Below are 1,140,437 nucleotides of genomic sequence, written 5' to 3'. Positions count from 1 at the left end.
GAGCATTGTGGGCATGGCTGGGCTGGATATGTGTGTTCCACAGGGAATAGAGAGACATAGTAAGGCAAGCAGTGCTAGCAAGGTAAGTGGGGAATGTCAGAAATCTATCCTGCTAGTACTGGGCCAGCTAGGTACAGGTAGGATTTTTTTAAATGTCATCAATAAGTGATTTCATCCCTAGAGAAATTTCCAGGAAATCCTTGCCCCTTTGGCACTTTTCCTAAAATTAGTCCAGAATTCTCCTTTATATGACCCTTGCACTTTTCAAGCTGCTGCCTTGTGAGCTGACATTCAGAATCAGTACTTTGGCACAAGCCTATTAAGTGATCAGGCCCACATGGGATTTCATTGATAAGATGGTTCATTATGATGATTTCACAAAGAATAAATCACAGTGATCTGTCAGTTCAGTTCAGTTCAGTCGCTCAGTCGTGTCCGACTCTGCGACCCCATGAATCGCAGCACACCAGGCCTCCCTGTCCATCACCAACTCCCGGAATTCACTCAGACTCACGTCCATTGAGTCAGTGATGCCATCCAGCCATCTCATCCTCTGTCGTCCCCTTCTCCTCCTGCCCCCAATCCCTCCCAGCATCAGGGTTTTTTCCAATGAGTCAACTCTTCACAGGAGGTGGCCAAAGTATTGGAGTTTCAGCTTTAGCATGTCCTTCCTATGAACACCCAGGGCTGATCTTCAGAATGGACTGGTTGGACCTCCTTGCAGTCCAAGGGACTCTCAAGAGTCTTCTCCAACACCACAGTTCAAAAGCATCAATTAATTCTTCAGTGCTCAGCCTTCTTCACAGTCCAACTCTCACATCCATACATGATCACAGGAAAAACCATAGCCTTGACTAGACGGACCTTTGTTGGCAAAGTAATGTCTCTGCTTTTCCATATGCTATCTAGGTTGGTCATAACTTTCCTTCCAAGGAGTAAGCGTCTTTTAATTTCATGGCTGCAGTCACCATCTACAGCGATTTTGGAGCCCAAAAAAGTAAAGTCTGACCCTGTTTCCACTGCTTCCCCATCTATTTCCCATGAAGTGGTGGGACCAGATGCCATGATCTTCGTTTTCTGAATGTTGAGCTTTAAGCCAACTTTTTCACTCTCCACTTTCACTTTCATCAAGAGGCTTTTGAGATCCTCTTCACTTTCTGCCATAAGGGTGGTGTCATCTGCATATCTGAGGTTATTGATATTTCTCCCGGCAATCTTGATTCCAGCTTGTGTTTCTTCCAGTGGTTTCTCATGATGTACTCTGCACATAAGTTAAATAAGCAGGGTGACAATATGAGACTGTCCAAATTGCCCAAATGGCATCCTGTTATCTCACTGGTGCCTGTCTTCTCAAAGCTGCGAGACCACCAGATTCCAGACCTCTGGCTACGTGATAATCTCTTCAGAGAATTTCCCGTTGGTGGGGTATAAGAAGGACTCTGTCAGAAAGGGGGAACGCTGGTTCTCCTTAAGAACCAGTCGTCACCCTCTCTTTTCCCTCTAATGAATTACCTTTTCTTGCCTGACTGCCCGGCTTGCTCTCTTTTTCTCTGCACTCGCCTTACATTTTGGTGCCAAAACCCGGGAAGGAAGATCCATGGCAACTGGGTGGGCTCCTTGCCCACCTCCGTTCGTCCCCTCCCTTGGACCTGGCAGAGAAACTGAGACCATCTCCAGGCCGGGACTCTCCACTTGCCTTGCTGGACTGACATCCACACACCAGCCCACTTTTCATCCACAGGTTACAAGAGTGAGTGAAATCCCATTCTCTCGGATCCCCTCTCTCTCACTGGGCGGGAGGATTTCCATGGCCCTTGTACTCCGTCTGACTTTGAAATAGGGGACGCCCATTTCAAAGCAGACTGTTATTACTCTGAGAGAGTCCTGAGAATGGGGAAGCCTTTTCTCTGGGACCTTTCTTCTCGCTTTCTCTCGCCTTTGTCTAACCTCCCTATTCAGCGGCAATGGGAAATTCTCAGTCCCAGCCCTCAAAACCTACTCCTCTAGGATGCCTTCTCCGTAACCTAAAAGCCTTGGGCTTCCAAGGGGAGATAAGACCAAAAAGACTTATTTACTATTCTAACACCGTCTGGCTGCAATACAGACTTGATAACAAGTCCCGATGGCAAGAAAACGGAACTCTTGATTATGATACTCTATCAGACCTTGATAACTTCTGCACCGCAATGGCAAGTGGTTAGAAATCCTTTATGTTCAGGCTTTCTTTGCTCTTTGCTCTAGACCCCTCTCTCTGTGAATCCACCCTGGGCCACATCCTCCAAATACGATGTCTCCCCTTCCCTGTTCAGACTTTCCTTCTTCTTCCTTCGACCCTTCTGACCACAGCCCACCCCCTATAGCTCCCAATCCCTTTGCAGCAGCTCCAGATCCAGTTCCACAATCTCCACCTTACACCCCCTCCTCCCTCCCTCCTTCTCAGGCACAGGCCACACCGCTGCAGCTCCCAACCCGCTCCCCAGCCTGTGCCTGAGATAAGCTCTGAGACCTCAGCCCCATCCTCTACCCCGAGGGTCCTAAGGCTTTACCCCACCTCCCTAGATCCCCTCACCAGTACCCCGTCCCGAACACCTTTGAAACAGGAAACTTCACCACAGGACTCCACTCCTTTCTGCGCTCCACTCTTTCCTTTAAGGGAAGTAGCTGGGGCAGAAGGCATTGTTTGGGTTCATGTCCCATTCTCCCTCTTTGATCTATCTCAGATTGAAAAGCATCTTGGCTCCTTCTCCTCGGACCCTGATAATTATCTAAAAGAATTCAAGCATCTTACCCAGTCTTACAACTTAACCTGGCATGATATTTACATCATCCTTTCCTCCACTCTTCTCCTAGGACTATAGCAAGCCTCTCAGGCTTGCTATATATATATATATATATAGCAACAGCTGTTCCTGCGATGATCCCAACTGGGATTATCAGGCACAGAGACCTGGATGAGCAGCCTGTAATCACGCAGTTGCTTGCTTCATTGTGGGCTTCCAAAAGGCAAGGCATAAAACCATCAACTTTGATAAGCTCTCGGAAATAACTGAAGGGTTAGATGAAAACCCAGCACAATTTCTAGACAGGTTAACAGAAGCACTACAAAAATATGCAAAATTAGACCCCACTTCAGCAGAGGGCACCACTGTCCTTAACACCCATTTTATCTGCCAGTCGTCCCCAAATATCCGAAAGAAACTAAAAAAGACAGAAGGTCCTGAAACCCCTCAACGAGACCTTTGAAATTCAGCCTTTAAGATTTTCAATAACCAGGAAGGACAGGCAAAGCTAGAGAAGGCCCAACAAGATCAGGCCAAATGCCACCTTTTAGCCACTGCCCTACATGACTTCAAGCCTCCATCAACCAACAAAGAAAGGAAGCGACCTGGGCCCTGCTTCAAATGTGGCAAAGAAGGCCACTGGGCCCACTCATGCCTAAAGCCAAGGCCCCCTCCAGGTCTGTGTCCCAGCTGTGGCATAAAGGGACATTGGATCCCTCAAGGGAACCGGACATCCCCTCCTGGTCCTAAGCAGTTCTCTGACCCAGCTCTGAACAGCCTCCTCAGGCTCAGCACTGAAATACTGGAGGTGCCCAGGGCCCCAGGACCCCTCTCATCACCTCTACGGAGCCCAGGCTAACTTTTGCACTGGCAGGTGTCGACTAAAGAAAGATGTACAACTTGAGAGTTGTGAGTTAAGTTTTATTTGGAGCAAAATGAGGACTGCAGCCCAGGAGGCAGCATCTCAGATAGGTCTGAGAGAAGACTGCTCTCAAGTGGGGCAGTGGGGGAAAGACAATTTATAAGGTTTCGGGGAAGTAGTAGTAGTAGTAGTAGTAGTAGTTTAGTTGCTAAGTTGTGTCCGACTCTTGCGACCCCATGGACTGAAGCCCGCCAGGTTCCTCTGTCCATGAGATTCTCCAGGCAAGAATTTGGGAGTCGATTGCCATTTCCTTCTCCAGGGGATCTTCCCGACCCAGGAATTGAACCCATGTCTCCTGCACTGCAGGCAGATTCTTTACCAAAGGGGGAGTTCAATACCATGAAGCACTCATTTTACAAAAGGCTTTTTGTTAGTCATGAGGATCTGATATCACCATGAAGGGATTTAGTGTTTCTCTAGATATGAGGAGATGCAAGGATTGAAATCATAAAATCTGTCCCTAAAAACATCCAACTATCTAAAGACCTGTCCCACCAGATTCCCTGGAGCACAGAGTGCCTCACTCTACCGGGTTGTTGAAGGTCAACAGCTGTAGCAGCGTGGGGTTCAATCTCGCCTTTGTTGTTTAGTCGTTGGCAATGCTCTTGGTCCATGCCAATCTGTAGTTGACACAGCCCCCTTGTGGTCATAAATCCGACCATACTTTGGCAGGCATTTCATGACCATTTTGTTCCGTGTTGCTGGGAAGGCTCGTTCCCAGTTCTGAAGAAGGTTTTTGTTGATAAGACACTCAATGTGCTATTACTGGACTAGGTCTTAATAGTCAAAGATCCCTGGACACCTGTCTTCTAGTTATAGCCCAGGAAAGTATTCCCTCTCGTTGCATCTTTTCAAACCTAGAGTTACACTATTACAATCATTGATCATATATCGAGCTATACATTTGATCAACTGCTTCAAATCTAGTCATCATTTTCATTGGAGGTTCATACACTTGGTAATATAAGAAGTGATAATCTTGTGAAACAAGCAAAATACAAATGATATAGTTAATAACACTAGTGGAATTAAAAGTAAATATTTTAGCCATGAGCCTCCCATACCAGTTTTCTTAAAAGACAGTCCAGATTAGGGAATGGGTCACTTAAAGCAGAAAGCTCATTTTTCATGTGATTCAAATGTGTTAAAGGATTTACCAGGTATGAAAATATAGCATTCAGTTTGCATTATAGCACAGATATCTCCCTGAGATGCTTTTAGGTGTCAAGGGCCTTGCAGTTGTGTAGCACTGCCTCTCTCATCATAGAGATCTCAGAATTCAATAGGCTAATAGCCCGGTTACTCTCATTTAAAGCTTATCAAAGATGTTAAGGCTTAGATATGGTCAATTACATCCTCCAACCCCATTGAAGGTGCACACACATACACACACACACACATACACACAAGCTGCTAAATGATCATACCAGTAGAATACAGATCTTTGACCCATTGAGATCATACCAATGGTACACTGGCTAGGGTTACCTCTAATTCATTAATGTGTATGACGTAAAATTCATGGGAATCCCAGGCTACACCTTCGTATCCAACCCTGTAGCTGTGAAGGCCATAAATTAGTGCCACAAATCCACTGAATTCCATACCAATCACTCTCTCTAATGGTAATAAGAGACATAGTTCATAAAGCACCCAGCTTTGTCTCGTAATTACCAGGTTGATTGTTTTTAGTATGACTTAACCCTTCCCAACATAGAGGAGCTTTTAAACTTAAATGACCATAACCTGGTGTTAACCATGTAGATCCACCCCATAATTGTGGAAATTTTCCTTTTCACAGATGATAGTTTAATTTTGTTAATTGAGACTTAGCTTATCACTCCAATTGAGTTAAAATGACCCTAAGATAAAACTTATATCTATGGCCAGCATCCCCAAGAGCAGGTATTATTAATTGGCCAGGTGAGAGAATCCCATTTGCAATATCGTGAAGATAGAACAGGACTGAACACTCATCTAAAATAAATTCCTAGTGGGTAACCCTAGAGAACAGAACTCCACCAAGGAAACCCAGAAGTATTAGACATAGGTAATTGGCCACAATCAAACAATTGGATTGAGTTTTAAACTAGCATAGAATCGTGTCCATGATAGAAAAGATTTGATTGATAGGCACAGGTCCAAGGAATCCAGAAAACATTATAAATGATCATAAAAGTCAGATCAGCATCTTGGGCAAGCTGTCTACTTCTGATGTCATCTTCTTCTCATCCTAGTGTAGTGTAGTTTCCTCTGTTTGAGCATTGTTTTAAGGTGAGTGTGAGGTCAGCAGGCCTCTTTACAGGCCAGTCCAGCTTAGGGGCCTTTGGAAGTGGGAGTTAACCCAAGAGTCAATTTTCCTTCAATTTCACTGGGCATGAGCTAGTTAAGAGTACCTGATAGAAAGGTCCATCCATCCAGGTTGGAGAGTTCCTTAAACTATGTCTTCTTTCAGTCTTAACTGCAGGTCATCCAAAGACAGATTACTAAGATAAGCTTCAGAAACAACCCTAGAGTGTCCTTTAATAATGCAATTAAATTTTACATTAATATACCCTAACAACAAAGAACTATCCAGGAAATGAGTCTTAGTAGATACAGACCTCCATTAACAAACTGGGATTTGACATTCATTGAAACATCTTTTTCTCCCTAAAATCACCATCATTTTTACCAAATATAACCAAATTAAGACTTGTTTGTAATATAGGTCTGGTCGCAATAAACTTTGCCTGATGATTTATATAACCATAATTGATCACAGATTTCCATTTAAAATAAAACCTTTCAGGGCTAGAAAGTCATGCCAAACGTTTATCACAGATTTTGCCTGACAGATCTAAGTAAATTCCTCCCTTCTCAAGGTCTCAGATTCAAGTTCCTTCAGATTTCTGTACCTGTTAGTGAAATAACCTTCCTAACTTATCTGATAAAATTACTGGAAACTAAGAGTTTCCAATCTCTGGAGGGTTCAGATAGAGAGAAAAGACAAATGTTTCAATTTGTTTATAAAATATAATTTTACCAAATTACTGTCATAATTAATTTGAAGGGAAAGTTTTTCTTAGACCTGAAAAACTAGAAACCATAAAAGTTATAAGCATATTCACCAGTTCATTCAGTCCTTTTGTTAACCTTTGTGAAGTCAGCAGATTTTTCATTAGAATCTTTCTCCAGTTCAGAAACTGGTATTTATCCAAAAGTCCTTTTCATAAATCTTTTTTTTTTCTTTTCATAAATCTTGAGGAAGCATTTTTTGCAAAATTTGGTTAGTGCTATGACAATATTTTGAGATAGTAACTGAATTATGCCTGATAACATTTTACCCAAACATATCAAAATTTCAGGAACTCCATACAGTTTCTAGGATATCTATATTAGTAACATATTACCATACAATATAACCTGAGACTTACTACTCACTTGACAATACTTCCCATGTAATTCTGTATATAAAATTAACCTAATTAGTGTAATATCTCTCTTTGGGATGTTTCAGGGGCCCTCTGAAGCATCCCAAAATTAGGCTAGAAATCTAAAGAGATTTGAGATTAAATATAAATGATGCTTGGTGCCATTCTAAAATGTTCTCTAAGAAAACAAAGGTTTTAGAAATCATCACTGGTATTTATTTATCTATAAAATGCTAATATAAAAGTCAGTTCTTGGTTGCTTAAGGGAGGTAGGAAGTGTGTTTTCAGTAAAGAAGGTATGAGGAATAGAATTTTGTGAAGGGAAAAGGAAGTAAGTCTGACTTCCAGGTGACTTTTTAGGATGGAAGAACACGGTAATGGGTACGATAAGGTTTGTGAACTGAACCATGAGGAAAGAATTTTGTGTGTGTTTATACATATATGGTTAGGACTAAGTTTAAAATAAAGTTAACTAAGTTTACCTTTTAAGTAAAGTAAGCTGGTGCAAACACTTGAATTTAGCTTTTCTCTCTGTTAAGAGGACACCTTTTCTTCAGATAAAGAACTGCCTTTGACAATAGATTTAAGTTTCTTTATCTCTTAAATGATCTGTTCTGAAATTCTTTATTGGGACTTTGGCTAGCTGAATAGTATTGTTTCACAATGACTTATAGTCCTATCTGACTGAGTTGTTCTAAACCTCATTGATATTTGTTGACAAAGCTTCTTAAATCACATTTTAGAATGGCACCAAGCATCATTTATATTTAATCTCAAATATCTTTAGTTTCTCTGTAAGAGGTAATTAGTATTTAGTAGTAAATGTTTCAAAATCTTATTTTATTTGGAAATAACTCCACTATTCAATAGAATTCCAACACTTATTTTAGCACAACCCTTAGAAGTACAAGTTACCCCAATCTGGAGAGACTAGACACATATTGCTAAAGAGCATAATTATTTTTAATAGAGTCTAACTTACCCCAATCTGGAGAGACTAGACACATATTGCTAAAGAGCATAATTATTTTTAATAGAGTCTATCTAAAAGCTCATAGCTCATCTACATTGTTTAGAAGTCTTTTCACTGGAGGTCATTTCCTTGCTGACATACTTGTAACAGATATAATAATATTTAACTTATATTAAACCTAGGTACAATGGAAATATTCTGCTTAATGTTAAGTACTCCTAGACATGTCTACATTATTTAGATCAACATTAGATAAACATTATAGATAAACAATATAGATAAATCTAAACAACATAGATAAACATTAATATCAGGTATTTAACACTGAATATTTCCCATTTCACATGAACCTGAAATTCATTTAGGTTAATTTCTCTTGTATTTAGAATTACTGATTTGTAAGCACTTACGTTTTTTTTTTTAGATTAGAGTTCATTTACAAACTGACCTCAGCAATCAGCAATATTATCAAAAAAAAAGCAAAGACACATACTGAGACATACATACATCCAAACAGACACAAGAGATCCTGTAGCTTTGTTTTCCAAACTTAGTTATGAATAAAAAATGGTTGCAGTAAGATTTTAAAAGGTTTTGTTCCCCTTTATGTTCCTTTTGGTTTCAAGAATTAGATATGGTCTAGATGTATAGGAGGAGTTATTTCCTCAGGGCAAGAATTCTTAAAGAGATAATTTTTTCTTCACGCTTCCTCTGGAGTCTAAAGAATATTGTGACCACATTGTCAAAAATCGTATTTTTTTTTTTTGTGACCATAGTTTTACAACCGAAATTTAGATTAGATATTGCTTAACTTGGCCCTGATAACAAGGGCAGATTGGTCCCAGCAGGGATTGTCCCTCTGGCGCAGTAGGGGTCTCAGTTTGATCAGCTCCCGGCTGTTGATTACAGGAGGAAGTCCTGGAAGTGAGAGAACTTCAGTGCATTTTCCTATTCTATGTCAATAAAGATCTAATATTTTTAGGCCATTTTTATTGGTATTGGATCATAGCTATAGATTGACCAGTCATTTAAAAAATTTCCCCAAGGGGTTCCCAGGTGGGGCGTAGAACCTTAGAGTGAGCAATTCACATACTAGCTCGAACACTTTGTACCAGATGTCTGTGCACTCAAACCAACAAAACCAAACTGAAACAGAACTTCACCAGCCAGGAGTCACAGTCCAAATGAAATAAAAAGCAAAGAGATGCCCCCAAATCAAAAGCCAAGTGGCAAGAGTGCCCCAAAAAGCAAAAACCAAATGGCATAAATGCCAAACGTGACTTCCCAGTTCCACTAGACCTGTGACCTGGCAAAGTCAGTGCTAGCAGCCTTTTTCATTCTGATAGTTTTGTTAGGTAGGTAGAATAGGGAAAAGGAGTCCAAAATGGCGGTGGCTAAACGACAAGGAAGGTCCGAGGACCAGAGTGAAGACTTCAGGCAGAACAAACAGAACAAACAGCACTCCCGGCTAAGCCCAATTTGCATAGGGCAGGCCCAGATGGAGGAAAAAACATATAAAAGGAGAAGCCAAAGCGCTGTCTCACGGACTCTCTCTCCCGCGTGCGTGTGCTCTTTTCTTTCTCTCTCTCTCTCTCTCACTCTCCTGCTATCTTCTAAATAAATAGAGCTGTAACACTGATTTGCCTAAGAGCTGTAGCACGGTTTGTCTAAGACCCAAGAGCTGTGACGCGCAGAGGGCTTTAATGTCCGTTGCTCTAAATCTTTGTTGTAACGAGACAAAGAACCGAGGAACATACACTCGCGTGACAGTTTCAAGCAATTTCTTGTTGATTTTCTGCGAAGAAGTTACTCTACCATTTTCTGTTTTACAAGCTTCTAGATACCAGTCACGGAGAAGGCAATGGCAACCCGCTCCAGTACTCTTGCCTGGAAAATCCCATGGACGGAGGAGCCTGGTAGGCTGCAGTCCATGGGGTCACCAAGAGTCGGAAACGAATGCGCAATTTCACTTTCACTTTTCACTTTCATGCACTGGAGATGGAAATGGCAACCCACTCCAGTATTCTTGCCTGGAGAATCCCAGGGATGGGGGAGCCTGGTGGGCTGCCATCTCTGGGGTCACACAGAGTCGGACACGACTAAAGCGACTTGGCAGCAGCAGATACCAGTCAAAGCACAGTTGGCCTTTTCTAACTGTGAATGCAAAAATATCAATTTTAGAATATCAAAAGAACCCCAATTTTGGCACTTTAGGTTGAGATCTCTTTTAGTACAATTTCTCTAACTAGGTACTTGCAAGTATGAGCTCCATATGTACTGTACATGAAGCTACCTAGAGTGTTAGTCAGAGGCTGGCTTTCTGACACCCCTTTATTTCTGTTTTTGAGAGATTCTATTTCCCATTTTACTCTGAATTTTTCAGGGATAAAAATCACTAGAGAACTTGTGTAGTGGGCCCATGTGCTGCTTGTGAGCTTAACTCCTCCAGGAATCACCCCAGAGTCATTTCAGCTCATCTTGCACGTCTCGGATTCTGCCTCTGGCAATCTAGGAACACCGTGGCTGCTCAGTCGCTGAATGGCCAGTCCTTATGTGCGACCCCCAGATGAGCAAGTATTTTAATTAATGAGTGGGTTTCCTATGGGACTGCTGAACAGTATGAGGACCAGGCCTCCACCACTCCCATAAACTTCTCAGTCACCGGAGAAAACCGAAACTGGCCGGGAGGAGTCTTGTCCCTTTTCTACAGAGCAAAGCTCTCATGTATTTTCCTCACTTTTACTCTGTCATATTCTATAATGGCTGTCCAATTGAGGAAAAGTGTCATATCAGCCTCTTACTTGACCACTCACCCAAGACCATTCAGTCCCCTATAGTGAAGTGACCTCGACATCTTTCAGCCGAGCCCCAGGTATTTATTTTTTTCCCAGTCAAGCCCCCCTACCCAGTACCTTTCCACTGCGTGGGCAATTCCCCTGGCATCTTTGAGCCAGCACCCCTACCCAGCATCTTTTGACTGGGTGGGAATTCCACAGTATCTTTCAACCGAGCCCCACTCAGTGTCTAGACCGTGAGTGGCTATGCCCCGGATGTTTCACTAAGGGGAGTATGCCCCACCTTAGTATCTTCCTACTACGAGGGGGCAGGTAACCTGCTCCACCACTGAATAAAACTCAGAATCTCAACCCATATGGGAGATTCAAGAACCAGGAGAAACTTTCCCAAATTCGTCTGCACTCCGAGGAGGCGGATGGGTGCAAAGTGCCGCTGCTGGTACCAAAGCTCTGGTTCCTGGTTGAGTCCAGTCGAAGGAAGGAAGTCCTCTCTGGGTCCCTTCGTGGTCACCATAACTGTCCACTAAAAAAAGATGTACAACTTGAGAGCTGTGAGTTAAGCTTTATTTGGGGCAAAATGAGGACTGCAGCCCAGGAGGCAGCATCTCAGATAGCTCTGAGAGACTGCTCTCAAGCGGCAGTGTGGGAAAGACAATATATAAGGTTTTGGTGAAGGGGGACTTCAATATCATGAAGCACTCTTTTTAAAAAAGGCTTTTTGTTAGTCATGAGGATCTGATACCACCACGAAGGGATTTAGTGCTTCTCTAGATATGAAGAGATGCAAGGATTGAGGTCTTAAAGTCTGTTCCTAAAAACTGTCAACTATCTAAAGACCTGTCCCACCAAATTCCCTGGAGCACAGAGTGCCTCCCTCCACCCAGAACTCCCTCAGGAGTTGTTGAAGGTCAACAGCTAAAGCAGCATGGGGCTCAAGCTCCATACAGGCAGATGGAAAACACCTTTGTTGTTCAGTCATTGGCAATGCTCTTCAGATCAGATCAGATCAGATCAGTCACTCAGTTGTGTCCGACTCTTTGCGACCCCATGAATCGCAGCACGCCAGGCCTCCCTGTCCAACACCAACTCCCAGAGTTCACTCAGACTCACATCTATCGAGTCAGTGATGCCATCCAGCCATCTCATCCTCTGTCGTCCCCTTCTCCTCTTGCCCCCAATCCTTCTCAGCATCAGAGTCTTTTCCAATGAGTCAACTCTTCGCATGAGGTGGCCAAAGTACTGGAGTTTCAGCTTTAGCATTATTCTTTCCAAAGAAATCCCAGGGCTTATCTCCTTCAGAATGGACTGGTTGGATCTCCTTGCAGTCCAAGGGACTCTCAAGAGTCTTCTCCAACACCACAGTTCAAAAGCAATGCTCTTGGTAAGTGCTAATTTGTAGTTGACACAGGTAAGCTGATCTCCTTTCTCATTGACACGGGGGCCACGTACTCCGCTATGCCTGCCTACTCCAGAAAATCCAAGGTATCTCAGGTCTCTGTTATAGAGGTTGACGGTTTCATATCTACACCATGAATAACCGAGTCTCTACCTTGCACACTTCAAGATAGCCCATTTTCTCATTCTTCTCTCATACTCCCAAAATGCCCCACTCCTATTCTTGGGAGAGACCTTCTCTCAAAATTCAAAGCCTCTATTATGATCCCAAGCCCACTCACTGATCTAGCCTGGGTACTGCTCCTTAACACCCATCACTTCTGACATTCGTCTACAACAAATGGCTCCTTTCTGTTTTTCCAGACAAAACTCTATAAACAATTCTTACCCCCAACTAGGAGCTATACCGCCACACCTCTGTAATCACATTTCACATCTCTCCTTCCCTTCAGGCTGATCTATCATGTCTCAGAAACTGCAGGACACTCTCTTACTTTCTCAGGGAGACTCCCTTCTGCATGTGGTGTAAATACTCCTCTTGTAGAGGCTACACTTGCGAGTTCACTGTCAGTTTCAGAGACTACTAACAAGTTCCCAGAAAGACTCCTATTTGCTATTGATTTCAGCTGTTGTCTTCTTACTCATGGAATATTTTTCTTATGTGGTATTAGTATTAGTCGCTCAGTTGTCTCTGACTTTTTGTAATCCCATGGACTGTAGCCCACCAGGCTCCACTGTCCATAGGATTCTCTAGGCAAATATACTGAAGTGGGTTGCCATTTCCTCCTCCTTCTTATGTAGAACCACTACTTACTTATGTCTTCCCACTAACTGGACAGGAACATGCACCCTGGTATATCTGGCCCCAGACATGTCTATTGCTCCTAACACTCAGACCCTTCCTATCCCACTAACTCATAACTGACCCAGATGGGCAATTAAATTCATTCCTCTAGTAATCAGTTTAGGAATAGCCACTTGGATTGGGACAGGGACTGTAGGACTCACAACCTCTTTAAATTACTATCAAAGCCTTTCTAAAGACCTCACTGACAGCCTAGAAGAAACAGCTAACAGCCTTATCACAGCCTAGAAGAAACAGCTAACAGCCTTATCACTATCCAAAACCAGCTAGATTCCTTAACAACCATGGTCCTCCAAAACAGAAGAGGAGTAGAACTCCTCACAGCAGAAAAAGGAGGCCTATGTCTATTTTTGGAGGAAGCCTGCTGTTTCTACATCGATAAATCAGGTGTTGTAAAGGAAGCAGCAAGAAATAGGGGACGCCAACACATCAGTCATTCATGGGAAAACTGGTTAAGCAATTGAAATGGGATGCCTTGGGTCCTACCTTTTCTAGGCCCTCTCCTTCTACTTACCATTTTTCTAACTTTGAGTTCAGTTCCATCACTCAGTTGTGTCTGACTCTTTGTGACCCCATGAACTGCAGCACATCAGGCCTCCTTGTCCATCACCAACCCCCGGAGTTTATCCAAACATGTCCATTAGTCAGTGATGCCATCCAACCATCTCATCCTCTGTCGTCCCCTTTCTCTCCTGCCTTCAATTTTTCCCAACATCAGGGTCTTTTCAAATGAGTCAGCTCTTCACATCAGTGGCCAAAATATTGGAGTTTCAGCTAAGCATTAGTACTGCTAATGAACACTTAGGACTGATTTCCTTTAGGATGGACTGGTTGGATCTCCTTGCAGTCCAAGGGATTCTCAAGAGTCTTCTCCAACAGCACAGCTCCAAAGCATCAATTCTTCGGTGCTCAGCTTTCTTTATACTCCAACTCTCACATCCATACATGAATACTGGAAAAACCATAGCCTTGACTAGATGGATTTTTGTTGGCAAAGTAACGTCTGTGCTTGTTAATATGCTGTCTAGGTTGGTTGTAACTTTTCTTCAAAGGAGTAAGCATCTTTAAACATGGCTGAAATCACCATCTGCAGTGATTTTGAAGCCCACAAAAATAAAGTCTGACACTGTTTCCACTGTTTCCCCATATATTTGCCATGAAGTGATGGGACTGTATGCTATGATCTTAGTTTTCTGAATGTTGAGATTTAAGCCAACATTTTCACTCTCCTCTTTCACTTTCATCAAGAGGCTCTTTAGGTCTTCTTCACTTTCTGCCATAAGGGTGGTGTCATCTGCATATCTGAGGTTATTGATATTTCTCCCATCAATCTTGATTCCAGCTTGTGCTTCATCTAGCCCAGCGTTTCTCATGATGTACACTGCATATAAGTTAAATAAGGAGGATGACAATATACAGCCTCGACGTACTCCTTTTCCTATTTGGAACCAGTCTGTTGTTCCATATCCAGTTCTAACGGTTGCTTCCTGACCTGCATACATGTTTCTCAAGAGGCAGGTCAGGTGGTCTGGTATTCCCATCTCTTATACAATTTTCCAAAGTTTATTGTGGTCCACACAGTCAAAGGCTTTGGCATAATCAATAAATCAGAAATAGATGTTTTTCTGGAACTCTTGGTTTTTTGATGATCCAGAGAATGTTGGCAATTTGATCTCTGGTTCCTCTGCCCTTTCTAAAACCAGCTGGAACATCTGGAAGTTCATGGTTCACGTGTTGCTGAAGCCTGGCTTGGAGAATTTTGAGCATTACTTTACTAGCGTGTGAGATGAGTACAACTATGTAGCAGTTTGAGCATTCTTTGGCATTGCCTTTCTTTGGGATTGGAATGAAAACTGACCTTTTCCAGTCCTGTGGCCACTGCTGAGTTTTCCGAATTTGCTGATATATTGAGTACAGCACTTTCACAGCATCATCTTTTAGGATCTGAAATAGCTCCACTGGAATTCCATCACCTCCACTAGCTTTGTTTGTAGTGATACTTCCTAAGGCCCACTTGACTTCACATTCCAGGATGTCTGGCTCTAGGTGAGTGATCACACCATCGTGATTATCTGGGTCATGAACATCTTTTTTGTATAGTTCTTTTGTGTATTCTTGCTACCTCTTCTTAGGTCCATACCATTTCTGTCCTTTACTGAGCCCATCTTTGCATGAAATGTTCCCTTGGTATGTCTAATTTTCTTGAAGAGATCTCTTGTCTTTCCCATTCAATTGTTTTCCTCTATTTCTTTGCATTGATCACTGGAAGACATTCTGACAGATCCTTGCTATTCTTTGGAACTCTGCATTCAAAAGGGTGTATCTTTCCTTTTCTCCTTTGCTTTTCACTTCTATTCTTTTCACCCCCATCCATAGTTCATCAGGCACTCTATCAGATCTAGTCCCTTAAATCTATTTCTCACTTCCACTGTATAATCATTAGGGACTTGATTTAGGTCATACCTGAATGGTCTAGTGGTTTCCCCCACTTCAATTTAAGTCTGAATTTGGCAATAAGGAGTTCATGATCTGGGCCACAGTCAGCTCCCAGTCTTTTTTTTTTTTTGCTGAATGCATCTTTTTTCAAAATTTCTTCAGGACCGCTTACAAGCCTTCACCAACCAAACTATCCATGAGCTACTTCTAACTACTCAGGTTATCAAAAACTTCAACCCCACACAAATCCCCATGACCTTCATTGCAGCCTTTTCTTATCTTACCCCATGACACCCCTGTCCCACAGGAAGCAGTTACAGAAGACTGACCTTCAGCCCTTATCCTAAAACAAAAGGCTGGAATGATAGGGCCCACATGGGGGCTCATTGATAAGATGGCTCATTAGGTCGACCTTGTAAACAAAGAATAAATCACAGTGATCTGTGAGACTGACCAAACTGCCCAAATGGCATCCTGTTATCTCACTGGCAACTGTCTTCTCAAAGCTGTGAGACCACCAGATTCCAGACCTCCAGCTACATTACCATCCCTTCAGAGAATTTTTCACTGGTGGGGTATAAGAAGGACTCCGTCAGAAAGGGGGAACGCTGATTCTCCTTAGGAGCCAGTCACCCTCGCTCTTCCCTCTAATGAACTTTTTTTTTTTTTTTTTTTGCTTGTCTGACTGCCTGGCTTGCTCTCATTTTCTCTGCACTCGCCTTAGAGCTGGCAGCCATTGTAGGGGCAGCCTCACCCTCTGCTAGAGGCTGAGAAGGGACATTGAAACAGAACCTCAATGGAACGCGGGGACAAGGAAGGTTGTTATCACAGGGGGTGATGTCTGAATCTTACGGTGGGTCCTCCCAATGGGGGCGTCCCGAAATAGGCAGGAAGGGGAGTGCCTTTTCCTAGGTCCTAGAGCGTAATCCAGGCCTGTTTCAGCCCCATTCTATGCTAGGTCGGCCCTGTATTGAATCCTTCCTATGTGAAATCTCAGTGCACAAGCTCCATGTGATACCAGCCCACAGGTTAGACAGGCACTGGAGCTGTTTGTAGGCCAAGAGACCTAGGGAGTAGATGGAAGAATGACCCCCACTCTGCAGATGGAGAGACTGGGGAAAACCTGAGGGGTACATGGCTTGTCCAGGGCCACATCACAGATGAGGAGGAGGAGCCTGGACTGAAAGCTCCTGTGTCTTTAGAGCTCAGGCCCTGGCTGCACCCAGGCCTCCCCAAGGCTGTGGCGGGGGGGGGGGGGGGGGAGTGTGGGTGTCACTGTGCCTGCACAGGGACTAAGGGGGTGGGTGAACAGTCAGAGACCCAGAGGTTCCCTTGGGGAGCTTTGTGTAAGGGACCTCGGCAACGAACCCAGGAAATGATGTCACTTCCCAGCAACAGAACCCAAGAGAACCCGGAACCCAGGTATCCAGGCCTCCACAGTGGAGAGGAGCCCCCAGCCAGATTGCTTGCTGCCAAGATGTTCTGCTGTTTGCCCCTGCCCAGAGGCTGAGGCCTCAGGAGAGCTCACAGGCAGAGTGTGTGGGAACACAGTCGATGCCGGCTCAGGGCCCCCGCCACCGCCCCGAAAGGCCTCTGGCCCCTTGCCCAAAGGATCAGGAAGGTAACACAGGAGCCTCAGGCCGGGCCAGGCCACCTCTCCCATCCCACGTGGGAACACTGTGTCCTTTTCCTGTGTGTGTGGATGGGGGTTTCTCGGGGTGTGTTGGCCTAAAGCAACCCCAGGCAGATGTGGGTCAGAAGCCTGTGGGCCAGGTGTGTCCACAACCCAGGGGAGAGCAGGCTGGGTGGGATGGGGAGACTCCAGGCAGCCCCGGCTACCCAGGCTGACCTCACGCCCTCAGGGGGGTCTCCAACCTCCCGGGTGGGTGTCTGAGCAGACATGTGTCTCTGCTCATTCTGGGAGCAGAAGTTGGAGTGTGCAGAAGCAGCAGCCATACTGGCCAGGCCCAGCTCAGTAAACTCCAAGCACGGCTGGCTGATGGTCACTGTCACTGCAGAGCTTCCCACTGGATCTGGCCGATGAGGGGTCACCTCATCCACCTCCCCAAGGGAGGGGTCGGACCACCATCCCCCTGCCCATGAGGCCCAGTGCAGTTTCCAGGTGAGCGTGCCCACGGAGGGGTCAGCCCAACTGGGAAGGAAGAGGAAGCAGGCCAGGCCTGAGCTACACAGGGAGGAGTCCCCCAGAGCTGGGGCTGGGCCTGGAGCAAAGGCTGGCCTGACACCACCCGTCTTTCACACTGCAGTCAGAGAAGGCATCCTATTGTGACTTCCTGGAGTGGGAATTGTCTCGAAAGTTCAGGGAAGAATTCTGTCTCCAGAGAGGCACAGGGAAAGGCTGGCCAAGGTTAATCTTTTCTTCTCTCACACCTCTAGCACCAGCCCCCAAGTTCAACCAGGCTCCACCTCCAAGACCTGTCCCTACGGAGATGGTTGCTACAGGTGCAGGACCCAGGGATCCACTGAGGGGAGATCGAGACCTAAGCCTTCCCCTCGCAAGGACACCCGGCCAGCTGGGTATTGGCCAGCACCCTGGGAAGATCAGATCTCTGTGCCTGCAGGACACCCAGCCCCAGGCACCAATGCTCCAATCCCCCAGCGAGAACCTCCACGTCCACCTACATGTGCAGTTACACCTGCCCCTGCTCGGGCTTTGGCAGGAGAACCTGAGTCAGGCAATAAGCTACCACCTCTGAAAAGACAGCCTGCCCTGGCTCCTGCCCAAGACTCACACGCTCATGATGACTGACCCACCCCTGCAGGGAGAATGGGCCCCTGCTCTGGACAGAGACCCAGAGCCCTTTCCAGTTCCATTTCTGGAAACACTGTGTCCAGGGGAGGGGTTGGTTCTGCATCCTCCATCCCTCTCTGTCCCCCCGTGGACGCCATCAACTCTCTCTCCAGCCAATGGAGATTGAGTTCCCTTCCCCGAGCTTCTTTTCATTCGGTTTTTCTGTATTTTCTTGATTTATATTGTCCTTCACAGATTTGTGGATTGTTTTAAGTGTCAATTGATAAAACTGATGTTCAGTGCTACATTTACGGAGCATTAAGGACCTTCACAATGCTGTGCGACCCTCACCATTCTCTAGTTTGGGACCCTTTCATTCTCCCTGCCCCCACCCTCCACCCCAGCAAATCCTGTATTCACCTCAAGCACTCCCTGTTCCTCCCTTGCCCCTGACAACCTTTAATCCTCTTATATCTGAGTGTCTTCGCATATCCTGGATGTCTCCAGTCAATGCCGATGAACAAAATCATAGAAAAGTTGGTTTTATTAGACTGCGCATATATTTTAAGAGTAGACTTGGGAATTCTTGTTTTTTATTTCCTTTCAGAAAGTGCAGGTGATTTCAAGATGTCATCTGCAAAAGGAGACCCTTTTGGCAAATAATCTCCAGGTAGGCATTACTGTTGTGTGACATCTCAGCCAGAAGGGAAATGCTGAGCTCTTCCTCAGGCACAAACAAAGTCACAAAAAGAAGCCAGGAAAGAGTGGGCAAAATGAGCAGGCCAACAACCGGAAAAGCGCTGTCTCAACCTCATGAGACAAGGCTAGACAAAGACCCACCATCCTTGTGGACCAAACACACTCTTGAAAATCAGTGTACGGTAAAGAAGAGAAGCAAGCTGTGAAGTTGCAAGGAGAGGCAAAGCACATGGCCAGTGCAGCCTAGACCTACAAGTTAGACCTGAGAGTTCTAGCCTAGGAGACCTGGCCTAGAAGTTGCAAGGGGAGGCGGTGCACATGGCCTGACCACTCAGATGAGGACACACACCAAACGAAAACCCTTTGGAGACAGCAGCAACGGTCATCACCGTGGGCCGTGTCTGGACTGCTGACAGCCTTCCCTGGGCAGCCCACGAGGGAGCAGATCCCCAGCATGTCCACCAAAGAGGGCTCTGTGCAGGACCCTCAAGGGGCCTCAGGTACATCTCTTTAGGAGCAGTGGCGGATTTCAGACGGGCTCTCACTTCACTTGCGGTGCAATGGTTCCTTTCACGGTAAACGCCCACCTGGGTGACCCAAAGGCAACGTCGCAGAGGCGCCTGAGAGACTAACTCCTTTCAGCCACACACAGAGCCTGCTCCTCACTGGGATGCCTAAGGCTGTGGCTCCCAGAGGGGAGACCAGCACTCGCCCCACCCTGTGGTCAGTGCTGGAAGTGCAGGCTGCACCTCACTCCCCTTCAGTGTCCCTGTTGGCAGAACTGGGTGAATCTACTAAAGGGCAGAAATTCAAACTGAAATGCAACCAAACTTCCCACAAGGCCTCCAAAGGAGTTCAGGAGTGATGAATTGAAAACCGGAGTGGGTGACATGAATGTGAATGGAAACTTGACACTTTACACCAAATTCACTTCAAAGTTTTCTGAGACCTCTTTTCCGTGCCAACCGTCTCACAAATCGAGAAGAAAATCGAGCAGAGGCTAGGCATGAGCTTTGAGTCTTCACACACAATACAGAAAGGCAGTGCACAAAAAGGCAATCCTGCAGACTGTGTAAAATCAAAGGTTTCTGCCCTGGTAAAGACCTTATGAAAAGAAAGCAAAGGACACGTCACACACTGGCAGACAAATACTTGCAAACACACAGCTGATAATGGATTTGTCTCCAGAGAGACAAAGAACACAAACAAGGCTATTAAAATGAGGGAAAGGTCTGAAGGGACACCAGGCCAAGGAAGGTACATGGAGAGTATACTGAATGATGCCCAGCACCGAGGGCCTGAGAAACACGGTCGAGCTGCACTCCCTGAGTCCTGTGTGACCCTGACTAGGCCTGTTCAACCTGGCGGCTCAGAGAGATGGACAGGGAGGAAGGGAGGGAAATCGTTTGCATTTCCAATGCTCACAGCAGACTCTTAGAATGAGAAGGTAAGTATCAACCCCACTGCCAATGACATTGGCAAAGGAAATACCCAGGAGTCCATCTAACCCAGGAGGGAAGGACCTGTTCTCAGAAAACTCCAAGAGATGGATGAAAGAAGATGAAATCCACACGGTCCAATGGAAAGTAAGCTGAGCTCATGGACTGGAAGGATTCCTATTGGTAAAATGATGTCACACCCCCGGAGGCAATCCAGAGGGTCCATGCTATTCCTCTCAATACGCCAAGGGATGTTCTCGGGGCACCAAACCAAGGAATTCCAAAACGGGTATGGAAACACAAAGGAGCCTAAATCGTCTGTACAGTCTAAGGAAAGAAGGCCTGATAGGGGCCGACCAGGCTGCCTGACAGCCAACTAGACTGCAACACTAGGATCATCTGGACACTGTGGTGTTGGTCACACAAACATACATGCAGATCCAGATCCACACAATAGAGCTGAGAGTCCAAGAAATAAACCCAAGCTTCTACGATCAATTCCTCTACTACAAAGGAGGGGAAAATATGCAAATGGGAACACAAAAGCCTCTTCAAGAAAGGGCCATGGCAAAACTGGACGGCAGCATCTGAAGAATCGCGTTGGCTTTTGTTCTCATAGCTCGTCAAAATCAGTGGAACACGTCAACCCAAAGCCTGAAGTTATGAGTGAAAGTGAAAGTTGCTCAGCTGTGTCCGACTCTTTGCAACCCCATGGACTATACAGGCCATAGGATTCTCCAGGCTGGAATACTGGAGTGGGTGGCCTTTCCCTTCTCCAGGGGATCCTCCCAACCCGGGAATCGAACCCAGGTCTCCCACGTTGCACGTGGATTCTTCACTAGGGGAGCCACAAGGGAATTTGAAACTCCTCGAAATAAGCATGTGCCGTAGGCTCCATCACATCAGGGCTCCTTAACATTTGGTGTGGGAAGCAAAAATGCGTCTCTTCAAGTAAGGGAAACAGGAAACCAAAGAACACCAGGGGGTTCCATCCAACTGAACAGCTTTGCAACGGAAAAGCTAAGCATTCACAAATCAAAAAGGTAGCAAACTGAACATGAGAGACTATTCGCAAGTGGTGTCTCTGATGAGGGGTTCATATGAAAAATAGACTAAGAACTCACACCACTCAGTGAACCAGAAACAACAGCACCACCCCTATCCCTTCCCCTCACAGCAACTCCAACCCCAATCCTTTCTCGCACTGAAAGCTAAACCCTAAAACCTAACCCGAGGCTAACAATAGACACGCATACATATATTCATAGGCATGCATCCACGGGAGAAACAGACAGAGAGAGAGGGAAAAACTGATTGACTGAATTTAGAAAGGTTAACAAAGAGACCTATCTAGTGAGAGAGACTGAACAACGTAGAGAGGAAATGAGAAGATTTCGCAGAATCTGCATGAATCAATCTCGAGATTTGAACCAATGACAGGGCCCATTCACCCTGCAAGGGGGGAAATGACCCAATGTGACGAGAGTAAAACAGAGAATGCTGGGAGCCATTGTAGGGGCAGCCTCCCCCTCCCCTAGAGGCTGAGATGGGACACTTGAGCCAGAATCTCAGTGGAACAGGAGGGCGACGAAGGTTGTTGTCGATCAGAGGGGGCGATGTCTGAATCTTACTTCAGACCTCCCACTCTGGGTGGGGGGCAGTGGGGGATTTTGAAATTGTCAGGAAGGTGAGAGGACTGCCTCGTCCGAGGTCCCAGGGCCCATGCAGGCCTGTTTCCGCCTCATTCTGTGCTAGGTCAGCCCTGTACTGAATCTTTCTTCTATGAAGAGTCGGTGCATGAGCTTCATGTGACACCAGCCCACGGGTTGAATAGGCACTAGTCAGTAGATGGGAGAATGACCCCCACTCTGCAGATGGAGAGACTGGGGAAACCCTGAGGGGTACATGGCTTGTCCAGGGCCACATCACTTATAAGGAGGAGGAGCCTGGTCAGAAAACGGCTGTGTCCTCAGAACTCATGCCCTGGCTGCACCCAGGCCTCCCCAAGGCTGAGGGGTGGGCGGTGTGGGTGTCACTGTGCCAGCACATGGCCTAAGGGGGTGGGTGAACAGTCAGAAACCCAGAGGTTGCCTTGAGGAGCTTTGTGTAAGGGACCTCGGCAACGAACCTGGGAAATGATGTCACTTCCTGGCAACAGAACCCAACAGAGCCCGGAACCCGGGTCTCCAGGCCTCCACAGTGGAGAGGAGCCCCCAGCCAGATCGCTTGCTGCTAAGACATTCTGCTGTTTGCCCCTGCCCAGAAGCTGAGGCCTCAGGAGAGCTCACAGGCAGAGTGTGTGGGAACGCGGTCGACACCGGCTTAGGGCACCCCCCCGAGAGGTCTCTGGCCCTTTGCCCGAAGGAACGGGAAGATAACACGGGAGCCCCAGGCTGGGCCGGGCCACCTCTCCCATCCCACCCGGGTAACCCTGAGTCCTTTCCCTGTCAGTGTGGTCGGGGGTTTCTCAGGGTGTGTCAGCCTCAGGCAAGCCCAGGCGGATGTGGGTCAGAAGCCTGTGGGCCGGTTGTGGCCACACCCTGGGGGAGAGCAGGCTGGGTGGGATGGGGAGAGTCCAGGCAGCCCTGGCTGCCCAGGCTGACCTCACGCCCTCAGGGGGGTCTCCAACCACCCGGGTGGGTGTCTGAGCAGACATGCGTCTCTGCTCATTCTGGGAGCAGAAGTTGGAGTGGGCAGAAGCAGCAGCCATACTGGCCAGGCCCCGCTCAGTAAACTCCAAGCACGGCTGGCTGACGGTCACTGTCACTGCAGAGCTTCCCACTGGATCTGGCCGATGAGGGGTCACCCTGTCCACCTCCCCGAGGGAGGTGTCAGACCATCACCCCCTGCCCGTGAGACCCAGTGCAGTTTCCAGGTGAGCGTGCCCATGGAGGAGTCAGCCCAACTGGGAATGAAGAGGAAGCAGGCAAGGCCTCCTGCCCAGACACCACCCAGGACACACCCCAGGGACCAGTCTCAGGCTGCCACGGGGCTTGGCACACCCGGCTCCGACCCAGAGCCCCGAGAACCCCTGCCTCTGAGGCAGCAGGAGGACCTGGAGCCCAGCACAGCAGAGCACAGAGGTGAGGAGGCTGGGGCTGTGCATGTGAGTGTGTGGGGAGTGGGTGCTGAGCTACGCAGGGAGGACTCCCCCAGAGCTGGGTCTGGGCCTGGAGCAAAGGCTGGCCTCACACCACCCATCTTTCACACTGCAGTCAGAGAAAGCATACTATGCTGGGGATTCTCTGGGAAGCTGTCTGTCCTCAGATACGCACATCGCAAGGCTGGCCATGGGTAACCTTCTCTTCTCTCACAGCTCTAGCACTGGCCTCTAATTTCAAACAGACTCCACTTCCAAGTCCTGTCCCTACAGCAGTGGTTGCTACAGGTGCAGGACCCAGGGATCCACTGAGGGGAGATCAAGACCTGAGACTTCCCCTCCTAAAGACACCGGGCCTGCAGGGTACTGGCCAGCACACTGGGCATATCGGACCTCTGTGCCTGCAGGACCCCCAGCCCCAGGCACTGATGTCCCACCCCCCTCAGCGAGAACATCCACCTCCACCTGCACCTGTACCTGCTCGGGCTTTGGCAGGAGAACCCGAGTCAGGGGATGAGTCACCACCTCTGTAGGGAGAGCCTGCCCTGGCTCCTGCCCAAGACCCAGACTCCCAGGATGACTGACCCACCCCTGCAGGGAGAACAGGCCCCCGCTCTGGACAGAGACCCAGAGCCCTTTCTGGAAACTCTATGTCCAGGGGAATGGTTAGCTCTACAGCCTCCATCCCTGTCTGCTTCCCGTGGATGCCATCAACTTGTTCCCCACCCAGGGGAGACTGAGTTCCCTTCCCCTGAGTTTATTTTCATCTTGTTTGTGTGTAGCTTTCTTATGCTGTTTTATTTTTTTATGGCTTTATGTATTTTTTTTCTGTTGAGTTTTTGTTAAGAAATTTTACCTTAATTGATGCAATTTGGGAATATCAAGGCCTTCACAATGCTGTATAACCGTCACCACTGTCTACATTCGGACTCTCTCATTCTATACCCCCCACTTCCCAGCAAAGCCTGGATTCATGTCAAGCACTCCCCGCTCCTCCCTCCCCCACCTGACAACATTTAGTCTTCTTTTTCTCCATTGCTTCCAATTCTTTGGGTGTCCACAATCAATGCCAATCCCTGAAATGATAGAAAAATGGATTTTTTCCTGAGTGAAAGTGAAAGTTATAGTCGCTTAGTCTTGTTAGACTCTTTGCAACCCCATGGATTTTATAGTCCATGGAATTATCTAGGCCAGAATACTGGAGTGGGTGTCTTTTCCCTTCTCCAGGGGATTTTTCTGACTTTCCACATATCGTAAGACTAAACTTGAGAATTCTTGTTTTCTTTCTTTTGAGGTAGCCTTTGTGTATCTGAAAGGTAGTGTAGGTACTTTCAAGATGGCATATGCAAAACGAAGGCCTTTCAGCAAATGTGCTCAGAATCTCCAGGTAGGCATTGCTGTTATAAGTGTGACATCTCAGCCAGAAGGGAGATGCTGAGTTCTTCCTCTAGCACAAACAAATTCACCGGATAAGCCAAGAAAGAGCGTGGAAAAATGAACCACCCAATAACCGAAAAGCGATCCTCATTGGACAAAGCTAGAGAAAACCCAACATCCTATAGCCCAAATAACCCTCTTGGAAATGAATGTTCAGTAAGGAAGAGAAGAAACATGTGAAGCTCCAAGGACAGGCCATGCCCACGGCCAGTGTAGTTTAGAGACGGTCTGATCACTAAGAGGAAGACATACGCCAGTGTAAACCCTCTGCAGACAGCAGTGATGGTCATCACCGTGGTAAGTGTTCAGTGTGGTGACAACCTTCCCCAAGCACCGCACGAGGGAGCAGACCTGGGTCTCTTTGCCCCCACACCACTCCCTCATGAAGGCAGTTCAGGTGCTTTTGAGAGTTGCCTGCCTGTCTGGCTCATCTATGAGCTGTGATCACCTCCAGGGTAGACTCCACCTTCTCCTCTCTGTTCACCGTGAACCTGCACACAGTGAGCCTTCAGAACCTTAGGAGACTCAAGCCATTCCCATTATAGCCAGAACCCTCTTCAGGCATTAAAACAGCTGTGGAGTCACTCTGGCCCAAGCACTGGTCCCAGAACCCTGGAGGCTACAACAGCCTCTACAGTGTGAAGAGTGAGGTCCTTTTTTACAGAGCTTCTGGGCTGTCAGATCTGAGCTGTTGTTTCATTGTCAGCTCTGTCCTTCCTGTTACAGCCACGTGGGCCACGCTGCAGGCAAAGGAGCTCAGAAGCTGAGTTTCAAGGGAAGTATGGAAAGGACAGCAATGTATACAACGTGCTGCAAACGAGTGACAGTCCCCACAATACATGGAAAAGGCCTGTGGTGTGCAAGTAGGGCCCCCAAGGTCCAAAGGAAGAGAGGTACTCGGGAGTAAAGGCCCTTGGCCTCTCCTGTATTAGCTCCAGATGGCAGCCCATGAACAGTAGACAGCAAATGTGGTCACATGAGGGTGACGCTGTAACTTTCTCAGAAATCAAGAGAAAGGGGTCAGTGTATGTGGGAATCTGGAGGGTGTAGTGGGGGTGGATGAAGGGAGGTGCCCTTCCTCTCTTCAGTGCAAACTGCTTTTGTAAGTCTCGAAGCTACCAGATGGCAGTTAGCAAGTCAGGCCTCGACAGTATCCAGTGTGGGCTGGGTGCCATAGCCCCTGTCACATGGACAACCCACTCAAGTGGCTTCCCTGAGTTCAAACGGCAGGATCTGGGGGTTCTGTCTGGGCACACACCTCCTTGCTGTAGCCAAGTTGCCTGTTTCTCTGAGCACCAGTTTCATCGTCTAGAATGAGGACATCCATTACTACCTTAGCAGGTTGCTATCTTAATCCTGTGAAGACTAATTCGGGTTATCCTAGAATTGATATCTGACCCGAAGAGATATCACCTGAATCACACTGGGAGACTCCAGTGTCATCTGGCATTTCTTCCCTGAAGCCAGCCAAAACCCACACACTTGAATTTCCATGGTCTCCACTTAGCCCGTAGACAGAAAACCAGCGTGGTTCAAACAAGTTGACAAATAGCAGAGGACTCACAGGCAGACGGCTTCCCTCAGGTCTCAGGAGGAGCTCCGGGACCACAGCAGGAACCGGCGCTCTCAACCCCTGGGCTCAGCAGCAACCTCACCCTCAGGCCGTCGGCTCTGCCCTAAGGGAAGCAGGAAGGTCACCAACCGCCCCAAGCCGACCTCACGCCCCTCCCACTGCTGCAGCATGACATCACCCGCCCCGCCCCTTCCAGCGGAACGAGAGCGCCTCTTCCCCTTGATTCCAGCGTGAAGCCCAGCCCTGGGCCCTGATTGGACACTGCCCTAGTCCTGAGCCAATCACAGTGGCCAGGAAGGACAGAACACACGGATTGGCCAGGTCCAGGTCATGTGACTCTTTAGGACACGTGAGAGCTGCTCACCCTGTGTCAGGGGTGGAGACAGTGTGATGCCCCAAGAACAGGGCTGAGACTCCAGTCGCTGTGTTCTGGGCTGTGCCTGCGAATCCTCTCTACACACCACTTTGTCCTCTGCAGACAAAATGTTCATAAAACACATCTTCCCTTCCCAAGCCCTATTTCATGCACCCTCATTCAAGGGAGCAAGGCCTCCTGTTTGAAGATAGGTTTGGAGATCCTCTGCTAGCCTCTAGGCTTGCTTTTTGTGTCATATTAGAATAATTTATTCAGTCAAAAAACACCTACGAGCACCATCACATGCTGTTCACGTTTTCAGGACTATTAGCTGTTTTGAGTAGAGGGTATGGCCCAGGGGCCTCCCAAAGAGAGTGAATTTTGTCCAAGGAAGCACCTGAGACACGGAATCACTTTCCTGTACACCTTAAACTAACAAATCATTAAAAATCAACATTTAAATTTTTTTAAAAAAGATATTCATGCATCAAAAATTGTTCTAAAATTTGTCAAGTTTTTCTTTGAAGTGTTGGTTCTTGGTATGTGTCTAATCTTTGGTGGTGTTTTGTGAGGTAGGGATCCAACTTCCTTTCCCACTGGATACCAAATAGTCCCCATGGGCCTCCTTTCTCCATTTACATACTATGAAATATTTTTCAAAATCCGAAGTATCGAGGACTTCAGATCTTTGGTAATTTGCGGAGCACTCCAGAGGCAGGTGTCCTTTTCTGTGTCTTCTCCTCGCATTTGGCCATTGCCAATTTCTAGTATACACAAGTGCCCCAGAAAGTTCTCTGTAGTGAACCATGTATGTTTCTGTGAGGACAGAGAATGTGAGCACGGAAGAGGGACTGAGTTCATAGTGACCACTGACCATTCTGAACAACCCCAACATTAAGTCTGACTGAGACTTCCAAAGGCAAGGTCTGTATTTCTTCCTTTGGTGTCTGGATGTGCACAATAGGGTTGGTGGATTGGGACTTTGGTCTCTGGGATCAGCAGTGTAGATTAATCTAACCAGCAGATTAGACTTACAGCCTGATTTTCCATTATATTTCCACCATGTTGGCTCTCCTGAGCTGGTGTGGAGATATTTCTGATAAATTTTTGCTAAAGGCCTGAAAGGTAGTCAATCCTTCTGCTTCCCATCCCCTGCCTTGTCTGTACTTCTGTCATTTTTAAAAATATAGTTCATTATCGATATTGTTAGTCCTTGTATCATACTGACAGTCAGGCACCTGTGGCTTAATAGACCTCCAACTCCTGAGAGCTCTTTGCCTGGTGACGCATAACTGACGCATAACTAGTATCATTTTTGTCTTGGTCTTGGTCCAGCCCCTTCTGGCTGCCCAGCTCCACATTGGACCCTTGCCCACAGGATGAGGAAAGCCCAGCTCCAGAGAAGTTTAACACAAGGAGAGACTGCTGGAGACCCTCCAACCCCCTGGTCTAAATAAGCATTTCCTTTTAGTTTCACAACCCTGGGAGGAGGTACTGGTTTTGCGTCCATTTTGCAGTTGAAATGGTTGAGCCTCAGATCTTTTTGTGTGATTTGCCCAGGGTCACTCAGCAGGTTATCAAGTGAGCAGGGATTTCAACCCAGAATTCCTGTCTCAGAGTCCATGATTCTGTGCAAGTCTTTCAGCTCCTGGTTTACATTTATTTCAAGGTATTTTATTCCTTTTGATGCATTTGTAAATAGGACTGTTTTCTTCATCTCTCTCTCTGATGGTTCAAATCCTATTATCTTGATGAATTTATTAATTCTAATTGTTTTCTCATGGAGTTTTTAGGGTTTCATATAATATCATGTCATAATTGAATAGTGACAGTTTTACTTCTTCTGTTCTAATGGGGATTCCTTTTATTTCCTTTTCTTGCCTAATTGCTCTGGGTAGGACTTGCAATACTATGTTGAATAAAATTGGCAAGAGCAAACATCCTTGTACTATTCCTGATCTTTTAGGGAAAACTTTCAACTTTTTACCTCTGAGTCTGATGTTAGCTGTGGTCTTATATAGCCTTTAGTATGTTCCATGTATAAACACTTTATTGAAAGTTGGAATCATATATAGATATTACACTTAATCAAGAGCTTTTTCTGCAACAGTTGAGGTGATCATATGATTTTTATTCTTTATTTTGCTCATATGCTGTAGACATTGATTGATTTGCAGATAATGTCATCCTTAGAAATGATTCCATTTGATTATAGTGTATGATTCTTTTAATGTATTCTTGAATTTGGCTTGCTAATATTCTTTTGAGGATTTTTGCATCCATTTACACCACGGTCAGGCTTCTCTGGTGGTTCAGATGTTAGAGAATCTGCTTACAATGTGGGAGACCCAGGTTTGATCCCTGTGTCAAGAAGGTCCCCTGGAGAAAAGAATGGCCACCCTCTCCAGTATTCTTGCCCAAAGAATTGTGTGGACAGAGAAGCCTGGCAGGATACAGTCCGTGGGTCACAAACAATCAGACATGACTAAGACTAACACACACAACAGTCCCTCTTGACAGTCTTTAAATTTAAAATGTTATTTCAGTGAAAAAGTATAGTCAAAGGAAAAATTACACAAGTAAACTAGTCCTTAGAAGCAAATGACCATAAGGCATAACAAATGAAAAAAATATTCCAAGTAATGACTTTTCATAAGACTTTTAGATCTTCAGAGGAATTCTCTTTAAACTGAATTTAATGTGAAAGCTCTATATTTAACTATAAGCCTATTTGGTATTATATTTCTAGATTGAGATACAAAATTTTCTAATTTATATAAGATATTAAGGAATAGTGTGTAGCCATTAAAATCATATTTTCAAAGCCTTTAAGGAATGAATAAGCACTAATACATAGTGGAAAAGTAGCTAGGAATAGAGGATGATCCCATATAGTTTAGATGACAGTACAGACTTATTGAGTAAGAGTTTTCAAATTTATTTATTTTTAGTTGAGGAATAACTGCTTTACAATGTTTAGTTGCTTTCCCTCATACAACAACATGAATCAGTTCTAAGTTATATATATTTATATATATGTGCATATATATGTATGTGTGTGTGATATATATATATATATATATATCTATCTATCTCCCCTCTTTGGTGAGCCTCCCTCCCACCTCCCAGCATCCCACCCTTCTAGGTCATCACACTGTGATGGTCATAGCACTGTGTTGGGCTCCCTATATATATAGCAACTTCCCACTAGCTAGGTATTTTACATATATAGTGGCTATTTTTCCATGCTATTCTCTCAATTTGTCCCACCCTCTCCAACCCTAGATGGGCAGACAAGTCTTTCCTCTGCATCTGTGTATCTATTTCTGCCTTCCAAAAAAGTTCACCAGTACCATTTTTCAAGATTCCATTTGTATGCATTAATATATGATATTTGTTTATCTCTTTCTGACTTATTTCAGTCTGTATCAAAGGCTCTAGATTCATCCACTTCAGTTAAACTTACTTGTATTTGATCCTTTTCAGGGCTCAGTAATATTCCATTGTGTATATGTTCCACAACTTCTTCATCCAAGCATCTGTCGATGGACTTCTTGGTTGCTTCCATGTCCTGGCTGTGTAAATAATGCTGAAATGAACATTGGGGTACATATGTCTTTTTTCAATTATTTTTATCTCAGAATATATATTCAGGAGGGGATTGTTTGGTCATATGATAGTTTTAGTTCTAGTTTTTAAAGAAACCTCCATAGTGTTCTCCATAGTGGCTGTATCCATTCGTATTCCCTCCAACAGTGCAAGAGGCTTCTTTTTTTCCCGTTTCCTGTCCAGCATTTATTGTTTGTAGAATTTTTGATGATGGCCATTCTGACTGGTGTGACATGATACCTCATGTAGTTTTGATTTGCATTTCTTTAATAACGAGCAGTGTTGATCAGGAGAAGGAAATGGCAACCCACTCCAGTATTCTTGCCTTGAGAGTCCCAGGGACAGAGGAGCCTGGTGGGCTGCCGTCTATGGGGTCGCATAGAGTCAGACACGACTGAGGAGACTTAGCAGCAGCAGCAGCAGCAGTGTTAATCATTTTCTCATATGCTTGTTGGCCCTCTTAATGTCTTCTCTGAAGAAATGTCTGTTTAAGGATTCTGCTTATTTCTTAATTGGTTGTTTGTTTTTCTGATATTGAACTGTATGCTCCACCTAGAAACTTTGTTGATTGCTCATTTTTCAGTTGCTTCATTTGCAATTATTTTCTCCCATACTGAGGGTTGTTTTTTCATCTTGTTTATAGTTTTCTTTGCTGTTTAAATACATTGAAGTTTAGCTAGATGCTAAACCTTTGTCTATTTTTATTTCAGGACCTCTAGGTGGTGGGTCAAAGCAGATCTTACTTTGATATATGACAAAGAGCGTTCTGCCCCTGTTTTCCTCTAAGGTTTTATAGTTTCTGGACTTACATTTAGGTCTTTAATCAATTTTGCATCTATTTTAGTGTATAGGACTAAGAAGTGTTCTAATTTCATTCTTGTACATGTAGCTGTCCAGTTTCCCCAGCACCACTTATTGAAGAGGGTCTCTTTTCTGTCTTTTATCCATTGTATATTCTTGTCTCCTTTGTGAAAGAAAAGGTGCCTATAGGTGCATGAGTTTATCTCTCAGCTTTGTGTCTTGTTCATTTGGTTTATCTTTCTGTTCTTGTGCCGGTAACATACTGTCTTGATGACTCTAACCTTGTAGTATAGTTTGAAGTCCGAAAAGTTGAAACTTCTAGTTCCACTTTGCTTTCTCAAGGTTTCTTTGGCCATTAGGGGTATTTTTTCCCATGCAAATTAAAAAATTATATGTTCTAGTTCTTGGAGAAATGTCATTGGTAATTTGATAAGGATGAATGGAATCTGCAGATTGCTTTGGGTATCATAGTCATTTTCACAATATTGATTCTTCCAGTTCAAGAACATCATATACCTTTCTGTTTGTGTCATCTTTGATATCTTTCTTCATACAGCATTTCTGTTTGCATACACATTTTTTGTCTCTTAAGGTAGGTTTATTCCAAGATATTTTATTCTTCTTGCAGTTGTGAATGGTATTGTTTTCTTAATTTCTCTTTCTGATTTTTCATTGGTGTTATATAGGAATGCAAAGGATTTCTGAGTATTAATTATGTGTCCTGTGCTTAACTAGATTCACTGATTAGCTCTTATAATTCTCTGGTTCTATCTTTAGGAGTTTTAGGTATAGAAACAGGTCATCTGCAAACATAAGGGGTTTACTTCTTGTTTTATAATCTGGATCATTTGTATTTCTTTTTCTTGTCTGATTGCTCTGGCTATGACTTAGAAAACTATATTGTATAATAGCAGTGAGAGTGGGCACCCTTATTTGGTTCCTGATCTTAGAGGAAATACTTTCAGGTTTTCACCATCAAGAATAATGTTTGCTGTGAGATTGTCATATATGACCTTTATTATGTTGAGGTAGGTTCTTTCTATGCCCATTTTCTGGAAAGTTTTTTTTTTTTATCATAAATTGGTATTTAATTTTGTCAAAAAGATTTTTCTGCATCTTTTGAGATTATCATATGATTTTTTATCTTTCAGTTTGTTAATATAGTGTCTCATATTGTTTGATTTGCATATAGGGAAAAGTTTTCACACCCCTGGGATAAATTCCTCTTGAACTTGGTGTATGATCCTTCTAATGTCATTGTTTTTTTGTTTTTTTCCTTCTGGTGTTTTGTTCAAGATTTTTGCATCTATGTTCATCAGTGATACTGTCTGGTTATTTTCTTTTCTGTGTGGTATTTTTGTTGGCTTTGGTATCACGGTGATGGTGGCCTCACAGAATGAGTTTGGGAGTGTCCCCCAGGCTGCAGTTTTCGAAAGACTTTGATCAGGGTGTGTGTTAGCTCGTCTCTAAACCTTTGATAACATTCTCCTATGAAGCTCTGAGATTTTATTCATTGGAGGCTTTGGATTACAGTTAGAAGTAGTTGTTATTAATTATTGATACATAGAGCTTGTGATGGGTGTTAGTAACAGGCTCACTCCCAAGGAAAACGAGGTTCAATTTCCACTTCTCATCCTAAAAAAGGCACTTTGTCTTCAAAAGGAACATATTTAATCATAAAAATAAGGACAGCTTTATCTGCATGCCACCCATGAGTTGTGATATACTGATCACATATTGCGGAGAAGGCAATGGCACCCCACTCCAGTACTCTTGCCTGGAAAACCCCATGGATGAAGGAGCCTGGTAGGCTGCAATCCATGGGGTCGCTAAGAGTCGGACACGACTGAGCGACTTCACTTTCACTTTTCACTTTCATGCATTGGAGAAGGAAATGGCAACCCACTCCAGTGTTCTTGCCTGGAGAATCCCAGGGATGGGGGAGCCTGGTGGGCTGCCGTCTATGGGGTCATACAGAGTCGGACATGACTGAAGTGACTTAGCAGCAGCAGCAGTAGCAGCAGCAGCGGATCACATATTGAAATGATAATATTTTTTTGTATACTAGATTAAAATATAATTTGAAAATTAATTTCAGCTTCTTCTTTTTGCTTTTTAAATGTGGCTACTAGAAAACTTAAGGTTTTATATGGAACTTTAATTTGTAGTCCACATTACACTGCATGGGCAGCTTTGGCTTATAACAGAAGCCAAGTCAAGGTGACCTAATGACTGTCAGGCTGGGAGCTGGGCACATCTTTGCCCAGACAGAGTTAGACTGTCCCCCTTAGAGGCATGTGTGATTGAACTGGTTGTGGGCATACAGAATCCTTGAATGTAGTTTGTTTTCACAAAATTTTCATTGTTTGCTTTTTTCGGTTCTGACCAAATCTTGGTGGGTTTTGATTGGTGACAGAACAAACAGGACTGTTAGCTATATTTCCTGTTAAGTGTATTTGAGCTGGGGCTTCCCAGGTGACTCTAGTGGTAAAGAACCCACCTTCCAATGTAGGAGACCTAAGAGACTCAGGTTTGATCCCTGGGTCGGGAAGATCCTCTGGAGGAGGGCATGGCAACTCACTCTGATATTCTTGCCTGGAGAATCCATGGACAGAGAAGCCTGATGGGCTGCAGTCCATGGGGTCATACATCAGACATGACTGAAGCGACTGAGCACACATGTGTATTTGCAGTTGAATTATGACAGAAAATTGAGACACATCAGTGAAGGCAGAATGGGGGTGGAAAGAGGATGAGTTGAGAAGCATTCTGATTTCTGGAAGCTGTACCGTGTTGTCCTTTTTTCCTCTTCTTTTTCTTCCTTTGGTTTTAAGATTGCATGTTGGTGGTAGCAGGACAACACTGACTGCATTTGCTAGAAGCAGATGTCCTCGTTAATTTAGATTTTAGAGACCAAAATTAAGGAGGGTGTGCTATGCAGTATGGAAGAGGAAAATGGATATTTCTTCAGCCAAGTTCAATCTCTGAAAGTCTCCTGACTTCTGAAAAGTATTTACAGAACTAAATTCTTGGAAGAGGGACATCTTTTCATAACTGCCAATATGTTAGACTTTCATAGTCTAGAACTAGAATTAAATTCTCTTTGATCATTCACTGCCTTCTTCCCCATATTCCATAACCTTCCGAAGTTTAGGGAAAGTCAAGAAACCTTAGTGAGAGCAAAGTAAATAAAAATTCAAGAGCATGTGGAGTCCAAGGGCTTGGTCTAAGTTTAAATAACCTCACCACTACACAGTTCCATTTACAATTCTAAGACAACTGCATCAACCCAGAGAGTCAGCTCTTGCTGCAGGATCCACCTTCTGTCCATTTCCACTTTTCCAAGTGGTCTCACTACCCACTTATCATATTGCCACCAAGGTGTCCCCCAGGTATCTTGTCACCAGGTTGAGGAAATGACCACCAAACTGTCAGGCCAGTGGAAAGTTGCTGCCACTCACCTTAGCAGCTGGCAGTCTGGTGAATCTGGTGATAATTTCACTAACCCTCAGGCCTCCCTGACCCTAGGTCTTCTCATTGGCATTGCTGTTGTTAATTTGAGGACTTCTGTAGGACGCATATGACACATGGCTCTTCAGTAAGAGGAGCTGATGTCCTTGGCTGGCAGGATGATTCACGGGGCTGTGTGCCAGGTTCCATTTACTGAGAAGGAGAATACTTCACTTCCAAGAAGTCTTGAGCTCTCAGACCCAAAGCAGACAGACCAAGACTGTAGAAATGGTGGTAGGTGATGAGCAGGAAAACTGTGTGAGAAGGTGTTTCTACTGGCTGTGTCCTGTCTCTCGTGGGTAGTCCAGGCTCATTTAGAGAGGGAAGAGTCAGACGCAACTGAGGAACTGAACTAAACTTAACTGGGGCAATTGAATCTGGCTTAGAGTTCTGCCGGGTGAAGCTGGAGATTTGCCAGAGGCTCATCCCATGGAGAAGGGAATTGCAACCCACTCCAGTTTCTTGCCTAGAGAGTTCCATGGATAGAGGAGCCTGGCAGGCTACAGTCCATGGGTTCACAGAGAGTCGAATACAACGGAGCATCTACCACCACCACCACCACCATCATACACGGTCATTGGTCTTTGTCCAAGACCAACAGGTCTAACTCCCCTCAGCCCCTGGTACCCTTATCTACTTTGTCTTTGCAGTAGACTTACATGGACACTTCATAGTGGAATAATAGAGTATCTGTCCTTTTGTGTCTGGCTTGTTCACTTAGCATAGTGACTTCAAATTTTACTCACTTTGCAGCACATGTCAGAATTTCCTTAGTTGTTAATAATATGTAGGTTCAACATCATGTATCATCAGGGAATTACAGATTAAAATCATGATACATCACACTACAACTCTTAGGACTGCTAAACTACAAATATATATAAAACCAATCACTGGAGGGTGAGCAACAATAGGAACTATTCCTCATTGCTGGTGGAATGCATTCTGAGGCAGTTTGGCAGTTTTCCCCAAAGCTAAATAAGTCTCACCTTGGGATCTGACAATCGTGCTTTCAGTGTCTAGGAAACTGCTCTGAAAATCTATATCCAAATGCAAACAAGGATGCAATTATGCATAGCAGTTCTGTTCATAATGACTGTAAATTTTAAGAAATCATGATATCCTTCAGTAGATGAATGTGTAGGTAAATTGGGTTACATCGATGTCAAGGGGAGCAGAACATGCAGCCCTAAAATATGTCTCTTTGACATATTTTGCTCTGTTTAATTCAGTAAAAAAGAAAAGAAAAGAAAAGCTGAGTAGAAGTTGCCCTTTTTTCTTTTTAAGATTTATTAATTTATATTTTGCCGTGCTGGGTCTTCATTGCTTCGAGAGGGCTTTCTCAAGTTTTGGTGAGTGGGGCCTGCTCTCATTGCAGAGCATGGTGTCTAGGTGTGCAGGCTTCAGGAGTTGTGGCGCATGTGTTTAGTAGTTGTGACTCCTAGGCTCCAGAGTGCTGGCTCAGTAATTGTGGTGGATGAGTTTAGCTGCTCTGAGGCATGTGAGATACTCCTGGACCAAGAATCAAACCCTATCCCATGCATTAGCAGACAGATCCTTAACCAGTAGAACACCAGGGGAGCCCAAGGTTGCCCTTTTGTGAGTTACATTTACGTTTATTAGGGAAGTCTCTGTTTGTAAGGGGATGTCCCTCTTTGCACCTGAAATAGAAGGATAGTTACATCTCAAGGAACTCTTATCAGTGAAGAGGTCCCGATGTAAATATGCAGAGAATCATGTGATTGTTTACTGTGCTTTCCACGATAACCTGCCATAACTGGCCTCCCCTTTTCCCCCAAGGTCTTCCATATGTTTTTAGCTGAAAACAGTATTTAAGGTGATGGCTTTGGTCACTGCAGAAAGTGACTCAGTTTTCCTTGTCATCTCCCCTGTATGCAAGAGGTATACACGTTATAAAACTTCTGTTTCTCTTCTGATAATTTGGCAAAGAGTTGGACATGACTGAGCGACTGAACTGAACTGAACTGATGGAGAAGGAAGGCTCAACCAAGAACCAAAGGGGCAGAGGGAAATTGTTTTTCCTCCTATACACACACAAAGGAATAATACTCAACAGTTAACAGGAGTGAAACATGAACCCTTGAATGACAGGGATAAATGTTAGATGCCAATGGCTAAGTGAAAGAATCCAGTATGATTCCATTGATGACATTCTTGTAAAGGCAAAGCTGCAGAGATGTTAAAACACATCATGGGGTGGGGAATTTGAAGTGATCCTTTAGATCAGTTCAGTACAGTTCTGTCAGTCATGTTGGACTCTTTGCAACCCCATGGACCACAGCACACCAGGCCTCCCTGTCCATCACCAACATCCACAGTTTACTCAAACTCACGTCCATTGAGTCAGTGGTGCCATCCAACCATTTAATCCTCTGTCGTGCCCTTCTCCTCCTGCCTTCAATCTTTCCCAGGATCAGGGCCTTTTCAAATGAGTCAGTTCTTTGCATCAGGTGGCCAAAATTTTGGAGTTTCAGCTTCAGCATCAGTCCTTCCAATGAATATTCAGGACTGATCTCCTGTAGGATGGACTGGTTGGATCTCCTTGCAGTCCAAGGGACTCTTGAGAGTCTTCTCTAACACCACAGTTCAAAACCATCAATTCTTCAGCACTCAGCTTTCCTTATAGTCCAACTCTCACATCCATATATGACTACTGGAAAAACCATAGCTTTGACTAGACGGACCTTTGTTGGCAAAGTAATGTTTCTGCTTTTTAATATGCTGTCCAGATGGTCATAACTTTTTTCCAAGTACCAAGCATCTTTTCATTTCATGGCTGCAATCGCCATCTGCAGTGATTTTGGAGCCCCCCAAAATAAAGTCTGACACTGTTTCCACAGTTTTCCCATCTATTTGCCATGAAGTGATGTGACCAGATGCCATGATCTTCGTTTTCTGAATGTTGAGCTTTAAGCCAACTTTTTCACTCTCTTCTTTCACTTTCATCAAGAGGTTCTTTAGTTCTTCTTTGCTTTCTGCCATAAGGGTGTTGTAATCGGCATATCTGGGGTTATTCATATTTCTCCCAGCAATCTTAATACCAGCTTGTGCTTCATCCAGCCTAGCATTTCTCATGATGTACTCTGCATATGTTAAATAAGCAGGGTGACAATATAAAGCCTTGATGTACTCCTTTCCCTATTTGGAACCAGTCTGTTGTTCCATGTCCAGTTCTAATTGTTGCTTCCTGACATGCATACAGACTTAAGATATCCTTTAGGTGGATTCCTGTTAGTATGCATTTGATAAGCATACCAATTTTATAGTCCAAGGGATCAATCATCATCTATTCAAATTTACTTATTTAGACTATAAGAGTTTCATAGAATAGAATTCCAAATATGACAGACTCTAACTGTATTAGAAATGCATGGAAAAACCTCACAGTAGGGGATAGGGCAAAAGATGCTGACCTAAGTGAACTTTAGCAATGAACAGACTCTCTAGACTAAAGGCAAAATGGACCATACATAAGCAGTAGGCTTTGTTTTATGGAGTCCTTTCCAGAGTTTGAAAGTGAAAGTCACTCAGTCATGTCCAACTCTTTGTAGCCCCTTGGACTGTATAGTCCATGGAACTCTCCAGGCCAGAATACTGGAGTGGGTAGTCTTTCCCTCCTCCAAGGGATCTTCCCAACCCAGGGATCAAACCCATGTCTCCCACATTGCAGGTGAGTTCTTTACCAGCTGAGCCGCAAGGGAAGTGTAGTAGCTAACAATTCTGAAACCACTGTTTATGTAATCTGGAAAGGTACAATGCACAGATAAATGGCAGATAGTGGGAGCCTGGTTCCTCACTGTGGGAATGGAAGTTACAGAGAAGCAAAGGGACATAGATATATAGATAAGCCCTCCACATCCTGGATCTAGACTTCCTGGGAGGATGGTGTGGGGAGTTGACTGCCTGGGGAAATGCACAGATCTCAATACCTGGAATGCCATGCAGATGTAGTAACCTCACACCCCATCCTTCCACCCACACTAGCTGGAAATGAGGCAGAAGAGAGATAGGCCCCAGACAGAAAACCTGGAGTCTCTACTATGTGGATATATACTACAAGTTGAAGACAATAGCAGGAGGAAATAGGACCCAATCCCTGTCCAGATAACAGATAAAAGACCATAGAGTTCTCATTCTCAAGGTCAAGGAAACCTTTTCCACTACACATGTGGAGAAAAGTTCCCAAGGGTCAAAGGGTGAGTGGGCGCCACTCTACAGTCAGTAAGTGACATCAGTTAACTTTAGGCTTCCTTGCTAGAACCTGACTTGGCTAAGTGATGCACACACATGGGAAGGATCCTGAGATAAACCAAATACAGACTCAGAACCAGACAAAGCAAGATGATTGATCAGAAAACCTGAAAAAAACACTGCATATAAGTGATTTAAGCCACTACAATGGTGAAACCTCTTTCAGAGCGCAGTTTTGTCTATTCACACATACCATTTTTTGACTTAATAAACATTTTACTTGTTTCAATACTTTCTGCTTCTTTGTGGAAATAAGCCACTCAGCCATGGCCTTGTCACTGACCACTGGTCTAGTGGCTAGGATTCAACTCTTTCACTGCCATTGCCTGACTTCTGTCTCTGGTTGGGAACAGAAACCCTAATTCAGGCAATGCTGGTCAAGGCTTCCAAAGATCAGAAACACTCAGACTCTTATAGATATGCTCATGTCCAGGCAGATAAAGGAGTATGAGGGTCCTTCTACCCCAAAACCATCCCGAATCCAGGCCCTGGGGGGTTGAATCAGGATGGGGCTATCTGGGCCTCTGATCAGCAGGTGAAAAGAAGGATGTGGGCCAGTCCAGAGGGCAGAGGTTCCCTACTGTATGTGAGCCATGGTGTCCTGATGGGACTTATTCCCGGGGTGGACACAGGCATAGCTACCTTGGTTCTCTTTTTAACCCAAGACCCTCTGATAAAGCCATTGGAGTGCTAGGTCCAGAAATCTGGTGGTGTCTCAAACTCTGACACAACAGCTTTACAAGGAACAAGAGTATATGCTTCAGAACCTTCTAAAATGACAGTGAGAAAAGTAAAATTCAGAGAGGTGAACCTGAGGTGCTTTTCCTACAAAATACACTTTTGCACTCAGCTTTCTGTTTTTTTTGCTTGTTCTGGGTTTTCTCTTTGGCCATGCTGCTTGCTGGATATCAGTTTTCCAACCAGGGATTGAACTCTGGTCACAACAGAAAAGAGTCAAATCCTAACCACTATGCTACCAGGGAACTCTCTCATCATTGGTTTTAAGCATTGCTCTGCTACCCTGCAAAAGTGGATTTTTAGCAACAACTAAGACACCATTTCTCAGATTACATCATGAGAAATGCTGAGCTAGATGAAGCACAAGTTGGAATCAAGATTGCTGGGAGAAATATCAATAACCTCAGATATGCAGATGACACCACTCTTATGGCAGAAAGCAAAGAAGAACTAAAGAGCCTCTCTTGATGACAGTGAAAGAAGAGTGAAACATTTGGCCTAAAATCAACATTCAGAAAACTAAGATCATGGCATCCGGTTCATCACTTCATGGCAAATAGATGCGGAAACAGTGGCAGACTTTATATTTTGGGCTCCAAAATCACTGTAGATGGTGGCTGCAGCCATGAAATTAAAAGACGCTTGGTCCTTGGAAGATAATTTATGACCAACCGAGACAGCATATTAAAAAGCAGAGACATTACTTTGCCAACAAAGGTCCATCTAGTCAAAGTTATGGTTTTTCCAGTAGTCATGTATGGATGTGAGAGTTGGACTATAAAAAAACTGAGCTCTGAAGAATTGATGCATTTGAACTGTAGTGTTGGAGAAGACAATTGGGAGTCCCTTGGACTGCAAGGAGATCCAACCAGTCCATCCTAGGAGATCAGTCCTGAATATTCCTTGGAAGGACTGATGCTGAAGTCCTCAATATTTTGGCCACCTGATGGGAAGAACTTACTCATTGGAAAAGATCCCGATCCTGGGAAATACTGAGGACAGGAGGGGAAAGGGATGACAGAGAATGAGATGGTTGGATGGCATCACCAACTCAACGGACATGAGTTTGAGTAAACTCTGGGAGCTGGTGATGGACAGGGAGGCCTGGCAAGCTGCAGTCCATGGTGTGGCAAAGAGTCAGGCATGACTGACCAACTGAACTGAACTGAACTGTTTATAATAGTTTTACTTAGAATAGTCAAAACTTGGTGGGTAAAGAAGCAAGTGGCCAACAGATGGACAATTTATGTCTAAACAATGAAGAATTTGCTTAATAAGGGAATGAAGTGCTGATACACTTAAAATTCATAAATATCAAAACATTATGCTTAGAAATCAAAGATGACACAAACAGATGGAGAGATATGTTCTTGGATTAAATGAATCAATATTTTGAAAATGACTATATTTCCCAAAGCAATCTAGAGAGTCAATGCAATCCCTATAAATCACCAATGGCATTTTTCACAGAATTAGAACAAAAATTTTCACAGTTTGTATGGAAACACAAAAGATCCTGAATAGCCAAAGTCATTTTGAGAATGAGAAGTGAAACCGGAAGAATCAGCCTCCCTCACTTCAGATTATACTACAAAGCTACAGTAATCAAGACAGTATGATAGTGGCACAAGAACAGAAATAAAGATCAATGGAGGCTGAAACATAAAAGACGACTGTGATGTCTTCCAAAGAAGACATGCTGCTAAGGCTCTTCAGTCGTGTCCGACTCTGTGCGACCCCATAGATGGCAGCCCACCAGGCTCTGCCATCCCTGGGATTCTCCAGGCAAGAACACTGGAGTGGGTTACCATTTCCTTCTCCAATGCATGAAAGTGAAAAGTGAAAGGGAAGTCACTCAGTCGTGTCTGACTCTATGCGACCCCATGGACTGCAGCCTACCAGGCTCCTCTGCCCATGGGATTTTCCAGGCAAGAGTACTGGAGTGGGTTGCCATTGCCTTCTCCGTAAAGAAGACATACAGATAGCCAAAAACCCATGAAAAATGCTGAATATCACTCACTATTTTGTCAATATTAGAGAAATGCAAATTAAAACTACAAATGAGGTATTATCTCACACAAATCACAATGGCCATCATCAAAAACTCTACAAACAATGCAGGAGAGGATGTAGAGAAAAGGGAAACCTCTTGCACTCTTTCTGCGAATGTAAACTGATATAGCCACTATGGAGGGCAGTATGGAGGTTCCTTAAAAATCTGAAAATAGAACTACCATATGACACAGCCATCCCACCACTTGGCAATACCCTGAGAAAACCATATTTTGAAAAGACACATGCAGTCTATTCTTCATGGGGTTGCAAGGAGTCAGACAGGACTGAGCAACTAAGCACAGCATATGGAATCTAGAAAAATGGTACTGATGAATCTATTTGCAGAGCAGAAAGAAAGGTACACACATAAAAATCAAACTTGAGGACGCAGCAGGGGAGGGGGAGAAGGGGACGAACTGAGAGAGTAGGATTGACATATATACACTACCATGTGTAAAATTAACACAAATTACTAAAGATAATCAATGACTATAGTAAAGTTGCAGGATATAAAATTAACACACAGAAATCCCTTGGATCCTATACACTAACAATGAGAAAACAGAAAGAGAAGGAAGTTAAGGAAACAATTCCATTCACCATTGCAATGAAAAGAATAAAATACTTAGGAATATATATACCTAAAGAAACAAAAGACCTATATATAGAAAACTATAAAACACTGGTGAAAGAAATCAAAGAGGAAACAAATAGATGGAGAAATATACCATGTTCATGAATGAGAAGAATCACTATAGTGAAAACGAGTATATTACCCAAAGCAATCTATAGATCCAATGCAATCCTTATCAAGCTACCAACGGTATTTTTCAGAGAACTAGAACAAATAATTTCACAATTTGTATGGAAATACAAAAAAACCTTGAATAGCCAAAGCAATCTTGAGAAAGAAGAATGGAACTGGAGGAATCAACCTGACTTCAGGCTCTACTACAAAGCCACAGTCATCAAGACAGTATGGTACCGGCACAAAGACAGACATATATGTCAGTGGAACAAAATAGAAAGCCCAGAGATAAATCCATGCACCTATGGACACCTTATCTTTGACAAAGATGGCAAGAATATACGATGGAGAAAAGACAGTCTCTTTAACAAGTGATGCTGGGAAAATTGGTCAACCACTTGTAAAAGAATGAAACTAGAACACTTTCTAACACCACGCAGAAAAATAAACTCAAAATGGATTAAAGATCTAAATGTAAAACCAGAAACTATAAGACTTCTAGAGGAAAACATAGGCAAAACACTCTCTGACATAAATCACAGCAGGATCCTCTATGACCTGCCTCCCAGAATAATGGAAATAAAAGCAAAAATAAACAAATTGGGCCTTTTTAAACTTAAAAGCTTTTGCACAACAAAGGAAACTATAAGCAAGGTGAAAAGACAGCCTTCAGAATGGGAGAAAATAATAGCAAATGAAGCAACTGACAAAGAATCTCAAAAATATGCAAGCAGCTCCTGCAGCTCAACTCTAGAAAAATAAACGACTTGATCAAAAAATGGGTCAAAGAACTAAACAGACATTTCTCCAAGGAAGACATACAGATGGCTAACAAACACATGAAAGGATGCTCAACATCACTCATTATCAGAGAAATGCAAATCAAAACCACAATGAGGTACCATCTCACACTGGTCAGAATGGCCGCTATCTAAAAGTCTACAAAAAATAAATGCTGGAGAGGGTGTGGAGAAAAAGGAACTCTCTTACACTGTTGGTGGGAATACAAACTAGTAGAGCCACTATGGAGAACAGTGTGGAGGTTCCTTAAAAACCTGGAAACAGAACTGCCATACGACCCAGCAATCCCACTGCTGGGTATACACACCAAAGAAACCAGAATTGAAAGAGACATGTGTACCCCAATGTTCATCGCAGCACTGTCTAAAATAGCTAGGACATAGAAGCAACCCAGATGTCCATTGGCAGACCAATGGATAAGAAAGCTGTGGTACATTTACACAATGGAATATTACTCAGCTATTAAAAAGAATGCATTCGAATCAGTTTTAATGAAGTGGATGAAACTGGAGCCTATTATACAGAGTGAAGTAAGTCAGAAGGAAAAACACCAATATAGTATATTAACACATATATATGGAATTTAGAAAGATGGTAATGATGACCCCATATGTGAAGCAGCAAAAGAGAAACAGATGTAAAGAACAGATTTTTGGACTCCATGGGAGAAGGCGAGGGTGGGATGATTTGAGAGAATAGCATTGAAGCATGTATATTACCATATGTGAAATAGATAGCCACTCCAGTTTCGATACATGAGACAGGTTGCTCAGAGCCAGTGCACCGGGATGACCCTGAGCGATGGGATGGGGAGGGAGGTGGGAGGGGAGTTCAGGATGGGGGGCATATGTACACCCATGGCTGATTCATGTGAATGTATGGCAAAAACCATGACAATATTGTAAAGTAATTAGCCTCCAATTACAATAAATAAATTTACAAAAAAAAAATATGAATACCATGGACAGCATAAATAAGCAAAGTGTTATACATATATTTCTAATGAATGTTATAATGAATTGAGACATTTCCTTTTCACGAAAAGACCTGAAGATTAATAGAAATAAATTAAGGAAATTTAAAAACAAACAAAAAGCAACAACAGAAAACTTACTATGCCAAACAAAATACGTCAGACACAAGGAAAATACATGATCCAATCTGTATGAAATCCTTGAGAAGTAGATATAATCTCTGGTGATCAGCAGATTATTGGCTGCCTGGGGTTGATTGAAGTGGTTGGGAAAAGGATAAGAGACTATTTCGGGTAATGGATACACTCTGTATCTCTTACATATATAGGTAACCCTCAAACAACACAGGTGTGAACTGCACAGGTCCTCTTACACCTGGATTTTTTTCGATAAATACATACTATGATATGACACATGGTTTTTGAATCTACAGATGTGAAACTGAGGCTACAGAGGTCTGGCTGTAAAGTGTACACATATTTTTTGACACATGGAGGGTCTTAATACTTTTTTGCTTTCAAATAACCAAATTTTCTAAAGGGAATGATGCTCAGAGATACAAATTGTTACGTTCATCTCCACCTGCCTACCTCCCATCTTCATGTTGATATCTAAGAGATGGCTCAAGCTCAGGCAAGTGAGTGAGTGACTTGTCATTTCCCATCTGTTCCTCCAGGGGCCTCCCCTATAGTTGTCACTGCTTCTTGTTTCTCAGGCCCAAACAACGGTGTCATTCTTGGCTAATTCCTTTCCACCAACTCCAGATATGAAGACATGAATTGAAAAATAAAGTTGATTCTGTATTTCAAATGTATCTAGTCTTATCCATATATAAGCACTTGCTTTATTACACTATTACCAGTCAGCAGTGAAGTGGATTTTAAGTCAACGGTGCTTTATTAACTGCCCATGTAGATAAAATAAAATCAATCCAACAAAAGTCAGTTCTAAGCGAATAGTGAATCTAAATGGAAGGCAAGAAAAACCGGAAGATGACGTGCGGGAATATCTTCATGATCTCAGGTAGGCAAAAATCCAAGGACAGGAAACTGTCTGCTGTGTTCATGCTGTATCTCCAGTGCAGATGCCCAGTATTTACAGAAGGAACATAAAGGAAACCTCAACAAAATCTGTAGACATCTACACACATGCAAGTACTCGGGTCATTGTGAAGATACACGATGTTCTTAATGATCAGATTGAATGTTAGAAATGTCACTTCTTATTAGTCTAACATCTAATGTAATCCTAATTAAATAACATTCAGGCAGATTTTCAGGATAAACTGAGTCTAAGCTTCACACAGAAAAACTGAGCAAGAATACTTCAGGAAACCCCTGAAGGAAAAAAATCAGGTCAAGTGATGAGGGGTGATAACACCTACCAGGAGATAAGACAGATTTTAAAGCCATGATTATTACCATTTTGTTGAAGAATCCAGGCCACTATATGGTACAAGGTACATTATTGGCTCATGAATAACTACTGAAAATACTGCCTATTATTAAGCCTCCCCATTCAGAGATCTCACAAGTGTGAAGACACATGTGCCTTGGACTGGCCTTGATGCATGGATTTTCAGAGAGATGAAGAGAACAATGAAAAAGCCAGATACAGACTCCCAAACATGCATAGTTTTAGTAGAAGATTAACATAATATATCAGATAGTTGGGAAAAGGGAGATCTTTTCTTGACTGATAGTGAGAAAACTAGGTAGTCATCTAGGAAAGAATATTCTTGTCTCACACTTTATACACACACACACACACACACACACACACACACACACACTACAGCTGGCCCAAAGGTGTGCAACCAAAAGGCAAGAGACAAGCAGTTTTGTAGAAACCAAGGGATAACAATTATTAGATCATCAGAATAGGAAAGGCCTTTCCAAATACGCCAAGAGTCTAGAAGCCACACAAACTGATAATCTGCATAAAAACAAAATCCAGTGGTGAGGCCAACTCTGTTCCAGAACTGAAGTGAAAACCCAAAAGGAAAGCTGGGAGGTAGCCTAGCCCCTCGCCCCAACCCATTGTGTTTTCAGGGTCCTCATTCTCCCCAGAACCCCACCCACATGGCTGGTGCTGTTCCAGTTTATATGGGACCTCAGTCAGTTCCTAGAAGGAGAGGGTCACTTTCTATAGAAAGCAGATTGAATGGTGTCCCCAAAATATGTGTGCCCCAGAAACTGTGAAGGGATCTTGTCTGAGAAAAGTGTCTCTGATATCAATAAACTTCCTCCAAAGGGCTGCTACAAACCATCGATTTGTTTAAAACTTTTTTTCCAAGGGACTGATGTGTGAAGGGTGATAAATCAAGACTCAGTAAGCCAAGACAAGCCTGCACTTAATGCAGCCTAGAAGGATGCCTCCATGCCCCCTAGCCACTGACCTCACAGAACAGGGTCATCCAGCATTGCAACATTGAAATCTTTTGGAGCTGGCCTATGCTCTGCCTCCCCTGACGACCTACAAGCTTTTCTGCTTTTAAGGAGGACTTAAAGTAACAGCTCTATTGAGATAAAATTCATATTAACATACAATTCATCCATTTAGAGCTTACAATTCAGTGGTTTTTATTATATTCAAAAATAACCGTTACACTATGTAATTTCAGAAACTTTCATCACCTCAAGATGAAAACCAGGGACTTCCCTGGTTTCCCAGTGGTTGAGAGTTCACCTTACAATTCAGGGGACTTAGGAACTGGAATCCCACATGCCATGAAGCAACTGGGTCTACGCCCCAAACCTACTGAGGCCTGCACACTCTGGAGGCCATGCGACACAACTGGAGAGTCTGTGCACCACAGCAAGGGATCTGGCAAAATGCAGTGAAGATCCAACATGCAGCAACTAAGACTTGATGAAACCAAATACTTAAAATTAAAGAAAAGAAACATCATAGTTAAGACTGTTTAAAATTTTATTATGTTTATAGAAAGATTTTTAAATTCTAAAAGGTGCTCTACAATTTTTAAAAGTTTCACACATGATTTCACCTTATCTCCTATATTCCTATAATAACTTTTTTTTCTCCCCACCCCTATATTGCTCTCCCCACCACTATATTTTACAGATATACAAAATCATGAACTCTGAAAAATATATGCAAAAAAAACCAAAACAAAACAACTAATGTAGTGTGCCATCTTAACAGGGCAGGGTGATGCTTGACTTCCCTAGTAATTAGTGAGGCTGAGTATCTTTAACTTGTTAGACATTTGTGTGTCTCTGGAGAAATGTCTTTTTAACTTCTTTGCACATGTTCTAAACAGGTTATGTTCAGTTTTAGGAGTTCTCAATGTTACAGGTATAAATCCCTTATAAGATGTGATATTATCACACTAGACTTAATGTTGCTCATCATGGTTAGTGGTCATAATGGACTCAGACCCTCCTCCATGCTAACATCCCCTGTCCTCACAGAAATATGCCTGGTTCACTACAGAGAACTTTCTGGGGCACTTGTGTATACTAGAAACTGGCAATGGCCAAATGTGAGAAGAAGACACAGAAAAGGATACCTGCCTCTGGCGTGCTCCACAAATTACCAAAGATCTGAAGTCCTTGCTACTTGGGATTTTGAAAAATGCTTCTTAATATATAACTAGAGAAAGGAGGCCCATTAGGATGATTTAGTATCCATTGGGAAAATACGTTGTATCACTACCTGACAAACCACCACCAAAGATTAGACACATACCAAGAACCAACACTTCAAAGAAAAACTTGACAAATTTTAGAACAATTTTTGATGAGTATCTTTAATTAGGGTATTGTTGATTTTTAATGATTTGTTAGTTTAAGGTGTACAGCAAAGTGATTCCGTGATTCAGTGTCTCAGGTGCTTCCTTGGACAAAATTCACTCCCTTTGGGAGGCCCCTGGGCCATGTCCTCTCTCAGAACAGCTAAGAATCCTGAAAACAGAGAGCAGGAAGTGGTGGCACTGGGCAGGGGGGTGGGGGGGATGGGGGTTTGACTGAATAAATTATTCTAATATGACACAAAAAACAAGCCTAGAGGCTAGCAGAGGATCTCTAAACCTATCTTCAAACAGGCCGTGATCCCTTGAAAGTGGTTGCGTGAAACTGCCCTTGGGAAGCGAAGAGGTGTGTCATGAATATTTTGTCAGCAGAGAACAAAGCGGTGTGTGGAGAGGATGGGCAGGCACATCCCAGGACACTGAGCACTGGACTGTCAACCCTGGTCTTGCTGCTAAGTCACTTCAGTCGTGTCCAACTCTGTGCGACCCCATAGACGGCCGCCCACCAGGCTCCCCCGTCCCTGGGATTCTCCAGGCAAGAACACTGGAGTAGGTTGCCATTTCCTTCTCCAATGCATGAAAGGGAAAAGTGAAAGTGAAGTCGCTCAGTCGTGTCCGACTCTTTGCGACCCCATGGTCTGCAGCCTACCAGGCTCCTCCGTCCATGGGATTTTCCAGGCAAGAGTACTGGAGTGGGGTGCCATTGCCTTCTCCAAACCCTGCTCTTGGGGCATCGCAAAGTCTCCCACCCTTGACACAGCTTAAACGTAAGTCTTGTAGAGTATGGTCACATGACTTGGACCTGGCCAATCGGTGTGTTCCATCCTCCCTGGCCACCGTGATTGGCTCAGGACTTGGGCAGTGACCAATCGGGGCCCAGCGCCGGGCCTCACGCTGGAAACAAGGGGAAGAAGAGCGCTCATTCTGCCGGAAGGGGCGGGGCCGATGAGATCAGGCTATAGTAGTGGGAGGGGCATGAGGTCAGCCTGGGGCAGTAGGTGATCTTCCTGCTCCTGTCCGGGCTGAGGATGAGGGCACTGCTGAGCCCAGGGGTTGAGAGCGCCGGTTCCTGCTGTGGTCCCAGAGCTCCTCTTCTGCATGTCTGTCAGCTTTTTTGAACCTCGCTGGGTTTTCTTACAGGCTAGCTAAGTGGAGACCCTGGAAATGCAAGTGTGTGGGTTTTGGCTGGCTTCAGGGAAGAAATGCCAGATGACACTGAGAGACTCCAGTTTAATCTGGATTCAGGTGATATATCTAAAGGGCTAGATATTAATTCTAGGATAACCCAAATTTGTCTTCACAGGATTAAGATAGCAACCTGCTAAGGTGGAAATCGATGTCCTCATTCTAGAGGATGAAACTGGTGCTCAGAGAAGGGGATGTCTTGGCTACAGCAAGGAGGTGTGTACCCACACAGAACCCCCAGATCCTGCCATTTGAACTCAGGGAAGCCACTGGTGTGGTTTTTCTCTGTGACAGGGGCTAAGGCACCAGCCCACACTGGATACTGTCCAGGCCTGACTTGCTAACTGCCATCTGGTAGCTTTGAGACTCACAAAAGCAGTTTGAACTGAAGAGAGGAAGGGCACCTCCCTACAACCACCCCACCACACCCTCCGAATTCCCACACACCCTGACCCCTTTCTCTTGCTCTCTGAGGCAGTTACAGAGTCATGCTCATGTGACCACATTTGCTGTCCACTGTTCACGGGATGCCATCTGGAGCTGCTACAGGAGAGGCCAACGGTCTTTGCTCCTGAGTACCACTCTTCCTTTGGACCTTGGGGGCCCTACTGCCCACTTGCACACCACAGGCCTTTCCAAGTATTGTGGGGACCCTCACTCAGTTTGAGGCATGTTGTATCCATTGGTGTCCTTTCAATGCCTCCCTTGAAACTCAGCTTCTGAGCTTCTTTGCAATGTGGCCCACCTGGCTGCTACCGATGGTCAGAGCTGACAATGAAACAACAGCTTAGAAGCTCTGTAAAAAGGGACCTCACTCTTCACACCATAGAGGCTGTCGTGGCCTCCAGGGTTCTGGAACCAGTGCTTGGGCCACAGTGACTCCACAGGGGCGGAGTTTTAATGCCTGGGGAGGGTTCTGGCTACAGTGGGAATGGCTTGAGTCTCTCGAGGTTCTGAAGGCCCACTGTGTGCAGGTTCACGGTGAACAGAGAGGAGAAGGTGGAGGCCTGCCCTGGAGGTAGATGCAGCTCATGGATGAGCCAGACAGGTAGGCAGGTCCCGAAAGCACCTGAGCTGCCTTCATGAGGGAGTGGTGTGGGGCAGAGGAAGAGACCCAGGTCTGCTCCCTCGTGTGGTGCCTGGGGCAGGTTGTCACCAGACTAAACACTTACCATGGGGATGCCCATCACTGCTGTCTGCAGGGGGTTTACACTGGCATGTGTCTTCCTCTTAGCAGTCAGGCCATCTCTAAACTACACTGGCCATGTGCACTGCCTCTCCTTGCAACTTCCCGTGTGTTCTGTTCTTTGTGGAACATTGATTTTCTTCAGGGATTTGGGCCACAAGGATGTTGGGTCATTCTCTAGCCTTCTCTCATGAGGAATGCTTTACCAGTTATTGTTGTGGTTTCTTTTTCCAGCTCTCTTTCTTGGCTTATTTTGTGAGTTTGTTTGTGCCACAGGAAGAGCTCAGCATTTGCCTTCTGGTTGAGATGTCACACTTACAACAGTAATGCCTGCCTGGAGATTATGACTACATTTGCCAAAAGGGCTTCATTTGGCCCATGATATCTTGAAAGTAACTACACTGTCCTTTCAGATACCCAAAGGTACTTCAAATGAAACAGAAACAAGAATTCTCAAATGTAGTTTTACAATATGTGGGGAGTCAGAAAAAAAACTACTTCTATCATTTCACTGATAGTCATTGATTGGGGACACCCAGAATATAGGAAGAAATGTAGAAAGAAAAGGATTAATGTGTGTTCAGGGACAAGGAGAGCGATGAACAGGGACATGAATATGGGATTTGTTGGGAAATGGGTGGAAAGATTGAAAGGGTCTGACACTAAAAAGTGGTGATGGTTACACAGCATTTTGAAAGTCTTCAATGTTCCCAAATTGCAAGAATTAGAATAAATTTTATTAATAAAAACTCAATGGAAAGAAATACAGAAAGCCAAAAAAAACATAAAGCAACACAAGAAAGTTCCAGAAAAACCAAATGAAAAGACTCTCAGGGGAAGGGAACCCAGTCTCCCCTGGGTTGGGAGCGAGTTGATGGTGTCCATGGGGGGCAGACAGGGATAGAGGCTGCAGAGCCAACCCTTCCCTTGGACATGGTGTTTCTAGAAATGGAAGTGGAAAGGGATCTGGGTCTCTGTCCAAAGCGGGGGCCCGTTCTCCCTGCAGTGGTGGGTCACTCATCTGGGGAGTCTGGGTCTTGGGCAGGAGCCAGGGCAGGCTCTCCCTGCAGAGGTGGTGACTCATCCCCTGACTCGGGTTCTCCTGCCAAAGCCCGAGCAGGTACAGGTGCAGGTGGAGGTGGATGTTCTCGCTGAGGGGGTGGGATATCGGTGCCCGGGGCTGGGGGTCCTGCAGACACAGAGCTGCGATCTGCCCAGGGTGCTGGCCAGTACCCTGCAGGCCCAGTGTCTTTGGGAGGGGAAGTCTCAGGTCTCGATCTCCCTTCAGTGGATCCCTGGTTCCTGCACCTGGAGCAACCACCTCTGTAGGGACAGGATTTGAAAGTGGAGCCTGGTTGACTTTGAAGGCCGGTGTTAGAGCTGTGAGAGAAGAAAAGATTACCCACAGGCCAGCCTTGTCATTGCATATCCGAGGACAGAAAGCTTCCCAGAGAATCCCAAAGAATACCCAGCATAGGATGCCTTCTCTGACTGCAGTCTGCAAGATGGGTGGTGTGAGGCCAGCCTTTGCTCCAGGCCTAGACTCAGCTCTGGAGAACTCCTCCCTGTGTGGCTCAGCACCCCCTCCCCACACACACACATGCACCGGCCGCAGCCCCCTCACCTCCATGCTCTGCCGTGCTGGGCTCCAGGTCCTCCTGCTGCCTCAGAGGCAGGGGTTCTCGGGGCTCTGGGTCAGAGCCGGGTGTGCTGAGCTCCGTGGCAGCCTGAGACTGGTCCCTGGGGTGTGTCCTGGGTGGTGTCTGGGTAGCAGGCCTTCCCCGCTTCCTCTTCATTCCCAGTTGGGCTGACCCCTCTGTGGGCATGCTCACCTGGAGCCTGCACTGGGCCTCACGGGCAGGGGGATGGTGGTCCAACCCTTCCCTCAAGGAGGTGGATGGGGTGTCCCCCTCATCAGCCAGATCCAGTGGGAAGCTCTGCAATGACAGTGACCATCAGCCAGCCCTGCTTGGAGTTTTCCAAGCTGGGCCTGGCCAGTATGGCTGCTGCTTCTGCCCACTCCAACTTCTGCTCCCAACAGAGACGTGTGTCTGTTCAGATACCCACCCCAGATGAAGGAGACCCCCCTGAGAGCATGAGGTCAGCCTGGGCAACTGGCGCTGCCTGGACTCTCTCCATCCCACCCAGCCTGCTCTCCCCTGGGGTGTGGACACAACCGGCCCACAGGCTTCTGACCCACATCTGCCTGGGGTTGCTTGTGGCCGACACACCCCGAGAAACCCCATCCACACTCACAGGGAAAGGACTCAGGGTTACCCAGGTGGGACGGGAGAGGTGGCCCGGTCCGGCCTGGGGCTCCCGTGTTACCTTCCTGTTCCTTCGGGCAAAGGGCCAGAGGCCTCTTGGGGGGGCCCTGAGCCAGCGTCGACCGCGTTCCCACACACTCTGCCTGTGAGCTCTCCTGAGGCGTTGGCCTCTGGGCAGGGGCAAACAGCAGAACATCTTGGCAGCAAGCAATCTGGCTGGGGGCTCCTCTCCACTGTGGAGGCCTGGATACCTGGGTTCCTGGTTCTGTTGGGTTCTGTTGCTGGGAAGTAACATCATTTCCTGGGTTCATTGCCGAGGTCCCTTACACAAAGCTCCCCAAGGGAACCTCTGTGTTTCTGACTGTTCACCCACCCCCTTAGGCCATGTGCAGGCACAGTGACACCCACATAGCCCTCCCCACAGTCTTGGGATGCCTGGGTGCAGCCAGGGCGTGAGCTCTGGGGACACAGCTGCTGTCAGACCAGGCTCCTCCTTCTTATAAGTGATGTGGCCCTGGACAAGCCATGTGCCCCTCAGGGTTTCCCCAGTCTCTCCATCTGCAGAGTGGGGGTCATTCTCCCATCTACTGCCTAGGTCTTTTGGCCTACAAATAGCTCCAGTCCCTGTTCAACCTGTGGGCTGGTATCACATGGAGCTCATGCACTGAGACTTCACAGAGGAAGGATTCAATACAGGGTTGACATAGCACAGAATGGGGCAGAAACAGGCCTGGATGCGCTCTGGGACCTGGGTAAGGCACTCACCTTCCTGCCTATTTCGAGTGGGCAGACCGAAAGTAAGACTATGCTATCATCCTCTCATATATACAAATTTCTGGTCCTCTTATTAGCATTCATGAAGCCTGGTGTGTCTGTATCAGGGCTTCTTTCCTGAGATTGTATTGAATATTTAGGCTCTTTCATCTTTCCATACAGTGTGGAATTCTTTCTTTTAATTCCATGAGAATGTCCCTTGGTATTTTAATAGGAAGAGGATGAAAATTATTATCTTGATTTCCCAGTTTAAAACATAGCTTGAGACAGACAACTGGATTAATATTTAGAACTAGTTCTGGGATATGTGAGCTAAAGGCAAAATAAAGAAATGGGTTCCACAAAAGGAGATATCACTCAGGCAAGTCCAGGCACGGGATAGTTTTAAACTGCAATACTAACTGTATAGATGTACCTGTTTTAAAGATTTTTAATGCTCTCTCTCAATCGCTTTATTCCCTATTGCCATATAGAGACTGATACACAGCTTGCTTGACAAATGCTCAGGCCTGAAACAAATGATAAAGTCAAATGATAAAAAGAAAAAAGAGAGCAAATAAAAATATGAATATCCAGGAAATTCTCTGGTGGTCCAGTTGTGAAGACTCCACGCTCCCAAAGCAGGGAGCCCTGATTCGATTCCTAGCCATGGAACTATATCCCATAGACCACAACTGAGACCCAGAGCAGCCAAATAAAAAAAAAAATACAAATGCCACAGACAACATAAAAAAAATAACATGGTATCCATATATTTCTGATAAATGTTATAAAAACTGGGGACATTTCCTTTTCAGGAAAAGACCTGAAGATTATTAGAAATAAATTAAGGAAATTTAGAAACAAACAAAAAGCAGAAAACATATTATGCCAGACAAAAGAAGTCAGACACAAATGAAAACACATGATCCAATTTTTATGAAATCCTAGAAAATAGATCTAATCTCTGGAGACCTACAGATCATTGGCTGCCTGGTGTTGATCAAACTGGTTGGGAAAAGGACAAGAGAAGATTTGGGGTAATGGAAACATCCTGTATCTTGTCTGTGGTGGCTGTACATGGGTGTATTTATGTCAGAAATCATAAAACTATACCCTTAAATTAATTTTTATTGCATTTAGATCATCAGATCAGATCAGATTCTTTGGCATTGCCTTTCTTTGGGATTGGAATGAAAACTGACCTTTTCCAGTCCTGTGGCCACTGCTGAGTTTTCCAAATTTGCTGGCATATTGAGTGCAGCACTTTCACAGCATCATCTTTCAGGATTTGGAATAGCTCAACTGGAATTCTGTCACCTCCACTAGCTTTGTTCATAGTGATACTTTCTAAGGCCCACTTGACTTCACATTCCAGGATGTCTGGCTCTAGGTCAGTGATCACACCATCGTGATTATCTGGGTCGTGAAGCTTTTTTTTGTACAGTTCTTCTGTGTATTCTTGCCATCTCTTCTTAATATCTTCTGCTTACTAAGCCCAAAGAAAGGCAATGCCAAAGAATGCTCAAACTACCGCACAATTGCACTCATCTCACACGCTAGTAAAGTAATGCTCAAAATTCTCCAAGCCAGGCTTCAGCAATACGTGAACTATGAACTTCCTGATGTGCAAGCTGGTTTTAGAAAAGGCAGAGGAACCAGAGATCAAATTGCCAACATCTGCTGGATCATGGAAAAAGCAAGAGAGTTCCAGAAGAACATCTGTTTCTGCTTTATTGACTATGCCAAAGCCTTTGACTGTGTGGATCACAATAAACTGTGGAAAATCCTGAAAGAGATGGGAATACCAGACCACCTGACCTGCCTCTTGAGAAATCTGTATGCAGGTCAGGAAGCAACAGTTAGAACTGGACATGGAACAACAGACTGGTTCCAAATAGGAAAAGGAGTACGTCAAGGCTGTATATTGTCACCCTGCTTGTTTAACTTATATGCAGAGTACATCATGAGAAATGCTGGACTGGAAGAAACACAAGCTGGAATCAAGATTGCTGGGAGAAATATCGATAACCTCAGATATGCAGATGACACCACTCTTATGGCAGAAAGTGAAGAGGAACTCAAAGCCTCTTGATGAAAGTGAAAGTGGAGAGTGAAAAAGTTGGCTTAAAGCTCAACATTCAGAAAATAAAGATCATGGCATCCGGTCCCATCACTTCATGGGAAATAGATGGGGAAACAGTGGAAACAGGGTCAGACTTTACGTTTTTGGGCTCCAAAATAACTGTAGATGGTGACTGCAGCCATGAAATTAAAAGATGCTTACACCTTGGAAGCAAAGTTATGACCAACCTAGATAGCATATTCAAAAGCAGAGACATTACTTTGCCAACAAAGGTTCGTCTAGTCAAGGCTATGGTTTTTCCAGTGGTCATGTATGGATGTGAGAGTTGGACTGTGAAGAAGGCTGAGCGCCGAAGAATTGATGCTTTTGAACTATGGTGTTGGAGAAGACTCTTGAGAGTCCCTTGGATGCAAGGAGATCCAACCAGTCCATTCTGAAGGAGATCAGCCCTGGGATTTCTTTGGAAGGAATGATGCTAAAGCTGGAACTCCAGTACTTTGGCCACCTCATGCGAAGAGTTGACTCATTGGCAAAGACTCTAATGCTGGGAGGGATTGGGGGCAAGAGGAGAAGGGGACGACAGAGGATGAGATGGCTGGATGGCATCACTGACTCAATGGACATGAGTCTGAGTGAACTCTGGGAGTTGGTGATAGACAGGGAGGCCGGGCGTGCTGCGATTCATGGGGTCGCGAAGAGTCGGACACAACTGATCGACTGAACTGAACTGAAGCTCATGAAAAGATACTTAACATGATTTGTCACTAGAGAAATGCAGTTTAAAACCACAATGAGAAACCACTTCACATCTAAGATAGCTTCAGTGTAAATATCAGAAACAACAGCGTATAATAGTGGACAGGATTAACAAGTGGTGGGAGATTGTGGAGACACTGGAACCCTGTATCTTGCTGGGGAAAATGGAAGATGATGTGGCCACTGTGGAAAACAGTTCACAGATTCCTCAAAAAGTTAAAATTGCCATATGACCTGGCAATACTACTCCTAGGTCGACACCCAAAAGAATTGCCAGTAGGGATTCCCAACAGATACTTGCACATGAATAGTCATACCAGCACCATTCACAACAGCCAAAAGGGTGATGCAACCCAAACATTCATCAGTGGGGCAGTGGATAAACAAACTGTGTTACATACACAGTTACCCCTCAAACAACACAGATTTGAACTGCACAGGTCCACTTACAACTGGATTTTTTTCAATAAATACATACTATGACATGTCCCACAGTTTTTGAATCCACAGAAATTAAACCGAGGTTATAGAGGGCTGACTGTAAAGTGTCCACAGGTTTTTGACTACATGGATGGTCTTAATACTTTTTTTGCTTTCATAGACCTAATTTTGTAAAGGGAATGGTGCTCAGAGGTACAACTTGATACTTTCATCCCCACCTGCCTACCTCCCATCTTCATTTTGAAGTCTGAGAGATGCCTCACTGTCAGCAGGGTCCACAGCCATGATTTTCCGCCTCTCCTCTGTTCCTCCAGGTGTCCTCTGCACCAGAGTTGTCACACTTCTTGTTTCTCAGGCCAGAACACTAAATAACCATTTCATTCTTGGATCCTTCCTTTTTCACCAACTCCAGACATGAATTAAGTTGATTCTGTCTTTGAGATACATCTAGTTCTACCCATATTTGAGCACTTGCTTTATTACACTGCTAGTACCAGTGACTTCCCTGATAGCTCAGATGGTAAGGACGCTGTGTGCAATGCAGGAGACCCTGGTTCGATTCCTGGCTTGGGAATAACCACTAGAGAAGGGATAGGATACCCACTCCAGTATTCTGACCACTGTACAGTCCATGTGGTTGAAGAGTCGGACACAACTGAGTGACTTTCATTCATTCACTCTCTGACTCAGTACCAGTGAGCAGGGAAGTAGATTTTAAGTAAATGCTGCTTAATTAACTGCCCATCTAGATGGAATAAAATCATCCAACAAAAGTCAGTTCCAAGTGAATAGTGAATCTAAGTGGAAAGGTAAGAAAAACCAGAAGATGACATAGGGGAATATCTTCATGATCTCAGGTAGGAAAAAGTCCAAGGGCAGGAATTTGTGCCTTCTGTGTTCATGCCACACCTCCAGTGTAGATGCCCAGTATTTACCGAAGGAACATAAAAGGAACTTCAACACTGTCTGGAGGAAATGACACACCTGCAAGCATATAGTGTTCTTACTGATCAGATTGAATGTCATATAAATGTCACTGCTCATTAGTCTAACATCTAATGCAATCCTAATTAAGAACCATTCAGATGGATTTTCAGGATAAACTGATTCTAAGTTTCACATAGAAAAATGAGCAAGAATATACCCAGGAAAGGCCTGAGGGAAAAAAAGCCAGGTCCAGTGATGAGGTATGATAAGGCCTACCAGGAGATAAGACAGATTTTAGAGCCAGGATCATTATCATTTTTTTTTTTTTTAAGAATCCAGGCCACAACTATTACAAGTTCCATCATTGACTCAGGTACCATTACAAAAAACACTACTACTAAGACTGACTTCTTAGATGCCTCCTGATTCAGAGATCTCCACTCTTTTTTAGTTTCTTGTTTCTCACTCAGATCATTTATTAAGAGTGAAGTTGGGTCACCCTGTTTACACTTAGGCAGTACAAAAAGTAGCTCAGTTGGTAAAGAATCTGTCTGCAGTAGACCCAGGTTCCATCCCTGGGTCTGGAAGATCCCCTGGAGAAGGAAATGGCAACCCACTCCAGTATCCTTGCCTGGAAAATCTCATGGACAGAGGAGCCTGATGGGCTGCAGTCCATGGGGTCACAAAGACTTGGGCACGACTGAGCGACTAACACTTACTTAACCCTAGAAGTCACATACATACTGAGTGTTAATAGCCTCTGTAGGCTGGTCAGAGGTGCCCAAGTGGCAGGAGAAATTAAAACTGCAATTGGTGGACTTTTTTTTATTCCTTTTTTCTCTTAAAATTCTGTGTTGTCATGACAATACCTGCTTCTGCCTGAACTTAACTTTATTTGAAATCTTGAGCTTACCAATGCATTTTTCTCATGGAAATATCTTCCTTCAGTTCAGTTCAGTTGCTCAGTCGTGTCTGACTCTTTGCAACCCCATGAATCGCAGCACGCCAGGCCTCCCTGTCCATCACCAATTCCCGGAGTTCACTCAGACTCAAACTATGTTAATGTGTTTCAAAAAAAAAAAAAAAACGTATTTGCTTGGAAATCTGCCTTTCTTCAAGATTCTGGTCAACTGTTTTATGGCCAGGCATGGCTCAGCTTGTGCCAATGCTGTCTCAAAATGAACGTTGTCGGTGAGGTGCCCGGTGCAACTCTCTCAGCTTAGAGGTGTTTCTTTTCTCTAATGAGCAGCTTGCTAATAGGTGTGTAACTCCTTGCTAGAAACTAGCAAGGGGGCACTCTTTTTGTCCCCTTCTGATGTCTATGTCAGAAACTGTCTCTATGTCTTTTATACTTTAATAAAACTTTATTACATAAAAAGCTCTGAGTGATCAAGCCTTGTCATTGGCCCCAGATCGAATTCCTCTTCTCTGGACGCCAAGAATCCCGGTGTCGTTCACAGCTCATTGCAGCAACATTTCAATACTAAAGAGATCCTCCTAGAACTTGAGTCTTTTAATAGTTCAGAGCCATAGATTACAAAATGAAAATATATACGAACCCCCTAACTTGTGCGGCTTCACAGGTGGCACTATGTGGGTCAGGAAGATCCCCTGGGGGAGGGCATGGCAACCCACTCAAGTACTCTTGCCTGGAGAATCTGATGGACAGAGGAGCCTGGTGGGCTACAGTCCACAGGCTCGCACAGAGTGGGACACAAGTGAAGTGACTTTGCACTCATGTACCCTAATTTGTCAGGAAATTATTGTCACAGACATTATGAGGAGGCCTGAAATAGAAGTGCAGTTACAAAATGAACAATAGAAGCAAATTTGTACCCCTAAACACTCTGGTAGGCAGAACAGATTAACAGACATGTGAAACAGGAGATATACCCAAGCTCTGTCATTGCCAAAGATGTGTTCATTAAGCGAAGGCCACGGAAGGGCTTGTGTTTGAAGTTGCAAGCTTGATGAAAAAGTCACATGTAGACATGCCTAGGCTAAGAAAAAGTGCTACCCTGCCCCTGTCTGGATTCCACTTCAAAAAATGAGGTCAACTTCACCCTCCCTAACCAGTAACTTGGAAACTATAATAAAATGGAAGGAACACAAAGGCACCCCTGGTGCACCCACTCCCCAGGGTGTGATCCGAGCTCACCTGTCCTTCAGTCCAGCTGCCTTTCTCTCCAACTGGGATGGGATGGCTTATGGCAGGGCCACAGAGCTGTGTCTGCTCAAGTCAGGGTCACCCGAATGACCCGCCTGAAAGGCTGAAGTCTAAGCCACAGACCACAGAGCGAGTGTATGTCGTGAATGTTCAGAGTCTAGGACAACACATTTCCCACCAGGACGGTGGAACATTGGACTCCAATCATAGGCTGCTCTATTCTCCCCTCCCATTCATTTGGCAACACTCAACTGCCTTCCCAGCCTTGAGTCTAGCAAATTGTTTCAGTCTCTGTGAGCCAGGCTGGCCTTGGGAACCCCTGCTCAGGAGCAAGGTCTGGATGACCTGATGCACCCCTACAGACTGGGTTATGGTTGTGCTGCACTTCGGGAAGTGGATGAGCACCAGCCAGGTTAGGAGGGCAAGAGGCTGGTCCAGACGATGCCCTGGTGCCTGGGCAAGTCTTCTTGAATTTCAGTTTCCCCAACACCAGTTATTGATGAGACTGTCTTTTCCCCTCCATTATGTATTGCTTTTAATTCTGCATTTTAAGAAAAGCTCTTAGCTATTAGCCTAGCCCACCTTCACTGAAAACCTATCTATAACCCACATTAATGTGCTTTTCAATTATTTTAATGCATTTTGATGCAATGAAGTTTAATACAAAATTTATTCTTATTGCATACACCTTTTGAAGAGTGTTTGTGGTTCTTGTATTATGAACGTATTTCCTGTCCAGCTTCTGACAGATGATACTTGACACAAGTAATTATTATACAGGGAACAGAAAACTGTACACATAACTACAGAGGAAAGTTTGGAACATGATCAAAGTAGCTTTCATAGAAATGAACTTTCCCAAGATTTACTTGGGCCTGGGGAGGGAGGCTAAAATGTAACACACAGTTGTTGCTATTTTGGTCTATGAAATTCCTTTACTATTTCATTTCAAAGTATTAGGAAAAATACCACCAAATAAAACACTGTGTAAGTCAGAAAGACAAATATTGTATATTAATGCATGGGTATGGAATCTAGAAAATGTTACTGATGAACCTATTTGTAAGGCAGAGATGGAGATGCAGACATAGAGAACAGGCTACAGACTTGTGGACACAGTGGGGGAAGAGAGGGTGGGGCCAACTGAGAATAGCATGGAGACATATAAATGAGCGTATGTAAAATCAGAGCAAGTGGGAATTTGCTCTGTGACACAGGGAGCTCAACCTAGTGCTCTGTGACAACCTGGAGGGGTGGATGGGCAGGGAGAAGGGAGGGAGTTTCAGCAGGAAGGGGATATAGGTGTACCTGTGGCTGAGTCATGCTGATGTATGGCAGAAACCAACACAAGATTGTAAAGTAATTGTTCTCCAATAAAAAAAAAAGAAACATGATGTGGTAAACACAGAATTAAAGGCTATTGAGAAAGACAGACCAGATTGCCTTTTTATTATAGAAAAACATTTACTATGTTAACATTTTCACTGCTATGACAACATCTGAATAAGATTTAAATAAACCCCTTAGACTGACCTTCACATAGCAACATTACAGGAGACAAAATTTACTTTTTTTAAGAAAGATACTAAAAAGTGAGACTTTAATGCTACATTCTTTAATATCCATAAAAATTTCAACTCAAGTTTAAATACTTTTTGCTTTATTAAGGAAAGTATAAAATATTCAATTCTACATTTTAAACACTATTATTTTAAGATTCAGATATCTCTTCATACAGCCAGCATGTTTCCAATACTTGCACAGTACCTTAAATAACTGTAACTCTGAAAAATCTTGAACTCTGAAAAATAAACACAAAAAAACACATATTAATGTAGTGTGCCACCCTAACAGGGCAAGGTGATCCTTGACTCCCCTCATGATTAGTGAGGCTGAGCATCTTTAACTTGTTGGACATTTGTGTGTCTTTGGAGAAATGTCCATTCAAGTCCTTTGTGCATGTTCTAATCAGGTTGTTTACGTTCAGTTTTAGGAGTTCTTTATGTTATAGATATTATTCCCTTATGTGGTTTTCTCCATTGTTTATTCATATGGCTCCGTACTGCATATTTGCGTCCAGGGGAATTACTGGATCAAGGAGTGTATGGGGAATTCCCTGTTTGTTCAATGGTTAGGACTCAGTGCTATCACTGCTGGGGACCGGGTTCAATCCTCTCAGGGAACTAAGATCCCACAACCTGCAAAGCATAGCCAAAAACCAAAATAAAACAAAAAGGTATGTGAAGTCGCTCAGTCGTGTCCGACTCTTTGTGACCCCATGGACTGTGTAGCCTACCAGGCTCCTCTGTCCATGGGATTTTCCAGGCAATAGTACTGGAGTGGATTGCCATTTCCTTCTCCAGCAGATCTTCCCGACCCAGGGATGGAACCCAGGTCTCCTGCGTTGTATACAGACACTTTACCGTCTGAGCCACCAGGGAAGTCCATAAAAAGGTATATACACTTACAATTAATACACTGCCACCTAATTGCTCAGGTGTAAGAGGTTACACTAATTTACACCTCCACCAATTCCATTATATTCCATTATATGCTTAATGATCTCTCCAGACAATTTAAAAGATTTTTCCCACTTTTGAATTAATAATTCTAAGATATATTAACTAGAATTTAGGGAACAGATAAAGAATAGAGGCATGGGGCATATGTGGTTCTGTCCAACTCTTTGTAACCTCATGGACTGTGTACCCTGCCAGGCTCCTCTGTCCATGGAATTCTCCAGGCAAGAATAATGGAGCGGGTAGCCAGGCCCTTCTCCAGGTATCTTCCCAACCCAGGAATCAAACCTGGATCTCCCATAATGCAGGTAGATTCTTTACCATCTGAGCCGCAGGGAAGCTCAAAAGTTTCATGGAATTCTCCAGGCAAGAATATTAGAGTGTGTATCTGTTCCCTTTTCCAGGGGATCTTCTTGATCTAGGAATTGAACCTGGGTCTCCTGCACTGCAGGGAGATTCTTTATCATAGGCCCCAAATAAAGAATAAGACCTGACTTATTATGTTAATGGCTCTTAGAGATAATGCTGACTGTAATAAACACACTAACAAAACCTAGCTAAGGAAAACAGGCATTTGAAAGTCCATGAGTTTTTCAAATTTTACCTTTTGTAGTAGGCTGGTACCACTTTTCTACACAGACATTAATGATAAAACTTCCTGGGTTTTCCTTGGGGTCTTCCCCATTTGTTTTCTGTTTCTTTTTTCAGTTTATTTGCTTTGTATCTCTCAGCCATTGAGACAAGATCCTCTGGGACACTCTGAAGCCAATAAATGTCTTATTAGGATTGAGATGATTCCTTTAACATATCAGCTTTTCTATAACATGCTAAAATGCCTCCAAATAGTCAAAGAATTTCCACAATTGATTGCAGATACCTTCCAAACAGAATGGAATGTGTTCCTCTGCATAGTCAGCACTGAATTTTCAAGGTATAACAACCAGTCTGGTGGTAAAACCCCCTGTCAGTCAGTACACAGCCTTCCTGCTCACATGGCCCTTCAGCTGCTTCCCAGTGCCTTTATCTGGTGCCATTTTCTCCTCTTGAGGCCTGAGGACGTGCCCTGCTTCCTCTACACTCTCCAACCTCCACCCACGGGGCTTTTCTTCAGCAGCGTTCAGTGACACTCCTCCACATTAGAACAGGTTCCCCAGTTATACATTATATTATATCATCATATTATATTATAGCACCTCATCTTTGCCATGTTACAACCCTCAAAACACACATAATTATTTGCTTAATATCTGTATTCCCTGACAGGCTGTAAGGCCCAGTACTTAGAATAAACCTTGAAAATAAACTTAAGAAAATAGAGTTGCATATTCTCACCTGATTTGCTCTTTCCAGAATATTAATTAATTCACCAGCAATCTTCCAATCATTTCTAGTGATAAGGGTAATAGATACCCCGGTCCTCCTTCAAGCGGGGGAAGAAGTTAATGTAATTTGATTTATAATTTATATTAATGATTCAGCTAGCAAAACTGAATAAAAGTATAGCAAAACATCAGTTCTTTCACAAGCCCAACTATGTAGGATGCAGTAAGATTTAGCCATTCAGACAAAGAAGATGTAGTACATATATACAATGGAATACTATTAGCCATAAAAAAGAATGAAATAATACCACTTGCAGCAACATGGATGGACCTAGAAATTATCACAATAAGTGAAGTAAATCAGACAGAGAAACACAAATATCATATGGTATTATTTATACGTGGAGTCGAAAATATGATACAAATGAACCTATCTCTGAAACAGAAATAGAATCACAAACATACAGAACAGACTCATGGTTGCCAAGAGGGATGGATTTAGGGGAGAAATGGAGTGGGAGGTTGGGGATAGCAGTGGAAGCTTTCATACATAGGATGGCTAACAGCTAGTTCCTACTGTATACAGCACAAAGAACTATTAATATATTCAAAATCCTGTGATAAACCATAGTGGAAAAGAATATTAAAAAATGTATATATATGTATCACTGAATCACTTTGCTGTACACCAGTAATTAACATAACATTGTAAATCAACCATACTTCAGTTTAAAAAAAAAACATTTAGGCACTGAAATAGCAATTTGGGATCTAATCTGCAGCTGATCAAACAGCACATCACAGGGGTTTTATGACTCTGCTCAAAGAGAGAAAGCAAAAGTCTTCTTTTTCAAGGTAAGGACAGTCTGTGAGAAGAATGAGGGGTCTCCCCGGGGTTGGTGGGCAGGCTCCACAGACTTACCCTGCTCTCCCGGTACGTCCCACTCTGTGGACATATTCTTCGATGTTTCGGGGAAAATCATAATTATAGACATGCGTTACATCATGGACATCAAGACCACGAGATGCTAAATCAGTAGCAATCAGTATTCGCACTTTACCTGGAGAGTGAAACCCAAAGAATACAGACACATTCTGAAAGAATACAGACACATTCTGGTACAAACCAACCCAAGACATATCTGTCCCCTATTAGCTAATCGGGTGAAATATTACTGCTTTGAATATTTAAAAAAACTTAAAGAGAGTGCATGGGGAGAGGTTACTTAGTCTTTCTTTTTTTTGGCCACAAGGCACGTGGGACCTTAGTTCCCCAACCAGGGATGGAACCTACACCCCCTGTATTGGAAGTTAGAGTCTTAACTAGGCCACCAGGGAAGTCTCTACTTAGTCTTTTTTAACTGCTGGCAATTTACAACAGAATAGATACCACCATCCAAATGGTTCATGAATCATGTCAAAGATATATGCCTTTCAGGTAAATTAAGACAACCATCCCCCACTGCAAATTCTTACCTTGATATCTAGGTTTTAAACATGGGCTGAAGAAAGAGAATCTGATTAACATTTAGAGCTAGTTCTGGGATCTGTTAGCTGAAGGCAAATATTAGACATGGGTTCCATGAAAGGTGCTATCACTCAGGAAGACCAAGCATTGGGCCGTTTTAAACTGCAATACTAACTGTATAAATGTACCTGTTTTAAAGCTTTTTAATGCTCTCTCTCTATCACTCTGTTCTCTATTGCCATGCAGAGACTCTACTGATATACGCCGGATACCCAGGTCACTTGATAAATGATCAGCCCTAAAACAAAAAATAAAAGTCAGGGGTCTAATTGCTTATTTGAATACCACAATCAATTCATTACTGCTATCTCCCCTGGCAAGAGTCTGAAGTAATAATGTACATATTCTAAGACATATACCCTTCCCTCGTTTGAAATGATTATACAAATAGAAACAATGCTAAAACAAACACATGACTGATGATTTCAATGTAAAAAATATACTCACACAGCTTTCCGGCTGACAAATATTATGACTTTGTCCTTGGGAGACATGCTGTCGATGAAAGCTTGGATATGTGATCTTTTCTCATCTTCTGTGGTGACAATTATATTTTGTGTCACAGTACTTACAGCCTAAAGGATTCACAGATCATAGTACATCAACATTAATAGGTAAACTCCTTAATGGCTCGAAATCCATCTTACTTCTGTCATTGGTTAAATGTTTTAATAATAAACTGCCAGCAGAAAAAATGGCAAGTTCTTCCAAAAATCTCCCGTTCCTACTCAAGGATTTAGAGCTTGGTCTTTGATTTTTACCACTTAGTTACCCAAGATAAGCTCGGAATTTCGAATACTTGTCAATGAGCTGAAAGCAACTGGTTGCTATCATATGAAAAGGAATAACCATGGTTGAGGCCAAGCTTACATTAACCATTGCCATAAATTATGGCTATAGCCTTTACAATGTTCAGCTTATGACACTAAGAGCTTTAATTAAGTATTGTGACAACTTAATACAAAATTTCCAAATATCAGTTACCATTTTTCTACCCCCAAGATGAAATAGATTCTAAAGTCTTTATCCTGTTTTTTGTGAAATCTCATAAAATGAGCCTAGGCAACAACTTGTTATTAATTACCACTGATTTAAGTAAAAGGTCAATTTTCATTAATAATTAGTTAAAAGGCCAATTTCAATTATGAAGTGAAAGGCCAATGAACTTTATAATGGCAAAACAGTTACAAAATTAATAAGATATAAATAGTAATTAAAAATAAGCTTACGACTAGATCCAAAGTACCAACATACACAATCATGGGCTCTTTCAAATAAGATTGTGCGAGTCTACGAACAGCATATGGCCATGTTGCACTAGAGATAAAATGTAATACAAAAATGTTAAAATGTTTATTAGGAATCAAACATTACTAAGTTTCCCTAAGAATGCTATGAACCAAATTACCCAGGAAAGACAAACAGTACTTTTTAATGAGGCTGACTTCACAGAAAATATATGCTTCATAATGAACTGCTCAAAGAAGCTACTAAAATAAATCTTCAAATAAGTTTAATAGGTTTATAAACAAAAGGTGAAGGAGAGGTATACCTTTCCCATCTATAGGGAGCTAAAATGAATTCAGGTGTTAGATTAGTTTTTTCTTGGCCTTTAAAAATGGTAAAAAATAAAAGTAAAAGCCCAGCGTTTTTCATACACTGTGTGTGTGTGTGCGCACGCTCAGTTGTGTCTGACTCTTTGCAACTCAGTGGATTGTAGCCCGCCAGCCTCTTCTGTCCATGGGATTTTCCAGGCAAAAATGCTGGAGTGGGTTGCCATTACCTACTCCAGGGTATCTTTCCAACCTAGGAATCAAACTTGAGTCTCTTGCATCTTCTACATTGGCAGGCAGATTCTTCACCGCTGCACCACCTGGGAGCCCTTTCATACATTGTCGGCAGACAAAACCAAGAGCTTGAGCCAAATAAAAACATTTTAACTGTAATGATGATTGGATATGTAAATTCAGATGTTTCTTCAGTCATATGTTATGAAAACAACCACCTTCTGTACTTCCATACTAATTAACAAGGTTTACTTAGGAAACAAAATGAATAAATTTACTGTATTTCCCCAGTTATATACTCTTCCTTGCTTCAGTTTTATCTTGGCTAAAAAGTGTTCTGTGATCAAATATTCACCTCTAAGGACAGATGGTTACTTTTTCCAATCTTAGACCCCCTATAGAACAGTTTCTCCAGGATGTTTTCATAAAAATCTTATTTTTAATTCAGGAAACCCAATAGTCATTGTTAAACTGTTGCACTGAGTTGCTATACTAAGTGATAACATATCTTTCACCAACAGATCTCAAAATACTTTTAAGTAAGACCATTCCCATAGAAAAGAAATGCAAAAAAGCAAAATGGCTGTCTGGGGAGGCCTTACAAATAGCTGTGAAAAGAAGAGAAGCGAAAAGCAAAGGAGAAAAGGAAAGATATAAGCATCTGAATGCAGAGTTCCAAAGAATAGCAAGGAGAGATAAGAAAGCCTTCCTCAGCTATCAATGCAAAGAAATAGAGGAAAACAACAGAATGAGAAAGACTAGGGATCTCTTCAAGAAAATCAGAGATACCAAAGGAACATTTCATGCAAAGATGAGCTTGATAAAGGACAGAAATGGTATGGACCTAACAGAAGCAGAAGATGTTAAGAAGAGATGGCAAGAATACACAGAAGAACTGTACAAAAAAGAGCTTCATGACCCAGATAATCACGATGGTGTTATCACTGACCTAGAGCCAGACATCCTGGAATGTGAAGTCAAGTGGGCCTTAGAAAGTATCACTATGAACAAAGCTAGTGGAGGTGATGGAATTCCAGTTGAGCTATTCCAAATCCTGAAGGATGATGCTGTGAAAGTGCTGCACTCAATATGCCAGCAAATTTGGAAAACTCAGCAGTGGCCACAGGACTGGAAAAGGTCAGTTTTCATTCCAATCCCAAAGAAAGGCAATGCCAAAAAATGCTCAAACTACCGCACAATTGCACTCATCTCACACGCTAGTAAAGTCATGCTCAAAATTCTCCAAGCCAGGCTTCAGCAATATGTGAACCGTGAACTTCCTGATGTGCAAGCTGGTTTTAGAAAAGGCAGAGGCACCAGAGATCAAATTGCCAACATCCGCTGGATCATAGAAAAAGCAAGAGAGTTCCAGAAAAACATCTATTTCTGCTTTATTGACTATGCCAAAGCCTTTGACTGTGTGGATCACAATAAACTGTGGAAAATTCTGAGAGATGGGAATACCAGACCACCTGATCTGCCTCTTGAGAAATTTGTATGCAGGTCAGGAAGTAACAGTTAGAACTGGACATGGAACAACAGACTGGTTCCAAATAGGAGTTCGTCAAGGCTGTATATTGTCACCCTGCTTATTTAACTTCTATGCAGAGTACATCATGAGACACGCTGGACTGGAAGAAACACAAGCTGGAATCAAGATTGCCGGGAGAAATATCAATAACCTCAGATATGCAGATGACACCACCCTTATGGCAGAAAGTGAAGAGGAACTCAAAAGCCTCTTGATGAAAGTGAAAGTGGAGAGTGAAAAAGTTGGCTTAAAGCTCAACATTCAGAAAATGAAGATCATGGCATCCAGTCCCACCACTTCATGGGAAATAGATGGAGAAACAGTGTCAGACTTTATTTTTCTGGGCTCCAAAATCACTGCAGATGGTGACTGCAGCCATGAAATTAAAAGACGCTTACTCCTTGGAAGGAAAGTTATGACCAACCTAGATAGCATTTTCAAAAGCAGAGACATTACTTTGCCAACAAAGGTTCGTCTAGTCAAGGCTATGGTTTTTCCTGTGGTCATGTATGGATGTGAGAGTTGGACTGTGAAGAAGGCTGAGTGCCGAAGAATTGATGCTTTTGAACTATGGTGTTGGAGAAGACTCTTGAGAGTCCCTTGGACTGCAAGGAGATCCAACCAGTCCATTCTGAAGGAGATCAGCCCTGGGATTTCTTTGGAAGGAATGATGCTAAAGCTGAAACTCCAGTACTTTGGCCACCTCATGCGAAGAGTTGACTCATTGGCAAAGACTCTGATGCTGGGAGAGATTGGGGGCAGGAGGAGAAGGGGACGACAGAGGATGAGATGGCTGGATGGCATCACTGACTCAATGGACGAGAGTCTGAGTGAACTCCGGGAGTTGGTGATGGACAGGAGGCCTGGCGTGCTGCGATTCATGGGGTTGCAAAGAGTCGGACACGACTGAGCGACTGAACTGATCTGAAGGCTCTAAAATCAAATGAATTCTGTTCCACTGGTTCTACTTTGCAGACTGGCAAATTAAACATATACCTACCTTGTCATAACTGTCTGCCTGTCTGGACGTACATCTAATAAAATCTTCATTATCTGGGGTTCAAATCCCATATCCAGCATTTTGTCAGCTTCATCTAATACCTGCATTAGAAAGGGCCAGATTAGGGGAATTTCCTGGTGGACCAGTGGTTAAGACTCCGCACTTTCACTGCCGAGGATGTGGGTTCAATACCTGGTAGTGGAACTAAGATCCTGCAAGCCACACAGCAAAGCCAAAAAAGGGCTAGATTAGATGTGGACGGTAGCTAACATATATGTTCTTTCCCTATGAATATTAAGATAACTTTCTCATTTCCTCCACTACCTAAACTACATGTACTTGAACACCATTGATTTGTTTGACAACCAATAAGTTTCTAAATATATTCAATGAAAATATAATTTAAATGTCTAAAGTAGTCATGTGGAATTCTTTTGTACTTATCTGCATTTTCTAACATTTATAAAATATTAAAATGGAATTATCTTTAAAATGTATATTTTAACAAACTAGAGGGAATGAGAAGCATTCCTAGGATTTAAAACTATTATGAAATGGACAGCCATTCTAAAAGGTTTGATGAGAGCTAAGTTCTTCCTCCCAGGGCCCCAAACCCCTGCTCCAAGATTACCAGGTAGGTTATGCTTTTCAGGTACACAAAGTTATTCATCTGTAGATCATGGAGTCTTCCGGGAGTGGCGATGATAATGTCTGCACCTTTTGATAAGTCTTTTATTTGTCCATCTCTATTGCCACCACCATATATACAAACACTTAAAAAAAATACAGAGGTTCATGTTCAGGTGGGGAATACGCCTTCACAATTCAAAATCCCAACGAACCTAAGCCCATTTGAGGTATAAAATTTAAAAAAGTATATAAATCAAAAGTATCAGGCTAAGTATAGTCCTGGCCCCTTTCTGAGAACCATCCATAGCTATCAACCCACACTGATGTGTCCTACAAGGTCCATGTTCGAATCCTCATTACCTGACCCCACCACCCCAGCTACAGTCAATTTGAATGAAAGGTAATCAATGCCTGGCCACATACTGAGCCAATCGGTGTCTCATTATGTGTGAAAACAATGAGGAGGATGTCTAAAGCTACAGAGGATTAAAATGCTGGTGCAGGGATGGCCAAAGAAAGCAACTCACCTTTTAAGACCTCTGTATGAGTATTCAGAGCACTCGGCATCCACTTGCAGAGCCAACTCGCGAGTTGGGGTGAGGACTAACATACCAGGCCCGTTCCTGGCTCTTTGGAGAAAAAGCACATCAGTATCCATCTCAGGCACACAGGACCTTCATCCAGTGCCTTCAAAATCGGCAGCAATGAACATCTAAGTCATCAACATGCACCTCTCATAAAAAGCGGAGAAATAAAAAGAAAAACAGCCTGACCAAAGAATCCTAGAGCCCAGACACGAGCCTTCTCATGGAACACAGCCAGTGCTTTTCTGTGTCAGACATTCTCAGAGGACTGTACTGAACTCGGTCATTTGAATAACCTGTTTCCAACATCTCACTGTGAAGACTTGTGGCAGATATTACCTGCTGCTTCCTGAAAATGTTTCATCCATTTATATCCACCAACACAACAAAAAGTGATTTTTCCCTGAGATGAGGCACTCCCCTTAGACCGGTGCAATCAAACATTGCATTTTTTGGAATTCTTATCTACTAAACCCCTAAAGAATACCCAGATGTAGAAATTCTTACACAGGTTGGGAGTCAATATGAATAAATCCAGGCATTAAGTAGGACAATGTCTTCCCTGTTCCAGTCTGGGCTACTCCTATCAGATCTATTCCTTGTAGGATGATTGGCCACGCCTGTGACTAGAACAGAATGATATATATTAAAATAAAAAGTGCATTTCTTTCTGTCAAGTATTCCTCCTCTCCCAGCCCCAAACTTCTCAACATTTTGAGTGCTAGGCAGTGGTGGGTGTGCTGGGAGGATGCTTATAAGAGACAGCTGTTCCTGGTGTTATAAGTTCAAATGACCAGAAATTGGCAGGGGGAGGAGGGGGGAGCCAGTGAAATGTTAGAATTAAAGAAAGCATACCTGAATTGGTGTTGGCTTTTGAAAACCTGCCTTTTGAATATTTCTCATAACTTCAGGGTAACAGTGAAATGCATCCTCAAAATTACAAGTAGGGTTAGGAAGAGGACGTTTCTCACCATCTTTCAGGTCATCGCAAATTATATTATAATTTTCCTTCCTTTAAGAAAATAGAACAAGGATTAAGGATTAGTGGCTTTGATCACTTTACTCCCCAAGCAAGAAAATTTTTCCAACATTAAGGGCATATCTAGGAATTCAACAGCAACTGATTGAAATCAGACTGTTGGTTAAATTATAGTCAAAAAGTAATACGAAATAGAAGCTAGTTCATCTTTTTTTTTTTACCAGAACAGTTCCAGAGAAGAAAAATAATTACACTGTATGCATGAAAGCCAATGAAAATTTCATGAAAAGGTTGAGAATAGAACCTGAAAATTATATGCTTCATGAATCAAAGTCAGATTTGGCAAACACCTGAGGGCTTATAACATTTCACACACATTTCCTTAATTAATCCTCAGCAATCCTTTGAAGTGGGAATTACTCTCATCGGACAGATGGTCTTTAGTTATGGTCTGTCCATGGTCAGAGCCCTACCTCAATCCTAGAATAACTGCTCTGTCTGCTATACCATACTATCTTAGTTTTATAAAATATATTAATAGGAAAAATGTTACCATTAGGAGTTTTAGTTCCATATAATAAGGATTTAAAAGTAAGAAATTATTCTACTATTCAGATATCAGATCAATTTCTTATGATTCTCAACAGTTGTAGGAAGAATTCTATAAAATTACTGCCAAATACGACAGAAACTAACCATGTCTCTCTTTAAATTTAAACATTAAAATTCAGTTCCTCAATTATATGGGCTATATTTTAAGTGTTTAATAACCATATATGGATAGTAACTACTCTAGACACAAATACAGCCCATTTTCCCTCTTTGCCAAAAGTTGTACTGATCAGCAATCCCTAATATATGATTTCAGATGCAACCAAGTTTTCTTTTGAATATGGAAGCTAAAGTTTCAAATGCAATCATATAAAGTCTTTCCTGAGTGAGCTAATTTACTAGCCTAATTCTGCAAATACTCACTAGAAAGTATTAAAACTAACCCACCTCCAATTGTCTACTTGTTCTTGTGACATTGAACTTGTTTTTTCTGACTCTATGTAAAAGTTTTTCTTAACCGGAGGCAAACCTGGGGAAAAAAACAAAATTTAAACTTCAATGAATAATGAGAATTCACATTTTACTGTCATTTATTCAAAGCAATAGAAATCAAACTAAAATATATATCAAGGTCGCCTTGCAGACATGGGGATTTTAGACAGTTGTTCTATACTTTGCCAACCTCTAGGAGATCTCCATTTTTGGTTTGTCTTTCAATTACATTTTTCACCCAAGAACAAGATCTTGAATAATTAAATACAAAATAAAATAAACCATGCTTCATAAGACACTCAGTCATCACAACTGACGAATCTTTTCTCATAGCAGACTAACTTTCTTTGCTTTGAAGATCCATCCCATTAGTGTTAAGGAATAAAATATTTACCCTTATTCTATTCTCTGAAGCTACTTTGTTTTCTTTTTTAAATGCTCATCAGGACTCCACCAACTTAAATCCTTTCTCTGTCCCCTATCTCTGCCCCAAATCTTCTAACACTTGCGTTGTGATGGCATTGGACAGGCTGACCACCGTAGTCACATAGTAATGGTCACTGCTTAACTTTAAATAAATGGTGTTGTTTTTCTGTCTCATTCTGATCAAATGAAGCTTGAATTTACTCTGAAATTCAATGAATAATATGGAACATTATATTTAATTCCAAGTGAGAATTTAAAAAATCTGTTTCCTCAAGAACTGTATATACTTATTAAATGTTTCCTCCCTTTTATTTTGCCCTTCTTGGTTAAGAAACTCCAAGATCAACTTTTGCTCAGTCACAGCAAAATGTTAACTTACAGTTGGCAGGTTTACTCACTTCATTTCCCTTTTGTCCCAATTTTCTAATTTTATTAAACTTGTGCAGTGAATTGTCTCAAAGAAGATGAGATATCAAATTTTAACCTCCCATTTATAACATAAACCACAACACAGACATAGAAACTATCATGCCCTAGGCACTACTTATAGCATTTCAAATTATACTGTCATTTTGCATATAGATTTCATTACTAAGAGCAACACTTTTTTACAGAGGCTGCTGCTGCTAAGTCACTTCAGTCATGTCCGATTCTGCGTGACCCCACAGATGGCAGCCCACCAGGCTCCTCTGTTCCTGGGATTCTCCAGGCAAGAACATTGTAGTGGGTTGCCATTTCCTTCTCCAATGCATGAAAGTGAAAAGTGAAAGTCAAGTCGCTCAGTCATGTCCGACTCTTCGTGACCCCATGGACTGCAGCCCACGAGGCTCCTCCATCCATGGGATTTTCCAGGCAAGAGTACTGGAATGGGTTGCCATTGCCTTCGCCATTTACAGAGGCTAAAAACCTCAATTAAGAGGAACAACAATATACTATAGAAAAATGCTGGGATCCAGCACTAACCTTCCCACTTTTTCTCATTCCATTTCAAAATGTTTTCTCGGAATTTATCCCAATCAATCAATTTCTGCTCTCCTGAAACATCCTTCATTGCATCTTTTCCATCTGAAAGTTGGACAGCAGCAACACCTGTTAAAAAATTCCACATCAGTTTCCAAACAAACCTTCCCAATATAAAATCCCAAGCCATTTTACAATTTTCTGTTTCATTTTATTTTTTTTTATTTTTTTTTCAATTTTCTGTTTTAATAACCCAACAATAATAATGCCTGAAACATAAAATTTAGGAATTTGGTACAACAGTGCCATGACAATTCTGGTCATGGTTTGTCAGTTAGTTACTTCAGATTTCTGAAAGGCAAAAAAATAAAATAAAAATAAAATAAATACTGGAGAAGTTAAAAAGCATGAGAGCCTAGTGTTTGCTAATAAATCACACATCACTAAATCTTTATAATAATCCTGTGTGGCAGATGCTACCCCTGGTAAACAGAGGAAATAGTATCCTAGAGGCTTTTTGGAGGTACTTTCCCAAGAAACACCAAGATGCAAGGTTGCTAGCTGAACACAAGGCTCTCCTGAAAATGGCTTAATAATGGCTTTCTCTCTAGTCCAAGTATATTTGAGATTTTTAAAAATATCAAATACTTAAGCAGTTTTCAAAGTTAGTCACATTCCAGGGAAATAACCATAGACAGAAGGCTAGGACTAACCCTTGCTCTACTATCAACAGTGAAGTATATTAAAAGGTTATTCTGTTTTACTCCAAAGTAAAACTGCTAGACTTAACCACAGATATTAAGTGTTTCAGTTTGAGGAAAAGTATTCTGGATTTCATAGAAAAAAATTCCTTCTATAACACACTAGATTTAACGATGGCAAGCCAAAGCTTTGTTATCAGGAAAAACAGCTATAATATGGCTTATGACACTGAATAAAACATTTAAAATTTTATAGGGCTCTAGGGGGCAAAACAGACTTACCAAGTTTGGATTCTGTTTTGTATTCTTCTTGTTTTTTAACAAGATCATCTATCACTGTTTTTGCTTTGCTCTGCATTGCCTTGGTGCCAAAGATTCTTACTTCTGCTTCAGGATACCCTCTTATTATCTAGATTCAAGAGGGAAGGCAGGTGAGACGAGTTCCCTTACCATTCCTCCAGCACTCAGCCTCATGTAGTATAAAAATGTAAAGGAAATACAGGATTGCCTTCAATCACCATCTAAGACATAATGAATGGACTACAGCTTAGATGAGTTCTTAAAAAGAAGTATGAAAAACTTTGTCAACTTATCCCACCATATGTTAATAACAGGACAGAAATTAGAGTTAGGAATGACCGTAAGTCACCATCTTCAATGATTTAAGAACATAGAAATTTTACCTGTATTTTTGTGTATGTTGAGCTCTGTATCTCTTTTATATTTGACCCACCACGACCTGTTTTTAAAATAAAAGAATTTTTAAAAAATGAAATGAATTACAGGGAACCTACTACCTACTCTGCCTAAAGAACCTTCTCCAGTTCTTCCCAAATCGTCCAAACAAAGGCTCCCAAGTTTCAGTAATCACGTTCAGTTTGTTAAAAGGGAAGCAGAAGCTTTTTATTCCAAATTGTGTGGGTGACAGGAGGCCCCTTTCCCTAGACACAAAGAATTCATCATCAGTCCAAGCAAAGACTAACTGGATAAAAGAATGTGGATAAATTGGAACCCTTACACAAAACTCTCAACCAAAAAATTCCAATTAAAAATGTTCAAAGGTCTTGAATAGACCCTTCTTTGAAGATTTATGACCAATGCATGTATATAAAAAATGATGAAATCATTGGATATGCAAATCAAAACCACAATGACGTATCACCTGTTAGAACGGCTCATCAAAAAGACGAGGGTTAACAAGTTGGTGAGGACGTGGAGAATGGGAACCCTTGTGCACTGTGGCTAGGAATGGAAATTGATGCAGCCACTATGGAAACAGCATGCAGATTCCTTTAAAAACTAAAAATAGAACTACCTGTGATCCAGCAATCCCACTTCTGGGAATTTAATACACAAGCATTGAGGGACTTCCCTGGTGGTCCAGTGGCTAAGAATCCACCTGCCAATGCAGGGAACACGGGTTCCATCCCTCGTCAGGGAAAATCCCTTAAGCCTCAGAGCAAGTAATAAGCCAATACACCACAACTACTGAAGCCCGATACTCTAGAGAAGCCTGCAACAAGCCAAGAGGAGCCCTCACTCTCCACAACTAGAGGAAGTCCACGCGCAATCAAAACTAAATTAATTAAATAAATACATTTTTAAAATCCTTTTTAAAAAAGAATCAAAACTAGGATCTCAGGATGATAGCTGCATTCCCATATTCATTTCAGCATTATTCACAATAGCTCAGAGGTGGAAATAGCCTAAGGATCTGTGAACAGATGGCTGGATGAAGAAAATGTGGTGTATGCATACAATGCAAGTTTTCAGCCTTAAAAGGAAATCCTGCCATTTGTGACAACAGATAAACCTTGAGAGTTAAATGAGTCAATAACAACAACAACAAAAGACCCTGCATATTCCACTTCTACGAGGTGTCTTATGTAATCAAACTTACAGTAACAAAGTAGAATGGCAATTGCTGGAGGGGTGGGGGTAGGGGGGGATGATGGGGAAACAGGTGAATGGGGAAATGAATTTTTGATAGGGAGATTCAGTCATGCAAAATGAAAACCTTCTATAGACCTACTACAAAAATTGTTCTCACAGTCAACAATACTGTATGTTGTTTACCACAATTCTTAAAAAGGGGGGAAAACCTTAATTCCAATCATTTCTAAATGCTTTTCAAAAATGGATTTGTAAGACTCAATATATATGAAGAAAAATAACCCTGTTTTTCAGCAGATAAATCATATTCAAGTTAATACCCTAACACCTTCTTATCTAAATTGGCTGTCTCATTTGTTGTTCACTGCGGGGTAAGCTGCCAAAGATCTGACCTTTTTCCCCAAAGATTTCATAAGCCTAAGAGTTGGCTCTCCCAAATTACAGTCTCTATAAACTATCACCTAACCTGCCTCTTGAGAAATCTGTATGCAGATCAGGAAGCAACAGTTAGAACTGGACATGGAAAAACAGACTCCTTTTCCAAATAGGGAAAAGAGTATGTCAAGGCTATATATTGTCACCCTGCTTATTTAACTTATATGCAGAGTACATCATGAGAAACGCTGGGCTAGACGAAACACAAGCTGGCATCAAGACGGCCAGGAGAAATATCAATAACCTTAGATATGCATATGACACCACCCTTATGGCAGAAAGCAAAGAAGAACTAAAGAGCTTCTTGACGAAAGTCAAAGAGGAGAGTGAAAAAGTTGGCTTAAAGCTCAGCATTCAGAAAATGAAGATCATGGCATCTGGTCCCATCACTTCATGGCAAATAGATGGGGAAACAGTGGAAACAGTGACAGACTTTATTTTAGGAGGCTCCAAAATCATTGCAGATGGTGACTGCAGCAATGAAATTAAAAGACGCCTGCTCCTTGGAAGAAAAGTTATGACCAATGGCACCCCACTCCAGTACTCTTGCCTGGAAAATCCCATGGACGGAGGAGCCTGTTCGGGTGTAGTCCATGGGGTCGCTAAAAGTCGGACAGGACTGAACGACTTCACTTTCACTTTTCACTTTCATGCATTGGAGAAGGAAATGGCAACCCACTCCAGTGTTCTTGCCTGGAGAATCCCAGGGACGGGGGAGCCTGGTGGGCTGCCGCCTCTGGGGTCGCGCTGAGTCAGACACGACTGAGGTGACTTGGCAGCAGCAGCAGATAGCATATTACAAAGCAGAGACATTACTTTGCCAACAAAAGTACATCTTGTCAAGGCTATGGTTTTTCCAGTAGTCATGTACGGATGTGAGGGTTGGACTATAAACAAAGCTTAGCACCCAAGAATTGATGCTTTTGAACTGTGGTATTGGAGGAGACTCTTGAGAGTCCCTTGGACAGCAAGGAGATCCAACCAGTCCATTCTAAAGGAGATCAGTCCTGAGTGTTCTGAAGTTGAAACTCCAATACTTTGGCTACCTGATGCGAATAAGTGACTCATTTGAAAAGATCCTGATGCTGGGAAAGACTAAAGGCAGGAGGAGAAGGGGATGACAGAGGACGTGATGGTTGGATGGCATCGCTGACTCCATGGACATGAGTTGGGTAAACTCTGGGTGTTGGTGATGGACAGGGAGGCCTGGCGTGCTGCAGTCCATAGGGTCGCAAAGAGTCGGACACGATTGAGAGACTGAACTGACTGACTGAACTGATCAACTTATCAGTTGCATTCAACGCCATCATTTTAGTAGCAAAGTACGTCAGAAACCTCGGGGTGGGGCGGGGGAGGGGACAAGCCTCCTCGCGGGCAGCTGACTGGAGGCGAGGTGGGCGGGGCGGGAGTGATGTAGGCCCCGCCCCGCACCTTCCAGCGCCCCGCAGCGCTCTCACCGATCACGGCGCCCACGCAGTCGTTCTTCAGCTTGAAGGAGAGCGGCGGTTCTCGAATACCCGCGCCCTCAGACTGCTGGAGGCCGAAGGAGCCCCTCTGGCCTCCACCCGCGCAGGTCCTCTGGCCTCTTCCACTGCCTTGGCTCTGCTCCTCCGCCGGGCTCGTATCCGGAGCCCGAGGCAGCGCCTCATCCCGCCGGGAAGCAGCAACCCAGGAGGAGGCGTTGGCGCCGGTTTCCAGCCGAGACATGGCTCCGCGAACAAGATCCGGCCCTGCACCCTCGGAGTGCCGTCGAAGGCTGGTCCTAAGGGGCCGCCACGCAGCCGCGGCTCGGACCCTCGCGCGCCGGAGCCCCGCCCCGGCCGCCTCCCATTGGCGGATGCCACGTCCTGAGCGGGGCCGGACCAATGGCCTCCCACCGTTCTGCGCCCCCGCCAATCCGCGAGCGCCGACATGAGTCCATGCGCCCGCCTCGGGTGCCTTGGGCCTTCCGCGCTCGCATGAGGCCTGGCCGCCGCGAGGACCCGCGTCTCAGTGATGCAGACGCAACAGTCATGTTCACAGTGTTTGTTGTTTTTGAAAGCATAATGCGCAAGTGTTTATTTTAATTATCCCTATTTGAATGGTTTTATTTTTGAATTCTTTAAAGACTTCCACAGGTTTTGGCAAACACACGTGATCCTCCCACTTGATCCTTCAGAGTAGTTCTAGGTGTGTCCGTGGACTCAGAATCAACCTACCTCACCAGCGCTTTAAGGCGTATTTAAGGTGGAAGCCATAGCACACTGCAACTTGCCTAAACTGATGGGGCAAAGGTCCAGGGGGCCGCCAGCTTCTTCAAAGTGGTTGAAGCCTTGCATCAGGCATGCGAGACACTGGCAGTGCTGCAGTCCAGAGATGTGCCCAGTCTCATGGGTTAAAGTCATACAGACTTAATGAAGATAGTCTGACTTATTCATATTATTCCTTTATTATCTTTTTTTCTTCTTTATTATCTTTTTAAAGTCAATGGAATCTGTAGCGATGTCTCATCTTCAACCCATTTATGATATTGGTAATTTGTATCTTCTCTTTTTCTTAGTTTAACCTGGCAAGAGGTTTACGATTTTTTATTCCCCAAAGAACCATTGGTTTTCTCTTGATTTCCTGCTTTCAATTTGATTTTTACTCTTTTATTATTTCTTTTATTTTGCTTACTTTGGATTTAATTTGCTCCTCTTTTTCTAACTTCGTAACGTGCAGACTTAGATGACTGATTCTAGACCTTTCTTTTCTAATATATGAACTTAAGGTTATATATTTCTATCTAAGCAGTTTTCACTGTATCCGACAAATGTTGAGTTGTGTTTTCATTTTTGTTTAGTTCAAGCTGTTGTTACCATCAGGACTTCCTTGGTGGTCAAGTGATTAAGACTGCACTTTAGTGCAGGGGCCCAGGTTCTGTCCTTGGTTGGGGAAGTTCCTCAATGCCTCTGGATACAGGAAAAACAAACAATAAAAGCCAAGAACTATTGTTCTGAAACCAAACTTGAGTCCACTCACCTGCCACACACCAAAGCCAACCTACTGACCCTAGGTTATGGTGAAGAAAATTAGTGTTTATTTGTGGGGCTCCAAGTAATAGAGAGGAAATGAACCCTGAATACACTTTGGAAGGACTGATGCTGAAGCTGAAGCTTCAATACTTTGGCCACCTGATGTAAACAGCTGTCTCATTGGAAAAGACCACAATGCCAGGAAAGATGGAGGGCAGAAGAAGAGGGTGACAGAGGATGAAATGGTTGGATGGCATAACTGATAGGATGGACATGAGTTTGGGCAAACTCCAAGATATGATGAAGGACAGGGAAGCCTGCATGCTGCAGTCTATGCGGTTATGAAGAGTTGGACATGACTTGGTGATTGAACAACAAGAAGTAAGGAGAATAGGCAGCTCATGCTTAAAAGGCCTGAACTCCCTGATGACTTTCAGGGCAGAGTTTTTAAAGGCAGTATTTGGAGTGAAAGCTGAGGCTTGTGGAATTTCTCACTGGTTGGTGGTGATGTAACAGGGTGTTTTGGGAATCTTAGTCATAAACTTTTGGTTCCAGCCAGTCTGGGATCTACACATATTCAGCATATTGTCACCATCCTCCACCTGGGTATCTTGGTTTCTGCATAACCCTCAACGATATGTTTCAGACTGTTACCTATCTCTCTCTCTCTTTTTTTTTTTTACCTATATCTCTTGAAGAGGAACTGGAACTATTTTATGGCTGACAAACTATTCAGGCTATCTTGCTTACCTGCTGGTTCTGGTCTTAACCAAAGTCCTGGTTCCTCCTCAAGGAACAAAACAATACGCCTTTGAGTTCTTACGGAGAGACTCAAGCCCCACTCGGGTGGAGAATGGTAAATTACAGATGAACAGAAGATTCCTAGAGTACAACACTGATAGAGTACAACCACCAACCAATCAGAAGAAAGTCATACACCCTGCAGTCCTCACTCCAAATTTTGTTTTTAAAATCTTTCCCCCAAACCGTAGGGGAAGTTTGGGTAATTTGAGCCCAAGCTACCCATTCTCCATGCTTGGCCCTTGCAATAATTTTTCTTTGTTCCAAAGAGATATTTTGGTTGTTTGGCCACAGTGTGCTAGGGCACACAAACTTAGGTTGAGCAACCTAGGTATGTCTTTGTATTCAAATAGTCTTCTTATAGACAACATACTGTTGGGTCTTGTTTCTTGATCCATTCTGACAATCTCTGACTAAACTGACCACTTTAACATTAAAGTGATTACTGAAATCGTTGGTTAATATCTGCCATATTTGTTACTATTTTCTATTTATTGCTGAGCTTGGTTACAGCTCAGGAGTTTTATTTGGTAAACAAAGGATAGTACACCCCCAAAGCATGAAGTGGGCCAACCCTGAAGGAGCAGCCTTAACCTGTCTAGGCTCCCTCTTTTTATACTTTTTGCCTCCTGCCCTGCAAGCCTGCCATATGCAAATTAGGGCATCATCATCAATCAGGATGATAGAGTAGAAGTGGGTGTGTTTGTTTCACCCAAGTTTCCCACTCCTGTCTGGGGAGTTTTCCTTCACTTCCTTTTTGCAGGCTTTTCTCCTTTCTTCATTTTGGACTCCTTTCTCTATTCTACCTACCTAACATTGCTGTTGTCCTTTATTCTTGTTTTTGAACTTTCATTCAACATTTTGTGGTTTGAGTTGTGCAAATTAATTTTATTTTCTCTCCTATCTTAGTTGAACAATTATTTAGCTTATTTTTAATTGAGTTGTTTTATTATTGCAGTCCATGGGGTTGCAAAGAGTCGCACACAAGTTGGCGACTGACTGAACAAAAACAAGTTTATTGAGTTTTAACCATTCATTGTCTAGTTTGTATACAAATCCATTATTAGAAATGTGTGTTGCAAATAGTTTATCCAAGTCTGTGGCTTGTTTTTTTTTTTTTTTCTTTAAACAGTGTCTTTCACAATTAAGTTGTGTTTTTGTTTTTTTAGTGTTTTTGTTTTTTTTCCTGCACTGTGAGGCTTGTGTGTTCTTAGTTCCTGACCAGGGATCGAACCTGGGTCTGGCAGTGAAAGTGCTAAGTCCTAACCACTGAGCTGTGAGGAAATTCCCAGAAATTTTTATTAATTTTTATTATTTGACTTTCTGAAGAATTTTCTTCACTTTGTTCTGCCATATAAAGGTGACATCTACAAACATTTAAAGAAGAAATTGTACTAGTGATCTAAAATCTCTGCAGAAAACAGAAGCAGGGAGGATAGTTCCTAATTGAGATGAAAATTACCCTTACACCAATATGAACACTAAAGTCGAATATGGGTTTTGAGTGGTAATGATGTGCAGATGTGGGTTCATCATAGTAACAAATGCACCCATATGGTGAAGGATGCTAATGGGGAGGGAGGTTCTGAGGGAGGGGTGGAGGGTTGCTGCTAAGTGGCTTCAGTCTTGTCCAACTCCTAGTGACCCCACGGACTGCAGCCTACCAGGCTCCTCCGTCCATGGGATTTGCCAGGCAAGAGTACTGGAGTGGGTTGCCATTGCCTTCTCCAAAGGGGTGGAGAGTTAATGAGATGTGTATGGGAAGCCTCTAAACTTTCTGCTCCATTTTGCTGTGCACTTAAAATTACTCTTTTAGGTCTATTTTAAGTGGAGCTTTGTGTCTGTCCAGCTTCCCTTTTTTTGTTTTGTTTTGAACTATCTAGTTCCTTCCCCTTGGGTGTTTGATTAGGAAAATTAACATTCTGATACTTTTTTTTCACTTGGTGAGAGATGGTGAAGAAAGGGACATCTAAGATACTAATTCCAGATAATATAAATCCTTGTACTTTTCTTATATTTGCATTTTAAATTATTCATAAAATACAGCAAAATGCATCCCCACCCTATCTGTGACACTAAGCCTTTTGTAATAACCAACCAGGAATTAGAAGGGCCAACCAGTCCATTCTAAAGGAGATCAGCCCTGGGATTTCTTTGGAAGGAATGATGCTAAAGCTGAAACTCCAGTACTCTGGCCATCTCATGTGAAGAGTTGACTCATTGGAAAAGACTCTGATGCTGGGAGGGATTGGGGGCAGGAGGAGAAGGGGACGACAGAGATGGCTGGATGGTATCACTGACTCAATGGACGTGAGTCTGAGTGAACTCCGGGAGTTGGTGATGGACAGGGAGGCCTGGCATGCTGCGATTCATGGGGTCGCAAAGAGTTGGACACGACTGAGCGACTGATCTGATCACTTAAGCAAGTAAAAAATCGGTATGATTATGGGGATTTAAGGTGAGGTCTATCACATACTTGCCCCCTCTAGCATGGATGGAAAAGGAACAAAAGCATGAGTTCAAGCATGACTTTGACCTGAAAGGCCCTGGAGGCTGCACTTTCTGCAGACAGAAATGTGTCCACTGGCTCACATATTGACCTGGGGTATGATAGGTGACATTGACTTCCAGCTCTGGAGTGGGGCAGGGACTTGTCCTGCTCCAAAGGCAGGTGCTGAACTAGCACAGGTCTGCCAAAGTCATACCTGGGCCCTTCTCCACTGCCAAATGCTCAAGCTTCCCAAGTCCAAGGCTGAGAAGCTGCATGGTGGCCCAGCTGCCAGGGTGGGGCTGGAGGTCACCTCTGTATCAGTCCCAGGACCCAGCAGGTTGAGGAGCCTCTCTCCTACAAGGGAACTCAAATACTTCCTAGTCTCTTCAACACAGGGATGAACAATTGTACTCGAATTTCGGCACACATCAAGGTAAGAACTCAGTGGGAACTGTGATTTTGGAAAACAGACCCTGCAGGGCTTAATTTGTCACCTGGACCAGGGAGAATCACACTGTTTCATAGAGAGTCCCTACCACCAGCTGGGTTCTTCTCATTTAGTTCTTAGAAGGCTCCTGTGAGGCGGGTGTGCATGTCTCCATTTCACAGATAAAGAAACTGAAACTGGGGGGCATTGTACTTGAGGCCCAGGGGGAGGTGAGGCCCAAACCAGGCTTTTCTGCAGTGCCATTTTCCTGGCTCAGTTGGTAGAGTCTGCCTGCAATGCTGGAGACCTGGATTCAATCCCTGGGTCAGGAAGATCCCCTGGAGAAGGAAATGGCAACCCATTCCAGTATTCTTGCCTGGAGACTTCCATGGACAGAGGATCCTGGCAGGCTATGGTCCATGGGGTCACAAAGAGTCGGACTTGACTGAGCAACTTACACTTCTATTTTGCCTCTCAGGACCTGTGGGAGCATGATTCCAGCTTCAAACTGCAATTGCTATACAAAGAAAAAAACTATCGTCCCCCTCAGGACATTTAAATGTAGTTTTAAGGTCATTATAGAATTAGTGTGTTCATTACATATGATTTCAAAAAATAAAAAATATAACCAAGAGATAAATTTATTCCTTCCAAATTTTTTACCAGGCAAACTTACGGAAATTCTGGAAACTGGAAACCATATTCATAACATGCAAAGAAGTTTTATGTGTGTAGATAATGGTAATAGCTGGAATTTATTGATCATTTGTTATTTGCTTGGCACAATTAAGGGCTTTAAATGCATGAATTCATTTAATCATCACAACTCTAAGATGGAAGGACTTTTATCACCACCACCCCCATTTACTGATGACAACTGAAAAACGGAGAGGTTAGACATCTTGCCCAAGGTTGCACCCAGCTAGCTGGAGTCAGGGATTGTACCACGAAGGGTGAATGGAAGTGGAGTAGGCTCCAGGATTCAGAGCAACTAGTCATTGTTGTCTGCAGAATGTCACAGGTAGTCTAAGTGTGCAAGTACATCGTCGTGCATAGTGGAAAGTATCTGTTGAACTAGGAAAATACTGTGAGCTGGAAATTGTGCTGAGTTCTCCGCATACAATGTTAATTTAATCTCCTAAACACTCCTACAAGTATCACTATTTTTACTGTCCACATCTTACAGAGGAGGAAGTCGAGGAACAGAGAAGTTACAAACACATCTCCAATTCACAAATTCAATAAGCGACAAGGGTAGCGCTGAAATGCACACTTTTCTATTCCTTCCATAAACATTTCATGCCAGGAATGTAGTAGGCATACTTAGAGGTAGAAGACTTGGTCTCAGTTCTCAATGACCTACAGCCTATCTGAGCAAACAAAAGCAGATCCAATTGTCCTTTTGATCCCTTAGTCCCCAGAGGCTCCTGAGGACTGAGTTGGAAAGCCCGGGGCAGCACGGACAGGGGCGGGCGGGGCCAAGGCGGAGCAGTCCTCCCGGAACATTTGGGTACCACGTACTGGGGCTCGTCCGCTCGCAACAGGCACACCCTTGAGAATCCCGGCCCCCTGGCACCAGGTCTGGCCTGATACTAGGTTACTGGGGTGGCCCAAGCCCTGCGCCAAAAACCCCAGCCCCCCCCTCCCCCGCCCCACCCGGGGGCTTCGCGGATTCCGACGGGCTGTGGTATCCACCGTCCACCAGGACACTGCGGGGGCCTCGTCCCAAGAGGAGGAGTATTTATCTGTATTCATGTGTCAGGCACACATCGACCTGGGCCTCCTTCTGGTTCCAAGGAGAACACTTGTAAACCAAGTGGTCTTCGATCTGCCCATGGAGCAGATGGAAGAGATCCTAGGTGAGTTCTAGGCGGGGCACGCTCCACCCGGCCCTCTCCGGCAAGCTTCTCCACCTCCCACGCTCCCGGCCGCGGGTACAGTCGTTTACCCGCGCCCAGAGCAGTCCGGCCTGCTCCCTCCCCGCTGGGCTCACAACCCAGGCGCCAAATCCTGCACTTCAAGCAACTGACCGAGATCCCGCTGCAAATGCAGACTCTGGACCCCATGGGCCTGGCCGGGATCTCGATTTTCCTGCCGCCCTAGCGACAAGTTCAGTCCACTGTTCTTGGCAGAAGGAGGCAACTGCTCCTCGCCGGAACGTGGGAAAGGGCTGCGTGCTTCAGGCCTCTGGGCAAGTTCGAGGACGAGGACAGGTAGGGTGGAGACAAACTGGGGCTGTGGCCTGGGATGGCAGCCCTATTCGCCTTTCCGCGAGGTGTTGGGAGCTTTCCAGGGTTCCCTCACTCCACCCTGCGCGCTCTGCCAGGGGGAAACACTTCTACAAAGCCCCTGAAGACCTCGCGCGATCTAAGATGGAAGAGGGGAAGTCGGTGTGTCCCTTTGCCCCGCTCCCACCCTCCTGTGTGTGCTCACCCAGACGCGTCTGCTTCCTTGCGACCCCATGGACTGTATGTAGCCCGCCAGTCTTTTCTGTCCAGGCAAGAACACGGGAGTGGGTTATGCCATTTCCTCCTCTACGGGATCTTCCAGGGATTGAGCCCGCATCTCTTACGTCTCCTGCATCATCGGCAGGCGGATTCTTCACCACTGCTGCTACCTGGGCAGCCCCTTCCAAGAGATTGCAGACATTTAAGGGAACGATTTGTCTGCCTTGTTTTCACCTGAGCCTGGTGTCCCAGTTGCTCCCACCCTCCCTCCTCTAGAAGAGCAGTGGAGGGTTAAACCGTTCACCTGGTGGGAAGGAGGCGGAGAAGGCCCGTTGGCCGCGTCTGATCCTCCCAGATCCTCTGTGGTCTGTGTGGTTCTCCAGGCTCTTTTGGTTCACGTCCAGTTTTCCGGCCCTCGGGCTATGCTGATAGAATCCCATGCCTGTGAGGCGGCTCGGTTTAAAGAGAGTCCTGGACTACTTCGGGCAAGCCTGGGCTCCTGGGAGCCGAGGCGGGTCGCCAGGGCCCGCCAAGTCGTAGTTCCCAAATGGCGTTTCCGTCTACAGTTAAGCTGGAGAAATTCCCGATCGTGATGTGGGAGCGGCCCAGGTTCAGCGGAAGCAGTCACGAGCCTCCAACGGGTCTCAACTTGGACGTTCCCTGCAATGGTCGCGTGCCCCAGGGAGGCCTCAAGGCCCCGGGTTGCCCACTGGCCACTGTTGAGGGCGGAGGTTAAACATAGCCTCATTCCAAGGCTAGGAGTGGCACTCCGCTCCGCCGCTCTTTGATCTTGTGACCGGTGTGTAAAATAAGGAACCCGTTTTTAAAGCCGGGTCATGATGCTGCTGCTGCTAAGTCACCTCAGTCGTGTCCGACTCTGTGCGACTCCACAGACGGCATGATGACTCCAGGCCAAGTCTACCTCTTCTCTCCTACCCTTGACCCCAACCTCTAGGGAAACCACTTTCCCTCCAGCCCGTCAGCACAGAAGCGCCCTTTTTAAACTCTCAGATCAGCGGGGAGTCCTAAGTGAATCGATTTGCACTAAGAAACAATGAAACCCAAAGCAAAGCGGGGACCTGCGAGCACTTGTTTCCGACTTACTGTGGGCCCGTACGGCCGGATTTGGACTTGTAGCCCGCAGCCAGGCTCGCCCCGCAAAGGGCCGGAGGCTTGGAGGGTGCCTCGGCAACAGGGTTCCGTTTCCTCCCAGTCTCGAGGGCTTTCCTAGCCTCCTCCGGTCTGAGCTGCCCGCACAGGATAGAAAAGCAGCCAAATTAGAATCTGAAGCACGTGATATGAAGTTTAAAACAGGCATGCGACCTCCACATCCCACAGCCCTAAAAAAAGGCCAGGAGGCCCCAGTTCCTCCCGCAGGCGGAACTCTGTCCACACGCGGGATGTACGGGATGTACGGATGGACGCTAAATGGTTCTCCCGGAGAGTCTCGGTTCTCAGAGGCGCAGAAGTCAGCTTCAGGGGCTTTTTTCCCTTGGAAAAAAGGAGATGGGCAAATTTCCCTTCCCACACAGACTTACGCAGAGGCCTGCCCCCCACCCACCCCAAGCCTCTCTCCTGCGTCCTGGCTGCGTCGATACCACTCGACCAACACCTGGATAATCCATTGTGTCCTCGAAGCACCTTGGATCTCTCTAGATGAGTGCTGAACCAGCGCTCCGTTTGGGGGAGGAGGCCCCACCCGGGCCTGAGGGAGGAGGAGGGATGGTCAGGTCTGGAGAGCTGGGCTCCGGTGCTTGCGAGGCCAGGAGGCAGGAGGCAGCAGCGCTTGGAGGATGTCCCAGCGGCTGTGGTCGGCGGGTGGGGCGGGGATACGGGGAGGGAGGGAAGTACCCCGGGCTACATGCATCTTGAATAGGCAATAGGAGTTTTGACCTGCTCCTGCTCTTAAGTGAAAGAGGTTGTAATACTCCCAGTACTCATGGCTAGCTGTTGGCATCTGGCTCTGCGGGAAGGTAGAGATGGTGATAATGAAGTTGTGGAGGTGAGTAGATGGTAATCAGCTGAGCAAAACAAGGTTCTGACTGGAATTGCTGCCAGAATGATTCAGAGTTGGATGGTCATATAAAGAAATATAATTCAGAGCTGGGTGGTTATATCAAGAAATATAAACAAGAGACTTTAGAAGAAGCCTTGGGTTTGCTGACATCTTCAAAATGTCCTTATATTTTTGTAATTCTAATAATCTTGGCTACTGCTTTTACTGAGAGTCAATATTGGCTAATATTTGTTGAACACCTTATGAACCAGGCACTGTTTTTAAAAACTGCTATGTATTCAGTAACTTAATCCCAACAGCCTTATAAGACAGATATTATAGGTACTATTATCCTCTTATTACAGCCGTGGACACAACTAGTAGTTGCTAGAAAATGAATCTAAAACCAAGCCGGTCTGTATTCAGAGCCCACATTCAGCTGCGGTGCTATTCTATAACGGTTCAGTGCACTGCTGCTGCTGCTGCTGCCAAGTCGCTTCAGTCGTGTCCGACTCTGTGCGACCCCATAGACGGCAGCCCATCAGGCTCCCCCGTCCCTGGGATTCTCCAGGCAAGAACACTGGAGTGGGTTGCCATTTCCTTCTCCAATGCATGAAAGTGAAAAGTGAAAGTGAAGTCGCTCAGTCGGGTCTGACTCTTAGCGACCCCGTGGACAGCAGCCCACCAGGCTCCTCTGTCCACAGGATTCTCCAGGCAAGAATACTGAAGTGGGTTGTCATTTCCTGCTCCAAGAAATCTAATGATAGTTGGATAATTCCCCATTCTGAGCTACTGTTGAAAGCCGCCCTGGGCACCTACGCGGCTCTCTAACCACGTACCGCATTCTCCTGCTCAGTCTCTTGGTTCAGACATGGACGAAAAGCTGGATCTTTAAATCTCCTGGCTCTTTAGAGCTCTGTGGGTATCAGTTTGCTCCCTCTGCTCTCCCACCGCAGGACCCCTGCAACCGGGAGAAGCAGCCTGATTAGGAGGACAGGTGTTCTGGCTCTGGGAGCCACCGCCTTGGGCAGAGCCCCTCCCGGCCTCGCAAAGCGGCTGGGCTGCCAGAATTCGGGGAGGCGGAGAAGCGAGGACCCAGTGGGTTTCCCGCAGCCCCAGGGCGGAGAGGCAAACGAGGCTTTTCTGGGCGTGACGGCAGCCACTCACCGCCCAGGGGCCGGTCCCCTCCGGAGAACAGCTGCCCAGGGAAGGCAGCTGGCAAGCAGGTGGATTGCGAGGGGGTGCTGCGCGCGTCTGACAAGGGCAGATTACCTGGGTCTTATGGGTGAGGATAAGAGCAGGGTGCCATCCTGTCCACAGCTGAATTGGAGAGAAGGTAGTGAACACAGCTGTCAGAGAAGAATTCAGCACAAGTGTGTAAGTGCTTAGTGAAATAGAAATATTTCTTTCCTACAGCAGTGTAATCACATCTATCAGATCAGATCAGTCGCTCAGTCATGTCCGACTCTGCGATCCCATGAATCGCAGCACGCAAGGCCTCCCTGTCCATCACCAACTCGCGGAGTTCATCACTCGCATCACGTCCATCGAGTCAGTGATGCCATCCAGCCATCTCATCCTCTGTCGTCCCCTTCTCCTCCTGCCCCCAATCCCTCTCAGCATCAGAGTCTTTTCCAGTGAGTCAACTCTTCGAATGAGATGGCCAAAGTCCTGGAGTTTCAGCTTTAGCATCATTCCTTCCAAAGAAATCCCAGGGCTGATCTCCTTCAGAATGGACTGGTTGGATCTCCTTGCAGTCCAAGGGACTCTAAAGAATCTTCTCCAACACCACAGTTCAAAAGCATCAATTCTTCAGCGCTCAGCCTTCTTCACAGTCCAACTCTCACATCCATACATGACCACAGGAAAAACCATGGCCTTGACTAGACGAACCTTTGTTGGCAAAGTAATGTATCTGCTTTTGAATATGTTATCTAGGTTGGTCATAACTTTCCTTCCAAGGAGTAAGCGTCTTTTAATTTCATGGCTGCAGTCACCATCTGCAGTGATTTTGGAGCCCAGAAAAATAAAGTCTGACACTGTTTCTCCATCTATTTCCCATGAAATGATGGGACTAGATGCCATGATCTTTGTTTTCTGAATGTTGAGCTTTAAGCCAACTTTTTCACTCTCCTCTTTCACTTTCATCAAGAGGCTTTTCAGTTCCTCTTCACTTTCTGCCATAAGGGTGGTGTCATCTGTATATCTGAGGTTATTGATATTTCTCCCGGCAATCTTGATTCCAGCTTGTGTTTCTTCCAGCCCAGCGTTTCTCATGATGTACTCTGCATAGAAGTTAAATAAACAGGCTGACAATATACAGCCTTGACGTACTCCTTTTCCTATTTGGAACCAGTCTGTTGTTCCATGTCCAGTTCTAACTGTTGCTTCCTGACCTACATACAAACTTCTCAAGAGGCAGAGGATTAGGCTAATAATGCTTTTAAATATTTATTGACTTAGGCAAGTAGCTAGATCTTGCTTTCCTTAAGGTTATGTCCTCCACAGTTGATTAAGGTTTCTCAAAGTCTTTGAGGGGTGGACTGGGGACAGAGAGCTGACACAGACTCTGAAAGCCCCATCCCAGGTGACCCTATGCAACATACTTTCTGTCTTTCGGGCTTTTTCCTACCTCGTTCTTAATTCTCTTGCTCAGTATTCATTTTATTTTACTTTTCCTTAACCATCAGCTCTTGTGTAATACAAATGTTCAACCATTTAGAATTTCATTTATAGAAGTTATCTATGCCCTATTTTGTCTTGGAGTTGCTCTTTTTCTAAGATTATGTGTTCACTTCATGGTTCCTGTATTTCCTCCAATTTTGAAAGACTGGAAGCATTGAATATTGGACTCTAGAGTGCAAGATATACCATTGAATATGTTATTAGCTTTATATATATATAATTTAAATATTTAAACTTTAAATTCTGTACCCAAACTACTCCATACTGAAACTGAGAACTATAGCTGTTCTCAGCTATAAGGGGAAATTAAAAATATTATTCATAAAAAGCCTTAAAAACATGGCAGATTTAAACACACAGCATTTCATCAAAAATGCAGCCAAAACCTCGAGTGACAGTAATTTAACCAATTAGCATTCCCACCAAAATGAAGACTTTCTTGATTATTCAGGCACACAGTCCAGGGTGTTGCTGACTGATTATTTATGAGAACAGTCAGAGCAGTGTCCCCATTGGTTGTTTTTCAGTCACTATGTCATGTCCAACTCTTTGCAACCCCGTGGACAGCAGCACACCAGGCTTACCTGTCCTACACTATTTCCCAGAGTTTGCTCAAACTCATGTCCATTGAGTTGGTGATACCATGCAACCATCTCGTCCTATGTCACCTCTTTCTTCTCCTCCCCTCAATTTTTCCCAGCATCAGGGTCTTTACCAATGAGTTGGCTCTTCACATTGGGCAGCCAAAGTACTGGAGCTTCAGCTTCAGCCTCAGTCCTTCCAATGAATATTCAGGGTTGATTTCCTTGAGGATTGACTGGTTTCATCTCCTTGCAGTCCAAGGGAGTCTCAAGAGTCTTCTCCAACACCACAGTTCAAAAGCATCAATTCTTCAGCGCCTAGCCTTCTTTGGGGTCCGAGTCTCACATCCATACATGACCACTGGAAAAACCATACCTTTGACTAGATGGACCTTTGTTGGCAAAGTGATGTCTCTGCTTTCTGATACACTGTCTAGGTTTGTCACAGCTTTTCTTCCAAATTTGTTAATTTCATGGCTGCTGTCACCATCTGCAGTGATTTTGTAGCCCCCCAAAATAAGATCTGTCACTGTTTCCATTTTTCCCCCATCTATTTTCCATGAAGTGATGGGACTGGATGCCACCCCATTGGTAGGAACCACACAAATACAAAAGATTGGAAGAAACCTATCACTAACTTTGGCAGAAGTTATTAATTATACCATGTCTGCTCTAGATGGAACAGAGATCAGTTTCTCAACCCACTGGCCTGAGTAATGATGGACAACTGCATTGCTTTGGATTCCTTATTGGCTGGTCATGGTGCTGTCTGTGTCATTGCTCATATTTCTTGTTGTAGTATGTGGTCAATGAAACAGGCAACATGGAATGGCTATGTATTGCCTTAAGGAAAAAGCAAATGACTCTCATGGTCTCCTGGGTTTGTTCTCTTGGCCTAGCTAGAGCAGTTAGGACACTGGTTCCAAATCTTTTTACAGAAATCAGTAGTTGTTCTTGTTTTTATCATAGTGGTCATATGTTGATCCACTGTATTTGTTAAAGAGAAACCAAAATGGAGGCCGAGGCCACAGTATGAATACACTCCTAGCTCAAACACTGAAGGGTCATTCAATTAAAACTTAGAACTGTTCTGATTTCCCTGAAATGCTGACTCTGATCTTAAAACTTAAGCTTTATTCATGTCAGTATAACCTAGCTAATCAACTACAGTTAACAAAGTGAAATCGCTCAGTCATGTTTGACTCTTTGCGACCCATGAACTGTAGCCTACCAGGCTCCTCTGTCCATGGAATTCTCCAGGCAAGAATACTGGAGTGGGTTGCCATTTCCTCCTCCAGGAGATCTTCCTGACCCAGGGATTGAACCTGGGTCTGCTGCATTGTAGGCAGACGCTTTTACCATCTGAGCCACCATTAGTGCTCTCGAAAGAGTGTAAGTTTCTGGCAATTACAATCACAATACATGATACATGGTTGTTCCTCCTCATGCTTCACAAGCTAAGATGTAACTGCTCAGTGTGGAGCTTCAAGCCTGTTTGTGAACAGTTTGTTTCTCACTCAGTAAAATGTTCATCTCAAATAAAGCTCTCTGAATTTTCTTTTGAAACATTCTATCCAGAGTCTGAAGTGCTTCTACCTTCATTCTCTCATCAGATGATCTCCATGATGATAGAACAGAAAGGGCAAGCAGATCTTGCAACACAGTTGACCATGAAGACAGAGAAGCAATCTCCAAGCAGTGAAGATCTGGGTTTTCAGCCATCCCTGAATTCACCTACCTCCAGCACATGAGAGAATGGTCAAAAGCAGGGACCAGGAGTTTAAATATACAGACAATGGCCAGACCAAATATAAAAACAGAATTCTGATTCACATTCTGCAGCACTCAGTCCAGGAAGGCAAACAATGCCTATGACAATCAACACAAGAGGCCAGGACTTGATTAATGACTGACAGCTTCACTCATTTTCCTTTGGGATCAACTGAGACCCAGCTGGGAAAGTCAAATATGCACCCCTACTCAATCACATACAATGCTCTGCTTCCAGTTAGCCCACCTACAGTTTCCCCAGGCCAACACCTCTTCCTTCAGGCATACCTTTTTTCCATTTTATATAAACTTTTCCCTCTCCTCTGCCTGCTTTTGAGACTCTGCCAACACAAATGATGGTAGCTAACTCAATTCACTCAACTTTTGAAGTGTTGGTTGTGTGATGTGTGGCCAGACATTGTCATGGAGAAGAATTGGGACCATTCTGTTGACTAATGCTGGCTGCAGGCACTGCAGTTTCTGGTGCATCTCACTGATCTGCTGAGCATACTTCTCAGATGTAATGGTTTTGCTGGGATTCAGAAAGCTATAGTGGATCAGACTGGCAGCAGACCACCAAACAGTGACCATGATCTTTTTTTTTTTTGGTAAAAGTTTGGCTTTGGGAAGTGTTTTGGAGCTTTTTCTTAAGTTCGACCACTGAGGTGGACACTGCTGGTTGTCATATAAAATCCACTTTTCATCACGTCACAATTCAATCAAGAAATGGTTCATTGTTGTTGTGTAGAATAAGAGAAGATGACACTTTAAAATGACAATTTTTTGTCAGCTCATGAGGCACCCACTTACGAGCTTTTTCACCTTTCCAATTTGCTTCAAATACCAAATGAGGGTAGAATGGCTAACGTTGAATTCTTCGGCAACTCCTCGTGTAGTTGTAAGGGGATCAGCTTTGATGATTGCTCAATTGGCCATTGTCAACTTCTGATGGCCAGTCACTGTGCTCCTCATCTTCAAGTCTCTCCTCTCCTTTGCAAAATTTCTTGAATCACCACTGCACTGTATGTTTATTAGCAGTTCCTGGGCCAAATGTGTTGTTGATATTGTGAGTTGTCTCCACTGCTTTTCAACCATTTGAATTCAAATAAAAATACATCACTCAAAAATCTGCTTTTTTGTCTAACATCATTTCGATAGTGTAAAATAAATATAAAATAAACAGCAAGTAATAAGTCATTAGCAAAAAAAGACAAAGTGAGAAATGTGCATTAAAATGATATATAACATTTATTTAAGAATGTATTCCAATATCAAACAGCAAAGTTCAACAATGCAAAATCACAATTATTTTTGCAGCAATTTAATAATATTACAAAAAAAGTAGAAGCAAAAATTCTCACATTCTTACCTGCATGTCTTCTTAATGGAAAAGTGAAAGTGAAAGTTGCTCACTCTTGTCCAACTCTTTGCAACCCCATAGAATATACAGTCCATGGAATTCTCCAGGCCAGAATACTGGAGTGGTAGCTGTTCCCTTCTCCAGGGGAAATTCCAAACCCAGGGATCGAACCCAGGTCTCCCAAAACTACTACTAGTTAACTATATAGGGAAGGAGCGGACAGGATAGATAAGAGGGGATTGCAAACTAGATTTTTCAGAATGTACACTAACCATACTGTCTGGTGGCTCAGACAGTAAAGCGTCTGTCTACAATGCGGGAGACTTGTGTTCGAGCCCTGGGTTGGGAAGATCCCCTGGAGAAGGAAATGGCAATCCACTCCAGTACTATTGCCTGGAAAATCCCATGGACAGAGGAGCCTGGTAGGCTATAGTCTATGGGGTCGAAAAGAGTTGGACACGACTGAGCAACTTCACTTTCTTTCTTTACGCTAACCATAATATTTTTAAAATGTACTTTGTAAGTTATTGTTATATTCTAAATAGCTTGTCAGTAATGATTTTCATTTCTTTGCCTGAATATTATTCAGTAGTATAATATCTCCTTATTTATTAATTTATCCATCCATCCAGGGGAACCAATATGTAGTTACTGTTTGCAGAAGCTCCTAAGGATTAGAAGACTGTCCTCAACTGTTCAAAACACAGCCTTTATTGCATTCTTTTTCTACATGATTGCTTCTAGTCTGAATGATTTAATATCACCTTACTAGTTCATTCTCCTCATTTTGACCACTTTTTTCTAACTATCTGTGAGGTACGTTTTGATATTATTATTTGGTACAAAAAAACCCCATGCTTTGGGGGGAGGAGCCACGATGGCGGAGGAGTAGGACGGGGAGAACACTTTCTCCTCCACAAATTCATCAAAAGAGCATTTAAACGTCGAGTAAATTCCACAAAACAACTTCTGAATGCCGGCAGAGGACATCAGGCACCCAGAAAAGCAACCCAACTCTTCGAAAGGAGAGAGAAGAAATACAGCTCCACCCACCAGAACACCGACACAAGCTTCCCTAACCAGGAAACCTTGACAAGCCACCTGTACAAACCCACACACAGTGAGGAAACGCCATAATAAAGAGAACTCCACAAACTGCCAGAATACAGAAAGGACACCCCAAACTCAGCAATTTAAACAAGATGAAGAGACAGAGGAATACTCAGCAGATAAAGGAACAGGATAAATGCCCACCAAACCAAACAAAAGAGGAAGAGATAGGGAATCTACCTGATAAAGAATTCCGAATAATGATAGTGAAATTGATCCAAAATCTTGAAACTAAAATGGAATCTCAGATAAATAGCCTGGAGACAAGGATTGAGAAGATGCAAGAAAGGTTTAACAAGGACCTAGAAGAAATAAAAAAGAGTCAATATATAATGAATAATGCAATAAGTGAAATTAAAAACACTCTGGAGGCAACAAATAGTAGAATAACAGAGGCAGAAGACAGGATTAGTGAATTAGAAGATAGAATGGTAGAAATAAATGAATCAGAGAGGATAAAAGAAAAACGAATTAAAAGAAATGAGGACAATCTCAGAGACCTCCAGGACAATATTAAACGCTACAACATTCGAATCATAGGGGTTCCAGAAGAAGAAGACAAAAAGAAAGACCATGAGAAAATACTTGAGGAGATAATAGTGGAAAACTTCCCTAAAATGGGGAAGGAAATAATCACCCAAGTCCAAGAAACCCAGAGAGTACCAAACAGGATAAACCCAAGGCGAAACACCCCAAGACACATATTAATCAAATTAACAAAGATCAAACACAAAGAACAAATATTAAAAGCAGCAAGGGAAAAACAACAAATAACACACAAGGGAATTCCCATAAGGATAACAGCTGATCTTTCAATAGAAACTCTTCAAGCCAGGAGGGAATGGCAAGACATACTTAAAATGATGAAAGAAAATAACCTACAGCCCAGATTATTGTACCCAGCAAGGATCTCATTCAAGTATGAAGGAGAAATCAAAAGCTTTTCAGACAAGCAAAAGCTGAGAGAATTCTGCACCACCAAACCAGCTCTCCAACAAATACTAAAGGGTATTCTCTAGACAGGAAACACAAAAACGGTGTATAAACTCGAACCCCAAACAATCAAGTAAATGGCAACGGGAACATACTTATCAGTAATTACCTTAAATGTAAATGGGTTGAATGCCCCAACCAAAAGACAAAGACTGGCTGAATGGATACAAAAACAAGACCCCTACATATGTTGTCTACAAGAGACCCACCTCAAAACAGGGGACACATACAGACTGAAAGTGAAGGGCTGGAAAAAGATTTTCCATGCAAATAGGGACCAAAAGAAAGCAGGAGTAGCAATACTCATATCAGATAAAATAGACTTTAAAACAAAGGCGGTGAAAAGAGACAAAGAAGGTCACTACATAATGATCAAAGGATCAATCCAAGAAGAAGATATAACAATTATAAACATATATGCACCCAACATGGGAGCACCACAGTACGTAAGACAAATGCTAACAAGTATGAAAGGAGAAATTAACAATAACACAATAATAGTGGGAGACTTTAATACCCCACTTACACCTATGGATAGATCAACTAAACAGAAAATTAACAAGGAAACACAAACTTTAAACGATACAATAGACCAGTTAGACCTAATTGATATCTATAGGTCATTTCATCCCAAAACAATGAATTTCACCTTTTTCTCAAGCGCACATGGAACCTTCTCCAGGATAGATCACATCCTGGGCCATAAAGCTAGCCTTGGTAAATTCAAAAAAATAGAAATCATTCCAAGCATTTTTTCTGACCACAATGCAGTAAGATTAGATCTCAATTACAGGAGAAAAACTATTAAAAATTCCAACATATGGAGGCTGAACAACACGCTGCTGAATAACCAACAAATCACAGAAGAAATCAAAAAAGAAATCAAAATTTGCATAGAAACGAATGAAAATGAAAACACAACAACCCAAAACCTGTGGGACACGGTAAAAGCAGTCCTAAGGGGAAAGTTCATAGCAATACAGGCACACCTCAAGAAACAAGAAAAAAGTCAAATAAATAACCTAACTCTACACCTAAAGCAACTAGAAAAGGAAGAAATGAAGAACCCCAGGGTTAGTAGAAGGAAAGAAATCTTAAAAATTAGAGCAGAAATAAATGCAAAAGAAACAAAGGAGACCATAGCAAAAATCAACAAAACCAAAAGCTGGTTCTTTGAACGGATAAATAAAATTGACAAACCATTAGCCAGACTCATCAAGAAACAAAGGGAGAAAAATCAAATCAACAAAATTAGAAACGAAAATGGAGAGATCACAACAGACAACACAGAAATACAAAGGATCATAAGAGACTACTATCAACAATTATATGCCAATAAAATGGACAACGTGGAAGAAATGGACAAATTCTTAGAAAAGTACAACTTTCCAAAACTGGACCAGGAAGAAATAGAAAATCTTAACAGACCCATCACAAGCATGGAAATTGAAACTGTAATCAAAAATCTTCCAGCAAACAAAAGCCCCGGTCCAGACGGCTTCACAGCTGAATTCTACCAAAAATTTAGAGAAGAGCTAACACCTATCCTGCTCAAACTCTTCCAGAAAATTGCAGAGGAAGGTAAACTTCCAAACTCATTCTATGAGGCCACCATCACCCTAATACCAAAACCTGACAAAGATCCCACAAAAAAAGAAAACTACAGGCCAATATCACTGATGAACATAGATGCAAAAATCCTTAACAAAATTCTAGCAATCAGAATCCAACAACACATTAAAAAGATCATACACCATGATCAAGTGGGCTTTATCCCAGGGATGCAAGGATTCTTCAATATCCGCAAATCAATCAATGTAATACACCACATTAACAAATTGAAAAATAAAAACCATATGATTATCTCAATAGATGCAGAGAAAGCCTTTGACAAAATTCAACATCCATTTATGATAAAAACTCTCCAGAAAGCAGGAATAGAAGGAACATACCTCAACATAATAAAAGCTATATATGACAAACCCACTGCAAACATTATCCTCAATGGTGAAAAATTGAAAGCATTTCCTCTAAAGTCAGGAACAAGACAAGGGTGCCCACTTTCACCATTACTATTCAACATAGTTTTGGAAGTTTTGGCCACAGCAATCAGAGCAGAAAAAGAAATAAAAGGAATCCAAATTGGAAAAGAAGAAGTAAAACTCTCACTATTTGCAGATGACATGATCCTCTACATAGAAAACCCTAAAGAGTCCACCAGAAAATTACTAGAAATAATCAATGACTACAGTAAAGTTGCAGGATATAAAATCAACACACAGAAATCCCTTGCATTCCTATACACTAATAATGAGAAAACAGAAAGAGAAATTAAGGAAACAATTCCATTCACCATTGCAACGGAAAGAATAAAATACTTAGGAATATATCTACCTAAAGAAACTAAAGACCTATATATAGAAAACTATAAAACACTGGTGAAAGAAATCAAAGAGGACACTAATAGATGGAGAAATATACCATGTTCATGGATTGGAAGAATCAATATAGTGAAAATGAGTATACTACCCAAAGCAATTTATAGATTCAACGCAATCCCTATCAAGCTACCAACAGTATTCTTCACAGAGCTAGAACAAATAATTTCACAATTTGTATGGAAATACAAAAAACCTCGAATAGCCAAAGCGATCTTGAGAAAGAAGAATGGAACTGGAGGAATCAACTTACCTGACTTCAGGCTCTACTACAAAGCCACAGTTATCAAGACAGTATGGTACTGGCACAAAGACAGAAATATTGATCAATGGAATAAAATAGAAAGCCCAGAGATAAATCCACGCACATATGGTCACCTTATCTTCGACAAAGGAGGCAAGAATATACAATGGATTAAAGACAATCTCTTTAACAAGTGGTGCTGGGAAATCTGGTCAACCACTTGTAAAAGAATGAAACTGGACCACTTTCTAACACCATACACAAAAATAAACTCAAAATGGATTAAAGATCTAAACGTAAGACCAGAAACTATAAAACTCCTAGAGGAGAACATAGGCAAAACACTCTCCGACATACATCACAGCAGGATCCTCTATGACCCACCTCCCAGAATATTGGAAATAAAAGCAAAAATAAACAAATGGGACCTAATTAACCTTAAAAGCTTCTGCACATCAAAGGAAACTATTAGCAAGGTGAAAAGACAGTCTTCAGAATGGGAGAAAATAATAGCAAATGAAGCAACCGACAAACAACTAATCTCAAAAATATACAAGCAACTCCTACAGCTCAACTCCAGAAAAATAAACGACCCAATCAAAAAATGGGCCAAAGAACTAAATAGACATTTCTCCAAAAAAGACATACAGATGGCTAACAAACACATGAAAAGATGCTCAACATCACTCATTATCAGAGAAATGCAAATCAAAACCACTATGAGGTACCATTTCACACCAGTCAGAATGGCTGCGATCCAAAAGTCTACAAATAATAAATGCTGGAGAGGGTGTGGAGAAAAGGGAACCCTCTTACACTGTTGGTGGGAATGCAAACTAGTACAGCCACTATGGAGAACAGTGTGGAGATTCCTTAAAAAACTGGAAATAGAACTGCCTTATGATCCAGCAATCCCACTGCTGGGCATACACACTGAGGAAACCAGAAGGGAAAGAGACACGTGTACCCCAATGTTCATCGCAGCACTGTTTGTAATAGCCAAGACGTGGAAGCAACCTAGATGTCCATCAGCAGATGAATGGATAAGAAAGCTGTGGTACATATACACAATGGAGTATTACTCAGCCATTAAAAAGAATACATTTGAATCAGTTCTAATGAGGTGGATGAAACTGGAGCCTATTATACAGAGTGAAGTAAGCCAGAAGGAAAAACATAAATACAGTATACTAACGCATATATATGGAATTTAGAAAGATGGTAACAATAACCCGGTGTACGAGACAGCAAAAGAGACACTGATGTATAGAACAGTCTTATGGACTCTGTGGGAGAGGGAGAGGGTGGGAAGATGTGGGAGAATGGCAGTGAAACATGTAAAATATCATGTAGGAAACGAGTTGCCAGTCCAGGTTCGATGCATGATGCTGGATGCTTGGGGCTGGTGCACTGGGACGGCCCAGAGGGATGGTATGGGGAGGGAGGAGGGAGGAGGGTTCGGGATGGGGAGCACATGTATACCTGTGGCGGATTCATTTTGATACTTGGCATAACTGATACAATTATGTAAAGTTTAAAAATAAAATAAAATTGGAAGAATTAAAAAAAAAAAAAAAAATAAAATCAGATTTTTAAAAAAAAAAAAAAAAAAAAAAAACCCCATGCTTTGTTACATTTTTCATTGTACAGAGACTACATCTTGGGAACTGAAGATTACATGAAGTGAAGAACAGAGACTCTCAATGAGAAATTACAAAACCAGACATTCCCTGGTGGTCTAGTGGCTAGGATTTGGTGCTCTCACCACCCCGGCCTGGGTTTGATTCCCCATCAGGGAAGCCTGTCTTCAAGATTTCCTGTTGGCTCAGATGGTAAAGAATGCAGGAGACCTGGGTTCTATCCCTGGGTTGGGAAGATCTCCTGGAGGAGAAAATGGCAACCCACTCCATTATTCCTGCCTGGAGAATTCCATGGACAGGCTACAATCCATGGGGTTGCAAAGAGCTGGAAATGACTGAGCATCTAATACTTTCACTCACATATTTTATTGACTGAACCCAAATACTCTCAGACTGGTCATTCCAGGGCTAAGCAAGAGAAAATGAAAGCAAGTGCAGAAAGTTCAAATAACTTGTATTCGGTCACACCACTAGAAAATATTGGAGCCAGTATTCAAGTCATGCTCTCTCTCCCACCAATCAGAGTCAAATCAGCAAGCTTTAGAGGTATAAAATGATGGAACTGATTCACCTTGGCAGATTCAGCTAAATCCTAAAAACCTTGCAATTCTGTTCTGAAGCTGACACGGATCAGCTACTAAAACTCAAAGTTTGCCAAGTGTAGGAAACATTGTACATTCTCTGCATAAGACTGCAAATGGCTATACTTCCAAAATAAAACTAAATCAGAAATAAACTTTGCCATCCAGATGGGAATGCCAAAAGAATTTTTCATGATCTTGCCTTTCTCAAGTATGTCTTGACCTAATAATTAACTACCACAAACCAGCCTTGTGGCTAACTCATGCTATATGTAGGAGTCTGAAATTTTTCAGGGATAGAATTTGAAGAGGCCTCAAGTTGGATGCATTCTGAAGAGAATGGCTCAAGGAAAAATATTAATAATTTATAAAAAGATGAAATTATATCTATATTATGCCCAGCTGAAAAAATTAACCCCAGGTGGTTCGGGAATTTTAAAGTTATGGTAGAAACTTGAGCATTCTTAGTGGAAAGTATAGAGAATGTCTTTAGACCTCAGGGCAGAGCAGGACTTAAGAAAGACACAATGAACTTACCTTAAAGACTGATAAATCTGACTATATTAAAATTCAGAACTGTATTCCTCAAAAACACCTTAAAAAAGGTGAAAAGGCAATTTAAACTAGAAGACATTCACAGTATACATGATTGAAAAGTAATTAGTAATACTGAGGGAGAATATATGAAAGGGAGAACTTACCCATATTACTTTATATCCTCAAGGCTTTTTTTTTTTTTTACAATATGCATGTATTATTATGTTCATTTTAAAAATTAAATTGAAATAAAAGTATCCAGTAAAGCTAGATTCAATATCTCCTCTTGGATTACTGTTAAGGCCTAGATGATGCGGATGAGGGAATTCAGTAAGGGGGAATTGACCATCCCCCTTACGTAAATGATCAACATCTTTCATTAAAAAGATGTAAAAAACAAACACATCTTAACTAATTGTAAGTGTACAGTCGTTTGTATAGCAGATGCTGTCTATACAACAATTATCAAACAATACTTGTAGAAATGCACTAGGAAAGAACAGGAACACGCGCGGTCTACTCACACAACCTTCAGGACAATAATTTCTTGTGGGGAGAGAGGAAAGGTCTTTAGTGGCATCTGTTTTAAAGAGAGAAGGCAAATGCGGGAAATATTAACATCTTGTTAAATGGGGCAAGGGGAGGGGATACATGAGCGTTAAACAACTTTTTAAACTGTGAGAAATCTTCACAATTTAAAACTTTAACTAAAATTAAGAACAATGAGAATAAATGTTCATCAGTACTCGCTGTTTGAGGATTTTGGAAGTAAACGACTTTTGTCTCCACCTACTACATCTCTTGGAACGACCATGTCTGATGACTGCATTTTAGACACGACGCACTTGTAGAAATGCGTCTGAAGCGGCAACAAACCAGAGTCGGCATATGAGAGAGAAGATACGGATTCCAGGAGCCCGCCCGCGGCCTGACCCGACCGGGCCTAGACGGGACCCCACTTCATGCAACCACACGATCCGGGAACTACGGACGCCTCGGGGTCGGCCGTTATTTGCCTGGCAGCGCCTCCTAGAGCCTCCAGAGCTCCACGGTGAGACCTGCTAGAGGACCGCGCGGCGCATATGCGGGAACTCCAGGCGCCGGAATACCTGCGCGAGTCCGAGCCCCCGGGCAGCGCTGTGGCTGGGCGCATGCGCACCGGAGGAGGCGGGGCCGGCCGGGAGCAGTAAATGGCCCAGGCTTCGCGCCTCCCCGAGTCCCGCCAGAGCTGCTCTTCTGGCCTGTGGTTGGAGCATGGTCGACAACGCTGGCGACTACGAGGCCCGCGGGGACAGGCTGCTGGGGTTCCCGCTTCCCTCGCCACGGGTTCGCATCCGGCCGTGGTGGTTTCCTGCGCAGGAGTTGAGGAATCCCCTGGTGTTCTTCCTGGAGGCGTGGCTGGCCGACTTGATCTTTGGTGTGCGACCCTGGGCCTAGCGGGCCTCTCAGAGCGGTCGAGGGCCCCGAGCCGCGCCGGGTCCCAGGCCGTCACGTCCCTTCGTGGCCAGCGTCTCCTGCCCCTCACCCACACTCTTCTCTGGCTTTCCTTTCGTTTTCAGGGCCAGACCGAGCCTTGGTTCCAGAAATGGAGTGGATGAGCCAGGCCCTGCTGATGGTGGACGCTGTTGACGCTGGGAACCTAGTCGAAGTCACCGTTTTCGCGCGGCCGGCAGTCCAGCGTCAGGTGAAGAGTGTGCTTCTGAGCCAGGCGTCGGTGCACCGGGAGCAGCGCGCCCGAGGTGAGGGGCTTGGCAAACACGCCTGGGAGGAAGGCAGGGGGAACTGCCTGGCCTTACCTGACTTCCTTCCAGCCTCTCGTCTTCCCAAAACTCCTTGCAGTGTCCCAACTCCATTTTGCTGGTGATCCCTGGGCCTCCTTTAAGAGAGGAGTCCAAGCAGGAACCTGAGAAAGCAAAGCTGAGATTTAGACACCTACCTGCCGGTGCTGGCTTCAGCTCCGTCAGCCCACTAATTTCAGATCCTAGATTCAGAGCCTCCAGCCCGAGAAATGATACTGCCAGCACACCCCTTCCCCCTTGGAGGAGGAGTTTGAAACCCAGCATTTTTCCTTATCCAGCTGAGAAAATGGAACAACTCGAGGAATTCCTGAAGGCCCAGGCACCAGGTCCCCAGGTGCCCCAGCATCCTGTTGCATGAGTGTTGTCAGGAGCGTGAGAGCAGTCCTGCTTCTGCTGCTAAGGTTCAAGAGAAGCAAATATCCTTAAATCTCTGCCTTTCCCCACCCCTGAGTCTTGATGAAGTATAGTGGTTTGATTATTTTGCTTCAAACCTGAGTTTGTAGTGCCATTCTAGTTAATAAATGAATTTCATTTTTGTCTGAAGGCATAAAGATCTTTGCTCACTCAAAATTAAGCAAATTTATAAAAGACTGTTCATTCATGTCTTGATGTGAGAGGTGGGTAAAAGGCTATTAGGTGATGGGTTTCTTTTTTTTCTTAGTTGTTACCATTTTGAAACTATTAACCCTTTTATGATTTTTATGGTCAGACTCAGGCCCTTACATGCAGAGGCCAGAAATGCAGGGTCAATCAGCTTTGAGTTTCTTTTGCATCATTTGTTCTCAAACTTTAAGAATCATCTTGAGAACTTTGTGCAGCACAGCTTCCTCAGCCCCTTCTGCACTGATTCTGAGTCAGTATATCAGGCCTGTGAATTTGCATTTCTAACAAGGTCTTAGGTAATGCCAGCGCTTCTCGTATGAGGCTCTCACTTTTACGCTGGTATTTGGCTTCACAATAGCACTCAGTGTGCCATGGGTTTTCTTAGAGTGGAGTCTCTGACCTCAAACGTGGGAGGGCATTTCAACATGCAAGCTGAGGTGATCAGCATTCCTCCCTTCTGCTGGGGCTGTAATTCACCAGAGGAGCCAGGGTCCAGGGCAGCTGGTGCACTGAGTGGTGTCCTTCCAGCCAGCTATCTCCCCAGCTGTCTCCCCAACCTCTCCCCAAGCAGGTGTCCTGCATGGGCCGAGTTGTTTTTCTGTTACCTATACAGTGATGTGACCAATCTGTGCAAAACAGTCCCAACTCCATGCTGCTTCCGCTTTCAGGAAGCAGAATTGTTGGAGGAATGATTGCCAAGAGCTCCATGGTTTCAGACACAAAGTTGGAATTAATTTAGCTCTGGCAGTTTCTTCACCCCTTGTCAGTAAGGGATAATAGCACTTTGCAAGGATTTTAAGCACACACACACAAATCTTTGGCTTCCCAGGTGGGACAGTGGTAAAGAATCTGCCTGCCAGTGCAAAAGACACAAGAGATGCCTGTTTGATCCCTGGGTTGGGAAGGAACAATGGCAATGGCAATATTGGAACAATAGGAAATGGCAATCTAGTATTCTTGCCTGGAAAATTCCATGGACAGAGAAGCCTGGCACCCCACAGTCTATGGGGTCACAAAGAGTTGGACACAACAGCCCTCCCCCCATACACCCATACACATACACACATATGCAGGCATTAACTTTACTCTTAGTAAAGTCTTCTTTTATCCACACTCAGAAAAGTCTGCAGTGAACCTTCTTTTATAAGCATATAATAGACTGCAGCCATTAGATTAAAAGACACTTGATCCTTGGAAGGTAAGCTGTGATAGCCTAGACAGCATACTAAAAAGCAGAGACATCATTTTGCCAATCAAGGTCTGTAGAGTCAGAACTGTGGTTTTTCCAGTAGTCATGTACAGATGTGAGAGGTGGACCATAAAAAAGGCTGAGTACTGAAGAACTGATGCTTTTGAATTGTACTGGAGAAGATTATTGAGAATCAGTTGGACTACAAGGAGATAAAACCAGTCAATCCTAAAGGAAATCAACTCTGAATATTGATTGGAAGGACTGATGCTGAAGCTCTAATACTTCACTACTTGATATGAAGACCAACTCATTGGAAAAGGCCCTGTATCTTGGAAAGACTGAAGGCGAAAGAAGAAGGTGGCAGAAAATGAGATGGTTAGATAGCATCACTGATTCAGTGAACATGAATTTGAGCAATCACTCGAGATAGTAGAGGACAGAGGAGCCTGGCATGCCACAGTCCATGGAGTCACAAAGGGTCGGACATAACTTAGTGACTTAACAACAACACAAATCTTTGATTACAAGTGATACTGAACATTATTCTACTTTGCTTCACATTTTTGTTAAAAGCTTTTTACATTTTTCTTTATTCTTTTTTGTCATTAATTCTTTCAACTCTGAAGATAAGGGTTTTTATTATCTGTATAAGCTTTTATAACAAATAATGATCCATTATAACCAATATTGTCCACCCCTTTGCTGCTCAAGTTTTTTGCATACAAAAATTTTTATTGTATGTAGTTAAACCAATTACTATTTTCTGTGTGATTTTCCCCTCATCCTCACCTTTTTCAGTTAAGCTTAGGAGTGCCTACTTTTACTCCTTTTGTAGAAATTTGATAAATACTCCTACAGGTATTTACTAATGGGATTTTTATAAAAACTTTTGGATGTATTTTGACTATTCAACATTTAGAGGAAGAAGTTTATGCTTAAAACTTATTCCAATTTTCCAAAAATTATCCTAAACTAAGGTACTATATGACCCTGTTCTCTACTCTTTGTACACATTGACATGTTGAAGTCCTAACCTCAGTACCTCAGAATGTGACTCTGTTTGAAATAGGGTCTTTAAAGAGGTGATTAAGGTTAAATGAGGTCATTTGTGGGCCAGTGTGACTTTTATTAATAAGAGGAAATACAGATACAGGTATGTGCATGACCAAAGGAAAGACCAGGTGAGGGCACAGCAAGAAGGCAGCCATCTCTGTAAGCCAAGGAGAGGGGCCTCAGAAGAAACCAAACCTTCTGACTCCTTGAGCTTGGGCTTATAGCCTCCAGAAATACTCATTTTAAATAAAATAAGATACTTACTTTATTTGAAAAAATAAGTATCTGTTGTTTAAGCCAGTTCAGTTCAGTTCACTCAGTCGTGCCCGACTTTTTGCAACCCCATGAATCGCAACACGCCAGGCCTCCCTGTCCATCACCAACTCCTGGAGTTCACTCAGACTCACATCCATTGAGTCAGTGATGCCATCCAGCCATCTCATCCTCTGTCATCCCCTTCTCCTCCTGCCCCCAATCCCTCCCAGCATCAGAGTCTTTTTCCAATGAGTCAACTCTTTGCATGAGGTGGCCAAAGTATTGAAGTTTCAGCTGTAGCATCAGTCCTTCCAATGAACACTCAGGACTGATCTCCTTTAGAATGGACTGGTTGGATCTCCTTACAGTCCAAGGGACTCTCAAGAGTCTTCTCCAACACCACACTTCAAAAGCACCAATTCTTCGGCGCTCAGCTTTCTTCACAGTCCAACTCTCACATCCATACATGACCACAGGAAAAACCATAGCCTTAACTAGATGGACCTTTGTTGGCAAAGTAATGTCTCTGCTTTTCCATATGCTATCTAGGTTGGTCATAACTTTCCTTCCAAGGAGTAAGCATCTTTTAATTTCATGGCTGCAATCACCATCTGCAGTGATTTTGGAGCCCCCCAAAATAAAGTCTGACACTCTTTCCACTGTTTCCCCATGAAGTGATGGGACCAGATGCCATGATCTTCGTTTTCTGAATGTTGAGTTTTAAGCCAACTTTTTCACTCTCCTCTTTCACCTTCATCAAGAGGCTTTTGAGTTCCTCTTCACTTTCTGCCATAAGGGTGGTGTCATCTGCATATCTGAGGTTATTGATATTTCTCCCGGCAATCTTGATTCCAGCTTGTGCTTCTTCCAGTCCAGCATTTCTCATGATGTACTCTGCATGTAAGTTAAATAAGCAGGGTAACAATATACAGCCTTGACGTACTCCTTTTCCTATTTGGAACCAGTCTGTTGTTCCATGTCCAGTTCTAACTGTTGCTTCCTGACCTGCATACAGATTTCTCAAGAGGCAGGTCAGGTGGTCTGGTATTCCCATCTCTTTCAGGATTTTCCACAGTTTATTGTGATCCACACAGTCAAAGGCTTTGGCATAGTCAATAAAGCAGAAATAGATGTTTTTCTGGAATTCTCTTGCTTTTTCGATGATCCAGCGGATGTTGGCAATTTGGTCTCTGATTCCTCTGCCTTTTCTAAAACCAGCTTGAACATCTGGAAGTTCATGGTTCATGTATTGCTGTTGAGCTATTTCAAATCCTGAAAGATGATGCTGTGCAAGTGTTGCACTCACTGTGCCAGCAAATTTGGAAAACTCAGCAGTGGCCACAGGACTGGAAAAGGTCAGTTTTTATTCCAATCCCAAAGAAAGGCAATGCCAAAGAATGCTCAAACTACCGCACAATTGCACTCATATCACACGCTAATAAAGTAATGCTCAGCAATATGTTGTTTAAGCTACCTTGTCTGTTATTTTGTGATGGTAGCCCTAGAAAACTAACGCAATATTCAATATCTAAAAAGAGTAGTTGTTCTGTCATTCTAGTTTTCAGAACTTGGAAGTAATTCTAGTTATATATGTATTGATAAGAGCTTGTGTCACATACCAGGCCTTGTGGTAAGCACAGGATGCTTGCAGTCTCAGTAAATTGCTGAGGTCACACAACTAGGATGTGGTGATGTGTGAGATTTGAACCAAAACGTTGATTCTAGCATCTCACATCTCCATTATACTTTCCCATGTGCTTTTATTTTTCTCCATGATTGAATTTAGTCCCATTCTCTGTGTGTGCATGTGTGTTTTAAGAGGAGTTAGAATACACTTAATTTGTTAAGAATACATAGTATTTGTTACTCTATTAAGGGACAAGACAATTTTTTTTCTAACATGTTGCCAGAATAGAAATACCTACTAGTACCATGTTCAAAAATAGCATTGTTGATTTTTCTGATGACAAACATACTTACATCCTCAATATTTTTAAATAAGGTGATATGTAAAGTATTAAAGTAATTACAGAATCTCACTGCTCATATAGTCCCTTTAAGAAGTTTTCTATTACTCCAAATATTTTTCTGTAATTTTGGTAAACATTTTATTGATGTAGAGCATTCTATTCATACCAAAGCCATGTATATCCACAGTGTGAAAAGATTCGTCAAACAGAACACATCCATTAAGCCAGAAGCCAGAGGGGAAAAAGGCATTAGTTACACTCCAGAAGCCCCTGCTTGCATCCCCAAGGATAACTACTGTTGTGACAACTATAATTGGACTCATTGTAAGATTTGTTCATGTTGCCAGCAGTTATATTTCCATTGTATGAATAAACCTTTAGTTTTCCATCCTGTTGATATGTACTTTGATTGTTCCCTATTTGAACTTATAACAAATAGGGCTACTATGAAAATTGTACATAACTGGGTGCATACATATGTGCATTTCTATTGAGTATATATCTAGGATTGAAATTGCTAGGTGATAGGGTGTGTGTAAGTTCAAGTTGTCAAGGTGACTGAACCAATTTCCATTCGTTTCAGCAATGTATGAGACTTCCAGTCACTCTACATCTTTGTCAACAATCTTTATTTTAGAGAATTTAGGTATTAGTGCTGCTGCTGCTAAGTCACTTCAGTTGTATCCGACTCTGTGCGACCCCATAGACAGCAGCCCACCAGGCTCCCCCGTCCCTGGGATTCTCCAGGCAAGAACACTGGAGTGGGTTGCCATTTTCTTCTCCAATGCATGAAAGTGAAAAGTGAAAGTGAAGTCGCTCAGTCATGTCCAACTCTTCACGACCCCATGGACTGCAGCCCACCAGGCTCCTCTGCCCATGGGCTTTTCCAGGCAAGAGTGCTGGAGTGGGGTGCCATTGCCTTCTCCGAGGTATTAGTGCTATTGAACTGCAATTTTTAAAAATGCACTTAGTTGGTTACATAATATAAAAATGTGAGTGTACAGTTTACTTTCTTTTTAACAAACTTTTGAGTTGTGCCACCATCAACACAGGCCAGCTTGGGAACTTTTCCATCCCTTTATAAAGTCTGTCATCACTCCTGCCTCCAGCTCCAGGCAGTCTGCTGTCTGTTTCCACTAAGTCACATTTTCTGGACATTTAAGTATTGATAGAATACTATTCTATATAGTCTTTTGCATCTGTCTTTATCTAGTTGGAATATCTCTGCTTTTTGAGTGGGGGACTTAGCCCATTCTACTTTAATGTAATTATCAATATGATTGAATTTGTCTGCCATTTTGCTTTGTTTCCTATCATGTCTTTTTTGTTCTTTTCCTCTTTCATTATTTTATGTTAGATAAATTTTTATTTATCATTTTAACAATACTTTAAAGAGATTTTCCCCCTCTGTTTTACCTTAGGGATTATAAAAATACTAACTTATTACGTCCTGCTTCACATTAATGCAAAGGGTAGAAGGAGGAAGGATAAACAGCTGAATAAGTGAAGGCACTATGTTCTTGGCTAGCAAAGTCCAGGGTTGCACATTTGTGGTCAGTCTTCTCAGAACTCAGTGCAATTCCAGTTATAATCACAACCACCTTTTTAGGTGCTGAGGCTATAAGATGAGAGCCTTTTTAGAGTCTCATTTTACATGTGCTTCAGAAGGACCTGAGAAGGCTGTAATAAAGTTTTTCCTTAGGGTCTAGTGAAAAATTCTGATGCTGTAAATAGTGAAAATATATATTAAACTGAAGCATACAGGTGGACATAACAGAAATAGCCTGTCACTTATGCTCCATAGCTATATTCCCAAGATTTCCAGAGAATGCATAAACAGCTGACATTGTAAATTTTAATAGCTCTAGTGAGCCCACTGAAAGACACCCCCCACACTAAATGATTCGCTACCAACCTGTTTACACTGCCCCTAAAGTGTGCATCAGGATTCACTGTTCTCAAACAATCTGCTTTTATCTTTTTCTTGCTCACAAATCCTGTTGTTTTTTGGTGCTTCCTCATGGTTTGGAGAAGGAAATGGCAACCCACTCCAGTATTCTTGACTGGAAAATCCCAGGGACAGAGGAGCCTAGTGGGCTGCCGTCTATGGGGTCGCACAGAGTTGGACATGACTGAAGCGACTTAGCAGCAGCATGGTTAGATCTAGGTTGTATATTTTTGGCAAAAATATTGGGTAAATCATACTGTGTCTTTCACAGTGCATCACATCAGGAAGCACATGTTTGGTTTCCACTCTTAATAGTGATATTTTAAGAGGCCTTGTTTTGATCAAAAGTGTGGAGTTAAGGAATTCTGATAAGGGAAATAGTGAAATAGTGCCAACCTCGCACAGCCGAGCAGGGGGCCCTGGCCAGGCTGTTACATGAGCTCCACGGCTAGCTCAGGCGTTTTCCAGTCTGTCAACAGCGAACCTTTTTCTTTGGTGCCTCTATTCAGCCTGTTAAAAATCTGTTTAGGCTGACTTCTTTACTAACCCTCAGTCATTTTACTTGTAGAAATGTGCAAGTCAGTGTTTCCAGAATTCTTCAGGATTAAAAAAAAAAAACTTATTTAAGTAGAGTTGATTTAAAATATGTTAGTTTTAGGTGTACAACATAGTGGTTCAGTAGTTTTACAGCTTACACTCCACTTAGTTATTACAAAATAATGGCTATATGTCCCTGTGCAGCACAAGAAGAGACTCTTGTTCCCTATCAATTGTATACATAGTAGTTTGTATCTCTTAGTTATAGTCACCTATCTTGCCCATCCCCCTACCTCATCCTCATTGGTAACCACTAATTTGTTCTCTGTATCTGTAAGTCTATTTCTGTTTTGTTATATATATTAGTTTATTTTTTAGATTCCATATACAAGTGATAACAGTATTTGTTTTTCTCTGACTTAACTAAGCATAATACTCTAGGTCCATCCACGTTGTTGTAAGTGACAATTTCATTCTTATGGCTAAGTAATATATCATTGTGTATGTATGTACCACATCTTCTTTATTCATTCTTCTGTTGTTGGACACCTAGGCTGGTTCCATATTTTGGCTACTATAAATAGTGCTGCTGTGAACACTGATGTTGGTGGATCTCCAGTTAGGAGGACTGAAGGAGCAAGTAGAAATTAAAGGCAGCAGTTTGTAATTGAGTAATTTGGGAAACTAATCAACCACTAAGGGGAGGGCTAAATGAAACTGTAACCATCCTCAGGAAAATCAAGCTGCTAGGAGGAGCAAAAAGGTGTATACAATTACATAAAGTGCAAGTTAAACTGTTGAAAGGTGTGTACTACTTACAGCTGGAGGGGAGGGGCGGGGGGGGGGGGGATCAAGGATGAGTCTTAATTCTTCTCTGATGTAGCTTCAGTTGGACCTTTCAGTCTATTGAGTCTTAAATGTTTAGAGCTCACTCAGCCTTGGCTTCCCTTGGCTCTTCTGAAAATAGTTAATAACCTATTTGTAAATTCAGCTTTGCATCTTTATTCCCTCATAAACCAAAAGCTTATTTAAAATTGGAGTGGTCATTAGTAGTGACTAGAGGGTCTACAACAGACATACCACTGCCTGCTCTTTAAAATTGGGTTTCCTTGTATTTTTAAAATGAAAATTTCATAGCACTAAATTGATTTGTGCTTTGATTTGTGGGTTTTTTTTTTTTTTTAATCCTAACACCCAGCTGTTAACAGTTTACTTCTAGTGAGGGGACCAGCATCCCAGTTGGCAGCCAGGAACAGGAAGCCAAACTGATAGTGTTGTACACCTAAAATTTACACAGTGTAACATGTCAAGTTAAATGTTGAAAAAGCAAGAGAGTTCCAGAAAAATATCTATTTCTGCTTTATTGACTATGCCAAAGCCTTGACTGTGTGGATCACAATAAACTGGAAAATTCTGAAAGAGATGGGAATACCAGACTACCTGACCTGCCTCTTGAGAAATCTGTATGCAGGTCAGGAAGCAACAGTTAGAACTGGACATGGAACAACAGACTGGTTCCAAATAGGAAAAGGAGTATGTCAAGGCTGTATATCGTCACCCTGCTTATTTAACTTCTATGCAAAGTACATCATGAGAAACGCTGGACTGGAAGAAACACAAGCTGGAATCAATATTGCCGGGAGAAATATCAATCACCTCAGATATGCAGATGACACCACCCTTATGGCAGAAAGTGAAGAGGAACTCAAAAGCCTCTTGATGAAAGTGAAAGAGGAGAGTGAAAAAGTTGGCTTAAAGCTCAACATTCAGAAAACGAAGATCATGGCATCTTGTCCCATCACTTCATGGGAAATAGATGGGGAAACAGTGTAAACAGTGTCAGACTTTATTTTGGGGGGCTGCAAAATCACTGCAGATGGTGATTGCAGCCATGAAATTAAAAGACACTTACTCCTTGGAAGGAAAGTTATGACCAACCTAGATAGCATATGGAAAAGCAGAGACATTACTTTGCCAACAAAGGTCCATCTAGTCAAGGCTATGGTTTTTCCAGTGGTCATGTATGGATGTGAGAGTTGGACTGTGAAGAAGGCTGAGCACCAAAGAATTGATGCTTTTGAAGTGTGGTGTTGGAGAAGACTCTTGAGAGTCCCTTGGACTGCAAGGAGATCCAACCAGTCCATTCTAAAGGAGATCAGTCCTGGGTGTTCATTGGAAGGACTGATGCTAAAGCTGAAACTCCAATACTTTGGCCACCTCATGCAAAGAGTTGACTCATTGGAAAAGACCCTGATGCTGGGAGGGATTGGGGACAGGAGGAGAAGGGGACAACAGAGGATGAGATGGCTGGGTGGCATCACCGACTCAATGGACATGAGTTTGGGTAAACTCTGGGAGTTGGTGATGGACAGGGAGGCCTGGCGTGCTGCGATTCATGGTGACACAAAGAGTCGGACACGACTGAGCGACTGATCTGAACTGAACATGTCAAGTATGTTTCAATCCTAAAGTGACAAAGAACACCCCACTCCTGTGGTTACTAATTGGTCGAGAAGAGTCACCAGCACTGCTTGTGTCTCAATAACTTCAAACCATCACTCAAGGTTGAGTGACCCGCGCAGGACTTTGAGAGGACTGCTGGATTGTCCTGGCCCTTTCAGTTTTCCCTCCTAGCCAGCAGTTGCTCAAGCTGGGAAGTCGCTTGCACCCAGCCGTGAGGCCCGGGTTGAAACCAAGTTTTCGCGTCCCATGTCACTTTGAGTAGAAACATCGCAGGATTGGAAAGTTTTCCCATGAGGACAGACTTGCCGGCCCTGGAGGTCCCTCACCTTGCAAAGCCAGGCGCGAGCACTGGGGAAGCTCCTGACCGAGGCGGGAGAGATTGAGGCCCCGGGCGGGTGCAAAACTAAAAGCTCTCACCTGTGTTATGGGTAGGGGTCCTCCCAGGTGGCGCTAGCGGTAAAGAACCCGCCTGCCAATCAGGAGACGTCAGAGATGCGGGTTGGATCCCAGTGGGGGTAAGATCCCCTAGTGAAGAGCATAGCAACCACCTCCAGCATTCTTTTCTGGAGAATCCAATGGAATGAGGAGGCTACAGTCCACACAGGATAGTGAAGAGTCAGACACGACTGAAGCGACTTAGCACGTATGCATCTAGATGGATGCAGTCCAGAGCAATAGCTGCTGCTGGAGGAAGGTGCTTCTCCCTCCGCATCACTCTGCCAGTTATTAATAACAGACGTTAGGGAAATTTGATTCTTTATTAGAACTCTTCAGATTCATGTTTGCAAACCTTTAGCAGGGAGTGGCGGGGACCAGGGAAACCAAAAATCAAAAACGCACACCATTCTTTTCTCAGCTTCTGCAGCAGAACGGGACTTAGGAGAACAGGATTCCAGGAGGGGCTTTCATTTGGACCTTGCCTCGCTCTCTTGCTCCTGAGCGCGGAACGCCTTCAGAAACTGGTATCTGGATCCTGCGTAACTTCGAGGAAGCTCTGGGTTCCGGCTTCCCGGGCTGCGCCGGGGGACCGCTGGGTGGCCGCCTCGCGGGCTGCGCCGGGGGACCGCTGGGTGGCCGCCTCGCGGGCAGCGCCGGGGGACCGCTGGGTGGCCGCCTCGCGGGCTGCGCCGGGGGACCGCTGGGTGGCCGCCTCGCGGGCTGCGCCGGGGGACCGCTGGGTGGCCGCCTCGCGGGCTGCGCCGGGGGACCGCTGGGTGGCCGCCTCGCGGGCTGCGCCGGGGGACCGCTGGGTGGCCGCCTCGCGGGCTGCGCCGGGGGACCGCTGGGTGGCCGCCTCGCGGGCAGCGCCGGGGGACCGCTGGGTGGCCGCCTCGCGGGCAGCGCCGGGGGACCGCTGGGTGGCCGCCTCGCGGGCAGCGCCGGGGGACCGCTGGGTGGCCGCCTCGCGGGCTGCGCCGGGGGACCGCTGGGTGGCCGCCTCGCGGGCTGCGCCGGGGGACCGCTGGGTGGCCGCCTCGCGGGCTGCGCCGGGGGACCGCTGGGTGGCCGCCTCGCGGGCTGCGCCGGGGGACCGCTGGGTGGCCGCCTCGCGGGCTGCGCCGGGGGACCGCTGGGTGGCCGCCTCGCGGGCTGCGCCGGGGGACCGCTGGGTCCCAGTCTCCTGGACTTTCTCGGGTGACGATTGGGTCGCCGCCTGCTGGATTGCGCTGGGGGATCGCTGGGTCCCGGCCTCTCGGGCAGCGCTGGGGGATCGCTGGGTCCCGGCCTCTCGGGCAGCGCTGGGGGATCGCTGGGTTCCAGTCTCCCGGACTTTCCCGGATGACAGCTGAACCGCCGCCTGCTGGTTTGCGCTAGGGGATCGCTGGGTCCCGGCCTCCTGGACTACGTCTGGGGATCGCTGGGTCCCGGCCTCCTGGACTGCGTCTGGGGACCGCTGGGTCCCGGCCTCTTGGACTGCGTCTGGGGATCGCTGGGTGGCCGCCTCCCGGGCAGGAGCCTTCTCAGAGCCTGGAAGAAGAGCAGAGAGAGGAAGTCGCACCTGTGTCCCATGCGTCCCACAAAGGGGGTTATCCGTTCGGGCTGCGGGGCTAGGGGTCCGAAATCTGAGAACAGGAGGTCAGTTCGCTCTTCTAGATCCCTTGCAAAGAGGAAACCCTCTCCCAGGAGAACTAAAAGAGTGAGACCGCTGCCCAGGCACAGCCGGGAAGCATCAGGACCTCTCCCAAGAACCCGGGGCCTGCCTAGGGTGCCTTTCATGGTTTCCACCCGCGTACTTCGCGCCCGGAGTTGACGGTGATAGTCAGCCAAGTTCATGATCATCTTGGATACATCCTGCTGGTAATAAGGCCGGCCAAATATCAAGATTTCAGCCTCTCCGTCCGGATCCCACTGATGAACGTGAAGCAGGGTCTGTGACACACACTCGACGTGAGGGATGTGTTCTCCACCCCGGCCTGCGCGGGAAGCAAAGACGTCGTTAGCAGCGGGGGCGAGAGGGGAGGCCGCAGCAGGGGCGCTGAAGAGCAGCCTGGACCGCAAGAGAGGCCTGCCGAGGACGCGGCCACCCCGGGGCCGAGCGGCTGCCTTGGCTTGCCCTCTCGGGCCCACTCACCGAAGATCGCTTCCACCAGCCAGGCCTCCAGGTGAACTGCCTTCGGGCTCTTCAGGTACTCGGAGTGAAACCAGTAGGGCCGCTTGGTGAGGTTACCAAGCACCTCGAAGAGCGTCCCTTCTCGCTGCTCCAGCTGAACGAGCGTCGGAAACCGCTTGGGAGAGGCCATGCTGTAGTCGGCTCGCCACACAGCGCAAGAGCAGCCCGCGCTCCCGCATTTCTAGGGCCTTTGGCCGGCGCCGCCCCACCCCGCGGCCTTATTGGCTCGCAGGCCTCGCCTCAAACACTCGCAGCTGGTGCTGCTTCCGGCGGGCTCAGCTGCTCTGGGGCTCGCCCCCGGGCGGCGCTTAAGCCTCCCTCTTCCCTGCGCGCCCCGCGGGCGGCCACGGCCGAGAAGCTGCGGAAGCCGTAACGGTGGACTCAGGCTGGGACAGTCCCAGAGATGTGAGGGAAGAGCCCACATCGGGACGCCTTTCAGTGGCGCGAATCCGTATTTGCAGAGATCCAGGTGCATTTTGGGGGGCTTCCCTGGTGGCCCAGCTGGTAAATAATCCGTCTGCAATGCGGAGACCTGGGTTCGATCCCTGGGTTGGGAAGATCCCCTGGAGAAGGGAAAGGCTACCCACTCCAGTATTCTAGCCTGGAGAATTCTATGGACTATACAGTCCATGGGGTCGCAGAGTCGGACCCTACTGAGCGACTTTCACTTTCAGGTACATTTCTTGGTGGCTCAGACGGTAAAGAATGTGCCTGCAGTGCGGGAGACTCGGGTTTGATCCCTGGGTTGGCAAGATCCTCTGGGGAAAGGAATGACAACCCACTCCGGTATTCTTGCCTGGAGAATCCCATGGACAAAGGAGCCTGGTGGGCTACAGTCAATGGGGTCACAAAGGGTTAGATAGGCACACGCAGGTGCATTTCAGACAGTTTTAAGGGGACCAGTTTAGCATTCGTGAGGGGTTGGAATAACTTTTTAATGGAAAAATCTAATTAAAGACTTCGGAGAAACAAAAATCTGAAGGAGTGTAAAAGGTATTCAGAGGCCAAAGTAAGCCCCCCACTTGCTCCTGAACCCTGTCCCTCCCCAGATGCCACCGAATTTCCAGCTTCTGCCTTAACTTTTGAGAGATGGCTGAACACACCCAACAGTGCATGGTCCACGTGGTTTGGATCCCAGAGGAAAATCTCTTGAAACACCTCCATAGATTGTACCTCCATTTCTTGATTTTTTGGTCCAGCTTAAAGCATTACCTATTAACTACTACTTGGGATGATGAAGCTACACAGCTTTCCCATCAGTCACATGTTAGTCATTCAGTCGAGTCCGACTATTTGTGACCCCATGGACTCTAGCCCACCAGGCTCCTCTGTCCATGGACTTCTCCAGGCAAAAATACTGGAGTGGGTTGCCATTTCCTTCTCTAGGGGATATTCCCAAGCCAGGGATCAAACTCACTTCTCCCTCACTGTAGGCAGACTCTTTACCCACTGAGCCACCAGGGAAGCCCTTCCCATCAGGAGTTGGGGTATTGTGCTCAGATCCAGTGGCTGGAGGTCCTCGGGATTCAGGTAGGCTCCTTCTTGTATGCTCTGTGGGAGTTCTGAGGCCAAAGAAGTGCATGAGAAATTCACAGGTGTCTGACAGGGTCTAAAGTCTTGAGACCTAAGCTGAATATGAACTCGGAGCTAAAGAAGGGCAAAATCCATTCCAAGGGGTCACAGGATAGAGTTAGAAACTTCTGTGGGAAGGCAGAGCAGTTAAGTGAGCATATAACTGAAACCCAAGGATCTGGGCTCCATAGCCATCTTCTCTGGAGGTTATGGAGTGATTCACACAGCAACTAGGAGTTGACATGTGAGGTCCTATCAATCTCACCTACAAGAATACAGTTCAGGAAGCATCCCCATGAAAATCTCTGGCGTGCAGTCTCTTTCCAGTATCAAAATGCTACAGGATGATATTTGTATTCTTTAGTTGGCTTACAAGGGTACTGTCAGTTCTATGTATGTTATTGTCACCTGTGTGTGTGTGTATGTGTCTTGAGATCTTTTACTTCTTTGAAGTTTCAGAATCAGGTATAGAAATGTTTAAGAGAATTGAAACCATAGTATTAGTCCTTGTATTAAAAAACAGCCTCTCATTTATGTAAAATCCTAGAATATGCAAGCTAATCTATAGTGATAGAAGTCAGGACGTGATTGCCTAGGGATGGGGTCAAAAGGGGAAGGGACTGGAAAGAGACACTAGGGTACCCTCCTAGTGTTGGGATGATGCAATGGGCATTATCTTGATTACAGTGGTGGTTTCACTGGATGTGTCTATATGTCAAAATTGGTCCAATTTTACACATTTAAATATAAGCAGTTTAGGACTTCCCTGGTGGTCTAGTGGTTAAGAGTCTACCTGCTAATGCCGGGGACATATATTTGATCCCTGCTGCAGGAAGATTCCACATACAGCTAAGCTCCTGCACCACAACTCTCCCGTCCCAGCTCTAGAGTCTGTGAGCTGCTCACGACTAGAGAAAGCCCACATGCAGCAATGAAGATGCATTGAAGCCAAAAATAAATAAAGTATAAGCAGTTTTTTTTTTTTTTTTACTTTAGTTAATCTCCAGTGGTTTTAAAAAAGAAAGGAATCCATATATTGGGTTAGCAAAAAAGATCATCTGGCTTTTCTGTAACATCTTATGTAAAAATCTGAATGAAATTTTCGCCAACCCAATACATAGTGTTTTATGTTTCTGTAATATTTTAGATAATTTAACATATTAGACAGATGTTTTTGCAATTCCAATTTAAAATATATAATTAGGTAATGGGTTTATATATGTGACTTTGAGATGAAGTCCCAGTTTATATTCAATATATTAATGTTTTGTGTATTTGATTTGTAGGAACTAGTAATTCAGAAAGTGAAAGTATTAGCTGCTCAGTTGTGTCCAACTCTTTGTGACCCCATGAAATACAGCCTTCCGGTCTCCTCTACATGGTATTCTCCAGGCAAGAATACTGGAGTGGGTAGCCATTTCCTTCTCCAGGGGATCTTCCCGACCCAAAAGTTCTTGTTATTTGATTACTTTGCAATCATTTTGCCATGTATGAGGATGTTTAGTTAATTAAATTTGTCAGTGGTACCCTATGCCATTCAGAAGCCATTAAACATAACTGTTAAAACTTTCTAAGCTTGTAAATATCATAGTAAGTTTTAAAGTAGAACAAAAGATTAAGAAGGACTGGTGGTTTGGTTTTTATAATTTGAAAAAATAAAAATATTAATTTTCAAAGAAGTCTCTAAACACTCCTTTGGGTGCACAGAATTCACTCTCACAGAAATCACTCAATAACTTTTACTCTGGTCCTCCATCTTACCTGCACACATCAGACCCAGTATCCTGCCGATTCACTATACAATTCTGTTAGATCAATATGCAAGTCTATATTACAATATTCATAGCTGCATAGAGTTTATTGCAATTTCTAGCACCAAGTTTTGTTTTTATTGATGTTATGAATTGAATTCTTGTTCAAATACTACTTTTGCTTTTTTCAAATGCTTATTTTTCTATGTACTCCTCCTTTATTCCCAAACTCTCCCCAGCTGTGTGTCTCCCCAGTACTTCCAGGCCCTTTATTGAATATAGTGATTCAAAATGTTTAAAGATTCTACCCAGCTCCTGCAGACTTAACCAATTTTATCTAAGCCAGCTGTTCTCTGGGACCTGCTGTGGATTACTTACCACCCACTGTTGGATCCTGGGCTCTCTGGACCCCATGACTTACTTTTTGTTGTTTTTGTTTATTTTCATATTTTATAGCAGTATTGATAGCGTTCAGGCAAAAGTATTAAACTGATATACATATAATCATCTTCAAGATGATCCTCATGATATCTAGTGTAAATTATCTCTTTCTTTTTTCCTACTGTTTCTGATTACCTTCCAGGATTCTGGGGATGAGTTAACTGAATTCCAAGAAGGAAGCAGATAATCATAAGCAAGCTGAAGAAAGAAACAGACACTTGCAAGCTGATAACGAGACTGAAATATGAAGTGGAAGTATTCAAAATAATTGTGGTAGTAGAAGCTTGTGTCTAATGTGCTGGGTTAGTTAAAATGAGAAATACATTTTTCAGGTAGAGTTTAAGAGCAACGGGCAACAAAAAGATATAAAAATAGGTTTCAAGTGAATTTTTGAAATGAAATGCTTTACTCCATGGAATGAAGGGAAAGGTGGTTTAGAATTTAGGAGTTCTCTTGGAAACCTCACAGCTGGCAAATTTCTTCCTATAATGTTTCTAGATATAATATTGCAGTTCCTTGTAATTCTCAGTGGCCATCTGAGTATCTGCCAGAGAGATTGCTTCATTCTAAAGTACTTGAATATTGTACCTAGATGTGAAATATGTTTTTTTTTAAAGTTATATTTCATTGTCTCCTCAGTTTGGGGAGTCCAGTTTGGGTTAAAATATTAGCTTTAGAATTTTCAAGAGTAAAAGGATTAACCCCTTTCTTTGCTTTTCACTACCAGCCTTGGCGAAATACTTGGGAGTGTTTCTGTGTCCAGGGTGTGGGTGGATTTGGAGAAAGTGGGGGAGGTCAGGTAAGGTTGGGGCTCCCTGGCTGCATTCACCTTGAGAACCCTGAGTTTCCCCCACCAAGTATAGGGTCTCTGAGGCAATGGTTTCGTTATTTTAGTTCTCTTAAGAGACAGACATCCTTATATTTTGATTAAGCAAATAAATCCTCTATCATATCCTGAGGAAGAATGCATGTCTGAAAATATTTTCATTCTATCTGCCCAGTTAGTTGGACATCTGGCTGTATAAATTCTTGGGTGGAAATGATTTTTCCCTCAAAATCTCATTCTTTGCTTCATTGTCCCCTAGGTTCCAGTGGTGTTTTTGAGATGTTTAGGCCTTTCTGACTTTAATCTTTGGGAAATACTTTTAAATTATTTTGTTCATCGTTTTCCCCTTTTGTTTTCTAGAATTCCTGTTATTCAAAAGTTGGCTTTGAGACCCCAATGCTCCCTTAAAAAAAAAAAAAAGTTTTATCCCTTTTCTTTACACTGTTTTTGGTTGCCTGGTAAGTACTAAGACACTACTTGGAAGTGGGAGCGTGTGGGTTTTTCTCCACTGGACCTGCATTGAGGGTGATGTGCGGGCTCCTTGGATTTTCCTGCCAGGTTCGCCACTGAGTGGGCTGCCCTGGGTTCCCTGGAGTGTCCCGCCACTCACAGTGAGTCCCTGCACTTGGAGCCAGTGTCCCAGACAATTTTCGAGGTGAATGTGAAGACAGGCCACAGTATTTATAACCATCGACTTGGCCGGCCCTGGAACCCCCACCTCCATCACACAGAGCAGGGGGGTGAGGGGGTGGCTCTGGCTAGCAGTGCTGCCAAGGAGGGAGGGAACAGGAATTGGTCCCCAGCCAGAGCCCACTCCCAGCCTGAACAGGCAGGCCTCCAGAACCCCGGGGGTCCCCTGGGCAGGACACTGCTGGGCACAGGGAGACTGAGGGACCAACCTGATTCTGGTGATGCTTCTGGGCCAGTGTGGCCAGTGAGTTCTCTTACTGCCTCTCCATCTCTTGAACTGGTCCTTAGGGGCATGCATTTATTTCCCTCCTTGTTTGAGACCAAAGGAAAACACTTCTCGGGTAAGTTTTGCAGTGCGCAGGCAGGACAAGTTTTTCTGTTTTTCTCTCACCTTAGCAGCAGGTGGTGCTAGTGGTAAAGAACCCACCTGCAAATGCAGGAGACGCAGGAGACCTGGGCTCGATCCCTGGGTGGGGAAGATCTCCTGGTGGAGGACATGGCAACCCACTCCAGTATTCTTGCTTGGAGAATCCTATGGACAGAGGAGCCTGGTGGGCCATAGTCCATGGGGTGGCGAAGAGTTGGAGAAGACTGAGCAACTGAGCATGCACTATTAGTAGCAGGACCAACCTAGAGTGGCTAAAGACTTCACAAAGTCCAAGGTCACGAGAAGGGTGGACTTTCACTGAACTTGGGACATACCAGTGGACAGAAGCTCTCTGCTGCACAGTGTGTATTACAGTTCTTATATGTTTAAATACACGATACCTTTAACCCACTCATTTAGATGGGCACAGCTTAAGAAAAACTCAAGAGAAAGACACAGATAAACAGCTCCAAATAATCTGAACATTTCAAAGAATCTGTTTAAAAATTTAGGAGACCTGGTGATTATGATATAGATCTACATTTATAGGGATGTAAAAAAATATATATGTTTGTAGTCTAGTAAGTGAAAAAAAAGGAAGTTGTGAAACAACATGTATACTATTACTGCTATTAAACAGACATAATTAATGCAAATAAATAAGAACAAAACAAACCCTAATGCTCCCTCCCCTTTAGGTTTCCACTCAAATGCAAGGCTCTATGAAGCGTTCTCAGGACACATTACTAGTGATCTCTCACTCCTGTTTCCCTTTCCCCTGTTTTACATACTATGTTTAGCAACCTGTTGTCTCTTTCTCACCACTAAAAACTTGAACTCCACACGGATGAGCATTCTGGTCTCTCTTATCCCTATTGTGTCCCCAGTGTAGAGCAGGCACTCAACTACAAGCACCGCGAGGACACGAATCTTTGTTTATTTGTTCACTGATGCATCCTCAACATCTCAAATAGCATCTGCATGGAGGAGGCACTGGGTATGTATTTGTTGAAGAACACATGTCCTAACTGGCAGTTTCCTCCAAATCTGGTGTGTCGCACCTATTGTTAACAGGACTTCTCTGAGTGGAGAAGATATCTATTTGTACTTGGTTAAATGCCAAGGGTACTGTTGCTAATTATATGCAATAAAACTTAATATTTCCTCAAAATTAAGCAACTGCTTCCATAGCTATTAAAATAGAATTTATTAACTTAGCTAAGTGTTATTGAAACTTTAAATGCCTTAACATTAATATATGTAATCAAATTTTCATAGATTTTTCATTAAAATATCAAATAGAACATAAATGTGTTTTCAATGTTTAAAAAGCAGACAGATTACAAACAAATCAGGATGATTGTAAGGTTTATTATCACAACTATACTTAAATATATTTTCATGCACCCATGAAATTAAATAAGTTTCATGCAGCCGTGAAATTAAAAGACACTTGCTCCTTGAAAGAAAAGCTTTGACCAACCTAGACAGCATATTAAAAAGCAGAGACATTGCTTGGGCTATGAAGGTCCATCTAATCAAAGCTATAGTTTTTCCAGTAGTCATGTATGAATGTGAGAGTTGGACTAAAAAGAAAGCTAAGTGCCAAAGTATTGATGCTTTTGAACTGTGATATTGGAGAAGACTCTTGAGAATCCCTTGGAAGGCAAGGAGATCAAACCAGTCAATCCTAAAGTAAATCAGTCCTGAATATTCATTGGAAGGACTGATTCTGAAGCTGAAGCTCCAGTACTTTGGCTACCTGATGAGAAGAACTGACTCATTGGAAAAGATCCTGATGCTGGGAAAGATTGAAGGCAGGAGGAGAAGGGGATGACAGAGGATGAGATGGTTGGATGGAGATTATAATGTGGGTAGGTAAAGTCATGAGAATGGACAGAACTCCCTAGGGTGAATGAGGCAGAGAGGGGGAAAAGCAAAGAGAATGGGAGACCAAGAAAAGCATCAAATCAGGAGTGTCAAGAAGGAGCAGAAGAAAATCAGTGCAAACAGGATAAGAAATGTGAAAAGGAGTGTTGGATTAGACACACAGGGGCTCGTAGGAAACTATCTAGAGCAATACTGTCCAACTGAAACTATGTGTGACACGTAATTTCCAATTTTTTCATGACTACACTACAAAGAAATGTGAAATGAATGTTAATAATATATTTCATTTAGGTCAGCATATTTAAAGTGTTACCATTTTAACATGTAACCAATATAAATTACTAATGAGATATTTTGCTTACATTGTACATTGCAGGTCTAGAGAGAATGAATTCCATTGAAATGCAGAGGCAGGTGCCATAAAGCATTGAGGAGTTAGTGTGGTTCACAGGAGTATGGATTGTTTTTCGGAGGAATTTGGGGAAAAGGAAGGCTGTAGCCTGGGTTACAGGTGGAATGGGAGATGAGGAGTTGAAAGCTGACTCTTTTAGGATGAAGCATGTTTCTAGACTGAGGTAAGAAGTCATGAGAGAAGGAAAGACTGTTGAAGCAGGTTTTGCAGAAGGAGCAGGGGGCAATTGGGTCAACTGTGATATAGGGCTTGGCTTTGGATGTGGTCAGGGAGATGTGGGAGGCAAAGAGACTAGTGGGAGAAAGGAAGCTGAGGACATGGTTAGAGGCCACTATTCTATGGGAGTCTCCTAAGATACTCCTTGTAATGGTTAGTTTTATGAATACACTTGGTTCTCTATAGTATCCAGCTATTTATTCACATATCAATGTAGTTGTTGCTGTGCAGGTATTCTGTAAGTGTGATTAACATCTACAATCAACGGATTTTAAGTAAAAAACAGTATCCTTGATAATGTGGATACCCTCCAGAGGAGAACAGGTTTCCCTGCAAAAGAAGGAATTCTGTCACATCAGCTCAATATTTCAATAATTTGTACATGTACAACTTAGTGGCATTGAATGTTTACATTTCAATGTTCTGTAATCTTCACCACCCAAAACTTTAATCATCCCCTGCCATCCTGCGCTATAGATTTCAGGCCTGCCAAATACACAATTGTATAAGCCAATTCCTTGAAATAATCCTGTGTGTGTGTGTGTGTGTGTGTGTGTCCCCTTCTGGCTCTGTTTCCCTGGAGACCCTGAACTGGTGTGCCCCTTCACTGGACTGATGACCTTACGTTCTCTAGCAACACCTTGTACCTCCTGCTTCCTGCCGCCGCTGCTGCTGCTAAGTCGCGTCAGTTGTGCCTGACTCTGTGCGACCCCGTAGACGGCAGCCCACCAGGCTCCCCGTCCCTGGGATTCTCCAGGCAAGAACACTGGAGTGGGGTGCCATTGCCTTCTCCACTCCTGCTTCCTAGTACCTGTGATACCACTTTGCAATTTCCTGCTTTGTCTTTCTTTCCCTCTTCAGGACAAAAACTGTCTTTAAGAAGTGTCTTTCAGCAACTCACAAAATGCCTGTCGTAGTGGAGGCATTTACTGACTTTTTGATGAGTGATGGAAGGGTTTTAATTTCTTGTATAAGGGAAGTAGTTTTCAGACTGTGAGTGAGGTCATGGGCATAAATGAAGGGACGTTTAGGAGGAACTGGAGCTTTTGTTCTCACCAAGTACCCAGTCTTGTCAAAGACTTGACTTCTTCTGAGAGAATCTTTTTCTTTTTTTCCTATGGAAATTTTATTTTTAAAATTGATTTATTGATTATAGTATTGGCTTCTAACAGTATATAAGCTTCATGTGTACAATATTCTTATTTCTTCTGCATACCCTAGAGTGTGCTATGCTATGCTTACTTGCATTAGACTCTTTGCGACCCCGGCCAGGCTCCTCTTCCATGGGGATTCTCCAGGCAAGAATACTGGAGTGGGTTGCCATGCCCCCTCCAGGGGATCTTCCCAACCCAGGGATGGAAACCAGGTCTCCCACATTGCAGGCAGATTCTTTACCATCTGAGCCACCAGGGAAGCTCAAGAATACTGGAGTGGGTAGCCTATCCCTTCTCCAGGGGAACTTCCGAACCCAGGAATCAAACTGGGATCTCCTGCATTGCAGGCAGATTCTTTACCACTGAGTTACCAGGGAAGCTCTAGCCTAGAGTGTGCTCTCCACTAAAATTTTAACCTCCATCTATCACCATACAGCTAATCCCCTTTACGCATTTCACCCTAGCCTACTCCTACCTCTTTGGTAACCACTATTTTGTTCTCCGTACCTACCTGTTCGTTTTTGTTTGGTTCGGTTTCTTCATTTATTTTATTTTTTTAAATATTCCCCATGTGAGTAAAATCATACAGTATTTGTCTTTGTCTGACTTATTTCTCTTAGCATAATACTCTCAAAGTCCATGCAAGTTGTCATAAATGGCAATATTTCATCTTTTTATGGCTGAGTAATATTCCCCGAACTCCAGGAGATAGTGAGGGACAGGGGGCCTGCTGTGCTGCAGTCCATGAGGTCACAAAGAGTCAGACATGACTTAGCAACTGAACAACAACAACAGATATTCCATTATATATATAGGCCGCATATACATCCACTGATGAGCACATAGCTTGTTTTGATATCTTGGCTATTGTAAATAATACTGTGATGAACAAAGGGGTGCATGTGTCTTTTTGAATTAGTGTTTTATTATTATTTTTTATATAAATATCCAGAAGTAGGATAGCTGGACACCTCTATACCATTTTCTACAGTGGCTGCACCAATTTACATTCCTACCAGCACTGTATGAGGGTTCCCTTTTTTCCACATACTTGCCAACACTTGTTATTTCTTCACTTTTGTATAATAGCCATTCTAACAGGTATGAGGAGATACTTCGTTGTAGCCTTGGTTTGCATTTCCCTAATAATTAGCCTGGTAGGCTGCAGTCCATGGGGTTGCGAAGAGTTGGACACGACTGAGAGACTTCACTTTCACTTTTCCCTTTCATGCATTGAAGAAGGAAATGGCAACCCACTCCAGTGTTCTTGCCTGGAGAATCCCAGGGACGGGGGAGCCTGTGAGCTGCCGTCTATGGGGTTGCACACAGTTGGATACGACTGAAGTGACTTAGCAGCAGCAGCAGCAATAATTAATGATGTTGAACACCTTTTCATGTACATGTTGGCCATCTGTATGCTTTCCTTGGAAAAAATATCTATTCATCTCCTCTGCCCATTTTATAAATTGGGTTGTCTGTTTTTTTGTTGTTAAGTTATGTGCATTCTTGATTTAGTTTGGATATTAGCTCCTTATTGGATATGTCATTTGCAAATATCTTCTCCCATATGGTAGGTTGTTTTTTTGTTTTGTCAATGGTTTCCTTTGCTGTGCAGAAACTTTTTAGTTTGATGTAGTCTCATTTGTTTATTTTTGCTTTTGTTTTCCTTGCCCAAGGAAACAATCTATAAAAATATTGCTAAGACCAATGTTAAAGAATGTACTGCCTATGTTTTCTTCTAGGAGTTTTATGGTCTCAGGTCTTACATTCATGTCTTTAATCCATTTTGAGTTGATCTTTGTATATGGTGTGAAATAGTTGTCTAGTTTTATTCTTTTGAATGTGTCTCTCTAGTTTTCCAAATACCTTTTATTGAAGACACTGTTTTCTCCATTCTATGTTCTTTGCTAATTTGCTGTAAATTAATCATCTTTATACATGTGGGTTAATTTCTTTGGTTCTTAATTCTGTTCTATTCATCTATGTATCTGCTTTTCTGCCAATACCATGCTGTGTTGATTACTATGGTTTTGTTATATCATTTGAAATCAGGGATTATTATACCTCCAGCTTTGTTCTTTTTTTCCTCATGATTGCTTTGGCTAATTGGAATCTTTTTGGTTCCATATACATTTTACAATTTTTTGTTCTATTTCTGTTAAAAATGTCCTTGGGATTTTTATAGTGATTGTAATGAGTCAGTCGTTTGCTTTAGGCAAAGTATGGACATTTAAACAATATTAATTCTTCCAATCCATAAGAATAGAATAGCTTTTCATTTATTTGTGTCTTCAATTTATTTCAACAGTGTATTATAATTTTCATTGTACAAATCTTTTACCTCCTTGCTAAATTTATTCCTAGATGTTGTCTTCATTTTGTTGTGATCGTGTATTATTTTTTTAATTTCTCTTTCTGCTAGCTCATTGTTAGTGTATAGAAATGCAACAGATTTTTGAAGGTTGTGTACTGCTGCTGCTGCTGCTAAGTCGCTTCAGTCATGTCCGACTCTGTGCCACCCCAGAGATAGCAGCCCACCAGGCTCCCCCGTCCCTGGGATTCTCCAGGCAAGAACACTGGAGTGGGGTGCCATTTCCTTCTCCAATGCATGAAAGTGAAAAGTGAAAGTGAATTCGCTCAGTCATGTCCGACTCCTAGCAACCCCATGGACTGCAGCTACTTGCTTCATTTATTATTTATATCAGTTTTTAGATGGAGTCTTTATCTAAAATCATGTCATCCACAAATAGTAACAGTTTTACTTCTTCCTATCCAATTTAGATAGTTGTTATTTCTTTTTCTTGCCTTATTGCCCTGGTTAGGACTTCTAATACTGTGTTAACTTTTAACTATCCAGCTTCCAATACCAGCAGGACATAATGGTGTGTGGCAGCTAAAGAGGGACCCCCTAGATCAGGACTTACAGTCAGACAGATTTTGAGATTTTTTTTAAAATTTTGATTTTATTAAAAAAAATTTATTTATTTGGCTGCACTGGGTCTTAGTTGCGGCATTCGGGATATGGCATTTAACTTGTGGCATTTGAACTCTTGGTTGCAGCAAGTGGGATCTAGCTCCCAGACCAGGCATTGAACCCTGGCTCCCTGCATTGGGAGTACGGAATCTTAGCCACTGGACCACCAGGGTAGTCCCTCTGATTTTATAATTTGAATTAAACTTTTTTGAGATAATTGTAGATTCACATGTAGTTGTAAGAAATTTGATGCAGTTGTAGTATCTTCCACACACTCTTCCTCAGTTTCCCCCCAGTGGTAACATCTTGCAAAAGAGTGTCACAGCCAGGATGCTGACCCTGACATAGTCAAGACAACACTTCCGTCACCACAAGTAGCCACATCTTGCCCTTTTATAGCCCCCCCTCACCACACTTCCTTCTCAGGTTCCCTGGTGGCTCAGATGGTAAAGAATCTGCCTGTAATGCAGGAGAGCTGGGTTCAGTTCCTGGGTCAGGAAGATCCCCTGGAGAAGGAAATGGCAACCCATTCCAGTATTATTACCTGGAGAGTCCCATAGACAGAGGAGCATTGTGGGGTATCATCCATAGGGTCGCAAAGAGTTGGACTTGACTGAGCAACTTTCACTTTCTTTCCACTTCCTTCTGGCCCCATTCCTCTTCAGTTTCTGGCAACCACTAACATGTGTTCTTCATTACAATTTTGTTATTTCAAGAATTCTATATAACTGGAATTATATAGTGTGTCAACTTTGAAGGTTGGCTTCTTTTTCCCACTCAGCATAATTCTCTGGAGATTCATCCAGGTTGTTGCTTCTATCAGTGGTTTCTTTTTCTTGCTGACTAATAGTCTACAGTATAAATGGACTGCAGTTTCGCAATCCATTTATCCATTCGCTTGTTGAAGCAACTGTGTTGTCTCCAGCTTTTGGCTATTACAGGTAAAGCTTCTATGAACATTCATGTGCAAGTTCTGGTGGGGACATCTGTTTTCATCTGGCTTGGGTGTATAGCTAGGAGAGGAATTGCTGGGTCCTGTGTTAACTCTAAGTTTAATCATTTGCAGAACCACCAGATTGTCTCCAAATCTGCTGTACCATTTTACTCTCCACCAGCAGGGTATGAGTGATCTAGTTCTCTGAATCCTCATCAGCTTTGAGGTTGTCTATGATTTTTTATCTTAGTCATTCTGATAGTTGTATACTGTTTTGACTTATGTTTCCCTAGTAGTAAATGATGAGGACCATTTTTTTCATATGTTTATTAGCCATCTGTATATCCTCTTCACTGAAGTATTTTTGCTTATTTTCTAATTCTACTGACTTTTTTATACTGGGGTTTTGAGAACTCTTTGTATATTCTTGATATTAATACTCTGTTGGATATATGATTTGGAAATATTCTCAGTTGTAGTTTGCATTTTTTAAAAAGTTGCATGTGGAATGTTAGTTCCCTAATCAGGGATTGAACCCATGTTCTTGGCAGTGAAAACACAGAGTCCTAGCCACTGGAACACCAGGAAATTCCCATACCTTTTCATCTTATGAACACTTTTTCACAAAACTTTTAGGTGAGGTCCAACTGATCAGTTTTTTTTTTTTTTTTCTTTTATGGATCAACTTTTTGGCGACAAGTCTAAGGACTCTTAACTTAGCCTTAGTTCCCAAAGATTTACTCCCATTTTCCTCTAAAGATTTTATAGCTTTACACTTTACATCTAATCTGCCAATACTGCACAGTCTCAATCACTACCATAGTATTAATCATTATATAATAATAATTAAACTAAATCAGGCACACTGAACACTTTTTTCCAAAACTATTCAACTAATAGTTAACTGTTCAACTAATAGTTCTTTTGTGTTTCCATTTAAATTTTAAATAATCTAGCCTACAAAAGAAGCTTGTTAGAAATTGCATTAAGCCTTGGAGAGAGCTGATGGAGGACCAGATGGAAGCAAAGCGGATTCTGAGTCTCTGAAGGCCAGGAGCATCTGAGATAGAGGGGAAGCAATGAGGAATTAAACATGAGGCATTGCACATCTTTGGAAGCACACTGGTTCCTAGAGCCTGAGAATATGGGTGTACCTAAAAGGCACAACACCCTTTGGAGGTTGCTAACCAGTTTCCACAGGCCTGTGATTCCTGTTTTAACCACACCATTTTCTTTTCCTTCTATGTAAAATTTAAAAAATTTTTTATTTTGAAAGAAAGTAAAGTGAAAGTGTTAATTACTCAGTCACGTCTGACTCTTTGCAATCCCATGGACTGCAGCCCATCAGGTTTCTCTGTCTATGGGATTCTCCAGGCAAGAATACTGGAGTGGGTTGCCATTTCCTCCTCCAAAGGATCTTCCTGATCCAGGGACTGAACCCGGGTCTCCTGCACTGCAGGCAGATTTTCTACCATCTGAGCCACCAGGGAAGCCCAATTTTATATTGGAGTATTGTTGCTTAGTTGCTCAGTCATGTCTGGCTCTTTGCGACCCTAAGTCTTGCAGCACACCAGGCTTCCCTGTCCTTCACTATCTCCCAGAGTTTGCTCAGACTCAGGTCCATTGACTTGAAGATGCCATCCAACCATCTCATCCTCTGTCACCCTCTTCTCCTCCTGTCCTCAATCTTTCCCAGTCAGGGTCTTTTCCAATGAATTGGCTCTTTGCATCAGGTAGCCAAAGTATTAGAGTGTCAGCATCAGTCCTTCCAATGAATGTTCAGGGTTGCTTTCCTTTAGGATTGACTGGTTTGATCTCCTTGCTGTCCAAGGGACTCTCAAGAGTCTTCTTCAGCATCATGGTTCAAAAGCATTAATTCTTTGGCACTCAGTCTGCTTAATGGTCCAACTCTCATATCTATACATGACTACTGGAAAAACCATAGCTTTGACTATACATACATTTGTCATCAACATGATGTCTCTGCTTTTTAATATGCTGTCTAGCTTTGTCTTAGCTTTTCTTTCAAGGAACAAGTATCTTTTAATTTTATGACTGCAGTCACTGTCCACAGTGATTTTGGAGCCCAAGAAAATAAAGTCTGTCACTGTTGCCATTTTCCCCCCATCTATTGCCATGAAGTGATGGGACTGGATGCCATGATTTTATTTACTATACTCATATTGGAGTATAGTAAATTTACAATGTTGTGTTAGTTTCTACCTTTTGAATCAGGTGCCAACATTATAAAAAATGGTAGATTTCACAAAAAAATCAGAATACCTGGCAATTCAGGATTCACATCCCTGCATGGCAATTGATTAACAGGAGTGAATAATCTCCTTTTCATTTGTGGACTGGAAGGAGGGACCTGGCTGGGGAGTGGGGTGGGGTAAGGCAGGCTGTATAAAGGATCCCCTCCAGTTGAAAAGGGATGGAGCCCAGCACATGCTGCTATATAGAGCTTGAGACAATGTGCACTAGAAAACTACCTCACACTTTTCTATTGGTTGGTTTTTATCTTCTAGAGGCGGTCTTAGGTGGATAGTTGAGGTATCTATAGGACCACAGCCTTGGTACTCAAAATGTGATCCATTAACTAGCACTACCCGAGAAACTTAAAAATGAAGAATCTTAAGGTCTGCCCCAGATCGACTGAACCTGCATGTCAATGAGAACCTACTGCAGCCATGAAATTAAAAGACGTTTACTCCTTGGAAGAAAAGTTATGACCAACCTAGATAACATACTGAAAAGCAGAGACATTACTTTGCCAACAAATGTCCGTCTAGTCAAGGCTATGGTTTTTCCAGTGGTCATGTATGGATGTGAGAGTTGGACTGTGAAGAATGCTGAGCGCCGAAGAATTGATCTCCTTTAGGACGGACTTTGAGCTAGCCGTGTTTGAGCTGTGCTTTGCGCTGGGCTCCAAGGGCTCCACTCAGCCCTCCCTGAGCCGGCACTTTGCAGGGCGGCTCCCCGCTCCTTCCCCTGTCTTTGAGTTCTTCCCAAGGGGCACTAGGTACTTCTGGACTCGACGGGGGCACACCCCTGTGTCACGCCAAGGTTACCACCGTTTGCGCCCGTGGAAGGGCAGGGGCCGAGCGTCTGCAAGTTCCCGCTGCTGGCGCCGGAACAGCGTTCCGCCAGCTCCTCCACCCCAGTCTCCTGCCCCCGACTCGCCGCTCTGCCCGCCCGGGGAGTCTCGGCTCGCGAAGGCCCAACAAATCCTCGGGAGCTGAGGAGCTGGAGCCGGGAGGCACTTCCGGACGCAGCCACCCAGGGAGGGGCGCAGGAACCCGCCGGGGCCGGGAGATGGAATCTGTGCGTTCCTGGGGTTGGGCTCACGGAGACGAGGTGCCGGCGCTGGGCAAGTTGCGAGCGCGCCGGGGCGCATCCGGAGGTAAGAGGGGTCGGGTTTGCTCGGTACGGGTGAGTGTGTTTCCAGCCACAAGCGCCAGGTTCCTGGGAGGTCGTGCCCCGCCTCCGCCAGGCGGCCTTGAAAAGGACCCAAAGGCTGGGCTAGACTTTGAGCACAGGGGCGGAGGGAAGGGGAAGATGGACTAATCATGAATACCTGGGCCTGGGGAACTGCGCCCAGGGCCCGGCTAAGGCTAGCCAAGGAGCTAGCTGCTGGGCCTTTCTCTCAGGAAGCAGAGGACGAAATGGGTGTCTTTGGGACAGCCTTTCATGTGGCAGCGGCCCCAGGATTCTGCAGCCTCCTCTCCGTTTGACTCTGATGAGGACCCTGGGGACTCTGGGGACAGGGCCCAGTCACAGGCTCCGGGGTCTCCTTGGGCATATACTGCCATGCCAAAGTTGTACGGCTGGAAGTCCGGGTGGAGTTGACCAGGGCGTGCCCTGGGCTTCCAGAAAGCCCAGAGGAAGGGCCTTAGGCACCTCTGATTCTGTGTACCTGGCACTTACCTGAGACGGTGGTGGAGGACACCAGGAACTCCCTGCCAACGCCCACTTTGCACCTTCCCCACCAGGCAGTCTGCCATACTTAGTGGGAGAGAGGAAGCAATCCCTTCACCTGCTTCAAATGAAAAGCTGCTGGCTGGTAATATTGGGGTTTGAGAGTGAATTTTAAGTGGTTGCCTCTCATGTGTACTCACAGGGCCAGGCTGGGAAGCTAAAGGTGGGCCTGGAGACACAAACAACTGCTTCCTGGGAGATAACAAAATTAAGATAGGTCTCCCTGTCCACCAGACAGAAAAGCGTTGGTGGCACCTTTTTTGAGGAGAGCCAGGGAGGGGGAATCTAACTCCCCTTAGTAAATCACCCTACTCTTCCACTAGGGATTTGAATCTGGAATTCAAGGTTCAAATATGTAAATAAGACAGCATTCCACAGCCACTTCTTCCAGTGGCAAAGCCGAGGGCTGAGCATCCTTGATAGGAATGGGGAAAGGGGTGCCTATAAACTGCTAATACGATGCACCTGTGCTGATTCTAAATGCTACACAAACTCTTTTTAAAGTACGTTAGTCATTACTGTTCAAAATTGTTTGATAGTGCCGACTTAAGAACAAAAAAGCACGGTGTGAGAGTTGTAAGTTAACTTTTATTTGGAGTAAAATATGAAGACTATAGCCGGACAGACAGCACTTCAGACACCTCTGAGAAACTGCTCCTGGGTTATAGTCTTTCAGTTGAGTTCAGTTCAGTTCAGTTCAGTCGCTCAGTCGTGTCCGACTCTTTGCGACCCCATGAATTGCAGCACGCCAGGCCTCCCTGTCCATCACAATCTCCTGGAGTTCACTCAAACCCACGTCCATCGAGTCGGTGATGTCATCCGGCCATCTCATCCTCTGTCGTCCCCTTTTCTTCCTGCCCCCAATCTCTCCCAGCATCAGAGTCTTTTCCAATGAGTCAACTCTTATAGTCTTTATTTTGCTGCAAATAAAACTTGGCTTGCAAGTCTCGCATTGTGCTTTAAAAAAAAAAAAAGTCAACAGTTTTACAGCGACCATAAAGAAGGGACCCAGAGTGGACTTCTCGCCTTTGCTTCACCTCTTCTAAGAACTGGAGCCTTGGTACCAGCAGAGGCCTCTTGTACCCATCTACCTTCTCGGAGGGTCCAGACAAATTTGGGTGAGTCTCCTCTGGTTCTGGGATCTCTCATGTTGGTTGATGATCCTGGGTTTTATTTGGCAGTAAATAAATAAATAAGTAGGTATCTGCCTTCTTCCATTGAAAGATACTGGCAAGGGCCTTGTTGACAGATACCCAGGAATATACACCCAGTTGAAAGATACTAGGGGAAGGGTTGAAATATTCAGGGGAATACCCACCCAGTGGACTGATACTGGTTGGGGCTTGGTTGAAAGATACTGGAGAATATCCATCCAGGTGAAAGATACGGGTGGGACTGGTTGAAATATACCCAGGTTTGCTCAGATATAGAAGACTGATTGGTCTGTGCTGACTGATTTGATGCATTTCCTCAATTTAGCTGCTGTAATAGAATTTGTCTGGATAAAAATAAAGATATTACATGAGATCTTTGCTCCAAAGAAAAGGGGACGGCGCCCCACAGCCAGTTACAGCTTTCTTAGGTGATTGAGAAATTTACAGCAGTGGTGGAGACAGAGACCTCATACCATGCAGTGGTCCCATAGGAAAAACCATGTATTAATTAAAACACTTGATCCTCAGGGGGTTGTGAATAAGAATTGAGTATTCAGCCATCCAAGACCTGTGGTGGTCTTAGAACCGCCAAAGGGAGAAACCAATATGAAGGCTGAAACTACTCTAGGGTGACAAGCTAGAGGAGTTGAACTCACAAGCAGCATGCTGACCTGCCACATTTCTGGGTGGGTCATTTCAGTAGTAAATTTTATCTGACAAATTCAACTGAAAATTGGAAATGGAGCCTCTCAAACAAGGAAATAAGGGGCATCAGAAAACCAGAAAGCCATTAACACTCCAGCCAGGTTTATGTACACGCAAAACTCATATTTGCAAGTATCTACTTATTTGGGGAAGTTATACTGAAGAAGATCGAAACCTAAAATGGCCCAATTTGGGGTTTCTTTTGATATTCTAAAATTGCTATTTTTGTGTGCACAGTTAGAAAAAGCTGGCTGTAAGATCAAACTCACTGAATGGAATGCTTCCTTTAATTAGTATCTAAAAGCTTCCAAGAAAGGAAACGCTAGAGTAACTTCTTTTCAGGAAATAGTAAATTGCTTGAAACTGTATCAAACTAAAAAAGGCTGTTAGTACTGTTTCTGACTTGGTCTCTCCCTCTGCTCTTGCTCACATCCTCTTCTATCTGAATTGCATGGCCCAGGTGCTATTTCTTTTTCTCTTCCAACAACTTTTCCGCCTCCTGCTGCTCCCACTTCCCCAGTAAAGGGGAAAAAAAATCAGAAGTGATTATAGCTCTCTTTAAGGAGAAACCTATTACAGGGAGAGGTGAACCGTCCTTGGTGCTTATGAACACACCCTGGACCAGAGCAGAACATAGAGCTTTAGCCAAGGAATTTCCTGATCTGTGTCAGAACCCACTGGGATTTGCTAAGGAATCTGAGTTAACCATCTGGACCTACCAGCCTGGGTTTTCAGAACTATATCAATTAATACAACTGTTAGCTTCTGAAAGCAAAGCAAGGGAATGAATAAAGAAAGCACGATGAAAAGATCCCTTAATGGATTTGAACCACTTTCATTCTCACCCTGATTGGAAGAAATTAGCTCAGAAATTACTGGAATTTATCTGAGTGTTTCTCCCCAAACAGTGGACTGGACAGAGATTCAACAGTACAAGCAAAAGTCAGATGAATCAATTCTGGACTATTATGAAAGGTTTGAAATTAACTTTTAAGCAACATGCTTCCTTGACACCTGAAATCATTTTCTAACCATCAAAACAATCCTTTGCATAACCCTGCCTTTTTAGGAGCTTTTGGGAGACTTCAGAGCAAAGCAGAAAGGGTGAGGCCAGCCAGGAGGTTTTGGCTTAACAGAGTTAATCCAGAAGTTGGCACAGCTGGTGTGATTGATAATGGTATCCTCCATATACCCACTTGAAGCTGTGAGTTGAATGCCCAGTTCCTGTTCTAAAGCCTTTTGATATTTTTGACAAACAACTTCCATCTATGTTATTTTTTAGGAGCCTTATAGTTTTGCATTTTACATTTAGCATTTTGATTCATTCTGAGTTAATTTTTGTGAAGGGTGTGAGGTCTGTCTAGGTTCCCTCACTCACTCTTTTTTTGTTTGTTGAAAAGATTATCTTTTCTACATTGTGTTGCCTTTGCTCCATTTGTCAAAAATCAGGTGAGTCTATTTCTTGACTCTGTTCATTGACCTATTTGTCTATTCTTTTCAGATACCATGCTGTCTTGATTACTGTAGCTTTATAGTCGGTCTTGAAGTCAGGGAGTGTCAGTCCTCTGACTTTGTTTTTCTTTATCTTGTTGTTTTAATATATATTTGTCAGTACTTAGGTAGATCATCGCATATACTGGTAAGTAACTTATTTTCCTTCTCTGTGAATTGCCAAGTCATGTTCTTTGTCCATTTTTCTGTTGGGATCTCTGTCGGGTTTTTGTTTATTTGGAAGAATATCAATACTTTGTTGGTTTTTTTGGGCATTCAAGTATCTTCTTCAAGTCTGTCATCCATTTAATAACTTTGTGATATCATTTTCTAATGTCTTTTCAATTGAGATATAATTGACATATAACATGAATTTCAGGTGTATGACATAACGATTTGATATTTGTATATTTTGTGTAATGATCACGACAAGAAGTCTAGTGAACATCCATCACCACACGTAGTTACAAAATTTTCTTAAGAAGTTTTGAGATCACCTCTTTAGCAATTTTCAAATATGGAGTACATTATTATTAATTATAGGGCTTCCCAGATGGCTCTGGTACAGAATCAGGCTGCCAATACAGAAGACACAGGAGACATGGGTTTGATCCCTGGGTTGGGAAGATCCCCTGGAGTAAGAAGTGGCAACCCACTCCAGTATTCTTGCCTGAAAAATTTCATCGACAGAGGAGCCTAGTGGGTTGCAGTCCATGGGGTTGCAAAGAGTCGGACATGACTGAGCAAGTGAGCATGCGTGCACATTATTAACTATAGTCACCATGGTGTACATTGCATCTCCAGGATTTATTTTATAACAGAACGTTTGTACCTTTTAACTACTTTCACCCATTTTCCCCACCCTACCCCCACCTTTCAGTTCAGTTCAGTCACTCATTCGGTCTGACTCTTCAGGATCCCAAGGACTGCAGCACTCCAGGCTTCCCTGTCCACCAACTCCTGGAGCTTGCTCAAATTCATGTCCATCGTGTCAGTGATGCCATCCAAGCATCTCATCCTCTGTCATCCCCTTTTCCTCCTGCCTTCAATCTTTCCCAGCATCAGGGTCTTTTCTAATGAGTCAGTTCTTTGCATCAGGTGGCCAAAATTGCAGCTTCAGCATCAGTCCTTCCAATGAATATTCAGGACTGATTTCCTTTAGGATTGACTGGTTTGATCTCCTTGTAGTTGGAGGGACTCTCAAAAGTCTTCTCCAACACCACATTTCAAAAGCATCAATTCTTTGGTGCTCAGCTTTGTTTATGGTCCATCTCTCACATCCATACACAACTACATTAAAAACCATAGCTTTGACTAGACAGACCTTTGTCTCTGCTGTTTAATATGCTCTCTAAGTGACACATTAAATAATCCACAGTTCATTCAGATTTTGTCATTTTTACCAACTGTCGCTTTTCTATCCTAAGACTCCATCTAGGATACATTACCTTTAATTGTCATTGTCTCCTTAGGCTCCTCTTGACTGTGACGTTTCCCCAGACTTTCATGTGTTTTGACGACCTTGGCAGTTTTGAGAAACACTGGTCAGGTGTGCTGTCAGATGGCCCTCTTGTAAGCTGTGTGATTAGGTTAGATCAGAGGGATACGTTTGGGAGGAAGACCCAAGATGTCCAGCGCGATCTTCACAGCCTGCGGGTTTCCTTCCCTCTGGACACACTGTTTCAGGTCCAGGAGTGCAGGTGTTACCGCTGCCAGCTGGAACCCTAGGCTCCGCCCCGGGCCTCAGGTGTCCCGCAAAGGGCAGATGGTTTCTGTGGCCGCGGGAGGGAGACCCGGGCCTGAGAGGACAGCCTTCTAGAAGGCTGGCGGCTTTGAGGATCGTGGACTCCTCCGAGCAGGCGTGGGTTCCATTCTTAAGTCGCTCCCCTTCATCCCGTGGCCTGATTTCCAGATTCCCTATGCCTGTCACCCAGGGAGCTCGCCCCCACTCCCCACCCGCCACCCCGTGGCACGCTTGGGGTGGCACACTTGAGCCTGGAGGGCCTAGGGCTGTTTTCAGGGGCCCTTAGCCCGCGACCATCCCTGCGCCTGAGCTTCTGCTTCGCCTGGCAGACCACACGGAGCGGCGCCGGAGGATGGATGCTGCATGCGAGATGCGGGATGCTGGGCACTGGAGGCCCGGGACGCGGGTCCGAGAGCGCGGAAGGGGCGGGGCTGGGCAGCCTAAGAGGCCGCGCTCGCTCCGGACCGCCCTGCCCCATGTTCCTCCCCGCGTCCCTCCGGCTCCTGGCGCTTCGTAGAGCCCAAAGGCTGAGAGGGGTTAGAGGCGCCGATCACACCCTAGAAGTCGTTTATGTCGAGCTGTGGATGTTACAAGCGTTATTTGGTGAGTGAGCCCGGAGCTCGCGCCCTCTGAAGTCCTGCAGGCTGCATCTCATCCCGTGCGCCCCCGTTACCCCTGGGGTGGGGGTGGGGGTTAGGTCCTTGGTCCAGTGCCCCTGAGGTTTCCTGGAATCCTAGACCATCCAGGGGCCGGTCTGGGCAGACTCACCCAAGGGCCCCTTTTCCTCCGTGACCCCAACCTCGCTTCCCAGGCCAGGACAGCGAGATGCTGGCGGCCTTCTACGGGTGGTTCAGGGTCTCCCTCGTGGTCAGCGCAGTCCCAGGATGCGGAGTCCTGGTCTTCATCATCGGATCGCCCCTTTACCAGTATGTGACCAAGTTCCTCATCGTGGCAATATGTTTCCAGCTTCGGGTCCGCCGAAATCGAGGTGAGGGGTTTCAGGAGCCCTGGCCAGGAATGCTTCCTTCGGCCAGCAGTCTGGGTAGGTGGACCTCCCTCCGGTTCCTTAGTCTGAGGTCCTGGGACAGTTCTGAAAACAGCCACTCAGTCTAAAAGCCCCCGGTGTGGGTCCCGGCTCCTGAGTAGGGAGACCGAATGGCCTGCGGCTAGACCCGCAGGTGAAAACCTAAAGCATCTGCGACTCCAGGTGAGAGCCCTGGGCAGCATCTTGAGGGGACATCTCCCGCCAAATCTCCCTAATCAGCCCTAGCGCTTAGATATCCGAGGACAGCAGGACCAGCAGAATCAGCGTCCCCCGGGAACTTGTTAAAAATGCAAACTCTGTCCCCCACCCAGACCCAGAGAACCGGAATCCCTGAGAGGGCTACCAGGCAATCTGGGTTTTCACAAGCCCTCCAGGTGATTCTGATGGACCTCACAAAGTCTGCATTTGACCATTCGCTTTCTTTTTAGCCAGAGCTCGGACCAGACAGCTGCTAAATTCTACGCGGGCCTGGAGGCGCTCGGGTTAAGGCGGGGCCGACTCCGGCCCCCTAATCCAGAAGACAGGGAAAGCAGGGCTTGTGCGAATGTTGACCTGGAGGTCTGGAGGCTAAGGCTCCATCCAGTTCTGTTAGCACCATAAAAGATGCCGATGAGGGTAGGGATGGGGGCACCTGTTCTTAATTCTGTCCCTTTCGAGTGACTGCAAGCTCAATTTTTTAAGGAAATTTTCTATGGTTTTATAATAAATGATCTTTGTTGATTTCCTTCCTGTCAGTGTTCTTTCCAGGTTATGATGGAGAAAAGAAAATTTCTGGGAGTCCCCCCCCCGCCCCCCTACAACTCCCACTCTGGATGGAGCTCTCCTTTCCTGCCTGGGTCCCTACCAGGAAGAGTGGGGAACTCCAAGGAGGGAGGTGCCTGTTGTGGGGGTGCTGCTGAGCAACCCAGGCAGGTAAGGACGAACAGTTGCTCCTTGGTTTGTGTGCCCCCAGCTCTCTGCCAGCTTCTTCAGGAACAGCTCAGTTGCAGCTGTGAGCTCTTAGAAGCCAGTTGGGAGTGAATTGAAATGTATCTGGAGTCTGTCTGGTAGATTGGTTTGGTAAGCAGAACCAATGTCCCTGGATAGTTAAACCTGGGCAAGTTTTGTTGAGGTGGGGAACACAGAAATATTTGGCAATGGAGAGGGCATTGGGTCAAGGGTGAGTTTATTACCTGCTGTAGGAAGAGGCTGGATGGTGGGATGGGAATGATGCTGGGGAGGGAGAGGCTTCCAACCTAGAGGCAGGTGGGGGTATGGAGGCCCCCCACCTGGGAAAGGCAGAGGCAGAAGGATGCAGCCCAGAGCCCCGGGGGTGGTTTGTGCCGGGGTTGGGCGGGGCGGAGGTGGAGGTGGTTGGGGAGGAGCTTCTGGGGGGAGGAGCTTATGGAGTAGGAGGCCTCAGGATGCTCCCTGGAGAGATTCCCTCTGCCTGAAGAGAAAGAAAACTCACTCCTACTTGTACCTTCTTTGATATGATTATTAATCAGAATTAATAGTAATCTAATAAAATAACGCTAAATTCTTATTATTGCCTTCATAACTAATAAACCCAAACTTACGCTTTTACAAATGTAATTTGCTAAAAATTTTAAATGACTGAATATATCGAATGAAACTTGCAACATTTGATTAAATCAGAATTTAATGTATTAGATTCTCTTAAATGTCAAAAACATCTAAAAGTAGCTAGAACATTTTAAAAATAGATTTTTTAAATCTGAAAGCTGAAGGGTCAGGTCCTGTTCTGATTTTGATAAGTGATATTATCAATACTCAAAACAATGACATAAGATAGGTCTTTGGATTATTCCCTTGAAACTCAGGCACAGGGAAATAAGCAACCTGTTCGTGGTCACACAGGCTATGAGCAGCAGAGATGGGAGTGGCATCTAGTGGGTCACTTGCCCCTTTATCATTATAGTGAGGACAAAATAGATTATAACAGTTTCATTAAAACTAGTTAGAGACATGATAATATCCTGACTTTAAAATGAGTTTCTTCATTATTTCTATACTTAATACCTGAGTGGGATGCAATTTGCTCTATATATTCTGAGAGTTGCAATAATATTACCAGGAAATACATTCATGCTTTCTTTGGGTTACAGTCACTTTTAAGACCTCAAAAGAGAAATAAAACCATCACAGACTATACATGTTGGTGTTGAATGGATTTTGGAAGGAAACTGGAGCTCCGTTCACAGTCTAGTTCTGTGAAACCTCAGCTAACCGTTAGGCTGAGTGCTTTTTTGTAGTGAAGTCTAGCAAGCCACTCATTATGTCTTCAACTTTTCATAGATTTACTTAAAACTTTAGTTTGGGGAATATATAACACACGCCTAGGGTTGAAAATTCAGAAGATGCAAAAGTGTACGTGGTGGAAGGTGAGCCTTCCTTCACTTTCTGACCCTCAGTCACCCAGCCTCTACTCAGATTTTATCTCTGTCTATATGTGCATATTTTATACATACATATATGGATGTAGCTTCATGTGTAGCGTGTCCTTGTTGGGACTTGTCTGATGCTTTTTCATGATTAGATGGCAACGCAGTGCTGGGAAAGAGGCCACAGAGCTGTGATCACGTGTCCTTATGACATTATATCTGGGGATGAAGGATGTTGTGTGAGCTGCTGGTGGTGAAGGTAACCCTGATCACTTGGCTAAGAAATCATTTGCCTGGATTCTGCACTGTAGGCTCACTGTTTTCCTCCTTGTAATTACTAAGTATTTTAGAAGAGATAGAGTTGTTCCAGAATGGTTTCTGTGGTGTGTCCTTTCAATGTGTATGTGTGTGTGTTAAGTCACTTCAGTTGTGTCCGACTCTTTGTACCCCACCAGCCTCCTCTGTCCATGGGATTCTCCAGGCAAGAATACTGGAGTGGGCTGCCACGCCCTCCTCCAGGGGTCTTCCCCATAGGCCTCTATATGTGTGCAATAGCACTAACAAAAATGTACATACCTTAATTTTAAAATACTTTCTTGCTAAAGTATTTTGTCGTGGGGGCAAAACTATATCTGGGAGACATTCCTCTTCTCTTATGTCTCCTGCATTGGCAAGTGGGTTCTGTACCACTAGTGCCACCTGGGAAGCCCTTCAATACGTATACATCCTTTTAAAAACTGTGTACACGTCCTTACTTTTTGGCACCACAAGATGCTAAAAATTCCAAAGAAATATGTTTATAAATGCCTATTTTATTTATGCATATATATTTTAATATGTGACAACACATTTCACATATCGATCTGTTAATTTTGGAGATTATTCCATATCTGAATATATACAAATAAGCCATTTAAAAATGCTGAATAATATTCAGTGTATAGATGTTGTATGACATTTTTATTAGTCTTAGTTGATGTTAACTTTTAATCTTTTGCTATGATAAGCAATGTATGTGAGAAGACATTTGTAGGATGAATTCCTTCCTAACAAAGTGTTTGCTGTTGGGTGTTTTTTGTTTTTTGATACTTGGCTATTCCTGGAAATATCACAGTTTTTTTTTATTATTATGAAATATAATACACAAGTAGAAAAGTGCACAAAGCATGAATGTAGAGGTCAGTGAATTATGACAATGTGATAATCCATGTAGAAACCATCAAGGTTTAAAAAAATAGACCAGTGTCCACAAACACGTGGGCTCCCCCTTGTGCCCTTCTGAGGTGCTCCCCTTCTTAACAAAATCTTAGGATAATCGCTTCCTTGTTTTTATTTATAATTTTATCATCACAGCATTAATTCCTAAACATTATATGTAACTTTTACTTTATGAAAAAGTAGAAAATACATGTTGTATGATTTCAAGTCCATTTTTTTGTATTTACGTTCACTTTTGGGCTTCCCTGATGGCTCAGATGGTAAAGAATCTGCCTGCTATGTGGGAGACCTGGGTTCAATCCCTGGGTCAGGAAGATCCCCTGGAGAAGTGAAAGGCTACCCACTCCAGTACTCTTGCCTAGAGAATTCCATGGACAGAGGAGCCTGGTGGGTTACAGTCTGTGGGATTGCAAAGAGTCGGATACAACTAAGTGACTAACACACTTTTTTGTATTCAGCATGCTTTGTGAGATTTATCCGTTATGTTGCCTGGGCTTGTGTTTCATTCATTTTCCTCATTATATAGTATTTCCTTGTATAACTATACCATGTCATTCATCCATTCTAATACTGATGAGTTCCCTCCTCCCCCTGACACCCCAGTTTCTGGCTATTATAATAAATGCTATAATGAACATTCTTGTATAAGTACATTCTGTACTTATTAGCTCAGGCTACCACCACAAAATACCACAGACTGAGTATTTAAACAGCAAATTCACTTTCTCACAGTTTTGGAGACTGGATCCTAATGGCCTTGGATGAGCTGGGGAGGTGGCGGGCTTGGGGAGGGCTGTGAGACTGTTTTGGGGTCTCTTATTATAAGGACGCTAGTTCCTCTCAGATTAGGGCTCCCCCTCATGACTTCACGTAACCCTAATTAGCCCGTATCTCTAGATACAGTCACATTGGGGGTGGGGCTTCAATGTAGGACCTTTTGGGAGAGACACAATTCCATTCAGAACAGTCTCCCAGGACACACACACACTATTTTAGCTTTTGTCTTTGGTGTATAATTTACAGGCATGCACTGTTTTATTGTGCTTTCCTTTATTGCGTGTCAAAGATGCTGTTTCTTTGCAAACTGAAAGTTTGTGGAAACACTGCTGTTGTCAGGTAATGATTAACAGTTTTTAGCAAGAAAGTATTTTTAAATTAAGGTATGTACTTTTTTTTAGAACGATGCTATTGCACACATAGAGAAGTATAAATGGACCGGGAAACCAAAACCATGTGTGTGACTTGATTTATTGTAGTATTTGCTTTATCACAGTGGTCTGAACCAAGTATTTCTGAGCTCTGCCTGTACCTAGAATTTAATAGAAAATCTTAGTAATTTAATTATAGATTCCCACACAGAAAGACAGTCTTTGTGCACTTTCCGCCAAGCTTGCAGGGCCTGGAAGCACCGATACCCCACGCACGGGTCTCCTGGACAGGGTGGGTCACTCCCCTCTCCCTGGTCCTCAGCCTGTGTTCTGTCTGGCAGTGACAGAGCCCCCCACCCCCACCCCCGCCACGTCATTGCTATAAGTACAGACAGCTTCCTGGAGGAAGGTGTGTCACTTTGCAGCCTGTCATCTCTGAGCTGGCACTTGAGCTGTCACTTTGTGTGCCTGGCAGCTCCCTGCAGCTGTGGCATCTGATGGGACCAGTGGTCCCTGGCCGTGTGTCCCTCCTGCTCCTTCTGTGTCATAAGGTGTGTCCCTGGGTTGGAGGTGGTATTACCCGGGGTCCTGTATTGGTGATGCTGGCTGAGCTCCTGGGGGTGAAATCCCATCTGGAAAACACATCTCTTCCTGTCAGAACAACTTGTTGTCCTTTTCAAGAGGAGAAGGGGGTCCGATGTAGTCAGCTTTCCCCTAAGGGACGGGGTGGTCTTCTTGGAGTGGCACCACACTGGGGACTTAGCTCTGCTCTGTTCCTGGCAAGACTAGCACTTGGCAGGGGTGGTCACAAGACCAGCCTGGGTGACCAGGAGCCCAGGCCGCACAGGTCCACACACAGCATCACTCCCTCCTCCAGGGCTGATCTCTCCACGTAAGCACGGTGCCACACTGTGGGGGCCAATGACAGCGACCAGCACCAGCTCCTGAGCTGGTTAGTCTGCCTGGCCTGGCGGGTGGGTAACAAACACCAGAAAAGCATGCCTACACATGCGTGAATCCACACACTTGCCTCTACCCAGACCTCCTATTTTCTGGCCGCCCTTTGCTGGTGGGCTGGACTTTTTCCCAGTTAATAGGGAGGACGTTGCCACTGCTTATGAACTGAACTGAACTGATGAGGCTATATGTGTTTTAACTTTGGCCACTCAGCACACAGTGGATGACCAGGGGCACCATCTGAAGTTCTTGCCATGGGGGGACTTCCCCCCTCACTGTCTTTAATGGCCACCCCATGCAGCCAGAGGTGTTAGCAGAAGGATGACTATGTCTCTTCCAGCAGCTGCTTGTTTCCTCTGGTCCTGCTTGCTGACTTCCCAGCTGTACCACTCACCCCAGCTATGCGACTTCCATCTCATGAGGGACAGCTACGTGGCCCACCTGATCTAATGACCTGGTGGGTCTGAGAGGACCCAGCTCCTGGATTCTGGGTGTGCTGCATGGTCACATGGTACCTGCGGGGAGCGAGCTCCGCCCGAGGCAAAGGTCATGAGGAAGGAGGCTCGGCATACGCAAAGGCGGGATGGAGCCTCAGGAGTCCCCCTGGAAATTCTTGAGCATCTACCCCCAAAACCAGAGTCTGCCTACTTTCTGCTTTGTGCTTTCATCTACACCTCTGACTTTACGGGGGGCTGTCCCCCAATACCTCTCTCTGAAAAAAGAGTTAGCTTACAGCTCCAGTTAATAATTCCTGGGTGTGACAGTGTTTAACCTACAAACTCCTTTGGAAATCCTCTAGCCTGCCTGAATAGGTTTTTCCAGCCACATGTGATCGTTCAGAGCCTCCCAACTGTGAGAGGCAGGAGATGTTCTAAACTGTCTAAATACAGATTCCTTTGAGCAGTTAAAAGATTGATTAGAAATTGTATTGGTGAAGGGTTTTTCACTTATTGAGCCAATGTTTGCTGCTAAGTCTCCATACCCCTTACCTACTGTGTCCTTGGCAGTGTATTGATTGATATAATGGGTGTATAGAAATGTAAGTAGTAGCCTCAATGTTTGTAACCTTGGACCCTTGAGTTAATTCTTTTCTTGATTGAGCCCACCTCACCTTTGCCCTATAGGAATGCAGCTTTGTCCAGTGCTTTTTTGGAGGCTGGTGCCTGACTTTGGAGAAATATAAGTTTCTTAAAATGTTAACAGGCCTCCTGGCCAGAAGATGATGTAAATCACCTGAACTTTTGCATATGATAAGTTTGAAAGCCTGGCTTCGATTAGAACCAGGAACTGCTGTCCTTGCATGACTCCACCCCTTCCCCCATTATCCTCTATGCACAATTTAAGGTATAAAAACTACTTTGGAAAATAAAGTGCGGGCCTTGTTCACCGAAACTTGGTCTCCCCATGTCGCTCTCTCTCCCAAATTCTGGCTGAGTCTCCATCTGGAGTGCGGAACCCGCCATACTTGCTAATTATGCCTGGGCTTCTAAGATCCAACTGGGGAGGCCTCAGTGTCTCCTCTCCTTTGGGAGAACGGAAGGACACCTGCGGCCTATGTAAGTGGTGCAAACTTCTTGTCTTGAAGTTTTATTGGTCTCCCTCGTAAACCAAGCTACTCAGCCTCTTTTCTCCACTGAATTTTCCTACTGAGCTATCCTCATCCTATTACTCTTTATATCTTTGATAAAATATTTAAATAAATAGGTCGCCGATGCCATCCCCGCTTCGAATACCCTGGATCAGCCGGGGCTGGTCCCTGGCAGGTACCCTATAGCCATCACCAGGGCCAGCATGCCAGGAGTGCTTTTCAAAAGGTGTGTGAGTCTGCAGTGCAGATGCTGTGGCCCAGGCCCATAGGGTCTGCATTATGACGTGCCCACTGGGGTTTTCCATCAGCTCCAAGTGGCATTGTTTCCCCACCACTGATACCCCACACTATAGGATCTGCAGGGCTGCCTGCATCACAGCCTGGACCTGCCAGTCCTTTTCTGCTCTCAAGTCCTCTAAGTGAAAAGTGAAAGTGAAAGTCACTCAATCTTTGTGACCCCATAGACTATACAGTCCATGGAATTCTCCAGGCCAGAATACTGGAGTGGGTAGCCTTTCCCTTCTCCAGGAGATCTTCCCAACTCAGGGATCAAACCCAGGTGTCCCTCATTGGAGGCGGATTCTTTACCAGCTAAGCCACAAGAGAAGCCCAAGAATACTGGAGTGGGTAGCCGATCCCTTCTCCAGCAGATCTTCGTGACCCAGGAATCGAACTGGGGTCTCCTGCATTGTGGGCAGATTCTTTACCAACTATAGCTATCAGGGAAGCCCCAAAGCCTGTTAGGAATGCAAGTTCTCAGAACCCACTCCAGACCTACTGAGGTGTGGACGTAGAGTGCTGTCATCGTGTTTTAACTTTCTTGGAACTTTCTTTAACTTTCTGGTGATGGAGTTGTGCCAGCCTAAAGTGTGAACACCTCAGTTATATGCTGGGAAACAGGAGCTGGAAGACGACCACCAGGTGGGCTATGGCTCCAGTGGATCCATGTGGGCAGGATTCCAATTGTCACCTGCCTCCCACAGGTGCACATTCCAGGAGGGGGGCCATGAGGAGCCCGTAGGTATCAGTGTCATCTAGGACTTTGGGTCGAGTTGCCTGTGATGTTTGGGCATTTCTTTTTGTTGAAGGTCCATTACCTGTGTAAGTGACTACAGGTTCCTCAAGCTGAAGGAGGAGGGAATCATCGTCTACAATTGTCACAGTGTTCCCAGGTCCTTCTTCCTGGAGGTCAGTTTGAAAACTGGCTTTAGTCTGGAAGTTGGGCAACAGCAAAGCTTTTTACTGTGTCTCTCACCCTCAGCCTTCTGGTCACCTAGCTTGATATTTTATGTACAGACTATGCAATATCCCTAGAGATGCCATATTCCATCTACCCCTGGATAGAACCTTGGACCCTTGGACCTGGCCACCCACAATCGCATCTTCCTGGCTTCTGAGGGCTGAGTGGCATCTCTGGGCTTCTGTTGTTTGGAGAAGGTGATCACCACCCCAAATGCCCTGAGAGACCCTAGTTTAGCATGGCACCTGAGCCACCTCCATTACTTTACACAGAAACCTTTTTTTGTAAAGTTCTAGTGTCAGCAAGTTTGAGTAGAGTGCAGTCTTGTTGTTTATGTTCATTATACTGTGTGTTAGATCTCTGTGGCTTCTTTACTACTCATAGGTTTGTACTCTTAAACAGTATCTATCTTATCCCCGGCCTCTGGTAACTAGCATTCCACTCTGTTTGCATGAGTTTAGCTTGTTAAACAGAGAAGGCGATGGCACCCCACTCCAGTACTCTTGCCTGGAAAGTCCCATGGAGGGAGGAGCCTGGTAGGCTGCAGTCCATGGAGTCGCTAAGAGTCAGACACGACTGAGCGACTTCACTTTGACTTTTCACTTTCATGCATTGGAGAAGGAAATGGCAACCCACTCCAGTGTTCTTGCCTGGAGAACCCCAGGGATGGTGGAGGCTGGTGGGCTGCCGTCTATGGGGTCACACAGAGTCGGACACGACTGAAGTGACTTAGCAGCAGCAGCTTGTTAAAATTCCCCACCTGTGGGACTTCCCAGGTGGTCCAGTGGTTAAGAATCTGCCTTCCACTGCAGAGGATGTGGGTTCAATCCTTTGGTTGGGGAACTAAGATCCCACATGCCGTGGGGCAGCTAAGCCCTCATGTTGTAACCAGAGAAAGCCGCCACATGCAATGAGGACCCAGGGCAGCAAAAAATAAAAAATGAAATAAAATAAAATTTCACATGTAAGTGTTACCATACAGTACTTGTCTTTCACTGTTTGACATTTCTTTTGGCATCATGTGCTACAGGTCCATCCACGTTGTTGCAAATAACAGGATATTCTTCTTTCTCATGGCTGAATAAAATTTCATTGTTCACACCACAGCTTCTTCAGCCTTTCATCCACTGGTGGGCACTGTGGTTGGTTCCATATCTTGGCTACTGTGAATAGTGCTGCAACAAACATGTGAATGCAACTGTCTCTCTGAGAAGGATCGTGTTCTTTTTAATGGCTGAATAATATTCCATTGCCTGACTTTGTGCTTTTTGATTCTTTCTTCCATCTTTGGTACCTGCTGGGCTTTACACTTTGCTTAGTGTGATCTATTGTTTTCTGCTTCTGGGAGCCATCCTAGTAGTAAGATTGCCTTTCAGGACACTTGTCAGGCATGAAATCCTCTATCTTGCAGAAGTGCTCGGCAATGGATGAACTCGCCCTAATCCAGTCCTCATCGAAGCTGGAATCAAGATTGCTGGGAGAAATATCAATAACCTCAGATATGCAGATGACACCACCCTTATGGCAGAAAGTGAAGAGGAACTAAAGAGCTTCTTGATGAAAGTGAAAGAGGAGAGAGAAGAAGTTGGCTTAAAACTTAACATTCAAAAAACTAAGATCATGGCATACAGTCCCATCACTTCATGGCAAATAGATAGGGAAACAGTGGAAACAATGACAGACTTTATTTTCCTGGGCTCCAAAATCACTGCGGATGGTGACTGTAGCCATGAAATTAAAAGACACTTGCTCCTTGGAAGAAAAGCTATGACCAACCTAGAAGCATATTAAAAAGCAGAGACATTACCTTGTCAACAAATGTCCATCTAGTCAAAGCTATGGTTTTTCCAGTAGTCATGTGTGTATGTGATAGATGGACTATAAAGAAAGCTGAGCACCGAAGAATTGATGCTTTTGAACTGTGGTGTTGGAGAAGACTCTTGAGAGTCCCTTGGACAGCAAGGAGGTCAAACCAGTCAATCCTAAAGGAAATCAGTCCTGACTCTTCACTGGAAGGACTGATGCTGAAGCTGAAACTCCAATACTTTGGCCACCTGATGTGAAGAACTGACTCATTAGAAAAAAGACCCTGATGCTGGGAATGACTGAAGGCAGGAGAAGGGGCTGAGAGAGGATAAGATGGTTGGATGGCATCACCAACTCAATGGACATGAGTTGAATAAGCTCTGGGAGTTGGTGATGGACAGGGAGGCCTGGCATGCTGCAGTCTATGGGGTCACAAAGAGTCTGACATGATTGAGCAACTGAACTGAATATCCAATCTTATGTTCTGCTTACACTTCATCAGATACCATCATCATCTCATCTGTTGCATCCTCTCTAGGTTCCTCCCGGCACAAGCTGGCTGGTTTCTGTAGCAACTTAACAGGTAGCACATGCCCAACCAGGCTGTGATTAGTTATTGGCTTACGGCCTGTGGGGCAGATCCTGGGAACTTTGAGGGAGGCACATGTTATCTCTGTATTGTCCTCAAGTAAGTGGAAGATGTTGGAAGATGTTACCTTTTAATAAGGATGGAGGGCTGGGCCATTCCTGCAGGCTTGGAGGAACTGAGAACACAAAGATTTTCCAGGGCATCAACCCAGACATCAGATCCCGTGGGTTTTCAACCTTGGCAGAACCATCCTTCTTGCAGTGGAAGCTCCACCCTGGAGCTCAGCTGCTCTCTGTGGTTGAAAGCCTGGTCTCAGCTTTCTCTGCTCTCCTGCCACATGTGAGAACCTCTTTTCTAGCAGTGAGGCTTCTGGCACTCACACTTGCCTATAATTGTGTTAACTGCATTCAGCCTTTCATTGGTTTCCTAGAGTATAAAGTGCTCTCAAAGTGGAAGGGGGCAGGGATGCCGTAGGTGGGGGCAGGCCCGTAGCGGGCAGCTGTCTTCAGCTGAGGTCCAGCTGTGGTGCTGGCAGGCGGAGGAGGGCTTTCTGTCTCATGCTTTACCCTCAACAGGGATTCACTCTTTTTTTTCTTTCTGGTTGCACCCCACAGCATGCAGGATCTTAGCTGCCTGGCCAGGGATCGAAGCCCACACCCCTTGGATTGGCAGCATGCAGTCTTAACTACTGGACCGCTAGGGAAGTCCAGACTGGGGTTCATTCTGGAAGGATGGTTGAGTTGACACATTTCATAACTAAGCACCCATCTGGAGTTTCTTCCTTCATCCGGACAAAGATGGGCCTGATAACCTGGCTCTAGCAGAGCCTAGAGAGTGAAAGTGAAAGTGAAGTCGCTCAGTCGTGTCTGACTCTTCGAGACCCCATGGACTGCAGCCTACCAGGCTCCTCTGTTCATGGGATTTTCCAGGCAAGAGTACTGGAGTGGGTTGCCATTGCCTTCTCCAATGGCAGAGCCTAGAGAAGTGACTGTCTATTTCAAGTGCAAATGAGGGAAGGTGTCTTCATCATCCAGCTCTCTTCCCAGTCCTACATTGAATTTCTGTGTTGCCCATGGAAAGATATTCTTGACAGCAGAGGTGAGAGAGCTGTGTGGGTTATTACCTAGTCATCACCAACGTAATTTCATGTCACCTATTCAAAGGACTTTTGGGGACATCCCTTTTGATATATTTCTGTCAGAGTTCTAAGTTTTTCCTTTGTTGAATAAAAAACAAACATTAATTCATCAAGGATAAGCAAGAACCAGGGTCTCCCTCCCGGAGACATTCTGGGGCTTTGGCTTTGGGACAAAGCTAGGAGCAGGTGTGGAATTCTCATGGGCTGCTCACAGGAGTTTTAAGTTTCACCTTCCTGAGAAGACAATTAGATAAATATTGTGGTTTTGCTGAATCATGTGAATAAATAAGCTTATTCAGTCTTACTTTTACCTATCCCCTTTATAAATATGGTTATCTACAGAAAATGTAAAAATTTGGAGTGCTTTCGGAAAGAGTGCTAAAACTCTGAGGCAAGAAGCCTTTCCTGTTACTCTTACAGAACTAGCTGGAAGTGTAATTGATAAGATTGTCCTCTACCTGGTGGCTAACTCTGGGATCACCTCTTGGGACTAAGAATTGAGCACATTTGGAAATGTACTTTTCTAAAAAGTATTATAGAAAAAAAATCATAATAAGCCCACAAGAGGGCATGAAGGCCAAACCATCAGGGGCAATATAGAGTCTTTGTCAGGGCTGTGGGATTCTTGCCAAGCCTTTAAAGAAGGTCAATAGAAAGTGACTCTTGTCTTTCCTTTGCAGGAAGGGGGACCCCTTACAGGGCCCCAAAGGGGGCTCTTGTCTAACACATGTAAATGAATTGTCTGAGGAGACACACATGCTGACAAAGCAAGAGACTTTATTGGGAAGGGGCTCCTGGGAGGAGAGCAGAAGAGTAAGGGATCCCAGGGGACTGCTGTGCCACGTGGCTCACAGTCTCGGGTTTTATGGTGATGGGATTAGTTTCTAGGTTGTCTTTGGTCAATCATTCTGACTCAGGGTCCTTCCTGGTGGTACACATGTTGCTCAGCCAAGATGGACGCCAGCGAGGAGGATTCTGGGAGGTGGTTGGACATGTGGCTTCTCCTTTTGACCTTTCCCGTTGGTGCTGACTTGTTAGTTCTGAGCTCCTTATCAGGACGTCCTGTTATAAAATAACTCACACAAATGGTTACTATGGCAGCTGGCCAGGGAAGGTGTTTCAGTCAGCATGTTTCCCCTAACATTTCTACAGCAAAACAAGTCTCATGGAAATTTAAAGAGAGTGGGATGTTTATATAATGTGAAGACTCCTTGAGGAGGACAGTCAGGAGGGTGAAGGAGCTCACGTCCCTGGAGAGAGGGCAGTGTGGGAGCAGGCCAAGGGTCTCACACCCAACCTGGCTGTTTCTAGAGTTCCAGCGAGGATGCCTGGTGAGTGGAGGGGGCTCCCAGGCCCGAGGGGAGCTGCTGATTCCTCCTTATACTGCAATTACCGGCAAGAATGAAGCAAATGAGGTAAAAATTCAACTCCAAAAATTAGAGAAAACAGAATCATCTTAAGGAAACAACAATTAAGGAAATAAAATGATTAGAGCAAAAACCAATGGAATACAAAACACAAATAGGAAAAGCAAAGCCAGAAGCTGGTTCTTGAAAAAGATTAGTAAGAGAGGAATCCATATTGATACAAATAAATGATTGAACAAATAAGTGACAGAGAATAAACAAACTTGCCTGCAGAAAATTTACAAGTAATTTATATAGATCCTCTGCCCTCTAGGAGGTGGAACCTACTTCTGCTTTAATTAGGTGTGGACACAGAGTGACTGACTTCCAAATCTGTTCTCTGCAAAGGAATGTGTGTGTAACTTTCCAGTAGCAAAATGTGACAAGCCTACTTTGGCTAAATGATCAAGGTCAACATCAAGAGAAGTCATGTTGATGGTACACACATTTGATATGATGTGATGGCCAGTACTTCTCCAGTTTCTTTCCCCAAACTCACAACTCCAGTCTAATCATGAGAAAAATGTAAGACACACGTCAATAGAGGGGTATCTTATAACATTCCTGACCAGTACTCCTTAAGATTATCAAGGTAATAAAAAAAAAAAGGAAAGTCTAAGGAACTGCAACAGCCAAGAGGAGCCTAGGGTGAGATGATGATTAAACATAGTTTGCTGCTGCTAAGTCACTTCAGTCGTGTCCGATTCTTTGCAATCCCATAGACGGCAGCCCACCAGGCTCCCCCGTCCCTGGGATTCTCCAGGCAAGAACACTGGAGTGGGTTGCCATTTCCTTCTCCAATGCATGAAAGTGAAAAGTGAAAGTGAAGTCGCTCAGTCGTGTCCGACTCTTAGCAACCCCATGGACTTCAGCCTACCAGGCTCCTCCGCCCATGGGATTTTCCAGGCAAGAGTACTGGAGTTGGGTGCCATTGCCTTCTCCGAAACATAGTTTAGGATGCTGGAATAGGAAAAAGATAGTAGGAAAAATTAAAGAAGTCAGAATAGTGTGGACTTTCAGTTCAGTTCAGTTCAGCCGCTCAGTCATGTCCGACTCTTTGCAACCCCATGAATCAAAGCACGCCAGGCCTCCCTGTCCATCACCATCTCCCGGAGTTCACTCAAACTCACATCCATCGAGTCAGTGATGCCATCCAGCCATCTCATCCTCTGTCGTCCGCTTTTCCTCCTGCCCCCAATCCCTCCCAGCATCACAGTCTTTTCCAATGAGTCAACTCTTCTCATGAGGTGGCCAAAGTACTGGAGTTTAGCATCATTCCTTCCAAAGAACACCCAGGGCTGATCTCTTTTAGAATGGACTGGTTGGATCTCCTTGCAGTCCAAGGGACTCTCAAGAGTCTTCTCCAACACCACACTTCAAAAGCATCAATCCTTGGGCGCTCAGCTTTCTTCACAGTCCAACTCTCACATCCATAGTTCATGATAATTATAGGTACTGACTCATCAGTATGTTAAAAGCAAAACTGATGCAACAGACTATCAGAAAGAGAAAGAAACAATTTCACAATTGCATCACAAAGAATAAAATACCTAGGAATGAAAGTGAAAGTTTCTCAGTTGTGTCCAATTCTTTGCAACCCCATGAACTATACAGTCCATGGGAATCTCCAGGCCAGAATACTGGAGTGGGAAGCTGTTCCCTTCCCTTCCCAACCCAGGGGTTGAACCCAGGTCTCCTGTATTGTGGGCAGATTCTTTACCATCTGAGCCACCAGGGAAGCCCAAGAATACTGGAACGGGTAACCTATCCCTTTTCTGGGGGATCTTCCTGACCCAGGAATTGAACTGGGATCTCCTCACTGCAGGCAGTTTCTTTACCAGCTGAGCTACTAGGGAACCTTATTGAAGGATGTAAAAGACATGTACTCAGAAAACTGTAAGATACTGATGAAAGAAATTGAAGACTACACAAACAGATGGAAAGATATACTGTGTTCATGGTGTCAAAGAATTAATGTTAAAATGACCATACCACCCAAGGCAATCTACAGACTTAATCCCTATCAAAATATCCAAGACTTTTTTTCACAAAACTAAAACAAGTAATCCTAAAATTTATACAGAGCCACAAAGACTCCAAATTGCCAAAACAATTCTGAGAAAAACAAAGCTAGAGGCAATAAGTTTCTAGACTTCAGATTATACTACAAACCTACAGTAATCAAACAGCATGGTATTGGCACAAAAACAGACACATGGGTCAATGGAATAGCATGGAGAGCCAAGAAAAAATGCATGCACCTATGGTCAATTAATCTATGACAAAGGAGGCAAGAATATACAATGGGGAAAAGACAATCTCTTCAACAAGGAGTGCTGAGAAAACTGGACAGCTACATGTAAACCAATGAGAATAGAGCATTCTCTTACCCTATATACAAAAATAAACTCAAAATGGTTTAAATGTAAGACATGAAACCATAAAACTTCTAGAAGAGAACATAGGCAAACAATCTCATAAATTGTAGCAATGTTTTCTTGGATCAGTCTCCCATGGGAAAAGAAAGAAAAGCAAAAGTAAATTAACAAATCTCAGATATGCAGATGACACCACCCTTATGGCAGAAAGTGAAGAGGAACTCAAAAGCCTCTTGATGAAGGTGAAAGAGGAGAGTGAAAAAGTTGGCTTAAAACTCAACATTCACAAAACAAAGATCATGGCATCTGGTCCCATCATTTCATGGCAAATAGATGGGAAAACAGTGGAAAGAGTGTCAGACTTTATTTTGGGGGGCTCCAAAATCACTGCAGATGGTGACTGCAGCCATGAAATTGAAAGACGCTTACTCCTTGGAAGAAAAGTTATGACCAACCTAGATAGCATGTTGAAAAGCAGAGACATTACTTTGCCAACAAAGGTCTGTCTAGTCAAGGCTATGGTTTTTCCAGTGGTCATGTATGGACGTGAGAGTTGGACTGTGAAGAAAGCTGAGTGCCAAAGAATTGATGCTTTTGAACTGTGGTGTTGGAGGAGACTCTTGAGAGTCCCTTGGACTGCAAGGAGATCCAACCAGTCCATTCTGAAGGAGACCAGCCCTGGGATTTCTTTGGAAGGAATGATGCTAAAGCTGAAACTCCGGTACTTTGGCCACCTCATGTGAAGAGTTGACTCATTGGAAAAGACTGTGATTCTGGGAGGGATTGGGGGCAGGAGGAGAAGGGGACGACAGAGGATGAGATGGCTGGATGGCATCACTGACTCGATGGACGTGAGTCTGAGTGAACTCTGGGAGTTGGTGATGGACAGGGAGGCCTGGTGTGCTGCGATTCATGGGGTCGCAAAGAGTCAGACACGACTGAGTGACTGAACTGAACTGAACTGAATCAGACTCAAAAGCTTTTGCATAGCAAAGGAAACCACTAATGAAATGAAAAGACAGCCTACAATATGGAAGAAAATATTTGCAAATGATGCAACTGACAATGGGTTAATATCCAACTCAATTAAAAAAAATAAACAATCCAATCAAAAAACCAGCAGAATAACTGAATAGACATTTTTCCAAAGAAGAGAAACAGATGGCCAAAAAGCACATGAAAGATGCTCAACATCATTAATTATTAGGTAAATGCAAATCAAAACAACAACAAAATATCATTTCACACTTGTAAGAATGGCTATTATAAAAAGACAAGAAATAACAAGTGTTGGTTGAAGATGTGGAGACAAGGGAACCCTTGCATGCTATTCGTGGGAATATAAATTGATGCAGATACCGTGGAAAATGGTATTGAGATTCCTCAAAAACTTAAGAACTAACATATGGTCAAGCTATCCCACTTCTGGGTATTTATCCAAAAAATCTGAAAAGATACACACACCCTGATATTCACAGCAGCTTTACAGTAGCCAACATACAGAAGCAACCCAAGTGTCCATCAACAGATAAATGGATAAAAATAAGATGTGGTTCATATATACAATGGAATATTACTCAGCCATAAAAAGAATGAAAGAATTCCATTTGTAGCAACATAGAGAATATTATACTTAGTGAAATAAATCAGAGAAAGACAAAAATACTGCAATAATAATAATAACCTGCAAAAATACGGAATCACTATGATGTATACTGAAAACTAACACAACATTGTAAATCAACAATATGTTAGGAAACAAAAGAAAGAGGGCCCAATAATAATGGATTAATCAAGTGTTCTGAGAAAACAGCTACCTTGCAAATTTGATCCCTCACCTTCTGGGAGATGACTATTTGGTTGACCATTCTAACTTAATGCAAACAAGACAAGTTTTCAATGATTGTAATAGACCAGATCAATACATAGAATGACAAAGACAATATCATGGCCAAAACAAACTTTACACCTTTACTGAGACAAAGAAGAAACTTGAAGTCCCAAGAATAGAGCAAGAGAATATTGACTATAGAAAGCCTGGGCAACCCAGGTGGCTCCAGCTGGAAACTGCCTGCTCCCCGCCACCCCCAGGTACTCCCAGGAGGCTGGGGTGGTGGTGAGGAGGCCTGAGAAAAGATGGGCTCGGCTACTCCTAGGGGCTTCCTAGGTGATAAAGAACCCGCATGCCTGTGCAGGAGACCTAAGAGATGCTAGTTCCATCCCTGGGCTGGGAAAATCCCCTGGAGGAGGGCATGGCAACCCACTCCGGTATTCTTGCCTGGAGAATGCCATGGACAGAGGAGCCAGGCGGGCTACAGTCCATAGTGTCGCAAAGAGTTGGACACGACTGAAGCGACTTAGCATGCAAGCACTGCCACTCCTAGTGCTGGTGAGGGCAGAGCCCCGAGCTCTTCTAGCAGAAAGAATAGTCCACGTGGCAGGGCCAGGCTCTGGGAGCTGTCCTAGGTAGATACTACCTCAAATCAGCATTTGTAAGAGTCCATGTGATCAGGTCAGCCTAGGTACACAGAAGGTTACAAAGAAGAGCTCCCCCTGGAAGGTGGCAGCTCTTTGCTGAGGCCTGGGATGAAGCCAGGCCTTTCTTCCCTAGAACCCGCCCCCCCCCCACCCCCGAGTCCTGCCCTAGAGCCAGAGGAGCCTCCTGTCCCCTCCTCTCGCCCTGTGCCCTTGGACTGGTGACTAACACGGCCCATTCCCCTGAGAGCTGCACCTAGCGCCAGAGACAAAGTTTCCTCAGTCTCCTCTGTCCATGGAATTCTCCAGGCAAGAATACCATAGTGGGTAGCCATTCCCTTCTCCAGGGGATCTTCCCGACCCAGGGATCAAACCCCGGTCTCTTGCACTGCAGGCAGATTCTTTACCATCTGAGCCACCAGGGCAGCCCAACCCCTCTATACAAAGCCGTATTCCCATGTCCTGTTTGACCTCAATTCTTTTCTAATTGAACACTAGTCAACTGCAGTCTTATATTTAAAAATTAGCTAGAGTATATAATTTTGTGGGTCTCCTAGAGGGTCAGATGAGAATACTATTAGAATTAGTAAGACTATTAATAAGAACAAACCAATCAAGTGCTCCTCAACTTTGTAGTTTGGATGAAGTGAAAGTTTGCTATAATTGGATGGGATTTTTGTTGGATTACTAGACTCTGTTTCATGAAAGATTAGTAGTTAATTGACTGCTAAAACTACAATTAAAAAAAGAGGAGGATAAAATGGAAGGCAAAGAATCGAATGAGGACCAGAATCCTCCTCTGATTCTTTTGACTAACTTAGTGCCAATGGGAGGAATGGATAAAACAAAATTTGACATAACTGTTTCTCCTCAAAAGGACATTTATATAGGTAACATATAAATGCTATGGCTATTGAAGAAACAGTAAGCTGATTCTGATGTTCATAATTCTAATAAGATGTAAAACCCACACTGCAGGGTTCTTGCTACATGAATAAATAAATAAAGAACATGGAACCTCCATTTCCATGTAAGGAACAGATAATCCTTAGATTGTTTATATATTGGTACATATGACTTGTATTTCATGTATAATGAATTGCTAGAAATAAATCTGTTGTGATTTCATTTGGAAAAGTAAACAAATACAAAGCAATGGGAATTTCATTATGATATTTGATGGGGACAGTAGCTCAATAAAAGCACTGTTAACAATTATGATTAAAATCTTGAATTTTCACATGTTCGTCATTACTGTTCTTACTGTCAAAACACAATGATGATTTTTCATTTGATTGTCATGTTTCTATTCCATGTAAGAATATTGATGACATTCATTGCATTCTGTTGTTAATTTTATAAGGTTTTTTTGCAAAATCTTCATAAATTTGTAGTGAGCTTGGATTTATTAACATGGTAGAATTGGTTGTGATGGTCTAATGAATTTTGATGAGTGATTTTGGGTATTTTTTTTTAATATATAGGGTAATTGTTTGTAGTGTTTGGTAATGCAACAGCTATAGCTACTAAGCAAGATGCTGAGGTTTGAGTTAAAAAATTGTCTTAGGTATATTTCCTGCCTGTAATGATGGAAATACAGATTAAAATCACAATGCAATATTTGTTCACATTCACTAAACGTTTACAATCAAGATCAAAATATTAACAGCAATGTAGAAAACCAGAAATCTTACACTTTGCTTGTGGATGTGGAAAGTAGTACAGACTATATGTGCAATAGTTTGGCATTTCCTCAGAAAGATAAAAGTATTCTTACTGTTTACTTCACCAACTCCACTTCTGGATATACATATCAATGAACTGAAAACAGATGTTTAAACAACAACTGGTACACAAACATTCATAGCAACATTATACACAATAGCCCAAAGGCAGAACCATTGCAACTGTCCATCAGTGGATGAATGAATATGCAGAATAAGGTACATGCAAAAGCTTCAACAATATTCTACCATACAAAAAATACAGTGAAATGGTGTAACCACTGTGCAAGACACTACAGAAATTCCTCAAAAATTAATGAATGAAGTTAACATACAATATGTCATTTCCAATTCAGATTATGTGCCTAAAAGGTTTGAAAAATGGGCTGAAAAAAATAAACATATTTCTACACTCATGTTCACAACAGCATTATTCACACTGGCCAAAAAATAGAAGGAATCCAAGTGTCCATGGACAGACAATTCCATAAACAAACTGTGGTATACACATGATTGAATATGATTCAGCCTTTAAAAGTAGGTAATTCTGACAATGCTACAATGTGGATGAGCCTTATAGTCATTATGTTAAGTGAAACAAACCAGACCAAAACAGGACAAACATCCTGTGATTCCGCTAGTATGAGATAGTGGAATCATCTCAAAGCAAGTCAAATTCAAAGACAGAAAAAGCAGAAAATGATTCCCAGTGGCTGAAAAGAGTTGATGTTTCATGGACGCAGTTTCACTTGGGGAAACTGACTTCCCATGACATCTCTGAAAATTGTTATACAAATAATTGGAAACCATATGCAATCAAATAAAAGTAGAAAGAAATTTTACAGCTTATACCAAATTCACTCAAACTTCTCAACAGACAAAATGCAAAGCTGTATCTACAGTACCTCAGTTTTGCTTATGAATTTTAACAACAACAACAAAAATCTAAAGTCTATCAAAAAAGGATATAAAATACATAGTGAATGTGAAGTCGCTCAGTCGTGTCTGACTCTTAGCGACCCCATGGACTGTAGCCCTACCAGGCTCCTCCATCCATGGGATTTTCCAGGCAAGAGTACTGGAGTGGGGTGCCATTGCCTTCTCCAGGGAATCTTCTTGACCCAGGGATTGAACTCGGGTCTCCAGCATTGTAGGCAGACGCTTTACCGTACATAACATGACCTTTAAAAAGTTAAAAAATTAAACTCTGTAAAAGACCTTATTCAGAAAACCTAAACACAAGCCACAAAGAGATACATTTACAAAATACATATCTGATAAAGGGTTGTCTCAAATAATACTGAAAAAATCTGGAACAAACAACCTCATTAAAGATTTATAGATCTGAACACTTGGCCAAAGAAAATACATACAGCTAGTAAATAAACATATCAAAAATACTCAAAAATCATATATCATTAGGAAATTACAAATTAAAACTACAGTGAAGTAGCACTACACACCTATTAGAACCAATAAACTTAAAAAAAAAAAAAAACAAATAAAACCCGGGGGTTTCCCTGGTGGCTCAGTGCTAAAGACTGTGCCTGACAAGGCAAGAGACTCAAGTTCGATCCCTTATATGGGAAGGTCCCACATGCCCCAGAGCAACTTGGCTGTTTTTCCCCCAAAGCTAAACAAAGCTCACCTGAGGATCAAACACTGCACATCTAGTATTTAGAAAATGGCTTTGAAAAAGTGTCCAATACTTGTAACAGCGACAAACCTTCAAATAGCAGGTTGTTTTCCATAGATGACTGTGTAAGCAAACTGGGATACATCCAAACTGAGGGGGAGCAAATGCTACCCCGAAATACAGCTCTTCAGCATGAGAATTACTTGGACCTAATTTTTTTTTTTTAAAGAGGACACATGATCGTCTCTGGAACTCAAGTCAAGATGGCTCTTCTGTGAGTCACATTTACAAGAGGAATCTCATTTCAAAGGAAGTCTGTCTCTACACTAGATAGAAGGAAGACAGTCTTGTGAAACTCTTTATCGAAAGGAAAGGCCAAGACATAAATCTGCACAACAACCATACCCTTCCTTCCTTGTTTTTATTTTTTTAATATTTCTTTGTTTGTTTATGTGGCTGCGCCGGGTTGACCTTCCTTCAGGCAAGCCAGATATTTAGCTGTGACGTGCGAACTCTCAGTTGTGGCATGCGAGATCTAGTTCCTTGACCAGGGATTGAACCTGCGTCCCCTTCTTTAGGAGAGGAGACTTAGCCACTGGACCACCAGGGAAGTCCTTGTTTTGTTTTTAGATTAAGATAGTATCTAAGGTGATATCCTGGGCCATTTCAAGCACTGACTCAATTTCCGGGGCTTCTCCAAAGCACACAAAAGGGACATATGTTACTAAACTGGTTTGCACAAGTGAAGGTAGTTCATACTACAACACTGTATGCTTACAACGATTTAAATGGTAAATGGCATGTTATCTAGTTTTAATTACAATGGAAAACAAAGAATGTAGTACTGATATGTGTTACAGCATGAATAAACACTACAAACATTAGTGAAAAAAAAATCCATACAGAAAACGCCACCCAAATCACATATTCACCTTGTCTGCTTTAAATTCACAAGGTTGTCCAAATGATCCAGAATCTCAGTGACATTCCAAACAGAAACTAGTTGAGGATGGGAAAAAAGATATATTTGTACACCTGGACAATTGCTGAAAGTGGAAGTGGGCCTGTGAATTACATTATAATGTGGAAACCATGTAATTTCCTGATTTCGGTGGTTTCGTGCTGGTTCTGCAGGAGAATGCCACCCATTTTGGATAAAACACATGGAGTATTTTAGGTGATGTGGTAAATGTGAGTACTTTTTACCATTATTAGGAATTTTTTGTACATTTTAAATTACTGGAAAGTAAATTATTTATCAAAACAACCGTGTCAATACACAGAAGAAACTCATAAAAGACAAGCATGAAACTTTCTTATAGAGGCCAAGACTTACCTAGATCAAGTTCAAGGGAAGTTGTGATGCTCACTGCCCTTGAAGGAGTCTACACTGTCAAGAAGCACTGTGGGAAGGCTCTATTAGTAGCTGTCATGCCTTGGGTCCTCTGGATGACCTACTGCAGAAGAAACAGATTTTACAAATAAAATTTTCCACATAACTTCTCAAAAAGTTTTTAGAATATATTCAGTAAAGTTGAATTATTTGAAATCAATATACAAAAATCAGTGGTGTTTGCATACACTAATAATAATCAGAAACAAAAACTAAGAAAATCTCATTTATAATTGCATCAAAAAGAATAAAACATCAAGCAACAAACTTAACCAAGGACATAAAAGACCAGTAGTCAGAAAACTAGAAAGCACTGATAAAGAAACCGAAGAAAACACAAATAAACAGAAACATATTCCATGCTCAAGCACTGGAACAATGAGTAGACTGTCCATTGCAACCAAAGCCATCAGCAAATGCACTGACTGCAATCACAGCATAATAGCCAATGGCATTTTTCATAGAAATAGAAACATTCCTAATATTAGCCTGCAACAACTAAGGACCTTGAACAGCCAAAAAGACTCTAAGAAGAACACACCTGGAGGCATCTTCCTCTCTGACTTCAAACGACATCCCGGAGCTGTAGTAACCACAACGGTGAGGAACTGGCACAAACGCCAACACACGGACTACAGGAACAGAATAGAGGGCCCCGGAAAACCCGCATGTGTGTGGCCAGTTAGTTCATGAAGATCAAGCCAAAAACTTGCAAAGAAGAAAGGACAGTCCTCTCAAGAAACAGTGACCACCCTACACTAAGGAACATCACCTGTCATCCTCTATATCATCAGTCAGTTAGTTCAGTTCAGTCGCTCCCTGTCCATCACCAGCTCCCGGAGTTTATCCAAACTCATGTCCATTGAGTCTGTGACGCCATCCAACCATTTCATCCTCTGTCGTCCCCTTCTCCTTCCGCCTTCAATCTTTCCCAGCATCAGGGTCTTTTCAAACCAGTCAGTTCTTCGCATCAGGTGGCTAAAGTATTTAGACATCTGAGTTTCAGCTTCAACATCAGTCCTTCCAATGAATATTCAGGACTGATTTCCTTTAGGATGGACTGATTGGATCCCCTTGCAGTCCAAGGGACTCTCAAGAGTCTTCAACACCACAGCTCAGAAGCATCAATTCTTTGGTGCTCAGCTTTCTTTATAGTCCAACTCTCACATCCATGCATGACTACTGGAAAAACCATAGTTTTGACTAGACGGACCTTTGTTGGCAAAGTAATGTCTCTGCTTTTTAATATGCTGTCTAGGTCATAACTTTTCTTCCAAGGTGCAAGCATCTTTTAATTTCATGGCTGCTGTCCCCATCTGCAGTGATTTTGGAGCCCCCCAAAATAAAGTCTGTCACTGTTTCCACTGTTTCCCCATCTATTTGCCATGAAGTGGTGTGATCAGATGCCATGATCTTAGTTTTCTATATTATACAGAAATCTAACTAAAAACCCACTATTTTCCACATGGAACTCTTTCCCGCCTGAGTCCTCTGGGATGGACCTCCGGTCAGCACTTAGCTGGACACAGGAAACTACTTTGTCCTCATTTTTCCCTCTTGCAGCACCTCCTTGCTGGTGGGTACTGAGGCAACCCCGCTCCTCTCAGCTTGGACGCAGCCGGGTTATCCAGAAGCCTGAGCCCTGACGGTCCTGAGGAGACAAAGCTCCTGCCCGCTGCTCACGCAGCCAAGTCTGAAGGCGAAACACCCTGTGCCCGCAGCTCAGAGCGGGGTTGGGCGCCCCCTGTGGGCCACCAGAGCAGAGCGGGCAGCACCGCGCTCACAGATTCCAGAGGGCTCATCCAGAACCAGCTCTGCTGTGAGCACTAAGACTGGAAACCCAAACTGAAATGGAGCTGAACACCTCCAGACCCTTCTCAAAACGAGGCTAAGGAACAATTAAAAACTCTGTTCAATGCAGCTATAAAAAGGAACGCATTTGAGTCAGTTCTCATGAAGTGGATCAATCTGGAGCCTCTTAAACAGTGAAGTAAGTCAGAAAGAGGAAAACAAATATCGTATATTAAAGCATATATATGGCATCTAGAAGGATGGTACTGACGAATCTGTTTGCAAAGCAGCAATGGAGATGCAGACATAGAGAACAGACTTAGGGACAAGGGTGGGGAACTAGAGAGAGAACAGCATGGACGCACCAACACGTGTAAATAGACAGCCAATGGGAAGTTGCTATATGACTCAGGGAACTCAAACTGGGGCTCTGTCATAACCTAGAGAGGTGGGAATGGGCAGGAGGTGGGAGGGAGACTCGTGAGGGAGGGGACACATGTACACTCATAGTTAATTCGTGTTGATGTATGACAAATCAATATTGTAAAGCAATCATCAATCACTGTTTAAAAACCATATGGAATGAAATGAACATAAACACAAACTTTGCAACTGACACCACAATTCAGTTTAAAAATATAAACATTTTAGAAAACAACAAAAGATCGATGTGACTTTTGGTCTGGTGATGAGTTCTAACACACACCAAAAGTCAACTGACCAAATTTTTAAGATAAATTAATGAAAACACTGACATTTAAAAATTTATACATTTACTCTGTGAAGGACCTTATTCAAGAAAACCAAAAGACAAACTGTTAAGGGAACCACTCCATACCTGCCCTTGCCAGGCATCAGAGAAACCACTCGAAGGAATCATCTTACAACAGGCGGTCCTGACAAGAACAAGGTTCTAACAAGCTACCACCAACCAGAATTCAGGAAAGGTCAAAAGGAGATAGGAGACTCCAGTCCAGAGGTCCCACCAACCTCCCAGGATCCTCCTTGCTGGAATCCATCTCGGCTGAGTGATGCGTGTGCCCCCAGGAAGCATCCCAACGCAGAATGACTGACCAGAGACAAACCAGAAACTAACCCAATAACCATAAAACCTGAGACTGTGAGCTACTTGGCAGAGGCTCTCTGTTTCCCTCATGCTCCTGCCTTCCACGCCGGCACCCCTTCCCAATAAAGTCTCTTGTTTGGACAGCACTCGTCTCCTTGAACAATTCATTTCCACGTGTCAGAGAAGGACCCACTCCCAAGCCCTGGAAGGGTTCCCCCTTCCTTCATGAAAACCACAATCCAGGAGAAAATATCTTCAAAACACTATCTTGCAAAGAAGGAAATGGCACCCACACCAGTATTCTTGCCTCAGAAATCCCATGGACAGAGGAGCTTGGTGGGCTACAGTCCAGCAGCAGGGCATTTGGAGGGGAGGAAACAGTCCAGGAAAGCTGGGGCACTCACCGAAGGCCCCAGAGCTCTGGATGGCACAGACAGAACAGTGACTGAGGACTCCCAGCTCCCAGACCCCTTGATCCTGGCCTCTCTCACCACACACCTGTGTGGAAAACTAGACTCTAAAACATGCTGAGAGCCTCCCTAGGGGCTTAGTGGTAAAGTATCTGCCTGCCAGTGCAGGAGATGCAGGGTTGATCCCTGGTCCAGGAAGATCCCACATGCTGGGAGCAACTAAGCCCGTGCACCACAACTACGGAGCCTGTGCTCTAGGTCCTGGAAGCCACAACGCTGAGCCCATGTGCTGCAACTACTGTAGCCCCTGAGCCCTGCAGCCTGTGCCCCCCAAACGAGAGAAGCCACTGCAGTGAGAAGCTCGCACACCTCTAGTTATGGCCCATGCTCGCTGTAACTAGAGAAAAGCCCACACACGAAGACCCAGCACAGCCCAAAAGATAAAATTTTTTAAAATGCATATCTGATAAAGAATCTGTACTCAAATGGCCCAATAATGCTAGAGCAAACAAACCCATTAATAATTGGTAAAGACTGAAACAGATACCTGGCCACAGAGGTACTGACAGTAAACAATCAAACAAGAGCATACCAAAGATCCTGGTGGAATGCATGCACAGACACCTTTGGAAGACAGTCTGACAGTTTTTTCAGTAATCACATGGGCCAAGCACTGAATTCAATACATAACAAGTGGTGGAAGCCAGATCTTACTGTCGGAATGGGAAGTTACAGATAAACAAAAGGAAAGGTTACAATATTCATGTCCCAACAGATCAGGCTGGAGACATCATCATAAATTACCTTTAGCTGAATGTATTCAAAGTTAAGCTGGAATACATGTATATATTTCCATGTATTGTCAGCTGAGCATATTTACCTCCTCAGATCAGATCAGATCAGTCGCTCAGTCGTGTCCGACTCTTTGCGACCCCGTGAATCGCAGCACGCCAGGCCTCCCTGTCCATCACCAACTCCCAGAGTTCACCCAGACTCACATCCATGGAGTCAGTGATGCCATCCAGCCATCTCATCCTCTGTCGTCCCCTTCTCCTCCTGCCCCCAATCCCTCCCAGCATCACAGTCTTTTCCAATGAGTCAACTCTTCACATGAGGTGGCCAAAGTACCAGAGTTTCAGCTTTAGCATCATTCCTTCCAAAGAAATCCCAGGGCTGAACTCCTTCAGAATGGACTGGTTGGATCTCCTTGCAGTCCAAGGGACTCTCAAGAGTCTTCTCCAACACCACACTTCAAAGGCATCAATTCTTCGGCACTCAGCCTTCTTCACAGTCCAACTCTCACATCCATACATGACCACTGGAAAAACCATAGCCTTGACTAGACAGACCTTTGTTGGCAAAGTAATGTCTCTGCTTTTGAATATGCCTTCTAGGTTGGTCATAACTTTCCTTCCAAGGAGTAAGCGTCTTTTAATTTCATGGCTGCAGTCACCATCTGTAGTGATTTTATGTATGTTTTTATTTCAAATCCTGAAAGATGATGCTGTGAAAGTGCTGCACTCAATATGCCAGCAAATTTGGAAAACTTAGCAGTGGCCACTGGACTGGAAAAGGTCAGTTTTCATTCGAATCCCAAAGAAAGGCAATACCAAAGAATGCTTAAACTACCGCACAATTGCAAGTGCATCTCACACGCTAGTAAAGTAATGCTCAAAATTCTCCAAGCCAGGCTTCAGCAATATGTGAACCGTGAACTTCCTGATGTGCAAGCTGGTTTTAGAAAAGGCAGAGGAACCAGAGATCAAATTGCCAACATCCGCTGGATCATGGAAAAAGCAAGAGTTCCAGAAAAACATCTATTTCTGCTTTATTGACTATGCCAAAGCCTTTTACTGTGTGGATCACAATAAACTGTGGGAAATTCTGAAAGAGAGGGGAATACCAGACCACCTGACCTGCCTCTTGAGAAACCTATATGCAGGTCAGGAAGCAACAGTTAGAACTGGACATGGAACAACAGACTGGTTCCAAATAGGAAAAGGAGTACGTCAAGGCTGTATATCGTCACCCTGCTTATTTAACTTGTATGCAGAGTACATCATGAGAAATGCTGGACTGGAAGAAATACAAGCTGGGATCAAGATTGCTGGGAAAAATATCAATAACCTCAGATATGCAGATGACACCACCCTTATGGCAGAAAATGAAGAGGAACTAAACAGCCTCTTGATGAAAGTGAAAGAGGAGAGTGAAAAAGTTGGCTTAAAACTCAACATTCAGAAAACGAAGATCATGGCATCTGGTCCCATCACTTCATGGGAAATAGATGGGGAAACAGTGGAAACAGTGTCAGACTTTATTTTTTGGGGCTCCAAAATCACTGCAGATGGTGATTGCAGCCATGAAATTAAAAGACGCTTACTCCTTGGAAGGAAAGTTATGACCAACCTAGATAGCATATTGAAAAGCAGAGACATTACTTTGCCAACAAAGGTCCGTCTAGTCAAGGCTATGGTTTTTCCTGTGGTCATTTAGGGATGTGAGAGTTGGACTGTGAAGAAGGCTGAGTGCCGAAGAATTGATGCTTTTGAACTGTGGTGTTGGAGAAGACTCTTGAGAGTCCCTTGGATGCAAGGAGATCCAACCAGTCCATTCTGAAGGAGATCAGCCCTGGGATTTCTTTGGAAGGAATGATGCTAAAGCTGAAACTCCAGTACTTTGGCCACCTCATGCGAAGAGTTGACTCATTGGAAAAGACTGTGATGCTGGGAGGGATTGGGGGCAGGAGGAGAAGGGGACGACAGAGGATGAGATGGCTGGATGGCATCACTGACTCCATGGATGTGAGTCTGGGTGAACTCCGGGAGTTGGTGATGGACAGGGAGGCCTGGCGTGCTGCGATTCATGGGGTAGCAAAGAGTCGGACACGACTGAGTGACTGAACTGAACTGAACTGAATAAAGGGAAGAGAAAACTTCCCTGGTGGTTCAGTGGTAAAGAATCTGCCTACCCATGCAAGGGACAAGGGTTCGATCTCTGGTCCTAGAAGATTCCATATGCTGGGGCAACTAAGCCCACGTACCACAACTGTGGAAGCCTGCACACTCCAGAGCCCAAGCTCTGCAACGCGAGAAGCCGTTGCAATGAGAAGCCCAGGAACAGCAGCTAGAGAGCAGCCTCTGCTCACTGCAACTACCCTGTGTGACGCAACAAGAGCCAGCATAGCCAAAAATAATTTAATGTTTTAAAAAAAAAGAACAGAAGCTCTTTAAAGAAATGACAGAGACTAGGATTAAGACAATAAATACATGAGCTAGGACAATCTTAAAGTATGAGAAAGTAAAGAAAGACAAAGCAAAAAACCCACAAAGAGAAGTGTTATATGAAAAAAAGAGCCAATGGAAGTAGTTCTTAATAGCCAAACCGGAATAAACTAAGCAACCTAATAATGTAGTGCTGGATTATCACCAAAATTTGTGATAAACTATCAAGTTGTCCAAACTGATAAAAATAGATGATTACCTTGTTTTGTCTGCATACACTAGAAATTAATAATCTGAAAGGGAATTTAAAAAATAATTCCCTTTCAATAATGTCAACATTAATAAAATACTTTGGAATTGATGTGATGGGGATGTGAAGACTGGCACACTGGAAATTATACACCATGGCTGAAAAAAGTCCTAAATAAATATATTCCATAGTGATAGAAAGACTTAAGATGGCAATACTGTGTAATGCATCTTCAATCTGAAATGAAGATTCAACATGAATTACAAAAGGCCTGTAGGAGGAAATACAAAAGCTGACCCTAACATACATGTGGAATTACAAGGGACTCCAAAGAACCGAAACAATCACGAGTCTAGAGTACAAAGGTCCTCTGTGTGTGCTGTGCTAAGTCGCTTCAGTCATGTCCAACTCTTTGCAATGCTATGGACCGTAGCCTGCCAGGCTCCTCTGTCCATGGGATCTCCAGGCAAGAATACTGGAGTGGGTTGCCATGCCCTCCTCCAGGGGATCTTCCTGACCCAGGGATGGAACTCCTGCATTGGCAGGAGTTTACCTCTACCGCCACCTGGGGCGAAGGTGCATAGATGGAGATCAGGGAAACCCAGTTAAGAGAAGGGACTCAGGATCAGGAAAGGAAGAGAGAGAAGGAGGCTCATATCACATTCGGGGAAGCCCAGCAGGTAGTTCTGAAAGTGGAAGACAAGAGGAAGCACACTGGAGCTGTGTCAAAGATGAAAGAGGGAACTAAAGCAGGGGCCTCCAACCTCTAGGATCTAATGCCTGATAATCTGAGGTGGAGCTGATGTAATAATAATAGAAATAAGTGTTAGTCACTCAGCCCTGTCTGACTTTTTGTGACCCTATGACCTGTAGCCCACCAGGCTCCTCTGTCCATGGAATTCTCCAGGCAAGGATACCGGAGTGGGTTGTCATTTCCTTCTCCAGGAGATCTTCCCAAGCCAGGGACTGAACCCAGGTCTCCCACATTGCAGGCAGACTCCCCACCCAACTGAGCCAGCAGGGAAGACCATAGAAATAGAAACAGAGCTCACACTAAATGTACTGTATTTGAATCATCCCAAAGCCTTCCCCCACCCATGTCTGTCAAAAAATTGTCTTCCACAAAAACCCCCGAAGTCAAGGAAGGAACTTCAAGTGTAGTCAGCTGTCCCAGGTTGCTGGCTTAGGGAGATGTTGAAGCAGGGGCGTCCCAAGAGGTAGAACTTCCCTTGCGCTGGGTCCTCAACAGACCTCCAATGGCCTTGGAGATGACGGGAGAGATTTGTTTCTTTCTTTTTTTTTAAAAATATCCTTGTGAGATAAACTTAAAACCTTTCTGTTACAGTCCTTCTAATAAAAACAGTTCTCTTTCTTTACTGATCTGTGAAGTTCCAACTGAAAAGACCACTGTTCTAATATGCCTAATAGTGTTGTTGACACTGTGGATATAATTATGTGAAACTGAACTTATTCAATAAGAACTATGAAGCATCTGCCCTGTGCCCAGCACTCTCCCAGGGTTGGGGATATGGTGAAAATACTCCATAAGATGCACAGCTGGTAGGCACATTCTTTAAAAAAGCCTTTTACATTTTCACCAATAGTTTATCCTCAATGTCAACACTTGCCGATTAATGACCATGCTGGGTAGGAAGCTCATTAAGAACCCAGGAGCCAGGGTTCCTGGATGGATATGCCCTTCTCTTTTGGACAGTCCTCCACCCTCTCTGGATCTCAGTATCCTCACATGTAAAAACATGGACATCTGACTATAATTCTTTCCTAGAACCCAAGCCTATTGAGGGGGACAGGAAATATCACCCAGGTCTACTCTAAGGCCTGGATGATAGATCAGACTTAAAGAAACGAGATTGAAAGAAAAATATGTCATTGCTGGTTTTCAGTCAAACAAACAGATAACAATGAAGGAAGGAACCCTTGGCCCTGCGGGATTTGCCTGGGGACCTAGTCTGGGAAATTCTTACACATCACAAGAAGGCCCTGAGCTGGATTTCCACAAACAAGAATAGCCATGCGAAGGACAATCCAACAGAGCTCTGTGCCCATCAGCCACAGGAAAAGACTGCCTCCCAACAGCCAGCATGACCTCCCATGGCCTTTGCCAAACTACAGGGGCACCTCTGGGTTTTCTGCTTCCTTCCCTTTTCTTGACTCTTTTCTCAAAAAACGCACATTTCTTCATAGAATACCACAGTGGAAGGAAAATCAGCCTTCAGTTTTTAGACTTCAATTTACAAAAAACTTAAGAGGTTCTAGGAGTTTTGCTTTTAAATCAAAGGACCATGTAATTAAAAAATTTTAAACGTTCTAATTATTCAGTTACAAGACACCAAACTCATTGCACAGGGTCCCATGGAAAGGCCCCCCTCAGCAGGACAGCCACTGATTCCACCGTGAAAGGGCAGCAAGGTGCCCTCCTCCCTTCTCTTCTGCCTGGGTGGTCACCAGGTTTTTAAATCCTTGCACCCTAGCAAGTTTCCAGGGTGCAATTCGGGCACTTTCCCTTCCCCATCCCAGCAGGTGGCCAAAGGCCCTCTGGGCTGCAGAAATGCCAGAAGCAGGGCTAGGCCAGCCAGCCAGAGTTGGGGTTGCGGGGTCCCAGCAGGTGAAATCACCAGGAAGGATAAACCCCTGGACTTCCCAAAGGCCAAGAGCGACTGTCTCAGAGCAACGGCCCCTCTCAGGGTCTGCAGAGACCTCACTGGGGGCCCTAGGCTACTTGGAAAAACTGCTCAGGACAGAGCTTTTTGCGAGGGGATAGGCTTGGGAATGTCCTCAAAGCCTTTACCCCAAAGGCGAGCCCTTTCTGCGACCACCAGGTTAGGGGGCTCTGAGACTGTGCCAACAGTAAGGGTATGATATGTGGTTCCCTGCTCCACCCTCTGCCACCTGGCCCCAGTCCCCTTACCTGTGCTCCGCACCCCTCTGCTACACGCACGGATACCAATCAGGAGCTGGGATCCCACTAAATGGGCACTTGCAGCCGCTGCATGCTGGTTCCTGAAACTCCTGCCAGTTCACCTGGGACCCACTGCAGGAGCTGGGAGGAGACTCCCAAGAGGGTGCCAGGTGCCCTCCCTCCCAGTGCCCACTTCCGGGAGAGGCGGAGAGGAGAGACTGCGTTCACGTGGAGCCGAAGATTCCCTCCCAACCCCCAATCCACTCCTGCACTGCACTGCCGGGCCGGGCACTTGGTGCCTGGCGTGCCTTCTCCTGCAAGCGACAGGGAGGAAGTGGAGCCCCTGTAATGCCACTAAGAATGCCCAGGTGACTGAATTTCCTCCTTACGGAGACCATGCCAGGCTGGGCTCACTGAGACCAATGGTGCCCAGAGGACTGACCACCTGGCAGACCTGGCTTGGGCCAGGGTGCGCTGCAAGCCCCTACAAACACACACGTTTTTCAACGGAGAAAGGACTTGAATAGACCTTTTTGTATGTCGTCTCCAGATAAGACATACAAATGGTCAACAAGCAAGTAAAAAGATGTTAAAGATGTAAATGCAAATTAACACCATAACACCATACCCTCCAACACTAGAAAGCCTACAACCAAGAAAATGAAAACTAGCAAAATGTTGGCAAAAATGTAGAGACATTGAATAGTTTCATGGGCAAATGAATAAGTTGTGAAGCTGGATGGTGAGAATATGTATACAGCAAAGTGAGTGTAGTTAAGGCTATAGACTGTATATTGAAATGGTTTAAATGCTCAATATGATGTATTTCTAATTGCCATGACGAATGAAGCAGTTATGATACATGTTACAATATGGATGAACATGGAAGAGATTAAGTCAAATAAATCACACTCAAAAGGCCACCCAGGTCCTAATCATCCTGTGTGCTTTAAGTCCACAAAGGTTTTGAAAAGGAGGGACGGTGTCACCAGTAGTTACAGAAAAAGAAAATGGAATCAATGTGGGAAAAAGACTTCCATATAGCTGGGGCAAGGATGAAGGTTGAAGGGGCCTGTGGATAGGATTATAAGGTGGAACCATGAAATTTCCTTTCTGGGGGTCCATGTGCTTCTTCCCTGGTAGGGTATCCTAGTATGGGGTAAAACACACCAGAGTATTTTATGTGATATGGCAAATGGGAGTACTTTGTAGTGCTGCTTACACTTATTTATACGCTAGGAATGACTGGAAAGTAAAATAATTTTCAAAAGAAACATGTCAAAACCATGCTGTAAAAAAGCAGAGAAGACATCAAACTTCATTACAAAGGAAAAGCTTTAAGCAGATTCAGGTAACCAGAAGTGGTGATGTGCCCCCAGTTCCCAACCTGAAATATGGAAAAGTTCATATTTCAGGCCAGAAACTCTGTGCCTCACGTTCCTGGGTTAAAATATGGAAAAATTCATATTACAGGTTGGAAACTGTGAGGGCTGAAAGGTGGACAAAAGTCCTTTTCACATTATACCATTCCTGAACATTTTACTCCTTTCAGGAGAATTTACTTACATGTTTTCATCTAAGGTAAGATTCACAGAAACACAGAGAAAACTGCCATAGGAAATCACACTTAATTTCCATCTAAAATAAGCCACAAATGGACTTATCTATGAAAGAGAAAGAGACTCACAAATCCAGAAATGAATGTATACCTGTGGGGATTTTGTTGTGGGTATTGCCGGATTGAAATAGAGATTAAAAAATAATTTCTTAATTATTTAAGTTTCTTAAAAATCACTATGTATAATTTAAGAACAATAATAGGATATCATATGCAGCAGAGAGAAAAATAGCCATGATTTTGCAGTATCTTTAAATGGTATAATTTTATTCCATGAAAATGTTGAATCCCTCTGTTGTATCTCAAAGCAAACAGAGTTATGTGAATCAACTGTACCCGAACTGAAGAAGAGTGGATGGATGGCTAAAAACACAAGAAATAATCAAGACTGAAGGTTCACAAAATAAAAATGGGAAGTTTAGGAATAGAAACTCCCATCAAGAAATTAATCTGGATGGGATTACTCACAATCTCCATTGGTTCTTCCACTAGAAATAACAATACAGAGGATCTTTAGAAAATGAAACATGGAAGTGCCTCAGGAAACAGAAATCACGTGTCCGGGCACACAGACAGGGAGAAGAAACATTTTCAAAGACAAGAGTACCCATGCCATCCCTGCCAGACCGGTTTCCAAAGGAAGGAAACGGCTGCAACCTAAGTGGACAAGGACTCAGGAATGAATAAAGAAAATGGTTGTATACACACAGTGGCATGTGAATCAGCCTCCAGGAAGAACGACACAGTGCCATATTCAGGCACCGGCAAGAGGTAGAGATGATCAGAGCAGGTGAAGTCAGAGAGACAGGGAGCGGCAAAAGAATATGACGTCACTTGTAGGTGGATTCTAAAAATGGATACGTAGGAGCTCTTTGAGCCAAGATAAACAGTTCACAGACTTAGAGAAAAACTCATCTCTCTTACTGTTAGCAGAGAGGACAGCTGTTGGGCATATAGAAATAAGCTACGTGTCTAACATGTGCACACTACTATTTAGAAAATAAGCCCCGAGGACCTACTGGGTAACACCAGGAGTGATACTCCACTTTCTGCCATAATCTGTACAGGACCAATTCCTAAAATATAGCATATACACATCAATGTGTGAGAGAATCAAGTGACTATGAATTAAAAAAACAAAACAAAACACCCACTGACTTGTAATTCACCTATATACTCAAATTCAAATAACTAGATAAACAATAAATATAGAAACATATGCTGACTCTATTTCCCCGCATCCCATGATTACCTTGGCTGGTATCATATCTCTGGAGACTGGGGAGGCTTGAGTCCCAGGCTGGATTGTTTTGGGGCTCAGGGTCCTGGGAGGATGTGGCAGGCACTGTGACCCCATGACATTCCTGGAGTGCCTCTTGCCCTCCACTGCTGCTGCCAAGTCACTTCAGTCGTGTCCGACCCTGTGCGACCCAGTGGACGGCAGCCCACCAGGCTCCCCCATCCCTGGGATTCTCCAGGCAAGAACATTGGAGTGGGTTGCCATTTCCTTCTCCACTGCATGAAAGTGAATAGTGAAAGTGAAGTCGCTCAGTCGTGTCTGACTCTTAGCGACCCCATGGACTGCAGCCCACCAGGCTTCTCCGTCCATGGGATTTTCCAGGCAAGAGTACTGGAGTGGGGTGCCATTGCCTTCTCTGTTGCCCTCTATAGGAGCCCTCAATCTGCAGTACAGGTGAAGTAAATGAAGAGATTTGAATTAACATAGGCACACATATATGTATCCAATAGATGATCCAAAATGACCTACTGAATAGCAGGTGGAAGTTTACTGAACATACTATAATCACCTAGATGAGAGCAAGAACTTGAAAGAGAATAGATAAATGTTCATCCATGAGTGTATCAAGTTCCTGTACAACTGAAACACATATAAAATCACAAATCACTTCTATTCCAGTGTAAAATCACACTGAAATAACTGAGGGGTAGGGGTAAATGCGTGGGGCTGAGTAATGCTGCTGTTTTGATGCCATTTTCTGGAACAACAGCTTGAAAAGCTGTGCTGATGAACACTGAGTACTCTCAAGGTCAAAGGGTCTAGAAGTCAAAAACAGCTGATCCCAACAAATGTTCTGGGGATGGTCATCAGAAAACAATTAAAACAGGGCCAAGTTACAGGAAGCTGCATCGAGAGGTAACATGAACTCACCCTTGGAAAGAAAGCACATGAAAAGAGGTCAGTTTTCACTAAATATGAGAAACGCATTTTGAATCCACAGGAAGGAATCACCTCACAGCACTCAGAATGGCCACTGTCAGAAGCTTGACAAACCCCAACTGATGGAGAAGGCGTGGAGAAAAGGGAATATTATGCTGGCAATAGACATTGGTAAGAGACACTGTGAAGGATCGTGGGAGGCTTATTAAAATAAAGAAAATGAGAATGAGGTTCAAATACTAATACCATACACAAAATGAGCTCCAAATCATAAATATCTAAAGGATAGGAGGGATTCTATGAAAGTCTTAAGAAAAAAATATAGACAGAGCATGTGATGGTATAAACTACAAGGTCTTTTTGGGTTTGGATGACTTCATTGCGAGATATTTTGAAATCCATCTCCTAGAGCAATGGGAAATAAACCAAACCAGGAAAATGCACCTGCTTCAATTTCAAAGCAGGTGTCCAAAAGAGGAAACCTTCAGAAATGAAGGCAACCCAGAATGCAAAGAAATATTTGCAAACCAAGATACCCACAAGCAATTCATCCCCAAAACCAACAAAAAGCTCACGGTGTGGTAATATTTCAATAAAGTGGATTCCGTAAAAATATTGCATCCTTCTGTTGTTCAGTTCAGTTCAGTTGCTCAGTTGTGTCTGACTCTTTGTGACCTAATGGACCACAGCATGCCCAGCTTCCCTGTCCATCATCAACTCCTGGAGCTTACTCAAACTCACATCCACTGAGTCGGTGATGCCATCCAACCAGCTTATCCTCTGTCGTCCCCTTCTCCTCCTGCCTTCAATCTTTCCCAGCATCAGGGTCTTTTCTAAGGAGTCAGTTTTTTGCATCAGGTGGACAAAATATTGGAGTTTAAGCATCAGTCCTTCAAATGAATATTCAGGGTTGATTTCCTTTAGGATGGACTGGTTGGATCTCCTTGCAGCCCAAGGGACTCTCAAGAGTCTTCTCCAATACCACAGTTCAAAGGCAGCAATTCCTGGGTGCTCAGCTTTCTTTATGATCCAACTCTCACATCCATCATGACTACTGGAAAAACCATAGCTTTGAATAGACAGGCTTTTGTCAGCAAAGTAATGTCTCTGGTTTTCAATATGCTGTCTAAGTCGGTCATAGCTTTTCTTCCAAGGAGCAAGCGTCTTTTAATTTCATGGCTGCAGTCACCATCTGCAGTGATTTTGGAGCCCAAGAAAATAAAATCTGTCACTGTTTCTATTGTTTGAAAATTTCCATCTATCTGCCATGAAGTGATGGGACCAGATGCCATGATCTTAGTTTTCTGAATGTTGAGTTTTAAGCCAACTTTTTCACTCTCACTTTCATCAAGAGGCTCTTTAGTTTCTCTGCTTTCTGCCACAACTTTCCCTAAAGTGAAAGGGAAAGTCGCTCAGTCGTGTCCGACTCTTTGTGACCCCATGGATTATACAGTCCATGGCATTCTCCAGGCCAGAATACTGGAGTGGGTAGCCTTTCCCTTCGCCAGAGGATCTTCCCAACCCAGGGATCTAATCCAGGTCTCCCTCACTGCAGGTGGATTCTTTATCAACTGAGCCACAAGGGAAGTAGGACTAAACACTGCTGCCACCTTGTGGACAATTTTTATAACTAAAATTTAATCTCCGATGTTCGCTGGCACCTCAGTTCACAAGGGCTGGGATTCTGTTAATGACAGATGCCCTCAGGAAATGTCCTGGGGAGTGTGTTGGAGAAATAACTCTAAGCACACCTGACTTTCAGGAACTCAATTGTCCGAGTTAAAGTGTCCTGACACCAAACGAAAAAAAAAAAAAAAAAGACAAAATAAACTTCTACAACAGGACAAGATGCTAACTAAGGATCCCAAATTCCTGCCTGAATGCCAATGAAAAAGACCATGGGAAATAAATCCCACCAGTCACAATCACCATCCTCACAAATCTACAAACAATAAATGCAGGCGGGAGCCTGGAGGAAAAAGAATGTCTCTAAACTCTCTGTGGGAATATACACTGGCAACAGTCAGCTTGATGGACAGTCTCTAAATGCCTGAAAAAAAAAAAAAAAAAAAAACTCAGATCAAAACTAAGATCTGACAGCCCCACACCTTGGCCTATATTCTGAGAAAACCGCTGATGAAAACGTGCATGCATCCAGCGTACACCGCAGCACTGCTTCTGTTACCGAGTCCTTGCTCGCTCTGCTCACCACAGGACAGGCCAGTGAATTTGAGAGAGGAGGGGTTGAGGCAAGGAAGAGACTTTAATAGAGGAGCTGGCTGACCAAGATGGCCGGCTAGCGCCTTGAAATAACCATCTTCTCAGGGCCTGGTTGCCAGGCTCTTTTATGGATCAGAGATGAGTGGGGAGGTGAGGAAACAAAGTTAAAAATCCTTACAAATGTCCCCTAGAATGGCAGCCTCAGGCAGGGGAATGTGTTAGTTTCACTTTGAGAGGGTAAAAGGTCAGTTTTTCATTCCAATCCCTAAGAAAGACAAGGCCAAAGAATGCTCAAACTGCCACACAGTTGCACTCATCTCACAGGCTAGCAAAGTAATGCTCAAAATTCTCCAAGCCAGGCTTCAACAGTACTTGACCTGTGAACTTCGAAATGTTCAAGCTGGATTTAGAAAAGGCAGAGGAACCAGAGATCAAATTGCCAACATCTGTTGGATCATCGAAAAAGCAAGAGTTCCAGAAAAGCATCTATTTCTGCTTTATTGACTATGCCAAAGCCTTTGACTGTGTGGATCACCACAAACTGTGCAAAATCTGAAAAAGATGGGAGTACCAGACCACCTGACCTGCGTCTTGAGAAATCTGTATGTAGGTCAGGAAGCAGCATTTCCAAATCGGGAAAGGAGTATGTCAAGGCTGTATATTGTTACCCTGTTTATTTAACTTATATGCAGAGTACATCCTGAGAAACGCTGGGCTGGAGGAAGGACAAGCTGGAATCAAGAGAGAATGAGACTCGGAGCCTAGTGAGGATCAGGTTCTCGCCGTAATGATGTCCATTGCCAGAGCTCACTATTTGAGGACTCACTATTTGAGGACCAGAGTCAGGTCCCAATGAGGCAAAGATTCAGGCCATAATGAGCCAAAGAGTAGTGCACAGTGGAGAACAGTCAGGCCAAGTGAAGCAAAATGTTGCTCCCTTGTGAGGCAAGAATCAGGCCATAGTGAGGACCAGACTTAGGATGTGGAAAGGATGACAGTCAAGACATAGAGAGGACCAAGATCAGAGCCCAGTGAGTAAAAGAATCAGTGCCTAGAGAGGACCAGAGTCAGAGCACGCTGAGAATGAATGTCAGGTACTGGTGAGCATGACGATCAGGCCCTATTGAGAACGGGAGTCACGCTGTACTGAGGACCAGAGTCAGGCTGTGGTGAGGACCAAAATGAGAGTCCAGTGAGGAACAATCAGTCTCCAGGGAGCACAAGATTCATGGCCCGGTGAGGCAGAATGTCAGGCTGTAGTGAGGCAAAGTGTCAGGCCATAGAGGACAGAGTCAGGCCAGAGAAAGAACAGATTCAGGATTAAGAAAGGACTAGAGTCAAGCCATAGACAGGACCAGAATCAGAGCATACTCAGGACGAGAACCAAGTCATAGTGAGCGTGACGGTCAGGCCCTACTGAGAACAGAAGTCGTGCTGTGCTGAGCACAAAGATTGGCAACAGCCACTATGGAGCCAGTGCGCTTGCGTGCTAAGTCACTTCGGTCGTGTCCAACTCTTTTCGACCCTGTGGAGTGTAACCTGCCAGGCTCCTCTCTCCATGGGGTTCTGCAAGCAAGATTACTGGAGTGGGCTGCCACGCCCTCCTTCAGGGGTCTTCCCCACCCAGGGATCGAACCCACGTCTCCTGTGTTTCCTATGTTGGCAGGCGGGTCCTCTACCCCTAGTACCACCTGGGAAGCCCATGGAGACAGCGTGGAGGTTCCTTAAACAATGGAAATGGGAACAAAAGTACAATATTCTTGTCGACTTAAAGAGTATTCACTACCTAAAAGTTGAGAGTTATGTTTTATTTGGTGGGGATTTTTAGGATTTCAAGCCCAGGAGACACCATGTCAAGTAACCCTGAGAGAATTGCACCCAGAAGGTGAAGAGAGGAACCAGGTTACAGAGAACTTTGTAACGAAGGGCAGGTAGTCTGAATACCAGAAGCTTATTGTTAAAGAACACCATATATCCCCAGTCAGGGAATTTAGTGCTTTTCTGTGTATGGGAGGATGCAAGAGTCGGGGCTCACTGAAATCATTCCTTTCATATGCACCTCACCTGTCTGGGGCCAGCCTCCCGTTTTCACACCCTGAGCTTCCTTTCCTCAGGGCTCACCTTAGGGAGTGTCTGCAGTCTGACGGCTGCTAGAGAGCAGATATTCTCCTCTTCCCGATTTCCCTGAGGGCTCACCGGCTCACTGGAGGGCTGCAATTGCTGATGACTGTGATTCCTTGTTTACTGATACAGCAGGAAATAGTCCATTTCTCACTCCCTAACACCGTACACAAACATAAGCTCTAAATAATTTACAGATCTCAAAGTGAGGACGACACTCTAAAACGTTTGAGGAAAATATAGGCAGAAAATGCTTTGTTTTAAATCACAGCAAGTTCTTTTTGGATCCACATCTTAGAATAACAACAAATAAAAATAGGCCAAAGGGACGTAATTAACCTTAGCAGCATTTTCACAGCAAAGAAAACCCCAAATGAAAGAAAAAGACAACCTTCAGAATAAGAAAGAAAAATATTTCAAAACAAAGATCCCCACAAAGAATTCATCTCCAGAACATACAGAGAGCTCAAGCAGCTCAATATCAGCTCAATATCAATAAAACAAAAATACCCAATAGGAAATGGGCTAAAGATCTCAATGAACATTTCATGAAGAAGGTATACACATGGCCATTAAGCACTTGAAAAGATGCTCAGTATGACTAATAGTTAGGTAAGGTAAGGTAAGGTGAAGTCGATCAGTCGTGTCCGACTCTGCGATCCCATGGACTGTAGCCTACCAGGCTTTTCTATCCATGGGATTTTCCAGGCAAGAGTACTGGAGTGGTTGCCATTTCCTTCTACGGTGGATCTTCCTGACCTGGGATCGAACCCAGATCTCCTGCATTGTAGGCAGACGCTTTACCATCTGAGCCACCAGGGAAGTCGGAGGAAGGCAAATCAAAAGTCCAGTGAGCTATCACCTCACACCAGTCAGAATGGCCATCTCAGAGAATCTCCAACAATACATGTTGCAGAGGGTGCGGAGAGAAGGGAACTCCCCTGCACTCTTGGTGGGAATGCAAATCGGTACACCCATTAGGCAAAAGTATGAAGTTTCTTTGAAAAAACTGAACACAGAAGTAGCATAGGATCCAGCAATCCCACACCTGGGTGTAGATATGAAGAAACCCAAAATTTGAGAAGACGTCTGCATCCCTATGATCACAGCTGCACTAGGTCCCATAAAGACCCAGCAGCAATCTAAGTGCAGAACACAGATGAACGGATAAAGAAGATGGGGTGCCTAGACATAATACAATATCACTCAGCCATTAAAAAGGACCAAATCATGACATTTCCAGCCACAGGGAGGAAAGTAGAGGTGATCATTATAAGGGAAGAAGGGGAGACAGGACGAGAAAAGATTCATGTGGTGTCACCTCTAGGTGGAATCTAAAAAATGGAGACTGATGAACTTCTTTGCCAAAGAGAAATGGCCTCACAGACTTACGGTTCCCAAGAAGAAAGTTATGGTTCCCAAGGAGGAAAAGAGGAGGGCAGGGAGAAATGAGCTGGTTCAGATTAACATCCACACACCTACTGTTTATAAAATCATCCATAAGGACCCACTGCATAGCACAAGTAACCGTCTGCAACACTCCGTAATAACTTATATGGGAAAATAACCTGAAAAAGAACATATATATGGCTAGATATAAATGAATCAAGCACCTGGAAAGACACCCCCCATCACTCATCACTGTGCTCAGTTGCTCAGTCACGTCTGACTTTTTGCAACCCTGTGGACTGTAGCTGGCTAGTCTCCCCTGTCCATGGAATTTTCCAGGAAAGAATACTGGCGTGAGTTGCCATGTCCTTCTCCAGGGGATCTTCCTGACTCAGGGATCGAACTTGCATCTGCATCTCTCACATCTCCTGCATTGCAGGCAGATTCTTTACTGCTGAGCTACACCAGGGAAGACCCACTCATTATTAAATAAATGCTAATCAGATCTACACTGAGGAATCCCCTTCCACCGGCCAGAATGTCCATCATCAGAATGATGTCCCAAGAAGAAGTGCTGCAGAGGACGCAGGGAAAATGGAATCCTCCTACACTCTGAGTGGGGATGCGAAAGGGTGTGGCCACGATGCAAAACAGCATGGAGGTTCCTTAACAAAGTAAACAGAGGAGCCATGGGATCCAGCAACCCCAGTTCTGCGCTCAGATCTGGAGAACATCACAGTTTGAAATGACACATGTACCTCTGTTTTCAGGGAAGCCCTATTTACAATAGCCAAGACATAGAGTCCACCAAAATGTCCAGCGACAGGAATGTGAAGACTGAGTGGTCCGTCTATACACTGGACTATTCCTCAGGCTCTGGGGGTGGAATCAGGATGTGAGAATGTGGGCCTCTGACCAGCAGCTGGTTGGAAGAAGGGAGACCAGTCCCGAGGGCAAAGTGTTCCCTGAAGTCTGTGGACCCCAGTGCCCTGATGGACTTCATCCCCAGTGGGGATGTGGGCAGCGCCTGAGCCCCTTTGATGAAGCCACAGCAGCACTGGGCTCATAGGTCTCCTGATGGTGTCTCAAACTCTGACACCGTGTTTTACAAAGGAACAACTCTACACTTTTTAAAAGTAAAGTAGTTTTACTTCAGGGTTTCAGTGGACTTTAAAAAGGTGCAAGAATTAGTATTAATATTTAGTCTCTTTTGTAGTGGATTTCCCTGGTGGCTCAGATGGTAAAGCGTCTGCCTGCAGTGCGGGAGACCCGGGTTCAATCCTTGGGTTGGGAAGATCCCCTGGAGAAGGAAATGGCAACCCACTCCAGTACTCTTGCCTGGAAAATTCCATGGACTGAGGAGCCTGGTGGGCTACAGTCCATGGGGTCGCAAAGAGTTGGACATGACTGAGCAACTTCACTTTCACTTTCAAGAAAATGAAGCTGGGCCTCTGAGGGCCAGTACATCTGGCTCTGAGTTGCTTCCAAAAGACCACCATCACCTGCATGGATTTGGCCATGACCCACCTGGCCTTTCCTCTTCCTCCCGGTGATGATTCCAGTGACATTTCCAGCCTGGACCCCCCCCCTCCCAGGCCAGATGCATCTGTCCATCCACCCTCTCCCCATCTCACCCTGGGGGCTAAAAGGCCCCTCGAAGGACTGCGATCCTGCTGCTCCCCATGCCCAGGAGGCAACCCTGCCTCCCAGACTGCTGAACCCAGACACCTGGAATAACCAAGCAGGAGCCCATGGGCCTTCCTAGGACACACCCCATCGTCCCTTCCTCTGCTGTAGCTCCTCTCTGAAGTATGGAGATAACAGTATCTGATGCACGCTCCCTGCGTTGTTTTACAGATGTTAAAACCCACACTAAATCGAAGAAGTTAAGCTGATGAGCTCATCAAATACTTGATGAGCATGAACATGTAACCCCCAGAGCTTCCAGTGCCTGAGAATTTGTGAGGTTAGCCACCAGTTACCTCACCAACCAGAGAACCATGCACCAGCAGATCACATAATCTGTGCCCCCCTCCCTAATGTGGCCTGTACAGCTGCTTTGCTGAAACCCTCCAGGGAGTTCAGGGTGCTTTTGTAATTATCGCTTCACTTTCCTTCACCACAACCTGCGTCAGTAGACTGGCTTTACTGAACTCAGGCGTGTGGACCCAGGTTTGGTTCAGTAACATGGGGGCCTCCCAGGCTCCCACTTCATTGTGCCCCAGTGACTGTCAGCACTTCCTCCAGAGTCCACGGCCAGTCCCCACACTAATTCTCCTCTACCCCTAATCCCATGGTTACTCGTTACATCATGGTATTGATGATATCCAGAAGAGCCAGCTATGCAAGGTAGACACTTCTGGACTTGACACTTGGGCCCCTTTCCATGGGTAGGATGGAGTGACTGTTCTCATGGGCCCGATGGTGGAAGAGCTCACCTTCTGATGAAGCCAGGCCTTGATTCTTTCCAGGTGATTCCATGGTCTTCATTCTCACCAGACCCCCACCCACATGGCTGTGCCAGTCTCATATAGACTTGGTACTCTCCTAAAATGAGCATGATTTTATACACAGATAATGCACTTCCCTGGTGGCTTAGATGGTAAAGAATCTGCCTGCAGTGCAGGAGACCTGAGGTTGATCTCTGGGTTGGGAAGATCCCCTGGAGAAGGGAATAGCTACCCATTCCAGTATTCTGGCCTGGCAGGCTATAGCCCATGGGGTCACACAGAGTCAGGCACGACTTTCAATGGGTTGAATGGTGGCCCTGAAAGATGTGTCCCCCCAGAACAAGTGAACAAGACCGTATCTTGGAGTAGGGCCTTTGTAGATGCATTTAAAGATGTTGAGGTGAGGTCATCTTGAGTGAGGGTGGCCCTCAATCCAGTTATCAGGTTCCTTGTAAGAGACAAAAGAAGGGAGACACAGACACAGGGACAAGTCCCATGATGAGGAAGGCAGAGATGCGAGGGAGGGGCCACAAGCCCAGGGACTCCTGGAGCCCTCGAAGCTAGAAAAGGCAGGAAGGACCCCATCCCGGAGCCCCTGGAGGGCTGCACCACCTTGATCTCAGACATCTGGTCTACAGGACTGTGGGAGGATGAATACCTATTGTTTTAAACCACCCAGCTTGGGGTCATTTGTTAGAGAAGCCACAGAGCAGCCACACAGACTCTGCTCTGTAGGGTCCTAGAAGTGTGGGTTACAGAGTCGGACATGATGGAAGCAACCCTATATGCATAGACACAAGATTTTTTTTTTTTTTTGTCTTGTGGCAAAAACGCTCTGCCCCAGTGAAAGTTGAGTGTGAAGGTGGCGCAGCTGCTTGGCTTGTAGGGACCCTGGTGGTGCCAAGTGTGCAGGAATTGCCCCCCGCCCACAGGAGTTACGGCCCTATCTGAGTCTGTTTTCAAGCCTCTTGTAGCTGGCAATCAGAAGGCTTCTTTGGCCAGTCTTTCTCTGTAGCTCCACCCGTTAAAGCACTTAGAGGGCTCCCTTGCCTGGGGTCCTTCTCTGTTGTTCCGCGCGTCAGGCACATAGAGGGAGGCCCCCTGGCTGGAGTCCTACTCAATAGATTGGCACATCAGGCACTTAAAGGAGCTCTCTGGATGGGTCCTACTCTGTGGTTCAGTGTGTCAGGCATTTGATGGGTCAGCCTCTCTTTTGTTCAGCTGCCGTTGCTGGCAAGTGGGGAGAGAGAGGCTATGGTGATGGCTTCATCCCCTACACGTGACTCAGCAGTATCGCCTTGCTTCCATGGCTGCCTGGCTTTCCTCCACAGGAATTTCCCACCACAGACTCCTCCCTCACATCCCCTCAATCCGTCTCTCCACAGTCAATAGCAGCCCTCTCCCTGGGATTGCTCCACAACCCCTAAACCCCAGGTCCTAGCTGCTGTGCCTTCCAGGGAACCTGTACCCCTGTCTGGGGTATGTATGGCTGTAGCAAAGACTGATTCTCATTCTATTTAGGCTGCCACAGATCAGCTGTTTCACTCTCAGCCTTAAATGTTTCTCCTGTGACTCAGACAGTTGCCCCGCTGTGGGGATCAGACCCCTGCTTCAGTTTCCCTACCTGCTGAGGACAGGTCCAGTTCTAACAACACTACCGTTTCTTCCCCTAGTCCCTTCATCCTACTGAGTTTTGCGTGCATCTATATATTCTTTTCCGCTGGTCAGGTCCTCCTGTCCGCTCTCAGCTGGTGTTCTGCATGCACTTCTGTGTCTGGAGGTGTATTCCTGATGTATCTGTGGAGAAGGATGTACTCCACTTCCACCTACTCCTCTGCCATCTTGTTCTCCCTGTGTACTAAGGATTTTATAACAATGTATCCTCCTTGAGGACAGTTTCTCTTTATTGAAAACCTTCTAACTAATCCTGTTATCTTAAAATGTATATTATGGGAGTGTCTGGTAAGATCTTTCTATTGTTAGTTCTAATCCTGTCTTAAAATGTAAATTGTGGGAGTGGATCTAGTAAGATCTTTACAACCTTGAGACATTCTTTTGATTTATTGTAATAACCAATTAAAAAAGTATATAGCTCCCTTGCTAAGACTAGCAAGCAGGGGCACTCTCCATCCCCCTCCTGATGTCTGTGTCAGAAGCTTTCTCTGTCTCTTTTTCGCTTTAATAAAACTCTGCTACACAAAGACTCTTGTGTGATCAAGTCTGGTCCCTGATCCCAAAGCTAAATTTTCTTTGGAGATCACGAATCCTTCACTGTAAGCTATCAGCTTTTCCGAGTTAGTGGGGTGCCACCTCCTTTTTACATTTTTTTTTGATTCTTAATGTTGGGTCATGGCCAATGGTTGGTGTGTCACTTAATATAACGATCGAGTTAGTATTGAGCAGTAATGTGAACAGATCTTAATTCCCTGCCCAGGAATTGAACCTGGGAAGTCCTGGATGAGAACCAGGAATCCTAGCCACCAGACCAGCAAGGGCTAGAGGCTAGAAGCTATTTTTCCCCGGATCTTTGCCCCCAGTGAAAAATGTTTTTACATTGGAGGCAGAAACTGTAAATGCAGGTATAAAATTTATTATTAGAGACACAGCATACCAAGTGGGAGAGCACATAGAGAATGGTTTTTTAAGACAGAAGCAAGGCAGAGAAAGCATGTGGGGCCACCCTCAAGAAGGGTGAGCACAGCAAAGAGGCGGTTAAGTCATTTATACAGGGCAGTTCTTCCGGGTCTTTGTCTTCCTTTAGCCCCATTATCTGCTTTCTTTTCCCACACCTGACCTACCCTGGGACACTCCCGTGGGTGCACACTCACCCCTCAGCCAAGATGGATCTCAAAGTGGAGGCTTCTGGGAGGAGCAAGACTCATTAGGGCCTGGCATTATCTCTTGAGTTCTGACCCATAAGAAGCCTCTCTGTGCGTGTAATAGTGTCTCCCGGTCCCAAAAGACTGGGGGGGGGGGGGGGGGGCGCATTAATCCTTTACTCATACAGGCTTTTGCCCCCTCTTTGTCCTTGCATGACTATTACCTTAAGGTGTTTACAAGCGACAAACACTAGCTATTTACTCTCTGCTGTTACTTCCATTTCAGAGGGCAAACAGGAGGCTGATTGTAAACACCTAGACTGAAGCCCACCTATCACTTCTCTCAGACATGCTAAGTTGTAAGCATCCAGCCTGAGGCCCATTTCTTTGTGTCCCATGACATTCCTACAGGAGACCAGTTATAAATGTCTAATCTGGAGCCCATCTATCCCCTACATCAATAATACACTAAAATCATCACACAATGAGACTCGGGGTCTGTTGGAAGTCAGATTCGCTGCCACTGTGGTCCCAGCTGGTTCCATCTGGTTCTGTTTGTAGCTTCCTCTCTTCTCTCTAGACCCTTTACCTTAAAGACTTTTGTTAGCTAAATGGTTGTAAACAAGGACACTCTTATTAAGGGAGGTCCCAGATGCTGCTACAGTACCCCCTGATCCTTTCCTGAGACTACTGAGTGGAGGCGGGTATTCAGGCAGCAGGGCAGACAGCTTGCTCTGGATGCTCCTGTGGGGAAGGGGGCACACAGCAACAGGGGCTCAGCCTGCAAACCCCAGAACCACTCACATATCACCTCCAGAACCACTCCTGGAGTGGCAAGAAGGGGTATCCCACCTACTAGAAATGAAGGAAGGGGTGGAGTTTGCAGGGCTCCTGGAGTGACAAAGAGAAGGTGTGTCCCACCTACTGGACGTGGAGGAAGGGGCGGAGCCTGCAGGGCCACCTCATCTCGGGACCTGCGGGGAGGCTCCAGGGCTCAGCACAGGCCGGTGTTCCCACAGCTGAGACGGGCCTCAGGGCACAGTGGGGAGGCACTGGTCACTCACCTCGCATCCTGCCTCTCCTCCATCAAGGGTGTCTAGGGTGTCTCTTCCCCCTGAAGTGGGGAAGTGGTGGAACCCTGACAGTCACCCGCACCCCTGTCCCCTCAGGGAAGCTCACTAGAGACTTGGCTCCCGGCTGGAGGCTGGTCACGTGGTGGTGTCTGCCCTCACCCTCCAAAACGCCAGTGCCCAGAAGGGGAGCCGGGGCTCAGCGTGAGCCTTACGGTTAGTGCAAACAGCATAGGTGCAGGGGGCTGCCCCTAATGGGAGGGAGGCTTTAGATCAGGGCAGGGAACTTGCACCAGCTGCATGAGCTTCCTGGGGCAGCGGTGACAAACGACCACACACGGATGCTCCGAGGAACAGAAGCCTGTCCTCTCAGTCCTGGAGATGTCTGAGGTCAGGGTTTCCCAGTGCTGCAGTCCCTTCAGAGGCTCCAGCCAAGGGTCCTTCCTGCCTCTGACAGTTTTTTGAGCTTCCGGCATCTCCAGAACCCATACTGTTTCACTGTTTCAATGTGTCCAAAGCGGTTTGTGAAGTTTTATGCTGGATATTTCTCGTTGGATGATGTTCCATATGTGGGTGGTGGTGGTGGTGGTTTAGTTGCTAAGTCTTGTCCGACTCTTGCGACCCCATTGACTGTAGGCTGCCATGCTCCTCTGTCCGTGGGATTCTCCAGGCAACAATACTGGAGTGGGTTGCCATTTCCTTCTCCAGGGGATCTTCCCGCCCCAGGGAAGAGGAGTTAGGATGTGTCCTGTGGATCCAGGGTAAAGGGGAAGAAGTAATGAAACACAAACCTTTGCGTGTTTGGTGTTTCTCCTGGCCCAGTTCAGTTCAGTGCATTTCAGTCGCTCAGTCATGTCCAACTCTTTGCGACCCCGTGGACTGCAGCACGCAAGGCCTCCCTGTCCATCACCAACTCCCAGAGCTTTCTCGAAACTCATGTCCATCGAGTCGGTGATGCCTTCCAACCATCTCATCCTCTGGCGTCCCGTTCTCCTCCCGCCTTCAATCTTTCCCAGCATCAGGGTCTTTTCCAATGAGTCTGTTCTTCGTATCAGGTGGCCAAAGTATTCCACTCTAATTGAAAATCCATGCACACACAGGCTTTTCCCTGAGGCTCTGCCTGCCCGAGGAACCAGAGCTGAACATGAAGAGCTGCTGCCACCTTGTGGCTACATACAGTAAAACAACCTTATAACCTGTTCTCAAGGAGTCTTACTATTCAAAAGGCCTGTGGTGGTTGAGTCACTCAGTCGTGTCCAACTCTTTGTGACCCCATGGACTGTAGCCCACCAGGCTCCTCTGTCCATGGGATTTTACAGGCAATAATCCTGCAGTGGCTTGCCGTTTCCTTCTCCTGGGGAAATTCCTGACCCAGGGATCGAACCCGGGTCTCCTGCATAGCAGGCAGATTCTTTACTGACTGAGCCAGCAGAGAAGCCTAATTTTATTCAAAAGGCCTGAGAGGCTGTAAACAGCACCTGCCCTTCAAGTAATGTCCCTGAGAAAATCATCAAAAAAGAATTCAAAGCGGGACCCAATTTCAAGAGGTACATTGTATTCACACTGTCTAAAGTCCAAAACACTTGGGAACATATTTCACATGACTACCTCCTAAAGTGAGACCCATCAAACCCAACGTGAGGGATTACCCCTCATATTGCTCAGAAAGACCAGTATCGAAAAGACCTACTGAAACTAGGTCCCACAGAGGGCTCAGAGAAAAAGGAATCCACCTTCCCTCTTTGCTGGAATGTAAATGGGTACAGGAATTATGCAAAGAGGCATAGGATTTCTTAAACAAACAAACAAATGAACAAAAAAACTAAGCATAGGAAAACCTCCTGTGAAATGAAAATACCTCCTGCCATATGAAGAAACAAGAAATGTCACAGCCATCAACAATTTCTGGCCTCCAAATGTGAATGAGGGCTCCCCAGACTGCAATCCTGCAGAGGCTGCCACCCCATCACAGTGATTGCTGAGGAGCTGGAGGAATGCAAGAAGCAAGGTGAACAAGGAAACGCGATTCACCCCAGATAGCTGAGATGAATACAAATTCAGGGAGCCCAGAGGCTTGCATCTTCCCATACACAGAATGCTAAATCCCTTAATTTGATACCTGATCTTTGATATTCAGAGTGCCTGCTGCCTTTGTTGCAAATTTTCCTGTAGCCTGACTTAACCCTCCTGACTCCTTGCAGCAGTTTCCTCAGAGCTACTGAGATGCTATCTCCTGGGCTCAGAGTCCTAAACATTCCCACCAAATAAAATAACTCCTTCCAGGTTGCGACTATAAATTTTAGCCGACACTTCTGATCGGGCTATCCTACTCCTCCACTCCTGGGCTTAGAGCCAGAGAAAATCAGAATTCGAGATGACACACACACTTCTGTTTTCAGGGCAGCATGATTTACAAGAACCAAGACATTGGAATCAAACCAGTTGTCTAAAAACAGAAACTGAAGTCCAAGAGGTACATCTCTTCACTGGAATCCTGCTAAGTCAAAAAAACAGCACAGAATAATGCCAGTGGCCACAGTATGGATGGACCCAGAGACTGGGATTCTAAAGGAAGTGAATCAGAGACAAAAATAACATACGATAACCCTGACTGGTGGAATCTAAAAATTCATACAAAGGGACTCCTTTACACAAGAGAAAGTCTCACAAACTTACAAGACCAACTTCTGATTCTTAAAAAGAAAATGTTAGGGCAGAAGAAGCAATTAAGACGTTGGAATGAACCTCTTCACTTTAACAGATATCAAATGGAGAAGACAAAAGGACGGCTGAATACCACACGAAAGGCTAGAGAACACACAGTACTCACCTCACAGGAAAATAGAACCCGGAAGAGAACAGAGGAGTCTAAGCAGAACTGAATCAAGTTCTTGTACCCCGGAAACAAACAGGACAACACAAATGAACTCTACTCCAACACACAGTAACAATGAAATTATAGTAGAAAAAAAAATTATCATGAGGCCTGAAGACATGCGGTGGCCTTGTGGTTTTCTGCCATAAAACCACTTGCAAAGGTGTGTGGACCGGCACTCCATATTCACAAGGCCCGCAGGGCAGCCAGGAAGAAACATCTCCCCTCACAAAGTGTCCTAGAGCTCGTCGGCGAATAGGAAGTCCAACTTGGGCAGACCTTCAAGAGGCCGGTTCCAACAGGTGAGTTTCAATCACCCCCTTCTAAGTAAGTTCCATGAAAAGTTGTCAACATCGCTGTGTTCGAGAAACGGAAATCCGAAGTACCACGAGGTATCACCTCACACCCCTGAGAATGGCCATTGTCAAAACCTCCACAGACAGTAAGTTGTGGAGATGGTGTGGACAACAGGGAACTCACCTCCGTTGAGGCTGAGGATGGAACTTGGTAAGAGCCATGATGGATGACACTGTGGAAGTTCCTCAAACCATGAAAAACAGGATGAGATGGGAAGACTTGCTAATACCATACACCAAAGGAAACTCCAAGTAATATAAGGTTCCAAGTATAAGCACAGATCCTGGGAAATTCTGCAGGAATATTTCAGAAGGACACACTTTGCCATCGGTTACATCAAATATTTTTTACATGCACTTCTTAGGATAATGGAAAATAAGCCAGAAATAAGAAAACAGGACCTAATTAATCTCAACAGCTTTTGCACAGCAAAGGAAACCCTAAAGGAAAGACAAAGGCAAACCTCAGAATAGGAAAAATATTGGCAAAGAAACCCACAATGAATTGGTCTGCAATGCACACAAAGAGCTCATGCAGCTCCATCAAAAATACAAACAACCTCCCGCGGGGGCTATTGTTTTGTTGAAAGTTTTCACTTTTGTTTCAGGTTCAAAGGATTTGTTAACAAAATAAGCCACTTGTTCTATACAAATAAATAATAACAATATTTATTAGAGAATTATCTAACTGACTTTCAATATACTAACATTAAAAGAAAAGAGAAATAGAAACAGCAGAGGATACATCACCAAATTGGGTTTTGACCAACATCCAGACTCAAGGAGTGCTGGGAAGTCCCTTGTCACAGCACATTTGGAGTCCCAGTTGGGAAAAGGTCCCCGGCTGTAAGTCTGCTCTCTGGGTGAGAGTTCAAAGATTGCAGTTCAGAGTTCCTGCTATTAATCCCAGAATGCAAACTGATATCTTCATCAATTTGTGACCAAATTGCAGCTCTGGTTTCATGTTAATGCTATTTGTTTTGTCTTGTGAAACTTGGAATGTTATTAAGCCTGGGGTTTAGTAGGCCACCTCTCATCCAGGGGCTCAACAATCTCAAGATTTGTCCCTTATTTTATCTGTCTATTTTAAAAGACATCTATTTTAAAAAACACTTGTTCCTTGGAATAAAAGGTATGACCAAACTAGATAGCATATTAAAAAGCAGAGACATTACTTTGCCAACAAAGGTTCAGAACAGTTCAGTCACTCAGTTGTGTCTGACTCTTTGCAGCCCCATGGGCTTCAGCATGCCAGACCTCACTGTCCATCACAAACTCCCGGAGTTTACTCAAAGTCATCTACATCGAGTTGGTGATGCTATCCAAGCATCTCATCCTCTCTCGTCCCCTTCTCCACTTGCCTTCAATCATTCCCAACATCAGGGTCTTTTCAAATAAGTCAGTTCTTCGAATCAGGTGGCCAAAGTATTGGAGTTTAAGCTGCAACATCAGTCCTTCCAATGAATATTCAGGACTGATTTCCTTTAGGATGGACTAGTTGGATCTCCTTGCTGTCCAAGAGACTCTCAAGAGTCTTCTCCAACTCCACAGGTCAAAAGCATCAATTCTTCAGCACTCAGCTTTCTTTATGGTCCAACTCTCACATTCGTACATGACTACTGGAAAAACCATAGCTTTGACTAGATGTACCTTTGTCAGCAAAGTAATGTCTCTGCTTTTTAAGATGCTGTCTAGGTTGGTCATAGCTTTTCTTTCAAGGAGCAAGTGTCTTTTAATTTCATGGCTGCCATCACCATCTCATTATTAGAGAAATGCAAATCAAAACTGCAGTGAGATATCACCTCTCACTGGTCCCAATGGCTATCATCAAAAAATCTACAAACAATAAATGCTAGAGAGGGTATGAAGAAAAGGGAACCCTCTTGCACTATTGGTGGGAATGCAAACTGAGACAGCCACTACGGAAGACAGCATGGAGATCCCTTTGAAAAATTAGGAATAAAACTTTGATATGCCCCCAACAGTCCCACTACTGGGCATATACCCTGAGAAAACCAGAATTGCAAATGATACATATATCCCAATGTTCATTGCAGCACTATTTACAATAGCTAGGACATGGAAGCAGCCTAGATGTCCACTGATAGATGAATGGATAAAGAAGTTGTGGCACATATACACAATGGAATTTTACTCAGCCAGAAAAAGGATCGCATCTGAGTCAGTGCTAATGATGTGGATGAAAATAGAGCCTATTCTGCAGAGTGAAGTACGTCAGAAAGAGAAAAATAAATGTCGTATATTATTGCATATATATGGAATCTGGAAAGATGGTGCTGATGAACCTGTCTGCAGGGCAGCAATGGAGACACAGACATAGAGAACAGACTGATGGACACGGGGGAGGAGAGGGTGGGACTGATGGAGAGAGCAGCATGGAAACGTATACACTAGCCTATGCAAAGTAGATAGCCAGGGGTATTTGCTGTATGACTTAAGGAACTCAAACCAGGGCTCTGTGACAACTACAGGGGTGGGATGGGGTGGTAGGCGGGAGGGAGGCTCAAGAGGGAGGGGACATATGTATACCTATGACTGAGCCATGTTGATGTATGGCAAAACCCAACACAATATTGTAATCCTTCAATTAAAAATAAACAAATTAAGGAAACATTATATCTTAAAAAAGTGGAAAAGAAATGCTGGCTCTATTCCCCTTAGGTATGGTGACCAGGGCTGGTGTGACATCCCTGGAGCTTGGGTAGGCTTGGGTCCCAAGGCTGCAGTATCCTGGGTCTGAGGGAGTCCCCTGGGTGCCTAGTCCCTGGTGAAGTTCCCACCTCCAACCTCCTTGCTTAGGGTAACCCCACCTACAGGTGACATCACTTTCCAATGAGCGGTGTTGCAGGAATTGGGATATGTCCAGGGGATGAAAGGTAAGGAGGAAGATGTCATGAAACACAAGAAGCCTTAGGTGTTTCTTCTGGAACGTTCTGCTCTAAGTGGCAATCCAGGAGAAGGGCTTTCTCACAGGATAGGGGCACCCATGGCTGATTCATGTCAATATATGATAAAAACCATCACAATATTGTCAGGTAATTATCCTCTAATTAAAAATAATTTAAAAAATAGTCCCCATTTTACTATTTATTTGTTTTCTATTTTTAGCTGTGCCTGGTCTTCCTTGCTGCACTCAAGCTTTCTCTAGTTGCCAAGAGTGGGGGTTACTTTTCACTTAATTGTGCAGGCTTCTCCTTGCGGGGGCTTCTCTTGTTGCGGAGCATGGAGCTCTAGGGCTTCAGTTGTGGCTGCGGGCTTAACTGCTCTGCCACTTGTGGGATCTTCCTGGACTGCCAGGGACTTCTCTATAAAGCCGCATTTTTGCGTGTCAAAAAACCTGCTACTGGGGAATACCAGTTCATTCAGGACCTCAGGGTAATTAATACATATGTATGAGCTTCCCTGGTGGCTCAGATGGTAAAGTGTCTGCCTGCAATGCGGGAGACCCGGGTTCGATCCCTGGGTCGGGAAGATCTGGAGAAGGAAATGGCAACCCACTCCAGTATTTTTGCCTGGAGAATCCCACGTACGGAGGAGCATGGTAGGCTACAGTCCATGGGGTCGCAAAGAGTGGGACACAATTGAATGACTTCACTTAATACATATGTATATGCAGATCAAAACCATTTTGGTGTAAAACCTTGAATATATAAAGATTAACCTGTCAATAATACTTCAGTAAAGCCAGGAAATCATACCTGCCCCCATGCACCCCCCCTCGCTTCCCCACCAGTTGTGGAAATTCTAGTGGAAGAAAAAGGAAGTGTAATTGTCCATAACAGGAGCTGGGTGCAGGGTGCTGGCCAGAGACTCAGTTTCTTGGTCTCCTCCCTTGCCCACTCCTGCTGTGTTGGCTTCATCTCCAGGCAGGTTGTAGTCTTTCCCAAATCATATCTAATCATAACCACCAGGAGAAGAAGAGGAAGGACAAACTTCTTTTTGATCTATTTTGAGAAGGACATTTTAGGTTTCACCTCATTTCAAAACTGGTACACACAGCTATTTCCTAAGTTGATCACTGGCAGGGAAATGAAATTACCAAGAGTAGTCTAAGCTGATCAACTGGTAATATCATCACTATAGGATTTTGTTTTTTCTGTATTTTGAAGCCATCTGGGAGTTGAAAATGTTACTATTGTCAGCCAGAAGTAGAGCTACTGAATGTTAATTTCCCTGAACAGCCTGGGCAATAGAAGCTTTCTGTTTCTAATAGATTGTCTATTTGCTTCAGCACCTTCTGTGAGATTGTTAGTGCAAATTCATGTGCCCAACACACAGTAAGACCAAAAGCAGCGAAAGATTTGAAGCAGAGAAAGGTTTATTGCAGGACAATGAAAGGAGAAGAAGGGGCTCATGCCCTAAAAACCTTGAGCTCCCTGAAGAGCTTTAGCAAAACATTTTTAAAAGCCAGGGGAGGGAGTGAGGGGTGCAGGGTGTGTGATCAGTCCTGTGCACAATTCTCTGATTGGCTGATAGTGAGGTCACAGGGTGGTGTCACAGGAGTTAACATTATCAGTCCTTAGGCTCCAGGAGGCCTGGGGCTATGTGCTCATGGTCATTAAGTAGTTAATATCTTCCATTTGGTGGGGGGTTTTCACATCTGTGACTTCCCTGGTTGCTCAGATGATAAAGCATCTGCCTACAATGTGGGAGACCCGGGTTTGATCCCTGGGTTGGGATCTCCTGGAGAAGGAAATGGCAACCCACTCCAGTACTCTTGTCTGGAAAATCCCATGGACAGAGGAGCCTGGTAGGTTACAGTCCATGGGGTTGCAAAGAGTCGGAGATGACTGAAAGACTTCACTTCACTTTCACATCTGTAAAACAACCCAGGAAATGTGCATCAAATACCGTTATCTGGGAACTTCAGAGAGGAGCTACGGCAGAGGATATAGGGAAGGCCTGTCCTGGCAAGGCTCTGTAGAGTCCTGTTTGGTTACAATTTCCTCAATCTTCAGGAGAACACATTTTGAACAAGAAAAGAAAGGTTCAGATAAGGAGGTTAATCATAAACTTGATAAAGGTACCCACATTAATGGTTAATGGTTAATTAATGGTTGATGGCATCTGAGTCTGACATAGCTACTCCATTTTTACCTCCAAAAGCATTTCTCATCTCAATGGCCAAAGAAGATGTCACCATTAGTAATTTTAATGCTTTTCTATATATGAGAAGATGCAAGAATTTGGACTTTCTTCTGAAAATATCTAACTATATAAAGGCCTGTTGTGCCAATTTTTCCCCTGAGCATGGAGTACCTAACTCCTGATCTCCACCGTAAACTCCTTTCAGGGGATGATGAAGGTCAGTGGAGGGGTAGACTTTGCTGTTCATTCACTCAGTCGTGTCTGACTCTGCAACTCCATGGACTGCAACACAACAGGCTTCCCTGTTCTTCACCATCTCCTGGAGCTTGCTCAGACTCATGTCCATTGGGTTGGTGATGCCATCCAACCATCTTATCCTCTGTCATTCCCTTCTCCTCCTGCCTTCTATCTGTCTCAGCATCAGGGTCTTTTCAAATGAGTCAGTTCTTCATATCCACGTGGCCAAAGTATTGGAGCTTCAGCATCAGTTCTTCCAATGAATATTCAGGACTGATTTCCTTTAGGATGGACTGGTTGGATCTCCTTGCAGTCCAAGGGATTCTCAACAGTCTTCTCTAACAACACAGTTCAAAAGTATCAATTCTTTGTGCTCAGTTTTCTTTATGGTCCAACTCTCACATCCATACATGACTATTGGAAAAACCATAGCCTTGACTAGATGGATATTTGTCAGCAGAGTAATGTCTCTGCTTTTTAATATGCTGTTTAGGTTTGTCATAGTTTTTATTCCAAGGAGCAAGCATCTTTTAATTTCATGACTGCAGTCACCATCCACAGATGGCAAGTGACAATTTTTAGTCAGTAGAGCCCCTTCATGGTTATAAATTTGACTCTTTGGTGGCATTTCATGACCATTTCATCCTATGGTGCTAGGAATGTTTATCTCCAGCCTGGCAAAAATTTCATTGGTAGGCCACTCAATGTGCTATACTAGACCTTTACTAGTATCCAAAAGTCTCTGGACCACCTGTCTTACTAGCCTCTTATGGTCTAGGAAAATATTCCCTCTTGTTACTTCTTTCCATATCCAGAGTTTTGCTATTACAATCATTGATCTCATATGGAACTATATGTTCTCATTTTATCATAGGCTCAGTCACACATTTGTTAATGTAAGAAATGAGAATTTTATAAGATGGCAATATAGGTTATTTGTTGTTGTTGTTCAGTTGCTAAGTCGTGTCTGCTGACTCTTTGTGACCCCATGGACATAAATTGTTGCAAGTATCTTCTGGTTTTGGCCATATTTGGGAGGGGATATAGTAATTCCATGTATGGATGTGAGAGTTGGACTGTGAAGAAGGCTGAGCGCCCAAGGATTGATGCTTTTGAACTGTGGTGTTGGAGAAGACTCTTGAGAGTCCCTTGGACTGCAAGGAGATCCAACCAGTCCATTCTGAAGGAGATCAGCCCTGGGATTTCTTGGGAAGGAATGATGCTAAAGCTGAAACTCCAGTACTTTGGCCACTTCATGCGAAGAGTTGACTTATTGGCAAAGACTCTGATGCTGGGAGGGATTGGGGGCAGGAGGAGAAGGGGATGACAGAGGATGAGATGGCTGGATGGCATCACTGACTCGATGGACATGAGTCTCGGTGAACTCTGGGAGTTGGTGATGGACAGGGAGGCCTGGCGTGCTTCGATTCATGGGGTTGCAAAGAGTGGGACATGACTGAGCGACTGATCTGATCTGATCTGATAGTAATTCCTTCTTACCTGAAGCCATTCAGAGGTGGGCTGGGTCAGGATGTTCCTGTGAGCTGAACAAAGGTATTTTAGCTTAACATTCAAGCATGGGGAGAGGGTTTCCTGAGAAGGTTCATTATGTATACTTTAACCTGTAGGCAACATCCCTTTAGTGATCAACTTGTAGCAAAACCAATAGAATACAAAGGTTAAAGTAAAAGAAACCGATCTAATATGGAGTCAGATTTGTTGTACACTATTACAATTTCTGATTCTAAATGTCCATTCCACAGTTTTGTGGGGAAAGAGGTGATGACCATTCTTGGTTACTTCCTGCTGTACAGGGGCAATGAAGAGTGATCGTGGATTGGAACTGATCAGCGTTCGGCAGGGAATATTCCTTAGAATCTTTAGTAAATAGTGCAATTCTCTTTCCCTCTTTATCTACAATTATTTGAACCTGATGAAACCCCTTGGCCTTGCTGTTATGTAATTTGTAATTGGACTTAGGCTTTGGGTTCCAATACCCATACTTATCTATTGATTTTAACTTTCTGACTGTGTCATAACTATACTTAGGGGGAAAGATTTCCTTAGGAGAGACATAGATTAAAAGCCAGTAATATTTTAGGGAAAAAATTATAATCATATTCATCAGTTTACTGAGTCCTATATTGTTGGGGGCCAGAGTGAGGTACTCCGCCCATGGCAAAGGTCATGAGGAAGGAGGCTCGACATACGCAAAGGCGGGATCGAGCCTCAGGAGTCCCCCTGTAAATCCTCGAGCATCTACCCCCATAACCAGAGCCTGCCTACTTTACTACTTTGTGCTCTCACCTGCACCTCTGACTTTACGGGGGGCTGTCCCCCACCACCTCTTTCGGAGAAGGAGTTAACTTAGAGCTCCAGTTAATAATAATTCCTGGGCGTGATAAGAGTGTTTTAACCTACAAACTCCTCTGAAGGTTCTCTAGCCTGCCTGACAGGCTTGTCCGGCCACATGTGATTGCTCACAGCCTCCCAACTGTGAGAGGTATGAGATGCTTTAAACCTTCTAAAAACAGGTTCCTTAGAAAAGTTAGAAAACTATAAGTATAATGGGCTGATTAGAAATTGTATTGGTGAAGGGTTTTTCATTTGTTGAGCCAATGTTTGTTGCTAAGTCTCCATATCCCCTGCCCTTACACACATTAATGAATACATAGAAGAAATAAGTATTAACCTTTGATATTAATCACGTTAGACCTTAGGCTAAGTAAATTCTTTCCTTAACTAAAACCCACTACACCCTCACCCTATAGGGATGTAACTTTATTTGGGTGGCGTCTGTTTTAAGAATAATCACCCTTGGAGAAAAAAGTGTTCTGACCACTGTCACAAGGAGAGGGTCGTAAATTGTCAGCAGGCCCCCCTGGCCAGAAGATGATGTAACACCCCTAAGACCTCTGTATATATTTGTGTGAAGCACCTGACTTTAATAAAAGTCAGGACTGCTGTCCCCGCGTGACTTTTGTATAACATCTCAGTGTATAAAAACAGACTCTGGAAAATAAAGAATTGGAATCAGTTTCTCGAAATACTGGTCTTCCCATGTCGCTCTCTCTCTCACTCTGGTTGAGTCTCCATCTGGAGCGCGGAACCCACCATGCTTACTAATTATGCCTGGGCTTCTAAGATCCGACCAGGGAGGCCTCAGTGTCTCCTCTCCTTCGGGAGAACGGAAGGACGCCTGTGGCCTACGTAAATGGTGCAAACTTCTTGTCTTGAAGTTTTATTGGTCTCCCGCGTAAACCAAGCTACTCAGCCTCTTTTCTCCACTGAATTTTTCTACTGAGCTATCCTCATCCTATTACTCTTTATATCTTTGATAAAATATTTAAATAAATAGGTCGCCGACGCCGTTCCCGCTTCGAATACCCTGGATCAGCCGGGGCTGGACCCCGGCACTATATGACTGATCCTTTTTACTAACATTTATGAATTTGGAGTTTCCATTAATATTTCTTACCTAGTTTAACAGTATGATTTAGAAGTTATCGGAAACCTAGTTTTGTCAAAACATCCTTTCTAGTATTCTTCTTGAAGATGTAGCAGTTTTGAAAAGTATCAACTTTGCTGACTGTGAATGAGAAAGGTCTTTAAAAGGCAAAGTTAAAGATGTGATTGGAAGTCTTTTTGGAAAAGATGTTTATCTAAGTTGTTACATACAACATTGTAAGATAACAACTAAACTTATAACATTATACCAGAGCATACACAAATTTCAGAAGCTTTATATAGTTTCTAGAATGTCTGTATTAATAGCATTTATTTGTACCATACAATGGCTTATCACTCACTTCACAATGCTTTCCATGTAATTTGGCATGGCAATCAATTCTAGTCAGTTTAATATGTATGCGTGCTAAGTCACTTCAGTCATGTCCAACTCTGTGTGACCCTACAGATTGCAGCCCACCAGGCCCCTCTGTCCATGGGACTCTCCAGGCAAGAATACAGGAATGGGTTGCTGTTCCCTCCCCCAGGGGGTCTTCCTGACCCAGGGATCTAACTTGCATCTTATGTCACCTGTATTGGCAGGCAGGTTCTTTCCTACTAGCACCACCTGGGAAGCCCTTTCTGAGGTGCCTCAAGGGCCCTCTGAACTATCCCAAAGCTAGCCAAAGCAAAAAAAAAAAAAAAAAAAAAAAAACAACTTTAGAATTTGATAGGAAATTCATCAAAAGTATCAAAAAGTTTTAAAATACATTTGGTCATACAGAATCATAGGTCACTGTGAATATTTAAAAACAAATACAGATCACTTAAAGGCAAGGAAATCTACATAATCTGTTATCAAAAGCTTTTACTAAGTAACTTTATTCTAAGTAAACTTGTTCTTTTAGCAGAGAGGAAACAAATCTAGTCCTGCACAGTCTAATTACTTTTAATAACAAAATTCACTTACTCAATTAAGCTTAATCTAATCTCAGCCCAACTGTGCATAAAACTCCTTACTCAAAATGTACATCCCACATTTGAGTGGAATGTACCTACTGTATACCGAAATGCTATATTATTTTAGTAGCTGCAATTGCATATTTAGATTAGAATCCCCAACTCTTAAAAACCTTAATTTCTAGTGGAAACCAAGAGGAAAGGAATTGTTATCAAAATCTAGAGATGAGGCAGAAGGTAGATGGACACCCTGGGGGAGTAATTTGGATTCGTTGCCTGAGGACAGAAACTCCAAAATATAAATAGCAGGACGATTGAGAGAGGAGGCTGAGTCCTGCCCAGATAACAGATAAAGCCAGTTCAAAAAGGGAAGATCTTAACACTCCACCACAGGCGAAACCAGCGCAGTAGGGAAGGATACCCTGGTGTCCTCAAACGTGAGCCCTGTATTCACCAAAGATGTCTCAAGTGGTCAATGCAAGCACTGACACGTAAGAAATGCGTGGTCCCACGAAGAATCAGATGAGGCATAGCCCCCAATTCCACCTCCTTTCCCAGACAGAGGCTTCAGAGTGGCCTGGCTCCCAGAAAAGGATGGACCATGAGTGGCTTACGCGTACACGGCACACATAAAAGCAACTAAAGCTATGGTGAAATGACCCTCATACAAACAACTAAAGCTATGGTCACATGACCCTCATACAAACAACTAAAGCTATGGTCACATGACCCGCATACAAACAACTAAAGCTATGGTCACATGACCCGCATACAAACAACTAAAGCTATGGTCACATGACCCGCATACAAACAACAACTAAAGCTATGGTCACATGACCCTCATACAAACAACTAAAGCTATGGTCACATGACCCGCATACAAACAACAACTAAAGCTATGGTCACATGACCCGCATACAAACAACAACTAAAGCTATGGTCACATGACCCGCATACAAACAACAACTAAAGCTATGGTCACGCACACAGGAAAATCAGAGGAGGCACAGTCTAAAATTCCACTTCTGCTCCCAGATGGAGGCCTCCAAACAGATTGGCCTGGATCTTGAAAGAGAGAAGACCCAGTGCTCACCTCCCATGAAGGAAGCAGCCCAGATGGAGTGGAAAGCATCCCCACCCAGCGCAAGCGAGAGCAGCTCACCTCAGGATGCTGCATGTGGACGGCAGTCCCAGAGGTTTCTTGGCTCCAGACAGCTTCTCGCCGCGGGTGGCCAGCACCTGTAGGCAACTGTCCCTCTGAGATCCTCAGAATGACATGGGCTCTGACCGCTGCGGGGAGCTCAGGGATTATATTCTTATCTTTGTCTAAAGAAACCTTCCAAGCTTCTGACAGGACCACATCATTAACACCGTTATGCAAACATCCTCATCACGGGACAGATGGAAACAGGAACCGTGGGAGGTTGGCACTTAAAAACAGCAGCAATGAAGTACTTGGAAGCTGGAGCCTCTTGTGAGGATGTGGTCCCGTCGAACTTGCCCTTCCATCTGACAGCAGAGGGGTGGCCCCGACTAGTTAGATCGCTGTGTGGTCTCTCTTTTCTTTACTTCACCCTGTTCCTCTGAGGAAAGGCAATCCTCAGAGTTTTCTTTCTTAGAGGAGAAAGAAGCCTTGTGAATGCTTAACAGGAAAGTACCGTGGAGGGGGTAAAGAAGGAGAGAGAGACTGAGTGTGGGGTGGGGGTGAGAGGAAGGGAGGGGAGGAAGTGGATAGGATGGCCCTGCAAAGGGCTCCTCCGGGGATGCCTGCATCATTGCATTGCATGTCTCATGTGGACTGGAAAAAAAAAATTGTACAACATAAATGTGGAGAGGGATGTTTTATTCGGCGGACAAAATTGAGAGCTACAGCCCAAAACATAGCATCTCTGGTCACTCTGAGATACTGCTCTCAAGAAGTGACGGGAGGAACCAGGATATGGAGGAGACTTGAAACAAAGACCAGGTAGTGATGGAACATCAAAAGATTGCTGCTTAGTGAAAGAAAAACCTGGCATCTCAAGTTAAGGAATTTATCATTTGTTTCTTGGAATGGAGAGATGCAAGAGTCTGGGACCACTGAATTCATCCCTTTGATATACATCCCGGCTACCTAGGGCTAGGATCTTGTGCACCATCCTGAGTCCCTTCAGGGTGACCACTGGGGTGGCTGCACCCACTGGGGGCTTGACGGTGGGCAAGCTGTTTCCACCCTAGGTTCCCTCGAGGGCTCACCACTGGGGTGGTCCTGGTGGCTGTAATGTGCTGGGTTGACGACAACACCTTTTGTTTACTCATGCGGCAGGTGGCATTTTTTTTCACTGATACGTACAGTGGACCCCACTGCTCCCTGGCTGGGTATCATCTCCTACCATAAAAGCCCAGGTTATCAAGAGGAGGATACTGGGGGCCAATTCCAGCAAACAGATACCACTGAGGTAACCATCCCACCTGCAGGAAGGACTGGCCGACAGGCCTTGGTCTCCATGGCTCTCCCAGCAGACAGTCTGAGGGCACCACCTCCACCCTCTGATACACAGGCTGCAAGGAACCCTCCTCTCCCCGGGGGAGTTTATGTCCTGCTTCTAGGGAGATAGGCGGGATCAAAATGACCCTCTTCCTGCGTCCTAGAGCCTGAGAGCAGGAACTACTGAAGCCTGTGCACCTAGAGCTTGTGCAACAAGAGACGCCACCATAACGAGCACCCACGCACCTCAGCGAGAGGGTAGCCCCCAATCTCCACAAAGAGATACAGCCCATAGGCAGTAATAAAGACCTCTCTCAGCTGAAAGTAAATAAATAAAAAAGAATGTTTAAAAAGTGTCCCTCTTGCCTCAGACATTTCTTAAATTACTTTAATTAAAAGTAATCAAAGTGTCATGACGGCATATTTTGTCTCACCCCGAACCTCAGGATGACATGAAGTAGGTAACTTCAACTCAAGACAATAAAACAAGGCCCACCTTTGAAATCAGCACCCACCTGTCCTTTTGCTCTATTATAAGTATACTTTGGTGCCCCCTGGAGGTGAACTGAAAATTTGGAAAAATCAGCAGTGGCCTCAGGACTGGAAAAGGTCAGTTTGCATGCCAATCCCAAAGAACGTCGGTGCTAAAGAACATTCAAACTACTGTACAAACTACTGTACTGTACATGCTAGCAAGATAATGCCCCAAATCCTTCAAGCTAGGTTCAACAGTACGTGAACCGAAATCTTCCATATGTACAAGTTCGATTTAGAAAAGGCAAGAGGAACCAGAGATCAAATTGCCAACATCCGTTGGCATGTGACTGTGTGGATCACAACAAACTGTGGAGAATTCTTAAAGAGATGGTAACTCCAGACCTCCTTACTGTCTCTGAGAAACCTGTATGCAGGACAAGAAGCAACAGTTAGAACGAGACATGGAACAACTGACTGGTTCAAAATTGGGAAAGAGGTATGTCAAAACTATATATTGCCACCCTGCTTATTTACTTTATATGCAGAGTGCATCATGCAAAATGCTGGGCTGGACGAAGCAGAAGCTGGAATCAAGATTGCTGGGAGAAATATCAATAATCTCAGTTATGCAGATGTCACCACCTAATGGCAGAAAGAGAAGAGGAATTAAAGAGCCTCTTGATGAAAGAGGAGAGTGAAAAAGCTAGCTTAAAACTCAGTCTTCAAAAAACGAAGATCATGGCATCCAGTCTTATCACTTTATGGCAAATAGATGGGAAAAAAGTGGAAACAGTGGCAGATTTTATTTTCTTGGGTTCCAAAATCACGGAGACAGTGAGTGCAGCCATGAAATTAAAAAACACTTGCTGCTTGGAAGGAAAGTTATGACCAACCTAGACAGCTCATTAAAAAGCAGAGACATCATTTTGCCGATAAAGGTCTGTATAGTCAAAGATATGGCTTTTCCAGTACTCATGTATGGATGTGAGATTTGAACCATAAAGAACGCTGAGTGCTAAAGAATTGATGCTTTTGAACTGTGGTGTTGGAGAAGACTCTTGAGAGTCCCTTGGACTGCAAGGAGAGCAAACCAGTCAATGCAAAAGGAAATCAACTCTGAATATTCATTGGAAGGATTGATACTGAAGCTGAAGCCCTAATACTTTGGTCACCTGATGTGAAGAACCAACCCTGATTGGAAAAGACCCTGATGCTGGGAAAGATTGAAGGTGGGAAGAGAAAGGAGTGAGAGAGGATGAGATAGTTGGATGGCATTATAGACTCAGTGGACATGAGTTTGAGCAAACCCTGGGAGACAGTGAAGGACAGGGAAGCCTGGTGTGCTGCAGTCCACGGGATTGTGAAGAGTAGGACACGACTGAACAAATAAACAACAAAAACAGAGGTGAACTGAAAGGCGGCATGATGCTTTCCTGTATCTACAGGCTCACCTCCAGGATATTGTGAATTTGGGTACAGACCACTGCAATAAAGTGAATATCACAATAAAGCAAGTCACACAACCTTTTTGGTTTCCCAGTGCATAGAAAAGTTATGTTTACACTACACTGTAGTCTATTAAGTGTGCAATGCCTCTATGCCTCTGTGTGTGCATGCTCAGTTATGTTTGATTCTTTGCAACCCCATGGACTGCAGCCCACCAGGTTCCTGTGTACATGGGATTCTCCAGGCAAGAATACTTAAGTGGGTTGCCTTTTCCTCCTTCAGGGGATCTTCTTGACCCAGGGACATAATTTGTGTCTCATGTCTCCAGCATTGGCAGGAGGATTCTTTACTACTGGTGCCGCCTGGGAAGCCAAGTGTGCAATCAGTTCAGTTCAGTTCAGTCACTCAGTCTTTTCTGGCTCCATACCCAAGAGTGGGGTTGCCAGATAACACGGTGACTTGAGCTATAAGTTTTTAAGGAATCTTAAAACTGTTCTCTATCCTGTTCTCTGCAGTCACTGCCTAAGGTACTTTTTTTTTTTTATGTGGACAACATGCTTCCATCTGAGTATTTTGAAATTCTATCTTGTGTATATAGAGTAACTTTTAGAGACTTTCTAATTTTAAAACACCTAATCCTACAGAAAACTGCTTCTCTCAGAAAGAAGCTCAGAGACCTAGAATGGGGGAAGAATGGACTATTCAGCAGAGCTTGCAAGAAGCCTGGCCAGGTAACCAACTCCCCCTTCATCTCTACTCTGGGGGCTCCCATTCTAGCGGTAGGAATAATCCAACAAGAAAAGGTGGTCTAAAATTTGTCTCTGATCAGAAGCCACAGGTCTCTGCTCAGGTCCAACAAATTAGTTTAACTTCGTTTCATGCTGGTTATGGATGAGGGCACGGTCTTTGTTTACTTCTTGGCCAGCTAAGAAGTTCATTTTACTTCCAACAGTGTTTGCTACCCTGCTTCACTATTGGCCAGGTAGAATAATTCATGATTGGTTAACATAAAAGATGGGGTTTTCCAGGTGGCTCTAGTGGTAAAGAACCCACACATCAATGAAGGAGATGTAAGAGATGTGGGTTCTATTGCTGGATCAAGGAGAGCATGGCAGCCCACTCCAGTAGTCTGCCTGGGAAATTCCACGGACAGAGGAGCCTGGTGGCCTATGGTCCATAGGATTGCAAAAAGTTGGACTTGACTGAAATGACTTAACACACATGCAAAATAAAAGCTGACCTGGCTTTCTAGAACAGATCCAGATGGAATGGGACCTAATTTCATGGCCTGGTTTCGAACTCTAGACTCTTTCTTTTGCAACCTATTAGTAGGAATGATAATTACTTTATTTCTAGTAAGAACTTGTATCCTGTCTGATCCTAACTGCTACTGTGCAGTCATAATCTTTTAAAATAATTCAGCATCTTATCTTGCAGCCAAGGGCACATGGGACTAACCAAAGTAGAGAAACACACCATGTTCTCCAGATAACCAAGAGGTCAATGGATTCTGATGATGGGATACTGCAAATCTAGACCCTGTCAATAAATGTCCTTTATCCAAAAAAGGAGACTGAAAATTAAAAAAACAAACAAACAAAAAAAAAAAACAGACCCATGAGTTGCAGCAGGAAGCTGGAAGATAAACTCTAACATTTCTTACCAAACTCTAACATTTCCTACCAAACTCTAACATTTCCTACCAAACATAAATATCTCCTGCAGAATGTTTCACCAGTCAAGACCAATCAGTGACTGTGATGAAAGAGGTGTCGAAAGACCACATACTTGGTAACTAGGTTTGAAACCAGACAAAGAAATGACATTCTGCAATCAAGACCAAGCAATCTCCTTGCTTCTGAAAAATTGTCAAGATAACCAAAAATTGCCCCATTTTTACAAAACTGGCTCTGCTTATCCAAATACTCTTAGAGTCATACAGCTGAATCTTATGATAGGCTCCCTCCCACCCACCCTAGAAAGAGGTTCTTTGTTCCTCTCTCTCAATGCAGGAGACTAAACAGCCTACTTTATTGGCTGGCATGACCCTATGGTTTGGAGGTTTGTGTACCTTATAACTCACACATTGATTTACAAACCTCTAAGGCCGGAGAAGGCAATGGCACCCCACTCCAGTACTCTTGCCTAGAAAATCCCATGGATGGAGGAGCCTGGTGGGCTGCAGTCCCTGGGGTCGCTAGAGTCGGACACGACTGAGCAACTTCACTTTCACTTTTCACTTTCATGCATTGGAGAAGGAAATGGCAACCCACTCCAGTGTTCTTGCCTGGAGAATCCCAGGGACGGGGAAGCCTGGTGGGCTGCCGTCTATGGGGTCACACAGAGTCGGACACGACTGAAGCGACTTAGCAGCAAGGCCATGGTATTAGAGGTGGGGCTTTGGGAGAGTTCCTCCAGATGAAAATATGAAGGTCCTTCTGAAAGACTGCAAAGGGCTTGCTCGCCTCTTCAGCCACATCAGGACAAAGTGAAAAAGAGGCCATCTATGAACCAGGGAGATGTCATGTCAGTTCATTTTCTCCGTCGTATCTAACTCTTACGCATACCGACTGCAGCATGCCAGGCTTCCCTGTACTTTACCAACTCCCAGAGCTTGCTCAAACTCATGTGGATCAAGTCAGTGATGCCATCCAACCGTCTCATCCTCTGTCGTCCCCTTCTCCTCCTGCCTTCAATCTATCCCAGCATCAGGGTCTTTTCCAATGAGTCAGTTCTTCCCATCAGGTGGCCTAAGTATTGGAACTTCAGCTTCAGCATCAATCCTTCCAATGAATATTCACGACTGATTTCCTTTAGGATGGACTGGTTGGATCTCCTTGTAGTCCAAGGGACTCTCGAGAGTCTTCTCCAACACCACAGTTCAAAAGCATCAGTTCTTCTGCACTCAGCGTTCTTTATAGTCCAGCTCTCACATCCATACATGACTACTGGAAAAACCATAGCTTTGACTAGATGGACCTTTGTCAGTGAAGTACTGTTTCTGCTTTTTAATATGCTGTCTAGGTTGGTCATAGCTTTTCTTCCAAGGAGCAAATGTCTTTTAAATTCATGACTGCAGTCACCGTCTGCAGTAATTTTGGAGCCCAAGAGAGTAGTCTGTCACTCTTTCCACTGTTTCCGCATCTATTTGCCATGAAGTCATGGGACCGCATGCCATGAACTTAGCTTTTTGAATGTTAAGTTTTTAGCCAGCTTTTTCACTCTTCTCTTTCACTTTCATCAAAAGGCTCTTTAGTTTCTCTTGGCTTTCTACCAGAAGGGTGGTGTCATCTGCATATCTGAAGTTATTGATATTTCTCCTGGCAATCTTGATTCTGGCTTGTGATTCATCCAGCCTTGCATTTCACATGATGTACTCTGCATATAAAGTAAATAAGCAGGGTGACAACATATAGCCTTGATGTACTCCTTTCCCAATTTGGAATCAGTCTGTTGTTCCATGTCCGGTTCTAACTGTTGCTTCCTGACCTGCATATAGATTTCTAGGAGCCCTGGTATTTCCCTCTGTCTAAGAATTTTCCACAGTTTGTTGTGATCCACACAGTCAAAGGCTTTGGCATAGTTCACAAAACTGTAATAGATGTTCTTCTGGAACTCGCTTGCTTTTTCCATGATCCAACAGATGTTGGCAATTTGATCTCTGGTTTCTCTGCCTTTTCTAAATCCAGCTTGAACATCTGAAAATTCATGATTCACGTACTGCTGAAGCCTGGCTTGGAGAATTTTGAACATTACTTTGCTGGCATGTGAGATAAGAGCAATTGTTTGGTAATTTGAACATTCTTTGGGATTGGTATGAAAACTGACCTTTGCAGTCCTGTGGCCACTGCTGAGTTTTCCAAATTTGCTGGTATACTGAATGTAGCACTTTCACAGCATCATCTTTAGGATTTGAAATAGCTCAACTGCAATTCCATCACCTCTACTAGCTTTGTTTGTAGTGATGCTTCCTAAGGCCCACTTGACTTCACATTCTAGGATGTCTGGCTCTAGGTGGGTGATCATACCATCATGGTTATCTGGGTCATGAAGATCTTTTTTTGTATAGTTCTTCTGTGTATTCTTTCCACCTCTTCTTAATATCTTCTGCTTATGTTAGGTCCATACCATTTCTGTCCTTTATTGTGCCCATCTTTGCATGAAATGTTCCCTTGGTATCTCTAATTTTCTTGAAGAGATCTCTAGTCTTCTCCATTCTATTGTTTTCCTCTATTTCTTTGTGTTGATCACTGAGGAAGGATTTCTTATCATCCCTTGCTATTCTTTGGAGCTCTGCATTAAAATGGGTATATCTTTCCTTTTCTTCTTTTCTCAGCTATTTGTAAGGCCTCCTCAGACAGCCATTTTGCCTTTTTGCATTTCTTTTTCTTGGGGATGATCTTGATCCCTGCCTCCCATACAATGTCATGAACCTCTGTCCCTAGTTCTTCAGGCACTCTATCAGATCTAATCCCTTAAATCTATTGTCACACTCCAAGCCAGGCTTCAGCAGTACGTGAACCATGAACTTACAGATGTTCAAGCTTGTTTTAGAAAAGGCAGAGGAACCAGAGACCAAATTTCCAACATCTGCTGGATCATCGAAAAAGCAAGAGAGTTCCAGAAAAACATCTATTTCTGATTTATTGACTATGCCAAAGCCTTTGACTGTGTGGATCACAATCAACTGTGGAAAATTGTTCAAGAGATGGGAATACCAGACCACCTGACCTGCCTCTTGAGAAACCTATATGCAGGTCAGGAAGCAACAGTTAGAACCGGACATGGAACAACAGACTGGTTCCAAATAGGAAAAAGAGTACGTCAAGGCTGTATATTGTCACCCTGCTTATTTAACTTATATGCAGAGTACATCATGAGAAATGCTGGGCTGGAAGAAGCACAAGCTGGAATCAAGATTGCCGGGAGAAATATCAATAACTTCAGATATGCAGATGACACCACCCTTATGGCAAAGAAAGTGAAGAGGAATTAAAAAGCCTCTTGATGAAAATGAAAGAGGAGAGTGAAAAAGTTGTCTTAAAGCTCAACATTCAGAAAACTAAGATCATGGCATCTGGTCTCACCACTTCATGGCAAATAGATGGGGAAACAGTGAGAACAGTGTCAGACTTTATTTTTGGGGGCCTCAAAATCACTGCAGATGGTGATTGCAGCCATGAAATTAAAAGATGCTTACTCCTTGGAAGGAAAGTTATGACCAACCTAGATAGCATATGGAAAAGCAGAGACATTACTTTGCCAACAAAGGTTCATCTAGTCAAGGCTATGGTTTTTCCGGTGGTCATGTAGGGATGTGAGTTGGACTGTGAAGAAAGCTGAGCACAGAATAATTGATGCTTTTGAACTGTGGTGTTGGAGAAGACTCTTGAGAGTCCCTTGGACTGCAAGGAGGTTCAACCAGTCCATTATGAAGGAGATCAGTCCTGGGTGTTCATTGGAAGGACTGATGCTAAAGCTGAAACTCCAATACTTTGGCCACCTCGTGGGAAGAGTTGACTCACTGGAAAAGACTTTGATGGTGGGAGGGATTGGGGGCAGGAGGAGAAAGGGACGACCGAGGATGAGATGGCTGGATGGCTTCACCGACTCGATAGACATAAGTCTGAGTAAACTCTGGGAGTTGGTGATGGACAGGGAGGCCTGGCATGCTGCAATTCATGGGGTCGCAAAGAGTTGGACATGACTGAACAACTGAACTGAACTGTATAATTCTAAGGGATTTGATTTAGGTCATACCAGTGGTTTTCCCTACTTTCTTCAATTTAAGTCTGAATTTGGCAATAAGGAGTCCATGATCTGAGCCACAGTTAGCTCCTGGTCTTGTTTTTGCTGATTATATAGAGCTTCTCCATCTTTGGCTGGAAAGAATATAATCAATCTGATTTCAGTATTGACCACCTGGTGATGTTCATGTGGAGTCTTCTCTTGTGTTGTTGGGAGAGGGTGTTTGCTATGACCAGTGTGTTCTCTTGGCAAAACTCTGTTAGCCTTTGTCCGGCTTCATTCTGTATTCCAAGGCCAAATTTGCCTGTCACCCTAGGTATCTCCTTACTTCCTACTTTTGCATTTCAGTTCCCTATAATGAAAAGGACATCTTTATTTTTGGGAATTAATTCTAGAGGGTCTTGTAGGTCTTCATAGAACCATTCAACTTCAACTTCTTCAGCATTACTGGTTGGGGCATAGACTTGGATTACTGTGACACTGAATGATTTGCCGTGGAAACGAACAGAGATCAGTATGAAAAGGGAGATCTCACCAGACCCCAAATCTGCTGATGCCTTGATCTTGGACTCCCAGCCTCCAGGAGTGTGAAAAAGACATGCTTGCTGTTTATGAGCTCCTAGTCCATGGCATTTTGACACAGCAAACAGTCAAACACAGTGCCTGTCCAAAACCAGGGAGGCCACTTGGAAACTTCTGCTTCAGAACCTTCTACCCCTCAACCCTGCCCTGGTTCACACCAGCATATCTGTTCCAAGATCTTTCAGATTAGAATGAAGATACTGTTGAATTCCTGGGCATCAGAGAGGTAAACACAGATCAGATAATTCAATTAGGGTGAAGGGACTGGAAAGAGCACGCCAGTTGGGAAGGGTTTTCTTGAGAGGAACTGTGGGCGAGGCCCACCCCTCTGTAGGGTGGGTTGTTCACTGACAATATTTAGTGCATCCCTGGGTTTTTCCTGATTCCTCTAAGTCGTGCTAGGATAAGTTCCTGGATTTCCCGCTTCAGAGCCAGCGGGGAGAGTAGCACATGGAGCTCAAGTCGCGGTGGTGGACTGTGCCAGAGCACTTCGCCTTCCCTTTGGAATTTTACATCGAAAGGGACCAGGAAGAGCTGATCGTGGGAGAGGGGTCCCTGCCCTGCCCCTTCCTCTTCTTTCCCCCAGTATATCCCAGGGCCCTCCCGCAGCTCATTCCCCTGCCCCTCCTCCCTCTTCGCTGTGAGCCTCACGCCCCCTCCTCCAGGCCACCTGGACGCTGACCTGCTCCGCCTCGGGGCGCACAGCCAGACCTTCATCCAGCGGGAAAGGGGCTTCGCAGCCACTGGCCTGACGCGCGTCCTCCTCGTGGCTTCGCTGGAGTCGCGGCAGTGGCTGTTCCTCATGGTCTGGAGAGTCAGCAGCCGGGACCCCAAAAGCTGGGGCCGAGGTAGGTGACCTCGGGGAACTCAGGGGTGGAGTCTGTATCTCGGGTTTGTCGAGGGTCGCCTGCGTTGCTGGCTGTCCGGGTGTCCCCTTTCCCTCTGCCCCCCCCCCCCCCCACCCCAAGTTCTGGGGAAGGGGGTGCCGTCGGGGAGGGGTGGAAAAGCCCAGGAGATGCGGACAGGGAGGGGCGGAGGCCCCGGGCCGGTGACACCCTCAAGGTCCCCTCGGGGCCCTGGCCAGCCGGGAGAGTCCGGTCTCGCCCCGTGCTCTCCCTGCAGGCCTCGAGCTGCTGCAGCTGGTCCGGGGAGCCAGCCGCTGACCACCCGCGACCTGGCCGCAGCTCATGCCGTCCCACCGGGGAGGGGGCTCCATCTCCCTTAGGCCCTCCCAGGCCTGCTGTTACTGAACGTTTGGTTTCAGACCCCTTCAGAGTTCATTCTGTCCATCAAACGGTCTTGATCTCTGCTGGGCAGTCGAGAGGCGAGGAGGCATCTGAAGAAAGACCCGACAGGCAGGACCCGAGGTGGCGTCCGTGGTTCATCTTTGGCCCTCGGAGGCCTTCTCGGCACATTTTGGAGACGCATGGAGGCTCGGGTGTGAGAGAGAGGTGCAGTCCGCCAGCAAAGATCCAGTGAAACGAGTGGCCCCACGTGCCAGGCCTCTGGAGTGCGCTCCCTGTGGGTGAACGGGTTTGGCGCAGGAGGGCCTCTGGGTGAGTCTGTCCAGAAGGCAGGGGTCTCCGGGCGTGCGGCCCAGGGGAGGAAAAGGGAGCAGGAGAGGAAACTGCTCCCCGGGTTGGTCTGGGGGGTGGGGGGGAAGGATGAAAACAGGGCCTTCTAAAGAAGGTCCTTTTCTGGAAGGACCCTGTCAGGTAGACACAGGAGGGGAGAGACGTGGCAGTGAAGACAGGCAGAAGGTGGTCCACCCCAGTAGCCTGGGAGGTGGGCGATCAGGCGCTGTTCCCGATGCCCAGCCGTTGGTGGTGAGGCTGAAGGGCTGTTTCTCAGAGCAAAAGAGCCCGAAGTCCCTCAAGGCATGAATAAGTTGCCTAGCAGGGTTTCCTAAGTTTCTGTTCTAGAACTTTCCAAGATGCCAAATCCACATTTGTATCTTGACCACCCATCTGGACTGTGACAGAACTCCAAAGAGTGAGTTTTGAGTGGTTTATGCCAATGATGGCAGATATGTGACTGCTGCCAGGTTCAGGAATGAGAACGGGGGTGGGGGTGGGGGTGGGCTGCCTTAGTCTAACCAGCCGTCAGCCAAGGGCTTATATATCCCAGTGGGTGCCCTCCCCCTTAGATGTGATCCGGGTGCTGTGTGCTGCCACCTTGTGGACAATGAGAAGAACCACCGGTACTTTCCTCTTGACCAGGAGTCAGCAGGCTGGATGGGAACCTTAATGATGTCACAGAGCAAATTGTACTCTGCGTGGAACTACCCACCTCTGACCTTCAGTTATGGTAGATAATGGGATGTCCTCGGGTTTTCTCAAACCTGCAGCCAAATCCATCCTGACAGGTTGCCTGTGGTCGGGTGGTGAGGGTTAAATTAGGTTACACCTCTGAAGCATTTGTTGGTACAACACTGGGCAGTCACTAACCATGAGTTGCTAGGTTTTTAAACTTTTTTTTTTAATTTAGTGTTTTCTTAATTTACAATGTTATGTTAGTTTGCAAGTGTGCAGCAATGTGACTCCATTTATATAATATATGACGTATATATGTATATAGACTGTTTTTCACAGTAGGTTATTATAGCATATTGAACAGAGTTCCCTATGCTACACAGTATGTCGTTTTTTATTTTGTTTACAGTTGTGTGTACATGAGTTGCTATTTAAAGTCTGGAATCCCAAGACTGGAGGCCAGTTCTGGCTATGCGCTTGGCATTGGTAGGATATAAAGATAAGCGGGAATCAGGAATGTGATTTTTATGCAGTTCAGGGGCTGGGGAAGGGAGATGAAACCCTTTTTTCTCCTTGGAACTCACAGGGACGTGTGAGCAGTCGGGCCTCCTGGTGAAAGGGCCAAGCCTAGGTCTGGGTACCACCTATAGGATCTGAGCCCACGTGCTGGGGAAGGCGGGAGGGACAGAGGGGAAGGATGCTGAGGCCTGGGGGAGGGGACAAGAGAGGGGCTGCTGCTCCCGGTTCTGCAGAAACATGGTTACTCACTACTTGGCATTCATTAATTTCTTCTTGATTCTCCTTTGGAAAAGCCCAGAGACCTTTGTGAGAAGTGACAGACCAAATCTGTGACACAGGGTGAGTGAAGCATGAGGGTCACACCCTTCTTGAGAGAAAGGCCTCTGAGATAGGGGTTGGAAGCGCCTGAAAGCAAAGAGACCAGGACATTCTCATCCATTCAGGGTTCTCGAGCACCTTGGCCTGCGGGGCCTGGTGGGAGGACCTTGGGGAATATTTTGAGATGCCCTTCCCCCCTCAAGAAGTTTGTCTGGGGCGTTGCAGGGACTCTGGGCCCAAGTGAGGCATTTGGAACTAATGTTCAGGGCAGGCGATCCATGGTTGGGAGGGGTCCCTGCGTTAAGAGCGGAGGTCACGGATGGGACCACCTGGGGAGGAGTCGGGGGCAGAGAAGGGAGAGGCTGGTGATGGGATCTGGGAACCCTGACCATGGAGCAAAGAGAACAAGGAGCTTGGGCCAGTGACTTGGGCTGATTGACCCACTGGATCAGAGACAAACTTGGGAGCAGTTTTAAGAGGAAGGAAGAGTGTTTGCATAGCTGATCGCCCCAGAAAAGCCAAGAGGGAAGTGCTTCTAAGAAGTCATGCTAAAAAAAAAAAATGAATCCTAGATAGTTTTCCCTTCAAGTCAAGCGTCTTGTTGTTTAAATAAACTTCTTGTTTAAAATGAAAAAAAAAAAAGAAGTCATACTGACCAGGGCAGAGCTGGCTGTCTGAGGGCTGGGCAGACGTGGTTTGACTGTCCTGCTGGCTGGGGGACAGATGCTGGGGAAATGGAATTACCTTCTACAATTTATCGATTGTTGGTTCTAAAGGGAAGGTGAGATGTGGAGATAAAGAGGAAGGTGAGGTCTTGACTTTGCTGGTCTCGGGAAAGGCTCCTTTCTGTTTACAGGGGAAAAAACAGAGAGGGAGATGCCACAGATGTAAGGAAAGAGGGGGTTGGGATCCAGAGCAAGAGAGCTAGTCTTCACTGGGCACGAGTTTCCATCTGAAAAGGCAGAGGCCTCCCCACCCCAAGTCCTGAAAAGTGGGGTGGTGCTGGATCGTGGCCCAAGGGCTTTGGTGAGGACTTTCCGGTGCTCAAGAGCGTCTGTTGACCTGGGCTGCATTTGGTGTGAGGTTGTCACCGCTCACTTAGGAGCTGCACCAGGGGAAGGTGTGAACACCTAGTTTTGGGGGTCATGGAGTGGGCAGGGGTTGGCAGGGCAGGAAGGCAGTCACACTCAGGAAGGCAAAGGAGAGGAAAGAAGAAGCAAGTGATGGACAGAGATGAACATCACTAAAAAAGGAAAAAGCTAGTAGGTGAGAAGTGGAGGAAGTAGGTGACCATGCATGGCAACCTTGGACCCCGAGACTTACCTACCCCAGAGCACACTGGACTTGAACTAGGCGACAAAACCGTGATAGGAATGAAGTGAGTGGTGGAGGCTGGCAAAGATATATGTCACACCAGCGTGCCTTTGAGTTATCTATTTATTTATTTGACTTCCAGAGCAGTGCATGCACCTATAATTTGCTTTGAAATGTAGTGAAAACGTCAGTAACTTGGAGTTAGGTAAACCAGAGGGTGAAGTATTATTTTAATTAATTAAAAATTAAAAAAAAAAATTAAAGAAGCAGTTGAAGTGGTTGAAACCAGAATGATGAAAGTAACCACTTCAAGGTCTGGGAACCTACTTGTGATGAGGGCAGAGTAATTGTATGTATATTTTGCTTTTAAGCTGGGGTGAGAGATGCTTTAAAATAGGTGAGAAAGTGTGTGGAAGCTGTTTACATTTTTGAGTTGGTCAAGCAAGCACATTCCGTGTTTACTTGTTAGTTTCACTAGTAAGTGTCACCTCCCAAAAGTGACAGAATAGGCAGGGACCTGCCTGAGCCCCTTGGAGCTGTGGCGGAGGGGAGGCCCCTCAGGTGACACCCCTTCCCTCACCTCCCTCCATTTAAAGCATCTTTCTTAGGGCCTCCTTGCTTTGTGATCCAGAGTTCCAACATTCTGAAAAGTGAAAGCGTCAGTCGCTGAGTTGTGTCCGACTGTCTGCGACCCCATGAACTCTAGCCTGCCAGGCTCCTTTGTCCATGGAATTATCCAGGCAAGAATACCGGAATGAGTTGCCGTTTCCTTCTCCAGGGGATCTTCCCCACCCAGGTATCGAACCTGAACCTAGGTCTCTCGCATTGCAGGCTGATTCTTTACCATTTGAGCCACCAAGGAAGCCCCCAACATTCTGAGCCTCCTTTCAAATCAAATAATTCCACTGGAATTCATCATGGACACAGTGCAAAACTGCCAGTGAAACAAGAGGTTTTTTTTTTTTTTTTTTTAGGGCAGAAGGGTAAGATCCCTTTTGGGAGTCCCCCTCCCACCCCCATCTTCTCAGCTTCCCTGGTGGCTCAGATGGTAAAGACTCTGCCTGCAATGCAGGAGACCCAGGTTCGATCCCTGGGTCAGGAAGATCCCTGGAGAAGGGAATGGCTACCTACTCACTCCAGTATTCTCACCTGGAGAATTCCATGGACAAAGAAGCCTGCCGGGCTACAGTCTGTGGGTTTTCAAAGAGTTGGACACGACTGAGTGACTAACACTTTTCCACTCCCTCACTGGGGAGCACTGGATAGGTGTTAATGGCCATTCTGAGCAGCTGGGGCTCCAGCATTTGGGCGTGTGCTGGTTCCCACTTCTTATCACTTGTTTAGCAAACCCTTTTATTATAGTTAACACAGGGCTCACATATGCTGGCATTTGCTTTGATGTATCAAATAAAAATGTATAAAAATATACAAAAATAAATATTTAGTATGATATCAAATTAGTTTTTCTTATGATACCCTCAACAACATTTGCAAACCTTTCCCATCCCAGAGTATCAATGATTTCTTCATCAACATTGCAAAAAGATAATTTTTTTTTTCTGCTGTACCATGAGGCATGGAGAATCTTAGTTCCCTGACCAGAGATTGAAACTGTACCCCCTGCATTGGAAGCATGAATTCTGCAAAAAGATAATTTTTAATTTCAACTCCAAATCTGCTTGATCTACTGGGACCCAATCAGTTCAGAACCAACCAGTTGGTACCAGATGAAAGTAGTCACACTAACTGTTTATAGACATCTTTTTAATGTTTTACTTTAAAACAAATAATCCCAGTAAAAGAGAGCAAAGGAAATTACATTTGAATGGTAGCTTGAAATGGATACGATATTCCTGATTCATTTGTGTTCAGGAAACAGACAACTGCATTGTCATACGTGACTTCCAGAACTGCTCACTTAAATGTACATAATTAAATTAAGTTTCTCTTACAAAAACACAACCATGTCATTTTAAGGCAAAAAATATCAGCTTCTGGGGAGATAAGTTAACATTTATTGTATTTTCTCAATCTGGATGAAGTGACCTATTCATTTAGTTGCTCAGTTTCATCATTCCTTATAGTTTTGCTTTGCACACAGGTATGAGAACGAGTCACCTTGTGCCTGATTCCCTCCTCTCTGTGAGACTTGTTTTCTGGCAAGTTAAGAATTTTCAGAATCACTGAGTCAAGGGGAGGTGAGAAAGGCACCTTAGAACAAGAGAGAAAAGACTGAAAAACTCAATCGAGTGTCTTTTACTTTAAACAAAACTTGCTATCTATAGATGTTAATTTAGTTGAACAAAATGCAAACATTTAGATCAGACGGAGCAAAATTTTTTTAGTGAACCTCGTAGAAGGGATGTTTGCCATAAAGCGCTAGCTTGCTCAACCCTATGTACCGGAGGCGGCAGACGGTCGAGGCCTGAGAAAGCCAGAGGCCGATCAGCACTCAGCTAATTGTGCTTCGAGACACTGGGGCTGACGGAAGGGGCTTTGCTAAGTGTTAGGGAGAGACCCCTCTCAGCTCCGCTGACAGGAACACAGCAGACACAGCCCTATAGCTTCACACAATACAACAGGCTTTCGACATCCAAGAAGTTTTGTGCTGGAGTAAGACAGACACAAAATGGTCATGGCTTGGGCGTGTGAAAGCTTCTCCCAGCATGGTTTACCATGTTGGGCTGTGATGAACCCTCGGTGATGGGTTTGGGTTTGTTTCTGAATCTTGCATCTTCAGTGATGCCAGATGGACTGGGCTGTGTCTGAGGCCTAACGGGGCCTAAGGTGGGGTCCTCAGTACATTCAGAGTTCCTGCTGCCAGTGGGCTTTGACCCGGACAGAGCGTGTCTGAGACTCAGTGCTACCTGAAAGTTCCTTCCTCTTCTTCAAGTGATACCTGGAGATGGCCTGCTGGCATGGTGGGGTGGTGTGTGTGTGTGTGTGTGTGTCTGTGTTCTCGTGTACAACCTCCTTGGGAAGATGTATCACAAATTTGGAGACATGGGTAGATGAAATGCTGCATTTAATAACTGACTAAAATTTTATGTTTTGAAATAAAAACAGTGGCTTAAAGAGTTTGAGAACATCTTTCAAACCGGAGTGTAAAATGGATGTGCTCTTTTCTAAGTGTCTCTGGCAGCCAAGTGGACCCTGAAGGATGCATGCCAGGGGTGTGTGCGAGGATCTAGGTGGGATGAGAGGAGGAATCCTTCCAAATTTCAGTGCTTATCAAAAAAGGACAAGGGTTGAGATGTGTATTGGAGGTGGAGTGGAGAAGTTGCTTACTTGGGGGAGGGAGGCTGGTGAAGGGAGGCAGGGAGCCCACAGCCTGTGGACGAGAAAGGGGATCTGGGGTGGAGAAAGCAGGTTGGGGAAGAGAGTTTGGGAGGGACTCGGCAGGTGTCAGGGCCTTGTCCTGCCTTTGGGCAGCTGTTGACAGCCCTGATCCATCCCCTGGCTGCTGGAAAAGTTATCCTGGAGGCAGCAATATCAGCCAAGGAGAAAACTCTTTTTAAGTCTTCCTGTGGCTGGAGTTTAATCCACCTGCTCTCTAACTTCCCCTGGCCCTGAAATTCTGATGGTCTGGGGTTGCCATTCTGGCTGCTAACAAGTGGTCACCTTGGCTTGCTTTCTGGTAGAGATATTTCTTAATTTGTTTCCCTTGGTCTTTTTGGCCATCATGCTGTGTTTTGATTTGCAGACCCTGCCAGGGTTACCTGGCTTCTGATTATTTGAGCTTGTACCAGGAAACTGAGTCAATCATTTTTCAGAGTAGGGGTGGGCAACATTCTTGGGGAGAATAGAAAATGTCCACGACAGTATAAAAAGTAAAGGAGGTTTAGTTTTAGCCTTTCATATGCAAAATGTATGACATAATAGCAAAACACATTCAGGGCATATTAAAAAATAAATACCTTGCAAAACTCTCTGCTCATATATAAGAATAAGGGGTGTTTAGGTAGTTGAGTTCCCTAACAGTATTTGTTTTTTTAAAAAATCAAGTTCTTTTCTTTTGGTTTGCTTCCCTCCCTCTCATCACCCTGGAGGGGAAGGTCGTTTTCTTGAGCATCACTGATTTCCCGGTGTTAGGATTCTTTCTGAGCCATTTCCATCTCTGTCTCATGTCTCCTCCCCGAGAGCCTGCCTGGCTTTCAGCCTCGTGGGAAGAGCCCCTCACAGGCCATCTGTAGGCAGCTTGCAGGCCTGGGCAGGGCCACTGCACAGGGGTGAGCCCACCCCCGTGTGCCATCCACTCTTTGGGACTCAGTTGCTTGCGTAGCAGCTGATAGAGCCGTCAGGGAATTTGTTTCCATGAAGTCGAAGGTGTCAAAGAGTCAGCCTATTTGCCCCACTGGCCCTGAATTTCATTATTTGCACGTTTTCTAACTGAAGAACATTCTCGTCATAAAAAAACAAAACAAACAAACATGAAAATGATGTGCAAAATTGCTGGCCACAGCGTTAAGTCACCAAAAGCACACAAATTGACATTCAAATTACATTAATGATAAAATGGCTGGGTAGGACAGGTTGGCATCTACATCTTGAACAGGCAGCCATGTCTGATACCCCGATTCTGTGTTACGGGTAACTTGTTAGCAGCTGTTGATGACGGTCACTGTGTCACGTGTACATTATGGCCAAATTTTGAAAATGAATTCTGCGTTTTATCACCAGCAGAAATGCCTGACATTTGAAGGCGTCAACAGCCATCATTTCAAAACACAGAGTTCAGTCTTCTAATGGACCTGACCTTGACGTTTCACACCCACCCCCGCAGCATGAGCAGGGTCGGTGTCTCGGGATTCTTAACTCAAGGTACCTTACTGAGTGAGGGGCAATGTCGTACCCTGAAGTTCAGCATCCCCTAAACATGCATTTTCATGCAATTGAAAGATAACGGGCTTAGGAACTGCCTTTCATGTTCTTCCTGATTTTTGTGGGTTCAACCTTTGAGAAGGGCTTTCCAGAGAGTTCATGCAGCGATGTGTATGGCTAAGGGGCGGCCGGGCCCCGGGGTGGGGGGCAATCGGAGGCCTCATTTCAGCCTCACGTGTGGCCGGCCCAGGGCGTCAGCGCCCCCCGCCGCCGGACACGAGCTCTGAGATGATCGCGACCGTCCAGTCCTGAGAGAGTCCGGCGCCGGGGCGGGCTCCCGGGCCGGCGGCACCGCGTCCAAGGCGTCCGTCCCGGTGTCCTCTGGACCCGCCGCCTCTTCATCACTGATAAACAGCTTGGATTCCCGCCACTTGGGGTAAAACTCTTGGCTGCCCCTGGAGCCGCTGGACTCGCTCCCCGACAGCTGCACGTCCAGGTCCTCGGTGGACCGGGCCAGGTTCTGCGCCGACACCGAGCGGCCCGGGTCCTGGGGCACCGCGGGCCGGACCGACAGCAGGGCCGCCCCGCCCAGGTCCAGGCTCTGGCGCAGGGTGCGCTCCCTGGCCGGGAGGCGGTCCTTGGCGGGCGCCAGGCGGGCGCTGAGCTCGGGGAGAGCTTCCGGGGCGCCGGCGGGGCCGTGGGGCAGCTGCCCGAGCACCGGCAGCGCTGCAGGGATCTGTAGGGTGGCGGGGGCCGCCGGCCGGGCGGCACTCGCCGCCGCCGGGGGCGCCAGGCCGCGCGGGGCCGCCGGGCCGTCTCCCGGGCTCCCGGGCGCCGGCGTCGGCGCGGGGCTGAACGCGTAGAGCGCCTGGGCGCCCAGTTCGCTCGGCGCCAGGATGAGCTGCAGGCCCCGCGCCAGGCCCGCGCTGGCCGAGCGCGGGAGGCCGCCGCCCGGCGCCGGGCCCGATAGGTCCCGGCCGTCGCCCGGGCTCTGGTAGTCCGACGTCTGTTCACATTCGAAGGGCGGGCTCGGGAAGGGGGCCAGCGCGAGGGCCGGAGCAGAGCCTTTTCGCAGCACCTGCTGGTAGATATCCAGCAGGCAGTCAAGCTTGGCCTCGATGGACTGGACCTGAAAGAGCGGAAAACGTGCATCTGTTCACAAGAGTTTAAGGAATGAAGTTAGGCTGCAACCACTCGGCAGGTCCCGAGTGCTCGGCATTTCGCGGCCTTGACTCAGGACCCGCTTGGGACGCACGGTCCAGCCGCGGCGGTGGGAAGGGAGGTCTTGGGGGCGGATGCTCTGGCCTTTGCCTCGTCTCCACCGGCACCCTTCTCCTCCCCATTCTTTAAACGTGATGTTTTCAAAGACCGTATAAGCCCCTTTAGAAAGGCAATTTCCAGATTCCCCTGCCCATCAGGTTACCCTTCCTCGGCCTCTTCCATGAGGACATTCCCGTACTCTACTGTGCAACAGGAAGCTAATTCTGTAAGAAACTAAGACCTAGATACGGGGGCTCCCCTAGCGGTCCAGTGGTTAGGACTCTGCGCTTCCACTGCAGGGGGCACAGGTTGGATCTCTGGTCTGGGAGCTAAGATCCACCCACCTCCACCCCGCAAAAACAAAACCAAAAAACACAATACAATCCCCCCCCAACCCTGATCAATCTAGGCAATTCTAGATTTTAAAATATAGGTATCAAATGCTTGGCATATTTATAATTAAATCAGGGGAGCATTTTGACTTCTAAATATTGTCTTTGTATGAGAAGATACTCACTTTCAGGGTCAACAAATATTCAGTGCGTCACCACAGTTATAATGTGTGGTTTGTTTGTTTTTAAGAATGACCCAAGAGAGAGACAATGAAAATAACCAAAACACAAATTTAGATTTTTAAATTTAATTAATTAGTTAATTATAAATTAATTTATAATTTATAAAAATAAATCAATAAATAAATTATAAATTAATTAATGCATTAATAAAATAATAAATCAAATCAAATTAAAATTTTAAATTTAATCAATAAATTATTTAATAAATAAATAAATTATAAATTAATTTATAATTTATTTATAAATTTATAAAAATAAATTAATAAATAAATTAATAAAACAATAAATTAAATCTAAAAATAGATTTTATTATTCTACTGTTGAAATCCATAGTTGTTTGAAGTTCAAGTATTAATTGATGAGAGGAAATTTTCTATTCCTTATGCAGAAATTCATGTGTTTTGGAGAACATGGTCTATGCATGAAGAAAATTTATTTGCTCTTTCTTGATTTTATTCCTTTTAAAATCAATCACTAAAATACATCCAATTGCTTATAATCAATTTTGATTAAAAAATATTCTGGCTACTTCACTCCTATTAGAATGGCTATCATCAAAAATACAAGAGATAACAATGCTGGAGAGGATGTGGAGAGAAGGGGGCCCTGCCTCACTGTTGGTGGGAAGGTAAATTGGTGCAACCACTATGGAGAACAATGTGGAGATCCCTTTAAAAAATTAAGAATAGAGCCACCACATGATCCAGCAATTCCATTCTTGGGCACATACCCAGAGGAAACAAGAAATTAACTCAAAAAGATATCTGCACCCTGTGTTCACAGAGGCATCACTTACAACAGCCAAAACATGGAAACGAGTGTCTATGGCAGATCAATGGATAAATAAGTTGTGGTGTACATGTATATACAATAGAATATTATTCAGCCATTAAAAAAAAAAAAACAACAAAACCTGAGGAAATCCTGCCATTAGCAGCAACATGGATGCACCTTGAGGGCATTATGCTATGTCAAATAAATCACACAGAGAAAGGTGAATACTGGATGATCCCAGTTAATATACCTAAAACAAAATACAAAAAAAAAAAAAAAAAATCCCCAAACACATAGGAAAAAAGATCAGGCTTGTGGTTGCAAGAGGCAGGGGGTGGAGGGAGGGAAATCAGAGGAGGGTGGTCAGGAGGCTCAAGGTTCTAGTTATGGAAAAACAGGTGCTGGGGTGTGATGCACAAAGTGATAACTATAGCTAATACTACCATGTGGTGCACAGGAAAGGTGTTAAGAGAGCAGATTCTAAGAGTTCTCATCACAAGGAGAACAATTGTTTTTCTTTGCTTTTCTTTATGTTGTGTCTCTGTGAGATGATGCATGCTGACTAAGCTTATTGTGGTCATCATTCACAGTTCATGTAGATCAGACCGTTACGTTACACGCTTCAAAGTTATACAGGGATATACGTCAATTCTATTGCAATAAACTGGAAAAAAAATCTGCCTAAGACCTTAGGCAGTTTAGTTGAGTTGTACCTGTTTTTCAACTTTGACCACCCGGCCGAGCATACTGAGGTCGTCCGTGGCCTCGTGTTCTGCGGTTATTTTCTCTCTGCTCTTCTTGTCTGATGTGATTTGTCCTTTTCCAAGAATTTGATCCACACTATCAGAAAGAAAGATCCGGTTATGAGTGCGAAAGGTGGAGGCGGCCCCAAGCCAGAGGAAGTGTTTTGGAAAGAAAAATACAATTATCTCTAATCTATATAAGAAGAAATAAAATGAACTTCTTCCAGTTGAGATACTTATTTTCTTCACATGGAAATTACACAAGGTTAATTTTCTCATTATTTTAGTCCATGATGAAATCTATTATGACTGAGCTTCTGGAGGCAAACCTGTCCTAAACTACAAAGTAATTTGTCTGTTTCCACCTCTGATCAGGCATTTCCTGAATTCAGTCACTTAAAATATGACAAAATCATAATTATTTCATGTTAGTAGAACAGAACATTTAGCTTTGTTGACTATGTCAAAGCCTTTTACTCTGTGGATCACAATAAACTGTGCAAAATTCTTCCAGAGATGGGAATACCAGACCAACTTACCTGCCTCCTGAGAAATCTGTATGCAGGTCAAGAAGCAACAGTTAGAATCGGACATAAAACAACTGACTGGTTTCAAATTGGGGAAGGAGTATGTCAAGGCTGTGTATTGTCACCCTGCTTATTTAACTTATATGCAGAGTACATCATGTGAAATGCTGGGCTGGATGAAGCACAAGCCGGAATTGCTGGGAGAAATATCAATAACTTCAGATATGCAGATGAAACCACCCTTATGGCAGAAAACAAAGAACTAAAGAGCCTCTTGATGAAAGTGAAAGAGGAGAGCGAAAAAGTTGGCTTAAAACTCAACATTCAAAAAACTAGGATCATGGCATACAGTTCCAACACTTCATGGCAAATAGATGGGGAAACAATGGAAACAGTGAGAGACTTTATTTCTGGGGGCTCCATAATCACTGCAGATGGTGACTGCAGCCATGAAATTAAAAGACGCTTGCTTCTTGGACGAAAAGCTATGACCAACCTAGACAGCTTATTAAAAAGCAGAGATATTACTTTGCCAACAAAGGTCTGTCTATTCGAAGCTATGGTTTTTCTAGTAGTCATGTATGGATGTGAAAGTTGAACTATAAAGAAAGCTGAGTGTTGAAGAATTGATGCTTTTGAACTGTGGTGTTGGAGAAGACTCTTGAGAGTCCCTTGGACTGTAAGGAGATCCAACCAGTCCATCCTAAAGGAAATCAGTCCTGAATATTCATTGGAAGGACTAATGCTAAAGCTGAAGCTCCAATACTCATTCGTCTGATGCAAAGAACTGACTCATTGGAAAAGACCCTGATGCTGGGAAAGATTGAGGGCAGGAGGAGAAGGGGACGACAGAGGATGAGGTGCTTGGATGGTATCACCGACTCGATGGACACGGGTTTGGGTGGACTCCAGGAATTGGTGATGGACAGGGAGGCCTGGCATGCTGCAGTTCATGGGGTTGCAAAGTCTGACTCGACTGAGTGACTGAACTGAACTGAGTAGCACAAGTCATTTAAGTGAACATTTATTATATATCTGATATGTGGAGATGAGAAAGCTATCGTCTCCATCTTGGGGATTCTAGTTGAAGAGTATATATACACCACATAAGTGAGAAACTCCAGATTAGCTCTGCAAATTCTGTAGTGGTTGAACTTTATAAAAACATTGGGAGGCAACTATCCTCAATATTTTGTAACAACCTATAAGACAAAAGAGGCTTCCAAGGTGGCACCAGTGGTAAAGAACCTGTCTATCAACGCAGGAGATGTAAGAGATGTGGGTTTGATCCCCTGGGTCAGGAAGATCCCGTGGAGAAGAGCATGACAACCCACTCCAGTATTCTTGCCTGAAGAATCCCATAGACAGAGGAGCGTGGAGGGTTATGGTCCATAAGGTCATAAAAAGTTGGATATGACTGAAACGACTTAGCACACACACATAAAGGAAAAGAATCTGAAAAAAGTAGATATATATGCATGTATAAGTGAATCACTTTGCTGCACACCTGGAACTAATACAACACGGTAAATCAAATATATTTCAATAAAAACAAACAAACAATAAAAAACATTGTGCAAACATACGTTAAGTGGAAAAACTGTTGTTTGTAATGCTTTGGCACTCTCTCCTGGTCAGCTGATTTATGGAAGGTATCAATTTTAAGTTTAAAGATATTTCACATTCAAAAACATTAATTCCTTCACCCTCAGAAAAATAAAACTTTACCAGAAATACCAGAAAACCATAAACAATCATAGAAATAATAGGATCCTAATTTACATTGAACCTTTGTTTTAAATGATTAATGGTTACTATTTATATAAACTATTTCTACAACTGCAATATGAAATGAAATTTAAAGTGCAGATTTTACAGTGTATTTTAACTAGTGACCCTATCCCTATGAAGAAAAATAAAACAAATCACATTTGTAATAAAAAAACGGAAGTTAAAACAAAACTTTAAAAGGTAAGGAAAAAAAAATAAAAACAGCCTGGATGGAAGGGCAGTTTGGGGGAGAATGGATACATGTATATGTATGGCTGAGTTCCTCTGCTGTCCACTTGAAACTATCACAATGTTGTTAACTGTTTATACTCCAACATAAAATAAAAAGTTAAAAAAAATTAAAAAAAAAAAACAAAGCAAGCAAGCAAACAAACAAAAACCCACTGGGAGTCCCAAAAAAGACTTGGAAGACCTTGGCCACTTGGTGACAGGTTGTAAGAGGATCACAGGCCAGTTAAAACAATTTCCAAGGAGACTTACGGAGAAGGCAATGGCACCCCACTCCAGTACTCTTGCCTGGAAAATCCCGTGTAGAGGAGCCTGGTGGGCTGCAGTCCATGGGGTCTCGAAGAGTCAGACATGACTGAGCGACTTCACTTTCACTTTTCACTTTCATGCATTGGAGAAGGAAATGGCAACCCACTCCAGTGTTCTTGCCTGGAGAATCCCAGGGACGGGGAAACCTGGTGGGCTGCCATCTATGGGGTCGCACAGAGTCGGACACGACTGAAGTGACTTAGCAGCAGCAAGGAGACTTAATCAGTCTATGTTGGAATTAATTTCTTTCTTTTTGTGTGTTTTAGAGCTGAATTATCAGGAATACTGATTGCACTTTCCAGCTTACTTTGTGTGCACAAAAGTACAGGCAACCATGACGTCTAATCTACTCCACTGCAAGCTCCACAAGGACTGGCTTATCTGTTCATCTCTGGGTGTCCAGGGTGCCCGATGCATGAATGGGTAAGTGAAAAACCTGTGATTTCCATACCTAAGGTTTTAGAAGATAACAGGTGTTTTACTGAGGGCCTAGCATATGCCTTACACTGTGCTAAGTGTGCCGTGTACATGAACACGTGTTGAAGACTCCATCCCTGTGTTTTAAGAACTGTTCAGTTATCAGGCTGGTAATTTGGGCCTGGTTGTGAAGCAAGGTCAGGAGGGGCAGCAGTGAGGAGATACCCCTCATCCAAGGTAAGGAGTAGTGGCTATGCTTTGCTGGAGCAGCCGTGAAGAGATACCCCACATCCAAGGTAAGAGAAACCTAAGTAATACGGTAAGTCTTGCAAGAGGGCATCAGAGGGCAGACACACTGAAACCATAATCACAGAAAACTAGTCAGTCTAATCACACGGACCACAGCCTGGTCTAATTCAGTGAGACTAAGCCATGCCCTGTGGGGCCACCCAAGACGGGTGGGTCATGGTGGAGAGGTCTGACAGAATGTGGTCCACTGGAGAAGGGAATGGCAAACCACTTCAGTATTCTTGCCTTGAGAACCCCATGAACAGTATGAAAAGGCAAAATGATTGGACACTAAAAGAGGAACTCCCCAGGTCGGTAGGTGCCTAATATGCTACTGGAGATCAGTGGAGAAATAACTCCAGAAAGAATGAAGGGATGGAGCCAAAGCAACAACAATACCCAGCTGTGGATGTGACTGGTGATAGAAGCAAGGTCCGATGCTGTAAAGAACAATATTGCATAGGAACCTTAAATGTTAGGTCCATGAATAAAGCAAATTGGAAGTGGTCAAAAAGGAGATGGCGAGAGTGAATGTCGACATTCTAGGAGTCAGCGAACTAAAATGGACTGGAATGGGTGAATTTGACTCAGATGACCATTATATCTACTACTGCAGGCAGGAATCCCTTAGAAGAAATGGAGTAGCCATCATGGTCAACAAAAGAGTCCAAAATGCAGTACTTGGATGCAATCTCAAAAACGACAGAATGATCTCTGTTCGTTTCCAAGGCAAACCATTCAATATCACAGTAATCCAAGTCTATGCCCCAACCAGTAATGCTGAAGAAGCTGAAGTTGAATGGTTTTATGAAGACCTACAAGACCTTTTAGAACTAACACCCAAAAAAGATGTCCTTTTCATTATAGGGGACTGGAATGCAAAAGTAGGAAGTCAAGAAACACCTGGAGTAACAGGCAAATTTGGCCTTGGAATATGGAATGAAGCAGGGCAAAAGCTAATAGAGTGTTGCCAAGAGAACGCCCTGGTCATAGCAAACACCCTCTTCCAACAACACAAGAGAAGACTCTCCACATGGACATCACCAGATGGTCAACACCGAAATCAGATTGATTATATTCTTTGCAGCCAAAGATGGAGAAGCTCTATACAGTCAGCAAAAACAAGACCGGGAGCTGACTGTGGCTCAGATCATGTACTCCTTATTGCCAAATTCACACTTAAATTGAAGAAAGTAGGAAAAAGCACTAGACCATTCATGTATGACCTAAATCAAATCCCTTATGATTATACAGTGGAAGTGAGAAATAGATTTAAGGGACTAGATCTGATAGGTAGAGTGCCTGATGAACTATGGACTGAGGTTCGTGACATTGTACAGGAGACAGGGATCAAGACCATCCCCATGGAAAGAAATGCAAAAAAAAAACCCAAAATGGCTGTCTGGGGAGGCCTTACAAATAGCTGTGAAAAGAAGAGAAGCGAAAAGCAAAGGAGAAAAGGAAAGATATATGCATCTGAATGCAGAGTTCCAAAGAATAGCAAGAAGAGATAAGAAAGCCTTCCTCAGTGATCAACGCAAAGAAATAGAGAAAAACAACAGAATGGGAAAGACTAGAGATCTCTTCAAGAAAATTAGAGATACCAAGGGAACGTTTCATGCAAAGATGGGCTCGATAAAGGACACAAATAGTACGGACCTAACAGAGGCAGAACATATTAATAAGAGGTGGCAAGAATACACAGAAGAACTGTACAAAAAAGATCTTCATGACCCAGATAATCACAATGGTGTGATCACTGACCTAGAGCCAGACATCCTGGAATGTGAAGTCAAGAGGGCCTTAGAAAGCATCACTATGAACAAAGCTAGTGGAGGTGATGGAATTCAAGTTGACCTATTTCAAATCCTGAAAGATGATGCTGTGAAAGTGCTGCACTCAATATGCCAGCAAATTTGGAAAACTCAACAGTGGCCACAGGACTGGAAAAGGTCAGTTTTCATTCCAATCCCAAAGAAAGGCAATGCCAAAGAATGCTCAAACTACCGCACAATTGCACTCATCTCACATTCTAGTAAAGTAATGCTCAAAATTCTCCAAGCCAGGCTTCAGCAATATGTGAACCCTGAACTTCCAGATGTTCAAGCTGGTTTTAGAAAAGGCAGAGGAACCAGAGATCAAATTGCCAACATCCGCTGGATCATGGAAAAAGCAAGAGAGTTCCAGAAGAACATCTATTTCTGCTTTATTGACTATGCCAAAGCCTTTGACTTTGTGGATCACAATAAACTGTGGAAAATTCTGAAAGAGATGGGAATACCAGACCACCTGACCTGCCTCTTGAGAAACCTATATGCAGGTCAGGAAGCAACAGTTAGAACTGGACATGGAACAACAGACTGGTTCCAAATAGGAAAAGGAGTACGTCAAGGCTGTATATTGTCACCCTGTTTATTTAACTACTATGCAGAGTACATCATGAGAAATGCTGGGCTGGAAGAAGCACAAACTGGAATCAAGATTGCTGGGAGAAATATCAATAACCTCAGATATGTAGATGACACCACCCTTATGGCAGAAAGTGAAGAGGAATTAAAAAGCCTCTTGATGAAAGTGAAAGAGGAGAGTGAAAAGTTGTCTTAAAGCTCAACATTCAGAAAACGAAGATCATGGCATCTGGTCCCATGACTTCATAGGAAATAACAGATGGGGAAACAGTGGAAACAGTGTCAGATTTTATTTTGGGGGGCTCCAAAATCACTGCAGATGGTGACTGCAGCCATGAAATTGAAAGACGCTTACTCCTTGGAAGGAAAGTTATGACCAACCTAGATAGCATATTGAAAAGCAGAGACATTACTTTGCCAACAAAGGTCTGTCTAGTCAAGGCTAGGGTTTTTCCAGTAGTTATGTATGGATGTGAGAGTTGGACTGTGAAGAAAGCTGAGTGCCGAAGAATTGATGCTTTTGATCTGTGGTGTTGGAGAAGACTCTTGAGAGTCCCTTGGACTGCAAGGAGATCCAACCAGTCCATTCTAAAGGAGATCAGTCCTGGGTGTTCTTTGGAAGGAATGATGCTAAAGCTGAAACTCTAGTACTTTGGCCACCTCATGTGAAGAGTTGACTCATTGGAAAAGACTCTGATGCTGGGAGGGATTGGGGGCAGGAGGAGAAAGGGATGACAGAGGATGAGATGGCTGGAGGGCATCACTGACTCAATGGACGTGAGTCTGAGTGAACTCTAGGAGTTGGTGATGGACAGGGAGGCCTGGCGTGCTGCGATTCATGGGGTCGCAGAGTCGGACAGGACTGAGTGACTGAACTGAAGTGAACTGAACTGTGAAGCAAGACAAACTGAACTAAATATTTTGGCTTCAAGATAACACAATCAAGCACGTGTTAGAGTAACATACTCATTTCTTTCAGCCCTCACTGGAAAGATGGTGTGTAGCCAGCCTATTGCAGAACAGGGATGGAGGGACAGGCCCAGGCTTGGTTCAGAGCCAGGGGAACAGATGTGCCCCTGGGAAGCAATACAGGAGCCAATACACAACCTCAGTTTCTCTTCCTGGACTCTCAGTGCAGGATCCCACCACGAGGGACATGATGGTGACCTGCAGGGGACTCTACATGCCACACGGGGTCAGAGGAGGGAGAGGTCTGTCTTTGTAGGTCTGTCTTTGTCAGGCTTAAGAAGGAGAAAGATTAGCTTATTTCTAAAGGATATATAGGATTCTGCTGCTGCTGCTGCTAAGTCGCTTCAGTTGTGTCCGACTCTGTGCGACCCCATAGATGGCAGCCCACCAGGCTCCCCCATCCCTGGGATTCTCCAGGCAAGAACACTGGAGTGGGTTGCCATTTCCTTCTCCAATGCATGAAAATGAAAAGTGAAAGTGAAGTCGTTCAGTCGTGTCCAACTCTTAGCAACCCCACGGACTGCAGCCTAGCAGGCTCCTCCATCCATGGGATTTTCCAGGCAAGAGTACTGGAGTGGGGTGCCATTGCCTTCTCCGATATAGGATTCAGGCAATAACAAAATGACATCAGCAGCCACCTTGAACGTTGCACAAGCACTCAGGCCCCTGCTTTAACTCATGCAGTCCCACAGCAGTCCTCTGCAGCCACCGCCAACACCCCCATTTCCATAGACGAGACACTAGACACTGTCCATACTTAAAGGTTTTCAGTGCCTGATTTACATTGAAATAGAATCTACATTTTAGCACAGAAGTCCGGTTGTCCACTAAAAATGAGTCAGAAACATGGAATTCAAGAATTTCCCTACTTTGGAGGGGTGACTCCCAGACAGTTCTGTGCCTGTCCCCTTAGAACAGGTAACCTTCGAGTTGCTCACCGTGTCTGCAGGCTTTTAATCCTGCACAGCATGTCCAGGTGACCAGCAGAGTATTGTTCGATGACATCTTTTACATCGTATGGGCGGAGTGTTTCCTTAAACTTCCGTTTTGCAACATGAAACTTCATAATTCTGTAAGAGCAACGTATTACATATTAATCTTTGTAACTTCACTAAAAGAAGTTACCCAAACAGCTCACTAGTATACAGAGGAAATGCTGGGGGAAGAAAGTCAAGCATGAAGTTATTTTAGGTTCCTGCATCTGCAGAAAGGCAACAGGAAAGCCTGAGGTTATATGAACTATCTCCTCTGAGGCACACCCTGAGAGTAGAAAAACACACTACAAAAGAGTTGTTGTTTAGTTGCTAAGTCATGTCCAACTCTTTGTGACCCCATGGACTGCAGCCCTCCAGGCTGCTCTGTCCATGGGATTCTCCAGGCAAGAATACTGGAGTGGGTTGCCATCTCCGCCTCCAGGGGATCTTCCCAACCCAGAGATTGAACCCGCGTCTCCTACACTGGCAGGCAGATTCTTTACCACTGAGCCACCAGGGAAACCCACTACATAAGAGACTAAATATTAATACTAATTCTTGGAACTGTTTAAAGTCCACTGAAACTCTGAAGTAAAATTAAAGTCAAAATGCAATTCTACTCTTCTCATGTGACACCCTCCGCCCCCGCCAGTAGTCCAAGATATAAGGTGGTGTTGCTGCTGCTAAGTCACTTCAGTCGTGTCCGACTCTGTGCGACCCCATAGAGGGCAGCCCACCAGGCTCCCCCGTCCCTGGGATTCTCCAGGCAAGAACACTGGAGTGGGTTGCCATTTCCTTCTCCAAAGGTGGTGTTAACCATCCCATAAAATATAAACGTTGTCAAAATGGTCTTTTATATAGGTATGTGCATTTTGGAGATGCAGATATGCTACGAAACTCCATTCTCTCTAGGGAAATGTACATTTGTATAGAAATTTATGAAAAATTTGCTTCATAAATTATTCCTGCAGAATACTGCTCAATTAGCTACCTAAGTTCTTTATGTTTCAAACATAACACACTCGTCACCTAAGCTGGATGTCTAGACTTTTCAGAATCAGAAGTCTTGTTAATTACAATGCCTGACCCCCAATATGGACTCATGTTTTAAAACAGTATTTTATCAAGACATTTCATGATGCCATGAATAGCTAAGCTGCCTAAGATAACCAGTTGCTACAACAACTTGATATAATTCCTGGAGAAAGCAGAGAAGCATAGCATTTTATTGCATCTGTGCAGCCTTACTGCAGCTATATGTAAAACTGGTTGGTGTTTATTCAACTATTAATTGGCTCATAGACTCCTGTTATCACACTCATGGGTCCCCAGCTGGGAATCAGTCAACTAGGCTCTCTGAACCAAAAGGTATTGCTCCTTGGTGGAAAGTGGGATGATTGGGAAGAAATGCAGGTTTAAATGGAAAATTGCCTATCCTAAATGACAGCTGATTGCAATGAATCCAAGTTGTCTTGTTGGTTGTTAAGCCCCAAACTTGATCCTATAATTTACTATTGACTTCAGAATGATTGTATCTAATCATTGCTGAGTCATTTCTTTTTCTTTCTTTCCCCCCCTTTTTTTGGCCTGCACCACTTGACTTTCAGGGTCTTAGTTCTCTGACCAGAGATCAAACCCATACCTACTGCAGTGGAGGCAGGGAGTCCTAATCACTGGATAGCCAGGGCATTTCCAAATCATTCCTGAATCACTTGTTCTTGATATTCTTACCCTCTTCCTCAACCACATTGGTTTTCCTTGGCCTCCTGGGTAAACATCACACTCCTTCTCACATCCCATAAGGCTGTTGCTGTCCTGGCCTCTGCGCACCTCTCCTCCTCATTCTTATCCCGTTCCTCCTTGGAACTTGCGGGACCACAAACACACCACTCAACTGCATACCACCACTGTCTGTGTATGCTCTCTCCTCTTCCTGAAATCCTACAAGATCGTCAAGACTCAGTCCTAACGCCAGTTTTAATAGAAACTTCTGCCTTTCTTTCAAAGTAGTCACTGGTCTATTAACCTTTACTAATACATTCTTGAAATAGAACTGCTTCTGTAATTATTTGCTTATATATCTGCCTCCACCAGGCCGCATGAGGTCCCTGAATGCAGGGAGGAATGGTTTGTTTGTCTGGAGGCTCTGATGGCAGCTCCCTGGTGAGGGGAGGGGGTGACGGAGTGGGGGGAGAGCACCCACCTCCTCTCTCCAGACGCTCATCCCTTGCCCCCATTCGTCTGCCTGCAGGCCCATGCCAGCCCTTCTGGATTCTCAAGGAGATTCATTGATGGCAGAGGCTGTTTTCCCTCCCAGCATCTCAAACGATCCCTGGCAAGGATCAGAGACGGCTGGGGACCAGCTTTTCTCTAGTTGTAGAAAGCTATTTATGTTGTTCTGTGACAGGGAACACTCCTGAGATCTTCTGACTAAAACAGACCTGAGTTCTTCAAGGCACATTTCAGGCAGAGCTGAAGCCATTGACTCTGTTTCATGAATACAAAAAAACTTGCTAAAGTAAAATAAATGTTTATTCATTAATAATTAGGGCTCTGATTCAGCAAAGAATTCTTTAAATAGAACTGCTCCTGAAAATCATGAAAATATAATATTCTTTTCCCTTAAATTACTAATATAATTAGGATTTCAGAGAAGAATTAAATCACAAGTAATAAGATATCATTATGTGGAAAGAGAAAGGAAAAAAAAACACTGAAAGTAAGGAACAAATGACACAATCATTACCCAGTAAGTACCGAATGTAGAGAGAGAGAGCTGATGGCAAAATGAAACCTTCCAGGGTAAGGATGGGGACAGCCTGGTGGCTGAATGAAATTTATATATCATAGGGCCATCAGAAGAACAGGGACAAACACATGGTTAAAGTCTGAATAGAGGAAAACCTTAGCTTCCTGTCCCTAGGAGGTCGCTGCAGACGCTTGTAAAGATCCCGAGTGCCAGGCTTGGTCCACGGGGACGTGCTCCCTGGAAGTCATGCCATTGTATGATGGCTCTTCCTGATCAAAGACCCTGGTCGTGAAGGTGGGTGATTTGAGATGTTTATACCATCCAGACACCTCGGCTTCCTTCCCTCCACCGAATCCCCTCTCTCTTGTTCCAGGGACTGGACTTGATTTTCACGGGTGAAATCAGAAGGAAGAGAGTGGAAAACCTGGGAGACTGAGCTAAGCCCCCTCGCCTCCCTGGTGACCCCAGGACGACTCAGATGGCTTCTGTCTCTACCATGTCATGAGCTGGACCTGAGGTCCCGGGGTTCCCATCTCCTGGACATGGAGCTGGATGGTGGGATGTGAAGGTCTCACCCTCCCCATCTTCACATGGGTGACTCTCCCACCGCTGTGACCTTGCAGGATGGTTGGCCCTGCACTAAGCAGGAGGCCCTTTACCTCCACGATGTTGCATGAAACCCTAAGAATTTTCCACATTTAATATTTGGGTCAAGTGAAGGCTCAGTAGGTTGGGGAAGCCATCCCAGGTAACAGAAGCAGTACCACGTAGAGTTTGCAGATACCCAGGCCCGAGCATTTACTGCCCTGCTAAGCTGGAGCCACTGGGCCGGGCCGGGCAGGCACACTTGTACAGGTTCAGGAGAACGTCTGGCGGTCCAATCACTGGACATTCTCCTGCATCCTCTGTGTGTCCGCTGACACTCTCACAAGTAAGCTAGAGGCCACGTTAGTCTTGTCATCTCATCGCCACCTGTGTCTTCTTGGGGGGCCAATTCACTCTGCCCTTGAACTGGCCCCCTTCACTCTCTCAGAGGGCCCCTACAGAAATTAGGCCATATCCAGCGTGGGTTCCCCTATCCCTAATCATGGCTTTTCCAGTAGTCATGTATGGATGTGAGAGTTGGACCATAAAGAAGGCTGAGCACTGAAGAATTGATGCTTTCAAATTGTGGTGCTAGAGGACTCTTGAGAGTCCCTTAGACAACAAGGAGATCAAACCAGTCCATCCTAAAGGAAATGAACCCTAAATGTTCATTGGAAGGACTGATTGCTGAAGCTCCAGTGCTTTGTCCACCTGATGCAAACAGCCAACTCATTGGAAAAGACCATGATGCTAGGAAAGATTGAAGGTAGGAGGAGAAGAGGATGACAGAGGATGAGATGGTTGGATGGCATCACCGATTCAATGGATGTGAGTTTGACCAAATTCCAGGAGATGGTGAAGGACAGGGAAGCCTGGCATGCTGCAGTCCATGGGGTTGCAAAGTGCAAAGAGTCAGACACAACTGAGTGACTAAACAACAACAACAATAGAAGTTTAATATGATCTATGAATTGCCTGATAGGAAGGAGGGTTTGAGCAATCATTCTAGAGTGAAATTAGAACCTTTATAATGCATTAAATGATTAAGATGACAGTACTGCCAGGCAGTACTCTACAGTATAACCTAGGAGATGGGGACTCTAGTCAGCTCCATTTTGCAGATAAGCAAACTGAGGCCTAAAGAAGTTAAGTGACTTGCCTGAAGCTAAACAGCATGTCAGTGTGGGATCTGAACCAGTGTCCCTCCAGTGCTGAGCTCTTAATCACAATGTTCTACTCTTGTCTTGGTATTAAGATGTTAATATTTTAACACAAAATAACAGCAACAGAAACGATACTTTACATGAACTGCCTCTTTTCACTCTCATGCCTAGCACATAGCAGGCACTGGATAAAATTTTGCCATGTGCATGGCTTGTTCTTTCCGGCGTTGCTGGAAGGGCCTTTGGAGGAGGCCAAAAGGTGGGCCGGTAGGTTACAGTCTCACTGCACTCTGGGAGCTCACACTGCTGCTGCTGCTAAGTCGCTTCAGTAGTGTCCGACTCTGTGCGACCCCATAGACAGCAGCTCATCAGGCTCCCCCGTCCCTGGGATTCTTCAGACAAGAACACTGGAGTGGGTTGCCATTTCCTTCTCCAATGCATGAAAGTGAAAAGTGAAAGTGAAGTCGCTCAGTTGTGTCCAACTCTTAGCGACCCCATGGACTGCAGCAAACAGCAAAAGACCCTGAACCTAGCATCCTCACTGCTGGGGGTGCCTGAGCGGGCCAGGAGTCCAGAAGTTCCTCTTGCAGCGGACATGCCCCGGCGTGACCACGAGAGGGAGCAAGAGATTCACCACAAACCTAAACTGGCACCTGGCTTGAAAAGGGAAGAAATCTGCTCAAGCAGTTCTCTGAGCACGAAGAAATCGCCGCAGCAAGTTAAACTCCGAGTGGAGTATAGCTATATATACACACAACACATGTGCACTTATAAGGAAGTGGAGGTGCATTTGTTGTGCTGCCATGAGTCACGGAATCTTGCAAAAGTCTTGTGTCAGGCCTCTTAAGTCGGGGTTAAAAACCCTGCATGTGAATATGCAGAGATGAGACTAGAAAACAGACGCGGGGTAACCGTGGCCACCACCAGACCGACGGACAGGCGGGCAGCAGCCAAACCACGCGCGGGCGGAGGGCTCAGACGGTGAACCCGAGAGGCGGTATCATTGGCTCTAAAGACAGCAGCGTCCTCATCAAGCTGCTTAAAAAAGGCGGGTGCCCGCTTCCACCTCCAGAAACGCCATTTAATTGATCCAGAGACTTTATAAGCCTCCTCTGGTGATTCGAACCTGCAGCCCGGTTGAGCATTACGGACAGGAGGCGGAATTGGGGTGGGGGTGGGGCAGAATGACCTCAGGGCCCCACCTCCCTGCAAAGGAGTGAAGGCACTTTGGGTATCATTCGAATCATACAGATCAGGCCCACACGAGGTGGTGTGAACCGTGGGCCTGGGTGTCAGGCCTCCAGTCAGAGCACAGTGCTTCGTGCCCCACTCCTCCCAGGGAAGACCTGAAGTCCCACCAGGAGCCAGCCAACACGTCCCGTTAGCTTCTCAAGGGCTGCCTTGGAAAGGAGAGGATATGCCTGGCGATGGATCCGTTCATCCTCACAGTAAACACTCATCGAGCTCCTGTTAGTGTGTGCAGGGGCCCTGGCTCCACTGAGAGGGAATGTAGAGCCCAAGAGGCCTGTAGGACCAGCTGGTCTCAATCTCTCCATCTCTGGGGTCTCGGTGGAGGCCACAGTGCCTGTGGTCAGGGGCCCTAACGGGACTCAAGGGTCCCATGTGCCTAGAGCCCGGGGAATCTCCATGAGCTCAGGGTGGCTGCTTCCCTGAGTGATGCCAAAGGATGCTGGTGAGTGGGACCGGGTCATTCACTCCTCACTGGGCGCCCCTGATGTGCCAGGCTTCACACTGGAGGCCAGGGGTCATGTAGGAGGGTCCCAGACACACGGGAGAGCAGCGTGTAGCCCAGACTCTTCCCACTCTGCAACCCCATCTCTGGGGACACATGACAAACTTCTCTGGGCTCAGAAATGGCCCATCGTGTTCCAGATCTTATGTTTTTGGTGTGGATTTACACTGGTGCACTGTGCGGATCTCCTCTAGTAACCTGCATTCCACATCCATTTCTTTCCCGGTTTGGCAAATTCAATCCCGACTTGTTACTCCCATGAGAAGTGCAGCATCTATCTGTCTGGGGCTCATCTTTGAAGTGACCCAGGGCCTCTGTCATGAAATCTCTCTCTCTTTCTAGCCTTTTAGAGACTGGTCAATTTGTTGGGGGGCTGATCATGGAACAGATCCGACTTCTAGATAACCAGACCCATGGAAGTTGATAATTTGGGTCTCCACTGAAGGAGTGTTGACCACTTGTTTGGATGATTCACTAAAGTTATTTTCCTGTTAACATATAATCATGATTCAATAATACATTCTGCCTTCGTGTATATGGTATCTAGACTTTGAAACGCTTTAAAACTAGTTGTAGAATCATACACCGAAACTCCAGTATTCTTGCCTGGAGAATTCCACGGACAGAGAAGCTTGGTGGGCCACAGTCCACGGGGTCACAGAGAGTCAGACACAACCGAATGACCGACACTTTCATTCTTACTTTTCACGCCGAGACTCCTTCACCCTCCTGTCATCTCAGACAGGGCTGCCAGCCAGTGACTAAGGAACTCCAGGCGTGAAGAGGAAGCACTGGTCAGTTTCATTTTCTTGCTGTCAGTTCTTGATAGAGACATAAATCAGCTCCACTATACACAGTCTACCAGATGTCCTCACCTGAGGGGAAAGCAGATGCCTCACTCGGCTGACTTAGGGGTCAGGGAAGTTTTAGGGTCACATTGTTTCCACCACTGGGAATAGGGTTTTCCTTCTAATGCTTAAAATTTCATTTTTTTTTTTTAAAGGGAGATTCTTTCTTTTTTTTGGCCACACCATGTGGCTTGTGGGATCTCAGTTCCCCCACCAAGGATTGAGCCCAGGTCATGGCTGGAGAAAGCGATGGCACCCCACTCCAGTACTCTTGCCTAGAAAATCCCATGGATGGAGGAGCCTGGTAGGCTGCAGTCCATGGGGTCGCTAGAGTCGGACACGACTGAGCGACTTCACTTTCACTTTTCACTTTCATGCATTGGACAAGGAAATGGCAACCCACTCCAGTGTTCTTGCCTGGAGAATCCCAGGGACGGGGGAGCCTCGTGGGCTGCCGTCTATGGGGTCGCACAGAGTCGGACACGACTGAATCGACTTAGCAGTAGCAGTAGCATGGCAGTGAAATCTTATCTACTAGGCCACCAGGGAACTCCCTTAGTATTGTTGCACACTCAACGTCTAGTAGGTTCTTCTGTTCATAGTGTTTGGCTTTCTTTCAAAGAGGTGAGAGTAGTAAAACCCAAGCAAGAACTTCTGGATCCAAGCCAGTCTACAAATGGGTAACTTTCCTTCCTAGAATTTTGTGAGCACTAATGTGGTAACCATGGATACACTGGGGAATTTCATTTTCCTGGGACTATAAAACCCTACATAAACTTTAAAGTTTGAAACAAATAAGTAAGTCAACAAACTGTCCATACATGTTGATTACTCTTGAATATTTTTGATCTTGGTAATGAATAGGAGATTCAGTTTAAATTATACCAAAGTAAAAGGTTAAAAATTCGATGCTGCAAAGTAAGTGCATTTTCAGTGAACACACTGGTTTAATGCAGCCTCAGGGCAAAATGTGGCCACAAGCAATTATCTTCAAAACAGAAACAAACAAAAAGAATATTCCAGGGAGGATATTAGCTGATTAAAAAATCTGTGCTAAATGATTCATAAAATGTTCCCTAACAGCATCCTGTCCTATCACGTGTCACAGACTTGGCTGGCAAGAATGTTTTCCTAGTGACTTGCAAACAAAGACTCATCACCTCTGCTGCTGCTGCTGCTAAGTCGCTTCAGTCGTGTCTGACTCTGTGCGACCCCATAGATGGCAGCCCACCAGGCTCCCCCGTCCCTGGGATTCTCCAGGCAAGAACACTGGAGTGGATTGCCATTTCCTTCTCCAATGCATGAAAGTGAAAAGTGAAAGTGAAGTCGCTCAGTCGTGTCCGACTCTTCTCGACCCCATGGACTGAAGCCTACCAGGCTCCTCCGTCCATGGGGTTTTCCAGGCAAGAGTACTGGAGTGGGGTGCCATCGCCTTCTCCCATCACCTCTGCTAAAACAGCCCAGATGCCATCAGCAAAGTTAAAGAGCTGGTGATGATTAAACAGCTTGCGGGTTTTAACAAAAACCCTCAATGGCAGACATGTGCCTCTTCTCTATTTGTGGAGTATATTTTTGTCTGAACTTTGAAGTGAGATTTAAGGATACGGAGTTGAGAATGCATTTTAGAGCCTAGTAAGAGAACCTTCGTGCCTTCGAGAATAGGAAGAACCCAGGGCGAGAAAACTGGGAAACCTCCTGACTCAACCTGGGGTTACAATCAGGTGTGATCTCCACACCCCATTCAGAAATTGACAAGTCATCTGGGGCTCTTCTCTTGGCTGATCAGATCTGAGCAATTTCAGAAGAGCTGCTGAGTCTTTGCTAGTTATATTCTTGATGCCTCATTTATGTTCCTACTAGGGAGAAAGATTCTAATTTAAAAAAATGTGCTTACAATCTGGCTCCAACATTTTGGCCTCTATTGAAATTTTCTCCAAATTTCCAGGTGACCTCTTTGTTGCTGATTTCCAAGGACCTTGTCCCTCTTGCTTTTCTTGACCTCTTACCAGAGTTTAACCACAGAGGACCCTGCCTCCTTCTCCTAAGGCTCTCCTCACTGCTCTATTCCCCTTCCTGGTCCCTCCATCTGGTTGCCCCAGCTTTATCTCCATCAGCTCCTGTTCCCTTCCCAGGTTCTTTACAGTTTGTGAACCTGGATTCAGTGTGGACCATGCTCTCTCCAGGATGCTTCTGGAAGCCATCCATATTAGCACTGATGATGACCAAGTCTGTCCTAGTTCCTAGCTTGTCTCCTGCGCTTCACATTCAGGGGTCCAGCTGCCTGCTGGGCCCACCGCAGCCCCCAAAGACACTTGCAACCATGCACCGCACCCCTCTTCCCCACTCCCAGCTGCCCCTGACTCAGCATCAGGGCGTCTCATCGACTCCTCTCCCTCCATTCCCTCCTCTCCAACCACTAAACATCCCATTATTTTTACATTGAAGAGCCCCGATGTCCCGTTATCGTTTGCATTGAAAGAGCCGGGGCCTCCACCTTCTCTTCTTTTCACCGTGACTGTGTGGCTCCGCCCCCGCAAGCCCCAGGGTTTGTAACAAAGAGTGTGTGCTGTCGCTCAGTTGTGTCCGACTGTTTGCGACCCCATGGACTGTAGCCCGCCAGGCTCCTCTGTCCATGGGATTTTTTTTTTAGGCAAAATACTGGAGCAGGTTGCAATTTCCTACTCCAGGGGATCTTCCTGACCCTGGGATCAGAATGGGCATCTCTTGCGTCTCCTGCTTGGGTTACGACTGTGCCATCTGGGAAGGCCTGTAACCACCAGCGCCCCCTCTTTGCAGCCTGTTTTCCCGCTGTAGTCAGAGTCCCTCTCCCATGTGCTGGGATGATGCCTCACTCAGGAGGGTCACCTCTGCACGTGGACACCCCTCGCCTTCCTGTGCGCTGGAGGCCTTCTGCTCCTGTGGTCTGGCCTCGCCTCCCCGCATCATGTCCTCCCGAGTTCTCGGTGATGGCAGTCTCCCGGACACACACTCTGGGACCACACATCAGCCCCTCCCGGCTCTCTGCAGGTCATCTTCCTTCTTACTGTGTACCACGGTGAGGAGAAAGTGACTATTTCAGTGTGTTCGGAGGTTTGTGTGGGTGGAGGAGGCGGAGGAGAATCTTGTCCTGGACTCCTGGGAGGGGGATTTCAGGGGGCTGCACAGCACCCCAAGGAGCTCATGGCTCACATCCTACCAGCTCCGAGTGGCAGCGTTGCTCTGGGCGACTCCTTAGCACAGGGCATGGTGAGCCGGTAACTTTAAGGGGAAACAGAAGGCACCTAGGGAAGTGGGAGCAGGCGGACCCCCAGATGGGAAAAAGCAGGACTTCTTTCACACAGCAGGCAGCCTTGACCCAGCAGGGGGAGCTCCTAGAGGAGGAGGTCTGGCCTGAGCAGAGGGTGGGCTGGTCCCCAGGGAGCCCAGAGCCCCGGTTAGGATGCTGGCCCAGTGCCCAGAGCCCTGCAGGGGGGAACCCCTGTGATCCTCACCACCGCGAAGGTCAGCACTGTCCCCAGCCCAAGTCACCCATGAGGAGGGAAGGTCACAGGGAGGTGGTGCGGGTTGCCCCAGGTGGCACAGTGCTGGTTTCAGACCACCTTCCTGAGTAGCCTAGGGCCGGGGAAGGGGGTGAGGGTAGAATTAACTGCGGGGCCTGGTAAAGTCAGGGTGCAGTTTCAACTAAGGACGGGGAATTTGGGGTTAGCAGATGCAAACTATTATATTTTGTTGTTCAGTCACTCAACAGTGTCTGACTCTTTGTGACCCCATGGCCAGCATGCCAGGGTTCCTTGTCCTTCACTATCTCCTGGAGTTTGTTCAAACTCAAGTCCAGAGAGTCGGTGATGCCATCCAACCACCTTATCTTCGGTTGTCCCCTTCTGCCTTCTGACTTTCCCAGCATCATGGTCTCTTCCGATGAATTGGCTCTTGGAATCAGGTGGCTGTAGTATTGGAGCTTCAGGTTCATCATCAGTCTTTCTATTGGATATTTAGGGTTGATTTCCTTTGGGATTGACTGGTTTGATCTCTTTCTCTTAAGAGTCTTCTCCAGGACCATAGTTCAAAAGCATCAATTCTTTAGCGCTCAGCCTTCTTCATGGTCCAACTCTCACATCTGTACCTGACTACTGGTAAAACCATACCTTTGACTAGATGGACCTTTGTTGGCAAAGTGATGTCTCTGCTTTTTAATATGCTGTCTACGTTGGTCATAGCTTTTCTTCCAAAGAGCAAGTGTCTTTTAATTTCATGGCTGTAGTCACCGTCTGCAGTGATTTTGGAGCCCAGGAAAGCAAAGGCTGTCACTATTATATACAGGATGAATAAACAGTAAGGTCCTACAGTACAGCGCAGGGAACTATATTCAATATCCCGTGATAAACCATAATGGAAAAGAATGTGGAAAAAAGTGTATCTATATGGGTGAGTCACTGTGCTATACAGCAGAAATTAATACAACATGTAAATCAACTATGCTTCAGTAAAAAATGCACATTATAAAAAAGAATTGTTGAGTTTTTACCCCAGACCTCATTTATCATCTAATTATCTGGAAGGCTGGTTCCATCCAGGAAATGAGAGGTCGCGTCTGCGGGAGACAGAGTGAGCGTGGAGCTGTTAAGGTCGTGACCCATCCCCAGCTTCTGGGCCCTCTTTCCTCCGCACACTGAGTAATCTCCTTCACCTTGTTTGGGTTCTCCTCACAAGAACAGGTTGCACTGTAATTCTGATTCATTTCTTGACGACAGACAGAAAACATGGTTATGTAAACAAGAACCACAGAGGTTCTCATTAGGAGGATGAGAGGATCTCATTAGGAGCGGCCTTGATCCTAGATGTGGTGATTCTATGAAAAAATACCATGAGGAGCAGGCAAGAGTTTCCCCTCAAGGTTCTAACAGACCAAGCTGTTGCCCGGCCACCCGGGCCTGCACACGGGGTACCTGTGCTGTCTTGCTGAGTACATCTGAGAATTTATCCAGCCCATGCAGTAGGAATGCAGCTACAACCATCTCTTTTGTATTTTTAAAAATGATTTTCCAAGAGCTTTTTATAAATGTAGAGTTTTACTATGACTTTTAACATCTATTATTTCGAATACATGAAAGTGAAAGTTTAGTCACTCAGTTGTGTCCGGCTGTCTGTGACACCGGTGGACTGTAGCCCGCCAGGCTCTTCTTGTCCACAGAATTCTCCAGGCAAGAATACTGGAGTGGATTGCCATTATTCCCTTCTCTAGGGGACCTTCCCAACCTAGGGATCGAACCTCGGTTTCCCACGCTGCAGGCAGATTCTTCACCATCTGATGAGCATATCTTGATTTGGGGGCAAAACTGGCCTGACTCACACTTATGCAGTGTTTGTACAAAATCAGTGCAAGCGTGCAAGGTGAGCCAGGGAATGTGCTCAGATATTCCCGGATGTCTGATGTTGCAAGGAATATCCAGGTAATTAATGGGCTTATTTTTAATCTGAAAATTTTGATATTGTGCTTGAGAAAATACTTTGTGAACAGTGATAGGAAAACTGGTGTCTCACCCCGTGTCATGGGCTGAATTGTGTCTGCCCCCCTCTCCCCCCAGATTCTATGTCAAAGCCCAGGGCCTCAGAATGTGGCTGTGTTTGGAGACAGGGTCTTTAAAGAGGTGGATAAGTTAACATGAGATCTTAGCAGAGACCTGAACCCACACTAACTGCTGTCTTTATAAAGGGAGATTTGGATGCAGACACATACAGAGGAAAGACTGCATGAGGATACGATGAGAAGGTGGCCCTCTGAGGCCAAGGAGAGAGGCCTCAGAAGAAACCAGCCCTGAGGGGGCTTTGATCTTGGACTTCAAGCCTCTAGATCTGTGAGAGAATAAAGCTCTGGTGGTTACGCCCCCAGGAGGGTGGTGTTCTGTCTTGGCAGCCCTAGCACATGGATATACCATAATACAGGGGATCCTTGACCAACACGGGTTTGAACTGCTTGGGTTCCTTGATACGTGGATTTTTTTTCCAATAAATATATTGGAAATTTTTTTTGAGATTTGTGACAATTTGAAAAAACTCAGATGACATAGCTAAAGATACTGAAAAAAATTAAGAAAAAGTTAGGTATGTCATGAATGCATAAAACATATGTAAATATTAATCTATCTTTGGGGCTTCCCTGGTAGCTCAGCTTGCAAAGAATCTGCCTGCAATGCAGGAGACCCGGGCTCGATCCCTGGGTTGGGAAGATCCCCTGGAGTAGGAAGAGGTTATCTACTCTAGTACTCTTGGGCTTCCCTGGTGGCTCAGACAGTAAAGAATCCGCCTGCAGTGCAACCCAGGCTTGATCCCTGGGTGGGCAGATCCCCAGGAGGAGGGCATGACAAGCCACTCCAGGATTCTTGCCTGGAGAATTCCCATGGACAGAGGAACCTAGTGGGCTACAGTCCATGGCATCACAAAGAGTCAGACATGACTGAGTGACTAAGCACAGCACAATCTATCTTTACCTAGACATGAGTGATATTTAATATAAAATTAATAGTGTGTTAGCTTTCTTATTGTTTTATAACTTCACTTTCAAAGAATTTCAATACTGTACAGTAGGTCTCTCTCTCATAATTGGAGAAACTGCATATCAGCTTACAAGCACAGGGAAGTTTTTTTTTTTTTTTTTAAATCTCATAGAGTTCAATACTGTATTATGAACCTGACTGTGCTGTGTGCCATGAAAATTTTAATAATGAGGCATTCATTAGTGTATTAGGTAAGCTACCATGAAGCAATCATATTGCTGCTTCTTCATCATCAATGCATGTATTGCTTTACCTGTAAATAAACATAAATAAATATGAATTATTTTTTCACATTATCTTTTCCTTTTGGATGCCCAGTGTTAGTACTACATATAACATCTCCAGTGTTTTATATGAGACAATATTGTAGGTACAGGGAAATGATTCATCTGTAAACATGTAGCTCAATACTGTAAATGTATTCTCTCTTCTTTGTGATTTTCTTAATAACATTTTCTTTTCTCTAGCTTGATTTTTGGTAAAAATACTGTATATGTTACATGTATAAACTATGTGTTAACTGACTTTATGTTATAGATAGGGAAGCCTTCTGGTGAAGAGCAGGCTATTGGTAGTTAAGTTTGTGGGAAGTCATGTAAGTTATATGCAGATTTTCAACTACATAGGGAGTTGGCACCCCTAACTCTGCATTGATCAAGGGTCAACTGTACAATGAGAAGAGAGTGTGTAGTATTTTCAGGAGTTTATCAGTTTTCTTGTTATCTGTTTGCTGCTGCTGCTGCTAAGTTGCTTCAGTTGTATCCGACTCTGTGTGACCCCATAGAGGGCAGCCTGCCAGGCTCCCCCATCCCTGGGATTCTGTTTACTTCCCTGCTAATTTCATTTTTATATTTGGAAATTAATTTATATGAGTGAATGCAAAGAAACTTAACAGTGTTTGAATTAAATCATTAACAAGATACAGAATTTTTGTTAAAAATAAGTTCAGTCTTCTCTCCCAGAGATGAGTTTGAAAACACATTTCCAACAACCTCATGCACTCCAACTAAAAATATTTTGAAAAAAATCTGTGGCAAGCCTGGAGGAACTAAACAAAGTATTTTTCTGTCTTTTAAGGCATAGCTTGGAAATGTCTAAGAATAGCTGCTGTTCACTACTATAAAAAATGATGTCATTCATTAAAAAAAGAAAGTCTCCAAGTGCATTTAGGTAATGGAATTGAAACAGGAGAAAAGAGGCAGATCACAACCTTTAAAATAATAACATGGCCATTCTTTCTAAAGTGTTAGTCTCTTAGTCGTGTATGACTCTTTGCAATCCCATGGACTATAGCCCACCAAGCTCCTCTGTTCATGTGATTCTCCGGGCAAGAATACTGGAGTGGGTCATCATTTCCTTCTCCAGGGGATCTTCCCTTCCCAGGGATAGAACCTGGGTCTCCTGCATGGCAGGCAGATTCTTTACCATATGAGCCATTAGGGAAGCTATAGCCATAGGGCTTGACTAAAACTGGTTAGAACCAACTGGGTCCAAGATGGTGGAAGATTCGACTTTTAGAGGACTTAGAGCCTCACTATATGCTTATTGTAATATATTAGCTAAGTGACACACCCCCCAGGCACCACGAGAGTTCTGAGGTTGATCATCAAAGAGAAAAAAGTGGGTGGTGGCCCAATTCCTGGAAATCTCTGCCCCTTCCCCCAAATAGTTGGAATAAACAGCCCATAGGCTCCTGCTCATGAGCCTATGAAATTACTCAGCTCATAAAAGCTGACCATCCCATATTTCAGGGCCTCTCGCCTTTTGAGATGGCTTACCCTCTATTTGTGCACTATGTTTCTCTCTAAATAAATCAATTTCTTACCTTTCTTATCTAGACTTCCCTGGTGGCTCAGATGGTAAAGCGTCTGCTTGCAATGCAGGAGACCCGGGTTCGACCCCTGGGTTGGGAAGATCCCCTGGAGAAGGAAATGGCAACCCACTCCAGTACTCTAGCCTGGAAAATCCCATGGACAGAGCAGCCTGGTAGGCTACAGTCCATGGGTCGAAAAGAGTCAGACACGACTGAGCGACTTCACTTTTCTTTCACTTTCTTACCTATCACTTTGTCTCTCACTGAGTTCTTGCTGTGATGAGACATCAAGAATCTCAAATTCACCAGGAATGGAATCCAGATGAATTTGGAGAGTGACCTTAATCATCTTATGGCCTGAGAATGTTTATTTTCAAAAATAACTAGAAAATGTCAGAGGCTTAATAAATACTAAAAACTGAAAATAAGAATTCCTACTTTCACTCTTTGTGAATGTAATCATACTATTTTATATGCTGTCATCCTTGCAGTAGAATACATATTTTTTTGTTACACATTTTAATTTGTCTCTTAGGAAAACTATTATTATTAGAGCTACTGGAAAACAAAAGGCATGTTCAAATTGTTATGTTAAATAATCAAACAACCAAAAGAAAACAAGGAAAATGCCAAAAACAGAGTCGCCATTTCTGAGATGAATAATAGATGGTTCACACTTGCAGTCAGTAACATGCATATAAAATCCTATTTCAGGTGAGCTGTGGGCGGTGGGTGTGTTCTAGCAAAAACATTCCAGTCAATTGATGTTCAGTTTGTTATATAATTAAGCTCAGGAAAAGGACACTTTTGCATATGATTTACGGACTTTTACTTGCAGACTCCTTTTCAGAATTGCTGATTGCATTGGGTAGTCCTTTAATTCTTAGATATTAAAAGTTCTATCATAAGTCAAAGATTTCCAATTAAGTTATTAACTACTGAGTGTAGCTATTATGTTTCTATAGAAGCAAAGAATTTTAAATGGAACTCAGAAGTTATTAAAAAAAAACAACCCACTAAGCAGAATAGGGAAACAGGGAAGAAAAACACCACATCAAGAGTTACGAAGTAGCAGGCAGAGAGCTTCCGAAATTCACAAAAAGGAGAGATGTGTAAATAATAAAGTCCTGTTAAAAATAAGAACCAAGAATGAATTCTGAAAAGCAAGGAAATTCTGCAAAGAACTTTTCAAAAATCAGTCAGGTTGTAAGAGCAAGGTAGAACAAAATAAATTGCAAGCTGCTGCTAAGATGCTGAGTTGGCAGAATAAACCCATTTCATTTTTTTTTTTCCCTCAAAGCTCAAGATTCTTTGTGTAAATTGTAAGGCAAAAGCCAAAAGCTTCAGAAGGTCTAGGGAAATGACACAAATTGGGTTAAGTATGACTTTTAGGAAACTTAATCTGCTCCCCGGAGATAAGATTTTACTGTATTTGTTGCAAATAAAGGCAAGGGTCTCTGACGGCTGTCACGATGGATGGAAAGAATTTCAAGGTCACTTGTAGGCCAGCTAGTCCTGGAGAACTTCCCGCAGTGATAGGAATGCACTGTGTCTCTGCCCAGAGTGGGAGCGTGGCAGCGCATGGACCCTGAGTGCTTTACGTGTTGGCCACACCACTGATGAACTCAGTTTTGCATTTTATTCCATTGTTGTGTCATGTCATGGGCTTAGTCACGTCCGACTCCTTTTGCAGCCCTATGGACTGTAGCCCGCCAGGCTCCTCTGTCTTTGGAATTTTCCACGCAAGAATACTGGAGGGGGCTGCCATTTCCTACTTCATGGGGTCTTCCCAACCCAGGGCTTGAACCCGTGTCTCTTGTGTCTCAGTTTCTTTTCCACTGGTGCCACCTGGGAAGCTCCTTATTCCATTGTAATTAATTCAAATTTGAATTACCTCGTGTGACTGGTGGCTACAATGTTGGGCAGTGCACAAAAGATCCTTTCCATCCATTTAATGGAGGCTGCAGATAGCATTTATTATATATCCTTGGGTTTTCTCGGATTAAATATTACCCAAGGCTTCTGAGATCCCCAGGGGGCAGTGTGAGCACATGACTGCCCAAACTGGGAGACTTTGAGAAAGACAAGGAATGTCAGTAACAGTCACGAAGAAACGAGAGGCCCAGGACACGCAGGTGCCCTACCACTGGGGTGTTGCTCGCAGGTTGCACGCAGGAGGGAAGTGACCAGGCTTAGCTTCACTTCTGTGTGGGCTGTTGCTACAGGTAAAATTTAAGCACCTTCTGGACAAACATTTTTATCATATCATAGTTTTTTTGTCCCTGCAAACATTTATTAATACCCAAATCTTTATAACTCACCTTTACTCTCCAAGACAACCTTGACCACAGAGTACAGCAATGACTAACAAGATGCTCAAACCAGCAATGCAAAATCAATCACTCTGACATCTGAGCTCAGACCAAGTACCTAGGTAGCTACACTGGGCTGGATAGTTTTAGCCCTCCCCAGGCTTCCTGGTAAGAGGCAGGAGAAGCCAAAGAGAGCAGAGGCATTCGTTTTTGCAGACAGCCACTCGGCATCCTCTACAGATACACATTCTCCCAAAAGGACTGAACTGGGCGGGCAGAACAGCAGCAACTTATTTAGTGTGGATCCTGGATCGTTTGTGGAAGTGGATTCTGGAGATAAAAGTTGCTTTGGACACACTCTTGATTTTCCACCATCAGGAGAGAACGTGTACCATGGTCAGACTTTACAAATAAATTTTGGCAGGACAGTTGCAGCTTCCTGCAAAGCACTCAGGCTCTCCATGTTCAGAACTCAACCTGCTTTGAAATAACAAAGAGGGACTCTTCTTTGACACAAAGTACAGAACAGGGATTGAATCATCAATCAGAAAAATAATTTAAAAAATTCAGCTGTATCTATACACCAAAGCAAGAAATTCACACGATAAGCCAATTCTCATGTGATCTGTTTGGAACCTGGCCTAGTTTTTCTCTTTTTTGTTGTTTCCATTGTGTGTTTTTTTAAAAATTTATTTAATTGGAGGCTAATTATTTTACAATATTGTATTGGTTTTGCCATACATCAACATGAATCACCACTTATAACACATCTCATGCTGAATACAGTCAAGTTCTGTATTAAGAAAAAATATCTCACAATTTAATAGGCATGTGGATGAATAGGAAGAAAGAAAGGAATTATTATGGGAGATTCCCTGGTGGCTCAGCTGGTAAAGAATCTACCTGCAATGCGGGAGACCTGGGTTTCATCCCTGGATGGGGAAGATTCCCTAGAGAAGGGAAAGGCTACCCATTCCAGTATTCTGGCCTGGAGAATTCCATGGACTGTATAGTCCATGGGGTTGCAAACAGTCGGACACGACTGAGTGACTTTCACTTTGACCTGCAGGAAAGAGAACTTAGCAACACAGTGACTGAAACAATGAGCGGGAGGTCTCAGAATCAGTTTGTGAAACGTTCTCACCGACCTGATTGCCCGAATGACGGTTTTCAGCGGTGGGGTGAGGTCCTCCACGGACACGTCGCACTGGCATCCTTTGTCATCGTACACGTCATCGGTGCCAAGGGCTGTGTCAGCTGTAGGAGAAAAGGGCGAGTTAGATGACAGCACAGCGGTGATTTAAAACTCGTTCCCCAACTGGTCTTCCATAGGGATGGGGGCCTCACAGACTCGGCTTATAAATCCACACGTGTGAGGCTGCCAATTGCTATTATTCTTTCTCCTTTTCCTGCAAGATCACCCATTTCACGTAACTTGACATGACTACCCTTCTGAACTGTCTGCCAGGGGACATGGGGCTGTTGACATCCTTTCTTCCCAGCAGTGGTGATGGATTTGTGCTTATCCACACTGCTCTTTTGCTCAGTTCTTTTGAAGCTAATAGCCAGAGTTTAGAAAGCAGCTGTTTGGAGTTAGGAAGGCAGGTTTTGGACATTTAATGAACTGGCAACTAGACAGAGGTTGAAGCCCACATCGTGACCCCAGGAGCCCCACACCCTGAACGAGGGTGCTGAGCGTCTGGCTCCAAGAACACTGTCTCCCTGTCAGTTACTCGACATGGGCAGAGCTGGCTGATGACAGCAGGGCTGAAACTGAGAGCAGGTTCTCAGACGGGATAAGAAAGTCCATGCCTCAGAAACTGGGCAAAACAACTTTCGGTTTAATTACAAAGTTTGGAAAAGGAAGCAGGGTTACAATAAACACCAATTAGTCAGGGCTTATGAAATGAATAAAGAATAGTCCCTTGGACAGCAAGATCAAACGGGTCAATCCAAAAGGAAATCAACCCTGAACATTCACTGGAAGGACTGATGCTGATGTTGAAGCTCCAATACTTTGGCCACCTGATGCAAAGAGCTGACTCATTTGAAAAGACCTTGATGCTAGGAAAGACTGAAGGCAGGAGGAGAAGGGGATGACAGAGGATGAGATAGTTGGATGGCATCACTGACTCAATGGACATAAGTTGGAGCAAACTCCAGGAGGTAGGAAGGACAGGGAAGCATGGCATGCTGCAGTCCATGGGGTCTCAAAGAGCCAGACATGATTTAGTGACTGAACACCACCACCAAGGGACTAAAACTGCTTTCTGTCACCTGCTCTGCTCAGTGACCATCTGCTACATCATAGAAGAAGGAGACTTTGAAATGGGCTGTCCTTGTCAGGCTGTAAGTCCTGAATGACTATAAGCAGCCCATTTATTGGAGCAGGGCTCACATCTGGAACTCAGCTGATGCATCACTCAGTTCAATGATTCACTGTGTGTTTACTTGGTTTATTGTATGCCAGGAGCGGAGTAGGGGGAAAAGATGCAGATGAGTCTTCACAGCTTGTTCATGGTCCCTCTGGCCTTCTGGTCCCCAAGCTTCATCCTAAGGGGGTTCTCCAGAACCATGACCTCACAATAATGATCATAATAATAACCACTTGCTGAAACGTATGCCAGGCACTTAGACAAAACTTCTGCACGTGTTAGTTTTCTTATTTATAGCAACTGGACAAGTTGGTGATGACAAGCCTGATTTTTAGATACTGAAATCAAGGCTCCAAGAAGGTAAGCGCCTCATTCGAGGCCTCAGCAGTGGTCAGTGGAGCTGCTGTTGTTCAGTCTTTAAGTCGTGTCTGACTCTTCGTTGACCCTGTGGACTGCAGCACACCAGGCTTCCCTGTCTATCACTAACTCCTGAAGTTAGATCAAACTCATGTCCATCCAGTCAGTGATGCCATCCAACCATCTCATCCTCTGTCATCCCCTTCTCCTCCTGTCTTCAATTTTCCACAACATCAGGATCTTTTCCAATGCGTCAGTTCTTCCAATCTTGTGGCCAAAGTATTGGAGCTTCAGCTTCAGCAACAGTCCTTTCAATGAATATTCAGGGTTGATTTCCTTTAGGATGGACTGGTTTGACCTCCTTGCAGTCCAAGGGACTCTCAGGAGTCTTCTCCAGCACCACAGTTTGAAAGCGTCAATTCTTTGGTGCTCAGCCTTCTTTATGGTCCAATTCTTGCCCTCTGCATTGCATCAGCAGTGTCAGGACACACACAGGGGGCAGCGGAGGCAGCCTGAAGTTCAGGAGAGCTCAGGGGCACAGCCTGTCCCACTGGCTGGGGGACCCTCAGCGTCTCTCCGTGGAAGAGGGCCACCCTTCTAATGAGAAGGCGCCCATTGACTCTGTGTTGATGGCTGGTCCTGACTCACTGACACCTCGAGGGCAGCAGGCCCAGTTTGCTTGGTTGACTTATTAACCCACATTAACCTATTAACCACAGCCCTCTTAGCACATAAACTTCATGCCTGAGATTAAACAACATCCTTCCAGGAACTTTCCACATTTCTTCTTTCAGTTTGATCCCAACCTGCTCTTAATTGGGGGTAGTGGGTGGAATGTCTTGCTCCCAAATTCATGTCCACTCAGAACATTAGAATATGACCTTATTTGGAATAAAGATCTTTACAAGTCTTTGGCATTGCAGGCAGATTTTTTAGCAACTGAGCCACCAGGGAAGCCCCCAGAGAGTCAAATAACATAAAAGTCAGGGTCCTTTCATTATTATGAGGTTAATGGAAAACTTTTAAAGCAGGTAGGTGCTGTCACAATAAGCACAGATGTAAAGAGAGTGAGACTATAAGGTTCACGCTGAATGCAAGCGGAACTGGGAGTATCTCTGACAATGATGACACAGCCTTCTCCACCCCCATCCTGCCCCGGTGAGACCTTCTGTGTCTCTCTGTCTTGATTAGAAACAGGCTGGGCAGAGGGTGGGCGTCACTGTATCCAAGGCATCTCATTAGGGAATTTCATCACACCACTTACCACTTGATTATTCAAGGCATAAATTAAGCTCTCCATTAAAAAAAAAAAAGTTTTTCTTTTTGCAAGTTTGGTCAGAACAAACTAATAGGAAATAATCCTTACTGGCATGTATTGAAGCAAGGGCTGAGTTAGAAAAATTTCCCCCTTATTTCAAAGCCACAAAATTGGGGGGAATGCCATCATTCTGATTCATAAGTGTCTTGAGATGTCCGTATTCTTTCGAGTGAGGTTTATAACACATTAAATGTCTTTGTCATGATTCCTAGAGGATTAAAACCCTGCCTGACCTCTGAGGCCCCGGATGTGGGGCACTGAGCTTCCAGCCATGACTGGTTCGGAGCCATTCGATGACATCGCTGTTCCCCTGCCCTGACATTTGGGGAATGTGGTCACGGGAACAGGAGCTCACATGAGCAGACCTGAAAACCCCCGTCCTTAAGGGCCATGTGCCAGCAGGGTGAGGTGCCCCCCACGCCCCACTACCGGTGGCTGAGCCTTGCATATCTTGAAGGCCTGCCCCCTGCATGTCCCATCTGTGCTGGGAGGAGAAGAAGCTGGAAACATAACCTTCTGTCTCTCCCACCTGCTCCATCTCCTATTAATTAGCAGGTTCAAGATCTACTTTCAAATACTCTGTTCCCCCATATTTTGGAAACTGTATTCCTTAGTTTTTGGATAGAACCTTTTGGACCTTATAGACTAAAGAGAGAGAGGCATAAAGAAAGCATTCTGGAAACTTCTGCTACATCCAGAGACCATTTTTTTCCGGTCCCACCATAAATATTGCCATCAAGAGGCAGGTGTTTATGAAAAAAAAAAAAAGAACCAGGAATTTCTAGTTCTTTCTCTTGGTCTTCTGCTCTTATGGATTAGATTTCTTTTACATTGCCTGATGAAACGATTACAATGGTTTTCAACCTTGGCTGCACCTTAGACTCACCTGGAGATTGTTTAAAAAAAATATCAATACCAGGACAGGCTGGAACCTAGGCCTCAGAGAGTTTATGAAAGCTCGCCGAGGAATCTGTGTGACTGGATGTGGAGAATGGTGCCCTCCGTGACCCCCAGCTGGAGCCTAGGCATGTGACTAGTCACCACTGGACTCAGACTCACCCCCGTGTCTCCCCTCGCACTACTAGTGTATTTCGCACAATTGAGACAATATGGGTGCTTCCCAAGACAACAGGAAATGATCACATCACGAAAACCAGAAAAAGAAACCCCTTACAAACTGGTGACTTGGGAACAAGTTTCACCATCTTTTTGTCCAGCCCGAAGGTCTCTGAGTTCCGAATTCTAGCCACTGTTTTCCACCCTTCAGCCTTGAGACCTGCTCTTCAGGCTATGACCCTGTTCTCTTTCATGGAAGTCATTACAGTTTCACACACAAGGAGCTACATTATGTCCAGAGATCAAAATAAGACAAAACTGTCAAAACCTAACAGAAAATATTTGTTTCATCAGTGCAGGAAATGATAAGGGCTTGATGTATGGTCATTAGGAGAAATTATAAAGGAGGCAGCGGACAGCCTTGGTCATGAATGCAGAAAGTGTTACTACCTGAAATGGTCAATTATAAAGCAAAGGAAAGTGCTGATCAGGAAAAAGTTGGAAGCTATAAAAAAGCTTAATATTTACAATGTATAAGGAAACCTATTTAAACGGATCACAATCCAAAATATAAACATACAAATAAGTCAGTCAAAAAAGACCACCAGTAGAAAAAAATGACAGAAAACTTTTCAACCTAATTAGAAATAAAAAAAACAAAAGTATTTGAAGGTATGGACTTATATCTATCGAATAGTAAAAGAACAAATAACACTAAAAAATCTGAGGTCACACTGGTACACTTTGATGTTGTTAGTGACAATGTAAGTCAGAACAAAATTTCACGGCAACAAGAGTTTAAAAAAGTTAAAATCAGCAATCTTATAATTTATTACAATTTATTATCAGAGAAATGATCTTTGGAAAATAATTTCAAAAAGAAAATAAAGATAGGGCTTCCCTGGTGGCTCCGTGGTAAAGAATCCACCTGCCAATTCAATTCAGGAGACAAGGGTTTGATCCCTGATCCGGGAAGATCCCGCATGCGTCAGAGCAACTTAGCCCCGGTGCCAGAATTACTGAGCCGGTGCTCTAGGGCCTGGGAGCCGCAACGACTGAGTCCACGAGCTACAGCTACTGAAGCCTGTGCTTCACAACAAGAGGAGCTACTGCAGTGAGACAGTCCCCACTCACCACAACCAGAGAGAAGCCCACGTAGTGATGAAGAACCAGGGCAGCCAGAAATAAATACAATTATAAAAAATAAAGATAATGTAATAACGACAGAGGATGAGATGGCTGGATGGCATCACCGACTCAATGGACATAGTTTGGGTAAACTCCGGAAGTTGGTGATGGACAGGGAGGCCTGGCGGGCTGCAGTCCATGGGGTCGCAAAGAGTTGGACACCACCGAGCCACTGAACTGAACTGAACTGAAAAATGGTTATTGCATTATTGCCTATTGTAGAGAGATGGTTATATAAATTTCAATGTCCCAAATAGGAATCCATAAATTATAGTATTTGACCATGATGATGTACTACACAACTATGATAAAAAATAATTATGAGTAGTATATGATAGTATGAAAGTATCCTTAAATGTTTAGTAAAATTGAAATATGAGCCCAAATCCTCTTGCTGATAATGACTATGTACAGTGATATATATAAAGAAAACAAGCTATAAGTGAATATGTAAAAATGAAATTAGCTGTGTCAGGGCATGAGATTAGAGGTGACTGACAGCACTTTTAAAATTCTTTATGGAATTTAAAGTTTTTTTCCATCACAAAAATAATATATGGTTTTTGAAGAGTATTTGAAAAATAGGAGAACAATCAGAATGAAGAAAAAAAATCTTCCCAAGTTGGAGAACTTACTGGAAATCATTAGTGTAATATGTTTCTCATAGTAAAAATGTGAGGGCTACAAGTTCATGATACACTTCAGAAATTTAAGTGGACCGTGTAACGATTCTATTCCACTGCTCTATAAGGAACAAGCATTAAAATAGCCACTATCAACGGTGGTGATAACTAATTTATTACAACCTGTTATGAATTGTGATAGATTTCCCAAGGGTTCCTTCCTTGCAACTTGTCTTTTGATTACCTCTTCCCCACTATCACTTCCTGACATCTTAAATATCATCCTCGAGTCTCCACTTTAGGCATGTGCTAGTTCACAGGCATCTCCTTTAATCCCGCTAGACTTTAGAATAATCACCTGGGCCCTGACGCCCATGGCACAATTTCATTTTGCTATGACCTTGGCAGGGACCTTTCTTCTGTTCTCTGCTGGGTTCTGCTAGGTCCTCAAGATGCCAATAAGAACCCCAGGAAAAAAAAAAAAAACCTCCAGATGATATATGTTTTGTTCTAGACTTTTGCCTTTTCAAATAGCTTTTGTTTTTCTCTCATTATGACAGTAATACATGCTTACTCCAGAAACTTCAAAAATTTGAATTTTAAATTAAATCATGTAGAATGAGAAACATTTGTTTATAGCTCTAACACTCAGGCAAATCCTATTAAATTTTGGCCTCTTCCCTTCTAGGAACTTTTCCTTTGCATCAACTGATGTTTAACGTCAAAGTCAATTCCTCAGCACAGATTAGAAGTTGAATTGCTGGTTGCCATGAAAGGGGGAGCTTTGTTTTGATAGCTTGAAAGCCCTCATTCAGCCTCATTTATTACGTGGAGTTTCATCTCGTGCTGCAGCAATACTGATGACACATAGTTCTTCAAGGTACTGTCTGAGCATTATTACCTGTGCCCGCTCTCCCAAGGGCCGCCCTCTGCATGGCCCGCTCTCCTTTTTTTTTTTTTCTCTTGGCTAGCAATCTGTGGATGCTTAATTTGCAGTGGACAGATGACTATATACAGAGAGCACCAGAAAAGCAAGGAGCATCCCAAAATGAGAAGAAAGATAAGAATGTCAGGATACTTATAATAAATCATTTACATTTCAGCATGCATAGAATTTTTGTGCCATGTTGAAAAGTAGAATTTGATTTTGCAGTTTGCTTAGCCACTTCAGTCATCTTAGACTCTTTGTGACCCTGTGGACTGCAGCCCACCAGGCTCCTCTGTCCATGGGATTCTCCAGGCAAGAATACTGGAATGGGTTGCCATGCCCTCCTCCAGGGGATCTTCCCGACCCAGGGATTGAAGTGGAGTCTCCTATGTCTCCTACATTGGCAGGCAGGTTCTTTACAACTAGCGCCACCTGGGAAGCCCATTTGCAGTTGAGCAATTCCTATTTAATTTGAGTTATCCGAAGCAAAGAGAATGAGGGCAGAAGGGCAGAGTTTGAAACCTCAGATCCAGCTTTCCAACTATGAGCCTTTCAAGAGTCTTCGACATCCGGGAAATGTAGCCTGACTCCCAACACTGACTCTACCCTGTCTCCTGTTCTGGGTACAAACTCTTATATTTCTTGTTATTTTGCTGTTAACAAGCCCCTTTCCTTGGCAGACAGTGAGCAGCGAGGGCAGGGACCCCATTCTTCACCCCATGCATCCATCGTCCCTGTATCTTCTCATCCAGGTACCTGCTGCCCCCAGAACACTCAGGGACATGTTTGCTTTGTGAGGGAAGCATTTCCTTTTGACTTCAGTAAAGTCTGGATGTAGAAATTTAGGACTGGACTTAGGCCTATCATTCGTTGGGTCCTTGTGTGTGGGATGGTGCACAAAGATGAGCTATACTTTAAGATATCACACTGATGGGATATACTGTGCTCATTTTAGAGATGCAGGAGCTGCAGCTCCCTGTGAGAAATGAGGTAGGTGGGACCTTTAAAACGGGGCTGGAGCAGCCATCCTGGGGGAACCGCCTCACGTCCTGTTTTCTGACCTGGTGAACTGGGCTGAATGGCCAGCCTCCCAAGAAGTCAGCAAGGATGAGTAAACCCCCCGTTGAGGAGACTTAGGAAAATGAATGTTTATCTTGTGACTGTTTTGCTTGAGTATTCAGTGGAATGTGAATCTAGTTTAGCCTGTAAGCACCAAGTGACTCTTCTTAAAAACAACCTACCTCATCATCTCTCTTCTTCTATTTTTCCCTTTTCATTAAAAATCCCGATTTCATCAGGTCTTCTATAATCAGGGTACTATCTGTGTCTCTACCCAAATTTTGTTGTTGCTCAGTTGTTAAGCCATATCTCTTTGCTATCCCATGGACTGCAGGATGGCAGGCTTCTCCATCCTTCACTATTTCCCAAAGTTTACTCAAATTCATGTCCATTGAACTGGCAATGCCATCTAACCATCTCATCCTCTGCTGCCCCCTTCTCCTTTTGCCCCCCGAGCATCACAGTCTTTTCCAATGAGTCCATTTTTCACATCAAGTGGCCAAAGTATTGGAGCTTCAGCTTCAGCATCAGTCCTTCCAATGAATATTCAGGGTTGATTTCCTTTAGGATGGACTGGTTTGACCTCCTTGCAGTCCAAGGGACTCTCAAGAGTCTTCTCCAACACCACAATTCAAAGGCATTAACTGGTGCTCAGCCTTCTTTATGATCCAACTCTCACATCCATATATGACTACTGGAAAAACCATAGATTTGACTGTACAGATCTTTGTTGTCAAACTGATGTCTCTGCTTTTTAATATGCTGTCTAGGTTTGTTATAATTTTCTTTCCAAGGAGCAATCTTTTTTTAAAATTTATGGCTGCAGTCACCATCTGCAGTGATTTTGGAGCCCACGAAAATAAAATCTGTCACTGCTTCCACTTTTCTCCTTCTATTTGCCATGAAGTGATGGGACCAGATCCCATAATCATAGTTTTTAGAATGTTGAGTTTTAAGCCAGCTTTTCCACTCTGCTCTTTTCACCCTTATCAAGAGGCTCTTTAGTTTCTCTTCACTTTCTGCCATTAGAATGGGATCATCTGCATATCTGAGGTTGTTGATATTTCTCCTGGCAATCCTGATTCCAGCTTGTGATTCACTTAGCCTGGCATTTGGCATGATTTACTCTGCATATAAGTTAAATAAGCAGGGTGGCAATATAGAGCCTTGACATACTCCTTTCCCAATTTGGAACCAGTCAGTTGCATGTCTGGTTCTAACTGTTGCCTCTTGACCTGCATACAGGTTTCTCAGGAGACAATTAAGATGATCTGATATTCCCATCTTTTTAAGAATTTTCCTCAGTTTGTTGTGATCCACACAGTCTTTCGAGGAGTCAATGAAGCAGAAATAGATGTTTTTCTGGAATTCTCTTGTTTTCTCTATGATCCAGTGAATGTTGGCAATTTGATCTCTGGTTCCTCTGCCTTTTCTAAACCCAGTTTGTACATCTGGAAGTTCTCAGTTCACCTACTGTTGAAGCCTAGCTTGAAGGATTTTGAGCATAACCTTGGTAGCATGTGAAATGAGCACAACTGGATTCTAGTTTGAGGATTCTTTGGCATTGCCTTTCTTTGGGATTAGAATGAAAACTGATCTTTTCTAGTTCTGTGGCCACTGCTGAGTTTTCTAAATTTGCTGACATAATGAGTGAAGCAATTAACAGCATCATCTTTTAGGATTTAAAATAACTCAGTTGGAATTCCATCACCTCCACTAACTTTGTCCATAGTAATGCTGCCTAAGGCCCACTTGACTACACACTCCAGGCTGTCTGGCTCTAGGTGAGTGGCCACACCATCGTGGTTATCCAGGTCATTAAGACCATTTTTGTATAGTTCTTCTGTGTACTCTTGCATCCCTTCTTAATCTCTTGTGCTTCTGTTAGGTCCTTACCATTTCTGTCTTTTATTGTACCCATCCTTGTATGAAATGTTCCCTTCTCTTCTTGAGATTTCTAGTCTTTCCCATTCTATTTTGTTCCTCTATTTCTTTGCATTGTTCAATTAAGAAGGCCTTCTTATCTTCCTTGCTATTCTCTGGACTCTGCATTCATTTGGGTGTATCTTTCCTTTTCTCCCCTGCCTTTCACTTCTTTTCTTTCCTCAGCTCTTTCTAAAGCCTCCTCAGACAGCCACTTTAGCACTTTGCATTTCTTATGTTTTGGGATGGTTTTGGTCACTGCCTCCAATACAATGTTATGAGCCTCCATCCGTATTTCTTCAGGTACTCTGTCTACCAGATCTAATCTCTTGAATCCATTCATCATTTCCACTGTATAATCATAAGGAATTTTATTTAGGTCATACCTGAATAGCCTAATGGCTTCCCCTACTTTCTTCAATTTAAGGCTGAATTTTGCAATATGGCAATGGCACCCCACTCCAGTACTCCTGCCTGGAAAATCCCATGGACTGAGGAGCCTGGTAGGCTGCAGTCCATGGGGTCGATGAGGGTCGGACACGACTGAGCGACTTCGCTTTCACTTTTCACTTTCATGCATTGGAGAAGGAAATGGCACCCCACTCCAGTGTTCTTGCCTGGAGAATCCCAGGGACAGGGGAGCCTGGTGGGCTGCCGTCTATGGGGTCACACAGAGTTGGACACGACTGAAGTGACTTAGCTTAGCTTTGCAATACGTAGCTCATGATCTGAGCAGTAGTCAGCTCCAGGTCTTGTTTTTGCTGACTGTATAGAGCTTCTCCATCTTTGGCTGCAAAGAATATAATCAATCTGATTTCATTATTGACCATTTTGTGAGGTTCATGTGTAGAGTCATCTGTTGTGTTGTTGAAAAAGGGTTTTTGCTATGACCAGTGTGTTCTCTTGACAAAATTTTATTAGCTTTTGCCTGCTTCATTTTGTACTCCAAGGCTAAATTTGCCTGTTACTCCAGGTATTGCTTGACTTCCTACTTTCGAAGTCTAGACTCCTATGATGAAAAGGACTTTTTTTTTTTGGTGTTAGTTCTAGAAGCTCTTGTAGGTCTTCATAGAACCTGTTACCTTAGCTTCATCAGCATCAGTGGTTGGGGCATAGACTTGGATTACTGTAATGTTGAATGGTTTGCCTTGGAAGAAAACTGGTCATTCTGTCTGTTTTTGAGACTGTACCCAAGTACTGCATTTCAGATTCTTATGTTAATATGAGGGTACTCCATGTCTTCTAAGGGCTTCTTGCCCACAGTAGTAGATATAATGGTCATCTGAATTAAATTCACCCATTCCTGTTCGTTTTAGTTCACTGATTTCTGAGATGTTGATGTTCACTCTTGCCATCTCCTGCTTGACCATGTCCAATTTACCTTGATTCATGGACCTCACATTCCAGGTTCCTATGCAATATTGTTCTTTACAGCATTGGACTTTGCTTTTACCACCAGACACAGCCACAGCTGAGTGTCACTTCTGCTTTGGCCCAGCTGCTTCATTCTGGAGCGATTAGTAACTGCCCTCCAGTAGCATGCTGGACAGCTTCCTACCTGAGGGGGCTCATCTTCCAGTGTCATTTCCTTTTGCCTTTTAATCCTGCCCATGGGGTTCTCGCAGCAAGAATGCTGGAGTGGTTGCCATTCTCCACTCCAGTGGACTACGTTTTGTCAGAACTCTTCACTATGATCCTCAGTCTTGGGTAGCTCCTGATAGAATGGATCATAGCTTCAGTGAGTTGTAGAAGACCCTTCACCACTACAAGGCCATGAAGCGGGACATAATTGAATACATGTACCCGAATTGCAATTCTTTGATCCCTTTTGTTTTCCTGTGTTTTTTCTTCTTTCCAGATTGACCTCCATAAGGTTATATAACTTGTCAAGACACAGAGTAATTAAGGGTAAAGGGGTCCTTTGAAGGACTGCAAGGAGATCCAACCAGTCCATTCTAAAGGAGACCAGTCCTGGGTGTTCATTGAAAGGACTGATGCTGAGGCTGAAACTCTAGTACTTTGGCCACCTCATGCGAAGAGTTGACTCATTGGAAAAGACCCTGATGCTGGGAGGGATTGGGGGCAAGAGGAGAAGGGGACAACAGAGGATGAGACGGCTGGATGGCATCACCGACTCAATGTACATGAGTTTGGGTGAACTCTGGGTGTTGGTGATGGACAGGGAGGCCTGGTGTGCTGTGATTCATGGGGTCACAAAGAGTCAGACACGACTGAGCAACTGAACTGAACTGAACTGAGTCCTTTGAAAATTGAGATCACGTGTACCTGTGCACCAATCTCCAGATTTTTTCCAGACTAAAAGTCCAAAGCTTCACCAGGCCTACAGGATCCTGAGTGCTGGCCTCTCCCCTACCTTCTCATCAGCTCCCTCCAGGAGAGCTTTCTCCAGACCTGGGGTTGCTCCCTGCACTTCACACCCTGGGCTCCCTTTGGGGATGCTCCCTCCAGATGGCCTGGGAGCTCCCCTACTCCTGAGGCCTCTGTTTAGCCCCATGTCTCCAGGAGGACCACTTGACCCACCTTACCCAAGGCTTCCTGCTACCCCCTCCACTCATCTGTAGCTCCTTAGTCACCTTCCCCCACCCCCCCACCCCCCACAGCACTTGTCACCTTCCAACATACTAAACAATTTACTAGTTTGTGTTCATTATTTATCTTCCTGTGCTAAATTGCTTTAGTTGTGTCTGACTGTATGTGATCCCAGGGACCATAGCCTGCCAGGCTCCTCTGTCCATGGGATTCTCCAGGCAAGAATACTGGAGTAGATTCCCTCCAGTAGACTCCTATGTCCTCCTCCAGAGGATCTTCCCTACCCAGGGATAGAACCTGTGTCTCTAACATCTCCTGCATTGGCAAGCATGCTCTTTACCATTGGTACCACCTGGGAAGCCTGGAGTGTAATCTTGTTCTCTGGTTATCTCAAGAGCCTGGGGTGAAGAACAGGGTTAAGCAATCTAATATTTACTGGGGCAACAAGTCAGGGTGAGTGATACCTCCAACTCTGAACTCTGACTGATCACAAAGTTTAGCTCACCAGCTAACCTCTGGATTTTTTTTTTTGATGATCTCTCATGACTAGATACACTTTTGAGATCCTACTGTGAAAAACAAAAAATCCAAGTTTTCCTCATAGCATTTAATTGCTATAAGATTTTAAAATAGGATTTTCTCCCAGTGATCCACAAAAATATTTGAGGTAAATAAGTTCAAAGTAAAAGAATGAATAACTTCTATAGTAGAACTCAGGAAATATCTGTTGAATAAATACTGTATACTGAGCTTTTATTTTAGGCTTTTATTTTAGGTTTATTTTAGGCTTTTATTTTAGGTCAGTGCACTTTAAATTCTTGAGTCTATAAATTTACAATCAGTAAATAACAGAAGAATTTTACGGCCAGTACAACAAGCGAGAGCACATCCTCTATATTCACATAACAAAGAGGCCCATCCTGACTCACTTTCCTCTTCAAGAGCAATCTCTGGGAATGGAATGTTAATATATTACAGTGACACACACTGAGAATTCACGTGGCACCTCGGGATCCTCACGTCCTTATGCTTTTCCAAGTGTGACTTTTAACCCAGTGCTGTGCAGTGTTAGTACTGTAGGGACAAAGTGGGAGATTTCAGTCCTTTGACTATTGGTCACTCCATTCGGAATCCTAGGAGATTTGGAGTAAATAGCTGAGAAGTGAGATTTTATTAAGAATTAGGACATCATCTCACTGAATTCTGATAGAAATAAAACATAATGCTATAAGGAAATTGTTCCATTTGTGAACATATGCTCATGAAATTTTTTTCTAGGCTGTATAGTATTAGGAAAAGTTCCAGTATTCATATCTGTTGCCATTGACGTATATTGGTTTCAAAATAAACTATCCTTGCCCTATACAGCAATATTCTAGTTAAAGAGCTAATTTTAATATTTTGAACAGGTAATTGCATTTTCCTATATATTTTTACCAAGGTAGATGCAAACGCTGCTAGCACAATTGAAGATTATGTATTGATAGAGAATACATAATTTAGTTGTGCTTGATATTTGTTGTATTTTTTGTTGTTATAACATTCTCTATGTGGAGGGGAAAATTTGGGACCAAAAACAAAGTTGTAATACCCACAGCAGAAATGAAGAGATACATTCAAATACACTAGTAGAGAAGGTGAAGCTTACTTTTCTTTTTCCTGCCTAAAAACAGTTAGATCTAGATTATCCTGTGACTACCACATTCTGAAAAGTATGGCTGTATACACCATGAAAATGGCTGTAAGTACCTTCAGCTCCGTAGAAGACTTTCACAGTAAAGAGAAAATACAATTGGCCTTTGACTGGACCTGACAACTTTGCTGTTGGCATGGCCTAGCATCAATCTCCAAATCTGACTTTCATATACAATAAGCAATACACATGCATACACACACAAGACAGACGTTCCTTTCTGGGTTAAGATGCTAGAATGAACACACACATCTAATCTTGACTTCTCTGAAAATCTCATTAGACGTATAGGGATGAGATGCTTTTAAAAAAGACATAAACCCATAACAGGAAGAGAAGAGGCAGCAGCCACATAATTTTGAAAGTAGGAAGGCAAATGGGCAAGCTGGGTAGCTGGCGAGCTGACCCCAGGCAGAAACCCCAGCTAAGGCTGGGAAAAGCTGAGAAGCAACAACACTCACACCTCAGACCAGTCAGGACCTGCCAGAACCTGCAAGGTAACTGGGATGAGGAAGGTGGTGTGGAGTCTGCCTGATTCTGCTTCTTTACCGCAGGATACTGGCTGCAGGGCTTCAAGTGAGGAGCTCTTGGGGGTGGGTGTCAGGTGACCATATACAGCCCAGATGTAGAGAACCCACTAACAGCTGGTCACCATCACAAGGGCAGCAGGATCTCACCTCCAGGTAGGAGTCTGGAGAAGTTCCCTCTGAGGACTCTGACCAGCTCAAGAAGAAAGAGTTGAAGGTAAGTGACAGATTTTATTTTCTTGGGCTCCAAAATCACTGCAGACAGTGACTACAGCCAGGAAAATAAAAGATGCTTGCTACTGGGAAGAAAAGCAATAACAAACCTAGATGGTGTATTAAAAGTTGCAAAAGTCCATAGAGTCAAAGCTATGGGTTTTTCAGTAGTCATGGATGGAAGTGAGAGTTGAACCATAAAGAAGGCTGAGTGCCGAAGAATTGATGCTTTCGAACTGTGGTGCTGGAGAAGACTCTTGAGAGTCCCTTGGACTGCAAGGAGATCAAACTAGTCAATCCTAAAGGAAATCAATCCTGAATATTCATTGGAAGGACTGATGATGAAGCTCCAATACTTTGTCCACCTGATGCAAAGAGCTGGGAAAAGATGCTGGGAAAGACTGAAGGCAGGAGGAGAAGGGGGTGACAGAGGATGAGATGGTTGGATGGCATCACTGACTCAAGGGACATGAGTTTGAGCAAGCTCTAGGAAATGGTGAAAGACAGGGAAGCCTGGCATGCTGCAGTCCATGGGGGTGCAAAGAGTCAGACATGACTGAGCGACTGAACAACTAACCTCAGAGGTTCCCCAGGAAAAGACTGACCCAGATCAACCCACAGAGAAGGTCGAGCTGACCGACACTGGCCATATGCTGAGAAGTTCTAGTCACCCTTGTGAGAGCCAACACTTCAGTATGAGAAAAAATATCTGTGGTATTAGTGAATTCAAAGAGATCAAAATCAACCCAAAATGAAGTAAAAGAAAACACTGTCATTAAAATCTTCACAGAGATAAGGTAGGATACCAGAAGTATGAAACAAAAAAAGGGACACAGTAAACAAGGGCAGCAGCAATGAAGAACCTTAGAAATGACAGGTTTGGATGATAATTGACCAGAATGCCCAGAAAATAGAACAAAAAGACAAAGAAGCAGAAAGTGGGAGAAGGAAGTCAGAGGGCCAGTCCCCATACCCTGCCTCTAAATGATGAATTTTCATGAGACAGAGAAGATGAAGGAAGAGCTCATTAAACACACACACACACACACACAACATTCTAGAACGGACGGTCATGATTCACCAGTTTGAAATGACCCCTTGAATCTCCACTACAGTAGACAAAAATACACTCATACCCAGGAATTTCATTATGAAAATTTACCACACTAGGGTAAAAGTGGGTTGTACAAAATTCCAAACATAAAACGAGCAACATCCACCACTGGCCACCTTCAAACATCACAAAGGCTCTGGACTTAATAGTCCTGAAAACGAGCATATCAGGGTGCAATGCCCTCAAAATTCCAAAGGACATTATTTCTGGCTTAAAAGTATATATCAAGTCAACCTCTCAAGCAGCAAGAGGATGGAAAAAAGTCATCTGACATGCAAGATCTCAAAAAATATTTCTTTCTCTGTGCTTTTTCCCAAGAATGTCCTGGACGATGTACCCCATAAAAATGGGGGTGTAAACTAAGAGTGAGGACAAGCCTGGTGCAGCAGACACAGCAAGAATCATGGGGTGAGGGTGAAGGAAGCCCTGGTGGTCACTGTGGGCCAGGTGGAGGGGGTTCCGTCCAGGTAGGACTGGAGGGACCCGTGCACGTTGACAGCAGTCAGTGCTACACCTCCCATCAAGAAAGACAAAGTCATGGGCCCCTGTAGGCTGGACACACAGTTTAGAAGAAAATCAGAAGGAAGTCAGAGCTGATGTCTCCAGCGGGCTTGGCAAGCAGCCAAGCCAGTGGAAAGGAGGAGGGGGTGTCTGTGAAAAACCACAGTGGAACTGGGTCGTTTAGCTGACACAGAGGACCTTGCAGACATTTTTACTGAAGGATGACTGGAAGATGTGGAAAGAGTTATGAAAGCGACGCCGGCAAGAAATAGGGCATTCATTTACCATTGGAAAAGCAAGTAGTGGTAATACAACATAATACACAGGCATAATGTAAATGCTGAGTTTTAACTTATAAAAACTTATGGAATGATGGCAGGCTCTGCAGAAGGGCAACAGTGAAAAAAAAAAAGAGTGAAACCTTCATTTACTAGAATTTTAAGTTAATAGAAAACGTTCAAAGTTGATTAATCAGAAGTTAGTTGCATGCATGTACTATTGAAAAAAAGCCACTGATAAGTATCAGAAGAAACAATGGAAAAACAGAAATGGTTGCTTCCGGAAAGGAGGTCTGCAGGGTAGAGTGGAAGACTTGAGGCAAGTGGGAGAGCTCTTTATATCTGTCCTGATATAAAGAGCTTATGTGGTTTGACTTTTATTATTTTAAAACTTTCAATTTTGCTAGTCACAACTGCAAATTCAAGCATGTAATTGTGGAGTCAATGGCACCCCACTCCAGTACTCCTGCCTGGAAAATCCCAGGGATGGAGGAGCCTGGAAGGCTGCAGTCCATGGGGTCACCGAGGGTTGGACACGACTGAGCGACTTCAGTTTCACTTTTCACTTTCATGCATTGGAGAAGGAAATGGCAACCCACTCCAGTGTTCTTGCCTGGAGAATCCCAGGGACGGGGGAGCCTGGTGGGCTTCCGTCTATGGGGTCACACAGAGTCGGACATGACTGAAGTGACTTAGCAGCAGTAGCAGCAGCTGCAAGGAGTAACTCTGGGTTCCTTTGTACCCTTTACTCCATTTCCCCCAATGATAACATCTTGCAGAGCTGCAGCACAGCCAGGATGCTCAGTGATACAGTCGTGATATGGCTCCATCACCACCAGGAGTTCCTGTGCTGACCTTTCACAGCCTTGTTCTCCCTCCCATAACCCAGCTTCCATGACTCCTGGCCGCCACCAATCTCATTTCCATTTCTACAATTTCATCATTTCTAGAATGTTACATTAATGGAATCATATACTGTGCAACCTTTTGAAACTGGCCTGTTTTCTACTCAGCATATTTCCCTCAAGATTCAGGCGAATGGTGCATAGCAAAAGCTTTTGCACCTTTAGGGCTGGATAGAATCTTTGGTACATGGGTCCCAGAGTCTGTTTAACCATTTATCTACTGAATAGCATCTGTGTTGCTTCTAGTGTTTGGTTATTATGAATAAAGATGCTATGAACATTGATGCACACGTTTTCTATGAATAAAAGTTTTCCTTTCTCTGGGATAAGTGCCCAAGAATACAATTTCTTGGTCATGCAATAATTGCATGCTTAGTTTTATAAGAAACTACCAAGTTGTTTTCCTGAAGGACTGCATCATTCTACATTCCCACAAGCAACATATGAGAACTCCTTCCTCTGTATCCTCCCCAGCATCTTCTGTTATTGCTACATTTTACTTTGGTTATTCTGATAGGTGTGTAGTGATATCTTCTGTAGTTTTAATTGGCATTTTCCTAGTAGCAAATGAATATAAACATCTTTTCATGTGCTTATTTGACATCTCTATACCTTCATTATCGAAATGTCTGTTTCTGTCTTTGCTCCTTTTTCTAGTGCAAATTTTCTTTTCTTTTTCTTTTTTTACTGTTGAGTCTGGAATCTTCTTATCTATGCAGGACATACGGTTTGTAAATTGTTTCTTTCAGCCTGCAACTTGTCTTTTCATCCTCTTAATAAGGTAGTTTGCAGAGCAAACATCTTAAATGTTCATGATATCTACTTTGTCAATTTTCTTATCATGGGTTGTGGTTTTTTGCTTAGCTCCAGATCCTGAAAATTTTCTCTTCTGTTTTTTCTAAAAATTCTATAGCTTTATGTTTTATATTTAACTCCATGATTCATTTTGTGTTAATATGTATTATTTGACTTTTATAACTAGGCAAATTTATTACTTTGGTAAAATAAGAATTCTTTGAAAAATATCTCAAAGGCTCAAAAAACACCTAAAAGGCTCATGAAATAGTATGGCTCCTACTACTTGTGATGCATTCTATTTCCTGTTATGTCTCACCCCACCCATTTACCCCAAATCTCCCTACCTGCCCTAAGTGTGACCTCACGACCCTCCACCGTAGATTGGAAAGGGCTGAAGACATAGTCTTTTCATCTGGTTCCCACTCCCAGTTTTCCTTGTTCGTTGTTGTTGTTCAGAAGTCATTTCCAACTTTTTATGACGCTATGGACTGCAGCACACCAGGCCTCCCTGTCCTTCACCATCTCCCAGAGTTTGCTCAAACTCATGTCCATTGAGTTGGTGATGCCATCCAACCATCTCATCCTCTGTCTTCCCTTCTCCTCCTGTCTTCAATCTTTCCCAGCATCAGGGTCTTTTCCAATGAGCTGGTTCTTCGAATCAGGTGGACAAAGTATTGGAGCTTTAGCTTCAGCATGAATCCTTCCAATGACTATTCAGGGCTGATTTCCTTTAGGATGGACTGGTTTGATCTCCTTGCAGTCCAAGTGACTCCCAAGAGTCTTCTCCAGCACTTCAGTTTTCCATCTCTTTCTTATTTCTTCTTTTTTAACTTTTTAAAAGTTTCCACAGTCACCTCAGAATTAGGACACCACATCCCTATTCTTCCAAAACTGCATCTTCCCCACCCCCCGACCCTGTGGACATTTTATTAGCAATCAGCACTTCATTCACATTTATCACTGCTGGAAAACAGGATCTCTCACCTTCCAGCTCATCCTACTTTAACACAAGTCACAACCAATTTTAGGCACAAATATTACAAAACTACATTCTTGTAACCTCCTAAAGTATGAGTTATCTTAACCTTCAGTACACACTCAGCACACCTGATGATTCCCAGGAAGGTAAAACATACTATGCACAATGCCTGCCGACCACGGGAATCTCGAATGGGGAATTCAGTCAAAGTGGTAATCTGTGTTTACCAAAAATCTGTGTTTACTAACCAGCACTCTTGCAATTTGGAAAACCTGATTTTTGTTATGTTTGTTCTCAGGCTTGCTAATTAGCAACATTTGGAAATACTAATTTACCCTAATGACAGATACATTATGTAAGACACTTGAGCAATTTCTCTGTAAGTTCAAAGATCCCTGTCATGCTGATTGAGTAGATAACTCATGCATTATCAGCATCTTAAATTATGTTAACTATGATACAAATTTCTCTAAGATTCTCTATTAAGGATTGCCAATTAACCTTACTAACTGGCTAGCAGAAATGCTGGCAAAATTTCCTGGATAGCTCCTGACACTTAATTAAAAGAGGTCTTTCTGTTTTGTGTGATGATCTGAAGCACTGGAGAGTGTTAAAAAATGATTAACATGGTCTCTACTGCTGTAATTGCTGATCACACCATAATAATGCCTAGCTAACTGCTGATATAGAGAAGATGAAAAAATACTTTAAAAATTCTTTATAATTGCACAGGTTACTATATTCACCATCTTTATTCAAAGGGTAACACTGGAGTGTGTTTTTATACTTCTTTTAAAGTTATTGCAACTATAAGGCAATACAGGATTTTCATTATCTTAAAAATAACTCAAATACCGTTTATTGAATACCCCAACATTCAGTGATTCAGCAATAAACAATTTAATAATAATATCACATTCTGTGCTTCAGCAATCTCATTTGTGTGGGGGCTTTTTATAATCCTAAAGCAATTTCTATCAAGAGGGTGCATGGATTCACTCCAAATAAATATTAAATCATTTACTTGTTCATTATCTGTTAATTATTCACTCACAATAAATATTTTTTATTTTGAGCAACTATTATGGGCCATGTACTGCCATATAGTAAACTATTATGTCCTGTCATATAGTAAAGGAACACCTCTCTTCCAGAACAAATGAATTATTTCTGTCATCTTTAATAAAAGCAATGATCCATGATAAAAAAATAGTCTGAGATAAAATAAGGATGATTAATTTCTTTCTGTGATTATATAAATTATTTAACAAGAAGACTCCTAAAACTCACTATAAGGAATAGAGATATAAAGTTTGTATGATCATATAATTTTAAACTTTCACTTGTCATTGATAGGGTTTCCCTGGTGGCTCACATAGTAAAGAATCTGCTTGAAATGTGGAAGATGGGTTTGATCCCTGGGTTGGGAAAATCCCCTGGAGAAGGAAATGGCAATCCACTCCAGTACTATTGCCTGGAAAATCCTATGAACACAGGAGCCTGGTAGGCTACAGTCCATGGGGTCGCAAAGAGTCGGACACGACTGAGTGAAGGCAATCAATCAATCTAGTATTTTTGCCTGAAAGATCCCACATACAGAGGAGCCTTGGGGGCTACAGTCAATGGGGTTGCAAAGAGTTGGACATAGCTGAGTGACTAACACTTTCCCTTTCTTGCCATTGATAGAAATTGCCATCAGGGGCTTCTCTGGCAGTCTAGTGGTTAAGAATCTGCCTTGTAATACAGGGGACTTGGGTTCAACCCCTGGTTGGGGAACTAAGATCCTACATGCTGTGGGGCAACTAAGCCCACATGCTGCAACAACTGAGCCCGTGTACTCTAGAGCCCACGCTCTGCAAGAGAAGTATACCACCGTGAAGACTGAAGGCAGCCAGAATTAAAAAAAAAGAAAAGAAAAGAAATTGCCATTAAGTACTGGAAGAAATGAAGATGAAACATGAAAATTAATCAAGGCCAGGATATTAACTGATTAAAATTAATGTTGAAATTAGCATTAATGAGTTAACAAATAGTAGCAATACATTCAATGCATTGAGGACCTATTCTGTGTTGGGCAAGAATATTACACGCATTACATCATTACATCTCATTAGAACACCAACAAGCCTGGACTGTGAAGAAGGCTGAGCACTGAAGAATTAATGCTTTTGAACTGTGGTGTTGGAGAAGACTCTTGAGAGTCCCTTGGACTGCAAGGAGATCCAACCAGTCCATTCTGAAGGAGATCAGCCCTGGGATTTCTTTGGAAGGAATGATGCTAAAGCTGAAACTCCGGTACTTTGGCCACCTCATGCGAAGGGTTGACTCACTGGAAAAGACTGTGATGCTGGGAGGGATTGGGGGCAGGAGGAGAAGGGGATGACAGAGGATGAGATGGCTGGATGGCATCACTGACTCGATGGACGTGAGTCTGAGTGAACTCCGGGAGTTGGTGTTGGACAGGGAGGCCTGGCGTGCTGCGATTCATGGGGTTGCAAAGAGTCGGACATGACTGAGCAACTGATCTGATCTGATCTGATTCCTTCTACTTTAGAAAAAGAATGAATGCAAGCACAGTGAGGTTAAGTCAATGGCCTCCTCTCAGCCAACCTTGTAGGGGCTGTGGGATTTGAAACAAGTTCTCTTTTATTCCAAAACTGTGCATTTAACCACTGTGTTGGATTAATTTAATTTTCATAAAAAAATTCTTGAGAACTCACTATACTCAATTGAAAATGATACCTAGCAGAGAGCCCTGTGGGGCTCCTGGGCACAAAATCTTTCAGTGTCCCCCATTTCTTGATTATGGGGGACAGCCTTCATTCAGCCTCCGGGAGTTCCCAAGGGCAGATTCAAGCAATGCTTAACTAGGGAAGGGGGCAGAGACAGCGACAAGAGAAGAATACCCAGGAAACAACAGCGCAGTCTTGGGGCAAGGTTCTGATTCTCCCTCCAGGGATACAATATTGTTGAGCTGTTTTGCAGGCACTGAAACCCTGTCTAGGAAGGAAAAGCTAACAATTAATGATGATGTGGTGCCCACAAGCATGAACACCCCAGACCTGAAGGAACCTGAAAGTTGGTGGTGCTGACTCCCAGTTACCATCAATGTCCACAAGCTGATTATACCCCCTTTGAACTATGACAATAAAAACTTCTCACTACCCGCTCAAAGTGGGGCACAGGTTTTGGAGGCACCAGCCTGTTGTGTTCCCTCTTTGCTTGGCAAAGAAATAAAGCTTCTCTCTCCTCCTAAATTCCATTTCTTTCTATTTAGCACTCATGTACAGAAGAGTGTACTAGGTTTTGGTAACAAAAATAAAGACATAAACCTCACAGCTTTGTGAAAACATTATTTTTTTTAACCCATATACACACATATCGACTTTTGTAGACTTTTGTAGTCTCACCAGTAAGTCATCTCAGCGTTTGCAATAAAAGCAAGGTACGTTTGTAGTCGAGCAGGACTGCCTTTTTTGGAACAAACATTTGGGTAATCCTAAGGCAATGGCACCCCACTCCAGTACTCTTGCCTGGAAAATCCCATGGGCGGAGGAGCCTGGTAGGCTGCCGTCCATGGGGTCGCTAAGAGTCGGACACGACTGAGCAACTTCAGTTTCACTTTTCACTTTCATGCATTGGAGAAGGAAATGGCAACCCACTCCAGTATTCTTACCTGGAGAATCCCAGGGACAGAGGAGCCTAGTGGGCTGCCGTCTATGGGGTCGCACAGAGTCGGACACGACTGAAGCGACTTAGCATCAGCAGCAGCAGAGAAAGTGAAACTGAACTCGCTCAGTTGTGTCTGACTCTTTGTGACTGCATGGACTGTAGCCTGCCAGGATCCTCTGTCCATGGGATTTTTCCAGGCAAGAGTACTGGAGTGGGTTGCCATTTCCTTCTCCAGGAGATCTTCCTGACCCAAGGATTGAAGCTGGGTCTCCTGCATTGTAGGCAGACGAGAAGCCAAGTGATTATAAGAAAACAAAGGCCAACCAGACGCAGGTAACTGAGACAGTCACTATCCACGCCTACTGGCATGGTCTCAGCTGGCCCTGAGCACAGTAAAATAACTGCACTAGGTCAAACTGGAAGAGGTCAATGGATGGCTCCTGCCACTCTAGACTCAGGCAGGCAGTACTTCACCCCAGGGAGAAACATTCTGAAACATGGCAAAGTGACTTAAAAGAACTTACTTAATCTTACGTACAAAAAGATGAACTCTGTTTCTTTTGAACCATATTCAGAGACATCTGACTTCAATCAAACAGCCATGGTTTGCAGTGGCCCAACAAACAGTAGAATTACAAATCTGCATTATTCATTAATCAAATCTGTTGGGGAATTCAAAAGAGATCTGGTAAACTCTCCTCAGCTTTCAATTCTTATTTGGTGAGCAGTGATACTGCCAGGAAACGCCAAGGTGTCAACATTGGTACCATTTGGATGAGCTTGGCTGAAGATGGCAATATTTAAGTGTGCCTTTCAAAAAATAATGGGAGTTACTGATGCATTACCTTGACATCTGAAAGGATGGGTAAGAATACTTATAGTTTATATAATGACTAAGGGGGTATGGCCCAAGCAGATTTGCCATACTAAAAGCAGATAACAAGTCATTTGACTAACACTGAACTTACAGCAGATTTAGTCCACATTTCACGCGTTCACTCATTCGTGACATGACTTGAAAGAAATCCGCTAAGCAGCCCAGCAGGACGTGAAGAGCTTTGGAACCATACCTCAGTGCAATTCCAAACCCTGGCCCCCTATTTAGCCTGAGCTACATAGGCAAATTATTTAGATTTTCTGAGTCTCAATTTTTTCTTATCTGCAAAAGAGCTGTGTGGGTGTTGAAGGAGCCAACAGATGGGAAAGGCCTCATCAGCGCCTGGCACGTATCAGGTGCTAAGGATGCTGTCTTCCTTCTCGTCCTTTCCGAGGCTCTGGAAGTGGAGGAACACACAGTGTTCAGACATCAGCACTGTGTCTGCAAAACCAACTGCACATAACAAGAGTGGCAGGTGGTGAGGTGCAACACTGGGGCCTGTTTCCCTGGACTCCACGTCAGGCCGTCCTGTGACCTGTGACCCTGAGGATGCAGCAGACGTCACTCTGTGCGAGTCTTGAGCAGACCTTGCAGGTTCTGCTCTTGCTCTTGTAACAGAGAACAAGCCTGACTCCATCTTGGATCCGTTTCCTTTACTTGAACCTTTGTATTCTATTGCTTTTGCTTAGAGTTAAGAATGTTGCCTATAGCCAGAAACATTCAGAAAGAGCTCATTTTCAAGACTCTGACCTTAAGGATATAATACTTTTCCATTCACGAGGAGACAAGGTATTGCAGAACAGAGAATAACATTCGTCTTGTTGGACGTTTACAGGACATTGTGGCCTGACCTGGCTTCCCTCGTGGTGACACTAATGGTAAAGAATCTGCCTGCCAATGCAGGAGAAACAGGAGACACGGGTTCAATCCCTGGGTTAAATGGAGGAGGAAATGGCAACCCACCCCAGTATTCTTGCCTGGAAAATTCCACGCACCTAGGAGCCTGGTGGGCTACAGTCTGTGGGGCCACAGAAAGTCAACATGACTGAGAGACTAAGCACTGCATCGTGACCTGACCTACTTGGACAGCTGCGAGAACAAAGGATTCGGACACCAAGATGTCTGCAACAACATCCCTCCCTCACCTGCCTTTAAAAATGCTTTGTGAAACATTTCAAGGAGTCTGGGGCCTTTGGGGGACATGAGTCACCTGTTCTCCTTACTTGGCCCTGCAATAAACCTTTCTCTGCTCCAAACTCCAATGTTTCAGTATGGTTTGGCCTCACTGTGCATCAGGCACACAGACTTCTGTTGGGTGACACTCTCTAGGGAACCCAGAACCATGAGACACAGCTGACCTGCTGGAGACTGGGAGACCTCGTGCAGCAGAGATGGGTCCTGCCAGCAGCTAATCCCAGGTGCCCAGATGAGTCCAGCCAAGCCCAAAGGGCTGCCCGACAGAAGTGCAAGATGAAAGCCGGATGCTGTTTTAAGCCACTAAGCCTGAGGGGAGAGGACCACTTTGCTTGAAAATGCAAATGCAAGATGTCATGAGGTCATGACATTTTTCGATCAAAGCACAAAACCATTGGAACACAGGTTCAAAACAATCTGGGGAAAGCTTAGTCACTGGCTCCGACAGAATGATGTACACCAGTTGCTACTGTGTAAGATTAATGAAAGATGCAAATCTCTCACCAGCGGGAATTCAGGATTTCATGTGCAAATGAATCTTTGTCACTAGAGGTACAGAGATTAATTTTCCCCAGGCAATATTCTTCTGAGGTTTCTATATTTTCAGATTTTAGGAACTGTTGTTATGTATTGTACACGGCAACAGAGGAAAAGGATGGCAAGAGAAGAGAAGCTGGGAAAAACCTGACATTGAAAATAAAATAAAGCAATTTACAATAATTTGAACTTCATGCTGCATATACAGAAAGCAGAGCCTGGGTAACTTGGCATTTTCCTGGGTCAGCCATTGAAAGGATCCTGGCCTTTTCTTGTTCTTTCTTTCTTTTTCACCCAGTAGAACACTCCATGAGAGCAATTAAATATAATTTTAAAATTGTGTCATATTGGCTTCCCTTTGTGGAGCAGAAAACTAAGTGTGCCTTTGAAGGAAATAGTTTGAAATATACAAATGAAAAATCACCATGCAGTTCAACAGTGCTTCCCTTACCTAAGGGATAAATTCTGTGATTTGTGTAATAGCTAACTTTGCACTTATTTTGTGAAAAATGTGAAGGCTGCAGAGTGAGGAAGATGCCTTCCCCCCACACAAGTGCCAGTCAACTGTAACTGGGGAAGGGCTGGTGGTAAAATTTACAGACAGATGGGTCACGTCCACTCAGGTGGCTCCTTCAGTGCCCAGCAGAATGCTAGTCCTGGGCAGTCCCCCTAAATTAAGATGACTTGAATGGAACCCCACCAGTTGAAGGGAATGCAGCACCCTGTGAAGGGTCCATCTTGAGACATGCACACACACATACATTATGACAGGTGGGGCACAGGGGACCACTTCTTGGGAAATCTAGGAAGTAAAGAGATGGATAGGGTTCCTGGGGGAAGAAAGCCGTGCAAAGCACTTTCCTCTGAATCAGAAGAGATGAGGCCAGGTCAGGACAGCATCTCTTGAGAGAGGGAGAGCATTTTCTCTCTGCCAGCTGCATGTCACAAAGACATCTAGGAAACAAATGGAGGGGCTGATGTGGGGAAGAGATGAGACTTGTAGGCAAGCACTATAGTGAGCTGGGGACAATATCCCCACCCCCAGCTGAGCCCTGAGATGACATCATGACCAGCGAGGGCTTGACTCTGTCTGAGCCAGAATCACTCATCCAGGTCGCCGCTGGACTCCTGACTTTGGAGTGGTATTTGTCTGTAGGACTTGCACAGGACTGGGGGGAAACAGAAACCCCATTCTTGGAGGGCACACATAAACTCTTGTGTGCACCAGGACCCGGGGAAAGGAGCAATGACCACATGGAAGACTGAACCAAAACTACCTGCTAAGTACTATAGGGTCTCCTGCAGAGGAAGGGAGTAGCTGTGGCTCACTGCAGAGGCAAGGATAATGGCAGCAGCAGATCTGGGAAGAACTCGCTGGTGTGAGCCTTCCCGGAGGCTGCCATTAACCCCACTACAGAGTCTGTAGGCTCCAGGGCTGGGTTGCCTCAGGCCAAACAACCATGGTGGGGTGGTGCAGAACATAGCCCCATTAGCAGACAAGTTTTATGGAACACGACCTGCCCACCAGAGCAAGACCCAGCTCTACCCATCACCACTTTCTCCCATCAGGTTTGCTTGTACAAGCTTCTCCAACGACTCACCCACCAGAGGGAAGACAGCAGAAGCAAGAAGAACTACAATCCTGCTGCCCATAGAATGAAAGCCACAATCACCAAAAGTTAGACAAAATGAAAATGCAGACGATTACATCCCAGATGAAGGAATAAGATAAAACCCCAGAAAAACAACTACATGAAGTGGAGATGGCAAGCTGCTGGAAAAAGAACTCATAAAAATGATAGTGAAGATAATCCAAGATCTCAGGAAAAGAATGGGGCACAAAGATTGAGAAGACACAAGAAACGTTTCAAAAAGACCTAGAAGAACTAAAGAGCAAACAGACAGAAATGAAAAATAAAATAACTGAAGTGAAAAATACACTAGAAGGAATCGATAGCAGAATAACTGAGGCAGAAGAATGGATAAGTGACCTGGAAGACATAGTGGTAGAAATCACTGCCACAGAACAGAACAAAGAAATGAGAGTGAAAAGAAATGAAGACAGCCTAAGAGACCTCTGGGGCACATTAAACATACCATCATTCACTTATAGGGGTCCCAGAAGGAGAAGCGAGAAAGGACCTGAGAAAAATATTTGGAGAGATAATAGCTAAAAGACTTTCCTAACATGGGAAAGGAAACAGTCAACCAAGTCCAGGAAGTGCAGGAAGTTTATCCCAGGGAGGATAAACCCAAAGAGGAGAACTCTGAGACACACAGGAATCAAACTGAAAAAATTAAAGACAAAGAAAAATATCAAAAGCAACTAGGGAAAGATGACAAATAACATCCAAGGGAAATCCCATAAGGTTACCAGCTGATTTCCCAGCAGAAGTTCTGCAGGAAAGAAGGGAGTGGTGTATTTAAAGAAGGGAGTATATTAAAGTGGTATATTTAAAGAAGGGGTATATTTAAGAGTTCAGTTCAGTTCAGTCGCTCAGTTGTGTCTGACTCTTTGTGTATATTTAAGAAGGGAGTGATATATTTAAAATGGTGAAAGGGAAGAACCTACAACCATGAATACTCTACCCAATAAGGCTTTCATTCACATTTTATGGAGAAATCAAAACTTTAAAGACAAGCAAAAGCTAAAGAGAATTCAGCACAACCAGAGCAACTTTGCAACAAATGCTAAAGGAACTCCCCCAGGCAGAAAAGAGACTAGCAACTTAAAACAAACTTGTACATATATACACTTCTATATCAAAACCTCATGGGGACAGCAAACCCCAAAACCGCAATAGATAAAAATATAAAAAGCAAAACGCAACCCCAAACAACACAAAAGATGGTCATTAAACCACAAGAGAACAAAAGAGGATGGGGAGAAAAACAACAAACCCAAAACAATTAAGAAGGTGGCAACATGAACATATGCACTGATAATTACCTTAAATGTAAATGGATTAAAAGCACCAACAAAAGACACATACTGGCTGAATGGATACAAAAATACAGCTCATATATATGCCACCTAAAAGAGAATCACCTCAGACTGAGGACACACGCAGATTGAAAGTGATGGGATGGAAAAAGATAATTCCATGCAAGTGGAAATCAAAAGAAAGCTGGAGTAACAATTCTATCAGACAAAACAGAAGTTAAATAAAGACTGTTACAAGATATAAGGAAGGACACTACATAATGATCAAGGAATCAATCTGGTAACAATTGTAAGTATATATGTACCCAATATAGGAGCACCTCAATATATAAGGCAAATACTAACAGCCATAAAGAGAGAGATTGAGAGTAACACAATAATAGAGGGGGACTTTAACATCCCACATTCATCAATGGACAGATAATCCATGTAGAAAATCACCAAGGAAACACAGATCTTAGATGACACATTAGACCAGACAGACTTAATAGGTATTTATAGAACAAAAGCAGCAGAATCCACATTCTTCTCAACCGCACATGGAACATTTCACAAGACTACCACACATGGGGCCTTGGAAATTTAAGAAAATTGAAATCATATCAAGTATGTTCTCTAATCACATGCTGTGAGATTAGAAATAAACTACAAGAAAAAAAACTGTAAAAACAAAAACATGTGGAGAATAAACAATATTCTACTAAACGACCAATGGCTCATTGAAGAAATCAAAGAAGAAAAAAAAATACCTACAGACAAATGACAATAAAAACACATGACCCCAAACCTATGGGATGCAGCAAAAGCAGCTCTTTTTAAAATTATTTATTTATTTGGCTGTATCAGGTCTTAGCTGTGGGATGTGGGATCTTCGCTGCATCATGTGAGAGCTTCTGTTGAAGTGCATGGACTCTGTGTTGTGGCTCAGAGGCTCAGCATTTACAGCACATGGGCTTAGTTGCTCCACAGCGTGTGGGATCTTAGTTCTCCAACCAGGGGATTGAACCCAATCCCCTGCAATGCAAGGCATATTCTTAACCACTGGAATACCAGGGGAGTCTCAAAAGTAGTTCTAAGAGGAAAGTTTATAGCAATAAAAACTTACTTCGGGAAACAAGAAAATTTGCAAATAACCTAGTCTTACACCTAAAACATCTAGAGAAAGAAGAACAAACAAAACCTAAAGTTAGTAGAAGGAAAGAAATCATAAAGATCACAGCAGAAATAAATGAAATAGAGACCAAAAAAAAAAAAAAAAAAAAGCAACTGCAAAGATCAATGAAACTAAAAGCTGGTTCTTGGACAAGGTAAACAAAATTGATAAACCTTTAGCCAGACTTATCAAGAAGAAAGGACTCAAATCAATAAAATTAGAAATGAAAAAGAAGCTACAACTGACTCCACAGAAATGCAAAGTATCACAAGAGACTACTGCAAGCAACTATATGCCAATAAAACAGACAACCTGGAAAAAATGGACAAATTCTTAGGAAGGTTCAGTGTCCTAAGACTGAATCAGGAAGAAAACAAAAAACAAAAAACTATGCACAGACCAATCACAAGCACTGAAATTGAAACTGTCATTAAAAAACTCCCAACAAACAAAAGTCCAGGACCTTCACAGGAGAATTCTATAAAACATTTAGAGAGGAGTTAATACCTATCCTTCTCAAACTCTTCCAAAAAATTCCAGAGGAAGGAACACTCCCAACTTGTTCAATGAGACCACTATTACCCTCATACCAAAATCAGACAAAGACACCACAAAAAAAGAAAATTACAGGTCACTATCTCTGGGGAACATAGAAGCAAAAATCCTCAACCAAATACTAGCAGTCTGAATCCAGCAACACATTAAGAGGATGATACATCATGATCAAGTGGGATTTATCCCAGTGATGCAAGGACTTTTCAATATCAGAAATGAATCAATGTGATATACCACATTAATAAATTGAAGAATAAAAAAACCATATGATCATTTCAATAGATGCAGGAAAAGCTCTCAACAAAATTCAGCTCCCACTTATGATGAAAAGTCTCCAGAAAGTGGGCACAGAGAGAACCTACCTCAACATAATAAAGGCCATATATGACAAACTTAAAGCTAACATCACACTCAATGGTGAAAAGCTGAAAGCATTCCCACTATGATCAGGAACAAGATATGGATGTCCCCTCTTGCCACTTTTATCAAACATAGCTTTGGCAGTCTTAACCACAACAATCAGAGAAGAAAGAGAAATAAAAAGAATTCAAATTGGAGTTAAACTGTCACTGTTTGCAGATGACATGATACTATACATAGAAAACCCTAAAGACACTACAAGAAAACTACTGAAGCACATCAATGAATTTGGTAAAGTTGCATGATTGGAGAGGGCAATGGCAACGCACTCCAGTATTCCTGCCTGGAGAATCCCATGGACAGAGTGGCCTGGCGGGCTACAGTCCATAGGGTCGCAGAGAGTTGGGCACGACTAAAGTCACTGAGCATGCAAAGTTGCATGATACAGGATTAACACATGGAAATCTCTTGCTTTCTTATACACTAACAATGGAAGATCAGAAAAAGAAATTCAAGAAACAATCCCATTTAACTGTTGTAACAAAAAGAATAAAATGCCAAGGAATAAACTTATCTAAGGAGGCAAAAGACCTATACTCAAAAAAATATAAGATATGATGCAAGAAATCAAAGATGACACGAACAGAGGGAGAGATATATCATGTTCCTGGACTGGAAGAATCAATATTGTCGAAATGATTGTATTACCCAAGGCAATCTACAGATTCAGTGCAATCTCTACCACATTACCAATGGCATTTCCCCACTGAATTAGAACCAAAAAATCTTAAAATCTGTTTGGAGACACAAAAGACCCCAAATAGTCAAAGCAATCTTGAGAAAGAAAAATTGAGCTGGAAGAATGAGGCTCCCTGACTTCAGACTATACTACAAAGCTATAGTCATTAAAACAGTATGGTAAAACCAATACAATATTGTAAAGTAATTAACCTCCAATTAAAATAAATAAATTTATATTAAAAAAACAGTACGGTACTGTCACAAAAATAGAGATCTACAATAGATCAACAGAGCAGGATAAAAAGCCCAGAAACAAACCCACATACCTATAGCCAATTAATCTATGTCAAAGGAGGTAAGATTATATGATGGTGGAAAAACGGTACCTTCAACAAATGGTGCTGAGAAAACTGGACAGCTACATGGAAAAATAAATAAATTAGACCATTCTTATGCACAAAAATAAGTTCAAAATGGATTAAAGACCTAAATGTGAGACTTGATACTGTAAAACCCCTATAGGAAAACATAGGCAGAACACTCTGACATAAATTGCAACAATATCTTTCTTGATCTGTCTCCCAGAGTAATGGAAATAAAAATAAATGGGATGTAATTAAACTCAAAAGCTTTTGCACAGCAAAGGAAATCATAAACAAAACAAAAAGACAGCCTACATACTGAGAGAAAATATTTGCAAATGATGCGACTGACAAGGGATTAGTATTCAAAATTCACAAATAGCTCATGTGGCATATTATCATAAAAACAAATAACTCAATCAGAAAATGGGCAGAAGACCTAAATAGACATTTATCCAAAGAAAACAAATAGATGGCCAAGAGGTAATGAAAAGTTGTCCAACACCACTAATTATTAAAGAAGTGCAAATCAAAAGTACAATGAGATATCACTGCACAGCAATCAGGATGGTCATCTTTATAAAGTCTGCAAACAAGAGAGTGTGGAGAAAAAGGAACCCTCCTACACTGTTGGTGGGAATGTAAATTGGTACAACCACTATGGAGAAGAGTATATAGGTTCCTTAAAAGACTAGAATTACCATATGATCCTGCAGTACCACTGGGCATGAAATACATGCCCAGGAGGCATGAATCCAGAGAAACATGTAGTCTGAAAGGATACGGGCACCCCAATCTTCACTGCAGCACAAGTTACAATAGCCAAGACACAAAAGCAACCTAAACGTCCATCGACAGAGGAATGGATAAAGAAGATGTGGTACATATATACAACAGAACATTACTCAGCCATTAGAAAAGAGTGAAACAGTGCAATTTGAAGGAACATGGGTGGACCTAGAGATTGTCATATTGACTGAAGTAAGTCAGGCAGAGAAAGGGAAATACTGTATGATATCCCTTATATGTAGAATCTAAAAATAAATGATACAAATGAACTTATTTACAAAATAGAAACAAACAGCAGACTTAGAGAACAATGTTATGGTTGCTAAGGAGGAAAGATTAGGGTGGGGGAACGGATAGTTAGGGAGTTTGGGATGGGCATGTACACACTGCTATATTTAAATGGATAAACAAGGTTCTCCTGTAAAGTACAGGGAACTATTTTCAACGTCATGTGGCAGCCTGAATGGGAGAGAGGTTTGGGAGTGAATGGATACATGCATATGTATGGCTGAGTCCTTTCACTGTGTACCTAAAACTATCATAACATTGTTAATTGCCTATACTCCAATATACAATGAAAAGTTAAAACAATAAAATCTAGATCCTCAGAAGGTGGAAGACATGGCTTAAAGTCGTACTCAGAGGTCACTTGGCAGCTTACAGTCTGCCAGAAGGAGGAGGCAGAATCTACCCGTAACTCATACCTTAAGCATGGAGCTATTTTCTCCTACCAAGAGGAACCGAATATAATTTTCCCTGTCACTGCAGGGTGGCAGCAAACATTGGGTAAGAGCCTAGAGAAATCTGGACAGAAATCCTGTTCTATGATACAGAGTACTTAGATTAGAATAGAAGGCCAGAGTGATCTCCAGTCTGATCAAAATAGAAATGCATTTCCCCAGTAATTAGAAATGAGGAACTGGCATTTTACAACAAGAATTGGAAAAAGCAACCTTACCAGAAATACAATAATTACGTAGTCTCTTAGAGTCTATAAGCAGAGATTGAAAGGGCCCTCCTCTCCCGGCTCCCAAGAGAAATAAGAACCACGGACATAGACTCAGATCTTGGGGCAGAGGAGGAATGCAGAACCCACAGGGGAGGAGCAGGGTCTGTCTCTGGGTGGAGAAGGGACTGGCTGAATCAGACAAATAAGGAGAAAAGAAACCCAGGGACTGGAACTGAGGGGATTCCTCCAGGTAACCAAGTTCACCAAATACTTGCTGAAAGATGGAAAGTGTGTTTCAGATTCCTACTAAATACCCTCCAGGCTCTTGCACAGAATTACGCCAACCATTAAGCTGGGCATAGAGTGGACTGTGGACTAATTTCCAGACTTTGGGTCCAGTCATTTTCAAGAAGTCCTTTCATTTGGTCATGAAAGAAAACCCTTAGGCTTTGTTCTGCCAGGGTCCAGGTGAAGCTCTGAGGGAATACCGCCTTCACGAGAATTAATTCTGTTGACACGATGCAGAGGCATCATCAGGTAATTTCAGGAAGTGCCAGGGAGTATCATATATTGTGTAAAATGATAATCAGAGCCTGGCAAAAGCTGGGCCATCAGTGCAGAGTCAGGAAAAAACAGTAAGTGCAGTGCTGTGCTTGGCATTTTGTGGAAACACCAAAAATGTCATCTAGGGAGACTGAGAAACACACGAGGGAAGAAGATGCCACTGCAGAAGAAGCGTAGACGAGGCTCAGCATTAAACGAAAGCCCTGTGTGTGTGGATGAGTCAAGGACAAGATGCTGATGGCCTGTGATTTATGCCCCTTGGAAGAAAACGTCCCACTGTGCGGACAGGAGCCTGTTGGTTGAGGCTGGTGGCCAACTGCTGAAATGCTTCTTTTCTGTCACTGTCCTACTGACCTTACATTGATGATCTCAAACTAGAGTTCTAGGAGACGGTGGGCTGGGGGCCCAGGGAACAGAAGTTAAGGAAGGGAGGAAGGGGAGGGACTTTTCTATCTTCAAGAGGAGTTGAGAGCAGTGCATTTTTTTTTTCTTTTGCTAATTTCAGGTGAGACCTGGTTGGCTGTCATTCTCCTGAAGGGGAAGAAGGGGTCCTGGCCAGCAACTTGGGGGTGAGGCATCTGGGGCTGGTGAGGTGCTAGTGAAGGAAGCACTAACTCAGGTTTCCCTGGGTGGCAGCGGCAACAGGAAACGCACAGCCTGGGCTGGTGTGTTATTTAAATTTGATTCACGCCAATGTATGGCAAAAACCACTACAATATGTAAAGTAATTAGCCTCCAATTAAAATAAATAAATTCATTAAAAAAAAAAAATTCGAATTCATTTGTTTTTTTCTCAGGTTTCCCTTTACCCACCTTGTCCTGCTTTTGAAATACAAGGGAGTTAGGCTGGTCTGCACTCATGGTCTCATGAAGATTAGGTGATGGAAGAAAGGAGGAAAGAGCAATAATAAACAGAAAAATCTGGCCTTTGGACGCTCAGAGAAACAGACGTGACAGAAGGGCGGAATATTTGGGAGGAAACATGTTCAGAGGCATTCTGCCTCCTCCCCTTCACCACAAAGTAGGAACCATTTCTTGGCTGCCTCTGACACCACTAAGGTTTCCTTCTGAAAGTCAGTCTCCAAACGCACAGCTTCACGTCTCTTCAGTCACCCCTCCTGCCCCACCTCTTGACCCTTGGGCCACAGGGAACTCTGACCCCAGACCCAGAGCCACCATCCTCACCAGCGGTCATTTCAGGCCTGAGACCAGATTCTACAAAGAGAGACCGGAATGGACAGTGTTCCTCACAAACAGGCCGGTCCCCTCCTTGCCTCTCAGTGTTGTATGTGAAGGTGCTTATGGGTGTCTTGCTCCCAACCTGGGGGAAGACAGCACCCAGACTACAGCTGGGCAGAGGAAAGGGAGACTAGAGAGAGCCCAGAGAAGCGGGGCAAGGGCGCCTGCCTCCTGGCTGGGGGCTGCTCTTTCCCCTGTGGTGTCGATTACACATTTTATTACCACTTAAGGTAACGGAGAAGGCAATGGCACCCTACTCCAGTACTCTTGCCTGGAAAATCCCACGGATGGAGGAGCCTGGTAGGCTGCAGTCCATGGGGTCGCTAAGAGTCGGACACGACTGAGTGACTTCACTTTCACTTTTCACTTTCATGCATTGGAGAAGGAAATGGCAACCCACTCCAGTGTTCTTGCCTGGAGAATCCCAGGGACAGAGGAGCCTGGTGGACTGCCGTCTCTGGGGTCACACAGAGTCAGACACGACTGAAGTGACTTAGCAGCAGTAGCAGCAGCAAGGTAACTGAACTTGCTTCTCTTGTGCCACGGTTTTCCCTGAAAGCTCAGTTGGTTGCCTGCAATGAGGGAGACCTGGGTTCAAATCCTGAGTTGGGAAGATCCCCTGGAGAAAGGAAAGGCTACCCATTGCAGTATTCTTGGGCTTCTCTTGTGGCTCAGCTGGTAAAGAATCCGCCTGCACTGCGGGAGACCTGGGCTCGATCCCTGGGTTGGGAAGATCCCCTGGAGAAAGGAAAGGCTACCCACTCCAGTATTCTGGCCTGGAGAGCTCCATAGACTGGATAGTCTGTGGGGTCACAAAGAGTCGGACACGACTGAGTGACTTTTCACTTTCACTCTTGTGCCACGCAGTCAAGTGCACCCTGACAGGCACCCTGGCTTGGGGGCCAGAGAAAAGCAAAGAGAGGAGAGCTTGCAGCAGGGCCTAGAACAAAAGAATGGGCCGTGGGGACCCCACGACCGGAAAGCAGTTCCCATCTTTTGCCCACCCAGCCTCCACTCAGGGGACCTCCACACGTCTCCTGCACAGGGCTGCCAGTCTTTCTCACAAACATCTGGAGAGGACACATCTCCCAGAATGGCCAGTGGATCACCCGCAAGAACTAATACTTCCCCTTGAGCAGAGACAAGGTCATACACGTTGACACACGCTGGTTACACGTGTAGCATGGAAGCAGATTTTTTTATGCTCTACAGGGTGGATCCAACTGCAGCTCCTCCTTATCTTGCTCCAGACTGCCCTGCCCTTCGAGGCACCTCTGAAAGGTGTTCCCAGCATAGCAGGGTCTGTCACCAAAGCCTCTTTGATAGCAAACTAGTTGCCAGAAACCTGGACTTAGCGCTTCCTAACTTCATTCATTGGGTTCAGGCTGCCTGGTGCTCGATGGACTTGCTTCTGCCATGTTTCACGTGCTCATCATCTGTGTGGACCACGATCTGTCTCCTGACACCACCTCTTATATGTGGAAACAGATCACAGATGGCCTTGTGGTTGTCCCCCCACCTGGGTAAACAGACACAGGCCAGCCGGCTGTGGCCCTCAGCCCCTTTCGGATGCCTGATCGACACAGAGACAGGTCATTGTCCCCAATTTGCCAAATCTTCCACTCTCTGAAGACGATGCAGTTCAGAAGTTGGGCAGTTCAGGCTGGGAGAAGGGTGGGTGGGCCAGTGGCAAAGCTGAATGGTTTCTAAGGGAGGGGATCTGGCCAAGTGAAGATGGGGAGAGCAACAGTGGGGAGAAGGGGAAATGAAAGATGCTTTAGGGGAAACTGATATGACATCTGGGGTCCAGCTGCGAATGGGTCCCACAGGAGGCTGGGAAGGAAGTCAGACTGGAGGTGCCCTGGGCTCCCCGTTCATGGCTGTTAGGTCTGGGCAGGTCTTAGGCCCCTCATTCACAAGACCGGGGTCACAGCATGCCTCCCTCATAGGGGTCAGTTCAGTTCAGTCACTCAGTCATGTCCGACTCTTTGCGACCCCATGAATCGCAGCACGCCAGGCCTCCCTGTCCATCACCAACTCCAGGAGTTCACTCAGACTCAGTACTGAGAGACTGAAGGGAAATCATAGAAGTCAAGCATTTAGAACAGTGCCAGCCAATAAATGTCACTTTCATCATTATTCTCATTTATTGAGATACCATATCATTTCTAACCCACCTAATATTTTTATTGTATTTTTAAAATTGTACATATTTAAAAAGTATACCATGATGATTTGATATACATAACCTCCGATATGCAGATGACACCACCCTTATGGCAGAAAGTGAAGAGGAACTAAAAAGCCTCTTGATGAAAGTGAAAGTGGAGAGTGAAAAAGTTGGCTTAAAGCTCAACATTCAGAAAACGAAGATCATGGCATCTGGTCCCACCACTTCATGGAAATAGATGGGGAAACAGTGGAAACAGTGTCAGACTTTATTTTTCTGGGCTCCAAAATCACTACAGATGGTGACTGCAGCCATGAAATTAAAAGATGCTTACTCCTTGGAAGGAAAGTTATGACCAACCTAGATAGCATATTGAAAAGCAGAGACATTACTTTGCCAACAAAGGTTCATCTAGTCAAGGCTATGGTTTTTCCTGTGGTCATGTATGGATGTAAGAGTTGGACTGTGAAGAAGGCTGAGCGCTGAAGAATTGATGCTTTTGAACTGTGGTGTTGGAGAAGACTCTTGAGAGTCCCTTGGACTGCAAGGAGATCCAACCAGTCCATTCTGAAGGAGATCAGCCCTGGGATTTCTTTGGAAGGAATGATGCTAAAGCTGAAACTCCAGTACTTTGGCCACCTCATGCGAAGAGTTGACTCATTGGAAAGGATTCTGATGCTGGGAGGGATTGGGGGCAGGAGGAGAAGGGGATGACAGAGGATGAGATGGCTGGATGGCATCATTGACTCGATGGATGTGAGTCTGAGTGAACTCTGGGAGTTGGTGATGGACAGGGAGGCCTGGCATGCTGCGATTCATGGGGTCGCAAAGAGTCGGACATGACTGAGCGACTGATCTGATCTGATCTGATAGTTAAAGGAAGTTGTATAAATTATGCAGTGGAGTATTACTCATCCTTAAAAAAGAAAGACATCCTGCCATTTGCAACAACATGGATGGACCCGGAGGACATTATGCCACTGAGATAAATAAGACACAGAAAGAAAAAAAAAAACAAAAACCATACAGCTCACACTTATTATATATGGATTCTCAGAAAGTCATATCCAACCTAATTTTTGAGATTATGTGAAGAAGCTTAAATACTATTGACTGGCTAATGGAACATTTCTATCTCTTATTATTATTCATCAGGGCTTCCCTCACAGCTCAGTTGGTAAAGAACCTGCCTGCAATGCAGGAGACTTGGGTTCAGTTCCTGGGTCAGGAAGATCCTGTGGAGAAGGAAATGGCAACCCACTCCAGTATTCTTGCCTGGAGAATCCCTCATCTCTTATTGGTCAAAATAAATTTGCTATGGCAACACCACCCTAGTTCCTTATAGTTTTTCTTCCTTTTCCTCTTTCTAAATTTCTGGTGCTAAAATTTGCCTGTTACTTTCCACTTCTCAGGTACACATGGATGTGGAATTTAAAATTGTGCCCTTTTAAACTGTAACATGTAAATTTAATCAAAATTATAGCAAATAAAAACAACATGGAATATTTAATAACCTTTTGTAAGAGTTATTAAATCATAAAAATAATATCATCTGTAGTAAATAGGTACCCAATGCACACCAGGCATATCAGCTCTCTGAGCATACAGTGCAGTGCAGCATATGTGTGCTTAATCTTGTCTGATTCTTTGCAACCCCACGGACTATAGCCTGCCAGGCCCCTCTGTCCATGGGATTCTCAAGGCAAGAAGAGTGGAGCAGTTTACCATTTCCTTCTCCAAGGGATCTTCCCGATGCAAGGATTGAAGCCATGTTTCTTGAGTCTCCTGGATTGCAGGTGATAGATTCTTTACCACTGCAACATCTGGAAAGTCCTCTGTAGTAAAGGATATCAGATTTGGCAGAAATTATTAAAATTTACATGGCTTCCATGGTAGCTCAGCTGGTAAAGAATCTGCCTGCAATGCAGGAGACCCTAGTTTGATTCCTGGATCGGGAAGATTCCTTGGAGAAGAGATTGGCTACCCACTTAAGTGTTCTCCGGCTTCTCTGGTGGCTCAGATGGTAAAGAATCCACCTGCAATGCGGGAGACCTGGGTTTGACCCCTGGGTTGGAAGATCCCCTGGAGAAGGGAATGGCTACCCACTCCAGTATTCTGACCTGGAGAATTCCATGGACAGAGGAGCCTGGTGGGATGCTGTCTATAGGGTCACGAAGAGATGGATACGACTGAGAGGCTTTCACTTTTTCCATTTCATTAAGATTTACAGATTAACCTTAAATTTCTTTTTTTATGTTATCTTTCAGTTACAGGCCCATTATTTTTCAAATGTAACTTATTTAATAACTTCAAGGCCAGTGTAAGTTTTTGTTTTCCTTACTGCTATTCATCTACTTTCCCCGAGCTGTTAGTGGGCACTGACATGCCTAAAATGTGTAAAGGAAAAAAAGAAGTAGAAAAAAAGAGCCCCAGAAGTGAATGAGCAAAGAGATCTGAAATAATCAGGAGCTGAATGCAGTATTATATATTATTTTCTATGATAAGTGGATTTTAGAAATACTTAAAACCTGGAGAGGCACCATAAATAAAAATGTATAAATTGAAGTCTACATTTATTTGATAGCTACTTCATTTTTTCTTTTTCTTTTTTTGTCTATATAGAGAATTCTCTGTTCCCAAGGTCTAATGTTGAGGTGAGTCAGAGGTCAGGGTTCTGGGCTACTGGGTACAATAAGGAGTCGGGGATCACAGTCTCTTGTGGGCAGGTGGCCAGCAAAACTACTTCAATACGACAGCAGTTGGCCTCTGGTTACTTGGGGAACTCAGGACCAATTCAGTCAGGCATCAGCCAGGGAAAAGCAATTCTTTTCTAACCAAACAGAAATGCACTTTTACAAAATGATGCAGAAAGTGGATGGTGGGAGATCTTTCCAATTTGTGATCTGAAAAGAGAAGGACTTCTGTTTCTGTCTGACCCCTGAGGCATTTTTGCAGTAACTTGAAATAGTGTGATGGACAGAGCTGACTCCAGGAATCTTTGAAAAATGCTTTCCCTCTGGCCAAACATGCAAGGAGAATTCATTTTCCATCTGGATTCTATGACATTTATATTTAGATGTGTTCAACCAACTGTAAGGACTTCACAGTATGGAGGCGCATGCTTTCTGAAGACATGTAGGAAGAGTGTGGACTCCCTGGGGGCATTAGATATGTTTCCACCATGTAGGAACCTAGGGCGGGAGCTGCCCCCTCCTCCTTTTGCCTTCAATCCTTCCCAGAATCAGAATCTTTTCCTGTGAGTTGACTCTTTGCATCAGGTGGCCAAAGTACTAGAGTTGTAGCTTCAGCATCAGTCCTCTCAATGCATATTTAGTGTTGATTTCCTTTAGAATTGATTGATTTGACCTCCTTGCAGTCCAAGGGACTCTCAAGAGTCCTCTCTAGCACCACAGTTCAAAAGCATCAATTCTTGGGCACTCAGCCTTCTTTATGGCCCAACTTTCCCATCCATACATGCCTACTGGAAAAACCATAGCTTTGACTAGATGGACCTTTGTTGGCAAAGTAATGTCTTTGCTTTTTAATATGCTGTCTATGTTTCTCATAGTTTTCCTTCCAAGGAGCAAGTATCTTTTAATTTCTTGGCTAAAGTCACCGTCTGAAGTGATTTTGGAATCCAGAAAAATATAGCCTGTCACTGCTTCCACTTTTTGCCTTCTATTTGCCATGAAGTGATGGAACTGGATGCCATGATCCTAGTTTTTTGAATGTTGAGTTAAGCCAGCTTTTTCACTCTCTGCTTTCACTCTTATCAGAAGACTCCTTAGTTCCTCTTCACTTTCTGCCATAAGGGTGGGGTTCATCTGCATATCTGAGGTTGTTGATATTTCTCCTGGCAATCTTGATTCCAGCCTATGATTCATCCAGTCCAGCATTTTGTATGATGTGCTCTGCATAGAAGTTGAATAAGTAGGGTGACAATATACAGCCTTGTCATACTCCTTTCCCAATTTTGAACCACTCAGTTTTTCCATGTCTGGTTCTAACTGTTGCTTCTGGACCCATATACATGCTTCTCAGCAGACAGGTCAAGTGGTCTGGTATTCCCATCTCTTGAAGAATGTTCCACAGTTTGTTGTGATCCACACAGTCAAAGGCTTTAGCATAGTCAATGAAGGAAAAGTAGATATTTTTCTGAAATTCCCTTGCTTTCTCTATGAACAATGAATGTTGGCTATTTGATCTCTGATTCCTCTGCCTTTTCTAAATCCACCTTGTACATTAGGAATTTTTTGGTTTATGTACTGTTGAAACCTAGCTTTAAGGATTTTTGAGCATAATCTTACTAGCATGCAAAATGAGTGAAATTGTATGCTAGTGTGAACATACTTTGGCATTGCCCTTCTTTGGGATGGGAATGAAAATTCCTTTTCCAGTCCTATGGTCACTGCTGAGTTTTCCAAATTTGCTGACATATTGAGTGCAGCACTTTAACAGCATTATTTCTTAGGATTTTAAATAGCTCAGCTGAAATTCCATCAGCTCCAGTAACTTTTCTCATAGTAATATTTCCTAAGGCCCACTTGACTTCACTGTCCAGGATGTCCGGCTCTAGGTGAGAGACCACACTACCATGGTTATCTGGATCATTAAGACCCTTTGTGTATAGTTCTTCTGTGTATTGCTGCCACCTCTTCTTAATCTCTTCTGCTTCTATTCAGTTCAGTCGCTCAGTCATGTCTGACTCTTTGCAACCCCATGAATTGCAGCACGTCAGGCCTCCCTGTCCATCACCAACTCCCAGAGTTTACTCAAACTCACGTCCATCAAGTCAGTGATGCCATCCAGCCATCTCATTCTCTATCGTCCCCTTTTCCTCCTGCCTCCAATCCCTCCCAGCATCAGTCTTTTCCAATGAGTCAACTCTTCACATGAGGTGGCCAAAGTACTGGAGTTTCAGCTTTAGCATCATTCCTTCCAAAGAACACCCAGGACTGATCTCCTTCAGAATGGACTGGTTGGATCTCCTTGCAGTCCAAGGGACTCTCAAGAGTCTTCTCCAACACCACAGTTCAAAAGTATCAGTTCTTCGGTGCTCAGCTTTCTTCACAGTCCAACTCTCAAATCCATACATGACCACTGGAAAAACCAAAGCCTTGACTAGATGGACCTTTGTTGGCTTTTGAATATGCTATCTAGATTGGTCATAACTTGCCTTCCAAGGAGTAAGCGTCTTTTAATTTCATGGCTGCAGTCACCATCTGCAGTGATTTTGGAGCCCAGAAAAATAAAGTCTGACACTGTTTCCACTGTTTCCCCATCTATTTCCCATGAAGTGACGGGACCGGATGCCATGATCTTAGTTTTCTGAATGTTGAGCTTTAAGCCAACTTTTTCACTCTTCTCTTTCACTTCCATCAAGAGGCTTTTTAGTTCCTCTTCACTTTCTGCCATAAGGGTGGTGTCATCTGCATATCTGAGGTTATTGATATTTCTCCCAGCAATCTTGATTCCAGCTTGTGCTTCTTCCAACCCAGTATTTCTCATGATATACTCTGCATAGAAGTTAAATAAGCAGGGTGACAATATACAGCCTTGACATACTCCTTTCCTATTTGGAACCAGTCTGTTGTTCCATGTCCATTTCTAACTGTTGCTTCCTGACCTGCATATAGGTTTCTCAAGAGGCCAGTCAGGTGGTCTGGTATTCCCATCTTTTTCAGAATTTTCCACAGTTTATTGTGATCCACACAGTCAAAGGCTTTGACATAGTCAAGAAAGCAGAAATAGATGTTTTTCTGGAACTCCCTTGCTTTTTTGATGATCCAGTGGATGTTGGCAATTTGATCTCTGGTTCCTCTGCCTTTTCTAAAACCAGCTTGAACATCAGGAAGTTCAGGGTTCACATATTGCTGAAGTCTGACTTGGAGAATTTTGAGCATTACTTTACTAGCGTGTGAGATGAGTACAATTGTGCGGTAGTTTGAGCATTCTTTGGCATTGCCTTTCTTTGAGATTGGAATGAAAACTGACCTTTTCCAGTCCTGTGGCCACTGTTGAGTTTTCCAAATTTGCTGGCATATTGAGTGCAGCACTTTCACAGCATCATCTTTCAGGATTTGAAATAGCTCAACTGGAATTCCATCACCTCCACTAGCTTTGTTCATAGTGATGCTTTCTAAGGCCCACTGGACTTCACATTCCGGGATGTCTGGCTCTAGGTGAGTGATCACACCATCATGATTATCTGGGTCATGATTCTGTTAGGTACTTGCTGTTTCAGTCCTTATCATGCTCATCCTTGCATGAAATGTTCCTCTGATTTCTCCAGTTTTCTTGAAGAGATCTCTGGTCTTTCTCATTCTATTGTTTTCCTCTACTTCTTTGCATTGTTCATTTAAGGAGGGCTTCTTATCTCTCCTTGAATATTCTCTGGAATTCAGTTGGGTATATCTTTCCCTTTCTCCCTTGCTTTTCACTTCTCTTCTCAGATATTTGTAAAGCCTCCTCAGACAGCCATTTTGCCTTCTTGCATTTCTTTCTCTTTGAGATGGTTTTGGTCATTGCCTCCTATACAATGTTAGGAACCTCTGTCCATAGTTCTTCAGACACTCTGTCTACCAGATCGAATCTCTTGAATCTATTCATCAACTTCACTGTATAATCATAAGTGATAAGACTGAGGTTATATCTGAATAGAATAATGGTTTTCTTCCATTTAATTCTGAATTTTGCAATAAGGAGCTCTAAGTCACAGTCAGCTCCAGGAGTTGTTTTGCTGACTGTATAGAGTTTCTCCATCTTTGGCTTCAAAGAACACAATCAGTCTCATTTCTTTATTGACCATTTGGTGATATCCATGTGTGACATCATCAAAATGCTGGTCTGGATGAAGCACAAGCTGGAATCAAGATTGCTTCGAGAAATATCAATTACCTCAGAGATGCAGATGACACCATTAGGGCAGAAAATGAAGAAGAACTAAAGAGCCTCTTAATGAAAGTGAAAGAATGGAGTGAAAAAGTTGGCCTAAAACTCAGCATTCAAAGAACTAAGATCATGGCATCTGGTCCCATCACTTCATGGCAAATAGATGGGGAAACAATGGAAACAATGATAGACTTCATATTTTGGGGCTCCAAAATCACTGCAGATAGTGATTGCAGCCATGAAATTAAAAGATGCTTGCTCCTTGGAAGGAAAGCTATCACCAACCTAGATAGCATATTAAAAAGCAGACATATTACTTTGCCAACAAGGTCCATCTAGTCAAAGCTATGGTTTTTCCTGTGGTCATGTATGGATGTGAGAGTTGGACTGTGAAGAAAGCTGAGCACCAAAGAATTGATGCTTTGGAACTGTGGTGTTGGAGAAGACTCTTGAGTCCCTTGGTCTGGAAGGAGATCCAACGAGTCCAACCTAAAGGAAATCAGTCCTGGGTGTTCATTGGAAGGACTGATGTTGAAGCTGAAATTCCAATACTTTGGCCACCTGTTGCAAAGAACTGACTCATTGGAAAAGACCCTGATGCTGGGAGGAGAAGGAGATGACAGAGGATGAGATGGTTGGATGGCTTCACCAACTCGATGGACATGAGTTTGAGCAAGCTCTGGGAGTTGGTGATGGAGTTGGTGTTGCAGTCCATGGGGTCGAGAAGAGTTGGACATGACTGAGTGACTGAACTGAACTGATGTGTAAAGCTGTCTCTTGTGCTGTTGGAAAAGGGTGTTTGTTATGAACAGTGTGTTCTCTTAACAAAACTTTGTTAGCCTTTGCCCTGCTTCATTTTGTACTCCAAGGCCAAACTTGCCTGTTACTCCAGGTATCTCTTGACTTCCTACTTTCGCATTTCAGTCCCCTGTGATGAAAAGGAGATCTTTTTCTGGTGTTAGTTCTGGAAAGCCTTGTAGGTCTTCATAGACAGGTCACTCAACTTCTTCAGCATTACTGGTTGGGGCACAGACTTGGATTACTGTGATGTTGAGTGGTTGCCTTGGAAATGACCTGAGACCATTCTGCCATTTTTGAGATTGAACCCAAGTACTGCATTTCAGAATCTTTTGTTGACTACAAGCGTACTTTATATCTTTCAAAGGGTTCTTGCCCACAGTAGCAGACACAATGATCATGTGAATTAAATTTGCCCACTCCTGTGCATTTTAGTTCACTGCTTCCTAAGATGTCGACGTTCACGCTTGACATCTCCTATTTGACCACTTTCAATTTACCTTGATTCATGGACCTAACATTCCAGGTTCCTATAAAATACTGTTCTTTACAGCATCAGACTTTACTTTCAGCACCAGACACATCCACACCTGAGTGTCGTTTCTGCTTCGGCTCAGCCACTGCATTCTCTCTGGAGCTATTAGTAACTGCCCTCTGCTCTTCTTGAGTAGCATATTAGATACCTTCTAACTTGGGGCCTTCATCTTCAGGTGTCATATCTTTTTTTGCCTTTTCATACTGTTTAGGGGTTCTCACGGTAAGAATACTGGAGTGGTGTTCCATTCCCTCCTTCACTGGACCATATTTTGTCAGAACTCTTCACTATGACCCATCTGTCTTGAGTGGCCCTGCATGCCAAGACTCATACTTTGACTTATGGAAGCCCTTTGCCGTGACAAGGCTGTGATCCATGAAGGGGTCTATTTGTAGTAGGAGCTGTCAAACCTTATTAGACAATTCACGTCCACACACAGTGAAGGGTTGTGCCAGCACCAAGGTAAGGGGGAATTTGGGCTAAGGAGAAGGGTTTGGTGCCACCCGCTGGACCAACGTGGGGACAGGACCGACGGGAGTACAAACAATATCCCACCGTGGGGAAGGAAAGAGGCAGCGTCTGAAAGGAGGACCCGATTTTTTAATAGAAAATCCTCTTCTGCTTTCTTATCACAAAAGCTATACATGCTCATACAGAAATAATAGATAATACAGATGAACAAAATAATACATATGAACAAACATAATACAACTATGATGTCACCACTTGGAGATAACTGTTCATTCACTGTTGTAAATCTCTCCAGAACTTTTACTATAAACACATGAATTTACACACACACACACACACACACACAGCCAAAATGGAATAATTTATTTTTTGTGATCCTTTTTCTATTTCAATAATTTTAGACTTATAGCATCTTTTCTAATGTCTGTTACTTCATTATATTGTATGTATGCTACTTCACTTCTAGGATATGGAATTGCTAGAAATGGAATTAGAAATGAAACTGCAGGGTAGGAGGTGTCCGAGCTCAGGCAGATGTAAAGGCTTTGGTGTCTTTTGCCAACTTGCCTTCCAGAAATGTGTGTCCATTTATATTCAGCAAGTCTATTTTGAGTGCTCCATAAGCCTTGTTACTGGTAACTCTCGACTCAGCTGTTCATGGGCTTTCAGCCAAATTCCTAGGGAGGAGAGTGTGGAAACCAGAGGATGCTGAAAAGCTGTGCTGCCAGTGACTCTGGGTACTTGGGGGCTTGGTGTGGGGTGTACAGTCGGAAAGATCCCCTGGAGGAGGGCATGGCAACCTCCTCCAGCATTCTTGCCTGGAGAATCCCATGGACAGAGGAGCCTGGGGCAGGGCGGGGTGGGGGTGGGGTGGTCACAAAATGTTGCACGTGACTGAAGCGACTTAGCATGCAGGCACAGTGCTGGGCAGAGAGCCCTTCCCATCTCAGCACAGTGGCAGGTGGTGGGGAGCCTGGGCAGGTGGGAGACAGGTCAAGTGTGCAGTGCAGAAGGGAGCTGCAAGCTCCATCAGGAGGGGCCACATCGGGTCAGCCTCTGGCACTACTTGGAGGGTGTCCAAAGGTGTGCAGCGTGGGAGGTGTGTGGAGGGGACTCTGGGGGATCCCCTGAGAGTGTGGGGAGGGCGGCCCCAGGAGCTCTGAATGGGCCGGGAGGGGCCTGGGACCGAGGGAACCTGAGGTCACTGTGATCATGACCCGGGTTGTTAATTTTATCCCGCGGGCTCTCAGGGCCTGGGAAAATTCAGGTTCTGCCTGGGGGGTGAGCACAGGGGCTGATGGCCTTTGCAAGCTTTTATGCATTAATGGAAGATGCGATTTGATTTTGGTCCTTTGCCCAGGATAAGAGATCCCAGGGGGCATTCTTAAAAGGAAAGCCAAAATGAAAAAGAAGGTTTTATTTCATAAACGTGGAAATTGTATGGCACTCAGTAAAATGTGTTGGCAAAGGAAGCTTCTGCCACTTAATATAGTAAATAAAATAGGTTAATTCCTTTTGGGAGAAGAACTAGAATTCCAGTTATCATTAGATAAGAACTTTCAACAGGACTCTCTCTAAGGAAGATGAGCAGTTGGCCCCTGATGTAGGGAAAAGCAGTGCTCAGTATAAAAGGACCAGCACCTCCACTGGGTCCAGAAAGACTCTGGCCCTTCTTCCTGCGCCTCAGGTGTCCTGAGCCCCTGGTCATCTTGGTCAGTTTGCAGATTGGATACACTCTGTGCATCAGCAGCACGGTCCTGTTGACCTGACCCCGACCTACCTGAGAAGTAACGTTATGCTGTAGATACCAGAGAAGAACGAACACCACTGTCTCTGACTTCCTTGCAATGTAGATCCAGCTGCCAAACTTGCCTGCAAAAGTCAACTTCTGTACACTTGCCCAAGGCAGACAATAAACTTCCAAGAAAACAAGCAACAAACACACGGTTCTTTCCCTGGGGTTGCTTCCTGCCCTCTCTCCAAGTGGCACCAGGCAGAATCTGCCACTTGGTCCTTGCCTTCGTGTAATACGTAGTTATGGAGAGACAGGGGTAACTCACCGTCCACCACCGGCTTGGGCTGCGAGCTCTTCAGGCGCAGGGAGGGCCGGAAGCGCGTGCGGTCGTTGAAGCTCCAGCTCTTCTGCACTTTGGTGGGGCTGCCCTCAGCCGTGATGTCCGTGCTGGGGGACCGCCTGTCGCCCAGCGACGCCTGCCTGCTCTTGACGCTCTGGCCCCGAGGGCTGGCCATGCGCACGCGCTCCTTGAAGCTGAGCTTCTGGCTGCGGGTGACAGGGGCGGCGTTAGTGCATTTCAGGCCGGGCCGCCCATCCACCTGCGTCAATGCGCTGATGCAACTGTACACACGACCGACGGATCGATCACATACTGCATCACATGAAATGTTTCTAGCAAGTAGGGGCACATCGATACCTTTCTCCTTATTGAAAATTTGAGCTGTCTTTAATCTCTCTGCATTCATCTCCAGTCCATCTCATCCTACGGTTTTGCAAACCCTTCCTGGATTCAACAAAGGCCTGAGACCTAGCACAGCGGTTTGCGCACCATGACACTGGAAAGACCCCAGAACTGGTTTGGTGTTTGCCTTAGAGACACATTTTAGCTTTAACCTCAACTTTTGAAACTTAAAAAAAAATTTTTCGTTTTTTTTTGGGGGGGGAGCATATCTATGTAATTTCTAAAATATTTCTACAGGAAAACAGAGATGACAGTTACACATGCATACGTAGTCTGCATGCATTTTATATTCCAGGCAAGATTATGACTTCCAGATCCATGCAGTCTTGGAACAGCTGGCAGTACTGCAGACAGCATTAGACGTACAGCACTTAACACATTTATTCTTGCTAGACAAAAACCACACGAGGTAGAACAGCTTCAGTTTATAATGAACCAGATGACGGATTTAACAGAATGAGATGTTGTGTTCATCAACACAGACTCTTGCTATTAAACAGGTTATTGATTTGCTGTGGCAGCTCCTGGTGAATTATATTTGTTCACATTCAGTTCTCAGACGCCAGCTTGGCCTGAACTGTGGTTGGTTGTTAAGGAAGTGCTAACAAGGCAGCCCCCAGGCCTTCCTGAGTGTGAGTGGGGTATGAGGTGCTGGGAGCGCAGGCTGGAATCAGAGACCTGGGTTTGGAGGCCTCTCTTCTAACTCGAAGATAAAAATAGCAATGTAGCTGAGGGACTCTTATGGGGATCAGGTGAACTGTACAAAGTTCTGTGTTCTTGTTCATTTATAAAGTACTGTGTTATTCATTACAAAGTGAGGCTGTGGGGAGAAGAATAGATGGAATATTGGGACTGACATATACACATTACTATATATAAAACAGATAACTAATAAGGACCTGCTATATAGCACAGGGAACTCTACTCAACACTCTGTAATAGTCTATATGGGAAAAGAATCTAAAAGAGTTGATACATATATAACTGATTAGCTTTCCTGTGCAGCTGCTGCTGCTGCTAAGTCGCTTCAGTTGTGTCCGACTCTGTGCGACCCCATAGACGGCAGCCCACCAGGCTCCAGCAGAAACTAACAAATGTTTTAAATCAACCCTACTTAAAAAATTAAAAAAAAAAATGAGTGCATTTATATTTTTATGGGAAAAAAAAGTGATTCCCTTGTGGAGCGAGAAGCCCAGGGCTCTCAGGCCTGAAGCAGTGGACTGGATGAATCTGAGGCCCACTATCCAGATGCAGCCTTTGTGGGACATGGAGACAGAATTCTTATGGACAGGGATTCTCGGAGACCACGTGAAACACTTTCTTTTGCGCTTTCCGCCATGTCCACTGTCCCCAGCGGCAGCTTGCCAACAGCAAATGTGTTTAGCAGATCTATGTCTTGTAGCTAACAAGCACAGTAACATTGATTTTTCCATGCCTAGCTGCTTAACAGATGATGTTCTAGGAAGACACCATGTTTTCTGTGTGTTTATGTGAAAACACATCGGGCAGTGGATTGCAGTGGTCAGCAGGTCCTGGTCACGACACACGTGCTGGCCATGCAGCTGACAGCTCTGTGCGGAAGGGCAGACACAGGCAGGATTGCTGGGGTGCGGGCAGAGGGCAGGCAGGGCAGGCGGTTCAGGGCTCACTAACACAGGCAGGGCTTTCTCTGCACTTGACAAACGTGTGATTAAATGATGGATTCATTCAATGACAATAAAGTATAAAACTGCATCTTCTTATGCTCAGGCTACATCCTCCATGTCATCCAAAGTTCACAGTATTTAAACAAATCCTCAAAGGGATGGTGCTCAAAATGCCCACTCTTTTCAAGCTTTTTTTTCCCCTTAATACTAGAAACTACAAGCCTCTTTTAAGTTTCAGCCATCTGTTCTGTTATTTAAATGTATAAGGATCTGGTTTAGGAACGCACCTATGCACCTCTATTTAGATTAATGAATGGCTTATCGACAGAGCTGCCGTTACAAGTGGTCTCATTATACTTTAATCCATTACCTTTTCTGGAACTAACAGATGCTAATTACTATAGAAGGTTGGGTTCAGTTAATAGCAAATTATTTCTCAAACTTTCAAGATATCTCTCTTTCCTTTGCCAACTGAATGAATAGGAAACTGATAAAACCATTATAAAACCATTTAATATGAAATTTAGTTTTTTAAAAATTTCAGTTGCTAAAAATGTTTAAAAAATCTAAAATAGGTATCAGCATTAAATCTACCAATGTTATTTACAATAACAAAAACCTTTGAAAAATACTCATAAAATATTTAAAAATTGTCCCTATAAAACATTTAATATTGTCTTTAAGAATTAACGGGAATGGAAAGAATATTATTTTCTGAATCTCAGTACTACTTAAGGCATGAGAGTTGATATAAATGAGTTCTGGGTACCTTTTCCCCTTTTGTCCTTCTAAAGTATGTGAATATTTGACACATCTAATGTTAAAATATTCTAATGTTAGAATTATTTTGAAGTGAACTCAACACATTAAACACTAAATTAGAAAAAAAAAAGATGTTATGTTTTCACTCTTTCTTCTGACATAATATGTCTTCTGACATAGTATGACTTAAGAATAATATCCTAATCCAGAACTTTTTAGCCAAGCAATATTTTCTTTTCCAAGCCAAAGATCTGTTCTTGTGTTTTCCTACAAAAAGTTTACTTTTATTAATTTTTGTAGTTCATTTCCCCTTTGCAAATCAGCAGAGCACCTTGATGAGCTTACTATTAAATGGATTAGGTGACTGCTATTGAAAACACACATTGATTAAAAAAATACTCTTCCCTAGTCCAGTACGTTTTCATTATTTTTCGGCTTTTTTGCGATATCTATGAATGTGATTTTTGAGAAAGGTTTATGAGACAGTGTTTTTTTAGGAAGGTTGCCAAAGCCTATCCCCAAGAAAGAAGGAGGCCTCTCTTTGGAGAAAGCAACCAAAAGGCGACTGTGGTCATTGACGGTGTGCAGCCCCTGGTCCCCGGCCACGGGCTGTCTTAGGGCAGAAGGCATGTCCGCCCTGCAGGGGTTCTTGTCACCAGATGCTCGTGTTCCTCAAATGGCCAGCGTGCAGTTGGCCCCTGGGGGATCCCTACCAGGGACTGGGTGGCATCACAGCATCCCCATGGTAATCCTCCTGGACTCAGAACGCTGTAGTTATTGTTACGCTTAATAAAGGTTTCAGCCCTTCACAGGATAAGCCTCCTGCAAATTCTCGCCCCTTGCACAATTCGGCAGCGCAGTGGAGCCAGGACAACTCGGTGCGTGCACGGCTCAGCATTGTCCACCGCCAGGAGGGTCCACTAGGACCTGCCTGTTCGTCCCCAGGGCGCAGGGGACCCAAGCAGGCAGCAGGCAGCGGAAGGAATACAAGCGGGCTGGAAACCTCATTCAGGAGTCCTCAGAAGAGTAAGTCTGAGCAGGGCTCAGTAGAGGGCCGGGTGACCTGGTCATGCACCTGAGGTTAGTTGGCATTCTCAGATCTCATGTCAGCAGCCGGGATGCTGGTACCTCTGCTTCCATGAGGTGTGTATTCTGAAGAGCTTCTGCTTATGACTACAGACCTGACTAGGAGTGAGGGGGAGACAGCAGGTTGTTACTAGGCATTGCAACTGGAAAAGGGCTCAGGGGCTTGTGGTCTTGAAAAGCAAAGCCATTTGGCTTCCTCATTATTCATATGCAAGTACCTGGACTATTTAAACACCAAGGACAAACTAAATTAATTATGCTGCTCAAAATGGATGCCATGTTCTTAATGGTTAAGTAGAAACAATTAGATTTGAAGCAGGCTTTCCAAATGATGGTAGTCTATGTCTTAGCATCTGCTGCATACAAAAATAAGAATATAAATATTTTAGGGTATAGAAACCCTTGTAATAAGTAACAGTGCAACACGGTATAAATGATTGAAGAATAAAATATTCTGGAACTATTAAAATCTTTATAGGAATCAATGAAGTAGATAACACTAATTGCTTTGAAATAGGGGCTTCCCTGATAGCTCAGCTGGTTAAAGAATCCACCTTGAAATAAAAAAGTTCTTGATTTGTATGAAACCTGAAGCTGGATCATCGAAAAAGCAAGAGAGTTCCAGAAAAACATCTATTTCTGCTTTCTTGACTATGCCAAAGCCTTTGACTGTGTGGATCACAATAAACTGTGGAAAATTCTGAAAGACATGGGAATACCAGACCACCTGATCTGCCTCCTGAGAAACCTATATGCAGGTCAGGAAGCAACAGTTAGAAATGGACATGGAACAACAGACTGGTTCCAAATAGGAAAAGGAGTACATCAAGGCTGTATATTGTCACCCTGCTTATTTAACTTCTATGCAGAGTACATCATGAGAAACGCTGGACTGGAAGAAGCACAAGCTGGAATCAAGATTGCCGGGAGAAATATCAATAACCTCAGATATGTAGATGACACCACCCCTGTGGTAGAAAGTGAAGAGGAACTAAAAAGCCTCTTGATGAAAGTGAAAGAGGAGAGTGAAAAATTTGGCTTAAAGCTCAACATTCAGAAAACAAAGATCATGGCATCTGGTCCCATCACTTCATGGGAAATAATAGATGGGGCAACAGTGGAAACAGTGTCAGACTTTATTTTTTGGGGCTCCAATATCACTGCAGATGGTGATTGCAGCCATGAAATTAAAAGACACTTACTCCTTGGAAGGAAAATTATGACCAACCTAGATAGCATATTCAAAAGCAGAGACATTACTTTGCCAACAAAGGTCCGTCTAGTCAAGGCTATGGTTTTTCCAGTGGTCATGTATGGATGTGAGAGTTGCACTGTGAAGAAAGCTGAGCTCAGAAGAATTGATGCTTTTGAACTATGGTGTTGGAGAAGACTCTTGAGAGTCCCTTGGACTGCAAGGAGATCCAACCAGTCCATTCTAAAGGAGATCAGCCCTGGGTGTTCTTTGAAGGAATGATGCTAAAGCTGAAACTCCAGTTCTTTGGCCACCTCATGTGAAGAGTTGACTCATTGGAAAAGACTCTGATGCTGGGAGGGATTGGGGGCAGGAGGGGAAGGGGACGACAGAGGATGAGATGGCTGGATGGCATCACTGACTCAATGGACGTGAGTCTGAGTGAACTCTGGGAGTTGGTGATGGACAGGGAGGCCTGGTGTGCTGCAATTCATGGGGTTGCAAAGAGTCAGACATGACTGAGTGATTGAACTAAACTGAACTGAACTGAAGGTATAAATATAAGGAACCAATTGTCAGATAGAACATGTTCTGAAAGATAGAAGGAAATATTCTAGGTTGCTAGTTTGTAAGAAAAAGATCATTTTTCTTATATTAACTCTTACAATGTGCTTTTCAAAGACTAAATCCTTTCCTTGGATCAATAAATGTGAACAGAAGGAGAGACTATTTTGAAAAAAAATTTTTTTGCAACAACCTAACCTTTTGCCGGTAAGGACACAAGTTGGCTGTGCCGAAAAAAGAAGTTGTTTCCCTGAGTTTAGTTTAATAGCCCATGCAGATCATTCACTGCACACAAAAGAAAGACATATAAATAATGGAAAATAAATGCAGAAGAAATAGAAGAGCACGGTGTCTCCATCAGTGCTGTCGCATTCTCTCCTGAGAGTCACACTACTCAGAATCTAATAAAGGCAACCGTGCAGGAACAGTTCGGGCAAAGCACCCTGTGGATCACAGCACAGGATGTAACGTAATGAGTCTTGCTTATGCTTTAACTTTTAAGACACGCATCTTTATAACTGTCTCACAAGTACCCGTTAAAGCAACTTCAGAGAGTCTACTAAGAAGTCTGGCAGGGCTCTCTTAATGCCTCATGACCTGCATTACAGTGGTTTAACTACAAAGCAGGCATACAGCCACTGAGTGTTGATTAAGCAGACAGGGTTAGCAGAGGCAGGGAGATTTACGGATATTCCCCAAGCCTCTGATGTATGATCTGTCTTTGGAGCAATAAAACCTTAACAGGTAGGAAGAAGTAAGAGCTTTCTCGTACCATTGTGATAGCTAACTAACAGCCTAGTCAGCTTGGTGGAGGCGGCAGAGAGGAAGGTGAGGATGCTGGATGCATTTACAGGGACATTCTGTCCTTGCGAAGTGGCCATTTATACCCAAACGGAGAACTGCCCAGCTTATAAAATGAGTGGGAAAAGTTACTCAGGGGGATGATTAATTAGAATAAAATCAGTAGACATCATTTACCACCACGCATGGGATGAAAACTGTTTCAGTGGAAAGATGGAAAGGAAAACGATGAACGATGCCCAAGAAGCAGTGTTTTTGGCTTCAGAAGAGGAACAGGGTAGGGTCGGCTGAGATGGATGGTGATTCACACCTGACCTGGGACCACGGTCACTCTTGTTCAGCTAAGCTAGATTAGCAAGCTCTCCTGGAGGCTGATGTGTTGTATTTTTTAAGATTTTTGAATTGGTCACCATCTTGGGACTGGGTGCCTTTCCTTAGCCCGAGAGGCTCTGCACGAGTTTTTAGAAAGCACGAGCTAATCTCCATGTAGGAAGATGAAATCTTCTCACAAGAAGGTCCTGAAGCTGGGGACCCAGTTCCCCAGGGGTGTAGATGAGTGTGTAGAGAGAGGCCTGATCTACTGTCCTGGCCCCTCGATGAGGGCAGTGCTGGCTGCTGGGTAGACTCTCCTACATCTGGGTCCCTCCCAGGTCTTAGCATGTATGAAGAGGTCCCTTGAGGAAGCCTTTAGGAGATTCCAGGCTCTGGAGGATAAAAGGGTTGGCTGCAGTGTATCCACGCTCCCTTATCTGAATCACAGTGGTAGAGCTGTAGCCAAAGCAGTGTTATCAGCCGGTCTGAACTTGGGTCCAGCACTCGCCAGCCATATGCTGGACTCAGAGCTGCTGCTTCTAAGGGAGAATTATCATCAGGATGCACTTCCTTTGTGCACACTTGCTCAGTGGAGGGCAGAATTGTTACTTCCTGGGCTGGTGCTGCTGTTGTTACTACAACCGGTCTGCATCTGCCATGAACACGTCGCTGCCCCGGGGGTCACAGCGGGGGAAGCGAAGGTCACATTAAAGTGGGACTGCCCCTTATTTCCTTCAGATGACTGAAATGTTGTTAACTTTTCATTTTCTCTCTTTTTATATTCCTCCTCTTGATCTCTCTTGTTGGTCTTTTCTCTCTCTTCACGTCAAGTACTAGAGGTCAGGGGTATTTTATTATGTCACCCAAGAAGTGTTTACGGAGCACATTGCCCGTCATAGCTTCACACATGGTGACATCATATGTGGACTGGCGTACAGGAGACCCCAGTGTGGGCTGGTGAAGCGTGAAGTAAGACGTGTGCCACACAGCAACATGCGGTGTGTTCACGGTGGCTTTTGCCAAATGTTCAAAGACCGCGGAGAAGCTAGATGTCTCTGTGTGAGTCTCTGAGCCAGCAGTGTGGCTCAGGTGAAGTCTGTTTTTTTGTTGCTTAGTCACTAAGTCGTGTCCGACTCCTTGTGACCCTATGGACTGTAGCCTGCCCGGCTTCTCTGTCCATGGGGATTCTCTGGGCAAGAATACTGGAGTGGGTTGCCATTTCCTCCTCCAGGGGATCTTCCTGATCCAGGGATCAAACCTGCGTCTCCTGTGTCTCCTGCATTGCAGATGGAGTCTTTACTGCTGAGCCACCAGGGAAGCCCCAAGTACAAGTCTACAGGGGAGGGTGGGTAATCTTTGACAGACTCAGCCCCAACCATGCAGAATAGATCTTAATGCTTTAGGTATATGAACATGGTATATGACGTTTAGGTAAACACAGTATAATGTTTTAGGTATAAAAATAACACGAGCATCACGGCATTTAGAACATTTGGTCGTAGTCTGCTCGGTTCGCGTTTGGACAGGGGACGGCAGCCTGACCACTAGAGTCTTGCCTGTGCCCTCTGCCTCGGTGATCTTTGGAGAAGGGCAGTGTTGCCGTCAGCCCAGAGTGGCCCCTCAGTCACGGCTGTACTGAAGCAAAACCACCACAAATGTCCCCTCCGGAGGACGAAACCCAGACAGGTGACCTGATTTTCAGGTCATGTCTGCCAAAGAGGGTCTCTGTGCTGAGGACTTGGAGACGATGGGGTCCTTTTTTTTTTTTTTTCACACTGACTATAAATTGACAGGCTCCTCTTGGAGATAATCTGTAAATCGATGCTCTCAAGACAAAGAAAACTTCGAATGTCACCCAAGAGACCAAAACGGCACACAGTGACTATGATTTACTTCGTTTGACTTTGTCTCGAGAATTTCCACCCAGGAGGAGGGTGGGGTTGTGTGGAGTCTACACAGAGCAGGACACGAGGGGCACAGCCGCTCGGCCCACCTCGTCCAGTGTCTAAAGCCCAGTTCTTCTCTTTGAGCACAAATACCTCCAAAGTGAAGAGCAACTCTTCGAGCCACTAAAACTTTCTGGAAACACCACCTGGAGAGCACCACTGCCTTCTGCTTTTACTGTGTATCTGCCACGTGAAAGAAGCGTCTCCAGTGCCAGAACCCGTGTGGGCTTCCCGGCCCTGACAAGTGGGTACGTCCAATCGCATCTACCTCTCATCACAAACGAAGGTTTCTTTGTGGCTGTTTATAATCGTCGTAAGTGTTGATTGAGATAACGCAGAAATGGATGACCCAGAGACTCATCACCTCTAGAGAACTTGCAACTCTGGTTTCAGGAGTGAATAAATACATCATGATAAATATATAAGAGTCATTCGTATAACAGCACAAAGCTAACGACACAATCCCTGGACCACCGTTGGCTCCCCACTCAGGGGCCAGCCCAGGGCAGGGGGTGCCTGTGTTTCTTCATTACTGGGATGGGTGATCATGACCGGAAAAGCCTTGCATCCCTCATGGGAAGGAATCCCAGGGGCTGGGACTCCCTGCTGGTTCTTCTCTGTCCCTCCTCACCCCATCTGGGCTGGGATCCATGCAGCTCTCTCCTTCTGGGTTCTGTTCTCAAACCCAGATCCTTCTTGGCAGTCACGAAACCAGGTTAAAATGTGCTCTTTCAGTTCCTGTTCCCTCTGGGTCTAGCTTTCTACTACTTAATCTGATAAAGCATTTCCTTCTAAGGCACGGAAGAATGACCGTACAGTGAACTTCATTTGGTGATGTGTCTGGGAGGATTATCTTCTTCCTAACTAAAGGATTAGGGCGCCTGAGTTCTGAACGAGCTGGAGACGTTGCATAGAGCTTGTCCTTACCTCCTGAACACAGTGTTCCTTCCCATCCCCTGCCCCAAATCATGCAATTTCTCACTCTAAAAGAAGGAGCCTGTGAAGGGAGTAGATCTTATCCTGCTTCATGGGATTTGAATACTCAGTCAGACTCTGGGAAAACAGCAGCAAGGAACAACCAAAAACCATAAATATTATTTTTTCCCTAGAATGTCCCATGCTCTGCAGATTGTAAAAAGCACTGAGTGACTTAGGGAAAGACACTCCCAAGGGGGGGAAAAAATCAATACAACAGCAACCTTTGCAGGCAATCTTGTGAAAGGTCACTTTGAATCACCTTGCATTTGTTGATCGATTTTTCTCACGAGACACATTTAAAACATAGGTGAGGGATCAGATTTACCAACAAACACGTAGCAGAACAGAAATTACAAACCTGCTTGAAGCTTCCCCTTGCTCTTTCCTTCAGGTGCGTGCAGACAGAAGAAAAATGATGATACATGGTGAACACATTTACAGCACTTGATAATGACCAAACTGGGGAATCAAGTACCTTGATTAATCCTTTCTTTTCGAGCAAGAGCCATAGAAGCAAAACACTTCATCATAAATGTATCCAAATTTCTAACTTGTGTTCTTTGTGGCACAGACCCGAGATACCGCCCACATGTGACCGAAAGCTATAGAGTCTTCATCAGCCAAAGTCATCCAGGGTTTAGGAAAAAGTGGTTCTGATCTAACCAGCATCAGTAAGGACTCTTAGAACTGCTGTGCTGGTTACAGTGAAGCTGGAGTCCCTGTGGTTCAGGCAGACCCTGGGGCTATTTAATCTGCTTTAGTTCATGTGTGACTGTGGTTTTGTATGTTAATGACTTGTTGAGGAAGATTTGTTTTTTTTTTTAATGTGAATTCCTTGCAGGAAATTAGGCACATAGCCAACCTAGCTTAGTGTTGGGTGGTCTAATAAACTGTTGTAGGAAATTTGGGTCTATCCAACATGGTGTAGGGTCCCCACTCTTTGTAAATGAGCTGTGTGTCCTTGGGCACGTGGCTCACTTTCTTGTGGGTCTCAATTTTCTTATGAATGAATGGAAGGCCTTGAAGTTGAAAATCTCTAAATTCTAACTCCCTAAGGTGCCACGTGGCCCCGGGGAGCTTGATGATCCACACAGCTTCATAAACTATCTGACTCATTTCCCCAAATAGCATAGTTATTGGTGCTTCACCCTCTGCACAGCCTTCACTCTCTTTGAGATGAAAATCAAGAAAAGTGTTCCTTCCCTAAATCCTTCTGTCGTTAAAACAAAACTTTGCAATTGCTAAGACCTCCAAAGTGCATGCAGCAGACGAACTGGATCAGAAAGGAGAGTGTCCGGAAGATCTGAGGAGCATCTCTGCCCCCGCCCCCTCACAGCCGTTCCATCATCCTTCTCCCTGGGATAACGATGAGCAGTCAAGGCAGCCCACAGTGTCTCTCACTGGGAGGACAAGATCTCAGGCTTCGGTCTTTACTGATAACAAAGTCATTGTTGCTTCTCCTGCTGTTGATAGTATAATCTCTCCCTTGACCAGCTATTTAAAATCATAGTCCCCAATGCCCCCCCTAATTCCTCCTCTACTTTACTTTTCTCTTTAGCTCTTAGCATCATCTACTCTATTAAATGTTTTGCTTATTTATTTTTACTGTCTCTTCCCAGTATCTCTTGCATTTAGACTCCTTGAGCTCAGCCTGAGATTCTCTTGGCTTTCCTCCTCCATTGCTGCACTCCCTGTGCCCAGAGCAGCACTGTGACCCAGTAGGTGCTGTAGGGGAGCAGAATGTGGCACCTCCAAAATCTGGCACCCCAAAGTGTGTCTCTGGCATGAGGATAAATTCAGGCTGATTTTCTTTCTTTCTTTATTTATTTTCTTTCTTTATTTTTAATTGAAGGATAATGACAATATTGTATGGTTTCTGCCATAGATCAGCAAGGATCAGCCATAGGGATACATATGTCCCTTCCCTCTTGAGCCTCAGGCTGATTAATTTTTTTAAGAAAAGGAAGTCTTAGGAAGTTTTTCTTGTTATCTCTCCCTTAACGACCTAAAAGAATTTAGATAAAGGGCCTGCTTCCCCAGAATAGGGCTGTCACCAGAGAGGTCTGTGAGGGTGATGGGCCAGGTGTGGTGGGGACGCTCGGCAGGGCCTGGAGGTGACTGTCTCCACCAGAGTCCTCTCCGAGTCCTGCCTTCTCTGCTAGTCCAACCAGCAGAGGCAACTCCTTTGCCAAGCAGCTGCTTCCCTGTCTCCAGGTGCGCTGCCTTCCTCCCAAACCAGACCCGACACCCTCCTTTGTCTTCAGCTGAAGGTGGAGTTTAAGGAGAGGGCTTTGGCACTTCTGTCGAGTCACTCCGTTCTCCTGGGTCCCTCTCATGTGAACATATTGCTAAACTCTTGATTTTCTCCTGTTAATCTGTCTCAAGTCAACTTAATTCTTAGACCATCTGGAAGGACCTAGAAAGGCAGAGGGAAATGCCTTCCTCCCCGACTGTGCTCATGTCTGCATGAACCCATGAATGAGTGAATGAACTTACCCTTCAGAGATTCTTAACCTGAAACACTCTAGGAAATCCATGATGTGAAGAAGAAGTTTTGATCTGTTTCTTACTACATCACTCTGCAGTTGGTAAGCCAGTTAGTTACAAATGTAAAATTATCCCTCTAAGTCATTGTAAATTAGCCTCCTCACAAACCTACACATTTGATTAAAGCAGGATTGTTTCTGAAGCAAAGGTTCTGAACTTGTCTTCAGGGAGTTTGTAAATACATTAAAATTGTAGGCAAAATTTTGATTTTGGGGCATTGAATATTTTTCTTGAGAAAGAGTCCATAATTAACCATCATGTTTTCAATGGTTTAACAAAAAACGACAATAACAGCAAGGATTAAGAACCATGCAGTTTGGGACAATAAACTATGAACTGAAGGGAGAGGAGCTTTGCAGTGGCTGTTGTCCTCCTGGGCACATACTTGTCATTCATAAATAAGGCTGAGACCCAGAGGCTCCCGGGCTCAGGGAGACGAGAGGGAGGGGAGGGTGCTGGTGGCCACAGAGGGCAGGATGAAGGCAGGGTATGTGCACAAATTTCTCCACTCCCACTAAAAACAGGGAAAATACCAGAAAAAAAGAAGCCATGGGAGTAAAACAACAGTTTGTGCACTGCAAGAATTTGACTCATTACTGAATAGCTTTTCCAGGTTTCAGGATGGCTTTGAAACCAAAAATGGCAGGAAGTGGGAAGCCAAATAATCACACATAATAAAATAATAGCCTACGCTCTCCTGTCACTCGAGAGCCTTCTTTTGTTTTCCTTTTTTTTCCCACTAGCCTACCTCTTACACATTCCCCAGCAACCTTCCTGGAGATGAGACATATACTTTCTATACAATTCCCGTTTTTGATTCATATATACCCAAGGAATAGATGGCACACCAGTTATATTCCTTTTTTGTTTTAAAATACTAAAACTTTGAAAGAATCTAATACTGATGTTTTAAAATACTAAAACTTTGAAAGAATCTAATACTGAATAAGGGGAATTTCACTGAATTCTGAGATCTGAATGAAAAGTGGATTCTATCCCTGCTGAGACTGCGCCCCCTCCAGCATCCTGGGTCAGTGCATCTCTGTCGCAGGTGCTGGCACAGGTGTGACCCTGACCTCCCCCGTAGGGTCAGAGGTGACCTTGGCCAGCTCTCATCATCACCTATGGATGTGAACCCCAGGCTCAGGGCAGCGCAGGGAAGCATTGTAACAGATCCCATGAGTTAATAACGGTCCCACAGATCTCCTGGGAGACAGTGGCTCCAGGGAGCCAGCTGTGAGGGCTGCCCCAGCTGGTTTCCTGCACTGTGTAAGAAGAGTCTTCTGGGACCGTCACAGTCATCAGCTGCCTCCAATCCCACGAGGCCCTGGGACTAAGGCTGTAATGGGCTCTGAAAGGGGACAGCAGGCACTCAGATGCACTCTGCACAATCCAGGGACTGACCACTAGTCCAGCGGGTGACTCACAGCAAGCCTCTGGCTTACTGGCTTTGCTAGTTTCACTGAGGATTTCTTTAATTAGATAGTGATTATGGTTTAGTGTGTCAGCTGAACCACAGTCCAGGCTTCCAGGACTAGGGATTGTTTGGGAATTAAAGATGCTGTGGCAGCCCTCAGTCTGTGTAGCATCTTCCCAGCCGCCTCCCTTCCAAGCACAGGGGGGTGTGACTCCCCCACCCTGAGCTGAAGCATAGCCAGGTGACCTATTTGGCAGATAACATATGAATGGAGGTAAGGTCTCTTTAAATTTTGAACACTAATCCCAAACTGAACTGGAGTGCTCCCCTTACCTCACTGTATCCACTTCTCTTGTTTCACTACTGATGTCTGTTTGATCTGCAAGTGAAGCTCAACACCTGTCCTGTCCTGTAAGGAGTCCCTCATGGAGAAATGACTTTGAGGGACTTAAATGTGCAGACACAATGCTTCCCAAACAGCCTTTTGTTGGGTCAGGTGATGGGGGGCGTTTTAACAGTCACTGTTTTTCCAGAACCACAGCATTTACCTTAGGAATTCTGGCGGGCTTTATGAAATGAGATGTTAGAAAATAAGCATGAAACAGTAAAAATAAGTCTTTATAAAGTTTAGATTCTTTTCACCTTTAAGCCCAATATGTGGATGGTGAGCAATAATACTGAGTCCATTCAGTTTCATACCTGAGCTGTTACCAAACAGGTTTGAATCTCAAAAAACAACAGAGAATAAGACACTCCTCGAATCGACACATTGTGTATGTGTGTGGTTATGGGTGTGTGTGTGGTTGTGTGTGTGTGGTTTGTTTCACAAACTTAAGGAGACTCAGCTACAGCACCGACTGTCACACTGACACCTACTTGGTGGGGCTGCAGGTGTGCAAGGCCTTCAGGTGCGGCTTCCAGGTTGCAACGGAGACAGATTTCTCATCGGCTGCGTAACTACGCCAAACGCACTGCACACGGCACACGTGGGGACATAAGAAAGAAAAACAAGAGAGAAGGGGAGAGAATGCAGTGAGGAGGAGATAAGCAAATTCATACAGATGATGCATCTTTTCCTTGTTATGTTCAGCCCCGATAAACACCTGAGTTGAAGAAGATTCTGGCATTTTTGGTTAACTGTCATACATATTCCATCACATCTGAAGAACTGCTTTTCAAAATAACTCATATCAAAAGTAAAAGCACGACAAAGCCTAACACAGGAGTTTTGGGACTGGTTAGGGGAAGACATGGGAGGTGACCATGCCTCCTGGGAGCACGCACTTCATCACCACTTGTGAGAGAAAGGAAATCCGTAGTGCAATTAGTAAATTAATTAGTAAGCTAGCTGGTTAACTGCTGACCACCAGGGCATGTTAGTGATATACTGAAATCCCTTGAGGTTGAACCACACAGTACTTCTAATGCTAACAATGAAGGCACTGTTAAACAAGGTGGGGCAATGTATTCTCAGGAATATGACCGCAAAGCACACAAGGATTTAACGTTGGCATCTAAGAACACGTTCATAGGTCTTTGACGTAAAACACAAGCTTGGTCTACTTCACATAATTATACCCCATACATGTGATACAAAGTATTTTCATGTAACTCTCACAAATTGGAGTCTGGATTAAGACCTTATTTTGTAAATAAGAAAATAAAGGCTCAGATAAATCAAGAAATTAACACAAGGATGGCAGAGGTGAGACGTCATCTCAGGTTGCCTGGCTCTTGGTCTTAGCATCCCTCCCTGGTCCTTGCTGCCTGCTTGGTGACTGCTGTTGGAAGCTTCCCTCTGAACTGTCTATCAGAGAGATAGCCTGCACTTACTTGCCACAGAGATTTTGGTGAATTTCTTCCTTTGCAATAAGTCTGAAAACATCTCTAGGGACCAAGTGTTTACTCTACTCTCCTGAGAGGAAAATTTTTAAGTCATAAATCAAAACATTCTATTTTGTGTGGCAAATTCATATAAACAGGTCACAATCCTGCTGTCTGACCCTCATTCATGATTTTGAAACCTACGATGAAGAAAACAGTAATCTAATAATATTCCTTTCCATGAGATGATCATTGAATAAATGTGTGCAGAAAAAAAGACTTAAAATTGATATAACTAATCTGGAAAACTTTGGCCATATTTATTATAGCTGAAGTATAAATACCCTATAGGACAGCTACTCACTCTTACATCTATATTTAACAGATATGCTTATAAGTTCATCAAAAGAGGTACACTATAATGTTGTAAACAGCACTATTTCTTTTTAACCTTAATATTAATTTTCCTATGTATTTATTTATTGAAGTAAATGGCAAAGAGATGGGGAAATAGTGGAAACAGTGGCTGACTTTATTTGTTTGGGCTCCAAAATCGCTGTAGATGGTGATTGCAGCCATGAAATTAAAAGATGCTTACTCCTTGGAAGGAAAGTTATGACCAATCTAGACAGCATATTAAAAAACAGAGACATTACTTTGTCAACAAAGGTCCATCTAGTCAAGGCTACGGTTTTTCCAGTAGTCATGTATGGATGTGAGAATTGGACCATAAAGAAAGCTGAGTGCAGAAGAATTGATGCTTTTGAACTGTGGTATTGGAGAAGGCTCTTGAGAGTCTCTTGGACTGCAAAGAGATCCAACCAGTCCATCCTAAAGGAGATCAGTCCTGAGTGTTCTTTGGAAGGACTGATGCTGAAGCTGAAACTCCAATACTTCGGCCTGGAAAAGACCCCGATGCTGGGAAAGATTGAGGGCAGGAGGAGAAGGGGACGACAGAGGATCAGATGGTTGGGTGGCATCACCGTCTCAATGGACATGAGTTTGGGTAAACTCCGGGAGTTGGTGATGTACAGGGAGGCCTGGCGTGCTGCGGTTCATGGGGTCTCGAAGAGTTGGACACGACTGAGCAACCAAACCAAACTGAACTGAACTGAAGTTGGTGCACAATATACATGTATACAATATAGTCATTCACAATTTTTAAAGGTTTATATTTCATTTGTAGTTATAAAATATTGGCTTGGAGTTCCCTGGTGGCACAGTGGATAGGAATATGGCTGCCGATGCAGAGGACACAGGTTAGATCCCTGTTCCGGGAAGATTCCATGGAGCAACTAAGCCACACGCCACGACTTCTGAGCCTGTACTTTAGAATCTGTAAACTGTAACTATCGAGACTTTGTGCTCCAACTGCTGAGGCCCAAGTGGCTAGAGCCTGTGTTTTGTAACAAGAGAAGCCACCAGCAATGAGAAGTCCATGCACTAAAAAGAGAAGTATTCCTTGCTTGCTGAAACTATAGAAAGTTGGCACAAAGCAACGAGGACCCAGCAAAGCCCAAAGTAAAGGAGTAAACAAAGAAATAAAATTATAAAAAAATAAACTATTGGCTGTATTCCCATGTTGCACAACACAGCCTTGTAGCCTATTTATTTTATACATAATAGTTTGTACATCTTAATCCCCTACCTTTATCTTGCCCCTCCCCTCTCCACTGGTAGCCACTATTAATATGCTGTTCTCTCTACCTGTGAGTCTCACCAGCTCTAGCCCTTTTAAAAAAACTGAAGTAGAGTTGATTTACACTGTTGTGTTAGGTATCGCAAAGTAATTCTGTTATACATATATCTAGTTATTTTCAGATTCTTTTCCTATACAGGTTATTACAGAGTATTGTGTGTAGTTTCTTGTGCTATACATTAGGTCTTTATTCATCTATTTTATATATAGTATTGTGCATATTTTAATCCTAAACTCTTAGTTTAATCCTGCCCTGCATCTTTTCCCTTTGGTAATCATAGATTTGTTTGTTTTCTATGTCTAAACAGGGTACGTGCAGGCTAAGTTGCTTCAGTCGTGTCCAACTCTTTGTGACTCTATGGACTGTAGCCCACCAGGCTCCTCTGTCCACAGGATTCTCCAGGCAAGAATACTGGAGTGGGTTGCCATGCCCTTCTCCAGGGGCTCTTCTGGACCCAGGGATAGAACCCACGTCTCTTATGTCTCCTGCATTGTCAGGTGAGTTGTTTACCACTAGAGCCACCTGGGAAGCCTTCCTAATCAACCGAAGTCAGGAATGTTTAAGCAGCTGTCAGGACAATGAACAGGTGGGCTGTGGTATGTTAACACAGTGGAGCATCACACAGGAACCGTCCACTATAACTATGCCCAACAATGTGGATGAACTTTACATGAATACTGTTGAGTGAGACAAACAAGACACAGAAGAGTACACACTCTGTGCTTCTACTTCCCCAAAGTACAAAAGCAGGGGAGCCTATCCTTGCTGTTAGCAGGCAGTGCGGAGCTCCCCTGGGGGAGGGGGGGACCCTGAGACCCTGGGGTGCTGATCTGGTCTGCTCTTCCACTCGTTGCTGGAGACATGCAGCACAGTTTTCTAGGAGCTGTGCTGCATTCCTCAAGCACCTTATACTTCAATAAGATGTTCCAGAGTGATATAAAAAAGTGGGGAAATATATAGTAGGACCTGAGGGGTTTTATGTTATTGAGAAAGGTTTAAATAATCGATGCCACTTCCTTGCCCAGAGCCTTCCTCACACAGCTCATGTTGATATAACCTACAAATCTCTCAAGACTTATGCTACGCATCATGGCAGCTTATAGAGAACAAGCAATTATTGTATCATCTTGAAACATTAATTTTGGCAAATACTGTACAAACACAATCTACAAGTGATATAGAGTAATCAGTAAAGACACATGGTTTTATTATTGCAGCCAAAGAATTGATGCTTTTGAACTGTGATGCTAGAGAAGACTCTTGAGAGTTGCTTGGACTGCAAGGAGATCAAACTCATCAATCCTCAAGGAAATCAACCCTGAATATTCATTGAAGGACTGATGCTGAAGCTGAAGCTCCAATACTTTGGCCACCTGATGCAAAGAGCCAACTGATTGGAAAAGACCCTGATGCTGGGAAAGATTTGAGGCAGGAGGAGAAGGGGGTAACAGAGGATGAGATAGTTGGATGGCATCACCTACTTGATGGGCATGAATTTGAACACATTCTGGGAGCTAGTGAAGGGAAGCCTGGTGTGCTGCAGTCCATGGGGTCACAAAGAGCTGGATATGACTGAGCAAGTGAACAACAATTTCTATAGTGAAGGCCAGAGGGCCCATCCCCACCCACATGGCTTTAATAAGACAACTTTCATGGAAGGAGTCAGATGTATGTGAACTCAGATACTTTGGAAGTAGGACTCACGTAGACGTTAGAAGTACACAGCAGGTCTGAGCATTATTAGATAAAAGTGAAAAAAAATTGAAACAACAGTACGCCCCCCCCCCAAAAAAAAAAAAATGGGACCAAGACATTACCTGCCAACATTATAAAGAACTAGGGGCAAAAGAGGCCACTCTTAGAAAATTGAACATTTTCTTAGCAGTGAGATCTGGCTTCTTACTCTTTTTCTATCAAATTTATCTCAACAGCTAAGCTCTATTCCCTCCATCATGCTTCTCCTAAAAATATCTTATGAATGGGAGAACAGGGAAGCCAGCGGCCCCTGCCTCAGGGCTGATGCTAGTCAGCAAAGAGGCAGCGGAGCGAGTCTATTATTCTCACCCTCCAATACCTCTGTCCTCTGCTCAGCTCTCCTCAGCTAATCGCTTCTTGAAGCTGAACCCAAGGCCACAGCCATGTGATCCAGGAGCCAGCGCTCCTCTCTTCAAGGCTAAAATGACATGGTGGTTAGCAAGACATTGCCTTGAGGGACTTAATTTATATGGCACATGCACTCCCATGGATGAGTCAGCAAGAAACAAAACGAAAGCCAGGTTCACCGTTTACCATGCAAGCTGGTGCTTGAGGCAGCCAAACAAGTTCACACTTTGGTCTCTAATGATGAGCACCATGTCAGTGTAATTATGCTTTAGGGAGGATTTAGTAGTTTGTTCCAGAGAAGGCAATGGCACCCCACTCCAGTACTCTTGCTTGGAAAATCCCATGGATGGAGGAGCCTGGTAGGCTGCAGTCCATGGGGTCGCTAAGAGTCGGACACGACTGAGAGACTTCACTTTCACTTTTCACCTTCATGCATTGGAGAAGGAAATGGCAACCCACTCCAGTGTTCTTGCCTGTAGAATCCCAGGGACGGGGAGCCTGGTGGGCTGCTGTCTATGGGGTCGCACAGAGTTGGACACGACTGAAGCAACTTAGCAGCAGCAGCAGTTTGTTCTGTCTGGAGTATTATAGCTATGGAATGTTGGATTCTTTCTGGAAATCTTAATTGTGGCTGATCATCCAAAGGTATAGCTAACATGGAACAACTTTTTCAAGGTACAAAATTTAAGAAGCTGGAGAACAAAAATATTTAGGGTAAAAACCAGTCATCTCTTTTTTTCCAATTTACTTCTCACTCATTTTTGTTCTTTAATGGCAACCCCTTCAATTTTTATAGCTTTTGCTTTTAAGAATCCTTATTTTAGGGATTGCTCTCACATCTCTTTGAGGTTTTTAATTTTCTTACCATAGAAGATAATGACATAGCCATGTACACACGTGCCCCTGTCTCATCCTACTGAAAAATTTTAGTTAATTCTAGTTAACTTTCAGTTAACTTTAGTTAACTGTTTATGCTTGCGTTACTTTGACCACATAACCATGGTTCCTAGCTCAGAAATGTGATGTACTGTTGATTACTATTTTCTTTCCTGTATAATTAATTTTGGCTTTTTGTAGAGTTCAGTTCAGTTCTGTTAGTCGCTCAGTCGTGTCTGACCCTTTGTGACCCCATGGACTGCAGCACACCAGGTCTCCCTGTCCATCACCAACTCCCAGAGTTCACTCAAACTCGTGTCTATTGAGTTGGTGATGCCATCCAACCATCTCATCCCGTGTCATCCCCTTCTCCTCTTGCCTTCAATCTTTCCCAGCATCAGGGTCTTTTCAATTGAGCCAGCTCTTTGCATCAGGTGGCCAAAGTATTGGAGCTTCAGCTTCAGCATCAGTCCTTCCAATGAATATTCAGGACTGATTTCCTTTAGGATGGACTGGTTGGATCTCCTTTCTGTCCAAGGGACTTCCAAGAGTCTTCTCCAACACCACAGTTCAAAAGCATCAATACTTCGGTGCTCAGCTTTCTTTATGGTCCAACTCTCACAGCCATACATGACCACTGGAAAAACCATAGCCTTGACTAGATGGACCTTTGTTGACAAGCTAATGTCTCTGCTTTTTAATATACTGTCTAGGTAGACTTTGTAGAGTTCAGTTCAGTTCAGTCGCTCAGTCATGTCCGACTCTTTGCGACCCCATGAATCACAGCATGCCAGGCCTCCCTGTCCATCACCAACTCCCGGAGTTCACTCAAACTCATGTCCATCGAGTCAGTGATGCTATCAAGCCATCTCATCCTCTGTTGTCCCCTTCTCCTCCTGCCCCCAATCCCTCCCAGCATCAGGGTCTTTTCCAATGCGTCAGCTCTTCGAATGAGGTGGCCAAAGTATTGGAGTTTCAGTTTCAGCGTCAGTCCTTCCAATGAACACCCAGGACTGATCTCCTTTAGAATGGACTGGTTGGATCTCCTTGAAGTCCAAGGGACTCTCAAGAGTCTTCTCCAACACCACAGTTCAGAAGCATCAATTCTTTGGTGCTCAGCTTTCTTCATAGTCCAACTCTCACATCCATACATTTGTAGAGTTAGTATTACCCTATTCTAATTTATTGATTTGCCTTTATGTACCTATGAGGAAAACATTCCTAAACTTTGGAACAGAACTCAAAAATTCTATTCATCAGCTATGTTGAGAAAGCTGTGAGTCCACTGTGTCTCCCTGACGACTTCTCCCCAGGCCTGCCCTGAGCTCTCTGAGCTCTCCTTCCTGTGTGGCATCTCTTGTTCCCTGGATCCCATGTTTCCTTCCTCTCTTGGTTCATGTCCTTGTTTTGGAGGATCAATTCAAGCAGCTTTTCCTTCTCCTTCTTTTTTTTTGGACTTCAGTTTTATTGAGGTATAATTGACTTATAAAATTGTGAGATCTTCAAAGTTTACATCATGATGGTTTAATGTATGTATACATTTTGAAAGAATCTCCTTCATTTAGGCAATCCATCACCTAACATATTTGTCTTTTTTTTGTTTGGTGTGGAACATTTAAGTTCTACAATCATAGCAAATTTCAGTTATACAACATGGTTATCAGTGACAGTCCCCACGTTTCACATTAGATCCTCAGAACCTATTCATTCTCATAGCTGAAAGCTTGTAGCCTTTCATCCTATTTCCCCACCTTCCAGCTCCTGGCAATCACTTTTTGCTTCTGTTTCTAGATGGACATTTTAAAAAAAAATTCTGGATTCTACGTATAAGTGAGACCATGCAGTATTTGTCTTTTTGCCTGGCTCTCTCGCTTTGTATAATAACAGGGTCCATCTGTGTTGTTGCAACATACATACATATATACATATGCATATACATTGCAAAGAAAACCAGCATGGAGGTTCCTCAGAAAATTAAAAACAGAACCACCATATGATTCAGCAATCCCACTTACAGCTGTACAGCCAATTAAAGACATGGAAACAATCCAAGTGGCCATCAACAGATGAATGGATAAGGAAAATGTAAAATATATATATTGGCTTCTTGAGTAAGTGTAAATGGTAGGTAAAATGTTGAGAATTTGCATATCTGAAAACGTCTTTATGTGACTGTCACACTCCATGAATATTATGGCTGGATAAAAAATTCTAGATTGGACATAATTTTCCTCCACAATTTTGAAACTATTGTTCCACTGTCTTCTAATTTTAAGGTTACTAATGAGAAATCCATGCAATCTAGATTCAGGACCCTTTGGGTATGTTCTGCTCAGAAAGCATTTAGGATTCACTTTCTTGCAAGAGTTCTCATATTTCACAAGGGTATCCCGTGAAGCTTTTTTGTTATCAGGGCTGAGCCCTTGCAGGGGTTGGGGGGTGGGTAGGTCTTTTACTGTGGCCACTCCTGTCCTTCAGTTCTGGAGATCCAGAATATGAAATTTCTTTGACAAAATGCTACCTTCAGTTTTCCTGTACTCTTTGTGAAGTATTTATGTTGGCTGAATATTTGATCTCCTGGAATGGTTATCCAAATTTCCTACTTTTTTGTTTCTTTTTTCATCTCTTTTTATTCTACTTTTCTAGATTTTCAGTTTTATCTCCTTTTCTGTTTTCTTCTTTTTCTGAAGTCATGATTTTCATATCTAGGATGATTTTTTTTTTCAGCATCTGTCCTTATTTATGACTGAAGCATTACAAAAGATGTACAAGCTCTGTGTCAGTGGTCTGAGTTTACTTTAGGGGCATCACTTTAGGGTAATGGGATAAAGGCTCAATTCTCTCCTAGGAGGAAGCCAAAGTTTCAATATACAGTTTGCTTTTCTTTGCGGCCAACTCATTTCTCCAGAACAGCATCTTCTTATCTCTTCCCTCAGGAAAATAAGCCCCCGGTCAGCATTCATTTCACAAACTTATTTCATCCACCTGTCTCTGTTTCCTACAAAGTACTTGGCTCCACCCTGAACTGGTGCAATCGCTCTAGAAGGAAACTCCTCACATGGAACTTCTGAAGGACCTTGAAATACGAATCCCCAGGCTTCAGAGACATATCTATGAGGCACTGGATACGCCCAGTGCACTGGACTTCAGATTCCAGAGCACTAGATTCAGATTCAAACACCAAGGACTTGAGTCCTACCTCTTTCTAGGCTTGTCCTGGGGATCAAGTGACAGAATGGGGTAGAAACACACCACACAGCAAGAGGCACATCACAAGTCTCAGACATTATTAATACAAGTGGTGACATTGGGCAGGTATTCTAAACATCATTGATAGTTGCTTTTTTTTTTTTCCAGACAGGTCTACCTGAAAGGAAATGTTAACTTAAATGAATCATGCAAAGATATTGATACAACTAAATTTGTTGCAAGCTGCTGAAGTTTTAAACTTTTATATAAAACCCTGAAATGCTGTTAATTTAGTTGCCTTGGTGCCCGAACGACAGAGCATTCTGGGCCTCTCCAGTGCCCTTTACACAGACAGCAACTCTGGCCCCAAACAGATGAGACTGGTCTTGGTCTTGATGCTTTGTGTGGTCAGCAAACCAAGGTAGGTTAATTGGGTAAGAAAGTTGATGGATCAGCAAGTGAAGCTTGCTTTTTAATCTAAAGCATCCTTCAAATAAATTCCAATAATCTATAATCAAAGCATAAAGCCCTGACTTCTGGCAAAGGGTTACAGCAAGGAAAAACAATTAACATATTTAATAATTTTATTATTATTTTTGAATCTAATAAATTAAGTCAAGCTGAATTTAGAAAAGGCAGAGGAACCAGAGATCAAATTGCCAACATCCCTTGGATCATCGAAAAAGAAAAACTTTTGCTTTATTGACTATGCCAAAGCCTTTGACTGTGTGGATCACAACAAACTGTGGAAAATTCTTAAAGAGATGGGAATACCAGTCCACATTACCTGCCTCCTGAGAAATCTGTATGCAGGTCAAGAAGCAACAGTTAGAACTGGACATGGAACAACAGACTGGTTCAAAATTGGGAAAGGAGTACGTCAAGGCTGCATATTGTCACCCTGCTTATATAATTTATATGCAGAGTACTTCATGTGAAATGTCAGGCTGGATGAAGCACAAGCTGGAATCAAGATTGCCAGGAGAAATATCAATAACCTCAGATATGCAGATGACACCACCCTTATGGCAGAAAGCAAAGAGGAACTGAAGAGCCTCTTGATGAAAGTGAAAGAGGAGAATGAAAAAGCTGGCTTAAAACTCAACTTTCAGAAATCTAAGATCATGGCATCTGGTCCCATCACTTCATGGCAAATAGATGGGGACACAATAGAAATAGTGATAGACTTCATTTTCTTGGGCTCCAAAATCACCACAGATGGTGACTGCAGCCATGAAATTAAAAGACGCTTGCTCCTTGGAAGAAAACCTATGACCAACCTAGATAGCATATTCAAAAGCAGAGACATTACTTTGCCAACAAAGGTCTGTCTAGTCAAAGCTATGGTTTTTCCTGTGGTCATGTATGGATGTGAGAGTTGGACTATAAGGAAAGCTGGGTGCTGAAGAATTGATGCTTTTGAACTGTGGTATTGGAGAAGACTCTTGAGAGTCCCTTGGACTGCAAAGAGATCTAACCAGTCCATTCTGAAGGAGATCAGTCCTGAATATTCATTGGAAGGACTGATGCTGAAGCTGAACCTCCAATACTTTGGCCACCTGATGCAAAGAACTGACTCATTTGAAAAGACCCTGATGCTGGGACAGATTGAAGGCAGGAGGAGAAGGGGGTGATAGAGGATGAGATGGTTGGATGGCATCACTGACTCAATGGACATGGTTTGAGTAAGCTCCAGGAGTTGGTGATGGACAGGGAAGCCTGGTGTGCTGCAGTCCATGGGGTCTCAAAAGAGTTTGACATGACTGAGTGACTGAACTGAACTGAATAAATTAATTAATTACATTTGGACTGAATAAATTAATTAATTACATTTGGACAGGGCAACAATTGCTTTTTAAATTGGTAGAATCCACTTCGATTTATGAAACTATGATTAGGTTTAAAGGTATTCTTCAACATTTAGAGCTTTTCATTTTAAATTCTTTTTTGTTTAGAATAACACATAGAGCTTTGAGTAAAAAAAAAAAAAAGATTTTACTCCACTGTTGCCTATCTTGGTACAAGTTCAATTATCGATCATAGTATATGTTACCTTACCCTGTTCCACAAAATAAAAACCTAGATATTTAAGTAAACTTTGCAATCAGCCCCGTTGCTTCCTACGGGTGACGTCTGAGGCTGTTCTGGCCTAGCTCTGCCTGGCTCTTGGCATAGAAATGCCTCTGGCCCAGAGATTTCTTGCAGGAAATGTAATCTGTTTTCAAGTTCAATTGGAATTTTTTTTCACAATTTATTAGTTAATAACGATGAGTTAGATCAGAAATTCCCTCCTATTTTTCTCTGTATCTATTTCATGCAGTACAATCGCCAGCATCTGGCTGGCTAGTGTACACCTGAGATGTGGTTGGTTCCATCCAGGAGCTGAACTTCTAAATGTAAGCAGCCACCTGCAGCTACTGGCAACTGTGTTGGGGCACAGCTGTCAGCTCTGTCATCACAAGGGGTCGGAGCCTCAGAAACTCGGCAGGGGCCTCATTTTCCAACAGGACAGCGGATGGCCTAAGATGTTTTTGGACAGAGTCCCCTTTTATATCCACAAATATTAAGGATCTGTACACAGAAGTGTCTGTACTTTGAGCACACGTTGATTGAGAAAATATACAAAATAAAAAAAAGTGAATAAAACAATTTCACAAGGATCTTCAATAAATTTGATCATTATCCATGCCAATGGCATGGCTGTGCTCCTGAGATCGGGTGTGTGTAAGGCATGTTATCCGTTCCCCAGGTGGACCGGGCTTGTGCCAGGAACCCAGGGAGTAACTCTGTGCTCACAGGCTAGAAAGCATCCTTCAAGAACTGAAAGATGTATACATGAAAGAGGAGTCGAAAGAGAAAAGGAGCAAGGAGAAAAATGCATTAGACATGTGGGGACACCTTATGGTCAGTTAAGCTCCACAGGGTGGGGGGCTCGCTCTCGGGTGTTTTCTGTATGCTCTGGGGTGCGGACGCTCTCCTTCACCACCCCTCATCATTTGGCCTCAGATCTTAAACTCCTGCTATTCAGGGATATTTCCTTCAGGAAAACAGAATTTACTGTATCTTTGGTGCCCCTTTAAAACCTGGAAAGTTAAAAACTAGAGCCCCTCAGTGCTTCGCATTAGGAGTCAGGGAACAGCTTTATTTAAACACTGACACCCTCATGTGGCCACAGAAACAGATGGACTCCCTTCCTGATGTTGCTGAGCCCTCCTCTACTCAGCCCACCTCTGCAGGAGGTGCCAGCATCACAGCCACAAGCAAAGGCTGCAGGAGGGCTGCTGTGTTGTGGCCGCTGACCCCCTCCCTCTCCCGGAACCCACAGTGTAAGTGAGAGAGCGTGTTCCTGTTGCAGAAACCACAGCCACCGCCCCAGAGCCTCTGGTTCTGTAGCTCTGGGTCGCCTGCTGCCTGGCAGGGAGGAGATTACATAATCATCTCTGCTGTAATTAAATATGAACTCCACAGCATGGATCCAGAGGAAAACATATTAAGTGATTTTTAACCCGTCTTCCAGGGTGGTTCTGCTCCCCAGAGATAAAAGGAGGACAAAAGAGAAGCATTCCTTTACTGATGAAGCAAACCCGAGTTATTGAAAAGAAGATTAAACGCTGAACAACTTATACATTATGAGTTAGCTTCAAGTAAGGTGTTCAAGGGCTTCCCTTGTGGATCAGCTAGTAAAACATCTGCCTGCAATGTGTGAGACCTGGGTTCGATCTCTGGGTTGGGAAGATCTCCTGGAGAAGGGAAAGGCTGCCCACCCCAGTGTTCTGGCCTGGAAAATTCCATGGACTAAGTCCATGGGGTTGCAAAGAGTCGGACACGACTGAGCGACTTTCACTTTTCAATGTGCTCAAACACTGATGGACTCCATTACACCACTTTCTAAAATAAGTATTTCTAGTTATTGCTCTAGACAGCATTAAAAGTGATCCCCCAAGTACTAAACCTTGACATTCTGAATAAATGTGTTTTTCAGAACAGCCACATACACCTGGCCGCAGAGGGTGAGTGCAGTGCAGGCTTTCTGCTCCATCCTGAATGATCAATGGTGTTTCACCAACTAGTTCATGACTCTAGGCCATTCCGGGAGCAGCACCGCCTTGCTGACATCTGTGTAGCCTTGCTTGTTGTTGTTGCTGTGTAGTTGCTAAGTCGTGTCTGACTCTTTGCGACCCCCATGGACTATAGCCTGCCAGGCTCCTCTGTCTATGGGATTCTCCAGGCAAGGATACCGGAGTGGGTTGCTGTTTCCTTCTCCAGGGGATCTTCCTGACCCAGGGATCGAACCTGGGTCTCCTGCATTAGCAGGCAGGTTCTTTACCACCGAACCACTAGTGAAGCCCCTGTGGCCTTGCTGGCATGGTTAATGAATGCAAACGAAGCACAGACCATTGACTGAAAATAGATATTTTTCTGTTTGGGAGTGGGGAGCCCATGACCAAATCCAAGACTGTGCAATAAGTTCTAGCTTCGTGTTTAAAAACAAAACCAAAGGGTAGCTCTTGCAAGTGAGGCCACAGAGAGCCTGGTTCCCGACCCAGCACCCCTGCAGGGAGGGCCGTGCTCCTGGTGCACTGACACTTACCTGAATGAGGTTGGCAGCTGGGTTCCGTCTTTTCTCAAAATGTTTCTGGCGGTGCTGTTCTTGTACTTTTAATGCAAAACCTGAGCCAAGAATGCCCTGTGACAAAATACAGAAATAGTGCTTAAAAAAAATTCCCCCCAAAGCATCATTAAATAATACAAATACTAAAAGAAAAAAACAACCCTTTAAGAAGAGTCTGAGAAAATACAAACAGTATGCAACCTGTCCATAATCTCATTACTTATTAGACAAACATGATTTCCTCTATTATTATGCCACTGGCCAATGGCAAGTTGTTGAACAAGAAACAGGATGATGTCTGTCCTTCAGGAAATCACCAGGTGCTGCCCTCCAGTCTCCTAGGGTATAGGAGGAGGCCCCACAATTCCAAATAAAAAAATGCTTTTGCATGGCCTTCTCTGTGGCGTTTCGTTGCACGTAAGTTAGAGAAAACAGGCCTATCCAGTGACAGATGAGGGGGATTTAAAATCTGGAGGTGTTACTGCCTCGTGGATGTGGACCTGGGAGCTATTTTAGCATGCTGATGGCAACTACTCCAGTTTATACTTTCCGTTCATGAATGGGTGGGGGAATGATCTTATTAAATTTTAAGATCCGTTCATGATGCTATAATTCTACACCTACCAAAGGAAAGCAAGTGGGGAAGGACAGTTGTTTAGATGAGACACATAGACACTCAGGCTTGGAGATGTTTCCTTTTTGCCTATTTGTCCAGTACAGATGAGAGCACGGGTCAATGCAAAGCACATACTTATCCTCCCGATTCTTTATTTTTTAAAGTTAATTAATTCACTCATCAATTAGTTTTTCTTTGTGCTGGGTCTTCATTACTGTGAGGGCTTTCTCTAGCTGTGGCAAGTGGCGGTGACTATCTACTTGCCGTTCTTGGTCTTCTCATTGCAGTGGTTTCTCTTGTGGTGGAGCCTGGGCTCCAGGCACGTGGGCTCGAGCCCAGGCTCAGTAGTGGTGGTGCACGGGCTTAGTTGCTCCTTGGCACGTGGGATCTTCCTGGATCAGGGACTGAACCCGTGTCTCCTGCATTGGCAGGCAGATTCTTTACCACCAAGCCACCAGGGAAGCCCCTCTCCTGGGTCTTAATCCTCAGAGTCTTAACACTCGGAGCAAGCCTTGCTTTCTTGGTTTTGGCTCACCCATTAGGTCTGGGGGCTGGTAAAACTAGCCTGATCCTTCTGTGTTTATACTGGCTTTTTGGCTGGTTTGCCTTTTTCTGCATATTGTCTTCATCTGCCAAAATCCTGCTTTCTTGATACGTCCCCTATTTTCAGTTTGCTTTGGTCTAAATTTGTGGAATCAAGATGCTTCACGTCAGCCTCAGGTTGAGGTTGGCTTCAGAGTTCACTCAGTTCAGTCTCTGGGCTTTGTCTCTTAGTCTCCACTTTATTGGTGTGGGAAGCAGAGCCCCTCTGCTTTCGAGTCTGGGATTGTACTTGCTAGCTATAAATTATTAGCTTTTTATTAAACTTCAAGGAATCTAACCCTTAGGTTACAGCCGGGTATCTTACGAACTGTAAGTCAGTTCCTTGCCATAGGTAAGGGACGGCTGTTTTTCTTTTCTTTATGTGTTTGAAGTCACTCAAAGATAGTAAGGGCTGTCTGAGGGGGTGGTATGTCTCATCCTTGTGACGTTTTAGGTCTCAGTGGATGACAACTTGATGAGGATATTTTTGGGCTCTAGATAACCTTTACTCTTCCTCCTTATCTTGAGGTGGTTTAGTCACTAAGTCATGTCCGACTCTGGTGACCCCGTGGGCTGTATAGTCTGCCAGGCTCCTCTGTCCATGGGATTTTCCAGGCAAGAATACTGGAGAATTCTCCTTGAGATTCCACAATTCTGAGTACCTCTGTGATGATAACCAGATAATACATAACGCAGTTATGTTTAAATACAGTTATACAATGATACTATTGCCGTTAATGAGCAGTGATGGACTCCCTCATCAATCAGGATGTGCAACTGCACTGTGAAATTAGAAACAACGTCACAGGGTCTGTTTTCCATCGCTCTTTCTCAGCGACTGTCTCATCCTGTCTGAGGTTTTCATCTCACGCAGGTTGTGACTGAACAAACTAAGCTTTATGAAAACCTGGTTTGTAGGATTTTATTCATGGATTTTAACATCTCCCTGCATTTAGAGGTTATAAAAATGGCCTTCTGTTTCCAAATCCAAATCAACTCTTAGTTATTCACAACTCCAAAATTTCCTTCTGCTCCTTAAGACCATTTAGGAAAGATTTATTTATTTTCCTTTTAATGTCATTTTTCATGAAGCTTAAACATGTAAGAGACTGAAACAGCAGAATTTATAGCATATATTTATATTATGTATTTATATTACATGCATAGATGTGTATAATCCACTCATAGGAAGCATAATTTAGTTTTTGTAGAAATTGAATTAACAGCAATGGCTACTATTTTTGAGCATTCATTATGTAAATATGAGGTTCAGAGTTAAATCCCTTTTGGAAAATGAAGACAGGCCCTGCATAACACAAACTGAGCACCTGCCAAACAAGCTAAAATGTGGTGAAAATCATGCTGGCATTGCTTAGAAACACACACTAGTAGATGGCGACCGTGGGCTGCAGGGCTCTTAAGCCAGACTGTACATTACAGCAGTCATGACACCAGCTCTGCTCATTGTCTGGTTACGGCTCCTGTCCAGTCCTTCTCCATCTCCCTCAGCCGTCAGTTCATATACAGAAACGCAGGTCTGTTAAAAATAAAGCCTGCTGTGTAAAATATAGCTAACGTGCCATCCCGTCAAATATTGAGACCGACAGAGACACATTCTCAGAAATTGAGTTTTGTCTTAATTCATTACCTTCCCTGGTGGCTCAGAGGTTAAAGTGTCTGCCTGCAATGCGGGACACCAGGGTTCGATCCCCGGGTAGGGAAGATTCCCCTAGAGAAGGAAATGGCAACCCACTCCAGTATTCTTGCCTGGAGAATCCCATGGACAGAGGAGCCTGGTGGGCTACAGTCCACGGGATCGAAACGAGTCGGACACGACTGAACGACTTCACTTTCACTTTCTAAGGTGAGATAAACTTTCAGGTTTTAAGTTTTAGAAGTTCTCCATAAACATCAGATAGAAATAAGACATCTTGGCAAATATTCAAAATATTTATCCCTTTTCTTCCAGGTTAAAAGAGCTGATTTGTACCCTGTACTTGGCAAACAGGTTAAAGATATTCTCAGCAAGAGGGAAGCGAGGGTCCGCAGGTGGAGACAGTCCCTCTAAGGCAGTGGTGACTTATGCTACTCATGCTTCTCAGCCAAGAATACAGGAGAATTCTCCTTATCTTGAGGCCCTGGGATGGGGCCTCAGGGAAACAGACCCCAGCCGAGGTGGTGGCCCGCATGCCTGTGTGATGTGCAGGAGAATGCCTCTGTGGTGTACAGGAGAATCCTACTTCCAGGGAAAGACAGGGAAGGCTCTTCTCTTCTTGGCCCTTTCTTTCCTGGGTGGAAGGCAGGCCCAGCATCCATTCTGACTTTCTTAGCAAAGTGCCCCTGTGTTCCCCTAATTTCAATCTGACACCACTGCGGCCGGCAGGTGCACTGGACATACTGGTGTTTCCAGCCACCTTTTTATTTTTTTTTATTAAAGGTAAACATGAACCATCTTTCATTCATTCAGTAAGAACCCTGCACCTACAGTGAGGCTGCAGTGAAACTCTCCATGGTAAAGTCTACTCTGCTTGGCCCTGTGAGGGGATGCTACGGGTGAGTGAGATTTTGATTTCCAACACGAATTGATTTAATTTACATATAAAATCTTAATCACTTTATTGGGAAAGCTTCTCAAGAATGACTAATTAGTCTCTGACCCTTAACCTAACAGCAATACAACTGACTCTGCCATGATGGTCCAGGGTTTCACGATGGAGGCGAGCAACCTGCTGGGTGGGATGCAGGCAGTGCCTGAAGATGGCTGACCTTCATGCGAACTGGCCCAGGTCTTTACACCTTTGAACACTTGTCTCTGCTCTCTGCTTACAGGCTCTCTTTTCCATCCTTTGCTATTATCTCTTCCTGGTTCTGCAGCCTACTTCCACATTGCTGTTTAGAATCCTCGAAGAAGTGTGAAACTACAGAACTCACCTTATCAGACTTCCCTCTAAATTAAGCAAAGGTAATGAAAGACCTCGATCTCTCCTGGGGAGACGGCGGACACTGTTGCCCTGCAAGGGAATCGCCCTGACGTGGCCTCCGCCATGTCTGTGATTCTTTGAGGGATCACATGGGCTGTTATACGTGTGGCCTCAGGATGAGTATTAAACCCAACAGTGGCAGGTCTTTGGCGCCATTATTTTGGGTAAAAAAGCACAAGACTGCATTTTGCTGTTTCTAAGGTGTTTTCCTGTAGGGAATCTGGCTGTCACGTGGGTGTCTGTTCTACATGGCTGAGGTCGCCAGATTCATGTGACTCTGGATGGACAGAGGCTTTCTGTCCTCTTTTCCACTTTGTCTCAGCAGGAAACACACACATATTGTAAAAGTTTTCTTCATGACAAGCACTTGACTTATGTTATATCATTGGTCTTCAAAAACTTTCTTTGGGTGCAATAACTCTTCATACGTGACGTTAATAAATGTACTCAGGGTCTGTTACAGGCTGACTTGTGTCCAAAATTTACAGGTTGGAGTCCTAATCCCCAGGACCTCAGTGTACGACCTTATTTGGAGAAAAGGTCTTTACCCAGGTGATCAAGTTACAGTGAGCTCATAGGGCGGGCCCTAGCCCAGTGTGGCTGGTGTCCTTTTTAGAGGAAACTTGGACATGGACAGAGGGAGACACAGGGAGTAGCCATGAGGATACGGTGTCCATGAGGCCTGGACGCATCCCTCCTTTGGGGCCCTCGGAAAGAACCAGCCCTGCCAGCTCCTTGGTTTTCAACTTTCACCTCTAGAACCATGAGAAAGAAAGTGAAGTTGCTCAGTCGTGTCCGACTCTTTGTGACCCCATAGACTATAGCCTACCAGGCCCCTCCATCCATGGGACTTTCCAGGCAAGATTACTGGAGGGGGTTGCCATTTCCTTTTCCAGGGGATCTTCCTGACCCAGGGATCGAACTTGGGTCTCCCACACTGTAGGCAGATGCTTTACCATCTGAACCATCAGGAAAATTCCAGAACCACGAGACAACTGAACTATGTTAGGTCAAGCCAGATAGTCTGTGACACCTTGTTACAGCAGTCCTAGCAAACCAACACAATCACACTTGGGGAGCATGGGACTGAATCCGAATTCAAAGTGAGATCTGGTACCTGAGCTCATGCATGGTCCCTGGGGACCCTTCTCTGACTTTAGGTGGTCTGGGATGCAACCAGCCAGTCAGCCTGGAGCTGAGCACTGGCCATGGGAAGGACAAGGGGTTTGGGCAGAGGTGGAGCCCCAGGAACCTCAGCCTGTGGTGCTGAAGGCCCCACCCCCTTGGCTCCTTGGACGGGTGCCCTGGGGTCTCTGTGAGCCTGCCTGTGTCTCGAGCAAGATGGAGGCTCTGGTTTCTTAAGCAGCACGGTGGCCATGGCTCTAACACGCCTGCTTCTGGGCTCCTTTCCCCCACGAGGGGTGGAGTGAGCGAAAGAGAGAGCTTGGGGATGGTGGCAAATCGTAATAAATATTTTCACAAACTGCCTTTGAAGACACAAGAGGATAAAACAACCAGAAAGACAGGCTTCATCCACTCAGGGGAAAATAATCAGAAGCTTAAGAGAAGATAAGTGTGCTCTTCATTCTGATATGATACAGAAACTGGTGGTTAACAAAAATCAATGATGACACAAACAATAAATCATCTGACACTTTAAAGACCCTTTAAATCCATGTGCTTCTCACTCAAGTGGATCCGAAGAGGTAAATACTCCACATGGGCACATGAATCTCTTCAGTAGCTCACACCTCACACACTTAACTGGAGCCATCAGTTTAAGAGGAGGACAGCTTTAACTCTTTACACCTATTTTCAATGTATTAGGAGCATGTTGACTGATGCCACCTGAATTATTATTCGATCCTAAAGCCCCAGCTGGTAGAAAACTTTTGGGTTAAATGTCTCCAAGGGAAGACCATTTTTTAAATTATCCAACTAGCTATATGTAGAAAAGTCAACATTATATCAGAAAAATGATACCAGTAAATATAGCTATGTTCCAGGGCATATTGTTTAAAGGAAGCTCATGCTAGTAAACCTCTACAATCCAACTGGAAGTGTTTAATTTTTGCAAAGATACTCACAGCAGGAAGTGCAAAGAAAGAAATGCCCAGGAGTGCGAAGCCTGCTGACAGCAGCCTTCCCAGCCACGTCAGGGGGGTTTTGTCTCCATAACCGATCGTGGTCAATGTTATCTAAAAACAAATAAACAGGACGTGCAGCTTAAGTACTTGAGAGGGAAGTCAGGACTCACGAACAGTTTCCACTAAATCATTATTCAAGCAGTCTGGCTGGCGCATTTTATTACTGTGCTTTAATTTTCCATGACACATAACAGAACTCTTTGCTTAAGGAAGGGAGTAACCTACATACTTGTTCCTCCCTTATAACACGATTTTCCATCTTTCCTAAGTGCATTCAAAGAAAGGCTAGATTAGTAAGTGGATAACCATCAGTGATATAGGAATGATTGCACCATGGCTTTCAGTTCAGTTCAGTTCAGTCGCTCAGTCGTGTCCGACTCTTTGCCATCCCATGAATTGCAGCACGCCAGGCCTCCCTGTCCATCACCAACTCCCGGAGTTCACTCAGACTCACGTCCATCGAGTCAGTGATGCCATCCAGCCATCTCATCCTCTGTCGTCCCCTTCTCCTCCTGGCCCCAATCCCTCCCAGCATCAGAGTCTTTTCCAATGAGTCAACTCTTCACATGAGGTGGCCAAAGTATTGGAGTTTCAGCTTTAGCATCAGCCCTTCCAAAGAACACCCAAGACTGATCTGCTTTAGAATGGACTGGTTGGATCTCCTCGAAGTCCAAGGGACTCTCAAGAGTCTTCTCCAACACCACAGTTCAAAAGCATCAATTCTTCTGCTTTAGGACTGGATCAGTACACAAAACAATAATTTGTGTTAATTAAGTCTATCCACTCATTTCCCTGGAGGGCATTTCCTGAAGGCCTGGTGTGTGTAGGGTGCGTGCTTTGATTTGTAGTGGAACAAAAATGAGAGGTGCATGGCTCCTGTCCTAAGATATTTAGGGCATAAGAAGGGAAGTATGTCACACACAAATCATTAAAACACAAAATAGGGCAAGACAGGTATTATGCTGAAAGCACAAATAATCTGCTGCTCAAATTCAAAGAGATTAGTACTAGCTTGGGCGAGTTGCAGAAGCTTTGTTGGGAAGATATCATCATACCCAGGCTTTGAAGGAGGGGTACTATTTTGAGAGACAGAGATGATAGAGTAATCCAGGGAGGGGATACAGATGAACAGCTGCACAGCAGTGGGATAAACAGGGTGGGTTTTGGAATGTGTACTTAGCTGCACTGGAGCTAGCTAATGCTAGACCAGGGAGTGTCTGAGAAATGATCCCTGGGTCTTGTCTCCCTGATGATAAACTGCTCCAGGGGCTGCTTGTGTGCTTTAGAACAGAGTTCTGGCTGTGCTCCAGGACAGACGAGGCAAGCCTGACCTGGTAGAATGATGGGGTGATTGAATCAGAACAGTGGAAGTGGGATGGTACAAGGTGGAGAGTAAAGAGACAAGCTGAAGAAGAGCAATAGTAGCATATCCACAGATCATCCAGAAGGAAGGTGACGACCAAACCAACAGGATTTGAACATTTCAAGTGGAAGATGTGGCCCCATAAATAGAAAGACGACAAGAAGGAAAGGGTTCGGGAGCAAAGATGAAGAGTGACTTTCAATGACGGCTTTTCAAATATCAGTATGTGGCTGATCTAGACATTCTGTGTGTGTGTGTGTGTGTGTGTGTGTTTGTGTTTGTTTGTGTGTGTGTGAGCTCAGTCATGCCTGACTCTTTGCAATCCCATGGACTGTAGCCCACCAGACTCCTCTGTCCATGGAATTTTCCAGGCAAGAATACTGGAGTGGGTTGCTCTGCTCTCCTCCAGGGGATCTTCCCGATTCAGGGATAGAACTCTTATCTCTAAAATCTCCTGCATTGGCTGGTGGGTTCCTTACCACTAGTGCTACCTGGGGAAGCCATATTAGCAAGGAATTAAGAAGGAGAGCCTGCGTCTTAAGACTTGAGGTTGGCTTGAGATGTGGATTTTGGAATCAGGTGCTGAGTGACAGTGGAAGCTCTGTGAAGCCATGAGGTAGCAGACTGTGAAGAAGGGGTGCAGGACACCTCCTCAGGAAACCCACACAATTAAGGGGCAGAAGGAAAAGGAAAGCCAGAGGAGTATATTGTTTCAAAAGTAGGAGGACTAGGAACGGGTTATGTAAATGGAAACTCAATGGAGAAGACAGCTTCACAGAAGACCAGGTGAGCCCTGGTGTCACAGGCTCATGGAAAACAAGGAGAATGAGGACTGAGAAGAGAGGTAGACACAGGGACAGGGTCGCCAGCGGTTTCTAACAGCAGCCGTCTTGGTCATGTCACCTTCCCCAGCTTTCAGAGGAGGGAAACCTGTTGAGAGGCAGAAATGGTAATGGAAGGGACACTTTGTGCTGTAAACCCTCCAAAAGCATCCCGCTCAGCTGACCACCCTTCCTAAACTCTCTTCTTGCCTTACTTTCATGGTTTTCCCTTTACTTCTTTATTGTTGCTGTTGCTCAGGCATGTCCAACTCCTTGCAACTCCGTGGACTGCAGCATGCCAGGGTTCCCTGTCCTTCACGATTTCCCAGAATTTGCTCAAACTCGTCCTTGAGTGGGGGAAGCCATCCAACCATCTCATCCTCTGTCATTCCCTTTTCCTCTTGCCCTTGTTTTTTCCCAGCATCAGGGTCTTTTCCAATGAGTCAGCTCTTCGCATCAGATGGCCAAAGTAAAGGAGCTTCAGTCCTTCCAATGAATATCCAGGATTGATTTCCTGCAGGATTGACTGGTTTGATCTCCTTGCAGTTCAAGGGGCTCTCAAAAGTCTTCTTCAGCACCACAGTTCTAAAGCATCAGTTCTTTGGCTTTCAGCTTTTTTTATGGTCCAAATTTCACATCCATACATGACTACTGAAAAAACATAGCTTTGACTATATAGACCTTTGTTGGCAAGTGATGTCTCTGCTTTTTCATATACTATTTGTCATAGCTTTACATCTTTGGCAGCTTCTACACCAGTCAACCTTCGAATATTAGATTCTTAAGGTTTGCTTCTGGGTCTTTTTCTCTTTTTTGAAAAATTCTGTTCTTTCATTTTTCCTATCTCTTCTATCTCCTCTTTTCTCTCTTTTGCCAGGTGATCTGAAACGTTCTCAAGACTTAAATGCCATTTTTATGAGGAACACACTGAGTTTCTGCCTCCAGGTCAGACCACTCTTCTGAGCTCTGGATCCACATATCTGCAACTGATACTTCTCTTTGGATGCTGCCCAGTCATTTAAACTTAATATATTTAAGACAGAACTTTTATTACCCCCAGCCTGCTGTGCCAATTACATCCCTTCCCAATCAAGAACACTGCTGTCAGGAAATCCTTGAGGGCCCAGGTTCAATCCCTGGTTAGGGAACTAACATCTCACAAACCTCGTGTATGGGCTGCTCAATTGGAAGCCTCGAGGAACCCTTGCTGCTCCTTCCCCACAGGTCCCTCTCTGAATCCCTCAGCAGGTTACGATGCTTCGATATTCCCAGTCCCCTCCCTCCTCTCTGTCCTCGTGGGCGCCATGGTAGATCAGGCTCTGTAGCAGCCTCTTTTTTACTATACTTTTCCCAGATTTTATTAAGGGATGGTTGACGTGCATCACTGTTCAATGCACATAGCTTGGTGGTTTGATTTACATTTGCTGTGAAACGATGACCACAGCAGGGCTAGTGAACATCCACCATTCTGCAGAGATATTCTACAAGGGTCACACTTTTCTTTTTGTGATGAGAACTCTTAGGATTTACTCTTTGCTTTTCTGCATGTCACACAGCAGTGTCACCTACAGTCACTCACCTTGTGGCACTGACATCCCTGGTGTTAGTTTATCTTCTAATTGGAAGCTGGTACCTTTTAACCACCTTCCTCCACTCCACCTCCCAAACCTGCTGTAACCATGAATCTCATCTCTTTCTGTTTTTTAAAATTTCTTAATTTTTAATTGAAGGATAATTGCTTTACAGAAGTTTGCTGTTTTCTGTCAAACCTCAACATGAATCAGTCATAGGATACATATATCCCCTCCCTTTTGAACCTCCCTCCCATCTCCTGCCCCATCCCACCCCGCTAGGTTGATACAGAGCCCCTGTTTGAGTTTCCTGAGCCATACAGAAAATTCCCGTTGGCTATCTATTTTACATATGGTAGTGCAATTTCCATGTTACTCTTTCTATACATCTCACCCTTTCCTCCCCTCTCCCCATGTGCATAGGTCTATTCTCTATGTCTGTTTCTCCACTGTTGCCCTGTAAATAAATTATTCAGGACCAATTTTCTAGATTCCATATATATGCATTAGAATATGATATTTATCTTTCTCTTTCTGACTCACTTCACTCTGTATAATAGGTTCTAGGTTCATCCACCTCATTAGAGCTCTCAAATGTGTTCCTTTTTATGGCTGAGTAACATTCCATTGTGTATATGTATCGTAATTTCTTTATTCATTCATCTGTCGATGGACATCTAGGTTGCTTCCATGTTCTAACTATTGTAAATAGTGCTGCAATGAACAATGGGATAAATGTGTCTCTTTCAATTTTGGTTTCCTCAGGGTATATGCCTAGGAGTGGGATTGCTGGGTCACATGGTGGTTTTATTCATAGTTTTTAAAGGAATATCCATACTGTCTTCCATAGTGGCTGTATCAATTTAAATACCCACCAACAGTGCAAGAGCATTCCTTTTTCTCCACACCCTCTCTAGCATTTATTGTTTGTAGACTTTTTGATGATGGCCATTCTGACTGGTGTGAGGTGATATCTCATTGTAGTTTTCATTTGCATTTCTCTAATAATGACCGTTGTTGAGCATCTTTTCATGTGCTTGTTAGCCATCCTTATGTCTTCTTTGGAAAAATGTGTGTTTAGGTCTTTTCCCACTTTTTAATTGGGTTGTCTGCTTTTCTGGTATTGAGTTGTATAAGCTGCTTGTATATTTTGGAAATTAATCCTTTGTCAGTTGTTTCATTTGCTATCATTTTCTCCCATTATGAGGGCTGTCTTTTCACCTTGCTTATAGCTTCCTTTGCTATGTGAAAGCTTTTTGGTTTAATCAGGTCCCACTTGTTTACTTTTGTTTTTATTTCTATTACTCTAGGAGGTAGGTTATAGAGGATCTTGCTTTGATTTATGTCATCAAGTATTCTGTCTATGTTTTCCTCTAAGAGGTTTATAGTTTGTGGTCTTACATTTAGGTCTTTAATCCATTTTGAGTTTATCTTTGTGTGTGGTATTAGGAAATGTTCTAATTTCATTCTTTTACATGTATCTGTCCAGTTTTCCCAGCACCATTTATTGAAGAGGCTGTATTTGCCTCATTGTATATTCTTGCCTCCTTTGTCAAAAATAAGGTACCCATAGGTACATGGGTTTCTTCCTGGGCTTTCTATCTGGTTCCATTGGTCTGTATTTCTGTTTTTGTGCCCGTACGATACTGTCTTGCTGACTGTAGCTTTGTAGTATAATCTGAAGTCAGGAAGCTTGATTCCTCCAGCTCCATTCTTCTTTCTCAAGACTGCTTTGGCTATTCGAGGTATTTTGTGTTTCCATATGAATTGGGAAATATTTTGTTCTAGTTCTCTGAAAAATGCCATTGGTAATTTAACAGGGAGCATATTGAATCTGTAGATTGCATTTGGTAGTATAGTCATCTTCACAATATTGATTCTTCCTACCCAGGAACATGGAATATCTCTCCTCCTGTTTATGTCATCTTTGATTTCTTTCATTAGTGTCTTATAATTTTCTGTGTACAGTTCTTTTGTCTCCTTAGGAAAGTTTATTCCTAGATATTTAATTCTTTTTGTTGCAATGGTGAATGGGATTGATTCCTTAATTTCTCTTTATGATTTTTCACTGTTAGTATATATAGAAGTGCAAGTGATTTCTGTGTATTGATTTTGTATCCTGCAACTTTGCTAAATTCACTGATTAGCTCTAGTAATTTTCTGATATTATCTTTAGGGATTTCTATGTACAGTATCATGTCATCTGCAAACAGCGAGAGCTTTACTTCCTCTTTTCTGATCTGGATTCCTTTTATTTCTTTTTCTTCTCTGACTGCTGTAGCTAGGACTTCCAGAACTATGTTGAATAATAATGATGAAAGTGGATACCCTTGTCTTGTTCCTGGTCTTAGGAATTCTTTCAGTTTTTCACCACTGAGAATAATGTTTGCTGTAGGCTTATCATATAGGGCCTATGTTGAGGTAGGCTCCTTCTATGCCCATTTTTATTTGTTTTTAAATACATATAAGTGAGATCATACAGTATCTGTCCCTGTCTGACTTGTTGGGCTTAGAGGTCAAGGTCCATCCACGTGGCTGCAGTTGGCAGAGTTTCTTCGCTTTCCATGCTGAGTAGCAGGCCCCTCATGTGTACACCACCCCCTCCTGCTGATCCATTGTCATGACCCTGAGGTTGTTTCCACGTCCTGGCTCTTGAAGATCATGAGCCGTCATCTCTCAATTGCCTTTTCTGCTTTTGTTCCTGTTTCTCTTGTTTCCTTCTCCACACACCTGCACAGGCTATTTTCTTACTCCTCTCTAAAAGTCCTTCAATGGCTGTTCACCAAATTCAGAATAAATTCTAAGCTCCGAGCTGTGGAGAACGTGACCCTGTCTCCGTGGCACCCCCACACCGCCCTGGGCTTCCCTCTGCTCACTGCACTTTGACCACAGTGTCCTTTCTCTCCTTGAATGGGCAAGGCCATCCTTCCACAGAGCCCTTGCACAGCCTCTCCCCGCAGCCATTCCCCCTTGCCAGGGCTCCTTCTCATTTTGCAGATCTTGTCCTAAGCTGGCTGTCCTCGGAGAGGCCCCCTGCCCACTGTCCACGGCAGGGCCTCCGGTTTCTTTCTGGTCTGCTCATTTCCTCTTGGTTCCCATCATGAGGGGTGGTCTACTCTGCTTTCCCTCGGGCCGCATTTCCTCAACTGGAAGGAAGGACTGTTTCTTTACTCTGTTTTCTAGCATGAAGTTTGCCGCAAAGTAACAGGACCTCAGTAAGTGTTTAGTAAACAAATAAAGAACGCTTTCAAGAACATTGGTAACAAACAGAGTGAGAAACTGGGGTGAGAACTCCTGGGAATCTCTGACGTGAGGTGGGGATTTCTAGGACGGATCTGTGCCTGTCTGCAGAGAGGCCAAGTCTGCAGAGGGGAAGTGGGGGCTTTATGGTGGGGGATACCCAAGACAGGGGCTCCCCTGGTGGCTCAGACGGTAAAGAATTCGCCTGCCAATGCAGGAGACTCGGGTTCGATCCCTGGGTGGGGCAAATCCCCTGGAGAAGGAAATGGCAACCCACTCCACTATTGTGCCTGGGAAAGCCCATGGACAGAGGAACCCGGCAGATGAAAGTTCACGGGGTTGCATGACTCAGTGACTAAGCAGCAACAGCAAGCCAAGGGGAAGGGCACATGGTGGCGGGCTAGCCTTGGTCGCGTGGATGAATGTATCCTCCACAGGGTGGAGACTGTGTGGACACAACGTGAAGAGGGAGCTGGGCTGGAAAAGCTCACGGTGGCTTCATCACCTGCAGTGAAGGACAAGGAGGATCACCTGCGGGGAGAGAAGGGCCTGGAACGAGGAGGGCTTGTTTGGGCTGTGAGGGTGTGAGAAAGAACGTGTTGTGCAAAACAGCAGCCGAGCGAACCAGATGCCCCTGGCAGTCTTGGAAGGGATTCTGATTGCAGATAAAACACTCCTGGCTACATCTCATGACAGGTTCATAACCTTAAATATGCAGGAAGGAGTTTAATCTACCACACCTTTTCTGCAAAACAGCTTAATCCTTTCCAGTAGTTTATTAACAATAATAAACGGAAGGAGAAATTTCATGGTCTGGTCACAGCAATAATGTTGCATTTCTTTGTCTGCTTTCCATTCCAGTCACACATCTGAGTTGTTTTCCTGGGCCTGGGGCTCTGAGTGGGTTTTAATCTGCTGCTTCCAGACACAGCAAAGTGACCATGTACTAAGTCCAGTTAAGAGTGCCGCGCCCTCCTTTTGAACTCAGGGCTGCCCCTCTAATGGCACTGGTGAGGAGGTGTCATGAACCCTGAGAGTCATACCTGGGCTGCCTGGGGTGGAGGATAGTGAGACCCTCCTACCTTCTCCTTGTGCCACCAGGGCCAGGCCAGGAGGAGCTGGAGTGGCCCACAGCCCAGTCTGGAGCAGCCACTTCCTCTGCTGGACCTCACAGTCGCTGGGGTGTTGCTTGCTTGAGGGCTGAGGGGCCTTTTGTTGAAGGTGAGGCTGGGGAAGGATCTAGCACCAGGATGCCAGGGAGCGGGGGCGAGGGTTCCTGTTTTGTGCCTGTGGGCAGATCATTTTGCTTCCTATGGCTGCAAAGGGGGAAACTGGGCCTCCTGCTGTTATCAGGGGGCATCACACTGACCCCCCTGCTTGACCTGGCTGCTCCCTTTCTAAGGCAGCCTCTGGTTGTGCTGTGCTTAGTTGCTCAGTCATGTCTGACTCGTTGCAACTCCATGGACTTTAGCCCACCAGGCTCCTCTGTCCAGGGGGATTCTCCAGGCAAGAATACTGGAGTGGGTTGCCACGCCCTCCTCCAGGGGATCTTCCTAACCCTGGGATTGAAACCAGGTCTCCTGCACTGCAGGCAGATTATTTACCGTCTGAGCCACCAGGGAAGCTTGCATTCCATCAAACCATCCTGGAAGAGGGCTGCAGGAAAATGAAAGTGTTAACCTCTCAGTCATGTCCAATTCTTTGTGACTCCATGGACTGTAGCCCAGCAGGCTCCTCCATCCATGGGATTTCCCAGGCAAGAATACTGGAGTGGATGACATTTCCTTCTCTAGGGGATCTTCCCGACCCAGGGATCAAGTCTTAGGTCTCCGGCATTGCAGGAGGATTCTTTACCTTCTGAGGCAGTAGTCTGCAGGAAGGCTGCTGATTTTTCTGGGCTTTCAGGTCAAGCTGTCTTTGAGGTACCCCAGTGCAGCTACCTTATGTTTCTTCCCTTTCCCCAGTAACTGGAAGGCCCTGGGAAGCTTTCTCAGTTGATCCTTTGCACATGAACTGAGTAGCCTTTCTGGGTCTCTGCTCCCACACTTGCGCTCAGCAATGCACCCACTTCTGTGTTCCAGAAGCCACGTGCAGCTCCAGGGACTGAGCTGCAGTAACTGGTCTAATTTGGATGTAAAGCTAGAGTAAGGTGGGCTCACAGAGAGCCCCAAAGACACCCTCTTCCCTGGGAGCTCCTGGAAGGAATTACCTGCTTATAGTTGGCATGTGTGACCCTAAGGAGTTGGCAAAAATCAGGCCTGGAGGAAACCCACTGTATTGAGTGTCATTCCATTTTCTGACTCCTTCCAGAGCCCCTAGGATCTATGCTCTTAACATCTGCTGGTTAGTGAAATTTTGAAAATTTATGTATTTATATACATATTTACTTATTACTGATTCATACTCATTGACTTTTGACTAGGAAAGGTTATAAAGTTTTGAATTCAAACATTTAAAAGATACACTTATAAAAAGTTCCAATATCTCTTTTGGACTCGTTTCGACCCCATGGACTGTAGCCCGCCAGCCTCCTCTGTCCGTGGAATTCTCTAGGCCAGAATACTGGATCGGGTCACCATTCCCTTTTCCTGGGGATCTTTTTGACCCAGGGATCAAACCTAGGTCTCCTGCTTTGCAGGCAGATTCTTTACCATCTCAGTCACCAGGGAAGTCCCTAAACAATTAAAAAACACATTTTTTAAATGTTCCAATATCTCTTGCAGTGTTGTTTTAGCAAAATAATACTTTAATTGGTTGTCACACTTCATGACTAGAGGTGGAAGCCGGCAGACCAGCCTGACGGGAAGGGTTGGGACAAGAAGGACAGGCCTGCTTCCCCTGTGGCCTCACCAGTGGGCTTGGTGGTGCCTGTGGCTCGTGCTGTCCTTCCGGGTGGGCATTTACTGGAAGGGGCTGCAGCATGTGGGAGCAGCTCAGAGGAAGTTTTGCCCTCAACTGCAGTCATGCAGGTAAGGAGAGATTTTCTGAAAGTCTTTGGGTTGCAAATATTGGCAGAAAGGAGTAATTATGGTAGCAAAGTCAGAGGTCTGCTCAGGGCCTCTTAGTGGGTTCAACAATCAAGTGTTTTCTCCCTCAGGAATCATACTGCACAACAAATGTAAACTCGGGTCCAAGCTTTCCTCAGTATTTTTCTTTAATGGGAGACAGGTGCTGTGTTCAAGTTATAATTTAGACATAGATTAGGCTACAGTTAATTGTTTTCAATAGCACAATTAATTAGAGACCAGGAGATATAAACCTACCTTCTTTTCTTCAAGCAACAAATCAACAACTATTTACTGGTCTGGTTTGCAGAACACAGGTATGAATAGCTGTTTATAGCTAATGCATTTATGTGAGCAAATTAAAAATAGACTATTCGTAGATTTCCACAGTACAGTATAATTTCCCCCTAAGGGGGGTCTCTTTAAAATTATTTTTATTTTCTTTCATCTCTTTTTCTTCCAGTTTTATTGAGATATAATTGACACACAGCTTTGCAGAAGTTTAAGGTGCACAGTACAATGCCCTGACTTGAACACATCATGAAATAATTAACACTGTAAGTTCAGCGAACACCCATCATCTTATATAGATACAGCATTAAAGAAATGGATATATATATATATACATATATATGTATATATATATAGTTTTTAAAACGCTTAGGATTTACTCTGTTAGCAACTTTCATATATAATGCACAGCAGAGCTCATTATACTTATTGCATGGTACATCATGTCCATGGCACTTATAGCTGGAAGTTTGTGCCTTTTGACCATCCTCATTCAATTCCTCCACCTTCCACTCCCTGCCTCTGGTAAACACACATCTGGTCTCTTTTTCTATGAGTTTATTTGTTTGTTTTGAGCCATAATTGACCTAAAGCCCTTTGTTAGTGCCTGTTACACAACACAGTGATTTGGTATTTCTATAGCATTTTGAAACCATCACCAAGGTAAGTCTAGCTACGATATCACATACAAAGACACTGCAGTTATTGGCTATATTTCCCACACTGTAGCCTTTATACCTGGGACTCACTTATTTGTACCTTTCAGTCTCCCTCACCTATTTCTTCCCTCTCCCTCCTGCTCTGCCCTCTGGCAACCACCTGTTTGTTTTCTGTATCTGTAACTCTGTTTCTGTTTGGCTATGTTTGTATATTTGTTTTGTATTGTAGATTCCACATGTAAGTGAAATCATATGGTATTTGTCTTTCTCTTTCTGGCTTATTTTGCTAAGTATGATAACCTCTAGGTCCATCCATGTTGCTGCAAATGACATCATTTCATTCTTTTTTATGGCTGAGTAATATTCCACTGTATATATACACATATCTTCTTTATCCATTCATCTGTTGATGGGTGCTTAGGTTGCTTCTATGTCTTGGCTATTGTAAACAGCGCTGCTATTGTAAATCTTGGCTATTGTAAATAGAATATGAGGTGCATATATTTTCTCCAGCTAGTACTTCTATTTTCTTTAGGGTAGAACTGCAGAATCATGTGGTAGTTCTAGTCTTATTTTTTTTTGAGGAATAGCTGTACTGGTTTCCACGCTGCTGCTGCTGCTAAGTCGCTTCAGTCATGTTCAACTCTGTGCAACCCCATAGATGGCAGCCCACCAGGCTCCCCCATCCCTGGGATTCTCCAGGCAAGAACACTGGAGTGGGTTGCCTTTTCCTTCTCCAATGCATAAAAGTGAAAAGTGAAAGTGAAGTTGCTCAGTCGTGTCTGACCCTCAGTGACCCCATGGACTGCAGCCTACCAGGCTCCTCTGTCCATGGGATTTTACAGGCAAGAGTATTGGAGTGGGGTACCATCACCTTCTCCGACTGGTTTCCATAGTGGGTGCACAACTTACATTCCCTCCAGCAATTCCTAAGGGGGTCCTTTAAGGGGGAAGATTCCTGTCAACAGTTGTCAACAATCTCCTTCTCCCTCCCTGCTCTTTCCTCCTCTCTGCTCTGTTTCTCTTCTTTCTAGTCTCTTTTCTTCTCTGTTCTCTTCTCTTAGCCCAAGTAATCTCTTGGGCTACTTCCTGAGCATACAGTTTCAGATAGTAGGTAGTCATAGAATCTATGAAGTTAATTTTGACATTTGGTCATCTTGAACTAGTAGGTCAGAAAGATTTTCAATCTGTACACATTGGAAACTCCATGGTGGTGGCATCATGAAACTCAAGTTCTGCTGTGGCAAGGGCTCAGGGCATTAGCACTCCCTACTGTTCTCCCAGGCTTGTGGTCAGATAAGCAATAAGAGTGGCAGTCACAACTATCTAGTATTGGATAAAGTGAATCCACATGTCCTAGTCTCATTTGAAACAGAGAGCAACTTTGTGTTTGGGTACTATTATTTTCTCAGTTTTACAGCAATATTAAACAATTGCTTAATATCACACCTCTACTAACACTAACGATGGGGTTGGAACCCTGGTGTCCTGACTATAATACTGTTTTTTTTTTTTAATACAGCATGTGCTCAATACTATTAGAATAACACTTAACAAAAGTGTCCAGAGTTGCACATGTGCCAATTTTAAGAACAGATGTCTTAGGAAAGAGTTCTCCAGGGATTCATGCCCAATATACCCCGTAAATGCCCCAAAGGTAGGCATGGGGCTTGGAGAGGTTAATAACCGCTAGACTGTATGGAAAATATTGCCAGGGGTGTATGTCTCAGTTTTCACTTGGTTGTTAATAATCCTGAATAGTTGGAAGTAAAGCTTCTGATTCCATCAGGCCTCACATTGGTAGTAAGAAACACTTCTATTTACTGTACCAGCAGACTTACTGAGTCAGAAACCAATAGCTTCTAAGAGTTGGCAGAGAACACTATGTCCTGGTAAACCCCCTGGAAGGAGGGGGGGGGGTTGATTCTCAGAAAGGTGACCAGTGTCATCAAGGACAAGGGTATCCTTGCTCTTTCCACAAATCGGCACCATTTCCTATTCTTAGATTTTGTAGGGGGATGAACTCATGGCACACATATGGGCTGCATAACCTGTTGAGTGTGCATTACATACAGAGCCTTCCATATTGTTGCTTGGGAAAAGTGTGAGGTTTTTAAGAGCAAATTCTAGGACTAACTGGCCAACGCCAAATCCTCTACATGTCTGAAGGAATCATGTCAAGCACAGGTCTCAGGTGGAGGCTATATAAACCTCAAGAGTAGGTTTATACCATCTGCTGCTGTTGGATCTTTAAAGAAAACCCATAACACCATCTTCAACACAGTAAAAGTGGTAAATAAAAAAAGGACAAGTTGGCCTTCAAGGATAGGGTCATTACCAGGAAAAACTACTTTAGGAGGATGGTATCTTAAGTTATTTCAGAATAAATCTAAATCAAATCAAAAGGAGGGAAGATAATAACAGGGAAGAAGGAGCTCATAATAAAAAATAACTCCAGGAAAACCTATTCTTTGATTATCAGAATAAACCTGAAGTAACTGAAAAGAAAGATAAAAATAATAGGAAGTGACATTAAGCAGAGCTCCACCGAACAATCAGAAGACCTCTCCTCTTATAGCTGCCTGGCCTCATCAACGTCCGTCATCAACACCTCTTTGGTTGCTCCTTCAGAGTCCAGAACATTGTTCAATGAAACTCTGATTCCCAAAACCCTTCTGCCCTGAAGCTGTAGGTCTGTCAGGAAGGACATTGGTCTCTGCTCCTTTGCTGTAGAGGTTCCCCATATCCATTCATGCAGCCCCCATCTGCGGTTGGGTAGCTGCCAGGGGCTTAACACCAGCCCTTTCTATGGACTATGGGCTGAGTATTGTCATCTATTATGGGAATAGTTTCCAGGGACCAAGGTTCTCTAAATTGTTATTGCTTTGAGCAGTGCTGATTGCACTACGCATTCCTCCTAAAGTTGGTTTGGGGAAAGTATCTTCTTCTTAGAGAAGTTTTGCATATAATATTTAGAATTCACTGAATACTATATCCATAGACTATAAACTGCATTTTAAACTATATATCACTACTTCAGGCTTTTTTTTAAAAAAATAAATGGGGATTTCCTTTTTTTCACCAAAGCCCAGCACTAAGAAACTCATCAAATCAGGATTCTTTCATTTCCTTCATTTCCCTATATTCCGGATGTTTCTTTAGTTAGCAAGGTGTGCATTACATGCAACGTGGACAGTTCTAACTAGAAAGATTTCATTGAGGTCTTCATTAATATATAATAAAATGTAGAGTATTCCATGGGCTTCCCTGGTAGCTCAGCTGGTAAAGAATCTGCCTGCAATGCAGGAGACCCCGGTTTGATTTCTGGGTCAGGAAGATCCCCTGGAAAAGAAATAGGCTATGGCCTCCAGTATTCTTGGGCTTCCCCAGTGGCTCAGCTGGTAAAGAATCCGCCTGCAGTGTGGGAGACCTGGGTTCAACCCCTGGGTTGGGAAGACTACCTGGAGGAGGGCATGATAGCCCATTATAGAATTCTTGGGCTTCCCTGGTGGCTCAGATGGTAAAGAATCCACCTGCAGGGCAGGAGACCTGGGTTTGATCCCTGGGTTGGGAAGATCCCCTGGAGGAGGGCATGGTAACCCATTATAGTATTCTTGCTTGGAGAATCCCCATGGACAGAGGAGCCTAGTGGGCTACAGTTCATGGGGTTGCAAAGAGTTGGACACAACTGAGTGACTAAGCACACTCAGAGTATTCTATATTTGTTTTACTTTATATTGGAGACCTAGTATATGTTCTTCTTATAAGGACAGAACTAGTAAGTTCTCTTGTTTGCTTTTTATGGCTTCAGAGAATTTCATTAATGAGTTAGCTAATATCAACAAACCCACTATGGACCAACAAGGCATTTTTTTATTCCTGGAAGCTCAATATCTTAGAAAATTTTGCTTCTGTAGTCAAGACTAGATTTTTTTTTTTTTAGAAAGAGATATAATTAGGCCATTCAAAGATTCTGCTAAGTACAGATTCAGTTCAGTTCAGTTCAGTCTCTCAGTCATGTCCGACTCTTTGAGACCCCATGAATCGCAGTATGCCAGGCCTCCCTGTCCATCATCAACTCCCAGAGTTTACCCAAACTCATGTCCATTGAGTCGGTGATGCCATCCAGCCATCTCATCCTCTGTAGTCCCCTTCTCCTGCCCTCAATCCCTCCCAGCATCAGAGTCAGTGAAGCAAAAGTCACTCCGTCGTGTCAAACTCTGCGACCCCATACAGTCCATGGAATTCTCCAGGCCAGAATACTGGAGTGGGTAGCCTTTCCCTTCTCCAGGGATCCCTTGGTTGATCCCGACCCAGGGATCAAACCTAGGTCTCCCGCTTTGCAGTCAGATTCTTTATCAACTGAGCCACAAGGGAAGCCCAAGAATACTGGTGTGGGTATCCTATCCTTTCTCCAGCGAATCTTGTCTACCCAGGAATCGAACCAGGGTCTCCTGCATTGCAGGCAGATTCTTTACCAGCTGAGCTACCAGGGAAGCCCTAAGTACAGGTTAAACTTCAGTAGAATAGCACTGCTGCCCTGAAATCAATGAATAGATGCTGCTTTTCCCTGAAAGGCACAGAGATGACCTTTGGAAACCTGCTACGTGGGTTATTCTGGCAAAGAAACAAGCTGGTGACTAAGTACATTGAGAGTTTCCCACACACGCTCAACACACAATGCAGTAGGAAGGAGATTAGTAGGAAGGGGATAAGTAGGAAGGAGAGTAGTAGGAAGGAGAAAGGAAGATGATGGAAGGACGGCTAGAGAGGTGCCAGGTGGATGCACCAGCAGCTGCACCTCGGTACAGAGGGCACCCAAGGGTCTCAGTCATTCAGCCACATTAGGGGCTTCACAGCGATGCAAAAACTAAAATTCAAATCGCTGTCTTCTCCTTGCTGGCTAGAAAAACCTCCTTTTTGCTCAGTTTACTCAGTTTATCCCCACTATGAGTCATACATTTTCATTCGTTCTCAGCACATAAAAAGTATTTTAGGCATGTCAGATGACAGCTCTCTTTTGGGTTTTCCACTTTCCTTCTTTCAAAGTGGTCATTATTGCTTGTGGGGGAGGGCAAGGAGTTGGAAATCAAATTATGAAGCCAACAGGATGCTTTGTTATCAGTGGCACAATCTTGTACACATTTAGCTCTGACAATCTAAGGAAAAAGAATCTTAATCTTCAAACGACTATGCTTCTGATTCTTATTCATTTTATTGCTGCTATGCTGCACCAGGTTCTGCTTACTTCAAGCCCTGATGAGTTATCCTCGTCTTTGATGACAGTTCTAGTTCTCACTGATGAGCTTCTGACAAATAGCGGAATAGTGCAGCAGTGACCTCCACAAAGCAAACTGGCAAACAAACTTACTAATGCTTCAATCACAGTTTAAGAAGATGATGCATTTTGATTTTGGCAACGATCTAACACTCAAGAAATATTACAAATGATTTATAGGAGAACAAATTTGCTGGACCAAAGAGACTTCAGACAACTCTAACTGCTGTTGTATTTTCACCATTTTGGAAGATATTAAGGAATAAAAGAAAAAGAAATGTAGTTTACACATTGTATAAGGCATTCCTTTATCCTAAAACATTCTTATTAGGGTACATAATTCAATGACTGTTTAATAAATTCTTTACAATAGAAAGACAATCTTTGTTTCAGTGGAAAACTATGTGTTGTTTGGAGTACGTTCTTCTAGGTTATCGATTTCTGATTTTATGGGGCAGGCTCTGCACCTTTCATGGCCTTTGAGCTATTTTATGATAGTGTAAGTTGCAGCAGGAATGCAAAATAATTCTTGTCTATAGATATGTAAATAAATACTGTCTGGTGGGGGTTCCTCTGACTTCCTGCTTTCACTGTGGAAGCAGCCAGGTTTGCCTCTGTTTGCACATTCAGTACTCCTAATCTGTATACACTTCTGTTCTTGGGATAGTCCTCTGAACTGGCTATAACATCTTCCTAGTTCCTTCATTGATAATAACTTAAAATATTTACACATGCTTTATTTTCTATGTGTATGAGAGTCACGTTTTAACTTTTATTTGTTTGGAAAACTATCCTTTAACAATATAAAGGAAGAAGAGTAGAAAAATTTGAAACACAGTATCTGTAATCTCTGATCTCACAGATGGTTACCACTCTTTTCTCTTTCCCTTTTTGTACCACAATTTTACTAATAGCTTTTGTTCAGCTACTATTTCTTCTTTTAAAGCCTCAGATAAACTTTCTGATGAGTGACAAACAACACAACAATTTGTACTTCAAAGCTGTGCTCCACAAAGTTAAAACAAATAAGTGAGCCCCTGAACATTTTAATCAAGGTTAAAAAAATTATTCGTTTTTATTTTGCAACAGACTGGCACGCATGAAGCAGTAAGTTGATTTGTAAGAGAACTTTGTTAGACCTAAACAGATGAGGCAACTCTTCAGATAATTATAAGTGCTGTGTATTTGCACAAAATTTCCCTTTTGGAAGTTCATTTATAGTTTTACTGAGACCACTCATGGGAATCACTGCACTGTGTTCAAAGGAAACATCTCACAACATCCCATAAATAAAACCAAATTTTTTCACTCACCGTGCCCCACCAGAGAGCATCCGCGTATGTAGAAAACTCCTTATTAGCATCCTTTTCCACCAGATAGACAAGGAAAGATGAAAAAATCAGAACCAAAAATCCTATGTACCACGCTGTGATTAATTCCTAGATATAAAAAGAATGAGAGATTTTTTTAGAGGTGAAAAATACTTGAAACAGAAACAAAAACAAAATCTAAGTATGATTTCATGTCTTTGACTACTACTTGGGTATGGTGGTGGTGGTGGTGGTTTAGTCACTAAGTCACGTCTGACTCTTGCGACCCCATGGACTATAGCCTGCTGCTGCTAAGTTGCTTCAGTCGTGTCCGACTCTGTGCGACCCCATAGACGGCAGCTCACCAGGCTCCCCTGTCCCTGGGACTCTCCAGGCAAGACTACTGGAGGAGGTTGCCATTTCCTTATCCAGGGCATCTTCCCGACCCAGGAATCAAACCCGGGTCTCCTGCATTGCAGGCAGATTCTTTACCGACTGAGCTATGAGGGAAGCCTTATAGCTATAAAAAGAATGAGAGATTTTTTAGAGGTGAAAAATACTTGAAACAGGAACAAAAAACAAAATCTGAGCATGATTTCATGTGTTTGACTACTGCTTGGATATTTATGGTGACTTTTACATAATCCACATTGTGTCCTCGCATGGCTTTATCCAGGTTCTGAAAAGCCCAAGTTTGCTTTCGAAGAGTTTGGCGACCAGGGCGGCCGCGGGTGCGGAAGCCGGAGCTCACCTTGCTGTGCGCGTAGACCACGGAGCCCAGCAGTTTCCAGGTGCCGCCGCGCCGGTCCATACGCACCATGCGCAGGATCTGCAGGAAGCGCAGGCTGCGCAGTGCCGACGTGGCGAAGATGTTACCCTGAGTTTTGGCAGAAACGACCGCTATGGAGGCGATGAGGACAATGGTATCTGAAAGAAACAGGTTGAAGCCGCCGTAAGTCGCATGGCCAGGAGGTTTTCCTTTCCCAGAGAGGATTTCAGAACGCGTCACTTTGGACCTATTTGGGGCCCTGGGAGCAGAACTTGAGCTCCAGGCTGGCGCCCGCCACGTGAACTCTGTGATGGCCGAGGAGCAGAAGGTGGAGGACTGGGCCTTCTGCTGACACGTTCTTACCCCTCGGCAGTTCTCTGCATTAGCCATCCAGTTTGGACCACTTCCTGTTTAACTTTTGAAGAACTGGACGTGGCCTTTGGAAGGTCTGGTGCTCTGGGGGGCTAGGGGCTGGGGGCACCCCCTACTGCAGCCCTGGTGTCACGGTTGGAGCGGGGTGTCCTGCCGGCAGGAGCCCCAGCCCCGAAGCTTCCCCGATGATGCCGTGGAGGTATCATAGCCTGTCTAGCTGTGAAAGTGCTGCTTCGCACAATCATGTTTCCTGTTTTCTTGCCCCCAAAGCTTGTTGCTGCTTCCTACAAAAATTTCATTTCTGTTGTTGTATCTGCAGCTTTGCAGATTGAAAGAAAGGCCTCAACTAAGCTAAATGCTTCAAGCGCTCTGGGTAGAGTCCTTTATAAACTGCTGTCAGTCAGTTTTGTGTAACTTCTGCACTCAAGTTAATTGACATTCCGTTTGCTATAACAGAGGAGGTAATGGTCCACACCGTGCATGGGAATGGATATTTAATGTCTGACATATGGACATTTGGCTTAAATCATACCTGCTAAAAAGAGCAGCTAACGAAAGCGCAGAAAAGATAAAGGAGGACTTAATCGCTCCAAGGGTAAATATTGGAGTGATGGAAAGTAGCTTTGAAGTGGGAGGAGTGAAGTGGGATAAATAGCCTCCCATGGCGATTTTACAAAAAGTCAGCTTGACCTGCTCATCCTCAGTAAAATGTCCTTCCTGCTCCAGGTGGGCGTGCAAGGCCAGGCAGCAACACTCAGACCCCTCGGGGTGCAGCATTTACTGTGCTTCTGGGGTCATCAGGGTTAACCGCTGAGTGAATGTGGATTTTTCATTCAGCCCAGTCCTTCACGCTCGCAGGAAGGTCTGGCCCCTGGGTGTGGACTGTGAGGATCTTTAGAGTCACTCTCCTGGTGCCCTCTTGGGTCAGGACTTGGAGAGAGGGTTGGGGGTTGGCACACAGGTCAGTGGAAGGCATTTCTACCGTTAGATACGTAGGCTGCGTGAGTTTGTGGTTGGCGCACAGCCAGCCACAAACTTGTCCTTTTCTGTAGCTATTGGAGAGGAGCGGAAACTAAATATGTTAATACAAACACCAGGCACGTTAAGTGACTAGAAGTCAGTTGCAAAGCAGAATGTACAGTGTAGTCTTACTTAATAAAAAATACATTATACGACTAGGAAAAACATGTGAGGATATACATAGAATATTATTTCTCTCTATGGGTTGAGAGGTGGGATGAGAATGTGGATAAAGGACTTTTCACTTTTGAAGTTATTAAGTTCATTAATCTTGGAGTTTTATAACAATGAAAACATCTTTTGAAATCAGGAAAAAATTTAAAAAAGAGTTAAGTGTGAAAACATCTCTTGGTTTTCATCATTCGGAGGGATTTTCTTCTGAGACAAGTGGTTTATAGACAAAGAAACATTCCTTATATGGCCCTGCTGGATATACATTATGCTTCTATTTCTCATTGTAGTACTACTTCCTCACAAGTGTACAAAGAAAAAGATACAATACCCTACTTACTATGCTAAAATATTAGAAATAGTTGAAATAAATAAATGACCAGTGTGGTTGCAGAAAACACAGACTTGAAATTTACTTTGTCCAGGCATTTTCTTTAGTTTTAAGTTTTTTTCAAATGTCATATTGTTTTAATCCTTGTAACACCAATATCTGTTAGATATTCTAGATGAAAAAAGTGAAACACAGAAAACATATATTGTATCAGTTTTTAAAAATTAGCTATAGAGCAGTTACACTACAGCACCAAAGTATGTGTTTAGTAGACAAAACCTAGAGGAAGTAAAAGAAACCCTGTAGGTCTGAGACAGTTTCAACAACCATGCTCACAGTGAATCATAATCTAAAGATTTTAAGTCACAAAATATGCAAAGGTAACCACAGATTTGATTTAACACCCTTATTGTAATTCGGATCAGAAAGTCAGAATTCAGTGACATGAAGTCATAAGTGAGCAACCAAATGGCACCGATGAGTCAGCAAACAAAAATGCTTCTGCTTGGGTTATAGTCATCCGCTGGAGTTTTGCTGTCGGTACATCTAGCTATTTCCCAGGTTACTATTTTAGAAGTTGTGAGTACTCTTGTCTTATTTTTATGTATGTATGTATGTATTATTTCTGTAGTCCATTACTTAGGAGACTACAGCTTCCACAAGGTTGGATACTTGTATCCCAAGTACCTAGAACAGAGCGGGCACTCAGTAAATGTTTATAGAATAAACTTAAGTTAATAAACATTTACAAGTAGCTTGAGCTTTCTTCTCTTACCACATCAGTGGCTTAATAACTGGAACATCAATCAAAAATACTCTTAAGTTAATCAAACCAGCACGGAATTCTACAGCAATGTAATAATTCATAGCCGTCATTCATTGACATTTATAAAAAGCAAAACTCACTAAGGTTTACCTTTTATAAGCGTGGGTAGGTGTGGCCTTTAAATATGGCCTCATAGGAGGCTCCTAACTGCCCTCCTCCCACAGACACACCACATGAGCAGCTACACATGCAGAAATTCCCTCTGGAGGAAATCCAGAAAGAGAACGCTCACATCAAAACAGCAGGAGAGGCTGAGACGTGGTCACCAGAAACCCCACTCCTAGCACAGTGCCAGACACCCAGGAGGGACCTCAAACTCCTAGCTTCTCCTTGAGAGACTGAGAGTTTGAACCCCACATTTAGCACCCCGATTTTTAAGACTCTTACCAGAGGGATCAGCCCCCCAAACGCCTAGCCCTGAAAGCTGTGAGGCTTGCATCCATGAGACACACATACTATAGCCGACAGGGAAGCAGATGTTAGTGGGTGTGAGCCCTGGGCTGTAGAAATCCCCATCTCCCTGTCTTTTCCTGAAAGGATTCTACTTGCCTACTTTACAAGCTGCTGCCACAGGTCAGGCCTCCAATTTAAATGCATCTGGACAGTGACTGCAGTTCTCTCCTGAGGTCACAGGAGCCAGTGGACATGTCTCCTGCCCTCTCCCTCTGGCCTGCTCCAATTTGCCAGTATCCTTCTCGAGGAGTTTTTATGCATATCTAGTGGCCCAGCTTTTGAGGCTGCTGCTTGGGAGAAAAACCTCTGGATCACCTGGCTCTGACAGCCAACAGGGCTTGCATCCAGGAGTCCTACAGGGTTATAGCAAAGAAAGTTCTTAATGGGTTCAGGACCCCGCAGTCCCCCGCCCCCATTTCATGGCTATATATTAATAACTAGGTCCAGTACAGAGGGAACTGGAGAAGGAAATGGCAACCCACTTCAGTATTCTTGCCTAGAGAATCCTGGGGACAGAGGAGCCTGGTGGGCTGCTGTCCATAGGGTCGCACAGAGTCGGACACGGCTGAAGCAACTTAGCATGCATTGGAGAAGGAAATGGCAACCTACTCCAGTGTTCTTACCTGGAGAGTCCTGTGGACAGAGGAGCCTGGTGGGCTATGGGGTCGCACAGAGTCGGACACAACTGAAGTGACTTAGCAGCAGCAGCAACACAGAGGGAGCAGGTGAAATGCCTACCTCCCAGTTTCTCCCTGGATAAGGTCTAATCACATACTTTCCCAGCTGCTGCCTGAGGGTCCAACTTCCAACTGGCCTTCATCCAGAAGATGACTGTGACCCTCTGCTTGAGACACTGATGAGTCTTGGCACATATTTGACCATTGGGAGCCACTAAGACCATGGTGGTTAGACAATTACAAACTTTTCAAAGACAATGAGAAGCAAAGGCTAGGCTAATTGTTGATGTTCATCTCCTATATAAGATCTGTCAGTCAAGACTAGTGTAGGTGGCTATTTTTATCTAATGCACAGAAATTAACAGAGAGTCAAGGAAAATGAAGAAACAAAATAATATGCTCCAAATTAAAGAACAAGACAAACTCCCAGAAACAGATCTTAGTGAAACAGACAACCTAGAAGAAATAGTTAACTTACTAGAAACATATAATCTAACAAGGCTAAATCAGGAAGAAATAGAAACTTTGAACAGGCCAATCACTAACAAAGAGATGGAATCAATAATCAAAAACCTCCCAGTGAACAAAAAAGTCCAGTCCTTCAGTGGTGAATTAAATCATCTGAAGAATAAATACCAATCCTTCTCAAACTCTTTCATAAAAAAACAGAAGTAGAGAAAGCACTTCTGAATTCATTTTACAAGCTCAGTATTACCCTAATAGGCTTCCCTGGTAGCTCAGTTGGTAAAGAATCCACCTACAATGCAGGTGACCACCTGCAATGCAGGACACCTGCATTCAATCCCTGGGTCAGAAGATCCCCTCTGGAGAAGGAAACAGCAACCCACTCCAGTGTTCATGCCTGGAGAATCTCATGGGCAGAGGAGCCTGGCAGGCTACCGCCCATAGGGTCGCAAAGAGTCGACTGAAGTGACTTAGCAGTAGCACTAATCTAATATCAAAACCAGACAGGATTTTGGACCTTGTCCAAAGATAAAAGTACACATCCCTGATGAACATAGATGTAAAAGTCCTTAACAAAATCCTAGGAAACTGAATTCAACAATACATTAATAGGATCATATACCACGATCAAGTAGGGTTTATTCCAGGGATGCAAGGATGGCTCAATATCTGCAAATCAGTGTGATATACCACATTAACAAAAGAAAATTAAAGTGATATAATCAACTCAATAGATGTAGAAAAAGCATTTGACAAAATTCACACACTTTTATGATAAAAGCTCTCAAAGAAGTGGATATAGAGGGAATGTACCTCAGCCCATAGTGAACATCACATTCAGTGCTAAAAAACTGACAACTTTCCCTGTAAGAACAAGTTAAGGATGCTCATGCTTGCCTCTTTTATTCAATATAGTATTGAAAGTCCTAGTTAGAGCAAGCAGACAAGAGAAGAAGTAAAAATCACTCAGACCAGACAGGAAAAAGTAAAACTCACTACTTGCAAATGACAAAGCATTATTTTACTGAAACAAATGTTGGAAATAATGAATAAAGTTGTACGACACAAAATAAATAATTCAAAAATCAGTTGTGCTTCTACACACAAACAACCATTTATCAGGAAGAGAAACTGAGAAAAGTCCCATTCATAGGAGCGTCAAAAAGAAGAAAATATTTAGGAAGGAATTAAACCAAGGAGGTGGAAAATCTATTCTGTGAAAACTATAAAACATTGATCAAGGAAACTGAAGGAGACACTAATATGGAAAGATACTCCATGCTGATGGAACAATTCATATTGTTAAATGTCTGTACTACCCAAAGCAATGATTCAATGCAATCTCTGTCAGATTAAAGTGCTTCTTTCCCCCCACAGAAATGGAACATTAGTTCTAAATTTGTATGGAATAACAAAAAAACCCTCTGAATAACCAAAACAACCTTGACAAAGAATGAAAGTAGAAATATCACACTTCCTCACTTCATATTATAATACAAAGCTGTAGTAACAAAATAGTATGAAACTGGCATAAAAAAAGGTCAACGGAAACAGAATACAGAGCCCAGAAATGAAGCCACACATATATATGGACAATTAATTAATGACAGAGGAGCCAAGAATACACAATGGGGAAGGGAAAGAACAGTCTCTTCAGTTGATGGTGTTGAGAAGACTGAACAGCCCCATGCAAGAGAATGAGACTGAACACTATCGCACGCCACTCATAATAATTAACTCAAAATGGGTTAAAAACTTAAATGTAACACCTGAAACTATAAAACTCCTACAAGAAAACAGGGGGTAAGCTTCTTGACACTGGCCTTGGCAATGATATTTTGGGTTTGACGTCAGAAGTGAAGGCAAGAAAAGCAAACATTAACAAGTGAAACTATAGCAAACTGAAAAGTCCTGTACAGTAAAGGAAACCATTAACAAAATGGAAAGGCAATGAAAGAGAGAAAATGTTTTCAAATCACATAGCTGATAAGAACTTAATATCCATAATATACAAATAACTCATACAACTCAATAGTAAAAAACAAACAAATTAAAAATTGGGCAGCAGATCTGAATAGATATTTTCCCAAAGAAGACATCCAAATGGCAGATGTATTGAAAAGGTGCTCAATGTCACTGATCATCAGGGGATGAAAATAAAAACCTGTTAAAATGGTGATTATCAAAAAGATAGGAGATAACAAATATTGGTGAGGATAGGGAGAAATGAGAATGCTTTTGCTTTGCTGGTCAGAATGTAAATTGGTACAGCCACTATGGAAAACAGTATGGAGCATCCTCAAAAAATTAAAAATAGAACTATCGCAGCAATCCTATTTCTGGGTATATATCCAGAGTTAACTAAAGCAGGATCTTGAAGAGACACCTGCACCCCCATGTTCATTGCAGCATTATTCTCAATAGCCAAGATTTGGAAGCAAGTTGTGTCCATCGATGAATGGATGAGTAGATAAAGAAGATCTACCTATCGTTATTGAAATATTGTTCATCCATGAGATAGAAGGAAATGCTAATGTCTGCAAAGACATGGATGGACCTTGAGGATAATAAGCTAACTGAAACAATCCAGATAGAGAAAGATAGATACTGTATATCACTCATATGTGGAATCTCAAAAAGTAAAACTCAAAGGAACAGAGACTAGAATCATGGTTACTGGAGGAGGGTAGTGGGGAGAAATGGGGAGATCTTGGTGAAAGATTACAAACTTCCAGTTATAAGGTGAACAAGTCCTGGGGATCTAATGTATAGAATGATGATTATAGTCAATAATGCTGTATTATATATTTGAAAATTGTTAATAGAGTGAATCTTAAATGTTTCACCACAAAAAAGAAATGGCAATTATGTGAAATGATGCAGTTGTTAACTAATAATCACTTTGCAGCCTATAAGCAGGTCAAATCAATAGATTGTATACCTTAAACTTACACCATGTTTATGTCAATTACATTTCAATAAAGCAGAGTGGAATTTGGGTAGCAACTTAAGCTGCACAAGTAGCTATTTGTCTAAAATGTTTTTCTTTTTGCAACGTAGGAGCATTTAAGAGAAGACAGAACATTTTAGTACAATGTAACAAATATAGACAGCCTTGAGCCTCACTGGCTTCAAATTCCTTTGTTCATCTGTTGGTGTGTGAAGCAGTTAATTAAGGGTCAAGCATTGTCTAGGACACTTGCATTAAAATGAATATTCATTCATTCATTCATCTGATCATCAAACTATTGCAAATATTTATCATGTCCCATCCATGTACCAGACATTGCTAAATGCTTTATGTGCACCAGTGGTTGTCAGAGGGGAAAGTTTTCCTCCCGGGGGCATTCGGCAATGTTTGGAGTGTATTTGGTTGTTGTAAGTGGGAAGGAGTTGCTACTGCCACCTAGTGGTAGAGACCAGGGTTGCTTCCTAACATTCTGCAACGCCTGGAACAACCCTCTGGTGGCGGGGGGAGGTCCCAGTGTCAGTAGTGCCAAGGTTGCAAAGCCTTGTGGTCCATCGTTTCATTTAGTCCTCCAAACAGTGCCATAAAGCAGACAGTATCATTGCCATGTCCTCCTTAAAAACAAAGAACTGAGGCTTGCGGGGCTCAACTAGCCAAGGCACAGCATCTACAAGTGGCTGTGCTGGCCCTTACCTGACTCCCAAGCTGTGCCCTTAGGAGTCATGGTGCATCATTCCTTGGATAATGAAAATCAGGGTGAAGTAACTGGAGGGTTTGTGGTCGGGGGGAGGGAGAAAGGGGTAGGCTGCAAAAGCAGGTGGAAACTAAAGCAAGAATAAATTCGTTATTGTATAAAGTGCTCAAGAAAGAAAGAAATGCCAGGAAAATAAAGCAGAAATAAATTATATTAAAACAGACAGTACTTTTATGGATACGTCCATAGAAAATGGGGTTAGAGAAAGAAATAAAGCTGCTAATAAACAAGGAGAAGCACCAAATTACATGAAAAAATAAAAAACATGTAATCTTAATCTCGAGCTCCTAAATGCCCCTCCCAATGAAAACAATTTTGGAAGTAGGGAAGAAACAATTATTGATTATAATTAGCCCATTAGAAATGTGGAATATAGGCTTACGAGGTATTAGGAAGTAGGCTCACATACTCACTGAATCACTTAGTGATTTATGGATTAATTCTTGAGATTTGAGGACACTGCAGATTTGAACAAAATACTAAAGTGATATTTAAGACACATTAAGTATTCAAGATTATTATTACACCCCACTGGAACTTTGCTCTAGTATTAGCAAAATCAATACAAATTGATCACACTGGGCCCTGTGTGCTGCCCTGTGTAGAAGGGATTAATCAGTGAAACACTGAAAAATCCTCATCCAAGGTTATCCTGTCATGGAGTGACAGCTGGGTTAAAGCAATGTTTGAACTTGGTGGGCTGTTTTGTTGCTACAATTACATGCCACAATTCACCTATTAGGGAGTATATTTTAGTACACTTGGCTTAATTTAAAATCATAAAGGGAAGAACTAAATCACATGGATTAAACAATGCACAGATGAACACTTCTAAACTAGTAATTATTAGGAGAGAGAAATTTTCTAGAGGCAAACCACAAACGGGGTTCATCTTGACATTTATAATAGATTTTAACTGGAGACTTTAGGCTTTAAGGTTTTTTGTAAATTATGATAGTGTCTCAGAAAGTTTTGTAACAGCTAACATAAATCTCCCCTTGCACTGTAAGCTCATTTCATCTTGCTGCCTCTGGTCAAAACAGAAGTGCAGCAAATGCTACATTCCTGGCGATTCCATCCTCTCCCACCACGTTTTTTGTTCTAATTCCTTGAGCTCCTTTCAGTGGCCTCACCATAGGCTAAACTTTGGAAAATTTTAATGAACTATCTCATTTAAAATTATAAAAGTAATAGCTGCTATAAAATATCAGAAGTTTAGACATAAGTATAAGGTAAGAAGTAAATTTATGTAATTAGCTACTTCTTTAGTATTGAGCAGTAGATTACTTTAATCTTTGTTACTGAAATGATTCTGAAATGAACAGCCCCATACATAAATTTTTGTAGGTATTCTCTTAAGGATACATTCCTAGAGATTGGATTGCTGGGTTGAAGGTTGGCATGTGCTGTGTTTTGATATCCAAGTGCCCTCCAAATGATGGTACCCAAGTGCTGATTTTTCACTCTCTTTACTAATAAAAAGTAAAAATAACAATAGTAATAAAAATACCTAAAGCTTACTATTTACTGTGTGACATTAAAGGCGTAGAATATTAAAAATTTGTGATAGTTGTCAATATGATAGATACAACATCACCTTTAAAAAAAAACAGATTCTGAATTTCATGTCATTACGAAGTCAAGTCACCACAAAGGCCTTTGCCTATGATTATAAAAATACTTTCCTAGAGTCTCTTTGGTGTATTGAGACGCTCATCGAGTGAACGCATGTTCTTTGTGGCAGCGGTAGCCAGCTGTCCTCCCCAGAAGCCTGCTCCTCCTCCGAGGTGCAGAACAAGCTCTGGGAAGGGGCTGCCCACCAGGGATGTCATTTCTCATCTGCTCGCTTCCGGGAGTGGGGATGTGACCTGTCCTAACTGATGGACAGTGAATGGAGAGGGCGTGAGCCATGTCCAGGCTGAGGGGACGCAGATGGCCTCAGGGGTTGTCTTCCCATCCGCCAGCTCACATGGGCACTGAGGATGTCCTTAGAGCCAGATGCTGCAGATGACGGGTCCTTGTCAGCCTGGGCCTGAGTGAATGCGCGGAGCAGGGCCTCTCCACACACCCCAGTCTCCTTGAGAAGCGCCTGCACTGGACTACCGCACAAGTGAGAAATGAACTTTTACTTTGAGAAGTTACTGGAGTTTGAGGATTTGTATAACAATTAGCATGACTTTATCTGAGACGTCTTTGTGTGCTCAGTCGCTCAGCCATGTTCAAATCTTTGCAACCCCATGGACTGTAGCCCACCAGGCTCTTCAGCCCATGGGATTTCCTAGGCCAGAAGATTGGAGTGGGTTGCCATTTCCTTTCCCAGAGACAGCTTTCACTTTTATGAAATATAGGTTTGTCTCTATGGAGAAGCAGAGAAATGATCTTGTTTTTTTATCATATATGATAGTCAGCTTTTCCAGTACCACCTAAATAAAAAGTCTATTCTTTTCCAAATGTTTCCATATACTCACCGAGAGGTCTGTTTCTAGAGCCTTTCTGTTTTATTGCCTACTCCTGCATCTGTATGACACTAGATATTAGGCAGGGTAATATCCCCTCAGTGTCATTCCTTTTAAAAAATTATCAATTATTCTAAGCCTATTTCTTTTCCCAGGTAAATTTCTGAATAAAATGTGTCAGTTAAACCCCAGCGTCCTGATGCAGATTGCACGCTGGGTTTGTGGGTGGGCACCTTCTTTCCTGCCTCCCTCACCTCACACCCAGAGAGCTGTTTAGTTCTGAGAGCTGTTTAGTCCACAGTCCCTCCCCACTTCCCTCCTTCCTCTAGTCCTGGTTCAGGGTGAGGCTCCCCCTCTCCCAGCCACCCCATGAACTCCGACCAGCTCTTCACGCTCCTGTCTTTGCTTTCTTTAAACTCATGTATTCTATTACTAAACGGTCAGAGTGTTCCTATTACTTCTATGATCAAAACCATTTTTTTTTCCAACACTCAGATCAAAAATCAAATTCTGTTGCCTGGCTTCAAAGTGCCCGACAAAATGCTGCAGCTCTTTCTGGAAGACTCTTCTCCTTCCCCGTACAGCCAGCCCTCAGCTGCTTCGAGAGCTCAGCCCAGGCGTCAGGCTATCGAGGGTGTGGTTGTGTACTGGTGCCTGGAGCTCTGCGTGTACACTGTCACACTCACTATCCCTTCAGCAGTCATCTGCTAGCCCGCCTGTCTCTTCCAGAAACTTCAGTAGGCGACTGAAGGCAGGCAAAGCATTTCTTTCTTGTTGTAAACACAGTGTCTGTTCAGTACCTGCCATAGTACAGATGCTCAGTACTGATCTGATGGATATTTCCTTGATGGGTTATTTTCTTACAGTGAGCACACAGAATAACATTTTATAATATCAAGGGTCTTAGAAATAATAGTTAAATAGCCCACATTTTGCAGTTGAGAAGCACAAGTATACAAAATATAGAAAAGTTAAAAATGTGCTGAAAAACCCCACATAGATTGAAATGCAATATTGTAAAGTAATTAGCCTCCAATTAAAATAAATAAATATATTAAAAAAAAAACTTCAAAGAAATATTTGCAACATATATGATGATGGCCAAAGGATTCCTATCCTTAATGTGTAAAGATAATATGAAGATATGCTGGTAGAAAATTGGACAGGAGGCATAAATATAAATTTAACCCCAAGAAAAAGTAAAAATGGCCAATAGGTATGTGGAAAGAAGTTCTTTAGCATTTCTAGCTTTGAAATTTAAAATAGTAGCAAGGTACCATTTTAATCTATGAAACGGACAGCATTTTTTTTTAAAGTCAATATTTACAAAGAGGAGGAGGAAAAGTTTTCTCATGAAGATTTTACGTAGCAATAAAATGGTTTAACTTTGTGGGGGAGGGAACTTTAGCATTATAGGCCAAAAGTATTAATTATCTGGGGGCTTTCCAGATGGCTCAGCAGTAAAGAATCCACCTGCAATGCAGGAGATGTTGTAGACTTGGGTTTGATCCCTGGAGGAGGGCATGGCAACCCACTCCAGTATTTTTGCCTGGAGAATCCCGTGGACAGAGACTATAGTCCCTAGGGTTGCAAAGAGTAGGACATGACTGAAGCATGCATTAATTTACAATGCATGCATTAACTATTTGAACCCTATCCTTTCAGTACTTGTACTTCTAGGAATTTAGCCTAATGAAAAAAATCATAGATGTCAATAAAGGTTCATTATAATATTATTAAATAATATAAAAATTTAGATTCTAATTCAAATCTCTAACAAAAATGGATTCATCAGAAACAATCCAGTGCCTCTGTTCCAGAGCATGGACTACAGAATCCATCTGCCTCGGTTCCAGCCCTGGCTCCTTCTCTTACTAGCTGGGCAGCTGGGGGTAAGTTACTGAATTTCTGTGTGCCTTAATTTCTTTATTTGTAAAATAGGAATCATAAAAGTGCCTGTATCACAGAGATGTGGTTAGCACATTCAAAAGGTCTTTGTTCAGTGTTAGCCCATAATAAATTTTATCCAACTTCTATCGTTGTCGTTGTTCAGTTGCTAAGCTGTGTCTGACTCTCTGTGACCCGGTGGACTGCAGCACTCCCAGCTCTCCTGTCCTCACTATCTCCTGGAGTTCGCTCAAACTCATGTCCATTGAGTCAGCAGTAGCAGTATCACCACCGTGGATAACTACATAACCACAAACCTCATGTTTTAGAAGGATGTTGATGAGATAGGTAGGATACACAGCAGGATGTTAAGTTGCTACCAATTTTGCCTCCAACAGATTATGTGTTCTTATATATAAAACTAAATATTTTGAGTACCTATACCTGCATGCTAACAGTGATTCTCCTTGGGTGGTGGGATTATGTATAAAGTTCAGTTTCTTTCACCCCACTCTAGTGCTTTTGCCTGGAAAATCCCATGGGCAGAGGAGTCTGGGAGGCTGTAATCCATGGGTCGCTGAGGGTCGTACATGACTGAGCGACTTCACTTTCACTTTTTACTTCCATGCATTGGAGAAGGAAATGGCAACCCACTCCAGTGTTTTTGCCTGGAGAATCCCAGGGACGGGGGAGCCTGGTGGGCTGCCGTCTATGGGATCGCACAGAGTCAGACACGACTGAAGTGACTTAGCTTAGCTTAGTTTCTTTAGACACGTCTACTTTGTCCAAATGACCTATAATAAGCCTTTGCTGCTTTTGTAATGAGAAAAAAGAGAATTATTAGTTATTTAAAATAGAAGCTATTGGCCCAGGAAGGCCGGTCACTGGCCAAGGGAGTCAGTGGTGAGAAGGGGTGTTTGCTGATGTCCCGGGTGTACGGGCTCCTATGGGTGCTCAGCACACAGAATCGATTCCAGCCCGTTTCCATAATAGCCTTCTGCGGAGGGTCATCAGTGTGGACCTAGTGAGACAGCCCGGGTCCTCCTAGTGCTGTCCTTTCCAGGGTGTGGACCCTTGGGCCTACTGACCGTGCTGGGTCTCAGAGTCTTCACTTGAAAGTAGGGAACAGAGCCACTTTCCCCCAGGGCTGTAGTGGGGATTCAGTGATGTAATACACAGAAAGCCCAGGTCTGCCTCATTGTGCCTGACATCAGGTTACTGCCTTGGCTTAAAACAATATTTTAGACACACACACACACACACACCAAACTTTACAGATGAGTAAATTGATACCAAGAAGTTTCAAGAATCTTATCCAAGGTCTTAGCTAGTATATGGGGCCAAGAATCAAAGCCATGGTTTTGGCTTTTTATATTTCTGGTTCTAAAGTGCTTATACTTTATTCCATGCTTCCTTCTTGATAACCTTTCTCTTGTAAAAAGATCGGTGAACAGGGATGTAGGCAAGCCTTAAGTATGAAAACCCATGGAGTAATGGATTACTAAGGGTAGGGAATATAACTACTTGTAAACGGTGAACATTCAGGTAAATTTAGAGGAAATCTTATATTAACCAGTTTTTATCTTTTAGGTTGTCCCAATAGGACAGAAGACTAACAGAGCAGTGGTCAGCCGTCCTGTCTACATGGGACAATTTCTGCATGAATTTGTAAGTTTTCAGTGTACCATCAGTTCAGTTCAGTCACTCAGTTGTGTCCGACTCTTTGTGACCCTGTGGACTGCAGCACGCCAGGCTTCCTTGTCCATCACCAACTCTTGGAGCTTGCTCAAATTCATGTCCATTGAGTTGGTGATGCCATACAACCATCTCATCCTCTCGTCCCCTTCTCCTCCTGCCTTCAGTCTTTCTTAGCATCAGGGTCTTTTCCAATGAGTCAGTTCTTCGCATAAGGTGGCCAAAGTATTGGAACTTCAGCTTCAGCATCAGTCCTTCCAATGAATATTCAGGACTGATTTCCTTTAGGATTGACTGGTTTGATCTCCTTGAAGTCCAAGGGGACTCTCCAGCATCTTTTCCAACACCACAGTGTACCATGCCAGATGCTTTATTGCAAACAGAACATCAAGTCAAGGAGGAACTGAAATTTTGTGGCCTCATTGAATTTTCCTTGTGAATACAACATTCTAACCTCTCAAAAGGAACAGAGATATAAAGTGTAGAAGCATAAGAAGCTTGAGCTGTGCTTGCTTCACCATCAGTTCTCTTAAAGCTGGATTCCCTGTCTTCACAGTGAGATGGACCGAACTGGAAAGGGTCCAGGACGCTTCCTGACTCCGGTTTCTATAACTCTAGGCAGTACATTCTTTCTTTGGAGACTAAATGGTTCAGTGATGAAGCATCATCAGGAGTTTTGGAAATGAGCTTTCTTAAGTGTTAAGGCAATTCATTCATTCAGGCAGTAGTTCACCCACCAAACACCTTTCAGCGCATGTCTGTTATGAGCCGAACACAGGGGATAGAGCAGTGAAGAAAACAGATGTTTTTCTGTCCTCAAGGAATTAATGTTCTATAACACAGTGTAGACTGACATTGTCCAAATGAGTAAGGGCAGAATCCAAGATGCAGGAGCGACAGAGAATCTTGAGAGAGAGCAAGCAGGGAAAGGGGTGGGGTCACAGGGTAACAGGTCACAGGGTAAGAGGTCACAGGGGTGCTTTCAGGTCTGGAGGGATGTCTCTGAAGTGATGTCACAGGAATCCAGGTCCAGTGCAGCAACGGGGTGGCCATCTCCCCATCTAGGGGGAGGCCCTCCAGGCAGGAGGTGCAAAGACCCAGAGGTGGAAGTGTGGTCACGTGCTTGAGGGGAGGTGAGGGGGTGGCTCTGGCCCGATCAAGGCAGCTTTAGGAAGAGTTTAGCTGGCAATGGCACCCCACTCCAATACTCTTGCCTGGAAAATCCCATGGACGGAGGACCCTGGTGGGCTGCAGTCCATTGGGTCGCTGAGTCGGACACGACTGAGTGACTTCACTTTCACTTTTCAGTTTCATGCATTGGAGAAGGAAATGGCAACCCACTCCAGTACTCTTGCCTGGAGATCCCATGGACGGAGGAGCCTGGTAGGCTGCAGTCCATTGGGTCGCTAAGAGTCGGACACGACTGAGAGACTTCACTTTTACTTTCACTTAGCTGTCCTTCCAGGTGTGGTGGGGTTCGGGTGTGGGATCAATCCCACTTGTGTCTTCCAAGGTCATTTTGGTTGCCTTTGGGAACCAGATCCAGAGGGGGCTGGATGACATGAGTGGAGGTCACAGGGCCAATTAGCAGACCACTGGTGTGGTCCAGCCTGAGGGCGAGAGCAGCCTCAGAGGAGCCAGGGAAAGTGAGGAGGACCCAGGCAGGGGGCAGACTTGGGACGTGCGAAGGAGGAGGTGTCAGGACCCACTGCAGGGCTGATTGTGGGGTCTGACACAAAGAAGGGGCTCTGAGGGTGACTTTAGGATTTCTGGCCTGAGAAACTGGGTGAGTAAAGCCTGTTGGCTGAGATGGGGGGCTGTTGTTGACAGAGGGGGCAGAAAGGGGGGCTCTTTGAGGGGTATGGGTAACAGGGCTGCTTGAGATCCCTCCAGACACTGGAAGACAGTATGGGGAGGCTGGAGCATGGGCAGAGGTCAGGGGTGCAGACTCAGGCATGCTGAGGTCTGATCTAGTCCTGTGGTGCCATGGGACTAGCCTCACGCTGGACCTTCCGCTTCACAGTGTGATCACAGACATCTCACTTCAGAGGTGGGTACAGCTGGGAGGATGTGCGGAAGCTGTGCTTCTGTGTTTATGAAGCAGGGAAGAAGCATATGTCCTTTGAGAACTGCTGTGAATGAGCAGGAGGCAAACGCATCCTACTGAAGGCACCCCCGAGGGTCCTGAGTAAATCACCTGGGTGTAATCCCATGAGCTCTCCATCCATCAGGAGGATGAAACGTCAGGGGTATTTCTGGATGATTCAGAATGTGTTCCAGGGCTGTGACCTGTTGGCCTTATGTGGTGTTCCTTTATATAGAAAGCACGAGAATGACTTTCCGAAACTGCAGTTTTGCACACATCTGAGGAAGCTGTGTAAAACCATCACCTGGTACCTATTTTCATGCCTACCAGACGGCAACCGTGCAGTCACTTCCAACTCAGCAGGGCTCATACCGGTATTTGACTACAAGTCTAAAAAAAGATTTGGATTGCCACCAATGAAAGCTCACGGCTGAAACTTCTGCTGGAAATCCCCTTTGGCCCCACGATGAAATCCGATGCTCGGATATCCTCTTCAGTGTGGTAACCTGAGTGTTTATGCTCCAAGAGCGAAACAATGATGTCATTACAGGTGTAACTTTACCAAGTGAAAACAAAATATCCAGTGTCCCTTTTGGTTCCTACTCTCAGGCATTACATGATACTGACCCTTTGACTCTTGGCAGCCAGTTGTATTTACTAGCATTGGGAAATGTAATTTTTCTTTGAGAAATCTGATACTTATTTTCAGATGGCATGCAGGTTTTGATTAATCATTGCCTACTACTAAAATTTCTGAAAGCATGTCTTTCGGAAGTTCTTTGAACAGACTGTGCTATTTGGATTTTGCAGGTGGAGATGTCATTTCAGTAACCAAATGTCAGTAACCAAAAGACATCTGTGGGTGGGAACTGATTCTGAGTACCATCCAGGGATTTTGAGAATTACCCAGTACACCTGACTTTCAGTCTTTTTCAAGGCACAGTTTCTTATTTTTTAGAAATAAGAAATAGATACAGTTTCGGCTGCTGGATAATCCTTAGGGATAAACACTGGGGTGTGAAAATGGACTTTTCCTTCTGTGAAGAATGAAAAAAAATGGTGCTTTAAAAGAGTGAATTTGAGTAAATATAAGCCATAAATAAACACTTGACATGCATAATTTTGAAAATCCTACTTGGTGTCATGTGCAGATTATATCCATCTTTTTAGGGGGATTATTAGTCAAACGGACCATGATTAATTACAGACCTGAGTTCCATCCTTAATGATCAAATGCTTGGCAAAACTCATCCTCGTTGGCACTAGATAAAGGGCAGGTTTTAGAACTTTCTAATTTCATATTTGCTTTTATGAAGTCTATAAAGTATACTGCTGTTCTTATCTGTGATTAAAAGGAAAGAAATGGAGTCCCAGGCTGGTTCAAGATGACAGAGTAAGTTATTCCCAGAGACAGGGTTAGAACTCATGGTAATGACATGAGTCTCAGCTCTGACTGTGGGACGAGTTGCTTCCCGACAAATCCTGAAGTCACGAGGATGGATCCCAAGCTGGGCTCTCTTTCTTTCTATTATCAATCCCTTCCCTACCATCAAGAGCTTTTTGAACAAGACATGCTCTGTTTAGAGGAGAACAAAAAACAAGGTTTATTGAAAACACGTGGTGATACCACCTTGGGGATGCATCGGGACAGGCTATATTCCCACAAGCGAACTGTGGAGAAGCAGAAAAAAAAAATGTAATTAAAAAATGGTTTCAGATGTGCACATTTTAATGTTGTGACCAGTAAAGATTCCAGAAACCACAGAAACTTGGTAGGAGATGGATTCTGAAGTCACACGATGGCAAAGTCCTGAGGATTAGCTACACTACTTTGATCTTCACATTCCAAACACAGATTTGGAATCTGTGGTAGGAGCTAAAATCAAATATTTCAAACATTTTGTAAAAGGCAGCAGTAAAAAGTTTGAGAAAACAGTAGCAGAAGATCACCCTGTTAAGGAGCCTGTAATTACAAGCATGAAAAATAAGCACTTTATTAAAAAACCACATTCATATGACCAAATGATGCAACTACATTAAAAAAATACAGGCAAAAATGATCTTTCTGAAAACTCTTGTTACCTGAGGTAAAGGTGCTACCCTTTCCTTGCATTGCTGGGATAACTGCCACAGTTCCGCTTCATTCTTTATATTGTGTTTCCCTTGCGTATGTATAGGATGAGACTGCGGGGGAGGTGAGGTTGTGCAGGTGAATGCCTCATAGCTTGTGACTGTTTTGAATTTTTTATTCACTCAATACACACTGATTGTGGTCAGAAGCTGCTAGGACCTGGGGTTTTGATAGTAAAGGGTGTGGGCGGGGTAGACGAGACCAATGCCCTCCACTCACCCAGAGGTGAAAGGACAGCTGGCAAGATGGACTGAGGAAGTTAACACAACCAGGGTGATGCCTGTTCAGACAGCAGCAGGGCAGGCGCAGGGAACCTGGTTCAGGGCTGAGGAAGCCCTTCTGGGGGAAACGAGGGTTAAGCACAATGAACAACCAGTCAAAAATAAAGCTACAACCACCCCTGCTGCTGCTAAGTCACTTCAGTTATGTCCAACTCTGTGCGACCCCATAGCCCACCAGGCTCCTCTGTCCACAGGACTCTCCAGGTAAGAACACTGCAGTAGGTTGCCATTTCCTTCTCCAATGCATGCTAAGTTGCTTCAGTCGTGTCCGACTCTGTGCGACCCCATGGACTGCAGCCTACTAGGCTTCTCCGACCATGGGATTCTCCAGGCAAGAATACCGGAGTGGGTTGCCATTTCCTTTTCCAGCTCTATTTACTACTTACTACAAATTGGTGAGACTGTCAGGAAGGAGAATTCCCGGGGCACAGAGTAAACTCCATGTAATTTTAATGGTAGTGACACTTTCCATAAGGGTGACACCACTTTGCACTCCTGTTTCCTCACTGTCTCACTAAAAAAGTAACTGGATTTTGCGGATCTGACAGGTGAGAAAATGCTGCCTTTTTGTATTTCTTATGAGCGAGACTGTATTTACAGGGCACATGGGTATTTCTTTGGCTGGGAACTGTCTGTTCATATTCATTTGCTATCTTTTATTTTCCTCTGGGCTGCTGGATTTTTCTTCTGGATTTCTAGAGCTGCTTATAGTTTAAGATGATTAACTTTTTGTCTCTGATAGGTGTTGTATATATTTTCCTGCATTTGTCTTTTAACCTTGCTTGTTTTACTTTGTTCTATCATACAGTATTTTTGATTTTATGTAATCTAATTATATCTTTAAAAAATTTTATGTAGCGTAAGTTTATCAATGTTTTCTTCTATGGTCTCTATATTTTCAGTCACAGTTAAAAAGACCTTCTTGGTTCCAAGATTATATGACAATTTACCCATTTCTGCCATCCAATATTTATTTAAATCTTTGATTTATTTGGAATTTATCTTGGAATATGATAAGATAAATATGGATCCAACCTGATCTTCTTCCAAATGAGTAATTAGTTGTTCTAACATTGCTTATACCCAGAGTGGTGATGGAGCTGAAATTCATGAATGTGTGGGGTTGTTACTAACTTTTGAGAAAATGACTTTTCTGTTGATTACGATGGAAGATTCACTGGGAGATTTTGAGAGGGGGTTTTGAAGGTTTTAAGAATAGTTTTAAGAATTGGGGAATTTTTTTTTTTTTTTAAAGCTGCACTGTGATCCTACAGTCTCACTGCTGGGCAAATATCCAGAGAAAACTCTACTTCAAAAAGATACACATGCAATGTCCATAGCAGCACTATTTACAATAGCCAAGATATGGAAGCAGCCTAAATGTCCATCAACAGAGGAATGGATAAAGAAGATGTGGTACATATACACAATGGAAGGTTACTCAGCCACAAAAGAGAATTAAATAATGCCATTTGTAGCAATATGTGTGGATCTACAGATGATCCTACTAAGCAAAGTAAGTCAGATAAAGGCAAACGTCATACAGTACCACTTATACATGAAATCTGAACAAATGATATAAATGTACTTATTTACAGAACAGAAATGGACACAGTCACAGAAAACAAATGTGTGGTTACCACAGGGGAAAAGGAGGAGGGATAAATTAAGAATTTGGGACTCACAGATACACACTTCTATACATAAAATAGATAAGCTACAAGGACCTACTGTATAGAATAATGAACTATATTCAGGATCTTATAATAACCTATACTGGAAAAGAATCTGTAAAAAGAATACATATATTCTTATATATGGGCTTCCCTGGTAGCTCAGTTGCAATGAGCTACTGCAAAGCAACTGAGCTCCTGCAATGCAGGAGATCCTGGTTCAATTCCTGGGTTGGGAATATTCCCTGGAGAAAAGATAGGCTTCCCACTCCAGTATTCATAGGCTTCCCTGGTGGCTCAGATGGTAAAGAATCCACCTGCAATGTGGGAGACCTAGGTTCGATCCCTGGGTTAGGAAGATCCCCTAGAGGAGGGCATGGCAACCCACTCCAGTATTCTTGCCTGGAGAATCCCATGGACAGAGGAGCCTGGCAGGTATATTCCATGGATGGATTCACAAAGAGTCAGACATGACTCAGTGACTAAGCATAGCACAACATTCATATATATATATATATATATATATATATATATATATATAACTGAATCACTTTGCTGTATACCTGAAACTAATAAATCATTGTAAATTACACTTCAATAAAAATTGTTAAAAAAAGAATAGGGGATTTTTGAAAGGTGTGGGATCAGGGAGAACAAATGTTTGTTTACATTACATCAGGACTATGATTATTGGGTCAAAGCTTGGTGACAGCTTTAAGCACTTTATCCTGAGGGATTCAGATTTGAGGCTTGATGTGATTATAAGTATCCTTTAGCACAGGGGTCCCCAACCCCTGGGTCATGGGCCAGTACTGTTCGGTGGCCTGTTATGAACATGGTCACACAGCAGGAGGTAAGTGGTGGGTGAGCAAGTGAAATTTCATCTGTATTTACACACACTCCCCATTGCTTGCATTACTGCCTGAATTCTGCCTCTTGTCAGATCAGTGGCTGAAATTAGATCCTCATAGGAGTGTAAACCCTTCCATGAACTGCATATGTGAGAGACCTAGGTTGAGCACCCCTTATGAGAATCATCTTGAAACCATCAGTGGAAATATTGTCTTTCATGAAACCAGTCCCTGGAGCCAAAAAGACTGGGGACTGCTGCTTTAGCAGGAAAGTACAATTAGTATTTGTTTCAGTAAAATGTGCTTGAATAAGGATTTCCTACAAAGTAAAGTTAGATTTAGGTAATGGTCCTTCAGGAATTTGTATAGTATTGGTTTTTTTACATTAATTAGTCTCTCAACACTTCATCTACATAAGCATCAAATTTGCATTCATTTACTAGAGCATGAAGAACTGCTCCTTAATGGACTATATTTTCACTTATTTCTTGACCCAAATAATCAAATATGAATTTCAGAAACTTCTGCTTATTAGAATAATTTTCATAGAAAAACAGAAGTAGAAACATTTTCTATGAAAAGTAGTGAATGTCAATATGGATGTAATTTACTGTCGTGAAGTATTCTAGGCATTTCTGTATTTTAAAGAAATAGCTAGACACTGGAAACTGTTTGGTAGCTTCTGATAAAGTCAAACACCATTGGAGCCAGTAACCCCACTCCTGGGTATCTATCCTAGAGAAATAAAAACTTATGTTCATACAAAGCCTCTACATAAATGTTCATGACAGCTTGATTTATGAATAGAAACGACCTGACCATCTGGTCATCTGGCCAGATGACCTTTAACAGGTAAATGGATAAACTGTGTAATCCATAGCATGGAATACCGCTGCTGCTGCTGCTAAGTCGCTTCAGTCATGTCTGACTCTGTGTGACCCCATAGACGGCAGCCCACCAGGCTTCCCCATCCCTGGGATTCTCCAGGCAAGAACACTGGAGTGGGTTGCCATTTCCTTGTCCAATGCATGAAAGTGAAAAAATAAAGTGAAGTCGCTCAGTCGTGTCCAACTCCTAGTGACCCCATGGACTGCAGCCCACCAGGTCCCTCTGTCCATGGGATTTTCCAGGCGAGAGTACTGGAGTGGGGTGCCATCACCTTCTCTGATGGAATACTAGTCAGCGATAAAAAGGACTGAACTACTGTTATTTGCAATGACTTACATGGAGCTCAAGAGTATTATACTGAGTGAAAAAAAAAGCAATTTTAAGACTGAATTTATGACTGTATGGTTGCATTTACACAACAATCTAAAAGTGACAAAATTACAGTGATGAACATATCCGTGATTCCCAGAAACTGGGATTTTTTTGGGAGGAGTGACTTTAAAGGGATAGCACCTTGAGTTTGTTTAGGGGGGTGGGAAGGATCTGTGTCTTGATGGTGGTGATGGTTCAATTAACCTGTACATGTGGTAAAATTTCATTGACTGCAGGCAGAGACTGGTGAAATCTGAACAAGGTTTGCAGTTTAGTCAGTAACACATCCAATCCACTTCCTGTTTTTGGTAATTGCACTAAACTCATGTGAGATGCCATCAATAGGGGAAGCTGGCTGAAGGATAGTTGCATGCAGGGTAACTCTCTCTACTCTTTTTGAAACTTTTAAGTAAGTCTACAATTATTTCAAAATGAAAAGTTGTAAAAAAGGGCCAGATCTTAGGAAGATGACTGCTGGGAAAAGGAACTGCATTTTTTGATACTAACATCTATTTTCTTCTTGGCTTCACATTAGCTAGTGTCTCCAATGGGGACAGGACCCAGACCCCATCACATGGTTTATTTATTTTTTCCTGTTGCATTGCACGTGAGTGATGCAGGGAGATAACGTGGTACCACAGAAGGTTGTCCTGAGCATATCTCACTTTCTTGCTCTTTTTTGTTGTTCTGACTGTTTTACTTATATGCAGTGTGACCCTTGATAAGACCATTAATCTAGGGCTCACGTTTTCAATATGTGAAATGGAGATCATCATCTTTTTCAATTTTAATAAGAAAGTCAATCCTAAAGGAAATCAACCCTGAATATTCACTGGAAGGAGTATGCTGAAGCTGAAGCTCCAATACTTTGCCAACTGATGCAAAGAGCCAACTCATTAGAACAGACCATGATGCTGAGAAAGATTGAAGGCAAAAGGGGAAGGGGACGACAGAGGATGAGATGGTTGGATGACATCACTGACTAAATGGACATGAATTTGAGCAAATACCAGGAGATAGTGAAGGACAGGGAAGCCTGGTGTGCTGCAGTCCATGGACTCACAAAGAGTTGAACATGACTGAGCAACTGAACAACAGTGAGGGTTATATGAGATCATTCATAAATATGATTTATACTTTAAACCACAAAATTTTATTTGTGTTCATGTAACATCAAGTAGCCCAAGTTCTAACCTCCTGTTATATTCAGCTTTAAAGGCAGATTTCTTATCTAAACACACCTCTTAAACTATTGTCTGTTTTGTAATGTGTGTGTAGGAAATAGACAATAGATAGTCTAGCAAGTTCACAGCCGCCGTGGATTGGTGTGAAAGTAATCAAAAGTCAACAATGAAGCAAAGGCTCACTCATCTCTTGTTTTAAGGAAGGTGGTGAGTTGAGCATTTAATTCAATGTGGTTGTTTCTTTTGACCCAAAGGAGTGTTGAGGGGGAACTACGCACTCTTTTTTTCCTCTTACTATTATCGTTATTAAAAAAAAAATCCGTTAAGTTTTATTTCTGATAAAATTGTGGTTCTGCAGCATTTCCAAGTTGAAGCTTTACTTATGTGTCAAAGTGAGAAGAATCAAGCAGTCCTTTGCCAGTTGTGGCCGTGGCGTCAGGATCACCTCCCATGGCAGGAAAATCGCCTAGAACTCACTGGAAACCTGCATCTCGACAGGAAGGTTGCTGATCTACATCACATGGTCTCCTGCCAACCTGCTAATAAATTCATTTTTCCTGCTCCCTCGTTATTCTTCCATGTGTAGATTAAGTGGATTATACTGTAATTAAATTTGACTCTCCAGAGACAGGGTGTTAGAGCTGGGAGCCAGGGGAAGTCAGCTTTCTGCCCCAGTCCTGTGGCTGACTTGAGGGTTAAGCAGGGAGTACTCCCTTCATGGAGCCTCAATTTTACTGTTTCTCATGAGAGAGAAGCAACGTCTCAGAGGGACACAATGCTGCTTGATGAGCTCTATCTTCTAACTGAGCTCCAAATTCCGTTATAGGAAGGTACTCTTTGAAGAATTAAAGATGCATTTTACTGCAGTTGAGCCTCTTAATAGGGATGAAGCTTTAAAATCTAATTTTAAAAGCCGCCCACTACACAGCACAGTATCCATGCTCTCAAATGCTGCACTCAGCTGTGCACAGGGCCACTCACTCTGTGGTATTTATTAAAAATAAAACACAAGCCCTGCAAAAATGTGCAAGGAACATCTCCGCAGCCGCACACAGGGGCTGAATTGCTCAACTTCCAGTGGGGTGAGAGGGGCTCCTGCTGGCAAATTCTAAGCAGCACTCAGAAAACTGACCTTATAGAGACAGTAATGCCTCCTATTGATCGTAAGTCTTCAGATAACAGCTCAACGCAGCAAGGGACCATTTCTCAAAGGAAATAAATCATTTTTAATGAAATAAGTCTGCCTCACAGCCATCACTGAGTGGATGCTGCAAAGTCCTTTGCTCAGAGGCCCCTGGGAACTGCTTCCTGGTGAGATTTTCCAAGGGAAATGTGAGAGCTCTCATAACATTCTCCTAATTCCTGCTGCTCACAGGAAAAACACATTTTCTTTTCAGTTTGGACATTTCATGTTTCTATATAGATGGGCAGATACATAGATGTAAGGGTAGATACACAGATGCATGGAAAAGTCAAAGGGACAGGTTTATATTTTTCTGGATGGATAATGATTTATATATTCCAATATGAAGTTCAAACAGGTATAGACAGATGACCAAGAGACCTAGGGCCTTATATAGCCATATTTCTTGTTGCTTGATCAAAATGTTGTGTTTTTAACCTAAATATTTATCATTAGGCCCAACAGTCATCAATTGGACCTCTGCCTAGTGGCCCATCTTAGACACTACTTCATCTCAGGCAACTAGATGGCCTCATGTGGCCCCCACGGCCCCTGGGAGTGGCCATCTGTCCATCACCTACCACACTGAGCTCACTGAGCTCTGGCCACAGTGACCATGTGTCTCTTCCTGGTACACGCCGAGCTCCCTTGGTCTCAAGAACCTTTGCATTGCCTGCTCTCTGGCCTGGAAAGACCTCTGCCCACATCTCATCAATGGCTCCTGTAATACTCAGGTTGACTTGAGTGCTCACTCCTTAGAAAGACTCCCTTGGACCACTCAATCTAAAGGAATTCCTAATCTCTCTGTTTATTTTCTTCATTGCATTCTCTGTAGTTGATGCTATCTCATTTTTCAAAAATATTTCTGCATATTATTTTTCTCTGTCCCCTGGAATATCAGCTTGACAGGAAAGAGGACACTGCCCATTTAGAGCAACATAGCATCCCTGGCATTGAGAACCACACTTGGACATAGTACAGATGTTTGGCGGGTGACTGAGCTCAAAACCCAAGGGACCTTCCCCTCCTTTGTTCAATCAGTCATGGTGTTCTACACCCTTCTGTCCACGACTCCTGCCTCCATCAGCTTTGTTCTAAATCAACATAACGAGTCTCCTTCTTGCTCCAAGGGCACAGGAGCTCCTACGCTTACAGGCAGGGATCGTGTTTTATTAATCGTTGTGTCATTTGCACCTAAGATCATGTTTGGCACGTAATAAATAAGTGCTCTGTCTGTGAGTGAATTTTCTTATGTAACATTTGAAAGTACAGAATATTAGTACCATGTATCACAGTGCTCCACTCAGGTTTATTGAAGGAATGGGAAATAATCTTTAGTTATTCATTTTCTCCAGGCATATTCTCCCTATGGTCCAGTCTTATGAGCTAATCAAGCTATATGACACTCAAATTTGCACACCAGGTCAAGTGACCTAAACAGGTCTCCAGCAGTCTATAGTATGAACAACATGTGAATACATTTCTGAGAATGATGTCACTCACCTGGAAACGTCTCTAGTTGGGACACACCCAGGGACCTCAGGAAAGCATTGCACAGGAGGCCATGCAGTCACAGAAAAGTCAAATTAGTCTACTTCAGAGCTTAATTTCTTCTTTAGGTTGGACAGCAGCAACAAGTAACCTGATCTAATTGAAGTGATAAGGCTAATATTTAAGGCTGATACTGCAATCAAAGAGTTTAGGTGGCAAATGATAACATTTGTATACAACTAATGGATATTACAAATGTAAGTTGATGACAATGGACAAGGCTGACTAAATTTAATTTAAAAACACTAATAAACAATAAGAGCAATTTTTCTCACAGTTGGGTCACGTGGTACTCTGGGGAGTGGATACTTGGTCATTCTCCTGGGTTCCTTGTACAGAGCTCCTAGACTTAGGGATCTCTGGCATGATAAATGCCTTCTGTACAATCATCAGATGACTGTTGGCTAGGGGTCCCTATTCAGATTCCTGGGTACCAGGAGGACCTGGGACCTCTTGGGAGAGAAAGTGTTCAGTCACCAACAGCCAGTGACCAACAGATGTGCTTTTTCAGTGACAGCTCCATGGCTATCTCTAAAGCACGGGGTTTGGTGAGCATCTGGTGAACACACAGGTTCTGGGAGGTGGGGCTCTTGAAGGGGCACAAAATCTCCATGTTAGCCAGTCCTCTGCCCCAAATATCTGTCCGGTGCATCTCTTTCACTTGGCTGTTCTCAGATTCAGCTTTTATAATAAATATAAAAAATATAATGTGATATAATGTACAGCACTTTCCTGAACCCTGTGTCATTCTAGCAAAGTGTGGGGCTATTGGAATCTCTAGATTGCCGTCGGCCAGGCAGAGCATGTTAGCCTGGACACCTCTCTGTGGCTGGTGTCTGAAGTTGGGGAGGGAAAGTCCAGTGAGACTAAACCCTGGATCGGCGGGGTTTCATACTAATACCAATTGGTAGTGTCAAAATTATTGAGTTGTTGGCTTCCTTGTAGCTCAGCTGGTAAAATATCCACCTGCAATGCAGGAGACCCTGGTTCGATTCCTGGGTTGGGAAGATCTGCTGGAGAAGGGATAAGCTACCCACTCCAGTATTCTTGGGCATCCCTGGTGGCTCAGATGGTAAAGAATCCACCTGCAATGTGGAAGACCTGGGTTCAATCTTGGGTTGGGAAGATCTGGAGAAGGGAACTGCTACCCACCCCAGTATTCTGGCCTGGAGAACTCCATAGACAGAGGAGCCTGGCGGGCTACAGTCCATGGGGTTGCAAAGAGTCAGACATGACTGAGCAACTTTCACTTGCAAGGGTGTACAGAAAGTTGGAGAACTGGTTGATGTGAGGGAAAATCCCACAGATTTGATGTCAAAAGTGTTGTGAGTAAAAGGAGCTCATCAGGTAGGCTTATTTTTCTAGATTGAAATCCTAGTTCTTTCACCATCTAACTGTGGACAAGTTTCTCAAACCCTATCTTACTTCCTCATCTTTAAAAAGGATATTATAAAACTTCTGCAGAATTAAATAAGACAGTATTTACCGAGTTCAAGAGCAGTACCCATAGCGTAGCAAATTTCAATAACTATCAGCTATATTCACTATAGAGACTGAAACGGCTTTATAGTTCTGTAGTCAAGCAAGTCAAGAAGGTTTAACGGTCCTCAGATGGTCCAGTTAATCACATACAGGTGACCATATGCATGGAGTTTGGACTTTCAGACATAGAAGGAGGCACAGAAGAGTACACGGCTGACAGGAAACAACCCAAGAGAAATAGCTTTCAGTAAAGGGCAGAGGAGATTAGAGGGTGAGAAAATGAGTGCAGCTGAAAAGACTGTCTCTTGGAACGAAAGATGGAGAGGCTGGAGAGGTAGAAAAACGGTGCCTGGATCTTCAGTTTAGGAGCCGGTGGCATCCAAGTGTCTCTGATATAGCTTTCCAACACATTAGCAGCTGAAACTGCTTTCAATAAGATGAACTCGCAGATATATTAGAGTGGCCTTGGCTGTGTGGTTGATTTTAATAAAGGCTCCAATTTTGTTGTAGCTAGGGAAGACACTGGTTATTTTTTCTTCATTAAGAAAAAAGATACATTTGCTATTTTCCCGTGTCAAAGGCACATACGTTCAGCTCACGGGGGACACCTCTATGCTCTGCTTTGCCTCTTTTTGTCTTCCTGTGGAAATATTACACAGAAGGGGAACTGCTAAAACAGCAATTAAAAAATCAACTTATATTTAGCATCAAGTACTGATCCAAGGTTAATCACAGGCTAGTCTTTTCTTCTTTTCTGAGATGACTAAAAACTACGGCCTTGTTCCAGCTGTCTCTAGGAGGAGTCACCAGGGATCCAAAAAGTCACGGTTACGAGTAACTTGTTGACATTCTAACCCATCAGGCTCATTACTGTAATCTAAGCAGCAGTCTTGGGTACGATTTGCAATTTTCAGGCAGGTCATTAATGAAAGCTGGAAAAGGAGTGACTATGAACTCAGTCTCTGAGGTTATTTTACACGTCCTCTATACTGAGGCCACTGAGTGAATGAGTTGTGTTTGATTGTAGAGAGATCAGAAAAGAAATCAGAAAGTCCAGACAAATGAGGGCAACTCATTAGTCATCCACAAACACATTCAACTCTTCAAGTTGTAGCACAGTGATTACTGACCACAGCTGCAGACATATTATTCCAATAGCGTATTAGGTGAGAGATGTAAATTGGAGGCATGCTGCTGCTAAGTCACGTCAGTCGTGTCTGACTCTGTGCGACCCCATAGATGGCAGCCCACAAGGCTCCCGTCCCTGGGATTCTCCAGGGAAGAATACTGGAGTGGGTTACCATTTCCTTCTCCAGTGCATGAAAGTGAAAAGTGAAAATGAAGTCGCTCAGTTGTGTCCGACTCTTCGTGACGCCATGCACTGTAGCCTACCAGGCTCTGCTGTCCATGGGATTTCCCAGGCAAGAGTACTGGAGTGGATTGCCATTGCCAAATTGAAGGCATAGATATATAAGAATTTTGCAATTCAAGATAAGCTTTTACCAGTTTCCAAACTCCCCAAATCAAGGAGAGATAAATCAGTTTGGTAAAGAAAGCAAGCATCTAATTTTAAAAAATGAGTAGATTTTTCTTCCCTTTGGTTACAGATGTCTAAAAGATGTTTTTCAAACACAAGAATATAATGATTTTATGTTTTCTTAAATCAACAATATTTGGAAATGCTCTGGTTCTGGCTCCCATGTAGGGGTGGGGAGTGGGCAGGTTAGGAGGGAAGTTACGATTCTTTGGGAATCAGCCCGTGGGCCCCATGAACCAACCTGTGTCCCAATAGGATCAGTTGGTCTGCAGGGCTCTGTCTTGCCCAAGGCAACAGCTGAAGAAGCTTTGCTCTGCTTAAGCTCTATTTTACAGGGCGCTTTCAGAAGGCATTCCCCACACAGCAGTCACACAGGCCACCAGTCTCCTCGGGGCCCTTTCTTGAATGCTCAAGCCTTCTGAAAATGTTTGGGTGTGTGGCATGTTCAGAATAACCAGATATTACAGATATGTGGAGCCTTGAGAGAGCTTAGCTACATCTCCAAACGCACAGCGTTATCAGCACATCTTAGTCCTTTAATCTTCCTCTTCCTGTCTCGAATCCTTCTAGGACTTGGTGTAGCACGTGGTTCTGAAGATGGAGTTGTGTCGCCTGTAATTCGGCCACCTTTAGGCCTGTGAGCAGCGGCCTGACAGAGGCAGTGCGACGTGCAGTAGGCGTGGCTATAGTGGGCAGGGGAGGGATGACAACTCTTTGTCTACTTTGCCGCAGTCAATTAGGTCAAGCAGGGAGATCAGGGCTTACTTTCCAATGCGATTGCTCATTTTACCCCTGACATCAATCATTTTTTATGGCCCTATTAAGCATGGCCTAGAAAGGGCTCCAGGAGCCATTTGGGACACCCTGCTGCCTTCAGGCTGGAGAAGGCACTGGAAACCCACTCCAGTACTCTTGCCTGGAAAATCCCATGGATGGAGGAGCCTGGTGGGCTGCAGTCCATGGGGTCGCTAAGAGTCGGACATGACTGAGCGACTTCACTTTCACTTTTCACTTTCATGCATTGGAGGAGGAAACGGCAACCCACTCCAGTGTTCTTGCCTGGAGAATCCCAGGGATGGTGGGGCCTGGTGGGCTGCTGTCTATGGGGTCGCACAGAGTTGGACACGACTGAAGTGACTTAGCAGCAGCAGCAGCTGCCTTCAGGCAGCTGACATTTGGTTCCTTTGTGTAGGTTACATCTTACCAACCTCATCCAAAAGAGCCACATTTGAACACGTTTCACTATTACATAGGTTCAGCTGGACCACGAATCAAATCATTACACATATATCAAATAAAAGACTGAGAAGTGCATAGTTACCTTAAGTGTAAGTACAAATCTTGCTTTTGTTCTAGTGGGTATTCATTATGTATTTATCTGTGAGGTTTTCTTCCAAAGAAGCTGAGTTGGTAGAGGTAAAATAACAAATGAAGAAAAGGCCTGAAGTGGAAACTAAGCTCCAACCACACCTACACTACGTCAAACTGAATCTGTGAAGTCACAGCTGACAGGCCTAAAGGTGGCTGAGTTACAGATGACACAACACCGTCTTCAGCATCACATGCTACACCAAGTCCCAGAAAGATTCAAGAGAGGAAGAGGAAGATTAAAGGACCAAGATGTGCCCATGTATCTGCAGCTGAGAACAGCTATCAAAAGGCAGCAAACATGTGGGAGAGAACATGCTCTTTAGCTTAGGGGCCAGAAATACACTGGCATTGCCTCTGGAATTGGATTAAAACCAAATTCTCAGCCAGTTCAGTCTCTCAGTTATGTCTGACTCTTTATGATCCCATGGACTGCAGCATGCCAGGCTTCCCTGTCCATCACCATCTCCTGGGCTTGCTCAAACTCATGTCCATCGCATCAGTGATGCCATCTAACCATCTCATCCTCGTCTCCTTCTCTTCCCACCCTCAATCTTTTCCAGCATCAGGGTCTTTTCCATGGAGTCAGCTCTTCGCATCATGTGGCCAAAGTATTGGAGTTTCAGCTTCAGCATCAGTCCTTCCAGTGAATATTCAGGACTGATTTCCTTTAGGATTGACTGGTTTGATCTCCTTGAGTCCAAGGGACTCTCAAGAGTCTTCTCCAACATCACAGTTCAAAAGCATAAATTCTTTGGTGCTCGGCTTTCTTTACAGTCCAACTCTCACATCCATACATGACTACTGAAAATAGCTTTGACTAGATGGACCTTGGTTGGCAAAGTAATGTCTCTGCTTCTTAATATGCGGTCTAGGCTGGTCATAGCTTTTCCTCCATGGAGCAAGGGTCTTTGAGTTTCATGGCTGCAGTCACCATCTGCAGTGATTTTGGAACCCCCAAAAATAAAGTCTCTCACTGTTTCCATTGTTTCCCCATCTATTTGCCTTGAAGTGATGGGATTGGATGCCATGATCTTAATTTTCTGAATGTTGAGTTTTAAGCCAACTTTTTCACTCTCCTCTTTCACTTTCATCAAGAAGCTCTTTAGTTCTTCTTCCCTTTCTGCCAGAAGGGTGGTGACATCTGCATATGTGAGTTTATTGATATTTCTCTTGGCAATCTTGATTCTAGTATGTGTTTCATCCAGGCTGGCATTTCACATGATACACTCTGCATATAAGTTAAATAAGCAGGGTGATGTCCAACCTTAATGTACTTCTTTCCCTACTTGGAACCAGTCTGTTGTTCCATGTCCAGTTCTAACTGTTGCTTCTTGACCTGCATACAGATTTCTCAGGAGGCAGGTAAGATGGATAGGTATTACCAGCTTTTGAAGAATTTTCCACAGTTTGTTGTGATCCACACAGTCAAAGGTTTTGGCGTAGTCAACAGAACAGAAGTAGATGTTTTTCTGGAAATTTCTTATGTTTTTGATGATCCAACAGATGTGGTTCCTCTGCCTTTTCTAAATCCAGCTTGAACATCTGGAATTTCACAGTCCACATACTGTTGAAGCCTGGCTTGGAGAATTTTGAGCATTACTTTGCTAGCGTGTGAGATGAGTGCAATTGTGTGGTAGTTTGAACATTCTTTGGCAATTTTTAATTGGTTTTAAAGTCTGAAACGGGACATTCCTGCAGTCAGCTGTGAACCAACTTTATCCTATAGAAGCTGAATGAGTCCTACTAAACTGTTTGCCTTGTGAATTGTTCGGGTCCCTTATAGTACTAGAAGCTCTCGTGCCATAATTTCGCATCGAGCTACAGTGTTTCATGGTGTAGCTTGAGTGGAGATTCAAAAAGAGAGGAGATCTTCAGAGTAAAACCAAGTGCCTGCACGGATGTGCCCTGGGGGCCAGGTGGGCCCCTCGGGGGCTTGGAGCTGGTGCCCAGTTTCCTCTGCACTTCATCTGGCAGAAGAGGGGCAGCCAGACAAACAGACTGCATGAGCGAAGGCCAAGCAAGGTGTTTCAAGGTTGATGTAACTTAGAATTGCACTAGAGTCACTTCTGTAACTGCAGTGCTTTTCAAGCAGTCACGTTTCCACAAAGTCCAGTTGAATGAAAGGAAACTCTTGAAATAGGCAGGTGTGTGGGGAGCCCACCCACTTCCCCATGCTCAGAACAAGTGTCCAGGACATGGACACAGCACTGGCATAAAAGATGGAACAAAGGATTCCTCTGACAGAGCGCGTGCAAAGGGTTTCTCCACTTCCTCCTTAAGCATTGGGTGACGAAGGTATCTAAAGATGCTCAACAATTTCTGAAACAGAATGGAAAACCCTTTGCTGATGAGGAGCTTAGCCTAAACTAGCTTGTAACTAAAACCCCCAGTTTCTCAGGTTGGAAACAGTGGAAATAAGTGAGCTCACCAGGAACTTCCAGCATTTGGATTTGCTGCTGCTGCTGCTAAGTCGCTTCAGTCATGGCCGACTCTGTGCGACCCCATAGATGGCAGCCCACCAGGCTCCCCCATCCCTGGGATTCTCCAGGCAAGAATACTGGAGTGGGTTGCCATTTCCCTCTCCAATGCATGAAGGTGAAAAGTGAAAGTGAAGTCGCTCAGTCGTGTCCGACTCTTAGTGACCCCATGGACTGCAGCCTACTGGGCTCCTCCGTCCATGAGATTTGAGTGGCTGCCAAAGAAATAGGAAGGAGAAAAGAGCAAGGAAACCAAATGCAACTGTTGAATAACGACAACTACGACATCCACAATTACAAGAAGCTATAGTACACAGGGTTTTACTATTCTTCCCCCAAAGAAATAAAAACATTCCATTTTTTAAAAAATAGGTCAAATTCTTCAAAAATGTCAGTGTTGTAAAAGACAGAAAGGCTGAGGAACTGTTCTAGATAAAAGAAGACCACAGAGACCTGATGACTAAACACCATGTGTGACCCTAGACTGGAGGGAAAAATGCTACAAGGACATTATTGGGTCAACTGGCAAAACTAGGATACAGCCAGCAGATTAGATAAGGGGTTGTACTAACATCCAATTTAAGTACAGAAGATTATGCAGACTCATAGTCTTCCTTTTGAAAATCCATACTGAAATATTTAGGGATTAAAGGCCATGATGTAGGCAGCTCACTTGAAAAAATAATTAAAATTTGAGATATAATTGACTAAAATTTTCAATTTTATGATATACTTTAAAATATATCACTCCGAGGTGCCAGATCTTAACTCTGGAATGTTTTATAGTTTCAGGCTGGCACCCAGGTGACTGGAATCTCTTTGAAGCGACAGCAGCCAGGGAGTTGTAGAGATGTGATATTTATTCAGGGACTGTAAGGTGGGGACCCAAATTTCAGAGGGGAAAACACTTTATCAGGTCTCATGGTTACAGTGGGTATAATAAGCCATACATGTAATTATTCTTGAGGCCTGCTCATAAATAAGCTTTACCAGGACCGGTACACTTACACATTTCAGCTGACCAAGAGCATAAAGGCAGTACTGCTTACACTGTAGAGCAAAAATAGATCTTTATACTCACGGAAATCAATGCTTCCCCTAATTCAGGGCAATGCTCGAGAACTGTGTATTTTAGCACGGCTCAACTTGACGTGAGAGTTCCAGAGCCAGGACCTCTGGCTCAGTTCCAGTGCCACCATTTACTAGCTGTGTGACTTTCGCAACTCACTCCACCTCTCTGTGCCCCAGCCTCTTCATCTGCAAAACTTGGATAATGAAAATACCTACCTCACTGAGCTGTGAAGCGGATTAAATGAGTTAGCACTCTCAAACCATGAGAGAGCCTGGCCCATGGTGAAGAATCCATGAATGTTAGCTTTTAACGTAAACCAAATGTGGTAATACCAGAGACAGAAGAAGAAAAGGATGCAGTGCCCCAAACCTGGGCGTCCAGGACTCTGATACTCACCTATGACACAGAAGGGCTTTCGGGCGAATCTCAGTCTTCCCTGCCATCCACGGTACCGGCAGCAGCAGCCTGCAGACCAGATTCGAATGATAAACTCCAAACCAAAGACGACGATCATCACGAATTCCTGAAACATCAAACAAGGCATGTCAGGGAGAGGCATTACCGAGCAGACCAGAGCAGGAAGCTCCATGGATATTATACAGTCAGGCACTTCATCTAAAACATCTGGTTGTTAAAGTCGGAAGCTAACATTTCCGTTTCTCCAAATCGAGGTAAACCCAGAGAACATCGGAACCTCACGTTTCCTAGTGTGGAACACTATTTCTCTTCAAGTCTCTAATGTCTTGCAAATTTAGGAGTCAGTTTTAATTCTAAAAGTGCAGCTTGAATTACAGATTCCTCTTGCCTGCTATATGCAGTCCCTTGGTATCCCCAGGAAACTGGTTCCAGGACCCCCTGGACACCAAGATATGCGGATGCTCAAGTCTCTTATGGAAAATGGAGTAGGGCTTGCATGTAATCCATGCAGATCCTTGCATATACTTTGAGTCATCCCTAGATTACTTATAGTACCTAATATGATCAAAAGTTTTGTTAACAGTTTCTGGCACACCGTTCAAGTTTTGCTTCTTGGGAATTTCTGTTTTTATCCTTGCATATACTTTGAGTCATCCCTAGATTACTTATAGTACCTAATATGATCAAAAGTTTTGTTAACAGTTTCTGGCACACCGTTCAAGTTTTGCTTCTTGGGAATTTCTGTTTTTTTCCCCAAGTATTTTTGATCTATGGTTGGTTGAACCTGCGGGTGTGAAACCTGGAGATAAGGAGGGCTGACTACATAGTGCAATTGCTCTTAGTTACCTAGTAACATGAAATATTTGAAATGAAAGAGTGAACTCCAAAAATACAGTTTACAGTTTTACAGAAAGCAGATCCTCATTTTGCTGCAAGGAGTGACTTAATCCCTGAGCTCTGAGGAGTTGTTCTGAGACAAAGAGAGGTAAATATTTAGGAGTATACAGAGTTCTTTTGTTATGATGTCAAAAATCTCCTTATAAGACAGCAAGTTTTGACAGTGTTATCATGTGTAGCACACACATCCTTCGCCAGAAATGAGATCCTGAAGCCTCTGGAGATGAAACTTGTTAATTACTAGGCTGCCCTTTGGTGAGAGCTGCCTAGAAAATAACACTTATTCCAGCAGGAAGGCTTTGAGATTTTCTAGGAAGAGTTGTGAGTGAATCCTGGGAAAGGCCAACTAAAGAGGTTCATTGAATAGTGGGTCACAGAATGTAAACCACTGGAATTTGTTAAGAAATGTCTCTGGAGCAAACTTGTCATAGTCACCTTGTCATTCCTTGACTGGGGCAGGCACAGAGCTTATCAACATTTGTTTTCCTTTAAAAATAATATTTCCCTCTTTTGTTTTTAAACAAGCATTGACTCAGCACTTAAAATGTATTAATAGAACAGTATTTATTAATTGAGGCTTCCCTGGTGGCTCAGGTGGTAAAGAATCCACCTGCAATGCAGGAGATCTGGGTTGGGAAGATCCTATGGAGGAGGAAATGATAATCCAGTATTCTTGCTGGGACAACTTCATGGACAGAGGAGACTGGCAGGCTACAGTCCATGGGGTTGCCGAGAGTTAGACATGATTGAGTGACTAACACACATACACAGTTATTAAATGATCTTTGTTATAACTGCTTAATTATAAAAGTGATACATGGTCTTTATTAAAACCTCTAAACATCACAGAAGTGTTGAACGTAGAAAGTGAATGTCCTAATCTACTCTCCATCCTCCTGCCCCACATCCCAAGATAAAAGCCATTATCAAATTTAGAAAAATGGCATTTTTGTTGCAAGTTTCAGGGAAATGTCTGTTTCTTCAGTTAGAGTATGTGATATGCTACACTTTTAAAATGCCTAGTAGAGATACAGGATTCTCTCCTTCTGTTATTTTGCACTAAGTAACCCACAAATATTTCTCATGATGGTAGATAAATCTCCAATATTATGGCTGTTACTTACAGTGACTTAACACTGAAAGTGAAAAGTGAAAGTGAAGTCGCTCAGTCGTGTCCGACTCCTTGTGATCCCATGGACTGTAGCCCACCAGGCTCCTCTGTCCATGGGATTTTTCAGGCAAGAATACTGGAGTGGGTTGCCATTTCCTTCTTCAGGAGATCTTCCTGACCCAGGGATTGAACCTGGGTCTCCTGCACTGCAGGCAGATGCTTTACCTTCTGAGCCACCAGGGAAGTCCTGCCCATGGCTAAATCTCCACAGATGATTTCACGAAGATAACCATAGCATGGTCAGCACACGCTCATTCATGATATGAGGGCTTTGTTTTGGTTTTCTCTGTTTTAGTTTTCAGTATATATCTAGGTGGGCTTCCTTCGTGGGTCAGACTGTAAAGAACCTGCCTGCCATATAAGAGGCCTGGGTTCGATCCCTGGATCGAGAAGATCCCTTGAAGAAAGGAATGGCTACCCACTTCAGTATTCTTGCCTGGAGAATTCCATGGACAGAGAAGACTGGTGGGCTATATAGTCAATGGGGTCACAGAGTCAGACATGAGTGACTAACACTTTGTACACTATATATCTAGGTAGTTGAGTTTATTCATTCTTATGGTGTCTGAAGTGCCATGTTAGGAAGAGCTGGGCAGGCAAGGCTTCCTTTAATCTTCCTCTAGCCTCACACAGAGCCTGTTGACACCCACAGGGCCCATGTATCTGGGCCCATGTCGAGTCTGTGTTTAGTGGGGGTCTACTTTTATCCCTGTCTCCTCCTCCTACTTGAGCCAGGGAGTCTGGTGCTCTACTGGTGGGGGGTTCTATTGTCAGGGATAGCTAAGAAAACTCAAATATGGCTTGAGCAATGAGGCACTATCACATAAAGGTTTTCCTTTTTCATGGAAATAGCTGCTACTGGTAGATGTATGGCCAATATTCTTTAGAACAAAGAATATTAGAATAAAGTAACATTCTATTAGTATAGTAAGGTAGGCCCTCAATAGATGTATAGTCAATATTCTTGAGAACAAAGAGCACTGGAGTAAAGTAATATTCTACTAGTATAGTAAGGTAACATTCTATTAGTATAGTCAGGTAGGTCCTCACTGAATCGTTTCTATGTTGTATCCTGAGGCAGATACATTATAGATTTACTCAGGGGCACTTGTTTAGGAATATTGCTTACTGATTTTTTTTTTAAACAACATTGGGAAAAATCCTTCATTTCCAAATAAAACAAGAGGAAGTTGTAATTGGATTTTACTACAAGGTCACAGTTTCTGCCTTGGAGGAGTAAGACTGGGGTCAGAACTCTCTCCTACTAGAGCATTCCTTCGTCTTCTTTCTGAGGGCCTGGTTTTAGACTTGGCAAACAGTAACCTCAAACTGTCTGGTCACCAAGGGAGCATTAGTGAGGTGACCGTGGAACACCTCTCTTCACAGCCCAGAGCTGCGGGCCATGAGAATGTTCCCTTGCAAGACCTGAGCTCATTTGATTGGGAGCAAAAGCATGAAAACCATTTTGACCAGATTTTGTCTTTTGTTTCCTGAAGTTTCTATCTTATTTCAATTAAAAGGAACAAAGTTCTGTGGAGAAAGAGAGGGAAAGTATTATAAATCTGACTGAACTGGAAGGGAATGAAATTGGAAGATCACCTTTTTTTGGCCCTTTTTCATTTCCCAGCTTTGTTGAGGTATAATTGGCAAGTAGAAATTGTGTATATTTGAGATGTACATATACACAATGTACATATACATGATGTCGTAACGTATGTATACATTGTGAACTGATTACCGTAATCAAGCTAACATATCCATCACCTCACATAGGTAACATTTTTTGTGTGTGTGTGTGATAGTGAGAACACTTAAAATTTGATCTCTTAGCAAATTTCCAGTACACACTGAAACTACTGTTACCTTCAGTTAGCAGGCTGTACATTAGGTCTCTAGGACTAATTCCTCTGCATGACTTACACGTGGTGCCCTTGGTCTGGTGTATCTCTTTTCCCCCATCCTCTAGTTACTGGTAGTTACTCTACTCTCTGTTTCTTGAGTTCAACTTTTTAGATTCCACATATAGGTGAGATCATGCAGTACTTGTGTTTCTGTGTCAGACTTACTTCATTTATCATAATGTCTTCCAACTTCATGTTACTGCAAGATATTTGGCAAAGCCAATACAATATTGTAAAGTTTAAAAATAAAATAAAATTTAAAAAAAAGTGGAAAAAATTACTTTTTTTAAGACTGACTAATATTCTTATATGTTTCTGCCAATGTATCTATCTATCTATGTCACATCTATTTGTCCATTGATGGACACTGAGGTTGCTTCCATACCTTGGCTATTGTGAATAGTGCTGCAATGAACATGTGGGTGTGAATATCTCTTTGAGATCATGACTTTATTTCTGCTGGATCATATGGTAGTTCTAGCTTTAATTTTCTGAGAAACCTCCATACTGTTTTCTACAATTTACATTCCAACCAGTAGGTTAGGAGGGTCCCCTTTTTTCTTCATTCTCATTTGCACTTGTTATCTCATGTCTTTTTGGTAATAGCCTTTCTAAAATATGTGAGGTGATATCTCATTGTGGCTTTGACTTGCATTTCTGATGATTAGTGATGTTGAACATCTTTTCATATACCTGTTTGGTCATTTGTATGTTTTCTTTTGAGAAATGCCTATCCAGGTCCTTTGCTCATTTTAAAATCAGGTTATTTAACTAATTTTTGTTATTGAGTTATGAAAGGTCCTTATGTATTTGGATATTAACTTCTTATTAGATATTTGGTGTGCAAGGTCTTCTCCCATCTCAAAGGCTGTATCTTCACTCTGTTGATGGTGTCCTTTTATGCACAGAAGATTTTTAGTTAGATGCAATCCCACCTGTTTATTTTTGTCTTTGTTATTTGTGATTTTGGAGTTATATCAAGAAAACCAAAAGGCATATACTGTATGATATCACTTACATGTGGAATCTAAAAAATAAAAATAATCAGTGAATATGACAATAAAGAAGCTGACTCACAAATACAGAGAACTAACTAATGGTTATCAGTCGGGAGAGGGGAAACAGGAGGGATAAATGGGGGGAAGTAAGAGGCACAAACTACTAGGTATAAAATAAATAACCTACATGGACATATAGTATAGGTACAACATAGGAAATAAGCTGATATTTTATAATAACTATTAATGGAATACAACCTTTAACAATTGTGAATCGTGTTGTACACCTAAATTTTATATAATATTGTATATTAACTATACCTTGATTAAAAAAAAAAAAACTCATTGCCCAAACTAATGTCAAGAAGCTCCTTCTCCATGTTTTCTTTTAATAGTGCTATATTTTCAGTTCAGTTCAGTCACTCAGCTATGTTTGACTCTGCGACCCCATGGACTGCAGCACACTAGGCTTCCCTGTCCATCACCAACTCCCAGAGCTTGTTCAAACTCATGTCCATTGAGTCGGTGATGCCATCCAACCATCTCATCCTCTGTTTCCCCCTTCTCCTACTGCCATCAATCTTTCCCAGCATCAGGGTCTTTTCCAATGTGTTAGATCTTCACATCAGATGGCCAAAGTATTGGAGTTTCAGCTTTAGCATTAGTCCTTCCAATGAATATTCAGGACTGATCTCCTTTAGGATGGACTGGTTGGATCTCCTTGCAGTCCAAAGCACTCTCAAGAGTCTTCTCCAACACCATAGTTCAAAAGTGAAGTCGCTCAGTCGTGTCCAACTCTTTTCGACCCCATGGACTGTAGCCTACCAGGCTCCTCTGTCCATGGGATTTTCCAGGCGAGAGTACTGGAGTGGGCTGCCATTTCCTTCTCCAGGGGATCTTCCCAACCCAGGGGTCGAACCTGGGTCTCCTGCATTGCAAGCAGATGCTTTACCGTCTGAGCCACCGGTGCTCAGCTTTCTTTATAGTCCAAATCTCACATCCATACATGACTACTGGAAAAACCATAGCTTTGACAAGACGGACCTTTTTTTTTTTTGGCAAAGTAATGTCTCTACTTTTTAATATGCTGTCTAGGCTGGCCATAGCTTTTCTTCCAAGGAGCAAGCCTCTTTGAGTTTCATGGCTGCAGTCACCATCTGCAGTAATTTTGGAGCCTAAGAAAATAAAGTCAGCCACTCTTTCCATTGTTTTCCCATCTATGTGCCATGAAGTGATGGGACTGGATGCCATGATCTTAGTTTTTTGAATGTTGAGTTTTAAGCCAGCTTTTTCACTCTCCTCTTTCACTTTCATCAAGAGACTCTTTAGTTCCTCTTCATTTTCTGCCATAAGGGTGGTGTCATCTGCATATCTGAGGTTATTGATATTTCTCCCAGCAATCATGAGTATACTTTCAGGCTTTACTTTTAAGTCTTTCATCCATTTTGAGTTAATTTTTGTACACTGTGGGGGATAAGGGTCCAATTTCATTCTTCTAAGTGTGGATATCCAATTTTCTCATTCGTGATAAAAACTCTCAGCAAGTCAGAACTAGAAGTTTGTGCTCTCAATTTGATAAATGTCATCTACAAAACCATTAGAGTTAATGTCATACTTAATGATGAAAGAGTGAAAGCTTTTCTCCAAAAATCAAGAACAAGGAAAGATGTTAGTTTCATCACCCTTATTCAACATAATTGCATATTATAGTCACTGCAATAAGGCAAGTAAAAGAAATAAAAGGCATGCAAATTGGAAAGGCAGACATAAAAAGTCTATATTTGCAGATGCATGATTGTCTAAGGAGAAAATCACAAGGAATTTATCAAAAACCTCTTAGAACTAATCAGTGAATTCAGTAAGGTTGTAAGTTATAAGATCAACATAAAAAAAAAAAAACACATTTCTGCATACTAAAAAAAAAGATGTGGAAGCCATACTTAAAAGCACAATATTATTTATGACCATTCCAAAGGAAATAAAATGTTTAGCTATTCATTTAACAAAATCTGTACAGGATATGCATACTGAAAATTACAAAATGTTGATAAAAGAAATCAGAGAAAACCTAAGTAAATGGAAATACCGTGTTCATGAATTAGAAGGTGCAACATGATACAGATGGCAACTTCTCCCAAACTGATTTGTAGTTTTAATAAAATTCTTATCAAAATCTCAGCAACTTTTTTTTGTAGATGTAAAGAAACTTATTCTAAAGTTTATATGGAAAGGTACAGACTCTAGAATAGCTTACAAAAAAAAAAAAAAAAAGAAAAGAAAACTCCCAAGAAAGGGAAAAAAGTGGGAGGAATTACTTTATCTCATATGAAAAACCTCTATGTAGCTCCAGTAATCAAGACTGTGTGGTCTTGGCAGAGGGACAGACATGTAGATAATGATGGAACACAAAAGAGAACCTAGAAATGTATTCAGACAAACATGCTCAATTGATTATTTGACAAAGATACAAAAGTAGTTCAACAGAGGAAGAAATAGTTGATTACTGAAAGTAATCAATGCTGGGGCAATTTGACCTCCAAATGCAATGAAATGAACCTCTATATCTCACACCTTATACAAAAATTGATCCAGAATGGATTATGGGCTTAAGTGTTAAAGCCATAAAACTTTTAGTAAAAAACATAAGAGAAAATATTTAGGATTCAAGCTAAGAAAAGAGTTCATAGACTTCATACCAAAAGCATAAGGAAAAATTGATAAATCAGACTTTTTCAAAAGTACAGGATGAAATGTCCTATAGATATCAATTAGGTCTAACTGGTCTATTGTATCGTTTAAAGTTTGTGTTTCCTTGTTAATTTTCTGTTTAGTTGATCTATCCATAGGTGTGAGTGGGGTATTAAAGTCTCCCACTATTATTGTGTTATTGTTAATTTCTCCTTTCATACTTGTTAGCATTTGTCTTACATATTGCAGTGCTCCCGAGTTGGGTGCATATATATTTATAATTGTTATATCTTCTTCTTGGATTGATCCTTTGATCATTATGTAGTGACCATCTTTGTCTCTTTTCACAGCCTTTGTTTTAAAGTCTATTTTATCTGATATGAGTATGGCTACTCCTGCTTTCTTTTGGTCCCTGTTTGCATGGAAAATCTTTTTCCAGCCCTTCACTTTCAGTCTGTATGTGTCCCCTGTTTTGAGGTGGGTCTCTTGTAGACAACATATGTAGGGGTAGATGTAAAAATCCTTAACAAAATTCTAGCAATCAGAATCCAACAACACATTAAAAAGATCATACACCATGACCAAGTGGACTTTATCCCAGGGATGCAAGGATTCTTCAATATCCACAAATCAATCAATGTAATACACCACATTAACAAATTGAAAAATAAAAACCATATGATTATCTCAATAGATGTAGAGAAAGCCTTTGACAAAATTCAACATGCATTTATGATAAACACTCTTCAGAAAGCAGGAATAGAAGGAACATACCTCAACATAATAAAAGCTATATATGACAAACCCACAGCAAACATTATCCTCAATGGTGAAAAATTGAAAGCATTTCCTTTAAAGTCAGGAACAAGACAAGGGTGCCCACTTTCACCATTACTATTCAACATAGTTTTGAAAGTTTTGGCCACAGCAATCAGAGCAGAAAAAGAAATAAAAGGAATCCAAATTGGAAAAGAAGAAGTAAAACTCTCACTATTTGCAGATGACATGATCCTCTACATATAAAACCCTAAAGACTCCACCAGAAAATTACTAGAACTAATCAATGATTATAGTAAAGTTGCAGGATATAAAATCAACACACAGAAATCCCTTGCATTCCTATACACTAATAATGAGAAAATAGAAAGAGAAATTAAGGAAACAATTCCATTCACCATTGCAACGGAAAGAATAAAATACTTAGGAATATATCTACCTAAAGAAACTAAAGACCTATATATAGAAAACTATAAAACACTGGTGAAAGAAATCAAAGAGGACACTAATAGATGGAGAAATATACCATGTTCATGGATTGGAAGAATCAATATAGTCAAAATGAGTATACTACCCAAAGCAATTTATAGACTCAACGTGATCCCTATCAAGCTACCAACGGTATTCTTCACAGAGCTAGAACAAATAATTTCACAATTTGTATGGAAATACAAAAAACCTCGAATAGCCAAAGCTATCTTGAGGAAGAAGAATGGAACTGGAGGAATCAACGTACCTGACTTCAGGCTCTACTACAAAGCCACAGTTATCAAGACAGTATGGTACTGGCACAAAGACAGAAATATAGATCAATAGAACAAAATAGAAAGCCCAGAGATAAATTCACACAAATATGGACACCTTGTCTTTGACAAAGGAGGCAAGAATATACAATGGATTAAAGACAATCTCTTTAACAAGTGGTGCTGGGAAATCTGGTCAACCACTTGTAAAAGAATGAAACTAGAACACTTTCTAACACCATATACAAAAATAAACTCAAAATGGATTAAAGATCTAAACGTAAGACCAGAAACTATAAAACTCCTAGAGGAGAACATAGGCAAAACACTCTATGACATACATCACAGCAGGATCCTCTATGACCCACCTCCCAGAATATTGGAAATAAAAGCAAAAATAAACAAATGGGACCTAATTAAACTTAAAAGCTTCTGCACATCAAAGGATACTATTAGCAAGGTGAAAAGGCAGCCTTCAGAATGGGAGAAAATAATAGCAAATGAAGCAACTGACAAACAACTAATCTCAAAAATATGCAAGCAACTCCTACAGCTCAACTCCAGAAAAATAAATGACCCAATCAAAAAACGGACCAAAGAACTAAACAGACATTTCTCCAAAGAAGACATACAGATGGCTAACAAACACATGAAAAGATGCTCAACATCACTCATTATCAGAGAAATGCAAATCAAAACCACTATGAGGTACCATTTCACGCCAGTCAGAATGGCTGCAATCCAAAAGTCTACAAGCAATAAATGCTGGAGAGGGTGTGGAGAAAAGGGAACCCTCTTACACTGTTGGTGGGAATGCAAACTAGTACAGCCACTATGGAGAACAGTGTGGAGATTCCTTAAAAAACTGGAAATAGAACTGCCTTATGATCCAGCAGTCCCACTGCTGGGCATACACACTGAGGAAACCAGAAGGGAAAGAGACAGTGTTCATCGCAGCACTGTTTATAATAGCCAGGACATGGAAGCAACCTAGATGTCCATCAGCAGATGAATGGATAAGAAAGCGGTGGTACATATACACAATGGAGTATTACTCAGCCATTAAAAAGAATACATTTGAATCAGTTCTAATGAGGTGGATGAAACTGGAGCCTATTATACAGAATGAAGTAAGCCAGAAAGAAAAACACCAATACAGTATACTAACGCATATATATGGAATTTAGAAAGATGCTAACAATAACCCTGTGTACGAGACAGCAAAAGAGACACTGATGTATAGAACAGTCTTATGTACTCTGTTGCAGAGGGAGAGGGTGGGAAGATTTGGGAGAATGGCATTGAAACATGTATAATATCATGTATGAAACGAGTTGCCAGTCCAGGTTCGATGCACGATACTGGATGCTTGGGGCTGGTGCACTGGGACAACCCAGAGGGATGGTATGGGGAGGGAGGAAGGAGGGTTCAGGATGGGGAACAAATGTATACCTGTGGTGGATTCATTTCGATATTTGGCAAAACTAATACAATATTGTAAAGTTTAAAAATTAAAATAAAAAAAAGTACAGGATGAAAAGACAAGCTATAGACTCACACACACAGAGAATATTTGCAAAAGACATATTTGACAAAGGACAAGTATTGAGAAAGTATAAAAACTCTCAAGAGTTAACACTTATTCTTCTAAGACTCTTCTAAAAATCGTAGAGGAAGGAGGTCTCCCAAGTTCATTCTATGAGGCCACAATCATCCAGATACCAAAGTGAAACAAAGACATCACACACACACACACACACATACACACACACACAAATTACATGCTAATATCACTGATGAACATAGATGTAAAAATCATCAACAAAATACTAGTAAACTGAATCCAACAATACATTAAAAGGATCATGCAACATGATCAACTGTGATTTATTCCTGACATGTGAAGATTCTTCAATATATGCTAATCAATGTGATACACCATATTAACGAACTGAAGAATAAAAATCATAGGATCATCTCAGTAGATGAAGGAAAAGCTTCTGACAAAATCTAACACTCATCTATAAATAAAAACTATCCAGAAAGTGGGCATTGAGGGAACCTACTTCAACATAATAGAGGCCATATATGACAAACTCACAGCAAACATCATTCTCAATGGTGAAAAACTGAAAGCATTTTCTCTAAGATCAGGAACAAGACAAGGATACCCACTCTTGTCACTACTATTCAACATAGTTTTGGAAGTCCTATCCACAGCAGTCAGAAAGGAAAGAAATAAAAGGAATTCACATTGGAAAAGAAGAAGTAGAACTGTCACTGTTTGCAGATGACATGATATTACACATAGAAAACCCTAAAGATGCTACCAGAAAACTAATAAAGCTTATCAGTGAATTTAGTAAAATTGCAGGGTACAAAATTAATACACAGAAGTCACTTATATTCCTATGCACTAATAATGAAAGAGGAGAAAGGGAAATTAAGGAAATAATCCAATTTACCATTGCATCCAAAAGAATAAAACACATAGCAATAAACCTACCTAAGGAAGCAAGAAGAAGGCAATGGCACCCCACTCCAGTACTCTTGCCTGGAAAATCCCATGGACAGAGGAGCCTGGTAGGCTGCAGTCCATGAGGTCCCTAAGAGTCAGACACAACTGAGCGACTTCATTTTCACTTTTCACTTTCATGCATTGGAGCAGGGCATGGTAACCCACTCCAGTGTTCTTGCCTGGAGAGTCCCAGGGATGGGGGAGCCTGGTGGCCTGCCATCTATGGGGTTGCACAGAGTCGGACACGACTGAAGCTACTTAGCAACAGCAGCAGCAAGGAAGCAAAAGACCTGTACTCAGAAAACCATAGGATACTGATGAAAGAAATCAAAGATGACAGAAACAGATGGAGAGATATACCATGTTCTTGGATTGGAAGAATCAATATTGTCAAAATGATTATTCCACCCAAAGCAATTTACAGATTCAATTGAATCCCTATCAAATTACCAATGGTATTTTTCACAGAACAAGAAAAAATTTTTTAAAAATTTGTTTGGAAACACAGAAGACCACAAATAGCCAAAGCAATCTTAAGAAAGAAAAATGAACCTGGAGGAATCAGGTTCCCTGACTTCAGACCGTACTACAATGCTACAGTAATCAAAACACATACACAAACACAGAAATATATAGAAATACACATGAAAACAGAAATATAGATCAGTAGAATAGGATAGAAAGTCCAGAGATAAACCCACAAATAAACCAACCTATGGTCACCTAATCTATGACAAGGAGGCAAAAATATACAATGGAGAAAAAGACAGTCTTTTCAATAAAGGATGCTGGGACAGCTACAAGTAAAAGAATGAAATTAGAACATTCCCTAACACCACATAAAAATAAACTAAAAATGGGTTAAAGATGTAAATGTAACTTTAAAGGAAAACATAGGCAGAACATTCCTTGACATAAATTGTAGCAAGATCTTTTTTGATCCACCTCCTAGAGTAATGAAAATAAAAACAAAAATAAACAAATGGGACCAAGTTAAAGTCTTTTGCGCAGCTATGGAAACCATAAATAAAATGAAAGACAGCCCATAGAACAAGAGAAAATACTTGCAAACGAGTAACTGAAAAAAGATTAATTTCCAAACAACGCAAACAGCTCATAGAGCTCAAAATTAAAAAAGACAACAACAACTACTCAATCAAAAAAACGGGTGGAAGATCTAGACATGTCTCCAAAGACGACATACAAAGATGTTTTGAAAGCGCAAGGAAACATGCTCAACATCACTAATTACTAGAGAAATGCAAATCAAAACTACAATGAGGTATCACCTCACAGCAGTTAGAATGGCCATCATCCAAAAATCTACAAACAATAAATGCTGGAGAGAGTGTGGAGAAAAGGGAACCCTTCTATATTGTTCAAGAAAACATAAATTTTTATAACCATTATGGAGAAAAGTATGGAGTTTCCTTAAAAAAAAAAAAAAAATGAAAAATAAAGCTTCCATATGATGCAGGAATTCTACTCCTGGGCATATATCTGGAGAAAGCCATAATTCAAAAAGATACATATACTCCAGTGTTCATGCTGCTGCTTCTGCTGCTAAGTCACTTCAGTCGTGTCTGACTCTGTGCGACCCCAGAGAAGGCAGCCCACAAGGCTCCCCTGGATCATAGCAGCACTATTTACAATAGCCAAGACATGGAAGCAACTTAAAGGTCCATTGACAGAGGATAGTATAAAGAAAATGTGATATATATGTATATATACACAGGAAGGAATATTCAGTTCAGTTCAGTCGCTCAGTCGTGTCCGACTCTTTGCGACCCCATGAACTGCAGCACGCCAGGCCTCCCTTGTCCATCACCAACTCCTGGAGTTCACTCAGACTCACATCCATCGAGTCAGTGATGCCATCCAGCCATCTCATCCTCTGTCGTCCCCTTCTCCTCCTGCCCCCAATCCCTCCCAGCATCAGAGTCTTTTCCAATGAGTCAACCCTTCACATGAGGTGGCCAAAGTACTGGAGTTTCAGCTTCAGCATCATTCCTTCCAATGAACACCCAGGACTCTTCTCCTTTAGGATGGATTGGTTGGATCTCCTTGCAGTCCAAGGGACTCTCAAGAGTCTTCTCCAACACAACAGTTCAAAAGCATCAATTCTTCAGTGCTCAGCCCTCTTCACAGTCCAACTCTCCTATCCATACATGACCACTGGAAAAACCATAGCTTTGACTAGACGGACCTTTGTTGGCAAAGTAATATCTTTGCTTTTCAATACGCTGTCTAGGTTGGTCATAACTTTCCTTCCAAGGAGTAAGCGTCTTTTAATTTCACGGCTGCAGTCACCATCTGCAGTGATTTTGGAGCCCCCCAAAATAAAGTCTGACACTGTTTCCACTGTTTCCCCATCTATTTCCCATGAAGTGGTGGGACCAGATGCCATGATCTTAGTTTTCTGAATGTTGAGCTTTAAGCCAACTTTTTCACTCTCCACTTTCACTTAATATTACTTAGCCATAAATAGAATGAAATAACGCCATTTGTAGTAACATGGATGGACCTATAGATTATCATACTAAGTGAAGTAAGTCAGACAGCAAAAGATAAATATTACATGATATCACTTAAATGTGGAATTTAATAAAAATGATACTAATTAACTTATTTACAAAACAAAAACAGACTCACAAACCTCAAAATCAAACTTACAGTTATCAAAGGGGAAATGTGGGGGGAAATGATAAATTAGGAGAGTGTGATTAACATATACACACTTGTACTATATATAAAATAGACAACTGATCTAGATGTCCATCAACAGATAAAGAAGCTGTGGTACATATATACAGTGGAATATTATCCAGCCATAAAAGGAATGAATTTGAGTCAGTTCTAGTGAGGTGGATGAACCTAGAGCCTGTTATACAGAGTGAAATAAGTCAGAAAGAGAAAAATAAATATTGTATACTAATACACATATATGGAATCTAGAAAAATGGTACTGATGAACCTATTTGCAGGGCAGGAATACAGAATCATACACAGAGATCAAACTTACGAACACAGGTGGGGAAGGAGAAGGTGGGATAAATTGAGAGAGTAGCATTGAAATATATACATTACCATATGTAAAATAGATAGCTAATGAGAAGGTGCTGTATAACAGAAGGAGCTCAACCTGGTGCTCTGTGACACCCTAGAGCAGTGGGCTGGGGTGGGAAGCAGGAGGGAGGTTCAAGACGGAGGGAATATACGTATACCTATGGCTGATTCAATAGGCTTCCGGGTGCCTCAGACGATAAAGAGTCTGCTTGCAATGCAGGAGACTGGGTTAGATCCCTGGACTGGGAAGATTCCCTGGAGAAGGAAATGGCAACCCACTTCAGTATTCTTGCCTGGAAAATTCCATGGACAGAGGAGCCTGGTGGGCTATGGCCCATGGGGTCACAAAGAGTTGGACATGACTGAGCAACTAACACATACATGGCTGATTCGTGTTGATGTATGGCAGAAACCAACACACCATTATAAAGCAATTATCCTACAACTAAAAGTAAATAAATTTAAAAAGATAACTCATAAGAACGTGCTGTATAGTACAGGGAACTCTACTTTATATTTTGTAATAAACTATCTGTGAAAAAACTGGAAAATGAATGGATATATATATATATATATATATATATGAAGTGAAGTGAAAGTTGCTCAGTCGTGTCCAACTCTTTTCGACCATATGGACTATATAGTCCATGGAATTCTCCAGGCCAGAATACTGGAGTGGGTAGCTGTTCCCTTCTCCAGGGGATTTTCCCAACCCAGGGATTGAACCCAGGTCTCCCTCATTGCAGGCGGATTCTTTACCACCTGAGCCACCAAGGAAGTCCATACACACACACACACACACACACACACACACATATATGTATATCTGATTTACTTTGCTGTACACCTGAAACTAACACAACATTGTAAGTCAGTTTAAAAAGAAATATAAAAATTCTCAAAACTAAACAGTAAAAAATAATTCAGCTAGAAACTGGACAAAATACATGAACAGAAAATAATGGATGGCAAATGAACACATCAAAAAATATTCAACATCATCAGCAAATGCAAATTAAATTAAATTTGGAAAATGCAAATTAAAACAACAAGATAACACTACATATCTATCAAAATGGGTAAAATTAAAAATAGTGCCAACACAAACTACTGGCGAGAATGTGCAGAAACCTTGTTTCTCAGGCATAGCTAGTGTGGATGTGATACAGCCCCTCTGGAAAGCAGCTTGAGAATTTCTTATAGAGTTAAAACTGCATACTACTTGACTTAGTAATTGTACTCTTGGGTAGTCATACCAGAGAAGTGTAAACCTATGTTTGTACAAACACCTGTACATGAAGGTTCATAGTGGATTCATCCATAATGACCAAAATCTGAAAATAGCCCAGATGTCTTGACCAAAGGAATGGTCAAACAAGCTGTGGTCCATCCATATCGTGGAATACCGCTCCACGGTAAAAATGAACCAACTACAGACACACACGACAGCTGGATGAATCTCGGCGGGGATGGGGCTTAGTGGAAAAAGGCAATCCCAAAGGTTACATGCCATGTTATTATGTCTACATAACATTTTTCAACTGAAAGATTTTAGAAATGCAGAACAGATTAGTGGTTCCTGGGAACTGGGGATGGGGGGGATGGACTCTGGTGGGGAAGAGCATGTGGGTGTGGTTACTGAAGGGTGACCTGAAAAACCTTCACGTTGATGGAGCTGTTTGGTGTGTTGACTGTTAGCAGAGTTAAAACTGTACAGAACTAAATACCCTCGCACAAACACATACATATAGTCACATATACACACTCCATGCAAAGCTGGGGTAATCTGAATAAGATCTGTGGATTGTATCAATATTATCCTGGTTGTGATATTACATTAGAGAGAAGCTGAGTTAAGTATACATAGGATATCTCAATATTATTTCTTACGACTACATGTGGGTCTACAATTACTTCAGAAAAATTCAGTTAAAAAAAGTCATTGCTTGTCATCTAGCTCAGGGGGGACAGCCTCCAAAGAGGAAATGTTCTTCATCAAGTCCAAGAATGGATCCGACCTCACTGTGTTTTGGTTTCATGGCTCTAAATGACCCTTTGTATGGGTCTCCTTATTTTATTTTCAAATGAGTTAAAAATAAAAACATTCATCATGCTCATTTGAAATGATTTCGATCTGGGATGAAGTTCTCCTGACCTTTTCAGGGCAAGCAAGACACAGTTTCTGGTGCCTCTGCTGCTGTACCTCAGGATAAATCAGCTCATTTTCTCTGGCTTGTTTTTAATTTAAATAAAATGCCCTGTATTTCCTCAAATGGTTGCTAAAGACATTAGTGCATAATAATCAGAATACTTGACCTACTAGGAGGAAGCCTGTGATGTAAAGCTGGTGTTAATAACTATGTTTCTGTGTTTCTATTCTTGCAGTTCTTTGTGAGTTACTCCAAGAGATTTTAGGTGCAGATTGATTGATTTTTTTTTTTTTTTGGTACAAATTCACAAGCCTAACAGCTCATGTTCTCATTGTTTTCTCATTAATTAACAGCATGGTTCATTAAAACACCGTGACCTTTGTCTAATCTACAAGCTGTCTGCTGTGACCATCAGTTATTTCTGTTTTCATGCCATCAAATAGCATTTTTTGTGAAGATGATACACTGACATTGTGAACCCCGTGACATTTGCACCAATTCTTGAAGAGCTGTGGCTAATTAGACGTAGAAAATTGGAAGTAGTGCCCTTATTCTGAATATCAACATCATCACTTTACAGCTGTCTTTGCTCTGCCTTCTGTATGTGTACTTAAAGTAACACAGGGCTCGCAGGCCAGCAGGCCTCCTCATACAGTCCCTGCAGGGAAAGGATCTGTGATGTCAGCGGAGCTGTAAATTGTAAAGAAAGGCAGCAGTCAGAGGGGTTGCAGTTATAATTCTTTGTAATCTGGAGACCCCTATCAGTATAACACTGTAGGGAAAGAGCGAAGTAGCCAAGATGGCGGTGGTCACGCTACGTCACTCAGTGGCCTTTTGCTTTCTCCCCACATTTTGCAACGATTATGTAACAGCTGAGATGACTTACAGCACTGTGCACGCGTGTCACATGGTACTTGCTTGGCCACGGGCTACTTTTGTTTTGTGAGCATATATAAGCTCAACCTGGTAAAGCCCTCAGGGCTACGTTATGGCTGCACTATGGTGGTGAGGCTGCATTATGGTGGTGAGGCTGCATTATGGCTGTGTCCGCTGGGTCAACCACAGAGGAGAGAATACAGCGTGTCTGCTGCTATGGCTGCTGTGCCAGTCAGGAGACAGTAAATGTGTCTGCAGTTCCTACGATTCCTTGAGTTTCCTTCCAGCTTCCCTGCTCGCATCTTACCTACTCTGGGTTCAACGGACAGTGCCAACCGTGAGATGACTGGCGTAGTCGCCAGGATCAGTGAGACAAATACTTACTGAGGAAATGAAGTTAGGATTGAGTTAGGATCCAATGCTGAAATTGGAATGTGGAAATAAACATCAAAAGTAAATCATCTTTAGGATTTTCGTCTCTTTGCAGGGCAGAAAAAGACCCCAAACCCAGGCTTACAGACCATTACCTGGAGGCCATCATGCACCACCATCAACCTAGCTCGATTTCACATTCTCCTTACTTTTGGGGGGATGGTATATTAACTGTTGGTGAATTGGCAGAGATGTGAGGCAATGAATGTTTTTACCACAGGGATTGATTTGACTTGAAGACAGGATCACGCTTATATTGAGGATGGTGGTGTGGGTGTGGCAGCATTCACTGAGGAGACACTGAGTGGGGTGAGCAGAGGAGGGAAGTGGAAGTGGGAGTAGGGTGAGGATGAGGCACTGGTGGTTGAGATGGTTTCGAAGCCAGTAACTGGGCCGCCTCACTGGCTGGGATAGGAAGACTCTGGAAAATGAAATTGTTTCAGGACTAACAGGAAAATTCAGGTTTCTTGCTTGCTGGTTTTTTGATCCTTCAAATTTCTCTATACATAACTTATCCTTTCAAGTTTCCCACACTTTAAAAAAATTTATTTATTTTAATTGGAAGCTAATTACTTTACAATATTATGGTGGTTTTTGCCATACATTCACATGAATCAGCCATGGGTGTACATGTGTTCAAGTTTCCCACACTTTTAAAATTCAAATCCCTATCTGAAAAATGATTCATTTAATCACATTTATACACTGATGTTCATTTATTCAGAGGGTTCTTAGAGGGGCACGAGGAAGGGAGTAGTTTGAAAACGTCCCATCCCAAATGCTGGAGTCACATTTTGTTGCCTAAGAAGGATCAGGGGCAGGTTTTCATCAGGTGTTGGGGCCACACAGCAGAAGGTGGGTGCCCCCAATATTGGAGAGTCAGGACCAGACGACATTCATCCTAGTTGCTGGGGGGAGACCTTGAGGGGGACACTCCCTATAGTGAGTTTAGACACTTAACAATGGGCTGGTTGCTGTCAATTGCTGCAGTGCCTGCCTGATGTGAGGGAACCAGCCAGGGACCCCTCTGGGTTCCCCTTTCACCGTCTTAAAGTCACAGTAACATAAGGGCAAAGCATGCTTAGGCCCAGGAGGAGGGTGGGGTCTGTCTGCAGGACACAGCACAGTGGTGCTCTCTGCTAAGGCGCCATGTTGGCGGTACATGCAGTGGAAATGAAAGGCAGCCTTACCCATGGCTTTTTGGTCCTCCAAACTCTAGCAAAATTACACATTAGCTTGTTTAAGGTTTATATACAGGTGTGTCTGCATGCACATGTGGATAGCTAGAGTTAGAACAAAAACACTGAGGTGTGAGTTCCAAGCTAGAAAAATTGGAAACAGCTTGCAGCACATTGAACTGAACTCAATTATCGTTCTGCTAAGGTTTTGCCAAATTATCACAAAAGAATCTGTTCAACTTGAAACTGAAGTTAGAAGTCCAGATCCGATTGAAGTGGGAACACCAAGAGTTTCCCAAATGAGTGAAATCAAACCATGTTTTCATTTGATTCAGTTTGATAATTTGTTAATTTATCATTATCCTATAGGCTTTTCTTTCTCTCAAGAACTATAGGAACTTACCCACAAAGAATTTGAAATTTAAATGAATATTGATACCTGTACATGATAGAAACTCTCCAGAAAGTGGACATAGAACCTACCTCAACATAATAGAGGTTATGTATGACAAATTCACAGCAAACATCAATCTCAATGGTGAAAAACTGAAAGCGTTTTCTCTAAGATCAGGGATAAGAAAAGGATATCCACTCTCACCAGTACTATTCAACACAGTTTTGGAATGGCAATCAGAAAAGAAAAAGAGATAAAAGGAATCTAAACTGGAAAAGAAGAAGTAAAATTGACACTTACTGCAGATGACACGATACTATACATAGAAAACCCTAAGGATGCTACCAGAAAGCTAATAAAGCTCATCAATGAACTTGTTAAAGTTGCAGAATACAAAATTAATACACAGAAATCACTTACATTCCTATACACTGACAATGAAAGATTAGAAGGATAAGTTAAGGAAATAATCCAATTTATGACTTCATCAAAAAGAATAAAACACTAGGAAGTGAAAGACCTGTACTATAAAACTATAAGTATACCATGCTTCCAGTATACTACAAAACTATAAGATGCTGATGAAAGAAATCAAAGATGACACAGACAGATGGAGAGATATACCATGTTCTTGGATTGGAAGAATCAATATTGTCAAAACGACCATACCACCTAAAGCAACCTACAGATTCAATTCAATCCCTATCAAATTACCAATGACATTTTTCACAGGATTAAAACAAATTAAAAAAAAATTGTATGGAAATGCAAAAGACCACAAATAGCCAAAGCAATCTTGATAAAGAAAAATGGAGCTGAAGGAATCAGGTTCCCTGACATCAGACCATACTCCAGAGCTACAGTAATCAAAGCATATACACAAATACAGAAATACACAGGAATACACACAAAAACAGAAATGCAGATCAATGGAACGATACAAAGTCCAGAGATAAACCCACACGCCTATAGTCATCTGCTGCTGTTGCTAAGTCGCTTCAGTCGTGTCTGACTCTGTGCGACCCCATAGATGGCAGCCCACCAGGCTCTGCTGTCCTTGGGATTCTCTAAGCAAGAACACTGGAATGGGTTGCCATTTCCTTCTCCAATGCATGACAGTGAAAAGTGAAAGGGAAGTCACTCAGTCGTGTCTGACTCTTAGTGACCCCACGGACTGCAGCCTACCAGGCTCCTCTGTCCATGGGATTTTCCAGGCAAGAGTACTGGAGTGGGTTGCCATTGACTTCTCCAATAGTCATCTAATCTATGACAAAGGAAGCAAGAATACACAATGGAGAAAAGACAGTCTCTTCAATAAGTGGTGCTGGGAAAACTGGACAACTACATCATGTAAAATAATTAAATTGGAACACTTCCTAACACCATACACAAAAATAAACTCAGACCAGATACTATAAAAGTCTTAAAGGAAAACATAGGTAGAACACTCTGACATAAATTGCAGCAAGATCTTTTTGATCTATCTCCTAGAGTAATAAAAATGAAAACAAAAGTAATCCAACTGAACCTAGGTGAAAGGAAACTGTAACACAATGAAAAGACAGCCCTCAGAATGGTAAAATACATACTTGAAAACAAAGCAAGTGACAAGGGATTGATATTCAAAATATACAAACAGCTCATGCAGGTCAATATCAAAAACAAAACAAAAAACAACCCAATGAAAAAATGAGTAGAAGATCAAAATAGACATTTCTCCAAAGAAGACATACAGATGGTTACACATTTGAAAAGATGCTCAACATCACAAATTATTAGAGAAATAATAAACCAAAACTAAAATGTTTTGCAAATCAAAACTAAAATGTGGTATCACCTCACAGTGGTCAGAATGGCCATTATGAAAAAGTCTACAAACAATAAATGCTGGAGAGGGTGTGGAGAAAATTAAACCTCCTACACTGTTGGTGGGAATGTACATCAGTGCAGCCACTATGGAAAACAGTAAGGAGTTTCCTTCAAAATCTAGAAACAGAGCTACTGTATGATCCAGTAATCCCACTTCTGGGCACATATCTGGAGAACACCATAATTTGAAAGGATACATGCACCCTACTATTCATTGCAGCAATATTTACAATAACCAGGGCATGGAAGCATTGTAAATGTCCATTGACAGAGGAATGGATAAAAAGATATAGTAAATATATACAATGGAATACTACTCAACTGTAAAAAAGACAAATGAAAGCCATTTACAGCAACATGGGTGGGCCTAGAGATTGTCATACTGAATGAAGTAAGTCAGAAGGAGATAACTGTTATATGGCATTGCTTATAAGACTGAGCAACTTCACTTTCTCTTTTCACTTTCATGCATTGGAGAAGGAAATGGCAACCCACTCCAGTGTTCTTGCCTGGAGAATCCCAGGGACGGGGGAGCCTGGTGGGCTGCCGTCTACGGGGTCGCACAGAGTCGGACACGACTGAAGTGACTTAGCATAGCATAGCATAGCATATGTCGAATATAAAAAAAAATGAATTTATATACAAAATAGAAATAGAGTCACCAGATACAGAAAACAAACATGGTCATCAGTGGGGAAAACTGGGGGAGGGATAAATTGGGAGAGTGGGATTGACATATACACACCACTATGGCGGATCAGAAGGTAAAGAATCTGCCTGCAATGCAGCAGACCTCAGTTCGATCATTGGGTTGGGAAGATCCCCTAGAGGAGGGCATGGCAACCCACTCAAGTATTCTTGCCTGGAGAATCCTCATGGACAGAGGAGCCTGGCAAGCTAAAGTTCAGGGGTCGTAAAGAGTTGGACATGTCTGAGCTACTAAACACAGCACAGTATGTATAAAGTAAATGACTAATAAAGACCTTGTTCTCATAGTAGGAGATTCCCTACCTTCCAAAAATATGCCCCTCCCTTCTGCCTTTGGGGTATTTGCTTTGTTTAATATAACCAACCGCTGTGTGACGGCTACTTCACTGGTAAGTGTTCTGTTTTTCATGAGTCACTTTACAAACGTATACTGAAGAGCATAGCCAGGCAGGACATCAAGGTGAGCAGCATGTCTGTCTCCAAGAGGAGATTTCAGTCTGTTTGGAATGGTAAGATATATTCACAAGAAAACTCATACTTTGAGGTGCTGTGAGGTCACCCACTGCAATAATTCGCTCTCTAAATGCCTCCTCAAGTTTCCTTAGGTTCAAAACTTTAGCTTCAGCAAGCACTAATTAGCATACTGCTTTATCAATCCATTAAAATCACCGTCCCGAGAAAGAGCTAGCTAGGAGAAGAAAAATTGGAAGGAACTAATTGGCCCGTGGTTTTTTCCTAAGCTGCCTATCCAGCATTATTGACACTAATTGCGATTGCAGAGTGGCTTCTCACCACAAGATGTCTGGTGTCAATGGGCTTGTTCTGAAGAATCTAAACTGGAGGACAGTAACAGTAATTACCAATCTCACACTTATGATTTATAACAATTTTGTTTTCACTGGGGGTCCTGTGTTGAGGTCTCCCCTCTTCTTACTATCTCACTGGAACAATAGGATTTTTTCACCATTGGCTAAGGAAGGTTCTTAAGACATGGTGGGAAAATAAAGAGACAGTGAAGGGCAGTGTATTCCTTTTATTTGAACATGTTTTAGGCAGAATCCTGAAAGGTTTCGGTTTTTGAAGGACATGGAACTTCAGAGTGGAGCCACCGTGTCTCCTGAAGGCCCAGCAGGAGCAGCTAGGGTTTTATTTACTCAGGAATGAGGAGGCAGAGGCTGCGCTGATGGAGGGAGAACCCTGAGACCCTCACGGTCGAGCTGTCCAGGGAGATGGTGCTCAGCTAGTTGGCAAGTTGTGAGAATGGGGCAGGGTGATGGGGGGGGTGTCCACCAGGAATCAGACACCTTTTTGCTTTCCTTCTACACCATGCCACTAATAGAAGCGCATATCAGCTTTCTGTTCAATCTCTGATAAACACAAAATGTTATCTCCAAAGTAAATCCGTGGCACTGTAACAACATTCCATTAATAACACTCTTTGAGTGGAAGAAAATTTCAACTTTTCTGCTCTTTGGAACATTCAGATCTTCAAAAAATCAAACTTATGCAAGATCATTTATTTTTATAGCTTCGATTTTATTAACCATGTGAATCTTCACACTGTATCCTTTAAGAAGCCTGTCATGATTCCGGAATGTTTATTTACATCTCTAGTTATCCATCAGAATCATTCAAGGCCCGTTACGCTGTAAATCAAGAATGTTGTTCTTAATTTGGGAAGATGAAGAGCCTGTTCCTTGATAAACATGAATTAATTTACTGAGGTCCTCTGCCTGTTGTTCCTTTGAATCATTAAACAATAGAATAATAATGCATATGTCTTCTCTACCCCGGGCTTAAAAACTAGAGGTTGAGAATAAAAACAAGAAAACTACTTGGAAGATTTCCAGGTGTTTCAGAACACCGACTTTTATGATCTCTAAGCATACGACATAGCACAGGGAAATACTTATTGATTTGATTTAAAGGTGAGTTATCCTGACAACTGATTTCAAGGAATCCCTCAGGGTCTCGCTTGTTTCTATAACAGTCCATGTCTCCGCTGTGCCATTCACCAGGCCGTGCTCTGACCCTCGTCTGTTCTTCTGGTCTCCCAGATGGCGAGAAGACGCCTCCTCTTCTGCATCTAGCATGCACCTCAGACAGAGATGGCTCCTGTTGTACAGAAGCATCACTCTTATTTGCTCTCATTGTGATTTCTGCCAAACATCTCTGTTCCTATCATCAGCGTAGCCTAATTAATACACCCCTCCTGGTTCCCCATCACACACACCTGCCACACAACCTCTGATGAACAATGGCCCCCATCCGGCTGACGCATCACTATCACCAGGATTGACATGGAAAGTCACTCTGGGTTACAGGGATCTGATTGGTCATAGTAACTTGTAACACTGCTCTGCTCTCCTGCTCTTTTCTTTGGTTGCAGACTCCATCCTCTCTGGCAACACGATGCTTGATTTGGAGACTCTGGTGGTAACTGAACCACATGTGAGAGGATCGATTCACAGTGTGAACTAATAAAGCATCCTGCACACAGTTAGTGACCAAAGCTGTGGAAATACAGACCCATGAACTTGTCTGGACTTAAAGTAGGCCCTTGAGCAAAAATAACCATCTATTCAGAAGCAAGGCTTTGCCCCCCAAAGCATGCTTGGAGGAAACACCCTCCTTGCCACTGCCTAGGCAGCATGGAAACCTGAATGGAGGGAATGTGATACAGCAGTCGTTGGATCCTCTCTAGAATCTAGACAGAGGAATTCAAGCAGCAAAGTGTGAGGAGAGCAAATTTACTCGGTGAAGGGTGGAGGGTGGGGGCCAGGCTGGAGGGGGCTGGGTGAATCAAGGAGGCCCTGGGAGTCTCCTTGGCTGCCATGGAAACAGTTCTCTTCTCTGGTCTGCATCCCCTTTTCTTCCTCTCATCTTCCAGACAGACCATGAGGCCTCCAGTAAGGAAGGGCCATCTGGCCCCCTCAAGGCAGCCTCACTGGGCACCCTCTGGTCATGGCTGAAGACCCATGGGTACAGGGTGCAGGTGTGGGTGTGGGGGGTGCTCATCTGCTGCTCCCCTGCCCCCCAAGAGGCAGAGTATAGAATTGTGTTAAAGTGGGAATTTACACTCCCCTCCCCCATAATAAAGACTATCTAAGAGTCACTGAAGGTAAGGTTTTCAAAGACTAACATATATATATATTTATTTCTATATATACCCCAAATCAGCACCTTATTAGAAAATAGAAATTGCTTATAAATACTATGGAAGTTCCTATTTTCACTTCTTCCACTACTTTGCTTGTTTGCACACTAAATGCAGATCCAGTAGAATCTTATCTTCCTCAAGAGCATAAATACAGTTCAGCACTTCCATTTATACTCCACTAATTCAAAATTTGTGATAATTCTGCTAGAGTTTGGGTAACACTTATTTTTGTACCATTTTTAAAAAGGATTTACTTGGCAAATTAAGAACAGAAATAAGAGGATAAAAGAGAAGGTTTAACATATTTAAGAGGAAATCGTTTTCAAGATCCTTAATAGAACTTTTTTGTATTTAAACGATTAATGGAATAATTACAACCAAGCCATCTCATTAATTAAAGGAAACCCAGCAGGATCTTTATTTGGCAACTGTTTGTTAGCAGAAATATGCTTCCTCCCAATTCTAATTACCCCCTTTCAATCATTGTGATTGCTTCCCCAACATGGAGGCGATTGCTCCAACCAGCTCCTTTATAAGATGCATAAAGCCCTACGTGAACACGTGTCAGTCTGTCTCACATGTGCTTTATGTGACCACAGTCCTTGGGATTGTTGGGAGAAACCCTGGCCCAGGAAAGGGCGCATGAGAAGGCAGGATAAGAAGGAGGGTCTACAGTTGACCCCATGATTTGAGACTCATTTCCACAGCTCTGTGTTCCCTGTCCTGCTATGAATGTACAAGTTCTGATTTCTTCACATCTCTGTATGACCCGCCCCAGTAGATAGCCTATTGCCTCTCTCTCCTGGATACCAGCCCCTGGACAATCAATGGGCTGCTCATTCCCTTCCAACACAGTCCCTTGATCAGGTCACTGTCACACACTGGGATCACTCTTGTGGTTACAGTCGGATGTTTAGGACAAAATGCAGAAAACAGATATTCCACCATGTTTCATTCATTCATTCATTGGAGAGTATGTGTCAGAAGCATGGAGGAGCCCGGCCACGTATCAGCTGTGTTACTTTGGACAAGTTAACAAACCTCACTGTGTCTCACTTTGCTTTTCTGTATATTGGAGGTAAAACTCCTTCTTTATAGGGTTGTTACCAGGGTTTAAATGACTTAATATTTGTGCACTGCTTAGGACAGTGTCTGATGCATACTACTAAATAAAATAAATTCATTCTTTCAATGTTTATTGAGTGTTTCCTATATGCCAAGTAGTATTCCACATGGTGGAAATACAGAAGTGACCCAAGAGTCAAAAATCCTTGCGCACTCTATGCCTGCTTGAGGAGGCAGAAAATAATCCTAATAAATAATCATGCTTTACCACTAGGAGGTGAGTGCTACGGAGAGCTATACAGGCAGTGCTGGGTGGGGCAGGCAGCCATCCTCCCGCAGGATAGCAGGCTGGCTCTGCTGCACAGTTGGACGTGAGGAGGTGTTGGATGCGAGAGGCTGCTAGGTTGGGAGAGGCTCCGAGGCAGCAGCTCAGAAAATGAGTGGATGGAGAGTGGGAGGGAAATGCGGGGAGGGGAGAGGAGAAGACAGGGCGGATGGGAGGTGAGGGCTAGACCGTGGAGGGGCTCTCAGGTCCTGTGAGATGAGTGGGGGTCTGTCCAGGACCAGAGTCTCTGGGAGGCCTGGCTGTGCTGCGTCCTCACACGGCGACTCTGGCCATGTACCAGGTTTTGTAGGGATGGAAGTCTTCCTGGGAGGAACTGGGTGCCCACAGGGGTCGGGCAGGGGCACTGAGAACTGGGGCAGCACCCACGTCCCACGTGTCTCTTCTGGGCAAGAGGAGAGGAATGAGACTGCAAGCTGAGAAGGCTTCCCTGCCACCTGCGACAGCAGAAGGCTGAGGCTGCGAACGTGTCACGCCCTCAGGAGAGGGTCTCCCACATGATCAGTATCCCCAAGCAGATGCTACTCTGCCCACACTGCCTTGTTCTCGGTGCTCAATGTGGCCCTGAACTGACAAGCTTCCGGGTGGCTCTCAGGCAGTGAGAAACAGTGTGAGATGTGACATCATTTATTGGCAGAAAAGGAAAGAAAAACAGCAGGAAGAAAGAATCATCTTATATTTGATTTTTATACTTTCCAAGATAAATTTAAATAGAAATTTATTTAATGCATGAAATGTTTTAATTAACTCCTGGGTTATGTATTTAATACTTTAATTGAAGTCTGAGGTTAAGACACAGTGATCTGATATTTTATCATTACAAAATGACCACTGTGGTAACTTTGGTGACCCTCTGTCACCATACAAAACTATTATAATGTTATCGACTCTATTTCCTGTGCTGTATATTATATCCTGTGACTTATTTACTTCGCAACTGAAGTTTGTATCTTCTTAATCCCCCTCATCTATTTCACTCATCCCCCAATGCCATCCTCTCTGACGACTACCTGTTTTTCCTCTGAGTCTGCTTCTGTTTTTTTTTTTTTTTTGCTTCTGTTCTTTTAATGCTTCTTTTTTTTTTAATTTTATTTTTAAACTTTACATAATTGTATTAGTTTTGCCAAATATCAAAATGAATCCGCCACAGGTATACATGTGCTCCCCATCCTGAACCCTCCTCCCTTTTGTTTTTAGATTCCACATATAAGTGAAATCACATGGTATTTGTCTTTCTCAGCCTGACTTATCTCACTTAGCACAATCCTTTCAATGTTCATCCAAATTGTCACAAAAGGCAGGACTTCCTTCTCTTTTTTACAGTTGAATAGTATTCTACTGTGTGTATATCTATCTACTTTATCTGGCTATCATTTATCTATCTCATACATTTATCCATTCATCTATCAATGGACACTTGGTTGCTTCTATATTTTGGCTATTATAAACAATGCCACGAATTAGCATATGGTGCATGTATCTTTTTGAATTAGTGTTTTTGCTTTCTTTGGAAAAATACCTAGAAATGGAATTGTTGGATTACATGGTAGTTCTACTTTTAATGTTTTGAGGACCCTGCATACTGTTTTCAACAGTGGCTGCACCAATTTACATTCTCAACAAGACTGCATTAAGGTTCCTCTTTCTCCACATCCTCACACAACACTTGTCATCTATTGTCTTTTGATGATGGCCATCTTGACAGCTGTGAGGTGAGATATCATTGTGGTTTTGATTTGCATTTCCCTCATGATTAGTGCGGAGAAGGCGATGGCACCCCACTCCAGTACTCTTGCCTGGAAAATACCATGGACGGAGGGGCCTGGTGGGCTGCAGTCCATGGGGTCGCTAGGAGTTGGACACGACTGAGCAACTTCACTTTATTTTTTTCACTTTAATGCATTGGAGAAGGAAATGGCAACCCACTCCAGTGTTCTTGCCTGGAGAATCCCAGGGACGGGGGAGTCTGGAGGGCTGCCGTCTATGGGGTTGCACAGAGTTGAACACGACTGAAGCGACTTAGCAGCAGCAGCAGCATGATTAGTGACGTCAAGCATCTTTTCATGTGTCTGTTGGCCTCTGTATGTCTTCTTTGGAAAATGTCTATTCAGGTACTCTGCCAATTTTTAACCTGGTTTGTTGTTTTCCTGATATTGAAATGTATGAGTTCTTTGTATATTTTGAATATTAACCCCTTATCAGACATATAATTTGTGAATATCTTCTCCATTCAGTAGTCTGTTCTTTCATTTTGTTGACTGTTTCCCTCACCATGCAGAAGTTTTTTAGTCTGATCTATTATTTGCTTATTTTTGTTTTTGTTTCCCTTGTTGGAGGAGACATATCCAAAGAATATTACTAGTATTGATGTCAAAGTACTTACTCCTTATGTTTTCTTCCAGGAGTTTTATGCTTCCAGGTCTGACATTTAAGTCTCTCATTCATTTTGAGTTTATTTTTGTATATGGTGTGAGAAAGTAGCTGTGATTCTTGTGCATGTAGCTGTCTAGTTTTCCCAGAACCATTTTTTGAAGACGTTGTCTTATTCCTATTGCTTATGTTTGCCTTTTTTGAGTAGATTAACTGACCATATAACTGTAAGTTCATTTCTGGGCTCTCTATCTGTTCTGTTGATCTATGTGTCTGATTTTGTGCTGGGACCATACTGTTTGATTACTGTAGCTTTGAGGTATAGTTTGAAATGAGGGAACGTGATACTTCTAGCTTTGTTTTTCTTTCTCAAAATTGTTTATGTTAGTCAGGGCCTTTGTGCTTTCATACAAACTTTAGAATTAGTAGTTCTGTGAAACATGCTAATCGGAATTTTGATAGAGATTTTACTGAATTTATAGATTGCTTTGTGTAGTCCAGGCATTTTAACAATATTAATTCTTCCAATCCATAAGCAAGGTATATCATTTAATTTGTTTCTGTCATCTGAAGTTTCTTTCATCAATATCTTATAGTTTTCCTAGTACAGGTCTTTTCTCTCCTTGGTTAGATTTATTCATAAGTACTTTATTATTTTTGATGCTATTGTAAAATGGGATTGTTTTCTTAATTTCTCTTTCTGATAGTTCATTGTTCATTCATTTCAGTCGCTCAGTCATGTCCATCTCTTTGTGACCCCATGGACTGCAGCACATCAGGCTTCCCTGTCCATCACCAACTCTCAGAGCTTGCTCATTGTTAGTGTATTGTGTATAGTTCATTGTTAGTGTGTAGAAATGCAACAGATATCTATACCTTAACATGTATTGTGCAGATTTACTGAACTCATTGCTAAGTTTTAACAATTTTTTTTTTGATGGCCTCCTTAGAATAGTCTAATTAAGCATAAGCATAAGCGTAAGTGTAAGCGTAGTCGCTCAGTTGTGTCTGACTCTTTGCGACCCCATGGACTGTAGGCCACCAGGCTCCTCTGTCCATGGGATTCTCCAGGCAAGAATACTGGAGTGGGTTGCCATTCCTTCTCCAGGGGATCTTCCCGACCCAGGGATCGAACCTGGGTCTTTCGCATCACAGGCAGATGCTTTACCCTCTGAGTCACAGGGAAGCCCAATCTAATTATAGTATCATGACATCTCTAAACAGTGACAGTTTTACTTTTTCCTTCTCATCTGGATTCCTTTTATTTCTTTTTCTTACCAGATTAGTATGACTTAGACTGCCAATACCATGTTTAATAAAAGTGGTGAGAGTGGGCTTCTTTATCTTGTCCCTGATCATAGAGGAAATGGTAAAAGCTGTGGGTTTGATGTATTGCAGAAGACTCTTGAGAGTTCCCTGGACTGAAAGGAGATCCAGCCAATCAATCCCAAAGGAAATCAGGCCTGAATATTCATTGGAAGGACTGATGCTGAAGCTGAAACTCCAATACTTTGGCCACCTGATGTGAAGAACCAACTCATTGGAAAAGACCCTGGTGCTGAGAAAGATTGAAGGCAGAAGGAGAAGGGGATGCCAGAGGATGAGATGGTTGGATGGCATCACTGACATGATGGACATGAGTTTGAGTAGGCTCTGGGAGTTGGTGATGGACAGGGAGGCCTGGTGTGCTGCAGTCCATGGGGTCACAAAGAATCAGACACGACTGAGTGACTGAACTGAACTGAACTGAGGGTTCTATATGGCCTTTACCAGGTTGGGATACATTAATCTTTGTTTCATTAGGTAGGCTTGTATAAAATTCCCTCTTAAACTGCTTTTGTTGAATCCCACAGATTTTGAATTTTTGCATTATCATTTTCCTTTGTCTCCAGGTATTTTTTGATTTTGTCCTTGATTTTTTTCAGTGACACATTAGTTGTTCAGTAGCATATTGTTTAGTCTCCATGTGTTTGAACTTTTTGAAGTTTTTTTTCTTCTAGTTGATTTCTATTTTTTGTATCATTGTTGTCAAAAAGATGCTTGATATGATTTCAGTTTTCTTAAATTTATTTAGACAGTTTTTGTGTTCTAGCATGTGATCTATCTTGGAGAATGTCCCATATACACTTGAAAATGTGTATTCTAATGCTTTTGGTCAAATGTTCCACACATATATCTATTAAGTCTGTGTGATCTTATGTGTCATTAAAGGCCAATATTTCCCTATTAATTTTCTGTCTGGATGATCTGTCCATTAATGTAAATGAAGTGTTAATGTCTCCCTACTGTCATTACTCTCAATTTCTCCCTTTATGTTTGTCAGTACTTACTTTATGTAATTAGTTGCTCCTTTCTTGAGTGCGTATATATTTATAATTGTTACAGCTTCTTGTTGGATTGATCCCTTTATCATCATGTAATGTCCTTCTTTTCTGTTGTTAGTCTTTGCTTTAAAGTCTATTTTGTCTTATATGAGTTTTACTACCCAGGTTTTATTTCCATTTCCACTGGCATTAAGTACATTTTTCCACCCTCTTCACTTTCAGTCTGCGTGTGTCTTTAGAACTGATGTGAGTCTCTTGAAGGCAGCATATATATGGGTCTTGTTTTGCATGCATTTAGCCACTTTGATTGTATAGCATTTACTCTATTTACATTTAAAGTAGTTATTGATGACTATATATTTATTTCCATTTGTTCATTGTTTTTTTTTTGTAGTTCTTGTTTTTTCTTTTTTTTGTCTTTGCTCTCTTTCTTTGTGATTTAATGACCATTCTCAGTATTATGTTTCAAGTCCTTTCTCTCTCTCTCCATTTTTGGCATGTGTATCAGTTATAGATTATTGGTTTGTGGTTACTGTGAGGTTTATTTACAACTATGCCTTTATAAATGTATATGATTATGTGGGTGATCATTTGTAATGCATTCTAAAACTATGCAATTTTACCTCCCTCTGTGGGGTGCACGGACCCTTCTTTTGTTGTAGGATCAACTATGGTGGTGTGCTGGTATGCATGGGCTGGCCTTATCCCTGTTGGCTGCAAGGCTCTGCCGCATGCCTAAGCCTCTGACATCAAATCTTGGTCACATACTAAGCAACAAACATCAATAAAAGAGTTTAGTCACTGGCATCAACGTCTGCATCATCAAAACAATTTCAAAGGAAAATAATTTTAAAAAATTGTTTAAAGTTTTAGCTTACCTGAATATGTGTAAGCTTTTTGTCATCAAAAGATAGCTAGGAATTAAAAAGTCAAACTTCGGGATTTTCAGGAGGCAAGATGAGGAAAACCAAAGAGAAAAATTAATTGCTTGGGAGAATCTCCAAGAAAAATCCCATCTGAAATGAGGGATTACTCTCTCTTCATTTTGTAATATTCAGAAATATAGAGGCATAAAATAAATTTTCAGTATGATTTGTTCCTAACAAGAGCCAGAATTCATTTTTATGTTTCTACTGATGACCAACAATTTTATTTTTTTTTAATTATAAGGTGGAAATTTCTAAAAACTGTGGTGACTAGCCACTTTTTATGACTAACATTTCAGATGAACAAAATCATTATTTAAGTGGGTTCTCTTTCCATTAGATAGAAAAAAAAATCACCAAAGCAAATAAGCACACTCAACTTGTGTTAACATGCCCCAGCCTGAGGATGCTAAGATCCTAGAAGCACCCTGCATGCCAGGGTCACCCACTACCTCCTTTGCACAGCTCAGCAGTGCTGAGTTCCTCAATGCTCAAAGATTTCAACATTTAAGTCACATATCAATAAGCCATATGCTTTCATTAACATCTGGGGCACTCAACATTTCGTTGAGAGATGGGGACAATAGTACTATTTTATCCCTAAATGCTTCAATAATATTCTCACCTTATGGTCACTCCTTTACACTCAGCTCTGTCCTCCAGTGTTCCCTCCCTATTCCACTGACCCTCCAACGTGCAGGCAGACTTATTTTTATCAAAAACAAATTTGATGAGGTTATTGAGCTGCTTAAAGACCTCATATGGTTTTCATCACTTACAGCATGAGTTCCAAATGACTTTAGTTTAGAAAACCAGGTTCTTCTCTGTCTGATTCTAGCCCTTCTCTGAGCTCTATCTGTGTACCTGAACCCTAAGAATTTAGCCAGACTGATTCAGATCTCTGTGACTCTAGATCTCACTTAAAGGTCCCCACCTCTGGAGCCTTCCTCATCTTGCAGTGGAGAAACAGTCACATTCTCTGTTGTAACCAGTGGTTCTTTTACACATTTCTATTATGTCATCATATTTATGGTTCACATCATCTTTAATTCTGCTTACTTTTTGTTCTCTTACTCACTTTTGATTCTTTCTCTCTTCAGACAAGACACTTGGTCTTTTAATTCACAATATTATTTAAAATTCTACTTTAGGTTAAAAATGGGAGAAAACAGAATAATCCAAATGAGATTAGGGAGGAAACCAGGGTGTAGTGCCTAGAACATAGTAGACACTAAAAAAATGCTTTTTCAGTGCATGGTTTAAAAAAATTGTGTCAAAAGTGAAATATAAATAATGCTTTGCATGAGGTCTAGGAGAGAGTGATGAAAACATCTTAGTTTGAATAGGTGCAGTTGATCTAAAACACTATCGTAGGAAGCTGTTTAGAGGCATTAGTCCCTATTGCTTTTGCCTCTAAAGATCATTAGTGAAGGAGTAAGTCATTGGTAAATGGAGAAGGCAATGACACCCCACTCCAATACTCTTGCCTGGAAAATCCCATGGATGGAGGAGCCTGGTAGGCTGCAGTCCATGGGATAGCGAAGAGTTGGACACGACTGAGCGACTTCACTTTCACTTTTCACTCTCCTGCATTGGAGAAGGAAATGGCACCCCACTCCATTTGTTCTTTCCTGGAGAATCCCAGGGACAGAGGAGCCTGGTGGGCTGCCATCTATGGGGTCTCACAGAGTCAGACACGACTGAAGTGACTGCAGCAAGTCATTGGTAAATGAATTTATAATTAAAATATGTTAGTGTTGAGTAACTGACTGGGTCATGGCAGTAATTCTCTCTTAGTATATAACCCTATTCATTTTTAATGTTGGGTACAGACTCATATTATATGATTATTCTTTAATGTTGGTGATCAGCTTGCTTTGATATTAGGCAAGAGTATTTGTTTTAATAACATAAATATTTGATGATCCCAGATTCAGAAGGGTAACTGAAGCTCAGCAGAAGATGAGGATGAGTGGGGAAGAAAGAGGCATAAGTTAACAAATAATCATTTTATTTTAGATCTTGAAACTTGTGCCCAACACTACTTAATTATACTTGCCTTTACAGATCTTCCAAAGGATGAAAAATTATTTGGGGAATTTCATACTGCTAAAATTAAAAGATTAATTAGGGCCAGGGTATTTTAATGTCTTCACGGAGGCACTGAATTTATACACTAATATCTGGATCTAGTCATTTGTTTTGCACAGTTGATAGTTCTATTTTGAACCTTTTTTTCTTCCAGTTATTGAGCACCTTTTTGTTCCAGACATTGGGGTGGGAGTGATGAACAGGGCAAGACCCATTCTTACAGAGCCTGCATTCTGGGGACAGAAACCACAGTCACAAATAAGCAAAAAAAAAAAAAAAAAAAAATCATGATAATGCTATAGAGCTGACAAAACAGGCTGCATGTGGAGTATATTTCCAACTTCTTTGGGCTAGGCAGCTGGGTCACACGTTTTTTGAGCACTCGCTACTTGCTAGGCCTTGTTGTACAAACTAGGAAATACAGAGACTAACATATGGTCCCAATTTTTAGGTAGTTTTCTGTCTAGCAGAAATGAAATGTTTGGAAACTGATGATCATCCTGGATACAAGGAATGCTGTTATTGACCATCCACTGCTATAACCTGTCTTCTGGGAGCTGTTCTGCATCCCAGAACACAGAGGAAGGAAATGTAACAATTCCTGGGGAGGGCAGGTCAGGGAAAACTTCCAGGGAGTGGGAGTGAGACCTAACAGATGAGTAAGAATTACTATGGTGGTGGTAGAACAGGGAAGTTGTATAAACTGGGCTTTCAAGTAGAAAAAATCCATTTATGAAAATACAGAGGCAGTGTTCTTGGAAAGCGTGAATGGTTCGCTATTGCTTGAGTGTAAAGTGTGACTGTGAATGAGTGTGTGAGTGTTTACACACATGCACACAGGTATGCATACACATGATGCTGCTTGTGTGGGCACCTTTAAGGGTAATCCATGTGGAAATAAGCCTAGAGAAACAGGAAGGACCAGAGAGATGTGGGAAGAAGGTCATGTGTGGCAAGGTTAAGAACTGCATCTTCTAAGTCTAAAAATTATTTGGAATTTTACTTTATGTTAAAGACAGAAAAAGATAGAACACAAATGTTGTAGATTTTACATACTGAGAATGTGTCAAAATCCATAGAGTTAATGTGAAACATTAGGTTTATTGTTATTAAATCAAATTGTCTTATATTCTAAATAAAATATTCTCAACTTTCTCTATTATAACAGTCTTAAAATTTGTTTCAGAAATGTTGCAGAAACATTATTTTTCTATCTAAACTGCATACAAATTTCCTTGATTAAAATTGACTAATTAAAAAAATTGTGAACCTTTCATGAACAGGTTTGTAGAGCTTAAAGATTTAATATAGCTTGAGAAAAGGGAGAAGAAGACACTTTGGATGAAGAATAAACCATCATCTGACACAGGTTTTTATCCTTCTGGTTTATGTGACCTAAGAATGACATCTCCCATGTCATCCTATGACTTAAGGACACACTGATGCCTTTCACTGGAACACATGTATACCTGTAGCGGATTCATTTTGATATTTGGCAAAACTAATACAATTATGTAAAGTTTAAAAATAAAATAAAATTAAAAAAAATAAATAAAACTGAAAAAAAAAAAAAAAAAACAACCATAGTATCAAGCAGAATGCAGCAAGTACTTCTGGATTGGCAAATGGATAGTCTCATCTACTTATACCAACTTTTTTGCCAAAGTGCAATAAATGCATTGATGAAATGCTGGATAAGATGTGGAAAAAAATAAACTCTCCTACACTGTTGCTGGGAATAGAAATTGGTGCAGTCACAATGGAGAACGGGATGAAGTTTCCTTAAAAAACTAAAAACAGAGCTAACATATGATTTAGCGATCTCACTTCTAGGCACAAATGTGGAGAAAACTCTAGTTCGAAAATACACATGCACCCTTATGTTCAGAGCATCACTACTGACAATAGCCAAGACATGGAATCAACCTAAATGTCCATTGACAGAGGAATGGATAAAGAAGATGTGGTGCATATATACAATGAAATACTATTCAGCCATGAAAAAGAATGAAATAATGTCATTTGCAGCAACTTGGATGGACCTCGGGATTATGATCCCAAGTGAAGTAAGTCAGAAAGAAAAAGACTTAGTTATATGATATCACTTATATGTGGAATCTAAAAAGTGATACAGATGAACTTACTTATAAAACAGAAACTGACTCACAGACAGAAAACAAACTTATGGTTATAAAGGGGAAAAGAGGAGGAGGGATAAATTGGGAATTTGGGATTAACATATATACACTATTATATGTAAAATAGATTAACAACAAGGACCTATTGTATAACACAGGGAATTATATTCAACATCCTATAACAAACATAATGAAAAGAATAATATATATGTCTATACACACACACACACATATATGTATATATATAACATAACTGAATCCTGAAACATTTTGCAGTATACTCGAAACTAATGCATTACTTTACCAACAAAGGTTCATCTGGTCAAAGCTATGGTTTTTCCAATAGTCATGTATGGATGTGAGAGTTGGACCATAAAGAAGGCTGAAAGTGAAGTCGCTCAGTTGTGTCCAATTCTTTCCTACCAGGCTTCTCCCTCCATGGGATTCTCCAGGCAAGAATACTGGAGTGGGTTGCCATTTCCTTCTCCAGGGAATCTTCCCGACCCAGGGATCGAACCCAGGTCTCCCGCATTCCAGGCAGATGCTTTAACCTCTGAGCCACCAGGGAAGCTGAGCACTGAAGAATTGATGCTTTTGAACCACGGTGTTGGAGAAGACTCTTGAGAGTCCCTTGGACTGCAAGGAGATCCAACCAGTCAATCCCAAAGGAAATCAGTCCTGAATATGCATTGGAAGGACTGATACTGAACTGAAACTCCAATACTTTGGCCACTTGATGTGAAGAACCGACTCACTGGAAAAGACCCTGATGCTGGGAAAGATTGAGGGCGGGAGGAGAAGGGGATGACAGACGATGAGATGGTTGGATGGCATCACTGACACAATGAACATGAATTTCAGTAAACTCTGGCAGTTGGTGATGGACAGGGAGGCCTGGTGTGCTGCAGTCCATGGGGTCGCAGAGAGTTGGACAAGACTGAGCAACTGAACTGAACTGAACTGAACTGAGTCTAATGCAACATTGTAAATCACCTATACATCATTTAAAGAATAAACGCAGTGATGAAAACCCAGGTTTTAGGTAACCTTGCTCCATAAAAAATCAGGCTTTATGATAAAAATAGAGCTAGGGCTTTCTATCTTGTTCCATTGGTCTATATTTCTGTTTTTGTGTCAGTACAATATGGTCTTGATGACTATAGCTTTTTAGTATAACCTGAAGTCAGGAAGCTTGATTGCTCCAGTTCCATTCTTCTTTCTCAAGACAGAAAACAGCCAAATTCTGTAAATCAATTATCCTTCAATAAAATATAAATTAATTTAAAAAATAGCACTAGGGTAAACCACTCTGAGCCTATGGAACTTTCTCAACAGAGATTTAACATAAACAACAATCCTAATAAGATACCAGTATGGTTTAAAAGACATGTCAAGTTCTATCAGAGAGATGCTGTGAAAGTCCTGGCCCTCACTCACATCAGTGTGGAGAGAGCCTGATGGGGGGTGTTGGGAGGGTGCAGTCCACTGGCTTTGGAGACAAGGGCCCCACATCACAAGGCACAGGGAGAGAGGTGCAGGCTTCTCACAAAATATGGTGCTAAAGATGGATCACTTTTCTTTTGTGTGGTTGAACAGACTGGAGAGAATCATGCTACGGGCACTTCCAAGGCAGAGCAAGTGTCCAAAACAAAGAACAATGTGACCCCACCCCTCCAGGCTCGCTGTATTCAGCCCAGATAATGTGCTTTACACTCATGCATGAGTGTGTGGGTGCGTGTTCTGTGGTGTTCAACTCTGTGATCCCATGGAATGTAGTCCACCAGGTTCCTCTGTCCATGGAATTTCCCAGGCAAGAATACTGGAGTGGGGTGCTGTTTCCTACTCCAGGGGATCTTCTCTATGTTCAGCTGCTGCTATTTAGGAAAACTCATCTTTAAATTTCATGTTACACTGACATCATTACCCAATTGATCATCACCTGCTAAGTCGCTTCAGCCGTGTCTGACTCTCTGTGACCCTATGGACGATAGCCTGCCAGGCTCCTCTGTCCATGGGATTCTCTGTGGACATGAGTTGCCAACCCAAGTCATGGGTTGCCGTAACCTTCTCCAATTGATCATCACATTTGAGGCAATTTGCATCATGGGACTGTGAAGAAAGAGAACTGCATATGCATAATACTCAAAACTCTCCACCTGATTTAAGTAGAAAAATGGTTTTGAGGAACTTCGACAGACAGGGTGGGGACTGTAAGTGTCAAGTATACAGCTGGCATGTGACATGGATAGTCCCTCTGGCTCAGAGCATTCCCAGGAGGTGCTGAGTGAATATTCCATATGGGTGAATAAATGGATGAATGGATAGATGAGCAGCTTTAGGTCAAGATGTCCTTCAGGATGCAGAGGGGCCTTAAGGAATCATTTGTCCTCTGAACAGCCCAGCTGGATGTTGCCTGTTTCTGACTCCAGCCTACAGTTCTTTTACTGGGCTTTATGAACAGACAAGCCTCACAACCTGCTCACACATTGCCTGCCTGAATGGGGTGGGGTGGCGGGGAGCATGCTCATCCCTGCCTGGCTACAGTGACCCTGAGGACACAATTATCCACTGCAGGGGACCCCAGGCCAAAGCCAGAAAGTGACTGAGGAAGGAGCTTGCAGGAGAGACCCAGATGGGTTGAACAAGTGGGGCCCCATACTCACAGATGTGTAATCAAGTCACAAGTTCCCCAGTTATTACCATCATGATCTCGAAGAGGCCAAAGAGCAGGAGGCTCCCCATCCTCTGCCTGCAGTGTGCACGATGCCCTCTGATCAGGCTGGGATTGTTCTCTTCTTTTTTTAATTTTAATTTTTCTTTCTTTATTTTTGGTTGCACTGGGTCTTCGTTGCTGAGCACAGGCTTTCTCTAGTTGCGCAGAGCAGGGGCCACTCTCCGTTGTGGTGCACGGTGTTCTCACGGTGGTGGCTTCTCTTGTTGCTGAGCACAAGCTCTAGGTGCACAGGCTTCAGTAGTCGCAGTGTGCAAGCTCAGTAATTGAAGCTTGCAGGCTCTAGAGCGTGGTCTCAGAAGCAGTGGTGCACGGGTGTAGTTGCTCTGTGGTGTGTGGGATCTTCACAGATCAGGGATTGAACTCGTGTCTGCTGCATTGCAAGGAGGATTCTTTACCACTGAGTCACCAGGGAAGTCCCTGTTCTTTACTTTGAAGGCTGCATTTGATGGTGATAAGTACCTGATTCCATCTGATTTAAGAAAATAAAGTTCAGGAGAGTCCGGGGTGGGGAGTGGGGGCCAGAGTGAGTCTCCTGCCTGACCACCCAGGGCTGGTGCTCCCCTCAGTCTGGGCCCCACCCAAGGGCATCTTTGTTGAGGTGCTTTGGCTCCTGGGAGGAGGGCTTCTAGGCTTCTCCCTTCAGCACAAATTGCCTGCAGCCTCCGGTAAGGCACAGCTGGAGGGCCTGTGACACCTGCAAGTCTCACTTCTGTTTTCCATTTCCATTATGATCTGTGGATTCATTATGATTTCCAGCCCCAGAGGAAGTCAGGCCTGCAGCCTTCTCCTGGAATCCAGCCTGTAATGCTGTTTGTCAAACGGCCATTTACAGCTTGGAAATTTTTTCTCTACTTTGCAAAAGCACTGATGTGTCTTTTTACCTTAATTGTGACCCCTGATGTAGGCCTGCAGGGTAAAGAAGACCCTCATATTCCAACTCAATATTCAATATCTGAGTGGGAGGTAGGTTGCATGGGAACAGCTTTGGGTTTATATAGTTCCAAACCCAAATTCCCCATGTACGGGTGATCAGTAGACCTATATTGAAAGTAGCTTTTGGTAATCTTATCTGTGACTTTCATGAGAAATCAATGACTTGAGATAGATTTATTCTCTCATGTCCATATATCTTCAGTTCAGTTCAGTCATTCAGTTGTGTCTGACTCTTTGTGACCCCATGGACTGCAGCACGCCAGGCTTCTCTGTCCATTGCTAACTCCCAGAGTTTACTCAAACTCATGTCCATTGAGTCAGTGATGCCATCCAACCTTCTCATCCTCTGTTGTCCCCTTCTCCTCCTGCCTTCAATCTTTCCCAGCATCAAGGTCTTTTCAAATGAGCCAGTTCTTCCCATCAGGTGGCCAAATATCTTAAGTGGGTAATAAAAAATGTCAAATTAACCCATTTTTCTTTCATCTCCTAGTTTCACCATTTATTTTTTATAGATCCATGATCTCAAGGCTTTTCATTTTCCCTCTATTAGTCAGAGGCTGTAGACAGGAATATGCTAACGGGTCTGCCACTAGGTCAGAGCGGTGTTAACTCATGTCTGGGACTCCATTCACTGGGCTGGAAGGTAGGAAGCACTTCACATTTATCTGAATTAAAACTGCAGTGAATTAAGGCACCAGGCCTGGAGCAATGAGGACAGGAGGGAGGTAGGATCCAGGGAAATTTCTGGAAATCTGTGGAATTATACAGGATCAGAGACCAAATGGAACATCCAGAACTGGGGTACACAGGTCAAAGGAAGATGTGAGTCTAAGCCACAGAGACAGTGAGGAGACCAAGGGCAGATGAAGAGCCTAGACAGGCAGGGAGCATCTGAAACGGGGTGTACCCTGCAAGCGGCAGAGAGTCTTGGTTCTCCCACAACTGTCTGCGGGGCCCTGTCCAACCACACAGGATTTGCAATTCTTATTCATCTAGGGGCCACGTCTTTGGTTCCAGTCAACCCCAACCTTGGGCTTATCAGACCTCACTTCTGCCTTGTAGTCTATTAGGTTTTCTGTTATTTTCCATTAGGTTTTCCACAAACGATGCCGATGGTTCCCAGAGGGCTGCCCCTTTGTGACTCCCCTGCTCCATCCAGTTCTTTTAAGTCAGGAACTGCATCAGGGTTTAATTTTGGTGCCATATCCACGAGAGAGCAACATTTCAACATTAATCTTGTGCAGTTAAACCATCAGCCGTCTTCTCTCATCAAAGAAGATTTCTTGATAATTTGCCACCAGATCCCACTTTACTCAGCATTGCTGCTGAGTTAGAGCCCATGATGCCTCAGTTTCCCCAGCCTACATCACTCTCTCCCTCAGCTGGCCTGGTCCTCTTACCCTCCTGAGGCTCAGCAGGTGAAGTCCTGCTGGGGCTTTTACCCTCCCCGCTCCATCCACCTGGAAAGCTCTTTCCTCTAATCCCTGCAGGGCTGGCTGCCTCACCTCACTGCAGCCTATGGTGCGAGTCTACCCTTCTTGGCAGACCTGTATGAACACACAATTGAAACACTCCGTAATTATCTATTCCCTTTTTTCCCTACTGTTATTTTTAACACTTGTTTTGTTAACTTGTCTACTCTATATTTTCCATGAGGACAGAGATTTTGCTGTTTTGCTTACTGTTGTACCCCGATCTTCCCCCTCAAAACCTCATCCACGCTGGGAGCTGCGGAAACACTCTGGCATCCATGGAGAAGGGAGGAGACACACCTTCAGACTTGGGTGCTGCAGGAGGTCAGAGCGAAGAGCCCGTTCATTCTCCGCAGGAGGAGGTGTCCGAGCAGGTTTCAAACGATGGAAAATATTGAAGCCTGGGACCATGGTAAGGCAAGTTGCCACCCCTCCTGGACTCTGCTATTTTCTAGCCACCCTCTACTGCTTCCAACACCACCATGTCCCCCACCACTCCTCCTGCTGAATAAGCTTCTGTGATTAGAGGACATAGCTGCTGGCATCAGAGCGGCCTGGCTCAGGGCTGCTCATTATGTCAAGACACGGAGCTGCGTGGAGCAGGTCTGTGACACACACTGGACACCCTGGTGAAGACCCCGGCATCCACATCTCACGCTGGGAGTGTGGAAGGTCTTGGCTGCCTTAGTTGTGGGTGGAGACATGGTCTTAATTAGGCATAATTCCATTATCTTCAACTTGAACAACTCTTCCCTCTGAATCTGAAGTACGTTTCACAGAGTGCCTCGCCTACTCTGTTATTATCCTCGGTGAAGATTCCGTGTAGGTGTAAACTGCTCCTGCATTTTCTTTTCAGTCATCAGCAGATTGATGAGGGTCATTAGTCCCCATGAATCATTTAAAGTTTATTTGCGTTTGCCTTGATGAAAGACAAGCAAAGGAAAATAATTGCAGTTTTCAATGTTCCTTGGGATCTTCTGCTTGCTTTCTGCGGTACATGACAGGGATGTGATAAACAGAAAGGAGCATTGCTCATTCCTCACTTTTGATCATTTCACATCTTCTATCCACAGAAGACTGAAGACCTTCAAATGGATCCTTGTCCTGATGTTGTTATCCTGTTTTACAATGTCCATGCCAGCCTTTAAATGTAAAGATGCAATGTCATCTTGTACATCAAATCTACGTAATTTTATGTGCAAGCCTTTCTACTTTGGAAGGACTGGTAAATGTTTCTGGGGCTGACTTTCCTTCTGCCAGTAGGATAGATGGGAAATGGTAGCAACATATCTAATTCTTCAGTACCGTGTTATATAATGGGTAGTTTACAGTGATTAAAAAAAAAAAAACAAAACCCACATGTACCCACATTAGAGGAAGAAAACAAACATGTAACACAGATTAATTATGTACTTATTAGCTTTTCAAGGGGACTCTTCACTTTACAAAAGGATTCACTACAGATTTTCTTTAAATAGTAAGCTCCACTAGTGCATTGAAGATATAATTAGATCTGCCTAAATTGGATTTGTACACATTTCAGGAACTGATTCATTGTGCACAGAAACAGCAAACCCATGTTTGCTTTGTGACACAGAGCACAACCAGCAAATATGCATATGCTCTATCCAGAAGGTGCCAAACAGCCAGATGTTTGGGAAAGCCTGGATCTCTGACTGTGTGTATGAGTCTTGTCCAGATGCTCAGCACAATCCATTGTGGTTGGAAGTCCTACTCACACAGCAGGAGGAAAGTGAAAGTGAACTCGCTCAGTGGTGTCCGACTCTTTGAAACCCCATGGACTGTAGCCTACCAGGTTCCTCCGTCCATGGGATTTTCCAGGCAAGAGTACTGGAGTGGGGTGCCATTTCCTTCTCCAGCAGGAGGGCAGAGGAGCAAATACACTGAGACATTCTCTTCTTGCTGAAACTAATAATGACGTTCTTTTTACTGCATATGTGTCAGCCATCTTAGAAATGACCACCTTCAAAGAACATTTTGCAAACGATATACATCATTTTCATTAAGAGGAGAGGTCATCAGGGGAGAATGTCACAGGAAATATATACAAATCATCAACATGTTGAACAGTTTACATTTAAAGGCCAAAATGAATACTTTAATGTGGAAGACAAGAGGTTATCCAATAGAGAGGAATTGGGCTCCAAGCAGCATTGCTATTAAGAAGGTGAGATATAGATGCAGAAACATACAAACTGGAACAAAACTTTCCACACTAGTTTAACTGAAAATAGGAGAGCTCCATTCACCAACAGGTGCTCAGGTCATCTGCACAAAGGAGCCGGGACTGTTGGCACGCCAGATGGGAGCTGTTGATTGTTCACAAATCCGGATTTGTAATTCTTGATACAAAGCACTGCTAGTGGTGTGAAGGGATACTCCCATTTGTGACAGCTTTGTAAACAGACTCTTTAAGAAAAAAGAAATGAACTTAACCTAAATAAAAGGGTTTCAGGACTCACTCTTGGCATATGTGGAACCACAGGGAAGGCTTGGATGGTAAAGCTGCCCTGAGCGACGCCAGACTCACTGGGCTGACCTGTTGGTCTCAACTGAGGGGGAAGAGAGTGCGAGGTGGCAGCCGGGTCTGGGGCGCAGCCTGAGCTCTGCCTTATACTTAGTGTGGTAAAATGGGAGGAATGATGCTCATATCGCAAGTTTTCAAAAATGTCGTTTGCTTTAATAAGAAATCAGTGAGCCTGATATGTGAAAGGTAGTTAAATGCTAGTTCCATTTCAGTTCTGAAAAATTTACAGAGCACAGGAAAACAACACCAGCTTTTTGTTGTCCTTGGTGCTTTGCTCTGTTCTCTTGAGCTCATAGGTTCTGTTGTCACCCAGAACTGCACTCCTCTGCTGCGTGTAAACCTATAACTTACTGGCCTTGATTACAAGCCAAATGGGGACCACGGAGCCCAGAATGAAGAGCATGATGTAGACTCTGGAGTCAGGACTCCAAATTCCACTTCTAACACTTTTTAGCTGAGTAATTTTAGCGAATCACTTCTCTATGCCTTCGTTTCCTCGTCTGTTAAAAATGGGTAGTAACATCACCTGCTTCATAAAGCTGTTGTGAGGATTAAACCCCAGTGCTGAGCTCAGTGCAAAGAAGGCACCAAATATGATGGTCACTCCACTTCCACGTGCACTGGGGCCTGATGGGGGCCAATGAACCAGGAATATTTGAAAAGGGATGCATTTGGGAACGTATCATGCTTTCCTAATAGTAAAAAAAAAAAGTATCTTTGCAAGAGTTTTCTCACCACAAACTGTACATTACAGCAGCTCTTTACACAGACTTGTCCCTCCAACCAGAAGTGACTCTGATGCCCACTTTAGGCCTGGCTCATGTGCATAATAACCACTTGTGTTTGGTGAGGAAGGAAACAGATTTTGACTGCTATAGTTCCCTGGTAAATGTGCCTGATGACTGTGCTCGTGGCTGTTAAAGCTTTCCCTTCGTTGTCAACCGGCGAGTGGAGCAGTGGTAAGGGGCAGCAAGGATCTGGGGACACACACAGAAAAGGACTGGTTTCAACTTTGTCAGAGCTGCAGGCATTTGAGACTGAGGGATACTCCTACACTCTTGGTGGGAATGTAAATTGGTGCAGCCATTACGGAAAACAGCAGGGAAGTTTCTTAAAAAACTAAAAATAGAACTACCATATGATTCAGCAATCTCACTCCTATCTGGAGGAAAACGTAATTCAAAAAGATACATGCACCTTAATGTTCAGGACAGCACTATTTACAATAGCCAGAATACAGAAGCAACCTGTGTCCATTAACACATGAATGGATAAAGAAGATGTAGTTCATGTATACAATGAAATAGTATAACCATAAAAAAGAATGAAGTAATGTCATTTGCAGCAAAATAGATGCACTCAGAGATTATCGTACTAAGTGAAGTAAGTCAGAGAAATATCATATGATATTGCTTATATGTGTAATCTAAAATATGATATAAATGAACTTATTTACAAAACAGAAACAGACTCATAGACATAGAAAACAAACTTATGGTTATCCAAGGAGATGGGGAGTGGGGAGCGGGATAGATTAGGAGTTTGGGATCAGCAGATACCAACTACCATAGACAAAATAAACAATAAGGTCCTACTTGTTGTATAGCACAGGGAACTATATTCAACACACTCTAATAAACCACAATAGAAGAGAATATAGGAAAAAAATGTATATTGGAATCATTTTGCTATACACCAGAACCAACAGAACATTGCAAATCAACTATACTTCAATTAAAAAACATACAAATGAATATCAAAACTATCATGTTGAGTATAAGAAGCCAAACGCAAGACTATATAATACCTCTTTCTTTCACTCAACACAATGATATATATAATTTCATGTATATGACACACTTTGTTATACAGCCCTAAGAAATGAATACACGTGACAAACAACAGGTGTTTGTCAAAACTCACGAAAGTAGACACTTAAAATGCATGATGATTGTTCTGTGTAAATTGTATCTTAATAGACTTGATTAAAAACAAGGGAATTAGAGGAAAAAAAAAAAAAAAAGACTGAGGGATAAAAGAAGACTTATCAACGGCCAATGGGTACACAAAAAGGCCCTCGACATCACTAATCCTCAGGGAAATGCAAATCAAAATCACAATAAGATTTCACCTCACACCTGTGAGAATGGCTGCATTAAAAATCGAGGGATCAGTGTTGAGGAGAATGTGGAGGAAAGGGAACCCTCCTACACAGTTGGTGGGAATGCAGAATTGGTATAGCCACTGTGGAAAACAGTGTGATGTTTCCTTATAAAACCAAAACCAGAATTACCATATGATGCAGCAATCCTACTCCTGGGTATTTATCTGAAGGAAATGCAATTAAGATCTCAAAGAGACCTCTGCACCCCCATATTCATTGCAGCCAAGACATGGAAACTATCTATCCATGACACATACACATGTGAAATGGAATAATATTCAGCCATAAAAGGAAATCTTGCCATTGTGACAGCATGGATTGTTCTTATGCTAAGTGAAATAAGTGAGACAGAGAATATGGTATGATCTCACTCACATGTGGGATCTAAAAGTCAAAAACCCCTGACCTCATAGAAACAGAGTAGCCTGGTGACTGTGCAGGCAGGGTGGGGGAGATGGGTGAAGATGCTCAAAGGTTATGAGCTCCCTATTACAAGACAAATGAGTTCTGAGGGTCTAACGCACAGCGTGGTGGCTGTAGGTAATATGCTGTACTGTATATTTGAATGTTGATAAAGGAGTAGATCTTAAGCATTCTCATCTCACACACACACACACACACACACACACACACACACACAATGGTAACCATGTGAACTTATGAAGTGTTAACTAAGTTTATGTGGTAGTCCTTTTGCAATATATATGTATATACAATCATCACACTATATACTTCAGCTTACACAATATATGTCAATATATCTCAATAAAACTGGCAAAAAAACAATGGGAGGTATAAAACATCTATATTTTTATATACCCACATATACTTTAGTTACTGAACTCTGGTTAGTTGTCTACTGCTCAGGAAATTTTAAAAATCATGATATTAACCAGCTTTTGCCTTTTTAATAACATAGGTTTCTTTGAACTATTTAGAAACTCTTTAGCAAGGACTGAATTGCTCAGACCATTTGGTGTATGAAGCTAAAAGCCCACTTTCTACCCCAGTGGAACCCCTGGAAATGGAACAAATCCCCAGTGGGCTCTTTAGTCTATTTGTTGTCTGCCTGGGCTTTGAAATAGTAACCTTGATGTTAGTAATATATTGCTGAGTACAATTTGTATGGAAACAAATTGGAAAAGATTCATTCTAAGTTCGAAAGTGATTTCTCCTTCATGTAGGATGGAGTCTGGATCAAGTCTTGGTAACTCCATGCACAAACCAGTCTCTGACAGGGCAAGGAAAAGAGCAGCTCTCCAGGTTATATGAGTTGACACCTTTCACTTTCTGGCTTCAAGGTAAAAGTACTCTCCTTTGTAAAATGTTCATTGCTGTGCATAACCAATTTCTGTTTATTAGGGCACACACTCATCTTCCTCCACCCTCCTCTTTCTCTCTTTCCCTCTCTAGTCCACCAAATGTTATGGAAAAGTAAGTTGTTCCAATTTATAGCTCATTCAGACAGTTCTGACACTGTCAAGTCTGATACTCTGGGACATGGTGAGTAGGTCAAAATGGATGTAAATGAACCAAACTTTCAATCAGCTGTGATTTAAGTATACAGTACCATAGCTCAGTTGTAATAGAACGGATAAGAGCTGAAAAGGCCCAGAATAATTCAGACTAAAATATCTTGTGGTATTTTTCCATTTTAAAATGAATTGAGCAATTCTTTCTGGTTGAGGATTGACAGCATAATGGAAACAGAGCAAACTACAGAATTTCTCACCAGGTAACTGCATTAGCAGCAAAATTCATAATACAGTCTGTTGGTTGAAAAGAGCATGAAGCCTTCTGTTTTCTTATGAGGTGCTATATCCTCACAGTTCTTGGCCAATTCTAAGGAGCTATATTGCCAAATTGTGGTTATCGGAAAACACTCTCTAACCTGTAACTTTTAGCAATATTATGAGAGACTGCATGGATGCTGATTCTCCTTGTAATTTATTGTGGTGGAGAAACATAATTAAAACTGCTTCCAAGTATTGCCTTCTACTTAGGAGGCAACAATCACATAAGACACTGCTACATAACAGCAATCTGGAATATGTCCATGTATTCTAGAGGACTAACTAAAGATTAAAAGAGCAGGCAAAGGTTTCAGTGACATTTGGGACTTTTATACTACACAGAAACTCTTGTTTTTTCTAGAGATAACTTTTTGTGGGACAAAATGCATTGCATAAATATTATAGACAGTCCACACATTATGTAAACTTTATGTACACATTTGTTTTTATGTTTCACTTACCAGAATCAAGAGGCAACTTGAGGCCAATTTGGTGTGCTCAGGGATGGTGGAAAACACTGACAAAATCAAGCAACCAAAGACGAGGAGAAAACTGCAAAACAACAAAATAAGAGAAATCTGATGAGAACCTGGCCTTAGCATGACAGACTTAATTTCTCATTTCCAGTGGATAAAGCACACGATCCATTTGAATTGACATTGGTTAAATTGTAAAAGCTCTAAAAGCAGCTAGCCATTTAAAATATCAAAGTACAATGTGATGTCCAACGCATGTGGGGCTCCTTTGTAACTTTATTGATGAAGTGTGTGTGTGTGTGTGTGTGTGTGTGTGTGTGTGTTGTGTACTATGCTTAAATGTCCTCCCTCGGCTAGGAATCTGTAAATTTCCTACAAAGAGCTCTCCTGAGCAGGCATCCTGAAAGGCCCAGAAGTGTGTTTTGCTTTCCTGTTTGGAGCACAAACTGTAGCCGCTCTGCTGTTAAAGGAGCAGACTCACCCCCCTGTTTAGCAGCTTTGGTGAACCGTCAAGCGTTCTGAGTGGTTACTAAGCCATGGGCTCCTTTTTAGAGTCCAACATTGCTCCCGGATTCTCATTTGTCATTTCTTTATTTTAATAATAAGAACAGAAAGTGACTTCTGCTACCCACATGCTTTCCATTCCTTTCCGGTCAAACCCTTACAGAAATGTTCCCCTGCCCAGCTTCATTTGCGCTGTAGTGACAGGGAGCATGTCTAGCAGTCAATTTGCAGGCATTTTCATTCCTAGAAATACTGAACCTCTGGGGCCCCGGGGTGGGAAACCAAGTTCCCAAAGTAAACGTCTAATAAAACGGGCAGGCTTGGTTTTAACGTTGAAAATTTACTTATCCTGAAATTAAAAAAAAAAAAAATCCCAATAGCTGAGCTACTTGCTCTAAGTCATATAGCTATATTGCCAAATTGTGGTTTTCAGAAAACACTGTCTGACCTGTAACTTTTAACAATATTATAAGCGACTGCAAACACGCTGATTCTCCTTGTAATTTATTGTGGTGGAGAAACAAAATTAAAACTGCTTCCAAGTATTGCCTTCTACTTATGAGGCAATGATAACATAAAATACTGCTACATAATAGCAATCTGAAATATTTCTTTGTATTCTAGAGGACTGACTCACATAATTTCATCTCTTATTCAACAATCTGCTTTAAAACATCAGCTCTGTGTTCTTTAGCATCGCATGGATCTAGCCTTTGGCCCCTCTTGTCTTCCTCTGACAAGTCTGCATGTCTTTCTATTACACTTGACTGGGGCTCCCAAGAGTTCAAAGCCAGGGATTGGTGACTTAGGGACAGGGGACAAATCTGGCCCCTACAGCCACACTCGTTCACTTGTGTATTGCCTATGGCTGCATTCATGCAAAACTCCAGAACTGAGATTTGTGTTCCAAGCACGAGGCTGGAATGTTTACTCTCTAGCCTTTAGAGGAAAATTTGCTGACTCCTGATTGATACCAAGCATTCCTTATTTCTATACATCCATTTCGGTGCAGAAGTGAAGTGGGTCTGCTGATAACTACTCACATTCAGAGGGTTTCCTATAAGGGAGACACTGTGCTAAGTCCCTTTCACATGCACTTTCCACGTTATCCTCTCAAATTTATGGAGTAGAAATCTCATTGTCCCTGTTTTGTAGACATGAAAACTGAGAATTAGGAACATTTTATGACTCATCCCAGGCTATTTAGTAGGAAGAGGGGTCGAGCACTGTCTGTCCTGGAGTCACCGTGCAGTGTTGCTGAGGAGCAGGGAGGATAGCAGTGATGGTCTGGCAAGCCTCTTGGAGTTGGAAGTGGGGGCACTTCTCTCTCTCTTCCCTCTGAGAGGGAAGTAGTTACCATTCTGAATAGCAGAAGCCTTCAAGAAGGGCTTCAGGGAAGGACGCTACTAGGGAGAAAACTTTGTATCTGAGTTAATAACCACTCATCATACTTTTGACGCATGTACTTCATGATTCAGGATCCTTCCAATTTTACTATAATTGGCTCTAAAAGACTGGGAATCGTAAACTAGAAATCAAATTCCAGCACACCTACACCTTGAAACCCAGGGATCACTAAAGTAGTTCGGAGGATGATATGGCATCAAATACAGACAGTGACAGATGTTTCCCTCTGGTGAGTGACTGCTATCTATAGATGCCTCCTGAGTCCAGGGTGAGCAGAAAACATGCAGAGAAGCAAGCAGGCGATGACTCAGTCACTAAGACACCGTCTCCTCCAAGAGCATCTCGATAGTGGCTTCATGACCCCCATGTGTATTTTCAAAACAGACCTACATCACTAGCCCTTTTGCAAGTGCCTTCTTCATTAACAGCTGGGTGTTGCTTAATCTTTTTCCTTCATGTCACTACTTTGCCCATTTTCTCTCTTGAGCTGATCTTACCCTCCTTTTTACCAAGAGTAGTTTCTGTACTAGAAATCTGTTATTTCTATGGGAGCCCAGCTGAAGACAGAAAAGCAAAGACCTCCACTGCTCTGGCTGCCCAAGAGGGTATGGATGAACAAATACATTTATTAACCCCCAAATTCCTTCTTTCCTTCAACCATTCATCCACTTGCCCAATCAGCAAATACTGATTATGCATATGATACTAGGCTGAGTCACAGGGATATAACAATAAACAAGACTTTCTTTTCTTGCCTTTGCAGAGTTTATGATCTGTTGAGGCATACAGGGTAGCAAACAGATGTAAAAAGTAAGTGAAAATTCTGAGTGATGACTGCAAAGATAGGGAAGATGCAGGGGATGACAGGAGCATACGGGACAGGAGGAATCACACGAGACTGGTTACTTAGTTTGTGGAGTTGGTGCAAAGTGAACACATGGGGACCCTTTGTTAAAGATTAGGAAGAATTTCAAGGCAATGACAGTGGTGCGTGACACCAAGTGTGGCACCCTTCAGTTCTGGGCTCCATGAGACTGCACAGGTGGTATACCTACAGAGTCAGACCTGGGGTTTGGGAAGACTTCTTGGAGCAGGTAAGGACTGAAACGAGCCCTGAAGGCCCAGGAGGGTTGGTCTGCACTACGGTTGTGTGGCTGGGGAAAGGGATGCTCTAGGCCATTCAACTGCGTGGGTGAAGGCCAGATGCAAGCATCACCAAAACTCACTAATTAATCAACAGGGTAGAGTTAGTGAACTCCTTCTAGCTAGCTTATTCTTTGGTGGTTCATGAAAAGTGTAAAGCAAGTCATTCTTGCAACTTCATTTTTTTTTTTAACATAGGAATCATGTTGGCTCCATTGAAAACATGTACTGAGTACCCTCCGTGAAAAACACCATGCCAAGCATAACTGAGAGATGAGAATAAACCAAAGTAGACCCTATCCTTAACAAGCAGTGTGGTGAGTAAAGGGAACACGCAAGACAGTCATCATGAAGGTAGAGACAGATACATGCTAGGAGAAATATCACAGAGCCTGAAAGGAAGTGGCGGGGTTGGGGGGCGTGTTCTGTTCAGTTGGGAGTTGTGGAAGCACATTAAGAAAATCTCCAAAAGTGGGTGTTGCTGGAGCTGGTCTTTGGAGGAAAGGCTGGGCTTTGACAAGAGAAATTTCTGGAGAAACACATTCCAGAAGGAGAGTACAGTAGGAGAGAGGCAACGAGCCAGAAAATGGATGAGATAAAGTATCTGCTCCTGCTCCCTGTTTCATGGAACAAGAAGTTATTGAGTTTAATTGTAGCATGGATGGGACAGGTGGCTTGAATTGGGAGTCTGGGGCCATGACGGATAATACTTCAGGGTCTGTCTGTAGTTCAGCAGACAGTGGAGGCCACTGAACAGGAAGTAGCCTTTGTTTCTGAACAGGAAGCTCATCTCATCAGACATGCCCTCTGGGAAGATCAAGTCAGCAGCCATGTGCGTTAGGACATCTCTGAGTAGCTGAGAAATAGGGTGAGGAGTAATGGTGACTCGGGTTAGGCTGAGAGCTTGCTGGCAGAAATGAGGCAGCCTGAAGGGATGTTGTTAAAGCAGTAGCTCCCTCACTTGGTAACTCTTGGCCTTGCAGGTAGAGTTTGGGAAGCGGGTGGGGGCCGAGAAATCTGAGGTCTCCATCCGCACTTACTGGTGACGCTCTTAACAAGTCAGGAGGGGAAAAGTCAGGAGAGTGAGGAGGAAAACCAGATTCTGAGGAGAAGACAACCCCAATCTTGGACACCCACATGGAACTGTGGGTCTGAATCTTGGGCACAAGTTCTGGCTGAGATACAGGAGTGCCCTCCTCCGGGAGGAAGCAAATGAACAGAAAGTGCAGAATGAGCACAGAAGGTTTAAACGGCATACAGGCTAACTGGGGACACTTCCTGATCTTGGAGAGTGGCATTATGGGAGCAAGAGACACACGCTGCTGTGAAGTAGCTCTGGGTGGCCCTGCCAGAGACAGGGCCCTTGGCTGGAGAAGCACTGGGCTGACAGCATCACCCCCGAGGGGACTGCCTGCACTGCTGGGTCAGAGTGTGGCTCTGTGGACCTCACTGCTCCTAAGGTCCCACACACCCATGCGCAGTCTGACAACCACCCTACTCCACCCCTCTGCAGGCTGAATAGAAGTGGGAGCAGAGGCAAGAGTCACTAGACATGGGGTGTCTTTATCTAGGGTATACAAGTCCCCAAGGGCTCTGTAGGTAGAATTTCAGGGAGGGGTGAATGTGGATGGGAAAAATTATATCTTTGTCACGAATCATGGCAAAAAACCATGAAGGTATCATCAGGATTAAAAACCACAATGGTATCAGCAGGACTCGTGAGTCTGTCACTCACAGAAACCACAGATATTTTCAGACCCCATTCTACAGCTGTAGATGAACCATTTGTGTTTCATCTCAAATGTTGATTTTGCCTTATCACTATTTCAAGATTACGGTAGTTATTAGACCCACTGCTGGGAGTTGTTTTTTTTTTTTTTTAACCTCATCAATAAAGAAGCATATGTATAATTCTATCAGACACTTTAATATTTTAATAATAGCATTTCAAATTTAATTTTTTTCTTTTGTAATCACCTGTATTTTATGCTTTTAAAACATTTTTCTGAGGAAAAGCTCACAGGCTTTACCAGACTGCTGAAGGTTCATGGCACACAAAAATTAGAAGCCTGTGGTAGGAGATGAGTCAGGCGCTGGGGAGTGGAAAATTACCTATTAGGCATGGGTCACCAACTTACTCAGGTAATGTTTCTTTTTTTTAATCCTAGAGCATTTTAGATATTTATTTTCACGTATTTAGTCCTAATTGTTTATTTTCCCCCCAGAGGTAGGTTTTAAAATAATTTTGAAAGAATATGAATATTCTTTCTCTTATAATTAATCCTGCGGTATCATAAAATCTGTATTCCTAGAAAATCATTCTGTAACACCTATTGGCTTTTACTTTGCCTGAAGCAACCATTTATGTCTTGTTTCTGAGGAAATTAACTTTGATGTGGACTTTCTGTCCTTTAGAACGCAGAGATTATTATAAGAGGAAAAGAAGGGTATTTATGATACAAAATATTGTCAGTTGAAAGGCCTCTATGTTTATCCCAGAAAACTACCATCAGCTTTTGTGGGCTTTAATTAGCCCAGTTTGTCAGATTTACTTTGGTGCGTGCATGCTCAGTCCCTTAAGTCATGTCTGACTCTTCACCATCCTGTGGACTATAACTCACCAGGCTCCTCTTACTTTGGGAGAAGGGTCTACTTGGAAATAATGTGGGTGCTTGTGGAATAGATGACGTCTGTGACTTGGGAAGCCAGTTCATGCTTTGAGCAGGGGTTCATTTAGGAAGAATTAAAGTGATGGGAAAATAAAGGAAGTTATGCAACATCGTTCACACAAACACACACCTCAGCCCCGCAGGAGCCGCGGTGAATAACACAGTGGAGAAGGAGGAAGAGGGGCTGATGGAGACAGTTCTCTCTGAGGCAGCTGAGCTCAGTCAGCAGGCAGACTTACAGCACAGGCTTCTGTGGGTGCAGCAACCACACACTCCCACTTAGAAGGTGCTCTTGGCAAGGATTTTGGGGGACGATATGCTTTCCACGATTAACTGTCCATGTGAGTCAACTATTTAGGAAAGTTGTGGGGTAGAGGTGATTGCAAATGTCTGAAAGGGACCCGAATTGCGGAATTAAAATAAAGAATGACAACAGGAAGTAGATAGGAAGTTGTCAAAGAAAACAGTTCTTTAGAAGAAACTTCTGAAGGAAATTCAACCCTGCCTCTGACTTCTCATGAATTTCTCATTACCGCTTTAATAGAGTGTGTATCTGAGGAAAGACCTCACGGTGCGCAGTGAATCACGAGGACTGGAGTGCATGCGCTGGCATCAGCGACCACAGATAACCCGCCGGCTGCCACCGCATTTGCCTGAGGAAGTGCTGCCTGAGAAATCTGGAAAGAAATCTGAGAAATCTGCCTAAGGAAACTGGAGCCCAGTTTTTTTTTTCTTTCGGCATCCTAAATTTGCCTTTATTTCTAAACTTGGCACTTTGCAAAATGTCCTTCTTGTATAATTTTTCCATAAAAGGGCATTTTGCACATTAAATCTATCTACCACATGCCCTAACTTCCATTGCAACGCAATGGTAATTAAATACATTTTTGGTGTCTTTAAAGGTTGTTTGGTGTCTTTAAAGGTGGTTTGGTGTCTTTAAAGGTGAGAAAACTCTGTAAGGCTTGTGTTTTGAAGACAAGTGAAATCCCATGATCCATTGAGCTAAAGCACCATCTATTGCTTCTGGGGAAAATGCTGAGGTTTTACTTTATGAAGGCAGTAATCTTTTAACGTATTTGTCTCCTTGCCTTGGCTGCTAGGAAGCTGGGTGGTGAATTTGTGACTTGGTAATAATGGCACAGATCCTTCTGGCAAATGTTTAAGGATTAATGTCACTCCTGACTTCTTTAAATTATCCTGTCATTGTCTTACCTTTACTGTATTACTTCAGTCACTGGATATTTACTGGCACTGCGCACTTTGGCATGGTCTGTGCTTAACAGGGCCTTCAGTTTAGTGGGACCACAGACCTTCGTTTATTTTTATCCACTTATACCATATGTGTTTTGTTAGCAGCCTCGAGTACTTTCTGGATGATGCAGGGTATCTGGGGTATACTTCATAAAGATATGATTTTGTCTGTAACTTCTCTTTCCTTGAAATAGAAATATTAATGCAGCCTAAAGTTGTACTCTTTTTAAAGAAGTAAATGATACCACTGGTTCAAATTTAACAATGTAAACTAAATCTAAATTTCTCTCACTTAAATTTCTGAAAAGCTTACATTTACTGCTTTTACATTTTATTATGTTAATCTTGATCCATTTATTCCTAACATGAACTACCAACTCCCTACTCCAAGAATCCCCAAATGCACCGTGCTTGTCTTCAGAGGGAACAGAACACCGTTTCCTAAAGGGCCCGAGGCTGCAATTCAGAAACCATCAGTCAGGCCCTTGTTTCTGCGTTCTTCCCAGGAGACACTACTGAGACTGAAAACCAGTGTAGACAGTTAAGAAATAATGAATTTAAAATAAAAAGCAAAACCAGTCTTCCTACTGTCATATATTAATGCATGAAACAGGAGGACATTCTATTTGATATTTGATATTGTTTCCCTGTTGCATTTTCCTCTGCAAATAACATCAACTGGAATTCTTATTTGCTTGTTCATTTTAGTCTCCTCTGTGAGAAAGTAAGCTCCACGAAGGCAGGAACCTTCTCTCTCTGATTTGCTACTAACCACTAACCAGTAACTAGAATCAGGTCGGTGCTGCTACTGCTGCTGCTGCTAAGTCGCTTCAGTCGTGTCCGACTCTGTGCGACCCCATAGACCGCAGCCCACCAGGCTCCCCGTCCCTGGGATTCTCCAGGCAAGAACACTGGAGTGGGTTACCATTTCCTTCTCCAATGCATGAAAGTGAAAAGTGAAAGTGAAGTTGCTCAGTCGCTTCCGACTCTTAGCGACCCCATGGACTGCAGCCTACCAGGCTCCTCTGTCCATGGGATTTTCCAGGCAAGAGTACTGTAGTGGGGTGCAGGTACTAGTAAATTCATTTACTCACACAACACATATTACTCAGAATCTGCCATGTGCCAGGCAGCGTTCTTGGTGCTGAAGGCACAGCGGTGAATAAAATCGACAAAAATCTCTGTTGTAGGATAACCGGGTTGCAAACAGTGTCAACAAATAAAACGTATATAATGTTAGAGAGTGATAACTGCTAAGGAGGTGGAAAACCCCTACACAAGCAGGGGAGGACAGGGTGGAGATGAAGTTTGGACAGAGTGTCCAGGAAGGTCTTATTAAGAAGGTTAACATTTGAATTTCACAAGTGATAGCCCTGACCCATCAAGCCGAAGCAGCGGTGCACTTGGAATTCAGCCTGGCGCAGGCCTGCTTTTGTCACGCCAATTTCCCGTCTTAAAAGGTACGGTTCCTTTCTCTTGTTGTCACATCCAAACTCCTTTGTTGGGGTTTTAAGATCCCCACCGGAACATTAATTCCACCATTTTCCAAGAGAGACCCTCTGGGCAGCTCTGTTTCCGTTCTATTTTCTGCACAACATCTTCTGTAATGTAATAATGGGAGTAATAATGGAACTACATCCTTCCGTATGCTGCTGCTTCTGAGTCAGTCAGTCACGTGGCAGCTGGTCCCTGCCCAGCCCCCTGTCCATACACCTAACTGCCTCTCCTCTAGAACTGTTTTAAAGGCTAAACGAGGACGCATCAAACTCGGAGTTTTTGTGTTTTAACCTAACAACCAAGTATATAAATACCAAATTGAGTTAAAAATGCCAACTGAGCATCCCACTGACACACAATTGCTACACAATTTCCACCAGTTTTACTAACAAGGATGAAATCATGAAAAGAATTAAAGTGACTGATTGTCTAAAACTCCTGCTTATTGTAAAGGAAGACATCTGAAAATGTCTCACATGCAGCAATGCCCAGCGGGGCCTGAGGGGCTCAGGTCACCTCACGCTGTGTCTAGGTGAGCCCGCGTGAATGACAACGTGACGGTTGGGCTGGAACCTCTGTGACCACCTTCCCCAGGCTCACTAGTCACAGTGCCTTCCTGACACATAACAGTCGTGGACAGCTGGACCTCGGTGTCCAGTCGCTCATTACTCCAGCTTCTGGAAAGGACTTGCTGCTGCTGCTAAGTCGCTTCAGTTGTGTCCGACTCTGTGCGACCCCATAGATGGCAGCCCACCAGGCTCCCCCGTCCCTAGGATTCTCCAGGCAAGAACACTGGAGTGGGTTGCCATTTCCTTCTCCAATGCATGAAAGGACTTGAGGCTGCCCTAAATTAACAGGTGGCAGCACTGAGAAGCTGATGGGCTGCGGTCTCTACATGGGAAGGAACCTTGGTGGAATTGACTAGACAGAGATTCACCCTTAAAATGAGCTCCAAGAACTACAGGCCAGGTTGCCACGCCGATGAACAGGTCACATGCAGTTGAAGAGGCCTTGGAAGAATAACATGCTAATTATAGTCATGAATGAAGTAAAAGTTGTTTGCAAAGGTTAAGAAAGAGACAACGTTGTATAATCTATGTGAATGTTGCTTTCAAAGGCATCTTTTCAAGAGGCAATTTTGGTGCTGACATCATGGAAAATAATCCAGACTAATAGTTTTGATAATATGCACCCATGTGAATTAAATTTTCCATGCTTTGTTTCAAAAGATCTGTTTATGCAAGAAAGTGAGCTATGGCAAAGGTTGAAAACATATGTTAAACGATGTTTGACAATAGTTGTCTGGCCTGAATGGTTTTTCCATAAAAGAAATGGTCAATTTATTAGGCAAATAATAACTTAATTATTGCAATTTTCTATGAATATATGATAATAGCCATTACATTATCTGAAAATGAATAACAGAAATTCTGAAGTAACTTAAATATTTTTACTGGGAACAAAGTAAAAGGGGATAAAAATAGGCTTTAAAGTTATTTTTCCCTGCAAGCAAAAAGCTATTTTAAAGTACTATATTTGATAATAAAAAGTCAATTATGAATTTGGTTTCTTTCAACTGATTAGACCCATATGATCCACTTACTTTAAAAACAGACTTTCCTTGAGAGGTTTCCTGAGAGCAATCACATTACATGGGAAATCTCAGTGCAACTCTTTGTTACACATAAGCCAAGAAGACCCATCACTTCCCATGAAATGAGAGTATTAAGCTTCGCAGAATAAAAACTTTCAACCAATGGAGCCAGGTTATTCTATGGGGGCCATGGAGTGGGGAATTGCTACTGATTTTCTCTAGTCTATTTGGCCTACAGAAATAAAGTAGTAAAGTGACTAAACTAGCAGTTAAGTTTAGTACCCTTGGCAAGTTAAGTACCCTTGGCAGCAGACTTTATGATGTAGTACAATGTCAGGAAAAACTAAACCCAGCAGACAGATGTTTCCAGAGAGTAATAACCATAAACTTTGAAACTATTGCACATGTCAGTACCTGCCCAAGGGGTAAGGAAGATACCTTTTTCTTTTGGGACTGGCCTACAATGGCTCTTGTGGCTCTTGGTTACCCAGGCTGAAAGGAAGTTGAAAGCCAGCATCATACTGAGTGGAGCTGCTGAAGAGTTTATGGAGCAAAACAAAAAGGGTTTATGGAGCAAAGTTGGAAAGTAGTGGACAGACTGTACAGAACATTCCCACCTCTAAAAATACATTTGCAATCAGTTGTAAAAACTATAGACACTCCTCTGGGGCTGCTAAGTAAGCAAACATGTCTGCTTTCTCTTTCTGTTTCTATGTAAGTAAACATCAAGAATATTTTTTGTTTGTTTACAAAGCATTGAAGTTGGTGATTCCACATATATGATAAACCAAACTGAGGGAAGTGTGGTCAAAATGCTGGAGCAGGAAGACCCTGAGTTCACCTTCCCCCATGGGCACACCAAAATTATAGCTGTTTGCACAGCAACTCTCCACAAAAACCACCTGAAGACTAGCAGAAAAGATTTCCTACAACTAAATATATAAACAAAAAAACCACAAGACGGGTAGGAGGGGCAGAGGCACGGTTTAGTCAAGACCCACACCCTTGGGTAGACGGAGCAAACAGGAAGATGATCACAGTTGCAGAGGTTCAATCCCGCGTTGGGCTCCCAATCTCAGGGACCTTGCACTGGAAAGACAGGCCCCCAGAACACCTAACATTAAAGGCCAGCGGGGCTCAGGCACAAGACAGCCAGAGGACTGTAGGAAACAGAGACTCCACTCTTAAAGGGAGTGTAAAAGGGAGTGTAGAATATCTCACAAGCTCTGAGCCCAAGTTCAGAGGCAGTAATCGGAAAGAAGCCTAAGTCATAGCTGCTTGCTGATCTCACAGCAATGCCTAGAGAGGCAGGAGGCAACTGGGACTCCCCCTGGTGACACAGATGCTGCAAGCAGCCGTTCTGGGGAGATCATTTTATCATAAGGACACTGACGCAGGCATGTGCCAGTTGGAGTTTTTCTTCCATCCTATTAGCACTGGGGGCTTACCTGCCTCCTAGCAGGCCAGAACCGAACCTGGGTTCCCGGGTCCCCACAGTCAGTCATGGTGAGATCTGGCCCTGCCAACTAGAGGACCAGCAGTCACTGCACAACGCAGGGCCTGGTAGCTAACTGGCCACCTGATGGGATGAGCCGACTCATTGGAAAAGACTCTGATGCTGGGAAAGATTGAAGGCAGGAGAAGAAGGGGGCAACTGGGGATGAGATGGTTGGATGGCATCACCGACTCAATGGACATGAGTTTGAGTAAACTCCGGGAGACAGTGAAGGATAGGGAAGCCTGGCATACTGCAGTCCATGGAGTTGCAAAGAGTCGCACATGACTTAGTGACTGAACAACAATGACAACAACAGCAAATACATATACAATGGAATATTATTCAGCCACAAAAGGCATGCATCCTTGCCACTTTGACTAAATGGATGGAACTATAAAGTATCACACTAAGTGAAATTAGTGAGATGGAGAAAGATAAGTATTGTAAAATTTCATTTATAGTTGGAATCTAAAACTAATAAAAAATACAGAAATGGACCCAGATATAGAGAACAAACTAGTGGCTTGTCAGAGAGGAGGAATTGGGGTAACGAGTGAGACAGGTAAGGGAGATTCAGAGGTATAAACGTGCAGTTATGAAATAAATAAACCATGGATGTGACATACAACATTTGGAATATAGTTGATAATACTGTAATAATTGTACGGTGACAAATGGTAACTAAACATACAGGGTGATCATTTTGGAGTGTATAAAAATATTGACTCATTCTGCTGTACACCTGAAATTAATATAATATTGAAGGCAATTATACTCCAATGGAAAAAACCAAAAAGAGCCACAAACATAAAAAGTGAGACAGAATGTGACTGTATCTAATTTCATATTATACCCTTCACTGACAATTCTAGAGATGTTTACTTTAATTCTGTTGTTATTGTTTCAGGTGCATAATTGAAACTAATTCATATTAAGTGGTGATGGAAAATTAAAAAAAAAAATTGAAAGTGGTTAATAGTTGACCATTTTGCTCCAAATCTTCAGTTTTCATGGGCGCCCATCCTTTATCTTAAAATGGAAATATATCTCAGTTTTTCCATCAGAAAAGTGACAGTGATGCACTAAAGAAGCCCTACTATCCTCCTCAATGTCAAGTTTACTTGTTTCCGTATCCTCTGATGTTTCTGCTGCTATTCTGAGAGCATGGCAGGAAGGCTGCGCTAATGAAGAGCCAGAAATGCTTATGATTCCTAGGCCCTTCAAAATGCACGAGGCTGGCAGGGACTCAGAAGTATCACCTGCAAAGTCTAGGGAGAAAACGTATTATTTCCTCTTCTTGCCTTAAGAGAATCTAGGCTATGTCTTTTCCCACTAGTTACTTCCTTTTGCAGTAGAGGAAGGGAAAGAAGAAAGATTTACATCAGAGTTTGGCAAACTTTCCCTGTAAAGGACCAGGTCATGAATATTTCAGACTTGGTATGAGCCATAACGTCTTTCTTGGAACTATTTAGCTCTGCAGTTGTAGCACAAAAACAGCCACCGACAATACTAAAAGAATGGTGTGGTTGTGTTCTAATAAAACTTTATTTACAAAAGCTGGCAGTGCACCAGATTTAATGGACAAAGGTTCCGATGTTTTCTTTCCACTGAGTAAAGTGAAATTATTTTTTAAAATAAAAATGTTTAGATATGGATTTCCTCTTCATAACTAAAAAGTTTATAGCCCTATCAATAAACTATGACTGTGATAGACAGTAATCGATAGCCACTAAATAATAACCGAAGGCCATGTGCTGTGGAAAGCAGGATACTTTTTTTCTACTTATCTGGGGTATCAGTGAATGAATAAATGGATATTGCTTTCTTCCTTTGCCAAGATGCTTCCTTTTCAGTTTGATTTTCGTGAACCAAGGAAGTTTGTTCAACTAACGAGTGTTGGATTATGCATTTTAGAAAGCTTGGATTTTAGCTTGGCTTCACTACTTCTGAGCTTGGAACTTGTGATGGCTAACTTTATGTGTCAGCTTGACTGGCCACTGGGTGTCTAGGTTGAACATACTGTGCCTGGCTGTGTCTGTGAGCTCGGCTCCAGGTAAGATTAGCATTTGAACTGGTGGGCCAGTAAAGTAGACAACCTGCCCCATTGTGGGTGCACACCATCCCGTCTTTTGAGGAGGAATTCACCCTCTTTGGTGCCTCGTTGCTTGAGCTGGGATATGCATTTCATCTCATCTTTTCCTGCCCCTGGTCTGGGGTTTATATCAACGCCATTAGCTACCCTGGTTCTCAAGCTTTAGGAATGAACCACACCACTATCTTTCCTGGGTCTCCAGCTTGCAAATGGTAGACTATGGGACTTCTCAGCCTATATAATCACATTAGCCAATTCCTCACAGTAAATATTACATTGTATATATATTGCTGCTTCTGTGCTGTGCTCAATTGTGTCTGACTCTGTGACTTCATAGGCTATATCTTCCATGAGATTTCCCAGGCAAGAACACTGGAGTGAGTTGCCATTTCCTTTTCCAGGGGATCTTACTGATCCAGGGATCGAACTCACATCTCCTGCCTTGGCAGGTGGATTCTTTACCACTGAGCCATCAGGGAAGCCCATATATATATATATATATACACACATATATATATATGTGTGTGTGTATATACACATACACATACATCCTCTTGGTTCTGTTTCTAAGGAGAGCCCTAATACAGAACTGTTGGCCAAATCTCTTATTTCCTTTGTGCTTTGATTTTCTCATTTGTAAGATGAGAAGCCTAATATCTGCCGTGCTTAGGTAGGACTTGATTATGTGTGTGATGAAATGAACATATTGCACAAATACAGGGTACTCTTGAGAGGATTATGAAGTCCTTGAGAGCAGGCCTTTGTCTTAGTTCTTTGAGTTTAAGAAAAATTCATTGAACACCTACTAGGCGCCAGCATTATCCACCAGATTCTTATACAAAGAAGAATACAATAATTATTTATTGACTTGTATTAAAAGCTATATTTAATAGCAAAGAGAGATTCATCTATTCATTAGTGAAAAAACGAAGGCCTTTTAGAGACTACATTAGATTTCTGAAAGGAGGAATCTGAAAACCAGCTCTCTGGCAAGGCAACTTACATTCAGATAGTAGTAGCAGAGGTAAGTGAAAGTCGCTCAGTCGTGTCCGACTTTTTGTGACCCCATGGACTCTACAGTCCATGGAATTCTCCAGGCCAGAATACTGGAGTGGGTAGCCTTTCCCTTCTCCAGCAGATCTTCCCAACCCAGGGTTTGAACACAGGTCTCCCGCATTGCAGGTGGATTCTTTAACAGTTGAGCCATAAGGGAAGTAGCAGAGGTAAGGCTGTGGCAAATGTGTATAGCTAGAGAAGAATTTCTTTACTAGCAGATAGGAAGGCAGTGCAGCCTTTCAAACCACAAAAAAGCCATAACAAACAAGTGCTCCTGTTTCTATGAAAATACGTCTGTTACAAAACTCGTTAGATTATATTTAGCACCTCCTGTAAAGTCTAATTCTCCTCAACTGGGTAATTAGGGTTGGTATTACTGAAACCACATGTGGAGAAAACCACTGAAATTTTCTCTTTTCAGATTGTTGTGTCAATATTGTATACATGTGCGTATGTAATACACACGTGGCAATCCATGGAAGCTGGTAGTTATTCTGATTTTTAATCACAGTGGGGGCCAACAGAGAAGGAAATACAGGGGACAAAATAGAAATAAGTGTGCTTGAGTTATTAGGGAGTGAATATTTTCTTGATAGCATTTATCCTAGAGACAGTCTTTTATTCAGGCCTTTAGCACTCCTGTCAAGCAATTCAGTAGACATCAGGTAATCAGAGGCTATTCTATCTGGTTCCTGAATTTCTGGGATCATCCAGATGCTCTTAGACAACATTAAGAGTCACAGAGATGGTGACAGAAGACAGGAGAGGCAGCAACAGTATCTGTGTCTATTATACTCATCACGAGAACCTCCTCTGACCTTTTAAGTCTGAGAATTTGCTGAACAAGAAGTAGATAAGCATATAAAGATGCCTATAAGTAATCAGCTTGTCCAGTAATGTTTAGGAGACAGAGAGATACAGAGTAGAATGAGCTAGAAGTGGGAGAGGCCAGAAAAATCCTGCCCCGAACTGCAAATGTGACAGAAGCCACAGTGGCCCCCCTGACCCCACTGCTGGCAAACTGTCTGCCCAAGTGAGCAGCTAAGCTATTAGGGCTATGTTTATAGATGTAAAACGCAATTGCCATTACTGGATTTCAGGGACAGTCAAATTTCTGCAACTTTACATGTTATTCTTGTTATCCTTACACTTTGCTGCATGTATGTGTATACCTTTATATACACTCAAGCTATAAACACAAAAGTGCGAATATATCATTTTCCCAGATTCAAAAAAAATCCCTTTAACAATATCTTAGGAAGATGAATGGAAAAATGGCTTTCCAAGCAGACAATAGTTATAAAATAGTTCCTCTGTCTCAAGGGTTTTTTCAGTTACTTTCAAACTTGGATATGTTTTCAGACCAAAAACACACTTTGTGCTTTAGGCATAAGTAGCTAAAAAAATGTTAAAGGACACTTTAAAATAAGATACACTTGAAAAAATGAATATATTGAAATTGAGGAGGAATCGTAAAGTTCAAATTGGCTACTTTTTGCTTGCTCCTCGGTTTATTAGCTTCAGGTATAAATTCATCACCTATTGATTGGGTGAGCAGCCAAGCCCATGCTGTTTTTCTTCATCCCTGCAGCAGCACACTTGAGAGAGGAATGAACTATAGGTACTGACTACCTTGCAACACCAGTTAACCTCGCTGTTTCAACATTTTTGGCCAAGACAGTGTATTCGTACCTGTTTGTAAATATTGTATGCACATACTCATAAAATCACAGAAGTAAAGATATAAACAAGCACACAAATAACACAGAAATGTGTAACTTAGCCAAGGTTCCTGGAAATCACTGTCAGCACATTTGCCCATCGCCCTCGCAAATGATCAGTCAACAGCTTGGGAGACAGAACCTGAGTTTTCCCTTTCTCACCTCAGCCCTCCGCTGTTTTCAGCTACATTTCTATTTCATGTTAAATCCCACCTCCTGAGATGCTTTTCTTCACCAGCCTACGGCACAATGACCTTTCTGTCCTCCACACCCACAGTGCTTTGAGTTTGCATTCACACATTCACCATAAAATATCTTTGGAAGCTCGGAATTTAGAATTTCCCAAATGTTTTTCAGCTGAATGCCACTGTCCCAAAAGATTTCCACAGGTCCAACCCTTGAAACTGTGTCTCTGTTAAAGACACAGAGGCCATGCTGGGTCCAGCAGGAAAACACAGGGTTCTTTACCATGAGACATGGGGGTGGGGAATAGAGGGTACTTGGGGTTCTTCATCACTAGACGTGAGGGGAATGCTGGGTTCAGTGTAAATACCCGGGGTTCTTTATGGTGATATGCAGAGGGAATGCTGGGTCCAGTTGAAGTACCTGAGGTTCATTATTGAGAGACTTAGAGCTATTTGGCATATAATGTGAATGGTGGGGCTGGGGTAGGTTTTAGTGTCCCTGTGTCTAAAATCCTGATGGAGGAACTGCATCTTATCAGTCCTCCTGTTGCAAGCCTAAGTGACCCTTGTATCTCTTTGCATAATGGGGCAAACTCCACATTCTTGACAGCAGAGAATACATTCTTTTTTTTTTTTTTTTTTAACATTTTATCATTTTTTTTAATTGAACTGTTTATTCCTTTAGAGACCTTGTAGTGCATAGCATGGTCTGAAGGCACTGAAGTACCCCCATATTATCTGTTGAAAGCTTCATAGAGTTAAAGGAAAATAATAAGAAAGGAATGAAAAAATGTATCGAAACATATGTGCTAAAGGCTTTCACCATACTTTTTTCTTACTATCTTTAATTAATAAAGGGATGTCTTTTATTTAGAGATATATGTTAAAATTACATAATGTCATTATCTTCCACTGTGCTGACCAAAAGTCACAAAGGGGATGGGACTTGTTATCACCTTGCTTAGAGAACATGAAAAATGTGTTAACTGAAATTTTTAAAGGGCTTCCCTGGTGGCTCAGTGGTAAAAAAATCCATGCACCAATTCAGGAGACACAGGTTTGATCCCCGGGTCAGGAAGATTCCCTGGAGAAGAAAATAGCAACCCACTGTTCCCTGTTCCTTGCAGGGCAAGGAATGTGTTTTCTCCTAAAGAGGTAATAAAAAGGAGGAAATAAAACCCTAAAATTAATACCATTAGGTTTATGGTATTTCATTTCCTGTGTGTGAAAGGAGACTTTGATCTTAATTGTGGGTTTTCTCCCTTGTCACTGCTGAAGGGAGCCAGTGCTGAAATTCTGCTCCATACAGCACATGTATAGTAGGAGAAAAATACTGTACCTTAATTATATCTCTCTGTTCTTGTATATCTTCCTCTGACTACTACAAGACATGAAGCAAATCAGTCCTCATTGTTTAATTTCACCAACTCCTTCCAAAAACAACAGTTCTCCAGGGCACAGTCAAGTTGGTTTTATTGAGATCAGCTGTTGGTAGACCCTGCCAATCACCTGTACTGGATACTGAGTCACCGGGGGAGCACTGGGCTCCGAACGCGGCACAGAATACGTTCTTCGCAAAACATTTCCTTTGCATTATTGCCCATGGCGCCTTGATAAACCTGCTCAGCATTCAGTCATGGGTTTCAAACCAAACACAATTGAGTTTCTGTTTAACTACTGAAAGTTAAGCTTTAGTATAAGTATTTTAGTGTCATCACAAAGTAATAGAAGGGTAACTTTCAAAATATTGCTTGGTTTCCTAAAATGAAAAGATAAGCTAAAATTTCTGATCTAAGTTAATCAGGAATTTCTGACTCCTAATTATAAAATCATGAGGAAGAAAAGTCATATGTTTACGAACTAACAACAACAATTGCCCCTGGGGCTTGAGATGAACCCTCTAAGTAGTAAAAATGTCTCCTCTCTTCTGTAGTTGGCCTCCAGACTCACAGAAAGGGTGATCTGATGGGGGCATGCATTCACAGGATGGACAGGCAGCGCCTCCCAGCTCTGCCTCAGCATGTGGCTTTGAGCAGTGTCCACTACAAATTAGCACTTGCTGTTGGCAGTTGCCATCTACCTCTTGAAGGATTAAATCAGTGCTGATGCAGCTGCTCATTTTTTTTTTTTTTCAACACCCCCGAAAGGAGTTCAGGGTAGAGAGCAGCAATGAGGCACTCTGGGGCTGGGAGAAAAACTGGCAAGATAGGTCTTCAGGTAGATAGATGTTTTCAAGAGCTGATTTTATGAGCCCAGTTCTTGTAACTCTTCATATCTAGAAAGGCACTAAAATCCTTTATGGTGACAACTGCTCCTTGTGACTAGCAGAACCCTTCACAACGCTAGCAGAAACCTCTGCAAAAAATGTGTGCTTGATTGCATGCACTCACCCTTTACTAAAATCATATATATATGTACTGACCTCTCCCCCTGCCCGCACCTCTTTGGAGCACTTTCTCAGAGCGATCTGAAAAGCTGTCTCCTGGGCTATAGTCCTCATTTTCCCTCAATTAAACTTCATACACAACTCTCATGTTGTGCATTTTTTTTAAGTTAGCAGCAAACACCCTAACCTCTCCGGGCTTGCATTTCCCTTCTGTGGAAGCAGAGGATGACTGGCATAAGCTCAAACATCATTTCCAGCTAAATCCAAATCCATGACAATAACTCCATGTGAAAGCATGCTTTAGCCCCTCTCAAGACATAAAGTGTATTACTCTCTATTTATTGATACATAAGGTACCCTGCTAGGTGTTGCCAGTTCTAAAGCCTTGAACTACATAGTACTGACCTCAGTTATGAGCCTTTCCTAAAATTTTAAATGAACACTGTCATTTAAATGAAACTGAGCAGGACATTGTGGGGCTCCTGGGTGTAGAAGTCTTCATTTCTCCTATTCCTTATTGGGAACAGACTCTAGCCTCCATAACCTTCCCTGAGTTCCAAACAGCAGATTCAAACAGTGACTAATCAGAGACGGGAGGGAATGCAGAGTCAAGGGAGGAGTAGTCAAGAAACCATCTGAAGCCAGATTAAAAGAACCGGAGAAACTCATCAAGATCAAGAAGCCGCCTGAGGCCAAATTAAAGGAGGGCTGCGGCTGCTGCTGCTAAGTCACTTCAGTCGTGTCCGACTCTGTGCGACCCCATAGATGGCAGGCCACCAGGCTTCCCCGTCCCTGGGATTCTCCAGGCAAGAACACTGGAGTGGGTTGCCATTTCCTTCTCCAATGCATGAAAGTGAAAAGTGAAAGTGAAGTCACTCAGTCGTGTCCGACTCTTCGCGACCCCATGGACTGCAGCCTACCAGGCTCCTCCATCCATGGGATTTTCTAGGCAAGAGTATTGGAGTGGGGTGCCATTGCCTTCTCTGTAAAGGAGGGCAGTCCTGTGCTATGCTGGGCTTACCTGGTGGATCAGATGGTAGAGAATCTGCCTGCAATGCGGGAGATCCCAGTTTGTATCCCTGGGCAGGAAGTTTTCCTGGAGAAGGGAATGGCTTTACGCACTCCAGTATTCTTGCCTGGAGAATTCCATGGACAGAGGAGCCTGGTGTGCTATAGTCCATGGGGTCTTAAGGAGTTTATTGCTATAAAACTCCTCACTAAATCCTCCCAGATTGGGACACAGCTTTGAGAGCAGGAATCTGCTCTGTCCCCTTTGCCTGGCAACGTAATAAAGCTATTCTTTTATGCTTCACCCCAAATTGTGTCTCTGAGATTCAATTTGGCACGTGAACAGAGGTTGAGCTTTCAGCATCAATGATGTCTAAATCCAATAAGTTAAACTTCAATAGCAGTCTGATTGTTGAAATTTGGAGGAAAAAAATATGTATGGTTAACAGTTCTGGAGACTCCTGGGCCACCTTCCTCCTGCACCTTGTTTGAAGTTGTGGGTCAGTGGATAGTGCAGCAGAAATGTGCTCAGATGACACACCTCACCTTTACAGTCAGGCTGTGATGGCTCACAATGAAATGCTGGGAAAGTGGCTTCCAGTAAAGGAAAAGGATAGTTGATTCCTCTTGTTGTTTGTGGTGGTTGTATGTTCTATACAGTTCCTGTGAACAGTGGGTTAGCGAGTCCTGAACCACTGCCCAGAAGGAAAGTAGACTGAGACTCCTGGAGCTCTGGTTATGAGTCTTTTCCATTACTCAGTCCATAACTTTGTTTTACATGTGTTACTGTTTCAAGACGTCTTTCTTATTGTGTGCTGCTTATTCACTCACATTGAACTCCCAACCAGTAGCAGCATAGCTGATGACTGAAAAAGGCTTATCTCATTCATGTCCTTTCTCCGTAAGGCACATCAAAGCTCTCTTGGGTTAGAACACTAGACTGCACTTCAGCACCAGCCTGGGGGCCATTTTAAACAGTGAAATCATCAACAAAGTCACAATAATGTGAAAAATGTCATAGTAAGTAGGCCATGAAAGGAATACAAGGTTCAGTAGAGTGGTGTCCCACCTCAGCTGGAAACATGCACCTGGGAGACTAAAATCCTTCCTGTTCCACCAGCGACCATAGAAGGGCCACAGGGATTGACTTGTGTCTCAAAACTAAATTTTACTTAGCAAGTCTATAAACAAGGAACTCATGGGTAATGATGATTGACTGTGTGTGTAAGCTGCATGTAAATTCAAAATATGTAAATGGATAAATATAACTTCCTTTATTTAACAAGCAAATAATGGGATTACTATCATCAACTCATGTAAAATAGGAGTCTAAAAGAACCGTTTCTTATAAATATGGAGTATACAAAATCAAGAAAATATTTACAGTTCACATAAAATATTTTTGTACCCTCATGCCCTGTACCCTCATGGGAACAGTGGAAACAGTGCCAGACTTTATTTTTTGGGGCTCCAAAATCACTGCAGATGGTGACTGCAGTCATGAAATTCAAAGACGCTTGCTCCTTGGGAGAAAAGCTATGACCAACCTAGACAGCGTATTAAAAAGCAGAGACATTACTTTGTCAACAAAAGTCCCTCTAGCCAAGGCTATGGTTTTCCAGTGGTCATGTATGGATGTGAGAGTTGGAGTGTAAAGAAAGCTGAGTGCCAAAGAATTGATGCTTTTCAACTGTGGTTGGAGAAGACTCTTGAGAGTCCCTTGGACTGCAAGGAGATCGAACTTGTCCATCCTAAAGGAAATCAGTGCTGAATATTTATTGGAAGGACTGATGTTGAAGTTGAAACTCCAATACTTTGGCCACTTGATGTGAAAAGCTGACTCATTTGAAAAGACCCTGAGACTCCGATGCTGGGAAATATTCAAGGCTGGAGAAGAAGGGGACGCCAGAGAATGAGATGGTTGGATGGCATCATTGACTCAATGGACATGAGTTTGAATAAACTCTGGGAGTTGGTGATGGACAGGGAAGCCTGGAATGCTGCAGTCCATGGGGTCGCAGAGTTGGACATGACTGAGTGAACTGAACCCTCTTGCCTATTTTCACTGTGGATGAAAGTTTTAGAATCAATAAATATACAGGTATTATGACATGAAACACTATGGTGGTTGCAAAGACTCAGAAACTGGAAGGTAACAGAAAGCTTCCTCATACTGCTGATTGACATGAATCACTTGGCCACATGCTCACAGCGATCCACAAACCATTATAAAGGGCAGAAAGAGGAGTAAAATGAGCAACTTAGATGATACTGTTGTTCTTAAAGTTTCACAGTGTACACTTAAGAGTCTATCAGGGAACAATTCCAATGGCTGAGTCCATTGATTGAAGAAGTACAGAGCTGCCAAGACACCCACCCCGACTTGAGAACTAATGTTGTAAAGTGGCCAAGACAACACTGTTGTAATCTATTTAAGTGGATATCTGTTCTTTTTAATTTTCCCAGACAATGGGTAATTGTGGGAACACAAACACGACACTGAAACTCATCATGACTGACTTGACAAGGAATACAAGCTGCCATCTTAAAAATAAGAGCTGTGATTAAAGCCGCCACGATCTAATTGGAGGTTTCAAATTCAGCCTTTAACAAGAGTGTTTTCTACTCTCATTTAAGGGATGTATATTCACTGAACAAACTCCTTTAAGATTTTAAGCATTTTCATGCTATTAGAAGTGCAGAAATAAACTGGTTTTCTGTGGAGTTTAACAGGAAACAATAATCATATATTAAAATAAATAAGTTTAATTCCAATAATACTAAGGTTTGTTCTGTGAAAAAAAGGAGTTAAAATATATGTTAAATCATACTTCACTCAAGCTTTTAAAAAAAAATTTATTTATTTATTTATTTTTGGCTGTGTTAGGTCTTTGTTGCGGTGTGGGTTTTCTCTAGTTGTGGAGAGTAGGGGCTATTATCAAGTTGCTATTCATGGGCTTTGCACAGGCTCAGTAGTAGTAGTGCAAGGGCTTAGGTGCTCCATGGCTTATGGGACCTGCCTGGATCAGGGACTGAATCCATGTCTCCTGCATTAATAGGCAGATTCTTTGCCACTGAGCCACAAGGGAAGACCTCGCTCAAGCTTTCAATAGATCATTCACAAATATGAGTTTCATGTATGTAACCCATGTATTGCATTGTGGTCCAGCAAAGAGGTGTTTTTCCCATCTCCACTGGATAACTTTCTGTTTCTTACTAAACAAAGATAAGAAGCCCTTCTAAAATACATTACTCTAAACCAGTTTTACTGTTTCCAAAAGATACTGACTGCAAAATGTCTGAAAATATCTCCAGTCACTTAAGCTCAACCAGTTACAGAATGATTTTTCTTTTGTTAACATGTACGTTAACCTTTTGGCTTCCCTGGTGGCTCAGATGGTAAAGAATCCACCTGCAGTGGAGGAGACCCGGATTCAGTCCCTGGGTTGGGGAGATCCCCTGGAGAAGGGAATGGCTGCCGTCTCCAGTATTCTTGCCTGGAGAATCCCATGGAGAGAGGAACCTGGTGGGCTACAGTCCATGGGGTCACAAAGAATGGAACATGACTGACGGATAACGCTACTACTACTACTAAGTTAACTTTTATTTTTGAATAATATGTGTAATGTTTTAGCTTGTAAATGTTACAATTTGGATGAAACTGTATCTTCTAAGATATAGATCTCATTGCTTTAGAGAAAAAATAATAATATCTTTAGAATGATTCTAAATGCTCAGGTGACAAACTCTGGAGATGCAAGATCGTATTGTATGCTGTTGAGTGTTACATCATAACACAGCTACCATCCTGTGCAGGGACAGTGTGTGGCCCTGAGAAGTGATAAAATTAGCTCTGTCCAGTCCAGGCTCCCTGAGCCACACAGCTGGAGGCTGCCATCAGCTTCTTATAAGCCTCTTGGGCTTCATGTTTTCTCTCCTGGCATGTAGGCAACAAACTGCCCCTATATCCTCCTTTGAATTTCTCCTTCCAAGAGCCTTAAGGGGCTCCTGCTGTTCTCTTAACACCAACAAGGTTTTGCCTGCCTCCCAAGCCTTGGTCTGTCCATTTTCTGTCAAGCCTTGTTCTCCACGCACAAGATTCTTTGGCTGGTCTCCCCATTTTTGTGCTCATTTGGCCTCTTTTCTCAAGTTCATACCTGAAATACTTTCTATCCCATCATCTCAGTCCACCCCTAACCCTGCAAACTCCACTTCCCCAGTGCTCCCCTCTCCACATTCCCCATCACCTGCTATAATGCTGGTGGTCTTGCGGAGTTTGACGTGAATTTATATATATATATGTGTGTGTGTGTGTATATATATATATATATATATATATATATATATATATATGAGTTATTATCTAACTTTTCATTTATATCATTCTTGTCCATACGGAGATGAGGAGAATCAGCATCACCATGTTTTATAATCTCTGGTTCAAATAAATTGTATTAGCATTAGAAGTGAATTACAATGGAAACAGTGAAAGACTTCATTTTTGCGGCTCTAAAATCATGGCAGATGGTGACTGCAGCCATGAAATTAAAAGACACTTGCTCCTTGGAAGAAAAGCTATGACCAACATAGACAGCATATTAAAAAGCAGAGACATTACTTTGCTGACAAGGGTCTGTCTAGTCAAAGCTATGGTTTTTCCAGTAGTCATTTATGGATTTAAGAGCTGGACTATAAAGAAAGCTGAGTGCCAAAGAATTGATGCTTTTAAACTGTGGTGTTGGAGAAGACTCTTGAGAGTCCCTTGGACTGCAAGGAGATCCAATAAGTCAACCCTAAAGGAAATCAGTTCTGAATATTCATTTGAAGGACTGATGCTGGAGCTGAAACTCCAATACTTTGGCCACCTGATGGGAAGAACTGAATCATTAGAAAAGACCTTGATGCTGGGAAAGATGGAAGCCAGGAGGAGAAGGGGACAACAGAGGATGAGATGGTTGGATGGCATCACTGACTCGATGGACATGAGTTTGAGCAAGCTCCGTGAGTTGGTGATGGACAGGGAAGCCTGGCGTGCTGCAGTCCATCAGGTCACAAAGAGTTGGACATGACTGAGCGACCAAACTGACTGAATTAATTAATTAATAAGGATAGTCACTTTTTTTTTTTTTGCTTCAAATGATAACATATCTGTATAAAGTAACTTGGGGCATTGGAATAGAAAATTGAGGGAAACAAAAATATTTATGTGAAAGTTTAGCAAGTGAAAAAATATGGAGGTAGTTGATAAATATTTTTACAAATTGACATCATGAGTAGTTTAACGTTCGTCTTAATGGCCTGCTATCAGATTCAACTGTGGGTCCATTGGGCCCCCAGCTTCCCCTCCCCCCATGTTGTCAAGCTTCTTTCACTGTGACCCCATCTATCACAGATGAAAACTCAACGCACAAAATCATGTGCATCAAAGCATTCCTTTCACTCTGGTCCAAGGCTGGCAGGCTTTCAAAAATCCTTACCAGTGCAAAATCACTCTATATTACATTTATTTGTTTTAGAGCATTAGATGAAAAGAGCTATTGCTGAAAGTTTAGCTAAAAAGTTAAACACACTCAAGACACTTCCCACACTTTTGTGCTCTGGAATGTCATTCCTGTAATTAGATTTGAATTGTATTGTGAATCTCCTAGACCCTCAATTTATAAGTAAGCTTTTATTCACCAATAATTTCAGTCTGAGATTTCCCCAAAGCAATTAAAAAAATTATAAAACTATTGCTTGTCTTATAAACTCTGAAAATGAAAGTGTGATTTATTCATTCCTCCTCATTTATGAAGAAGCATTCTTATTTTCCTTAACATTTCTGCATCTCAGGGCTGCCCAGAATATTATATAACCAAAATAACATTTCTTGCTACTTACTCTTCAGATGCAGATATGCTGTACTAACTAAATCTTGTCTCCTAAAATATGTTCATGGCATCCTTAATTGGTACACAATTCTAGAATTAAGGGTGTGTGTTGAGTGCCTTTGTAGTAAACCGTATATATGTGTGTTTTCTAAAAATACAGAAACCTGAAACTTGATTGGGAGCTTTGTTCCTTGGAAAGTTCCTCAGCTCCAGCAACTGGTAAGCATCTTCCTTTTCTTGCCCAAATATGACAGTTAGTGTTAATTTGATGCATATAAATTAAATGGCAAATATGAGACAGCAAAAACAAGAGCCAAAAAGGCCCTGGGCAAGATTCCCAGGCAGAGAGTCGAGAAATCGAGCTCTGATTTGCAGATCATTATTGCCCAGACCTTGCCTGAGAGCTAAACACATTTTATTCTGCTTATCCATGAAGGCTCTGCCTCATAACAGGATCAGATATTTCTAAACTCATTTTCTCCTGTAAAAAAAATCTGATTTAAAGTTCACATTTTCAAATAGGAAAGCAAAGTAGGAGATGGCTGGCAGCATCCTGAGTGTACAATGTAACTCAGGAGTACAAGAGAAAAGAGGAAGACAAGCACAGTTCTAAACCCAACTCTTCACTTTTCCTGCAGCAAACAGGTTTTATGTTTGTTTGTTATTAGTAAAACGGGTCCCAGCTGTGGTACACAGATGTTAACATCTCTAATGTAGCATTAATGGATGATCACCACAGGTTTTCCTGTTTTCAGATAATGTATTACACTTTGATGTAAGAAATGTAAGAATGTAAGAAATGACGTTTCAATAGTGCCATTAGGACAATTCTTCCGTAATGTTGATGGAACTGTTACCTGATTCTTGACTTTAATGTAAAATGCGTTTAACATCAATCTAATACATGTATGGATGTGAGAGTTGGACTGTGAAGAAAGCTGAACACTGAAGAATTGATGCTTTTGAACTGTGGTGTTGGAGAAGACTCTTGAGAGTCCCTTGGACTGCAAGGAGATCCAACCAGTCCATTCTAAAGGAGATCAGCCCTGGGTGTTCTTTGAAAGGAATGATGCTAAAGCTGAAACTCCAGTACTTTGGCCACCTCATACGAAGAGTTGACTCATTGGAAAGGACTCTGATGCTGGGAGGGATTGGGGGCAGGAAGAGAGAGGGACGACAGAGGATGAGATGGCTGGATGGCATCACCGACTCGATGGACGTGAGTCTGAGTGAACTCCGGGAGTTAGTGATGGACAGGGAGGCCTGGCGTGCTGCGATTCATGGGGTCACAAGGAGTTGGACGCGACTGTGCAACTGAACTGAACTGAACTGAACGCATATTTATTATGTGTCCTCACATAATAAGGTTTTCATATTTTGTTGTATGTATTTCATATATCAGGATGAAATATATTAATATAAATTCCCTTATCACACTGTTCAATAGAGTTAATATTTGGCTTTAACAGCTGAGAGACAATTGAAAGTTAGCACATTTTGATAGAGGAGAGGGTTTTGTTGGTGCCCACGGGTGTGTAGGGAGAGAGTATAGTGTATTTCTGGGGTTAGATCTCACATGAAAAGCGCAGTGTACATAGATTGGACACAACAGTGGCTTTGTTTTCCTCTTAACTCTCTGAGTAGGTTCTTTGAGACCATGTCCATCCTTGATACTTGGTTCCATCAGATTGACCCCTCATCTTCCAACTGGTCAGCCTGGGATGGGGGTGGAGAGGTGGAGGCACTGAGCCCCTCAACTGCTCATTTGTTTGTCTTACCTTCAGACTGTTCTCTTGTCATGGATAGTGGAGGCTTCACGAGGGAACTGAGTTCATGGAACACTATTCAGAACTCAAGAGTCCACTGGCTAAACTGGAAGCATTTCATGTATTAAAAAATCATGGAGCACCTCTTAGGTGCCAGGTAGTCTGTGTTGGGCCCCAGGTCAACATCAGCCCATACAGCACATAAGAGCCTAAGAAATCTAGTCAAATGATGCAGTAATTCTAAAAAAGAGTTCAGAAGTTTTCTTTTTCACAGTTCATGAGACTGAATATTGAAGAATTAGTAGAAAATTTGAATGATTTGGGGAAGGAAGATGAGAACAAGGATGAACTATTTTTCTGGGGAACCCCCTTATGCATGTGAAAAAGGCCAATCATGTGATTAAATCCACACCATGGGCAATACCGGCACTAAGAGAGTAAAAATTTTGTAAATGAACCTTCCTTTAGCTCTGGAGCAGGATGGCTGAGACATTTAACAATGTCCTAATTAGCATCTCTGTGACTAGACAACCCTGGCTTTAGACATGGAAGGCCGTTGGGCTGCATATTAAACAGTAGAATTCAGATAAACCTTTAGAAGTCACAACATATTAGTCTATATTTTCACTACTCTAACTTTCCGTGATGATTCAGTGTAACCCAACACATGGGCGTCAACTGATATACCTCCTTCAAGCCTCAACTCTCAAAGGAAGCAAAATCATAAGGACAGAAGTAAAGGTCCTCAACAGAAAACAAACTTATGGTCACCAGAGGGGAGGAGGGAGGAATAAATTAGGCATTTGGGATTAACAGACACACTCTACTATACACAAAATAGGTAAAATACAAGGACCTACTGTGTAGCATAGGGAATTCAACTCGAAAATCTGTAGTAACATGAGAAAAGAATCTGAAAAGGATAGGTATGTGTATATGTAAACGGAATCACTTTTCTGTTCACCTGAAACGAACACAACATTGTAAATCAACTGTGTGAAAGTGTTGGTCACTCAGTCGTGTCTGACTCTTTGTGACCCCATGGGTTGTAGAATTCTCCAGCAAGAATACTGGAGTGGGTCGCCACTCCTTTCTCCAGGGGATCTTCCCAATCCAGGGACTGAAACCGGGTCTCCTGCATTGCAGGTAGATTCTTTACTATTTGAGCCACCAGGGAAGCCCACTCCAATGTAAAACACAATTTAAAAAAATTTGCAAAAAAAGAATGTCCTCATCAGCATTTCAATGGGTTTAGAAATGGAAGATCATCCAAGACGTACATGAGAATCATCCAGTGAGTGTTTAAAACATTCACATTTAGGCTTCATCCAAAGACGAAGACAGCCTGGACTCCTTGGGGGTGGGGCCTGGGTGCTGAAATCTTAAAGTTTTCTATGTACAGAGAGGGCTAAGCACAGAGAGGGCTAAGACCCAGGGCTCTAGGTCAGCCCTCACTCACCTCCAAGCCTGGAAAGCCCAGGTGCACGAGGTTAAGTGAGGCGCTTGAGATCACACTGTTGAGCAGGGGCGGAGCTGAGCGTCACACCCATTTCTGGACACTCTGATGCAAGGGGTCTGAACACTGAGGGCTTCAAACACCTGCTTTTGTCCATACTTTTGAGAGACCTTTGGGTGGTCTGCCAGCAGTCATTCTATTACACATTCAAAACGTCTGACATCACGTGAAATGTCGAGACGTCAAAAGCTCACCTTGGTGGGAATAGGGAAAGCCAGAGTCCCAGGAGTCCAGCCTGCTCTGCCCCACCTCCTGCAGAGTATCTTTCTTCTTATCTGTTTAATACACAGGTTTTCCCTGTAAGGTTTCATGTCAAGAAAAAAAGGTACAAGGGACCATAAAAAACACCAAAGTCTTCACTGTACCCTCAAGGAATATGTTGAGTTATTGTTTAGAAAATGTGCAAATTATGGCTGGTATCCTTGAAAGTATTTATGTATGAGAGAGGGATAGACATTAAAGACACTACATGTGCGTGTATAACCTAATCACTTCGCTGAACACCAGAAACTAGCACAGCATTGTAAATCAACCATATGTCAATAAACACCCACCCCCCACACACAAATCCAGTGTTTTGTGTTTTGTGATGTGTATGCTCAATATTTGTCAACTTCATTCCCTTGTCTGTGCTTGTAGTTGACGAGTTGTAGCACAGGAAAGTTTCTATGAAATGGTGACATAGGATGATAGCTAAACAACCTAGCATTTAAAAACATTTAAGGGTGGCCTTTTGTTGATTACTGTTTTTTGTGTCGTATCTGTAGAAAATATAAGCTTAAGGAGACCCACGTTTTTATGCTACTTTGGTGCATCACAATGTTTCCGAATTACAAAAAGCTAAAATAATTATTTCGAGGTCATTACTATCTGAGACACTATCCAAGAGCTGGGTCTTAATTCCTTCCACATAAACCCATACCATTCTCCAAGTAACCCAACCAACCTAAGGTGGATTAAATCACCTATAATATACATTGCCTTCTTTTTATCAGAGGCACTAATTTCCTACTTGTACTTATAACAGATTAGAGTGAGCCTACAATTTGGCAACATTCAAAGCAATTAACAATGATTTAAAAGGCAAAAGGACAAAATTACCTGGCATGAAATACATCAAAGTAATCTAGTTGTTCAATTTTTTATTTAATCAATGGCCTCCATTTGACTTTTTGTATTAACTTTAAAGAAGTGTAAACCAAAGAGTTCAGAAGGCCCTGGGCTGATTTATTCATGTTCTGTCTTCATGTTTATGTTTCCAGGGTAAATTTAAATTTCACAATTACTCAGACTACACAATGATAAGTATAGACGGGGGGCTTCCTTTAGGAGGGATGCTTGTGCGTGATCCTGCTCAGGGCAAAATAAAGGGATGAAAAAATCATGGAACAACTGCTCGTGAAAATAACCTAAACTAATGTTTAGGTCTGCCTTAGTCTGCAACTTGCTGCCAAATTTCCATGATGCCACCAACTTCACTGCCTTTGAAGAACTCTGCCAAAAGGCTTCTCCTATCTGTAAGAAGAAAACAAAGGGAGACCTTTTCCATGAGCTCAGAACAAATCTCAAGTTAACAGGATCCAGATAACAAGCCTGGAACAGCTGACAAGACTGGGAAAGTGTGTGAGACGACGGAATTGTGTGTATGCGTGCACACGCACACACCCACAGCGTTGTGGCCCCGGATTCCCCCAGGTTCAACGCTATGGTTTGCTCTTCCTTCCAGCACTGTGCTCATTAAACAGATGTCAGACACAACCTCACCACTGGTTTCAAACCAGCCATTCACACCAGCTTACTGTGCCAAGTGTGTCTGGGAGAAGGATTACATTTCTAGAAAAGCACTTTTTATTACCTTGTCATGCTTTCAAGTTAACCCCCTGCCACTCTTTAATACAGATGAATATTTTCTATAACAGATGAGATAGATTAACAAAAAAAGGTTATTCTTACTTTATCAGAAGTGAGAGTTTCCTCCACAGACACACACACACACACACACACACACACAATCTTGAAAAATCTTCTGAGAATACAGTTCAGTTCTGTTCAGTCACTCAGCCATGTCCTACTCTTTGCGACCCCATGAGGCAGCATGCCAGGCCTCCCTGTCCATCATTAACTCTCGGAGTTCACTCAGACTCACGTCCATCGAGTCGGTGATGCCATCCAGCCATCTCATCCTCTGTCGTCCCCTTCTCCTCCTGCCCCCAATCCCTCCCAGCATCAGAGTCTTTTCCAATGAGTCAACTCTTTGCATGAGGTGGCCAAAGTACTGGAGTTTCAGCTTTAGCATCATTCTTTCCAAAGAAATCCCAGGGCTGATCTCCTTCAGAATGGATTGGTTGGATCTCCTTCTAGTCCAAGGGACTCTCAAGAGTCTTCTCCAACACCACAGTTCAAAAGCATCAATTTTTAGGCGCTCAGCCTTCTTCACAGTCCAACTCTCACATCTATACATGACCACAGGAAAAACCATAGCCTTGACTAGACGAACCTTTGTTGGCAAAGTAATGTCTCTGCTTTTGAATATCCTAATTCCTTGTTCACAAAAGTATAACTGAATTAATAACTCTTCTTTAAGTGGATACACTTTCATAGGAAGAAAATTTTGGTTTAACGTCAGTTGGCTGCAAGTCAGTGTGAAGTCCACTTAGGAAAATGTTAACTGATCAAGATTTTAATACAAATGTATGCATCTCTACTGGATAAAAGGTGTGTCAGAAGTTATAACGAAAGCTCATCACTGGGCTGGAAGACCTGTGGAGCAGGTTTCACTCACCTGGTCAGCCCTAAAAGCTATTTGCTCTCAGAACTATGCCTGGAACACAAAGCCCTCAACACATAGTCACTGAGAGGATGGATGACAGGATCTTGGGGATGAGCCCCCTGTAGAGTGGTCAGTAAGCAGTCATCCATTCGAGAGTACATTCCTGGGTCTCCAGAAGAAACAGAAGATCAGGTGAGAAGAGAGGCCTGCTTCTGGAATTTACAATCTAGAGGTAGCATATGAATTTATGACTTTTGATTTAAAACAATAAAATTGGCTTATTTAAAGGAAAAAAAAAAAACAAAACCTCAGTTAAAGAACAGTTTTGGCAGATGGATTAAAAGGGAATGAATGGTAGAGAGAGATCTTCAACAGTTTTGCTCATAGAAAATTCCTGAGAAGAGAGTTACTATTAAGTGGAAAAGAAAATTTCAAAGAAGATCAAATCTGATAATTTGGCTTTGAGTCTCACAATGTCTAACTCCAGTTCAAGCTGGTAAATAATTTACAAAATGGACTTAGGTTTAGAACTCAGCATTGCTGTAAGAGGCCAATATGTTTTTGTCAAATTTCCAACTTTATTTAGAGGATTTCACATCACTGTAGAAATAAGTTCTTTCTAAAAATTTGCAGTCGCAAGACAGATTCTAGAATACAGGGTTCTAGAAGGAAAAGTTCTGTGTACATTAAAAGAAGTATACAGTGCAAGACCTTAGACTGAATCTAATATTGTGTCCAATAACATGTCTTTCCAATGATGTACATGTACTTGGTGTCTGTGTTGGCTTTCTGTGTATTTGTATACACGCACATGTGTGTTTTCTTGGAAAGTTTCCTTTGAAGTCAAACTTTCAAGTTGAGTCCTTCATGTAACACAACAATGGCCTTTATTCAGAAATACTTTCTTAATCTCACTGAATCCTTCTTCTTTGCCTGCATTTCACCACCCACCCTTCTAACTTACTTCAACTTGGCAAACTTACAACAGTCATTTTCTTCTTAAGGACAAATTGTTCTTAAGTAATGACTTCGGTTGTCAGGCACAAACACTATCTGTTCATATCTCGCCCCAGTTATACAAGCCAAACTTCTTAATTTCAGAGATATGGCCCACATTTTATTTGGTGAAATATTAACTACTTTTCCACCCAGTTCCTTGGATCTCTCTTTTAATTTAATGGATTTGGATAGAATATGAAGTTCTAAAAGTACATTTCTCTGCACTCTTTAGGAATGAGGTCAGCTTTGTCATGTATTAAGAACTAAACTTTGCCCTTTGTTCTAGGTACATCATCCTCAACCCTAAAAGCTATTTGCTCTCAGGGATGCTCTGTAGGAAATGGGAGTGGATTGGGATAAAACACCATCAAAGCATAAAAGGTGAGCACAGGTGTATATTTTCATGTTTACTGACAAGATGCATGTTTTAGAGGAGGACATGGGTTTCTATTTGAGAAGGCTCAGGGTTTAAATTAAGGAAGGAATAATTTTTGGCTAAAGAGGATATCAGAGAAAGAAGGAGTTGAAAATTTGAATCATGGGGAGAAAGTCCCTCTTTTGCTCCAAGTTAAAACCCTTCCTTTGCATGTAAAAATACTTAGGTTCTCAACACTGGTTTTCATGATGTGGGGAGCAGCATGTTTGACAAACTGGAAACCAGCCTCAAAGTTTTCAGAAAATCTACATTCTCAGAGCTAAGAGGCAGCAACAGAAAAGGCCACAAAAGATTGTTTCAAGGTCTTGGAATTTGATATCTAATCTAACCTGTAATAGGGAACCTGATTTCACATGACCTTTTGTAGAGTGCAAAAAGTTACATTTGGATGATTAATCCAGATGACATCATCATAGGCAGAAAGAGTCAATATTTGAGTTTCCCCTCCTATGATATGGGCTTCCTCCAAGCTCTGAAAACATATTCTGAGAATTCAAGACAGATCGTGCCAGTCTGGGATCATTCGACTGCCCCAGCCCTGGAAATCCACTCTCCCTTCATGACTTCTGAAGCACACAGCAGCTCTGGACCAACTGCTGTAGGCAGTGTGTGGCCAGCATGGCTGCAGCGTCTTAGTTATCATTGCCAGCAGGTGGTGCAGGGCACGCAGCTGGCTCAGCCCCAGGACAGGCAAGGCCCAGAGCCACCTTGGCTCCTGTAACTAACAGGAGACCAGACACAGCATCTCACCATCCCAGGGGTGTTTGTTTCATGCATCTCACAGGTTGGCAATAATCAGTTAGGATTTTCTGCCCGATTTTTGGCTAATTATTTTAGTTCTCTTTCTTGTGAAGCCATGGCCTCATCAACTGCACTCAGTGACACCAATGGTACTCTGAGTCCAGACGAGTCAATCATGGAATTCTGAGTGACAGGTCATCTTTTTAATTTTGGGTGATAGGTCATCTTTTTACTAAAACTGGCTGCTAGTGGCCTTTCTATTGAATACAGATGACTATCAAGACAGACTTTGGAAAAAAAGTACAATAAGGAAAAAAAATTTAAGTTCGTCAAGGCTGTATATTGTCATCCTGTTTATTTAACTTATATGCAGAGTACATCATGAGAAACGCTGGACTGGAAGAAACACAAGCTGGAATCAAGATTGCCGGGAGAAATATCAATAACCTCAGATATGCAGATGACACCACCCTTATGGCAGAAAGTGAAGAGGAACTCAAAAGCCTCTTGATGAAAGTGAAACTGGAGAGTGAAAAAGTTGGCTTAAAACTCAACATTCAGAAAACGAAGATCATGGTATCCAGTCTCATCACTTCATGGGAAATAGATGGGGAAACAGTGGAAACAGTGTCAGACTTTATTTTTCTGGCTCCCAAATCACTGCAGATGGTGACTGCAGCCATGAAATTAAAAGACGCTTACTCCTTGGAAGGAAAGTTATGACCAACATAGATCGCATATGGAAAAGCAGAGACATTACTTTGCCAACAAAGGTCCAGCTAGTCAAGGCTATGGTTTTTCCTGTGGTCATGTATGGATGTGAAAGTTGGACTGTGAAGAAGGCTGAGTGCCTAAGAATTGATGCTTTTGAACTGTGGTGTTGGAGAAGACTCTTGAGAGTCCCTTGGACTGCAAGGAGATCCAACCAGTCCATTCTGAAGGAGATCAGCCCTGGGATTTCTTTGGAAGGAATGATGCTAAAGCTGAAACTCCAGTACTTTGGCCACCTCATGCAAAGAGTTGACTCATTGGAAAAGACTCTGATGCTGAGAGGGATTGAGGGCAAGAGGAGAAGGGGACGACAGAGGATGAGATGGCTGAATGGCATCACTGACTCGATGGACGTGAGTCTGAGCGAAGTCCGGGAGTTGGTGATGGACAGGGAGGCCTGGCATGCTGCGATTCATGGGGTCGCAAAGAGCCGGACATGACTGAGCAACTGATCTGATCTGATCTGAGGGCATAATTTTTAGTTTTGCTTAGCTATTCTTGATTTTTAGCGGTCTGACTTACCAGGAGAGTTGTTGAAAAAATAAATATTCAAGAGAAATATCTGTGTTACTCTTATACTAATTTTGCTCCTGAAAGAACAAAAGCAAATTTCTTACACCTCCTTTGGAAATTTTAAAAAGAGAGAAGTTTTGAATAAAAAGATTGCTCATGGCAATTTTGACTAAAAAGCAATCTGAGAAAAAGTCTTTTTTTTTTGGAAAGAAAAGTTCTTATTTTCCCCTCATGATTAAATATGGCATTAAATTGGTAATCATTTTTCAAAACAAATTTAGTTTATTGGTGAGAGGGCAGGGTAAAGCAAACATTACCCTTGTTTCCCAGGATAATTTTGGTGAGAGTACCAGCTAGACTTATTCCAATTATGATTTATAAAAAAATGGGAAGAATGATTTATTAATCTCTATAGATGTGTCTCGGAGAAGGAAATGGCAACCCACTCCAGTACTCTTGCCTGGAAATCCCATGGACGGAGGAGCCTGGTAGACTGCAGTCCATGGGGTTGCTAAGAGTCCGGCACGACTGAGCGACTTCACTTTCACTTTTCACTTTCAGGCATTGGAGAAGGAAATGGCAACCCACTCCAGTGTTCTTGCCTGGAGAATCCCAGGGACAGAGGAGCCTAGTGGGCTGCCGTCTATGGGGTTGCACAGAGTCGGACATGACTGAAGCGATTTAGCAGCAGCAGCAGCAGTAGCAGTAGCAGCATAGATGTGTCTATTTATAATCCATTGAACAAACGTGCCAAAATTGGGTATTGATAAGTGAAAATGAATACAACATGAAAACTTTTAAAGCTATACTACTTTGGTTAAATTTCTTCTGTTCCTTTTGTAATACTGACACCATAAAATGCACATGGCATAACAACTCAGGAAAATCTCACATTGCCAAATGTTGATGCTTCATAATCAATTTTAAAGAAATGGCAGAGACATGAAAGAAGACTCGGCTATTTACAGCTGTCCTTGCCCATCACGACGTCCGGAGTCTCTGCTCCAGTGTGGGGACCTGGGTGTCCTGGTTGGAAGTATTTGCCACATGTAATCCTATTCTGCATTGTTGGACTCCAGACCATGAAAAACAAGTCTCACGGTATCTCCAAGAGAAGCAACAATACTTCTCCTCTTCATATGTCCTCAGAGAGCACACAAGCAAATGATTTGTGTAATGTTGTAGAGAATTAATATTATATGCCAGAGAGGGTTTAACTTTCCGACCTGGAGCACACTTTAGAGAGGGCCAAAACCCGTGTCTGCATTTTATTTTAACTGTACTGTGTTAAAAATACAAGTGCTTCTTTCTGCTTTTTCTGAGTCAATATAGATAAATACAGGTACTGCCAATTGAGAAGCAGTTTTGATCCAATAGAAATGCTAATGAGCAAAGAGTGAAAAGAATAGTAAAATGGAAAAGTGGTGAGGGGTGGTGATTAAATGAGGCTGTGTATGTGCATTTGTTTGCTGTTTAAAACTTCCATTGGTCCACACATCTGCTATCATCTCCTCCTACGGAATTTCAAGAAGATAATGCTGGTAACATTGATTATTAAAGTAACTGTGTATAAAATCTTCATCTTTCTTGATAAAACAGACTCTTTCAGGTCTTTTCTGAATCTGTTTAAAGAAAACTAAAAGGAACTGTTAGCATGGGTTTATTAGTATAACAAAAAATTTAGCTACAGTGGTTTGGCTTTAGAAGTTTTTATATTGTATTCATTTTCACTTTTCCTTCAAATCCAATATGTGAAGTAGCTTAAATACTGAAATGCAGACAATAACTCAAGAGAATATTTTTCATAAATATAAAAACATTACTTGGGATAACTGAAAATCTTAGTAACTGGCAAGGGTATAAAGATAGTATAAAATCAATCTCCACTTGCTCTTTTCTCCTAAGACATACCTTGGGAGGAAAAATTGGTACTAAAAATCCATTAAGAGGAAAGAAAAGATTATCCATTCCACTTGAGAAAGGAAGCCAAAACCTAATAAAACCCTGCTTATATGGTGATCAGAGAACCAGCTTTCCGCTCATGCCTCACAGGGAGGCAGCCAGCAAATTCAGAACAAGTTATTCCCATGATTCTAGACTGTGAAGTATGGTAACAACAGGTCAGTTGAATTTGCAAGCCAGCTGGTTTTAGAAAGGTCTTGGCTGTTTGTGAAGTCAACCCATTTTTTTTTTTTTTAATATCATAAGAATGACTTCAAGGAACAGTAACAATTTTCCTTCAAATTTGTGGTATTGGCAATCAAAGTTCAGTCCAGCAATTATTTTAAAATTAAGGATCTGACCGCCATGAAATCTGACCCTGATATAGTGGGGAAAGTTGATAATTGCTTTTTAAACTGATGTGGTGCTGCGGTAATTGATTTTTTGGTGTTCTGGGAAAACCCCAGATGTTGGTACCTCTTCGTAACATAGTGTAATTGGACCCTTAGGACTTTCAGGAAGTTTTTAGAAAAAATGGTTGTTTATATTCTTACCATATGTAAATTGTAAAGAAGCCAACGTTCTAGTTAAAGGATTAACTATAAGACAAAATTAACTACAATCTATTTTCATGTAACTTATCATATAGCTTTCCAAGTAGACCTTTCCTTTGAGGCTTCAATGATAAATCTCATTATTTAATATTTGACAAAGAAATGTGGGTATTATAGATAAAATGATGAAGGCATGCCACGGAGCTTGTTTATAAGATAAAACTCATTGTTTTGCTTCTTGAAGTACAGACAGATATGATAGTGTTTCTAGATGAGGTGAAATTGTATCCATTAGGATTTTATACTAAGACTGAGAAAGTCTTTAATACTTTCATTTATATTTCATTAGAGACACTCCCCTGACCTTGGACATCCTAATCAGTACAGAGTAGGTTCATGCCCTGTTAAGTACTCAAGAAGTGTCATATCTCAGCTACCAGGCCAAACCCCACCCTTTTACCATGAAATACGGGATGTAATAAATATTATTTGATGATGATGACAAGTTTAGATGCTCCAAACTTTCCCGCCCAACTTAGGGTCCAAAGAGCAAATTAAAAACTGCCTGACCTCAGATTTGCAATATGAAACAATGCCTATTTCATATTCAAAGCTCAGGAGAAACAGCATATCAAATGCAGCATATTAATTCATTTTAAAAATTAACCTCTTTGTTTTCTGAACATCATTATTATTAATTGGGATCCATGAGGACCTATGCACAAGGCCCTGACAGCTCATTCATGTGCTGCAGTTAATGCCAAGGTTCAAGGGCTATTGTGGATGTTCGTTATCTGGGAACACAGTTAAAATGATCACTGGTGGGAAACTCAAAGCGCATAACCCAGGGATATGAAGAGTCGTAAAACTCTGCCTGGCGGAGGCCACCAGGCCACCAGCCTCCAAGTCAGGACACTGGGGTTGGTGACAGAGCTTGCTCTGAGGCTCTGCACAAACCTGGCCAGTTTCATGTTCACTTGGAGAAAATGAGAGGAGGGAATCTTCCTCCTTTGTATATTGTAAATGAGACAAGTGTATTTCAGATACTTTAAGATTTCCATATGCTAGTAGTTCTAGAATTGATGCATACTTAGGAGGAGGATTAGGCACTTTGCCAATCAACAAGTCCAGACTGACTTCTTTTTCTCCTTGCTTTGCCAATTAAATTTAATAGACATTTACTAAGGAATAAACAAATGTGCTTGGTGTTTTAGAAGGACTAAACTCAAAGTCATACAAAGTATCTAAAGCCTTTTGATTTTTTTCCACTTTCTACAAATGGATACACAAATGTTCCAGGTCAGTACATTTCTATTGAAGTTACAATGGCTAGTGAGCTATTAAATAAGCAATGTCTTGCTTTGCTTGTATCTCAGTTATGTTTTCCAACCCAAACTCTGCTCTTCTGGGAATTACAGTGAAATATTATTTGATGGGTGCTACCCTGGATGGGGAGGCCTGGCGTGCTGCGATTCATGGGGTCGCAAAGAGTCGGACACGACTGAGTGACTGAACTGAACTGAACTGAACTGAACCCAGGTGGTACTAGTGGTAAAGAATCTGCTTGCCAATGCAGGAAACATAAGAGACAGGGGCTTGATCCCTGGATCAGGAAGATCTCCAGGAGGAAGGCATGGCAATTCACTCTAGTATTCTTGCCTGGAGAATCCCATGGACAGAGGAGCCTCATGGGCTACAGTCCATACGGTCAAAAAGAGTAGGACATGACTGAAGTGACTTAATATGCATGCATGCATGCATTATTTGATGAAGATGGTGGCTTTAAAAGGTGTATCATAACATGGGTGGGAAAGTTGCTAATCTCATCTATGCCGATTACATTATTTTATTCCTTTTAATGGACCATCAAGTGGTTTGTTAACAAGGAAATACTTCATCTGATAATTGACTTAAAATAATTGTGGATGGTATTAATTCAATGGTTTTTTGAGGAATTACAAGCAGGCATATAGAGATACTTCTTCCTGCTATTATTGTGATATATGTGACACCAGAGTCTATAAAGACAGTTCATAACCTCTTTCTTCTTTGAACAGCAGTAGTCTTGTAATCACAGGTATGATATCTTCTCAGGTAAAATACTGTGATTTCACAAAATATACAAGGCCTTTGGACACTGCCTGTTTCTGCTACTGCAGTGAATTTGGGCCAGATCCATGGCTTTCCTGAATCTCTGTTTTCACATGTTTAAATGAGGATCAAATGTACTTACTTCCAGGGCTATTGCAAGAGTTAAAGGAGATTCAGTTCAGTTCAGTTCAGTCGCTCAGTCATGTCTGACTCTTTGTGACCCCATGGACTATAGCACACCAGGCCTCCCTGTCCATCACCAACTCCCAGAGCTTGCTCAGACTCATGTCTATCAAGTTGGTGGTGCCATCCAACCATCTCATCCTCTGTCGTCCCCTTTTCCTCCTGCCTTCAACCTTTCCCAGCATCAGGGTCTTTTCTAGTGAGTCAGTTCTTTGCATCAGGTGGCCAAAGTATTGGAGTTTCAGCTTCAGCATCAGTTCTTCTAAAGAATATTCAGGACTGATTTCCTTTAGAATGAACTGGTTGGATCTCCTTGCAGTCCAAGGGACTGTCAAGAGTCTTCTCTAACACCATAGTTTGAAAACATCAATTCTTTAATGCTCAGCTTTCTTTATAGTCCAATTCTCACATCCATACATGACTACTGGAAAAACCAAAGCTTTGCTTAGATGGACCTTTGTTGGCAAAGTAATGTCTCTGCTTTCTATTTATTTTTTTAAAATATAAATTTATTTATTTTATTGGAGGCTAATTACTTTATGCTGTCTAGGTTGGTCATAACTTTCCTTCCAAGGAGCAAGCGTCTTTTAATTTCATGGCTGCAGTCATCATCTGCAGTGATTTTGGAGCCCCCAAAATACAGTCTTTCACTGTTTCTATTGTTTCCCCACCTATTTGCCATGAAGTGATGAGACTGGATGCCGTGATCTTAGTTTTCTGAATGTTGAGTTTTAAGCCAACTTTTTCACTCTTTTCTTTCTCTTTCATCAAGAGGCTCTTTAGTTCTTTTTCGGTTTCTGCCCTAAGCGTGGTATCATCTGTGTATCTGAGGTTATTGATATTTCTCCCAGCAATCTTGATTCCAGATTGCACTTTATCCATCCCAGCATTTTGCATGACGTACTCTGCATGTAAGTTAAATAAGCAGAGTGACAATATACAGCCTTGACATACTCCTTTCCCAATTTGGAACCATTCTGTTATTCCATGAGCAGTTCTAACTGTTGCTTCTTGACTTGCATACAGATTTCTTAGGAGGCAGGTCAGATGGTCTGGTATTCCCATCTTTTTAAGAATTTTCCAGTTTGTTGTGATCCACACAATCAAAGATTTTGGCGTAGTCAATAAAGCAGAAGTAGATGTTTTTCTGGAACTCTCTTGCTTTTTTGATGATCCAACAGATGTTGACAATTTGATCTCTGGTTCCTCTGTCTTTTCTAAATCCAGCTTGAACATCTGGAAGTTCACGGTTCATGTACTGTGGAATGAAAACTGATCTTTTCCAGTACAGTCCAGTACATAAAGGAGATTATGTTAAATTTCTGAGTGGTCAATGTACATGAGTTTCCTTTCTCCCTGTCATATCTTAAGGCTAGGCCATGGAATTGCAGAATAAAGAAACCTCCTCCTCTAAATTTTTAGGGAAATAAATTTTCTATAAACTTTAAAATTTCCCTTTAAATAATAAAATGACTAAAGAATCATCTTGATACTAATATTGTTATAAAAATGAGGTTTTTTTTTGTATACTCAAAGACATCATCTGATGAAAAGTCTTCCCTAATGCAGCTAATCATTTCATGAGATATTGATGATATGAGAATATGGAAGGTTTGTTTAAAAACTAAGTGCATGAAGGAAATAACATAAGGGAATAAGATGAGCATCAAATTCTGTTCTCACGGCTTTGAAATCCTCAGTTGCTGTTTCGGAATCATGATGGCTTTTCTCCAGCAGTGATGGGGAGAGCAGGCCGACCTGTGATCTACCCCTTCATAGTCACCAGAGAGAAACATGGCCAGTGCATTCTCTCCATGGATGCAGTTCTCAGAGATCCTGAAATGCCTTTCCTTTTTTTTTAAATTTTTGGAAGTAAAGTTGATTTACAAGATTGTGTCAGTTTCTTCTGAACAGCACAGTGACTCAGTTATACATATATCTACTCTTTCCTAGATTCTATTCCCATTTAGGTCATTATAGAGCTTTGAGTAGATTTGCCTGAGCTATACAGTAGGTCCTTATTAGTTATCTATTTTATGTATAGTAGTCTGTAGATGTAAATCCTAAACTCCCCGTGTATCCTTCCCTACCTTTCTTCCAGTAACCACAAGTTTGCTTTCTACATCTATGACTCTGTTTTTGTTTGGTAAATAAGCTCATTTGTACAATTTTTTCTTTAGATTCCATATATGAGTGAAATAAAAATTAGAATGAGGTATCAGCTCACACTGGTCAGAATAGCCATCATCAAAAAACTGTAAACAATAAAGGCTGAAGAGAGTGTAGGGAAAAGGGAGCTTTCCTACACTGTTGGTGGACTGTAAATTGGTGCAGCCCTACGGAGAACAGTATGGAGGTTCCTAAAAAAATGAAAATAGAACTGCCATATGATCCAGCAATATCCAGTTCTCAGAAATCCTGAAATGCCTTCTCTTTCTTTTTCTTAATATTTGTTGGAGTATAGTTAATTTACACTGCTACATATATCTGGAGAAAAACCATAATTTGAAAAGATACATGCATCCCAATGTTCACTGCAGCACTGTTTACAATAGCTAAGACATGGAAGCAACCTAAATGTCCGTCAACAGACGAATGGATAAAGAAGAGTGGTACATATACACAATGGAATATTACTCAGCCATGAAAAAGAACAAAATAATGCTGTTTGCAGAAATATGGATGGACCTAGAAATTGCTATATTGAGTACAGTAAGTCAGAGAGGAAAAGATAAACATCATATGATATCACTTAAATGTGGAACCTGAAATACCTTTTCTTAAGTGCTTGGGGGAAAAGTTAGTGACACAGCTGATCATGACCTATGTGATACATCACTTTGCTAAAGTCCCAAATGCTTAATCATGGAAAATTTCAGTTTTAGTCGAGGTGCTGCTTCCCAGGATTGATGGCTATAATGGCAATTGAGTCAATGGCAAAATGATTTACTGGGAGAATCCCATGGACAGAGGAGCCTGGTGGGCTATAGTCCATAGGGTCGCAAAAAGTTGGACACGATTGAAGTGACTTTGTGTTCAACTTTTTGTGACCCTATGGACTAATAGCCGCCAGGCTCCCCTGCCCATGGAATTCTCCCAGTAAATCACCACAGATGGCGGTTGCAGCCCTGAAATGAAAAGACGCTTGATCCTTGGAAGAAAAGTTATGACCAACCTAGACAGCATATTAAAAACCAGAAACATTACTTTGCCAACAAAGGTCCATCTAGTCAAAGCTATGGTTTTTCCAGTAGTCATGTATGGATGTGAGAGTTGGACTATAAAGAGAGCTGAGCGCTAAAGAATTGATGCTTTTGAACTGTAGTGTTGGAGAAGACTCTTGAGAGTCGCTTGGACAGCAAGGAGATCAAACTAGTCAGTCCTAAAGGAAATCAGTCCTGACTATTCATTGGAAGGACTGATGCTGAAGCTGAAACTCCATTACTTTGGTCACTGATACGAAGAACTGACTCACTGGAAAAGACCCTGATGCTGGAAAAGATTGAAGGCAGGAGGAGAAGGGGAAGACAGAGAATGAGATGGTCGGATGGCATCACCGACTCGATAGACATGAGCTTGAGCAAGCTCTGGGAGTTGGTGATGGACAAGGAAGCCTGGCATGCTACAGTCCATGGGGCTGCAAAGAGTCAGACACGACTGAGCGACTGAAATGAACTGAACTGAAGTGACTTAGCACAGCATAGCACACAAGCTATGATAGCCAGGACCCTGTCAATATAGTTTTCTGCTGAATGCCCTAGGATAGGTTCTGGAATATGGCCAGGCATGTAGTCGATGTCTTATCCCTATGTATTAGGTGATTTGTAGAAAAAAAAGAAGTGAATGATTAAAAAAAAATTGACATGACTATTTCATACTCTGGTATGTGAAATTATAGAAACAAAAAAGATGTGTTACATTTTAGTATATGTTGGCCCCAAGATACCAAATCCCATGAACATAGCTAACTGTGGTGTAAAAATATTAAAATTTTAGTTACCTTTAATATATTTAATGCACTAAAAGAAACAAAATACTGTAAAATAAGGTTTAAAATTTTTAGAAACCATTAATAGTAATTTGTGTTCATTGAATATGTATTAGAATCATACCATGATCTAAGTGGTTTATATAACATATATAAACTCATTAAGTAAGATCCCTATATTGATATGTGCATCAGGCATTGCAGGGCAGTGGCTGAGGATAGAATTCCAGGGTAGACAGCCTGGGTCTAAGTCCAGACCCTGTATATAGGTCTTTAGTTTCTTTAGGTAGGTATATTCCTAAGTATTTTATTCTTTTCGTTGCAATGGTGAATGGAATTGTTTCCTTAATTTCTCTTTCTGTTTTCTCATTATTAGTGTATAGGAATGCAAGGGATTTCTGTGTGTTGATTTTATATCCTGCAACTTTACTATAATCATTGATTAGTTCTAGTAATTTTCTGGTGGAGTCTTTAGGGTTTTCTATGTAGAGGATCATGTCATCTGCAAATAGTGAGAGTTTTACTTCTTCTTTTCCAATTTGGATTCCTTTTATTTCTTTTTCTGCTCTGATTGCTGTAGCCAAAACTTCCAAAACTATAAATCACTGGTGAAAGAAATCAAAGAGGACACTAATAGATGGAGAAATATACCATGTTCATGGATTGGAAGAATCAATATAGTGAAAATGAGTATACTACCCAAAGCAATTTATAGATTCAATGCAATCCCTATCAAGCTACCAACAGTATTCTTCACAGAACTAGAACAAATAATTTCACAATTTGTATGGAAATACAAAAAACCTCGAATAGCCAAAGCGATCTTGAGAAAGAAGAATGGAACTGGAGGAATCAACCTACCTGACTTCAGGCTCTACTACAAAGCCACAGTTATCAAGACAGTATGCTACTGGCACAAAGACAGAAATATAGATCAATGGAACAAAATAGAAAGCCCAGAGATAAATCCACGCACATATGGACACCTTATCTTTGACAAAGGAGGCAAGAATATACAGTGGATTAAAGACAATCTCTTTAACAAGTGGTGCTGGGAAATCTGGTCAACCACTTGTAAAAGAATGAAACTAGAATACTTTCTAACACCATATACAAAAATAAACTCAAAATGGATTAAAGATCTCAATGTAAGACCAGAAACTATAAAACTCCTAGAGGAGAACATAGGCAAAACACTCTCTGACATACATCACAGCAGGATCCTCTATGACCCACCTCCCAGAATATTGGAAATAAAAGCAAAAATAAACAAATGGGACCTAATTAAACTTAAAAGCTTCTGCACATCAAAGGAAACTATTAGCAAGGTGAAAAGACAGCCTTCAGAATGGGAGAAAATAATAGCAAATGAAGCAACTGACAAACAACTAATCTCAAAAATATACAAGCAACTCCTACAGCTCAACTCCAGAAAAATAAATGACCCAATCAAAAAATGGGCCAAAGATCAAATAGACATTTCTCCAAAGAAGACATACAGATGGCTAACAAACACATGAAAAGATGCTCAACATCACTCATTATCAGAGAAATGCAAATCAAAACCACTATGAGGTACCATTTCACACCAGTCAGAATGGCTGCGATCCAAAAGTCTACAAGTAATAAATGCTGGAGAGGGTGTGGAGAAAAGGGAACCCTCTTACACTGTTGGTGGGAATGCAAACTAGTACAGCCACTATGGAGAACAGTGTGGAGATTCCTTAAAAAACTGGAAATAGAACTGCCTTATGATCCAGCAATCCCACTGCTGGGCATACACACTGAGGAAACCAGAAGAGAAAGAGACACGTGTACCCCAATGTTCATCGCAGCACTGTTTATAATAGCCAGGACATGGAAGCAACCTAGATGTCCATCAGCAGATGAATGGATAAGAAAGCTGTGGTACATATACACAATGGAGTATTACTCAGCCATTAAAAAGAATACATTTGAATCAGTTCTAATGAGGTGGATGAAACTGGAGCCTATTATACAGAGTGAAGTAAGCCAGAAGGAAAAACATAAATACAGTATACTAACGCATATATATGGAATTTAGAAAGATGGTAATGATAACCCTGTATACGAGACAACAAAAGAGACACTGATGTATAGAACAGTCTTATGGACTCTGTGGGAGAGGGAGAGGGTGGGCAGATTTGGGAGAATGGCATTGAAACATGTGAAATGTCATGTATGAAACGAGATGCCAGTCCAGGTTCAGTGCACGATGCTGGATGCTTGGGGCTGGTGCGCTGGGACGGCCCAGGGGGATGGTATGGGGAGGGGGGAGGGAAGAGGGTTCAGGATGGGGAGCACGTGTATACCTGAAATTAAAAAAAAAATTTAAAAAATTAAAAAAAAATTAAAAAAAATTAAAAAAAAAATAAATTGGACAAAAAAAAAAAAAAAAAAGTCCAGACCCTGGCACCAAGCTGCCTCTGGGCAAATTGTTTTACTTCTAGTTTCTCAGTTTTCTTATCTGTGAAAAGAAAATCATAGTGCCCATCTCATACAGTTGTTGTTAAGATTATATGCATGGTTGATCCTAGATCAATAGGAGACATGTGACATCTATCTGCCATCCCTCTCTCTGCCTCTCTTTTCCCATTTGTCTGTTTTTGCACAGAACATGCCTGGTGTAAAGAAGGAGCTACAAAAGAGTGAGCAATCAGTGTATTATTTTCATCCCCATTTTGCAGAGGAGAAAACTGAGGCACTGAGAAGTAACTTGCTCAGGATCACATGGTTGGTAGGTATTGAAGGTTGGAAATAGCTAGTTTAATACTACAGCTTGTACCCTTAACCTTGATGCCAAAACATCCCCCCAGATGAATGTACTGAAAATGCAGCTAATTCACTCTTCATAAAAAACTGATCCCAGAATTTATTCAATGATTTTCAAATGATACTTTGACACTCCTTGACTAGCATACCATTTTGAAGATTTCTGATAAATAAGTACAGGTGTTTTTGAAGGTTATTAATAAAAATATGCTATTATTAACAGTTGCCTGATTATGAGCCAACACACTAGAAAATGACTGCTATTTTTTTGTAATTTTGACTTCAAAATTGGTAGTAACTAAAAATAAACCTCATCTTGGTGAGACCTGCTTTACATTATTTGACAGTAAAAATCTCTCAGTGTTCATTTCCATCTGAGGTGACAAGTCCCCGCAGGAGCTGTAGCTGAGGTTGTTTTCAGGCAGATTCTGTATGGCTCAAGGAGGGACAGGTTATATTTCAGTGACTGTGTAGCAGGCTGGAACTTCTGAAAACAGCTGAACCAAACTTTTAATGAAAAATAATCATGTGGGACAGCAATATATATCACTAAGAAGGCAGACTGTGCTTAGGAGTGAAGGAGGGATTTCCTTTGTGATCCAGACATTAAGAAACTGCCTCCCAATGCAGTGGACACGAGCGCAATCCCGCATGCTGCAACTAAGACCTGACAGACAGAATAAATACATAAACATTATTATTATTTTAAACAAGAGTGAAAGAGGAGACTCCGTATTTGTTTAAACATCCACATATCTCTTGTGTCATACTCATGGTATGATCATGAAAAAGACAAAAGATATCGGTGATCAAATTTCCAAATCTCACCTCAGAGTAGTTTAACTGTGTAAGTTTAAACAGCCTGTGAAACCTGGCCGGGTGTGTCAAATGTATTACTTATAATGACTGAAGTTTCAAAAAGGCCTTTTTCTATTAAAAGCGACAAGGATTTCCCCTCCTAAAATCAGCTAAATAGGCATCTACACAGTAACGCAGGCCAAGGTTGAAGTGATGACTTCTATGGCTTATTTAAATGGTCATTTTAGTGCTACACGCTACCTCTACTGCGGGTGTTTCATGGCACATTTGAACCCCTATGGAAGCACAGTGAACATTCAAAGAAAAATTACTTTAAAGAAACCTGTATTTCTACTTGGAAAACTCAACTGTACTTTCGCAGCTTCAAATCTGTATTCAAAATTTCCCCAAATAATCTGAAAAGTTATAGGGCAATTAGTATATGGAAAGCAGAACCTCTCTGCAACTGAGGTTATGATTCCTTTAACTCTATTATCTGTCAATCTCTTTAATTTTTTTCACCTGTAAAATGTATTTTTGAGTGTCTTCCGGGACGCCTACCTACCAGCTGTAGAACTGAGGTGTCAAGAATGACTCCACATCTCAAATCTTATAATCATAAAACTCTTGATGAATATTTGGCTATGTAGGGAGAATGCCATGGACAGAGGAGCCTGGTAGGCTGCAGTCCATGGGGTCACTAAGAGTTGGACACGACTGAGCGACTTCACTTTCCCTTTTCACTTTCATGCATTGGAGAAGGAAATGGCAACCCACTCCAGTGTTCTTGCCTGGAGAATCCCAGGGACGGGGAGCCTGGTGAGCTGCTGTCTATGGGGTCGCATGGAGTCGGACATGACTGAAGTGACTTAGCAGCAGGGGGTAATTAGTGATAATTATATTAACATGAATTTATTTAGAAGCAAAATAGTTTTAATTTTAATATTCCAGGTCAATTAGTGAATCAATATATATTTTGAAAATGAATGATTCTCTAAGTGAAAAAGAAACTCTTATTTAGAAGGGAGTCACAAGATACTGTTTGGTTACAAGCAAGACAAAATGACTTTTTGCTAGATGTTGTGACACTTTCCCCCAAATCTTTCCAGTGCATCACTGGAAAAAAATAAAGGAGGATGAATGAAGGGCAGCACAAAGAAAGGAAAAACAAAGAAAAGAATATAACAGGAAGGAAATTTAAACACTAGGCAAGGGACAGGAGCTACTACTGTTGAGATCTACCCTCAGTCCAGTCACTTGATAAACATCTCAGTTTGGCCTCATGAGAAGGTTGTTAGACTGAGATTGTGGAATCTTGTTCCATAACACCCCACCCAACCCTAGCACCCCTCGAGTTATACCACATTTCCTTTGCCCTTTGAAATGCCCTTTTCTCTGTGGCTTGACTGTGAGCTTGCTCCATGTGCAGGTATAGCACACAGGTAATTTCCCTGATAGCTCAGCTGGCAAAGAATCTGCCTGCAATGCATGAGACCCCAGTGCGATTCCTGGGTCTGGAAGATCCGCTGGAGAAGCGATAGGCTACCTGCTCCAATATTCTTGGGCCTGTCTTGTGGCTCAGCTGGTAAAGAATCTGTCTGCAGTGTGGGAGACCTGAGTTCAATCCCTGGGTTGAGAAGATCCCCTGGAGCAGGAAAAGGCTACCTGCTCCAGTATTCTGACCTGGAGAATTCGATGGACTGTGTAGTCCATGGGGTCACAAAGAGTCGGACACGACTGAGTGACTTTCACTTTTACTTTCTAGTAACACTGACAGAGTGTATATCACATGGCAGGTACTTTTCAGAATAATTTGCCTAGACCACCTCATTTCATCCTCCAAACAGTACTGTTACTAGTCTCATTTACCTCGGCTGAGAGTCACTGAGTTAGGGTGTGCCAAGTCATGACTCCAACCCGGGAAGCATAGACTCAGAGCCTAGGTGCTGATCATGGCCTCTGACTGCCCCCTTGTGTGGAGCAAATGCGTGACTTACCTGAGTGCCCACTTTTCTGGCCAAAATGGTCCAGCTGTACGTCTATACCAATGTCCCCTCTTCCCCCTCTTCCCCTTCTGGGGCGCTGACTGACAGCTCGGAGTATCACAGAGTTCTCGTCATACCTGGTCACACCCGGCCTGTCTTCCCAGTGGCCTGAGGACCACACCACCTGGGAGTGGACATGAGCACCTAGGTTCCAGAGGCACCAGGGGACGGACACGTGCCCCAGTCAGACGAGATTCTGCCCAGACTGCATGACCCCGCCCTGGGGATGGAAGCAAACAGGACTGGGCGAAGAGATTCTTCTTGCTGAAACTTTAATACTTCGACTGAAATGATAACCCTTTCAATAATAATGCACACATAATTCAGCTGGATACATTGGGTCCTCTGCTAGGCCACAAAGTTATTAAGCTTTTCTGGGGAAAATTTGGCCCCTTTTGGTTCTTCTTCAAACCTGCACTTCTCTCTGCCAAGCTAAAGGCTGAATTTTGGATATGTTTCAGAATGTCAAGGAGTGCTTAAGTTCAAAGCGGGGTTAAGTCCAAGGGGGTTACAGTAGGAAAAACTGAGGCCCAGAGAACAGTTTAAGATGAATGAATATTTCTTTCAAGCCTCTCTTTCAGAAAGACACCACAGAGAATAAACATTTTTCACGAGCTACCCTAACATTTAGCTACCAGTTTGAGAAACCTAGGAAGTAAATTTGCTCTTACTCTTTTTACTCATTTTGACAGAAGTGAAAAGGCCCACCTCTCTCTGCTAAAGGGAGCTCATGCCTATGAAGTTGCTGGGGCCCAAGTACCAGGTCCCATCTGGGAGATGTCCACAGGCTTATAGGGTTTAGTGCCAGAGACATCATCTGACTTTATATGTTTGCATCAATGTTAACTAGGTAATAAGGCCCATAAATGCTTGCTAGGTGGATGAGGGAACACACAAACTGGTCAGTGAGTAGGTGTGGGCTCCTGAGCATGGGGTGGGTAACTCAGGCTGGAAGGACATGACCTCCAGGGGCTGCCCAGGGGTGGACACAGTGGATAGCTGCTCTCCAAGCAGGATTCATCTGTTAGAGGAAAAGGAGATCAGGGGCATAGCAGATAAGAAAGACAACTGCTGGAAATAAAAGAGAACATGGAAGAGGTGGGGTCAAAATTCAAATCTGAGTGAGGGAGTCCTTCCCACCTTCCTAAAGCAGAAAAGTGTCTCTGAAGACAGACAGCACAGCCTGGAATCCCACCCCCTCTTTCTAAGCAGAGCAGAGTTTCCAGCTGGGTTGTGTCTGGGGTTGCCACTCACCCAGGCCCTTCTGTTCTGCCTGATCCGTGATGTTGTAAATGGACAATTCTACAATTATTAGCACTTTTACAGAACTGTGCAACCATCATCACAATCTTATTTCAGATCATTTCTATCACATTTGAGAGTCTTCACACCCATTCCCACCCCTAGTCCCCGGCAACCACTAACCTACCTTCTGTCCTGTTCCCTCTTGAAGCCCTGCGCCTGGGGAAACATTAAGTGCCTGCTAGGAGCTCCATAGGGTTGCAGAGAGTTGGACACAACTGAAGCAACGTAGCATGCATGCATGCAGGAGCTCCACAGAAGTTTGTTCAATCAAGGTCTTCTTAACTAGCTAAAGGGGCACTAGGTTCAGGGCACTTTCTAAGGAAATCCAACTGTTCTTCCATACACCAGGTGCTTGAATATGGGCTTGCACTTCATTAAGACAACTTGGAAAGTGGTCAGCACAGGATATGCTTTCTGAGCATGAAAGACGAATGTAGAGGAATCAGTGCTATGGTCCCACCACTCCTGCAGATGACAAAGCTGTGCCTTTGACCCCACGGCCAGTGTTCACTCCATGCCGGATCTGGCTGCTACATAAATATATTTGGGAATTTTACTGAAAAGAAAACCTCTCACTATTTTCTGCCTTGAATTTGTTTGAAGTAGTATAACAACAAAAAATATTTTTACCTAAAAAATGAGCTTTACAAATGCAAGATAACACAGAGAACTGAAGAAATTATGTAGGGTTTCTAAGAGCACACATTTTCGGGTCATCTGGCTAAGTTCAAGAGTGTGCAACTCTCCCTCACCACCCCCGGACTCTTTGGGTGGCTGGCTGTCCAACCTCACCCTTCATTTTGGGTGAGGAGGTACGATTCACATACTTCTACAATCACAGTGACACAAGGGAAAGAATTATTAAAAGGTGTACAAAATAAAAGGAAATTGCTTTTGGTTAAAATATACTTTTTAATTTTGATCAAAATTATCTTATTTTCCTGCATGTGTATTTTACAAATGTAGGATTCTATGGCAGAAACAAGCATGCATGTGCTAAGTCGCTTCAGTCATAAATGTGATAGTTGCTCAGTCCTTTCCAACTCTTTGTGACCCCATGGACTGTAGCCCACCAGGCTCCTCTGTGCATGGGATTCTCCAGGCAAGGCATCCAGAGTGGGTTGCCATTCCCTTCTCCAGGAGATCTTCATGGGATCTTCCTGACCCAGAGATTGAACCTGAGTCTCCCGCATTGCAGGCAGATTCTTTACCCTCTCAGCCATCAGGGAAGCCCAGAAACAAACATAACTTCCTTTAGAAGTGGTCTAGTTGGTGCATGCCTGTGGAGGGTTGCTTTCTTTTCCCTCAGGGCATATTCTTGTTGGTTCAAGCGAAGGCTAACATAATTTCTTGCCTGAAGTGACTTGGGCTTCAGATGGCAGCTAAATGTGTCCTGGCCTCACAGACTATCTCCCAGGACTTTCAAGTCTTATTGCCCTGAATATCCCATCAAACAAGGGGAGGGTGAACTTCTCTGGACACCCCAACCCACAATTCCCCCTTTATAGAGCATTATTATAAATTACTACAATAAAATTTTACTTTTCTCCCTTAAAATTCCAGTTTATCTGTATAATTTATCAATATGAGTAGTTGTTTTCAAGAGTTGGCTTATTTTGCGTGTGTTCTCATCTCCTCAGGGATGCTTACAGCCCCAGTTACAGCTACAGTCTTATCCTAATTATGCAAAATGTACAATTGAAAATGTGGAAAAGAAACAAGTAATAATAAGACAGAGTCAGAGAATTTGATAGTTGAAAGTCACCAAATCTAAGGATGAGGAACTTAAGGCTGAGAGAGATTAAATAATGTGTAGGAATTAAAGAGGAAAAGTGTGAAATAGAAGGTGTTAGTCACTTCACAACTCCATGGACTGTATAGCCTGCCAGGCTCCTCTGTCCATGGAATTCTCCAGGCAAGAATACCATAGTGGAGAGCCATTCACTTCTTCAGGGGATCTTCAAGACCCGGGGATTGAACCCGAGTGTCCTGCATGGCAGGCAGATTCTTTACCATCTGAGCCACCAGGAAGACCATAGAGAGGCAAGCAGAGGTTTTTACCAAACCTAAAGAGCCTCTTGATGAAAGAAAGAGGAGAGTGAAAAAGTAAGCTTAAAACTCAACATTCAGAAAACTAAGATCATGGCATCTGGTCCCATCACTTCATGGCAAATAGATGGGAGAACAATGGAAACAGTAACAAACTTTATTTTTGGGGCTCCAAAATCACTGCAGATGGTGACTAAGGCTATGAAATTAAAACACGCTTGCTCCTTGGATCAATGCAAAGAAATAGAGGAAAACAATAGAATGGGAAAGACTAGAGATCTCTTCAAGAAAATTGGAGATACCAAGTGAACATTTCATGCAAAGATGGGCTCAATAAAGGACAGAAATGGTATGGACCTAACAGAAGCAGAAGATATTAAAAGGAGATGGCAAGAATACACAGAAGAACTGTACAAAAAAAATCTTCACGATCACGATAATCACAATGGTGTGATCACTCACCTAGAGCCAGACATCCTAGAATGTGAAGTCAAGTGGGCCTTAGGAAGCATCACTACAAACAAAGCTAGTGGAGGTGATGGAATTCCAGTTGAGCTATTTCAAATTGTAAAAGATGATGGTGTGAAAGTGCTGTACTCAGTGTGCCAGCAAATTTGGAAAACTCAGCAGTGGCCGCAGGACTGGAAAAGGTGAGTTTTCATTTCAATCCCAAAGAAAGGCAATGCCAAAGAATGCTCAAACTACTGCACAACTGCACTCATCTCTCATGCTAGTAAAGTAATGTTCAAAATTCTCCAAGCCAGGCTTCAGCAATACATGAACCATGAGCTTCCAGATGTTCAAGCTGGTTTTAGAAAAGGCAGAGGAACCAGAGATCAAATTGCCAACATCCGCTGGATCATCGAAAAAGCAAGAGAGTTCCAGAAAAACATCGACTTCTGGTTTATTGACTATGCCAAAGTCTTTAACTGTATGGATCACAACAAACTGTGAAAAATTCTGAAAGAGATGGGAATACCAGACCACCTTACCTGGCCCCTGAGAAATCTGTATGCAGGTCAGGAAGCAACAGTTAGAACTATACATGGAACAACAGACTGGTTCCAAATTGGGAAAGGAGTACATCAAGGCTGTATATTGTCACCCTGCTTATTTAACATATGCAGAGTACAGTAGGAGAAACGCTGGGCTGGATGAAGCACAAGCTGGAATCAAGATTGCTGGGAGAAATATCAATAATCTCAGATATGCAGATGACACCACCCTTATGGCAGAAAATAAAGAAGAACTAAGGAGCCTCTTGAAAGTGAAAGAAGAGAGTGAAAATGTTGGCTTAAAACTCAACTTTCAGAAAGCTAAGATCATGGCATCCAGTCCCATCACTTCATGAAAACAGATGGGGAAAGAGTAGAAACAGTGACAGATTTTATTTTCTTGGGCTCCAAAATCACTGCAGATGGTGACTGCAGCCATGAAATTGAAAGACACTTGTTTCTTAGAAGAAAAGTTATGACCAGCCTAGACAGCATATTAAAAAGCAGAGGCATTACTTTGCCAACAAAGGTCCATCTAGTCAAAGCTATGGTTTTTCTAGTAGTCATGTATGGGTGTAAGAGTTGGACTATAAAGAAAGCTGAGTGCTGAATAATTGATGCTTTCGAACTATGGTGTTGGAGAAGACTCTTGAGAGTCCCTTGGACACAAAGGGGATCTATCCAGTCTATCCTAAAGGAAATCAGTCCTGTATATTCATTGGAAGGGCTGATGCTAAAGCTGAAACTCCAATACTTTGGTCACCTAATGCGAAGAACTGACTCAGTGGAAAAGACCCTGATGTTGGGAAAGACTGAAGGCGGGAGGAGAAGGGGATGACAGAGGATGAGATGGTTGCATGGCATCACCAACTTGATGGACATGAGTCTGAGTAAGCTCCGGGATTTGGTGAAGAACAGGGAAGACTGGCGGGTTGGAGTCTATGGGGTTGCAAAGAGTTGGACATGACTAAGCAACTGAACTGAACTGAAGAATTTGCTACAGAATCTGTATTTTAATAATTAAGTAGATTTATTAAATAAAAACAGATTATACATATGACTGATTTATATAAATATACTTTATACATTATATTTAATAAAATATAATAAACAGGTCTGCTATGGTTAGAATATCAGTTGTAAGAGACTGAAAAAATGATACATTTACCAGCTCAAATTTGCATGTGACTCATTTTAATACAAGGCCCCATTTTATGGTCCTTTCTTTCATTCTAAGAAAACCTGTCAGGTGGATTTTGACTTAGCTTTATGGCTGAAGTACCTAATCTTTCATTCATCATTCATTTTATAATAAATATGTACTGAGTGCCAGTTATGAAGCAAGCACTGATCTCTACTCTGGGATGAAAACCAGAATAAGTCAGATGGGTTTCCTGGCCTTTTGGAGTTTATATGTTACTGAAGAGGCAAATTGTGCACCATGAATCAATCAGTGAGACAGAATTCCTTTTAGTGGCATGCACAGCATAAACAACCTAAGTGTCCATTGACAGAAGAATAGATAAAGAAGATGTTGTACATATATCCAATGGAATATTAGCCATAAAAAAACAACAAAATAATGCCATTTGCAGCAGCATGGACCTTGAGATTATTATACTAAGTGATGTAAGTCAGACATAGAAAGACAAATAACATGTAATATCAGTTAATAAGTGAAATTCAAAAAATAATCCCAATGATTCTGTATATGAAACAGAAACAGACTCACAGATGTAGTGAACAGATTTGTGGTTGCTGAAGGGGTGGATGGTAGGGGAGGAAAGGAGCAGGAGTTTGGGGTTAGTGGATGCAAACTGTTATTCAGAGGATGCATAAACTGTAAGGTCCTATTCTAGAGCACAAGGAGCTATAGTCAATATCCTGGGATCAACAACAATGGAAAAGAATATGAAAAAGAACGTATGTGTAACTGAATCACCTTGCCATACAGCAGAATTAACACAACACTGTAAATCAATGATACTTCAATTGAGAAAAAAAATAACCCAGGGTGACAAGACGGGAACCAGTAATGGAAGTGGGGGAGGGAACAAGTGAAAAAGAGAAACATGCAGATTTGAAATATTTTAGAAGAAGAATGGACAAGATTTACTGATGGATTGGATATGGAACAGGGAAACAGGAAGAATCTAGAATGCATGTTGTAAAGCAACTGAGCGGAAGATGAGGGCTACTGAGACATGGGTCGCTTTCTAGTGATCTAGAGGCATCATCTTTATGGCATGATATCAAGAGATTTCCTGTGGCTGTGCTAAATTTCAGCTGACTATCAGACAAATAGGGTTTCCCTGATAGCTCAGTTGGTAAAGAATCTGCCTGCAGTGTAGGAGACCCTGGTTCGATTCCTGGGTCGGGAAGATGAACTGGAGAAGGGATAGGCTATCCCCTCCAGTATTCTTGGGCTTCCCTTGTGGCTCAGCTGGTAAAGAATCTGCATGCAATGCTGCAGACCTGGGTTCAATGCCTGGGTTGGGAAGACCCCCTGGAGAAGGAAAAGGCTACCCACCCCAGTATTCTGGCATGGAGAATTTCATGGACTGTATAGTCCATGGGGTTGCAAAGAGTCGGACACCACTGAGTGACTTTCACTTTCATCAGACAAATAAGTGGAAATGTCAAGGAGTCTTCTAATCATATGAGCCTGAAGATGAGGTGAGAGATGCAGCAGCCACTAAAAGATGGGCACTATCCTCCTAGTGAAGTGAAAGTCACCCAGTCGTGTCCAACTCTTTGCGACTATACTGTCCATGGCATTCTCTGCGGGGAGCTGCCCGTGAGAACGGGGTCCTTTGTCTGAAGGACACAGCTCTGGGAGCTGCCTCAGTCCTTGAGGGTTTGCTTGCAAACATAGCTCTCTGTCCCGCCACCCCAGAGATTAGGCGCTTATTTACCGCAGGCACCTGGAGTTCTGTGCAAACTTCTCATGCACAGAGAAATGTTATCTGGTGTAAGAAATAATAACAGGGAGCCATTCCCATGCTCTCAAGATTTCTTGTGACTGTTTGTAAGATGTATAGGCCAACCAAGAAAAAATGTCAACTGTCTTGTCTTTCTCACGCTTTTCTGTATAAATATGAGATGTTGAATAAAGTTGGTGTCAGACTGCGTCCCTTCGTGGTGACGTGTCTGAACCTCTCGACCCCATCTTTGTAGTCTCTTGCTTTAGTTTCTTTCTTAGCCCCGCCGTGCACGTTCTCAGGACCTGATCGACTTTGCCGGCTGGCTCCGGCAATTCTCCAGGCCAGAATACTCCAGGCCATCCCCTCCTCCAGGGGATCTTCCCAACCCAGGGATCAAACCCAGGTCTCCCACATTGCAGGCCAATTCTTTACCAGCTAAACCACCAGCTGAGCCTCCTACAGTTGGGATTTAAAGACAAAGCATCCATGGGAAATTTGAAACTAAAGGAAACCTGGTGCTGTGTCCTGGGTCAATCCTAAGTGTCAGTCAGTTGTGTTCACTTGCTCAATCACGTCCAATTCTTTGCAACCCAATGGATTGCAGCACACCAGGCATCCCTGTAACTTTACCACCTCCTGGAACTTGATCAAACTCACATCCATTGAGTCAATGATGCTATCCAACCATCTCATCCTGTCATCCCCTTTTCCTCTTGCCTTCAATCTTTCCCAGCATCAGAGCCTTTTCCAATTTGCCAGCTCTTCCCATTATGTGGCCAAAGTATTGGAGCTTCAGCTTCAGCATAATCCTTCCAATGAATATTCAGGACTGATTTCCTTTAGGATGGACTGGTTGGATCTCCTTGCAGTCCAAGGGACTCTCAAGAGTCTTCTCCAACACCACAATTCAAAAGCATCAGTTCTTTGGTCCTCAGCTTTCTTTATAGTCCAACTCTCACATCCATACATTACTACTGGAAAAACCATAGCTTTGACTATATAGATCTCTGTTGGCAAAGTAATGTCTCTGCTTTTCAATATGCTATCTAGGTTGGTCATAGCTTTTATTCCAAGGAGCAAGCATCTTTTAATTTCATGGCTGCAGTCACCATCTGCAGTGATTTTGGAGCCCAAGAAAATAAAGTCTCTCACTGTTTCCATTGTTTCCCCATCTGTTTTCCATGAAGAGATGGGACCAGATGCCATGATCTTAGTTTTCTAAATGTTCAGTTTTAAGCCAGGCTTTTCACTCTTCTCTTTTACCTTCATCAAGAAACTCTTTAGTTCCTCTTTGCTTTCTGCCATAAGGGTGGTGTCATCTGTATTATCTGAGGTTATTGATATTTCTTCTGGCAATCTTGATTCCAACTTGTGCTTCATCCAGTCCAGCATTTCACTTGATGTATTCTGCATATAAGGTAAATAAGCAGGGTGACAATATACAGCCTTGATATACTCCTTTCCCAATGTGGAACCAGTCTGTTGTTCCATGTCTCGTTCTAACTGTTGGTTCTTGGCCTGCATATATGTTTCTCAGGAGACAGGTGGTCTGGTATTCCCGTCTCTTGAAGAATTTTTCAGTTTTTGTGATCCACACAGTCAGAGGCTTTAGTGTAGTCAATGAAGCAGATATTTTCTGGAATTCTCTTGCTTTTTATATGATCCAATGGATGTTGGCATTTTGATCTCTGGTTCCTCTGCCTTTTCTAAATCCAGCTTGAACATCTGGAAGTTCTTGGTTCACATACTGTTGAACCCTAGCTTGGAGGATTTGAGCATGACCTTGCTAGCATGTGAAATGAGTGCAATTGTGCTGTAGTTTCAACATTCTTTGGCATTGCCCTTCTTTGGGATTTGGATGAAAACTGACCTTTTCCAGTCCTGTGGCTACTATTGAGTTTTCCAAATTTGCTGACATATTGAGTGTAACACTTTCACAGCATCATCTTTTGGGATTTGAAATAGCTCAACTGAAATTCCATCAGCACCACCAGCTTTGTTCTTAGTAGTGCTTTCTAAGGCCCACTTGACTTTGCACTCCAGTATGTCTGGCTCTAGGTGAGTGATCACATCATTGTGGTTTTCTGGGTCATTTTTGTATAGTTCTTCTGTTACTGTTGCCACCTCTTAACCTTGGCTATTTCTGTTAGGTCCATACAATTTCCCAAGTACAGAAGAAAGTTAGAGAAGAGGAGCCGCTGAAGAGGCTGAGAAGGGTTCTTCCAGCAAGGAGGAGAAAACCAGGGGAGTGTGGCACCTCAGAATGTAGCAAAGGAGGATTTATAGAAGGTGGCTAGTCATTTGCAGGGGATCCTGCCCTGAGGTGAGTGTGAGGAAAACAGATAGATGCCAGATGACTGAACTGAAAAAGATGTGAGGCTTTTGAATTTGGCAAAAGTGGAGACAGAAGCTCAGTGGGAATGGATTGGAGTGAATGGAGGCTAAGGATATGGAGGCAGCAAGTGGAGATCATTTCTTTGGGGAGTTTCGCTGTGAAAAGGAACTGAGAAGGAGGAGAAAGCTGAATGGGTTTGGTGATCTATTTTGCTTTCTTTCTTATTTTTAACAGGAGATCTGTTGATAAGAATGTTGCAATAGAAAGGAAACAACTAAACCTGCAAAGCAGACAATTTGGTGAAGCTATCCTGAGTGTGGGAAGTAAATTTAGCAGGGCTGTGAGAACCCAGTGAGACAAATGGTCTACCGCTGTCACTAACACCAGTATCCTCACCATCCTCATCTTCCTTCTCCTCACCATTATCTTTGTCATCCCCATCATCAGCACGACCACCATCATCATCATCCTCACCGCGGTCATCGTCATTATCATCCTCAGCATCACCCCCATCATCACTATTTTTATCACTGTCTTCACCATTGTCCTCATCATTATCAACATCATTGTCATCACCATCAGCACCACAATTATCATCATCATCATCTGTGTAGAGGTTGTTAGCATTTACTTAGGGCCTTTGTATGGGCTCTACATGGAGTATTCTGTCCCCAGATCTTTGCCCAGAGGTTATCCAATCTTCATTTCAAATGTTACCTCCATGGATAATCCCAGTCACTCAAACTAAAAGAGGACCTCCTGACTCTCTATTCCTAAACACCCAGCTTTATTCCTTATGGTATTTATGACCATCTGAAATTATTTTTTTAATGGGAGATCTATAATACATTTATTTGTTTATTTATTGATCGATTTTATTGCCTCTTGGAAGAAAAAATTCAATGAGATCAGGCACATTGTCTAAAGATTAGAACAAAGATTTATTTATAGTAAGTGAGTTCACTCACTCATTTATAGTGAAAGTGAAAGTTGCTCAGTTGTGTCAGACTCTTTGAGACCCCATGGACTGTAGCCTGCCAGGCTCCTCTGTCTGTGGAATTCTCCAGGCCAGAATACTGGAGTGGGTAGCCATTCCCATTCTCCAGGGGATCTTCCCGACCCAGGGATGGAACCCGGGTCTCCCATATTGCAGGCGGATTCTTTACCATCTGAGCCACCAGGGAAGCCTAAGAATGCTGGAGAGGGTAGCCTATCCCTTTTTCAGAGGATCTTCCTGACCTAGGAATTGAACCAGGGTCTTCTACACTGCAGGTGGATTCTTTACCAACTGAGCTACCATCCTCTACTGTTATTTTTATTATTGGCAGGACATTTGTGACCCCAATACAACCAATTTAAAGAAAGAAATAGTTTGTAACACAAACAGAATGCAATTGAATACACTGTACTTTTGAAGCATGATTTTTCTATATTTGTTTTTGAGAAAAATCTCAATCCTTAAGAGCTATGGAGTAGAAGACAAGTACTGGTCAACTCATTAGACCTGGTGTGAAATAATCAAGTTGAATTAATTACCTGTGACCCAACACAGACTATCATTAGCATAGTCACAGGCAAGGCATGATCTCCAGAAGGATGACTGTACGGCTGCCACTCCCCTACCCCAAGCTGGGATGCTCACCTTGTAAGTATCATGGACCAGAACCAAAGGCATCCTCTTTGAACAGATGACAGAAACTCACCTGACTTAGGGATGAAACATTCTGGTCAGGAAAGATTAATCTCACAACTCTCTTTGACTCTCATTTACAGTTTTCATAATACCTCGCAAGGTAAACCCTAATCTAATTAAAATTTTTAACTTAAATTCTTAAGATTCTTAACATAGTAAATTCTGTCCAGAATTCTTTCCAATCTGAGCATCTGAAGGTGCCTTTCATTTAACATACTCCAAAATATTTTGACTCATTAAAATTCAGATTTTTTCTGTCTTCTTGCTGCTTTATTGAGGATATTTACTCTAGAATGGCACTGCATTTGTTTTTTCATGCTCAAATCTGTTTTAAACCAAATTACTATTTGTGTTTCATATAAATCATAGTCAATTGACATATTCTTAGTTAAGAAAAACAATGTTATATGTAGTTTATGACAATTAAAAAAACATTACCCGGGCATTTTAAAAAGCAGTTTTAGTGTAAAATAAAGTACAAAAAACCTGCAATGCTAACAAATAAATCGTGTATGAAATGAATTCTATGAAGCAATAACAATTTAAAAAGCAACTTTATGAAATTTGTCTTAAATTTTATACCACATATAATTTACATTTAATGTAAGATACAGAAGCATTTTAAGCTATTTGATATGATGCAGCTTGGGGCTTTTCAACATGATAATTGCTAGGGCTACATGGGTCTTAAGATGACAGGCAATCAAGAAGCTATATACGAAAATGAACAATAAAGGACAAACCCTGGGAATTGGTAAGGAAAGAATAGCAGCTTTCTCTTGCTCTCCTTAATGTCTGTTTTTATGTAAGCATCTATTATAATTTTAAATTTAGGCTTTTTAAAAAAAAGTCAAAGTGATGCTGCATGCAATTAAGAGTCACATATTTTCCTGCTCCTAAACCAACAGCTTTCAAGTCTGATAAAAAATAATCTAAGTAGGAAACCTCTTTGCTGCTTCTTGTTTTTTTAGACATTATTTACTAACTCTTATGAGAATGAGGAAGTAGCTCCCTTTCATCTCATTTCCTGGCCCCATCATCACACACACACACCCTTACAACACACACATATCCTCACCACACACACACACACACCCTCACCACCCACACACCCTCATCAAACATGTACACACACACACACGCATACAACCTCATCAAACATACACACACTCTCACCACAAACACACATAGGCATACACACCCCTGCACACACAGACAACACACACATTTCCTGTGCACAGCTCTCATTCTCTTAATAGAGAGAACTGGGACACATTTTGGTAGAATTCATGTTCAGAGTTTCTGTTAAGCTCACACAGTCCTGTCCTCAGGGTGGAGCCTCCAGGATGACAGAGCTCCATGAGCTGGTTGGCGTCTGTGGGGAATTTCTCCCCCAGCCTGTCACCTCACTGGGGTCAAATCTTCCTTTCCAGGCAATGGGAATTCCCCAGGGAAGGCATCTTCAGTACCTGGGGTGGGGATGTAGTCCTCTTGGTCAGGGTTTTGGAGTTGGGATGTGTTAACCAGGGGCTTCCCCAGTTGTGCTAGTGGTAAAGAACCCACTTGTCAATGCAGGGGATGCAGATTCAATCCCCCGATGGGGAAGATCCCCTGGAGGAGGGCGTGACAACCACTTCAGTATTCTTGCCTGGAGAATCCCATGGACAAAAAAACCTCGTGGGCTATAGTCCATAGAGTTGCAAAGAACCAGACATGACTAAAGCAACTTAGCATGCATGCAGGCATATGTTAACCATCTCCCTGCCTGTTCTCAGTACAGTATCCTTCCCCCTCTCCACCAGGGTGCTGGGACCATACCATCGTCTGCATTTCTCCAGTATTCTTAGGGTCGGGGAGGGTGAGCTACCTGCTGTGTGGAGTTGGAGGGATGGCTCTGGGGTCTAATGGCTTCTCTAACAAACTTACGAGAAGCCTTCTGTCTTAGCCTCTTCCTTTCCGTGTCCAGAGGAATGTTTTGTCCACATCACATTATAATCCCCTCACTCTGTGGCTCTTGCAGCTGCTTTAGGGTTTCACGTTCTGTTAAATCAGTTACCACTTGTCCATATGCTTTCCAGCCTTGTTTGTGTTCTTTTTCTTTTTTTATTTCCTGTGTCCTAGTGTGTTAAGACCTTTTAAAAACTCTTTACATTCAATTTATTGGGATTTCAGAAAGGGATCAGAGGTGAATGCATGCATTCAATCCACCATCTTGATTCAGACATCCTGAAATCTGATTCTTCACAAAGCTGTTTTAAATTGCATTTAAGAAAAACATAGGTTTTTATATGAGATAGTCCAGTAGGAGAGTATTAGCACAGTATATTAACCAACATTGATGCAGATTGTGGGGAACAGACTGATGGAATAAAAAAGTAAAATTTTGCTTTAATAAAAGATGATTTCTATTGTTTAAAAATGTTATTTGGAATCATGTATAGGAATCATCTCTCTAAACACAAACTTTAGTATCCAATTAAAAGTGGGCCATGGGAACTATATTCAAAATCTTATAATGGAAAAGAATCTGAAAAAGAATAGGTATATGTGTGTGTATAACTGAATCACTTTGCAGCACACCTGAAACTAATATGACATTGTAAATCAACCAACAACCATATGGTCCATTAAAAAATGGACCATACGTAAACTGGCGCAGCCACTATGGAGAACAGTATGAGGTTCCTTAAAAAACGAAAACACAGCTACCATATGATTCAGCAGTAACACCCCTGAGCACATATCCAGAGAAAACCATGATTCAAAAAGATTCATGAACCTCGTTCACAATAGCCAAGACATGGACACAAACTAAATGTCCATTGACAGATAAATGGATAAAGAAGATGTGATACATATATACAGTGGAATATTACTCAGCCATAAAAATGAAATTATGCCATTTGCAGCAATATGAATGGACCTAGAGCTTATCATACTAAGTGCAGTAAGAAAAAGAGAAAAACAAATATATCACTCATATGTGGAATCTAAAAAAGTAATAGAAATGAATTTATTTACAAAACAGAAATAGACTCACAGACATAGAAAACAAACTTACAACTACCAAGGGGGAAAGATGGTGGAGTAGAGGGATAAATCAGGACTTTGGGAGTAACAGATTCATACTACTATATATAAAATAGATAAACAACAAGAACCTACTGTATAGCACAGGGGTCTCTACTAAATATTTTATAATAACTTACTCGGGAAAAGAATCTGAAAATATATATAATTGAATCAGTTTGTCATATGCCTGAAACTAACACAACATTGTAAATCAACTATACTTCAATAAAAAATAAAATTTCAAAAGTAGATCATGAAGAACATTGGGCATGATGTAGTTTGTCTATTTATGTATAAGGACCAGGCGTAGTCCAGACAGTATGAAAAGCACATATAAATTCTGCCACAGTAAAAGTAAACCACAGTCAATGATCACCCGACTAACTAGAGAGAGGAAAGATAGCAGGTAAATGTGGAGGTTCATGGCTCTGTTATTTAACCAAGTATGACTAGACAGTGATTACAACTGTGTTAATATGAGCATCACTTTACAAGTATCTTTTCTAACGTGTTAAGATAGAGGACAGCTTGAGACGACATTTCATCAAAACAAGTAAACCAATGGTTTACTCATTTATTGCCTTCAATCACTTACACAGCTGGTATGAACATTTGTTAGGTCACAAATTAACAGAAGCAAAAGTGTGTTGCAGTAATTAACTTATGAAAGCAATCAATGTAAGCAACATATGCATGAACATTCTCACACAGTAGTGCATATGGTTAATTAAAGTCTGACATAAATTAGATCTATTTAACCTTATTTCAAGGACCATTGGCAGCTTTTTGTGAAATGCCCATATGTCTTAACTAAGGTGATTAACTGCAATTTAGTAATGACCTCTGAAAAAAATAGCCAAAGCCTCATCGTTTATTACTGGCTTAGCAGCAAACATGACTCAAATGCTCTGTTTGCTTTCAAGGTGATTCAAAAAGTCAAGACTGGATAAAACACAAAGAAGCCAACTCAAGGGATCAGTCTCTCTGGAAATAACTGATACATTTTTATAAAGAAAAATTTTCCTTTGTTAATTGTGAAACTATAAAATATACCATAACTGCTTCTCCCAGATGCAATATACTTGAATTGCTTTAAGTAAATTGCTTGATGTCTTTTTCTCTTTATTTACTTTCTAAATATGATTCCACAGATAAATTAATACTTGTTGTGGCCAAGGTATGTCATGCTACTCTACATAAAGACCTCCGTTAACTTTGTGATATGTAGGTTCATATTTTTATTATGAATTTAATATTACATTTTTATTATTATGCACATTTTTCTGCAAAGATGATTTAAGACAGCATAAAAATGGCCACATATCTAATGAGATCAGTGCAGAATAAGAAGTCAGATGTAAGAACAGGAGGGCAACATGAATTGTTAATATTCCTAGCAGGTACGACCATGCCTCAAGCTTTACACTGAACTTACTAATATTCAAGACAAAACGTTTCCTGAACAAAAACAAAAAAGCAAGTTAAATAACATACATTTCATCTAAGAAAAGAATCAAATATGGCCCCTGCCCTTGGTGCTTCTTGTCACAATGCTGTGTCTAATATGAATAGATAGCAAGTGTGTTCTTGATGTCCTTCCTTAATAATTTTGTCAACATTTCTACTTCATCAAAACTATATTTAACAAGTTGTATACACTTTGAATTATCCTAGATAAGATGAAAATTTTTGACGCTCTGGATTTTGCATATTCTTATCCTGAGCCACACTCCTATGCCCTATTAAATGTCTGTCTTAATCTAATGCATCCTAGTTACATCCAGCAAAACTCAAGGTTTGCAGTTTAAAGTCTCATGAAACACATGGAGTTGGTTTTGCAATTTCAAAAGGTAAGAGTTTTAACTAATATACGTCATATTTGAATAAATAAGAGACCATGCCAGAGACGTCCTGGCGCCCAGACAAGTTAAAGTGCCTTGTGTGGCGGTGACGTTCTGTGCTGGGGGTGGCTCGTGCAGTTCATGCTGTGCATCTGGTCTTACTCCACTGAATATTTATTTTCTCTTCCCTTTGATTAACTGACGCGAGCTTTTATCCCTCCTTCCGCATCCACATCAGTGTGACAATAGATCAGTCATCACCCTCAACTCCCTCCTATAAACACAGGAGGGACCTCAGTTTGAGCACCACATTCTACCACTCAAACTTTGCAAGGCATGTGGGAGGAGAACCTATTTATGGTTCTACAACTAGACAACCTTAGTTATGAGTCAACATTTATGAAGTTATGTTTTTAAAATATCGCTTCCATAACTGATGGATTATATGATCACAAGGGTCCTCCTAAACTCATATCCACATGCCCCTCATAGAGCTCTGGACACAGGACTGAGGACTGGGATCGTGCCTCAGGATGCCCTCTGAGTCTCTGGTGGCAATGACCAAGTATCATTTATCCTTACATCTCCAATACTAAGTCAAAGTGCCTGGCACAGCACGTTCAATAAATGTTGGTTGATTAAGAAATTAATAAATGAAAAATCAAAAGCTTATGGCACCCGCAGAGTAGGAAACTTTGTTGGGAATATTACCAGTTCATCCTAATGTCTAGTTTCCAAGGCAATTAGAATAATTTTTCTGGCTGTACTAGTTTGTATTCCCACTAACAGTGTAAGAGGGTTCCCTTTTCTCCACACCCTCTCCAGCATTTATTGCTTGTAGACTTTTGGATCGCAGCCATTCTGACTGGCGTGAAATGGTACCTCATCATGGTTTTGATTTGCATTTCTCTGATAATGAGTGATGTTGAGCATCTTTTCATGTGTTTGTTAGCCATCTGTATGCCTTCTTTGGAGTAATGTTTATTTAGTTCTTTGGCCCATTTTTTGATTGGGTCATTTATTTTTCTGGAATTGAGCTGCAGGAGTTGCTTGTGTATTTTTGAGGTTAGATGTTTGTCAGTTGCTTCATTTGCTATTATTTTCTCCCATTCTGAAGGCTGTCTTTTCACCTTGCTTATAGTTTCTTTTGTTGTGTAGTAGCTTTTAATTTTAATTAGATCCCATTTGTTTATTTTTGCTTTTATTTCCAGTATTCTGGGAGGGGGTCATAGAGGATCCTGCTGTGATGTATGTCGGAGAGTGTTTTGCCTATGTTGTCCTCTAGGAGTTTTATAGTTTCTGGTCTTACGTTTAGATCTTTAATACATTTTGAGTTTATTTTTGTGTATGGTGTTAGAAAGTGTTCTAGTTCATTCTTTTACAAGTGGTTGACCAGTTTTCCCAGCACCACTTGTTAAAGAGATTGTCTTTAATCCATTGTATATTCTTTCCTCCTTTGTCAAAGATAAGGTGCCCATAGGTGCATGGATTTATCTCTGGGCTTTCTATTTTGTTCCATTGATCTATATTTCTGTCTTTGTGCCAGTACCATACTATCTTGATGACTGTGGCTTTGTAGTAGAGCCTGAAGTTAGGCAGGTTGATTCCTCCAGTTCCATTCTTCTTTCTCAAGATAGCTTTGGCTATTCGAGGTTTTTTGTATTTCCATACAAATTGTGAAATTATTTGTTCTAGCTCTGTGAAGAATACCGTTGGTAGCTTGATAGGGATTGCATTGAATCTATAGATTGCTTTGGGTAGTATACTCATTTTCACTATATTGATTCTTCCAATCCATGAACATGGTATATTTCTCCATCTATTAGTGTCCTCTTTGATTTCTTTCATCAGTGTTTTATAGTTTTCTATATATAGGTCTTTAGTTTCTTGGAGATTCCTTAAAAAACTGGAAATAGAACTGCCATACGACCCAGCAATCCCACTGCTGGGCATACACACAGAGGAAACCAGAATTGAAAGAGACACGTGTACCCAAATGTTCATCACAGCACTGTTTATAATAGCCAGGACATGGAAGCAACCTAGATATCCATCAGCAGATGAATGGATAAGAAAGCTGTGGTACATATACACAATGGAGTATTAAAAGAATACATTAAAACGAATACATTTGAATCATACACAATGGAGTATTAAAAGAATACATTAAAACGAATACATTTGAATCAGTTCTAATGAAGTGGATGAAACTGGAGCCTATTATACAGAGTGAAATAAGCCAGAAAGAAAAACACCAATACAGTATACTAACGCATATATATGGAATTTAGAAAGATGGTAACGACAACCCTGTATGTGAGACAGCAAAAGAGACGTTCTAATGAAGTGGATGAAACTGGAGCCTATTATACAGAGTGAAATAAGCCAGAAAGAAAAACACCAATACAGTATACTAACGCATATATATGGAATTTAGAAAGATGGTAACGACAACCCTGTATGTGAGACAGCAAAAGAGACACTGATGTATAGAACAGTCTTTTGGACTCTGTGGGAGAGGGAGGGGGGGATGATTTGGGAGAATGGCATTAAAACATGTATAATATCATATAAGAATTGAATCACCAGTCCAGGTTTGATGCAGGATACAGGAAGCTTGGGGCTGGTGCACTGGGAGGCGGGAGAGGGGTTCAGGATGGGGAACATGTGTACACCCATGGCAGATGCATGTTGATGTATGGCCAAACCAATACAATATTGTAAAGTTTAAAATAAAAAAAAAGAAAGAAAAAAAAGAAAAAAAAAAGAATAACTTTTTTGCACTGATAAATGTGTAGACAGACATTAGAGTTTACTCTCTATCTATATTATCTATCTAGGAATTTCTTTTTTCTACATTAAAGGTTAATCTGAAAATAAAATGAAGGCTTCTCATGCTACCATGGATCTAAAATATTCCAAGCCTTCTGTTTGTATTCTCTGATGTTAAAATTAACTTAAACAGGCTACAATTCATAGGGTCGCAAAGAGCAGGACACAACTGAGTGAATAACACTTTCAAGGAAATTAAGAAAATTTCCTTCAAGGTGGTTAAAGGATAATAGAAAGTTATTTAATGGTAAGAGTCTTCCTACGGGGAAAATATATTAATACAAATATAACCCATGGAGTGATTATGAAGCATACACTGTGGAATCTCCAAGGTTCTTCTGGGTCTTTTTGGAATGGGTTCTTTCAACTGTATATAGTCCTTATAACATTGAATGCTTGTGCATATTTTAGATCATCCTTTCCCTAAATTCAGTGAAGCACCCAATAAAATTTTTGACCAGTCAAACTGGCTAAAAGCAAAGTTTGTATTTCTGATTTAGCCAGTTAACTGAGAATATCACAAACTAAGAAATTTGCAATCTTTTATGTATCCAAGGAATTGATTCATGTTAGAAAGATTAACGTAAAAGCTTTGGTTTCTTCTCAAGTAAACTTATCTATCTGCATTCCCTTGTTTTACTGGGATAAGATTGACATAAACCACTGTATTATTTTAAGCTGTACAACATAATGATTTCACACACACACACACACATATTGTAAAATGATCCCCACAATAAGTTTAGTTAACATGCATAGTTACAAAGTTTTTCTTATGATGAGAACTTTAAGATCTGTTTCTTAGTAACTTTCAAATGTATATTTGAAGCAATTTCATTGCTTAAGGAGTTCTAAGCAATATATATGTTTTAACATTCAATTTTTAGATGCTTTCTCCTTTTCATGTATTTATTTCCTGGACTAAATCTTTCAAGGTCATCCTTTTCTTCCTTTGATCCTTTAAAGTTCTCCCACCAGGCTCCATCGTCCTTGGGATTCTCCAGGCAAGAACACTGGAGTGGGTTGCCATTTCCTTCTCCAATGCATGAAAGTGAAAAGTGAAAGTGAAGTTGCTCAGTCGTGTCCGACTCTTAGCAACCCCATGGACTGCAGCCTACCAGGCTCCTCCATCCATGGGATATTTCCAGGCAAGAGTACTGGAGTGGGGTGCCATTGCCTTCTCTGATAGGAATGGGAACAAGGTTTATTGAATAGTTGTTGTGACCAGGAATTGCACCTGCCTAGAGGGCTGTGTGTTCAGAATCACCAGCACAAAAACAGGTGGAAAAACACACCTGCATTGTTCACCTATGAATGACTAACTTAATATCAATATATTCAATTAAAATAAGACAAATTCACTGGGTCCCAGTTCAAGATGGCAATGCAGGGAGATCCTGAGCTCTTCTCTTCTCACGGATGCACTGAGTCTACAGCTGTACATGGAATGGTTTCTTTTTTAGAAGAACTGAAGGGGCGATGGAGAAGAAAACCGCGTGGAGGCTGGGCCTCCTCTTGCCATAAACCCTGCCTCTTGCCCAGTGACGGAAGCTCCTCCCTGAGGAGCGGAGGTTTCAAGCCTTGACTTTTAGGACCTGTGTCTGAGCCCCTTAAACATCTAAATTTGAGAACCAGTGAGGCTTCTGTCCTGAGGGCAAACAACAAACAGCTCTTAAACGGCTTGTGTGCTTGAGCTCAGCTGCCCCAGGGCCCAGCTTAAAGGCAGCTGATCACTCCCAGCTCAAAGTGAAGTAGGCTCAGCTGCTGTAGTAAAGAAGGCCCTGAGCTGGCGTCTGACTCCACTCCGCACACCCCCGGAGCCTGCTGGCTACTCTCCTGGGTGGAGACAGGCGGGCGCCAACCCCATGCTGTCTCCTTGCTGTTTCTGGGGGAGCACCCACATGTCTGGTTCCCTGATGTCTGTGGTCACCACCAGGCGACACCACTCAACTGCCCTGCTGTGGAGGTCAGGAGGGCTTGCCTTCCTGGTCCCATGAAACTCTGATGGTTGGTGTTTCCCCACAAGGAGCCCATACTCCTGTCTGGTCCCCTGATGTTTGCTGCTGCCTAGGGACACCCCTATGTTGCCTGAACCTGGTGGCCAGCAGTGTACTGTAGGACCACAACGAGTGGAGAAAGATTTTTTAAACAGCTGTCTCCACCAGAGCACAGCAGGAGGCAACAGACCCAGGAGGCTGGTCCTTCAGTGAAGAAGGCTGATTTGCTGATTTGCTAATCCTCATGGCTGTGGTCCAAATGGCAATCCACTCCAGTACTATTGCCTGGAAAATCCCATGGACAGAGGAGCCTGGTGGGCTACAGTCCATGGGGTCGCAAAGAGTTGGACTCGACTGAGTGACTTCACTTTCACTTTCATAGCTGTGGTCCAAGGGGTAGGCTTCTAACTATTCACACATCTGGAGCTGACTGTAATCCTTTTCAGAGACCTTGGAAGGTGGGTGATATCTTCACCCTCTCCCTCTGCTTTGCCCCCCCAGGTGTCCTGGTGGGGAGCTGTATATGTGACTGGGGCCTGGGTTTTTAACCTGTGGTGCCCCAGTTTTTGTGGCTGGCTCTGGTGGCTGGTGGAGGGGAGACCTGCATTCCTGGGCCCCATAGGACTCTCCTTCAGAGAAATGTTTCTCAAGAGGCTCCCACCGCCAGGGCAGTGTGTAGCTAGCAAACTGAAACCCCGCCCACCTCCCCAGGGCAAGTCTTTCTGTGAAGGAGGCCTCTCTGCCATCCTGGAACTTCAGGTTTGGCACATATATCCAGTGGTGACAGACTGGATCTCAGGAACATAGGCTCTGGATGCTGCCTTGATGCCCTCCCTCTCTCTTGTTCCAGACTGCTGGTGTTTATCAGAAAAGAGCTTATACATTCCTCTGGAGACCCAAGTTTTTGCAACTGCCACCCAGGGCCACCTCCATATCTCCTGGCTTGGGTGGCTAGTGGGACTTACACTAATGGTCCTATAGGACTCTATATATTTTAAATAAATACTTTAAAAAAAGTTTTTGCCTGCCTGAAGCTCTTGGCTTCCAATCAGCCTGAATGAAGTGCTGAGATCCTCTCATTAGGGGATCCTCTATCAGGTCTTGGGTTAAGGTTAAGGGGTTAAGGGTTAGTTGCTCAGTCATGCCCGACTCTTTGTGACCCCATGGACTGCAGCCCACCAGGCTCCTCTGTCCATGGGATTCTCCATGCAAGAATGCTGGAGTGGGCTGCCATTTCCTTCTCCAGGGGATCTTCCTGACCCAGGGATCGAACACAGGTCTCCTGCACTGCAGGTAGATTCTTTACTGACGGAGCCTCAAGGGAAGCTATCAGGTCTTGGCACACCCTCAACTACTATGAACCATTGAAAATGTAATAGGCTCTTAGAAAATCACAAAGATTTGAGAGAAAAGAAAGAGCTGAGGCAGGATTGAGTGACAAGGTTCATCTCCTACATGAGGCCACTCCTTCAAGGCTGGAAGAGGTTGCTGTTTCAACTACTATAGAAGCCAAGACAGAGTCAAGTACAATGAAGAAACAGAGGAATATTTTCCAAATGAAAGAATAATATAAAACCTTAGGAGAATACTTTAATGAAAGTGATAAGTCATTTACCTAAAAAATGAATTCTAAGTAACAGTCATAAAGATGCTCACCAACCTGGGGAGAAGAATGGATGAACTTCAATAAAGAGATGGAAAACATAAGAAAGCACCAAATGGAAGCCACAGAGCTTAACAATGCATTAATTGAACTGTAGAATACAGCAGAAAAATTTAACAGCAGACTAGATGAAGCCATGAAATTAAAAGCCGCTTGCTCTTTGGAAGAAAAGTTGTGACCAACCTGGACAGCATATTAAAAAGCAGAGACACAACTTTGCCAAAAAAGGTCCATCTAGTCAAAACTATGGTTTTTCCAGTAGTCATATATGGATGTGAGAGTTGGACTGTGAAGAAAGCTGAGCACCAAAGAATTGATGCTTTTGAACTGTGGTGTTGGAGAAGACTCTTGAGAGTCCCTTGGACTGCAAGGAGTTCCAAACAGTCCATCCTAAAGGAAATCAGTCCTGACTATGCATTGGAAGGACTGATGCTGAAGCTGAAACTCTAATACTTTGGCCACCTGATGCAAAGAACTGACTCATTGGAAAAGACCCTGATGCTGGGAAAGATTGAAGGCAGGAGAAAAAGGAATTGACAGAGGATAAGATGGTTGGATGACATCACCGACTCAATGGACATGAGTTTGAGTAAACTCCGGGAGTTGGCGATGGACAGGGAGGCCTGGTGTGCTGCAGTCCATGGGGTTGCAAAGAGTAGGACATGACTGAGCAACTGAACTGAGCTGAACTGAACTAAGATGAAGCAGAAGAAAGGATAAGTCAATAGAAGACAAGACAATGTAACTCATCTAATTGGGGCAGTAAAAAGAATGAAAAAAAAAAGTGAATATAGCTTAAGAGACTTATGGGACAATGTCAAACAGATATTCATATCATGGGGCTCCCAGAAGAATAGATGGAGAAAGGAAAAGAAATTTTATTTGAGGAAATAATGCCAAAATCCTCCTTAACTTGGGGGTAGGAAACAGACATTTAGATCCAAGAAACCTAGAGAGTTCCAAATAAGATGAACCCAGAGAGACCCATATACCAAGACACTTTATAATCCAAAAATTAAAAAGTTAAAGATGAGAAAATATTAAAATCAACAAGAGAAAAACTGCTTTTCATGTACGAGGGAACCCTAATGACTGTCAGCAGGTTTTCAGCAGAAACTTTGCAGCCCCAAAGAGAGTGGCGTGACATATTCAAAGTCCTGAAAGAAAATAAAACCTTCCAATCAAGAATACTCTATCCAGCAAAGTTATCGTTCAGAACTGGATGAGAGAGAAAGAGTCTTCCAGACAATCAAAAGCTAAAGGAATTCATCACCACCAAATTAGCCTTACAAGAAATAATAAAGGGACTTCTTTTAGCTGAAAGGCAAGGGTGCTAATTAGTAATAAGAAAACACTGGAAAAGTAAATGTATAGTAATAAAATAGTGGAGTAATCATTTATAAAGCTAGTATGAATGTTCATAGACAAATTAATAAAAATAACTAGGATTACAGTAATTAGTTAAGGAATGCTGCTGCTGCTAAGTCGCTTCAGTCATGTCTGACTCTGTGCAACCCCATAGATGGCAGCCCACCAGGCTCCCCCGTCCCTGGGATTCCCCAGGCAAGAACACTGGAGTGGGTTGCCATTTCCTTCTCCAATGCATGAAAGTAAAAATTGAAAGGGAAGGCACTCAGTCGTGTCCAACTCTTAGAGACCCCATGGACTGCAGCCCACCAGGCTCCTCTGTCCATGGGGTTTTCCAGGCGAGAGTACTGGAGTGGATTGCCATTGCCTTCTCCAAGTTAAGGAATACATGAGACAAAAAGGTGTGACATTAAGAACATAAAATATGCTGGAGTGAATAAAATGTTGAATAGTAGAGTAATAAATTCATAAATGTAGTACAATCCTAGATAAAAATTTAATTAATGAGAACAATAAAGTATGCAATGTTAATGAAAGGTACAGGACATGGTTAAGTTGGCATTCACACTATTTGCATCTCTAAATATTTTCTTCTCTCTCTCTCTTTTTTTTTTTTTTTTTACCATATCACTAGGCATGTGGAAATCTTAGTTTCCTGACCAGGGATCAAACTCACAGCCTCTGCAGTGAAGCCTTTTTCCTCCCAACTTATTTTATCATTCATTTTATCTAGATGAAATGATTATATATTTTGAGACACTGAATTTATTTGAAATGCTTACTGTCTTAGTCCCATTGTCACCTATTTGGGTTAAAATTCTTTGTAGAAATCTCTAAGTTCTCCAGAGTCAAAGGAGGCCACATTAAAAAAACAAATCATAAAATAAGAGATCATTTGCTTCTTTGATTTGTAGTATAAACAAAAGTTTTTCAAAGTGAGATATAAACAAGTTATATTTACTGGAAAAATTTAAACTTGTTATAGTTGACATATCTGAGGGTCTCAGTGGAACTTAGTCCAGGGACATTTGCCACATATTAAAACTAAAGAATTCTGAGTTATAAACATTTTAGCATTTCCACATGGCTAATAAAGAACCACAAAGTACTACTGAAACTGCTATAAAATTTCCTGCTGTGAGACCAAAGTTAGCTAGTTTGTAGAACTCAATTCCTTGTGTCAATATTTTCTGAGGCTTAGGTTTGTTTTTTCTTTTAAATGAAATCTCTGAGTCTTGACTGTCTTAACATTTACCAAGTGGCTATGGTCTTGGAAACTTGTTGCAGCACATCATTTGACCCTAAATATTTTCAATAAAAACATTTCAATAAAATATTTTCCTTAAAGTGCTATATAGAAAAGATTTTGAATTTTCACAATTAGAAGTATACCCCCCCTGCCCCCACGCCGCAAAAGAATTAAACGGAGAAGGCAATGGCAACCCACTCCAGTACTCTTGCCTGGAGAATCCCATGGACGGAGGAGCCTGGTAGGCTGCCGTCCATGGGGTTGCACAGAGTCGGACACGACTGACTTGACTTAGCAGCAGCAGCAGCAGCAGCAGCAAAGAATTAAAAGGATGATTCTAAGGAACATTAGGGCTGTTGGCACCTCTTATATATTTCTCATTGTCTTTTAACACAGTTTGGGACTTAGGAAACCATTTGGTACCATTGCTTACATAACTACCTACATGACCAGAAGTAATAATTGTAGTTAAAAATATCTGATTTCCAGAAACCAGAATTCAATGTAAAAAGAGAAAGAAGAGAAAGAAAGAAGTGCCTCAGAAGACACTGTGGACAGATGCTTCTCATAAACAATGTGAGCAGATTGGTTTTTAATATACAGTGTAGCTTTTCATGAGCTGGTAATTTTTTGCAGCAGTAATATTAATTAATCTTTTTCTATGCAGTGCTGGGTCCCAAACCAATACAATTCTGTGGGGCAGAGCAGTTTATCATCTTCCCCAGCAGTTAAAGAAATGAATGAAGGTGGATCCCTGAAGGCAAAAGGCTGAGCCCACAGACACGCCATCTCTGCTCTTAGCACAGTCTCCTTTCTGTAGGGGACACTGTAGGACTGCGCCCGGGTCAGCCATGTGGCTGAGACACAGCTTCTTTTTGCTTTCTGCCTTTTCTCTTGCCTTTTCATGTCTGTTTTCGCCAGGAGAGATGGAGTAATCTTTACCCACCATCCATAGAATCACACATCTAAGCATGGAAGTGTCAAATCTTTTGCAGACTTCTGACTACATTGAAGGGCTTCCCTAGTAGCTCAGATGGTAAAGCATCTGCCTGCAGTGCAGGAGACCTGGGTTCGATCCCTGGGTCAGGAAGATCTCTTGGAGAAGGAAATGGCAACCCATTCCAGTATTCTTGCCTGGAGAATTCCATTGAAGAGGAGCCTGGTGGGCTGCAGTCCATGGGGTCGCAAAGAGTCGGACACGACTGAGCAACTAACATACACACACACGCACACATACACACACACACACACTACATTTCGTATGAAATACAAAGTCTCAGCTCACAAGGTTCTGTGCTGTAGATGGTCGTCCCCTGCAGCAGTACCTTGCCTTAGTCTGCAGGGCTTCAGATGAAACCTTTCCCTGGCTTCCCTGAACTACTGAGCAAGCTCCTCCCTCCCACAAGCTGTTTTCTACTCAAAATCCTCCTTCCTAGCTGGATGACACCACCTTCAAATTTCAATAATGCCACCTGGCATTTTCTCCCTGCTATGGTTCCATTTATTTTCCTTTAAAGCTCATATCATGAGTTCTAATTGTATATGTACATTTGGGTATTTGTTTTTTGTTTGTTTGTTTTATAATCCTGCTGCTGCTGCTGCTGCTGCTGCTAAGTCGCTTCAGTCGTGTCCCCATAGGCGGCAGCTCACTAGGCTCCCTCGTCCTTGGGATTCTCCAGGCAAGAACATTGGAGTGGGTTGCCATTGCCTTCTATAAACTCCAAGAGGCCACGCACCTAGGCTGTTTTTGCTGGAACACGCCAGAAAAGCAACTGGTACACAGTAGGCACTCAGTTAAAGAACGGTTGGATGTATAAGGAGATGGTTATTTGTAGATCTAGTCTCTTTTAAAAAATTAATTAATTTATTTGACTGCTTTGGGTCTTAGTCACAGCATGTGGGATCTGGTTTCCTGGCCAGGAATTGAACCTGGGCCCCCTGCACTGGAAGCATGGAGTCTTAGGCACTGGGCTACCAGGGAATTCCCTTGTAGATCTATTCTGATGATGTTGGTCTCTTAGCCATATATTTGGCTGGTCAGGAAGATCGTTTGGTTTTTAAAGTAAAAATAAAAGACACATGTTTCATTTTCACCAAGAATTTTTTTGAGACAATATATTCACCATTTTGTTCCAATACTGTCTGCCATTTTTCAGGTGACTTCATAATTCCATTTTCCCCCCAATTTTTAGTCTTCTTTGAGCAAAAGAGCTGTTCCAGGTATCCTTTACAGTTTTCCAGGGAATAAATTTATTTTCCATTAAGAGAATTTTGTGAAGATCGAAATAAATCCATAGGTATAAGGTTTGGTGAATTCAGTGGATGAATCCAAACTTCCCAGCTAAGCTGTAACAGTTTTTTTGCCTGGTCGTCAAAGAAACATGCAGTCTTGTGTTATCCTGATGGAAGATTATATATTTTCTGTTGACTAATTGTGTACACTTTTCATTGAGTACTGCTTTCAGTTGGTCTAACTGGGAGCAGTACCTGTTGGAATTAATTCTTTGGCTTTCCAGAAGGAGCTCATAATAGAGTACTCCCTTCCAATTCCACCATATACACAACATTGCTTTCTTTGGATGAAGACTGGGCTTTGGTGTGGTTGGTGATGGTTCTCTTCGTTTGTCCCATGATCTTTTCTGTTCCACATTATTGTACAGTATCCACTTTTCATTGCTCATCACAATTTGCTTTAAAAATAGACTGTTTTCACTGTGTTTAAGTGAGGAATTGCATGCAGAAATGCAGTCAAGGAGGTTTTTTCACTTATGTGGAACCCAAACATCAAAGTAATTAACATAACCAAGTTGGTGCAAATGATTTTCACCACTTGATTTGGATATTCTGAGTATGTTGGCTACCTCCCTTGTGGTATAACGTTGTTTGTCCTCAATGTCTTGATTTGATCTCTATCAACATCAACTGGCCTATTGGACTGCAGTATCATCAAGAGAGAAATTTCCAGCATGAAACTTCCAAAACCACTTGTGACACATTCAATCAGTCACAGCACCCTCTCCATATACCGCACAAATCTTTTTGTGTTTCAGTTGCATTTTTACCTTTCTTGAAATAATAAAATATAATATGCCAAAAATGTTGCTTTTTTCTTCCACCTTCAGTTCTAAAATGGCTACATAAAAATTCACCAATTTTGATAAGGTTTTTTTTTTTTTTTTTTTTTAACTGCACACTGCAATGACAGCTGTCACAGTACAATCTAGTGGCTCAGATGGTAAAGAATCGGCCTGCAATGCAGAAGACTGGGGTTCAATCCCTGGGTTTGGAATTTCACCTGGAGAAGGGAATAGCCACTCACTCCAGTATTCATGCATGAAGAATTCCATGGACAGAGAAGCCTGGTGGGCTATAGTCCATGGGGTCGCAAAGAGTCAGGCATGACTGAATGATTAACACACACACACACACACACACACACACAAAGGCTACTAGAATCATAGAAAGAAATGAATGAAATCCACCCTCCCCCCCCCGCCAATGTACTACAATGACCGTATACCCCTTAGCCTGTCATTCATTTTTATCCATGATCATCCAGTTTTCATCAAACCCAGCAGAACAATACATAGGTTTGTTTTTTTCTTTTTTTTTGAATCTTCATTTCCATATGAAGGGTCTCAGGTCCTGTGAAATTTAAAGAAATTTGTGTGCTTCTTTTTCCCTGTTAATCTTTGTTAGTTCATTTTTCAGACCTAGTAAGGGACTCTAGGTGGGTGAAAACTTTTCCCTCCCCTCCAGGACCCCCGAGGTAGTCACTTTATCTCATTTTGAAGAGCTTACTCAGAAGTTTTGACCTTTATATAATTACTGACTCCATAGTAACACAACATTAATTTCAGCTCATAAACAATTGCTAATTATGCTTTATGTTTTCAAAAAAACCTGTCATGAATTCATATCTCAGGTACATTGGAAGTTGTTAGGGAAAAAAAAAAAAAGAAAATGTTAGTAAGTCTCAGATAAGCAAGTTATAATTAGATGAACTATAAGAAAAAGATGAACTTCAGTATAAATAGTCAGTATAAACAGTATAAATATTTCCGAAGTGAGTGTTTTTGATATTACCTATGAAGGCAATGGCACCCCACTCCAGTACTCTTGCCTGGAAAATCCCATGGATGGAGGAGCCTGGAAGGCTGCAGTCCATGGGGTCACTGAGGGTCGGACACGACTGAGCAACTTCACTTTTACTTTTCACTTTCATGCATTGGAGAAAGATATGGCAACCCACTCCAGTGTTCTTGCCTGGAGAATCCCAGGGATGGCAGAGCCTGGTGGGCTGCTGTCTATGGGGTCAACAGAGTCAGACACGACTGAAGTGACTTAGCAGCAGCAGCCGCATGAAGTATTAAAAACTGTTCTAATTTAGTAAACTGCGATTGAATTATTTTAGTACATTTTTCCAAACTCATCTTGACCTGAAAAGGAAACCTCTGCGTTCAAAAATCAAACCCACAGACAAAAACTGTGTTTCTAGGTCTCTTTTATTTGAAGATCATGTGAGGAAGTAGAGTAGCATATACTAGGTAACTAAAGCACAGGTAGGAAGTGTGCTCTTCTACTAAGTAACCCGCTAGAAATGATGGCCTTCACTGTATGCTTAGAGGCCTTAGGAGGCTTATACATACAATAAGACCACCAGTATAAAGTCAGTCATGATACAGAACTGGGGCTGGGTCCTCTGATACTTTCTGAGTGAACTATTAAACCATTGCCATTGTCTAGTAAGCCGTCAGTGGATGGATTTTTCTTGCATTTTTTTCCCTGCAAACTGCCCCCCACCCCGGACCCTTTTGGAGGGACATACTTTGAAAGTATTAACAGTTTCCAGCTGAAGGATCCATGTGTCTTAAACTTTTCTTTACATCCTTAACTGACAACGTTACTACCCATATTATGGTCACAAAACCAATTTAGGTTCAGTGATTCGGTGAGTTTTGAATTCTTGATTCCCAGTTTTGATTTGCTCCCCTTGGAAACTGTCAGGATGTTCAATTCAAGGTTCCCTAGGATGCAAGAGTAGCTAACAGATTTTGAGTATTTAGTAATAAGTACTTACTAAGATTCCCTGGTGGCTCAGATGGTAAAGTCTCTGACTGCAATGCAGAAGACCCAAGTTCGAGCCCTGGGTTGGGAAGATCCCCTGGAGAAGGCAAAGGCAACACACTCCAGTACCCTTGCCTGGAAAATCCCATGCACAGAGGAGCCTGGTAAGCTACAGTTCATGGAGTCGCAACGGACATGACTGAGCAACGTTACTCACTTCACTTCACGTATTAAGCATTATATTTATTAAGAATGAATACATTTGAATCAGTTCTAATGAGGTGGATGAAACTGGAGCCTATTATACAGAGTGAAGTAAGCCAGAAAGAAAAACACCAATACAGTATACTAATGCATATATATGGAATTTAGAAAGATGGTAACAATAACCCTGTATACGAGACAGCAAAAGAGATACTGATGTATAGAACAGTCTTTTGGACTCTGTGGGAGAGGGAGAGGGTGGGATGATTTGGGAGAATGGCATTGAAATACGTATAATATCATATATGTAACGAGTTGCCAGTCCAGGTTCAATGCACGATACTGGATGCTTGGGGCTGGTGCACTGGGACGACCCAGAGAGATGGTATGGGGAGGGAGGAGGGAGGAGGGTTCAGGATGGGGAACACATGTATACCTGTGGCGGATTCATTTTGATATTTGGCAAAACCAATACAATATTGTAAAGTTTAAAAATAAAATAAAATTTAAAAAAAAAGAAAAAAATGTAAGTTGGAAAAAAAATAAAATAAAAAGAAAGGGAAAAAAAATAAACACAAGTTGAAGAAAATTAAAAAAAAATTTAATGTGGTTTATTTAGCTCATGCAATTCTTAGTACAGCCTAGAGTAATAGAGTCTCTTATGTTTCCATCTCTGCAGATGAAGAAATGGAAGCATACAGAGATTCTCATGTTCCAGCGAGGTCCTAAGTTCAGTAACAAGCAGAGCCGAGACTTCAACCACAGTTCCCGGCTCCACTGCCCTGTTCTTTGCTGGTCACTGACCACCTGGGACTCCAGAAATGCCCCGGACTTCTGTTTCTTGCTGGTCTCCCACTTGTCCCCAAACATAATGCGCTGTCCACACCAACCCCACGGACTTTCTAAACGTGCCATGCATGCATCTTTGTTCTCATATTTGACCACTGGTTAAAGGAAATGGTCGATCCAAATATTCACGTGTAGCAAAACTACTACACTTTAAAAAAATCAGACTAAACATAAATATAAAAATTATTGGCTAAGATTTAGTAAGAAAAATATTTCTAAAAGACAGACTGGAATCAGGCGAGGAATTGGGACCATTAACAGTGTTCTGAGCAAAATTGTAGAAGGTAGAAAAAGCAAAGGACATCGGGCTTTTTCTTCACTGAAATGAGCTTCAGGGAATTGTTAAAGGTTATGATTTCTGGATTCTGAAGTAACATCCGAGGCGCAGGAAAGTCTTTAAGAAGCAGCTCTCTCTGTCCCATTAGCAGCAGAACGAGTTGGGGGATGTAAAAGACCCACACAGGTCACAGGTGGTCTGATGGGTGGGGTCCCACTCCCGTCACACTTGAGGGGTCAGACTTCCATTAAAAAATATATATGTTTATTTTTAATTGAAGGATAATTGCTTTACAATACTGTAGTGGTTTCTGCCACATATCAACACAAAGCAGCCATATATTCCCTCCCTCTTGAACCTCCCTCCCACCTCCCACCCCCTCCCAGCCATCTATGATATCCAGAGCCCTGGTTTGAGTTCCCTGAGTCATGCAGAGTCATACAGCAAATTCTCACTGGCTATCTATTTCACACATGGTGGTGTATACGTTTCCATGCTGCTCTCTCCTTCAGTCCCACCCTCTCCTCCCCCGTGTCCATCAGTCTGTTCTGTATGTCTGTGTCCCCATTGCTGCCCTGCAGACAGGTTCATCAGCACCATCTTTCCAGATTCCAAGCATGCTTCAGTCGTATCTGACTGTTTGCGACCCCACGGACTGTAGCCTGCCAGGTTCCTCTGTCCATGGGATTCTCCAGGCAAGAATATTGGAGCAGATTGCTGTGCCCTCCTGCAGGGGATCTTTCTGAACCATGGATTGAACTCTCGTCTCTTATATCTACCTGCATTGGCAGGAGGGTTGTTTACCACTATGGCCACCTGGGAAGCCCCTATATTCCATATATATCACTGACTTGATGGACGCAAGTCTGACTGAACTCCGGGAGTTGGTGATGGACAGGGAGGCCTGGTGTGTTGCAATTCTTGGGGTTGCAAAGAGTTGGACACGACTGAGCGACTGAACTGAACTGAACTGATATGATATTTGTTTTTCTCTTTCTGACTTACTTCACTCTGTATAATAGGCTCTAGGTTCATCCATCTCATTAGCACTGACTCAAATTGTTCCTTTTTATGGCCGAGTAATATTCCCTTGTGTATATGTACCACAGCTTCCTTATCCATTCACCTGTCGATGGACATCTAGGTTACTTCCATGTTCTAGCTATTGAGAATCATGTTGCAATGAACACTGAGATACATGTGTCTTTTTCAACTGTGGTTTTCTCAAGGTATATGCCCAGTAGTGGGACTGTTGGGTTATATGGTAGTTTTATTTTTAGTTTTTAAAGGAATCTCCACACTGTCTTCCATAGTGGCTGTATCATTTATATTCCTACTGACAGAGCAAGAGGGTTCCCATTTCTCCACATCCTCTTCAGCATTTATTGTTTGTAGATTTTTGCATGATGGCCATTCTGACTGGTGTGAGGTCACCGGTCTGACCACCTCCTATAGTAATGGAAACAAAAACCAAAAATAAACAAGTGGGGCCTAATTAAACTTAAAAGCTTTTGCACAGCAAATGAAACTATAAACAAGGTGAAAAAACAACCCTCAGAATGGGAGAAAATAATAGCAAATGAAACAACTGTCAAAGGATTAATTTCCAAAATATACAAGTGGCTTATTCAACTCAATACCAGAAAAACAAACAGCCCAATCAAAAAGTGGGCAAAAGACCGACACAGACATTTCTCCAAAGACACACAGATGGCTAACAAACATGTGAAAAGACGCTCAACATTGTTCATTGCTGCTGCTGCTGCTAAGTCACTTCAGACGTGTCCGACTCTGTGCGACCCCATAGACGGCAGCCCACCAGGCTCCCCGTCCCTGGGGTTCTCCAGGCAAGAACACTGGAGTGGGTTGCCATTTCCTTCTCCAATGCATGAAAGTGAAAACTGAAAGTGAAGTCGCTCAGTCGTGTCCGACTCCTAGCGACCCCATGGACTGCAGCCTACCAGGCTCCTCCATCCATGGGATTTGCCAGGCTAGAGTCCTGGAGTGGGGTGCCATTGCCTTCTCTGTGTTCATTGCTAGAGAAGTGCAAATCAAAACTACAAGGAGATAGCACCTCAGACGTTCCTTTGATTAATTAGTGGATGCGGGAGACCCTGGTTCTGACACAGGCACACAAGAGGGTGAGGAAGTGGATGTTGAGGACCTCAGGAAGCAGTTAGGATAGGGTTCTACAGACCTGTCCATCACCCTGGACACACACTGACAGCTGGAAATGACCAGTGAGCTCACATGGCGCATGTCCATGCTGGACATCAAAACTCAGGCACAAACCACACAGTGGGTCTGCCACCACCAGCAGGCCTCTTTAATACCAGCTCGTCCTTTCCCTGAAAAACCAACCCACCTAGGACAGTTTGCCAAAATGTGGGCATCTAACTGTCTGAAGTCATTAATAAGCTTTCACTTTCTGACTTTTATTTTTTCCCCAGAGACGAAGCTCAACAGAGTAACTAAAAGATGGAGCCAGACACCTGGGTGGGATTCTTGATTCTTTCATTTATTAGCTGCTCAGTTTGGGGGATTTCTCTGGTTCCTTGTTCCCTCATCTGTAAAATGAGTGACATAATGATGTCTACCTCACAGGCTTGCCATGAAAATTAAATGAGTAAATGACTGAAAAGCATTTGGAAAAGCACCTGACATATATGAGTTATTAGCACAACTACTCAACATATGCTAGTTGTTATTATGATGACAATATTGTTGGAAACTAGGCACAGCAGTGGGTAGAAATAGCTATGTTTTGGTGTTCCTGTCTCACCAATAACCTTGGCCCTTACAGCCTGCAGAAGGGGCAGCTCACAGAGACCATATAAATATTCTGTGCCTGCCTCTTTTTTCTTGGTTGCAGAATCACTAGCCCAGAGGCAAACACCCGATCCAGGGCCAACTAGTCCTTTGGTTGACCATGGATACTCAAGTCATTTGGGGAAATGTTTTATAGAATCAGGGCCAACATCAGGCCAATGTCATGTGTTTTTCAATATTGTGTGTTAACTTGAACTTGTTGACACGGGTTTTATTTTTCCTGAAACCTATTCTACAAAGTCACAAATAATATACCCACATGCTTGCGTGTGTGTGTGTGTGTGTGTGTGTGTGCGCTAAGTCGTGTCTGACTCTTTATCCTGTATGACTCCTTGTGACCCCATGGACTATAGTCTGCCAAGCTCCTCTGTCCATGGAAGTCTCCAGGCAGTAATGCTGGAGTGGGTTACCGTGCCCTTCTCCAGGGGATCTTCCTGACCCAGGGATTGAACCTGAGTCTCCTGCATTGGCAAGCGGGTTCTTTGCCACTAGCACCACCTGGGAAGCTGAAGTAATACACCTAGGGGCCCAATGAAGGGATAGGACCCCCGAATTTTCCCTGGAGGCTATTTTTCCCAGGTATCATCATGTACCTACCCCCCTCACTGTTCTCATTGGTTTGGTTGGGCGCTCTAGGGGAAGGAGCTGTAAGCACCCAGTTTCTTTGGCAGCTCTGATTGAGAACTTGGCAGATGGCATTTTTCTCCATTGCTCTAACTCCCTCCCCCTCGCCCTGTTCTCAAAGATTTGGGAGGAACAGAATTCACCTCTCCCCATAAAAGAACTCTCTCTCATGACTCTGAAACATATTCACAAAAATGGTTAATTTCTTGTTCAGAGATTTTTTTATTCCAGAGACCATTAAAATAATAACCATCTCCACAAGGTTCTGCCAGTTAAAGACCATCCAACGCATGTTTCAAGGATACACAGCTTTACAAAATACCTACAGATGCTGGTAGAAAACAGTAGTACCATCCTTAACTAGATTTGGCTTGGGTTTAAACAAAGTCAAGCAGGACTGAGAGATTTTAAGCTGCTACCGTGCTCTAGGAATCCTTAAGAAACAGAGAACCCAATGTGGAAAGTTGAATCTACATCCATGGTTCTCAGTCAAAGACAATTTTGTCTGTCTACCTCCCCCACCTTCCCTGGGACATCTGACAGTGTCTGGAGACAGTTTTGATTGTCACAACTTGGGGAGTGGAGGGGTTACTACCGCATTGGTGGACAAAGTCTGCTCAACATCCTACAAAGCACACGGCAGGCACCTACAACAAACAATGTCTGACCCAAATGTCAGTAGTGCTGAGACGGAGAAATCCTGGTCTAGATTAGAGTAACTTGACCTGGTAATATTAGCGGTGACTTGAGGAGGTTGTTCTGGGCTTCCCTGGTGGCTCAGATGGTAAAGAACCCACCTGCAATGTGGGATACCTGGGTTTGATCCCTGGGTCAGGAAGATCCCCTGGAGAAGGAAATGGCAACCCACTCCAGTACTCTTGCTTGGAAAATCCTATGGATGGAGCATCCCGGTAGGCTACAGTCCATGGGGTCGCAGAGTCAGACACGACTGAGCAACTTCACTTGGGGTGGTAGGGTGGGAGAAGAGTTGGGAGTAGGCTCCCTTCCACAGCTTTCTTTCCCAGGGCACAACACCTTGTGAAAAGCTCTAAAATCTTCTAGAAGCTGTACCATAATAAATTCCCTGCAGGTCTCCAATGTCTCCAGTGCAATGGAATGCTTTTTTTTTTCCCACATCTCTCAGTCCTATTATATTTATTCTTTTAAAACTGAGTCCCCTCAGGACACTCCCCCCGTCACCTCCTCTGGACCACATCTCCCTGAAACCCTGGCTTGTCATGGAGTGGTGGCCCTCTGAGATGCCTGGGAAAGGCGTCTTCACCAGAGCCAGTATAACCACTGCTCATCCCTCCCTCTGCAGAGAGGCAGTTGGCTTTCTCTGGCTAACTACTGGGGCCAGTCAGCTGTATACAGAAAAGTGATGTTCCCAAGGACCAGGCGGCTCTTGAGAGATATTAAGCATTTGACATTTTCCCCATTTTCTTCCAGCTTAAATGAAATAAAGCAAGACCATACTTACCATCTGCTCCTTAATATGTGTTATGGTCAAATTTTTTTTTTTTTTTTTGTAAATAAAAGCAAACTGATTCAATCAAATCTTGCAGAAAACTGTAGTCATGTAGGAAAACTCTTCTGATTTATGGAGGGCTGCTGCTGCTGCTGCTAAGTTGCTTCAGTCGTGTCCGACTCTGTGCGACCCCATAGACGGCAGCCCACCAAGCTCCCCCGTCCCTGGGATTTTCCAGGCAGGAACACTGGAGTGGGTTGCCATTTCCTTCTCCAGTGCATAAAAGTGAAAAGTGAAAGTGAAATCACTGAGTCGTGTCCGACTCCTAGTGACCCCATGGACTGCAGCCTACCAGGCTCCTCCATCCATGGGATTTTCCAGGCAAGAGTACTGGAGTGGGGTGCCATTGCCTTCTCCGATGGAAGGGTGAGGTACTAGAAATACCAGATGGTATGGCACTAGAGGTAAAGAACCTGCATGATGATGCAGGAGACCGAAGAGCCTTGGGTTCAATCCCTGGGCCAGGAAGATTGCCTGGAGGAGGAAATGACAATGTGCTCCAGTATTTTTGCTTGGAGAATCCCATGGACAGAGGAGCCTGGTGGGCTACAGTCCATGGGGTCTCAAAGAGTCAGATACGACAGAAGCTACTTAGCACATGCACACGAGGTACTAAAGGGAAGCATCCACATACATCACAGTGGAAATGACCACAGGAAAATGTTTTTCTTTTCAGACTGGGGAAGGCTGACAGCTAAGACCAAAGGTGGGAGAACTCAAGCGGGAAGCAAGCTTGTTTGTGTCCTCAGGTTCTTGGGAGGTAGTGGGTCCACAGAGCTGTTCCAAGGAGGGCGAGTGGTCCCTATACCATGGCCCTTGTGTATCTCCTACTTCCCTGTATCATCACGCAGCCCTGTTGTGTGGTCGGTCCCTTCTGCTTCACTGACACCTCCCCTGAAAGTTCTAAGAGAGCATGTGTTAGCATCAGTTTCCCCTTAAATATTTCCAGGCAAGCATGATATCTGGAAGTTACTGGGTTATGGCTGCATAATGCTCAGGGAAAAGCTTGAATTGTGTTTTCTTTGTATTAGGAATCAATACCCATTACTAATCCTGGGTAAACAATAAAGTGGCTGGAAAGAAAACATGAAATGAGAAATCACTGCCATAGAAACTGCCAACGATTGTGTTGTCACTGTTTTTTGGAGTTGTGTGAAAGAGCTCAGTTTTAATAGTCTAACACTAAAAAAAAGGTGTTTTCTTTTAAAAAAACTGACTCCATAGCTAAGTCTCAGTTCCCCAAGATTAGCTATCAGGGATAAAACCAAAGTCACTGAGTAACCAAAGTCTAGCGTGTGTGTGTGTTAGTCACTCAGTCATGTCTGACTCTTTGCGACCCCATGGACTGTGGCCTGTCAGGCTTCTCTGTCCATGGGATTCTCCAGGCAAGAATACTGGCATGGATTGCCATTCCCTTCTCCAGGGATCTTCCCAACCCAGGGATTGAAGCCTGGTCTCCTGCATCACAGGCAGGTTCTTTACCATTTGGGCTAGTCTAGGGAAGAGGTCAATTAACTAATTTGTGTGCGGGCTCTGTTTGCACTTGAATTTCTGTGCAAATTCTGCCTTACATGAGAACCTTGGTCCTGACTATGATTTTTAGAAGTGTCTACATTTCACAGATCTTACATTTCAAGTCAGATTCATTTTTATGTGCTAATATTCAAGCAGGATCTTATTATATAATTATACATGGTTAGATGGGAAAGCAGAAATACAATGAATCAATTTGTCATTTTTCTAATGATTAGAAGTTTTTTGACAGCACTTAAAATTTAGTCTGTGTTTCTGTGGTTATGTGTGTGTGTGTGTACAGTTGAAGTACATCATCACACAGAAAAAAGGTCTGCTTTTCATCTTCTTTACCCTTTAATCTTCAAGTTTTTAGCACAGACACATACATTTCTTATTTTAAAGAAATAATGTTTCATAAAATATGAACACTTAAGATTGTATCTGCTATTTTCAGGGAGATTCAAGGAATAGTTATTTTAGGGGAATTCAGGAAAATTGCTCAATATGGAAGCCACTTGATCAATTTTTCTGATTTTTTGTGGTCTCTTTTTAAGATAAGCAAAAAAAAAAAAAATGTGGACTTTCTTATTTGGGAGCAAAGAACCAACGGTTATTTAATCTTTTTAAATTAAGAGGAAAAGCATCTTTGAAGCCAGACTGTATCATCATCACCCAAGCTCTACACCCCTCTTGATTAAAACAGACACCCTGTAGCCTCACAGTTCTTCCTCCAGTCTAACCTAAATACATGTTACTGACACCTCTGGCTACTTCCTATTATGCTTCAGTAGTTAAAAGTAAAATAAAAAGAATAGATTTGCATTTTTGCTGCACTTCTTTTTTATACTAAAAGCAAAGTATTAAGTCATTCCTTTGGTATCTTGACTACATAACCCCAGCTCCTCAACCTCTTCTAAATTAACAGGTTCTATTTTCTGATTCTTGCATTATTCTAGTAACTTTCCTCTCCCAGCTTCTTGTGAAAAGGCAGAGTGGTAAACGCAGTGTTCTCAACCAGCGAGTGGGGTGAACAAGCCAGGGACAGCTGGCCAGGCGGGATGATCTGGTCTGGATTCTGTGTGTTTCCTTTGACTAGGAGACCTGCTGAGTTGCAGTTACCAGAGGCTCCACCCCGCTCTCTGCAGGTACTTAAATCCAGAGCTGCCCAGTCCCCAGCTGGAGCCTGAGGGCAGGGGGCCAACCCAGGCTCTCTCAGGGCCACTGCTGCCCCTCCCCGCCAACTCAGCCTCATAAAACACTCTCCTCCACCAAGAAACTAAGATCTATCCCTCAGCGCTTTTGTGCCTTCTTTTATCATTGCATTGGAAGTTCTCCTTTTTTTTTAAAGCCTGCTTTCACTGTGCTTTATATTTGTTTTTGTATTTTCACATTTTTCAAAGGTGGAAAAGAACCCCGTGGCCTGGCAAATGTGGCTGTGGGAATTGGCCCTTCACACATGAGACCAGCTCTCTATACGTACTTCCCCCCATCTACACCAACAGGTGAGTTCACACAGGTGACCTGGTCCTGGAAGACAGCGCCTCTGTGAACCGTGACAGCCCCACCCCTGAAGTGTGTATGTGTGTGTGTTAGTTGCTCAGTCACATCCAACTCTTTTTGATCCTAGACACTGTAGCCTTCTAGGCTCCTCTGTCCATGGGATTCTCCAGGCAAGAATACCAGAGTAAGTACCCATTCCCTTCTCCAGGGAATGTTCCCAACCCAGGGATCGAACTGGGGTCTCCTGCATTGCTGGTGGACTCTTTACAGTCTGGGCTACCAAGGAAGCCCTCTGAAGGGCCTACTTCAGGTAATAAAACACATTTGCAGGGCAAAAATTATCCTGTTTCCCTTTTCCCATCAATGAAACAAGCTCATGTATCCTTCTTAGTTTTTCTCTAGCACATTTACTTTATTTTTTGCAGTTTTTATTTTATATTCCCTGATGGTCCAGTGGTAAAGAATCCTCCTGTCAATGCAAGAGACTCAGGCTTTATGGCTGGTCCTGGAAGCCCCTGGAGAGGGAAATGGCAATCCACTCCAGTATTCTTGCTTGGAGAATCCCATGGACAAAGGAGCCTAGTGGGCTATGGTCTATAGTGTCACAAAGAGCTGGTAATAACTTAGCCACTGAACAACAACAGAGCTGATTAACAGGGTTGTGTTAGTTTTCTGTGTACAGCAAGGAGATTCAGTTCTACATATATATATATATATATATATAAATATTTCAGATTCTTTTTTCATTTAGGATATTGCAGAATATTGAACAGCATTCCCTGTATGATACAGTAGATCCTTGTTGGTTATCTATTTTAAATAGAGTGTGTTCTAGTATGTTTATTAATCTATTTTATAAAGTTCATCCTTGCCCTAGCTTGGACTGAGTGAATAACCTCTCCAGATGCCACCTGGACAGGTCAGTCTCTCTGCTCTAAATTGCTATATTCTAAGTCCCTGACCTTCAAGCACAAGTAAAAACTGAAAGTGTTAGTCGCTCAGTCGTGCCCGACTCTTTGCATGGACTGTAGACCACCAGGCTCCTCTGTCCATGGAATTCTTCAGGCAAGAACACTGGAGTGGGGAGCCATTCCCTTCTCCAGGGGAGCTTCCCGACCCCCGGGTTTCCTGCATTGCAGGCAGATTCTTTACCATCAGAGCCACCAGGAAAGCCCCTTAAAGCACGAGGCCCCCTTCAAGTCACTTCAAGTTCGAAGGCTCTACAGGAAAGCAACTGTATTTTATGCAGCTGTGAGTTAAGAAAGCACAACACAAACTACTCAAACTCTCTAGGGCTTCTGAATGAGTTTTTCTAATCACAACAGCATCTGGGTATCCTTGGAAAATATCTGCAGACATACATGAGATAACTAATGTTGGTTTTCCAGTAGCATCATTTAACAGTGGATGCACACTACTCTTGCACACACAACAGGGGCCCCTGCTCCAGGGAATAATCAAGTTGAAACGTATTGCTCAACTCTCATGTTGATCAGTGGCCTTGATTCAAATTCAGGTCTGAATTTCTGTAATTTTACTGCAGGGAATGCACTGAGAGTTTCCCAAACTTGTCAGGCATCATCAATACCACCACTGATTAAGATCTAACTGGCATCTACTGGTGGGGAGAAAAAAGAAAGTGGAAAAACATACCTGGAATTTCTGAGTGCCGCTAATATCCCTAATATTTCCGTTAGCATTTTATTTAAATTAAATTAAGCTTGAAGTTTAGATCATGAACGAAGAATGAAGAACTGTTCATCGTGTTCAGAAAAGTTAGACAACTGGTACACAGTTGCCCAACTGAATTTGGGCAAATTCAAGTTGCCCAACTTGAATTTATATCTGAATTAGTATAACCAACAAGCCTGAGCATTTTGCATCACATGAGGCTACAAACTTCTCCAATAAATTCAGCATAAAGAAAACACTTGTGGCCATTTCTGGGAAATCACAAACAGCTCTGAAACTAAGCAGGAGGGATCCTGGATTAACAAGGAGGAGGCAAGCTCTATTTTCAAGTGAAGTTTCTATAAACTTAGTAAATAGATCTAATCCATTCATGCTCATTAGGAAAAAGTTATGCATTAATATACTCGTCAACTCTTTTTCATTTGCCTTCTATGTGCATAGCTCTGTATTGCCAGCAATGTGTAATTCCCTCCAGTCATTATTTTCAGTGATGATGAGTATTTTGGCTCCTATCCAAGCTTAATCTGTCAACATTTTAGGATGGGAATGCCATCGATTAATAAAAATGCTCTGCAACAACTCACCAGGTGCACATCTGCTTACTCTCATGTTTGCTCTCCAGCCTTTTCCTCTCCTAGATGTCAATTGTTAGAAATCTTACGTGTTTGGACCTTGCCGTGAAGAAAGAAAGAAAAATGTGCCCTGGCAAACGGGGAAGAATAAAATGCATTGGGCAAGCCTTCCAAAGCACAGAAGCCATCAGCAAAACTGCCAGCTCAGAAGTAACACAACTTCAGTGGTTAGAGTGCAGCATCTCTAAGGAAAGCAAACTGCCAAAAGGATAATGCTTTTCTGTCAAACAAAATAGAAGACCTCCTCTGCCCCGGATTCAGCCTGCAGCATGGATGTTCTTAGGTTCGCAGACTCGGATTGGAGACTTCATTCTAGGGCAGACTCTATGATGAGCCACATGCTGGCCCAACGAACCCTTTCCTTGCTTGGATTTCTGCAGCAGCAGGACTGGTCTCTCCACCATCACACACTCAGGACTCATCCATCCAACCCCTCTTGATTGGGCACTATGTTAGGCACTCGTCTGACTCACCACTCACATGATGGGCCCATTTTTTCCCATCCTTCACATTAAAGCTGGAATGATTTTTCTCAAACCGAAATCGAGTCGTGTCATTCTGCTGCTGTAAACTCATCTTGGGCTTCCCTTTGTCCTTGGGATAAAGTTCAAAGTCAGTGTAGTTGGCAATGCTGTTCACACCTGAACTTGGCAGAGCTAGAGTCACAGGTGCAGGCCTTCCCTCCCCAGGCCAGTTCCACCCAGTCCTGCAAAGATCCAAGACAAGGTGTGTCTCCCATTTAAAGCTTCTTGTGAGGATCAGTTGATGAGAAGTTGATGACTTTCTGTACCTGCGTCAGTTCTGCTCGTAGGTACTAAGTCACATTTGCATGCAGCACTTCACATGTATTTTACTCATGTTGATCAGTTTTTCATGTAGGAAGCTGCCTGGGGACTCGCAACTTTCAAATTTAGAGTTCAATGGTATATAAGTAAGAGGATAGGAGGTTTAGAGACAAGGTGAAGAAGTAAGCTTAGGAGAATAATACATAGGGAATAATGAGTTACCAGACTCAAACAGACAAAAAGAGAAAATCCCTTCCATTCTGTAAGAATGATTATAAACAAAAACTTTAAATATTAAAATGTCTGTACAGTGTTCTTGCCTGAGAAATCCCAACAGAAGAGCCTGGAGGGCTACAGTCCATGGGATTGTAAACAGCCAGACAGGACTTAGTAACTAAACAACAACAACATATTAATCAACTATTGAGGTGAAGAGTAACAGGTAGGAGAAAGCTTCACAGGCGATAGTAATACAATTTGTTATTCCATATATAAACATTGATAGAACCAGAGATCAAATTGCCAACTTCGGTTGGATTACAGAAAAAGCAAGAGAATTCCAGAAAAACATCTACTTCTGCTTTATTGATTATGTCAAAGCATTTGACTGTGTGGATAACAACAAACTGTGAAAAATTCTTCAAGAGATGGGAATACCAGACCACCTTACCTGCCTCCTGAGAAATCTGTATGCAGGTCAGGAAGCAACAGTTAGAACTAGACATGGAACAACAGACTGGTTCCAAATCGGGAAAGGAGTACATCAAGACTCTATATTGTCACCCTGCTTATTTAATTTATATGCAGAGTACATCATGTGAAATGCTGGGCTGGATGAAGCACAAGCTGGAATCAAGATTGCCAGGAGAAATATCAATAGCCTTAGATATGCAGATAGCACCACCCTTATGGTAGAATGTGAAGCGGAATTAAAGAGTCTCTTAATGAAAGTGAAAGAGGAGAGTGAAACAGGTGGCTTAAAACTCAGCATTCAAAAAACTAAGATCATGGCATCTGGTCCCATCACTTCATGGCAAATAGATGGGGAAACAATGGAAACAGTGACAGACTTTATTTGTTGGGGCTCCAAAATTACTACAGATGGTGACTGCAGCTGTGGAATTAAAAGACACTTGTTCCTCGGAAGAAAAGCTATGACGAGCTTAGACAGCATACTAAAAAGCAGAAACATTACTTTGACAACAAAGGTCCATGTAGTCAAAGCTTTGGTTTTTCCAGTAGTCATGTATGGATGTGAGAGTTGGAATATAAAGAAAGCCGAGCACCAAAGAATTGATGCTTTTGAACTGTGGTGTTGGAGAAGACTCTTGAGAGTCCCTTGGATGGCAAGGAAATCAAACCATTCAATCCTAAAGGAAATCAGTCCTGAATGTTCATTGGAAGGACTGATGCTGAAGCTGAAGCTCCAATACTTTGGCCACCTGATGTGAAGAACTGACTCACTGGAAAAAACCGCGATGTTGGGAAAGATTGGAGGCGGGAGGAGAAGGGGCCGACAGAGAATGAGATGGTTGGATGGCATCATCGACTTGACGGACATGAGTTTGAGTAAACTCCAGGAGTTGGTGATGGACAGGAAAGCCTGGTGTGTTGCAGTCCATGGGGTCGCAAAGAGTCATACATGACTGAGTGACCGAACTGACTGATATAATCTTTGAATGTACTGGCAGATGGTTTCCTTTTCTATCTGTCATTGTTGAACAATAAGAGTAGACTTAACTTTAAAGGTTTTATTTCCCCGTAAGATGAGAAGGTAAAAGAGATGAACTTTAATCTCACATCCAACTCTGGATTCAACACTTTTATTGGCATTTTCTTAGAAATGTGTAAGGAATAAAAACATAATGATATCTAGTGCTTAGTGTCATAAGCACTTTCATGCATTGGAGTAGGAAATGGCAACCCACTCCAGTGTTCTTGCCTGGAGAATCCCAGGGACAGAGGAGCCTGGAGGGCTGCCGTGTATGGGGTCGCACAGAGTCGGACATGACTGAAGCGACTTAGCAGCAGTAGCAGTGTCATAAGCAATCAGCAGATTAGCTTATGGTTAAATACTATTCCTGCAATTCAGGTTTATTACCATTATGTAGCAGTGATGTGCCATATCATGCAATTCAAGTAAAAAAGTGATTTCTATTTGGTAAAGGGATTTATACACTTTCTTACATTTTATTATTAAAGATATAACTCTGCATCAAGAAAATTCAGTAGTGTTTAATACTAAAGGAATAATCTGGAATTGTGCTCACTGACGATCACCTTTTACTGTAGCCACTGAATATGAGCTTGCCATCTGAAGTTCTGATGGGATGTCCTAGACCTCTGATCTTACCAAATGGAAACTGCCTGTGATGATCAGTTCGGAACTGTTTACTTTCTGTATTAGCCACAGTAAGTCTATTTAGAAGTGCCCAGACATTCTTTTAGATATCTTTGCTTTACATAGTCTGTCTTCTATATTGAGGAAGCTAAGAAATATCCAAGTAGGTGTACGGTGTCTTTCACATAGGAGTACTGGCTCTCACCGCAGTCCTAAGGACCGTGCTCTGGGCTAGTCACAGTGCAGGCTGGTTGTCTATGCATCTAAGGTGACTTAGCCTCCATTCATGAAAACAGTCTGCTGTTGGCCAAATATCATCATTCTCACTTTGGAAAAATTTACATGTAGTGCTTTAACGTTCCATCAGATTAATCAAAGAAAAAGCTTGGCAACTCCTACATACTATCCTCTGATTTGATCTTTTCTTTAATTTTGCTCTTTCTCCTCTGTTTCTGTTTTCTTTATTTCTAAAACCTCATTCAGTATCACACCTCATTTCTCCTCTGTCTGCCCCAAAGACATTTTCTCTAGAGAACACAATCAGTTTTTGCTTGATATGTCTCACAACCATTAAATCTTATTATCTGTAACTTTCTTCCTTACACGTACATTTTTCTTTCGAGAGATTTAAAATCTGGCTATGCCTCAATAACTTAACCCTTCTTTGGAAACCTCCCCATTGAAATATTACAGCTTTAATTTTAAAACATGCAAGATTTAAAACATCACAAGGATGTGTAGGATTTTTCTATTTTATGTTCCAGTTTCATGAGAATATTAAATTATGTGTATATATATTTTAATTGCAGGCAATGAGGAATATGTGGGAAATTAGATGTGTTTTTCTCAACTTACATAAAGAATGTTGAACTGGAGAGTAAAGCACAGGTGGTATATTCAAATTAGCCAACCTCTTTAATTTTAAAAAGGAAGATAGAAAGGTTTGTAAGAATTTCTTCACTCACTGATTCTTGTTCATGCCCTGAAATTAAGTAACCTTTAAAATCATCGTATATCATCTTAACAGAGTTTTGGTTCTACAACACGAATTTTTTCCTCCACTCCTTTGATCTCCTGTTGTTGAATAATTCACTACAGCTTGTTGCATTCAGTGCTACTCAAAACCCTCTTCAAGTTCCAAAAAGCTTTTCTTAATTTGAGAAAGTCCATATGCTTAGCTTCTGTTGATAAATGCTTTCTGGAGACATAGTCGAATGGAAATGGGTATGGAAAATCTGCTGTGGATAAATTGTATTCTTTCACATATTTTTAAATGGCTAGGGGAAAATAAAGAATCCCAATTCTGGGTGATAGAAATGTTGAACAAATGCACATACTAGGTAAAGCACTTGTGGAAGAAAATGTCTTTGTCATCACATTTCTATTAAACATTACTGGCTCAGACAGGCCTATGTGGTCCTTTCATTTTCCAGTACAAGAAAATGCATGTATCTCTCCTGAAGGAGGACGAGAAACTACTATGACTCTGTCTCTAGGGGCCAAGGGATCCACAACATGGGAAGGTATTAAGGCTGTGAGCCACACCATGAATGGCATTCAGGAGATGCGGAATCGAGCTTAGCTTTGCCACTGGCGGCTTCATCTGCCTGATCCAGTCTCTGGTGGGGATTCTTCATCCTTACTCACCCTCCTGCAGTAAGATATCAGCCTGGCTCTCAGGCAGCTTTAGAACCAATTCAAGGGTGAACAATGCTCAGGATATGTGTTATTGAAAAGATTACGTAGAAAGCAATTTAGGAGACTTGTCTAAAAATAATACTGTGACAACGTTCCCATATATTAAAATTTCAAAGGTCACAATAATTACTTGTCATGGTTCACTGTATGTACTAATCACTTAGGAAAAGAAAAGCCTCCTTCTTCACTGGTGTCATGATGTGGAAGGTGTTAGAAGTAACTACAGGGGAAAAACACCACTAAGCCTTCATTCTCTAACAATGTGAGTTTCAAGGACTATGTCCTCTAAGTGACCTCCTTCTAAAACTCACCTTTTATGAAAAATTTTTACTTGATTGCTTAGAACTCCAAACTACCTATTTTGTGCAAAAAGGTTTTAGTTCAGAACCTCTATTTCAAGTGAAATAGAATAAAGTGACTTGTCATAAACTGTTCTGAAAGTTCATATTTTTATCAAAATATAAAGTAGAAGATGGTCTCCAATGTCATGAGAGTATATAAACATATCACAGAAGTAAAAGAGATAGTTGGGAATGAAACGTACACAAAGGTCATTTTACTTACAATGAAGGAAATGTCACAGTGAGTGGAGAAGGGAAAGATTAATAAATTTCAGGACAGTAGCTGTTTATGAAACAAAAATAATGTTAAATGTCTGACTCACACAGTCACCAACAAAAAGAAATTCAACAGATATTGGGGCTAGTTATAAATAACAAAACCCAAAACATTCTAAAAAATATAAATTGTTAATATAGAAAATCAATATGAGGGTGCATTTTTAAAAGCATGTACAAAATAACACAGTAGAGTGCATCATCAAAAAGTCTATAAATAATAAAAGCTGGAGAGGGTGTGGAGAAAAAGAAACCCTTCCACACTGTTAGTGAGAATGCAAATTGGTACTGCCATTACAGAGAACAGTACGGAGATTCTTCAAATAACTTAAAATAGAGTTACCATATGATTCTATAATTCCACTCCTGGTCACATATCTGGAAAAATCTCTAACTCGAAATGATACATGCATCCCAATATTGATAGTAGCATTATTTACAATAACCAAGACATGGAAGCAACTTATCCATCCATCAATATATTAAAGTATAAACAAGATGCTTTATGCACACATACACACACACACACACACACACACACACATGGAATACTACAGTGGAATACTACTCAGTCATAAAAATGGAATAATGCCATTTTCAGCGACATGGATGGACCTAGAGATTCTCATACCAAGTGAAATAAGTCAGAGAAAGACAAACATCATATGATATCACTTATATATGGAATCTAAAAATAGGGTACAAATGACAAGACAGAAATAGAATTACAGATGTAGAAAATGAGCTTATGGTTACTAGGGGGGAAAGGGTAAATTTAAGAGATTGGGATTGACATATACACACTAATATATATAAAATAGCTAATAAGGACTTGCTGCTGCTGCTGCTAAGTCACTTTAGTCCTCTCTGACTCTGTGAGACCCCATACATGGCAGCCCACCAGGCTCCCCCGTCCCTGGGATTCTCCAGGCAAGAACACTGGAGTGGGTTGCCATTTCCTTCTCCAATGCAAGAAAGTGAAAAGTGAAAGTGAAGTCGCTCAGTCGTGTCTGACTCTTAGCGACCCCCTGGACTGTGGCCCACCAGGCTTCTCTGTCCATGGGAGTTTCCAGGCAAGAGTACTGGAGTGGGGTGCCATTGCCTTCTCCAATAAGGACCTACTGTACAGTAAAGGAAGTCTGTAATGGCTTATATGGGGAAAGAATCTAAAGAAAGAATATATATATATTTACATATAACTGATTTACTTTACTGTACACTTGAAACTAATACAACACTGTAAATCAAATATACTCCAGTAAAATTAAAAAAGATAATAATGCAAATAAATCAATATAAAAATTAGAAATAGACTCACAAACCTAGGAAACAAATTTATGGTTTCCAAAGGGGAAAGGGTGGGGAAGGGACAAATTAGTATTATACAAAAAGCAAATACAAACCACTCTACATAAAATAGATAAAGCAACAAGGATTCACTGCACAGCATAGGGAATTATACTCAATATCTTATAATAGCCTCTAATGGAATATAATCTGCAAAAAGCAAAATCACTATGCTGTACACCTGAAACTAACACAATACTGTAAATCAAACACACTTCAATAAAAGAAGTTATATTTCTGTGTGACCCAAAAGAATATACTGAAATCAAAAAGGTAGATCCCAACCTGGTTTGAAAATATATAGGACTGTTAACAATTTGTGACAGGTACAGACTACAAACTCCTTCAAATGTTTAAGACAAACACTGTGGTCCCAATTAGTCAAGAGGCTGTAAACAATAGCAACCTTACAAAGGAGGAGAAAAGACAGGTGGATAGGTTTGACTTGCCTAGTAATCAAAGTGACGTAAATTAAGAAAAATAATGTATTTTGTTATCAAAATAAGAAAACATGATAATCAATTATATATACTGCTGCTGAATATATGTAAAGAGTACAAATCTGTTTTCAAAGTAATTTGGAAATACATATTATATGCCTCAAAAATACTCATGCTGTTTCATGTAAGTGTTAACTATTATGAATGTATCTCAATAAATAATTTGAATAAGGAAAAGCCTTATGCATAGCGATATTCATTTCATTATTATGTGTAAGAGAAAAATAATCTTAAGTGTCTCAAGGAAGAATGATGGTTGCTGAGAAATTTCAGTACAGGTTAAGTTGAAACAGTAAATGGTTATTAAACATAACTTTTGAGAAAGACATGAAATATCAGGAGAAAATGTTGCTGGAATGTAAGTGAAAAATCAGTACACAAAATTATTTGCTCAATAATACACGCATAAGAAAACAGACATTTCCCCTCATTGCTATTATTCATTAACAAACAAAAACATACTTTGCACACACTTTAAATTAAATAGCAAATTGTTAGTACTTTATCATTTATCATTGAAGAAGAACAAAATATTCCAGGAAAATATTCCTACCTTGCACTATACTGGTAGTATGGTCAGGAGAGACAAGGTTTTTGATGTGTAGACAGGACAGAGAGAGCCTCGGCTTTTAAATAAAGCCATTATCAGGTAAGAGTACTCCTTGTGTGCTGTGCTGTGCTTAGTTGTCAGTCATGTCCGACTCTTTGCGACCCCATAGACTGTAACCCGCCAGGCTCCTCTGCCCATGGGATTCTCCAGGCAAGAATACTGGAGTGGGTTGGCATGCCCTCCTCCAGGGGATCTTCCCAACCCAGGGATTGAACCCAGGTCTCCTGCATTGCAGGCAGATTCTTTACCATCTGAGCCACCAGGGAAGCCCCCTAAGGAAGTTCATTTAATCTTTAATTAAGTTAATCTTAGAAAAATTTCCACTCATCCTCTGCCTCCCTGCCAAGAGTCATGAACTTTGGCCGTGACCCCGGGTCTCCTCACATTTCAGGGTCTCTCCTGGTGCAGCCTCCTTGTCTCATAAACATTTTGTGCTTTCTTTCTTCTTTTTTTCCTGTTCTTTTTTTTTTTTACCTCTTCCCTTGGATCTATTTTTGTTAACTCCCATAACTCTCAAAATGGTCCCCAGCCTTCGTTGTTTGGGGTTAAGGTTTGTGTAATCTCTTAGTTTACCAAGAAAGAAGAAACCAACATCAGTTTCAGCTCTGACAGGCCTTCATCTTCTTACAGAAATCTTCAATAACTCCCACGACAGGTACAGTGAAATTCTGGTTCTTTTTTTTTAATTGTTTAATTTATTTATTTTAATTAATTTATTTTAATTGGAGGCTAATTACTTTACAATATTGTAGTGGTTTTGCCATACATTGACATGAAGTAGCCATGTGTGTACATGTGTTCCCCAGCAAAATTTTCTCACTAGGTTCTGCATTGAGTGTCTTATTCTTCTTTCCCTTTTTCTTGGAATTACCTCCTAAGCTGTCACTCAGAACATGGGTTTAAGAACTTACAGGGGAAAAAAAAAAGATGCAGTATTCCTCAGTGATAGAATTCCAAAGGAGATTTCCTTGACAGTGACTTCTACAGTACTTCTAAAATATTACAACACTTTCTGTACATTTCTGAGAGGTTGCTTGGTGACCAGGACATAGCTGAGGGTGCCAGTGACTACTGGGGGAGGGTGTGCCTAAGAATTCTAGCAGCATCGTTTTTACCTCTTGGGAGAGTTTAGGGCATTTCAAGCACTCTAAACTTTAGCTGACCACAATTTAGCATTCAAACTAGCACACTAAGAGTAGAAGTGAGTGTTATACCAGTAAAACAAGAGAGAAACAAAACAGTCTTGGACAAATTGTTATTGCTTCTTACTGTGTATCTGTTAAAAATACAAGCTTCTGGATTTCTGAGTTTGTGAGTATGAGTCCCAGAGCCTGCACTTAAAAAAAAGGCTCTTTAGTTTCTTATCAATTGATATTTGAAAACCGTGACTTGAAAAGGTTGTTTGTTTTTTTTTTTTTTCCCTAAGACCTAGGTATTTCTTGGTGATTCTCTATAAGAATATTCCTCTAATACATAATGGAGATCAGCATCAACACATTTTTTTAAGTATTCTAAACAGGGTGCTTTTCAGGTACAGAATGCATACAGACTTGAAACTTGCTTTCTGGCTGACATTTCCAGCAAAGCTTTTATACACACTAGAAAATTAGAGATACCAAGGGAACATTTCATGCAAAGATGGGCTTGATAAAGGACAGAAATGGTACGGACCTAACAGAAGCAGAAGATATTAAGAAGAGGTGGCAAGAATACACAGAAGAACTGTACAAAAAAAGAGCTTCATGACCCAGATAATCACGACAGTGTGATCACTCATCTAGAGCCAGACATTCTGGAATGTGAAGTCAAGTGGGCCTTAGAAAGCATCACTAAGAACAAAGCTAGTGGAGGTGATGGAATTCCAGTTGAGCTATTTCAAATCCTGAAAGATGATGCTGTGAAAGTGCTGCACTCAATATGCCAGCAAATTTGGAAAACTCAGCAGTGGCCACAGGACTGGAAAAGGTCAGTTTTCATTCCAATCCCAAAGAAAGGCAATGTCAAAGAATGCTCAAACTACCGCTCAATTGCACTCATCTCACACGCTAGTAAAGTAATGTTCAAGATTCTCCAAGCCAGGCTTCAGCAATATGTGAACCGTGAACTTCCTGATGTTCAAGCTAGTTTTAGAAAAGGCAGAGGAACCAGAGATCAAATTGCCAACATCCGCTGGATCATGGAAAAAGCAAGAGAGTTCCAGAAAAACATCTATTTCTGCTTTATTGACTATGCCAAAGCCTTTGACTGTGTGGATCACAATAAACTGTGGAAAATTCTGAAAGAGATGGGAATACCAGACCACCTGACCTGACTCTTGAGAAATCTGTATGCAGGTCAGGAAGCAACAGTTAGAACTGGACATGGAACAACAGACTGGTTCCAAATAGGAAAAGGAGTACGTCAAGGCTGTATATTGTCACCCTACTTATTTAACTTATATGCAGAGTGCATCATTAGAAGCGCTGGACTGGAAGAAACACAAGCTGGAATCAAGATTGCTGGGAGAAATATCAATAACTTCAGATATGCAGATGACACCACCCTTATGGCAGAAAGTGAAGAGGAACTCAAAAGCCTCTTGATGAAAGTGAAAGTGGAGAGTGAAAAAGTTGGCTTAAAGCTCAACATTCAGAAAATGAAGATCATGGCATCCGGTCCCATCACTTCATGGGAAATAGATGGGGAAACAGTGGAAACAGTGTCAGACTTTATTTTTCTGGGCTCTAAAATCACCGCAGATGGTGACTGCAGCCATGAAATTAAAAGACGCTTACTCCTTGGAAGGCAAGTTATGACCAACCTAGATAGCATATTGAAAAGCAGAGACATTACTTTGCCAACAAAGGTCTGTCTAGTCAAGGCTATGGTTTTTCCTGTGGTCATGTATGGATGTGAGAGTTGGACTGTGAAGAAGGCTGAGTGCCGAAGAATTGATGCTTTTGAACTGTGGTGTTGGAAAAGACTCTTGAGAGTCCCTTGGACTGCAAGGAGATCCAACCAGTCCATTCTAAAGGAGATCAACCCTGGGTGTTCTTTGGAAGGAATGATGTTAAAGCTGAAACTCCAGTACTTTGGCCACCTCATGTGAAGAGTTGACTCATTGGAAAAGACTCTGATGCTGGGAGGGATTGGGGGCAGGAGGAGAAGGGGACGACAGAGAATGAGATGGCTGGATGGCATCACCGACTCGATGACGTGAGTCTGAGTGAACTCCAGGAGTTGGTGAGGGACAGGGAGGCCTGGCATGCTGTGATTCGTGGGGTCGCAAAGAGTCGGACACGACTGAGCGACTGAACTGAACTGAACTGATAGGTATTCAGTTTAAAACATTGATTTAAATACTGTAATTTAGAAGCATTGTTTTTTACTACTTTTCAGAGCCATTATATAACATTTCAATTACAATGTGATCATCTTTACCAATTCTTATTGGATATGTTATTGTAACTTACAAATAACATTGTTTCAATTTAATAGACTCGCTAATAAATGAACTATCAGAACTCAAAGCACCTCTACATTGAGGAGACCCTTATGTTTTGTAACTCAAGCATATTGCTTTAAAATAAATGAAAATTTTCTGCAGCGTCTGACCCTTTAGAGTTTGGAATTTGTCCAACTCACCTAGTAAAGATCTTACTGAATTTTCTAGTAAGTAAGTAGTTTTCTGAAGTAGATACAAAAACTTTGAGTTGTTAAGCTTTATAAATCCTTTGAGAATTAACAGACTATTTTGGATGTAAGACAAAAGCCTCGAAGGTCCTTTATCCATTCTTGAAAAAGACTAACAATTTCAATATATGAATACATAGTTATATATTAAATAAATGCATCAGACCTATTACAAGTAGATTATAAATAGATTATAAAGTTTGTGTTCCTTTAGAGAACCTTCATAACTGCATGTTCTCCTTTTATTCTTCTAAAGATACTGCTCTCTCTGTCTCTGCCCACCACTTAAAAAAAAAAAAAAAATCAAGCTCTCAATAGCATATGTGTGAATTGCTCATGAGAAGCACGGGCAGAATTCCTGTCATTTGTAGCCCAGCTCAAGTTTAACTAGCATATTCTGTGTTGGTTCTTGACCCAGGACAAGCATCCACATCATCATGGAGTTTTTTTAAAAATATGAACTCGGGAGAGGGGCTGGAGAACAGGGAACCTTCCCTCCGTTGTCAGTGGGAATGTGGATTGGTGCAGCCACTATGGAGAACAGTGTGGAAAAATGTCTTGCTGTGCATGTGTTTTCAGTTGCTAAGTTATGTCTGACTCTTTGTGACCCCATGGATTGCACACGTGAGGCTTCTCTGTTCTTCACTGTCTCCAGGAATTTGCTCAAATTCATGTCTGTTGAGTCGGTGATGCTATCTAACTGTCACATCCTCTGCCACCCCCTTCTCCTTTTGCCTTCAATCTTTTCCACCTCCAGTCTTTTCCAAGCAGTCGGCTCTTTGCATCAGGTGGCCAAAGAATTGGAGCTTCAGCGTTATTCCTTCCAATGAAGGACTGGTTTCCTTTAGGAGTGACTGGGTTAGTCTCCATGCAGTACAAGGGACTCTCAAGAGTCTTCCTCAGCACCACAACAAACTAAAAATAGAGCTACCATATGATCCAGCAATCCCACTCATGGTCATATATCCAGAGAAAACTCTACTTAAAAAAGACACATGCACCCCAATGTTAATGGCAGCACTGTTCACACTAGCCAAGACATGGGCACATCAGCAGAGGAATGGATAAAGGAGATGTGGTACATATTTACAATGAAACATTACTTGGCCATAAAAAAAATGAAATTATGCCATTTGCAGCAACATGGATGGATCTAGAAATGATCACATTAAGTGAAGTAAGTCAGACATAGAAAGAAAAATATCATATGATATTGTTCATCTGTGGAATCTTAAAAAAGTATAAGGTAACTTATTTACAAAACAGAAATAGTCCCACAGACATAGAAAACAAACTTATGGTTACCAAAGGGGGAGGGATAAATCAGGAGTTTGAAATTAAAATGTACATACTACATACAAAATAGACAAACAACAAGGAACTACCCAGGGAATTATACTCAATATATTGTAATAATGTATAGTGGAAAGGAATCTAAAAACTGTACATGTGTGTATAACAGAACCACTTTGCTGTGAACGTAAAGCTAACACAGCATTGTGAATCAACCGTACTTCAATTGAAAAACTAAAAGTAAACTCTGAAGCCCACCCTCCACCTCCTGAGTCTACATGGGTGTGTTTTCATGGAATTGCAGGTACAAGCAGTGCCTGCCCTTCTTCATTAAGGAGGAACCCGCTGATGGCAGTTGGCATGGCTTAGCTGACAGTATCTGATTGCTTTAGAGTTTAGGTTTTAGTTTCTGGGGGGAAGATCCAACTCAAATCCCTGTCTGAACACAAGAGAGTTTGTGTGACCATGGTATTTACTTTCTGAGTTTAATTGGTACTCTGAGGGTATCATACCAAATTCAGAATGTTAGTTTTTGGTACTCACTATAAGACAATCAACCTAAAATACCTGAATTTCCTTCAGTGTAAAACACATTTTCTTCTTTAGCCTCTAAAAGGAATGATTTTATGTGAGTAAAATTCTTCACACAATATCCTTATGCTAGTTTTCACTTCATCTGACAGTCTCCATGAAAAATAAAAGCAATCAACCTTATCCCACAAGAATTGTCAACCAAGACAAACAGGGAAATTCATTTCATCTCAGTATTTTCTTTATAAAGAAATTTGCTTTTGGTCCTTTCTTACCTTCAGAATAAAAACTTGAGTCAACCTCTTGGAAACAATTTGCATTTGGTTTCTAACAAAGATGTTAGGACATCCTCTCAAAGCTCAGTGCCACTCAGGTTGCTGAGCGGGACACAGATCCCCAGAGGTAAGGGTGATAGCTTTTGGGTTGAATGCTAACCAAGAAGCAGGAAAACATCAAGGCACTGGGTAACTGATGTCCTCATGAATGTTTTCTAACTCTCTTCCTCTTTAAATGTGATATGTTAATCCCATGGGAGGGAGAGCCATGTGTACAATACGTGATTCCTAGGACGCATCAAGGGCAAAATTTTCAAGTGTTAGAATAATTGCTTTGATTCATTGGAGTCAAGAGAAGACAAACGTTCAAGGTACCCTGTTTCTGCCCAGAACACTCTTCCTTCTGATATTTGCACAGCTTATTTTCTCACTGCCTTTTCCTGTCTTAGTCGAGATATTTCCTTTTTAGCAAGACTGCTCACTGTGATCACCTACTTAATCCCTGTGTGCTTAGGGACTTTCCAACTCTCTACCCTACTAAAGTGTTTCCACAGTACTTAGCACTTTCTAATGTCCTTAAGTTACTTGTGTATTCTGTTCACTGTTTCCTCCTACACACACGCAGAATACACACGGACTGTGGGCTCCACGCAGGCAGGGATTTTTCTTCTTTTGCTCACTGCCGTATTTCTGATGCCTACAAAAGAGTGTCTTGCTTTAGTTGGTTGCTAAATATCGAATGAGGGGGATAGATGGGTGAATGAAGGAGCCTTTAAGAATGCAAGTGGACAGGAAAGCAGGGAACACCTTAAATGGCCAAACGAGGAACGTCACCAAGGCTAGGGTGACCAGGAGACGGTTACCATCTGGGAGAACTAGGGCTCATGCTACGTGGACTAACAGTGGTTTCGGGGTTGCGTCTCTATGTCAGCGTCCCCCTGATCCCGAGACCAGATGCACTTATAGGTCATCACAGCCCCATTCTGGGTCGCCACGCTGAGGCCACCAGAAGAACTCAAACAGAAATCTGGTCATGACACTCATCTGCTTAACATCCTTCACTGGTCTCAGTCGTATTAGGGTAAAGTCTAACAAAGCGCGTGAAACTCCTACTTGGGGTCCTCCACTTTCTCCTCAACACTGCCTGCCTTCTGAGCACTGAGTCGTACCCAGGTACTCGCGGTTTTTCAAAAAATGCTGTGTTGGGGCAGTTGTTTTCTGTTATCTGTTTTACCCTGTTTATCTGGCCAGTGCCTGGGATCCCTCAATCCCAGCACCAGAATCAGCTTCCTTCTGTAATGCCTTCCGGGAATTGCTGAGGATGCCTGGCTACCCTTGACTTTTAGCATGCTGGATTTGTCCATTTCTTTTTGCAGTTCTGCCAGTTTTCAAAGTTTTATTTTGTGCATTAACCCTCTTTCTCTCTCGCAATGTTTTTTCTTTCAAAGTTAATTTTGTCTGCCTTTAATATACTTATACCAGCTTCCTTTTGGTCAGTTTTCTCGGTATATATTTTCTCATAATAATGTTCTTTTCAGTATTACTGTGTTATATTTTTAAGTGGGTTTCCTATAGGGAAGTTTTAAAAAAGTCTGTCTATATTTGTCTTTTAAGTAGAATATTTGGTCTATTTTATTAGGTTAGCAATCTAGCTGCTATGCGTTTTCCATGTTCCAGTCAGTCTTTGTTACTTTCTAATGTTACTTTCAGTCTTGTAGAATTAGTTTTTCTGTTTACTAGTTTTTGAATCATACTCTTGAATTCTATTATTTCAGTGCTTAGTCTAACTTTTAATTTGCATATTTAACTTAGAGTTTAAATTGAGTCAGTATATTTACCCTCCTTTGGAATAAATACCAGGGCCTTTGAGCACTTCACCTCTGATCACCACGCCCAATAAGAACAACTGATGTGCCTGTTGCCCAGGTTTTAAGTTATTTTATTTAATGTCCAAACTAATGCTACTTTTCATTATTTGCAGCCAAAGATTGCTTAGATTTACCTATGTGTTTATGCTTTGCTCACCATTCTTACATCCCAAATCTTCCCTTGAAGAAAACTGTCCTTCTTTTTTGAAACAACTTTATTCTGATAATTCCCTCAAAATGTATTTGCTATTGTTTTTTGGTAGTTTTTAATACTATGAAAGTTAGCTCCCCCCCGCCCCGCCCCACCCATTTATTTGCTTATCTCTGCCTAATTATGCTTACCATTCTTCCTTTTTATTTTTAGGCAAGATATCTCTTCTGGGATAATTTGCCTTTTTATTTAAGTATATCTTTCCAAAAATACATATATGAGGTGTCTTGGTAAGAAATTCTTTGTTTTAGCTTTTTACATTTAATTTTTGGAATGCATAATAATGAAATTGTTTTGCCTTTGTTCTTGAAAGACATATTAGTCCAATTATACTTGTCAGTAATTTGTCCCTTAGAATTTTAAAATTATTCCATTGTCTTCTCTGTTGCATTATTGTTGTTGAGAAGTTAGTTTTAGTCTAAATGTCATTCCTTCTTAGGTTATTTACTGTGCTCTTGATTTGGGCTTCTTATAAGAATCTTTTATCTTGTATAGTTTGTCTATAATGTGTATGGATTTCTCTGTTTTATCCATTTTGGGATAATGTGGCTACTTAAATCAGAAAGTTGGCATCTTTCTCCAATTACAGAAATTTCTTAACAATCATGTTCTGGAATATTTCCTCTTTCCTACATTCCTTATTCTTTCTGGAATTCTGATGAAATGTACCTCAACCCTTGTTTCTAAATTGTTCATAATTTTCCCCTTAGTACTACATTTCTTCGTATTTATATTCTACATCACTAATTCTTAAGCTGTGTCTATATCTCATGGTTATTACACACAAAACACACACACTCACAGGAAGACATTCCATACACGTCCAGAAGTTCTGTTCATTCTTCATTCAAATAAAATGCCTGGTTATGTTTAATGTTCCTCAGTGATATTTGTGGAATCCTCTTATTTCTTTAAACAGATTTGCATGCCTGTTTTATATTTTGAAACAGTAAAAATACAATATCTGGAACTTTTGAGGGTCTGATTCTGGCATTTGTTTTTTCTGTTTACTCTCATGTCCATTCACACTCACTCGGTATACAATGCGAAAATTCCTGCAGTCCCGGAGAGAGAGTTTGCTTTTTCTTTTGTCAGGTAAGAAAAAATTTGGAAGGACACACTCACACACACACGCTTCCTGTAAAAGCTGGCTTGTCATTCTGAGTAGAGACTTTTTTTATTCCTCGAATGAGAGCCATTGCTGTAACTAATTTCTTTAGTCTTGGACTTTGCAGAGTGCCTGTCCCTCCCTATTGTACTATTTCTTCGTGGCAGCTGTCCTAACAGAGTTCTTTCTTTGCCTGGGACACTCCCACCAGCTCCCTAGGGCTTGCTTCCTTTCCCTGTGTAATTCGGGCTCTTGGCTGCTAAGCATTGGCAGAAGCATATGGCTGATGCCAACTACCTTCTCTACTGACATATGATTTCACCTTACTTTTGGTCTTTGAGGAGCTCCTTGACTTTCTTGTCAGTTCAGTTATAGACTTCTAAGTGACATTTCAGGAAGGATTTTCAGGGTCCCTGTTCTATCGTTATTGTTAGAAAGTAAACCCCTCTTTCAGCACTCTGAATTATTCATTTGATAGCACTTTTTTTCTTTTGTCAATGGCAATTAATTTTTTTATCTATCCAAGTTGATCATGCTCATCCTGGCAGCAGGAACTGTTTCGTACCATGTACTAATTTATTCAGTCAGGAAATACTATTCAGTTTCTATTATTACCTCTGCACTGATGTGTTATTAATTGTATACACAAAGATGGTCTAAATTGAAGTTGTCTAACAATATAAAATTTAAAAAAAGGTAATGTTTGTTGAATCATTTCTAGTTCAACAAATGGCCTACTGTTCTGATAAGTGCTTTAGTTTATTATATGATGTTAATCTTCACGATTACCCAATGAGTTTGCCATTATTGCTATTTCCTTTCAAAGACAATAGCACTGAAGCTGAGAAGAGACTCATATGTGTTGAGAGAAGACAGTGCTGATTTATGATAAGCTGGTCATGATGCAGTTTTAAAATTTTTAAATAATCTCTTACTGTTGAATTCTTTCAGTGATTGCCTGCTGCTGGAGACTCACCATTATACACAGGTTTCTGAGATTCACTTGAGCATAAGTGAAGGAAAGTGGGGAGGTAACCTTGAGGATGGACCCAGCCACAGGTGCTAGATTATATCCTGTATCAAAGAGTAAGTAACCCCAGGCAAGAACACCATTCCAACCACAGTATAAAACATTTTGCTAAAAGAATTCAAACTTCTGTTCCTTTATATGTATCAGAATTTTTAACTGAGTCATATCTTCAAATACCTACTTCATGTGGCAGAGATTTATCTCATCATATAACTTTTGAGAAAACGAAGAAGACATATTGGATGTGCCCTTAATGGTATGGGTTCTTCATTCACATCACACAATGACAGCAAATCTCTATGCAGTATGCTGCTGCATGTGATTTTATTAACATCTTTTTAGCAGGCTTGTAGTTTGTTAAGTCTCACCTGTGGTTTACATTTAAAGACCTCACTCCTATTACTATGCCTTTTTCTAGATTCTCATCCCTTGCATCCTTTGTTCTCTGCACTTCCTTATATTTGTCTTGTTCTCACTCACTGCCTGCTGTGTGATGAGCTGCACCATGAGAACTTCCTGCAGGTAGCAATGGGAGCTTTCTGTTCCACCTTCCTGCATCCCTGGGCTGTATGCACAAGCAATTCTATCTTTCTGACATTATCCTGCCCTGTTGCTTGCAAATGCTATATTCTGAGGGCATTTTTTTCCCCCAGTCAGCTCTATCCCAAGTGTATTTGTTTCATATTGGATTCTTTTTGTCTTTTTATTTTTTCACTAAACCTTAAAAAATTTTAGCTCTGAATTTTCAAAAGGAGTTTGTACAACTCAACAATGGATGCTTCTGTGGTTTTTAGTAGAGTGTGAGTTCATCAGGAAAAGTAGTCTAAGCAGGATTTTTGATGTTATAGTTTCTCACTTTGTTTTACAAAGATGGTATGCCAGAAAAAAAAACAACAACACATTTTTCATTTGCAAAAGGAGCCACCAGTTGTCCTAGAAGGAAATTGGGGTATAAGTAAATAGAGAAAAAGAGTGTCAGAGAAAAAATAAATCACCTTGTGGAACATTCTGAGGAGTGCAGAGAGCACAGGTGCTGTTCTTACTTTCATCAGCTCTAATCAGACCTGGAGGGCACAGCAGGAAGATTGGTGAGTCCAAGGCTCACCACTGCTTGAAATCCCATGGAAGAGTAGGTTTTGGATGAATTTTAGACTTGTGATTAATTACAGAGCAAGAACTGCATGAGTCATAACTTGTTAGTCACATTAAAACTCTAAGACAAATTGAAAATATAGATTTTTTTTTCCCCACATGAAAAAGTAAAAGTGGTTTCTAACATTAACGAGCATACAGCTCCTACGATGATGCATAGACTGCTGTCAAGCTCCCTTCAATTCTTCAGAGAAACATCTCACAATCAACATAAACCCAACAGAATGCAAGAGAAATGAATTAAACCACCCCTAGAATATGTACAGTGTGTGCTGTGGAGAGAAGAAAAGAATAATAGGAATATGCCCAATATGCACGATTACTCAGTCTCATAGTGAATTTTAAAAGTACTAATCTTCAGAAAAATGAATATCTGAAAGTTAAAGACAAGCCAAGTAGAAGTATCAACCTTTCTGAGCATTTAACACTACACAATATTAGTGCCTTTTGCTTTCCTTGAAGATGGTAACTCTTGATGGATTCTCTCATTTCTCTCCACAAGATATGACAGAATTTTTCTTTATTTTTATGACGTCTTACATATCCAGAATGGCAACCCACTCCAGTATTCTTGCCTGGGAAAATCCCATGGACAGAGGAGCCTGGTGGGCTATAGTCCGTGGGGTTGCAAAGAGTCAGACACGACTGAGTGACTAAGCACAAGCACACATGTATCCAGAAGAAGTTTACCTAAGTCAACCCAGAGGGATAGGGTGGAGAGGGAGGTGGAAGGGGATTCAGGATGGGGGGCAGCACATGTATACGTGTAGCTGATTCATGTTGATGTATGGCAAAAACCATCACAGTATGGTAAAGCAATTATCCTCCGATTAAATTAATTTTTAAAAAAGAGAAAAAAAAAAGATTTGCTTGAGGAAATTCAGATTTTTTGAAAAAGAGTATGTCTTAGTTGTTGACTGTGCCCTGCTCAGCATTACTAATAATTATGCAAATGAACCTTAGTACCACCCACATCCACTTGTAACATGAACCCCTCTCTGTATAGTAGGACAAAAATTCAGAGATTAAATATATCTGAAGTAGTACTGGACTTTTAATATTTAAATTGGGATATTTTGGCTTTTGAAGTAGCAATCATATATTTTTATAAAATGATTACTTAGGAGTATGGGTATACCTTTAATTTTCTACTCTATTCATTAAAAATATTAAGTGCATGACCAAGCCTCCATAGAAATTCATCTGTCTCTATCTTTCTACTTCTTTCATCAGTGACCACATAATCAAAAAACTAAAAAGTAAAGAATGAATTGCAGAATCACCAGCTGGAAAGTGTCTTAAAGTTAATCTAATTTATTCCTGGCTTTTATCCCAAGTATCATTTTGCTTACAGTTTTATTTGTAACACTTCTCTTATTCTGCCTGAAATTACAGTTAATCTCATGCTCATTTATCTGTTTCATTATACTGAAATCTCATTGAGGAAATTGTGTCTTTAGGTATTTTTTGAATGGCTCTGAATGGTCAGCACATAATTGGTACTCAAGAATTATTTAAGTGAAATCTAAGGAATATGGGTTTCTATCCTGTTTTTAAAAAAATCTCCAGAGAAGATAATCAGAGATATAGCCAAGAAAGAAGAGAAAATGAGTTTAAAATGATGTATCTTGGAGATAAAGTTCATTACCTCTCTTCCTGTTCTTCACAGAACTAAAGGAATTTGCTGATGGTCTAGTGTTGAGGATTCTAAGGGAGAAAGCCTTGATTTGTATCCTGTATCCACCAATCCCTAGCTGTATCACCATGAGTAAGTGACTACATTTCTGTAGAACCCATTTTCTTATCCCTAAGATGGTGCTAGTAGCAGTTACCTTCTTCACATGCTTTGCCTAATGATTGAATGTGATACAAATACAAAATATTTAGTGCAGTTCCTTAGATGCAGTAATACTTATTAAATGTTGGCTATCATCATTACTGTGGGCTTCCCTGGTGGCTCAGATGGTAAAGAATCTGCCCGCAATGCAGGAGAGCTGGTTCAATCCTTGGGATGGGAAGATGCCCTGAGAAGAGAATGGCAACCCACTCTAGGATTCTTGCCTAAAGAATCCCATGGAGAGAGGAGCCTGGTAGGCTACAGTCCATGGGGTTGCAGAGAGTCAGACATGACTGAGAGGCTAACACACACACACATCATCATCATCATTACTACCATCATCATCACCATCCAATTGGATTACCACCATCAACAGTTTAAAATATATTTAGTTCATTAATTCCTTTCTGTTCCATCAAACTTGATTCAAAACTGTCTTTTTTGCCCTTTGCCCCTTAAATGCTATCAATCCTACCATTTAACATTGTACTAGAAATGCTAGCCAAAGCAATAAGGCAAGAAATTGAGTTGGAAAGTTAGAGAAAAAAAGATGACATGGCCAATACATTTGATCACCTATAAACAAAGCAAAATTATAAGATTCTTGTTCCTTGGAAGAAAAGCTACCACAAATCTACACACCATACTAAAAAGCAGAGACATTACTTTACTGACAAAGATCTGTATAGTCAAAACTATGGTTTCTCCAGTAGTCATATAAGGATGTGAGAGCTGGACCATGAAGAAAGCTGAGCACTGAAGAATTGATGCTTTTGAACTGTGGTGTTGGAGAAGACTCTTGAGAGTTCCTTGGACTGCAAGATCAAACCAGTCAATCCTAAAGGAAATCAGTCCAGAATATTCATTGAAAGGGCTGATGTTGAGGCTGAAGCTCCAATATTTGGCAACCTGTTACATGCAAAGAACTGACTCATTGGAAAAGACCCTGATACTGGGAAAGATTGAGGGCAGGAGGAGAAGGGGATGACAGAGAGTGAGGTGTTTGGATGGCATCACCAACTTGATGGACATGAGTTTGAGTAAGCTCCAGGAGTTGGTGATGGACAGGGAATCCTGGAATACTGCAGCCCATGGGGCTGCAAGGAATCAGACATGACTGAATGACTGAACTTAACTGAAATGAAACAAAGCCAAGATAATATAAAACTGTCTACTAAAATCAGGTAGGCAATTCAGCAAGGTAGCTGACTGTAAGACTAATTTATAAAAACAGGTAACGTTTCTATATAGCAAAAAATAGCAAAATATAAAAAGAAAATAGAAAAAAACACTATGGCAACAAAACATTTCAGTTTCCAGGCATAAATATAGCAACACATGCATGGGACTCTGATATTTACTGTTATTCACAGAAGACCAGAATGAATGGCAGGCTACGTTAAATGCATGGATAGGAAGACACAATATTATTCAGATAATGTTTCTTTCAAAGTTTTCTACAAATTCTGTTAATTTCTAGGCAAACCATAAGTGGTTTTTTTTGAAGAGGGTGTAGACTAACAGAGTGATTTAATTATCATATTAAAGAGTATTAGTCCAAGACTACTAGGAAAAAACAAAACAGGAGAGGCAAGAATTTCCCTCCCAGGTGGTTTAAATATACAGTAATCAAGAGGATTGGTGGGTACAAGGATAGACAAAAAGTAGATCTGTTCAAAGAATAGTGTCCAGAAGCCCACTCACATGTATATATGCACATAGATCTTGTTGTGTCTCGAGAAGGCATCACAAATCAGCAGAGAAATAAGAAAATGCACAATGGGTACTGGAATAATTGCCTTTGGAAATAAAACCAAAATGAAATAGACTTGTTTTTTCATACAATAGATAAAAATGATTGGAGAAGGAAATGGCAACCCACTCCAGTATTCTTGCCTAGAGAATCCTAAGGACGGGGGAGCCTTGTGGGCTGCCTTCTCTGGGGTCGCACAGAGTCGGACACGACTGAAGCGACTTAGCAGCAGTAGCAGCAGCAGATAAAAATGAACTCCAAATGATTTAAAGGCTTAAATGTGGAAAAAGAACTTAAAAAAATCTTGAAAATGTGAGTACCATTATTGCATCAGGGTAATAAAGGATTTCTTATGAAAGTGAAAGTCGCTCAGTCATGTCCGACTCTTTGCAAACCCATGGACTGTCCATGGAATTCTCCAGGCCAGAATACTGGAGTGGGTAGCCTTTCCCTTCTCCAGGGGAATCTTCCCAATTCAGGGATTGAACCCAGGTCTCCTGCATTACAAGTGGATTATTTACCAGCTGAGCCACAAGGGAAGCCCAAGAACATTGGAGTGGGTAGACTATCCCATCTCCAGCGGATCTTTCCAATTCAGAAATCGAACTGGGGTCTCCTGCATTGTAGGTGGATTCTTTACCAACTGAGCTATCAGGGAAGCCCATGAATTACCTATATTAAAATATAAAACTTCTGTACAATAAGAGATATCACAAAGCTAAAAGTATCTGAAAATATATATATTAACATATATAACATGATAAATACTTAGAACATATAAAATCATTTAGAAAAATACATAGTAGTAATGGGCAATTGGAAAAGACCCTGATGCTGGGAGGGATTGGGGGCAGGAGGAGAAGGGCACGACAGAGGATGAGATGGCTGGATGGCATCACTTACTCGATGGATGTGAGTTTGAGTGAACTCCGGGAGTTGGTGATGGACAAAGAGGCCTGGCATGCTGCGATCCATGGGGTCGCAGAGTCAGACACGACTGAGCAACTGAACTGAACTGAACTGAATGGGCAAGGATGAGGACAGGAAATTCCTTAAGCAGGAACGCCAAATGGCAAATAAAGATGCTTAAAAGAAGATGCTAAATCTCACAATCAAGGCAGTGAAAAGCACAGCAAGTCATTTTCTATGATTAGAAGTGGCAAAAATTAAAACATCTGACAATGTGAGGTACTGGTGAGAACAAGTGGAAATTGAAAATCTTATACCCCCTGGTGGAAGTGAAAATTGTCAGCCCACTTTGAAGTGTAATTTATCAATATCTCATAAAGTTAAAAGTGAAGAGTGAATAACCTAATAGTTACATTTCTAGATATAGAACCTAGAGCAACTTTAGTACTTGGTAACAGAGACATATTTAAGAATATTTGTTTACAGCATTGTTTCTAATAGCGAAAAAAAATTAGAAACACTAAATCTCATGGATAAATAATGATATAGTCATGTTAGGGATTACTATATATATATGTGATATCTATTTATACTATTATATATAAAAATATAAGTCATTGAAAACATATATATACAAAAATGAATGTAAAATAATGTTTTATCTAAGGAAAGAGAAGACACAGTTGAAGCTAAGATAGAGACAGGAGCTAAGCAAATCATATCTAATTATACAAAGTTTAAACATGCTCATAACTTAATCATATAATTTGATATAGCTTATATGATAGATATATTCAAACTTGTAAAATCATGTTAGTATAAAAGGAAAAAGAGAGATAAGAAATTTTATATTAAGACACACATTTTAAACAGACATTATTTATAAAGGTCTGTTTCATAAGCATCTTTAAAAATTGAATTTAAAGTTAAAACGAACTTCCTGCAGTTCACATAAACTTCAAAAAATATCTCCAAGCTCTGTTAAAATGCTACCATGTCTTCCTGTAGTTCTCATAAATTGCAATCTGACATGCACTCCTGATACCCAGATTTTGGTGTCTTTGTTCCATAAAGGGACCCAGGAATCCTTGAAGAGTAGTTGATTCACTGTAAAGGGTAGGGAAGATGAAGTTGTATTTGAAATGCATAGCTATTACCAGAATGTAAGAATGCTTTCAAAGATGTCTGCAGACAGTTCTGCAGGGGAATGTGTCTCCAGGGGTGTGACAATCAAAGGACCAGAAGAGAAAATGAAAATTTGGTCAGAGGCCTGAGTTTATAATCTTATTCAAAATGAACATAAGTATATGTATATATATTCCATAAGTATATGGAAGAGAGGCATCTGTGGATTTCCAGTGTCTACAGAAGAGAGATACATCAGCTACAAATTGGCACTTGCCATGGGCACTTGCCATCTACCTCTACAAGGATCAAATCATGTGCTGCTGAACTTCCACACACCCTGAAAGGAGTTCGGGGTGGAGAGCAGAAATTACACACTCTGTGCTGGGAGAAACACTGGCAGGGCAGGTCTTCAGATAGTGAGATATTTTCAGAAACCGATTAGCCCGATTCTTGTACCTCCTCATATCTAGAAAAGCACTGTAGTCCTTCATGGTGATGACTCCTCCTCATGACTAGCAGAAATGATCCCCAGACTAGTAGAAATCTTCTGGAAAAATATGTGCTCGATTGCATGTATTCCCCCTTCACCAAAACCACATACATACTGACCTACCACCTGCCTCTCTGGAGCAGTTTCTCGGAGCTATCTGAGGTGCTGTCCCCCAAGCCACAGTCTTCATTTTGCCCCAAATAAAATGCAAGTTTCAAGTTGTACTTTTTTTTTTTTGTCTACAGGATAATAGAATTTTATTTTATTTTTTTTTGTCTACAGGTTAATAGAATTTTATTTTTTTAATTTTTATTTTTTTATCAAATTGTACAATTTTTTGACATTGACAAATATAGCAATTGAAACTATGTAAGTATACTGAATTTTATTTTCATCAGTCCCACTAGGATAACTCAGAGGGTAAAACTTTAAAGAGGAAGCTTTGTTAAAAAGTTGAGTATGAGATGCTAAGGAAACAATGGTTAAGGATGACCAGTGAGGAATGCCCATGGGACACACTGTGAGAAACATTTTCTCAGCAATAGGACAAGTGACCCTTAGCAGGAGGACCTATCCCAACAATCACTGGCTCTGTAGGACAGGTAAGAAAAGCACACTTAAGTTCTTATTTGTTGGTCTCAAATTTCTGACTAGCAATCTAAATCTATAAACATATCAAGGTCCTAATTCTACAATCTGTAAACTTAATCTCTAGTCAGCCACACATCTGAGGTGGTCATTTTGTTTCCTTGATACATAAATGAGGGAGATGATAAGTAACAGGCCAAATTCAGTATCACTTTTATATTATGTACAAGTATAGTAATGATTTGTGATCACTTTGTTAATTGGTATTTATGCTGCTTTTTAAAGAGAAGCACACATAGGAATCCAACAGAAAGGATTTGAGATTTTCATCAAAATATTTTGGAAAACTTAACTTTGTGACCAGTATTTAGATACTCAAGACAATCTGACTTCTTAGAACCATCCATTTAGATTTATTGTATGTATAAGCAGCATTTGAATGCTTGGGAAGATTTTATTTTGTTTTAATTTCCTTATGAGTATCTTAAACTCTGACTTCCTGGATATTTATAGAAAGAATCAGGTATATCATATTTGAGGTTTTCTTTAAAATGTTTAAGAGAGTTTGCTTAAACTTTCTGCAATGTTTTTAAGAATTTAGGAAATTTTAGTGTACTAAATGCATAAATAAATTGAATATTAATTCAAATACAGGATACAGGAACAAATACAGGGTAGTATTTTCACTTATTCACAAAATTGCTACTTTTAAAAAATAGATTTATAAGTTTACTTTGTAATCTTATGAAAAGGTAGGCTTTACAATTAAAATTCTATTAAGCAGGATATTAATTTAAAGAGAAGTAACTAACTATAGACATTCTTTTTTGTATACAAAAGCCACCTCTTATTTTTATCTATAAAATAAAAGTAAACATTTGTATTTATTTCTCTAAATATAAAAATTATATTTTAATATAATTGCTTATATTAAAAAAACAATTGACTAGGTTATTTGAAAAAAGCAAGTTACAGAGAGTATTTAACATATTATGCAATTTTTATAAATGAAGAAAAATAGCAAACATTTCATAATATTATATATGGATCTACATATAGAGAGCAATAAAAAGTATGAAGATGTGAACTGAGAGGGGAATGTGACAGGACAAATTTTACTGAGGTTTATTGCCAAAAAAACTAAGATAATCATAAGCAAATGTTAATATTTGTTTATTTTTGGCATTCATATTAGTAATAATTTTAGTATTCATTGTGTTTTTAAGTTTCGTCAATTAAAATATCTCTGATGTAATAGTTCAGTTACTCAGTTGTATCCGACTTTATGCAACCTCATGGACTCCAGCATTCAGGCTTGCCTGTCCATCACCACCTCCTGGAGCTAGCTCAAACTCATGTCCATCGAGTGGTGATGCCATCCAACCATCTTATCCTCTGTCATCCCCTTCTCCTGTCTTCAGTGTTTCCCACGATCAGGGTCTTTTCCAATGAGTCAGTTCTTCGCATCAGGTGGCCAGAGTACTGGAGCTTCAGCTTCAGCATTAGTCCTTCCAATGAATATTCAGGACTGATTGCCTTTAAGATTGACTGTATGGATGTCCTTGCAGTCCAAGGGACTCTCAAGAGTCTTCTCCAACACCACAGTTCAAATGCATCAGTTCTTTGGCACTCAGCTTCCTTATGGTCCAACTCTCATACCCATACATGACTACCAGGGAAACCATAGCTTTGACTATACAGATCTTTGTCAGCAAAGTTATGTCTCTGTTTTTTAATATGCTGTCTAGGTTGGTCATAGCTTTTCTTCCAAGGAGCAAGCATCTTTTAATTCCATGGCTGCAGTCACTGTCTGCAGTGATTTTGGAGCATAAGAAAATAAAGTCTCTCACTGTTTCCATTGTTTCTCCATCTATTTGCCATGAAGTGATGAGACCGGATGCCATGATCTTCATTTTTAAAATGTTGAGTTTTAAGCCAGCTTTTTCACTTTCCTTTTTCACTTTCATCAAGAGGCTTTTTAGTTTCTCTTTGCTTTCTGCCATAAGTCTGGATTCATCTGCACATCTGAGGTTATTAATATTTCTCCCAGCAATCTTGATTCCAGCTTGTGCTTCATCCAGCCCGGCATTTCACATGATGTACTCTGCATATGAGTTAAATAAGCAAGGTGACAATATACAGCCTTGATGTACTCCTTTCCCAATTTGGAACCAGTCTGTTGTTTCCATGTTCTAACTGTTGCTTCTTGACCTGCATACAGATTTCTCAGGAGGCAGGTAAGGTGGTTTGGTATTCTCATTTCTTTAAGAATTTTCCAGTTTGTTGTGATCCACACAGTTGAAGGCTTTATGCAGTCAATAAAGCAGAAGTAGATGTTTTTCTGGAATTCGCTTGCTTTTTCTATTATCCAATGGATGTTGGCAACAGTACGCTAAAAACCAATAAAAAAAAGTAAATTGGATATAGACTTGGGCTATTTAAGTAGATTAGCTGTGAGGTTAATGTCTGAGTAATTAAAATTATAAAAGAAAACATTTGCATTTAAAAGAAAACAACTTAAGGCTGAAAGAAGCAAAATTTAAATGAAAAAAAGAATGAAAAAGCTTCTACCAAGATGTCTCCCACGTTCTGAGTTATGAGTGATGAACAATCACAGTGACAACTTGAGATTTGTTGTGTTGTTTCAAGTAGAGTGGACAAGATAATATGTGTTTGAAGAAAATAAGCACTGGTATTGAAACATGCCATTTCCAATAAAACTAGGAAATAAATCATAAAAGGCTGCAGTAGAAACTCCAACATGGAGAAAGTTTATCTGCCAAAATCTAAGTGAAATGATTGATGATGTATTTCTGTGACATCCATGACACTTTTCATGGAGAATTCATAGTATTGGGTAAAATACATCAGAGATTTTGTGTGAGCCAAAACCAGAGGATATGGGCGACAATGGCCTTCACGACAATGGTACTGTCATAGTGAGCGGCTGTAACAGAGCTTTTGTGCAAATGTTTCTTTATGTGCCTTAATCAAAACAAGGTTCTGAGAGCTTTCTCGCTGCTTCTAAACATGAAATCCATCTCTAATGGGCAAAGACTTTCCATTGGTGAAGACTGTCAAGGGGATGTGCAATTCCAGGGCCAGCTTCCCTAGTATTTTCATGATGGTAGCATTGTTGGAAGAACTAGGCATAGCTCTATTTGAAGACGATCCATGTGACTATTTGTTGCTATTTGTTTGTTTGTTTTTGAGAGATTTGACTTTCTGTTTTGCATAAATGTATTTTTTTTCTGGTAAACTTTTAAAGACAAATATTTCAAGGGAATATAAATGAAGCCTAAGGGCTATGGATTCAGCTAAGGGTCGAGTTTGTGTTTTGCTTGCTAAATGGTCTATAAGACTTATTTGTGTCTGCAGTTGGAGATGACTGAATTATGGTGGCAACAAGGCAGGCAGTGATGTGGGATACCCATCAGTGTTTGATTTGTGGCAGACAGTGAGAGGTAGCTACTAGACTATACTGTTAGTGTTTATTTTTATGATATTGTTTAATCAAAAGCCTGTCAACTTTTTTTTCTTCTCATTAAATTACTCCCATTAAACTTGAGAAATGTTATATTTTTCTGTCTTGGGTTTAGTTATTTTAGTGATTGAAATGAAAATACATTTCCATGAAAAATCTCATTGCATGATTACTAAATAATTTGCAATTAATAGCTATGTTGATAGACCATACAGGGCCTAAAACTATATTTCCCACCATTTCTACAACACAACCATTCTGCTTAGTTGGTAAGATGATGATATTTACTTCTTCCAGGTGAATGAATGTGTTCACCTATGTTTTTTTTATAAAAGCACAGCAGCAATAAAACTTGTATTTAGCTTATCTAATTTCATTAAATTGATGATAACATTTTCCAGAAATATAAAACTATTAGGCTCCCTTATTTCCCTTCCCTGAACACAGCAAAGCTGAATCGTTTTACATTATTTTGAAAGAATTTTTTATTTAAGGATAATTGATTTACAGTGTTGTGTTAATTGTAGGTATACAGCAAAGTGATTCAGTTATACGTATATGTAAGTATAAATAGACAGATACTCTTTTACAGATTCTTTTCCCTTATAGATTTTTTTTTTTTTGGTCACAACATGTGGCATGTAGGATCTTAGTTACTTGACCAGGGATAGAACCTATGCCCCCTGCAGTAGAAGCAGGGAATCTTAACCACTAGACCTCCAGGGAAGGCCCCCTTAGAGGTTTTTACAAAATATTGAGTATAGTTCCCCGTGCTATACAGTAGGTCCTTGTTGCTTATGTATTTTACATCTAGTAGTGTCAATGGCACCCCACTCCAGGACTCTTGCCTGGAAAATCCCATGGATGGAGGAGCTGGCTAGGCTGCAATCCATGGGGTCGCTAGAGTCGGACACGACTGAGCGACTTCACTTTCACTTTTCACTTTCATGCACTGGAGAAGGAAATGGCAACCCGCTCCAGTGTTCTTGCTTGGAGAATCCCAGGGATGGGGGAGCCTGGTGGGCTGCCGTCTATGGGGTCACACAGAGTCGGACACGACTGAAGCGACTTAGCAGCAGCAGCAATCGTAAATTCCTAATTTATCTCTCCCCCATTCCCCTTTGCTAGCTAGAAGTTTTATATTAAGATATTTTTCCTACCAAGTAGGAGGAGTCATTCTCACTTGGGTTAAGTAACTATGATTTTTAATGCTTAAGTGATATCATAATCAAGGTACTAAGTATAATATCAGTTGGCTTTAGGTGTACCCCATGTAAAATGAGGAGCTTTAATCCAAAGATACATTTTCAGAGTCTATATATCACCAATGCTGGAAAGATTGAAGGCAGGAGGAGAAGAGAATGACAGAGGATGAGGTGGTTGGATGGCATCACCAACTTGATGGATATGAGTTTGAGTAAGCTCTGGTAATTGGTGATGGACAGGGAAGCCTGGCTATGCTACAGCCCATGGGGTCAAAAAGAATCAGACATGACTGAGCGAGTGAACCAAACTGAACTGATACATCACCGAGTGTCATGGTTTAAATTGTCTTCTGTACCATCATGTTATCAATAGCTCACTGACTGTTATGAAAGCTTCATGAAGAATACATACATCCCAGGTGGCTCAGATGGTAAAGAATCCACCTGCAGTGCAGAAGACCCAGCTTTGATCCGTGGGTTGGGAAGATTCTCTGGAGAAAGGAATGACAACCCACTCCAGTATTCCTGCCTGGAGAATTCCATGGACAGTGGAGCCTGGCAGGCTACAGCCCATGGGGTCGCAGAGTTGGACACAACAGAGCGACTAATGTCTTATTATGTAATGTACTTAGATACTTGGGAATGTAATTAAATCCCAAGATGGCTACTAATATGATTAAGGAGAAAGGACAGTAAGGCTTTTCTAAGCCAGTTAAAGCCATTGTGCCGGCTGCTTACTCAGTAGTAAATCACATCTGATATCTGGAAGGAGAAATACCTTGTAAGCATTTCTGTCCTTTTACTGTCCATAAAAGGAAGGAAGATTGTATTAGGATAAGATTTCTGATGGAGTAAAGGAAGTCTCATCCAGACTGTGCAGGTACCTGCAGAACTGCTTTATTTAGTGGAGTTTGAGGTTGTTTTTGCAAAACCCGAGGTTGTTTTGCAAAATTGATGCTATACTTCAGGGAGGGCATATTATGTTTGTGGTGGATATAACATAGAACCATAAACTACAATCGTTTTTAAATTACCTGAGCTGAAGAGCATAACTTACAAGCTCCAATTAAGTATAAACAACAACAAAAGTCCATTAAACTTTTAAGTATCACCTCCAATTGGTACGTTCCATTTTAGGTTTAATAATATTGATGCCAGAAAGAAAAATTATTTGTATATAAACGATCAATAGAGGATGAAAATTTGATCCCTTTAAGAGAAATTGAAAGCTATTATAATTCTAGGAAGATTTAGATTAAAAGGAAAGAAGATTCTACCTCTAAGCGTGTAAGCATCTCAAGAAAACTGTGAGTTCTGTCATTTCTGGAGACAATGCAGAACAGTCACACATGTCTTTCCAATTTTGTTTTAGTAGAACTGGTTGTTAAGTCTACAAGGAGTACATAGGATTTACCAAAACCTGTATGAATGAATGACTGACTATAAAAATGACTTGATATAAAATAAGGATGCCAATTTCAAAAATTTTTTTTCAATTTTGGTCACAGAATACACAATCTGAATACTCAACTGAGATGGCAGTAAAGAAGAGCATTTCATTAGGGGAGCTTTGAATGCAGACCTCCTTGTTTTTGCACAAATCAGGAAATGAAACATGTCTCTCCTGATAAAGTGAAGGCTCTGGTGCTGGAGAGCTTGGCTCCAGGTCCTGACTGTGTGACCTTGGTCTGGTTACTCAACCACACTGGGGTGTAAAACAGGGTTAATAGGGCCTGTCTAAGTGAGGTCTCAAGAATAGGAAGTGAAATTATTCAAGATGAGCTCCTGGAAAACTGCCTGGCACAGAGAACTTGATGGACATCAGTCCTGACTGCTGTTTCAGAGCAGTAACTCCCAACATTGTGCTTTTGCTGAGATTCACAAGTCAGAGCATGTCTATAGATGCCACACTCCCTGCGGGTTCACTTCTGTAGAAGCTTCTACAAATGGCCTTCCTCACTCATGACAAATATTGTATTGGAAAGCAAATTAGCAAAGAAAAATCATTCAGAGATGACTCTGACTCTGTTTTAACTTAAAATGAGAAATGATTTTAAAACCTCAGCACCTGATTCTAGTAACAAGCTAACATGACCACACATGTCCCGATAGATTAAGACACAGTTAGTTCTGCTCAGAATTTCTTCTGGAAATTAAGGGAAGGGAGAGGTACTGAGGTTACAGTTCTGGATAAAGCCATTCACTGGTCATTAGTCATGATCAGTTTCTTTCCCATCTATTCATCCATCCACCTGTCTCTCCATCTGTCCATTGATCTACCCACCCATTCTTCTATCCATCAAATCTTTGCAGAAAATCTACTTGGGGCTGAAAATACTGAAGGAACTTCAAGCAGCTTGCATGCCTCCCTGGAGTCCTAGGATCCTTTGCTTTGCTATTGTTCTTGGTTTGTCGTGTTTTGTGTTTTAGGGGGAAACTTCCTATTTTGGCAGAAGGAAGGAGAGTAAAATTTCTCCTAATAGGCTCATAATGAATTATCTTTTCTTGTAGTTTATTGAATTTCTTCATAACAGCTGCTTTAATTTCTTATCAGTTAGAACACAATTTTCAAGGCTCTGTCTCAGGAAAAAAAAAAAAATCTGAGACTGCAGATGAATTCTAGCCCAATCCCAGAGTCTGCTGGAGAGAAAGTATTATTGAACAAATACTCAGAAGAGTGGGAGGAAAAGGAAGAGGCATATTTCTTACAGAATCAGAATTCATGACAGGTACCTAGGGCAGTTTCTTTGATCTTCTTCCAGCTTTTATTATTCTGTATTTAGTGAACCACTGAGGTGGCTTTTGGTTTACATTTAGGCTAAATATTATTCTTTGTGGGTTAATATAGTAAGTATACTTTAGAATATTTTTGTTTAATTTGCTTGTTACTGCTACAGCAGACTTATTACACTTAAAGTAAAATCAATCTTTAACTTTAGTGGGTAGCTACTTCTTGAACAATTGATTCTACCTCAAGTTTGTTTATTTAACATATTAAATGACGAAGGAACAGGCAGTCATATTCTCACAGTATTTCCTACATGTACATGTAAATATACCATAAAGACTGGGATAAAACAGAAAAAGGAAAATATTAAGAATCTATCTCTGTTTGTTTCCCAGAATTTCCTGCTATGCTTTCCATGGTCAGCGGAACAGTATGTTACATGGTCACATAAAAAATTGGAAGTCTAACCACAGAAGTGATACATATTTAAATTACCCCTAAATTTTCTCTAAGATGTATGGTGATGATTAGGGGGACAAGGGCCAGGCGCTCACGGCAGACCAACCCTGGGCCAGTGTGTGTGAGTTCTCAGGACATCTATTTGGAAACTAGAAAACTTCTTTTTTTCAGAAGTATAGCTCACAGATGGTTAAAACAAAAAAGGGAAAATTAACACAAGAGAAAGTTAAAGCAGCGAGAAATAATCATCATCCTCTTCTGTTGAGTATTTGACTTTAAGAAATCTGTGTGTTATTTATAGACTAAATCATCATCATGATGATATATGCAACAAATGTGCATTACTGGATTATTTGTGCAAGGTATAATTTTTCCCCTGGGTATAAACTTTTGACCTGGTTACATAAAAGGGCATTCAAAGAAATAATACAGTATTTTCAGGACAATAAAATGATGATAAATGAGTCTAATAATGAATGATGGCTTTAAATATTTGGATGCATTTTAAGAAAGATGACGAATTTATTATATTTTATTAGCAAGGAATAGCAGGCTTTTCCTGATGTCATGGTGGTCACAGCAGAAACCAGGTTATCTGACTCAATGATGTAATAATTATACCAGGTTTCCAAATTTTAACATTAAAAAAATAGTCTAAGAAAATTATAAGCAAAATGCCGACAATTCAGAAATAGTCATACTTTCCAGAAGAAGCATGTGCAGGTGAAAGTTTGATGTGACCAATTTGACACTGTGGACTTTTCAAGGCAGCAATTTTGGCAAGGGAACATTTTGATATGCCCTAAACTATTAAATTCTCAGCTTCTTAAAACGCCAGGTTCTTTGCACAGAAATGATCTCCAATCTTTCCTGAGCCTTGTCACACCCCTCCTGCATTAACTGTCTGTAGGCACATGGAGATCATTTCTAGCCTTAGCCACCCTATGGAGGGTATCTTAAAGGATGCACATGTCTTATGTACTTGAAACTCCACCCCCTCCAAATTTTTGTTTTTAATCTTATATCTTGAAATGACTGAATGTCAAAAAGACTGTCAAAATCTTCTGTCTTCAGAAGTGTCATGTTGGTCAGAGATTCCTGAGGAAACCCAAGGAAGAAAAAGCCCTTCTGAATTTATCTCAAGTCATGCAAAAATGGAAAGACACAGTGCAGAACAGTCCACATATTACTACAAAATCAGAGGTCTTCAGGATTGGGAAATACCAGGAGAGCCTGCAGTGTAGATAGGAATCCTGCACTCAGGTTATGCACACACAGCTGGTCCCTGCTTCCCTAGGCTGCTTGCTCTCCCACTAAGAGTTACCAACCCTCCCCCTCACAAGCCCTGTTGCACCTGAGCACGAACACTGCTGCTGCTGCTGCTGCTGCTAAGTCACTTCAGTCGTGTCCGACTCTGTGCGACCCCATAGATGGCAGCCCACCAGGCTCCCCTGTCCCTGGGATTCTCCAGACAAGAACACTGGAGTGGGTTGCCATTTCCTTCTCCAATGCATGAAAGTGAAAAGTGAAAGTGAAGTCGCTCAGTTGAGTCCAACTCTTAGCGACCCCATGGACTGCAGCCTACAAGGCTCCTCCGTCCATGGGAGTTTCCAGGCAGGAGTACTGGAGTGGAGTGCCATTGCCTTCTCTGGAGCACGAACACTAACTGGGTATTTTCCTACATCTGAGACTAAGTCCTGGACAGAAACTGGTTCCTGACACTCACTTGTGCTTGAATCTCTATTTTCATTATCTTCTTAGGACATGGGGGCTGTCCCCTCTTCAGTGGCACCTCAGAACACATTAGTACATTTTTTCACTATAATGGATTTTTATATTTTACGTTTTCATTTTGTTAGTTAACTCATCCTTCAATTCACACAGTGTCCTTGCTGCTGTTGCTGTCATGGTGAAAATATTTAGGATTTACTCTCTCAGGGATTTGTAAGTACAGCACACTGTTGCACATTACATCCCAGACTTTCATCCTCTCACAGCTGGGAGCTTGTGCCATTGAACCAACATGGCCTTGATCCTCCAGCCCCCAGACATCTGCCAGAATCTGCTCTGGTGTAGACAGGCCCACTTTTAACAGCCACTGCCAGTGTCAGAGGGAGGGTCAGGTCTTGCCTTCCCAGACGACCTTGGGGAACACACCAAGGGCTCTGCATCTCGACTAGAACATCATTTCCATTAAGTGCTCATCTAACTGCTGGAGTCTGAGGGGTCTAAGGACCCACACGTTTTTGAGGAAGTACATTTTATCTTATGAACACCAATAACTTAACAGAAATGGAGACAGAAATGGCAACCCACTCCAGTATTCTTGCCTGGAGAATTTCATGGACAGAAGAGCCTGGCGGGCTAGAGTCCATGGGGCCGCAAAGAGTCAGACACGACTGAGCAACTATCACTCACTCAGCTAACAGAAATGACTGTTTCATACAAGAATTCTCCAATTATTGGGTAACTGCTATTCTATTCTGTCTGCAATTTCTCTTCTTTGGGTTAAACATCTCTGCTGCTGTTGCTGCTAAGTCGCTTCAGTCGTGTCTGACTCTGTGCGACCCCATAGATGGCAGCCCACCAGGCTCCCCTGTCCCTGGGATTCTCCAGGCAAGAACACTGGAGTGGGTTGCCATTTCCTTCTCCAATGCATGAAAGGGAAAAGTGAAAGGGAAGTCCCTCAGTCATGTCCGACTCTTTGCGACCCCATGGACTGCAGCCTACCAGGCTCCTCTGTCCATGGGATTTTCCAGGCAAGAGTACTGGAGTGGGGTGCCATTGCCTTCTCCATAAACATCTCTACTTCCTTCTATTATTCCTCTTCACAAATGTTTCAAGTCCCTTCACCTCCTTGTTGCTTTGAAACATGCTTCCATTTATCTGTATTTTTCTCAAGTGCACTACAAACCAAACACAACAACACTGCAGGTTGGTTTCACCAAAGTGGAGTGAATGGAGTTCTAACTCCTCTTGTTCTGCAATGTTCATGGCTTCTTTGAAATCAGTCACAGATGGCAGTGAATTGAAAGAAGCTGGCAAGAGACAGCCTGAGCTTTAAATACCAAGTACTCTAAGGTAAATAATAAACAGAACGAAACCAAAGTTATGATTTCTTAAGATCATTTCTTAAAAAGGAGTGTAAAGAAAGTTGTCAGTTACTCTGAGAAAGAGCTAAGCTAGTGTTGTGTAATAAATCTGAGTAGATTAAGGTTTACTAGCTCTGTTGTTGTTGTTTAGTTGCTAAGTCGTGTCCAACTCTTTTGTGACCCCATGGACTGTAGCCCGCTAGGCTGCTCTGTCCGTGGGATTCTGCAGGCAAGAATACTAGAGTGAGTTGCCAATTCCACCTCCAGGGACTTCCCTCCATAAAGTAAATGCTGACTGAATATATATTTTCAAACTATCTTCCTTCAAGCCCACATACACACATAAATTCAATTATTAAAATAATACATCATCTGAATTCTAAAACTGTTCTCCTGCTTTTAAAGTGATGGATTGATGACTGGATGTGTGGCAAGGACTGAACTAATTAAACTGTCTGGCCAAAGTGTGATTTGGAGGCAGACTTATGCGTCCAATTATTAACACAAACATTGGTATCATTTTTTGTGCTTTTAAGGTAGATTAGACTAAAATCCTCATAGAAGAAGCCCCAAAGGGAGATGAATGAAATAAAGAAGGTTTTGGGAAGGAAAATGGGCATGATGGGGAGATTCCAAGGTAGCATAACAAAGCTGTAGACATGTTTAAGGTCCTGACTGTCATTTTACACCGCTTGACATCTGGCCACATTACCTAATTCATCTGAGTCCCAGTATTGTTATTTATGAAACAGGGTTAATAAAGATTTTTGTTTTATATATATATAATGAAAAGTTCCCAGGATACACTAATATCTTTAATATACTAACACACTAATATATTCAGTAAAATGTTTGTTATTATCTGTGTCCCAGGGAAGTTGACACTGGCGATATGGTGCCTGGAAATGTGTACAAGAGTGGGTAGCTGGGTTTAGATCTTTAATTAATAAGTTTTGTTTGATTCCAATGCTGGTTAGAAACTCTAGCTTTTTTTTTTTTTTTCACTTTAACGTGATGTGCTGTACAGTTTCTGTCAGCACACACAGAAGAGTTGTGTACAGCAGTCCTTCTCTGAAGAAAACCCGTATTTCTCTTCCCAACGTCCCCCGTTAAGGATTCTGGGGACCTAGACACTAAGCCCTCCATCCCACCCCAGTCTAACACACAGTCAGAGTTAAATGACTGCTATTGACTGATCTCTTGACCCGGAATCCTCCTGGATGAACGTCCACACTCATAGAAGATATTATGAGTGATCTCCAGTTGTCAGTTGTGAAAAGTGTAGCCAGGAACTAAGTAAATGATATGTCCTAATTTCAACACACTGTTGGCTTTGGAATCCGGGCCAAGTTTTCATGACAAGTCTCCATCTGGCATCCCAGTCGTGCTGGTTTTCTGGATGGGAAAACATCCTGTCCAGGATCCCTTATGATCAAAAGAACTCAGCATGGGGATTAGCCTGTCAAAGAGATAATGCACTGAATCCTACAGGGCGTAGGGTTGTGACAGGGCCATTGTGTGAGTCTGAGACAGGTTCAGTATTTTGTAGTGAATCTACTAATTCCACTTGATTCCTTTAATTATGATGGATGAGGGAGATTATATCTATGAGATAGTTTGCCCATTAATTTTTTGCACTTTGGCCAAGACTGTCTATCAAATACTTTTTCATGAGGACTTTTAGAAATACCTGCTTTTGAATGAGAACACAGAAAGGAGAGTGAGAACGTAATGGCATGAGAGAACTTGGAGTCAGACACAGAGGATGTGGAGTTCCGATCAAGTTTGCACAGACAACTTGTAAGTTTCAAGGTAAAGTTACTTCCCCTCCTTCACAGAGGATGTGGAGTTCCGATCAAGTTTGCACAGACAACTTGTAGGTTTCAAGGTAAAGTTACTTCCCCTCCTTTAGCCTCCAGTTTTCTCATCTACAGAAAAGGGATTATAATATCCACCTCCAAAGATGTTGTAAGTGTCTCATGAAGAAATGTAAGTCATGTAACAGAGACCCAAAAGGTAGAAGGTTCTCAACAAGTGTTTCCTGGATCAAAGGCATGAAATGTTTCTCACGGGTGGTTTTTCAAATAGCAGTAACTCTGAAAGTGAAAGTGTTAGTTGATCAGTCGTGTCTGACTCTTTGCGATTCCATAGACTGTAACCCACCAGGCTCCTCTATTCAGGGGATTCTCCAGGCAACAATACTGAAGCAGGTAGCCACTCCATCTCCAGGGAATCTTCCCGATCCAGGGATCAGACCTAGGTCTCCTGCACTGAGGATGGATTCTTTACTGTCTGAGCCACCACAAAAACCCTAGCAGCAACTTCATGAGCCACTAATGGAAACAATGTTCAAATATCAGTTCAGATAGGAAAAGCTCTGTATAACTCTTAGGATTCTAATCTTCCCATTTACATGGAATACATATTAGATCCTCTGATTGAAGGTGTCAAGCATCTGAAACAAATAAGATCAAAACTAGAATTTTGTAATTCAAAATTTATAGAAATATATGAATGAAAAAGAAACATAAGTAATTAAACTTTCAAATGATGCTTTCTATAACTGTACGGAATTTATATTTCTACACTATAAGTTAAATTTAAAACTTCATGAAGATGTTTGGGACCCTGTGTGTATGTGTGTGAAACTAAGTTATGTATAGTTGTTATCACTGATAGAAAGTAGTATTTTAAGATAATTCAGCTTGGCTTTGTAAAGTCAAATTTGTTCAAGCTTGGGCTACTGCTAACATTTCAATGTTTAATAAATGTTACCTTGTGAGACTATCAGATTATTTTGCAAACAACCAGGCTAACATCTCAGGGGGAAAAAAAAAAGACAAACAGATAAAAGAAAGATAAGTAGCTTAACTAAGGTCAGGTGTTGACCCAGATTTTCTTAGTGAGCAAACACTGCTTCTGGGGAGAGACTTTGGTAGTTTGGAATTGGCATTAGGTTATTAAGGATAATACTAGGATAGCCATTTGTAACTTAATTTATATTTTATTTTTGTATTTATTTTAAATTTATTTTACAAATAAATTTGCATGTACTGCACCTCAAGCAGATGTCAAGTACTAGAGAAGGGGCATAGTAATGAGGAAACTGTAAGTCAAGCATATGAGGTGAGAATGATAGTTGAGACTGAGATACAAGCATTTATGCATGTGGGCAGCAGGGTGTGGACCTATCTTTGATATCTGAGTGTTTCACTGAGGCTGTAGCCACTCTACAGTGGATGCAGACACAGTCTGTCTCCTGTTAGGACAAAGTGGTGATCAAAAGAAAGTTCACACTAATAAATGATATCTGTTTTTCTGTTTCTGACTTACTTCACTCTATATGACAACAGTATGTGAGCTGTGAACTTTCAGATGTTCAAGCTGGATTTAGAAAAGGCAGAAGAACCAGAGATCAAATTGCCAACATCTGCTGGATCATCAAAAAAGCAAGAGAGTTCCAGAAAAACATCTACTTTGCTTTATCGACTATGCCAAAGACTTTGACTGTGTGGATCACAAGAAACTGTGGAAAATTCTTAAAGAGATGGGAATACCAAACCACCTGACCTGTCTCCTGAGAAATCTGTATGCAGGTCAAGAAGCAATAGTTAGAACTGGACATGGAACAGCAGACTGGTTCCAAATCAGGAAAGGAGTACATCAAGGCTCTATATTGTCACCCTGCTTATTTAACTTATATGCAGAGTACATCATGTGAAATGCCGGGCTGGATGAAGCACAAGCTGGAATCAAGAATCTTGGGAGAAATATAAATAACCTCAGATATGCAGATGACACCACCCTATGGAAGAAAGGAAAGAGAACTAAAGAGCCTCTTGATGAAAGTGAAAGTGGAGAGCAAAAAAGTTGGCTTAAAACTCAACATTCAGAAAACTAAGATTATGGCATCCAGTCCCATCACTTCATGGCAAGTAGATGGGGAAACAATGGAAACAGTGACAGACTTTATTTTTGGGGGCTCCAAAATCACTACAGATGGTGATTGCAGCCATGAAATTAAGACACTTGCTCCTTAGAAGAAAAGCTATGACCAATCTAGACAGCATATTAAAAAGCAGAGACATTATTTTACCATCAAAGGTCCATCTATTCAAAGCTAAGGTTTTTCCAGTAGTCATGTATGGATGTGAGAGTTGGACTAGAAAGAAAGCTGAGCGCCAAAGAATTTATATTTTTGAACTGTGATGTTGGAGATGACTCTTGAGAGTCCCTTGGACTGCAAGGAGATCAAACTAGTCCATCCTAAAGGAAATCAGTCCTGAGTATTCTTTGGTAGGACTGATGCTGAAGTTGAAACTCCAATAATTTGGCCACCAGATGCGAAGAATGGACTCATTGGAAGAAACCCCGATGCTGGGAAAGACTGAAGGTGGGAGAAGAAGGGGATGACAGAGGATAAGATGGTTGGATGGCATCACCAACTCAATGGACATGGGTTTGGATGGACTCCAGGAAATGGTGATGGACAGGGAGGCCTGGTGTGCTGTGGTTCATGGGGTCGCAAAGAGTCGGATATGACTGAGCGACTGAACTGAATTTACAACACAGAATACTTGTTTTGTGTAATATGAATTTGAATGTTTGATATTTTTAGATGTAATATTTTGCTACCATATTTATCCATAGATTTAAAGAAGTTTATTTTTTTAACTAGACACCCTAACAAAATTAAAGAAGTATTTGCTACATAAATAATTATACCTATATCTGGAAGAAACTAATGGCCTACCTTGTTGTCTAGATGGAATTTAATCAGTCTTCTTTGAGTCCAGTCCACCTATTCCCACTTATCTAACATTGAGCTCTTTTCAAACATTAGTTTTAATTAGTTCCTAGAATTGTTGTGTAGCTGGCTCCCTAAGCAGGTAAATTTGTCTTTCCTTAAGTCTTTTAGAGTCTTTTCAATAAAGTGCATAGGGTTTAATGAGAAAAAAAATTGTGCAATCATATGCAAAATCAGGAAATCTAAAAATGTGAATTTTAGGAATGCAACACTGAGAAAAGACAGTGGGATCCAAGAAACATTTCCCTGGGTTGGGAAGATCCCCTGGAGAAGGAAAAGCTACCCACTCCAGTATTCTGGCCTAGAGAATTCCACGGACTGTATATTCCATGGGGTCTCAAATAGTCGGACACAACTAAGTGACTTTCACTTTCAAAGAGGGTATGATTTGTGGTGTTAAGCTGACACATCTCGCCTTCTGAGGACAGGCTTGTTGGACCCTGATTGTGTTGAGTTCTCTGGTTACTTCTCTGAAGGATTAATATGGCTAAGAGGGTCTGGAAAAGCTGCAGTTTCTCTGTGGGTGTTCAATACAGAGGTACAAACAAAGAGACCAGGAAGACTGATTTTTCTAGAGGTTTGGGGTCATGTTTGACCTCTGTTTCCGTCCGCCACCTTTAATACATGCCTGCTCGCTGAGAAATGCACTCTTTGCACATCGTAGAGTGTCTTCAAACACAAAAAATCATGTGAGTCAGTCAGCTGCCATGAGCCACTTGCAGTTTCTAGCCTGCATTCTCCAGAAAATAACACCACTTCTCTTTTTTTGGCTATGAGCCTATGAATAACAGCGCAAAGGTATTTAGCTGAGAGGGGAAAGGGAAAAAAAAAAAAAAAGCGTGACTATCTTTAGATATAGAGAGACATTGGTTGGGTTTTCCCCTAGCAAAACAGAGTCGCTGGAAGGCTGCTGCCACGCTGGCGTGAGCTCACGAAACACTCTGCAAATTAGCACCAACGTGTTTTGAAAGCTATTTGCTGAGCATTTCTAAAGTTATTAAATATCTAAACAGAAAGACTGCAGGAAAGCAGAGAGAAAGCCGGCCACGCACTACTGCACTCCCTGGTCCAGAGATCAATGCATCTTGAGTAGATTACAAACACTGGGTCAGCTTCCCTTTTCGATCCGGTAGATGTGACATTGCTGCCCAGTCACTGGCTCCTCCTTAGAGAGGCTGCTTTTCCTCCTCCAGGACAGACCCCCTGGCCCAGAACAGTCCCGCACCCCCATAACCCCGGGCAGGCCTCCCCCATGCAGGAGAGGCCCCCAGCTGGTCACAGTCACAGTTGATGGGATTCTGGTGATGTGGGGCTAGACTGTCAGTGCCTGCCTGGAACTGAGTGTCAGGATGATGGGAGTCAGTTATTTGCCTGCATGGGTTTGGTCTGAAAGTTCATGAAGAGTCGGAGCCAAACTCAGCACCACTGCAGCCCACAGGCCTGGCAAGCCCAGGATCTCAGGGGGAGTGGGGAGGCACGGGCAGGCAGGACAGGAGGGCAGAGGGAGAAATAAGGGTGGGCACAGAACAAAGGTCCCACCGGAGATGAGCTCCTTGAGCTGGTTGAACTGTTTCTCGATCTGACAACAGCAGGTGTGTCCACATTACGTGGGACGTGAAACATAAACCATCTGAGGGGCCTCTGTTCAGAAGAAGGCTTCACAATCAGGCTATGAAACTCGGTCCAGGCCTGAAGCTCAGTGACTCCACCTGCCCCTTGGCTCACAATCGAGAGGCTTCTGACAGAGGCAGTCAAAACCACACCGGGGGCTCAGAGGGCGTCAGGGCTGAGTCTCAGGGAATCTCTCTTAGAGACCCTGAATTTGGGACAGTCTGGCGAGTCCTCCTGGCCATTGAACTCTGGAAGCCTGGGGCGCTCCAGGCACTGCAAGGGCGACACCCACTAATTCATCTCACTCTCCTCATACCCTCTCTGGTTCTCCGAGTTTTTCAATTTTGCTGCTGGCCCTCTGAGAATTTACTTGTGTTTCAAATTAGCCTTTAAAGGGATCTCTGATGTTTATTTTCTGTTTTGGGAATTTTGCTGGTTTGTCTGCCTAGTTGAAACCATCTGCTTTCTTCTGGGTCATTATTAATAAAAAGGGAAATTTATGAGGCACGTACTGTGTTCCTGTTTGGCTGCTTCTCCACTTGGGCCCTTCCAAGAAAGATTTCCAATGATTTCATGGCCACCCTTTACTTAGGATTACTCATAATCCAATGAGCCTGGGGATACTTTAGGAGACTGAGTAGCAGTACTTATGCTACTGTCTGAAAAGGGGAGCTCGTTACCCCAATCTGCTTCACATGAAGCTGCTAATATTGTGTACGTCAATACCGATCTCCATGAAATGAACAGAAAATACAACCAAAGGGGAAACCACTCCGAGTGGAGTCTGATCCCTCTTCCCTCTCTCTATGCTTCAAAATACACACACACAGACACACGAAGACAGAGAGGCAGACAGACACACAGACTACAGAGCCCTAACAGCAACAGTGAACCAGAAATACATTACTACTAACACAAAACAGGATGAAGATCACAGGAATTGAATTCATATCCCAGTGTATGAAACACGATAATGTTCTGAAGGAAGATTTCTACCTGGAAAGCATGGATTTTACAGGGAATGTGCGTACTGCTTGATTGACATTCTGACAGTGGAAAATAAATAAATGGATTCTGTAAAAGTCACTAATCCTAAAAAAGTTTTTAGAAAGAGCAAAATAATATGCACAGGGATGCATATTAATTAATTTTTAGTTTTGAATTAAGTGCTTTCCACAAATTGTTTCACATAATCCTCAGCACTGCATATTATTATTCCCATTATTTGGCACATGAGGAAATTGAAGCTTCGAAAAGATAAGTAAGTAACAAAGTAAGTCAAACTCACTCACTGAGCAAAAGTGCCTCTGAGACTCCATTGCCTGGATGTCAGGGCTTTTAAAAACCATTTTTGCCCAAGGAAGGCCAAGCATTTTGCAAAGATCTTGTCAAAATGATCAGTTGGAACTGAAGTTTAAAGCAGACTGGAGCTCAAGTATTTGCGACATTCTGCTGCCTTGTAGGTGGCACTTCTGAGGAAGGCAGGAGAGAACAGAAAAGGCGGTGAGGCTGTGGAAGGGTCACCATGTGTATGACACTTGGTGTTGTAAACCTCGAATCATTTTGTCTGAGGACTTGTCCTTCTTTCTCCTTGGACCTTGGCTTTTCAGAAGAGGGCATCATCTTGCCTCTGTGTCCTGGCCAGTATCTGACACAGAGAAGGTCAATAATCACTTACTGAAGGCAGAGACACAAGAGGAAAAAAAGATTTTTTTTTGATCCGTAACAATCCAAAATGGTAAAAACACAGCAGAAGAGGAAGACAAACAGGTTTTTCAAAATAAGTGAGGGAGGCAGGCACAAAGATACAAAAATGAGCACAGAGCTTAGATATTTTAGGAGAAGCAACGATAAAATCACCTCGGAAGGAGCGATGAATGATGAGATAAATGTGAAAGAAAAATTGAAAAATGTGGGTAAAACAATTATAAATTATTTGTCAGTGATTTCTACATGCAAAGATTAGAAAACTTTTGTTACCCATGTTTTTAAAAGCCCAATATTATTCCTACCATAAGACTCTTTAAGTGCCATCGATGGGATTTTTTTCTTACAACATTATGTAGAAGGCTAAAAGGCCACATGTGATTAAAGGGGCTTCCCTGGTGGCTCAGAGAGTAAAGAATCTGCCTGCAATGTGGGAGACCCAGGTTTGATCCCTGGGTTGGGAAGATCCCATGGAGGAGGAAATGGCAGCCCACTCTAGTATTCCTGCCTGGAGAATCCCTTGGACAGAGGAACCTGGCAGGCTATAGTTCATGGGGTTGCAAAGAGTCAGTCAAGACTACGCGACTAACACTTTCACTTTCACTAACCACTTTATGTGGTTAAAAGAACACTTTGTGATTACTATAGGACTCTAATGTAATAAAACTTTATTATCATAAGAATCTTGAAAATTTTTAATGAGGAAGTTTATGCACTGAGTATATAAGCCTCAAATTTATAAGGCATAAGTGTGCTTAATCTGAAGAAAGATGGGAATGACAAAACACCTTAATTTTTTCTTTAATTTTGAAATAAGTATAGACTTACAGAAGTTGCAAAAGTAGTATTGAGGGGTTCGGTGAACACTTCACTAAGATTCCCCCAATGGCAGTCTTAAGTAACTACAATACTTTATCAAAATCAAATTGACACTGGCAAAATACAATTAATTAAACTGTAGACACAACTCAGACTTCACCAGTTTTCATGCTGTCTTGAATGTTTGTATATGTAAAAATCACATTTCGAAGGTTACTACTTTCAGAAGACCCAGGAAATACAAATACGAGACACACTGTGTTCCAGCACACCATGGCCCATAGCTGTGGTGTGGCAAACTGGCCATCTGAGGAGGCCTTACAAATAGCTGACAAAAGACGAGAAGCGAAAGGCAAAGGAGGAAGGGAAAGATATACCCAACTGAACGCAGAGTTCTTTCCAAAGAATAGCCAGGGGAGATAAGAAAGCTTTCTTAACTGAACAATACAAAGAAATAGAGGAAAAGAATAGAATGGGAAAGACTAGAAATCTCATCAAGAAAATCGGAGACACCAAGAAAACATTTCATGCAAAGATGGGCACAATAAAGGACAGAAACGGCCAGGACCTAACAGAAGCAGAAGAGATTAAGAAGAGGTGGCAAGAATACACAGAACTGTACAAAAAAGGTCTTAATGATCCAGATAATCACGATGGTGTGATCATTCACCTAGAGCCAGACATCCTGGAGTGTGAAGTCAAGTGGCCCTTAGGAAGCATCCCTATGAACAAAGCTAGTGGAGGTGATGGAATTCCAGTTGAGCTATTTCAAATCCTGAAAGATGATGCTGTGAAAGTGCTGCACTCAATATGCCAGCAAATTTGGAAAATTTGCAGTGACCACAGGACTGGAAAAGGTCAGTTTTCATCCCAATCCCAAAGAAGGGAAATGCCAAAGAATGCTCAAACTACTGAACAATTGTGTTCACTTCATATGCTAACAATGTAATGCTCAGAATCCTTCAAATTAGGCTTTAGCAGTCTGTGAACTGAGAGCTTCCAGATGTACAAGCTGCTTTACAAAAGGCAGAGAAACCAGAGATCAAATTGCCAACAATTGGATTCTTGGATTGGATTCCATCGGATCATAGAAAAAGCAAAGAAATTCCAAAAAACATTTACTTCTGCTTCATTCAGTTAGGTTCATTTCAGTCATTCAGTTGTGTCCGACACTTCGTGACCTATGGACTGCAGCACACCAGGCTTCCCTGTCCATCACCAACTCCTGGAGCTTGCTCAAACTCATGTCCATTGAGTCGGTGATGCCATCCAACCATCTCATCCTCTGCTTCATTGACTATACTAAAGCATTTGACTGAGTGGATCACAACAAACTGGAAAATTCTTCAAGAGATGTAAATACCGGACTGCCTTTCCTACATCTTGAGTATGCAGGTCAAGAAGCAACAGTTAGAACTGGACATGGAAAAATGGATTGGTTCAACAGCCTGTATATTGTCACCCTGCTTATTTAACTTCTATATAGAGTATATCATGCAAAAATGCCAACCTGGATAAATCACAAGCTGGAATCATGAATGCTGGGAGAAATATCCAGTCTCAGATATGCAGATGATACCACCCTAATGGCAGAAAGTGAAGAGGAATAAAGAGCCTCTTGATAAGGATGAAAGAGGAGAGTGAAAAAGCTGGCTTAAAACTCAACATTCAAAAAACGAAGATTATGGCCTTTGGTCCCATCACTTCATGGCAAATAGATGAGGAAAAAGTGGAAACAGTGTCAGATTTTATTTTCTTGGGCTCCAAAATCACTGTGGATGGTGACTGCAGCCACAAAGTTAAAAGACACTTGCTCCTTGGAAGAAAAGCTATGACAAACCTAGAGAGTGTATTAAAAAGCAGAGACACCACTTTGCTAACAAAGTTCGGTCTAGTCAAAGCTATGACTTTTTCAACAGTCATATATGGATGTGAGATTTGGACGATAAAGGAGGCTAAGCACCGAGGAATTGATGTTTTTGAACTGCTTGAGAGTCCCTCAGACAGCAGGCAGATCAAACCAGTCAATCCTAAAGGAAATCAGTCCTGACTATTCACTGAAAGGACTACTGCTGAACCTAAATCTCCAATACTTGGGCCACCTGATGTGAAGCACCAACTCATTGGAAAAAACCTTGATGCTGGGAAAAATTGAGGAGAAGGGGGCAGTAGAGGATGCGATTGTTGGATGGTATCATCAGTGCACACGTGTTTGAGCAAACTCAGGGAGCTAAATGAATGTCAGGGAAGCCCTCCCATCCATGGGGTTGCAAAGAGTCAGACAGGACTTAGGGACTAACCAATAACAAAAACAAAGAGGTCAAATTCAGTAAAATTTTAACGTGTCAGGAAAACAGCTTTTTTCCTTGAAAGAGCGGTATCAGGTGTCAGAAACATAGGAACATTTGTTTTATTGAAGAAATGCAAATTATTTGAAATAAATTTCTATGGACAAAGAGATACAGATATTAAGAATAAAACATTATCATTAAGATCATTACTCCAAACACATGGGTGATCAGATTACAGCTATGAAGTGAAAGTGAAGTGGCTCAGTCATGTCCGACTCTTTGCGACCCCATGGACTGTAGCCTACCAGGCTTCTCTGTCCATGGGATTTTCCAGACAAGGGTACTGGAGTGGTTTGCTATTTCCTTCTCCAGGGCATCTTCCTGACCCAGGAATCGAACTCTGGTTTCCTGCATTGCAGGCAGACGCTTTACCGTCCGAGCCAAAAGAGAACTTTAAAAGGCTCACAGACTTCTACATTTTCATAGCTGTTAAAATGTGTATTCATAAACAACAAGGTTTTCTGTATAGCAAAGGGAACTGTATTCAGTGTCCTGTGATAAACCATGATGGAAAAACATATGAAAAAGAATATATATGTTTAACTGAATCACTTTAATGTATAGTAGAATTTAATACACTTAAATCAAGTGTACTTTAATACAATAAAATTTTAAAACTGTCTCTGCCAAGCTACAAAGTGTCTACACTTTGTTCTTTCCAGCATAGCCCACCTTCTGCCATAGAAGCTGAACTTGCTTCCTCTACCTTCTTTGCATTGAGTCATGGACATGCCATCCAATTTTGACTGACAGAGGTGAAAGGAAAGTGTACTAGAGAGCATTCTAGGAAAGAATATCTATGGATTAAAAAAGGAGAGAAAGAGATTGAGAAACAGGAAAAAGAGATAAGCCCTCTCAACCTTCCTGCTATGGATGTTCTGTGAGGGCAAGATGCCCAGATATGCAGCAGCCACCTTGTCACCATGAGGTGAGGACTAGAGTGTCACAGAGAAGCTGAATCCCAGGTTCTGTCTACTGAACTAACTTTGGATATAGACTGTCTGTGAACTTCTTGTTTTGGGATCAAATAAAACGCTTATGGCCAGACTTTGACTTGAGAGCAAAGCACTTTGACTGATTCAGTTGCTAAGACCTCTGGAAATGCAGTAGCACTTACTGAACAGTTACCAACATGACACTAAACAGTCCCAACAAGACGCTATGCCCTTTATTCAACATCCCCTCCAACAAATTACTTGTCGAATACATGGACTATAAATGACCAAAAGTCAAGAATGAGCCAATGAATGATAGTTCCATCTTGGAGATAGAAAAGAATCCAGAAGGAAGTTTTGTTTTTATATACTCAAGGAGTTTATGATTTGGGAGGTGGTGGTGTTGAAGGCATATGTGAAAGGGAAAATGGAGTACTAAAAAATAAAAATGTCAATGTGCATCTGAAGACTGTTTGCAAATATATTCAATGGCTAAATACATGTTTCAACTACAGAATCTAGAAATATTAGAGACTGGCTCTTTCTTGAAAGAGAAAGGCCATTTTCTGGCTTTATGGTTATAAATGATTTGGTGCGTATGCTACACAGTTATAATAGACATCCACATTAAGTGGGTCTGTGATGTTTCCTCTCCCCTGAAAGGAGGAAAAGAGGATAGGAAATTCTGTAAATGTAGGAAAACCACTCCAATTTGGATGAGCAATGGTACTTCTCTCCAGGAATGCTGTTCTTGCACTTTCACCAAAAGCTTGCACTCTTTTGGAGAAAGAAGTTGAAGGTATTGAGAAAGAGTGGTTTAAGGCCATTAATCTTAGATGATGCTGTAGAGGGGCAGGACACAGCCAATAGAAACCACTTTCTTCAGTGGCTGTCATGCACCTACTAAGCAGAGAGAATTTCATGATGGTTGGTGAAGCTGCCTTGTATATATTTGATACAGAAAAATTATAAACTATAGGTCAGTATTAAACCACCATCACCACCACCAACAAAAGTTATCTATGACTTCTCTGGTGGCTCAGTTGTTAAAGAATCCTCCTGCTATGCAGAAGACCCAGGTTCAGTCTATGGGTCAGGAAGATCCCCTGGAGAAGGAAATGGCAACCTACTCTAGTATTCTTGCCTAGGAAATCCCATGAACAGAGGAGCCTGGCGGGCTACAGTCCATGGGATTGCAAAGAATCAGACATGAGTGAGCTACTAAACCTCCACCAACACCAAAGATCTGTATCTGAAAACTTTGTCTATTAATAAATGAATTTTTCAAAGCAAAAGAGTATTTTAAAGTTAAAATGCATAAAAAAATTATAGATTGATTTTATTCTGATGTATCATTCATACATAGTTCTGTTAGCCATGGTTCAACTCAAATTCTTCTTTTTGCTAGTTCCCCAGACTCTCAAGTCCTTACTGTCTGGTTTCCTTTCTTGACTCACATCATTTTCCACTCAACTACACTTTCCTCACTCATTGCTGTGTGATGCAAGTTCTATGAGAGATAGTTTTGTGCATTTTGTCCTCTTATGCAGCCCAAGGGTTTGCCCAATGCCCAGACCTTGGTTGGCTTTCAGATGTTTATTGAATAAATTAAGGAATCTATTTTATCCTCTAGTTAAAATGCAAAGTCTTTGAGAGTGGGGTCCATGTAATTCTGTATCATCTTCTGCACTCATTGTGGTAGACTCTGAGGAAATAATTGTTAATAAGCAGGTTGAATGATTTAAAACATATGGAGAGAATTCCCATTATTTCAGGTCACAAGTCAGTGTCCTGGTCAACAAAACTACCATTGCTTTCTCTCCCTGAACTTGTAAATATACAAAAAAAAAAAAAAAAGAAAAAAAAAAAAAACAAATTGTTTCACCAGGCAAATGCCTACTTATACTCTAAAGTTTTAGCTTTATGCTGAAACCAAAAGGCAGATTACCCAGGTCAATATGATGACAATAGCAAAGGCTACATCTTATAAACATATTTGATACTTAGAGTGGAAGCCACCAGGATCAGCACAGAGTCTCTGTCTGTCAGACAGACTCGCAAAATCACAAAGTGACCTTAATAATCAAGGGAAAGTTATGACTGACTGTGATATTTCAACATTTTTGTCAAAACATTTAAAACTCTCTCCTCACCAGTTATATAGGGAAATAAAAAAGAGTAAAACTTTGTTTTTTAGTATCAGTTCAGTTCAGTTGCTCAATCATGTCTGACTCTTTGTGACCTCAAGGACTGCAGCACGCCAGGCCTCCCTGTCCATCACCAACTCCCAGAACCTGCTCAAACTCATGTCATTTTTTTTTTTAATATACTGTAATTTAAAAGCCTAGAAGGACTCCCCAGGTAGCTCAATGGTTAACAATCTGCCTGCCAAGCAGGAGACTTGGGTTCAATCCCTGGGTCTGGAAGATCCCCTAGAGAAATGAATGCTGTGCCCTCTCCTGCAGGGGAGCACAGCAACCCACTCCAGGATTCGTGCTTGGAGAAGTCCATGCACAGAGAAGCCTGGCGGGCTACAGTCCGTGGGATCACAGAGAGCCAGACAAGACTGAATAACAACAATGACAACAACAACAAAACCTTAGAAATGAGAATGAAAGCGTCTTATTTCATTGTAAGAAAACACGAGCAGTTTGAATAGTTTCTTCCTGTTTCTGCTGGAAACACATCACGCCAGCTTCTGGCCTGGGCAGGGCCTCCTAAGAGGAGTGGCCTTGGCAATGGATTTATCTGTCACCTCTGAGAGGTAACAGAGGCAACTGGTGTGTGTGTTCACTGAGGATGCTTAAGATCTACTCAATAAAGTTAAAAAAAAAATCATAGAGAGAGAGTTGCAGGGGCTGGATACCTCCTCACTGGGAGATCAGGAGCCCCCCAGGCCTTCCCAGGTGGTACTAGTGGTAAAGATCCAGCCTGCCAATGCAAGAAACGCAGGAGATGTGGGTTCAGTTCTTGAGTTGGGAAGATCTCTTGGAGGAGGGAACAGCCACCGACTTCAGTATTCTTGCCTGAAGAAACCCATGGACAGAGGAACCTGGTGGGCTACAGTCCACAAGGTCACAAAGAGTCGGACATGACTGAAGTGACTTAGCATGCATGCATGCATGATCTTCAGGGGGAGCATCTGTCCCTGGTCTCTCAAATCCCAGCACGAAGCGGGTGTGAACAGTCACACTGCCTGGGGCGGCGTGGAGCCACCTGCACACTGGCTGTTGGGACTGATGCATTGCAAGGGGTGGCCTTGTGCATATTCTCTCCTCTTGTCTGTCCTCAAGGGTCTTGAATCCTGCACTGGTCTTTCCCTGGGTGGCCCTTACCTGCTTTCTAACCTTGGCCACATGGCCTGGGCCACCCAATGGATAGTGAAACATGCACAGTATGGGAAAAAGCATCTTTTCTATGCCTTGGAAAATCATTACATTGCTTTCTAGGTTTGGGTCAGTGGCCAACATTTTTGTTCTTTGCACTTTCATGGAATGAAACATCGAGAATTCCTTTAACGTGAATGTTGTTTGCTGGTCTCACTTTCTCTGGGTCATCTTCATCCTTTCCACACCCTCCCACCTTCCTCCTGTAGGTTGACAGTTTTGCTTTCCTGAAGTTTACATGGAATGGGGAGGCATCAACAATCCCACAGTCAGCTATTTCTTCCATAATTCCATTTAAGTTTGATTTGAATTTCACTCCTGGCATTATTACTTTTTATTGCTTGGCTGGATTTTCATTTTTGTTGATATTTTTATTGCTTGGTTTTGCATATACACGTGCACACATGTATATATTATATATGCTTTGCAGTCCAGGATTTGGCAAAACTATGACCTGCCTGCTTTTACTATTACTTTTTCTTAAATTATACATCTTCCAACTATGTAAGAACTTTTGTCTAAATGACTGAAATTCACATAGTGAGTCTTTGAAACTTTTAAGGGAAGTTCAGTTCAGTTCAGTTGCTCAGTCGTGTCTGACTCTTTGCGACCCCATGAATCGCAGCACGCCAGGCCTCCCTGTCCATCACCAACTCCCGGAGTTCACTCAGACTCACATCCATCAAGTCAGTGATGCCATCTAGCCATCTCATCCTCTGTCGTCCCCTTCTCTTCCTGCCCCCAATCCCTCCCAGCATCAGAGTCTTTTCCAATGAGGCAACTCTTAGGGATCCCTAAAAGTTGTCACTTGTCTTGAAGCATCATTGTAACAACAAAAAATTAAGTGAGTAGATACATATGAGAAAGGTTGTGATCTAAGCGAAAGTTTCAACTGTATTAACTTTTTCAAAGACCTGTCTTTAGAATTCTTGAAGAGGATGAGGAAAGAAGTGAAAGATAGAAATGATAGAATTTTTAACAGAAAAAGAGACAACATTTGTATGCAGCTGTGTCTAACAAACATACTTAAGATGCTCATTCAGAATCAAAACGGTGAGTATGTACACTTTCCTCAGTTCATGAAGAATCAAACCCCTCATTTTAGCTTCTTTGGGGAGGAATAGATATGAGTTACATACTGTAAACTGGATCCTGTCTTATACTCATTAGTTAATCAAAGCTCAAGGTAAACTCAGATGTACTGACAAATTCAAAGCAACATTTTTAGTTAAGATTTCAGAAGATAGGTCTTGAGTTCAAATTTACTTTCTCATCTATACCAGAAGCGGAACTCTGCATGCTGAATTTTCTCTCTCAGCTGGTAGCATTTCTACAGTTTAATATGCTCCTAATTCAAAACTACTTACTTCCAAGTTCTTCGTTTCCATAATAGCATTTATTTCCCCTGGTCTAACAAGAGCTAAAATTTAGCCAGAGTGTCTTTCCAGACTACATTAACCCATATAAATATTATAGCCTTATTAGAATAACTAAAATATTTAACCAAACTGAATAACATACTTGTATGCTCTCTTTGTCTAAATTAGGTTACATAAAATTAAGACCTACTGACTTTGAAGGGAATTTTATGTGTGTGTGTTAGTATTCACATAGTTAGCAATAAAGATTACCTATCTTTACTTGAATTGTTTTACCAATTGTTTGATTTCTAAAATCTAGTATTTTAGTAAAATAATGTGTTTAATTAAACTGAGATTTTATGAAAATTTTCCTAGTCTCTAGTTAATTTTTATTAGCCATTTTATGCTCCTTAAACTTTTACATTTCAGATAGTCTCACCTTATCTTGTTTAAAATGCTGGATCTTTTAAAAATATTTTGGTTTCCCAAGGCATAGATTCATATTTTCCTATCAAAAACATGAACTTGATTTGAATATTTAATCCTGGTGAGGCTTAGTGGGAATACAATAATTTCCACTGGGTGAGGCTTGGTGCTGTTTCTTTTCTAATGCTTGATAATTGATGATAAAACAATAGCCGCTGATGAGTGAGTGCTTATGTGGCACTTTTCCGTTCCTCTGAATGAAGGAAGAGTGTCATTATCCATGGTACAAAGTGTCAATATCAAGAGCTGTTTGCTCAGTGAGGCCAGGGACATTGAAAATGATAATTACATCTTTTCTTCCTCAAGGCCATCTAATTACAATAGAAAAAATGTGAATCCATAAATGACGATTCTCAGCTGGCATGATAAAATTAATCTCCTTACTCTGATCACATATATGTAACATGCTTTTATTTGTGTTATATATATATATTTCTTTATCTATATAGATATACATGCACATGTATTTTTTTCTATTGCCAATTTCTTAGCAAATCATTTAGACATAACGTCTGCACACTTTGACACTATAACAAGGTTGAATAGAACACACGATCCCTTAGAGGACTGAAGTATGATAAAAGAATCCTTGAACATTTATTCACACAATTATTCTCTCTTTAAAGAATCAATCATGGACACTGGAAACTGTTTTGGATTACTTAAAAAAAGACTTTGACAGAATTTTAGAGTAGCATTGAATGTTTTTTATATGTACCAATTCATATTAATAGTAAAAAGAGACATTTGCATCAATCAAGGCTACATAATTTCCTGAGTTTTGCCACCGTGGACAATATTCTGATCATCTCATATTTAGTGTTGTCTCAGTAAAGAGTGATTAGAAATATTTTTTACAGACTTCCCTGGTGGTCCCGTGGTTGAGAATCTGCCTGCCAATGTGGAGGACACGGGTTTGATCTCTGGTCTGGGATGATTCCACATTCCACAGGGCAACCAAGTCAGAGCACCACAACTACTCAGTCTACGTTCTAGAGCCCATGCTCTGAAAGGAGAGAAGCCACTGCAATAAGAAGCCTGCATGCCGCCATAAACAGCAGCCCCTGATCACTGCAAGTAGAGAAAGCCCATGTGCAGAAATGAAGAACCAGGACATCCAAAAATAAACAAATTAAAAAAATATATTCTGTGCATAACAGTAGCTGGTTAATTTAAAACTTCAGTACAATCAGATTGAAAGAGATCATTTATTGACATTCATAACACCTTTCCCCCCTCTTTTTCTAACTTGGCACAGGTTGCTTTTCTACTACATTGCAAAAATCTGTATTACATTTTAGGAGAACTCATTTAAGAATCCAATTTAAATCCTGAATGTAATGCTGCATGCATATTTTAATAAAAGCACTCCTGTTGTATTTCTGTTTAGCGGGTCACTGTAACCTCCCTGCACAGACAGCTCATTAGAGAGCAGGCATCGCCACACTCCTGTCTTGAGTGGTCCTGGCTGGAAGTGGGTTACACAAAGGGCACATTCATTCCATCCAGGAAGCATAAAGTAAGTTATGCATGCCATTTTACTTTAACATTTTGGTGTACATATCATGCAACTACACATTTCTCTAAAGTGTCTCTGTTTTACAAGAAATATACTGGGCTTCCCAGGTGATGCTAGTGGTAAAGAACCCACCTGCCAATGCAGGAGACATGGGTTCAATCCCTGTGTTGGGACGATCCCTTGGAGGAGGGCATGGTAACTCACTCCAGTCCTCTTGCCTGGAGAATCCCATGGACAGAGGAGCCTGGTGGGCTACAGATCATAGGGTCACAAAGAGTCAGACATGACTGAAGTGACTTAGCAGGCATGCACGGGAATATATAAAAGTAAAAACAAATAGAAATTGAGCTATGGGGCTGGAGGCACTGCCTAAAAACATCCCACTAATGGGTGACTTTGATCAGCTACATCTAGATTGAGAACCCTGATCTTCGCTGAAGGTTGCTCTTTTTTCGTGAATGTTGACTAATCTTCATTTCTGCTGCTCAACACAAGGGCACAGATATCTGACTGGGTTGCATATCAGCCAGGCTGCCCCCCAGAATGGCACAAAAATTATATGCCAACCTGCAACCTACACTTAAAGCACATTTTTGAGTGTTGCCTGAGATCCTACTTGATTTTTAGATTAGAAAGAAGGCTTAGAATTATTCAGTCTCAAAGCACTTTTTACAGGTTTGAAGGTACAATATTGTCCTTTCCTTGTTTTCACTAAAGTCTATCAGAAGGAGAAGGACAAACTGATATGAAGACTTATTAGAAAGAGACATTCACCGAATAACTTTGTTATGTTAGGCCAGTGGGATGTGCTGTTTTTGAGGTGTATATACCCCCACCTTGGCCACATTCTGGCTACCACCGTGATGTCACTAGACGTGAAGTTGGGAAAAGGTTAGCCTGTAACCAAATATCCCTTCACAGGGACATAACAAGAAACTTAGATTTGGCAAAACTAATACAATTATGTAAAGTTTAAAAATAAAATAAAATAAAAAAAAAAAAAAGAAACTTAGACAAGAAAATCAGGGTTGGATGAGTTTTGAATATTTATTAATTTTGCTTTAAATGTATTTTATGTATAAATTGATATAGTTAAAATTTAATAGTGTGTGTGGTTGCCAGCTGGCTCACGGGCATGCTTAGTCACTCAATCGTGTCCGACTCTTTGCAACTCCATGGTCTGTAGCACAGTAGGCTCCTCTGTCCAAGGGATTCTCCAAGCAAGAATACTGGAACAGGCTGCTATTTCCTTCTCCAAGTGATCTTCCCAACCAGGAATGCATTTCCTACACTGGCAGGGGGATTTTTTTTTAACCCCTGAGCCACCTGGAAAACTCCAACCAGCTCACAAAATTTCTAAAAATTTAACATTCAGCCCCTCCTAGTTGTTGCGAGCCATGTTTAGCACATCTCTAGGTAAGGAGATTTTTATTATTTCATTTCATACAAGTATAGTGAAGTGTGTCTTAGGCTTAAATTATTGTTTGCATTCTTTACAGTTTTTGTTACAGAGTTCATTGTAAACATTATTAGAAAAGTCACAAAGGAACTTGATATTTACTAATGAATTTTTCCTGAAGCAAAAAAGAAATGAAAGGGAGAGCTTATTATCCAGCAGTATTATGTGTATGTCTATTTATTTAAGCAGTGAAAAGCCACCACCTCACTATAGCTATAGTCCACCATTTATCCATCATATATTTGTCCATATAGCTATGGAGACATACAGATTAATATGGTGAGAATCTATCTTCACTGATCTACATTTGAATAAACTGTGTTCTGGAAAAAGCATCTTAATTATTTTCAAGGAAACTAACTCTATAAAATATAATTTTATAAAACCATTAATAAATATTCTTAACTTTATTAACATGTATAGATACCTTTTAAAAAGTATTAATTTCTCCCTACAGTATTTACAGAATAATTTTTATTTTATGTAAATAACTATGGTGAGTGGAAAAAAATTAATGAGTCTCAAATTGATTGAATATGTGTCAAAAATGGGGCTTCGCTGGTTGCTTAGTGGTAAAGAATTTGTCTGCAATGCAGGTTCAATCCCTGAATCATGAAGATCCCCTGGAGAAGGAAATGGCAACCCACTCTAGTATTCTTGCCTGGGAAACCCCATGGACAATGGAACCTGGCAGACCACAGTTCATGTGGTCACAAAGAGTTGGACATGACTAAAAAAAAATAAAATAAAATCTGCCATTTACCTTAGGGTAAGGGCATATATTTTGCCATGAACATACTAATTTACTCAAAAAGTGACCGTTTCCATAAATTGCAAGCAATGACAATAATAATGTAGATATTAAGAAACCAAATGGGAATAAAGCTTTACCCAGAGAATTATGACATATTATAAATTGAAGGACCAGTAACCAGACTTGATTAGCTCATAGGAGTCTTTGTTGAGTTGGTCCCAGATTAACAGCTGGAAGTCAGCTCTGGCCCTGACTGCTGAGTGCTAATTAATACCGCTCACTGTCAACCCTCATTACAAGAGGCACAAAATTGTATTTTTCAAAAAGTATCACTGAACTAATAATTTCAGATGGATGTTGACAACCTTAAATAGCAGAGGTTTTTAGCAACTTAAGACACGAATTTGCAAGATTTCAGCAAGTCTATTAAAAACGTGCATATGAATTATTTTATAATGTTTGAACTACTTGAAAAGGTGATAACAATATGATCTTTAACCTGATAAAACATCATTTTAATGCTATGATGTCTTCATTTGTTATGGAATTCAACAGGGCTTTTAAAATTATTAATTTCAATTATATATGGACTAACTTCTAAGTGATCAACTACTTTTGGGTTTTGAACATCTTAGAAAAAATCTTCCTAAATGTAAGGAATACCTGTTAGTCAAGAAGAAAGTGCTTTTTAAAAATTTTAACGTATAACGAATCATGAAGATTTGAGGTACTTTACTCAAAAGGGACGAAAGAGGTTAGGAGACACTTAGTCCATGTAAAATACAATTTGATCTTTGCAGCCTTATCTTCTACTGGGTCATGAGTCATGGATGTGTATTAATAAAAGGCACATCGGCTGTCTCATGATGAAACAGCCCCAGGCAAGCATCTCCCAAACAGGAAAACTTGGCTTATTAGAGAAGTTCTGGACGCAGGCTGTGGCCTGGAAAGGCTGCACACTTTGGTGTTTACACAACACATTCATCTGAGGATTTTGCAAACTTTGCAAACACACTTGTCAATTTTCACAGCACCTCCAGGAACCAGGCAGTGTGAAAGAGGATCATTCGCACAAGAAAGCTGGGGGCAAGAGCCATCCAGGAGGTGAGTCTGTCAGGAGTCACAGTGAAATTGATAGAGTGATTTTGCTGTGTTCAATAAATACCAGTAATGGAGCCGAATCAGAGCCTGAGCTAAGTAGTCACCACTCTCCCTCTTCCTCCCTTCCTTCTTCCCTCCCTTCCTTCCTTCTTTCTTATTTTTGCACTATGAAAGTTAATTCTCTTTGCTCAAGGGATCATATTGCAAGCATTAAACCAAGTGTGGCCTTTGATTCCATGAGAAAACCAGCAAAAGTTCTTAGTTTCAAAAAGCATACTCAGCAGACTGATATATTTAGATGCAGAAAAATGTTCTTAAATGTTAGTGTTTAAAATTCTGAGTGTTTATTATAAATTCAAGTATGTGGAGACTCTGGGGTTGTCTGTGAATCTCTGGAAATAGATCTCCCATGAGTGGGGATGAGGAAGCTCCTGAGCGGGCGGAGAGGACAACAGCAGGGTCAGTGGTTGGTCAGTGGACTCTCCCACTGCTGAGGAAGGGCTGTCCTGAGAGTGATGGAAACGCGGCTTCACCATCTGATTTTAGAACTGCAGAATCTTCCCATCCCCTCTCCTTGGCCCCTTTCCTCAGAACCTGTCTGTTGGGCATTTGATGTTAACTCTTGTCTCCCTATTCATGTTCTACATGCTTGTGTAGAGCTTCATGGCATTACCTTAAAACTCACCTGTGCTTCCCACAGACCTGTTTGAGAACAGTGCCTCTGGAGGAACCTAGAAGCATCTGCTCCATCTTATACATTTTAACAGCATCGATCCTGGATCATTGTTCTTCCATTTGCTTGAGTATTTAATGATTGCTTTGGGAACACTTAGATTTAATAGCTCAAATTTCAAATTCTGTTGGCTATATGGCTAGTTAAATTGGACCACTCTTCTTCTTTCAGTCAATACATGATTGGCTGTCTTACAGTGGAGCAGACTCAGAAAACATATTTAATCTCATCTATCAGATATCTGAAGTCAGGAAGAGTGTTCTTATAAGCTGTGTGCTGCCATTTTCCTTTGGTGGGCTGGATTATTTGAGTTGCAAAGCCAGGTTAGAATATGCCTCTCTTAATTCCTTGTAGAGAAAATTTCTGTCCATTAGAAAGAAAAATTTATTTCTTATCTTGTTAACTAAGTACATTTGTGATGAATAAATCAGCACTGATCAATGTAAATGTTTATCTATATTATTAATACAAACTTTTCACTACTGAATTTTGTGAATATTAGAAGGCTGCCCTGAGAGTTTTTCAAGAAGACCTTACATGAGGAGGCCACACTGGCCCTTCAAGTGGTCAGCAAATGTCACAGCCCCAGTGTCCTTGGCCCCTCCTGAACACGGGTTACCCTGCTTTCAGATTCTTCCATTGAAACTGGGTGATTTTCAGTGGGAGGTTATCTCTCCTGGTTCTTCTCTATAGAGACACAATACCAGAAATTCATGGTTCTCCTCAGATAGTCCCTGCTTATGATGATATATAATACTGGTTATACAAGTAAGTTTAATTTAAACTTCTATAGCTATTTCTAAGCTATATCTTCCTCTAAAGAAGGAGCTGGCATTCTTTCTGCATTTCAGAGATGGTTTGCAAGTCTCTGCTGACTCACTGCTGAAGAATGTGGGTAGGGGGGACAGAGGCACTTCTTGGTGGCAGAATTAAGCTGTAATTTTCCTTCTTTAGAAGTTTCTTAATCTCTAAAATATACAAGCAACTAATGCAACTCAATATCAGAAAAACAAACAACTCAATCAAAAAACTGGGCAGAAGACCGAAACAGTTCTCCCAAGAAGACATACAGATGGCTAACAAACAGGAAAAGATGCTCAACCTCACTAATTATTAGAGAAATGCAAAGCAAAACTACAATGTAGTATCACCTCACGTGGGTCCTAATGGCCATCAACAAAAAGTCCACAAACAATAAATGATGGAGAGGATCTGAAGGAAAGAGAACCTTCCTACACTGTTGGTGGGAATGTAAATTGATACAGCCACTATGGAGAACAGTATGGAGATTCCTTAAAAAACTAGGAATAAAACCACCATAAGACCCAGCAATCCCACTACTAGGCATATACCCTAAGAAAGGCATAATTCAAAAAGACACATGCAAAAAAAAAGAGAAAACACATGCACCCCAATATTCATTGCAGTACTATGTACAATAGCTAAGAAATGGAAGCAACCCATTGACAGATGAATGGATAAAGAAGTTGTGGTACATATATACAATGGAATATGACTCAGCCGTAAAAAAAGAACACAATCGAGTCAATTGTAGTGAGGTGGATGAACCTGGAGTCTATCATACAGAGTGAAGTAAGTCAGAAAGAAATAAACAAATATCATATATTAACGCATATATATGGAATCTAGAAAAACAGTACTGATGAACCTTTTTTTTGCTGGGCAGGAATGGAGACACCAATGCAGACAATGGACTTTTGGACACAGAGGGAAAAGGAGAAGGGGGAGCACATTGAGAGAGTAACAGTTACATATATACACTGCCGTATGTACTAGATAGATGGCTAGTGGGAAGCTGCTGTGGAGCCCAGGGAGCTCAGCTCGGTGCTCTGTGATGACTTACAGAGGTGGGACGGGGTGGTGGTGGGAGGAAGGCTCAAGAGGGATCGGATGTAAGTACATGTATAACTGATTCATTTTGCTGCCCAGCAGAAACTAACACAGCATTGTAAAGCAACTATATTCCAATTAAAAATAAATTTAAAAAACAAAATAAACATTTCTTTGTGAGGTGCAAACATTAGAGGTGAACCACGTGGCAAACTGCCATTAGCTAGCACTTTTCTGACATCTGGCATAGAACAAGAATTGAGATCCAGGAAGAAATGAGGGTGCCGTCTCACTGGGAGATAAAATAAGGGGAGATTGATGGGGGCCTAATAGGGCTTCAGAAATCAAACTTTCTACTTTGAGATTTTGCCAAAGACCCACTGCCTTTTGCCGGTAAAATCCTTCAGTCTTCCCCTTTTTCACTAAATCATTGTGCCATCTTCTTACCGTCACCACTAAGACTGAACTAGAGGGCAAGGGGCTTCCCAGGAGCCCCAGTCTTGGAACAGGCTGGGAGGAGGACAATCAGTCTCTTTCCCACCTCCTCGCCCTCTGCTCCAGCCCTTATTTTCCAGCAGGGAGCGGACCTTGAGCAAGGCACAGGTTTTCACACTTGGATCTTCCAAGAATGAGGCCCATTTTGGTCTTGTTGAAAAAACTCACTTATCTAAATGAGCAGGAACCCAACCAGGGTTTCCAACAGAGTGGACTAAACCTTTAGAGCAATTCCTTCATTGCTCAAAATGATTTGGGAAGTCATTAAAGTAAACTGTGACAGAATCCCTATGAATACCTTGGCTCAGCACATTTTCACCCTGAGAGGATGAATCTGACTCTTTTCACAGCCAGATGTCATCCAAAGCCAACTCTGGCGAGGAAGCTGACCATGCAGGGGGAGTCTTTTTAGTTAGAAAATACGATGGGAATAGAAAGCCACTTGGCTAAGTCACGTGCATTTGTGACCTGTATGCTGACTTAAAGTCAGTCCCCAAGGAGAGTGCCATAGCTGTTCTGAGAATCGGCGACAGCACTGGTGCAAGACAAGAGACCAGGGGTCTGTTCTGAGCCTGTATAAGCATAAAATCAATGATCTGTAGCATTTGTTTGGAAATAAGCCTTGTCACTTTACTGTCATACATATTCTACTGCTGTCTGATGTCTTCCTTTACGCATCTTTGTCTTCATTTATTTATTGGCTCATTCAATGAGGATTTGCTCATCTGCATTCTGTTGATGTTAAGAGAAATACCCAGAGTCAGACGGCCTGGGTCCAAACACCACTTCGACCCTTTGCGTTGTGTCACCTTGGGCAAGGATACCTAAACTCTGTGACCCCTGGACTCCTCAGCCAAGTCGAATGTGTATAGTATGAGCGCTGCTGAGTGATTCAGTGATCAGTGCACTCGCTGCCTGACGCCCATAGGAAGAACTTCACCAGTGTCAGTCATCAACTAAGTTTTGCTGTAAACTACTCACTGTGCTGCTGAAACTCTTGGTTTGGGACTGAAATGAATCATAATACTAATTAGTAACCTTAAATACATTCAATAAAAATGATATTGAAATAGGCAAGAATACTGGAGTAGGTAGCCATTCCCTTCTTCAGGGGATTTCCTGATCCAGGGATCAAACCCGAGTCTGCTGCACTGAAGGCAGATTCTTTACAATCTGAGCCACCAGGGAAGCCCTTTCAAACAATACCACTTTGATTATTTATTTAAACTTTAAAATCCTCTAAAAATATTCACAGATTTATCTGGGTAATTGTACCAGTGACCATAACATAACTTGTATGACAATGGTAGATAAATGACAGTTATTTTAAATTCATATATGCTAATGGCCCTGAAAAATCCTCATTAAAAGCCACTGATGCTTTAATCTGAAAGCTCTTAGCATTTCAACTGTAAAAAAGCACATTACCTTCACATAACAATATTGAAGTATGAGCTACAAAAGAACATTTTGCATGAAATCCCATTACTGTTCTTCTGGAAATGTAGCACATTTACAAAGATTAGATAGTGTCACTTATCAAATAATAAGTGAGATGGTGTTCTAATCAGACGCCCTCAAGGATGCTGAGAGCTGAACTCCTATGGCCAGAATCTACCTCTGACTCATGGAAATGGGATGCTCTGCAGTGAAATCCAGTAGCACAAGGCTGGAGTCTTTCTCTTCGAGTCACCAAGGACTGATGTCCCCTCTCTTTTCCCTTGTATGTGCTTCCACATTTATAGTATCCACTCCCTGCGCAGAAACAACGCGTCTGCATTTCTCACCAAGTGGGCAGATTTAGAAGTGCCCTCTGGTTAAGAGAATGTCGAAGAATAATAAAGCCTTTCCATAAGGTTTTTGAAACAATAGTTTTAAGAAGGATCCCACCAAAGGTATGATTTCCCAGTTATTTTGGCAGTTGCAATTATAGTGCCTTGGGCTTAAATGCTTAATTAGGAGCCTTTGGAAAGTTTCATGTCAAGCTAAAAATATTTCTAATGTACACTCTCTGCTTACTCAACGCTGTGTGGAGCTGTAATTTACAAAGGAAACTTGTTTCTTAATTGTTGTGTCAGTCAGCACAAGCACGGGGGGCAGCCCAGCATAATCCTGTTTATATTTAGCTGCGCCAGTGGCCGTGAAATGTTACAACCTTCATAGTTTAGGGAAAGGTTAGGGACATTATTTCCATATAACTGATTGCTTCACAATTTGTTTTTTTCTCTAAGTATGTACTTGGAAGAATTTTTATGTCAGATCCTTGCTTTTTTCTTTATTGAAAGATAGTTGCTTTACAAGGTTGGGTTAGTATCAGGTGTACAGCAAAGTGATTCAGTTATACATATATACCTATTCTTTTTAAGATTCTTTTCCATGACAGGTTATCATAAGATATTGAGTATAGTTCCCTGGGCAATACAGGGGACCTTGCTGTTTATCTATTTTATAAATAGTTGTGTGTACATGTTAACCCCAAGCTCCTAATTTATTCCTGCGTCCTCCTCTTTGGTGACCATAGGTTTGTTTTCTGTTGAGGACTTTTACTTCTATTCTTACAATTTTCCTTCCCTTCAGAGTGAAGACTTGAAGAAAGTTTATCACTCAATTCCCATGTTTTGTGTTTCAGTGAATCATCACAGAAAGTTAGATTAACAGAAAATATACACTAATATGTAGCATATGAATTGTAGAGGTTTATTTGATCTGAGTTCTCCTATTTTTATATTGTCTTTGGTGTCTAAAGAATATGTTTCATTTTGGAATAAATCTAGAGATGAATAAACTGAAGAGAAGTGCATATTTTCAGGATGACTCACCTATTTACCAAATGTGAGAGGAGAGAAGAGGAAAAGACAAAGACAAATGAGCAAAAAACAAGGAAGGATGCCTTGGGCTTTCCCAGGACTCCCTGGCTTTCCAGCCTTGCACATCCATGATGCAGCCTTCTCAGGGAGCTGTTCTCATTGGATGAGCTCATCCTCCAAGTACCGGGGCCTGAGTCACGTCCATGCCAGGGATTTAGATGGCTACGGGCTGTCAGCCCAGCTTTGTCATCTCCAGCAAAGCTGGGAGATGAACTATACAATATTGCTGAGAATCGGGGTCCTCCTCAGAAAATGGGGGTGATGTTAAATGTTCACAGGTTGTCCAGCCACACTTATGGGCCAGTGCCTGCACATGACACCTCATCAGTGAGGTACAGGTGTTAATTCTTCTTGTGATCATGGCAGTTGCTGTCTACAGGTAGAGGAGACATGCTCCAGCTATCATGTAAAGATGCGCCAAAGAAGAACGGATGCTGGAGACTTGTCAATGAACTTACGAAGAGAGAAAGGGGTTTTGCTCTTTTTGGGATTCCCTTCAGCAGATGATGTCCACACCTCATGTCAGGCTCAGGCCCACACCCCAGTAACTTCCAAGTGCTATTTCTTAGAGTTGACTCTCCTCCCCTCAGAAAACTTTTTGGCCTGATCTCTAATAAACTTGTGCTTTATTATGTATGGTAGTCTCTAGTTTGTGGAATTTCATTTATACTATTGAGTCAGTTTTGATTAAAATTATTTTTGTACTCAAAAACTAAAAATAAACACAGCAAAAGACACAGCAATTCCACTTCTGAATATATATAAAAAATACCAAAACACAAATTTAAAAAGATATATAGACCCCAATACTCAAAGCAGCTCTGTTTACAATAGCTAAGATGTGGGAGCAACCTGAATGCTTATCAGCAGAGGACTGGATAAAGAAGATGTGGTCCATACATACAACAGAATATTACTCAGCCATAAAAAGAAAGAAATAATGCCATTTGCTGCAATATAGACAGACTTGGAGGGTATTATGCTATGTGAAATAAGACAGAGAAAGGCAAATACTATATCTTATAACTCATATATGGAATCTAAAAAATACAAAATTAAATAAAAGGAACTAGTGAAAGTGAATATAACAACAACAACAACAAAAAAGCAGAGTCACAGATACAGAGAACAAACTAATGGTTACCAGTGGGGACAGTGGAGGAGGGGCGATGCAGGGGTAGATTAAATGGTACAAACTATTAGGTATAAAATTAATTAGCTACAACAACAAACTGTACAATGCAGGGAATATGGCCAACATTTTATAATTATAAATGGAGTATAATTTTTAAAATTGTAAATTACAATATTATATACCAGCAACATAATATGGGGCATCAATTATACTTCAATTAAAAAAAAAAACTAAACTAAATATTATTTTTGTATTTTATGTGCCTTAATCAAAGAGGTAAGATGATGGCAGTTAGGGACCCCTGGACAATTAAGAGACAAAAGCAATCTTCTAAAAATTATTAACATTGTAATACATTTGTTTTATGCTGTATTTGATTTAAATATCAACATCATTTAAATGTTTAATAGTTATTGCAGTAATATATAGAGATACATGCATGCATGCATGCTCAGTCACTCAGTCATGTCTGATTCTTTGCAACTGCATGGACTGTAGCCCACCAGGCTCCTCTGTCCTTGGGAATTCCCAGGCAAGAATACTGGAGTGGGTTGCCATATCCTCCTCCAGGGGATCTTCCTGACTCAGGAATTGAACCTGCATCTCTTGCGTCTCCTGTGTCTCCTGCATTGCAGGAGGATTCTTTACCCACTGAGCCACCTGGGAAGCCCTGCCTGTATAGGATTAACCTATTATCAAAACAAGTGGGCATATATGTTCTACATCTTTTGTGAAATAAGTACTGGAATTCAGTGTTTAACTACTGCCCTGCATATAAATGAAAGAAAGGGCATTTTCTTACTTATGCAGTTTGAAGGGAAAATCAGATGTAATATTGGCAGTGAGAGAGCTTGGGGTTTATGGTGAATAAAAAAGAAATATGGCACTCAGCCTGTAACAATTATAGTCCTAGGAGGGATAAAAATAAGAAAGAATGTGGAAACCTAGAGATATTTCTTTCAGTATCCTAAGTGTTATGTAACAAAGATCTGATAGAGAGTGACATGCATCTAAGACAGAAGAAGGATGAGGACATGTCCATGATATAGTCATAAATAAAGTTGGAAGAATGGATAAATGCAATTTAATAAGGTCTTTTCCAGCTAAATGTCTTCCCTGATAGCTCTGTTGGTGAAGAATCCACCTGTAAAGTGGGAGACCCTGGTTCAGTTCCTGGGTGGGGAAGATCTGCTGGAGAAGGGATAGGCTGCCCACTCTGGTATTCTCGGCTTTCCCTTGTGGCTCAGCTGGTAAAGAATCTGCCTGCAACATGGGAGACCCTGGTTCGATCCCTGGGTTGGGAAGATCCCATGGAGAACGGAAAGGCTACCCATTCCAGTATTCTGGCCTGGAGAATTCCATGGATGAGTTCATGCGGTCTCAAAGAGTGAGATACAACTGAGTGACTTTCACTTTTCCAGCTCAATAGAAGTTTTGACCAGGTACTTAAGTAATAAGTACCTGGCTGGTCTTCACCATCAGAAGTTTACATTCAAAATAGCATTTTCACAAAATGAATAGTAATTATGATAGTCTTACAAAAAGCAATCAGTGAGCAATATGCAAGGTAACTGGAAAGAGGGATTACAAGATGTGGTGCCAGCTTGCAAGCTGTGGCTGCAACAGGCGGCAGCTAATTTAAGGCAGATTTTCTTAGCGATTTTGTATTAAACATTGATGTGGATTACTCAGTAAGTGATGGAAAAATTCTCTCTGAATTACTTGGAATTGGGCTCGATTTCTCAATCATTTGAGTGTTGTAGGTGAATATTTCAGAGAAGGTAAGAACGAGGGACAAAAGGAAAACACAACCTTTGAATCTATGTAAAATGTGACCCATTGGCTTTTTGGTATGACTGTGTCAATGTAACTGCATGTTTGTGTAGCTTGTACTCTCAGGGCTGCTGCAGACAGCAGGCTATAACTGCCTGACCCTCAGGAATCTGTGTGAATTGCAGCCTTCAGGAATTTACATGTTATTGCAATAACCTTGCAATGTTATTACAACATTTCTGGAAAATGGCAGTAAAATGTTTTGTTCCATGAAATCAATGGGAAGAACAAGGTCCTAAATGAACCTTTTACAAGTAACTATAAATTCTGGTCAAAATACAAAAATAACTACCTGAAGTCTCTGAAGAGTGAACACAGGTAGGAATATTTTGAAGGGAGTAAAGATTTGGAGGAGTTGCATTTCAGGCTTTTGCAGCCTTACCTTAAAGGTCTCTGGGGCCACTTGCAGAAGGAGCCATAAGAGGGAAAGTGAGAGTCTATGAAGGGGACTCCAAAGCATGGGCAGATTCTGCCCAAGACTCTTCCTAAGCCCTGAAGCTGTGTGTGCAGGACACAGTTGAGACACACTCAAGGTAACCTAGCCTACTAGCCAGTGAGGGCAAAACAGCTGGCAGCTTGTGTCTAACCAATCACCCGCCAACAGAAAACCCTCCACACCCTTTGCAGGAACATAATGGAATGCAGAGTCTCCACAACACAATACTCACAATGTCCAGGACACGATTAAAACTACGTGAGAAAAAGTGACAACACATGACCCATTTCCAAGGGGAAAGCAGTCACCAGATGCCAATCCTGAGATGACACAATTGTCGGAGTCATAAGACAAAGATTTTAAAGCAGTCATTATAAAATGCTCAGTTGATAAAACAAAATATACCTGCAAAAAGAAAATGATATTAAAATATCTCAGGAGGGAAAATTAAAAGTGAAAACCAGCATATTACAATGATTTCTAAACACACAGAAAAAGTATCTGGAGAAAAGATTAAAAATTTTTTTTTACTGCACAAAGGCACTGAACAGGCTGTCCATCAAATTAATATTTCTGGAAAATACCTAAAGCTTATTGCTCTTGGAAGGCCATAAAAATAGTCAAAACTAACCCAGGAAAAATTACTTTTATTAAGTCCTTGGAATTAGCCTCATATGACAAGGGACCTAAAACATAATTTAGCAATGCTAGGTGAGAACTAAAACATGCAAAATTTCCACTCAGTTCCATATTCTACAGACTTCCAGGAAACAGAATAAATAACATTTATAAAGAGAATAATAGTTATGTAAAGTGGCGTGAAGTTAATTTCTCACAAATTTTTGGTCCGTAACTATTCTTTCAAATGTTGGTGCTTTATAGGTTGTATAATAAAATAATATACATTAAAATGTATATTTAATGAAAAGTGAAAGTTATATAATATGTGACCAAATATTTTATGTTCTTTTATGAAGCTATGGTTTGTGTCTGTAGTCACAGCAATGTGGTAAGAATATTTGTGGATGATTATGGAATTTATTCACTGATTTCCTTTTACATAGTATTCTTTTGTTTATCTCTGCAGGGAATACAAAAGTCTATTATGTAAACTGATTTGATGAGAACCTTCTAGCATACTGTACAAGAAGCATAAGAAGCAAAGGAACTCAATCAGTCATGTGCTCAGGAGGAAAGTTACTAGTTCTGATGCCTTATGCAGACAAATTTGTACTTGGAGAACTGACTGGGAGCTATCAGAGAACTTGCTGGCTGTGGTTAGCATGATCAGTCTCTTCTTAGCCACATTATACCAGACAATAATATATTCTCCAAATATTACAGGTATCAAGACACTTATATGATTTCTCACATTTACTTTGTCAGGATTAATAATATGAATGTTTTACACTGGCAAAGGAAACTGTCTTGTAAAAGAAACCCTGTAATATAAACTGAGAGGCAAACTTTTTATTTCTTCCTTTTCTAAGTGATTTTTTGGGGGGCTCAAGGGATATGTACCCATATTTTTACTGTAACCATTCCCATGTATCCTTTCTCCAATGAGGATGGAAGTTCTTCAATACTTATAACTGTGTTACTCTTGTAACTCATAACTGTGTTACAATGTTTCTCTGACATTTCACATGGTACCTTGCACGAGTCTTAAATACGGAAGCTCAGAAATAAGAGATATTTATATAAAATTAGGTCTGGACAAGTAACTTGAACTGCCCAAACTAGAGTTTTCTCATCTACCCTGTGAAGGTTTGTATAAGACAGACCAGGTAAAGTGCATATATTAAGACCTGAAATATAGTAAGTACTAAAAAAAAGGAGCTATTGTGCTTATATTATTATTGTACTTGGTAAAAAATTCATTGGATGAATGACCAAATGAACAATGACGTAATGTTATTAACATGAATATTTTGTCTCATTATGACTTCAAAAGATGTGGTAAATGGTTCATTTGCAGGTTTGCATAAAAAGTGAACTAAAACACTATTTGGCAAGCCTAGGTGAGAACTGAAATATGTAAAATTTCCACTCAGTTCCATATTCTAACAGACTTCCAGGAAATAGAACGTATAACAGCATTTGTAAACAGAATGCCTGCTGTGAATGTGATGAGCAGATGAATCTTACAATCATTTATCAGCACTTAGAAACTTTAACACATTATCCCAAGACAAAGGGTAAAATGGAGGATGGAAATATAAAGATGAAAAGACATGATCTTGTTTTGAAAAACTTTCATTTAGTAACTGAAACAATAGATTATTTGTTTAGACAGTGGTCCCAGACACTGCGACCTAGATAGGGATTATAAAATAAATCATGCAGTATAAAAATGTATGTATACATAAATATGAGCTTCCCAGGTGGCTCAGTGGCAAAGAACACACTGGCGATGCAGGAGATGTGGGCTTAATCCCTGGGTTGGGAAGATGCCCTCGAGAAGTAAATGACAACCCACTCAAGTACATGAATTTGAGGAAACTCTGGGAGACAGTGGAGGACAGAGGAGCCTGGCATGCTGCAGTCTATGGGGTCACAAAGAGTCAGTCACAACTTAGTCACTGAACAACAATGATACATAAATGTATATGTATATGCATATATATAGAAGGAAATGGCAACCCACTCCAGTGTTCTTGCCTGGAGAATCCCATGGACGGAGGGGCCTGGTGGGCTACAGTCTATGGGGCTGCAAAGAGTCGGACATGAGTAAGCAACTAAAACACACACACACACACACACAAAACTTGTTTTGCAAACTTCCTTTACTTCTGCTTTAATAAACATACTCTAATTTTAGATACTTATCTGAGAGTTGGAAAACCATCAGTTTATGCCCCAAAGACTCATTATCTGCTTTGCTATTTGTCATTTAATACATACTCTGTTTTTAAGATTCAGGCCCATTTTGTTAATAACGTGCAGCTTGACTAGACATTGTAATGAGTCCCAACACTTTTCTCACTTTCTGATTAGACACAGTCACCCAAATCTCAACTCACATCGAATTATGTGGATAGTGAGGAACCAACAGAACAGAACACAACCACAAAACAACAGGCAAACAGAACACAAACACTCCTGCCAGACTGGTCAGTGATTTGCTAATACATGGTTAACAATCGACTCTAAACAAAACACAATGACAAGACCCTGAGTGGTAGCATTTGCTACTTTCTGTGGCATAAATTCTCCATCTCTGACTGATTGCAAGCTACCTGTGTAAGGCCAGTGAAAGGAGAATTAGGGAGAAAAGTGCAATAACACACTGTTATACTGTCTGCCCACCAGGAAAGGATGGTGGACATAAATAACCTTGAGAGTTATAATAGTAAAGCATAGTAAACAATCAGGACATAATGGACTCAGAGTTTCTATAGCTTTTATTTTTAATGTAATTTATTTAATTTTAAGTTTATATAGCTTAATTGTCAATAGCGGCCAAAGTACAAAATTCCTGAAAATTCTTTGCTGGACTTTGGTGAGCCAGTATGAGCCCGCAGCACACCCTGCATGTAGTGCAGTGTTCAAAGGCCGGGCATGAGAGCTAAGGCTGGACTCAGCCATTTCCAGGCATTACTGGTCCAATAACCTAATCCACCTTCACCTCAGTGTTCTCACCTATGTAATTACAGTACCTACTTCATAGAGCTGTTGCAAAGATAAAGTAAGGAAATACCTGTATGACACATGGCACAATATCTGAAATATAATATATTCACTCACTATATTGTTTTGGGAGAAGGCAATGGCACCCCACTCCAGTACTCTTGCCTGGAAAGTCCCATGGATGGAGGAGCCTGGTAGGCTGCAGTCCATGGGGTCGCTAAGAGTTGGACACGACTGAGCAACTTCACTTTCACTTTTCACTTTCATGCATAGGAGGAGGAAATGGCAACCCACTCCAGTGTTCTTGCCTGGAGAATCCCAGGGACGGCGGGGCCTTGTGGGCTGCCGTCTATGGGGTCGCACAGAGTCGGACACGACTGAAGCGACTTAGCAGTAGCAGCAGCAGCAGCATATTGTTTTAAATTGTTACTACCACAATACATTACCAGTAAAATAACTCTGTTCATGCTGAAATAAAAACACCCTGAACTTTTGCTGATGTGAAAACATATTTCTTATTTTGTGATCTATGAAGAGACAGTCAGTTTTGTTTCCTAGACGGCAGATGGCAATCTGCTTCTAAAAATTGAAGGGGGGAAAAAAGTCTCAATCAATATGATTGATGCAGTGATTTATATGTTGGTTTGAAAAGAAGAAGGGGATTCTCTACATTCTGTATACATGTGCAGTAAGAGGCTTCACCTTAGATAATAATTTTGGCTAGCTGAGCATCAGACTGGAGTTGAATGTTGAGAAGGATCCTGAGGCTACCTCTAGTCTTGGCAGGAGAGAGCACTTTAATATATAAATAATAGTCACTGTATTTAATGACAGGGAGGAAAGAAACCCTTAAGTCCATGCCTATAAGTTTTGTATAAAATTTATATTGTATACTTCTTGCAAAGAAAAAGAAAATTCAATACAGTCCTGAGTTTGAGGCATATTTACATATTTGAAACAGAGGTTGACTGAAATATGGTGATGACTTTATAAAAAAAATTTACACCATTTATGGTCATGGAGCAAGAAGACAAACTAGCTCAGTCCAGCAGATTTTGGGAGGGGGCAGCTGAAAAATGATATAAATCAAATGGGACTTGGAATCAACAGAAAAATCAACATTCCACTTGAGAGTCATTCAGCAAAAATAGTGGTGGTGAAGTGTTATTGGTGAAATGTGTCGATGGAAGTTATGAAAACATTTTAAGAAAAGATTATAGGGTTTGCTTTGGCTTTCCACACAGTAGGACAATCCTATCTCCACATACAATATTGTAAAGTTTAAAAATAAAAAAAAAAAAAAAAAAAAAAAGAACCAAGGTTGGTGGGGTTTTGCAGCAGAAGGTCAATTCCAAAGTTTCCTTAAGGGAACAGGGTAGAATTAATGGAGTCTTGGCCTTATTATCAAGAGGTACCTTATGTTTTGTGGGATGATTCTGACAGATATCTTGTTGCTTAGAACAAGTTTCCCCAAATTATAAATACCAATGCCTTGGTCTTCTAAGTATCTTCCAAGGTGCTCTATTTAGAGTCTCTACTTTTCCAGGTCTCTCTTACCTTGAGAAACTCATGAATGCTGTGAAAAGGCAAAAAAGATATGACACTGAAAGATGAACTCCCTAGGTCAGTAGGTGCCCAATATGCTCCTGGAGAAAAGTGGAGAAATAGCTCCAGAAGGAATGAAGAGGCTGAGCCAAAGCAGAAACAACACCCAGCTGTGGATGTGTCTGATAGTGAAAGTAAGGGCCGATGCTATAAAGAACAATATTGCATAGAAACCTGTAATGTTAAGTCCATGAATCAAGGTAAATTGGAAGTGGTCAAACAGGAGACGGCAAGAGTGAACATTGACATTTTAGGAATCAGTGAACTAAAATGGACTGGAATTGGTGAATTTAATTCAGATGACCATTATATCTACTACTGTGGGCAAGAATCCCTTAGAAGAAATGTAGTAACCCTCATAGTCAACAAGAGTATGAAATGCAGTAATTGGGTGCAATCACAAAGAGGACAGAATGATCTCTGTTCATTTCCAAGGCAGACCATTCAATACCACAGTAATCCAAGTCTATGCCCCAACCACTAATGCTAAAAAAGCTGTAGGTTCTATGAAGACCTAAAAGGCCTTCTAGAGCTACCACCAAAAAAAGATGTCCTTTTCATCATAGGGTACTGGAATGCAAAAGTAGGAAGTCAAGAGTATCTGGAGAAAGAGGCAAGTTTGGCCTTGGAGTAAAAAATGAAGCAAGGCATTTTTGCTTGAGAATGCAGAATGGTCATAGCAAAGAGTTTTACCAACAGAATGCACTGGTCATAGCAAAACCCTCTTCCAACAACACAAGAGATGACTCTACACATGATATCAGCCGATGGTCAATACCAAAACCAGATTGATTATATTATTTGTAGTTGAAGGTGGAGAAGTTGTATACAGTCAGCAAAAACAATACTGGGAGCTGCCTGTGGCTCAGATCATGAACTCAGTATTGCAAAATTCAGATTCAGATTGAAGAAAGTATAAAAAAACACTATGCCACTCATGTATGACCTAAATTAAAACCCTTATGATTATACACTGGAAGTGACAAATAGATTAAAGGGATTAGATATGATAGACAGAGGACCTGAAGAACTATGGACAGAGGTTAATGACATTGTACAGGAGGCAGTGATCAAAACCATCCCCAAGAAAAAGAAATGCAAAAGGGCAAAATGGTTGTCTGAGGAGGTCTTACAAATATTTAAGAAAGAAGAGAAATGAAAGACAAAGGAGAAAAGGAAAGATATACCATTATGAATGCAGAGTTCCAAAGAACAGCAAGGAGAAATAAGAAAACCTTCCTAAGTGAACAATGCCAAGAAATTGAGGAAAACAACAGAAAGGGAAAGATGAGAGATCTCTTCAAGAAAATTAGAGATACCAAGGGGACATTTTATGCAAAGTGGCACAACAAAAAACAGAAACAGTATGGAACTAATAGAAGCAGAAAGTATTAAGAAGAGGTGGCAAGAATACATGAAGAACTATACAAAAAAAATCTTAATGACACAGATAATCATGATATGGTGTGATCACTCACCTAGAGCCAGACATCTTGGAGTGTGAAATCAAGTGGGCCTTAGGAAGCATCACTACAAACAGAGCTAGTGCATGTGATGGAATTCTAGCTGAGCTATTTCAAATCCTAAAGGATGGTGCTGTAAAAGTGCTGCACTCAATATGCCAGCAAATTTGGAAAACTCAGCAGTGACCACAGGATTGGAAAATGTCAGTTTCATTCCAATTTCAAACAAAGGCAATGCCAAAGAATATTCAAACTACAGCATAATTGCACTCATTTCACATGTTAGCAAAGTAATGCTCAAAATTCTCTAAGGTAGGCTTCAACAGTACATTAACCAAGAAATTCCAGATTTTCGAGGTGGATTTAGACAAGGCAGAGGAACAAGAGACCAAGTTGCCGACATCTGTTGGATCATAGAAAATGCAAGGGAATTCCAGAAAAACATCTACTTCTGCTTCATTGACTATGCTAAAGCCTTTGACTGTTCCATATTCGGAAAGGAGTATGTGAAGGCTGTATATTGCCACCCTGCTTATTTAACTCCTATGCAGAGTATATCACGCAAAATGCCTGGCAGGATAAAGCACAAGCTGGAATCAAGATTTCCGGGAGAAATATCAATAACCTCAGATATGCAGATGACACCACCCTTATGGCAGAAAGTGAAGAGGAACTAACCTTTGATGAAGGTGAAAGAGGAGAGTGAAAAAACTGGCTTAAAACTTAACATTCAGAAAACTAAGTTCAAGCATCCAGTCCCATCACTTCATGGCACATAGATGGAGAAACAATGGAAACAGAGACAGACTTTACTTTCTTGGGTTCTAAAATCATTGCAGATGGTGACTGCAACCATGAAATTGAAAGATGTTTGCTCCTTGGAAGAAAAGCTATGACAAACCTAGACAGCATATTAGAAAGCAGAGACATTACTTTGCCAACAAAGGTTGGTATAGTCTAAGCTATGGTTTTTCCAGTAGTTAGGTATGGATGTGAGAATTGGATCATAAAGAAGGCTGAGTGCCAAAGAATTAATGCTTTTGAACTGTGGTGTTGGAGAAGACTCTTGAGAGTCCAATGGACTGTAAAGAGATCAAACCAGTCAATCCCAAAGCAAATCAATCCTGAATACTTATTGGAAGGACTGATACTGAAGCTGAAGCTCCAATACTTTGGCCACCTGATGCAAAGAGCCGTCTCATTAGAAAAGACCCTGATGCTGGGGAAAATGAAGGCAGGAGAAGGAGATGACAGAGTACAAGATTGTTGGATGGCATCACTGACTCAGTGGACATAGGTTTGAGCAAGGTCCAGGAGGTGGTGAAGGACAAGGAAGCCTGACATGCTGCAGTCCATGGGATCACAAAGTTTGGACACGACTGAGCAACAACTTTTTAAAAACTCATTTATCCTAGGAAAAAGACAAAGTTGCCCAATCTCACCACTTTAACTGAACATCAGTTTGAAAGTCCTAGCCACAGTAACGAGACAAGCAAATGAAATAAAAAATACCCAAACTGAAAATGAATAAATAAAAGTGTCACTGCCTCCTTTGTCAAAGATAAGGTGTCCATATGTGCGTGGATTTATCTCTGGGCTTTCTATTTTGTTCCATTGATCAATATTTCTGTCTTTGTGCCAGTACCATACTGTCTTGATGACTGTGGCTTTGTAGTAGAGCCTGAAGTCAGGTAGGTTGATTCCTCCAGTTCCATTCTTCTTTCTCAAGATAGCTTTGGCTATTCGAGGTTTTTTTATATGTCCATACAAATTGTGAAATTATTTGTTCTAGCTCTGTGAAGAATACCATTGGTAGCTTGATAGGGATTGCATTGAATATATAAATTGCTTTGGGTAGTACACTCATTTTCACTATATTGATTCTTCCAATCCATGAACATGGTATATTTCTCCATCTATTAGTGTCCTCTTTGATTTCTTTCACCAGTGTTTTATAGTTTTCTATATATAGGTCTTTAGTTTCTTTAGGTAGATATATTCCTAAGTATTTTATTCTTTCTGTTGTAATGGTGAATGGAATTGTTTCCTTAATTTCTCTTTCTGTTTTCTAGTATTAGTGTATAGGAATGCAAGGGATTTCTGTGTGTTGATTTTATATCCTGCAACTTTACTATAATCATTGATTAGTTCTAGTAATTTTCTGGTGGAGTCTTTAGGGTTTTCTATGTAGAGGATCACGTCATCTGCAAATAGTGAGAGTTTTACTTCTTCTTTTCCAATTTGGATTCCTTTTATTTCTTTTTCTGCTCTGATTGCTGTGGCCAAAACTTCCAAAACTATGTTGAATAGTAATGGTGAAAGTGGGCACCCTTGTCTTGTTTCTGACTTTAGAGGAAATGCTTTCAATTTTTCACCATTGAGGATAATGTTTGCTGTGGGTTTGGCAAGAATATACAATGGATTAAAGACAATCTCTTTAACAAGTGGTGCTGGGAAAACTGGTCAACCACTTGTAAAAGAATGAAACTAGAACACTTTCTAACACCATACACAAAAATAAACTCAAAATGGATTAAAGATCTCAACATAAGACCAGAAACTATAAAACTCCTAGAGGAGAACATAGGCAAAACACTCTCCAACATACATCACAGCAGGATCCTCTATGACCCACCTCCCAGAATATTGGAAATAAAAGCAAAAATAAACAAATGGGACCTAATTAAAATTAAAAGCTTCTGCACAACAAAGGAAACTATTAGCAAGGTGAAAAGGCAGCCTTCAGAATGGGAGAAAATAATAGCAAATGAAGCAACTGACAAACAACTAATCTCAAAAATATACAAGCAACTCCTACAGCTCAACTCCAGAAAAATAAATGACCCAATCAAAAAATGGGCCAAAGAACTAAACAGACATTTCTCCAAAGAAGACATACAGATGGCTAACAAACACATGAAAAGATGCTCAACATCACTCATTATCAGAGAAATGCAAATCAAAACCACAATGAGGTACCATTTCACACCAGTCAGAATGGCTGCAATCCAAAAGTCTACAAGCAATAAATGCTGGAGAGGGTGTGGAGAAAAGGGAACCCTCTTACACTGTTGGTGGGAATGCAAACTAGTACAGCCACTATGGAGAACAGTGTGGAGATTCCTTAAAAAAACTGGAAATAGAACTGCCTTATGATCCAGCAATCCCACTGCTGGGCATACACACTGAGGAAACCAGAAGGGAAAGAGATACGTGTACCCGAATGTTCATCGCAGCACTGTTTATAATAGCCAGGACATGGAAGCAACCTAGATGCCCATCAGCAGATGAATGGATAAGAAAGCGGTGGTACATATACACAATGGAGTATTACTCAGCCATTAAAAAGAATACATTTGAATCAGTTCTAATGAGGTGGATGAAACTGGAACCTATTATACAGAGTGAAGTAAGCCAGAAAGAAAAACACCAATACAGTATACTAACGCGTACATATGGAATTTAGAAAGATGGTAACAATAACCCTGTGTACGAGACAGCAAAAGAGACACTGATGTATAGATCAGTCTTGTGGACTCTATGGGAGAGGGAGAGGGTGGGGAGATTTGGGAGAATGGCATTGAAACACGTGTAATATCATGTATGAGATGAGTCGCCAGTCCAGGTTCGATGCACGATGCTGGATGCTTGGGGCTGGTGCACTGGGACGGCCCAGAGGGAGGGTATGGGGAGGGAGGAGGGAGGAGGGTTCAGGATGGGGAGCACGGGTATACCTGTGGCGGATTCATTTTGATGTTGGGAAAAACTAATACAATATTGTAAAGTTTAAAAATAAAATAAAAAAAATAAAGACACACACACACAAAAAGTGTCACTGCTAGCAGATGACATGATAAAAGGTGTCATCAGAAAAATATAATAGTTCATTAATGGATTTGGTAAAGTTGCAGTATATAAATCTAACACAGAGAAATTTCTTGCATTTCCAAGCATTACGAATAAAAAATCAAAAAGAGAAATTAAGGAAGCAATCCCATTTATCATTTCATGAAAAAGAATTAAATAACTAGGAATAAACCTTAAGGAGGCAAAGTACATACTCTGAAAACTGACTCTGATGAAAGAAAGAAAAGGAAAGATATACTTGGATTGGAAGAATCAATATTGTTAAAGTGACCATACTATCCAAAGGAATCTATAGATTCAATGCAATCTCTAACATAAAACCAATGACATTTTTTATGGAGCTAGTATGCAAATATTAAAAATTGTATGGTGGTATAAAAGATCCCAAATAGTCAAAATAATCTTGAGAAGGAAGAATAGAGTACTGATTGCCTGCCATTGACCTGATATGGAGGAATCAGTCTTCTTGACTTCAAAGTACATGAAAAAGCTCCAGTAATCAAAATGGTATGGATCTGGTACAAAAACAGATACATATATCACTGAAACAGGGTAGAAAGCCCAGAAATAAGCTCACATTCTTATGTTAAGTGTACAACAAAGGAATGAAAAATATACAATGAAGGAAAGATAGCCTCTTCAATAAGTGGTGCTGGGAAAACTGGACAGCTACATGTAAAAGAATGAAATTAGAATGCTCTTTAATACCATATACAGAATAAACTCAAAATGGATTAAAGACCTAAATGTAAGACTGGATATTAAAACTCCTAGAGAAAAACATACACAGACATCTTTGACATCAATCACAGAAATATCTTTTTGGATCCAACTCTCAGTAATGAAAATTAAAAACAAATGGGACCTAATTAAACTTAAAAGCTTTTGCACAGCAAAAGAAATCATAAACAAAACTGAAAGACAACATATGGTCTGGGAGAAAATATTTTCAAATGATACTACCAACAGGGATTAATTTTCAAAATATATAAACAGTTCATACAGTTTAATATCAAAAAAGACCAAACAACCCAATCAAAAAATAGGCAGAAGGTCTAAAATGACATTTCTCTAAAGAAGACATACAGATGGCCCACAAACACATGAAAAGATGCTCACCATTACTAATTATTAGATAAATGTAAATCAAAACTACAATAAGATATCACTTCACACCAGTCAAAATTGCTATCATCAAAAAGTCTACACATAATAAATGTTGGAGAGGGTGTTGGAAAAAGACAGCCCTCGTACACTGGTGGTGAAATGTAATTGGTGCAGTCACTATGGAGAACAGTATGGAGGTTCCTTAAAAACCTAAAAATAGAGTCACCATATGGTCCTTGAATCCCACTCCTGGACATATATCCAGAGAAAGTCATACTTCAAAAAGATACATGCATCCCAATGTTCATAGCAGCAGTATTTATAATAGCCAAGACATAGATGAATGGATAAAGATTAACATATACACAATGGAATATTAATCAGCCATAATAAATGTAATAATGCCATTTGTAGTAACATGGATAGACCTAGAGATTATCATACTAAGTGAAATAAGTCAGAGAAAGACAAATATCATATGATACTCTTACACATGAAATCTAAAATATAATACAAATAAACTTATATATGAAACAGATGTAGACCCACGGACACAGAAAGCAAACTTGGTTACCAAAGGGGAAAGGGTGGGAGGGATAAATTAGTAGTTTGAGATTAACATATACACACTACTACATATAAAACAGATATACAATGGTGATCTAATGTATAGCACAGGGAACTGTACTCAATATCTTATAATAACCTATAATTGAAAATAATCAGAAAAACAATATATATATTTAAACTCAATCACTTTGCTGTACACCTGAAACTAACAGAACAGTTTACACTTACTATACAACAATAAAAACGCAAAAGAAACTTTAAAAAAAAGTAATTTATCTTACTTACATACATACATTACTTACATACATTCCTAAACCGAATCTCTTACAGGAATATGTGCTACTTCTGAGCAGTAAAGGAATTATCAATTTATCCTTATGTAAGAGAAACCTATATGCAGGTCAGGAAACAACAGTTAGAACTGGACATGGAACAACAGACTGGTTCTAAATAGGAAAAGGCTGTATATTGTCACCCTGATTATTTAACTTATATGCAGAGTACATCATGAGAAACACTGGGCTGGAAGAAGCACAAACTGGAATCAAGATTGCTGGGAGAAATATTAATAACCTGATATGCAGATGACACCACCCTTATGGCAGAAAGTGAAAAGGAACTAAAAAGCCTCTTGATGAAAGTGAAAGAGGAGAGTGAAAAAGTTGGCTTACAGCTCAACATTCAGAAAATGAAGATTATGGCATCTGGTCCCATCACTTCATGGCAAATAGATGGGGAAACAGTGGAAACAGTGTCAGACCTTATTTTTTTGGGATCCAAAATCATTGCAGATGGTGACTGCAGCCATGAAATTAAAAGACGCTTACTGCTTGGAAGGAAAGTTATGACCAACCTAGATAGCATATTCAAAAGCAGAGACATTACTTTGCCAACAAAGGTCCGTCTAGTCAAGGCTATGGTTTTTCCAGTAGTCATGTATGGATGTGAGAGTTGGACTGTGAAGAAGGCTGAGCGCCGAGGAATTGATGCTTTTGAACTGTGGTGTTGGAGAAGACTCTTGAGAGTCCCTTGGACTGCAAGGAGATTCAACCAGTCCATTCTGAAGGAGATCAGCCCTGGGATTTCTTTGTAAGGAATGATGCTAAAGTTGAAACTCCAGTACTTTGGCCACCTCATGCAAAGAGTTGACTCATTGGAAAAGACTCTGATGCTGGGAGGGATTGGGGGCGAGGAGAAGGGGATGACAGAGGATGAGATGGCTGGATGGCATCACTGACTCGATGGACTTGAGTCTGGGTGAACTCCAGGAGTTGGAGTTGGTGACGGACAGGGAGGCCTGGCGTGCTGCGATTCATGGGGTTGCAAAGAGTCGGACACGACTGAGTGACTGAACTGAACTGAAAGGATAGGTACTTTGTAGTCAATTCAAATCTTTTTTTCTATACTCAAGTACATTTAGTAAAATATTTTTTCCTTTCATTTTTAGAGCTGTAAAAACATAGTATAGAGAACAATGTAACAAACCTTTATGTATTCAGCCCCTAAAGTTCCAAATGTTCACATTTTGTCATTTTGGCTTCTGATCTATTAATTTGGCTATAAAAGAAGCAGATAACTTTTGATAAAACTGAGGTCCCTCTTTTTTTCCCAGCCCATCTCTGTTTCTGTCACCAGACACAATTATTATCACAGATCTGGTGTGTATCTTTTCAGTCTATAAATTTATACCCTTATTACATTCCTAATCCATAACCCATCTATAGTATTGTTTAATGCTTATTATTAAATTTACATTGTGATATAATTCCATATACTATTTGCAACTTGCTTCTTTCAGTCATTCAACTTTATCTTTTTGTGATCTGATATTGAAAATTAAAGATATAGGTCATTTCTATATTTGCTATGTAGTTATTCCATCACATAAATATTCTATATTTTACATTTTCTTGGAAAAGAATGTTTAGTTTTCCCTAAAAGCAGTCCTGAAAAAAAAAAACACGTAGTTTATCATCTTCAAAAACGTTATTGGTTTCAATTTCTAATTTTAAATTTAGTCCAGTGCAGAAAATCTAGAAATCAATCAAGTGAACAACAAACAGAATCTTCTCCAATCCATTTAAAGTATTAAGTGAATATTAATATTCTATTAATACTTTGGTATGGGGCTTTCTATGGATACATATATTTACAAAAAATGATATCCCAGTGCACAGGCCACTTGTCAAGGGGTTCATGAATATTTTGATTCTTTCACATCTTCTTACTCTAATTTGCTCACAATGAATTTAAAAAGGCATCTATTGAGAGAAGTTGCAAAAATAAAGTCTTATTTCCAAGTGCAGAATCACTGAGAGCCTGGGCAATGCACTGGTGAGCAGGCTAGGGGGTCGATGGCAGGCAAGCTGCACACAGACATGGTCTTCATTTACCCTGTGACCTGCCAACACCCTCACGAGTGTGACCATGTGTGAACTCCTTCCTGGTCTCCACCAGTGGTTTTACATACACGTTAAACTGAAATTACTTGAAAAAAAAAAAAAAGGATGCTTGCTTGTTTTGGTGTAAACAATTTGGTACACAACTAACATTCTTTATTTTTACTTTTATACACTAATACTTATATAATTTGGTATTAAGTCCTCTTAAGAATCCAAAATGAAAGGAAGCAGCAGCATTATTCACAATCATAGCACTGTTACTCACAACTGTCCAAAAATGGAAATAATCCAGAAATCTACCAATAGATGTAAATGAGCACTAAATGTGTAATATAAACACAACAAAATACTATTCAGACATAAAAATCAATGAGATTCTGATGTATGTTGCAACATGCATGCACCTTGAAAATACATGTCAACTGAAACAAGCCAGCCACAATAGGACAAATACTGCACAACTCCATTTACATGAGGTCCCTGGAATAGCCAGACTTACAGTGACACAGAGGAGAAGACGGGGGAGCAGGGCCCCAGGGAGGAGAGCAAGTGAGGTTACTGAGTAGCAGGTACAGAATTCCTGCCTGGGATGGTGACCAAGTTCTAGAGTAGGACAGGGTGATGCGTACCTAGCATTGTGAATGGACTCCACGCCATTGAATTGTACACGTAACATGGAAAATTTTATGTTATATATCTTACCAAAATAAAAAAAAGAGAAAATCAATCACTCTAAACAATTATACAAAGCTGGCATTTTTCCACTGGCTATTTCATTGTTTTTTGGTGGGGCAAAACAGGATGGAAGAGTTGGAGGTTCCTGTGGGAAAGTCTGTTTGCTTTCTGAAAGGATTTCTATTTTTCAGTTCTTGTAGAAGACAGCCTTTGGGAGACAGTGTTTGTCTGACTAAACAAGATGTTGAGGGGATTTTCCCTTGGCAAACACAGAGCAGGATTTTTCAGCCTCGGCACTACTGACATTTTGGTCCCGATAAGTCTTCTGCAGGGGCGTTCTGTGTGCTCAGGATGTTCACCAGCTTGCCTGGCCTCCACCCCATGTACTTTTAACAAAATCCCAGCCCTGGCTGAGAAGCGTTGCTGTAGAGCGACTTAAAACAGAAACAATAGTGAAAGCCAGAACTGGTCATTAAAATGTGGGTAAAAGGTATTAAGATCCTGTTCTCTGTGATTCTTTCGAATACCTCCTCATCTGTCACTACACAAATTTTAAGTCCCTCAGCCCACACTTGGGGTTGTCCACAATCTGTCTGCAAATCTTTCTAGTCCTACCGCCCACCACTCTCTCAGAGAAACCTTCTGTCTCATGAAAACATGCCTCATTTCAAACACCTGTTCACTCTCTCACAACATGCTTTTTATCACATCTTCCCTTTGCCTAGAATTCCCAGGCCTTCTCCCCTGATGGGACTTCTATTTATATTTGATGACTTTGCTGCTGGTTCAGATGCCACCTCCACCCTGAATGCTTCCTTGATTCTTCGGACCAAAGTATCCTTTCTCTTGGAAGCCCGGTGGCGTCTGCTAAATGGCCTAACCTATTCACGTGGCAAATCCACACTGCACAATTTGAGGTGTATATCTTATGAGTTAAAGCCTCTCCTTCAGTTCCTAGCACTGGGGTTTCCACGTAGAATGTGTGTGGTGGATGCATGAAAGAGTTACAAGGGGAGAAAGAGCCAGGTCTCTAACTATTAAAATGTCATTTGCAAGCGAATCAAGAAGGCTCCTTTACCAGGTCTGTGCCACAGAAATGCTTCCAGCCCAAAACAACTCATCCATCTAACTACTGCATGAAATTCAACTTTAAAAGTTGACTTTAAAAGTTTCCTTTAAAAGTCCTTTGTTTTTGTGAGTTTTTTTTCAGATTTTAAGGAGGTATTGAAATAAGCAGAGGCTAGTTGATAAGAGTCTCTCTTTAACAAGTCCTTAGCAGACTGTTGTAGGGTCCCTGGGGATGAGAGTATCACTGGAGAACCATGGTTCATGGGAAGGAGAAACAAGCCAGTGAGAGGAGATGCAGGACACACCACAGCTGGACCGATTTACCATGAGTGCATTATATACATATGCAAACATACTTGTATGTATAAATACATATCTAGAAATGCATACGTACATGTGTATGTATATATATATATATATATGTATTTATTTTGTGGGTTGTATTAAAAGAAGGAATTAAAAAAACTTGAGATCACAGCAGAAATACTGAAGAGATAATATGAAAGATAAATATGCTCATTTTTAGGCAGATAGGCATCCATGACAGCTGAAATAAAAGCCTTTTTTTTTTTTCCAGTTAGAAGCAGGACATATTTCTTTCTATTCATTATTTCTTACAATGTTCTCGTAGCTTCAGAGGCAAAAGACTGGTAGAGAGACACCAACTTTTACTCTTTCTAAGCTACAAAAAAATGACTGTTGTTTCTAAATTTAGCTCATTATAATTATCTGGTTTTCCCCCAAACCTGCCTGACTTGCCTGATTAGTCTAATCCGGGGGTCTAATGACTAAACTAAGGGGAAGGATGGCTGGCAACTAATGTAGCCCTAGTGTCATATATGAGGATATATCTCTGTGGTGGTTACAGCAGATTAAATTGGTGTTTTCACACTGCAGATGTGATGTGTAGTTCTACAGACATACCCTGAGCTGGTACATGCAAACCACAGTCCCCCAGAACCAGAGCTCCTGGCAGGATGGTGGAAGCTATGGTGGGATGTGGAGGAAGAGGAGCCCAAGATTCAGATGGGCTCTTCAGTCAGGCAGCTGTGAGGCTCCCTGCGCAGCAGCCACCTTGGCCCCGTGGAGGCAAGACATCTGGGCTGGCCTCCTAGATGTGAAACAAGCCTCCTTCGCTCGCTGACTCAGCCTGACTGAGGCTTTCCCCCCACAGTCAAGGATAAAGCTTTCCACAAGAGCAACCGACTTCAACATACAAGTGACTGGTGTCATTCATCTATTACTCATTTGTTCATTCATCGGACACATGCAGTGCCCATGTGCGCCAGGGGTGGTAGACAAACGGGAGTGACCCTTGCAAATATCTTCCAGTTTCCCAGGAAGGAGGTGCCTGGGCTAAGGGAGGATTTGCTCCCAGACTCAGCTTACTGTGGACCTCCAGGGTTCACATATTAGACAGACCACCAGGTCACTGAGGCTTCTATCAAGGGCTGAACTATAAGGCCAGGCAGTTGATGACTCTAATCCAAGCTGCATTTGCCGTGCTCATCAGATGAGCGGGCCCATGAGGACAGCACCTGCTGATTCTTCTGCCCTTAGTCTGCACCCAGCCACTCCCGTTGCCCTCCGACGCTGCTCTTTGCCAGCACAATTCCAATTGCTGAGGAAATCCATACAAAACAGACAGAAAGCTTTACTCTCAGCATTTGAACATTCCAGCAGGGGAGCCAGACGACAAACACACTGTGTAAACACATAGAACACACAGTACTTCCCAAAGAGTCAGTGTGATGGAAAAGCAGGGATCAGGAAAGGGGCAGAGTGTAGGGAGCCGGGTAGGGGTCACCAGCCCTTTGCAGAAGCAGATTTGGAGGGAGAGGGGGATAAAGAGCCCAAGGGCCTAGAACCTTTCAAGGTTAGGGGTGGGAAAAGTCAAGGAAAAGGGGAGTACCAGGGGCACATCAGGCCAGCATGGGGCAGGGCTTGCATTTTATTTTCCCCCAGGCTTCCCTTGTGGCTCAGCTGGGAAAGAATCTGCCTGCAGTGTGGGAAACCTGGGTTGGATCCCTGGGTTGGGCAGATCCACTGGAGAAGGGAAAGGCTACCCACTCCAGTATTCTGGCCTGGAGAATCCCATGAACTAGTCCATGGGGTTGCAAAGAGTCAGACACGACCGAGCGACTTTCACTTTCAGGAATAGGGACAGAGTGATGCTTCACTTCACGTCACTTCTGGCTGCTCCTAAAACAAGTTACAAGACAACATTGCCCAGAGGTTCTCTAAGATGCTGCAGTTGATGAGGGATCTTCATGTGTCAAGGTGGGTCCCTCTCCACCCCTGACACCCAGCAATGCTCTGAGGATCAAAGGAGACAAAAGCTTTGAAAGAACTTTGAAAACAAGGAACGCTGTCCATGTTGGCAAGAGAACATCACTGCAGAACTGGGCTAGAAATAAGCAAGGTGATGATTCCTGTATCCAAACATTACTGACTGCAGTAGAAAAATGAGAGAGGGAGGGAGAGAGAGATGGAGAGATGGCCGGAGAGATGGAGAGATTAAACAGAGGCTTGATCCATCATGAACCTAAGTGCCAACCTGATCATCAGCTGGCTCTTCTTTCTCCTTTCCTCTCCTACAGGGCAGAGCTCCGTTCCTCTGGTGCAATTTTGCTCCTGAACCATTTGACTGCAAAACTCAGGCTCCAATCTAGGACAAAAATACTGACTTTATTCTGTTAAGTAAATGTGTAAATTGAAAGGCAGGCTAATTTTTCCACCTCTCAATTTACTCAGGCAATAGAGATGAACAATAATTGCCAACTAGAAGAGGAGGAACATGGATGAGAAAAATATGTCTCTTAACAACACATAACAAGGGTCAAGATTAAAGAAAAGATTAATGAATAATTTTATGCAAGAAACAAAATTAATAATTTCCTAACAGTAACAGTTTTGTTCTTTAAAAAAAATCAATTTTTTCATTATTTCATAGACTCCCTCTAAATTTACTAGAGAGCAAGCCTTGATAAATTTGAAGACTATTTCTTTTGCTCAATTAACTTCTAAAATAGTAGGTAGGGAGTCTGCAATTAGTTTATGATTCATAAACTTCAAGTATTAGTAATTATTTAGAAAAGGAAACTAATTTTCTTCAACAATATGAAAGCCAAACCTTTAATGTTAATTTTTATCTCATTAGACTACTGTGATCCATCTTTAAACATGAATTACAGAAAGAATGTTAAAAATAATACTTATTAATAGAAATAATTTAGAAAAAAAATGAATCTAACAAACACACATGGAAGTATTTTATGTATTATGTACTATGAAGGAAAGTAATCATAGTGTCTATTGACAGATGAATGGATTAAGAATATGTGGTACATATATGCAATGGAGTACTATTCAGTTATAAAAAAGAATGAAATAATGCCATCTGCAGCAACACAGATGGACCTAGAGATTATCATATTAAATGGAGTAAATCAGAGAAAGACAAAAATCATATGATACCACTTATATGTGGAATCTAAAATATGATGTGAGTGGATTTATTTACAAAACAAAGACTCATAGACAAAGAAAACAAACTTATGGTTACCAAAGGGGATAGCAGGGGGAAAGGGGAGTGGGGGGAGATAAATTAAGAACCTGGGATTAACTGATACACACTATATACATAAAATAGGTAAACAGTACGGTCCTACTAGAGCACAGGGAACCATATTCAATAACTTGTGCTAAATCATAATAAAAAGAATGTGTGTATATAAAGTGAAGTTGCTCAGTCGTGTCCTACTCTTTGCGACCCCGTGGACTGTAGCCCACCAGGCTCCTCTGTCCATGGGATTCTCCAGGCAAGAATACTGGAGTGGGTTGCCATTTCCTTCTCCAGGGCATCTTCCTGACCCAGGGATCGAACCCGGGTCTCCCTCATTGCAGGCAGATTCTTTACTGTCTGAGCCACCAGGGAAGCCCTCTGTGTGTGTGTGCACGTGTGTATGCATGTATGTGTATATAACTGAGAGCTTCCCACGTTGCACTAGTGGTAAAGAACCTGCCTGTCAATGCAGGAGACATAAGTGACGCAGGTCAGATCCTTGGGTCAGGAAGATCCCCAGGTCAGGAAGATCCCCTGGAGGAGGGCACGGCAACCCATCCAGTATTCTTACCTGGAGAATCCCATGGACAGAGGAGCCTGGTGGGCTACAGTCCATGGAGTCACAAAGAGTCAGACATGACTGAAGCGACTTAGCACACACACACATATATAATTGACTCATTTTGCTGTACACCCAAAACTAACACATCGTAAATTAGCTATATTTAAAGATTTTTTTTTTTAATAAAAGGGATCATAGACAAATGTGGTGGATGAAGTAGATCAAAGCAATTGATCTGAAGGTGGCCTGGCTTCACTGGGTGAAATGTATTTGGGTATATTGTGCTCTCCATTCACAGTCTACCCATTACATTTGGTTTCCCAAGTTAATTAGAGGGTTCTTTTTTCCCATCTTCTCTACTTTTGAGGCCTTGAGTCAGCATGTGATTTGGCCATGGGGTGCGGCCTTTGAGGTGCGGTCAGCTTAGAAGTGGCCTGGGTCAGGGGCTGGGGCACCCGGCGCCTGCCAACAGCACACGGTGCTCCTCCCCCAGCTGCGCTGGCTCACAGCTGGTTATGGGGGACAGCGTTTGTGCCCAAACACCTACGCTGAGAAGAAACACAGGCAGAGTAAGAACGTCCCTGGGAGAGCTTTTTGGAAATGTGACATATTCTTACACGTGAAAATTTTAGGAGGTTCCTATAAGTACCTATATGGAATGGATTTTGGCATTTTCATGAGAAAAGATCTTGTTCATTTTTTACTGCTACATACCATCAGTATGAATGAACTCTATGTATGTATCAGCAATAATCTGATGTGTAACCACCAGTTTGTGTTAAAATGTCATAAATATTTTCCCATTAAAACAGCACAGCATAATGCTCTGTACTTCATTAAGCAGCTGCTTGCTGTGATTGTAAGAAGCAACTTTCCTTTCTTCATTTGAATATTAATATGGTTATTTTCAGTTCAGAATGTGAAAAGTATTAGACACAGGTTCAAATGGACAAGGAATTAGAGTTGGGAAGACAGAATAATGCCCCTAAAGAGGTCCATGTCCTAATGCCCAGAACCTATGATGTCACCTTACATGGCAAAGAGACTTTGGAGAGGTGATTAAACGATGGATTTTGAGATGAAGAGACTTTCCTGAACTATCAAAGGGGCCAATGCAATCACGGGGGTCCTTGTGAGAGGGAGGAGGAAGGTCGGGGGATATGGGTTCAGGAGCCAAGGAATGAAGGTGGCTCTGGAATCTGGGATAGGAAAGACGTGGGTTCTCTCCTGGAGTCTCCAGAAGAAAGACAGTTCGGCCAACTCCTGATCCTAGCCGTGGGACATCTTGGACTCCTGACCTCCAGAACTGTGTTGTTTCAAGCCACTAAGTTTGAAGTTATTTGTTACAGCAGAAATATGCAGTAAATGCAGAGGATTTATACATTGATTCGCTCTCCCATTTTCTAATAAGCACTACAGACAGGCTCAGTAAAAACAGAAGATAAAACGTGTGTGTGTGTGTGTGTGTGCACACACATTCAGTTATGACTGACTCTTTGCAACCCCATGGATTGTAGCCACCAGGTTCCTCTGTCCATAGAATTTTACAGGCAATAAAACTGGAGCAGGTTGCCATTTCCTTCTCCAGGGAATCTTCCCGACCCAGGGATCAAACCTGAACCTCCCGCATTGGGTTCTTTACCAGCTGAGCCACCGGGAAGCCCAAGATAAAACTTATTTAAGGTTAAAAACCAAAGACGTAGAAGCACCTGCCAGTTCTCAAATGCACAGCTTAAGAAGCCACTCTGGGAGCTTCTGTGGACATCCCTCCTTTGTGATCTGTCACAGGTGATTTTAATCCCTGGGCACAGGGTACAGACCATACTTATGAACATAGCTCAGCAGACACCCCACAAGAAGAGGCGGCTGGAAAATTTTCTAAGGAAAATCTGGCACATGATTCTACACTTTATCAACCAGTAAAGTTTTGTTTATTACAAACATTCTTTGTGGTTTGTAGAGAGTCTAAAGATAACGCAGTCACCCAGATGACCTCGCATCTGAGCAGGAGCTGAGCAGGTGAGAAGGATGGAACGTCTGTGTCCCTTCAGACTTACATGCAGAAGTGCTAACCCCCTGTGATGGTATCTGGAGGGGGACTATGGGAAGTAACTGGATTCCAATAAGATAATGAGGGTGAGGCCCTCACAGCTGGATCAGTGCCCTTACAAGCAGAGGAAGAGAGAATACAGCTCCTTCTGCCATGTAGAAATACAGCTTAAGGCACAGTCTTCAAGTGAGGAAGACCCAGCTGGTACCTTGATCTTAGACTCTAGAGAAATCAGTTCCTGTTATTCAAGCCACCCAGTCTATGGTCTCCTGTTGCAGCATCCAAGAAACAACGATGTTTCCTACGAGGAAAGGTCACATTGGTGCTGAAGAATGGGGAGATTCAGGAGGCTGCAACCTTAGTCACCTCGGGAATGTGACGGTTGCCCCAGATTGGTCAGGAAAGGGTGGGTGCAAGAGGTGGATTTTCCTAGACTTCTTGAGGGAAAAAAGAGGGCGTCAAGACACATGCTCTCTGCTTTGGTCTTTGGGGATGAGACTCACCAGGAAATGAACATCTTTCCTGAGATTACAGAGAAAAGGCAGAAGTCATGCAAGGGGCACCTCAGTGATGAGACCCTGAATGTAGAGACTGAAACTCCTTGGTCCTAGTTGATTTGGCCATAAGAAGCATTGCAAGAGACACAGAGGGAAGAACTCGAAAGTATGAAACAAAGCTTCCTGAAGGCAGTTACGACAGCAACACTCAAGTGCTTCAGTGAGAGGGGACAAAGGTCTCAGAACTTGAGAAAAATGGTCAAAGAGGAGCATGGTGTCCAGGGAGAAAATAAGTGGTTTTTAATAAAGTAGAAGTGAAAGAGATGGAGGGTTGATTTGAGAGAAGAGTAATGTCAGAAATGACCAGCTGTTGAGAGATGTGGAGAAAACTGTAATATATTTTTAAAAAAATCCCTCAAAACTTCATGAGTGGAGACTCTGCAATAAACACTCTTCAGAAGGAGAGATAAATGGCTGTGGCATTTCAGCTGTGATGGAGTATTTAGCTCCAAATGTCTCCCACAATGACAGAACATAATCCATGAAACTCAGTTATAAACAATTTGAGAGGAAGACAAGTAGACCTGTCCCTCATTTATAAGCCTGCTGCAGTCGAGCTTGAGGAGAAGGGCAGTGTGTCCAAGTGTGCAAATGCTACAGAAGAGAAGCAGAACCCAGGACTGAGCTCTGCTGCCCTTCCTGGAGGGGCTGTAAGTGGGGGAGGGTCTGGGAAGGTCTATGGAATGGAAATTGTGGTAGAGAGCACTTTTGTGGGCAGATGGTGAATTGTCTAGAACACTCATGTTGAGTAACTCTGAAGAGTATTTTCACCACCATTTACAGAGTGCAGTTTTGAGCCCACTACGTCACTGACGTGGGTCCCACCATTACTGGAAGCTTATCTTTCTCTCCATCCTCATCACAGCCATCCACACAGGCACTGGGGGGAATCCATCACTGTTATTTCTCTGCCCTAGTGCCGTCACAAAACTCATACTCCCTCTCTTGTCTATCAGCTGCTCTTCCCCAGATGTCCAGCTAAAAGTCAAGTGACATAATGAAATGCAGCTTTTCCACATTTATGAATGTGCTCGTAGTAGTAGTAGTGTTAGTTGCTCGGCGGTGTCCAACTCTTTGCAACCCCATGAACTGTAGCCCACCAGGTTCCTCTGTCCATGGGATTCTCCAGTCAAGAATACTATAGCGGGTTGCCATTCCCTTTTCCAGAGGATCTTCCCGACCCAGGGGTTGAATCTGGGTCTCCTATGCTGCAGGTAGATTCTTTACCATTTGAACTACACGGAATGTGCTCATGCCTTTTCCCAATAGTTATAAGATGCACACATTAGACACAACTTGGGAAATGAGTACAGTACATGACTACCATAAAAAGCTGCATTCTTAAACACTACATGTGCCCAGCTCTGAGGGTCCCCAGGCACCCAGAGACAGGAAAGGGTAGAGGACAGTCCCACTCAGGACAGAGGAAAGGATGTCATCACCAGACACCATCATTTTGGTGATGTCTCCAGGTGGACTATGTCTTCTTTGTGAGTCTGTCTATGATTTGCTGCCAGAAAGAGCAGAAACCTGCCATTTTCTCTGAACATTTCCCCAGGAGGCCCAGTATGTCTTTTGGGTTTGCAATGTATCTTTTTCTTTCTACCATAGATAAGTGAGCTATTCAAATATTAGACTTATCACATAACATATATACTCTTTGGAATGTATGCATGCATTCATAACCTATCAAATCTACTTTAAAAAGTAAGGAAAACCCCTGATGATGATGTGTAATGAGTTAGTTAGCAGTCTCCTCAGTATTCCACCCCACCCCCCACCCCGAAAAGATTTAAGGTAAGTGTGTAAGGATACAAACTTTGACCTTCGACCCTCTGGGTTTGAATCTCAGTTCTCACTACCTAGTGTTCAAGTGACTTACCCTCTCAAGCCAGGATTTCCCCATCAAGCCAGGTAATGATGGGGGGGGGGTGGGATTCAAGGTGGCAGAGGAGTAGGACATGGAGCTCATCTCCTCCCACAAATACAGGTCATGAGAACAGTGCTTCTCATGCACTCAGTTGCTCAGTCCTGTCCAACTCTTTGTGACCCCATGAACTGTGGCCCACCAGGCTCCTCTGTCCATGGGATTTTTCAGGCAAACTACTGGAGTGGGTTGCCCTTTCCTCCTCCAAGGGATCTTCCTGACCCAGGGATTGAACCCACGTGCTCTGTGTTGGCAGGTGGATTCTTTACCCCTGAGCCACCTGGGAAGTCTTCATGAGAACAGTATATGCCCTCAAATGGGAGCCATGAGGAACTCTATGTGGTCAACTTGAACTTGCACATGCTATGATAAGGGGACTTGAGAGGTATCTCATTCAACATATAAAAGGAGACACTAGCCTAATGGGTCTGTGCTGGTATAGGGAGGAGGGGCTCTGGGGCCTGGATGTGCAGAGTGGAGACAAGAGAGGCGGCACAGTGCCCGCCAGAGGGGCCTCCATCCATAAAGGGCATCAGTGAGGCACCAGGCAGAGGACAGGATGGGAGCAGAGGGACTAGAAAGGAAGCCAAAAGAGACCCATGAGCAGGAACCAAGCATAAGAATCAGAATCAGCTGTGGCTACCATGGGCAGACAGACGTGGAGCTTGAGTCACCTACAGAGAAGCTCCAGAAGCACCAGGCCAGAGATGAGCTGATGAAAGATGATGTGTGAGGAGTTACTTCATGAGTAAGACTCACCAGGGGACATAGGTTTCTTCAAAGCACCAACTATGGAGGCCTGGATGATGGGCTAGATGGGGGGTGATGGGGAGACAATTTTTCTTGGACTTAGAGAACCATCCACAGGGACCCAGCAGCTTTACTGAGTATTTGTCTGAGCTGGTCCTCACTAGTGTTCCTTTTGGAATACTAGATAATTCTTAATTCTGCATAGTCTTGGAGAATAATCCCTTGTTGATCACATCATTTGCAAACATTTTTTTCCCAATATGTAGGTTGTCTTTTTGTTTTGTTTATTGTTTCTTTTACTGTGAAAAAACTTTTGAGTTTAAGTAGGGTTCACTTTCCCTTCATAGACCACAGCCTTGTTGTGGTAAAGGGGCTTGCATAACTCAGTGAGGCTATGAACCATGCCATGCAGGGCCACACAAGATGAATGGGTCACAGTGAAGAGTTTTGACAAAACATGGTCCACCTGAGGAGGAAATGGCACACACTCCAGTATTCTTGACTGCAAAACCCCATCAGTTCAGTTCAGTCGCTCAGTCATGTCTTACTCTTTGCAACCCCATGAATCACAGCACGCCAGGCCTCCCTGTCCATTACCAACTCTTGGAGTTCACTCAGACTCATGTCCATCGAGTCAGTGATGCCATCCAGCCATCTCATCCTCTGTCGTCCCCTTCTCCTCCTGCCTCCAATCCCTCCCAGCATCAGAGTCTTTTCCAATGAGTCAACTCTTCGCATGACATGGCCAAAGTACTGGAGTTTCAGCTTTAGCATCATTCCTTCCAAAGAAATCCCAGGGCTGATCTCCTTCAGAATGGACTGGTTGGATCTCCTTGCAGTCCAAGGGACTCTCAAGAGTCTTCTTCAACACCACAGTTCAAAGGCATCAATTCTTCGGTGCTCAGCCTTCTTCACAGTCCAACTCTCACATCCATACATGACCACAGGAAAAACCATAGCCTTGACTAGATGGACCTTTGTTGGCAAAGTAATGTCTCTGCTTTTGAATATGCTATCTAGATTGGTCATAACTTTCCTTCGAAGGAGTAAATGTCTTTTAATTTCATGGCGGTAGTCACCATCTGCAGTGATTTTGGAGACCCCAAAAATAAAGTCTGACACTGTTTCCCCATCTATTTCCCATGAAGTGATGGGACCAGATGCCATGATCTTAGTTTTCTGAATGTTGAGGTTTAAGCCAACTTTTTCACTCCCCACTTTCACTTTCATCAAGAAGCTTTTGAGTTCCTCTTCACTTTCTGCCATAAGGGTGGTGTCATCTGCATATCTGAGGTTATTGATATTTCTCCCGGAAATCTTGATTCCAGCTTGTGTTTCTTCCAGTCCAGCGCTTCTCATGATGTACTCTGCATAGAAGTTAAATAAACAGGGTGACAATATACAGCCTTGATGAACTCCTTTTCCTATTTGGAACCAGTCTGTTGTTCCATGTCCAGTTCTAACTGTTGCTTCCTGATCTGCATATGGATTTCTCAAGAGGCCAGTCAGGTGGTCTGGTATTCCCATCTCTTTCAGAATTTTCCACAGTGTATTGTGATCCACACAGTCAAAGGCTTTGGCATAGTCAATAAAGCAGAAATAGATGTTTTTCTGGAACTCTCTTGCTTTTTCCATGATCCAGCGGATGTTGGCAATTTGATCTCTGGTTCCTCTGCCTTTTCTAAAACCAGCTTGAACATCAGGAAGTTCACGGTTCACATATTGCTGAAGCCTGGCTTGGAGAATTTTGAGCATTACTTTACTAGCGTGTGAGATGAGTGCAATTGTGCGGTAGTTTGAGCATTCTTTGGCATTGCCTTTCTTTGGGATTGGAATGAAAACTGACCTTTTCCAGTCCTGTGGCCACTGCTGAGTTTTCCAAATTTGCTGGCATATTGAGTGCAGCACTTTCACAGCATCATCTTTCAGGATTTGAAATAGCTCAACTGGAATTCCATCACCTCCACTAGCTTTGTTCTTAGTGCTGCTTTCTAAGGCCCACTTGACTTCACATTCCAGGATGTCTGGCTCTAGGTCAGTGATCACACCATCGTGATTATCTGGGTCATGAAGATCTTTTTTGTACAGTTCTTCTGTGTATTCTTGCCATCTCTTTTTAATATCTTCTGTTTCTGTTAGGTCCATACCATTTCTGTCCTTTATTGAGCCCATCTTTGCATGAAATGTTCCTTTGGTATCTTTGATTTTCTTGAAGAGATCTCTAGTCTTTCCCATTCTGTTGTTTTCCTCTATTTCTTTGCATTGATCGCTGAAGAAGGCTTTCATATCTCTTCTTGCTATTCTTTGGAACTCTGCATTCAGATGTTTATATCTTTCCTTTTCTCCTTTGCTTTTTGCTTCTCTTCTTTTCACAGCTATTTGTAAAGCCTCCCCAGACAGCCATTTTGCTTTTTGCATTTCTTTTCCATGAGGATGGTCTTGATCCCTGTCTCCTGTACAATGTCATGAACCTCATTCCATAGTTCATCAGGCGCTCTGTCTATCAGATCTAGGCCCTTAAATCTATTTCTCACTTCCACTGTATAATCATAAGGGATTTGATTTAGGTCATACCTGTATGGTCTAGTGGTTTTCCCTACTTACTTCAATTTAAGTCTGAATTTGGCAATAAGGAGTTCATGATCTGAGCCACGGATAGTATTAAAAGGCAAAAATAAATCACTCCAAAAGATGAGCTCCCTGCCCCCTGATCCAGAGATGTCCAGTATGCTACTGGAGAAGAGTAGAAGGTGATTACTAACAGTTCCAGAAAGAACGAAGCAATTTGGACAAAGTGGAAATGATGCTAAGTTGTGGATGTATCTGATTGTGAAAGTAAGTCTGTAAAGAACGATATTGCATAAGAATCTGCATTATTAGGTCCATGAATCAAGGTAAATTGGACATGGTCAAGTGGGAGATGGCAAGAATGAACATTGATATCTTAGGAATGAGTGAACTAAAATAAAATGGACAGGAATGGGAGAATTTAATTAAGATGACCATTATATCTATTATTGTTGGCTAGAATCACTTAGAAGAAGCAGAGTAGCCCTCATAATCAACAACAGAGTCTGAAAGGCAGTATTCCAGCACAATCTCAAAAATGACAGGATGATCTCAATTTGTTCCAAGAGCAAAATATTCAATATCACAGTAATCCAATTCTATGCCAACCACTGCTGCTGAAGAAGCTAAAGTTGACCAGATCTATGAAGACCTATGGGGCTTCCCTAGTGGCTCAGATGGTAAAGAAACTGTCTGCAATGCAGGAGATTCAGGTTCAATCCGTGGGTCAGGAACATTGCCTAGAGAAGGGAATGGCTACCCACTCCAATATTCTTGCCTGGAGGATTCCATGGAAAAAGGAGCCTGGTGGGCTATAATCCATGGGGTCACAAAGAGTCAGGCAAGACTGAGTGAATAACACTTTCACACACATTTTCACATGAAGATCTACAACACCTAGAACTAACACCAAAAAAGATGTCCTTTTTATTATAGGGGGTTGGAATGCAAAATAGGAAGTCAAGCACTATCTGGAATAACACACAAATATGGCCTTGGAGTACAAAATGAAACAGCACAAAGGCTAACAGAGTTTTGTCAACAAAACATGCTGGTCATAAAAAATGCCCATTTCCAACAACCCAAGAGATGACTCCACACATGGACATCACCAGATGGTCAGCACTGAAATCAGATTGATTACGTTCTTCGCAGCTGAAGATGAAAAATCTCTATACAGTAAGCAAAAACAAGACTTGAAGCTGACTGTGGCTCAAATCAGGAGTTACTTATTGCACAACTCAGACTTAAAGAAAGTAGGGAAAACCACTTGGCCATTCAGATATGACCTCAATCAAATCCCTTACAATTATACAATCAGTTCAGTTCAGTTCAGTCACTCAGACATGTCCGACTCTTTGTGACCCCATGAATCACAGCACGCCAGGCCTCCTTGTCCATCACCAACTCTCGGAGTTCACTTAGACTCATGTCCATAGAGTCAGTGATGCCATCCAGCCATCTCATCCTCTGCCGCCCCCTTCTCCTCCTGCCCCCAATCCCTCCCAGCATCAGAGTCTTTTCCAATGAGTCAACTCTTTGCATGAGGTGGCCAAAGTACTGGAGTTTCAGCTTTAGCATCATTCCTTCCAAAGAAATCCCAGGGCTGATCTCCTTCAGAATGGACTGGTTGGATCTCCTTGCTGTCCAAGGGACTCTCAAGAGTCTTCTTCAACACCACAGTTCAAAAGCATCAATTCTTCAGCCCTCAGCTTTCCTCACAGTCCAACTCTCACATCCATACATGACCACTGGAAAAACCATAGCCTTGACTAGACGAACCTTTGTTGGCAAAGTAATGTCTCTGCTTTTGAATATGCTATCTAGATTGGTCATAACTTTCCTTCCAAGCAGTAAGCATCTTTTAATTTCATGGCTGCAGTCACCATCTGAAGTGATTTTGGATCCCCAAAAAATAAAGTCTGACACTGTTTCCACTGTTTCCTCATCTATATCCCATGAAGTGATGGAGGTGACCAATAGATTAAAGGGATTAGATCTGGTAGAGTGCCTGAAGAACACTGGACTTCAGTTTGTAACACTGTACAGGAGGGAGTAACCAAAACCATCCTAAAGAAAAAGAAATGCAAGAAGGCAAAGTGGTTGTCTGATGAGGCTTTACAAAGAGCTGAGGAAAGAAGAGAAGTAAAAGGCAAGGGAGAAAGGGAAAGGTGTACCAAACTGAATGCAGAGTTCTAGAGAAAAGCAAGGAGAGATAAGAGGGCATTTTTGAATGAATAATGCAAAGAAACAGAAGAAAACAATAGAATGGGAAAGACTAGAGATTGCTTCAAGAAATTTGGAGATACCAAGGGACAGAGAAGGCAATGGAAACCCACTCCAGTACTCTTGCCTGGAAAATCCCATGGATGGAAGGGCCTGGTAGGCTGCAGTCCATGGGGTCACTAGGAGTTGGATACGACTGAGCGACTTCACTTTCACTTTTCACTTTCATGTATTGGAGAAGGAAATGACAACCCACTCCAGTGTTCTTGCCTGGAGAATCCCAGGGACAGAGGAGCCTGGTGGGCTGCCATCTATAGGGTCGCACAGAGTCGGATACGACTGAAGTGACTTAGCAGCAGCAGCAAGGGAGAATTTCATGTAAGGAAGGGTATGATCCTTTAGGAGAGAAACAGTAAGTACCTAATAGAAGCAGAAGGGGTTAAGAAGAGGTGGCAAGAGTACACAGAAGAACTATACAAAAAAGGTCTTAATGACCCAGATAGCCACGATGGTGTGATCACTCACCTAGAGCCAGACATCCTGGAGTGTGAAGTCAAGTGGGCCTTAGGAAGCATCACTACAAACAAAGCTAGTGGATGTGGGGGAATTCCAGATGTGCTATTTCAAATCCTAAAAGATGATGCTGTTAAAGTGCTGCACTCAATATGTCAGCAAATTTGGAAAACTCAATAGTGGCCACAGGACTAGAAAAGGTCATTTTTCATTCCAATTCCCAAAAGGGCAATGCCAAAGGAAATTCAAACTACTGTTCAATTAGGATCATTTCACATGCTAACAAGATGATGATCAAAATCCTTCAAGCTAAGCTTCAGCAGTATGTGAACCGAGTACTTTCAGATGTACAAACTAGGTTTTGAAGAAGCAGAGGAACCAGGGATCAAATTGAAAACATTCAATGGGTCATGGAAAAAACAAAGGAGTTCCAGAAAAACATCTACTTCAGCTTCATTGACTATGCTAAAGCCTTTGACTGTGTGCATCACAACAAACTGTGGAAATTTTTTAAGGAGATGGGATGCCAGACCACATTACCTATCTCCTGAGAAACCTGTATATGGGTCAAGAAGTAACAGTTAGAACCAGGCATGGAACAAATGACTAGTTCTAAACTGGGAAAGGAATATGACAACACTGCATATTATTATCCTGCTTACTTAACTTCTATGCAAAGTACATCATGTGAAATGCCAGGCTGGATGGATCAACAGGTGGAATCAAGATTGCTGGGAGAAATATCAACAACCTTAGATATGCAGATGATACCACTCTAATGGTAGAAATTGAAGAGAAATTAAAGAGCCTCTTCATGAAGGTGAAAGAGGAGAGTGAAAAAGCTGGCTTGAAACTGAACATTCAAAGAACTAAGATCAATGCATCCTGGTGCCATCACTTCATGGCAAATAGAAGGGGAAAAGTGGAAACAGCGAGAGCTTTTATTTTCTGGAGCTCCAAAATCACTGTAGATGGTGATTGCAGCCATGGAATTAAAAGATGCTTGTTCCTTGGAAGGAAAGCTATGACAAACATAGATAGTATATTAAAAGGTAGAGACTTCACTTTGCCAACAAAGATTCATATAGTCAAACCAATGGTTTTTCCAGTAGTCATGTATGAATGTGATTGTTGGACTATAAGGAAGGCTGATAGTCAAAGAAGTGAAACTTTTGAATTGTGGTACTGGAGGAGACTCTTGAGAGTCCCTTTGGACTGCAAGGAAATAAAACCAGTAACCCAGTAATGGAAATCAACCCTGAATATCCATTGGATGATCTGTTACTGAAACCAAAGCTCCAATACTTTGGTCACATGATGCAAAAAGCTGATTCATTGGAAAAGACCCTGATGCTGGGAAAGACTGAAGGCGAAATGAGAAATGGACAGCAGAGGATGAGATGGTTAGGTAGCATCACCTATTCAATGGATATAAATTTGAGCAAACTCTGGGAGACAGTACAAGACAGAGGGGCCTGGTGTGCATGCTACAGTCCATAAGTTTGCAAAGCACTGGACACAAACTGGTGACTGATCAACAACAGGGACCATTTTCAAAATTTCCATTTATTCTGGATGAGGGATTGAAAAAAAAATTGCTGCACTTTTTTTCAGGAGAATATTCTGCCCATGTTTTCCTGTAGAAGTTTAATAGTGTCTATTCTCACAGTTTGGTGTTTAACTCATTTTGAGCTTATTTACATGTGTGGCATTAAAGAATGATCTAATTTATTATTTTTTTACATGTAGCTGTCCAGTTTTCCTAGCACCATTTGTTGAAGAGACTGTCTTTCCAACATAGTGTAGAGTTGCCTCCTTTGTCATAGCTTAATTAATCATAGGTGCGTGGTTAGTTTCTGGGTTTTGCATCCTGTTTCATTGGTCTACATTTTCTTTATTTTGTTCCATACCACACTGTTTTGATCTACGTAGCTACTGTAGCTTTGTAGTATACTCTGAAGTCAGGTAGCCTCATTTCTTCAGTTCTGTTTTTCTATCCAAATAGTGCCTTGACTATTCAAGGTTTATTTATTTATTTATTTTTGTCTGCACACAAATTTTAACACTTTTTGTTCTAGTTAAGTGAAAAATGTCATTGGTAGTTTGATAGGGATTTCATTGAGTCTGTATAAAACAGCTCATTACATTTAACAGCATCAAAACAAATCAATCAATGAATGGGCAGAAGGCCTGAATCATTTCTCCAAAGAAGACATACAGATGGCCAAGAGGCAAATGAAAAGATGTTCAACATCACTAATTAGTTAAATGCAAATTAAAACTACAATGGGATATCACCTCATATCAGTCAGAATTTCTATCATCAAAAAATCCACAATCAATAAGTTCTAGAAAGGTTATGGAGAGAAGGGAACCTGCCTACACTGTTTTGGGAATGTAAATTGGTACAGCCACTATGGAGAATGATATGAAGGCTTAGTTAAAAAACTAAAAAACAAAGCTACCATATGATACTGCAATCCCACTGCTGGGTATATATCCAGAGAAAAACATGATCTGAAAAGATACATGTATCCCAATGCTCACTGAAGCACTGTTTAGAATAGATAGGACATTGAAGCAACCTAAATGTCCATCAACAGAGAAATGGATAAAGAAGATGTGGCACATATACACAGTGAAATATTACTCAGCATTTAAAAAGAATGAAATAATGCCATTTGCAGCCGCATGGATAGACCTAGGGCATGTCATACTGAGTGAAGTAAGTCAGACAGAGAAGGAGGAATATCCTGTGACATCCCTTATATGTAGTATCTAAAAAGAAAAGACACAAATCAATTTACTTATAAAACAGAAAAGGACTCATAGGGAGCAAACATTTGGATGTGAGTGGGGAAGAATATGGGGAAGGGATAGTTGGGGATTGGGGGTTGGGACATGTACATACTACTGCATTTAAAACGGGTAACCAGCAATATCTACTGTACAGCACCTGTAACAATGCTCAATGTTATGTGGCAGCCTGGATACGAGGGGAGTTTGGGGGAGAATGCTCAGTCCCTTCACTGTGCACTTGAAACTATCACAACATTATTAACTGGCTGTGCCTTACTACAAAATTTTTTTAAAAAATTAAAAATAAAATAGTCTTGGAATAAGCATCGAGGTAAATTGGAAGTGGTCAAACAGGAGATGGCAAGAGTGAATACTGACATTTTAGGAATCAGTGAACTAAAAAGGACTGGAATGGGTGAACTTAATTCAGATGATTTTATATCTACTACTGTGGGCAAGAATGCCTTAGAAGAAATGGAGTAGCCCTCACAGTCAACAAAAGAGTCTGGAATGCAGTACTCAAGTGCAATCGCAAAAATGACAGAATGGTCTCTGTTCGTTTCCAAGGGAAACCATTCAATATCACAGTAATCCAAGTTTATGCCCCAACCACTAGTGCTGAAAAAGCTGAATTTGAACAATTCTTTGAAGACATATAATACCTTCTAGAAATAACACCCCCCCCCCGCCCCCCAAAAAAGATGTCCTTTTCATCATAGGGGACTCAAATGCAAAAGTAGGAATTCAAGTGATATCTGGAGAAAAAAGGAAGTTGGCCTTGGAGGAAAAAATGAAGCAGGGCAAAGGCTAACAGAGTTTTGCCCAGGGAATGCACTGGTCTGGTCATAGGAAACACCCTCTTCCAACAATACAAGAGATGACTCTACACGTGGACATCAGCAGGTGGTCAATCCTGAAATCAAATAGGTTATATTCTTTGCAGCCGAAGACAGAGAAACTCTATACAGTCACAAAAACAAGACCTGGAGTTGACTGGGGCTCAGATCATGAACACCTTATTGCAAAATTCAGACTTAAATTGAAGAACGTAAGGAAAAGACCATTCAAGTATGACCTAAATCAAATCTCTTATGATTATACACTGGAAGTGACAAACAGATCCAAGACATCAGATCTGATAGACGGAGTTCCTGAAGAACTATGGACAGAGGTTCGTAACACTGTACAGGATGTGGTGGTCAAAACCACCCAAGAAAAAGAAATGCAAAAAGCCAAAACGGTTGTCCGAGGAAACCTTAGAAATAGCTGAGAAAGAAGAGAAGTGAAAAGCAAAGGAGAAAAGGAATGATATATCCATCTGAATGTAGAGTTACAAAGAACAGCGAAGAGAGATGAGAAAACCTTCCTAAGTGATCAATGCAACAAAATAGAGGAAAACAATAGAAGGGGAAAGACTAGAGATCTCTTCAAGAAAATCAGAGATACAGAGGGAACATTTCATGCAAAGATGGGCACAATAAAGGACAGAAATTGCATGGACTTAACAGAAGTAGAAGAAATTAAGAAGATGCAGCAAGAATACACAGAAGAATTGTACAAAAAAGATCTTAATGACCCAGATAACCATGATGGTGTGATCACTCACCTAGAGCCAGACATACTGAATCACAAAGTAAAGTGGGCCTTAGGAGGTATCACTATGAACAAAGCTAGTGGAGGTGATGGAATTCCAGCTGAGCTACTTCAAATTCTAAAAGATGATGATGTTAAAAGTGCTGCACTCAATATGCCAGCAAATTTTGAAAATTCAGCAGTGGCCACAGGACTGGAAAAAGTCAGTTTCATTCCAATCTCAAAAAAAGGCAATGCCAAAGAATTTCAAATTACTGCACAGTTGCACTCGTTTCACATGTTAGCAAAGTAATGCTCAAAATTCTCCAAGATAGACTATAATAGTACATGAACCGAGAGCTTCCAGATGTTCAAGCTGAATTTAGAAAAGCCAGAGGAACCAGAGATCAAATTGCCAACAGCCATTGGATCATTGAAAAAGCAAGAGAATTCCAGAAAAAACCTCTACTTTGGCTTCATTGACTATGCTAAAGCCTTTGACCATGTGGATCACAACAAATTGTGGAAAATTCTTGAAGAGATGGGAATACCAAACTACCTGACCTGCTGCCTGAGAAATCTGTATGAAGATCAAGAAGCAACAGTTAGAACTGAACATGCAACGATGGACTGGTTCCAAATTGGGAAAGGAGTACGTCAAGGCTGTATCTTGTCACCCTGCTTATTTAACTTGCATGCAGAGTACATGATGCGAAATGCTGGACTGGATGAAGCACAAGCTGGAATCAAGATTGCTGGGAGAAACATAAATAACCTCAGATACACAGATGACACCACCTTTATGGCAGAAAGTGAAGAGGAACTAAAGAGCCTCTTGATGAAAGTGAAAGAGGAAAGTGAAAAAGTGGGCTTAAAGCTCAATATTAAGAAAACTAAGATGATGGCATCTGGTCCCATCACTTCATGGCAAATAGAAGGGGAAACAATGGGAACAGTGACAGACTTTATTTTCTTGGGCTCCAAAATCATGGCAGATTGACTACAGCCATGAAATTAAAAAATGCTTGCTCCTTGGAAGAAAAGCTACAACAAACATAGACAGCATATTAAAAAGCAGAGATGTTACTTTGTCAACAAAGGTCTATATAATCAAACCTATGGTTTACCCAGTAGTCATGTATGGATGTTAGAATGGGATCATAAGGAAAGCTAACTGCCATAGAGTTTATGTTTTTGAACTGTGGTGTTGGAGAAGACTTTGAGAGTCCCTTAGACATGAAGGAGATCAAACCAGTCAATCCTAAAGGAAATCATTTCTGAATATTCTTTGGAAGGACTGATGCTAAAGCTGAAGCTCCAATACTTTGGCCACCTGATGCGAAGAACTGACTCATTGGAAGAAACCCTGACGCTGGGAAAGATCGAAGGTGGGAGGAGAGGGGATGACAGAGGATGAGATGGTTGAATGGCATCACCAACTCAATGGACGTGAGTTTGAGCAAGCTCTGGGAGTTGGTGATGGACAAGGAAGCTTGGTGTGCTGCAGTCTATGGGATTTCAAAGAGTTGGACATGACTGAGCAACTGAACTGAATTGAAGAATTAACAGCTTTGATTTTAGTAGTGACTTTATTTTTAAAAAATAGCTTCAAATTATGAAGAAATATGAACCCAGTGATGTGATGTCATGATTTCATTTTAAAGTTTTGGTATTTTTATTAACAGATTTACAATTTTTACCAGCTTTACCACCAGATGAATATTAATTGCCTGTATATATCACGCACATATCTAACTTCTCAGATTTTCAAATCATGAAATAATGGACATCAATTGTCATAGAATGAACAAATTCATAGACATTAACTCTCCTCAGAATGTGTGGCATATCTAACAAAGCACACACACATATCCAACTGAAGTAATACAGGGAAATAGGAAACAAGTCAACTAATTCTTTATTAAAACCTCCAAAATACCTCTAAAATCATTGCCAACACATCAAGGTCAAGAGACTCACCCACCGAGTGCAATAATACACTTCTGTAAAATGCAAGTTGGATATAATACATCTGTTGTAACTAATGCATATAGCTTAATAATATAATTATTAATGGCAATGTTTATGTAAATTTCAAATTCACTGATCTTAGCTTTCACAAGCCCAATAATTGAAACAGCCAAGTATGTACTAGGAACACAACTAAAATGAAGAAAACTCAGAAAAATACCCTTCCTAAATGTTTCTTCCATGCAATATACTCACTTTGAATAATAAACAAATACAGGTTCTTAAAATTCTTAAAATCTCTTTACAGTAATAATGCAGTCTGTATTACTTAGTGTCCATGAAATTTATTGAATTGTGAGATTATAATTTTAGAAAATGGAGAGAGTAAGTCAATTTTTAAAATCATCCCAAAGATACATATGAATTCTCAATGGATCTTTTACTAACCAGCATTTCTTCACACTCAGCACAAGTTTAAATAAGACTGTGTGAATGCTTATTCACAAATTTTCCTAACTCTTGTGATGAAATAGGCTAATTCTATACTCCCTGTGAGTTAAGCTTCATTCAAACTGAGCAGATATTTTTTAAACATTTAACTGATGACTATAAAAACATATAATGTGCCAGTTTAATGTGCCCTACTGATTTATAGAAGGGGCATTGATTGATTTGTCTGCATCATTTAGTGGGGTCTTGGGGACCTTGGACCTCTCTTACCAATTATAAACCAGGAGGCTGACATTGGAAACTCCAACGTTCCCATCCAGCTTTAATTCTGCTTCCATGATTATGCTCAATTTTAATGCATTTTCTGAATTATTGTCTCTACTTTTAGACTGTATTTTTACCTGCCTCTGTACTTGTGGTCCAGCAACATGTTGGTTTCATATTTTTAGAACCCAATTTTGAGTAACATATACTCAAGTAAACGCTTGAGTTTAAGGGTCTTTGGTATTTAAAATGAATATACCAGATCGTTTTTCTCATATGAATTGAGTCATTGTTAAACTAGGATAAACTGCACTTTACCCCCACTATTCCTCAATTACATACATAGTAGTAAGTGGGAAGACATGTCTTCACCATTTCTATTAATGCTGACAATGTTTATTGTAATAATCACATTTTATACACACAATGGAATACAACTAGGTCATGCAAAAGAATGAAAAATGCCACTTGCAGCAACATGGATGGGCCTAGAGATTATCATACTAAGTGAAAAAAGTCAAAGACAAATACCATGATATCACTTATGTGCTATGCTCAGTCACTTCAGTCATGTCTGACTCTTTGCAATCCTATGGACTGTAGCCCGACAGGCTCCTCAGTCCAGGGGATTCTCCAGGCAGTAACACTGGAATGGGTTGCCATGCCCTCCTCTATATCACTTATACATGGCAACTAAAATATGCCAAAAATGAACTCTCGACAAAACAGAAACAGGCTCACAGACATAGAGAACAGACTTGTCATTGCTAAAGGGGAGCAGGGATAGGGGAGGGTTGGACTGGGAGTCTAGGATTAGCAGATGCAAACTATTATATAAAGACTGGATAAAAACAGAGTCCTATTATATAGCTCAAGGAATATATTCAGTATTCTGTGATAAACCATAATGGAAAAGAACATGAAGAAAATGTATATATGTGTATAACTGAGTCACTTTGCTATTCAGCAGAAATTAACAGTGTTGTGAATCAACTATACTTCAATGAAATAATGAAAATAACCATGTTTATTATAGCATTTAGTGTGATTTTAGGATGGTGTCATCTATATATTGGTTTTTAGTTGTAGCATTAGGCAGATCTTTATTATATCTTCCCCAATATTTTACTCTGAAGCAGTTCTTACTCAGCATTGGCAATAAACATGTCCCAGCAGCTCCTGAATGATACCCCAAATATCCTTCTGTAGTTCCCAGATCCACGAAGTACTTGTACCGATTCCTATCTTTTATATACAGGACAAGTTTAGGAGGACCTAACCCCTTGCTGAAGGCACAGCTGAGAGTCTGAGTTCCTTTTCTACCTCGAGGAGCTCTTGAGGAAACAGTCTGTTTCTCTCATGTTACTGAGAGGTGTCCCAAAGGAGGATAGTAAGGTCATTCCGCGGGCAGGCCGGCCACATTCCATGGGCCAACATGAGGCTGGACCCTGACACAGCTTCCCCAACCCAGGGGTTCCTAGCTTCAGGGGAGACACATCCAACCCTAACCTGTGAACAGGAATCTGTACCCACAGAGCTCAAAACACTGGGACTCACAAGTGTTCTTTGGTCTCACAGGTTATCTCTTGCTTTGGGATCTTTCAGTCCTCACTGCTACTTTTCACAATCAATCCCTAAGGTGTGTGGGGTCCTTTCTTTCAGTTTATAGGTCTGTTGCAGTCTCCATGTTCTTACAAAGTTACTCCAATTTTACTCTTCCCCTCAATTGCCAGGTGAAGTTGATGCCATCTAAGGGAGTGGGATTAGGATAATTCAAAGATCCATCCTCTCAACATCCTGATACAAGTTTTCCCAGCTCAGGGCTTCCAAGTCTTGCCAGACAGCCCTCCTGGATCTCCTACTGTGTGTTTTTCAGGGACGTGGCTCTTTCACCCTCATTAAGGGTCACCAGTTTCCTCTAGGTCACCAAACTCAGCATCTATTCTCAGGCTCCATATTTATTTTCAACAATACAATTCTTGCCTGCACTTTTCTTCTTGATGCTTTCTCCCCTGCGACTTCCTTGATGAGTAAAGGTCTTCACTCCAGTGTTCTCCCATCGCCTCTTGTAGGTTCTTGCTCTGTGAAGGGGAGTGTCAGTCAAGGAGTGTCTCCTGTCCACAGGCACTTTCTCCCTTGGCAATTAATTCGAGGGCTTCAGTATCTTCTGTATTTGAAGGATCTTCCCACTGGATATCTCTCATGAGTCCTGGCATTGAATGTCCTGCCAGAACCTTCAGCCTCATAGATCACCCCTTCCCTGTCAATCCAGCACTTCCTCCTGGACTGCCCCGCTCAGTGCTGGCACTGTTGTCTGTCATTAGGGCTCAAAATGCATAGCATCAGTGTTGTCACTCAGGTTCTCTGATCCCCTCCTTCCTAGGCTCATTGCCAGATGATTCAATGCTTACTCTTGCTGTGTTCAATACCAGAAATTTTCTGGATCATTTTAATAATCCATCCTCCTGAAGCTCAGCTCTGATCAGACCATCACTTTGGGTCCTCATAGCCTAGAGAATCAAGTTTCCAAGCCTAACATTCAAAGTCATGATTGAACTGGAGCCTCACTACTTTTTGACCTCCTTTCTCACCACTTTAATTTCATGAAACTAAACTGCTCACAATTACACCCCTGTGTGCTAAATCTTCCTGCCTCACAGCCTTTGCAGGTGGGCCATCTGCCCACAAAGCCAAGCATCCTGCATGTCATTGGGGACTCCATTTTTTCCTTCTCTCTCTGCAGAATTTTACATCTCTTAGGGCACCTATAGAAACATGGTTTTAACATTTGATTGTAATTTCTCATTTTTATGTGTTCTGGGGACAAAAAGTAAGTGATACAGAGTTTCCAGTTGCCAGGTACATGTGAGGTTCTTTGGATGTAAAGTTCCCAGGTACACATTGTGTGTTGCTTCCCTGACTCTATAAGCTTCATGAGAATAAAATCTATGATTCTTTTCTGCATCTCCTAAAATACACAGCACCAGGATTACACACACACACACACATGTCATTTAAATGCATGAACCAAAGCTGAATCCCAAGCTTCCTGACCATGGTCCTCTCTCCCACCCCACCCCCTTCCCATGCATGCCTGTGCTTGCTACCTGCTCTTGGATTTCTGAATTCTGCTGACAAGATTCTATGTGAAAGTTCATATAAAATTATGAACATCATGCCACATGGTTTCCTGTTTAAAACTCTAAACAAGCACTCTCTTCTTTAAAAGAAACACAAAAAACCAGTCAAGGAAAAGTCACACTTCTGCACTTCTTGTTGTCACTGGGGCCTGGGTTGGTATTTTTTTACCTTTGCCAAAGAACAAGATAAAAGAAAGCACACCTCCACACTGAGGCGTTCCACATGAGGAAGCCTCCGGATTTCAATTTAAAAATTAATTTACTGCAAAGGATTTGGCAGGGCTTCCCAGGTGGCACCAGCTATAAAGAACATTCCTGCATGAATGCAGGAAACATAAGAGATATGGGTTCAATCCCTGGGTCGAGATGATCCCCTGGAGTAGGAAAAGGCAACCCACTCCAGTATTCTTGCCTGGAGAATCCCATGGACAGAAGAGACTGGCAGGCTACAGTCCACAGGGTCACAAAGAGTCGGACATGATTGAAGCAAGTTAGCATGCAAGCATAGAAGGAAGCAAAGACCCTCGGAAATACTCTTGATGGAAGGAAGCCACATAGAAGTTAATGAGTTAAACAGCAAAGATGGAGCTCAACAGACAATACCATGCGGATATGCTAACCCCGCCCCAGTTCAGGTGATGCTCTTCACAGGAGTGAGCTGGGATGCTTTCTAGTATCTAAGGAAACTTCTCAGGACTCTCTGAGAGTGGCAATGATTTTACATTTATTTTACAGAGGCAGACACAGGGCTGAGGAAAGCCTGAGGCATCTCCCTGAGGTGGCACGATTAGTAGATAGGAGAGTGGCAGTCTGAAGCCAGGCAGCGAGCGCGCAGTGGGGGTGTGAACCGTCCCACAGCCGAGAACAGAGGGTTGCAGGGGGTGGAGCTAATTCACCCTAGGGTCCATCTTTCCTACAGGCACGCTTGCCCTGGGGGTGGGGCAGCTCTGCGGTCCTCCACCAGGAACTGGGCATTTCCTGCCTCTCTTGCTGAACAATGCTTGGTGGTCCACACCCTGCGCTTCCTCTCACCTGGTCCCCACCCCACAGGGCTGAGCATCAGTGGCCCCTGGGCTGACGGGGCAGCAGCTGTATTGGTGCCCGCTTTCCTGCCTGGCTCCATGGGCTCTGGTGACCACAGCAGAGCCCTGGGTCAAGACAGTCAGTGGTCCAGGATGTGAGCACCTGCCCCCAGCCCAACACCTGCTGCTAAGCATCTGGTGCAAGGGGGCACAAGAAGGTGATTGAAATGAGTCTTCACTTTCAAAGGTGGTACAAGAGGTACCTTGAGATACCTGATAATTGCCATCTGATAACTACGAGAAATAGAGGAAGAGGCTCACGAAGATAAAGGTTATTTCTCTCTTGTACCCCAGGCACAAGCATAGACAAGCAAAACACTGACAAACCTTGTAAACTCATACAATTGTTACCCAACACTAAGTGGGCTTCAAACATCACTGTTTCCCCCAGTGGGCTGACCTCATTCTCAGGGTGAGATCTTCACGCTGGGAGGATCCTAGAAACAAACCTCTGCAAAGCAGGCTATTTAAAAATTTTTGTTTCGTTTAAATATGTTTCATTTAAATATGTTTACTTTAGTTACAGGTAGATAAAACAAATGCAATGAACTATAAAAATGAAGTAGACAAAACACCACAATTCTTTATTGACGAATAAATAGTATCAGGTGGTGCAGTGGTAAAGAATCTACCTGCCAATGCAGGAGATGCTAGAGACCTGGGTTCAGTCTGGTTTGGGAAGATCCTCTGGAGCAGGGAATGGAAACCCTGGTAGGCTACAGTCCATGGGCCTGCAAAGATGTGGACATGACTGGGGTACTGAGCACACACACACACATGCAATTATATATAGGCTGGATAAACAACAAGGTCCTCTTGTATAGCACTGGGAACTATAGTCAGTGTTCTGTGATAAACAGAGTGGGAAAAGTATGAAAAGAAATGGCTATACTTGGCTATACACCAGAAATTAACACAACACTGTAAATCAACTATACTTCAACAACAGACATAGCATCTGTAGGTAAAGAATAAAAAAGAAAAAAAAAAAAAGACAAACCTTAGAATGCTTGATTTCACCAGGAAAGCAATCACATTTAGAAGGTTTCCAAAACAGTATACACAATATTCATAATATTACCTTATAAGTAAATTCTCACTAGCTTATAAGTCATGTAGGGAAATAAGCATGTCGGTCCATTTAAATAAAAACAAATGTTTTAATTAAAAATGCCCCTCCCTTGACTCAGTAATTCTTATGACAAAGGTTCTGGGCTCAACCCTGGCAGGAGGTTTATTTTGTAATTTGCTCTCACTTGTTCCTGAAACTTTTGCAAGGTTGCCATGGAGTCAGAAATGAAACTTGGGGGCAGGTATTGAGCAGTTCTCGGTGGTCTTCCCTTTGAAGCCAGTCGAAGCAGCCTCATTCCTTTCTGTGAGAAGCTAACCAGCCTCCCTGCCTCCATACTGGGCCAGAAGTGATAATTCTCCGGCAAAGTGGCTTTTTAGCTCTTTCTCAATGATTCTTATCATGACAGTTTCAACTTAGCTTCTGCACACAATTTTAGCAGCATGCCTCTGACAGAATATCCGGGGATGGGGTGGTGGTGGGGGTGTGGGGAGCGATTATCATTCAGTGAATTCTGACAGCAAATGCTATTCAGCAGAGTATGAATGGGGTCCTGTGGGGGCTCTGTTCAATGTGCTTTCAATCAGTAAACAAGACTTCAGCACCTATTACGGGTAACATGTTCTGTGCACCATAGGAGGAGGGGCCTCAGGATGCTGGGAATGGGTTCCAGGGATGAGGGGGTCCCTGGAACTTAGCAGCTAAAGGCTTACCATCCAGAGGAGTAGAAAGACTCATCCTTCAATAATCCTAATACATGCTGGCCATAAGACATGCCATGGGAACACAAAAGAGTAACTTTTTTGGCTAAATTCTTAAGAAAACTTAAGAAAACTGATGGTGGAAGAGTGTGTCCTTTTTCAGTAGGAAGGAGATGCCCACATATATTTATCATTTACAGTATATTTATCCACAAATGTAGGAAAAATAAATGATGATCCTTTCCCAAAAGAGGATGCATAGAATCTGATTAGCTGATGACATTCAAATGAACCTTCTTGAAATTCTCTAGTATTTGGAATTTATTAGAGTTTCTCAGATTCAGGAAACATAAGCAAAGGATTCTTCTGGAAAGAGGAGGAGAGAAAAAAAAAAATTCTCCCTCTACGAGTCTTCCTTTCTACTAGAAATATGCTTTTCAGAACTGACTGTCCACAGAATTTTCCTTTCCTTCAATCTTTGCCCAGGAAATTATCATGGAGGCTCGATGCCAACTGTGGCAGCTTATTTTGCACTTGGGTTCTGACCCAGCACTTTGAAGCCACCTGGCGAGGTCTGGGCTTGAGCAAAGCCACGTGCAATGATGCCAGGCTTGACCTTTAGGCAAGAAGATGTTTTCTGGCCTTTGTATAAACACATGAAAATGACCCTCATCCGTTTACACAAGTGGATGCTCTGTAGGAAGGAGAGCTAGACGTCCAGGTTAGCTGGCAAAAAAAAAATGTTACCGTGTTGCTTTAGAAAATAGATGAAAAGATACTAACCCTTCTCAGCTGCAGCTGTGGAAAATAATGTTAACCTGACATGTCAGGATGAAAAACATGTGTTTACGTTTCAGATTTTTTCCCCCGTCTCCATTCTTAACCCCCAAATAATGCCTAAGCATGCCCAAAGAGGCACTTTATTTTTTATAGCCAGGCTTACAGAAAGCCGATGGCACCTGAACCACTTCTCCCCTCTAATTGCTGATGGTCGTAATTTCTACCACTAACATTATAGTAGCTGGGACTGTGTGCAAGTGAGCATTTCCTTTTTTCATTTTCAAACCCAGAAAAAAAATAAGAGAACATGTTCCCTTCAGAGTTGGACGGCGAGAAAGTTTGCTCTCGCTGCTCCTACAATAGGAAAGAAAAAGAGATTTCTGCTCTTTTCAGATAACCAGAAAGCTTAGTCCTCCAATTCCCAGAGGAACTCTATGCCCAGCAAACCAGTATACGACGTGCATTCTGTGGCATAAAATGTCACAGCAGCTCACGGTTTAGGTCTGTGCGCTGGGTGGTTTTCACCTCGCATCACACAGCAAAGAATTCCTTTAAGCAACACATCAAAGAATATGGCTGGAAACAGGGACAGTCTCTTTGCTTGAGTGGCAGAGTTTACCAAAGAATTCAGAAAGTGAACAGGAATACATCTGGAGAAAGCATGCACACGGATGGTGTGACATCCTGGAGAGGGGACATTTAGCTGTAGGAACCGGAAGGACTGATGCTCTATTTCAGACCCAGGGAAACGACAGACATGGTTGAGGGAGTAACAGCTATGCGATCGGAGCTTGTTTAATGACGTGTTAGCTGAAGCAAAGTGCAGTAAACGTTTACTGCCCAGAGCGTATAATGAAGCAGTGGGCAATGCCTTTCATCAGAGGCTGTTTCTCAATCATCAGGGCCCATTAACGGTCACAATAGAGGAAAACAGAAACTGTGACCTGTGCCTCTAAAAATACAGCTTATTGGCAACTGCTCCCTGGAAGAGGTATTTTGTGTTCATTGGAACTGTGAGTGTGTGAGTGAAATTTTCCAGCAGTTCACAAAAATCCCCAGACTGCATCAAGGGTACATCTGTGAATTTTAGAAAAAAGTGAAAGTCCAGGGAAAAATGAGAAAGCAATCAGTCTCTTATGCAGCAGACTGCCCGTCACTAAATCCTCCTTTGTCTTGACATTATCAGGAGTAAACGGTAGGGAAGCGATCTCTGTGCACATTTCCAACAGGTGTGTCCACCTCCAGCCCACGTGGTTTGCTGTTTTCACATGTGTTCTTTGCGTGCAAGGTTTTGCCTGGTCAACACGGCCGTGACTCAGCATATGTGCTGTCACTTTTGCAATTGCTGTCACTCTCTATCCTGCTCGGGAAATGCTCCTCTGTCATTCCAAGGCACAAGGCACAAAAATAATAGACAAAAGGAGTTTGGTTTCTCTACCTTTGTATCAATTGATTTCAGGACGATACAGTAGACCATTAGGATGACTAACAAGAAATACACCAAGGAGATGGCTAGTCCAAAGGGCCTGTGCCTCTTGACATCATCCCCTCTTCCACCAGGGACACGGAGGCCTAACAGGTGTGTGTTTCATGTGGTGGATGTAGGCACCCTCACTGAATATTTCAAACCAAACAGCTTCCATATGTGGCTGCAAGCCCGCCCGCTCCCCCACTATGCACCGCCTCCCCCCAGGTGAATGTGCTTCCTCCTTTCTGTCTTAACTGTGGATTCAGTCATTTGAAATCGAAAACTCAAAATTATATTCAACAACTTCTTCCTTAGCTTTTCCTAAGGATCTCTCAAATCAGCCCACTTCTCTCTATGTTCCCCGCCACTATCCTGGAAAGGCCACCATTGACTCTCCAACTTCCATCCCCTGTAAACTCTCACAGCCGCCAGAAGAAGGATCTTTGTTGGACAAGCATTTGGTTTTCTGCACCTCCTGCTAGCGCTTCTTTAACAACTTATTATTGTCAGGAAAAAGCCCAAGGATATTAACATTCTTACCTCCCACCTCCTTCCCCACTGCCCTTCTACACAACAGTCAAAGGGAATTTCTTCCACTTATCCCCAAGGCACCTGTTCTCCTGCACTAGTGGCTTCTTCTGCCTGGAATGCCCTCCTGCTCAGAGCATCTCCTCCTTATCCTGCAGGATCCACCCCACGTGTCACTTCTACTGGGGGGTTGTCTTGGTGGGCGCCAAAGAAGGGGAATGTTGGCTGCACACCCCTCTTACGTGTGTAAGGGTAATGATGTACTTCTGTGGTGTGTAAGCTCTGGTTAAAGTAGCGAAAGTGTTAATCTCTCAGTTGTGTCCCACTCTTTGGGACCCCATGGTCTATAGTTCGCCAGGCTCCTCTGTCCATGGAATTCTCCAGACAAGATTACTGGAGTGGAGGAGTCATTCCCTTCTCCAGGGATCTTCCCAACCCAGGGATCGAACCCAGCTCCCCTGCATTGCAGGCAGATTCTTTACCTTCTGGGCCACCAGCAGCACCACCTAGGAGACCTCACAATTGCCTGAGACCTACTGGCAGCAGGTTTGGGGTGTGTCCTAGACAGTACTTTCCTAGGTGGCTGAGGTGCCAAACTGTGAGGACCAGCACTCCAGCTCAGAAGGAATCAGGGTTAGAAGACAATATGTCCAGTAGAGGAATAATTTCAAAGAACAAAAGATGCCATTAGGGACTTCCCTGGTGGTCCAATGGTTAAGAATCTGCATGCCAAGGTAGGCAATATGGGTTCAATCCCTGGTCTGAGAATATTCCACACGTCCTGGGGCAACTAAGCCTGTGTGCCACAACTACGGAGCCTGCACCTAGAGCCTGTGCACCGCAACAAGAGGAGCCACCGCAGTGAGGAGCTGGGCACCTCAGCGAAGGCTAGCCCCCACTCACCTCAAGGGAGAGCCCTCGTGCAGCAATGACAGTCCAAAACAAATGATTTTAAAAAGTGTTGATATTAGAAGACAATTTATGGGTTATAATTTAATACATTTTATCTCCCACTCAGAGAAAAATGATTACTGTGTTAATCAATTATACCTTTGAAACATCTATTCAATTGCTATATATATAGTAAATACTAAATAAACATGACAAGGTAAAAATAAAAACTTATTGAGTGCTTACTATGAACTGCTTCCCTGGTAGCTCAGCTGGTAAAGAATCCGCCTGCAATACAGGAGACCCGGTTTGATTTCTGGGTCGGGAAGAGCCTCTGGAGAAGGGATAGGCTACCCACTCCAGTGTTCTTGCCTGGAGAATTCCATGGACAAAGGAGCCTTGTGGGCTACTGTCCATGGGGTCACAAAGAGTTGAATACCACTGAGCAACTTTCACTTTCACTTACTATGAACCAAGTCCTGTTGCATAAACATCATATGTATTAGTAAGAGGTAGTTGGTACATGAACTCAAGATATGCTGATATCAAAACATGTACTGCTTGAAAACTCACTTTGTGGACTGATTTAAAGAATTAAATTGTAGGGTTTCCAGACACCAAATATAAACAGACACAGAAAAAATAAATAATTGGAGTCAAGCACTGTATCATACACACTATTGAGATCATTCTCACTGGCAAATCTCATGAGAAATGCTACTTACAGAGTAGAATGTTTACTCTGTATAGGAAACAGAATTGAAAACTGTAAAGCCATCTATAGATTTATTCTCATACAATGGAAAATAAAGCTCAAATTTTACAAAACAATTGAAAAGAAGAAAATAAAAATATAATCAAAAAGATAAGGTAAGGAGTTAGAATCAATCCAGTAAAAGCCTGTAGAACAAAAAAACTGGAGATAAAAATAGTAACAGATAAAGTAAAGCAATTGACAGACTCAGTGCTTAAGCACCCTCAAAGATCATCTCAGGATGTCTCATATTAGAAATAAAACTTTGTATGAAAATTCCTAGACTCCAAGATATTTGGCTGATGCCTCTCTAACTAGGCTTCCCTGGTGGCTCAGAGCTTAAAGCATCTGCTTCCAATGCGGGAAGATGGGGGAAGATCCCCTGGAGAAGGAAATGGTAACCCACTCCAGTATTCTTGCCTGGAGAATCCCTTGGATGGAAAAGCCTGGTAGGCTACAGTCCACGGGGTCGCAAAGAGTCGGACATGACTGAGCGACTTCACTTTCACTTTCTCTAACTAGGGAATTAGATATTTGTCCTGCATTTCTCATACAGTTAATTTGGTTGTAGGTTTATGACTGGTTGCTTCCACTACTGTTTCCTCAAGCTGGTCCCATTTTTGCTCCCTGCTCTATAAACTACTGAACTGGAGCTCACAAGACCTTCCTCCAAGTACACCCCAAGCACTTAAGGGCAAGGGCAACACGTGAAAAATGATGAGTATCTATCAGTTGAGTTCAGTTCCTCAGTTTTGTCTGACTCTTTGCGACCCCATGGATTGCAGCACACCAGGCTTCCCTGTCCATCGTCAACTCCTGGAGCTTGCTCAAACTCATGTCCATCAAGTCAGGGGTGCCATCCAACCATCTCATCCTCTGTCGTCCCCTTCTCCTCCTGCCTTCAATCTTTCCCAGCATCAGAGTCTTGTCTAATAAGTCAGCTCTTCTCATCAGGTGGCCAAAGTACTGGAGTTTCAGCTTTAGCGTCAGTCCTTCCAATGAATATTCAGGACTGATTTCCTTTAGGATGGACTGCTTGGATCTCCTTGCAGTCCAAGGGACTCTCAAGAGACTTCTCCAACATCACAGTTCAAAAGCATCAATTCTTCAGTGTTCAGCTTTCTTTACAGCCCAACTCTCACATCCATACATGACTACTGGAAAAACCATGGCTTTGCCTAGATGGACCTTTGTTGGCAAAGTAATGTCTCTGCTCTTTAATATGCTGTCTAGGTTGAATATCTATGGATGAACATAAAGGGGAACACGTGTGCACCTGTGGTGGATTCATGTTGATGTATGGCAAAAACAAGACAATATTGTAATTAGCCTCTAAGAGACACATGTACCCCAATGTTCATCGCAGCACTGTTTATAATAGCCAGGACATGGAAGCAACCTAGATGTCCATCAGCAGATGAATGGATAAGAAAGCGGTGGTACATATACACAATGGAGTATTACTCAGCCATTAAAAAGAATACATTTGAATCAGTTCTAATGAGGTGGATGAAACTGGAGCCTACTATACAGAGTGAAGTAAGCCAGAAAGAAAAACACCAATACAGTATACTAACGCATATATATGGAATTTAGAAAGATGGAAACAATCACCCTGTATACGAGACAGCAAAAGAGACACTGATGTATAGAACAGTCTTATGGACTCTGTGGGAGAGGGAGAGGGTGGGAAGATTTGGGAGAATGGAATGGAAACATGTATAATATCATATATGAAACAAGTCGCCAGTCCAGGTTCGATGCACGATACTGGATGCTTGGGGCTGGTGCACTGGGATGACCCAGAGGGATGGTATGGGGAGGGAGGAGGGAGGAGGGTTCAGGATGGGGAACACATGTATACCTGTGGCGGATTCATTTTGATATATGGCAAAACCAATATAATACTATAAAGTTAAAAAATAAAAGAAAAAATAAAAAGAAGAAAAAAAATTTTTTTAATAAAATAAAAAAAAAGTAGAAAGCAAAAAGACACAGCCTCTGTCCAGCTCTGTAAGACTCTTAGAAAAACCACACACTCATTAGGAAGAAACAAACAAGCAACAAACAGGATGGAAAAGGTCTACTTCTCATTAGTCTGTACTAAATTCTTTTAGATTCTGAGTGCTTATACCCACAGCTATGATGAGGTAATTCACTGATCAACAGATGTACCTGGCAATTAAGTCTTCTTTTAATATTAACATTTCCATATTTAATCTCATGTCACTGTGAAAGGGCACACCACATGCCACGTTACTGAAGAGCTCTTATGTAAATTCTTTTTCAAAACTCACATTTATACTCATACTTGAAAACCTACCCCTAGTCTGCTACACAAATAGATTTTATAAATAAGACTTTGATCAAAGGAGTGGCAAAACTGTAAATTATAATTTGCTTACAACCCTTTAACAAATCAGTTCTATAATGTGTGTGGATACAGCCTTTTGAACAAGCAATGTTTATGCTAGAAATCTATCCAAAACAAATAATCTGAGATACATACATACACATACACACACACAATGGCTTTAGTACAAAAGTATTCACAACTGTAAATTCTGTAAAGGTGAAAAGTTGGAAATAAAATGTTAAACAATAGGGAAATACCACACAGGAAATTATTACTAACCCATTAAAATGGGTTTTGTGAAGAATTTTCAAGAAAACAGATAAATGATTAACTGCAAAGTTAAATGAATATAAGGGCTTTCCTGGTACCTCAGCTGGTTAAGAATCCATCTGTAACGCAGCCCAAGTAGAATATAGGGTGACCCCAAATGGTCAAAACACACACATGAGAAAGATCAGGAGAAAATACAGCAGCACGTTAGAAACAGAGGTATTCAGTACATGGAGTTATGAGCAAATTTTGTTCTATCTTTCTTAATTTTCTAATTTTACCCAATAAGTGAATTTTACTTTTTCAGCCAGTAAGACAAGTGAGCAACCCTATTTTTACGAGCATCAGATAGATGGTGACCAACCCTTTCCTCAGGGGTGCAGTTGTATCACCTCTGGCATATTTGCCTGTTTTATTTCTCTCATCGAATGGCTTCACTGACTTTGCTGGGAATGATGACTGTGTTTCCTTTTATGGTAAAAAAAAAAAAAAAAAAGTTAAACAATTAGTTCTATCTGACAAGTATCCAATCAATTTCAAGGGAAAAAATAAAGAAAACACTCTTGGAACCTTCAGTTTCTGTCTGGGTACATGAAATTGTTTACCATCATGGGAGCAGTCAATAAATGAAAATTACAGAAAACCATCAAAGGAAGAGGCAAAGTCACAGTCCAAGATGTTTCTGAGTTTCACTTTCACCTGGACTCCTGGTTACCAGCCGCCTCAAAGCAAGAAATAATATACCCACTATGCAATATTTTAAGTAGAATTGGTTCATAATGCTTTTCAGGTCTACTATATTCTTCTATGTACATTCATTCTATTAATTTCTGAGAGTTTGATATTGAAACTCCAACTAAAAACCTTATTTTATGTACTTAAACATTATTACATATAGTGGAACTACATGTAACTTTGTTCTATATTTCCCAGATCAGATCGTGTCCGACTCTTTGCAACCCCATGAATCACAGCATGCCGGGCCTCCCTGTCCCTCACCAACTCCCGGAGTTCACTCAGACTCACGTCCATCGAGTCAGTGATGCCATCGAGCCATCTCATCCTCTGTCGTCCCCTTCTCCTCCTGCCCCCAATCCCTCCAGCATCAGAGTCTTTTCCAATGAGTCAACTCTTCGCATGAGGTGGCCAAAGTACTGGAGTTTCAGCTTTAGCATCATTCCTTCCAAAGAAATCCCAGGGCTGATCTCCTTCAGAATGGACTGGTTGGATCTCCTTGCAGTCCAAGGGACTCTCAAGAGTCTTCTCCAACACCAAAGTTCAAAAGCATCAATTCTTCAGCGCTCAGCCTTCTTTACATCCTATAAATGTGTTATTACATTTTGATAATTAAAAAAATCCAGAGCAATGACATGTACAGTCCTATGAATGTGACTCATAAATGCTTTTGCTTTTATTCAAGAGTCTACATTTTATAAATGCTATGTTTTACTCCACCCCTAAAATGCATCTACTTAAGGCTGTAAAAGTTATCAAGGGATGACTACTGGGCTTATACATCTCACAAACAAAAGCATTAGTTCTAAGAATAAAAAGAATCTTTCTTAGAGGATCTTGGAAAGACCTCTTCAGGAGAATAAAGAAGATGAGAAGAATTGCAGAATCAAGCATTTAGTCAAGGACTCAATTAAGTTAAAAAGTACCTGTTGACAGTAAGTAGGACCAGTACTTACCAGTGACTACCGTTCTGTGAACACTAGGAGTATCTGTTTCTTTTCTTTTTCTTTTTTTTAGCAAGCATATAAAATATTCAAAGCATTAACACAATGTGGCCAAAGCTCCAGAATCTGGGAGGGGAGCTGGTGTGAGACTAATTTATAGGGCAGATTGAATGCCTGCAGGGACTTTCTGGTGCGGATACACTAGGCAGACTCGCTCTACTTTTGGAAACTGAAACCATTAAGCATAAACTCTAGGAAAAGCCTGTGACAGTTAGATCCCTGCAGAAATGCACGCACTTGGCAATTCCCACACCAGATGTGGGGGTGTGTGGCTCTGAAGACTCAGTGAGGAGGCAGTGTGGGTTTTTTTTTTTTTCCCTGTGAAGTGTTTGCTCCTAGTCCAGGTTTTATCTCAAGGTCAATGGATTTGGATATGCAAACATTAAAATGTTGAAAATGAACCTGTACATAATGCCAGTCTACCTGCTCTCCACTCCTGAAAAGAGTTTCTTTTGAAACAGAGGACTCTATGGGAGCAGACGATAGGAACATAGAGATTCTGTTCAAGACAAATATACAGCATGATTTGCCTAAGACTGGCCTCTGTGGTGGCCCCAAGGAGAAGGTTAGGGGACTTCTCTGGTGGTCCAGTGATTAGGACTCTGTGCTTCTACTGCTAGTGGTAAAGAATTCGCCTGCCGATTCAGGAGTCATAAGAGAGGTGGGTTCTATCTTTGGGTCATGCCCTTGGAGGAGGGCATGGCAACCCACTCCAGTATTCTTGCTTGGAGAATCTCATGGACAGTGGAGCCTGGTGGGCTACAGTCCATAGGGTGGCAGAGTTGGACATGAGGGATGTGTCTTAGCATGCACACATGGGGACTAAGATCCGGCAAGCCACGTGGTCAAAAGAAAAAAAAAAGAAGAAGAAGAAGGTCAGAAGATCAGGTCCTGTTGTTAGAGACAGAACAGACACCCTGGGGAAATCCCTTAAAACAGCTCAGTGATTATCTGTGGGGACTTTAATGCTGGTGCAGCCTGGGGGTCGGCAGGCTAGGGAGAGGTCCTGAGAAAACAGGCTCACTCACTCTGACAGAGAGGTCCTGGTGGGAGTCCTGACATTCAGTACAGAGATGCATATGCAAGGAAGACTCTTACATGGAGGAGAGGCTTCAGGAGCCTGAGCTCCAAGACAGGCATGGGACAGTGCCACTGGGTGGCCACTGGGGGTCTGAGTCTGTCTCTGGTCTGTTGCTAACCAGTACGTGGGTTCTTAGACCCTAAGAGGACAACTCTCTGTGGATCCTGAGGTTCTTTCTAATCCAAATACCTTAAAACAAAACAAAACCAAACCAGAAACGAATACATTTATTAAAAGCATCTTGCTCAATGATGAAGAAAGGCGGATTTAAAATGATCTAATCAAGCACTTCCCTGATGACTCAGTGGTAAAAAATCCACCTGGCAATGCAGAAGAAATGGGTTTGATCCCTAAATTGGGAAGATCCCTAATCTGGGAAGAAGAGGAGCAACTAACCCCTGTGCCTCAACTATTGAGCTTGGGCTCTAGATCCTGCGAGCCACAACTTCTGAGGTCTGCATACATACCCTAGAGCCCGCACTCTGGAACAAGGGAAGCACTTGCAATCAAAAGGCCATACACTGCAGCTCGAGAGTAGCCCCTGCTCAGCACAACTAGAGGAAAAGCCTGCGCAGCAAGGAAGACCTAACACAGCCAAAAATAAATAAATACAATTTAAAGGCATCTCTGGTGGCTCAGATGGTAAAGAATTTGCCTGCAATGCAGGAGACCTGGGTTCCAGATCTGGGTTGGGAAGATCCCCTGGATAAGGGAATGGCTACCCTATCCAGTATCCTTGCCTGGAGAATTCTATGGACAGAGAAGACTGGCAGGCTACAGTCCATGGAATCACAAAGAGTCAAATATGAGAGGCCTGGCAACAAGGAAAACCTTGTTGCCACAAGTCAAAACTAAATAAATAAAAATTAAAAAATTATCTAATCAATATAAACCAAATACTTTGATTCATAAATACACAAAAAGTCCATCTTTAGAAATATGTCTTATATTCATCTTCATGACCAAAACTATAGCTGCTGCTGCTGCTGCTGCTAAGTCGCTTCAGTCGTGTCCGACTCTGTCTGACCCCATAGACGGCAGCCCACCAGGCTCCCCCATCCCTGGGATTCTCCAGGCAAGAACACTGGAGTGGGTTGCCATTTCCTTCTCCAATGCATGAAAGTAAAAAGTGAAAGTGAAGTCGCTCAGTCGTGTCCGACTCTTAGCGACCCCACGGACTGTAGCCTACCAGGCCCCTCTGTCCATGGGATTTTCCAGGCAACAGTACTGGAGTGGGGTGCCATTGCCTTCTCCTAAACTATAGCTAATATCAATAGAATTTGTAAGCTAAAATAATGCTTACAAATGAGGTCAAGTTTTGCTTTGTCTGCCTTAGGGATGAGTGGTTAACTTCATCAGCACATTAAATTCGAAGAGGATTGTTAATTTTGTTGAATAAAATGTTTGAGTAAACTGAAATTGCTACCACTGTTCTGCTGCATAAGGGATAAAGAGGTGAAATAAGATTTTATTTAAAAGTGCGTGGCTTTACTTTTGAAACTCAAGCTGTAGATTGGGGAGTATGGCTGGGATGGGACTGAAGGTGAGTGCCTCTGATAATGATTTGTGAGTCTGACTATTGGGATTCCGTGATCTAAAGCACTGATGATAAGGTGCTAATAATTAAAGTGAATTGTTTTTCTCACCTGTTTTAATCTGAATTATTCTGGATGGCCTTAAAACACAGTCATTAGGAAGTTTTTACATAATACCTACAGTTAAATAAAATCAGAAATATATATATATATATATTATTTTTTTCAAAGAAGATTTGATATTTCTTCAGCATCACCTGAAGGCCACAAATCTAAGTCTTGGTTCTGCCACAGAGACGAGCCTGATGAGGCTGCCTTGAGGGCCGAATGGGACCTGCTCAAGGAAGGCTAGTTTTCAAGAGCAGAACCCAGGGCCGACCTGAGTCAGGACTCAAACCACCGACCAGGACTGTGCCTGACTCATACCTGTTTCTCACTCCAGCTCTGTAGTCTGCATGTTTGATCTCTGGACAAATAACCTGACCATGCTATAGAGAATACAGATTCTGCTTTCTTTGTGAGTGGAAGTGATTAACTTAGTTAAATTCACAAGTCTATTTCTTTACTGAATTTATGAATATAATTTATGTTAGTAAAGTTCCTGGTTGCAGCCACTATGGAGGACAGTATGGAAATTCCTTAAAAACCTAAAAATAGAGCTACTATATGATCCAGCAATTCCACTCCTGGGCATAAATCCAGAGAAGATGAAAACTAATTTGAAAAGATACACGCATCCCTATGTTCATAGCACTGTTTATAATACTCAAGATGTGGGAGCAACCTAACAGTCCATCAACAGAGGAATGGATAAAGATGGGGTACATGTGTACAATGGAATATTACTCAGCCATAAAAAGAATGAAATAATGCCATTTGCAGCAAGACAGATGGACCTAGAGATTATCATACTAAGTGAAGCAGGTCAGAGAAATATCATATGATATTGCTTATGTGTGCAATCTAAAATATGTTACAAATGAACTTATTTACAGGACAGACTCACAGACATAGAAAACAAACTTATGGTTACCAGACAGGAAAGGAGGGAGGGATAAATTAGGAATTTGGGAGTTTGGGATGAGTATATATATACACCTCTCTATATAAAACAGATAATTAACAAGGATCTATTGTATAGCACAGGGAACTCTGCTCAATGTCTTGTAATAGCTTATAATGGAAAAGAATCTGAAAATGAATAAATAATGTATGGGATGTGTTTTTAAATTTAGAGTTATTTACACAAATGGAAGAGCATGTGTATATGTGTATGTGTACATGTAGATATATGCACAGATATATATGAAAGTCTTACATTAAATATACACAAACAGGTGCCTATGTGGGAAAATGGGATTGAAAATAGGAGATGAAGTGGAAAAACACAATTTAAAAGATTAAATATTCTATATTAAAGAAAGGCAGTCTTTGGACTAACAATGCTGATGTACCATGAACTGAGGGCTTGATCAGTCCTCTCCTGTGCCCCTGCCTGGTAATAATCACATTATGTATTATAACATGTCTTAGTTAAACCTCATGCCTGACTCTGAAGTATCAGCTTAAAAGATATTTTCAAAAATGTAGACTGATTGCATTTCCTTACATATTAGGATGAGAGGTATCTGGCCATACTTGTGAACTTTCAAACACATTCCACTAATGTGAATTGTATTCACCTCTCAAGGCCTGGCTCAACTTCCAAAACAGTCTTGCTCTGTTTTTGAATGATTATAGAGAATTCACTCTCCAAATCATTCACTGGGAATCATAGAATGCTATATATTGTTATTTTTAGTATTTCATGTCTCTCATCCTATCTAGGCTGTAAATTCCTTAAGATCAGTGATATTGACATTTGTTTCCCCACAGTGACTGCTTTACTGTCTTGCACATGGTGACATTCTTATTCAGGCACTCAAACACTGATTGGTGGTAACTAATAATGAAGATAGGAAGTATAATTCTAATAAAAAATGATTATACTAAGAGTTTTAAAAATTGTAAATAGAGTCCTAGTAACTGAATCCTAGTAAATAGTAAATAGAATCCTAGTAAATATGCTGTTTTTTTTCTGCCAGAAATATTAGTCAAACTTCTATATTTACTTTGCTATAATTTATTTACACCATAGGTCTATGTTGTAGCTAGTGAAATAAGCCACTGTTCTATAAAATTTTAATAAACTTCTCAACATGTAATATATCCCATTCACATAATCAAAATCTCAAGTATACTAAATATCATTATAATAACCTATTAAAATATGATTAACTTAAATGGCTGAGCTCAGACAGCAAATTGGGATGTAATTATAACAATATAATTATAACAAACGATATCTATGCTTAAGGTTTTAATATATAAAAAATTGACATAGTTCAGAGTCATCACGGATTTTTATTTGTTATGCTGTTCTGACAAACTTGAATAGCTAATAAATAGCTAATAAAGGTGAATTTAGAATTAAGTTACTTTGATGCAGCTCTGCTGTGATTCAGTGAAAAATGTTTCTATAGTCAAAAACAAAATCAGGATTAAAGTGTATTAACAATATCATGTCTGCTCTGTATACTCATTTTCCTGTTTAAGCTAAGGACTCATCTGCCTGAGGATAATCTCATTATATTCAATGAACAGATTCACCATCAGCTCTTCTTGCCCTTTAATTCTGTTACAGTTTCTATTTGTATTTCAATTCTTGACCTTTGCAAATTTTAAAATCAACATTTCCTGCAAAATTTAATTTTACTGTTTTTAATATGACAGACACCTAATTATGTTGAAACCTTAAATAAACTTTTGTAGGTAAGCAAAAATCAGTTTGATGTCTTCCCCATCATTTCAGAATCCCACTTAAGATGGACATGCCTCTGGAATAAAGAGGCTGCCAGTTAAGGAGGCCAGGCTGTGCACACGTGCTATAGGGCTAGGAATCTCTGCCTTGCTCCCTCCACATCCCTCAAACCCGATTCCCTCTGATGACAAGGACAGTGCCATGGCTGTGACCACAGGTCCAGGGTGCTGCAGGTACTCTTCAAGGTCAGATCACCAACCCGGATCAGCTCTAACGAAGGAACCAGATGCAGACACAAATGGTGCCTTTGGCTCCCTCTGGTCCCTGCTTGCTTTGAAATGTGACACTGGCTTCCCATTAAGGTCAGAGCTGTGAGAATTTGTCCACTGGGGGTTCGTTTTTATATTTCTTTTAAAGGTGTACATTTTCTGAAATGAACACATATACATTTACAGAGTAATTATTTTCTGCTAACAAACAGGGCACACCAACTGTACTTATATATGATAATGAGGAAAAATAGTATCACAGGGTACTATTTCTTTACCCTGGTGGCTTGGTGGTAAAGAGTTTTCCTGCCAACTCATGAGACTCACAGAGAGGGCAATGGCAACCCACTCCAGTGTTCTTGCCTGGAGAATCCCAGGGACGGGGGGAGCCTGGTGGGCTGACGTCTATGGGGTCGCACAGAGTCGGACATGACTGAAGCGACTTAGCAGCAGCAGCAGCATGAGACTCGGTTCAATCCCTGGGTCAGGAAGATCCCCTGGAGAAGGAAATGGTCACCCACCACACACTACAGTATTCTTGCCTGGAAAATCCCATGGACAGAGGAGCCTGGTGGGCTATAGTCCATGGGGTCATAAAAGAGTTGAACATGACTTAATGACTGAACAACGAAGTATCAGAGGAACCAAGAATATAAAGAAGAAAAAGTCAGAATTACTCTTCAATACACATCTTAGACTAAGTAACAAGTTACAATCAAAATAAAACTTTACAAATGATAGCATAGCTGGGAAGTGAAAAAGAGATTAGGTTTTTTTTTAATTTTATGGAAACTTTTGATAATAATCCCTGTAGTCTACTTAGGTGCCATTCCTGAGATATCTTTGGGAGATATCAAAACACACTGAAAGCTTTTAATAAAATTCTGATTCATATTTTACATCATTCCTCTCCGGCATTTTGCTGTGCTGGAAGATAACCAGCTCTCTCAATTAGCAGAACTCAATTTAAAGATGAGCAAATTCTCAAAAATTACTTAAATTGATGGTTTGCAACTACATAATTTACAAAGTCTCTTCAGTTCTAAAATTCCATCATTCCCTAACTATTCATTCTTATGTCTCAAAAGAAAGATGAACAAAATTAGGATTTATGTAACTGTCATATAAGTAAAACAGATTTTCTCAAAATCTGGCTGTTCTTCTCGGGTTGGGCCGCCAGCACTTGGAGGACATGCAATCGCATCTTCTCCAATTTTGCTGCCTTTGGCCCATGTTCTGCTGGAGTGGAGGCCCCTCCCTCTATGAAGACACATAACCTTGGCTTGGGCACCAGCATCATCCTTTCATCCCTGGCCCACAGAATTTGTTTCATGGGTGTGTTACCTGAATTTTTTCAATAAGACACACACCCCTTTTAAAAAAGTTTTTGGGAAAAGGATATTTCACTCTGCTCGGATAAGGAAAATTTAGGTAAGATGATTCTGTCAACCCACATTTTCAAAGCGTCTACTTGGAGTTAAGTCCATTCAGAGGAAGCACAGTAGAGACCAGAAATGGAAAGAGAGACAGACACCAAGCCAGTAACATCTGAGTCCCTGTGTCCAGCTACACTGGAAGCAAGGAATACTCCAGGGCTTTCTGTTAAGTGAGCTAGCATGCTCTTTTTTGCTTTAACCAGTTGGATTGGGTCTCTACATCTTGAAACAAAAGGAATCCTAAGAGGGAGGGGTTTGTAAAGATGGAGGTTGCGCACCTCCAGTTTTACTGCAGTTGGTTCCATGCATCCCCTTTTCAGCACAGTCACCCTCTCTCCTGAAATTGGCCCTTCTCACTCTTCTATTTCTTCTTTAGCCAATCCTCCTCCAGTCAGTGAAAAAGGAAGATGCACAGATACACACATCTCATTAAGTACTAACCTCTAGCCTTACCTTTGCATTTTAAAAAGAGAGCAACCTATCACCTATTCAAAATTGCAATATGCTTAAGTTGACAATTATGAATGTTATATACTAAAATAATCTTCAAAAGCTTAAAAATGTCTTGGCAAGTCTCTATGTCTCAGAAAGGCCCTCTTCTCTCAGTCTTCAAACACGGTATCAGAGTCGAACTGAATTCTGATAAGGTTTAATTTTCATACAGTACTTTTTAAAAATTTTGTCAGATTTACAACTGACATCTCTCTTGGGCTCAGCCTCTTTTCTCTCTCTTTTTTTTTTCACATTCTGGTTCACTTTAGAAATTTAAATTTTTTGTACTTTCTAAATGCCTGGGGTTTGGCTCAGTGGATATACCACTTTTGAAGCAAATCCACAGCTAAAAGTGGGTAGAAACATATGTGCACCATTTCAGTGTTCATGTATCAAGGGTGGATGTGTCCCGGAAGCTATAAATAGGAAGCTCAGTGCTGGGTGTGCGCTGACATTCATATGCATATGAATTCTTGCCTGCATCTACCAAGATTTTTTTTTTTTCAAATTTCATGATAATACTTCTTTGTGAAAATTTCATTAGCTACCATAAATCTGGCTTTGCGACTGTCACTTATTTAATAGAACTTTTAAATAATTTTAACATCCCAGCAACGTCAAGAATATTCATCTACTCCTTTCCTCATATTCTCTGCTTCCCACGTGTCAGGAGATAGCTCCGACTGTACCACTCCAGTGCCAGGAGACTCAAAGCACACGTAGCATTTCTCAGCATCGTACCAAAAAATGAGATCATGCCTCTGAGGGGCTGCGCACAGGGTCTGACACACAGCAGGAGTTGAAATTAAGGTCAACTCTCCCACCTGCTTTTCCTGCCTTTTATTTCTTTGCACTAAAGTGCAGGTTCACAGCAGCCCCCTTCTTCTAAAGGAGTGATGCATTTTAGAACTGATCTTAACTTGATCTCCCCTGGTGGCTCAGACTTTAAGGAAACTGCCTGCCAAGCAGGAGACCTAGGTTCAATCCCTGGATTGGGAAGATCCCCTGGAAAAGGAAATGGTAACCCACTCCAGTATTCTTGCTTGGAGAATGCCATGGACAGAGGTGCCTGGAGGGCTAGTCTATGAGGCCACAAAGAGTTGGACATGACTGAGTGACTAACACACACACACACTTTTCTCACCTGACTCTCTTTTAGAACCATAATTATTTTACAAGGCCCTGCTAATAGCCTGAAATGAAATTCATAAGTAATTTGCCTAACCACAATCCCCCCTCCCTAAGTCCATAATATAAAGGAAACACATAAAGAAATGAATTAACGATAAAAATATATTTCCATAGGTCAGTGTTTGAGCAGGATATACCTGATCAGAAGATACCATTCCATGGTGGGTGGTGGCACTTAGACACAGAACATTCATGACTGTAACTGCTGGAAATGCCTAACAGTCCAGGTGTGTTTCATTGGCAACTCCACTGCTGCAAGCCGTGTTGCCATCTATGGCATCATTTTTTTAGGGAAAATAATAGCCACCTCTTTTCCAAATAAAACTAACAACAGTTGTTTCTTGATTTACACAGTAGTTGAATTCCTGAAAAATTTAGTATTACAAGTGTCCAAAATTACTTTTATGTCTATTTGCAAAATGGAAGTAGGCTTAACTTCAGGTGACTATAAAGAGGCTTTTTATCTACATAAATGTCCAGCAGGATTTCAGAGTGCAAATGTGCCTGCTATGCTCTGCAGACAGACAGAATTTCTGATCTCTGCCTAGACACTGTGACAACCAGAAAGCATCTCACCTATTTAAAAAAACTCTCCCCGCTGTGGGGGGTGATCCTATCCCTACTGACACTTTTTAGAGTGACACATTTTATTTGAAACCACATATTTAGTAATAATAAAATATTTGCCACATATGAGAAAATATCCTGGTGGTGTTGTTCATTGCAATGAAGACATCACCCGTATTCCTCTGCATTCCCACGTATGTATGGATAATCTCCTGGTTTTGAGTTTGCTGAAATGGCCTTGAAATAGAGACATTAATTACATGCTTGTATGGAGACAATGTAATAAGTTCCTTTGCCAGAGTAATTGGAACCCTGTAGTTACGTTCTCCTAATTATTACACAGTAGCAACAAGTTTTCAGGCACATAAAACACCAGAGGCAGGTTGAGTTGCAAAGGCATCTCAAAGTTAATTGGAAAAAAAAAAAATCTAAATTAAGAGAAAAAACACATGAGCAGTCATTGAAATGCTCTGATTCATGACTTTGTGATTACCGGAAGACAGCCATCTTAAGAGCCATGTTTATTTAAAGATCTATTTCATTCAAGAATTGATTTACTTATAAGACACTTAGAAAATAATTGACTCCAAAATACTCTACAAGAAGATATCTCTAATGTGTATGTTGTGCTTCAAAAGAGCGACATGGCAAGACCTTCCCGTATCAAAGCAGAAACAACTGCAATAAGAAGCTTGAATTTAAAGTGAGATTTTGCAAAGGTTTCATGACCAGTGATTTTGAGAAATAAATGGACATGGCACAAGAAAGGGATTCTGAGACACTGAAAACAGAACAAAAGAAACAGAATTTAAAGATTCTTATAAGGTAAAACACTAGCTTTTACTGTAGAGCCACAAATGCATTCAACGATTTAACTTGCCACTGTGACTAAGAATAAAACAGCGGTTTATACTTATAGCATCCAAATAAGTTTGTTTTGTGGCAGTCTTCATTTAGACAGTATGTTATATTAATTTCTCTTTCCCACAAAAATTAGAAGCTTTCTTTTACTGGATACTAGCCTTTGAAAATGACTGATTCCCAAATAGTTGAATTTACAAAAACCACTCACCAACCAAGCGCAGGCAGGAATCATTTGCTATGACCTTCTTTTTTGAGATTTATTTGTAAAATTTACTTATTTATTTTATTTGGGGGATAATTACTTTGTAATATTGTGATGGTTTTTGCTATACATCAATATAAATCAGCCATGCAATGACTTTTTGAACCAGGGAGAATAGTGCGCCTTTCTGGAAGCCAATATTTTAAATCTTTTCCCAAGTTACATGGATGTGCTTGAGATGGGGAGGGCATGGTGGGAGGAGAAAGGACTTAGAACACCTCCAAGTGTGATATCAAGGGAAGCTTTCCATCCTAATTTCCCGGATACTTGCCTGGCTGATGTCACACTGTTATCATTCAGTGTGTATGAGTGTGTGTGTGTGTGTGTGGCGGGGGGAGGTGGGGGTGGGTGCTAGTACTTATGAACATGCAGACACACACACACACACACACACACACTCTTACTCTCTTATGTCCTGTGGCCCCCTCTGCTTCCTCTCACATGCAATGTGGCTACATCGGGGATTTATGTAAACCATGTCCTCTGCCCAACATGCTTTTCCTCCAGCTCGTGGCATGGGTGGTTCTTAGCCCTGAGACCTCAGCTCAGATGTCACCTCTTAGGAGAAGCCCTCCCTGACTCTCTATGGAAGACCCCATTCTCACCCACTGCCAGTCATTTTTATCTTGGCTCATCTCCTTCACAGCACTTAAAAAGCTCCAAGGAACATGGATGGGCCAAGAGGTTATCATACTAAGCAAAGTAGGTCAGAAAGAGAAAGACAAATACCGTATGACATCACTTATATGTGGAACCTGAAATCTGATACAAATGAACCTGTCTGGGAAACAGAATCATAGACACAGAAAACAGACTTGAGGGTGCCAGCGGGGAGGTGGGTAGGGGAGTGGCGGATTGGCAGTTTGGGGTTAGCAGGGGAAAACAGCGAGGTCCTACTGTATACACAGGGGCCTGTATTCAACATTCTCAGATAAACCTTAATGGAAAAGAATTAAAAAAAAAAAAAAACAACTGCACTGATCTTGTGTGTTGACAGTCTGTTCACTGATGATTCCCCTAGAATGTAAGCTACTGGAGGGCAAAGTCTCTATTTCTTTTGTTTACCATTCTTACTTTCAGACCTGGAACAATTCTTGGCATTTAGAAGACACTAAAGAAAAAAAAATATTTTGTTGAATAAGCAAAGATTGAATATAATTCTTTGGACCTAAAAGCTCTGTCGTTTATCTTCACTTTAGTATTCCCAGATAGACCTAAGCTTCACAGAGATAAATGACCAAATGAGTTATTTTTCTGTGTTGACTCTGTGGCTCAAACTGATGCTAAGCTGCTATGATGCACCATCAGCTCACGGTGGTTCACATGATGAACTTTGGTGTCTCTAGTCCCTCACCTTCTCAAGTACACCGAAGACCTGTCCTACCCTAGGAGGCTCTTGTGATGACTCTCATCCTACAGAGAGCAAACAACCTAGACCTCAAGGAAGAGTAAAAGAAAGCTTGTTAAGGTTATGATGCTAAACACTAAAGGTATGGCTCTAAGTTGGTGAAGCTTAAATCAACATGTAAAGGAGCTCTGGAGAGACAAGTATGTCAAACATTTACCCTGACAACTGTCTATCTGACCTGGACACTAAGATCCCTTCCACACCATGGTATTCTCTGCTCCTGCACTGGGACCCACCTAAGTTCATCATAACATGGCCTTCTGTGAAACACAGGCACATCCTGCTAACACTCCTCTCCACCTTTGGGACCCTTCCACTGAGAACCTCCTCCAAAGAAAACAGAAGAAAATGATACCCGCACACTTAATTTATCACAGAAATAGCCCTATACAGTCTTCCCGAGATGCCTTAGATCATTTTAAGTACAATCTGTAACTATTAGGCACAGCCTGTAAGCATTTTAAGTTCACCTTTCCATGTGTCTTTCTCTAGTTTTCTAAACAAAGAGAATTTTGCCATAGAGTTAATGAGATCACTGCCCAAATCAATTGAGATAATAATGTCTGCAGGGGAAAAAAAATCATGAAAGATGGAGAGTTGTACAAATATGAGCTTCTATTTTAGGGAAGGAAAAGAAAGATTCAGAGATTGTCTCTGATTAGAGCTCAGCTCCTGGCTTGGCCACTCACTACTTGTGAGGCCTCAGTAGGTCTACTGACCTCTCTGTGCGTCAATTTTTTTTTTCATTTTAAAAACAGGGACCATAACTTGTGGGTACAAGCGGGGAAGGAGAGAGTGGGATGAATTGGGAGGTTGGGATTGACATATACACACTACCCTGTGTAAATTGATAGCTCGTGGGAGGCTGCTTATAACACAAGGAGCGCAGCTCTGTATTCTGTGATGACTCAGATGGGTGGGATTGTGGGGCCGGGTGCGGGGGGAGTGGGAGGGGTCTCGAGAGGGAAGGGTATATGCATAGATATAGCTTACTCATGTTGTTGTACGGCAGAAACTAATACAACGTTGTAAAGCAATTCTACTCCAAAAAATGAAAATAAAATTTTTATTGTATAAAAAAATTAAAAGATGGTAACCATGGTGAATTAACCTCACAAAACAGATCCCATGGTGAAAGAGTTACTATACCTAATATATAAAATGTGCTAAATTAAGAAGCGAATTAAACATATACTTCAATGTTTCTATCACTGTTCCTCTCTTTGTATCCATACATTTAAATGAATTTCATCACTATCCCATGTGCTCAGTCCCTCAGTTGTGTCTGACTCTTTGGGACGCTACGGACTGTAGCCCGCCAGGCTCCTCTGTCCATAGGATCTTCCTGGCAAGAATACTAGAGTGGGTTGCCCCTTACTCATCCAGGGGATTTTCCCCACCCAGGGATTAAACCGGAGTTCCCTGGGTCTCCTGCATTGCAGGCAGATTCTTTACCACTGAGTCACTGGGGAAGTACAACAGAGTGAGGTTTTTCTACATGTCAAGAAAACTGCATATGCTAAATTCTAGGTTTGGGAGTAGCTTGGACACTGATTTGAAGGAGAGAACACTGGCTTTGAGCTCTGGGTCAGCAGAGGGCACTGGGCCTGTCATTCGCCCTCTGGGCTGTGTCTCCCCTCAGGTGTAACTGAGGGTGGGCTACATCTCCCCTCGAGTGTCCATAGAGGGTGGGACGGCTCAGTGGCTCCTGAGCTGGACTGCATGCACCCTGGTATCATTTGAAAGACTTAAACCAGGTGATGTCTGATTCCTCCCTCAGACCTAGGCCAGGCGGGGCTGGGACCTAGGATTTTAAAAGCATCTCTTCAGGTGATTATGATTGGACTGTACAGAAATAGGTCAGGTCAGGGTCCCAAACCCTGGTCCACGGAGGTGATGGCCGGGCCAGAGCTCTTGGCATGCCTCTTTGAAAATGGATGGGGAGTCTCAGGGTTTTATCCACCAGGCTCAGAATCTTGTCACTGGCGTCAGGACTGTGAAGTAAATCAGCTTTAGGACTCTGAAAAAATCAGGTATTTCTGAATCTATGAGGTTGAAATCTAGACTCTGGGTGATGGTAAAGTTAATTATACACATGCCTAATTTCAGGGAACTGACTGGGGCCTGGGGACTTTCCTTCATGATCACAGCCACAAATTTTGCATAGCAGATATTTATCAGGCACAATTAGCTAGTTTTATAATAAGACATTACTTATGCTCTAGGGCAGTGCTGTCTCATATGGCAACCACTGAATTTAGAGATGCCATAATCATAAAATGCACATGGGATGCTGAAGATTCCATGTGAAAAAAGAATGCAAAATAACTTAGTAATAATTTTATATGAAATAATCATCCCAATACTTATTACTCCCAACAACACCCAGTTACATAAGAGATTTTTAAACTCACAATAATTTTAAAAATAATTTTATTCTTTCATCCAATCATTTTACTGTATGTGACAGCAACTCAGTGTAAAAACACAGAATTATAATAATAAATTATTTTTCTGATATTTTATATTTTGTTGTTTGGGTATTTTCATTTTAGAGTAATTCCTTTTCAGGGAAGTGCTTATCAAATTATATACAATGTGAAAAATATTCTCAGAAGTTTATAAGTTGTTGTTTTAATTTACCTGCATTATTGAACTACAATTTTTGCTTTTTTTAGATCTTGGAGGTTTATTGTCATTAAAGTCCAAATCATGTTACATATAGTGAAACTGTGTGTGTGTGCATATCTTATGTCTAACTATTTAAGCAGTATTATATGTGTATTAATAAATAAAATCACATATTTTATTTATAAATTTAAAAAGGAATGTAAAATAACAATAATTTTCTATGAAATAATAATGTCAGTTATGTCAATATAATACTGATATAAATTTGATAAATATTACTTAAGCCAATATTTTTGATATATTCATTAAAATAAATATATTATTAAAATTAATTTCACCCATTTCTTTTTAACTTATGGAATGTTGATACTGGAAAAATTAAAATTACCTGTGGGGCTAACATTACATTTCTATCAGGCTACGGCTGAACTGTGCTGAACCCAGGGCTTTGGCAGAGCTTTAAGTATGGTGGGCTCCACGTAGCTCTCTGCTGGGCAAAGGATGCTGCCCTGATAGAGTGGACACAGTGGGGCAACTCAGACCACCATCGCAGAGGAGATGCAAGCAGACCCTGAGAAGAAACTGATGGACTTGAAGGCTGAATTAGTCAGGGGCCAAGGAGGAAGAGAGATGAAGAGAGATGAGGAGAACAGACAGATTCTGCCCTGTCCCTGTCTCCTCCCCTTCTATAGCCGGCTCCTGGTTTCCGCTCAGCAGATCGCTCCATCCCACCTCCGGCCTTTGTCACGGGAAGCTCTGCCACAGAAGCACACAGGGCAGGGGCTTGGGCCTCCCGCCTCCCGGCAGAGAAGATGGCCTGGTTACATTATAAAACTTTGCTGTCCTGTGTGTTACTCAGGGGTGTGAGAACAGAAACGCTTCATTAGTTTATTTTTTAAACTTTATTTTCGGCCGTGCTGGGTCTTCATTGCTGCAAGGGCTTTTCTCTGGTTGCAGTGAGCGGGCCGCTTTCTAGTTGCCGGGCAGGGGCTTCTCATCGCGGCGGCCCTGTGGTGGCGCACAGGCTTAGTTGCTTCGAGGCATGTAGGACCTTCCTGGACCAGGAATCTAACGCAAGTCTCCTGCATTGGCAAGCAGACTGCCATTGGCAAGCAGATGGCTCTTTACCACTGAGCCATCACGGAAGCCCTATTTTTTAAATTAACTTTTACTGGTGTATAGTTGCTTTACAATGTTGTGTTAGTTTTTATTGTACAGTAAAATGAGTCAGCCATATATATATATATATATCTCTCTCCCTCTTTTTCGGACTTCTTCCCACTCAGGTCACCATGGACCATAGAGTCTGTTGTGCTACACATATGCACTGCTGATATTATGTATGTGTGCATCATCCCTCAGTCATATCTGAGTCTTTGCAACCCCTTGGACTGTAGCCTGCCACGCCTCTCTGCCCACAGAATTTTCCAGGCAAGAATACTGGAGTGGGCGGCCATTTCCTACTCCACGGGATCTTCCCAGTCCAGGGATGAAACCCGAATCTCTTTATGTCCCCTGCATTGGCAGGCAGATTCTTTACCACTGTATAATACAGATAACTAATGAGAAGCACTTAAGAAGATGGAAAAATAAAATAGAGAGTATAGAGCAGTTGGTCAGTGGCCTCTGATCACCATCCTCTTTGCTAGCTGACGTGTTGCTCTCTACCTGGTGGCCTTAGACTCATAATTTCTGCTTCACTTTGCACAGCCAGTCACTCAGATACAGTGCAGCTTCAGTCCCAGATGATCACAATACATGGGAATACTTTGCTTCCTAGTACCATTATGTCTACAACACAATGTACATACCTTAATTTAAAACTATTTTATTGGTAAAAAAACTGCTAACCATTGTCTAAGGTTTCAGCCAGTCATGGTAGTAACACCAAAGGTCACTGATCACAAACGACAAGGTCCTGCCGTCTAGAACAGAGGACAATATGTCATATCTTGTAATAAACTGGAACAGAAAAGAATGTGAAAAAGGACACGTATGTATATGTATGCATGTGCGTGCTCAGTTGCTGAATTGTGTTCGACTCTTTGCAACCCCATGGATTGCAGCCTGCCAGGCTCCTCTGTCCATGGAATTTCCCAGGCAAGAATACTGGAGTGGAATGTCATTTCCTACTCAAGGGGACCTTCCTGACTCAGGGATCGAACCTGCATCTCTTATGTCTCCTGCATTAGCAAGCAGATTCTTTACCACTAGCACCACCTGTGAAGTCCATATATGTGTGTGTGTGTGTGTGTGTGTGTGTGTGTATCCTTTTTCTGTACACCAGAAATTCAGAAATTAACACATTATAAATCAACTATACTTCAATAAAAGGTCGCTGATCATAAATCACTATAACAAATGTGATAATAATGAGAAAGTTTGAAATACTGTGAGAATTATCAAACTGTGACACAGAGATTCAAAGAGAGCCAGTGCTGTTGGGAAAGTCGTGCTAACAGAGCAAGGTTTGGAAACTTTACAAATTTCACTTTGTAAAATATGCAATAAAATGAAGTGCAGTAAAACGAGATCTGCCTGAATTATTTTCCTTGAACTGTTTGCTAGTTTGGCCTTGACCCACTGCGGTTGATTCTAAATCTATAACCATCTGTTTCTCTCAGTGCTGCTCTCTACCCTAGAGGCTGGAAAACTAAGTCCCCAAGCTCTTGGTCTCCCTGAAGGTAATGATTTCCATGTAACTCCGTTCTAGCCAAAGGCATGTGGGCAGCAATCCCTGGAGAAGGATCTCTCCCCATGAAAAGGCCAAACCTTGTTAGGAACCCCGTGGGCCCCTTGCCACTTGACTGGAATGCAGCTGTGAGGCTGGAGGTGAAGCAGCCATTTTGTGACCATGAGAAGACAAATATGAGGATGAAAGACTGAGGACGGTGGAGTAAATAGAGCTCAGTCTTTAAGGACATTATGGAGGCTTGATTTCCTTCAGGTTTCTTGTTTCAGAAAAATAAATCCTGAACCTGATAGGCCACTGTTAGTCCAATTTCTATTGCCTTCAGCTATAATAATCTTTACTAATACAGAATGATTATTTATAGCAATATCATAATAAAAGTTTTTTTTTTTTTTGCTTTCTGGAAATCCCTCAGTGACCTAGCCTCTCTCACATTTTTGCATTTTCCACCCTGTTGCCTTTCTCCTCTGCCCTCTCCCCAACTCTCCTCCCCATCACATCCTGCCTCACCAGATTCAGAACTCCAAGGAAATGCAGCATAAAAGAGAAACAAAGCACTCAACTGGAACACATGCAGCTAAGAGGCCCCAGCATCCACTGCTCCCCTTCCCCCTCCCCAAGCAAAGGGTCCATCTGAACCCTTGAGCGTCAGGGCCTTGGAGGTAGGGTGAACTTGCCACCAGTAAGTGGCAAGGGGAACGGGTGGTGGCGGTCCCCCAGGCTAGCATGCTGGTCTTAGTTCCCCATGTGCTGAGCCCTCAGGCACCATAGGACATACTTCAGCATATCCCGATTGTTCACAGTGACACAGGCTTTTGTGTTCTGTGGTGAACCTGCACACACCCTGCCAGCCCAGCACAGCCTCCAGGCTCTAGTTAGAAAAGCATTTCTTCCCACAGATAAGAAAAAGGAGCCTGCCATCCAAAAACAGCCTCAACAAAGGAAAATTGAAAAGACGCCCAGACAACAGCACAGGGACATATGAACTCAAAGGAAAATGTCTCTTCCCCCTGAGCTGTTTATTCAGGACTTTCTAACGTAACCAGGTGACATGGCTAATGTTGATGCAGCTAAGGTCTCCACTTTCCCTGCAACACGGTGGTATCTACTTTCTTTCCCCAATTTCTTCACATGGCAACACATACCCTGGATGTTTGGGGTGAAATAAGCCTCTCTTGTTTTCTATAAAAGGCCATATGAGATCAGATGTAGCGGGAACATGCAAAGGCTCATGCCCTACCTGGGTACCTTTACCCGAAACTTTACCTGAAAGTGTTTTGCACATTTGAGCTCAGTTATCTTATTACAAAATCCAAATTTTCCCCCCAGCCTGATACTTCATCGCAGACCACTCCTGTACTATGATGCCATCATACACAAAGTGTACACATACACACAGAATTTCCAAGTGAGTAAAATTTTTGTCATAAACCCCAGAAAGGGTACCTGGAATCCAGCCTTTCTGAGAGTCTAATTTACTTGCACATTTTCTAGGCCAGCGTTAGAAATGGTCAGCTTCTGTTTACCCCCTACCTCTCTACATGGCGGCCCGAAGGACTTCACTTGAGGATGTGTGTGCTGTCCCTGACTCACGGCTGCCTTTGTCTCTACAGAGCTTGAAGCCATCTTTCCCAGCGTGACCTGGGATTCTGTTCAGGTTACCAGTGGAGGCCCTGCTTCTACTCCGTCTCCATTGACTGGACACGTCTACTGAGATTTCTTTCTCTCCATCCTCCGCCTTGTGGTTCTGGGGAGCCTGCCCGGCATCAAGGACTCCGTCAGCGAGCACACCCTTGAGCGGCACCAGACCCAATGCTTGAAATCACAGAGGATGTACCGAGTAAGATAGGTCAGAATCTGTAAGTCCAGACAGACAGACGATAGACCAATGAATCCAAGAACCAACAAAAAAACTCAGGGGTGTGTTATAATCGACTAACTGGAGTTCCCCAAGGAGGGGATCTGAAGCTTGAGAAGAACCTCATCTCTGACCTTAGGATCTGTGGTCTGTCTTGTAACGTTTTTAATTCATCAAACAACAACTATGCAAACCTTGCAGGAATGGATCTGAACAGGGAAGCGGTGCCTGCTTTGTTACTGTGTATTTGGTTTCTGGAGAACAGGACAGTTCTTTACCCTCATGCACATGCTGCGTGCTAAGTCACTTCAGTCCTGTCTGACTCTTTGCGACCCCATGGACTGCAGCCCACCAGGCTCCTCTGTCCATGGAACTCTCCAGGCAAGAATACTGGCCTTGGGTTGCCCTGCCCTCCTCCAAGGGATCTTCCCAATGTAGAGGATCAAACCCGTGTCTCCCGCACCTCCTGCATTGGCAGGTTCTTTACCACCAGCACCATCTGGGAAGCCCATTTACCTCCATATGCACAGGTAACACATGATACTCTGGCTCATTGGAAAAGCTGAAATGAACAGCACCATCTGGAGTCAGGGTAGCAGGTGCAGAGAAGGGGAAACACTCTGAGCACAGGTGCTTGATCCACCATGTCTCTCTCTTTACGACATCAGGCTGCACGTCCAGCTCTTGCAGGAGGGGTGTGTGTGTGTGTGGGTGTGTGCACACACATGCAGGTGTCTCTGTGACTGATGAATCCAAGCAGGCAGCCCCAGAAAACCTCTAGTACATTTACATCCAGCTTTTCTCTGTGAAAAATGAATGGTAAACAGAACCAAGCCCAGAGCATCGGCGAAACCAGTAACCAATATAAATGATGGGTCAACAAGAAACTGGTTTGCCGAGGAAAGGATAAATGATGCAGAGTTAAAGTCCATGCTCCTCTACTGGTAGAATTTAAGACAATTTTAACTCCTTCTGTTACGTAGGAGTGATGTCTTGATTTTCTCTGGCCAGCTCTGAGATTCTGCGTTTGTCCATTGTGGAAACCCAGTCTCTCCAATACAACATGAAGAGGCCCACTTTGTACTCGGTTGCTCACGTTGCTTATTATGGGCTTCACAAACAGCTCTGATATTTCCAGTCTTGAACAGGAACAGGCTCCGTCAACACCTGGGTCAGGGCAAAAGTTAAGCCTGAAGCAGACGCGAGCAGTTTCATACCCTTTTGCAAGCACAGAAGTTAGTGTCGTGGTCATAAAGTAAATCTTAACTTCACATTGTTGCAGCCTAGGTTAAAGAATTCTGTTTTTAGAATCCAAAACATTTAAGGTGTGACAAGAAGATGAAGGTGGAAGCAAGATTCATCCCAGGGAATCCAAATAGGGTTGTCTGCTGGGTGTTCATGCATGCTCAGACACTTCAGTCCTGTCTGACTCTTTTTGATTCTATGGACTTTAGCCCTTCAGGGTCCTCTGTCCATGGGATTATCCAGGCAAGGATACTGGAGTGGCTTGCCATGCCCTCCTACAGAGGATATTCTTGACCCAGGGATCCAACTTGAGTCTCTTGCTTTGCAGGTGGGTTCTTTACTACTGAGCCATGGGAGAAGCCCAGTCTACTGGGCAAGTGGTGGCAAATATAATGAAGGTGTCCTCAGGACAGCATCGGTCATTAAGGGTTTGTTCTTCAGAAACCATTCCCTTATTTGGACACTAGATATAGATATAGATATAGATAGCCTTAAGTGGAAATTTCTGTAAAGAAAGATGTATTAGTTTCCTAGGGCTGCTGTAACACATTACCACTAATGTTTGGGTTTAATACAACAGAAATTTGAATTCTTCCGGTCTGAAGCTTGAGAAGAGGGCCCAACAGTCATTAGTCCTTCTGAAGGCTCTAGGGCTGAAGTCTTTCTTGCCTCTTCCTGGCTTTTGCTGGGTCTGGCAGTCCTTGGCCATCCCTGGCTTCAAGTCACGTTATGCCAAGTTATCTCCATCCTAACATTCTTCTCCATGCATCCTCTTCTCTCCTTACAAGGACACTGGTTCCTGGAGTTACGGCCACCCTACTCCAGAAAGACTTCATCTTAGCAACTAATTAGGACTTCTCTGGTGGCTCACATGGTAAAGTGTCTGCCTATAATGCGGGAAACCTGGGTTCGATCCCTGGGTTGGGAAGATCCTTTGGAGAAGGAATTGGCAACCCACCTGAGTACTCTTGCCTGGAAAATCTCATGGATGGAGGAGCGTGGTAGCTTACAGTCCATGGGGTCGCAGGGAGTCAGACACGACTGAGCGACTTCCCTTAGCAACTAATTACATCTGCCAAGACAATGACCTGGTTCAAAATCCGATCCCATTCTGAGGTTCTGAAGAGATGTGAAATTTGAGGGGGACTCTAGACAACTCACTACAGGTATCATGAGATCCATGTTTAGATACAAACAGCAAAACTATGAAAAAATAAGGAAAGCGTGGCCCAGACCTCAGACCCTGGGCCAGTCCTCACTTCCCTGCTGTTGGCATGGTCCTGAGTGTCTGCTTTCCCTGCCCCTGCCAGCCTGCCTGTGTCCAAGTCTTCCTCTGCCACATTTCAGCTTTGAGACCTTGGTGAGTTACTTAACCCAGCAGTGCCTTGGTTTCCTCACACGTGACATGAGATTAACTGTAATCACTTTATCATCATGGAATCTGTGTCAATCACCCACACAGTACATGACCCAGAGTAACTGACAGCTCACCGCTTTGATAATTATCAGGCTCCCTGTTGTATTAGTAGACACAGTCCATCTTGCCTGTTACCAGCACGGTCATGTTTCTAAAACTGAAACCTGATGTCCTTTTCTGTTAGACCTTACATGTTCTCCAGCTGATGCCAAGCTACAGGAAGTTCTCAGCAGACACTACATCTGTGATATCTAATTCCACATCTCACCCCACCCCCACCCCACACTCAACTGTCCCCCAGCAGCCCAGGGGCACTGAGCAAGGATGAGCCCTTTCCTCATGCCTCCTTGCCTCAACACCAACAGCCCCCGAATGTGGCATATCTACCTGGTGACCACCGACCTGTGTGTCTCTGATGTCAGCCCAGGAGGAAGACATTTCCTGGAAGTAGCCAAGGGCCCCTGGTTCCCACTAAGCCCACAGTCTCTTACATTCACTCGAGATTATTTATTGATACAACTTCATGTTTTCCATAAGATTTCCTATGGGTTTTAATTTATCTTCCATGCCCAACTGGTTCCTTTTCCGGCCTGCTTTTTTCCTGTTCCATTTCTATCTGCTTTCACCTAACATTTCTTGCTATTTTTAAACAATTTATTTTATTGAAGTATAATGGATTTACAATGTTGTGTTCATTTTTGCTGTAAGGCAGAGCGATTCAGATACAAGCTTTCATATTCCTTTCCATAAAAATGTTCTATCATAGGATGTCGAATACGGTTACCTGTGCTGTATAGTAGGATCTTGCTGCTTATCTGTCCTATAGTAATAATTTGTATCCCCTAATCCCAAACTTCAATCCAGCCCTCCCCTAAACTCCTTCTTCCTGGGCAACCACAAGTCTGTTCTCTAAGTCTTTGAGTCTGTTTCTGTTTTGTAAATAAGTTCGTTTGTATCATTTCTTTTTAGATTCTGCATATAAGTGAAATCATTTGATATTTCTCTTTCTGTGTCTGATTTATTTCACTCGGTATGACAATCTCTAGATCCATCCATGTTGCTGCAAATGGCATTATTTCAATCTTTTTATGGCTGAGTAATATTCCACAGTATATATGTACCACATCTTCTGTATCCACTCATCTGCTGCTGAACATATAGGTCATTTACATTTGACATAACTTCTTTTGTGGATGAAAAGTTCCCTGAGGAAAGGCAAAAATGTCATATTGTCACTCCGACTCCCTGGAGGAAATCGAGCATTTGGTGAACAGCATATGTTTGATGTTGGTGCTCTGCCTTTTTACCAGGTGTACAACCTTGGAGAAGTTTCTTAGTTTGCAAATTAGGGTAATAAACATATTCATCTAGTGGGGCTTAGGTAATGTTTGCAAATGCATAAAGCTGATAATTTATTAAGGGATACATAATAAATGCCTTTAATATCCTATCAAAGCAAAGTGAAAGTCACTCAGTCACGTCTAACTCTTTGCAACCCCATCAACTATACAGTCCATGGAATTCTCCAGGACAGAATACTGGAGTGGGCAGCCTTTCCCTTCTCCAGGGGATCTTCCCATCCTAGGGATTGAACCCAGGTCTCCTGCAAAGCAGGCAGATTCTTTACCAGCTGAGCCACAAAATCCTGTTACCTGAGTATAATTGGAAAAAAACATCATACAAGTTTGGAGATCTTTGCATCAACCATTGAGTCTCCCATTTTAACGGGCTCAGTTTAATCTTTTCTACTTTTATGCTCATTATTTGCCTTGCCTGCACACCTTTATCCAAACTCTCATTGCTCTCCCAGGACTCTACTTAACTTCGTTCTCAGATGATGACCCTACCACCTACTAGAAAAGTTATATACTAATAAACAAGTGAATAAAAAGTCTGAAACAAGATCTTCATCTCCCTACTTCCCCACCACCCTTTCTGGGACACACACACACACACACATACACTGAAACACATATATAAATATATTCATTCTCCCTCCTTTCTCCCCTTCCCCTTCCTCCATTCCTGCCCTCCAGAGAAGGATATATTCCTTTATGGCTGGGTGGCAGCCCCTCTGGCTGAGTGCCCCTCGTATCTGGTCTCTCTTTCCCCCTCCAAGGTTCTGCATTATCACAGCCTCCCTCTTAGACACCTTCCCTTCTGGAGGGTGTCTTGCTAGTAGTGTAGCCTATAAATATACTCCCCTTCATGAATCACAGCCTTGTCATGCCAAAGGAGCTTGCATAACTCAACAAAGCTATAAGTCATGCCATGAAGGGCCACACAAGAAGATGGGTCATAGTGAAATGTTCTGAAAAAAATGTAGTCCACTGGAGGAGGAAAGGGCAACCCACTCTAGTATGATTGCCTGGAGAACCCCAGGAACAGTATGAAAAGGCAAAAAGATATGACACTGGAAGATAAGCCTCCTGAGTCAGAAGATGTGCAATAAGCTACTGGGGAAGAGTGGAGGGCAATTACTAATAACTCCAGAAAGAACAGAGCAGCTGGGCCAAAGCAGAAATGACACTCAGTGTGGTTATGTCTGGTGGTACAAGTAAAGTCTGATGCTGTAAAGAAAAATATTGCATAGGAATCTGGAATGTCCATGAATCAAGGTAAATTAGATATGGTCAAGCAGGAGATGGCAAGCTTGTAATGGACATCTCAGGAATCAGTGAACAAAAATGGGAGATTACCATTATATATACTACCAAGGGCAAGAATCCCTTAGAAAAAATGGAGTAGCCCTCATAGTCAACAAAAGAGTCTAAGATGCAATGCTTGCCTATAACTTCAAAAATGACAGAATGATATCACTTTGTTTCCAAGGCAAATCATTCAACATCATAGTAATCCAAGTCTATGCCCCAAGCACTGATGCCAAAGAAGTTGAAGTTGACTTGTTCTATGAAGGCATAAAAGAAACCTTCTAGAATTAGCACCACACACAAAAAAGGTCCTTTTCGTAATAGAGGATTGGAAGGCAAAAGTAGGAACTCAAGAGATATTTGGAATAACAGGCAAGTATGATGTTGGAGTACAAAATGAAGCAAGGCAAAGGCTGACAATTTTGTTTAGAGAACACACTGGTCAAAGCAAACACCCTTTTTCAACAACACATGAAATGATTCTACACATGGACATCACCAGATGGTCAATACCAAAATCAGATTGATTTTGTGCTTTGCTGCTGAAGATGGAGAAGCTCTATATAGTCAGCAAAAACAAGACCTAGAGGTGACTATGGCTCACATCATGAGGTCCTTATTGCAAAATTCAGGCTTAAATTAAAGAAAGTAGAGAAAATCACTAGGTCATTCAGGTATGGACTCAATAAAATACTTTATGATTATACAGTGGAGGTGATGAATAGATTTAAGGGATTAGAGCTGGTGGACAGAGTGCCTGAAGATCTATGGATGGGGGATCACAATATTGTACAGGAGGTGGTGACTAAAACCACCCCAAAGAAAAACAGATGTAAGAAGGAAAAGTGGCTGTCTGAGGTGGCTTTACAAATAGCTGAGGGAAGAAGAAAAGCAAAAAGTAAGGGAGAAAGTGAAAGATATGCCCAACTAAATGCAGAGTTCCAGAGAACAACAAGGAGAGATAAAAAGACCTTCTTAAATTAACAATGCAAAGAAATAAAGGAAAGCAACAGAATGGGAAGGAGTAGAGATCTCTTCAAGAAAATCGGTGCTATCAAGGAAACATTTCATGCAAGGATGGACATGATAAAGGACAGAAATTGTAAGGATCCAAAAGAAGCAGAAGAGATTAAGAAGAACTGCCTAGAACACAGAGAACTATACAAAAAAGGTCTTAATGACCCAGTTAACCATGATGGTGTGGTCACTCACTTAGAGCTGGACATCCTGGAATGTGAAGTCCAGTAGGCCTTAGGAAGAACTACCATGAACAAAGCTAAGGGAGGTGACATAACTCCAGATGAGCTATTTAAAATCCTAAAAGTTGATGCTGTTAAAGTGCTGCACTCAATATGTCAGAAAATTTGGAAAACTCAGCTGTGGCTACAGGACTGGAAAAGGTTAGTTTTCAATATAACCCAAAGAAAAGCAATGCCAAATAATGTTCATACTATAATACAATTGGGCTTGATTCACACACTAGCAAGATTATGCTCAAAATCCTTCAAGCTAGGCTTCAGTAGTATGTGAACTAAGGACTTCCAGATGTACAAGCTGGATTTAGAAAAGGCAGAGGAATCAGAGGTCAAATTGCCAACATACACTGGTTTATAGGAAAGTAAAGGAATCCTAGGAAAACATCTATTTCTGCTTCATTGACTACGCTAAAACCTTTAACTGTGTGGATCACAACAAACTGTGGAAAATTCCTAAAAAGGTGGGAATACTAGATCATCTTATCTAGTATAGAAAAAGGGTGTTTCTCATCTCTTCTGAGAAACCTGTATCCAGGTCAAGAAGCAACAGTTAGAACTGGGCATGGAACAACAGACTGGTTCCAAATTGGGAAAGGAGTATGAGAAGTCTATACTATAACCCTGCTTCTTTAACTTCTGTGCAGAGTACATCATGCAAAATGCTGGGTTGGATGAATCACAAGCTGGAATCAAGATTGCAGGGAAAAATATCAACAACCTCAGTTATGCAGATGGTATCACTTTAATGGCAGAAAATAAAGAGGAACTAAAGAGAGGAGCCTGGTAGGCTGTAGTCCATGGAGTCGCTAAGAGTCAGCACGACTGAGCAACTTCACTTTCACTTTTCACTTTCATACATTGGAGAAGGAAATGGCAACCCACTCCAGTATTCTTGCCTGGAAAATCCCAGGGACAGAGGAGCCTAGTGGGCTGCCGTCTATGGGGTCGCACAGAGTGGGACACGACTGAAGCGACTTAGCAGCAGCAGCAAAGAGTCTCTTGTTGAGAGTGAAAGAGGAGAGTGAAAAGGCTGACTTGAAACTCAACACTAAAATAACTAAGATCATGTACGAGATGCATGAAGCAGGGAACCCAAAGCCAGTGCTCTGGGACAACCCAGAGGGATAGGGTGGGGAGAAAGGTGGGAGAGGATTACAGGATGCGGAGGGGATACCTGTATACCTGTGGCAGCTTCACGTTGATGTATGGCAAAAACCATCACAATGTTATAATTATCCTCCAATTAAAATAAATACATTAATTAAATAAACTAAGATTATGGCATCCCGTCCTATCACTTCATTGCAAATAGAAGGGAAAAAGTGGAAGCAGTGACAGATTTTTATTTTCCTAGGTTCCAAAATCACTATGGACAGTGACTGCAGTCATGAAATTAAAAGACACTTGCTCCTTGGAAGAAAAGCTATGAAAAACCTAGACAGAGTATTAAAAAGCAAAGACATCACTTTGCTGACAAAGGTTCATATAGTCAAAGCCATGGTCTGTCCAGTAGTCATGTATGGGTGTGAGACTTGGACCACAAAGTATGTTGAGTGCTGAAGAATTGATTCTTTTGAATCGTGGTGCTAGAGAAAACTCTTGGAGAGTCCCTTGGACTGCAAGGAGATCAAATCAGTCAATCCTAAAGGAAATCAACCCTGAATATTCATTGGAAAGACTGATGTGGAAGCCGAAACTTCAATACTTTGGCTACCTGATGAAAAGAGCCAACTCATTGGAAAAGACCCTGATGCTGGGAAAGACTGAAGGCAGGAGGAGAAGCAGGTGGACAGAGGATGAGATGGTTGGATGGCATCACTGACTCAATGGACATGCATTTGAGCAAACTCAGGCAGATAGTCGAGGACAGAGGTGCCTGGCATGCTGCAGCCCACAAGGCTGCAAAGAGTTGAACATGACTTAGCAACTGAGCAACAATGTACTAAACAGCTCATTCCAAATAAAACAGTCTTCCTTGGGTCCGCCTCTGGAAGTTTTCTTGCCTTTCTCTTTTTCTCATCCAATCTTTCCCAAAACAATCCAGAAAACCAGTCCTTTGTTTTCATCACCCATTTCACTGAAATCAAGGACAATCACTCAGCTGAAACCACCCTCACTAAAGTCACCCATATCCTTGATGTTGCTAGATTCAATGAATATCCTAGGGCACTATTGTCAGTGGCTCTTAAATTCAAAGCTATTGATCATGCTTTCTAAAGCCATCAGACTTCTGTGCTCTGGGATACGATTTTCATCTAGTTTTCCCAGTAGATTTTTTACCATTTCATTGAAACTTCTATTGGAGACTTTTTAGTTGTTGTTCTAAGCACTGTGACCTAGAGACTGGCCTCCTTATCTTTCCACTATTCTTCTCCATGAGAAATGGCATCATTTCATGACTACTTTCTCAGCATCAAGTATGCCTTTCATATGGGTAGTTCTTCCCCGAATCTGAGAGTTGATTATCCTACTGTCTTTTGAATTTCTCTAACTGAATGCTCAAAGGCATTTTAAATTTTGCTTGTTTAAAGCTAAACTCTGTCTTTATTCCTGTTCCTCTCCCCACATTCTCTGTCTTACAGGCAGGTCATTCATCTAGTCACCACAGCCTAATGTGAGATACCTCAGGGCAGGGGTTCAAGGCAGTGCCTCTTTTAGGGTACACAGACTTTAGGGTAGGCTCTCTGGACCTTTTGGAATGAGGACAAAAGCTTTAGAAGCAAATCCTTTTGACTCTGCAGAGAATCACCTTGAAGTTTTCTCTCGATTCTGTGGATACAGGGTAAGAAGGCCCCTCTTTTCCTAGGATGAGTTTTATTGTTGTTGCTTGTTTTCTTTAAAATGTCTGTCAAACTGCCTCACTTGCTGATCTTCAGAGCTGTTTCCTGGGTGGAGGTGGACACAGTGGGTTCACAGAGCCAAGGGATTTTCCATGCTTCCTGGCATCTTCCGAAGACCTACGCTATGATGAGTTACATCCAGCACCCTCATGCACCCTCCCCACTCACCCCGCCCAGCTAATCAATCTTCAATCCTTTTCTTTCTCTAAAATTTCTTTTTTTGTGTGGTTTACTTTTTAAAGCTTTTTGTTTTACATTGGAGCCTAGTGGATTAACAATGTTAGTGTGATAATTTCAGGTGTACGGCAAAGTGCTTCAGTTACACATATTCACGCATCTATTCTTTTCCAATTTCTTTTCCCTTTTAGGCTGTTACATAACATCGGGCAGAGTTCTCTGTGCTAAACAGTGGGCCCCTGTTGGCCATCCATTTTACACATATCAGTGTGTTCATGTCTTGAACATGCCTCCTTTTCCTCACACTGACATCTTCCTAAACTGGCTCTTGGCAGTCACCACTCCTACAGAACTTCCCAGGTTCTTAGTAACTAATATCGTCCTGAACTCCATTCTCCACAAAGCCATCCAAGTGATCTCGAATTAAACACTGGTCAATAAATTTCCACATCTTGTAGGATAAAAACTGTGCTCATTAACTGGCACAAACCCTCCCCTGCCCTCAAATTTGTAGCTTGCCCCTGCTTCTTGCCTGCACTAGTCAGTAACGGCAGGAGGTGCCGCCTCCCATGTGACAGATTACTCACCTCTTCCCCCTCTAGCTGGCATAATCAGTTTTGCTCTGAGTACCCGTCCCCTGCCTCTTCACCTGTCTAATCTTGCCCACTGACCCAAGGCTCATGTGATGACCCGATGTGGCAGGCGGCCTGCTCCTCCACAGTCATGGCATCTGTGCTCCTGTTTACTGCTCGCTGCCATGCTGAACCTGGTTCATCATCCCCACCCCTGTTCATCCTCCTGGGGTGACACTCTTACTCATTTTTCTATCTGTAGCAGCTGTCAGAGCTCTTAAAACATAAAAAAAATACTCAGTAAATACTTGTCCAACTGAACAAGTAAATTCCAGCTCTCCTGCCAATTTATGATGACCCAGGGCAAGTCCAAACTCTTTGGCACTCTGTTATTTCATGTAACATGAAGGAGTTGAACTAATCTTTTAAATGTCCCTTTAAGCTCCAATGTTCTATGATGCTTCTATTATATTTGCTGAAAGAGTGTATTGGAGTGAAAACTTATTTTTAATAATCTGTAATTACTAACAAAAACACTCATTTCATCATTCTGTTCTCTGCACGAAGTTTAACATTTAAAGAGTTTAACTTAAAATATCTCTGAGTGAGTTATAGCACATAAAATCCCCACCTTCGTGGGCTGAAGTAAACAAAAGTAATTCACATTCATAAGGTTTAATCACTAGAAATGCATTCAGACTTGTAAAGAAGGCAATTTGGTACTCGGTTATATTAGTCTTTGTTGCCTACTTTTGTACTTCCTTATTGTTAAAACTTGATTCCTCAGATTATGCTTCCAAATTTAGGACCCAATGCTTCTTTTCAAGTAAAGTTTTATTTTGTAATAATGTTTTTATTTTTTAAATTGAAGTATAAATGCTTTACAATTTTGTGTTAATCTCTAGTGTAGAGCAAAGTGATTCAGTTATACACACTATATATCTATATATAGATATATGTATATATATAGTGCTGAAGCTGAAGCTCCAATATTTTGGCCACCTGATGCAAAGAACCAACTCATTGGAAAAGACCCTGATGCTGGGAAAGACTGGGGGCAAGATAAGAAGTGGGTGACAGAGGATGAGATGATTGGATGGCATTGCTGACTCAATGGACATGAGTTTGAGCAAACTCAGGGAGATAATGAAGGACATGGAAGCCTGGTGTGCTGCAGTTCATGGAGTTGCAAAGAGTTGGACAAGACTTAGCAACTGAACAACAACAAGTTCTTTTTCAGATTCTTTTCTGCTATGGTTTATCACAGGATACTGAATATAGTTCCCTGTGCTATCCAGTAGGACCTCGTTGTTTATCAATTTTCTATATATAATAATTTGCATCTGCTAACCCCAAACTCCCAGTCCATCTTTCCCCCAACCCCTCCACCATAGCAGCCACAGATCTGTTCTCTATGTCTGTGATCCCATTTCTGCTTCTTAAATATGTTCATTTGTGTCCTAGTTTAAACCCCATATATGGCATTTGTCTTTCTCCTTCTGACTGACTTCACTTAGTATGATAATCTATAGGTCTCTCCATGTTGCTGAAAATGGCATTATTTCATTTTTTTTATGGTTGAGTAATATTCTAGTGTATATTTGTACTACATCTTCTTTATCCATTCATCTACGGATGGACATTTAGGTTGTTCTCATGTCATAATTTCAGATTTACAGAAAAGTTGGAAAGATAGTGTATAGAGTTCAGGTTTCCTTATTTTTAATATCTTATAGTAGTAGAGTATGTTTACCATAATTAATGAGCCAATATTGATATACTCTTGGAGAAGGAAATGGCAACCCACTCCAGTACTCTTGCCTGGAAAATCCCATGGACGGAGGAGCATGGTAGGTTGCAGTCCATTGGGTCGCAAAGAATCAGACACGACTGAGCAACTTCACTTTTACTTTATTGATACACTCTAGTTGCTAAAACCTCATGCTAACAGTTGACTCATTGGAAAAGTTTCTGATGCTGGGAGGGATTGGGGGCAGGAGGAGAAGGGGATGACAGAGGATGAGATGGCTGGATGGCATCACTGACTCCATGGACGTGAGTCTGAGTGAACTCCTGGAGTTGGTGATGGACAGGGAGGCCTGGTGTGCTGCGATTCATGGGGTCGCAAAGAGTCGGACACGACTGAGCGACTGAACTGAACTGAATTAATTGCAGCCTATCCTTTATTTAGATTTTCTTAATTTTTACCTAATATCCTTCTTCTTATCCAGGATATCATCTGTGACATTTAGGTATTACATTTCCTCAGGCCTTTCTTGGCTCTGAGAGTTTCTCAGACTTCCCTTGTGTTTGAAGAAGTCCTGGTTAGCTATTTTGTGAAACGACCCTCAGTTGGAGGTTGTCTGATATTTTATTCATGAATAGAGTGGAGTTACAGGCTTTTGAAGGGGGACCACGGAGGTAAAGCATCATTGTCATCACTCCATGTTAAGAGGACACACTATCAAGATGACTCATAAGTGATTCAGGGATGATGTTGTCCTTAATCACCTGCTAAGGCAGGATCTGTCAGGCCTCCACACTGTGAGCTTACTCTTTTCCCTCCTTTCCACGCTGCACTCTTTGGAAGGAAGCCGCTGTGCTCAGCCTACCCTTGGGGCCTCGGGGAGAGGGAGGCTTTGGTGGCCCACCTCTTCCAGGGTGGAGTGTCTACACAAATGATTTGAATTCTTCCACAGGGGAGATAGGCCTCCCCTCTGATCTATTAATTTATTCAACATTTATTCTTATTAGCATGAACTTATAGACTGTGGGCTATTTTGGACCATCAAGCTTACATTAAACACTGATGGAAGTAAAAGGAAAAGAAAGTAAACAGGAAGCAAGAAAGGAGACAGGGAGCCAAGGGGCACCGCCTCCATTATCCTTAGACTAATGCAAAGCTTTGCAGCTGAGTCGTCTGTACAGTAACCCCACCTGCAGCGCAGCACACCCACACGCGCACCACAACTAACCCGGCAGCTGGAGGAACCTTTGACACCGCTTAGGTTCAAGAAACACGACGCCATTGGTCCCCGGAACGCGCCACTCGCTCGCTCTTTTCACTTACTGCGTCCTCCGCCCCAGGGTAACCAGGAACTTCCAGTCCAACAGCACACGTCAGTTTTGCCTGCTTCTGAATTTCACACAAATGGAATCATATTACATGTTGACTGGTTTCTAGTGTCTTCTGGTGTCTGACTTCTTTCACTCAATGTTTTTCGGAGGGTGGAGGTGGGGAGAGATTCACCGCGCTTTGCATGTAGTTGTAGATTATTCCTATTGCTCCATTGTAAGAAAATGTCTTATGTAAATACACCACGATGTAGTTCCTTATGTGTATTTGTAGACCCTTCTCAATGCTGTATCCACAGTGCTACTAACCTGCATGTATTTATGCCTTCGGGCTGATGTGGATTCGGTAGTTTCCAACTTGTGACAATTAAGGAGTGCCACTGGCGACATTCAGGTACATGTCTTTTAGTGAACATATTGGGTGGGTTTATTATTTTATACCCAAAATGGAATGTTGGATCATAGGATGTAACTACGACTGCTTCAAGTAGATAGTGCGGTTTTCCAAAGGCATCACACCCATCTGCAGCTCACCAGAGAACGTGAGAGGTCCATTTATTCCACGTCCTCAACAACATTAGAACTGCTCGCCTTTAAATCCACGTCTGCATAGTAGAATGTTGTTGAAGCTTTATTTTTTACTTTCCTGATAACTGATGAGACTGAGAACCTTTCATACATATATTGGCCATTTGAATATTATCTTTTGTGGTGTTCCTTTTGTAAAACTTTCATTCAAGAATTTCTTGCCTTTTTTTCTATTGAGTTTGTCATTTTCTTTTTTTAATCTCTTTAAAGGATGTGTGTGTGTGTGTGTGTGTGTGTGTGTGTGCACACATTTATATATTTTGGATATGAGTCCTTTGTTGAACATATGTATTTCGAATATTTTCTTCTACTCTGTGGGCTGTCTTTTGCAATCTTAACAGTGAATTCTGATGACTAAATTTAAACATTTAAATGCAGTCTAATTTATTAAACTTTTAATTTTTGTTACCACCTTTTAAAATTTAAATTTATTTTAATTGGAGGCTAATTACTTTACAATATTGTATTGGTTTTGCCATACCTTTTGAGTTCAATTTGAGAACACTTTACTTATTCAGAAAGATGTTCTAGAACAGAGGTTGGAAAACCATGGCCTGCAAGCCAAATTTATTTTTGTAAATAAAGTTTTATTGGCACACACACAGTATTATTCCCTTCTATGTGATCCATAGGTGCTTTCCTTCTTCAACAGCAGAGAGCTGAGTAGTTGCAACACTATATAATCTTTGAAACCTAAAACATTTGCTGCTTTGTCCTTTAAGGAAAGTTTACCAACTCTTTTCTAGACGTTTTTTTTTTTTTTTTTTTAGCTTTACATTTAGAAATGCAATTTATCTAGAATTGATTAAAATTTATTTCTGTGTAAGTTGTGATAAGGGGTCAAGATTTGTTGTTATTTTTTCCCCCACAAAGCTATGCAATTCACCTGCAGATCTTATTAGGAAAAACAATCCTTTTCCCACTTTATGACAGCATCATCTTTGTCGTGAATCAGAGGACCTGTACGTGGGGCTCTGTTTCTGGACTCTTTCCATTGATTTATTGCTGTCTGTCCTTACACTAATACTGCTCTATCTGAAGTTCTACGGTTTTATGACAGGTGTTACATTTTGTAATGCATATCCTCCAAAGGACTGTAATATTTAAGTTCACATGTAGCAGAGCACCCTAAAAGCAAGGAAAATGAAATGGATGCACATATGTGAATGATGGTGCCTTTCTACTTGGAATAATCAATGACTTCACACTGAAATGTTCTTGATTTAAACATTATTCAGGTCATCGCACCAGTTCTAAAAACAAACTAATTTTTTTGCAGATTATAATTAGTGTATTTTATTCCTTTAAAAAATGTAATGTTTAGTTTCATTATATTTCATTCTTTTCAGACTTTTTCTTCAGATACCTAAGTCACCATAGAAACTTCTCACAAGCAGATCTTCTCCTGCATCTCACCTGCTGATCTTCTGCAGACCACCAGGTGAGATGTGTCCGGTCCTCCCTCTGGGCTAAATACCTGCCTTTCACCTGGAGAGCTAGACCTGCCCATTCTGTCTCTTTCTTTTCCCATTGCCTTTCTTCTTGGACTGTGGATAATAGGATGATTCCACCTGATATAACTACCAACACTGTCTACAATTTATTTCTTTTGGAAAAAAAAAAACTTTTTCAATCAAATAGGCCATTAAAATTGATTCTTAAACCATATCCTCCATTTACCCTTCCTCAGTCTGTTGCTGAGTTGGTATTGAGAGGGTCTCTGTGCTGCTGAGTCTGTTCACAGATTTACTGGATTCTTTTTCTTTTCTTGAACATGGTTTAAAAACATATATGTACTCTAGGAAAGCCCTCTCTAGAAGAGTGTGACAGAAGGGGTTCACCTGTCAGCATGGTGCCTAAAAGTAGTTTTTAAATCATCTGCTGACTTCTCACTTCAATCCAGTTAACAGCTGTTGGGTCCTCTGCATCTCACAAGTCTGTTGAACTTTTTCGATTGCCTCTTCTTGAAATAAACCAAGAGAAAAACACATCATTTAGCTTCCTGTGCTTTATCCACACTGCTTTCAGGCAAAGCCATGATGTAAGAAGTTTCTGAGTGTAGGACTGCATTTTAGTGTATTTTTTTCTTTTCACATGTCCCGTAGGTGGCTTACAATGACAGGACACAGTTGATGATATGGTTCTGTGCTTTCTGTAAGGTATTTGCAATGATTTGTACAGTGGTTCTCAACCTCCCTGCACATGGAGCTCATCTAAAGAGCTTTTCAAAAATTTGTGCTTAAGAATCACAGAAAAAAAGAACAAATTAGGGATTATCAGTGGGGGGAGTGAAAGTGAAGGTGTTAGTTGCTCAGTTGTGTCTGACTCTGTGTGACCCCATGGACTGTAGCCCACCAGACTCCTCTGTCCACGGAATTCTCAAAGCAAGAATACTGGAGTGGGTAGACTTTCCCTTCTCCAGGCGATCTTCCCGACCCGGGATCAAACCCAGGTTTCGTGCATTACAGATGGATTCTTTACCATATGAGCCACCAGGGAAGCCCCCAGTTGGGGGTAGGGGAAAGTACAAACTACTGAGTGTAAGATGGGTTCATGGATGGATTGTACAACATGGAGAATAGAGTCAATATTTTATAATAACTGAAAATGGAAAAGGAAATAAACCTTTAAAAAACTGCATTTTAAAACTTTTAAAAAATCAGTGTTTAGATCTCCCTCTAGAGATTCCAATTTAACTGATACATGATGAAACTTAGGAATTGGTATCTTCTTTAAAAACCTCCTCAGATGATTCAAAGGATTGAAGACTACAAGTAGTGTTTTACATTTCACAGTGTATCTGTGAATTTATATTTGATCATGCTTAGATTTATTTTAATATTTTATAATTCTATCAACCAACCCAGAACACAGCTGTTACCTAAAAGGTTGTATTTTTATTACATTCAGAGCAGTAAACATTACATCATTGATTTTATTCCTATATTACTTTCAGAAATGCCAAATCACTTTTGCAAAGATCAACAAAACAGAGAGCACATGCATTTGCTTTTTACCCACGTACTGCTATGCCACAGTATTTCTGTTTTACTTTAAAATTATTCCACTCTGTTCTTCTATTGGTAGTTCAGCCTTTTCTGATCACTGCATGAATGGAAATGGGCAAGGAAAAGTATTTCAGGAAAGAGGAGAATTTGGGGAGTTTCTGGCTGGGGCCAGTGACAGGAGACCTGCTGTCTGGGAAGCCATCCTTCTCCACATGGTGAAATGCTCTCATTCCTCTCCTTGTCCAGAGTTAGAACTGTAGGCTGAAATCCAATATACAGCTCCAGCAGTGAAATGGACAGTGAAATATTTATACATGTAAACCCTGTAAGATGGCCCCAGATTGGGACCTGATGAAAGGGAACCCAAGATATTACACACACACATACAATGGTTTTGAAAACAAAGCAGCTACAAAGAAGCCCACGAACCTCATGAACCACTCTGTCTGCCTTGCTTCCTATCATGTTGGGAAAAGGGTTCCAGACCTTATCCAAGGTTCATCACTTCTCCTCACAGGCTACAAATCCCATCTTCTCTCAGAGACTTTTCTAGCCCCTCTGTTCCCATAGCTTCAGTGGATCTTTCTGTACCAGAGCAATTGCATCAGAGAACAAAGGGGTTCTAAAATAAAAGAAAACAAGGCAGAGAAATAAAAGCAGCAAAGATCCCCCTAACTGAACCCAGCTCCTGTCCATATCTCCACTCAACTTCTAAGCAAAATCCCTTGCAGAAGCTGTAGGTTATCTTTTCCTCTGCAGCTCTTTTTCTCCATCATGCCAGAGGGCCTTCCCCATTCAACTCCACCAGGAAGGCTCTTCCCTAAATGCTGCCAAGTTGGCACACTCAGCAGTCCACTCCCTGGTCTCTTTGTATTTGAGCTTTCTGCAGCATCTGGCCCAGCTAACCCATCTGTCCCTCTTCCGAGAAGTCCACTCCTTCCAGCTCCCAGGACAACACATTTCACTAGCTCTCCTTCCAGGATGGTGCCTTGCTGCTCTGCTTTTTCTCCTTTAACTAACTTTTTTAGTTGTCACTAAAAAAGTTACTGGGATGTAAGTCACATACCGTATAGTCACTCATTTCAAGTGTATAATTCAATGTGGTGGTTTTTTTTTTTTTTTGGTATATTCAGAGTTGTGCAAACATGGCTGCAATCAATTTGAGAACATTTCATCACCTCAAAAGAAGCTGTACGCCTTTAGGTAGTCATTTCTCATTTCCTTTTAACCATTTCCCTCCGACCAGCCCAAGGCAATAGTTAACCTACCTGCAGGAACAGGTGTTGGATTTTTGTCACATTCTTTTCCCGCTTATGATATACACATGTGATTTTTCTTCTCTTGCCTATAGATGTGATGATTAGCTGATGTTTTGAGTGTTGAAGCAGCCTTACATACCCAGGAAACCTGGTTGTGGTGTGTAATTTCTTTTACACATTGTAGGACTAGGCTTGCTAATATTATATTGGAGAATTTTGCATCTGTGTTCATGAGAGACATTGGTCTGTAGTTCTTTTTTCTTGTTGTATTTTTGTCTGGTTTTGGTATTAAAGTAATGCTGGCCTCTTAAAAAGAGTTAGGAAGTAGCCTTTCTGCTTCTATCCTCTCAAAGAGATTGTAGATAATTGCTATAATTTCTTTCTGAAACATATGGAATTCACCAGTGAACCCTTCTTTGCCCAGTGCTGTCTGTTTTAAGGTTATTAATTATTTACTCAATTTATCTAATAGGTGTGGGCCTATTCACATTATTTCTCCTTGTGTGAGTTTTGGCAGATTGTGTCTTTTAAAGAATTGGTCCATTTTTCTCCTTTAACAAATTTTTGTGCATAGGATTGTTCATAATGTTCTGTTATTATCTTTAATGTTAATGGGATCTGTAGTGATGTCTCTTTCACTTCTGATATTAGTTATTGTGTCTTCTAATTATTTCTCTTTGGCTAGAGGCTTATTGATTTTCATTGTTTAAAAAAACTGGTTTTTGGTTTCACTGATTTTTTTCTATTGGTTTTTTGTTTTAATTCATCAATTCCTTCTCTAATTCATATTATTTAATTTCTTCTCTAATCTCCATTCTTTCTTTGTAGATTTGCCTATTCTGGATATTTTATATAAATGAAATTATGTAATATGTGGTCTTTGGTGGTTCTATTTTCAAGGTTCATCCATGTTGTAGTATATATTAGTACTTCATTCCTTTTTATTGTTGAAAAATGTCACATTTTACACCACATTTCATTTATCCATTCATTAGTTGGTGGACATTTGGGTTGCTTCCACTTTAGGACTGTTATGAATAATGCTGCTTAAATATGAACATTCATATTCAAGTTTTTGCATGGATGTACATTTTCATTTCTCTTGGGTATATAGCTAGAAGTGGAATTACTGGGTTATGTGGTAACTCTATTTAACCCTTTGAGGAACTGCAAGACTGTTTTCCAGTCCCTGCACTACGTTACATTCCTATTAGCAGTATACAGCAGTTTCAATTTCTCCATATCATCCACCAAACTTGCTATCATATGCCTTTTTATTGGCCTTCCCAGGTGGCACAAGTGGCAAAGAACCTGTCTGCCCATGCAGGAGACAAAAGACGCGCGGGTTAGATCCCTGGGTCAGGAAGATCCCTGGAGAAGGGCATGGCAATTCACTCCGGTATTCTTGCCTAGAGAATTCCATGGACAGAGGAACCTGGCAGGCTGCAGTCCATAGGGTCGCAAAGAGTTGGACACAACTGAATGACTAACACTTTTTATTGTAGCCATCCTGTGCTATACAGTAGTCCCTTATTGTTTATCTATTTTACATACAGTAGTGTGTATATATTAATCGCAAATTCCTAATTTATCCCCCTCCCTTGCCTTTCCCCTTTGAATGAAGTTATATACAAATAGAAATAGACCCATAGACACAGAAAGCAAGCCATGGTTTTCACAGCTCTTATCTTGACCTGATATCCTTTCTTCCTGACTGACAATTGTCTGCCTTCCTCCCCCATCCCCAACTAGAATATAAGCCATGAGAGATGAGGATGACTGTTTTCCTTATTTTACAGAGTATCCCCAGCACCTAGTACAGCAGTCGGCATGTATCAGGTGCTTAATATTTATTTCTTGAATCAATAGTTTATATTTTTTATATTATCTGATAGCAAACACCATTTCATAGTTAGAGGAGTATATTTTGGTAAATTCTCATATAATTTTTTTGCTTGTTTTGTCATTCATTACAAATGAGTACAATTTTCAGTTGGGACAAATTTTTAAACTAAACTAGCAGTGTGCTTCCTCAAGATTAACAGTCATACATCCTCAACAGCTGCCTGGTATTCTAAGTGGATCTTTCAAATGATGGCTTGTTTTAACTAGGTTTTCTCCTCCTTACTAGGAAGCTACTATTAACAAAATGATCACAAGACCTTCCAGTTGAACTGTAACTGAGAATCAGAGTCACTTATAAAGGAAGCTCTTGATTGCCCCCAACCCTGTATTCATTAGTGTTGCATATTGAGATGGAGAGAAAGTGAAAAGAGATCAATGACTTTCCCAAGGACACAGGGCCAAGAGTTCAGTCCCTGTTTCTCTTTTCTCCCCAAATGTCTTGTTCTTTCTACAACAGGACATGATCACCCATCAAGGGATTTCTTGGAAACATGGAACAGTAAAAACACAACTTCCTCCTCTTCAGGTTTTCTCCCTCTTTACTTGCAAAACCTTTACTAGGACACTATGGAATTCATTAAAAATTTAAAAAATTAAAACATACATAATTGAAAAAGAATACTCTAGAATTCAGAGAACTGGCTGGAGCCTTCATTTTGTAACAGTAATTACAGCAGAGGTAATGGACCTGAAATGAACACTTTTCTGATAATATAGTTTGTTCTGGTACTAAAATAAATAAATTTAAATTAAAAATAAATAAATAAATAAATAATAATTTACATAATTACTCAGTAATTTAAAAAAAATCTGCCATTTGAAGTAACAAGGATGGATCTAGAGAATATTACGCTGAGTGAAATGAATTAGACAGAGATAGATAAATACTGTATAATTTCACTTATATGTAGGGTCTAAAAAATAGCACAAATGAATATGCATGCAAGACAGAAACAGACTCACAGACATAGAAAATAAGCATGTGGTTACAAAGGGGGAAGGAGAGGGAGCTGACAAATTAGAAGTTTTAGATTAATAGATACAAATGACTATATACAAAATAGATGAGCAACACGGATTTACTATATAGCCTAGGGAATTATAGCCATTATCTTATAATAACCTATGGAATGTAATCTGCAAAAATATTGAATCACTATACACTACACCTGAAACTATATGATACTGTAAATCAACTATATTTTGATAAAAGATAATTTATATTTTTGGAATTCTGATATGAAAAATCTTGATATAAGACAAGAGATGGCACCAAGCATGACTTATAACTGACACTTAATGCGTTTATTTAAAGGAAGGATTTATTGCAAAACACTGGAAATTTGCAAACTTTGGGGAAAGAATATGACAGGAGATGAGTATATGTGTGGGAGAAAGACGAAAAATAGGTTCTTGAACCTGTAATTTAAACTCCCACTCTGTTTCTTGCAAATGTCTACACGGATAGTGTTTATAGTAACTCATCCCTTTAAAGGCAACACATCCTGCCTATAGGGTTATTACAACTGTTTAAAAAATAATTAATGTAAGTTTGTTGATATTTTTCAATGTGCTGTGGAAATGACACATGCAGGGACCAGGGTACCAGCACATTAAAAAAAATAAGCAACAAGGTATATATTTATATGAATGATAATTTTAATGTTTGTAATAAATGATATTACGTCCTTCACAATTCATAGGTAACTAAAATCTACCATTTATGGAATGGACTTTCATTACTGTTAGATAAAAACATTTGATTCTGGATAATAGCTCATCAATATAATTGTGTAGAGATTTTTGGTATGTTTACTACAAGCATCACTAAAGTGGTTCAGTGCTACCAAATTAGCTTTATAGCTTGGGAACATGAGATTAAATGTTCAAATCCCATTTAAATGATAAACAGAGGTAATTTAGCAGAAAGCATGAAGAGCGAGTTTAACTCAAAAGATGAGTGTAATGTACTCAAGTCATTCCTGAGACACAGCCGTGAATGGAATGCATTCAAGCAGCATCCCACAACGTGTAGGATTACTCACTCATTTAATCACTACTCAAGGCCATCCTCCTCCTATTTGGACAATAGGTTGTGTTTATTCTAGGGTCTAGGACAATTTGCCCAGCTTTGGCTGCTAATCTAAATTGGCTTCCTGGAGGATTCCAACAGGGTCACATTTCTGGGCCTCACTGAATTGCTTCTTGCTCCTGATGTTTTCCAAATTCTCCAGTATCAAACACTGTCTGACCGCTGTGGAAGGTAACGACTGATTGAAATGATGAATGAGCTTGTGTCACATCATTAAATGTGTTGTTTTCAGTCCAGAGACGCGGAGCCTCTAAATTAGAAGCACACTAAGGTGACCCAGCCAGTCAGAGGCGAAGGCTTTTCCCTCTCCGCTCCCTGTGCTTTCTCACTGAATTAAATCTGCACCCTGACACTTTCACAGCTGTAAAGTTACAAGATATGCACTTTTTTTTTCTCCTGACTGTACTACCCTATTCTTTATTTCCCCAAGAATCCCATGGACAGAGGAGCCTGGCAGGCTACAGTCCATGGGGTCGCAAAGAGTTGGACATAACTGAGCGGCTAAAGAACAAAGTAACAATAAAAGTGATTTTACGGATTCTTCATATTCGGAACGCCAGCAGGTATGTTCGGTGGACTGACCCCTCTGACAGGTTCTCTCTGATGGTCGGTGAATACCTCCCGCAGCTGAAACTGGAAGGAGGAAAATGTACCAGATCAACCGGGACCCAGCTCTAGTGATGAAGAGGGTATGCGGTCTTGCCTCCGCTGTGCAGGGGAGGAAAACCAGGCCTCCCCGGAGCCTGGCTTTGGACAATCCAGGTATTGTCTAGGAATCTTGAGGACGCCTGCCTAAGTTTCCAATCACTCCTGCTGCTGTTGGTGGTAAGTATCTTCAGTGTAACTCCTCTCCACTTGGGGAGAGCTAACCGCATCCCTTCCCTAATTCTTACTCAAACACGTAAATACTAAGCAAGAAAACACACCTACTGCAGGACTGTAAGACACCTATTAGAACCAGAAGTCAAATCAGCCACAGAGGGACACGAAATGATCTTTGGAGAATATGTATATCGTTCAATAAACCTGGAAGCATTCTGGAAACGTTTGACTTGATAACCTTTTATGCTTCACCCTGCTTATTTAACTTATATGCAGAGTATATAATGAGAAATGCTGGGCTGGAAGAAGCACAAGCTGGAATCAAGATTGCCGGGAGAAATATCAATAACCTCAGATATGCAGATGACACCACCCTTATGGCAAAGTGAAGAGGAGCTAAAAAGCCTCTTGATGAAAGTGAAAGAGGAGAGTGAAAAAGTTGGCTTAAAACTCAACATTCAGAAAACGAAGATCATGGCATCTGGTCCCATCACTTCATGGGAAATAGATGGGGAAACAGTGGAAACAGTGATTGCAGCCATGAAATTAAAAGATGATTACTCCTTGGAAGGAAAGTTATGATCAACCTAGACAGCATATTCAAAAGCAGAGACATTACTTTGCCAACAAAAGTCCGTCTAGTCAAGGCTATGGTTTTTCCTGTGGTCATGTATGGATGTGAGAGTTGGACCGTGAAGAAGGCTGAGCGCCAAAGAATTGATGCTTTTAAACTGTGGTGTTGGAGAAGATTCTTGAGAGTCCCTTGGACCGCAAGGAAATCCAACCAGTCCATTCTGAAGGAGATCAGCCCTGGGATTCCTTTGGAAGGAATGATGCTAACACTGAAACTCCAGTACTTTGGCCACCTGATGTGAAGAGTTGACTCATTGGAAAAGACTCTGATGCTGGGAGGGATTGGGGGCAGGAGGAGAAGGGGACGACAGAGGATGAGATGGCTGGATGGCATCACTGACTCGATGGACATGAGTCTGAGTGAACTCCGCGAGTTGGTGATGGGCAGGGAGGCCTGGCATGCTGCAATTCATGGGGTCGCAAAGAGTCGGACATGACTGAGCGACTGAACTGAACTGAACTTATGATGATTAAATCTTATTTATAAGGATGTGTGTTGGTAGGTACTTAAGAAGCATGTACATAAGTTAATTATTATTTATAATGCAGCTTAGAAAACACATTATTAGAAAGTAGGCTAAAGAGGCAAAGATAAGAGTAAAGAATGAAGCTGCAAAAAAATTTTTAAAGACTGTCAATTAGTCATAAAATTAGACCTAATTTTTATCTGCTGAAACTTATGCAGAAAATACCCTCTAATTTTACTGTAATCTCGAGTTTTGCAATTTTTAAAACAGATTATCTCAGAATCTGTAAAATGATAGTGATTACAGATAGTTATTTTGTTAAAGATCTTTTCCCAAAAGTGTTATAATTCCAAAAGGAAAGAGGCAAATACATTGACCATTCCTGGCCCTTAATATTTTTTAAAAAAATTTATTTTCCATCTGAAAGTGAACAGAGTAAGAATGCCTGAGGGCTAGCTAGCAATATCATGCTCCATGCAGACCTTATATACTTTAATTCTCTTAGTTCCTCAGAGCTGATAAATGCATCCAAAAAGGGGACTCCCAAAATGTGACAACATGTAAGAGGGAGACTTATCACAGATAAATATATAGAACAAAGTATGTAATAAAATCTGGCCACGATCAGGGACTCCTACTAGGAATTAGAAACTGGTTACAAAAACTAAAAGCATGAGCACACAATGTGAAACAAGGCAGATGTGTTTCTTTTTTTGTTGTTGAGCTTTCCTTGTGATTTTTTTTTTTTATTAAGTACAGTCACTGCTGTACTGTTTTTCCCTTTCAGATGAGCAGATTAGACAAGCAGGTGCCTTTAGGGTTTGGTTCATCAGTCCTGACAATAGATAAAGTCCTAGGTTATGAAGAAGCGTGATGTGTAAGTGGGCAGAAGTATTCACCCAATAGCCAGAGATGAAATAATACCCACCCTTGTAGCCCAAAGGGTTTCCATGGGAATCCTGTCTATATTAGCTTTGGCAGAGACATGTGGCTATTTTTAGAGGATTTGAAAGCCACTAAGAATGCCTTTCACTTTTATTCCAAAACTGATCTGGTATCTACGTTATGAACCCTTTCCTCCTCTGCACACAGGCACATACGCACATGGACACACACACACACACACACACACACACACACATTCCTGAAAAAGCAGTTGTATTCAGCTTGAACTTGGGTGCAGCTGGAAATCCAAATCCAATTCTCTTTTTCCACATCGTTCAGGTGCTGACAACCCTGTCGTTTTAATTAACTCTAATTGTTCCTGAAACTGTACCCAAGAGGACTTACTATCAGACAAACCTGGAGACTAGCTAGCTGCACTTACACTTGGGCCTTTCCTGATACAGCGGGGGTGAAGGACCTGATTGATCTGTTGATTAATGCAAGTTACTGAGTATGGACAAAGCCCAGTAGGATGAAGGGAAAGGCTCTCACCTGGAAAGGGACTCTTTTCCCCATGACTATCTCCAGGAGCCCGGAGTCATCTCTCTGCTCTGCCTGGTAACAGGGCTCCCCCCTAACCACCTCCGCCTCCAGTGAGGACCCAATTATCTGACAACTTTTCTACCTTCTTCTTTTTCTTCCAATCATACGTTTAAGTCTCACTGGCACTTGGATTAAAAAAGAATACTGGGGTGGGTGTGTGTCTGTGTGTGTGAGTGTGTGAACCTTTGTCCATTTACTTGTATTATGCTTCTTTTACTTTAGTTTCTTACCTTTATTTTTATTGAGGTATAGTTGCTTTACAATGCTGCATTCTTTTCTGCTGTATAGCACAGTGAGGCAGCCATAGGTATATATATATCACTTTTTTTTTAACAAGATGATAAAATTTAGGATGCTTATCTTTCAGCGGTGTTTAGCATGCTCTGTGAGCGTGGTTAGCTGGCAGTTTCCCCTCTAGTGATGGGCTCTCTCTAGTGATGGGCTCTCTTTGGAGGCACCGTCAGCAGGTGACCTGTGGTTTTATATTTTCACCCAAACCATATTTTGAGAAAGAGGCATGAAGTGGGACTGTTTGAGGTAAACTGGGAGGCATGATTACCTACCCACAGAGAAACAGCCCTCTGTTCATGTACAGGGAAGACCTGGGCGATGCCTCCACTGCAAACAGTTATTCCCAAATCCTCAACTGCAAGATCACTGTTGTGTGGGGCAGCTCAGAGACGGGAAGAGGCAGACTATTCTTACACAAAGCTGAACTCAGATATGCTCCTCCAAGTCTCAGCCATGATCAGCTTGAACTGATCGCTCTTCTTTCTGCCATAATTCAGTTCAGTTCAGTTCACTCGCTCAGTTGTGTCTGACTCTTTCTGACCCCATGGACTGCAGCACAGCAGGCCTCCCTGTCCATCGCCAACTCCCAGAGTTCACTCATGTCCATTGAGTTGGTGATGCCATGCAACCATCTCATTCTCTGTCATCCCTGTCTCCTCCTGCCCTCAATCTTTCCCAGCATCAGGGTCTTTTCAAATAAGTCATAATTATTCTGCCATAATTATTCTTATGCTTATAACTGAAGTGGGAAAGAGCCTTGGAGAAAATGCACTTTTGTTTGCTCAGATTGATGTCTTTTGACTTCAGGCTCACAGCACCAAAATGGATAGGTTCATCTGGGGACTGAGACCCATCTCTTCCTTCCCTGAAAGGAATCATAATGAAGATGTCACATTTCTCCTAAGGATTTGAGGCAAGTGGCTCAGTGCTGGAGAGCCAGGTCTCCTGAAGTAAGAAACATCATGGGTGCTTTTGATCTCCTTTTGGCTTTAAAGCGTTTTGGTCTGATAGAAGGTTCTCGAAAGTCAAAGGTATTCCTTCCCGTTATTCAACCTCTAGTTTCAGTAGATTTGCTCTCATAATTATTCATGTTGAACTGTCTGGCCATTCTGAGCAATGTTAATAACTTCTTCTTACCACACTTTCATTCCTTCGGTTGTTTCCTTAGGTCAACAGGGCCTCAATCTGATTCATCTCCTTCCTACAGATGCATAACTTACTAATTTTTCCATAATGGTAGACTAATGGAAAAATTTTAATCTAAGTAAATATGCAGGACAAAAGGCACAATCTAAATAACTGAATACATTCAGAGATGATTATAGGCACTGAGTTATCATATGACAATTGCCCTAAATTGCATTCCTTTTCCTTGGCTGGTTTACACACCTCTGCTGGCACTTTCCTAATTGCCAGCTGGTAACATCAGAAGTTCTGGCCTCAGCTCAGGCTCCAGCTCTGCCCTGAAGTCTGGTCTGACCTAAGCTCCTTGCAGTCAGGTAGCTGTTGAAGACACAGAGAGAAAATTTACACCTGTTCTCCTGAACCCTCCCTGGGTTTTCTGTGGCTACAGATTTGTTAAAGTATGATTTTTCACACAAATAAGTAAAATCATCTAGTAAAAATATCTTAAGATCCTGAAAATGATATAAGGACACAGGAAAGACAAAATAACCATAGTTCTAAATAGTATACCTTTAAAATGCATACACATGAACAATAAAACAGAAAGGCCATTGCCGATGAGAGAAACCAGGGCTTGGGGGAGGGACGTGGTCACACATGGAGTTCCACCTTCACTTTCTTAAAGAAAACTTCAGACAGCTCAGTTTTGGGGTCATAATCCTCTAAACAGTCTCCTGGGGCTGAGAGGAGGGGATTCTACTTTAGATTCTTCCTGCAACATCATCCTCCTGTGATGCTTTCTATCGTGCTCCCCTGCCTGGGGTACCCAGGGACCTCTGTGCATCCTGACTTCCTGGAGCCTGGCACAGCCTCTACACTAGGGGCTCTGTCTGTGCTCAGTTTCCTTATCTCCTGATCAGACCAGAAGCCACTTGAGAGCAGAGACTACACTTCTGCAGTGGGTGAAAAACCTGGTCTGTGCCCAAAAGATGAATATTTCTTGATTTACTCTGAATCCAAGGCTAAGCTCCTCAAACATCAGAAAGAGTTAATTGACATGCCTTGTAATGTCAGAATTAATTTTATTTCCTCCTGTTCTTAGAAGTAGATTTAATTCAAGTATTAATTTCCTCATTACATTGGTTATTATGGTGGGAAATTCCAAAGAAAGGACAATAGTAAAGGTGTATACACACAAAAAAGCGTGCATTTTTCCTTAAAAGATAGCTTCGGCACACACTGATCAGGCAATATTATATGAACAGCATTCTCCTAGGGTGCCTTACTCAGCAAACTTCGCTTCCTCTCTCACTGCTGCTTTACTTTAATCTGATTTATGGTTTTTAAAGGGCTAATGTATGAATATGCTCCATGAAAAACTCAATTTGAATGCTCTTTTTTACATTACATTACAGTCCAATGGTTTCCCTTTATACTAATTCAGATACAATGTTACATTTCTTCATGACATTTCACCCCAGCATAAATGAAAATTAAATTACTTCATAGGCATTAACATTATTCTTTCTATTTTCATTATCACCTTCCATACACTTAGATGGGATTTTTCTGGTGGCTCAGTGGTAAAGAATTTACCTGCGATGTAGGAGACATTGGTTCGATCCCTGGGTAAGGAAGATCCCCTGGAGGAAGGCATGGCAACCCACTCCAGGATTCTTGCCTGGAGAATCCCCAGGGACAAAGAAGCCTGGCGGGCTAAAGTTCATGGGGTCGCCAAGAGACAGACATGACTGAAGTGACTGCGTATGCATGCACACATGCCTAGAAGACAGTTTTCAATATGCAGAAGATGGCCTTGATTCTGATATAGTAATACATAAATATTTAGAAAGGATCCTGCAATTTTGGTTTTTTTTTTCTATGCAGTACAGATTCAAGAAATTAAAAACAACTATTGTTTTTTAATGGATTTAATTTACTTTTACCAAGTATGTGTATTTAAACTGAGTACATATAAAGTGAAGTGAAAGTCGTTCAGTCATGTTTGACTCTTTGCGATCCCATGAACTATACAGTCCATGGAATTCTCCAGGCCAGAATACTGGAGTGGGTAGCTGTTCCCTTGTCCAGGGGATCTTCCCAACCCAGGGGTCAAATCTGGGTCTTCTGCATTGCAGGTGGTTTCTGTATTGTCTGAGCCACCAGGGAAGCCGAGAGGAAGAGGGTGCCTCCCAATAAAGGGGCAGGAAGAAATTTGGTAAAATTCTAGTGAATTGTAGGGGATGAGCATGGACTAATGTGTCAGCTGGGGACTCCACACACAGGGGAGTCCACACTTGCTCATCAGCTCTTCTCTGTGGCTCCCATCTGGTGCTCCTGAAAAGGCTGGAAACAGATATAAGAGAGATGTCCCGGCCGAGGCAGAAGCCTACAGGTGACCAGCTAGGGGACAGGCCTGGAGCCAGCAGAAAAAGGAAAAATATTGAAGAAGAGAAAGAAAATTAAAGGAAGTTCTTCAGACACCAACACATGTGATACCAGATGGAAACCTGAAGCTATCCAAAGAAATAGTCATGGAAGTAGTAAAATGAAAGTACATATGAAAGATATCTTTTCTCACTTTTAAAGATAATCTAAAAAAAAAAAAGAAAAATAAAGATAATCTGATAAATTTTAAAGATAATATGACTACTTAAAGCAAAAAGAGTAACAATGTATTGTGAGGTTTCTGAATAGAAGTAAACTGACGGTAACAAAAACAGAAGGGTAGAAGGGAGTAAATGGGGTGTATGTTAAAAGTTCTCATGTTACAGATGAAACATACAAAGCTATTGAAAGGTAGCCTTTCATAAGTTAAAGATGTTTATTGTAAAATACAGAACAAGTAAAACATTTTAAAAGAATAACAACTAATACACCAATAATAGAGATAAAAGAGAATCATAAAAAACATTTAATTCCAAGATAGGAAAAAAATAAAAAAGGGAGAAAGCACATAGAATTGACAGAAAACAACTAGAAATATTGTAGATTTAAATCCACCATACCAATAACCACGTTAAATGTAAGGGTTCTAAACATTTTAATTAAGAGATAGAAACTGTCAACTTGAATTAAAGAATGTCTCAACTATATGATGTGTACAGAGCACACTTTAAATATAGGGACACAGATAAAGTGAAAGTGAATGTGTTAGCTGTTCAGTCGTGTCCGACTCTTTGCAGTCCCATGGACTGTAACTGGCCAGGCTCCTCTGTTTATGGAATTCTCCAGACAAGAATACCAGAGTGGGTAGCTATTCCCTTCTCCAGGGGATATTCCTGACCCAGGGATTGAGCCCAGGTCTCTTGCATTGCAGGCAGACTCTACCATCTGAGCCACCAGGGACACAGATAGATAACAAGGGATGAAAAAAATATGCCAAACAAACTCTAATCAAAAGAAAGTTGGATTGCTATATTAATATAAGAGAGTGTGCTCTGGAATAAGAAATGTTTCTAGGAATAAGAGGAACATTATGTAATGATAGAGTTCCATTTTTCAAGAATTTATAAAAATGTGAAGCAAAGCTTACAGAGCTGAAAGGGGAGGTGACAGGTTCATAATTACAGGTGTCTGCACCCTCTGCTCAGCCATCCACAGAACAAGGAGGTGACTCAGCCACACTGCAGAGGCCTTAATACCACCTTCAGCAACTTGACCTAACATTAAACAACAGCACTCCTAACCCACCCCAAGAGAACGCACATAACATGTACATTGAACATTCACTAAGTTAGTTCCTCATGGCTCAGCAGTACAGAATCTGTCTGCAATTCAAGAGACATAGGAGAACACATGGGTTTGATCCCTGGGTCGGGAACATCCCCTGGAGGAGGGCATGGCAACACACTTCAGTATTTTGGCCTGGAAAATCCCATGGACAGAGGAATCAGACAGGCTATAGTCCACAGGGTTGCAAAGAGTCAGACACGACTGAAGTGGTGTAGCACAAATCTTCTGGGCCTTAAAACATATGTGGATAAATTATAAACATTTGGAATTTATAAGTAGGATGTCTCAAGCTTGTCACTATTGACAATTATAACCAGGTAATTTTTGTTGTTGTTGTTACTGGGAGCTTTCCTGTGCAATTCAGGGTGTTTAGCAGCATCCCTGGCCTCTACCCTCGAGATGCCAACAGCAAACCCTCCTCCTCTTCCTAGTTGTAACAATCAAACATGTCTGCAGACATTGTCAAAGATCCCCTGGGAGGCAAAATCATCCCCAGGTAAGAATCACTGATATAAAATATGTTCTCAAAATACAACAAAACCCAGTGGTACAAAAAAGAGAATATATTATGTCAAAGTGCTTTTCTCCTAGAAATGTAAGATTGATTCAATATTCAGTGACTAACAATAGCTGTACTACTAATAATACAAATATCTCACTGGATGTGGAAAAAGTATTTGACAAATTTCAGTATCTTTATAATAAAAACCCTCAGTAAGCTAGGAATAGAAAGTAACTTCCTCAACTTAAAAAAGGGTACCCACAACAAACCCATAATTAACATCACACTTACTGATGAAAGAATGAAAGCTTTCACCTAAGATCAGGAACATGGCAAGTCTCTGCTCTCACGACTCCTATTCAGCCTTGAAGTAGCAGTTCTAACCAAAGCAATTAAGCACAAAAAAGAAATAAAGGGTATGTGGATTAGAAAGGAATAACTAAAAGTGTCTTTCATTTGCACACCACATGATGTATATGTAGGAAATTTCAAAGAATCTACATAATTTAAAAAGAGACTGCTAAGAAGATGAAAAGTCAGGGATTCTGAGGAAATATTCACAGAACATATATCTAATTAAAAACTCTTCCATTCAGAATTTATACAGAACTCTTATAATCAATAATGAAAAACAAAGAACTCATTTAAGAAATGGGCAAAATATTTTAAAATACTTCACCTAAGCAGAAAAATGGGTAGCAGGTAACACGTAAACATACTCATCACCCATTGCTATTAGAGGAATGCAAATTAAAACTACAGTAAGACACCACTATACAACAACAAAAAAGACTAAATTTTTAAAATCTGTCTCCAACATGTGCTGGTCTAGACAATGAGCTACTGAAACTCTCACCTTGCTGACTGGAATGCACAATGATAGAGCCACTTTGGGGAAAAAAGTTGGCGGTTTCCTATAAATTAATATACATTCCCTATATAACACAGGGTTATTTCTTCTACATATTTATCCACATAAAATTACTCACAAAGACCTCTCTGAGAAGGTTTATAGCAGTTTTATTCATAGTCACCAAAACCTAGAATTATATTAGTGTTGGACTTCGGCAGAACATTAAAAGTCCCTAAATGAAACAAACAGTATAGGAAGGGGCTAATCCCTGGCATTGGAGAAGGCAGTGGCACCCCACTCCAGTACTCATGCCTGGAAAATCCCATGGATGGAGGAGCCTGGTAGGCTGCAGTCCGTGGGGTCGCTAGGAGTCGGACACGACTGAGAGACTTCACTTTCACTTTTAATTTTCATGCATTGGAGAAGGAAATGGCAACCCACTCCAGTGTTCTTGCCTGGAGAATCCCAGGGACGGGGGAGCCTAGTGGTCTGCCTTCTCTGGGGTCACACAGAGTCAGACACGACTGAAGCAACTTAGCAGCAGCAGCAGCAATCCCCTGCATGGATCACAGCTCCATCATGGCGAAGAGTCTGGTGTAACTCAATTAAGCTATGAGCTATGCTGTGCAGGGCCACTCAGGATGGACAGCTCATAGTGAAGTGTTCTGACAAAACATGGTCCACTGGCGGAGGAAATGGCAACCCACTCCAGTATTCTTGCCTGTAGAACCCCATGAATAGTATGAAAAGTCAAAAAAATATGACACCGGAAGATGAGCACCTCAGGTCAGAAGGTATTCAATATGCTACAGGGGAGGAATAGAGGGCAGTTACTAATAGCTCCAGAAAGAATGAAGTGACTGGGCCAAAGCGGAAATTATGCTCAGCTGTGAATGTGTCTGGTGGTGAAAGTAAAGTCTGATGCTGTAAAGAACAATACTGCGTAGAAACCTGGAATGGTAGGTCCATGAAAAAGATAAACTGGATGTGGTCAAGCAGGAGATGGCAAGAGTGAACATTGACATCTTAGGAATCAGTAAACCAAAATGAACAGGAATGGGCAAATTTTGAAATGCAGCACTTGGGTGCAGTCTCAAAAAGGACGGAATGATCTTGGCTCATTTCCAACTCAAACCATTAAGTACCACAGTAATCCAAGTCTATGCCTCAACCACTGATGGTGAAGAAGCTGAAAATGACTGGTTCTATGAAGACTGACAACACTTTCTAGAACTAACACCAAAAATGGATGTCCTTTTAATCATAGGGAGTTGGAATGCAAAGTAGGAAGTCAACAGATACCCAGAATAACAGGCAAGTTTGTGCTTGAAGTAGGGCAAAAGCTACCAGAGTTTTGTCAAGAGAACATGCTGGTCATAGCAAACACCCTTTCCCAACAAACCAAGAGATGACTCTACACATGGACATCATCACATGGTCAATACTGAAAACAAATCAATTTTGTTCTTTGTAGCAAAAGATGGAGAAGCTCTATATAGCCAACAAAAACAAGACCTGGAGTGGCTCAGATCATAAACTCCTCATTGCAAAATTCAGGCTTAAATTGAAGAAAGTAGGGAATACCACTAGGCCATTCAGGTGTGACCTCAATCAAATCCCTTATGATTATACAGTGGAGGTGATGAATAGATTCAAAGGATCAGATCTGGGAGACAGACTGTCTGAAGAACTACGGACAGAGGTGTGTTACAATGTGCAGGGGGCAGTGACCTATCCAAAAGGAAAAAAAAAATGCAAGAAGGCAAAATGGTTGCCTGAGGTGGCTTTATAAATAGCTGAGAAAAGCAGAGAAGTGAAAAGCAAGGGAGAAGGGGAAATATATACCCAACTAAATGCAAAGTCCCAGAGAATAGCAAGGAAAGATAAATAGACCTTAAATGAACAATGCAAAGCACTAGTGGAAAACAATAGAATGGGAAAGATTAGATATATCTTTAAGAAAATTGGAGATATCAAGGGAATATTTATACAAGGATTGTCACAATAAAGGACAAAAAGTTAAGGACCTAAAAGCAGCATAAGAGAATAAAAAGGTGGCAACAATACACAGAAGAACTATACAAAAACAAGTCTTAATGAGCCAGATAACCACAATAGTGCGGTCATTCACCCAGAGCTGGTTATCCTGCAGTGTGAAGTCAAGTGGGCTTTAGGAAGCATTACTACAAACAAAGCTAATGGAGGTGATGAAATTCCACCTGAGCTATTTAAAATCCTAAAGGATGATGCTGTTAAAGTCTTGCATTCAATACGTCAACAAATTTGGAAAACTCAGGTGTGGCCAAAGGACCGGAAAAGGTCAGTTTTCATTCAAATCCTAAAGAATGACAATGCCAAAGAAAGTTCAAACTACCATACATTTGGGCTCAATTCACATGTTAGCAAGGTTATGCTCAAAATTATTCAAGCTAGGCCTCAGCCGTACCTGAATAGAGAACTTCTAGAAGTGTAAGCTAGGTTTGGAAAAGGCAGAGGAACGAAACTTCAACTTGCTAACATTTGCTGGATCATGGAGAAAGCAAGGGAATTCCAGCAAAATATGTACTTCTGCTTCATTGACTGCACTAAAGCCTTTAACTGTGTGGATCACAATAAACTGGAAAATTCTTAAAGAGATGGGTGTACCAGACCACCTAACCTGTCTCCTGAGAAACCTGTATGCAGATAAAGCAGCAACAGTTATTAATAGAACTGGACGGAGAACAACTGACTGGTTCAAACTTGAAAGAAGAACGACAAGGCTGTATATTGTGACCCCGCTTATTTAAGTTATATTCAGAGTACATCATGTGAAATGCCAGGCTGGATGAATCACAAACTGGAATCAAGACTGCTGGGAGAAATACGAACAACTTCATATATGTAGATATTACCACTCTAATAGCAGAAAGTCAAGAGGAACTCAAGAGCCTCTTGATGCATGGGGAAGAGGAGAATGAAAAAACTGACTTAAAACCCAACATTCAAAAAACTAAGATCATGGCACCTAGTCCCATCACTTAATGACAAGTAGAAGGGGAAAATGTGGAAGCAGTGACAGATTTTATTTTCTTGGTCTCCAAAATCAGTGCAGATGGTGACTGCACCCATGAAAATAAAAGACACTTGCTCCTTGGAAGGAAAGCTATGGAAAACCTAGATAGTGTATCAAAAAGCAGAGACATCACTTTGCTGACACAGAACCATATAGTCAAAGCTATAGTTTTTCCAGTAGTCATGTACAATGTGAGAGCTGGACCATAAAAAAGGCTGAGTGCCAAAGAATTGATCCTTTCATATTGTGGAGCTAGAGAAGACTCTTGAGAGTCCCTTGGACTGCAAAAAGAACAAACCAGTCAATCCTAAAGGAAATCAATCCTGAATATTCATTGGAAGGACTGATGCTGAAGCTCCAACACTTTGACCACCTGATGCTAAGATGTGACTCATTGGAAAAGACCCTGAAGCTGGGAAAGATTGAGGGCAGGCGGAGAAGTGGGCAACAGAGGATGAGATGGTTTTATGGCATCACTGACTCAACAGAATTAGAGAAAATTCCAGGAGATAGTGAAGGACAGAGGAGCCTGGCATGTTACAGTCCATGGGGTCACAAGGAGTTGGACAGTACTTAGCAACCAAAGGACAGCAGAGTTTGAATTCTGCTCTATTCAGCAATTCAGTACCAGAATAAAGAAAGGATTGAAAAGTAACCATAAACTAGTTTACCCCATGATTTCTTTTCCAAAATCTCGATTTTCTCATGGTATCCTACATACTATAAATTAACATTTGACATCATTTGTCTGTTTCAATAATAAATTAAAACCTTTCTTATATGAAAGCAAATTTTCTGTTTTTAGCAAGTAAGAAAATGCACTCAATTTTAATTTATAAATAACATTCAAACATGCACAATGGCACATAGTTTTCCTGTCTCATCAAAAACCATTCCTCTGGAATCTAGAAGAGTCTCGATCAGTCGAGACTTTCTTCCCTTTCTGCCCTTCATCGCTGTGTATATTTGCTATGCTCTATTTCTGATAAAACCATGAATTCAAATGCGAGCACTATGAGGGCCAGAAACACATTGTCGCAGATTGCTAGCACAGAAACAAGGCTTCCAGATCCCCTCATCCAATTTCCTACTTGTCAGAATGAACTGTGTGCCCAACAGGACGGAGACGAGTCAGGCAGGTGCGGGGATCCTATTTATACGTGGACCGCGGTGGTGCTCAGGCTGCCAATGATGCCCATTATCAGTGGGTGTGGTGGGGCCTGAGTGGAACTAATATGTTCTTAAATCCCTGGCTTTTGCTGCCCTACTCATCTGCCTTGAGATAGAGTTATATTTTGAAGAAAGCAAAAATAGAAAAAAGCTATTTTCTTTGCCTAAAATCCTCTCATTTCTTTTACTTGTCAATGCCTACTCATCCTCATCTCATAGCTTAAATGCCCAAGGCTATTTTTCCCACCCTGGCATTAGGATCATCCTCTTAAGCACTTAGTATTAACTGGCATTCTGTCTTGTAGCACACAACTAGATTTTGGTGAAGCATTTAGTTTGTAATTAGTGTTCTTTCTTTAAAAAAAATGTACCTCCCAATACCAATAATTTAAAATCCATCTCCCAACTCAAATATAAGCTCAGCAAGAAAAAAGGACAATGTCTCTCTGGGTGACAACTGTTCATCCAGGACCTGATTCTATGTCTTCTTCAGGGCATACATTCAACAAACCTACAATTTTTCACTAAACAGTTGCTGCAGGCTTCAGAAATAGCTTAGCCCCTGTATGCAATAAATATCAAAGCCCAAGTCTCAGAGAAAAAGTAAAAGATATGCCTTTGAAATCCAACTCTACCATTTACTTGCTAATGATTTGGGGAAGTTTATGTAAACATTCCAGCCATAATTAACCCTTAATGGGAATATAACAACAATTAATGGAGAGCTGTGGTTCAGTCACTCACTCTGTCATGCCCGACTCTATGCAACTATATGGGCTGCAGCATGCCAGGCTTCCCTGTACATCACTATCTCCTGGACCTTGCTCAAACTCATGTCCATTGAGTCAGTGATGCCATCCAACCATCGTGTCCTCTGTCATCCCCTTCTACTCCTGCCTTAAATCTTTCCCAGCATCAGGGTCTTTTCCAGTGAGTTGGTTCTTCACATCAGGTGGTCAAAGTATTGAAGTATTAGTTTCAGCATCAGTCCTTCCAATGAATATTCAGGACTGATTTCCCTTAGGATTGATTAGTTTGATTTCTTTGCCATCTAAGGGACTCTCAAGGGTCTTCTCCACACCACAGGTCAAAAGCATCAGTTCTTTGGCACTCAGCCTTCTTTATGGCCCAACTCTCACATCCATACATGACTACTGGGAAAAAAAATAGTTTTGACTATACAGACCTTTGTTGGAAAAGTAATGTCTCTGCCTTTCAATATACTGTCTAGGTTTATCATGGCTTTTCTTCCAAGGAGCAAGCGTCTTTTAATTTCATGGCTACAGTCACCATCTGCAGTGATTTTGGAGCCCAAGAAAGTAAAGTCTCTCACTGTTTCCATTGTTTTCCCATCTATTTGCCATGAAGTGATGGGACCGGATGCCATGATCTTCGTTTTTTGAATGTTGAATTTTAATCCAGCTTTTTCACTCTCCTCTTTCACTTTCATCAAGAGGCTCTTTAGTTCTTCTTCACTTTCTGCCATAAGGGTGGTGTCATCTGCATATCTGAGGTTATTGCTATTACTCCCAGCAAGCTTGATTTCAGTTTGTGCTTCATTCAGTCCAGGATCTCTCATGATATACTCTGCGTATAAGTTAAATAAGCCAGGTGACAATATACAGGCTTGATGTACTCCTTTCCCAATTTGGAACCAGTCTGTTGTTCCATGTTTGGTTCTAACTGGTGCCTCATAACCTGTATACAGTTCTCTCAGGAGGCAGGTCAGGTGGTCTGGTATTCCCATCTCTTTAGGGATTTTCCACAGTTTGTTGTGATCCACGCAGTCTAAGGCGTTAGCCTAGTCAATGAGGCAGAAGTAGATGTTTTTTCTGGAATTCTCTTGCTTTTTCTGTGATCCAACAGATGTTGGCAAATTGATCTTTGGTTCCTCTGCCTTTTCCAAATCCAGCTTGAACATCTGAAATTTCTCACTTGTTTCATGTACTCTTGAAGTCTGGCTTGGAGAATTTTGAGCATTACTTTGCTAGTGTGTGAGATGAGTGCAATTGTGCAGCAGTTTGGACATTCTTGTGGCATTGTCTTTCTTTGGGATTAGAAAGAAAACTGACATTTTCTTTTTTTTTAATATTTTATTTTATTTTTTAACTTTACAATATTGTATTGGTTTTGACATTTTCAAGTCCTATAGTCACTGCTGAGTTTTCCAAATTTGCTGGCATATTCAGTGTAGCACTTTCACAGCATCATCTTTTAGGATTTGAAATAGCTCAGCTGAAATTACATCATCTCCAGTAGCTTTGTTTATAGTGATGCTTCCCACTTGACTTCACATTCCAGGATGTCTGGCTCTAGGTGAGTGATCACACCATCATGGTTATCTCAGTCATTAAGATCTCTTTTGTATAGTACTTCTGTGTATTTTTGCCACCTCTTCTTAATATCTTCTGCTTCTGTTAGGTCCATACCACTTATGTCCTTTATTGAGCCCATCTTTGCATGAAATGTTCCCGTGGTATCTCTAATTTTCTTTAAGAGATCTCTAGTCTCTCCCACTCTCTTGTTTTCCTCTATTTCTTTGCATTGATCACTGAGGAAGGCTTTCTTATCTCTCCTTGCTATTCTTTGGAACTCTGCATTCAGATAATTATCTTTCTTTTCTCCTTTGCCTTTCACTTCTCTTCTCTCTCAGGTATTTGTAAGGTCTCCTCAGATAGTCATTTTGACTTTTTGCATTTTTCCCCCCTTGGGGATGATTTTGATCACTGCCTCCTGTACAGTGTTATGAATCTCCATCCATAGTTCTTCAGGTACTCTATCAGATCTAATGCCTTGTATCTATTTGCCACTTCCACTGTATAATCATAAGGGATTTGATTTAGGTCATACCTTAATAGTCTAGTCATTTTCCTACTTTCTTCAAATTAAGGCTGAATTTTGCAATAAAGCATTCACGATCTGAGCCACAGTCAGTTCCAGGTCTTGTTTTTGCTGACTGTATAGAGCTTCTCCAACTTTGGCTGCAAAGAATATAATCAATCTGATTTTTTTATTGACCATCTGATGATGTCCACGTGTAGAGTCTTCTCTTGTGTTGTTGGAAGAGGGTGTTTGCTCTGACCAGTGCGCTCTCTTGGCAAACTCTGTTAGCCTTTGCCCTGCTTCATTTTATACTCCACGGCCAAATTTGCCTGTTACTCCAGGTATCTCTTTGCTTCCTACTTTTGCATTCCAGTCCCCTATAATGAAAAGGACATCTTTTTTTGGTGTTAGTTCTAGAAGGTCCTGTAGGTCTTCATAGAACTGTTAGCTTCAGCTTCTTTGGCATTAGTGTTTGGGGCATAGACTTGGATTACTGTGACACTGAATGGTTTGCCTTGGAATCAAACAGAGATCATTCTGTTATTTTTGGGATTGCATCCAAGTACTGCATTTTTGACTCTTGTTTACTATGAGGGCTACTCCATTTCTTCTAAGGGATTCTTGCCCACATTAGTAGATATAATGGTCATCTGAATTAAGTTCACCCTTTCTTGTCCATTTCCTAAACTGTTGATGTTCACTCTTGCCTTCTCCTATTTGACCACTTCCAATTTACCGTGATTCACGGACTTAACATTCCAGGTTCCTATGCAATATTGTTCTTTACAGCATCAAACTTTACTTTCACTACCAGTCGCATCCACAAGTGGGCGCTGTTTCCACCTTGGCTCAGCTCTTCATTCCTTCTGGAGTTCCTTGTCCACTCCCCTCCTGCAGCATTATGGGGCACTTACTGACTTTTGAAGTTCATCAGTGTCATGCTTCTTGTCAGAAGATACGTGTCATCAGAAGTTCAGTGTCACACTTATTGGTCTTTTCATACTGTTCATGGCATTCTCCAGGCAAGAATGCTGATGTGGCTTGCCATTCCCTTCTCCAGTGGACCACATTCTGTCAGAACTCTCCCCCATGACTTGTCCATCTTGAGTGGCCCCACACGACATGGCTCATATTTTCATTGAGTTAGACAAAGCTGTGATCCATGGGATCACTTTGGTTAGTTTTCTGTGATTGTCTTTTTCATTCTGTCTGCCCTAGATGGGTGAGGATGGGGGTATATATCTATCTGTTCTGAGGACAGAAAAGGTAGCCAATAGAAGTGTAAATAGTTTTTCACTAAATCATAGAGATGTCTCACTCAATCTTAATTACATTTTCAGAGTATCTTTTCATAAAACAAGACAAAGTACCAATTTGTGACTTGGGAATGAATTTATTAATGTGAAAACTGATGATATTCAACTGTTACTGGTTTTTAAAAGTGGCAATTTCAAGTGAGTTAAACTGTTTGATGACTTTATATCCCAAGTATATATATTTTCTCTGTATTATTCTTTTTATAATGAAAGTGAATATGCTTCGATGACAGAAACACTCAACTCACCAAACATCCTTTCATGGTCCCGTTACCAACAGGAATCATCTTCAGTCCATAGGGTGTTATTAAGTCGCCTCAATTATGGCTTCAACCTACATTTTCATCCATATTTTCTAGCTCTTGTTTCCACTCTGAGTCCAGACCTCACCAGATGCTTCACTACCTAAATGCACCTAGGCTCTCCTGAGCCTGTGCCTCAGCTCATACTGGACCCACCACTTAGAATTAGTTTCCAACATTTCTATCAAAAGCACTGTCTACCCCTTAGGTTCCAGTTCAAATGTATATATAACTCCCCCTCTATGCCTTTACCTCCCCCACCTCTGCCTTGGATAATCCTTCTTGTATTAAAGCTAATTTGGAACACTTTTTTTCTTTTTTTTAATTGAGCCAAATTGTATGCTCCTTAATAGGGTGACAACAGGTCAGCCATTGTTTTGCATGCACTGCCAGTTCTCTCCAAGGGAAGATTTAGAATATCTTTGGTCAGTTGGCATCCTTTGAAGGTGTATATTGTTGAGTGGCATTAATTGATGAAAGTCACTAAATACATGTTGAGGGATGGAAGTGGGAAGATTGAACAGGACAGTCTTTTTTAGGATACTATAAACAGGTGAAGGGATTTATTTCCAGCAAGTTACACCCCTGGCATCCTTATAGATTTGCTTATAAGACACAAAATCAGAAGTGTGACCAATAGATCAGGGTGTTTTTTTTTTTTTTTTTTTTTTTTAGAATTACGTATCTATTTAATTCAGAGCCTTTTAATTCCAAATTCAAGGACTTTAATGTATCAAAAAGAACTGTACTTGATCATAGGGTGGCCTTTACATTCTGAATTATCTGTGTTGTGGCTTTTTAAATCAAATGGATTTAAAAAGCCCCATATTGTGGCAATATAAAAAATCACTTCAACTGAAGAAAAAAAAAGCTTATTACTTTTACTCTTTATTACTTATGATTCATTAATAGTGATAGCTCACCCTATGACCAAAATCTACCATCATCTAGTTTTATTGTTCATAAAATAATCCCAAAGTATTAATACATCAGTAACTCACTGAGGGTTATCTGATATGAGTAAATTTTAAGCTGTGCTATTTCCAAGCCTATATGTTGAAATGGAATATTTTCTCTTTTGAAAACTAGTTTGCATTTGGTTTCTAGTGAATCTTTATTACTAAATACTTAATCATTAGACTTCAAAGATTATTTATTACCAGGGCATTCCTTCACGCTGGATATAAGTAGCGCATGTGAACTCACAAAACACTCTTTCAGGAAATGCATTTGAGAATTTCTTTCCAATGTTTGTGAATGACTCAATGGAGGACAGGTTATTTTCCTCTCAGTCACTGAAGTTTCCCCATTTATAAAAAGTATGTAGAATTTGCCATGCAAGTTATTCTGAATACCATTTTGATAGCAAGGAATACAGACCAAGGTTTTATGAACATTAACTCCATGGTATTTACTTTTCAAATTAAAAATTATAAGTGATAAGTTAATTATGGGTTTAAAAAATGGTTTTGCCTTTTTGGATAGTGTCGTTATTATAATTATAATGGGACCATGAATGGTGAGTATTTCCTTGACAGGCTATATTAATTTATGTTTGCTTTTAATTAGATGATGCTGAAGAAACAAAAAAAAATACCCTATGAAAAGAAAAATCAAATGACTCAGTGTTATGTCAAAACAACTCTAATGGGATTACATAAATGGAAATGAAAATATATAAAAACGTTGTGACCATTAAGAGCTTGATTATTCCATATGTGGGCTTTCTGCAGCCTGTATTTTTCCATCTACCTACCTGTGTTTGGACCATCTCCCTGCCATTCTCAGTGGAATGGAAAGCAGAGCACAGCAGGAGAAATAAAATGTAATGAAGTTCAAATCCTTCCTTTTGGCTCCTTGTGAGCAGTTGGAGGAAGTGGTTGAAGGTGAGTTTTAACAGCAGGGACTGAAGTTTACAGAATATTAATGGTTTTAATTTGCCCACAGGATTTCATGAACAGGGGTATCTGAGGATTAAGCAAATGACTGATGTTATCCAAAGCATATTTCTGAATGAAAATAATTCCTATCTTCGACTAAAAAAATAAGCACCAAAGTGAAAACACCTCAGGACCAGGTGGCTTTAAACTATAAACAAAAATCACTCTCTCTAATTGGCTGGAGAAGTCAGCATTCTGTTTGAACTTTTCACAGAACCTCAGTCTAAATATCAGAGTCAGGACTTGCCTTTGAATGAAAATGCTTGGAGTGTTGAGAATTCCTTTTGTAGTTTATTCAGACTTCTCTGAATTGTAAGGTCTGTCATGGCAATGAGCAAGGAGGAGAAATATGAAGAGGAAGAAAATAAATCTGTAATTTAGATTTGTTTGAGATCCAAGTGTCAACTCCCTTTATTCAAGAGTTGAGTCATGGACAAACCACCGGTGGCCAGGGAGTGGGTGAACCATGATACATGTGCTTCTAATAAAGTCAGACTATGCCAGTTTAGAGCCTTGACTTCTTCTGAATGAAGTACATTCATGTGTGAACGTGTCAGAGCCAGTGCAGGGAAAGCATGAACTTTCCCTGGCACACTACACACTTGGGATTTGCTTCAATACAACACTAGGGCCCTCTTCTTCCCGTTGAGCTCTCCTGGCCAGTCTGTGGCATCGACAGGGGCTGTTTGTCCTAATCTGCTGCGCTCTCCATTCTGACAATCTGTTTACAAGCTATTTAAGAACATCTGCCTGATTTAAGGAGATTTTCACCCAAAGTAATCAATAAAATCATTTTTATTAGCATAGGCCTCATATCTCTTGATGAAGGTGTAAACATCAGCTTAAAAAAAACTATGAAAGAGTAAAGTGTAGGAATTTAATCATCTTTCAGTTATAGTCAAGTCATATCAGCTTCACAAATTTTAATGTGTATTCAGCTCACTTGAGGATCTTATTAAAATGCACATTTTTCTTTAATTTTTATGTTTAAAATGTATTTTACTGACATATAGTTGATTCAGAATGTTGTATCAATTTATGCTATACAACTAAGCTATTCATATATATATACATACATTCTTTTTTATATTTTTTCTAGTATGGTTTATCACAGGATAGTGAATATAATTCCCTGTTCTATAAAGTAGGACCTTGTTTACCCATTTTGTATATAATAGTTTGTTTAAAGTGTAGCTTCTGATTCACTTGTTTTGGGATGTGACTCAAGTTACTTATTTATAATTGGCTACCAAGTAAAGCTCCCTAAACTAAGGACAGGTCCGTATAGGAAAGATAAAATAACATAATCCTTAGGAGACCTCAAAATCCATGCTCGTCTCCTTCTTGGCAGGATTACATTGCAACATATCATCTTTCATTATTATAATTAAAAGTGTTTGCAATTCTATTAGATAGAATCAAGTCACTTCACCCCTTTGGGCAATCACTACATTAGTATATATAATGTATGGTATGTGTTAATTTCACATAGTAATATAGTTTGGAGAAGGAAATGGCAATCTACCCCAGTATCCTTGCCTAGAAATGCCATGGGCAGAGGAGCCTGGTGGCTACAGTCCATGGGGTTGCAAAGGGTCAGACATGACTGAGCACACCACACCACACACAATATAGTTTAATACAAAAGGATGCTCTTGGGTCTCAACTTATAGTCCTTCCCACCACTTTCAGAGGATGTGTTCCAAGACCCACAGTGGATGTCCAAAATCATTAATAGTGCTGAACTCTACGTATACTGTATTTTTTCCTATAAATACATTCCTATGATCAAGTCTGGACTTCCCAGGTGGCTCAGATGGTAAGAATCTGCCTACAATGAGGGAGACCCAGGTTTAACCCCTGGGTCAGGAAGATCCCCTGGAGAAGGGAATGGCAAGCACTCCAGTATTCTTACCTGGAGAATCCCATGGACAGAAGAGCTTGGCGGGCTACAGTCCATGGGATTGCAACAATATGACTGAGCAACTAACACACAATAATGTTTAACTTATAAATTAAGCATAGTGAGGATTAACAACAATAGCTAATAACAAAAAATATATATAACAATATATGTTAATAAAAGTTATGTGCTGCTGCTGCTAAGTCACTTCAGTCGTGTCCGACTCTGTGCGACCCCATAGACGGCAGCCCACCAGGCTTCCCTGTCCCTGGGATTCTCCAGGCAAGAACACTGGAGTGGGCTGCCATTTCTTTCTCCAATGCAGGAAAGTGAAAAGTGAAAGTGAAGTCGCTCAGTCGTGTCCAACCCTCAGCGATCCCATGGACTGCAGCCCACCAGGCTCCTCCGTCCACGGGATTTTCCAGGCAAAACTACTGGAGTGGGGTGCCATTGCATTCTCCAAAAGTTATGTGCAAAAAGATACAAAACATCCTATTGTACAGTCTTCAGCCTCCCTGTGCTGATATGAGAGGATAAAATGCCTGTATGATGAGATGAAATGAGTGAATGACACAGACATTGTGACCTAGTAGTAGGTCACTGTTAACCTTTAGGTGATAAGTCAGAAGGACCATCTCTTTTGAGTGATTCTGGATCAGGGAGACTGGATCATTATCAGTGGTTGGGGATCTCAGACAGGATGACACAAGATTTCATCACACTACTGAGAATGGGTGTGCACTTAAAAATTATAAATTATTTATTTCTGGAATTTTCCAATTAATATTTAAAATCATAGTTGACCTCGGATAACTGAGACAAAAGAAAGGGAAACTGTGGATAAGGGGGGTGGGAGGGACCACTGTATGATCTGGCACCGTTGAGTCTCAGTTTATTATCCCAAATGGCATTTTCTAACTGTTTTTCTGTTTCCTACATGTAAAATTATATTAATGTTACTTTGAAAGGAAAGATGGTATTCCAAGATTTTGCTTAGATTTATTTTAAAGCATTTAGCTAACTGTATCCAATGTAAAAGTTGAAAAGCAAGAAGGGAAAGCAATTTTAAGTATCTTCATTAAAGCAGTGCAAGCCTTATTTTCTTTTACCTTTGCTTCACATTTAGTTCAATGACAGCTACCATTAGTATCTGTCAGAGATCCCTGGTGGAGGGAAAGAATGACTCACCCTTTGTCACTGGCATGTCTCCTCTGGTTCATCTGAACTGCCTCCTGATGCTTTTTAAAGGAAGGTAAAAGTTTGACAAGTCCCACCAACAAAATCATGAGAAGGAGAACTGCTTCCAAGGAACCAGGTCACAGGGCATGTAAACAATGATGCAGAATTTTAAAAATTGTGGCAATCAGAAGCACAGGGACTTGTCTTAATGAAATTAGTCTGGATTTTGAGGCTGGGAGAGGGGGCATTCCCCAGGGTCTTGCAAACAGTGTGCTACAGAATTACAGAAAAGCTTCAATAATCGCTGTGCATTGAACCATGTCCCTCCAATAGAGGTTAAGTCCTAACCTATGGTACCTGTCAAGGAGATTCTGTTTGGAAACAGAGTCTTTGCAAATGTAATACAGTTAAAATGAGGTCATGATGGGCTTTAAACCCCTTAAGACAGAGACACAGAGATATACAAGGAAGACAGAGGGGAAATAGCCAGGTGACGACGGAGGCAGGGCTGGAGTGATGTGCTACAAGCCAAGAAATGCTGAGGACTCACGGGCATCCCTAGAAACTGGGAAGAGGTGAAGAGACTCTTCTCTGGAGCCTTCAAAAGAAATATGACCTTCCCACACCTTGACTTCAGACTTCTGGCCTCAAAACCATGAGAGAATAAAATTCTGCCATTCTAAGCCACTCAATTTGTGGTAATTTATTATGGCAATCCAGAGAAAAAATACAACCACATCCTTTAAGAAGAGTTGGAAATTCACTATGACTAACATCAAGGAGGCAAATAATTTTTGTCTCCAAAAGTTGCTTTAATTTCACTGCAAAATGTAAACTCAGTTTAAAGAGACCATGGCTGCAATTCTACAAACATACGCTCTCTCTCTCTCTCAGTTGCTCAGTCGTGTCCAACTCTTTGTGACCCTTTGGTTTGTCCATGGGATTTCCCAGGCAAGAATACTGGAGTGGGCTGTCATTCCCTTCCCAGGGGATCTTCCTGGACCAGGGATTGAACTCACATCTCCTGTGTCTCCTGCATTGCAGATGGATTCTCTACCCACTGAGCCACTGAGAAAGCCATAAACATAGGCTAAAATGTAGTAGTAAAACTAAGGAAAAATTGCAAGTACCCTGACCAATCCTGACCTTGACTGCTGCCATTGGAGGAGGGTCCTGGACACTGAGGAGTGTGACAGTTACTTACACTCAGTTGATGAAAACATTTAATCTTTTATTGATCTGATACTATAATGAATCATGAAGTCTGGAGAGCACAATTCAAGCAATGAAATGATCAGAAGTGATAAAACAAATGTGAAGGACCAATAATTTCTCAATTGATCTTTCTAGGTTTAAGGAGCCACAGTGCACATGAGCAATGGACCCAGTTTTCAACATCTCTCCCACTGTAGAGTTTTAAATGGCAAAGCAATAAGACCAAATGCAGGAGAAGTGGAGACAGAAAAGCTGAGTCACTGGATTAAAAGGTCTTGATATTTTAGCAAAAACAACATAAATGTGCTCATTAAGAATAGCCCAGAAATCAGAATTTTTGTGTTGAATTTTTCTTCTTTGTATTTTAGCTCATCCTTTCCTCTCCATAAATCCATGTCCCTCCCATTTTTCAGTATCCAGTTCTTAACTGGTGATTCTCAAAAAATCTTCCCAGTCCCACTGAAGGAATGGGAGGGAACAAGTGTTCTGACCCTCTGTCTTACTGTTTTCCTAATATATATGTATGTATATTTCTAGCATGCATATATATATATATATATATATATATATATATAACACATATTATGATGTATTTCTAGTATATGTAATATAATATGCATATTATATATAAAGACATGTATGCCTGCTCAGTCATCTCCAGTACTTGTGACTCCATGGACAGTAGCCCGCTATATAAAGACACTTCATATATATTTCTAGTATATATAAAAATATATACCATAATATATATTTCTAGTATATAAACATAAAATAGCCCTAATATATATATATTTCTAGTATATATATATATTTCTAGCATATTTTATATATACATAAAATATTCCTAATAATGGTGTGTATGTCTTAAATCTTGAGTGCACATTTATACAATTCATAGTAGAAAATTACATAACAGTCCTCACTACCATTTCAAGACAAAACTCAACTTGTGTCGGGATAAACAAGCTACCGTTCCAGGTTTAAATACTTGCAATAATTGTTAGAGCTCATCACTGATCACAGTGGTGCCTGCCCGCCTCCTCATAGACCTCTGGTGCACCAGACTTCCCCTCTCCTTGTGAAGTGTTTGTGGCCTTGGACTTGCTTTGGCCAATGAACGTGAGCAGAGTTGGTGGTGTGTCCTGTCCAGGAGGAAGGTTTAAGCACAAGGACATAATTGCCGGCAGCTTCTCTGGGCTGGTGGTTGTGGAAGCACAGGTTGGTTGAGCATCCATTGGCCTGGGTCTCGGGGTTTAAGGGTCCACCAAGCTCCTGCAGAAGAGCACATGAGAGGGAAATAGGGGTTTGCTCTTCAGGCCACTGAGATCTGAGGCTTTATTTTTCTTTTGTTATTGCAGCAAAACCTTATTGTGAGGGCAGCAATGACAAAAATTCATACTATGTCCAATACTTTATTTTCCCTTCAGTTAGGACGTATCCATGAGGTGGGCAGGGTACACCAGAGAGAAGATTAAGGCCGCAGCTCTGGTAAGAATACAAAACAGAAAGTTGCATCAAGCTCCAGTGTCTTTCCTTTATAAGCTGCTTGTAGAAGATACAAAGTGAACACAAGCATAGACCCAATAGATCCCTAATGGGATCAGGATTTTAAAAGGACATATGTTTATTGCAGCATAATATTGGTATGTCACTACTAGAGATGTTAATAAATTGAATCTGTGAAATTGCCATTAGGCTCTGTTTTCATTTATTATAATGGAAAACGAAAATGGACCTGTATTTACAACAAATTTATTTTAAAATTCGAATTATTAAGCTGCGTGGTAATGTTAGATTAAATTCCATTAAAATTCTATTGATATAATTAAATTGAATTTTAATGACAAATCATGAACAATACTTAATGAAATGCATTACTTATATTAATTATAAATATTTCATTAATTAAATTTAATAACATTTGGACTCATCACCAGTCCAAATGTTAATAGAGAAAACTATAGCTTCTTTATTTGTTAATGCTTTTTTGTATATAGTTACACATCTACTGCTACTCCAAACTTTGATCTTTAATTTTTCTAAGTATTTAATGATTGCTGCTACATGACCTGAAGTCGAGTCTACATTTTAGATCAAGGTACATCTAAAATGATTTAAATGATCAAAGGTGTTTGACGAGTCATGCAGAAGCTAGACAGGGCTGCTTTCAACACGGATAGTTTCAAGACAAAAACATTACAGGTTAGTTTTACCCCTGAAAAGTGTTTTATATCTGTTGACTGATATTTTTCTCTAAGAAGCAAGAATATTTCAGCTTTCTTTTAGTTACAGTATAAGGGACATGAACAGAAATAAGAGCCCACACTCCCAAGTCCTGAAAGACATCGGAGCAGACTTGGGGCAGATAAGACAGCTGCATCCATTGGGTACGTTATGTTCGCTTCTGTATTTGCACTTGACTAAGTCTCTCACAAAAATTCCAACTCAAGGGCATGGCCTCAAAAGACCTCCGCCGGGCTTGTTGCTGTAGTATTTAAACTCAACTCACCTGCTCATTAAGAATAGTGAATCTTCTAATAAAATCACTGAGATACTGTGTAATGATTATTGAATTGTGTATGAAAAGCATTAACTCCAGTAACAAAATATATCACTGACTAATCATGAAGGTAAGTAACCAGACACTGGTTATAAGTTACCTGGCAATCTTGAGCAGATCATAGAGGACTGTGGTTATTTATATCTGATGCTGTGAGGAAAGCTGATCTCCTGGAGGACAGCTGATATAAATAGCAGTAGAGAGAAGCAGGCAAGTCACACTTGTATACGTGATCAAGTAGATCAAGGAGAACTTTTGCAACCCTTTTGAGCTTTGAAAACTACTTCTAAGATTGTACTGGGATGGCACCTATTATACAAGGGAAGTTTTACTGCATTATGTTTTAAGAGAAATATTTTGGTAACCTTTGAGTTGCACAGCATTAACATTTAAATGACCTTTTACAACAAAGGATACTGAAGCTATCTTCTAATGGGCCTTCCAATCACCTATGTCCCCCACCTCCCTAGGGAGATTTCACACTTACCCCCTCCACCAAATTGCTCCATGAATGTCTGACAACCTAAAATTCATCCACAAGTCATGAAGCTTCCATTGCTTCCCTGATGTATTAAGGCATCTGAGAGCCAGTGGCATGAATGATGTGAATGGTGGGGTACGAGGGGTATTGTGTGGGAACAGGATGGGGTGTGGGGGGTGGCAGCTGGATATAAGCGGCCCCTAAAATTTCAACCAGAAGATCTCATCCTTCAGAGTTAGTGGATAATGGAATTAGGTTTTTCTGCCTCTCCAGCAACTGCCAGATTTCCTGTCCTTTCCCGAGGACCTGTTTAGAGACTCGCTTCAGCAAACTGTATTTGCTTGGATTTGGTTTCTTCCTTGCTGATCTGTGAGTCTTCCTAAAGCTTTCTTAAATTCTCACTGCAGCTGCATGGGTTAAGCCAAGTCTCCTCTAGTTTCTGTGCCTTGGTAGCGTAGGAAGACCCTAATCATGTGTTGTTAGGTATGTTTTCCCTATTCTAGTACTCCCAAATTTTGCTACTCCAAGTGAGGTCTGCGGATCACCTGGGGAGCTGTTAAAAATGCAAATGCTCACCACTCCACCCCTCTGTCTTGCTACATCAGAACCTGCATTTTAACAAGATGCCCAGGTGATTAATACTTATCACACAGTTTTGAGAAATGATGCCCCATGAGACATCTGGACTCCTGCTTCCCCTCTGAGAGTCTGTTATTCATCCTCAAGCCTTTCTTACAGGCTGACTCTTAAAGGAGGTGAAAAGTTGAGGCGTGCCATATTCGGTGAAACCAGTCTTTCTGGTGACCCAGGACTATTACTGGTCCTGGTGACCCAAGACCCTTTCCTGTTAGAAAAGCCACAGCAAAGGAAACGTTGCAGGGGCTTGTGTGACACTCAAGACCTTAGCCTTGGAGATCCCTCTGGGAGGCCATTAACTGGGCAATCAAATATTCAGGAGGTAGCTGAAGTCCATTGCATTCCCAATTCAAGATTCTTGAACATCCCAGCTCATTATCTCCCCTCTTAAAGAAAGGACTCCACCCAAGTGCCCATCAGAGACCTCGTCCCTAACTGATCGTGGAGCTAATGCCAGACTCACACTCTCAAGCCCTTCTGGAAGGAAGCACCCGACTGTTGCTGCTGCTACACCATTCATCACACTGCAAGCCTGGGAACCGAGCTCCTCAACTATGAACGTAATCTCTGACATCACAGCACTCCAGAGCAAGTACTGGGTCTCTCTCCCCAGAGACAGAGATGCCCAATTCTGGCATTGGTGAAGTCATACTTGGGAGAAAAGGAAACGGCTGGGCAAGGACACAGAGCTGACGGAATTCAGCAGTTAAGATCCCCAGGGTTCTATTAAAGTCCAAGGTATCAGATGGGACCGCTAGTTTGTTGACACTTCTAGCATTCAGTTCTACTTCCTAGAACTTTCCTTCCATCTGTGTAACTGTGCTCAGAAAAGCCTTCATCCACTTTTAATCCTCTACTCAGAATACCCTCCCCCTCGTGGGTTGGTAAACACGGGTACATTCCAATAATATCGTCATAAAGCTGCTCCTTGCGCTGGTCTTTCACTGAGAATCTCACATTAGCCCTTCGGCCTTGGAACAGTCCTGTTGACTCAGATGACCTTGACAGGCTGCTCTGTAGCTCCCAATACAACAGCTGCTGTGGCCAATCTGTCACTGACAACGGATGTCCAGTTACTCACTAGTAGGGAAGTTTCTCTCAAGACAAATGGGTCCTGGCAACTGCTCTGAGTCTCCTTCCTCCTCTCAAAGTGATTCAGATTTGGTCTCCCTTCATATCCCTCCCCCAATCTGCTTCTCTACAAGGCCATTCATCCACTATGATCAAGTCCTCTTATTCATTTTGCGTTTCCAGAGCCTTAAACTGGCAAATGTGTGCTCTGTTGTCTCAGTCATGTCCAACTCTGTGACCCGTGGACTATAGCCCGCCAGGCTCCTCTGTCCATGGATTCTCCAGGCAAGGATACTGGAGTGGGCTGTTGTTTCCTCCTCCAGGGGATCTTCCTGACCCAGCGATCGAACCTGTATCTCCTATGTCTCCTGCATTGCAGGTGGGTTCTTTACAGACTGAGCCACCTGGGAAGCCCAAATTGGCAAATGAGAGACACTCAGTAAATACTTGTGAACTGAAGGCAACTGGAACAGAAAAACCAGAGATGCTACTCCATCCAGGACAGAAATCGGAACATTTTGAGAAGGATATGGGATTACTGTGGGCTTCCTTTGTGGCTCAGTTGGTAAAGAATCTGCCTGCAGTGCAAGAGACCTGTGTTCGATCCCTGGGTTGGGAAGATCCCCTGGAGAAGGGAAAGGCTACCCACTCCAGTGTTCTGGCCTAGAAAATTCCACAGACTGTATAGTCCATGGGGTCACAAAGAATCACGATTGAGTGACTTTCACTTTCACTTTCCTGGGATTACCAAAATAAACAGTGGGAAAAGCTATTTATCTGATAAGTACTTCAGTGTTCTGGCGGCCCCCTTCAATCTGCTGAGACAGTGAGCTGAGAACCCAGATAAGCTGTTCACAGACACTTTGTCCCACAAAAACTGAAATCACAAACTCACTTTGTGCCCCTACATTTGGGGTAATTTGTTACACTGCAGCAGATAACAAATACAATGGCCTAAGCTTATAGTGCCATAAATATTCTTAAAATACAAGAGCTAATTTTATTTTCTTATTTTATAGATTTATGGTGTATGAAGTTGATGCTGAATGACATCAATTCCTGGGAACAGAAAACAGCAGAAGAGCTGCTGTGAGAATTAATAGCTTCTCGGGCCCGAGTTCTCGGCTCACTGAACACGCCATCTGCAGCTCTCCTCCTCTGATAGAGAAACAAATTATTTAGGGGATTTGATGTTCTTTAAATGTTGTGCTTGTAAGGGTGGCATCTATATTATCACTTCTGAGGAAGAATAGGTTTTAAAATGAAATTTAGTGGAGCGCAAAAGCTCCAGGTTGCTGCTATGAAATGAAAGGAGTTCAGAATCAATAGAGACCAGGCAGAAGAAAACCAAATGAGCATTGAGTAGAAAGATTGTTGAAGGAAGAGGATGCAGTGAAATATAAATTTTTTTCCTTCTGTCTTACTTACTGGTCTCATGTTAATACATCACAAATGGTGGCTTCTGTCCTCCACACGCAGCATTATTGTCAGCCTTTTTCAGCAGTTAGTCCATGGAAATACCCATTGGAGAACTGATTTCTACAATTTCCCACAATTTTCATCATTCTCACAATTCTTGTATTAACTTGCAGATTCTTTTTTTAAAGGGTTTTAAATAAACTTTATTTTTTAGAGCTGTTTAGGCTTACAACAAGTTGAGCAAAAAAGAGATTTCCCATGTAGGCTTTGCCCTGACCCATGGACAGCATCTTCCACTGTCAGTATCCCCACCAGATGGTCCATTTATTAACAACGGATGAACCTGACTGATGAACTGATGAACACTGACTCGTCATCGTCACCCAGAGTCCACAGTTTACATCAGGGTTCACTCTTGGTGCTGCACGTTCTATGGGTCTGGACAAAGGTATAATGGGATGTGTCCACCATCATAGCCTCATACAGAGGAGCTTCACTGCCCTAAAAATCCTCTAGATTCCCACTACTCATCTCCCCTCCCCCAATCCCTGACTCCATTTATCTCTTTACTGTCCCCAAAGTGTTTCATTTTCCAAAATGTCATATAGTTGGAATCGTACAGTAAGTATGTAGGTAGTCTTTTCAGATTAACTTCTTTTATTTGGTAATATGCACTGCAGTTTCCTCTGTGTCTTTTTATAGTTTGATAGCTCAATTCTTTTTAGTACTGAACAATACGCCAGTGTCTACATCTACCATCGTTTATTTATGCATTCACCTACTGAAAGACATCTTTGTTGCCCTGCTGCTGCTGCTGCTGCTGCTAAGTCGCTTCAGTTGTGTCCAACTCTGTGCGACCCCATAGACGGCAGCCCACCAGGCTCCCCCATCCCTGGGATTCTCCAGGCAAGAACACTGGAGTGGGTTGCCATTTCCTTCTCCAATGGATGAAAGTGAAAAGTGAAAGTGAAGTCACTTAGTCCTGTCCGACTCTTAGCGACCACATGGACTGCAGCCCACCAGGCTCCTCTGTCCATGGGATTTTCCAGGCAAGAGGACTGGAGTGGGGTGCCATTGCCTTCTCCGTTGTTGCCCTAATTCCTTTTAAATATATTTTTTTCTGTGCTACCATGCAATTTCTTCTATTTTACTATAGAAAATAATAAATTTAATACAAATGATAATAAATAAAGTTATAAATAACAAATTATAGTAAGTTTAATACAAGAGCAGAACCAAAACTAATTAATAAAGTAAGGTTTTCCAAGGGCTATGTAAATTGAAAGTCTTGTGAGTTTATTTGCATATAATTTGAGATATATTGAGAAATGCTGAATAGCTACAGTTGAGAACCTGAAATGGAATGTAATATTCTGATATATTGATAGACATTTATGAACTAAATTATTTCACACAGTAGAATATCTGGACCCTGGATGGAGTGTCTGAGAAGTGAGCCTCCAGGTAGAGGTGGGGGCTGTTTCAAGTCTGAGCGACATAGATGTCAGATGTCAATGTCCTCAATCTTCTCTCATTAACAGGTTATATTTGCCTCTTTGGCAGCAATTTTCAAACATTTTTCACTAGATTGTAAAAAATACATTTTATATTCTCCATCTCCCCCCCCTCTTCCTCCACACATATAAAACTAAGACAAGTTTCATGAAACAGTAGTTACTGATACATATTGTGGTAAAGTAAAAATACAATAAACTTGCTATTGAATGTGATTTCATTGGTATTTAAATAAGAGGAAAAGTCCCCAGTTCAATAATAGAAAAATAAACAAGCAGAAGCTATCACACTGTTTTCTATGCACCAAATCTACACCAGCCCCATCTACAAGACCCACAGGATGAAAACTCCCCTCCAGTGCCCACCTAAGCTTTCCCTCAGGACCCCGGGGGAGCTGCTCCCAAATCTGGCCAATTTAGTGGCTTGTGAAGAGAAAGAATATCATCTGTGTTTTCTGAAAGCCTTTTGAATCCAAAGGCATAGACTATCTCTTAATCCTCTCTATGAGCCCTGTACAAACTGTGCCCTTTGGGGACTATATTTTAACTAATTACTGAGGTGCTTAAATTCTAAAGAAGAAAAAGGGAACATGAGGTTCAGTTCCTCTAGAAAACATTTTACAGCTAAAACTACAAGCCCAAAGCAGTGATTTCCAGCCCAGATTTTGCTCAACACTACATTGTCTAAAAATGATCCTAAAAGGTGAAAAATAATCAAACTATGCTCATTTTATTTACTTTCCTATTTCCCTCTCAGTATTTTCCTTCTCTGCAATACACTTGAAGAGAAAATTTTAAAAAGAATGTTACTCATGCTCTCAGGGACCAGAAGTTTCCTTGGCATCCTATCTCCCATCCTCCTTAGTAACAGAAATTCTGTTTTCTTTACAGCAGTCCCTTGTACAGATAAGGATAGGATGAAGTAAGAGAGAGTAGGGCTTCTGAAAGGCCTTAGAAGAGGTTGACTCAGCTTGAGGTCACATACTTTTGCCCTGTTGCTTGTCCTTATGCCTGAAAAGTACATGATGGCTGCCATCTTGAACCACAAGGCAAATCTGAAGATGGAAATCACACACTATGAATAGTAGCAGACAAAAAAATAAGGCTCTTGGATCACTGATATTTATGGAATTATCACACCAATGTTGGAGTGCCAACACCCAGCACTTATGTAGAACAGAGAAATAAGCCTCTACCTTATTTAAACTCACTGTTATTTGGTATAGCTGGTAAATGCAGCCAAACCTAATTGAAACAAATTCTAAAATCCATTTCCTTTTTGCTTGTAAGTGACAATTGTTCAGTCTTCTGTGGATTTTCTAGCTTTCATTGTGCTTTGCCTGGTGGCTTTTGCTGGAGAACATGACAAAAGCTAGTTAGCCACCCAGTAGGCAATAGCTTCCCAAGTTCCCCCTCATTTCACTTAAAACTTTTACCTGCCTTCTTACAACATTATCTGTCTGTTTCTACTAATCCTTCAGGAATCTGGGTGTAAAGACATCTACCAAGCCCTTCCTTCTCAGCTTCATGTATGCAAAGCCATAAGAAGAATCTTAAAGAACTTAATGATAAAGATACTAGAACCATATGAAGAAAACCTTTTTTTAAAATGCCTCTAAAGGACATAAAAGGTAACTTGAACAATTAGAAACATATATTATGTTCTTGGATAGAAAAACTCACTCTAAAGACCTTTGTCTTCTCAAAGCTAATGTGTGAATGCATTAATAACTACACCCAAAATAAGTCAATATTTTTTTTCCAGAACAGAATAAGTTCATTCTGAGGTTTATATAAAAAAGAACAAGAACAGCAACAAACCAAGAACATCCAGGGAAATTTGGGAAACACTGAGGAATAAGTAACTCTATCACCTAAGATACCATGAAATCTCAGTCGTCAAACCAATACGGAACCTGCATGCCTGAGTAGAGATGTAAAATTTTTAAAAAGGTTCACATATAGACACCAAAATATACAGAATTTTGGCATATGATAAAAGTAGCATTTCATATCTGTGGAGACAAGATGGATCACACAAGAGCTGGTGTGGACAACTGGCTGAACGTGAAAATGTTAGTCACTCAGTCATGTCTGACCACGGGCTCTTTGCAAGCCCAAGGGCTGTAGTCTGTCAGGCTCCTCTGTCCATGAAATTCTCCAGGCAATAGGCAAGAATACTGCAGTGGGTAGCCATTCTCTTCTCCAGTGGATCTTTGCAATGCAGGGATTGAACCCAGGTTTCCTACATTGCAGATAGATTCTTTACCATCTGAGCCATCAGAGAAGCCCGGTTTTAGACAACTGGGTAGCCCATGCAGAAAAAAGCTGGGTCTCTATCTCATGCATACACAGAACAAGTTCTAAAGGGATCAGAGGCTAAATGTTAACAAACAAAGCAATAAAATTATAAGAAGAAATGTAATTGAGAATTTTTTAAATAACTTTTGGGAAAGGCTTTTCTATCACACAAAACCTAGAAGCCACAAAAGAAAAATGGATAAATTAGACCATGTATTAAAGAAAAACAAAATTCTAAATAGTTAAAAAAAAAAAACAGCTATAATAAAACTCAATATATATGAGGAATATTTGTAGTTTCAATAACCAAGAAAAGGACTAATTCCTTGGTATACATGCAGCTCCTTGGTCAATATCTACTAAAGGCACTAAGAGAAAAATCCAAAAACTTATGAAACTTGATCTCAGTCTAAGAACAGTTAATGTTTTAAACAATACAAAATAGCTCTCAAATACATGAAATAAGTTCTTCTTCATTTATAATAAAAGCAATGCAACTTCATTCTTCAGTGAGGAAATTGGCCAAACTTCCTATAAGGCTATAGCTACAGAGGCTCTCTTTGTATTACTGGTGGGAGCAATATTGTTAGAAATGTCATCAAAGGCAATGTGATAGTTTTTTTCAAAATTATAAATTCATAAACACTTTGACTCAACATTTCCACTTTCGGATTTTTTTTCCTACAAATACATTTACTCACCAATGTCTAACAGACTTATATATGATTATTCATTGCAACATTATCTATAACAGCAAAATGTCTGAAACACCCTAAGTGTTCTTTATTGGGGGACTGACTTTAAATTATGATATATTCATTAAACAGAATAAAACACAACTCTAAAAGAGAACAAGGGAGCTCTTTATACTGACATGGAAAAATATATATGATACATTAACTGGACAAAAAAGAACATTGTGCAATACTTATACTACTATTTTCTGTTTAAAAAAGAGAAGATGATGGAAAAATATTGGGGAATAGACTGTTCACTTTACATCTTTGTATACTATTTTAAATTTAATTTATTGAAGCTTGTATTAATTTATGCTATATAGTAAATTGACTGAATCATACATACATATACACATCATTTTTCATATTCTTTTCCATTATGGTTTATCAAAAGATATTGAATAGCATTTCCTGTGCTATACAGTATGACCTTGTTGTTCATACATCTTTGTATACTTTTTGATGTTTGGGCCATTAAAATATATTACCTAGTCAAAAACTAAATAATAAACTAGTGACTATACCAAAAAAAAGCAGACTCACAGATACAGCGAACAAACCAGAGGTTACCAGTGAGTGGGAAGAGGGAAGGGGGAGGAGCAGGATAAACACTGGGGATTAAGAGCTACAAACTATTGGGTATAAAGTAAGCTACAGGGTATGTTGTACAACATGGAGAATACAGAGAGTATTTGTTAATAACTGTAAATGATTATAACCTTTAAAGATTGTGAATCACTATACTGTAACCTGTAACTTACATAATATTATACATCAGCTGTACTTCAATTAAAATTTTTTTTCATAAAATAAAGGAAAAATATGCATATTACTGAGAACTTTATATTCTGGAGACCTATGTGATGCCACATTAAAGAGGCATAAAAATGTCAAAAATAAATTGAAAGGAAACTCTTTTTTTCTTTCCTTGTCTTAAAAATCCCAATGGCTTCTGAATACATTCACCAAGACAGTAGCTGATGCAACCTCCTTCCCTGCCTGGCTAATCCCCAAAGAGCATCAACACCTCAAAAGGTCGAGGGAGCAGAGGTTTAAACGTTCTTGCCTGGTTTGGCTTTGACACAACAGACTATTCTTTATGTAGCTTCTGATCCAAGGAGGCTCAAAAGACAGGTGCAGCTGACTCAGACCAAACTTGCAACCTAAAGCCAGGCCCAGCTGAGGCAGCCCAGATCAGCCAAATTTCTTCTGGCCTAACTGTCTTGTGGGGAAGAAATAAATGCTTCCTGAATGCCCTGGGGTTTAGGTCATCAACTGCCCAGTGTTACTGTCGTGTGTGCTGTGCTTAGTCGCTCAGTTGGGTCCAACTCTCTGCGACCCCATTCATGGGATTTTCCCAGCAAGAATACTGGAATGGCTTGCCATTTCCTTCTACAGGAGATCTTCCCCACCCATGAATCAAACTTGTGTCTCCAATGTCTCCTGCCTTGACCTGCGATTCTTTACCCCTGAGCAACTGGGAAAGCCCATTATTGAGGGTAGCTGCTCACTAATATCGGAGAAGGCAATGGCACCCCACTCCAGTACTCTTGCCTGGAAAATCCCATGGATGGAGGATCCTGGAAGGCTGCAGTCTATGGGGTTGCTGAGGGTCAGACACAACTGAGCGACTTCACTTTCACTTTTCACTTTCATGCATTGGAGAAGGAAATGGCAACTCACTCCAGTGTTCTTGCCTGGAGAATCCCAGGGACGGCGGAGCCAGGTGGGCTGCCGTCTATGGGGTTGCATAGAGTCGGACACGACTGAAGCGACTTAGCAGCAGCAGCAGCTCACTAAATATAGCAATTCACAAATCTCAAGAATTATTGAAGGAGTAACAGTTGTTAGATATTTATTCCAACTCATTTCACGGGCAATTGTTCTAAGCCATTGCTATTTGGAACATGTTTACAAAAGTCCAAAAACAAACCAGAAAATTATGAAATTGCTTCTCAGAAAATCATGGGATGTTGTTTGAGAGGGAGGGTGCTGAATACATGAATGCTGTACCTGACTTTAAACCAAAAACATTTCATTTAATATGAGGAAGGTTGTTTATCATGAAAGAAAAGTCTTACATGGTAACTGGAAATCATTACCTCAGAGATGAAGATGACATTTTCTGCAGTTTTTATTATGAATTTTGAAACAAATGAAAAGTAGAAATCTCCAGCCAGTAAGTCGAAATGTGTCTCTACAGAGCTGCTGCTCAGAGGGCTCTCAGCTCAACCTTCCTCTGCTCTGTGTGAGGACCACGCTGTGCTATGCGGGGAGCATGGCTTCATCTGCCCCACATCAAGGAAATGTTTCCCTCTGTGAAAACGGCAGTGCGATGGCAGTTAACCAGCCAATTAAGAGTTTGAGGAGAGTCCCTTTCCCACACGCCCTGGCAAGTCTGGGCCGCGCACCACAGAGCTGAAGCCGTCTGTCTCCTCTCCCTCTTCCTATCCTCTCTCTCGCCAAGAGCTCCAGTGGCTGTGACAGGTCACCATGGACTGGGTGGGTCACACACAGACATCTTTTTCTCATGGTTTGGAGGCTGGAAGCCCCAGACCAAGGGACAGACGCCTGGAGAGTCTGCCTCCTGGTTCTCAGATGACCGTCTTCTTGTGTTTCTTCACAGGGTGAGGGTTTCTTCACACCTTTGTCTCCTCTCTGAGGGCACTGCTCTGTCTCCCTGGTGCCCCACCCGTGTGCCCTGATCACCAGCTGACGCCACCATACGGGAGACTAGGATTGCAGTGCCGTGTATTTGGGAAAGAGACAGACACTCTGTCTACAACATTGTCCTAATTTTATTCCTCACTGTTCTTCCTTTCCTTCAACCACAAAACAGACTTTAAAAAGGTATTATCTATTTTTTGTATTTATTCAATAACATTTCAGAATCTATTCTCCACTTGACATTGCTGTCTAATCATCCTATCACCTCTCTCTATCTGCAACCCCTGTACTGGCCATTCACCTTTGACAACAATTTGAAAGGAGCCCTGTTTATTTTTAAGGTTGAAATTTATGAAGTCACTGGTTGCGAGAAGGTGATAATAATAATAAAAAAATTTTATCTATAGTTTGTAAATACCTGGCTTTCTCTGAAAAATTTAAGGGGTCATACATGTGTTATTAAGTAAAAATTTTGTTTTCAAATTTCTTTTTTTTTTGTAAATTATGTGAAATGAGAGTTTATGTACAATGAATCCATACATTCTGCACATAAATGACTTGGGGAATGAGGTGTTTTGGAAACGGCACTAAGTAAGATATGATGATGATGAATCCATTTTTGTTTTTAAATGAACTGTCTGATAAATGTTTGATTTTATAATTTATTTTTATCTAAAATGGGATTCTTGAGAAGAATAAAAAGTAATTCTTATAGAAGTTATTTTCCTATTATACTTATTAAAGAAAAGTCATATCTCACCACATACACTACTTTTAAATTAATCAGTGAAATTACTTCCCCAAACTAGCAACCAATATAATCAATTGGTTTGGGGAAAATTTGTGTAACCATAGGAAAAATGATTACCACTTGACTTTCATTAAATATATTAAGAATGTATACAGTTTCAGAATATATGTTTTTATATAGACTTAAATTTTATCATTATTTTGTCATTAATTAGATTATATTTGATCTCATTAAGACTATTTGACAGCAAAAGAGACACTGATGCATAGAACAGTCTTATGGACTCTGTGGGAGAGGGAGAGGGTGGGAAGATTTGGGAGAATGGCAATGAAACATGTAAAATATCATGTAGGAAATGAGTTGCCAGTCCAGGTTCGATGCACGATGCTGGATGCTTGGGGCTGGTGCACTGGGACGGCCCAGAGGGATGGTATGGGGAGGGAGGAGGGAGGAGGGTTCAGGATGGGGAACACATGTATACCTGTGGCGGATTCATTTTGATATTTGGCAAAACTAATACAATTATGTAAAGTTTAAAAATAAAATAAAATTCGAAAAAAAAGACTATTTGAAAGGATAACATTAATCTTCTATTACATGATTTTTTAAATTAATCATTTTAGGGGAAAATTATAAGGGAAAAAATCACTATTGTAGCATACAAATAAATTTTTATCTTATTCTTTAGAATTGTTTATTAATATCATCATGGGTGAATTCATATTAGGATTATACTGAGTTGTTTAAATCTGTTGTGCTCTAATGCAACTGTATCTTAAGTAAAACAGCTGGTATTCCTGCTCTGATGCCTGTGGTAAGTTAAAACTGTATGTTTTCTACCTGACATCAAATGCCTCTTTTTAACTGGGAGACCCACACCAAAAGGGCACAGACAGACATTCTGTGCCAGCACGACCCGTTGGCTACTCACAAGCCACAGGTCATCAAGTCCATAAAGCCATGCTTGGCTTAGCCCTGCCTCTCACTTCTGAGCCCTGGTTCTCACGCCTCATGCAGGCGGACATCACATTTGCCACTTTGTCAAATGACTTCTCCATTTCTCAGTTTAAATCCACTTGTGGGGTGTGTGAGTGAGTCCAGAGTCAGAATGCCTCTCCAGAGTGAATGAACAGTTCTCTAAGACACTGGGTTAGCAGGCAACGTTTCCAGGGAGAGCCTGAAACCTCTTAGACTGACTCTTCTGTACAATATTCCAGCAAGAACACATACAGACCGACCATCTCACAGGCTTGGGAGAAATCCCCAGTTGCTATTTAGGTAAGTTTAATCCCTTACATTATTTATAAAATTAAGTCTTTCAATATTAGAGGCCAAAGGAAAAAAAGAAAAACAGTTAATCTTTCTTTGCTTAAAAATAATAAAAGACAAAGGCTAGGTTCTGAGACATATACTTAGTACCTTTAAGTATACTTATTCTTTTTCTTTATAAAAATTAGTTTGCATTTCCCCTAGTGTTCTTGTATCAAGTTCCCTCGGTAATATGGGACTATTTATAAAATAAATAAAAATGACTAAATCCAAGACTCTCTAAAACAATTAGAGGGCAATCGAGGAGAAAGTATCAATACAAATTATATAAACACATACAGAGATAAAAGACTTGCAAATAAGCCTGGGTTTCTAAATAAGAAATCATGTCAAAAGAAACTCAATTACTTAAAGATCATATTACAACATTAGCAGACAAAGGAAGTGCAGAAGATGTAATAGACCTTAATTTTAGCATCGGAGCTCCTGAACTGGCATTTGAAAAATGAATTCAGAGGAGCTGGGACTGGAGAGCTCTCACTTGCACCAAAATAGCAGGAAGGGTTGTAAGGGGAGGTAATGATGAATGGCAATGTATTGAATCTCAGGGTTTTTTCTTTTCTTTTTTTTTTCAAAACTGGTTCGAAAATCTATTCAAAGTGCTGTATTCAAAGTATTTAAAATGCCAAACTATTCATGAGAGCATCTTTGATAAAAGAAAGAGAAGAAGGAAGGAAGCCAGGCAAGGAGGGAGGGAAGCAGGCAGGCTTCCTGTATCTCCTGCCCATTGAGGTTGGAGCATCTCTCAACAGCAGGACTCCCTACAAGCCCGGGAGTCTCAGGACCCCTAAAACACGTGGTGGTAAAGCACCACATCGGGTATCAGATTCTTAATTTCCTCTTGTGTCTCACATGATTGCTTTGTAAAATAACAGGAATATCAAGATTTATATTATGGAATAAGAAGTAAAAAAGAAAACCAAATACTTAACTCTTATTATATTCCAGGTGCTGTACCAGGACTTGAAATTTATCATCTTACTGATTCCTGAAAATCAATTTCAATATTTTCATCCCCATTATACAGATGTAAACACTCAATTTCTTTTTTCTTAATTTTTATTTATATTGGAGTATAGCTAATATAAATAAAATGTGGCTAATATAAACAGAATGTGGTCCACTGGAGAAGGGAATGGCAAATCACTTCAGTATTCTTGCCTTGAGAACCCCATGAACAGTATGAAAAGGCAAAATGATAGGATACTGAAAGAGAAACTCCCCAGGTCAGTAGGTGCCCAATATGCTACTGGAGATCAATGGAGAAATAACTCCAGAAAGAAAGAAGGGATGGAGCCAAAGCAAAAAGAATACCCAGCTGTGGATGTGACTGGTGATAGAAGCAAGGTCCGATGCTGTAAAGAGCAATATTGCATAGGAACCTGGAATGTCAGGTCCATGAACCAAGGCAAATTGGAAGTGGTCAAACAAGAGATGGCAAGAGTGAATGTCGACATTCAAGGAATCTGCGAACTGAAACGGACTGGAATGGGTGAATTTAACTCAAATGACCATTATATCTACTACTGCAGGCAGGAATCCCTCAGAAGAAATGGAGTAGCCATCATGGTCAACAAAAGAGTCTGAAATGCAGTACTTGGATGCAATCTCAAAAACGACAGAATGATCTCTCTTCGTTTCCAAGGCAAACCATTCAATATCACAGTAATCCAAGTCTATTCCCCAACCAGTAATGCTGAAGAAGCTGAAGTTGAACGGTTCTATGAAGACCTACAAGACCTTTTAGAACTAACACCCAAAAAAGATGTCCTTTTCATTATAGGGGACTGGAATGCAAAAGTAGGAAGTCAAGAAACACCTGAAGTAACATGAAAATTTGGCCTTGGAATACAGAATGAAGCAGGGCAAAGACTAATAGAGTTTTGCCAAGAAAATGCACTGGTCATAACAAACACCCTCTTCCAACAACACAAGAGAAGACTCTATACATGGACATCACCAGATGGTTAACACCGAAATCAGATTGATTATATTCTTTGCAGCCAAAGATGGAGAAGCTCTATACAGTCAGCAAAACAAGACCAGGAGCTGACTGTGGCTCAGACCATGAACTCCTTATTGCCAAATTCAGACTTAAATTGAAGAAAGTAGGGAAAACCACTAGACCATTCAGGTATGACCTAAATCAAATCCCTTATGATTATACAGTGGAAGTGAGAAATAGATTTAAGGGCCTAGATGTGATAGACAGAATGCCTGATGAGCTATGGAATGAGGTTCATGACATTGTACAGGAGACAGGAATCAAGACCATCCCCATGGAAAAGAAATGCAAAAAAGCAAAATGGCTGTCTGGGGAGGCCTTACAAATAGCTGTGAAAAGAAGAGAAGTGAAAAGCAAAGGAGAAAAGGAAAGATATAAACATCTGAATGCAGAGTTCCAAAGAATAGCAAGAAGAGATAAGAAAGCCTTCTTCAGCGATCAATGCAAAGAAATAGAGGAAAACAACAGAATGGGAAAGACTAGGGATCTCTTCAAGAAAATTAGAGATACCAAAGGAACATTTCATGCAAAGATGGGCTCGATAAAGGACAGAAATGGTATGGACCTAACAGAAGCAGAAGATATTAAAAAGAGATGGCAAGAATACACAGAAGAACTGTACAAAAAAGATCTTCACGACCCAGATAATCACGATGGTGTGATCACTGACCTAGAGCCAGACATCCTGGAATGTGAAGTCAAGTGGGCCTTAGAAAGCATCACTACGAACAAAGCTAGTGGAGGTGATGGAATTCCAGTTGAGCTATTCCAAATCCTGAAAGATGATGCTGTGAAAGTGCTGCACTCAATATGCCAGCAAATTTGGAAAACTCAGCAGTGGCCACAGGCCTGGAAAAGGTCAGTTTTCATTCCAATCCCAAAGAAAGGCAATGCCAAAGAATGCTCAAACTACTGCACAATTGCACTCATCTCACACGCTAGTAAAGTAAGGCTCAAAATTCTCCAAGCCAGGCTTCAGCAATATGTGAACCGTGAACTTCCTGATGTTCAAGCTGGTTTTAGAAAAGGCAGAGGAACCAGAGATCAAATTGCCAACATCTGCTGGATCATGGAAAAAGCAAGAGAGTTCTAGAAAAACATCTATTTCTGCTTTTTTGACTATGCCAAAGCCTTTGACTGTGTGGATCACAATAAACTGTGGAAAATTCTTCAAGAGATGGGAATACCAGACCACCTGACTGGCCTCTTGAGAAACCTATATGCAGGTCAGGAAGCAACAGTTAGAACTGGACATGGAACAACAGACTGGTTCCAAATAGGAAAAGGAGTATGTCAAGGCTGTATATTGTCACCCTGTTTATTTAACTTCTATGCAGAGTACATCATGAGAAGCGCTGGACTGGAAGAAACACAAGCTGGAATCAAGATTGCGGGGAGAAATATCAATAATCTCAGATATGCAGATGAGACCACCCTTATGGCAGAAAGTGAAGAGGAACTCAAAAGCCTCTTGATGAAAGTGAAAGTGGAGAGTGAAAAAGTTGGCTTAAAGCTCAACATTCAGAAAATGAAGATCATGGCATCGGGTCTCATCACTTCATGGGAAATAGATGGGAAAACAGTGGAAACAGTGTCAGACTTTATTTTCCTGGGCTCCAAAATCATTGCAGATGGTGACTGCAGCCATGAAATTAAAAGACGCTTTCTCCTTGGAAGGAAAGTTATGACCAACCTAGATAGCATATTCAAAAGCAGAGACATTACTTTGCCAACAAAGGTCCGTCCAATCAAGGCTATGGTTTTTCCTGTGGTCATGTATGGATGTGAGAGTTGGACTGTGAAGAAGGCTGAGCACCAAAGAATTGACGCTTTTGAACTGTGGTGTTGGAGAAGACTCTTGAGAGTCCCTTGGACTGCAAGGAGATCCAACCAGTCCATTCTAAAGGAGATCAGCCCTGGGATTTCTTTGGAAGGAATGATGCTAAAGCTGAAACTCCAGTACTTTGGCCACTTCATGCGAAGAGTTGACTCATTGGAAAAGACTCTGATGCTGGGAGGGATTGGGGGCGAGGAGAAGGGGACGACAGAGGATGAGATGGCTGGATTTATCACTGACTCGATGGACCTGAGTCTGAGTGAACTCCGGGAGTTGGTGATGGACAGGGAGGCCTGGCGTGCTGTGATTCATGGGGTCACAAAGAGTCGGACACGACTGAGCGACTGATCTGATCTGATAGCTAATTTACATTGTGTTAGTTTCAGGTGTAAAGCAAAGTGATTTCATTATACACATACCTGTATCTATTCTTTTTCCGATTCCTTTTCATTACAGATTATTACAGATTAGTGAGTACAGTTAATTGTGCTATACAGTAGGTCCTGCTGTTCATCTATTTTATATGCAGTAGCGTATGTCTATTAATCTCAAACTCTCAATTTATCCCTCTCCCTCACCTTTCCCTTTTGGTAACTATAAATCTATTTCTTTTCTTTTCAGACAACCAATAACTTATGAAGCTAGAGTCAAAACAGTCTGAGGCTCTCTCATTATACTATTATTACTGATGTTATTGTTGCTATTTTAATGATTATCACATTTACATTCATGGAGTTAACAAACAGGGAAACAAACAAACAAAAACACATTAAAACATAAACAATATGGTTAAATAGCTCTACAAGACAATAATCAGAGATGCACTGAGCAGTAATTCACAGGATGCCCAGCACGTCCGGGTCCCTTCCTCTGGTTCAGTCACCAAGCCAGTTCACTTCTATGGGGAGCATCTCTCAACCTCACAGCCCTGTGAGGCTGATTCCAATGAAGACACTGAGACAGAGAGGTCAGTAAACTTCTCCACGGTTAGAATCAGGATTTAAGCCCAGATGCTCTGATTCAGAGACTTTCATAACTGGGCGCACAGATCTCAACTGCCCTAGAATTCCACAGAAGGTAAAGTGTCTCTTAGCTGGGAGGAGCAAGGAAAGTTTTTAAACAAATAAGAGAAAGGATTTACTCAGAGCTTTGAAAAACTAGGTGAACTAACAGAAAAAGGAAAACAACAACAAAAAAGGGCTTAACGATGTGAAAGCACAGGCTGGTCCAGAGAAAATGCAGGGACCCACAAAGGGGGGACAAGGGCCTGAAAAGAGGGGCACTTGGAAAAACAGAAGGGTTGGTTTTCCATGGCTGCCATGACAAATTACCACAAACTTACTGACTTTGAACAATGCAAATCTGTATCTAATAGTGCTAGAGGTCAGAAGGCAAAATCAGTTTCACTGTGCTGAATTCAGGTGTCAGTAGGGTTGGTTCTTTCCAGGGTTGCTGTTGTTGCTGCTGCTGCTAAATCGCTTCAGTTGTGTCCGACTCTGTGTGACCCCATAGACGGCAGCCCACCAGGCTCCCCTGTCCCTGGGATTCTCCAGGCAAGAACACTGGAGTGGTTTGCCGTTTCCTTCTCCAATGCATGAAAGTGAAAAGTGAAAATGAAGTCGCTCAGTCTGTCCGACTCTTAGCGACCCCATGGACTGCAGCCTTCCAGGCTCCTCCACCCATGGGATTTTCCAGGCAAGAGTACTGGAGTGGGGTGCCATTGCCTTCTCCGCTCTCCAGGGTTGGGAGAGGAGAATTTGTTTCCTCTGCTTTTTCAGCCACTAGAAGCTGTGTGCCTTCCTGCTACGGCTCCCGTCTCCATCTCCTGTCCTCCCATACTTACTAACGCTCCTGCCTCTCTCAGGTAAAGACCCCGATGATGACACAGGCCCACTCAGATGACAGGGCAATCTCTCCATTGCAAAGTCCTTGGTATAAGCCCACTTGCAAAGTCCCTTCACCATTTTCCAGTTTCCGAATCATTTTTTTTTTTTTTCAATTGAAGTATAGTTGATTTACAATGTTGTGTCAATTTCAGGTGTATAGCACAGTGATTCAGTTATACACACTCACGTATATGTATGTGTGCGTGCATGCTAAGCTGCTTCAGTCATGTCCGACTCTTTGTGACCCCATGGACTGTAGCCTGCCAGGCTCCTTTGTCCATGGGATTCTCCAGGCAAGAGATAAATGATAAGGACCTACTGTATAGCAAACGAAGCTGTGCTCAATATTTTTAAATTACCTACAGTAATTACCTACAGAAAAGAATCTGAAAGAATAATATTTTATATAATATATAAACAAATAACATATTATATATAATAATAGTATATAAACAAATAACATATTATTTTTCAGATTGTTTTCTGTAGGTAATTACTGTAGGCAACTAAAAAATATTGAGCACAGCTCCCTTTGCTATACAGTAGGTCCTTATTGTTTATCTATTTTATATGTAGTGATGTGTGTCTGTTAATCCCAAACTCTTAATTTATAACCCCCTCACTTTTCCCCTTTGCTTTTTATGTCTGTGAATCTATTTCTGCTTCATAAATAAGTTCATTTGTGTCCTGTTTTTAGATTAAACATATATGTGATATCACATGACATTTGTCTTTCTGACTTACTTCACTTAGTATGATCATCTCTATGTCCATCCATATTGCTACAAATGGCATGACTTAATTCTTTTTTTACAGCTATTATTTCATCGTATGTGTGCCACATCTTTACCCATTCATCCACTGATAAACATTTAGGTTGCTTCCATGCCTTGGCTATTGTGAATAGTGTTGCTAATGAACACTGGGGTGCATGTATCTTTTTCAGTCAGTTTTCCTCTTTTCTGGACACATGCCCAGGAATGGGATTGCTGGATCATATGGTAATTCTATTTTTATGTTTTTAAGGAAACTCAACACTGCTTTCCAAGTGGCTGCACCACTTTATATTCCCACTAACAGTTAGTGAGCTCCCTTTCTCCACACCCTCTCCAGCATTTATTATTGGTAGACTTTTTGACAATGGTCATTATGATGTGTGTGACATGACAGGTCATTGTAGCTTTGATTTGCTTTTTTCTAATAATTAGCCATGTTGAGCATCTAATCATGGGCTTCTTGGCCATCTGTAGGACATGGACATCTTTGAGGGGACATTTATCAGCCTATCATGCAACATGATAGTGAATGAGTGTGCCAAACTAGAGGTTAGTGAGAATTACTGAAGGATATTTAAACAAGGAAGTAGCACAATTAAAGTAATATTTTAGGTCTACTAATTTGGCATTTAAGATTATTCATCTATTGCAATGGGTTAGAACACATAAAAGTCACATTTTGAGTTTGTCATAAAATAAAGATTTCTAGGTCCCTTCTTTGCAGATATTCCTATTTATTGAGTCGTTCAGACCAAGAATCTTTCTTTTTTAAAAAAACCCACAGATGATTCTGATACAGGTGATCCTAGAAATACTTTGACAGATGCTGGTCTATGACACTTAAACACTTCCATAAATCTACACTCACTCCCTCCTCACTCCACACAGAGATCAGGCCAGAATAAACAAACATAAGGCACAAAAATAAAATGCATATTTTAACCTATTTGCAAATTTATTTGTAAGATGTATCAAAAACCTAAATTAATAGCAACATAATGAAAAGTCACTATTTCAAGCATAAGGAGGAAAAGTTACCTGTTTCTGATGAAGGGTGAGAAGACTTCTTAGAACTGTCTTGCATCTCACTTATTGGACACTTACTGTGGGCTAGGTATTGCTCTGTGCATGCACAATGTCAAGTCATTTACTTCTCTCTTCATGGTTAGTATTTACATCATTTCATGGATGAGTAAAGTTTAGAGGGTCTGAATAGCTGGTACCATATCACACAGCTAGGAAAATGACAGACTAGTGTGTGGCCACTGTCTATGTGGCTTCTAAATTCATACACTCTTTACTTTGCTGCTTTGTCTTCTGCAGGATGGCAATCTGCAGGAGATTAACTATTCTACTCATAACGGTAAATATAAGTCTACGGTCCCTTACTAGACATCCTTGATTCTCTTTAAGAATGGGGAGAGATAAGAGTGGAATAGGGAGAAGTGATGACTAAGAACCGAAAGTCAGAGTTTTCTCCTGGCGCCCGGCCATGATCTCTGGGCTGCCAACAAAGCTCTTCTTCTCCATGGTCTGACTTTTTCCAACCTGAAAATAAGAGGACTAGACAAAGTAATGTCTAAGATCCCTTTTTGTTTTACATTTCCAGGAGTTTTATGATGATAACAATTATGAATCACATCAAACATTACACATCCCTCTACTTTGATTCAATCATGGCTTCCTCAAAGAAAGATTTCCATGTATTAGCAGAAACCTCTTTGGCTGAAAAATCACTAAATAAGGAAGAAGTTGAAAAAAAATTACATGCTCGACCTTGCCTAGAATCAATAGGAACAAAGGGAAAAGGCAATATCCTTTACCACTTATCACTTCTCCCACAGATGCAGAAACATAAATAACACAACACAGCCTCTGTTCCAGGGAGGCAGAAGTTTCCCCGAAACAGGTGACAGAGAACTTGGTAGCTTCAGAAACCTAAGCAAACACAGAGAAGTCGTTCCCTGGGAGTCTCATCATCTCTCATTTTAGATTCAGTGTGAAAAAGCATGAATTCCATTGGCGAGAAAAAGCAGCAAACCTGCCAGTAGGCTGAGACTAGGCACTTAGAGCAGAAAAAAGCAAAGGAGGAGAAAGCAACGCTACAAAAGGCTGACACAGAGATTTGGAACTCTGGGTCTGGAGCCCCTGAGCATGGGGCCCAGGGCACTGCAGGGGCCAGGGAAGACCAGGGGTAGGATAACGACCAGCACTTCTCAGGGGCCAGACAGACAGAAGGCTTTGGATCTCGTGTCTGACGCTGACTCAACTGTACTGAGTCAGCCCGGAGTCTGATTTACACAAGGCTGAAAAGGATGGGCAGGAGGAAGAATATGATACTCTTTCTGAGTCCTTCAGGCTTCCTGGGCTTCAACAGGAGGCCTGGGTCCTTGAGGAGGTGCCTTGGAAGAGGTCCAGATAGCTGCCAGTGGGATGAGAGGGGACCACTGCTGGGTACATTCCTGGGGAGCTCAGAGGAGGTGAGGGAGGAGCCTGCTAGAGCACCTCTGTTTTAGGCTCCCATCACTACTATTTTTTTTTTTCTTTTGTTTTTTCCTTTTGATTGAAGGACAATTACAATATTATGATAGTTTTGCCACACAGCAATAAGAATTGGCCACAGGTATACACATGTCTCCTCCATCCTGAAACCCTCTCCCTGCTCCCTCCCCACAGTATCCCTCTAGGTTGTCACAGAGCACGGGCTTTGGGTGCCCTGTTGCAAGCATCAAACTCAGACTTGTTATCTATTTTACTTACGGTGATGTACATGTTTCAGTGCTATTCTCTCACATTATTCCACCCTCTGCTTCCCTCACTGAGTCCCAAAGTCTGTTCTTTGTGTCTGTGTCTCCTTTGCTGCCCTGTACATAGGAGTGTCAGTACCACCTTTCTAGACTCCACATAAATGCGTTAATACACGTACTTGTCTCTCCTTTTCTGACTCACTTCACTCTGTACAATGGGCTCTAGGTTCACCCACCTCATTAGAACTAATTCAAATGCATTCTTTTTCATAGTTGAGTAATAGTCCATTGTGTATATGTACCACAGCTTCCTTATCCATTCATCTTCCGAAGGACATCCAGGATGCTTCCATGTTCAAGCTATTGTAATTAGTGATACAACAAACGTTGGGGTACCTGTGTCTTTTTCAATTCTGGTTTCACTGGGGTACATACCCAATAGTGGGATGGCTGGGTTGTTGGTGGGAATGCAAACTGATACAACCACTATGGAGAACAGTATGGAGAATCCTTAAAATACTAGGAGTAAAACTCCCATCACTACTTGAGAAGCTTGGGGGACATTGAGGAGCCCATGTGAGCACAGTGAGCATGGAGAAGAGGCCCTCATGTCTGCAGAGACCCGTGCCCCCTCCTCTGCCCTCCCCCCCAAACCCTGCTGACCATGCAGGGCACTTCATCTTTGGGGAAGGGAGACTGTCAGGCTTTCACAACGCTTCCCAGAGCAGAGAAAGAATAACACTTTCCATGTGCAAACCTAGCAGAGCAGGAGTGTGAAAATCTGAGTGGGAGTTCAGACTTCTGCTGGTTCAGGCCAAGATTACAGTTCTCCCATTCAGGCTGCCTGTTTCAAGGGGGGTGGGGGCAATTCAGTTTTGTTCATCTCTGTGTGCCCCAGAGACCTTAACAAATAGCACGTGCTCAATAAATAGTCTTTGAATGAATGAATGAATGTCAGATGAACAAACACTCTCTCCTCTGATGCCAGTAGCATCTTTTTCCCCCAATGACTACAATTTACATCTTCGTTGTGAGCTACTGTATTTCTTATGAGCCATTTTTTAAGAAAACAAAGCTAGAATATTTTTACATTTCAACACAAAAGGAGCAACTGATAAAGTACAAGTGTGTACAAAAGCAGGCTCACCATGGGACTTCTACTGGGGATTAGGGAGAAACTGGCCTTTTTTGTCCTTCCTTACCTGGGTACACCCTTAAATATGTGAAAGGATTTCAGATAAGACTGTCAGAAGGAGCAGAAGGGAAGAGTCTCAAGACTTGCCTTAGATCTCAAATCTCCAAGTGGGAAAAAAAAAAAAAAGGCAAGATACAGATAAGGCAGCTGCCGCTTAATGCCACCAACTGCTGAGGGAAGACTGGCGAGCAGCGCAAGCAGACCAGCAAAGGCGGAGGCCGACATCTGTAACATAATTAACTATGCAAACCCTCTTAGGGAGCAGTTCCAAGCAACACTTTTATAAGATCATGGATAGCAAAAGGAACTCAGAAAAAGTAAATGCTGGCTGCCAGGGCCACCTGAGTGTCTCAGGAAAGCCACTCAGTGGAAACTTTTAGCTGCTCTTTGTAGCTCTTCTCCAAAGTCAAGGTGAAAAAATCAGGGCTGCTCCATGCAGGAGACCTAGTACCCTCTGGGGTGGCTGTGGTCGGTGGCCCAGGGCATGAAATGCAAGCTTTGCCCTCTAGAGACTTAGGGTTGAGGACTGGCCATGCAATGTTTGGTGGGGAGAGTCAAGTGGGGCTCCAGGGCAGGGCTCCAGCTTCTGCTACACATACTGTACAGTCAAAGCTGATCAAAGAGCTACTCAGCAAATGGATTTGAACACACAAAGGAATGTCTGAAATGCCTCCGGAGTGCTAGGGATATTGTTTCTGCTTTTAGCGAAACTCCCTTAAGTACAAAAACAAAAGTATTCACCCAGTGGCTTAGAGAGATGCTAAAAAATGGAGAGGCATCCTTGTGGAGGCTGCCTTAGAGATGCTGTGCAACCAGACTTGAAGTATGCGGGTAATTCTGAGACAAAGAGCCCTCCGCCTACAGCCCTCATTAAAGACTGTTCCCAAAATGGGTTCCTACACTGACCCTTTATAGGTGTCATTTTCTGAAAGCATGTGTCATCCAAGATCATTTTCCAGTAACACATGACTTGGTAACTCCTGGGAAGCCCAAGGTGAGCAACAATGGGGTTGCAACAGGCCATTCACAACCCTGGTGGGAGAAGGTTGAGTGTTAGGCATCCAGATGGTCTGTCTGGATTTGCTCAAAATGATAACCAGCACTCTCTTCTGTGATTCAGTTTATGAAGCTCATCAGATTATGCCTGTAACACCCCAATTCCCTGAGCTCATGACTCACTTTTTTAAAAAGCAGAGACAGTGCTCACAAACAACCTACACTATCTTTAAGTATACTCCTTCCCCACTAGAACACAGACTTCTCAGACACTGTGTTTTGCTTATGGCTGTTTTCCCATCCCTACAACACTCTTTGGTACTTAATAGGTGCCTAATAAATATAGTGTTGATCAAATTCATAAATGGATTTAAATTGCTGTTCTGAAACAGCACAGGGAAGACAATAGCTAAAGGGGAACAAGAGGTTTATGGGTCACTTTATGAGGATGTGTCCCTGAAACCTCTTCTCAAAAGATTGCTTTTGTTAAAAAAACAATTTTTTCTTTGTCTCACCAAAGTTGAACATTTCTCTCAAATGCCAAGAAGTCTAACATGACAAGGTACGTGCCTGACAGCTGACATCTGCCCCAGACAGTAACTGAACACCTACTGGATCCTGGGCACTGACAGCCACACACCAGTGAACCAAACAGACGTGGGCTGATTCATGTCATAAGAAAATACATTTAATCTTGTGGCTACAGAGCCAGACTTTACAAAATGTGGTGCCCAGGATTAATCTGTAGAAAGGAAAGCTTCTGTTCAAAGTCACAATTAAAAGTATATAAAAAATAGATAACCAATAAGGACCTATTATAGAGCATATGGAATTATACTCAGTATCTTGTAATAACTTATAGGGTAAAGGAATCTGAAAAAGAATCTCTATGTATCTATCATCTATCTAACTGAATCACTTTGCTGTACATCGACAACATTATAAATGAACTATACTCCAATAAAAGATGATAAAATTTTAAAAGTAACAATCAAAGATCATGGAAGCATCTCTGATGCAAAGTCTCAGCCATCCCATTGCAAAAACTCAAATGAATATTCAATTAAACAAACTGTCATTTTTTAAAAAATTTCTTTGGAAATATGTCCCATTCTTGGTATAAATTGTATTTGGAGAGCCTGTGAAAGGTCACTTGAAATTCCCTGTGATAAACAATATAAATAAGGTGGGTAACAACACTTTTCATGGCAAATAGATGGGTAAACAATGGAAACAGTGACAGCCTATTTTCTTGGGCTTGGGCTCCAAAATCACTGCAGATGGTCACTGCAGCCATGAAATTAAAAGATGCTTGCTCCTTGGAAGAAAAGCTATGACTGCCCTAGCACATTAAAAAGCAGAGACATTACTTTGCTGACAAATTACATATAGTCAAAGCTATGGTTTTTCCAGTAGTCATGTATGGATGTGAGAGTTGGACTGTGAAGAAAGCTGAGTGCCAAAGAATTGATGCTTTTGAACTGTGGTGTCGGAGAAGACTCTTGAGAGTCCCTTGGACAGCAAAAAGATCAAACCAGTCCATTCTAAAGGAGATTAGTCCTGGGTGTTCTTTGGAAGGAATGATGCTAAAGCTGAAACTCCAGTACTTTGGCCACCTCATGTGAAGAATTGACTCATTGGAAAAGACTCTGATGCTGGGAGGGACTGGGGGCAGGAGGAGAAGGGGACGACAGAGGATGAGATGGCTGGATGGCATCACTGACTCAATGGATTTGAGTCTGAGTGAACTCCGGGTGTTGGTGATGGACAGGGAGGCCTGGCGTGCTGCGATTCATGGGGTCACAAAGAATCCGATATGACTGAGTCACTGAACTGAACTGAACTGAACTGAAGTGACTTAGCACACACACACACACATAAAAGTAAGTAGTTACAGAGGATGAATAGTTCTATTCTATTCTAATGTACAGCCTGGTGATTACAATACAAGTCTTCCTTAACTTATGCTGGAAAGTTCCAATAAACCCATCATAAGTTGAAAACATCAAAATTCATTGAATACACCTGACTTACAGAGTGTCGTACTTAGCCTAGCCTACCTTAAATGCACCCAGGACACTTACTTACATTAGCTCCGTTGGGCAAAATCATCAATAAAAGGCCTATTTTACAATAAAGTGTTGAATAGTTCATTTAATTTATTGAATTCTGTACTGAAAGAACGTTTGTCAGTGTACGGGTGGCTCGCCCTCGTTATCCCGTGGCTGGTGGGGATCTGTGGATCTCTGCCCTTGCCCGGGATCAAGAGACATTGTTGGACCACAAATCACTAGTGCCAGAAAAGATCAAAATTCAAAATCCCAAGTGTAGTTTCTCCTGAATGCACCTTGCTTCTGCACCACTGTTAAGACAAAGAACTGAACCATTGTGAACCAAGGACCTTCTGTATTCTACTGTACACTGAAAATCTACTGAGAGAGTGGATCTCAGGTATTCTCAACACACACACACACACACACACACACACGTAACTGTGTGTGAGGACATGCATGTCTTTGTTCGTTTGACTACAGTATTCATTTCACTCTGTACAGCTAGCTTCTGTGCAGCCAGAATTGTACAGATACCAATTCTTCCTTGGTGTCCACATGGGATTGGTTTCAGGACCTAGCACAGATATCAAAAATCCATGGATACTTATATAAAGTCCTTTCTATAAAACAGCATAGTGTTTGCATATAACACACACATGCATGTGTGCATGCTAAGTCACTTCGGTCATGTCCAACTCTTTGTAACCCCATGGACTGTAGCCTGCCAGGCTCCTCTGTCCATGGGATTCTGCAGGCAAGAATACTAGAGTGAGTTGCCATGCTCTCCTCCAGGGATAACACACGTATATCTTCCCATATATGTTAACTTATCTCTAGATGACTTGTAACACCTAATACAATGTAAATGCTGTGTAAATAGTTGCTGATGCACAGAAAATTCAAGTTTTACTTTTTGAGACTTTCTGGAATTCTTTGACACCCATGAGTTGGATCCATCGATGAGGAATTCATGGATATCGAGGCCAACTGTGTATGTATATCAAAATATCATGTTATAGCCTTAAATGTATACAGTTTTTTGTTTAAACAACAACAAAGTAAGTGACACAATATTACGCTGGTCATGGCCTCAGCTGGGAAGAGGGTCCCTCCTCTTTACCTGTTAGGGAGGGACCTGTTGAGAATCAGCGGCTTCTGTTTGGTCCTCTTTTCATCCTATACTTCAGGGTCTTGTGTGAAACCTCTGCACCAAGGAAGCCTTTGTAATAATCAAAGGGCAAACACTTACTGGGAGCCCACAGGTCAACAGTTACTGTTTGCAAGTGAAGGTAAGACCCCTGGGGGCTTGCCTGGGGATTTGGGCTGGGTTGGGGAAATTTGATTTGTACTTGAACACCTTGAGAGCAGGAGTGCATTCTTCTACGATCCCACTGGTGGGTGGGTGGGGGAGGCTAGGTAGGGAGGTAGGTAGGTACGTTGGTGGGTAGGTGGGTGGGCTAAGGAGGTAGGTGGGCATGTAGGGAGGGAGGAAGGTGGGTAGGTAGGTAGGTATGTAGATGGGTGGGAAGGGAGGTAGGTAAGTGAGCAGGGAGGTAGGTAGGTGGTTAAGGAATAATCAATAGATAGGTAGGTGGGTTGGTGGGTAGGGAAATACGTAGGTCAGAGGGTATGTAGGTGGGTAGGGAGGTGGGTGGGTAGGTAGGTAGGAGAATGGCCTTAATCTTCACACTCACCCTGCAATTTCCCACCTAAAACTGACCACTTTAGGGACGAATTACATTCTCATTTACTTCAATCCAATTAAATAACTATTTCTTAGTACATTATCTGGCAAGTGCTTCTTCATCATAAAACATATTTACACAACAACTTTGGTTCCAATAGAAAGGTTATTTAATGATCAGAGCAAATACTATGTTATTTAGTTAAATTGTATAATTTAAAAACTCTTGGTGCATTTAAAAAGATCCACATAGTTTACAAAAGCAATTAATCCACTCACTGAGACTGTGTTTTTCCTTTACAACATGTATTTTTGTTTGTTCATTTCCTTTATTATCTTCTGTTACAAAACTGTTTCTAGCATTAGTTTATTCTAAATATGATGGTAAAAATCCACAAGATTTATAGCCCAGACTCCCTAGTGCCCATGAATATGATCCTTAGGATATGAGGGAAAATCATGTTTTTGCTGTTTTTTTAACTGACTTGACATCAGCGGTTCTCATTTAGAAGCCGACAGAAGTCAGCCTTTAAGTCAGCCTAGAAGGATTCTGAGGCAGAGTTGACAATTAAACTCTGAATCTGACGGTCATTAGTGAAAGCAGAGCAGCTCTCAGATAACACCCAAGGCTACCACTCCCCACACTGATTATAAAGAGCTTTTTAGGTCCTTCCGTCATCAGCAGTATTAGGCATGGAGACATAGCCACTGCTCCGGAGCACCATCAAAGACAGAAGGAAAGTGAGAGACTTGGCCACGTGGCACAGAACATTCCATGTGGGGGAAGCATCTCCATTCTGACTCTGAAGACAGTGTGAAACTTCCTAGTAAGTGGAGTATAAGACTTCCTCTGTGGCTACAGCTCAGAGACATAGAGCATCAGAGGAGCACAGCACAGCAGTTAGAGCTGCTGTGCCGCTGAGGCACCCACCTCCAGAGCACATCGGAAGGAATCTTGGGACATGTTAGAAAAACATTATTTGAGATGAACTTGAAACCTCAAATAGGTAATCAGGTAGAAATGAAGTTTTACTAATAAGTAAACAAATTAAAAAAAAAAAAAAAAGGACTTACCAAGCATGTAGGTCTCTAAGGCTCTCAGAATGGCCTGCCCAGCATGTGCCAGTGCTAGTACAGAGGGATGAATGGAGTCTGTGAGCAAACAGAAGATGCTGGGCCCACCCAGGATGGTGGCTCAGGGCTCACTGGTGAGCTGACACTTGAGCTGGGTTTCTAAGAATGAATGGGATTTTAGTACATTGTAAGGGGAGAGAGGTGTTCATTCCAGCTGGAAGAATGAGATGAAAAAGGGCAAACCCAGAATGCAAATTTCATAAACACCCATTCCAGAAGCAACACCAGGGGTGATGTGCAGAGTCTGTGGTGAGAGTCTTGAGAACTGTCTGGAAAGGAGCCAGAAAAGCAAGAGTTTGGGGGCAATTATCTTATGAGATTACGTTTTATTCTCCTGTAAACAATGAGGCTGAACATTTTCGAGAAGGGCAGTGACGTGAGCTCTTTTTTTCTGTAAAATTAAGGGCCCCAAGGGGGTGTGGACTACAACAGACACATGAAAGGCATTTAACTATTGTTTCTTTACTGATGAATGAATGTTCACATCAGTGCCTTGTTACCTTAACAGATCTCAACTCACACCATGGAATACAGACTGGACAAAAAAGAGTCTAAGGCCCTGGGGGCCTCAGCTAGCCACTGCAATGCTGGGAGAGGGGGTGACCCATGAACCAGGGCAGGAGCCACATGTTGTGGGAGATGGATGGGAAAGGCTGGTAGAGGCAGAATGAACAGAGCTGGCCTGGATGTTTGAAGGAGTGAGAGGAGTGTGTAAGAAGGAGTGTGTAAGTAAAAAGAACAGGTAGGTGGTGGTGATTCTCTCAAAGAGGAGAAGGTGAGAGGGTTGGATGTTGGAGACACCTTGAGTTCAAAGTGCCTGCTGGCTCTTCAGGTGGAAACATCCACCTGGAATTGCAGTTCAGGAGTCAGCTGGAGATGCCAAATGCCAAACTGCGCCTGGATTTCAAATGTGTGACTTCATAGCAGGAACTTCTCTTCAGACTAAGCTGTAAATTCAATCCACAGCTTTGCACTTACTTTCCTTGTGGCTCAGCTGGTAAAGAACCTTCCTACAATGTGGGAGACCTGGGTTCGATCTCTGGGTTGGGAGATCCCCTGCAGAAGGGGACAGCTACCCACTGCAGTATTCTGGCCTGGAGAATTCCATGGCCAGAATTCTGTACAGTTCATGGGGTCTCAAAGAGTCGGACACAACTGAGCGACTTTCACTTTCACTTTTTCACTTTCCTGTCATTATGTTTAAGCATCTATTCCTTTACTTACCCTGTAAAGATTACAGAGCACCTACATTGGACAGACTGACGCTGAAGCTCAAACTCCAATACTTTGGCAACCTGATGCAAAGAGCTGACTCATTAGAAAAGACTCTGATGCTGGGAAAGATTGAAGGCGGGAGGAGAAGGGGATAACAGAGGATGAGATAGTTGGATGGCATCACCAACTCAATGGACATGAGTTTAGATAAACTCCGGGAGTTGGTGATGGACAGGGAGGCCTGGTGTGCTGCAGTCTATGCGGTAGGAAAGAGTCGGACACGACTGAGCAACTGAACTGAACTGACCTGAACAGTATTGAGGCAGAGTTTTGAAACTGGAGCTGATGGTCCTGTTCTCAGGTAGATTATCTTTCAAGGAAAGAGTGACCAAGGCCAAATAAAGTAATAAACATATAATAACATTTCAAGTAGGAGAACTGTGTTGAAGAAAACACAACAGGGAGGAAGAGGGAGAAGTACTCTGTAACCTAAATATTTACAGTTTACTACTGAGATTTAAATCAAGGACTAATTAATGACTTTTCATCTTAGACTTTCCACTGCAGATGAGAACATGTGAAAGCCAAGTGGATTATCCACTTCAAGGAAAAGGTCACTTAGATGCCAAGGAAAGCTGAATTCTGCTGAATATCCTCGATCTCTAGCTGGAGACCTTGACCCCAACTTAGATGGTCTCCTAGGGCTACACGACTCTGCTATAAGGAAGGGAGTCTGAGCTAAAGGAACTAAGATCTGAAGACGTATCCTCACAACCCTGGGAATTAAGTATAACCAGTACCAAAATATATTTTTCTCCCCCTAAATCAGTCTATCTTTTCTTTTCTAGAAGGTATACAGGTGGTGAAATAAAATTTATTTCTTTACCACCCCTCCAAATCTGAATTGTGACTCATTGAGGGTTATCCATGTAGCGAATAAAGTCTGTGTCATGCAGAAGTGACAGGGGAGGGAGGAGACTGAACTTTCATCCAGAGAGGAGACACCACACGAACGCTTCAAGAAAAGTTACTGGAAGTCTGTGACTTGAGTATGCCTTTCTGCAACTGTCACTATGATCACAGTTTAATGCAAAGAATGATGAGGTCATTATACCCGCCCAGGCTGGCACCCAGGCTGAGAATGTGTCAGAGATGAGCCTTCCAAGATGGTTCCTGAAGACCCTTATCTAAAGTAAATCTTACACCTAAGAAGTCAAATCTTCTCTGATGCAAAGATGGACAGCAATGATACTAACAAACACACTCAAGTATTTGAAAGCCCATCTGGTTGTGAAGGTGGAGAAGCATGCATTCATGAGCTAGGCTTGCTGCGGCATGCCACTCTCTGCAGAGACAGGCATGCCTTCCTCCAAGGAAAACCCTGTCCCCTGGCTTCCTGTGCCTCTGACTGCAGCTTTCTTCCTCTCCCTCCTAGCTCCTTTGCTGCTTCTCTGTAAGTTCATGCTCTTCTTCCCAGCCTGTAGTGTTGGCATTCCCCAAGGTTCCACTCTAGACCTGTTTCTCTTCTCATTTTCAATTTTCTCCTTAAGTATTACCTAAGGAGAATCTATTCATTCATTCATTCAGCAAATGTGGACTGAGTGCCTCCTATATATCAGCAGTGTTCCATGCACCTGGGACATATCTGTGAACAAAACAAAGACAACATCTGTCCACCGAGAATTTACACTGTAGCAGGCTCAACTTACTCTCTGTTTATGCTGGTGGCCTGGAGTTTATATGTTCAGCTTCCATCTCTGAGCTCCAGATTCACCCACAGACAGATTCTCTCCACTTAGATATTTTAGAAGCATTTGTCAACTATAAATTGGCGCTTGCCAAGGGCATTTGGCATCTGCCTCTACAGAGATTGAATCCTGTGCTGCTGCAGCTGTTGACTTTCGACACACCCTGAAGGGGGTTCATGGTGGAGCATGAGGCACTTTGTGCTCCAGGAAAACTGACAGAATAGGTCTTTAGATGGAGAAGGCAACATACTCTGGTACTCTTGCCTGGAAAATCCCATGGACGGAGGAGCCTGGTGGGCTGCAGTCCATGGGGTCACCAAGAGTCGGACACGACTGAGCGACTTCACTTTCACTTTTCACTTTCATGCATTGGAGAAGAAAAAGGCAACCCACTCCAGTGTTCTTGCCTGGAGAATCCCAGGGACGGGCAGAGCCTGGTAGGCTGCCATCTATGGGGTCCCACAGAGTCGGACATGACTGAAGCGACTTAGCAGCAACAGCAGGTCTTTAGATAGATATTTTCAGCACCTGATTTCATGATCCCAATCCTTGCATCTCTTCATATTTAGAGTAACGTGAAATCCCTTCATGGTGACATCCATTCCTTGTGACTACCAGAAAACCTTTTGTAAGATAAGTGTTTCATTTCATCGAACTCCCCCTTCACCAAAATCACATATATTGACCTTCCCCCACTACCTCTTCAGAGCAGTTTCTCAGAGCTATCTGAGATGCTGTCTCCCAGCTACAGTCCTCATTTTGCCCCTAATAAAACTTGCAACTTGTGCATTTTTTTTAAGTCAATATATCTCAAATTCAACATGTCCAAATGGCAACTGGTCAGGTTTGGGCATAAAATTATGAGTTCAGTGTTCCCCACCTCAAGAATAATAACAAAGTCCTTCTGTCCGTAAAACACAGAAATGTAGTAGTAAGCTTTGTCCTTTCAGTTCCATCCATAAATACCAATCCCCTTTTCTCCATCTTGACTGCCACCATTTTAGTCCAGTTTCTTCATTTCTTGGAGGCCTTTGGAGCAGGTCTCCCTGACCTCACTCTTTCCCTCATCACATCAGCCCCTTCAAGACAAAGGCCAGACTCTTTCCCAGAGCCTATGAGGCCTTGTCTGATGTGAATCCCTCAGCCACTGTCACATCTCCACCTACTGTTCTCATCTTTGATCTCAGAGCTTCAGCCACAGGGTTTTCTTCCAAGTTCTCGAACATGCTATGTGCTCTCGAAATGTACCAAACACAAGGCTGTGCGCCCAACACACAGTAAGGACAAATGAACCAAACCATGAGAGTCTGGAGCACAGAAAGGTCTATTTCAGGACAATGCAAGGAGAACAGGTGGTTTGTGCCCACAAACCCCAAACTCCCCAGTGGTTTTCAGGGAGCTTTTATAAGCAAAATTTGGGGTGAGGGCTGCAGAGTGTGTGACTTTCTTCTGATTGGTTGGTGGTGAGGTGACAGGTTGGTGCTCCAGGAACCTTGTCACCTGTTGATAGCCTGAAGTTACAATCCTCCACTTGGATGGGGGCCTGAGTCCCTCCAGAAGAACTCAAAGGTGTATTATTATGTGTGTCCCTTGAGGAGGAACCAGGACCCTGCCCCAAGCCTGTGCTATTTTGTCTTGGCTGCTCCTCTTTTGTTTCTACATCCCCTCACTTCCATGAGACACCTGGAGTAACAGGCAAATTTGGTCTTGGAGTACGGAATGAAGTAGGGCAAAAGCTAACTGAGTTTTGCCAAGAGAAAGCACTGGTCATAGCAAACACCCTCTTACAACAACTCAAGAGATGACTCTACACATGGACATCACCAGATGGTCAATAGTGAAATCAGATTGATTATATTCTTTGTAGCCAAAGATGAAGCTCTATACAGTCAGAAAAAACAAGACCAGAAGCTGACTGTGGTTCAGATCATGAACTCCTTATTGCCAAATTCAGACTGAAATTGAAGAAAGTAGGGAAAACCATTAGACCATTAAGATATGACCTAAATCCAATCACTTATGATTATACTGTGGACCTGACAAATAGATTCAATTGATTAGATGCGATAGACAGAGTGGCTGAATAACTATGGACAGAGGTTCATGACATTGTACAGGAGGCAGTGACCAAGACCAAATCCAAGAAAAAGAAATGCAAAAAGGCAAAATGGTTGTCTGAGGAGGCCTTACAAATAGCAGAGAAAGGAAGAGAAGTGAAAGGCAAAGGAGAAAAGAAAAGATATACCCATTGGAATGTAGAGTTCCAAAAAATATCAATGAGAGATAAGAAAGCCTTTCTCAGAGATCAATGCACAGAAATAAAGGAAAATAATAGAATGGGAAGACTAAAGATCTCGTCAAGAAAATTAGAGATACCAAGGGAACATATCATGCAAAGATGGGCACAATAAAGGACACAAATGGTATGGACCTAACAGAAGCAGAAGATATTAAGAAGAGGTAGCAAGAATACACAGAAGAACTGTACAAAAAAGATATTTATGACCCAGATAACCAAGAAGGTGTGGTCACTCACCTACTGCCAGACATCCTGGAATGTGCAGTCAAGTGGCCCATAGGAAGCATCCCTATGAACAAAGCTAGTGGAGGTGATGGAATTCCAGTTGAGCTATTTCAAATCCTGGAAGATGATGCTGTGAAAGTGCTGCTACTCAATATGCCAACAAATTTGGAAAACTCAGTGGTGACCACAGGATTGGAAAAGGTCAGTTTTCATTCCAATCCCAAAGAAAGGCAATGGCAAAGAATGCTCAAACTACCATACAAGAGCATTCATCTCACACGCTAGCAAAGTAATGCTCAAAATTCTCCAAGCCAGGCTTCAACAGTACATGAACTGTGAACTTCCAGATGTGCAAGTTGGATATAAAAAAGGCAGAGAGACCAGAGATCAAATTGCCAACATCCACTGGATCATTGAGAAAGCAAGAGAGCTCCAGAAAAACATCTACTTCTGATTTATTGACTACACCAAAGCCTTTGACTGTGTGGATCACAACAAACTCTGGAAAATTCTTTAAGAGATGGGAATACCGGACCACCTGACCTGCCTCCTGAGAAATCTGTATGCAGGTTAAGAAGTGACAGTTAGAAATGGACATGGAACAACAGACTGGTTCCAAATCAGGAAAGGAATATGTCAAGGCTGTATATTGTCACCCTCTTTATTTAACTTTTATGCAGAATGCATCATAAGAAAAATTGAGGTGGATGAAGCACAAGCTGGAATCAAGATTGCTGGGAGAAATATCAATAACCTCAGATATGCAGAGGACACCACCCTTATGGCAGAAAGTGAAGAAGAACTAAAGAGCCTCTTGATAAAAGTGAAAGAGGAGAGTGAAAAAATTGGCTTAAAGCTCAACATTCAGAAAACTAAGATCATGGTATCCAGTCCCATCATTTCATGGCAAATAGACGGGGAAACAATGGAAACAGTGACAGATTTTATTTTGGGGGGTTCCAAAATCACTGCAGATGGTGACTGCAGCCATGAAATTAAAAGATGCTTGCTCCTTGGAAGAAAAGTTATGACCAACCTAGACAGCATATTAAAAAGCAGAGACATTACTTCACCAACAAAAGTCCATCTAGTCAAGGCTATTGTTCTTCCAGTAGTCATGTATGGATATGAGAGTTGGACTATAAAGAAAGCTGAGCTCTGTAGAATTGATGCTTTTGAACTTTGGTGTTAGAAAAGACTCTTGAGAGTTCCTTGGACAGCAAAGAGATCCAAGCAGTCCATCCTAAAGGAAATCAGTCCTGAATATTCATTGGAAGGACTGATGCTGAAGCTGAAACTCCAATACTTTGGCCACCTGATGCAAAGAACTGACTCATTAGAAAAGACCCTGAGGCTGGGAAAGATTGAAGCCAGGAGGAGAAGGGAACGACAGAGGATGAGATGGTTGGATGGCATCACTGACTCAATGGACATGAGTGAGTTTGAGCAAGCTCTGGGAGTTGGTGATGGACATGGAAGCCTGGCGTGCTGCAGTCCATGGGGTCACAAATAATCGGACAGAACTGAGTGACTGCACTGACTAACTGACCTACTTCCATGATTAGTAACTGCTTGAATCTGTTCTTTGTTATTCACATAGGTCTAGAAGGCAGAGCCTTTACCTTGCAAATAAGGAACTGGGGACCGGGAAAGACCTTTATGCCCAGGTGGGCCCCACAGGGTCTTGCTCAGCTTGAGTCTCTGCACATACTGTTCCTTTATGCTTTAGTTCAAGTGGTGAACTTCTACTCCTCCATTTTCCAGCCCAAAGTTCACATCATCAGGGAAGCTATACAACTCTGATGTTACTTCCATAGTGAAACACTAAGGGTGGGGTGGCTTAAACAATAGAAATGCTTTCTCGCAGCTCCGGAAGCTGGATGTGTAAATCCAGGTTTGGTTTCTCCTGGAACCACCTTCTCAGCCAACCTTCCTGATCTGTCATATGCCCTGTTCACAGTGTGCATGGACCCTTGGGTTCTCATCCTCTGCTTTTAAAGACACAAGTCCTGTTGGATTAGGGCCCCACCCTTCTGACCTCATTTCACTTTAATTACCTCTTTAAAGGCTGTATCTCTAAATGCAGTCACACTGGAAGTTAAGGCTACAACCTGTGGTGTTAGGGAACACACTCAGTGTCCAATAGATTCCCCGCTAAATCTCCAGATCAGGTTAGGCCCCACTGATCTGTTCTGTAACATCTTCTCTTTGTTACAAAGCACTTTCCTCAGTTTGTAATAATCAAAGTTGTTTGGCGTGCATGACATTTGGCCCCCATCTGCCTCTCAACCTCATCCTCTCCCCTCGCCCCACCCCTCTTTTGCTGTCCCCCAGATGTTAGGCAGTTCCTGCCTGGAAACCTCCTTCTGTGGCTCACCCCCCACTTCATCCAGATCTCTGTTCAAACACCCCCTGGAGAGGCTACCTCTGAACTCTCATATCTCTAAATATATTACCCAGCTCCCAATTATTGTGCCCTGACAGAGCTTTAGTTTTTCATAGCCAAACCTGCCATGATAATGTCTATTTTTTTGTTGTGTGCTAACTCTAATATATATGTATATGTATATAGCCAGAATGTAAGCTAACTAGGTTTTGGCACAAATCTAGAACAGGCATGGAACACAAGAGGCATCCAATACATATTTTTGAGTGAATAAATGATTGTATTTACTAATAAAATTCTTTGCTTCTTATCTGTTTGCCCTATCAGACTGTAATCCCTGTCAAATGGGAAGAATTCTGTTATTATCACCAGTAACCAGTCGCTGAAGTGCCTAGTATACTGGTACCAGTGGTTAGTACATGGTAGGATCTTAGTAAATACTTGCTGAATGAAAAAATAAAAACAAAAGTAGTGAAAGCTTATGTATGGAAAACATCTTGAATCAATTTGTAGAAGATGAATAAAATCTGTGACATTTCTGGCTATTTCACAATTCATTTTGATTCATCAGAGGTGTATCTCAATTTACACATGGCTTTCCAGGCCAGATCTCTTTTAGGGGTCATAAAACTACCATTAGAGTGCTAAAAAATTACAGGAGAAAGAGAATAACATTATTTTTATTTCTAGAAATGTTTTCTTTCCAAGAACCAAGTGTAATACCAGATTATTATTTATTGGATGTTCTTTTAGTTTACCAATGAATGCAATTCCAGGACTGAATTATTTGAATATTCTGTATGGACTGAAATAAAGGTCTTAAAAACAAGGCAATAAAAATACACAGTCAGAATGGCTCTTCAAACCAGTAATTTTTAAAGTGAATATGTTCTTTACATGTGTTTTATTTTTAGAGATTCTTAAAAGGAAATAAAACTGATTAATATAATATTAAGATAATACACTATTTTGTAGTTTGTTAAAAGTAGGTGTAACTTAGTAAAAAACTATATGTGTAATAATTGCAGTTTTTTAGAGAATTGTGTTCTTTCTCCTCCAAAATATCCTGGTAAGAAGCTGATTGCTTGTTGACAAGTATAAAATCAACTACACTTATGGTTATTTTGATTTATCCCTCCATCTACAGGAAAGTTTGAGAAAAGTATTTGTTTAATAAGCTCAAATATAAATTTTAAATTCCTTTACAATAAGTAAAACTCTAAACAATTTGTCTTTAAGAACATCTAAGTGATTTTCCTTTTTATATTTCAAATAAATTCTGTAAATGTTTTTCTACCCTCACTCTCTTTGATTTCATATCTTAATGTATATAAAATATGCACTGATAAGCAAAATTTAAAAAAGTAGAAATTTTGAATGCATTGAACTTTGGTTGTAATTAAAATTCAAACACAAAAAATATTTTGGGGAATGGATGATGGGCAAAATAAGGGAAGGGGATTAAGAGGTACAAACTTCCATGTATAAAATAAATGTCACAGGGATGTGATGTACAGTCTAGTAAATATAGTTAATAATATTGTTATAATTTTTTTGGCATCAGGGTAATGTTTTATTCATAAAATGAGTTTGGAGATATTTCTTCCTCTGAAACTTTTTGGATTAATTTGAGGACAGGTATCCACTCTTCTTTTAAGGTTTGGTAGAATTGACCTGGAGAACCATGTGGACCAGGATTTTCATTCACTGAGAATTTTTTGATCACTGTTTTAATTTCATTATTATTAATCAGTCTCCAGATTTTCTATTTCTTCATGATTCAGTCATAGAAGATTATATGTATGCGTCAAAACTTATCCATTTCTTCTAGATTGTCTAATTTGTTGGCATGTAATTTTTCATAGTAGTCTCTTATGATCCTTTCTATTTCTGTGGCATTTATTATACTGTCTCCTCTTTTATATCTGATTTTATTGTTTTGGGTCCTCTTTTTTTCTAGATGAGTCTGGCTAAAGGTTTTTCAATTTTCTTTCTCTTTTCAAAGAACAAGCTTTTAGTTTCCTTGATCTTTTCTATTAATTTTTCAGCCTCTATTTCATTGGTTTCTGCTCTGATCTTTATTATTTCCTCCTTTCTACTAACTTTACACTTTATTTTTCTTTTTCTAGTTCCTTTAAATATAAAGTTAGATTGTCTATTTGAGACTTTTCTTGTAGGTCTGTATTGCTATGAACTTCCCTTCTAGAAACGCTTTTGCAGTATCCATTAGATTTTGGAAATTTTTGCTTCTATTTTCATTTGTGTCCAGGTATTTTTATTTCCTCATTTATTTCTTCAGTGACCCCTTGGTGTTTAGTAAGCAGGTTGTTTAGTCCCCATGTGATTTTTTACTCCAGTTTTCTTATAATTGATTTCTAATTTCATACCATTGTAGTTGGAAAAGATGGTAGATATAACTTCAATATTCTTAAAATTATTGAGACTTGTTTTATGACCTAACATGTGATCCACCAATTCCACTCTGGATATGTATATGAAGAAAAGGAACACACTAATTTGAAAAGATATATGTACTTCTGAGTTCATCAAAGCATTATTTATTATAATCAAGATATATAAGCAAACCAACTGTCCATTGATAGATGAACAGATAAAGAAGGTATGGTATATATTCACATGGAATATTATTCAGCCATAAAAAAGAAAGGAAGTCATGCCATTTGTAACAACATGAGTGAACCTTGAGGGCTAAGTGAAGTAAGTCAGACGAAGACAAATACTGTATGATTTCACTTACATGAGGAATCTGAAAATCAAAACAGATTAACAAACAAAACAAAAAAGAAACAGACTCACAGACACAGAGATCAAACTTCTGGTTGCTTGTAGTGGGAGGGGGTGAAGGGTGGGCAGGTGAACTGGGTGAAGGGGATCAAGAGGTACAAACTCTCAACTGTAAGGTAAATAAGTAACAAGGATGTAATGTACAACATAAGGAACACAGTCAATAATACTACAATAATTCTGCATGGGGACAAATGGTAATTAAACTTATTGTGGTGGTCAACTTGTAATGAATAAAAATATCCTAAATCCCTATGTTACACACTGAATCTAATATAATATTGTATGTCAATTACATTTCAATGAAATAAAAAAGGATAAGAATCACTGAAAAACAAAAAGTTCAAAGATCAAAGAGTAAGTCTAGGAAGAATAAAGCTACTATCAAAGGATGAAGGTGATTCCTACTATGCTTTGATAAATATAATGTAGATTCAGTTTATCTGATTTTATTGCATGGTAGCCATATGAGGTGTTTAAGAACTAAGTTTCCAAATCATCTTGGGATATCTCTGGAGTACGTGTTTGATCTTCCATAAACAGTGGGAGGAAAAAGGTGAATTGCATATAATTGTGTCCCGTGACTGAATCTGTAGAGGTTCTTTTTTTTGAGGAAATACATGAAATCCTTGATTATTTGCAGTCAGATGGAACATCTACTTAAGTAGGATTTCTTAACTTCAGCACTACTGACACTGGGAGGTGGAGATAATTCTTTGTTGTGGGGCTGTCCCATGGACTATAGGATGTCTAGTAGCATCCTTGGCTTCTGTTGGCAAGATGCCATAGGACTTTTCCCTAATTGTGACAACCAGAAATGTCTTCAGACATTACCAAACATCCTCTGGTGTTCCTGATTGAAAACCACTGACTTCATAATGATCTTTCTAATCTACTCAATACATGAGCATTCACTGAGTACCTGGTAAGGTTTCTGTGCTCTACTGGGAATTAAAAGAGGAAAAAGACATGGCTCCTTCTCTTACAAGGCTGAGTCTGCACTATAGAAACCACTTTATTGGAGTGGTCTCTATAAAACAGAAAACACTTATCACTGAGGTCTACATGGAGTGTATTGGCAATAAATATTTCATCAATTAAGAGACTATCAAACATGGTGGAGAGAGGTGGGGGAAATTTCTGGAAAGCATGCCTGGGGCATGAGTTCTGAAGACTGGATCAGATATAAAAAGACACAACTAAGATGGAATTGCTTTTTATGCGTCATGAAAAACTTATACATTTGTAAGGGGTTCAAGCAGAACCAGGTGAGATGAATGTGAGATAAATCAATGAAATAAAGCATGAAGAGAATTCTGTGGGAGCTGACAGAAGGCAGCTCCTTTCAAAATATGACAGGATGTCAATGGAGGGAAAATGGAAATCCCGGTTACAAAGGAGGTGGGTTTCCTAAAAAGTGTGGCTGGAATTCGAAGAGGGGATGTGATTTCCTCAAAAGTGGACTCAAGTCCTGGCTGAGCAGTTTGGGGATGCAGCTTAAGACTGATCAAAGAGATGGAGGGAAAGGTCTGAATCTTAAACCAGGAAGAACTACAACTTGGGAGCTGAGTTTGGTAAAAGGTAAGAATCAGACTTTGTCCTGGCTGATCAAGCAAATGTCCAAACATTGCTATGAACCCTGAATCCCTGTCCACTTGCCCTGGACTACTATTAGGAAAAGTTTTTTTGATTCAGATTTTATTAAGAAGTTCTATGGTTGCTGAACCATTAAACATGTTCATATAAAAATGATCATTTGTATCTGTTTATATTGTCTTAAATAAACTATTATCAGGTTAATGAAAGATTTAAATCGCAGGAGATTTCAGGATCATGGAGTAAATTGAACATTCTTAAGCACTTTATCTTAGCTATAATTCACCTCAAGGGATATTTTTGGCTTTTTAAAATATTATTCATTTCAGTTGATGAATACAAACTTTACTTCATTTCCTACTAAATCCAGGCATCTGATTCCATCACTTCATGGCAAATAGATGGGGAAACAATGGAAACAGTGATAGACGTTATTGTCTTAGGCTCCAAAATCACTGTAGATGGTGACTGCAGATAACCCTGTGTGGGAGACAGCAAAAGAGACACAGATATATAAAACAGTCTTTTGGACTCTGTGGGAGGAGGGGGGATGATTTGGGAGAATGGCATTGAAACATGTATAATATCATATAAGAAACGAATCGCCAGTCCAGGTTCGATGCAGGATACAGGAAGCTTGGGGCTGGTGCACTGGGATGACCCAGAAGGATGGTATGGGGAGGGAGGTGGGAGGGAGGTTCAGGATTGGGAACACGTGTACGCCCGTGGTCGATTCATGTTGATGTACGGCAAAACCAATACAATATTGTAATTAGCTGCTAATTAAAATAAATAAATTTAATTTAAAAAAAGACGCTAGCTTCTTGGAAGAAAAGCTATGACAAACTAGACAGCGTTTTAAAAAGTAGAGACATTAATTTGCCAACAGAGGTCCATATAGTCAAAGCTATAATTTTTTCCAGTAGTCATTTATGGATGTGAGAGTTGGACCATGAGGAAGGATGAGTGCTGAAGAACTGATGCTTTTGAACTGTGATGTTGGAGAAGACTCTTGAGTCTGTTGGAGTGCAAGGAGATCAAGCCAGTCAATCCTAAAGGAAATCAACCCTGGATATTAACTGGAAGGACTGATGCTGAAGCTGAAGCTCCAATACTTTGGCCACCTGATGAGAAGAGCTGACTCATTAGAGAAGACCCTGAGGCTGGGAAAGACTGAAGGCAGGAGAAGGGGACGACTGAAAACGAGATGGCTAGATGGCATCACCGACTCGATGGACATGAGTTTGAGCAAGCTTGGGGAGCTGGTGATGGACAGGGAGGCCTGGCATGCTTTAGTCCATGGGGTCGCAAAAAGTCAGGCACAAGTGAGCAACTGAACAATAAACATTATTTATTTAAAAATCTGAAATACATACACATGTGTACACAGGCATACACACATATAATCAAAGGCCAGATGATGTCGACTGGGGAAGGAAGGACAAACACATAAGGACAATTCCATTATCAATACAAATTGATGCTGATTCTCATTAATTTAGTTAGAGCTTTCTGCCTTGATATTTTAAAATGTTTCAAAACTGGTTCCCTAGTCAGATAGGCAACATCTGTCAGATTCCCAAGGTCACATTTTGCAATAGAAATGGTCAATACTTTCCAAAAATCAGGTGGCTTTGTGAATATACATACAGATCTAAAAACCACTAATGAAGTATCTAACTGACATTCCTAGTTGGAAACCCTGGTTGGTACACATGCCTAAATGGGTGTACATACAAGCACACAGACCCATGGTCTACGTAACCATGATACTTAAAGTTTATCTCTGTCCCTAATGTGGAAGCCAAGAAACAACTAAGTTAGCTTTTCCCTAATGGCAACCCACTCCAGTGTTCTTGCCTGGAGAATCCCAGGGATGGGGGAGCCTGGTGGGCTGCCGTCTATGGGGTCGCACAGAGTTGGACACGACTGAAGTGACTTAGCAGCAGCAGCAGCAGCAAAATATCTTAAGAATCATACAGGTAGAATGATTGTGTTGGTGTGGGAGTCTGCATCTTTTTTGAATATGAACGAGCACAGAAAATTATTACACGTGGTTCTAAGCACAGTTCTTTTGACAAGAAAGGAACTGATAAAGATGACACTTAATCACCAATAATGGTGTGGATTACTATAGAAAAAGTATTCTGTTCTTTTTCTGAACATTTGCAATAATCACATTCTCCTTTTTTGGTTAAATTATGCCTTTTTTTAAGGTGTTTATTTATTTAATCTTTGGCTGCACTGCATGGCACGTGTGATCTTAGCCAACCGACCAAGGATGGAACCCGTGCCCCCTGCATTGCAAGGCAGAGTCTTAACCACAAGACTACCAGGGAAGTCCCCGTGCCCTGGTTTTAATTTAGATATCATATGAAGGTAACTTGATGCTTTCAAGGCCATTATCATACCCATTTATGGTCATGTGTGACATTAGGAATTGACTAAGACAAAGTATCTATTGCCTACAAAGTTGATGTGCTTTCTTATCTACTTAGTCTAATATCAAGAAGTTCTTTGGGCTGGGGAAAAGTATTGAACAAGTAGTTATAGTGTTATATTCATAAACTGGTTAAAAAACACAAATATGTGTATTTAGACACACCCATGCACACATACACATTCACATAGATTCTCATATTTTTGCAATTATAGGGAAACACATAAATATGACTATATTATAGGATATAAAATAAATACTTTGGAACTACTTCCACAAGGCCATGAGCAAATAGGATCATTATCCTAGTGACTGTATTACATTCCATACAATCATCTACATGACATTTATTATTTCTGTTGTATCTGTTTGGTTACAAGTCTCTTACATGCCCTGTATTTCAAATTTCTGAAGAATGATAGTTATAATTCATCTCTTCATCCCAAGTGTCTATCACAGTGTCCAGCAAAGAGAAAATCCCCAGAAATGTGTTATGTATGAGTGAATTTGTGTGTTTTTTGATTCTTACCTTAGAACAAATATCTTTTAAATTTCAATTATAACAAGATGCTTTCTTAAAATATTAAAATTTTCAGAATTTCTCAATGTATATGGAAGCATTCTTTCCATGTCATAGTTTGTACTCAGACTTTAACGCTTCTGCTTTTATGAAAGTAAAGCTAATAATAGCTAGATTTATAGTGGCCAATAAGATGCTTCTTTTTTGAACCACCCAATAACTCATTCTAAAAAGAAAATACAACTGCACTTTGAGTGGCATTCTATCAAATTTAATTTTGCAATGTTTAATGCTGCCTCATTTTACCAAAATTCCAAGGCAAATTGACCAAATATTTTATGCAATTAACATTTGTCAAATACTTACTGCAAAATAATTTCTGCAAATTTTAACACCCCATTTTAATAGTTTGCCATTCCTTTTTTAAACTTTCTCCATGATAATCCTTATTTTTTTTAGTAGAACAGCAATATTAAAAAGGAATAAAATTTTTACCTTATTCTAGGCTTCTTATTTTGATCATTTATTTCAGGGAATTTGAGCCTGTCAACACTGTAACAATATAACAAATTAGCTCTCAAATTGAAATAATTAAGGCATAAAGTCTGACAGCTCTTTTTGTGTTAAGAATTAGAAATGATAATTGCTTTGAAAATACCCTCTTACTTTTTAAAGGGGCCATGGAATCCTGCAGGAGGAGAAATTTAGTTTTACAAATTTTCATTTCTCTTATAGGCTGTGCTTTATCTAAAAAATACTTTGACATTAAAACCTGTAGGCATATTTTAAAGAACAGCTGCACAATTAAAAGCACTTCACCTTTTCAAACTGTACATAATTTAAATACTCTTAGGAAAATACAAAGCCTTCAGAGGTATCTGAAGAAATACTGGTATTTCTATTAGTCTATGGAGGCAACTCTACCATCTATATCTTGGCCAAGTATGTCTGCCCTATACATACTTATCAAACACTGATAAAAGTGGTAAATAATTTCAATATGAAGACACAGGCAAGGTTAGCTTCTGTATTTAAACTTGACTAAAGACTGATGGACACACAGCAAATTCTAATGATCTAGGAGATGGCCTTACAACTTAACCATCAAAATCGAGGCGAACATTAGTTATTTAGGACACCCCAGGGTACAAGGATCAAGAAAGTCGCCACCTATGTGGTCAAGAAAACTGATGTGGATAGAGTTTAAATGGACTCAAAACAGAGAAAATTACATTGGGTAGAAGATGGCGCAAAAGCAGAAAGACAGAAAAGAGCAGAAATTACTGAAGAAACGCTGACCAATTCAGTTCATCTTGGAGCCGAGACACCAAGAAACAGTCAAATCAGAAATAACCTGAAACCACTCAGCTATTCTGTAGGCAGTGGAAACTTCTCTTTGTTTTTGAGCTGAAGGGCATAACAAAACTGTCAACTGTAACATTTTCCCTGTAAATAACTTTTGTATGTATTGCAATGGCGCTGTAATCATCTCTAGTGCAATAAACTTAACAGAGTAAAAGAAGAAAAAGACAAAGAAACAGCATGCTTACACAGCATCACCAAATTAGAAGATCTGTAAAGGACTAGAGTCAGAAGTCCGGAGAAGGCAGTGGCAACCCAGTCCAGTACTCTTGCCTGGAAACTCCCATGGACGGAGGAGCCTGGTAGGCTGCAGTCCATGGGGTCCCTAAGAGTCGGACATGGCGGGTGAGCGACTTCGCTTTCACTTTTCACTTTCATGCATTGGAGAAGGAAATGGCAACCCACTCCAGTGTTCTTGCCTGGAGAATCCCAGGGATGGGGGAGCCTGGTGGGCTGCTGTCTATGGGGTCACACAGGGTCGGACATGACTGAAGCGACTTAGCAGCAGCAGCAGCAGAGTCAAAAGTCAGAAACATAAAGATCAAATAACAGCTTTCCATGTTTATAAAGATTTTCAGATACAAAAATTATAATTCTGAGCAAAGAGGAAAAATATTTTATATGAATGTAACTTTTTCATCACTCACAACAATTATTTTCAGAAAAACCAAGATTAACTTATTCAAAAGCAAGAATGAAATATCTGAAAAATTTACACTTATGTTTCCTTTTTATTAGGAAGGAACTGCTTACATTACAAAGTTGCTATTGGTATATATGATTCTATATGTGATTTTATTTTTTGGAAATAATTAAATATATCATACTGAGCCAAGAAAGTCATTACTGCAGTTTCCTAAAATAATTGACTGAGCATCTCTTAAAGACCCCTCTACAGGCTTCTCAATGGGTCATCTCTGAGAAATGAGAAACAGGGAGATTTATAAAGACATAGAAGAATATGCATATTGCTGATGTATAATTTTAAGACAAATAATGTCTTAAAATATTGTACTATATTGTACACTATATTGTACACCTGAAACTAAAATCACATTGTATGTTAACTACACTCCAATCAAAAAACAAAACGAGAAAGACAAATAATAGATTTGCAGTACTTCAGTTTGGACTTTATGGGTATTAGAAGACAATATCTTTGATTTTAATCATTCTACAAATATAACAAGAAATATTTTTGATAGATTTGTGTTGGCTACATTAAAAAAAGAATATAGGCACTAATCTTCCCCCTAAACTATAATATGATGAAAACATATCTAAAAATGTGACGCTCCCTAGAATAGAAACTATTGAGAAAATTTTAAAAACACAATTAACACCTTACATCATGTGCAGTTGTATGCAGAGAGAAGTAAGGTAGGATTCACTTATTTTCATCAGAATAGTATGGCTTGGCCATGTTTTGTAAGGCACACAAAAATGTGGTTTAAAATATTGGTATCTGAAAACAGCCATAATTAAACCATTTATTGGATTTGTCCTATTGTAAAACTTTACTTTAAGAGAAAATCTCTCAGAATGAGTAGTTTTACAACTTTCACAAGAACAGCAAATATATCAGATGTCCTGTTTCTGGGGAGCCACTTCCTTTGCAGGGCCCTGTACATTCTTGAAATCTAGCTGCAAATTAAAACACACATCACAAACAGAACTGGTTAATTGGGGGAAAAAAAATGCTGAAAAACTATCAGAACCAATGATGAAACACTTTAAAACTCTGACACACATCCAAACCACCTAAACTTGCCAGTTTCTATACTGAACTGGCTTCCTTGCAGAAAATGAAGGCTGTGGACCTTGGTTCTGGCCAAGTGAAATATTTTCAAAGGAACGGTTTAACTAGATATTTTCGTCACTTCTGGTTTGGCTAGAGTAGTGTGACATTGTTCTCAGGGAGGCAGATTTACTAACATGACAAAACAACGCGGAGGGCGGGAAAGGGTCAAGGGCCTCCAAGCCTACATCTGGAGGAGGTGACTCTCTACAAAGGAAAAGAAAGAGTCAGGAAAAGAGAAGGATAAGAAGGGCAAGCCTGGGCAGAAGGGAGGATGGGCAGGGTAGACACAGCTCGCATTCGGAGTCACAGGTCTTGGCAGACAGAGGACGGAGGTGGTGGCTCCATGCACAGGGAGTGTGGTCTGTGTGCATACTCATCGGTGCGTTTCTTCTGTCTGCTGGTCCTGGGGGTCAGGGTCAGGGTCAGGGTGGGGGTCATTGCAGGGCTCCAGCATGGGGTGACAGCCCCAGATCTCACCCTAAGTAGACCATCCTGTGGCTGTGCGAGGGTCAAAGTGGAAGAGGAGCCATTCCCACCCGGAGACAGGCTGGGCAGGGTTGATCTGCATCAGGTCAGAGGTCACAAGGATACAGAGGAGGAGAAAGACTAGTAAGTACTAGTAAGACTAGTAAGACTAGTAGGGAGTCAAGACTGATTCTAAGGAGATGAAAAGGCTGAACATTTGGAACCACAATAAATAAGAAGAATGACTGTCTTTCGCTTGGATCTGCCAAAAGTAAAGCTTTACACAGTGAAATCTTATTATAAAGTCATCATTTTTTTTAAATTGCAATGAAGTCCTGACAATGGGAGGCTGTTTGTCCATCACTTCCATTGTTCTGCATGAAGAGGTGACTTGCTGGGGACATAGGACCATGACAGCCAAATTTACCTGACGCTGCACTCTGTCCTGAGACTGAGTCTTAAAGTATTTCCTGAGGGTAGAATAAAACAAAGGGAGCTTTTGTCCCTGAAATTCAGAAAAGTACCTTTCTCTACGTCAACCATGGCTATTTTTTGCAACATTCCAAGAATTTAATTTTTTTTAATCACTTGCAAAACTACCTGTGTTTAAACCCTGTTATGTACTCCTTAAAAAAAAAAAGAAATCTGTATTTCCATAAGCCTGGCCAACCATTCAGGAATGCCCACCTTTATTTCCCTTGAGCCGTATGATCCGATGATTGCATTTGGCGTCTAAAGCAAAATTGTCCAAGCAGTGCTTCACATTGCTACATAGATTCTAGCATTTTATCTTCGCTCAACCCCACTCTCACCCTCATAATGTATCTTCATTGAAAAGGCATTAGTTTGTGAATATTGGCTTTTCTCTGGAAGAGTGTTCTTACAGATGAAGAAGAGCAGCCAAGGAAAAATACTGTATTTTCTTTTAATGAGTCTTTAATTGTAATGTTTTAAATTATTCTATAACATCTAATGTGGAAGGAATTTAACATAATTTAACAGTCTTAATACTGATGTATAGTATATAACCCAGAGCTTATTGAGTGTAACAAAAACCCAGTCCATAACACTCTTTTTTCCTTCCATACACAGAAACACAAAATAATTCTCAGCTACAGAATTTATAATACTATTTATAAAGCTGCTACATGTTAAATTAATTCTTGAATAGTATTTTATTTGCTGATATCACAATATTTGGTATTTGCTATTCAGAAATGAAAAAAGAGGGGGCCTAATAGGATATTTTTTGAGTTTATACCAAGTGGAGTTTGTTTCAGAAGGTCTGAAGTTGGGGCTTTGTAAATTTTAGTTCTTTATTGCACTATTTTACTAAAATGAGTGAAATTACCTGGGACAAAACTGTGGTTCAGAACCACAGCATTAGGTATTGTCTTCTAAAAGTAGAAACTCTGACTAAATCTGACAAATAATTTTTTTAAAAATAAGAAAAACAAAAACTTGAACGAGAGAGAGGTGAATGGGTCTGAGCAGAGCAGGGACCGAGATGACGGTGACGAGGTTACTCAAGGCTGGGTTAGCTCCGGTGAATGCAGGGAAGGGGCTGGACTCTGAAACCACACAGAACTGCGCTTGTTTCTCAGCTTTGCCAGGTCCTTGTGTGAGTGACCAGAACATTCAAAAGTGTCAATAATAATAACGCTTATTATGGCTGTTTTGGTTAGTGAAATAGCTGATTTTAGTATCTTACATTTATTGAAGGCTTACTCTACTATTTTAAGTGCTTTGTGTAGATGACCTTACTGAATTCTCAAGCCCTTGAGATGAGTCTAGTTATTACCTCCATTTTACAGATGAATAAGCAGAATAGGGAATAATCAATAATGCATGAAAAGTCAGGGGTGATGCACAGTTTTAAGTACAGTGCTCGAAACACAGATTCAAAAATGTCAACTATTTTGCTCAAGGAACTTAACCTAACAGTGTAGGTAACAAGGACCATTTCTGCATGAGAGTATTTAAGTCTAGTCTATATTAAATTTTCAAATTAACCTAAGTCCAAATTAGTTATTTCATCTCTCAGCATAAACCAAGCTAAGTGGTTAAGAATGAAATTTATGTGGTTAAAGAATTCTTATATTAAATAAACCTTAAACTCATCAAATTGTAAATTCTCTAGGTTAATAGAACCATCATTTCTTTTTCAAGTGCAATAATTATCCAGCTCACCATGAAGTCAGGGGTTTGGCAATCCTCTAATGACCTTGATGATACAGGTAGCTAAGTAGGATAATTTAACTCTCAGAGTAAGAAAAAATATGACCTACATCATTAATTTTAGAGGTCAAGAGAAGAGTGCAGCTGTCACAGATAAAGGAAATGTTTCAATGCCTGTTTGGCCACTAGAGCAATGTGCAAATCTCTAAGCAACAGTTTGTCACCGTTTTCCCAATCTCATTTTCAGACATCATTAGCTGCAACCTGACACAGTCACCTGATAAATAATATTTCATACCACAAAGACTAGAGCAAAAATGTTTCTCTTCCCAACTTCCTCTAAATTTTCCAATGCTGAAATGCATCTTGGATTACAGTTTTCTTTGCTGCCCTCACCTGCTTTCTTTGCATATAATTTAGAGAAAAATGTTCTTCCAGGAAAAAGCCTAGAATTTGTATTCCAAATTTCGGCAGCAGAAGCTGCTGAAATAAACACAGCCGTGACCTACCATGAGTTACACTGGATCCTCTGACTCCTCTACATGACCCTTGCTCTTCACCCCTGCATCCCACTAGCTCCCTTCTCATTTCGAATAGCACCCAAAGATGCATCGTTGCAAGAAGTAGGAAATGAGCGAATAGTTTGAGTGGCCGATAAAAACAACCATTCTTATAGAGTTGCTGAACCAATATTCTGAAATACTGTTTCACAAGGACAATGTCAATCAGTGGTCCTTGAGAGCAATAAAACTACAAACTAAAGCCTGCTTGACTTAATGATCACTTGATTTTGCAGAATGGGTTAAAGAAAATATTCCATCAGCTTCACAGGGATGAAGACGACAAGACATGAAAACAAAGAATAAAACCATGATCAACTGCAACTCTGAGGCTTTGGAAGGGGCCGTGGAAACCCAGTTATTCTCCTGGTCAATGGACTTTATCACCATAGTTACTAATGCGTGCACTAAAGTGTCAATCATTGCTTAGGGCTAAAACTACTACCTTCCAAACTATGGATGTGCCTTTCTTCCTTATGCGATAGATGTATTCCTGAAGCACTGAAAATAAGGTTAGTGTATGGAATTATATTCAAGATATCAGGAGTGTCCCTATGCAAGGATATTTATAACTGTAAATCCTGGCATCCTTCTATTTTAAGCTTACGCTTTAATATGCCAGGTTTTCTTAAATCAGAGAACTGTAAATAACACTACTTTAAGGGACTGCTTTGGTTGTGATCCAGTAATAGCATCGAGTATACAGTATCCAGCACAAGCAGAGTATAAGAGTTGCCCCCCAGCACTGCAGAAAAGCACTGGACTAATCCTTGTATCTTCATTCTCTCCTCACTGAACATCATTACCAGCAAGAAACGGAGCATTTGAAGGTCACAGGTATTGCTAATCATGATGCCAATATTCAGGCCCCAGGTAGAGACATCCACACTGCCCCCAAGAGGCTGCCTGGGATACCAGAGGCCTGGGTCCCACCAACTGATGCCTGCAATATTGAGGACCAATTGTGAAATAACTGTGGTTTTGAGAAAGGTTGAAAGAAAAGCCTTAGAAACAGTGAATATAAATATCTCTCTGCAAATCAAACCTTAGGGCACTAGTTTTAATATCCCAGTTTATTAGCTCAGAATTCAGATTCCATATAAGCTGTTAAAAGATTGACCGCTTTGAACTATGTTAGGTGGGGTTCTGGCCATGGCGTGCAGTGTAAACATCAGTGATGCACGGTCAGTCCTGTAATTCTATAATGTGGATTTATTTCCTTGATAGTCATCAGGTTAGTTTCATTTTCCTGGAATCCTTCCTTCTTTCTTCCAAAGAAAAATTTTAACTCCATTAGGTCCCTTCTCTTGCCCCCTAGAAAATCCCTTTCTTAGAAAATCCTTTTCTCCATTACTAAGAGGGTCTCCAGGGGCTTCCCAAGTGGCTCAGTGATAACCAGCTTGCCAACGCAGGAGATGCAGGGCTGGATCCCTGGACTGGGAAGATACCCTGGAGGAAGAAATGGCAACCCACTCCAGTATTCTTGCCTGGAAAATTCCATGGACAGAGGAGCCAGATGGGCCACAGTCCAAGGGGTTGCAAAGAGTCAGATATGACTGAGCTTACATGCAACAGGGTCTTTTCCTAACAAATGAGATTTTATGAACTGAATCCAAATGGCCCTAAGGTTCAAATGACTTTCAGTGGCCAAATCTACTATAACTTCTGCAGTTTTCATCCTGCTGGACTCTTTGGTGGCATCTGGCATCCTCAGAGGCTCAGTCGTCCCAACCACACCTTTATTATCTCTAAGTCAGCAACCCTTCAAGTCAGCCTGTCTCCTGAAAACCCAAACTTGATACATTCCCCATCTTGTTACTAGAGTTATTCCTTTAAAAAATGATCACACTTCTTCTCTTGAAAGATGTGATGACTCCCCTGCCCGGTGGACAAAGTCCAAGTATCCCAGTCTGGCAGACAAAGCCTCTGCAGTGTGTCCTTATGTAACTTTCTAGTTTCAATCTTTACCGCTCCTCACCAGAAACCTTTCCCACACTGAAGCAGTGCTCCTTCATTCCTCTGCATCTTTGCTATACTGACCATATTTCTAGACCAAGGCCATCAGGACATAAACAAGTTCTTACCCAGGTAAAAAGATTCATTTGAAATCAGGACTGTCTTAGAAAACAGAGGCTGTTCCTGGTGGTTCCTACAGAGCCCTTTCCCGTCTTCATTTGTTAGCTTAGAAAATGTCAGCAACATCCATGCTCACATAGAATGTATTTGCAGAGTGCTGGGTCAAGGAACTCAAATTCTAGACTCTCCTCTCGGGGAGGAAGAATCTTCCCTGGTTTCTTCTTTAACCAACAATTTGGTTCCAGAAGTGGAGAGGAAGGAGAGAGGTGGGCAGAGAAACAAATAGACCAGTTGGATGAGCCTTGATGATCAAGGAAGTGACCCTGCAGCAGGCAGATGCTCTCAAAGGTCCACAAGCTCAATGTGACTTAGTGAACAGTTCTTTTGAATCTTCTGCATTCTTACAGCATCTAGTTCATGCTTGATTATGGCTCACAGTATACTCATCTGTCATTTCTTGATTCTTTGTTATTTTCCTAGGCTTCTGAGACTCCTAGCGCAGAGCAGATGCCAATAAGGGAGTAACAAACTCACCCTTTGGGACTAGCAAGGCCTAGGATACAATGAAGAAGTGTCTTTAAGATTTTTTTTGCAATCATAGTAATGGTGATTATTCAAGCAACACAATCTGGCCAAAGAAATTATGAATGCTGCTATAAACACATCCCGTGAAGCCTTTCTCATTAAACCAGTATGTTCGGGAAACAATTTTCCAAATAACATAAAGAACAGTGATGGTGCAGCTATTTGTGCTGGAAGACACAAAATTAAAAGTTGACAAATACCATCCGATGCGATTCCATCAGAAGCTCATTTGCATTTTTTAAAAAAACTCCGCTAAGAACCAATGACATACATTTATGTTACAAACAGAAGTCTTGATCCAGGAAAGGATGCAGATTTTCTGCTATGAGGGAGAGAATGCAGAGTGCCCAGGAGAGAGGACATCTGTCCAAAATGCCAGGCAGTGAACAAGAAAGCACTGATAGGATTTCTCTTTCTGATTTTCACAACTCTCAAATTCCTGATTATATTCTTTTCCTCATATTTCACATTTATGCGACTGCTTTCCCTGCAATTTGGTTCTTTATTTAGCTCACAAAGTAGGCTTTATACTAAGGAGGTAGAGTGTTCATCTTTTGGCGTCAGTACTCGTTGCCCTTAGCAACCTCACTTGAAAGGAAACCTTATTTTCATCTGGTGATGCAAAGTAAGACGGAAGGGTCAACTGCAGAGCAGTTGTGAAAGGCAGGTCTCAAGCTGGCAAATCGCTCAGCACAAGCCCCTCTTTCATTTGGATCATTCCAAAGACATTGGGAGTTTTGTTCACAAATATTTCATAAATCACAGGTTTTGGACATTGGCTTCTAAACAATACTTGCAAAAAGAGAACTATACAATCCAACTTAAAATCTCTTTATTGAAACTACAGAGAGAAACCCTATAATTGACACAAGTCTGAGGCAAACAGTGAGACAGGTAAAAGGAATAAATATTCAATTCAGATATAGTATGTCAAATACTATGAATCTGTACTAATTTTGAATTCACTGATCTTTCTAAATTTGAGTTCAAGCTTCTAAGAACCTATGCGAAGAACCAAAGCCAATTTGCTGCCTGTTATTAGTTTAGACTTATAAAGTCAGTGATAGAACAGCTAATAATTTTGAATATTTTTGGGTCATTATCTGATATATGACAATTGTTAATCTATTTCTAAGGAAAAATAAGGGATAATGTAAATGTAATTTTCACTCTTTGAAGCCTACTCATGTATATAACTCATGTACAGTACTCTAAATGATACTTCATTATACTGTACACTGACATTTTCCTATGAGTCAAGATGAAAAGAACTGCAAAATAAAACTAACAATAGTAATAATAATAATACACTTCTACTATTGTGGCTTAAGACAGGGGTCCCCAGCCCCTGGGCCCTGGGCTGTTTCCTTCTATGACCTGTTAAGAACTGGGCCACACATACAGCAGGAGGTGAGCAGTCGTCTTCCACGAAATTGGTCCCTAATGCCACAAAGGTTGGGAACCACTGGCCTACGAAATCTAAGCTATCAGGCTGTTAGGCACTTTTGGCAACAGGGAGATGCCCTGTCATTGCTAACATCAACTTTTTACGTTATTTAAGTTGACCCAATGCAACTATGTATGACTAGCTATTTTACTTATGCTTTGTCCACAATCTCTGTCCGCAAGCCTAGTTCATGAAACACAGTTAAGCAGGAAGGTAAGGCAAGGAACAAACAGGAATTAAAGCACAGAGACTTGGAAGGAGGTCAAAATTTTAGAGAAGCAACTGTGAATAAGAGTATGATGAAACCATACGATTGCACATAAGAGTGTGGCTAGGTATGTCTGCGAAGCAAAAAGAGTCCATAGAAAAAGCATGTTTTCCCACTTTTGCAAGATATTCCAGCTAAATTTTGAAATCCCATGTTACAAATTTAATCTTGTACTCTTTAACTCTTTAGTAACTCTTGAAATTAAAACTAAATCAGTTACTGAATCAGATACTGTCAGCTTCTGGGTTTGGCTGTGTTTCATTTTTCCTTCAGCACTGAAGTTGAACCAAAGACGGTTGTTTTCCAAACTATGTTTACCAAAGGGGGAAATGTGTGGGGAGGGATAAATTAGGACTTTGGGATTAACATACACACATTACTATATATAAAATAGACCATTAACAACGACCTACTGTAGAGCACAGGGAACTCTGCTCAATATTTTGTAATGACCTATATGGAAAAAGGATCTTAAAAAAATGGATATACATTGATGTATAACTGAATCACTTTGCTGTACACCTGAAGATAACATAAAATTGTAAATAAACTATACTTCAGTGTAAAATAAAATAATCCACAGAGAATAAAGCAGTAATCCTTGTGAAAAAAAAAACGGCTGTTTTCAACTAAAACAACTAAATATAATTAAACTACTTAAAAACTCTACGTAATATCATTGAACTGTAGTGCATTTCTTGTATGTAAACTTTACCTCAACATTAGTTACAAAAAATAAATATAATAAGCAGAGATAAATAATTTGCTCAATACTTCATAAACATGGAGGGCTTCCCTGGTGGCTCAGTCAGTAAAGATTCTGCTTGCAGGGCAGGAGATCCGGGTTCGACCCCTGGATTGGGAAGATCCTCTGGGAAAGGAAATGGTGACCCACTCCAGTATTCTTGCCTACATGAATATATACAGAGTCTTTGCATTCTTATTTGAACACAACTCAGCTGCTGTAAAGTCAGCACCTCTGAAGCTTCTCTCTCCGATGAGACTGGAATCCCGAGGTATGGACCCGTCCCAGAGCGTTTGACTCTGCTGTCAAAGATGCTGCTCTGGAACCATCACCCACTGGGATGCTGCCATCTTTCTGAGTGGATGCTCAGAGCTTGCACCTGGCCTCCCTTGGAACAAACCATTACAGCTGTGAGAGGCCAGGACAAGCTTAGGGATGCCCCCTGAGACTGAAGACCATCTCTTTCTGCTGTTCCACTTTTCCTGCGTGAAGGCCGACTCCATTTCCAGTGGAGTGGACTTGAGGGGCACTGCCTCCCTGTCTCGGGCCCACTCATTCTGCTACAACCACTGACATCAGAGAGCACCACACATCTGCAGGGTTTCTATCCCAACCAGAGGGCTCCAGGGGCCGTCTCTAGCCTTCAAACCTCAGAATTAACTGTTGACAGACCATCAGTAAATTAAGTTCTGGCTTCAAGAAGCTTGAATGAGCGAAAGATGTATAATGACTTAATGAGACATTTTTAACAGTCAAACCCTTCAATTATTTTTATTGCTATAAGGTTTCTCTCACTCTAAAGAACAGTTTTCACTTTATGGGTGCCCTATTTTGACATGAAATATTTCTGGAGGTGATAGTATTCAGTAACCTTATATTTTTGGCAACTCAAGGACAATGAGAAGATATGCCAAGAGATTAACATTTTTAAAAGCTCACTTTTTTCAATCATAGAATTTTTTCATTGCTGTATACCACTGAAGCAACAGATGGATAACTATCATAAAATGTAAATATTTTAATAGATAAATATTATGCAATTTTAATAGTGTTTGAACAATGACACTAAGCGTGTTCTGAAAAACTCTTGTATTTTACTTGTTGCATACGATTATATCTCACCTATTCCAGATAACTTATCCAGAAACTTCAAGTGTATTGAATATTGCTGAAAATCAATCATAATTTTAAAAGATCTAATGACAGGGATTATAGATCTACTTAGATTTACTAGAGGTAAAATAAGACTGTATTCTGTTACAAATTTGTTAACAAGAAAAGGAACATAATGTGGAAAAAACTTTTAAGGGACATGTTTTCAGTAAAAGAAGGTGTGAAAAATGAAAAACTACTGAAATAAGTGAGCTATGTATGATCAGGAGCTTCCCTGGTAGCTCAGCTGGTGAAGAATCCCCCTGCAATGCAGGAGACCCTGGCTCAATTCCTGGGTCGGGAAGACCCCTGGAGGAGGGCAGGGCAACCCACTCCAGTATTCTTGTCTGGAGAATTCCCATGGACAGAGGAGCCTGGCAGGCTACAGTCCATGGGGTTGCAAAGAGTCAGACATGACCGAGCGACTAAGCACAATAACAGGGAAAATTGATGACATGTGATCTGACACTATGACCCTCTTACATTTAATTGTGGGAAAGACTTCACACTGTCACAGGGATCTTGTCACTTCTTTCAAGTGTTACTCTGCCAGTATCTTTATCTGTGCTCCCAGGTCAGACATGGTACAAAGAACAAATGATGAAGTATAGACAGAAAGAAATGCTGGAGTAAACCCTCAGGTCCCAGTCTGGACTTGGACAATGGAGATGACAGAAAACTCTTAAGAGAGTCACCTTCATGGCCCAAGTTACCCGGGAGGTCTTGAATGACCCAAGGAAGGTTCTGTGCTCTGCAAAATAGTTCTTATGTATTTATTTTGATTGCATTAGGTCCTCATTGCAGTGCATGGACTTTCTCTAGTTGCTGTGAGTGGGGGCTTCTCTTCATTGGGGTGCTGAGGCTTCTCAATGTGGTGGCTTCTCTTTGTTGCAGAGCACCAGCTCTACAGTGCTGGCTCCGGAGTTGTAGCACACAGGGTTAGCTGCCCTGCGGCACGTGGAACCTTCCTGGACCAGGGATTGAACCCACGTCCCCTGCGCTGGCAGGCGGATTCTTAACCACTGGACCACCAGGAAGTCCCTAAAAGACATTCTTGATGTTATTTCTGAAACTTTTTCTCTTGCCCCATTTTCTTTTTCATGCTGGGTGTTTATTTGGTTTGGGCCTGATGTATAAACAATCAGAATGGAGGAGGGACAAAGTCTATGCCAAGAAATGCAGCCCAAAGGGAAATGTTTTTAAAGCGCCATGTGGAGGAGGAACAATGCAGTGTCTGGGCTCTGATAATAATGCCCTGCGGCTGTGTATGGGGCAGAGGCTGGTCTGTATAAGGCAGGGATGAAAGTTTTTGGAAACTTTCACTATCTGTCAGAGTGGACAGAGTTTACCAGGAACACAGTTAAGTAACACCTTGGGAAGGAACCTAAATGCTTGGTCACTGCAGCCTCTCGCTCCACGGAGTGCAGGAGTGGGTGAGAGGCTAGGGTATCCTCTGTCAGGGACTCCAGGTGTTGGGGGCAGGGTAGGGGGGAGCATGTAGTCTCTGCTGGTGCAAAACAGGAGTTCCTGTACCTGACAGAGCAGAGAGCCTGAGAGGTCACATGCGATGACCCTGGTCCGGAACAGGCTAGGGGGTGGTGGCTGGGAGAACCAGTGGGCAGAGAAGACTTGCAGGAGATGACGTCAGAAGCCTTTGTGTTGATACCCACTGTACAGGTCGCTATAAACGCCCTAAGCCTCAGTTTCAGTATCAGTAAAATAAAAGTGCTAAAAGCTGCCCTACAGGTAAGGTTTCCTCTGAGGACTTATGTGGACATGTTAAAAAAAGAGAGAGAGAGAGAATTGTTAAGAACAATGACAAACCTGAGTTCCAGGCAATGTAAATCTGTACATTTTAACATGATCACTCAGCTCATCATGACTGTCACTTAACTGATGAGCAGCTACACAAACTGGAGACAGTTCAAAGACACCCAAGCCCTGTTAAGATGATCCAGGTGAGAGGAAAGTGGGGTGTGTCTCACTGGAAGCTTGAGTCAAGGTTCCCCTGGAGCCCAGACTCCAGCAGTGGATTGGGTGTATGGGGGTGTCTCCTCCTCTAATCACAGGTCTCTCATGATGGGGTTTTGCTGAGCACCCAAAGGTCTGAAGGGGAAGGCTTGGCTTCCCAGCTCAGGCCCTTCAGCGTGAGGGCTAGTTTCAGCTCTTACCATCTGTGTGACCGCTAATTGCTCTTAATATCCCTGCTTATGGAGCAGTGATAAGCCCTGCAGACCTGGTTGTAGAATGGAAAGCAAATCAAATCAAACTTGGAGAAGCAAGCCTTTTCCATCTGCTGCATCAGGTCCAGGTGGACACTCTGAGGTCTGCAGTCAGGTGTGGTTGGGGACAGAGCAGTCCCTGGTGGGGGTTCACACTTGGTGGGGACGCAGGTAGACGTGGGGCAGCCGTCAGCTCCTTCTGTCTGGACAGAAGCTGGCGCGTGGCCTCTCGCTTCCCCTCCTTTCTCTTTGGCGAGTTTGAGACATTAGCCGAGGTATCTTCCCCACAAAGTCCTTTTGCCCTTTCCACCTTGGTATTCCACCAATTAAAGAATCACCGGAGCTCAGAAGCACTTCCCACTCCATCTCCTTCCTTATAGCAAAGTCAGAGGTACCAGGGGTCATTCACTCTCCGTGGGAATCAGTTCAAACAGCTTATCTTCTTGGTTCCTTAAAGAGACAGACAATTTAATAAAAAAGGTAAAGCGGGAGGAGTGTATGGGCAGTACTTTGGGGGCTGGGGCACTGAGGGGGCAAGGGATGAGGGAGGGACTGTCACAGCAAAGAGTGGCGAGGGCTTCTTAAGGAAGGTGAGTGGATGGAAGAAACCAAGAGGATTGGGGGTTGGGGTCAAAAGGAGAAGAATCCATGTACTGGTTTGTAAACCAGAAATAATCAGATAATCAGAGCAGAGCTAGAAGTTTTGACCATGACGTCCTCTGGGCGCAATCGCCCAGCAAGCCCTCATGCCTGCTTCTCACCCTTCATGCTGGGGTTTCCCAAATACGCAGGACCCGTGTGTTCTCTGAGAGCCCTAATAACCACACAGGGCACTCCGCGTGCATTGTGGACTACAGAAGCAAGTAACGAGATGAGCAAAGCTTCACCACCACTCCACGTTTTTTTACTCAATCTCTTTGGTACACAATTAGTAAGAGTATTTTTAGAAGCTTGTGATTTGCAGTAAGTAATTGTAGCCTAGAACTCTTCTATTGCCACTCGCTAAGCACCCACTTAAAGTATCAGATCACGAAACTCACATAAATTGAAATTTATGTTTCCTTTTGGGTTATCTGGGAAAAATCCAACAAAGACAATGAGGGAAACATAATGCTAATTTCTACTCTTGGTTTCATAATACTACATTGATTATTTTCAGGCTTAATTTGGTGCACAACAATTAAAAGAGGTATTTCCTCTTATATTTGAGTTAATGTGGATTTTTTTGCGGGGTGTGGTTTACAACCAATGAATTTATACTATCAAATGTCAGGCAAAGGAAGGAAAAACAAAACTAATTTGTGAAGCTATTTTCATAAGAAAACAAATTCTCCTGTTCTCTTTTGCCTAAATAATGGAAGTCAGGGTTTTTCTTTCTAAAGGTATATTCTTTTCATAAGCAAAGGCAAAAACGGTATTGTCCTCCAGTTGCAAATTAGCATGGATTGCGTTCTTGCTCCTAATCTTCAGATTTTTAGTATGAAAAATATGTATGACCCAAACATACATCAGTTAACTAACAGATCAATAAAATATCTATCCATACAGTGGAATATTATTTGGCAACAAAAAGGAATCACGTAAACACTAATCATGCTGCTCCACAGGTGGACCTTGAAGACAGTATGTCAAGTAAAGAAGCCAGACCCAAAAGGCCACATATTACATTATTCCATTTATCGTGTTAATAAATGGCCATTACAGGCAAATCCCTACAGAGAGAAACTAGATTAGAGGTGGCCTAAGGCAGCGGTGGTGGTGGGAGGGGTGGGGAGCGACTGCAAATGTGTATGAGGTTTCCTTTTGGAATGAAAAGAATGTTATGGATTTACATAGTGATGATGGTTGTACAACTCTGTGCATATGCTAAAAACCACTGAATTTTATACTTTAAAGGGATGAACTGTGTGGGTATGTGAATTACATCTCAATACCCTACGTGGAACATTCTTGCGTGTCATCGTCATGATATTCCAAAACAAATATTCACTGCAAGCTTACCTTGTGGGGTTCAGTGAATTCTGGAGTGAGACTGCATTAGAAAAACAAGTTTTGAAATCCTTGTATGTAAATCTCAAGTTGGTTTCTATAGTTTTATCAACAAAATTTCCTGCCAATTTTGAAGAAAATTGCCTGGGGTGATTCTCTCCTTTTATTGGCCTTTTTCATAGGATAAAAGAAGGGCTTTGCATTTCTTTTTTGTTTTTGGAATGAAGTGGAATAAAGATGGAATTAAGTATTATATTGTGTCACTTCCTGAAAGCAGTCGAAGATCAAATGTGGAACATACCCAAAATGGGAAAAAAATAATTACTTAATAGTACACATCAATAAAAAAAAGACCTTGCAAATTAACAGTTGTTCCAAAGACATCCTAACACTTACTGTAGCATCACACACACATGCTAAGAAAATGCCAAGTTTTATTTCGGTCTTCTAGCAAATTAATGCAATGAAGTTTTCCAGATAAATAATAAGAATAATGTAATTTTTATTAAAAATATACACACACATTATAAGCAGTGTCGCTTTTTTCTTTCTTTTCTTTTTATTGAAGTGTAGTTGGTTTACAATGCTGTATTAATTCCTGCTGTATAGCAAAGTGACTCAATTATACATATATTAATATATACATTGTTTATTTTTATATTATTTTCCATTATGGTATATCCCAGTATACTGACATAGTTCCCCGTGCTGTATGTAGGACTTCGTTGTTTACCCATTCTATATATAAAAGTTTGCATCTGCTATTCCCAACCTCCCACTCCTTCCCTCCCCCACTTTTTTATTTCTTAATGCATTTGGGGATGTGATTAATACAAGATTTTATGTATAATGTGCAGCAATGTGGCTTTAGGAGCACAGCCTTGGGGTCAGGCTGATTTGAATCCTGATGCCCCCACTAATGCCCTTGAGAAAGTATCTTAATTTCTCTAGTTCTCAATTTCTCCATCCGTGAAATGAGGATGAGGACACAGGGTTGAGAAAATTCAGTATGATGGTACTTTTATAGCACTTAACACGGTGCTCTTTTGGGGCTGAGTTACTGGTGTTATCATCATCTTTATATTTTTCTTGCCATTGCTTAATGCCCTTTTATAGGGTCATTTCTTATTCCAGTGACTTTTCTGATAGAATCCGCAGATTTCAGCCAGAGAAGCAATGACACAGACCAATTCAATCCCATAGGGAGACACTTTCTTCTGTTTTTCTCAAAAATTCAAATTGTAATTCCAAGAAACCACTGATCCTTTTTGCTAATAGGCCTCAAACCACAATTTCATCAAGTCTTTTTTTTTCCATAAACAAAGCCAAACATAATATCTGGTTCATCTGATTACACACAGAGGAGCTGCTATCTGAGTACTGCCCTATCACAGACGATAATGGCAGTCATTACTAACCACCCGGAAAAACATCACCTAAAGAAGACATGTGGTCTCCATCAACATAATGAAAAACGAAAAGGACAAAGCAAGGCTACCCCTCCCACTTCATGTGTTCATGTCTGAGGAACAGTTCAGTAGCGTTACAGCAAGTCAACAAGTCGCTCCAAGGCACTCACTGTGTTTTGCACATGATGGATGTCCAGGATAAATGTGGTCTTCACTTGAGTTCCCTAGTTATTGTGCCAGGTGTCATAGATACAAACTGGTTAAAAGCTGGTCCCTTCCCTAAACCTTACTCTGAAATGCACCATCTTCAGAGCAAAGCCATTGGAAAGTGCTTCAAAGACAAGATAAGGTTTAGTCCAGGGAAAACAACTTCAGTAAAATGTTCCTGCCAGATACATTTTATTCTCTGTGACATCACAAATGGATCACATTCCAAGATAAATTTAAGTAGTTTAGAAAAGTTTGTGGTGTGCCAAATAGCTAGGAATCTTTACTACAAGATGCCTCCCTGTCGAAAAAATTATTTTATGCTATCCTAACATCCCCCATTCCTGAGGTTCCCCCATTTCTCTGGGAACCATCCCACCTGCTCCATCCCTGGAGCTCCTCTCTTCAGGTGATCTTAAACCTAAGGCTGGCGCTGGTGTTTCTGGAGGGCAGAGCCTGGAAGGGCTGGCATGCAAGTCGGCTGCTGATGGGCCCAAAGTGAGCAACCCCCCAGCCTGTCACATGCCACAGCTTGGGAGTGGGGCCACGGAGACTTCAGAGACTAGTGTGACGGGTGTGCATCTGACCCCATGAACCAGGTTTTGGGTGAGCAGTTGTTAGGAGACAAAAGGACCTGAGACTACAATACTGAACTAATTTGATTTAGAAGCTGAAGGAGATAAGCCTTAAACATTTCAGAGCTTGTTGTGGAAACAGACACACACACACACGTGTCCACACATAGACACATACACAAATCAAAGCAAAAACAAAGCTGACAACAGAAAATACTAACCAAAAAGCAATTGTACCCAAGACCTAACTACACTCTGGTATCCAAAAAATTGCTTTGGATTTAGGTCAACAAGATCTCCTAACATGCAGTTCTATGTATTCTATACCAGGCTTTTGAATGAAAACAAAGCGAAAGATTTGGACACATCAATTTCATCTCCAAATAAAAAAGAGGATTCGAAAATCAGAATTTGATGACCAATCAGGATAAAGTCAGATAAAGTCAGGATAAAGAAAGATTTTACCAAGATTTTAAAGAAAATGTCAAATTTATGGGAAGAAACAAAAACAAGATACTAAGGAAAAGATGAGTGATAGAATTTTCTAAAAAAGTCATGCTGGCTCATTAATGGCAGAACTGCAGTAGGAAAAAAAATAGTAACATTTATTTCTAATGATCAGAGTCTTATTTTCTATCATGTCCAAACAGAAATCCTTATATTCTGTTCTAATCTAAAATCTTACTCCAGAAATTCACTTTGCAAACTACGGATATGGCTACCCTGGAGACTATATGTGTACTTAGCTGCTCAGGTGTGTCCGACTTTACGATCCCATGGATGTAGCTCACCTGGATTCTCTGTCCATGGGATTTCTTAGGCAAGAATATTGGAGTGGGTAGCCATTCCCTTCCTCAGGGGACCTTCCCAATCCAGGGATCCAACCTGGGTCTCCTGCATTGCAGGTGGATTCTTTACTATATGAGCCACCAGGGAAGCCCATATTATACTATATACTATACTATATATATATATAGTTTATGTACTATATATATATATATATATATACACATATATAAAATACTATATAATATACTAGAGAGTGTATTAAAAGGCAGAGGCATCAATTTGCTGACAAAGGCCTGTATGGTCAAAACTATGCTTTTTTCCCCACATCCTACACGTCCTTCCTCTAGGATGTGAGAGTTGGACCATAAAGAAGGCTGAGTGCTGAAGAGCTGATGCTTTTGAACTGTGGTGTTGGAGAAGAATTTTGAGAGTCCCTTGGACTGCAAGGAGATCAAACCAGTTAATCCTAAAGGAAATCAACGCTCAGTGTTCACTGGAAGGACTAACGCTGAAGCTGAAGCTCCAATACTTTGGCCACCTGAGGCAAAATGCGGACTCACTGGAAAAGACTGATTTGGGGAAAAAGTCAAGACAGGAGGAGAAGCGGGTAACAGGGGATAAGATAGTTGGATGGCTGCTGCTGCTGCATCGCTTTAGTCATGTCCGACTCTGTGCGACCCCATAGACGGCAGCCCATCAGGCTTCCCGTCCCTGGGATTCTCCAGGCAAGAACACTGGAGTGGGTTGCCATTTCCTTCTCCAATGCATGAAAGTGAAAACTGAAAGTGAAGTCGCTCAGTCGTGTCCGACTCTAGCGACCCCATGGACTGTAGCCTACCAGGCTCCTCCGTCCATGGGATTTTCCAGGCAAAAGTACTGGAGTGGGGTGCCATTGCCTTCTCCGAGTTGGATGGCATCACCCACTAAATGGACATGAGTTTGAGCAAACTCCAGGAGACAATGAAGGACAGGGGGTGCTGCAGTCCGTGGGGTCACAAAGAGTCAGACAGGGCAGAGCGACTGAACAACAACAATGGCTACCCACCTGCTTCTTGGACTTGGCAGAAAACAGAACTATGCTGTTTCTCCTACGTCATCTATGACTCCACACTGACTCAGTGTAATTGAGTTTATGATACAGTGAAATATTTTATAATGGGGCCTTTATTCCATTACTTCATGAGAGGGGGGAAAAAAACACAACAATATTTCAACAATCCAGGAAAAAAGAGCAACACTTTTCCATGTTTTGGATGTAGTGCATCCTCACACTTGTCTCCTATTCCTAGTTCATATGCTCAGAGATGTCTCTGTGCTCAAGAGAAGGGCAGGGAGTAACTAACCCCTTCCCTGAAAACTAAATGGGATGGACTAACTCAAGGCAGGTTACTCAGCTCCCATGAGTAACCCCCAAAGTCAGAAGATCTTTGTACGAGGTAATAAAATCACATCTATCAGAGCAGCTGCAGGGACAAGAAGCTCTGAATTTATGTAAACCATTATATAAGGAGCAACGCAATTTCAAAATCAGTAAGAGGTTCAGAACTGGATATATTTTAAAAACAAAGGAAAGATTACCTGAGTAGACTAAGTTAGACTGTCCAGTGATTCACTCCCTCAATTCCAAAGTGGATCGATTCTTCAAAGCCACGGATCTCATCTCATAAAATCACCACCCTAAAAATTGACAGTATGAGGCAACAGGAATATAAAACCCTACGGCTTAGTTTAAAAGAATCTACGATGGAACACAGGACATAAATTCCACAAAGGCAGAGTGTCACAGGGGGTCATTCTGGAAATGTGTGTCACAGACCTTCAGAAACTGCCAGGAAAGTTCAGTCGTTACCTCACTGGCAAGTCTCACCACCGTCCAGTCGCTCCGTCTGAACTGCTGATGGTCGGCGTCAGAACTGCTGCCTGTCTGTGTGGGAGACAAGGCTGGAGGACCAAGAGCAGGGCACGAGGGCCTGAACCAGGGCTGAATCAGTGGCCCACAGGCCAGGCTGACTTTCCACAGCACAGGAGAAGGCACGGAGTTTTAACCTAAATATTACTCCAACTCTAGGATAAATCCACAGAACTTAGAGCTCTTTCTCCAATTCTCCCTGAGAATACAACTTTTAAGTGCACCAGATGATAATTTAATCATTTGTTGCAATGTCCTTGGATAGGAAGTATAATTAACTTGACAATTTAACAGATTTAAGTTCCTAGCCAAGCTTTGTGTGTCCTTAGCAGTCTTTTGGATATTTATTGCTAAAAATCAAGGGGTTCTCAGGCACCAATATATACTGACTTCTGGGAAATATAAACAGAGAAAGAGGTTTGGGTTTTTGTCCCAGAAAGATCTGAGCAAAGCAAAAAATTACTACTGCATTTTTTTTTTAAGAATTAAACTACAGTACCTTTCATAGCAAAAGATATAAAGTACACCACAGAAAAGAACTTTCTTCAAAATAGTCTGTATGTAACATCACTGTATGTAAAACTTGAGGTAACACCTGTCCAATTATGGTCACACATATATTTATTCACTGATCAATAAAACACACAGAGTGATACTTCAAAGCAGAGAACTAGAAACAGTTGACAGCAAAGCCTTACTTAGGTTGTCAAAGGACGACTGGCCACACCTACTCCCTACCTTTTTAAGGATCTCTGTTTAGCATCTCTTGAATCTATCCTCCAACCCAACCGATTAAAAAATGTATCTCTAATTATTATCAAGGCCTTGGGAAGGTAGAAAATAATCTCTTCTAAATAGCGAAAGAGAACACTGGAGATGACAGATAGATAGTAGACTGATACTAAAATATAAATCGATAAAGATAAGGATGTAAATATAGATATAAATAGATCGAACCCGGGTCTCCTGCATTGTAGACAGACACTTTACCGTCTGAGCCACCAGGGAAGTCCTTATAAATAGATAGATGTCTGTAAATAAGTAAAGATAGATGTAAATAGTTACATAAATGTTATGCTGTGCTAGGTCGCTCAGTTGTGTCTGACTCTTTGCACCCCATGGACTGTAGCCTGCCAGGCTCCTCTGTCCATGGGGATTCTCCAGGCAAGAATACTGGAGTTGGTTGCCAGGCCGTTCTCCAGGGGACCTTCCCAACCCAGGGATTGAACACAGGTCTCTGGTATTGCAGGCAGATTCTTTACCAGTGGAGCTACAAGGGCAGCCCAGTTACATAAACAGACAGATAGTAAATACAGCTAGCTAGCTAGATACATAGATAGATAGTTTTTCCTTTCCTTGTTTCTAAAAAGAATCTGAGGGACACTTACTATTAATTGCATCATTTCAATGCTCAAATCTTCAAAGACAGCTTATAAGAATGCGGCTTCTGTGGTGGCTCAGAAGGTAAAGAATCTGCCTGCAATGTAGGCGACCTGGTTCAATCCCTGGGTCAGGAAGGTTCCCCTGGAGAAGGGAATGGCTCCTCACTCAAGTTGTTTTGCCTGGAGAATCCCATGGACAGAGAAGCCTGTTGGGCTACAGTCCACGGGTCACAAAGAGTCGGACAAGACAGAGCGACTAACGCTTTCATTTTTCATTGGAATACAATTAACAATTTGTCAATCCCTGTCATGTAAACATATTGTAGGACGACCGGTCCAAGTTCTAGAAATAAAAAGCTGAGTCATGTTAAGCTCTTCCTAGAGTTGAAGTGGAGAACTGGCTTATGACCATCTGGTTGGCTTTCATACAGATGAAAATGCTTTGTCCCGGCTTCTGCTGTCCAGAAAACAACATCCAGTGGCTACTCTGGCAGCCCTTTCAAATTACTGCTCCACCAAAGGAAAGGAATCAGAAAGCTGAACATCTGGAGGACGTACTTATCCAGCTCAACTACTTTCAAAGGTAGGAGATAAAGGCTGGCAATGCTGATTTCCATAGTCTAAAGGGATAGCTGCGTGTGGCCTACAAAAGTCTCCCTCCTCATCCTTGGCCTCCTCCCTCCTCCCCTCCCCTCTGCTCCTCCAGGCTGGACCCTCACCTGCCTTCACCCCCTCCCCACCCCACCCCTTTCCTCACTTCCTACTCCATCCCCTTTCCTTGTCTTCTCCCCCAACCTAACCACTTCAAATGAATACAACCTTGGAAATAAGTAGGCTTTACCACTGACTTTAATCATTGAGTACATTCTTTCCAACATTTTAAAAGAAAAATGGAACACTTGACTCTTGAAGGAGAGGAATACGCTTGCTGGGTTGTGTATCTGTGTGACCTTCCATGCTGGTTTGCTTTTCTGTAGGTCAACAGTCTTCACCAGGACAATCAGAAGGCCTCTTGCTCACAAACCTAGTGCTGGAGATTGCACAGAACCCCAAGCCCAGAGGGAGCCCCGGGTCTGGGGAGCCAGGTCCCTGACTCCAGGGCGAGGTCGAGGGTCCCCAGCCAGGGGAACAGCTGCCACAAGTGGGGTCCGCAGCCTCCCAGAGGGAAGTCAGTTCTACTTGGCAGCGACTCTCACTGCGGCAACACTGTCTCCTTTAATCTGCCTCACTAACTCACACCCAGCTTCCCCATTCTGCTCATCATTACCCACACTCTGGAGGAGTTTTCAAGGTAGCTTGGAGACAAGGACTGGATTATCCACTTGCTTCTCCTTCCTGCACAGTATCTACAAATCACTGCACCTTTTCACAAGTGCTTTTCCTTACTTCTATGACTTTTTTAATGGTAATACTGATATCAATTCCTAAGACTTTCACTATCAGCCTTAATTATGAAACATAAAAGTGATAAATATTAGAGAATAATCACCCTTACAGAAGTGAAATAGTGAGGGGAATAAATGTAGTGCTTACAAAGTCCTTTTTCGGCCAAATTCTTCCAGCTCTGACAGACGACTACCGTTCTTCTCAGATGAGGAAACTGAAGCCCCAGGTGGCCGTCAGATGGTTGACTGTGCAGCCATGCAGTGCCAAAGACTGACCTAGGATGTGGGGCTTCTGACACAAGCCTCTTATACTTTTTATTTCTAAAGATGCTAGGCTGCTTATTCGCGACAAAACCTGTGACACATTCATAGGAAATCTTTTGTCTATCTTCTGTTAAAAAAAATTACTATATATGTGTATATACATATGCTAACACTTTTTAGAATGTATATACCTATGTATATCTCTATCTATATATTTATATTATCACCACAAAGAAATATTTCCTGCTAAGGATCTGCATGCTTGTGTGCTCTGCCATCACGAACTGGATTGTAAGGAAGCTGGTTGTCATGGTTACTTTGATAATCCTAATATACTTTGCTATGTATTAAGGGGAAAATACTATATATTGTATAAAATTGATGCTATTTCTTGAGTAAATAATATTAAAAAATTTAAACCCAAGAGGCAGCCAATTTTAAAGTGATGAATAAACATGTGTTCACTGTCATTATCTTTTCTCTCAAGAAAACAAAACTTAGGAACACAAAGGTATGTGGCTTGGCCCTAAGGTTCAAGACCAGCTGAGTAATCCTAGTTACTGGGATTTTATCTAAATGCTGGTAACGAAACTATGAGAAACCGTATTCTGACAATAAACAAATCTTAAGTCTCAACACAGCTCTGCAAGCCCTCACTGTAGATTCTGCTTGAATCTCAACAGCATCCCTCCTCCTCTTGGAAACTGACTCACTCAGCTTTCTCAGCATAAACATGGTCCACTTGTAGGGGCTGAAAGCTGTGTCCCCCTAAAACTCATCTGTTGAAGCCCCAGTCCCAAATGAGACTATTTGCAGACAGGGTCTTTACAAAGGGAAATAAAAGCTAAGACAGATTTCAGAGCCCAGAATTAGGTGCTAGTGTAACAAATACCAAAATATGTGGAAGCAGCTTTGGACCTGGGTGACAGGTAGCAGCTAGAATAATTTTGGGGTGCAGGCCAGAGAAGTTCATGATGGCCATCAGTGGATCATGGTACAACTACGCGTGCTAATGGCAATTCTGGTGGAGGCTCAGGAAGATAAGAGAAGAGTTAGAAGGAAAGCTTTCTTCTTAAAGTGAAAGTGTTAGTCTCTCAGTTGTGTCCAGCTCTTTGCGATCCCATGGACTGTAGGTCCCAGGCTCCTCTGTACATGGGATTCTCCAGGCAAGAATACTGGAGTGGGTTGCCATTCCCTTCTTCAGGGGATCTTCCTGACCCAGGGATTGAATCTGGGTCACCTGCATTATAGGCAGATTTTTTTTTTTTTTTTTTTTTTTTACCATCTGAGCCACCAGGGAAGCCCTTTCATCTTCTTAGGGGATACATAAATCATCAAGAACAGAATGTTGGCAGAAATATGGAAGTTAAAGGCCACTTTGTTGGGGGCTCAGACAGAAATGAGGTACAGGTTATTGGAAACTGGGGAAACAGTGCCCTTGTTATAAAGTGGCAAAGAACACGTGAAGCTACGGTCTAGTGTTTTGTAAAAAGGTAGAAATTGTAATTGATGAGGCTAGATATTCAGTAGAAGAAATTTCTAAGAAAAGAAGGTGTGGCTTGGATCCTTCTGACTGCTTATAACAAAATGTGAGAGGAGAGAGAAACCAAAGAAAGAACTGTTAGGCAAAAGGGAAGATTTGGAAGTTGGGAAAATTCACAGCCTCTCCAAGGAAACACTTGAGATGTGGCCGCGTTAGTGTATCTATCAGAGAGAGGTAGGTTTCCAGCTGGAGAGGAATTTTGCCTCAGGATGAACCATGCTTCGACTCTTACCCATGTCTGACTCAGGTGATTCACAGATGGGACTTTGGATTTCAGACTTTAGAGTTGGTTCTGGTCCAGGTGAAGACTTTTGAGACTGTCGGGATGGAATTATTATATTTCGTATGAGAGAAAGACATGAACTTTGGGTATCTAGGGGTGGAATGTTATGGATTGAATGTCTGTGTCCCTCAAAGTCATAAATTGAAGCCCCAGCTCTCAACGTGATCGTATCTGAGGTCTGGGCCTCTGCGGAGGTAATAAAGTTACCTTTAATTAGGTAGTAGTCATAGGATACAGCCCTGACCTGACAGGATTAACGTCTTTATGTGCTACGGGCTAAGTAGCTTCAGTCATGTCCAACTCTTTGCAACCCCATGGACTGTAGCCCACCAAGCTCATTTGTCCATGTGATTCTCTAGGCAAGAAGACTGGAGTGGGTTGCCACTTCCTTCTCCAGGGGATCTTCCCAATTCTGGGACTGAACCCACATCTCTTACCTCTCCTGCATTGCCAGGCGGGTTCTTCACCACTAGCGCCACCTGGGAAGCCCACTGCAGCACTATTCACAACAGCCAATCCATGGGAGCAACCTAAATGTACTCAACAGGGGAAGGAACAAAGAAGATGTGGCATATATACACAACGGAATACTACTCAGCCGTACAAAGACCAAAATAATGTCATCTGCAGCAACACGGATGAACCTAGAGATTGTCACACTGTGTACCAGTAAGCCCGACAAAGAGGCCAGGACTCTGATCGACAGGCACCTGATCTGGGACTTCCAGTCCCCAGAACTGTGAGAAAATTCATTTCTGTGGTTTCATCCATCCAGCCTATGGGATTTCCAAGCTGATGAAGACAGTCACGAACCTCAAAGTAATGCAAGGCACATTCCCTGCTTCCATAAATGGGATTTTAATATGTCCCATTACCATCCTTTTGGGAAACATGACACAGATATCTTATTACTGGTGATGTTAGTATTCACCATTTGGTTAAAGTGGTATCTTCTGGGTTTCTCCACTATAAAGTGACTATGTTTTCCCTCATAATTGATAATTACCTTGTGTGTGGGGGGAGTACTTTGACACTATGCAAAAATCCTGCTTTTCCTCCAAATTTCATCTAATCCATTTAGCATCTGCCAGCAGACCTTGCTAGAAACAATTGTTTTTGTAGTGCATACCTAGTAGTGGGGTTTCCCTAGTGGTTCAGATGGTAAAGAATCCACCTGCAATGCAGGAGACAGAGGTTTGATCCTTGGGTCGGGATGATCCTCTGGAGAAGAGAATGGCAACCCACTCCAGTATTCTTGCCTAGAGAATTCCACAGACAGAGGAGCCCATGGGGTTGCAAAGAGTCGGACAGGACTGAGCAACTAACACTCACTCACCTAGTGGCGATATAAAATTTTCTTTCTTCTTTTGATCTGTCAGTTTTCAAGACAAACTGATAACTGTATTCCTCTGCAGAGGCACAAAAGACCTGAGTTTTCTACATATGGAGGTGACAGGTGAAGTCAGATGGTGTCTAGGAGGTCAACACAAGTCCAACAGGTGCTTATGGGCATCCACGTCCAGAGCAGAGACAGACACCAGGCACAAGCAGCTTCTGTGGCTGCCTTAATTTTATCAATGAAGTCCATCACACCCCTTCTCACTTCATTTCATGGTGTGATTCCATTTTGGGGCTGAGTAGCCTGAAGCTTACCTGGAGAAGGCAATGGCAACCCACTCCAGTACTCTTGCCTGGAAAATCCCATGGACTGAGGAGCGTGGTAGGCTACAGTCCATGGGGTCACTAAGAGTCAGGCATGACTAAGTGACTTCACTTTCACTTTTCACTTTCATGCATTGGAGAAGGAAATGGCAACCCACTCCAGTATCCTTGCCTGGAGAATCCCAGGGACAGAGGAGCCTATCGGGCTGCCGTCTATGGGGTCGCACAGAGTCGGATATGACTGAAGCGACTTAGCAGCAGCAGCAGCAGCAGCCTGAAGCTTTGTTGTAAATGCAACTGAAAATAGGTGGTAGGGAAATGGGAGAAAAGACATCAGACATCTTTCTCAACAGAAGCTGTTTCTTCTTTAAAGAAAAAAAAAAAAACAAAAAAAGTATTTCATTCGTTTCTTAATGAGTATTTGCTAATGTTACAGTAACTCACATATTTTTCAAGTTGTAATAGTTTATTTGGTGATTGATCTCAGTCAATATTTTAGGAATATTCATCTCACTGTATCCGGAAAAGGCAATGGCACCCCACTCCAGTACTCTTGCCTGGAAAATCCCATGGACAGAAGAGCCTGGTAGGCTGCAGTCCATGGGGTCACTAGGAGTCAGACACAACTGAACGACTTCACTTTCACTTTTCACTTTCATGCATTGGAGAAGGAAATGGCAACCCACTCCAGTGTTCTTGCCTGGAGAATCCCAGGGACGGGGGAGCCTGATGGGCTGCCTTCTATGGGGTCGCACAGAGTTGGACACGACTGAAGCGACTTAGCAGCAGCAGCATCTCACTGTATCAATGAATAATGTAATACAATATTGTGGAAGATGAAAACAGTAACCTAAAAATTATACATTTCATTCACCATTATATTAAACTTTACCTTATACTTTTTTAATGGATTTTCTGCCACTTTATTGTTAATTTTACAATAATGCACTTTAACAGTTTTAAGCATAAATGTTCATAATAATTATAAGGAAGTTATTATAGTTAATTATTAAAATGTATCTCAAATTTTCATGTTAACAATAAAACTATATTTCAGATCACTTTCTAGTATACTTGAAAATATTTAGAATCTTCAAATACACATGTATAATATTAGTAGTTTATTATGTGAAAAAAGATAAATAATTTTAAAGGCATAAATAAGATTTAAACTTATGTATCTGAATTGATTCAAAATAGTAAATCACTTACCAACCTATCAATGTTTGTGAAAAATATTAAATTTTCCTTTATTTTTAAATGATTCTACATTATGACACTGACACTCATGATTTGATGATATCAAGAACTTAGGATAAGGTTTGGCTTCCCCACAAATAAATAAGTTAATTTATTTCATTTGTTATATTCTTTCTATAAACTGCTCAAATGAACAAATATAAGTTTAGAGTTGGAATTTCATTAAGGACCTTTATATCATGACATAAGCCTCCATTTCTTTTTTCTTTATTATTATTAGCTTGTGAAAAATGAATGAAATTTAATTTTACATTTTCAAGTGTAGAAATAATCTCATCAAATCCTTGAAGATTCCCATGCATATAAGGAGCAATCATATCGGAAGCTGTAAAATTGTTCTTATTGTATTCCTATGCCTGAATTCATTTACAGAATTCCTAGTTTGGAATTGTTTCCTTTAATTTTGATTACGGAAGCAAAGATGAGTCAGTAGAGCCAACAGGAGTGAGGAACGTGGGTGATGGGTTAGGGGTTCATTCATGATGAGAAGTCAAATGATAACTGAAATCCTTTTGTGATTCACTGAGTGACTAAGGCCATTCTGTTTTAGGTTGAAAACAGCCCCCGAGATGTAATCCCCCAACGGTGTGGCCTCCGGGAGATGTCACCCCGGCACCACGGGGTGTGGGTGCATAACCACTGGCACGGAACATACCCTCTCACAAACAGCTCGTGATACTTTGCACCCGTGAGGGGAAACGAGGGAAAATCTGCAACTGTGGGCTTTCCATGAAAAATACAGTGACATGGAAAAAAAATACACACACACACACACACACAGATCCACACAGTGACACGGAAAGGAAGAAAGTCGACTGACTGCTTTGGGCAGTTACCCTGTTTCCAAAGACCTCAGAGGAGCCCTGATTCTGAAAATGGATTCTTACGTAACAGCCGATCTACAATGTGAATAATACACACTGAGCTAATTACAGGCTTAGAGAAATTCTACTGATTCTCTTCCCAGAAACACACGGCAATTCTTGAGGGGATCTAAATGACGATAACAGAGCTTGAGACTTTGGTAATTTGTAAACATCACACCACAAAAATGAACTTTGTCCCCAAATTACAATCTTACAATAAAATATTTTAATGGTTGCAATAGGTAATATATGAATACTATCTAATATATCTACAAAAGGTAATATATGTAATAGAGAATACATGCAATAGGTGAAAAGGGGAACATTTTTCATTTATAGGCAAGACTTCACTGTATATTTTAAAAGACTCTGTCTTATTCTCAAAAACAAAATGCTTATATCCTAAAATATATTTCTATGTAGTAAAGGACAGTTCGTCAACCTATCTAATAAAATTTCTATGTAGATAACCACTTCATGTTTTTAGCATTCTGGGGAGATTTGTGAGATTATTGACAAACAGACTGAACAGAAATAGTGACAGTAATATTTGTATATTGTCACCTTGCTTATTGAACTTCTATGCAGAGTACATCATGAGAAATGCTGCCTGGATGAAGCACAAGCTGGAATCAAGATTGCCCGGAGAAATATCAATAACCTCAGGCATGCAGATGACACCACACTTAGGGTAGAAAGTGAAGAAGAACTAAAGAGCCTGCTGAAAGTGAAAGAGGAGAGTGAAAAAGTAGACTAAAAACTCAACATTCAAAAAACTAAGATCATGGCATCCGGTCCCATCACTTCATGGCAAATAAGTGGGGAAATAATGGAAACAGTGACAGACTTTACTTTTTTGGGCTCCAAAATCACTGTAGATGGGACTGCAGCCATGAAATTAAAGATACTTGCTCCTTGGAAGAAAAGCTATGTCCAACCTGGATAGCATATTAAAGAGCAGAGACATTACTTTGCCAACAGAGGTGCATCCAATCAAAGCTATGGATTTTCCAGTAGTCATGTATGGATGTGAGAGTTGGACTATAAAGAAAGCTGAGTGCCGAAGAATTGATGCTTTTGAACTGCGGTGTTGAGAAGACTCTTGAGAGTCCCTTGGACTACAAGGAGATCCAACCAGTCAACTAAAAGAAATCAGTCCTGAATATTCATTGGAAGAACTGATGCTGAAGCTGAAACTCCAATACTTTGGTCACCTGATGCAAAGAACCAACTCACTGGAAAAGACTCTGATGCTGGTAAAGATTGAAGGTGGGAGGAGAAGGGGAAGACAAAGGATGAGATGGTTGGATGGTATCACAGACTTGATGGACATGAGTTTAAGCTAGCTCTGAGTGCTGGTGATGGACAGGGAGGCCTGGCATGCTGCAGTCCAAGGGGTCACAAAGAGTTGGACATGACTAAGCGACTGAACTGAACTGAACTGAGAGATAAGATAACATCATTCCACAGATCACAGAGCTTATTTCTTAGTGTTTCTTCACACGGAACTACAGTTACATTAAAGAACTACATAGAATTTATCACAGGACCATAAGGTGGATCCACAGACAGATCTTCCTTTGAGAAAAAAAGGATGTGAAATTATAAATATACAACTGAGAAATTAAATTCAGAACCTTGCAAGGGACTGGTGAGTAAGGGACTCTGAAAATTAAGGTTCATTATCTTTGTGATAAATTTGCCTCTCTCTCTCTCTCCTATATACATATGTCTTTGAAAAATGTTAACATTTTGTCTTTTTTTCCCACATCGGAAGCGTTCTTCCATGAACCTTAGGGTGTCCAGTATCAAACCAACATATATTTGGTTCTTTTGTGTCAGCTCCATATAAGCCAACACAAGGACAAGTGTAACGTTATTTGCCACGTCCTTTGCCTTATTGGACCAATCCCCCATCGCCTGCCTCCCTGATGTCGGGGACAGTGACAACACACAAGGCTTTGTTCTCATCCCACTTTGGGGTGTGATGATGTAAGGCTGACCTCCAATGAGGTTGCTTTTAGATCTTGTGAAACCAGAGAAGTTCCAAGGAGTGAATTCTAGAGAAACTGCACCACTTCTGTAGGTACTGGGGGGCCCTCCAAGGACCTCAGTGTGGGAGGAGGAGGAGATTCAGGGCCATTTTGCAGGGAGGATGACGGGAGAGTGGGGCTTGATCTAAAGTCAGCAAAGTGTATGGTCCTGAAGGGGCCAGAGGCTCGCCACCCTAAAACTGTGGGGGTCAAGACCCCTCCATGCTTGTGGCAGCCACTACAGATGAGGGGACAGCCCAGGAGGGTGGACACTCTGGAATGGGAAACGGGAGGACAGGGGCAGAGGATGGGAGAGGGTTCAGATGAGCCTCAGCAGAACAAGGAATATTTTGAAACCCCTGACCTGAGAGGATGGCCCTCCAGAAGCATATCACACTTAATACCAAGTATGATTATAATTGCTGTAGTCACTAAGCACAGTCAAGGTCTTCACATCTTTTGACAAAACCTAATGAAATGAAACATTAAGCCGCCTTGAAAACATGGCTGTTTTAACAATCAGGCCACTCAACTGTACCTGCTTGAGTTCCCAGAAGGAAGATCTTTAAAATAGTTCATCTTGATAGATTTTTAAAAGAGCAACATGAAAACTCACCAGTATTACCCTCTGTGCTTCTATAAGTTTGGAGAAACTTTGGCAATGATTCTAGATCATCACATTTATAAATTTTAGCTGTCAAAGCAGCCTTGTTTATTTTTCTTACACCAATCTTTAGGATGGTTTAAACAAAACAGTAACAATAAAAAGGCAATCTCCTAAAAGGAGGAAGAGTGAGCCAAAACACTGTATTTGCTAAATGACACCACGAGCCCTTGCTAGGGTAAGAGAAAAATATCCTGTTAGGCACATAAAACCCTCTTTTCCCAGGAGGTAACCTGAGTTTTTGATCACTCACTTGTTTCAGAGTGATTATTTGTGAACATTACTTAATTTTTAATTTCTTTTTTGTCTCTCATGGGCTTTGTGTAATGTTATCTACCTGGTAGCTGCTCCACACCTGCCTTTCAATAAATAAAAACATTCCAGACAAAAGTTATTTATGTCACCACATCACCACCATCCTTCTTGAATGGCTAAAAAGAACAAAATAGAAGTTAAATACAGGTACTTTTCTACACAGGGAAAGGACAAGATTTCATAGACTTTTCCTCTCATTCCTAGAATATAAGTGCCCATTTTTTCATGGGGAACACTTTTAATCTAAAAAAAGACTAAGCAGTAATTGTGAGTAAAGCAAATGAGTTGATTGGTTATAACTCTTATCAAATGCACACAAGGCTCGGGACACAAATGTGCTAAAGAGAGAAGTAATGACAAATATTGCTTTCCAAATAGGAGAGAAATAGGAAGAAAGATATGAATGTGGCCCTTCTATGGAGTTAGCCACTCTGATGTGATGGATGCAAAAAAACACAGAATATAGGGGTAGCCCAGTCTTCATCTCAGTAAGTTTATTCTAGCCCATGATGAGATTCGATAAATCCAGAAAAAAAATAGGAGGTGTATGTCAGGAAGTATGCCACATGTTTTACATATATGAAGCTGTAAAGAGCAGGCTCGAGAAGATTCAATAACTGGACAAAAAAAAGAAAAGCGAACACAACTAGTTAAGTATCAGGTCCATCTTTAAACCTAAGCCTTTATGTCCCTAAAGCTCATTTGATCACTACACTAGTGACCCAAAATGGTCTGCTGCTGCTGCTGCTAAGTCGCTTCAGTTGTGTCCAACTCTGTGCGACCCCATAGAAGGCAGCCCACCAGGCTCCCCCATCCCTGGGATTCTCCAGGCAAGAACACTGGAGTGGGTTGCCATTTCCTTCTTCAATGCATGAAAGTGAAAAGTAAAAGTGAAGTCGCTCAGTCGTGTCCGACTCTTAGCGACCCCGTGGACTGCAGCCCACAAGGCGCCTCCATCCATGGGATTTTCCAGGCAAGAGTACTGGAGTGGGGTGCCATTGTCTTCTCCATTATCAAGCCTACATCAATACAAAAGAGTAAAGTCATACAAATGGGAAATAAATGTAAAAGAACTGATCCCTATGGAAAGAAAAATCATCAATGTGCTTTTAACTATGTTAGGATAATTTGATAATATGATGAATGGTGGGTTAACATATTTTTCCAAGAGTAAATCTCAATTTCAAAATAATTCCTCAAGGCAAGCTTTCACTTTTTATTACTTTGATTCTATAATTCAGCACCAGGATCATGCTCCATGAGTTGATAAGCCTACATGGTAAGACTAAAGAAAATTAAGTTTCAAAAGTGTATTTGGATGGATAATCATGCCAATTTTACATTGTACTCAATTCAATAAATTCATGATGTGTGATTATTATACTTTAAATAGAAATATTAATCATTTATGCAGAATTTTATGTTTCTAAAACTATAGGGACTTAAGAATATATGAGTGGCTTAGCTCTTGGCAGGGGAGTCTGTCTCCCTGTGAATTATGAGTTTCCTTTTGACAATCATTTAGACATCACTATGTTAATAGATATTGGAAAAAAAGAAATATATTAGGACTGAGTAGAGGATGATATTTATATTTGCTTAAATTTCATGGAAGATTTGGATGTGATTAAAATTTTTTTCACCCACAAAAAAACAAATGCTGTATACCAGTGCATATATATAGACTCTAGAAATATGATACTGATGAACCTATTTGTAAATAGGTGCTCTGTGACAAACCACAGGGATAGGATGGGGTGGGGGGGAAGGAGAGCCATTCAAGAGGGAGGGGACACATGCCTATGACTGACTCATGTTGATGCATGGCAGAAACCAACTCAACATTGTAAAGCAATCATTCTCCAATTAAAATAAATAAATTTAAAAAATGAGTTGCTGACACATTTTTAGCAATGTTTTTCATTATATGCCAATAGTGAGGTTATAATGATTTTTATTCCAATCATCATTAGTCTGATAAAATACAGTAACGCTACACTACCCAACTGAATTAAAATTGTTCTTTATCTACAACTGCATTTCTTTTAGTTCCTGCTAGTTCTCATAAAAAATGGAATTTATTCATGAATTTTTTTGGGAATAGCATTCATCACTTACACACTCACCTCTCACCTTAATGAATAATGACTTTAAAAATACTGGGATGGGAAGGAATTTCCTGGCTGTCCAGTGTACTTTGATTGCTGAAGATCCCTTAAGCCACACGGTGCAGACAAAAAAAAAAATATATAGATATATATACACACACACACACATGTGTGTGTGTGTGTGTGTGTGTGTGTGTGTAGAGTGACTCTGAAAAAGTCAACCTTAATACCAGGATTCCGATGAGAACTAAAGTGCAAGGTGAGTGTTAGAACCAGCAGTAGTAACTTAGCAAGACCAGAAAAGCACTGATGCCATCAGTGTCAAGAGAAATACCAGGTAGTGACTCAGGATGCTGCCAAGGACCGCATAAATAAACAGGATGCTAAGAATCTTCACCACAAAGTTACACTTCAGAATACATCATATATCACTGCTGTCTTTCTTCATTGATAAAAATGGATTATGAGATAGGCCTTGTTTATAACAACCACAGCATGTGAAAAGAAGAAGAAAAAAAAGGCAGGACAAAAAAGCTGAGCTTAATTTTTTACTGTCTCTGCTCTGAACCTGACTGCTTCAGTGTAAAACAAGTTCTGCCAACTCACTCTCAGAATGATCTTCAGAGAGGTGTTTCATCCTGGTTTAGCTCAGTTTTCTTACGTATAAGATAGTAGTGACAATAAGAGATTGAGGTCAGGATGAAATGAGACCAGGCAGCATACTTCAGACAGGCTGGGCTATGTGGTAAGTGATCAACACAGATTAACTTCAGGTATTTTGATTGTGTTCACAACACGGCAGTCATGTCATGGGAGGGTTTTCAACAGAGGAAATACATGCTCTAACTCAGGTTTTAAAGAGAAATTGAAAGTTGCTCAGTCATGTCCGACTCTGTGGCTCTACAGACTGGAGCCCACCAGGCTCCTCTGTTCATGGGATTCTCCAGGCAATAATACTGGAGTAGGTTGCCATTCCCTTCTCCAGGGAATCTGCTGGACCCCAGGACAGAATCCAGGTCTCCTGCATTGCAAGTAGATTCTTTACCTTTTGACCCACCAGGGAAGCCAGGTTTTAAAAGGTTCACCCAAGCTCTGGTGTTGAGAACAAACTGGAGGGGATAGGAGCAGAAGCAGAAAAATATATCTAAACAGCCATGACATTAACTCCCATCCTGAGGCTAGAGCTCATGGTACCAAGTGGGAGGTTATAGACCCGTCAAGAAGAACGGCTTCATCGACAGGGCTTGAGGCTTGAGGAAGAGAAGAGTCAAGTAGTCAAAATTGTTGATTTGGGGCTTTGTATTTTGTGGAGGAGGTTATGACTTGTTTGCTGGGAGTCTTTGTTTGCTTCTGTCTAAGTGACCATGACGATGGATCTCAGGCATGAGGTACCCAGATGGGATGCTTACACAGGTGCAGGTTGGGATGAGGCAATGAGGACCACCAGGAATCTTGTTCTGCACATGTCCAGGGAGAGATGCCCATCAAACATCCACATGGACAGGTCAAGGAAGCAGTCGGAAAAACAAGAGAAGAGGTCGGGGCTGAAGATTTCAGTGTGGAGTCACCACTGATTAAATTACATTGTCAGGACTGAGACTCAAATGTGAGACATCAAGGAGAAAGAAGGCCAACCCAGGTGGACCGTTAACCACAAGGTAGCTAATTTCTCCCTCAACAGGACTTTTTTTAAACCCCTACATGATCAGAAGCTGTGTGCATGACACATGTTGGCACTGTCTGGATGGTGTTGAATATGTCTGGAAAACTCACACACTTTCAAAGCCACAGGCCACAGTAAAAAGAAAAAAAAAAATCACAATTCTAAGAAACGTCTATCAGGAAATGTGTTTGTACGGAAATACAGTAAGTGTATTGGAGTAAGAACACAGGAAGTGGCCTATACTCAGGCAAAAGGGTTCAGTCACCAGCTCTCAACTGTTGATTCAAGGATTACTAATCATGGCTTAGTTGTAAGATTCAAACACCAAAATAACTCTCCACAGTTCAAATAGGCAGCTGGCTGTCATCCTTAAGAACTTAGCATTTATTCATTCAGTCAGCCAGTTCTTAGGAATAAAGGGGAAAAATCAAAGCTGGAGCTGAGAGCAGCCCGGTGAGGAGAAATCTCCTGCATTCCACCACAGGTTGCTAAGGTGTGGAGGAAGCACAGAGATTGTCAGTCACTGGATTCAGGCAGTCCTGGGAGACTTCCCAGAGGAGGTGGCTTTTCAGAAGGTAGAGCTTGCAGACTGAGGATGTGGAGTGGAAGAAGACCCTAAAAAAGGTGTGCATGATGAAGAACCCATGTCCATGGGCTTTGCTTTGACCCCTGTAACTGTCCTGTCTTATTTTTTAACACTGAACTGTTTTCATATTACTAAAATTCAAGTAACTGACTCTTTAAGTTGACAAAAATAAATGTACCTGGTGATAAAACACACCCACCTTATTTTCAAAGGGTCCTACGTGAGCATTTATTCTTTCAAGACAGGTATTTTGAAATGTAGACAGAACCCTTCACTCATGACCCTCAGCACAGCTGAGAAGGACTTCAGAGGTTCTGGGAAAGCTCCTTGGGTGGCTCATCCCACCTCCTGGCCTGCAGGCACCCCAGTGCATCCGTGTCTGGGACTCATCTGAATCTAAGTAGGGGATTAAAGTGCAAACCTCCAGAGAGGTCTGGTGATATTTACATCTTAATGTCACTTGAGTACTTTGGACTCTGAGGACCTTGGCAAGAAAAGGGAAGTTGGAGAAGTTGCAAGGGTAGATATAGAAAAGTTAAACTAATGTTGCTTTATAGGCTGCATTATATTCTCTAGTAAAATCCCAGCAATAATACAGGTTTGATATATATTTATATTTGTAAATGTAATAGTTGTGACTACATCATAACATCACTCGCAAGTAAGCTATGAGTTTCTACAGACAAAGGCCTTTATCTGAGGAGAAGTTTCCTAGTCTTGGTTGTTTTGCAAAGCTGAGTAAGTCACTAAGAACCTCCTAGAGCCCCCGGAGTGAACAACCCCATTCTTCCCTCAGGCTCAACCCCATGAGGGAAATGTCAAAAGTTTCAGATTTAAAATGTTATCTTTCTTTGCTCTCAGAAAGTACATGATCAGACTTATCTCTGATTCATAGAAAAAGGGCCCAGTTTTCAATTATGGTGAGTTAATGAGGAGATCAATTTTAAAAGAGAAAGAGAAAAATTAATATTACCTTTCTAAGACTTCTTCCAGTTAAAACATATGACTCAATTGCTCACTGTATTTAGTAGAGGCTGAAAAATAAGTGTGAAATTATTTTTTAATCAGGATCTTTATTTATTTATTTTTGGCTCTGTCATTTTATTGAGCTTTAACTTGTCCCATGATTCATAGGATTTTGGTTAAAAAATAAAATAATTTATTTGAGGATGTTGTGTAATAATGTCCTACGGCACCTGGTGATGGAGCCAAATGTACTCTACGTGGCTTGGACCCACGGCATCGTGGCCAGAGCTGAGGGGCTCAAAGCTGACAAGCACGCATGTGGTGGTGAATCCCTCATGGAACATCAAGATCAGGAAGATGGGTCTAGGATGTTCAGTTCAGTTCAGTTCAGTCACTTAGTCGTGTCTGACTCTTTGCGACCCCATGAATCGCAGCACGCCAGGCCTCCCTGTCCATCACCAACTCCCGGAGTTCACTCAGACTCACGTCCATCGAGTCAGTGATGCCATCCAGCCATCTCATCCTCTGTCGTCCCCTTCTCCTCCTGCCCCCAATCCCTCCCAACATCAGAGTCTTTTCCAATGAGTCAACTCTTCGCATCAGGTGGCCAAAGTACTGGAGTTTCAGCTTTAGCATCATTCCTTCCAAAGAAATGCCAGGGCTGATCTCCTTCAAAATGGATTGGTTGGATCTCCTTGCAGTCCAAGGGACTCTCAAGAGTCTTCTCCAACACCACAGTTCAAAAGCATCAATTCTTTAGCGCTCAGCCTTCTTCACAGTCCAACTTTCACATCCATACATGACCACAGGAAAAACCATAGCCTTGACTAGACTTGATGCATAAATAAAAAAAAAAATTAAACTTGCTTTTCATTAGCCAAAAGGATGAGAAGAGCAAGCCCAAGAGTGACTGACTCATTATCTGAAAGCAGCTCTCTGGCCCCTTTCCTGTTTGCTCATTTCTGTTCCCCTCTGTCTTTTGAAATACCCTAAATACAAAAATGAGATCACTAATCAATTGAAACTAACTCCTGACTTACGCTCTCCTGAATGCACACCATGCCTTTTCTAACCTGTTGATTCTTTTTGCAAATAAAAAGGTGAAGAATGAAGCCATTTTTTAAAAAAGAAAAAGACTAACTCCCACCCCCAACAACCCAACCCCAAGCAATCCTTCAGGAGATCACGTGGACAAGAAAACATCTGAAGAGAGTGGGCCAGTTTGCGCACAACGGAGAAAGATACAGAACCCAACCTCCTGCCTCGATGATCCACTGAGATTGTTTCCCCTATTTTTCCCTTTAAAAAGTGTCAAGGCTTAAAAGAATCTTGGGAGTTGGTCTCAGAACATGAGTCCATCTTCTCCCCAGGTTGCCAGCTTTTCCGATTAAAGTGCCTTTCCTTCCTATGGACACTTGCCTCTCCGACTATTGGCTTATGAGCAGAGAGCAGTCGAATGTGGTTTCCATTACACACTGACTTTTGTTTTATTGTTATTTGTGTTAGAAGTTTATTAAACACATAGCAATCTTGCAAAGATGTAATAGGTGAATAAATGACATGATGTCACTAACTAAATGCTCTTTGCATGGAGATTCTTTACTGAGTAGGAAACTAGAGTCATGGAAAATAAATACAATAATATGTTTTCAAGCATGCCACTTGCTCTCAGTGGAACACCAGGTAGAGATGCGTTGAGTGATGAACCCAGGGACAGATATGTGATGTCCAGGCCACAGCAGGGGAGAGAAGCAGTTGTCTTTCTATAGTAATTGAAAAGTACCTCTAAAACTCCTGGGACACTCAGTTCCTAACACCATACTGTCTTCTGTGGGCCTGAATCCCCAGTGGAACTTGGCCATGTGGGGACCGAGGACAGACTAGAAGCAGTGACCAATGTGACTTAGTATGCACTTTCTGACCTGAGAAGGTAACAAGAGCCCGTTAATACAGATCAAGAGATCTGTGCAGGCAAGGTTCACCTGTGCCAAATCAGAGCACAACTCTGACGGCATCAGACAGCTGAAGGCAAAGTGGAAAATTAAAAACAACCCCGCAGACATGTGCATGTGCTCTTGGGAATCCCACATGGAATGTTCCCTGTGGTTTGCATCTAGGAAGAGCCCTCCGTTGGGTCTTCCCCTTTTCCTTCCATTCTTTTCAGGCTCCTGTGCATGGCAGAGCTATGACCACAGGTTCTGGACAGTTTCCCTACTTCCCCTGAATTCACTGCCTAGCACGGCATGCACTGCTCCCATCAGTCCTGAAACCTCTGCTCCAGCAGCATTCTTTCCCCACTCAGAATCCAACAAGGGCCCCTCACCACCTCCTGAATCAGCCAGAATCTCCCCACACCACACATTTAGCACTAGGGGTGCTCCCACCTTCCACTCCACCCTAATCTCCTACCACCCCCACAGTTATGATCCTTTACCTCCAGCCAGCTGGATGGCCATTGCCCAGGAGCACCAGGCATCAAGCCTGTCTCCACGTCTTATTTTCGTGGTTCCCACTGCAAGGACATGGCATCACTCTGTCCCTACTCCTGAAAATGAAAGTCGCTCAGTCATGTCCGACTCTTTGCGACCCCCTGGACTATACAGTCCATGGAATTCTCCAGGCCAGAATACTGGAGTGGGCAGGCTTTCCTTTCTCCAGGGGATCTTCCTGACCCAGGAATAAAATCGGGGTCTCCTGCATTGCAGTGGATTCTTTACCAACTGAGCCACAAGGGAAGGCCAAGAATACTGGAGTGGGTAGATTATCCCTTCTCCAGAAGATCTTCCCGATCCAGGAATCCAACCAGGGTCTCCTGCATTGCAGTGGATTCTTTTATCAATTGAGCTATCAGGGAAGCCCCATTTTCCCCTAATTCTACCTTGTCCAGGAGATTCTTCTTGCTCCCTCTCAACCAACTGGGCTCCTTCTCCTTAGAATCTGCACTGTCCTTTGGAAATGCCTCATGGTGACCCACACTCTCTCCTTTGTGTCAAGGTTATTTATGTAATTGACTTCTTACATTTGAAAACTGCAAGCTTGTGGTTTGCTCAGAAATGGGCAGCCAGTACAGATTTGTTGATCTGAGCAGAACCCAGCAGGATCTGAGGTCATTTTGGTGATAGATGTCATTGTTGGTTGGGTTACAGAGGTCAAAGTCTACCAGTGGATTCTGAAGACCCTTCCCCAATTTTCCCCTTCTGCTCACTCACAGCCACTGAGACAAAACATCCAGTGTTTTTCTTTAAAAGAAGACTTGTGCTACTAAACACAACAAAAGAAGGAAACCACTATTTATCAGAAATAGGTCTGGTTTACTACAAATGATGCAGAAAATTGCAGAACTGAGCATTTTAGAGCGTTTGAGCAATGCATGTTCAGGATTCAGGCAAAAGTACATTTTTCATTGTTCACTGAACAACTATTTCAATATCTTCACTTTCATGAAAACAATGATTTCATACCACAATAAGTGGATACGTGCAATCGTCTTCATAGGTAAATATGGTAGATACAAGCCAAGAATAATCCATTTTTATCTTTACTTGCTATCACTGTAACTTATAAGGATCATCATAAACTCTAAAACCACATTTGACACCTGTAACAGTGATTCTCCTGAACACTCATCATTCTCCGAAGCCTCTCCTCTCCTCTTGTGGGCTCTCACATGATACATCTTCAGCCTCTGGTGCTGGGCCTTGGTAATTCCTCCCTCCTCCTCCCCCTCTATTTATGTGCTTCCAGCAACGCCTCCGGACTGGCACAGTGATCCTCACTCCTCACTCACTCAGGAAACTGACTCACAGACTTACACACTTCCCTCCCAGGTTTCTCCCCAGATCACAGCACCTAGGACACAGTTGGTCCACAATAAAACAAATGAACAGCAGCAGCAACATAAAAGCTCTGGTCCAATCCATGAGATGGCGACAATACATCTTCACCACAGAGACCTTCTATAAGGTGCAGCTCAATGGATCCCAAACATGACGCGGCATTTCTTCTCTCCCCTGCAGGACCCTCAAACCTACAGACTCCCTTCTATTTCTATTTTTATATTACATGGTCCCCAAGTATGGAGTCTCTTCTGTTTATTTCCTTTCTGTCACCTTCATCTAAAATATTGATTATTTTTATTGTTACATCTCTAAGGCATTATTCTGGACTCTGTTTATGGAATGAATTCAATCTAATATCTACCACTGCCTAAGTACTTACTACATGCCAGGCACTGAATAGAGCTCATATACTGTCTTTTATTAATTTTTAAAGTTACTCAATGAGAAGATGCTACTATTATTTCTATTTTACAGATCAGAAAGCAGTCTTTTGAATATTTATTGAGTATAAGCATATGCAATTATATATGAAACTATCTGATTTCCAGGCTTATCTAAATTTCCAACACACAGTTAAATATGTGATATCTATACTTTATTTTTTCCCAGAACATTTTCTCTAATAAACATTTGGAAATAGTTGTCTTGAAAAGAATATTAAGATAACGTCACTTTACTTGTATAAATAATTATCTTTAGCAAGAGAACCAACTGTTTTTGTAGACACACTTAGCAATAGGAATTGTTATTTAATACATATTTGCACTGGCAAAATAGAATACCATATTTGTAAATATGTTATTCAGACATTGACAGTAATGGAGCAATTCCAAATAACTATTTTTAATAAACAGTACAATGACCACAACTATAAAATAATGGAGCTGATAAAACTTGCCAATACAGTAAAAATGCAAAAAAAATAAAAGGGGAGGGGTGTTAAAAGCTCTTTTGCATACCATCTACTATCTTCTCCTCTTTAAATAATCTCAAAGAAATTAACATCTACCAAATAAATTTCACGGAGATGTAGATGAAATTATGTAAACAGACACTGAGTGTTCAAATCAAGGGGGACTCTTAGAGGAACAACTGAAGCAGCAGGGGACTCATCCGTGTATCTAAGAGATGCAGTAAATGGCTTTTTCCAGTGATTCTGACAACGGCAGGCTGATAACCAAACGCTGACAGAACGACTTCCAGACAGGGAAGGTTCAGAAGTGTGGTCGTTGAAGCATCTTGTAATGAAAACCCAAGGGAAAAGGCTCTCTTTTAGAACACATTAAAACTACTCTCATGGAATAAACAAACTCCAGTGAGCCCTGCTGCTCTGATTCTTATCATTCGCAATGCCTCTGACTGGTGCCAATGGCCCAGGGCCCAGGATGCTACGGGTGCCCACACAGAGAGGGACAGAGGGGCCAGGCACCAGTGCACGGAGTCACATGACCCTGGACAAGCCCTCCTCACCATCCTGTCTCTCAGATGAGAAAACGAGGCCTGGAAGTTTTCTCCTGTAAGCTCCTCTCAGAGCAGCCTGGGAAGCAGAACTGAACTTTATCTTCTGACTAGGACTGTGCTGTCTTATCCTCTCATAGAGCCTCTTTTCAAGGTCAGAACTGAACACAGCAATTTTTATTCATTCATTCATTCTTTTCCATGTTCTTTTCCATTATAGTTTATCACAGGATATAGTTCCATGGGCTACATAATAGAACCTTGTTATCTATCTGTGCCATATATTATAGCTTTATCTGCTAATCCCAAACACCCAATCCATCCCTCCCCTACCCATCTCTCCTTTGGCAACCACAAGTGTCTTCTGTCTGTCAGTCTGTTTCAGCGGTAAGTCCATTTGCTTCGGATTTTAGATTCCACATCTGCATGCTAAGTCGCTTCAGTCATGTCTGACAGTTTGCGACCCTGTGGACTATGGCCAGCCAGGCTCCTCTATCCATGGGATTCTCCAGGCAAGAACACTGGAGTGGGTTGCCACTTTCTCCTCCAGGGGATCTTCCCTGCATCTCTTATGTCTCCTGCATTGGCAGGCAGGTTCTTTACGAACTACCCCGTAAGTGATACTATATGGTATTTGTCTCTCTCCTTCTGACACTTAGTATGAAAATCTCTAGGTTCATCCATGTTGCTGCAAATGGCAATATTTCATTCTTGTTTTTTTACTGTTTAGTAATAGATTACAGCAATTTTGATGTTGATCAGGGCACCTTCCTGTGAGCAGGGTGAGAGGAGATGTAAGCTATAAAAGGCTCAGTAAAAGCCCAAAGGATCCAGGTATAAACAAGTCCTCTTCCTTCCCTAAACCACACTTGAGACCTGGTGGGGAGACTGCAGCATTCAGCTCCCTCCTGCTTCTACCCAGGGTGCTAGGAGCTCTGGAGCCATCAGTGGTGGGGAGACGGGGGGAAGGAAGAGGGGAGAGGGGAGGTCAGGGGGGGCAGGACTGGAGAAGGGGACAGAGAAGCAGAGAGGGCCCCAAGGCACAGAAAGTGATTCAGAGGAGTCAGTCTCCCACTCTGTGAAGCACATAATTAAAACTTCTTCACCTTCTGAAACATCTACTAATATAGACCCAAGACTAGAAAGCCCCTTTCTACCTCTCTCTCTTTTTTTTTAAACTTCTGTCTCAAGCATTTTTGAAGTTGCCTACATGTTACTGAATATTTTATGTTTGGTCTCCTTTTCACATTCTGGTGGATAGCTGTTGTTTAGTCACTAAGTTGTGTCCAACATTTTGTGACTCTGTAGACTGCAACATGCCAGGCTTTCCTGTCCTTCACCATCTCCCGGAGTTTGAGGAGGATATCTGTAGTGTTGTTCAATTTCTGTCTGGTATGATGGTGTGGAGACAAGGGTCCCATGAAAAATAAAAATAATGCGCTGTGAGTATCCATGTGAGTGTGTGCATTGGAACAGAATGAGAATGTAATTAAAGGGGATGGAAGAAGCTTACAAAAGTCAGTTTCTTACCCTATCCATCCCACCAAAAAAATTAAAAAACCCTACAATTCATGAATAAAATATAATCTGAATTTAACTACAGCATTATAAAGAACCTGATTGGGTATAAGTTTTTTAACTGTCATTGTTTCCTAAAGTTTGATGGAAAATTTTTCTTTCCCTTAAAAATAAACTAAAATACCACAGACATTTCCCCAAAATTCCAGCTGTCTGCTTGCTGTCCCTGTGTCTCTGGAGCTATTTTATTTTTCTTCCACTGGTATTTTAAAGGTGTAGCTTTGATATGTAATACTATTTTAAAGAGTTTAACAGCATTAAGATTTTTTTTCAAAGTACCAGCAGTTTATTTTCACATAATTGAGGTACACATTGCAAAATTACTGTTTTAATTGGAAAACCTTCTTTACTAGTTAAAAACTGTCATCTCAATGAAGGAGTATACTTTGAAATCAAAGGAGAGTTCAGTCCAACAATCTAACAAGCATGCTAGTGTAGGTGTGAGCATGAAATTTTGGAAGGGCCAGACATAGGGGGAAGTAATTTCTAATTTCTAAAATCCGAGAATCCTTTTAGTAAAAATATTTTTACATACTACCACACCCAATGTATTGCATTTTTTCTTCTAAGTTATTTTTCCCCACTGAAGCCATCATAACCTAAGTATATTTCTTTCTAAATACAGAGCCTCCTTCCATCCATCCATCTTCCCGTTTATTCAATTAAACGAAAAGTGCATGCATTTTGTACCCTCCAGGCACCTGGCCCTGTTCTAGACACTAGGAAACAGAAATAAATAAATACTCTTCCTCCTCTGGAGAACTTTACAGAGCAGATTAAAGGGTAACCAGGTAATTATAGCACAGTGAGAGTGCAGCCCCATCAACTGAATGGACAAAAGGTGTGACCACCGGCTTGAACCTCACCTCTTCCTTCACTTCACACTCCAGGGACAATCTATGCCTCCCAAACACGGTTCACAACACTCTCTGTCCTGCCTCTGGCTTCTGTTCCCCGCGGGATTAGTGACTGCTCATTTCATCCTCATAATGCATTGCTGTTCCCTCGGGTTCCTCCCTTAGAACTGTAACCACGTGAAGGCAGGGACCATTCATACCTCCAGTGCTCATCACAGAAACGTGTTGAATGAACGAAGGACGAAAATAAGCCAACAAGACCCCACGCTGAAACATGTCACCCTGCCCCTAACACATACGCCCATCCCACCCCCCACAACGAAGATCTACTCTGGTTTTCCTTCTGCAACGATAAGAATTTAAAATATTTTCTCTTGTAAATGGATTTTTCCCCCAGAGGGCAAACCATTCATTTATTCATTCTCCTGGCAGAGAAAAATAGTACACTGTCGAAATGTCTAAGCCCGTTTGAAAATATTTTGGAATTTCTGGTTTCATTCCCTTGCTTTTTACATAGCTATATAAATGTGGACCTGTTCTGAGAGTTAGCTGGAAACACACATTTCAAGGTGTTTGCAGTACTTTTTTCCCTCTTTTTTTGCATTTCATTTGGCTGGACAGTTGTTTAAATTGTGGTGTAACCAGACTGTATCTATTTATACTAGTGACTTCAAAATAGATGTTGTGAGTCACTGGTTTTAGACACTGTAGCTGGTTGGCCAGTTCAGAGGGAAAAAATGGTTAGTGTAAAGTATTAGAACAACAATGACTAGATGGATTCTCCAAGAAAGAAGAAAAAGGAACTTAGTTTCTATCTCACTTAAGTGCATTTTAATTGTCCAATCAGACTAACAATCATGTAAATGTGCCATCAGATGAATGAAAGATGGATGCTATGAAAGAGTCACTAAGGATTTAAATCATGAATAAAAATATATAAGTCAGAAAAAAAGAGTAGTACTACATATTTGGATACCTCAGTCAACCTGCAATATTTATTCAATGAACCCAACTTCTGGGATTTTATTCCTATTTGCCACCTGGTGAATAAAAATGTGTTAAGTTCATGTTGTCTGTGACCTTTCACTAAAAATGTCATTCCTTACTCACATTCTGCATTGGTGGTCAGAGGCTGATGCCAAGAATATGCTTGTCATCCGAGTTCCCTTCCCGTGTAAACTTCAGGCTCGATTACACCACCCAGATGACTGTGCACAAGGCGACAGACGAGCTGAAGAATTTCCTAAGCCCAGTAGCTTCGTTCTTTAAAGAACCTTCCAAGAGCCGTAGTGGAGCTACTAGAGCAAGGACAGATTCTGTGCCTCCGGGTCATCTGTGCTCCAAGACAGCATCCGGGTCATCTGTAACATCTGTGCCCCAAGACAGCATCCGGGTCATCTGTGCTTTAAGACAGCATCCGGGTCATCTGTGCGCCAAGACAGCATCCGGGTCATCTGTGCTCCAAGACAGCATCCGGGGCATCTGTGCTCCAAGACAGCATCCGGGGCATCTGTGCGCCAAGACAGCATCCGGGTCATCTGTGCTCCAAGACAGTTAGCAGCGTATCTAGGTCAATGCCTAGTAGCATCGGCCCTTTCCTGAGCCCGCAGTTCAGAGTCCTGTGCAGTCACAGAAGCTGCAGCATGGTTGTCTTCTCTGGAGGATTTGGCCAAGTTTATCCAAGGCAATGTGTCTCCACAGAGGTCCTTAAGCAGGGATCTCAGATGGCTCAGGCTCTGAACTTCTGGAAAGATGTAATCATATGTTTATTTATGTACACACACGTGTGCACGTTTGTCTAAGCAGGTGGCTCATAGTATTCTTTTTTTTTTCATATTCTGGAAGATACCCTGGCCCCAAATTGTTTGGAGTAATAGCCTCTACAGTGTAAGAATGGGCCACAGGGTCCTCAGAAGTTCTATGCCCCACCTGCCCGTGCAGGGCCCTGCGGGTCAGCCCAGGGCCTGGGTTCAGACATGGCCACCTCCAGGCTGCACTCATTAGTCTGGCCACCGGACGGGGTGCTGTCACTCCACCACGGGGCGAATTTCACTCCCTGGACTAACGTGACTCAGTGCAACTGAGGAGCTCAGAGCTCAGAGTGGGTCCTAATCCACGCCATGTGGCCTGGGAGATCCCTTGAGGGTACCCATCCATACTACCTTTCTTTGGAATTGTCTCCCTAAAAACATGCTTGGGCTCTTCTTTTCTCCTCTGAGATATTTCAAAAAGAAAAGGTCTGAGAATAATAAAATAAATGTGAATCTTTCCATCACCCATTTTGCTGTATTTCCTCCATGGTTAGGTTTTCTGTTTTGTCTTGTTTTAAAGAAGAATTAAAATATCCAGAAACAGCTGAAATCCAGCAAAACCTCTTCAATCACATTTCCTTCTTTCTTTCTCCAGATTTACAAGCTATCCTTGTACCTATTACTCTAAAACATTTTTAAAAATATTTACACCACATATGCATGCTAGTCTAAGCAATATACAAATACTGGTTTCCATGGTTGCCTTTTCTTATTGGAGTAGAGTTATTTACAACATTGTGTTAGGTTCAGGTGTACCACAAAATGATTCAGTTACACATATTTACACATATATGCTCTATATGTCTCTCTATATATGCGCTCGTTTCAGATTCTTTTCCCTTATAGGTTATTATTAAGTATATAGCTCCCTGTGCTATACACTAGGTTCTTATTGGTTATCTATTTTACATATATTAGTGTGTATCTGTTAATTCCAAACTCCTAATTCATCCCTCCATGTTTTAAAATGTCATATAGTTGGTTTCATACTACAAGAATGTTTCGCATCTTATTTTTGGCTCAGTGATTGATTTGAGATTCATCGATATTGATTCACATAGCTCTGGTTCATTTCTTTCAACTACAGGATGGTATTTTATTGTCTGATGACCCCTCCAGTTAGATATTCGCTTTATTCCCTGTATGGTCATTACCAGTGATGCTGCAGTGGACACTCTAACACTATTTCGTGCACCCACCTGCACGACACCCCAGGGTGGCCCCCCTGTCTCTACAGCAGGAAGCAACCCCCTTCTCCTTGTGGGCAACACGACTGTTTTTCCAAGACCAAAGCCTCAGCCTCACCCACATCCATACCCACAGTGCTGGCACGTGCGTCAGCACATTCAAAGTCAGCTACAAGTATTTACTCAATTCAGTCACTGCTGATTTCTCTGGGTGGTGGTTGTCAGTGTGCCTGGGCCAACGTCCTTACAAGTTGCTTCTGTTTCCTGGGAGTGGGTCTTGTTCCATCATGTTCTCATTCATCAAACTGTCTTTCACAAGTTTTTTACATTTAATAGGTCTTCAACATTTACAGAATGACTGAACAGATGAAAGTGAAAATGCCCATTTCATGAAGCACCATCGATGTTACATTCAAGTTTTCTGTGAACATGGTTCCCATCCACTACATCACATGGTTGTTCCACTCAAGCCAGTTTACTGTACTTATTGTCAATACTGGAGTCTAAAGGGGATCTGTTGTTGGTGTTGTTCAGTCACTCAGTCGTGTCTGACTCTGTGCAACCCCATGGACTGAAGCATTCCAGGCTTCCCTGTCCTTCACAATCTCCTGGAGCTTGTTCAAACTCATGTCCACTGAGTTGGTGATGCCATTCAACCATCTCATCCTCTGTCGTCCCCTTCTCCTCCTGCCTTCAATCTTTCCCAGCATCAGCGTCTTTTCTGGTCATTTGCATCAGGTGGCCAGAGTACTGGAGCTTCAAAAAGGGGATCTATTAGGAACTTAGAAATAAGTGAATTAAATTTGCTTCGTGATGGACAAACACGTATTGGTCTCTATTTTTCTAAATTTTTTATTCTTATACAATTTTTAAAGGTTACTTTCCATTAACAGTTATTACAAAACAGAACATTGACTGTATTCCCCATATTGTACAATACATCCTTGAAGCCTGTCTTACACCTAATTGTTTCCTCCTACTCGCCTAGCCCTGTCATGCCCCTACTGCTTCCGTCTCCCCACTGGGAACCAGTTTCATCTCTACAGCTGAGTCTGCTTCTGTTTAGTTATATTCACTGGTTTGCTGAATTTTTTAGAGTCCACATATAAATGATACATAGAGTATTTGTTTTTCCCTAACTTATTTCATTTAGCATAATGTTCTCCACGTCCATCCATGTTGCTACAAATGTAAGTTATTTTTTACGGCTGAGTAATATTCCATTGAATACATGTACCACTACATCTTTATCCATCCTTTGTTGATGGACACTTAGGTTTCTTTCATGTCTTGGCTACTGTAAACAGAGCTGTAATGAACATTTGTGTGCATGCATCTTTTTGAATTAGATTCCCTGGTGGCTCAGCTGGTAAAGAAGCTGTCTGCAATGCGGGAGATCTGGGTTTGATCCCTGACTGGGGAAGATCCCCTGGAGAAGGGAAAGGCTATCTACTCCAGTATTCTGGCCTGAAGAATTCCATGGACTGTATAGTCCATGGGGTTGCAAAGAGTCAGACACGACTGAGCCACTTACAGTTTCAGTGCTTTTTTTAAATGCCCAGGAGTAGGATTGCTGGATCATATGGTAGCTCTATTTATACTTTTTTAAGGAAACTCTGTACTGTTCTGTCTCAGAGAAGGCGATGACACCCCACTCTAGTATTCTTGCCTGGAAAATCCCATGGACGGAGAAGCCTGGTAGGCTGCAGTCCATGGGGTCGCTAAGAGTTGGGCACGACTGAGCGACTTCACTTTCACTTTTCACTTTCATGTATTGGAGAAGGAAATGGCAACCCACTCCAGTGTTCTTGCCTGGAGAATCCCAGGGACAGAGGAGCCTAGTGGGCTGCTGTCTACGGGGTTGCACAGAGTCAGACACGATTGAAGCGACTTAGCAGCAGCAGCAGCAGCAGTACTGTTCTCTATAGCGACTGAATCAATTTCCATTCCCACCAACAGCATAGAAGGGTTCCCTTTTCTCCCACCCTCTCTAGCACTTATTATTTGTAAACTTTTCAACGATGGTCATTCTGACCAGTGTGAAGTGATCCATCGTTGTAGTCTTGATTTGCATTTCCATGATGATTATTGATGTTAAGCTTCTTTTCCCATGCTTGTTGGCCATCTGCATTTCCTATTTGGAAAAAATGTCCAGTCAGTTCTTCTGCCTACTTTTTAATAGGGCTTTTTTTTTTTTTTTTTTAACGTTGAGTTGTATGAGTTCACAATGGCCTCTTTTAGTCCATCTCTTACTTGAAAGAGAGCTCTTGCTTTATACGAACAACAAGGAGGTTTATGAATGGGTGCCCATGGGTCGGATGGTTGCTACAGACCCTGGGAGCTTGAGGCCCAAGCTAATCTCAGTCTCAGGGATCTGCGGTCTTTCTTTCTCTCATCTCATGACATCTCTCCCTTGTCCGGCTCTACTCTGCTCCCCGAAGTTTCCTGACCAGGTTCCTTTCCTTCACCCACAGTTTAAGGCTCCTCACACCTTCACCTGTGCTCCCACAGTCATGACCTGAACTCCGACCGAGGTCATTCTTTCCATTTCAGATCTACTTACAACAGACTCAACACGTGTATGTTTGTTCCATGTCTCTACAGTCACCTGCTAACAAGGCAAGTATACATCATAGGAAACAGGGTTTTCTGGCCTAAGCCAGAGAGTGCATGGCTTCAGTTCTGAGGGCCATAAGGTCACTCTTGTGACTACTCAACTCAGCTGACGTAGAGTAAAAATAGTCATGGACAACACACAAGAAATGATGCATAATGGTGCTCCAATAAAAGTTTACTTTTAAAAACAGGTAGCAGGTCAGCCTTCACGCTGGTCAGACTGGCCATCATCAAAAAGTCTACGAATAATAAATGCTGCACAGGGTGTGGAGAAAAGGGAACCCTCCTACACTGTTGATGGGAATATAAATTGATACAGTCACTGTGGAGAACAGGATGGAGGTAAAATAAAGTTATCATATGACCCAGCAACCCACTCCTGGGCATATATCTCGAGAAAGCCACAATTTGAAAAGATACATATACCCCAATGTCCACGGCAGCACTATCTATAACAGCCAAGATAGGGAAGCAACCTAAATGTCCATCAACAGATGAATGGATAAAGAAGATGTAGTATAGATATACAGTGGAATAGTTGGTACTCACTCATAAAAAGAATTAAATAATGCCATCTGCAGCAACATGGGTGGCCTTAGAGATTATTATACTAAGTGAAGTCAGACAAGGATAAATAACATGAGATATGAGATATCTAAGCCTAACCCTAACCCTAATCTTCTTGGCATATAAGATATCTCTTATACGTGGAATCTAAAAAAAAAAAAAAAAAATGATGCTAATTAACTTATTTACAAAACAGAAATAAACCCACAGGCACAGAAAACAAACTTAAGGTTACCAAAGGGGAAAAGAGGGAAGATAACATAGGAGTTTGAGATTAACATACAAATGAGTGAGTGAGAGTCGCTCAGTCATGTTTGACTCTTTCAGACTCCATGGACTGTAGTGCACCAGGCTCTTCTGTCCATGGAATTCTCCAGGCAAGAATACTGGAGTGGGTGGCCATTCCCTTCTCCAGGGGAATCTTCTCTGACCCAGGAATCAAACCTGGGTCTCCCGCACTTCAGGCAGATTCTTTACCATCTGAGCCACCAGGGAAGTCCCAACATATATACCCTACTATACATAAAATAGATAACCACAGAGGATGTACTGCATAGCACAAGGAACTATACTTGATATTTTACCATAACATATAAGGGAAAAGAATCTTGAAACATTAGACATATATATATATGTATAACTGAATCACTTTGCTGTACACCTGAATTTAGCACAACACTGTAAATCAACTATGGACCAGTAAAAAATAAAATAAAATCAGGTAGCAGGCTGGATGTGGCCCATGGGCTGTGGTGTGCTACCCTTGACCTAAGCACTGGCAGTCTCAGAAGGGACGCATCTACTCACATCCCTTATACAGACTCAGAAGAGGAACAAGCTATGGTCCCTGGTCCACAGGGCTGGCCAGCATCTGACCATCCTGTGATTACACTCACCAAGGCACCTTCTGATGATGGTTTGGTGCTGCACCTGACTCTGCTGTTGGGGGCCAGAGTGAGGTACTCCGCCCGTGACAAAGGTCATGAGGAAGGAGGCTCGACATACGCAAAGGCGGGATCAAGCCTCAGGAGTCCCCCTGGAAATCCTCGAGCGTCTACCCCCATAACCAGAGCCTGCCTACTTTACTACTTTGTGCTCTTACCTACACCTCTGACTTTACAGGGGGCTGTCCCCCACCACCTCTTTCGGAGAAGGAGTTAACCTAGAGCTCCAGTCAATAAAAACTCTTGGGTGTGACAAGAGTGTTTTAACCTACAAACTCCTCTGAAGGTTCTCTAGCCTGCCTGACAGGCTCGTCGGGCCACATGTGATTGCTCACAGCCTCCCAAACGTGAGAGGCACGAGATGCTTTAAACCCTCTAAAAACAGGTTCTTTAGAGAAGTTAGAAAACTATAAGTATAGTGGGCTAATTAGAAATTGTGTTGGTGAAGGGTTTTTCATTTGTTGAGCCAATGTTTGTTGCTAAGTCTCCATATCCCCTGCCCTTACACACATTAATGAATATATAGAAGGAATAAGTATTAACCTTTGATATTAATCACGTTAGACCTTAGGCTAAGTAAATTCTTTCCTTAACTAAAACCCACTACACCCTCACCCTGTAGGAATGTAACTTTATTTGGGTGGCATCTGTTTTGAGAATAATCAGCCCTGGAGAAATAAGTGTCCTGATTGACTGACCGCTGTCACAAGGAGAGGGTCGTAAATTGTCAGCAGGCCCCCCTGGCCAGAAGATGATGTAACACCCCTAAGACCTCTGTATACATTTGTCTGAAGCACCTGACTTTAATAAAAGTCAGGACTGCTGTCCCCAAGTGACTTTTGTATAACATCTCAGTGTATAAAAACAGACTCTGGAAAATAAAGAATTGGGATCAGTTTCTCGAAATACTGGTCTCCCCATGTCGCTCTCTCTCTCACTCTGGTTGAGTCTCCATCTGGAGCGCGGAACCCACCATGCTTACTAATTATGCCTGGGCTTCTAAGATCCGACCGGGGAGGCCTCAGTGTCTCCTCTCCTTCGGGAGAACGGAAGGATGCCTGCGGCCTATGTAAGTGGTGCAAACTTCTTGTCTTGAAGTTTTATTGGTCTCCCGCGTAAACCAAGCTACTCAGCCTCTTTTCTCCACTGAATTTTCCTACTGAGCTATCCTCATCCTATTACTCTTTATATCTTTGATAAAATATTTAAATAAATAGGTCGCCGACGCCGTCCCCGCTTCGAATACCCTGGATCAGCCGGGGCAGGACCCCAGCACTCTGCCTTTTGGAAGAGAACTGAATGGCTGTGCGCATTGGTGGAGTCTAAGTCATTAGAGAGTTTTTAGGGCTAGGAAACAAGGATGCAACTCAGTTCAAATGCAGCTCAGGTGGACAAGGTCATCAGTGCTCAGGGACGTGCTGGATGGTGATATATATATAAATAGGATCAAGCATCAAGGCTGTGCACTTGCCTGGGGGCAGCAACATCACCTATAATATACACTCACAGGACACAGACTCAACCAATCAAGGAGAATTTCATCCCAGCTAGTTTCCAGCTGGAAGCATCCTCAGAAACTCCAGAAAGCTTTGACCAGTGGAGCACACTGGCTCTGATCCAATAAGGTCCATCGCATTTTACTGTAGGCTCCTGTATACAGATGTAGTTATAAATGATGCAGGCCACAAGGTGTCCAAATGCTTCTTCCTAAAACCCTGTGATTTTGCAGACACAAGATCAGCAGTAACTACAGTCTGCTCCTGTCATGGTTAACTGGAATATTTAGTAAGAAAAATTAACATTTGATAAATCTCCCTATTTTTATTTTTAGAGGCCCATACATTTACAAAGTTTGTTCTTAAAATAAACTCACCATTTGTTGCTAAAGTTATTCTTTACAAGCCTGTTAACTTTTATTTTTTCAAATGAAGAGGTGTTTTCACACATTTTGATTATATTCATGTATATGCATACAAACATTTTTAAAAGACAGCATTCTCAATGCTTGAGAAGAAATACAGTGATGGACGGAATACTGTTGGCAGAAATCCAATTACACATAAATTTGAATGATTTTAGATTACAAACTAACAGTGGATAAAGGGCAACAGTCCACGGGAGACCATTAAAACTAATGAATCCCAAGTATAATTAGACGTGGGCATGCCTCACACATTTTTTTTCTTTACCGGCCATCAGCTCTGCTTCAGCTTGTTTTTGTTTTTGTTTTAATTTTTAAAATTATTTAATTGGAGGCTGATTACTTTACAATACTGTGGTGGGTTTTGCCATACATTGACATCAATCAGCCATGGCTGTACATGTGTCCCCCATCCTGAGCCCCCCTCCCACCTCCCTCCCCATCCCATCCCTCTGGGTCATCCCAGTGCACCAGCCCTGAGCACCCTGTCTCATGCATCGACCTCGGACTGGCGATCTATTTCATATATGATAATATACATGTTCCAGTGCTATTCTTTCTTCAGCTTGTTTTTAACCGGGGTTAGGGTAAATCACAGGAAGTGCCTGGGGGAAAGTGAAAACCTCCTGATTAATTAGAAAGAAAGCCTTTCAGGGAGGTTACTTTCTAGTCAGGCTTTCACAGGTAAGTAAAAGAAAAGAACACCGTGATAATACATGAGGAAGGAAACATCAGACAAAATTAAACTTTCCTCTTTTCTAAAGTTACAAGGTATGAAATGCAAGATTTTAAAAAATAAGCCGAGAAGCCACGCACAGGATCTAGGACAAGCCAGAGAAGGATGCTTTTGAGTCCTGGACGTCCTGGGGAAGGTATGGTCAAGACACAGGGACTTGTCACCTCTTCTGGCTTTAGGACGGCAATCTGAAACTGGAATCTACTTGAAGGGAATTTCCGTGCATGTGTCACACACAACCTGATAGCTGCCATTACATCACTCGTACTGTTCAAGTTGTTTACTATTTGCTAAGCTTCTATTCCGATGACCTGTGGTAAGAATTTCAGCAAGAGCATTTACAGACTTCAAGTGCCCTGGCATCCAGGCTCCCCAGGGTGCGGGGAGATGGGTGATATTCTGTAACGCAAATCACCCAGGGAACTCATAGTCAGAGTGTCACGCTCAGCATTTGTAAAACACTGTTCATCTGCAGAATTATACTGCCCAGTTTTGCCAAGAGGCTGACTCAGTGGGTATTCACTCTGATAAATTTGGCTCCAGTAAGATCCTGTCCCTGGAGCTCCTTGGAGAATGCACACGGCTCGCTGCAAGCACAGAGGCAGAAGTGGGACAGGAGCAGGGAGGACAGAGAAGGAAGAGGTGTGTGTATGGACACAGTGAAAAAAAAAAAAGAACTCACGAGGGCCACAGAGTGTGACCACAGAAGGTGCACCATCCATCCTGTTTAACAAAGATCACTTCTTAGGAGCAGTTCTTTTATCCTTCTATTTGTATGCGTGCACATATATTGCCGATCCTCATGACTCACACTTTCCAAGTTTGTGAGTCTGCCTCCTCCTAACATTTATTTGTGACTCCAGCATCAGTGCTCACTGGGCATTTGCAGTCGTGTGGGGACGCGCAAAGAGGGGCAAAGACACCCATGATGCACTGAACAAGGAGATTCTCTGCCTTCTGGTTTCACTCAAGTTGTAAATGTGTCCATCTTAGCCTCTATTTAATGTCATGATTTTTGCATTTTGGGGGGCTTTGCATGTGTGTGTGTGACTGTGTGTCTGTATGATTTTGTCATTTAAAATGGCTCCACTATAGTGCTGAGGCACTGTCCAGTGTCAAGTGCAAGAAGACCGCAATGTGCTTTCTGAAACAGAGCAGGACCCTGTGGTCTTGCCCTCTGAGTCCTCGGCCTGCCTTTTGTCTGTGGAAAAACTTGAGCCAAAAAATAAGTTTGATCAGAGAAGTGAGAAAATGCAGAAACAAAGGAAACAATCAAAGTAAACCAAATAGTGTAACAGTTCGGTCATTAAGCAAAGTCAAGGGCCTTCAGTTCCTCTTCAAAGACTATAGATAATCTTCTGAGCCATGTCCTGTGAGCAGTCTTGTAGACACTGAAACCCCAGGTGGAAGACGTCACCTACATGAGGACCAGTCTGTAACCGGGACAAGAGGTGCCACCATTTTGAGCACTGGCCTCAAGGAAAAGGGAAGAAACTGACCCTGGGACTGATGATTTTCTGTACTTAAAACAATCAGGATGTGACTGATCAGACCAATTTCAAGATGACCATCAAAGCTGACTGTGCTGTTTCTGCATGCTGCCCCCTCCCTCAGGCTATAAAAGTTCTTGCCCACTGATTGCCAGTGGGCAGGGTAAGTCGGCCTCTGGACAGGTGTCCACCCTCCACTTATCCCCTCAGCCCCATCCCAGATGCTGACATCTGAAATAAAGCAAACCTGCCTTTTCACCAACCTGGCCTCTTTATTGGCTTTAGTGTAAGGAGCAGCCAGACCCCACTTTTCGTTACATTTACAGGAAAAAAAAAAAAAAATATATATATATATGTATGTATATATACAAGGTAAGCGTCATTCAGATGTGAATTACAGTGTTTTCGGTTATGAGGTGAATGTTAGTGAATCTACTGTATATTAAATAACGTGTCTTTAAACAGAAACATAGACAAAACAAAGTTATGTGTAGGTCCGTTATGTATGTAGGTCCATTATGTATGTATGTGACCAAAGGCTCCAGGAGCCTAACCCTGTGTTTCTACTGGGAGCAATGATTCAGTATTTGCAGTGACTTCAGCAACCAAAACTACCATGGAAAATGAGAATCTACTGTGTGTGCATTTTTCTTTTTTTTTTTATAGAAGTAGATCTTGTATACACTACACGTACTGGGTTATACCTTAATTTTTGCACCTAATTCATTTAAGAAACATGTCATATATCCTTACTTCCTTCTTTTCAAAGAATGTAAAGTTTTCCCATGGACAATTTTGCCATCACTGATTATATAGGTGCTCAGGATGGAGTTTTAGGTTTTTTGGTTTTGTTTTTTTTTTAAAGAAAGCAAAAAAAAACAACACTTCAGGGAAAATTCTTAGGCCTACACCTTTGCAAAGGACACAGATGTCTGAATGAAAGAAAATTCTGGCCTCTGTAATCAGCATGTCACTACTGTGGCTGCATTTGGGAGTCATCAGCGTTTCTTAGGGGACTGACAGTGCGACACAGAGTGTGGATGCGGCCTGTGGGTTTGATGAGTGGCTCCCACACTGGGGATATTTCACAAATGTCCCATGATCAGGCTTTCCTTGATATGTAAGGCCAGAGTTTATTAACCACAGGGTCCCTTTATCTGATAGAAATCTGCTCCATGAGGAAAGGTGGCCTCTGGAAAGTGCTCTCCGTGTGTGGCACCAAAGCAACCCTCCTCTCTAGGGAAAAAGGCAAGGGCCACGTGACAGGGAGAACCCAGCCTCCTCTCTATCTGCACCTCCCACCCCAAACCTGCTGTGCTGGGCAGTGCACGAAGCAGCTCCAATCAGGACCAGAAGGAGCGGGATCTGCTGCCCAAGAAAAGACGCCCCATGTACTTAAAGGCCACAGGAGGAACTCTGGACAAAAAGAATTGTTAGATGGAGGGGACATATGTATACATATGGCTGATTCACCTCGATGTACAGCAGAAATGAACATAACATTTTAAAGCAATTATATTCAAATGAAAAATTAAATATAAGCCCTTTACTTCCTCCAAGTCACGTCTCTGCCTCAGAATTTTCTAGCCAAGAAGGTGTCTGAAGAAGCACCAACAGGATACATCAACCTCCTAGTGTAGGTACATGATTCATGCAAAAATGGCATCTCTAGGCCAGCAAAGCAAACCCCACCCAAATTCCTTTCTCCTCAGAATTCATTAATGAAACCATTAGAAACCACTAGCTTTCTAATGACAATATGAACTATAAAAAGCATGTTGGATATAGACAAAGGCACACCAGGAGGGTGGAAAGCAAGTTTAACTTAATTTCACCCATGCACATTAAAAGAAACACACTGTACTTGCAAAGCTGGAGATGTGCCTTTCCTTTCATGAACATGGCAAGGATTTCCAGAAGTGAGATGGTCACCTCACCCTGGTGCTCCTTTCTGGGTCTAACTGCCCTGGTCCACACCCTCCTGCACACAAGCAAGGCACTGGGCTCATACATGTAACAGCTGTATAAGCTTATCTGAATTTCTGGGTGAACACTTTTGCTTCCCTTCATGAATTTATCAAGTGTAATTAGATTGTGCGTGTGTGTGTGTGTGTGTGTGTGTGTGTGTGCGTGTATAAGACAGATAGACACAGAATGAGGAGGGGCTTTTGGATCCTCATAGAATGTTTACATGCACTTTCCCTCCGATTCTGAGGATATTTCTCACAAAATTGTCCTATCTGGAAAGAAACCACAGTGCTGCATCCGTGGTCCACTAAACATTAACACTAAGTTGTTTCTTATCTGCTCTCTCCATGTACTAGGGTCTTCAAAGAGCTAGTCAATATAGGGTTTAACTCCCTAAAGAGACCCCTGCTTCAGAATTTGACTTCTTAGGGAGAAATAAATGTCATAAAAATAACGTCTGTTGCTAGCTTGTAGGAACTGGTAACAGCGGAATATTGTCTGTATTAATATATATGGAGAAAAGGTACTAAAATGCAGTTAAAAGACTATGCTTCGTATTATAGTTGAGCAAACAGTAGTATTGGAAATGTCACTACTCGTGTTTTTGTTTTCTCTACTGAGGTATAGTTGATTTGCAACATTGTGTTGGTTTCACATGTACAGCAAAGTGACTCCGTTATACATACTTATCTGTGCTTTTTCAGACTCTTCTCCATTATAGGTCACTGTAAGGCAGTAAGTATAGTTTGTGCTTGTTGGTTATCTACTTTATATATAGTGTATGTAGGTTAACCCCAATCTCCTGATTTATCCCTCCCATTACTCATGTTTTAAAAACCACAGAGAATCTTCACTAGAGGGAACTCAGCAGCTCACGAGACCTACGACTGAAGTCATTTTTGTAAGGGTGTCGGGGAGGCTCTGGCAGCGAGTGTTTGATGGGAGCTGTCACTTATCTTTTCTGCAGCCACAGTTTTCCCAGCTAAGAAAGAACCGTGTTAGCATAGGTCAGCAAAGGTCCTTTCAGCTCTGTGATCCTATTACTGAATGTGTCAAAATTGTAGTCCCTGACAATTTTTCCAACCTTGAGCTCTAAGAATACGCTTTTATCCATAGATTCAAAAATAAAGAGATTGTAAAAAAAAAAAAAAAAAAAACTTTTTGTCAGCACAGAGAGCTTGTAGAGACAACAAGAAACCTCTTGGTATGTAATTCTGGTATCAAATACAGTGCTATTGCAAAATAAGTAATAAGCCATGTTAATTCATTTGTTCACTAAATGTGTGCTTTTACACATGCCTATTATTACAGTGAGGAGCTTTCACACCTGCACCCTTACACATTTACCAGGTGGTCAGGCCCTGACGGGTCCAGGACTTGCCGGAGGTCGCTCTAACATTTTCAGAGCACCCTCCTTCACGTTACCTGGGTTGCCAGCTGTGGGTCACACATCCATCTGCCTTCTAAGTTTCCCTGGTACCACTGCTGAAGAGACCTTGGAATCAAATGAGCAGAGCCTCCAAGCTGGTCCTGCCAAGCCCACCGAGGCCTTTGCTGCTGTCCAGGATGCTGGGCTGCGTCATCACACCCAAAGCCACCATCCCAGACTCTTCCTTATCAACACTCTTCCTCTTCATCTAGCACCCTGGTTCTCTCAATTATGTCCATATTTCCCCAGCTTGGGTGGAGGGGCGGGGGGGGTTTCCCAAGGCTTTTTTATATTTGTATAGACCTCCAGCTGCTTGGAGAAATAAACATTAAGCTTTCTCTACTACTAAGTCACTTCAGTCGTGTCCGACTCTGTGCGACCCCATGGACTGCAGCCTACCAGGCTTCTCCGTCCATGGTAAGCTTTCTCTGGTGCTACCTAATTCTACCATTCTCCCTCTCTCTTTGGCCATTTAATTGCCAATGACCCAGCCAGTCTGTTTCCCCCACCCTCTCCCCAGCTGCCCATGCCTTATCTCAAGCCCTTCAGCACTGCCCCGCCCTCACCTCGGGCTCTCTTCTCTTCAGGACCGCAAGGCTGCTCCTCCCCAGACTTCCCTGCCCACTCGGGAGGCTCTCTGGACACCAAGCTCTTGCCAGATACACCTTCCAGACATCCTTCCCCTACGGGTTCCTTCTGAGGTACTGATCACTGTGCCCCTGCCTGGCCTGTCACTGGGCTACTCTGTCCCTTTTCCCAGGATGTGATTCCTTTCCCATGAAACCCGTGACCTCAGAGCATCTGAGGCTGCAGACCTGTCCACTCCAAAGTGGCCCAGGCTCCCTCCAGGGTCTGCTCCCTGCCCCCACTCTATGCTGGCTACCTGCATCACTGCCTCTTCTTATATTTACATCTTCATTTCTACTCCTTTTTTTTTTTTAGAAGTTGGTTTTAAAACTTTTTCTCCTGTGGTGGATTCATTTCGATATTTGGCAAAACTAATACAATTATATAAAGTTTAAAAATAAAATAAAATTTAAAAAAAAAAAAAAAAAGAGCCAAGAAGGGGGAAAAAAAATTAAATTAAATTAAAAAAAAAAAAAAAACTTTTTCAATGGCATTCTGTATTTTTATTTAGGTATATTTTATGGGCAGTATTATATTAGCTCAGAGAAGGCAATGGCACCCCACTCCAGTACTCTTGCCTGGAAAATCCCATGGACGGAGGAGCCTGGTAGGCTGCAGTCCATGGGGTCGATAAGAGTCAGACACGACAGAGCAACTTCACTTTCACTTTCATGCATTGGAGAAGGAAATGGCAACCCACTCCAGTATTCTTGCCTGGAGAATCCCAGGGACAGGGGAGCCTGGTGGGCTGCTGTCTATGGGGTCGCACAGAGTCGCACATGACTGAAGCGACTTAGCAGCAGCAGCATTATATTAGCTTCAGGTGTACAACATAGACATTCAATATTTTTATAGATTACACTCAATTTAAAGTTATTATTAAATATTGGCTATATTCCATGAGCTGTACATCTTTGAACCTTCTTAATTTTATACATAGTGCTTTGTACCTTTTAATCCCCCACCTCTCTCTTGCCCTCCCCCAGCCCTTTCCCCACTGGTATTTTCTGTTTTGTTAACTTCAGTCACTTTTTAAATATTTTAGATTCCACATATAAGTGAAAACTTATAGTATTTGTCTTTCTTGAATACCCTCCATATCCAGCCATGTTGCTACAAATGGCAAAATTTCATTCTTTTTTTTATGGCTGAGTAGCATTGCATTGTGTGTGTGTATGTGTGTGGGTATGACATTTTCTTTATCCATCCATCTGAACATGTAGGTTGCTCAAAATGGATGAAATACCTAAATGTAAGACAGGAAACAATAAAACTCCTAGAAGAAAATAGAGGCAGAATACTCTTTGACATAAGTCTTTGAAATATTTTGGGGCGATCTGTCTCCTTAGCAAGAAAAACAAAGCAAAAAATAAATCCAAATTAGACCTAATTAAACTTATAAGATTTTGCACACCAAAGGACACCATCAACCAAACAAAAAGACAACCTAACAAATGGCAGAAGATATTTGCAAATGATGTGTCTCATAAGGGATTCATATCCAAAGTGTATAATTCCAATATCTAAAAACAAACAGGCTGATTAAAAAACAGAAAGAAGATGTGAATACACATTTTCCCAAAGACGATATACATATGGCCAACATATACATGAACACACATTCAACATCACTAATTATTAGAGAAATGAAAATTGAAGGTGCCATGAGATACCCCGGGTCAGAATGGCTGTCATCAAAAAGACAACCAAAATGATAACTGTTGGAGAGGGTGTGGAGAAAAGGGACGCTACACTGTTGGTGGAAATGTAAACTGGAACAACCCCAAGTACAGTGTGGAAGCTCCCTGAAAAACTGAAAACAGAGTGATCAAATGATCCAGCAATTCCAGTCCTGGGTGTATACTTGAAGGAAATGAAACCACCAGTTTAAAGAGCCACATGCACCTCAATGTTGACAGCTCCCTTTTCTTCCTTACAATACTCCCTGCCCATTGCAGTCCGTCCCTGAGACTTGGTGGATAGTGCACTGCCCTTTTTTTTCTCTTCTCTCTTACACAGACCCACCCCCTCCTTCCTCCCCAAACACTAGTATTCCCTAAACTTCTCTCCTTACATTCTTCTCTAACCGCTTTCATCTCATTACCATAACCCCTACATCAGTAACTAGCGACCCTCCTCCTCTCTCTCCCAAAGTCCAAACAGGTTCAACAGGCTCAAACAGGTTACATGCTCACCCGTGCGTCCCATGTCTCCCTAAAACACAACCCAGCATCTTTGCTTAGTCACAGTTGCATCTGCTTGAAACCTTGAAAACTTGGGATTCTTTCATCTCTTTTGTCGACCAAACATGGATCCAGAGCTAAGAACTCTGCTTCTCCCCTTGAACTCTCTGCTGTGCTCCCCTCCTTCACATTCCTAGCACTGATGCTCCAGGTCAGGTCCTCATGAAGCTATGTCTCTCTCTGCACCTCCCAACCCCCAGGTCCTAACTCTCAAGCAACCACCAACTTCACATGGGGCTCTACAAGCAAGTATAAAAAATGCACAACAGTTTTATTGTGAGTGGATCTCTCAAATGTATTATCATGTGCTTTGAAAATTTATATTAAGGCTGCAATGTGGAAAGGGACTTTGGATCAAGAACAAACCCCCTCAAAATTTTTTTTCAGGTAATTGCCTTTAACTTTTTTTGGAGGAAAAAAGAATGTTCTGTCATCAATGACAATTGTGAACTATGGTATCTACCCTTGAATTAGAGGAGTGTTCTGTTTTCTCCGGCAAAATGTGATAGCTTCTTGACTGTTTTAGGAGGTTGTCTAGGCTACCTCTTTTGGTGCCATCTACAAACTTATTTTTTATTATCACTTCCTGCCCTGAAGCCTGGAATAAAACTTCATACCCATGAGCTCTGGAAAACAACACTCCACGGCATGACCCAACTAGTTTGGGAACAGTCATTTGTAAAGTAACTCATCACATCCAGCACTGGGAGCAAAAGTTCTGGATTCATGTAAGGGAATCTTCCCTGCTAAAGATAACTTCCACTTTCAGTGGAATGACTACAATCCCTTCCACTGGGTGAAGGAAGCAAAGGGTCACTGAAGCGCGGTCCCACCAAACTGGTGACCTGGATGACTGTGCAAAAGTCATCACTATTGGCACAAATGTGATTTGCATCCTTTTTCCTTCCCTTGTGTGTCTCCTGTCCTACCTTTGGAAGGTCTGCAGGCCATCTCAGGTGGCACTAGTGGTCAAGGACCCGCTTGCCAATGCAGGAGACATATGAGACACAGGTTTGATCCCTGGGTCGGGAAGATCCCAGAGGAGGGCACGATAACCCACTCCAGTATTCTTGCCTGGAGAATCCCATGGACAGAGGAGCCTGGTGGGCTTCAGTCCACAGGGGACACAGAGTCAGACACGAGCGACTCAGCACAAGTTGGTTCCTTTGTGCTGATTCTCAACCATCTCTTTGGGTTTATTCTTTGGTGGATCTGAATCTAAAGGATTTATCTGCTTTTCTTCTATGGAAAAAAACTTGGATGCCAATTTGAATTTTCAAGCTTGGAAATAATTTGGCCCCTAAACACAGTGATTGTCTTTTCTGCCAAGTGTCAAGGACCATGTCAAACACAGGAGTAAAGTAGATGCCCCTTGGGTTCAAGATCTTATTTTGAAGGTGATAAATGTGTTCCCCTAAAGTCATTCGGGACCTAGAGACAGACATCCTGGAATCTGAAGTCAAGTGGGCCTTAGAAAGCATCACTACGAACAAAGCTAGTGGAGGTGATGGAATTCCAGTTGAGCTATTTCAAATCCTGAAAGATGATGCTGTGAAAGTGCTGCACTCAATATGCCAGCAAATTTGGAAAACTCAGCAGTGGCCACAGGACTGGAAAAGGTCAGTTTTCATTCCAATCCCAAAGAAAGGCAATGCCAGAGAACGCTCAAACTACCACACAATTGCACTCATCTCACATGCTAGTAAAGTAAGGCTCAAAATTCTCCAAGCCAGGCTTGAGCAATACGTGAACTGTGAACTTCCAGATGTTCAAGCTGGTTTTAGAAAAGGCAGAGGAACCAGAGATCAAGTTGCCAACATCTGCTGGATCATCGAAAAAGCAAGAGAGTCCTAGAAAAACATCTATTTCTGCTTTATTGACTATGCCAAAGCCTTTGACTGTGTGGATCACAATAAACTGTGGAAAATTCTGAAAGAGATGGGAATACCAGACCACCTGACCTGCCTCTTGAGAAACCTATATGCAGATCAGGAAGCAATAGTTAGAATTGGACATGGAACAACAGACTGGTTCCAAATAAGAAAAAGAGTACATCAAGGCTGCATATTGTCACCCTGCTTATTTACCTTATATGCAGAGTACATCATGAGAAATGCTGGGCTGGAAGAAGCACAAGCTGGAATCAAGATTGCTGTAACAAATATCAATAACCTCAGATATGCAGATGACACCACCCTTATGGCAGAAAGTGAAGAGGAACTCAAAAGCCTCTTGATGAAAGTGAAAGAGGAGAGTGAAAAGTTGGCTTAAAGCTCAACATTCAGAAAACGAAGATCATGGCATCTGGTCCCATCACTTCATGGGAAATAGATGGGGAAACAGTGGAAACAGTGTCAGACTTTATTTTGGGGGGCTCCAAAGTCACTGTAGGTGGTGACTGCAGCCATGAAATTAAAAGATGCTACTTCTTGGAAGGAAAGTTATGACCAACCTAGATAGCATATTGAAAAGCAGAGACATTACTTTGCCAACAAAGGTCCGTCTAGTCAAGGCTATGGTTTTTCCAGGAGTCATGTATAGATGTGAGAATTGGACTGTGAAGAAAGCTGAGCACCAAAGAATTGATGCTTTAGAACTGTGATGTTGGAGAAGACTCCTGAGAGTCCCTTGGACTGCAAGGAGATCCAACCAGTCCATTCTGAAGGAGATCAGCCCTGGGTGTTCTTTGGAAGGACTGATGCTAAAGCTGAAACTCCAATACTTTGGCCACCTCATGCAAAGAGTTGACTCAGTGGAAAAGACTCACACTGGGAGGGATTGGGGGCAGGAGGAGAAGGGGATGACAGAGGATGAGATGGCTGGATGGCATCACTGACTCGATGGATGTGAGTTTGAGTAAACTCTGGAGTTGGTGATGGACAGGGAGACCTGGCGTGCTGGGATTCATGGGGTCGCAAAGAGTCAGACTCGATTTAGTGACTGAAGTGAACTGAACTGAAAGTCATTTGTACTGACATCCAACTTCCTTTTCCATTTAATGGAGCAGAACAGAACTATAAGATCTAATCGTCTGACACGGTACCTTTAAAATTAATATAACGTCACTGTGTATTTCTGTCATTTCACTGTAAACCTAGTTCAGAAATATATCTAAAATAATCAAGTGCGCCAGTTTCATCCAGCTCATTAGAACTGATTCAAATGCATTCTTTTTAATGGCTGAGTAATACTCCATTGTGTATATGTACCACAGCTTTCTTATCCATTCATCTGCTGATGGCATTGAAACATGTATAATATCATATAAGAAATGAATTGCCAATCCAAGGTCGATACAGGATTCTTGGGGCTGGTGCACTAGGACGACCCAGAGGGATAGTACAGGGAGGGAGGTGGGGGGGAGGTTAGGATGAGGAACATGTGTACACCCATGGCAGATTCATGTTGATGTGTGGCAGAACCAATACAATATTGTAAACTAATTAGCCTCCAATTAAAATAAATAAATTTAAATTAAAAAAATAACCTCCTAGAAATATTAAAAAATAATAAAAAATAAATAACCAATCTTCAATTGCATAACGAAAAAGAATAAAATAAAATAAGATAATCAACAGCACCTTAGAGACTGCAGTGAACACACATTCTTGGGCACTTGGATACTGAATAAATGAATGAAAGAATGAATGAATCCTAGGCCTCATGGAAGGCAGGGCATACTATCTTCCCTCCATGTACTAGAATAAAGAAAGCTAACAAGAGTAGAAATTTAGAATATGTACTGAAGATAAATGGGCCTTTTTATTTGACTTAAAACAACAACAACAAATTTTGGTTTGCATTATTTTCTATAAGTCATTTTGGGGAGAAAAAGTAACATCCCCAAAGTATTATGAAGCAGCATTGGGTTCATTTCTGTTTTTAAACATACTTAGGAGCAAATTGAACATACTCAGAATGTTTTATTAACCAGAACATTTAGTTTAACTAGTTTAATTACTGCTCTTTGGGAATCACTATGATCAGTGGGAGCTCCTGGGTTTGGTCTCTGTGTGGGATGCACTGCACAGAACGCCCACCTGCACAGTGACTGGGCACCCAGGTTCAAAGATCTCCAAGGGGCCAAGAGAGGCAGCTGACAGCAGTTCTCTACGGTGACTGGACTTTACCCTGAAAATTCCTTTAATGGGAGCAGTAGCTAAATGATACTGGAAAAGGGCCAACCTTTGCTTTTATCCTGTCAACTCAGAGAGGTGGGTTTGCAGCTCAGTAAATGCATATCCTCCTGAAGTAAAAATTCCTTGACAGAATAAGCTGTGTCTTATTTCTGCTCAGTCTCTGTAGTTCCTGTGTAGTTCAGGTCCTTACACAAAGCATGAGGTCACATTATTGAACAAATACCAATCAATTAACATTCTAATACAAATGGGAAAGCTGAGAAAGGTATCCAATGACTGAAAATCATGGGAGAAGAATCCAAATCCTCAATCTCACCCAGTCCCTCATTCACTCAGCTTAGAGAAAAGGGAATCCTAACTTGGTATCCATTCCATAAAGACTATAGGAATAGCTTTCATAAAGCCTATGCTTCAGAAAAATTTTTCCAACTAGGAAAAAGTACAGGTGGTTTTCTGTGTCATATGCAATCCTCTGACAACTTGCATCTTGAGTCCATACTTTAATCTCCAATTAAAGAGGAAAACTGCAGCTCTCTGTTGCCAAATTATAGATCTATTTCTTGGCTCACTGAGAAAGGAAACTGCTAACGACTGTAAACAGTCTGTGTGATAATTTTTTTTTTATGGAAGTATAGTGGACATCCAAATTATGTTAGTTTCAGGTGTATGGTGTAGTGATTTGACAATCAAGTACATTATGAAACGACCACTAAATCTTGTCACAGATCGTCACCAGATAAAGTTATTATAATGTTATAGACTATATTCTTCATGCTGTATATTACATCCCATGACTTATTTATTCTACAACTGAAAGTCTGTACCTCTCATCCACTCCATCTGTTACACCCAACTCCCTGCTCCCTGCCCTTCTGACAACCACCAGTCTGCTCTGTCTATATAAACCTATTTCCATTTTGTTTGTTCATTTGTTTTGTTTTTTAGACTCCACATTTAAGTGAGATCATCTGCTATTTGTCTTTGTCTGACTCATTTTACTCAGCATAATGCCCTTAACGTCCAACCCTGTTACTGCAAACGGCAAGATTTCATTCTTTTCTATATCTATATATATATCATGCTCTTGCCTGGAAAATCCCATGGACGGAGGAGCCTGGTAGGCTGCAGTCCATGGGGTCACTGGGAGTTGGACACGACTGAGCGACTTCACTTTCACTTTTCACTCTCATGCATTGGAGAAGGAAATGGCAACCCACTCCAGTGTTCTTGCCTGGAGAATCCCAGGGACGGGGGAGCCTGGTGGGCTGCCGTCTATGGGGTCACACAGAGTCGGACACGACTGAAGCGACTTAGCAGCAGCAGCAGCAGTTTATCAGTTATATACAGTAGTGAACTTCCAAAATGGAAAGCATAATTTTTTAAAAAATTATTCACTGCATCTCTGATTACTCCCAGATTTAAGAAATAATAGGTAGATATTAGAAAGCCTTAGAGCAATTTTAAGGCTTCACTCTCTGATTTCTTCAGAAACCTGAGCCTAACCAAAACCCAGGAAAAAGAGAGTTCTCTAAGCCACACATCTTTCTAGAGGCCTTGGTGAATTGCTGCAGGGCAGTGAGTACATTAGGTGGCCCGGTCTGCTCATGCAGGACACTCCTGCAGCCTGTAAGCAATTATAAGGTCAGCGCATCTCCTGATTAAGAGCAGATAGCTTTGAAAGGAAGAGAAATCAAATTATACAATGTGGTAAAAAGAAATGAGGAAAAACCTCATTCCAGAAATATGGATGCCAAGAGAGGAGGAAAAAAAAACAAAAACTAGGAGCAGTTTAATTTGGGGAAAGATGACAGGACAAATGAAGGAAAGAAAAGAAGAAATATCAAGGGTTTCCCCTATGTGTATGAAGGAGGGGAGCATGGAGCCTAAATGGAAGACATTTATACTAGTGTGAAGAAAACACAAGTATTCTATTAGTTTAAAGAAAGAAAATTTGGTAAAATCAGTTTGTAGCCAATAGTTCTACCTTCAGCCATTGTGAAATGTAAACAAGCAATTGCTGCTATTTTATGTGAATTTTAGTTATCCTGCAATGAGAGTATAAGTTTGAAATATGATGTTTATAGGAAATGCTATTAAGAAGTTATTATAACAATCTGGGTTCTTAATCTAAGTGGCTGTAAAATTAAAACTAATAGAACTTAAGGAAATTTCTCTTTGAAAACTAAAAACTTATAACATTCAAATAGTCCTCCTGGTAGCAATAAACTAGGTAAATTTTGATTAAAAACAAAGGATAAAAATCTGGGCTTGATGCCATAGGAGATACAAAAAAAAAAAGGTACTTTGGTTTCTTTAGACACAAATTATTTGTGAAGCATTAAACAATCCAATTAGAAAGCAATGCAAGAATGTAATTAAGGAGTAAAATACATGGTCCAAATAATAAAAGCTTTGGGAGGTAAATAAAAGGAAAGAAATAAGCCAGAGCTATCAAGAAAAACTTTGTGGAAAAATTAAAACTTGGGCTGGTTCGAATTCGGAGACAGAGAAACAAATGTTGCTAATACTAAAATAATTATTTTGTATATACTATATTGCTAAGAGCTATACCAGACACGAGAGCTGTTTTTAAATTACACCATCCACATGAAATGAGGGGCCTGGGCCCACAGGCACCACCCAGGATCAGGATCCAGTGGGTAAGAACGCAGGCTCTCAGTCAGCCTGCTTGGTTCTGAGTTTTTCCTCCAGGAACTCGGGGGCTGACTGTGGTCAGGTCACCATCATTCCCCTTGACTCAGCATCCTGGTCTGTTCCCCAGTAAACTTCCTTGAGGTCAAGGTCAACATCACTCCCCTTTTTGAACCACCAACATCGAGCCCATTCAGCGGTACACACAATGCCTGTCGGGTGTTCATCACAATTCATCGTTTAAATAAAAAAGAGAAATTATGACATGATAGTTCATGATGCTGTAGCTGAAGCTCCAATACTTTGGCCACTGGATTCAAAGAGCCGACTCACTGGAAAAGACCCTGATGCTGGGAAAGACTGAGGGCAGGAGGAGAAGGGGGCAGCGGAGGATGAGATGGTTGGATGGCATCACCAACTCAATGGACATGAGTTTGAGCAAACTCTGGGAGATGGTGATGGACGGGGAAACCTGGCGTGCTGCAGCCCATGGGGTCGCAGTCAGACACGACTGAGCGACTGAACAAGAACAACATGATTATAAAAGATCATCCTGCCACGGACTGAAGAAGGAAGAAAGCTTCTCAAATTACGTCCCAGGTACTATAAATGGAAGCAACGGACACTATGACTAAGTGTGTAAAAAAGTTTTTTCTTTATATACAGTTAATATCTTTCAAAGTATGATATAAACTCCAGATGATCTTTTTATTTCAATTGCATCTTATTCAAATCCATTATTTACTTGTAGAGGAGCAAAAATAAGGTAAATGTAAATATTTGCATAACAAGTTCTCTGCTAGGATAGACTGTATATAAAATACATGTGTGCAGATAGAGACAAAGATTTAAAATGGGAAAAGTGCAAAGCATTTTTCAGTTTATAAACAGATGACTTCAGTAGCATTTAGGAAACTGATCACAAAGGATCAAAAGGATCACCTAAAACTTTGAGAGCCATCAAGCAATTTTTAAAATTATGAAAAATGCAGTTGCGTGGCCAATCTGTCTCCCATGTTGAAACCAAATAACACTTCAAATAGTATCCATGAAACGGCTGAAGGAAAAGAAAATTGTAATGAAAACATCTACCCATCCTTAAACACAAGTGGAAGCTGTGGCCGCCCCGCAATTGTGCTTCAAGCAGTTTCAAAAGGGCCGGCTGGGTGAAAACTTGTTCTGCTGAGCTCTCATCTGCCAAAATAGCCATTTGCAATTAAAAATTAAAACCACTGGCACCTGTTCTTTGCAAGCAATTATTAAAAGACGGCTGGCTACCTTCCTGGCTTGTAGTGGTTTCTGCATCAAGACTTCATGCCATTTTGAAATATTCCTGTCTTATGTTTCATTTCTCTAAGGCCATAAAGTTCCCAAGACTAAGATTTTAACACTTTCAACATTTCTAATTGTAATATGAACCAGACTTCCCTGGTGGCTCAGACGGTAAAGCATCTGCCTACAATGCAGGAGATCCGGGTTTGATCCCTGGGTTGGGAAGATCCCCTGGAGAAGGAAATGGCAACCCACTCCAGTTCTCTTGCCTGGAAAATCCCATAGACGGAGGAACCCGGTAGGCTACAGTCCATGGGGTCGCAAAGCTTCCGACAACACTTCTTATCTTGCGTTTCATTTCTCTCAGGCCATAAAGTTCCCAAGACTAAGATTGTAACACTTTCAACATTTCTGATTGTAATATGATCCTCAAATACTACAGCATTGTTTCAATTTCTGAAAACAGATTGATTTGAGCATTTTGTTTTATTATACACGTGCATTTTATTATACATATATATTTTATTAAAATGTTACTAGATTAGCAGGGCATAAAGCAGTGTAACTTGTACAAGACCTCACTGTATTTAAGGGAAATCAGTGATTTTTTAAAGAATTCAGGAGCAAAATGAAAATGCAAACATCAATTTCTGCAGACAGAGGCTTAACTCCGAACAGAATACATATGTAAATAAAAAAGTCACTCATCAGGTCTGTTTGAGTCCTGACACAGGGAGTGGCCGAGACAGTCAAATTCCATCTTCCTCCAGGAAGCCATCCGTGTATTTGAGGGAGGTGTGGGGTGTCAGTAAGGCTTCAGTCTGCAAGCATGAAGTATCTTCTATGTGGTGGACACAGGTCTGTTTGCGGGTGACACAGCAGAGAAGCGGACAGAGAGCCTCCCCCTCACCCCCCTTAAGAAACTGGGCAGAGACAGGCAACAAACAAACCCTTCCTCCTCCAACAGGGGAGTGCTGTCTTGTTTAATTTCTCAGAAAGACCCCCTTGACTGCTATGCGGCCCATAGACCTCACCAGGAGTTAGGAGTTAATGCAAATAATTAGGAGGTGGCCCTGCAGCTCAGAGCTGAGGAAGGGAAATTTTGAAAAGATCATGTGGAAAATCTGAAAACAGTGGTGTGGGGAGTTAGGCTAATCTTGATCTCTAAGACACTACATTGCTAAGTATGTGTGCTAAGTTGTTTCAGCCGTGTCCAACTCTTTGTGACTTCCCCCCTGGACGGTAGCCTGCCAGGCTCCTCTGTCCATGGGATTCTCCAGGCATGAATACTGCACTGGGTTGCCATGCCTTCTTCCAAGGGATCTTCCCAACCCAGGGATGGAACCCGTGTCTCTTAGGTCTCCTCTTTTGGCAGGTAGGTTCTTTACCACTAGCGCCACCTGGGAAACCCACATTACTGAGTATGCTATGCTATGCTAAGTCACTTCAGTCGTGTCCGACTCTGTGCGACCCCATGGACGGCCCCACCAGGCTTCCCCGTCCCTGGGATCCTCCAGGCAAGAACACTGGAGTGGGTTGCCATTTCCTTCTCCAATATATGAAAGTGAAAAGTGAAAGTGAAGTCGCTCAGTCATGTCTGACTCTTAGTAACCCCATGCACTGCAGCCTACCAGGCTCCTCTGTCCATGGGATTTTCCAAGCAAGAGTACTGGAGTGAGGTGCCATTGCCTTCTCCGATTACTGAGTATGGTATGTGATAATAAAATCTTGTCCTATTTTAAACTATTCGTTTAAATGCTATATTAACAACAACAACAACAATTATTTGCTGCTTTCAGTATTAAAATCAGAATTCAAATGTAAGAAAAGAGAAAATATCAAGTCGCTCATTACAAACACTCCTTCCCCTTCAGATAAGACTTCAGACCCTCACCACCTCCACTACTGTGGCTGCATCACAAACACTGCTGTGACTGCTTCACAGATGGGATTTGGAGACCCAGGAAGGTGAAATTACTCCTTCCAAGTCACAAAGAGCATTAGTGGGAAAGTTCGAAGCGAAGCAAAGCAAAGACTTCCTACTTCTGGACCCATACCTTTCTCCTCGAAGTGAATCATCAGTATCTTCAGTTCAGTTCAGTCGCTCAGGCACGTCCGATTCTTTGCGACCCCATGGACTGCAGCAAGAAAATCACAAACACCTGGTAATTCCTTCAGCTCTGCTTCACTCTGCAATTCCTCTATGGAAAGTTTCCAAGGAAAATGATTTACTTACTCATAAAGCAAGCTTTTGAATTGTGGTGTTGGAGAAGACTCTTGAGAGTCCCTTGGACTGCAAGGAGATCCAACCAGTCCATCCTAAAGGAAATCAGTCCTGGGTGTTCATTGGAAGGACTGATGTTGAAGCTGAAATTCCAATACTTTGGCCACCTGATGCGAAGAGCTGACTCATTTGTAAAGACCCTGATGCTGGGAAAGATTGAAGGCAGGAGGAGAAGGGGATGACAGGGGATGAGATGGTTGGACGGCATCACTGACTCAATGGACATGGGTTTGAGTAAACTCCGGGAGTTGGTGACGGACAGGGAAGCCTGGCGTGTTGCGGTTCATGGGGTCGCAAAAAGCTGGACACAACTGAGCAACTGAACTGAAAGCAAATGTTTATGGAGGGTCTACTAGATACAGGGCACCTTGCTAGGTGTTTAGGACCCAGAGATCTGTAGGAGGTTTTCTGCAGGGGAAGTTCACCCCCTCACGGGAGAGACAGACCAAGTAGCTAACAATGACCACATGGCAGGGCAAGCACCACAGTAATGACATTCCCGGGGCCGGGGAACCTGAGACAAGAAGCACCTACATTAACCCAGCATCCGGGACATGAGCTCAGGAGAGGTGATCTTTGAATTGTATTTTGAAGAAGCTGTAGGAGTTGGGCAGCCAGAGGGTAAGGAGTAGGGAAAACCCCAGGGAACAGTGGGAGCAAACACTGTCTAGCAGAAGACACAAGACAGCAAGGCTGGAGCTCTAGGGGGGTGCGTTAGAGATGAGACACGAAAGGGGGCACGGGCCATGTCAGGAGGGTTCTTGGGAGCCAATCCAATGAATCTGGAGTTAACTTACACTCCTGTCCCCACCTCCCCAGCACCCAGCCATCCCCAACCTGCTTAAATCCCGTGTGTGATGTCATCTCAGTGAAGCTGCTTCAGCAAAGGCCACCAGCGACTGCCTTCATCACTAGCCAATAAAATCCTAACACATCTCTTCTAGTCATTTCTGCAGCAGCGGAAACACCAACCACGGCTCCTTCCTGTACATGTCTTTCTTTCTTTGCTTCAGTGAAGAGAAAGTCTCTTGGCTTATCCCCCCGGCACTGAGGTCGCTGTCACATTTCCCCAGGTCTTCTGTGAGCTCTTAACCTGCCCCCTACTGCCTGCCGGCGGGAGGTGCTCCCACCATGCCCTCCACCTGTCCTTGTCCCACTCTGCATCCCTGGGCTAACTCACTCCTCCTCTTGATTGCTTTCACCAGCACAACACTGCTGGCAGCTTCCAAATCTAGATATCTGCTCTAGACATCAAGATTCTGCTCCAGATTTGAAAAAGCGGTCCTTCCTTCAAATATATTTTACTTATTTCTGCTCTCTTCTTGACAAAACATGACAGGTGCTGGCTGCTGGTCTAAGACTCAATGGAGAGAAACTGGGTACAGCAGGTTCACTATCACGTGTTTATCCCTTGCAGTCTCCCCCCAAATGACTTGCAAACATCTCCAACTCACTGAGTGCAAGTCTGAACTCATCATGGTCCCTGAACGTATTCTCGCATCCTTTGTCCCGTATCTTAGTGAATGGTACTTCTGTTCCCCAAGTCACCCAGCTCAGAGTCATCCTTTTCATTTGGAGTGATGAAAACACTCTGAGTTCTACCTACTTAAATGTTTTCTAATTAAATCCCTCCTTCTTGTCCCCACGGTTGCTGCCTGAGCTCCTCAGGAAGTTATCTCTCACCCGCCTGTAACAAGGCATGGCACGATTCATCAGACATCGTTGAATCCTGTTCAACAGACATCCATGAATTTATGGATAAAAGAACACGAGAATGAGTGGGAAACCTGGCCAGTTGCTGAAAAATTCTCACCAGCCACACTGGTTCTGTTTGGTACCTTTCAATCCACTGACTGAACCAATGAAAGCCACATCTTTCTGAAATTCCTTTCTGATGACATCATCCCTCTGATTATCAGCATTCAGTGACCAGTCGTTCCTACAGGATAAAGACTAGATTCCATGGCTGGCACTGGAAGTCACCCGAGGTTAGGGACGTGCGCTATTGCTCTGCCCTCTTTTCCTGAGGTTGTTCTCATCCTATAAATACTTTCCAGTACCCGGAACTACTGACATGATTCCAATTCCACGTCTTTACGTATGCTTTTCCCTCCAGCAAGATGGCTCGCCACACTCCCCTCCCACCCTTGCTTTCACATCTGAAAATTAACTAGTCATTTGCCAAAACTCAGCTTGTGCTTCCCTTCCTCTCTGGAGCCTGTGCTGAACTTTCCACCCTGGGCTCCACTTCCCCCTCCTTTCCTATAAGACTCTGAACTCGCTCCTGGAACAGCAGCATTTCACTGCTGTTCACAGGCTTGCACTCACCCCCTACTGGAATCTTTTCCCGTCTTAAGAACGGAGGCCCCCACCTTATTAATCTGGGAATTAGCACAAAATGGAGATTGAAATATTTGCAGATGGATTGATGAATAAATGGATGAATAGATGGAGAAGGGTCTTGGAAAGATTACAGGCAAGGAGATAATGTGATAAGATGTGCATTTTAGGAAAACACTGCTGTCAGAGCAAAGAGCTGGAAGACTCATAACACAAATCAGAGAATATTACAAAGAATCCAACGGAGATGTACAGAGAAACAGGGAGAGTAGCAGTAGCAAAGGAGAGAAGGGAATGGATCTGAAGAAAAAAAAAAAAAACTTATAAAGTGAACACACAGATTTTACTGATCGTACGGATAGCCAGCAGGAGCAAGCTTGAGAAAAGTGAAGACATCAAGAATGGCTTCTAGGTTCCCAGCTTAGAAATAAAATATCTATACATTCTAATCCAAAGCATTAAGCCAGGCAAAGATACACCACAAATTTATATATGGAGCCAATCATGCATTTGGCTTCCCTGATAGCTCAGTTGGTAAGAATCCACCTGCAATGTAGGAGACCCCAGTTCTATTTCTGGGTCAGGAAGATCCACTAGAGAAGGGACAGGCTACCAATCCCAGTGGGCTTCCCTGGTGGCTCAGAGGTTAAAGCATCTGCCTGCAATGTGGGAGACCTGGGTTCGATACCTGGGTTGGGAAGATCCCCTGGAGAAGGAAATGGCAACCTACTCCAGTATTCCTGCCTGGAGAATCCCATGGACAGAGGAGTCTGGTGGGCTACAGTCCACAGGGTCGCAAAGAGTCGGACACGACTAAGCGACTTCACTCACTCACTCACCAACCCCAGTATTCTTGGGCTTCCCTTGCAGCTTAACTGGTAAAGAATCTGCCTGCAATGCAGGAGACCTGAGTTTGATCCCTGGGTTGGGAAGATCCCATGGAGAAGGGAAAGGGTACCCATTCCAGTATTCTGGCCTGGACAATTCCACGGACTACACAGTCCATGGGGTCGCAAAGAGTCAGACACGACGGAGCGACTTCACTTTCTTTCACTTTCTATTAAACTAAAGGGCAGCTGAAAACAGGAAACTAGGAAACATGGTTGCCTGGTAAATCCTAAATTACCATAAAAAAACAGACTTTCCTAAGCTCCCTCGATTCATAAAGATTGGAAGAAAGTATTTATAGCAGGTCATCTCTTGCTCTTTCCAGCCATCTCATCAGTGAGCCAGGGATATATATATATATATATACACACACACACACACACACATACACACACACACTTGAAACTATGCTTTATACCATTAAAATACCATTACAATCATGCTTTTTGCATATTTAACAGAAATGTCTCTTTACCCGAAACATAACTTTAAACATACTTTTCTTGCTTCTTGGCAATGAAAACACAAATCAACAGAGTAAATCCATCCCTGAAGTATACACCTCATTCATCACAGTACACTTGTTCTTGGCAAGAACCATAATGTGCTACAAAAACTGTTATTAAAGTAAGATTTGGGGATTCCCAGGCTGGCAAGGAATTAGTTACTTATACTGCTTTAGAAATTGTTTTCTTATAATTTCCTTTATTATTAATGGTCTTGTTAGACTTATAGTTCAAAGTAACTTTCCTTTATTAATCTAATGTATAAAGCCCAGCTATTCTAAAGCTCACTTAAATCATAAGCTGCTGCTGCCAAAGACGGCCTGTCCTCCTAGGCCAACTGTAGTTGTGCACAACCTCCCAGAAGATGATTCCGACTTTGTATCACCATGAGTCTAGCACCCCCTGCCACATCACTGAATCATTAGTTTCAGACTCTAGAAATTACTAATTCAAAGGTTTACAATAGCATGTGGTATTAATAAGTACATAATTTGTTTTGTTTCTACCACAAAAGACACTGGCTGACTGATAAAGACCGGTGAGTAGAGAATTATTCAAACTTGAACCTCTTGAACAATCATTTGTCAAAAATTTAAGATTCTGTAAGGCCAGAAAAACCTGTTATATCCTAACATATTGAAAATAAAATGTTGCATTACAAGAAGCCCTCATTCATGTTCAAGGGCAACACTTAGCAAATTCAAAGCATGAGCACTAACCAAGGTTGTCTCTAACCCTTTCTGAATATACAATATATAAACTACCAAAAATTCAAGGCTGCTAAGTAGCATCATATTGTAAAATCAGAGTTATGAATATTCTGAGCAAACTCTCGTAAAAAAATCATCTTCCATACAGTATATACTTTGTTGCCAAACTGAGCACAGATCATATTGCTAAATGTTTTAGTGGATTCAGATTGGTCAAAATAATTTATCAGGCTCATCAGGTAACAGGATTAATTATTATATCAACTCAGAGTGGATGAACATGTAAAGTATCAGTAGTGCTTCTCTAAGTCTAGCATTTACAACAGAAACCACATTTAAGGAAATGTGAATCTTGCAAACATTATACTTTTGATGTAATAATGATACTACACAACTTTCTCCTTGTGTACGTTGTAAGATGGAAAGTTGGCTGGAATATTCTGCCTAGTGCTAGATGTTCACATCAATCTGGGACTGTAAAATTTTCCAGACACCAGCGCCCCACAGATTGTAGACTCCACCAATTTCCTGACTACTACGTGGTAAAATTCCAGGCTCACCTATTTACAAAACCAGCCCCTTCCTCCATGTTATTTCAAAAATGTTTCTGGACTTGATGCCAATCCTCCATCTCAGGTGAGAGCTGTGTTTCGATGACAGGCCTCATTTCTTAAAAAAAACACCTAATTCATGTCTTCCAAACCCTTTTTTTTTTTAAACTAGGAAACAAGAAACCTATCAGGGAGTGCCTGCAACTTTCTCTACTGGCCTCCCAAGACTGAGACCTTTATATTCCATTTTGACAAAAAGAAGCAGAAAAGGGGAACGACAAAGAGAGGAGAAAAAAGAAGCAGAAAAGAAAAGATGTGGGTGTAACGGCATAAAAACTACCGTAAAATGTCCACATAAACGTAATTCTAACAGGAGATTGAATGAATGGACGTTGTGGGAAAAACAGTAGTAAACTTTAAAGCCACTGAAAGGTTTTAAATGCCTCAGGGAAAAATAAACATTTGCTTCCAATCATTTTCTCATTAAGCATTCTCTGCTAGATGGTGAGGCTTACTTAACACGCACACGCTCTGGCTCCAAACCACCAGTGCCAACTTCACCCACTGCCTGATCCCAGTCCCCGGCGGGCCATGTGCCCCGCACCTCTGCCTGCGCCCCTGCGCGACAGCGCTGGACTCCACGCGGGCCTCGTCCTCGGCGCCTGAGCGAACATCACCTCGCCTGGCCCTGCTCGCCTCCTCCAGACCTCTGCCACCTCTGTGACAGGAAGGATTTCTTGCACGGAGAGATTTTCCGTTAGCTGCGGCTGAGATGGCTGCGAGGCGTGTTTCCGGGCGCGCTGGCAACCTAGTTGCTGTCCCCACCGCGCAGCGGCCTCCCCAGCTCCGCCCCGGACCAAGACCCAGGCCTGCGCCTAGCCTCTCTGAGTCGCGTCTACCCCGCCATCACCTCCTAACCTCTCCAACACTCTACCAAGCTCCACGCGGGCGCACGGTCTCATGCGCCTTTCTCAGCTCCCGGGCGCCCCCCTCGGTTGGAACGGACGCATCTCGAGACCTCATCGCTCCCAATTATCCGCGCAGCCCGAGTCCCGCGCCTGCCCGGCTCTGCCCCTGAGCGCCAAGAGCGGCCGGGCAGCTCATTGCGTGCCCCACGGGGAAGTCTCCTTCTGCAGAGGCGAGGGGGTGGGGCTCAGGGAGGTGGCAGGCGCCAGAAGGGAGACCCTAAACACGTGCAAAGAAATAAAACCCACCACGTGTGCGCGCGAGAGCGTGTGGGCTCGTGTATATGTGTGTGTGCGTGTATACGCGCGCGGCCGGCCAGGGCGTGGGCGCCGGGCGTCCCGGGGGACCGGGCAGGAGGGTGCCCCCGGCCGCCGCGGTGCGGGGGGCGCAAGGGGGGGCGCGGGTACTCACACGAACGCGTGGTAGACGAACGCCCAGCCGCGGGGCCTCTCCAGCACGTTGTACAGGTAGTTCTGCAGCCGCCGGTACTTGACGTTGCGCCGGCAGCTCTGGCCGCTGGTGTAGGAGAGCGGCTTCCCGAGCAGGCTCATCCGGGCGCCCTGCTTGCCCCGCCGGCTCTCCCGCAGGCCGCCGCCACCCAGCGCCGCCGCGCGGGTGCCCAGCAGCAGCAGCCCGTCGCCGCCGGCGGCCGCCGAGTTCAGCAGCGCCCTGGCCCGGCCCGACTCCACATCCTTCATGCCGCCGCCCGTGCGCCCCCCGCCCGCCGCCGCCGCCGCCGCCGCCGGCGCGCCGCTCCTCACCCAGAGCCCGGCGGCGCCGCCCTCCTCGCCGCCCGCGTGCTGGCGGGGCATGGCATCACCGCGGGCACCGCGAGGGGGGCCCCGGCGGAGGGGGCCGCGGCCTCATGCGCGCCGGCCGCTTTCGAGGAGGGAGCCGCCACCGACGGGGCGCCCGACGGCCCGCGAGCTGCGCGCCGGGGGGCGGAGAGGGCGCCCGGAGGAGGCGAGGAGTCCAGGTGTCCAGTAGCCTTCAGTTCCTTAGGCGAAATCGGGACGTGTCGCGGGGGTGTCACTCCAAGAGGGCTCCTCCAGCCCCTCGGTCCCCGCGGCGGACACTCCCTCCTGGCGAAGCGCCCCCCGGGGCTGGAGAGGGAGCTCCTGCGCGCGCACGCCGAGTCCCAGGTTCCCCACGCCGGATCCCAGGCTCCCCACGCCGGAGGGGACCTGCGGCACCGAAACCCCTGTCAGGGACGAGAGTTCGGGGTATTCTCCCCAGGGCTTCGGAGCTGTTGGAAGGTGCGCCCCCCTCGTAGGAGGAAAAGGAGAGGCAGGCGCCCTTTCCTCCTGCCGCTGCACCGCCGCGCGGGCTCGTCCCGTCGTCCTTCCGCGAGTGGTGTGCGCGGGAACGGCCCAGCCCTGCCCTCCAGGTACCAGCCAGTCCACGAGCGCGCCGGCCCAGGCTCCGGGCGGGGGCGCTCGGATCCCCGCGTTCAGGGTGCAGCCCCGCGGGACGCGACTGCCTAGCCGGCGAGATGGGCGCTGGGCATCTCACCGCCACAAACTCCTCCAGCTTGCGGGCTGTGACTTTCCATCCCAGCATCAGATAGAGGAGCTGGACATCCTTGCCAGCCGGGGGTGGGGTGGGGTGCGTCAAAACTCCGCTTCTCCGCGGTGAACGACTGGCGCTGGGCTGTGCCTGACAGCGGCGCGAAGGAGGGAAGGACAGACCGGGTCCCTCCGTCAAGAAATTTGCATTGAAGTCACAGAAAGTCATAAACAGGCGAAGTCTCTCGGCGGTGGCGGCGGCAGTCCCTGAGTCTGGGGGCGGGGGGAAACCCTGTAGGATGGAGAGTCCAGGACCGCAATTTCGCTGGGTCCTCTCCCTACCCCGCTGTGCTGCCACTTACGCAGTGAGAGGCTTCTCCCGCCGCCTCCGACACGAGAGCGGGGCGCCCCAAACCCCCTTCCCCCTGGGGGAGGAGGGAGGCCGCCGAGCCTCTGGCCTTCAGCGAGACGGCGGCGTTAAAAACTGTGAGCCGCTGTGCGGGAGACACTGAGAGGAAGCTGGGCTTGGGAACTTCTTCCCAAAGAGTGGAACCCCTCCCCTCCCCCTCAAATAGGAAGGAAATGATCACTAGTTAAACTGAAGGAAGAACTGGGGTTCCACCGCAAAGCCAGAACAGATGGTTCCGAGACAGTGAGTCCCAGTGCCTTTTTGCTTCCAGAAGCCGAAAGCCGAGGCGTGAGTCCCGTGTCAGCTGCCCCCGGCTCTGGGGATGCTCGGCCAGCTCCTCCGTGTGCGCACACCCGTGCCGGCTCCGGTCTGCCTCGGGCAGCGGCCGCACGGCCCCGCTGGCCCCTTCCTTCTTCCTGTCATCGCTGCAATGTCCACGCAGCCCACTCGCCGGCTCCCGGCCGCCGGCGCGACCCCGCGCCCCCTCCCGCCCGGTGCCCGAGCCGGGTGGCCGCGGGCGCTTCACGGAGGCGCTCAGTGCAGCTGGCTGCGGCGCCACGTGACTGCCCCCTAATTCACTTCCACCCGCGCGCGCGCGCGCACGTGGAGGGGGAAGGGGGCGGCCTAGTGCCCCCAAGGTTCAGGCCAAGGGAGAGAGCGCCCCAGAGAGAGCGCTCCAGTCCTAGGGCCGAGCTAGGACCAGGCGGAGCGCGAGGGAGTTGGCGTCGCTATATTTAGACTCCCCCCAGAGTTTCCGCGCAGGGCTTTCAGGGTGAAAGATCTAGAGGCTTAGAAGGATTCGTGTGCACGCTTTCAGCGTGAAAATCTTGGCTTTTGTGCAGGCAGGAAAATGAGAAGCATTTCGCCTTGAACGAGCAGTTTTCCTTCTTGCACACTTAACCCCATCCCACTGCGAAGGTCAGGTCCCTTGTCTCACTGGCACTGCTGGGCCCAGCGTGCTAGCTGGAAGCTTTGGGAAGGCGGGACAGATTTCCAGGGAAAGAGCCAGTTGCCTGACTTCTCATGGATGCTTTCCTGAGTGTGTGGCAAGGTGGGAAACCGTAATGTTGATTAAGCAAATGCGTGACACTTTAAAGTAGCATCAAAGGTGGTGGTCAGCAGAGGTTTAGAGCTGGGAAGGGCCTTTGAGATCGGTTCTCTGGTTCTCTAGAAGTTGAGACACCCCAGAGGGGACCAGCCCAAGCATTCACAGGTGGTTGGTATGAGAGTTACAGGAACCCAGCAGCCTTGCCTCTGCGTTTCCTATCCCTCCCACATCTTAAACAGAACATATACTGAAACGCTAGCCCAGATGGCGCTAGCTGTGAAGAACCTGCCTGCCAGTGCAGGAGACTTAAGAGACCGGAGTTCAGTCCCTGGGTCTGGGAGAGCCCCTAGAGGACGGCATGGCAACTCACTCCAGCATTCTTGCCTGGAGACTCCCATGGACAGAGGAGCCCGAGGCTACATCACATAGGATGTCAAAGAGTCGGACACGACTGACTGAGCAACTGAGCACGCAGGCACACTGAAGAGCTCATGGGCTGTATTTCAGTGTCTCTGCAGGCTCCCTTTGAAAAGAGGTTTAGCCACAAACTCTGACACCCCGCCTGAGCCTGCTGGGAAGGAAAGGCCACGTGAGGCTGCACACCTCTCCTAATGGCTTCCTCGTGTGTACCTGGCTTCTTCACTACCAGCTAACTTCTCTCAAGAGGCAGGAATTAACTGTTGGAAAAACAGAGTGCTGTGATCAAGCTTTTTTCTGTTGCTGTGCCTTTGAACACAGATGTTGCTAGGAAACTGCCTTTCTTTTGGTTGAAATATTAAAACCTAATATCAGAGGAGAGGGTAGACAAAGAATGAAATGATATAGCCGTGTATATTCCACCTGTAATATTACATTAGAGCCTTATAAAGAGGTAGAAAGGTAAAAGACAGCCGTCTTTTCCAAAGCAAGTGTTTATTTCTAGCGTAGAGCACATGAGCTGATTTCACTCCCCATCCTTTGGAGGTGGGTGTGCTTTCAACTATTGTGAGATGTCTGCTTGAAATGTATGACCATGGAAGGTTTTATTCTCTGAAGTCTACTTGGAGATGGTTTGCACTGAAAATAGCTACTAGAAATATTTAACTTCAGTGTGTTTTCTATGCCATTATATTTTTCATCTGAAGGGCACTCTAGTAATATGGAACATTCTATACAAGAGCTAGAGGTGCTCGGGAAGGACTTTCAAGGCAGAATAACCAGTGGTGAGCTAGTTTTACAGAATATCCGTCACCACATGCCTCTCCCCTCTCCTTCTCCGGACCTCCCCAGCCCCCTGTCTGTTCTGGTCCTACCACCTCTACACTCTTCCCATCGAGTCATGGTCATAGTTCTGATCAACTCACAGCTGATGCAAGTGCTACTTGTTTGTGTGATGTGGATGCTTTTTGATCCACTGTGAAATGCCAGGTCAACCAGAGTGGTGGTAATAAACAGAATCCTCAAACCTTAGAGCAAAAGGGACATTTGCTGATGAAGAAATGGAAAACTATTGCTGGCTGCTTGCCCAAGGCTCAGCTGTTTGCCTTGGAAGAAGAACTGAAGTCCCCTAACGCCTGAGTGGAATGCCTTTAGGCCAGGCCACCCTTTCCCTTTAGCTTTTATTTCCTCCTGTCAAATCAGAACCAAACCTACAAGCACAGCAACTATAATTGTATTTCTTAGGTATCTTATAACCATTGATTCAGTGAATCTGATTATTTTAAATGTGTCAGCATTGTGGACCACAGTATCATTTTTACTCTATTGAGGATTCTTAGAGATGTGATGCCGAGATTCTCTATATATTTTACCAAGGGACAGAAAGTAGGAAACCTGGGGCAATGTCAGAGAGCATAAGAACCTGCCAATTAACATGAAGGTTCCTACATAGCAGGGATCCGTCCCAGCCCTGCCCTCAGTGGGTGAGGCATGGTCCCCTCAGAGCAGCCTGTGCCTAGGGGTGCAGAAACAGTGCAGGTGTGAGTGCACAGGGGTGTGAAGAGAGGCTGGTCGGGGAGCAGACAGAGCAGGGGAGGGGCTCAAAAAGTCTCACCATGTTCATCTCAACAACTATCAAAATTTATTTTCCTAGGAATTACTAAAATAGTGTGCCAGTTACCACCGTCAAAGCAAAATAATAGCAGATATGTCATATGTGTTTACTGCAGATGAGGCACCGTGATTAACAAGAATTATTATTTTTTTTTTTTCGGGAGCCAGAGGCCCCTGCCCGGGCCCCTGAGACCAGTTCATGAATCCTGGTCCTCGTCTGGGGTCCTAACAAGAATTATTTCACTTGATTCTGACCATAGCCTCACAAATGAGCACTACAGGTTTATAAGGAAGAAAGTGAGGTCGTGAGAAAGTTAATACTTTTTCAAAACTAATGAGAAATTGAGTCTGAATTCAAACTTATGGTTATTTCATGAAAAAAAACAAAACAAAATCCACAGAAACAAAAAACAAAACCAGGTTTTAAACTACTAGACTATATTAACTTTTGAAATAAAAAGCTTTAGCCTATTATCACATTAATATATTTGACTGTTTTTCCTTTAAAAAGGGAAGTGTTCGAAAGTTTCTAGTAGCTGTTTCATAGCAGGACTTGGGATTTTATTCTAAACACAGAATTAGCCTCAATACCCCGCTTCACTTTTCCTGAAGAACAAAAGCTTATGTGTAGTGATTTGTCTTTTGTATTGAATATTTTAAAACAGTTCCAAATCATGAAGTAACAATATCTTTGGATTATACTTACATTTTTATCTTTTTCCTAACACTACATTAACAGTCCCAAATCATGAAGTAACAGTATCTTGGAATTATACTTACATTTTTATCTTTTTCCTAACACTACCTTCAGTTTTATTCACAAACTCCTATTTTTTCATACTTGGCTATACCAGGTTTCTATTTTCTTCCTGTTATGTTAGTATGGCTGCACTAGTGTCTTTCAGCTAACTACTTAAATGCTTCTTCCTGGAAGTAATTTGAATACAGCTATTCACTCTTTCTAAGATATATGCATTTAGAAACTGTGTGAAGAGATTGATACAGAAGACAAACCTCTTGTTTGAGGGAGTGTCCGGGGAAAATTCCGTTATAATTCTATGCCCCCTAGTGGCACTGATATTTTACCATAACCTTTTTCAAAGAGAAATTAAGAAAGCACTCTTTATGAATCACCCCAAACCTTTTCATCTCCTCAGCAAGCTATCGTTAATCATCAGGTATGAGCTAGTTGGAGCAGGTGCAGATGAAAAATGTCTTGATTCTTAGGTGCACGGACTGGATAGTAATTCTAATGTGACGGGTTCCCGGAGGTTTGCACCGGATCTTACAAGAAGCTGGAGAGGCTTTCCTGAAGGACGCAGGGGCTGGGCTTCCTTGAGGAAGAGCTGGACTTCGGTGACACATCAGGGCAGGCTGTTCAAAGAAAAGTTAGTTGAGAACCTGTGTAGGCCAGGAATCCTTTGAGAGTGACAAGTGGCTGGATTCTCTTGGAGCCCAGGGTGCTTCTGAAGGTGTTACGGTAAGGCAGGGACTCTACAGCTAAGAGTCTCAGTGGGAATTTAGGGATTGTGTTCTGATTTGAGCAGGGAGCCCCTGAAGAATGTGAAATAAGACACTCTACATGTTCCTATTTCCATGTGCAGAAAAACCCTGAATATTAGTTGAGTTTAAAGGGGGGGCGGGCAGGGAGTGTGGCTTGAGCATGTGTGGCACACACTGTTCCAAACTGGGATTCAGAAATGGCATGTCTTTGGTGGAAGGTAGTGATGGCTGCCAGTCCATGGACAGGTGTCCAGCCAAACCTCCAGTTTTCAGGCCTGAGTCTCTGGATGACTACTGGTGTTATTTCCTGAACTTGGAAAGACCATCTGGTACAGCCATCTGGGGAGGGGGATGACGGTGACTTCAGCTTCACATGGAATATGGCCTGCCTGCTGAGATAGCCCAGTGGAATCATCCAGTGAGTTAACAGGTCTGCAGCTCAAGAGGGAGCCAGGAATCAAAATCTGAGAATCACCAACATATACGTAGGTGTGTGTGTGTGTGTGTGTGCACTCACTCAGTGCGATCCCATGGACTAGAGCCCGCCAAGCTCCTCTGTCTGTGGAATTTTTCAGGCAAGAATACTGGAGTGGGCTGCCATTTCCTTCTCCAAGGGATCTTCCCAACCTAGGAATCGAACCTGCATCTCCTGCATATATATATATATATATACACATATAAAAGATGCAATCATCATATATGATGAAAGTCATGGGTTGGGATTAGATTACCTGGGAAAATATGTAGATTGGCTGAAAAAAAGAAAAGGCCTGAGGACCAAAATTGGAGGAGGGGGTGCTCAGAGCCAAACACTGAGGGGAGGAGAAGGAGAATAGGAAGCTGAGTAACCCTTGAGGACCACCAAGGACCACTGCCTCAGCAGCCATAAAGGAAGCTTCAACAGGGAAATGCTGGACAAAGATAATCAAGATAGGGTTTGACCACAAGCAGGTCATTGGAAGAAGTTGTTTCTGGGTTTTGTTTTCCTTGCAGAATTTCTTATAGAACGAGAAATCAGGTCAGAATGGGCAGGAAGGAATTCAGAAGTGAGACAGTGACGTTAATGATTCTGTAAGGGAGGAGCGAGGAAGCAGCAGGCTGAGGATTTGGGTTTGACCAAGATTCTCAGCATAACATGATGCTGACTCACGAGACCCGAGTGGCTGTCACAGCCAGGCGCACAGGTCCTCTGGCTGAGTCTGAGCTACTGTTAGACTGACAGCATTTCACTGCCAACTGGGAGGTCTGAGACCACTTGGAAGCCTATTGATTTTGCTCTGTTAGAGCATTTTTAATAAAAACTATCACTTTTCATTTCTAACATTTCCTCCAAAGTTTAATTTAATGTGTATACATTTTTCAGGCTTAGTTTTACCTGGAATGAAGATGCATGTTGGATAAATGATGTAGTTTTGTTTGATTTTATTTAAAATGAAAGGTTGCAGAGCTGACCGGATCGTTCATGGAAAACTGTATGTTTATCTCTAATAACTCATAGATATTCAACACAGTTTTCAGGCAGTGGTGCCGAAACCAATGGAACAGATGCTGGAATCTTTGACAGGTCAGGAATTGGCAGGGGTGGGCATCCAAGTTCCTAGAGTTTTAACCAGAAATTTCTCTCTCTCTCTCTCTCTTTTTTTTTTTAATATGAGGCTTTTGAGTACAAAGTTAGGCTAACAGAAAGTCTGTTAAAATTATTTTTAAAACCTGGTCCTGTTTTTTGGGCTGCTTAGGGTCACGCTTGCTGCCTTTTTGAGTCATGGTTTCAAAATGGGACGAGTCACCGCCCACAGAGGCAAAAGGGAAGATAAGGAGAGCCAGAGCTGATGGCCAAGGCTCTGATCACCCTGGGGTCTGCAGCTTAGTGGCTCAGCGGCTCTGGATTCTGCAAAATGTTAGGATCCAAGTGCTACAAATTGACACTGGGCCTTATGTAGGAATCCTGAAAGTAAAAAGAGTTCATGTAACAGGCGAGTGTCCTGAAAAACAGATAGAGGGAAAGTGGGATTGCAATCAAGTTGTTTTAGTTTTTGTTTTGGAAAAATATGTTTTGCTACTCTGGCATAAGATTCTGATGAGATACAGTGTAATAAGGTCAATGAAATAGAGGGAGTAAACTTTGCGCCTTCTCAAAATTTTTGGTTTTGCTTTAGGCTTGTTGTTTTGTACCCAGACTGAGGCATTTTGAGAAAAAAGGGGACAAAGTTGAAAATCGTTTTAAGGAAGAAGGTTATTTCCTGATGTGGATTAAAAGACTAAAAATGAGGAAGAAACTGGGGGCCACAAGACCCAATGTTCTTTTGGGCGCTGAGAATCGGAAGCGGACCAATAATTACAATAGAGGCGGGGGCTGGAAGGACTCTCTTTTGTTTATCTATTTATCTGAATTTTTAAATTGAAATGTAGTTGATTTAAAGGTTATGTTAGTTTCAGGTGTGCAGCAAAGTGAATAAGATAGAGATTCTTGTTCAGATTCCTTTCTTTTATAGGTTACTACAAGATACTGAGTATAGTTCCCTGTGCTAGACAGTAGCTACTCATTGTTTATTTTATTTTGAGTAGTGTGGCCAATGTTACTTTTAAACTGGTCAGAATTTGGAGTCAGGAAAAACTTCCAAGTTATGGGATCTGGGTTCCTGACCGAGTTTCTCTGTCTTCATTTCTTTGCTGTTTAAAGCGGAATAATTATATCCTCATCAGAGAGCTTTTGTGAGGATTAAATGAAGAGCTGATGTAAAGTTCTAGCAAAGCTCTGACAGTAAATCTGACCACTACTGCTAGTGATCATGGTCTGCAAGACTTCCCTCAGGTTCAGTTTGTGATTCACCCTACAATTTGAAAGTAATAGCTAATGAATTTTATGAAACACTACCGTCTGTAATTTTTAGCATTATGATGTTAAAAATGATTGAGAAAACATATAAAAGTAATAGAACCATGAGCTTGTAAAAGGATATGTTTTTTCCTGGGTAAATCTTCAGATAACCCAGAAGTAGAACTATAAGTTTGTAGATGACAGCTTTCCATGAACTGTTTGTGAAGTTTAAAAAAGCAAATGAAAGTAGCCACACCTGATAATTACTAGGCTATGTACTCATTTTTATTTCAGTTCAGTTCAGTTCTGTCGCTCAGTCGTGTCCGACTCTTTGCGACCCCATGAATCGCAGCACGCCAGGACTCCCTGTCCATCACCAACTCCCGGAGTTCACTCAAACTCACATTCATCGAGTCGGTGATGCCATCCAGCCATCTCATCCTCTGTCGTCCCCTTCTCCTCCTGCCCCCAATCCCTCCCAGCATCAGAGTCTTTTCCAATGAGTCAACTCTTTTTTATTTAACAATACCTTATTGAAGGAGACTAGATGTAATTAAACCTTTAACACATATAGCTGTGAATATTATTCTACTTTTAATAGCAATATTCAAGTGGTAATGAGTGTTTAATTCTTTCACTCTAAAATATATGTGACATTTTAGATGTCTGGTGATAGGTGCTGAATTAACTTATGATTCTGAAGTTTTACTGAATGACAGAGCTTTGAGAATTTGGTGAAAGTCTTAGCAAAAGTCTGAAAAACATACCTATAATTTTTCAGACAACCTCTGGAACAATTCATATAACCTGGAGCTTATGGATTCCAGATTATTAAGTCCTTGGACTGTATTCTTAAAGGAATGAATTTTACAAAGGTTCTCTGGAGGCTGTCTTCAGGATGCTTTGTACTGAGCGCATGAGAGTAATTTCAGTAGCAGACACTTCCTTGCACTCCATGAAATAACCCATCCTATTCCTCAGGCTGCAGTTAGGAATACATTTTAAACCCAAGAGTATGATTGTGTGTGTGTGCGTAGCTTAGTGTATGTATATATGGGCTTCCCTGGTGGCTCAGAGGATAAAACATCTGCCTGCAATGCAGGAGACCCAGGTTTGATCCCTGGGTTGGGAAGATCCCATGGAGAAGGAAATGACAACCCACTCCAGTACTCTTACCTGGAGAATCCCATGGACAGAGGAGCCTGGTGGGCTACAGTCCATGGGGTCACAAAGAGTCGGACACGACTGAGAGACGTATGTACATATAAACAAATGTAAATATGGTTTAATGTAATTGCATCGATGCTTTAAAATATTGCCCACCAGCAAACACGTCCGCCAAGAACCATCTATTCCTGCAATAGAAGGGAAGATTATGGGCCCATCTAGGGCTTCAACTCTGATAAATGGATCACAATCATTTCCATGCTTAAACATTCCTTTCACTCTTGACTAATGCTCTGACATGGGAAAGCATCAGCTTTGTTATTGAAAGTGGCCTCCAGAAATGAAAACCTTGATGTTGTGTCTCAGAAGCATCCCATTACTGGTTTCCCAGCCTCCACTTTGCCAGCTGCCTGCCCACTCACCCACTGGAGCCTCTGGATCACCTCCACTGCACCGTTCCTTTAAGGCATGGGTTTTGTTTTTGTTTTTTAAATACCTTTCAGTTTATTTTATGAAACCACTGTAAACCCAACACCATAATTGAATAAGATCATTAAAATAAAATTTTACATCATCTATTTCATAAACATATATTTATTATAATAAAAATATATGAATACAGCCATATATAAAATATATATACATCAATACCAAGTGAGATAAACTAAAAAATACAAGGGTGTATTAGCATTTAAAAGTAAGTCAGTTCTTTCTCCTAAAGCAAAGGAAGCAAGAGAAAAATAAACAAATGGGATCTAATTAAACTTAAAAGCTTTTGCATAGCAAAGGAGGCCATCAGCACAATGTAAAGGTCACAGATTGAATGGAGGAAAATACTTGCAAATGATATAACTGATAAGGGCTTAATGTTCAGCATATATAAACAGCTCACACAACTCAACATCAGAAAAACAAACAGCCCATTTAAAAGTGGGTAGAAGATTTGAACAGACATTTTTCCAAGGACAACATACATATGGTCAACAGACACATTGTAAAATGCTCAACATCACTAATTATTAGGGAAGGATGAATCAAACTCACAGTGAGATATCACCTCACACCTGTCAGTATGGCCATCATCAAAGACAGCATAAATAAATCTTGGCAAAGATGTGGAGAAAAGGGAAGCCTCGTACACTGTTGGTGGGGATGGAAATGCAACCACTGTGGAAAACAGTATGGAGGTTTCTCACAAAACTAAAAATAGAACTGCCATACGACCCCAGCAATTTCATTCTTGAGTATATATCTGAAATAAATGTAAATACTAATTCAAAAAGATCCATGCACCTCAGTGTTTATGGCAGCACTGTTTACAATAGCCAGGATCTGGAAGCAACCTAAGAGTCCATCCACAGGTGTAATATATACATACAATGGAATACTGCTGCAGCTGCTGCTAAGTCACTTCGGTCGTGTCCAACTCTGTGCGACCCCATAGACGGCGGCCCACCAGGCTCCCCCATCCCTGGATTCTCCAGGCAAGAACACTGGAGTGGGTTGCCATTTCTTTCTCCAATGCATGAAAGTGAAAAGTGAAAGTGAAGTCGCTCAGTCGTGTCCGACTCTTTGTGACCCCATGGACTGCAGCCTACCAGGCTCCTCCATCCACGGGAGTTTCCAGGCAAGAGTACTGGAGTGGGGTGCCATTGCCTTCTCCGAATGGAGTAGTACTCAGCCGTAAAAAATAAGGAAATCTTGCCATTTGCAGCAATATGGATGGACTTGGAAGGTATTATGCTACATGAAATAACTCAGAGAAAGACAAGTACTGTATGCTCTCACTTCTATGTATAATATAAAAAAAATCAAACAAGTTAGTGAACATCACAAAAATGTAATAGACTGACAGATATAGAGAAGAAACCAGTGATTACCAGTGGGGAGTGGGAAGAGGGAAGGGGCAGGATAGAGGGAGGGGATGAAGAGGTACAAATAACTATGTATAAAATAAATAAACTACAAGGAAATATTGTGCAATATAGGAAATACAGCTAATATTCTATCAGACCAGTCACTCAGTCATGTCCGACTCTTTGCGACCCCATGAATAGCAGCATGCCAGGCCTCCCTGTCCATCACCAACTCCTGGAGTTCACTCAGACCCACGTCCATCGAGTCAGTGATTCCATCCAGCCATCTCATCCTCTGTCATCCCCTTCTCCTCCTGCCCATGAAATTAAAAGACGCTTACTCCTTGGAAGGAAAGTTATGACCAACCTAGATAGCATATTCAAAAGCAGAGACATTACTTTGCCAACAAAGTTTCGTCTAGTCAAAGCTGTAGTTTTTCCTGTGGTCATGTATGGATGTGAGAGTTGGACTGTGAAGAAGGCTGAGCACTGAAGAATTGATGCTTTTGAACTGTGGTGTTGGAGAAAACTCTTGAGAGTCTCTTGGACTGCAAGGAGATCCAACCAGTCCATTCTGAAGGAGATCAGCCCTGGGATTTCTTTGGAAGGAATGATGCTAAAGCTGAAACTCCAGTACTTTGGCCACCTCCTGCAAAGAGTTGATTCATTGGAAAAGACTCTGATGCTGGGAGGGATTGAGGGCAGGAGGAGAAGGGGATGACAGAGGATGAGATGGCTGGATGGCATCACCGACTCGATGGATGTGAGTCTGAGTTAACTCCGGGAGTTGGTGATGGACAGGGAGGCCTGGCATGCTGAGATTCATGGGGTCGCAAAGAGTCGGACACGACTGAGCAACTGAACTGAACTGAACTGATAACATATAATATTGTACATCAACTATACTTCAATTTTAAAATATTTTAAAAAGTAAATCATTCCATCAGCCAAAAAAAAAAAAAAAACCAATCATACAATCATCTAGAATGAATGTTTTAAAAATTAAGTAAAATTCAACATCTATTTATTGACAACTACAAAAAAAAAAAAAAATCCATAACAAGATAGTAAGCATTAGCAGCCTCCTTATTCAGATTAGGCTTTTGTGTTATGAATGAGCCCCTCCTATTGTCTTGTTGTGGCTTCTTCTTTGTCTTTGGAAGTAGAAGATCTTTTTTAGTAACTTCTGATCTTTTTTTGTCAATGGTTGTTCTGCCGTTAGTTCTGATTTTGCTCTTTTTGTGAGAGGAGTTGAACTTAGGTTCTTCCACTATGACACCTTGTCCCACAAATGTCAGGTTAATCTTTCGAAAATGAACTTATAGCAAACATATAGATCCCTGGGTAGGGAAAATTGCCTGGAAAAGGAAATGACAACCCACTCCAGTTTTCTTGCCTGGAGAATCCCGTATATAGCCATATATAAGGGATATATATATACACACATATACATACACGTGATAGTCTCCTACTTCATGACTCTACAACATGACACTTATAGTTCTTCACCTCGGCCCCTAATGGGCCTCTCAAATTTCTCCTCTATAATATAGTTTTTACATTAACTCTAAACTCCAATTTATTCTTTCTATGTAATGTAGCCTGCAGTTCACTGTAATTTTTCTAAAGCTAAAACTTTAGAGCAGAATTTTATACATAACATGAGATGATAGAAAGGTGATCTTAAACTGTACATAACATAGACTGACAGGAAAATGATCTAAACCTGATAATCCAAGGCCAACTAATATACTTTTACATCATGCATTCCTCTACGAATTCTTTACACTAGAATGACTTTGCTCATGAGAATTGCTCACAATGCCTAAAGACATTGTTGGTAGGTGCAGTGCTGGTGAGAGAGGTGCTGGGAGGCATTGCCATGGTCTTCCAGGGGTGGAGGTCAAGGATGCTGATAAACTTGTGACAACACACAGGACAATCCCCACAAAAGTTCCTTTTCCCAAAATGCCAGCAGAGCTAAGGATGAGAAACCCCGCTACAGAGAGGTCTTTTAAGCCAGCCTTTGAACATATTGAGGAAAGGAATTTTTCTCCTGTTATCAGGTAATATATGTTGGGGTATAGATCATCTATTTCTATATTTAGAATTTCAGTTTGTAGTATGTGCCTGAGGAAATGAAGCTAGATATTCATAAAGAAACAATTATCCCATTCAAAATAAAATATTTCAATGTCTAAAACATCAGAGAACGTAAATAAGTAGGCATGTCTGTCAGTAATAGTCTAGAAATTTAGAACATTATCAGTATTATTTTTATCTAACAAATAGCACATTTTCTGCCTCCATCACAGAAAAGAAAGAGGCAGTGAAAGAGTCTTAAAGCAAATGAACTGCCAGTTGGCTCAGGGTTCTGAAGGCGTGTGAGGCGTTCTTTCATGCTTGCATTACTGTATAGATCCTTGAAATGATGCCACAGATTTAGTCAAGCTTTATCTAATTCCACATAAATTTATACAGGAGTCCTTTGATGGTAATAAAATGCCAATGAGCAAAGTAAAATAACTGTGGTTTGTAGCTCACCTTTCACCACTTTCCTAGAGATATTTTATGAAAGGTTCAAACATGGACATTTGGTCTGAGTGTCATTTTAATGTAAGTATTTCCATTGTGGATTGCTACATATTTTTTGAGAATTTTAATAAAAACACATATCTTTTTTGTGGTAATCATAGCGTTATAAAAGCTGCATTGCTGCTGCTAAGTCACTTCAGTCGTGTCCGACTCTGTGTGACCCCATAGATGGCAGCCCTCCAGGCTCCCCTGTCCCTGGGGTTCTCCAAGCAAGAACACAAGAGTGGGTTGTCATTTCCTTCTCTAATGCATGAAAGTGAAAAGTGAAAGTGAAGTCGCTCTGTCGTGTCTGACTCTTAGTGACCCCATGGACTGCAGCCTACCAGGCTCCTCTGTCCATGGGATTTGCCAGGCAGGAGTACTGGAGTGGGGTGCCATCTTACATTAAACTGACAATATTTCTTTACTTCACTTAACAATATATGAATATACTATAGTGGCTAATAATTTTCTTATGTAACAATGGTCCTCGGTTAGAAAGAAATCTGTCAGATGGGAAAATATTGGAATGAATGAAGTGACTGCATTTTCTTGCTGTCATGTTATACATGAATACATTTACCTATTTTTTTATGACAAAGCTTATTTTTTATCTCTCTTTTCTGAATCAAAGACATGTTCTATAGATAGTATTCAGTTCAGTTCAGTTCAGTCGCTCAGTTGTGTCCAACTCTTGGGGACACCATGAATCGCAGCACGCCAGGCCTCCCTGTCCATCACCAACTCCCAGAGTTCAATCAAACTCACGTCCATCAAGTCAGTGATGCCACCCAGCCATCTCATCCTTTGTCGTCCCCTTCTCCTCCTGCCCCTAATCCCTCCCAGCATCAGAGTCTTTTCCAATGAGTCAACTCTTCGCATGAGGTGGCCAAAGTACTGGAGTTTCAGCTTTAGCATCAGTCCTTCCAAAGAACACCCAGGACTGATCTCCTTTAGGATAGACTGGTTGGATCTCCTTGCAGTCCAAGGGACTCTCAAGAGTCTTCTCCAACACCACAGTTCTAAAGCATCAATTCTTTGGTGCTCAGCTTTCTTCACAGTCCAACTCTCACATCCATGAATGACTACTGGAAAAACCATAGCCTTGACTAGACGGACCTTTGTCGGCAAAGTAATGTCTCTGCTTTTGAATGTGCTATCTAGGTTGGTCATAACTTTCCTTCCAAGGAGTAAGCGTCTTTTAATTTCATGGTTGCAATCACCATCTCTAGGTTGGTGCAAACAAAATTACGGTTTTGGACTGTAAATTTTAAATCATTATAACTAGGGTCAAACATATCTTTACTAGTCAAAATAAGAACCATTACAATCAACATATTTTTGCCAATGAGAAATAAGTTGTTTTTATTCCTGTAGTGTAAAAATCTGTGCTTAAGGATTCAACGAACTCTTGCAAAGCATTTTCTCCATTCTACTGGTTGTACAAGCATTTTCTCTGCAAAAAGTTGTCAAGATGCTTGAAGAAGTGGTAATCAGTTGGCAAGAGGTCAGGTGAATGTGATGGGAGAGAGCAAAACTTCATAGCCCAATTCACTCAATTTTGAAATGTTGGTTGTGCAATCTGTGTTCAGGTGTCGTCATGGAGAAGAACTGGGCCCTTTCTGTTGAACAATGTTGGCCACAGGCATTGCAGCTTTGATGCATCTTGTTGATGTGCTGAGCATACTTCTCATATGTAATGGTTTCTCTGGGATTCAGAAAGCTTTAGTGGATCAGACTGGCAGCAGACCACCAAACAGTGACCATGACTTTTTTTTTGGTGCCAGTTTGGCTTTGGGAAGTGCTTTGGAGCTTCTTCTCAGTCCAACCACTCAGCTGGTCATTGCTGGTTGTCATATAAAATCCATTTTTTTTTTTTTTTTGGTTACACGTCACAATCCAATCAAGAAATGGCTCACTGTCATTGCATAGAATAAGAGAAGACAATACTTCAAAATGACGCTTTTTTTGATTTTCAGTCAGCTCATGAGGTACTCACTTACCAAGTTTTTTCACCATTCCGATTTGCTTCAGACACTGAATGACTAGAATGGTCAACATTGAGTTCTTGGGGAACTTCACATGTAGTTTTAAGAGGATCAGCTTCAGTGATTGCTCTCAATTGGTTGTTGTCAACTTCCTATGGCCAGCCACCATGCTCCTTACCTTCAAGTCTCTGGTCTCTGTTGCAAAACTTCTTGAACCACCACTGCACTGTATGTTCTTTAGCAGTTCCTGGGCCAAGTGCGTTGATGTTGCAAGTTGTCTCTGAACAAATTGCAACATGATTAAATAAATTACTTAAATTTGCTTTTTATCTCACATCATTTCCATGATGTTAAAAAAAATTTAAAATAAACAGCAAGTAATGAATCATTAGAAAAAAAAAACATAGAGTGAGAAATGCAGGTTAAAATGATGTATAATAGAGCCACATTTATTTAAGAATGTATTCCAGTATCAAATGGAAAATTTCAACAATGAAAACTGCAATTACTTTTGCACCAATCTTAGTATTTATTTTGATGTGTGCATGTGTGCATGCTCAATTGCTCAGTTGTACCCAACTCTTTGCGACCCCATGGGCTGTAGCCCACAGGCTCCTCTGTCCATGGAACTTTGCAGGCATGAATATTGGAGTAGGTTGTCATTTCCTACTCCAGGGGATCTTTCTGATGCAAGGATCAAACTTGCATCTCTTCTGTCTCCCTCCTTGGCAGGTGTAACTCTTTCCCACTGTACCACCTGGGAAGATACACATGCATATACAAGTTGGTTATGGACACACAAGTGCGTAGGGCCTCTAAAATATTAGCTTTATTTCTACCTTCACTGATCCACTAAGTTTCTTAAGCTTCCTTGCTCTGGAAAAGAGAGTCACTCTTTGAAGAAAAATAAAACTGTTTCTCAAATTTGAATTATAAAATACTCCTGTTTCTTTAACACTCCTTAAATGATGTTCCAGTTTTGGTATAAATAAAATTGATGTAACTTATGCTAGATTTTTTTTTCTGCTATGAATTATACTGGAAAATCAGAGGATTTATTGGATTAGCTTAAACCATACGCTCTCTACTTAACATACAAGTAAACAGCACATTATTTAGTCTCTTTATCCCTCACTTTTTCTCACTTTCAAAATAGGAGACAAGAATTACTGGGAGATGAACTAAGTTTTATAATCTCTGCAAAGTTCCCTGCACCCTGTCAGTGCTCTGTCAATGTTCAATAGCTTATAGATGCTTCTAGTTTATGGGAAATATGGAAGTATTTTAGGAAAAATATCAAGTGTTACACCACGCTGAAATGTTTACTTATTTATTAAAAACTTTTTTCTTATAAAGGAACATGGTTAACCAGCAAGCCCAATGTTGCTCAGTCATATAGATTCATATGTTTTTAGCTGCTTCCAAACTGAAGTAAATATTCAATGAATGTTCATGTACATGGATCTAAATAGGCTGAGTTTCTCCCTCCTGTTCTATGTTTTTCCTTTTTTAATTTTTTTTAACATTTTATTCTAATCTCCCAGCTGCTGTCTCCATATCCGGAATGAGCTATTAGTCCAAAATGGGGAGTGTTCAGATCCCTTTATCACTATTCCCAAAGCAGAAATTGGGACTGATAGTCACAGCTAAACACAAGTTTCTTACCTCCTTCGGGACACTGAGATGCTTGTTTGTCTCTAGTTATTTTATAGAAACATCAATCACAAGCAAACGTAATTTCAAAGATAAGCAACAGAAGAAAGCAAACAGAAAGAAAGACATAGCAGGGAATTTGATGACATTTCATATTGTCTGTCTTCAGGGAAAGGTCACAAGACACTGGATTTTATTTCATCTTCTTTCCAAGAGAAGGAAAAACCGCCATGTGGTACTGTCAAGAGTCCCGGGTTCCATGGACAAGGTCTTCTTGAGGGGCTTTTATGAATTCAAAGGCAACAAAAATAGAAACAACATAGACTGAAGATGGTAGGTTATCACAAATGTCTGTTGAATAAATAAAATACCTTACTTTTATCCTCAGACATAGGCGTTATGCGTCAGATAATTATTGACTTTTTAGTGAACAGTGGAGAGCAGATGTTTTTACACACTCATATATACAGGTGGTGCTAGTGACAAAGAACCTGCTTGCAAATGCAGGAGAGGTAAGAGATGAGGTTTCAGTCCCTGGGTGGGGAAGATCCCCTGGAGGAGGGCATGGCAACCCACTCCAGTTTTCTTGCCTGGAGAATCCCATGGACAGAGGAGCCTGGCAGGCTAGCACAACTGAAGCAACTTAGCACACAGCACGCATACTTTCATCCTCAGACATAGGCATTATATGTCAGATAATTAATGACTTTTTAGGGGGCAGTGGAGAGCAGATATTTTTATACACACACACACACACACATGTATACACTGGCTGGAGTAATAAGGAAACACGCTTTTGATGTTCTGTGATGATATCATGAAAGAATTTCCAGCCCGATCCAGCCTTCCTTGGGGACCCAAAACTAATGACAATAAGAGTTCTGACAGGTGAGTGGAGACACCACTTTGAAGATATTTGTCCAGTTTAAGTGAACTTGAAATTCAGTTTTCACGGGTGTCAGCTTGGGGCAGGTGGTGGCAGGTGGCAAAACTACTCAAGGTCAGGGTCACACAGATGTTGCTCCCTGCACAGGACCTCGGTGCATTAAGTCCTTGACTACAGAATGAATTGGAAGAACACTGAATAAAAATTACCTGTTTTGAAACTGGCATTAGGTACATGTGAAAGGAAGCTTCTCCATTTGTTCTTAACAAACCAGAGCACAGCATTTGCAGATGGCAGGCCTGTCATCCAAGTGGCTCACAAAGGCTGTCAGCAGCCTTTCAGTGTAAAGGTGTCCTTGGGAGCCTGGAAGAAACGCATGCAAACATACCACCCACCATCAAAGCCTCAAGAAATACTAGCAGATGTCACTGAGAAAAGCGGCTTATTGTCAAAACTGCCGACAGTCAAGAAAACAGGACAACAGGAAGATGCACCATCCCAGTCAACAGCTGAATCAAAGGTGCAAAACTTCCAGATACTGGATTTATCAGACAGACTATAAAATGGCTGAATTGAGTATTCTTAACACATTTCCTTTTAAAAAGAGAGTGTTAAAATATAGGAAAAGTACTATAAACTTTAAAAAGCAGACTTGAAGAAAGCACAAATTTTCAGAAATTAAAAAAATAAATTGAAATAAAACTGTGGCTAGATTTAATGGATTATTAGCTATTTCATGAGATTATCCAGATGATGATGTACCAGATGATGGGTCTCAGAAATTTATTCTTAAAGTAGGACAGTGAGAAAATGTAATAGAAAAGAGATGGGTAGAAGAGAGAAAAAATTCTAATATAATTCATATATTTGGAGTTCTAGAAATAGAGGTGAAAGGATGAGGCAGTAGCAAATTTGAAAATAATCAGGCTGACAATTGAGAAATATGTATAATATCATATATGAAACGAGTCGCCAGTCCAGGTTCGATGCATGATACTGGATGCTTGGGGCTGGTGCACTGGGACGACCCAGAGGGATGGTATGGGGAGGGAGGAGGGAGGAGGGTTCAGGATGGGGAACACATGTATACCTGTGGCAGATTCATTTTGATATATGGCAAAACCAATACAATATTGTAAAGTTAAATAAAATAAAAAAAAGAAAACAGTGGAATGATTTAGTGTGATGAGAGAAAATGTATGTCAAGACAGAATTATATAGTGAACAAAAATAAATTTGAAGAAACAAAACAAAATAAAAGCATGCTGTCAGATGAAGAAAAGTGTGCAAGTTTGTCACAAAAGATATACATTTTAAAAAATTCAAAAGATGGATTCCAGACAAAAGGAAATCAATTCCATATGGAAGGTGCCCAAAAGAATGGAAGACAAAGAAAGCAGTAAATATGTGGATAAATATAAACAGCATTAGATGCACAAACAACATTTTTTTTTTCCTTTTGGTTTAAACAGGGTAGAACTATGATAGTCAATAATTACATATAAATCAGGAGGACTTGATCAGATTGAAAGGTTTAATAAGATCTTTGTTTAAAAACAGTGAAAATTGTAATTTTGGATTTTGATACCTAGGCAAGTTGGAAATGCTAAAGAAATGAAAGACTAGATGTAAAAGGCTTAAATTTCAAATCCATAGAGAGAAAAATGAGTAAGGAAAACTATCCAATCAATATTTTGAAAAAAGTAAAACAACCAAAATAGAAACAGATAAGATGGGATACAGAGAAAGCACAAAAATAAGATAGTAGAAATCATACAGATATCCCTCCTGTCTGAGCTCTCAAAAGTTAGGTATTTGTAATGACTTGCATATGTTTCATCAAAAATTATTATCTGAAATGAAAGCCAACTAACATATATCTACATATGTATCAGCAAAAATGTGAAGTTCTGTGTAAGTTCAGTAAAGAAGTTTTCCTGTTCTTGCAGAAGTATCTCCTCTGTCTTTCCAATAAGGTCTAATCTCTTGCTAATATTATTTTCCTGTGGGTTTAGCTTCTGGCTGTTTCTGTAGGTTACCTAGGGGCACTAACTCCTAGATCCAATTTAGATAGTATGCCTACCATGTTTAACATGTGATTTCTATGTTTATTTCTATAACAGTACGTATTCTTTATTAAGCATAGAGAGTCAAGATAATTTGCATTCAATACTCCACAGAATAAACACACAGTATATTCAGTAACATCCATTAAGCACAAACTGGTTAGATAAATTGGGTTTAAAATGTTACGTGCAGTGCAGAAATCTTTTGTGCTTAGTTACATGAGTTTCAGAGTGTTTTAGTGATGTCTGGGGAAATTGATCTCATTTTTTGTATTATTATTTTTCCCTAATTTTATTTGCAAGAATATGAAAGTACTATAAAATATAATTAAAGATTCACTTAAAAGACCAGGTTTCTAATCTTAATTAAAAAATAAAAGACTCACCTAAAATTTCAGGATACAGTTTGAACGTGGAAGGATAGAACAAAGACACATTCAGAAAGAAAAAAAAAAGATACATTCAGCAAGCAATAATTTAAAGTGAAACTCTGTAAATGGCAGACAAAATAGATTTTAAGACACAAAAAAACTAATAGAGGTAAAAGGTAGTTATAAAGTCGAGAAATGTTTCAATTTACTAGCAAGATTTAAGAATGTAATTTGTAAATACCTGTTTAATAATACAATCTTTATGCATGAAATGAAAAGGATGAAAAACATATTAATACACTATCAGAACTGGGAAATTTGTCTGGTAACAGGAAAGACAAGACACAAAATCGTGAGAGTATAGATCTGACTACCTCAACTAACAACCTTAGCAGATCAATTGCAAAACATTCAGCTGTTCCAGGGCACTTAGAACTATCATGAAACTACCCACATAGTGTGCTGGGAAGCCAGATTCACCAAACATTAAACAACTGAAAGGTTGTTGTTGAATCACGCAAAGACGCCGGGATTCTTGGCCTCCGGAGGAGACGAACTCAATCTGGGGCTAGAGACGAGGCTTGATCGCTCAGAGCTTTTGTGTAATAAAGTTTTATTAAAGTATAAAGGAGATAGAGAAAGATTCTGACATAGGCATCAGAAGGGGGCAGAAAGAGTACCCCTCTGCTAGTCTTCAGCTGGATGTTATATAGTCACTAGCAGTCTGTTAATGAAAGAAAGGAATGTCTTAAAACTCAGAATGGCAGCAGGCACCTCACCCATAAGATGCATTTTGGGATAATCTTGGCACCAAATGGTTCATCCTGGGCCATAAAATGATTAACTTGAATCTTGAAGAAGGGCAGATCACCATACAAATAGTTTCATTTACATAGATTAGGGGAACAATATCTGAGTATAACATACTGGTTTTTCAAGTAGGTCTGAGCCATGAGGTGGAACGGAAGGACTTGCAGACAGAGTTTGGGGTAAATGCATGGCACATTAGCATAGCTTAAGACAAACATTTCCATAAGAGAAATGCATTGGTTATCTCTAGGTTTGAGAGTAGTTAACTTCAGGTGAAACCAGGTGTCATTATGGCAACACAGTATTTTAAGAGAAACTTCCTTTTAAATTTGTATAGAGAAGGAAAAAATATCGCTCGTTTGTTTCCTCCTGCCACTTAAGAGAGAGAGGGATGGTATGGGGAGGGAGGTGGGATGGGTGTTCAGGATGGGGAACACGTGTACACCCGTGGCGGATGCATGTTGATGTATGGCAAAACCAATACAATATTGTAAAGTAAAAAAAAAAAAAATGTCTGACACTTGCAGGCTATTTCCTCCATTTGGAGACCCCTTGCCTTCCTGCTGTTACCCTCTCACAACTGGGGTTATGTAGGACACATGCTCTGACCACAGTGGGACTGTCAGAAATAATTAACAACAAGATAAGGCAAAACTAATACATTTAGAGATTTAATATTTCTATCATAGGTCAAGTAAGAAATCATGAGGAAATTTACCATATTTAACAACATGGTAATGAAAATGCTGTATATCAAACTCATGTGATGAAGCTGATGTGGTTCCAGGAAGGATTACAGAGTTTTAAATCATTATGTTATAAAATAGAAAAGCCTCAAATTAAATGAGCTTAAGAAATTAGATAAAACCTGCATTCATCTTCCAAAAATAGGAAATAATAGATGACTGAAAGGAGATCCAACCAGTCCATCCTAAAGGAGATCAATCCTGGGTGTTCATTGGAAGGACTGATGCTGAAGCCCCAATACTTTGGCCACCTGATGCGAAAAGCTGACTCTTTGAAAGGACCCTGATGCTGGGAAAGATTGAGGGCAGGAGGAGAAGGGGACGACAGAGGATGAGATGGTTGGATGGCATCACCGACTCAATGGACATGGGTTTGGGTGAACTCTGGGAGTTGGTGATGGACAGGGAGGACTGGCATGCTACGGTTCATGGAGTTGCAAAGAGTTGGACACGACTGAGCAAGTGAACTGAACTGAACTTAATAGAAAGAAAACAGACATGCAATAGAGAGAATAAACAAAGCCAAAAATTGATTATTTGAAATAAATACCAAAACTGACAAATTCTGGTAAGACTGAGCAAGGAAAAAAAGTGAAAAAAATAATATTGATGAAAAGGGAGGAGGGTATAACTAGATATTCTGTGTAATTTAAAAGTAATAAGTTAATATTCAAATATTATTCTAATGAATATAAAATGTTAGATAAAATGAACAAATTTTCAAAAATATAAATTTAACTTCCAGACAAATGGGACAAAAAAATAGAATTTTCACTAGGAAGAAACTGAATCAGTAGTTAAAATCTCCCCTTCTGTGTACCTTCCCAAAGAGGCTCAGATATTTTAATTCTAATTTCCATAAAACATTCACTAGATTAATTAATTCCAGACTTACACAAATTATTCTAAAGTATAGATGTAGAGGACATATTCCTAGCTCATTTTATGTGACACTCCTTACCTTGATTTCAAAATATAGATATTATAAGAACATTATGGGTAAAAGTAACCTCTAAAGAATCATTGAGTAAATTTAGCAAGATTGCTGAACACATAAAGCAGTAAAAACCTTAAATCATACCTCTATACATTAGCAACAAAAAGTAGAAAATGGAATCAAACAAACATAACCTTTACTCTGATATTTTAAAAATTAAGTATCTAAGAATAAATTCGGAGAAGGCAATGGCACCCCACTCCGGTACTCTTGCTTGGAAAATCCCATGGACGGAGGAGCCTGGTAGGCTGCAGTCCATGGGGTCATTAAGAGTCAGACACGACACAGCGACTTCACTTTCACTTTTCACTTTCATACCTTGGAGAAGGAAATGGCAATCCACTCTAGTGTTCTTGCCTGGAGAATCCCAGGAACCGGGGAGCCTGATGGGCTGCTGTCATGGGGTCGCACAGAGTCGGACACTACTGAAGAGACTTAGCAGCAGCAGCAAGAATAAATTATCAAAAAGTATGCAAGCCATTCATGGAGAAAATTTTTAAATGTAATAAAACAGCATTAAGTAAGACCTAAATACACGGAGAGAAACACAGTGTTTATAGGGTGAAATATATATTTAAAAAAATCAGCTTTCCCTTTCAGATCAGGTCAGATCAGTCGCTCAGTCGTGTCCGACTCTTTGCAACCCCATGAATCGCAGCACGCCAGGCCTCCTTGTCCATCACCAACTCCCGGAGTTTACTGAGACTCACGTCCATCGAATCAGTAATGCCATCCAGCCATCTCATCCTCTGTCGTCCCCTTCTCCTCCTGCCCCCAATCCCTCCCAGCATCAGAGTCTTTTCCAATGAGTCAACTCTTCACATGAGGTGGCCAAAGTACTGGAGCTTCAGCTTTAGCATCATTCCTTCCAAAGAAATCCCAGGGCTGATCTCCTTCAGAATGGACTGGTTGGATCTCCTTGTAGTCCAAGGGACTCTCAAGAGTCTTCTCCAACACCACAGTTCAAAAGCATCAATTCTTCAGTGCTCAGCCTTCTTCACAGTCCAACTCTCACATCCATACATGACCACAGGAAAAACCATAGCCTTGACTAGACGGACCTTTGTTGGCAAAGTAATGTCTCTGCTTTTGAATATGCTATCTAGGTTGGTCATAACTTTCCTTCCAAGGAGTAAGCATCTTTTAATTTCATGGCTGCAGTCACCATCTGTAGTGATTTTGGAGCCCAGAAAAATAAAGTCTGACATTGTTTCCACTGTTTCCCCATCTATTTCCCATGAAGTGGTGGGACCGGATGCCATGATCTTCGTTTTCTGAATGTTGAGCTTTAAGCCAACTTTTTCACTCTCCTCTTTCACTTTCATCAAGAGGCTTTTGAGTTCCTCTTCACTTTCTGCCCTAAGGGTGGTCTCATCTGCATATCTGAGGTTATTGATATTTCTCCCAGCAATCTTGATTCCAGCTTGTGTTTCTTCCAGTCCAGCGTTTCTCATGATGTACTCTGCATATAAGTTAAATAAACAGGGTGACAATATACAGCCTTGACGTACTCCTTTTCCTATTTGGAACCAGTCTGTTGTTCCATGTCCAGTTCTAACTGTTGCTTCCTGACCTGCATACAAATTTCTCAAGAGGCAGGTCAGGTGGTCTGGTATTCCCATCTCTTTCAGAATTTTCCACAGTTTATTGTGATCCACACAGTCAAAGGCTTTGGCATAGTCAATAAAGCAGAAATAGATGTTTTTCTGGAACTCTCTTGCTTTTTCCATGATCCAGCGGATGTTGGCAATTTGATCTCTGGTTCTTGTGCCTTTTCTAAAACCAGCTTGAACATCTGGAAATTCATGGTTCACATATTGTTGAAGCCTGGCTTGGAGAATTTTGAGCATTACTTTACTAGCATGTGAGATGACTGCAATTGTGCGGTAGTTTGAGCATTCTTTGGCATTGCCTTTCTTTGGGATTGGAATGAAAACTGACCTTTTCCAGTCCTGTGGCCACTGCTGAGTTTTCCAAATTTGCTGGCATATTGAGTGCAGCACTTTCACAGCATCATATTTCAGGATTTGAAAGAGCTCAACTGGAATTCCATCACCTCCACTAGCTTTGTTCGTAGTGATGCTTTCTAAGGCCCACTTGACTTCACATTCCAGGATGTCTGGCTCTAGGTCAGTGATCACACCATTGTGATTATCTGGGTCGTGAAGATCTTTTTTGTACAGTTCTTCTGTGTATTCTTGCCATCTCTTCTTAATATCTTCTGCTTCTGTTAGGTCCATACCATTTCTGTCCTTTACCGAGCCCATCTTTGCGTGAAATGTTCCTTTGGTATCTCTGATTTTCTTGAAGAGATCCCTAGTCTTTCCCATTCTGTTGTTTTCCTCTATTTCTTTGCATTGATCACTAAGAAGGCTTTCTTATCTCTTCTTGTTGTTCTTTGGAACTCTGCATTCAGATGTTTATATCTTTCCTTTTCTCCTTTGCTTTTCGCTTCTCTTCTTTTCACAGCTATTTTGTAAGGCCTCCCCAGACAGCCATTTTGCTTTTTTGCATTTCTTTTCTATGGGAATGGTTTTGATCCCTGTCTCCTGTACAATGTCACGAACCTCATTCCATAGTTCATCAGGCACTCTATCTATCAGATAAATCTTAAATCTATTTCTCACTTCCACTGTATAATCATAAGGGATTTGATTTAGGTCATACCTGAATTTCCCTTTAGTAAATCTGTAAAATGAATGCTATTGTATCAATAATAAAATGCTTGACGATTTTGGCTTGTTTTCATGTATACTTTGTTGTAATGAAACTTATTAAACCAATGGAGTCTAGAATTTAAGTTTAAGACCTTGAAGTCCAAAAGAGCTGATATCTAGTCATGTCAGACTCTTTGCGACCCCGTGGACTGTGTAGCCCGCCTGGCTCCTCTATCCATGGGATTCTCCAGGCAAGAATACTGGAGTGGGTTGCCATTTCCTTCTCCAGGGGATCTTCCCGACCCAGGGATCCAACCCAGGTCTCCTGCATTGCAGGCAGACGCTTTACCCTCTGAGCTACCAGGGAAGCCCTAAAGAATAATTACTAAAGTCTAATAATCAAGCCAGTGAACAAAATAGAAGAGGGCCCAGAAACAGAAATGAAGCACACAGAAACTTGATGATGATAAGTTGGCATTTTATATTAATGGAGACAAACAGACTTTTAAAGAGAAAGGATTGGGATAATTTTGGGGAAGATGAGCTAGGTCCTAAACTCAGCATATAAGTAATTACCAGTTGATGTGCTGATGGAGAATATCTTTATGCCCACAACATAGAGAGGGCTTTCTAAAACAAGGTCCTTACATTAATAATGGATACATTTTTAAAAAAGAACTTCTGCTCAAAATATTCCTAAGTTAAGACAAACCAAATTCAGGAGATATTTGTAATGTATATAACTGATAAAAAATTAGAGTTCAGGATGTATAAAGAAATCACAAAAATCAACAGGAAGAAGACAGTCTAATAAAACGGGCCAACAAATGAGAAAAAGTAAAGCCATTTTTCTTGAGAAAAACAGGAAGCCAGAAAATATAAGATGTCCCATCTCACTAAGACTCAGGTGAATGGAAATTAAGACTGTAATGAGAAGTTCATCATACCCGCTAGATGTCAGGCCATGATGCTTTGGCCTTGAGTTTGGAGCAAGAAAACTATGATGTGCTCCTGGTGGAAGTAAGTGTGAACTGGAATCAAAAATATGTTCTCCAACTGAGTTGAAGACACACAAATTCTAGGACCTATAGATTTCCACCCTTGTCTCTATTCCTGAAAACCACAGTCGCAGGGATCCCATGAAATGTGTATGAGAATGTTATTAGAAGCACTGCTTGTCACCAGAGAAAAGCTGCACACAACCCAATAGTTGAGTGAATGAACAAACTGTGGAATATTGGTAAAAGGAACCAGTATATGATAGGAAAATGAGTGAATTATAACCAGATTCAATATAGAAGAATCTCAGGAGCAAAAAGTCCACATTCAAGAAGACACTTGATAATTGCATCTGTATAAAGGACTGAAGTAAACAATGGCACTTCCCTGGTGGCTCAGATGGTAAAGAATCTGCCTGTGATGCAGGAGACCCAGGTTCAATCCCTGGGTTGGGAAGATCCCCTGGAGAAAGGAATGGATACCCAGTCTAGTATTCTTGCCTAGAGAATCCTATGGACAGAGGAACCTGGCAGGCTACAGTCCATGGGGTTGTAAAGAGCCAAATATGACTGAGCGACTAACACACACACATACACACACACACACAAAATAAACAATATGCTGCCTGCATATGTATGCTAAGCAACAACCTTAAAAAGGCAAAGAAAAGATACAGGACATATGATGGTTATCTGGGCTAGAAGGGGAGGCCAAGACTCAGGATGAGATTGGAGACCAGCATTCAGGTCTAGAAAGAGGTGCAGTGCTGAGTTGTAGAACAGAGGATGTTTGTCCACATATCGCATTGTTACCTTTGAACTTCACATATATTTGATTCTTCTTCCTGGGATCCACACAGTATTTAATGAAAATAATTGAAGAAAACTACGTTCATAGGTGCTGTGAGGCCACTCACATCCATCCTATGGTAACTGGAGACCTTCTTCTAATCCTTCATCTCTTATGAGACATCCGTATATAGCTGAGAACATCCCTGGTCTGTCAGAGCTCATCTGAATCCAAATAAGTCCACCCTGGGGCAACTTCTTAAATATGTTTTCTCAATGCAAAACCATCTTGGCAAGGAGAAGAAATGAGCAACAGGGGAATGACAGCACAAAAATCATTACGTTCTCCACCTCCTGAAGAATGTGGTGAATAGAGAGTTAAAAACCTGGAGGACAAAGTACAGCACAATTGCTGAGTGAATTTGTTGTCTGGGGATATATAACTATGGTTAACTGGGACACACTTCCAGACGATAGGGAAGGGGATTGAATTACAGACATTCCACGTCATCCTGTGTCTTAAACTATAATTCTTTTTATGCGAAAAACATCTTACTGTTTTCAGTGAACATTATGAGCTACTAACTACTGTTGTTTTATTTTTACAGTTTATTAAATAGGAAGTCCTGGGTTTTTTATTTCACTTTTATGTGGGTCCTTATGTCTCTATTAGTGTGATTTTAATTGTTTCTCTCCTCAGGAAGCTTACAATCTATAACACTTCAATTAAGGTATAATGTGACCAAGGAGATGCATTTAAACAACACTTAGCTATTGCCTTTATAAAAATTATTTTTTATTAATTTATTTTTATATTGAAGGATAATTGCTTTGCAGAATTTTGTTGTTTTCTGTCAAACCTCAACATGAATTAGCCATAGGTCTTCGGGAGTTGGTGATGGACAGGCAGGCCTGGCGTGCTGCGATTCATGGGGTCGCAAAGAGTCGGACATGACTGAGCGACTGATCTGATCTGATCTGATACACATATCCCCTCCCTTTGAACCTCCCTCCCATCTCCCTCCCCCTCCCATCCTTCTAGGTTGATACAGAGCCCCTGTTTGAGTTTCCTGAGCCATTCAGGAAATTCCCGTTGGCTATCTATTTTACATATGGTAATGTAAATATCCGTGTTACTCTCTCCATACATCTCACCTGCTCCTCCCCTCTTTCCATGTCCGTAGGTCTAGTCTCTGTCTGTTTCTCCACTGCTGCCCTGTAAATATATTCTTCAGTAACATTTTTCTACATTCTGTATATATGTGTTCAGATCAGATCAGTCGCTCAGTCGTGTCCGACTCTTTGTTACCCCATGAATCACAGCACGCCAAGCCTCCCTGTCCATCACCAACTCCCAGAGTTTACTGAGACTCACATCCATCGTGTCAGTGATGCCATCCAGCCATCTTATCCTATGTCATCCCCTTCTCCTCTTGCCTCCAATCCCTCCCAGCATCAGAGTCTTTTCCAATGAGTCAACTCATCGCATGAGGTGGCCAAAGTACTGGAGTTTCAGCTTTAGCATCATTCCTTCCAAAGAAATCCCAGGGCTGATCTCCTTCAGAATGGACTGGTTGGATCTCCTTGCAGTCCAAGGAACGCTCAAGAGTCTTCTCCAACACCACAGTTCAAAAGCATCAATTCTTCAGTGCTCAGCCTTCTTCACAGTCCAACTCTCACATCCATACATGACCACAGGAAAAACCATAGCCTTGACTAGACGGACCTTTGTTGGCAAAATAATGTCTCTGCTTTTGAATATGCTATCTAGGTTGGTCATAACTTTCCTTCCAAGGAGTAAGCGTCTTTTAATTTCATGGCTGCGTTCACCATCTGCAGTGATTTGGGAGCCCAGAAAAATAAAGTCTGACACTGTTTCCACTGTTTGCCCATCTATTTCCCATGAAGTGGTGGAACCGGATGCCATGATCTTCGTTTTCTGAATGTTGAGCTTTAAGCCAACTTTTTCACTCTCCTCTTTCACTTTCATCAAGAGGCTTTTGAGTTCCTCTTCACTTTCTGCCATAAGGGTGGTCTCATCTGCATATCTGAGGTTATTGATATTTCTCCTGGCAATCTTGATTCCAGTTTGTGCTTCTTCCAGCCCAGCATTTCTCATGATGTACTCTGCATATAAGTTAAATAAACAGGGTGACAATATACAGCCTTGACGTACTCCTTTTCCTATTTGGAACAGTCTATTGTTCCATGTCCAGTTCTAACTGTTGCTTCCTGACCTGCATACAAATTTCTCAAGAGGCAGGTCAGGTGGTCTGGTATTCCCATCTCTTTCAGAATTTTCCACAGTTTATTGTGATCCACACAGTCAAAGGCTTTGGCATAGTCAATAAAGCAGAAATAGATGTTTTTCTGGAACTCTCTTGCTTTTTCTATGATCCATCAGATGTTGGCAATTTGATCTCTGGTTCCTCTGCCTTTTCTAAAACCAGCTTGAACATCAGGAAGTTCACGGTTCACATATTGCTGAAGCCTGGCTTGGAGAATTTTGAGCATTACTTTACTAGCGTGTGAGATGACTGCAATTGTGCGGTAGTTTGAGCATTCTTTGGCATTGCCTTTCTTTGGGATTGGAATGAAAACTGACCTTTTCCAGTCCTGTGGCCACTGCTGAGTTTTCCAAATTTGCTGGCATATTGAGTGCAGCACTTTCACAGCATCATCTTTCAGGATTTGGAATAGCTCAACTGGAATTCTATCACCTCCACTAGCTTTGTTCGCAGTGCTGCTTTCTAAGGCCCACTTGACTTCACATTCCAGGATGTCTGGCTCTAGGTCAGTGATCACACCATCGTGATCATCTGGGTCATGAAGATCTTTTTTGTACAGTTCTTCTGTGTATTCTTGCCATCTCTTCTTAATATCTTCTGCTTCTGTTAGGTCCATATCATTTCTGTCCTTTATTGAGCCCATCTTTGCATGAAATATTCCTTTGGCATCTCTGATTTTCTTGAAGAGATCTCTAGTCTTTCCCATTCTGTTGTTTTCCTCTATTTCTTCGCATTGATCACTAAGAAGGCTTTCTTATCTCTTCTTGCTATTCTTTGGAACTCTGCATTCAGATGTTTATATCTTTCCTTTTCTCCTTTGCTTTTCGCTTCTCTTCTTTTCACAGCTATTTGTAAGGCCTCCCCAGACAGCCATTTTGCTTTTTTGCATTTCTTTTCCATGGGAATGGCCTTGATCCCTGTCTCCTGTACAATGTCACAAACCTCATTCCATAGTTCATCAGGCACTCTATCTATCAGATCTAGGCCCTTAAATCTATTTCTCACTTCCACTGTATAATCATAAGGGATTTGATTTAGGTCATACCTGAATGGTCTAGTGGTTTCCCCTACTTTCTTCAATTTAAGTCTGAATTTGGCAATAAGGAGTTCATGGTCTGAGCCACAATCAGCTCCTGGTCTTGTTTCTGCTGACTGTATAGAGCTTCTCCATCTTTGGCTGCAAAGAATATAATCAATCTGATTTCGGTGTTGACCATCTGGTGATGTCCATGTATAGAGTCTTCTCTTGTGTTGTTGGAAGAGGGTGTTTGTTATGACCAGTGCATTTTCTTGGCAAAACTCTATTAGTCTTTGCCCTGCTTCATTCCGTATTCCAAGGCCAAATTTGCCTGTTACTCCAGGTGTTTCTTGACTTCCTACTTTTGCATCCTAGTCCCCTGTAATGAAAAGGACATATTTTTTGGGTGTTAGTTCTAAAAGGTCTTGTAGGTCTTCATAGAACTGTTCAACTTCAGCTTCTTCAGCGTTAAGGGTTGGGGCATAGACTTGGATTACTTGACTTCCCTGGTGGCTCAGATGGTAAAGTGTCTGTCTACAATGCGGGAGACCGGGGTTCGAGCCCTGGGTTTGGAAGATCCCCTGGAGAAGGAAATGGCAATCCACTCCAGTACTCTGGCCTGGAAAATCCTATGGACGGAGGAGCGTGGTAGGGTACAGTCCATGGGGTTGCAAAGAGTCGGACACGACTGAGCGACTTCACTTTCACTTTCATATATGCGTTAGAATATGGTATTTATCTTTCTCTTTCTGACTCACTTCACTCTGTATAATAGGTTCTAGGTTCATCCACCTCATTAGAACTGACTCAAATGTGTTCCTTTTTATGGCTGAATAACATTCCATTGTGTATATGTACCACTACTTCTTTATCCAGTCATTTGTCAATGGACATCTAGGTTGCTTCCATTTTCTAGCTATTGTAAATAGTGCTGCAATGAACAATGGGATACATGTGTCTCTTTCAATTTCGGTTTCCTCAGGGTATTTGCCTAGGAGTGGGATTACTGGGTTATATGGTGGTTTTATTCCTAGTTTTTTAAGGACTCTCCATACCATCTTCCATGGTGGCTGTATCAACTTACATTCCCACCAACAGTGCAAGAGTGTTCCCTTTTCTCCACACCCTCTCCAGCATTTATTATTTATAGACTCTTTAATGATGGCCATTCTGACTGGCTTGAGATGATATCTCACTATAGTTTTGATTTGCATTTCTCTAATAATGAGCGATGTTGAGCATCTTTCCATGTGTTTGTTAGCCATCTGTATGTCTTCTTTGGAGAAATATCTGTTTAGGTCTTTTTCCCACTTTTTGATTGGGTCGTTTGTTTCACTGGTTTTGAGTTGTATGAGCTGCTTCCATATTTTGGAAATTAATCCTTTGTCAGTTGTTTCATTTGCTATTATCTTCTGAGGGTTGTCTTTTCACCTTACTTATAGTTTCCTTTGCTGTGCAAAAGCTCTTAAGTTTAATCAGGTCCCACTTGTTTACTTTTGTTTTTATTTCCGTTACTCTAGGAGGTGGGCCATAGAGGATCTTGCTTTGATTTATGTTATCAAGTGTTCTGCCTATGTTTTCCTCTAAGAGTTTTATAGTTTGTGGTCTTACATTTAGGTCTTTAATCCATTTTGAGTTTATCTTTGTGTGTGGTGTTAGGAAGTGTTCTAATTTCATTATTTTACATGTAGCTGTCCAGTTTTCCAGGCACTATTTACTGAAGAGGCTGTCTTTGTCCTATTGTATATTCTTTGTCAAAATTAATGTACCCATAGGTGTATGGGTTTATTTTTGGGCTTTCTGTCTTGTTCCATTGGTCTATATTTCTGTTTTTGTGCCAGTACTATATTGTCTTGATGACTAGCTTTGTAGTATCATCTGAAGTCAGGAAAGTTGATTCCTCCAGCTCCATTCTTCTTTCTCAAGACTGCTTTAGCTATTCAGGGTCTTTTTTGCTTCCATATGAATTGTGATTTTTTGTTGTTGTTGTTGTTCTAGTTCTGTGAAAAGTGTCATTGGTAATTTGATAGGGATCACATTGAATCTGAGGATTGCATTTGGTAGTATAGTCATTTTCACAATATTGATTCTACCTACCGAGGAACATGGATTATCTCTCCAACTGTTTATGTTGTCTTTGATTTCTTTCAACAATGTCTTATAATTTTCTTAATACAATTCATCTTCTTAGATAAGTTTATTCCTAGGTGTTTAATTGTTTTTGTTGCAATGGTGAATGGGATTGATTCCTTTATTTCTCTTTCTGACTTTTCATTGTTAATATATAGAAATGCAAGTGATTTCTGTGTATTGATTTTGCATTCTGCAACTTTGCTAAATTCACTGATTGGCTCTAGTAATTTTCTGATACTATCTTTAGGGTTTTCTATGTACAGGATCATGTCATCTGCAAACAGTGAGAGGCTTACTTCTTTTCTGATCTGGACTCCTTTTATTTCTTTTTATTCTTTGATTGCTGTAGCTAGGGCTACCAGAACTACATTGAATAATAGTGGTGAAAGTGGACACCCTTGTCTTGCTCCTAGTCTTAGGGGGAATGCTTTCAGTTTTTCACCATTGAGAATAATGTTTGCTGTAGGCTTATGGCCTTTACTATGTTGAGGTAGGTTACTTCTATGCCCATTTTTTGAAGAGTTTTAATCATAAATGGGTGCTATATTTTCTCAAAGGCTTTCTCTGTATCTATTGAGATGATCATGTGGTTTTATTCTTTCAATTTGTTAATGGTGTATCACATTGATTGATTTATGTATATTGAAAAATCCTTGCATCCCTGGAATAAGCCCAACTTGATCATGGTGTATGAGCTTTTTTGATGTATTGCTGAATTCTTCTTGCTAAAATTTTGTTAAGGATTTTTGCATCTATGTTCATCTATGCCTGTAGTTTTCTTTTTGTGTGTTGTCTTTGTCTGGTTTTGATATCAGGGTGATGGTGGCCTCATAGGATGAGTTTGAAAGTGTTCCTTCCTCTGCAATTTTTTTGAAAGAGTTTTAGAAAAATAGGCATTAGCTCTTCTCTAAATGTTTGATAGAATTCTCTTGTGAAGCCATCTGGTACTGGGCTTTTGTTTTTTGGGAGATTTTTTATCACAGCTTCAATTTCAGTGCTTATAATTGGATTGTTCATAATTTCTGTTTCTTCCTGGCTCAGTCTTGGGAGACTGAACTTTTCTAAGAATCTGTCCATTTCTTCCAGGTTATCTATTTTATTGCTCTATAGTTGTTCATAATAGTCTCTTATAATCCTTTGTATTTCTGCATAGCCTGTTGTAGCCTCTCCTTTTTCATTTTTAATTTTGTCGATTTGATTCTTATCTCTTTTTTTCTTGATGGGTCTGGCCAAAGTTTTGTCAATATTGTTTATCTTCTCAAAGAACCAGCTTTAATTTTATTAATCTTTACTATTGTTTCTTTTATTTCTTTTTCATTTATTTCTGCTCAGATCTCTATGATTTCTTTCCTTCTACTAATTTTGGGTGTTTTTGTTGTTGTTCTTCTTCTTCTTCTTTTTCCAGTTTTTTTAGGTGTAAAGTTCAGTTGTCTATTCAATGTTTTTCTTGTTTCTTGAGGTAGGATTGTATTGCTATAAACTTCACTCTTACAACTGCTTTTGCTGCATTCCATAGGTTTTGAGTTGTGTTTTTATTGTCATTTTTTCTATAAGTTTTTTTATTTCCCCTTTTGATTTCTTCAGTATCCTGCTAGTTAGTTAGAAATGTATTGTTTAATCTCCATGTGTTTGTGTTTCTTATGATTGTTTTCTTGTAATTGATATCTGGTCTTACAGTGTTGTGGTCAGAGTAGATTCTTGATATGATTTCAGTTTTCTTAAATTTACTGGGGTTTGTTTTATCACCTAAGATGTGGTCTATCCTGGAGAATGTTCCACGTGAACTTGAGAAGTTGTATTCTTATGCATGTGGATAGAATGTCCTGAAGATATCAATGAGATCCTTTTCATCTACTGTATCACTTAAGACTTGTGTTTCCTTTTGATTTTCTGTTTTGATGATCTGTCCATTTGTGTGAGTGGGGTGTTAAAGCCTCCTACTATTATTGTGTTACTGTTAATTTCTTCTTTTATGTCTGCTAGTGTTTGTCTTATGTATTGAGGTGCTTCTATGTTGGGTGCATAGATGTTTACAATTGTTATGTCTTCCTCTTGGATTGATTCCTTATGTAGTGTTCTTCCTTATCTCTTGTAATCTTTATTTTAAGGGCTATTTTGTCTGATATCAGGATTGCTACTCCAGCTTTCTTTTGCTTCCCTTTTGCATGGAATATATTTTTCTATCTTCTCACTTTCAGTCCATATGTGTCTTGAGGTCTCAAGTGGGTTTCTTGTAGACAGCATATATATGGGTCTTGTTTGCCAGTCTGTGTCTTTTGGTTGGAGCATTTAATCCATTTTCATTTAAAATAATTATTGATATATATGTTCCCATTGCCTTTTTCTTAATTGTTTGGGGTTGATTTTGGTCTTTTTTCTTCTATTTCTTGACTATATAAGTCCCTGTAACATTTGTTGTAAAGCTTGTTGGTAGTACTGAAGTCTCCTAACTTTTGTTTGTCTGAAAAGTTTTTTATTTCTTCATCAATTTTGAATGAGATCCTTGCCAGGTACAGTCATCTTGGTTGTAGATTGTTCCCTTTCAGTACTTTAGATATATCCTGCCATTCCCTATTGGCCTGCAGTGTCTGCTGAAAGATCAGCTGTTAAACGTATGGGGTTTCCCTTGTATGTTACCTGTTGGCTTTCCCTTGCTGCTTTTAATATTCTTTGTGTTTAGTGTTTTTTAGTTTGATTAGTATGTGCCTTGACATGTTTCTCCTTGTATGTAGCTCTTTGTGCCTCTTGGACTTGATTGACTGTTTCCTTTGCCATGTTGGGAAATTGTCAACTATAATCTCTTCAAAAATTTTCTCATACCCTTTCATTTTCTCATCTTATTCTGGGACCCCTATAATTTGAATATTGGTGCATTTGATATTGTCCCTGAGGTCCCTGAGACTATCCTCAGTTCTTTTCATTCTTTTTACTTTATTCTGCTCTTCAGAGTGTATTTCCACCATTTTATCTGCCAGTTCACCGATTCATTCTTCCTCTTCAGATATTCTGCTATTGATTCATCCCAGAGTATTTTGAATTTTGGTAATTGTGTTGTTCATCTCTGTATGTTTATGCTTTAATTCTTCTAGGTCTTTGCTAATTGATTCTTGTATTTTCTCCATTTTGTTTTCAAGACTTTTGATCATCTTTGCTATCATTATTCTTAACTCCTTCTCAGGTAGTTTCCCCATTTCCTCTTCATTTATTTAGCCTGCTGTGTTTCTAGTTTGTTCCTTCATTTGTGTAGTATTTCTTTGCCTTTTCATTTTTTTTTTTAACTTATTGTGTTTGAGGTCTTCTTTTCTCAGGCTTCAAGGAAAGTTAAATTCTTTCCTTGAAAAAGGTTGAATTTTTTCCTCTTTTTGGTTTATGCCCTCCTAAGGTTGGTCCAGTGGTTTGTGTAAGCTTTGTATAGGGTAATATTTGTACTGAGTTTTTGTTTGTTTGTTTGTTTTTCCTCTGACGGGCAAGGCTGAGTGAGGTGGTAATCTTGTCTGCTGATGATTGGCTTTGTATTTTTGCTTTGTTTGTTGCTTAGATGCAGCCTGCAGCACAGGGTGCTACTGGTGGTTGGGTGATGCCAGGTCTTGTATTCGAATGGTTTCCTTTGTGTGATTTCTCACTATTTGATACTCCCTAGGGTTAGTCCTCTGGTATTCTAGGGCCTTGGAGTCAGTGTTCCCACTCCAAAGGCTCAGAGCTTGATCTCTGGTTAAGAACAAAAATTCCACAAGTGGTTTGTTATGGCATTATGTGAGATTAAACCAGATATCCAAAAATGAGAAACCAAAGATGAACCCCAGACAAATGGCAGTTACAAAATCGTGAAAGTAATAATTAAAATAATGGAATATACACATATACACCCATGAGAAAAGTCAAAACAGTCCAAAATAAATAAATAAATAAAGTACAATGGACTGATCTGGGAAACAAAGGAAATAAAAAATTGTATTTACCAGTTAAGAACAAAACTAACTAAAGCACAAACTGGAAACAAAACTAAAGCAAGATGCCAAGTGGGTTATAAAGCAATGAAAACAAACTAACAAATATGTTGAGAAGAAAGGAAAGAAAGAAAAGAAAGCAAGAATAGGTATGCAAAGTTAAATAGAGGTAGATGAAGAAGATTTATATACATTAAAGATTAACTGGAAGGGGAGAAGAACAGTCAGAAAGGCAAACAAATTAATCAATGTAGAAAAGTATAATAGGCTTAAAACATTAAAATTATAAAAAGAGAGAAGAATAAAAAAAGGAAGAGGAGAGAAAAAAAGCCCAATGTAATGGCAGAGGTTTTTAACAGCAATAAAAAGTGTGACAGAATATACACATGTATATATATATACCCATACACAAAATCTAAATAATCCAGCAAAAATAAAGTACAATAGATTGATCTGGTGAAGAAAGGAAACCCAAAATTATATCTACCAGTTAAGAACAAAATTAACTAAAGCACAAAGTAGAAAACAAAACTAAAGGAAGGTGTCAATTAGGGAACAAAGCAATGAAAATAAAACTAACAAATATGTTGTGAGGAAAGGAAAGAAAGAAAAGAAAGAAATATTAGATATGCAAAGTTACATAGAGATAGATAAAAAAGGTTTATATACATTAAAGATTAATTGCAAGTGGAAAAGAATAGTAGGAAAAGCAAACAAAGGAATAAATGTAGAAAAAATGATTATAGACTTAAAAGTTAAATAAATAGAGAGAGGGGGAAACAAAAAAAAAGAGGAAAACTCCACAGAACTGCAAAAGCCCAACATAGAGGCAGACGTTTATAACAATAAAAAATGTGACTGAGGGAAAAAACATAGCTCAAGAGCTTAATTAGATTTCAAAGTGCCATTAAAATCAACCACTACAACAGAGAGGGGGTAAAGGGAAAAAAAAAGAAAAGAAAAGAAAAAAAAAATCCAAAAGAATATACAGAACAGGTGAAACAATAAGAATAATAAAAGTTTTTCTTGAGTCACTGCTGTCAGAGTCCTCTCTCTCACTGGGAGTCACAGTCCACCTCACCTCCCTAGGATGCCCTCCAGCACTGTGCTGATCTCTGGACCTCCCATGGGGGCAGCTCAGATTCTAATTTGGTTCTACTCCTGTGTGTTCTTGCCTCCAGTGTCCACAGAACTAGTGTGTTTTCTTTTGTGGGAGCTCTCAATGTCCTTTAATACAGTCCATAGACACAGAGTCTGCCTAGTTGATCTTGTGGATTTAATCTGCAGCTTGTACAGCTGGTGGGAAGGGTTTGGGTCTTCTTCCTTGGCCACACTGCCTCTGGATTTTAATTGTGGTTTTGTTTCCACCTCTGCATGTGGGTCATCCACTGGGGTTTGCTCCTGAGGCTGCCCTGGAGGACTTGGGTTTGCACAGTGAGGGCCAGGTGTGGAGGTGGTGCAGCTGCTTGGGTCGCAGGGGTTCTGGCAGCACCAGGTACTCAGGGGGGTTGGCAGCTAGGGCAGCAGGAGATATAGTGCTCTAAAAGGGCATGGCAACCAGTATTGGCCAGTACACTCCTGTATTCTTGCCTGGAGAAACCCGCTGACAGAGAAGCCTGGCAGGCCACAGTCTACAGAGCTGCAAAGAGATGGACAAGACCAAAGCAACCCTGCACACATAGAAGCAAGATTTTTTTTTTTTTTTTTTTTTTGGTCTGTGGCAGCTCTGCCCCAGTGCGAGTTGAGTGTGAAGGTGGCGCAGCTGCTTGGCCCGGGGACCTTAGCGGCACCAAGTGTGCAGGGACACGGACTGCCTCCACAGCAGGATTTATGGCCCTGTCTGAGTCTTTTTTGGAGCCACTTGTAGCTGGCATTCTGAAGGCCTTTTTGGCCAGTCTTTCTCCATAGCTCTGCCCGTCCAGGAACTTAGAAGTCTCCCTTGCTTGAGGTCCTTCTCTGTTGTTCGGCATGTCAGGCACATAGAGGGGCCCCCCCGGCTGGGGTCTACTCTATGGATTGGCACGTAAGGCACTTAAAGAGGCAGCCTGGGTGGGGTCCTGCTCTGTGGTTCAGTGCATCAGTCCTTTGATGGGCCTGCCTCTCTGTTGTTCACCTACCGATGCCGGCAGGTGGGGAGAGACAGGCTATGGTGATGGCTCCACCCCCTACGCTGACTCAGCAGTATCACCTTGCTTCCATGCATTTCCCACCATGATCTCCTCCCTCGCACACCTTTGATCTGTCTCACCGTGGTCAACAGCAGCCTTCACCCAGGGATTGCTCCACAATCCCTAAACTCCAGCTCCTAGCCGCTGGATCTTCCAGGGGACCTGCGTCCCTGTGTGGTGTATGTATGGCTGTGGCAAGGACTGTCTGATTCTCATTCCATTTAGGCTGCCACAGATCAGCTGTTTCACTCTCAGCCTTAAATGTTTCTCCTCTGACTCAGACAGTTGCCCCGCTGTGGGGATTGGACCTCTGCTTCAATTCCCCCACCTGCTGAGGGCAGGTCCAGTCCTACTAACACTCCCATTTTTTTCCCCTAGTTCCTTCATCCTACTGAGTTTTGCATGGGTCTATCTATTCTTTTCTGCTGGGCAGGTACTCCTGTCTGCTTTCAGCTGGTGTTCTGCATGCACTTCTGTGTCTGGAGGTGTATTCCTTTTGTATCCGTGGAGAGGGATGTACTCCACGTCCACCTACTCCTCCACCATCTTGTTCTCAAAATTTAATTATTTTTAATTGGAGGCTAATTGCTTTACAATATTTTGTTGATTTCTGCCATATATCAACATGAATCAGCCTTAGGTTTATGTATGTCCCCGTCCTCTTGAACAAACCCTCCAAGCTCCCACTCCATCCCATCCCTCTAGGTTGTAGGACAGAACATCTGATTTGAGCTCCCTGCATCATACAGCAAATTTCCACTGGCTATCTGTTTTATATATGGTAATGTATATGTTTCAATGATACTGTCTCAATTCACCTCTCCATCTCCTTCCCCACCTGTGCCCACAAATCTGTTCTCTATGTTGGCATCTCCATTGCTGCCCTGCAGAAATGGATCTGCAGGGTCGCTGTTGCTTTTTGAAGTTGCACTGCCTGGTAGAGAGGTGCCTTCACTTAATTGTAGATCAAGGTGAGAGCCTTCTTGCTTATATTCTTATATATACTGTCTTATATTTATAGAGACTTTCCTGGAGCTCACCAGGCAACTGAAGCCAATCTAATGAAGCAGTACTAATTTTGATCTTTCCTTTTAGCTAACTGGAAGGCACAGTTTTAAACTAAAGGGAAAACAAAAAACAAACAAATACACGATTTTAAATTCAACTGCCTGAAAACTTTCAGTAGTAAATGAACTTGTGTGATTAATATGGAAAATAAGTCTTCTTTCCTTCAACTCCGTGCTCCACTGTTTCAGCTGTCCTTGTGCCAAGAAGTTTTGGCAATCTGCACATCTTTCTTTGTTATGTTTTTTTTTTTTTTAACCTCAAAAGTAAATAACAAAACACAGACTCCATGGTTTTGTGGCTGATTTTACAGAATATTATGGCATGGATAGCTGTGACAAAATTCTCCCAAAGTTTTCTGCTCTCACAAGTGGATCTTTGGAATACTTCCATCTTGTATATGTTTGTGCATGTATGGTTTATTTCTAAACTCGTACTACATTAACATGATTCAAATTTCCAAAAATATTTTTTTAAATGATGTTTAGTTACCTGAAATGGTAACTAAAAAAGCTTAAACATTTAAAATTTTTCTAAAAGCTAAAAGAGCTAACAAGATAATGAAGAATTACGTGGCCAAAATTTAAGAGAAACTGAAAATTAAGAAGGTTAAGCTCAAAACTAAAAGCTGCTTTTACCCAGAGGGTATTTGTCTATTGAAAGAAACAGCTGTGGAACTGAGCTCTGGTTTTGGCAGCCTCCTGAGGCAAAGGGATAGACTTCAGAAGTCAGTTCCTACCCAAATGCAGAGTCTGAAAGGGGCTATAGCCTCTGAAGAAGGGGTGAGGCAGAAGGAAAGAAGTCCTTACGTGAACCTGCAACTTCCTCAGATGACACTCTCATAGTGCCCCCAACCCACTGGTGAAAGCAAATTAAAACCTTCTTTTGAGGCCTTGAATTATTTCTGCAATTAGTTTTCAGATATGATGATCAGACACACAAAAAAGAAGATATCATTAATTAGAACCAGCAAAATACACAACAGAAAGTTTATAATGAATTCAGATATAATATTTAAATTAACAAGCATGTATCATAAGATGATTTATAGTTACAAACTAAAAATATAAAAAAAGACATAAGAAATAAAAATTATTTTAAGAAAGATACTGATTAAAAAAATCAATCTTCTCAGCCTAAAACTGTAAGTAAAATTAAAAACTCAATGTAAAGCTTTAACAATTGAATACAAATAGCTGAAAAAATTAGTGAGGTAGAAGACAAGTTGGAATAAATTTTCCAGAAAGCAGAGTCGAGAAAAGATGGAAAATGCATAAGACACACTGAGAAACACAAGATATAGACAGAGAAGAACTGAAATAACTGGGGTAGGAATTCATTGTGTGGTTTGTCCCTCTAGACCAAGGAGGCCATGGAGAGAGGTGTGTGTGGTTATAAAAAGGCAACAGGAAGTATACTTTTGGTATTGGGGCTCTTCCGCATCTTTACTGGGATAAGTGAAGTCATTCAGTCGTGTCTGACTCTTTGCAACCCCATGGACTGTAGCCCTCCCGGCCCCTCCATCCATGAGATTTTCCAGGCAAAAGTAGTGGAGTGGGTAGCCTTTCCCTTCTCCAGGAGATCTTCCCGACCCAGGGATCGAACCCAGGTCTCCCGCATTTCAGGCAGACTTTTTACTCTCTGAGCCGCCAGGGAGACACTATATAAAACCAAACACAAGTACAGGTAAAACTGGAGAGATATGAATAAGAACAGAGGATTGTACAAATATTAATGCTGGTTGTTGAACTTCTACAAAACTTTTAACACTGGGGAAAATTCGAGAATGTGAACAGGGAGATCTCTCTGTATTATTTCTTACAACTGCATGTGAATCTACAATTATCACAATAAAATTTGAATAAATAAAGCGGATATCCTGACACATGACAACAACAATGCAGAATTCCTAAGGCAAAGAGAAAACCTTAAACACATGACCTCCAAGAAAGAGCCCAGCACCTTGACTGCCAGCTCAGTCCTTAATGTAACCAAGGATGCTAGAAGCCAGTGGGAAATGTCTTCAACATTTTGAGATATATAGCTGGTGAAGTTATCCTCTAAAATGGAGGTAGAATAAAATAAGGAGACATCTTCAGAAAAACACAATTTGGAAGTGTTCAAAACCCCACAAAACTGTATTAAAGATAAATTCTAAAGGGTGTATTTTGCAGGAATAAAGATGACCTTCGATGAAACATTTGATACCTACAAGGGAGTAAAAGACAGTCAAAGTGGTGTTAGTTCATGAAACTTGGCAAGTTACCAGATATCTCAACTGAATATCAAGGCTTAGTAACATTAAGACAGTGTGGAATAATTAAGATAGCCCAAGGGGGATAGAAGAGAGAGCCTGGAAACAGGATTAAGCGGTGCAGATCAATGGGAAAGTCTGTCCTTTATATAAACAGTGCAGGATGTAGTAATAAGTATGAATATGGGAAAATATACCCATGGGTCCCTCTCTCACACCATTAACAGGTGGATGAAGCACAGAGATAAAGCTGCTGGAAATAAATTTGTATAATATATTCATGACATCTGGGAAGGGAAATATTAAATAGGACACAAAGAGCATAAGACAAAAAGGAAAATATAAAAATTAGGACTATGTTAGAATTACAAATTTGCTCATCAAAAAGTATTATAAAAATTATTAAAAGACAAGCCAGAATGGGAGAAGATATTCGTTGACCTATAGAGGACTCATATCCATAACATACAATGAACTCATACAAATCAGTAAAAGGGAGAAAATTAAATGGAAAAAAAAAAATGAGCAAAACACAGGCATTTCCCCAAACAAGTAGTCCTAAAGGCCAATAAGCCTTTGTAAAAGTGCTGGACTTAGTTTATAACCAAGGAAGTGTAGGTTAAAATAATAATGCGATAACAATACCCTCACTGATCACCATCAGGTTAGCAAGGTTTGAATTCTCAAGACACAATATAAAAGAAAAATAACTCAATTTTAAAATAGGAAAAATCTTTTAACAGACACTTCACCAATAGGTATTTGTGAAAAAATACAAAATTTCAGTTATGAAGGTTGAATAAATCCCTTAGATCTACTGTACAACATTTAGCAAGGCAGTATTAGACACTGTCTGATTATTGTTGCCATATGAAAACTCTTGAAATTTACAGTACTGTAAAAAAAGCTTTATTCAAAATTGTTTTGGCTGTCTAGGTCCTTTGGATCTCCACACAAATTTTAGAATCAACCTATGAATTTCTACTAAAAATTTCTTCAAGAATTTTGATTGGGACTGAGTTAAATACAAATCAACTTAGGGACCATCCAGTAGTTAAAACCGCACACATCCAGTGCTGGGGGCATGGGTTCAATCCCTGGTCAGGGAACTAAGGTTTTACATGCCACACAGCAGGACCTATATATATATATATATTTGGGTGGAATTGACATCTTAACAATATTGACTCTTCCATATATGAGCCTGGTATATTTCTCCATTTATTTATGTCTCCTTTAGATTTTTAAATGTTTTCAATAATGTTTTACAGTATTTAGTATATGTTTTAAATATCTTTTGTTAAATATATTCCTAAATATTTCATATGCTGATGCTAATGTACAGATATTATTTATTAAATTTTTGCATTTTGCATATTGACCTGTGTGAGTGTGTGTGCTCAGTCATGTCCAACGCTTTGTGACCCCATGGACTGCAGCCCGCTAGGCTCTTCTGATCATGGAATTCTCCAGGCAACAATACTGGAGTGGGTTGCCATTTCCTTCTCCAGGGAATTTTCCTGACCCAGGGATCAAACCTGTATCCCCTACATCTTTTGCACTGCAGGTGGATTCTTTTCCTGCTGAGCCACTGGGGAAGCCAAACGCACTTAGTATCCTGAGATCTTGCTAAATAAGATCTTACTTATTATTTTGAATCACTTTTTATAGATTCTTTAGGATTTTCTACATAGAATGTCATGTCTTCTATGAATAAATACAGTTTTACTTTTTCCAAAAAAATATTCAGATGAAAGATAAGTACATGAAAAGGTGCTCAACATCACCAGTCATTAGACAAATACCAATTAAAATCACAACAAAACACAACTACACACCTATCCAGAGGGCTAAAATTACAAAGCCTGGCCACACCAAGATGCCAGGGTTGGTGGGGATGCAGAGGTTTTGGAATTCTCATACATGACTGATAAAAATAAACTTTTTGTAGCTTTACATGTATATTGAAGTCAGAATCATCTGTCTCCTAGTTTCACTAAAAAGCAAATTTCACAGTTTTGTTGCTTTTCTGTTTCTCAGTGGAAGAAGGAATGCTGACTTTCACAGCCTCATTCATCAAGAAACATTCCTTGTATGTTTAGGCAGGTCGATTAGTAATTTTGAAAGGTTGATTACAAGTGCCTTTCTAATTCTAAACTTAAGTGGTTCTACTGGATTTTATAATGCTATTATGTAACAAAACAGAGTATTTCTATGCTGCTTCTTATATTATGAAAATGAATCTGATCCAATTTATTCTGTAACAAAGAGAGGGGATATTACAATCAGAAAAATGAATGGTAAGGGGAAGCAAAGCAGTTATACCATCATAAAGTAAGATCTAGTACAATAGAAGGGAAACCACACAGACGTCTCATTCAAGACATGGGACTGTTGGAAGGTTTCTCAGTCGGAAGAGGGAGAAGGCAATGGCAACCCACTCCAGTACTCTTGCCTGGCAAATCCCATGGATGGAAGAGCCTGGTAGACTGCAGTCCATGGGGTCGCTAAGAGTTGGATATGACTGAGTGACTTCACTTTCACTTTTCACTTTCATGCATTGGAGAAGGCAATGGCAACCCACTCCAGTGTTCTTGCTTGGAGAATCCCAGGGACGGGGGAGCCTGGTGGGTTGCCGTCTATGGGGTCACACAGGGTCGGACACGACTGAAGTGACTTAACAGCAGCAGCGGCGGCAGCAGCAGCAGCATATAAATAACATATAAATATAAATAACATAAAATAATATATATATAAACATATATATATAAACATATAAATAAAATATAAATAACATAAATAATATAAACATAAATCCCACTGCAGATTTATGGAGGAGCTGGAGGAAGTTTCCCACCCATTTTCTGAAGGCCTGCGTCTTGTTCCTGGAAAACCCCAGGGGGAGGCTGAGCGTCTGCTCTTCTTAAGGGGTAGATCTGACGTTTAATGCCTGGGCTTTGAAAAAAGCATGAATCCAAGAAGGCCTTAGGAATGTCTTTCCACATTTCCACTGACAGATATTGGACATTTCATGCTTGATAAAATACTGGGAAATGCTATCTGGGAAGCAATTTGGATTTCAAGAGTTTTTTTTGTTTTGTTTTGAGCCGTGATTGCCTAGAGATGCTCAGCTCTACTCCTTCACAGGAAATCCTGGATTTCTTTTCTGTTTTATTATCCCAACCTGTTCCTGCAATTTGTATCTTTATTGGCCTCCTTTGTTTAACTAATTTATTTCTAGTCCTTTTCAGTCTTCTGTGGAATGTCTTCTCTTCTGAAAGGCAGAAAAGAAATAGGAACGAGGAGTTGGTGTGCAGGAGGATGTGGGTTGTTGGTCCGAACGGGAAGGCAAGTGGGGAGAAACGGGAAGAAAGGCTGAGTTTCATGTAGAAGTGCGGCCCAGACGGGCTACCAGTGACAGGAAATGCTTCAGGATAACGTAGATCCTGATTCAGATTAGATGTTACATATGTCAGGCTAGAATTAAATCAAACTAAAGGAGGAAAAGTAAGCACAAATATCAGCTTTTTATTGTTGATTAGGAACAATCATTGGCAGAAACCCATGAGACACCCTGGTTCTAACTCTGATTTTTATGTAGCTTAGCTCTCTGGGTATTTGTAGGTGCAGTTCTACAAGAAAGGAATATATTTGGGAACGCCAGTGGACTTGGGTTCAAACACTAATTTCACTACTGCTATTTCTTGAGCAACTATGGGTTTAATAATGTCAAATAAAAGACTAGGAAAAAAATCGTAGGTGCACCAAACCCTTTCCAGTTGCAACAGGTGAGCTAACTGGCCCATCTCACAGCTGTGGTGGGTCTTATTCTGCATGTGTGGGGGTTTTGCAGGCATCACCCTGCCCACATGGTGGGTTCTTATAATGCATAACCTCCCATGAAAGGAAACTCATCAAGTCACCATAATGTAGAGATAGTGGGCTTCACAGATTCCTTGCATCCAGGAAAAGAGGTGTCAGGTAAGCACAAAAGCTTGGGTACTGCATGAACCATGATAAAGAGAGATTCAGGACACACAGAATATGGTAGTTACCTCATGGTCTCATGAACTATTAAGTACAAAGTCTCAGAGCAGATATTCTAGGTATTCTAGGCCAAGAAGTGCTCTTTTTCTAATCATTTTGGGGTGCATGTGACCAGGGTTCCTAGGAAGGGATACATTTAGGCTTGCTTTGAACATTGTGACTTACGTCTCTATCACACACAAAGTAAAATTTAAAATTCTCAGTGACTGAAAAAGAAAATCTAAGCATTACTTTATTTACACATTGATTATGAAAGATTTCAGTCAACCTAGTCTATTGGCTTTTAGAAATAATAACTGACACTGTGTTTCAAGAGTCCCTAAAATTGTAAGTATTTTTTGTGATTTATTTGTTATTGCCTTGCAGAGTTTTTGGTCATATTTGTCCTTGCAGCCTTTTATTCTAATGCTTCTAATTTCTTTATCGTTTTGCAACTGTGATTTGTTTTATGCATAATTAAACACCTTTTGCATTAGTACACTGTCTGCTTCATTTCCAACATTGAGGAAATGGCTTGTGTGCTTTTACAGAGGCTATGATCTTCATACACTGCAGGGGATAGGATTCTTGGATTCGTTATTTGCCAGCTGAGGATGGTCTTTAGATGGGGTGAAAGAAAGGAATAATTCTCTGGAATAAAAAGAGACAAGCTCAAGGAACTGTTACAGTGTAACTATTGAGGGCAATTAGTTAAAGAGACAGAGACTGTGATAATCATCTCTGGGCATTTTATACCCACATAACCTTGACTGCTGAGGACTGAACTATGGAATTATCTCAACAGAGCATGTTTCATCATGCTTTTTACAGCAAGTGTGAACATCTAACTGAAATGTTCCACTTTCTAAGTCTCTTGCAATGAAGCAAAGAACAGCCCCCAAATGAGGTGAGGCTGGAAGAGAAGCCCTGAAATTAAGGACTCACCTCAAACAGTGCACATTGCTGAACCTGAAGGACAGCAGGACGCTGGAGCCAGAAATAGTGGACAGACTGGAACCAGGGTAGACACAAGAGCTCAGGTTTACCTGGCAGCCTCCCTAAAACTCACCAGGTCTCACAGAGATGAATTTTGTTTCAGAAAAAGACAATATACGTAAGAAAATAACATATCAAATGTTTATAATTAGTTATATGGCATGTGCCAGTCTTCAGAAACTTTATGGACCATGTTTTCAAATGGGCTGTTGGTTAAGAATGCGCAGGTCTATGCACTTGGCTGCGACTCCCCTGTTTACAGAAGCTAATCTAGTCACAAGCAGATGCTTACCCCCTTTAGGTAGCATTAACTATCACTAATGCTATCACCTGGGCTTCCCAGTTGGCACTAATGGTAAAGAATTTACCTGCCAATGCAGGAGATGTAAGAGACACAGGTTCAGTCCTTGGGTTGGGAAGATGCTCTGGAGAAGGAAAAGGCAACCCCTCCAGTATTCTGGCCTGGAAAATCGCATGGACAGAGGAGCCTGGTGGGTTACAGTCCATGGGGTCACAAAGAGTCAGACACGACTGAAGTGAGTTAGCATGCACCCATGTAGCTTTAGCAGTAGCAGCAGCAGTCTTTAGACTAATGGGCTCAACTATTTTTTTCTCTCCTTATCTGTCTTTTTTTTAGCTTAAAAATAGGCCATTTAATTAAAAAAAAAAAAGAATATTTCTCAGTAAACTTTATTAGTGCCACTAAATTATTTTTGCTGCTTCCAAATATGATCCTTTTTTTTAACTTTTCTAGCAGCAAGCTGAAAGATAATAATAGGTTCACTTTGCTTTTTAAAATTTTTACTGAAACGTAGTTGACTTACAGTATTGTGTTGTTTCAGGTGTACAGTAAATGGATTCAGTTATATACACATGTATATGCAGATATATATTCTTTTGAAAATTCTTTTCCATTATAGGTTATAATAAGACATTAAGTATAGCTCCCTGTGATTAATAGCCTCACTACAGATGAGCTGAAGCTGATACTACTGATATGTATTAGAGGAAATTATTACTCATGGACTTTAAAACAGAAGAAATAGAGTACATTAAGGAAATATTTTTAGTGTAAGGATCATGAAACTAATTGTTACTTTCAACTATTCCAAGACTTTTTCAAAAGAATTGTCCATGTCAGAATGCTGTTGTGGTGTGTTTTCTTTCCACATGTGGATTGTAGATTGATAGACATGGTGTCCTCACTTTCTACATCCACTAGCTCCTAGTAACCTGAGTGGTTCCCCTACAGTAGCTGGAAGCATGCAGCAGATGGCACTAAGAACACTTAGCAAAGCAGCCAGGAAGAGGTCTTCCTTCAGCTGTTCTTCAGGGTCAGAGAATTGCCTGAAAAGTGAGATACACTAACTAACTGAACACAGACTTCTCAAGATAAGTTACAAACTAGGACTACAAGTTTCATACACCAGTGCTCTCAGTTCAGAACTTTCGGGATTCAAAATAAACATAGAAGTGCTACCACATGGAGCTTCCTCATGAGTCACAATATTGTGGTACTTCCTGAAATGTGAGCTTTCATAGCCATTACTTTTTCATTGTCAGATTAAACATCCATTTAACTTTGCAAACATAAAATACAATGTATGTACTTTTTATGTTCCACGAAGAAGAATGATTCATACAATAGACGTTGAAGCAGATATCTGTTGCCAACATTGTCACTTTCTTCCTTCTTTCTCTGATTCCCACTGAAGCAGAGCTGTGGGATTTTCTTGTCACAAAAGTGCTCTTATTCTCTACCTGGTGCTTTTCTTTAGGAAAATGATACTTGTTGAAGAATTGGATTAAGTCATGATATCTTTCAGTTCAGTTCAGTTCAGTCTCTCAGTCGTGTCCAACTCTTTGCGACCCCATGAATTGCAGCATGCCAGGCCTCCCTGTCCATCACCAACTCTTGCAGTTCACCCAAACTCATGTCCATCGAGTCGGTAATGCCATGTAGCCATCTCATCCTCTGTCGTCCCCTTCTCCTCCTGCCCCCAATCCCTCCCAGCATCAGAGTCTTTTCCAATGAGTCAACTCTTCACATGAGTTGGCCAAAGTACTGGAGTTTCAGCTTTAGGATCAGTCCTTCCAAAGAACACCCAGGACTGATCTCCTTTAGAATGGACTGGTTGGATCTCCTTGCAGTCCAAGGGACTCTCAAGAGTTTAGATGCCCACTAATACACAACTGGAGAATTTTGGACATTACTTTACTAGCATGTGAGATGAGTGCAATTGTGTGGTAGTTTGAGCATTATTTGGGATTGGAATGAAAGCTGACCTTTTCCAGTCCTGTGGCCACTGCTGAGTTTTCCAAATTCGCTGGCATATTGAGTGCAGCACTTTCACAGCATCATCTTTCAGAATTTGAAAGAGCTCAACTGGAATTCCATCGCCTCCACTAGCTTTGTTCGTAGTGATGCTTTCTAAGGCCCACTTGACTTCACATTCCAGGATGTCTGGCTCTAGGTGAGTGATCATTCCATCGTGATTATCTTGGTCATGAAGATCTTTTTTGTACAGTTCTTCTGTGTATTCTTGCCACTTCTTCTTAATACCTTCTGCTTCTGTGAGGTCCATACCATTTCTGTCCTTTATCGAGCCCATCTTTGCATGAAATATTCCCTTGGTATCTCTAATTTTCTTGAAGACATCTCTAGTCTTTCCCATTCTGTTGTTTTCCTCTATTTCTTTGCATTGATCACTGAGGAAGGCTTTCTTATCTCTCCTTGCTATTCTTTGGAACACTGCATTCAGATGCTTATATCTTTCCTTTTCTCCTTTGCTTTTCACTTCTCTTGTTTTCACAGCTATTTGTAAGGCCTCCCCAGACAACTAATTTGCTTTTTTGCATTTCTTTTCCATGGGGATCGTCTTGATCCCTGTCTCCCGTACAATGCCATGAACCTCTGTACTTAGTTCATCAGGCACTCTATCTATTAGATCTAGTCCCTTAAATCTATTTCTCACTTCCACTGTATAATCAAAAGGGATGTTCAAGCTGGTATTAGAAAAGGCAGAGGAACCAGAGATCAAATTGCCAACATCTGCTGGATCATCAGAAAAGCAAGAGAGTTCCAGAAAAACATATTGACTATGCCAAAGCCTTTGACTGTGTGGATCACAATAAACTGTGGAAAATTCTGAAAGAGATGGGAATACCAGACCACCTGACCTGCCTCTTGAGAAATTTGTATGCAGGTCAGGAAGCAACAGTTAGAACTGGACATGGAACAAAAGACTGGTTCCAAATAGGAAAAGGAGTACATCAAGGCTGTATATTGTCGCCCTGCTTATTTAACTTCTATGCAGAGTACATCATGAGAAATACTGGGCTGGAAGAAGCACAAACTGGAATCAAGATTGCCGGGAGAAATATCAATAACCTCAGATATGCAGATGAGACCACCCTTATGGCAGAAAGTGAAGAGGAACTCCAAAGCCTCTTGATGAAAGTGAAAGAGGAGAGTGAAAAAGTTGGCTTAAAGCTCAACATTCAGAAAACGAAGATCATGGCATCCGGTCCCATCACATCATGGCAAATAGATGGGGAAACAGTGGAAAGAGTGTCAGACTTTATTTTTTGGGGCTCCAAAATCACTGCAGGTGGTGATTTCAGCCATGAAATTAAAAGACACTTACTCCTTGGAAGGAAAGTTATGACCAACCTAGATAGCATATTGAAAAGCAGAGACATTACTTTGCCAACAAAGGTCCGTCTAGTCAAGGCTATGGTTTTTCCTGTGGTCATGTATGGATGTGAGAGTTGGACTGTGAAGAAAGCTGAGCACCAAAGAATTTATGCTTTTTAGCTGTGGTGTTGGAGAAGACTCTTGAGAGTCTCTTGGACTGCAAGGAGATCCAACTAGTCCATTCTGAAGGAGATCAGCCCTGGGATTTCTTTGGAAGGAATGATGCTAAAGCTGAAACTCCAGTACTTTGGCCACCTCCTGCGAAGAGTTGACTCATTGGAAAAGACTCTGATGCTGGGAAGGATTGGAGGCAAGAGGAGAAGGGGATGACAGAGGATGAGATGGTTGGATGGCATCACCGACTGGATGGACGTGAGTTTGAGTGAACTCTGGGAGTTGGTGATGGACAGGGAGGCCTGGTGTGCTGCAGTTCATGGGGTCGCAAAGAGTTGGACAAGACTGGGCGACTGAACTGTAACTGGAATACACAACTGATCCATAGATATAAGCTAAACTAGGCTAATATCTTCAATAGAAATAAAAAATCAAGCAAATTCTTGGGTCAGTTTTTTTGTTTTTTAAGATAACCTCTATCATAGATTAATTTCTTTTGTATTCACAGTGTAAGCTTTCATCATTTTTTTGTCCACAGGTAAGCTTTTATATAAATTTTTTTTTCATCAATAGCACATATGATATACATATGGATATCAAAATCATAAATTGCAATGAATTTTCAGATGCACATATTATACAATGGGAAGAAAATCACTTTTTAGTCCTTTTTTTCAGTAATTGAAAATTTATTTAGAGAAAATCAATTCATTTGGGGCTATGGAAAAGTGAAGCTGGACATTTTGGTGAATCTGCATCATACAGGGACATTCTGTCTCCATGGATGGTCTGTGGTCACAGTATTTGGTTATTCACTTGGCCTCTGTCATCCTTGCCTTCTAAAAGTAATAGTCATGAAATCTTTTTGTGCTTTTTTTCTAAGTGATTGAAAATTTCAATCAAATTAATTTTACATCTAATATGTAAATGATGAAACTAAATAAGGCACCTTCTGTAAAGGAGAGATGGGCAGTGATTCATTGTTGGCTCACTTCTTTATGGAGGAATTACTCCCTCCAGGATGATCGTATAGAGGGAGGTTGGAAACTGTTGGTTGAGCAGGTTGGAGTTCCCTGAGAGGGCTATTTATCAACCTGTGAGCACCAGTATAATTCAGTGCTCACCATTTCTTGAATTCTAAGTCTTACCAAAACTCAGGTTTTGGCTGCTCACCACTCAAAAATGATATCTGAGAGAGAGGCATAAGTTGGCAGACAGGAATGTTGCTTTTAATCAGAATGCTAGCAATCTGGAGAGAAGGTAGACTCATTTCTGGAGTCCAACTCTGAAGATTCTGCTCAGCTAGGAAAATTTTTAAAGGGAAATAGGGACATAATCTCAGTTAGACAAGGAGATCGGGGGTCAGAGTCATGGCCATCCCTCTACTATCTGCAGGCTAGTTTGCAGGCTTGTCTGTTCCTCATAATCTTTCTTTAGATGCTGTCTTAATCACACAGTTTGCTCACAAGATTGCTGAACAGGAAGCTAGGGAATAGATCTTGTCATCAGTTGATGAAGATGAACTGACAGGTGAGGCAAGGCATTGTTTGATCAAAATATTTGAAAAGTGGGCTTGGGCCTGAGATGAGGAGAACATAAGATTTAAGGTCAGTGACAAGACAAAGGGCAAGGAGCTCTTGCCTGCCTAAAGCTGCTTACATAAGAACAGGTTTTATTATTTCTGCCAGCCCTAACATGCTTATGTTTATCAGGAGACCACCTGCTTTTGAAGGAATATAATACTTCCTATTTCTAGCAATAAGCTTAGCAATCTCCTCTGCAGACAGTCTTGCCAATATTGGCCAGGATGAATGAAGATTCTGGGTTTTTTTTTCACTTAGGATTTTTCAAAAGAATATTTCTTCTTTGTGCGGAAAGTTTTAATTGTCTAGGGCAGAATTTTCCAAATCCTCTTCCATAGAATACTAGTATTTCTCAAGATGTTCATATGTCCTATGCAAAAATATTCACAGTAACTTTCCTTTTAAATGTATTTTTTCCTTTGGAACACTCCAGGAAACAGGGCCTTTTATACACTAGGTATTCAGTTTCTTTTCTTTTTTTTTTTCCACTTCACTTTTATTGATATATAATTGCTGCTGCTACTGCTGCTAAGTCATTCAGTCATGTCCAACTCTGTGCGACCCCATAGATGGCACTCCACGAAGCTCCCCTGTCCCTGGGATTCTCCAGGCAAGAACACTGGAGTGGGTTGCCATTTCCTTCTCAAGTGCATGAAAGTGAAAAATGAAAGTGAAGATGCTCAGTCGTGTCCGACTCTTAGCAAAACCATGGACTGCAGCCTACCAGGCTCCTCTGTCCATGGGATTTTCCAGGCAAGAGTACTGGAATGGGGTGCCATTGCCTTCTCCGGATATACAATTGACATATTATCAATTCACACTGTACAAGTTTAAGGTGTATAGCATAATGATTTTACTCATATACATCTTGAAATGATAAACACAGTATGTTTAGTGAACATCCATCACCTCATTAGATAAAAAATGAAAGAAAGGAAAAAAAGATTTTTCTTTTGTGATGAGAAATCTTAGGCTTTACCATTTTAACTTTGATATATCACACACAGCAGTGTTAATTACATTTATCATGTTGTACATCACATTTCTGCTACTTATTTATCCTATAACTGGAAATTTTTACTTTTTGATGTCTCCATCCAATCTCCCCACCCCCCACCTCCCTGTGTCTGGTGACCACAAATCTGATCTCTTTGCTATGAGTCTGTTTCTTTGTTTTTGAAGTCTAATTGACATACAGCACAGTGATTTGATATTCCTATCCATTTCACAATGATCACCAAGAGAAGTCTATTTACCATATGTCACCATACAATGATAAATACTTAGTCATCGACTATCTTCTCCACACTGTACATAGCTATCTCTCAGTTTCTCTAAGATTATTTTAAATTGTGGATCTCTAAGTTGGAATGTATTTTACTAACCCTTCATTTTTACTCCCCTCACCCCATGTTTACTGTTTTATACCTCCTATTTTACATCTTTTTGTTTGGTGTATCCCTTAACTTATTATGTATATTGATTATTTTTACCACTTTCATCTTTTAACCTTCCCACTAGCTTTATAGGAAGTTGATTTACTACTTTTATTGTATATTTGCCTTTACTAATGGAGTTTTCTTTGGTAATTTTCATGTTTCTAGTTGTGGCCTTTTCTTATTCACTTAGATGCATGCCTGCGTGTGCGAAGTCACTTCAGTTGTGTCCAACTCTTTGAGACCCTATGGATTGTGTAGCCTGCCAGGCTCCTCTGTCCTTTAATATTTTTTGCGAATATTTGCTGGTTTGGTGATGCTAAATTCTTTTATCCTTTGCTTGTCTTTGAAGCTTTTGATTTCTACACCAAATCAAAATGAGGGCCTTGGTAGGTGGAGCGTTCTTGGTCATAGGTTTTTCCGTTCATCATTTTAATTATATCCTGCCACTCCCTTCTAGCCTGCAGTCTTTGCTGAAAAACCAGCTGATAGCCATAAGGAAGTTCCCTTGTATGTAATGCGCTACTTTCCCCTTGCTCCTTTTAAGATTATCTCTTATCTTCGAATTTTTCCATTTTAATTATAATGTGTCTTGGTGTGTTCCTCTGCAGGTTGATTCTGTTTGGGACTGTGCTTTCTGGACCTGGATGTGTGTTTGGCTTCCCAGGGTAGGGAAGTTTTCAGCTATTATGTCTTCAAATTTATCCTCTGCCCCTCTTCTGTCTCATTTCTCCTCCGGGACCCTTAGAATACAAATGTTCAGGCACTTGGTGTTGTACCAGAGGTGTCTTAATAAACTGTCATTTCTTTTCACTCATTTTTTTCTGTTCTGCAATAGTGATTTCCACTAACTTTGCCTTCCAGCTCTCTGCTCAGTTCCTCTGTATCATATAGTCTACTGTTATTCCTTCTAGCATAGTTTTTATTTCAGTTATTGTAGTCTTCACCTCTGCTTGTTTTTTTTTTTTTTCTTACTCTTTGCTGAAGAGTTATAACTTCCCACTCTGTCCTTCCATTCCTCCAAGTTCTTTGAACATCTTTATGATCATTTCCCTTAACTCTCTTTTGGGTAGATTATTTACTGTACTTCATTTAGTTCTTCTAGGGTTTTATCTTATTCCTTAGTTTTGAACATGCTCCTCTGTTGTCTCATTTGGTCTATTTGCTGTTTTTCTTTCTATGTATCTGGTAGTTTGCTTTCCTTGCAGAAGTGGCCTTTGTCAGAGACATCCTGTGTCCCACTGGTGTGCTCCCCTCTGGTCACTAATGCTGTATGCCTCAGGGGAGCCCCCTGTGTGGCTCTACGGGTCCTTCTGTGTGGTAGGCTGATGACTGTGGGTGATCTGGGAGGAGTGTCTGGGCCCTTGGTGCAGGTGACTATCAGGCTGTGCCTTGTGCAGAGGTTGCCAGTCAGTAGTGGGTGGGGCCAGGTCATGGAGGGGCCGCCCGTGTGGCCCCAGGGACCCCAGGCCTAGTGCTGACTCACTGGTGGGTAGACCCAGTTTCTGGAGTGGATGGCTGTGGCCTGGGCATTATGGATCTCGTGGGTGGGTGATGGGTTGAGCCAGTTCCTGACATGGTTGAATGCCAGGTCTGGGTTGGCCCACTGGTGGGCAGGACTGGGATCAGGCATTCCTATTGCCTGGGTTCTGGTGTGCCAGCCTTAAGGGCTGCAGTTATCCTGGGACTGTGTGAGATGCATTTGCTCTAAATGTTAGAAAAAGCTTAAGATATTTGTATATTTGTTTTTATCATTATTCTAGACTCTAAGAAAAATTCCCAACAGTATTTGGAAGTCTCAAAAATGAAAGCACCTGACATGTGCTGCTTGGCCAGTGTGCTAAAGCACTGTCCACAAATTCCTGGGTGCTGGAAGTCCACCTTGATCTTCTGCTCATTCTGTACCTTCCCGTCTTGTACCTTTAACACACGATGGTGACATTTTCAGTGTTTAAGGTATTATGAAATTGTCACATTAGTCATGAGTTCCTGTTGGGGCTCTGTCAATACATCATAATTTAAAAATAGTTTGGGGATCAAATAAGTGTGAGATATGCACCTCTAGAGAGCAATTTTACAGTTATCACTGGTCCATGAATAACAAAGTCTGCACATTATTTAGAGAGAGATAACATGAACAAAAATTTTTGCATCCTTTATGATAAGTAGTAGTTTTGTATACATATAATAAAGTCATTATTTTCAATTTTGCCACAGTTGGGTGACAACACTGTTAATTTTAAGTATGAATATACAGAGAATAACTGGTATTGTTACTTAAATATTTTTTATATTAATAAACTTCATGTTTTAGCCCAGTTTAAGGTAAAGCAAAATGAGCAGAAAGTACTGTGAGTTCTCATATACCCTTTGCCTCCACTGTCAACACCCTGAAGCACGGTGGTACGCTTGTCACAGTGGATGAACCCGCACTGGTACCTTGTTATCACCCAAAGTTCGTTGTACACAGTAGGTTCGCTCTTGGTGGTATGTAACGACATACAGCCACCATAATATAGAATTGTTTCACCACCTCAAATTCTTCTGTACTCTACCTGTTCATCTTCCCTCCCCCATTACCCATGGAAACCTCAATCTCAATCCTTTTGCTGTCTCCATAGTTTTACCTTTTCCGTAATGTTATAAAGTTAGAATCATACTGAATATAGTCTTTTCAGATTGGCTTCTTTGACTTAATATGTGCATTGAAGCTTCCCTTGTGTCTTTTCTTGGCTTGATAATGCATTTCTTTTTGGTGCTAAGTAGTATTTCATTGTCTAAATGTATCACAATTTATTTATCCAGTTTCTTACTGAAGGATTTCTTGTTTGTTATTTGGTTTGAATATTAATGAAGTTTAACTTACCAGTTTCTTCTCTCATGGATTGTGTCTTTGGTATTATATCCAAAAACTCATTGCCATACTTAAGGTCACCTCAATTTTCTTTTATGTTATATTCTGGGAGTTTTAAACTTCTACATATTAACTCTAGATTTATTATCCATTTTGAGTTAACTTTTGTGAAAGATGTAGATCTGTGTATAAATTCATTTCTTTCTTTAAAGTAGATATATTCAGTTGTCCCAGCATATATTTGTAGAAGATATCATCTTTGCTCTTTTGTCCAAGATCAGTTGACTATATTCATAGTGGTCTACTTCTGAGCTTTACATTCTGTTCCATTTATCTTGTTTGTCTCTTCTTTTGCTAATGATCATTGAAGCTTTGTAGTAAGTCTTCCCTCTTCATGAATCACAGCCTTGTCATGAATAAGGGGCTGGCTTAACTCAATGAGCCTATGAGCCATGCCATGTGGGACCACCCAAGACAGATGGGTCACAGTGAAGAGTTCTGACAAAACGTGATCCACTAGAGGAGGGAATGGCAAACGACTTCAGTGTTCTTGCCTGGAGAACCCCAAGAACAGTGTGAAAAGGCAAAAAGATATGATAGTGGAAGATGATCCCCCCAGGTCAGAAGGTGTCCAATATACTACTGGGGAAGAACAGAGGGCAATTACTAATAGCTTCAGACAGAATAAAGGGGCTGGGCCATAGCAGAAAGGATGCTGAGTTGTGGATGTTTCTGGTGGTGAAATTAAAGTTCAAGGCTGTGAAGAACAGTACTGCATAGGAACCTGAAATGTTAGGTCCATGAATCAAAATGAATTGGATGTGTTCAAACAGGAGATGACAAGAGTGAACATTGATATCTTAGAAGTCAGTGAACTAAAATGGACTGGAATGGGTGAAGATGACCATTATATCTACTACTGTGGGCAAGAATTCCTTAGAAGAAATCTCAAAAATGAATGATCTTGATTCATTTCCAATGCAAACCATTCAACAATAATTCAAGTCATGCCATAATCACTGATGCTAAAAAATGAAGTTGACTGGTTCAATGAAGACCTACAAGGCAAGAATACTGAGTGAGTTGCATGCCCTTCTCCAGAAGACCTTCCTGACCCAGGTATCGAAATTGGATCTCCTGCATTGCGGACAGATTATTTACCGCAGAGCCACCAAAGAAGCCTACAAGACCTCCTAGAATTAAAACCAAATAAAGACATCCTTTCCATCATAGGTGATTGGAATGCAGAAGTAAGTAAAAATAAAAAGTAAGTCTTCAAGTTGGATAGTGTCAGATTTTGACTCTGTTCTTCTCCTTCAGTGTTGAGTTGGTTATTTTTTGTCTTTTGCTTCCCTATATAAACTTTAGAATCAGTTTATCAACATCCACAAAATGACTTGCCAGAATTTTGACTGGGATTCTTGCATATCTACAGGTCAAGATGGTAAGAACTGACATTTTGACAATATGTTTTTCTATCTATGAACGTGGAATATCTCTCCATTTATTTAGTTTTTCCTGAATATCTTTCTTCCAAGCCTTGTAGTTTACCTCATGTAAACCTTGCACATATTTTGTTAGAAGTACACCTAGGTATGTTTTTGAGTTCTAGTGTAAATGGCAATGTCCTTTTAATTTCAAATTTTACTTGTTCATTGTTGATATATAGGAAAGTGATAAACTTTTGTATATTAATTTTGTATGTTGTCATCTTGATAAAATTGCTTGTTAGTTTCAAGATTTTGTTATTGTTGTTATATCATCTGAAAACCAAACCAGTTTTATTTCTTCCTTCCCCGTCTGTACAGTTTTATTTTCTTTTCTTGTCCTACTATATTAGCTAGGACTTCCAACATGATGTTGAAAAGCACTGGTGAGAGAGGACATCTTTTCTATATTCCTAATCTTAGTGGGGAAGTTTGGAGTTTTTCACCATTTATAATGTTAGTTAAGGTGTTTTGTAAAGTAAAGTAAAGCAAATGATGCTCAGTCGTGTCCGACTCTTTGCAACCCCATGGACTATAGCCTACCACGTTCCTCCGTCCATGGGATTTTCCAGGCAAGAATACTGGAGTGGGTTGCCATTTCCTTCTCCAGAAGATCTTCCCAACCCGGGGATCCAACCCAGGTCTCCCACGTTGTAGGCAGACACTTTACCATCTGAACCACCGGGGAAGATGTTTTGTAGATATTCTTTATCAACTTGGGGAAAATCTCCCCTGTTTCTAATTTGCTGCGAGCTTTTGTCATAGATGGGAGTTGGATTTTGTCAAATATTTTTTTCTGCATTGATTAACATGACTGTAATTTTTCTTCTTTAGTGGGTTGATGTTATCTGTTACATTAATTGATTTTTTGATGTTGAACCAGACTTACATAACTCGAGCAAATCTTACTTTGTGGTGGTGTACATTTTTTTTTTTTTAATATATGCTGGATTTGATTTTCTAATATTTTGTTGAAGATTTTTACATCTATGTTCATGAAGTAGATTAATCTGTAGTTTTGTTTTCTTGTAATGTCTTTGTCTGGTTTTGATATTAGGGTAATGCTAGTTTTATGAAATGAATTAAGAAATATTCCCTCTGCTTATCTTCTGGAAGAGATTGAGAAAATTGGTGTCGTTTCTTCCTGAAGTGTTTGGTAGAATTCAGAAGTAGAATTCAATCCTTCTTGACCTGTTGCTTTCTGTTTCAGAAGCTTATTAATTGATCCAATTTCTTTAATAGCTATATTCAGATTGTCTATTTCTTCTTGTGTGTTTTTAACATATTGTGTAACGTAAGGAACTGGTCTATTTCATCTGGGTTATAAATTGTGTGGGCACAGAGTTGGTCTTGGTCTCTCTTTACTATCTTTTTAAAGCTCAGGGTAGCTGTAGTGCTGTAGCTCTTTCACTTCTAATATAAGTGATTTGTGTCTTCTAAAAAGAAGTCTGGCTTATTAATTTTGTTGATTTTGCCCAAAGCTATTTTGTTTTTTATGTATTGATATCTTATTTTCAACTTCATTTATTTCTGCTCTAATTTTTCTCTTTCTTTTCTTTTTTGTTTGATTTGGATTTAATTTGTTCTTAGAAACTTAGAATATTTTATTTTAGGTCTTTCTTTTTTTTTAAGGCATGTATTCAATGCTACAAATTTCCCTCTAAATAGTGCTTTCATGGTATCTCACAAATTTTGATAAGGTGGTTTTATTTTATTCTCATTTTGTTCAAGATATTTTAAAATTACTCTTCATATTACTTCTTTGAACCATGTGTTAAAAAAAAACAAAATTTTTTTATGTCTAAGTATTTTGAAATTTTCCAACTATCTTCTTGTTATTTATTTCTAGTTTAATTTCACTATGATCTGTAAGTAGCTGTAGGATTTCATTCTTTTAAATGTGTTAAGGTGTGATTTATGGCCCAGAATGTGGTCTATCTTGATGAATGTTCTGCATAAGTTTGAGAAGAACATATATTCTGCTGTTGTTGGATACAGTTGTCTATAGGTGTCTATAATCAGTTGTTTGATAGTGCTGTTAAACTATGTTATTTTTTATTTGATGCCTCCTGAATCCATTAATTTCTAAGAATGCTAAACACTTCAGTCATGTCTGACTCTTTGTGACCCCATGGACTGTAGCTCACCAGGCTCATCTGTCCATGGAATTCTCTAGGTAAGAATACTGGAGTAGTTGCCATTTCCTTCTCCAGGGGATCCTCCCAACCCAGGGATCAAACCCATGTCTCTTGTGTCTCCTACATTGTTAAGCAGGTCTTTGCCCCAAGCGCCACCTGGAAAACAATTTCTGAAAAAGGAATGTTAAAGTCTCCAGTTGTAATAGTGGATTCATCAATCTCCTTGCAGTTTTGTTTCTTGTATTTTGATGCTTTGTTGTTAAGTACCTATACACATAAGATTGTTATGTTTTCTTGAAGTATACACTCTTTGACACGATGCAATGCCGTCTTTATCCTTGATGACTTTCCTTGTCCTGAAGTCGGCTCTGTCTGAAGTTAATATGGTTATTACTCTCATTTTCTTTTGATTGCTGTTTGCATGTATATCTTTCTATATCTCTTTCCTTTTAATTTATATGTATCTTTATACTTAAATCTGATTTTTTCTATACAACATATAGTTGAGCTTTAATTTTTTACTCACTGACAATTTCTGCCGTTTAACTGGTGTATTTAGATCATTGACATTTTAAAGTGACTATTGATGCACTTGGATTAATGTCTACTATATTTGTTATTGTTTTCTATTCATTGTTCTTGTTCTCATAAAGATTTTTGCCAAATAGCACTTTTCTATAATGTTATGCTTTTAAAATATCATTGAAGGTTTTGAAAGCTAGTTAGGACTATGTCTTCATAGTTGAATTGTAGATACCATGGAAATATTTAGAGTTAACTGTGCTATTTAAATTTTCTAAAGTCAGTCTTTGTTTTCAAGGAAAAAAACTAGAATGGGAAACATGTAATTTCCCATAATAAATTTGAAATAAGTCGCAGGTTGAGGAACTGCAGGTAAGTATATTTTCTCTGAAATGGGTATCAATTTCCACTTTAAATGTTTCAATAAGTTTATCTGTTTTTAGCATGAGGCTTGTTGGGTCCTTCTAAATACAATACGATTTATAATGGTTTTCAGAAATTTTATTCCCACAAAAATTTATTTTAAAAATCATATACTTGAAAGTCACTAGTCCTCAGAATAAATATTACACATTTTGTTCCACCTCTGTTATGTAACAGTAGAATATATTTTGGTAAAAATTCAGAATTTTTATTTTAATTTAAAATGTACTTTTGTACACAAGTTGTACCTGGATAAGATGAAGAAATCAGTGGCTCCCCTAAATCCTCCTCTTTCAACTATTTTGTTGATGTTGTTCAATTGCCAAGTGTTGTCTGGCTTTTACTGACTCAATGAATTGCAGCATGCCAGGCTTCCCTGTCTTTCACTAACTTCCTGAGTTTGCTCAAACTTATGTCCACTGAGTCAATGATGCCATTCAGTCATCTCATCCTCCGTCACCCCCTTCTCCTCTTGCCCTCAATCTTCCCCAGCATCAGGATATTTTCCAATGATTTGGCTCTTGGCATCAGGTGGCCAAAGTATTGGAACTTCAATTTCAGCATCAGTCCTTCCAATCTATTTTTGGGGTTGATTTCCTTTAGGATTGACTCGTTTGATCTCCTTGGAGTCAAGAGATTTTTCAAAGGTCTTCTCCAAAGGGAACCCTCTTGCACCACTGGTGGGAATGTAAATTGATACAGCCACTATGGAAGATGGTATGGAGAGTCCTTTAAAAACCTAGGAAAAAAGCTACCATATAACCCAGGGATCCCACTCCTAGGCATATACTCTGAGGAAACCAAAATTGAAAAAGACACATGTTTCCCATTATTCATTACAGAACTATTTACAATAGCTAGAACATGGAAGCAACCTAGATGTCCATCAACTGATGAATGGATAAAGAAGTAGTGGTACACATACACTATGGAATATTACTCAGCCATAAAAAGGAATGCATTTTAGTCAGTTCTAATGAGGTGGATGAGCCTAGAGCCTATTATCCAGAGTGGAATAAGACAGAAGGAGAAAGATAAATATCATATACTAATGCATATATGTGGAATTTAGAAAGATGATACCAAAGAACTTATTTGCAGGGCATTAGTGGAGAAACAGACATACAGAAAGGGGAGAGAGGACATGGGGAGAGGGGAGGAGAGAGTGAGATGTTTGGAGAGAGTAACATGGAAACTTAAATTACCATATGTGAAATAGATAGCCAATGGGAATTTGCTGTATGGCTCAGGAAACTCAAACAGGGGCTCTGTATCAACTATGATGGGTGGGATGGGGAGGGACATGGGAGGGAGGTTCAAGAGAGGGGATATATGTATACCTATAGCTGATTCATGTTTTGGTTTGACAGAAAACAACCAAATTCTATAAAGCAATTATCCTTCAATTAAAAAATACATAAATTAAAAAAAATAATATACAAATTAAAGAATATTATGACATAGCCAAGAAGGTTTTATGTCAAGAATGGAAATCTAAAATAAATTGTATCAGTATTAAATACATACAACAACAAAAAAGAGTCTTCTCCAGCGTCACAGTTCAAAAGTATTAATTACTCAGTGCTCAGCCTTCTTTATGGTCCAATTCTCACATCCCTACACTACTGGAAAAGCCATACCTTTGACTAAAGGGACATTGGTTGCCAAAATGATATCTGCTTTTTAATACACTAAGTTTTTCATAGCTTTTCTTCCAAGGAGCAAGGGTCTTTTAATTTCAAGGCTGCAATCACCATCTACAGTGATTTCGGATCCCAAGAAAATGAAATCTGTCATTGTTTCCACTTTTTTCCATCTATTTGCCGTGAAGTGATGGGACCAGATGCCATGATCTTAGTTCTCTGAAAGCTGAGTTTTAAGTCAGATTTTTCACTCTCCTATTCCACCTTTATCAAGAGGCACTTCAGTTTCTTTTCATGTTTTGCCATTTAAGTGATATCATCTGCTTATCTGAGGTTATTGATATTTCTCCCAGCAATCTTGATTCCAGATTGTGATTCATCAAACCTGGCATTTCCCATAATGTACTCTGCATATAAGTTAAATAAGCAGGGTGACAGTATACTGCCTTGACATACTCCTTTCCTAATTTTGAATCAGTCTGTTGTTCCATGTCTGGCTCTATTAGTATGATTATGCTGTTTTTGTAACGGTAAGACAATGCATTTGAGAGTAGAGCGATCTTTTCTCTCTTAACCTGAAGAGATGAGATATATATATATATACTTTTCTTGAAATATTTGATTTGATTAATTCAATTTTATATTCTTAACATTACTGCCAAAATCCCATTTATGTAAACAATGTGTTTAGCATATTAAATGGGGAGATCACCAATAATTTTTTTAAAACAAGTTTAATAAAAGGCAATTAAAGTTTGTTACATTTTTACACACAAAGCAAGTGTGAATTAATACTCAATTTGCTATTATTAATGGCATTGACCTCACATGACTATGATTATCATGATTATTTGGTTTTCATCCTTCTTATATTTTAGAAATATAAGCTGAATTTTGACAAAACTTTTCTTTGTGTCTCGAGAATTTTAGAAATGGAACAAAGATCATATTCTCATTATCGTTGATGTCTTGAGTAGCTAATGATCCTTTAAGACTAAAGATAACTTTCTCTTAATTTTTAAGAGACAAAAGTAAGACTGCAAAGGATTAAAAACTGTTACATATGGTTGATTCACAGTGTTGTACAGCAGACACTAACACAACATTTTAAAGCAATTATATTCCAGCAAAAAAGACCATTTACTGATATTTTACATTCTGCTGTGCATAGTCTTTGAACAACAAAATATGAAGAACAGATGTGAGTCCTAAAAGGGCACTCACTCCAAAGCTGCTGCTTCAAATGTGGTGCTCTTGGGAGCTCCCAAATGCCCAGTCACTTTCTACTCTGGCATTTACTAGAGAAAATCTCACAGCATGTCTGACTGTGCTTTTCCATCCCCAGTGACTCTCCAATGCCAAATGACATTGCTGGCCAGAACAATTCTCAGTATTTGTTTTCCCAAAGTGTGTACTTTAAAGTATTTCACACTCCTGAGTTCAATAAGGACAAGCAGTCCTGGTCTCTGCCCTCAAGGAGCTTCTGTGTATCCAGGGAGAGAGACACACAGACAACCAACCAACCAGTGAAGTGAATGCCCTGCTCTTGGTGGGAACACAGGGGAGGAAGCCAGTTGTCCTGGAAGAATTAGAACACCTTTCACAGATGAGATTCTTGACCACTGAATTCATTCCTCAGAAAATGTATCAGAAGGAAATGTGAAAGCACACTAACACAAATCTATAGACATACAAGACGGTTCAGTTGGTTATTAGAAATGACCTCTAATATGGTCATTAGGAAAATCAAGAAAGATGTTCGGTGCCGAAAGAAAGGGAGGTACAACTAGAACATTCAGGTAGAAGGACTCATTTCTTCTCTCCCAGTTACTATGTTCTAATGAGTACCAAAATCATCAAAAAACTTGAAAATGCTTGCACTCTAGCTGCCATTCGAGTACTAATTAAGTGTAAGGCATAGTGATATTTATTTTGCATAAGACAGCCCAATTATTTCTGTAAACATCTCTTACAGTTATTTCTATCTCATAGCTGGAAAACAGTCAAGATTAGTAAGGTGGAATAAACTTCTTGAGGTCATATGCTATGAAAGAAATCCACTCTGTCTAATTCCAAAGTTCATCCAGGCCCTTAGCTTTATTGTACTGTCTTCCTTGTACAACAGATGTTCTAGAAAGAACACCAAGTCACCTGTACTTACCTCACTCCTAACTTTCAGAAGGAAGCACTCAGGGTGGGGCTTAGCATAGAAAGATTCTGCAGAGACTGAGTTCCAGAGTGTTTACTTTGCTGGTATTTTTTAAATTGATGGAGACCACCAAGTACTTTTCCCTCAGTGAAAACTAAGATGTTAGTGTCAGGGGAGTATGTAATTTCCTCAATTCTGTCTCGTCACAACAAAAATTTGAAGCGACGGAAGTTAAAGCCCTTGGACAGACTGTGTCTCAGCTCTTGGACAGACTGTGTTACAGCTCCGTGTTACAGCTCAGTTTTATTCAGAAAATAAAAGGAAGATACATCCTCAAAGCATGAGTGCATACCAACTCAAATGACGCGAAGAGGAGTGAGAGCCAGAGAGAGCGTGCGAGCGAGCCCCGGCCCTTTGGCTCCTCTATTTATATGTTTTTTCCCCTTTGGCTCCTCTATTTATATGTTTTTTTCCTCTCCCTCTAGGCCTACCCCATGTAAATTGGGCTGGCCAGGAGAGCTGCTTGTTCTACCTGAGGTCCTCACTCTGGTCCTTGGACCTTCCTTTGTTCTATTTTTGTGGGCTTTTCCCTTCCTTGTCTTTTAGCCACCACCATTCTGGACTCCTTTTTCTTATTTTAACTACCTAACATTAGCAATCCCTGAAATTCAGTTTCATAATCTAGGAGCAACTCACTCCTGTTGGTTTGAGCTATAGGATAGTCTTCTGACATCCCATTTTCTTGGCATGTGACTACAAAATCCTAACCTACATAGGTGGAAACTGATACTCTGGGTCTCTACCCTGAAGATCCCACTGGTTATTTGAATCTGTTTTTAATTCTTGGAATCTCTATCAAGCTAGGACTTCTGCTTTGTTAATAACTACAAATTGTCCAGGTGGGGAAATGGAGGATGGGGGATGGAGATCAGAAACTACTGATTTTGGCTGAGAGTCTTCCTGATAAATAACAAAAAGAACTTGTGCTGGCAGCCAGGGTATTTCTGTCTTGATCTGCATGTCTGTGGTCCACAGGCTGCAGGAAAAAGTGTCTGACTCCCTTGTGGTCAGTGGAAATGTCTGTGGGTCATAGGCCAGGTGGGCGTCGGCCAAATGCCTGACTTCTGGGATTTATCAATGCTCCTCCTTAATAGGTAATTCCTGTTCCTTCCGAAAATATTACTCAGAAACACATCAGTCAGGCACATATCTCATGAGGTTTTTATTTTACAGAGTGGGTCATGGTTCTGTGTTGGAAGGAAAGTGAATTCACCTGTTTCATACCCAACTGAATATCAAGAAAAACAGTTCTAATGATGATTGGTTTCCATGGAAACTGCTTGACTTTTTCTTGCTGTTAGATTAGTATTAAAAAGGCAATAGATTCCAACTCTTGATTCACATTTCCTATGAAAATTAAACTGCAAACCATCTTATCTAAAGATTTTTTTTTAGAGATATAGTTGAAGCAAGAAATGAAAAATAGTAATATCCTGAAGATCTCTGTGTTCATGGACAAGTTTCAGCAAGTCTTATATGGAGCACAGAGAAAATGATGTTTTTTCACATTAAACTTAAGAAGCAAAAAGGAAGAATCCATGGAAAACTTTTGCATCCAATATTCACAGCATGCGTATTAACTTGTACACAAAAAGAAATTATGGCAGAATTTTTTAAAGATTTAATACTGTAGAGATTATTTTAATATATTTTATATATTCAGCAATCCAGTGACTACATGTGTAAACCTCCTAACTGCATTTTTGTCTTTGTAGCACTTGCACTTTATTATAAATGAAATGGAATCTCAATCCAGATAATTATCACAACATGGAACAAGCACCTCTAGGCTTGTAACTCATATAAATTTGGATTTTGATTACTGAACCAGAGGCTCAGTGTATGCGCCTGTAAGTTATTACTCATTCATAACTCATGAAATAAAGGATGGGATGCTATAATGTTCTTCTGTTCTTATGTATTAACGATAAAAATTTAAGATGGACACTATAATAACAGGCATTATAAATTATAAAACATTTCATTAGAGAAAATAACAGTATCACTATCAGTGCTAGTATCATGACTATTCAGAATAATGCTATAAAATTTTAAAATAAACAGTGATAAAGTCTTTTCTTTCAGAGTATTATTACCTTACAGGGTAAAATGAGTACACATTACTTTATCAAACACTGAGATATAAAACTAACAATTTGCCTTTATTGAGGCAGTCATTGGGAAATAAATTATATTTCTTTACTTAAATATTTGAAGTGGGAAAAAAAAAAGATGAGAACCTGATGATACTTGTTCTAGCTAGCAGTACAAAGAGTCAGGGTACAGAAGTCTGAGTAATAGCAAATCAACCGTGAGTCTGAACAATTTCTCCTTTGGCTTGAGTCCTAGTACCTGGAAATAGGCAAATACCCAACAGTTACACTTCCCTTGGTTTCTGTTCCCTTAACAGTTTGATAAAATGATATTCTTGGTAAGTATTCCTTCACTATCAGCAGAACATTGTCCTCTGACTCTAAGAGAAGGCATGAGGGGTTTACCTCCTCCTCAGGAGCTAAGGAGTAAGTGTGCACTCCACCTTGCATAAGGCATATGGTAGGCCCCTCATGGTATAACAGACCCCAGGCTACTGAGCTGTAATGGCCCCCTTTCCCGTGTCCAGCATCCTGGTCTACAGTGAAGCAGGTGGAGACATTTGGAATACAGCTGGTGCATGGAACTGAGGTCCAGGAGAGGGACTGGCTACAGGCAGGAAGAGTTTGTTTTCCTTGGCGGGTAATTGATAATGTTGGGCAGAGTGAGCTAGCCCTACAGGGTGCAAAGGTGCTGAATGAGAAAAGTGGAGGGTCAAGAAGGGACCCTGGAAAACAGCAAGATGACAGGTATGAGCCACAGCAGAAAATCCACTGGGAGCACAGGACAGTTAGCATGTTTTACAAAAAAGGGAGGGGGTATAGTTTCAAGCTTGATACTCTAATCACAGAATCAAATAGTGCAGGAAGATGAGCATTAAAATGATTGTGGATGTGTCAGTAGAAGTTAACTGATGATCTTGGCAGGTGCAGCCTGAGTTGGATGGTAAGCGTGGAGGCTAGACTGCTACTCTCCGAGGTGAATTAGATGGGAGGGCTTGGTGAAAGCTAGCTTTGTCTCTGCTGGCATCAATTTCTGGCTGTTATTTCTACCATAGAAATGGCAGGAGGAGAAACAGAATAGCCCAGTGACACAGCTCACAACACAGTCACCTTCAGAAGGACTTACTTAATTTTTTTTAACACTAATGTCTGGGTCTCACCCCAAAACAATTAATCTGAATCTCTGGGGAATGGGACTCAGATATTGATATTTTAAATAGCTTCCCAGCTGACTTGATGGTTAACCTAGAGTTGAAGACCACTGGATTTATTAACAAGAATATGGGTTTAGAATCAGCATTAGTTTAAATGTTATTCTCACTAAATATGGGAATTTCAGCTTCCTTAGAGAAGTAGGAATAATAATAGTATCTTCTTCATTGGGTTGTAGAACGATGCAGAGACTTGAGGCACGTATAGCACCTGGGCTGGCAGTGTTATTGGCTGCTGTTGTTACTGTTTGTATCATTAACACAGATGCTGACTTCCTGGTTCCTCTGCCCTCTGGGACAGCTCTCTCTCCCTGTATGATATTTGATATTTACATCTCATGTGGGGCAGCCAGACTGCTGAGCACACTTCTTTGAGCACAAGAACAGCTGTGGTGGGAGGCTTGGTGTCCTCTACCTGACTCTGAAGTTCCTGCTGGCGTGCCTGGAGCCAGCCAGGGAGCTGGATGTCAAGTGTCCATCTGACGGCTGGGCCGAGGGGGCCTGGACTACTTCTGTGACCTGCTGTAGGCACTGCTCCAGAGCAGATGTGTGCTTATATTAGCAATGGAGTGGCCAACCAACGAGCAAAATATAGGCTCTTCTCTTTACTAGGAGCTTTTCTGGTGGCTCAGCTAGTAAGGAATCCTCCTGCAATGCGGGAGACCTGGATTCGATACCTGGGTTGCAAAGATCCCCTGGAAAAGAAAATAGCTACTCACTCCAGTCTCTGGCCTGGAGAATGCCTTGGACTGTATAGTCCACGGGGTCGCAAAGAGTCAGACATGACTGAGTGATTTTCACTTCACTTCTCTTTACTAGAGAGAGAGAGAGAAAGAGGAAGTACATCCCTTGGTAACTGTTGCAGGGAGAAGCCAGTTGCCTCTATGTTAGAAACTGCTTCTTTGACTTGCTTTTTGTTGCCTTTGTTATTACAGTCATACATAATAGCCTGACTCAGCGGACCCTGCCCCTCTGCTTGACTGTTAAAGAGCCTTTGTTTATCTCTTAGAGAGATAATCTGACCCTGCTGACCTATAAATAGTTACAACAAAATGAAGAGATTAACACATCCTTCTGAATGCTGGCCCCTCAGGGGAGATGTTTTGCAAGACTGAAGAGCCTTTTAACTTGACTTATCATGACTCTCCCTCTCTATTCTGCCTTTTGATTTTAATTCCTCATGGCTTCTCTGATTCTATAAAAGAACCTGGGATCCAGACCCCAAGATGATTACTTTGAGACATGAGTCTGCCATCTTCTCAGTCTGCCTATTTTCTGAATAAAATCATATTCCTTGCCTTGATACTTCATCTCTTGGATTCATTGGCCTGTTATGTGGCGAGCAGAGCAAGCTTAGACTTGGTAATAAGACCACATAATAATCAAGTCGGAGTTGCAGGCTTTACTGTTCTTTCCACATCACTGAGTCAGCAATTCCACTCCTGCTTATGCCTGATAATTGCCTCCTGCTCTTTCCCTGGTGGATCAGACGGTAAAGTGTCTGCTTACAACGTGGGAGACTGGGTTCAATCCCTGGGTCGGGAAGATCTCCTGGAGAAGGAAATGGCAACCCATTCCAGTACTCTTGCCTGGAAAATCCCATGGATGGAGAAGCCTGTTAGGCTACAGTCCATGGGGTCTAAAAGAGTCAGACACGACTGAGCGACTTCACTTTCACTTTCCAGCACTAGATGTGTCAAAAGCTTTTTGCTTGATTGTTGTTCTTGCTGTAGTTTTACATATGCACCTTGGGCTTTTCTCTCCAAGGCCAATCATAGAAAGGTATGATTCCTTCAGGGAACTTGATAGGATTTCAAGCCACTCTGCATTTTCCAGACTGCATTAAAGTCACCTGTGGTCACATCTGTCGACTAAAATGATATACAACATGAGGGTTGCAAGTTAAGTTTTCTTTGGGCAAAATGAGGACTGCAGCCTGGAAGACAGCACCTCAAATAGCTCTGAGAAACTGCTTCAAAGAGGTAGTGGGGGAAGATCAATATATAAGATCTCAGTGAAAAGGGAGTTCAGTGCAGCCAAGTGCTTACTTTACAAAAGGTTTTCTGCTAGTCACGAGGCACTGATGTCACCATGAAGGGAGTTAGTGCTTTTCTAGATATGAAGAGGTGCAAGGATTGGGAACATGAAATCAATTCCTGATAATATCTGTCTGAAGACCTGTTCTACCAATTTCCCTGGAGCACAGAGTGCCTCACTTTCCACGCTGAATTACTCTCAGGGGGTGCTGAAGGTCAGCAGCTGCAGCACCACAAAGTTCCATTTCTGCAGAGGCAGATGGCAAATGCCCTTGTTGTTGTTGTTCAGTCACTGGCAAATGCTCTTGGCAAGAGTCAATTTGTAGTTGACACACCCTATAAGGAGACCATGTATTTTATGTTCTCTGTCATTGCAGTGGATTGATAGGCATATGGAAATGTTTGCCAGATGATGGTGACTGCATAGCTCTGGGTTTCCTTTCTGGTTCCCTACTCTTAGGTCTTACCTTGACCATGGCTGTCAAAGCAAAATTTGCCCTGGAGAAAGTTTAAAAGGCAAGGAAGATTTTATTCAAGTCTATTGCAGTGTAGGAGAGAGCGCTCAGTCTGAGCTAATTTCTGCTGAAACAAAAGGCCTGAGTGTTGTTAAGTGCTAGGTGAGCTGGTGAAAAAGCACCTGAGGAGGTTAGAGGATGGGCTGAGCAACAAGGTGTGTGTAATGTTGAGTTCTTCCTGAGTTTTCGAATGTTTGTCTCTGTGACTACACCCTCTGAGTTTGTCAAGCTCCCTTAGTTGCACAGGGAGATTAGTCAAGGCATATCCTGATGAGCACAGCAGCACTATGCCAGCAAATTTGGAAAACTCAGCAGTGGCCACAGGACTGGAAAAGGTCAGTTTTCATTCCAATTCCAAAGAAAGACAATGCCAAAGAATGCTCAAACTACTGCACGATTGCACTCATCTCACACGCTAGCAAACTAATGCTCAAAATTCTTCAAGCCAGGCTTCAACAGTATGTGAACCATAAACTTCCAGATGTTCAAGATGGATTTAGAAAAGGCAGAGGAACCAGAGATCAAATTGCCAAAATCTGTTGAATCATCGAAAAGGCAAGAACGTTCTAGAAAAACATCTATTTCTGCTTTATTGACTACTCTAAAACCTTTGACTGTGTGGATCACAACAAACTGTGGAAAATTCTTCAAGAGGTGGGAATACCAGGCCACCTTACTTGCCTCCTGAGAAACCTCTAAGCAGGTCAAGAAGCAACTGTTAGAACTGGACATGGAAGAACAGACTGGTTCCAAAGAAGAAATAAAAAGCCTCTTGATTAAAGTGAAAGAGGAGAGTGAAAAAAGTTGCCTTAAAACTCAACATTCAGAAAACTAAGGTCATGGCATCTGGTGCCATCACTTCTTGGCAAATAGATGGGGAAACAATGGAAACAGTGACAGACTTTATGTTTGAGGGCTCCAAAATCACTGCAGATCGTGACTGCAGCCATGAAGTTAAAAGACGCTTGCTTTTTGGAAGAAAAGCTATGACCAACCTAGACAACATACTAAAAAGCAGAGACATTATTTTTAGTCAAAGCTATGTTTTTTCCGGTAGTCGTGTATGGATGTGAGAGTCAGACAATAAAGAAAGCTGAGTAGCAAAGAATTGATGCTTTTGAATTGTAGTGTCAGAGAAGACTCTTGAGAGTCCCTTTGACCGCAAGGAGATCCAACCAGTCAATTCTAAAGGAAATCAGCCCTGAATATTCATTGGAAGGACTAATGCTGAAGCTGAAACTTCAATACTTTGGCCACCTGATGCAGAGAACTGACTCATTGGAAAAGACCCCGATGCTGGGGAAAAATTGAAGGCAGGAGGAGAAGCAGACGGTAGAGGATGAGATGGTTGGATGGCATCACTGACTCGATGGACATGAGTTTGAGCAAGCTCCAGGAGTTGGTGATGGACAGGGAATCCTGGCAAGCTGCAGTCCATGGGGTTGCAAAGAGTCAGATACAACTGAGTGACTGAACAGAACTGAACTGAACTGATTCTGATGAGCACATTTCAAATGGTGGCTCCCAGGTCCTGGAGAAAGACATTCTGAGGTAGTAAAAGGAGGGAGGGGGGAGAGATTGAGAGTTGATTTACATTTCTGAGAGGCAGAGAAGGAATTTACATGTTTTCTAAAATAAATGCTCTCAGAAAAGAGGGTCAGGATCTAGGGTCAGGACGACAGTGGGGGCAGTGCTTTAGTTGCTTATCTATGTCCAACTCTTGTGACCCCATTGGCTGTAGCTGGCCAAGCTCCTGTATCCATGGTATTTCTCCAGGCAAGAATCCTGGAATGGGTTGCCATTTCCTTCTTCAGGGGATCTTCCTGACCCAGGATTTGAACCAATGTCAGCTGTGTTGCAAATGGATCCTTTACCACCTAGCCACCAGGGAAGCCCCAGGAAGACAGACGCCTGCTCTGATGTTTCAAGCCAAGGGGAAAGTGAGAATATCTTGATCACCGTGTTTTATTTTATTTTTTAATTTTTTTTGGTTTACTCTTTTTCTTAACATCAGTTTATTTAACCTCTCTTGATTCTGGTTTTAGCTCTGATTTTACGCTGTTGTTTAGTCAAAATTTTATCGTGCTGATATATATTTCTAAAAAATTTTGGAAAACTGTGTTAATTGGAAAAAATACATTGGTTTAAAATCCTATGCATGCCAACACACATACAGTCTTCAGATTTGGAAGCAATCTTAAAATTAACCTAAAATTAACATAATCCCGAGTTAGATATTTGTTTCCTTTACAGTATTCTACCTCAGTTTACTTATCTCTAGGGAAGATACGTATTAGCTTAAACTCTCCCTTTCTTTGGCCATGTCCTCACCATCAAAGAGAAAAATGTGCAAGTTTAGCTCCCTCCTCACATGTGAATCCCTGAAATAACTACACACGTTGACCTTTGGCTTCCGATCCCTGTGGCATCGTCTCAGTTTTGGTTTGGGTGTCCGCTGTCCCTTTTATAAGATTGGTTCAAGACAGTTCTTTAACCTGATTGTTTTCTTCAACATTAAGATGGTGCCCTCAGGAACAAATGCAAGATTTCTCAATGACCCGTTCAGAGTAGGAAACAGTTACCTCATTTTTGATCCTATTCTTGCAGAAATAGATATCATTTTGGGTATCTTTTCTTTTCACATGTACTTTTTTTTTTTTTTTACTGTATATTTAAAACACATGTGTTGGACTTTACATATACTCCTATTGAATATATTTTGCTGGATTTGGTCAACTGTTCTAGCTTGTCAAGACCATTGGAATATTAGCTGTATCCTGCATTTTCTTAGCTGGTTTTTTCATTTTCATGTAACCTACTACACTGATAAAATTTACTCTTGATTCATCATAGGAGTCTGAAAAGACCCACATCTCCCAGTGAGCCAGCCCTCAGAGGTCTTGGTCATTCACAGAGGTAAAAGTTGCCTAGGGCAGCCTCTTCTGCATTTATCTATTCTGCTTCCTAAATATACCTAATGTGCTTGCTCTTCTACAAGTCTTTGTTATTTTCTGATTATTGTAATAAACTTAGTTTTTTAAAATAAAATGATTTAAAAACAATTTTAGTGGATTCTTTATTTCAGTGTGTTCATCAAAACCCTCATGGCATTTGTGGGCACTTATTCCAACCAAAACACGTAGTTGCAATAGTATTTAAGGAAATTCATGTAGTCTATCTGAAAAGCTTATAGTTTCTCTGGGAAAAAAAAATACTTAGAATTATTTTTGGTAAAAACCAAAACTATCATTTTTACACTCGTAAACAACCAAGAGACAGAAGGGCCCAGTGTCCTTTGCTTGATTTCTCTGGCAGACTGATGTCTTCTCTGCTTTCAACTCAAACAAAACAACATTTCAAAGCATGAGCCTTTTTACATCCCCCATGTAATTAGTGTTCAGACATGAATTTTCATAACTGGGATGTTTCTGAATTGACATTCTGTGGATTTATTTGGGAGTGTAACAAAATTTTTGGATGATTTTTACAATGTTTATTATGTGATATTTTATGCATATAAAGACATATACCATGTAAGCTATGATTCTAGAAATACGGTAAATACTCACTACTCAGTTTAAGAATGAGACTATTCCGAAGGTCATTGTGATTTCCCATAGTGCCTCCTGTTGCCTTCCTTCTGGCAGGCAACTTTCATCCTGAGTTTTATGTTTAGCATCTCTTTCCTTTAAAGAATATTATTACCACGTTTATGAGTATCCCTAAAAATAGATTTAGTTATGTTTGCTTGTATATTTTCATTTTCAAAAGTGAGGTAAACATCAGAAATGCTTAGATATCCATGAGGGCCAAAATGAAGATTTCCACAACAAGTTCTTTTAATCACCCGAGCCGACTGCACCCTGGTTGATCTGCTTTTGCTTGGATCCACCATCAGTTAAGAAGATGCTTTTGAAAACTACATATGGACCAAATATTCTATACTTCCTACTCGCCAAAGCACTTCTTCACTTTTGCTGTTTGGAAAGCTACGTGCAGTATGCGTAATAATTTTGCTGGTGTTAGTAGTATTGTGCATATTAAAAAAATGAAAGCATATTTATTTCAAGTTTTGACATAACAATGACTTTTTGACCATGCTACCTGAAGGAATATTCAAGTGTTTTTGTAAGTGAAATAATTATACTATTATTTATAACACAATTAAGCTGAGAAGTGTTAGATTTCTGGTACAGAGTCCATGGTTAGTTGAGGGTCTCTCATCTGGATCTTGTAAAGCCCTGTGGTCTTTTTTACAGCGTCTTTATTCTCCATGATCGTCTATTGGCTCCTCTCTATTTATTGGTTATCTTCCCTCCCACTTGAATTTTGCCTCTCTCAACACTATCTTTCCCTCACCCACTCTTCTTCATGTCATGTCATGTCTATCTCTACACATCTCTCACTGCTGCTTTGTCCAAGATGCAGAATGAAGTTAAATTCTGGCTGTTATAAATGCAGATTGAAATCTTCTGAAGGCCAGATCTAAAATAAGTCGTGTGATCACAAGGAGAGAGATGCAAACACTTCAAGGATGGGGTGGCAGATACAGAGATAGACGGAGGGAAGTGAGATGGGGAGATGGTGGACATAAATTTTTAGTACCATATGAAAATAGAAAAGAAAATTAATTTTAAAGGAAATCTACACTAAGCATTTTTGAAAAACAGACTTAAACTGATTTGTTTGCAGTCCACATTGAAGAACCCTTGTTCTGGACAATTGAAACTCAAGTTTGGTTTTCTTATTTATCATGCATTGTTTGGTCAGGCTTACTCTTGAATAAGCCCACCTAATTGTTTCATTAGAGCTTGCATCTATCTAGTAACACAATTAATTGGTATTCTGCTTGCATTATCCTCCTACAATCTATGCATTCAAGGCATCCCTCTAAGTAGACAATAAATGCTTCTTAACAGGATAAGACTCTAGGACATTTAGTCAAAATTAATCTCTTGGATATTAAATAAACACCCAGGAGAAGTGATTGCCAAGGAAGTAAGAAATGAAGCTAAGGTTCTGTCGGAGCTCTCATTGCCAGCTGCCAGGATTCCATCCTCTTACACTGAACTGAATCCTACATGATCTTCTACAGGCTCAGCTTCTAAGGACTCAGCTTTGAGTCCTTTTATTTTACTATATTTTTAAAAAAAATTATTTTTATTGGAGTATGTTTGATTAACAATGCTGTGTTAGTTTTAGGTGTATAGCACAATCTATTCCCAATAGGTCATTGCAGAATATTGAGTAAAGTTCTTCTTAGTTATCTATTTTATATAGAGGAGATATATATATATATATAGAGAGAGAGAGAGAGAGAGAGAGAGAGAGTTATATATAGGTATCTATTATATATAGCAATCTCCTAATTTATACCTCACCCCTTTAACTCTCTGCTAGCCGTAAATTTGGATTTTTACATTTGTGACTCTATTTCTGTCTTGTAGATAAACCCATTGACAGATGAATAGATAGAGATATGGCACATGTATACAATGGAATACTACTCAGCCATAAAGAAGAACAAAATAATGTTATTTACATCAACCTGGGTGGACCCAGAGATTGTCATACAGAGTAAAGTCAGAAGAGAAAAACAAATAAGATATGATATTACTTATATGTGGAATCTTTTTAAAAATGTGCATTAAACTTATCTACAAAGCTCTGAGTCCTTGTATTCAGGAAGTACATCAGAGCCAAAATGTAACCAGGATCGGTGACAGGTCAGATCCCAAGTGAAGCTTCTGTGTCATTGATTTTATTGGGAATCTGAGAACTAGGACTCCCAGAAAAAAACATGAAATTTACACTTTTATGAAGAAGAGCCATTTTCAAGTGTGGCTGCCACTGACCTCTGTTCTCTCTAGCCAGGAGTCTCTGGTTCACTGAGATGGAGAGTGACTGCCCTGAGCCTGAGGTCCTGGAATATCCACTGGTACAGAGTCATTTTGAGTCTTCTGAATACGAGGAAAAAATGATGGCCAGAGGAAGCCCCCCAAGTTGATGTTTTTCCAATTTGAGTGTGTTACCAAAAGGTGTGTGTGGGGTCTGGCTGCTCTCCCCTCAAAAGCCAAAAACAGGCCAGGTTGGTGGAAAGGAAAGTTTGCTTATTTCACATGCTGAAAACTGTGGGGGGAGAGGGTGGCAGATGGCTGTCCAAAGGCTGACTCCCAGTGGATGTCAAGATGTTTCATAGAGAGAAGTGGAGGGGGGTTACTGCCTGAAGAAACAGCACAGTCATCTCTGAAAGTCATTTTCAAACCATCATCAGTAGTCTGACCAGCATCATCTTGGTTGTTTTAGGTACAGTTAATCTTCAGTTCCAGGGTCCATTTGTCCCCATTTCTTTGCAGCCAGTCCTTGGAATTGTGGCAGCTTACATCTTGGGCACAATCTGGTCATCATGTAGCTAACTTTCCTGCCTCGTGATTTAGTATCTGCAAGACAGCTCACAGGATATGGCTCAGAATATTATCTGTGGCCCTTGAGAAAGAACTAAAGGTCCTTGGCTACGCTTAATGACTACATTATTATTATTATTTAGTTTCTTTTGACAGTTTTCCTTTGTTTCCACATTTCTCAGTTCTCTGATTAAACGTATTCTTTGACTAAAGTTTTCCATAGGCAAAAGGGTAGGCAGGCCTGCTGTTTCAATTCCTCCTTTTCTTTGATGCTCCTCAATCTTGAAGAGGGATTGGTACAGAACCTGAAAGGCAATAAAATTTCATAGTACCTGGGCAAACATTTGAAAATTACTAGACATATTACAATAAGGATAATAATCAAAATCTACCTTTGTACTAATTTTTGTCTTAATGATTAAAGCAATGTAAAGTGTATGTTTGTTAGTTGCTCAGTCATGTCTGACTCTTTGTGACCCCATGGACTGTAGCCCACCAGGCTCCTCTGTCCATGGGATTCTCCAGGCAAGAATATTGGAGTGGGTTGCTATTTCTTCCTCCAGAGGATCTTCTTGACCCAGGGATTGAGCCCAGGTTTCTGGCATTGCAAGCAATTGCTTGACCCTCTGAGCCACCAGGGAAGCCCAAGCTTGGGGTTTATGTAAAAGTACATACTAACGGCATGGATCACAAGTCCCTTAAAAAGTCTATGATCCAACAGATTAGGTTAGCAGTTCTAATTCCCCAGGCAGTTACAGAATGGTCAAAGAGACCAGGAAAATATGAACGAGAAAGGAAAGTTCCATCCACAGGATTCACCCATAGGTTTTCAATCACTCACACACAAAGACAATGTAGAGTTAGTAAAACAAGGCAGCAAACATGTATACTGAGAAAGCAGAGAGGCTAGAGCTCTGAGTGTTCTTGCCTTGTCCTGAAGATCCCGGACGAGCCCGCAAGATGATAGTTTATGGTGAACAATGTTGGATTTGTGACCTCCGAAGAAGAAGATTTAGCTTCAGGATCAGGGACAAGACTTGATCACTCAGAGCTTTTGTCTGGCAGGTTTTATTACAGTGAAAAAGGACTGAGAAACTTCTGAAATAGACATCAGAAGGGGGATGGAGAGCCTATGTTGAATAGGCTACAAACAGGCTGTTTTGGTTAGCCTAAAGTTCAAATTGGGCTTCCCCCAGTGGCTCAACGGTAAAGAATCTCCTTGAAATGCAGGAGCTGCAAGAGATGTGGGTTTGATCCCTGGGTCAGGAAGATCCCCTGGAGGAAGACATGGCAACCCACTCTAGTATTCTTGGCTGGAGAATCCCATGGACAGAGAAGCCTGGCAGGCAAAGAGTTGGCACAGGACTGAAGCAACAGCACTCACTCACACACACACACACACACACACAGTTCAACTTAAGTCATGTATAGGCCAGAATGACTTTCCCATACCTCAATATGTGAAAATTTCTTCCATAGTTTTCCCCTTTTGATTGAAACTCCTTTCATAGGAAGCATTGATGATCAATATATTTCTCCAGCATTGCTAGAGTGGTTCATTTGCCTGTTCTGGGTCCATCCATGTCCCTCTGTGTTAGGCCTCCTTTTTGTTGATATATGTGCCTAGTTGTCCACGTTGGAGGAAACTAATCAGATATCATGAACAGGCTCAGAGGTGTATTAATAGGGAAATGCTTTATACACTTTAGGGTACACATTTTATCGTTCACATCCAATTGTCACACAAACATTGTACATGTGCTTTAAGCGGTCAACTTAAAACCAGCAGTGCTAGACATTATGAGTAGTTACACTCCGTGACAGCTTTGAAAACTGAGCGTTAGCTGCTCAGCCATGTCTGACTCTTTGTAACCCTAGAGACTGTAGCCCTCCAGGCTTCCTTGTCCATGGGATTCTCCAGGAAAGAACACTGGAGTGGGTTGCCATTTCCTTCTCCAGGGGATCTTCCTGACCCAGGGATCAAACTCAGGTCTCTGGCACTGCGGGCAGACTCTTTATCATCTGAGCCACCAGGAAAGCCAACATCATGGGCAGTTATACGCTGTTCAACTTTACTGGACAATTTTCCTTCTTGAACTCTAGGGTTAAAAGTATGGTTAGAAACAAACAATTACTTTCCCTTAGAAATCTATGTTACCAAAATCACATCAATAATCTAGGAGAACTTTGTTTTCTTAACAGAATGAAAACAAAACAAAAAACAAATTCAGTCTTGTATCAGTTTACTGTTAATAACACAATTCATGACCGTAATTAAATTCAGTCTATTCTTAATCTTGACAACATACAAAATTCTTTTCGGTAAATAAAACTAAAAAAAAAAAACCCTAAAAAACAAAAAACAAAATTCTTTTCTCAAAGTTCCATTTTCATAAGTCTTTTGTATCATTTTCTGGGTCCAAATAAATTTGTCCTATATTTTTTCATCCAGAACCAAACAACTGTAGGACAAAGTCATCATCATTTTTTTTTTTTTGCCAAAAAATCCGCATTCTTTATACTTTCTCTTTGCCAACAACACATATCCTACTTGTTTTAAACACAGAAATGTTTTCCTTGTCAGTTTTATATACCACAATTTTTAACCCTTGAAGATCTTGACAAAATCAAGACACAAGTGATTGAAATGTTATACCAGCATTTTCTGATTGGCAAGCTGAAGAACATATTCCATAACTCTAAAAACAAACATTTCTTCACAGAATAATTTTCTCTAATGATATATCATGCATGTTTAATAAATCCAAACACCTTTAATTTTCCTCTTGGTTTAAAAGCAGACAAAAGTAGGTAAATTTTGCTTTGTTTGATTTGCAGGTAATTATATTTTTAAGGTCAATTAAAAGGATCTCCTTTACGAATTAACCTCAGCAATATTATCCAAGGAGAAAAACACATACTGAGGCACACAAACATCCAGAGACCTCATTTTTTTCCATCTTATTGCATTTCGTGAATTAGGCATTGCAATTAAGCTTATCAGTTTATGGGTAATAGTCAGGATAGTCAAGTTTACACTCAATTTTAAAAGGCTTTCCTCCTTTTATAAAGTTTTCTCTTAGCTTGAAGTTCTATAATTAACCCCAGGCTGGAATTCCAGGCAAAGTGGACTGTGTTGGTATTTCAAGGATATGATCAATGTTATCTTCAAGTTTTTTCCCAGGCATATTTTTGTTTTCTCAGGATCTGAAAAATGCATTTTATCAAGTTAGATTTCCCTAACTGCATATGTAAAAAGAACCTATCTTTGTGTTTTTTAGTTTTATCTTAACCAATCTTCTCCAGAGTCTAAGGAATAGTGTTACCACACATTGTCTAAAAATAAGTCATCTTTCTTTTTCTTTTGTCATTTTACAGCTAAAATTTTTCTTAATGAATAAAACCTGAATTTCCCATTTTACATAAGGCAACAGAAATAACAATCACACAAGTGGAATACACACTCACACACAAAATGACAGATCTGTCACAGACCCTCTCCGAGGGTGACTGGTACAGAGTCCCAAACAAACATTCCCCAACACAAACAATTCTCAGGGGTAGTTAGAGATCAGAACCCAATTGACAGAAATGCCCAGATGTCACTCAATGCTCACAAACAGTCAGCACAGTAGACAAATGTCAGAACCTTGGTAAAAATGCCCAAATTGCAGGTAGTGCTCACAAAAGGTCCTTAGCATCAGACCCACATCAGGACCAATTGCCAAAGGTGCCCAAAGAGCACCTCGTGCTCCAGACTGATCTCAACATCAGATACACATCAGAACCAACTGGCGAGAATGCCCAGATAGCCCTGGTACTCACAGATGGTCCTCAATGGCAGATAGACATATGAACCAACTGGCAAGAATGCCCAAATAGCGCTGGCAGTCACAGATGGGAGGGTTGCCCGTGTGCACACTGGTGGACTTACCCAGTCTTGGAGCTTGTCGGCTTGTCCCAAATGCAAGTTTCCATTCCGCCAAGGATAAGCGTAAGTCAGCAGCCAGTGCCGAGAAGAGGAGAAATAGGGAGGATCCTCAAAACAAATGGTTTTGGCGGTTGCTGAGAACATCCTCCAAATTCCCTACTTGGGCTAGCTAGCCACAGGCAGCAGGCTCATATATTGTTCTGGTCATAGTTCTCTCCTGGAAACCCCAGGAGAGTCAGGTGCCATGAAAGCAGAGGAGCCAGCAGTAGCAGCCCCACGCTGGGGGCCAAAATCTGTTACTTAAAGAATGTGTGGGGTCTAGCCATTCACCACTCAAAAGCCAATATGCAGGCCAGGTTGGTAGAAAGGAAAGTTTGCTTATTTCAGATGCTGGCAACTGAGGGAAGAGGGGATAAGGCAGTGGTCATCTGTCCAAAGGTTGACTCCACACCTCCCACCCCCTACCCCCCATGCACTGCCAACCAGTGGGGCAAGAGCTTTTTTAGATAGAAGTTGGGGAGGTACTACACACAGAAACAGGTCCTGCTCCGTTTCAGGTGTGCCTATGACTCCCCTGGAGATCTTGCTAAAATGCAGATTCCAGAGCTACTGATAGAGTGAGTCAGGTGAAGGGGTAGGAAACTGCTTTCCATCCAGCTCCCAGGTCTTACTACTCTGAAATTTTGAGGGCTCAACTTTGAATAGAATGGCCTTAAGCAGTCCCTGTGTCAATTCCATCAGGAAATGAGAACAGCTTCAGTGAATACTCACAGCCAAAGATCGGGCCCCTGGAGGGCTGCCCGCACACAAGTGGAACGGTAGCAAAGGCACTCCTGTCCAACAGTTAAGATCGGCAGAGCTAACTCTGGGAGTCAGTGTGGTCAATGGCAGAGAAGGGTGCTTTTCTATTGGGAAACAACACCCTGAATGAATAGATGAGCCAAGTTTCTGACCCTAAATGGGAACCCCAAGCACAGAGTCAGGGGCAACTGATGGCAATGAATGAGGGCCACCCTGGGCATGCCCACCGGGGTGAGTGACCCAATATGACCAAGATCCTGGCATCTGGGGGGACGGGGCAGTCTGGGTTCAAGACTCACACTGTTGCCTCTTAGCTGCATCCCTGAGAAATTCCTTGGCCTTTCAGCATTCATTGTTTTCCAAATGTAAATAGAAATATTAAAAATGCCTCCTTGCCAGAGTGCTGTGAGACACATAAAAACACTTAGCACCATGCCTGACATGCTCAATAAAGAATAGCTTCCATGCTTCAAGGGCTTCACTGGTGGCTCAGATGGTAAAGTGTCTGTCTGCAATGCAGGAGACCTCAGTTCGATCCCTGGGTCCGGAAGATCCTCTGGAGAAGGGAATAGCAGCCCACTCCAGTACTCTTGCCTGGAAAATCCCATGGATGGAGGCTACAGTCCGTGGGGTCACAAAGAGTTGGGCTGAGCGATGTCACTTTCACTTTCTATGCTTCAAGCAAGATAAATTTTGCCTTTGATGATATCTAGTGACTTTATAGGAGAAGGCAATGGCAACCCACTCCAGTACTCTTGCCTAGAAAATCCCGTTGGGTGGAGGAGCCTGGTAGGCTGTAGTCCATGGGGTCACTAAGAGTCGGACACGACTGAGACTTCACTTTCACTTTTCACTTTCAAGGCATTGGAGAAGGAAATGGCAACCCACTCCAGTGTTCTTGCCTGGAGAATCCCAGGGACGGAGGAGCCTGGTAGGCTGCCATCTATGGGGTTGCACAGAGTCAGACACAACTAAAGTGACTTAGCAGCAGCAGCAGTGACTTTATCAGAATAAAGTCTTTCTTATGCACCTTATTGTGACAGATGCAAAATTTTCACACAGGAGCTGGAGATTTTTTTGCAAGTTAATTTGATCAGAGTATATAAATTACAGTAAATCCCCTACATACCAACAAGTTCTGTTCTGAGAGCACATTCGTTAAGTTCAGTTTGTTCATAAGTCCAGCAAAGTTAGCCTAGGTACCCAACTAAGACAATCAGGTATATGCTACTGTACTGTAATAGGTTTATAATACTTTAAACACAGATAATATATAAAAAACAAACACAAAAATAAGGAAACATCTTTAATCTCACAGTACCTTGAGAAGTACTGTACAGTACCTTGAAAAGTACAGTAATACAGCACAACAGCTGGCATACAGGGGCTGGTACTGAGCGAACAGGCAAGAAGAGTTACTGACTGGAGGAGAGAGAGGAGGTGGGAGATGGTAGAGCTGAAGGATCATCAGAAATAGGAGATGGAGGAAAAGCTGCAATTTCACTCAAAAGGATGTTGATGCCACAGATTCTGACTCCTTATTGCTATTCTTTGATACCTATTTAGTAGCTCTTTTATTTTTTTTTCCTCTTCATGGATGGCAGGGTAGCACTGATTTCATTCTGAATGGCTGCTGCAACCTTCATGTACCATTTGGGTCCTGTGACTCAAAAATGGACAGTGCCTCCTCAAATAAAGAAAATCTCCTTGCCATTTCCTGGATTCTGAATCTCTTCAGTTCTTCAGTTACTTCTTGTTCTTCTTGTCTCTCTTCATTCTGTCACTGGTCTCCAGTTCCTGGAGCTTTTTAGCAGTACCAGTATCACCAGTGATTTTATGCTTGCTTCTAGATATCCTGTAAATAAGTAGGGGAACAACTAAGCCATTCAGATATGACCTAAATCAAATCCCTCATGGTTATATGGTGGAAGTGACAAATAGATTCAAAGGATTAGATCTGAAAGACAGAGTGCCTGAAGAACTATGGATAGAGGTTCATAAAACTGTACAAGAGGCAGTAACCAAAGCCATCCCCCTAAAAAAGAAATGGAAAATTGTTGTCTGAGGAGGCCTTACAAATAAAGAGAAGAGAAGTGAAAGGCAAAGGGGAAAAGGAAAGATATACCCATCTGGATGCAGAGTTCCAAAGAATAGCAAGGAGAGATAAGAAAACCTTCCTAAGTGAGCAATGAAAAGAAATAGAGGAAAACAACAGAATGGGTAAGACTATAGATTGCCAGGAGCCAGCACGGGAGTTCCCACCCATGACAAGGTCATGCGGGAGAGCCCTGATGGGCAAGGCGAATCAGGGCTTAAGGGCCCCCCCCGGATCTGCCTGAGTGTCTACCCCAAAACCAGAATCTGTCTGTTTTACTATTTTACGATTTTTACCAACTCCTCTGACATTAACGGGGGCGCTATCCCTGACCACCTTTCTCTGAAGAAAATCAACTTAGAGCTCTAGTTAATTAGCCTTCTGGGCATAATAGGAGTGTTTCAATCCAAACCCCTCAGATGGCTCTCTAACTTGCCTGACAGGTTTATCTGGACTGCTACAGCTACGCATACGATTGTTTACAGTCTCCCAACCTAGAGAGACACAGGAAGCTTAAGATATTCAAATAGTATAGAGCCTCTCGGAGAGTTAGAAATTGTTAGAATAGAACTAGTAGAAGATTTCATTGTTGAGCTGATGCTTGCTGCCAAGTTTCCACATCGCCTATATTGTATCCTTGGAAGTGTATTAATTAATATAGTTGGTATATAGAAAAAATAAGTAGTGGCCTTGGTGTTAACAACTTCAGACCCTTAAGGTAATAAATTCTTTCCTTTGTTGTAAGCCCACTGCATCTTTGCCCCATAGGAATGCAACTTTATCTAACACCTTTGGAGGATGGTGCCAAACTTTAAAATAATTACTCTTAGAGAAAATAAGTCTTATGGTTGACAAACCTTTATCAGAGTCATAAAATGTTAACAGGCCTTCTGGCCAGAAGATGATGTAAATCATCTAAACCATTTGTATATGATAAGTTTGCAGAAAAGAAAGCCTGGTCTAGATAAGGATCAAAGACTGCTGACTTTGCATGATTTTACACCCCCTATTATCCTCTATGCACAACTTAAGGTATATAAGCTCCCTTTGAAAATAAAGCTATGGGCCTTGCTCAAAGCTTGGTCTCCCCATGTCGTTCTTTCTTGCTTCCTTTTCTCTCCTTTTCTTCTCTGTTCTTCCTTCAGGGTGACTGATCAGAGCATGGGGGCTCTCTGAGACTACTTACTTGCCTGGGCTTCTAAGACCCATTCAAAAAGGTGCCTAAGGTGGGGCACCTTCCGTGATTGAGAGGACGCCTGCGGCCTCCGTCGTCAGTGCAAACCTGGTGTCACAGGTTTTATTAGTTTCCCACGTAAACCAGTTAGTTCATCTCTGTCTCTTTTTCCTTTTATCTATCCTTAATCGCCAATGCTGTCCTCCCGAGGGAATCCCTGGATCCAACTGGGGCTGGACCCCGGTAATAGATCTCTTCAAGAAAATTAGAGATACCAGGGAACATTTCATGCAAAGATGGGCACAATAAAGGACAGAAACTGTATGGACCTAACAGAAGCAGAAGATATTAAGAAAAGGTGGCAAGAACATAGAAGAACTATACAAAAAAGATCTTACTGACCCAGATAGCCATGATGGTGTGATCACTCTCCTAGAGCCAGATATTTTGGAGTGTGAAGTCAAGTGGGCTTTACGAAGCATCACTACGAACAAAGTTAGTGGAGGTGATAGAATTCCAGCTGAGCTATTTCAAATCCTAAAAGATGATGCTGTGAAAATGCTGCACTCAGTATGCGAGCAAATTTGGAAAACTCAGCAGTGGCTACAGGACTGGAAAAGGTCAGTTTTCATTCCAACCCCAAGAAAGGCAGTGCCAAGGAATGCTCAAACTATTGCACAATTGGACTCATTTCACATGCTAGCAAAATAATGCTCAAAATTCTCCATGCTAGGTTTCAACAGTATGTGAACCAAGAACTTCCAGATGTTCAAGCTAGACTTAGAAAGGCAGAGGAACCAGAGATCAACTTGCCAACATTCGTTGAATCATAGACAAAGCAAGAGAGCTCCAGAAAAATATCTACTTCTGCTTCATTGACTACACGAAAACCTTTGACTGTGTGGATCACAACAAACTGTGGAAAATTCTGAAAGAGATGGGAATACTAGACCACCTCAGCTGCCTCCTGTTAGGCAGGTCAAGAAGCAACAGTTAGAAGCAGATATGGAACAACAGATTGGTTCCAAATTGGGAAAGGAGTATGTCAAGGCTTTATATTGTCACCCTGCTTATTTAACTTATATGCAGAGTACGTCATGGGAAATGCCAGGCTGGATGAAACACAAACTGGAATCAAGATTGCTGGGAGAAATATCAGTAACCTCAGATATACAGATGACACCACCCTTATGGCAGAAAGTGAAGAGGAACTGAAAAGCCTCTTGATGAAGGTGAAAGAGGAGAGTGAAAAATCTGGCTTAAAACTCAACATTTAAAAAATGAAGATCATGGCATCTAGTCCCACCACTTCATGGCAAATAGATGGAGAAACAATGGAAACAGTGACAGACTATATTTTCTTGGGCTCCAAAATCTCTGCAGATGGTGACTGCAGCCATGAATTTAAAAGATGCTTACTTCTTGGAAGAAAAGTTATGACCAACCTAGACAGCATAATAAAAAGCAGAGACATTGCTGACAAAGGTCCATCTAGTTAAAGCTATGGTTTAACTACTACTGAAAAGTAGTTTTAAATGGATGGGGGAATTAGATGATAAAGAAAATGCTGAAGAATTGATGTTTTTGAACTGTGGTGTTGGAGAAAACACTTTAGAGTCCTTTGGACTGCAAGAAGATCAAACCAGTCAAACCTAAAAGAAATCAATCCTGAATATTCATTGGAAGGAATGATGCCAAAACTCTAAAACTTTGGCCACCTGATGTGAAGAGCTGACTCATTAGAACAGATCCTGATTCTGGGAAAGATTGAAGGCAGGAAGAGAAGGGGAAACAGAAGATGAGATTGTTGGATGGCATCACCAACTTAGTGGACATGAAACTGAGCAAGCTCCGTTAGATGGTTAAGGATGGGACGTCTGGCATGCTGCAGTCCGTGGGTTAGCAAAGAGTCAGACACAACTGAGCAACTGAACAACAACTCCTGTACTCTATACAGTACTGTATGGTAAATTAAAAACAAAAACAAAAACACAACCAGTTGTAGGGGATTCACACACATGACAATGTATGCCAGATATGAGAACTAACTTACGTGATTGGACAAGAGAAACATGGTCTCATCTTTGAAAGTTTGCAATCTGAAGGTTCATAGATAGGAGACTTATTATTAAGATTAGTTCAGTTACTGTTTTGTGACAATAACCAGGTAGTAACACAAAACCATCATAGAATGTTTCTTCTAAGTTATTATTCTAACTTGGGGGACAGTTTCATCTCACGGACTCACCGGTTCCAACAAAGTAAAAATGCTGGTTATTTCTGACATCCTGACTCCCTTATCTCTTTGTTGGTGGATTCCCACAAGCATCAGCTGGACTCTGAGTTCCCTGGGACTATGCGCTGTGTTTATTCATTATTCATTCTGTGCTGTCTGTCGTACACAATCTAGTCTTATTGCCATGGGAATAGCAGTTCAAAGACAAGAACCTCTTCAGTTCGTTTCAGTCATTTCCACAGTTAGTGTGGTAGCAGGTTGATTCTGGCTTTGATGGTGATGAAAAGGAAAAGAGACACTCATTTAATAAAGTGTCTCTGCTCAACTTTCTTTACATCTTTTTGTGCCTCAAATTTAGCAAGTGAAACATTCATTCCCAGAGATAATACAAGGTCGGCTGTCACATGCATGATTGATTCTAAACATATGCCCAAGTCCTTCCTATCAGGCTGAACCCAGGACAAAAAAACACCCTGTAAAAAAGACTTTCCTGTCATCAGCAGGTACACTGTCATCTTTGACTTAACTCTCAGATTGTAAGCAAGCAGCTGCTGGCAAGAGATCACAAACAAAACCAATCTGTTTCCCACATGTCTTGCCAGGGAATGTGTCTCTCCGAGTTGTCATTCCCCTTCACCCTCTCTAGACCTTGACTTTCTGTCCCCTCCTCCCAGCCATATTCAGTTTCCCTGTGTCCATTTTTGCATCCATCTGCCCCTCTCTGGTTTCTGTGGTTGAGCAAGGAGTCTTGGAAACTACTAAAGACCCGTCTCTCCCGTTTTATCCACCAGCCGTATCCTGTTATATGTCTGTCTTTCAGCTGCCCTTGGGTCACAACATGCTTTTCCCTTCACCTACTTCAGTGCTATTTCTCTTGTTTAAATTTTCTCCCTTTGAAATTGCCAGCCCTCACCTCCATTTCTAATTAAAAAAATTTTTTTAATTTCTTTTTTAAAATTTAGTAATTTGGCTAACAGATAGTGTCTCCCTTTCTTATGACCTGAGTAATGGTACAAGGTGCTAACTTTAATTAGTGCTAATCAGTATTTCAAATCCGTTTGGTCATAAGGTCATTCTTCTGTCTCCCAAATAGCAACAGGATATAGCACAGATTTTCAGAGTTTATATACAAAATTTGATTTCCAATTCATTTCACAATCATGCTATTTTCTAATTTGGGGGTGTCTAGTTATATCCAATTTGTAGGACTGATCTCCCAATAGCTTAAATCGAATGTCACCAGAATATTGGCTAAGTGCCAGTTCAAATGTGACATGGATTGGAGAACCACAGCCTGTGGTCAAAGCTAGCCTGGCGTATGTTTTTGTAAATAAAGTTTTATTGACACACAGTCACATTTGTTTGTTCATGTATTATCTGTGACTGCTTTCACACTATAGAGACTATGCCCTGCAAAGCCTGAAATATTTTTCTATCTGACCCTTTAAAAAAGTGAGCACTTGTGGACTATCCCACACACCAGGTCTGGAAAATGTCCCTGGTTACATTTCCAGGCAAAGTTTATCAGATATTTAGTCTGACATTTGAAAATTTCTTTTCCCTCAATTTGTGAAAATCACATATCACATACTAACTCATAGGAAAGGCTAGATTATTTTCAGAGATACCACAAAGGTATTTGGCATACAAATGGGTTGCCAGATAAAATACACAGTACACTAAGTTAAACTTGAATTTCAGAAGAATTACAAATAATTTTTTGGCATATGTGTGTTCTAAATATTGCATGAGGACATACTTATACTGAAATTTTATTTATTTCTCTGAAGTCCAAATTTAACTGGACATCTTGTGCTTTTATTTACTAAATCTGATAGCCTTCTCTTTATAAGGACAAAAAGAAGAACAACTGAATAGACGTTGGAGCAGCATCTACGGGACACCTTGTGATGCTCCTAGTTCATTAGCACCTTCTGGTATGTTGTCTGCTCACATTTCATAGCTCTCCATTTTATATTCATGTTTAGAATCAGTATCGAGAGGTTTCAATCTTTAAACCCAGGTGTTTGGCTCAAGTGGTCTGCTTTCTGACCCTGTAATTCATACTGTTTATTGGCAATTTAAAAATTTAATTGTCCATCACATTTTAGGAGTAAGAGCAGTTTTTCAATACAGATTGAAGTGAAATTATGCTGTACAACTTCCTATGTTTGATTTAGTCACAGGGGGAGAGTGAGAAATAGAAAGTATGCAAAGTAGAGATTGAGAGAATTCACAAGAGTCCAGTTCTAATAATGACCCATCTGTAAGGAACAGTGTTAGACGTTTAACTGTAATTCAGAAACACTGGGAAAAGCAGTTTGTTAACTGAAAGGAAACAAGATTAGTTAAACAGAAAAGTAATATATTGAAAAATTCTATATTAGAAACAAGCTTGTGCTTAGGAGACCATTTAATGGCATTTAATGGACTCCTGGGATGGTTTTCTTTCTCACACCAATTTTACTTTTCTAGCTGATTTGCATGTAAGAAAACACATTTATATACAATGATCAGTGGGTTTATCCCAATTTAAGTCATTACTAACTTGCTGAGTGATTTTAAGTCAATTTTTAAGTCAATTTAATGTAGATCTGAAGAATCTACATTAGAAGGTTTTGCAGTTTATTACTAGGTCTAAAATTTGACTTCTATTACATTCCTGTGCACATTATATTAGACTGTGATGTCTAGAGCATGTCTAAAATACCAAAATTATCAAATTTAAATGTGAAAACAGGCCCCAAATTCAGGAAATATGACAGCATCAGTAGGTAGCCTCTATAGATGAGACTGAAAGAAAGAAAAGTGAAAGAGTTCATCATTCAGTAGTGTCTGACTCTTTGAGATCCTGTGGACTGTAGCCTGCTTGGCTCCTCTGTCCATGGAATTCTCCAGAAAAGAATATGGCAAGAATGGGTTGTGATTCCCTTCTCTAGGGGATCTTCCCCACCCAGAGATCAAACCCAGGTGTCCTGCACTGCGGGCAGACTCCTTACTGTCTGACCCCAGGGAAACCCCAACAGATGAGACTGGTCGTAGTGGTGGTTTAGTTGCTCAGTCGTGTCCGACTCTTTGCGACCCCATGGACTGTAGCCCTCCAGGCTCCTCTGTCCATGCAATTCTCCAGGCAAGAATAGTGGAGTGGGTTTCCATTTCCTTCTCCAACAGATGAGACTGATTCCCATCAAATTAGAACAGACCTGTTTAAATTAGATGCAACACTGGTTAATATATTAAATTTGTCTTCTTCTAATACATGCTCATGTAATATTTGTATTTCTGAAATTCTATTATTCTCTTTATAACTATTTGGGTTTTCTGTTAATTTGTATAAGTTTAAGAGAAAATTTTAATTGATAGTAATTTCCACTACCTTGTTTGAAAATGAGTGCCATATAAAGAAAAAATCTGTCTTCTGTGGGGTTTGGAATATAGTAATCTATTAGATACAAAAAATACACAGGAGGTTATGTTAAAGACTGGAGGGGAAATAAATGACCCAGCATGCTTATTCAGGAATTGTTATTTAGGATAATACAACTATGATTGTAGAGATGATGATGTGTGTTCTCCATCTTAACCATTTAAAAAATATATATATAAACCTAAGAAAGTGAAAAGAGTATGTAAATCTGCTAAGGTTAGCTTATATGTCTGCTAATACTCCCCTTTTAAAAATAAATTTTTAATTTGAAACATTACCAATAGGCTAAAATTGTCTCTGCCACCACCCTAATTTTTCTCTCTTCACCCACCTCCTTTGAGATAAGTACTACTGTCAGTTTTGTGTGGGTCTTTTCAGAGAATTTTTCAGTGTATTTTCTCACAGAAATTTGTCTTTGTTTTCTGTATGTGCTAATAAGCACAACCTGCTGTGTTTTTCAGGGTTGGATGGGAAATACGTGCTGCTGCTTAAGACCTTTTGAACCGGGCTTGATTATCAGAATGAACAAAGCTACGCTGCAGGGTCACATCAGGGCAAGAAGTGTGTGTGTGTGGTGTGTGTGTGTGTGTGTGTTTGTGCAGACACATATGCCTGTTATGTGTGCTGCTGCTGCTGCTGCTGCTAAGTCACTTCAGTCGTGTCCGACTCTGTGCGACCCCATTGATGGCAGCCCACCAGGCTCTGCCATTCCTGGGATTCTCCAGGCAAGAACACTAGAGTGGGTTGCCATTTCCTTCTCCAATGCATGAAAGTGAAGAGTGAAAGTGAAGTCATTCAGTCGTGTCTGACTCTTAGCGACCCCATGGACTGCAGCCTACCAGGCTCCTCCGCCCATGGGATTTTCCAGGCAGGAGTACTGGAGTGGGGTGCCATTGTCTGGAACTATGCAATTTTAATGGTTGTACAACATTTGAATGTACTAAATACCATTGAATTGTACCCTTAAAATGGCAAATTTTGTGGTATGTATCTACCCCTTAAAAGTTAATGGCACAATTTATATATATATGACTATCAACTATAAAATTATATGATCTAAACTCTGATTCTGTTTCTACTCTAGTGTTAGCTTAAACATTAAGACTTTGGATGTCAGAAAATCTTCGGTTTTTCAACACTTATAAATGTGTATCTGAACCTAGATTTAAAAGGTCTAGTAACATCAATAACATCAATTTATATCAACTGGGATGTTTCTACACAGATATGTGGGTGGCAGGGTGTATATTTCTTGAGAGGTAAAGAGACCATGATGATGACTCATCTTGAGATGAGCATGAAGATCATAATCTTGAAGAGATTTCAGAGAAAAACCACTGATATTATTGAAGGATAAGAATGCTGAATTTGTGAGAAGAGATGTCTAGTAGAGAATAAACTGAAGAGACATTTAATAGCTGGAATTGAGTACTGTGTTAAATGTAATAACCTGGGGAAATAAGAGAATGCCATAGCAAGTAAAAGCTTGAGAAACTGCTAGATTTTTTAACGGTTATCTTGTATTCTCTTAGATACTAAAATAGAGATATTTTAGTAACCTATCTCAAAATGTGGAAGGCCAGGTAGGGCAGGTGTGGTGGTTATGTCATGGCAAGAAGCTTCTGTGAGAGTGGCTAGTAGCAAGCATCTATGCCTCCTTATCTTGTAAATTTACAATGATTTTGACTTTCTAATGGTCAAAGATAGGAAAAGCAATTATTCTCACTTTCCCCCATGTATGCTTAGTTGGTCAGTCATGTCTGACTCTTTGCAATCCTTTGGACTGTAGCCTGCCAGGCTTCTCAGTCTGTGGGATTTCTCAGGCAAGAATACTGGAGTGGGTTGCTATTTCCTCCCCCAGGAGATCTTCCTGACCCAGGGAGCAAACCCACGTCTCCTGAGTCTCCTGTATCTCCTACATTGCAGGCAAATTCTTTACTCACTGAGCCATTGGAGAAAAACCCACTTTCCTCTAAATTTTACAAATCCCTTTGGCACTTTTTTTCACATATGTCAAAAGAAAACCTTAGTAACTAGGAGGTAAACTGGAGTAGGACAGGTGGGATTGCAGACATGATTATAGGAGAAAGAAGCTTTTTTTAGAGTCAGAGATGATAAATACTATAATTTTTTTTTTTTGAAATTGTGGTTTTTCTTTGGAAACCTTTAACTAGGATATAGTCTAACTTATAAAAATAATTTTACTATCATTTTTATTGACAGGAATGAATGGATTAGATGACTACTCAAGTTTCATTTAAGTGATGAAAGGGAATCATCTTCCTCTGATCATAATGCTCTCTAAATTCACAAATTCCTATAAGCAGAAGAGCTCTTGAGACATGATTTAAATATTTTTACAGCCTTAACTTTATTCATTTTTGTGGTGAGGTAGTATTACTAGCATAGCCAGTACCATGATTATAGATGACAAACATATTTTATTATTTCAGAAAAAAACATGAAATTCATCATCAGCTTGGGAAACCATAGAAATATATCATCAAAAGTGGAAAATCTCTGCTATGTGTGGTGTACAAGCCACTAGACTGAAAAAAGACCATCCTGATGTGCAGAGTAAATTGTCCCTTCACAGTATTGTCAACGCTTGGATTAAATATAAAAGTCAGTCAGTTAGTCCATTCAGTCACTCAGTTGTGTCCGACTCTTTGCAGCTCCATGGACTGCAGCATGCTAGGCCTCCCTGTCCATCACCAACTCCTGGAGCTTGCTCAAACTCATGTCCATCAAGTCGGTGATGCCATCTAACCATCTCATCCCTGTGCTTCCCCTTCTCTTTGTACCTTCAATCTTTCTCAGCATCAGGTTCTTTTCCAATGAGTTGGCTTTTGGCACTAGGTGGCCAAAGTATTGGAGTTTCAGCTTCAGCATCAGACCTTCTAATGAATATTCAGGACTGATTTCCTTTAGAATTGACTGGTTTGATTTATTTGCAGTCGAAGAGACTCCAGAGTCTTCTCCAACACCACAGTTCAAAAGCGAAAATTCTTCAATATAAAAATCAATTTATATTTAAAATCTACTTTAAAATTTTAAATATAAAAGTAAATAGATGAAATACAATTGAAGTACTCCAACTGATGTTTATTTAAAATTAGAATAAAATATTTTCATTTTGACAACATTGTATATTAGATATACTAAAAATTCCTTCAGCTACCAAACACTTAAATGCTGGATTTAAAAACAAACAAACAAAAGAAAAAACCATCTTTCTAAATGCTCAGTTTAATGAGCCAGAGAGTAAAGGAAAAGTCAAAAGTAGGAAGGAAAAGGCAAGTCAGAAATCCAATGAAGTAAGCAGTCACTGAAGCCATGTCTGCTCTGAGCATCTTTCAATTTTGGTTGGTTGGTTTAGTTGCTAATTCGTGTCCAACTTTTGAGACCCCATGGACTGTAGCTTGCCAGGCTCCTCTGCGTGTGGGATTCTCCAGGCAAGAATACTGGAGTGGGTTGCCTTTTCCTTCTCCAGGGGATCTGCCTGACCCAGGAATCAGACCCGGGTCTCCTGTATTGCAGGCAGATTCTTTACCGACTGAGCTATGAGGGAAGCCCCTTTCAATCTTTAGTGACCTAGAAATGAACCCCACACATGGTGCAAGTGGTGAAAAGTGGCTGAACTGTACAAAAGGGGCATTTGGATTAGACATCCTATTAAAAAGCCAGCGGCCCTAAAGGGCAACACCCAGGCTTAAAGGGTGAATTACATAAATGAGCTTTCCTCCCACAGATTTGGCTGTCAATAGAAAGGGGGAAAACGCCTCAAGTGTGGTTGAAGACAAAATACTCACTGTTTAGTTCTTTCAAAAACAAAAGAAGAATTTAGTTTGAAGTGATCCTGAACTGGAGGATCCTTTCCCATAGTTAACAAAAACCAAGAACTTGAAAGTTAAAGTAAATCAAAACTTTCCAGGAAATAAAAATATTAAATGCAGATCTCAGCATATAAAAAAGGTACCAACCAATATTGAATTCATTTTAAGAAAAAAAAATTAAAAACAGATAAAACCCAAAAGCCAGCTTAGGAGAAGGAAGAAAAATTGCCCTGTAAAATCAAGAATCAGAATGATTAGATGTAAAATATAAAATGAGTTTATTTAATATGTTTAAGGAAATAAAACAGTACAAAGAATTCTATTCAGTGCTCTGTAATAACCTTTATGGAAAAGGAATCTAAAAAAGAATGGATAGGGACTTCCCTGGTGTTCCAGTGGTAAAGAATCAGCCTTCCAATCATGGAAGGTAAGTTCAGTTCCTGGTCAGGTGAGTATGATTCCATATGCTGTGGAGCAACTGAGGCTGTGTGCCACAACTACTGAGCCTGTGTCCAAGCCTGTGCCCAAGTACCACAGCTAGAGGTGCCCTGCAACAAAAGATCCCGCATGATGCAACAGAGATCCAGCATGCCACAACTAAGACTTGGCACAGCCAAGGAAAAAGTGAACAAATAAAAAAGGGTGGATATATAGGTTTAGCTGGTTCACTTTGCTGTCCAGCAGAAACTAATACAACATTGTAAATCAACTATACTTCAATAACAACTTTTTTTTTAATGAGAGGAAGGGTCCTTAAAAAATCATCAGAAATGAACAGACAGAGCTACTGTTTCTGGCAGTGGTGGATTATCTTGATTTGGGCTGACACTACTGCAGAACACATTTACAAGCTCTTTACAAAATGCTACATAAAAAGAAATTATTGCTGTCTATAAGAGACCCACCTCAAACCAAGAGACACATACAGACTGAAAGTGAAGGGCTGGAAAAAGACATTTCATGCAAATGGAGATCCAAAGAAAGTAGGAGTAGCAATACTCATATCAGATAAAGTAGACTTTGAAATAAAGGCCCTGAAAAGAGACAAAGAAGAACGCTACATAATGATCAAAGGATCAATCCAAGAAGAAGATATAACAATTATAAATATATATACACCCAACCATAGGAGCACCTCAATACATAAGACAAATGCTAACAAGTATGAAAAGGGAAATTAACAGTAACACAATAATAGTGGGAGACTTTAATACCCCACTCACATCCATGGATAGATCAACCAAACAGAAAATAAACGAGGAAACACAAACTTTAAATGATACAATGGACCAGTTAGCCCTAATTGATATCTATAGGACATTTCACCCCAAAACAATGAATTTCACATTTTTCTCAAGTGCACACAGAATATTCTCCAGGATAGATCACATCCTGGACCATAAATCTAGACTTGGTAAATTAAAAAAAAAAACACAAATCATTTCAAGCATCTTTTCTGATCACAATGCAGTAAGATTAGATGTCAACTAGAGGAAAAAACTAGCAAAAATATAAATATATGGAGGCTAAACAAAATGCTTCTGAATAACCAACAAGTCATGGAAGAAATCAAAAAGGAAATAAAAATATGCATAGAAACAAATGAAAATGAAAGCATGACAAAACCTATGGGATTCAATAAAAGCAGTGCTAAGGGAAAGATTCATAGCAATACAAGTTTACCTCAAGAAACAGAAGAAAAATCAAATAAATAACCTAACTTTACAACTAAAGTAACTAGAAAAAGAAGCACTGAAGAACCCTAGGGTTAGTAGAAGGAAAGAAATCATAAAAATTAGGGGAGAAATAAATGAAAAAGAAACAAAGGAGACTATAGCAAAAATAAACAAAACTAAAAGCTGGTTCTTCGAGAAGATAAATAAAATAGACAAACCATTAGCCAGACTTATCAGGAAAACAAAGGGAGAAGAATCAAATCAACAAAATTAGAAATGAAAATGGAGAAATCACAACAGACAACACAGAAATACAAAGGATCATAAAAGACTACTGTCAGCAACTATATGCCAATAAAATGGACAACTTGGAAGAAATGGATGAATTCTTAGGAAAGCATAACCTTCCAAAACAGAACCAGGAAGAAATAGAAAATCTTAACAGATGCATCCCAAACATGGAAATCGAAACTGTAATAAAAAATCTTCTAACAAACAAAAGCCCAGGACCAGATGGCTTTACAGGTGAATTCTACCAAAAATTTAGAGAAGAGCTATCCTACTCAAACTCTTTCAGAGAATTGCAGAGGAAGGTAAACTGCAAAACTCATTCTATGAGGCCACCATCACCCTAATACCAAGACCAAACAAAGATAACATACAAAATAGAAAACTACAGGCCAATATCACTGATGAACCTAGATGTGAAAATTCTTAACAAAATTCTATCAAACAGAATCCAGCAACATAGTACAAAGATCATACATCATGACCAAGTGGGCTTTATCCCAGGGATGCAAGGATTCTTCAATATCTGCAAATCAAACAATGTAATACACCACATTAACAAATTAAAAGATAAAAACCATATGATTATCTCAATAAATGCAGAGAAAGTCTTTGACAGAACTCAACACCCATTTATGATAAAAAAAAAAAAAAAAAACACCTCTCCAGAAAGCAGGCATACAAGGAACATACCTCAACATGCTGCTGCTGCTCCTGCTAAGTTGCTTCAGTCATGTCCAACTCTGTGCAATCGTATAGACCACAGCCCACCAGGCTCCCCCATCCCTGGGATTCTCCAGGCAAGAACACTGGAGTGGGTTGCCATTTCCTTCTCCAATGTATGAAAGTGAAAAGTGAAAGTGAAGTGGCTCAGTTGTGTCCAACTCTTAGTGACACCATGGACTGCAGCCTACCAGCCTCCTCCATCCATGGGATTTTCCAGGCAAGAGTACTGGAGTGGGCTGCCATCACCTTCTCCCACCTCAACACAGTAAAAGCCATATATGATAAACTCACAGCAAACATTATCTTCAATGGTGAAAAATTGAAAGCATTTCCCCTAAAGTCAGGAACGAGACAAGGATACCCACTCTCACTACTACTATCCAACATAGTTTTGGAAGTTTTAACTATAGCAATCAGAGAAGAAAAAGAAATAAAAGGAATCCAGATTGGAAAAGAAAAAGTAAAACTCTCACTGTTTGCAGATGACATGATATTCTACATAGAAAATCCTAAAGGCACCACCAGAAAATTACTAGAGCTAATCAATGAATTTAGTAAAGTTTCAGGATATAAAATTAATACACAAAATCCCTCGCATTCCTATACACTAACAATGAGAAAACACAGAAATTAAGGAAATAGTCACATTTACCATTGCAACAAAAATAATAAAATACTTAGGAATAAATCTACCTAAAGAAACAGAAGATCAATATATAGAAAACTATAAAACACTGATAAATCAAAGATGATGCCAATAGATAGAAAATTATACCATGTTCTTGGATCAGAAGAATCAATATAGTGAAAATGAGTATACTACCCATAGCAATCTATAGATTCAATGCAATCCCTATCAAGCTACCAATGGTATTTTTCACAGAACTAGAACAAATAATTTTACAATTTGTATGGAAATGCAAAAAGACTTCGGATAGCCAAAGCAATCTTTAGAAAGAAACATGGAACTGGAGGAATCAACCTGTCTGACTTCAGACTATATGACAAAGCTACAGTCATCAAGACAGTATGGTACTGGCGCAAAGACAGAAATATAGACCAATGGAACCTAGTAGAAAGCCCAGAGATAAATCCATGCACCTATGGACACATTATCTTTGGAAAAAAGGCAAAGATATACACTGGAGAAAAGACAATCTCTTTAATAAGTGGTGCTGGGAAAACTGGTCAACCACCTGTAAAAGAATGAAACTAGAACATTTTCTAAAACCATTCACAAAAATAAACTCAAAATGGATTAAAGATCTAAATGTAAGACCAGAAACTAGAAAACTCCTAGAGGAAAACATAGGCAAAACACTCTCTGACATATATCACAGCAAGATCCTCTATGACCTACCTTCCAGAGTAAAGGAAATAAAAGCAAACATAAACAAATGGGACCTAATTAAACTTAAAAGCTTTTGCACAACAAAGGAAACTATAAGCAAGGTGAAAAGAGAGTCTTCTGAATGGGAGATAATAATAGCAAATGAGGCAACTGACAAAGAATTAATCTCAAAATATATAAGCAGCTCATACAGCTCAATACCACAAAAATAAACAACCCAATTCAGCAAATGGGCCAAATAACTAAATAGACATTTTTCCAAAGAAGACATACAAATGGCTAACAAACAAAACACATGAAAAGATGTTCAACATCACTAATTATCAGAGAGATGCAAATCAAAACCACAATGAGGTACCATCTCATGCCAGTCAGAATGGCTGCTATCAAAAAGTCTACAAACAATAAATGCTGAAGAGGGCGTGGAAAAAATGGAACCCTCCTACACTGTTGGTGGGAATGCAAACTAGTACAACCACTACGGAGAACAGTGTGGAGATTCCTTAAAAAACTGGAAATAGAACAGCCAGATGATGCAGCAATCCCACTGCTGGGACTACACACTGAGGAAACCAGAATTGAAAGAGACACATGAACCCCAATGTTCACTGCAGCACTTTTTACAATAGCTAAGACATGGAAGCAACTTAGATGTCCATCAGCAAATGAATGTATAAGAAAGTTGTGGTACATATACACAATGGAATATTAATCAGCTATTAAATAAAATGTATTTGAATCAGTTCTAATGAGGTGGATGAAACAGGAACCTATTATATACAGTGAAGTAAGTCACAAAGAAAAACACCAATACAGTATATTAACACATATATATGGAATTTAGAGAGATAGTAATGATGACCCTATACGCGAGGCAGCAAAAGAGACACAGATATAGAGAACAGACTTTTGGACTCTGTGGGAGAAGGGGAGGGTGGGATGATTTGAGAAAACAGCATTGAAACATATACATTACCACATGTGAAATAGATGACCAGTCCAAGTGCAATGCATGAAACAGGTCCCTCAAAGCCAGTGCATTTTGACAACCCAGAAGGATGGGGTGGGGAGGGATGTCAGAGTGGGGTTCAGGATGCAGGACACATGTATGCCCGTGGCTGATTCATGTGAATGTATGGCAAAACCCACCACAATATCGTAAGGTAATTAGCCTCCAATTAAAATAAATAAATTGATAGAAAAATAAAAAGCAATTATTTGAGCCTTGAGCCTGTGCCCTGTAACAAGATAAGCCACTGCAATGAGAAGCCCGTGTGCCACAACAAAGAGTAGCCCTGCTTACCTCAACTAGAGAAAGCCCATGCAAAGCAACAAAGACCCAGCATAGCCAAAATAACAAATAAACATTAAAAAATTATTATGTGATAAACAGAGAGTGAACTGCAGAGGAAAAATGACCTATGCATAAGATCATGTAGCCTTAATGTACACACAAGTAGAGTCACCAAAAAGAGAGGGAATAAAGCAGAAAAATTATGTCTCCTTAGGCTGCTTTTGACCATGACTCTTTCTCAGACTTTCCTTGTTTTTGATGATCTTCAAAGTTTCAAGCAGTACTAATCAGGTATTTTGTCGACTGTCCCTCAACTGAGACTTTTCTGATGTTTTCCTCATGATTAGACTGGATTTATGTGTTCTTGAGAGGAAGACCACAGAAGTAAAGCATCATTTTCTTCACATTATATTAAGAGTGCATGCTATAAACATGACTTATGATTGTTGATGTTGAGCTTGATTACTTGGCTGAAGCACTGTTTATTAGATTTTCCACCATAAAGTTATACTCTCCTCTTTATACCATACTCTTGGAAATAAAACCATTATGCACAGACCACATCTAAGGATTGGATTGAGAATCATGCTCCAGGTCCAGGTAAAGTAAAATATTTTATATTTTTCTGCATGAAAGTTTTGTCTCTTCCCGTATAGTCATTTATTAAGTCATTTATTTTATTAGCACGGACTTAACATATTTTACATTTTGTGTTCGAATACAATTCTATTTCATTTGTTGCTTAAATATTCTTGCTTTGACAACCCTTCTGTGTTAGTTTCCTAGAGATACTGTAGAAAGTGCTAAAAACTCTGGAGCTCAAAACAACAGACTGTATTCTTTCACAGTCTAGAAGCAACAGGTTTGAAATTATGGTGCTGGTATGACCATGCTCCCTCTGAAGCCTGAAGAACCCTCCTGTCTCTTCCAGCTGCTGATGGTTTCTGGCAATCCTTCCCATTCCTTGGATTGTAGACTCATCATTCCTGATTTTGTCTCTGTCTTTATATAACATTTTATTCTCTGTTTCTCTTTACGCTTTGTGTTCTTAGAAGGACACCAGTCATTGAACTTAGGGTCCAAACTATTCGTGGATGACCTTCTTAAGTATTTTTGGATTACAAATCAGGTTACATTCTTAGGTTCTATGTGAACATGAATTTTGGAGTAACACTAGTTAACTCATGACACATCATCATGATGGAATTTTTTTTTTTTTTTTAGAATTTCCTAACATTCTGACATTATAAGATACTTCAGGATCATGTTATGTATTCCCTGCCTTAGTCCTAGAATCAGCAATTTCTCTATAGAATCCTGGATCCTTTTACTTGAAAATGTACTGGAAACCAGGATACGGGTGCTAGGAATGGGTGTTATCAGAGTGGTGCTGTCTCTAGGCTCATCTATCTGGCAGCACGAGGAAATATGTTTGTATGCTAACCACTGTGTGCACACCTATGAATGTTTATGCAACACTTAGCAAGTATATTGAATTTAAAATGATCCTTGAATAATATGGGTTTGAACTGCACTGGTCCACTTATGGGCTTCCCAGGTGGCTCAGTGGTAAAGAATCCGCCTGCCAATGCAGAGATGCAGGAGACTCGTGTTTGATCCCTCCGTCAGAAACTTCCCCTGGAGAAGGAAATGGCAACCCGCTCATTTATTCTTGCCTGGAAAATCCTTTGGGTTTTTCCCTATATGAGTCCACTTATAGGCAGATATTTTTCAATAAATAGATTGGAAACACTTTTGGACATTTCCAACAATGTAAAAACTTATAGACAAACTGTGTTGCCCTCAAATATCAAAAAAGTTAAGGAAAAAGTATATCATATTTTATAAAATGTTTGTAGATATTAGTTTATTATTTACTACAGTAAAACACAGGCAATCTATACAAAAGTCAAATTTATGAACAGGTATGCATAACAACACAGACTGAGCATGGCACCATGACATCATCCAGTTTAGAGAAATGTAACAAGTAGAGCGATGCAGTACTACATTATAAACTGCATACAATTAACTGTGGTGTGTAATCTGTTACTGTCATAATTTGTTGGCTCTGCCCATTGCTGATGCGTTTAGCTCAGATGTCTTGAGTGTCTGCTTAAAACACAGTGTGACACTCAACATCTCAGCGAGAGCAGCTCATCTTTCTAGTAAAGTGAGTATTGCAGTAAAAAAAATGATCTCTGTGGCTCTTGAATATTTTCACCATGTTTAGTGCAATACTGTGAAGCTTGAATAACACTGGTAACCATGTGAAATTCCACTAGTGATGCTGGACGTTCTTCCAAGAAGCAAAGTCATGACATTACAAGAAAAAGTTGAATTACTTGAAATGGACTGTAGATTGAGGTGCGCAGCAGTGGTTGTTGCCATTTCCAGATGAATAACTCAGAGTAGGGACTGGAACTGTCACTGCAGCTATGCCGGCAGGTATGAAAACCTTGTACTTTTCTTTGAATACCTTTCTATTGAGCACTGAAAATGCAGCTTTTCTGTGAATATAGAATTATTATAAGAAAGACCTACCTGTAGACTCTAATATGATTCGAGAAAAAGCAAAGTATTATATGACAACTTAGAGTAGAAGAAAAATGAAAGAGCTAAAATTGGATTTGAGCTTCCCAGTCAGCTCAGTGGTAAAGAACCCACCTGCCAATGCAGGAGATCATAAGAGACAAAGGTTCAATCCCTGGGTTGGGAAGATACCCTAGGAGGGCATGGCAACCCACTCCAGTATTTTTGCCTGGAGAATCCTATGGACAGAGGAGCCTGGCAGGCTACCAACCATAATATCACAAATAGTCGGACACAACTGAGGCAATTTAGCATACATACACATGCAAAGGATGGCGTGATAACTTCAAAAAGAAGTTTGGCTTAAAAATGTCCAGAGAACAGAGAAGAAGCTTTTGCTGCCCAAGAGACAGCAGATAAGCACCCAGACAGATAAGAAAGTCATTGAAGAGAATGGGCATCTGCCCAAATAGGTTTTTCATGCAGACAGAAGTGCCCTATTCTAGGGTTGTTGGAGGGGGAAGAAAGTGTCATAAAGGACATGTGTTGGTAAGGATGAGAAGTGAGCACCAGGATTTAAGGCTGGACAGGATACCCTAACTCTACTGTTCTGTTGCAAATGCAGTTGGGTTTATGGTCAGGACTGCCCTTATTTATGAAGTTGCTAATCTCCAAATCTTAAAACAAAAAGTTAAACAGCAGTTGTTAGTCTTCTGATTGGACATCAAGACAGCCTGGATGAAAACGCTTTTTCTGGATTGGTTCTAAAACTTACAAGATGCAGAGAAAGCAGTGGGCAGAGGTAAACTTATAGCATAGATCTCCATATTAAAAGGAATAAAGAACTCAAATCAATAACAATTTTCTCCTGAAAGAAACTAGAAAAAGAAGAGCAAACTAAACCCAAAAAAACATAAAGAAGGAAATAATAAAGATTAGAGTGAAAATAAATGAAATAGAAAATATAAAAGACAAAAGTGAATAAAACCAAGAGTTGTACTTAAAAAATAATTGAAAAATTAACACACCTTTAGCTCACATGACAAAGAAAAGATAGATCAAATTACTAAAACTAGGAATGAAATAGGAAACTTTACTACCAATCTTCTACTAATAGAAATAAAACTGCTGCTATTTTTCAAATGTTTTTTATTTTTAATTGGAGGGTAATTGCTTTGCAACATTGCACTGATTTCTGCCATGAAAAAGTGAAAGTGATAGTTGCTCAGTCATGTCTGACTCTTTGCAACTCTATGGACTGTAACCTGCCAAGCTCCTCTGTCCATGGAATTCTCCAGGCAAGAAAACTGGAGTATTTCATTATTCAGAGGATCTTCCTGACCCAGGGATCAAAACCTCAGTCTCCTGCATTGCAGGCAGATTCTTTACATCTAAGCCACTTACACCAACATGAATCAGCCACAGACATACATATGTCCCCCTCTCTCTTGAACCTCCCTCCCACCTCCCACCTTATCCAACTGGTGCTCTGTGACTACTACAGGGAATACCATTTCATGAACATTTATCTGCCAGAAAATTTGATGTCTTAGACAAAATAGATGAATTCAGAAAGACCGAAATTAACTCTGACTCAAATGACATAGAAACACTGAATAAAGCTACAAAAAATATAGAGATTGGATCCATAATCAAAACTATTCACAAAGCAATTGCCAGGCTCATGTCTGCCTTTCTGGCTGTTGAGTCCTTGTTGATGGTACCAATGACTGTTGCTCTTCAGTGTTATGTTACATAGTGCCGTGGTACCTAGATTTTGACTACCCTAATACTGTTTTTCCAATAAATTCTGTTATTTTTAGTGTGTGATTCTGCAAAGCATAAGTTTTTTTTTTGTTTTTAAGGTTTTATTTCAAGACCATATAAATACCTACATCTATTTTCTAGAATTTTTGTGAAGGCTAAGTCAGTTGGTAAACTTCCAATGCCTAAAACACTCCTGGTGCTCAATGAGCATTATTCAAGTTCTTAGGTATTATAAGGATGACTTTTTTTCTAATGAGATTTTGGTTTCCTGTTTTCCACAGTGAGTATGTGTGATCCTCAAATTATAGAAACATCATTTTGTAGCAATTCTCTTCATGAAAATAATGGATGTTTAACATTTGATGTAAGGTAAGTTTATTACAAATAAGACATTATAGGAGCTTGGATTGAGATTTGAGGTTAATTAGCGTGAACTGCTGTAGAAGGAAATGGCAACCCACTCCAGTACTTTTGTCTGGAAAATCCCATGGACGGAGGAGCCTGGTAGGCTGCAGTCCATGGGGTCGCTAAGGGTCGGACACGACTGAAGCAACTTCACTTTCACTTTTCACTTTCATGCATTGGAGAAGGAAATAGCAATCCACTCCAGTGTTCTTGCCTGGAGAATCCCAGGGACGGGGGAGCCTGGTGGGCTGCCGTCTCTGGGGTCGCACAGAGTCGGACACGACTGAAGCGACTTAGCAGCAGCAGTGTAAACTGTGAGAACATGGCAGGGTGAAAAATCTAAAGAGATTATCACAGCAAAACCAACCCAACATGTAGGCCTGGAGTTGACAAGTGGGAGACAGCAAAAGTTTTAGACACCATCACAGAGGGAAGATATTTCCATCATAGAAGAGAAAATGGTTTAGAAAATGCAAAAATCATCAAACAATTGATGCCCTATTGACAAACATGAGAGTGAAAATCCATGTTGGTCATGAAAATACTTTCTGCAATGTTTGGAAAACGTAAATAAAAATTTTAAGGAATAATGATAATGTGCTTCTGTGAGTACCTACAGAGATTTTTATTTGGCATTGGAAATGATTAAGAGGGGCCCAGTGATTTCAAATCTGCCTTGCTGGAGGGCAGGGCAAGCCTAGTTATATCTATTGAAATGTGTTGGTCTCTGAGGAGAGGTTCAATTCAAAAGTGTTCTGTGATCACCAAAACTCTTGAGGAGACATTCACAAGTCTTTTTTGCTGATTAAAACATCAGGGCTTCCTTGGTGGCTCAGATGGTAAAGAATCTGTCTGCAATTCAGGAGAGCTGGGTTCGATCCCTGAGTCATGAAGATCCCCTGGAGAAGGGAATGGGAAGCCACTCCAGTATTCTTGCCTGGGGAATCCCATGGACAGAGGAGTCTGGTGGGCTACAATCCATGGGGTTGCAAAGAATCAGACACAAGTGAGTGACTAACATTTTCACATACACATAACACACAAACAATACACAAAGTTTCAGATGATGATACCACTAAGCAGATTCAAGTCAAGGCAAAAATAGGGAGAAATGTACCAAAATTGTGGACTATAGATTTTACAAGTGAAACTAAACACTTCAGTCTTTAAGAATATTGTCCACTTAAACTTCATATGTGACTTCTCTCACTTTTCAAGGCATTACTTTAAAAATAAAAAATACATTTAGTTTGAGGGCATGTCCTATTAGTTTTGATACTAGGAAGTTTATTTTGCCTTGTTTAGTTGGTTTTGTAAATTAACCATATTCCTGCACTAGTCCCAATCTCACCAACAACCCAGGCTAACACTAGATTAGAGTATTAAAAAAAAAGCTAACACTAGATTCAGAGTATCTATGAGTACTTTACATAATGATGGAAACGAAACCAGGAAAGTCTACCCATCCAGCCTCAGTAAAAGAAATGCGATGGTTGCCAAAGAAAGTATGTGAGCACACACTGGCAAAGACAAAGGAAGGGTGGTGGGTCCCAAAGGTCTCAGGCCTGAGAGCCAAGAACTCAGGGTCCTTCTCATCTACACTCCCAGGTGGGAACTGGAGAACCAGGGCCCATGCCTACATCATCTGTTAGCATCATTCACTTGGTTATGCTGCCATCTGAGGAATCCTCTGCTTGTGCCTGTCCCTGACCACATTCCCCTGCTCTTCATGACATAACCTTCAAGAAATAGAAGAGAGGGAGATAGGTTGTCCTCACAGGACAAAAATTTTGAATTGAGTCTGGCTTTTTCAGTCTCCCTGCAAAGGGAAGTTTTGACTTTGCCCATCTGACTCCTTCCTGCAATCTCAGAAATGATCTAAAGATGCTCAAGCCACTTTTTGGAACCAAATAAGAAACCAGGATGACAGGGAGCGGGCAATCAACTCAGAGACATAAAGAAAAGTGAAGTGAAGTCGCTCAGTTGTGTCCGACTCTTAGCGACCCCATGGACTGCAGCCTACCAGGCTCCTCCGTCCATGGGAGTTTCTAGGCAAGAGTACTGGAGTGGGTCACCAGTGCCTTCTCCAAAGAAAAGTAGAGGCTTACAAAAATCAAGAGGTGAGCCAGGGCTGGGAACAGAAGGGTGCAGGAAAGGGATTTGGGGGGATTTAAAGAGAGACACTGGAGTGGCACTGCAGGTGTTTGGGAAAGACAGGGAACATAAATTTATATGGACAAATCCTGACTTAACCATGATTTGACTTTTAATTTCTAGACTTCGCAGTGGTGCAAAAGTGATACACATTCAGCAGAAACCATGCTTTGAGTTTTGAATTTTGATTTTTCTCCTGGGCCAGTGATTGTAGTACGTCCTCTCTTGTGATGCTGGGCAGTGGTCCACAGCTCCCCATCAGCCATAAGATCATGAGACTGAACAACAGACATACCAACCACCCTTCTTGTGGCCAGACAACCATTCTATTTTTCACTTTCAGTATAGTCTTTGATAAATTACATGAGATATTCAACACTTCACTATAAAACAGGCTTTGTGTTGGCTGATTTTGCACAACTTTAGGTTAATATAGGTGTTCTGAGCACATGCACAGTAGGCTAGTCTAAACTATGATTTCCAGTAGGTTTGGTGCATTAAATGCATTTTGACTTGAGATAGTTTCAACTTGATGCTGCTACGGCTAACTTGCTTCAGTCATATCCAACTTTTTGTGACTCTATGGACTGCAACCCTTCAGGCTCCTCTGTCCATAGGATTACTGAGGCAAGAATATTGGAATGGGTTGCCATTTCGTTCTTCAGGGGATCTTCCCAACCTAGGGATCGAATCTGGGTCTCTTACATCTCCTGCATTGGCAGGCGGGTTCTTTACCACTAGCACTTCCTGGGAAGCTTGGTGCATTAAATGTATTTCAACTTACGATATTTTCAACTTACATTGTGTTTGCTAGGATATAACCCCGCCACAAGTTGAGGAATATTTGTATGCTACTTTAAGTCTATATATCTGGATCCTTTTCATCATCTTAGAAAAATCTGAGTAAAGACTTAGAGTAAAGATGAAAATTAAAGAAATATTTACTGGCTGTTTTGATCTTTCTTTGATCGGAACATTGCTCCAAGACAGAGCCATGTGGGTCTCCAGGCTCACAAGCTGGTACTGGAGACAGATAACAAAGACCTGAGTTATGTTAGTGTTTAGTGAAAACAGGTGAGTCTCTCAACCAGCGGTTTCTCCACTTCCACAGCCTCAGTTTATTTGTAACCTGCTTCACTTAGAGAATTGCAAATCCCCTTTCTTCCATCTTCCTGTCCATCCATCCTCATTCTTGTTCTATAATATAGTCTAACTAGGCATCTTAGCAATTTCTTGTCCAACTCTCTTCATTTACCACCTCAGTGGACCTCAACATGAGATGATTGCATTATTTCAACAGCTCCCCAGACATCTGCCCTAGTGGTTCTCTTGGGAGAAACTTCAGACTATGGTTTGGCTGAGTTGCAAGCAGCAGGGTTTTTGGAATGTTAGGCATATGGAGATATCAGCTTTTTTCCCAAGGATGGTCTTTAAACTCAAAAGGACATCTGGGATTCCAACCAAATAGGCAAAATAAAAATTTGATAAAGTAGTAGGAAAAAAATCTGTTAGAGTTTAAAAAGTATTCCTGTTGAAGTACTTCTTTGGTCAGTTTACTGGGCAGTAAGAATTGTTCCTGCCAGAACATACACGGCTAGATTGGTGCAAAGGAGCTGGAGAGCTGTCCTACCCAGGGATGGTCCTGGGACACACTTCCCAAGAGACAGTTCAGACTGTCCTTAAAGGAGGGGGTCCTCTGGTTTCTGGCGTGACAGGACCTAATATCTCATAGTGCAGAAGCTGAGCTGTTGCCCCTGAGAGATGACCTACCTTCTGGGAGCCAAGCTCAGCTCCTGTGCTCAAGCCAGTCCTCGCCACTTTCCACATGCAAATGTGCACTCAACTCCACCACCCATTGTTTAGGGGTGATTTAAAGAGTTTAAAACCCCTGGAAAGATAGACCTATCTCCTCACGTATTTTTGTTTGGAAGTAATTTTGACTAATCTGTCTCAGTATGTTATAAAGGTTAAGAAAATTAAATGGGGGCTAAAACCCTGAAGACCTGTCAGTCAAGCCCTAATCTAATCTGCCCACAAATATTCCTTGAAAACCCATGAGGTGTCAGGCAGTGAGGCACCTTTCCGGAGGCTACAGATACAGCGATGAATAGAACATGAGTAGGATGCCCTGCCCTCTGGGAGGATACAGACTAGTGAGGGATTTAGCCAAGTTAATGGGTATGCATAGTGCATACGTACCATGTACTATAAGCCTCAAGAACACCTTACATGAGTCAGGATGGGAAGGACAAAATGGATTAGTGTTGGGGGAGGCATGATAAACAGAGGTGTCTGGTGTTTACATTACTGTGCAGTCAGATCTCAGCAGGGTTTATTATTACAGCATATTTAATATTTTATTGTATTTTACATCTTTATTCACCCACACATACATGTTTTTTTTTTTTCAGATATTAGCATTCATTCATTTATTCATTCAGTACTCATTGAATGCCTCTTATGAGCCAGGCGCTACACTAACATACCAGGGATTCTGCTGTGAAAAGGGGATTGCGATTTTCCTGGGAAATAGTCTCTCGAGGCCTCAAACTCAGACTGTGCAGGTAAATGAAGCCAGTTCAACTGACTGCAGTTGGGATGTTGAAGACTCACTAACCCTGACAAAGGCTTCTCTGTCTATGGTGTTAAAATTCAGCTTATTAAGCAACACTGAGTCACCGACAGGTTACCAACGGGAGGCTGCAGCAGGATCAAGAGAAGTAGCTGTTTCACACTTAAAATATAGAGGGGGTGTCTATGATGCAGCTTCTGGAGGAATTTTAAGTCCCACAGGCAAACATGGGGATAGTAGAAAGACAGGAGTTCTGAGGCCCAAGCAGCTCTGAGCCAGCTGTCTACAGTTGGCCCTGAATCTTCGTTGTCACCTCTAAAGAAAGCATCAGTGAATGCAAATCAAAACTACAATGTGGTACCACCTCAAACTGGCCAGAATAGTCATCATCAAAAAATCTATAAATAATAAATGCTGGTAAGGGTGTGGAGGAAAGGAAACTCTCCTATGCTGTTAATGGGGATGTAAATTGGTGCAGCCACTATGGAAAACAGTAGGGAGGTTCCTTAAAAAAAGGAAAACTAGAACTACCATATGACCCAGCAATCCCATTCTTGGGCATCAATCTGGAGAAAACTCTAATTTGAAAAGATACATGCACCCCAATAGCAGCATTATTTACAGGAGCCAAGACATGGCAATAACCTAAATATCCATTGACAGATGAATGGATAAAGAACGGTACATATATACAATGGAATAGTACTCAGCCATAAAAAAAAAAAATAATGCCATTTGCAGCAACATGGAAGGACATAGAAATTGTCATACTAACTGAAGTAAGTCAGGCCGAGAAAAACAAATACCACATGATATCACTTACATGTGGAATCTCAAATAGAATGCTAATGAACTAATCTACGAAACAGAAATAGACTCAGGGACATAGCAAATAGACTTGTGGTTGTCAGGGGGAAGGGAAGGGGGAGAGAGAAGGATTGGGAGTTTGGATTAGCAGATGCAAACTATTATATACAGAATGGATAAACAACCAAGTCCTACTGTATGGCACAGGGAACCATACTCAGTATCCTGTGATAAACCATAATAGAAAACAATCAGTGGTACTGGCAGTGTACATGTGCTCAGCCCTGTCTGACTCTGCAACCCACGGACTGTCGTCCTCTGGGCTCTTCTGTGTGTGGAATTTCCCAGGCAAGAATATCAGAGTGGGTTGCCATTTCCTACTCCAGGGGACCTTCCCAAGCCAGGGATCAAACCTGCGTCTCTTTCATCTCCTACATTGACAGGCGGATTCTTTACCAGTGCGCCACTTGAAAAGAATTAGTGAAAGAACATATATATTGTATATATGTGTGTGTCTATAACTGAATCACTTTGACACACAGTAGAAATTAACACAAGAGTATAAATCAACTATGCTTCAATAAAATAAATTTTAAAAAGATAAAGCATCACTGTATCACCTCTTCCCAAGGTCTTACTCCTCCCCACTTACCTGATAAGATTATACACTTGGGAGCTGAAGCAACTTCACTTTTATGTCCTTAATGTAAGCTTCCAGTGAAAGAAGAAATTCATTAGAAAAACATAAAGAATAATTAGGATTATGATGCTGCTTAGCTGCAGGAAGAAATATAAAGCAATGGAAAATCTTCTCCAGGTAGAGGATGAGGAGAACTTCAGACTCTGAGAGTGGCATTGAAGGAGGATCCATCAGAGCTCCTGGTTATAGAGAGGAGGTGCAAGCTCTGCATTGTGAGGAGAGGAATGACGTGGGACTTTACATCCAGGAGGAACAGAGAGGCAGCCCCAGGACAAAGCGCACGCTGTGCCCCAGAGCAGTGGTCCAGACCATGGGACACAAACAAGCTATCAGTTGCCCAAGGAAGACAGACTGGCTGCACATAGCCACAGCTCAGCTGTGGCACACATGGGCATAGGGAAGTGCCAGGGGGTGGCAGAGCCCTGGCCAGGGCCACTGGTCCACTTCCCAACGCCTTTCATCCTGACCACTGTGGGAGCCAGAACAGTCCTGCTACAGAGGGAAGAAGCCCATGGCTGGGAGCAGAGGTGGGGAGACTCCCTCACTTGTGATTGTGGCCAAGGAGGTCAGCAGGGTCAACAGCAAGGTAGGATACCCCCATGAGCCGTGTGGGACCCTCTAGATGAGGGATGATGACATGACGGTGACATGTGCTGCTGAAAAGTCCCAGCTGCCACCCCTTGCTCAGGGGAAGTAATCTTAGAAATGTGGTTTACACACACGATCTTCTGTAAGACCCACATCACAAACAAAACAAGTGCACTGAGCAGTTTCTCCACTTTCAGAGAGTTTTCTGGAGAGTTTCCTATCCCTTGATGCCAGAGTAGCATTAGCCAACCTGGGCATGTATTTCCCACTCCATCTCATGGTGGTAAACTTCTAACTGCATCCCTCTTGTGAAGAGAAAAGAGCAACATGGGTTTTCACTAGTAATTGGTTTGATAGTACGTTGGAAAGTAGCTATACATTCCATTAGAAAATTACATACATTTGCACAAGAGACACATTTTGGTGAATACCTAAAGCTTAAAAGTAACTAAATAATCACTCCATACTGTGTTGGCAAAGGGGCTTCCCAGGTGGCGCTAGTGGTAAGGAACCCACTTGACAATGCAGGAGACATAAGAGACACAGGTTCAGTCCCTGGGTTGGGAAGATCCCCTGGAGAAGCTCATGACAACCCACTCCAGTATCCTTGCCTGATGAATCTTGTGGACAGAGGAGCCTGATAGACTTCAGTCCACAGGTTCGCAAAGTCAAACATGACTGAAGCAACTTAGCATGCACATACTGTGTTTGCAAAGATACAGTTTTTCTAAAAATATCTAGGTATAAAGTGAAACTTGAATAAATAATGTTTGGTGGATATAGGATTGTTGCTGTGTATTTATATTTACTTTTGAAAACCAAACTCTTGGGTAGCTTATAGTCCAAACTCAGCCTTTCAATAGAGGTGCACTCTTCAGGTCAATTGCAACATCAGTATTGTGTTAAGCAACGGTGTTATTAAGTAAATGCACATCACTTTTCCTCCCCGCAAAAGCCTCAAGTTGCTTTTTTAACGTTAGCTTCCATATCTTGCTCATTTGCCTTTAATGCACTGTTAGAGCATTTTCTGTTTCTTTGCAGAACTGATCACAGTGCATGGAATATTTAGAGGTCAGCATCAAATTTTATCAGGAATCATTTTTCATAAGGAATGAAAACATCATCTCTCCTTTATACCCTTGTTATAAATTCTTAAGTGTTGCCTAAAGCAATTTATATCCATGGTTTCTTCTATGGTTGAGCAAGGGTAACTAGACACTGAGTTGGGGATACCTTTCTCCATACATTTCATAGTTTCTATTCTTAGGTACTAGCTAACTTATTCTGCTTTACAATACTTCTCTTAGCAGATTTCTCAGATTTATCACTTATAAATGGAGTAATTTCCTCATACATATATTGACAGATCAACAGTCTCAAACAAGCAAGGAAAAAAACTTGCTACATATGTTCATCTCACCACAGATGCTTCCCCCCTCATTTTGGCTTTTTAAAGGCATCAAATATTAATAAATGCACTTGTGAATGTTCTTAACATATGTCTCCAAGATAACCTGATTTTGTACCAAAATTCATCTTCACTAGGTTTACAAAATCTTTATATAGGCAACTCCTTTTAATAAAACAAATTCCTGTGGGTGACATAGTACCATAAGCACAGATTGCTAAAGACAGAGAAGCAAAAAGGTTGATCAGTGTGGTTTAGATTCAACCAACTACATTGACAGTCTTATAGCCAAATAATTGCTATTTAAGAAATTCGCAGCTGGGGGCAAGACCACAGTGGTATGGGCTGCTGACTCGAATGATGCTGAGGCTGCGTATCTGGTAAACTGCCAGCCAAACCCATTGGGATTGACAGGCCAATGTTAACAGTCAGGTTAGGACCTGCTGAAGACTCATGGGCAGCATAAACGTCAGCAGCCTTTCCTGCATTTGGAAAGGAGAAATGATTTTCCCCCAGTGATGCTCTACAGAGTGATACTCTGAGAAACATGATGAACACATTTTCCTCATCAAAGTCAGCCCACCATACAATCAAAGTAAAGCAAGGCTTCGAGCAAATAATTTATGGTAAGAATTGGGGATAATAGGCAGTTGTACTGAATAAAAGCTCAAAGCTTGCAAGTGAAAGACTCAATTTGGGCCCAGTTTCATATTTAGTAGATGAGACATCTTCTCCAGACCAATGTCCCAGGGAGACTGTTGCCAGCCTATCTGACACACAGATGAGAAGTCACATCACTGGAGATTAGAGTCCCCTCCTATGTTGTGTGTGAGATGATGCTTTGGCCACATTACCATTGAATTCCTGAACTAGACCAAGCCAGTTCTTGATAAGTGGTGCATTTTACCTACTAGTGGGCTTCCCTTGTGGCTCAGCTGGTAGAGAATCTGCCTGCAATGCAGGAGACCTGGGTTCAGTCCCTGGGTTGGGAAGATCCCCTGGAGAAGGGAAAGGCTACCCATTCCAGTATTCTGGCCTGGACTGGATAGTCCATGGGGGTCACAAAGAATCGGACATGACTGAGAGACTTTCACTTTTACTGTTACCTACTAGTAACAGGTTTCTCCGTGATGCTTGATTTATTTTATTTTCTGTCCTTCCCTGATGCATTCAAGATTACATGTAATGGAAATTGTGTGGTAAGGGAGAAAGCATGGGGATACAGAGTCCAGGGGTTTCTTAAACCCTTAGTCTGTGACCCAGAGCTTATCCATCTTGTGATTCACTCCTTACACCAACCTTATCACCCTTGGTTTCTGAATGAGGGAACAAGGAAACACTTCAAAAGTTTATATGGCTTGTCAAATTAACCGGTATTGGAAACAGTTAATAATTTGAATGCACATGGTTTGACTCTACAGTCCTTGTTATGATCTGCAGCCCTCCCATGAAATGGGGATCATAGTTGATCCTGAGGGGCTGTGGGAGCAGAGGTCAGCCATGTCACCCCAGACTCACGTAGGGGTTCATCCAAGACTTCTAGGGTCCCTGCAAACAAACATTTGGGAGACGAAAGCTATACGGATTCCGTCTCTGTCTTTCCCTGAGATCCCTACTGAATTCATGCTCTTCCCAAGAGGAGCTGCCAGTGGACCCTGAATTAGGATGGGTCAGTTCCCCACACCAGGATAGCCACCACCAGCAGTGACAGAAAGGAAGGGCTGTTATAATTCAGGTCAGTGACAAGGACTTTTATTAAATAACAGAGATGATGTCACACCATGAAAGCTCATGGCTATGAAACCTTTCCTCTTAGCGTCCACAGAAAGGAACCAGTCTTCATCTCTCTGAGTTTAGCTTTGGTTTGAACCTGTAGGGTTAATAGTTTAAGCTGACTTTCAAAATTCCTTCTAAATCCTTATAACACTGCAATCCTATCCATGTTTAATGATAATTTTTCTTTAGCAAATCTTTGAAAACAAGCCCTTTTATTATTAAACTTGCTGGGATCACCAGAAAATTTTTAAAGAGTAATGAAGTTTTGACCGAAATTTCCTGTAAGCAATCCAAAAATTTACATTCGTGTTTATGTACAGAGGAACTAGCTTAATTCCAATTGAATTGGGTGAAAAGTATCCTAAAACACTCAAGATCTGGTAAATTGTATTTTGGTAACAGATGTTGTGACAGTTTTAAAAACTTGATTACATTTGAATGTCAAGACAAGATGCAGCTTTGGTGGTAGAGTTTGAGATCTTTTATAACAAAAGCTGTCATTCTAGTCCTGTTATTGCAGTGTATTGGTGATACTGGTATTGTTACTATTGTTTTTATGGATAATTAGTTTTGGGGTGTTGCTTTTGAAATCTTTCTGAGATTTTATTCTCAATGAAGATATTTTCAATATGTAGAAAAAAAACTTTGGAGTAAAAGCTCTTTACTAACTAGTCAGAATTTTTTTTTTAAATCTCAAAATTTTCTAACTTGTTTTTTTAAACTAATTTTTTATTGGAGTATGATTGGGGCTTCCTTCGTAGGTCAGCTGATAAAGAATCTGCCTGCAATGCAAGAGACCCCAGTTTGATTCCTGGGTTGAGAAGTTTCCCTGGAGAAGGGATAGGCTGCCCACTCCAGTATTCTTGGGCTTCTCTGATGGCTCAGTTGGTTAAGAATCTGCTTACAATGCAGGAGACCTGGGTTCGATTCCTAGGTTGGGAGGATCCCCTAGAGGAGGGGATGGCAACCCACTCTAGTACTCTTGCCTGGAGAATCCCATGGACAGAGGAGCTGGCGGGCTATAGTCCATAGGGTCACAGAGAGCTGGACACACAGAGTGTCTAAGCACAGCAACAGCTGATTTACAACATTGTCTTTGTTTCTGTGGTACAGCAAATGAGTCAGTTAACGTATATCCACTCTTGTTTAGACTCTTTTCCTAGAAATGTCATTACAGAGTATTGAGTAGAGTTCCCTGTGCTATATTGCTGCTGCTGTTTGATCGTTGAGTGGTACCTGACTCTTTGTGACCCCATGGACTGTAGCCCACTAGGCTCCTCTGTCCATGGGATTTCCTAGGCAAGAATACTGGAGTGGGTTGTCATTTCCTTCTTCAGGAGATCTTCCTTACCCAGGGATTGAACCCACATCTCCTGCCAGGCAGGCAGATTCATTACCTCTGAGTCACCTGGGAAGTTCTCTGTGCTATAAAGTAAGTCCTTATCAGCTACCTATTTCATATATAGTAATATGTATATGTCAGATCGTAATCTCCCAATTTATCCCCTTCTTTTAAAATAAAATCATTTATTGATATTTAATTCTAACTAGGGAAGGTTAATGGGCTTGTCATTGTGGTTGTGGTGGTTTAGTTACTACTTTGTATCCAACTCTTGTGACTCCATGAACTCATCAACTCCCAGGTATGAATACTGAAATGGGTTGCCATTTCCTTCTCCAGGGGTTCTTCACAACCCAAAGATTGAACTTAGATCTCCTGCATGTAGGCAGGTTCTTTACTGCTGAACCACCAGGGAGATGTAATACAGAAATAAAGATAATAATCGATTATACTTGGAAGGAGTACATACACAGGTCAGTTTTTCCAGCTTCATGGGAATGGTAATACTTTAGGGGTTGGTTTGCAACTCAGTGGAGGCATACAGTTGCTTTCCTTGATGTGGATGTTAAAAACCCACAATATTTACAAATGTGCTTTTTTGATTTAGGGCATTGACAGCCTTTGTTAAAATGCAAATATTAATTGATGTACTGATGTTTTAACTGTTGTTGACATTCATCCCTTAACTCAAATGCACATATAATGTTTATTTAGTAATAGACTCTGTTTTTAGGAGAACATTTTACATGGGTTATATCCTGTCAGTTTGGATGTGTGTGGAATAAAGAAAGGTCTGCAGTGTGAAGGGTTTCCTGGTGTTGAAGGATTCAGGTTGGACATTCAGCAGAGGGATGGTAGTTGGGATGAACAAACTCTCTTATTTTCATAGACAGGGTATAGATGCTGGAAGTGATACAATGCAGAGAGGAAGTGCAATGAGGCCTAATCTTGTCTCCTTTCCCTGGAGTAACTCAGTGCTTTTAAATATAAACATGTCAAATAGTCACTGCCCTCACCCAGGAAACTGATCTATATTCCCCATAGTGATCTAGTGTCTTTCTCTCTAAAACTTGGGCTCATTGATTCTAACTTTGTCTCCTTAGACCACACAAAACTTGGTTTAGAGTCAAACACATGGAGAATTTGGCTTTGTTTTTGTAGAGTAGAGAGAAGCTGAGATGACATGTTTAAAGGATATTCAAAGAATGCTGGAATAAAAAGAATCTCCGTATGTATTCATCCAGCTACTCATAATGAATAACTGCCCCTGCTGTGTCCACCACCGTGTAGGTCAGTATGGCTTTTGAGGACCTGGGAGAGTGATGGTGTGTCTATAAAAACTCAGTAGTGTTGGTAAAAGTTCCTATTTCTTCCCAGGTTTTAAGGAAATGGTGAAGAGGGGTGACTATTTCAGAATCTCAGGCTTGAGTAATGGGGCCAGAGTGCCTATGCCCAAGAGAGAATGGAAAGTTTATTGGACTGATCTCAATCCAGGTTTATTTCTGTAGAGACATGATGAAAGACTCTGTCTCATCCTGTTCTATTCAAAAATTTAAATAAATCGATTTACAAAAACACATCAATGGCATATTAATCAGATTCATAACTTAAAAAACTAGAAAGAATAATTAATATACTGACTAAAGAAGCAGGTTTCAAAAATAACTTTAAAAGACTGGAATGTTTGGGTAAGTAGAACATAAAGACATGTAAGAGGTTTAAAGGCAAAGTTATGTGTTTGGGTTCAGAAGTCAAGTTGCACATTTCTAGGATAGGGGACATTTGGCTTAGCCGACTGTGAGCTCAATGAATAAGAGCAGATGTGTTCACTAAGAAAGCTCCTGAGGTTTAGGCTGGGTTTATAGAAAGTGCCTAAGTGGTCTTGCTGGAATTTTGTGTTGATTAGACCTCAACAGGAATCATCTGTTCAAGGAGAGTTAAAGAGCTTCCTGTTGAGGCTCCAGAGGGAGGTGTTTGGAATAGCTTAGTGGTCTAGGAATCAGAGCCCACCCATGTCATTAGAGAATGGGATGAAGGCTTTGAAGGGAGGTGTATCATGGGGGGCCCTTGAGTACACTATTTGCCCACAGAAAATGGACTCCATTGCTTTTGGTGATGTAAGGAGGTAAAATGGGAACCCGTGAGTCCAAGTTTTAGGGATAAAAATATTGGCTCACTACTAGGAATGTTATAGATGATGAGGAGGCAGCTTCTTGGGTGGGGGAAGTGGTTATTTGATGTGTTTATCCTTAAAGGCACTGAGTTACTCCAGGAAAACCAAAAATCCAAGGAAAAAGGCAGTCTTTGGCAATGGTGTTTTCCATTGTTAGAGGTGGTTTGAAATAGTCTGAAAGATCAATTTTCAGGGATGTGGTTTTATCTGGGGGCCATTTATGCCCTCCCATCCTTAATTTCTGGGAGATTTTTCAAGTGGAGAGTCTGAAAAAAGGTAATTGCTAAACTGTGTTTGAGAAGAAAGAGTCCCTTTCATGTAATTTGTTCCTGTGATCATTCTCCTAATTTTGATCTAGTGAGAAACCACAATCTTTCTGTGTAAATAAACTTTCTTTGACATTTGCAATGCACAATTATATCTCTCAAAATACATATAGATGTTGTAGCATTTGAAGCACTCCTGAACATTTCCAGGCCAGATCTCAGAGCTCGCCCTCACTTTCCACACATTATTTGACTCTCTGTAGCCACACTCCACTTGGAACAGAGCTCTGAAAGGTAAGACGTTGACTTTACAAATGAGGAAATAGTCTATAAACTATACCTCTTGTGACAATGGCTTAAGTTCTGTGAACAGCATTTCATTTGATGTTGAAAAGACCTCACCACAGGGCACAACACAATTTTAGAATTCTCTACTCCTGCAGAAAAGAAGGGAACAGTGTGGGAGTGAGATTTCTTTCTGAGGAGGGAAGGAAAACCAAAGGAGGAAGGAAAAATAAAAATGCTTCTCAAGAACTTAGAGAACTGAAAAAGTGAGAAATACTTAGTGAGACAGAAATGAAATAATAGGAAATCATTCCAGGAGCTGAAAAGCACTTCAGCTTTTTAAGATGCCCTTCCAAGATGGGGGATATATTCTGAGTCCAAAGCTTGTCTGTTTTTTTGCATAGTGTGGTTGCTGAGGTGAGTGAAGTGGTCATAAGATTTCTTATCCATAACGTGGAGGGGAAGCTTTGGTGTTAGGAATCTTATCTGAAATGTACTGAACTTAAAGGCTATTAGTAACCAGTTCCTCTGAGAAGCCATATTCCATCAAGTTCTCCTCTCAATAACCTGGCTTCTAATAGCTTCCGCTTAATAATTGCCTTTATAACTTTTTCAAGAGTCTAAAGAAAGTGTAGGGGAAAGCATGTGAGGACTCAAAATTTCTCTTCATAAATATTTTCTAGCTGCTGTTAGTCATCGTCACCTCTTTCTCATCGCACAGCACCTCCTTCAGTGTCCCACACACATGCAGTCACAAAATGCTTTGTTGACTGATTCTGCAGAAGGTAAAAGCCTATTGCTGGGACAGCTTGTTCACATTCAGAGTTTTGCCTCAAAATATAGTCTTTGGTTAAATTCACTGGGAAAAATGCCTGTGGCAGGCAGTCCAGGGAAAGATAAAAGTCTTCAACTTGCTGAAGATTGAACATGGGTTTGGTTTTTCATTGCTGCAGCCAGAGCCCTCTTGCTCAGCCTTGAGCTGGGAAGTCTCTTGGGACTACTGACTACTTAAAAATTGTCTCTTGGGTATGGAAGGAGGTTTTCCCTTCTCACTTCAGGGAGAGGGAACATGTCTCCCCAGAGACAGGCAAGCTCTATGATGTGTGAGAGTGTGTGTGTGAGTAAGAGAGACAAACAGGAAAAAGGGAGAAAGGGGAGAAGCATATTTTGGCTTTTAAGGGTCAGTTGCTGTCTGTATCTGCAACAGGGGTCAAGTTTCTCTGACCACTGGTGAGATGGACAAGCTTTAATCACGTCTTTCAAATGAAGGCATTGTCAGATTTCCCTCCAGACTTCTGCAGAAATGATCTCAACACAGGGAGGCCTGAGAGAACTCTTTCCAGAAATTATGGTGATGACCTTGTCATTTGAGTTAGAAAGAGTTAATGAATGTTCCCCTCCTCCTCATTCATAGGGAAGATGCCATGGTATCACTGAGTGGTCTCTGTCACTGGCACCTCCAGTAGAAACACTCCCATACTTACACTGGAGATACTCCCATTGATATTCCTTTCAGTGAATTGGAAAGCAGATTCTTCCCCAATTCTTCAAGGTTCCAGTTTCCAGAGCCTCTTGATTTACCATCTTCAGAAAATGAAGCATAGTCTCCTGTGGGGTGGCCTGAGAGTTTGGGTGCCCACAAAGCAGAGCCAATTACAAGGCCTTCAGGACTGCCATGACCTGGCACAGAATGCTGATGCCCCAGCACCTGGGACCAGCCTGTGGCTCAGGGTCTGTATAAACTGTGATTCAGGGTCATCTATCCAGGCAAGGTAGAGACAGGTGAGATGATTTGTCCCCACCCCTATCTCCTGTTGATTAGAGAAGTGCCCCAATCTCCCCTCTCCTGTGTTAACCTTCCTGACTTTTGAGTTGTGTGTGTGTGTACCAAGCAGCATCCTGCATCCCTGCATCAAGCAGAGAGGCTCCAAGGCAGTAGGTTGAGGGGTGTGAGTTTTGCCATAAGGTAAAGCACTGGAAGACTGCACTAACCTGAAGTGAGTCAGATGATTCCTCAGCAGCTGGAGCAAGGAGACGGCTGAGGCTCAGAGGAGCGCAAGTGTCAGGAGAAGCATCAGATAAGGACCAGCGGGGGGAGACAGGATTCCACGCAGCAGCTGTAAACAGTCCCTTTTCAGTCCCTTTCCTGCCCCTGCTTTCTGGGGACTCAGGTGTTCCTGATTCCTGCAACTTCCTGTGGTTCTGCTGGGACTCTTGCTTCTCCTCTGGGCTGAGCAGTCTCCTCATGGGGAATCCATTCTCATCCCCCTACTTCTCCCATCACACAGAGGAATAGGGGCAACAGATGCTTCCTACTTTCAGTGAACATAGCATTTTCCTTTTCTTCTTCTGGGGTAACCAGTCATTCTGGTTTGCCCTGATTGCCCTAAATGCAGCAACTGAGAGTTCACTGTTTCAGGAGACCTCTCAGTTCTGGGCAAAACAGCCTGGTGATCAATTTACATTGCTTTGAGGTGGATTTTTTTTTTTTTTTTCCAGAAAAGGGGCATAAATGCCTTTACTTGACCATCTTAATCTGAAAGTCCTGTTAACCTCATTATTCATGAAGATTTTTATCTTTTTCTAACTCTTTACTAGTAACTTGGAGTGGGGAGAAACCATTAGGGACAGCTAGGCAAACACAATTGTAAACCACAACAGAGAGACAAACATTCGAATTACCAAAGGTACAATTTGCCTCAAAAATCATTCTCAGTAGATATATTGACATCTGCTGCTGCTGCTGCTGCTAAGTCACCTCAGTCGTGTCCGACTCTGTGTGACCCCATGGACGGCAGCCCACCAGGCTGCCCCATCTCTGGGATTCTCCAGGCAAGAACACTGGAGTGGGTTGCCATTTCCTTCTCCAATGCATGAAAGTGAAAAGTGAAAGTGAAGTCGCTCAGTCATGTCCAACTCTTAGCGGCCCCATGGACTGTAGCCTACCAGGCTCCTCCGTCCATGGGATTTTCCAGGCAAGAGTGCTGGAGTGGGGTGCCATTGCCTTCTCCATATTGACATCTGAGGCTATATTAAAAACTATTTCACAGAAAGAAGATTTTGCTTTGTGAATCAAAGTATCCTTTAGATATAATGATCTTGTGAAATGACCTTGAAGCTAAAAATTCCATATTAATGCTTACCATTAAATATAGACATTATTAATTTTTTATAAACTGTATATTTTTAGGGTTCTCCAGAGAACCTCCAACCAATCAACATGCACAGATATATGCGTGTGTTTATGTGTGTGTGTGGAGAGAGAGAGAGAGAGGTTAATTTATCATTATGAACTGGCATGTGCCATTATGGAAACTGACAAGTCTCACAATCTTCTGTCTGCAATGCAGAGGCCCAGGAATGCCAGTGGTAGATATTTCCATTCTGAGTCTGAGACCTGAGAACCAGGAGAGCCATTGGTATACATTCTTGTCCAATGGCAGGAGAAGACAGTGGTCCTAGCTCCAGCATCAGGCAGAGAGAAAGAATTTCCTTCCTTCCCAATTCTGTTCATGTGCCTGACAGGCTGGAGGATGCTCACAAACATTGGAGGGGCAATCTGCTTTACAGATTCAAATGCTAACATCCTCATGGATATACTCAGAAATCATATTTAAACAGCTGTCTGGCACCCTGTGGCCGAGTCAAGTTGACACATAAAATTAACCGTCACATTTCCACATTGCTTTATGCGCCATGACATCTTTGCCTTGTCTTGAAAAATTTCTCCTTTATGAACCATTTCTGGCACTGTGCCCTTGCCTCAAAGAAGAAAGTCATGATGGTGATGACTCTTGGACTCCAAAGCCAGCCAGGTCTTATATTAGGCCTTGGCAGTGCATTTTAATTTTAAAAGCAATTTTGAAGAAATTCTTATTGCTTTAAACTATTGACATAGTTTAAAAAAGAGAGCATAATCTATAATTTCAAACCTAGGACAAATTCATAATTTCTAAAATAATATAATTTTCCACTTTGTTCCAAAGAAATTAATATTATCACTGATGCAGAAACTCCAGGACAACTATTACTCCTTTCTTTACAAGTTCAGACAGTCTTGAACCATTGCAAAATTCATTCAGAGCCATCTAATTGTATGCATAATGAAAATGGAAGAAGAAAGTCATTCCATGGATTTATGGATCAGTATACTTTAGTTCAATATCAAAAGTATACTTTACAAATTTCATATTTAACAAATTTTACAGTGTTATTCTGCTGAGAAAAGAATTTGAAGAAAAAAATTAATGCAGTATTTTCGGGAAGGTTCAAGATAATAATAGTCATCAGTATCTTAAGAAGAATCTCTTTTTCCGATTTTGATATAAGTTTTCATTTACCCCTACCATGATAACAATTTGATTTAAAGAGGATTGGTATTCCTGATATGTTTAATTCTTATGGATTATGGCTTAATTCTAGCCATCTTATTTGTAAATTCAGATTCATGGATTATTTTTTAAAAAATAATTTTTTAAAATTATTAATTTTTGATTCCCCCTCTTATGAAGTCTTTTTTTTTTAATGAAGTCTTTGTCTCTTTATTAAATTTTGTACCTTTTGAGATATTCAATAGGTGTTTTTTATGTTACTTTGACCTTTACAAGTACAATTTATTGATGTATTCATCCTGCCAAATATGGGGTAATATTGCTAGATGGTTTTTATCATACTATTGTTTCTAAAACAGGATCTTATTTTTAAATAAGCTAACTAACATTTTTCTTTCAGTTTTACTAAGATATACTTGACATTCAGCATTGTATAAATTTAAGGTGTACAGTGTAATAACTTACATACATCATGATTATCAAAATAAGTTTAGTGAGTAAGTTTAGTAACATCATTCATGTCATGCAGATATAGCACTGAAGAAATAGGAAAAAAAAGACCTTTTTGCTTGTGTTAAGAACTCTTAGGATTTACTTCATAACAGCTTTCCTATATCATATGTAGGCAGTGTTAATTATATTTATGATTTTGTACACTATACCCAGGGGATTCTCAGGTGGTAAAGAACCTGCTTACCAATACAAGAAAACTGAGAGACACCAGTTTGATCCCTGGGTTGGGAAGATCCTCTGGAGGTGGTTATGGCAATGCCTCCATTATTCTTGCCTGGAGAATCCCATGGACAGAAAAAGCTTGGCGGACCACAGTCCCTAGGGTCACAAAGAGTTGGACATGGCTGAAGTGAGTTAGCACACACATGCATGCACCTTACATCCCTAGAACTTTTCTATCTTATAACTGGAAGTTTGTGCCTTTTGATACCTTCTTCCAATTCCCCTTCCCCCACCTCCTGCCTCTGGCTACCACAAGTCTAATCTCTTTTTCTATGAGTTTATTTGTTTCAGTTCAGTTCAGTTCAGTCACTCAGTCCAGTCTGACTCTTTGCGACCCCATGAACCGCAGCACGCCAGGCCTCCCTGTCCATCACCAACTCCCGAAGTCCACCCAAACCCATGTCCATCGAGTTGGTGATGCCATCCAACCATCTCATCCTCTGTCGCCCCCTTCTCCTCCTGCCCTCAATCTTTCCCAGCACCAGGGTCTTTTCAAATGAGTCAGCTCTTTGCATCAGGTGGCCAAAGTATTGGTTTCAGCCTCAACATCAGTCATTCCAATGAACACCCAGGACTGATCTCCTTCAGAATGGACTGGTTGGATCTCCTTGCAGTCCAAGGGACTCTCAAGATTCTTCTCCAACACCACAGTTCAAAACCATCAATTCTTCTGCACTCAGCTTTCTTTATAGTTCAACTGTCACATCCATACATGATCACTGAAAAAACCATAGCCTTGACTAGACAGACCTTTGTTGGCAAAGTAATGTCTCTGCTTCTGAATATGCTATCTAGGTTGGTCAAAACATTCCTTCCAAGGAGTAAGCATCTTTTAATTTCATGGCTACAATCCCCATCTGAAGTGATTTTGGAGCCCAGAAAAATAAAGTCTGACACTGTTTCCACTGTTTCCCCATCTATTTGCCATGAAGTGATGAGACCAGATGCCATGATCTTAGTTTTCTGAATGTTTGGACTTACTTATTTTGCATTTGGAAGTTTGCACCTCTTAATCCCTCTCACCTATTTCTTCCCTTCTAAATGAGATAATTAATTATACATAGCAAAATTTTCTAAGAAATTTCAAACACCTGTGTTTGTAAGTTATATTATTTATTTTATAATTGCCTTGATCTCATCATCATTCTTAAATGACTTTGATATTTAATTGTGACAGCAATATACCTGGAACCCTTTAGTCTGCAGACATTGTGGATAAAAAAAAAAAAAAAAAAAAACAGCAAGAATGGGAAGCCCTGCAGACAAATAGCAGTAAAAATCCATGGAGACATTGCTGTGTCTTGTGTTTCTTCATCAAATCCCATAAAATGGATAAAAGAGATTTTGTAACCCCATAAAACAGTTCCATTAATCAAATCCATTTTAATTTGGTAACATCCTCTAGGTCTTTATCTTAATTTTATTTCGGAAGTAAAATGAAGAAAACTTTATGGTTATTGTTCTAATAGGCCTATTTGATCTTGGCTTGCAGAGGCAAATTTATTTCTTTTAGAATTTTGCATCTTTTATCCATTTGATGGGGTTTGATGAAGAAACACAAGACACAACAATGTCTCTGTGGATTTTTTGCCGCTGCTTGTCTGCAGGGCTCCCCATTCTTGCTGGTTTTTTCCATCCACAACGTCTGCAGACTAAGGGGTTCCAGGTATATTGCTGTCACAATTAAATATCAAAGTCATTGAAGAGTGATGATGAGATCAAGGCGATTTCGTTGTTGTTCGGTGTTTGAATACAGAGAGATGCTGTATTCACCAGTAAAACAGCAACAGAAAAGTGCTCGATAATAGTGACAGAAGAACAGTTGCTGGTGGGAAGTACCTTGTCTGGAGCCTCATGAAAAGCGAGGATTTATTTCCCCTTTATCTGATCTTGACTCCATTTCCAGTAGAATATATCATTAGGTGTAAAACAAAACATGGGTTCTGATTCACATATCCTACAATGTATAGCCTTCCCAGAAGTAATTTTTTCTCTCACATGGCTGCATTGGAAAGTTAGCAGCTGACCAAAAGACAGATACCTCACAGATGAGCCGTTGTCTACTAAATGGCATGAAAAATTCTAAGTGGGATGGAAAATTCTATTCAAACCAGGACAAATAAAACCAGCTTGATATTCTATCTTTGGAACCTAAAATGTGTGAGTAAAATATATTTTATAAATGACTTTCACCTTTAAAAAAAACCCTTTAACCTGTGGCTACTAGAAAATTTATAATTATACTTATCAAGAAAGAGTAGACAATCCAAAAAACAGATTATATTATTTATCAGTAGATAGTACCTATTATTTCAGTAGAGAAAATAAGGATTATTTGACAATCAATAATATTTCTTGACTATTTTCCATAGTAGATTATTCAATGAATATTGCCAGTATAGTCTCATGCTCATGATATTGCACATGATATAATTGTTATAAGAGAAACTACTTCAAGATGCTGTTCAAAGGAACCACAGGGAAACGCTCATGTAGAGCAGAGTCCTGATTGATCCCATCCTGATGCTAACAGCCCTCCAATTGTTGCAGCACCCTAGAAAAGTGGTTGTAGGAAAAAGGTTTGGGTATTCAAAGCTATTTAAAAAAAATACCCTCATCAAAACTGATAACTTTTGTCTGTGAAACAGACTTTTAAGAGGATAAAAAAATCAAATTACAGACTGGGATAAAGTATTTGCAAGTCATATATCTGAAAAAGGACTTGTATCTAGATTATACAAAGAACTCTCCAAATTTAACAGTAAAAAGCTACATAATTCATTTAGAAAATGGGCAGATGGCATGACCAGACATTTCACCAAAGAGGATATACAGATAGCAAGTAAGCACATAAAAAGATGCACCTCATAATTAGCAATTAGAGGAATACAATTTAAAATCATATTGAGAAAAATCTGGGTTTTCTTTTTGTCTCACATCCCTAACTGTGTGCTGGAAACTCCAATGGGTGCAGATTAAAAAAACAAAAAACAAAAAACAAAACAAAACCCTAAGGAAAGCTTTAAGGTATAGTGCCGACAAAGGTCTGTCTAGTCAAAGCTATGGTTCTTCCAGTAGTCATGTATGGATGTAAGAATTGGACTATGAGGAAAGCTGAGCACCGAAGAATTGATGTTTTTGACCTGTGGTGTTGGAGAAGACTCTTGAGAGTCCCTTGGACTGCAAGGAGGTCCAACCAGTCCATTCTAAAGGAAATCAACACAGAGTATTCATTGGAAGGACTGATGCTGAAGCTGAAACTCCAATACTCTGGCTACCTGATGCAAAGAACTGACTCACTCGAAAAGGCCCCGATGCTGGGAATGCTTGAAGGCAGGAGGAGAAGGGGATAACAGAAGATGAGATGGTTGGGTGGCATCACCAACTCGATGGACAGTTGGTGATGGGCAGGAAAGCCTGGCATGCTTCAGTCCATGGGGTCACAAAGAGTCAGACACTACTGAGCGACTGAACTGACTGACTGAAGGAAAGCCTATCCTCTCAAACCAAAGGAGAAGGGGAAAAGCCTAGAAAGAAATAAGACTTTCAGACAATAGCTTCCATTCCTACTGCAGCCAAATACCATGGACAAAGCTGGGGCTGAATTCCCATCCTTTTAGCAAAGGCAGAGTGGTGAGCCTAAAGGTCTACCCTGGTGAATCTGTACCACCTTGCTCTCTTTATCCTTGGGGTAGAATCACTGGAAGCCAGAACTTTTATCCCTTCCCAAAGTTAACAAGGCCACCTCACCCTCATGGTGTCAGTGGAGGCCATGTCAGTGGGAGATATTCTTCCTTGCCAGGTCAGGGTGGTGTCAACAGAAGCTAGTGATGAGCCCGGAGTACCACACCCCCCCACCAGCAACAAGGATTCCTTCTTTGGAGAGTCAAACATGGCAATGTGGGAAACACAATCCCTATAGGTGGATCACGAAATAGTGCCTCCCTCTTCCCACTGACATAATGTCAGAGAAGGTCTCCTAAAAGAGATGCTTTAATAACTACAGTCTCATAATAATAAAAATATTCATATACAACAGAAAGTAATCTCTAATACCTAGATACAGAAAATTCCTATCTTGAACAAAAAAAGAAAATCAACAGATGAAAACACATAAAATGATGAAAAAACTTATATGACAGAGGTGTTAAATAAGACATGTTAAAAATGTTTAGACAAGCTTGACATAACTGAAAAAATGGAAAGTCTCAACAGGTAGGCTCTACAAAATAATAATAATAATTTAAATGCAAGATATAAAAAAGAGCCAAATAGAACCTTTTATTTATTTATTTTTAATTTAAATTTATTTATTTTAATTGAAGGCTAATTACTTTACAATATTGTATTGGTTTTGCCATACATCAACATGAATCTATCACGGGTGTACACATGCTCCCCATCCTGAACCCCCTTCCACCTCCCTCCCTGTACCATCCCTCTGGGTCATCCCAGTGCACCAGCCCCAAGCATCCTGTATCCTGCATCAAACCTGGACTGGCGATTCATTTCTTATATGATATTATACATGTTTCAATGCCATTCTCCTAAATCATCCCACCTTCGCCCTCTCCCACAGAGTCCAAAAGACTGTTCTATACATCTGTGTCTTTTGCTGTCTCACATACAGGGTTATCATTACCATCTTTCTATATTCCATATATATGCGTTAGTATACTGTATTGGTGTTTTTCTTTCTGGCTTACTTCACTCTGTATAATAGGCTCCAGTTTCATCCACCTCATTAGAACTGATTCAAATGTATTCTTTTTAATGGCTGAGTAATACTCCATTGTGTATATGTACCACCACTTTCTTATCCATTCATCTGCTGATGGACATCTAGGTTGCTTCCACGTCCTGGCTATTATAAACAGTGCTGAGATGAACATTGGGGTACATGTGTCTCTTTCAATTCTGGTTTCCTCAGTGTGTATGCCCAGCAGTGAGATTGCTGGATCATAAGGCAGTTCTATTTCCAGTTTTTTAAGGAATCTCCACACTGTTCTCCAGAGTGGTTGTACTAGTTTGCATTCCCACCAACAATGTAAGAGGGCTCCCTTTTCTCCACACCCTCTCCAGCATTTATTGCTCGTAGACTTTTGGATCGCAGCCATTCTGACTGGCATGAAATGGTACCTCATAGTGGTTTTGATTTGCATTTCTCTGATAATGAGTGATGTTGAGCATCTTTTCATGTGTTTGTTAGCCATCTGTATGTCTTCTTTGGAGAAATGTCTATTTAGTTCTTTTGCCTATTTTTTGATTGGGTCCTTTATTTTTCTGGAGTTGAGCTGTAGGAGTTGCTTGTATATTTTTGAGATTAGTTGTTTGTCAGTTGCTTCATTTGCTATTATTTTCTCCCATTCTGAAGGCTGTCTTTCATCTTGCTTATAGTTTCCTTTGTTGTGCAGAAGCTTTTAATTTTAATTAGGTCCCATTTGTTTATTTTTGCTTTTATTTCCAATATTATGGGAGGTGGATCATAGAGGATCCTGCTGTGATGTATGTCGGAGAGTGTTTTGCCTATGTTCTCCTCTAGGAGTTTTATAGTTTCTGGTCTTACGTTGAGATCTTTAATCCATTTTGAGTTTATTTTTGTGTATGGTGTTAGAAAGTGTTCTAGTTTCATTCTTTTACAAGTGGTTGACCAGTTTTCCCAGCACCACTTGTTAAAGAGATTGTCTTTAATCCATTGTATATTTTTGCCTCCTTTGTCAAAGATAAGGTGTCCATAGGTGCGTGGATTTATCTCTGGGCTTTCTATTTTGTTCCATTGATCTATATTTCTCTTTGTGCCAGTGCCATACTATCTTGATGGCTGTGGCTTTGTAGTAGAGCCTGAAGTCAGGCAGGTTGATTCCTCCAGTTCCATTCTTCTTTCTTAAGATTGCTTTGGCTCTTTGAGGTTTTCTGTATTTCCATACAAATTGTGATGGTATTTTTCACAGAGCTAGAATAAATAATTTCACAAATAGAACTTTTTAATTGTAAGGTACAATAACCAAACATATAAAAGTTGATGGGCTTACAGCATAAAGGAGATGACGGAGGAAATGACTTGAATATAAAACAATGTAGATTTCTCAACATGTAAAAAAAGAGAGAAAATGAGCTGAAAATATGAACCAAATCTCAGACATGTGTGGGAGCTGTAACAACTGATCTTACATTTGTGCTATCAGAGTCTCAGAAGGAGAGAAGAGAGAGAGTGGGATTTTAAAGTATTCAAATTAATAAAGATGAAACTACCTCAAGTTTAACCAAGGACATAAATGCACAAGTTCAAGAAGCTGAGAAAATGTTGAATAGGACAAGCGACACATCATAAACAAACTTCTAAAAACTAAAGACAAAGAAAAAGAAATATCGAAAGCATCAAGAGAGACACAATAAACTTCCCTACAAATAAAAAACAATTTGAATAATAGTGAATTTCACACTAGAAACCATGGGGCCAGAAGGAAGGGAGATAATATTTTTCAACTATTAAAGAAATGTGAACACAGAATTTTATATCCAGTAAAAATAACCTTCAGGAATCAAGGAGAAATCAAAACATTCTCAGATGCATAAACTCTAAAAGAATTTGTTGCCATCAGACCGAATCTAAAAGGATAGCTAAATGATATATTCTAGACAGAAAGGAAATGATAAAACAAGTAGTCTTAAAAGAAAAAAGAAAACTGAAAACAAAAAAGCAATAGACTTTTATTTTTATCTTGAATTTTTGAACTTGTATTTTATGGCTGAAGCAAGAATTATAACATTGTATGTATACAATGTGCAAAAGAAAATATTTGAGACAAATATATTATAAATGGAGGAAGATAAAGGGACAGAAAGGGAGGTAAGTTTTCTATACTTTACCAGAACTGGTGAAATGACTGTGACAAGTTATTTATACATAATTTATTTCTACAGAAATCACTATGAAAACTATTCAGATAAATACATTAAAAAATACTATAGATAAATAAAAATGACAGACTGAAGAATGTTCAACATAATCCTCAGGAAGGCAGCAAAAGTAAAACAGAGAAATGAAAAACAGAGAGAAAAATGGAAAACAAAAAGCAAAATGCCAAAATTAAGTTTTAAAATGTCAATAATCTCAAATTCTCCAAGCCAGGCTTCAACAGTATGTGAACCGTTAACTTCCATATATTCAAGCTGGATTTAGAAAAGGCAGAGGAACCAGAGACCAAATTGCCAACATCTGCTGGATCATCAAAAAAGCAAGAGAGTTCCAGAAAAACATCCACTTCTGCTTTATAGACTATACTAAAGCCTTTGACTTTATGGACCACCACAAACTCTGGAAAATTCTTAAACAGATGGGAATACCAGACTACTTAACCTGACTCTTGAGAAATCTGTACACAGGTCAGGAAGCAACAGTTAGAACTTGACATGGAACAACAGACTGGTTCCAAATAGGAAAAGGAGTACGTCAAGACTGTATATTGCCACTCTGCTTATTTAACTTGTATGCAGAGTACATCATGAGAAATGCTGGCTGGATGAAGCACAAGCTGGAATCAAGATTGTCGGGAGAAATACCGATAACTTCAGATATGCAGATGACACCACCCTTATGGCAGAAAGTGAAGAACTAAAGAGCTTCTTGATGAAAGTGAAAGAGGAGAATGGAAAAGTTGGCTTAAAACTCAACATTCAGAAAACTAAGATCATGGCACCTGGTCCCATCACTTCATGGCAAATAGATGGGGAAACAGTGGAAACAACTGAATCACATTAAATGCAAATAACATAAATGTACCAATTATAAGACAGAGTTTGGTAGGGTGGCTTAAAAAATCTATAACTCAATTATATGCAATCTATAGGAAACTCGGGCTTGCCAAGTGGTGCTAGTGGTAAAGAACCTGCCTGCTGATGCAGGAGATATAAGAAAGGTGGGTTTGATTCCTGGGTGAGGTAGATCCCTTGAAGGAGGGCACAGCAACCACTTCAATATTCTTGCCTGGAGAATCCCATGGATAGAGGAGCCTGGCAGGCTACAGTTCATGGGATCACAAAGAGTTGAACATGACTGAAGCAGCTCAGCACACACAGACATAGGAAACTCATTTCAATTATAATAGTATGAGTGGGTTGAAAGTAAAAGAACTGAAAATGATATGCACAAACATCAGTCAAAACAAAGCTTAAATGTCTATATTAATATCAGATAAAGTATACTTTAGAAAATCATGAGAAATAGAGAAAATTGTTACATAATAATGACATCAGTCTAGCAAAAACTCTTGGCAATCCTCAATGTGTATGCATCATACAACAGACCTCTAAAATATGTGAAGCAAAATAATGATAGAAATAAAAGAAAAATATCGAGAATTATTGTTAGAGACTCCACCACCCACTTTTTAAGAATTAATAGGAGCCTGGTGGGCTACAGTCCATCAGGTTGCAAAGAGCTGAACACAACAGCACACACACATACAAGAACAACTAGAAAGGAAACCACTAACAATATAGAACTCAACAGCACCATCAACCAACAGCATGTAATTGACCTTCAAAGGACACTACACTAACAGCAGAATTCACATTATTTCAAGAATCCACAGATTTTGCATGATATAGCATACCCCGGGTTGTAAAACATAATTCATCAATTTTAAAAGAAGTAAAAGCATTCATAATGCGTACTCTGACCACAATGGAATAAAAATACAATCAACAACAAATATATTCGCTCTCACTTTTCAGTTTCACGCATTGGAGAAGGAAATGGCAACGTACTCCAGTGTTCTTGCCTGGAGAATCCCAGGGACGGGGGAGCCTGGTGGGCTGTCGTCTATGGGGTCACACAGAGTTGGACATGACTGAAGTGACTTAGCAGCAGCAGCAGCACACAAACCCTTAGAGGCTAAGCAATATATTTCTAAATGACTGATGGGTCAAAGAGGAAGTCCCATAGGAAATAAGAATACATCAAACTGAATAAAAATGAAAAGAACCCAGCATATCAAAATCTGTAGAACACAGCTGAAACAGTACTGAGAGGGAAATTTCTAACATTAAATGCTTACATTCGAAAATTAGAAAAGTGTCAAATAAAAATCTAAGGTTTTTATAGTAAGAAATTCAAAAAATAAGTAAAGTAAGAATAAGGAAGGAAATAATAGCAGGAGCTTCCCATGTGGTACTAGTGGTAAAGAACCCGCCTGCCAATGCAGGCAGATGTAAGAGATGCAGGTTCAATCCCTGGGTCCCCTGGAGGAAGCATGGAAACCCATTCCAGTACTTTTGCCTGGAGAGTCTCATGGACAGAGGAGCCTGGTGGGCTATAATCTATAGGGTCGCAAAGAGTCAGACAGGATTGAAGTGACTTAGCACGCATGCACGCAAACAAGAGCAGATTTTCCAAGAAATTAAAAGCCCCCCCCCAAAAAAAATTCAGAAAATTGATGAAATCAAAAGCCAGTTCTTTGAAAAGATTGATACAATTAACAAGCCTCTAACAAGGCTGACATATTTTGTAAAAAGGACGCAAGTTACCAATATCATGACAGTGAAATTAGTATTTCTTCAGACCCTGCACACACTTAATGTATAAAACTGTTATGAGATATAATACCAGAATGGCCAAAATAGAATACTCTGAAAATACCAAGTGTGAGTGAAGATGCAGAGAAACTGAGACACTCCTATGGTGCTGGAGGAAATGAGAAATGGTACAGTTATATTGAAAAAAAAATTGACAAGTTTCTTATAAAACTAAACATGCATATACTTTATGATGCAATAATTGCACTCAAGAATTTATCCCAGAGAACTGAGAACTTATGTTCACACAAATACTTTAGTTCTAAACAAATGTTTACAGTAGCTGCATTTCTAATAGCCAAAATCTTGAAACAACTTAGATCCCCGTACAAACTGTTAAAACAACACAATTAAAAAATGGGCAGAAGACCTAAATAAACACCTCTCCAAAGAAGATGCAGAGATCAGATGACAACAGGCATGTGAAACATGCTCAGCATCACTAGTTAGAGAAATGAAAATCAAAACTGCAATTACTTAGAGAAATGCAAGGTAGTAAGTACTACCTTACTTCAGTCAGAGTGGCCATCATCAAAGTTTATAAATAATAGATTCTGGAGAGGATGTGGAGGAAAGGGAAGCTTACATTGTTGGTGGGAATGTGAATTATTGCAGTCACTATGGAGAACAGTATCAGTTCAGTTCAGATGCTCAATCATGTCCAACTCTTTGCGACCCCATGAATCACAGCACGCCAGGTCTCCCTGTCCATCACCAACTTCCAGAGTTCACACAAACTCATGTCCATCGAGTCGGTGATGCCATCCAGCCATTTCATCCTCTGTCGTCCCCTTCTCCTTCTGCCCCCAATCCCTCCCAGCATCAGGGTCTTTTCCAACGAGTCAACTCTTCACATGAGGTGGCCAAAGTACTGGAGTTTCAGCTTCAGCATCAGTCCTTCCAATGAATACCCAGAACTGATCTCCTTTAGGGTGGACTGGTTGGATCTCCTTGCAGTTCAAGGGACTCTCAAGAGTCTTCTCCAACACTACAGTTCAAAGCATCAGTTGTTCGGCGTTCAGCTTTCTTCACAGTCCAACTTTCACATCCATACATGACTGCTGGAAAAACCATAGCCTTGACTAGATGGACGTTTCTTGGGAAAGTAATATCTTTGCTTTTCAATATGCTATCTAGGTTGTTCATAACTTTCCTTCCAAGGAGTAAGCATCTTTTAATTTCATGGCTGCATATCTGAGGTTATTGATATTTCTCCCAGCAATCTTGATTCCAGCTTGTACTTCTTCCAGAGAACAGTATAGAGGGTCTTTGAAAACACTAAAAATAGAGCTACCATATAATCCTGCAATCCTACTCCTGGCACATATCTGGAGAAAACTCTAATTCAAAAAGATGCATTCACCCCACTGTTAATCGCAGCACTATATGAAATAGCCAAGAGGTGAAAACAGATTAGTGGTTAAAGATGATGTGCTGTAAATGTCTATCTATCTATCTATCTAATATAATATGGATAGATTTACAGGTTGTCCTACTTAGGGAAGTAAGTCAGAGAAAGCCAAATATCATATGATGTCATTTATATGTGGAATCTGAAAAAATAATACAAATGAACTGTTTACAAAACAGAAAGAGACTTACAAACAGAAAACAAGCTCAGTTACCAAAGGGGACGGTGGGGGAGAGATAAATTAGGGAGATGGGATTAACATATACACACTACTAGACATAAAATAGATAATCCACAAGAACCTACTGTGTAGTAGAGAAACTCTACTCAATATCTTGTAATAAACTATACAAGAATGGAAAAAAATCTGAAAAATAATACACACATATAAGAATAGCGCAACCACTTTGCTGAATACTTGAAACAAACACAACATCGTAAGTTAACAATAAAAAATTGAAGTGCAGCAAATTTGATCAAAATCGGTCAACCCATTCAAAAGTTAGTAGGAAACAAACAGATCAAACACTAAAAGGTCCAGTTGATTTCACTGTGTTCAATCAATATTTTTGCCCTTTCCAATTCAGCAGGAAGCCTTCCTTTAAACATTATGGAAGCCAAGAATGTCTGAAAAAGTGTTTGATTTTACCACACACTGCTAACTGAAAATTAACCACAAGGAGGTAGAAGTCAGAATATTCAACAGTAAATTTATTTCTCTTTTCCAAATGAGAACAGCCTTTTCATGTGGATCATGTTTAAAAAATACTTTAAAATTTATATAGCAATATCTTAAGTGCATTTTAGTTTGGTTTTTAGTATGTCCCTTATTCCAATTAATGATTCCTTTGTTGGGTTAGAGAGATTTTTGATAGAGGTTCAAAAACAATAGTATAAGGTGCTGACAAACGATGACAGTTTAGTTTCTAATCTTAAAATATGAAGTATTTGATCTACAACAAGGAAGCTCCCCCTCCCTTTTTAAATTTCTAAACTGCATAGATAAATCTCAAACCCAGAGGTCAAGAGTAATTCCTCCACAGACAATGTTAGTAAAACATATTTTTTTCTTTAAAAAAATTATCTAACATTCATTAAGTGCCAGGCACTACATTAAGTGCTGGAATGTGTCAAATTATATGAAATTGTTCATATATGACCTAAGGAATCTATGACCTAAAAGCAACAATTTCTTGCAATCTAGTGGGAATGAAAAGCAGTTCTTTCCATTAAGACTTCACGATTTAATACAAGAAATTTAAGAGTACACAAAATTACAACTGGAATGAATCCTGGAAAACTTCCTTGAAAAAGTGCTCAAGCTGATTCTAGAAGGATGAATAACAGGAGCAGGTGGAGAAGACACATGAGAAAGAAAGTCTTTTCTGAGGGAGAAGTGTTTACAGATAAATCCAGGATCTAGGAGACAATGGGGAAAGTTGAATCTCCACTGGAGAGAAAGCATCAAACCACAAAGCCTCTGATGTGGTAAGACTTTTACTGAGGACAATTGGGAAACATTAAGTGATTACAGTCAGGAGAGTGGAAGGGAAGGTTTTTTTATCTTAGGACGATCCCTCTAGTGGCAATGTGCATGTTTGTGGGGAGACACAGGACTGGAGGCTGGGACCTCACACAGAAGTTACTGTATCACGTGGGCGAGACGTAGGTGATGAAAGGATATATACAAGCAATGGTAGCAGAAATGGTGAGAGGACGCCAGACCCAGGAAATCAGGAGTCCTAGACGACCTCATGTAGGATGAGTCAGAGGTGGAAACCAAGAGGAGATTTCTGGCCTGGGAAAGACACTGGCCATATCTCAATATGTAAACTGAGACAGAAAGTATAGAAGGTGGGGTTGTGTGGAGGCAAGGAAGAGAGTAATAAATTCAGTTCTGCATGTCCAAGCAGACACGTGGTTGAGAGCTTAACATTAGGCTTCTGATGCCACAAAGGAAATTTGAATTGGAAGTGAGACATCAGAGTCAACAACATAGAGATGATAGTTAATCTCAGGGGGATACCTGAGGTGTCCAGGAAAAAAGTCCAGCTAAAGTCAAAGGCAGGGTGCTAGCGAAATGAACACCAAAGGAGTGGACAGAGAGGGAAGGCCCAGAGAAGAGACAAGAGACAGAATTTAATGAAACGAAGAGTAGTTAATAATTATCAAATAGCATGGCAGATTGTGATTAATGGCAGAACCTCCTTTGCTACTCAGAAGCCATTTTTCACCTGGGTGGACAGTAATGCCTATGAAGGACTGGGGATAGAAGCTAGATTACAGAGGGGTTAGGAGTAAATGAATAATAAATGAAGAAGCAGATGCGTGTTTAGGCTACTTAAATAAGACCAAATGCTTCTTTATATTTTGATCACAAAGTAATCAGTCAGTTCAGTTCAATCACTCAGTCATGTCCGACTCTTTGCGACCTCATGGACTGTGGCATGCCAGGCTTCCCTGTCCATCACCAACTCCTGGAGTTTGCTCAAACCCCTGTCCACTGAGTTGGTGATGCCACCCAACCATCTCATTCTCTATAATATATGCTCACTATTCAGGGAAAGAGGGGAGAAATTCAGATGTTAAAAGAATCGCTTCTACCTTCAGAGAAGAACACTAATATTTAAATTTTAGTGCATAGTCTTCCAGAATTTTCTTCTGCATGGAAAAAAAAATGACATATATATAGAGTTTATATATATATATATACACGGGATTCAGTTCATTTGCTCAGTCGTGTCTGATTCTTTGCGACCCCATGAATCACAGCAAACCAGGCCTCCCTGTCCATCACCATCTCCCGGAGTTCACTCAAACTCGTGTCCATCGAGTCGGTGATGCCATCCAGCCATCTCATCCTCTGTCGTCCCCTTCTCCTGCCCCCAATCCCTCCCAGCATCAGAGTCTTTTCCAATCAGTCAACTCTTCGCATGAGGTGGCCAAAATACTGGAGTTTCAGCTTTAGTGTCATTCCTTCCAAAGAACACTCAGGGCTGATCTCCTTCAGAATGGACTGGTTGGATCTCCTTGCAGTCCAAGGGACTCTCAAGAGTCTTCTCCAACACCACAGTTTAAAAGCATCAGTTCTTCGATGCTCAGCTTTCTTCACAGTCCAACTGTCACATCCATACACGACCACTGGAAAAACCATAGCCTTGACTAAACGGACCTTTGTTGGCAAAGTAATGTCTCTGCTTTTCAATATGCTATCTAGGTTGGTCATAACTTTTCTTCTAATGGGTAAGCGTCTTTTAATTTCATAGCTGCAGTCACCATCTGCAGTGATTTTGGAGCCCAAAAAGATAAAGTCTGACACTGTTTACACTGTTTCCCTATCTATTTTCCATGAAGTGATGGGACCAGATACCATGATTTTCGTTTTCTTAATATTGAGTTTTAAGCCAACTTTTTCACTCTCCTCTTTCACTTTCATCAGTATGCAGGTCAGGAAGCAACAGTTAGAACTGGACATGGAACAACAGACTGGTTCCAAATAGGAAAAGGAGTACATCAAGGCTGTATATTGTTACCCTGCTTATTTAACTTATATGCAGAGTACATCATGAGAAACGCTGGGCTGGAAGAAGCACAAGCTGGAATCAAGATTGCTGGGAGAAATATCAATAACCTCAGATATATGGAGTATATATATTGCATATAGTATATATATAAATGATGTATATGTAAATCTTGTGTGTGTGTGTGTATATATATATATATATATATATATATATATATATATACACATGGTATATACACAAGGTGTATGTTTTTGGCAAGTTATGTCTAACAATCTTCTTGTATAATAATCTAATAATAATCTATAATGTGGGCTTCCCTGGTGGCTTAGATGGTAAAGAATCTGCCTGCAATGCAGGAGACCCATTTTGATCCCAAGATCCCCTGTAGAAAGGACTGGCTACCCGCTCCAGCCATGGAATTAAAAGACCCTTACTCTTTAGAAGAAAAGCTCTGACACACCTAGACAGCATATTCAAAAGCAGAGACATCATTTTGCCAACAAAGTTCTGTATAGTTAAAGCTATGGTTTTTCCAATAATCATGTATGGATGTGAGAGTTGCACCATAAAGAAGGCTAAGTGCTGAAGAACTGATGCTTTCGAACTGTGGTGTTAGAAAAGACTCTTGAGAGTCCCTTGGATAGCAAGGATATCAAACCAGTCAATCCTAAAGGAAATCAACACAGAGTATTCATTGGAAGCACTGATGTTGAAGCTGAACCTCCAATACTTTGGCCACCTGATTAGAAGAGCCAACTCATTGGAAAAGACCCTGACACTGGGAAAGATTGAGGGCAGGAGGGGAAGGGCGTGACAAAGGATGAGATGGTTGGATGACATCACCCACTCAATGAACATGAGTCTGAGCAAACTCTGGGAGATGGTGAAGGACAGGGAAGCCTCATGTGCTGCAGTCCATGGGGTCACAAAGAGTCAGACACAAATGAGCGACTGAACAACAATGATTTTTAATAGTCTAATATAATAATCTCATGTGCACATAAATGATGTATATATTAGTTGTGTGTGTATATATATATATATATATATACACATACATACATACATATAGTGTATGTGGGTGTCTGTGGGCTCAGTCCTTGGAAGAAAAGCTCTGACAAAACTAGACAGCGTATTAAAAAGCAGAGACATCATTTTGCCAACAAAGTTCTGTATAGTCAAAGGTGTGGTTTTTCCAGTAGTCATGTATGGGTGTAAGAATTGCACCATAAGGAAGGCTGAGCCATTGCAGTCATTTCCAACTTTTTGCAACTCTATGAACTGTATTCCACTTGGCTCCTCTGTCCATGGAATTCTCCAGGCAAGAATACTAAAGTGGGTTGTCCTTTCCTCCTTGAGGGGATCTCTCCCATCCAGGGATCAGACCCCCGCCTCCTGTGTCTTTTGCATTGGCAGGTGGATTCTTTACCACTGCGCCACCTGGAAGCCCCCAGGTGTATACATATTGCATAAGTCTTTTGGGAAGTTACATCTAATAATCTGCCTTTATTCCTTAAGATACCAAGAACATGCCAGGAAGAGTTTGCCTTACATTTATTAGTGTGATCTGACCGGGTTCTCTGGATGGGCCGGGGTGATTTAACTCTTCCACAGTGCTGGACATTTCAGAGCTACCTTCTCACGGACCTACATGCTCACCCTCCATCCTCTGCTTCTGTCTCTACTTGTCCTCTGGCTCTGAGCACAGCTGGTATCTGGAGACTTCCCTTCACCTGCCAGTTAGGGAAAGTGATTTGTTGTTGTTGTTGTTGCTCACATGTCTGATCTAAAAAAAAATTCTATTTAGTACAATTTGTATATATAGAGCTCTGGGCTGAAAAGGTGTTCATCTCCCAGAACACCCAGGATACTGCTTTGTTTCCTTCCAGTAGTCACTGCTGCTGATAAAAGCAAAGAACAAAACAAAGCACAAAAAGCTCATGCTTAGGATTCTCTCTCCTTTCAACATGCCCTGACTTTCCTGGGAGGTTTTTAAAACCTTGAATTTGGTTGCTTCTAAATGTTAGAATTGAGGAATTCTGAAGTGATGGATTTTAATTCATGGTTCCGGCTGTGCAGTGGTCTCTTTCACCTAGAGACTTTGAATCTTTTATCTCTGAAGCTTCACCTTCATCTGAATTGTATCTCTAGGTTTTTGTTTTCTCTAGTATCTTCAGTCCCTTGGTTTGGTTTTGTTTCCTATTGTATGTTCTGGGAGAATTCCTTACCTTTCAATCCACTTCTGACATTTTGAGTAGCAGTGCTCATTTTAGGTGAGAGCTCATTTTAATTCTCTGGTTGTTTCTTTAGTAACTTCCTATTTTTGTTTTGTGGATGTAATTCCTTTAGACTTCTCTGAGAATACTTAGCCTGTTGTTGTTTCATTTTTAAACTTGATTATTGTGTTTGTTTATTTTGATCACTCTATCATGCTTCCTAAGTGCAGTTTATTCTATCTCTTTAGGCTTCTGGTGTATCTTTGTTGTTTATTTATTTATTTTTTAAAATAAATAAGCTGGTTAAAAAGCTGATTAGTAACTTTCTGTGTGTGGACAGGGCTAGCAGACAGGCAAACACTTTAGAGTACTGGGAGGCTGGGGAGGGCTGGGAACCCCACTTTAGGTTTCTTACATTGGAGAAATGTTAAAGAAGCTGTTTTCTCTAGGATTGTTCAGCTTCTTTAGAGAGTATTCCTCCAGCCTGGTAAATAGAAGCGTGCTTCTGAGTGGGCTTCACGTGGAGGCTGGGGAGATGAGAGTGTACGACTGTCCCTAGTCCACATATACACTTTCTATTCTCCCTCCTCTTTTTAGCTTTGTAACTAACTTTGCCTTCAATTAAATGTAGCTTTTTCAGTCCAAGCATTGCCTGCTTTCTCCATTACAGATGAGTTTAGACTGTAAGCTTCTCTGTGTGTTACAGGCTAGAGATTTCCTCTGACCTAATTCCCAGTTACTACTTCTCAACCTCTTTTATGAATTCCATAAATTTGCTAAAATATCTCATCTCTTTATGACCCATCTCCTCTTTTCTTTTTCCCTTAATCATGAGTTCATAAAATTTTAAAGGGGGTGTTGGACATGAGATATAACACATCTTTAATCACATGTCTCCAAGTGCAGTTTATCCCGTCTGTCTCTAGTTTATAAACTGTATGAAGGTAGGGCTTATGGATTTTTCCACTGCTGTTTTCCTAGTGCCTATTATAATGTCAAATAATGTCTTCAAACAAAGTTATTGAAAGAGCAATTAGGATTGGTGAGAACAGGGATTATGCAAATGGAAAAATAAAACCATTGCTTTTAAGTCACATCTGAAACATTGTTTAAAAAAATTTTTAACTCTTGGATCAAATTTTAGAACAATAAGAATGGATACAACCTGCCTTTCATAAAGTTGATCACAGAATGATCACAGAAGAATCATTCTCAGCTGCTTGTTTCTGCATAATGAAAAGGGCGATGCTGGAGCAAGGGGAGTGGCAAAGGACTCAGCGTGTTCTGGGGCTGCTGTAGTTTAGAATTTATATCTGTTTGTGTGTGTGTGTGTGTATGTGTGTGTGCAAATGCACGTGTGCCTCAGACATGAACACACACATGTGATCCATTTCCGCCCCTGTCATATTTACTGTGTGTGTGTGTGTTTTATTTTATTTTATTTAACTTTACAATATTGTATTGGTTTTGCCATATATCAAAATTAATCTGCCACAGGTATACATGTGTTCCCCATCCTGAACCCTCCTCCCTCCTCCCTCCCCATACCATCCCTCTGGGTCCTCCCAGTGCACCAGCCCCAAGCATCCAGTACTGTGCATCAAACCTGGACTGGCGACTCACTTCATATATGATATTACACATGTTTCAATGCCATTCTCCCAAATCAACCCACCTTCACCCTCTCCCACAGAGTCCAAAAGACTGTTCTATACATCTGTGTCTCTTTTGCTGCCTCGTATACAGGGTTATTGTTACCATCTTTCTAAATTCCATATATATGCATTAGTATACTGTATTGGTGTTTTTCTTTCTGGCTTACTTCACTCTGTATAATAGGCTCCAGTTTCATCCACCTCATTAGAACTGATTCAAATGTATTCTTTCTAATGGCTGAGTAATACTCCATTGTGTATATGTACCACCGCTTTCTTATCCATTCATCTGCTGATGGACATCTAGGTTGCTTCCATGTCCTGGCTATTATAAACAGTGCTGCGATGAATATTGGGGAACACGTGTCTCTTTCAATTCTGGTTTCCTCAGTGTATATGCCCAGCAGTGGGATTGCTGGATCATAAGGCAGTTCTATTTCCAGTTTTTTAAGGTATCTCCACACTGTTCTCCAGAGTGGTTGTACTAGTTTGCATTCCCACCAACAGTGTAAGAGAGTTCCCTTTTCTCCACACCCTCTCCAGCATTTATTGCTCGTAGACTTTTGGATCGCAGCCATTCTGACTGGCATGAAATGGTACCTCATAGTGGTTTTGATTTGCATTTCTCTGATAATGAGTGATGTTGAGCATCTTTTCATGCATTTGTTAGCCATCTGTATGTCTTCTTTGGAGAAATGTCTATTTAGTTCTTTGTCCCATTTTTCGATTGGGTCATTTATTTTTCTGGAGTTGAGCTGTAGGAGTTGCTTGTATATTTTTGAGATTAGTTGTCTGTTGCTTCATTTGCTATTATTTTCTCCCATTCTGAAGGCTGTCTTTTCACCTTGCTTATAGTTTCCTTTGTTGTGCAGAAGCTTTTAAGTTTAATTAGGTCCCATTTGTTTATTTTTGCTTTTATTTCCAATATTCTGGGAGGTGGGTCATAGAGGATCCTGCTGTGATGTATGTCGGAGAGTGTTTTGCCTATGTTCTCCTCTAAGAGTTTTATAGTTTCTGGTCTTACGTTTAGATCTTCAATCCATTTTGAGTTTATTTTTGTGTATGGTGTTAGAAAGTGTTCTAGTTTCATTCTTTTACAAGTGGTTGACCAGTTTTCCCAGCACCACTTGTTAAAGAGATTGTCTTTAATCCATTGTATATTCTTGCCTCCTTTGTCAAAGATAAGGTGTCCATATGTGCATGGATTTATCTCTGGGCTTTCTATTTTGTTCCATTGATCTATATTTCTGTCTTTTTTTTTTTTTTAATTGAAGGGTATGTAATTTACAATGTAGTGTTATTTTCAGGTGAAAAGCAAAGTGATTCAATTATGCATAGATGCATATATATATATTCATCTTCACATTCTTTTACCTTACAGATTATTATCAGATACTGAGTATAGTTCCCTGTACTATACAATAGATACTTGTTGTTCATCTATTTTAGATGCAGTCGTGTGTATATGTTAATCCCAATTCCTAATTTATCTCCCCCTTTCACACCTTCCACTATATCCTTTGGTAACTATAGGCCTGTTTTTTACACACCATACATTTTTGCTACTTTTCTCTGAACGCCCTCTGTATTTGCTAGGCACTGAGCTTGTCAACCATGGCTTTGCCGACTAGAGTGCTAACTGAAGCGTTGCTTGGAACTGGGAGGCACAGCTGTCCTCTGCAGGCTCCTGAGTGGAGTACTCACACTGTGAGGACCATTAGCGGCCCAGTCATTTTAATCATGGTTTCCTGAGTGTTGAGCATCCAGTGCTTACTAGTGGCTCCTTCACTCATTCATCAAATAACTATGACTTACCTACTATTTAAAATGCAAAAGGGAATTTGTGTGTGTATATTAAATGTGACAAACAGCTATATAAAAATCTTGATGTATGGCAAAACCCATCACAGTATTGTAAAGTATTTGTCCTCTAATTAAAATAATTTAATTTTAAAAAACAAAAATAAATTTTAAAACTGAAAAAAAAAAAAGAATAGCCCTGATGAAGGGACACAATTCTGTAGTAGAGAACACAGACTCCAAAGCTGAGCAAAGCTGGTGTCACAGAGATGGGTGGGGGTGAGGGATAGGGGTAATGAGGGGGAGGGAGAAGGAGGAGAGGGGGAGGGGAGGAAGGGGGAGAGGGAGAGGGGAGGCGGGAACAAGGAGTGGGGAGCATTGTGGCTTGCAGCTATGGGATCACTTAAGCATCAGTTCTGGGGAATAGGGATTTGGACACGGCATAGCAATCCAGACCCTCAGAAAACACTGCGAGCAGGTCTGGACAAAACAAGTTAATTGCCTGCATGGATACAGAGGTGCCAAGAGGATCCCAACAGCTTGACTAAGCCAGGTTGGCTTTCAGCCTGGCTTTTTTAGAAGTGGTGGTATTAATGGACCCAACTACAGGGACATGGGAAAAGCAGAACAAAGAAAATAATACAAAGGCTGGCACAGAAGATTGCAAAATGCATTAAATAAAATGGCCTTTTTGGTCTGTGTTCTAATTAAAAAGAAAGAGTAAGCCTCTTATTTCTGGTGTTGGAACTCTCCCTCAGTAATCATGGTCTCAGATCCCTAGAGAAATGAGCTTAACAGTGGGGTTTCAACCAGCAGAGAAAAGAAGGTGGTGATATGACAGCTCAAGCTTGGGCTGACAGAGTAAACTTTGGCAAAGATATCATCTGAAAACTGAATGTGTCTCCACACTCTAGTGGAGAAGGAAGTGGCAACCCACTCTGTATTCTTGCCTGGAGAGTCCTATAGACAGAGGAACCTGACAGGTTACAGCCCATAAGGTCACAAAATGTCAGACATGATGGAGCAACTAATCACCGCACGCCACACTCTGCGAGTCTGACTCAAATGACAAATGGGAAATCCAATTTGCACAATTTCAGGGATTCTTCACTCCAAAAACCCTGCAAGGCCACTCTGCTCTTACCTCACTTTTACCCAAGACAAGCCGTGCCCCTCTGCAGTAAATTCTGTTTTAGGGCACTTGCCCCCCACAACCTCCCCAGGCCTCGTTCTCACCCCAGGACAACCTACACAGTAAGATAAAGGGTGACGAGATTATCTAGACAAATGGGAGACACAAGCCTGAGCATATGAGCCTCACCCTGCATCTAAAGCTCTTGGAATCCTCTAACAGAGCAGCACATGCCTGCCAGCCATTTTTGGTGGCTTCTAAGAGCCTGGAGAACAAGTTGAATTTGACACAAAGTTGGCAGGGGAGTGAGTTTACTGCGTGCCAGAACCAAGCTCCCGAAAGATCTCGACAGCCTGAAATGATAGGCCAAATGTAATAAGATGAAACAGAGCAGGAAAAAAAAAGTCTGTATTTTGGTCAGAATTCCAAATCAAAAAGCACAAAATGACAGAGATTCGCTTGAAAGGCAGCTCTTCCCAAGGACTTGAAGACTTCAGTCTGAATGGTGTCAGTGAGTCAATCGTGCAAAACGTTTGACCTAAAACTAAATGCAATTTTAGGCATCGTTGAGAAAAATATATTATCTAGAATGCTTGGGATGATAGCTCTGATCTGTTCAAACAGAGTCACCCCCCTACCCCCCATTCAGGGGAGTGGGCAGCTCCTTCATTTACGAAAAACTATTCATGGCCCACTGTGAATGTCATATGTGACTTATGTCAGAGAAAAAGTGTGATGCTGGGAAAGATAAGTGTTCTGGATAATAAAATTGATGGGGATTTTCTAGGAGAAAGATCTCTGTGGGTGGAGATAAGGATTAGCAATAGTGTGGCAGGCTGGGGACTAAGGGGGAAAAAAAAAAGATGAGTGTGAGCTTTCTCATTGGAAAAAAGCCTGAGATTTCAGGACTGCTGTTTAAAAGTAGACAGTTTTCTGTTCTGAATTATAATTTCCCCTTAAGTGCCCAAATCTTCATTACAGGTCAGTAACATACAGTAGGTTTGTGTTTGGTGGAATGGAGGGTGGGCTTTTGCTTGTGGGGGCAGCAGGCAGCAGACTTAGGAAACAGGATAACACCAAGGTGAGGGGCTTGCAGCAGGGATTGGAACAACAGTTGACAAACTGCTTCTGAAACCAATCACTCCCATCCCTGGATGGATTTATAGCAATACCATCCAGCTTGCTAGTTTTCACATGGCATGGGTTTTTAAAATCATTTTACATTATGTGATCAAAGTGAAGGGTGATTCTGGAAGGATAGACAACTTGGGAAATTGAGTTGCAATTGTATACTTGGGGTCTATGCAGGCGGATGATGAGTTTTTTCACTGGACTGGCAGAAAGTGAAGAGGAACTCAAAAGCCTCTTGATGAAAGTGAAAGTGGAGAGTGAAAAAGTTGGCTTAAAGCTCAACATTCAGAAAAAGAAGATCATGGCATCCGGTCCCATCACTTCATGGGAAATAGATGGGGAAACAGTGGAAACAGTGTCAGACTTTATTTTTCTGGGCTCCAAAGTCACTGCAGATGGTGACTGCAGCCATGAAATTAAAAGACACTTACTCCTTGGAAGGAAAGTTGTGACCAACCTAGATAGCATATGGAAAAGCAGAGACATTACTTTGCCAACAAAGGTCTGTCTAGTCAAGGCTATGGTTTTTCCTGTGGTCATGTATGGATGTGAGAGTTGGACTGTGAAGAAGGCTGAGCACCGAAGAATTGATGCTTTTGAACTGTGGTGTTGGAGAAGACTCTTGAGGGTCCCTTGGACTGCAAGGAGATCCAACCAGTCCATTCTAAAGGAGATCAGCCCTGGGTGTTCTTTGAAGGAATGATGCTAAAGCTGAAACTCCAGTATTTTGGCCACCTCATGCAAAGAGTTGACTCAGTGGAAAAGACTCTGATGCTGGGAGGGATTGGGGGCAAGAGGAGAAGGGGACGACAGAGGATGAGATGGCTGGATAGCATCACTGACTCGATGGACGTGAGTCTGAGTGAACTGGGAGTTGGTGATGGACAGGGAGGCCTGGCATGCTATGATTCATGGGGTCACAAGGAGTTGGACATGACTGAGCAACTGATCTGATCTGTGCTTTTCTCAGTTGCATCCGTTGCATGCTGCTTGAATACAAAAATAATTCAGATATCTGTTGAATGAATTGGTGAGAGTCCTGCATTTGGTATTCCAAGGATAGTGTCAGGTAAACAGAAATTGCTAAGATAAGAGCCTGTCATCAAGAAGCCTGTAGTCCTATGGGGGGGGGGGTGGTCATTCGTTCAATGATTTATTTATTGAGACATTTTTCTTGGCATTATGGTTATATAAAGAAGCAAAACATACGAGGTCTGTATGCTCGTGGAATTTACCTTCTGGGTAGGGGCACACAAGTAAGAAATGAATAAACCAATAATGAAGACAAATATTCAGCAGAGATGGGTGCAATGCGGAGAGTTGCAGTGGTTCAGAGGGCAGAGAATGACAGAGGGGCTGCAGTAGACTGGGTGGTCTGGGGAGCCTCCCTGCTGATTTGACATTTAAGGTCAGTAAGAATGATAGGAAGGAGCAGCCACATAAGGACCAGGGGATGAAAGCAAACCTTCAAATGAACATGGGTTACCCATAGACCAGCAGCCTGTGAGCAACATCGGGGCTGGTCGGGGTGGCCTGGAGGAGATGGCAGATTTGCATATGGGTCATGGCATCCCACTCCAGTACTCTTGCCTGGAAAATCCCATGGTTGGAGGAGCCTGGTAGGCTGCAGTCCATGGGGTCACTAAGAGTCAGACACGACTGAGCGACTTCACTTTCACTTTTTACTTTCATGCATTGGAGAAGGAAATAGCAACCCACTCCAGTATTCTTGCCTAGAGAATTCCAGGGACGGGGGAGCCTGGTGGGCTGCTGTCTCTGGGGTCACACAGAGTCGGACACAACTGAAGTGGCTTAGCAGCAGCAACAGTAACAGCAAGTAATGTGAAGTAATGAGAACCAGAGGAAAGAATTGGATTGCACTCTGTGAGTTGTGTGAAGCAGGGGGAGGGGTTGACACTTGACTGTGGTTATGAGAGTAGAGACAGAAGAGAGTCCTACAGTATGCTAAGTGCTTTGATAGAAGGACCGGGCAACCACGGGGTGTTGAAGGAGGATCCAGTGGCCAAGGGGCTGTTGGGAAGGCACGTGCCACCCAAAAGTGACAGTGAGGAAGAAAAGAAATAGGTTCATGAAGTGTGTTCCAGTCAGAGTTGGGTAAAGTATAGCTTTGTCAAGGACATAAAGGGGCACATTGTTGGTGACAGAGGTGAGCAGTGACTGGATTAGGAAGGATCATTCACACCTTGCTAAGAAGTTCACATTTTTGCCCAAAGGCAATGGGCCGAGAATATAGGATTGTGGTCAGAGGATTTTCATGGCTGGATGATACCGTAACTTGTATACCCAGCGTCACATGAAAGCACATTGTGTGTGTGTGTGTGTGTGTGTGTGTGTGTGTATGCACTCAGTTGCTCAGTCATGTATGCCTCTTTGTGACCCCATGGACTGAAACCCACCAGGCTCCTCCTATCCACGGAGTTCTCTAGGCAAGAATACTGGAGTGGGTAGCCTTTCCCTTCTTCAGGGATCTTCCTGACTCAGGGATCAAACCCAGGTCTCCTGCATTGTAGGCAGATTCTTTACCATCTGAGCCACCAGGGAAGACATGTTGAAGATGGGCAAAATCAACCTTCTGTCCAGGAGGCCAACTCTGACTCTGTAATTGGGAGAAGAGACAACGGTGGTCTGAACTGAGACTGTGGGAGGGAAGAGAAAGAAGTGTATGGATCTGATAAATAATAAGAAAGTTAAAAAATATTTTGTTGACTGTTTGGGCCCTAAGTAGATGATGATGTGATTCTCTAAAGGGAGATAAACAGAAAAGAAAACCTTATGGGAGGGGCTTAAGGGAGGATGGGAGATGGCATAAGGACTGTGAGATGCTTGTGGGATAGGATGTGGGTGTGTCACAGGCAGTGAGCCATTCAGGTAGTGTGCAGTGGTCTCTGGTTCCAGGAGAAGCCTGAGACCATCAGCAAGCAGTTGGTGACCAAGACTGAAGAGGTGACTCAGGAAAGGCGTGCCTTAAGGAAAGAGGCCACCCAGGGAAACAGAGCTCAAAGGAGCATGGATATTTCAGGGGCTATCAGAGGGAAGGGGCCTCAGGAGGCCAAGTAGAAGAAACTCCTGGAGAGGCCGGAGTTGAGAAGACCTTGCCACAGAGTCCAGTGACCTGAGACTTTCAAGGAAACGGAGGTCAAGAATATCAAATTTTTTTCAGAGGCATCAAGCAAGGGCTGAAAAGTGTCTTCAGAGTTTAATAATAAAGGGATAGGTGATACAAACTGTTAAAGCAATCTCACTGAGGTGGCTGTGGGTAAGTTTCTAAACAGAAGAAGGATGTCCAAGCAGGGTACAGAGCAGGACGCTGAGGTCCCTGCCTCCCATGTCCTCCACCTGCCTTGTGTCCGTGGGAAAACTTTAACCAAAGAATAAACTTAATCACAGAACTGAGAACATGCAGAAACACAGGGTAACAGTTCAACAAAACTAAATAACAGTAGTTTAATCATTAAGCATAATCATTAAGCTCCTTCTCAAGGACATATAGATAATATTCTGAGCCATGTCCTTTGAGCTGTCTTATAGCCACTGAAACTCCCACCAAGTAGAAGAAGTTAACTACATGGTAATCAGACTGTAGCCATGACATAAGCTGTCACAACTCTGAGAACTACCCTCAAGGAAATGGGAAAAAAAAACTGACCGTGGAACTGCAGATTAACTGTACTTAAAATAATCAAGGTGATACTGATCAGGCCACTGACAACCAATTTCAAGTTGACCACCAGGGCTCACTGTGTTATTTCTGTATGCAGCCCCCTCCCTCCATCATCTTGTCCACTGACTATCAGTGGCAGGAGTCAGTCTTTGAACAAGTGCCCGACCCCACCTCCCCCACCCCAACTGCTGGCATCAGAAATAAAACAAACTTTCCTTTCCACCATTCTGGTCTCTTTACTGGCTTTGGAATGGCAAGCAGCAGGACCCCACTTTTGGAGGAAAAATGAGACTGTCCTCCCAGAACTATATGTATTCAAGTACCATGACTTGCTCCACAGGATTTGCATAATGAAAATCCAAGTCCAAGAATTTGTTTAAGATTTAAAAAGTCATAACTAGTAATTTATAATATTTAAGTGTAGTAATTACTGCCTTTTTACTTCAAAGTAAACAGACATAATAGTTAAAGGATTATGGCCAAAGAGCTCTATTCTCAAAGAAACCAGTGATATTTCAGATTGCCAATGCAATAAAATGTTCCATAATACATATTTTTATCTTTTTACCTTGAAACAATTTCAAACATGGGGAAAAGCTGCAAGAACAGAAAAGGGTAAGTGGATGGCATGATGTTTCATCACCCTATGTACTTCAGTGAGTATTGCTTATAAACAAAGACATTACCTTGTGTTACTCCAAACCATACACATCAGGAATTAATATAAATGTATACCACTCTTGCATAATCTCAGACCTCATTTACATTTTATCAAACCATGTCTTTTAGGAGAAAAGATCCAATTCAGAATCATATATTGTATCTAGTTGCCACATCCACTGAAGTAATAAAAGCAAGTAAAGTCTTAGTCACTCAATCACGTCCGAATCTTTGTGACCCCATGGACTGTATCCCGCCAGGTTCCTCTGTCCATGGGATTTCCCAGGCAAGAATAGTGGGTAGCCATTCCTTTCTTCAGGTGGTCTTCCCGACCCAGGGATCAAACCCAAGTCTCCTGCACAGCACGCTGATTCTTTACCATCTGAGCCACCAGGGAAAGCCACATCCCTTTTGCTCTCCTTCAATTTGGGACAGATCCTCGGTCTTACTTGACTTCATTACCCTGGCACTTCTGAAGATAAAGGTCAGCTGTTTTGTAGACTGTCCCTCAGTTTGGGTTTGTCTTGTGTTTCCTCATAGTTAGATTCAGAACACAGATTTTATGTCTTGCAGGAGTACCCCAGAAGTGACACTGCATTTGTCTCATTGCATCCTTCATTTGATTTGTCCTTTTGATGATTAATGTCAATCATTTGTTTAAAGTGCTGTACACCAGCATTCCCTATGAGAAAGTTACCCTTTTTCTCTTTGTAATTTGTATATATTCAGTGTGTATGTACTTCGAGATTGTGAAAGTATGAGAGATGGCCTCATCAAATGTTCAATTAATTAACTATTAATTTATGGAAGTATGAGCTCATGGATCCTTATTCTATTTGATGTTATAGCCTGTTGCTATTATTAATTATTTTCTCCTGGTTTTAGCCAATGGGAACATTTTCAGGCTCGCTTCTGTGGCCTTGGATGTGTCTTCATTATTCTTGAGTGCTTGTTTATGACACAGCAAGATGGTCTGGGATTGCCTGCCCAGCCTTGGATTCAGTCACTACTTCAAGGAACACTTTTAAGGGAGAATTGCACTTAGTAAACAAGATCTGGGTGCTAGGTATTTTAAACAGACACACAAGCACACACACACTGTGATGTTAATTCTATGTGTTAATGTGATGGAGTGCCCCATCACCTGGTCACACATTATTCTGGATGTGTCTGTTAGGGTGTTGGGTGTTTCGGATGAGACTGCCCTTCGAAATAGTGGCCTGAGGAAAGGAGGTTGCCTTCTCCAGTGTAGGGGCCTCATCAAATCAGCTGAAGACCTAAACAGAACAACCCTGACTTTCCCACAAACAAGGGGGAACTCTTCCTGCTGGACTGCCTTTGAACCAGGACATCCACGTTTCCTGCCTCGACTCAAACCTAAACCTCAGCTCTTCCCATATCTTGAGCCTGTGGCCTCCAGATGGGAACCACACTAGCAGCAATCTGGGGTCCAGCTGGCCAAGTGCTGGTCCTCAGACCTGAAGCCTCTGTGATCACTTGAGCCAAATTCAAATAATAAACTGTAAAGAGGTGCACGTGAGTGCACACACACACACGCAGACATCTTATTGCTTCTGTTTCTTGGAGAACTCTAATACACACACTTATATCTGCATCTATTTCTATGTTATCCAAATATGTTGAAAAACAGGACTTCATACCAATATCTCCCATTTCAATGCCACAGGATTCATTCTAGTTTTCTCTCCCTCCATGTGTGTTCCCCCTTCTCTGACCTTAAGAAACCTGGTGCCCATCACCTTGACATATTCTCCTCTTGGACGAGACTGTGTGATCAGCAAGCATCACTGCTGCCCCCTTCCCCCATCTCCCCGCATCGGTGGCTTCCTCTCCCTGCCCGGGCTCAGACGTCACTTGCAGAGCTGTCATCACTGCCGTCCTCACTCCAGTCATCCCCCTGCCCACTCAGGCACTGCATCTAACTGGACAGTGAATTATGTAGGTTCCACCACCACCATGTGGATGCTGCCTACCTTGGGTGGCATGACCTCCTACACAATATTTTCTACAATATAGAAAATCCCCTAGAAATAGTTTTGGCATATTTAGATGTAAAAAATTCTAATTCATCTGAAATAGAACAATACCTGTATGAATATGGAATCACACACCCTCCTCTTTATACTCCTTTCAAGGCTTCAGAGGTAGTTATCGCTGTTCAGTCACTCAGTCATGTGCGAGTCTGCGATCTCATGGACTGCAGCATGCCAGGCTTCCCTGTCCTTCATTATCTCCCAGACTTTACTCAAACTCATGTTCATTGAGTCGGTGATGCCATCCAACCATCTCATCCTCTGTTGCTCCCTTCTCATCTTGTCCTCAATCTTTCCCAGTATCAGGGTCTTTTCAAATGAGTCAGTTCTTCGCATCAGGTGGCCAAAGTATTGGAGCTTCAGCTTCAGCATCTGTCCTTTCAATGAATACTCAGGCTTTATTTCCTTTAGAATTGACTGGTTTGATTTCTTTGCAGTCCAAGGGACTCTCAAGATTCTTCTCCAACACCACAGTTTGTAAACATCAATTCTTTGGTGCTCAGGCTTCTTTATGGTCCAACTCTCACATCTGTACATGACTACTGGAGAAACCATAGCTTTGACTATACAGACTTTTGTTGCCAAAGTGATGTCTCTGCTTTTTAATATTCTGTCTAGGTTTGTCATAGCTTATCTTTCAAGGCACAAGTGTCTTTTAATTGCAAGGCTATAATCACCATCTGCAGTGATTTTGGAGCACACAAAATATTAAGTCTGTCACTGTTTCCATTTTTTCCCCCATCTATTTGCCATGAAGTGATGGGACTAGATGTGGCTGGTGATAGCATCATCCCCATAGCCTCAAAACATACCAAGAGGACCCCATACTATATTTTGAAAAGTGGTGTTCTAAACCTCACTCATAAAAGATGAGTACTTAGATTTAAAATTCATGTCAGCTGTGCTACTATACTTAGCAAAATGGTAGGATAGAAGTTTAATTTTAACAAATTTCTCAACACAGCTTAAATCTTGCTCTGAAATACAAATTATTTAAAAGCAAGACCTTTATTTATGTACGTTGCTTTTCAAATTCTCAGCTTAAAATATTCACAATTTTAGTCCTGAAGGCATATATATATATAATGATAAATACCCTCATTTCTGGTATAGTTCTTGTGACACTTTTTTTTTTTAAAGAGAAGAATGTTTCTATAGAGAAATACTGGCAAAATCTTTTTAATCATCCTGAATGTTTGCTCTTTCATGTAGAAAACAATGAACACTCTCTTTTATTGGGCACTGAAATGCTGACATATGAAATGTAGTTATCTATTGCTTTTCATGAGGCAACATGATGGTTGGCTGATACATGCTTCTCAAGATTAAAGAACAAACACTGCAAATTTCCTCGCCAAATACTATGGTGATATGAGAGCTGTACGTGATTTATTCCAAGTGATAGAGTCATTTAGAAATAGGGGAAAGAAAGGGGAAGAATATTCTGAAATGATTCTTCATATAAACATTAAATTGATTCCTACAACTGGCTTCATTTCGAGAAAACTATCCCATACTCATATTTTATAACATTTTGGTAAGAAACAAACAGAAATTATACCTAGTGGAAAAGGAGAGCTATCAGAGGGCTTTGTCATGACAGGAAATATGATTTACATTAGGCCTAGAAGACAGAAAATGCATAGCCAATGATTGCAAATCCTGCTTCATGTTTTAGCCTGCTTCCAGTGATTTCAACGTGTGTGAAATATTTCCCCATATTATCATCAAAAGCTATTTGCTGTCATTAGAAACTAGTATGGCTTTGGCAGTGGTGATCAACTAGTTTTTAAATCCACGATTTTTGAGTAGACCTAAAAGGTAGAGAAATTACTTATTTACTTTTTACATGCAGCCTTAATTATTTACAGAAGCTGTGTGAATACAAATCTGGGTAAATCAAATATAGCAAAAATTATAAAACAGCATTTTCCAAAATAAGTCACAAAGTAAATTGAAGGGCTTATAGCCAACACTTACAAAATCAAAGAGGGATAGAAAAAATATCAAAAGAGCATATATAGTAAGGGGAAGTACTTATTTTGTAAAATTGTAATTCCCATATTAAAAATGATTGAATGATGGAGAATTTGTGATATAAAGTGAATTTTTGCTGTTGGTTGTGTAAAAAAAAAGTCTTGAAAGTCATTTTGTTCTGGGCATCCCAAGGTGAGGTTTTTACACTTACACTTCTTTCACTCAGGCTCTAATTCTGCTTCCTTAATGGGTGTGTGTGTGTGTGTGCACGCACATTTCAAACTTTGTAAGACACTTAGCACACAAAAGCACTTATTCATTTTTCAGTGTTGTTACAATTATCAGTCCTGGTTCTGCAAATGCTAGTTGATAACTTGCTGAATATCCTATACAGTGGTTGTTCTTAGTGGGTCAGAGATTTGTTTTCCTCTGATCTTGGGAGAGAGAGACAGAACATAGGATCACAGTGAGTGGTAATCTGAGTGTCCTAAAAAATTGATGGATAAAGTAGAAAGAATGACAGGACCCTAAGGATATTGTGCAGAGAAGTAATATTAGAATAGGACTATAGGGAAGAGGGGCAGTTGCAGAGCGAGGCAGAGAAAGCAAGTGCATGGACATAACCTTGTTGCAAAACTGCAGAACAAGGAACCAGTTACAGCTGGTCTTTGGGGAGCAGGTGGTGGTGCTTGGATGCAGCCCAAGGGCCAGGGGGCATAGTCCAAAAGGAGCTGTTTGCTGTACTGAGATGCTAGGATTTTTATCCTAAAGGCAGTGAGGAAATCCCGCCTTTGAGATTTTGGGGCACAGAAGTGACACAACCAATCTTCATAATAGAAAAACTTGGACTGGAAAGATTGATTGGAGTAGATGGAAAGAAGTGTGAGCTTCCTCAGTGTAAGCTTATTATAGCAGAGATGACAAGGGTATGGATGGAGGCCCTAGAAGGGAAGGATGGAAGGAAAGGGGCTGGATTTGAAAGAGGTTTAAGAAGAATAGGACTTTGTGACTGGCTTGTGAAGGGCAGGAGGGATGCGGGTTAGGCATCGGGGGAGGTAAAGTGAGTGGGTTATGTTAACCTTCGCTGAGACAGTAAACACAGGTAAGGGGTAGATTTTGGGAGGCCTGATGATTAAATTCTTATATGTGGACGGGATTGGTGGTGGAGTGCCTTGTGGAGATATTTAATACAGGGTGAATAGAGGAGGCTCCCAAAAGCATGTGTTAGCTGAATAAATATATGAGTAGCTAGATGTGAAGGTGGAAGTCTCAGGACCAACACCAGCAGTTCGGGAAACTCTGATTTGAAAAAAGAGAAAATGGCCTACAGATAGATTCTGGGGAGTAGTGGTACTGCTGGGGCTTGGAAGGAAAAGGGAAGAAGAGGCAGAACGGCGGGGTTCTGCATCATCTTGGTCTAGATGTGAATTTTTAATTTTGAGACATAGCATTTGTCTAAGGAACAATACATATATAGTGTATTATGTGAGGTCGGCTACTTTGCTCAGTTGTAAAGCTCAACATTCAGAAACATCATCATGGCATTTGGTCCCATCACTTCATGGCAAATAGATGGGGAAACAGTGGAAACAGTGAGAGACTTTATTTTGGGGGGCTCCAAAATCACTGCGGATGGTGACTGCAGCCATGAAATTAAAAGATGCTTACTCCTTGGAAGGAAAGTTATGACCAACCTAGATAGCATTTTAAAAAGCAGAGGCATTACTTTGCCAACAAAGGTCCATCTAGTCAAGGCTATGGTTTTTCCAGTAGTCATGTATGGATGTGAGAGTTGAATTATAAAGAAATCTGAGTGCTGCAGAATTGATGGATTTGAACTGTGGTGTTGGAGAAGACTCTCGAGAGTCCCTTGGACTGCAAGGAGATCCAACCAGTCCATCCTGAAGGAGATCAATCCTGAGTGTTCATTGGAAGGAGTGATATTAAAGCTGAAACTCCAATACTTTGGCCACATGATGCAAAGAGCTGACTCATTTGAAAGGACTCCGATGCTGGGAAAGATTGAGGGCAGGAGGAGAAGGGGACGACAGAGGATGAGATGGTTGGATGGCATCACCGACTCAATGGACATGAGTTTGGGTAAACTCTGGGAGTTTGTGATGGACAGGGAGGCCTGGCGTGCTTCAGTCCATGGGGTTGCAAAGAGTTGGACCTGACTGAGCCACTGAACTGAACTGAAAGTTCTCCAGGTCACATTGGTATATGGACTTAAAGAACAGATATTTATAAACCATGACAGGACTCAGAAGAGTTTTAGACACACAGGTACCCTGGGTTATTGGATGCTTTCACATTTTGAAGATGTCTAAGCGTTAATCGGGAGCAAAGAGATTTGAATTGACAGGGTTGGAAATCCAGGCAACCAACCAAAAGCATTTGCATTGATGGAAAGCAGCAGACTGTGGGCACGGTTGCTACTGGAGCACTCACAGGTCGTGCGGAATGCAAGAATGCAGCTATTGCAGAGTGACAGTCTTCACTCAGTCTCGTCAGGAAAACTGGGACTGATTTTCAAACTTCTCAGAAAGCACACTGAAAAAACACTTGCCAGCATTCAGATACTCTTCAAACTTGTGAGAACCAAAGTGTCTTTTCAATTTTATCTTCAAAATCTCTCTCAAATCTGTCCAGTGTTTTCTCTCCAGCAGTGGCCCCTGGGGCAAGCCACTACCCCATTGACCTCTCTCACCTGGACTGATCTAGTACCTTCCTCGCTGTTCTGACATCATTTTTACACCAACGTCCACATGTGTCCCCTGTACATTAGCCAGAGTGATTTTGCAAGTGGAAATCTGATTATGTCATCCCTTCGCTTAAAACTTCAGAAGACTCAAACCCTTGCAGTCTACACACTCCTGTATTACCTGGCCCCACATAACTTCCTCCCCTGTGCTCTGTGTTCTAGATCTTTGGGGCCTTCAGCATGTGGTATAACCTAGACTTTCATCCTGTGTCACTTGGTGCAAAAGCCACTTTTCTAAGCCTCCAGATTGGGCTGAATGGGCCCTGAGACCCTCTCACAGGATACTGAAACTTTCCTTTATAAAATGAAGTACACCTTGGACTGACGAATGTATTTGTGTAACGACACGAATGATGCCTGTCATCCACACTGGGCTGGAAGCTCCTGATGTCCAGGGGCCACCTTCATCTTATTCATCTTTGTATTCCAGCACCTTGTGCAGTACTAGGAAGACAGAGGGGCTCAAAGACACGTGGATAAATGGAGCCTGGGGAGGAATCAGCTGAGTTGGGGTCATGTGTGTGTCTGCCAGGAGGAACTGAGTCCTTTATAGAACCAACCCCAGGATTTGCTAGTATTATGTTATCCTGGCTATCCTGCCAACTGGAAAAATAATGGCAACTAGCTTACTGAGAGGAGAAGGCAATGGCACCCCACTCCAGTAGTCTTGCCTGGAAAATCCCAGGGACGGGGGAGCCTGGTAGGCTGCGGTCCATGGAGTCGCTAAGAGTCGGACACAACAGAGTGATTTCACTTTCACTTTTCACTTTCATGCATTGGAGAGGGAAATGGCAACCCACTCCAGTGTTCTTGCCTGGAGAATCCCAGGGACAGGGGAGCCTGGTGGGCTGCCATCTATGGGGTCGCACAGAGTCAGACACAATTGAAGTGACTTAGCAGCAGCAGCAGCAGCTTACTGAGAAAGCATATTTATTAAGAAGTTTCAGGATTGAATGATGTCTGTGGTCCTTCCAGCCATGAAAAATTATCACTTAATAAGATATTAAATATGATGATGTCTTTATACTTAGAGTGTTTGCACTGAGTAATATGCTTTTTCTGCATTCTCTATTATCTGCAGGCCATATTTTTAATCAATTTTTGTTTTTCATATTTGGGGACTCTTTAATAAAATACATTAAATACAGGATCAGAAAATGCTTTCCTGGCAGGGAGAGAAGAGCTTAATGATTTAGACTACATTTATGCAACTATAAATTGTCCTAATAGTATCCTTTGTCTTGAATTGGCTAAAGTAAAATTTGAATTCTGCATTCTGGATGAAACTTGCAAGTGTTTGTGCATGTTACAATAAAGAACCCACTTGAGAAATAGCTAATATGGAGTACAATATAGTTAATAATTATATTAAAAATTTAAATATGTGGTAGAGAGTGCAAGTTACTAGGCTCATTAAATTATACCTCCACTTATAAATTTTTAAACATCCTTGGCACACAGAGAATAAAAGGAGGTGAGCTGATAGCAGAGTGTTCTGGGGCAGTGGGGTTTTCATCTCCAATATCCATCTTCCTTGTGGAAAAAGCCTCCAGTTTTAGTTTAAGGTTCTCCTCCATCCTCATTGTTCTAGGCCAGAAGGACCTCCAGCCTCAGCTCTAAAGTGGAACGTTAGGGTGACAAAGGCTCAAGCTTAATAGGGAATTGTGCTTTCATAACTGATTGAGGGATGGGCATGTGATCAGACAGAATGAAACTTTTGGTTGGGAATATTGAGAGAAGAGTAGATTTTCTTTCCATTAGACTTGAGGTTAGAAGGATGTGATGCCATAGCTGCTACAAACATCTTGCTTCTATGGCAGAAGAATCCACAGGGTAGAGGAATCTACAGGGAAGGAGAATCCACAGTGAGGAAGAAGCCACAGAAAAGAAAAATCCACATACAGGAAGAATCCACAAGGATGGGGAATCAACATGGAGAAAAATTCCACATGGAGGAAGAAACCACAGGAAGAGTCTCGGTTGTGTGAAGACTTTTCCTAAAACTGACTGCCTTTGCCCATGTCTTCAATAATGTGGACCATTGGATTCCCGCTGAATTTTTTTATCCTTTGTAAGATTTTTCTTTTGTTTTTTGGTCACTTGTAACTCGGAGTGCTAATTCTTCAATGAGCACTTGAATTTTTACCAGGAGATGAATTTATACCATGAAAGTATTAAATATTCATTGATTCAGGAGACCTCTGAAATTTATAAGGTACTTCTTGGGTCTTTCACATCCTAGGTTTGGAGGATTTCTGTAACTTTAGGAATAACTTCTTCAGAGAATTATTTTTCCAAGAAAAAAAGGTTTTTATCATTGCATGAGAGTTATGTACTGTGTAACATTATTCAATTTTAATTAGAGAATTCCTTACTTCAGGGCATTCGACTAGACCAAGTGACTTGTTCCTGCATATTAGCTGTGAAGATCGCACAATTCAATATTGTATTCAGATAAATTACAATGTCATGAATATACTGCTTTTAAAGAACTTAAAACGGAAACACCTCAAATGCCAAGGAGCTTTAGGAATGGTTTGCTAGTGGCTCATGCTTTCTTGTTTATGCCTTTTAAGAAAATAGTGGCCTATGTTCTCCTCTAGGAGTTTTATAGTTTCTGGTCTTACGTTTAGATCTTTAACCCATTTCGATTTATTTTTGTGTATGGTGTTAGAAAGTATGGAGATTCCTTAAAAAACTGGAAATAGAACTGCCTTGCTGCTGCTGCTGCTGCTAAGTCACTTCAGTCGTGTCTGACTCTGTGCGACCCCAGAGACAGCAGCCCACCAGGCTCCCCTGTCCCTGGGATTCTCCAGGCAAGAACACTGGAGTGGGTTGCCATTTCTTTCTCCAAGAACTGCCTTATGACCCAGCAATCCCACTGCTGGGCATACACACCGAGGAAACCAGAATTGAAAGAGACACCTGTACCCCAATGTTCATTGTAGCACTGTTTATAATAGCCAGGACATGGAAGCAACCTAGATGTCCATCAGCAGATGAATGGATAAGAAAGCTGTGGTACATATACACAATGGAGTATTAGCCATTAAAAAGAATACATTTGAATCAGTTCTAATGAGGTGGATGAAACTGGAGCCTATTATACAGAGTGAAGTAAGCCAGAAAGAAAAACACCAATACAGTATACTAATGCATATATATGGAATTTAGAAAGATGGTAACGATAACCCTGTATGTGAGACAGCAAAAGAGACACAGATGTATAGAACAGTCTTTTGGACTCTGTGGGAGAGGGAGAGGGTGGGATGATTTGGGAGAATGGCATTGAAACATGTATAATATCATATAAGAAATGAATCGCCAGTCCAGGTTCAATGCAGGATACAGGATGCTCGGGGGTGGTTCACTGGGATTACCCAGAGGGATGGTACGGGGAGGGAGAAGGGAGGGGGGTTCAGGATGGGGAACACATGTACACCTGTGGCGGATGCATGTTGATGTATGGCAAAACCAATACAATATTGTAAAGTAATTAACCTCCAATTAAAATAAATAAATTCAAATTAAAAAAAAATAGTGGCAAAGCACTGCCATCATCAGTCTATTTTATGCCTAATCAAATCCAGGTTGAGTAGGTTGATGATATATTTTTAGGTAAAGTTTGAACATGTAAAAAGATGTACTCTCTTGCGTTGGAGGAGAAAATGAATTTAGTGGATGAGAGACTAAGATGCCAGCATGGTAGGTATCTGGTGGCCAGGGGGATCCTGCTGTAGCATGGAAGCAACGTACAAGTGCCAGGAGGATAAGATGGGTTTCCATTGTCCTCTTGAAATAAGAACCAATTTTACTGTCTGGAGCTATCTGCTCTAAATGAAATTGTGTCTTTCTGAGTAGATGGACTTCCCTGGAGTGGTTCTCACTCAGATTCAGGTCCATCCTTTTACCAGGAGCCAGACTTTGTAGATGCCCCATGTTTACGAGCAGGTAGAGCTTGCCAGAAACTCCCAGACTCTCCCACAAAAGCTGCCCCACTCTTCAATCAGGCAGCAGCAAGCGCTCACTCTCCTTAGCCAGGTCTGGGTGTGGCAACATTTTGTTTCCCCGTGGGGAGAGAAAAGTTTCTACTGAAGGGCAAGAGCAAGGGATAATTGCGTTAAAGGAGAAAGAGATTTGAACATTCTCATGTGATGTTCATAGTACCTATGTTATCATGGTACCATAGTACCATAGTTGCTACAGTATCTATATTTTCACATCTGTAAACACAGCAGTTCCCCTGGAGAAGGAAATGGAGACCCACTCCAGTATTCTTGTCTGGGAAATTCCACGGACAGAAGAGCCTGGCAGGCTATAGTCTGTGGGTTCGCAAAACAGTTAGACACGACTGAGTGACTAAATAACAACAAAAAATCACAGCAGATACAAAGGTTAATCTGTCCTGCACATCACCTCCGGTGCATCAGCTAACACCATAGAACTGCTCAGTGTAGTGAGTCTGCCAGGACCGACTCCAGGAGTCAGTTCTAATCTTATTTTTCCCTGGAGCCAAGACACTGCTTACACAAACACTCTCAAACACGTTATTTATTGAGTGACCTGTTGGGGAAAAGGAAAAAAAAAAAAAAAAAACAGTAGTCACCTAATGGGTCATCTAGTTAAGAATTTTTAAGTTTATTGTTTTCCTTTATATATTTGCTTCACTTCTTTTTTTACTCTGTCTCAAGCATCACTAGGGAAGAAGATGTAACCCCATGTAAGGCATCAGATGCCGGTTGTTTTATTAGTTTTAAAAAATCTATTTCTGTGATCAACACATTTTACTTAGTCAAGCTCTCATCTCGTATATTTCCAGAGTATAAACATTTAGACGTCAATATTTTCATTATTAGCAGTAATGAAAATACTGTCGTTTATGATTTGTTTTAAATATGAAAACACTGTCAGAAGCCAGTTTAGTGATTTTCCATAACAATTCTCTGAGGAGTGTTAGTCAGAGAGAAACCATTATGCTGAGTCTTAGCCATGTGAAGAATTGTTATTCGTTTCGTTTTCTTTGGAGAGTTTAATTATAAAATTGAGTTGTAAGGAGGGGTGTCATTTTTATGCTAATTAGAAAAGATCAGTCTCTTCCACTCAAGGAAAATTTTTTTTCTCAGATCAAGAGAAAATAAATGCACCCATATGTATATTCAGGGCTGCTAATAATTACACTCTGGTCTGAAAGAAATTGTGTATTTTTGAGAGACAAAACTGAATTAGCAAAATGAAAAAAAAATGAATTTCATTTTTTGAAATCTGGACAGTAAATAAGAAAAGATACTTGTTATTATTGAACTGTTGCTTCCTCTTGTTTTCTGATTCATATTTAATCAATTCAGCTGTTTGATCCCCTTTCTATTAAGTATTTAGTGATTTATAAATAATGTTTACAAAACGTAACCCAAATGGACCTATGTTCCATTTGCAGTGTGATAAATCTTGTTGAATAATCGTGTTCTCTAATGTATCTGTTGACAAACAAGATGTTCAAATACAAATGTGAAGTATTCTGTTTAATAATTTAACATACTGTCTCAGAGAGAGCTGGAAGGTACATCTCTGCAGAGAAAATTTTTCTTACTGTCCTCCCATCCTTCTGGCAGTGTGGGTATTTATAAAGTATATCTAGAAATATATATGTGTGTGTCTGCATGTGCACAGATACACATAACGTTAGAGGAGCAGATGTATATTATGCAGCAGTAGGTCCCAGATTTTAGATCGCAAGAACAACTTTAATATGAAAAATTTCTTCTCATTTCCATAGTAGTTGAAATCTACATATCCATTGATCAAGAGGATAAAAGCTACCTAGGATTAATGTATGATGCTACGAACTCTTGTTCTTTGTTCATCACAAGGTTATCCACACACCTTGATTAGCCATGGTGCATAGGTGCGTGAACTGCTCTGTGCCTTATATTTCACCCGCGACAATGGTGTTTGTGCACGAGAGTCACAGTCCACTTGGAATAACCCAGTGCCCACTGAGGTTCATAGTTTCTGTGCAGTCTGGGAACAGCTGCTGAAGAGCGACACTCGGGCATTTCTTTCTGAGGGCTGTCGGAATGATGTCTAAGAGATTCAATAATGGAAAAAATGATAAACTCATAAAGCAAGCATGAACTCTATATTGCCTTTTACGTTTCTTAGACCATACTCCTTCAGATGTCAGTTACTTAGAAAATTCGGCGCTATTTCCCTCGTACACTGTGACTCTCACCAAGTTTCACCAGGAGCATGGCTAGAGCTATTCCTGGAATCCATGCAAACTGTGATGACATAGATGGAAATGGGGGAGGTGGGGAGGGGGACGGATGAGGTGTGGGCGAGAAGGACGGGGAGGCAGGCTCAGACTAGATGCTTGACTTGGTATTCCTGGTTTGTAAGTTTGTGTTTGTTGGCCTAGAATTCACGGGACTCTGGTCATTTTTAGGGGCTGACAAGATAAATCAGTAACAAAGAAGAAGCAAGAATGCCCATCTTTCCAAGTTATTTTTCTGGAAACAGAATGGTCTCATATTCATTTATCCATTCTTATGCTGATTTTCTTCTAGTTTTTATGCACTGAGGATTTTTCTTAATTTCAGTAGCCCAACTTCTCTTCTACTGACTTTTACTATGTCTTGATTAAAGCCAGTTAAATCTACCTGGGGACAGTATTCTTTTGCTGTGTTTCAAATACAGATAGGAAGCCACATTTTACAGTTCCGTAGGATTATGACTTCTTTCACTCTCCAGAATTTTAAATATTTATATTGTTGTTGGTTGTTCAGTCATTAGTCATGTCTGACTCTTTGTGACCCCATGGACCCTCCAGGGTCCTCTGTCCATGAGGTTCTTCAGGTAAGAATATTGGAGTGTGTTGCCATTTCCTTCTCCAAATATTTATATCAAATTGATTAAAAATGTAAAACTATCAATGGAACCAAACCAGCTTAGTAGAGTTTAAATGTGCCCATCTTAAAATCTAACAATCCCTCTCCAATGTATAAATGCCTGAGAAACTGTCTCATGTGTATACCAGGAAACAGATAAATGTATGTTCATAATAGCAAAACAAAACAGATATAATGTATAGACTTATTAACAGTAGAACAGATAAATAAATTGTAGCATTGATATATTTAATACCATGGAGTACTACTAATCAGTGACAAAGAAAAACCCCATAGCTACATCCTCTACATAGATGAATTAAAAAATAAAAATAAAATGATGGGAAATGAGAACAGCAAGGCATGAAGAATGCATGTAGTATGATTATTCCATTCATACAAACTTCAAAAACAGGCAAAATCAAAAATTTCCTCAGTGGTATATACAAGAATGGCAAAATTGTAAAGAAAAGCAAGGGAATGATTAACACGAAACTCAGGTTAGAGGTTAGCTCAGGATTCCCAGGTGGCGCAGTGATAGAGTCCACCTGCCAGTACAGGAGACACAAGAGAATTGGGTTCAATCCCTGGGTCAGGAAGATCTCCTAGAGAAGGAAATCGCAACCCACTCCAGTAATCTTGCCTGGAACATTGTCTGGACAGAGAAGCCTTGCAGGCCACATAGCCCAGGGGGTCGCAAAGGGTTGGATATGGCAGAACAACTGAGTATGCACGCACACAGGAAGATGGGTAGATGTGATCTGAGAGAGGTTCATGTTCTAAGGTGATCCTAACATAATGTGTTTTAAGATGGATAATGTGGATACATTGCACTTAAATGTGTGATATGCCTGTGTGTATATTTCACAATTTGCAAAGAACTTCCAAGAGGAAACATGCCAAAGGACAGTTTGAGATCTCTAGCAACCAAAAACTTCTATGATTAAAATGGGTGGAGACTTTTCCTATCCTAAGTGTTAATCACTCAGTCCTGTCTGACTCTTTGAGACACCATGAGCTGTAGCCTGGCCAGACTCTTCTGTCCATGGAATTCCCCAGCAAGAATACTGGAGTGGGTACCCATTCCCTTCTCCAGGGGATCTTCCTAACCCAGAGATCAAACCCAGTCTCCTGCATTGCCTCTTTATTCTCTGAGCCGCCATGTATAATGGGTGAAGACTTTTCTATAGTATTCCCTACCCTAACTTTTATTAAAAACCAAGAATTCTAGTTGGCTTGCTGTAGGTTTTACTATTTTCACTCTGCTATTTAGGATGTAATCACTTGAAAAGTTTCTTCTTCTACAAAGCATCATACTCTCTCATCTGCATGCATGCATGCTCAGTCGTTTCAATCGTGTCTGACTCTTTGCAACTCTATGTACTATAGCCCACCAGGTTCCTCTGTCCATGGGAGTCTCCAGGCAAGAACACTGGAGTGAGTTGCCATGCCCTTCTCCAGGGGATCTTCTGGACCCAGGGATCGAACCTGCACCTCCTGCATCTCCTGCATTGCAGGTGGATTCTTTACCCACTGAGCCACCTGGGAAGCCCAGACTCTCTCATATTATAAAAAATTCTTTTTTTATTGGAGTACAATTGCTTTACAATGTTGTGCTAGTTTCTGCTATCTGACAATATGAATCAGCTATTTGTAGGCAAATATCCCCTGCCTTGAGCCTCCCTCCCACTCTAACCCCCATCCCACCCATCTAGGTCGTTACTGAGCACTGAGCTGAACTCTCTGTGCCAAGCAGCAGGTTCCCTCTATTGATTTTACACGCGGTAGTGTATATGCGTCGATGCTACTCTCCCAATCTGTCCTACCTCTCCTGCCCACCTGGGTCCTCATGTCTGTCTGAATCTCGCTTCCTGCCCTCCAAATAGGTCCATCTGTACCACTAATATATATGCATTAGGAGCCTGGTGGGCTGCAGTCCATGGGGTCACTAAGAGTCAGACACGACTGAGCGACTTCACTTTCACTTTTCACTTTCATGCATTGGAGAAGGAAATGGCAACCCACTCCAGTGTTCTTGCCTGGAGAATCCCAGGGACGGGGGAGCCTGGTGGGCTGCCATCTATGGGGTCGCACAGAGTTGGACACAACTGAAGCAACTTAGCAGCAGCAGCAGCAGCAGTATACGATATTTGATTATCTCTTTCTGACTTACTTCACAACATATGACAGACTCTAAGTCCACCCATGTCTCTACAAATGACTCAGTTTTGTTCCTTCTTATGGCGGAGTAACATTCCGTCATGTATACATACCATATCTTCTTTACCTATTCATCTGTCGATGGACATTTAGGTTGCTTTCCTGTCCCATCTTCGGTAAATAGTACTGCAGTAAACATTGGGGTAACGGTACATTTTTGAATTGCAGCGTTCTCAGGGTAAAATCTATAAGCAATAAATGCTGGAGAAGGTGCAGAGAAAAGGGAACCCTTCTACACTGTTGATGGGAATGTAAATTGATGCAGCCACTCTGGACAACAGTATGGAGGTCCCTTAAAAACTAAAAATAGAACTACCATATGATCCAGAAACCTCATATTCATTCTTCAATAGGCTCAGGAGGACAGCCTGTATGTAGGGGAGTGAAGAAGTCTATCAGTATGTACTTCATTGGTAGAGTGACACCAACTGTTGCTGTTGTTTAGTTTCTAAGTCTTGTCTGACTCTGTGCAACCCCACAGACTGTACCCTGCCAGGCTGCTCTGTCCATGGGATTTTCCAGGCAAGAATATTGGAGTGGGTTGCCATTTCCTTCTCCATGAGATCTTCCCAACACAGGGATTGAACTTGCATCTCCTGTGTTGGCAGATGGATTCTTTACCAGTGAGACAATGGGGAAGCCCAGAGTAACACCAGTGATGTTTCCCAAATCAAAACTTGACCTAAGGCTCAAGTTCAGAAACAACAGGCTGAGTAACTTTTTAAAAGGTCAGATGGAAGAAGTCTGGATAACTTGATCCTTGTATGTTTGAAAACTGCTCCAGGCCATGGAAATGCTCTATGTTCAAAAGAGGAAGTTCTGAAAATGATCTCGTTCTATCTTCTAATCTTACAGAAGAGAAAACCAAGGCCAAAAGAAGATAAAACCATTATAAAAATTACTCAGTGAGTTAGCAGAAGGAGACACTTAAGAAGGTCCCCCTTTAACCTACTGCCTGGCTCTATAGTCTGGTGATTAGGCTTGAGCCTTGGAGTTAGGAAGACCACTCAGTGACAGCTTGAGTCTTAAAATATAAACCTATGAGATGGTGATAATTATAGTTCTTATTATGTGGGGTTTGTGTAAGGATTGAATAAGGTCATATACACAGAGCATTTATTTTATACAATGCTTGACTCTCAGTAAGTGCTTGGCAGTGGTTTATTACTATGAGCAAAAAGCAAAAACATTGATTTCTAGTCAAATTTGAAGCAGGTATCAGTTTGTACATGTTCTATAAAGCATATGACAAACTTCACATTTTCCTGATTACAAGGAAAGGACCTTTCTAAAATTTCCTTCTAAAATCCTGTTATATGTTACATACAGTAAACTCAGACACACCTGGAGTTCGATTTATTATCTCCCATTGATCAGCATATCATCTCTTCTGAGCTTCAGATTCTTTCAATATATAATAATATGCATGGAAAGATTGTGTGAAGATGAGATGAGGTGATTGCTAAGAGATGCCTGAGACATTACACATGGACAAACATTTGCTTCTTTTTATATATTTCTTCATAAATCATTCTTCTAGCATAGTCAAAGAAGGAGAAACACTCAAGGCAGAGTTGTAGCATTAACAGTAGAGAGAGGAACTTGAAATCTACAAGGCACAACAGACATATTCACCAGCATGATAATATCTAGGCTGATGTGTGCCTTGCACACCATTTTAACCTCTTATTTGCCAAAAATGTTCCTGCCAATTTATTGAGTAGTATTTTTCTTGAGGTCAAATTATTCATATCAAAATGGAGATTTACAGGAAAAGATTTTTTAGTCAGTATTATTTTACTACCATGCACAAAATACTTTTATCCATTCAAGCAGTGTTTTTAATTTCATCCAAAAAATGAAAGTCAGACCACAACAAAGTGTGTTAAGATCATAAGAGATCACAACCTACACATATATCGAGTCAAGATTGTATGTGGAATTTGACATCTAGCCCTGGGGTGTCTGACAGTCCCTGAGGCCATGCAAAGGTTATGCCAGAGGAGGCCTTTCCACACCAGGATACTTCTTATCTTTGCAAGTTATGAGTTGAGTACTGAGTAGTGGATGGATGAAAAGAGGCTAGGATAGATGCCAAACATCAAACAGGTGTCATCTTGAACAGGCCCTAGTTATATGAGTTCCCCACCCCCACCCCTAGTTTAGTCCTAATAAACCAGTCTGGGAGTAAAACTGGTAGGAGAAATATCATGTTGGACCACGTTTCCAGTGGTGACTCCAAACATTTGTGGTTTGGGAAAATGAAAGGGAAACGTATGAAACGGATCAATCGTCAGATGCTAGGGAGTCAAGAGACGAAGCTGTGGCATTAACAGCTAGTGTATTAAAAACACCTCTTGAATGGAACTTCCCTGGTGGTTCAGTGAATAAGACTTCTTGCTCACAAAGTGGGGGGCTTGGGTTCAATTGCTCATCAGGGAACTAGATTCCACAAGGCACAGTGAAGGTCGAAATACTCACATGCAGCAAATAAGACCTAGCACAGACAAATAAATAAATATAAAAAATTAAAAACACCGATTGAGTATTTGTCTGTGGAAATTAGCCTAGATAAGTACTTAGAAAATGAATACGAAAATATTGTAGTTAATGGGCATAATACTGTGTTCCTCTAAAGGAATCAAATAGTTCACATGATGTAAGGAAAGAGCGGATTCTGCCCTTAGACATTCATCTCTCTCTCCAGGGAATTGAAAGATGATTTAAAGATTCCTTTTCCCCTCTGTTTCTCATCTCATCTCCTCTTGGTAAGCTTGTCTCATTATCTCTACACACAGGGATAATCTAAGTCATAGTTCTATAGCTTTTGACCCAAGAGGAAAGAGGCTGGGCCAAAGGGAAAAAAACAAAAACAAAACAAAACCCACTTGCAGATGTGAATGGGGATGGAAATAAAGTCCAATCCTGTAAAGAATAATATTGCATAGGAACCTGGAATGTTAGAGTCATGGATCAAGGTAAATTGGAAGTGGCCAAACAGGAGATGGCAAGAGTGAGCATCGACATTTTAGGAATCAGTATATTAAAATGGACCATAACGGGCAAATTTAATTCAGATGAAACTCTACTACCATGGGCAAGAATCCCTTAGAAGAAAGAGTAGCTCTAACAGTTAACAAAAAAGTCTGAAATGCAGTACCTTGGGTGCAATCTCAAAAATTACAGAATTATCTCTATTCTTTTCCAAAGCAAACCATTCAATATCAGTAATCCCAGTCCATGTTCCAACCATTAATGCTGAAGAAGCTGAAGTTGAATGGTTCTGTGATGACCTATAAGGCATTCTAGAACTAATGCCAAATAGATGTCCTTTTCATCATAGGGGACTGGAATGTAAAAGTAGGAAGTCAAGAGATACCTGGAGTAACAGGAAGGTTTGGCCTTGGAGTACAAACTGAAGCAGGGCAAAGGCTAACAAGAGCTTTGCCAAGAGAACACACTGGTCATAGCAAGAGCAGACACCCTCTTCCAACAACACAAGAGACAACTCAGCACAGGGACGTCACCACATGGTCAATACTGAAATCATATTGGTTATACTCTTTGAAGCCAGATATGAAATTAAAAGACATTTACTCCTTGGAAGTAAAGCTATGATCAACCTAGACAGCATATTGAAAAGCAGAGACATTACTTTGTCAACAAAGGTCCGTCTAGTCAAGGCTATGGTTTCTTCAGTGGTCATGTATGGATGTGAGAGTTGGACTATAAAGAAAGCTGAGTGCCAAAGAATTGATGGTTTTGAACTGTGGTGTTGGAGAAAACTCTTGAGAGTCCCTTGGACTTCAAGGAGATCCAACCAGTCCACCCTAAGGGAAATCAGTCCTGAATATTCATTGGAAGGACTGATGTTAAAGGTGAAACTCCAATACTTTGCCAGCTGATGCAAAGATCTGACTCATTTGAAAAGACCCTGATGCTGGGAAGATTGAGGGCAAGAGGAGAAGGGGATGACAGAGGATGAGATGGTTGGATGGCATCACCGACTCAATGGACATGGGTTTGGGTGGACTCTGTGAGTTGGTGATGGACAGGGAGGCCTGGTGTGCTGCGCTTTATAGGGTCACAAACAGTCAGACAAGACTGAGTGACTGAACTGAACTGAACTAATGGAGAAGTTCTATACAGTCAGCAAAAATGACCAGGAGCTGACTGTGGCTCAGATCATGAACTTCTTATTGCCAAATTCAGACTTACACTGAAGAAAGTAGGGAAAACCCCTAGACCATTCAGGTATGACCAAAATCTAACCCCTTACAATACTGTAAGTGACAAACAGATACAAGGGATTAGATCTGATAGATAGCATGCCTGAAGAATGATGGATGTAGGTTCATAACATTGTACAGGAGGTGGTTATCATTACTATCCCCAAGAAAAAGAAATGCAAAAAGGCAAAATGTTTGTCTAAAGAGGGCTTACAAATAGCTGAGAAAAGAAGAGAAGCGAAAGGCAAAGGAAAAAAGGAAAGATATATCCATCTGAATGCAGAGTTCCAAAAAATAGCAAGGAGAGATAAGAAGGCCTTCCTAAGTGATCAATGCAAAGAAATAAAGGTAAACGATGGGAATGGGAAAGATTAGAGATCTTCTCCAGAAAATTAGAGATACCAAGGGAACATTTCATGCAAAGATGAGCACAATAAAGGACAGAAACAGTATGGACCTAACAGAAGCAGAAGATCTTAAGGAGAGGTGGCAAGAATACACAGAAGAATTATACAAAAAAGATCTTAATGGCCCAGAATATCATGATGGTGTCATCACTTACCTAGAGCCAGATATCCTGGAATGCAAAGTCAAGTGAGCCTTAGGAAGCATCACTATGAACAAAACTAATGGAGGTGTTGGAATTCCAACTAAGCTCTTTCAAATCCTAAAATATGATGCTTTGAAAGTGCTGCACTCAATATGCCAGCAAATTTGGAAAACTCAGCAGTGGCCACAGGACTGGAAAAAGTCAGTTTTTATCCCAGTCCCAAAGAAAGGCAATGTCAAAGAAAGTTCAGCTATTGCACAATTGTACTCATCTCACACACTAGCAAAGTAATGCTCAAAATTCTCCAAGGTAGGCTTCAACCGTACATGAACCAAAAACTTCCAGATGTTCAAGCTGGATTTAGAAGAGGCAGAGGAACAAGAGGTCAACTTGCCAACATCCATTAGATAATAGAAAAAGTGAGAGAATTCCAGAAAAACATCTACTTCAGCTTCTTTGACTATACTAAAACCTTTGACTGTGTGGATCACAGCAAACTGTGGAAAATTCTTCAAGAGATGGGAATACCAGACCACCTTACCTGACTCCTGAGAAATCTGTATGCAGGTCAAGAAACAACAGTTAGAAACCAATATGGAACGATGGACTTGTTCCCCATTGGGACAGGAGTACGTCAAGACTGAATGTTGTCTCCTTGCTTCTTTAACTTATATGCAGAGTAAATCATGTGAGATCCAAACTGGATGAAGCACAAGCTGGAATCAAGATTGCTGGGAGAAATGTCAATAACCTCAGATATGCAGATGACACACCCTTATGGCAGAAAACAAGGAAGAACTAAAGAGCCGTTTGATGAAAGTGAAAGAAGAGAATAGAAAATCTGGCTTGAAATTCAACTTTCAAAAAACTAAGATCATGGCATCCAGTCCCATAACTTCATGGAAAATAGATGTGGAAACAATGGAAACAGTGACAGACATCATTTTCTTGGTTTCCAAAATCACTGTAGATGGTGACTGCAACCACGAAATTAAAAGACTCTTGCTCCTTGGAAGAAAAGCTATGACAAATCTAGACAGCATATTAAAAAGCAGAGACATTACTTTGCCAACAAAGTTCCATGTGGTCAAAGCTATGGTTTTTCCAGTAGTCATGTATGAATGTGTGAGTTGGACCATAAAGAAAGCTGAGTGTCAAAGAATTGAACTGATGCTTTTGAACTGTAGTATTGGAGAAGACTCTTGAGAGTCTCTTGGGCTGCTAGGAGATCCATCTAGTCCATACTAAAGGAGATCAGTCCTGAATATTCATTGGAAGGACTGATGCTGAAGCTGCCCAATACTTTGTCCACCTGATACAAAGAATGGACTCATTGGAAAAGACCCTGACCCTGATGCTGGGAAAAATTGAAGGCAGGAGGAGAAGGGGATGACAGAGGATGAAATGGTTGGATGGCATCACTGACTCAGACATGAGTTTGAACGAGCTCCTGGAGTTAGTGATAGACAGGGAAGCCTGATGTACTGCAGTCCATGGGGTCACAAGGTGTCGGACATGATTGAGTGAACTGAGCTGAACAAGAAGGAAGAAAAGACTTGTGTCACCAATATGTAAATATTATAGCAAAGTGTACTGATTCGCCCTGATTGGGTCATGTAACCAAAGTTTGAACCTATAACAGAAGCTGAGAGTATGGGGTATTTTGATTCTCACAAATCCAATATGAGTGGCCAGAAATTGGCCACTTCACAGACCAGCTCTGTGAAGGCAAATAATTTGAGTGGGAGAAGTAGTTTTTCAAAGGAGTAAAATAGAAGGAGCATATTTTAATAGGAGTGTGGATGCTGGTCATGTAAAACATGAAATCGAACAAATTGTTTGTACTTTTTAAGTTTACTTTCAAAGAACTCACCAGTGAGTAAGGACAGACAGATGGTGGCAACCCAGTGTTAGAGGTGTTGTGGCAGCAATGCACAAACAGGGCTGTGCATACAAGGGTAGAGGAAATGTCAATAAGATTGAATACAAGTCTTAAAAAAATGAGTACGATTTTGTGCCACAGAAAAGGGGGAGAAAAGAATTGGAAGGGGAAGAATATTCCAGGTGAAAGGAGAAGGCAATGATACACTTATCTTAACTGCTTAATAGGCAAATCCATAGAGACAGAAAGTAGGTGAGTAATCGCCAAGGAAAGTGACTGCTAATGGCTTTGGGATTTCTCTCTGGGCTGCTTAAAATGGCCTGGAATTATATAGCAGTGATGGTTGCACAATTTTGTGAACATACTAAAAATCTGATTTATACTTTTAAAGTATTAATTTCCAGGTATGTTCATTATACCTTGATAAAAATAAATTTATAAAAGGAATGACTGTTTAGCATCAGTAGATATTAAGGAAGAGTCACAAAGAGGAGTGCAGGAAAGGTGAATCTGGGCCAGCTTTGGAAGGCTTAGTAACGTGTGCCAGAATTAGGGGGATGCAGAAATTTGTTATTATTCATTCTCCAAGTCATGTCTGACTCTTTGTGACCCCATGGACTGTGGCATGCCAGGCTTCCCTGTCTTTCACCACCTCTCGGAGTTTACCCAAGTTCATATCCATGGAATCAGTGATGCAGAAATTAGGGGGTATGAAAAAATTCAGTAATTAAGATAAACAATATGTTCATGCATTCTTTTAGCAAGTTAAAAAGAATGAAAATCCATGGTAAACAAGATATAGAAATTTAAAATGAAAACAGGATCATTGGCAGTGGGGAATTAAAGATTCTGCAGAAACATGACTGACCATATTAAGACTTTGGACAGAGAGATTTTTCAGCAACAACAAAGACCAGACTTAGAAAGCAAAGATGGGGCAGAACCCTTCTTCACAGACTATTAGGAAATCCCAGGAGAGATAAGGAGTCCTCACGAGCATGGCTCTGTGCCACATACCTCCTGGCCTGCCTGGAGGGTGAGCCTCCCAGGATTCTCTGCAGTATTCCTGATCATGGGAAGAGGGCATCCTGTTTTGTACCCTTATTCCTATGGCAGGACATTTTGTATTAACTTAAAAACATGTTGAATAATTGAATAATGAATGAACTGATTACCAGTTAGAGTGTGTTTGTATGTTTGTGTGTTTGTGTGTGTATGTGTTAGGGGGGATAGGGGTAGGCTACAAAGTGTTACCAGTTCAACCTGACCCTCAAACAAACAGCCAGATAAAACATATGGTTAGCAGTACCATGCTGACATAATTAAATAAGAGGAAATTAAGGTTAGCATCTGATGAATTTACTATCATAGTAACAGGCCAAAGACAATGATACAAAGCTTCCAGGCTTTTGATGGAAAAGATTGCGTCCCAGGAACTTGAAGAGAGTCAAGTTGTCATTGATGCCTGCATGAATCCAAAGAACGTATTCAGAAATGCTGTGGAGCAGAGAGAGCACTGCTGGTCTCTTCTTAACCTAAAAAGAGCTTGAAGGTGTGTTTCAACTCATCAGGACCTCACACCAAACCTAAGTCCAACAGCGGGAAATTCATAAACCATACAAATACATGTGAACCTCTCCCTCTGTAAAAAATTGTAAAAGTACAGAAAAGAGAGGGGAACATCTGTTAAAAACGAAATGTAAATGTTAAAAAGAATTTACTAATGTAAGATAAAAGTAATGAAATGGTAATAGTCTATATTTGAAATAATTACATTAAAAAATACTGAAAATTCAAAATGTAGGGAGGAGAAAAAAATGTCTTAAACATACTTGGTTCAAGTATTCAAAAGATAACAATTCATTTTTGTATCTAGTAATCAGAAAAAAAAAAAAGAAAAAGCTATTTTTACAAGATGCAGGTTTAAAAGTCAAGCAAAATGAAAACCAAAGTATACAGCTTTCAAAATTGTAGGAAAGATCAGAACAAAGGGACAAAAAAGAATAATTCATATATCAAAAGAACAACCATAAAGAACTCTCTAGAAACAAAAACGAAAAATTAAAAAACCAAACCAGATGGCTTAGAAACAAATGATAGGAGCTTTAATATTTGTTTTGAGAAACATGTGAATGGGTTACATATTTCAAGGAAAAAACAAAAGGAAATGACTTATACTGAATCAGAAACCATATCCACTGATAGGACAAGCTTATGAAATATACTGAAAACTGATAACAAAAATTAAATATCAGATGGTAGGTAAATAAAAGGGAAGCAATAGTTAATATAAGGCAAAAAATAACTAACGCAGGATGAAAAATAGCAGTTATGGGATTGAAGTAATTGTTGTGTTGACCAAGAGTCCAAATCATTATGTAGATATAAAATTTTTGTGAACATACCGAACAGTTCACGTGGAGACACAAAAAGGAAAAAAAAAAAAAAAAAAAACAGAATAACAAAAGACATCGTTTGTAAAAACATAGACCTGGGGAGATTTTTAACATTTCCCTTGATCTTTGACTAATTAATGTGGCAAAAATATAAGCATTTAGGATACACAAAATCTAAATAGTACAAATCATGAAGCAGAATAAAAGATTTATATTGAACTTTTACTGTCTAGAGAATGCATCTTATTTTCCAATGTCTTCAGATCATTTAAAAATTCTCAGTCTGAAAGAAAATCTTAGTAAATTCCAAAGCAGAAAATACTTATTCCTACAGCAGGACATTCTGTACTAACTTAGCATGTTGAATAAATGAATAATTTTTATTTAATCATATTAAAATTATGATTTTAATCTTACTTCAATAAAGATTAAATTTTTAATATGATTAAATGAAATTTTAATATGATTAAATGAAAATAGAAATATATTGATTAATTTTTTATCCAAGTATAATTGACATACAACATTAGTTCCAAGTGTATAGCATAATGATTTGACATACAAGTTAACAAGATAACAAGCGTAGTTATCTTCTGTCATACAAAGTTAAAAATTGTACTTTCTTGTGATGAAATTTTGTATATTTACACTGAAAAGCTTTCAAATATGTACAGTAACATTACTGAGTATATACCGCACTGTACATTACATCCCATAACTTCTTTATTTTATATCTGGAAATATGTACCTTTTGATTTTCTTCACCAATTTCACCCACTCCCAGCCCCCACCTCCCACCCCACACTCCATGCAGCCAGCAATTTGTTCTGTGTGTTTATTAGTTTAGCTTAATTTTGTTTGTTTGTTTTAGATTCCACATATTAGTGAAATCATACAGTATTTCTCTTTCTCTGACTCATTTAGCTTAGCATAATACCTTCAAGGTCTATCCATGGTGCGATTAGTGGCATTATTTCATTCTTTTTTTCTGGCTGAGCAATATTTCACTCTATATGCAACACATATTTATCCATTTATCTGTTGAGGGACATTTAGATTGTTCCTATATTTTGGTTACTGTTAATAGTGTTACTACGAACATAGGGATACAAGTATCTTCTTGAACTAGGGTCTTCATTTTCTTTGAATTATGGTAGTTTTATTTTTAATTTTTTGAAGAATCTCTATACTGCTTTTTATAGCAGCTACATCAGTTTACATTCCCACCAGAAGTGCACGAGTGTTTCCTTTTCTTGACATAATTGTAGACACTTGTTATTTCTTTTTCTTTTAATAGTAGTCATTCTGACACGTGAGAAGTAATTTCTCATTGTGGTTTTGATTTGCATTTCCCTGATTAGTGATGTTGAGCATCTTTTCATATGCTGGGTGGCCTTCTTTATGTCTTCTTTGGGAAAGAGATTTATTTTTTAAAAAATTTAATGACAAGAAAACCAATAAGCTAGAACTTTTAAAATTAATTACTTTATTTTAATTGGAAGATACTCACTTTAAAATATTGTGATGGTTTTTGCCATATATCAACATGAATCAGCCACCGGTATACATGTGTCCACCCCCTTCCTCCCTCCACTTCCCTCCCCACCCTATCCCTCTGGGTTGTCCCAGAGCACTGGCTTTGGGTGCCCTGCTTCATGCTTCGAACTTGCACTGGTCAACTATTTTACATATGGTCATGTACATGTTTCAGTACTATTCTCTCAAAAGGAGACACAGATGCAGCCTTTTTTTTAAAAAAAGGAAATCTGCTAAACATTTCTTGGATTGTGAGGAAATTAAAACGACAGAGACTTTTCAGAAATCACAAAAGAAAATACTGTTTAAAAAGTTTACAGTATGCGGCCAAAACTATTATCAGAAGAAAATATATGATTTAAATTGTGTGTGTGTGTGCTCAGTCGACCCCCTGGACTGTAGCCTGCTAGGCTCCTCTGTCCATGGAATTTTCCAGTCAAGAATACTGGAGTGGATTGCCACTTCTTACTCCAGGGAATCTTCCCATCAATTATTTCATTATTAATAAATAATATAAGTAAATGAACTAATCATTCTATCCAGGAAACTGTTTTTATAAAAGCAAAGAAAAGTAGGGAAAAGGAATAATAAAGATAAAAATAGACACAAAAATTAAGAAAAAGCAAAAGATCTGATCAATAAACCTCAAAGGTCTCACTTTAAACAGTGATTAAAATAACCAACCCTTTAGCACAAAAAATCAAGAAAAAGAGAAAGAAAACCGTATGAACTGCAAGAATAAAATGTATTAGATAACCACAACTCTAGAGCGCATAAGAGTTTGAGGAACATGAAATGTTTAAATGACTGATAAATGCAAAAAAAAAAAAATGGTAAAAGAAGAAAAAACACAGAATAGGCTATAAACCAAAAAGGAATGAAAATCAGTTAAGAACTTCCTCTTCAAACATTTGGGCACAAACAATTTTATAGGTAGGTTTTAATTTGAAGAAAAGATGGTTCCTACAGTGAGTTTATTCCCAAACATAGAAATAGAAGGAAAATTCTCTATTATTTTTATCAAGGTATTGTAACCCTGATATCAAAATGTGATAAAAGCAGCCTAATTTGAGAATTATCACTTATGAACATAGCTATAGAAGTTCATCATCTGAAAAATAAGATATTTATCCATTATGCAAAGCAGACACAGTTCCAAATGCCATCATATTTGTAAGAGACTGTGAAAGTGTTTTTATTTCTTTTAAAATCAGAAGGATTAAGTCAAATAAAATGTCCCAATACATAACATCAACATATGTACCTCTATGCCAACACAGATAAAAAATATATGCATAGTTTATGCTATGCCTCCCATCAGAGGCAAAGGTGAAAGCTGCCCAGGGCCTTGAAGATCATCATGGGTCTCCCTTATTTAAAAGAGGGTTTGTGACCATAGCTGATATTTGATCTCAGCAAAACCACACCAGGGAGATTTCTCTGTAATTGAGCAGCGTGAGAATGAGTCTCTGTGTTGAGATTCATTTCCTCATTCACACTCTTACTATTTCCTCCCCACATGTTACAGGGTCTTTGAAGGCTGACAATTATTCTTTGTAAAAAGAAACACACATGCACAAGTGTTTTAATCCAGAGCACAAGAAGTGTTCACTGGGTTCCCCGCAAACCTGCAGTGTGAGGTAAGGCCTCATCCCCACAACATGTTGCATCTCAATGGGGTGGGAGGTGGAGGTGCAGGGCCACAGAGTTCTGCCTTCAGCCCAGCCTCTGAACCACAGCAGACGGAGAAAAAGGAGACAAGCTGTTGTCTTTTGTACCTTTCACGTAGTACCTCCGTCGTCATTCAGAAGAATGTGTCTTTCACCCAGAAAATTAGAGATGTAAGTCTACAAAGCATCAAGGGAAGCACTTGCTCTCACAATTCTAAAGCAAATACAGAGGGATGGTATGGGGAGGGAGGTGGGAGTGGGGTTCAGGATTGGGAACACGTGTACACCCGTGGAGGATTCATGTTGATGTATGGCAAAACCTAAAAATAAATAAATAAATAAATAAAGCAAATACAAAATACAGCGAAAGAGGTACAGTTTTAAAGGGACAGTGTTTTGTTTTGTTTTGTTTTTCTTTATGAATAGTATTATGGTTGGAGCAAAAGTAATGGTGGTTTTTGCTTTGTTGAAAAAGACCCTGATGCTGCTGGGAAAGACTGAAGGCAGGAGGAGAAGGGGATGACAGAGGATGAGATGGTTGGATGGCATCACCTATGCGATGGACTTGAATTTGAGTGAACTCTGGGAGTTGGTAATGGACGGGGAGGCCTGATGTGTTGCAGTCCATGGGGTTGCAAAGAGTTGGACGTGACTGAGAGACTGAACTGAAAAGTAATGGTGGTTTTTGCTTTGTTGAAATTTGACCTTTGATACTGGAACACATTTTTAAATGAATGTGATTATGTTACACATAATTTTTTAAATTAATTTATTTTTTATTGAAGGATAATTGCCTTACAGAATTTTGTTGCTTTCTGTCAAACCTCAGCATGAATCAGTCATAGGTATACATCTATCCCCTCCTTTTGGAAACTCCCTCCCATCTCCCTCCGCATCCCACCCCTCTAGGTTGATACAGAGCTCCTGTTTGAGTTTCCTGAACCATACAGCAAATTTCCATTGACTATCTATTTAAGATATAGTAATGTAAGTTTCCATGTTACTCTTTCCACACATCTCACCCTCTCCTCCCCTCTCCCTGTGTCTATAAGTCTATTCTCTATGTTAATGTTCATTTCTTGCTATATGGTTTTTAGCTAATGACTTATTACTTGTAGTTTATTTTAGACCATGGAAATGATGTTAGACAAAAAACAAATTCAAGTGATTTTCTTATTTGGGTTCAAAATGGGCCATAAAGCAGCAGAGACAGCTTACAACATCAACAATGAATTTGGCTCGGGAACTGCTAATGAAGGTACAGTGCAGCAGTGATTCAAGAAACTTTGCAAAGGAGATGAGAGTCTTGGAGATGAGTCTTGAAGTTGAGAGTGCAGTAGCTCAGCATTGGAAGTTGACAATGACCAGCTGAGAGCAATCATCAAAGCTGATCCTCTTACAACTAAATGAGAAGTTGCCAAAGAGCTCAACGTTGACCATTCAATGATTGTTTGGCATTTGAAGCAGATTGAAAAGGTGAATAAAGCTCAATAAGTGGGTGCCTCATGAGCTGACCAAAAAATTTTAAAAACATATCATTTTGAAGTATCATCTTCTCTTACTGTATACAACAACAAGAAATTGTTTCTTGACTGAATTGTGATGTGCAGGAAAACCATTACATCTACGAAGCATGCTCAGCAAATCAATGAGATGAACCAAAAATTGCAATGCCTGAGCTGGTATTGGTCAACAGAAAGTGCTCAATTCTTCTCCACAGCAATGCTCAACCAGTGCTCCAAAAGTTGAATGAATTGGTCTACATAATTTTACCGCATCCGCCATATCCATCTGACCTACCACTAACATACCACCACTTGTTCAAGCACCTCAACAACTTTTTGCAGGGAAAATGCTTTGACAACCAGCAGGATGCAAAAAATGCTTTCCAAGAGTTTGCTGAATCCCAAGGTACAGATTTTTACTCTACAGGAATACCAAACTTACTTCTCATTGGCAATAATGTATTGATTGTGATGGTTCCTATTTTGAGTAATAAAGATGTGTTTGAGCCTAGTTATAATGATTTAAAATTCACAAACTGAAGCCAAAATTACATTTGCATTGCCATAATATCATTAGCATCTTTCATCCCCAGATCCACAATTATAATTTTGTCTTTGATCCTTTTCTCAGTTCAGTTCAGTTCAGTTCAATCACTCAGTTGGGGCTGACTCTTTGCGACCCCATGAATCGCAGCATGCCAGGCCCCCCTGTCCATCACCAACTCCCAGAGTTCACTCAGACTCATGTCCATTGAGTCAGTGATGCCATCCAGCCATCTCATCCTCTGTCATCCCCTACTCCTCCTGCCCCCAATCCCTCCCAGCATCAGAGTCTTTTCCAATGAGTCAACTCTTCGCAGGAGATGGCCAAAGTACTGGAGTTTCAGCTTCAGCATCATTCCCTCCAAAGAAATCCCAGGGCTGATCTCCTTCAGAATGGACTGGTTGGATCTCCTTGTAGTCCAAGGGACTCTCAAGAGTCTTCTCCAACACCACAGTTCAAAAGCATCAATTCTCCTAGATCACTGCTTTTTCATCCTATGTGTAAAATCAGATTTTCTCTTTCTCCTCCCTCCCCAAAAGTCCTTATGTATCTTAAATTATCTGTGATATTGTCTAAACTCTCATAGGCGGTAGGAATTGCCATTAAGGAAGCAAAAAGGATGTGTTCTAAGACCATTATGGAGGGTATGGTGATGCTGAAGCTGGTTTTTAAAAGAAAAGTAAGAACACAACATTATAATCCAACTATACTTCAATTAAAAAAAAAAGTGAGTCAGAAGTGGTTCAGCATTTCAGTCTTTAAATACAGCAGGTGAAGCAGCTGTGTGTGCAGCAAATAGAAACTAAGGTCTTAGAAAATGTGTCCTGTATTCAGAGTAGTAATACACTTAACTTTTTAAGGTTGTCATAAAATGCTTTTTAAAGAAAGTGTGCTATGAGCCCTTAGCAGAGGGCCAAATGTACAGCAGGTGCTCAAGAAGCAAATAGTATTACCAAGATCAGCAAAATTGGCATCAGACAGAAGAAAGTCTGTCAAACTAAAATCTCTTTCATGTAGTTGCTCCCAGTTTATGAATTGATTTTATGTAAATACATTGCACATGTTTCTCTTATTTTAAAATTCTGTGGAGGCCAGTATTTCTGTTCCTATTTTTAAAACCTAGTAAACTAAGATTTGGAAAATTTAGATGACTTGTCCAGAATCACATAGGCTCTTTTATTCCATATCCTATGGATTCTTGCCTGTAACACGTCAGCTGTTATAATTTTAAAAACCTGTTTAGTACACATTAGGGAGCTTCCTCGGAGAAGGCAATGGCACCCCACTCCAGTACTCTTGCCTGGAAAATCCCATGGACGGAGGAGCCTGGTGGGCTTCAGTCCATGGGGTCGCTAAGAGTCAGACACGATTGAGCGACTTCACTTCCACTTTTCACTTTCATGCATTGGACAAGGAAATGGCAACCCACTCCAGTGTTCTTGCCTGGAGAATCCCAGGGACGGGGGAGCCTGGTGGGCTGCCGTCTGTGGGATCGCACAGAGTCGGACACGACTGAAGGGACTTAGCAGCAGCAGCAGCAGCAGCAGCAGGGAGCTTCCCAGGTGGTGCTAATGGCAAAGAATTCGCCTGCCAATGCAGGAGATTCAGGTTTGATCACTGGTTCAGGAAGATTCCCTGGAGGAGGGCATGGCAACCCATCCAGTATTCTTGCCTGGAGGATCCCATGGACAAAGGAGCCTGGAGGGCTACAGTCCATGGGGTCACAAAGAGTCAGACATGACTGACATGCTTAGCACACATGCACACAGCACACATTAGACGTTGTGAGAGGGTAACAGGTTGGAAAGCCAGGGGTTTCCAAATGGAGGAAGTAGCCTGCAAGTGTCAGACATTTTTATCTCTCTTAAGCGGCAGGAGGAAACAAACTAGCGATATTTTTTTTCCTTCTCTATACAAATTTAAAAGGAGGTTTCTCTTAAAATGCTGTGTTGCCATAATGACACCTGGTTTCACCTGAAGTTAACCAATGCCTTTTTCTTATGGAAATGTTTGTCTTAAGCTATGCTAATATACTATGCATTTACCCCCAAACTGTCTTCAAGTTGGGTTCCGCCTCTTGGCTCAGAACCTACTTGACAAACCAGTATGTTATACTCAGATATTGTTCCCCTAATCTATGTAAATGAAACTATTTGTATGGTGGTCTGCCCTTCTTCAAGATTCAAGTTAATCATTTTATGGCCCAGGATAAACCATTTGGTGCCAAGATTATCCCAAAATGCATCTTAAGAGGGAGAGGCCTGGTGCCATTCTGAATTTTAAGACATTCCTTTCTTTCATTAACAGACTGCTAGTGACTATATAACATCCAGCTGAAGACTAGCAGGGGGGCACTCTTCTGCCCCCTTCTGATGCCTATGTCAGAAGTTTTCTCTATCTCCGTTATACTTTAATAAAACTTTATTACACAAAAGCTCTGAGGGATCAAGCCTCATCTCTGGCCCCGGATTGAATTCTTCTCCTCTGGAGGCCAGGAATCCCGGCGTCTTTTCATTCAGCAACAACCTTTCCGTTGCTTCTCCATTGTTGGAATCATCACCCACTCTCATTGTCTGTCAGTTTCAGTTGATTAAAGACATTTGGTAATGACTCCCTTGGAATATTTTGCATTCTCTTTTTTCACAAAGACATTATTTAATTCTTAACCAACAGCATAGTATTGCAACTTTTTCTAAAATGGTAGATTCTACATAAGTGTTGTTTTAGAGTTCACAGTGCAATAGAATTAGGGGTAATTTTTGTATCTCTACCCACTGTAAGAGGTTTTTCTAAAATAAAATTGATATACTGCTAACACTTTATACATGTGCACTTCATACAAAGCTCCTAGTAGATAAATAAATTTCCTTTGTATTTGCAGGACTTATCATATCACTTTTGCATGTGTCAGACACACTAATGTCAATACTTTGATTGCAAACTCGAGCTGTTGCTTCACTTCTTATTATTGGTATCTTTTTCATCTTCATTGCCTTATAGGTGTTGATTGTCAATTTTCCAACAGTACTAAAAATACTACTGGTTCACACAATGACATTCTGGCTTTAAGTGAAGGCCCTGACTGACCATGTGAGCAAGAGAGGAAGATGTGAAGGATTACGCTTGGAGAAAAGGCAACCGGCAGCTAAAAGCAAATTGCTGAGTTACAGTCTGTTGCTTGTTCAGTTACTGGAAATGGTGGCAAAAACAAGCACAAGACCTCAGCATAATGGTTGAGTCAACCTAGGGCAAGTGTAGAATCAGACCTATCAGATTCAACCCACTCGGTTAGATAAGCGCAATTTACTTCTTTCTGTCAAAGGAAACTACTTCTTTTTCAGAGGCTGGGAAGCAAGGAGCTTCATGCAAAGAGGAATGAGAGCAAAAGGCTGGACCTCAGAACAGCTGCTCAAAGTCAGTGAACTGAAGGAATAATTCTGGGCAATCGAGTCTAAACCAGATACAGCCACAAAACTGAGGTGGGTCCACAGGCAGTAGCTGCACTGAGGAAGCAGGAAGATGATACATGCCCCAGAGAAACCACTGTCCCCGAAAGCTGTGTGTTCTGATTCTGTGAGGGCAGCTGCTCAGGTGTGTGGCTCAGGTGTCTGGAGCCTGAGTCCTGAGGCATAGAGCTGCTTGGTGATATAAAAGAGAAGATGCACCCCAGTGACATCTATTAAAACGTGCTCATAGTGGAAGGTCCTCAGCTCTAGAAGCCTGGGAGATCCCATGTCTGTTGAAGGCTGCACACAGCAATAGCTAGATTTGCTCACTGGATTTGAGATATGAGGCCAGTAAATCCCACAACCTGCCACAGAAGCCCAGAGCTATTCAGCCTGATTCTGTCTTCTTGATCTGTAGGAAATAGAAGATGGAAACCTCAAAGGGTTGTTTCCCCCTCCTCTCCTGTTTCCTGAGGGGATGGGTGCTGTCAGCTAAGCTCCAGTGTTTAACTGGTTTGTTCAAAGGGAGCCCTCCCAGTTCTGCTGGAGAAATGCTCTGAACAGGCCCTGAAAACAGAAGCTGTGGGCTAGAGTGGATCTAGGTGCCAGATCAGAGCATGGAACCCACAGCCATCCCCTGGGTGTGTTCACACGACCCTGGGAGGGACAGCCAGGTCCTCAGGACTGGTTACTTTCCCAGTCAGATGCTGGGGACGCCCTCATGTGTTTTCAAATGTGTGTCATGTTCTCCTTTTTCTTTGACATGTTTCTATTCTGGATCATTTAAAAAAAAAGACTTCTCTCCCCACCTTCCCTTCCCTTAAAAACTGTTCGGTTCTTTCCTAAGGTGGTTGTGCAGCGAACATACGTTGAGCCACTGCCTGACTCACTATAAATAGCTCCGCTTCACGTGCCTGCCAGCAAGGAACACAAACAGGGCCAGTGTCCGGTAACTCGCTGTGTTTCCTCAAGCCTCGCGGGGCTCAGGCCTACACTGTGGGCCTTCATATATTCTTTTACAGGCATGCCTGGATTTTTCCACATGCTTCAAAATCACAACTTTCAACTACGAGTGAGAACTCATTGCCGTCCCACAAACCAAACCTTGTCAGAGACAAATTTTTCTCTCTAATTAGACAGCTATGATTAAAAAAAAAAAAAAAAAAAAAAAACCTAGTTGACTATTAAAAAAGTCATTCTCAATTTCTTATATAAAGTTTTGCTCCAGGAATGCTGTAAACTGGAGTTCTGCTAACTCTTTCTAAAAAGGGATATATAGTAAATATTTTTGCCTTTGTGGGTCATAGGGTCTCTATTGCAATTCCTTAACTTCACCATTATAGCTTAAAAACAGCTACATAAATGTACAGGCATGATTATGTTCCAATAATACTTTACTTATGGGCACTGAAATTTGAATTTCATATTATTTTTAAGTGTCATAGGGTATTCTTCTTTGTATTTCTTCACCAGCCACTTAAAAAATATAAAACCTGCTCTTAGTTTGTAGGCCTTAAGTAGAAGGGCAGTGGGCCAGTTTTGGTCCATGAGCTGAAGTTTGCTGAACTCTTGCTATTAATACATTTGTTTCAGTTTGAGAAAGCTTGTGCTGTACAGAGGTATTAGTGAGATGACATTGTAGATCTATGGCGTGCATGTGTGCTAAGTCACTTCAGTCATGCCAACTCTTTGTGACCCTACAGACTGTAGCCCACCAGGCTTCTCTGTCCATGGGATTCTCCTGGCAAAAATACTGGAATGGGTTGCCATTTCCTCCTCCAGGGAATCTTCCCAACTCAGGTATTGAGCCCACATCGCTTATATTTCCTGCATTGGCAGGCAGGTTCTTTGCCACTAGTGCCACCTGGGAAGCCCATAGCTCTAAGGAGATAGTATTTACTTCCTATGAAAAAGCTGTAAGAGTACCAAGTATCACCCTGAGGACTACTAGCAAACTATTGAGAAACTGCATTCAACCATTTCAACCTCTTGAGCACTGTGAATGGCTAGTGTCCATTACTTGAATTAATCATTAGACAACATTTATGGATTATAACCAGAGATTACTTGCATGAAGAAGTTTTAGAATTAATCTTTCTTAAGTTAAGCACAGTCCTGATAAAAGTGAAACTTGCCCTGTCAACTCATCAGCTATGTCTCCGTTCCTTCAGCCCCTCCTCCAGTGGTTTTTATTTTAAGGGAAAGAATTCTTCCTTTTACTGATGGCATCTTCCTTCTGACTTAGCTGAAGCCATCAGGGAGAGTGAGGATCTCTGTATGAGACAAAGTTTGAGTACAGCATGACTAGCTTAAAGTTCCTTCAAATAATAATATGCATTACATTTGCCATATTTTCAGCTGGTCTCACAGTTCTTGGTCAACAGGCCTATTTCTAGATTCCAGGAGATAAAAATTTGAAAATATTTTCAGACTGTGATAGTATGGTTCAAGGTAATAGTATCTAAAGACAATTCCACTGAATTCTACAAGAACAATTCATGGTTGTTGTTATTATGCAAACATGGAGACAATTTGGAGAAAACAAGGCAGCTTATTTCCAGTGCAATTCATTCAACTTCATTTATTCAAGACAACATTCATCTTTACATTCTTCCCAAGAATTGAAGAAATTGATATCTGACCCTGAGCTAAGCAGGGGTTGGTATACATTTCCTATCAGTATTCATTACTGTTGGGTGTCATGTGGGACTCCCAAGAGGCTATATAACTTTGGTATGCATCCTTTGTTTTTAACATTAGAAAAATACATTTTCCTCCTCTCCAATTTTCTCTGCTTTAAGGTTGTCAATTATTTTTTAAGATTGCTGGTCTTATATTTTCCTTAATATTCAAATCTATGATAATAATCACTCACTCCAAAAATTGATTATTCACTTATATGAGAATAAAGTTTGAACATCTCAGCCAGTCACTCAAATGTCTCCATATTTGATGATCCTGGTTACCCACCCACCTCTGATCTTCACCAAGTCCCTTTTGTCAATTTTGATTTGAATTCTGGGTGACTAGAACTGTCACTGTGGGGGTAATCGCCTCATGTCTGAAGCTCTCCAGCCTCCATCCTAACACAGCTATTGAGACATGCACTGGCCCATGTTTACAACCAAGCAGAAACATGCAGACCCATTCAAGAACACAAACTCTGGCAAATTTTACCTTTCAAAAGTTAATCTGGATTGAAAAAGAAGAAGTAAAACTCTCACTGTTTGCATATGATATGATCCTCTACATAGAAAACCCTAAAGTTACCACTAGAAAATTACTAGAGCTAATTAATGAATAGAGTAAAGTTGCAGGATATAAAATTAATACACACAAATCCCTTGCATTCCTATACACTAACAATGAGAAAACAGAAAGAGAAATTAAGGAAACAATCCCATTCACCCTTGCAAAAAAAAAACAAAAGACCTGTATATATAAAACTGTAAACCACTGATGAAAGAAATCAAAGATGACACAAATAGATGGAAAAATATACCATGTTCATGAATCGGAAGAATCAACATAGTGAAAATGAGTATACTTCCAAAAGCAACCTATAGATTCAAGACAATCCCTATCATGCTACCAATGGTATTTTTCACAGAGCTAGAACAAATAATTTCACAATTTGTATGGAAACACAAAAAACCTCAAATAGCTAAAGCAATCTTGAGAAAGAAGAATGGGACTGGATGAATCAACTTATCTGACTTTAGACTATACTACAAAGCTACAGTCATCAAGACAGTGTTGTACTGGCACAAAGACAGAAATATAGACCAATGGGAAAAAAAAGAAAGCCCAGAGGTAAATCCATGTACCTATGTCCACCTTATCTTTGACAAAGGCAGCAAAAATATACAGTGAAGAAAAGACAATCTCTTTAACAAGTGGTGCTGGGAAAACTGGTCAACCACCTGTAAAAGAAAGAAACTAGAACACTTTCTAACATCATACACAAAAATAAACTCAAAATGGATTAAAGATCTAAATGTAAGACCAGAACCTATAAAACTCTTAGAGGAAAGCATAAGCAAAACACTCTCTGACATAAATCACAGCAAGATCCTCTATGACCCAACCCCCTCCCCCCCGCCAGAGTGATGGAAACAAAAACAAAAATAAACAAATGTGACCTAATTAAACTTAAAACTTTTGCACAACGAAGGAAAGTATAAGCAGGGACAAAAGGCAGCCTTCAGAATGGGAGAAAATAATAGCAAATGAAGCAACTGACAAAGAATTGATCTCCAAAATATACAAGCAGCTCATGCAGCTCAATACCAGAAAAACAAACAACCCAATCGAAACGTGGACCAAAGAAATAAATAGACATTTCTCCAAAGAAGACATACAGATGAAAAGATGTTCAACATCACTCATTATTAGAGAAATGCAAATCAAAACCACAATGATGTATCATTTCGTGCTGGTCAGAATGGCCCCCATCAAAAAGTCTACAAACAATAAATGCTGGGGAGGGTTTGGAGAAAAGGGAACCCCCTTATACTGCTGGCAGGACTGCAAACTGGTACAGCCACTGTGGAGAACAGTTTAGAAATTCCTTAAAAAACTGGAAGTAGAACTGTCATATGACCAGCAATCCCACTGCTGGGCATACACACTGAGAAAACTAGAATTGAAAGAAACACATGTACTGCAGTGTTCATTGCACTGTTTACAATAGCTAGGACATGGAAGCAACCCAGATGTCCTTCAGCAGAAGAAAGGACGTTGTGGTACATATATATGATGGAATATTACTCAGCTAAATAAAAAAGAAGATGTTCTTTTTAGACTCAATTCTAATGAGGTGGAAAAAACTGGAGCCTATTATGCAGAATGAAGTAAGTCAGAAAGAGAGGCACCAATACAGTATATTAACACATATCTATGGAATTTAGAAAGACAGTAACAAGAATCCTATATGCAAGGCAGCAAAAGAGACAGAGATGTAAAGAACAGACTTTTAGGCCACATGGGAGAAGGTGAGGGTGGGATGATTTGAGAGAATAGCATTGAAACATGTATATTACCATGTGTGAAATAAACGACCAGTGCAATTTAATGCATGAAACAAGGTACTCAAAGCCGGCACTCTGGGACAACCCAGAGGGATGGAATTGGGAGGGAAGTGGGAGGGGGATTTAGGCTGGGGAGACACATATGCACCCATGGCTGATTCATGTCGATGTATGGCAAAAACCACCACAATATTGTAAAGAAATTATCCTCTGACTAAAATAAATAATTTTTTTAAAGTTTCAAAGACTTTTACAAGGAATTGGTTATGTGATCTGAGGTAAGCTATTTCATCTTTTTGCACATTGGTGTGCCAGACTGCAAGATATAAACAGGGTTGAATGACAACTCAGCATAGCAGTGTGATTGAATAAGAAATTACTGTTATAAAGATTGATAGTTTAAATAAATTGATCTTATAAAGTTAGTCTAATAGAACTTAAAAACAAAAGTGAAATCTATATCCTAGTTAACTACTTAACCTTAGAGTTTGCACAATGTGTTCTTAGTACCAGTAAGAGAAGTGCTTGAGGACTTCTTATGAAATGTGGATTTATAACCTTTCCTGCCCCAAATAGCCCACCAACATCACTGACTGTGTTCCTGTGAACACTGTCTGTGAGTGAGTGTGCCTGTGGTCACAAGCATAGCTACCTCTCACCTGCTCGATCATGTATGTCTGGATTTGTGGTGCTGAGGAACAAAGTACTCATTGGTCCTGATGTACGTGACAGTGGCTGGGTCACTTAGGGTTTCTGCTGCTCCACCCCAGAGCCCTGTGGAGAACCGACTAATAGCCTGGGTCTAATCTCAACATCACATTTGTTCTTTAAAATTCAGGTCATATTAGGGTTTCCTGATGGCTCAGACAGTAAAGAAACTGCCTACAATGCAGGAGACCCAGGTTCAATTGCTGGGTTGGAAAGATCCCCTGGAGTAGGAAATGGCAACCCATTCCAGAATTCTTGCCTGGAGAATTCCATGGACAAATGAGCCTGGCAGGCCACAATCCATGGGATTGCAAAGAGTCGGACATGACTGAGCAACTAACAAACACATAGAGACACCAGAATTTCGACTAAATTTCAATATTTTTAAACACTCTTGTATTTAATATCGGAGTACAGTTGATTTACAATGTTGTGTTAGTTTCAGATATACAGCAAAATGATTCAGTTCTACATATACATGTATCTATACTTGATTCAGATTCTTTGTCCATGTAGGTTATTACAAAATATTGAGTGGAGTTTCCTGTACTATGCAATAGTTCCTTGTGGGTTATCTATTTTATGTACAGTAGTATTTATATATTAATCCCAAACTCCTAATTTATCCCTTTCCCACCCTTCCCCTTTGGTAACTGTGTTTGTTTTATATGTCTGTGAGTCTGTTTCTGTTTTGTATATAAGTTCATTTGTATCCTTTTTTTTAAGATTTAATAAAAATTGATTCCAATTTAAATATTTTGAAATTATGCATGTGTTATATATTTACATGACTGCACAGATGTTCATACACACACACACACACACACACACACACACACATATATTTATTCAAACACACATGCAATTATGAAACACAGCAAACTCCCAAGACTCCTAAGTAACTTTTCATTTCTATTCCTGGCTACTAAGCATCTAATGATAAGAAAAAGTTCTAGCAGCCAGATCTATAAGACTATTCCAATATGATTTTAACCTTAGAATCAATATAGACTATGTATATCTTTCCTCTAATTTTACTTCCATGTTTTTATTTCAAGCATGTTTCTTAAGGAAATCATGTCTATTCTATTTCCTCTTGACAGCATATTCTCACACTGTAAGTATTCTCCTCACATTTTAAGAACACATTTTTAATCCAGTTACATTTATGGACTCATTGCTATTTTTAAAAAGACATGTTTGGGGGGATGGCAGAAAAGAAGCATAAAAATACTGATTTTCTTGAATTTTCAGTCTTTTTTTTTTTCCATATATGTTCAAAATAGCATTTTTTCTTTGAGGGAAAGAGAAAAAGAGAGGAAACTCTGTATTCTCTAATGGGCTTCTTAATGAGGACTTTTTCCAGAAAAGGGAAGAGCAGCTATAGGGCTGCAGCAGGGGACCTGAGGGTCTGCGGCTGTGGGCAGGGGCCTCCCCATATAGCGCATTACTTGGGTTAGATCAGCCATTCCTTCCTCTTTTCTTGCTGCGATGTTTCTGGACAAGTCATTACATAAACAAGGTTCACTGATCAGGTATTGACTCTACCACTTTCCAGAGGCTCATTGTTACAACAGGCTGTGGGGATCACTTTAGTCCCCTACTTTAGAAGTGCCTTTACTGGGCATGCTACCCCATGGGGTATGGGGAGAGATGCCAGCAAAACCTTTAACTTTCTGCCTCAGGGGCTGAGTCAGGGTGGTTCAGGGAAGCGAGATTGGAAGCCTGAATTGTCCTCATCTAATGGTGATGCTCCTGCAGTGCACTGGGGCTTTTTCCCATAGAAGTGGTCTCACTTCCATCCAGAAGAAACCTCCTGAATTTAATGCCTCTGTCAGGGGTCTGAGGATCATTCTCCTGATTCTGAGGTCTTGCTGGGACCCAAAAACTTCTGTGGGTTGCTCCCCTAGAATTTCCCCTGCCAGGGGGGCTCCACTTGGTACCTGGGTGCTTATCAACCTCCTAATATATCTTAGATTTCATCATTGGTTTCCACTGGTCTCTTCTCATGTTGACCTAGGGGCCAGTGGCTGGGTGGGCAGCGAGGGAGGTTGTCCTCTGAACTCCTTGGGGCTGCTCAGATCCTCCAACCACAGCTGATCTCCCATGAGCTGAGAGAACACAGTCAAGACTGAAGCCGGAACAGAGAAGGGGAGGATGAGCCAGGTTTCCCCAATGTCCAGTTACGTGTTGCTCCATGCGCTTCTAAGTAGAGTCATGCATACAAGCAGAGGCATCCACAGAAGATTTGACCTAGGACTGTTATTTTGGATTTAGATGTAGGAGTAAACAGAAACATTTGTTACAGGGGACAGTTGCTGGAGAAAAAACTGAGAGAAGGCCATGTGGATTTCTAGTCAAAATGGGGGAAAAAAAGTTGTGACAACACTTCATCTTGTTAACATCACTTGACTGGGAGGGTAAAGAAATGTTCATAGGAGATGAAAGAATGTGTGAATTAAGCTCTGAAAATTGTCGTGGGTGGGGAAAGATAAAGTCTTATCCCCATTTAGCAATGCTTTTTATTCAGAGCAACTTACCAAGTGATGAAGGGTTACTGATGACTGACCTCAAAGTCACCCTTAAGGTCACCATTGCTTTGCAATCTCTGCCAGACATCAGTTCAGATGACTTGAGTGACCATTTTGGAAGTTTGGTTTTCATGTTTCTCTGTAAACCCACAGGGTGACTGCTGTGATGTGAAAATTCAGCACACTAATAACTAGTTTCCCAAGTGACTTCCATGCTTCTGACAGATTCCAGATTTCTCAGTTTCATCATGTTCACAGATTCATGTTTGATGGGGAAAGATTTTCTCAGTAAAATGTATTAGGACATGTTGTTTGCACAATTTTATTATTTTCATGGGAAACCTTCTGAGGCTTGATGAATTACTTTTGCATAAAGGGAGAAGAAAAATAATGTGTGCAATTTCAATAAACTCTACTCCAAGTAGAAATGTAATCTTTATCTTATTTTCAATGAGGGAGCATGCAATGGGAATTGATTTCATGGTTTTCCATGGGGTTCAAGATAGAAAAATAAACACATGAACATTTGTTAGGATAATCATCTGGTAATACTGATGATGTTCAGAAAAGGAAATGGAAATCCTGTCTAGTATTCTTGCCTGGAGAATTTCATGGACAGAGGAGTCTGGCGGGCTACAGTCCATGGGATTGCAAAAAGTCAGACATGAGTGAGTGACTAACACTTACTCGTGATATTTAATTAGCAGATTAAAACAGATTTTGACCTGCAAATACAAGTTAGAGTTCCAGAACATTAGAATTGAAACAGAACCTGGGGTCAATTGAACCAGAGAAGTGAGCTGTTATGGTTATACAGCAAGTAGAGATAGCCTGAACTCACTGAAGATGTGATGAGAGCTAGCTCATCAGAGATACTGCTCATAGCAAACACCCTCTTCCAACAACACAAGAGAAGACTCTATACATGGACATCACCAGATGGTCAATACAAAAATCTGATTGGTAATATCATCTGCAGGTGAAGAGGCAAAACCTCTATACAGTAAGCAAAAATAAGACCCGGAGCTGACTGTGGCTCAGATCATTAACTCCTTATTGCAAAATTCAGACTTAAATTGAGAAAAGTAGGGAAAACTAGTCCCTAGACTAGACCACTAGTCCATTCAGATATGATCTAAATCAAATCCCTTACGATTATACAGAACAAGTGACAAATAGATTCAAGGGATTAGATCTGATAGACAGAGTGCCTAAAGAACTACGGATGGAGGTTCATGATATTGTACAGGAGGCAGTGATCAAGACCAACCCGAAGAAAAAGAAAAGCAAAAAGGCAAAATGGTTGTCTGAGGAGGTCTTCCAAATAGCTGAGAAAAGAAAAGAAGCAAAAGGCAAAGGAGAAAGGGAAAGATATATCCATTTGAATGCAGAGTTCCAAAGAATAGCAAGGAGAGATAAGAAAGCCTTCCTCAGTGATCAATGCAAAGAAATTGAGGGAAACAATAGAATAGGAAAGACTAGAGATCTCTTCAATAAAATTAGAGATACCAAGGGAACATTTCATGCAAAGATGGCCTCAATATAGGACAGATATGCTATGTGCCTAACAGAAGCAGAAGATTTTAAGAATAGGTGTCAAGAATACATAGATCAGATCAGATCAGATCAGTCACTCAGTCGTGTCCGACTCTTTGCGACCCCATGAATTGCAGCACGCCAGGCCTCCCTGTCCATCACCAACTCCTGGAGTTCACTCAGACTCACGTCCATTGAGTCAGTGATGCCATCCAGCCATCTCATCCTCTGTCGTCCCCTTCTCCTCTTGCCCCCAATCCCTCCCAGCATCAGAGTCTTTTTCAATGAGTCAACTCTTCGCATGAGGTGGCCAAAGTACTGGAGTTTCAGCTTTAGCATCATTCCTTCCATAGAAATCCCAGGGCTGATCTCCTTCAGAATGGACTGGTTGGATCTCCTTGCAGTTCAAGGGACTCTCAAGAGTCTTCAACACCACAGTTCAAAAGCATCAATTCTTCAGCGCTCAGCCTTCTTCACAGTCCAACTCTCACATCCATACATGACCACAGGAAAAACCATAGCCTTGACTAAACGGACCTTTGTTGGCAAAGTAATGTCTCTGCTTTTGAATATGCTATCTAGGTTGATCATAACTTTCCTTCCAAGGAGTAAGCATCTTTTAATTTCATGGCTGCACTATAAGAACTATACAAAAAAGATTTTCATGACCCAGATAATCACGATGGTATGATCATTCACCTAGAGCCAAACATCCTGGAATGCAAAGTCAAGTGGGCCTTAGGAAACATCACTATGAACAAAGCTGGTGGAGGTGATGGAATTCCAGTTGAGCTATTTCAAATCCTAAAAGATGATGCTGTGAAAGTGCTATACTCAACATGCCAACAAATTTGGAAAACTCAGCAGTGGCCACAGGACTGGAAAAGATCAGTTTTCATTCCAATCACAAAGAATGTTCAAAGTACTGCACAATTGCACTCATCTCACACACTACCAAAGTAATGTTCAAAGTTCTGCAAGCCAAGCTTCAACAGTACATGCACCATGAACTTCCAAATGTTCAAGCTGGATTTAGAGAAGGCAAAGTAACCAGAGATCAAATTGGTAACATCCATTGGATCATAAAAAAAGCAAGAGAGTTCTAGAAAAACATCTATTTCTGTTTTATTGACTACACTAAAACCTTTAACTGTGTGGATCACAGCAAACTATGGAAAATTCTCCAAGAGATCGGAATAGCAGAACACTTGACCTGCCTCCTGAGAAATCTGTATGCAGGTCAAGAAGCAACAGTTAGAACTGGAAATGGAAGAACAGACTTGTTCCAAAGAAGAAATAAAGAACCTCTTGATGAAAGTGAAAGAGGAGTGCAAAAAGTTGCCTTAAAACTCAACATTCAGAGAACTAAGGTCATGACATCCAATCTCATTTCATGGCAAATAGATGGGGTAACAATGGAAACAGTGACAGACTTTATTTTGGGGGGCTCCAAAATCACTGCAGATGGTGAGTGCAGCCATGAAATTAAAAGACACTTATTCCTTGGAAGTAAAGCTACGACCAACCTAGACAGGATATTAAAAAGCAGACATTACTTTGTCAACAAAGGTCCATCTGGTCAAAGCTATGGTTTTTCCAGTAGTCATGTATGGATGAGAGAGCTGGACTATAAAGAAAGTTGAGCACCAGAGTGCTGAGGCTTTTGAACTGTGGTGCTGGAGAAGACTCTTGAGAGTCCCTTGGACTCCAAGGAGATCCAACCAGTCCATCCTAAAGGAAATCAGTCCTGAATATTCATTGGAAGGACTGATTTTGATGCTGAAACTCCAATACTTTGGCCACCTGATGAGAAGAACTGACTCACTGGAAAAGACCCTGATGTTGGGAAAGATTGAAGGCAGGAGGAGAAGGGGACGGCAGAGGATGAGATGGTTGGATGGCATCAGCGACTCAATGGACATTAGTTTGAGTAAGCTCTGGGAGTTTGTGATGGACAGGGAAGTGTGGCATGCTGCAGTCCATGGGGTCACAAACAGTTAGACACAACTGAGGGACTGAACTGAACTGAAATGATCAGACATGGGGAGTTACAGATTATGAAATAGCAAGCCCTTCCTCCTCATATTTTTCACCAATTTCACTAACTTAAAGGGAGTGATCTGGAAGCACCGAGACAGAGTAAGGGAAGCACTCTCATTTCAAGATCTATTCAGGGCACTGTGTGTGGTGTAGTGTGAAAAGAACTTAAAACTGGTATCTAAGCTGAAATCTTTCATTCCCTAGCTGATGCTGAAAACTCTGTCTCTGTACACTGATACTGAATCGAATCTCAGAGACAGAGTTTTTGGTGAAGTAGAAAAGAATAACTTTATTGCTTTGCCAGGCAAAGGGGGACACCATGGGCTGTGCCCTGAAAGACTGGAGGGTTTGGCAAGGAGTTTTATAGCAACGGTTCCAAGGTGGAGTTGCTGATAAGGATCAGGATGTCTATAAGGTCTGCAGTCTTTTAATCTGGCCTTCTTAGTTTTTTTTTAACTAAATATTAAAAAAAAAAAAAAAAAAAAAACCTAAGATCATGGCATCTGGTCCTATCACATCTTGGCAAATAGAAGAGGAAAAGGTGGAAGCAGTGACAGATTCCCTCTTCTTGGGCTCTAAAATCACTGTGGATGGTGACTGTACCCATGAAATTAGAAGATGGCTGCTTCTTGGCAGGAAAGCTACGACAAACCTAGACAGTGTGTTAAAAACCAAAGACATCACTTTGTGAAAAGGGCCAATCTAGGCAAAGCTGTGGTCTTTCCAGTAGTCACATATGGTTGTGAGAGCTGGACCATAAAAAAGGCAGAGCACCACAGAATTGATACCTTCCAAATGTGGTGCTATAGAAGACTCTTGAGAGTCCCGTGGACAGCAAGAAAATCAATCCTGCATATTCACTGGAAGGACCGATGCTGAAGATGAAGTTCCAATATTTTGGCCACCTGATGTGAACAGAACAGCTGACTCATTGGAAAAGACCCTGATAAAGGGAAATATTGAAGGCAGGAAGAGAAGAGGGTGACAGAGCATGAGACGGTTGGATGGCATCACCGATGCAATGAACTTGGGCAAACTGTGGGAGACAGTGATGGACAGGGAGGCCTGGCATGCTGCAGTCCATGGGGTTGCGAAGAGTCAGACACAACTTGGTGACTGAACAACAATGTGACCTCAGGTGGTCTCCTGATGAGCCTCTTGAGCTTATCAAACTGTGATGTCTGAAATGAAGAATGCTGACATCTTCCATTTTGTTGGTGAAATTAAGGTCTGTAAAGAACTCAAAAATAGTTTTACGTGTATCCCTTGAGGTGGAACTAGGACCCTGTCCCAATGCTTCACTATTGTTTCTTGGCTGCTCTTCCCTTGTCTCTGCATCCCTTCCCTTCCCTGAGTGGCAACCACTTTGTAGCAATCTGCCCTTTGGACTTCCAGGAAGGTCATGGAGACTGTTTCCCACAAATGAGAGACAGAGGGCACAGAAAGACTCCATGCCCAGGAACCCTGCAGGGTCCTGCTTGGTTTCATATTCACATAGTATTTAGAATTAGTGTTAATTAGTAGTTTGTGGAACAAGATGGTGCTCATCCCACTGTCCTCATCCAGAAGCAGGCTGATCTCCCCACCAGCTTCCTCCTTACTTGTCCTTATACCTGGATTCTCCTCTGTGATTATTTGGTAAGATGCTGCTGCTGCTGCTGCTGCTGCTAAGTTACTTCAGTCGTGTCTGACCCTGTGCAACCCCATAGACGGCAGCCCACCAGGCTCCCCCATCCCTGGGATTCTCCAGGCAAGAACACTGGAGTGGGTTGCCATTTCCTTCTCCAATGCATGAAAGTGAAAAGTGAAAGTGAAAGTGAAGTTGTTGCAGTCGTGTCCGACTCTTAGCAACCCCATGGACTGCAGCCTTCCAGGCTCCTCCGTCTATGGGATTTTCCAGGCAAGAGTACTGGAGTGGGTTGCCATTGCCTTCTCCAGAGATGATGCTACATGACTTTAAAGTCCAAATCATAAAGAGTGGCCAGCTCTGCTGGACTGTTTGTCTCAAGATCAGCTGCCCTGCTGTGAGAGAAGCACAGGTCACTCACAGAGGCCACTTGTAGGTAGACGTTCTGGCTGGAAATTTGACAAAGATTCCAGTCAACAGTCAGGTGTGTGAGAAGGCCTTTAAGATGAAGCCAGCTGCTGCCACCATCTGTCTGTAGCTGCATACAGATCCCTGGATAAAAACTGCCAAGCTGAACCCAGTTTCCTTGCCAATAATAAATAAGAAGAAAATAATGCTGGGGTTTTAAATGGTTAAGGTTTTGAGGGTATTTTTTTTTAAGAGATAAAGAGAAGGGTACTCCTAAAAATGGGATGTGGGTTGAAAATTAAGTTATCATTTAAAAGGAAAAACAAATCTGGACTCAATAAGACTCACATTCTAACACAAAGATAAACTTTGATTTCAAAGAAAATGTGAACTAAAAGCAAAACTCATATGGTTGAAGCAAAACCTGTAGGTAAGAGAAGGCATAATGGTGGGGAGTTGGGGTGAGCAGTCAGCAACATTTTCTAAACTTAAAATGCTGGGTTATGTAGATTCAAGTGTTAATGTGTAAATATCTCTGTACTTGCTAAAAAATTAGGCAAGGTGACCTTACTCATCTTTTCCATCTCTAACTTCTGTCATTTTGTCTTCATCATGTGGGTGTTCAGTTTGCTGAAAAAGCCAGATTTCAGAACAGCTTTCTTTCAGAAATAATGTTTTTTAAAGTTAAGGGGGAAAAAAGCTTGCCACATTGTAGAAGTGGCAGTTATAAAAATAGATTTAAAATAAATTGAAAATTCATAGCATTGTGCTGCAAAAGACACTGAAGACTGAATTACAAAGTAAAATGAACAAAGTGGGCTTTTGACTAAATGAGTAAGCCAGGCTCCTTACAGGATGATCATATGTAGGAAATGGATAAAGAGACTGAAAAATAAGTGAAGCATTGCCTGTACAATGCCAGGATTCAGTTCAGTTCAGTTCAGTTACTCGTGTCCGAATCTTTGCAACCCCATGGACTGCAGCACACAAGGCTTCCCTGTCCATCACAAACTCCTGGAAATTACTCAAAATCATGCCCATCAAGTTGGTAATGACATCCAACCTTCTCATCCTCTGTTTTCCCCTTCTCCTCCTGCCTTCTCCTCCTCCTTCCCAGCATCAGGGTCTTTTCAAATGAGTCAGTTCTTCGCATCAGGTGGCCAAAGTATTGGAGTTTTAGTATCAGAATCAGTCCTTCCAATGGAGAAGGCAATGGCAACCCACTCCAGTACTCTTGCCTGGAAAATCCCATGGACAGAGGAGCCTGGTAGGCTTCAGTACATGGGGTTGCGAAGAGTCAGACACGACTGAGCGACTTCACTTTTACTTTTCACTTTCATGCATTGGAGAAGGAAATGGCAACCCACTCCAGTGTTCTTGCCTGGAGAATCCCAGGGACGGCAGAGCCTGGTGGGCTGCCATCTATGGGGTCGCACAGAGTCGGACACGACTGAAGTGACTTAGCGGCAGCAGTAGTCCTTCCAATGAATATTCAGGACTGATGTCCTTTAGAATTGACTGGTGGGATCTCCTTGGAGTCCAAGGGACTCTCAAGAGTCTTCTCCAACAACACCGTTCAAAAGCATCACATCTTCAGTGCTCAGCTTTCTTTATGGTCCAACTCTCACATCCATACATGACTACTGGAAAAACCATAGCCTTGACTAGATAGACCTTTGTTGGCAAAGTATTGTCTCTGATTTTTAATGCATTATCTAAGTTTGTCATAGTTTTTCTTCCAAAGAGCAAGCGTCTTTTAATTTCATGACTGCACTCACCATCTGCAGTGGTTTTGGAGCGCTAGAAAATAGTCAGTCACTGTTTCCATTTTTTCCCTCTCTATTTGCCATGAAGTGTTGGAACTGAATGCCATGATCATCATTATTTGAATGTTGAGTTTTAAACCAGATTTTCACTTTCCTCTTTCACTTTAATCAAGAGGCTCTTGAGTTCCTCTCTGCTTTCTACCATAAGGGTGGTGTCATCAGCATATCTGAGGTTATTAATATTTTCACAGAAATCTTGATTCCAGCTTGTGCTTCATCCAGCCCAGCATTTTGCATGATGTAATATCCATATAAGTTAAATAAACAAGGTGACAATATACAGTATTGATGTATTCCTTTCCCAGTTTGTAAGCAGATAGTTGTTTCATGTCTAGCCCTAGCTGTTGCTTCTTGACCATACAGATTTCACAGGAGGCAGGTAAGGTGGTCTGATATGCCCATCTCTTTAAGAATTCTCCACGGTTTGCTGTGATCCACATAGTCAAAGGCTTTGGTGTAGTCAATGAAGCATGAATAGGTGTTTTTCTGGAATTCTCTTATTTTATCTATGATCCAACAGATGTTGGCAATCTGATCTCTGGTTCCTCTGCCTTTTCTAAATCCCGATTGAACACCTGGAAGTTCTAGGTTCACATACTGTTGAATCCTATCTTGGAGAATTTTGATCATTACTTTGGTAGCCTGTGAGATGAGTGCAATTGTGCAGTACTTTGAACATTGTTTGGCATTGCCTTTCTTTGTGATTGGAATCAAAACTTATCTTTCCCAGTCCTGTGGCCAGTGCTGAGTTTTCCAAATTTGCTGGCATATTGAGTGCGGCACTTTCACAGCATCACCTGTTAGGATTTGAATTAGTTCAACTGGAATTCCATCACCTCCACTACCTTTGTTCATAGCAAAGCTTCCTAAGGTCTATTTAACTTCACACTTCAGGATATCTGGCTCTAGGTGAATGATCACACCATCATGGTTATCTGGGTCCTTAAGATCCTTTTTTGTATAGTTTATCTGTGTATTCTTGCCACCTTCTCTTAATATCTTCTGCTTCTCTTAGGTCCATACCATTTCTATCCTTTTTTGTGCCCATTTCTGCATGAAATATTCCCTTGGTGTCTCTACTTATCTTGAAGAGATCTCTAGTCTTTCTCATTCTATTGTTTTCCTCTATTTCTTTGCATTGGTCACTTAGGAAGGTTGTTTTATCTCTCCTTGCTATTCTTTGGAACCCTGCATTCAGATAGGTACATATTTCCTTTTCTCCTTTGCCTTCTGCTTCTCTTCTTTTCTCAGCTATTTGTAAGGCCTGCTGAGACAACCATCCATCATTCTTCAGACATTCTGTCTATCAGATCTAATCCCTTGAATCTATTTCTCACTTCTACTGTATAACATTACGGAATTTGATTTAGGTCATACCTGAATAGTCTAGTGGTTTCCCCATGTTTTCTTCAAATTAAGTCTCAGTTTGGCAATAAGGAGTTCATGATCTGATTTGCAGTCAGTTCCTGGTATTGTTTTTGTTGACTGTATAGAGCTTCTCCATCTTCGGCTGCAAAGAACATAATAAATCTGATTTTGTTGTTGGCCATCTGGTGATGTCCATGTGTAGAGTCTTCTGTTGTGTTGTTGGAAGTGAGTGTTTGCTATGACCAGTGTGTTCTCTTGGTGAAACTCTGTTAGCCTTTGCCCTGCTTCATTTTGTTCTCTAAGGCCAAATTTGCCTGTTACTCCAGGTATCTCTTGACTTCCTACTTTTGCATTCCAGTCCCTTATGATGAAAAGGACATCGTTTTTGGTGTCCGCTCTAGAAGGTCTTGTAGGTCTTTATAGAATTGTTCAACTTCAGCCTCTTCAGCATCAATGGTTGGGGCATAGACTTGGATTACTGTGATATTAATGGTTTGCCTTGGAAGCAAACAGATCATTCTGTCATTTTTGAAAATCACCCAAGCACTGCATTTCAGACTCTTTTGTTGACTATGCAGGCTACTCCATTTCTTCTAAGGGATGCTTGCCCACTGTAGTAGATGTAATGGTCATTTGAATTAAATTCACCCATTCTGATCCATTTTAGTTCACTGATTCCAAAATGTCGATGTTCATTCTTGCCATCTCCTGTTTGACCACTTCCAATTTACCTTGATCCATGGACCTAATATCCAGGTTCCTATGAAATATTGTTCTTTATAATATTAGACTTACTTCCACCATCAGTAACATCCACAGTTGGGCTTTGTTTTTGCTTTGGCTCAGCCTCTTTATTCTCTCTGGAGCTATTTCTTCACTCTTCTGTAGTAGCATGTTGGGCACCTACCTATTTGTGGAGTTCATTTTTCAGTGTCATATCTTTTTGTCTTTTCATACTGTTCATGGGGTTCTCAAGGCAAGAGTACTGAAGTGGTTTGCCATTGCCTTCTCCAGTGGACCACATTTTGTCAGCACTGTCCATCAGGACCCATGCATCTTGGGTGGCCCTACACGGCATGGCTCATAGTTTCATTGAATTACACAAGGCTGTGATTCATGTGATCAGTTTGGTGAGTTTTATGTGATTGTGGTTTTCATTCTGTCTGCCTTCTGATGAATACGGATAAGAGGATACTAGAACTGGGCAAGGGTAAAATAAGAATTGTAGAAAGTTAATCTTGAGGTATAAGGCAGAGGTTACAAAAGGTGTTAGTTGCTCAGTCATGTCCAATTCTTTGTGACCCCATGGACTGTAGTCCACCAGGCTCCTCTGTCTATGGGATTTCCCAGGAAAGAATACTGGATTGGTTTGGCATTCAACTGGGTTAATTCCTAGCTCTAACATAAAGAGATGGAAAACTGTGGTTGGAAAATGCAGAGAAATGGAAACAAGGATGACTCAAAACAGTTTTGTACTGGTAGAAAGAGGCTAAGGGAGAAAACCAAGGGGTTTGGACCCGCTTGCAAGATGAGGGCTTTCCTGGTGGCTCAGTTGGTAAAGAATCCACCTGAAATGCAGGTAGACCTGGGTTCAATCCCTGGGTCAGGAAGATCCCCTGGGAAAGGAAATGGCAACCCACTCCAGTATTTTTGCCTGAAAAATCCCACGGACAGAGGAGCCTGGTGAGTTACAGTCTACGGGGTCGCAAAAGAGTCAGACACAACTTAGTGACTAAGCCACAGCCATATAATATGAATGGACTTTCCTTCTCTCCCCTCATCCCACCCTGCTGTCTTCAGACACAAGTCAGCACCACACATTTTTAAAGAGCAAAAGTGACTGCATGTCCCTCACTTACATCTGCACAGATGGAACAATAATTCATCAATTTCTGAATATATCACCAGCACTCCCTAAGCAATGGCTGGTGGGTGACCTTCACTGGATTGAATTCTAATTAGGCTGAGTGCTTCCCTGAAATTCCTTTGTGAACAATTACTTTTTGCTCATGTAGCATCTTCCCAGCATGATGCTAAGCCCTTTGGAAGGATGCAGAGGTCTAAAACTGTTGAGAGTCTAGCTATCACCTAACTGAAGAGACAGTTTACTTCATAAAACACATGACCCCTGGAAAACCCAGGAGGGTTACTATGAAGAATGGAATGAGTGGAGTTTAAAGTGAGGGTAAGAAGAGACAGAGAAGAAATTGTCCCTGACAAGGGGTTGCTCCACACCTGGTGTGCAGTAGCCGCTCATGAAATATTTACTGAAATAAATGCACAAGTAAAGGCAAAACATACCATCCTGTGCTGGCTAGTATCCTGGCCCAGCTAGAGATGCAGTGGTAGAGGTGGATGTCTACTGGGGCATGACCTACTTGAGGAGGCCCGGGAAGGGAGGGAGGCGTTCTTGTCTTGGTAGGAAAATGGAAATCAATAAAGATGCCTGATTCTCAGAAGTGGTCACCCTAAGAGCAGAACATGAAGTGGAACAGAACAGACAGTGAAGCGGGGTCAATTTCACCCTCTCCCACCTGTCAGGCACGTGTGTCCTCTGTGTTCAGCTGAAGCAAGAGGCATGTGTTATAGGGGAGGGGGAATGTGGAGGGGGCATGTCTGCAAGAATATGATGAATGAATCCGTGTGAAAAAATTACTGAAATCACTAATGCAGGTGGCTTTTCTGTCCTCAAGGCGACACGGAGCCTAAACAATAAGATGTTTGCCCGAGTTGTGTTCTAGGAGGTTGGAGTCAGACACATGCAATTCAAGCTGAGCCAAAGAAGACTGAAAGGACTGCAGACCTCCAGCTGGGCCTGCGAGAATGTCCTCTGTGGTGACCCTAACATCAGTGGGCCAAAAAGCCCCCCTCTAATGCTGCTAAGCACCTCCATTCCTGAACGTGCAGAGGTCTGCAGCTTAGTTACACTTGCATTGGATAATGATTACGCACCTTTACCGAACCACGCCCCTGACGCCCCCCACACCCCCCACGCTCCCCACGCCCCCTATGCCCAGATGGCCCTACTTCTTTATTCTTATCCTATAAATCCCTCAAGACCCTGGCCTTGGGGAGGTGGACCTGAGACATCTTCTCCTGTCTCCTCCCTCAGCAGCCATAAGAACTAACCCTCTCTCTGCTGCAAACCTCGGCATCTCAGCATTTTCGGGTAAGACAAACCTGGTCGGGTAACAGAAGCCCAGGGGCACCTGGCTTTGTGTGATTCCAGGGATGTGGATGGGGAGGCTGAAGCCAAACTGCCAGAAACAATACTAGAAAGTATGTGAGGTGAAGTCTTAGAGCTCAAAGGATGGACCACACTGAAGTTATTCTAACGGTAAGAGGTTTACCCTCTGGATGTCATGACGTTTACCAAGAACCAGGTTTTCTTGTCAGGAGAGAAAAATAGTCCTACACCTAGCTTTAGCCGAGCCAGGAGGGACATACCGTACTTAACAAACCTTAGCAGAGTAATTTCAGCACTAGAGAAGGCAATGGCAACCCACTCCAGTACTCTTGCCTGGAAAACCCCATGGACGGAGGAGCCTGGTGGGCTGCTGTCTATGGGGTCTCGCAGAGTCGGACACGACTGAAGCGACTTAGCAGCAGCAGCAGCAGAAATTCTGCATCTCTGCTGATCCAGTACATGTCTAGTACTGGGGATAAGAACTTGTACCTGCATTTTCACTGGAATATCAGCAAGGTTCTGTGGGCTCTGGAGACAGTCTGCTTGGATTTGAATATATTGATTCGACTTACTAGTCCTGTGACTTTAGGCAAGCTGCTTAACCCCTGTGCCTCCCTTTCCTCGTCTGACAGTGGGGACCATTCTGTATGAGGTTATAGTGAGAATTAAACATAATTACAATGAGGTGCTTGTAATAGTACTTGACTCATGGGTTGTGTTGCATTGCCTGCATGCTTAGTCATGTCCAACTCTTTGCGACCCCATGGACTGTAGCCCACCAGGCTCCTCTGTCTGTGGGATTCTCCAGGCAAAAGTTTCGGAGTGGGTACCCTGTCCCATCTCCAGGGGATCTTCCTAACCCAGGGATCTAACCTGGGGCTCTTGCATTGCAGGCAGATTCTTTACCATATGAGCCACCAGGGAAACCCCCATAGATAGTGATCAGTACTTTTTAGCCATGATCCCCGGCGTTGGGATTCTTGGTTCCCCAACCAGGGTTTGCACCCATGCCTCACACTCTCCTTGAAAGTGTGAATCTTACCCAGTGAGTCACCAGAGAAGTTGCAGTAGTGATCAATAATTATCAGCTACTATTATTATTAACTTTGTCTTTTTGTCTCTTTTTGCCTATAAGAGGAACAAATTATTACTATCTGTTTTTCTAGGGTAGAATGTCAGAGAAAACTTGGTGGCTTGTCTTAAGTAATATGACGAATTACTTGGTAACATTCAGAAAGGACTCCCTTCTCAAATCCGATTGGGAAAGAGAAACATATTTTTATTTTTCTGGAGAAAAGTTTTAAAAAATACACATAAGAATAGGATCATAAATACAAGAGCTGAACAAAATAGAATCATAAATAAATTACTTGTATCTTGCTTTTCCTGTCTGAGAAAACCTGAGCAATCATTTTCCTTTCTATTGGAAAGGACATCTAAAAGGAACCAGACACACAATGACACCGACATGTCTGTACCTGCAGTAAAATGAATCACAGTGGAAAAGGATGCTGTCTGTCAAAAGGCTCTGGATATTGTTTTCATTATCCAGTTATTTTCTATGTAAAAGCCACTTGTGTCTTCGAGTGGACCTTGTCATCTGAAAAGTACTTCATCTTATTGTATTTCCAAAGACTGAAGTGGAAATTGTTGCTTTTGGGAAACAGCCATAAGGAGAGACTGGTCTGCCTTTAAAAGCCTGGATCCATTTGCCTCCTAATAGCAGTAAGTCCCTTCCCCTTGTGGCAGGTTCTGCAACCCCCAGAAGCTAATACTAATCTAATAATCACAGAAACAGTCATATCTTCAAAGTTGTGTGCACACATGTGTGTTCATCATGTAGTCGCATATAACTGTCAGCAGCAACCTTGCAATGTTTGTATAATTTTTCTTTCACAGACAGAAAACCGAGGCTACAGAGGTTAAGTCTCTTGTTCAAGGTTCACAAAACCAACCAAGGGAGGGGATAAGAAGAGTCATTTCCACTTGGCTCCTTTGTTCCTACCTCCTGATTACTGGCACCCTCAGGGGACATTGTTCAAGCCCTATCAAAGTAGTAGAAGACAGCATAAAAATGGAGAGGCTGCATTCAGGGATTCCTACCTGAATCTGGGCAACTGAAAATAGCATTCACAAGATGTGTCCTGTCACCATGCTCCATGCCGTCTGCACATTATTCAGTGTCATAGGAACTGGTCTAATGCATTTCTGGTTAGGGGAATTACTGGGATTTCAGTGTTTGGGGCTTTGGTGTCTCATTTTCTTAACTTTAATATGGCATGCCCAATATTTGGACACCACAGTGTTGTACATGTGTTATTAATGCATAATGAAATGACCTTTTTTTAAATTAATTTTTTATTTTTATTTATTTTTTAATATAAATTTATTTATTTTAGTTGGAGGCTAATTACTTTACAATACTGTATTTGTTTGGCCATACATCAACATGAATCTGCCATAGGTATACACGTGTTCCCCATCCTGAACCCCCCTCCCACCTCCCTCCCCATACCATCCCTCTGGGTCATCCCAGTGCACCAGCCCCAAGCATCCTGTATCCTGCATTGAACCTGGACTGGCGATTCATTTCATATATGATATTATACATGTTTCAATGCTATTCTCCCAAATCATCCCACCCTTCCCCTCTCCCACAGAGTCCAAAAGACTGTTCTATACATCTGTGTCTCTTTTGCTGTCTCACATAGAAAGATAATTGCTTTACAGAATTTTGCTGTTTTCTGTCAATCAGCCATAGGTATACATCTGTTCCCTCCCTTCTGAGCCTCCCTCCCATCTCCCTCCCCACCCCATCCCTCTAGGTTGATACAGAGCCCCTGTTTGAGTTTCTTGAGCCATACAGCAAATTCCCGTTGGCTATCTATTTTACATATGGTAATGTAAGTTTCCATGTTACTCTCTCCATACATCTCACCCTCCCCTCCCCTCTCCCCAGGTCCATAAGACTATTCTCCATGTCTATTTCTCCACTGTTGCCCTGTAAATAAATTCTTCAGTACCATTTTTCTAGATTCCATATATATGTGTTCAGTTCAGTTCAGTCGCTCAGTCATGTCCGACTCTTTGTGACCCCATGAATTGCAGCACGCCAGGCCTCCCTGTCCATCAGTCTTTCTCTTTATGACTCACTTCATTCTGAGGTTCTAGGTTCATCCACCTCATTAGAACTGACTCAAATGTGTCCCTTTTTATGGGTGAGTAATATTCCATTGTGTATATGTACCACTACTTCTTTATCCATTCACCTGTTGATGGACATCTAGGTTACTTCCATGTTCTAGCTATTGTAAATAGTGCTGCAGTGAAGAGTGGGATACATGTGTCTCTTTCAATTTTGGTTTCCTCAGGGTATATGCATAGGAGTGGAATTGCTGGGTCACATGGTGGTTTTATTCCTAGTTTTTTAAGGAATCTCCATACCATCTTTTGTAGTGGCTGTATCAATTTACATTCCCATCAACAGTGCAAGACTGTTTCCTTTTCTCCACACCTTTTTCAGCATTTATTGATTATAGAGTTTTTGATGATGGCCATTTTGACCAGTGTGAGGTGATATCTTGATGTAGTTTTGATTTGTATTTCTCTAATAATGAGCGATGTTGAGCATCTTTTCATGTGTTTGTTAGCCTGTCTGTATGTCTTCTTTAGAGAAATGTCTGTATAGGTCTTTTCCCCACTTTTTGATTGGGTTGTTTGTTTTTCTGGTGTTTAGTTGTATGAGCTGCTTGTATATTTTGGAAATTAATCTTTTGTCCATTGTTTCATTTGCTATCATCTTCCCCCATTCTGAGGGTTGTCTTTTCACCTTGCTTATAGTTTCCTTTGCTGTGCAAAAGCTTTTAAGTTTAATCAGGTCCCACTTGTTTACTTTTGTTTTTATTTCCATTACTCTAGGAAATGGGTCATAGAGGATCTTACTTTGATTTATGTCATTGAGTGTTCTGCCTGTGTTTTCCTCTAAGAGTTTTATAGTTTCTGGTCTTACATTTAGGTCTTTAATCCATTTCGAGGTTATTTTTGTGTATGGTGTTAGCTGCTGCTGCTGCTAAGTCGCTTCAGTCGTGTCTGACTCTGCGCGACCATAGACGGCAGCCCACCAGGCTCCCCTGTCCCTGGGATTCTCCAGGGAAGAACACTGGAGTGGGTTGCCATTTCCTTCTCCAATGCATGAAAGTGAAAAAAGTGAAGTGGCTCAGTCGTGTCTGACTCTTAGTGATCCCATGCACTGCTAAGCCTACCAGTCTCCTCTGTCCACGGGATTTTCCAGGCAAGGGTACTGGAGTGGGTTGCCATTGCCTTCTCGTATGGTGTTAGGAAGTGTTCTAATTTCATTATTGTACATGTAACTGTCCAGTTTTCCCAGCACCGTTTATTGAAGAGGCTGTATTTGCCCCATTGTATATTCTTGCCTCCTTTGTCAAATATTAGGTACCCATACGTGCATGCATTTATTTCTGGGCTTTCTCTCTTGTTCCATTGGTCTATATTTTTGTTTTTGTGCACCAGTACCATACTGTCTTGATGACTGTAGCTTTGTAGTATAATGTGAAGTCAGAAAGCTTGATTCCTCTAACTCCATTCTTTTTCAAGACTGCTTTGGCTATTCAGGATCTTTTTTTGTTTCCCTATGAACTGTGAAATTTTTTGTTCTAGTTCTGTGAAAAATGCCATTGGTAATTTGATAGAGATCACATGGGATCTGTGGCTAGCATTTGGTAGTATAATCATTTTCACAATATTGATTCTTCCTACCCAGGAACATGGAATATCTCTCCATCTGTTTATGTGATCTTTGACTTCTTTCATCAGTGTCTTATAATTTTCTGTGTACAGTTCTTTCATCTCCTTAGGTAAGTTATATTCCTAGATATTTAATTCTTTTTGTTGCAATGGTGAATGGGATCGATTCCTTAATTGCTCTTTATGATTTTTTCATTGTTAGTATATAGAAATCCAAGTGATTTCTGTGTATTGATTTTGTGTCCTGCAAATCCGAAATGCACTTATTAGCTCTAGTAATTTTCTGATGCCATCTTTAGGGTTTTCTGTGTACAGTATCATGTCATCTGCAAACAGTGAGAACTTTAATTCTTCTTTTCTGATCTGGATTCCTTTTATTTCTTTCTCTTCTCTGATTGCTGTAGCTAGGACTTCCAGAGTGACGTTGGATAATAGTGCCAAAAGTGGACACCCTTGTCTTGTTCCTGGTCTTAGGGGGAATGCTTTCAATTTTTCACCATGAAATGACTTTTTGTATAAAAGTTTCTTTAGAATATTGGGCACAAAGTAAAACTGACTGTTTGCAACAGTGTTAAGCTAAACATGAATTCCCAGATTTAAAAAATAGTGATCTCAAATAGTACTCTTTGAAACTTTTTTCTAAGGAACAGCATTGAATGTAGTTATTCATTATAGATTAGAAGGTACATTACTAACACCAAACTCTTCTTTCCCAAATGCATTATTTATTTGCTGACATTAAATTGTATTTTAAAAAGTCTGTCTTGGCTTACATATATAAAAAAAATTGGGTATAACTACACTGCTGTGTTTATTTCAGCAGAGCAGTGTTGGAAAACTCATAGGCAAACTCAGCTGGCTGTTTTTTTCCTATCCCCAAGCAGCTGCTTTTAAAAATTCTAGGAAAATATAAAGTAAAGAAAGAACAGGAGAGATTTCTAATTCTGCTTGGGTAACTGGATTTTTTTTCTCTTTGATAGTATTGCATGGAGCCAGGATTTGTTCTGTCACTTTTTAAAACTTTATGCAACTACCTGCAAAAGTCACAGTCTTTTTTGGCATACACTGATGTTTAGAAAAATTAACCATATACTGACTATAAAATTAACCATATGCCAGCTGTAAAGTGTGTCTCAACACATGTAAAGGACTGCAATATAACAGACAATTAAGTCAGACGTGGATAACAACCATAAAACTAGGACATAGCCATATGATTAGAAATTCAAGAAATTATCACATAAATAACATATGTCTCAAAGAAGAAATCATAACAGATTCAGTAATATTTCAAATTGAGTAATAAAAATGTAAGATTTCATAACTTCTACTGCTGCTGCTGCTGCTGCTAAGTCGCTTCAATCGTGTTCGACTCTGTGTGACCCCATAGACGGCAACCTACCAGGCTCCCCTGTCCTTGGGATTCTCCAGGCAAGAACACTGGAGCGGGTTGCCATTTCCTTCTCCAATGCATGAAAGTGAAAAGGGAAAGTGAAATAGCTCAGTCGTGTCTGACTCTTAGCGACCCCATGGACTGCAGCCTACCAGGCTCCTCCGTCCATGGGATTTTCCAGGCAAGAGTACTAGAGTGGGTTGCCATTGCCTTCTCCTCATAACTTGTGAAATGTTGGTAAATTATTACTGAAAGGATATTTTATTTTAAATGCATTTATTAGAAAAGAAGAAATTATGAAAATAGGTCAAATTAGCAACCATGTCAAGAAGTTATTGAAAGAAGAGCAAATTAAGCAAAGGGAAGTAAAAGGAAGGGGAAAAAAAGGTAAGAGAAGAACTTCATGAAATATAAACTAATCCTAGAATGGAGACGACCAAAAGAACCAAAGGCTTGTTCTGTTAAAAAATTGTAAAATTGATGTAACTCGCCAAATCTGACACATACAAAGAAAAAAACAAAAAAGCCAAAAACCTACAATTATTAAGGAAATAGTAATTAAAACAATCTTACCTTAAAGAAAATTTCAAGCCCAAATGGCTCTAACAAAAATATTATGGACTATTAAATGAAATTGAGAAGATATGTGTAAGATCTTTTTGTAGAAATTCATACACACTGAAGTGAAATCTTAAAAGGCTGAAATAAATGGAAATGTGTACTACATGCATGGATCAGGGAACTTAAACTGCAAAGAAGTCAGTTCTCCCTACATTGATTTATAAATATAGTGAAATCTCTACCCAAATCCCTACATAAGTCTCTGTGGAACAAGAGAAGCTGAATTTAAATTTGCAAGGAAATGCAGAGTTCTAACATCTAACTCTTATTACAAGTGCAGAGGCAGATTTTCCACAGAGCTTACACTGTCCACTGTCAGGACCCTTGGAGGTGTGCAAACACTATGTTCATGTGGTTGCATGTTTTTGTGAAATGTATATCCATGGACAGATATAGCTCAGCCTTTCCTCTCTGAATCCACCTCCCTTACCCACCTGCTCAAGTTGGCTGACTTTGGAATGACTGTGGGCATTTGAGGGATCTGAATGAGGAGAGTGGAGTTGGGGATCTATTTAAATTCAGTGGCCTGTGTATGCGGCTCTCAGTCACTTCCATGTGGAGCTACTTCAGTTGTCAGAATGGCTTCAGGAACACTCTTAAGACCTCTGGGCTGACTCATCCAGAGTTGTCGCCTGAAGGTGAGGGACCAGAGTCTACAGCACAACATGGTTTGTCTGAAGGAATTTGGTGGGGAGAGGACGAGAAACCAGATGGGAAAAGTGGTGCCTGAAGCTAGTCTGCATGAAAATTTCCCAATAACAGATGCATAAAATATTCAATAGAGAGTTCATTTCTCATTGATGATCAAATCAAAATAGGAGTTCTTTTGTTTCAGGCATAAACATGGCAAGGCAGGGTATAATCATAATATATTGTAATGAAAGGTTTGTGAATGTGATCCTCTCTTCAGAATATCTTATTTTATAGATTTAATGCCTTTTCCATCTTATGGTCCTGACTTTTGCCACTTCAGGGGTGACAGCAAATTAGCACAAATTTCTTTTTCCTTTACCACAATATCACAAACAGAAGTTTGGTTTTTACCTTAGATCTTAGCAACCTCAGCCTATAATTTACTTACTTTCACATTTTTTACTTAATGTAAGCACTTTATGGCTTCTCTTTGGCATAAACTAATTGCCAGCATCCATATCCTTGCACATCTGGGTGATTATTAAGTAAAACAAGGATCCCGTGAGAGTAAGCCCTCTGAGACTACGAAAGCTGATGTGATAACCAAGTGGTCCTGTGTCCCTAACAGTGGGATGCTCGGGACAAGGGGAGATTCCTGTCCTGGAAAGGACAGAACAGGACTCATGAGAAGTCCTGACACTACTCAGAGTGGTGCACAATTTAAAATTTATGAATGATTTGCTTCTGGAATGTTCTGTCCAATATTTTCAGATTACAGCTGACCATGGGTAACTGAAACAATAGGAAGCAAAACTGCAAATAAAGAAAGAGTCTGTCCCTGTTATTAAACTTGTTTGTTTCTCTCCTGTTAACTTGAGTTTTATTACAGAGCGCCTCAGCCAAGAACCTAGGGAACATTATTTTTCTCCCCCACAACATTATTAAAATTGTAAATATCTATTCATCCAAATACCATAGTAAGGATAGCTAGGGAGAGAAAATACACTTGCTACATATAGAATTGTCTACAGGTACACGTCTAAAATATATTGATCCACAATCAAAAAGAAAGAAAGAAAAGTGGACAAAATTTGCTTCAGAAGAGAAGAAATTCAAATGTGCAATAAACATATAAAAAGATGCTCAAAACTCATTAGCCATCAGAGATATGCAGACAAAAGCACACTGTGATACTACCACACTACACTATACTAGTGAGTTTAAGAAGACTTTACTCCTATAGAGCAGATGGGAATGCTTTCTACTAATGAGAGACATATAGCTTGGTAATTTTTTGGACAAATACTCAAGAGTTTCTACTAAAACTAATATATCAATACCACATGATTAGCAATTTTACTCCCAGATACACGTCCTACAGAAATGCAGGCTTGTATACAATGTGGTTGTTGTTCAAGAATATCCACGGCAGCACCGTTGGTTGCAGATCCAAACTGGAAACAACCCAAATATTCATCAACAACAGAATGCTCTGTATATTCCATTGTATAAATTATAGAGTCAACTATGTATCCACACAACAATATTACTGAATCTTAAATACATAATGTTAAGCAAAGAACATAAAAGAACATGTATTACATGATTTCATTCACAGAAAGTTAAAAACAGGCAAAATTAAACTATATTACTTAGGAATTGACAGTTACTGCTGCTGCTGCTAAGTCACTTCAGTCGTGTCCGACTCTGTGCGACCCCACAGACGGCAGCCCACCAGGCTCCCCCGTCCCTGGGATTCCCCAGGCAAGAACACTGGAGTGGGTTGCCATTTCCTTCTCCAATGCATGATTTTAAAGAAAAATCAAGGAAGTGTTTCTAATGGAATTCAGGATTTGGTTCCCATGGGTGTGGGAAGAGTAGGGAAGAGACAGAGAAGAATTTCAGGGAAATACTAGTAATATTTCCTATATTTTTGACCTGAGTAGAGTTATAGAGTTGTTTTTTTTTTTTTGCTTTATATTTTAATAATCTGATAAATTATGTTTCATATATTTATTCTGTTTCAATACAAAATTGTTCTTTAAATATAATATTCCAAGGAGGAATAAATTCTCCTGTACTCTCTAGGTTTTTCTGTCTAGTCTGAAAGTTAAATTGACATGAGACAGATTAACAGGAGAAAATCAAACAAGACTTTAATAACATGTTCACATGGAGAGACCCAGGAAAACTGAATAACTCCTCAAAATGTCTGAAACCTTGACCTTAAATACCACCTTAACTAAAGACGAAAGAGGATGTTGGGGTAGTGGTTTGGGACTTCAGAAGGAGGATGGCAGTTCATATAGAGACAGGGAAGCAGAGGTCTGATAAACAGCTGTTTGCTGGGTCAGCTGAGACAAGGGAGCACAGAAGAGGAATTTTTACAGACTTTGCTACTTCCTCCCTGTCTAAACACCCAGATCCCTCTGTGGTGGTCTATGCTGACATCTCCTTTCCTGAACCAGCTTCCCTGTCTACATTCTTTAAGTCAGTGAAGGGGAAGGTCAAATGTTCTTCCAGATTCTTCAGGCCCTTAATTGTTTTAAGCTAAAAATAAGCTAAATGACAGAGACACATTTTGCTGTGGCAAATATTGCTCCCCTACAAATGCATACTAAAGTTGAACAATATTAAACTTCACTCCAGATAAACATTTACTAAGGACAGAATGTCTATTTTGTAAGCAGATAAGTTAGGGAGTACTAGGAGAAAGAGAACCAGGAATGGTTTTCTTGACATTAGTTCAGTTCAGTTGCTCCATCCTCTCTCACACTTTGTGACCCCATGGACTGCAACACCTGTCCATCACCAACTGCCAAACTTGCTCAAACCCATGTCCATCAGGTCAGTGATGCCATCCAACCATCTCATCCTCTGTCATCCCCTTATCCTCCTGCCTCCTGACAACAGATGCTGTCATTTTGATCTCGGGCTCCTCTGCCTTTTCTAAATCCAGCTTCAACATCTAGTTCATGGTTTGTGTACCATTGAAGCCTAGCGTGGAGAATTTTGAGCATTACTTTGCTAGCCTGTGAGATGAGTGCAACAGTGTGGTTGTTTGAGCACTTTTTGGCATTGCCTTTCTCTGGGATTGGAATGAAAACTGACCTTTTTCAGTCCTGAGGCCACTGATGAGTTTTTCCAAATTTGCCTGGCATATTGAGTGCAGCACTTTCACAGCATTTGTTTTTTTAGGATTTGAATTAGCTCAACTGGAATTCAATCACCTCCACTAGCTTTGTTCATAGTGATGCTTCCTAAGGCCCACTTGACTTCGCATTCCAGGATGTCTGGCTCTAGGTAAACGATCACACCATCACAGTTATCTGGGTCATTAGGATCTTTTTTTTTTGTATAGTTTTTCTGTGTATTCTTGCCACTTCTCCTTAATATCTTCTGCTTCCATTAGGTCCATACCGTTTCTGTCCTTAATTGTGCCCATCTCTAGAAGAAATATTCCCTTGGTATCTCTAATTATCTTGAAGAGAACTCTAGTCTATCCCATTCTGTTGTTTTCCTCTATTTCTTTGCAGGATCATTTAGGAAAGCTTTCTTATCTCTCCTTGCTATTGTTTAGAACTCTGCATTCAGATGGATATATTATTCCATTTTTCCTTTGGTTTTTGCTTCTCTTCTTTTCTCAGCTATTTGTAAAGCCTCCTCAGACAACTGTCTTGCCTTTTTGAGTTTCTTCTTCTTGGGGATGGTTTTGATCACCGCCCCCTGTACAATGTTATGAATCTCCGTCCATAGTTCTTCAGGCACTCTGTCTATCAGATCTAATCCCTTGAATCTATTTGTCAGTTTAACTGTATGATCGTAAAGGATTTGATCTAGGTCATACCTGAATGGTCTAGTGGTTTTCCATACTCTCTTCAATTTAACTCTGAATTTGGCAATAAGGAGTTCATGATCTGATCCACAGTCAGCTCCTGGTCTTGTTTTTGCTAACTGTATAGAGCTTCTCCATCTTTGGCTGCAAAGAATATAATTAATCTGATTTCTTTACTGACCATCTGGTGATGTCCATGTGTAGAGTCATCTCTTGTGTTGTTGGAAGAGGGTGTTTGCTATGACCAGTGCATTCTCTTGGAAGAGGGTATTTGCTATGACCAGGGCATTCTCTTGGCAAAACTGGTCAGCCTTTGCCCTGCTTCATTCTGTACTCCAAGGCCAAATCTGCCTGTTATTCCAGCTATCTCTTGACTTCCTCCTTTTGCATTCCAGTCTCTTATGATGAAAAGGACATCTTTTTTGGTGTTATTTCTAGAAGGTCTTGTAGGTATTCATAAAATCGTTCACTTCGGCATCTTCAGCTTTAGAGGTTGGGCATATACTTGGATTACTGTGATGTTGAATTACTGTGCCTAGGAAAAAAACAGATCATTCTGTCATTTTTGAGATTGCACCCAAGTACTGCATTTCAGACTCTTTTATTGACTATGAGGCTATTCCATTTCTTCTAAGGGATGTTTGTCCAGTAGTAGATATAATGGTCATCTGAATTAAATTTGCCTGTTCCAGTCCATTTTAGTTCACTGATTCCTAAAGTGTTGATGTTCACTCTTTCCATCTTCTGTTTGACCACTTCCAATTTACTTTGATTCATGGGCCTAACATTCCAGGTTCGTATGCAATATTGTTTTTTACAGCATCAGCCTTTACTTCCATCACCAGTCACATCCACAACTAGGTGTTGTTTTTGCTTTGGCTCAGCCTCTTCATTCTTTCTGGAACTATTTCTCCACTCTTCTCAAGTAGCAAAACGGTACCTACCAACCTGGTGAGTTCATCTTTCAGTGTCATATCTTTCTATGTTTTCATACTGTTCTTGGGCTTCTCAAGACAAGAATACTGAAGCGGTTTGCCATTCCTTTCTCCAGTGGATCGCATTTTGTCAGAATTCTCCACCATGACCCATCAATCTTGGGTGACACTACATGGCATGGCTCATAGAAAAGTCATTTTTGCCCAAGCCATCCTAGGATCTAACAGTAGCTGCAATGTTTACCCTTCATCAAATCTCAGTAATTCATGATCTTAGGGGAACAAAGGAATACAGGGACAGAGAAAAGGAAGTCAAACAGTAGTGCAGTCATAAAGCAGAGTAGAGGCTTCCTTAGTGCTCAGATGGTAGGGAATCTGCCTGCCATGTGGGAGACCTGGGTTCAATCTCTGGGTTGGGAAGATGCCCTGTAGGTGGGCATGGCAACCAACTCCAGTATTCTTACTCCAGTATTCATGGCAACCCACTCCAGTATTCTGCCCCATGGACAGAGGAGCCTGGTGGGGTACAGTCCATGGAGTCACAAAGAATCAGACAGGACTGAGCGACTAAGCACAGCACACAAAGAAGAGTACTAGTTCCTCCTGAAGGAATACAGTACATAAAAACATATCTTTGAGTTCTGTAGGAACTGATTCCCACCCAGGTGGAGGATGGAAGGATGATATTGACCTTCCTGATTTCAATCAAGTCAAGCTTGGACTCTGTCAGCCAATGCTGAGTTCTTCTCTGCCTCCTCAACACCCCCACCTCCATGAATATGCATGTATACTTAGCTTAGCACTTCCTCAGTTTTGCAGTTCTGGGAGTTACTGCTTTGGGAAAGATATCCAGTGTTTTCCTTTTTTGGCGCAAGTAATAAATCCTTCTCCCACTGCAGGCTCAACACCCACCAAGAGGCAAATCCAGTTTTCCAATAATAATTCCTCCTGTCAAGATAAAGTCAGAGGTTCTTGATAATTTTTAATAGAACTTTGCATTCTGCAAAAATGTTGCTTATTATCCTGTGGAAAACTTTTCTTTGGACACTCACAGCCTAGCTTTGCTGAATATCTTCTTTTGGTGATGCATTATCTATCTTTACTAAACACCTGAGTGGAATAAAGTATTTCCTACAGGTGAACTTACATTTTGGTACTAAGGATTCAGATCTCTCAACTAGTGCAAAAAATAGTTAGTGGAAAAAAGGCAACCGAATGCAAAGAACTGTTAAACACTTATGAGAACAGAAGATAATTTATGTAATAAAAATAACTTTTGAGTGTTCATTCACATTTACTTAATAACTCAGCATATTATAAAAACCGAAGCACTTCAGCTAACATTCTGATTCTTCCTAGACTATAATAAAGCTGAATAAGGAACAATTCACTAGTGGAATTTGCCAAAGTGCATTTATTCCAAAGGATTTATTGAATGATTTCTGTGTACCATGCACTGTTCTAAATGCGCAGATGATAGCAACATACAAAGCAGTCAAAATCTGTGCTCTCTAGGAGTTTGCATTCTCATTTGGAAGACAGATAAGAAACAAATAGTTATAATCTTATCAGGCAGAGAAAAGTGCTATAAAGACAAATAAGGCAGAATGGAGGGGCAGACAGTGAAGATACCAAACCATGTGGAGTGGAATGCTGAAAGCTGGTCTTGGTGTCATCAGTCTACTGGTTTGTGAGGTGGGTGAGGGCAATTTCTTGGAAAGCAGATGTAGTTTGCAATGGTGAGAGTGTCTGCAGAAATATAGAAGGCTGGGTGTTTCCCATGTATGGAAAAGCTTTAAAAAAATTCTTCATATGGGGAAAATTTCTATGAGATTTTCAAACGCATTGTAAGAAATAAGCTAATAGATCATTCACCTCTTTCAATTCAGACTCTCCATTAACTAGTTTCAAGAAGAGATCCTGGGTCTCATTATATTCATACAACATATGGAGATTTTTACTTCCTAAGGCAAGAAGTTGGGAAGTACTACACAACTCAGGAGTTGGCTAAAACCTTTTTATTCTCTTACTTTTAGATTCTTTCTAAATTGTACACTTTCCTTATTCCTGACTGTAAAAGAATGGTTAAATCGAGACGACTAAATTATTTGTAGAGATTTGATACCCTCATGCTGGACATCATTGTCTTCATGAATATTCAATTATCTTTATATTTGAATTCAGTAAAGGAGTAAAATACATGTGTATTTTACCCAGGACCACCCCCAACTAGTATCAGCATGATCTCTGTAATAGTGTCCCGCCTTCTCTCTAAAACCAGAGCATAGCAAGTATAATCAAACACATAAAAGTGCTTTCAAAATCTCATTGAGAAATTTTAAAAAATATTTTAATGAATTTATTTTAATTAGAAGATAATTACTTTACAACATTGCGATGATTTTTGCTACCCATCAACTTGAATTGGCCACAGTTTTACATGTGTCCCTCCAATCCTGAATCCCCTCCCCACACTATCCCTCTGGGTTTTCCCAGAGCACCAGCTTTGAATGCCTTTATAGTCCATAAGTTTAGCCCTTGTTGAAAGGCTTGGAAGGAAAGCACATAAAAGTTTGAAAACTTCTTAGTTCCTAGTTCAGTCATTCAGTCGTGTCTGACCCTTTATGACCCCATGGACTGCAGCATACCAGGCTTCCCTGTCCATCACCAACTCCCAGAGCTTGCTCAAACTCATGTCCATTGAGTCGTTGATGCCATCCAACCGTCTCATCTCCGTCATCCCCTTCTCCTCCTGCCTTCAATCTTCCCCAGCATCAGGGTCTTTTCCAAGGAGTCAGTTCTTCACATCGGGTGGCCAAATATTGGAGCTTCAGCATCAATACTTCCAATGAATATTCAGGACTGATTTCCCTTAGGATGCACTGGTTTGATCTCCTTGCAGTCCAAGGGACTTTCAAGAGTTTTCTCCAACACCATAGTTCAAAAGCATTAATTCTTTAGAGCTCAGTTTTCTTTATCGTCCTACTCAACAGACTGGCTCCAAATAGGAAAAGGAATACGTCAAGGCTGTATATTGTCACCCTGCTTATCTAACTTATATCCAGAGTACATCATGAGAAATGCTGGTCTGTAAGAAGCACAAGCTGGAATCAAGATTGCCGGGAGAAATATCAGTAACCTCAGATATATGCAGATGACACCACCCATATGGCAGAAAGTGAAGATGAACTAAAAAGCCTCTTGATGACTGAAAGAGGAGAGTGAAAAAGTTGGCTTAAAGCTCAACATTCAGAAAATGAAGATCATGGCATCTGGTCCCATCACATCATGGCAAATAGATGGGGAAACAGTGGAAACAGTGTCAGACTTTATTTTTTGGGGCTCCAAAATCACAAGAGATGGTGATTGTAGCCATGAAATTAAAAGACGCTTACTCCTTAGAAGGAAAGTTATGACCAACCTAGATAGCATATTGAAAAGCAGAGACATTACTTTGCCAGCAAAGGTCCGTCTAGTCAAGGCTATGGTTCTTCCAGTGGTCATGTATGGGTGTGAGAGTTCGACTGTGAAGAAAGCTGAGCACTGAAGAATTGATGCTTTTGAACTGTGGTGTTGGAGAAGACTCTTGAGAGTTCCTTGAACTACAAGGAGATCCAACCAGTCCCTTCTAAAGGAGATCAGTCCTGGGTGTTCATTGGAAGGATTGATGCTAAAGCTGAAACTCCATTACTTTGGCCACCTCCTGCGAAGAGTTGACTCATTGGAAAAGACTCTGATGCTGGGAGGAATTAGGGGCAGGAGGAGAAGGGGACGACAGAGGATGAGATGGCTGGATGGCGTCACCGACTGGATGGACATGAGTTTGAGTGAACTCATCACGGGGAGCTGGTGATGGATAGGGAGACCTGGTGTGCTACGATTCATGGGGTCGCAAAGAGTCGGACACGACTGAGTGACTGAACTGAACTCATATCCATACATGACTACTGGAAAAACCATAGCTTTAACTAGATGGACTTTTTTTTGGCAAAGTAATTTCTCTGCTTTTTAATATGCTTTCTAGATTGGTCATAGCTTTTCTTCCAAGGAGCAAGTGTCTTTTAATTTCATGGCTACAGTCATCATCTGCAGTAATTTTGGAGTCCAAAAAAATAGTCTCTCACTATTTCTATTGTTTCCCCATCCATTTGCCATGAAGTGTTGGGACTAGATTCCATGATCTTAGTTTTCTGAATGTTGAGTTTTAAGCCAACTTTTTCACTCTCCTCTTTCACTTTTATCAAGAGGCTCTTTAGTTCCTCTTTGTTTTCTGCCATAATTCTGGTGGCATCTGTGTATCTGAAGTTATTGATATTTCTCCTGGAAATCTTCATTCCAGCTTGTGCTTTATCTAGCCCAGCATTCGCGTGATGTATTCTGCATATAGGTTAAACAAGCAAGGTGACAATATACAGCCTTAACGTACTCCTTTCCTGATTTGAACTACTCTGTTGTTCCACGCCCAGTTCTAACCGTTGCTTCTTGACCTGCATACAAATTTCTCAGGAGGCAGGTAAGGTGGTCTGGTATTCCCATCTTTTTAAGAATTTCCTACATTTTGTTGTTCACGCAGTCAAGGGCCTTGCCATAGTCAATAAAGCAGAAGTAGAACTGGAGCTCTCTTTGAGAGTTCTGGAACTCTATTGCTTTCTTGATGATCCAACGGATGTTGGCAATTTGTTGGCAGTCTTTTTAGGTATCATTTACATTTTTAGCAAGAGTCAGACTGATACTGCCACATCTTTCTTAGAGACTTTTCCACAGTTTAACTACAAGTCTAAGTTCTGTTAGGAAAAAAAAAATGACCCCTATCTAATTTTTTAGTACTTAATAGATAACACTGCTGCTGCTGCTGAGTCACTTCAGTCGTGTCGGACTCTGTGCGACCCCATGGACTGCAGCCTCCCAGGCTTCTCTGTCCATGGGATTCTCCAGGCAAGAACACTGGAGTGGGTTGCCATTTCCTTCTCCAATAGAAAACACTAAATAGCCAATATTAATAATAATGAGTACTTCGTTGTTTTAGACAACTGTTTTTAAAATAATTGGTACCTGAATACATTCTTAAGTTTACTAGTGCTGACATATGTCTTTGTTCTTAACAGATTCTCAAAAATGACCGTTATCTGTCTGTTGTTCCTATTGTTCTCCTTAGCTTCTCTGTTCATGTGAGATAAAGGAATGCAGCAGATGTAAAAGAAGTGGTTACTATTTTTAGTGAATAGTATCTGATGTGTGATTTTTGAAAGAAATCAAAATTTTCATTAGTTAGAAACAGTCTTATAAACACTTACTGGAATCTGACTAATGCTGAACTGATCAACATTGTATGAGGGAACCAAAAAGAACTATCCTGAACCAGATTATGAGAAGCCTCCTGCAGGCAGCAAAATCTTCCACCCCAAAGTGTGTCTCTGGCACGAGGATTAATTTAGGCTGATTATTTTTAAAAATCAGGAAGTTTTTCTGGCTTTGTTTTTGTTTTGTTGTTGTTTGTTTGCTTTCCCTACCCCTTAACTGCCTAAAATAATGTTTAAAAAAATAATTAAAAGGGTTTGTTCCCAGAATAGAGCTGTCACAAAGAGGTCTCCAAGGAATAAGGGCTAGATGTGGTGGGGAAAACTCAGCAGAACGAAAGACCAGAGTCTGTTCAGTGTCCCCTTGTCTCTGCTGGCCCAGTAAACACTCATTTACCAAATACCTGTTTTCCCAACTCCTTGTGAATTGCCTTCCTCCCTCTGCACCCCAAACCGCTCCTCCAACGTCCTCCTTTGTCTTCAGCTGAAGGCAGAATTTCAGGAGTGGGTTTCTGCCTTTTTTATCCAATTATTTAACTTCCTTCTGTCTCTCCCATGTGTAAAAGTGAAGTGAAAGTGTCAGTCACTCAGCTGTGTGAGCCCATGGACTGTAGGCTCCTCTGTCCATGGAATTCTCCAGACAAGGATACTGGAGTGGGTAGCCATTCTCTTCTCCAGGGGATCTTCCCAACATAGGGATCAAAGCCAGGTCTTCTGCACTGCAGGCAGATTCTTTACCATCGGAGCCACTAGAGAGATTTCCTGGATGTCTCTCATTTGTACATGTAATTAAGCTCTTGTTTGTTTTTCCTGTTAATCTGTCTCATGTCAGTTGAATCCTTAGACCAAACAGAAGAACCTAGAAAGGCAGAGGGAAAATTTTCCTCCCCCAAAGTTGGTATAACTGGAAGGATTCAAGTTTACTAGCTGAAAGGTACTTGCCCTGAGGCTGCTGCAGCTCAGAGATCCTGGGACAACTGACAGAAGCCTCCCTTCTCTTATCTTTTCTAAATTTAGATCAGTGGGAGAAAGTAGTTTTGGCGTCTGTTCCTGGAACTTAGCAATGCTGGTAAATTTGGTAGAGCTATTGATCCTTTTACCCCCATAGGTGATCACTGTTTTTCTTTGTCTCTGTCTGTTGTGCCATGTATCTTGTTCTCTGTCCTGAGAGGTTGACACCAGGACCAAGAGAAGATTCTCTCTGGTCTCTGCCACCAGGAAGGTGTGTGTGTATCTCAGTGTGTGATTCATGGTCAGTCAGATAGGCCAGGATTCTGAGCAAATGGAGCCAGTTGTTCAGAAGCACAGGGAACAACTCTCAGTGGAGTTTACTCTCAGGGGACCCAGTCCATAAAGGGCCTGTCATCTCAAAGTGATGCTAGCGCTACACCATCCCTAACACCTGTGCAACAAGACTGTTGCTTTCTTCTTCGGCTGTTTGGGGGAGTGACCTTTCTGGATCTCCTGAGGGCTGCATCCTTTGCACTCTGTTGTGAAATACCTCGTGTCTTTATCTAAGTCATAAAAATCTCATTGGTTTGATTCTTAAGATCTTCCTCATCAGTAGACACACAATGGGTCCTTTGAATTGGAAAACCTTCTATTAATAAATTGGTAATTTTTTAGACAGCTCTCATGGTAAATAGCTGTTTTATTGGTACTTATGTAAAGACTAAATTAAAAAGTGGATACAAAGAAATATAACAGCTAACCCAGAGAACTTGCTTAATTTAAAAAATGGTTTGGAAAGCATTATCAAGTTTGGATCTTACAGATGCTAATAAAATCATTAGGTTAATTAACAGGAGAATGGGAAGAAGCAGAGGGGAAAGACAAAGGACTCTTCCCAACAGATGAAAATTTGTACAGTTATTAAGAAATACCATAAATAAAACAAATATTGAAAGAGATGGAACAAAGAGGAATCAGGAAGGGAAGAGTCCAAGACTCATCTCAGCAGGGGAAACGTTTAGATGGTTAACAAGAAATGGGATGAGTGTAATGGACATTGATGGGATAGACTGAGTGAGCAAAAGGGGCCTAGCCATACCCCAATATAAAAGGGTTCCCAAAATGGCCCTTCTATTTACCCCAGTTTGCAGATATTTTAAAAGCCTAAGGCAAAAAGTATTTTGAAAAACATGACCAGAAATTGCTTAAAGCAGCAGAGAGGTCAATGAATTAAGGTTGACAGAAGAGCTAGGGTTACCTGGCTTCATCCCTCCACCCCCATGGGTTCATGGGGACCCATGGCTTCTTGCACTCTCTCTATCTCTTTAGTTGCTAAGTCATGTCCAACTCTTGCGACCCCATGGACTTTAGCCCACCAGGCTCCCCTGTCCATGGGATTCTCCAGGCAAGAATATTGGAGTGGGTTGCCCTTTCCTCTCTCCCAGGGATCTTCCCAACCCAGGAATCAAACCCAGATCTCCTACATTGAAGGCAGATTCTTGCACTAGGATAACACAAATGGCTGAGGGGTAAAAAGGAGGAATTTCTAGGATGGCTCCAGGCAGCAGCCCCATGAACTGCGATATCAAAACCCACCGGTGGGGCCCTGACTTGGGCTGCAATCACATTGAGAAAAGGAGAAGTGCAGTGTTGATAGGATGACAGAGGTTAGAATTTTCGTGCTGTGCGAGTGTTATGTGGAGATATTAGGCCAGTGTTGCCACAGTGATTTATGGGACTAAGTGTTAATGTCTGTCTGGGAATGCTTCCCCAACTCAGAATGTAAGACTGGGGCTTACCAGTGGGATCCTGGTTAGAGGTGTAAGAGGCGGTGAAACTGAGGTGAAAGATTGGAGAAAGCTGGTTTATTTGGACACACTTTCGTAAAGTGGTTGTGTTTGTTTTGCTTGGTTGTATTGTAGGGACAGGCATCGTGTCTCACTGGGAATGTGTCCCCTGCCTGCAGTTGTCAAACAGGGCATAGTACTCTGCACCTCAGGTGAAGTTAGCTGAACTTGAAGGGAACCACCAGGGTTTCCTGAGTCCCCTGGATGTGAAGAGAAGCCTGGGGCTAGTGGTGGTGGTCGTGTTCAGTCACCCAGTCGTGTCCAACTCTTTGTGACTCCATGGACTGCAGCAAGCCAGGCTTCCCTGTCTTTCACCATCTCCCAGAGCTTGTTCAAACTCATGTCCATTGAGTTGGTGATGCCATCCAACCATCTCATCCTCTGTCATCCCTTTCTCCTACCTTCAATCCTTCTCAGCATCAGGGTCTTTTCAAATGAGTCAGTTCTTCGTATCAGGCCAAAGTATTGGAGCTTCAGCTTCAGCATCAGTTCTTCCAGTGAATATTCAGGATTGATTTCCTTTAGGATTGACTGGATTGATCTTGCAGTCCAAGAGTCTTCCCCAGCTCCACAGTTCAAAATAATCAATTCTTCAGTGTTCACCCTTCTTTGGGTCCAACTCTCATATCCTTTCATGACTACTGGAAAAACCATAGCTTTGACTAGATGGACTTTTTTTGGCAAAGTAATGTCTCTATTTTTTAATACACTGCCTGCTGCTGCTGCTGCTGCTAAGTCGCTTCAGTTGTGTCCGACTCTGTGCAACCCCATAGACAGCAGCCCACCAGGCTCCCCCGTCCCTGGGATTTTCCAGGCAAGAACACTGGAGTGGGTTGCCATTTCCTTCTCCAATGCATGAAAGTGAAAAGTGAAAGTGAAGTCACTCAGTTGTGTCCGACTCTTAGCGACTCCATGGACTGCAGCCTACCAGGCTCCTCCGTCCATGGGATTTTCCAGGCAAGAGTACTGGAGTGGGGTGCCATTGCTTTCTCCAAATACACTGCCTAGGTTTATTTAATACACTTATGGTCAGAGCCTAATATGGGAGGTGATAGAGGCTTTTGGCCGCTGGGGGAATTGGTCTCTCAAACTGTGCTCTGGAACAAAGGGCCATTGTTGAATGCCTGGTGCAGACTGTTTTAGATGTGCTAATTGAACCCTGAATTTCTAGAACATAGAAATCTTTCCATTTCCCTTTTAGTTGGAAATCTTCTCCCTGATACGAAGAAGCAAATTAAAGAAAGCCTGGTTGGATGGGCAGAACAGACTTTTGATATCTCTTACACAGCAGCCCAGTTCTTTGGAGGAATTAAAAACAATTGTCTTTGTCTTGCAAATGTCTACAAAATCAAAAAATATATACAGTCCACAGTTACCTGAGACTAAGCCCAGTAAACAGGACTGGGAGAACCTGCCACCAGGAAAACAAACAAACAAACAAACAAAAATAGAGGGAAAGATGCCTTTTAAAAAGTACAAACTACTGGAAAACTCCCCTTGCCGAAAATCTAGCCTATAGCTTCCCTGAGATTATTTTTCAGGGACAAATACAAATCTTAAAAGTGCTTTCCATAAAAGTAAAGAACCTTGGTCATCTGAGCAGATAACCTTAACTTATTCCAACGATTGTTTATAAACTATGCTTCAGTCATGTCCAACTCCTTGCAACCCTATGGACTGTATCCTTCCAGGCTGCTCTGTCCATGGGATTCTCCAGGCAAGAATACTGGCGTGGGTTGCCGTGCCCTCCTGCAGGGGATCTTCCTGACCCAGGGATCAAATCCACATCTTTTACATCTCCTGCATTGGCAGGCAGGTTCTTTACGACTAGTGCCACATGGGAAGCCCGTTTATAGACTAGTGAGTTATATAACATAGGTATTATATTTATATCTGATTCATGACTAAGGTCTTAAAATGAAATCTCTGATTGCATCCATCCTATGGCTATGTATGTACATTACAAATAGGGCCTTTTTCTACTCTCAGATGGTATCGACAAAATCACTGTAAAATAGCTCAACTGGCTTAAAAGTAAGTGCTTATGAAGTAAATATTTCTAAATCTCAGACGTGTTATAGAAGCGAAACCAAATGTTTTTCAATTTCATGTGATCTAAGGCTAATCTTTAATAAGTAATAGCAAGTTTAAGGTTGCTAGTTTAAACAAAACACACATGTCTTTAATCATCAGTGAGAAATGAATATTTCCTGCTATATAAGTAAACAAGGATGTTACAGTCATCAGGGAATTCTGCCCTCCAAATGTGAATGTCTCCACCCTAAGGGCAATCAGGAAGGAGAATAATACCTGCTATCCAGCAGACATCAGGCTGCAGCCTCTGCCTAAGGTGAGCACTGAGGAGCTAAAGATGTGAAAAGCACAGGATGCTGGCCCAGGGTAGCTGGGGTGTGTATAGAAGGAGTGATTCCAGGGAGCCCAGACTCTTGTGTCTTTCCATACATATAAAAGCACTACATTCCTTGAGATATATGGTTTTCTTTAATTCACAAATATACTTCTGATGTTCAGACTACCTGCCCTTTGTGGCAAGTTTCTGTATAACCTGACTCCTCCCCGTGGAGCAGTCCTCTCAGGGTTACTTGAGATGCTGTCTCTTGGGCATGAAGCTCTAAAAATTCCCACCTAATAAGACATAACTCTCAACTTTTAGACTGTCACCATTTTTTTTAAGTTGACATCAACGTTAAGAGTAATATTTTATTCTATCTCAGTTGTGTTGTCATTGTTGTTCAGTTGTCCAATGACTGTTGTATCCCTGTGACTTTGTGACCCATGGACTGCAGCATGCCAGGCCTCCCTGTCCCTCACCATCTCCTGGAGTTTGCCCAAGTTCATGTTCATTGCCTCAGTGATGCCATCCAGCCCTCTCATCCTCTGACACCCTCTTCTCTTTCTGTCCTCAATCTTTCCCAGCATCAGGGACTTAACAATTAGTTGTCTTCTGTGCTCATCGGGTGACCAAAATACTGGAGCTTCAGCTTCAGCATCAGTCCTTCCAGTGAATATTCAGTGTTGATCTCCCTTAATATTGACTGGTTTTATCTCCTTGCTGTCCCAGGGACTTTCAGGAGTCTTCTCTAGCACCATGGTCCGAAGGTATCAATTCTTTGGTGTTCTGCCTTCTTTATGATCCAGCTCTCAAACCACAGCCTTGACTATATGGACCTTTGTCAGCAGAATATTATCTCTGCTTTTCAACACACTGTCTAGGTTTGTCATTGCTTTCCTGCCAAGAAGCAATCAACTTCTGATTTCATGGCTGCAGTCACCATCCGCAATGATTTTGGAGCCCAAGAAGAGGAAATCTTTCACTACTTTTACCTTTTCCCCTTCTATTTGCCAGGCAGTAATGAGGCCAGATGCCATGATTTTAGTTTTTGGTTGTTTTTTTTTTTTTTTTAATATTTATCTTAAGCTGGCTCTCTCACTCTCCTCCTTCACCCTCATCAAGAGGCTCTTTAGTTCCTCTTTGCTTTCTGCCATTAGAGTAGTATCATCCAACTTCACTAAAAAATCAAATGAGCTCATATTATCCATTATAAAATTTGCCAACAGATGAAAAAACATTAGCTGGAAGTGATGACTGACTTTATCTAATATCTCATGAAATTTTCACAGGTTATATAAATCATTGTTGAAAGCAAGTAAAGTTAAATAGATATAAGTAAAAGGCAGATTCATTTTGATGTTTGGCAAAACTAATACAATATTGTAAATTTTAAAGATAAAATTTAAAAAAATAATTTAAAAGATTAAAAATAAATAAATAAAATAAAATAGATAACCCCTAAGGTCCCACTGCATAGGGTAGGTCTGCTCAATATTATGTAACAAACTTAATGGGAAAATAATTTGATAAAGGATACATATATATGTATAACTGATTCACTCTGCTGTCCACCTGAAACTACGATATTGCTAATCAACTGTAGTCCAATATAAAATAAAGTGTTAAAAAAAATAAGATCTATGCTTAAAGAACATATCTGCTTTCACAATGACTTCACTAGTAAGTTAAGCACTTGGCAAACAAACTGCATAGGAACAGAGACTTTGTAAATATAAACAAATATTATTAACCTTAATGTTCTTCAAAGGCGGGGTCAAAACAATCTGGAAAGTAAATCCAGAAGTGAAAAAAATAAAAACCCTGAGATTGATGTGTTGTTGGAGAAAGAAGAGCAGGGGCTATACATGGAGAGGAGGCAACACTTTGCCTAGTAAGGACTCTTTAGTTTCCCTTTCTTCTGTACTATTCATGTTTTAATAACTACTATATTTTTAAAAATAAAGTTATTCTCTTTTTAAAAATAAATAAATAAATAAAAGGGTTTTAGGTAAACTTTAAAAAAATTTTTATGTATTATAGTTTATATGTACTTAAAAATAGATTTCAGGACATTTTTGTTAGAAATCTTATGCTAAGATGAGTTAAATTATGAAGTAAAAAATTAAATTTATTGAATGTCTAGCTCATTTCCAAATAAAACATAATGGTGAAATATTAAATCAGTAAGCATAGGTATAACTACTTTTGGCTTCTTAATACCAAAAGAGTAAAGGTAAATTTGGGCTTAGTAAATATGTGTTTTGTTTTATTGAAAGATTGTAGTATAAAATAGTCTGTATCTCTAGAATTATAATGCATTTATAAACTTGCCAAGTCATAAAATGCTAATGTAAAAGACAGTTTACAATTGTTTACTTCTTAGTTAAGGTTTCTAAAGGTTGCTTCTGCTGCTAAGTCGCATCAGTCGTGTCCGACTCTGTGCGACCCCACAGACGGCAGCCCACCAGGCTCCCCCGTCCCTGGGATTCTCCAGGCAAGAACACTGGAGTGGGTTGCCATTTCCTTCTCCAATGCCTTGAAAGTGAAAAGTGAAAGTGAAGTCACTCAGTTGTGTCCGACTCTTAGTGACCCCATTGACTGCAGCCTACCAGGCTCCTCTGTCCATGGGATTTTCCAGGCAAGAGGGCTGGAGTGGGGTGCTATTGCCTCCTCCATTCTAAAGGTTAAGATTTCTAATTAATACATGTATTAAAGCTACTGAAGATTTTGTGAAAAGCATCTCTGTATTTAAGAAAAGTAAGTTGTACTTTCAAGTAAGAAAGTTATGAGACATGGAAATGCAATTTGTTGTGGGAAATAAAAATGATATTCCCTAAAATAAGGTTAGCTATTTCAAGAATGGGGAGGGGGGAAGAACAAGGGATAAACTAAAATGGAAATACAATGTTGTAGGAGGTTCGTGGAAAATGAATCATAAGAAATATAATAAGAAAAGAATATTAATTATTCTGTTTAACCTGTTTTATTAACCTGATATTATAACCTGAATTATTTAATAACCTGATTCAGTAACTTGAATTATTCCTGTTTAACCTGGCTATGACCAAAAGGAATCTAAGTGAACGAATTTAATATCAAAGTAACCCAATGTAAAACTAGAATTTGGTTTTCTCTCTGTTAAAAGGACAAAAGTCTACTCTTACAAAGAAATTGTAAAACATTATTCTTTACCTTTCAGTAGTCTGCCTAAAATAACCAGGGTTAGGGGTGTGTTATGTTTCATCAAAAAGATTGAAGGTGGGAGGAGAAGGGGACGACAGAGGATGAGATGGTTGGATGGCATCACCGACTCAATGGACATGAGTTTGAGTAAACTCCAAGAGTTGTTGATGGACAGGGAGGCCTGGTGTGCTGCAGTCCATGGGGTCACAAAGAGTTGGACACAAATGAACAACTGAACTGAACTGTTGTTTTATAAGAATAATTTCCTATATTGTTTTTATCAGGTAATATCAGGTAATTGTTTTTATCAGTAATCTTTGATTACTTGAATCTTTTCGATATTTAAAGAGTTAAGGCTTTTTTTTTTAAATTTCTGTAATGCCTGTGAAGTCTGTCATTTTGCATAAACTGTTTTGCAGTGAACTATGTTCTTTCTTAACCAAGAGTTTTAAGACCATTTTTTGATATTTTTGATAAAATTTCCCCAAATCAAATTTTAAATGAAATCTTATTGACCTGAAATTAAGTTTGGGTTTTCCAGAGGGACCCTAAAACAATTGAAAATATTTGTTTTCTTTCCTTATAAAAGAGAAGTAGTAATCTAATTAGGCTTATTTGGTATTTCAAATTATATGGTAAGCATTGTCAAATGATGGTAAACCTCCCTATGTTGAATGGGTAAATGTTATTAATTCAAATGTCCTAGAAATTATATAAATTTCCTCAGATTCAGCTATGTCTTGGTATAATGTTATAAGTCATAATTCTACTTATTTTCTTGTAATTTTGTGTGTCAAAGAAATAGCCAAGTTTCTGTGTCAATTGTATTATAATGAGTCAGATCTTTTACCAGCCATTTTAAGTCATTTATAGATGGCTACTGCTATAATCTGAAGCTTTTGCAAAAATGTTTTATCTTCAAGAAGATTCAGAAAAAGGACTTTTTGATAAATACAGGTTTCTGATAATTTTCAGATTATACCACTGAACTGGATAAGAAATTACAGAATTCTGATTAAAAAACCAATGGCTTTGTAAGCTATTAACAAATGATCAAGATCAGTGAGAATTAATTACGTAAGACTGAATGAATTCATGAATATAATTTTTATGACTTTTTGCTGAAATATTACTGGGATTTTTTGGGGGTGGTTCCCACTTTACTTTTTTAATTGAAGGATATTTGCTTTATAGAATTTTCTGATTTTCTGTCACACATCAATAAGAATCAGTCATAGGTACATCCATGTCCCCTCCCTCCCATCTCCCTCCCCACCTCACCCTTCTAGATTATCACAGAGCTCCTGTTTGTGTTCCCTGAGTCATACAGCAAATTTCCATTGGCTATCTATTTTACATATTGTATTATAAATTTCCATGTTACCCTCTCTGTACATCTCACAAAATCTTTCCTCTTACTAACTATGACCTATAACAATTTGGTAAATTATATCTTTGTAAGCAGAACTGAAACATTTATCTTTTTATCCCTACTAAACTCCAGTATTTTGGCCACCTCATGCGAAGAGTTGACTCATTGGAAAAGACTCTGATGTTGGGAGGGATTGGGGGCAGGAGGAAAAGGGGACAATAGAGGGTGAGATGGCTGGATGGCATCACTGACCCGATGGACGTGAGTTTGAGTAAACTCCAGGAATTGGTGACGGACAGGGAGGCCTGGTGTGCTGTGATTCATGGGGTCGCAAAGAGTCAAACACGACTGAGCAACTGAACTGGAACTGAACTGAACTGATCACTCTAGAATTTGGAAACGTTTAGCATATATTACTATGTTCTTGGCAATATACTTATTTTTATATGTTCACTATGACAGAACGTAATTGTCACTACTGGTCACATTACCAAGGCTTTGACTGAAATGCCACATTTGAGAGAAGAATGCATGGACTCAGATATGACCAGTCAACTTTAAGGAACTAAGGATGACTTTATGGAGCCAAATTGCCCCTTGGAAAAAACAGGCAGGGATATCACTTACAGGATTCCCAGCAGCCTTACCAGGTGAGTAAGGAAGGTCACTTTCTAATAGGAGCAGGAATCTCAGGATATTTGGGAATCACAAGAAGAGAGGAATTTACCCAAACCTATAGTTATTACAGGCAATTCTGATGGCATTCTTTGGTTTGATTTCCTGGCCTTAAGAGACATTTAAAAGTTCAGTTTGAAGATTCCTTATGAAAAGTTCCAGTAACGTAGATTAAAAAAAAAAACAAAACACCTATATGAGCAATCACTATTCTTGCTGGAGTTATGCAAATGATCAAGCCAGATTTATTGAAACTAAACTTATTTTTTTTCAAACAAATTAGCTTTAATTTGGCTATCTTTGGTAAAAATAAGAGTAATTTTAGAGAAAAAAATGCTTTTCAGTAGAAACTGTAATAAACAGTCATAGATAATAGAGTTTAGGTCTGTTAATTGTCTTTGAGATTTTGCTTTTCCATCTGTAAACTGGTCTGAATCCTGAATTTTTCTAGTTTCTTAAAATATTTAGCTATAGCTCTCCAAACTAACAATTCCAATTTTTCTCCCACTTTTGATTTGGAATCATAGAAAATTGAAGCCCCCCTTCTCCTGAAGCCCTGAAAACTGAAGCTGGACAACATGATATAAACTTGAGAGAGAGCACCACAATAGCCCATGTTTCGACAATCTTTGTGCCTTTTGCTGTGTACTCAGCTCAGAATGTTTACCCTAACATCAGTGACATCAGGAGAGACATTCAAACTACAGACAAGGAAATTGTGTCGATGGTCACTTTCTAGCCTCATTTCATCTCAAGATGCTTCAAGCCTGACATCTAGAAATGTTCTTGATTGGGAGTTCTCAGGACTCCAACAATGGATTATAATTTGCTCCAATCACTAACTGTTGTTTTTCTTTGGTTTTCGTAGAAATGCCTCTTTTTAAAACTTACTTGCTTGCACCTTATAGGCCTAGCTTGGGAAGCCACCTGACTCATAGCCTCCTGAAATAAATATAATTGTATTGATTCATTATCAGGACTATGCGGCTGACTTAGTGAGGTGGAACAATCTACCAACTCAGCTTCTGGACTGTGAGGCTTCTTGGAGAAGTTTCAAAGGCAGGACTGTAGAGGAGCAAAATTTGGCACCACAAAATGTATCTTTTTGGCATGAGGATTAATTTATGCTTATTATTTTTAAGAAACAGAGGACTCAGTAAATCTTTCTTTTTATCTCTCTCTTAAATGCTTACAGAATTTGGATCAAAGGATAGTTCCATCACCTGGAATGGAGATGCTGTGGTATGCTATGGTGGGGGAACCAGCAGGTTAGAGTCCACTCTGTATCCCAGGGTCTCTGCAGGGAGCAGAAAACACCTGCTCCATCATCTCCACATGAACTGACTTCCTGCCAGCTGAAGTCCCAAACTCCTACCCCAACATCCTCTTTTGTAGTTAGCTGAAGATGGCATTTAAGGGGAGGATTTCAGCCTTTTCAGCCAGTTACTTAGTTTTCCTGGGTCTCCCCCATGTACTTATAAGGTAGTCCTCAGGCCAGCCAGACCTAGAAAGTTAGAAGGAAATACTTCCTTCCCAACAATTCTGTAACCTGGCTGTAGACAGTTGTACAGGTCATGCAACGCACATCTTTTCATGTGTACTCAGTTGTGTCTAACTCTTTGTGGCCCCATGGACTGCAGCCCACCAGACATCTGTCTCCATGGAATTTTCCTGGCAAGAATATTGGAGGGGGTGCCACTTCCTACTCCAGGGGACCTTCCTGACCCAGCGATCGAAACTGCACCTCTTGCATCTTCTGTATTAGCAGGCGGATCCGCTCCGCCTATGGCATTATTAGCTTTGTACACATGGCTGCTCTGGCTTGTTAAGAAAAAGCAAAGCAAAATCCTGGGCCCAGAAGGAAGGTGTTTGAGATAGAAAGGAACCAGCCTAAGAACAGACGCACTTTTGTTGCACTGGCAGTGCCTTCCTCCCCCAGGGGTAGAGCAGCTTGGAAATTACGTAGGCTTGGGAGACAAAATCTGCTAATGCAAAGCAGTTCCATTAGAAGTCAGGTGAGCAGGTGATTCTTGCATAAAATGCTACGGTATCTGGAGAGTTTGACCATTTTCGCAATCTCCCAAGAGACTGGGAGGTGAGTGGATTAATTCATAAACAGGAACCTGAAAATCTATCAGCACAGAATTGGAGATTATACTGAGAATTGAACTGAAGTCTTTTATCCTGCTCACACCTTCAGATTAAAACTCTCCAAGTAAGGCATTTGAGGATAACAGAGAACAAATCCATTTGAAAGGAAATAGATGCTTTCTCAGGACACAGCATTGGGCACATCGCAACCTTTGGGCAATGAATCTGACTTGAAGCTTTCCTACAGCCAGAAAATGTGCTAGAGTTCTCGAGTTTTCAGTTTCTGACAACAGAAAGCATATAAAATTATCTCTAATTTAAAAATCCCTAAATTAAAATGGCAGCAAGGATCTGTCACATGAATGGCAGAATCGTAAGTCTTCAATGCCTCTAAAAATAATTTATTCTACCCATGTGAAAACTACTGCTTAGAGCAAAGACTTTGATAATGAATTAGAGTATTAGCACATACTCTTGATTAGTTCTCTGTGGGGATTCTAAAGATGTATGTATCAAGGAAAATGTGCTGATTTATTAGTAAAGTAACAAGAATTTTGTTGTTAGAAGGGATATTATGAACTATATAGTCAAATATCCTTGACTTCCCAGAGGAAGGAACCAAGACTCAGAGAAGTTAAAAATGAAACAAAACAGCATGAGTTAATAGAAGAGGTAAGAAGAGAAATAGGATTGTGAATTTCCTATTTAGCATGATGCTAGCAGTCCATGGGGTCGCTGAGGGTTGGACACGACTGAGGGACTTCACTTTCACTTTTCACTTTCATGCATTGGAGAAGGAAATGACAACCCACTCCAGTGTTCTTGCCTGGAGAATCCCGGGGACGGGGGAGCCTGGTGGGCTGCCGTCTATGGGGTCGCACAGAGTCGGACACGACTGAAGCGACTTAGCAGCAGCAGCAGCAGGAGACTGAACTCTAAACTCCAGTCCTCTAAGCTACACAATGGGTGGGTGGTTTTTTTTCTTTAAATATGAGAAAACATCAGTTACTAAGCATATAGCCATCACGTTTAAGTGGGCAATAAGAGATTTACTATAAAAGTCTACAACTCTTTTAAAAGTTTCTTGTATGGAGCAATAACATACAAAGGACTAGAGATCTAAAGTTGCCCTTTGTAGGAGGAGTAACTTAGAAATCTAGAGTCAATTTCACTTAGAATAAGACTGAGAGCTAGTGACAGCCACCAATTCAAGTTCTCATTAGAATAAAAAATTTTGATTTGTGTGACTGCAGCCCTGCAGTATTGGTTTAGCTAAGATCAGGCAGATAATAGACAGGGAGACAGAGGGAGAAGCAAGAGTTGGGATAAGATGAGAACCATAGAAATGAGATAGCGTTTTTACAGATTTGTACAAAGGCCACTGAGAAAATAAGAATTTCTTCCTTAGCTGATGAGCATTTCCTGTTATTAAAAAAAAAAAAAGTCAAGTAACCAAGGGTAAGAACACTGAACAGTCATGACTTGTTAAATTATGAAAATGAATAAGCTATTGGCTAAAGTAGGCTGACTTTTCTGGATATTGCCTAACCCAGAAGCCTCCGATACCTTGAAATTTTTAATGAAATTTGAGTTCTATGAGAAAAGACATCCTATTTTTGTGAATGTGGAGAAATTGGAAAGTCCAGGAAGGATTGGTATGAACTGAGCACATCTTTTTACGATGCTGATTAAAAAAAAAAAAAAAAAAAGAGCTTTCCTTGATAAGCCTCCTTGCCTAAGTCACACACTAAAATCTTAGTCTCAGGCGAGGAACCAGCAGAGAAGTGGTCAAACCTCCTCAGGGGTCCTTTCCCCAGATTCACCTGACCTGACCACAGCCTGGTCCACAGCTCCCTTCTCTGCGTCCCTCAGGTCACATGTGGGCTCCCGGATATTCAGAGTGAAAAAGGAGCAAAATGAATAAAGGGCAAGGAGATATGTCTTACTAAGAAAATTTATCTATACTATAAAGTCACAGGATTGATATTCTTATTGATCATTGGATGCAACTTTGGACTAAGTATAAATATATTTCCTATGGAACCATGTACAAGGATTGTACTCATCTGGACAGGAAAGTAGATTAAATAAAAATCTCGGTACTTTAAAACGTGTAAAAGAACTGATCCTTGACATAACTGAATTACAACCATTGTTCTTCACACATTTGTATTCCTCTGTAAATGTAGGCCAAAGAAGGGAGGATGTCTGGTGTGTTATTTCAGGATGGAAATCAGCGATTTAGTTTGGCCATTGTTCAAACAAAAGCTTTGAGGACTTCTTATTGTGAAGCCATGATGGGAAAAGGGCTATAAGACGACAAATTGATTCCGGGTTAGACAAGCACATTTATTGTAATGTCCAGTATATTTTGCATAACATCAAGATGAAGATACAAAGTGATACCACTACGGCTAAATGAGATAAATATATAAGAAAGCTGAGTTTTTTAAAACAAATGATCAGTTTTTGCAACATATGTCTGCATGAGAAAAACATGGAAACAGACCCTTCTGCATTTATTGGTCAAAAAACAGATTTAGTCGTCCTAAGACAGGCTTATCTTAAAAAGTGCAGAATTTTTTTTAAAAAAGAAATTTGTTGAAATATGCTGTGCTGTGCTTAGTTACTCAGTTGTGTCTAACTCTTTGTGACACCATGGACTGTAGCCCACCGGCTCCTCTGTCCATAGGGATTCTCCAGGCAAGAATACTGGAGTGGGTAGCCATTTCCTTCTCCAGGGGATCTTCCCAACCCCGGGATTGAACCCAGGTCTCCCACATTACAGGCAGATTCTTTACCATCTGAGCCACCAGGAAGGCCCAAGAATACTGGAGTGAGTAGACTATCCCTCCTCCAGGGAATCTTCAGAACCCAAGAATCAAACCAGGGTCTTCTGCACTGCAGGTGGATTCCTTACCAACTGAGCTACCAGGGAAGCCCTTCTTGAAGTATTGTTGGTACTACGTTAGTAATATTAATTTCAGGTGTGCAACAGAGTGATCCACTATTTTTATAGGTTATAATCCATTTAAATTTTATTATAAAATATTGGCTATGTTCCCTATGCTGTACAATATACCCTTGTAGCTTATTTATTTTATTCAAAGTAGTTTGTATCTCTTAATTCCGGACTCCTATCCTGTCCTTCCTTCTGCCCCTCCGCTCTCCCCATTGATAACCATGAATGTGTTCTCTAAGTCTGTGAGTCTGTTTCTGTTTTGTTATACTCATTCATTTTTAAAAAATTCCACGTATAAGGGATAACACACAGTATTTATCTTTCTTTGTCTGACTCATTTCACTAAGCATAAAACCCTCCAGATCCATCTATGTTGCTGCAAATGGCATTATTTCATTCTTTTTGTATATATATTTATATTTTTCTTTATCCATTTATCTGTCAGTGGGTACTTGAGTTGCTTCCATGTCTTGGCTATCATTAATAGGGTTTCTATGAACATCGGGGTGCATGTATCTTTTTAAATTAGAGTTTTCATTTTTTTTCCAAACTTGTATCCAAAAATGTAATTTCTGAGTTATATGGTGTGTGTGCAAAGTTGCTTCAGTCGTGTCCAACTCTTTGCAACGCTATAGACTGTAGCCCACCAGGCTCCTCTGTCCATGGGATTCTACAGGCAAGAATAATGGAGTGGGTTGTCATTTCCTTCTCCAAGGGATCGTCCCAACCCAGGGACTGAACCTATGTCTCTTATGTTTCCTAATTTGGTGGGCAAGTTCTTTAACACTAGCACTGCCTGGGGAACCCCTTAACATTGAAAATATTTTCTCCCATTCAGTATATTGTCTTTTCATTTTGTTGATGGTTTCCTTTGCTGTGCAAAAGCTTTTAAGTTTCTTTTGCTCTAGGAGACAGAGCCAAGAAATATATATATATATATATATATATTTATGATACATGTCAAATAGTGTCTTACCTATGTTTTCCTCTAGGAGTTTTATGGTTTTCATTATTATATTCAGGTCTTTAATCCATTTTGAGTTTATTTTTGTATATGGTGTTAGAGAATGTCCTAATTTCACTCTTTTACATGTAGCTGTCCACTTTCCCCAGCACTGCTTAGGGAAGAGACTTTTTTCTATTGTATATTCTTACCTCCTTTGTCACAGATTATTTCACCAAAAGTATGTGGATTTATTTCTGGGCTTTATATCCTGTCCCATTGATCTATATTTCTACTGTTGTACCAGTACCATACTATTTAGATGACTAGAGCTTTGCATTATAGATTGAAGTGAAGAAACATGATTCCTCCAGGTTTGTTCTTCTTTCTCAATATTGTTTTGGATATTCATGGTCTTTTGTGTCTCCATACAAATTTTAAAATTATTGTTTCTGGTTTTGTGAAAAATGCCTTTGGTATTTTGATAAGATTGCATGGAATCTGTGACTGTCTTGTGTAGTACAGTCATTTGGACAATATTGATTTTTCCAATCCAAGAACACTTACATCTTTCCAAATGTTTGTGTTGTCTTCAGTTTCTTTCATTAGTGTCTTATAGTCTTTGGAATATAGCACTTTTACCTCTTTAGATAGGTTTATTTATAAGTATTTTATTCTTTGTGATGTGATGGTAAATGGGATTGTTTCTTTAATTTCTCTTTCTTATAGTTTCTTATTAGTGTATAGAAATGGAACTTTCATTTTTTGTGATATTTTGTTGTCTTGTTTTGATATCAGGGCAATGCTGGTCTCTTAGAATGAGATTGGAAGCATTATTTTTTCTGAACTGTTTTTGAACAGTTTGAAAAGTGTTGAATGTTAACTATCCTTTAAGTATTTGGTACAATTCACTTGTGAAGCCATCTGGTACTGAATTATTGTTAGTTGAATCAGTAATGAGATTATTGATTAAATTTCACCACTGGTAACTGATCCATTTATATATATATATATATACACACACATATAATTTCTTCCTAGTTTAGTCTTTGGAGATGGATGCCTGTTCTTACCACTTCTATTTAATATAGTTTTGGAAGTCTTGGCCACAGAAATCAGACAAGAATAGAAATAAAAGTAATCCAAGTTGGAAAGGACTAAAACTGTCATTATTTGCATATAACATGATACCATATCCAGATTCTAAAGACACCATCAAAAAAGTACTAGAATTCATCAGTAAATTTGGTGAAGTTTAAGGGTCCAAATTTAATATACAGAAATCTGTTGTTTTCCTATCGATCAATAAGAACTATCAGAAAGAGAAATTGAGAAAATAATCCCATTTACAGCTGCATCGAATAAAATAAAACACTTTGGAGTAAATCTAAATAAGAAGGTAAAGTCCTATATTTGGAAAGCTATAAGGCACTGATGAAATGGAAGACAACAGAAACATCTGAAAAGATATACCATGATCGTGGACTGGAAGAATTAATGTTGTTAAAGTGACCATACAACAAAAATCAATCCCTATCCTGACATCAATGACATTTTCCATAGAACTAGAACAAATAATTCTAAAATTTATATAGAAAACAAATTTATGGAAATTTGTGTAAATACTTAAAGACTCAAAAAGCCAAAACAATCTTGAAAAAGGACAAAGTTGGAGGTATCACAGTCTATGACTTAAAAATACAGTAATCAAAACAGGATGGTACTTGCCCTTAAAAGAAACACATAGATCAATGGAACACAATAGAGATTCCACAAATGAATTCATACTTATGTGAGAATTAACTTGTGACAAAGGAGGCAAGAACATATAATTAGGAAAAGACAGTCTATTCAATAAATAATATTGGGAAAAGGGAACAGCTACATGCAGAAGAACCAAACTGGACTACTTTCTCACATCATGCACAAAAACAAATTCAAAATGAACTAAAAACTTAAATGTAATACCTGAAACCTTAAACTTGTAGAAGTAAGCAGTGGTAGTAAGCTCTTTGACATTCATCTTAGTAATATTCTTTTGTATACATTAACTCAGTCAAAGAGTGAGACACAACTGAGTGACTGAGCACAGCACAGCACCTCAGGCAAGGGGAACAAAAGCAAAAATAAACAAATGGGCTACATCAAACTAAAAAGCTTTTGCACAGCAAAGGATGCTATCAACAAAATGAAAAAGCCACTTATTGAATGAGGAAATAATATTTGCAAACAGTATAGCTGATAAAGCTTTAAAATCCAATTTATGCAAAGAATTCATGCAAACTCAACATCAAGAAAAGAAAAAAATCTGATTAAAAAGATGAGTTCGGGATCTGAATAGACATTTTTCCAAAGATGACATACAAATGGCCAACAGGCACGTGAAAAGATGCTCAGTTCAGTTCAGTGGCCCAGTCATGTCCAATTTTTTGTGACCCCATGGACTGCAGCATGCCAGGCCTCCCTGTCCATCACCAACTCCCGGAGTTTACTCAAACTCATGTCCATTGAGTCAGTGATGCCATCCAACCATCTCATCCTCTGTCGTTCCCTTCTCCTCCTGCCTTCAGTCTTTCCCAGCATCAGGGTCTTTTCCAAGGAGTCAATTCTTCACATCAGGTGGCCAAAATATTGGAGTTTCAGCTGTAGCATCAGTCCTTCCAATGAATATTCAGGACTGATTTCCTTTAGGATGGACTGGTTGGACCTCCTTGCAGTCCAAGGGACTCTCAAGAGTCTTCTCTAACACCACAGTTCAAAAGCATCAATTCTTCAGTGCTCAGCTTTCTTTATAGTCCAACTCTCACATCCATACATGACTCCTGGAAAAACCATAGCTTTGACCAGATGGACCTTTGTTGGCAAAGTAATGTGTCTGCTTTTTAATATGCTATCTAGTTTGGTCATAACTTTTCTTCCAAGGAGCAAGCATCTTTTAATTTCATAGCTGCAGTCACCATCTGCAGTGATTTTGGAGCCCCAAAAAATAAAGTCTATCACTGTCTCCCCATCTATTTGCATGAAGTTATGGGACAGGATGCCATGATCTTAGTTCTCTGAATGTTGAGTCTCCAGCCAACTTTTCCACTCTCCTCTTTCACTTTCATCAAGAGGCTCTTTAATTCTTCTTCATTTTCTACCATCAGGGTGGTGTCGTCTGCATATCACTAATTATTATATAAATGCAAGTCAAAACTACAATGAGATATCATCTCACAATGGTTAGAATGGCTATTATTAAAAAGAGAAAAAATAAGAAAATTTGAGGAGGATGTGGAAAAAACAGAAACTTCCTGTGCTGTTGGTGCGAATGCAAATTGGTGCAGCCACTATGAAAAACAGTATGACATTTCCTCAAAAAAGTGACTACCTCAAGGTCCAATGATTCCACTCCTGAATATTTATCCAAAGACAGTATATACACTAATTAGAAAAGATATGCACCCCTATGTTCGTTGCAACATTTTAAAAAATAGCCAAGATATAGAAGCAATCTAAGTTTCCATTAACAGATATGCGTGGATAAAGAAGTTATATACATACATATAAAATGAAGTATTATTCAGCCATAAAATAGAATGAAAACTTGCTATGTTTGGAAACATGGAAAAATGTAGACTGTACAATATTAATTGAAATAAGTCAGATAGAGAAAGACAAATGCTGTGTTATTTCACTTACACATGGAATCTCAAAAACAAAACAAATAAATATAACAAAACAGAAACAGTTACAGATAGAGAACAAAACAGTTGCCAGAAAGGAAGCAGCTGGGGGATGAAAGAAATAGGTGAGGGAGACTGAAATGTACAAGCTTCCAGTTGCAAAATAAATGTCACACATATGAAATGTACAGTGTGAGGAATCAAAAACTGTAATATTTTAGTACAATAACAGGTTGTAGCATAATATTGTGGTGATCGTTCTAAAGTGTATAAAAATATCAAATCACTGTGTTCTGTAATAGGAACTGACAAGTGTTGTAGTTCAATTATACTTGAAAAACAAACAAATTCAGAGAAAAAGGGACCAGATTTGTGGTTACAAGAGGCAGGACTTGGGGAGACAGGGGACTGGGTGAAGGTGGTTAAAAGACACAAACTTGCAGTCATGAGATAAACAGGTACTGCGGATATAATGCACAACATGATAAATACAATTAACACTGCTGAATGTTATATGTAAAGGTTCTTAAGAGAGTAATTCCTAAGAGGTCTCCAGGCTGGCCATCATAAGGGTTTCTGTCATAGCTCAGTTGGTAAAGAATCCACCTGGGATGCAGGAGACCGCAGTTCAATTCCTGGGTCGGGAAGATCCCCTGGAGAAGGGATAGGCTACTCACTCCAGTATTCTTGGGCTTCCCTTGTGGCTCAGCTGATAAAGAATCTGCCCACAATGCGGGAAACCTGGGTTCGATCCCTGGGTTGGAAAGATCACCTGGAGAAGGGAAAGGCTACCCACTCCAGTATTCTGGCCTGGAGAGTTCCATGGACTGTATAGTCAATGGGGTCGCAAAGAGTCGGACATGATTGAGTGACTTTCACTTTCACTGGAGGTGTTAACAGGGAGAAAGGCTGTGTTCACCAGAGCATGACTCAGCAGAATCTTACAGAAAGACATAGAAGGGCTATTACAAAGGTGACCACAGTTCAGTGCTTTTCGAGCACCTGGGGTGCTTGTTAAAATTGCTGGTGACCAGGCCCCATGTCCATCCTACTAAACCATGATCTCGGCAGTAAAGCCGTGGATCTGAATGTTAACAGGGTTCTCTGCTGTTTCCTTGGCCTACCCGTCTTGGGAGCACTGACTCAGACGTGACTGCCCAGACTTGCCTGGGTAGGGGGAGGGTCCCCACATCAGGGGCTCTAAGCTGTCAGATCACGGTCTCTCCCCCATTTTGAGGCCATGCTCACTGGCACCCTCTGGAATTCCGTTTCCACATAGCTCATCTGTTGGAGGAAATGATACAGTCAGCATGAGATTCTGTTCCTTTCACAGTGTTTCTCAGTGCAAATTAAGAGATAGTCATGGTTGCTCTATTTGCTAATCTCTTGTGAGCACTGTTTCTGTGAATTGAAACCCTGAGTCTGTTCAGTTCTTTAATTTTGAGTGTATTGAGCATGTGAACATGCAAGATTGCAGAAACCTCAGATGATCACTGTGGTCAAAGTCTTTCTTATCTTACATCTCTGGCCTCCTCCCTGCAGTCACTTCTCCCCAATCCAACCATCTTGTCTTTCTGTAATATTTATAATGAATTTGTAGTGGTTTTATCTGAAGAGATTAAATACTTATAAAATGTCTAGCCAGATTCTTCTGTTTTAGTAGAGCAGGGCTCAAATGATGCCTCTTTAAAAAACATGAAGACAGTATCTAGCTTTTATTTTTTTTCTGTAGGGAGTAGGTAAAATTCTGAAATAATAGTTTTCAACCAAGGATGAATTTGTCCACAAGGAGACCTTTGGCAATGTCCAATGACATCGGCAATCTCGGATCCCCTGGAGAAGGAAATGGCAACCCACTCCAATATTCTTGATTGGAAAATCCCATGGACAGAGGAGCCTGGCAGACTACAGTCCATGGGGTTGCAAATAGTTGAACATGACTGAGAACACACACTCGCAAAGTGACATTTGTACGTTTCACAGCCAGGAGATGTTGATGGTGTCTGGAAGACAGAGGTCAGGGATGCTGCTAAACATTTTATAATGCATATATTGGCTCCCTACACAAAAATAATTATGGATAATCAGGAACCAGTTGTACTTTCTGGTCAATTTTGCTGTGAACCTAAAACTGCCCTAAAAAAATAAAGTCTCTTGTTCAGAGATCTAGCCCCAAATATCAATAGGATCAAGTTTGAAAAACCTTGCCCTAAAAGAAGTAAAAAAAAAATTAGTTTCCTACTTCTCAACCTACTCCACCCAACCTTTGTGTAACAGTGCCAGCTGCTTTTGTAAGGGACAGCAATTTTGCACATGAATGCTTCCCAAGTGAGTTCAGACTTGCATTTCTATCTCGAATTTTGATTAGATCAGAAGATGATGTTATAATTGAGTAGCATATGCTCCACGACATCACTTTTCAGACAAAGCCATTTAGCTACAGCACAAATATGATCCATGCTGAGGTGAGAATTGGATTCACTTTTAATAGACATACTTTTGTTAATAGAGGTAAACTGAATTAGAAGTATGAGATGTCAACACATATTGAAATGTGGTCTTGGAGTCTGGTTATGAGGGATGACCTACTTTGTGGGGGTTTCATTTTCTTGATTTCCAGACTCTGTGGGTTTCCCTCAGCACATGAGCCTTTCGTTTTATAGACCACATGGGGCTCTTTTGGAATGACTTTCATTTGATCTTCTCCCTTATTTAAAAATATTTCTTTTCTTTTCATTCTGTCAGATAGGGCTGACTGCTTCCAGGAAGGGTCTTGTGCTCAAATTGTCCTCTTGCTGGTACTGACCTTTAGTTATTCCTTGATATGATACTCCTATCAGAACAGCACATCTTCTGGAAAAACCCAGTTGGTGAAGTTTAGTAAATAATTTGTATATAAGTTATTTGGGTGTAGAGAAATAATTCACTATTTGGGATCATCGCATCAGTATTTTTTTAACTTAGAGAATAATAACTTTACAGTATTGTGTTAGTTTCTGGGTACAATGAAGTGAATCAGCCAAACATATACATTTATCCCCTTCCCCTTGGATCTCCCTCCCTCCCCCATACCACCCCTCTAGGTCATCGCAGAGCACCGAGCTGAGCTCCCTGTGCTTTTTGGGTTCCCACTAGCTGTCTATTTGACACATCAAATAGATAATTGTCTCAGGTGAAACATTCACAAATTTATTTTGTGTAGTGGGGGAGCTGGGCAAGAAGAGAGGTAAGTCAGGGGTTAGGGATGGAGAATGTAAGGGCCAGTTCCTGAGCCTCATCCTTCTGGCCAAGGAGCAAGGAGGCCTGACGGTGTCACCTGTGGCTTGAATGCCCAGCAGTAAAGCTGGGGGAAATGGCAAATTCTTCTTCCTAAGGACAAAGCTGAATGAAAGGTGGAAATTAGCTATCTGTTAGTGTTGAAAGATGCCAGCTGGACAGAAGGAGAGAGTCCAGATCGATTAAGCACAGCTAAAGAGTGAACTCGCTGTGCCGACGCAGAGCCTGGTCCCTCCCCAGAACGCCCGCACCACCCCCATTTCCTGTCCTTCTTTGCTTTGGGTGCAGTTGTTTGCTTCAGGAACACTCAGTTGCCGACAAGCCTAGGCAGACGCTGCCCACCCTGTCTCCTTCTGTCAGGATGCCTCCACCTCTGTGTCTTCGGTCACATTTGCACCTGCCGTGAAAATCCGCATGTGGTGAAACTCCTGGTCCTGGGTAGGAGTGAAGGGTGGGGTGACACCGTCACTCGCGTTCAGTGCCGTGTTTAGTGGGAGGCCTTTCTCAGTGGGGGTTTGGTATCCCCTGCACAAAGCCAGGCAGCCGTGAAGCCAGTTTCAACATGCTGTGCCAGTCACAGAGTGGCAAGTGTGAGATCCAGAATAATTGAAGAGTGATGTGTGTCTCTATGGCAGAGGCTGAGCTCACTGTTGAAAGGGGTTTGTGTTCATATCACACAGGAAATAACCTCAAAGCTTCTTTCCCCATCTCTCTCCAAGTACCCAACAAGCTGTTGGGAAATTTCTCTTCTCTACCTTTTTTTTTTTTTTTTTCTTCTTCTTCTCTACCTTTGAACACTGTCTCCAAACTCAATTCCTTTTTGATCGAGTACCTTCTGTTATCTTTTGATCTCTTCAACTGTCCATCAGATGCTCTTCTCTCATTGTGACCTAGATTACCTAGACTTTCAGAATGTTTTTAATTCTCCTTTCTATGCCTTACCTGGGTCAACAAAACCAAATGCCAAGCATCTGCCAAGCAACGAGCGCTTGCTTGACACTTTAAAAATGATTTTAAAGATGTAAGCTTAACAAAACCACAATTTTCCTTTAGAAAATACACACAGACACACACACATATGCACCCCAACAACAATAAGGCACTCTGTTCTCCTTGAAAGAAAAAGGAATATCAGTTCTTACATCAAATTCTTAAAAGTATGTCTACAGAGGGTTAGTATTTTGGTGTCTCGGGGCAGGGTAAAGCATTTCAGCAAATCCCTGGGAAGAGTGACCCCATTCTATAGATAGCCTACTCTCTGAGAAAGCTTTGAGACGTTCTGATTGGTGCTGTCAAAGTCAGGGAGATTTCCCTTTCTTATGACCTAATGGCATTAATCTCCAGGCAGAGAGAGTGGCACGTCTTCAGGATTCTCTCGGAAAGGATGCTTTTCCCCACTCTTCAGTGAGTTAGCACTGGCCTCAAGGGCAGGTGTTCAGTAGGCCTTTGGTGGACCCAGACCACGGGATCTTCAAAACCCAAAGAAAATCCTAAACTGGCCAGAGTTCTGAAAATACTAGTCAGCGGCATGAAGAACCAAGGTTCTTGGGGTACCACAAGCAGATCTCTCTGTGTATTTTGTAAAGGATAGCGTGGATTTGTTAGTGCTTTTGTTGTACATATATACAATGAAATATTACTCAGACATCAAAAAGAATGAAATTATGTTATTTGCAGCTATATGGAAGGACCTAGAGAGTGTCATACTGAGTGAAGTAAGTCCTTCAGAGAAACAGAAATATTGTATGGCATCCTTTATACGTGGAATCTAAAAGGAAATGATACAAATGAACTTAACAAAACAGAAAGAGACTCACAAACTTAAAAAGCAAACTTATGAATGCAAGGGGTCAGAAGGTTAGAGAGTCTGGGAAGGTCACGTACACACTGATATGTTTAAAATGAATAACCAACAAGGACCTATTGTATAACACATGGAACTCTACTCAATGTTAGGTGCCTGCCTGGATCAGGGCGGGTTTGGGGGGAATGGTTACATGTGCATGTATGGCTGAGTCCCTTTGCTGTTTACCTGACACTACCACAACATTGCTAATCAGCTCTACCTCGAAACAAAATGAAAAGTTAAAGTTTTAAAAGAAAAAAATGAAAGTCACTGCTGGCCAAAATAAATAGCAAAATTCTTAACTGCTAATTTAAGTGACTCACCCAGCACTGCAGAGGTCCAGGGGGCTCAAGGATGGGAGCCACTCATATGATATTTCTCTTTCTCTGTCTGACTTACTCCACTCAGTATGACATTTGAGTTGGTCCTGGGAAGAAGAAGGAACCAGTTGGGCCTTGAATAATGTGTCACAGGACAGCTAAAGATCTGACCATCAACTCTAACATAACTTAATTTATTTCAGTTCAGTTCAGTTGCTCAGTTGTGTCTGACTCTTTGCGAACCCATGGACTGCAGCACACTAGGCCTCCCTGTCCATCACCAACTCTCAGAGTTTACTCAAACTCCTGTCCATTGAGTCACTGATGCCATCCAACCATCTCATCCTCTGTCGTTCCCTTCTCCTCCTGCCTTCAATCTTTCCCAGCATCAGGATTTTTCCAAGGAATCAGTGCTTTACATCAGGTGGCCAAAATATTGGAGTTTCAGCTCAACATCAGTGCTTCCAATGATTATTCAGGACTGATCTCCTTCAGGATGGACTGGTTGGATCTCCTTGCAGTCCAAGGGACTCTCAAGAGCCTTCTCCAACACTACAGTTCAAAAGCATCAATTCTTTGGCTCTCATCTTTCTTTATAGTCCAACTCTCACATCCATACATGATTCCTGGAAAAACCATAGCTTTGACTAGATGGACCTTTTGTGGCAAAGTAATGTCTCTGATTTTTAATATGCTGTTGAGGTTGGTCATAATTTTTCTTCCAAGGAGCAAGCATCTTCTAATTTCTTGGCTGCAGTCACCATCTGCAGTGATTTTGAAGCCCCCCAAAAATAAAGTCAGCCATTGTTTCTACTGTTTTCCCATCTATTTGCCATGAAGTGATGGGACCAAATACCATGATCTTAGTTTTCTGAATGTTGAGCTTTAAGTCAACTTTTTCACTCTCCTCTTTCACTTTCATCAAGAGGCTCTTTTGTTCTTCTTCACTTTCTGCCATAAGGGTGGTGTTATCTGCATATCTGAGGTTATTGATACTTCTCCCGACAATCTTGATTCCAGCTTGTGCTTCATCCAGCCCAAATATTAGAAATGTTTTCTTTTTTTGATATTTTCCCAAATTTTGTACCTACCAACTCAGAGAAAACTAAGTATATTTTTATTTTTTATTATGTATTTTAGTGGCATTTATTGCTTCCTTCTGACTTCCAAGGAATGTTCCACATTTTGCATCAAGAGAGAAACTATTGGTCTTGACTCATTAGGTCTACAGAGAGAAAATTTAGGAGCTACAGAGAAGAGCACTTCTAATCCCACAACCCAGAGGTAACCTCTGCTCATATTTTGGTGTTATTTTCTGTTTTTAAATTTTTTTCCTGAAGAATGACTTCTGAATATTTTGACAAGTTATCAAGAGATTAGCTAATATTTTGTGTTAATATTTTTGTTATGAGTTATGTGTGTGTGCTAAGTCGCTTCAGTCACGTCCAACTCCTTGCAGCCCTATGGACATGTAGCACACCAGGCTCCTCTGTCCACAGGATTCTCCAGGTAAGAATGCTGGAGTGGGCTGACATTTCCTTCACCAGGGGACTGTCTCGAAGCAGGGATCAAACCCGAGTTTCCTAAGTCTCCTGCACTGGCAGGTGAGTTCTTTACTACTATCACCACCTGGGGAGCCCTAATAAGCATCCATAAAAACAGTCATTAGTTAATTGCTCCCCAACTGGAAGCAGAGGCTAGAAAAAGTTCTCTTTGGAGCTGTGGGCACTCAGGCCTGGCCCTGTAAGCCTGGAACGACATTCTTGCCCGAAGCCCCCGCCGCATCTCATAATCATGTCAAAAGTGCTGACAAGTGAAATGGTGACTGCCTAGAAGTAAAATCACCTGCTCTCAGGAACAGTTTCTGGAGGTCCTTCTGGGACTTTTTCCTTAACAACCTCTTACACCAGGTCATTTGGAAATGTCCAGTATTCTTAGCTGTAACACTCCTGGATTTTTAAGGATTGGCAAATTTTCTGTTGGTCAGAAATATGTGAACTGATGCCTTTTCTGTCCACAGGGAAGGTGACTTCCTAAATTAGCATCAAGTAGGTCTGATTCCTCACAAGATAGTAAGCCTTCCATCACCTTCATAGTCAAATTTAAGGGCTTGCTTTATTTACTTACTACGTTGTTTTCAAAGTGTTGAAATTACCTTAAAAATGAAACATATCAGTTATAAAAAGTAGCATGTATTTACTAAGAGGGCATTTTGACTTGATAGTGAACCTCTTGCCCCATCCCTAAAAAAGTAAAAGCAGCTAGGTTGAAGACACTCACACTATTCTCTGTTGCCACTCTGGGATCCTCGCTTTCTCACACCTGTGCAAGAAATAGGGAATTATTTCTAAGCCTTATTATTTCAGCTCCATCTTCCGCAGACACTGCAATCACATCACTACACACACTGTAAGGATTTTCGCATCTGGCCCAGTTGTCATCTTCTCCTAAACCTGCCAGAACCTGGAAGAACTCAATTTCCAAAGGTAACAAACAAGCCCATACATGAAGCTGTTTCATGATCAGTTTTCAGTCAAATCACTTTTATCTTATGAATCCATCATTTTCTTTGAGTTACTAAATGAAAACAGTAACTGTGACCTTCCCCTCTGCAACCACACTTTCCTTGTCCTGCACTCTTACTTTTACTAAATCTGCTTTTTGTTTGACTGAACCTCTGGGTCTCTGATTGCTTTCTAATTTCAAATGATCAGGTCCCTATTGGTTTCCCTTTGTGACTTATACATGATGACCAAACCATTACAACTGGTCCTTTCTAAGGGCTCAAAGTCTTGCCAACGTGTGCTTTTGTCTGCCTAGTGTGTTGTGAAGGAAAGCCCACTACTCTTGTGTTTCTCTCTCGTTCTCTCAGCACTCTGCGTCCACATGTAGAGGTATTTTCTGTGCACCAACTGATGTGGAGGCGCTGCTGGGTGTCCAGTGACCTCACTCAATCCTGACACCATCTACCTGGAGGCAGTGTCAAGTCCCATGGGTTACTGGCTCAGACCTTCAACCCTGTCCTCTCTGATGCCAGTCCCGAGTAGTAGATCTCCAGGTTACTGAACACTACAACTTCCCTACAAACTGGATATTCATAGAACCTGCACCCCCTTTGGGTTAGATTATTTGCAGAAGAGCTCACAAATTTCAGACCAACACTCCATTTACCAGTTCAAAGGATGCAATAAAGTTGAGCAGCACAATGATGCAATGCAAAGGGTGAGGTCTGGGATGGTCCTCACCTCAGAAGTTTCTGTCCCCCTGGAAATGGGGTACATCACTCTCCTGCTACCTGGGCATATTCCCCAAATCAGAAGCTCCTCAAATCCAATATTTTTATTAGGATTTTGTGGAGGTTTCATCATGGACGTGTGATCAGTTATTAACTCCATTTCCACCCCCTCCTCCCATCTTTGGAGAATGGGGGTTGGGCCTGAAACTTCCAAGCTTCAATCACAGCTTGGTCTTTCTGGTGACCAGACACCATCCAGGAGCCACCTAGAAGCCCACCCAGATTCACTTCATTAGAACAAAAGGCACTCCTAGCTCCTGAGCAATTAAAAGGGATATGGGAACTCTGCATGGGGAACCGGGGAGACCAAATGACACAACCAAAGATGCTCCTAGTGTTCTTATCACCTAGGAGTTTACAAGGGCTTCGGGATTTCTGTGTCAGGAACCAGGAGCAGATATTGTAGACAGACAGATAGATATATAGATAGATGGATAGATAGATAATACATGCTAAGTCACTTCAGTCATATCTGACTCTTTGCAACCCTATGGAACTATAGCCTGCCAGGCTCCTCTGTGCATGGGATTTCCCAGACAAGAATACTGGAGTGAGTTACCATTTCCTTCTCCAGGGGAGCTTCCTGAGTCAGGTAATAGATATTTTCTATTATCTTACATATGGGAAGCCAAAGTTCTGAATTAATCATCTATTTATGTTTTCTCCACCTCTTCCATTTTTTCCTCATCTATTTGCCATGAAGTAATGGGAAATAGTGGAAACAGCAGCAGATTTTATTTTTCTTGGGCTCCAAAATCACTGTGGATGGTGACTGCAGCCACAAAATTAAAAGACACTTGCTCCTTGGAAGAAAAGCTATGACAAACCTAAGCAGCATGTTAAAAACCAGAGACATCACTTTGCTGACAAAGGTCCGTATAGTCAAAGCTGTGGTTTTTCCCGTAGTCATTTACAGATGTGAGAAAAGTGAGTAAAGTTGCACAGTCGTGTCCAACTCTTTGCTACCCCATGGATTGTAGCCTACCAGGTTTCTCCATCCATGGGATTTTCCAGGCAAGAGTACTGAGGGAGTTGCCATTTCCTTCTCCAGGTGATCTTCCTGACTCAGGGATCAAGCCCAGGTCTCCCACATTGTAGGCAGATGTTTTTTATTGTCTGAGCCATCATAAAGAAGGGTGAGTGCCAAAGAATTGATGTTTTAAAATCGTGGTGCTGGAGAAGACTCTTGAGAGTCCCTTGGACAGCAAGAAACTCAAACCAGTCAATCCTAAAGGAAATCAACCCTGAATATTCCTTGGAAGGACTGATGCTGAAGCTCCAATACTTTGCTACCTCATGGGAAGAGCAGACTCATTGGGAAAGACCCTGATGCTGGAAAAGGTTGAGGGCAGGAGAAGAAGTGGGGAACAGAGGCTGAGATGGCTGGATCTCATCATTGACTTAATGAACATTATTTGAACAAATTTTGGAAGATAGCAAAAGACAGGGAAGCCTGGTGTGCTGAAGTCCTCATAATGATTACTGGTTTCTCCAGACTTGCTATAATTTTTTTTTCTTTTAGTTTTTTATAAAGATATATTCCTCACCAGTGAAATGATCATGTCTGTGTCCTCTGAAGTCTATACGTATTTTTTTCTTTTAACACCTCCCTGCATTTTCCTAACTTTGTGTGTATGACTTTTGTCACTAGTTGCAAAAACAAATTAATGTAATATAATCCATTCTATCTCTGTCCTTCTTGGACACATTTCTTGAAAGAATGATGCCATTCAAGGCTCAACATTTCTACTTTCTCACATTGGTTTGCTACTTAGTCCCAGGTCACCATGTCTCTGCTACACCACATCATCCCTCTGCTCACAAAGTCACCAATCATTTTTCAAGTAACAAATACACCAGCCTTTCTTTCTCCTTCTCTTATTTGACTCAATCTTAAAGGAAATCACCCTGAATATTCACTGGAAGCTCTGATGCTGAAGCTCCAATACTTTGGCCACCTTTTGCAAACCAGTGACTCATTGGAAAAGATACTGATGCTGGAAAAGGTTGAAGACATAAGGAGAAGAGGGGGGACAGAGAATGAGATGGTTGGCTGGCATCACCAATTCAATGAACGTGAACTTGGGCAAACTCTAGAAGATGGTGGGAGACCGTGAGGCCTGGTGTGCTGCGGTCTATGGGGTTACAAAAAGTCAGACATGACTTGGTGACTGAACAATAACAATTCACCAATGGTTGCTAAAGACAGGGAGAACAAGTACTTGGACTCAGGACCCCTGTTGTACGAGAATCATGAGAGATTGGTCATGGGTGTTGAATGGATGAGTGCAGTGAGTCAGTCTGAGTGGAAAGGGGGTGACTGTGTCACTAAGAACTGAGGAATCCAATCTGTTGAACGGAGGTTAATTAAAATGTGAATCTGGCAAGTACTCACATTTTGGACAGCCTGAAAACTTTTTAAATGTTGCCACTTTAATATGTCCTTGTGTTTTTACTGATTCCTTGTACTCAAATACCATCTGTTAAGTGAACAGTGATAATGAAGTAGAAGAAAGCTTCCCAAACTTTTTCTATTAAATCTGCATTAAAAACTGTGAAAGCTTATTTTATTTATTTTTTGGCTCTTGCCTCTGCTTTCCAGGCCAATCGCCCTTGGTTTTGACTGAAACCAATATTTCTAGCTTTATTGTGGGCACTCTAAGTGGTGTTTTAACATCCCCTGTGATGTTGCAAATGTTAACCCCAAGTCACTCTTATCTTGTGATAACCGTGTGCTGTGTTTGGTGATAAAAAGAAAAAGTGGCTTTAAGAGTCTGGTGTGGATGTCCTCCCATATTTTAGCATTTTAAGATCTACCGACAGTGAGTTTAGCTTTGGCAGAACACACCATCACCTTTATGGATCTTTCAGGAGTAGCTAACGATTTGTTTTGAGATGATTTTTCCTAGTGTCATAGTTTATAAAAATATATATTAAAATAATGTTATAAACACATTAAAATCATAATGTTTGCTGCCAATCTATTACAGAGAAGGAGATTTCTGATGCTCTGCTTTTCTGCAACCTGACAAAACAGAGTAATAAGGGTGCATTTGATAGAGTGAGTTTGCTGGAGCAATGCATCTTTTGTCTGTGGGAAGCTGCACCTGGCAGAAGTAGAAGGGATTTAAACCTGATAGAACCAGATTGAATTAGGTGCATAGACGTTCCAAGGAAGTTAATATGTTGGGGTTTCAATATAAAGTACAGGAGATCAGCCAGATGCTGAGGAAGTGAGATAGGAGCCAAATGAACCCTGTAACAACAGGGAGCCGTGCTCCAGAATGCACCTGCCCTAGGGCCTGGTCTAGAGCAAGCGCCCTGTCCTTGGTGGCCTCCGCTGCCCCACCAACACACACCCTGTTTCCCTTGACCCTGATCACCCGGAGACCACCTACTCCTGGCAGTCCGATTCGATTCCATCTCAGATGTGATGACGGGTCTCAGTGGTTTCCCTCCACCTGAATTCTCTCGCTCTAGTCTGTGAAGTGGCGTTTGGGAGCAAACAGTGCAATATCGCCATGTGTAGTCTGTGTCCATGTATCTATTCCTAGGCAGACTGTAAGCATTAGAGGGAAGCTGCATGCTACTTCTGCAGTGTCCACCCCTAGAAACCCCTGAGCCTGTGTCCAGCACATCCTCATTACCTGAGCTACAGATTCCCATAGGCCTGCTAGAGAGAAGGGAAGGATGTCATAAGGAGATGACCTTGGTTAACTAACTGAAATCTCCCTGCAGAAGGGGCTGTTGACCTATTCATACAATTCATTTGCTGACGCTTGAGTTTGCACCAATTTTCAGGGAATGTAGAGGAAACAGGAAGTGGAGGTGGTGATGAGAAGCCAACAGGGAAGAATCCTGGATAGAACCCCCTTCATCCTGGTGACTTTTCTTATGAAAGAGCTCTCTGTCCTAAGTATGATTTATAAGCTGCTATAGACTCACTGCTATGTGAATGCATAGCTGCTTCTGACAACTGCTAGTGCATGAAACTTGCAACTTATTTCTAGTTTTCCTTCTTTTTAGCCAAAGCAAGTAGCTGTTAGGTATCTATTTCCTGTAACAGTTATTGCTACCCTTAATCTCTCCAATAAGTTTTACAGGAAGGCATGCTGCTGCTGCTGCTAAGTCTCTTCAGTCGTGTCCGACTCTGTGCGACCCCATGATGGCAGCCCATCAGGCTCCCCCGTCCCTGGGATTCTCCAGGCAAGAACACTGGAGTGGGCTGCCATTTCCTTCTCCAGCGCATGAAAGTGAAAAGTGAAAGTGGAGTCACTCTGTCGTGTCTGACTCTTAGCAACCCCATGGACTGCAGCCTACCAGGCTCCTCTGTCCATGAGATTTTTCAAGCAAGAGTACTGGAGTGGGGTGCCATAATCTACCCAATAGCAGATAAGATAGACACTCAAAGAAATATATAGATATTTATATTTAAAATGATGCAATTTTCAGCTGGGTTGTATTATTTTCTGAAAAAACGTATCTCAATTTATTTGACCACTCCATTTACATACTACTGTGCATTAATTTAAGAAATAACAAGTAATCTGTTCTATAAGGTAAACAAATGAAATTTAGGACATTTAACCAAGCTTTTCAGTTCTAAAAGTTGAGAATGCCAAATTTTGAAAGTAAGCAAGATGCCCTTCAATTGGTAAATGAATGATAAAATTGGTACATTCAAACTATGGAATAAAATTCAAAAATATTATTATTTTTACAAAATGAGCAATAATGCCACCAGAAGACAAAGAGAAATTTTAAATGCATATTGCTAAATGAAAGAAGCCAATCTGAAAAAGGCTACATGATGTATGATTCCAGGTCTATGACATTCTACAAAAGGTAACACTGGAGACAGAAAAAAGACTGCTGATTGCCAGGGCTTCACACAGAAGGAGAGAGGGAGGAATGGATAGCATTTTTAGGGCAATGAAACTCTTCTGGGTGATACTGTAAGGTAGGTACATGTCATCATACTTTTGTCAGAACCCAATGAAGTACAACATAAAAAGTGAACCCTAATGTAAAATGTAGACTTTATTTAATAATAATGTATCTGTCAATGTTGGCTCATCAATTGTAGCAAATGTATTATAACCAGAGTAATGCAAAATGTTACCAATAGAGGCTGGGGAAGGGGTAGGGGCGAGAGCAGGTGAGAATTACTGTACTTTCTGCTCACTTTTTCTATAGACGTGAAATTGCTCAAGAAACTTGATATCTATTAGAAAATAAAGATAGAAGCATGGTTTTTAAATTTTTATTTTATATGCAGTAGGCTGCATTATTTAGCTATTTTTTTAAATCCCTAAGGTAATTAAATATCATAAGAGCTAAAGGTGGTACTGGCTTGTTCAGATAAATTTAAAATTCCAGTATAAAAACGGATGTTACAATGAACATGCTAAATATCCATGTTATCAGACATAAAAAACAGTAAGCCCAGAGGCATGGCGGATGACTATTGTCTGAAAATATGCTCACCACACCCAGAATCTCAAGTCACTCTCTCTGTGTGCACTGACCCTCGCCTGCCATACCTAAGCTAACCTCTCCTTTCCTCCAGCTTGTCTAAGCTGTGAATGGACTTTTGTCTGGGGCAGCAGGGAGCCGATAAATGTCTACTGTTTCATCTGAGAGTGACCAGTCAACACATTTTCAAAAATGATCCTGCCATAGCATTTTGAAAGACTGGTGTGTATATGAAAAAAGATTAAGAAAATAGATGGATTAACAAAAAGAGTGAAAGATTATTGAAATTAATTTTATATTATTTATGAAGCATTTGGTTTATGCCAGGCACTAATAAAATGATATATAAGAAATTATACAACATTTAGGGCCTTCTCTGGTTGCTCAGACAGTAAAGAATCTGCCTGCAATGCAGGAGACCTGGGTTCAGTCCCTGGGTTAGGAAGATCCCCTGGAAGAGGGCATGGCAATTCATTCCAGAATTCTTGCCTGGAGAATTCCCATGGACAGAGAAGCCTGGCAGGCTATAGTCCATGGGGTTTCAAAGAGTCAGACATGACTGAGCGACTAAGCACAGCAAATACATTTAACTAACAAACATCTAAGAGACAAAGAAGATAATCTAAATTATCTTCTTTATTTTTAAGAAATAAAGAAGATTATCTTCTTTATTTCTCATTATAAAGTGTAGCCACTCAGTCATGTGTGACTCTTTGTAACCCCATGGACTGTAGCCTACCAGGCTCCTTTAACCTGGAGAATCCCTTTCTCTTCTCCAGGGAATCTTTCTGACCCAGGGATCAAATCCAGGTCTCTTGCATTGCAGGCAGATTCTTTACCATCTGAGCCACCAGGAAAGTCCATTTTTCATTATAACTCTAGAAAATAAGAGCTCTTCTTATCCATGTTTTCTTTTTTTTTTATTATTTTAATATTATTTTATTTTTTAACTTTACAATATTGTATTGGTTTTGCCATATATCAAAATGAATCTGCCACAGGTATACATGTTTCTGACGAGGACCCTGAGGTTTTCAAACTTAATGAAATTTCCCATTGTCAGACAGTTAGAGAAAGGCCCAGCCAGAATTCTGATCAGAGCCCAAGCTCTTAAAGCAGAGGCCACACTGCCTCATCAAGCCTGAGTTCAGGAAGCTGTGTTGCAATGCATAACTTGGTTCTCATAAATAGAACAGCAAGGAAATATGTCCAGTGAGAGCTAGGGAAAGAGAGACAAGAATCGACTTCCTTTTACTTGAAAAGTTATGTGACCAAACTCCCACTGCCCGCAGCTCCAAAGTCAATAAAGAGGCCAGGTTGCAGGAAAGCAAAGTTTGCTTTATTTTGGAGGCCAGCAACCAGGGAGGAGGCAGTGAAGGCAGGCTCCTGTCCAAAGGGCAACCCCGCCCACTAACAATCAGCACCGTGAACTTTTATGGGCCGAGGGAGGGGCTACATGCAGAAGCAGCACAGTCAGCTCTTGTTCATTTTTAAATTTTATTTTATTGAAGGATAATTGCTTTACAGAATTTTGGTGTTTTCTGTCAAACCTCAACATGAATTAGCCATAGGTATACATACACCCCCTCCCTTTTGGGCCTCCCTCCCCATCCCACCATATGTATAATAGACAGCCAGCGGGAATTTGCTGTATGGCTCAGGAAACTCACAGTCAGCTCTGACAGTCATCCTGAAACGGGTCATCAGTGCTCTGATCAGCATCATCTTGATTGCCTTAAGTGCAGTGAATCTTCAGTTCCAAATGGTTTGTTCCCATTTCCTTGAAGCCAGCTCTCAGAACTGTGGCAGTGCATGTTGGTGGCTACAGTCTGGTCATCATGGAGTTCCACCTGCTGAGCCTTTCAGTATCTACAAGATAGCTCAAAGCACACGGCTCAGAATATTATCTATAAGACCACAAGAAGGAACTAAAGGTCCTTAACCATGCTCAATGACTAAGCTATTAGTATTTGGTCTCTTTTGACTGTTTTCATTTGTTTCTACATGTCCTCACTTTTCTGATTAAACTTATTCTTTGGCTAAAGCTTTTCCATAGACAAAAGGTAGGCAGAGGGTATAGAGGGGCAAGGTTCTGCTCTGTTTCCATGATATCGTTTTGCTATGTTTTGGTAAAATCCTCAGTGTTTCCTTTACTTCCCCATCTTCATTCTACCTTAAATGACGTTACTTTCGCTATTAAAAGTCCTGATTTATAGCATTTTCCAATTTCCGTGGTATAAATACTTCCACCATGGTTGATTTCAAGTTCCCAATATGACATATCTGAACACAGAGTTGGGTCAGATATGCACCACTGGGTCTTGTAAACTGCTCCAACACCACTGTTTACACCTCATTAGAATGGACACTTAGTTGTTGAGAAGTGATAAATTCCACTGTTTGGAGCATAGTTTTTTATGCTCTATGACAATTTTGGTGCATTGAGCTTGTTTCTGAAACTACCTGTGTGCGTGAAGTCCCTTCAGTCATATCTGACTCTTTGAGACCCTCTGGACCATAGCCCACCAGGCTCCTCTGTCCATGGGATTCTCCAGGCAAGAATACAGGAGTAGGTTGCCATGTCCTCCTCCAGGGGATCTCTTCAACCCAGGGATCAAACCTGCATCTCTTATGTCCCCTGCATTGGCAGGTGCATTCTTTACCTCTGGTGCCACCTGGGAAGCCCTGAAACTACCTATGTGTATGTGAAAGTCACTCAGTTGTGTCTGACTCTTTGCAACCCCATGGACTGTAGCCTGCCAGGCTCCTCTGTCCATGGAATTCTCCAGGCAAGAATCCTGGAGCGGCTGCCTGTTCCCTTCTCCAAGGGATCTTCCCAACCCAGGGATAGAATCCAGGTCTCCTGCATTGCAGGCAGATTCTTTACCATCTGAGTAACCAGGGAAGCCCTCTCAAACTACCTAGATGGAAACAATTTCCCCTGGTAGATTTTGTGGTATTCCAGTCAAAACCTAGCAGGGCTGTGAGTAGTTTCTCAGTGGTGTTCTGATTCCATAGTCCTGGGATTGCAAACAGTGAGTCTATCCAGCTACAGAAGCCAGAGATAGGTCTTTGATACTGTGATAGTGTTGCTGGGTGATTTGCTGAATTAATTCTCCTCTGAACCAGTTAGGCATCTATTCTTCAAAAGGAACCAGTAATGAAGAGGAAATAAGAATATTCCGAGATGCTCGTGTGTGAAGGGCTGTAACTTGTGCTGTACGTTCAGTGTTCCCAGTGAGAGGGGCGCTGGATGAGGGGCCACCTCACTGCTGGACTCTGTGTCCTGGCACACATCTCTCTGCGGCAACTCTCATCTCTGTGTTCACGCATTCAGGGCCAAGCCCACCAAGACAAGCACGGGAAGCCTGGGCATCCGCGGGGAGGCATGGTGTGCTCTGGGGGCTGCAGGAAACTCATGCAGGCTCTCCCCACTTCTACAGTGAACATCCAAACACATGTTCCTCGCCTGGCTGGACACTTCCAGGACCGTGAATGTTGCCACACTCTCCTCAAACTCAGCACATGAGTAATAAACCTCTTAGCAGTCTCTGGATGTGAGTGTGGCACCATCAGTATTGACACACAAAGCACTATTGAGTGAGGGATTGATCTCTCCCTTAACCAGACAGCCACAAAACACTAAATCTAAGACTGCTTACTAATGCCTGCAGATCAGAAGATCTACAGAGTCTGTCCAATCACAAATGTGCACCCAGGCTTTCTGATGGGCTTCTATGTGGGCACAAGGGAAGAATGAGCCTGGGAGCTGCCAGGGGTCAAACATCAGAATGGAATCACTGCATGTAGGTACGAAAAGAGTCAAGCAATTTGCCTTCAACATAACATGCAGAAGAGTGTGGGTCGGGCATAAATAGATCATGGCCATGTGTGCTGGGGCAAGTTCATTATACTTTCTAGTCTCAACATGTTTGAAATTTGATATAAATTTATTTTACTTTTTATTATTTTTATTGAAGTATAGTTGATTTACAATGTAGTGTTAGTTTGAGGTCAACAGAAAAGTTATTCAGTTATACATATGTATGTATCTACTCTTTCTTCCTCTTACAGGTTATTACAAGATATTGATAGTTCTCTGTTCTATACAGTAGTTTCTCATTGTTTATTTCATATATAGTAGTGTGCATATTAAGATCCCAAACTCCTGATTTATCCCTGTCCCACCCCTTCCCCATTTGGCAACTGTAAGTTTATTTTCCACTTCCTGTAAGTCAGTTTCTATTTTGTAAATAAGTTTCATTTGTATCATTTTCTTTAAGACTCCACATGTAAGCAATATTGTATGGTATTTGTCTGTCTGACTTCATTTGGTATGACAATCTCTATGTCCACCCACGTCGCTGCAATTGGCATTATTTCATCCTTTTGGTGGCTGAGTAACATTCCATTGTAACTATGTACCACATTTCTTTATCCATTTGTCTGTTGATAGACCTCTGAAGTGGAGTATTTCCTGCCATATCAATAAACAAGGATGTTACAGCCATTAGCTATTCCAGTCCTTCAAACGCAAATTGCCTAAGAAAAGCAATACCTATAATGAGGATGCTCTCAGGCTGCCACCCCTCCCTACAGTGAGTGGGGAACTAAGGATGTGAAAAATCGGGTTGCAGGATGCTGGCCCCAGATAGCTGAGATGTATATGAAATGAATTATTTCAGTAAGCCCAGACTTTCAGATCATCCCATACATAGAAAAACTCTAAAATCCTTAACTTGAGATATCTGGTTTTCCCTAATTAACAATAATCTTTTGATGTTCACACTACCTGCCCCTTGTTAAAAACTTCTATATAAGGTGATTCCTCCCCTTGCCTCCTCAGAACAGTTCTTTCCAGGTTACTTGAGATGCTGCCTCCCAGCCTTGAAGTCCTAAAAATTCCCACCAAATAAAATATAACTCTCAACTTCAAGGTCGTGGCTATTTTTTAAGTCAAGAGACACTTAGGTTGCTTCCATGTCTTAGCTATTGTAAATAGTGCTGCAATGAGAATTGGCATTTCTGTACGGTTTTCTCCAGATATATGCCTGGGACTAGGATTGCTGGATCATGTGGTGATTCTGTATTTTTTGAGAATCCTCCATAGTGGTTACCCCAGTTTACATTCCCACCAACGGTGTATGAGTGTTCCCTTTCCTCCACGTCCTCACCAACATCTGTTATTTGTGTTCTTTAGGATGATGGCCATTCTGACTGCTGGGAGACGGTACCACATTTTAATTTTAATTTGCTTTTCTCTAGTAATTAGTAATGTTCAGCACTCCATTACCTTTTTTAAAAGTATTGCTCAGTATAATATAAAAATCTTCAACTTCTCATCCAATTTAAGCTGTTCACTTGACTCAGGAATCTGAGGTGTGGAATGGGGCATGATTGGTTTCTCTTGCATTTCTACTCATTTCTTAATCCTCCTCTCTGTGTCTCCAGGCTGTTCCAGGGCTGTGCTGAGAGCTGGCAAGAAGATGAGGGGACTCAGAAGGTGATGATCCAGCCCAGTGCCCTCCACAGGGTGAGGGTGTCCTAATCATCTCTGGGTGAGGGTCTCCTGCAGCCCTAATTCCTAGACTCATGTTTCTGGTTGCAACACCCACTCCATCTTCAGCCCCTTTAACTCTGTGCCCCAAGTCTCCTTCTGCTAAGGATGCCTCGGCCCTGGAGGGAGCCCTCTGAGTGTAAGGGAGCTGGATCATATGATACCTTCCCAGGAGAGACCCCTCTCTAATATCCTGCTTTAGCTCCTCTCTGTAGAACCTAGATAACAGTATCTCATGCACCTTTCTTGAGTTGTTTTATAGATGTGAAAACCTCCCACCAAATGGAAGATGTTAACTACTTGACAACCACGAGCACATAGCCCCAGGCCTCCTGTACCCTAAGGACTGATAATGTGAACCCCTGTGACATCACCCTATTTCCTCACCATCAGCCAGTCAGAGAATTGTGCATGAGCTGATCACAGACTCTGCAACCTCCTCCCTCACCAGGCTTTTAAAAATGTTTTGCCAAAACCCTTCAGGGAGGTTGGGGCTTCTGGGGGTCATGAACTACCCATCTCCTTGCATTGCCTTGAAATAAATCTTTATCTGCTCCAGATTGTATTTCGGTCTATTTGGCATCACAGTGCATAGGGCACAAGAATTTGTACTAACAATAAAATGGAAAACCAAGTTCTTGTTTGCAGAGCCAAAGAATGAACTTTGCATGCAACACTCGAGGTAGAAAGCAACAGGATTTATTTCAGAGAGAAAAAAGGTACAAAAATCTCAGCATAGACACTGAGAGTGGGTGAAGTGCTCCCCAAAAGTGGGGACTGGAGAGGCAGCTGCACAGTGCAGTAGCAGCCAAGAGGAGATACCCCAAGTCCAAGGTCAGGAGCAGTGGCTGTGAGGAGATACTCGACATCCAATGTAAGGAGCAGCGGCTGTGCTTTGCTGGAGCAGCTGTGAAGAGATACCCCATGTCCAAGGTAAGAGAAATCCAAGTAAGATGGTAGACTCTAAGAGAGGGCATCAGAGGGCAGACAGACTGAAAGCACAATCACAGACAACTAGCCAATCTGATCACATGGACCACAGCCTTGTCTAACTCAATGAAACTAAGCCATGCCAAGTGGGGCCACCCAAGAAGGACAGGTCATGGTGGAGAGGTCTGACAGAATGTGGTCCACTGGAGAAGGGAATGGCAAACTACTTCAGTATTCTTGCCTTAAGAACCCCATGAACAGTGTGAAAAGGCAAAAAGATAGGACACTGAAAGATGAACTCCCCAGGTCAGTAGGTGCCCAATTTGTCCACTAGAGATCAGTGGACAAATAACTCTAGAAACAATGAAGGGATGGAGCCAAAGCAAAAACAAGACCCAGTTGTGGGTGTGACTGGTGATAGAAGCAAGATCTGATGCTGTAAAGAGCAATATTGAATAGGAACCTGGAATGTTAGGTCCATGAATCAAGGCAAATTGGAAGTGCCTTGCCAAATTCAAACAGTAGATGGCAAGAATGAACGTCAACATTCTAGGAAGCAGCGAACTAAAATGAACTGGAATGGGTGAATTTAACTCAGATGACCATTATGTCTACTACTGTGGGCAGGAATCCCTTAGAAGAAATGGAGTAGCCATCATAGTCAACGAAAGAGTCCAAACTACAGTACTTGGATGCAGTCTCCAAAATGACAGAATGATCTCTGTTCGTTTCCAAGGCAAACCATTCATCACGGTAATCCAAGTCTATGCCCCAACCAGTAACGCTGAAGAAGTTGAACAGCTCTATGAAAACCTACAAGACCTTTTAGAACTAACACCCCAAAATGATGTCCTTTTCATTATAGGGGACTGGAATGCAAAAGTAGGAAGTCAAGAAACGCCTGGAGTAATGGGAAAATTTGGGCTTGAAGTACAGAATGAAGCAGGGCAAAGGCTAATAGAGTTTTGCCAAGAGAACGCACTGGTCATAGCAAACACCCTCTTCCAACAACACAAGAGAAGACTCTCCACATGGACATTACCAGATGGTCAACACCAAAATCAGATTGATTACATTCTTTGCAGCAAAAGATGGAAAAGCTCTTTACAGTCAGCAAAAACAAGACTGGGAGCTGACTGTGGCTCAGATCATGAACTACTTATTGCCAAATTCAAACTTAAATTGAAGAAATTAGGAAAGACCACTAGATACTTCAGGTATGACCTAAATCAAATCACTTATGACTATACAGTGGGAGTGAGAAATAGATTTAAGGGATTAGATCTGATAGACAGAGTGCCCGATGAACTATGGAATGAGGTTCGTGACATTGTACAGGAGACAGGGATCAAGACCATCCCCAAGAAAAAGAAATGCAAAAAAGCCAAATGGCTGTCTGAGGAGGCTTTACAAATAGCTGTGAAAAGAAGAGAAGTGAAAAGCAAAGGAGAAATGGAAAGATATACTCATTTGAATGTAGATTTCTAAATAATAGCAAGGAGAGATAAGAAAGCCTTCCTCAGCAATCAATGCTAAGAAATAGAGGAAAACAATAGAATGGGAAAGACTAGAGATCTCTTCAAGAAAATTAGAGATACCAAGGGAATATTTCATGCAAAGATGGGCTCGAGAAAGGACAGAAATTGTATGGACCTAACAAAAGCAGAAGATATTAAGAAAAGGTGGCAAGAATACACAAAAAAAAGAGCTTCATGACCCAGATAATCATGATGGTGTGATCACTCACCTAGAGCCAGACATCCTGGAATGTGAATTCAAGTGGGTGTTAGGAAGCATCACTACTAACAAAGCTAGTGGAGGTGATAGAATGCCAGTTGAGCTCTTTCAAATTCTGAAAGATGATGCTGTGAAAGTGCTGCACTCTATATGTCAGCAAATATGGAAAACTCAGCAGTGGCCACAGGACTGGAAAAGGTCAGTTTTCATTCCAATCCCAAAGAAAGGCAATGACAAAAAGTGATCAAACTACCACACAATTGCACTCATCTCACATGCTAGTAAAGTAATGCTCAAAATTCTCCAAGCCAGGCTTCAGCAATATGTGAACCATGAACTTCCAGATGTTCAAGCTGATTTTAGAAAAGGCAGAGGAACCAGAGATCAAATTGCCAACATCTGCTGGATAATTGAAAAAGCAAGAGAGTTCCAGAAAAACATCTATTTCTGCTTTATTGACTATGCCAAAGCCTTTGACTGTGTGGATCACAATAAACTGTGGAAAATTTTGGGATATAAGAATACCAGACCACCTGATCTGCCTCTTGAGAAACCTATATGCAGGTCAGGAAGCAACAATTAGAACTGGACATGGAACAACAGACTGGTTCCAAATAGGAAAAGGAGTACGTCAATGCTGTATATTGTCATCCTGCTTATTTAACTTCTATGCAGAGTGGTGGTGGTGGTGGTTTAGTTGCTAAGTATTGTCCGACTCTTTCAACCCCATGGACTGTAGCCCGCCAGACTCCTCTGTCCATGGGCTTTTCCAGGAGTGGATTGCCATTTCCTTCTCCAGGGGATCTTCCTGACCCAGGAATGAACCCAGGTCTCCTGCATTGCAGGCAGATTCTTTACTGACTGAGCTACAAGGGAAGCCTGCTGGGCTGGAAGAAGCACAAGCTGGAATCATGATTGCCGGGAGAAATATCAATAACCTCAGATATGCAGATGAAACCACCCTTATGGCAGAAAGTGAAGAACTAAAGAACCTCTTGATGAAAGTGAAAGAGGAGAATGAAAAAGTTGGCTTAAAGCTCTACATTCAGAAAACTAAGATCATGGAATTTGGCCCCACCAGTTCATGGCAAATAGATGGGGAAACAGTGGAAACAGTGGCAGACTTTCTTTTTGGGGGCTCCAAAATCACTGCAGATGGTGATTGTAGCCATGAAATTAAAAGACATTTACAGCTTGGAAGAAAAGTTATGACCAATGTAGACAGTATTTTAAAAAGCAGAGACATTACTTTGCCAACAAACGTCTATCTACTCAAGGCTATGGTTTTTCCAGTAGCCATGTATGGATGTGAGAGTTGAAGTATAAAGAAAGCTGAGTGCCAAGGAATTGATGCTTTTGAATTGTGGTGTTGGAGAAGACTTCTTGAGAGTCCCTTGGCCTGCAAGGAGATACAACCAGTCCATCCTAAAGGAGATCAGTCCTGAGTGTTCATTGGAAAGACTGATGTTGAAGCTGAAACTCAAATACTTTGGCCACCTGATGCGAAGAGCTGACTTATTTGAAAAGACCCTGATGTTGGGAAAGATTTAAGGCAGGAGGGGAAGGGGATGACAGAGGATGAGATGGTTGGATGGCATCACCAACTCAATGGACATGGGTTTGATTGGACTCCGGGAGTTGGTGACGGATGGGGAGGCCTGGTTTGCTTCAGCTCATGGGGTCACAAAGAGTCGGACAATACTGAGCTACTGAACTGATCAGCAATTTATATCCCTACTAGTATTGACTTATACACCTTTGATTGGTTCTTACTTTTAACATATGGTGTTTCTAACCAACCAACTTAAAGTTTACACTTCTAACTAATTTGCTTAAAGGTTTAACTTGACATCTGCATGGCTTCTTTTGATTCTTGGGCTCTTGTTTTCTTAGACATTAAGTCACCATCCTGCAACATTTCCTCAAGACCACTGGCCATTTTACAATAAAGATCGAAGATCAGTTGTTTATCTCTCAGGCATATGGAACAGAAGTTAATTACTACCCTTTCTTGGATCTGAGTGCTAATAATTCATCAGACCAAGGACACATTCCTCTAAGAGTCAAGAATTTGGGACAAAGAGTATAGGTTAATGGAGTGGGATGTTTATTGAAACAGGCTGAGGTCAGATTTCCTACACTATCTGCCTAATAATTTTTGCCTCAACAAAAGCAGCGTCTTTATCAATGTGACTCAAAAGTCAATTATTTTGTATTGAGTCCACAGGGCTGAAGAGAGACTTAGGATGGGAGCAGGGACTCTGTTCTGTCCTGGAGAGAATCTAAATGCTCCCTAGGAGTCTAATGCTGCCAGGAGTCAAATGCTGGTCCTTCAGGCCCAGCACTCCAGCTAAGCATGGCAGATTCTGTGAGAACCAAGAGCGAGGCCAGCAGATTTCTGCTTCTTATGAACAGCCTGGGGCGGACAGGCACTTCCCCCAAGAAGGGCTTCCCCGGGGAGCAGCGCAAGGAGCTCTCCCTCCCCAGCCCTGTTTTCTTATCCCCAAAGGAGACACTGGGAACTCCAGTTACTCTCCCCAGAGAAAGCTCTCACTCCTAATTTCACAGTCCCTTTTTTGGTATTACTCTACAAGTAGAGTGTGGAGTTAAAGGTGGCCAAGCTGTGTTTTGAATTTCCATTTTGCAAATTTTGCCTAAAAGCTCTGTCATCTTCTCTTAGAATTTGCAGGCAATTAGCACCCTTCCTTATCAGCTTCCTCTGGGAGCTTGGCCAAAATTCTGAAACAACAGGGAAATCACACTTAGCATCCTCCCTGCTTGTGTTTGAGATTATTTTAAGGCAGTGGTACCTAAGACATTTCAGGAAAATAACAACACACAAATGTAAGTGGTTGTTTTGTAAAACCTCTTAGGATTTGGTAAAAATCATATTTTGGGTAATAAACATCAGAAGTGCAGGATGCTGAGAGGGAGACATGGCATTTAGAGAAAAAGGCTTACAATTTGCATCTACAAATTATTGGACTCAAGTTAAAGACCGTTGCTGTTGTTCAGTTGCTCAGTCATGTCTGACTCTATGTGACCCTGCGGACTTCAGTATGCCAGGATTGCCTGTCCTTCACTATCTCTTGGGATGGGGAGAAATCCATGGCACTTGGGGAGCTCAAGTATTACTGCCCTTCCCATTACTACTGAGAAAAATCTTTGTCATATTAAATCATGATCTAAGACCTCATTCTTTTTTCACACCAGATGCTGAAAAAAAAGTAAAATGCTGGACGGGAAAATGCCCTGGTCCAGCATCTACCAATGAATGTTCTCACCCAAAGGGAAGATATTGGACCTAGTAGAACTCGGGAACTGGGAATGACCAGAGATGAACTGAGGGGGGAACCTATTTGACATCATTTTTCAGCTGGTAAAGAATCCACCTGCAATGAGGGAGACCTGGGTTTGATCCCTGGGCTGGGAAGATCCCCTGGAGAAGGGAAAGTCTACTCACTCCAGTATTCTGGCCTGGAGAATTCCATGGATTGTATAGTCCATGGGGTCGCAAAGAATCGGACACAACTGAGCGACTTTCACTTTCACTTATCAATATTAAAGAAGGGACTGTCGTGGAACAGACTTACAGACTTAGAAAACAAACTTATGGTTACACTTATGGAAACCAGCTTATGGAGAGAGACGGGGGGAAGGGGTAGTTAGCGAGTTTGGGATCAACATGTGCACACTGCTACATTATAAGTGGATAACCAGCATATATATAGCACAGGGAACTCTGCTCCATGTTACTCGGCAGTCTGGATGACTAGGGAGTTTGGGGTAGCATGGATACATGCATATGTATGTCTGAGTCCCTTTGCTGTCCTGAAACTATCACAACACTGTTACTCAGCTATACCCCAATACAAAATAAAATGTTTAAAAAGGAGGCTGTCCTGTCAACTTCTGTCCTGTATTCAGTTAGACAGATATCCTTTTACCAAATAGCTGTTTAGAAATTCCAAACCATTTTACACATAACAACAATGAAATCTTCTCAAGTTTTGCCTTTCAGCCATGACCCTTAAAACAAACCGTGCAGTTGGATTAGGGGCTGGGAGCAGGGAGGCTTCTCATGGCATCTGGATGGCAATGCTCACTTTGCCCCTGTGTGCTTGGATATGCGCTTGGATGTGCTCGCTTTTCCAAGGATGTGTCAGAAGGTACTTGCATAGAGAAAAGATTTATAAGGAAGCAGAAATAAAAGGTGAAATATGAGAGTTCCTCTGAGACCAGCTCTTTGCTCAGACTCTGCCCCACAGAATGGATGGGCACTGCTCCAGGGACCTGGGCAGACCCGGTTTGGGGAAGTGGGTAGGGATCACAGCCATCAAAGTCATTCCAGAAAGAAGATCCCTTCTTTGGATGAGGCTTCTGCTTCCCTCTGAAGACAGGCTGCTGCTGGTGTAAAGAGTCATAGTAATAACCACAGCAATAGCAATTATAATGCTTTAAAACTGCCACTGTGGTTCAGCTCTCCCACAGCCTGGGAGAGGGGTTCTGAGGGAGGGTGTGACTTGCCCAAGCCTGCGGCAGGCTGGGCAGAGTTTCAACGCTCCCACCACCCTGGGTGTAGGTCTGGGCAGGTGTGCTGGCCTGGCTGCCCCCTGGGGACCCCCCCATCTCCCAACCCTTCCCAAGATGCAGGGACCACAGGAAAGGCACGCTCGGAGGTGAGCAGACTTCCGGGTTAGTCATGTTTCCATCATTCTGTCTTAATCCCTGTGAATGTCAACAAAAGCCAGGAATGCTCAACAGAGGCTCCTCCAAAACAAACCTCTCTCATGAGCTGTCCTTTTTGTCTCATTGTATTTGTCTGTCTGTGATTGAATAATTCTTACAGAGCCAGCTCAGATCACTCTAAATCCCAGAGCCTGTGTCACCAAGGAGAAAAAAAAAAAAAGCAGTCACTTCTGTGTACACAGAGATGGGAGTCCTGGCATTTCCACGTTCTCTGAATGGCCCCAAACTTGGGAGACTGCACTGGTTTCTTCATGAACCTCTGGTCCTGTGATGCTGAGCCTGTGATGCTCCATGCATCCTCTTCTCTGGACAAGCACTTCCTCATCGAGGAATCAAAAGTCAGTTCGGGAAGCTTCCATTTTCACATAAGAGACCGTTGTGTAGACATCAATACAATACATGTGCATATGATCAAAGGAGATAAAGCCTGTGAAGAGCCTGAACCTCAAGATCCTGGTGAGGGTGGCCCTGAGCTTCAGACTGGTCTGTCCTAGTTCTGGCTCTGCTGCAGACAGGGAGCTCAAGAGCATTTCACCTGCCCAGGTCATCTGTTCAGGCCCCATTCCTTCCTCTAGAAGATGAGCAGTTCCTTCCAGCTTTAACAATTTGAGATTCAATCACATTTAGGGGGGATTAAACAAGACTCCTGGCACTGCTTTTTCTAAGGCTGCTTTTGACTGAAGCATATGTAATGCTAAATATAATTTTCAACTGCATTTCTGTCTCTGTTTATGGCTCCTTTGACTAAGCCAAGATGAGCCCGTTTGGTTCAAAGCTAGACAGCCGGGTGTGATGAGCACATTCAAACCACACTGCCTGTAACTTCGAGCTTTCTGGAATTGTCCATGGAAAAGCAAAAGGCATTTTGAGCTGGGCTATAGTCAGAATACAGTTCAGGTATTCTGATTGTGGGCAGAAGGAGGAGGGGTTGACAGAGAATGGAATGGTTGCATGGCATCATTGACTCGACTCAATGGACATGGGTTTGTGCCAACTTAGGGAGATGGTGAAGAACAGGGAAGCCTGGCATGCTGCAGTCCATGGGGTCACAAAGAGTCGGACACGACTGAGCAACTGAACAGCAACAACAACAGTCAGAATAACTAGATAAACTGCAAAGACCAGAGCTGTTGTTAACTGAGTGAGACAAATGAATGTTTGGGCTGAAATGCCCTATCTATTTACCCAGGTCCTGTCAACTGAACCGCAGGCAATCTCCACCTCCATCTCTTCCTAATCTCCTCTTAGGGATGGACCGGCTGTCTTTGGTTTCCTCTGAACATTCAGAGGGGGACGCGCACAGGCAGAGGCCGATGTGGGATGTGGAAGGCTCCACTGGTTTCTTCATGACCCTCTGATCATGTGATGCTGAGCAGCATGGATGCCCCGTGCCTTCTCCTTTGTGGACAAGTACCTTCTCATCGAGGAACAGGGTCTAGGCTCAGGAGCCCTGCAGGGGTCACCAGAGCAGGAGGCGCTGTGGGATGGTGGTGGCCCAGCTGTATAGGAAAGGGATCTTGGGGATGGGGGAGCGGGCCTCATGGAGAGGTGTCTCTAGTTCTGGTTTTAATTACAGGCTGAAAGTCTGTCCTCTTATGGCTTGTACTTAGAGACTTTTCAGGAGCACCTGGGCCAGGAGTGATGAAGAAATGATGGAAATTTGTTTGAAGAGTCAAAGGCAGTGTGCGGGGAAAGACCTGCCTTTGATACAGGAAATTCAGAGGATAATAGTAATAGTGGAGAGTGGAACTATTTATAGAGTTTTTTTAAAGTGGAAAGTTCCTGTTCTTACATCTGTTTGTAAAGAAGTCGTAGTATCTTTAATCACTGTGCTATAAACAGTTACCTTTTTGCGGTGGGAAACAAACAAAATTTAGAACAAAGCAAACCTGATCGTATACTCTATGGGGTGAAAGCCAGCCAGCTATGGAACCTGGTGGTCAAGGAGCCCCCCGGAGGCCACCACTGGCCTGGAGGAGGTAGTAGCTTTCTGGAGATGGTACCAATATACCCATTAAGGAGCACAGTGATGGTGTACATGGTCTATGGCAGCCAAAGAATACTAGTAAGTAGAGCTGTCCATCAGCACTGTGCACTCATTAAACCCCAAGGACCACTGTGGCTTTGAGGAGGAGGAGGGGGTGGGGTCATGGGTATCTGCCCAGCTGCTGATCAGCAGCTCATGGTTGCCTAGTGACTGGAAAGGCTGTGACTGGACCTTCAAGTCTAGAGGGCTTCTCCCCAGCACAGAATCTTCTACTTAGGGGGAATATGGATTAGTGTGTGGTGATGCATTTACAGAAATAGAAAAGCCACTAAGACATAAAAAGCAAAGACCACATCCTTTTTTAAAAAGCTGTTATTTAGGCAGTCCTGAGATGGCCGAAGAATAGGACGGGGAGACCACTTTCTCCCCCACAATTTCATCGAAAGATCATTTGAATGCTGAGCAAATTCCACAAAACTACTTCTGAACGTGGGTGGAGGACATCAGGCACTCAGAAGGGCAGTCCATTCTTTTTGAAAGGAGGTAGGACAAAATATAAAAGATAAATGAAAGACAAAAGAGGTAGGGACAGAGACCTGTCCCAGGGAGGGGGTCGTGAATGAGAAGTTTCCAAACACCAGGAAACCCTCTGACCGGTGGGTCTGTGGGGAGTTTTGGAATCTCAGAGGGCAACATAGCCAGGAGGGAAGGGTAAAAAAGCTGTTATTTAATGAGTTTTGTGGAAAGAAAACACGTTTTCCTCCTCTCCCAGCCCTGACAAGCCTGGGTTGAAGGGCGGTGCATGGAAAGGTGAGGAGACCCGACAGGTGGAATGCACCTGTCGATGTTAGACAGGGAATCCAAGCAGAAACGTTTCTGTGAATTTTAGTTGGTAAACAGGGAATGAGAACTCCTGTGTGGTAATTCTTAGTTTTCAGAGCACTTCCTCAAATGATTCTTGGCACGTACCACCTCCTTTCACAGATGTAGAGAGTATGTCAACAACTCGTTCAAATCCCACAGTGATTTGTTGGCGGCCGTGGAGAGACTGCCGGCTCAACGGGTCTTTTCTCTTCTGTTGGGGAGCACCTTTCCGGCTTCTCTAATCTCTTAACGGAATGATGATTTTGAAACGATACTCCAGTGACATTCAAATTGGAGCAGCTCCTTAAGCCTTTAAGGAAACCTACTTCATATAATAAAAAAATCAAGAATTAATATGATGTGTTGATAATAAAAGCTCATTGAACACATCATATGTTGGGAATCAAGCTCAGTATATTTGCATGTGTTGCTTAATGGAATTCTCACAGTGACTCAGGAAAGGAATATTGTCTGTCCCAAATCATCTCATTTAGTTTTTTTTTTTTTTAATTTTAATTGAAGTATAGTTGATTTACAACGTTCTGTCAATTTCTTCTGTACAGCAAAGTGATTCAGTTATATGTATATATACATTCTTGTTTCATATTCTTTTCCATTATGGTTTATCAACGGATATTGAATATAGTTCCCTGTGCTATACAGTGGGACCTAGTTGTTTATCCATCCCGTACATAATAGTGCAAATCTGCTAATCCCAAACTCCTAGATCATCCCTTCCCCAACCCCTTCCCTCTTGATAGTCACAAGCCTGTTCTCTATGTCTGGGAGTCTGTTTCTTCTCTGTAGTTGAGTTTGTGTCATATTTTAGATTCCACGTGCAAGTGATATCACGTGGGATTTGTCTTTGTCTGGCTTACTTTACTTAGCATGATAACCTCTAGGTCCATCCATCAACATTGCTGCAAATGTGTTTGTCCCAATTTGGACATGAGAGATCTCAAGCACAGTGGTTGAAGTTTCTTGTAAAATCTATAAAGCTGGTGATTCCTGCAGCACGCCTTTGCCCACATTGTGCCTTGTCTGTAACGGTGCTCGGTTAGTGAACACATGTCACCTGCTTCCAGTTGAATCTGAGCTCACGCCCTCTTACCAAGGACGGCTTCACCACAGGCTAAGACTGCATCCTTCCCTTTGAAGAAGGCAACCCAAGAGGCCCCACGTAACTGTCCTGAGGCCATGAACAGTCTGGCATCGCAGCTAAGAACACTGTTTTGTGTCAAACGCACCTGACTACAAACATGCCCAGGAAGTCTCTGGTTAGGATGCATGTCTAAGCCACTCACTTAACCTCGCTGAGGCTGTTTCCTTTCGTAAAAGTGTGGGCAGCCCTACCTACTGCATAGAGTCGGTGGGGACGTGAACGTTCACTCCAATAACCATATAAAGTCCTGGCAACTAGTGAGTCTTCAGTATGACGTTTGTCTTGCTTCTGTTTCACTGAGATTTTCTGAAAACCTCATTGTTTGGCTGTGTCTGCTGCCCCTTCTCTCAGGGGCAGAGAGGGTAATTCATTCAAATTATGACTGAGGTCTTGCTGTGCTAGGCACTCAGAACAGAGAAATAAACATCATCCTTGATCTTCAGGAAATTACTTGACTGGTCAGAGGAGTTGACCCAAAATAGTTACAGTCAAACGTGATAATGAAGGCTGGAATATTGTTCTTGGGAGCACAGAGGGAAAACTAATTCTATCTGGGGGCAGTAAGAAGAGCTCACAGATGTGTAATAAGCAAGACAAATAAATGGCAGATCCATATCCTGACCCTCTCCAAGAGAAGATGGCAAGACAGCTTCTCTGAGGTCCTCTCTGAGCATCATGCCAAGACAGGGCAAAACTGTGATCTGAGGCCGCTCCAGTCTGTGTATTCCTAGGTTCCCACAGAGAAATGTGAAGACACACGTCTGCTAAGACGCTGGCTCTCCATAGAGCACGTAAGTCCAGCCTTAAGGTTTCTTTATTTTTTTATTACTTCTGAGAAGGCACCTTCCCTCCCAGCTCAGCATTCCCATCCTAATGCGCTCTTCTGGGGCAAAAGATGAGTATGATCTCTTTCATTGGGCATCATTTGCTTTTGTCCTGGTCACTCAAGATGCACATCTTTTACATGAAATCGGTTTTCAGCTCAACCCATCAATCAAGAACCTGGGATGCCCCAATCTCTTCCACACCAGTTTCTTTGGCAAACAGAGTCCAGTCAGTTCAGTTCAGTTCAGTCACTTAGTCGCGTCTGGCTCTTTGAGACCCCATGGACTGCAGCATGCCAGGCATCCCTGTCCATCACCAACTCCCAGAGCTTGCTCAAACTCATGTCCATTGAGTCAGTGATGCCATCCAACCATCTTATCCTCTGTCATCCCCTTCAACTCTTGCCTTCAATCTTTCCCAGCATCAGAGTCTTTTCCAATGAGTCAGCTCTTCACATCAGGTGGCCAAAGTATTGGAGTTTCAGTTTCAGTATTAGTCCTACCAATGAACACCCAGGACTGATCTCCTTTAGGATGGACTGGTTGGATCTCCTTGCAGTCCAAGGGACTCTCAAGAGTCTTCTCCAACACCACAGTTCAAAAACATCAATTCTTTGGCTCTCAGCTTTCTTTATAGTCCAACTCCCACTTCCATACATGACTACTGGAAAAACCATAGCCTTGACTAGATGGACCTGTGTTGGCAAAGTAATGTTTCTGCTTTTTAAAATGCTGTCTAGATTGGTCATAACTTTTTATCCAAGGAGCAAGTGTCTTCTAATTTCATGGCTGCAGTCACCGTCTGCAGTGAGAGCTGGCCAAGCCACAGTGGGACCAAGTGAAACCCTGCGGGGGTGTGGCCATGCTCTCTGCTTTGGAAGAGTATGAGACCACCCTGGAGACGTGCTTGGTTGCAAAACCGCCAGCCCAGCTGCCATCACTTTGTGTCTGTTGAGCCCCTTCCGTCTGGACACCTTAGAGCAGGAATGCTTTCAGAGAGGAACATCATCATTATACACATTGTTCAGCCAGGGCTTTTGCAGTGGGCTCCTTTGGCCTCATCTTTTCTTTATTTTCTTTCCTTCCTTTCTTCCTTCCTTCTTTCTTTCTCTCCTTTAATTTTAGCAGCTCCCTTGACACTGCCTCCCAGTTACTTTTAGTTGCTGGTGAAAATGCCACACTGAAGTGCTGGGTGAAGAGCACACAGTATTCTCTGCTTCCCCATCAGCACCCCATCGATCTTCATGGTAATCAAAGCTGAACCCACTGGTGTCCAAGCCAGGCGTAACAGCTGCTGTTTGTGCTCTGGCTGATGAACGCTTGTCAGTGATGAGGGTGCCCCCAACAGTGCCCACACCTGGGGTACCTCTACGGAACCTGCTGCTAATGATGAGAAAAAGATTCATCACCGTAGTCTAAGAAACTTGCCCAATAGGGACCAGCAAGGTAGGGCTTCCCCAGCCCTCGTGTCTGTAGGACTCACCCGGGGAGCTTGTTAGACAGCCGGTTGGTTCTGAGGCCCACGGTCTGGAGTGGAGCCCAAGGGTCTGCTTTTCTGGCAAGTTTCCTGGGGTTGCCACAGCTGCTGGCTCCAGGCTGGACTCACAGGGTCTATGTTCTCATGACCACACATGTGCCTGTTCATGCTGTGCAAGTGGATGAGATAGCAAAGCTTGTCTCTCATGCTGCAGTGTTGTCAACGAAGCCTCTTAGATGTCAAGGTACGTAGAATCAGCTCAATTTTTCTGCCCAGTGACACAGAACTAATGAGATTCCAGATAAAATTTTTCATACTTAGGCTGCAAAAGACTAATCTAAATGGAATATTTTTGTCACTATTACAGCATACTGGTCATTATTACAGTATTTGTATACAATTTTATTTGTATATAAATGAGAAAATCATTATTATGGCTGCTATTAAGCACATACACAATATTGAAGAGCTCTAAATATAAGTGGGCTTAGGTTACAGGAAGTTAGTTCATGCATCATAGCGTGGCCACAGAGACACCTCTAAGGAGAGGAGTTGCTTTACTTTTCAAAGTTCCACATTCAGGGTCAAGTGAACTTTTCTGCTTTGGCACAGAGTTTTCTGGTTGAGGTCCAGATCGACTGAAATCCCAGAGTTCTGACAGATGTCAGGGAATTTACCTGCCTGGAACCTGTAGAAGGTTGAATGGTGCCCCTCCCCACCCCTCAAGATAAAGGTCCACCTAGAACCTCAGAATACGACCTGATTTGGAAGAAAGGTTTTGTAACTTTAATATAGGTCAGGATCTCAAGATGAGATCAGTCCCGATTAGGTGCTGCTGCTGCTAAGTTGCTTCAGTCGTGTCCAACTCTGTGCGACCCCATAGACGGCAGCCCATGAGGCTCCCCCGTCCCTGAGATTCTCCAGGCAAGAACACTGGAGTGGGTTGCCATTGCCTTCTCCAATGCAGGAAAGTGAAAAGTGAAAGCGAAGTCGCTGAGTCTTGTCCAACTCTTAGCGACCCCATGGACTGCAGCCCACCAAGCTCCTCCATCCATGGGATTTTCCAGGCAAGAGTACTGGAGTGGGGTGCCATTGCCTTCTCCGTCCCGATTAGGGTGGGCCCTAAATCTAATGGTGACTGTTCTTCTAGGAGACAGAAAGGGAGAAGATCAGAGTGACCCAGGGAGAACATCACGTGGAGATGGAGGTAGAGGATGGGGCGGTGCTGTCATGAGCCAAGGATGTCCAGAGGCACCAGGAGCTGGAAGAGGCAGGATGGAGTCTCCCCTATAGCCTTTGTGGGGTGCATGGTCCTGCCCACACTGTGATATCTGATTTCTGGCCTCCAGAGCTGTACAAAAACCCCAGATTTTTGTTACTTTAGGCCATCAAGATGGCGCCAATGCTCTGTGGCAGCCCTAGGAAACCAATACACAGCCCCACGGTTAAAGTGGTCCAGCTTTGGGGACCTCCCCCTGGGCCGTCGCTGCCCTGTTCTGGTGTCCCAGGCGCTGGGCCTCGGCTTGGAGGTCCACGTGGTGACCACCGGTGAGGCCAGGGGCCCCAGCCCTGGAGACGGGGCAACTTACAGTTCCATACATGGAAATGATAGACATTCTCTGACTAGACACGTTTGCAGATGGAAAACAAACTTGCTGTGCCCTCGAGGGAAGGTGAGTCATGACTCAGATTACTTCTTTAAAAAAGAAAAAAAAAAAAAGGTTCTGTTGCAACATACTCTTTGACTTCTATATATATATATATATATATATATATATATATTTTTTTTTTTTTTTTAATATTGACGTATAGTTGATTTACAATATCGTGTTGACTTAAAGCGTTCAGCATCTTGTTTTTTTTTTTCTCTTGGTGATGAAGATGGAAAAGCTTCGGGCATCATCGGTTACTTTTACTCTCGGATTTTTTTTTATACTTCCAAAAAAGCCCTTTCCAGGCAAGTTTTGTCCTTAACCGTAAGATCTGGTTCATCTCGGTCCAAATACTCCTCTCAGGTGCTCAGGCAAGGCCCGCCTGCGCCAGCGGCTTCCCCGAGCTGCGCGCAGCGCCACTGCCATCTCGTGGCCAGGATGCGCCACAACACCCACTGGCTTGGCTCCCGCTGAGACCCACAGAGGCAGGGATGGAGGCTCCAGACCAGAGACTGAAATCCCTGTTCATAATCTGGAGCTTCTGGCTTGAGGAGAGGGTGCTGTTTGAAAATGAATGCTAAGAAGAATGTCTGTCTGCCTGTTATTAAGGCACCGGGAATTCACAACTACGGAGCAGCCTCCCTGGAGGTGAAAACACACTACTGGATTTACTAATTTGAATTTCCAATCCTTTTCTTAATCCCCACCCGGCCGCTGCTGCCATGGTAGCCAGCAGGCCGGCACCTGGGCTGCGAAGAGGGTGAGGGCTGGATGCTGGCTAATACCGCCTCTGCTCCGGGCGTCAGATGACATTTGGCACAGAGACAGCACCTCACCCTGAATGGGTGGAGTTTTGGTTTGAGTGTTTGTTTCTTTATCTCTCCAACAACTATGCTTTGGGTGGCCTACACTTCCAGGAAACGGGATTTCAATGGCTCAGTAATAATTGTGTGGCTACCAGTCGATGGGAAGAATCCTTCTCTCTTGGTCTCTACCTAACTTCATGGCAGGCAGGTGGAACTTTCCTGAGTAATCTGTGTCCGCATTCCCTGCTCCATCCTCCTGAACACGAGTACTGTCAGGCAGGTGAGAGCCCAGAGCTCTGGATAGAGCAAGGGTAAAGGTTCTGCAGCCTTCCACCTTTTCTTCCAATATCCACAGATAAGCTCAGAGACTTCCTTCACTCTCTAGAGCATCATGTGAAAGGCTCTTGTTAGAGAAGGTGTGCCATGGACAGAGAGAACAGACTGCTGGCTGCCAAGGGGTAGAGGAGGGGCGAGGTGAGGATTGGGGAGCTAGGGTTGGCAGATGGAAGCTAGTATATACAGAATGGATAAGCAAAAAGTCCTACTATATAGCGCAGGGGAATATATTCAGTATTCTGTAATAGACCATAATGGCAAAGAATATTTTTAAAAGGATATAACTGAATCACTCTGGTGTAACAGAGTTTTGCCAAGAGAACGCACTGGTTATAGCAAACACTCTCTTCCAAAAACTCAAGAGACGACTCTACACATGAACATCACGAGATGGTCAATACCGAAATCAGATTGATTATATTCTTTGCAGTCAAAGATGGAGAAGCTCTATACAGTCAGTGAAAACAAGACCGGGAGCTGACTGTGGCTCAGATCACGAACTATTATTGAAAAATTCAGACTTAAATTGAAGTAGGAAAAACCACTATGTCATTCACGTATGACCTAAATAAAATCCCTTATACAGTAGAAGTGACAAAAGATTCAAGGGATTAGCTCTGATAGACAGTGTGCCTGAAGAACTACGGACAGAGGTTCCTAACATTGTACAGGAGGCGGTGATCAAGACCATCCCCAAGAAAAAGAAATGCAAAATGGTTGTCTGAGGAGGTCTTACAAATAGCTGAGAAAAGAAGAGAAGCAAAAACCAAACGAGAAAAGGAAAGATATACCCATCTGAATGCAGAGTTCCAAAGAATAGAAGGAGAGACAAGAAAGTCTTCCTAAGTGAACGATGCTGTATAGCAGCAATTAATACATTATAAATCAACAGTACTTCTGTAAAATAAAAACTAAAAAAGAGAAAATTCCAAAGAAGGTGGGAGGAAGAATTCCTACAGCACTGCTTCAAGGCTATCAATTTACCAATTTCAGTCAAACGAATCAGAGATCAAAATGCCTGGAAAATAGTGACCAGTTTTACCCCTAGGAAGGATGACCAAACACAAGGTTCTGCTCCCAGCCCTTTCTTCTCACAGCGTTCTGTGCAGAGTGAGCACCACCTAGCCCTGCATCACCCAAGGGCTGGGCCGGCCTCGTGGGAGAGCATGGCCTCGTGCAGTCACATGGGGCCATGCACAGGGCTGTAAAGACTGACTTAATGCTCTGTTGTTGCTGTCCTGAAATCCTTAATGATGTCTTTAAACAAGGGCCCCTGCCTTTTTATTTTGCCCAAGCCTTTCAAAATACTCAGCAGGGAATAAGAGTTTGTTACAAACTCCCAAACTTGCCTGGGAGTTTGTTAGAAATCTATAATTTAATGCCCCATCTCAGACTTCTAAATTTGAATTTGAGAGATGATTAAATTGGAGAAGAGAGAAAGAAAAGGGAAATTATTGTATAATCCAGGGAAAAACCTCTTGAGGTGCATTTCCTTAGAATCTCAGTGACCTGTCAGAAGATTTTGAACAACTCAGTTCTAAGATCAGAGTAGAAAGTGGAGCTGACCAGAGACCTCTGACTCTGGTGTGAGTCTGAAGGCTGATGAGCCACTGGCCTGTCCTGGAATGAGGTCGAAATCCCATCATTAGGAGCAAGTTCCTCTTTGTCTCCTCATTTGTCCTAGGAAGTTTCCCCTTGGTTTCCCTTTCTGCTCTCAAAACTCCTCTCTCTGTCTCTGGACACACACAGTGCTTTATATCATCAGGGAGTTTATAGATTTACAGAAGAACAGATTGGAAGAGACTTTGACCTCAGGCTTCATTGCTTTCAGAAGAATAAGAAATCCTCCCAGGAAAAGGCCCCAATAGGCCAACTGCTACAGATAGTGGTGGTGGGTCTACAGAATTTTAATCATTTTATAATCTAAAATTATACTGTTACAATAATTATGGAAATCATTTAAATAGGAATGTGGGGATCTTGGTGTCTTTGGGCACTTCATCTTGGTTATCCTTGCCTTGTTAATGAGCTGGATTCTTCCATCTCCAGCGTACTAGTGGAGATGTTAAGTCTGCAGTTGGTTAGCTCATCCTCACATGCTGCTTAGCACAGGACCTAGTAGGCCCAAGCAAACTGCCTTTGCCTAGGAGGGCTTATTCTTAAGAACAGAACTTACTAGAACAGATGCAAATACTGAAAACCTAATTAACTGTGGATCCTGTTGCTTGGATCCTACTGAGGGAAAGAGTCTTCTGTGTATGTATGCTGTCGTGTCCGACTCTTGGCAACCCCCATGGACTGTAGCCCACCAGGCTCCTCTGTCCATGAGATACTCCAGGCAAGAACACTGCAGTGGGTTACCATTTCCTCCTCTAGGGGATCTTCCCAACTCAAGGATTGAAGCCGTGTCTCTTACGTCTCCCACATTGGTAGGCAGGTTCTTTACCACTGAGCCCCTGTTGTTGTTGATCAGTTGCTAAGTTGTGCCTGAAAGAGAATCTTGGGACCAGTGATTCCCGAGCTGGGTGTTTCTCAGACAAGTGAAGCGTGTGTCATAGGATGGTGACTGTGTCCTCAGAACATCTTGTGCCATTTTTCCTGTTGAAACCAAGAGGAACAAACTCAAACCTGGATTCTAGTGTGGGTGCAGAGTCCGCCATGACCTCCAAGTAGCCACTCATCCTGGGACAGAACAGCTGAGTTGCTCATCAGAGCCCTAGCTCTCCTTCTGTTTCCCGGCACTCACATCCTCTCCCACCGTTGGGCAAGGCCGTGTGAGAGTCCGAGCAAATAGAATGGAAGTGGAAGCTGTGAGCCCCTTCAGACCCACACATGTCCCCCGTTGCTTTTCCCCACTCATATTGTGCAATAGGGCCAATTTCCAGGGAGGCTTCTATATCCCACGTGAAAAATTCCTGGGTATCCATCAACCTGGGTCCCCACACACTGTGACCTCCTGTTTACTCTCCCAGTGTTGTTGCCCAGGAGAGAGTACATTTCTGTTGCATATTTGGGGTCCATTCTTTGGCGTAGTTACCCTTCCTCCAACTAATACATTTACCAAAATGTGTCAAGCACCAAGTGTGAGGTCAGGCAGGTAGACACAGCTAGTTAAGGGAGCTCTGTGGCAGAAGTGGGGGACAATTATAAACCCCTCTGGGTTTTCAGAGAGGCGGATGGGGACACTGCCTGACCTGCCCTGCCCACCTGCAGCCTCTTTCTTCTCTGCATTTTATCCTCAGGGGATTCCTTTCTATTTGTAGAATGTGCCAGCTTTCTCACCTGTTTTCTGAGTTTTGCAAGCATTTCCTCTGCTTACAATGTCTCACTCTTCTGTGTGGGGTCTCAACTGAATCTTTACTTCTTCAAGAAACTTTTCTAGTCCAGCAAACAAAAACAGGCAAAATACCCATTTCATATTTTTATATAATTTTATATATTTACATTTTGTATCATTTTCCTTTATACATTAATTATACTTAGCCATTTTATATGTGAGCTATTCTTTGATTGCGACCTCAGTTCCCCACTAGACTGTAAGTTCCTTTAGGGCAGGGCTCTGCTTCACTTTCTTTAACATCATGTTGTTGGTTACTTGAAAATTACCTAGATTAAAATAAATTCCCAGTAAATCTATGTTGAGTGGATAAGACCCTTAACTTTCTCCAACTCCTTGTGGACTTTATTCATCAGTTACTTCTCACTGCCTTTATCATCAATATCAAGAATGAATCAAAGAGAACAAGATGGCAGAGGAGTAGGTGGACATGGAGTACATCTCTCTCCATGGATGCATCAGGAATACACCTCCAGACACAGAAGTGCACGCAGAGCACCAGCTGAGAGCAGACAGGAGGACCTGCCCAGTGGGAAAGAATATATAGAACCACGCAAAACTCAGTAGGATGAAGGGACTAGGGGGGAAAACAGGAGTGTTATTAATAATGGACCTGACCTTGGTGGGTGGGGAAACTGAAGCAGGGGTCCAACCCCACATCGGGGCAACTGTCTGAGTCAGAGGAGAAATATTTAAGGCTGAGAGTGAAACAGCTAATCTGAGGCAGCCTAAATGGAATGAGAATCAGACAGTCCTTTCTGCAGCCATACATATCCTGGACAGGGACACAGGTCCCCTGGAAGGCACAGCAGCCAGGAGCTGCAGTTTAGGGGTTGTGGAGCAATCCCAGGGAGAGGGCTGCTGTGGACTGTGGAGAGATGGAGCAAGGGGGTGTGAGGGAGGAGATCATTGTGGGAAATGCCTGTGGAGGAAAGCCAGGCAGCCATGGAAGCAAGGAGATACTGCTCAGTCAGAGTAGGAGGTGGAGCCATCACCATAGTTTCTCTCTCCCCACACGCCACCATCCGCAGATGAACAATAGAGAGGCAGGCCCATCAAAGGCCTGGCACACTGAACTACAGAGTAGGACCCTACCCAGGGTGCCCCTTTAAGTGCCTGACATGCCAATCTACAGAGTAGAACCCCAGCCAGGGTGCCCCCTCTGTGTGCCTGACATGCCAAACAGAGAAGGACCCCAGGCAAGGGAGCCTTCTAAGTGCCTGAACTGGCAGAGGTATGGAGAAAGACTGGCCAAAGAGGCCTTCTGATCAACAGCTACAAGACGCTCCAAAAAAGAGTCTGACAGGGCCATAACTCCTGCTGTGGGAGCTGTCCATGTCCCTGCACACTTGGCACCACCAGGGTCTTTGCAAGCCAAGCAGCTGCACCAATTTCATGCTCAACCCTCATTGCGGCAGAGCTTCCACAGGCAAAAATAGTCTTCTGTCCATGTCCACAGAGTCACTTTGGTAGTGTCTGACTCTGCAACCCTGTAGGCTGTGGCCTGCCAGGCTTCTCTGTCAGGGATGGGGGTTCTCCAGGCAAGAATACTGGAGCATATTGGCCAATACTGGTTACCATGCCCTTCTAGAGCATTATATTTCCTGCTGCCAGAGCCACCAATTCCCCTGAGTATCTGGTGCTGCCAGAACCCCTGTGACCCAAGCAGCTGCACCACCTCCCTACCTGGCCTTCACTGGGGCAGGCCCAAGTCCTCCAGGGCAGCCTCAGGAGCAAACCCCAGTGGATGATCCACATGCAGAGGTGGAAATAAAATCACAGTTGAAACCCAGGGGCAGCGTGGCTAAGGAAGAAGACCAAAAACCTTCCCACCATCTGTACAAGTTACAGATTAAATCCACAAGATCAACTAGGCAGACTCTGTGTCTACGGAATATATACAAGGCTATTACAAGAGAGAGCTCCCACAAGAGAAAACACACTAGTTCTGATACCTGTGGACACTGGAGGCAAGAACACACAGGAATAAGACCAGATTCGAATCTGAGCTGCCCCCATGGGAGGTCCAGAGATCAGCACATTGTTGGAGTGCATCTTAGGGAGGTGAGGTGGACTGTGACTCCCAGTAAGGGAAAGGACTCTGACAGCAGTGACTCAAGAAAAACATTTATTATTCTTATGTTTTGACTTGTTCTGTAGTTTCTTTTAGTTTTTTTTACCTTTTTCTTTTTTTCCTCCACCCCACCCCCATGTTGTAGTATTGGCACTAAGAAGTCCAATTAAGCTTTTGAGCCTTTTTTTTCTCAGTCACATTTTTAATTTTTATTATAAACCACTGCCTCTACATTGGGCTTTTGCATTTCTATGGAGTTTTCCTTTTTTAATTTTTCCTTTCTCTCTTTCTAATTTTAATTTTCTAAACCTATTATTTTTTCTACATTTATTCCTTTGTTTGCTTTTCCTATTGTTCTTTCCCCCTTGCAGTTAATCCTTAATGTATATAAATCTTCTTTATCTACTTCTATGTAACTTTGCATATCTATTCTTTCTTCCTTTCCTTTCTCTCCTTTCCTCTCAACATATTCATTAGTTTTATTTTCATTGCTTTATTCCCCAATTGGCACCTTGCTTTAGTTTTGTTTTCTAGTTTGTGCTTTAGTTAGCTTTGTCCTGGTAGACATCATTTTTGGTTTCCTTTGTTTGCTGGGTCAATTTATTGTACTTCATTTTTGCTGGACTCTTTTTATTTTGCTTACGGGTGTATATGTATGTGTGTATATTCAGTCACACTTTTTATTGTTGTTATAAACCTCTGCCCCTATGTTGGGGTTTGGCAGTTCTGTGGAGTTCTCCTTTTTTATTCCTTTTTTCTTTCTTCTTCCAGTTTTGTTCTTTTCTCTTTTTTATAATTTTAATTTTTAAACCTATGATAATTTTTCTACATTTATTCCTTTGTTTGCTTTTCCTACTGTTCTTTTCCCCTTGCAGTTATTCTTTAATGTATATAAATCTTCTTCATTTTCCTCTATTTAAAATTGCTTATCTATTGTTTCTTTCATTCCTTTCATCTCAATATATTTATTAGTTTTGTCTTCATTGCTTTATTCCCCACTTGGCACCTTGCTTTAGTTTTGCTTTCCAGTTTGTGCTTTAGTTAGTTTCATTCTTAACTGATAAATATAATCTTTGATTTCCTTTGTTGGCCAAGTCAGTCTACTGTACTGTATTTTTGTTCGACTGTTCTGACTTTGCTCATGGGTGTGTGTATACTCTATTATTTTAATTATTATTTGCCTAATTTTGCAACTGCTGTTTCTCTGGGGTTCATCTTTAGTTTCTAATTTTTGGATATTTGCTTTAATCTTACTTAATGCGATAACGAACCACTTGTGGACTCTTTGTTCCCAACCATAGATCAAGCCCTGAGCTTTGGGAGTGGGAGCACTGACTCCAAGACCCTAAAATACCAGAGAACTAACCCTAGGGAGCACCAAATAGTGAGAACTCAGACAAAGGAGGTGAATACAGACCTGGCATCAAACAACCACCAGTAGCACCCTGTGCAGCATGCCTCATTTAAAGAACAAACAAAACAAAAATACAAACCCAACCATCAGCAGACAGGATTACCACCTCACTCAGCCTTGCCCATCAGAGGAAAAACAAACAAACAAAAACTCAGCACAAATCTCACCCTATGCAAAGATTACACAAACCACTGGACCAAACTTAGGAGGGCAGAAACCAAAAGGAGGAAAGAATTCAATCTTCTTCAAGGAAAGAATTTAACTTTCCTTGAACCCTGGGAAAAGGAGACCTAAAACAAAATAAGTTAAAAAAAAATAATGAAAAGACAGAGAAATACTACACAAATGAAGGAACAAACTAGAAACACAGAAATCCAAATAAATGAAGAGGAAATAGTCAAACTGTGTGAAAAAGAATTCAGACTAATGATAGCAAAGATGATAAAAACCCTTGAAAACAAAATGGAGAAAATGCAAGAATCAATCAACAAAGACCTGGAATAATTAAAGAAAAAACATATAGAGACAAACAACACAATTGCTGAAATTAAAAATACTCTAGAAGGAATCAATAGCACAATATCTGAAGCAGAATAATGAATCAGTGAGCTAGAAGATAAAATGGTAGAAACAACTTCTTAAGAGCAGAATAAAGTACAAAGACTGAAACTGAGGATAAGACTCAGAGACCTCTGGGACAGTATCAAATGCACCAAACACTCGAATTATAGGGTTCCCAGAAGAAGAGAAAAAGAGAGAGTATGAAAAAAATTTTGAAGAGATTATATTTGAAAATTTCCCCAACATGGAAAAATAAATAGTCAACCAAGTCCAAGAGGCACAAACAGTCCCATACAAGATAAAGCCAAGGAGAAACACACCAAGACACATACTAATCAAACTAACAAAGACTAAACACAAAGAAAGAATATTAAAAGCAGCAAGGGAGAAGCAACAAGTAACATACAAGGGAAACCCCATATGCTTAACAGCTGATCTTTCAGCAGAAACTCTGCAGGCTGGAAGGGAATGGGAGGATACATTTAAAGTTCTAAAAGGGAAAAATTTACAACCAAGATTACTGTACCTGCCAAGGATCTCATTCAAAATTGATGGACAAATAAGAAGCTTTACACACAAGCAAAAGTTAAGAGAATTGAGTACCACCAAACCAGCCTTACAACAAATGTTCAGTCAGTTCAGTTCAGTCGCTCAGTCATGTCCAACTCTTTGCAACCCCATGAATCACAGCACACCAGGCTTCCCTGTCCGTCACCACCTCAAATGTTAAAGGAACTTAAATAGTCAAGAAATATAAAAGAAGAAAAAAGATATACAAAATCAACCCCAAACAATTTTTAAAATGGCAATAGCAACATATATATCAATAGTTACATTAAATGTAAATGGACTAAATGCTCTGACCAAAAGACACGGACCGGCTGAATGGATACAAAAACAAGACCTATATGTATGCTGTCTACAAAAAGCTCACTTCAGACCTCAAGACACATATACACTGAAAGTGAGAGGATGGAAACATATATTCCATGCAAATGGAAAGCAAAAGAAAACTGGAGTAGCAATCCTTATATGAGACAAAATAGACCTTAAAATAAAGAAGATTACAAGAGATAAGGAAGGACACTATATAATGACCAAGGTATCAATCGAAGAGGAAGACATAATGAATGTTTGTAAATATCTGTGCACCCAACATAGGAGCACCTCAATACATAAGACAAACACCAACAAACATAAACAACCAAAGCAAAAACAACACCCAGTTGTGGATGTGACTGGTGATGGAAACAAGGTCCAATGCTGTAAAGAGTAATATTGCATAGGAACCTGGAATGTTAGGTCCATGGATCAAGGTAAATTGGAAGAGATCAAACAGGAGATGGCAAGAGTGAATGTTGACATTTTAAGAATCAGCGAACTAAATGGACTGGAATGGGTGAATTTAACTCAGATGACCATTATATCTACTACTGTGGGCAAGAAGAAATGGAGTAGCCAATATAGTCAACTACAGAGTCTAAAATGCAGTTCTTGGATACAATCTCAAAAATGACAGAATGATCTCTGTTTGTTTTCAAGGCAAACCATTCAATGTCACAGTAATCCAAGTCTATTCCCCAACCAGTAATGCTGAAGAAGCTGAAGTTGAATGGTTCTATGAAGACCTACAAGACCGTCTAGAACTAACACCCTAAAAACATGTCCTTTTCATTATAGGAGACTGGAATGCAAAAGTAAAAAGTCAAGAAACACTTTGAGTAACAGGCAAATTTGCCCTTGGAATACAGAATGAAGCAGGGCAAAAGCTAATAGAGTTTTGCCAAGAGAATGCACTGGTCATAGCCAACACCCTCCTCCAACAACACAAGAGAAGACTTTACACATGGATATCACCAGATGGCCAACATTGAAGTCAGACTGATTATATTCTTTGCAGCCAAAGATGGAGAAACTATACAGTCAGCAAAAACAAGACTGGGAGCTGACTATGGCTCAGATCATGAACTCCTTATTGGCAAATTCAGACTTAAATTAAAGAAAGTGGGGAAAACCACTAGACCATTCAGGTATGACCTAAATCAAATCCCTAATGATTATACAGTGGAATTGAGAAATAAATTTAAAGGACTAGATCTGATAGAGAGAGTCCCTGATGAACTATGGATGGAGGTTCATGACATTATACAGGAGTCAGGGAGCAAGATCATCTCCAAGAAAAAGAAATGCAAAAAAGCAGATGGCTTCTGAGGAGGCCTTACAAATAGCTGTGAAGAGAAGCAAAATCAAAGGAGAAGAGAAAAGATACACCCATTTGAATGCAGAGTTCCAAAGAATAGAAAGGAGAGAATAGAAAGCCTTCCTCAGTGATTGGTGCAAAGAAATAGAGGAAAACAAAAGAATGGGAAAGACCAGAGATCTCTTCAAGAAAATTAGAGATACCAAGGGAACACTTCATGCAAAGATGGGCTCAATAAAGGATAGAAATGGTATGGACCTAACAGAAGCAGAAGATATTAAGAATAAGTGGCAAGAATACACATAAGAATTGTACAAAAAAAGATCTTCAAGACCCAGATAATCACAGTGGTGTGATCACTCACCTAGGGCCAGACAGCCTGAAATGCAAAGTCAAGTGGGCCTTAGGAAGCATCACTAGGAAGAAAGATAGTTGAGGTGATGGAATTCTAGCTGAGTTATTTAAAATCCTAAAAGATGATGCTGTGAAAGTGCTACACTCAATGTCAGCAAATTTGGAAAACTCAGCAGTAGCCACAGGACTGGAAAAGGTCAGTTTTCATTCCAATCCCTAAGAAAGGCAATGCCAAAGAATGCTCAATACTGCACAATTGCACTCATCTCACAAACTACTAAAGTAATGCTCAAAATTCTCCAAGACAGGCTTCAACAATACATGAATCGTGAACTTCCAGATGTTCAAGTTGGATTTAGAAAAGACAGAGGAACCAGAGATCAAATTGCCAATATCTACTGGATCATCAAAAAAGCAAGAGAGTTCCAGAAAATTATGTGTTTCTGTTTTATTGACTATGCCAAAGACTTTGCCTGTGTGGATCACAATAAATTGTGGAACATTCTGAAAGGGATGGGAATACCAGACCACCTGACTTGCCTCTTGAGAAACTTGTATGCAGTTCAAGAAACAACAGTTAGAACTGGGCATGAAACAACAGACTGGTTCAAAATAGGAAAAGAAGTACACCAAGGCTGTGTATTGTCACCATGCTTATTTAACTTATATGCAGAGTACATCATGAGAAATGCTGGGCTGGATGAAGCACAAGCTGGAATCAAGATTGCTGAGAGAAATATCAATAACCTCAGATACGCAGATGACACGATCCTTATGGCAGAAAGTGTAGAAGAACTAAAGAGCCTCTTGATGAAAGTGAAAGAGGAGAGTATAGAAATTGGCTAAAAGCTCAACATTCAGAAAACTAAGATCATGGAATCTTGTCCCATCACGTTATGGCAAATAGATGGGGAAACAGTGGAAACAGTGGCAGGCTTTATTTTTGGGGGCTCCAAAATCACTGCAGATGGTGATTGCAGCCATGAAATTAAAAGACGCTTACTCCTTGGAAGAAAAGTTATGACCAACCCAGACATCTTTTTAAAAGGTAGAGACATTATTTTGCCAACAAAGGTCCATCTTGTTAAGGCTATGGTTTTTCCAGTAGTCATGTATGGATGTGACAGTTGGACTATAAAGAAAGCTGAGCACTGAAGAATTGATGCTGTTGAACTGTGGTGTTAGAGAAGATTCTTGAGAGTCCTTGGACTGCAAGGAGACCCAACCAGTCCATCATAAAGGAAATCAGTGATGAATATTCATTGGAAGGACTGATGTTGAAGCTGAAACTCCAATACTTTGGCCACCTGATATGAAGAACTGACTCTTTGAAAAGACCATGATTCTGGGAACGATAGAAGGTGGGAGAGGGGGACGACAGAGGATGAGATGGTTGGATGGCATCACTGGCTCTATGGACATGAGTTTGAATAAATCCAGGAGTTGGTGATGGCCAAGGAGACCTGGCATGCTGCAGTCCATAGGTTCTAAAGAGTCGAACCCAACCTAGAGACTGAACTGAACAGACATAAAAGGAAAAATTGACAGTAACACAATAATAGTAGGAGACTTTAACACCCCACTCACACCAATGGACAGATCATCAAAACAGAAAATTAAAAGGAAACACAACTTAAGTCATCCATTAGATGTGATGGATCTCATTGATATCTTCAGAACATTCCATTCAAACGCATAAGAATACACTTTCTTCTCCAGCACACATGGAATATTCTCCAGGATAGACCACATCTTGTGTCACAAATCAAACCTCAGCAAATTTAAGAAAATTGGAATCGTATCAAGCATCTTCTCCAAACACTATTAGATTAGATGTCAATTATAAGAAAAAAAAAATGGTAATAAATACAAACATATTGAGATTAAACAACATATTTATAAATAACCAACAGGATACTGAAGACATCAAAAGGGAAACCAAAAAATTTCTAGAAACAAATAACAATGGAAACACAACAACTCAAAACCTATTTTGAATGCAGCAATAGCCATTCTAAGAGGGAAGTTTTTAACAATACAGTCCTACCTCAAGAAATGAGAAAAACATCAAAGAGACAACCTAAAATAACTGGAAAAATAAGAATAAAAATAAAAGAATAATAAGAATAAAAAAACCAAAAAAATTTAAAGGAAATAAGTTATAAAGATCTGAGCAGAAATAAATGAAAAAGAAATGAAAGAAAAATAGTAAAGATTAATAAAATTAAAAGTTCATTTTTGAGAAGATAAACAAAATTTGCAAGCCTTTAGCCAGATTCATCAGAAAAAAAGAGAGAAGAATCAAATCAACAAATTAGTAATGAAAAAGGAGGGGTTACAACAGACAATGCAGAAATACAAAGGATTGTAAGAGACTAGTATGTGAAGGCAATGGCACCCTTACTCTAGTACTCTTGCCTGGAAAATCCCATGGACAGAGGAGCCTGGTAGGCTGCAGTCCATGGGGCCGCTAAGAGTCGGACACGACTGAGCTACTTCACTTTCACTTTTCACTTTCATGCATTGGAGAAGGAAATGTCAACCCACTCCAGTGTTCTTGCCTGGAGAATCCCAGGGACAGAGGAGCCTGGTGGACTTCCGTCTATGGGGTCGCACAGAGTTGGACACGACTGACGTGACTTAGCAGCAGCAGCATTATGAACAACTATATGTCAATAAAATGGATAACCTGGAAAAAATAGGCAGATTCTTAGAAAAGTTCAATCTCCCAAGACTGAATCAGGAAGAAATAGAAATTATGAACAACTCCAATTAACCCTAACCCTAATTAAAAGTACGGAAATTGAAGCTGTGATTAAAAATCTCCCAAAAAACAAAAGCCCAGGACCAGGTGGCTCTACAGGAGAATTCTATTAAACATTTAGAGAAGAACTAATGCAGATCTTTCTAAAACTCTCTCTCTCTCTCTCTTTTTTTAACTGCAGAGGAAAGAACACTTCCAAACTCATTCTACAAGGTCACCATCACCCTGATACCAAAACCTAACAAAGACAACACAAAAAAAGAAAACTGCAGGCAAATATCACTGGTGAACATATATGCAAAAATCCTCAACAAAATTTTACCAAGTAGAATTCAGCAACACATCAAAAAGCTCACACACCATGATCAAGTTGGGTTTATTCCAGGGATGCAAGGAATCTTAATGTATGCAAATAAATCAATGTGATACACCATATTAACAAATGGAACAATAAAAATCATGTGATCATCTCAGTTGATACAGGGAAAGCCTTTGAGAAAATTCAGCACACATTTATGATGAAAACTCTTCAAAAAATGGGCATAGAGGTAACCTACCTCAACATAGTAAAGGCCATATATGATAAGCCTACAGCAAACATTATTCTCAGTGGTAAAAACCTCAAAGCATTCCCCCCAAGATCAGGAACAAGACAAGGGTGTTCACTTTTGCCACTGTTATTCAACATAGTTCTGGAAGTCCTAGCTACAGTGATCAGAGAAGAAAAATAAATAAATGGAATCCAGAGAGGAAAAGAAGAAGTAAGCCTCTCACTGTTTGCAGGTGACATGATACTGTACATAAAAAACCTAAAGATAGTATCAAAAAATTGCTAGAGAGAATCAGTTAATTTAGTAAAGTTGCATAATCAATACACAGAAATCACTTGCATTTCTATATACTAACAATGAAAAATCAGAAAGAGAAATTAAGGAATCAATCCTATTCACCATTGCAACAAAAAGAATTAATATCTAGGAATAAATTTACCTAAGGAGACAAAAGAACTGTACACAGAAAATTATAAGACACTAATGAAGGAAATCGAAGATGACATAAACAGATGGAGAGATATTCCATGTTCCTGGGTAGGAAGAATTAATATTGTGAAAATGACTATATTACCAAACACAAGCTACAGATTCCATGTGATCCCTATCAAATCACCAATGGCATTTTTCATAGAATTAGAACAAAATATTTCACAATTCATCCCATGGACGGAAAAGCCTGGTAGGCTTCAGTCCACAGGGTCGCAAAGAGTCAGACAGGACTGAGCAACTTCCCTTTCACCTTCATGGAAACACAAAAGACCCCAAATAGCCAAATCAGTCTTGAGAAAGAAGAATGGAGCTGGAGGAATCAACCTTCTTGACTTTAGGTTATACTACAAAGCTATAGTCATCAAGACAGTATGGTCCTGGCACAAAAACAGGAATATAGACCAATGAAACAATACAGAAATCCCATAAAGAAACCCATGCACCTATGGGTACCTTAGTTTTGACAAAGCAGGCAAGAATATGCAATGGGGCAAAGACAGCCTCTTCAATAAACGGTGCTGGGAACATTGAGCAGCTACATGTAAAAGAATGAAATTAAAGACCTAAATGTAAGACCAGAAACTATACAACTCTTAAAGGAAAACATATGCAGAACACTCGATGACATAAATCAAAGCAAGATCCTCTATGACCCACCTCCTAGAGTAATGGAAATTAAAACAAAAGTAAACAAGTGGAACCTAATTAAACTTAAAAGGTTTTGCACAGCAAAGGAAACTATAAGCAAGGTGAAAAGACAACCCTCAGAATGGGAGAAAATAATAACAAATGAAACAGTTGGCAAAAGATTAATTTCCAGAGTGTACAAGCAACTCATACAACTTAATACCAGGAAAACAAACAACCCAATCAAAAAGTGGGAAAAAGATCTAAACAGACATTTCTCCAAGGAAGACATACAGATGGCTAATAAATACATGAAATGATGCTCAACATTGCTCATTATTAGAGAAATGCAAATCAAAACTACAGAGAGATTCACCTCACACCAGTCAGAATGGCCATCATCAAAATGTCTACAAACAATAAATGCTGGAGAGGGTGTAGAGAAAATGGAACACTCTTATGCTGTTGGGGGGAATGTAAATTGATATAGCCACTATGAAAGATGGTATTTAGATTCCTTAAAAAACTAGGAATAAAATCACCATATGATCCAGCAACCCCAGTCCTAGGCATATACACTGAGGAAACCAAAATTGAAAGAGACACATGTATCCCAATGTTCATTGCAGCACTATTTACAATAGCCAGAACATGGAAGCAACCTAGATGTCCACCGACAGATGAATGGATAAAGAAGTGTAGTACATATACACAATGGAATGTTATCCAGCCATAAGAAGAAATGCGTTTGAGTCAGTTCTAATGAGGTGGATGAACCTAGAACCTAATATACAGAGTGAAGTGAGTCAGAAAGAGAAAGATAAATATTGTATTCTAACACATATATACAAATCCAGAAAATTGGTCCTGAAAAATTTATTTACAGGACAACAATGGAGAAACAAACATAGAGAATAGACTTATGGACATGGGGAGAGGGGAGGAGAGGGTGAGATGTATGGAAAGAGTAACATGGAAACTTACATTAGCATATGTAAAATAGATAGACAATGGGAATTTGCTGTATCACTCAGGAAACTCAAACAGGGGCTCTGTATCAACCTAGAGGGGTGGGATGGGGAGGGAGATGGGAGGGAGGTTCAAAAGGGAGGGGATATATGTATACTTATGGCTGATTCATGTTGAGGTTTGACAGAAAACAACAAAATTCTGTAAAGCAATTATCCGTCAATAAAAAAAATTTTTTTAAGCATATATTTCACATCTACAAAAAAAGAATGAATCAAATATCAGAAACTCAGAAAATGCCTAACACAAATAGGATGACTTTGGGAATATGTGATAATGTTTTTCCTTTAGACATGTTCTTGAGATGCTGAGACATTAAAAAGTTTTACTGCAAAGAGTCTGAAACTCAGACCTGTTAACTGGAGAAATGTCCATGCTAAGATGAAAATAGAGGCTTTTGTTGAAACTTGGGAGTAGATTAGAGAGTGGAAGGGGGATAGAAAGAAAAAAGGTCATAATATTGTGAAATAAACAACCTTAAGGATTGCTACAGATTCTTTGTGTTATTCAACTTTGTGCCTTCGTGGGCAACATGCCCCCTATACATAGTAGATGCTGATGAGAAGGACCTAGGAAAGGATGGTGTCATAGGTTGCCCTGTAATTGTTGTTGTTCAGTGACCAAGTGGTGTCTGACTCTACAATGCCATGGACTGAAGCATACCAGACTTTTCTATTCTTCACCATCTCCTGGAGTTTGCTCAAACTCATGTCCGTTGAGTAAGTGATGCCATCCAACCATCTCTTCCTCTGTCACCCATTCTCTTGCTGTCAGTCTTCCCCAGCATCAGGGTTTTTTCCAATGACTCAACTCTTTGCATCAGGTGGTCAAAGTTTTGGAGCTTCAGCCTCAGCATCAGTCCTTCCAATGAATATTCAGGACCGATTTCCTTTAGGTTTGACTGGTTTGATCTCTTTGCTGTCCAAGGGACTCTTTTTTTTTTTTTTTTTAACTTTACAATATTGTGTTAGTTTTGCCAAATATCAAAATGAATCTGCCACAGGTACACATGTGTTCCCCATCCTGAACCCTCCTCCCTCCTCCCTCCCCATACCCTCCCTCTGGGTCGTCCCAGTGCACCAGCCCCAAGCATCCAGTATCGTACATCGAACCTGGACTGGCGACTCGTTTCATACATGATATTATACATGCTTCAATGCCATTCTCCCAAATCTTCCCACCCTCTCCCTCTCCTACAGAGTCCATAAGACTGTTCTATACATCATTGTCTCTTTAGCTGTCTCGTACACAGGGTTATTGTTACCATCTTTCTAAATTCCATATATATGCATTAGTATACTGTACTGGTGTTTTTCTTTCTGGCTTACTTCACTCTATATAATAGGCTCCAGTTTCATCCACCTCATTAGAACTGATTCACATGTATTCTTTTTAATGGCTGAGTAATACTCCATTGTGTATATGTACCACCGCTTTCTTATCTATTCATCTGCTGATGGACATCTAGGTTGCTTCCATGTCCTGGCTATTATAAAGAGTGCTGCAATGAACACTGGGGTACACGTGTCTCTTTCCCTTCTGGTTTCCTCAGTGTGTATGCCCAGGAGTGGGATTGCTGGATCATAAGGTAGTTTTATTTCCAGTTTTTAAAGGAATCTCCACACTGTTCTCCAGAGTGGCTGTAGTAGTTTGCATTCCCACCAACAGTGTAGGAGGGTTCCCTTTTCTCCACACCCTCTCCAGCATTTATTGCTTGTAGACTTTTGGATTGCAGCCATTCTGACTGGCATGAAATGGTACCTCATAGTGGTTTTGATTTGCATTTCTCTGATAATGAGTGATGTTGAGCATCTTTTCATGTGTTTGTTAGCCATCTGTATGTCTTCTTTGGAGAAATGTCTATTTAGTTCTTTGGCCCACTTTTTGATTGGGTCATTTATTTTTCTGGAGTTGAGCTGTAGGAGTTGCTTGTATATTTTTGAGATTAGTTGTTTGTCAGTTGCTTCATTTGCTATTATTTTCTCCCATCCTGAAGGCTGTCTTCTCACCTTGCTAATAGTTTCCTTTGTTGTGAAGAAGCTTTTAAGTTTAATTAGGTCCCATTTGTTTATTTTTGCTTTTATTTCCAATATTCTGGGAGGTGGGTCATAGAGGATCCTGCTGTGATGTATGT

The 1,140,437-nt window shown here is 41.7% G+C and overlaps 5 protein-coding genes and 2 long non-coding RNA genes across 9 annotated transcripts; 3 read left to right on the top strand and 4 right to left on the bottom strand.

Annotated features, from left to right (window-relative positions):
- Positions 1-61,422: 61,422 nt before the first annotated feature.
- On the bottom strand, positions 61,423-79,028 carry DDX43 (DEAD-box helicase 43). Its single transcript, XM_027552190.1, has 17 exons — positions 78,779-79,028; positions 75,677-75,732; positions 75,276-75,402; positions 74,296-74,421; positions 72,862-72,943; positions 71,739-71,895; positions 71,391-71,509; positions 70,827-70,928; positions 70,301-70,442; positions 69,670-69,770; positions 66,581-66,668; positions 65,799-65,926; positions 65,480-65,589; positions 64,746-64,884; positions 63,834-63,921; positions 63,106-63,260; positions 61,423-61,783 (listed from the first exon to the last, which is right to left on the bottom strand). Exons 1-16 carry the CDS (start codon positions 79,026-79,028, stop codon positions 63,144-63,146), a joined length of 1,932 nt encoding a protein of 643 aa, XP_027407991.1. The 3' UTR covers positions 61,423-61,783; positions 63,106-63,143.
- A 24,538-nt stretch (positions 79,029-103,566) lies between these two features.
- Positions 103,567-104,761, top strand: LOC113898081 (oocyte-expressed protein homolog). The gene is made up of 3 exons (XM_027550938.1): positions 103,567-103,832; positions 103,975-104,154; positions 104,493-104,761. The coding sequence occupies exons 1-3, from the start codon at positions 103,670-103,672 to the stop codon at positions 104,570-104,572; spliced, it is 423 nt and encodes a 140-aa protein (XP_027406739.1). The 5' UTR covers positions 103,567-103,669; the 3' UTR covers positions 104,573-104,761.
- A 10,218-nt stretch (positions 104,762-114,979) lies between these two features.
- KHDC3L (KH domain containing 3 like, subcortical maternal complex member) lies at positions 114,980-117,039 on the bottom strand. The gene is made up of 3 exons (XM_027550937.1): positions 116,808-117,039; positions 116,470-116,649; positions 114,980-116,203 (listed from the first exon to the last, which is right to left on the bottom strand). Exons 1-3 carry the CDS (start codon positions 116,974-116,976, stop codon positions 115,188-115,190), a joined length of 1,365 nt encoding a protein of 454 aa, XP_027406738.1. The 5' UTR covers positions 116,977-117,039; the 3' UTR covers positions 114,980-115,187.
- A 95,912-nt stretch (positions 117,040-212,951) lies between these two features.
- KHDC1L (KH domain containing 1 like) lies at positions 212,952-213,726 on the top strand. Its single transcript, XM_027552189.1, is given in 4 exon segments — positions 212,952-213,041; positions 213,088-213,349; positions 213,624-213,649; positions 213,652-213,726. Coding segments are annotated over 4 exon segments (453 nt in total).
- Positions 213,727-218,647: 4,921 nt separating this feature from the next.
- KCNQ5 (potassium voltage-gated channel subfamily Q member 5) lies at positions 218,648-843,405 on the bottom strand. Of its 3 annotated transcripts, none has more exons than XM_027550934.1 (14): positions 842,986-843,405; positions 436,136-436,226; positions 387,227-387,353; positions 352,599-352,774; positions 351,851-351,976; positions 334,250-334,360; positions 327,963-328,058; positions 314,556-314,650; positions 310,074-310,100; positions 300,012-300,232; positions 251,914-252,022; positions 232,953-233,084; positions 225,048-225,174; positions 218,648-222,854 (listed from the first exon to the last, which is right to left on the bottom strand). In XM_027550934.1, the coding sequence occupies exons 1-14, from the start codon at positions 843,384-843,386 to the stop codon at positions 221,946-221,948; spliced, it is 2,748 nt and encodes a 915-aa protein (XP_027406735.1). In that variant the 5' UTR covers positions 843,387-843,405; the 3' UTR covers positions 218,648-221,945. The 3 variants fall into 3 exon arrangements, with proteins under 3 accessions (XP_027406735.1, XP_027406734.1, XP_027406736.1); XM_027550933.1 differs by lacking the exon at positions 310,074-310,100 and adding an exon at positions 303,965-304,021; XM_027550935.1 differs by lacking the exon at positions 310,074-310,100.
- On the top strand, positions 371,157-376,720 carry LOC113898079. The gene is made up of 2 exons (XR_003512514.1): positions 371,157-371,393; positions 376,516-376,720. It is a non-coding gene; the product is annotated as an uncharacterized LOC113898079 (long non-coding RNA).
- Positions 834,604-836,592, bottom strand: LOC113898077. Its single transcript, XR_003512513.1, has 3 exons — positions 836,566-836,592; positions 836,387-836,467; positions 834,604-835,150 (listed from the first exon to the last, which is right to left on the bottom strand). It is a non-coding gene; the product is annotated as an uncharacterized LOC113898077 (long non-coding RNA).
- Positions 843,406-1,140,437: the final 297,032 nt, after the last annotated feature.

The sequence above is a fragment of the Bos indicus x Bos taurus genome, chromosome 9, assembly GCF_003369695.1.
Source record: "Bos indicus x Bos taurus breed Angus x Brahman F1 hybrid chromosome 9, Bos_hybrid_MaternalHap_v2.0, whole genome shotgun sequence".
Taxonomy (NCBI): Eukaryota; Metazoa; Chordata; class Mammalia; order Artiodactyla; family Bovidae; genus Bos; species Bos indicus x Bos taurus.
This window is presented reverse-complemented; position numbering and strand designations above follow the sequence as displayed.

Excerpts from the sequence above, each read along its gene's own strand:
- KHDC3L (XM_027550937.1), bottom strand. The coding sequence starts at position 116,976 with ATGGCCTCTCCCAAGCGGTTTCCGACGCTCGTTCAGCTGGAGCAGCGA. Across the intron at positions 116,650-116,807 it reads GCTGGTGGAAGCGATCTTCG|GCCGGGGTGGAGAACACATC; the intron begins GTGAGTGGGCCC and ends CTTCCCGCGCAG. Across the intron at positions 116,204-116,469 it reads CCGTCAACTCCGGGCGCGAA|GCTCTGAGAAGGCTCCTGCC; the intron begins GTACGCGGGTGG and ends CTCTTCTTCCAG.
- DDX43 (XM_027552190.1), bottom strand. The coding sequence starts at position 79,028 with ATGTCTCGGCTGGAAACCGGCGCCAACGCCTCCTCCTGGGTTGCTGCT. Across the intron at positions 70,443-70,826 it reads TCATACAGAGGTCTTAAAAG|TGTTTGTATATATGGTGGTG; the intron begins GTGAGTTGCTTT and ends ATTTTTTTTAAG. Across the intron at positions 66,669-69,669 it reads AGGCAGACAGTTATGACAAG|TGCAACATGGCCATATGCTG; the intron begins GTAGGTATATGT and ends TTTTATCTCTAG.
- LOC113898081 (XM_027550938.1), top strand. The coding sequence starts at position 103,670 with ATGGTCGACAACGCTGGCGACTACGAGGCCCGCGGGGACAGGCTGCTG. Across the intron at positions 103,833-103,974 it reads GCTGGCCGACTTGATCTTTG|GGCCAGACCGAGCCTTGGTT; the intron begins GTGTGCGACCCT and ends TTTCGTTTTCAG. Across the intron at positions 104,155-104,492 it reads CCGGGAGCAGCGCGCCCGAG|CTGAGAAAATGGAACAACTC; the intron begins GTGAGGGGCTTG and ends TTCCTTATCCAG.
- KCNQ5 (XM_027550933.1), bottom strand. The coding sequence starts at position 843,386 with ATGCCCCGCCAGCACGCGGGCGGCGAGGAGGGCGGCGCCGCCGGGCTC. Across the intron at positions 387,354-436,135 it reads CAAGTTGCCTCTTGATTCTG|GAATTCGTGATGATCGTCGT; the intron begins GTAAGTGAAACA and ends TTGATGTTTCAG. Across the intron at positions 351,977-352,598 it reads TGGTCTACGCGCACAGCAAG|GAATTAATCACAGCGTGGTA; the intron begins GTGAGCTCCGGC and ends TTTTATATCTAG.